Here is a 1153433-nt window from a genome sequence, read left to right as displayed (position 1 = left end):
CACTACTCAAACCTCACGTCAAAAACCTTGTCATGATATTTGACTCAGCACTGAAATTTGACAAACAAGTCAATGCCGTGGTAAAAGCTAGCTTCTTTCAGCTTTGGACGATAGCTAAAATAAAACAATTCCTCCACTTTGATGACCTGGAAAAGATCATCCACACATTCATCTCCTCCCGCCTAGATTACTGCAACTCCCTTTACACTGGCATCAGCCAATCTTCCCTGTCCTGCCTGCAACTGGTCCAAAACGCCGCAGCGAGACTCCTGACGGGCACCCGAAAAAGGGACCACATCACCCCGATCCTGGCCTCTCTCCACTGGCTCCCTGTGCGGTTCCGTATAAACTTCAAGATCCTCCTCCATGTCTACAAAGCCCTCAATGGGCTTGCCACCACCTACATAAAAAGTCTTCTCACCCACCACTCCACCTCCAGGCCCCTCAGATCGGCTGACTTGGGGCTGCTGAATATCCCGCGGTCTAGGCATAAGCTCAGGGGCGACCGCGCCTTTGCAGTTGCAGCCCCTAGACTGTGGAACAACACCCCCCTTCCCATCAGAAATGCCCCCTCCATCGACTCCTTTAAGTCAAGACTAAAGACTTATCTATACTCCCAAGCCTTTCCTGACGTCCTCTGAGTGAGGGCGACATGTATATATGTATGTAGTTTGTTTTGTTGTGCTATTCTTATAACAAATGTAAAGCACTTTGGCCAACGAGAGTTGTTTTTTAAACGTGCTATATAAATAAATGTGACTTGACTTGACATTGAGAATTTCTTTAAACACCATCATGATTGAGGACTTCTTCTTGGTGAGCTTCTTCATCTGCAGCAGGTTAGTCATTAAATTTACCTACCGACCCACGTTGTGTCTCTCTGTCTTTCGCTCTCTCCCTCCCTCTCTCGTGCGCTCTCTCTCTCCCGCTCCCCATCTCGTCTCTCTCTAACTCTCTCGGCATTCCCGGAATCATTGACGTTTTGCGGTAGACAAAAATGCTGGAGAAACTTAGCAGGTGAGGCAGCATCTATGGAGCGAAGGAAATATGCAACGTTTCGGGTCGAAACCCTTCTTCAGACCCGGTTATTTCCTTTGCTCCATAGAGGCTGCCTCAAGCCCTGTCCCACTGTGCGAGTTCACCCAAGAGCTTAAAATCTCTGTGTAGCATCTCTGTCCCTATCTTCAAATTCCCACTTTGAAATAAAATACAACTTTCGACTTAAAGATTTCACAGCAGGATCGCGATTAGCCGATTCCCACGCATTTTCAATCATCGTTCGATTCAGTGTAATTTTCACACCTGGTTGATGTAGTTTATTTTAAAGATACAGTACATTACAATAAATTGTTTCAAGCATACCTGGTAATAAATTCACGAACTTTAAGGTGGTTACTGATGTTACAAACGGCTATAAATGAATATAATTTAAAAGTGAAATAGGGGATTTCCGTGGAAAGAATATTTTACCAGAATATAACGTGAGGTCGTTGCAAAATGCTCACTTAGAACAATACTCCATCAACTCAGGATTGTTTCTTAGCTCTCTAACAGGTGTTTCAATCTAAACTCGTAGCTCGCTGTTAATTGATTCATAGCTATTAATTCTCATTCCTGGTCCGTATCGAACTTCTCCAAATGCAAACACTTCAAGTTATGCTTCTTGTGTGACGGTAAGTGGGGGGTGGTGGGGGGGGATAAAATACCATATATTTGCATTAATATAGCGATCCTGCTGCAAAATTTTTAAGTCGACAGGGACAGAGATGCTACACAGAGATTTTGATAGGAAGGAAAAGTTACAGCAGCTGAGTAAAAGATTGGTCAAATGGTAGGTTCAATGATGATCGGGCGAGGGGGATTGGGGGTGGAAGAAAGTATCTATAGCTTGGGACTTGCCTAAATGAGTACTGAGATGGATTATCATTCCACACCAAATTTCTTAGACAATAATACCTTTTATGCAATTATCACAACATTTTGCTGGATATGGATCAACGGACTCTGTATGGTACATGCTTGTAAATTAGTAAAACAAATGCTCTTCTTTAAGTACTGTTATTTCTGGGATGGGGTGATAACAAATAACTTACATTCCATATTTTGTCATAATGTGGCTGAAACAGGCATATTTTGTGATACTTATTGAGATAGAAAGATACAACTGAGTTTGGGCAAGATATTACCTTGCAACATTCTGTATGTCTGATAGATATTGTGAAATGGAACTCAGAAATTATGGGAGGATTACATAAAACTACAATTCAAAGGTAATGAATAAACTGAGTATTCTTATTTCCATCATGAACATACAATAGTGATAAAGAGCACCAGGTCCTACTACGGCAAACTCACGAGCTACGTGTTAAAAAGTATCACATTTTTACATCCCGAGTATATTTTACTCGTGGACATTTTTCAACATGTTGAAAAATCTTCATGAGTTACCACGTTTCCCGAGTACCTGCCGTTAGCGCTAAGAAATGTTCCGAGCTCCGACGTACCCGCTACGTTCATTCTACGTGCTTACCACGAGTTTTGATTTTTGTTTAAACTCGGGAGAGCTCTTGGGTGAACTCTCACAGTGGGACAGGGCTTCACACCCGCTGAGTTTCTCCAGCATTTTTCTCTACCTTCGATTTTCCAGCATCTACTGTTCCTTCTTAGACGTTTTGCGGTGATGGCTGCATCTGCGGTTCCTTTCTGTTTGGGGGGGAAGAGTCCTGGCCCGTGGCGGCTCCTAATAAGTGATATGCTGCCTTGCCCGCTGAGTTCCTCCAGCACTCTGTGTTTTTTGTTTGGCTCTGAAGCCCCCCCCCCTCCCCAAGAATGACAGTGGATCAAGTTTTTCAAAATTTCACTGCAAAAGAAAACTGCCAAATGGTGAAATTGTAGATCGTCCATGGCTAATGTACTCTGCACCAACTGATAAAATCTTCTGTTACTACTGCAAGCTTTTTGATAATAACGCAGCAATTGCACTTGCAAGTTGTGGTTTTAATAACAGGCCGAACATTCATACAAGACTAGCTGAGCATGAGAACTCCAAAAAGCATTTGTAAGCTATGCTCAGTTGTTGTGAACTACAGGAAAGGTTATCTACTGAAAAAACTATTGATGAAGTGGTAGAAAAACTAATCGGACAAGAAGCAAAACGCTGGCATCAAGTTTTTGAGCGACTGGTAGCCACTGTACAATTCCTGGCAGAAAGAAACTTGCCATTCCGGGGATCTGAGGAACACATAGGAACACCACATAATGGAAATTTCCTTGGTGTTATTGACTTGCTAGGAAAATTTGATCCAGTAATGCAAGACCATCTGCGAAAAATCCAGAATATGGAAATACATGATCATTATTTAGAAAAAATAATCCAGAATGAGCTGATTAATATAATGGGTCACGCTGTTCTACAGGAAATTATTTTGCGAATTAAGGCTGCTAAGTATTTTGCAATAATTCTTTACTGTACTCCTGACATCAGTCATCAGGAGCAAATGTCGATGGTAATTAGATATGTAGCTGATGGTGTACAATCAAATGCTCCAGCAGGAGTATATGAACATTTCATCAAGTTTTTAGTGGTGGAAAGTAGCACAGGTGGAAATTTGTACAACACCCTTCGACATGAACTTGAAACATTAGGGCTGGATGTTGAAAATATCCGTGGACAAGGGTATGATAATGGTGGCAATATGAAGGGACACACCTCAGGTGTACAGGCACGACTTCTACAGAAGAATTCGAGGGCTTTTTTTACACCATGCACATGTCACAACTACAACCTAGTTTTGGGAGACATGGCCAAGACATGTCCAGATGCAATAACTTTCTTTGGAACTCTGCAGCGTATTTACACCATTTTTGCATCATCTACTAAAAGATGGACTGTTTTTTAGAAAACATGTGACAGGTCTGTCTATAAAACCTCTCTGAAACACGATGGGAATGTAGAATGGAAAGTGTCAAAGCTGTACGGTACCAAGCTGCTGAAGTTTGTGATGCACTAGAAGAGTTAGCAGAAAACACTGATGATGCTCAAGCAAAATGCGATGCTGAATCGTTAGTCAGTCAAATGAGAGATTACAAGTTTCTGGTCTCACTAGTTTTCTGGCACTCCCTACTCTTTCAAGTAAATTTTGTGAGTAAGGAACTTCAGAGTGATACCATGGATGTTGCTACAGGGCTTTCTTCATTTCAAAAGCTTTGCAACTGGTTAAAGACATACAGGGAAAAAGGTTTCGATGAAGCCTTGATTGATGCTAGTGAACTTGCCAAAGACCTAAATGCTGAGCCTGTATTCAAGACTCGGAGGAAGCGATTATGCAAAAAAAGAAAATTATTTGATTATGAATCCGCAGATGAACCGTTGCCAGATCCAAAAACAGCCTTCAGAGTGCAATGTTTTAATCAAGTGGTAGATAAAGCACTGCAAACACTTGAGCCACAGTTTGAACAACTGAAAAAGTATCAAAATTTATTTGGATTCTTGTGCAATTTTCACGACATCATAAGAAAATGTGCAGCAGATCTAGAAATGGCATTAACACAGGTTAACAGAACCCCCACCTGAAGCTGTGCCCCTCCCTTGGCTGCACGATGTTTACCACCCCCCACCCCATCCTGACAGCCCCCACCTCAAAAAAATGTTTTGCACAAAATCTTCAGTGTTCATTAACAACTGAAATAGTCTTTAGGCTGCTTTTTCAACATCATGTCAGGAAATGTTAGAGGTCAAGATGATGTGGCTATTGCTGTAGTATCCTCTGGGATAGCAGTTACATTTCTGCCTGGTGGAAGAACTACACATTCTCGATTCAAGATACCCATCCAAGTGGCCGAGGATACATTGTGCAACATCGAGAAGAACCCTAAGACGGCACATTTCACGAGGCAAGTGAACGTCATTGTTTGGGATGAATGTCCAATGATTAGGAGAGAATGCTTTGAAGTTGTGGACAGAACTCTTCCAGATGTCTTCAGCAACACTAAGCATTTTGGTGCCCCCCTGCCAGTACAGGCCTCAGTGACTGAGCTGCCAGCCCTCAGTGACTGAGCTGCCAGCCAAAAAATCCATTCCGCCCACAAACTCCATACTAGCCCTCTGGAAACCAGTACCTTTGGCCCAACATACTAGCTCAACAGAAATATGGAGGGAAATGTCAAAGGTTTCCTGAAGGATGGAACATCGCCCAAGAATGTTGTCATTAATAGCGTGCTTCGTTGAATGATGACTTCTGAGATATTCTCAGATTTTCCTTCTTAAAATTTGACCGCTGACTTTCTCTATATTAAAATTGTCTCTTTTTATCAACAGGAAATAGTCATCAAGAGGCAGTGAGCAGCAGAAAACAACAAGACGCAACAAGACACAACAAGTAAAAACTTAATAAATCTCATCTTTAAAATTTAAATTGTTCTTATATTTTAAGAGTCATTCACATTTTAAACTTTAATAAAACCTTTTTACACTTTTAATGCTGTGTGTTCTTCATCACAATAGAAGCTAATAGGCAGGAATGGCTGCTCTGTGGGAGAGCCACTAAGAGTGCATCGGGGGGGAAGTTGTTTGGAGATGCACTGAGCGTGTGGGTGGGAGGGGAATGGCAAGGAGCAGAGTGGGGGGGGGGGGGGGGGGTGAAGGTAGGTGGGGTGACTGAGTGAACTGCCAGCGTACCAGGCGTGAGTGACTGCACTGCCAGCTCACGAGCCGTGAGTTAGTGAACTGCCAGCCCACCAGCTGTAAGTGACTGAACTGCCAGCCCAATAATCCATTCAGTCCACCCTCTTCCCCCTTCTCTCTTACATTCTGTCACCTGTTTTGGGCAGAATTTCTGGCAGTTTCTCAGCCGCCAGTCTGCCAGGTCCGAGTGATTGTACTGCCAGGCCTCAGTGACTGAGCTGCCAGCCCTCAGTGACTGTGCTGGCAGCCCAAAAATCCATTTGGCCCACAAACTCCATACTAGCCCACTGGAAATCAGTACCTTCGGCCCACAACACTCATACTGGCACAACAGAAAGCCCCCCCCCCCCCCCCCCCCCCCTACCACTGGCCAGCAATATTGGAATTGGTGGAGAGGTGGAATATTGTGTTGGGTGTCCAGCCCTCCCAACGGGTCCCACTTAGTCTAGTTTTACATATAATCTTGCTTCTTGGGATGGCTTTAATCTAATTTTACATTGCGAAAATGTTATTTGGGCCCCATACGAACTGGCAGTGTCTTTCCTGCTGATATGGGGTTAAAACTCACTGCAGCGGCAACGTTCCAATCGATCGCATTCCAGAAACACCCACTCGCAAGATGATTTAAATGCTTATTTTTGTTGGACAATCATGCCATAAAAGCATCTAAATCGTCTATATTTTGTGTTATTGTCTATCCATACTCAATATTTTAATACTAAATATACACAACAGTTTTAGCCACATGTATTGTGCAAAAAATAATTTTGATTATCTTGAGTGCATGTTTCTAGATTAATTTATGGGAATTAAACATTAAATTCCTTCCACCTGGCATATAAATTCATGACAGTGAGATTTAAAAATCATGTTATATTGTGAATTCTTGTGTGAATGGGATAAGTTTGTTATTTGGATACTTAGGCTATTTTTAAAAATTATCTTTTTCTTAAGAAATGGAATCTACAGGACATTCTTAATGGGAAAGTAGTGGGCAGAAAGGCATGTCATGCATGGTTTGAAGAGCAAAAACTTGTAGTTTACAATTCCAAAATTGAAAAGTTGAGGAAAAACAAGGTGTATAGAGTTACTTATTGGTTATAATCTGAGGAGTCTGATGATGCTACTGGTTATGGTATGCCAATGTACCAGCTAGCAACTGATCTTCTCCATAAAGACCTGGTCTATTGCTAGAAATTGTAATTTATTTACCTATCTGTTATGGACTTACAGCATATAATACAATAATATTAAAGTTCTGATCTTGAGAATATCACATTTTTGAATTTTCAAGGCAGTCTGGGTGTTTATTCCTATTTCCGTCACAACGGTCAATTTTGTAATTAGCTACAATTAGGTAATTAACTAATTATATGCTTTAATTTCAGGTCATCCAAGTAAGATGTTTTATATTTGTTTCAGAATGCTTCAATCTATAATAACTGAAAATTTCTTTCAGTTCTCTTAATTTTTAAGAAAGATATGGGCTTTTGACTGTCCTCGATCACAGCTTTTGTGTTAAGTCAATGGAAAAGCAATAGGGAACAAGATGCTAATTTCCGATTATGAAAATGGCCATAACTTTTTTTAATACTGAAGATATGAAAGTGAATTAGGTGTCAAATTAAACTTCTTTTTATGCTTTATCTGATGGGATAAATTTGAAAAAACATGGGAAAAACTTGATTTTTTAAATCTCAAAATTTTGTAACATTGCTAGAAAATGTACCTGCATCTTGGGGGCCGAAGGTTAGGTTGTTAGCCAAGAAAGATAGACTTTGTTATCCCTCAGTACAGCAACATCAAGAACGATGTTGCTGTACTGAGGGATAGCCAAGTCTATCCATCATTGCTAGCAGCTGATGGGAAGCGGCTGTAAAGTGGGAAGCAGCTGTAAAAGGACAGCGCTGATGGGGAGGGGGGGGGGAGTTCCTTTCAGAGCTTGTGGGTAGTCTGTCCAGGGGTAAATTTGCTGGGCGGGCAGGAGCGTTGAGAAGGAGGGGGTTGGCCGGGGATCATCCAGCTCAAGAGCGGGTCAGCGGGCGATGGATAACAGGACAGCGGGCGGTGGAGCTTACTCCATTTGTCAGTGCGAGTATCCTCAATTGATCCCTTGTTCGCACTGGAACTCTCCCCTGAATTGTCATATTACTCACGACACGTGACTCATTTATAATTATTTATTTATATTTCTATGAAAAATGTTCCCAATTGGGCCCCGCACCTCCTAAGGCCGACCCTTATTTGACATGTTGTAAGAAGAGCAAGTGGACTTGCTGAGCAGGATATGAGTGAACATTCTGCATAATTTGTGTCTCCTGGCTAATTATTAATGTATTGTGCTGGTGACAATGATTGGAGTAATGTTCAATGACACTAAGTGTCGGTGTAACTCAGCAGATCTCTGGCAGTATCCTTGGAAATCATGGATAGGTGATGTTTCAGTTCGGGACCCTTGGGGGTGGGGGATTGTGGTGGGTGGAAAAAGTTGGAAGAGAAGAAGGGCAGGACAAAGCGTGGCAGGTAGTAGGTAAACACAGGCGAGGGCGCAGGGTTAATAGGCAGAAGTTTGGACAAAGGCCAGAGATGACAAAACTGAAGGTGTAAGTATATAGGATTGGAGTCGTGAAATGTAAAGCCAGAGGAAGGGATGTAGATTGGGAGGGGGATGGGAGAAATAGATGCATATCCAGGTAGGGCACAGGGGAGGGGGGTGGAGTGAAGGGATTGGACAAGGTTAGGATGGAATCAAGGCACGTGGAGATGAGTTCAGTGGGGTAGGAGCAGGCAGAGACAATACATCTGCCAGGTCAGTTCTATTTGTGGATTTTTGGAAGAGATAGAAGGAGGCAGTGCGGGGCTGAGGTACCCTAAGGTTGGAGGCCGCAAACCAGCATCTTTATTTTGTAAACCAGTATCTGCAGTTCCTTGTTTCTACATAATGATTGGAGTGACTTTGTTTGCATTCAGGATTATTATGCTTCATGCTGCTCTGTAACGTCGCTTTTATTAAGGAATCGGTGGTGGAAGCGCCACACTTCAAGCAACTGAGAGGAATTAAATATGATCACTGCAGTGTCACACTTTCCTGAACAAGTAATCATTGCCCTCTGGACACAGATTACTCCTCCAATGAGCTGGTAGTTGAGACGACCTCTCCCCCTGTCTCTGCTTTCATCACCCTGCTCCACTTGATGCTGCTGATATTCAGTTTCAAAGGCTGCTTGCTATTCTTCCTCTGGCACTGGCTGCTGTCTGCAGTTTGCAAGGTTGTGCAGAATCCAAGGCACTACAGTGACGTTTCTATTCCTGCTGGGCTTATGTTTGAAGGCACCCGTGCTTCTTTTGAATCTCTTCTGCATGAAACAAATGGTATTTTCTATTACTGTATAATCTTGGTCTTTCATTGTCTCTTTATTTATCTCTGCTCAGATTGTGTGGTTAAAGTAGACACTAGTGTTAGAGGGTATAGATATGGAGGGCAGCCTTCCTTTCCCCGCATTCATCCCCCAGAGCAGTGTTGGGATGGAAGAGTCTATGAATGTGGACTCACTCTGGATGAAGGAATCTTGGGAGTCACCAGAAAATATGGCGTTCACTGTAAATACATTATTCTCATGATCCGCATTGATTCAGATATTTGGGGAATAGAAGACCGTTCTATTCATTGAAATTTATCAATGAATGCTGTGGCACAAACGTACAGAATTAAACACAACTTATTGATCGAGTTATTAAATTAGCTGAGAGGCAGGAAATAAGAATAAAGGCCAGGTGCTCAAATTGATAGGATATTTCTAGTAGTGTGATGTAAGAGTCTATATTAAAGTCTGGGCTATTTATTGATAATTTGATAGGGTCTGGAAAGCCGACTATCCAAGCTTGCTTTATGCATCATGGGGAGTGTTGTTAGGAGTGTAGTTAGAATATATTAAGTGATTTAAATATGCAGACATAAATGGAGTTCAATGCAGAAAAATGTAAGTTCATTTACTTCAGATGATCTTCTTTTTACCATTTTCAATTGGGGTAAAACTAGGCAATGGTGGACAGCAACAGGGAGGATGGCTTATCAAAATGTGTTAGATTGTGGAGTGAGTAAGTCAATCTAATCACCTGCATCAGAAGTAAAGAGTGCATTTTTTCCACTTTGAACAAATAGGCAAGGTTTTTGTCCACACCATGAATTGCCATGTTTTGTGAACTTCAAGAGTTAACCTTTTGCCAGTCGTTTGATAGTTTAGTTTGGAGATACAGCATGGAAACAGACCCTTCGGCCCACTGAGTCTGCACCGACCAGCGATCCCCACACATTAACACTATCCTACACACACTAGGGACAATTTACATTTATACTAAGCCAATTAACCTACAAACCTGTACTTCTTTGGAGTATGGTCACGTACAAACACTGTGCAGACAGCACCTGAAATTTGAATCGAACCTGGGTGTCCGGCACTGCAATTGCTGTAAGGCAGCAACTCTACCGCTGTTCCACCGTGTCGTCATGATACTCCTTGATAGGCGCTATATGGCAAAATATCTAGGTAGGCTTTTTTATTCAAGGGTATGGTGATATTTCTGGAGTAATGCAGAGGCTTGGACTAATAATGAAGAGAATGTGATAACCAATCATAATATTGTAGTTTGACAAATTAAGTTTACTTTAGGGGATGTGGAAATAAAACAAAACCTATAAATGTTTAATTTGTACCTGCAAGGATGGAAACCATCAGTCCTTACCCAGTTTGGTTGGCAATGTGGACAATGGTGGATCTTCAGACCAAATGTATTACTCACACTTTCATGAAGTGCATTAATAAAATATATATTGACATGCAATCATTACAAATCAGTAGTTCCAATAAAATTGTATTCTATGGCATAAAGAGGTAGTGCAAAATGAGTTCAGATGAAAGATTATTGATCGGAAATGTTAATTCTATTTCTCCAACAATGCAGACAGAACCATTGAGTGTTTCCAGCACTTACTGTTTTTAGTGCAAAAGATTGTCAAATCTGCAACCAATGTTAAATCCTGGCTTTTCATGTTTTCCATAGACTTAAAATAGGAAAATATAATTGTAAAATGAATATTTTGTGCTGCCAATAAGATATTATTTTTTTGTTGCATTGACCTAAAATATTCTCACAAAGGTATAGTGAATTAGAAACATTTCTGTTTCATTCCTTCTTGCTGGAATTGGTTAATGTGCTAGTGTTTCCAGGATTAGAAAATGTACCATAATAACAATTTTGCGATGTTAGGAGTTTCAGACACGAAGAATCCAGATGATTGAAAGGGTCTGTGGTGCCAGAAAAATCTGAACCGTCACAGCTCTTTGATAGAATGGCCATATTTTAGTTGTAAGATATGTAAATTCTCATGTTTACTAATGAGATTATGAATGCTCATGAATGGAGGTAAACAAATAAGTTGGACATAATTTGGAATTCTTTATAATATGGGGTTATTTAAAAACTAGCTGCTTCTTGCCAGTATTATTGCACAAACATACGACATATATTCATCCCATTAAAAGTGTCATAAGTTGGCAAAAGTTTGATTTGGGGACCTTGTGGTGGGGTGGATAAGGTGCCAATAAAGCAATCTAGGATGTTCTGGAATTGTCCCAGAATGTATCAAGCTTTCTGTGCTTTGTATTTTTGTGGGTTACATTCATTTAAGTAATTGGAAAGTATTAATGCACTCTTCCCGTTATGCCTTATGGACAGACAGTTGATATTTCAGGTTCAGGATCCTTTATCAGAGCTGGGGGGGGGGGGGAAAGGAAAACAGACCCTCAGTGGCAGGGAAGAAATGGGTATGACAAAGGCAATATCAAGATATGGTGAGACCAAATGAGTTAAAGTAGTACTTAGAATTAAATGATGTTGCTTTGTCTGTTGCTAACAGCAAGGCTGTGGCTCCTGCCCAACAAGCCAGATAATACAAATAGGAAAAAGATTACTGAGATGAAAACCTTACAGGTAGAAAGAGTGAGTAACCTTGAGTTGGAAAATTCTATATTGCATGCAGACACCTACAGTTTAGCTAAACAAAAGATGAGGTGCTGTTCTTCAAGCTTGTGTTTGTCCTCATTGCAACAGTGGGGAATATCACAGATAGGTTGGAGTGGGATGGGAAATTAAAATAGGATGCAACAGGGAGGCTTAGTGTCACTGTAAAGCAATCGCCTAATGCTGTTTTTGGCTTTTCTAATGTGGAGGAGACCACATTGTGAATACTGAGAGCTGTGCACTAGAATTGAAGAGAAGTAAGTGAATCACCGTGTCACCTGGAAAGACTGAGTGTCCAGATATGTGGTCCATTTTCCAGTTGACCTTGTCTCTTACTTTTATCCTTCAGCAAACCTCACTGTGTATGCTTCCTGTTACTCTTCCTAATTAAAAGTCATGCCAAATCAATTCCTCAGCAATTTAGTCTTTCCTCTTTTCCTTCTTCAGATGGATGCTTGCAAGAATTGGCGAAATAACAAAAAAAGGGCCTATTTGACTCCAGTATTTCAAAGCACATGCTCTGCCCCAAGCACCATATGTCTACTTTGGGAAGGACACTGTGATGGAGGTAGAAGATAACGAAGATCTTAACAACTTGAGGGCAACTCTTATTTAAATAAATAAGGGCATTAAAAAATCTTCTTGTAACGGTGCTGGGCTGGCTTACTGAGGTAGCACATGTAGATGTCATCAGTAATACCTGAACAATGCAGTGCTGAGCACATATTAACAGTACAGGAGTTATGCCTGTCTGGTTTATAAAATGCTGATCATATGGAATGGATTAAAGTGAAGCATAGTGGTATCCCAAAAGGGACTATCCTGCATTTTATTCCTTTGCTGATTTCAAAGGCAGGTTCAGGAAATGGAGTCATACATTTGCCGAATTAGTTGGTTCTGTTAAAGTCTGATAAGATCTTGGGTTTTTTTTAGATCGAGATTTTAAAACACTGCCACTCTGTTGCAGTAGTGCTTGAAGGAAGTAAACAAAGTGTTGATTGTGGAAACAAAAAAAACTGCAGATGCTGGTTTATACCAAAGATAGACACAGCGTGGTAGCGTAATTCAGCAGGCCAGGCAGCATTTCTAAAGAAAAAGGATGCGTGATGTTTTGGGTCCCAAACTGAAATGTCACATCCTTTTTCCCCAGAGATGCTGCCTGACCCGTTAAGCGCTGATTGTTGCAGGCAATTTAAATGGAACTGATAGGCTGATGTGGTTGATTGATGCCCCAGTGGCAACCTGGAATAGCAGTTATGAATTTTATATCCACTGGCAATGTAGAACTACTGTGGATCAAGATAACTCATTAATGACTTGCTTGCTGAACTGCAGCTCCTGGGACAATTGTACCCACCTGGTATGTGGTACTGGTCCATGGGTATCTTTCTGCATTTTGACTTGTTTGGCATCCTGCTTATGATCTTCGTCTTTTTTCCAACTTGACATTTAAAAAGATCTACACTGGGAAATGCATAGGTAAGTCATATGGCATGGAGAGAAAAGAAAATTAGTTAGCAATTGTGCAAATGCTCAAATGAACTTAAGTGGCATAAAGGAAGAAAATCTATAAATATGTTTAGGAAATTGATAAAAATATACATTTGAAATTGCAGATCCTTTCCATGACCTCTGGCTTAATCAACTGCCTGGGTATCAATTTCAAGTGTACATTCTTTATGCTTGACCTCCTGCACATCCGTCCAACAGAAAATCATGTGTAAAACTGATAATAAAAACACTGAATTATGAGCATATCAGACCATTCAGTCTGTTGTGCCTATGCTAGCTTATGAAAAGGCTTGTCAATGCATCGAACCACAACTTTTTCCTCATAATATCAGTTTTATTCCTTTATCATGATGCAGATCCAATTTTCATTTGGTTCTACTAAATGTGTTTACATCAGCCTTTCTGTTAATTCATTTTCAATTGCAACAACATTCTTCTTGTAGAAACAAGGAACTGCAGATGTCGGTTTACATAAAAGGACACAGCGTGTAATAACTTGGGGTCAGGCAGTATCTTTGGAGAACATGGATTGGTGATGTTTTGGGTCGGGACACTTCTTCACACTTTTCATGTTGGGACTCTTCTTGACTTTTTTGACTTTAGAATATTTATTCTGTCCACGTTGATACAGAATCTCCTTATATTTTTATACACTTTTAATACATTTTCCTTCAGGTTTCACCATGTTGTGAACAATTCCATCAATGGAACTCAAAGGTCTGCACAAGAGACTACAGACACCAGAATCTTGAGCAACAAACAATCAGCTCAAGGAATTTGGTGGGTCACGCAGCATCAGTGGAGGAAAATGCACAAATGAAGAAGGGTCCCAACCTGAAATATCATCTGTCTATTTCCCCCCACAGATGCTGCCTGACCCACTGAGTTCCTCCAGCAGTTTATTTTTTGATCTAGAATGGCAAACTCTCATTTTGAAAGCTGTTTATTTAGCAACCCCTCCAAAGTTTTAACCTATTTGCTTTAATACTCTGTCTTTTTTAATAAAGTCAAGGATTCTGCATGCTTTTTATTTAAAGTCTTATCAACTTGTCCTTCAAAGATTTGTGTATCTAACCCACCTGGTCTCTTTAATCCGGTGTTACTTTTAAAAATGCATTAACATCCATCTGCCATGCATCTGTCCTACTTTAGTTCTGCTCCTGTTCTAGTCATAATTGGCGTAAACATCCATTAATAAACAAATTACATACTTAGGCGAGCAGTGGTGGAGGACGCCTACAGGTTCACTTGGCCAAGCCGACCCTGCAATGCCACAAGGACAACGGGCCTTTATGGTAAGCTGCACTTAAAGCAATTTGGACTTTAAAAAGTGTGTCAAAACCTGGCAATTCTTGTATATGGCATCAGTGGACTATTTCTATGCACTTAGTATTTAATCTGGGAATGTGTTTATGTATAGTGATATTTTACTGAACTAAATACAAAATAAGAATTTCACTGGACTCAGTGCATGTAATAATAAAGAGCCATTGAACCATGAAGGTGGGCAGGAGGAAAGAGGCAATCATTTATAATCTTGCTATCCAGGAATTTATGAAAAATGACCACTTCACCCACCTAGTAGATTAAAATCAACACCATATAAAACTATTAATGCATTGGACAGTAAATGCCATTTGCAGCAAAGGATCCAGGAAACTAGGCTGACTATTTAAGCCTTCGGTAATGCTGTGCAAGTTAACAAATCAGCACTGCCTCCTTGAGGCTTCCTCCAACAATTTGGTCTGATATGCTCATAAGCACTGACTACACAAGACTGTCTACTGTCGATCATTATCATTGTATTTTACCACCGTCCCTTGTAAATTCATAAGGTACTAAAACAATTAACATTTAAAAAAATATATTATTTTTCTTTGACTTTAACTATCAGCAGTGCTCCTTACCTGAAATAAAGGTTCCAGAAGGGACATTCAATAGGTTAGCAGAGAAGTAATGTGAGCAGGTGAAAGTGGCAGGCTGGCTCTAACCTGCCATAAAAAAACTTGGGTAGACACAAAATGCTGGAGTAACTCAGCAGGACAGGCAGCATCTCTGGAGAGAAGGAATGGGTGACTTTTCAGGTTGAGACCCTTCTTCAGACTGAAGAAAGGTCACCCATTCCTTCTCTCCAGAGAGGCTTCCTGTCCCGCTGAGTTACTCCAGTATTTTGTGACTACCTTCAATTTAAACCAGCATCTGCAGTTCTTTTCTACACATAACAAAACGTGGCCTTCATGTCAGCTTTGCATGAAACTGTTCTCTTCCATCTCTGAAAGTACGCCAATGGCATGTTAGCCATCATTGCGAGAGGATTTGAGTTTAGGAGCTAGGAGGTCCTACTGCAGTTGAACAGGGCCCTGGTGAGACCGCACCTGGAATATTGCGTGCAATTGTGGTCTCCTCATTTGAGGAAGAACATTATTGCGATTGAGGGAGTTCAGCGTAGGTTCACCAGGTTAATTCCCGGGATGGTGGAACTGGCATATGATGAAAGAATGGGTTGATTGGGCTTGTATTCACTGGAATTTAGAAGGATCAGAGGGAATCTTATAGAAACATATAAAATTCTTAGAGGATAGGACAGGGTAGATGCAGGAAAAATGTTCCCAATGTTGGGTTAGTTCAGAACCAGGGGTCACAGTTTAAGAATAAGGGGTAGGCCATTTAGGACTGAATGAGGAAACACTTTTTCACCCAGAGAGTTGTGAATCTGTAGAATTTTCTGCCACAGAAGGCAGTGGAGGCCAATTCACTGGATGTTTTCATGGGAGAGTTGAGCTTTTAGGATGAAGGGAATCAAGTGATATAGAGAAAAAGCCGGAACGGGGTACTGATTTTGGATGATCAGCCATGATCATATTGAATGGCAGTGCTGGCTCAAAGGGCCGAATGGCTTACTCCACCTATTTTCTCTGTTTTTATCAAGTTTCCAGAGCATTCTTAGTAAGCTAATAACCTCTATTATATTGTTTTAAAATGCAGATATTACTCAAGAAATTCTGTGTTCAAAGCCCAGCAAGTAATGTGAATTAAAAAGCCTACTTTGGGGAAGATGGAGATTGACAGATTCTTGATCATTAAAGGTGGCAAGGGTAATGGGGAGAAGGAGGGAGAATTAGGTTGAGAGGGAAAGATAGATCAGCCATGATTGAATGGTGGAGGAGTCTTGATGTGCTGAATGACCTAATTCTGCTCCTATGACTTATGAACTTATGATCCTAGAAGTCCGAAGATCTGGCTCGCTTTACAGTCTAGGAAAATTGAATATATTGCTCAAGAATTAATAGGTGGAAATTTCAATGTTTTTATAAGACGTGGAAGATTATCATGTTTCTTTTTAACTATCTAAAAAAGGACGTAAGATAATAAATAGACTCTTAATAAATAGGATAAATAAAGGAAAAAAGCATTGATGTGACAAGATCCAAACATGGATATTGATCTTTAGAACTTGAATCATTTAATTGCACTTAGAAAATTGCAATCTTCTATCAGCATTGTATTGTAAATATTTGTAATTTATGTCAATGTATTTTAACATTTTATTCGTGCAATACAGAATTACAAGATTTTTTTAGAATACATTTCAATTTAGCAATTATTGTTATGCTGTCCAGTATCATATTTCTTCTATCCATGTTCAAGTATTTAAGTGCCCTTTGGTGAAAAACAGATTGTGCGTTGAAGCTAATGCAAATAATTAGTGGCTGTACATCTTACAATTGGCTTTGAATGTTTAACTTTTTGGCCTCTACAGGCATGGGGTGGAATATCGTACAATTGTCCTGGCCCTCCCCCTGCTCAAGCTTCTTGATGTGGGAAGGTCGTTATGTACTCATGGTAGAATTTCTGCCAGCAGGTGAGAGCATTAGCAGTTCATGAGCAAATCTAATACCGTTGGTGCAGGCTAGATGGGCCCTAAGATGGCCAAGAGGCCCTGAAAATAGAAAAAAATCATCCGCTAGAAGTATTAGCTGAGATCTGGGGCTCTCTTCGAGATGACGATGAAATGAGGTGACATCTACTGGCCCACAATGCTGTATGATTTGAGCTGTTCCTGTGCCTCACAGCACCCAACATGGACTTAGCCCATCATTCTAAAGAACTGATGGTAAAATTGGTAAATGAGTATGCCACCTAGGAAACATCTTTCAGTACAGAGCATCTGAATTCAGTGTTGCTGTCAATCCCCGACTCTCAATCTCCCGGGGGAGGGAATTTCAGATTTCACTTTACCTTTTTTCAAAAATGTTTCCTGATCTCACATCCAAGTCGTTTACTCTCATTTTTATGATATTCTGGATGTCCCCACAAGGGAAAATAGTTTGTCTATCTCTTGCCTATTTAAAGAATATGTTCAAATGGTTCCTATATCTTCTAAATTGCAGGCAAAATCCCATATTACTTTAACTATTTAATTCATGATATAATTCTGGTGAATCTACACTGTAATTCACTCATCAATCTCTTCCAAAGGTTATATATTTATTCACAGTTTCATTGGTGAACATTGAACATAATACCTCAAATGAAGTTTGACCTTGGCTCTATACAACTGGAGCATCACCATCTTAATTCACAATTTAAACTCTTCTGAAATATGGGTTAGTATTCTATTAACCATTTTGATTACTTTTTTGCATCTCTGAGCCTAGCTTTGTGCACATGGTAATTGAATTCACGTGCTTTACCACAGCTCCTATTCCCGACTCATTGGGAGTATATCTTAATTTGTCTTTCTCAAATCCAAAACTGATTATCCACACTGAATTCCATCTGCAATGATTATGCTCGCTTATTATTCTACAGCGTTTCTCTCTTCATTGTTTTGACATTTTAATGCCCAAAAATGAAATTTGAATCGCATGAAGATGTTGGTTATCAGTCTGTTGATGGGAAGCAGGTGAAAAGGTTTACATCTGCTTATTGTTTATCTTCAGATAATCCTTCATAGAATCAATGATGCATCGTACTATGGATTCAAATCTCCATTTAATCAGTTTATTAGTGTTCTCCTGGATTATTGAGGGCATGGCCACATTTCATTTTACTGATGCCTGAGATTGTGGTCACCTTTGCTTTACCTGAAGTGACAACTCCTTAATTTTCACCCAGATTTTAACCTTTGGTTAACTCAGCATGAAGGATGAACAGCTGGAGACTTCCCAAAGTGGGTTGATTCTTGGTTTTAGTAAAAGCTGCTGTATAGTGGTCAGGAATATGTTGGCTTCTGTCATTTGACCGGTTTTCATGTAGTTAGAGCTCTGGTGTTTGCCATTGAGTCTTAGTGTTTGTCGTTCACTGAATCACACAATTCCATTTATGACCCAAGAATAAGTTCCAAGAAATCACATTCATTAATCTTGCAATGTTTAGGTATAAGGCGGCACGGTGACGCAGCGGTAGAGTTGTTGCCTCCTCGTGATCTGCGTGGGTTTCCTCCGGGTGCTCCAGTGTCCTCCCACACTCCAAAGGCATACAGGTTTGTAGGCTAATTGGCTTGGTATAATTGTAAATTGTCCCTAGTGTGTGTAGGATAGTGTTAGCGTGAGGGGATCGCTGATTGGTGCGGACTCTGTGGGCTGAAGGGCCTGTTTCCGCGCGACGTCTCTAAACTAAACTAAACTATAAAAGGCCAGAAATTACTTTAATTTACTTCAGTCACTGTCTATTGAAATTTACTATTAGCAGGATTAACTACATATTTATGCTGTAAACCCTACCTGACTGCAGAGAATGATGATCGGTACAATTATTCCATTTAAAAAAAAGCCAGATGCCTAGGAAGTCTGAGAATTTTAATGTTTCAAAAATAATTTTGACAACTATATTGGTAAATGTAATCACAATGTTACTGTTTGTCATAACATTTTATTGGGACATTAAGGTTTTATAACAAAACAACAGCCATCTGATGTGGGCACTATTTCTGAAATTGCCAATTAGACAACTCTATTCAAACATATCAATGCGGTGCTTCAATCAGCACCTTCCCAGGACAAATAAGGATGGACAATAAATGCCTCCGTCTTGGATTTTAAAAAAATAGTTAAGGGATGAAACATAGCGTAAACTGATGTCACCCTTGCTGATCCATGTAAAAGAGAAACTGTCCTTAGATGAAAGGTTGCAGCAACACTGCTAATTAAAAAAACTTGGGCTTCTTGGGCTTCTTGGGCAGACCCAGTTATAATTTTGGAGATATTTTGAACATGCAAAAATTGATTATAAAATTAGTTATGTTATCATATATGTTATGTGCCTAAAGTAATTCAAGCAATATATTTGAAATCCGTTTTATTTGCAGATTTTGCTGACTACTCATGAGCCTTGCATGTTTTAATTTTGTTTTTAACAATTTCTAATTAGTTGCTTTTTGCAAGATCAGGTGACAATGGATGAGAAAACACATTCAACTTGTATTGGCCGACTCTGAGAGATTCTTTTGTTTCTTTTCTGTAGAACACAATTTTTTCTTAAATAATTTAATTGCTTATTCCATAACATTATCTGGATGTTTATTTTGATAACTCTTGATAACTCTTGTGGTGAAGAAGGATTTCTAGATATATATTTTCTCTAAGAAACAGAGCCTGTTCTAATTCCATTTAAATATTCTAAATTCACATCTACTGCATCTTTAAATTAGTTCTGTTCTAGAATGTTAAGAATTTTACGTGCGGCCTATTCATGCATAGTACACTTTGGGAAATTGGACACAAAATGCTGAAGTAACTCAGCGGGATACGCAGCATCTCTGGACAGAACTAATGGATGACGTTACGAGTCAAGACCCTTCAGACCTCAAACATCTCAACACGAAATTTCACCCATTCCTTCTCTCCAGAGATGCTGACTTTCCCTCGGAGTTACTCCAGCATTTTATGTCTTTCTTTGGTTTAAACCAGCATCAGCAGTTCCTACATACTTTGGGAAATTATTCAGTGGTTCTTGTACTTTTATGAGTTAACCGAGCATGTGCAGGTTTGACATTTACGTTTCAATCATGAGTACTCTGTTTGTGAACAGTGGACTTCAACTCGGCCGATCCTTCACTGGGAGAGGATTGTCCTCTCCTGGAGCAATAACAACATTTGAAAATGTAGACATAACTTTATTCTCCCTAAATGCTCCAAATATCACCATAGTGTTTCCTGGCGCCACCTTTGATAGTAAGATGTTCTTTTGTAAGTGAACGTATGTGTGTAATATCCACTCAATAGAATTGTCCCAAAAGTTATTGGAAACTGCCAGTTTCTACCAGGATGATGTTTGGAGAGAATGATTGTACTAAATTCAAAATTTGGGACCAAACATACATTTTATGTGCACTGAATGTATCATTCTAATTCTCACGAGACATAATTTGCATTAGAATATATCGTCCATCAAAATGTACCCACCACCACTATATCTTTGACTAAAATGCAGGCCTGTACGAAGCTTTTCAAAAAGGTGGGTGCCATGACAGGATTACAAAAATTTTATGTGAAATAATGTGCACGCAGCGCACATCACAAGCGGGAAGCCCCTCGCTTCCGGGTTCCAGGGCCCGCTGAAGTGCCTGGGGTTTTAGATGCTCAATGGTGCATTCTGAGCCTTATTTTAGAGCATTTTTGCACCAGATTTGTGACCAATATTTCAGAAATAATTTTGGTTGAGTCAAGAGTAATGAGTGGGTGGAATGGGTTGATTTTATATCTTAGTATACAATTTTTTTAAATCAGGAATTGTTGTCCTTGTTTTAATAATCAAGTTGTACTGTTGTAAAATGTTATGTAAAATGTTATAAAGGAGCAAGCAAAAACTGCAAATAAAATACTGTAAGTTTTTGCAGTAAAGAAAACCTTTTTTTAGAAAATGTTTTGTGTGTTGATTTGATTGCCTGTTACTGTTAGACTGTGTTAGTGTGTGCAGTGCACCTTTATTGGTCCTCCTGACCTATCAATTTCACATCACATCAACTTCAACATGAAATAGTGATGTGAATACAACATTTAGTTCGACTTCAATTTCCATCATGAAAATTGAAGTCAAACTAAATGGTACATTTACATTACTATGACTGCTTTCAAACTAATCTATTTTACTGTCATACTATTATAACAAATTCTAGATCCATGATGACTCATAAACAAGATAACAAATCACATTTTGAATTCTTAAACACAATGTGACTGTGAATAATTGCAGAGCTGCCAAGTTTCACTGAGCATTTCTGTATTTTGATGGCTGAAATTTAGTATTTTGTTGGGGAAATTGGTATTTCTCACATAAATGCAATAGAACGTACTACACAGAAACTAGATTTTTGAAAATCAGTATTTCGCATGCAACCTCATGTATTCCCAAATATTGGTATGGAATATTGAAAATCAGTACTACTGAATTGTGAAACCATTTTTGAAATGTGAATTTATAATTCTTGATTTTGATTCCATAACATAAAAATATATAATAACATAACAAATTTCACAATTCATCATATAGTTTACCAAACAATCAAACATGCTGGCATGATGCTGCATAATCATTCAGGTGTTCCTGGTAAATGTCACATAAAGGTGAGTAGCATGGTAAGTAGAATTTTAAAGAATCACCCAGTGTTACTATTGTTGAGCCATGCTGACGAGCATGACTGGAATTAGTTCTTAGTTCACTGTCACTCAGCACTCAGCATGCTGGCATGATGCTGCAAAATCATTCAGGTGCTCCTGAATGTATATTGCCATTTACCACTACTTCTACTAATGCAAAGGCATTTGTTGGCCTTAGCCTATATGCCATCCCTGGTTCCACAAATATAGCACCTCAGACCAGTTTATCCAGCATGGCAGTCCTCAGTTTGTTAATGCTGTCAAAGCATATTTTGTTTCGCAGTACACTGATGTAGGTGGCCCTACTTCTATCTCTTCTTGCAGTGCCCCGTTTGGTCTCCCAAAGTGTGACTTTATCTTTAATGGCAGTCCTCAGTTCGTTAACGCTGTCGAAGGCCTGTGTATTTCCGCAACTAGTACACTGATGTAGGTGGCCCGACTTCTACCTCTTCTTGCAGTGCCCTGTTTGGGCTCCCAAAGTGTGAGGGGATTAGCAGACAGTTCAGGGTTCCTCTCACAGACTTGGACAACAATCTTGGCAGACCAGCATATATTGCCATTTAGCCATCAATCACATTTTCCAGTTCCATTTTCCGAGAAAGTAACTGTGCAAACCTAGTCACCACTTTGTCCAAGTCATGTAGGTCCCTTGCAGTCAGAAACAGGTGAATTAATCATGGGGAACAAGGACATGGCAGACCAATTGAATAACTACTTTGGTTCTGTCTTCACTAAGGAAGACATAAATAATCTGCCGGAAATAGCAGGGGACCGGGGGTCAAATAAGATGGCGGAACTGAGGGAAATCCAGGTTAACCGGGAAGTGGTGTTAGGTAAATTGAATGGATTAAAGGCCGATAAATCCCCAGGGCCAGATAGGCAGCATCCCAGAGTACTTAAGGTAGTAGCCCCAGAAATAGTGGATGCATTAGTGATAATTTTTCAAAACTCTTTAGATTCTGGAGTAGTTCCTGAGGATTGGAGGGTAGCTAATGTAACCACACTTTTTAAAAAGGGAGGGAGAGAGAAAACGGGGAATTACAGACCAGTTAGTCTAACGTCGGTAGTGGGGAAACTGCTAGAATCAGTTATTAAAGATGGAATAGCAGAACATTTGGAAAGTGGTGAAATCATTGGACAAAGTCAGCATGGATTTATGAAAGGTAAATCATGTCTGACGAATCTTATAGAATTTTTTGAGGAGGTAACTAGTAGAGTGGATAAGAGAGAACCAGTGGATGCGTTATATCTGGACTTTCAGAAGGCTTTCGACAAGGTCCCACATAAGAGATTAGTATACAAATTTAAAGCACACGGTATTGGGGGTTCAGTATTGATGTGGATAGAGAACTGGCTGGCAGACAGGAAGCAAAGAGTAGGAGTAAACGGGTCCTTTTAACAATGGCAGGCAGTGACTAGTGGGGTACCGCAAGGCTCAGTGCTGGGACCCCAGCTATTTACAATATATATTAATGATTTCGACGAGGGAATTGAATGCAACATCTCCAAGTTTGCGGATGACACGAAGCTGGGGGGCAGTGTTAGCTGTGAGGAGGATGCTAGGAGGCTGCAAGGTGACTTGGATAGGCTGGGTGAGTGGGAAAATGCATGGCAGATGCAGTATAATGTGGATAAATGTGAGGTTATCCACTTTGGTGGCAAAAACAGGAAAGTAGACTATTATCTAAATGGTGGCCGATTAGGAAAAGGGGAAATGCAACGAGACCTGGGTGTCATGGTACACCATTCATTGAAAGTAGGCATGCAGGTGCAGCAGGCAGTGAAGAAGGCGAATGGTATGTTAGCATTCATAGCAAAAGGATTTGAGTATAGGAGCAGGGAGGTTCTACTGCAGTTGTACAGGGTCTTGGTGAGACCACACCTGGAGTATTGCATACAGTTTTGGTTTCCTAATCTGAGGAAAGACATTCTTGCCGTAGAGGGAGTACAGAGAAGATTCACCAGACTGATTCCTGGGATGTCAGGACTTTCATATGAAGAAAGACTGGATAGACTCGGTTTGTACTCGCTAGAATTTAGAAGTTTGAGGGGGGATCTTATAGAAACTTACAAAATTCTTAAGGGGTTGGACAGGCTAGATGCAGGAAGATTGTTCCCGATGTTGGGGAAGTCCAGAACAAGGAGTCACAGTTTAAGCATAAGGGGGAAATCTTTTAGGACCGAGATGAGGAAAACATTTTTCACAAAGAGTGTGGTGAATCTCTGGAATTCTCTGCCACAGAAGGTAGTTGAGGCCAGTTCATTGGCTATATTTAAGAGGGAGTTAGATGTGGCCCTTGTGGCTAAAGGGATCAGGGAGTATGGAGAGAAGGCAGGTACAGGATACTGAGTTGGATGATCAGTCATGATCATATTGAATGGCGGTGGAGGCTCGAAGGGCCGAATGGCCTACTCCTGCTCCTATTTTCTATGTAAAATCATAGTGAATGTTCATTAAGGCGAGTGCAGACAGCCTGTCATTGCTCATGGAAGTCCTGGTGTAGTGATGCAGGCGACGGATACTCGTGGCAGGCCGGCATATATTGCCATTTAGCCATAAATCATGTTTTCCAGTTCCATTTTCCAAGAATGTAATGGCGCAAAACTAGTCACGACTTTGTCCAAGTTATGCGCAAAGTCATAGTGAATGTGGATTAAGGTGATTGCAGGCAGCCTGTCATTGCTCATGGAAGTCCTGGTCTTTGCTTCTTTGCGGATGTGAAGACGTGTTTGTCCTCGTTGGCAGGATCAAAGTAAGATGCCGAGCTAGATTGCGCCCACTGCAAGCATGCCGCCTGAGGCAAGCATCTCTCTTCCGCTCAGGCTCATGTCCAAGGGTCCCGGCTACCTCCGCAGTCAAATGGAGGCGGACAGGCGGGGTCGGCAGTGTGCCGTGGAGAGACTGGCTGCCGACAAGGACAAGTACTTGAAGAGCCAGACGGCAAGGGGGTGCAAAGTGGAGCCCAATGGTTTGGGCAGCTCTGCCTCCGAGGAAGGCAGCGGCAGCGGGGCCAGCAGCAAAACGAAGACTTACCTGGCCTCCGGCAGCCCCCAGCAGAGCGGGCAGCTGGGGCTCCCGCCTGACATTTTGCGTCGCTCCAGCTCCAAGACTCGCTGGTCATGTGCTGACAAAAGTGCGAGTTCGTGCGGGGAGCGGCGGCCACCAGCAGCGGCCGCAGTTTCAAGGGCGGTGGCAGCCTTGTCCGGCGGCTGCTGCCTGGCTCTAGCGGCCGGGGGAGACAAGCAGCAGGGGGCCAGCAACGAGAGCAGCAACGTCAGAAGGGGGAGAATTAGCAGAGGGTACAGAGGCTGCAGCACCCCAGGGTGCACAAGTAACCACACCAGCAGCACTCCAGGGAGAAACAGCAGCCTCGCCAGCAACACCCCAGGGTGCACAACTAGACCAGCAGTACCAAAAGGTGCACAAGTAACCGCTCCAGCAACACCCCAGGAAGCACCAGTCGCCTCGTCAGCAGCATCCCAGGGTGCACACGTAACCACGCCAGCAGTGCCACAAGAAGCAGCAGATCGTCCCAAGGAGCCGCTCAAGCGGCGGGTTGGTGAAGGCGGATTGCAGCGTTCACACTCCGACCGCAGCTGCCGCTTCTCCCAAGCCTACTAAGGCTTGGACAGTTTCTTCGAGCACTGTGGACTCAAGCCCGACGTGATCGAGAATCTGGCCAGGGAAAGGTTTGCCACCGACGTCGCCTTCGAAAGCCTTGCCCTCAAGTTTGGCAGCGTGAAAGGCCTGTCCCACTTGGGCGACATTTTCGGCGACAGCTTGAAAAGAGGTTGTCGCGTTGTAGTCGGGTCGTGACGCGGCCTGATGCGTGTTAACGCATGTAGTGACACGCGGTGACTCCGTCACCTCTGGATTTTGGAATGTTCAAAATCCAGGGGCGACATCTGGGTGTCTCATCATGTCGTGTGCCCTGTCACATGCTGACGTATGCTGCCCTGCGGGTGACGCCTGGTTAGGGTTAGGGACCACAGATGGGCTGTAAAATATTCTTCCATTAATGCATGGATTTTAAACATTAATATATTAAAATTAATACAATAAAATCAATTGTGCAAATGAAAAGATGTCTGTCCAGTTTTTTTTACAGATGTATTGGTCCGCTTCCAGATCCAATCACCTTCTCTAACTTTTCACAGGGATGGATTCAGTGAGTGTAGATTGAACTCCCCTCTCCCCTCCACTTCCCTCCTCCCGCCCCACTCCATCCGTCTCCACTCCTCCTCTACCCTTCTCCTCCCACCTTCTTCCCTTCCCCCTGCTTCACTCTTATCCCCCTTCTCCACTCCCCAGCGCTCTCACTTAACTTTTTTTCCCTGTTGCCAGCCGGGCAACCTTGGCAGCTTTTTAAGTTGTCAAATGACAGTTTAGGTGGTCATTTAAGATGGTTTGCAATAATGTGCTCGGACGAAGTGCGTAGTTACCAGTCGGAATTATGCTCAATGAAGCATTCACATATTATTTCTGCTTCAAATAATCCCAAACTAAACTTATCCACCAATCAATACATGATATATATCACAATGACATGCAGCAAAATCATAATTCAGTATCTCAACTCTTTTTACACATTGCAATGAATGCAATTTCTATTATTTCTTTCCACTTCCAAACAAAAACGTGGTTGGATTATTCAGCGTAAGATCAACCTGTGTCAATAAATCCTGGACCATGGTAACATTTATGCTTAACCATGCACACTACAGATTGATGCAAGCATGTTTTCTGTGAAGGACCGAAAATGATCATGACATGGCCATAGCATGGGTCGTTATTGCTATTGGTACAGAAACGCTCTCGCTTCCCACACAATTTATCCACAACAAAATACACAGGTTGCAAGGAAATTTCTAAAGGCATTTTATGATAATAAATGTTAAAACCGACTATACGCATCTGACAGGTTAAACATTACACTAACTGACAAGAGATAGCCAAAGGACATCAAATGCAGCAAATGTTCTTTTGGCAATATGTATAAAGGTGTCAAAACACCACATTACCAGACATTCAGATTAGATGAATGTGTTGTGAACAGCAATGAAGATACCCAGTTTGTACGCACCAGATTAAATTTTTTTTATTGATAAATGCTGTTTCCATCATTCCCATTTCAGAATTAATGTTAAAATTACAACTGAAATATCTCCTGACCAAATTCGTGATGTATATGACCGACTGTAGAAGTAAAACCTGGATAAATCCAACATATAGTTGTGAACACACATAATCACAACACATAATCCTCCGCCATTTCCGTCACCTCCAACGTGACCCCACCACTCGCCACATCTTCCCATCTCCCCCCATGTCTGCCTTCCGCAAAGACCGCTCCCTCCGCAACTCCCTCGTCAATTCTTCCCTTCCCTCCCGCACCACCCCCTCCCCGGGCACTTTCCGTTGCAACCGCAAGAAATGCAACACCTGTCCCTTCACCTCCCCCCTCGACTCCATTCAAGGTCCCAAGCAGTCGTTCCAGGTGCGACAAAGGTTCACCTGTATCTCCTCCAACCTCATCTACTGCATCCGCTGCTCTAGATGTCAGCTGATTTACATCGGTGAGACCAAGCGTAGGTTGGGCGATCGTTTCGCCGAACACCTCCGCTCAGTCCGCAATAACCTACCTGACCTCCCGGTGGCTCAGCACTTCAACTCCCCCTCCCATTCCCAATCCGACCTCTCTGTCCTGGGTCTCCTCCATTGCCAGAGTGAGCAACAGCGGAAATTGGAGGAACAGCACCTCATATTCCGTCTGGGGTCCTTGCGTCCTTATGGCATTAACATTGAATTCTCCCAATTTGGCTAGCCCGTGCTGTCTCCTCCCCTTCCTTTACCCTCTAGCTGTCTCCTCCCACCCTCCCATCCGCCCGCCCTCGGGCTCCTCCTCCTCCTCCCTTTTTCCTTCTTTCTTTCCCCACCCCCCATCAGTCTGAAGAAGGGTTTCGGCCCGAAGCGTCGCCTATTTCCTTCGCTCCATAGATGCTGCTGCACCCGCTGAGTTTCCCCAGCAATTTTGTGTACCTTCGATATTCCAGCATCTGCAGTTCCCTTTTGAAAATATAGTTGTGAATGTTGCTCAATAAATAACTACAGTACTGATACTCCATATCAAGAGCATTGATTTGCCGTTAAAATGAATTCTGTAATAACGTTTCAACGGTAGCAGTGACAATCGAACACTGCGGTTTTAATGTTTCACGTGTTCACAATTTAATGAATCCATCTTTATGGATTAAAACAAATAATAACATTGGGAATTAAAACACATTTGACTGCATTCCATTATCAAACATTGTCAATGTTCGCTCTGAAGACATTTCCAGCGCAGTGGGGGGGGGGGTGAATCAGTGCGGGATGGATGGATTTAGGCAGGGGAATTAATGCGTGTTGATTGGAGTAGGTAAAATTGTGAGGGGAGAGCGCGGGGGATGTCAGTGGGGGAGTACGGGATGGCTGGGGGGGAATCAGTACAGCATAGATGGGGCGGATCAGTACAGGATGAATGGGGAGTTCAGTACAGGATGAATGGGGGTGGGTCAGTACAGTGTGGATTGGGGGGGTCTGTGCAGGATGAATGGGGGATCGGTACAGGATGAATGGGGGGTGCAGTGCAGGATGGATGGAAAGGAGGGTCAGTACAGGATGAATTGGGTGACCTGTGTAGAATGGATGGGGGGGGGGGGGGTGGCAGGAGAATCAATGCGAGGTGGATAGGGAGATCAGTGCGGGATGAATAGATGAGGGGTGGTAGATGGGGAGGGGAGCACAGGGGATGTCAGTGAGGACAGAATAGAGGCAGGAATGGGGATCAGTGTGGCATGCAGAGGAGGGGTCCCAGGACAAGGGGGGTGGAGGGGGGCGTACAAGAGAGAGAGAGAGAGAGAGAGAGGGGAAGGGGCATAGGAGGTGGTGAGGAAGAAAGGTCAGCGCTCCACGGACAACACCGGCATCAGCTGCCTTGGCCGTCCCTGTCCACCGCTAAGTGTCACCGCCAAAAGGGGAAGCAGTTGGGATCTCCTCGCCACCGCTTCCCCTCTTCCGCCAGCCAACAGGAAGGTGCGGGACCGAGGTGCTTCAGACGACGGAAGGGGGCCTCCCCCTTCTTTCCTCCCTCCCTACCAGCCTCAGCGTGCAGGATGGTTTGTTTTGAAAGCGGTTATCGCCGTTGACAGAGTGGCACTCAGCGGCCACTATTAGGGCGGGCAGGGTGCAGGAGGAGGTGGAGCCGCCGTCGCCACTGCTGCTGCTGCTGTGCGAGGCCCGTCATTCACTCCTACCTCCAGTCACCCCGCACTACAGTCGTCGCCGCCGCCGATCAGAAATGGCACTTATTCCTTTTCTCCAGAGATACTGCCTGACCCGCTGAGTTACAGCAGTTTTTTGTGTCTATCTTCGATATAAACCAGTATCCAGTGTCAAGCCGGGCAAAATGACACGGATTTTAGGTTGCCCGGCGGGACTTTAGGTAGCCATTGCGAGCCCTGTTCACTCCCCTCCCTTCACACCCCGTTCTCCCCTCTCCCTCCCTTCTCCCATTCTCCCTCCCTTCTCCCATTCTCCAACCCCCCCCCCACTTTCCCCGACATCCCCCATTTGTGGACCCAGTGTGTGACAGCTCGATCCCACTAATAGTACTGCACAAAGGCCACATCATCTGTTTTAGTAACATTGATTATGGGATAAATGCAGACTTTGGGAACAACACCCCCCACCTCCCCAACGCCTCGCTTCAAAATGGGTGGTGGGAATTTACACTCAGTGGCCAGAGCAGGTGGATGGCACTGGTACATTGACAGGATTGCTTGTACCCAGTTGAAAAGCCCACTGCCTCTGGGCATTTGGACAGACCATTGGAAGCGAGATCTGCCTCTGGGACAACTCGTGGCCAACAGTTTAGTTCCCATGAGGACATTGGGGGTTCGAGACCAACCCCTGGGGCCCCTGTGTCACATTTAGTTCAGAGATGCAGTGCCCTTCGGCCCATCAAGTCCACACCGACCAGCGATCCCCCGCATACTATCACACACACGCCACGCTACTTATACCAAGCCTATCAACCTAGAGCTAGGGTTAGGATTTCCTCCTACAAAGGTGCACAGATGTGTATAAATTGTCCCTAGCTTGTGTGGGATAGTGTGCGGAGGACTGCTGGTCGCAGGCTTGGGCTGGGGGGGGGAAGCGAGGGTCCGCGGTGTGGGCGGGAAAGGCGAGGGGGGGGGGGGGGAGAGAGGGCCCGCGGCGTGGCGGGGGGGGGGGGGGAGAGAGGGCCCGCGGTGTGGCGGGGGGAAGAGAGGGCCCGCGGCGTGGGCCTGGCGGGAGGTGGGAAAGGCGAGGGGGAGGTGGGAAAGGCGAGGGTCGGGGGCGATGGACAGGCGGGGGGGGGGGGGGGGGGGGGGGGGTGACGTGGATCCGGCCGGAGCGCCGCCTGATGTCGGGTCACGGCCGTTGCCAAGACTGGGTGCAGGCGATGGGAAAACGGTCTTCCGCGGACGGGACCCGCTCCCTGGCCGGTAGGCTGACCGACGGCGAGGCTACGATACGGCGGATGGAGCTGATGGACCGGGCGGGCATACACCGCAGCCCTCCCCCCCCCCCCCACCCACCCTGGGCCCGGAGAAATGGGAGCTCCTTTTTCCCCCCAAATCATCCCGCGGGTCGGATTGGACCCTTCGAGGATAGTTTAACACCCCCGATATAAAACAAACAGATTCCCCCTCCCCGCAACGCAACGCAACGCAATATTTCACGATCCCACTCATCCAAACTAGGCCCGGGGCGTCGAGGCGAACCATTGAAAATGGCGGTGATCTGATCTGATCCCGCCCACAGCGCATGCGTGGAGAGACAGCGTAATATTGCGTCGCTTCTGCGTCATTGGTTACCAGCTTCCCCCCCCACTGCGCAGGCACGGATGGTCGCAAATATATATTTTTCAAATCATCCCGCGGGCCGGAACCAGAATTTCCCGAATTTTGCGTAAATACCTTGAAAGTGGAAACACTGATTGCGCTCCAATTTATTTTTTCCTCTGAATTTTTTTTACTCTGGAAAAAAAGGGGGGTGCAATCGCACCCAATGCACCCCCCCTTCGGACGGCCATGAACATGTGCAGATTGCCCTTACAGTGTAGACAAAATTTTATATATTGCAGAATTTTTCGCATTGTTTTTACATAAAGCTATCCTCCTTATGAATAATCCTATCCGAACAAATTGACCTGCTGGTCCTCCCTTGACTGACGGAACAGACATATATTCATGTTCATGAATAATTTGATTATATCAGTATAAACTTTGATCATTAAACCTTACGGTTTATGTTATAGTATTTCAGTTAGATACTTTAACATCCCATTGAGCTTATACACTTTCTTAGTATTGTAGCTCTTTACATTTGCATTAAAGTTAATCATTATGACCCATTTAGTTATGACTAACTAGTTAAGATGAACTTTTTAAGTAACATTATTGTAGTTTATAAGTTGCTTATTATTATCCCTAACGTCAGCTATTTTGGCACATCAGTAAATGTTACTGCTGTGCATTTAGTCTTTGAATTCAGGTTTCTGTAAGTTGGAAGCCATTACTGTCCTGTAAATGAGACAAAGAAATATGGCAAAAGACAATAGGTACAGGAGTAGGCCATTCGGCCCTTCGAGCCAGCACCGCCATTCAATGTGATCGTGGCTGATCATCCACAATCAGTACCCCTTTCCTGCCTTCTCCCCATATCCCCTGATTCTGCTATCTTTAAGAGCCCTATCTCGCTCTCTCTTGAAAGTATCCAGAGAACCGGCCTCCACCGCCCTCTGAGGCAGAGAATTACACAGACTTACAACTCTCTGTGTGAAAAAGTGTTTCCTCATCTCTGATTGGATTACCCCTTATTCTTAAACTGTGGCCCCTGGTTCTGGACTCCCCCAACATCGTAAACATGTTTCCTGCCTCTAGCATGTCCAAACACTAAATAATCCTATATGTTTCAATAAGATCCCCTCTCAGCCTTCTAAATTCCAGAGTATACAAGCCCAACCGCTCCATTCTCTAAGTATATGACAGTCCCGCCATCCCGGGAATTAACCTTGTAAACCTACGCTTCACTCCCTCAATAGCAAGAATGTCCTTCCTCAAATTTGGAGACCAAAACTGCACACAATACTCCAGGTGTGATCTCACTAGGGCTCTGTACAACTGCAGAAGGACCTCTTTGCTCCTATACGCAACTTCTCTTGTTATGAAGGCCAACATGCCATTTGCTTTCTTCACTGCCAGCTGTACCGGCATGCTTACTTTCATTGACCGATGAACAAGGACCCCCAGATCCCATTGTACTTCCCCTTTTCGCAACTTAACACCATTTAGATATTAATCTGCCTTCCTGTTTTTGCAACCAAAGTGGATAACCTCACATTTATACACATTAAACCGCCAAGGATCTGCCCACTCACCCAACCTGTCCAAATCACCCTGCATTCTCATAGCATCCTCCTCACAGTTCATACTGCCACCCAGCTCTGTGTCATCTGCAAATTTGCTAATCTTACTTCTAATCCCTTCATCTAAATCATTAATATATATGGTAAATAGCTGCGGTCCCAGCATCGAGCCTTGCGGTACCCCACTAGTCACTGCATGCCATTCTGAAAGGAATCTGTTAATCCCTACTCCTTGTTTCCTGTCTGCCAACCAATTTTCTATCCATATCAACATTCTACCCCCAATACCACGTGCCCTAATTTTGCCCACTAATCCCCTATGTGGGACCTTATCAAAGGCTTTCTGAAAGTCCAGGTACACCACATCCAGTGGCTCTCCCTTGTCCATTTTCCTAGTTACAGCCTCATAAAATTCCAGAAGATTAGTCAAGCATGATTTCCCCTTCATAAATGCATGCTGACTCGAACCGATCCTGTTACTGCTATCCAAATGTGCTGCTATTTCATCTTTTATGATTGACTCCAGCATCTTCCCCATCACCGATGTCAGGCTAACTGGTCTATAATTCCCTTTCTCTCTCCCGCCTTTCTTAAAAAGTGGGATAACATTAGCTATCCTCCAATCCTCAGGAACTCCAATCCACAGGAATCCATACGTACCTCTTTCCATTCCAATGTATTTCTTGTAATCCCAATTTGTGTGTGATGATTTACTTGTAATTCAAAATACATTTGTACAGAACTTATGTTTCATTCTTTTTGGGTGTACTAAATTTGCACAATAAAATTGGCCAAATGGCCAATGCAACTTTCACAAAATTATTGCTCTTACCTTGTATTAAAATGAGATTGCACTGTACCAAAATTAACTTCAACCAATTTAGTGCATTATGGACGTTTTTCTGTGCACCATTCCCGGAAAGGCATCAGCTCTTAAAGGTCTATTCCCTATTATAGTAAGATGGTAGCAGCACACATGATGGAGATGGATGACCGACGGGCTGTGATGATGGGGTTGAAGTTCAGACGAAGGAACTGGGGTGCTGGTGCTTGTAGTAGATGCCGAAAGGAGGTTCCATATGCTGGGTTGTTGGGCGATGATGGACAAGGGATGTATTAGAGCAGCGGTTCTTCACCTGGGGGTCGTTTGGGGTTTTTCCCGTGGTCATGAAGCGGTCATAAATAACATATCAATTTGTTGAGCCCATTTTTAGGAACCTAACAAAGGCACATACCACACACAGTATTTTGTTCGCGTATGTGTGTACGTATACACACACGAACTGTGTGCGTTGTGAACCATGTCTGCCAAGAAGCGCTCTCTTTATGCAGATGATCTGTTATTATTCATCTCTAACCCTGAGAAATCTATTCCGGCAATAGTAGCTCTACTTAATCAATTTAGTAGTTTTTCTGGTTATAAACTAAATCTTAGTAAGAGTGAGCTTTTTCCATTAAACAATCTAGTTTTGAATTATGGACAGTTTCCATTTAGATTGACTACCAAATGTTTTACTTATTTAGGCATTAAGATTACCAAGAAACACAAGGATTTATTTAAAGCCAATTTTACGCCTCTGATTGACCATATCAAACAACAGTTCACTAAATGGTCACCAATGTCCTCATCTTTACAGGCCGAATCAATGCTATTAAAATGTTTATCTTACCTAAATTTTTGTATTTATTTCAGATGATACCATTTTTTATTGCTAAATCTTTCTTTGATATTATTGACTCCAAAATGTCTTCATATATATGGCAGAATAAACATTCCAGACTAAGTAAAAAATACTTACAGAAATCAAAAAAAGACGGTGGTGTGGCACTGCCGAACCTTAGATTCTACTATTGGGCAGTTAATGCACGCTATCTAATGTTTTGGACAAAAGATTTAGAAGATACCCAATGCCCAGGATGGATAAATCTTGAACGTGATTCTATGCAAGGGCTATCATTGGCTTCTATTCTAGGGGCCTCGTTACCTTTTACAATTACGAGATTGAATAAATATACGACTAACCCAATAATAAGACAGACAGGTTTCAATTTCGTAAATTCTTTGGATTGAATGATTTTATCTTATCGAGTCCTATCATATCTAATTTTTTCTTCCAACCTTCTAGTACTGATCAAGCCTTTCTGTTATGGAAGAGGAAGGGATTAGTAGTTTTTCGTGATTTGTTTTTGGATGGTTGTTTTATGTCTTTTGAACAACTCTCCAATAAATATAATCTACCTAACTCACATTTCTTTAGATATTTACAAACTGGACATTTTTTGAGGGCTACTCTACCCTTTTTTCCGTTACCACATGAAACCGAAATCTTGGAAAACATTTTACATTTGAACCCTTATCAGAAGGGTTTAATAACGACTATTTATGAGTTGATTTTTAAATTAAATAAAGATACATTTGATAAAATTAAGAATGAAGTGCTCTTTCCCAGTCATTCTTAATTTTATCAAATGTATCTTTTTTTAATTTCAAAATCAACTCATAACTAATCTTTATTAAGCCCTTCTGATAAGGGTTCAAATTTCCCTATCTATAGAGAAATGGGAGAGGATTCTTCAATTAGTTAATACTTCCTCAATGTGTGCAAGACACGCTTTGATACAATTCAAGGTGGTTCACAGAGCTCATATGTCAAAAGATAAGTTAGCTCGTTTTTATCCTACCTGTGACAGATGTAATTCTGAAGTGGCCTCATTGACTCATATGTTTTGGTCCTGCCCACTTTTAAAAAAATATTGGAAATACATTTTTTTAATACTATTTCTGTAGTTTTAGGTATTGATTTACAACCTCATCCTATTACTACAATTTTTGGGCTACCAATGTTAGATTTTATTCATCTGTTCCATTCCGCCCATCGGCTGATTGCTTTTACCACATTAATTGCCAGAAGATCTATTTTATTTAAATGGAAAGACTCTAATCCTCCGACCACACTCCATTGGTACTCTGAAACGATATCATGTTTAAATTTAGAAAAAATTAGGAGTGACATTGTTGAACCCGTGGTTAAATTTGATAGAACTTGGGGAAGATTTATTCAGCTTTTTCATGCAACATAAATTGTCCCCTCTCCAACTGTTATAATAATTATTTTACCTTTATACGGTGGAGTGGACTTGACGACAAACAGGGACTTAAATTGTTGACATTCTTTGCAGCCTAGATTCTGTTTCGCTTTTTTTTTAGTTTAGTTTTATTTTTTCATTTTTTCTCTTTTTTTCTTTCTTTTTTTTCTTTTTCTTTTTTGTTTTATACGCATGTTCTCTTTTAAACACTTAACTATATTTACATAGACTGAGAGGTCTATATTCAATGTGTATTTTGACACTGGACTCATATTTAGGTTATACCTGTTATTAATGTAACCCTGATCCCTATGTATCAATATCATTGTTATGTTTATCTTTTTTTTTTGTCTTGTTTTTGCTTTTGAAAAAAACGAATAAGCAGATTAAAAAAAAAAGAAGCGCACGTATACTGAAGCATTTCTCAAGTTCGGCTTCTCATGCATTGTTCAAAAAACCGTGGTCAAGCCGCAATGTGTTATCTGTGCCAAGGTTTTGAGCCGCAAGAGCATGAAGCCTAGAAAACTGAAGATCCATTTGGAGTCTTGTCACAGTGACCTGGAGGGGAAGGGCGTGGACTATTTCAAACAAATAGCCGCACTCAAGGGTTCCCGTATTGATTCGACGGGCCACTGCGCTCGTCATAATGAAGCAGCACTGGAGGATTCATACCGGATTGCTTATCGAATCTGTTGACTCGTCCAATTGCAGTGCTCGTCCACTGGACTGCTCTTCACAGCACAGTCGAATCACACAGACTAAGTAACCTCACACTATCGGTGAAGAGCTTATCAAGCCATGCCTTCTGGAAGCAGCGAAGTTGGTGCTGGGGGAACAGCAGTCAAACAAGTTCAGGCAGATTTCCCTTTCAAATGACACAGTCAAAAGTCGAATCTCGGATATGAGTAATGATATTCTGCTGTAAGTAGTGAGCGCTGTGAAGAGCAGTCCAGTGGACGAGCACTGCAATTGTACGAGTCAACAGATTCGTGCCTCATGTTCCCAACTGCTAATCTACGTTCGTTACCTCGATGGAGAAGCCATGAAGGCGGAGTACCTGTTTTTGGAGCCATTGGCCATTACCAGTCAGGGAGAAGATCTGTTCAGAATGCTGGAAGCCCTCATCAAACATGAGCTTGGCTGGGAACGACTTGTCGGGGTGTGTACAGCTGGGGCACCTTCCATGGTCGGGTGCAGATCCGGCTTCAAATCCTTCGTGAAGGATGTCGCTCCCCATGTCTCCTTCACCCACTGCATGATTTAGCAATGAAGACTCTCCCTTCTGGTCTTCGAGAAGTGCTTTCAGATGTGGTGAAGATTGTGAACAACATCCGAGGGAGCGCTAAAAACTCAGGAAGCATCAAAGCGATGCGTGAAGAAATGGGCACCGATTTCACTGTTCTGATATTCCACACAGGTGCACTGGCTTTCGCGTGATAAAGTTCTCAATCGTGTGATTCAACTTCGAGATGAAATAGCGCTGTTCTTGGAGAGAGGGTGTACCGAGAGGGAGAATCAGCTTCATGAAAAGACGCAGGATGAACTGTTCGTGATGAAGGTTGCTTACTTGGCTGACTTCTTTGCCGAGGTGAATTCTTTGAACCTGTCACTTCAAAGAAACCTCTCAATGCTACACACGGCTCGTGACAAAGTGGCAGCGTTCAGGAGGAAGATTCACCTTTACCACAGAAGAATCCAGACGGTGACACGACTGTCTTCCCTGAGATGATGACTCTCCTGGATGCTACGCCAGATGCTGGATGCCACTTCCACGAGGAGATCTCAACCCACCTTCTGGCAATTAGTGAAGCCTTCAAACGTTACTTCGTGGTGAGTGGATCGTCCGACCCTTTTCCATTGAAGGTGGTGCCATCAGCGATACTGACATGGCTGCAAAGGTTGAATTTTACAGAATTCGTTAAGATTCGCAGCTCAAGAGTGACTTCATGGAACAAGAGCTTGCCACGTTTTGGCTGAAAGTGAAGGACTGTTCTGTTCTTTCAAAGAGGGCCCTGACCCTATTGGCCCAGTCCCCCTCAACCTATCGCTGTGAGGCTGGATTCTCAACCATGGTAACTCTGAAAACGAAGGCACGCATTAGGCTTGTGATGGACGCTGACATGATGTGCTGCCTGTCGAGCATTCGTCCTGTTTTTTATTGCCTAATGGCTGCGAAGCAATTTCAGCCATCCCATTGACTGAGTATTGGCAGACATGCTTTAATAAATCGGAGGTAGACAAAAATGCTGGAGAAACTCAGCCAGTGAGGCAGCATCTGTGGAGAGAAGGAAATAGGCAACGTTTTGGGTCAAAACCCTTCTTCAGACTTAATAAATCGTGCTGTTTTTTTTTCAATTTTTGTTTCGGGGGTCACGGTACTGACCAAGAATGTCTGATGGGGTCATGGGTCCAAAAAGGTTAAAAACCACTGTATTAGAGTCTCAATACAAAGTGTATGGTAATAGGTGGCTAACATGCTGTTTGCCTGCAGTGAGAATGGCCAAACCATGGAGAAATGCCAAATAAATTAGTAATATTACATCAAAATACGAGGCGATGAGTAACTTAGCCAGCCAGGCAAATGTGTGGAGAAAACGGACAGTTGCTGTTTCGGGTCTAAACCCTTCTTCGGACTTAAGGTTCTTCATTGGTTGTAAAATGCCTCAGAACATTGAGTTGTGAAAATAACTATATTAAGATGTTTGCGTATATAAATATATTTACATCTTTATAATCCTTAAAGGAAATGCTTTAAAAAAAATTGAAATTAGGTCATCTTTGTTTAGTCTTCTAGTTTTGGGACTACACTTATTCTCTCAATTGGCATGATGCCACAAACTGATATTATATTTGACTTCAAATGGAGCATTAATCATCAGCGGCCCTGTTATGTGTTTTTGGATGTTTCATGTTATTGTTTTACTTTATTTTACAAGAAATAGCTTGCTTCTGGTCTTGCTGATTTTTAAGGTCTTGCTTAAACATTATTCTGTGATTTTCTGTTTGCAAAAGAACAGTAATTCTAATTTCATTATCTCCATTAGCAAATGACAGATTTTACAATCATATGAGAACATAGAATAGACAATAGAACACAGGGACAGCCTTTCAGGTGCCTTATTTTTTCTACCAAAGAAATAACTCTCCAGAACCTATGCAGCTTTGGAAGATTGCAGCCAGTATATTCACTATCTCCATAACTATCTATATTACTAAATCTCTGATTTTGACCGCTTTTGGCCTACTATGCTGCGATTTCTGACAGAACGCCGCCACCTATGGCCATCATTTTTGGCCACCTCGCACAGAGCCCCCCTCCGCCTTACGGGTGCGGAGGATTTTTCCCATCGATGACAAATCAGAGAGATATTAATGTTTTTTAAAAAATCACCATTCTCTCTGCTGCCCCTGCTGGAGGGAGGGGGAGGGACTATAAAACCAGGAAGTGGTGTGCCTCACTCAGTCTCTGCAAGATGGATGAAGCCAAGGGTCACGTCTCTCAGAGCTCTGAACAAATGTCTACACAACTGTGAGTACCCTTAATGTGGTTTGAAAATGAAAATATGGTTTGTTTGAAGTAAAAAGGCACTGCCTGCAAATGGTTGTTTGGGTGCTTTGGCTTGAAGTTGAAAGGCGCTACTTACTGCACATGATGGCTTGGGTGCTTTGGCTTGAAGTTGAAAGGCACTACTTACTGCAAATGGTGGCTTGGGTGTTTTACTTGAAGTTGAAAGGCACTACTTACTGCACATGGTGGCTTGGGTGCTCTGGCTTGAAGTTGAAAGGCACTACTTGCTGCAAATGGTGGCTTGGGTGCTTTGGCTTGAAGTTGAAAGGCACTACTTACGGAAAATGGTGGCTTGGATGCTTTGGCTTGAAATTGAAAGGCATTACTTACTGCAAATGGTGGCTTGGATGCTTTGGCTTGAAGTTGAAAGGCACTACTTACTGCAAATGGTGGCTTGGGTGCTTTGGCTTGAGGTTGAAAGGCATTACTTACTGCAAATGGTGGCTTGGGTGCTTGGCTTGAAATTGAAAGGAACTACTTACTGCAAATGGTGGCTTGGGTGCTTTGGCTTGAAGTTGAAAGGCACTACTTACTGCAAATGGTGGCGGTGGATTTGGCTTGAAGTTGAAAGGCATTTCTTACTGCAAATGGTAGCTTGGGTGCTTTGGCTTGAGGTTGAAAGGCACTACTTACTGTAAATGGTGGCATGAAGTTGAAAGGCACTACTTACTGCAAATGGTGGCTTGGGTGCTTTGGCTTGAAGTTGAAAGGCATGACTTACTGCAAATGGTGGCTTGGGTGCTTTGGCTTGAAGTTGAAAGTCACTACTTACTGCAAATGGTGACTTGGGTGCGTTGCTTGAAGTTGAAAGGCACTACTTACTGCAAATGGTGGCTTGGGAGCTTTGGTTTGAAGTTTAAAAAAATCACCATTCTCTCTGCTGCACCTGCTGGAGGGAGGGGGAGGGACTATAAAACCAGGAAGTGGTGTGCCTCACTCAATCTCTGCAAGATGGATGAAGCCAAGGGTCACATCTCTCTGAGCTCTGAATGACTGAACAAATGTTTACACAACTGTGAATACCCTTAATGTAGTTTGAAAATGAAAATATGTTTTTTTTGAAGTAAAAAGGCACTGCCTGCAAATGGTTGTTTTGGGTGCTTTGGCTTGAAGTTGAAAGGCACTACTTACTGCAAATGGTGGCTTGGGAGCTTTGGTTTAAAGTTGAAAGGCACAATTTACCGCAAATGGTGGCTTGGGAGCTTTGACTTGAAGTTGAAAGGCACTACTTACTGCAAATGGTGGCTTGGGTGTTTTGCTTGAAGTTGAAAGGCACTACTTACTGCACATGGTGGCTTGGGTGCTTTGGCTTGAAGTTGAAAGGCACTACTTGCTGCAAATGGTGGCTTGGGTGCTTTGGCTTGAGGTTGAAAGGCACTACTTACTGCAAATGCTGGCATGAAGTTGAAAGGCACTACTTACTGCAAATGGTGGCTTGGGTGCTTTGGCTTGAAGTTGAAAGGCACTACTTACTGCAAATGGTGGCTTGGGAGCTTTGGCTTGGGAGCTTTGGCTTGAAGTTAAAAAAAATCACCATTCTCTCTGCTGCCCCTGCTGGAGGGAGGGGGAGGGACTATAAAACCAGGAAGTGGTGTGCCTCACTCAGTCTCTGCAAGATGGATGAAGCCAAGGGTCACGTCTCTCTGAGCTCTGAATAACACTGAACAAATGTCTACACACCTGTGAGTACCCTTAATGTGGTTTGAAAATGAAAATATGTTTTTTTTGAAGTAAAAAGGCACTGCCTGCAAATGGTTGTTTTGGGTGCTTTGGCTTGATGTTGAAAGGCACTACTTACTGCAAATGGTGGCTTGGGAGCTTTGGCTTGAAGTTGAAATGCAGTACTTACTGCAAATGGTGGCTTGGGTATTTTACTTGAAGTTGAAAGGCACTACTTACTGCACATGGTGGCTTGGGTGCTTTGGCTTGAAGTTGAAAGGCACTACTTACTGCAAATGGTGGCTTGAAGTTGAAAGGCACTACTTACTGCAAATGGTGGCTTGGGTGCTTTGGCTTGAAGTTGAAAGGCATGACTTACTGCAAATGGTGGCTTGGGTGCTTTGGCTTGAAGTTGAAAGTCACTATTTACTGCAAATGGTGACTTGGGTGCGTTGCTTGAAGTTGAAAGGCACTACTTACTGCAAATGGTGACTTGGGAGCTTTGGTTTGAAGTTTAAAAAACTCACCATTCTCTCTGCTGCACCTGCTGGAGGGAGGGGGAGGGACTATAAAACCAGGAAGTGGTGTGCCTCACTCAGTCTCTGCAAGATGGATGAAGCCAAGGGTCACGTCTCTCTGAGCTCTGAATGACTGAACAAATGTCTACACAACTGTGAGTACCCTTAATGTAGTTTGAAAATGAAAATATGTTTTTTTTGAAGTAAAAAGGCACTGCCTGCAAATGGTTGTTTTGGGTGCTTTGGCTTGAAGTTGAAAGGCACTACTTACTGCAAATGGTGGCTTGGGAGCTTTGGTTTAAAGTTGAAAGGCACAACTTACCGCAAATGGTGGCTTGGGAGCTTTGGCTTGAAGTTGAAAGGCACTACTTACTGCAAATGGTGGCTTGGGAGCTATGGCTTGAAGTTGAAAGGCACTACTTACTGCAAATGGTGGCTAGGGTGTTTTGGCTTGAAGTTGAAAGGCACTACTTACTGCAAATGGTGCCTTGGGAGGTTTGGCTTGAAGTTTAAAAAAATCACCATTCTCTCTGCTGCCTCTGCTGGAGGGAGGGGGAGGGACTATAAAACCAGGAAGTGGTGTGCCTCACTCGCTCTCTGCAAGATGGATGAAGCCAAGGGTCACGTCTCTCTGAGCTCTGAATAACACTGAACAAATGTCCACACAACTGTGAGTACCCTTAATGTGGTTTGAAAATGAAAATATGGTTTGTTTGAAGTAAAAAGGCACTGCCTGCAAATGGTTGTTTGGGAGCTTTGGCTTGAAGTTGAAAGGCATTACTTACTGCAAATGGTGGCTTGGGTGCTTTGGCTTGAAATTGAAAGGCACTACTTACTGCAAATGGTGGCTTGGGTGCTTTGGCTTGAGGTTGAAATGCCCTACTTACTGCAAATGGCGGCTTGGGTGATTTGGCTTGAAGTGAAAAGGCACTACTGCAAATGCACTTACTTCCTGTTTGCACTGTATATTGATTTTAGATAAAACGCTACACTTACGGCTGTGATTTTTGGCCATCTTACTCTGTCCCCCCTCTGCTGAGCAGGTGCAGAGAATTCTTTCCATCAATTAAAAATAAAAGTGTTATTAGTGTTTAAAAAATGTTGTGAATATCTCTCCTGTCAATCACGCACTGAAAGCCACACCTTTTCCGGTGGGAGGGGGAGGGGTTATAAAACCCAGAAGTGTGGGTGTGGCTCAGTCTCTGCATGATGGGGGAGGGAGAGGTCATGACTCTGTCTGAGCTGTGAATCAACTGAACACACTGAATGTCTACTGAACTGTGAGTTTGGTGTTATGTGTGGTTTTATGGTGGTTTCGCCCTGCATGAAATGGTATGAAGCTGCATTTGAATTTGGTGGCCTTGGACCCTGCTTGAAGTGGAATAAAACGGGTCCCACTTAATCTAGTCTCCTATAAAATCTTAATGTACAGATTATCAGATCCAAGGGAAATAATTTCCTTTCATAGAACCGTACAGCACGGGAACAGGCTCTTCAGCCCACAATGTCTGCATCGAACTGGTGACAGATTAAACAAATCTCCTCTGTCCTCATGTGATGCATATCCATAACTGGCCAAGAAAATGTTGAATGAGAAGCAGATTCAACTGTTATTGAAGATATTTGGTGAATCGACGCCCACTGCATCAAAGTTTCTTCTTCTAGAAGTCAACTGTTCCATGAAAAAGGATGCAGTTCCTGATATCTAATTAGATCTGCCTTATAAAACTTAAAATTTGGCCCCTGATCTGCCTAATGTAATTCTTTTGAATCCATACATCAGGATCTAGGCATCCTTGGCTAGCTCAACATTTATTGTGCATCTTTAATTGCCCTTGAGAAAGCTGTGGTGAGCTGGCTTCATCCACAGTGCAGTTAGAGTTGTGAGAAAATCAGAATAAATCCCAAACAGGGTATTACAATTTAATGAAAAGGCCAAATTGACCTGTGTAGGAAGGAACTGACGATGCTGGTTTAAACCGAAGATAGACACAAAACTCAGAGTAAGAATGATGATTCTGGTCAAGACCCTTCTTCAGGCTGACATTTCTTTTTTTCCTTGTCTTCATATTCTTGTATGGTCTGGCACATGTAACTGCCCTAAAAAGGCACAGGAATTAGGGATAATTGCCCTCTTGCAGATTGGAAACATGATAATAATGTTTAACAGGATCTTAGAAATCACCAAGTCCAGAAGCAAACTGCTTATTTTAAAATAAACCCTAATATAATAAAATGGAGCATCCAAAGCAAATAATATAATTGCTGCTGAATTAATATTTCACTTAGGCAAGTTACAATGAAGGAACAGCAATATATTTCCAAGTCAGGATTGTTTGTGATTTGGAGGGAATGTTCAAGTGGACGCCTTGTCCTTAGTGGTAACATTTTAATGGATGCTGTCAGAGTAGGCTTGGTAAACAACTGCAGTGCATTTTGTAGATGGTATTCATTTAAGCTATTGTCTGCTAGTGGTGTCATGAATTAAAGTTTAGGGTAGTGGATGTGGTGCCAATCAAATGAGTTCCTTGTCCTTGATGACATCTAACTTTTTTGAGAGATGTTGAAACTACACACATCCACACAGATGGAGAGAATTCCATCACATTCCTGACTTGTATTTCACAGATGACATAATTCACCAAAGGATGACCAGCCTCTGATTTGGTTTTGTAACCTGCGTATTTATGTGTAGGAAGGAACTGCAGATTCTGGTTTAAACTGACCATAGACAGAAAAAGGTGACTTAACTCAGCGGGTCAGACAGCATCTTTGGAGAAAAGGAATGGGTGATGTTTTGGGTCGGATCTGAAGAAGGGTCTTGACCCGAATTGTAACCTATTCCTTTTCTCCAGCGATGCTGTCTGACCAGCTTTTTGTGTCTATCTTTTGTATATTTATATGGTTGGTCCATCTGAGTTTCTGAGTAATGGCAACCCTGAAATGTTGAAGGTGGATGACTCAGCAAAGTATATCATTGAATGTCAAGGGCAGGTGGTTAGATTCTCCTTTGTTGGAGATGATGCAGATGCTACTTGCCGTTTATCAGCTCGTGGTTAAATTATATCTGGATCTTGCTTCATGCATGTATGAACTGTCATTTGCTCAGCAGTTGTAAAAGCACTGTGAAATCTTTAGCAAACGTGCCCACTTTTGATTTCCCTGAATTTAATCTTATGGTTGAAGGAAAGTGTTGGTGATGTAACTGAGTCATAGTGACTCACGCCAGCCCACACCAGCCAACATGCCTCAGCTACACTAGTCAAACCTGCCCGAGTTTGGTCCATATCCCTCAAAACCTGTCCTATCCAAGTAGCTGTCTAACTATTTCTTAAAAGTTGGGATAGTCCCTATCTCAACTATCTCCTCTGGCAGCTTGTTCCATACACCCACAACCTTTGTGTAAAAAAAAGTTACCCCTCAGATTCCTATTAAACCTTTTCACCTTCACTTTAAACCTATGTCCTCTGGTCCTCGAACCACCTACTCTGGGTAAGAGACTGCATTTACCCGATCTGTTCCTCGCATGATTTTATACACCTCAATAAGAGGTATTGGTTTATTCTAGTTACATTGTACTGATGTAACCCAAAAATAAGCACCAATGTGTATGTTATTAGCAAATGCCATTTGATAGCACTGTTGATGACATCTTCCATCTCTTCAGATTTTGACTGCATTATATTTCTCCTGCACTTTGTGAACAGGGCATACCTGGACTGTGGCGGGCCAAATCACAAACAATTATGAGACGAAGTACAGGAAGGAGATACAGAACTTAGTGACATGGTGTGAGGGCAGTAACCTCTCCCGTAATGTCAGCAAGATATTAATGTCAGCAAGATGAAGGAACTAGTTATTGACTTTCAGAAGCATGGTGGAGTACATGCCCCAATCAGCATCAATGGTGTAGAAGCCGAACTGGGTGAGAGCTTACATTTCTTTTTTGGTAATAGATTAATATTACCTATGATCTGTCGTGGACCAACCACATTTTTGCGACAGCCTAGAAGGCACACCAATGCCTCTGCTTCCTGAGGAGACTGCGATCCATTGCTGCCAGCGATATTGACCGCCTTGGCTTTATAGTCCATTATGGTATGCATGCCTTGCTACAATCTATGGGGGAAGACACAAAGTGCTGGAATAACTCAGCGGGTCAGGCAGCGTGTCTGGAGAACAGGGATAGGTGATGTTTTGGGTTGGGACCAGACTGATTGTATGGAGGTGAAGAAAGTTGGAAGAGAGGAGGGGCAGGACAGCTTGGCAGGTAATAGGTTGATACAAGTAAGGAGGGTTTTTTGAATGGCAGATGGTTGAACAAAGGCGAGAGATGAAAAGACAGTGTGAGACAAGGATTGAAGATTGTAAATTGTGATGCCAGAGAAAGGAATGTAGGTGGAGGGGGAGGGGAGGAAGATATGAGTCTAGTGTGGGCACAGGGGAGACGGGTGGGGGGAGAAGTGGAGAGGGGGAGGGTGATGTAGTTACCTAACATTGGATAATTCAATGTTCATACCATTGGATTGCAAGCTACCCAAGCGAAATATGAGGTGCTGTTCCTCCAGTTTGCCTGTGGCCTCACTCTGGCAATGGAAAAGGCCCAGGACAGAAAGGTCAGCATGGGAATGGGAGGAGTTAAAATGGTTAGTATACTGGAGAGCCAGTGGGCTTTGACAGACCATGCATAAGTCTTTGGTGAAACGTTTGCCGAGTCTATGCTTGGTCTCGCCAATGTGTAGGAGGCCATATTGGGACACCAGATGCAGTAGATGAGTTTAGAAGAGATTCACGTGGACCTCTGTATTGCCAGGAAGGACTGCTTGGGTCCCGACCCAAAAGGTCACCCATCCGAGTTCTCCAGGGATGCTGCATGAGATGCTGAGTTACTCCAGCAATATGTCGCAGTATTGTAAACCAGCATCTGCAGTTCCTTGTTTCTACAATCTATGGGTCATTGTCATGGGACTCCAGCTTTGTGTGGAATTCCCTCTTCGCATTCCTAATGGCTCTGCGAAGGTCGTACATACAGTAGATTTCTTGTGTCGCTCGGGATCGTTTGACTTGAATGCTGTAGACTGACTCCAGGATGGCGTATTGCCTCCCTGGTGGCAGGGTCCAGGGAGTCTCTGAGCAGCTGCAAATCATTCTTAAGGGAGAGGGAGAGCATCCAGATGTTGTTGAGCACATCGGTGCCAATGGCATAGGATGGGAAAGGGTGAGGTCTTGCAGAGTAAATAAAGGAAGGAGGTTAAAAAACAGGACCTCGAGGGTGATAATCTATGGATTACACCCAGTGCCACGTGACAGTAAGAGGTCAAAGGTCAAAAACTTTATTTGCCATTTGTGCTTACACACATAGGAACTCTTGTGCGGTTGTTCAGAGAGTCAAGTTGTCAAATTAAAAAGACACACAGAAAGACACATAATCTATAAAAACATATACTTCTCTAAAAATAAAAAAGAAAGTGCCTAAAACCCTATATAAAGGGGAAAGTGAGAACATTGTAAATTGCACAAACCCTATATAAAAGTGTCGATTGCATTGTAAATTGCACAGGCCCAGGAGACAATATAATATGATATAATATGATATGATATGAGGTAGGTCAGGACATCAGTTCATTTTGTTTTGGCCAAGAGTCTCACTGTGGCAGGGAAGAAGCTCTTAAAAAAGCGTGTTCTGTTTGTGGCGATGCTGTCCGCTCGTCTGTGCCTGAGGTTGTATGTGCAGTTTTTGTGTTTGAGCAGGGAGTGAGCTGGATGTAGTGTGTCTCTGATGATTCTCTCTGCCCTTTTTTGACAGCGCTGTGTGTAGATTGTGTCTATGGAGGGGAGTTCCGTTCTGATAATCCTCTCTGCAGTCTTTATGACTCTTTGCAGAGCCTTCCTCTCTGTCTGTGTGGTGTTTCCATACCACACCGTGATGCCTGTGGTGAGGATGCTCTCTATCAGTCCTTTGTAGACCTGGGTGAGAGGGCGACAGTGCAGACCAGCTTTTCTGAGCAGCCTGATGAAGTACAGTCTCTGCTGGGCTTTTTTCACTGTGGCAGCAGTGTTCAAAGTCCAGTTCAGATCTGATGTTACTTGTAATCCCAGGTATCTGTAACTGTCAGCCCTCTCCACCACAGTCCCCTTGATGATAAGGGGCTGCAGGGGGGGTGGATTTTTTCTGAAGTCCATTATTATTTCTCTTGTCTTGTCTGTGTTGAGGCTTAGGTCGTTCACCTCACCATAGGCAAGAATGTCGTTCACCAGACACCTGTAGCCCGACTCGTACGGAGAGCAGGTTTAGTTTAGTTTAGAGACAGCACCGAAACAGTCCCTTCGCCCAACGAATCCGCGCCAACCAGTGATCGCCGCACGCTAGCACTATCCTACACACACTAGGGACAATTTACAATTTTACCAAAGCCAAATAACCTACAAACCTGTACGTCTTTGGAGTGTGGGAGAAAACCGGAGCACTCACGCAGGTCACGGGGAGAACATCCAACCTCCGTACAGACAGCACCCGTAGTCAGGATTGAACCCGGGTCTCTGACTCTGTAAGGCAGCAACTCAGCCACTGCGCTCCTAAGGTATAGAAGGATCGATCAGATGAATACAATGCGGAAGTGCTGGTGCAAGGGGTAGGGCTCTAGTTTTTGGATCATTGGGATCTCAACGGGTTGCATCTGAAGTGAAGGGAACCAATATTCTGGAAGGGAGATTGCTGGTGCCACACAAGAAGGCTTAAATTAGATTGATAGGGGAGGGTCCCAGAGCAGAATGAAGGCAGGTGAGAAGTTGGGGGCAAACACTGTAGTCAAAGAGAATAAAATTTATCAGACTGGACAAGCAGGTGCACGGCGAAATGCGAGGAAAGATCAGTGGTTTAAACTATTTATTTCAGTGCTAGAGGCTTAACAAATAAGGTAGTTGAAATGAGGGTATGGATTGTCTCGGGGGACTGGAATATTATAACCATAAGCGAAATATTGCTGAGGCGTGCAAGACTGGCAACTCAATGTTCCAGGGTATAAATGCTACAGGCCTGATAGAGATGGAAATAAGAGACGACAGTGGTTGCCTTTCTGATTAGGGAGGACATGACTCCAGTGCTCAGAGAGGATAATCCTGGGAGATCATCCAATGAGGCCATATGGGCAGAACTTAGACATAGAAGGGAATTATCATTTTGATTTGACTGTATTATAGACCCTCCAATATTTAGTATGAATTAGAGCAACAGATGTGCAGAGAGATTGCAGCTGCCTGTAAAAACAATAAGGTGATATTACTGAAATTTTTCAATTTCTCTAATATTGACTATGTGTCTCCCAGTTAAGAATTGACTGGGTTTTCCTAGTCCTAATGTAAAGGGGTGATCTTGAGGGGAATAGATGGGGTCAATGTCTTTCCCCCGTAGTACGAGAATCAAGAACCAGAGGACATAGGTTTGTGAGAGAGGAAAGATTTAATAGGAACCTGTTTTACACAGAGGGTGGTGGGTATAGAATGAACTGCTAGAGGAGATAGTTGAGGTAGGTATCATAACAACATTTAAAATATATTTGGGCATGTACATGGATAGGAAATGTTAGAGGGATATGGACCCAACAATGAGCATAGATGGGGCACCTTAGTCGGCATGGACAGGTTCGGCCGAAGGGCCCATTTCCATGCTATATGATTCTGAATCACTTTTTTAGTGTAACCTGTATCTGAGATGAGCTACCTGAGGAAGTTATAGAAGTGATACAAGTGTGACTTTCAAAATACATTTGGAAAGACATATGGATAGTAAGGGTTTGGAAGGCGATGGGCCAAATGCAGGCAAATGGTATAATCCCAGTATGCCAACTTGGTCGGCATGGACAAATTGCGCCAAAAGATCTGTTTCCATGCTGTGCAACTCTGACTCTCGTGCTGGTTCAACTACTACAGACCTAAACAGGGAGCTGTCTCCTTCAGGACTTGACCAGATGTGGTACTACTAAACCTCTGGGTGCTATTGAAGGCCCCTTACCTCTGCACATTCTGTACCCTTACAAGTTACAGTGTTTCTTGCAAATGTACAATGTGCAGATGAATGTGGATAGTAGGCGGGAATTGGGCTGAGGGCTCTTTGCCCAGATTAAATCTGATGCTATGAGAATTCATAGGTATTAGTTTATTATTGTCATGTGTACCAGGGTAAAAAGCTATGTTTGCAAACTATCCATTCAAATCATACAGTCCATGAATGCTGTTGAGCTATACACAAGTGCTAGGTTTCAAGGTTAGTTTATTGTCACATGTACCAATTAAGGTACAGTGAAATATGAGTTATCATACAGCCATACTAAGTGAAAATCAACAAAACACAACCACATAAAAGTTAACATAAACATCCACCACAGTGGATTCCACATTCCTCACTGTGATGGAAAGTAATAAAGTTCAATCTTCTTCCTCTTTGCAAAGAGAATAATCCATAGTGCTGTATCATTATAGTATTATAGTTACAGAGTTGGTGAGGTAAAAAAAGTGCAAGGTCCATAGTGAGTTAAATTGGAAGATTAGGACTACGCCCTAGCTAATGGGAGTGTCAGTCAGTAGTCTGAAACAACGGGGAAGAAGCTGTTCCTGAATCTGGTGGTCCATGCCCAACAGTAGAGGGGAGAAGACTGAATGACCAGAGTGAAAATGGTTCTTGACTACACTGGCTGCTTTCCCCGAGGCAGCATGATGTGTACAATAACCACACTTAAAAGACAATAAGGTATGTGGATAAGAAAGATTAGAGGGATACTAGGCCAAGTGGGACACATTGGGTCCCTGTCACATGGGAGGCCTGGTCCCCCAACGCAATATTTGACCACTCACCCATAGCCCCCACAGGAGGCCTGGTCCCCCAATGCAACCAGTTCACCAACACAATATTCCACCACTCACCCATAGCCCCTAACTGTGCAGGGGCTGCTCATTTCCCCTTATCCACCCTCCCTCATTTTAAACTTTAAAAAAAATGCAATTGCACTTGCTAGGGCTGGCAGGACTCAGTGTCCTGGGATTGCAACATTGTTGCAGGCAGGGCTTCAAACCCATTGTGATATCATAGCTGTAACTGCCAGTGCAGATGGAAGAAATGTTTCTCAAAGTGGGATTTTGTAAAGTTAAAAATGTGAATAATTTGTAAAATATACCATCAATCTGAACAAAACTTGATACACCACACCACAGGACAATAAGCGAGTTCGGTATTCTGAAAAATGCAAGGAAACATGGGATTTGTCAAAGGTCACTCGCTATAAAGAAAAAGCGAACAAAGCGCTGGCTGCATAAACTGTATGTAAATTCTTATCTTTATTCATGATTTATGTGTAAAAATATATTTAATCTTAGGAACGGGGATGCCAGGTAGCGGGAGAGCGGAGGCAGATGCTAGTGGGAGACAAGGGGAGAGACTGGACCGGTGGAGAGACATTCTCGGCAGCTGCAGACTGCAGCTGCATTCTTGGCACACAGACCTGCGCCTCATCCACAGCCAGGATCGAATCCGGGCCCCTGGTGCCGCAAGTGCTGCCGGACACTTCTGGACAGGGACGGGACACCCGAGAGGAGACGGGGAGGGCCCAGCAGCAACTCAACACCACCCGCAGCGACGGAGAGCCAGGCCCGACCCAGACCATGGACAAAACGCAAGCCTGCACACAACGCAGCACCATCGTTGCCGAGAATGTTTATAGCATGACCTATGACCTGGGCATGCGCAGATGGAATACCGAACTCGCTTATTGTGAGTAAGGTGGTCCAAAAATTGTTGCGCTATCATGTATCGTTTTGGCGTAGTTCCGGGATCACATAGGCAGACAGACACACACACGCATAGAAACAAACAAGATGAGTTTTAGTAATATATAGATAGACAGATAGGCCAAATGTGGAACGTGGATACATTAGATTAGCTTAGATGGATATCTTGGTCAGTACGGATGAGTTGGGTCAAAGAGCCTGTTTCCATGCTTTATGACTCTGTGACTCTAAACCATTTAATGGTTTTTTTCTGAAGTTGTACTTTTGTTCAATATTTGATTAGGCTCTGTGCATAGTGCTGTATTTTCATAATTAAAACATTTATCTGTAAGATTAAGATAGTATTGCTTGTCATTATTCCCCTCAGTTTCCAAAACTGTTCAAGCTAAAAAGATGGGGAATATCATCAAGCAAGTTTGTTTATGAAGGTAGGCAAAAGTGCTGGAGAAGCTCAGCGGGTCTGGTAGCATCTATGGAGTGAAGGAAATAGGCAACGTTTTGGGCCGAAACCCTTCTTCTGAAATTATTTTAAGAACATCAGATTTGACCCTGTATGGTAGGGAGTGTCTGATGGTGCTGGAACTGGATTCAATGGGTAGGTGATCAAGACACTGATCAGCAGCACCTCATCCCCAGGAAGTAGAAATGACTGGTGATTGGAGTGGAGTGGATGTGGGGGAGGAGCTGGGGTGAGGTGAAAAGGTTGAGGTGGAGTGTATGAAGAGGGAAAGGAAGAGCCATGGAAGAATGGGAGAGGATGAAGGGTTGGAGGAGGGGAGGAAAAGAGAGCAAGGGATGAATGAGTGAGACAGATGGGGTATGGGAGGTAGAGATTGGTGTAACAAAGAAGATAATTTGCTGAGTAGTAGACTGGACAAAAGCAAAATGTTCAGCATCCATATATGTGTGAGAAAAGAGTATGCACATATATACATGGAGTACATGTGGGCATTCAAGCCCCTCCAGCAGCACAACCAATTGTCAGGGATCTCCTTTGCAATGAGCCAAGATCTTGTTCTGACAAGTCCAATTGGCAGCTGATATGCAATATCCCCCCCCCCAAGTTGGTAGAAATCATGCTCAGGCACTTAAGCAGTAAAGAAGTACCAACAATGTAATCTCTCCAAATCCTCCTAGCCCATTAGCAGAACAAATGAGGTAATGTCAGTGTCTTCTCTCAGACCAAAATATCCAGCAACCTGTTTTCCCTCAACTAGCAGTGGTTGTCAGCCACGTTGTCTGCATACTGACACCAGGCTCCCAAAAGAACCAAATGTGTAAATAGTAAAATCAAGTAAACTGCTGTTGCTGTTGGAAATCTGAAATAAAATCTCAAAAGAACCAATCTAACCTCAGCTTTGCATGTTTTAGGTATGTTAAGAAAATGCTTAGGGATAATTCTGAAAATCTTTATGAAAGATGCATCATACCCGCCAATTTATGGGAACTCATGGCTTGTGATCCCTCAAGATGGGGAAGAATCGGCAAAGGCAATGAGTACTTACAATGAGCACTCTCTATGATGATTTAGTTGAGTTTAGTTTATAGTCACCTGTACCGAGGTACAATGTAAAGCTTTTGTTGTGTCCTAACCAGTCACCAGACTACACATGATTACAATCGAGCCATCCATAGTGTACAGATACATGATAAGGGGAATAACATTTAGTGCAAAATAAAGTCCAGTAAAATCTGATTAAAGATAGTCTGAGGGTCTCCAGTGAGAAGGATAGTAGCTCAGGACCATTCTCTGGTTGTTGATAGATGGATCAGTTGCCTGATAACAGCTGGGAAGAAACTGTCCCCGAATCTAGAGGTGTGCATCTACACACTTGTGTACCTCTTTCCTGTTGGGAGAGGGGGAAAAAGATAGGGTGAGACTTGTCCTTGATTATGCTGCTGGCCTTGCCGAGGCAGTGTGAAGTATAAATTGAGTCAATGGAAGGGAGGTTGGTTTGTATGATGGTCTGAGCTAGGTCCGCAATTCTCTGCGAATTAATGCAGTCTTGGATGGAGCTTGAATTCACTAAGTGACCAGGAAGCAAACACGGAAAGAACACAAGTATCTACCTCATTGGTGACCCTCGGACTATCCTTGAACGGACTTTTCTGGCATAACCTTGCACTAAACGTAATTCCCTTATCATGTATCCATACACTGTAAATGGCTCGATTGTATTCATGTATTGTCTTTCTGCTGACTGGATAGCATGCAACAAAAGCTTTTCACTGTACCTCGGTACACATGACAATAAACTAAACTAAACTAAACGCAGCCCACACATCAGTCACCACAAAGCACTGAATTGAGGTGGAATTAAACAACCTTCAACACTGAGGGCCTATCAAAGAAAATAAGCTCTGAACAATGAATCTATTTATCTAATATTTTAAGACCCAAACATATGTTTGCAGCCTTCTTAAGACTTTATTTAATATGGAGGTAAATCTCACTCATATTTATTATATTAAATAGAAACATAATTAAATAGTAAGAGTCAAGTCAAGAGTGTTTTATTGTCATATGTCCCGAAAAGGAACAATGAAATTCTTGCAGCAGTACAACAGATGTATAAACATGAAATTCTGTAAACACCAGAATAAACTGGGGGCAGCGACAGCGGCCGGGCCTCTGGCATAAAGACCGGTCCTGTTGCTCAGAAGGGTAAGGAAAAGAAGAGGAGGGCAATTGTAATAGGGGACTCTATAGTCAGGGGGTCGGATAGGCGATTCGGTGGACGCAGACAAGAGACCCGGATGGTAGTTTGCCTCCCTGGTGCCAGGGTCAGGGATGTGTCTGAACGGGTCCAAGAAATCCTGAAATGGGAGGGAGAGGAGCCTGAAGTTGTGGTACATATAGGTACCAACGACATAGGTAAAAAAAAGAGAAGAGGTCATGAAAGAAGAATTTAGGGAGTTAGGTAGAGAGTTAAGGAGAAGCACTGCAAAGGTAACAATCTCAGGATTACTGCCTGTGCCACGCGACAGTGAGAGTAGGAATGGAGCGAGGTGGAGGATAAATGAGTGGATGAGGGACTGGTGCAGTGGGTATGGATTAAAGTTTCTGGATCATTGGGACCTCTTTTGGGGAAGGTGCGACCTGTACAGAAAGGACGGGTTGCACTTGAACTCGAAGGGGACCAATATCCTGGCGGGGAGATTTGCAAAGGCTACTGGGGAGACTTTAAACTAGTATGGTTGGGGGGAGGGACTCAAATTGGGAAAGCTAGCAGTCAGTGTGTGAGGCAGGAGGCAGAGAATGGTAGCACTCTGACCCAAAATGTAGGGGAGAGAGAAGAAAAAGGCAATAAACAGAGAATAAGAGAGGGTGGGTTTCTTAAATGTGTATATTTTAATGCTAGGAGCATTGTAAGAAAGGTGGATGAACTTAGAGCCTGGATTGACACCTGGAAGTATGATGTTGTGGCAATCAGTGAAACATGGTTGCAGGAGGGCTGTGATTGGAAACTAAATATTCCAGGATTTCGTTGCTTCAGGTGTGATAGAATTGGAGGGGCAAGAGGTGGAGGTGTTGCATTGCTTATCAGGGAAGATATTACAGCAGTGCTTTGGCAGGATAGATTAGAGGGCTCGTCTAGGGAGGCTATTTGGGTGGAACTGAGAAATGGGAAAGGGGTAGCAACACTTATAGGGGTGTATTATAGACCGCCAAATGGGGAGCGAGAATTGGAAGAGCAAATATGTAAGGAGATTGCAGATATTAGTAGTAAGCACAAGGTAGTGATTGTGGAGATTTCAATTTTCCACACATAGACTGGGAAACACATTCTGTAAATGGGCTGGATGGGTTGGAGTTTGTAAAATGTGTGCAGGATAGTTTTTTGCAGCAATACATAGAAGTACCTACTAGAGAAGGGGCGGTGCTGGACCTCCTGTTAGGAAATGAGACGGGTCAGGTGGCAGAGGTATGTGTTGGGGAACAGTTCGGGACCAGTGATCACAATACCATTAGTTTCAATATAATTATGGAGAGGGTCAGAACTGGACCTAGGGTTGAGATTTTTGATTGGAGAAAGGCTAACTTTGAGGAGATGCGAAAGGATTTAAAAGGAGTAAATTGGGACATTTTGTTTTATGGGAAAGATGTGGAAGAGAAATGGAGTACATTTAAAGGTGACATTTTAAGAGTACAGAATCTTTATGTCCCTGTTCGGTTGAAAGGAAATAGTAAAAATCGGAAAGAGCCATGGTTTTCAAGGGAAATTGGACACTTGGTTCGGAAAAAGAGGGAGATCTACAATAATTATAGGCAGCATGGAGTAAATGAGGTGCTTGAGGAGTATAAAGAATGTAAAAAGAATCTTAAGAAAGAAATTAGAAAAGCTAAAAGAAGATATGAGGTTGCTTTGGCAAGTAAGGTGAAAGTAAACCCAAAGGGTTTCTACAGCTATATTAATAGCAAAAGGATAACGAGGGATAAAATTGGTCCATTAGAGAGTCAGAGTGGACAGCTATCTGCAGAGCCAAAAGAGATGGGGGAGATATTGAACAATTTATTTTCTTCGGTATTCACCAAGGAGAAGGATATTGAATTATGTGAGGTAAGGGAAACAAGTAGAGTAGCTATGGAAACTATGAGATTCAAAGAAGAGGAAGTACTGACACTTTTGAGAAATATAAAAGTGGATAAGTCTCCAGGTCCGGACAGGATATTCCCTAGGACATTGAGGGAAGTTAGTGTAGAAATAGCAGGGGCTATGACAGAAATATTTCAAATGTCATTAGAAACGGGAATAGTGCCGGAGGATTGGCGTACTGCGCATGTTGTTCCATTGTTTAAAAAGGGGTCCAAGAGTAAACCTAGCAATTATAGACCTGTTAGTTTGACGTCTGTGGTGGGCAAATTTAGAGATAATATATATAAGCATCTGGATAAACAGGGTCTGATTAGGAACAGTCAACATGGATTTGTGCCTGGAAGGTCATGTTTGACTAATCTTCTTGAATTTTTTGAAGAGGTTACTCGGGAAATTGATGAGGGTAAAGCAGTGGATGTTGTATATATGGACTTCAGTGAGGCCTTTGACAAGGTTCCTCATGGAAGGTTGGTTAAGAAGGTTCAAAGGTTGGCTATTAATGGTGGAGTAGCAAGATGGATTCAACAGTGGCTGAATGGGAGATGCCAGAGAGTAATGGTGGATGGTTGTTTGTCAGGTTGGAGGCCAGTGACTAGTGGGGTGCCACAGGGATCTGTGTTGGGTCCACTGTTGTTTGTCATGTACATCAATGATCTGGATGATGGTGTGGTAAATTGGATTAGTAAGTATGCAGATGATACTAAGATAGGTGGGGTTGTGGATAATGAAGTAGATTTTCAAAGTCTACAGAGAGATTTATGCCAGTTGGAAGAGTGGACTGAAAGATGGCAGATGGAGTTTAATGCTGATAAGTGTGAGGTGCTACATCTTGGCAGGACAAATCAAAATAGGACGTACATGGTAAATGGTAGGGAATTGAAGAATGCAGGTGAACAGAGGGATCTGGGAATAACTGTGCACAGTTCCCTGAAAGTGGAATCTCATGTAGATAGGGTGGTAAAGAAAGCTTTTGGTGTGCTGGCCTTTATAAATCAGAGCATTGAGTATAGGTTGGGATGTAATGTTAAAATTGTACAAGGCATTGGTGAGGCAAATTCTGGAGTATGGGGTACAATTTTGGTCGCCTAATTATAGGAAGGATGTCAACAAAATAGAGAGAGTACAGAGGAGATTTACTAGAATGTTGCCTGGGTTTCAGCAACTAAGTTACAGAGAAAGGTTGAACAAGTTAGGGCTTTATTCTTTGGAGCGCAGAAGGTTAAGGGGGGACTTTATAGAGGTCTTTAAAATGATGAGAGGGATAGACAGAGTTGACGTGGATAAGCTTTTCCCACTGAGAGTAGGGAAGATTCAAACAAGGGGACATGACTTGAGAACTAAGGGACAGAAGTTTAGGGGTAACATGAGGGGGAACTTCTTTACTCAGAGAGTGGTGGCTGTGTGGAATGAGCTTCCAGTGAAGGTGGTGGAGGCAGGTTCGTTTTTATCATTTAAAAATAAATTGGATAGTTATATGGACGGGAAAGGAATGGAGGGTTATGGTCTGAGCGCAGGTATATGGGACTAGGGGAGAATACGTGTTCGGCACGGACTAGAAGGGTCGAGATGGCCTGTTTCCGTGCTGTAATTGTTATATTATATATATTATAAACTAAAAATAAATTTAGTACATATAAAAAACAAACAATAATAATTCACAGACAACCAAGCCGATGCAGTTCGGAGCTTGTTTTGAGGTTGTCGGTTGCAGTTCGAACATAATTTGATTATGGGTTTACACCGAAGATAGACACAAAATGCCGGAGTAACTCAGCGGGACAGGCTGCATCTCTGGAGAGAAGGAATGGGTGACGTTTCTGGTAGAGACACTTCTTCAGATTGTTGTGTCGTTTTACCTCTCGCCCTGATATATTTTTATTCCAAATATATAACCAAAATGAATTATTTGGAAAAAGCAATGTGTGTGTTGCGGATCCACCTGTATCAGCTGTTGATTGCGCGCTGCTGCCGGAGTGCAGGAGGCATGCGTGTTGCACTGTATTCCTAAATGGGACAGCTGTACGTGACATCATTGATTGGCCGTCGCCAGAGAAACTTTTGTTCCGCCGCCCAATGGCGAGGCTGGAGACGGGAAAGGGGGAGAGCTGGCGGAGCGGGGAAACCCGGCGCTGGCGCTCCGTCTGTGGCAGCTCGGGGGGGCCGGGAGGGAGGGAGGGAGAGAGGGAGGGAGGGGGATAGAGAGGGAGAGAGAGAGGGAGGGAGGGAGCGAGCGAGCGCAAGAGGGAGAGCGAGAAGAGAGCGCGGCGCATGATCTGCTCGCCTCCACTCTGCACGCCGAGAGACAGCAGCACGGTCCCGCGGGCGGAACCGATCAGGGCAAGGGCGGCAGGGCAGTGCTGTGCTGCTAACGGTACCAACGGGGTAAGAACAAAAATTTAAAAAACTGCTACCAGAGCTGGCTCCGGCCGCATCGCCCTCTTTGCAGACACTTTGCCTATGTGCATTGCACGGTCTGTTACATTGATCATTTATTTATTATTTAAAAATATGAATGTAGATTTAATAAAATAGCATCGCTATTCGGATTTGTCGGTTAACACCCTTTTCCGGTATATTGTTGACTCCATTTGGACCATCCAGGTGTAAAGTCCATACATTAGCCCCACACTCGAGTCCCAGGCTCTTGGGCTATTATGGAGAACAAAGCGGCCGCACGGGACAGCAGCGACCGGGACCTGTACCGTCAGTTCCAGGAGTGGTGTTTGAAGACATATGGGGACTCCGGCAAAACCAAGACGGTCACCCGTAAGAAATACGATCGCATCGTCCAATTTCTGAGCGGAGTGGAACCCAGTTCTGCAGATAACGCCAAATTTAAATTCTGGGTGAAATCGAAAGGGTTCCAGCTGGGATCGTCGGAGGAGCTAAAGGCTGGAGGTGGCAAACAGGTCCTTTACGTACCAGTCAAAACCACGGTTAGTGTTCACTCATATTAAAGTTGATGTTTATTTGTTTCCAAGTCTGTACGTAAAGAAATCAAGGGGTGCCACAGTTGGCTGTTTGATGATGGGGTCTTTGGCCGTCTTCTATCGTGTATCAGGCGGTCATGTTGCCTGGGCTGGCATGTCCAGACTGTACACTCAGCTTATTTAATTTAATTTAATGTACACTCTCTTTATTTAATTACATTGAAAATGACGTGTGGGGTTAATTGCTTATTTCGCTTACAGCTCGAATGCTTACCTTGAGCAGCATTTTTTCATTTCAAGAAAGTACAACTCATCCCCCAAATGTCCAATTTTAAAGCTTAATTTGAGGTGAGGGCGCTTGATGCATCCCGGATAATATTACATAGTGTCGGGACAGAATTTTTGGTAGGATGCCAAATGCAGTGCTGTGGGTGTATAATCACCCCCCCCCCCCTCCCCCCTCCTCCGCCCCGTCTCAGTTTTGCACTGTATTTTCTAAACGGACCTGTTTCCTCCTAAACATATCGTATTATGTTCCTGCTAATAAAACAGTCTAGCGTGGTATTTCAAAAATAGTTTCCATTCGATTAACGATCTATTAAATGGCTCGGATAAGATTTTTTTAGCAGCACTTGCAGATTCACATATTTCGATATCATCAGACGGGATAATTGTGATAACTGTTCATAATTGTCAGAAACATTAAAAAAAAACAACCCAATCCCCATCGTCCACCCACGCGATGATCCCAGTGAAACAGAAAGGGAGTGATCACAACGAGGGTGCGGATGATGGGGCTCTGATATCCTTAACATTTCTGACAACCTGGATCGTGCTGGGGGCTTTAGGGACTTTTTTTGGGACAGTTCTCTTCTGTCCGCCCAAAAGGTCTGTTCTCACTGGCAGATCCGTTGTTGCTGTCCAATAATTAGGCTTCAAGATTACTATCTTTTTAAAAGACATGGGAGCTGAAGCAACATCGTCTGTTATCGGGCTAATTAGCCACAGTGCCCGCTTGCCTAAATAGACTGAATTACAAATGCCATCAGCAGGACAGGCAATTGCAAATAAAATGGGAGCTTTACTTGCACCGTTTAGTATCCATTTTATAATTTCCACAAAAAGCATACTGTTTTCCCTTCCATTAAAAAAAATAGACAGCCTCGTGGGTACCAGAGCCTACATCGACGGTTCATTTTGATATTTTAGTGACTAACATCTCGGGGAGGGGAAATGATCCACATTTCTGCATTCACGTCCCCTTGTGGTCTGGGATGTGCACTTTTGTCACCAGGCAACAGTAGCTCGCAACCTGACATTTCTTCCATCACGATGGGACGAAGGTACCAGCTGCTCGTGAATGGTATCAGATCTCTTGCAACCATTGACCACCTATTTGTTTGATTTCTCTGACCACGGCCTTGATTCTCATGTGGACCAAGCAAATAAAGGACTTTTTAAAACATCTTTGTGAATAATAGATGGGAACTGATGCCTCCTCAAACATAATAAATGCTAAATAGTAATTTTGCTGCAAATAAAATAACCTTGCTATAGGCGATGGATTTTACAACTGGAGATTGATCTGTAAAAGTAAATAAAGATGCACAATATCCTCCTTGTTACGAGAAATACATATATATACTGAGCAGTTTTTGCATGTGATTGACATGTCATTAGCAAAAAGCGCAAAGGTTTCAGTGTAAGTACATTAGGAGCATATTCTGTACATTGTTTTCTTAAAATTGGCATGTCACATAGATATTTCATTCTGGTGGACTCTGAGGACACCGTGATCTCCTCCACAGATTTTGTATTTTGGCAATCATGAATAATAAAGTCAGAGGGCATCTTTAAAAAAATACCGGGAATCAATTATCAAAGTTATCAAATTTACTGTCTGTGCATACTGTGTTACTGGCGACCATATTGCTATCCAGTAGGCCTGTCACCAACCTTATCTTCTGGGATATGTATTTTTAATAGTAAGTTGCTTCGGTCGTGGACTCTTGTTTGCTTTTTGCAGTCAATATTGTTATCATTTTTTTAAACGTGGGAGCGAAAAAAAAGCCCTCTCAATGCTAACGTTAAGTTGTGTGGCTCTCCTGCTGCATATTTTTAAGGTTGAAAATTCGATGACGAGGCCTGGAATGGCGTGCCATCTCTCCCCTTCTCCTCCTCCCCTCCGAGAGCTGGTGGTTTTGCCTGGCCGGTCGGGTTTTGTCGACAATCTGGTGTAATGCATCTGTGCTGCGAAAAGGCTGTGGTCCCGCCTGAGCGCGTGGCCGCGCTGACCGGGGACAGTGCTGCTGGTGGTGATGGTGATGGTGGTGCCGCGCCTCGCGCCCGCGGCGCATTCCCGCGACCCCCTATTCCCGAAGCGCGCGCGCTCGCTCGCTCCCGCGGGCCTGACCTGCTGGGATTCCGGGGCGCGCGCGAGTGCTGGCGGCAGCGGCGGCGCGCTCACCTCGCGGGTTGCCATGGAGACAGTTGCTACCTGCCTGAGCTCCGGCTCCGGCTCCGACCTCGCGACGCATAATCAACCTGTTGGCGGTTGGCTCCACCCCACCATCCTGCCCCGCGCCGCTGGACAATGGGAGTCGCTTCGCCAGCACAAGGCTGACTAGGCCGGGCGGAGCGCACCTGGCCGTCCTCCTTCAAAACCAGAGGGGACTGCGAGCGAGCAGGATGTCCCCCGCTGCAATACTTACTCGAACCACACACACACAAGACACAAAAAAAGAATTACTCGTGTCTTTTACTTCCTTCCCGCTAGGAGGTTCCCGGGCCGATTGGAACTGATATTTGCAGTAACTCAAGTCAGTGCTGGAGGTTCGTGCAATATCTTGCAAATATATAAGATCGACAAAAAAAGCTGGAGTAACTCAGCGGGTCAGATAGCATCGCTAGAGAAAAGGAATAGGCGACGTTTCGGGTCGAGACGTCGCCTAAACCCATTTTATTTCCGACAGTATAATTTTAGAAAGACGATATAGTTAGAATGAACGGACTGTGTAATTTCTGTGCGGACGAGCTGACTGACCATTACGATTGAAAACCACCTCTTTCTGTTTGGTATCCGGATTATTGTCGGAAGCCACTTATTGCCAATATCACGACATTTACATTTCACCCAACTATTTTAATTTTATATTGAGCCGCAACATCGGCGATGCCATTAGAACCACTTTGGTGTGCCAGGAAAAATAAAATGCAATACTTTCCAGATACAGTGTTAATTGCCACAGGTGTGAATCGTACCAGGTTAACGAGTTTACATCCCATCTGTTTTCCAGGACGAAGATTTTGAGCGGTGGGAATAATAACATGCACTCTTAATTTGTCCCCTGATGGGTGCTTCTTCATTCATTGTTGCTTTTTCAGTTTAGGGGTGTGGGAAAAGGGAGGAAAACTATATTCCTAACAAATACATTATTCATATTTATTCATTTTCTTGATCTGAAAATGTTCTATGTTTTAAAAGGACTAGTCTGATACATCTGACATCAAATGGTATTCTCTCTAATATGGGGTCTCGTCATACAAACTGTTCACAATTACAAAGGTACAGAGGACATTTATTATCACATACACCAATTGATGTAGTGAAATTTGACTTGCCATGCAGCACACAAATAAAGATAAGACTCAACATTAAAGAATTTAACAATAAACATAAAAACATCCCCCCCCCCCACAATGGTTCCCACTGTGAAGGAAGGCACAAAGTCCAGTCCCCATCCCCTTGTCCACCCATAGTCGGGCCTATTGAGGCCTCTGCAGTCGGCGCTACGGCGGCCTGATGTTTCAGGCCCTCTCGCCGGGTGATGGTGCCCGGCGTCGGGAGAACCCTCTCAGCGGCTTGGGACACCTGGAACGGCCGCTTCCTTACTGGAGACCGCGGGTTCCGAAGCCAACAGGCCGCACTGGATGGAGCTCCACCACTGGTGATCTCGCCGAGAGATCCCAGGCTCCCGATGTTAAAGTTCAGCGCTGGCCGCTCCACAGTCCCACAGCTCCGCGATGTTCACCTCTCAGCATTCCTGAGCTCCAGCGCGGCGACCCGGGCAAGGCATCGCCCGCTCCGCGATAGTGCTCCAGCACTGTGCCACCGCCAAAGCCGTGGTTCTGGCCGGTCCCCTCAGGAAACGCCGCTCCAGACCCATCAGTAGGCCGCGAGGACGGGTCGAAGATGCTGCCCGGAGAAAAGCCGCCTCTCCGACCGGGTAGAGACCAGGAAGAGCAGTTTCCCCCTCCCCCTCCACCCCCACATAAAAACGAATAGACCTCCAAACAAAACACTTTTTAACACACTAAAAATAAAAGAAAGAAGTGAAAAGACAGACAGCTGCAGGCTGGGCAGCCATACCCAACTGGACGGCGCCCCCTATTAGTATCAAATTTAAATAAAAAGCATATTGTAACCTGCAGGGGTCAGTTGAGTTATCTATAGATAGATAGATATAGATATGCCATTTATTGTCACTATACATGTACAATGAGATTAAAAGCATCTCGTACTCAGTGCATACATATAATTTAGTACAAAAAACAAGAAACAGAAAACAAAACAAGGGGGGGGGGGATAGGTGCACAATTCTGCGGCGCTATATACATATCTATAAAGGCAAAATGGTGAAGGATGAATAGGTAGTATTCTTAGGCAGATTTTTAAAGTTATATTAAAATATTAAAAATTATTTTAAAAATATTAAAAATTACAATTATAATACACATTACAGTTCCAAATTTCAGTACGTGGATAGAGTAGATGGAAGTCCGGGTGTTGGGCTGTGAAGTCAGTGCATGTGTGAGTTAAGAGTAGTTATGACTTTCGGAAAACAACTGTTCCTGAGTCTATTTGTCCTAGTTTTGATGCACCTATAGCGCTTTCCAGAGGGCAGCAGGTCGAACAGTCCAAACGCAGGATGGGAGCTGTCCTTGATGATATTCTTTGCCCTGCTAAGGCAGCGGGAGGTGTAAATATCCATCAGGGAGGGGAGAGGGCAACCAATGATCTACTGTGCTGTCCTAGTTACCCTCTGAAGCCTCTCCCTGTCTGCCATGGTGCAGCTGCCGTACCATGCTGTAATGCAGTATGTCAGCAGGCTCTCGATGGACGAGCGGTAGAAGGTCAGCAGCAGGTTAGAGTCCAAGTTGTGCTTCCTGAGAACCCTCAGGAAGTGCAGCCGCTGCTGAGCCTTCTTGATGACCGCTGTCGTGTTGTCTGTATAGGAGATGTCAGCAGAGATAAGGACGCCGAGAAACCGGAAGGTGTTGACCCTCTCCACACACTCGCCGTTGATATGTAGGGGGACTAAGTCGGTGCTGTGCCTCCTGAAGTCGACAATGAGCTCCTTTGTTTTCCTGGTGTTCAGAGCCAGATTGTTTTCTGAGCACCAGGTTGTCAACTTCAGGACTTCCTCTCTGTAGGCTGCCTCGTCTCCCTTTGAAATAAGTCCGACTACAGTAGTGTCGTTAGCAAATTTGACGATGCGGTTGTTGTTGTGGGCCGGACTACAGTCGTAGGTGTAGAGACAGTATAGGAGGGGGCTTAGCACACAGCCCTGTGGGGAGCCGTACTCAACCTGCGAGTGGAGGAGAGGTGGGGGCCGAGTCTCACAGTCTGGGGCCGGTTGGTGAGGAAATCTTTTATCCAGGCACATGTGAGAGTGGGGAGGCCGAGAGTGACCAATTTATCAGTGAGAATGTCCGGAATGATTGTGTTGAAAGCTGAGCTATAATCCACAAAGAGCATCCGGACGTAGCTCTGCCCCTGCTCCAGATGGCTCAGCACAGAGTGGAGAGCTACGGTGATGGCGTCTTCCGTGGATCTATTTTGGCGATAAGCGAATTGGTGGGGGTCGAAGTCTGGTGGTAGATAGTCCTTGATGTGCTGGAGGACCAGTCTCTCGAAGCACTTCGTGATTACTGGAGTGAGGGCCACGGGACGGTAATCATTTAGGCTAGTGATGGGAGACTTCTTCGGCACTGGGACGATTGTGGCTGAGTTTAGGCAGGACGGAATAACTGCCTGGTCCAGGGAGAGGTTGAAAATTCTGGCCTTCTTGGGGTTCACTGCCAGGAGCACCCGTCTGACATCGTGCTCCCTGACAGTGAGTGGAGTAGTACAGGAGCCAGGTGAGGGTGGGAGCAGGGCTGTAGCAGGTGAGTGCTGCTGTTGTGATGTTTCAAAGCGGGAGAAGAAGCAATTTAGCTTTTCTGCCAGCGGCACACTCAGGTCTTCTGACTTTGTGGCATAGCCTCTGTAGTTTGTAATGTCTTGTATGCCCCGCCATACCTCCCGTGTATTATTGCTGGACAAGTGGGACTCTATGCTCCTCTTATGGTCCGCCTTGGCTTTTTTAATTCCACTTTTCAGATCGGCTCGAGCAGCCCTGTACAGAGCTCTGTCACCTGACCTGAAGGCAGCATCGCGGGCTCTGAGGAGTGTGCGGACCTGGCTGGACATCCAGGGTTTCTGGTTTGGGAAAACCCGAATGTTTTTGTCCACAGTCACGTTTCCGATGCAGAACTTGATATAGTCCAGCACCGTTTCTGTGAGAGTTTCCAGATCCTGGTGTTCGAATATGTCCCAGTTTGTCTGTGTAAAGCAGTCCTGTAGATTGGAAAGTGCATTTTCAGGCCAGGTTGTAACAGACTTTATGGTGGGCCTGGCACTGCGTCTGAGGGGAGTGTAGGCTGGGGAGAGCAGAATGTCATTTGACTTTCTTCAATTCCACTTCAGTTCTGGATTAAGAAAGCAGTTGTACATCATTTACTAAAATAAAAGATACTAGGCAGTATTACATTTGATCCTTAAAATGCAATACAAAAAGATAGGGATGCAATATATTTCATTACATAACATTTGCAGATTATTTGATGAGACCATCACAAAGTATTTATTTTTTGTTTACATTTGAATATGATGCTTATTGATAGAAATGCCACTCAACCTGAAATTCTGGAGCACCAAGTAACATGTCTATATGAGCTTGATGCTAGGTTGCTCCACTCCAGGTCGATTACGCCAAGGTTCAGTGTTCAGTTTCATTGATTGCCACTGGGGGAGATGCTCTTTCATATTGTTCATACTAAATCAAGTTTTTGTAACCTTCCACATTTTGTTGGTATAGAAAATCCAGTTGAATTGTTCTGATGATGGGTTAGAATTGAGTAGTGAATTGTTAAAATAACTTTTTTCATTTCCTTTTCTACATCCAAAATTTGGCATGCATCTTCTAAATTAATATATATTTTTGTACAGGAGTATGTTTACGATAGAAATTATACAAAACATAGGAATGGGCCTTTCGGCCCACAATGTTTGTACCAACCACGATTCCAAGTCAAACTGATCTCATCTGCCTGTACATGACCCATACCCCTCTATTCCCTGCACTTACATGTGTCCATTTAAAGCCTCTGTTAATAGCAGGAGGCCATATTATTTTTGTAGATGTAAAGGGAACATATAATTGATGTGTGCATTTTTCTTTCAAAAAGAAAGCAAATGGTGGTATGAGTTGGATTGCACACTATCTCTGCATTAACAAGAGTTTGAAGAGGAAGGGGAAAATGTATCCAATTTTGGTTCTTCACAAGAACAAATTAGCGAAGGAAATTACAAGCCAGTTTACATCCAGCCAGTTTTTTTTGCCCACGTTAGTAGGGGAAGAAACTTAGTTTGGACACTGAGGAGTTCCTCGCTGTGACAGATAAGTTGGAACAGGTAGTCTATAAATTGTAATTCTTTCAATTAAATGTATACAATTGAAATGTTACATTCTTGTTTCACTTACCTTAAGTAAAAGTCAAGATTATTATATATTGAAGAAATCAACGTTTATGGGATAAGGAGAAAGTAAAGCTAAAGTAAGAGATCCATCATGGTATTTTAGACAATGGCCGCGCAATGCATTTAATTTTTATGGTTTCATTTTAGGTTCATTATTGTCATGTGTACTGAGGTACAGTGAAAAGCTTTATTTTGCATGGTATTCAAAGAGATATAACATGCATAAATACAATCTGTACAGAGTTCAGGATATATAGTTATGTCAGCATTGCCAGTCATCAGTTCAATAGACAAAAAGTCCAATGTCCTCAATGGGATAGTTGTGAATCAGACAGTACCCTAGCGCGCATGGAAGGACCGTTTAGAAGACGAATAACAGAAGGGAAGAAGATGTTCCTCAGTCTAGCAGTGCTTATTTTCAAGCTTCTGTACCTTTTGCTAGATGGGATCAGGGAAAAGAAGGAATGACTGTGGTGGGACAAGTCTTTAATTTTGTTGGCTGCTTTTCTGAGGCATGTGAAGTGTAGATGGAGTCTCAGCTATGTGATGGACTGGGTTATAACTGCAACTCACTAACTTCTAATTTAACTTCTGATAACATTTAAAACAAAATGGTGAGATTTTGCTAATCTCTCGTTTTTGTTGTGTGGTCTTTATTTGTTCTGTTACTGTAAAAATCTTGAGCAAAACTTTTTTGTGGGTTCACAGGATGGAATCAGTACCACAGAGAAGCAATCATTAAAACGAGTTGCAGTAGTTGAAGATTTTTTTGATATTATTTATTCAATGCACGTTGAAATAGGAGTAAATGGAGAAAAATCTCGAAAACACGCTGGCCAGAAAAGAACCTATAAGGCAGTAAGTAATTGATCTTTAATTTACTTGTATTTGTACAATATCGTATAACGTGTCTAAGCTGAAACACTACTGTATAAGTGGATTTTTGTTATAAGGGCTTCTATAAGCCATGTTGAACATTATGCTTGTGAAATATGATAGATAATTACTAATGGCAGCAATAAGAGATTTTACCATTCAGTTATGACCATATCTTTTTTGACCATATTATTCATTTACTAATTCACTTTTTAGATATGGTCCTGGAATCATAGTCATAGAGACAATGTAAACAATCTTCAGCTGTTCGAGGCTGTACATCATCACCATTTTATACTAAATTTATTATTAATCCCATTTTTTAATCCCTATTTTTGTTAAACTTCCCTCAGATTCTAACTCTCGCATCCACTTTACAATGGCCAGTTAACCTACCAATCCACATGTCTTTGGAATCTGAGAGGAAATCCATGTTAATGTCATAAGTAAGAAATGTGGTTGAATTAATTTCCACATATCTCGACTCCATTCCATCCCCCCTGGTCCAATCTCTCCCTACCTATGCCCAAGACACCTCACACGCTCTTCGTCTCCTCAATGACTTCCGTTTTCCAGGCCTCCCGCACCCTCATCTTTACAATGGATGTCCAGTCACTCTACACCTCCATCCGGAGGGTCTTAAAACCCTCCATTGCTTCCTCGACCGCAGAACCAGCCAATTTCCGTCTACCAATACTCTCCCCCGCCTAGCAGAGCTGGTCCTTACCCTCAACATCTTCTCCTTTGACTCCTCCCACTTCCTCCAAATCCAAGGCGTAGCTATGGGCACTAGCATAGGCCCCAGCTATGCCTGCCTCTTTGTAGGGTTTACGTCGAACAATCCCTGTCCAGGCATACACTGGCCCTATCCCCGTACTCTACATCTGCTACATTGATGACTGCATTGGTGCTACCTCCTGCACCCATGCAGAACTCACTGACTTCATCAACTTCACCACTAATTTCCATCCTGCACTCAAATTCACTTGGACCATCTCCAACATCTCCCTACAGTTTCCAGATCTCACCGTCTCCATCACAGGAAACAGACTATTGACCGACATCTACTACAAACTTACTGACTCCTATAGCTATCTTGACTACATTGCTTCCCACTCTGCTTCCTGTAAAGACTCTATCCCCTACTCCCAATTCCTCCATCTACGCTGCATCTGCGCCCATGATGAGATGTTCCATACCAGGGCATCGGAGATGTCCTTATTCTTTAGGAAACAGGGGTTCCCCTCTTTCTTTATAGATGGGGCTCGCACTAGGGTCTCCTCGATATCCCGCAGCTCAGCTCTTACTCCCCCTCCCCCCATTCCTAAAAAGGACAGAGTCCTCCTTGTCCTCGCCATCCACCCCATCAGCCGTTGCATACAGCATATAATCCTTCAACATTTTCGCCACCTCTAACAGGATCCCACAACTCACCACATCTTCCCATCTCCACCCCTTTCTGCTTTCTGCAGAGACAATTCCCTCAAACTCCTGGTCAACCCGCCCCTTCCCAACCAAACCACCCCCTCCCCAGGCACTTTCCCCAGCAACCACAGGAGACGCAACACCTATCCCTTTACCTCCCTCCTCGACTCCATCCAAGGATGCAAATAGTCTTTCCAAGTGGCAGAGGTTCACTTGCACCTCTTCCAACCTCATCTACCGTATCCGCTGTTCTAGGTGTCAACTTCTCTACATGGGCGAGACCAAGCACAGGCTCGGCGATCGTTTCACTGAACACCTACGCTCAGTCCGTCTTAACCTACCTGATCACCCGCTGGCTTAGCAATTCAACTCCCCCTCCCATTCCCAATCTGACCTTTCTGTCCTGGGCCTCCTCCATTGTCAGAGTGAGGCCCAGCACAAATTGGAGGAACTGTACCTCAAATTTCACTTGGGTAGTTTACACCCCAGCGGTATGAACATTGACTTCTCTAACTTCAGATAGCTCTTGCTTTCTCTCTCCATCTCCTTCCCCTTCCAAGTGCTCCCACTTGTCTTACTGCCTCCGCCTACATTCTATCTTTGTCCCGCCCCCTCCACTGACATTAATCTGAAGAAGGGTCTCGACCCGAAACGTCGCCCATTCCTTTTCTCCAGAGATACTGCCTCACCTGGTGAGTTACTCCAGCATTTTGTGTCTACCTTCCGTTAATTTCATGTTTCGAGCAAAGGAAACAGACCCTTTGGCCCACCGAATCCACATCGGCCATCGTTCACCCATTCACACTAGTTCTATGTTATCTCACTTTCTCATCCACTCCCTACATACCTTCGACAATCTATAAAAGGCCAATTAATCTACAACCTTGCATGACTTTGTGATGTGGAAGGAAACCGGAGCACCCGGAGGAAACCCACACAGTCAGAGAGAGAACCTGCAAACTCCACCCAGACAGCACATGAGGTCAGGATTGTACCCGGACCTCTAGCACTGTGAGGCAGCAGCTGCGCCGCTGTATTGCCCTCATGCAATGGTGCAGACTTAACACCAGGTAAACGTGTTAAAACTTATGTTCATTTTAAATGAATATGCAAAGCATTCAGAGACTGGTTTGCTATTAAAATAAAGTGATAGTCATGGGAATAATTTAAGAGTGCTTCTTTGGATCAACAGACTTCATTTGGATTCATAACTGTCCAAAATAGTACTGCATACACTTAATATACTCTGCACCATCTTTTTTTGTAATAGGATGCAAAAGGAGTTGCAATATGACGCATTTATAGATTATTTTTGTAATTTCAATTTTGTTTCCATTGTGTTCCTTAGATTTTTATGTGCCTGCATTGCTGCATTATAATGTCCTTGTGAGAGCAGGAAACAAAGGGAAATTGTAGGGATACTTGTCCTCTTTTATAAATATTCTTCCACTGCTGATAATTTCTCAGGAAAGATGGCATTAGTTGTTTCTGGAAGAGAATATCATATTTTAGATGAGACTAACAATGCCACATGTTTATTTACGGTAAAATCAAGGGGTTTTATGAGAAATGCCTCGTGATCAAAACCAAATATCCAGGTCTTCTGTGCAAGCCTCCTTAACATTTCAAAGGCAATCAGGAAATCACGTCTTTGTTTGACAACAATCTTCCGAAGTGCCTTTGGATGTTTTTATTACATTGCAGGTGCTACAGTATATAAATGAAAATTAGAAGTGAAACCAGATATAAATTGTCCAGGTAATTTATTTCAAATGTGTATAATTGCACAAACAGTCTGAATTAATTAAATACAAATAGCTTTTGTGCAATAATAAACAGGCTATCATTTACCAGCAGTGGGTTATGTTACTTATCTTATCTCAAGTAATTCTTAAATTTGTTCTTCATAGCTTCATAAAAGCTTACCTTGAAACTTTTGTGTTTATTAAATCTAACAAGCAACTGGCTTCAGCTTCATGTTCACAATCCATTGATGATAACCTTGTGAAATTCCTAAGACAAGCAACATATCAGGATAGGAAGTGAACATAGACACAAAAAGCTGGTAACTCAGCAGGACAGGCAGCATATCTGGAGAGAAGGAATGGGTGACATTTCGGGTCGAGACCCTTCAAGGATCTGAGATGGTGCCTGTCCCGCTGAGTTACTCCAGCTTTTTGTGTCTATCTTTGATTTAAACCAGCATCTGCAGTTCTTTCCCACACAGTATAGGAAGTGAGGTGCTTATCACTTGCCAACATGGGTTAACAAATCACTTAGGATAACATCCTCCAAAACCTCCAAACTTTTCTCATTTGCACATTTAATAAATTTCCATGGTGATTGTCTTCAACATAATCTTGTATGATCAATGACCCCCTACAGAATGTCTGTGCTCAACATCCAAGGGTGACATTGATCTTCCAGCTGCCTGTCACTTTAATTCTCTATCCCGCTCCCACTTTGACCTCTGCCTTTGGCTTCTACTTTGTTCCAACTATGCTGAATGTAAAGATGAAGGAGCTGCATCTCATCGTCCAACTAGAGACATGACAGCCTTCCAGATTCTGTTCAATTCCAGATAGTCAGCCATTCTGGTCTAAGATCTCATATAAAATAGTAGAAAACGTACAGCACAGACATTGCAGTTTGGCCCATCATGTTAGTTGTGAAAGCTGCCGGGCCTAACTTAATCCCACCTTTCAAGACTTGGTCCACAAACCTGCAGGTTACTGCACTTCAAGGAAAGAGTAAAGTAATTTATAAATAGTCCTGTTTTTGACCATTCCTCGAAGCAGTGAGTTCCAGATTCCTATGATTCTTCGGGTGAAAATATTTTTTCCAAATGTTCCCTTTAATCCTTCCATTTGTTTTAAATCTATGCCTTCGGGTTTTTTTTATCACTTTTAAAATAATATTTGCAATATCGTAGACCCTCAAAATTTTATACACTCTTTTTAAGTCTTTCCTGCAATGTGGGGAACAAAACTGTAAAGCATTCTTAAATTGTGGTTAAGCTACTATTGTATGGAGTTCAAGCATATCCTCCCTGCTCTTACATTCTGGGCCTGGTTAATAAAGAAAAAAAACAGCTTATCCAACCTCTGAATCCAACTTTGAGTAATTTTCTCAATTTATGTTTGCTTCCATGCGGTTTAACTTTTTTGACCAGCCTGATCTGTGAAGCATGCCAAATGAAATCCATATAGACATTATGATGAAGGCTGTTGGCATCAGCAATGGCATTTAGTATAAAAGTTGGGACGTTACATTGCAGTGGTACAAGGAATTGGAAAGGCCAAATGGAGCATTGTGTTCAACTTTGGTGATGTTGCTGTGGAAATAAACCTTTAAACTGAAAAAGGTGCAGAAAGGATTTATGAGTATGTTGCCAGGAATCTGGGGACTGAGATAGGAAGAAGTTGTGCTTTTATTCCTTGGAGTGCAGGAGACTGAGGCGTGATCTTATAGAGGTATATAAAATCATGAGGGGCATAAAAAGGTTGAATGCACACAGTCTTTTCCCCAGGGCTGGGGAATCAAGAACTAGAGGACAAAGGTGTAAGGTTAGAGGGGAAAGATTTAATGAGAACTCGAGGGACAATTTTTCACACAGAGGGTGATATGTAAATTAAGCTGTCAGAGGAAGTAGCTGAGACAGATATAATAACAACATTTAAAAGGAAACTACATGGATAAGACAGGTTAAGAGGTGTATGGGTTAAACACAGGCAGATGAGACTAACATTGAAAGATATCTTGGTTGGTATGTTCGACTTGGGTCGAATGGCCTGTTTCTCTATTATTAACTCAATGACTCTTTTATCAAATATATTGTTCTCATTGACCCTCATTGTGTCAGAATTCATTCACGTTTGTCATACACAGCCCTTAACAACTCATTGCTGAATGTTTTTGATTCATCTTGCCTTTCTGAATAAAGCTTATATTGCCCTTCAGAATGAATCCAATATTTTGCCCACCACTATAGTTAAACTAACTTTTGTGTAATTACTTGTTTTATTCCTGTTGTTGAATAATGGTACAACGTTAGTAATTCTTCCATCCTCCTGGCATCATTCCTGAAGCAAGGAAGTATTAAAAAATGATATGTTCAAAGCCTCTATGCTTTCTGTGTTTCTTCAAAAAGTGTGGCATATATCTTAAGTGGGCCCAGTGATTTGTTCACTCTCAAAAATGCTGATTATCTTAACACTTCCTCTTCAGTTATGTTTATGCTGTTCAATATGTGGGGGCAGAATCCTTGCATCAACTTTAAGCTGAGGTCGATTTCTGAGCATAAAGGGAAAGAATATTTCTGGGGAAGGACAAGAAAGTATTTTTTAAAATGTTAGATTACCCACAAATGTGTACAATGGCAGAGGATGTTTGAGTGACTGAATGGATCACTCCTGTTCCTATTTCATATGTTCTTGGAAATGTCAATGCCCTCCTCTTTCGAAGGCAGACAGAGAAATCATTAAGAATGTTCCCCATATCGCCCACCACCACATGTATATTAACATTTTGATTGTTCATTGGTCACAATTATACTCTTGGTCTTTATCTGATTCAAAACAAAGTTGGATATTATTTATTTTTACTTGCAAGGAATATTTCATACTCTCACTTTGCTTTCTTAATTTCCTTTTTAAGTTCACATTTTCCATAGCCTTTCTGCAGCTCTGAGTTACACGTAGGCATTCATTTTTATTTGCCTGATAATTGCACTTCTCAGGGGCTCTAGGTCTGGCAGCCTACACTCTTTTTATTTGTGGGAACATGTTTACCCTGAACCTTTTGAATCTCCTTCTTGAATACCTCTCATTAATTTACACTCTGGTGGCTGTTGACAGTCCACATTTACTAAATCACTCTTGCTGCTGTATGATTGGCATTACCCCAAAATAGAATCTATTTTATCTTTGTCCTTTTCTGTAACTGTACAAAATGTGGCTGAATCATGAGCACTGCCACCAGGGTCAAGAGTGTTTAGCTGTCATATGTACCAACATCAGAACAATGAAATGTTTACTTCCAGCTACTCTACAGGCCTGTAAATTCATTACACATAGATAATATATACAATTTAAAGAAATCAATAAAGTAATAACTGGAATACCAGTGTAAAAAAGACAAAGTCCTAAGTGCAACCAAAAATAATCCAAAGAAATTCATAGTTGCTGAGATTAATGTTGTGTCATGTTCAAGAGCATGATGGTTATTGGGAAGAAGTTATTCTTGAACCTGGTAGTCATGGTTTTCAGGTTTCATAAACAATATTGTGTTTTAATGCTTTAAATCTACATTGAACTAATGTAAAGTATATATCTGTCAGAAGAGGGATTTGAAACTTGTTGATATCTGGTATATAATAATGTGTTCAAATACTGTTTGGATCAAACGATAGAATAACTAGTAAAAATATTGATTTTTAATTGGCTTTGCTGATTCCAACCTGTACAAAGTTCTGAAAATATAGATTCATGAAAATGAAGGTCATGATCCCTAAACTAAAGTGGAACCCAGTAATGACTTCCAACACGAATTATGCCAAATTGTGAACACATGGGAGAACAATGAGCACTTACACCACCAGGAACACATCGTGAGCACTTGTCCATTCATCAGGATCATGTGACAAAGGAATGGGAAGGGGAGTTAAAATAGTCAGCATTCAGGAAATCCCGCAGTCCTTGGCAGATTGTGTGCAAGTTTGGCTAAATGGTTGCCCAGGGTACACTTTGTCTCACCGATGTAAAGGAGGCCACATTATGTAGGGTTTTGAAGTGCATGTGAACCTGTGTCTCAACCTGGATGGAGGTGAGGGAGGAGATGGACAGGTATTATATCTCCTGCGGTTGAAGTGGAAAGTATTTGGCAAGAGGGTGGGAAGGGATGAGAGAACCAAGGAGTTGAAGATGGAGTGGTCTCTGGAAGGCAGAAAGGGGTGGGGATGGGAAGATGTGATTGGTGATGGGATCACCTTGAACATGGCAGACATGTCGGAGAATTACTTGGGGGAGGGGAGGGGGAGAACGAGTGCAGAACTGTGGGACGGGGAGAAAACATGGGTGAAGGATCCATGTTTACTGAAGAAAGAAGACGTTTTCAGTATTAGCTTTAAGGAAAATCTGGTAGCTTCTTAGTCTTAAAAAAGGTCATAATGATAAGAGCAGAATTGGGCCAGTCAGCCCATCAAGTCTACGCTATTCAATCATGGCTGATCTATCTCTTCTAACCGCATTCTCATGCTTCTCCCCATATCCCCTGACACCCATACTAATCAAGAATATATATATCTCTGCCTTAAAAATATCTATTGACTTGGCCTCCACAGTCTCCTGTGGCAAAGAATTGCACAGGTTCACCAACCTCTGACTAAATAAATTGTTCCTCATCTCCTTCCAAAAGGAATGTCCTTTAATTCTGAGGCAATGACCTCTAGTCCTAGACCCTCCCACTGGTGAAAACATCGTCTCCACATCCTTCTATCCAAGCCTTTTACTATTTGGTAAGTTTCAATGAGGTCTCCCCTCATCCTTCTAAACTCCAGCGAGTACAGGTCCAGTGCAGTCAAATGCTTATCACAGTGAACTCTACTGGAAACAGATTTTTAGATCACATTAATTTAATTAACTGATTTTAAAATTCCATAGTTGACATAATGGAATTTGAAATTGTGTGTTCCAATTTATCAGCCCAGGCCTCTGAATTATGTGCATAGCCATTTCACCAACTTACTTCACTTCAATCTTTAATAATTGAGGTTTGGACCAATCATGACCCAGCTCTGTCTTGATAGTTTAGACACAGGTTTTAACTTCTTTCATGCCTCTTGTAAAACCTCATGTGATGTTTCAGGGCAATTTACAGATGTTACCTTTCCTAAAGTTGCTGAAGTAATTTGTAGCTCCTGGAGGTGTGGTTTGACGTCCATTTTAGATTACATGTACTTTATCTCATCTTCTTGCACTTGGTATGGGCATTGTTTCCTTGGTGCATAGGATCCTCATCACCTGCACTTTGCCCCCTCTAGTGGTATGCTTCCCATGGAAATATGTCACCACCCCTTCATTGCATTGGGTTTAAATTATGGAACTTCCTTCCCAATAGAATCGTGGGAGAATCTTTATGATAATAAATGTTGTGATTCAGGAAGATGGCGTATTACTACCTTCTGAAGGGCAATTAGGTTGGGAAGTAAATGGAGGTCTTTCCACTGACACTTGTATCCCAAATAAACAAAAATCCTTTCTTCATTCCACCCTAGAATTTTTCAAGCAGCTAAGATCAAGACTGCCTGTCATATTTTTCCTCGTTCCTTGTGTATTCCATCCATCAACTTTATCCCTAATATTCATTCATCGTGAAGACTTCACTACCATACTCTCTGCCCTGCCTCTGAAATTACTCTTTAAAAAAATCTAAATTTCTCTTAGCTGTACACAACCTCAAACATTCTAACTGTATCTAATTGCCTTAGGTTAAGGACAAATTGATCGTGATCATGTTGCCTTAAAACCTCAACAATAGAAGTTGGGTGCCTGAGTAAAGAAGTAACTTTAAAAAAATGCAACCACTGCAGTTTTTCCCAGAGGACCATTTATTATTGTATTGAGGAGCTGCCTTAAACTGTGGTGACTGTTCTGTGATAGTGCTTTTGAGTAAGGAGTTCCTTGATATGACTCGGGAACGAGGATGCAATAGTCTTCAAAATGGTGATGTTTTCATATGCCTGAAGCCCTCTAATTCTAGTTGATAGAAGCCACAGGTATGGCAGATTTGTTGAGATATTGGAGGTACAAGACATGGAAGATAGAGTTAAGGAGAGATTTGTGGAATGATAGGAAAAAATAGTGGTAAACTTTCACAAGAAGAAAATTAGTTACATAAAGAATGAATGTAGATTCACAGTCATAATCAAGAGTTTAAACTAAGTGGACAAACTGAAGTGGGCTAGGAGGTAATTTCTTCTAGTCCATGAACAATACCATGAAGCGTCAACTATATTTCCAATAATTGTGATTCATGTTATGCAGACATTTATATACTTTTAAAACTGTGTGTGTGTGTGTGTGTGTGTGTGTGTGTGTGTGTGTGTGTGTGTGTGTGTGTGTGTGTGTGTGTGTGTGTGTGTGTGTGTGTGTGTGTGTGTGTGTGTGTGTGTGTGTGTGTGTGTGTGTGTGTGTGTGTGTGTGTGTGTGTGTACGGCATTTTGCCTTTGAAACGTATCTCCTCGAAAACCAGACGCAAAAACGCAGAGACTTTTACAATTTCGGTAGGGACTTAACTTATGAATTCAGAAATCCACTCCTTGGTCAATTATTTCCCCAGATTTTGAATAAAATTGTTCACAAAACTCAATTTTTTAAATATAAATGCCACTCACCAGCTGCTGACGTCACAATGCCCACATGCCCACCAATCCAGGCCCACCTGTGTCCCAAATAAATTATTTCAACATGATTCAGATTAATCAAAAACCCTTAGAGTCCAACTATTGGACTGTTTCCCCTTGAAGCCACAAATATGCCACACAACAGATTTTCATGAGTGAACAAGATAGGTTTTTACGACAATTCAGTGGCATTGTAGTCCAGGTTATTTAATTAACTGAATTAATTTCCACAACTGCCATTGTGGGATTTGATCTTGTCTCATGTTATTTTATGCACCTGGATTACTTTGTTATAAGAAATACAGCACAAGAGGTACAGAAGTGTTAAAAGCATACCTCCAGTTTCAGGGACAGTTTCCTCCCAGTGGGACAAGCAGCATCTCTGGAGAGAAGGAATGGGTGACAGTTCGAGTCAAGACCCTTCTTCAGACTGATCCGTCTGAAGAAGGGTCGAGACCCGAAATGTCACCCATTCCTTCTCTCCAGAGGTGCTGCTTGTCCCGCTGAGTTATTCCAGCATTTTGTGTCTACCTTCGATTTAAACCAGCATCTGCAGTTCTTTCCTACACAGTTTCCTCCCTCTGTCTCAGGCAACTGAACCATCCTATCACCACTTAGAGAGCGGTCCTGAGCTAACACCTATCTCATTGGAGACCCTCAGACAGTCTTTAATTGGTCTTTACTGGACTTTATCTTGCACTCAAGTTATTCACTTTATCCTGTTCCTGTACACTGGATGGCTTAATCGTAATTATGTATAGTTTTTCCGCTGACTAGATAGCACACAACAAAAAAGCTTTTCACTGCACCTCAGTATACAATAAACTAAACTGAACCATGTGTGTATTAATCATGATGCCAATTTAAACTGCACATCTGCCTGCACATGGTCTTTATCCCCCCCCCCATTCCCTCTGTTCATGTGTCTGTCTAAATGCCTCTTAAACACCACTGTTGTATCTGCATCCACCACATCCCCTGCCAGCATATTCCAGGCATCTACCACTGTCTGTGTAAAAAATAAGTTGCCTCATTCATCTCCTTTAATTTTTGCTCCTTACACCATTGAACTGCACCCTCGAGAATGCGACTTCCATCCTGGAGAAAATAACTTTTGACTATCAACCGTCTCTATACCTTTCACCATTTTATGTACTTCTATCAGATCGCCCCTCAGCCTCTGACCTTTCAGAGAAAACAAATCAAGTTTGTCCAATTTCTCTTTATTGCTGATACACTCCCAGCCAGGAAACATTCTGATGAACCTTTTTTGCACACTCTGCAAGCCTCCATGTTCTTAGTGGATTGAGGCGACCAGACTGCACGCAATACTCGAAATGTGGCCCATTCAAAATGTTATATTGCTGCAATATGATTTCCTGACTTATATACTTGACCAATGAGTGCAAATATGCTGTACCATGTATGTACTAACCTTGATGCTTTCTTTACCCTTTCTACTTGTATTGCCAGTCACAGGGAACTCTGGACGTGTACCCCAAGATCCCTCTGTTCTAAGAATCCTGCTACTTAATGTATACTTTCCTTTTATATTTGACCTCCCAAATGCACCACTTCATACTTGTCTGGATTAAACTCTATCTGTCATTACTCTGTCCATATTTTCAACTGGTTATATCCTGCTGGATCCCTTTGTCAACTTCCTTCACTATCAATAACTCTGCTTTTTGTGTCATCTGCAACTATCCCTAATAAGCCTATGCTTTTCCTGATACGAGTAGATCATATTCTTAAGAATCCCCTTACAAAATATCCCAACTACTGATGTAAGAGGCACATTGGTCTACAATTTCCTGCTTTTCATTTATTGCCTTTCAGAGGCATGCCATTGGCTATTTTCCAGTCCTCTGCCTTTGGGTGAAATGGGCACAAAGTTCTCTGAGTCAAAGCCCCTGCAATCTTCTGGCTTACCTCTTTTAATAACCTGGGCTAGATCTCATCAGCTCGGTGTGAAATATCGGTCAAGTTGCTCCAGGATGAGTTAAAAAGTAACCCGCATTTATGTAGGTTGTTTAACACAAAATAATACCAAAATGCTCCACAGACGTGCAATCAATCAAAAATTAACATCCTGGTAAAGTAGCAATTTTACATTATTTATGTAGGAAATAACTTCCTGTGTGTTCCAAATCTCGTAATTATTTCTAAATGTCATGTTGCTTGACCACAGGTCAAATATATATTATTTGTAAGAAATAAAATTACATAGATGTAAATCACGTTTAAAGATCTACCTACATTTTATCTCCACCATTAAGTGAATGGCCTTTTTGAACAAACATAAATAACTAAATTTGGTAGTTTTTAATCAATGTTTTATTTATTAATTCCCAGCACATTAAATATCTGTGCATGCCATGGACTTGCATGATTGAACTTTGGAAAGGTTGACATTTAACATAAGTTTCTGCTACTTCTAGCAATAGTATATTTGGCAGCACGCCCTAATGCCTGTTGCAAGTACTTTGTCAAGTCTGTGCACTCTGTGAGCAAGGCTTATTAAGCCGCAGGTTTTTATAAAAATGGTTGGCATTTGGCATTGTGACTTCTATAACTGAAATAATAATAATTTGTGGTCAGGCCTAAGCATATTATTGAGGGGAAAAGAGTTGTACTTTGGTTCATGATGCACAGAGCCCTAAAATTGGCAAGCTTTCCTTATCAATTTTTCTGATTTGAAAGTCATTAGTTAGGTCAGACTATTAATTTAAATTATAATATTGTATTTTTTTTAAATGGCTGTACTGATAGTAATGAAAAATCCTGCTGATTATTACAGGACTTCTGATCTCTAATAATAATAATAATAATAAATTTTATTTGCGGGCGCCTTTCAAAGTCTCAAGGACACCTTACAGAAATTAACAAGAGAGAAAAAACATATAGTCGGAGTAAAATAAATAATAAGGACATCACCAATACACAAATTAATGACAGAAATCGCTCCAAAGACAAAAAATCAAAAACACAATGTGAAGAGAGAGCAGCGGCAGCTAAACTGCGCCAGCGTCCACTCTCCCTTCCGACAGCCATCATGGACACATCTCTGCTACAACCAGATGGACTATATAATAGCAACCTTGACTACAGCTGCTATACCTTGCTTTCTGTAGAGATTTCATTTTATTTCTCCTAGTTTCTCAGTCTTGATCACATTTGTTCTCAGGAAGACAGCTCCTGACGTACCTCCATAGTATCCACAGGAGTTGCAAATACTGGCCTTTTAGTACTTCCTTTCCCATTGACTGATGACTCAAATTTGCCTTCTATGTGAATTAGCAATTTACTTCTTACAATTTAGTAATTTGCATTTGTTGCTCTCAATGTGGTTTCCTCAATATTTGAGAAACCAGACACAGAGTGGTGACCATTTTGGGGAACCCTCCATTCAATTTGTAACATTGTAACAGTTACACGTCACATCAATTCTCCATTTCACGTTGACATGTCTTTCACCTTATACAATGTTCCATGCAAGCTTGAGTAAACTTGAAGAACTGATCCTAATCTTCTGGTTTTGCACATTACTGCCTTTAGTAATCACACCGAATTCAACATTTTCAGATACTCAGGCATTTGACTTGTACGTCACAGTTCCAGCATTCAGTTTATATTTTTCTCTCTGCACTTGCTATTTGAATTTTATTTGTCATCTCTTATTTGCATGTCCTCCTAACCTTTTGTTATTTCCTAGCTTCTTTCAGGTGGCACCTCTACCATCAGCAGACCCATCCAATTTCCTTCTACTTAAGGGCCTGTCCCACTTGGCGATTTTTTTCAGCGACTGCCGGTATCATTGACTGACGTATCAGGTCACCGAAAAATTTGCGGCGTGATGAGGTGGTGATGTGGCGTGATGACATGTGACGCGCAGTGTTTTTTCAAGTGTTGCAACATTTTTTTGTCGCCGCTGGATTTTGAAATGTTCAAAATCTTTTGGCGACACTGATATGACGCAGGCAGTCACCGAAAAAAATCGCCAAGTGGGACAGGCCCTTAACACTCTAATCCACCTAGTGGAGCTGATCCACACCCATAACAACTTCTCCTTCGACTACTCCCACTTCCTCCGTCAAAGGTGTAGCTATGGGCACCTGCATGGGCCTCAGCTATGCCTGCCTATTTGTAGCATAAGTTGAACAATCCCTGTTCCAGGCGTACACTGGCCCTATCCCCAAACTCTATCTCCATTCCATCCATCTGCTCACTACCACGCTCTGCCCCCCCTCACCCGCGTCACCCGCCATCCCAGCTGACCGCACGCACTGTCAACCGGGACAACCTCAGATCTCTCCAGCCTGCCCCCATCCCTCCACCCTCTCATAATGCCAACTTTGCCCTCCTCAACACCAGGTCGCTCAACACTAAAGCCCCTGCCCTCCATGAACTAATCCTTGACAACACTCTGGATTTCCTTCTGCTCACTGAGACCTGGCAACAACCCAATGTCTTCTTCTCCCTCAATCAAACATCCCCACCTGGATTTAATTACATTTCCAAACCCCGCCCCTCACGCCATGGAGGTGGCCTCGCTGTTATTTTTAACCAGAATTTTCGTATCACTGAACTCACCTTCCCCCCAGTAGCATAATTTGAATTCCTCGCCTTCAAAGCCCTTTCCTCCATGACAGTCATCCTCATTTACCGGCCACCTAAACCAAACCCCTCCTTCCTATCTGACTTCACTGAACTCCTCACACTTGCCTCATCCCTCTCCCCACGTCTGCTGCTACTTGGTGACTTAAATATTCACATGGACTCCCCCACCTGCAAGCTTGCATCTGAATTCGCCTTTTTACTGGACAACTTCTCTCTCACTCAGCACGTCACCTTTCCCACCCATGACAAAGGTCACATCCTTGACCTGGTCTGCTCCACAAATCAACCGATACTCGACCTCCATCCTTGCCTCTTCCCCCTCTCTGATCATAAGCTTATACGGTTCACCATCCCTTCTCCGACACCTCGCCCCCGCTTCCTCCGAGAAATCACCTTCCGTAATCTAAAATCCATTGATTCCCACCATCTCTCTGACCTGCTCTCCACCACTCTCCCCCTGGACTCAACCCCCATCTCACCTGATGATCTCACAAACCATCTCAACTCCACCTTGTCTACCTCCCTCAACACTCTGGCCCCCCTCAAAACAAGAACCGTAACTTTCAACACATCTTCACCCTGGTACACACCTGCACTTCGTAAACTGAAACAGACTGGTCGCCAACTCGAACGACTTATAAATAAATCATCTCTCACAGTCCACCTTGAAGCTTACAAACTCCACCTCACTGACTACAAAGATGCTCTCATTGCTGCAAAATCTGCCTACCTCTCCTCCATATTCACCGATCCCTGCCTAAACCACAGAACCCTCTTTTCCACAGTGGGCAACCTCCTCAAGCCTCGAGCCAACACTCTCCCTACCTCTACTCCGGATCTCTGCAACTCATTCCTCCACTTTTTCGCTGATAAAATCAGCACCATCTATCAATCTTTATCCCCTGTACCCGACTCCCCAGCATCTATTCCACCACCTACCAAGGCCCCTCCTTTCAACATCTCCACTGACCTCCTTACCCCTCCTCCACACTGCTTCCTCTCCCAGTTTGACCTGGTCACCCCTATTGAAATCTCCAAACTCATCAGCTCTTCCAAACCCACTACCTGCTCCCTCGACCCTCTCCCCACTCCCCTGTTGAAGTCCTGCCTCCCCGTTCTCTGCCCCTACCTCACTAATCTCTTCAACTCCTCATTGTCCCAAGGAATTGTCCCCTCCGCTTTCAAAACTGCTGCCGTTACACCAATCTTAAAGAAACCTGGTCTTGATCCCTCCTCTCTCATTAACTACCGCCCGATCTCAAACCTCCCCTTTCTTTCAAAAACCCTGGAGCGTATCGTTGCGTCACAACTTCATTCCCACCTCCTTGCGTATAACCTACTTGAACCCCTCCAATCTGGCTTTCGCCCCCTCCATAGCACAGAAACTGCTCTCCTCAAAGTCCTCAACGACCTCCTCACCTCTGCTGACACTGGTTCCCTCAACATCCTCATCCTCCTCGACCTGAGCGCAGCCTTCGATACAGTGAACCATAACATCCTGCTCACCAGACTCAAAGACCTCGGCATTGAAGGCTCTGCACTCAGCTGGCTCCGTTCCTACCTTTCCAACAGATCCCACTTCATCTCTCTCCACAACCACACCTCTGCTACAGCCGCAGTCACTCAAGGCGTTCCCCAAGGCTCCGTACTCGGCCCCCTCCTCTTCATCATCTACATCCTCCCCCTTGGTCAGATACTCCGCCACTTCAATCTGGACTTCCACTGTTACGCTGCTGACACCCAGATTTACCTTGGCACCAAATCCCCCCACAACCCCCCCTCTCCCATATCAACTCCTGTTTGTCAGCTATAAAAACCTGGATGCAACATAATTTCCTCAACTCAACAGCGATAAGACAGAATTCCTCCTCATAGGCTCCAAAGCCACACTCAGCAAAATCAATAACCCCACTCTCACCATCGACGGCACCACTGTCTCCCCATCTCCCCAGGCCCGCAACCTTGGCGTGATCTTTGATTCCACCCTCTCCCTTGAGCCTCACATCCGCCATGTCATTAAAACCTCCTTCTTTCATCTCCGCAACATCGCCAAACTCAGACCCTCTCTCACACCGCCCGCTGCTGAAAGACTCATCCATGCCTTCATCTCCTCCCGACTGGACTATTGCAACTCACTTCTCCTTGGCATCAGCTCCACCTACATCAACCGACTCCAACTGGTCCAGAACGCAGCCGCCCGACTCATCACCCATACCAAATCCTGGCATCACATCACTCCAGTCCTCAAACAACTTCACTGGCTTCCCATCTCCCACCGGATCACCTACAAAATCCTGATCCTCACCTACAAAGCCCTCCACCATCTGGCCCCCCCATATTTCATTGACCTCCTCTCTCCCTACCAACCCTCACGGTCCCTCAGATCCACATCAGCCGGTCTCCTCTCCATCCACAAGTCCAACCTCCGCAGTTTTGGGGACAGAGCCTTCTCCAGGGCAGCTCCCAGGCTCTAGAACTCCCTCCCCCAACTGATCCGCAATTCCGTGTCCCTCACCATCTTCCAGTCCCGCCTCAAGACCCATCTCTTCACTTCTGCCTATCCTTAGCCCCACGTCCCCGTCCCTTTTCATCTGTGCATTAATTGCCTCATACTGTGTTTTGTATTGAATTCTGTCTTTACTTTGTGTACTAGTCATGTCTCTACTATTTATTTCATTCCCCTTACATGTCTTTCCTCTACATGCTCAATTTTTGTAAGGTGCCCTTGAGACTCTTGAAAGGCGCCCATAAGTAAAATTTATTATTATTATTATTATCTCCGTTACATTGACGACTGCATCGGTGCTACCTCTTGCACCCATGCAGAGCTCATTGACTTCATCAACTTCACCAACAATTTCCATGCTGCACTCCAAATTCACTTGGACCATCTTTGACACCTCCCTCCCCTTTCTTGATCTCACAATCTCTATCATAGGAGATAGACTATCAGCTGACATCTATCACACACCCACTGACTCCCACAACTATCTCGACTACACTTCTTCCCACCCTGCTTCCTGCAAAGACTCTATCCCCTAATCCCAATTCCTCCGTCTACGCCGCATTTGCGCCCAAGATGAAGTATTCCATACCAGGACATCCAAGATATCCTCATTCTTTAGGGAACGTGGGTCCCCCTCTCCCATCATAGATGAGGCCCTCACTCGTGTCTCCTCGATATCCTGCAGCTCCGCCCTCGCTCCCCCTCCCCCTAGTCGCAACAGAGGCAGAGTCCCTCTAGTCCTTGGGTTTCACCCCATCAGCCGTCGCATACAACACATAATCCTCCGAAATGTTCGCCACCTCCAACGGGATCCCAACAATAGTCACATCTTCCCATCTCCACCCCTTTCCGCCTTCCGCTGAGACCGTTCCCTCCACAACTCCCTGGTAAACTCATCCCTTCCTACCCAAACCACCCCCTCCCCAGGCACCTACCCCTGCAACCGAAGAAGATGCAACACCTGTCCCTATACCTCCTTCCTCGACTTGGTTCAGGGACCCTGACAGCCCTTTCAGGTTAGGCAGAAGTTCACTTGCACCTCCTCCAACCTCATCTACTGTATCTGTTGTTCAAGATGTGGACTCTCATACATCGGTGAGACCAAACGTAGACTGAGTGATTGTTTCGCTGAACACCTTCAATCAGTCCACCAGAACCTCCCTTATCGCCCGGTTGCTAAACATTTTAATTCTCCTTCCCATTCACACACTGACCTTTCCTAGGTCTCCTCCAATGTCAGAGTGAGGCTAAATGCAAATTGGAGGAACAGCATCTCATATTTTGCTTGGGCAACTTGGGCAACAGTGGTATAAATTTTGATTTCTCTAACTTCAAGTAACCCCGGCATTTCCCCTCTCTCTATCCCTCCCCCACCCAAGTCGCACCAGCTTCTCGTTTTCACCCAACAGCTAACAATGGCTTGTTTCTTTGATCATCGTTACTTTTTTGCTTATATTTCATTCATTGTTCTTTACCTCTCAACATCATCATCTATATCTCTCATTTCCCTTTTCCCTAACTAGTCTGAAGAAGGATCTAGACCCAAAATGTCACCCATTCCTTCTCTCCAGAGATGCTGCCTGTCCCGCTGAGTTACTCTAGCTTTTTGTGTCTATCTTCGGTTTAAACCAGCATCCGCAGTTTCTTAAACCAGCATCTGCAGTTTCTTCCAACACATCTGTCATTGATTTTTTTCCAATCGCCACCCTAAAAAAACCATATCTCTTATTCTATCTGCCCCTGACTTTTTTTTGACGTCATATTTATAACTTTTCTAAATTTAGATGAAAGGTAATTAACACAAAGTATTAATTCTATTTCTCTGCTACAGATACTGTCTGATCCACAGGACACTTGTATCATCTTGTGTTTTTATTTCAACGATCTTGATAGAACATATTTTTTTGTAATTGTTGTTATTTAGCATTCATAATTGTAACTTCAATGTTATTTACAGTATGCCAGGTACAGAATGCCACTGACATTAATTGGCCAAATATGGATATACATGCAGTGCTTTATGTATTTTCCAGTTGTGGATGGCTAGATATGAAAGGGAAATAGAATTGTGAATGTGAACTGGATGAATCTTTCAATGTTACTGAGAATTTTAAACAACTTTATTGGGAAACAAGACACAGCATTTTGTTTTTATTTGCAGAGTATTTTAGATAATTGCTCAGATTATATTAAAAGTAAAATACTACTTTGTACAAAAATTGAATTGACGTTTTCTTGAATACAGTGCAGATTTTGTTTTATTTGCATTTGGACACTTGTTAGAACTACCTGACATTCTGAAATCACGACTAGCATTAACTGATTGTCTTACTCATTATACTATAATTCACCATCTGAATAACTATTCAAATCCTTGTGTTTTATCTATTAGGAATTTTCTTGAAACACCCAGAATTGATTTTACGTAAGAATAGCATAACCACGTTTGAGGAGATTTTGTTGCTGTTTTGAAAGAACCATGGCCTAAATATTAAGCATCCTGTGGTTCCTACGTCACAGTGCTGAATCAGCAGTGTGGTAAACCTGAGCCAATTCATGCAGGTGCAGCTAGGTTGCAATATTTTGTCACAATCCAAATGGACACGTCTACGTACATTTAAGTGTGCAATACCTTTCCTCTCTTAATGTGTAGTTCAATACCGTGCACCTGTTGGTCTATTCATGTGCACATTGATACCAGGGCTCTAGCCACTAAACCACGACATTGCTGGAAATCTAAATGTTGTATTCATTTAAAACAGTTGCATGATTTCAATGAAAATAAGTCTTGACAGTGACAGAGTAACATAACTGGTTTAAACGACCAAGTTGCCACTCTTCCATATCCTGACATCCCCATTTCCCGCAATGGCAGGATCAGCAGAGGAAAGACTTAGGACAGTATTTTATCCGACGACACCACCATTGTGGGACGAATCACTGATGGTGACGAGTCAGAGTATAGAAATAAGATCGGCCGATTGACCAAATGGTGCCAGCACAATAACCTGGCTCTCAACACCAGCAAAACCAAGGAACTGATTGTGGACTTTGGAAGGGGTAGGATAGGGACTCACAATCCCTTTTATATCAACAATACCTTTTATATGGTGGAAAGGGTCAAGAACTTCAAATTCCTGGGCGTGCACATTTCCAAAGATCTTTCCTGGTCCCAGCACACTGATGCAATTATAATGAAAGCACATCAGCGCCTCTACTTCTTGAGAAGATTACGGAGAGTCGGTATGTCAAAGAGGACTCTCTCGAACTTCTACAGGTGCACAATAGAGAGCATACTGACTGGTTGCATCGTGGCTTGGTTCGGCAACTTGAGTGTCCCGGAGCGGAAAAGAATGCAGAAAGTTGTGACCACTGCCCAGTTCATCATCGGCTCTGACCTCCCCACCATCGAAGGGATCTATTGCAGTCGCTGCCTCAAAAGGGCTGCCAACATCATCAAGGACCCACACCATCCTGGACACACACTCATCTCTCCGCTGCCATCAGGTAGAAGGTACAGGAGCCTGAAATCTGGTTCATCCAGGTTCAGGAACAACTTCTTCCCCACAGCCATCAGGCTATTAAACTCGCCATCAAGCAAACTCTGAACTATAACAGCGTATTGCACTTTATCTGTTTATTTATGTGTATATATATATGGTCTATGCTACATAGACACTGAATTGTTTTGTATTTATGCTTACAATACTCTGTTGTGCTGCAGCAAGCAAGAATTTCATTCTCCTATCTGGGAAACATGGCAATAAACTCTCTTAACTTGACGACTTGACTTGAAGAATATTTGTAGCTGCCTTGTAGAATAAGACTGACTGCAATGGCTGTAATTAAGTCTGTGGTCTCAAACATGCTGTATCTTCTTGGAGATGGTGCAGTTCCAAGGTACCATTTTCCCAGGGACAATGGTGTTTTGGAATTGAACACGCCTGATAACATCTTGACTTTAGAGTTCTGAAACATCAGATAGTTCTATCATTTAGAGACTTTGCAACTTATTTACCTTCCTTTTTTGCCTCTTTTCTTGCTTCTTTGTCAGTTCATTTTTAAAGGTTAATAATGAGATGTGCTTTTGAGGCTCTTCATATCTTTCTTTTTACATTATCAGGACCAACTTGCATTATATTTTTGTCACAGTTTGTTTCTGTTGATCCAATTAAATCTACATATTCGACCTAATCTGTATCCATTTTTAAATTCTAAATTAAAAGCCTCTATTCACTCAGCAAATGATCATATTGGTTGAGAAGCAGTGTATTCAGGATATTAAAAAAATAACACTATCATAATTGGGATGCATTTGTTGAAAGCTACTTGTCTTTAAGAATTGGTGTGTCCTCCTGATCCGTAATAAACTTGGATAATGATAGACATGAAACCTTTTTCTAAATGTGTTTTCTAACTTGTGAAGGACAAATAGTTTATAATTGCAAAGGAAAAAAATAAATAAACGTTTTGTTTTTCTGTATGTATTGAAACAATCCTGCATTGCATGATGCCGGGCACTTTTTCTATTGCCTCCGCCTCTGGATCTATTTCTCTGGCAAGGAATTCTTGCCACTCACACCCTCTTCATGCCCCCCCCCCCCCCCCCACTCCCCCTCCGTAATGATTTCTTCTCCTCCTGTCTCCAACATTCTTCCCCATCCTCCTGCCAGCCTTCTATCCTCCCTGGACCTTTTCATTTCCAACTACTGCTGTAACATCAACCGTCTTGACTTCTCAACTCTTTACCTATTCCAATTTTACCTTCTCCGAATGTGCAACCCTCTGCTCACACTAGCAATCCCCATATCGTCATCAAATCCGTTGAGAAGTGGGATACCGTTGTAGTCTGGCAGATTGACCTCTACCATTCTCAGGCCAGGCACCACCTCCTCATATCTACCCCTTGACCATATTGAGATGAACGAACACCTGGCCACCATCTCACAGACCGTTACCAATCTTATCACCTCTGGCGATCTTCCCGTTACAGCCTCCAACCTTATAGTTTATAGTTCTCCAAACCCCACTGCCCATTCCTAACTCCTTCCCATAATCCTCAAGTAGGACTACCCACTCAGCTCTTGACCTACATCCAAGACTCCTCAAATGAAGAAGGGTCCTGATGCAGAACTTCATCTGTCCATTCCCTGGACAGATGTTTCAAGACCCTCTGAGTTACTCCAGCACTTTGTTTTGCTCTGCCTGGCAGAAGTTCATTTTTGGGGAATTACTATTTTGGAACTTTGAATTCGATTTGAATGGTTGAAGATGATAATATGCCTTTCCAACATTTTTCTATTACTTTTGTGATTAACTTTAGATATCGGAGACCTATGCCTTTTTACCACGTGAGGCAGTGACCAGATTTCTAATGAGCTGCTCAGAATGCCAGAAGAGAATGCATTTGAATCTAGATGATGCAGATCATAAAGGTAAAACATTTTGGCATTTAATTCAATATGGAATAACCTTAAAAATAGATAGATTACTTTTAATTTAAAAGCAGATTTGTTGAAACAGTTGAGGGTGTTTAGGTTAATGGATTTGTGTTCGGGTTTATCTAGGTAAGCACATTAATTTTGACTAATCAGGTTTTCTTAGTCAGGATGTTGCTTTGTGCTTTTAATATTAAAACGATTAATTTAAAAAATCAGAAATATCTTTTTGAAATTAGAAAATTTACAATAGCACAATAGCTAATGCAGCAAAATGGTTAAAATAGAAAGGATTAATATTGAAATTGCAGTTCTTTAAAATCTTTCTTAGCATTGATTTTGGAAATCAAACAACAGGCCGGATAATAAAAATATAATATAAACTTATTAAAAATTTTATGAAATTAACAAAGTATTTGCATTCTTCATGAACAACATTAAGAAACTAATTGTTATTCTTTCATAAAGGAGAGACCAAACTTTTTGGTGATATTATCAAGCAACATTGTGTCTTCAACAGATTTGTGCATTTTCATTTTTGTCATTGTGCCTGTTTTGTGCAAATAAGGCCTTGTGTTAATTCCTTGCCTTGTTAATGTTATTTCCTGTCATTTACAGAAATATTATTGTTTATTTTTTAATAAGATTATTTTATATTTTTATTATCCAGCCTGTCATTTGATTTCCAAAATCAATGTTAAGAAAGATTTTAAAGAACTGCAATTTCAATATTAATCCTTTCTATTTTAACCATTTTGCTGCATTAACTATTGTGCTATTGTAAATTTTCTAATTTCAACATTAGAAATTTCTGATTTTTTAAATTTATCGTTTTGCCAGGATTAATTTCTCTTGAACAAATACAGCTTCATTGTATACATTATAAATGTTCTTTCCTTTTTTTGCAACATTTTCATTGATGAAAGCCCTTTTTATAAACCTTGGAGTTGGCTCAAATTTATCTTTGGTGAGCAAATTCTAAAAATGTGTACATATCCATTATGGCTGAGGGTGTTTCCTGATGAACAGAAACACCTGGACAGTTTGTTCATAAGAACATAAGAAATAGGAGCAGGTGCAGGCCATTTGGCACCTTGAGCCTGCTCTGCCATACAAAAAGATAATTGTTATTACTGCTCATTCCATTTCCCTACCCTATTCCCTTATCTCTAGCATCCAGAAACCTATATTTTGCTGTTTTGTATGCTGTCAAAAACTGAGCCTGCACTGTACCATGAGGCAGAGAATTCTAAAGATTCCATCTTTTGGGCAGAAATATTTCTCCTCATTTCATTCATAAACAGCTTTCCCCTAGTTTAGATACTGGCTTCTAATTCTAGGCTGCGTTGCCAGAGAGGCACATCCGCCTCACATCCTGGTTGTCAAGCCCACTAAATATTTTGTACATCACAATCAGTTAATCTTTCTTTCTTCTAAACTGGAAACTTAGCCTACTTAATCTCTCTTTGAATGATCTGCAATCGCAAAAGTGAGTACAGTGAATGTTCACTGCATACCCTTTATAACATCTTTCTTTCGGTAGGGACACAATACACAAGGTCTGCTCTCACCCAGGCCCAGTATAATTGTATTAAGATATCCCTTCGCTATCAATCTATTACAATAAATGCCAGCATACTCTTCCATTTCTGTATTGTTTGCTGTACTTGCTGTTGGTTTTCAGTGACTTGTGCGCAAGGGCAACAAAGTCCATTGAACATAAACATTTCCCACTCTCTCACCTTCTATAAAGACTGATTTACTGTTGAGAAAAGTCACTCTGCCAAGTGCAGAGACATATGAGCAGTAATAACTTAAGCTGAAGGTATCCCCAACAAAGATAATTGTGGAATCCTATGCTCCCAGCTTTATGTTCAGGTCAGAACATTAGGTAAACACTTCTATGCAGTGCCCTCCATAATGTTTAGGACAAAGACCCATCATTTATTTATTTGCTTCTGTACTCCACAATTTGAGATTTGTAATAGAAAAAAATCACATGTGTTTAAAATGCACATTGTCAGATTTTAATAAAGGCCATTTTTATACATTTTGGTTTCACCATGTAGAAATTACAGCAGTGTTTATACATAGTCCCCCCATTTCAGGGCACCATAATGTTTGGGACACAACAATGTCATGTAAATGAAAGTAGTTTTGTTTAGTATTTTGTTGCATATCCTTTGCATGCAATGACTGCTTGAAGTCTGCGATTCATGGACATCACCAGTGCTGGGTGTCTTCTCTGGTGATGCTCTGCCAGGCCTATATTGCAGCCATCTTTAGATTATGCTTGTTTTGGGGGCAAGTCCCCTTCAGTTTTCTCTTCAGCATATAAAAGGCATGCTCAATGGGGTTCAGATCGGGTGATTGACTTGGCCACTCAAGAATTGACCATGTTTTAGCTTTGAAAATCTCCTTTGTTACTCTAGCAGTATGTTTGGAATCATTGTCTTGCTGTAGAATGAACCGGCGGCCAATGAGTTTTGAGGCATTTCTTTGAACTTGAGCAGATAGGATGTGTCTATACACTTCAGAATTCATTATGCTACCATCAGCAGTTGTATCATTAATGAAGATAAATGAGTCAGTACCTTCAGCAGCTATACATGCCCAGGCCATAACACCCTCACCACCATGTTTCACAGATGAGGTGGTATGATTTGGATCTTGGGCAGTTCCTTCTCTCCTCCATACTTTGCTATTGCCATCACTCTGATATGTTAATCTTTGTCTCATCTGTCCACAAGACCTTTTTCCAGAACTGTGGTTGCTCTTTTAAGTACTTCTTGCCAAATCTGCAGATCGAGGAGGTATCGAGCAAGATATTGTGAAGGATCAACTTTGAGTGGCCCTAAAAAAAAAGATTGTTTTATGCAGTTGAAGGAAATAAACAGTTAATGAAAACACAATTTAAACAAAGTTAAAAAATCTAAGTAATTGAACTTGTCTTGCTTTTCACATTTAATCCACATGGCCAAAAATACCACTTAAATGGATGGGGCAACCTTTCCTGCACTAGGTTTAACTTTTGTAGGGTCAGATAGAAATTGATTAGGAGGGGCATCAAAGATTGTGGGGAGAAGGGAGGAGAATGGTGTTGAGAGGGAAAAATGGATCAGGACTGATCGAATGGCGGATTAGACTCGATGAGCTGAATGGCCTAATTCTTCTCTGTCTCATGGTGATGGACGTTGTCTTCACGGATTGTAGTAAGCCATTTGACAAAGTCCCCCATGGTAGGTTGGTCCAGAGGATTGAGATACAGAGGATTAATAGTGACTTATAACTGGTTTACTGATTGAAAAAAACCAGGGTTGTGGTGAAAGGACAATATTCTGCTTTGGTAGCTTACAGCCTAATGCTATGGAAATGGTATTTTCCAATATTGGGTAACTAACTTACAAACAATCCTCTCCCCCCCCCCCCCCCCCCTATCTCCCCACTCTTCGCTATGCCCCGCCTGAACTCTTACCCAACCCCCCCCCTCCTCCTCCCCTTACACCTATCTCCCCATCTGACTGTGTAATTCTCAAATCTTCTACCCTTACCTCATATATTCGGTCTTTTCTTCTCTAGCCTTCATACCAGCCATTTGCCTATCAACTCCCCCCTCATCTGTATTTAGCTATCACTCGCCAGGCTTTGTCCTGCCTTTCCTCTATTCCAGCTTTGCCCCATCGTATTCAGTTTGAAGAAGGATCCTGACCTGAAATGCCACTTATCCATGTTCTCTAGCCATTTTGCTTGAGTTGTTGAGTTACTCCAGCATATTGTGTCTTTTTGTAAACCAGCATCTGCAGTTCCTTGTATCGAAGGTACTGAGGAGAAACGTGACGAAAACCGAAACTTCACTTCAAAAGAACACTTCCACCCTACAAAATAATGGGAAAAATAACAATTAAGCTATTGATTACCATTGTAACAATTGGAAAAAAAACCTGAATTTGGTACAGTATCCATGAATTCATTTTTCTATATTTTTACAGAAAACGAGAAACCAGCTTCTTTGGTGACCAGTATGATAGATTATAATATGCCTATTACAATGGCCTACATGAAGCACATGAAACTACAGTTGCTAAGTTCGCACCAAGACGAGGTACCGTATTATTTTCAAAATGAAATAAAATGTTGTTTATTTATGATAGGAATGTTAGGATATGATATTATGTTACCTATGTTAGGATAGGTTATGATAGGAATAAACAATGTTGTTTATTTATGTTAGGAATTGTGACTGCATAAGTGCAGATTTTTTGGATGAAAATTGTTAACTTTTCAATTGTATAATTAGAGTCAGTCATCACATCATACAGCACAAAAATAACCCCTTTAGCTCACCATGTCCAAGCTGATTTCAAGTACCTATCTATACAAATCTCATGGTCCATAGCCTTATCTGCTCATCTCAATACTTTTTAAATGTTTCTCCTGCTTACACAACCCATTCAGATCTGTATTCCAGATTCCAACAACCCGCTAGGTGAAAAGGTTATTTCTCAATCCACTCTAAACCTCCTTCTCCTTAACTTAAACCTATGCCTTTTCGTTGCCTATGGGGAAATGCGTCTGACTAGCTACCTTACTATACCTTTCATAATTTTAAATATTATTTTAGGCTCCCCTCTTAGCCTCCGCTGCTCCAACCAAAATAAACCCAACCTATCCAATCTCTCTATCCCAGGCAATATCCTGAGGAATCAGCTCTGTACTGTCTCCATTGGAAGTACATAGTACTCCAATGTAATCACATCCTTCCTATAGTGTGGCGAACGAGTTGTACACAGTACTCAATCTGTGGCTTAACCAATATTTTAAAGAGTTTACCATGATTTTCCTTCTCTTATATTCTGTCTTCTCGTTAATGAAGGCAAGATATGTCTTCTTTACATCTTTTCTGTCACATTCAGGGAAATTATGCCTCAATACTTATGTTTATGATGTAAATCCTTCTCTTATTAATCCTTTCAAAGTGCATCACTTAACACTTACAAGGATTAAATTGTGTCCAAATTGCTCCCATCTTACTAAATGATCATTCTGTAGCTTAGCATTATCGTCGTCGTTACCAACAAATTACATAGGTTTATGAATTTTGCTCTGCTTACAACCAATTTAAAAGATGTTTTGAACTTGATTAAATCAAAAAGATAAATGAGAAATAAAATTGTGTTGGTTTTGTGGGTCTTTTCAGATAGAGCAAACATTTATGGGCAAGTTTAGCTGGCTGCTTTCTTTTTTGTTTCTGTTAAATGTGAAGTAGAATAGCTTTGTGTATAAGACTAAATACTTTGTATTAAGCAGTGAAAGCAGCATTCTCCTTGTGAAAATGTTAGATTTAGGAAGTTGAAAAAAAGTGATTCTCTCCTCGAGTATGAAAAGTATAGTAATATACTTATGAAGGCAATCATGAGGGTGAAAGAGACATAATTGGCAGGCATGGTAAAGGAAAATCCCATAAGATTCTGCAACAATATTAAGAATAAACAGGTAACTTGGAAGAGAAAGGGTCCCCTTAAAGATCTGGTCAGGACCCTTCAGACTGTCCAGGGATACAATGTTTCCAGTCCGAGCGGCGGACACGTCGATGGCTCCAATCCTGGAGATGGGACTCGACCGGTGAGACCGACGTCGGGCAGAACCCTAGTGGTGGGTGACTCCATTGTCCGAGGAGCGGACAGGAGATTCTGTGACGGCAGACGAGATGCGAAGATGGTCTGTTGCCTCCCTGGTGCCAGGGTTCAGGATGTCACGAGCCGAATTCTGAACATCCTCGAGAGAGAGAAGGTGAACAGCCGGAAGTAGTTGTGCACGTAGGCACAAACGGCATCGGGAAGAAGAGGAAGGAGGTTCTCCAACATGACTTCAGGGAGTTGGGAAGAAGACTGACATGCTGGACTTCTAGGGTGGTTATCTCTGGATTGCTTCCAGTACCATGTGCTAGTGAGGACAGGAACAGGGAGATAGGGGATCTGAATGTGTGGCTGAGGGGCTGGTGCAGGGAGCAAGGATTTAGATTTATAGACCACTGAGCTCTCTTCTGGGGTAGGGGTGACCTGTACAAAAGGGACGGGTTACACCTTAACTGGAGGGGGACTGACATTCTGGCAGGCAGGTTTGCTAGGGCTACACGTGTGGGTTTAAACTAAATAGTGGGGGGGAGGGATTGACAAATTGGGAGTATAAAGATGGAATTGAAGGGGAAGTGGCTACAGGAAAAATTACAAAAGATTCTCAAATTAATGGGAAGGAAAGATTGAATGGACAACAGAGAAAGGTCAGTGCCAATTGCGAGGGGGGGAAGTGAATACGGAGATCAAAGTACTGTATATGAATGCGCAAAGTATAAGGAATAAAGTGGACGAGCTTGAAGCTCAGTTAGAAACTGGCAAGTATGATGTTGTGGGAATTACTGAGACATGGCTGCAAGAGGGCTAGGGTTGGGAACTGAATAGTCAAGGGTATACCTCCTATCGAAAAGACAGACAGATGGGCAGAGGGAGTGGGGAATGAAATTCAGTCCCTTGCAAGGGGTGACATTGAAACGGGAGATGTGGAGTCAGTATGGATAAAACTAAGGAATTGTAAGGGTAAAAAGACCCCAATGGGACTAATCTACAGGCCCCCTAACAGTAGCCTGGACATAGGGCGCAAGTTGAATCAGGAGTTAAAATTGGCATGTAGTAAAAAGCTGTGGTTGTTATGGGAGATTTCAACATGCAGGCAGACTGGGAAAATCAGGTTGGGACTGGACCCCAAGAAAGGGACTTTGTAGAGTGCCTTCGTGATGGATTCTTTGAACAGCTTGTATTGGAGCCTACCAGGGAGAAGGCAATTCTGGATTTAGTGTTATGTGATGAACCGGATTTGATAAAGGACCTCAAGGTTAATGAGCCATTAGGAGGCAGTGACCATAACATGGTCAGGTTTAATCTACAATTGGAGAGGGAAGAGAGTAGATCGGAGGTGTCAGTGTTGCAGTTGACTAAAAGAGACTATGGGGCCATGAGGGAGGAGCTGGCCAAAGTTGACTGGAAAGATACACTAGCAGGGATGACAGTGGAACAAAAATGTCAGGTGTTTCTAGGAATAATACAGAAGGTGCAGGATCAGTTCATTCCTAGGAGGAAGAAAGATTCCAAGGGGAGAAAGGGACAAACATGGCTGACAAGGGATGTCAGGGACAGTATGAAAATTAAAGCGAATAAGTACAACGTAGCAAAGATGAGCGGGAAGCAAGAGGATTGGGTAATGTTTAAAGAACAACAGAAGATAACCAAAAAGACAACATGGGGAGAAAAGATGAGGTACGAAGGTAAGCTAGCCAAGAATATAAAACAGGATAGTAAAAGCTTCTTTAGGTATGTGAAGAGGAAAAAATTAGTTAAGACCAAAGTTGGACCCTTGAAGACCGAAAAAGGTGAATTTATTATGGGGATCAAGGAAATGGCAGATGAATTGAACAGGTACTTTGGATCTGTCTTCACTAAGGAGGACACAAACAATCTTCCTGATATAGTAGTGGCCAGAGGACCTGGGGTGACAGAGGAACTGAAGGAAATCCACATTAGGCAGGAAATGGTATTGGATAGACTGATGGGACTGAAGGCTGATAAATCCCCAGGGCATGATGGCCTGCATCCCAGGGTACTTAAGGAAGTGGCTCGAGAAATCGTGGGTGCATTGGTGATAATTTTCCAATGTTCTATAGACTCAGGATCAGTTTCTGTGGATTGGAGGGTAGCTAATGTTATCCCACTTTAAGAAAGGTGGGAGAGAGAAAACGGGGAATTATAGACCAGTTAGCCTGACATCGGTGGTGGGGAAGATGCTGGAGTCAATTATAAAAGAAGAGATATCCGCACATTTGGATAGCAGTAACAGGATCGGTCCGAGTCAACATGCTTGACTAATCTTCTGGAATTTTCTGAAGATGTAACTAGGAAAATGGACAAGGGAGAGCCTGTGGATGTAATGTACCTGGACTTTCAGAAAGCATTTGATAAGGTCCCACATAGGAGATTAGTGGGCAAAATTAGGGCACATGGTATTGGGGGTAGAGTGCTGACATGGATAGAGAAGTGGTTGGCAGACAGGAGACAAAGAGTAGGGATTAACGGGTCCCTTTCAGAATGGCAGGCAGTGACTAGTGGGGTACCGCAAGGCTCGGTGCTGGGACCGCAGCTATTTACAATATACATCAATGATTTGGATGAAGGGATTCAAAGTAACATTAGCAAATTTGCAGATGACACAAAGCTGGGTGGCAGTGTGAACTGTGAGGAGGATGCTATGAGAATGCAGTGTTACTTGGACAGGTTGAGGGAGTGGGTAAATGAATGGCAGATGAAGTTTAATGCGGATAAATGTGAGGTTATCCACTTTGGTGGCAAAACCAGGAAGGCAGATTACTATCTAAATGGCGTCGTTGGGGAAAAGGGGAAGTACAACGGGATCTGGGGTTCCTTGTACATCAGTCTATGAAAGTAAGCATGCAGGTACAGCAGGCAGTGAAGAAAGTGAATGGCATGTTGGACTTTATAACAAGAGGAATCTAATATAGGAGCAAAGAGGTCCTTCTGCGGTTGTACAGAGCCCAGTGAGACCACACCTGGAGTATTGTGTGCAGTTTTGGTCCCCTAATTTGAGGAAGGCCATTCTTGCTATTGAAGGAGTGCAGCGTAGGTTTACAAGGTTAATTCCCGGGATGGCAGGACTGTCATATGCTGAGAGAATGGAGCAGCTGGGCTTGTACACTTTGGAGTTTAGAAGTATGAGAGGGGATCTCATTGAAACATATAAGATTGTTAAGGGCTTGGACACGCTAGAGGCAGAAAATGTTCCCAATGTTGGGGAAGTCCAGAACCAGTGGCCACGTTTTAAGAATAAGTCATAAGCCATTTAGAACGGAGACTAGGAAACACTTTTTCTCACAGAGTGGTGAGTCTGTGGAATTCTCTGCCTCAGAGGGCGGTGGAGGCAGGTTCTCTGGATGCTTTCAAGTGAGAGCTAGATAGGGCTCTTAAAAATAGCGGAGTTAGGGGATATGGGGAGAAGGCAGGAACGGGGTACTGATGGGAGTACTGGTACTCTGGGAGTTTCTTCCCAGAGGCCATTCGGACTGTAAACGCCTATCTCACCAGGGACTAACTCTACTGAACGTTTTTCCTTCCATTATTTATTATGTAAAAGAATATGTGTGTTATGATTGTGTTTATAGTTTGTTTGGTTGTTTGGTTGTTTGTCTTTTGCACAAAAGTCCGCGAGCATTGCCACTTTCATTTCACTGCACATCTCGTATGTGTATGTGACAAATAAACTTGACTTGACTTGACTTGACTTGATTGGGGATGATCAGCCATGATCACATTAAATGGCGGTGCTGGCTCGAAGGGCCAAATGGCCTAATGTCCTGCACCTATTGTCTTTTGTCAGACCCCACAAAGTGGTGGAGTAACTCATCGGGTCTTTGAGTCTGAAGAAGTTTTGGGTCGGATCTGAAGAAGGGTCTCGACTCGAAACGTTACCCATCCTTTTTCTCCAAAGATGCTCCCTGACCCGCTGAGTTACTCCAGCACTTTGTATTTATCTTCGATATATATCAGCATCTGCATTTCGTTTCTACACCCCTTAAAGACCAGTCTATTTGTCTTTGTTCAGTGCCACAAGAGGTGGGGAGATATTAAATTAATATGTCTCATCCATTTTTACTGAGGACAAGATTATCGATGAGAAGGAATTGAGGCATAAGAATTGTGATGTATTAGATCATACACCAATTACCAAAGAGGAGGTATTTAAAATTTTAAAGCCCAGGGCCTGACCATACTCAAATCTTGTGGGAAGCTAGGGACAAAATTATGGAGGCTCTTGCAGAGATATTTGCATCATCTTTAACCACAGGTAAAGTTCTGGAAGACTGGAAGACGGCTAAAGTTGTACCATTGTTTAAGAAAGGCAATGGTGCTAATGTTATTGGAGGGGATTCTTCGGGACAGGATCAAACACGGGGATTCCCCTCCGCCACCATAGATGAGGCTCACACCAGGATCTCATCCATACCCCGTAACACTGCTCTCTCTCCCCATCCCCGCACTCGCAACAAGGGCAGAGTCCCTCTAGTCCTCACCTTTCACCCCACCAGCCGGCAAATACAACACATAATCCTCCGCCATTTCCGCCACCTCCAACGTGACCTCACCACTCGCCACATCTTCCCATCTCCCCCCATGTCTGCCTTCCGCAAAGACCGCTCCCTCCGCAACTCCCTCGTCAATTCTTCCCTTCCCTCCCGCACCACACCCTCCCCGGGCACTTTCCGTTGCAACCGCAAGAAATGCAACACCTGTCCCTTCACCTCCCCCCTCGACTCCATTCAAGGACCCAAGCAGTAGTTCCAGGTGCGACAAAGGTTCACCTGTATCTCCACCAACCTCATCTACTGCATCCGCTGCTCTAGATGTCAGCTGATTTACATCGGGGAGACCAAGCGTAGGTTGGGCGATCGTTTCGCCGAACACCTCCGCTCAGTCCGCAATAACCTACCTGAACTCCCGGTGGCTCAGCACTTCAACTCCCCCTCCCATTCCCAATCCGACCTCTCTGTCCTGGGTCTACTCCATTGCCAGAGTGAGCAACAGCGGAAATTGGAGGAACAGCACCTCATATTCCGTCTGGAGACCTTGCGTCCGTATGGCATTAACATTGAATTCTCCCAATTTTGCTAGCCCTTGCTGTCTCCTCCCCTTCCTTAACCCTCTAGCTGTCTCCTCCCACCCTCCCATCCGCCCGCCCTCGGGATCCTCCTCCTCCTCCCCTTTTCCTTCTTTCTCTCCCCCCCCCCACCCCCCATCAGTCTGAAGAAGGGTTTCGGCCCGAAACGTCGCCTATTTCCTTCGCTCCATAGATGCTGCTGCACCCGCTGAGTTTCCCCAGCAATTTTGTGTACCTTCAAACAGCATTTAGACAGGTTAGGGATAGTTAGCATGGATTTATGTCTGTATCACAAAACTGACAGTCTTTTGAAGAAATCATCGAGAGGATTGAGGACGGCAGGCTTGTGGACATTGTCTATATGGACTTTAACAAAGCCTTTGACAAAATCCACCAATGTAAGATAATCTGGAAGATTAGATCGCATGGAATACAAAGAGAACGAGCCAAATTGGATTCAGAATTTGGGATATGGGACAAATGCAGGTAAATGGGACTGGGCTGGTATGCCAACTTGCTTGGCATTTACAAGGTGGGCTCAAGGGTCTGTTTCTGTAATGTAATGATTAAGTATTTGCCATAATTTTCTATTCAATAATGCTAAAAGATGAACAAGGGATAACTTATGAAAACAATAGGCATTCATGTAATAGTTTTCGAATGTTCATGGATATTGAGTTCAATCTTTGCATTTTTGTAAGGACTGATACTCAAAGTAGGCACACCACATTCTATGCAAAGTGAATTAGAAATGATTTCTGTTGGTATTTTTACTGTACCATCAAAAAAACGTTTTGGGCGGCATGGTGGCACAGAGGTAGAGTTGCTGCCTTACAGCACTTGCAACGCCGGAGACCTGGGTTCGATCCCGCCTAGATTGCTGTCTACGCAGTTTGTATGTTCTCCCCATGACTGCGTGGGTTTTCTCTGAGATATTCTGTTTCCACCCACACTCCAAAGACGTCCAGGTTTTTTGTTTAATTGGCTTGGCATAAGTGTAAATTGTCCCTAGTGTGTGTAGGATAGTGTTAATGTGCAAGGATCGCTGGTCGGTGTGGATTTGGTGGGCCAAAACGCCCGTTTCCAAGCTGTACCTCTAAAACTAAAAACAAAATGGTACTTAATTTGTGGCCTTACTAATGTTTTAAAGAGTTGCGCCATAACTTTCCTTACCATTACTTTTCTTATATACTGTCTTCTGGCTAATGAAGGCAAGACTCCAATATGCCTTCTTTACATCTTTTTTGCCATTGTCAGAAATCCTTAGGTCCCTCTGTTCCCCAATACTTATGTTTATTGTGTAAGTCCTACTCTTATTAGTCCCGTTAAAGTGCATCACTTCACACTTACCAGGATTCACTTTTGTCTCCTTTGGTAGGGCAATGGATGTGTCCACAAAGACAACATGTAGCATTTGATAAAGTCCCACTTGGTAGGCTGATCTGAAAATTACGACGCATGAATGAATGAATATTTTATTGTCACATGTGACAAGTCACAGTGAAATTCCTTGCCTGCATACTCAAGGTGTGCAATAGTTGCCACATAATGTTTACAGACAATGTCAAAATTGGTGCAGCTGCAAACAGTGAAGATGGCTGTCAAATGATACAGTGAGATATAGATCAGTTACAGACAAATGGCAGATGGAGTTTAATGCCAGCACATGTACGGTGTAAAATTTTGGGAGGTTGAATGTAAGGGGTAGATATACAGTTACAATACCATACAATCAGTTTTATTCGTCACTTGCACATAAAGTGCAAGTGAAACGAATTTGCCAGCAGCGGTACAATGAAAAAGAACACACAAAAACACAATCAAAATTTAACACAAACATCCACCACAGCATTCATCATTGTGGTGGAAGGCACAAAATTTGGCCAGTCCTCCTCCATTTTCCCCCGTCGTCGGGACCTCAACCCTCCGCAGCCGCCGCTGCGGGCATCCAGATGAGTGAAAATCCAGGTAAGTCCTGAAATGGTGCCTCCCCCACCGGAGACTGCGGCTTCAGGTTGGTGTTGGCCGCAGGCCGGTGGTCGAAGATTTAAAGTTCCCGCCGCGCCGCAGCCAGAAGCACCGCAGACCGCAGGGCCGGCGGTCGAAGCTCCCCTCCAGGGGTCCCCGGAGAGGGACCCCGCTCCTGATGGTAAGTCGCCGTTGCGCCCGCGGTAGAAGTAGGCCGTGGGCCGGCGGTGGTGGCTTCTTCTTCCCCCGGGTCCCCAACGAGGGATCCCAGGCTGCGGACGCCGCGCCAGCTGGAGCTCTGCAGACCGCTGCTTCAGGCTGCTTCAGGCTGCTGCGGGCCAGCAAACAGAGCGCTGCCCTCCGGCGAGCCCCGGCGAGGGCTCGCTCGCTCCATGCGGAGAGTCCACGTTGCGCCCGCCGCTAAAGCCCCAGGCGCGTCTCTGGGAAAGGCCGCACCGATCCTTGCTGTTAGGCCACGGGGGAGGCGACATGGGAAAAGTCGCCTCTCCGTGGAGGAGGCGACCAAAGCGGTTTCCCCCTTACCCCCCCACACCACCCCCACACAAGACACACAGAGAAACATTGGTTGGTATGGACAATGGTTGGTATGTACAAGTTGGGCCAAAGGGCCTGTTTTCATGCTGTGTAAAGCTATGAATTATTTCTGCCTCTGTCATACTTGACGACTAGCATAGCTCTTGAGCACTGCATATTCCTTGCATTTTTTTCTTCAATAAAACATGTTAGGAGGCAGTAGTATTAACACATCATAATTGAGTGGGTCTTAAAATTTACCAACTAGATTTATTTGCAGAATTTTAATTGAAGGCAGAATCGAATAAACAATGACAGCAGTTACACATTTACAGGACAGATAGATCCTTATGTCTTTTAAACATAACATAGCTGAAGGAATTGTACGTGGAGAGAAAACTTCATGTGCCACAATGCACTCTAGTTAAGTTTGTATTGTTTTGACAAATAGCCCATTGTTTAAGTAAGTAAACTCTTTCAATTATTACGTTGGATTAAATAAATACAGGGTATAACTATCTTAAGGCACCAAGAGGCTTGGAATATCAATCAAGGGAAAGGTGAGTCAACGGAACATTGAAGTCAGCATGCAAATAAAGTTAATGGTTTAGTCCATGCTTTTGCAAGAATATCGTGTTGTGGTTCGCTTCTGATATTGTTTTGGTGAAATATGATCCTCAGGAGACCAGATCTGCATTCAAGTCTGAAACAAGGTTGATGCAAATTAAAAATAGCATGAACCCAACCCATGCTCATGTAATCTCTTGAGAGAGGCTTTTAAAAAAAGTTGAGAAATTATTCTTATAAAAACTTTAACAAATTCACTGACATTGGGAAATCATGCATTAGGATGCATTACTTCTAGTAGATTTGTAAGCTTTATTAATGCTCAAACTTGGAATCCCCTTCTTAAGATCTCGATTCACACATTTTTGAAAGTACTTTGGAATTTTACCCATGCTCTCCTGTGGTAATTATTTTCCTGATGCCATTGACTTTTCAAAGTAAAGCCAATGCACTTTCTACCATTCTTACTTTATTCAATAAAGCTATTCAGTTGGTCTGAATCTATTTCCTTCATAAATTTAGAATATTCCATACCAACTTTCAACTTTCAACTTTCAACCTACATCTTTCCAACCAACCTATTTAGGTGGTTCGGAGCTAAGTGTCATTTTGGTTTGTCACAACAGAATTTTCTCCAAGAGGTATTTTCCATCATCTTCAATAAACATACAATTCCAAATATGATTGTACATTTGAACAATGGCGTATTCAGCTTTATGTTGTGTCATTCTAATGATGCAAGCTGAAGCTCTATCTGTTTTTTCTCTCGTCTTTCATCGATTGTGGATATCAAGTTGTACTGTTACATAGCAAAGAAACAGGGCCGCAATGACCATCAAACATCCTTCTACGCTAATCTATTTATCTTGTATCCCATTAACTCCATAATCAATATCCCCCCCTCCCACTCCACTTTATTCTCCTGCCATCAGAGTTAGGGTTACAGTGGCCAATTAACCTACCAAGCTGCATCTGTTTCACATGTGAGAAGAAGCAAGAGTACCCAGGGGAAACCCACACAGTGACAGGGAGAATAAACAACACCTGAGGTCAGGATTGAAATTGAATCTCTGGAGCTATGAGGTATTTCAAACTGCTGCACCACTGTCCTGTCTATATCATTTGGATTCCAAGTTTGTAGTTTGCCATTTATGGGCATGAGATAGTAAAATTTGTGACATCGAGTCAATTTAGTTATCTTTAAGAGCAGCACAGGGAAGGGCAGAAAAAGGTGAACTGATCTGGAGAATGGAAGATCTTTGGCTTTGAAGCTCTCATTTACTTAATTATTCTAACAGAAAATGGTTACACTTCCTTTATTTATGTGAAAGGTTTGCTGCATTAACTAATTATCGAGACTTTGACCTAGAATTTCCATCATGTTGAATTCTTCCTGTAAACTATGTATGTAAATTTCCTTATTTTTCAGAGTGGATTCTGACTCAGTGTTTCAGGGTTGTATCATCCTGTTCCAATAGTTGAATGTGCTTCCTCCTGTCGCGAATCACATGTGAACAAATCAACTGTTGTCCATGTCAGACTAGAATGCAATGATGGCATGCCCCATGCATCTTTCATTCAGAGGATTCCCAGGAGGAATATCCAGATGGTTCCAAAGCATCTCTGTTGAAGTGCACTTTCAGCTCCCAAATAATTTAAAAGTGATACTTACTCAGGAGCAGGGCGATTCAAAGGGATCCTATCTGAGCTCCTTGACATCTTGAGCAAGTTTGGTTTAATTTACTTAATTAACAGACCCTTGGGGTTTATCTCCTGGATGAAATCCCCATACCCACACTTTGTTCAGCCTTGATCCACAATCACTGCCTCCTGACACACACCTTGCACCCATTCACAATACTTTTTCGAATGTCCTTTTGATATATGTAAATGTGGAGTAAGATACAAAGTACTGGTATAACTCAGCCAGTCAGGAAGCATCTTTTAGGGAACTATTTTCGATGTTTCTATGAAATGGATAGGCAATGATTCGGGTCAGGATCCTTCTTCAGACTAATTATAGTAGGAGGCAGAAAGCTGGAAAAGAGATGAGAGTGGGAGCTTTTCTGATCTCCCCACATAAATACCACCACCTCTAATCTAGGGAACATACTTATGAATATCTTCTGCATCTTTCTAATGCTATCACGTTCTTCCTGTAGTGTGATGACCTGAACTGTACACAATACATCTAGTGTGGCCTGACCAATGTTTTATGCAGCTGCAATAGGACAGCCCAACTCTTATACCCAGTACCTCGGCCTACAAAGCCATGCATGCCAAATGCCACCTTCATTATCCTTTCCACTTATGTTGCTATTTTCTGGAGGCTATGAATTTGCACTTCAAGGTCCCTTTGTACTTCAAGATGCTTGAGGTGCCTGCTGTGTTACTGTATATCCTGCTGAGCACCAATGGTTACAGACTTGCAGTCAGAAAAAACACTATCTTGACTATTCTTGACCACTATCCTCTGCCTCCTATCACAATGACAATTTTGAATCCTGTTTTAGTCCCACCTTGGATCCCATGAGCCCTGACCTTCTAGACCAGCCTACCATTACGGGGCGTATATTGCCCTCCTTTAATCAATTTTCTTAGTTAGCTCAGAAGTAGTGCAACCTGTTTTTTGAATAAAATACCATCCTGTTTTATTCCATGTTTTTTACCAAACAAGTTAAAAATAGTTACATTCAGTGCATTAATATTGCAATAAATACGACAATATTTAATTGTTGGTGTCAGCCCACAGTTGCCAAAGCACACTGAATCAACAGACATTTAAGCAATTTTTAAAGCAAGGCTCAGAAATTATCCTATTTGAAGTGCTTCTCTCTATCCCCAATGCATAGATGATTTCCTGTATATGTTCTTAATCTTTAACAGATTCCTGTCCTAAATTTGACATAATATTTTAGAAAAGAGTTTAAATTTACTCAGGATTCTGTAATGTGTAGCTCACATATGAAGCAGCATGAAGAGAATACATCGCACATTAAAGTACCTGCCATTTTATACCGATAAATGAAATGAACACAATGACAATGAATTCATTAAAGTTAGCCTTACTCTGCTGTCAGAGTCTTGATAGGATTGCTAGAAACATCCTTTCTTTTGCTAGCTTCTCATGAAGTAGCTCTGAAAAAAACTCTTCATGTATCTGGTGTGGTACAATGGTGCAGCTGGTAGAGCAGCTGCCTCACAGCGCCAGAGACCCAGGTTTGATCCTGACCTCGGATGCTGTCTGTATGGAGTTAGCACAATCTCTCTGTGACCCTGTGGGTTTCGTCTGACATCCCAAAGGTGTGCAGGTTTGTTGGTTAATTGGCCTCTATACACTGTCCCTAGAGCAAAAGTGGGATAACATAGAACTAGTGAGAATGGGACTGTTTCCACACTGTATGCTCTAAACAGCAAGGTAAAAAACATAAGAACAAATATTTCCCCTCCCACCTGTGACCTGGCTGTCTCATTGGTCTGCTCTTCAAAATTAGATTGTTTCCAACTCGTTACTCTACCCTCCCTTGTAAAACTGATCACCACCATGAAACCTACTACCTGCCCCCTCGACACTGTCCCCTCTGCCCTCCTAAAGGACCCAGCATCCTCACCATCTTCAACAGCTCTCTGGGCACTGGCACTGTACCTACTTGCTTCAAGCATGCAGTGGTCCAGCCACTCCTGAAAAAACCTAACCTCGACCCCACCTTGCCAAGCAACTACAGACCCATTTCTAAACTGCCTTTCCTCTCAAAAGCCCCTGAAAAGGTAATTTTAAGTCAACTTATGCCTTACCTTCACCAAAACACTATCCTGGAAACTTTCCAATCAGGTTTCAGGGCTCACCACAGCACAGAGTCTGCCTTGTTGAAGGTACATAATGACCTACTGCTCACCGTTGACTCCGGCGACTGTGCAATCCTGCTCCTTCTTGACCTCAGCGCAGCATTTGACACTGTCGACCACACCATCCTAATTGATCGTCTCCGGTACGGGGTTGGTATTGATGGCACTGCCCTGAGATGGTTCATCTCCTACCTCAAAGGTAGGAGTTTCTCGACTAACATAGGCAACTCTTTCTCCTCCCCAGCTAATCTCTGCTGTGGGGTTCCACAAGGTTCCATCCTTGGCCCCATTCTCTTCTCCCTGTATGTGCTCCCCTTAGGCCAAGTCATTGAAAGGCACGGCATTTCCTTCCATTGCTACGCAGACGATACACAACTCTATCTCCCCCTGAAGCCCAAAAACCAATCAAATCTACTTAATCTTACCAGCTGCCTCGAGGATATAAAGTGCTGGATGGCCCAGAACTTCCTCCAACTAAATGAGAGTAAGTCTGAAGTCATCCTTCTCGGCCCCTCGTACTCAATCAAAATGATAGCAGGCAGTCTCGGAAGCCTTACCCCACTACTCAAACCTCACGTCAAAAACCTGGTGTGATATTTGACTCAGCACTGAAATTTGACAAACAATTCAATGCCGTGGTAAAAGCTAGCTTCTTTCAGCTTCGGACGATAGCAAAAATAAAACAATTCCTCCACTTTGATGACCTCGAAAAGATCATCCACACATTTATCTCCTCCCGCCTAGATTACTGCAACTCTCTTTACACTGGCATCAGCCAAACTTCCCTGTCCCGCCTGCAACTGGTCCAAAATGCCGCAGCGAGACTCCTGACGGGCACCCGAAAAAGGGACCACATCACCCCGATCCTGGCCTCTCTCCACTGGCTCCCTGTGCGGTTCCGTATACATTTCAAGACCCTCCTCTATGTATACAAAGCCCTCAATGGGCTTGCCCCCTCCTACATTAAAAGTCTTCTCACCCACCACTCCACCTCCAGGTCCCTCAGATCGGCTGACTTGGGGCTGCTGAATATCCCGCGGTCTAGGCATAAGCTTAGGGGCGACCGCGCCTTTGCGGTTGCAGCTCCTAGACTGTGGAACAGCATCCCCCTTCCCATCAGAACTGCCCCCTCCATCGACTCCTTTAAGTCAAGACTAAAATCTTATCTATACTCCCAAGCCTTTCCTGACGTCCACTGAGCGAGGGTTATATGTATATATGTATGTAATTTGTTTGTTTACACTATACTTATAACAAATGTAAAGCACTTTGGCCAACGAGAGTTGTTTTTTAAATGTGCTATATAAATAAATGTGACTTGACTTGACTAAACTAATTTGGAGCTGTTATCAGTGTCTTGCACCCTTTTCAGTTCACCCTGGATGAAAATCTTCTTAAAATCTGCATGGTACAACTGGCTAGAGTTTTGGTGGGGAGACATGTCTTCATGACTATCGACCAATGGTACTAATGTCCATGGTGATTAAGTGCGTTGAGGGGTTGGTTATGACGCATGTCAACTCCTACTTTAACAAGGACCTGGACCTCTGCAATTTGACTTCTGCGAAAATAGAGCAATTGGGAATGCAATCATGCTGACTCTTTACTCTGCACTGGACCACTTGGACAACAAGGACACATATATCAGGCTGTTTATTGAGTAGAGCTTGGCTTTCAACACCATGACCCCCCTCCAAACTTGTTATCAAACTCAAGGAACAAGGTCATTCCTATCCCATGCAACTGAACCTTAACTTCCTCATTTGCAGACCACAATCAATTTGGCAACAACACTTTCTCCACAATAACCATCAGTGCAGAGCGTTCCAGGGCTTTGAGGTCAGTCCCCATCTCTACTCATTCTATACCCATGATTGTGTGGACAGACAGAGTTCCAATGCCGTCATTGCCGATGATACCACCATTGTTGTACGAATAAAAGGTAATGATGAGTCACAGGATTGAATGGTGCCAGAAAAATAATCTTGCTCTAAACATCAGCATAACCAAGGAGCTGATAGGGGAAAGCCAAGAATCCACGAATCTGTCTGCATCAATGTGTTGGTGGTGGAGAAAGTCAACAACTTCAAGTTTCTGGGTGTGCTTATCTCTGAAGATCTGTCCAAGGCCCAGCACATTGATGCAATTATAAAGAAAACCCATCACACCTCTAGTTCCTTCGAAGATTGAGCAGATTTGGTATGTTGATATATACTTTTTGAACTCTACAGGGGTAGGTTACAAAACGTACTGGCTGGTTGCATCACGGCCTGGTCCAGCAATTCAAACACTCAGGGACAAAGCAGATTACAGAGAGTGGTAGATATACCCGGTCCTTCACAGGTACTGACCGCCCCACCCAAGTCTGTAGATTTATAAAAGGCACTCCCTCATAACGGTAGCCAATGTCATTAAAGACCCACGTCACCCTGGACATGCTTTCATTGTGTTCATCCCAGGTTCAAGAATAGCTTCTTCCCAACAAATATCAGGCTCTTGAAAACTACACATCACTAAACTTAACTATAAACTTGTATGGACTGTCTTTAGTTGCACTATGGATTTTGAATTTTTTTCTCCTGTAATGTGGTTATTCATTTATTGAATTATTTTGTTAATTATATTTAATTTGTGTGTATTGCAGTCACAGACCTATTATGCTTAATGCCGGCTTAATGGCATATTTCCTATAGCAGGGTGACCAAAACTGAACACAATATTCCAAGTACAGCTTGTCAACATCTTATACACTTGTAACATAGCATCCTGACATATAATTAACTGTGAAAGAAGGAACTGCAGATGCTGGTTTAAACCGAAGATAGACACAAAAAGCTGGAATAACTCAGCGGGACAGGCAGCATTTCCGGAGAGAAGGAATGCGTGACGTTTCAGGTCGAGACTGGTTAGGGATAAGGGAAATAAGAGATATAGACGGTGATGTGGAGAGATAAAGAACAATGAATGAAAGATATGCAAAAAAGTATTGATGATAAAGGAAACAGGCCATAGTAAGCTGTTTGTAGGGTGAAAATTAGAAGCTTATGTGACTTGGGTGGGGGAGGGATAGAGATTCTGGGAGGGGGAGGGGGTGCAAGGGTAGAGCTGTGGGGTACTGAGGATAGCAAGGGCAGAGCTGTGGGGTACCCCTCCCCCGAGTTGCAACAGAGACAGAGTCCACCTAGTCCTTACCTTCCACCCCATCAGCAGTTGCATACAATACATAATCCTCCGAAATTTCCGCCACCTCCAACGGGATCCCACCACTAGCCACATTTTCCCATCTCCACCCCCTTTCTGCCTTCCACAGAGACTGCTCCCTCCACAACTCCCTGGTTAATTCGTCCCAATCCACCCCCTCCCCAGGTACCTTCCCCTGCAATCGCAGAAGATGCAACACCTATCTCTATACCTCCTCCCTCGACTCTGTCCAGGGACCACGACAGTCCTTTCATGTTCAATCTGATCTCCCAGTTGCAGGACACTTTAATTCTCCTACCTATTCCAACACAGACCTTTCTGTCCTCGGTCTCCTCCATTGCCAGAGTGAGGCTAAACGCAAATTGGAGAAACAAACAGCATCTCATATTTTGCTTGGGCAGCTTACAGCCCAGTGGTATGAATATTGATTTCTCTCACTTCAGGTAGCCACGACATTCCTCTCTATCCCTCCCCCACCCAAGTCACATGAACTTCTCATTTTCACTCTACAAACAGCTTACAGTGGCCTGTTTCCTTTATCATCATTACTTTTTTGCATATATTTCATTCATTGTTCTTTATCTCTCCACATCACCGTCTATATCTCTCGTTTCCCTTATCCCTAACCAGTCTGAAGAAGGGTCACGACACAAAACGTCACCCATTCCTTTTCTCCATAGATGCTGCATGTCCCGCTGAGTTACTCCAGCTTTTTGTGACTTATCTTCTTTTTATATAATTAATTCTCTGGCTCACTTATCTTCATTGATGATACAACTGCTGATGGTAGCATAATGAATTCTGAAGTGTATAGACACATCCTATCTGTTCAAGTTCAAACAAATGCCTCCAAACTCATTGGCCAGCAGTTCATTCTACAGCAAGACAATGATGCCAAACATACCGCTAAAGCAACAAAGGAGTTTTTCAAAGCTAAAAAATGGTCAATTCTTGAGTGGCCAAGTCAATCACCCGAACTGAACCCAATTGAGCATGCCTTTTAAATGCTGAAGAGAAAACTGAAGGGGATTAGCCCCCAAAACAAGCATAAGCTAAAGATGGCTGCAATACAGGCCAGGCAGAGCATCACCAGAGAAGACACCCAGCAACGGGTGATGTCCATGAATCGCAGACTTCAAGCAGTCATTGCATGCAAAGGATATGCAACAAAATACTAAACATGATTACTTTCATTTACATGACATTGTTGTGTCCCAAACTTTATGGTGCCCTGAAATTGAGGGACTATGTATAAACACTGCTGTAATTTCTACATGGTGAAACCAATCTAATCTAATCTTTAGCCGCATGTGATTTTTTCTATTACAAATCTCTAATTGTGGAGTGCAGAGGCAAATAAATAAATGATGGGTCTTTGTCCCAAACATTATGGACGGCACTGTATAGCTACCAATAACACAATAACACAAGAAATGTCTCCACCCGAAACGTCGCCTATTCCTTCTTTCCATCGATGCTGCCTCATCCGCTGAGTTTCTCCAGCATTTTTGTCCACCTTCGATTTTTCCAGCATCTGCAGTTCTTTCTTAAACATAACTTATGGGAAGTCATTTGTGATGGATTTTGTGATTGTAAATTGTTATTGGCTGTATTCATATATGAATTTGGAAGATCACATTAATGAATCTTGAATAACTTTGGAACCCTTTTCATCAGCCTCTTCCTGCACCCTCCACTGCTCCCACACACTGCTGCCACCCTCACATGCTAGATTTAAAGTGCCTTATTCAGTTTTCTATATTTTTTGATATTCTAAATTTCTTTTCATTCAATTTTTGATAATCAACACATGTGCACCCAAACCTAAATTTATGAGAATATCATCTGTAGCCTTTTTATTGATAAGGCTCCAACCAAAAACATAATCTGTGCCTGTAAACAATAGTTTGATTTTCCCAAATGGTATGAAAGTCTCTTTCTTGTCAATATGTAGGACAACATGAGTACATAATGATAATTACATTTATTAAGTGCATTAACTTTACAAGAAAGTAAATGTTTGGCATCCTCTATGCTAAAGATGACTATTATCTAACTTTTGAAATAGAAAGTCAGAGACGATACATTAATTTTAAATTTGCTTTATTTTTTATATATTTATTATTTCTGGAATAAGTGTTCAAGTTTGAAAAGTGAGGCAAAGGTTTCATTGATTTAATCCAATTCTCCATGTATTAGGTTTAATTTATAGGAACATTGGATGGAAACATAAGAAATATGAGCTGGAGTAGGCCATCTGGTCCTTGAGTCAAGCCACCATAATCAAGATTATGAACGATCTTCCACTTTAGTGCTAGTTTCCTCCACTATTCCCACATCCCTTCATTATTAAAGAAATATTAATCTAGAAATCTGTTGATCTCCGCTTTGAATGAACTGTGTTCACAGGTGTGTGTCATCAAGGCTCTCTACAATTGCAGTAATATTTCTGTACTCAAATCCTCTCATAATAAATGTTAACATACCAGTTTCTTTTCTAATCGCTTGCATATTGTATTTCAATAACTTGTGTACAAGCACACCTAGGTCTCTGTGAACTACCTGGTTTCTCACCATTTAAACAAATCCTATATTGTGCATAAAAGCGAATAATTTTACATTTTTTTACATCTACCATGGTCTTTCATTCAGTTTAACATGTTAAGCTACAGCTCTGCCCAAACTGTACTGCTTATCAACTTCGAGTAATTCTCTATCACATGCGATTTGTTTTATTTTAACAAGTGGTGGATCAAGATTAGATTATGTTAGGATGAAACTACGATAGTAGAACCAGGGACCATTTTTTCCTTTCAAGTTAGCAGTAATAGTTATATACCAATGTAAAATGGGTATCATGACCCTGCAAAGTTTATTTTAAATGCACACCAACTTCAAAAGAGAAAGATTAGTGCAGTTGAAATTTAGGATACTCAGAAATTGTTTTTGCATAATTTAAGATACATATGTGTTCTGAAAAAGAAGCATTGGTAACTGGAATTAGGGTTTTTTTCTAGGATTCTTTTATATAAGTAATTGATATCTGCCTGCTGTTATTTTCTGCATCCATTTTGATACACCTGTTACTGGTGATAGGTCCTTTGCCACCTATGATTCGTGGTGTGGTCAAGTGCTTCCTACCCTATTTGTTTAGAGGAAGGAAGCACTACTTCTTTAACAGTCCATCAAAAACGAAATGACTTGTTTCACACCTTTTTTCCTCTATTATTCAATATTCTCTTCCCAGTATGAAATAGAGACTTTGTTTTAGATATTTGGTGGGCATTCAAAGGGTATGGGTTTCCCCATTGCAGATGACTAGGCGTAACTGGCATTTCAATTTGGGGATGTTAGCCTGGCAGATAACACTGATATTTGTAGATTCTTCCATTGAATTTAAAGGATTTTGCAGAGGCAGCATTGGTATTATTTTTCTGGTGTTTTGTGGCCTCCAGTCCAGGTCTCAGAAGTGTATAGGTTGGAAGAGACTATTGCTTTCTGAAATCTTGACCTTCGTGCACCCTTTTTCTCAATAAACCAAAGGCTTTGCTGGCACATTGAAGGTGATAGTGAACTTCATCATCACAGTTGGCCATTACTAAGAGATACAGAAGCTCCTGATATGTATGGGAACTACTCTGTGTTTTTCATAGTCTCATTGTAAATATTTGTTGTTGGACGACTGTGTGGTGTAGGTGGGGCAGGTTAGCACGTATTGTAGATGTTGAGTGTGAGGCCTTCTAATAAGGCCTTGCTCAAGTGAATAAGTTGATAAGTCTTACAAGTGTGCACAAATGCTGGGATCATCCATATATTGCAACTCAACTACTATGGTTCAGGTGCTCATGGTTCCACACTGTAATTGTTGGAGGTTAAACAATTTTTAATTGGTTCTGATCATTAGTTCCACAGCAATTATGAATTTGGAGGTGATGTTCAACATTGCCGTGAGAAAGATTGAACAAAATGTTGGACCAGTGAAGCAACTTTTTTTTAATACAGGTCTCCACCAACATTGGGTTTGTTATAGACCCACTGGTTAGTCTCATGGCGTCCACACCTTTGTGGAGCAAATGTAAGTTGGAAACCTATTTCTGTGGGCAGACGACTTTTAGGAGGGTGATGGAGACAAAGTTTTCAGTTTGATAGAAAAGTAACCTGTATAACGGCTTGTGCAAGAACTGTGCATTCTGTAGCTGTAAAGGTTATTAAGGCATTAAAGTTATTTTGCCTTGAAATAATTCAAAGTGACTTTGGATACACTTTAAACATTATATATGCTTAATAGGTACAACTAGCAAATTACTAACATTGTAGACATGAATCATACAAAGTTATGTCACAATGGTAGAAGTCTGAGTACTAATCTTTTTAATTTGGCTATATTTCTAAGGTACATGTTTTGTCATGAAATGCTCTCTCTTCATTGCAGAATTCTTCAATTTAATCATGTTTTTTTACTCAGCAATTGAGTGGATCCATGATTTGCAGATGTCTAGATTGTGACTATAATGAATATATTCCATGTTGGCCTTCCATTTCATTATTACTTGTTAATTGAATAACTGGGCTTGAAGATAGATAGTAAGGGGAGGATGTTCCTTAGAGGGAAAATGTTGAAAGTGAAAGTGTAAGAAAAATGACAAGGTGATAGTGCAGATTTGTGATATGGTTAATAATGGCAGAAAAGGAAAGTGTATACAGACATAAGAATACACCTGTAAATAGGTTCAAAGTAGGGAAAAAAATTAAAGTGAAAAAATTGAAGTTTATTTTAATGCAAGGTAGGTGAAATGATGGTAGAAACAGGTTAATTGATGAGAACTGATAACCGCTAAGAGATGTGATTGCAATGCGGTCAAGGATGCAAACTGAATATTCTGAGAAGGAAAATCTAGACAAATGGAACTACAGGCCAGCAGATCCTCTAGACCAGATGGTCTGCGTCCTAAAACATTAAAAGAAGTACAATGAACCAACAGCTGATTTATTGATGCTGTCAGTTTTAAAGGTGCACACTTCTAGACTGGAATATCTACCTCCAGGCTGTACAGGAAAACAGTAGTACACTGACTACAGTAAGAGTACAACAATAGTACTATAATTACAGGAAGGGTACATTAGAACTGATTAAACTTTCAAGTTTATTGAACCATAATATACATCAGTGTAGTCTAGTAACTGTAAATGCCTGTAAATGGAAATATAATTTTGATTATTGAAAAGAAAAACTTGGATTGTTTGAGAAGTTGGAAAATTATCACTGTAAAACAACTTTCAAACATGACTGAATATTTTAATCAGCAATAAAGGAAGTTCCACAGGGCTTGGTGCTCGGGCCGCTGCGCTTCACATTGTATATTAATGATTTGGTTGAGGGGATTGAAGGCTTTGTGGCCAAGTTTGCAGATGATACTAAAATAGTGGAAGGGCAGGTAGTGTAGAGAAAGCAGGAGCTCTGCAGAAGGATTTGGATAGGTTGCAAAAGTAGGAATCCAGAAATCGGAGGTGCAAGGGGACTTGGGAGTGCTGGTGCAGGATTCCCAAAAAGTTAATCTGCATGTCGAATCGGTAGTAAAGAAAGCAAACGCATTGCTAGCATTTATTTCGAGAGGGCTTGTATACAAAAGTAGGGGTGTATTACTGAGGCTCTATAAGGCACTGGTCAGGCAGCGTTTGGAATATTGTGAGCAATTTTGGGCACCATATCTGAGGAAGGATGTGCTGGCTCTGGAGAAGGTCCAGAGGAGGTTTACAAGAATGATCCCAGGAATGAGTAGGTTGACATATGATGAGCATTTGACGGCAGTGGGCCTGTACCCGCTGGAATTTAGAAAAATGAGGGGGGACCTCATTGAAATGTACAGAATAGGGAAAGTGGATGTGGAGAGGATATTTCCACTACTGGGAGAGTCTAGGACTACATATCATTGCCTCAGAATTAAATGACATTCTTTTAGAATGAGATGAGGAGGGATTTCTTTAGTCAGTGGGTGGTGAATCTGTGGAATTCTTTGCCACCGAAGGCTGTGGAAAGAATTCCCCCCACCAAGTTAGTGGATAAATTTAAGGCAGAGATTGATACATTCTTGATTAGTACAGGTGTCAGAGTTTATGGGGAATGGGCAGGAGAATGGGGTTAGCAGGGAGAGATAGATCAGCCATGGTGGATTAGACTTGATGGACTGAATGGCCTAATTCTGCTCCTATCACTTATGATCTATGATCTTATGAGGAATACAAATTGCAAAAAGGGAGCACGAAAAGAAACATCCAGAGATTTCAAAATCAACATAATTTTTACAGTATGTAAAAGGCAACTGCTGGAGGAACTTGGTGGGTCAGGCAGCACTTGTGGAGGGAAATGGACAGACAATAGTTTCGGGTCGGGTCCCTCTGGGTAAATTTTTAAATTATATGTGGAATCGAATGTTATTAAGGTCAATCTAGCTTCTTTTAAACAGATAATATGAATGAAGACGTGTTGAATAGTTATATTCATAATTATATGTCAAAATATTAAAATTAGCACGTCAAATTGTCATTTTAAGAAACACGAGAAGCAATCCAAAAAATTGTAGACTTTAACGTCTTTGATTGTGAAATTAGCATGTGTAATTAAGACCAAACACTTTATTTTGTACAAATTTGAAGTTGGTCAGAGAGAGCTCAGATGGATAATGCCTGATGAGCTTGTTTTTTTAATACAATCATTAGTTTCTGATCTTCACAGAAGGTTGGAACATATTGACAATTTGAAGTATGCATGAAGTGGTCTAATTCTCATTATCGGGAAGAATCTGGCATGAGGGTTGAAACTGTGCTGTTTTGAAGTGATGATAAGCCATCTTTAAGTGTAGCCATAGTCATGCCCTTCGTGGGAAGCAGCGCAGGAATATTATTTTCTCATCCATTTCCCATAGTGTCATCTCAGTGGTATTCTCAATTAAAGTAGCATTCCTTCTCCTCCCAGACATAGAGAAGAGAAGACCCGTGTAACCATTATCTCTCAGCACAAAATGAAGACACCAAATAGACCAAAAATGTGGCAACAAATTGCAAAGTCACCAAACCACAAAATATAAATAAAACTTTGTAAACTTCAGGAATCTCATTGTTCCAGCAAAAAAAAGAAGTGTTCTTGGAAAAAGATGGAAAATTCTCTTTCCCATGCCTCTTACTGGGTAATGTTACCATGTAAAATCTTTTAAAATAGTAAATGAAAAGCATGTTGGCATATTAACAAAATAACATCCAATATGTAGGTATGTTGCAAAGCCTACCTGAAGCGTCGTTGAAAATCTGTCGCTGCAAGTGTGCGCGATTTTGGCGCCGTTTAGAGGGGGGCGGGTTTAAAACGCGATTTTCTCTAAGCTGTTCCAATCGAAAATGTTCAGCCTAGTTAATTATTAACGAAAAATCGCTGGAAGACCCCGTCGCAAAAGCTATTATTAGTTTTAAAGGCCTTGAATAATAGTTATAGTAGTTTAAAAATCAATCTCTAAACCCGCGACCGCCAGCAACCGCAGGGTCTCATAAAGCAAATAGCAGAAGTTAGGTTGTATATTTTTACATTAAAAAGGGCTTCTAAAGATCCCTTTATACAAAGTTTAATATTGCGAGTAGCTCAATTTGGGCCCATTATATCCCGCAGTATTTTTCTGGGCATTTGGGGGCACAAATCTACCGCAATGTGAACGTTCTAAACCAGCGCGTTCCACAGGGACCCACTAGAAAGCTGATTTAAATGGGCATTTATTTACAACAATTAAACACTAAATTCCTTCCATTTGGCCTATAAATTAATGTAAATGAGATTTAAAAATCATGTTTTATTGTGAATTATTTGTGAATATTATTTGGACATTTAGGCTATTTAAAAATGTTAATCATTTATTAAGAAATGGATAGATGTTTAGATCTAGTAATTGAAGTCTGAAATTAGCTACAATTAGGTAACTAACTAATTATATGCTTTAATTTCAGGTCATCCAAGTAAGATTATTTTATATTTGTTTCAGAATGCTTCAATCTATGATAACTGAAAATTTCATTCAGTTCTCTTAATTTTTAAGAAAGTTATGGGCTTTTGACTGTTCACGATCACAGCTTTTTTGTTATGTCCATAGAAAATCAATAGGGAACAAGATGCTAATTTCCCAGTATGAAAATGGCCATAACCTTTTAAATACTTGAGATATGAAAGTGAATTAGGTGTCAAATTAAACTTATTTTTATGCTTTATCTGATGGGATAAATTACAGACTTGATTTTTAAAATCTCAAAATTTTGTAACATTGCTACAATATGGAAAATCTGCTAATCCAGCAGTATGGAAGTCTTGAACATGACAGATTAACAGAATGTTATTATACCCACCATGGAGCACTAAGTCCATAACCCTGTAGGTGTCATCCCTTTATGTACACACTCAAATAGCTTTTAAATGTGAGGATTTCTGCGGAAGGATCTGTGAACGGATCTGCTAGCTCTGGCTGGGCCAGAGTTCCAGAGTCCCGGCTGCAGGAGCTGTACTATTATCTCATACAATCGCCCTACACTTTTAAATCTCTTTCCCACCTGTAAATCTAGCTACCTATTGTGCTTGAGTTTGACATGATTGTATTTATGTGTAGTATTATCTGATTTGATTGCAAAACAAAGATTTTCACTATACCTTGGACGTGAACAATAATAAATTTAAACCTAATTCCTTCTTCCCAGAGATCCTGCCTATCCCGCTGAGTTACTCCAGCATTTTGTGGTCTACCTAAACTTAAACCTAAACCTGACATCAGCATTTTCAAAGTTTGATGGTAATCAGGTGGCTGCAACAGTACAGTAGAAATATATGTGTAAGTTAACCTTTCTGCAGTCTGAATGTCAGGTTGAGCTGTATTTTCACGGTGGAAAATGTTCCCATTTGACCACCATAATATAATGGGGGTTTTTTAACCAAAAATAATGTATTCAATTATTTACAATAATTCTTCAATACTATACTATTACACTACTAAATTACCATCCTTTTTACGATGCATTCCACCCCCCGCGGTGTTCAGTGGTCCCGGAAATCCCCCAAGGGTCCGGTGGACACAGCGTAGTCCTAGTACCACCTGGGCACGGACGTAACCCCAGAAAAGGGGCAGCAGCCGGCTCGGGCAGAGCCCTCTTCCACCTGGCGCTGTGACTCGCGGATGTCCAGCTTGGCCAGGCCACCAGGACATATTCAGCCCTACCCTCTCCCCTACGCACAGGGTGTCCAAAGATGAGGATGGTGGGTGTGAACTCAATATAATGTTGGCAGCATGGGTGGTTGCTGCCTCCCAGCGTCCTCTGCAATCCATTGATAAACAGGCTCAAGTATATTCTCCCAATGCTGTGATCAGATCAATGCAAGTGGAACTTATATGGCTCTACAATGCAATGGAAATTGTAAACACGTCAGGGATCCTTTCTTTTGTAGTTTATTTTAGAAAATGTTTTTTAGAAACTTGAAACATTATATTCTTGAACCAGGTATTTCAAAAACCTAATCTTTAAACATTTCCACCGTAAACGTTATGTAGATGTTTAAGTCACTATTATTGACACTGAAAGGGCGAATGATTGATGGTACTGAGGGTACAGATCATTTTATTGGTTGAATCTTTTGCCAACGGATTTTGTCGAACGATTTCGTATCGTAAAATTTACAATGGGTTAATTTGATCGTAGAATTGGAGAAATGGATAGAAATGTAATTTTTATAAATATGTGCACTTACATTGCTACAGCGGCGGAGATGTGCTAAAACGTACCAATCTGGGAAAGCATTAACTATTTTCGGCTAACAATTGAGGGTGCTGCAGCTGTAATTCTGAGCGGGGATTCAGTAACGCCTTTTCCTGGTTGTTGCTTCAGCGTCTTGCTCTTTCACTTCCAAGGAGAAGGTGAGCGTCACTGAGCACTGATGTCACTGGCGTTCCCCTCCCCCGTGCCTATCATTCCTCACAGATGCAGTGAAAGTGAATACACTGTATCTTTTATCTGTATCAGAATCCAGCCGTTATCCTTTCAAGATTGATACAATGCATTATTCGGAAACGACGTCCTTCTGCACGAAGTAATCTACGTTTTGAGTAAATCGCTGTTTTTGCTTCTTGCCATTTGACGATCTATTTTCGAGTAAGGCATGAAGAAGGGTTTTTGCTTTGAAACGAGGACAGTTAAAGGTGGATCTGCTGGTGTTTGAATGTTGATAATGGAGCTAAGGTAATAATAATTAAAAAAACGGCGTCAAGTAATTAGCGATCTTGCAGATATCTCAACAGCGAAACGATTCATTTGTTCATCGCCCCCAGTTAGTTTTATTATTTGGGAACTAATTATTCGACAGTTTGAAACAATGTTGAGAAGAGCTGCATCATGTACTCGGAAACTTAAATTACGGACATTTGGATACAATACAGGCCGTGGATTTGTAGTCTGAGCATGTATATTATTTTGTAAGTTTTTAGTATCATAAATAAACAATAAAAATATACGTCCAAACTAGAAGTGAAGTGTAATATCGCAGTGTATAGAAAATAGAAAAACGAAATTATACTACGAGCTATGTATTGTGTGAACCGTTAATTGCCTCTAGTTTGCATTATTAGTTTTCTTCATAAATGTTTAAGGATCTTTTTATCCGCCTCCTTTTTGGTTAAGAATCTTCAGGAACCTCTCTCTTGGTGCTTGACTGAGCTTAGTTGGTACAGACCATAAAATTCTGAAGAATGCCCCATCATAATAATAATTTAAGAAAAAATAGAACCTGAAACATGACCATAGTGGTGAGGGGAATCTTACATTTGCAGTTGTAAAGAGCATTTGTCACACTGAAAGTGACAGTCGTTTCATGCATCTGCACTTGATGGTCCAGTTTTGTACTTCCATCATAGAGTCTGTCCTCATCTTCTTCATCATGGTCTGGTTTGACAGCCTCTAAGCATGACATCCGGAGGCTGCAGCGCATTGTTCGATCAGCCAAAAAGGTTGTTGGCTGCAACCTTCCCCCCATTGACGAACTGTACACTGCAAGGGCCAGGAAGCGAGCGGGTAAGATCATCTCTGACCCCTCTCACCCTGGCCACAAACTTCCCTCTGGGAGGTGACTCCGGACTGTCAAAGCCGCCACAGCCAGACATAAAAACAGTTTTTTTTCCACGAGCATTAGCTCTAGTCAACAGCCAAAGGTCTGTAGCCTCCTTTTGCTCAGGTATTTTATTTTATTCTTCACAAGTTTAAATTATAATCTTTTATTTTTATTTCTCTACTGTATATCGTGTTGTTATCCTTGCAAGCAAAGGCAAGTTCCTTATATGTATACATACATGGCTAATAACATTTATTTAATTCAATTCACGCGTGAAGAAGTTGATGAAACCCAGTTCTTCCATGGGGTGCGCTGTTGCAATCTTAATATTGGGAATTGACTGAGAATCGGTGATTAGAGATGAAATTCCAGTTTATACGCGATGTTCCGTTGCAAATTACACCTTGAATGATGTGTTGCTTAATTTTGTAACGACTATGTGCGTAATAGCCACTAAACACATTTTCTGAGCATAAGAATTAATTTTATAAGCATGGAGTCTACTTACCCCCGCCCATTAAAATTTCTAAGTTTTACTAAATTATTTTATCACCGTTAATAATATTTCAGCTTTTACCTTAATCCATCTGTTCTACTCTCCAGCCTCTATTCCATTTCCAGAATTTTGAAAAAACAAACAAAAATTAGAGCATTTAATTTCCCGTTTAGAATTCAGTCTGATTGACAGTTATGTCAGCTGAATGCCAAAAGATTCCTGACAAGCGGCATCTGATATCAACTTGCATCGCAAGGGAATGGTCCACAGAGCAGAGCACATTGAAGCTTGGTGGGCAGTTTGCTCAAGATCAGCAGAGAGCCCATTTCACTGACTGCAAAGACTTAACTATTGTACCATATTTTTGTTTTAATTTAATTGAGAATAGTTTGGTTTGTGTAACGATATAATGAATCAATAACTTTTCAGATTTTAGGCGTTTGTTTCTTCTCAGGTCCATACCTGCACTTTTCCTTTGTTTTGTTGCCACTGTTCAAATTAGCAATCATTGCACACTCATAGTTGGAATATTTTGCAGGATATCAAAACCTCTCACATTGCTTCCTTTGTCTTACAACTTTCATTTACAAAACAATCCAATCTTAATCTTGATTAATATATCCTACATTTGTGATGCCTTCAGTTTTATCTTTTTTAGCTTGGTCCATTGCCTGTTTTCTCGAAAGTTAAATTTTTTGAGATTAGAAATACTCTCGGCTGAATAAATATTCAAGTTCAACAGCCAGGTCACAAACAAATGAGAGAATCATGGACAGAAGTTTTTGTCTATTTTGAAACTTCTATACATGATTGCTGGCGGTTTAGGTGAGGTGGACAAGCAAAATGTCAACGAATTGGCAATTGTCAGCACCTGCCACGGGTTTCAATTTCGCATCAATAATTCTGAGAAATATGTCATGATATTAATATATTCAATAGAATACATATGTATTTTGCTTTGGCATTTTATGAATATAATTATTTCATATTGCAATCCTATAGGACGGGTACTACACCATATATCTAGGGCTCATTTTAGAGCTGCATCCTTTGGGTAGCTCATTCTCCATCTCTCCGTTTATTGATCTTAAATTATTTTTTTGTGTATTGTACCTTTATGAACCTTTAATAGTTCTGAATCATTTTGATCAGCATTCATTTCCATTAATTTTTATTTTTTCTTTCTATATGATGAATTATCTAAAGGTGCAGAAATCAAAACAGTGGGGATAATTAATATTTACAAAGAATAGGTAACTTACTTTTCAATTTCAAAAAACAAAGTACTGGAGGAGGGAATGGGCAGACACCATTTCAGTTTGGGTCCCTTTGTCAAGTTGATGGAATAGCAGAGAGAAAAGTGGAAAAGAGAGGTATGGGTGGGGTAAAGCCTGGCAAGTGATAGGTTGATACAGACGAGGGGAGGGATGATTGGCAGTGGGTGAAGATACTGACAAAGGCTAAATATGAAAAGGAGGCTTATATGAAAAGTTCAAGTTCAAGTTCAAGTGAGTTTATTGTCATGTGTCCCTGTATAGGACAATGAAATTCTTGCTTTGCTTAAGCACACAGAACATAGTAGGCATTTACTACAAAACAGATAAGTGTGTCCATATACCATGATATAAATATATACACACATGAATAAATAAACTGATAAAGAGCAAATAACAGAAAGTGGTTATTAATAATCAGAGTTTTGTCCGAGCCAGGTTTAATAGCCTGATGGCTGTGGGGAAGTAACTATTCCTGAACCTGGTTGTTGCAGTCTTCAGGCTCCTGTACCTCCTACCTGAAGGTAGCAGGGAGATGAGTGTGTGGAAAAGAAGAGGAGGATTGTAAAGCCAAAGAGAGGAAGATATTAGAAACTTAGAAAATAGGTGCAGGAGGAGGTCATTCAGCCCTTCGAGCCAGCACTGCCATTCATTGTGATCATGGCTGATCATCCACAAAGATGGTTGGAGGGTACAAGGAGGAGGGGAAAAAGAGAAATAGGAGTCTCAGGATGGGAGATGAGAGCACAGGGGAGGAGACTGTGGTGATGGGAGATGGTGGGAAAATTGTGTGCTCCCATGGGGGGAAAAGAAGAGGCAGGGTAGAGGCTTATTAGTTGAAATTGGAGAATTCAATGTTCATATCATTGGGTTGTAGGCTACCGAAGCAGAATATGAGGGGTTATTTTCCAATTTGGAAGTGGCCTCACGGTGGCAGTGGAAGAGGCCAAGAACATAAAACATGGAAATGGGAAAGGGAGTTAAAATGATTAACAACCAGGAGCTCTAGCAGGCCTTGGCGGACTGAGCACAAGTGTTTGTTGAAACAGTCACCTAGTCTTTGCTTGATCTAGCCGATATAAAGTAGGCCACATCTGGAGCACCGAATGCAATATATGAGGTTGGAAGAGCTGCAAGTTGACCTGGAAGGGCTGCTGGTGTCTATGTCGGCATGGGAATAAAGTCACAAGTTTGCAAGGAAGGCAGATTTTCTTCCTTAACTCATAGTAAAGAACTCAATGTGCTTTATGACAATTTTGAAAGGCTCTTTCATGCGTATATCAATGTTCTATCACAAAATTTCTTAAAGCAATTCAGATTTGCAATCAGCAAGGTGTGTTTTCAATGGAGACACAACATATATGTTTCCATTGTTACTCAGGACCTCTGGATTAATTTACAGCATTAAAATTTAAAAGCCGAATAAAAAATAAAATTTGAACTTGTTTTTGGATTAACTCCTCAATGCTTCATTAAATTCCTGTTTATTAAACACCTTCATTAAGCTGGGTGGCGCAGCGGTAGAGTTGCTGCCTTACAGAGCTTGCAGCGCCAGAAACCAAAGTTCGCTCCCGACTATGGGTGCTGTCTGTACAGAGTTTGTACGTTCACCCAGTGGGTTTTCTCTAAATTCTTCAGTTTCCTCCCACACTCCAAAGATGTACAGGTTTGTGGGTTAATTGGCTTGGGTTTGTATACTTGGTATAAGTGTAAATTGTCCCTAGTATGTGTAGAGTAGTGTTAATATGTGGGGATCGCTGGTCGGTGCAGACTCGGTGGGCCGAAGGGACTGTTTCCGCACTGTATCTCTAATCTAAACTAAACTAAACTAAACTAAACGAAGCTCCTAAAATAGACACAAAATGTCTCGACCCAAAACGTCACCCATTCCTTCTATCCGGAGATGCTGCCTATCCTGCTGAGTTACTCCAGCATTTTCTATCTATTTTAGGAGCTTCGTTTAGTTTAGTTTAGTTTAGATTAGAGATACAGCGCAGAAACAGGTCCTTCGGCCCACCGAGTCAGCACCGAACCAGCGATCCCCGCATATTAACACTACCCTACACACATTAGGGACAGTGTACTTCTTCAGTCTGAAATAGGGTCGCGACCCGAAACGTCACCCATTACTTCTATCAGGAGATGCTGCCTGTCCTGCTGAGTTACTCCAACATTTTGTGTCTTATTTTCACTGCAAACCAGCATCTGTAGTTCCTTCCTAAACTAAGCTCCTGCTGACTTACCCTTGCATCTTCTCAATTGCCACTTTCTCCCAGACTCACCTATAGGCCTCAGCTGGCTGAAATGGAGCTATGGCACAGTATTAATTGGAACCCGTTTGCTTAAATAATGAGCAAGTATCTGACAAATTTAGAGAACTCCTTGGGCTTCACCATTCTGACGCACTGTCACTGCATAGCACAGGAATTGCATCATGTTTGGTGCAGAGCCAAAGACTGGGAGATGTAAAATCAGCTGCTAGCTTGCTATTGTGAATTTTACACCATATTGCACACTGCCAGTGTCTTTCTTTGTTCTAAGGAGTTATTTTAATAAAAAATAATGTTTTGTTTTGAAAGAATATTGAATCATCATATAATTATTTCTGTAATTTTGTTGATACTTAAAATTAGAAATATTCTAATTATATAACCTTGTACCTTCATGACAGGTAAGCAAGCGTACATTTGTATCCAAACCTTAACCATTAAAAATAAACTAGAATGTTTCCAGATATCTTAAAAGTTGGGAATGAAGTGCACCCGGCCTTCTGTCTCTTGTCACTGCCAACAGATGGAAGGCATTCATTGGTGAGCCATTTCAAAATTATATCTTTATGCTGCCCCATCCCTCCCCCAAACAGATCTGCTAACCCTCATGATTCCTCTCTGTACTGATGCCAGAGTTAAAGATGTTTACTGCATGGTAACAAATATTAGTAGCTTTTGCAGAAAGATTCCACACTACAGAACCCATTTTCATAAATCTCCCAAGAGATCTTAGGAGGATCATCAGTACTTAAAATTTCAGCATTGTCCAGTACTGGTGAAGGGCTGAAATCCAATCTTTTGAATAATATCTTTCAGTGGATTCTATCTCATATGGGCCTGACCCACTTAGGCGGCTTTTTAGGCGACTGCAGGAGACTATGCAGTCGCCACATGTTCGCGGGTGGTTGTCGGGGAGACAGCTTCATGGTCGCGAGGAGTTCCCGCATTCTGGGAACTAATCGCGGCCTCATTATGGTCACCGCAAATTTTTCAACATGTTAAAAAATTAGCGGTGACTAGAATGTAGCCGCCATGGAGAGTAGCGAGAATACTCATGCAGTAGGTGGGTCGCCAGGAGGTCCTAGTGGGTTGCCAGGCTGTCGAAGTTTCTGAGGTTCTCGTAGGTTGTAGCTGGTGCTGACCGGTGAATTTCATTGGCTCATTGGGAAATAAAAGGTAAGCAATAGTTTTCAGAACCAAAGATAACCGACCGGTAATATTAAATGTCCGCCGAACTTCACAGCCATGTATCTAGCTTATTAAAAGTTGTCTCTACTCCTTCTCCCCCTTCACCCCCCCCTTTTAAAGGACTTACCGTACACTGTGCTAGCCATCTTAATTACAGCGCCAACCTTCCTGTTCATCGCGGTGTGTGTCTGTATCACCTTGGCTTTGCACTGTGTGAATTTTTTAGACAGCTCTCCCTCCGCTTGCCCTGTCCCCCGCCTGCATAACGGGCTGGTGAAGGAAGCGATGTGTTTGTGTGTGTGTTCCACTCTGACAGTCGCCATTCCAGTTGCCGGTTTCTCAGGCGACTGCCGGCAACTTGACAATTGCCGGCAGTCTGCTGAAAAATCGTCTAAGTGGGACAGGCCCATAAAGAATATCCAAGTACTGTTTCATGGAATGATAAATAGAATCCATTCGCTAAAGCCATCTGGTGATCTCTCTAGTCCCTTTTGGAGGATATAATTGTAGTTGTTCAGGAACCAAAGCCAAGTGCATGAAAGGTACAATTGGGAACAGAACTCCTGATGCACTACTGCTGCTCAGGTTTTGTGGCTAACTGTTTTGTGCATGTTTTCACCTAATAATATATTTCCAGGATTGCTGTAGAGGCAGGATTTTACTGTTAACAAAATATGTTTGGATTTTACTGTCATCCAGTATAGAACTGCTGAAAACATTCTCTACATAAACAGCAAGCTGCATAGATATATGTTTGAAACAATGTATAAAGCCATAAAAAGGAGGCAAAGGAAACATTAAACTTTTAATAATTGGTGGTTTCTAAAATATTCTTAAAATAGTTGAGTCAGTGTCAGGAGGAATCATATAGTTGAAAAGATTAGGCCAGGGTCCGATTTGTGGTTCCTGGTCAGAGTTGGTTCCTGGCAAACATGGGTAGTCTTTTTGCACCAAGAGTAGGTCGGTACAGGACCTTTGATGTCTACAGGTTTGGGCTAAGTGTGTGTTCAGTAAATGAGGTTGCTACTCACCTGGTGAAAAATATTAGACTTTAGAGATACAGCGGGGAAACAGGCACTTATGCCCACCGAGTCCATACCGACCAGCGATCACCCCGTACAGTAGCATTATCCCACACACTAAGGACAATTTACAATTTTTACTGAGGTCAGTTAACCTACAAACCTGCATGTCTATGGAGTGTGGGAGGAAACCGGAGCACCCGGTGGAAACCCACGTGGTCGCTGGGAGAATGTACAAACTCCGGTTAGACAGCACCCGTAGTCAGGATTGAACCCGGGTCTCCAGCACTGTAAGGCCGCTACTCAACTGATGCGCCACTGTGCACTATGAACACTGTTGGAGCAATGATGTGACATCAGGCTGCACTGGGATTGATTGTGTCGTGGACTCATTGGTTGAGATTATGACTTGCATTCCGTTATGTTGCAAACATGATATGTTGAGATACGAGATGGAGGGGGGTTGAGTGTCATTGATATTTGTTGATTAGCACTTTTATGAGGCAAATGTTTGAGAGCAAATGGGAAGTGGACATATGGGTTGAGTAAAAACGCAATGGTCAAGAGAGAATGGATGAGTCATCGGAGGTGATTTGAGAGCTCAAAAGTGTGTTTCGTTTTGTCTCAGCAAGAATGATAGGGGCCTCAGTCCTCTTCGACAAATGTTTTTTTTAATATGATGCTTGTGTGAAAGTCAGAACTTGACTCTTGTGAAAATTTAATGGCATGAGTTCAGATAAATACCATCTACATTTTTATGTTGGTTTTAGAGAGATAAAATGTGTGGATCCTGGCCGCCAGTGTCATTCATTGTAGCAGCAGCAGCAGATACATATTAGCAATTAATGCTAGAAAATTGAGTCACTGCAACAGGATCTCTTCTGCATTGATCGTGAATTCAGTGACATTATGCACCATCAGGGAGGATGACGGGTTTGTAAATGTACCAAAAACACTTCTTACAATGCAGGAAAATAGTAGAAAGCGACCTTGGTTATTCTCTGCAGGAACTAAAATCCAACTGATTTGACAAGTGTTGGGAAAAGCAGTTTCTGCAACTGTCTGGTGAAAGACCCTGAAGTTTATTAATAATCTCAGTAATTCCCTGGCATTTCGGGTTTACAGATTTTCCATTTAACTTTACTTAACTCCTAATTTAAGTTACGTTGCCACCACCATTTGGTACTAAATCTTTTGATAAGGTGTATACCTGTTCTGCAAGGAGTTGATTAGAATGAATTAATGACTGGAAGGGAGGGGAATAGATATGGTGAATAGTCATTTGCCCAGGGTAGGCAAATCAAAAACAGAGGACATTTGCTTAATTGAGAGGGGCAAGATTTAAGATGAACCTGATTGGCAACGTTTTCACCCTCTGTGGTGGGTATATGGAACAAGCTGGCAAATAAGGTAGTTAAGGCAGATACCATCTGCATGTCGAAGACATTTTGACAGGTACATAGATAGGAAAGGTTTAGAAGGATATGGGCAAAACACTGGTAAATGGATCTACCTTATGGGCCTGTCCCACTTACGCGACTTTTTCGGCGACTGCCGGCACTTGTCATAGGTCGTTGCAGGTTGCCGAAAATGTTCAACATGTTGAAAATCCAGCGACGACCAGAACAAGGTACAACTCTTTGGGCGACTACTCATGACCATGCAGGCTTCACCCCGCGACATGTCGCCAGGGTGCCGCCTGTATGGTCGTGAGTAGTCTCCTCAGTCGCCAAAAAAATCATACCGTCTTTCTGGTCACCGCTGGATATTCAACATGTTGAAAACTTTCGGCGACCTGCAACGACCTATGACGGGTGCCGGCAGTCGCTGAAAAAGTCGCGTAAGTGGGACAGGCCCATAAGAATGATCATATAGGTCAGCATGGACGAGTTTCCGTGCTGTATGACTATGACTCTATCTTAGAATGACATTGGAATTTATAAAACCTGTGAGTAGTTGTAGCCTGGGTTATTTCCTGAGGATTAGAACATTTGGGCCTGTCTGTAGCTACTATCTAATGAACCATAGATCTTGGACAGCATTTTTCATTATGAAATAGCTTGCTAATGCAATCAATGGTAGTTTGGCCATTTCCAATTTAAGCTCTCAAGCCCTTAAGCAATACTGGCACATGACCTTTTTGACAGCACTATTAGGAATGTGATGCAAAATGTATTTTATGTCTTCTCAGTACATATCAGCATGTAAGATTTTAATAGAAGCAATACAATCTTACAACACAAAGAGCAATAATTAGTTTCCTGCTGATTGGGACAGGAATTGCAGGGGCCCAATTATCCTGAACAGATTTTAAGACAGTGTCAGCTTTATTCCTTACCAATCTATCTGTTGAGACTTTGATTGAAAATACATTATTGATGAGTTGGTGAAGTATTGATTCCTTACCCAGTCTCACGCTTCGAGATAAAGGAAACTATTTTGATGTCAACCAACTAATTAGAGATGAAAATATTGAGTTAAGATAAGAATAAATGTTATATTCTATAAGGATAGTAATTGTAGCTTTTAATTGGTTTTAAGCTGAAGGAGACACTCTTGAAGTATGTTTTAATTTTGGTGGTGTAAATCATTTATTTTTATTTCAGCAGGATGAGCAGTCGTTGAGCAGTGAAGAATTTGAACTCAGTGACTCCACATGGATGTCAGTCGATCGCATGAACTCTGACCAAAGCTCTACCCTGGAAGAGAGAATGCATAGTCCACAGAACCTAGACAGCCATCAGGATGGTTGGTGCTATTGTATATTAGGAATTGTGCTATTAACATCCTTGGGTTCAGTTAGATGAATGTTGGAGAAGGACCATTTCAGGGGTACGAATTTCATTAATGGATAAATATAAGATTAAATGCAGTCATATATTGTCACTATTGATATCTATAATGTAATGATTATATTTGATGTTTAATCATGGCAATTGAAAATGTCTGCTGATTTGGGATTTGATTACTTGAACAGTAACTAATTTCTTAACTTAAGCAATCCTGTGAAAGAACATATTTAAAATTTTATAAAATGCTGCAGAAAATTACAGATAAAAAGGGGAATTGTCAGGAGCATTCCTCTGTGCATCTGGTAAACATACATTTAAAGTTAATCTGTTTCTCATCTCTAACTTTAGCATAACCATATAAAAGATCGACACATGCTGATATTCAACAATAACAATAATTCCTCTTATAACGTAGCACGTATTAAACATTCCATCACCTAGTTGAAACATCGATTGAATATTTTCTCAGCATTTTAAGAGATGTGATATCAACCGATCAGCTGACATTCCCGCTCTAGTACTCAAAATGCCAAATGTGATGATAGGAAATGCGATGATAGGAATATATGTTTTGTTTCTGTTTACAGTTCATTGCATATATAACAGTTGAAACTGAGTGACAATACTGCATTAATCTTGAAAGCAATAAGACTTTTTGAAAAGTATGTGCAATCTTACCAAGAGTATTTAAAAATAAATTTCTTATTGGATTAATTAATGGATGGGGATCTCAAACTGTTTGTGGCTGCTGTAACTTTATACTTGATGTAGCTTGAAAAACCTTTTAATTGGGGCAGAATCTAAAGGCTAACATCATAGCTTAAAAACTAAGCAGGAATCTGTTTGGATTCAAAAAATGTCAGATCAAAGGAGATAAAATTGTTTATGATGACATCTCATATTTACCTTATACTGAAGAAGGGTCTCGACCCGAAATGTCACCTATTCCTTTTTTCCAGAAATGCTGTCTGACCCGCTGAGTTACTCCAGCATTTTATGTCTATCACAAATAATTCATTTGGGTTAATGATTTGGCAAATAATGGGTCAGGAAATTTAGTTGCCTGCAACGTCTTCACTATACTAAATGAATTTCAGTTAATATTTATGTTTTGCTACAGCGGATTTAGCAGGTATTTTTGTTTTGTACTTAAATTGAACTCTGTGAATCTTTTTAAATAAAAGATCAGAAAATGCTGAAAGTATTGAACAGGCAAGGCAGCATTTGTTTGTGAGAAACAGAGTAATCGTTTTAGTTTAGAGCTCAGGAAATTAGAGAATTGAAAGTAGAACATTCAGTGCCAGAGTAAGAAAAAGAGGAGAAGAAAGGGTAAGAAAGAATGCCAGGGTAAGAAAGGAAGAGAAGAAAAATTGGTATTTAATAAAGTAAAAGACAGTTTTAGTTAAAAGCAAAATGTGGCTGAAAATATGAGAAACTAAAGATGTGACACGGGTGCTGTAAATGATAATTGCAAAATCCTTGCTAATGTTCTCTGTCTGAAAAAAGGATGCAAGCAACCTGAAAAGAAATGAAAGCATTGATCACAATTTAAACTTGTTAAAATCACAGTTGAAATGGTCTGTTAAGAGCCTAACTGTAAAGGAATTATTGTTCCTTGGGCTTCATTGTAACTTTGGGTACTAGGGGACATGGAAGAGAGAATGAAGAGAATAAAAATGTAGGCAGTAAATGTAGTCTGTAGAATTGAATGATATATAGCTGTATCTGATATCAACTGTGCTTAGGGCCCTGAATCATGATTTAAAAAAAATTAAGGGCAGGTGTGTCATTTCCTGTACTAGCATGAGGAAGTGCCATGGATAAAAAAAAACTATAACTGGGGTAGGTTACATAAGTGCAGTGTCTGTGATGGAAGTAAGTATAGTTTCAAGTTGTTGGTGCAGATACCATCAAAATTGGTGGAAACGTGGACAATGAGAAAGGTTGCCTAAGGTTGCAAAAGGATCTGGACATGGGACAAGGAATGGTCGATTTAAACAAATATTTTGATTTGATTTTAAACAAATTTTAAAGCTTTGGGTTTTGATATAAAATATGTAATACAAAAATGAGTCTGATGAAGGGAAATGAGCTGCATATTTGCATTAATGTAATTGGAATTTGTGTTTCATTATCAGTCATCTGATTAAGTGTTTCCCATCTACATTTGCTGTGCACCCATTTTTGGTGTGCTTTGGTGTGTCCAATCTGGTTCCCACGGAAAAATTGTGAAGTGTGGAACTCCTCATTGGAGCTCATCGTATATTGAGCACTTACCGATACTCTCTACTACGTAGCATTCAGAGATGTAGGGCAACCACATAGCAGCAGCACATGCTTTGGATGCTGTGGAGGTAACAGCGAGTACAGGTGAGAGGGAGATAGGTCCCATATTCACTCAAAAGGACACATGTGTCCTGGTTAATGAGGTACATGCCAGGAGGAATGTTCTGCATACCATTCAGGAAACCCTCCAGGTCTATCATGAATGGACCTGCTGGCAAGAGCAGGTTACAGTTACTTTCTCCAGGATTGCTTGAAATATATGTTGTGTTCCTGTCAGTAAAATCAAGATGGCCTGTGCACCACAGTTTAAGGATGCAGAATGGAAAACATTACAGAAAATGTATTTAATGCAGAAGTCTGAGTTGCTTAAGCAAAATATTATTCAACAATACAACAACAATACAATACAACAATACAATATTTATTGTCATTTGAGCCTCAGTGAGGCTCAAACGAAATTCCGTTTCCACAGCCATACAAACAAAGACAATTTCCTACAGATATACACACAATTTAATTCACACAAACATCCATCACAGTGAACCCACTGTGATGGAAGGCAAAGTCTTTTCTCTCCCCTGTTCTCCATTTCTCTCCCGATGTCCAAGCCCCAGGCGGGCGGTAATAAGTCCCACGGCCATTTTAGGTCGTGCCGGGCGATTTACGGCCCCACTCCCGGTCTAAAAGTCACAATGTTGGAGCCCCCGGCGGGCACTGTAATGTCCCACGGCCATGAAGCCGCGCCGGGCGATGTATGGCCCCGCTCCGGGTCGTTCTAACCCCGCGACACGGGCTGGAGAAGTCGCGTTGCGGGAGCTCCGGGAAGCGGTCTCGCCACCCGGACCCGCGAGCTCTCGATGTCTCAGTCCACCGGACCTGCGGCTGCGTTGCTGGAGCCTCCGAGCCCCAGGAGTCGAGTCGCAGGAGCGAGTCACCACAGCTCCCCACGCTCCGAGGCCGGCCAACCAGATGGTAAGTCCGCAGCTCCGCAGTCTCCCGAGCTCCCGGGTCGTTCAGGCTGGAGGCCGCTCCACTGTGCTAGGCCCCAACGACAACAGAGACCCAACAGGGAAAAGGTCGGGTCTCCCGGACAGGGAAGAGATTTTAAACAGTTTCCCCCTTCCCCCCCCCCCCCCCGCCCCCCACATATACACATATAAAACCAGTATTAAAAAACACCAACACTACATTTAATTAGACAAAAAAAAAAAAAAAGACAGACAGGCTGTAGGGGCCGCTGCAACGGGTGAGTCGCGCCGCCAACTCAATAGGAAACATAGAGATGTTGCAGAAAGGTAATAAAGTAATCAGAACAGAGATTCATTCATTCATTCATGTGCTCATTCCTGTGCAGTGGGCTGTGAAAGGTCTTTATGAGTCATCTGGGGTTTCTTGGCTGATTATTGATTGCTCTAATTTACATTGGTATGGATGGAACCATATATTGTGGAAATACTGATATAATTTGGTGTGCCTAGAGAATATCAGATGTGCCAATGTGAATAGTGCTTGGAGATGCCCAGTCCAATTATGCATTTTCTGCAGTTTCATTGGGAAATGATCTCCAGGACAATCTACTCTGGCTAAAATAGAAATTAGATTATGTAGCACCTAAGAGACTGCACCACACAATGCAACTTCAAGGATCCGGAGTCTGAATCCCCAAATTAAAATAATTAGTTCAACCTAACACATGATTTTGAGAGACAAAGTAACAGAAAGAAAAACTAAATCCATATTTTGTGCACTTCTATTCTAAGGAGTGAACCCATATTTATAAACTCAAATACTCAGTCAAAGGTTTGGCAGCAAATACTGTAAAACATAATACATTGCTGTTTTAATTGCCCATCTTGTAGGATGAGATTGAAGAGTCTATCTGCTGTTTTAGGAAAATATTAGGTTTCCTTTGTTTGCTTCATAGAAAATGCTGGGATTCGATAAACAATTTACACCTACTTATTTCCACATATGGTATTCATGGAGTTATACAGCATGGAAACAGCCACTTTAATCCAACGTCAATGCTGACCTAGGTGGCTTTCTGAGCTATACCCATTTTTCCTGCGTTTGGCCCATGTTCTTCTAAACCTTTCCTAATCATATACCTATCAAATGTGTTTTAGATATTGTAATTCGGCCTTTCTTTACCACTTCTTCTGGTAGCTTGTTCCATATACCCATCACTCTTTATATGAAAACTTAGGTCCCCTTGAAGTCTTTTCCCTCTCACCATAAACCTATGCTCTCTAGAATTAGATTCCCTGAAGGGCCTGTCCCACTTAAGCGACTTTTTAGGTGAGTGCAGGAGACTCTGCACTTGCCACATGTTCGCTGGTGGTCTCTGGTGCGTCACCTTCATGGTCACGAGGGGTTCCCGTATTCTGGGAAATAGTCGCAGCCTCAGTATGGTCGACGCAAAATTTTCACCATGTTGAAAATTGGTCGCCATGGAAATAATCAATAATCCTGTAGTCGTAGGCGCAGTTGTAGTGGGGTTGCCATGTAGTTGTAGATAGTCGAGGTAGTCGTAGGTAGTTTTAGTTAATCGCCTTTGCTGACCGGTCATTTTCATTGGCTCATTGGGGAACAAAAAACGTAAGCAGGAGTTTTCAGAACCAAGGATAACCGACCGGTAATGTTAAATATCCGCCAAACTTCACAGCTGTGTATCTCAGCCTTATTAAAAGTTGTCTGGCTACTTAAAAGTTGTCTCCACTCCTTCTCCACCCCCTTCTTCCGTCCCCCCCTCTCCTCCCCTCTTTTAAAGGACTTACCGTAGATTGTGCTAGCAATCTAAATTACAGCGCCAATCTTCCTGTTCATCGCAGGGTGCGCCTGTATCACCTTGCCTTTGCACCATGTGAATTTCAGACAGCGCTCCTCCCCCGCTTGTCCAGGCCCGTGTGTGTGCGTGTGTGTGCGTGCGTGTGTGCGTGCGTGTGCGTGTGCGTGTGCGTGCGCGCGCGCGTGCGTGCGTGCGTGCGTGTGTGTGTGTGTGTTCCACTCTGACAGTCGCAGTTCTAGTCCCTGGTTTTCCAGGCGACTGCCGCAGTCGCCGGCAGTCCGCTGAAAAACCGCCTAAGTGGGACAGACCCATGAGACTGTGAGTATCTATCCTATCGATGTCCCACATGATTTTATAAACCCCCACATGGTCTCCCTTTAGTCTCCTTTGCTCTCTTGAAAATAGTCCCAGCCTATTCAGTCTCTCCATCAAGCCCTCCATACCCAGGACATCCGTGTGAATCTTTTCTGCACCTTCGCTAACTTTATCACATCCTGCTTATAGCATGGTGATCAGAACTGCGCACAGTATTCCATTATGGTGTCACCAATGTCTTGTACAGCTGTAGCATGTCATGCCAATTTGTGTACTCAGTGCCCCAGAAGAGAAGGAAAGCATGTCATGGACCTTCTTCATGATCCTGTCTAACTGTCGCCACTTTCAGGCAACGTTGTACTTGTACCTTCAGGTGGCTCTCTGTTCTACAACACTCTCCTGGAACACTCCCTGCTTCTTCCAAAAATGCATCATTTTGTACTTGTCTGAATTAAATTCCATCAACCATTCAGATCAGTCATCTGATTAAATGTTTGCTTTCTTGATTTGCTGTGCACCTATTTTTGGTGTGCTAAAATGTGATTGCATAGAATGCCCAATCTGGTTCCCACTGAAAAAAAACTATTTTCTGCATTGTTCTAGATCTGGTCATAATCTTAGACAAACGTTTCCATTGTTCAGTTTGGCACCAATTCTGTTGTCATCTAGACAAACTTATTAATCATGCACCCTACATTCTCATCCAAATTGTTAATGTGTACGACCAGCAACAGAGGAACATTTATGTTTTTATATTGCTGAAAGAAAATAAAGAGCAATGAAATAAGTAAAACTGATTTCTTAGACAATCCTATGGGATTGGGGTTATTTACTTCTATTTTGATTTTGTTGATTCTTCAGTAGCTAATGTGGGAAGCACAGATACTTCCACAGATTGGGTAATAGGTAGCCAATGGAGCAGGTTGGTGGGTAGTTTCTGAGATGGTCCACTCCTTCCACCACTTATGCAGAGCCTTATTATCTTAAAGATGTATGGCTTTTATGGTTCTTAATAACATCCCAAATATTCCTGTCCACTTTGAGTGATCATGGGTCAAAGATTCTCAAGAAACAATGATGAAGTTACATTTCGTTAGCTGTTTCTTAGCACATTCGTGCATCTTTTTCTCTCTCTACCTGGAAATCTCTTCCCATGACAGCTCAGAATAGAGAGTCTATTTCTAGAATCTGGTAAAAGATGTGCCCTGCAGAGTGTGGCCAACTGAGTGGTAACTTGGGCTTCAATACTGGGAATATTAGTCTGGAGAGGACAATGATATTGGTTTACTGTCCCTCCAGAGAATTTGTAGGATTTTGCGACAACACTGTTGGTGGTATTTGTTGGTGCCTGCTGCAGATAGGGTAATGTTGAATACCAGCCTGCTTACCATTCCATGTCTAGAGTGAGCATGTTTTTGCACCATCTGACATTTTCATACAAATTATAAGATGTATATTACCATATCATGACAATATTGTGCCCTTACAAAGGTAGAAGTGCCTAAACAACACTGGATATTTGTGAAGAAAAAGGGGTGAAAGATGGTGAAAGATGGTGATGTGGGTGATCTTGTGCACCCAAAGGCAATGGGTCTCAGACAGGATGTACATAAACAAACGTTATTGAGACAAAGCAGGAAACAGTGATTTGGATAAAAAATCAAGCCAATTGTAGGAAAGTGAAGATTAGCTACTAGTATAGTAGTAATACCTGTAATCAGACAGATCTGATTAACATTGTACCTACTTGTATTATTTATAGTATGAAGCACCCAGATAGCATCAGTTAGAATATTATCATTTACAAATAACATCAATGTGATTGAAGGAAGGATAACATTCAGGAGAACTCAAATGAGATAAGGCAACTCTATAATTGTAAGGGAAATTGGAAGTTCAATTTCAGTCTGAAGAAGGGTTTCGGCCCGAAACGTTGCCTATTTCCTTCGCTCCATAGATGCTGCCACACCTGCTGAGTTTCTCCAGCATTTTTGGCTACATTGGAAGTCCAAGAGTAGATTCCAGTAAAATTAGCTATATTGATGCTCAACATACAGGAAGATATTGTCTGTTTAAATTATACAGGTAGGTTAGGTAGGTTTTAGGGAGTTAAGTTGCGATATGAAGGAAATGTGGAAAAATTAGGGATATATAAAGGGGCAGAAATGGGGGAGATTACAGACAGAAATTAGTGGAAGGTTTCACTGAACTATCAAAATCAAAGATTTTCTGTACTGGGAACCAGCATGTGCAGGAATGATGGGTGAATCAGGAAGTTACGAATGATATTTGCACAGATGTGCAAACTTGTAATCAGTACCTTAATCTACACACCATTTATAAACGACAGACTCAGCCTTTAAAACTTGCATGTTCTGTCAAGTTGTGCAGCCAAGTTCCGAAATAGAGAAAGAAATCTTAAGAGATAATTTTACGGAAATCACTCTGACCCGAGTGGGAGGAGAGTTAGAAGTGAGTCAGAGGGGGAAAACAGTTGAAAAGGAGTAGCTAAGCACAGGCAGACTTAGTTCAGAGCTCCTGTGGATTTTGAAGAAACAGTAACAAAGAGAAGCAGGAAAAAGCACTGATTAGCTTTAGCCCGAGTGGGAGGAGAGTTAGAAGTGTCAGAGGGGGAAACCAGTTGAAAAGGAGAGGCAAAGTACAGGCAGACTTAACTCAGAGCTCCCGTGGATTTTGAAGAAACAGCAACAAAGAGAAGCAGGAAAAAGCACTGATTGGCTCTAGCCCGAGTGGGAGGAGAGTTCGAAGTGAGTCAGAGGGGGGAAACAGTTTAAACTGAGGAATTTGGTTTGTAAAATGGTAAATTAGGCAATTTATCAGGCAATATAAGCAAAACGGCTCTGAGGGAGCAGCCTTGTGAGGGAAGTGCCTTGTGAGTAAAGTGTGAGTCTTTGGCTCAAGAGTCTTGTGAGTAAAGTGTGAGTCTTTGGCTCAAGAGTCTTCGGCGAGGAGGCTGAGGAGAGGAGAGGAGACTACGCATAAAGCTCGAGAGGAAGGAGCGTGGTGAACATATGTCGGGGCAGATGAGACAGTGTGAGGCTTGCAGAATGTGGGAGCCCAGGGACACAGATGGAGCCTCTGGCTGCTACAACTGTGGCAAGTGCGTCCAGCTTCAGCTCCTGAAGGACCGTGTTGGGGCACTGGAGAAGCAGCTGGATGACCTAAGGGTCATCCGGGAAAACAAGAGTTTCCTGGACAGGACCTACAGTGAGGTAGTCACGCTGAGGTTACTTGAAGAACCAAGGTGTGTGACGGAGAGATAGGGTGGAAATCGTGGAGTGCAGAAGATTCAGGTGGAGGTGCCTAATGAAAACAGGTACGCCCTCTTGGGAACTGTCCGGGGAGGCAAGGTTTCCAGTCTGAGCGGCGGACACGTCGGTGGCTCCAATCCTGGAGATGGGACTCGACCGGCGAGACCGACGTCGGGCAGAGCCCTAGTGGTGGTTGACTCCATTGACCGAGGAGTGGACAGGCGATTCTGTGGCGGCAGACGAGATGCAAGGATGGTCTGTTGCCTCCCTGGTGCCAGGGTTCAGGATGTCACGAGCCGAATTCTGAACATTCTCGAGAGAGAGAGAAGGTGAACAGCAGGCAGTAGTTGTGCACGTAGGCACAAACGACATCGGGAAGAAGAGGAAGGAGGTTCTCCAACATGACTTCAGAGAGTTGGGAAGTAGACTGAAATGCCGGACTTCTAGGGTGGTTATCTCTGGATTGCTTCCAGTACCACGTGCTAGTGAGGACAGGAACAGGGAGATAGGGGATCTGAATGTGTGGCTGAGGGGCTGGTGCAGGGAGCAAGGATTTAGATTTATAGACCACTGGGATCTCTTCTGGGGTAGGGGCGACCTGTACAAAAGGAACGGGTTACACCTTACCTGGAGGGGGACCGACATTCTGGCAGGCAGGTTTGCTAGGGCTGCATTTGTGGGTTTAAACTAAATAGTGGGGGGGGAGGGATTGACAAAGTGGGAGTATAATGGAGTTGAAGGGGAAGTGGCTACAGGAAAAATTACAAAAGACTCTCGAATTAATGGGAAGGAAAGCTTGAGAATGGACACCAGATTAAGGTCAGGGCCAATTGCGAGGGGGGAAGTGAATACGGAGGTCAAAGTACTGTGTATGTATGCGCGAAGTATAAGGAATAAAGTGGACGAGCTTGAGGCTCAGTTAGAAACTGGCAAGTATGATGTTGTGGGAATTAACTGAGACATGGCTGCAAGAGGGCCAGGGCTGGGAACTGAATATTCAAAGGTATACCTCCTATCGAAAAGACAGACAGGTGGGCAGAGGGGGTGGGGTTGCCCTGTTGGTGAGGAATGAAATTCAGTCCCTTGCAAGGGGTGACATTGAAACAGGAGATGTGGAGTCAGTATGGATAGAACTAAGGAATTGCAAGGGTAAAAAGACCCTAATGGGACTAATCTACAGGCCCCCAAACAGTAGCCTGGACAAAGGGTGCAAGTTGAATCGGGAGTTAAAATTGGCATGTAGTAAAAGTAATGCTGTGGTTGTTATGGGAGATTTCAACATGCAGACAGACTGGGAAAATCAGGTTGGTACTGGACCCCACGAAAGGGACTTTGTAGTGTGTCTTTGTGATGGATTCTTAGTGCAGCTTGTATTGGAGCCTACCAGGGAGAAGGCAATTCTGGATTTAATGTTATGTAATGAACCGGATTTGATAAAGGACCTCGAGGTTAATGAGCCATTAGGAGGCAGTGACCATAACATGGTCAGGTTTAATCTACAATTGGAAAGGGAGAAGAGTAGATCGGACGTGTCAGTGTTGCAGTTGAATAAAGGGGACAATGGGGCCATGAGGGAGGAGCTGGCCATAGTTGACTGGAAAGATACACTAGCAGGGATGACAGTGGAACAAAAATGCAGGAGTTTCTGGAAATAATACAGAAGGTGCAGAATCAGTTCATTCCTAGGAGGAAGAAAGATTCCAAGGGGTGAAAGGGACCATGGCTGACAAGGGACGTCAGGGACAGTATAAAATTTAAAGTGAAGAAGTACAACGTAGCAAAGATGAGCGGGAAGCAAGAGGATTGGGTAATGTTTAAAGAACAACAGAAGATAACCAAAAAGACAATACGGGGAGAAAAGATGAGTTACGAAGGTAAGCTAGCCAAGAATATAAAGCAGGATAGTAAAAGCTTCTTTAGGTATGTGAAGAGGAAAAAATTAGTTAAGACCAAAATTGGACCCTTGAAGACTGAAAAAGGTGAATTTATTATGGGGACCAAGAAATGGCAGATGAGTTGAACAGTTACTTTGGATCTGTCTTCACTAAGGAGGATACAAACAATCTTCCTGATACAGTAGTGGCCAGAGGATCTGGGGTGACAGAGGAACTGAAGGAAATTAGGCAGGAAATGGTGTTGGATAGACTGATGGGACTGAAGGCTGATAAATCCCCAGGGCCAGATGGTCTGCATCCCAGGGTACTTAAGGAAGTGGCTCTAGAAATCGTGGATGCATTGGTGATAATTTTCCAATGTTCTAAAGACTCAGGATCAGTTTCTGTGGATTGGAGGGTAGCTAATGTTATCCCACTTTTTAAGAAAGGCGGGAGAGAGAAAACAGGGAATTATAGACCAGTTGGCCTGACATCGGTGGTGGGGAAGGTGCTGGAGTCAATTATAAAAGATGAGATAGCCGCACATTTGGATAGAAGTAACAGGATCGGTCCGAGTCAGCATGGATTTACGAAGGGGAAATCATGCTTGACTAATCTTTTGGAATTTTTGAAGATGTAACTAGGAAAATGGACAAGGGAGAGCCTGTGGATGTAGTGTACCTGGAATTTCAGAAAGCATTTGATAAGGTCCCACATAGGAGATTAGTGGGCAAAATTAGGGCACATGGTATTGGGGGTAGAGTGCTGACATGGATAGAGAAGAGGTTGGCAGACAGGAAACAAAGAGTAGGGATTAACGGGTCCCTTTCAGAATGGCAGGCTGTGACTAGTGGGGTACCGCAAGGTTCGATGCTGGGAACGCAGCTATTTACAATATATATCAATGATTTGGATGAAGGGATTCAAAGTAACATTAGCAAATTTGCAGATGACACAAAGCTGGGTGGCAGTGTGAACTATGAGGAGGCTGCTATGAGAATGCAGGGTGACTTGGACAGGTTGGGGGAGTGGGCAGATGCATGGCAGATGAGGTTTAAAGCGGATAAATGTGAGGTTATCCACTTTGGTAGCAAAAACAGGAAGGCAGATTACTATCTAAATGGCGTCAAGTTGGGAAAAGGGGAAGTACAATGGGATCTGGTGGTCCTTGTACATCAGTCTATGAAAGTAAGCATGCAGGTACAGCAGGCAGTGAAGAAAGCGAATGGCATGTTGGCCTTTATAACAAGAGGGATCGAACATAGGAGCAAAGAGGTCCTTCTGCAGTTGTACAGAGCCCTAGTGAGACCACACCTGGAGTATTGTGTACAGTTTTGGTCCCCTAATTTGAGGAAGGACATTCTTGCTATTGAGGGAGTGTAGCATAGGTTTACAAGGTTAATTCCCGGGATGGCGGGACTGTCATATGTTTAGAGAATGGAGCAGCTGGGCTTGTATTCTCTGGAGTTTAGAAGGATGACAGGGTATCTCATTGAAACATATAAGATTGTAAGGGCTTGGACACGCTAGAGGCAGGAAAGCTGGAGGCAGGTTCTCTGGATGCTTTCAAGAGAGAACTAGATAGCTCTCTTAAAAATAGCGGAGTCAGGGGATATGGGGAGAAGGCAGGAACAGGGTACTGATTTGGGATGATCAGCCATGATCACATTAAATGGCGGTGCTGGCTCGAAGGGTCAAATGGCCTACTCCTGCACCTATTGTCTATTGTCTATTGTCAGACCCAACAAAGTGGTGGAGTAACTCATTGGGTCTTTGAGTCTGAAGAGGTTTCGGGTCGGATCTGAAGGAGGGTCTCGACTCGAAACGTTACCCATCCTTTTTCTCCAAAGATGCTACCTGACCCGCTGAGTTACTCCAGCACTTTGTATTTATCTTCAATATATATCAGCATCTGCATTTCCATTCTACACCCCTTAAAGACCAGTCTGCTTGTCTTTGTTCAGTGCCACAAGAGGTGGGGAGATATTAAATTAATATGTCTTATCCATTTTTACTGAGGACAAGATTATGATTACGACAAGATTAAGAAATAGCGGAATTAGGGGATATGGGGAGAAGGCAGGAACGGGGTACTGATTGGGGATGATCAGCCATGATCATATTTTATATCGAAGTCACGTGAGTGACTACGTGAAGAGCCCGCCAGTCCGCAGGCGTGTCAATACGCGAGACGCATGGGGCGAGTCGGAGCAGTTCGCAACTGCTCTGGCAGGTAAGTAATTTTACTTTCAGCGTGCCGCTGCAACAGCGGGCCCGGAATAGCTGATGGAGGCGGCCGGTCTTGGTCCGCCGTGGAGGCTCCATTAGGAGCTAGATTCGATTTGCGGCTGCCGCCATTGGAGCTCCATACGGGAGCAGGCGACCGGATTTTAGGCCACCGTGGAAACTCCATTAGGAGTTGGGGCTGCCGGCGCGGCTAGGGAGATCGCTTCCAAAGATAACAGCAGCCGGTGTTAGCCGCGGCCAGGGCAGCGAACGCTAGGTAGCTCAGCTGCCATAGCGCCCATAAATTTTTAAACATAGATGCTGCCTCAGCAGCATACGCTGGAGACCAGCATATAGTGTGTGCTCTATTTGAAGGGGCATTTCAATATACTACACATCGTTCTTTAATTAAATTCAAAATCTGAAGAACTGATTGAGGTAGTTATAAATAGAGTTGGCAATTTTAATAGCGGTTGCTGTTCGGTCACGTTTGTGACTATCGCAGCAGATAGGACATTTATTATCATACACCATATGGTGTAGTAAAATTTGACTTGCCATTACGGCACAGAATGGGGCTCCACTGGAGCGGGCGGCTGTTCGGAGGAACTCCATTGAGGCTCCAGAAAAGAGCTCCTGGCTTGGGAAGCCTTTTTTCAGCTGTGTCTATTAGTCACCTGTGGAGCAATACCTAGCGCAGGGTTGCGTCATGATAATTTCCGCTCAGTAGAGGGGACTGTTGGAGATCTTTCATAAGAGACCCCAACCATGTGGATATCGACAAAGCAGTCAAATCTTTGATCCAATGGGGCTATGCTTCTGTTTAAATCATATGAACTAACTCTGTTTCGCATACCGGAGGCTTTACAGACGGCTCCAGTAATTTGCCTGTGACAACACCTGGCAGGGTTGCAGCATTTCTCCCACTGTCTAGCGGACTATCAGGAAGAGGTGACCGATTATAATGCCGGCTCATCCGAGTCATATGGGGGCCAGAGGTCTAAGGAAACAACACCTGGTACAGGGTTGCGCTCTATTTCCTCCCTGAAATACTCCGTTGAGGCTCCAGAAGGGAGCAAGGACTCGGAGTCACTAGCAGGTGCAACCTGTCTGGTAAGTATAATAAACAATGATGTTACCGACAGAGCACCGATCTGCACAGCTAGTCCCGATTCGGCTCCTAGAGGGAGCTGCTTGACAACCCCGAGTCGGGGCAAAGTCAAAGCCAAGTCTGTGGGACAAGTCCTGTCGGACGATTTGGGTCAAGGGGATTCTGTCCCCACATCTATGGCAGATGTGCAATGGAAAGGAAGGACATTAACTATTAACGCAATGGAAAGGAAGGACATTAGCTATTAACGCAATGGAAAGGAAGGGCATTAGCTTGGAGGATGTGGAATCGATATGGGTAGAGCTGCGAAACACTAAGGGGCAGAACACGCTAGTGGGTGTTGTGTTCAGGCCACCTAACAGTAGTAGTGGAGTTCAAACAGGAAATTAGAAATGCGTGCAACAAAGGTAAAACAGTTATAATGGGTGACTTCAATCTACATATAGATTGGGTGAATCAAATTGGCAGGGGTGCTGAGGAAGAGGATTTCTTGGAATGTATTCGGGATAGTTTTCTAAACCAACATGTAGAGGAACCAACGAAAGAGCAGGCTATTCTAGACTGGGTATTGAGCAATGAGGATGGGTTAGTTAGCAGTCTTGTTGTGCGTGGCCCCTTGGGCAAGAGTGACCATAATATGGTTGAGTTCTTCATTAGGATGGAGAGTGACATTGTTAATTCAGAAACAAGGGTTCTGAACTTAAAGAAAGGTAACTTTGAGGGTATGAGACGTGGATTGGCCAAGATTGACTGGCAATTGATTCTTAAAGGGTTGACGGTGGATATGCAATGGAAGGCATTTAAAGACTGCATGGATGAACTACAACAATTGTTCATCCCAGTTTGTCAAAAGAATAAATCAGGGAAGGTAGTGCATCCGTGGATAACAAGGGAAATCAGGGATAGTATCAAAACAAAAGATGAAGCGTACAAATTAGCCAGAAAAAGCAGCCTACCAGAGGACTGGGAGAAATCCGGAGTCCAGCAGAGGAGGGCAAAGGGCTTAATTAGGAAAGGGAAAATAGATTATGAATGAAAACTGGCAGGGAACATAAAAACTGACTGCAAATGTTTTTATAGATATGTGAAGAGAAAGAGATTAGTTAAAACAAATGTAGGTCCCTTGCAGTCAGAAACAGGTGAATTGATCAAGGGGAACAAGGACATGGCAGACCAATTGAATAACTACTTTGGTTCCGTCTTCACTAAGGAAGACATAAATAATGTGCCGGAAATAGCAGGGGACCGCGGGTCAAATGAGATGGAGGAACTGAGTGAAATCCAGGTTAGCCGGGAAGTGGTGTTAGGTAAATTGAATGGATTAAAGGCCGATAAATTCCCAGGGCCAGATAGGCTGCATCCCAGAGTACTTAAGGAAGTAGCCCCAGAAATAGTGGATGCATTAGTGATAATTTTTCAAAACTCTTTAGATTCTGGAGTAGTTCCTGAAGCTTGGAGGGTAGCTAATGTAACCCCACTTTTTAAAAAGGGAGGAGAGAGAAAACGGGGAATTACAGACCAGTTAGTCTAACATCGGTAATGGGGAAACTGCTAGAGTCAGTTATTAAAGATGGGATAGCAGCACATTTGGAAAGTGGTGAAATCATTGGACAAAGTCAGCATGGATTTACGAAAGGTAAATCATGTCTGACGAATCTTATAGAATTTTTCAAGGATGTAACTAGTAGAGTGGATAAGGGAGAACCAGTGGATGTGTTATATCTGGACTTTCAGAAGGCTTTCAACAAGGTCCCACATAAGAGATTAGTATACAAACCTAAAACACACGGTATTGGGGGTTCAGTATTGATGTGGATAGAGAACTGGCTGGCAAACAGGAAGCAAAGAGTAGGAGTAAACGGGTCCTTTTCAGAATGGCAGGCAGTGACTAGTGGGGTACCGCAAGGCTCAGTGCTGGGACCCCAGCTATTTACAATATATATTAATGATTTGGACGAGGGAATTGAATGCAACATCTCCAAGTTTGCGGATGACACGAAGCTGGGGGGCAGTGTTAGCTGTGAGGAGGATGCTAGGAGGCTGCAAGGTGATTTGGATAGGCTGGGTGAGTGGGTAAATGCATGGCAGATGCAGTATAATGTGGATAAATGTGAGGTTATCCACTTTGGTGGCAAACACAGGAAAGTAGACTATTATCTAAATGGTGGCCGATTAGGAAAAGGGGAGATGCAACGAGACCTGGGTGTCATGGTACACCATTCATTGAAAGTAGGCATGCAGGTGCAGCAGGCAGTGAAGAAAGCGAATGGTATGTTAGCATTCATAGCAAAAGGATTTGAGTATAGGAGCAGGGAGGTTCTACTGCAGTTGTACAGGGTCTTGGTGAGACCACACCTGGAGTATTGCGTACAGTTTTGGTCTCCAAATCTGAGGAAAGACATTCTTGCCATAGAGGAGTACAGAGAAGGTTCACCAGACTGATTTCTGGGATGTCAGGACTTTCATATGAAGAAAGACTGGATAGACTCGGCTTGTACTCGCTAGAATTTAAAAGATTGAGGGGGAATCTTATAGAAACTTACAAAATTCTTAAGGGGTTGGACAGGCTAGATGCAGGAAGATTGTTACCGATGTTGCGGAAGTCCAGAACAAGGGGTCACAGTTTAAGGATAAGGGGGAAATCTTTTAGGACCGAGATGAGGAAAACATTTTTCACAAAGAGTGTGGTGAATCTCTGGAACTCTCTGCCACAGAAGGTAGTTGAGGCCAGTTCATTGGCTATATTTAAGAGGCAGTTTGATGTGGCCCTTGTGGCTAAAGTGATCAGGGGATATGGAGAGAAGGCAGGTACAGGATACTGAGTTGGATGATCAGCCATGATCACATTGAATGGCGGTGCAGGCTCGAAGGGCCGAAAGGCCTACTCCTGCACTTATTTTCTATGTTTCTATGTGATTGGCCGTTTGTCTCAATTGGAACATCTGATGAATCAGATGGTTGCACGAGAAATGCTCCGTGTTACGGAGGCATGTACAGGCAGTTCGAATCATACGCCTGAGGCAGCTCCTGGTTCAGGGTTGCAATATATTCCTCCCACTCGGATGAAAGGAGTGTTGGAGATGGTGCCAAATAAATATGCTCCGTGTTACGGAGGCATGCACAGGCAGTTCAAATCATATGCCTGTAGCAACTCCGGGTTCAGGGTTGCAATATTCCTCCCACTCGAAAGACTATCCGAGATGGTTTCACAAAATATGCTCCGTATTACGGAAGTATTCGCAGGCAGTACGAGTCATACGCATATGGCAAACGCCTGGTTCGGGATGCACTATTTCTCCCACTCTAAGGGAGTGTCAGAGATCAGTATGGAGCTGACTCCAAACATGACTATGGGCCTGAATCCCATTCTTTAATGCATGATGTACGAGAGTGGCATAAGGCCACTACTAGAGGAGTTGGCCAGCGGCTTCAGCTATCTAACATCACACCAGCTGAAGAAATGACAAGCATGACAGACAGGGTCTGCAAATGGAACTTAGCTGAAGCTCCAACAAGCAAATCGACCCGGGTTCAGAGACGCTGGCAGGTAAGGTCTCTTTATTAACCTCCGAAAAAATCTGAAATGGAGCAGTCTGTCGGCCTAGGTTCGGGTTTATTGGCAGCATGGGCTGTCTAGTATTTTTTCACTGTCTCTGGGATAGATCAGGTTGATGCAGAGACATTGGCAGGGTGCCTTGCATAGTAACCTCTGTAAGTTCCAAATAGGAACAGCTTGGTTACTCTGGTTTCAGGGTATACCATCATGGAACTGGCTGGCCATATGGTCATATTGACCAGGGAAGCACTGCCTCATCATCTGTGATTGAGGTTATCAGACTGCTCAGTAGAATGAAGTAGTGGAAGTCTTCCTCAACACATGGTTTATTTTCTCCTCAGTTGGTAGAGTTGCCGGTTCATTGGTATCATCATTGCCATCCTCTCTGGGATAGGTAGCTACCAGCAGGAAGCTGGTCTGGCATATAATACTTTTTATCTGACCTGCAGGTTCATGTTGTGAATCAACAATACCAGTATTCCTGATTGAGTGGCGGGTCGAAGAGATTGTGTTGTGCACTCTGGCGACTTGGACAAGTGTTTTCAGTCAGAGGACTGCGAGGCAATTCCTGATTCAGGCTTGCATTATGCTAAAATTCCACTGAGGAAGAACGCTGAGAATTCGTGGTGACTCTTATAATCAAGAGTTGACAGGGAACTAGTATTCCAACATCAAAGGGAGACTGTGTTTTCAGCTCTAGTCATATGGTTCTGATTATATGTTATCAGCGAAATGTATGAATAACTGGATAATGCATTTTCCGTGGCAAGAGAAGCCAAAAGATTTTCCGTCCGTATGGTCAATAGAGGAACGGTGGTTCCAAGTGGAATCGGTGACATCTCATCGGAGGATGAGTGGTCTGGCCAAGAAAAAGAGGGGTATATTTCTGATATTTCGCAAGATTACAGAATCAGGTTAGCATTTGGCAAATATGATCATGTGTTTAGTTACCCAGTTTAAGATGGATGATTGCCTTTCAGCAATTTAACTGATTCAGAGAATCGAACTTGACAATGCATACTTTGCCATATCTATACACATGAGGCACAGATTATCTGGTGTTTTGATAACAAAGCCAGTGGTGGAAGCCAATGCTGCCCTACTCAGATCAAAGGGCATTGTGTCATTGAGTTTAGATAATATACAAAATTTACAGCTGATAAAACTTAGGGGTTATCAGTAGATACCTCTTGCGATATTAAGAATGAGGCAACATTAAATTTAATAATGCCAATTTTGTCTATTCATTCAGGCCATGGTAAGGCGGCTAAAGCAACTCCTATTTACTCGGTCACGAGTGATGGCTGGGGCAGCCTGTCTTCTCGGGCAGCTAGCTCTGCACGATTGTATGGGAAGCTTGTGAACAACATATGTTAGTTACTTTTAAACTGAAGTAACAAGGTTTGTGTGGTTTCCAGTTTGAGCCTAGAGAAACGTTCATGTGATAGCACAATTGACACTGCTTGTGCTGCTTTGTCATTCTCTATAGTACCATAAGTGGGACAATAAATGATTGGTTATTCACCCGATGTTCACTAACATTATGCAGGGTGTCTTTCATATGACCACTCTAAATAGCCTACACTCATTGTAGTGTGTGATGTATATCAGTAAATTATTATGCAAATATTCTTCTACTGTATTCCTAATGGGAGCAGTACTTTTAAGATGATTATGCTTTCAGCAACTGATCTCAGCACATAGAACACAGTCTGTACTCAATCTCTACCTCGGTCTCTGGGTTATAACTGACATTAGGGTAGCTTGTTATGGGAATGATCTCATAAGCAAAATGGGCATGATTGGGTATATTTGAAGTTGACAACATACCCACCAGAACAGAGATTGGGGGTGTCATTAGGTATACAAGTGCACTGAGCTTGCTAGTACCTATGAGATGAAAGATACTTTCTTTATTGTTATTCATTAGTCTCAAGATATTGCTGATGGCTCATTAGCAGCCAATAGAATGGATATTTCCCTTTCATCATGCAGCAAGAGGCTTACATAGTGCGTGTTAATAAATTAAGAAATTTGGTTGAATATGTCTGGATATTTGCAGATAGAATTCTGCACAGTGTTGCATGAGTTATTGTCTAACTCAAAGTCAATTGGGACAATGGTCCGGTTAAGAACAATGGCCATGTATGCAAGTTAGCATCATGGTATTAATAACCCATGTTTTTTCTACCATTAATGGTTTATCTGGGTTACTGCGTGAAACCACAGAGCTTTGAAGTCTTCATGTAGTCACTCACGTGACTTCGATATAAAATAGAAAGATTAAACGAGAACTTACCATTTGAAGTTTGATCTTTATTTTATGAGAAGTTGAAGTGAGGGATTACGTGCCCTCCACTCCCAACCCATCTTCTCATAAAGACCATTCAGTAGTTCTAAAGTCGTTAATCCTATAACTTAGGTCAGCAACTATTCTTTGGTTTCATACAGCAGCTCTAAAGATTGATGCGCATGTGGACTGGCGGGCTCTTCACGTAATCCCTCACTTCAACTTCTTATAAAATAAAGATCAAACTTCAAACGATAAATTCTCGTTTAATCTTTCTATTAAATGACGGTGCTGACTCGAAGGGCCGAATGACCTACTCCTGCAACTATTGTCTATTGTCTATTGACACAGAGGTGAACCACAATGGATTATCTTAATAATTAGTATGTATAATCCCCGCATTTTAGTGCATTAAAATCATTGCTATTAAAATGATACATATTCACATCTTTGAATAATCTACTTGGGTGATAGACTGCCACCTAGTGTAGTAAATACAGATTCAGTTACAATATTTTAAATGAGAATTGAATGATTCTTAATTTAATAGAGATAAGGAAAGACAAGGATATGACAGCAGGATTAAAACATAGGAACAATCATTTTACCTGATTGCTTGGCATAGTAGACCAATATATTCAATATTACCTCTTGGACATATGTCAGATATGCTCTATATTTAATGGACAAAAAAAAAATTCCTCTGCGGGAAAAAATTCCCTGTGTAAGGAATATATATTGAGTGTATTCAACATAGATCTTTAAGAATTTTGGCACATGGTGTAATATTATTTTTTAATCTAATTAATAAGATATCTTTTGACCCAATGCCTCACCTCAGTAATCTTGGCGATATTTTCTGAAGATGTTAGATCCACATATTGGTTACTGACGTCCAGTTCTATTTTCTACATCTGTTTTGAATCTTGCACAACTACTGTTGTGTCAGCTTGTATGATATTCAGTTTTGGAGACGTTCCAGTTTTCTCCATCTAAACTTTTGATTACAAGTGAGACGTTAACATTTATGTTTTGTCAAATTGTCTGGCCAAATAACTATTTTCTTCAATTTTTATTCACTACTAGATTCAGTGGGACCCGTTGGGTCCCAGCTTCACACGGGAGGGCTGGTCCCCCAACGCAATATTCCACCTCTCCTCCAATTTCAATATTGCTGGCCAGTGTGGGGGGGGGCTTTCTGTCACACACACACACACACACACACACACACACACACACACACACACACACACACACACACACACACACACACACTCACACTCACACTCACACTCACACTCACACTCACACTCACACTCACACTCACACTCACACTCTCACACTCACACACACATATACACACACACACAAAACGTACACACATAAAGACATACACACACACAGACACACAAGGACACACACACAAACACATGCACACACACTCACGCAAACTCACACACACATGTAGGTACCTTGCAGTCAGAAACAGGTGAATTGATCATGGGGAACAAGGACATGGCAGACCAATTGAATAACTACTTTGGTTCTGTCTTCACTAAGGAAGACATAAATAATCTGCCGGAAATAGCAGGGGACCAGGGGTCAAATGAGATGGAGGAACTGAGTGAAATCCAGGTTTGTCGGGAAGTGGTGTTAGGTAAATTGAATGGATTAAAGGTCGATAAATCCCCAGGGCCAGATAGGCTGCATCCCAGAGTACTTAAAGAATTAGCCCCAGAAATAGTGGATGCATTAGTGATAATTTTTCAAAACTCTTTAGATTCTGGAGTAGTTCCTGAAGATTGGAGAGTAGCTAATGTATACAGCTTTGTAGAAAATACAGACCAGTTAGTCTAACATCGGTAGTGGGGAAACTGCTAGAGTCAGTTATTAAAGATGGGATAGCAGCACATTTGGAAAGTGGTGAAATCATTGGACAAAATCAGCATGGATTTATGAAAGGTAAATCATGTCTGACGAATTTTATAAAAATTTTCGAGGATGTAACTAGTAGAGTGGATAAGGGAGAACCAGTGGATGTGTTATATCTGGACTTTCAGAAGGCTTTCGACAAGGTCCCACATAAGAGATTAGTATGCAAACTTAAAGCACATGGTATTGGGGGTTAGGTATTGATGTGGATAGAGAACTAGCTGGCAGACAGGAAGCAAAGAGTAGGAGTAAATGGGTCCTTTTCAGAATGGCAGGCAGTGACTAGTGGGGTACCGCAAGGCTCAGTGCTGGGACCCCAGCTATTTACAATATATATTAATGATTTGGATGAGGGAATTGAATGCGATATATCTCCAAGTTTGCAGATGACACGAAGCTGGGGGGCAGTGTTAGCTGTGAGGAGGATGCTAGGAGGCTGCAAGGTGACTTGGATAGGTTGGGTGAGTGGGCAAATGCATGGCAGATGCAGTATAATGTGGATAAATGTGAGGTTATCCACTTTGGTGGCAAGAACAGGAAAGTAGACTATTATCTGAATGGTGGCCGATTAGGAAAAGGGGAGATGCAACGAGACTTGGGTGTCATGGAACACCATTCATTGAAAGTAGGCATGCATTCGGCATTCGGTGGGCGGCGCGACTCTCGTCAGCAACGGCCTCTGCAGTCCGTCTGTGTTTTTATTATTTTTTGTCTCGTTATTGTGTAGTTTTTGTTATTTTTTTGTTGGGGTATGTGTGTGGGGGGGGGGGGGGTGGGGGGGAGGGGGTAACTTTCCCCTGCACGGGAGACCCAACCTTTTCTTTGTCGGGTCTCCGTTGTCGTTGGGGCTGCAACGTGGAGCGGCCTCCAACAGGAACGACCTGGGGTTCCAGCTGCGGAGCTGCCGACTACTCACCGTCACGGGGCTGGCCGAGTCCGGAGCGGGTGGAGCTGTGGTGGACGCTGCTGCGACCCGACCCCCGGAGATTCGGAGGCTGCAACTGCGGGTTTGGCGGACGGCGGCACCGGGAGCCCACGGGTCCCTGCTGGGAGACCGCTTTTCGGGGCTTCCGCAACGGCGACTTCTCCCGCCCGAGTTGCGGGGTTGAAGAGCACCTGAGCGGGGCCTTGGAATGGCCGCGGGACTTTGCGAGCGCACGCCGGGGGCTCTAACAACTAGACCCGGTGTGCGACCTTGCATCACCCGGCGTGGCTTTAATAGCCGCGGGACAATCGCCATCGCCAGCCGGGGGCTTTGACTTTGACTCTGACTCAGACATCGGGGGGGAGAGTGCAGTGGAGAGATACGTTTTTTTGCCTTCCATCACAGCGATGTGATGGATGTTTGTGTAAACTGTGTTGTGTCTCGGGTCTTTTTGTTTTGTAATATATTGCTGCAGAAACGACATTTCGTTTGGACCTCAAGGGGTCCAAATGACAAATAAATTGAATTGTATTGAATTGTATTGTATTGTATTGCATGTGCAGCAGGCAGTGAAGAAAGCAAATGGTATGTTAGCATTCATAGCAAAAGGAATTGAGTATAGGAGCAGGGAGGTTCTACTGCAGTTGTACAGGGCCTTGGTGAGACCACACCTGGAGTATTGTGTACAGTTTTGGTCTCCTAATCTGAGGAAAGGCATTCTTGCCATAGAGGGAGTACGGAAAAGGTTCACCAGACTGTTTCCTGCTATGGCAGGACTTTCATATGAAGAAAGACTGGATAGACTTGGCTTGTACTCGCTAGAATTTAGAAGATTGAGGGGGGATCTTATAGAAACGTACAAAATTCTTAAGGGGTTGGACAGGCTAGACGCAGGAATATTGTTCCCGATGTTGGGGAAGTCCAGAACATGGGGTCACAGTTTAAGGATAAGGGGGATGTCTTTTAGGACCGAGATGAGAAAAACTTTTTCATACAGTGAATCTCTGGAATTCTCTGCCACAGAAGGTAGTTGAGGCCAGTTCATTGGTTATATTTAAGAGGGAGTTAGATGTGGCCCTTGTGGCTAAAGGGATCAGGGGGTATGGAGAGAAGCCAGGTACAGGATACTGAGTTGGATGATCAGCCATGATCATATTGAATGGCGGTGCAGGCTCGAAGGGCCGAATGGCCTAGTCCTGCACCTATTTTCTATGTTTCTATGTTTACTTTCATTGACTGATGAACAAGGACCGCCAGATCCCGTTGTACTTCCCCTTTTCCCAACTTGACACCATTTAGATAATAATCTGCTTTCCTGTTTTTGCTACCAAAGTGGATAACCTCACATATATCCACATTAAACTGCATCTACCATGCATCTGCCAACTCACCCAACCTGTCCAAGTCACCCTACATTCTCATACCATTCTGCTCACAGTTCACACTGCCACCCAGCTTTGTGTCATAATCTGGGTGTTTGCTTTCTTATTGTTAAAATTTCACAATTTCACCACTTTCGTTAACAGAACGTACTCCTGTTACTTTTTTTAATTTGCCCGAGTTAATTCAAATGTAGTTCATTATTTGATCTTTTTCGTGTTTAATTTGTCAATGTACTTCTTAATAGTATCTTTGTTTTTTGAATACAGGATCATTCATATACATTTCAAACTGTTTCAGTCAACCGTCAAACATATTCAGCATCCTTTGACAGCTATAAAATCCCTCTGAAAGATTAAACGTGAGTTTACTTAAAGAATGAAATTAACCAATTTGATCTAATAATGATATATTTTTTGAAATATGAGTCATGGGAGACATTAATTCAGTAGACGTTACCAATATAAATACTTTTTGACAAATTCTTTCATAGTGTTGATAATGTTATTTTAGATTATTGCAAATTTGAGGCACACATCTATCACTACATTTGGTGAGATTTAATTTAAGATGGTATATTCTGGTACCTATAATTCTTAAAATAAAACTTGAGAATGAAAACTTGAGAAGACACAAGTGATAATCTGATTCTTTGATAAAAAAACATGTTAAAATTTGCTGTTAAGGCAGCATCTGAGGGGGAGAAACAAAGTTAATATTTTAGGTTGACCTTTCAGCAGCAGGCCTAACATGGTGCAGGTTCTGTGACTGTTCATTTCAATGGAGATAAACAGCTGTGAGGGAGAGAGGTAAGTTTTTGATATTTAACTTTTTTCTTTATCTGAGTTAATTCATATGTAGTTAATTGTTTTACAATTTTCAAATGTTTAATTCTATTTTTTTTAGTTTTTGACTTCAGGGTCATCCATATACATGTTCAAGAAGGAACTGCAGATGCTGGAAAATTGAAGGTAGACAAAAGTGCTGGAGAAACTCAGCAGGTGCGGCAGCATCTATGGAGTGAGGGAAATAGGCAACGTTGCCTATTTCCCTCGCTCCATAGATACTCCCGCACCCGCTGAGTTTCTCCAGCACGTTTGTCATCCATATACATGTCTAACTGGGGCTACATAGCTCTGCAAAATATTTCTGTTGCTTGCAATTGGAAGGCCCTGTGCTGTGAAACATAGGGCTTATCAAACAGGTCAGAGGTGATTATTAGGAAAGTTTGCACTGGGGTATCTGCTCCAAACTGGAGCAGGTTGAGCAAGTAGAGATATATCTGTCCCTATGGTTGTGAAAGAGAAAAGAACCATCTGCACATCATACATTGGAAGCAGAGTCTAGTTGAGAAAAGATGTATTAGATTTATTTTACAAATGATTGTGACACTTGGGAGGGTACATAGAAACATAGAAACATAGAAACATAGAAATTAGGTGCAGGAGTAGGCCATTCGACCCTTCGAGCCTGCACCGCCATTCAATATGATCATGGCTGATCATCCAACTCAGTATCCCGTACCTGCCTTCTCTCCATACCCTCTGATCCCCTTAGCCACAAGGGCCACATCTAACTCCCTCTTAAATATAGCCAATGAACTGGCCTCAACTACCCTCTGTGGCAGGGAGTTCCAAAGATTCACCACTCTCTGTGTGAAAAAAGTTCTTCTCATCTCGGTTTTAAAGGATTTCCCCCTTATCCTTAAGCTGTGACCCCTTGTCCTGGACTTCTCCAACATCGGGAGCAATCTTCCTGCATCTAGCCTGTCCAACCCCTTAAGAATTTTGTAAGTTTCTATAAGATCCCCTCTCAATCTCCTAAATTCTAGAGAGTATAAACCAAGTCTATCCAGTCTTTCTTCATAAGACAGTCCTGACATCACAGGAATCAGTCTGGTGAACCTTCTCTGCACTCCCTCTATGGCAATAATGTCCTTTCTCAGATTTGGAGACCAAAACTGTATGCAATACTCCAGGTATGGTCTCACCAAGACCCTGTACAACTGCAGTAGAACCTCCCTGCTCCTATACTCAAATCCTTTTGCTATGAAAGCTAACATACCATTCGCTTTCTTCACTGCCTGCTGCACCTGCATGCCCACTTTCAATGACTGGTGTACCATGACACCCAGGTCTCGCTGCATCTCCCCTTTTCCTAGTCGGCCACCATTTAGATAATAGTACAAGCAGTGGTATTGTTCTTCCCCCCCCCCCCCAACGATCTCGTGAAGCTGCTGATGGAGTACATGGTCACCCAACAGTGTTTAGGATGCACACTATAATCAGACACTTTGAAGCATTGTTCCAGTCCCTACAGATACTTTAAATAAGTTCCTTTTTACATTTAAATAGTATATGCTTCTGTGTTGGCTGATAAGAACTTTTTAATTTATTTTGTTTTGAAATGATATGAAACTTAAATTCAATGAAATAATGGTTGCCAGAATGCACTTGAGAGAAAAAGCAACCTGTTGTGTTGCAATGTGATTTAATGGTCCACTTACCACATGAGATCTGTGAACTCCTTCAACAATATGTTTCTTTAGCTGAAGGGTTATAAGTGATGGATGCATGTTCTCCAGAATGGCCAGCAGCATGGAATAAAGTCTTGCCTCAGGTTCATTGCGTAATTTCAGTGCACTCACACTAGTGTCAACAAAAATTGGGCTATATGTTAATCATTCGACTCAATGGTCCAACAAGCAACATAAATTCACATCATTTTGGTGTTGGTGACAGATTCACTTGTAATTGACTGATGATGGTGCACAGACTGTCTTCAAAGGCTATGCCATTTGATTGTTCTTCCACCTTTATGTCCATTATGCTACTACTTGATGTTTCTTCAGAAGGCACAGATATTTGACGGATAATGCTTTTTAATGGAGTTCTGTAATTCCTCTTCAATGTATATTTGTACCATATCTTCTGTGCTCTCTGTGTCATTTCCTACTGGGCTTTACAGCTTTAATAAAGAGTTGGTTTTGGAAGGGATAGTCAATTATTAAACCTTTAAGGAACTGCAAGAATGTAATTACTTTTTCAGTGTATTCCTAATGCACGTTTCACAGCATAGGAGACCAGGGTTGATGTTTTCGGGAGTTGTCTGTGTGGAGTTTGCATGTTCTCCTTGTGACCATGTGGGATTTCTTCGGGCGCTCCAGTTTTCTCCCACTTCCTAAAGACGTGTACGTTTGTAGGTTAATTGACTTTTGTAAAATTTCCCCTAGAGTGTACAACATAGAGCTAGTGTATGGTTGATTGATGGTTGGTATGAACTCCGTGAGCCGAAGGGTCTGTTTCCATGCTGTATCTCTAAGCTAATCTAAGGAGCTGGTGAAGTACTGTTGAAGCAAATTCCTTTATTTGGGGCGGCACAGTGGTGCAGTGGCAGAGTTGCTGCCTTACAGCGCCAGAGACCCAAGTTAGAACCTAACTATGGATGCTGTCTGTACGGAGTTGGAACATTCTCCCTGTGATTATGTGGGTTTTCTCCAGGTGCTCCGGTTTCTTCCCACATTCCAAAAACGTGTGGGTTTGTAGGTTTGTAATTGGCTTCTAATATTCTATAAATTATCCCTAATGTGTAGGATAGAACAATTGTACATGATGATAGTTGGTTGACATGGACTCAGTGGGCTGAAGGGCCTGTTTCCATGCAGTATTTCTAAACCAAAAATAAAACAAAACTAGTATGAACTGGTGATCAATTGTTGATGGGGACTCAGTGGGCCAATGCTGTATCTCTGAACTCATCTAAAAAGTACAGGTTGGTTGAATGATGTAGCCCAAGGAACCTCAGCATGGGAAGCTGATCTGCAGCTTGGATATAGTGATTTCTCACATTTCATTTCTACCTTATTATTGAGGTTATCATGCTCTGTATGGAGAATCGGTCTCTTCGTTCCAGACTATTTTTGTTCAGAAAATTATCATGTGTGCTCATTACTATGGGTTGATTTTGAAAATAATTTGTTTGCTTTGCTTGTTAATGGAGTCTATTGTTAATGGAATTGGTTAAAATATTACACAATATATTATTTCAATTACTAGTTGATAGTAACTATATTCTATCACACTCCAGATATCAGATTCTTAACATGTTCACACTGAAATATGAATTGCTCAATTTTTAAGTAAGCATCATTTGCTTTAACTTTAACTGATACAGTATTATGCATGCAGTCAATCAGTTCCAACAATACAGATTGCAGTTGAAAGTGAATCTCTGAAGTAGATTGAAAGGTTAAGCCATAACAGCAAAGAACTGTTTATGAAGATGGTAAAGTGTCACTTCTTGGATGCCTTGGGTCAGTGCTGATACTATTGTTTATAACAGTGATTGATTTTGAGGTTAGCTAAGAAAATAAAGCTGAAAAATAAGCTGATCTGCACATAACAGAATATGAGAAACCCAGTAAAGTTGCTGAACAGCAAATGTAATTTAATGTGGTCAAATGTGACAAAAAAAAATTAGAGGGGAAAATTCTAAATGACTTTAAGCTACATAACATCCATTACAAAGAAGAGAAATCAGCATAGTTCAATGAAACCATTAAAGTAGTAGGTCGCTCACCTGGAGTCATGATTCAAAGGAATTTTGATGTCTTGTTATCACTTTGGGAGTTCTGTGAGCTGAATGATGTGACCAATATTAGAGCCACACTCTACCCCATGGATAAGGCAGGAGGTACCAGATGGGAGAGTGTATGGGTAATTAGTGCCAGGTGTAAGCTTCCACTATTTACTTCAGACTTCTGTTTGCACATGACATGTTGACTGGTTTCTCAGCGTACTCCCAATGTTCCTTCTCCACTTTGTGAAGTCACGGACCAAGGATTGCCAAGTCAGTGGGCATGTTACATTTTTCCAGGAGCTTTGAAAACATCTTGTTTTTATTCCTGCGCACATTTCTTCCTGTGGAAGTTCTAGTCAGAGAAAGGACTTTAAGGATATTGCATGAGACATGAAATGAAATAATGCCTAATAGAACCCACCAAGCATACTGTAACTAGGATTTCTATGCTATGAACATCGGCCTGCAAGAGGACACTGACCTTGGTTTACTTATCTTTATTGTGGATTTGGTGAATATTGTAGAGGCATTATTGGTGGTATCTCTTCAGACCTTGAGTTGCCTGCTGTCAGTAATTCAAAGCTCAGAAGTAGAAGAGCAGATAACTATAGCTGCACAGTTGACATTTTTTTCTTCAGGTAACGGAATTAAAAAATATCTTTATGAATCTTGGTAATATTATTATAGAGTTAATGCAGTTGACTGCAGAAAGTCTGTTGGGTAATTTATTACCTGTGTATGAAGATTACTTATTTAAATTAGGATAATTATTACTGTGTTGATGTCATGGTTACCAATGTAGACATTGTTCATGGGCATTTTTCGTCAGGCATTTGTATATACAGTGGATTCAGAAAGTATTCAGACCCCTTCACTTTTTCCACATTTTGTTACATTACAGCCTTATTTTAAAATGGATTAAAACATTTTTTTATCATCAATCCACACACAATACCCCAGAATGAAGAAGCGAAAACAGGTGTTTAGATTTTTTTGCAAAGTATTTAAAAATAAATAACTGAAATATCACATTTACTTTCAGACCCTTTGCTATGACACTCAAAATTGAGCTTAGGTTTATCCTGTTTCCATTGATTATCTTTGAGATGTTTCTACAGTTTGATTGGAGTCCACAAGTGGTAAATTAAATTGATTAGACATGATTTGGAAAGGCATACACCTGTCTATATAAGTTCACACAGTTGACAGTGCATGTCAGAGCAAAAACCAAGCCAAGAAGACGAAGGAATTAGAGCACATGGTATTGGGGGTAGGGTGTTGACATGGATAGAAAATTGGTTGGCAGACCGGAAGCAAAGAGTAGGAGTGAACGGGTCCTTTTCAGAATGGCAGGCAGTGGCGAGTCGAGTGCCGCAAGGCTCGGTGTTGGGGCCGCAACTGTTTACCATATATATTAATGATTTGGATGAAGGAATTAGGAGCAACACTAGCAAGTTTGCGGATGACACAAATTGGGTGGCAGTGTGAGCTGTGAAGAGGATGTTAGGAGGATGCAGGGTGACCTGGACAGGTTGAGTGAGTGGGCAGATGCGTGGCAGATGCAGTATAATATAGATAAATATGAGGTTATCGACTTTGGCGGCAAAAACAAGGGGGCAGATTATTATCTCAATGGGGTTAGGTTAGGTAAGGGGGGGGGTGCAGTGAGACCTGGGCATCCTTGTACACCGGTCGCTGAAAGTTGGCTTGCAGGTACAGCAGGCAGTGAAGAAAGCTAATGGAATGTTGGCCTTCATAACAAGAGGATTTCAGTATAGGAGTAAAGAGGTTCTTCTGCAGTTGTATAGTGCTCTGGTGAGACCACATCTGGAGTATTGTGTATAGTTTTAGTCTCCTAATTTGAGGAAAGACATCCTTGTGTTTGAGACAGTGCAGCGTAGGTTCACGAGATTGATCCATGGGATGGCGGGACTGTCATATGACGAAAGATTGAAAAGACTAGGGTTGTTTTCACTAGAGTTTAGAAGGATGAGGGGATCTTATAGAAACATAAAATGATAAAAGGACTGGACATGCTAGATGCAGGAAAATTTTTCCCAATATTGGGCGAGTCCAGAACCAGGGGCCACAGTCTTAGAATAAAGGGGAGGTCATTTAAGACTGAGGTGAGAAAAATCTTTTTCACCCAGAGAGTTGTGAATTTATGGAATTCCCTGCCACAGAGGGCAGTGGAGGCCAAGTCACTGGATGGATTTAAGAGAGAGTTAGATAGAGCTCTAGGGGCTAGTGGAGTCAAGGGATATGGGGAGAAGGCAGGCACGGGTTATTGATAGGGGACGATCAGCCATGATCACAATGAATGGCGGTGCTGGCTCGAAGAGCCGAATGGCCTCCTCCTGCACCTAGTTTCTATGTTTCTATGTTTCTATGTGTGAAGACCTCCGAGACAGGATTGTGCCGAGACACAGATCTGGGGAAGGGTATTTCTGCAGCATTGCAGGTTGCGAAGAACACAGTGGCCTTCATCATTCTTAAATGAAAGAACTTCGAAACCACCAGGACTCTTCATAGAGCTGGCAGTCCGGCCAAACTGAGCAATCAGGGGAGAAGGGCCTTGGTCAGGGAGGTGACCAAGAACCCGATGGTCACTCTGACAGAGCTCCGGAGTTCCTCTGTGGAGATGGGAAAACCTTCCAGAAGGACAACTATATCTGCAGCACTCCACCAATCAGGCCTTTATGGTAGAGTGGCCAGGCGGAAGCCACTCCTCAGTAAAAGGCACATGACAGCCCGCTTGGAGTTTGCCAAAAGGCATGAGAAACAAGATTCTCTGGTCTGATGAAACTAAGATTGAACTCTTTGGCCTGAACACCAAGCGTCACGTCTGGAGGAAACCAGGCACCGCTCATCACCTGACCAATACCATATCTACGGTGAAGCATGGTGGTGGCAGCATCATGCTGTGGGGATGTTTTTCAGCGGCAGGAATTGGGAGACTAGTCAGGATCGAGGGTAAGATGAACGGAGCAAAGTACAGAGAGATCCTTGAAGAAAACTTGCTTCAGAGCGTTCTGGACCTCAGGCTGGGGCAAAGGTTCACCTTCCAACGGGACAACGACCCTAAGCACACAGCCAAGACAACACAGGAGTGGCTTTGTGACAAGTCTGTGAATGTCCTTGAGTGGCCCAGCCAGAGCCCAGACTTGAACCCGATCGAACATCTCTGGAGGGACCTGAAAATAGCTGTGCATCGACGCTCGCCATCCAACCTGACAGAGCTTGAGAGGATCTGCAGAGAAGAATGGGAGAAATTACCCAAATACAGGTGTGCCAAGCTTGTAGCGTCATACCCAAGAAGATTTGAGGCTGTAATCACTGCCAAAGGTGTCTCAACAAAGTACTGAGCAAAGGGTCTGAATACTTATGTTAATGTGATATTTCAGTTATTTTTAATTACTTTGTTAAAATTTCTAAACACCTTTTTTCGCTTTTTTATTATGGGGTATTGTGTGTAGATTTATGATAAAAAAATGAATAATCAATTTTAGAATAAGGCTGTAACGCTACAAAATGTGGAAAATTTGAAGGGGTCTGAATACTTTCTGATTACACTGTATATAATAACTATCTTATAGAATTGTTAAGGCAATTGGTTACTGATAGGCAAGATTATTAAATTAATGGTGGATGAATACACCTTGGAGACACATAGAAGTACATATCATTTTGATGTAAATTTCAAATGATACCAAAATCCTGAGTAATTTCCTGTATTTTATGAAAGGGCAAAAGAAACCCAGAATGCTTACCCAGAATGCTTAATCTATAAAAATAAATGTAATCAAATACTGAATGATTTATAGTTGTTCCATGTTTTGTGTAAGGAATGTGCAGCTCATGCATATGCACTGGAAAATTTGGATCTACACAACAAGATTTGAAATGAAGCCACTGTAGCGGCGCCTGCTGGCGCACGCCAGTATCAAACCCGGCGTTCAGATGCCACGGGCACATGACCCGGGAGGTGTCGAGGTTTTCGCACGGTTTCGCTTTGGCGCGGCAGTTGTTCGACTGACCACCGTTGTGGCCGGTCGCGCGTGTATAGACCTGTAGATCAAGGAACGAGTTCTTAATAAAAAACGTTCAAAAAAACTGGTCGTCGTCTCTGCACCGCTAAACCACTGCAGATTTATTTTATCGAGAAACCTCAGAATGTGCAATTTGAATCTTACCTTCGGGTGCTGTGACAGTAATATAATTAATATAGTATAATGCTGCATTGCAGCCTTATGGTTCCATTGGAAATGTGGATTCTGTGGCAAGTAACAGGGAAGGCAAGTGGCACGTTGGACTTTACTGCGTAGGGGTTGTAGTTTAAATAGAAAAGTATTGTTACCATTGGACAAGAAGTGTTAAAGCCATACCTGGAGTACTGTATACGGTTTTGGTCAAAGATAGACATAAAATGCTGGAGTAACTCAGTGGGTCAGGCAGCATCTCTGGAGAAACGGAATAGGTGGCGTTTCGGAATGAAACCCTTCTTCAGGTTGACAGTCAGGGAGAGGGAAACCAGAGGTATGGAAAGGTTCAGTATAAATCAGAGCCGGCACCAATAACCAAGGAAAGGTGAAGCCCACAGTGGTTCATTGTTGGCTGTGGAAGAGGTGATGACGAAGGGATATATGGATGTGAACAGTGGAACTGGCAGAATGACTTCGGTGTGGGAGGGGCGAGAGAGCGGGAATGCAGGCGTTACTGAGATTAGAGAAATCAGGAGTCATACCACTGGGTTATAAGCTGCTCAAGCGAAATATTAGGTGCTATTCCTCCAATGTGTGTGTGGCCCTACTCTAACAATGGTCCCCTTAAGGAAGGAACTGCAGGATTTGGAGACATTTCAGAAGACATGCAGGAAAATAAAAGGTTCTCCTATCCTGATTATCTAATAAAATTCAAATTATATTTTTTAGAATTGAGAAGAATGAAGAGTGGTTTCATTGAAACATGCAATATCCCGAGGGGGCAAGACAGGATAAATGTTGAGATGTTTCCACATGTGGGAGAATTTCAAAGAAGAGGACAGAGTAATAAGATAAGGGGGCAGTCATTTAAAATGGAGGAGTGCAGGACTTACATTTCAGTTGCAGCATTTTCAAAAGTAAGATATTTTAATAGTTATGTTTATTTTTGTTACTGCACGCTACAATACAGGAGGCTGCAGGCTGTTTTTTACATCGTTTAATAATGTATCATTGCTCAAATGTCAATAGAAGCAATTGCTTGTCAATTTCAATGACACCTGCTGTGAAACTGACAGACTGTGTTCTTAAGAGACAAATGTTGTCTGATTACTGCTGTGAGATTACATGGAAATAGTTTTTTCATCAACTTTTTTTTCATCAAGACTGCATTTTCTCTGCTTAACAATTTCCAAAAATAACTTTTATAAATAATAACTTTAAAAAATAAAAATAAAGGCATCCTCTTGTTCCCGATTGAAATTGTATTAGAACTAAACCAGCCTGACTAATACAAAGAGTGTCCCCTAATTCACCAATTGCATTATAACCAATTTGCAGTATGGAAACATGTGTTATAGCAGAACTACCTGCAACAGCAGCTGGTAGATAGGTAAGAGTAATGTTCAGTAGGTTTACTAATTAATGGATTAGCGGCTACAATGACGATCTTGTAAAGGTGAAGAAAGATTTGCTAAGCCCCTTGACATCTCTTGCAGGCTCTACAATGGGTCAGACATTGCATCTTCATCATCAGTGTAATGGGTGTTCTGCAATCATAGATTTTTCTTTGTCCTTTTGAACAGAACTTGCATGTGATCTTGCCATCCAATGGGTTGGTACACCAGCTTCCATAGTCATCTAACCTAACTGCAGTCTGCTTTGTGCCAGGTGCCTTATCACTTGAAACATGAACCTCATATCTTGCCGCCATAATCAGGATCGTATTTCCAGGATCTAACCTGGTTCTTGGTGATTTGCACAATGCCCACCTCCTCTTCCTGCCTAGAGTTTTCATTTTCAGGGGACAGGCCTTGTTGGCCAAGTTACAACTCTAACCTCTTGAAACAAAATTCCAGACTTGAAAGCTGTAAAATAGCGCCTAAAATGTGATGACTCTTGTGTATGGACAAGTGTGGTCTACTATCTTATACTCTTATACTTGGTATGATTGTGCCTAATGTATAGTAGGATTGTCACTAAACTGCATGCAGAAATGAATTTCATTGTACTTGGCACATGTGACAATAAGGCACCATTGAGTTGCATTTGGGCTAAAGAGCAGGTTAATACAATGTGTATGTGCTGTACTTAGGAGGCATGCATGGACATGGCTGATGTTAAATGTGTAGGGAGGAGGCATTTAAAAGGATAGGTTAGCTATTTGCTATTTCCTTTGTTATCCCCTTTGTCCTTGCACTGTCCCTCCTCCTGTCTGTGTGGACGGTTTTGGATTTTGAATGACACTTACCTTACAAAGTAAGGGGATCTGTGACACTCCGTGTGTTGACACAAAATAACTATTATCTTGGAATATCAGGGTGTGTTTGCAGAATTTTGAAAGGTTATAATATTACATTATTCCACCAGTTATGAATTTCTTCTAGCACGCCAGACTTTTTCCAGCCTCCTGGAAGTTTCTTCATCTTGGGATGGCCTGAGGCGTCTTGATGTGCAGCATTTCCCTGCCACCACCTCATCAGTAAAGATACTCAGACTTATTCACAGTCATTACACCAGAACAATCCGAAGTGAATAACAAGACTAGTGTGCTTTCATAGTACGATATCCTTGAAGAACTGAATGCCAGGCACCAGTGAGCACAGATTTGGTTTCATGAGATTTGGTTTCATGAAAGCACATTGCTTATCAGGAAAGCAATGTGCTCACATTTGCAAAATGTATTTGCATAGGGATCTTGATTTAAAAACATACTAGAAATCGCAGAAGGATACACAAGCCTATGCAGTGCCTTTAAGGACAAAATATTTTTTTTGCTTACAATGATTTTACTTTTTCCACTGCGAATTGTGGCATGCCAAAATCAAATATTGAATGAGCAAATTTCATTTCTGAAATTACATTGGACTCACTGCTTGAGGTAATCACCAAGTTCCATGCCATACCCAATGTATTTTTATTGTAAACATTGTTTGCAATTTTTTTTATTGTATGAAATTCTTGACCTCTGATTGCGCTGCTGAAATGAGAAAACTTACATTGCTCTAATGACTATCTGTAAGTAACTGCTTAATTAATAATTAACAGATTTAAATTACTGTTAACTCAACATAGAATACAGCACAGGATCAGACTCTTCGACCTACAATGTTTGTGCCGAACATGATGCCAAGTTGTACTGATCTCGTCTGCTTTTACATGATCCATATCACTCTATTCCACGCACTTCCATGTGCCTGTCTGAAAGCCTCTTAAATGTCACTTAAATCATCCACCGCACCCCAACCCCACCCCCACCCTCCCGACAATGCACTCCTGGCCACCTCTAATATCTGTCAAAGCAACTTGCCCCGCACATCTCCGTGAAACCTTTCCCCTCTCATTTTATAGCTATGCCTTCTGGAGTTGGACATTTCCACACTGGAAAAAAGGTTCTGACTGTCTACCCAATCTATGGTTCTCTCCTCAACCCCCCACATTACAGAGAAAACAAGCCAAGTCTATCCAACCTCTCCCTGTAGCTAAAACCCTTTGATTTAGTAGCATACTGGATCCTCTCCAAAGCCTCCACACCTTTCCTGTAATGGGGCGACCAGAACTGCATGCAATACTTCAAATGTGGCCTGGTGCTCACTCACCTGCATGGTTAAACCCTACCTGGACACCCTGCAGTTCTGTGTCCCTCCCTCCTCCTCCCATCTTTGCACATCTCCAATCCTTTCCACTTTCACTTTAATTTCATGTTTCATGTATTTTGTGTTTTATGACTGTTGGCAGATCAATTTCCCTCCTGGGATAAATAAAGTTCTATGGTATCTATCATAAGGATATATATAATATATTGTAAGGATAGCGTCAGGTGGTGCTGGCTCAAAGGGTCGAATGGCCTACTCCTGCACCTATTTCTCTATGTTTTCTATGTGACCAAAGTCTTAAGGGCTTGTCCCACTTGGCCGTCATTTGTGCGCCATTTACGTGACCTCACCATCGCGTTGAGAAGCACGGGTAGCGTGTGGGCCGCACGGGACAATCGCATGGAGAAACGCGGAGGGGTCTGGAGTTGCACGCGGTATCGCGTGGCGCTCCAGGATTTTGTAGGGCACAAAATCTGCCCGCGCCTCCGGCGTGACGTATCGCGTACGCATGCGGGCATATTGCAGTTGCACGCAGGCGTCCTGACCTCGTACGTGTAGCGCGTGGTGACGTATGATTACGTCACCGTGCGTAACCATGCGCAGCCACGCGCCGCCCATAAGCAGTCGGCCACAATGATAAAATAATTACGCCGTAAGCATCAATGCTTTCAGAGTAATGCCTTCAGAGTAACACCTTAATAAGTATTTTTGAAACATCCTTAGTTAAGGATGTTTCAAAAGTTAACATCCAGGTAAGGATTGCAGATTTTATATCCTAAAAGAACACTAGTAACCAAATTAGTTTTTTTTTTAAATAACCACCAACAATTTTACTAACACCATTTAAAAAAAATAATTGCTTTAGCTGGGTTCAAACCCTCAAACTGCTATAATGGAATACAATTTTGTGTTTGTTGGGAGTAATTCAGAAAGTTTAAAAGTAAATTAATTTTTCCAGCAAACAATAATTTATCAATGTTTCACTTAACAAATAATGTCAATGCGTTGACTAATGCTACTTGCGGAGCAGAAAAAATATTTGAAGGCGCATGATGATGGGTGATGACGCGCGCGACCGTCACGCGTCAGTCACTACCGGCCCGTCGCGTAAATGACGGCCAAGTGTTTTTACAGAGCTACATTGGCTACATGATTCGGTTATTCAGACCCTCTAGTTGGATAATGTGCTGCACTTCCAACTCCCTTTCATTGTGAATCTTAATGGGCCTTCCCAACGCAATGAACTGGCTTGATCAGTTCCTATGCTGAGTGGCCCCAACTCACACACGTTGTGGGCTGATTATGAGACCACTGATTACATAATGATAAACAGGCAGGGATCACAAAAGTGAACACTTGGAACAATATTGAGGGCTGAGTAGACCTCAGCATAGCGAGGGCACAAAAGAAAGGAATAAAGGGATTTACTAAAATCATCCAAAAAACTGGCCGGAAGGTCAAAGTCCAAAAATACACAGACAGCGGAATTGAAGTCAAGAGATCAGCCAAATGGTCAAAAACACAAGTCTAGGTGTACGAGACAGAGCATGAGAAAATCCAAGACTGAACAAAGACAGACACAAACATCACTGACAATTAGTAACACAAATGATAATGACACACAGGTGAAAATACTTAACACACCGACTTTGCCACCCTCAAGCAGAGGATCCAGCAGGCACCATATTAGTGAATTACCAACATAATAAAAGAATGAGGTTGGGAGTTGTAGGATATCAATATTATGTTTTAATTGCCATCTTATTCTTGAAAACTGCATTTTTTTGTGAATAGGAAAATCATTAATAATCTAATCAAACAATCTGAAGCTATTTCCCACACAAAATGAATGCTTACAAAAATGTTAGTTATATTCTTGTCATACCAGTATCACCAGTATAGGCCTAGTATCTATTTTTAGAATGCTGTAAGGATATACATTTTGGTTGTCCATTTTCATCACTAGGTTTGGGACCTTAGGGGTTTTGTGCACTGTTGCATAAGTGTACCACAATGACATTGCACAGGGCCTTATGGGCTGTTTGCTTCCTCACTGAATTATTATTCAGCTAAAATTACAATCAAGCACCATGGATGTAAAATAATACATTCATGTGATTTCACTACCACATTTCTGGGGACTTCTTGAATTTGTCTCTGTGTCTCTGGTAATTTATGAACGTAAACACGGCTCTAATAACTCTGGGTCACTACAGAAATTAGCCTTTCTCAGAATGGAGAATAAGGGCCTTGAATACATAATACCCTAGAATTCAGGGTTCTTCCTTTTAGTGTGCTAACACACACAACATATTGCATTAATGCTGCATCTGCTCTCCTGAAAACATTTGTGAAATAGGACAGAACTGTAAGGTGATTGAGTACATCAATTCATGCAATAAAAAAGGATTTCTATCATCCTATTAGTAGCTTTATGCAGAGCTGCAATTGCTGATTCACTTGTGTTCTAGGAAATGAGTCAGTGTTTTAAGAATTCTCGCATTGGAAAAGCTGTCATTGGAAGTGAAGAAAAATGCTGGAGTATGGAGAATAAATATGCTGCTCTCTACTGTGTCTGGTACTCTCCATGGGTTGAATTGGCCTGATGTACACCTGTGCTGTGAGTGACCACAAGACACTGAAAGGTGCAGACTGATTGAGGGGTAGTATGCAATTTAGGATTAATTTTGATAAGGCAAGGACCAGTGAAGAAGCATTAGTGAATTACGATGAAATGTAAGATTAGGAGATGCTGTGTATAGGACATTGATGTGATATTTTAATTACCAACTCATGCCTGAATCTGTGCAATGTGCTCCAAGCTTTTTTTTTTTTTAAGTGAACAGTGAAGGCCATAGGTTTCCTCCAAAAGCTCCAAATGCTGTCAACCATGGAAAGATCATCTGATGTGCATTTATGTTGTCATTAGTTGCACATCTGATGCTGGGCAAACATCAGCCATGCTGATGTGACATAAATTGTGTTCTGTACCAACCTCCCAGAGGTCACTGTTCAACTCAAAAATGAATAGTAGCACAAACTCACATGTGCAAAATGTGAAGGATTTGCATGTAACAATATGCGTGAACTAGTCCAATTTCTGGGTAAAATTCCCCCATCCACCAAACGAGTCCCTGCAACAAAGATAGACACAAAAAGCTAGAGTAACTCAGCGGGTCAGGCAGCATCTCTGAAGAAACGGAATAGGTGACATTTTGGGTCGAGATCCTTCTTCAGACTGAGGGTCAGGGGAGAGGGAACCGAGAGATATAAAAAGGTACATAGAACAAATTAATGAAAGATATGCAAAAAGACAGAAAAAGGGGTTGATCATCTCATTGGGATAGTACGATAATCCCCCAAATAGTCAAGGGGAATTAGAGGAACACAAATGCCAGGAGATTGCAGCCAGATGCAAAATTAACTATAGGGGATTAACTTTCCTAATATAGACTGCGATGGTCATAGTGCCAATGGCTTAGATGGGGTGGAATTTGTCAAGTGTATTCAGAAAAGTTTCTCCAGGTAATAGGTAGAGAACCATACAAACGAGAGGGCAAAGGACCTAGTTTAGGAAATTGGGCAAGGCAAGTGACTGAACTGTAAGTGAGTGAGCACTTTGGCACAAGCGACCACATTTCTATTAGTTTTAAGATAGTTATGGATAAAGACAGGGTGGCCTACGTTGAAGTTCTTAATTGGGGCAAGTTTAACTGTGATGGTATTAGATAGGAACTGGCAAAAATTGATCAGTGTACTTTGTTTGCAGGAAGTGTCCAGAAAGTGAAGATAGACACAAAATGTTGGAGAAACTCAGTGGGACAGGCAGCATCTCTGGAGAGAAGGAATGTGCAGAAAGTGAGAAGCCTTTAAAAGTGTGTTTGTTCAAGGAATAGATGTTTCTGTTGGAGTGGTGGGAGATAAATCCTGAATGATGAGAGAAATTGAGGCTCTGGTCAGAAAAAAAGGAGACATGGGTCAGGTGATGGCAGGTACGATCAAGTGTATGCCTGAGAGGTTAGGAGACTGAGGAGCATACTTAAGGAAACAGAAGGGTAAAAGGGGGCCAGGAGATAGCTCTGGCAGATAAGATTAAGGACAATCCAAAAAGTACATTAAAAGAAGAGAGGTAACTAGAGAGAGAGAATATGGCTCCACAGAAACCAAATCTGTATGTGGAGCCACAGGAGATGGCAAAATGTCCTAAATGAACATTTCTCCTCTATTTTTACTACTTAGAAAGACATGAAGACAAGGGAACTTGGGAAAATTAAAAGCGATATCTTGAGGATAGTCCGTATTACAGTACAACTGGATGTTCTAAAATGTATGAAGGTAAATCTCTCAGATCCGATCAGGTAAATCAAAGCACATTGTGTGAAGCTTGAGAAGAAATTGCAGGAGCCCTGGCTGAGATATACAAATCATCATTAGACACTGGTGAGGTGTCAGAAGACTCGAGGGTGGCATTTGTATTTAAGGGCTAATTTGCATTTGTATTTAAGAAGGACTATGAAAAAAAGTCTGGGAACTATGGATCAGCAAGCCTAACCTCTGTGGTTGGAAAGTTACTGAGAGGATTCTGATGAATAAGGTATACATGCATTTGGAAACAACGGATGATTAGTTGTAGTCAAAAGACATTGGGCCAGGTTCATGTACAGGGAACAGACTGGTGGGACTAGCTTGGATGAGGCATCTTGGTCGGCATGGACAAGTTAGGCCAAACGGCTTGTTCTATGGTGCATGACTATTTTGCAGTTGGGCACCTTCCAAGCTGAAGGGTGTTCACTTCAGCTCAACACAATAATATCCTTGCAATGCCTATCCAGGTTTCACCAATTTCCCAATGACATTACCATGGGAGATCAAAACTATCTTGCCTACCTTGAGGTAAATTTAATATCAAACTCAGGATGGGGCAGTATTGATTCCGATTGGATGTAATATGTGAATATGCCTTAAGTGAATGATAATATATTGGATTGAGTTACTTTGTGACTACCATTTCGGAGAAATTAGCTATCACAAGTTAATTGCTGAATGAGTCATGTGCTGTAATCCCTGGTGTCCTTCCACTACACCACTGCAAGTGAATAGGAAACTAATAATGACATTGCTGCTGGGATATTGCCCGTAGTTAATAGTTGCTGCGAAAGCAACTTCTTTCATTTCAAACCGTATCAACTTCAATTTTTGAGAATTGTCACCTTACTGTCATTACTTCTGCTATATTATTATTTTTTATTTAGTAAGTGGTCCATATTGTTGACATTAGAATAATTAACCGTCAAATTCCATATTTGTTATTGATATTATTGATAATTGATATTTTAGGAATTTTGCTGGCTTTAAGGATTGAATTCTATAGCTGTCCATTATTCTATGAATATTACATACATTTATTGTTTTATTTTTATAATTAACCTGTATCCTTTGTTATCAGATTGAAAACTGAGAATATACTGCCACCAATATGCATTGTGTGGGTTCAAACAGTTAACTGTTGTGTCTGAAGGACACTAGTGACTTCTGTTTGTTATCCATTCGGTATCTGGAGTAAAGGGATCATCATTTCATTGATGTGACAGGAACAGGATTGGGAAAAGAGTTTCTTCTGGTTATAATTTACAACACAGATTGTTTCTTTGTACAAGGATGACACATCTGATCAAGTGAATGTTTCCAGGGTCTCCCGAACAGAATTTTGTCAAGGAGGCTCAATCGGACACTGAGCATATCTACTGAGTACTGGATCTTCTGCTGGATCTAAGTATCAACTAATAACATTTTAAGATTACAGTATAGGATTTCAATAGAGATGTAGGCAATGCATTTATCATTGTGTACATTCCTTACAAATACAAACATTTCTTCTTTTGACGTTAATTTGAATTTATTTTTATTTCACAATTGATTAATTTTTATCCTTGACATAAAGTTTGATATTGCAATTTCTAAAATCACGTATTCATTATTATGAAGGTAGTGAACACGTTTCCCCAATAGAAAATGAAATATAAATATGCATGCTGTCCAAGAATTGGCATGTAGTAGGTACAAAGTTATACAACTCTTCTTCAATCCAACATGAAGCTTAAGAAATTCTAAGCACCTTTAATACACGTAAACTATTTAACTACTGTGAATTCAAGCTAAGGGCTATGAAATCTTGATTTGAGAACTATTATCCTGTGAACCCTACACAAAATGAAAACCTTTAAAGATCAGAAAACATTTTGTCATCTTCAATATCACAGTGGTGATAGAATAGGTTTAATTGTTGTACAGAAATGTCTGTACCATTTGTAGAAAACAAACTAGAGAAACTATTTTGAGCAGAGCTATTTTTGATGCTTTAACATTAGGGACAGACCATGCAGCTTATCATATTGGTCACTGGACTAATGTGGTCAGGTAGATTTTACCTTCTGAGCAGGAATCTTCAGCTGATATTTATAATCAACCCTCACTTACAACTCATTGCCTTACAAGCTGTCTGAAATGCTTAGAAATAGGTGGCCAGTTTCAGTCATGCTATAACTGTGGTTAGTTTTTCCATTTAGATAAATTTGAGTGGCTGGGGTAGGATGTGTGGACATGTGAGTATGGTTGTAATTTTAGTGATAAGTATGTGTTGGGATCTCAAAAAACAAACGTTTAGATTTTTCATATTGGACTTAGAGAACACTGGAGAAAATGGAGATTGCAAGGGTTACTTTTGATAAACTACATCCTGCGTTGCGGTTAGAGAACTGCCATTTGATATGGTTTAGATTGTTGAAACTTGTTATGAACTGGATCCATTGTTTAGCTATAATGAATGAGGAAAATTAATTCCAATGCAATAAATGCCCTCTTGGGTGAAATTAAAATATGGTCTTTGAAATATTGGAAGCTATAAATATCATCACTAATATAAAATTATTTTACAGGTCAGTTTAAATTAAATGCAGCTGACTTGCTATGTCAGATTCCATGATCTTGTGACTAGACAGGTCTCCTTTCAGTTTCACCAAACATGATGCAAAGGCCTGTTTCTACATACAACTGAAAATCACTGGGCATGTCCACGTGCCACTGTGCATTAACATGTACAGAAGATCTAGAGGAAAATTGTGGACTTTGTTCTTCATGATCATTTTTTTAATTGTGCTCCATTGTCAAGAGAGAGAATAATTCAGCTCATAGTGAGTAAACTGTTGTTGGTTCAATAAAATAGATATGCCCTAAGATCTGGAATTTTTCTCTTTGCAGAAGATTCATCTGTGGAATGTTTCAATGGCAATGACCCCTTGGTGCTTAATTCTAATGCTGCGGAGGGTCTCTGTGGGGCAATGTACACAAGCATGGGAGACATTAATGGCAATGGCTCAGCCAATCCAGACCACCCTGCTAGCCAGGATGAACAACCAATAAACCTAAGTGACAGTCCTCTATCAGCCCAGGTAACACCAGACTATGGCACAGATAACAGCAGTAATGGAAGAAGAAACCGGGTCAAATATACAGTTAATGAGATTAAAATGGAACGAGATTCAAGAGATTCGGGAAACAAGGTAAGAAATGATTAGATGTTGCAATAAAAATTATTTCTAGAATGTAAAAATTGCAATGGGCTTCGCATTTTATCTTGTAAATTAAGGAAAATCAATCTAACACCACCCATTGTAAAATGACTTTGTAGAGAAAAGCATTACATTCTTCAATAACTAGTATGTCTTGAAGTCGTGTTGGATAATGGTACAATTGATATAAAATTTTGCTTGTAATAAAAATGTTGAAGAAGCATTATTGAATATTAAAAATAAAATTAGATGGCCATGCAGTTTCTTTTAGAGGTTGGTCTTGGCAAATCTTTCAACTCAATTTGGAGAATTCAGACCAAGAAACACTTGACTGTGTAAATAGGTAGACAAAAAAGCTGGAGAAACTCAGCGGGCAAGGCAGCATCTATGGAGCGAAGGAATAGGCGACGTTTCGGGACGAGACCATTCTTCAGACTGATGTCGGGGGGGGGGGCGGGAAAAAGAAAGGAAGAGGCGGAGACAGTGGGCTGTGGGAGCTGGGAAGGGGAGGGGAAGGAGGGAGAAAGCAAGGACTACCTGAAATTGGAGATCAATATTCATACTGCTGGGGTGTAAACTACACAAGCGAAATATGAGGTGCTGTTCCTCCAATTTGCGGTGGACTCACTTTGGCCATGGAGGAGGCCCAGGACAGAAAGGTCGGATTCGGAATGGGAGGGGGAGTTGAAGTGCTGAGCCACCGGGAGATCTGGTTGGTTATAGCGAACTGAGCAGAGGTGTTGAGGGAAGTGATCGCCAAGCCTGCGCTTGGTCTCACTGAGGTAGAGCAGTTGACACCTGGAACTGTGGATGCAATAGATGAGGTTGGAGGAGGTGCAGGTGAACCTCTGCCTCACCTGGAAAGACTGCTTGGGTCCTTGGTTGGAGTCAAGGGGGGAGGGAAAGCGACAAGTGTAGCATTTCCTGCGTTTGCAGTGGAAAGTACCAGGGCAGGGGGTGGTTTGGGTGGGAAGGGACGAATTGACCAGGGAGTTGCGGAGGGAACGATCTCTGCGGAATGTAGAAAGGGGAGAAGATGGGAAGATGTGGCCAGTGGTGGGATCCCGTTGGAGGTGGCGAAAATGTCGGAGTATTATATGTTGTATGCGACGGCTGGTAGGGTGGAAAGTGAGGACAAGGGGGACTCTGTCCTTGTTACGAGTGCGGGGGATGGGGAGTGAGAGCGGAGCTACGCGATATAGAGGAGACCCTGGTGAGAGCCACATCTATAGTCAAAGAGGGGAACCCTCGTTCCCTAAAGATTGAGGACATCTCCGATGCCCTGGTTTGGAACACCTCATCCTGGGTGCAGATGCAGCGTAGATGGAAGAATTGGGAGTAGGGGATAGAGTCCTTACAGGAAGCATTGTGGGAAGAAGTGTAGTTCAGATAGCCATGGGAGTCAGTGGGTTTGTAGTAGATGTCGATCAATAGTCCATTACCTGCGATGGAGATGGTGAGGTCTAGAAACGGTAGGGAGATGTCGGAAATGGTCCAGGTAAATTTGAGTGCCGGTTGGAAGTTAGTGGTGAATTGAGGTAGCACCAATGCAGTCGTCAATGTAGCGGAGGTAGAGCTCGGGGGTAGGGCCATGGTACGCCTCGAACAAGGATTGTTCGACGTACCCTACAAAGAAGCAGGCATAGCTAGGGCCCATACGCGTGCCCATAGTTACCCTTCACCTGGTACTTTCCCTTGCAAACACAGGATATGCTACACTTGTCGCTTTACCTCCCCCCTTGACTCCATCCAAGAACCCAAGCACCCTCCCATTCTGAATCCGACCTTTCTGTCCTGGGCCTCCTCCATGGCCAGAGTGAGTCCCACCGCAAATTGTAGGAGCAGCACCTCATATTTTGCTTGGGTATTTTACACCCCAGTGGCATGAACATTGACTTCTCCAATTTCAGGTAGTCCTTGCTTTCTCCCTCCTTCCCCTCCCCTTCCCAGCTCTCCCACAGCCTACTGTCTCCGCCTCTTCCTAACTTTTTCCGCCCCTCCGACATCAGTCTGAAGAAGAAGACCCGAAACGTCACCTATTCCTTCGCTCCATAGATGCTGCCTCACCCGCTGAGTTTCTCCAGCTTTTTTGTCTACCTTCGATTTTTCCAGCATCTGCAGTTTTTTCTTAAACAGACTGTGTTAATAGTATTGTTTTTATAATTGTACCATAATGTATCTTTAATTGGTTACACAGTTGTGTGGTTGATTATTTTCACCATGGCACTTGATTTGGATTGCCCATCTCACCCACTCGACTGGACAAAGTCATTGAGTTCACAGTATCTAATATGTTCTACTAAGCTATTCACTTCTTTTGGTTCTGTGTTGACATGTCAGAATGAAATAATTAATTGCAAATATAAAGGTCAATTTGTGCTTAGCTGCTAAATATCCCAGTGAGATGATATTGTTAATATTTGTGTCAAACGAAGAAGTGAAGTCCCAGTCCTGGACTTTTGTAGTTGTTGCTGGCTGTAGCTTTGGCACCATTATTGGTCTGACAATAGACAATAGACAATAGGTGCAGGAGTAGGCCATTCGGCCCTTCGAGCCAGCACCGCCATTCAATGTGATCATGGCTGATCATCCCCAATCACTACCCCGTTCCTGCCTTCTCCCCATATCCCGTGACTCCGCTATTTTTAAGAGCCCTATCTAGCTCTCTCTCTGGTGTCTGGAAGTGGTATGGAGAAATTGTCCAGAATCTAATCCTTGTTGTTAATGAATAAAAGAGAAATTGTCAAATAAAAGCACTTCTGCAGCCTGGTACCAGGCACTGCCCTGCCTGAGGCCATTTGTGGCCATCCCTGATTGATGCTGGCCTTTTCTCACCTCCAGCGATTCGCTCAAGCAGTTCACTCAAGCAGTTTTCTTTTACCAGTTATTATAATTGAAACAATTTTTTTTGAACTCATGTACAATCCAGGGATTCTGACAACCTGGAAGTGGGCATTCAACTGAGACTAAGACAAAAGGAAGTGCAGATACTGGTTTATCAAAAAAGACACAAAGTGCGGGAGTGACTGCGAGTCAGGCAGCAACTCTGAAGAACATGGATAAGCAACATTTGATCAGGACCTTTCTTCAGACTGATTGAGGTAGGGGGGAGAATAGGAGAATGGGGTCAGGGCAGTCTGGTAAGTGATACAGGTGGGTACAGGTGAGGGAGGATTTTGAATGGGAGATGGATGTACAAAGGTCAGAGATGAAGAGATAAGGGGATAATGATTGGATTTGCGTGAAATGTAAAACCAGAGGAAGGGATAAAGCTGAAAAGTGGTTGGGGGCAAGGGGAAAGGGAGAAATGTCTGCACATCCAAGTGGACTACAGAGAAGAGAGGGGAAAAAGAAGAGAGAGAAAAATGTGGGGATGAGACCTACTGTCTCACTTGGAAGGACTTGAAAGGAAGGGGTCCTTAGATCGATGTGAGTGAGGCCATATTAAGACAGTTATTACATCTCCTGTAGTTGCAGGAGAAAGCACCTGGGAGGGTTGTTATTGGTAGCAAGGGGGTAGTGAACCAAGGAGTTGCAGTGGGAGGGTCTCTGCAGAAAGCGGAAAGGGATGAGATGAAAAGGTGTGATTGGTGGTGGGATCACATTGAAGCTGGCAGAAATATTGAAGAATAATGTGTTACGTGGAGGCTAATGCGGTGAAAGGTAAGGACTTGGGGAACTCTATCCTTGTTCCATCTGGGAGAGGGCGATACAGAGACATGCTTGGGGGATCCATCTACGACAGCAGAGGAAAATCACATTTACCAAAGAAGAGGACATCTCGGATGGAAATCCTCATCTTGGGAGCAGATGCAGCAGAGGTGGAAAAATTAAGAGTTGTGGATGGTGTCCTGGCAAGAGCCAGGGTGGGAGAAGGTGTAGTCCAGATAACTCTGGCAATCGGTGGTTTGTATTAGACATCAGTCGATAGTCTGGAGAATAGTGTGATGGAGAAATAGATCAAGAAACGAGTCAGAGATAGTCCGTGAATTTGAAGGCAGGACGGAAGTTAGTGATAAAGTTTATTGAAATCATCAAATTTTGCACAGATGCAGCCCTGATGCAGTCAGTGATGTAGCAGAGAAAGGGTTGGGGGATGGTGCCAGTGTATGTTTGGAACAAGCGCTGCTCAATGTAACAAAACGGTTACACCTTGAAGAAAGTGAGAGAGGAGTCAAAAGAGAAATGTTGAGTTGAGGACAACTTCCGCCAGGCAGAGGAGTGAACTGATTAGATCTCTGTTCAAGAAAGAGCCGGAGGGCCTTGAGACTTTCCTAGTGAATAAGCTGGACATCCGTGATAAAGATGAGGCAATGGGGGCCTGGGAACTGAGGGTTGAAGGGCATGTGAGATATTTCAAATGTAGGTTGGTAGGCATTCAGAGGAAAATATTGTAATACTATCTTTGGCCACCAAAATAAAATCACTTGTAAAATTGCAATCTAGCAAATACTGAAAGTTTTCAAGCAGGAAAGTGAAAGCAAAATCATTGTTTAAATGTGTTTTTTTTTAAATATACTGAAAAGAAAGGTTTATCAAATAATAATATATAATACCTGAAAATTCATGCTTATAATGACAGCATAAACAAGGCTAGAGGTATAGAGTTACAGAGCATGGGAGAAGTCCCTTCAACCCAACCTGACGATGCCGATCAAGATGTCCAAACTACATTAGTCCCACGTACCCATGTTTGGCACACATCGCTCTAGCCCTTTCTTATCCATGTACCTGTCCAAATGTATTTTAAATGTTGTTATAGTACCTACTTCAGCCTCCTCTGGCAGCTTGTTCTCTGGCAGGTAATATTAAGGATATTCCAAAGAGATTTTAAAGTACATTAAAGGAAAAAAGTAACTCGAACGAAATACAGCAATCGAAGCAGCCATCTCTATGTGGAGCCACAGCAGATGGGCAAGGTCCTCAATGAATATTTTTCCTCAGTTTTTACCATAGAGAAATACATGAGGACCGGGGAACTGAGGGGAGTCAGTATCACAGTCAAAGAGGTGCTGAACGTCCTAACGCTTAGCAAGGTAGACAAATCTCCCCGGATGATCATCATATATAGATACGAGGAAACTGGGAAGTTAGAGAAGAAATTGCCAGTGCCTTGGCTGAGATACTCAAGTCATAATTAAATACGGGTGAGGTGCCAGAAGACAGGGGGGTGGCAAATGTTGTGTCTCTATATAAGAAGGGCTGCAAGGAAAAGCCTGGGAACTATAGGCCAGTGAGTCTAACATCTGTCGTCGAAGGTTACTAGAGAGTATTCTGAGGGATAAGATATACAGCATTTAGATAGAATTTGTCATTCTTGTTTGGTACCTCATTTGCTTCTATGAGTGGGTACACAAAAATACTGGAGAAACTCAGCGGGTGCAGCAGCATCTATGGAGCGAAGGAAATAAGCAACGTTTCGGGCCGAAACCCTTCTTCAGACTGCTTCTATGAGTGAATGTCCTTTTGGATTATGATTGCGCAACATACCTTTTACTCATTTCTGTTCACATGCCTGTGGAATATATTCAGGTTCTTTATTATGTTTTCTGCCAGTTTTCTCTCTTTGTCTCTCCTATTTCCCCTCCTACTTCCCTTCGGAACTTTCTGTATCCAACCCTATGCATCTCCAATATGCTTCTTTCTTCTGCACTACTTCATTTTCCATCATCATTCATAGAAGCTAGGATTTAATTATTTAGTTATCCCTCATGCGAACGTATCTAGACTAGAGTTGTGTCATCTCTTCATCAAATTCCTCTGAATGTTCAATTGTGTATTTGCTTGCCAACCTTTGGTTGTAATTTACCTGGGATAGATATTTTATTATTCCCTTAAAATTATCCTTTCTTTAAATGACCATGGAATGGCTCATCACCTTTTCCACAAAAGTCCTAAACCTTCACTTGTGATTGCTATTTCCTTGCCCTTCACCTCACCCATTGATATTTAGTCCACTTGACCTTCCTCACCTCAGAGAATCAAGTCTAATGTAACCAGGCACGAGCCATGAGTAATTACTCAGAGAAGAATCAAATACACAGGACAAGATGTTAAGAAGTCCCTTGTGCCAATAGGTGGGGAGCATTTCACGACATTCGTTGATTGTTGAGAGTGGTAGACGCTCAACATCGGTGGGGGGGCGGGGGGGGGGGGGGGGGGGGGGGGAGTGGATACGTATATCTTGGCCTGGGTAACCTTCAGGACAGTTGGGCACAGGACACATCATCAGTAGTGTACCCTTGCATCACTGGGTGTTTCGGCCTTTTAACACTATACACCCTCCACAAGGGCGGCCCGCTGCAGGATGATCAGCCCTCAGTGCGTGTCCCGTGTCAAACCGTCCCAAAGATTCACCCTGAAATACTTGGGGCCCAGCATGGGTCTTTCCGCTTGAGCCAAATCCACCGGCTGCTTCTTTCAGCCGCCTCTGAGAGTGATCTTATGGTCTTCTGCAGAGCCTGACCGTGGATTCCAAGCTCCTTCAGCAGTCTGATGGTAGATGACGCAACAAATCCTCTGCATCCCACTTCAACTGGATAGACTTTGGTGTTCCAGCCACGCTGCGTTGCCTCTGCTGCAAGCTCTGCGTAACGCAGCTTCTTACGCTCATAGGCCTCCTCAACAGAGTTCTCCCATGGAACTGTGAGCTCTATGATGTAAGCAGTCTTCTGTGAAGGGGACCAGAACACCAAGTCTGGCCTGAGGTTGGTGGAAGCAATTTCAGGTGGAAAAACTAGTTGTCGGCCGATGTCCGCCAGCATCCTCCAGTCGCGGGCCCTGCATAGGTTTCCTTCTTCTGATCTGGTGGAAGGATGTTTAGATGTTTTCTGTCCTTCTCGGACAAAGGTTGTTGCCCTTAGGGGGAGGGGGTTGCTTGCTCTCGGAGGCAAGGAGTTGGTCGCACACCGCCTGTTCTCAAGGGCTGATGCCAGGCTTTTTAGTACCTGATTATGCCGCCACGTGTATCTCCCTTGCGTGAGGCTGGTCTTGCAGCCTACCATGATGTGTTTGAGGGTCGCTGGAGTTGGGCAGAGGGCACAGGTTGGATCCTCGCCGTACCACTGATGGAGGTTCTTTGGTGATGGAAGCACGTCATAAGTCGCTCTGATGATGAAGCTGATCTTGCTTGCTTCCATTTCCCATAGTTCTTTCCAGCTGATCTTCCTCCGCTCCACACCTTCCCACTGCATCCATTGCCCCTGTTTGGCAAGAGAGACCGCCTTTGCACTTCTTGCGGCCTCCTCTTGTCGCCGCACCTCCTCGACCACCAATGTCCTCCGCTCTGATGTTGTGGCCTTTCGCCAAGTTGGTTTACTTGTCGTAAGGCCAAAGCCTCCTCTTCCCTGCTGGACTTGCCCCACGATGTCTTTGTGTCTCAGGGCTGATGAAGCTTGCTGTACTGCATCAGATGGTGTCCACTTCCGGCCAGTTACTAGGGGCGGCGCAACAGCACTGATGGTCTTGTCTCTAGAGTCCCTCAGTGTCATCTGAAGTCTTACTTTAGAACACTTGTATTCCTCTGTTAGACTAGTGAGAGGTAGTTCCAGGACCCCTTTGCCATATAGGCCGATGTTAGTTAGACATCGTGGGACCCCGAGCCATTTCTTCGCGTATGAAGTTATGGTTCGCTCCATCTTCTCCACAGTTGTTATTGGGGCTTCATAAATGGTCAGTGGCCACATTGTCCGAGGAAGGAGTCCAAACTGTAGGCACCAGAGCTTCAGTTTCCCAGGCAGTAGGGTCTGATTGATGTTCTCCAGGCCATTGACAATTTCTTGCCTTAGTTGTTGCACCTGCTCTTTGTCCTTGAGACTTGCGTTGTACCATCTGCCCAGGCTTTTAACTGGCTGTTCAGACACTGTTGGTATTGGGTCGTCACCGATACAGAACCTTGTGTCTCTAAGCACCCCCTTGACTATGGAGATGCTTCGAGATTTACTTGGTTTGATCTTCATTCGGGCCCACTTGATGTTCTCCTGCAGCTTTCCAAGTAGCCGCTTGGTGCATGCTGCAGTAGTGGTTAGTGTGGTCATGTCGTCCATGTATGCCCTGATGGGTGGCAGACGGAGCCCAGCCCTGGTTCGTTCACCGCCCACCACCCATTTTGAGGCCCTGATGATGACTTCCATGGCCATTGTAAAGGCCAAGGGTGAGACTGTGCAGCCTGCCATGATGCCTACTTCCAAGCGCTGCCATGTTGTACTGAAGTCAGCTGTTGTGAAGCACAGCTGCAGGTCTTGGAAATAGCTCTTGACCAGTGTGGTGATGAGCTCTGGTACATGGAAAAAGGCAAAAGATTCCCAAAGGAGTTCATGGGGAACTGAACCAAATGCATTGGCCAGATCGAGGAAGATCACATGTAGGTCTCTCTTCTCCTTCTTAGCTGCTTGGATCTGGTGCCAGATCATGCTTGTATGCTCCAAGCAGCCCGAAAATCCTGGAATTCCTGCTTTCTGTACAGATGTATCAATGTACTTGTTTGTTACCAGATAGGTGGACAGCCTTTGTGATACAATGCTGAAAAAGATTTTTCCCTCGACGTTGAGGAGACATATTGGCCGGAATTGGCTGATGTCTGACGCATCCTTTTCTTTAGGTATTAGCACGCCGCCGGCCCTTCGCCACGCCTTAGGTATTGTTTGCTTCTTCCACACCACCCTCATGAGCTTCCATAGAAAGCGTAACACATCCGGTGCGTTCTTGTAGAGCTTGTATGGTACTCCGTTTGGCCCCGGAGCTGATGCTGCTCTTGCTCGCCGGACAGTGTTCTCTACCTCTTTCCATCTTGGAGGGCTGGTGTCCAGGTTGAATTCAGGTGGTTGAATAGGCGGGATGTCATGTGGGATGACTAACTGCTCGTTGATGGTAGTAACTAACTGCTGGTAGTCTGAGCGTTGAGAAGGAGGGGGTCGGGGATAATGCCAGCAACTCACTCACTCACCGCTGCGGCAGCGCTCCGGGCGTGGAGCCACTGCATTGTGGCCGGGGGGGAAGTAGCTCAGGTGGCTGCGAGCGACCGCCGTTCCTTAAATTCCGACTGCTGTCAGGAGCAGGACATGGCCTCATTTGCTGCGCAGGGTGACACTGCATGGCATTCACTGCCCGGTCTATGTCTTTCAATGTAGACTGGACAGTGAGGAGACCAGCTCAAGAACAAAGATTATAGAGCGGAGAGGGTCAGCGGGCAATGGATAACAGGACAGCGGGCGGTGGAGCTTACTCCTGTGTCAGCGCGATCAAGAGACCAATTGAGGTTACTCGCGCTGACACAGGAGTAGCAGCGTCGACGGCAGGTGAGTTTCTTGGTTGGTTTCTTGGTCCTCCAAAATATTCCAAATGGAGGAGTTAAACTGGAGGAGTTGCACATACTTTTGCGTGTTACATGTACTGCGGACGAAAGGCATGGGAGAATTATGCCTCCCTAAGAGATCGATCTCTTAGGTAGGCATAATTCTCCCGTGCCTTTACAATTTATATTTAATAATTACCATTTTATAATTTTAGTCAGGATAGGCACTGCCTACCTTGCCAACCCTGACGGCACGTGCTTGAATGTAACATACTGTTACATCACCCTTTACTCACTGGTCATTGTACATCTCTGGAATTTTCCTTCACACTCGTTAGGGCATATTCTCTCTCCAGCACTATAATATTCACCTTGGACAATAATGCTGCTACTTCCTTTTTTCTCTCACTATCTTTCCCGAAGGCTTTGTATCCAAGAAGATTCCCCACCCCCTATCAGTCTGAAGAAGGGTTTCGGCCCGAAACGTCGCCTATTTCCTTCGCTCCATAGATGCTGCTGCACCCGCTGAGTTCCTCCAGCAATTTTGTGTACCTTCGATATTCCAGCATCTGCAGTTCCCTTTTGAACAAGATTCAATGTTTGTTGTGAGGCAAATGAAACTTTTACACTACTCGTAATTTACTTAAACTTTATTTAAGCTTTAAGCAACTCATTTCGGTAATACATAACTTCAAAGCGTCTGGAAAATATCGCTAATTCCGCAGGCCTCGCCAGCCCGAGACCTCGCACATGTGCACACCATGGAAAGTCCCCGCACATGCACACACTCTGGAAAAGCCCCGCACATGCGCACACTTCATTCTCCCCTCCTATTTATAAGTTGAGACGGTCAGGAGGTTTAGTATGTCTTGATGACCGTCGCAGCACTGAAGGATCAGGAGATAATGATGTTTCAATAGTTGGTGGTTCATATATTGCTTGGTCATCAACTTCACTCATATTGTTATTTACATTTTCAATTTTAGAATTACTTATAGAAGTTTCCATAGGGGATGATGGGAGTGTTGAAGGAAGTTCTCAATTAATATTATCAAGACGTGACGGACCTGATGGAGAAGACGGACATGGTGCAATGTCACGAAGTGAGACAGTTGACTGACATCCATCCTGATACTTGATAGTTGCATAAGAAGGGTTAACATCAGTCAGTTTAACTTCATCAACAAAGGGCTCATTCTTATTTGATCGGACATACCGACGAAGCAACACAGGCCCAGGGCTAGTCAACCATGATGGCAGAGAGTACCACTAGAAGAATGCCGTTTGAAGTTAAAGAACCACTCTTGTGGAGTAGTATTGGGCAGTTGACAGCAGAGATCTGATGGAGTGTAATGCATCTGGTAGAACACATTCCCACTGCTGATCTGGTATGTCATTTGACTTTAAAGCCAGTTTCACTGCTTTCCAAATTATTCCGTTATACCTCTCAACCTGACCATTTCCAATAGGATGATATGATGTTGTTTTACTTGTTGCAATTCCTCTATTAGAAAGGTAGTCTTTTCAATCTTTTGACATGAATGAGGTGCCCCTATCAGAATGCATGTAACTTGGAAATCCACAGAATGAAAATAGTTGATCTAAACATTTGATAACCGTAGCAGCTGACATATTTCAGGGCTCTCACTTAACTTTTTTTTCCCTGTTGCCAGTCGGGCAACCATGACAGTTTTTTAGGTTGCCAAATGACAGTTTAAGTGGTCATTTATGACGGTTTGCATGACGCGTGCGATAATGTGCTCATAAGAAGTGCGTTATGTCAGTCGGCATTATGCTCAATGAAGCATTCACATATTATGTTCAAGAAGGAACTGCAGATGCTGGAAAATCGACGGTAGACAAAAGTGCTGGAGAAACTCAGCGGGTGCAGCAGCATCTATGGAACGAAGGAAATAGGCAACGTTTCAGGCCAAAACCCATCCGTCTGAAGAAGGGTTTTGGCCCGAAACATTGCCTATTTCCTTCGCTCCATAGATGCTGCCGCATCCGCTGAGTTTCTCCAGCACCTTTGTCTACATTCACATATTATTTCTGCTTCAAATAACTCACAAACTAAACATATTCACCAATCAAGACATGATATATACCACAATGGCATGCAGCAAAATTATAATACAATATCTCAACTCTTTTTACACATTGCAATTAATGCAATTTCTATTAGTCCTTTCCACTTCCAAACAAAATGTGGTTGGATTATTCAGCATATGATCAACCTGTGTCAATAAATCTTGGACCATGGTAACATATGTGCTTAACCATGCACACTACAGATTGATGCAAGCATGTTTTCTGTGAAGGACCGAATATCACCATGACATGGCCATAGCATGGCTCGTTATTGCTATTGGCACAGAAACACTCTGGCTTCCCACATAATTTATCCATAACAAAATATATAGGTTGCAAGGAAATTTCTAAAGGCATTTTATGATAATAGCTGTTAAAACCGACTATGCCCATCTGACAGGTTAAACATTACAGTAACTGACAAGAGATGGCCAAAGGTCATAACTGCAGCAAATGTTCCTTTGGTAATATGTTTAAAGGTGTCAAAACAAATAATAACATTGGGAATTAAAACACATTTGATTGCATTCCGTTATCAAACATAGTCAATGTTCGCTCTGAAGACCATGAAGCACAATAGGGTCAGGGGGTGTGTGAAAGTGCGGGGTGGATAGATGGCTGGGGTGGGGGGGGGGGTTGAGAAGGCAATCGGTGCGGAATGGATGGATTGAGGCAGGTGAATTAGTACGTGTTGGTTGGAGTATGTAAAATTGTGAGGGGAGAACACGGGGGATGTCAGTGGTATTGAATGGGGGGGATCAGTACGGGATGAATGGGGGTAGACAAAAATGCTGGAGAAATTCAGCGGGTGAGGCAGCATCTATGGAGCGAAGGAAATAGGCAATGTCAGGACAGTGTGGATCGGAGGGTCTGTGCAGGATGAATGAGGGATCACTACAGGATGAATGAGGGGATCAGCATAGGATGAATGGGTCATCAGTACATGATGCATGAGGGGATCAGTACAGGATGAATGGGGATCAGTAAAAGATGAATGGGATATCAGTAAAAGATGAATGGGGAGTTTACTACAGGATGGATGGAGGGATTGGTGCAGGGTAAATGGAGGGTGGGTCAGTACAGGATGAATGGGTGGTTTAGTGCAGCATGAATGGGGGGAGAAGTGCAGGATGGATGGGAAGGGGGGTCAGTACAGGATGAATTGGGGGACCAGTGTAGGATGGATGGAGGGGGGGGGGGGTGGCAGGAGAATCAATGCGAGGTGGGTAGGGCGATGAATAGATTGGGGGGGGGGGGGTAGATGGGGAGGGCCCCGCTGCCTTGGCCGTCCCTGTCCAACGCCAAAGTGTTGCCGCCAAAGGGGGTGGCGGTTGGGATCTCCTCGTCACCGCCTCCCATCCTCCGCCAGCCGACAGGAAGGTGCGGGGCCGAGCGGTGCAGCTCAAAGCTCCTATAGCTATAGGATCTTTGTGCAGCTGCTTCAGACGGCGGAAGGAGACCTCCCCCTCCCTCTCCCTCCCTCTCTCTCCCTCTCCCTCTCTCTCCCTCTCCCTCTCTCCCTCCCTCCCTCCTTCCTCCCTCCTCGGCGTGCGAGAGGGGTTGTTTTGAAAGCGCCGTTGGCGGATTTGCAAGCAGCGGCCATTATCAGGGCGATAGCGGCCGCTGCTTGCAAATCCGCCAACGGCGCTTTCAAAACAACCCCTCTCGCACGCCGAGGAGGGAGGGAGTCCTCCTTCCGCCGGCGGGGTGCGGGAGGAGGGGGCGGTGGAGCCGCTCTTGCGGCCGCTGCTGCCGCTATTGCTGCTGTTCGGGGCCCGTCATTCGCTCCGACCCTTCGTCGCCATGCACCTAGTATCTTTGCCCCGCAATACAGCCTTCGCCGACACGAAACGTCACGTTCCTATTCTCCAGAGATGCTGCCTGACCCGCGGAGTTGCTCCAGTTTTTTGTGTCAATCGGTATAAACCAGTATCTGCGTGCCAAGCCGGGCAAAATGACTCAGCGTTTAGGTTGCCCGGCGGCACTTTGGGTGGTCAATGGCACCCGGGCAACCGCTAATTTCGAGCCCTGTATTTGGACAAGGAAAGGTAAATGGAAACCTTGAATATTCATCAACTATGGTTAGTATATAAATATTTCGAGAGCAGGATGGTAAAGGCCCTTTGAAGTCAATACTCAAACGTTCCATGGGTTGAGTAGCTTTGATCAATCTTCCTACTTCAGGACAGAAGAACCTTGGTTTTAATTCAGCACAGATTCTACATGAAGCACACGTCATCTTCTCATCTTCTGTAGAGAAAGGTAAGTTTTTGGAACGAACATAGTGTAACATACGAGTGACTCCAGGATGACAGCACATTGTGAAGATCAGTGAGTACAGAAGAATGAACAGGCACAAAATGCTCGAGTTAATGTATCCGGAGCAACATTATCCTTACCAGGGCGGTACTCAATTGAATAACTAAATGCAGATAATTCAATCCTCCATTCACGATTTTTACTGTTTTTAATCTTCGTTTGTTTCCGATTATCTAGCATAAAAGCTACTGAACGCTGATCTGTTATCAAAGTGAAGTGCTGGCGAGCAAGGAAATTACTCAATTTTCTCACTGCTTCAATAATTGCTGTAGCTTCTTTTTCGACGGGTGGGTAGTGCACTACCTTGGAGAGTACGAGACATGAAAGCCACTGGTCATCCTCCTTAATTTAATGTTGCTGATACTGCTAAATCAGAGGCATCACATTCAACAACAAAGGGGAGATCCTCATGATGGCGTGTGATGTCGCAGATTCTAATTGTTTCTTTAAAGAAGTAAAGGCACCAATTGCTGTCGAGTCTAGGGGGAAATATTTTGCTCTAATCAAAGGTTGAATTTTGTCAGAAAAAGTTAGTATCCATTTAGCATAATATGTAATACCAAGAATCCTTCGTAGAAAGTTTAATGTAGCTGGAACAGGTATCTCTTGGAGTGGGCGGAGTCTTTCTGGATCAGGCTTGATTATATCATTTCCAACGCAATAACCAAGAATATTGATTGATGACACTGATGTTATTGACTTAGCCTCATTTAATCTTAGAATGTACAACATTCTAAAACCGTTGTACATTTTCGTCATGTTCAGCTTGGTCTTTTCCTGCAATAGTTATATTATCAAGATAAGGGAAAGTATCTTTAAGGTTCTCCTGTTCAACATGTTTGTCCATCTCTCTCTGAAAAACAGCCACGCCATTAGTTACACCAAGAGGAACTCTGCAGTAGTGATATAATTTCCCATTTGCTTCAAACGCAGTGTATTTCTTCTCTGATTCCTTCAAAGGAATTTGATAGTAAGCACTTTTTAAGTCAAAAGTAGAGAATATCTTATACTTAGCTAATGTATTGATAATCTCTTCTACATGAGGTAATGGATATGCAGCATGCTCCGTGAACTGGTTTATAGTTTGAGAGTAATCAATGCAGAGTCTCTTTCAATGTCTCTCCAAGAGGTCCTTAACCACAACAACTTGTGCCCTTCAAGGGGAAGAGCTGGGTTCTATGATACCTTCGCGTAAAAGATTAGTTACTTCTGTGTTGATAAAGTTTCTGTCATCTTTATAAAATGTCTTGATTTTGTAGCAATTGGCTTGCACTCAGAGGATAAATTAGTGAATAATGAAGGATATTCAACAGAAAAACACACAATACTGGTGGCTTTGACAAAACAAGATCAGGCATAGTTCCTTCATACATTATTTGAAGTGATCTGTGCTGTTTCTGAAAATCCTGACCTAGAATTATATCGCTACACCCATTTTTCAAAATACCAAGACATACAGATTTATAACTAGTTTTGTTCGGAATAAAGTCTACAATACAAGATCCAATAATTTGAGTATTGAGAGTTGTCAGAGCCATCGAGATTTCTCTATTTGAAGGAATTATATTTAGATTTAGTCGAGACACTTGTTCACTTATAAAGCTTTCTGAACTGCCAGAATCAAGTAGTAGATTAAGTGTATGGCCATTGATGGATACCGATGTAGCTGCATGAGACAAGTTCTGAGGAAATGGAGCTGTAATTGCACATAAAGAAGGCATATACATGGCAGCACAACATACTCTAGAATAATGTCCCTTCTTCCCACAACTATTGCAAGTTGCCTCTCGAGCAGGACATATCTCTCTATTATGAATATTACCCCCGCAAAAGTAACACTTCCTTTTTCATTAAGTATATGCTGTAGCAAGGGCACATTAATCAGTAGAAATAGTTTCAGCTTGTTCCATATTAGTAGGAACAAGGAAAGAATTGCCCAGGTCTTTACAGCACCAGCCTCCGTGTCCAATGCATAATTCACTGACATTTCCGTGGCCTTCAATGTGATTGCACCGTCAATCACATTTCCCTACCCCTCTCCACTTTCTGCAGAGACAGGTCGGCTAGGCAGTTTCCCTCCACAACTCCTTGGCTCATTCATCTCTTCCTAACCAAATTATCTCCTCTGCAGGTACTTTGCCCCTCAAATGGAGGAGATGTAACATCTGTCCCTTTGCCTCCTTCAACTCCATCCAGGGATCCTGACAGTCCTTCCATGTGAGACAGAAGTTCACGTGCACGTCCTCTAACCACATCTGCATTTTGTGTTCCCAATGTGGTCTCTTTTAACTCGAAGAGACCAAGCGTAGACTCGACAACTGTTTCACCAAATGCTTCTGCTTGGTCCACCTAGACCTGCTGGATCTCCCGGTTGCTAACCATTTTAACCCCCTTTCCATTCCTATATAAATCTTTCTGTCCTGCGTCTCCTCCATTGCCAGAGTGAGGTCACACGCAAACTGAGGAACAGTAGATTACAACATAACGCTATGAACATTGTATTCTCCAATTTTAAGTAACTATTCTACAACATTCCTTCTTTCCTACCCCCCACCTTCTTCCCGGTGTCCCACCTGGACTAGCACCCATTTCTTCCCCCCCTTTTCACGTGTCATTCTATGTGCCTGTTATGCTGCTGCAAGCAAGATTTTTCATTCTGCCTATATTTTACTGTACTTGTGCATTTTGCCATAACCATAAAGTTGATTGGAGTTGACTGGTCTAGTCTATGGACACATAATAGACATAGAAACATAGAAAATAGGTGCAGGAGTAGGCCATTCGGCCCTTCGAGCCTGCACTGCCATTCAATATGATCATGGCTGATCATCCAACTCAGTATCCTGTACCTGCCTTCTCTCCATACCCCCTGATCCCTTTAGCCACACGGGCCACATCTAACTCCCTCTTAAATATAGCCAATGAACTGGCCTCAACTACCTTCTGTGGCAGAGAATTCCAGAGATTCACCACTCTCTGTGTGAAAAATGTTTTTCTCATCTCTGTCCTAAAAGATTTCCCCCTTATCCTTAAACTGTGACCCCTTGTTCTGGACTTCCCCAACATCGGGAACAATCTTCCTGCATCTAGCCCGTCCAACCCCTTAAGAATTTTGTAAGTTTCTATAAGATCCCCCCTCAATCTTCTAAATTCTAGCGAGTACAAGCCGAGTCTATCCAGTCTTTCTTCATATGAAAGTCCTGACATCCCAGGAATCAGTCTGGTGAATCTTCTCTGTACTCCCTCTATGGCAAGAATGTCTTTCCTCAGACTAGGAGAGTAAAACTGTACGCAATACTCCAGGTGTGGTCTCACCAAGACCCTGTACAACTGCAGTAGAACCTCCCTGCTCCTATACTCAAATCCTTTTGCTATGAATGTTAACATACCATTCACTTTCTTCACTGCAATGCTCCACTAATAATGTTAGCAGGCTCCTTGAGGATGCAAAGTAGGCTGAGATCTAACAGGAAGGCTTGGATAGAATAATATAATCTCCTTCAGTTTTCTATGTATATTATGAATTCAAGTAGACTTTATCTGCTCAGTTTCCAATAAATCTATTCTGAATTCATAGAAAGTCCTTTTCTCTGAGAACTGTCACAGTGGGCAGAGCAGTGGTGCAGCTGGTAGAGATGATACCTCACTTCGCCAGTGAACCATGTTCGATCCTGACCTCAGGTCCTGCCTGTGTGGAATTTGTACGTTTGCTCTGTGACTGTGTAGATTTCTCTGGGTGCTCTGGTTTTCACACATCCTAAATGTGTTAGTTTGTGGGTTAACTGGGCCTCTGTAAATTCCCCCAATGTGTAGGATGTGGAACAAAGGCCAAAGGGCGTGCTTCCATGCTGCATTTTTCAATCAATTTAAATACTTTCAATTTCTATATTTGATCAATTTCAATTAATCAGACACCTGATTTAGAAGCCCAAGAAGCCAAGGAAAATAAATGGCGGTTCTGACCTCTCAGTTGTAATCTTAAATATGAACTCCAAAACAATCCTGCCATTAAACAACATTAGAAGAAAAATACAGTGCCCTCCATAATGTTTGGGACACAGATCCATCATTTATTTATTTGCCTCTGTACTCCACAATTTGAGATTTGTAATAGAAAAAAATCATATGTGGTTAAAGTGCACATTGTCAGATTTTAATAAAGGCAATTTTTATACATTTTGGTTTCACCATGTAGAAATTACAGCAGTGTTTATACATAGTCCCCCCCATTTCAGGGCACCATAATGTTTGGGACACAGCAATGTCATGTAAATGAAAGTAGTCATGTTTAGTATTTAGTTGCATATCCTTTGCATGCAATGACTGCTTGAAGTCTGCGATTCATGGATATCACCAGTTGCTGGGTGTCTTCTCTGGTGATGCTCTGCCAGGCCTGTATTGCAGCCATATTTAGCGTATGCTTGTGTTGGGGGGTAGACCCTGTCAATTTTCCCTTCAGCATATAAAAGGCATGCTCAATTGGGTTCAGATCGGGTGATTGACTTGGCCACTCAAGAATTGACCATTTTTTAGCTTTGAAAATCTCCTTTGGTACTTTAGCAGTATGTTTGGGATCATTGTCTTGCTGTAGAATGAACTGCTGACCAATGAGTTTTGAGGCATTTGTTTGAACTTGAGCAGATAGGATGTGTCTATACACTTCAGAATTCATTATGCTACTACCATCAGTAGTTGTATCATCAATCGATCTTGGGCAGTTCCTTCTCTCCTCCATACTTTACTCTTGCCATCACTCTGATATAAGTTAATCTTTGTCTCATCTGTCCACAAGATCTTTTTCCAGAACTGTGGTTGCTTTTTTAAGTACTTATTTACAAACTGTAATCCTATTTTTGCAGCTAACCAGTGGTTTGCATCTTGCAGTGTAGCCTCTGTATTTCTGTTCATGCAGTCGTCTGCGGACAGTGGTCAATGACAAATCCACACCTGAAGTGTGCTTCTGATCTGTTGGACAGATGTTTGGGGATTTTTCTCCATTATAGAGAGAATTCTTCTGTCATCAGCTGTGGAGGTCTTCCTTGGCCTGCCAGTCCCTTTGCGATTAGTAAGCTCACCAGTGCTCTAAACCAAAATGTATAAAAATGACCTTTATTAAAATCTGACAATGTGCACTTCAAACACATGTGATTTTTTTTCTATTACAAATCTCAAATTGTGGAGTACAGAGGCAAATAAATAAATGATGGGTCGTTGTCCCAAACATTATGGAGGGTATTGTATAAAAGGCTGCTGTAATTAACATGTTAGGTCTAAAATTCTGTTTGCATCAAATCTTTCTCTTCCTTTTTCATGTAGGCTGTGGGCCGAGGAGCTTTATTCTGCAGTTTCGTGACCCAAGTCACCAAACTACATGAAATGTTCACATAGTGTTTAAAAAATGTATATAAATCACCCCTGAAACACGATATGAAGAAGACTTGCACATTTTTATTAAATTAGAGAAAAACCGGAAAAATGTCGGGAATTTTTTAGTCCAATCAAAGCACATTTAACATTAAGTTGTCTGCCAGTTGGCCAATCACCGGCTTTGTTTCAGGCTAGCACACAAAATGGTTGAGGGGGCTTCACAGATGCCTGTTTTACTGGAGATTCCGATTTGTTGTTCTGTGGAATAAATGTCGTGGAAACTTGCAGCAGATAATTGTATTTAGTGGGAAAAGGCTGAAGAAAGTGCTGCGAAGTGGATTAAAGTGCAAGAAAGCCTTCAAAGTCCCTGCTGATGTGCTGGAACACAAAGAAGGCCCCCATGAATCAACTCTAACTGAAAGGTAAGACTAAAGTCTGAATTTATGAAAATCTATCTGTATGGACTTTAATTAATTTAATATAATGTGAATAAATTCATTCATTCATTCGTTCATTCCTTATTCATTCATTCATTCACTCACTCACTTACTCATTCATTCATTCATGAAATTGAGGGCCTAAACTATAACAGTCAATTAAACATTGTCACTAATGCCAGCCTGTTGTAGAGTAATAAGTCTTTAACAACTAATCTCGGAGCTGCCTGCGAAAACTTACCGGGAAAAAGTGCTCCGATCGCGGGGCCTAGGTACTCGCGGTAAAGAGCCATCGATATCCCTCCGTTTTTCTCCCGTTATCGGGGTCTGAAAACGACCGCTATAGACGGCACTATGTACAGCCTCCCCCCCCCCCTGCCCGCCTGCGGAGATGATCCGCGGCTCCGCGATCACGAATTGGCCGCTTATTAATTGAGACTTTACTTTACCGCGAGTACCTAGGCCCCGCGATCGGAGCACTTTTTCCCGGTAAGTTTTCGCAGGCAGCTCCGAGATTAGCTGTTAAAGACTTATTACTCTACAACTGTGTTATAGTTTAGGCCCTTAATTTCATGAATGAATGAATGAGTAAGTGAGTGGGGTGGAAGATTGCAACCTTCACGTGGTCCGCCCTGTTTTGACTAATGCAATCAACTCGACGTGCACAAACGGAAGGTCAAATAGAACAAGTTGTCCAACAACTTTAGGCTGTGCACGCCACACGAAAGAAGAAGAAGTAAGTGAGTGAGTGAATGAATGAATAAGGAATGAATGAATGAATGAATGAATGAATGAATGAATGAATGAATGAATGAATGAATTTATTCACATTATATTAAATTAATTAAAGTCCATACAGGTAGATTTTCATAAATTCAGACTTTAATCTTACCTTTCAGTTAGAGTTGATTCATGGGGGCCTTCTTTGTGTTCCAGCACATCAGCAGGGACTTTGAAGGCTTTCTTGCACTTTAATCCACTTCGCAGCACTTTCTTCAGCCTTTTTAATGCTTTTCCCACTAAATACAATTACCTGCTGCAAGTTTCCACAACATTTATTCCACAGAACAACAAATCGGAATCTCCAGTAAAACAGGCATCTGTGAAGCCCCCTCAGCCATTTTGTGTGCTAGCCTGAAACAAAGCTCGCAGACAACTTAATGTTAAATGTGCTGGGATTGGACTAAAAAATTCCCGACATTTTTCCGGTTTTTCTCTAATTTAATAAAAATGTGCAAGTCTTCTTCATATCGAGTTTCAGGGGTGATTTATATTAAAAAAATTACACAATATGTGAAAATTTCATGTAGTTTGGTGACTTGGGTCACAAAATCCTATTTCTAGACACATTTTTGATGCTCGGCCCACAGGCTAATTGTTGGTTCTTCATTTCCAATTTAATGTCACCATATGTGAAAAGTAGTTTTATTTTAACTTGTGTAAAACAAGTGCAGTAAAGGTATTTCATCTATTGAACAATAATTAAACATCGTGAATGTGGGTTGGTAGAGTCTTGCCCTTTTGTGTTTACGCTTTGTTTCTGATGTGTGTCTCCGTGGTTCAATCACTGGAATAACCTCTGGCTGCAGGATTTCACTAACAGCTAATTGAAATTCTGATGGGCTATAGAGGTTTCTACATCTGTATCTACAAGCCCAGTACCATGGTGGTGGACTACTTTTAATGACACCCTCCGTACCATGCAGCATAAATACCGAGACCTTTCTCGTCCTAAACTGAATAGCATATTTTTTATCACATTGTTAATAAATTTACCTCACCGTATTACTAAACTTATTCTTCTGCATGCTTTTTTATTTCGCAACCGTCGTAACAACACAAGCTCCAGTTCCTATTTAAATGCTTCCTAATTGCAGTGTACAGTTAATTATGATGATAATTGCTTCTTCCAATTCAATAGCTGCCCTGCTGTAGATTTAAAGTCACTTTTTGACCCACCTACAAAAAACAGGACTATCTATACGTAACTAAAGCTCTGATCTTGTTATCTTCCGGTTTGCGCGGTCTTTCTATTTGCGCAAAAATGGTACTCGATAGCGATACGATTTTTCACCAGCTTACTCACCGTTCTCCTGTGCTGCGAGTGCACCAAATCTCGTTCCGATCGCTGGTCTAATGTAAAAGACGGTTTAAAAATCTTAAAAAACCGCACGTCCGCAGATGCCACTCATCGGGACAGTCCGCCTCTTCCTACGCCATCGCGTCTTTACTGGAGCTGAGGGAGGCTCTGGATAGCCAGCGGAGGTTTCCATTGCGTCTTTACTGGAGCTGAGGATGGCTGGCAGAGGTTTCCAACCGGACACAATTTTCGAAGGGACCAAAAGCAGCCCAGCTCGGCGTGGGAAATGTCGTCAAACGGAGAGCGGAGAATCTAATCCCGGCGGAGGAGAGCGACCAGCGACCGCTGTGAGCCCTCATCGCACTGTCAGCTCCAGCCCCTCTGATACCCCCCTCTCTCCCACAACCCCCGTCTTTTCTCCGAGCTCTCTCCCCTCTGCCCACAACCCCGCCCTCCCCCCACCACCCCCCTGCCCACACACCCCACCGCCCACACACTGGAATATTTTATTCATTTTGCCCTAAGCAAAGTTTATTTTTTGTGTTGCACACCTGACCTTGTTTACGTTTGCAATAAAAAATGTTATTTTGAAAATATTTTGCAAATGGATAATTTGATTTCTTATTAATCCATACTTTTAAGTTAATAAGTCTGGTCTGGGCACCCCATTAAAGGAAGGATGTGAGGGCTTTGGCGAGGGTACAGAAGAGTTTTACCAGGATGCTGCCTGGATTAGAGGGTATCAGATATAAGAAGAGGTTGGACAAACTTGGATTGTTTTCTCTGGATTGTCAGGTGCTGAGGGAAGATCTACTAGAAGTTTATAAAATTAAGAGAGGCAGAACCTTTTTCCTAGATTGGAAATGTTAAATACTAGAGGGCATAGATTTCAAGTCAGAGGCAGAAAGTTTAAAGGATACGTGCGGGGCAAGTTTTTACACAGGTTAGGTGCCCAGGGGTGCCACGGGTGGTGGTGGAAATTGTGTTTAATGGGTTTTTGGATAGACACATGAATGTGCGGAGTTTGAAGGCATATGGAGCACATGCGGGCAGGTGAGATTAGTTAATCGGCTTCATTATCAGCACAGACTTCATGGGCTGAAGGGTCTGTCCCTGTGCTGTACTGCTCTACTCTCTATGTTCTATTGATACTATTGAGAACTTTGAAGATCTATATATTTTTTGTAAGCATTAGGAAGAAACCAAAGATAGACACAAACTGCTGGCGTAACTTAGTGGGACAGGCAGCATCTCTGGAGAGAAGGAATGGGTGACGTTTTGGGTCGAGAGAAGGGTTTTGACTCAAAACGTCACTCATTCCTTCTCTGCAGAGATACTCCCTGTTCACTGAGTTACTCCAGCATTTTGTGTCTATCTTCGATTTAAACCAGCATCTGCAGTTCTTTCCTACACAGGAAGAGACCAATGTTTTCACAGTAAAACAAAAAAATTAAAGTTCCATGTGGCTTGGAAATTTGAAAAGTCCTTCTAATTTTAATCAAATTTGCTAAACGCCAAGTTTTATCCTCAGTTTAGACATTATTGAAGAGTGAGTTTCTTTTTATTTGGTTTAGTATTTCATGAATATTATAATACACAAAAACAAATTATGTGAATTGTTACATGTAAAGAACTGTAAAGTCAACAATTATGAATGAATTAAAAATGACACAGGGCTAACAGTTTTAATTAATCCAGTTTTCCTGCTGGATCTATGTTGATGAGTCTCTACTGTATGGTTAGGGGTGGTGTTTGAGAGTGGAATGGCGAGGGATGATGTTATTATTTGTACTCCAAAGGTGAAAAGTTGGGTCTACAAAGGCAGTTCAAGAGCATCTAACCCAGTTGGATGATAGAAAACCATAGAAATGTTATTCAGCTCCGTGATGAGAAGAGAAATCTCAGGAAAATTTGAAACAAGATACATTTTGTTTCCTTTTGCGATCTCATTTGCTTTATTTGCACTAATATTAAATTCCATTATTAACTGGGGATTGATTACCTTTGCTTGATTAGCTTTCTGTGGGCCACTGCAGGTCTCATGCTAGCTCTTACTCTAAGCAGGTACTCTGAGACTTCCCATGCATGTTCTAGAGTTCTAGAGATTACTGACGAATTTGCTATCATTGGAACATTTGCATTCATTCATTAGCACTGCTGAACTTTGAACAAAACATAAAGTACTGGGCCAGGCAGCATCTGTAGAGGACAGTCGACGTTTCAGGTTTGGATCCTTCTTCATACTGATCAAACCTTGCTAGAATACTACTTTAGCATCGCTAAACCTTGCTCCCCATCCTGGTTAGAATATCAGACATTTGCTATAGACAGCGGGACAATGATGAGATTTGATTCTGTTTTCTTTCATTTCATTCTTAAAATTGTTCTATGCGTTCCATGTCTTGGAGTTTTGGGCCCAATCGATTTATTCACAAGTTTCATATTTTCTTATGACAAAGGAGGAGACCACACAACACATTGATTCTATTGGCTTTTGGAGCAATACCATCAATCCTGTTGTACACTTATGGGCCTGTCCCACTTAGGCGACTCTTTAGGCGGCTGCCGGAGACTATGCAGTCGCCACATGGTCGCGGGTGGTTGCCGCGGAGTCGCCTTCATGATCGTGAGGAGTTCTCGCATTCTGGGAACTAGTCATGGCCTCATTATGGTTGCCGCAAATTATTCAACATGTTGAAAAATTAGCGGTGACTAGAATGAAGGCGCCATGGAGAGTAGCAAGAATTCTCGTGCCGTAGGTGGGTCGCCAGGAGGCCTCAGTGGGTTGCCAGAAGGTCGAAGGTTCTCATAGGTTGTAGCCGGTGCTGACTGGTGAATTTCATTGGATCATTGGGAAAAAAAAGTAAGCAGTAGTTTTCAGGAACCAAGGATAACCGACCGGTAATGTCAAATGTCCGCCTAGCTTCACAGCCGTGTATCTCTGGCTTCTTAAAAGTTGTCTCCACTCCTTCTCCCCCCCCCCTCTCCCCCCTTCTCCCTCCTCCCCCCCCCCCTCTCTCCCTCCGCCTCTCCCTCCCTCTTTTAAAGGACTTACCATACTCTGTGCTTTAGCCGACTTAATTACAGCGCCAACGTTCCTGTTCATCGCAGGTAGACAAAAGTGCTGGAGAAACTCAGCGGGTGCGGCAGCACCTATGGAGCGAAGGAAATAGGCAACGTTTCGGGCTGAAACCCTTCTTCAGACTGATGTAGGGTGGGGGGGAGGGGGGGGGGGGGCGGGAAGAAAAAAGGAAGAGGAGGAGCCAGAGGGCTGAAGGAGTGCTGAGAAGGGGAGGAGAAAATAAGGGCTACTGGAAATTGGAGAAGTCAATGTTCATGCTGCTGGGGTATAAACTGCCCAAGTGAAATATGAGGTGCTGCTCCTCCAATTTCCGGTGGTGCTCACTTTGGCCATGATGGAGGCCCAGGACAGAAAGGTCGGATTCGGAATGGGAGGGGGAGTTGGAGTACTGAGCCACCGGGAGATCAGGTAGGTTATTGCGGATCGAGCGGAGGTGTTCGGCAAAACGATCGCCAAGCCTACGCTTGGTCTCATCGATGTAGATCAGCTGACATCTAGAGCAGCGGATGCCATAGATGAGGTTGGATGAGGTGCAGGTGAACCTCTGTCGCACCTGGAACGACTGCTTGGGTCCTTGAATGGAGTCTAGGGGGGAGATAAAGCGACAAGTGGAGCATTTCTTACGGCTGCAGGGGAAAGTGCCCGGTGAGGGGGTGGGATGGGAAGAATTGACCAGGGAGTTACGGAGGAAGCGATCTTTGTGGAAAGCAGACAGGGGGGGGGGGGAGATGGGAAGATGTGGCGAGTGGTGGGGTCATGTTGGAGTTGGTGAAAATGACGGAGGACTATTTGTTGTATACGACGGCTAGTAGGGTTGAAGTTGAGGACTAGGGGGACTCTGCCCTTGTTATGAGTGGGGGGGGATGAGGAGAGAGAGCAGCGTTACGGGGTATTGAAAAAACCCTGGTGAGAGCCTCATCTATAGTAGGGGAGGGGAACCCCCGTTCCCTGAAGAATGAGGACATTCCTGTTCATCGCAGTGTTTGTCTGTATCACCTTGGCTTTGCACTGTGTGAATTTCACTCAGACAGCGTTCCCCCGCTTGCTCTGTCCCCTGCCTGCATAAAGGGCTGGAGAAAGAAGTGATGTGTGTGTGTGTTCCACTCTGACAGTCACTGTTCCAGTTGCTGTTTTTTCAGGTGACTGCCAGCAACTTGACAGTCACCGGCAGTCGTCTGAAAAATTGCCTGTGGGACAGGCCCATAAGTTAACCTATTGTCTCTCACCTACTCATTAACTCCTCACTGATTTTCCTAACACTCACGTGTACTAGAGATAATTTGCAGGAAGCAAATTGCACCCACCAGCATCCTATCCAGGATGTGGGCGAAATCTAGACCATCCAGTGGACACATCCACGTGATCACTGGGAAATCCTGAAAATCCATACCAATTGGCAACAGACATTGGGATCAAACTTGAGTTGCTAAAGCTGAGGTGGCCTGAGGTACCACTGTGCCACCTTCTTTATTCATGAAGCAGCCTATTTGTTACTTGGATCCAGCTTGCCTATAATATTAGAATCATTTTCTGTGTCACCAAGGTGACAGTTAGCTTACCAAGTGGACAGATTGGAAAATCAGGTAAGTGATTTTGCCAAAACTGAATTGTGTAAATTGTCTTCAGTGACTGATAAACTAGATCACAGGGATTTAAGATTGCTTCTAAATGTAGATATTCTTTCACTGTTTTGACCCAAAAGGAAGAATGTTCTTACAGGCAACCAACCAGAGATAAAAGGCTAGTTAAATTAACAGATTCTGTTGAGGGTATGCAGCATACTTACAATATGTAAGATAGAGAGGGAAGGCTTCTAGGGGGGAAGAAAATCTAAATAAAGGACAAAAGGACAAAGGACATTTATTGTCACATACACCAATTGGTGCAGTGAAATTTGAGTTACCATGCAGCACACAAATAAGATAAACACAACACTATAAAATTTAACATTAAACATAAAAACATAAAAAAATCCCCCCACAGCAGAATCTACGTTTACCACTGTGAGGGAAGGCAACAAAGTTCAGTCCTCTTCCTCTTGTTCACCCATGGTCGGGGCCTATTGAGGCCTCCGCAGTCGCCACAAAAGCAGCCCGATGTTTCAGGCCCTCTCGCCGAATGATGGAACTCAGGCGTTGGAAGAACACTCTCAGCGGCTTGGAGTTCCGAATTGGCCGCTTCGTACCGAGACCGCGGCTCCCGAAGTCCACAGGCCGAGCTGGGCGGAGCTCCAACACTGGTATCCTCGGCAAAAGATCCCAGGGCTCCGCGATGTTAAAGTCAGCGCCGCCCGCGATTGGAAGCTCCGTAAACCACAGCTCCACGATGTTAAAGTCGGCAGTCCCAGCACTCCGGAGCTTCCAACAAGGCGACCTTGGTAAGGCATCGCCCACTCCGCGATGGTACTTCAGTGCTGCACCGCTGCTGAAGCTGACGCTCTGGTCAGTCTCTGGCAGGAAAGGCCGCGCCAATCCAGTTGGTAGGATGCGAGGAGGGGGCGAAGTTGCGGCTCGGAGGAAAGACGCATCCTCGACCAGGTAGTGATTGTGAAAAATGGTTTCCCCCTCCCCCCCACCCCCCATTCCCCACATAAAAAGACTAAAACACCTCTAAAACAAAACTTTTTGACAGACTAAAAATTTAAAAAAGGATGAAAGGACGAACAGCTGAAGGCGAGGCTGCCACACTTGATGACGCCACCACTCAGTTGGCGGTTACCTATAAAAGTCTCATCTTGTATGTATGTATATATGTGTGTGTGTGCGTTTCCGTTTGTGTTTTTCTGCCTTCGTCAAAACGCTACGCGCTAGAGTTGAAATTTTTACAGATTATTACTCATATTAACCCGGGCAGCGCAATAAACAGGTTCCCTTCACTTTTCATGCTATATTTAAAAATTTATTGACGATTCAAGTTTAAAAAAAAGGCAAAAACCGGTTCTCATACACAGCCTTTTTCCAGGACTTTCCAATGATGATGTCACAATGCCACTCACAGTGCACCAATCACAATGGGCTCACAAGCTGCCCCGCCCCCCCCCGTCTTATTCACACACCCTCCCCCTCCGGGTTATTCACTATCCCGCCCTCTCCCCCTCCGGGTTATTCACACCCACCGCCCCCTTCCCCCCGCTGCCTCAAAAAGGCAGCCAACATCATCAAAGACCCACACCATCGTCTCGATGTCTCGACCCGAAACGTCACCCATTTCCGGAGATTCTGCCTGTCCCGCTGAGTTACTCCAGTATTTTGTGTCTAACTTCTAAAATCCTTTCTCCTCTTAAACTATTTAACATTGACATATGTGTCTTCAGCTGCTGCTCTTCATTATAATCTCAGTCATTTCTATAAGCTATCATTTTTGAACCATTTTTGAGCCAGCCTATTGCTGTCACAAGAATTTTCTTTGCATGTTGCAGTTTACACATTATACAGCTGTCAAGATTGATCAGTCCAGATATTCCTTGGTGGTGCATATTCCTTGTACTCACTGCTCAAGTTTTCAATTTTCCCAAACTACCCCAGGTCTTTCAGGCTCGAGGTACACACTAGAGCCCAGGAATGAGGCTCTGTGCAGCAGCAGGGTCTCCTGTTACATTCAATGTTTCTGCATTTGTCTGGTATTCTAAACCATTGAACACATGAAATAAAGAGAACATAGAACAGTACAGCACAGGAACAGACCCTTTAGCCCACAACGTCTACACAGTCCTTGCTGTCACTTGTGGTTTACAAATAAAACTTGATAGTTCTAAACCAAAACTGGATGTTGTCTTGATCTTGCAGCCAGGACTGCTTCAGCATCTGAGGAATTACAAATGCAACAATTGTCTGTGGACAGTCATTTGGAAACATAGTTTAATGCTGGAGGGAAGGCCATTGATGAAACAGCTCAAGATAGTAGGGCTTGGCTGCTACTATGATGAAATCAAATGTTTATGTTCTGGTACCAAAGTATTCATCAATATCCTTTGTGTCATGATTACACTTACTGGAGAGTTCTACGTGATCCACATTGACTTTAAGTAGCATGAACTTGTATTTCAAGGCCTTCTTGGTCTCGTGCTGATGTCAAGGGCAGCCACTCTTACCAAGCCTGAGGAATTCAACTCATTTGTATAAATATGGCTCAAAGTTTGCATTGAGGTTTTGAATCCAAGTGGTCATGGCAGAATCCATACTGAGTATTATTGAACATTTTACTGATGTGCAAAAGTGTTCTGAAAGTACTGTTAATAATTCCTTTTATCATTAGCTCATGATTAAGTACAGGCTAAATCATTATTCAACATACATCTAAAGTTGCTGAAGATAACAAATACTGGTATTGTAATTTAGAATATTTTCCATAATCAAACAACTGAGAGATCCTGTTTAAAATTACAGTCCCATGAAATTTAAATTAGATGAGTTGTTAAAACAAGTACCTGTTAGACTGAACTTTGTGGTACAGATTGCCTAATCTTGAATCACTAGTTGGGACATCCCTGTTCATCGTAAGGTGAAACATTTAATATAAAAAGTCAATTCTCATTTATTACATTTTTGAATTACATCGATTCATTTAATGTTTAATGTTGTGTCATCTAATTATGTTATGCAAATATAAGATGTTCATTTTTGTTTAAATATTAGGTTATTTTTATCAATAATTTAGTATGTAAATCATCCAATAATTCAGTTTCATGCCCCTTTCCCCCCCTGATAGTCACCTGCACACAGCTATTCCAGCTATGAGTCACTTAGAAATGAAAGCGTTGGAGGTGGCCCTGAAGATCTGACTGTGAGTAGAATTATTGAAGATGATGATGATCAAGATGACCATGATGACATTGAGAAGATTATTGAATCAGATGGAGCAGAATCAGAACGTCTAAAAGCTTTTAATGTAAGTAACGGGGCTTTCCAATATGTGCCATGATACTATGTACCTTAATACAATATGAAAGTAAGTATGACATGTTTTCCACAAGGGTTAGATCATTGGTTATATCCAAGTCATTTTTTTCTCTCATGTTCAGTTGTATAAAAGGAATTGTAGTGCAGGGGGACCACTTCATTTATTGCATACACAAATGCTGACTCTTCATTTTAGGATTATTATAATCTTACTTCCATAGAGTTCTTTATATATTTTTATACTTCCTCTTCATACACAAAACAAAGATGTATGCTGCCTCAATAATGTCTTGTGGTACTATGTCCCATTTCCCTGTCGTCCCTGTGAAAACAATTCAACATTTCCTGTCAGTTTACCAATAGTTTTCAGGATATACACTATTATTGATTAATAAACTAGGATATACACTATTATTGATTAATAAACCTTTGGCAATCTGTTGTCTCAAAATCTTTCAGTATCTTGAACTCTACAGGGGGTTTTAAAGCGTCAGTTAATTTCCTCTGTTCCATTGAACACAGTTTACAGGTCTTTTTTTGTAACTATCACATCTCGTTCCTGGTATCATTTTAGTGGATTTTCATCATGTACGTTTCATGATATTAATATTCTTTTAACAAATGTACGCACAGAAAATCAATGAATATTCCTAATGATGGACTAACGAATACTTCATATAAATGGAATTTAATTTCCTTGTGTTACCATTCAGTGACACAGCAAACGTAATCCAGTATTCCAATTACCACATTGTGTTTTGGTCTTTTTTGAACTATAATCACAAATTTAATATAATGTTGTGATAAGAGACGTAAAAATATCCTTATATTTAACTTTCGTACTGTCAGAAATGATTTAATTATCGTTTTGTGATCCAGTGCATATATCTGTAAAAGTAATAAAACACAGGTGCATTTGTTAAATTTATCCAGTGCAGTAAAGATGGTATGTTTCTGACTTTTTACTCTTGTATTAGTAGACCAGAAAATAATGGGAAACAGAGAATGGTTAAGGCCAGGATTGATCAAATTATAGATTGTGACATGAAACACAAGTAGATTTCAAATCATGTGAACTTTCAATGGCTTGGAATGCAATCTCAGACTGTTCATTTTAGAATGATTATTGAACAAATTATACTATAACTTTAAATAGTTATTTTGTGAATAACTACACAAATACTCAAATTTATACTGCGACAGTTCATCACATTGCAAGAAGCAGTATTATACAATCCAATTAAAATTAGTTGAAATCTTATAGGACACATGACATCATGGGAAAATTATCCACAATTTCCATTCATTAATAACAATGGATGGCGATTTCATGGCAATATACTCATGCTTTTCCAATAACTCAACTACAGAAGGCAAGGTTCCACTAAAAAGAAGAATCTTAGGGCCTCCTCAGTTCTGCTCGTCCCCTCTATTCAACTTTAAATTATGTTCTAAATATTAAATTCATCTTTCTCTACTCACATTTTCAATCTCTCCTCTTCCTTATTGCCACCATCACTTTATTTCCATTCCTGTGTCTCTTCCTTACTTTTTCATCTTGTTTTACCATTATCTTTATCTCTTTAAATCTTTGTAACCATGCTGGCCAAAAAATACAATTTAGAATAAATCCACTTGTTAGTTACTGGCCTTTGGTCTAATGGGCTAAAGCACATTATGTACTCAACCATGTGAAGAGATCTTCAGCCTCCAATAACCTCACAGCACTTCCTGCAGCACCCTTTGAGTGATTTGTGTTCCCTACATTCCCACTAAAGTAACTTGATAAGGTGATGGACACCAGAGGAAAGAGGCATAGGAGTGAGATTATACTCCTGCTCCTCCTGACTCAAAAGGGTTTAAAAACACTAAAAAAAATAATTTTTGGTGGCTAGCAACTGCCACCATTCTGATGATAGGTTACCCAATCTCTGTGAAACTGATTGCAGCTACATTTAAATTTATAACAGGGTTTCATTCACATAGCAGGAGCTAATTTTAATCTGTTAAGTGTCTTCACCACTTCAAAATGGGACACTTATATGCCTTGCTGCCCTCACAAAAATAGCACGTGTACATCATGTTGGGTTTGTGTTGATATCGAGACCACTATAGATTCCAGGATATTGTTGCTGCTGGTTCATTGCCAGTGACTTGAATGTCAATGTAATTGCTCTTTTACCACTGATTTGTTCGGTCAGGTCCATCCTGCTACCACCCATGTGCCTTTATACCCTCATCCACTGCCAGGAGAGCATCACATTCTGGATGATAATGCATATTTCTGGTGGATGAAATTGGTTCTGTCAGCATTTTTCTTTATCCTTGTTTGATTGAAAATATTCTAATAAGATGGGGATGAAGCAATGGATTAATGTAATGCTGGAAATATTTGCCAGTTCAGGCACATTTTCCAAGACAGTAACAATATTTGGTTTCGGGTTCATGACTTTTCATGTTTCAGTATCCACAGTCTTTTGGCTTTATGTTAGTGGAATTTATATATTGGCTGCAGGAAAATAATATGGATCATTAAGTACGTTATTACATGAGAACATTGTGATCCAAACTGAGGATATAATTTGCACCTATTAACACATTTGTTGTCCTGGTTTATGTGAAAAATGCTGATAATTTATTAGCATATTCTCTTTCATGAAACTATTCCGAACTCTACAGGTAAAAATAAAATATATTTTACTTTACCTGAAGCTCAACTGTTGCAATCCTCATTCATACCTTTATTACTTTGAGACATGACTGATCCAATGTTGCCTTGTTGGTCTCCTACAGTGCATTCAGACACCTTTACTTTTTCCACATTTTGTTACGTTACAGCCTTATTCTAAAATGGATTTATTTATCATTGATCTACACAATATACCCCATAATAAAAAAGTGAAAACATGTGTTTAGAAATTTTTGCAAAGTAATTTAAAGGAAATTACTGAAATATTACATTTACATAAGTATTCAGACCCTTTACTCAGTACTTTGTTGAGGCACCTTTTGCAGCAATTACAGCCTCAAGTCTTCTTGGGTATGACGCTACAAGCTTGGCATACCTGTATTTGGGTAATTTCTCCCATTCTTCTCTGCAGATCCTCTCAAGCTCTGTCAGGTTGGATGGGGAGCGTCGATGCACAGCTATTTTCAGGTCCCTCCAGAGATGTTCGATCGGGTTCAAATCTGGGCTCTGGCTGAGCCACTCAAGGATACTCACAGACTTGTCACATAATCATTCCTGCATTGTCTTGGCTGTGTGCTTAGGGTCGTTGTCCTGTTGGAAGGTGAACCTCGCCCCAGTCTGAGGTCCAGAACGCTCTGGAACAGGTTTTCATCAAGGATCTCTGCACTGTGCTCCGTTCATCTTTCCCTCGATCCTGACTAGTCTACCCGTTCCTGCTGCTGAAAAACATCCCCACAGCATGATGCTGCCACCACCATGCTTCACCGTTGATATGGTATTGGCCAGGTGATGAGCAGTGCCTGGTTTCCTCCAGACGTGACGCTTGGTGTTCAGGCCAAAGAATTCAATCTTGGTTTCATCAGACCAGAGAATCTTGTTTCTCATGCCTTTTGGCAAACTTCAAGTGGGCTGTCATGTGCCTTTTACTGAGGAGTGGCTTCCGGCTGGCCACTCTACCATAAAGGCCTGATTGGTGGAGTGCTGCAGATATAGTTGTCCTTCTGGAAGGTTCTCCCATCTCCACAGAGGAACTCTGGAGCTCTGTCAGAGTGACCATCGGGTTCTTGGTCACCTCCCTGACCAAGAACCTTCTCCCCCGATTGCTTAGTTTTGGCTGGATTGCCAGCTCTATGAAGACCCCTGATGGTTCCAAAATTCTTCCATTTAAGAATAACGGAGGCCACTGTGTTCTTCGGGACCGGCAATGCTGCAGAATTGTTTTAGACCCTTCCCCAGATCTGTGTCTCGCCACAATCCCATCTTGGAGGTCTATGGACAATTCCTTTGTCTTCTTGGCTTGGTTTTTGCTCTGACATGCACTGTAAATTGTTGGACCTTATATAGACAGGTGTGTCCCTTTCCAAATCATGTCCAATCAATTTAATTTACCACTGATGGACTCCAATCAAAGTTGTAGAAACATCTTAAGGTTCTACTCCTTGCGTTTGAGGCAGCAGAAGAGCAGAAGTCTGCAGCAGGGTGATGCCATCCGGTTCGACCTCCGTAGGTGCCTGCCCTAAAAGGGCGCATGCTCCAGGTTGGCGCCAAGCTGTGGCGCTGCTGCTGTCTCTGTTATCGTTCGCCTGACTGAGGTCAGTTGACAGGGCTCACCACTTGGAGGTCAACAACATGAGCCCCATCTTAAGGATAATCAATGGAAACAGGATGAACCTAAGCTCAATTTTGAGTGTCATGGCACAGGGTCTGAATACTTATGTAAATGTGATATTTCAGTTATTTATTTTTAATTACTTTGCAAACATTTCTAAACGCCTGTTTTCACTACTTCATTCTGAAGTATTGTGTGTAGATTGATGATTAAAAAATTAATTTAATCCATTTTTAAATAAGGCTGTAATGTAACAAAATGTGCAAAAAATGAAGGGGTTTGAATACTTTCTGAATGCACTGTATAAATCCATCCATTCACCAAACCACCTGTGTTTAATGAGATATTGACTTCTGGTATGAATTGCCTTAGTTCAAAAATTATTATTCTTTCTTCCAAGAACGTCCCGTGATTCTGAATATTTTTATAGCCTTTTGCAGTCTTCCAATCTTTCTAGATTTTGGGGATACAGCAATTCTGGCCATTGTAATTGTTGCTCCTCTCGCAGCTCTGGCTTTGGTGGCTTGACCCTAAGTATTTGCCAGTCTATCCTATCCTCCTACTTTAAACATTACTTTCTTCAATAAGTTTTACTCGTCTCTCGTAACTGAAGTACTTCAACCTGGTATCAGATGTTATTGATTATATGTATGTGGAGGATCTTCATATATGTTACTGCATTATATGTGCAAGTTGTTCTTGATGGCCTTTAAACTGAACTTCATTCGTCTTGCATGTTAGCAACATACGAATGATACATAACATGTCACACAGGTCTATGCAGTCAAAGGAGTTTGACTTTGGGGGAATTTGTACATTTGGGGGAATTTGTACATTTGATTTCATGTGGATGGATAATTTCGATGTGGTTCATATTTAGCAACATGTTAAATATAAAATAAGCACGAACGTTTGTTAAGACTTCATTTGGCTTCAGATCCTGGAAATGAAAATCCAAGGCTTTCAAGTGAGCCCTTTCAAATCACTGAGGCTAGCTGCAGAATGTTATCTTTTTTTTCAAAGGCATACTTGATTGTTGTATTGTCTCTGCTTAGGTTAAATATTTCATCACTCTTGTAGTTTTTGTGTAGCTCTGATGAAAATTTTATTTTGAATAAAATGTCACTGTGAAAAAAAACAGAGGTTGATTTATTTTGCAGAAAACTTATCTTGCCCAAACTGTTCAACTACTTTTTGTTAACTTCTGCAGCAGTTATTCATTGTTTCTAAAATCATGGATCCTATTGACTACTTTAAAAGTTATTTATTATCCTTAAGATGGTCCACTATAAATGTTATAGCTGACATTTGGAAAAAAATGTATAAGAAGGTTACAATTATATTTGTTTTAAAGTATAACATTTATTTAGAACAAATAATCATTGATAGGCATTTGCTTCATTTTAATCCTTGTGTATATTGTTTAACTAAAACATTTGTTTGCATTTTAATACAAAGTTTCTAGTCAATGCAAGAGGATTGTGAAACATTTTAAAATTCAGAATCATAGAGGTTACAGTGCAGAAGGAGGCCATTCAACCCATCATGCCATACTAGTTGGAAATTGAGTTTTTAGATGACTACTTCCTAGCACTCAGACTTTGTAGGTTATGGCTCACGAGCTCAAGATACGATCCTATATGATACGATAGAACTTTATTTATCCCAGCAGGGAAATTAATTTGCCAAGTCGTAAAGACAACAAAAATATGAAAATAAAGTGATGAGTGGTAAGGCTTTGGGGATGTATAAAATTGAGGAGGTGCGGGGGTCAGTCTCAGTCAGTCTCAATCTACCCCACGACAGAAGGGGAGGAATTGTAAAGTTTGATAGCCACAGGGAAGAAGGATCTCCTGTGGTGTTCTGTCCTGCATCTTGGTGGAACCAGTCTGTTGCTGAAAGTACTCCTCAGGTTGACCAGTGTGTCATGGGGGGTGAGCTGTATTGTCCAGGATGCTCCGGAGTTTGAGGATCATCTCCCCTCCAAGACCACCTCCCATCAATCTAACCCTGCCCCCAGGATGGAGCCAGCCTTCCGGCTCTGTCCCTTCTTGTACAGGGATCAGCATTCCTGGACCAGTCCAGTTTACTGTCCAGGTACTTTCCCAGGTATTTTTACTCCCTGGTAAACTGCATATCCACACCATTGATGGAGACAGGGGGCAGGGTTGTTCCTCTCCTCCTAAAGTCCACCACCAACTCCTTAGTCTTGTCGCTGTTGAGCTGCAGGTGATTTAGCCCACACTACTCAACAAAGTCGTGGACTACACCTCTGTATTCAGCTTCCCTCCCCTCACTGATGCAGCCCACTATTGCAGAGTTATCTGAAATCTTTTGCAGGTGGCAAGAGGCGGATTTATGTCTGAAGTCCGAGGTGTAGATGGTAAATTGGAAGGGGGAGAGGAAGAGTCGCCTGTGGGACTCCTGTGTTGCTTTCCACCATGTCCGAGACACAGTTCTGTAGCCTGACATATTGTGGGTGTCCAGTCAGATAGTTGGTGATCCAGGACACCAATGGAGCATCCACCTGCATCTTCGTCAGTTTGCTCCCTAGCAGTGCAGGCCGGATCGTGTTAAAAGCACTGGAGAAGTAAAAAAAATGACTCTCGCAATGCTTCCTGGCTTATCCATGTGAGCATAGGTGGCATAGATGGAGCAGGTGGATGATGGCGCCCTCAACCCCCATCTTTGCTTGGTAAGCGAACTGCAGGGGGTCCAGGTAGGGTTTTACCAGGGGTCGCAGGTGAGAACACCAGCCTCTCCAGGGACTTCATGATGTGCGAAGTCAGCGCCACCGGTCTGTAGTCATTGGAGGAGCTGGGGCACACTCCTTGAGTTCCCTGGGGCTGACATCCCTGAGGCTGGTCCTGTAGCTTTGCCTGGGCGGTGTTTGCTTAGCTCCTTCCTCACCTGCTCAGCCTTCAGGTCTTTCTGCACCCGTTTCACCTCCTCCCTGCCACCATTCCAGAAGGCCCTCTTCTTCTGGTTGAGAAGGGCCTTTATGTCACTGGTGACCCAGGGCTTGTTGTTGGGGAAACAGTGTACAGTCTCCTCAGGGACAACGTTATGCACACAGAACTTTATGTAGCTGGTAACACAGTCCGGGAGTCCATCAAAAACCTCTCCATGGGGACTTCAGAGTGTGTCCCAGTCTGTGTCTTCAAAACAGACCTGTAGTGCATCATAGACCTCTTGTGACCACCTCCTCACTGACCTTGTAGTCACAGGCAGCTTCTGGACCATTGGCTTATACCTGGGTAGGTGAACCAGGTTGTGGTTGGATCTTCCCAGTGGCGGAAGCTGTATGCCTCTTTAACAGTGGCATATAGCAGGTCCAATGTTTTCATATCCCTGGTGGGACAGTCAACAAACTGAGTGAAAGTGGGTAGGATAGTGTCCAAACTAACGTGGTCGAAGTCCCCCGAGATAGCGATGAAAGCACTCGGGTGTTGTGTCTGGAGTCTCACGGTGTCTGTTTGGATGATGTCACACACTCACAGTGGGTTGGTAGATGGAGGACTGTAAACAGCCACCACAATGGCGTGTGAGAGTTCCCTGGGCATATAGTATGGACGTAGACCCACAGCCATCAGTTCAATGTCCGGGCTACAAACATGTTCCTTAACTGTGATGTGACCAGAGTTGCACCATTTGTTGTTAACGAGAATAGCAAGTCCCCCACCTTTACACTTTTCACTGCAGTCCTTGTTCGCCAGAACAGTCTGAAAGCCGTCTACACTCCTGTTGAACTCAGGGATGTCCTCGTGGAGCCATGTCTCCGTGAAACACAGTACACTGCTCCCACAGCACTCCCTCTGGGTCTTCAATAGTGCAGCCAGTCGCCCATCTTGTTAGCCAACGATCTCACATTCCCCATTGTGATGGAAGGCAAGTATGGCTTGTGCCTCCTTTTCTCCGCACATCGTTTTACTCCCGTCTGGCATCCCCTGTATTTCCAGCTCAGTTCCTTGGGGATTTCTGATGTAACCCTTGCGAAGTCAGCTGGTCGGGGTGGTCGGAGTTCCAGCAGTTGATCCCTGGTGTAGTGAACAAAGAGACCAGCTTCTGATTGTTGCAGAGCAGAGACAGAGACACTATGAAAAGTATCTCCCGAATGACGAAAGAGATAAAAAGTTTCCCCCATCACAACATGGTGCAATAAACTAACTAACGAACCCCAAAAATACAAAATAAACATGAATTAAATAAGTAAGTAAAAATAAAGGAAAAGACAATCGACTGTTGACTGGCTGCCGTGTGCACAGCGCCAGAACCGTAAATTTATAGCTCCCTCAATATTGATTTATGCTGTCTGTCAGAACATTTTCTGATAGTGTTTACATCACCAATGCTAAGCTGCCTGGACTGTATTTATTCAGCTTGTCCTTTTTTCTCTGATGTCATTCTCGTCATCCTTAAGCCTTATTTCAGTGATGGCCACAATTTATCTGTTCCACCAGTTCATCACTTTCACTTCCCAGATACCTTTTTACTAAAACACACATTATCTGTTGTCTTTTTTTTGCAGTTTTTGTTTTCTCTCCCTTTCAAATCCTTTGCCACCATCCAAGCTTGAATACCGAACTCCTATCTTCCCAAATTTGCCTCCTTTCCAAAACTTTCCTATGTAGGTTCTGGCCCTGTTGCAATCCGTCCCACTTGGATTTGTATAGATCCAACCTCCCCCAAAATGGCCCAATGTCCCAGGAATCTAAAGCCTTGCGTCTTGCATTTGTTTTATCCTCTGTTTCTAAGCTCACTGGTGCTTGATGCCATGGTCATCAGAGATTCCTCTCTTTGAAGTTGTGTAACTGCCAATAATTTGGCACCAGAAAGTTCTCTTTCTTTCCACATGTTATTGTTATCAACTTCTAATCACCTCACCCCTTAACCCCATACCCCCCTCCACCCCATCAGATTCCTCACCTCAGAATGTAATGCAATCCCTCAGTGGTATTTTTGACCTTGGCAGCAGATTTAGATGAGAATGCCTGTTAGGGAGAGCAATGCACATCGGGTCTCCCACATCACTTCCTGGTCCTCTTATCCGCCAGGTATCCCCCATTCCCTCCTTCTTGATGATGGTGATGTGGGGTTATCATCTCCAGCAACATCCCTTCATGTAAAACACAGTGTTGTGGATGCTCTGCAAACACAACAACCAGCTGTTACTCAGGGACAGCTATCTGGATCTTGAGCTCTTCAACCTCTGATTGTTGCTGTGAGATGCATCTGACATTTTCCTCATGGCTCTGAATGTGCATTCAAGAGGACTGAGAAGATGTACCATAAATCTACTGAAATATGAATTTGAAATCCAATCACTGAGATTAAGATGTTTAATTTTTTTAGTAAATATGGCAGCCAATTGCAGTTTATTTGAAAATATTGTTTCAATATTATGCTCCCTGAGCAAGAAGCATAAAGTTATTTTATTATACATAAAATTATACGTCTGATATACATCTTTAAAAGCAAGTTATTTAGTTATACAAAAATGTATATTACATCATATATCAAAAATGTGATAATGTATTAAGAAATTAGAAAATTGTCATATAAAGAAATAACGTTTGAAAATTTCTTAAAGGCTAAACATGCTCAAACTTAAAGATAAAATATGTAATGTTTGAGTAGAATTGGAGGAACGAAAGCAGCAAATGCTAGTTAATATCATTAGTCAGTACCTGAATGCTTATTTTTTATTGATTGCAGTGGTAGTGGCCAAAATATTCTGATTAGTTAATGAACAACAGGTTCTGGAAGACTCCAAAAAATGAGTCATTATGGGGGAGGCAGCGGGTAAAATATATTCCTACATTGTTATATGCTTGAAACATTAAGATCGTGAAGTGCCATTAATGATCAAACCATGCACTTTTTAAAGGTGTGGTCATATATTTGTAAAGTTCAAAATTCATTGTGTACTGGACAGACTGATATTTATTTTTTTACAGTATACAGTGCTATGAGTTCCATAAGAATAATCCCTTGTTTCAACTAACTGGATTGTACTTGATGTTTTTTCTAAAAAAAATCCTTATGTTACAATAGTTCTGCTTGGGGACAATTGCAGATTTTTAAACACTTATTCATTGAACTCGCACATAAGTGAGAAGCCTCGCAAGAAAATGTAAATTGGAAACTCTGTGCTATAGTAGCACCCTTTCAAAACCAGCTGCTTATCATGTGGGGTTGCCCATTGGTTGTGCAGGGTCAATGAATTTATCCTACAATGTCCACTCAGCAAGTCAGCAAAATATCAAACAGAGCAGCCGTCCAATGCATTCTTCTCCTCTGTCTTCCTCTTGCCAACAGATGTTTGTGAGGCTGTTTGTAGATGAAAACTTGGACCGGATGGTCCCCATTTCTAAGCAGCCCAAAGAAAAGATCCAGGCAATAATTGAATCATGCAGCCGGCAATTCCCTGAATATCAGGAGCGTGCCCGGAAGCGTATACGTACTTACCTCAAGTCCTGCAGGCGGATGAAAAAGAATGGTTTTGAGACGGTGAGTTGTACTGTCCAAATACAACCCATTCCCAGTCTGCATCCAGTTCCTGTGCATAAACTCATCACAAGATTTTTTTTTTCCCCTATCCCTCCCACTCCCAATCATTCCGATGATTATTTTTTCAATATTATTTTTGGAACATCAGTTCAGAGACCCTTCCCTTTCATCTAAACCATATTTATTTTGCCTCACTGGTGTCTGGAAGAATAATTTATCTGTTTGTTATTAATTCAAAGGCTGTTGGGTGAAGTGCCTCATAAAATATAATGACAGTATTCTGTTTCTGATATATTGTACCTAACTACAAAGTTTGTTCCTATTTATCTTTTAACATATTTGAACGCAGAATAATTTATAGTATTTGTGATTATTCTTCCTCCTCATTCTGATTAATTACTCACAGGTAACTAATTTCTTATAAACAATTTTGCAGAAGTCCCAATCAAAGGTCTCATGGCATTTGTGCGATGTATAGATATGCCACACAGAAACAGGGCATTTGGCCCAACTCGTCCCAAGATCTGAAGCATTTTGGCATATCGTAAGGCTAGCAAATAAAATTTCTGGTAAATGCTCAATAGCACCACATTTTTATAGAATTTAGAGCATGGGTTGTGTCATATATAAATCAAAATGCCTCATAGTGCTTTCCATTCCACTTTGTTCTTAAAAGTTGTGGTAACAAAATGATACAACTTAAACAACCATGCTTTTGAAGGAATCAAATATATTTTATTAACAGATTTCATATGTCAATCCAGAAATACAGTTCACTTTAGCAAGTTTCTGCTTTCTTTAAAAATTAAATTGTTACTAGAAAAATATTTGATCACAGAATTAATTTATTTTGAAAAACAGGAACATACCACTATATCAGTTTTAAAAGCTTTAAAGTTTCAGTTAATTGTAGATGCTTTAGCGAACTTGAGAGCTTAAGGGATAGGTGGAACCTGTAAATGCCTTCATATTACTACATTGAAACCTTACGGCTTTTCAGCAAGCAACTATATTTAATATTATGGAAGATATGTTGATTTGTAGCTTGTACAATATCCATATCATTAATCAGTCTACCATTTGAGAACTGTTTCAGGAATTGGGTTGGCAAATGATCTTGGCCTACTTTAGGCAAGATGCAGGAAAAATGTTCTCGATGTCGGGGAGTCCAGAACCAGGGGTCACAATTTCAGAATAAGGGGTAGGCCATTTAGGACTGAGATAAGGAAAAACTTCTTCACCCAGAGAGTTGTGAATCTGTGGAATTCTCTGCCACAGAACAAAGTGGAGGCTAATTCACTGTATGTTTTCAAGAGAGTGTTAGATTTAGCTCTCAGGGCTAAAGGAATCAAGGGATATGGGGAAAAAAAACAGGAATAGGGTAGTTTAGTTTAGTTTTGAGATACAGCGCGGAAACAGGCCCTTCGGCCCACCAGGTTCTCACTGACCAGCGATCCCCGCGTATTAACACTATCCTACACACATTAGGGACAATTTACCAAGCCAATTTACCTACATACGTATATGTCTTTGAAGTGTGGGAGGAAACCGCAGATCTCGGAGAAAACCCACGCAGATCATGGGGAGAACATACAAACTCCGTACAGACTGCACCCGTAGTCGGGATCGAACCCGGGTCTCCGGCGCTGCATTCTCTGCGCCACCATGCCACCCGGTACTGATTTTAGATGATCAGCCATAATCATATTGAATGGCAGTGCTGAATGGCCACCTCCTGCGCCTGTTTTTCTGTTTCTAGAATGGAGCAGGTGCTTTATGTCACTGTGCAGATGAAGATAGTATGTAATGCTAAGTACATAAATGGAAGAATGTGCAGAGCATCATGATGAATCTTAAGTGAGATAAACATTAGCAAATTTGCAGATGGGTGGCAGTGTGAACTATGAGGAGGATGCTATGAGAATGCAGGATGATTTGGACAGGTTGGGTGAGTGGGCAGATGCATGGCATATGCAGTTTAATGTGGATAAATGTGAGGTTATCCACTTTAGTAGCAAAAACAGGAAGGCAGATTACTATCTAAATGGTGTCAAGTTGGGAAAAGGGGAAGTACAAAGGGATCTGGGGGTCCTTGCTCATCAGTCAATGAAAGTAAGCATGCAGGTACAGCAGGCAGTGAAGAAAGCGAATGGCATGTTGGGCTTTATAACAAGAGGAGTTGAGTATAGATGCAAAGAGGTCCTTCTGCAGTTATATAGGCCGCTAGACCACACCTGGAGTATTGTGTGCAGTTTTGGTCCCCTAATTTGAGGAAGGACATTCTTGCTATTGAGGGAGTGCAGCGTAGGTTTACAAGGTTAATTCCCAGGATGGCGGGACTGTCATATGCTGAGAGAATGGAGCGGCTGGGCTTGTATACTCTGGAGTTTAGAAGGATGAGAGGAGATCTTATTGAAACATATAAGATTATTAAGGGTTTAGACACGCTAGAGGCAGGAAACATGTTCCCGATGTTGGGGGAGTCCAGAACCAGGGGCCCCAGTTTAAGAATAAGGGGTAAGCCATTTAGAACGGAGATGAGGAAACACTTTTTCTCACAGAGAGTTGTGAGTCTGCGGAATTCTTTGCCTCAGAGGGCGGTGGAGGCCGGTTCTCTGGATACTTTAAAGAGAGAGCTAGATAGGGCTCTTAAAGATAGTTGAGTCAGGGGATATGGGGAGAAGGCAGGAACAGGATACTGATTGGGGATGATCAGCCGTGATCACATTGAATGGCGGTGCTGGCTCGATGGTCCGAATGGTGTACTCCTGCACCTATTGTCTATTGTCTGTGTCAGGATGGAGGTTTGTGGATGATAAAAGGTAATTAAGTTACAAAAATGCATCATTTTGGCAGGTCAATCATTTACAGACCCTTATGCAGCAGTAAGGTACCACATAAATTCTCAGCCTCTTTCTCCTCCCAAGTCATGCACCTAATAAAGATCTAACTATACCGTCAATCCAGTAAATTTAAATGTCTACAACATGAGGAAACGGGGTGACTTAGGAAGCAAAGAATACTCTGCTTCACTTACCCTGTAAAAAATGTTGCTGCCTGATAGTAGTGCCACTGAGAACCACTGACAATGGAAACAGTTTTGTATCTTGTCTCATACATAGCTTGAAGAAATGTGACACCAAAAGATAACAAGTAAGTTGGACTCTAAATTTACAAAAAAAAACAGAACAACTATATGGGACAAAATAGGACACAATCTGCTGGGGTAACTCAGCGAGTCAGGCAGCAACTCTGGAGAACATAGATAGATGATGTTTTGGGTCAGGACACTTCTTCAGCACCTGGTGTCTTTTTTTGTAAACCACCATCTGCAGTTCCTTGTACCTACCACTATATGGGCCATTTTTCTTTCTGCCTATAAAAAACTTGACCGCAAAAAAATGGGAGCATCAAGAAGCAATGTCACTAAAGATAATCAAGGTAGATAAAAATGCTGGAGAAACTCAGCGGGTGAGGCAGCATCTATGGAGCGAAGGAAAAGGTGACGTTTCGGGTCGAGACCCTTCTTCAGACTGTGTACTTTTCAAGTGTGATCGAGTGTACTTTTAATATTTTTTGTAACTTTTGTTGGGATTGGAGCTCTTGAAACTATGATGCTGAGCATAGAATATTCATTAAAAAACTGGGCATGGTACAGGGCTTGGATATATTGCTTGGTCGATCTATAGATATAGATAATAAATATTAAATGGCTATTTTTGCAAATAAGCTATTGTTTCAACACTGTTGTCTTTCAAAGTATACAGTCTTTGTTTACATTTGTATGAAAAACCAAATGTTTGAACTTTAAGAATTTGTGTAAACATCTCCAAAATACAAAACCTGCAACCATGTAATACTGTGTTAAAAATATCATGTTTGTTTGAGTCTTTATCTTTCTTTTACAAGATGCAAGGAATCTATTCCAACAAGGGCCATGAATTGGCTTTCCAAACCTTCAGCATCATTAACTTATATAGTACCTTCAATTTAGCAAAATATCCAGAAGTTTGTCAAAGGAGATTAATTCAATGCATTTGACACTTACGGAAGTATTCGAGCAGAATATCAAAATCTTCACCAAAGAGCATCTTAAAATATGAAAAAAAAGATGGAGAGATTGAAAATATGAAGAATGGATAGGCTGGCTTTGTTTTCATTGACACTGAGGGAGCAACTGATAATGGTATACAAAATTGCGTTGCCTATGGATAGTCGGAAACTTTCCTCATAGAAGTGGTGCCCATAACTAATAGGTATAAGGCAACGTTAAGAAGTTTAGCGAGGAGCCAAAGAAAAATGTTTTCACCCGGACGGTGATAGTATTCTGCTTCGCACTGTCTGAGTTGGTGGTGGAAACATGTAGTCTTATAATATATAAGCACGGTGGTGCAGCGGTAGAGTTGCCGCCTTACAGTGCTTGCAGCTTCGGAGACCCGGGTTCAATCCCGACTACGGGTGCTGTCTGTACGGAGTGTGAACATTCTCTCTGTGACCTGCATGCGTTTTCTCCGAGATCTTCCGTTTCCTCTCACACTTCAAAGACGTACAGGTATATAGGTAAATTGGCTTGGTAAATGTAAAAATTGTCCCTAGTGTGTGTAGGATAGTGTTAATATGTGGGGATCGCTGGCGGACCTAGTGGGCCGAAGGGCCTGTTTCCGCTCTGTATCTCCAAACTAAACTAAAACTAAATATTTGAACGAGCACTGCATGCACCAAAGAAGGTTATAGGCCTACTGCTGGTAAATAGATGGCACAAGAGACTGCAGATACTGGAATCTTGAGCAAGCAAAACACAAACTGCTGCAGGAGCTTAGCGGGCAGGCAGCGTCTGTGTAGGAAAGTGGAAGGGTGACATTTCTGAGTCTGCTGAAGAGTCCCGACCTGAAACGATGTCTCTCCATTTCCTTGTTTTTTTTGCTGGTAAATAGGATTAGCAAAGGTAGTTATTTGATAATTAAAGATATGGTGGGTTGAAGGGCCAGTTTCTGTGCATTATTATTGTATGATTCTTTGGATGTGGCACTAGTTAGCAAGAGTTTTTGTTCAACGGGTGCTGATGATAGTTTTGAACGAGAGGTAAGTCAAATGTACTGGTTGTTAACAATATCAACGACTTTGAGTGCCATGGATGGGAGATGGATGGTTAGTATTAGAAGGATTAAGGGAGCAGGAGGTGAACTTCATGGGCAATATTTTAGAACAGGAATAAGGATAGGAAGGAATATAAGGCAAAAGGCAATTTGTGAATGTTATCAAATAATTAAACTTATTGTCAAGACCTATTTCTATGGGTGCATTTGTACAGCTATTCATCAGATATAACTCTGGTGCTAAAGTGCTGATGACTTTAGAGAATTCTCATTATTCTTCAATAAATTATGGATGTTAATATATATATATATAAATAATTTACAGATAGCACAAAGATTCATAAAGAGAGGAATTGTGCTGCTTATAGTCACATTGCTAGGTTGAAAGAATGCACGTCACTGGAACTAGATGACATCAGGAGCCTTGTATCCTGTTGCCTTATTCTCAATATTTTTAGGCAACATTGTGGATTCTAACCTAATCCTATCCTCCTGGTAACCTAACACTATCAGCCAATTGCTTACATACCTTGACTAGAATTTTGTCCAATTTTGATTAAAACGTTGCGATAGATGTTTACAAGGAAGCTCTGTTTCCGAAGGGATTTTTCAAAAAAATGTCTTGTTACGTGCAAATACGAGTTTCGACTGTACCTTAAATGGTACATGTGACAATAAACTGACCTTTGAACCTTTGAAATAAAAATTGTGTATTTCTACCCCTAATTGCTACAGGCAAAATTGTGGTAATCAACATGGTGATGCAAACATTTTTTTATATCATTGGCATTTTGTGGTCATCAAAAAGAGATCAATAACGCGTTGTGTGTGTTTCAAAATGATAGAGTGATATATATATATATATATAGTGTGTGTGTGTGTGTGTATGTATGTGTATATATACAGTGGCTTGCAAAAGTATTCATACCCCTTGAACTTTTCCACATTTTGTCATGTTACAACCACAAACGTAAATGTATTTTATTGGGATTTTATGTGGTAGACCAACACAAAGTGGTGCATAATTGTGAAGTGGAAGGAAAATGATACATGGTTTTCAAATTTTTTTACAAATAAAAAACTGAAAAGTGTGGCGTGCAAAAGTATTCAGCCCCCCTGAGTCAATACTTTGTAGAACCACCTTTCGCTGCAATTACAGCTGCAAGTCTTTTGGGGTATGTCTCTACCAGCTTTGCACATCTAGAGACTGAAATTGTTGCCCATTCATCTTTGCAAAATAGCTCAAGCTCAGTCAGATTGGATGGAGAGCGTCTGTGAACAGCAATTTTCAAGTCTTGCCAGAGATTCTCAATTGGATTTAGGTCTGGACTTTGACTGGGCCATTCTAACACACGAATATGCTTTGATCTAAACCATTCCATTGAAGCTCTGGCTGTATGTTTAGGGTCGTTGTCCTGCTGGAAGGTGAACCTCCGCCCCAGTCTCAAGTCTTTTGCAGACTCTAACAGGTTTTCTTCCAAGATTGCCCTGTATTTGGCTCCATCCATCTTCCCATCAACTCTGACCAGCTTCCCTGTCCCTGCTGAAGAAAAGCATCCCCACAGCATGATGCTGCCACCACCATGTTTCACAGTGGGGATGGTGTGGTCAGGGTGATGTGCAGTGTTAATTTTCCGCCACACATAGCGTTTTGCAATTAGGCCAAAAACTTCAATTTTGGTCTCATCTGACCAGAGCACCTTCCTCCACATGTTTGTTGTGTCCCCCACATGGCTTGTGGCAAACTGCAAACGGGACTTCTTATGGCTTTTTTTCAACAATGGCTTTCTTCTTGCCACTCTTCCATAAAGGCCCGATTTGTGGAGTGCACGACTAATAGTTGTCCTGTGGACAGATTCTCCCACCTGAGCTGTGGATCTCTGCAGCTCCTACCATGGGCCTCTTGGCTGCTTCTCTGATCAATGCTCTCCTTGCCCGGCCTGTCAGTTTAGGTGGACGGCCATGTCTTGGTAGGTTTGCAATTGTGCCATACTCTTTCCATTTTCGGATGATGGATTGAACAGTGCTCCGTGAGATGTTCAAAGCTTGGGATATTTTTTTATAACCTAACCCTGCTTTAAACTTCTCCACAACTTTATCCCTGACCTGTCTGGTGTGTTCCTTGGGCTTCATGACGCTGTTTGTTCACTAATGTTCTCTAACAAACCTCTGAGGCCTTCACAGAACAGCTGTATTTATACTGAGATTAGATTACACACAAGTGGACTCTATTTACTAATTAGGTGACTTCTGAAGGCAATTGGTTGCACTGGATTTTATTTAGGGGTATCAGAATAAAGGGGGCTGAATATTTTTGCACGCCACACTTTTCAGTTTTTTATTTGTAAAAAAATTTGAAAACCATGTATCATTTTCCTTCCACTTCACAATTATGCGCCACTTTGTGTTGGTCTATCACATAAAATCCCAATAAAATACATTTACGTTTGTGGTTGTAATGTGACAAAATGTGGAAAAGTTCAAGGGGTATGAATACTTTTGCAAGCCACTGTATATACTAGACAAAATGGGTCTGCTCCCCTAACGCAAGATTCTACCACTCACCCATTCCCCAACGCAAGCCGTTCCCCAAACGCAATATTGCACCACTCACGCCCCCAACTGCGCAGGCGCGGCTCATTTCTCCTCATTCCCTAGCACTCCCTCCTCCATCTCTTCACCCTCCCTCTTCAATCCCTAAAGAGGGAGGGGGAGTAGAGAGGGACGGGGGGGGGGGGGGGGTAGAGGGAGAGGGGAGTAGAGGGGGATTGGGGTAGGGAGGGGGAGAGAGATGGAGGTAGAGAGGGAGAGGGGGAGGGGCTAGAGAGGGAGGGGGAGAGGAAAGGGGGTAGAGTGGGGGGGGAGGGTGGGTAGAGAGATAGAGGGCGAGGGAGGGAGGGGGTAGAGGGGGGTGGTAGAGAGGGTGGGAGTGAGGGTAGATAGGGGGCATCTCCCTACTCCTCCCCTCCCCATCTCCCTCCTCCACATCCCCCATCTCCCCCCTCCACACTTCCCCATCTTCCTCCTCCGCCCCATCTCCCTCTACCATCCCACTCCCCACCCCATCTCCCTCCTCATTTCCCTCATCCTCCCCTCACTCTCATTCCCTGCCCCCCCACTCTATCCCTTCCCTCTTCCCCTACCTCTCTGCCCCTCTCCCTCTCTACCCCTCCTCCTCCACCCCTCTCCCTCTCTACCCCCATCTCTCTCCCCCTCCATACCCCAATCCCCCTCTACCCCCCCTCTCTCTCTACTCCCCCTCCCTCTCTACCCCCCATCCCTCTTTAGGGATTGAAGAGGGAGGGTGAAGAGATGGAGGAGGGAGTGCTGGGGAATGAGGAGAAAACTACCCAAGTCGTAGAGCAGCGCCAGGGCCTGGAGCTCGGCCTGGTTCTCATACTAAACCCGGCCTTGACTGAAGCCTGGGCTTCAGTGCAGGTTCCGACTTCACCGTCCATGGACCCAGGCTCATCCTTGGTTCCACCGGCAGCTTCTTTCTTGGCCCCGGTCACGGCCCCATCCCAAGCTGCGGGCTCGGCCCTCATTCCAGCTCCAGGCTCGGCTCCAGCCCAGGCCCAGTTGCCAGGCTTGGCCCGCGGCAGCAGCCTACCCACCACCTGGTGGCTGCTGGGTACCGGGCGGCCGGCAGCCACCACCACTCCTCATTCACCGCGAGCGCTGGCGTGTCCCTCCCTCCGGGGTGTCCCATCCTGCCTTGCAAGTGCATTGTGATGTCAGTCGGATTTTTCTTTTCTCAAAATGGGTGAGTTTGGGCTGTTTTTAAAATTTCAAGGATCAAAAAGTTCAGAAATATAGGTGGAAATGCGACGGGAAGATGTTTATCGCCTCCAGGGGAAAAATGTGTAGGATGTATGAAAATGGGAAGGCTGTGGCCTAGCATTTGGAAGAAAATAGGAATTAACCAGATTGTTCCCAGATGACACACACACACACACACATATACGTGCACACAAACAAGAGAAGAGTTTTAATAATATAGATAAGCAAATCCCTGATATACCCCCTGAATTACTAAAAGCAGAAATGTAAGCAGATGGTTGGGTAATCTCCTCACTAACCTGCATGCTTGACTGCACTGTACCGCCATATTGTTAATAGTTGTGTAAACTGGATTCTACCTGCCCATTAATGTAATGATCAAGGATATATTTTATGGAGCATTGGGCCACTCCATGGAGAAATATGATGATTTTCAATCCTGCATGTCTTGTTTTCTTGAAGCTCAGAGATGTGTGATGTCTTTTTTATGTGTGTCTTTTTATGATGTTAATGATTCTATCCTTACTGATAGGAGTAATGAGCTACACAAACCTTTCTTCCTTATTTTGCACACGTAGCCTTCATTGCTTTGGAATTTTGTAAAGGCAATCACTGAATGCCTCCCCTGCCTCTTCTAACACCTGAGCTCCTTCAATTTGTGGCATTGATGAAATAAACTCTGCTTTATCAGTTTTGTCTGTGGGTGGGTTCCGGTGCTGGATATTCCATATGATTTGTACAAGTACATTTTCTGAAAATAAACCAAATAGAGAGCATCAAAACTTGCTGCTCAAGCAAAACACATCTTTCTGCATGCTGACTTAAAAGTGTGCCCAGAGCTCCACTCACTGGCATAACAATGTTAGTGACATTTTAATGATAGAAAAGGATGTATTATTCTTACACTTACTATCAATAACACTTCAAAAGGTGTTCTGTTCAGCAATTCTGTTGGGAGCTTTTCAGTGATTGCATCAACTTGTATGAAGGCATAAAATGGTACCAAAAAGGCATTCTTAGCCACTCCGATGCTACTTCATACGACAATTTGAACAATGGTTTTGAACTGTTAATAGTATCTATATTGGTGCAAAGTGTAAAATTGGTACAGCAGTCCTATCTCTAATACACAATACGTGTGTATGCAGTATTAATGATTTTACATATATTTTATTTATATTTTATAATATATATATTTATATTATTATCTTTGTTTGTTAATGTCATTTCACTTAAGATATTGCAATATCTATATGTTTAGAACAACTAAATTTGGTGATACATAAAAATGCTGGAGAAACTCAGCGGGTGCAGCAGCATCTATGGAGCGAAGGAGATAGGTAACGTGTCGGGCCGAAACCCTTCTTCAGACTGATAGGAGGTGGTGGGGAGAAGGAAGGAAAATGGGAGGAGGAGGAGCCCGAGGGCTGGGGGATGGGAGGAGACAGCTCGAGGGCTAAGGAAGGGGAGGAGACAGCAAGGGCTAACAAAATTGGGCGAATTCAATGTTCATGCCGGATGCAGGCTCCCCAAGCGGAATATGAGGTGCTGTTCCTTCAATTTCCGGTGTTGCTCACTCTGGCAATGGAGGAAACCCAGGACAGAGAGGTCGGATTGGGAATGGGAGGGGGAGTTGAAGTGCTGAGCCACCGGGAGGTCAGGTAAGTTCTTGCGGACCGAGCGGAGGTGTTCGGCGAAACGATCGCCCAACCTCCGCTTAGTCTCACCGATGTAGATCAGCTGACATCTAGAGCAGCGGATGCAGTAGATGAGGTTGGAGGAGATACAGGTGAACCTCTGTCGCACCTGGAACGACTGCTTGGGTCCTTGAATGGAGTCGAGGGGGGAGGTAAAGGGACAGGTGTTGCATTTCTTGCGGTTGCAACGGAAAGTGCCCGGGGAGGGGGTGGTACGGGAGGGAAGGGAAGAATTGACAATGGAGTTGCGGAGGGAGCGGTCTTTGCGGAAGGCAGACATTGGGGGAGATGGGAAGATGTGGCGAGTGGTGGGGTCACATTGGAGGTGGCGAAAATGACGTAGGATTATTTGTTGTATGTGACGGCTGGTGGGGTGAAAGGTGAGGACTAGGGGGACTCTGCCCTTGTTGCGAGTGCGGGGATGGGGAGAGAGAGTAGTGTTGCGGGGTATGGAAGAGACCCTGGTGCGAGCCTCATCTATGGTGGAGGAGGGGAATCCCCGTTCCCTGAAGAATGAGGACATTTCAGATGTCCTGGTGTGGAACACCTCATCCTGGGAGCAGATGCGGCGTAGGCGGAGGAATTGGGAGTAAGGGATGGAGTCCTTACAGGAGGCAGGGTGGGAAGAAGTGTAGTCCAGATAGCCATGGGAGTCAGTGGGTTTGTAGTGGATGTCAGTCAGGAGTCTATCACCTGCGATGGAGATAGTGAGTTCAAGGAATGGTAGGGAAGTGTCGGAAATAGTCCAGGTGTATTTCAGTGCCGGATGGAAGTTGGTGGTGAAGTGGATGAAGTCAGTCAGTTGTGTGTGGGTGCAGGAGGTGGCCCCAAAGCAGTCGTCGATGTAACGGAGGTAGAGGTCGGGGATGGGGCCCTGGTACGTATTGAACAAGGATTGTTCGACGTACCCGACAAAGAGGCAGGCGTACCTGGGGCCCATGCGAGTGCCCATGGCTACGCCTTGTGTTTAATTTGGTGATGCATCTTATTTGGTATTAGCCCTGTTTCATCTTGTGTTAAGCTGCCTTCTCTAAAGATATTAGCTTCTTTAGTTTCAAACATTGTTATCCTTATTCTAGTGAAATGTTTGCTTTTTGTTTCATGTATTTGAAATACTTTTTCATGCGAAATCCACTTTTGTTTTATGGATGATTGCAGCTGTCAGTAATCTTTAGAATTGTTTTAGGAGTTTCCATGTCTTGCTGCTAAATAATGCACGTTCTGTTCCAAACATGTGAGTTTTGGTACTTTTTACAAGTTAGTGATATTTGGCAATTTGGTATTTCTGGTGTTAGTCTTTCACAATGTATTGTTCGACTATCATGATAATTGAAGGTAACCTAGATGGTCCTTCCCTTTTGGCATCAATTCCTGGCGCAGATATTTTCATGTGAAGTGCCCCTGTTAACGATACTGTATTGTGCGTTCAAGAGATGGGAGTGTGCTGGTTGAGAGGACGAGCGGTGGAGGATGCAAGATAGCGTGGGGGACAAGCCTGAAGTCAGTGTAGAAAGGGAGTTGGGATATCACTGAAGGGGAAACGTTAAAAGAAGGAACACATCTTTTTAAATAAATATTAAATAAAGGGAAAACTGAAAGGTAACTCTGAAAGAAGTTCTGCATCAGGGATAGAGACTTAGAGAGAAGGATCATTTGGGGAGTGTGTGTTATGTCTTTTTAAATAATTTACAATATATATTAATGATTTAGATGAAGGGATTACGTAACATTCGCAAATTTACAAATGACAAAGCTGGGTGGCAGTGTGAACTGTGAGGAGGATGCTATGAGAATGCAGGGTGACTTGGACAGGTTGGGTGAGCGGGCAGATGCATGGCAGATGCAATTTAATGTGGATAAATGTGAGGTTATCCGCTTTGGTAACAAAAACAGGAAGGCAGATTATTATCTAAATGGTGTCAAGGAAAAGGGGAAGTACAATGGGGATCTGGGGGGTCCTTGTTCATCAGTCAATGAAAGTAATCATGCGGGTACAGCAGGCAGTGAAGAAAGTGAATGGCATGTTGGCCTTCATAACAAGAGAGGTTGAGTATAGGAGCAAAGAGGTACTCTGCAGTTGTACAGGGCCCTAGTGAGACCACCCCTGAAGTATTGCGTGCAGTTTTGGCCTCCGAATTTAAGGAAGGACATTCATGCTATTGAGGGAGTGCTGTATAGGTTCCCAAAGGTAAATTCCCAGGATGGCGGAACTGTCATATGCTGAGAAAATGGAGCTGCTGGGCTTGTATACTGGAATTTAGAAGGATGAGCAGATATCTTATTGAAACAGACAAGATTATTAAGGGTTTGGACATGCTAGAGGCAGGAAACATGTTCCCGATGTTGGGGGAGTCCAGAACCAGTGGTGGGGGCGCTGCAATGGTGGCAGCCCTGTCAGCAGCGCGTTAGTTTTTTCAACTTTTTTATTTTTTTTAGTATGTTTTAAAGTATGTTTTTAATGTTTCTTTGTGTGTTTTGTGTGGGGGGTGGTGTGGGGGGGTTAGGGGGAAACCGTTTCGGCCGCCTCCTCCATGGAGAGGCGACTTTTTCCAGGTCGCCTCCCCCGTGGCCTAACAGCAAGGATCGGCGCGGCCTTTCCCAGAGACGCGCCCGGGGCTTCAGCGGCGGGCGCAGCGTGGACTCTCGGCGTGGAGCGGGTGAGCCCTCGCTGGGGCTCGCTGGAGGGGAGCACTCCGTTTCGCTGGCCCGGGGCAGCCGGCAGCCTGAAGCCGCGCGCTGTCTGCACAGCTCCAGCTGGCGCGGCGTCTGCAGCCCGGGATCCCTCATGGGGGACCCGGGGGAAGAAGAAGCCATCACTGCCGGCCCGCGGCTAACTTCTACCGCGGGCGCGGTGGCGACTTACCATCACCCCTGGAGGGTAGCTTCGACCTCCGGCCCTGCGGTCTGCGGTGCTTCTGGCTGCGGCGCGGCGGGAACTTTAAACTTTAAATCTCGACCGCCAGCCTGCGGCCTACACCAACTTAAAGCCGCGGTCTCCGGTGGGGAAGAGCCGATCCTGGACTTACCTGGACTTGTACCTTGTCCTTTTACCATCTGGACGCCCGCAGCAACGGCTGAGGAGGGTTGAGGTCCCGACCACAGGGGAAAATGGGGGAGGACTGGCCAAATTGTGTGCCTTCCACCACAGTGATGAATGCTGTGGTGGATGTTTATGTTAAATTTTTATTGTGTTTTTGTGTGTGTTCTTAATCATTGTACCGCTGCTGACATATTCATTTCACTTGCACTTTATGTGCAATGTGACAAATAAACCGTATTGTATTGTATTGTATTGAACCAGGGGCCACAGTTTAAGAATAAGGGGTAAGCCATTTAGAACAGAGATGAGGAAACACTTTTTCACACAGAGAGTTGTGAGTCTGTGGAATTCTCTGCCTCACAGGGCAGTGGAGGCCAGTTCTCTGGATACTTTCAAGAGAGAGCTAGATAGGGCTCTTAAAGATAGTGGAGTCAGGGGATATGGGGAGAAGGCAGGAACGAGGTACTGATTGTGGATGATCTGCCATGATCACATTGAATGGTGGTGCTGGCTCGGAGGGCCGAATGGCCTACTCCTGCACCTATTGTCTATTGTCTGTGTCAGGATGGAGGTTTGTGGATACAGATTCAAGATTGGGATCCTAATAACATGAGCAGTGAAATGTTAGGGAATTGAAGAGAAAATAAAATATTTTGAGAACTGACCTGCCAGAAAATCGACACCCCAGACTTCTCCCCATTGTTGGACCAAGAGCCCAGTCTTCTTTAATCAACATCAAAGCAAGTCATGGCTCTCAAATTGTCCAGTTTTAGTGGAACTGTCCCAAGCTATTTACTGGCGTTCAGTGTTGTAATGAATTTTACACAAATTATGATAAGATCCACCATTGTGTATTTCTGATGGTCTTTTTGTGTAGGTACCCATCTGCATGGAGGACCTGCACATTTATTTGAAGGTGCATGGCCTACGCATGTACCCAATATAAATAAGTCTTGAAATAAATTATTTCCTTCAGAGCACAAAATTGCAAAAGCATATCTGGTCCACTGTATTTCAATGTAGACATTTTAGAAATCAAAGGCATTGTTGTTTAGGCAAGAGTTGTAAGCATTTCCTAATGGGCTTTTCCCACTTAGGCGATTTTTCAGGCGACTGCTGCCAAGTTGCCGGCATTCGCCTGAAAAAACAGCAACTGGAACGGCGACTGTCAGAGTGGAACACACACACACACACACACACACACACACACACACACACACACACACACACACACACACACACACACACACACACACACATCGCTTCCTTCACCAGCCCGTTATGCAGGCGGGGGACAGGGCAAGCGGAGGGAGCGCTGTCTGAGTGAAATTCACACGGTGCAAAGCCAAGTTGATACAGACACACATGTACGTTAAACTCTTTAAAAGAGGGCGGAGAAGGAGTGGAGACAACTTTTAAGAAGCCAGACAACTTTTAAGAAGCCAGAGATACACGGCTGTGAAGCTCGGCGGACATTTAAAATTACCGGTTTGTAACTACTGCTTACGTTTTTTTCCCCAGTGTACGGTAAGTCCTTTAAAAGAGGGGAGGAGGGGGGGGGGGGGTGAGAAAGGGAAGAAGGAGGGAGAAGGAGTGGAGCCAACATTTAAGAAGCCAGAGATACACGGCTGTGAAGCTCGGCAGACATTTAACATTACCGGTCGGTGACTACTGGTTACGTTTTTTTTCCCAGTGTACTGTAAGTTCTTTAAAAGAGTGGGGGAGGGGGGGGGAGAAGGAGGGAGAAAGAATGGAGACAACATTTAAGAAGCCAGAGCTACACGGCTGTGAAGCTCGGCGGACATTAATATTACCGGTTGGTTATCCGTGATTCTGAAAACTACTGCTTACGTTTTTTTCCCCTAATGAGCCAATGAAATTCACCGGTCAGCACCGGCTACAACCTATGAGAACTTTCGACCTCCTGGCAACCCACTAGAACCTCCTGGCGACCCACCTACGGCATGAGAATTCTCGCTACTCTTCATGGTGGTTTCATTCTAGTCGCCGTTAATTTTTCAACATGTTGAAAAATTTGCGGCGACCATAATGAGGCCGCGACTAGTTCCCAGAATGCGGGAACTCGTCGTGACCATGAAGGGACTCCCCGGCAACTACCCGCGAACATGTGGTGACCATGTGGCGATTGCATAGTCTCCTGCAGTCACCTAAAAAATCGCCGGGACAGTCCCATGATTCACCATCCTACCTTATCACTGTTAGTAACTATTTGCTACCAACATTGTCATTTTTTAGACTTATTTTTTTCCCCCCTTTTCTTTTCCTCTGAGGATGGAGGACCAGAATAGAAGAATCAGAGGTCATAGGGTTAAAGTGAGAGGGGAAAGATATAATAGGAATTTGAGGGGATTCATATAGAGGTAGGTATATGAAACTCACATGGTAGGTATATGAAACGACTTGCTAGAGGAGGTGGGCGAGGCACGTATAACAACATTGAAAAAACATTTGGAAAGGCACATGGATAGAAAAGGTTGAGAGGGATATGGGCCAAACGCGGGCAGGTGTGACTAGTGTAGATGGAGCATCTTGGTCGACATGGGCAAGTTGGGCCCAAGGGCCTGCTCCTGTGCTGTATGACTCTGTGACATTCCCAGCCTGACCTACCGAGCTTGTAATCATCTTGCCCTGCATTTTGTAACTACTACATTATTTTGTTTATGTACTTTCATCTATGTCAAACTCCCATTCGTTAACCAGATAACCTTATTTATAAATTATCCCCATAGTCATGCTGGTTTACTCTATCAGAGACATCCCCTCCTCCACCTTTCCCACAGCTTTATGAGCTTCTTTTGTCTCTTTCCCAGTTCTGATGAAGGGTCTTCAACCTGAAATGTTAACTGTTAATATTTAACTATGTTTCTCTCATATAATAACCATATAACCATATAACAATTACAGCACGGAAACAGGCCATCTCGACCCCTCTAGTCCGTGCCGAACACATAATCTCCCCTAGTCCCATATACCTGCGCTCAGACCATAACCCTCCATTCCTTTCCCATCCATATAACTATCCAATTTATTTTTAAATGATAAAAACGAACCTGCCTCCACCACCTTCACTGGAAGCTCATTCCACACAGCTACCACTCTCTGAGTAAAGAAGTTCCCCCTCATGTTACCCCTAAACTTCAGTCCCTTAATTCTCAAGTCATGTCCCCTTGTTTGAATCTTCCCTACTCTCAGTGGGAAAAGCTTTTCCACGTCAACTCTGTCTATCCCTCTCATCATTTTAAAAACCTCTATCAAGTCCCCCCTTAACCTTCTGCGCTCCAAAGAATAAAGCCCTAACTTGTTCAACCTTTCTCTGTAACTCATCTCAGTTTCTCTTCCCACGAATGTGACCTGGCCAGTTATTTCCAGCATTTTCTGCCTTTATTTCAGATTTCCTGCATGTGTTTCATCTACTCGTATAAAATAAGATAGCTCTCAATTGTTAAAATATTTGTTTTTCTTTTGTTTAAACATTGGGGCTTATGGTATTTTCTAATAAAAATTGAATGATGTATCATAAAAGAGTTTGATTTAATGAAACTGAATTTAATAAAATATTTATGATGCAGTCAATCTTCAGGTAAAACAAATTTGATGAAAATGATGAAGACCTAATGGAGAATGATGTTTTAATGAAAACTAATTCACCAAATTATGTCAGATTTAATTCTGTTTATTTCACCTTAAAAATATTTTAACCCTTATGCTTTCCCTCATATCATTCACAATTCCACACCTATAATTTCCTATTTGCAAATAGTTTGCATGTTTTGAAGCAAGGAATGAACGTTTTGTTATTTCCAATACTTCTAAGGTAACTGTCAGCAAAATCGTAATGTTGAATGTGGCATTCAGTATGATTATAAATTGCAGCATGCCTATAATATGTTTTTTGCAGTCCAAGTTCTTTGAGTTGAAAGTGGCAGTTCTGTAACAGCAGTAGTTATGCAGCAGTCAACCCAAAGGATGCTGCTTAGAGTTGGTGAAAACTGAAACAGAGAAAAGTAGACTGAATTAAGCCTACTACAGTTAAGCAGAAAAAAAACATATTTGTGATAGCTTTGTGTGGCTTTGTTAGGTTTGATCTCGAATGTCAATTGTATATTTTAGTAATTTTATTTTTTTGCCTCACATTGTGTTGAAGCAAACAGGTTTGCTATCGGTGTTCTTGTTTCAGAAATATAGTCCATAAATATTTGCGTAGGCTTTTAATTACCTTTTACAAGTCCAGTATAATCTTTTGTGTTTCTTTCTTTAGTCTCGCCCCATCCCTTCGCACCTCACTTCTGCAGTAGCAGAGAACATATTGGCCACCGCATGTGAGAGCGAGAGCAGAAATGCAGCAAAGAGAATGCGTCTGGATGTACGTCAACAGCAACAGGTATTCGTCTCAGAATTGAATGAGTCTCATATGGTTACAGTGTAATTGATATAAAAAGTACATGATAATATGTCCCTTAGGTGATTGTCCTTATTTGAGCTGAACACGTAACCTGAATCACAGATGGAATGGTGGAGATTCCATTCTTTGGAAAAGATATTAACTGAGTTACCATATCCCCATATTAGGGTTTTAATAGATATTAAAATTAAAATACTAGTACTCAAATATAACATGTTAAACAAGATGCTGAGATACAACTTGATGAAAGTTAACTGACGATTGCAAGGATGAAACATAAATGGCCTTGCCAAGGTGTCAAAAGTTAATCATGAATGGGTTTGCTGTTTCTTGAGCTTTTCCATTTTCACTCTGGTGAATATTCGAACATTCATAAGTTCACTCAAGAAGTTCAGTTGCTTTTGTCTTTGGTGTGCAGTTAAATGCCTATTTGGGTGCCCTAGAAAAAATAGCATTATTTGCTAAAATCCAATAATAAAACAGTGATTTACCACTAGCAATAGGTTAGAGCAGGACCTGGACCAGTCCTAGCAGGATATAACCCACTTCTGCACATATTTCTGACACTTTACTACACAGCATTCAGAGAAGGATATTTTGGAAGAGACAGGAAAGGCAAGACTTGGGGACATCTGCAATTCCGTCAATAACAAGCTGGGGAAATGATTCTCTGCGCTAAGCTGGCAGATCTACAGATGCATTACAGAACCTGCCAGGAGGTAGCTTCAGTAGTCTCCTCCAGGAGTGAAAATTCCCAGTCAATGAAATAATGCTTGTAGAAATATCATATTTCACAAGAGACATCAAGGTGATCTGACTGTTTACATCTGCAGAATTGTAATTCTCACACAATGGACTGAGGTCCGAGAGACAATAGACAATAGGTGTAGGAGTAGGCCATTCGGCCTTTCGAGCCAGCACCAGCATTTAATGTGATCATGGCTGATCTTCCCCAATCAGTACCCCATTCCTGCCTTCTCCCCATATCCCCTGACTCCGCTATCTTTCAGAGCCATATCTAGCTCTCTCTTGAAAGTATCCAAAGAACCGGCCTCCACCGCCCTCTGAGGCAGAGAATTCCACAGACTAACAACTCTGTGAGAAAAAGTGTTTCCTCGACTCCGTTCTAAATGGCTTACCCCTTATACTGTAACTGTGGCCCCTGGTTCTGGACTCTCCCAACATCGGGAACATGGTTCCTGCCTCTAGCCTGTCCAAACCCTTAATAATCTTTTATGTTTCAATAAGACCTCCTCTCATCCTTCTAAACTCCAGAGTATACAAGCCCAGCCGCTCCATTCTCTCAGCATATGACAGTCCCGCCATCCTACGCTGCACTCCCTCAATAGTAAGAATGTCCTTCCTCAAATTAGGGGACCAAAACTGCACACAATACTCCAGGTTTAACATTAGATTTTACAGAGAGGTTTGAGTTCTTCAAATGTGGTTCCACTCACCAGAAAACCCAGAGATGTTACAGCATGCCTTTAAATTAATTGGATCAGGAATGTGTTATTGACGTGTTATGTTCAGTGAGGGTAGGTTCCTGGAGGTTTTCATGCAAAATCTGGGCTCTCCTGACTGATTATACAGTCACAATGTTAAGGATTGTAGTGTTGAGGAATTCACTCGGTTCTTCACATGTATTTTGTATGCTTTTTCTGAAAATCATATTTAGTCAGGATTACCTTATTTCCCATGTGGTCAAAGTCAGCCTCGTCCACTTAGGTGGAAGTGAGTCTCGGTGCTAAGCAGGGCCTCTGGTGGCCACCATCTTTGTTTTGTTTGTCATGTTTCTGTTGCTCCTGGGTTCTGGGGCTCATTACCTCTCTACTTCTCGCAGCAGCGGCTCTCTTTGATTGGCAGCAAGCGGCAGCAGAAGATGAAATATTCACACTTGCTTGGTGTATATTGTAAAATGCCCCTGGCCACAGAATCTCATCATCAGCAGACTTCTGTTTATTTATCCCATGGTGATTTTGGAACTCCATTGCTCTTGTATATGTGGTCACTCGCACTGGTGGAGAGCATGTTGGGACGAACAGCTAACAAAGTAGTGAAAGCCCAGCAATTATCTCTCTGGGCAAAGCCAGATACTAAAAATGTCTGGCATTGTGGACAGCTCTGGGATGTTTCCCAGAAACATGCCACTCACCTTGAATAAATTCTTCTTGTAGTCCACCACATATATATGGATGGTGTGGAAACTTTTCCTTTTCAGTGATAAACTGTCCAGTGTATCAAGGGGAGGTCCAGTTGGCATATGTTTGCCTGATTTCATGAAATCAGAATGCTAACAAATTCCAGTTCCTTAAGATGTCGTCCTTTCCTTAAGAGTCATGGGTGTTTAACTGTCATGGATCCTGGGAATGGAACAGTGAAATTCTCACTTGCCACAGCTTTACAGGCCAATTAATGCAATAGCGCACAAATAAATATACAATAATACAATGTTAATAAACAGTAATACTCAATACCCGGACAATAATAGTTTAAGACTAAAGTACGTAATGTCACCAAAACAAAGTCCATTGTAGATCATAGTTGCTAAGGGAGGGTTGTGGTTAGTGTTGTGCAGTGTTAATAGAGTCTGATGGTTGCTGGGAAGAAGCTATTATTAAACCGGCGGACATGGTTTTCAGGCGTCTGTACCTTCCCCCAAAGCTATTAGCAAGATGAGAGCCAGGGTGGTGTGGATCTTTGATGATATTAGCTGCTTTTAGAGACAGCAACTGTTGTAGATCCATTCAATGCCAGGGAAGTCAATACTCGTGGTGGAACAGGCAATGCCTTCCACTTTCTGCAGTCTCCTTCATTTCTGGGGGTTCGAAGTACTGATCCAGGCCTTAAAGCAACCAGTCAGTCGGCTCTCCACCGTAAAAGTTCAAAAGACTATTGGTCGACCTACTGAACAGCCTCAATCTTCTAAAGAATGTGGTCACTATTATTGGTAAATGACAATTTGTCATTTTCGTTACTTCTCTGTTCAGCTGCATTATTTGATAAGGTTCTCCAGAAAGGGATGTGGAGGATGGGACATTTGGGAAAAAAATCCCCACTAAAATTATGCATTATGCATCATTTGTTGTATGTTCTGATTCCAGATAATTGTTAGACATGTTAATAGCATACAGACATTTTCAAATTACTTCCTTCTAAATGTAATGAAAATATTTTTCTGTAAAACATCCTATATTTTTCTGTGAAACATCCTATTCATCCATTATGCCTAAATTGGTTCCTGATTTTAACATTTCCATTCTTACTTTCAAATCCCTCCGTTGCCTCACTACTCACTTTCTCCTTAACCTTGTCAAGCTCTTCAACCCACTGTGAGATCTTCAGTTTTAATGACTTGTCTATTATGAGTGCGTATACTTAGCTTATGAATTTCCAACCTCTTCTCTGTTTTGTTTATATTTAAGTTGGTCCTTAGATTATTTTAGTTGTTGGCCCTCCATTCCCTTTACGTAGCTTTGTGTAAAGATTTGTTTGGTAAAATGCGAGTTGAAGTCCTTGGAAGATTTTGCTGTGTTAAAGACACTGTATAAATGCAGTCGCTGTTATTAGTTTAGAGATACAAACAGCCAGATTTAGAGATAGAAATGCCAGAAAACTAGTCCACACCGACCATCAATCACCCATCAACTAGTTCACACTTGCCCACCCTAGTTCAATGTTATCCCACTCTCATATCCACTCCCTACACACCAGGAGCAATTTCCGGAGGCCTACACATCTGCATGTCTTTGGGAGTCCATACTTTCAATAGGATGAGGTTTTCTTATTTCCGCCCTCTGTCCTATCCTTCAGAGCATTATGTTCGCCAAATATCCAGCGTCCCGTCCCTTCAGTGTGCAGATGAAACAGTAAAAAAATAATCACCAAAAAGCACTTAATGCATTCATTCCTTTTAGACTTAGTTCCTCCCACACTGCTGAGTGCATTGGGCAGCAAGCTTTCGCCATTCTGTATGGTTATGTCCGACGTCTTCCACCCTCGATAGGCTTGCGTCCCGGGCTTCCAAAACCTTCTGGAATGTTTGCCTCCATGTGAGTTTTGGTCGGCCTTTTTTTCTTCTTCCGTCAGGTTGCCATGCCATGCCATGTCTTAGGTGCACGTTCTGGTGACATTCTGAGTACGTCCTGCAAATTTCATCCTGCGTACCTCTATGTCCTGGCTGAGAGGCTTTGTTGCAGTTTCCTGGTAGATCTTCACCCCAAGAACAGGACAGTTTCGTCAAATGCCACAAGCCAGGAAATAATAATTCATTGAGGGGTTGGGGGGGGGGGGGGGGGGGGGGGGGGGGGGGGGGGGGGGGGGGGAAATCCTGCAAAACTACATCCTCTTTGATTGATTAAATACATCAACTGCTTCCAAAGTGCTGTGAGGAATTCATAGTTTGCAGTGACACGAGATGAGTTTGTGAGCCTGTTACCATGTTTGGTGGAAATATACCCAGCAGCCCCTCACGGCATTAATTTTTCATCTACATGCCTTCTGCACACGAAAGAAAATGCAGCCCTAAAGCAAACTGCAGTAATGTAAAAAACTAGTTTCTGAAATAAACTTCTAATACTGAGTGATTTATGTTGTTCTCCTTTGAGCAGAGAAGACAGGGAGATTTTTTATAACCATGTTCAAAATTATAATGGGGCTTGATAGAATAAAGAGCTAATTCTTCAGTCATCACCCAACCCTGCATGTGTCAAATTACTTAGAAATGGACTATCAAAATAAAGGGCATCTTTGGCATCGTGCACCTTTACTGAGTTCATCACAAACAATAGTAATAGGCGGCCCACATCACAAGCATCCTGCCCTCCAGCTAAATAGCTACCCTCCATTAGTACTCGGTCAAGAAGGTACTGTAGCACACGATTGCAAGGCAGCAAGTGCAGTAGCAACTAAACAGCATTTTGCTTTCTCAAATGCACTGGTGAATTACATGATCGAGGCACTAAAGTATTCAATATTAGTTCACTTCTAGTACATGTTATACATTGCAGTCCTTTTTTATTTGTGACAGAAGAGGAAGCATCAGATGTGCAGAAATAAATTAATAATCAATGGAATTTCTGCTATTATGTACTTGGCAACTTCTTGCAAATGCACTGATGTAGGTGTAATCGCCTGTTGAATATTATGCTGCAGTAATGTATCTGAGGCCAATCCACAATAATTTAAGCAAAGGACATGCAGCTTCTAGAATTTCAAAATTATAGGTTTGGAGACTAATTGCATAGCCATAAACTAGTGAGCCCAGCCCAGTGATGGACAAGCTTTTGGAGATGGTAATACCAGAAAAAGTACTACTAATTTAGAAATTATGAATTTGGAACTGCTGACACATGGCCCAGAATTTCCTGGCAGTGGCACCCATGCTCGCTGCTCCCTTTTCTTCTAGATCTGCACTTACCTGGAATGGATTTTAGAATCATAGAGCGATACCGCGCGGACACTTCCTTCAGCCCACCAAGCTCACCTTCATGCTGACCATCAACCACCCATTCACATCTCTTCTCACAGGTACTTGTTGAATGAAATCTGTTCCAACATGATTAGCAAGCCCCGAACTACAGATAACCGTCCCAATTATAAAATAGTATTGGGACTGGATCTGAACAAGATCTGCCACAGAAATGCATTGACAGCCAGATAATGCTTGCACCCACTAACCAACTTTCCTTATCTAAATGGATTAATTTTTTGCTTAGATACCATGGCCCAAATGGGCTCCTTCAGATTTCTATTTTATGTGTCCTTTAATTTAGGAAGGTTTTTGAGACTTAAAGAAGAGCCTGCAGAAGAACCTATGGAACTCTTCCATCCCAAAAACATTGTAACGAGGGGTTTTGATATATTGAATAACGGGGTAAAATACAGCTTTTCAACAGGAAAATTTAAAGTTTGTGAAAGAATGAGAAAAGGAATGAGACAATATATCAATGATTTAGCAGATCCATGGTTGTATAATTCTGTAATTCCTAGCTTGGTAAATTGCCTTCATATGTGAAGAGCCGATTTGAATATATCTGTTGGTCATCTATACTGTTTTAATCTACCCACAGATCTGCCAATTCTAGCACAATTTTCTAAATATGATGGTGCTGGGAGTTCTGCATTTTATTGACAATGACTCAATGATACTTTATTGTCACTTGTACCTAGGTTCAGTGAAAAGCTTTTGTTTTGCAACCCTGTGAAAATTAAAGAGCAATGAGTCAATATCTGGAAAGCAGATTTATGACTTAAATTTCTTAAAACATGTGATATTGGCTTTGAATCTGCTGTGTACTATGCAAAATCTATCGTTACAGGATCACTCTTGATAAGAATATAGATGTGGTATCATATCCAGCTCCCAAAAATAACCTGAGTTTTAAAGTAATTTAAAATATATTTCTGCAGACTTTGAATATCCTACAGAAAGGGTAAATGCCAGTCACAGATTTATCCTAATTTAAAAAAACAAACATTCACTGTCCATTTCTTTCCATAGATGCTGCCTGGCTGCTGAGTTTCCCCAGTAGTTTGTTCTTTGCTCCAGATTTCAGCATCTGTGGTTTCTTGTGTATTCATTATTCCTGATATGTTTCATTGTCCCACAATAAGTATAATTACAATTATTAAAATAACAAATAAAAGAATAAATAATTAAGCCATTTTTTAAATGTTGTATCTTTCAACTATTTCAAATAATACCATTTTTGATTTGGGGCAAAACTCTTAGTAGGGTTTCAATTTGGAATCAATATTTATGTTGGTATGTATAGAAAGTTTTCACTTAGCATTACGGTCTATAATTTTCTGTCAATTTAAATTAACTAATTTGACTGTAACAGGTCTGGATCTTACTGTAGTAAAACCAATGAAGCCATCAGTTATTACTTTTATATGGTTCAGCATATAAATCAAGAAACTACTGTTAGATACAACCTTTTTCCCTACAGATTGCAATGCTGCAGTTATTGAAAATATATTAAATTCACAGCAATGGTATGGACCCAGTAGATATATTGTAAAATCAGCTGAAAAAGTTGTTGATACATTGATGAGTAAGTGTTATTATGACTGAACATCCTTCAAAACATCTAAACTTTAAAGATGAATTTTACAATATTTTCCCTCAGCAGAAAATTTGAAGTCCTGATTTTAAAAAAAATCACATTAACATTTTCTGCTTGTCTCTTTTAACTTGTGTCTGTAATCTTACGTGCTTTTCCAAATATTTGTTGCTCTATGTTATCTAAATGTAATTAAAATTAGCTGACTTAGTCTTACTGATTTGGACTGGTGTACCATGACACCCAGGTCTCGTTGCATCTTCCCTTTTCCTAATCGGCCACCATTCAGGTAATAGTCTACTTTCCTGTTTTTGCCACCAAAGTGGATAACCTCACATTTATCCACATTATACTGCATCTGCCATGCATTTTCCCACTCACCCAGCCTATCCAAGTCATCTTGCAGCCTCCTAGCATCCTCCTCACAGCTAACACTGCCCCCCAGCTTCGTGTCATCCGCAAACCTGGAGATGTTGCATTCAATTCCCTCGTCCAAATCATTAATATATATTGTAAATAGCTGGGGTTCCAGCACTGAGCCTTGCGGTACCCCACTAGTCACTGCCTGCCATTCTGAAAAGGACCCGTTAACTCCTACTCTTTGCTTCCTGTCTGCCAGCCAGTTCTCTATCCACATCAATACTGAACCCCCAATACCGTGTGCTTTAAGTTTGTATACTAATCTCTTATGTGGGACCTTGTCGAAAGCCTTCTGAAAGTCCAGATATAACACATCCACTGGTTCTCCCTTATCCACTCTACTAGTTACCTCCTCGAAAAATTCTATAAGATTCGTCAGACATGATTTACCTTTCATAAATCCATGCTGACTTTGTCCAATGATTTCACCACTTTCCAAATGTGCTGCTATCCCATCTTTAATAACTGACTCCAGCGGTTTCCCCACTACCGATGTTAGACTAACTGGTCTGTAATTCCCCGTTTTCTCTCTCCCTCCCTTTTTAAAAAGTGGGGTTACATTAGCTACCCTCCAATCCTCAGAAACTACTCCAGAATCTAAAGAGTTTTGAAAAATTATCATTAATGCATCCACTTCTGGGGCTACTTCCTTAAGTACTCTGGGATGCAGCCTATCTGGCCCTGGGGATTTATCGGCCTTTAATCCATTCAATTTACCTAACACCACTTCCCGGCTAACCTGGATTTCACTCAGTTTCTCCATCTCATTTGACCCCCGGTCCCCTGCTATTTCCGGCAGATTAATTAAGTCTTCCTTAGTGAAGACAGAACCAAAGTAGTTATTCAATTGGTCTGCCATGTCCTTGTTCCCCATGATCAATTCACCTGTTTCTGACTGTAAGGGACCTACATTTGTTTTAACTAATCTTTTTCTCTTCACATATCTATAAAAACTTATGACAAGCTTATAAAATTCCCAGGCTGCTTGTGACCACAATGTGGCCATTAATTTTCAACTAAGGAAGGAGAATATCATTTTTCGTCAAACATAACCTCCGAATGTTTTTCTGACAGCAGAAAGTTAGAAAACTTTTTGTTGCTTTTGTTTGCATTACTATTATTTCCATTAAATTTGTATTTCATTGAAAGAAACACTTACTCTTTTGCAGGATGAGCCGACGACAGTTGGGAAGCAATGGACAAAAGACTCTGCCCAAGTTAATTACACAGCTCCAGCAGTTTCTTACTCTCAAGATCTGATGTACATCAATGGAAATACAGGCTATTACCATGGTTACACGGGGCTGGGTGGTGGGAAGCAAAATCCACCTTCCTTATCAAGTGATAGCACTAGCAGTGGTAGGTATATAAGATATATTTTGTTGATCATCAGTAATATATCAAAAGCAATACTAAAACATCTAAAACAGCCTGGGGTTAGCAATAATTTACATATTTGTGTTTCATTGCACCTTGGTGTATATGACACTAAACTAATCTGATCTGATACTGAAATATATATCCTTCAATTGCCAATATACAGGATTGTGCACCCAAACTGAAAGGTTGCATTTCAAATTCAGTGAATAATCAAAGACATTTATAGTTTGAGCATATTGCTCTTATTTCAACAGCTGAGAGCAGGGTTTGTATTTGCTGGGTTCCAGAGTAAAGTTGTGCAACAACATGTGGCCTTTCACAGAACATAGGCTCAAATGTGGATTGGAAAATAACAAAATGGCAGCTGGGATGCTCCATTGTCAAGTTGAATGTGGACTGAAAATTTGACTGAGCATTTTCAATCGGGTTTCACTCTTACACCAATCTTCAATGTTGAATGTTGTGTGTAGGTTCCTTTTGGACAATGCACATGAGGTTGGATCACATTTGAACAGCCATGTTCATGTTGAATGATGGGGCTGATTTGAGGGGCCACGTGGCTTTCTCCTCTTATCTTCTTTGTCCGTGCTTATTGTTCTGGGAGCAATAGTTAATTGATTGCCACCTCCAGAACAATTGCACTTTATTAACACAACACTGGAAAATATTCCCATATAAGGCAAATCACTACACTTACCTTGATAATCAGGTCCAAGCTTGCATGAAACTGAACCAAATGAACAGACCATCTCGATCTTTCTGCAATTTAAAGCCTTCGTCTTTATTGTCAACCACATGTATAATTTTTCTACTGTGCATCTTTCTAATGCCCCTGCATTTAGGCCTTTCGTTATTATTTATACATGGCAAGGAACTAATTATTGAGCTCAGCATCACTCCACTCCAAATAGCTTTACAGTTACAAAACACCCATAAAACTTTTAGCCCCTTCTTGCCGATGAGCAATATTTGAATTTAATTGGCTCTTCACCCTTGGATCCATGCATTTTATGTTTTGAATGAACCTTGTTAAAAAATGTGAAGGTAAAATGATATTATTAATAGATTAACTTGGAGATTAAGGAAGGATATACAGTAGAACAACATCCAAATCCTGAGTAATGTTTTATTTTTATTCAAAGGGCCAGCAGATCTCAGCGTGAAGAAGTCGCTTGCATCACACTCCGGATCCTCCAACATTAACAATTCCAAAACTCCACCAGCTCAGCTGAGTCCCACTGAAATAAATGCAGTACGACAGCTTGTAGCAGGATATAGAGAGTCAGCAGCCTTTTTACTTCGCTCAGCAGATGAGCTAGAAAACCTGATTTTGCAACAGAATTAACTCCAGCCAAACTGCTCACTCTCCTACTGGTATTATATTTCTTGGTAAGATATTTCTCTGTTACTGTGCAGGACCACGAGATAAAGGCTGTCATAGTCTACCATCGTGCCCCTGAATGTGAAACACATATTGGACCACCTTTGGTCTTTAATGAGGAAACATTACATTTACAGAGTTACATTTCAGTCTGTTCTACTTCATATTTTCTAATTGAAGGAGCAAACAGATACGACCTCAAACGTTTAAACATCTTCAGTGACTGACCACCAAGTAAAAATGGCAGCATCAATATCGTCTTACTTTCCAAGTGCAATATGTTTTAAGGTGCTACTAATTGTTTAGTTTGGAGAACTACATGAATTGAAGTTAAGGAGACTTTATACCTGTGGATAAGAAACGGGTTACAGAAGGTGCTGTAGAGTGGATTTAGAGTGATGGCAGCAGGTTTAATGGTGATAAGAGCATGAGAGGGATGTTTACAAAGCCCATATTATTTATCAAATTGGGTTTATGCCTCAATCGCAGTTAATCACCATCTTTTGTCTCCCTTGTGTTCAGGTAAATTTAAATTCTGATGACTAGTATGGTGCCTGTGTAAAATGCATTGAAAGCAAAATAGACACGTTGTTTTTAAGATTGATTTAAACCTAAAGTTTGTCAGAAAAATAAAACAAAAAACCTTGTGGATGTATTTCACTGTAGGTTGTATATTTTGCAAGTAACAATCTGAAAAATTTGTACAGTTTCATTTTAGAGAATTCTATTACAAGGATGTCTTGAGACACCTTTTACTGTGGGATGTATTTTGCTGTAGGTTGTATATTTTGCAAGTAACAATGTGAAATCTTTGTACAGTTCCATTTTACAGAATTCTATGAAAGGAAGCCAGGAGACATTATTTTGATGTGAAGTGCAAGTTGTGCAGTTTACTGCTATTTTTTGTTGTTCCCTGAAGCCTGTACTGACTGGATGCAGTTCTCTCACAATTACCGTGGGTGTACTTATATTCTGTCAATTATTTTGTAAATTATTAATTATACATACATTGGTGTTAATTTCAGTTGTTTAAGACTATTTTATATGTACCTCTTGGGGAAATTGGTTTTTCATGTTAGAATATAATTTAAATTTTGTACTTCTGCTGTGCACTTAGTGAAGAGGTATGTTGGGTTTCCCTGTATAGTTTCTACACTTGTGAATTCCTTACAAACTGTCTCATTCATGTTGATTCCCATTTATCTTTTGATAATTGTATTTAATGAATTGGTAAAATTTTGAGTGTATGTGAATTAATGTTTTTCAATTTATTAACAACTCCTGACTGTGATTGTGAACTGCGTTATGTGCACTTCGTTCTATAGTAATTGGACAGCACTGACATCTAAGCTTTTTGTAATGTTTATTTGAGTGATTGATTGATTGATATATTGTTTAACAAAGTCAAAATGGTTGGTATTGTAGGTGAATATAAATGTGGAAAACAGTCACTGCTATAATCCAAATACTTGTGGATTTTTCCTTCTCTTGCAGCATATACCTCAAATAGAAAGCTGGAACCAATAAATATTGAACAAAATTAGTTTTGAAACATATTGACAGATAATGCCAAAATATATTTGTAGTGCAACGTAAGTGCCTTTTCTTTCTGGTTGAACAACTGATTCTAATGGATTCATTACCAAGAGAAAAAGGCATCTTTAATAGCATCAGTTGTTCACTGTTTTTTTTTAGAGGTCTCACTGCTGCACTGCAAATTCATGGTTCTAAAAATTATATAAATCTTCGCTATGGCACTAGACGTTAATTGATTTTTTTTTCAACATTTTACATGCAAATCATTTCTAAAAAAATATTGTAATTATTCTACGTGAATTAATTACCGTGTACAGGAGCATAAAGGTGTTCTCGTTCTATTCAAAACAGAAGTTTACATGAATCATAATCAGTTAATGGAAACCTTCATTTTGACTGTATATGAGAGCCTAATGATGTGATGTGCATGGCTCAGCTACTCTCAGTCAATTTACTTGAACATCAGCGAGGTTAGGGAACTGTTTACTGAGTTCATTTTCCTTATAAAGGCTTAACAAATCACATGTGGCCTGGAACTACGAAGACCCAGTGCTGTTTATTTCAATGTGGAACAAATGACAATCAACATTTCTCTGTGTCAATTTGTTATGACAACTATTTCCAAATCATTCCTTGCCATTGTTGAAAAGCAACCAAGAATTTCCCAGATTGACTCACACTTACATGATTGATGTATTGCAGACAACGATGTGGACCCAAGGGCATTATTTGTCACTTGACACGATGTTTTAAGTGTTACTGGGGGAGGTTTCAGTATCTTTTTTCCAAATATTACCAATTATTTGTCACTCTCAATCCCATCAGGCTTTCTTTGCAGCTGTGCAATTTAAAGGAACACCTGCACTCTTGCAACTTCAGCAGACTACTGCAAAACATGCTGTAGGTTGCTTATTCTGAACTAAGCTTGTAATCACCATGGAGATGTCCAATGCCATTTTAGGACTCGGACACCCCTTACAATGTACACTTGAATGCGCTCCTGCTGATCTTTGATTAAAAAATAGGAACTGGATCTCTGGCCCATGGAAAGCTAAGGAGGAACTCACTGCCCAAAGATCATATGCTTCCTCTGATCTACAAAAATCCATGCTTCTGTTTCAGCCTTTGTGATAAAATGTCTGTGTAAGATATGTTTACTTCTGTCTCGGGGATCTGCAGCCTTTTATGTGGTCCCACTCCTCACCTTCCTTTCTTAACAGATTCTAGTATCTGCAACCTTTTGTCCTCACTTGCCACCTCCCAGCCTCTGTTGTTATCTCCATCCTTCCCTCACCCTCTTGTTACCTGCTAATCAACCCCTCCTCACCTGTATCTACAGACTGCTTTCTATCCACGCTTTTACTCCAGATGAAGGGTATCAATCCAAAACGTCAACTTTCCAGTTCCCCCCACAGATGCTGCCTGACCCACTCCTCCAGCAGTTTGTTCATTGCTCAAGATTCTAGTATTTGTAGTCTCTTGAGTTTCCAGGTGAGAGTCTTGTGCCTGCATCGATGTGTTGCAGGCTATAGCAAAAGAGCTCAATGTTATTCAAGGTTTCAGGGTGTCTCACTTCTGCAGGGAAGTCCTGCTGGCATCCTGCCACTCCTGGCTGAGTACTGTGGATCTCTTCCACCTGGTCTCTGTCACAGAAGCCGGGTCCTGCTATCACCATTGTCCTGTCGCTCTGTGCCATTTTATAGGGCCCTCCATTATGTTTGGGACAAAAACCCACCATTTATTTATTTGCCTCTGTACTCCGCAATTTGAGATTTGTAATAGAAAAAAAATCACGTGGTTAAATTGCACATTGTCAGATTTTATTAAAGGGTATTTTTATACATTTTTGTTTCACCATGTAGAAATTACAGCTGTGTTTATACATTGTCTGTTGTCTATAGTCCCCCTCCCCATTTCAGGGCACCATAATGTGTGGGACACATGGCTTCACAGGTGTTTGTAAATGCTCAGGTGTGTTTAAATGCCTCCTTAATGCAGGTATCAGAGAGCTCTCAGCACCTAGTCTTTCCTTCAGTTTTTCCATTTTGGAAACTTTTATTGCTGTTTTGTTTATCAATATGAGGGCCAAAGTTGTGCCAATGAAAGTTAAAGAAGCCATTATGATACTGCGAAACAAGAATAAAACTGTTAGAGACTGTTTGGAACATCATTAAGAAGAAAGAGAGCACTGGTGAGCTTACTAATTGCAAAGGTACTGGCAGGCCAAGGCAGACCTCCACAACCGATGACAGAAGAATTCTCTCTATAATAAAGAAAAATCACCAAGCCCTTGTCCTACAGATCAGAAACACTCTTCAGGAGTCAGGTGTGGATTTGTCAATGAGCACTGTCCTCAGAAGACTTCATGTCAGAAATACAGATGCTACACTGAAAGATGCAAACCACTTGTTAGCCGCAAAAATAGGATGGCCAGGTTACGGTTTGCCAATAATTACTTAAAAGAGCAACCACAGTTCTGGAAAAGGGTCTTGTGGACAGATGAGACGAAGATTAACATATCAGGGTGATGGCAAGAGCAAAGTATGGAGAGAAGGAACTGCCCACGATCCAAAGCATACCACCTCATCTGCGAAACACGGTGGTGGGGCTGTTAAGGCATGGACATGTATGGCTGCTGAAGGTACTGGCTCACTTATCTTCATTGATGGTACAACTGCTGATGGTAGTAGTAATGAATTCTGAAGTGTAGACACATCCTGCTCATGTTCAAACAAACGCCTCAAAACTCATTGGCCAGCAGTTCATTCTACAGCAAGACAATGATCCCAAACACTGCTTGTGGCAATTTGGCCTGTTTTGCATGTCATTGAGGATGGCATGTGCCTTTAAATTTTACTGCCCATTATATTGTGGGTGGGATTTATGACGTGTTTTTGGGCTTGTTTGGAGCTTAGATGCTTGCGCAGAAGTTTAGTTTTTAGATTAGTTTGGAGAGACGATGGGTAAGGTTAAACCTTCAACCATGCGGGATCATGCGGGACCATGCGGGACCATGCGGGATCACGCGGGACCACGCTGGATCACGCTAGATCATGCGGGCCATGCGGGATCACGCTAGACCATGCGGGACCATGCGGGACCATGCTGGATCATGCGGGATCATGCTGGATCATGCGGGACCATGCGGGATCATGCGGGACCATGCTGGACCATGCGGGACCATGCGGGACCATGCGGGACCATGCGGGATCACGCGGGACCACGCTGGATCACGCTAGATCATGCGGGCCATGCGGGATCACGCTAGACCATGCGGGACCATGCGGGACCATGCGGGATCATGCTGGATCATGCTGGATCATGCGGGACCATGCGGGATCATGCTGGACCATGCGGGACCATGCGGGACCATGCGGGATCATGCTGGATCATGCGGGGCCATGCTGGATCATGCGGGACCATGCGGGACCATGCTGGACCATGCGGGACCATGCGGGACCATGCTGGACCATGCTGGACCATGCTGGACCATGCTGGACCATGCTGGACCATGCGGGACCATGCGGGACCATGCGGGATCATGCGGGACCATGCTGGATCATGCGGGACCATGCGAGGCCATGCGGGATCATTCGGGACCATGCTAGATCATGCGGGCCATGCGGGATCATGCGGGCCACATGCCAGATCTTGCCAGTGTTACGGAGACACGAGGAGTTTTCTAATGTTTAAAGTAATAAGCTGGAGCTCGATGAAGATTGCAGTAACGTCGGAAGGAGTTTGGATGTATTTTACCGTTTTCTATCAACAATAAAGCATTTATTCATCAAAAGACTGTGTTTTCAAAGTCTTATCTGTGAAGAAGCTCTGAAGGTCTGCATGTGTGAGCTCGCATGCGTTAGAAGACACCCCCTTCAACCATTCTCATCCAAATAGCGGCTATGGCGCTAATTACTTGAAAGATATGAAAATCTGCCGCTACACTGCTAAAGCAACAAAGGAGTTTTTCGAAGCAAAAACATGTCAATTCTTGAGTGGCCAAGTCAATCACCCGATCTGAACCCAATTCATCATGCCTTTTATATGCTGAAGAGAAAACTGAAGGGGACTAGACCCCAAAACAAGCATAAGCTAAAGATGGCTGCAATACAAGCCTGGCAGAGCATCACCAGAGAAGACACCCAGCAACTGGTGATGTCCATGAATCACAGAGTTTAAACAGTCATTGCATGCAAAGAATATGCAACAAAATACTAAATATGACTACTTTCATTTACATTACATTGCTGTGTCCCAAACATTATGGTGCCCAGAAATGGGGGGACTATGTATAAACACAGCTGTAATTTCTACATGGTGAAACCAAAATGTATAAAAATGGTCTTTATTAAAATCTGACAATGTGCACTTTAACTACATGTGATTTTCTCTGTAACAAATCTCAAATTGTGGAGTACAGAGGCAAACAAATAAATGATGGGTCTTTGTCCCAAACATTATTGAGGGCACTGTATGTATAACATCATTGTTCCCCTTAAGGACAGGAACCCTGATGACACAGTTGCACGGCCCAGTGCCATCAAATACAGGAAATTAAATGTGAGATTTTCTATAACACATCTTCTGAAAGAGATGCTCGGGGTCATCTAGCTGAGAAAATAATCCTTCTGTAATACCAATTATATGCCCCATGTTAAAGAAATATAAATGCAACATTGTTTTAATGCTTTTGGAATATAAATGTATTTCTAGGCCTGCAAGCTTTCCTTTGATTTGCCCACTTCTGATTATCTATCCACTGAGCCGGAAGCATTCCTTTAGTAATCGAGCTACATTCAATTTTAAAAAAAGCGCATTTTTAATTTACTAAGTGAAATAACTCCTAATATTCCTTTGATGGCTTAACACGGTTTTTCTGTTGTAGTGTGGATATCTGGAGCAGAAAAAATACCATGCTCATTATCTTTATTGTGCTGAGCTAGATTGTCTTAGAGCAGCCAATTGATGTCAGCAATTCTGTGTTAGGCATGAACCAATTGGTCAAAGGTGTTCATGCTGCTGCACCCGCTGAGTTTCTCCAGCATTTTTGTGTACCTTAGCTTAAACAACTAGGCTGAGCAGTGAAAAACTAGGTGATGGAGTGGTCTAACCTTTACTGCCATACCTGGGTGATGTCTCCCTTGTAAGGAACTGGACGATGCCTGGGACCTATAAATGAATGGAGTCAAAAGCCACAGAGTTTCCAATTCATTACTTGCACAAATCTGTTAGTCCTAAAGATATCAGCCTAACACAACAAGGTTTTCTATTACCTCTTTTATTTCTAGTTCAATAAAAATATTGGCCCAAAAGTGCAAACTGTCTGTGTTCATTGCTGAACTATTGAAGGAAAAAAAAAATCACTTAGTATGGATCTCTACTTGCTGGATAGAAGGTACCAATAAATTAAAGTAACTGAAAAAATTGACAGAGAGCCTTTGTCGAGGGCCATTGCAAAGGAATGGTATTGCATCGTTAGGGCTGATTGTCAGTGGGGCTTCAGATGGAGTTGTACCTCTAAGGTGACATGATGTGAAGAATGATACAATGAAATGGGCATGAGGAGCCAGAATGAGGTATCAATAATTATAAGAGTCTAGGCCAGTGTATCATTGTACTCATCCTTCCTGACGTAATCCTTTTAGGTTAATGTACCAGTTTCAGCACTGAATCCAGAAGCACATCATTGTACTCCAGCTACCCATTCCTGTGACAATCTCCAGTAGTGCCCATTTGGCCTCACTGACATATTTTCTCCCTTCAACAAGGAATTGTGCAGCCTGATGACCCCGAGCATCTCTTTGAGCAGGGCATCATTAAAACCTTGGAATGCCTAGTCCATATCCTTTCTGTTGACCGCTTCTCCCATGAACTCTACAGTCAATCAAATGCATGGTTACCACCCTTTAAATAGTGAGTTTGAAATGGATTTACACAATGCTGCTCCACCAAATTGGTTGTGAAAAGACAGCACTACTCAAACCAGACTGTGCCACCTAAGTGGGAGATGCATTGTACCCACAGTGCACACAAGTGGAGTCTGGAGCTGGGTTATTTGGGAGAGATTCAAAATTAGCACAATACGAGGGAATTGACTATGGATTTCTGAAACTGAATGTTTTTATATAGAAAGTAGAAAGGAGGATAAATAGGATATCCAACAAACACTTAAAAAGGACAGAGAAGATAGTCCTGAGGTCAATGTAAAATAAATTGAGTCCCACAGGCCTGGATCAGGTGTTGCAAGTTTGAGACTTCAAATTTTTGGTCAAGGTGAGTTAAATGACACATCCTACCCAAAACGACACCAAAATCCACAGTTCAATGCCTCACCTACTGATAATCTCTTATTTGGGACCTGTATCTGGTTAATGGCCCCTCACCCCCACTCTGACACATTTAGCGTTGCTGAGTCCTAAAGAGATACAATACTGGAACATGCACTTCAGCTCATTGGGTCCACACTCAATTAATAACCCACTTAAACTAATCCTGCATTAATCTCCATTTCTTACTCCCCTCGCCCTCACATTCTCCCAGATTCTACACCAACACACTACGGATAATTTACACAGGCCAATTAATTTAACAGCCTGCACATCATTGGGATGTGCACCGGGAGGAAACCCATGCGACCGCAAGGAGGCCATGCAAACTCCACACAGACAGCACCCAAGGTCAGAATTACATTTGATGCTGTGAGGCAGTGGCTATACTAACTGCACCACTGTGCCACCTACTGGTAGTCCAACAACCACGTCTGAGAATGTAAAGACGCTGCCAGTTACTCTACTGTGAGCTGCATCAACTAAACAGATTGAACGACACTGACACTTGTCACTTGCTCTTGCATGTATGTCCAGCACCTGCACCAGCTAACTAATGGACAGCAGCTGAAACTGCAACACATTATTTCCATGGAAGAGACTGTTCTCTGTTCTGGAAAGGTCATTAGTAATCCTGAGGTCAGTGATAGAGCCGGAATCATGGAAAGAGCCGGAATCATGGAAAATATCTTATACCTATCGGGTAGTCGTTTTAAGTTCCCTTTTGCTCACAATGTATTGACCTCAAAGGTATGCCCTCTGGTCTTTGACAGTCTCTGGGAAAATGATACTATCTATTCCATATGTGCCTCTCAAAATGTTATAAACTTCTATCAGATCTCCCCTTAGTCTCCAAACAAATCAAAACACAAAGTGCTGTGGGAACAGGTCAGTCGGCATCTGTGAAAGGAATGGACAGATGATGTTTTGTGTCAGGATCCTTAAGTTAGCCGAGTTCCTCCAGCACTTTGTATTTTGCTCAAAATTCCAGCATCTGGATTTTTTGCCTCCAAACTAATTAGTTTGATACAACTCATGCTATCTCAATATTTAGTGCAAATAAGCTATGAAGCTTCCTTCACAACCAAGCACAGTAAAATACATACTTGAATGCCTGCATCTGTAACCTCAAGTCCCACTCCATTTTCTGGTGGAGGAGAGGTAATCTTTTCAATCAAACCTTCGGCACATTCTGCTCAAGAGGTTCTATACCTTTTTTTCTCCTCCGGTAACTGATTTTAGACATATTTGTGTACAGTATAAAAAACTAAATATTGGTGTTTTACTTAATTAAAAAAATCAATTCCTTGCCATTGTTTTTGCAGTCTCATCACCTCAGAAAATCATGATGTAATATACACAAAATAATATTCACCTCATTTCTGTTGCTAATTGCAGATGTAGAATAGAAAACATTTGTCTGCTGGGTAATGAATTTTATAAAGTACTTGACCAAGTGTGGACCCATTGGGTCCCATTCCCCCAACGCAATATTCCACCAAACTGCGCAGGCACAGCCGGCAATTGGGGATGCTGTTTTAAGTTAATTTAAGTGTGATATGTCAATAACTAGTAAAATATGACATAAATCTGAACAAAACTTGGCTAATGCACACCACAGGACAATGTGAGTAAGGTGAGCCTAAACTTGTAGCACTATCATGTGCCATTTTGGCAGAGTTTCAGGATCAAACAAACAAACAGTTTTGGTGATATATAGATAGATATGGATATATAGATAGATGATGTGTAAATTCAAGTTGATAGATGCCATTTGCAATTATTTCATGTGGAACAAGACCTCAGGAGACTGGCATTAATGGTTTATATTGGAGAAAGGGTGAAAACTGATATCTTGTTGGGGTACGCTAATAATTTGTGATTAGTTAAAAGCCTTCCTTTGTTCTGCACTGTGGCAGGTAAATAATTCATAATGATGATATGAATTTATCTCAGTGTTCTAAATAAGAAACCTGCAGTTTTAATGTGAGCTATGGTGAGGAAAAAATAAGAACATAAACAAATTAGTAGCAGGAGCTTCTATTTGCCACTTGGCCCTAGAACATAATGGCTAAATAGGCTTTTCAGCTAAAATGGAGTTGTTCGCTAACATCTCCTAAGTCAAGCAAGCAGGCTCACTTAGGAATACAATTAGCTGCTTAGAAAAATAATTTTCCCCACTGGTCCTTATATCATGCAGTTACAAGGACATGTATAGTTAGACAGAGAGAGTTTTTTCCGCAGAGACATCTGTGATTAGCTAAATTCCCGATATAATAAATAACTCTTATTTTCAGTATTAGGGAGGATGGCTAGTTTTAAACCATAATTGACTGTCTAAGATTAGGGTGTTATGGTTCGTTTCACTTCAAACAGGCAAAAATGCAATAAAATTAGTAATCAAGTAGTAATATCTTTTTTTCACCAGGCTGTCACTCATACAGTATGCAGATACAGACTATACAGAGTCACTATCCCCACACAAAGGGGTAATGTTCAATCAGATATAATTATACCCCAATAATCAGCGATTCAGCAATACTTTATCTTGCAGAGCATTATACAGCCCCTTGCTTGTTAAGATTGTCAGGTTCTTCCGAGAGAGGAAAGGTTAGCCCATATATGGTTATGCTACAGAAGCTATTTTTCTGCAGATCAAGCATTTGGTTTTTTGACCTTGTTGATCTATTGTTTGTACATTGCAATCTGTAGAGCAGAGGGAAAGAACCGTTGTCTGGACATTCTTCTGATGTTTATATCATAAAGGAAAACATTCATGAAGTTGTGCTGTTATCTCGCTTGTGTTATAGAAGAATGGCAAAAACATCTTTGTTAGCCTTGCTAGTGTAATAGGAGAAAGGTGAAGGCATTTCTTTATTGCTAATTCTACAGCTGAATCCATTTTGTAACTTTTAAACTTTAAACATTCTCATTCCTTCCTCTTTATCAGTTATGATAACATTCACAATCCTCGGTAGGTACATAATGCTCGCAAGCAGTTAACAATAAAAATCAGAGCGATGATTAATATTCCAGAGTCCATCAAGCCATCTAAATGGCCAGCAGCTCCCATTTCCTTCATTGTACCCATGCATGTCACTGCCAACCTTATGGATTTTCTCAATTTCTTGGGAAACGTGGGTAGCTAGATCAGTGATATTAGAGGATTCATCAGGGATCTAGGCACAATACTCGTCTTATTATAATACAGGTGCCTCGTTGTTGATCTTTATGATCAATACTTATTTTATAGTAAGAACGTTTTTTAATATACAACAGTTGTAAAACTGTAAACATGATTACGTACAAAGATTATCAAGAATTTTTGCAGTTTGACAATGACAATAACCTGGTCGAAGACTTTTGTCAAATTCATGTTGCGAGATTAAAAAAGTAAATAGCATATTTTATGACAAAATGGTAAGGGTAAAATGAGAATGGAGCTGTCAACTGACAACTTATGCAGAGCTTATAAAAACTAAAGAGTAATATTTAGAATTCATACGTTTCAGGCTGTTAGCGTTAACTCTTATACAAATTCGCCCATTGAATTGCTGCACGCCATTTATCCATGACTGTGGGACCTGCAGATTAGTGTTTAGCTTCTTTAAGAGATTAACATCCATAAATTCAAATGTTACAAGGTGTGGCTGATTGTAATTTGGTTTGAATCTGTCCTTGAGCTAGTAAGGGGTTATGGCACAAACCCAACATCCTAATCAGATGAAGAAGCTTGTTTACCTTACAGCAGCGAGTTCACTACTAACACTTCTATCATTGTAACCTTCACCGTTACAGCGCGTAAGCAGGCTGGCATGCTATTTTACTACTGTTGGATTCTGGTGTCGGCTTCTGCCGGTATAGATGACAGAATAATATTGGTATCAGGTACTAAAGGACTATTTTTAATAGCTCTCAGGTCTTAGACAAAACGCCATTCATTACGTCTTCCCACTTTCGGGATTGGCAGCATAGGAGTATTACAGGACTTTGCATTTTCACTAATAGTGTTTGTTGCAATAAAGACAATCATGTCAATCATAAATGCCATAGCTATCCCTTCTTCAGCCTCCAGGGCCAGTCAATATTGTTTTAAACATGGCAAGGCAACGCCATTTTTAATAGTCAGTTTATGTTCAGGGGCTGAATACACTCATCCCACATGATTCTTATGCTTTGCCCATAGTTCAAAGGGTACTTGGACCAGAGCCACAGTAGGCATATCCTCAGTAGGCAGCTGTTGCTTTTCATAGTGTCCCATTCCTTTCTGCCCCATGTGATCTTTCCTTCTGTGTCATTGGTAACTTTAAAACATGAATTGTCTGTTTGTTCTTCAGCCATTGCATCATTTTTTTTCCTTTCGCTGTTGCTGGAGGTCTAGTAGCTACGATTAAGTGTGTCTTAGAGGTGTCTCGCATCTCAAATCGATCCCTTTGGTTTTAATCCTAATCCCAGGACCCCAAAGAACAAATAAGGGGTCACTGTTAATTGTTCAAGTTTATTCAACCAGGGGGAGACTCGTTCGTAGTATCCGGGATTAGGGAGGCACGTATATAATTCAGTACAATGCGTTTGCTTATGTTTATGGCTGGTTTTAACAAGATACTGTAAATACTGGCCTTTAAAAAAAAAATTCTGTATGGCTTCTTTTTACCTCCAGTCTTGCAGGTGGACATCCAAGTTCATACTTCCTTGTTCCAGTCCCCAATTCTTTCGCAATCGGTTAGGTGTATCCAACAAGGATTATTTGCGACATTCACTGCTGTAGGTGTAGTCAATAGTACTGGGAAGGGCTCCTTCCACCGTTCTCCAAATTTCCTCCTATTCCAATTTCTTATCAGTTCGCGATCTCCTGGTTGTAAGGATTTGACGTTATGGTCAGCTGATAGTGGTTTCTGCATTTCTCTGGTTCAGTGTTTTCTGTAAGACTGACAAGGTTCGGGTCAATTGCTGTGCATATGTAATTGATTCATCACTAAGGTCCTGTCCAGTCTCAGTCAAGGCTTTACTTAAACTCTTTAACTACTTACAAGGCAGACCCTTTAAAATAGCTAATTATCTAGAGAAAATAATTTTAAAATGATTCCCAATTCTTTCAATCTATCTCCCCAAATTCACAATTTCAAATTAACAGATTTTTTTCTGAGATAAAGGCATTTCCAATTCTCATCCATCACCTCAATCTGAAAACCACATGGCCAGGGCACAATTCAGATCTCTCTTGAATTCAATTCAAAAGGTAAGAAATAGGAAGAAATCAAACTTAAAATATCGACAAGGTCACCAATCCTAATGCCAGGTTGTGCGGCGAAAAAAATGAACAGTCTCTTTGCTGAGCCACATCCGCTGTTTAATAAATGTTGAGAAGACAGAGAATAAACAGTTAATTTCCAGATAGATAGCTAATGCATTTCCAAAGAGCAAAATAAAAGAAAATAACTGAGTGCGGCTCAATGCCCACACAGCTACAACTTCTTAAAGAGACACTACTTTTTAAAACACATGAGACTCTACAAAGATTTATCATGTAAATGAGCAAGCTCATTCAATGACATCCTATTTCATCTTAATTATATGATTAATTCACCAATCACCCAGAACTGGTTCCTCAAACAAGTAACAGCCTTTAAACTCACACTCACTCGACACCCTCTTTTCTGTGACATTCACTCACAAATTTACACACCTCATGCAAATATGCTACATCTCAGATATTCACTCACGTTCAAGCAATAAAAATTTCACTCAAGAGTAAGACAGTTATACACTCCTCAAGGAAATCATGCAAAACTCTTAAAACTTTGATACACCCAAAAAAGTTCATAGTTTGTGCATAAATACAACACATACTGAAGAACGGTCTCAACCCACAACACAAATTTCTGTTATCTCATTCGACTCTCTCTCTCTCTCTCTCTCTCTCTCTGTTACTGCTCCTCCCTCTTAGACACAGGTCATTTCATTAAAGCCTCAAATTGTAATCTGCACTAAACATCAGGTACACAAATTTGTCCGAGAGGGGTCAGCCAGAGGCCCGTCAAAGGGTCAACGGAGCAGCCCCCTCGTTTCCAAAGATCTTTTTACATGGTAGAACATTAATTCACTTTACATTCCCTTGTCTGACAGAGCCGTTCTGTCTATTAGAATCTTTGGTTCTGTGGGTACCAATATGCAGAATTCGTAATCTGCTGTTTGGGCAGTAATGTCAGCTAGGGCATTCCCCCCAGGATACTTCATTGTGGCCGCTTGTATGGGCATTGCACTTAATAATGGCCAGTTGGACTGGGAGGACTAAGGCGTGCAGTAGCTGGTGCAGTAGCAAGTGCTGTTTTTAAGTTGCAAATGTCTTCTTGTTGGAGTGAGAGAGTTAGAGAGAGAATTACTGCGGTGCCTTGACAGAGACACCAGCAATGAGTAATTTAATGTATCCACTGCCGGTAGAAATTAACCAAGCCCAGAAATGGGATTGGTCTGATTCCCTGTCATTCAGGGATTGCCACACCTCACACTTTTAAACTGGAGTAGACCAAGTGCAGACCCGTTGGGTCTGTTCCCCCAATGTGCGGTTGCGGGTGGGGCAGGGGGGTGGCATGTGTCGTCACACACACCAACTACCACCCCGCACACACGCTAACTACCCCCCTTGATATTATATTAATATTATTAATTTGCTCCTTTTACCCCATATCCGCCCTATCCACTGACGCATAGCCCCCAACACTAGCAGGCACGTCTCGAGGGGGACGTGGGGGGAGAGGGTAGAGAGTGAGGGCAGAGAGAGAATGGGGAGAGACAGAGAGAGAGGGGAAGAGACAGAAGGGCAAGAGACGGAGGGAGAGGGGGGTGGAGGGGAGGAGAGGATGGGTGGGGGAAGAGGGGAGAGGGAGATGGGGAGAGAGTGGGGAGGGGCAGGGAGAGATGGGGAGAGTAGGGAGGGGGAGATGGGGAGAGAGTGGGGAGGGGGAGATGGGGAGAGAGTGGGGAGGGGAGGAGAGGGGTGGGGGGAAGGGAAAGAGGGGGATGAGGATGGGGGAGGGGAGGAGAGAGTGGGGAGGGTGAGGGGGGAGACAGGGCTAGGGGGAAGGGGGGAGGATCTGAATCCTCAAAACCAGTTTGAATTGTTACATTTTGGCATAGTCGGAAGGATTCGGTGAAAATGTGGAGAAAGACTACCTGGGTGAAATCCGAGACCTCTCAGGTCCCAGGATGGACAGACAACTCTGAGACATGGTAGAAATGGAACAATTCAATATGGCCTATAACGTAGCTACTGTTCAATAGCGAAAGGATATATGAATATGAATATATGAATAGCAAAAGGATATATGATACTGAGTTGAGTCAGACAAAGAATGGCAGAGGGGTAGAAGAGGATGACAAACCAATCGTAGGAGCAAGACGCTTGGACCAAGTTAACTGAACAGAGAGATGATAAACAATTAGCTCAGCAAGATCATCTGACTAAAACCATAGTAACTACTGTCCGGGATTATAGTAAACATAATCATAATAGTAATTTATTAGCCAAGTATGTTTTGCAACATACGAGGAATTTGATTAGCCATACAGTCATACCAATAAAGAGCAACAAGACACCCAAATAAATTTTAAACATGAACATCCATTACAGCGACTCTCCCACACTCCTCACTGTGATGGAAGGCAAAAAAAGTTCAATCTTCTTCCCTTCTTTGTTCTCCCGCGGTCAGGGCCCTCGAACCTTCCGTTGTCGGGGTGATCTTCGCTCTCACGGCCGGCAGCCGAGCCCTCCTCGTCGGGGCGATCGAGCTCTCGCATTGGTGGGATCTAAGCTCCCCTGCCCCGGACGATCAGACCCTAGGTAGGGTTTAGTCGAACCTCGTGTGGCTTGGAGCTTCCCGACATCAGTGTCTTCCTGAGACTGCAAACTCCTCGATGTTGAAATCCACAGGCCTTGGTTAGAGCATCGATCCCAGGCAAGGGATCGCTGGCTCCGATGGTAAGTCCACGGCCCCACGGTGGAGCTCAAAGTCAGTCTCGAGCGAGGCCTCCAGTCCATGATGTTAGGCCGCAGAGCGACCGGAGATATGACCAGGAAAAGAATCACATCTCCGGCAAGGTAAGAGATTGAAAAGTTTCCCCCAACCCCCTCCCCCAACCCCCTCCCACAACCCCCTCCCACAACCCCCTCCCCCAACCACACATAAAACAAACCAGAGAACATTAACACATACTTTTAAACCACACTAAAAATAACAAACAAAAGACAAAAAAACAGACAGACTGGTGGCTATGTCTTGTACCACAGAATTACCAGAGTTAGGAGCCTAAATGACATCCATTTGGCAAACCATTGGTTTATTTGGCTGTGCGATCAGGTGCTAGTCAGATGAATTTAAGGGAGAAGGGCACTCATGGGTGCCTTAATTACAGACCAGCTTGTTGAGGCTGCAGTATGCACACATAACGGGACGCATTATCTTTGGTTTTTGATCACCCACGCCCTTAGAGACCAGTCAAGGTTAAAAACAAAACTCTTGATATAGCAATGCTCATGAGTAAACAAGAGACTCAGTGGTTTGTTGGGCTACTCGGCTACTAGAGGCATCACATACCATGAGTGACTGGAATATTGCAGGATAGTTATTTTGGAGCAATCCCATCTGGATAGAAAGAAGCCCAATGCATGACCATTACTGATCTATGCTGTATGTTTAATGCGAGCAGTTGACATTAAATGAATGATAAATAATCCTAGAATATGGCAAAAGTGAAGAACATACATAGAATAATCTATTGATTTCCAGCATCATGTGAACAATGTGAGACCATGGATTTAAGCAGCTATTATAACCCACACTGATAGTTATCTCCTTCAAGTTCAGCTTGTCACTGCTGGGAGAGGTGGTTCATTTCAATGCCAGACAGCAAAATGAAGTGCCGCTTCTTAATCAGTCTGAGAGGCAATTAAATTGAGAATCAGAGTCCTAGTAATCCTCAGGGTATCTGATTAGTGTGCACATAAATTCCTTTGCCGAGATGACGTCTTGAATAAAAGCAGTCTAACTAGACTCTGGAAGTCCAGGACAAGGGGTCACAGTTTAAGGATAAGGGGGAAATCCTTTAAGACCGAGATGAGAAAAACATTTTTCACACAGGGAGTGGTGAATCTCTGGAACTCCCTGCCACAGAAGGTAGTTGAGGCCAGTTCATTGGCTATATTTAAGAGGGGGTTAGATGTGGCCCTTGTGGCTAAAGGGATCAGGGGGTATAGAGAGAGGGCAGGTACGGGATACTGAGTTGGATGATCAGCCATGATCATATTGAATGGTGGAGCCGGCTCGAAGGGCCGAATGGCCTACTCCTGCACCTATTTTCTATGTTTCTATGTTTCTATCCTCCACACAGTTCACACTGCCAACCAGCTTTGTGTCATCTGCAAATTTGCTAATGTTACTTTGAATCCCTTCATCTAAATCATTGATGTATATTGTAAATAGCTACGGTCCCCGCACCGAGCCTTGCAGTACCCCACTAGTCACTGCCTGTCACTCTGAAAGGGACCCGTTAATCCCTACGCTTTGTTTCCTGTCTGCCAACCAATTTTCTATCCATGTCAGCACTCTACCCCCAATACCATGTGCCCAAATTTTGCCCACTAATCTCCTATGTGGGACCTTATCAAATGCTTTCTGAAAGTCCAGGTACACTAAATCCACTGGCTCTCCCTTGTCCATTTTCCTAGTTACATCCTCAAAAATTCCAGATGATCTGTCAAGCATGATTTCCCCTTCGTAAATCCATGCTGACTCGGACTCCTGTTACTGCTGTTCAAATGTGCCTCTATTTCATATTTTATAATTCACTACAGCAGCTTCCCCACCACCGATGTCAGACTAACTGGTCTATAATTCCCTGTTTACTCTATCCGCCTTTCTTAAAAAGTGGGACAACACTAGCTACCCTCCAATCCACAGGAACTGATCCTGAATCTATAGAACATTGGAAAATGATCACCAATGCATCCACAATTTCTAGAGCAACTTCCTTAAGTGCCCTGGGATGCAGACCATCAGGCCCTGGGGATTTATCAGCCTTCAGTCCCATCAGTCTATCCAACACCATTTCCTGCCTTAATGTGGATTTCCTTCAGTTCCTCCGTCACCCCAGATCCTCTGGCCACGAGTATATCAGGAGGATTGTTTGTGTCCTCCTTAGTGAAGACTGATCCAAAGTACCTGTTCAACTCATCTGCCATTTCCTTGTTCCCCATAATAAATTCACCTTTTTCAGTCTTCAAAGGTCCAACTTTGGTCTTAACTAATTTATTCCTCCTCACATACCTAAAGAAGCTTTTCCTATCCTCCTGTATATTCTTGGCTAGCTTACTTTCGTACCTCATCTTTTCTCCCCGTATTGCCTTTTTAGTTATCTTCTGTTGCTCTTTAAACATTACCCAATCCTCTTGCTTCCCGCTCATTTTTGCTATGTTGTACCTCTTCTCTTTTATTTTTATACTGTCCCTGACGTCCCTTGTCAGCCACCGTCGCCCCTTACTCCCCTTGGAACCTTTCTTCCTCTTTGGAATTAACTGATCCTGCACCTTCTGTGTTATTCCCAGAAATACCTGCCATTGTAGTTCCACTGTCATCCCTACTAGGGTATTTTTCCAGTCAACTTTGGCCAGCTCCTCCCTCATTGCTCCATAGTCCCCTTTGTTCAACTGTAACACCGACACCTCCGATTTACCCTTCTGCCTCTCCAATTGTTGATTAAACTTGACCATATTATGGTCACTATCTCCTAATGGCTCCTTAACCTCAAGTTCCTTTAGCAAATTTGGTTCATTACATTACACTAAATCCTGAATTGCCTTCTTCCTGGTAGACTCCAATGCAAGCTGCTCTAAGAATCCATCACGGAGGCATTCCACAAACTCCCTTTCTTGGGGTCCAGTCCCAACCTTAATTTTCCCAGTCTACCTGCATGTTGAAATCTCCCATAACAACCGCAGCATTACCTTTACTACATGCCAATTTTAACTCCTGATTCAACTTGCACCCTATATCCAGGCTACTGTTTGGGGGCCTGTAGATAAGTCCCATTAGGGTATTTTTACCCTTACAATTCACTTAGTTCTATCCATACTGCCTCCACATCTCCTGTTTCAATGTCATCCCTTACAAGGGACTGAATTTCATTCCTCACCAACAGGGCAACCCCACCCCTCTGCCCACCTGTCTGTCTTTTCGATAGGAGGTAAACCCTTAAATATTCAGTTCCCAGCCCTGGCCCTCTTGTAGCCATGTCTATAATTCCCACAACATCATACTTGCCAATTTCTAACTGAGCCTCAAGCTCACCTACTTTATTTCTTATACTTCGCGCATTAATATACAACACTTTAACCTTGGTATTCACCTCCCCTCTCTCACCACTCACAATTGGCCCTGACCTTACTCTCTCATCACTTCTCAAACGTTCCTTCCCACTAATTCAAGTCTTTTGTAACTGTTCCTGTACTCACTTCCCCTTCAACTCCATCTTTATACTCCCAATTTGTCAATCCCTCCCCCCCACTATTTAGTTTAAACCCACACGTGTAGCCCTAGCAAACCTGCCAGAACGTCAGTCACCCTCCAGTTAAGGTGTAGCCCGACCCTTTTGTACAGGTCACCCCTACCCCAGAAGAGATCCCAGTGGTCTATAAATCTAAATCCTTGCTCCCTGCACCAGCCCCTCAGTCAAACAAGTTCAGGCAGATTTCCCTTTCGGATGACACAGTCAAAAGTCGAATCTCGGATATGAGTAATGATGTTCTGCTGCAAGTAGTGAGCGCTGTGAAGAGCAGTCCAGTGTATTCACTGCAACTGGACGAGTCAACAGATGTTACCTCATGTTCCCAACTGCTAGTCTACGTTTGTTACCTCAACGGAGAAGCCATGAAGGAGAAGTACCTGTTCTCGGAGCCTTTGGCCATTACCACTCGGGGAGATATGTTCAGAATGCTGGAAGCCTTCCTCATCAAACATGAGGCTTGGCTGGGAATGACTTGTCGGGGTGTGTACAGATGGGGCACCTTCCATGGTCGATTGCAGATCCGGCCTCAAAGCCTTCGTGAAGGATGTCGCTCCCCTTGTCTCCGCCACCACTGCATGATACATCACCATGCTTTAGCAATGAAGACTCTCCCTCCTGGTCTTCGAGAAGTGCTTTCAGATGTGGTGAAGATTGTGAACCACATCCGAGGGAGCGCAACAAACTCAAGAATCTTCAAAACGATGTGTGAAGAAATGGGCGCCAATTTCACTGTTCTGATATACCACACAGAGGTGCGCTGGCTTTCGCATGGTAAAGTTCTCAATCGTGTGTTTCAGCTTTGAGAGGAAATAGCGCTGTTCTTGGAGAGAGGGTGTACCGAGAAGGAGAATCAGCTTCATGAAAAGATGCCGGATGAACTGTTCGTGATGAAGGTTGCTTACTTGGCTGACTTCTTCGCCGAGGAACCAGTCACTTCAAGGAAACCTCTCAATGCTACACACGGCTCGTAACAAAGTGGCAGCGTTCAGGAGGAAGATTCACCTTTACCAGAGAAGAATCCAGGACAGTGACACGACTGTCTTCCCTGAGATGATGACTCTCCTGGATGTAATGGCAGATGCTGGATGCCACTTCCACGAGGAGATTCGAACTCACCTTCTGGCAATTAGTGAAGCCATTGAACGTTACTTCCCCGGACTGGACAACTGCTATTGTGATGAGTGGATCGCCCGACCCTTTTCTGTTGAAGACGGTGCCAACAGCGATACTGACGTGGCTGAGAAGGTTGAATTTTACCGAATTCGTGAAGATGCGCAGCTCAAGAGTGACTTCATGAATCAAGACCTCGTCACGCTTCGGCTGAAAGTAAAGGACTGTCCTGTTCTTTCGAAAAGGGCCCTGACCCTATTGGTCCAGTCCCGCTCAACCTATCACTGTGAGGCTGGATTCTCAACCATGGTAACTCTGAAAACGTAGGCACACAATAGGCTTGTGTTCGACGATGACATGAGGTGCTGCCTGTTGAGCATTCGTCCTCGTTTTGATCGCCTGATGGCTGCAAAGCAATTTCAGCCATCCCATTGACGGAGTATTGGCAGACATGTTTCAATAAATTGTGCTGGTTTTTTTTTCCAATTTTTGTTTCGGGGGTCACGGTACTGACCAAGAATGTCTGATGGGGTCGTGGGGCCAAAAGGGTTAAGAACCACTGGTGTAGAGGATGCCAAGGGGAGACCTGATAAAGGTCTATAAAACTATGAGAGGAATAGATAGGGTAAAGAATAGGAAACTTTCCCCCAGAGCAGAAGTGACTAAAACTAGAGGAGATAGGTGTATGTTAAGGATAAGTGGTTTAGAGGGAATGCAAGAAAGGATTGTTTTAACCAGTGAGTGGTTGGAATCTGGACTGCACTGCTTGAGTAGGTGGTGGAAGCAGGTACTCCCACAACATTTAACTATTTAGACAAAATCTCAAATCACCAATGCTTTGAAGGCTGCAGATCAAGTGCTGGAAAATGGGTTAGTATAGACAGCTAGTTGATGGTTGGAAAGGGAATAGTGGGCCAAAGTGCCGGTTTCTGTGCTGTGTGATTCTATGACTCCATAACTGCAGCAGTCAACTAGACAACAGAAACATTTCTTCTGATGAATAACTTATCCGCTGAATCCCCAAAGCCTTTCTACCTTCTGCAAGGAGCAAGTCAATGGTTCTTTATTATTATGTGGACACGCGTGCAGTGAAATACTTTTATTGCATACTGTTCAGTAAAATATTGCCATACTTAAGCACAATCCCTGATAGTGCAAAGAGCATCGAAATAGTCCACTGATACTGCGAGCAAGAGTCGCCAGCTTTTGGTGCCATTTTTAAAGTCCAGTCCGGTCCACGTGTTCGGTTTTCTGGAGCAGTGCCTGATCTATTCGTGAAATGTTCTTCACTGGTTTCAACAACTGTCACGAAACTACATACAATGTGGCTGCAGTGTGTACCATCTATTTGATAAACCAAGGTGACTTGTTGTCATTACAGCACCTTTCACATTGACAGGCTCTACCACTTCGGAAGGGCAGCGGGCACATAGAAGCACCGTTACCTGTAGGTTCCCCTTCTTGGCACGTACCTTCCTGAAAATGCATAATTGTTTCTTCAGCACTACTGCGTTAAAATCCTGGAACCTATGGTTGCCTTCACCACATGCAGTGTTCCAGGTAGAAGATCACCAGTAGTGTTTCAGAGGCAAACAGGTTTGAGCAACATACGTTGGTCTTCCCAGCAGCTCTGCAGTCCGTGGGTAAATAAAAATAACTGTGTGGAAAACTGCTAACAATCCAAATCGTTTTTCTGATTATATTTCAGGAGCAACTTCCTACAAAACCTTGAACTCGTCAATTTAAATAGTGACATTTCATTTTGTTTAGCAGTTGCATTTTCCATTGAATTTGCAATGCTGGTTAAATCAACCATCCCTTTCGCGGGAGGAGGTTGCAATAACCAGATGTACAGTTAGATGCAAAGCAAAATCCTGCCAAAATCTGCTCCAAATAATGATGTGAAATCAATTGTAGCTGCTCTTGTTCACACTGCTTCATGGGTTGTAATAACGACAGCGTGTGCCGAGCCTGGATAAATGCCAGCAGAATGGTGTGTATCACGGACATTACCTTCTCAGCATCCGTTGCCAGGCAATTTCAGTTTGCTTGGAAGGAGATTTGGCTTCAGGCAGGAAAATTGTTTCCATTATTCCATCCTTGCAGTCATGCTAGTTACATTGTCAATATCCCTCTGCTCACAGCAGGCATGAACAACAACATTATGGAGTTTATATCTGAAGGCAAATCCCCATTATTCCAACTTTAAACAAAAGACAGTTGCTCAGAATTTCTCCATATGATGTCCTCTTTACCCATTCTCATTCCCTTTTGATCACTCCCTTCTAAATCGATTGCCTTCACTCCTCTCCTCCCCTCAGACCAGACCTCCCAAGGATCCATTCACAGTCGTATAATATTGCTTTACCATCTGGTATTGCCCTGTAAGTATCTATATTGAAAATTGAATACCATATAACATACTTACTAATTATGTTTATTTAATATTAAGGACTTCAGTAATCAATGGCTGTCAAAAGATAAGCATATTCCCAATACTCTTGACTTTTAAATTAATATATAAAGTACCAAATATAATGAAAAGGATTACAAAAAGAATGAAAATAATAATCAATTGCCAGAAATGTATCACTGACATAAGCAGGTGTTAGTGTTAAATATCTTTCTCTCTCGACACACACCAACCAGGCTGCACCTGGCAACCTGACGGTGAATAACAAGTCCTGTGACTGCTCCAACGCACCAGCTGGCAGCCACATTAAACAAACAACAGGTCCTCCACCTGCTGGTGAAAGCTCTGATTTGGTTGTAAACCAATTGTAATCCATTTGGATAACATCTCTGTCCATCGCTGTAATACATTGACCTGAAAATTGATTACTTTTCTCAGAACAGTAGCTGCAACATAAACCTGGCACATTTCGACTTTCTCAGCATTCAAGGACGGAGCACTGAAATGTTCTATTGTCCCAGTGCAAAGTGTGGCTTCAGCAGATTAGATGTGTATTTCTCCTCTGCATGAGAGAGAATATTCTCTCTGTAAAATGCTTCATAAAATTGTAGAAAAGCTGTAATGCAAAAAGCTATTTTGACTCGTTGCATTGATCATTCCATCCTGGCCCATTCCACCTGGATCAGTCGCACCTGATCCTGGGCTCTCTGATATCCCTCTCAGCTGCACCTGGGGCTTGCTGTCAGCCTAATCCCATTACAACTCTGCCCTCAGTAGGTGCTAGTGTTTAGGACATCTAGATAGACACAGGGTGCTGGAGTAACTCAACGGGTCAGGCAGCACCTCTGGAGAAAAAGGATGGATGATGTTTCGGGTTCAGCTGAATGTTTAAACATTTACTATTTGACATGTTATCAAAGATCAAATTCAAAATCTGTATTGCCTGACATCACGATTCAAAACACGGTCAAATTTTAAAGCAAAATAAATCTCTTGCAAGTAGCATGTTTTAAATTCATAAACCTGATTTATTAATACTTGACCTAAATTTTAACATTGCAGATTCCACAATATTGGACCTCTCTCGACCACAAAGGCCAAATCACCCTAGCTGCTCCTCCACCGCTGCTGCTTGTCAGATCTATGACTTGCTTCGTACCCGCTTCTGGGGTCTCTGATTCCCCTCTCAGACCCTCCTAGGGCTGCCATCAGCCCACCCATACCATGCCCGAGACTCACCTCGTGCTGCAACAATAATAATAATAATAATACATTTTATTTTTGGGCGCCTTTCCGAAATCTCAAGGACACCTTACAGAGATTAACAGGAATAAAAAACATATAATCAGAATAAAATAAATAATAAAGACATCACAGAAACACAAATTAAAAACAGAATTCAGTCCAAAAAAAACAAAAAATCAAAAACACAATGTGAAAAGAGAGCAGCGGCAGCTAAAGCGCGCCAGCGTCCACTCTCCCTTCCGACAGCCATCTTGGACACAGACTAACAGGATTACTTACAGACAAAAAAAAAAAAAAATCATCCCCCCACAATGGATACCACTGTGGGGGAAGGCACAATGTCCAGTCCCCAACCCCAAGTTCACCCAAAGTCAGGCCTATTGAGGCCACCGCAATTGCCTCTACGGAGGCCCGATGTTCCTGGCCGTTCTCACCGGGTGATCTTGCCCCGGCGTCGGGAGAGTCCTCTCAGCGGCTGGGCCACCTGGAACGGCCGCTTCCTAGCTGGAGACCGCGGCTTCCGAAGCCGACAAGGCCGCGTCGGCCTGGAGCTCCCAGGCTCCCGATGTTGAAATCGGCGCCGCCCTCTCCGCTCCGCAGACCCGCAGCCCGGAGGTGTCGAACACGGCAGACACAGCTCACCGGAGCTCCAGCGCGGCGACCCAGGCAAGGCATCGCCTGCTCCGCTCCGCGACAGCGCCCCAGCGCTGCGCCGCCATCAAGGCCGAGGTGCTGGGCGGTCCCCGCCAGGAAACGACGCTCCAAGCCCGCTGGTAGGCCACGAGGACGGGTCGACGGGCAGCCCGGAGAAAAAGCTGCCTCACCGACCAGGTAGGGACCTAGAAGTAAAATTGCCCCCTACCCCCCACATTAAAAAGTCAATTTCTCCAACGGACGAAACACAGGACTTACTAAAAACTTTAAAAAAAAGCGAAGTAAACGGACGGCTGCTGGTTAGCAGCCGTTCCCCAAGATGGCTCCTCCTCCAAGTAGGCAACAGACACCAAGTCAGCAACATCATGGCTCTGGATTGGAGCAATGAGCTGCAGCTCACTGAGGGATGCAAAGACAAAGGAAAGACAAGTGTACAGTGATTTTAAAGGCATATTCTAAATGTTTTTCAAAGAAGTACAAAAAGTGTTTAGAAAGGAACTGCAGATGCTGGTATGTACCGAAGATAGACACAAAGTGTTGGAGTAACTCATCAGGTCAGGTAGGATCTCAGAGGAAAAGGGATGGGTGATGTATTGGGTCGGGACTCTTCTTCAGACTGCTTCTTACGAAGGATTTTAGTCTGAAGAAGGGTCCCGACACGAAACGTCACCATCCTTTTTCTCCAGAGTTGCTGCCTGACCAGCTGAGTTACTCCAGCACTTTGTCTCTATCTATAAAAAGTGTTTGCTTTTCTCAATTGCTTTATGCCATACAAACACATATGCCTACAGACTTCTGAAAATTACTGCAATTATTACAAATAAATATTACCTTTATACAATATTGTCTTTCTTGCCTGTAAGTCAGCCACAATTCTTTTAACATCATTTGTTAATTTAGTTGTGTCTGATTGTTCATTATATTAAACTAATTATGTTTGATTAAAACGTTTTTACTTACAATGAAGATAAACATTGTCATGAGTCATCACTTCTATAATTGCCACTATGAACTCTGATTACGATTCAATGAGTTGCAATAAAATTGTATTTGTATAACGTCCATGAAGAACATTCTTCATTACTTTTAAAGGCTGCACGTGACTGCTTACTCTGCCCTAAGGCCTTGTAAGATTGTAAAATATATTAATATAATTTCTTTAAGATTGCAGATGTCTCTTGGTGCCTATAAAATAAAGTCAAAACAAAGCCACATGAGGAGATATTTGGATAAAGAGTAAAGGCTTGATCCATAAGCTCGGGTACTGTCCGATTCTCTTCTGCCCCATTGCGGGCATTTAACTTTGTCTTTGGAACATTTGTGCCACAATGCTGAGAACTATTCTGCACTCTGTACCTTTTCTTTCAGTCTACTATAGTACTTGAGTTTAGCTTAGAGTCATAGAGTGATACAGTGTGGAAACAGGCCCTTTGGCCCAACTTGCCCACACTGGCCAACATGTCCCAGCTACACTGGGCCCACTTGCCTGCATTTGGCCCATATTCCTCCAAACCTGTCCTATCCATGTACCTGTCTGTTTCTTACATGTTGGGATAGTCCTCCTCTGGCAGCTTTTTCAATACACCCACCACCCTTTAAGTGAAAACATTACCCCTCAGATTCCTATTAAATCTTTTCCCCTTCACCTTAAACCTTAAACCTATGTGCTCTGGCTTGTCCTCAGATCCTGACCAGAAAGGTCACTTACCCATGTTCTTCAGAGATGATGCCTGACCCATTGAGTTACTCCAGCACTTTGTGTCTGAAAGAGGTAGGTTCTTGAGAAGTGTGTGAAACAAGACCAGTGGAGCTTGGGAGCAACAGAGCAGAATTTATAACCTCGGCAGCTAAAAGTAGTGTGCAAGCTTTGCTAGATTCAACTCGGGACGTGCATTTGGGAACTCAACAGATTTGCCCCTCAGTGGTTACAGGTGCTGTGCAAGGTGTTCTTGTTGCTGCCATTTGGGGTCTGCAGCCTCTACGATCTCAAAGTCACTTAAATGCAAGGGGTTTTGCATTAAAATGCAACATTTTAATGACTCCTCTTAAAACCATCTATACTTTCCCCTTCAACACTCACTGCACTGGTGAATCAGGAATTAGTTTGAGCAGACCACATAGCTCTTTGAGCCTGATCCACCATTCATTAAGATCATGACTACTCTGATGAAGATTGAAACAAAGTACAGGAATGCATTAGTAAAAATAGAGAATGGGCAAATAATTGGCAAAAGAAGTCCAACATGGATAAATCATTGGTATCAATCACTAAAAGTTGCTATTGATGTGAAACCCCTGAATTTGGGATGATGTGCAAAAATAGAGACCTAATTTCATCAGATTGAGCTGGACAACACCTCATCCAGAAAACAGTGTGAACATTTCCTTAGTTTTGCTATGGAGTGCGACTGGCATGAGACTGTGCATAACAATATTCTGATGAAATGGCGAGAGGATTTATTGAAGAGTGGTAATAATGGTTTTAATCACTGCTCTCTGCTTATTAAAAAAGCAGAAGTTTCAAAAGTAGAAAACCAGAAGGCTAATTACCAGGTGCCACTATTGTGCATTGTGTACTTGAGGCACAATTCATGGATTTACTTTTAAATTCAAATGCTACTGTGTTAGATACTATGCAGATACACATACCCAGCATGTTAGCAGATGCATGAATGATTCACCAAGAAACCCCTCCATCAGTTACGCTTTGGATATGTTTAAGCAAATCTACATGGAAAGGAAGTGAGCAAACAATACTGGTTCAATTCCAAGTGTTAGTCATTTGTTTTCTAAATGCTTTGTTTACACAGTTACGTAAGTAATAAAAGAAATGCAGATGTAAGTAAATACATTATTATTAAACCATCTGAATCACTGATATTAAAAATCAGGTTAGCTGTTATGGGATGGGGATATAGAGCTGGGAGCAGGTTAGGAGATTTGGATCAGTCGGGTAGATATCTTACTGGAGTTTTGCTAGTGCCATTGGATAGAGTTGACAGAAGCATGACAGGGGATGAAATCTTGACTGTAATTGCAGAAAGTCAGTAGGGAAACAGAAGCAATGAAGAACAGGCACAGAAAGATGCGTGGGAATATGGCGTAAAAAGAACAGTCCAGGTAACTATGTTTTCATATGAGGTAGACAGAAGATAAAATTAAAGCCTATGTGGCTACAATGGGGATACGAGGAATTGCAGACGCTGGTTTACAAAAAAAGACACAAAATGCTGGAGTAACTCTGGAGGAGATATTTCCGGTCGGGATCCTTCTTCAGACCGATTGTAGGGGGTGTGGGTGGAGAAAGCTGGAAGAGAGGAGGCGCAGGGCAGAGCCTGGCAAGTAATAGGTTGATACAGGTGAGAGGAGTTTTGAGAGGCACATGGTGGACAAAGGCCAGAGATGAAAAGACAGAAGGTGTGAGACAAACGGACTGAAGAGTTGTGAATTGTGAAGCTAAAGTAAGGGGAGAGGAGAAATAAATGCAAGTCCACATGGTTCAAAGTGGTGGGGTGGGGGGGAAGGGGAGAGAGAGGTTACGGGGAAGAAGAGAGAGGGGGAGGGTTTCATAGTTAACTAAAATTAGAGAATTCAATGCTCATACTGTTGGGTTGTTCCTCCAGTTTGTGTGTGACATCACTCTGGCAATGGAAGAGACCCAGGGCAGAAAGGTCAGCATGGGAATGGGAAGAGGAGTTAAAATGGGCAGCGCTGGGTGATCCTGTAGGCTTTGATGGACCAAGTGCTGGTGTTCAACGAAATGGTCACTGAGTTTACACTTGGTCTCTCTGATGTGCAGGAAACAACATTTGGAACACTAGATGTAGTCGATGAGATAAGAGGAGTGCACCTGGAATGACTGCTGGGGACCCTGGATGCAAGTAAGGGAGGAGATATAAGGACAAGTGTTACATCTCCTGTGATTGCAGGGTAAAGTACCTGGGGATGCGATGGTTGTGAGTGGGAAGGGATGAGTGAACCAAGGCAATGCAGAGGGAGCTGTCTCTGTGGAAGGTGAAGAGCGGTGGGGATGGGAAGATGTGACTGGTGGTGGGATCACACTGGAGGTGTCGAACATGTCGCAGAATGATCTGTTAGATGCGGAAGCTGGTGGGTTGAAAGTTGAGGACTATGTATTGATATATATGGATAAGAAATAAATCACCGCTTAGGAGCAGATATTCTAGAAAGTTCACCAATTGTGCCTGGGTGGGTTGAATTGAAGAACAGAATAAGGTCAGTTGTTGGGGATGTGCATGAAGTAGATAGGAAATGAAATATTTAGAGGAGGTGCACAAATAACATGGGAATTATAGTTGGGGATTTCAGTTGGTTCAACATTAATTGGGACAATAACTGAGTGAGAGTTATAAAAGAGTATGTCCAAAATGCAATGAAGAAAACGATCAAAATCCCTTTGTCCAAACTCAACAAGAGAAGACCCTCTCTCCACCTAACTATATGTTTTGGTAGACTCTTCATGCTTGCCTCCCATATTATTAACATCTGTCTTTATATCAATAAATGTAGCTACAGTATAATTGGTTCCTTCAAGCAAGCCATTAGTATCGATTGTAGATAATTGAGGCCCAAACACCAACCCCTGTGGCATGCCACCAGTTACTGGCTGCAAGTCCAAAGATGACTCATTAATCCTGTTGCAATATATCACCCGATTTATCATGGAAGTTTGCTCCAGATAAATGTCTCAAATATATTTCATGACAGCTGCTAATGTTATAGGCTAAGGTGCTTCAGGCTGCTGTTGGACTGAAACCAGCTCATTATCTTTTTGTTTCACAGAATCACTTCAAGCCCGGTCTCTGCATTATAAGTGCAACATGAACAGTGATGGAAATGGGTTTTAGGAACTAGGGGTACGCTAAGGTCCGTGAGGCTGAGGTTGGGAAGGAAGGGGGGGGGGATTCTCCCAATGTAGTGTAGACGAGATGCTCTTAACTTTGTCATTGAGTGTTGAGCTTCTGCTGTTGGAATAACTTAAGTCACACACAGTGATTAAGATCCAAAGACTTTATTAACATTACAGCATAGGTAACTTCATCTTAGCATGTAACTCCAAAGTGAGGGAGAAAAGGCTGAGAGGCTTTCTGTTAAACCAGTGGGCGTAGCTACAAAGTATGACTCATAACATGAGTGACACTGATCTACATCCTCCATCTTACAGAATTAAATGTCAGTACAAAACCGTTGACTAAATAAGGCACGCGTAGCAGTTGATAATAAGCTGTAGGAAAGTCAAACATAGTCTGGGTACTTCACGGTGGGCTTGCAAACATGACCAATATGTGTGCGATAAAGACCATCTCCGTTTTTCCCCACCGGGGGTGGCTTCACAGACGACGGAGATTGAACCAGCATTCCGGGTGATAAAACAGGGGACAGTAGCGCAGGCGGAGGGGGCGTTGCCACTGACAAAGCAGCCATTCCAGAAGTGGGTTGTTGTGCTGGTGTAGGCGGATCAATGCCGCTGGACACGGACAGAAGTACACTTGTACGGTCTAGATAATACGGAGGTGGAGTCGGCTCATTCACAGGCAGGATATGTTGTCTGTTATGCCTGTGGGTGCCGCCATCGGCACTGAATAGATATGAGCGTGGCTCAGAAGCAGTTCCAGAAATAACACCGATACTGTCATGGCCTTTGTCAGTTTGCAAATGAACCACCTGTCCCTTGGTTAATGGTGGCAGCGGCCTACTTGTTTTGTCATACCACTGATTTTGAATGTCACGCTTTTGTTGTAACCTGGACCGGGATCAATGCCTGATCCACCACAGGCACCATGGCTCGGTCTGCCTCGACAATAAATGGTGAGCAGGTGAACCCTAAAATGGGGTCGCGGGAGATGTTGGGTAAGTTGAGTAGATCCAGGAACATGTCGGAATTAGCTCTGTACGAATGTTTCATGAGCTGTTTGGCACTCTTGACAACCCGCTCAGCTAGCCCATCAGGGCTGCTGGTGATGTGGCGAAAACCCCAGCGTGCAGCAAACTCCTTGAAGTGTTGGCTAGTAAATTGACTGCCGTTATCAGATAACAGGATGCACGGAGCTCCGTGGTCTGCAAAATGGCGAGCAAGCTTCGAAACTACCCCGCGAGAAGTGGGGCTGCTAAGAAAATCAATCTCAAACCATCCAGAATACGAATCGACAAGTACCAGGTATTGCTTGCCATGCCATTCAAATATGTCGGTTGCCACTGTAGACCACGGGAGGGCAGGAGCCAAATGTGAAATAAGTGGTTGCTTTTGTTGATGAGGTGCCAAGCTGTTACACACTGCACAGGACGCCACATTCCGGTGATGTATTCGGCCATGCCAGGCCAGGAAACATGTTTCTTGCCCGTAGGACGGTGGCTTCAGCGCCTGGGTGCCCTGCATGGACAGCGTTAAAATACTTGCTGTGCAGCGAAGCAGGGACCACAGCCTTATGTCCTTTTACAATAATGCCATCCTGCAGCACTAGATCATCGCAGACGGCAAAGAAAGGCCAAACTGGCAGCGGAACGTTGTAGTGTTTGTCTGGCCAGCCGCGCTTAATTACGGAAGCGAGCGACCGTAAAGTACTGTCAGCAGCAGTGTGTGAACCCCCAGAGTTAAAACAATTGTCTATTAGTCTCACGATAAGAGTTGTCGGGCACATGAGGAGAACGGTGAGAGTTTTGATAAGACATGCCGGCAACATTAATATCACGACCAGCAGAGTGCCCTAAAACTTTTGTATGAGCGTCAACCATTTCAGCAATGTGACAGCGGTTTTCAGCGGTCTCTAGAATCTCAGCATCCCGCAATAACTCGTCGCGTAATTTATCATTGCGGACACCATAGACCAAACGGTCACGGACAAGGCTATCACATATATCCCTGAAATCGCATCGATTGGCAATGTGCTTCAACGCACTGACATACATCTCCACAGGTTCATCCTGTTTCTGGCTTCGGGAAAAGAACAAATGCCTCTCCATGACCAAGTTAGTACGTAACTGTCAGAATGGCTGACTGGCCTCCTCCTGCACCTATTTTCTATGTTTCTAATTTGCGTAGTAGGCAGTCAGGGTCTCGGATAGACTCAGCGGGACTGATCTGGACACCAGCCGGGTCAGATCTAGCCGGTTCGTAATGAAAATCTTCTGGCACATCGAGCAACTTCTGTGCCTGCTAGATTAAGAAGAATTGACGCTCGAACACCGGGAGCAGCACTAGGGTGAGCTGCTTCAATGTAAATGGTGAAATCTTCTTCAAATACACACCACCGTTCTGCGAGGTCCTCGTCAAACACCAGGATCTCTGGTTTTCTGAGAGCAGAAGCCATAGTAATATATACCGGTGAAAACAACAAACTAAAATAAAAGCAATATAATTAAGCAAGGAGTGAGTCCGTACACCCTAACATCATGTCGAGCTTCTGCTGTTGGAATAACTTAAGTCACACACAGTGATTAAGATCCAAAGACTTTATTAACGTTACTGCATAGGTAACTTCATCTTAGCACATAACTCCAAAAGTGAGGGAGAAAAGACTGAGAAGCTTTCTGTTAAACTAGTGGGCGTAACTACAATGTTTGACTCATAACATGAGTGACACTGATCTACATTGAGTAGGTAACACAACAGTCAGGAATCTTGGTCATAATTGCAGAGAACAGTATCTATCCCCTTAGTATAAAAGCTTTCACATGCCTTTCTTGAATTATATTATGTAAAATGGTGCTGCAATCAGATTATTCATAGGCCCTTTAAATTCAACATCTGCTTGGTCACCAAATATAATGCAGCATTTGAACCTGAGTGCTCTCATATCACTAACACCTGCTTGGAGTAATTTCCCTATGTCCATGATCACTGCTCAAATCCAGGCTGCTACTGGAGTTAATGGCGTGAATGCCTCCTTGTTTGAATTTTCCAAGAACCTTTTGTCTACTGCGATGCGTTGCAGTACCTGCAAACCTACCATTACCTTTGTATATAACCTCATAGTTTATGTATAGAAAGGAATTGCAGATGCTGGTTTAAACCAAACATAGACACAAAATGCTGGAGTAACTCAACAGGACAAACAGCATCTTTGGAGAGAAGGAATGGATGACGTTTTTGGTCGAGACCCTTCTTCAGACTGCTTTTAAAAGTGGGAGCCTGGAAAGCGGAAGTCATTAAAGAGACGAAGGGCATGTGAAGTATCTTGGACACAGGTCGGGAGTGACCCAGTCTCAAGAAGGGTCTCGACCCGAAACCTCACCCATTCCTTCTCTTCAGAGACGCTGCCTGTCCCGCAGAGCTACTCCAGCTTTTTGTGTCTAACCAAATAGTTTATGATGGATACGAGTCAAATTTAAACATTTACTGCTTTAAGTCTGCGCAAACATTATACTGTAAGTACTGGAGACACAAGGTGTAATTTACTTTCCTATCCCATGCTTAGCAACTTCCTAACTTTGAACTCTGTTCCGTCTGCAGGCACTATCACAACATTTAAAATACATTTGGACAGGTACATGGATAGGATAGGTTTAGAAGTATATAGGCTAAATGCTGGTAGGTGGGACTAGTGTAGATGGGGCATCTTGGTCAACATGGGCAAGTTGGGCTGAAGGGTCTGTTTCCATGCTGTATGACTCCGCGGCTCTATGCACATTGTAATCCAGTCCCCTACACCAACAGCTACCGGAGCTATTTAGATGTGTCTGGATTTCATCCTTGCTGTGGTCTCTGCCTGGACAACATATACAGTAGAATCTGATGAAACTCATATTTGCTGGGGCACAATGTGGGTATAAACTGAAACAACTTATTTTATGTCAGTGATGGATGATATTGTCTTCGCAATAAAGTGGTCTGGTCTGTTAACTATTTGAAGAAACTCTTCTTGAAAGGAACTTTTGATGCAGATTCCCATGGTATAGAGGTGATGCTTACTAAATTCACTAGTGAATTGTGGATGATATTGGATGCTGTTGCAGTCTGATATTGCAGTCTCTTTGTGTATTATTTCTGAATAATCTCACCATCTCACCTCCAGCTCATCCCTGACTTCTGTATTACAATACATGGACATTGAAGTTCACCTGTTCTATAGTTGTTTCTTGTCTTGCAAGGAACCACTATGGAACCATCAGAAGGGGTAAGTACCTTTCAGCCCATTTTTATTTTGATTCCAGATGCAGGAGGTACTTCAGCTCAAATGAGTGGAATACACCCAAGATTGCACCCTCACTGCAGAGTGCTTTATCAGCATTGTTACAAGGAAATTAATTAGTTTGTTACCTTTTATAAAATTCTGCTTTGCTGAATCTTTCGCCTTGCTTCAAAAGTGGAGTAATTTAATTCACCTATAATTATTTCCTGAGCTCACAGATGTGTCTCCAAACACTGAAAAAGCTGACGACTGCAGACAATTAATATATTTACTCATTCAGGGCTCTTACATTATCATAATGACTAGTATATTTCTATGGACCAACAATCCAACATATTAACATTTGCATCTAAAATAAGCACAGAGAACTCTGGAAACACTTCGTTGATCAGAGAGCATCAGTGGCATAAAAAATCAGCTTAATGGAAGACGTGCTGTGTTTTTGTTCATTACAATGCGAGTATTTTACACAGATGGTGATGGGTGCCAGAATGCTGTGCCACGGGTGGTGGTGGAAACAGATATGATGGTGGTGTTTAAGAGACTATTAGACAGACACATGGATATGCAGAGAATTGAGTGATATGGATCAGGTGCAGGCAGGATGAGTTGCACCCTGGGCCACTCCTTCTTCTCCCCTCTCCCATCAGGCAAAAAGTATGGAAGTGTGAAAACGCACACCTCCAGATTCAGGGGCAGTTTCTTCCCAGCTGTTATGAGCTCAGTTCATTGGCTATATATAAGAGGGAGTTATATGTGGCCCTTGTGGCTAAAGGGATCAGGGGGTATGGAGAGAAGGCAGGTACAGGATACTGAGTTGGATGATCAGCCATGATCATATTGAATGGCGGTGCAGGCTCGAAGGGCCGAATGGCCTACTCCTGCACCTATTTTCTATGTTTCTATACTACCACAACCAAAGAAAGGTGCTGAACTATTATCTACCTCTTTGGTGACCCTTGGACTATCCTTGATCGGACTTTGAATTGAATTGAATTGAATTGAATTTCCTTTTGCTGGCTTAACCTTGCACTAAACGTTATTCCCTTATCATGTACCTATACACTGTAAATGGATCGATTGTAATCATGTATAGTCTTTCTGCTGACTGATTAGCAGGCAACAAAAGATTTTCACTGTACCTCGGTACACGTGACAATAAACTAAACTAAACTGAACTAAATGAGATTAGTTTTGGCATCATGTTTGGCACAGACACTGTGAGCAGAAGTGCTTTGTTCCTGTGCTGTACAATTCCATTAATCTATGACTGTCCAGAGGCTTAGCACTGTACTTCTTGAGTAGTGATCTCACTTTAAAAGACAGAGCATGTTGAAACTGAAAGTTGCCATCTGCAGCAAATAGTTTCGAAAATAATTGCTGTGTTTTAACCTTCATTGCAAGAGATTTTGAGTACAGGAACTAATATGATTTACTGCAGTTATGCAGGGTTTTGTTGAGATCATACTGTGTGTGGTTTTATTTTTCTCACTGAAGAAACAATATACTTGCTACAGATGGAGTAAAACAATGGTTCACCAGTGTTATTCAGGCTGATAGGACTGTGTCATTGAATGAGGAATCCAAAGTATAACAGCAGATTGGTTTGGTTTGGAGATTCAGTATGGAAACAGGTCCTGCATCCCAACAAGTCTATGCTTACCATCGGTCACTCGTTCAAACTAGTTCTATGTTATCCCACTTTGTGGTGGTTTACAGCCAATTAACCTGCAAATATGCACATCTTGAGCCTGAGGAGGCGCTGTCCTGTACGGCTGCCTGTCCTGCAGCTGTCCGTTTTTTTCACTTCTTTTTTATTATTTTTAGTACGTTAAAGTGTGTAGTCGGGGGGTCTAATATTTTTATATGTGGGGGATGGTGGGGGGAAGGGGGAAACTGCTTTTTCAAGTCCCTACCTGGTCGGAGAGGCTGCCTTCCTCCGAGCAGCACCTTCGACCTGTCCTCGTGGCCTACCAGCGGGTCCTGGAGCGACGTTTCCTGAGGGGACCTGGCCAGAACCTCGGCATTGGCGGCGGCACAGCGCTGGAGCGCTATTGCGGAGCGGGCGATGCCTTTCCTGGGTCGCCGCGCTGGAACTCCAGTATGCTGGGACCGCCGATGAAAACATCGTGGAGCCGCGGTTCTGTGGAGCGGCCAGCTGCGGCGCTGAACTTTACATCCCGGAGCCTGGGATCTCTCGCTGAGATCGCCAGTGTGTGGAGCTCCGTCAAACGCGGTCTGTTGGCTTGGAAGCCGCGGTCTCCGGTAAGAAGGCGGCCGTTCCTGGCACCCCAAGCCGCTGAGGGTTCTCCCGACGCCGGAGCACCATCACCCGGCGAGAACATCGGGCGCCGTGGCGGCGACTGTGGAGGCCTCAATAGGCCCGACTCTGGGTGGACAAGAGGATGGGGACTGGACTTTGTGCCTTCCTGTGGGGGGATGTTTTTGTGTTGAACTTCTTGAATGCTATGTTGTATTTTTATTAGTGTGCTGCAAGGACATCTGAATTTCCCCTGAATAAGGGGATTAATAAAGTAAATCTAATCTAATCTAATCTAATCTTTGGAATGTGCAAGGAAACTGGAGCACCTAAAGGAAACTCAAGTGGTCACAGGGAGAACCTGCAAACTTCACACAGACTGCACTCAAGGTTAGGATCAAACCCGGGTCTCTGGCACCATGAGGCAGCAACTCTACCAGCTGCACCACTGTGTCACACTGATCAAGTTGACATGCAATTCTCTCACAGATTGATGGTCTGGATATGGAGGTGGCTGGCAGCAGGTGAACACAGATGAGGGGGGTGGCAGGGTTGATAGGCAGATTGTTGGACAAAGGCCAGAGATAAAACAAAACAGGTGTGAGGCCAAAGGATAACGAGTTGTGAAAGGTGAAGCTTGAGGACAGAAATGTTGGGGATTATAAAAATGGAGGAGGGAATAAAGGCTGAGGGGGAGAAACTGGTGCAAGGTCAGCCAGGGTTCAGGAAGGGGACAGTGTTTTGGGGGGTTGGTGTAGAGAGAGGAGGAAAGGAAGTTATTGTAGAAGTTACCTACGTTTGTTGAATTTAATGTTCAGACTGTTGGAGTTGTAAGATGCCGAACGGAATTAAAGGTGCTGTTTCTCCAGTTGGCATGTGGCCTCACTCTGGCTTTTGTTCCCTGTTTTTAACAAGCATCAAGACTCCCATGGCATTGAGTTGTTGCCTACAGGAGCGATCAGTGCCGCTCCCTAGGGTTGGGTAGGTATGAAAAATACCACGATCAAGTGGTTTTCTTTAATGCTCATGCATTTTACTCAACAATCTGGCACTTAAACACAAACATGAACCATAAACCTTCTGAGCTCTCTCCAGTGCTACTGCCAGGCCTTATCCTGCTTGCTCTGTAGGTGTGACAGTTTCCATTGCTGGGATGGTCCTGAACCAACAGCAATGTTTTTTGTTCTACTGCCTGTGCTGCAGACAGCCTCAGCATTGCACTGGTGGGACGTTCCAAATATTTCAGGCCTCCCACCTCTCAGGGCTGGAAGTCTGTCTCTTGAGCCTGAGCCAGGTTTAACCTGGTGTTAGAGCTATTGTTAGAGCAGTAGTCCTATTCAAGCGAATGGAAGAAATTGTCTGTCAGAGGAAAGATACATGGAGCTATAGAAACATTAATTAACATAGTTTAAATATTTTAATATTAAAAAAGTTTGTAATTTCCAAAACAACGAATAATTTAGTTTTAAAAAAACATTACTTTTCAATAATTCCTGAGTAATTTTACATGAACATTTGATAACAGGTTTGACATGTAGGGGGCCTGGTTACAAGGCTTCTTGGATGGACAAAGCCACCTTGTGTTTACAGCTGGTCAGAGCCTCTCTGCTGTACTATGCCAAACAAGTGCTGGGAATTGGACCATCAAACAGAAGAATACTGGAAGAAAGAGCAAGGCCAACGGGTGGGTGGCCAAGGATCACTGGAGGATTATTTGTTTCTATTAAAAATCAGTATTGTTTGAAGTGCCTGAGTCAAATGAATGTGGTACCATAGTATAGTGGTTAAAATCGAGTGTCTGTTTAGTTTAATTTAGAGATACAGCATGGAAACAGACCCTTCAACCATGCTGACCATTGATTACCCGTTCAAACTAGTTCTATGCTATCCACTTTCTCATCCAACTACCTACACACTAGGGGCGATTTATAGAGGGCCAATTAATCTAGAAACCCGGATGTCTTTGGGATGTGGGAAGAAACCGGAGCACCCGGAGGAAACCCACACGGTCACGGGGAGAACGTAGAAACGCAATACAGACAGCACCCGACATCAGGATCGAACCAGGGTCCGTAACGCTGTAAGGCCACAACTCTACCTCTGCACCACCATGTTGCCCTGTCTCCATCTGGAGACAAGTTCAGATTCCACCATGTAAGCTAGAGAATTTTAAATAGAAATATAAAAAACACTGCAGATGCTGGAAATCCAAAATAAAAAACAGAGTGAGTTAGTGCAAAAATAATGTCAATTTACAAAAAAAGTATCTTGAAATGAAAGAAGCAAATAGGATTACTGCAATAATTGGTGGGCTTTCTTTATTTTTTGGTGTTAGAATTTCTGTGCACAATTTATAGTTGAAATGAAGCCCCTGATAAATCAAAGTAGTTTAGTTTAGTTTATTTATTGTCATGTGTACCGAGGTACAGTGAAAAACTTTTGTTGTATGCTAATCAGTCAGCAGAAAGAAATACATGATTGCATTGTTCCCAGAAATGAAACACTGGTGATTAATGGAGTCCATAAGTAAAGATACTGCACAATCTACGAAATATCAATTAAACCATACCATAATAAGTTGAACATTTTAGTGTAACACCCCACTGAAAACAAAAGGCTTTGTAGAATCACACAACTTGAAATATTTGACTTTAGAAGATTTACAGAATATAAAATCTGTAATGCCATCTTAATTTTGCTTTGACCTTGTTTTCAAATTATGTCCATATTGTAGTCAGGGCTAAATTTCCAGATTTTGCTGATAAAGGTCAGCAGTTCCACAGCAGGCATTTCCTGTTCACACAGTCACGGGAGACTCTCTGGATTCTCTCAATGGAGCTGGATCTCGCTGAGATTTGCACTTACACTGCAAAAATCAGCTCTATGCACCTGATTCAGATTATATTCACAAGGCCATAGTAGTATGCAGATAAAACAGAAAATGTATTCCTGGTCTTATAGTTATTTGAGGCTGGTTTTGTTATTTTAATTTTAATGTATTTAGTTGATTGTTAATTTTAATAGTTTTAATAGTTTAAATGTAATTTCTTTCATTTTTAAAGAAAGTATTTGATGCTAAAATTCTCCATGAGGTGTGAGAGTCAGTAATGTTAGGGAAGGATTTTAAGAGATGTTTCGTGGGTAGGCTTAGTTTTGGCCCATCCACTTCACTTTATTTAATTGTTTGATGCCCTATCATCTTTCAGAGCCATATTTCTTGCCCTTTGTGTCCTCTGTCCCAGCAGGATTGGCTTTAAGGATTAAGGCAAATTTGGGCAAGTAGTAATTGCAAATGACAAGCCTGTGGTAGTGAGATCACATGTTTCAGAATTTGAATAATTGTCTTTCAAAGTGTTAAGCATGACCTCTTCCTCTTATTACAAATGACGTGTTCATACAAAACAACATTTAGTATATTTTTAATCAGGAAAAATACAGAAAGGACACAGACATTCTTTTAAAAGTTCAGGGCAGAGTGGAAAATCTCTTCATGTGACGATCAAACTAAAAATATAACACAGCTGTAAAATGTGATTCCCTGAATTTAATACAAAATGAACACTTTTGGTTTATTCATGAAGAGAACAGGACTTGATCTGTCAGTCAATGATAAGCAAGACACAGAAACGGACCAAAAAAGAAAATCTGTGGCCTCTTGAGAGGACTTTGTAAACCATTTATGAATTTGTTACCTGATTCAATTACCATTTCTTTGGTAGAAAAGCAGAGGGAAAGAAACAGATTAAAATGATTGCTTTAGTACATGTGGCATGGCAGTGTGAGAACATATATAACTGAAATCATATTTATAAACATAAATATAGTTTGGGCCCATGAGATCCCATTAATGCACCAATAATTTAAAAGAACACATCTATTTACATAACCAAAAACTGAGGCATTCCTTAAAAGCAAGCTCTTTAATCAACTCGATCAATGATTTCTAATATCTTGTGAGGTTTGGCAGTGGATTTTGTTTGATAACAAAACCTAATAAGTGCCATATTAGAGGTACTATATAAATAAAAATTACTATTCCTGATGCCTGGTGCACAGTATAAAGGTGCTCAGTAAATTCTTAACTTTTAAAATGAGAGGCACGAGTGAATAACCTTTCTGCATCACTTTAACATGATTATAAAACATAATAAAGATTAAGAAACTATGATTAAGTAATTTGTACATACACAAGAATTTTAAAGTTCCAAAGATTGGATCACTGCATCTGTTCTCTCATAATCAAACAGCTCACCAGCCGCTATTTGTTTGTTCATATTCCCCTGCCTTCATTCCTATAATTGTTTTTCTCTGCCTTGTGTCATGTTCTAAATATTAAAAATAGGCATTGACAGATTTATCTTGATTTAGACATTTGATCACCTTATAGATGTTAAATTATAGATGCTAAATTTCCAAGGTGGTTAGAATGGTAAAATAAAACAAAAAGTTTGTTTGTATGTGCAAGTAGTTTTGTGCTATTTTTTAACAATGAACTGGATGTAGAGAGAGGCATGCACAATTCACTGACTTTCAAACAAGTAATTAAATTGTAAATCTCCAGTCTGTCTGAAGAAGGGTCTCAACCCGAAACGTCGCCTATTTCCTTTGCTCCATAGATGCTGCCTCACCTGCTGAGTTTCTCCAGCATTTTTGTCTACCTTTGATTTTCCAGCATCTGCAGTTCCTTCTTAAACAAAAGTTTCATTATTTTAGTTTTTTATAAAACTATTTTTTCAACTTCATAAATTTGGAACAACCCAACTACAGGAATTTAGAGATGCAAGGACCTGCAGATGCTGGAGTTTTACGCAGGACACAAAGTGCTGGAGTAACGGATCAGGTCAGGCAGCTTCCCTGGAGGACATGGATAGGCGAGTTTGGGCTGAAACTCTTCTACAGACTCAGGGTCTGAAGAAACATCCTGACCCAAAATGTCGCCTAACCATATGCTCCAGAGGTGCTGCCTGACCCGCTGAGTTATTTCAGCACTGTGTTCTGTACTGAAGGTTGGAAGCAGGTCCACAAGTACTCTTTATATTTTATTCTACAATGCTTTGTTTGTTTTGAAAATTGCATTTATTAAAATTTGAACTATTTTTGTTCTGTACTAAAAACAAGAAAAAGTAAAAAATAAATCTATATAACAATGTTTTTATCAGAGGAATGGAGCACTTAAGTTAATCAGGGCTGATCTTTTACAAGCAGTATTTGAGGAAATAAAACAGTCTGAGTCAATGCACCTGATTAACACAGTGGATATAATAATGAATAAATAACACCTGGACATTATTTTATTACTCTTGGATAAAGAAATAAAAGCATTATACCAGACAACTGTGAGTAAAAACAAATCCGTGCATAAGATGATCACAAGTAGGAGAGGGAAATTTCTAAAAGTTAAAAATACAAAGCCTTAATTGAATTACCAGGCTTCATGTCAGAAATTTAGAAAACAAAATCCCCAAGCAAACTGCTGCAGATGTTATTAATCTGTATGTGTTACAACCCCTGACAGATGTGATAAGCAATGTTGGGAATGGAAGTTCTATGTCTGCAGCATCCATGTTAAAAGAGCTGAAAAAAAATCTGTTGCTACACTTGAATCACATTGGGCTGAGTAGATTAAGAAAATGCAGTGTATGCTGAAATTCTGTTAGCTGAAGGCAGGTGTTAATTCATTTCTATTTCTAGAGGCCAAGCAGCACCTTTTAAGTTTGAGATATCATTTTCTGGATATCATTTATCAGCAATAATAATGTGTAGTTTAGTTTAGTTTAGTTACAGCTCAGAAACAGGCCCTTCGGCCCATCGAGTCCACGCTGACCTGTAATCCCCGTAACACTACATACCAGGGACATTTTTTACTGAAACCAGTTAACATACAAACATGTACGTCGTTGGAGTGTGGGAGGAAACTTGAGCATCCGGGGGAAACCCATGCGGTCATGGGGAGAACGTACGAACTCTGTACAGACAATACCTGTAGTCAGGATCGAACACGGGTCTCTGGCGCTGTAAGGCAGCAGCAACTCTATTGCTGCACAACTGTGTCACCCTTGACAACATGTTATATAGATAAATGTGAATATAAAGAGTGGGAATACTCAGTGGAGATAGAAGAAATTGCAAATACTGTACTAGCGCTGCTGGAGAAATTCAACAGGCCAGGCAGCATCTACTTAAGTAAATGGACCGTCGACATTGAGGGGAGAACCTTCATCTAGACTGAAAGGGTAGAGGGGTGATAGCCAGTATAAAGGGGGTAAGGCAGAGGAGGTGGCTGGGGAAAGCTGGCAAGGAATAAGTGGATCTAGGTGAGGAATGTTTGAGTGGCAGATGGAGGAAGGAAGGGTAGAAATATTGGTACAGACTGGTAAAGGATGTGGAGGCAACAAAGGGCAGCTGATTATGGAATCTGATAAGAAAGTAAGGCGAAGAGTGGAATCAAATAAGGATGGTGGGCAGATGGGAACACTGGGGGACCAGTGGGCAGAGTGTATGGTGATGATAGGTGGGGAAGGGGAATCTGGCAGATTGGGGACTGATGGTGATGGTGGGGGATGTGTTGGAAAGAAGGTTGTGTATGTGTGAGAAGATGACCTGGATGAAGGAGAAGGGGACAGAGGGAAGGAAAACAGATGACCTGAAATTGGAGATTACTCAGTGAGTCAGTACACATTTGTGGACAGGGAAACAATTATTGTTTCTGATCAAAGTGCCTTCATCAGAACTGTAATGGTGAGAAGACAAATCAGGAGCAGTTCAAAGTTGTCCAGGTGATACATTTGCTTTTGGTATTGACTAAGAGATGGAAATGAATACTAGATAATAAATGCGGATTGATCCAGAATGGGGTAAACAAAGGAAGATGAATGGGGGTAGTTATAGTACAAAATCACGCTGGAATTGTGAGATGCAAAACAAAGCAATTGTTGTGAATCTGAAGTAAAAGACAATGCAGGCGAATACTCAGCAGACCAGGACGAATGTCTGAAGTGACAGTTTTTGTTGAAGGTGGCTGATCTTTCATCTGTGCTGGTGATCTGAAATTGATTAATTCAATATTGCATCTTGAGGGCTACATGAGATGGCAGATGAAGTGCAATTTCTTGAGCTCACATTGGGCTTTGCTGGAGTACAATAGCAGGCTAAAAATAAAGTCCATGTGATAGAGAATTAAAGTGGCAGACAATTATTAAGACCATTACCTATTTCTCGCTCCAAAGATGCTGCTTGACCTGCTGAGTTTCCCCAGAAATTTCTCTTTGAATTCAGATATCCTCAATCTACAGTTTTTGTCTTTCAGGAAAAAAGAATAGGTTCTCAATTAGGCAGACATGCTCAATGGATAAATAATATAAATTTAGATACAATTGGAGAATAAGGTAACAAAGATGCTTCCAGTGCTCCAAGGACTAAACTTTCTGTGATGCCGTTTTTACTTGACTTTCCTTGCCCTTTATAGAGAGGTACATGAACCTGAATTAATACATAAAGATATTATTGCCATTGACCTGATAACTGATAGAAGGTTTGTGCTCTATTTAAATTTCCATAACAGGTATTCTGTCAATAAAAAGCATTTACTGACAATAAAAACATAACGAACTTGGGGAACTATTGAGGATTGCTGACAGATCAATTTTTAAATAGTGAGCTAGATAACCATGTTGGTGCTACGCATGATCCCATGTGAACTTGATATCTGTCTTGTTATCTAATGCCATTCTGTGGTAGCAATGGAAGCATTAAGGTTTTTCTCAGTGCTATGATTGAGAAGTTAAAATCAACCTGTATGTACAGTATATTCCTGATTTTGATCCAGTAACCTCCTCTAAATTTGTTTGAAGGTACTTGGTTGAGATCAGAAATGCTGGTGATTTGATCTCACATTCCAAGCAGCAATTTACATCCAGATTAGTCATAAAGATTAGGGAACTATAAGTGCAGTGAAGCCTTAAGGGCCTGTCCCATTTAGGCGATTTGTTTGGCGACTGTCACAGTCGTAGCAGGTCACCAAAAAAGCGGCGACTGGACCCCCCCCCACCCGCACGACAATGTCTACGACAAGCTACGACAACCTACCACCTAGTCGACGTCAAGCTACGGCAATCTACCGACAACCGGCGACCCATTAGAACGTCCACTTATGACCACACCTACGACCACACAGGCGACAACCTACGACAACCAAAGTCAACCTACGTCCACGACAAGCCTAGACAAGCAACGACCCTGTCGGCGACAGCTGAAGGAAAATTCAGTCGCCGGTACCTGTCGACGGTTGACATAGGTTGATGTAGGTAGTCGCCAATGGAATTCACCGAAGTCAGCACCCGGCGACAATCAACGTCACCTGGCGACAATCTGCATCATCCTGGCCACAACCTACGACAGCACCTATGACAGGAGAAGACAAACGTCAAGCCCACAGTCACCGAAATGTTTTGAACATTTCAAAATCCAGCGGCGACCAGAAAAACGTTACAACTCTTTACACGACGCGAGGAGACTACTCACGACCATACAGGCGTCACCCTGCGACCATGTAGCGAGAGCCTAGTCGCCGAAATAATTGCCTAAGTGGGACAGGGGCATTAATCCACATGAATTAATTCATTCTGGACAAGAGGGGAGGAAAGGCATAGAAAAAATAACTTCTGCTTAATAGTCTGCAAATAAAGTGTTATCATATCAGATGAGGATTGCACTGTTCAGGTCCTGGAAATTATAAGTAATGTGTTCCACATCAATTCTAAACTTCTAGTGTTCATTACAAATCATCGCAATTCAGACTAGGAATTCCTGTGACATCTTATGTTTCACACCATTGTGTTCAAACAACACATCAACTTGTTTATATAGAAAATCAAAATGTCTAAAATCTGACCATGTTGCATTAATTCACGTCCAACTCAACAAATCATATTCAATTCATTCTATCTTTGTGTTTACCGCATATTGTTAAAAAGTGCTATTAAATGCTGGTTGAGTAAAAAGATAACGAAAGCAGGCTACTCTTTTCCTCAGAAATAGTGTATATCTTGCTTTTTATCCTAACATATAATAAAAGAGCTTCTTTTTATACATGTGTAATGCTTGAATGAAATGTAATCAGATAAACTTAATGCCACGTTTACACTCATTTGGCTGTAACATACATGCACTTTAACATTATTATTCCCTGTTTTATCTAACGTTGGCAGAATAATTACAGTACAGTGATACAGTTTGGGGCCAAAACAGGCCTGGAAGCAGCTTGTGTGAAATATCAGTGCTTTTAAAAAGTTAAAAAATTTCAAACACTGATAAGACCCAGAGAAGTAAATCTATTGTTATGACTAAACTAAATAAGAAAAAAATATTTAAACAAATTCACATTTGTGTTTCACTCCACATTGCAGTAACTTCCTAGAATGTGATGCAGATTCATTACAAGACTATACAATCTACTGTTATAAAACTTTAAAATAGTGCTAAATTGTAACAGTGTTTTCCTTTTACATAGCTTATATAATTTCTCAATTGTAAAAAACACATAACTGGCATGAGTGTTTCAGCAGTTGGCGTTTGCCAAGTTGGTGCATTGAAGTATTATGGCACATGACTGTAGATGATTCCACTTCTAAACAATTAAAATATAAGGTCAGTTCTTAAAAAGAAACTCTATAGAGTTTAGAAGTTTTGTAAAAACAGTAAGAAAAAATGATATATACTGTCGATAAGTGATAAAAAATGTTTTGAAGAATTATTTGTAAAGCATTGAAGAACTCAATATGACGTTTAACTCAGTGAAAGCAGAACACCTTTACAAAGTAAGCATTTACTAGAATAAAATGCAACTAGAATAAAAGATAATGTGTTATCTGATTCTGCTCACTTTTGGACTAATCTCTCCATGTTACTGAGAGCAAGTTTATCACTTGCTCTCATGGATTTGCTCATACCTTATAACCCACTGTCAGGCTGCAGGGAAGAAAGGGCTGTTCTCTTCCTGATTTTACTAGGAGTATGACCTATGGAATTGCTGGCACAACCTTCTTATCTTCTAACTCTCGGAATATGTAATGACGTAGCGACTTAATGCAATTAACTATAATCATCTAAGTCTAATTCTAAAAGTAGAATATGGTACATGTTGCAGGGTGTTACTGGACTAAATGTTGTAATCCGATGTAGTGCAATGGTACAGCTCTTGCATCCATCAAGATTATTCTGAAGAATCAATTATTAACAAAATCTTCCTATACTATGCATTATGGAAATAATGCTTTATGTGAGGCAACATTCTCTATCTTACTACCAAGCAAGCTACACACAACTTTGAAGGCCCTATACAATCATCATGGCAGAAGGCTCCACACCCTTTACACATAATCATGGCTTTAAGTCTACAAGAGCATTTCAATTCCAGTTCTGCAGCATTGTTTTTAGAAAACCTGTGAGCCAGAATGGAAGTGTTCTGATTAGATAAACCAATGGCATCATTTCCGGTACTTCCCAGAAAACTTCCAATGGACTGTTTAATAACAGAAGCAGCTTGCTTCAAATTGGTGCCACTGAAATGTATGGTAGAATAATTTCCATAGAGTTGCTGCTGCTGAACAAGTTTCTGAGCGGCAAGGTGTGAGACTGGCTTTGGAGACTCGGTTGGCAGATGAGAAGAAAAATCAGATTCATTTACTAATTTACCAAAAAAGACATCCATTGTTGGTCCAAAAATCTTTATGTGTTCTTTTGTTTCATAATGATCATTTGAAATCTCCTTGACATCCAGTGCACAGCTTTTGCTAAAGGCATCATCACCAGAGAACTGCTCTATTTTAATACCACTAGTATTATTAGCATGTAAATTTAGTCTTTTATTGGTTTCTATGGTAACTATTCCTCTGTTTTGATCAGATGGTGCTTCACACTCGCTGAATGAAGTAAGATGCTTTACAGCATTATTTGGGACAGTTTGTATTGCTCTGCAACTGATATCAGTTTGCTTAATTTTAAGACTGCTTGAGCAAACAGTGTCTCTGCTTTCCATTTCAGCGTTCACTGAAGTATCTTCTTGTGCTATAGTGTTAAATGCTGTGCTGCTTCGCTCTAGAGATCGGTTGTATGTAAATGCATTTGTGGTGGCATAGTCGAGGGTGGCTGGTGGAATCGTATGCAGTGAGGTTTCTGCTTTAGCTAATCCTCTCAAAGTAATAGACTTTTGATGAGTGTGCTGTTTCTGTGAGGTAGGGGCTGTGATAATAAAGCTGTTGTTGTTACTGGTCGTTAACAAATTCTGCTCAAAACCACATGCAGGCAATGGTCTATTGTGCTCTTTAAACTCTGGACTTTTAATGACTTTGTTCTGAATGAAAGTCTTATTAATCCACTCTTGCTTAAATATTGTTTGTTGTTGCCCTGATTGGTCCTGATCCATACTGACTGGAGTTTGTGACCACATTTCAACTCCTACAGAAGTGAACTGTTTTGCTTGCTTTAATCTACTTTGTGACTGTTCCTCTAGTGACTTAGCCTGTCTCTTGCCTACGGGCGTGTCATGAGTGTTGCATTGAATTTCCAATACTGTTCCCCAAGTCTGCCCCTTCGAGGAATGAGAAACAGAGTGAGGAATGTTAATAGTGAAATCCCTCTCAGCTGCAGACCCTTTCGATTCACCACAACTTCGAGAGGGCAAAGGAAGCCTATTAATCTCAAGCCTTGTGCCTGACCGTAGCTGAGGCAACACTTTCTCCAGAGGCAAGTTGCCTTGCAGCAACTGTGTCACAAGAGGGTTATTGGCTTCCACTGATGAGAGATGACGATTTGTGCTTCCAAGAGCAGGAGTCCTTTCTCGATTTTCCACAGTTGATAATCTGAATTCTTGAGAATGCCTTGCGCCAAAAGCTGTTTTGGAGCTTGTTGTTTGCAAGTTGCCCACCAATGGATTGATTCTGGGATGATAGGCAATTTCTATAGCTTCATTTTTTACCAGGTGCTCCCCCCGATTAGTTTCAGAGTCATTCGTGCTGGACAAATCGTTTTCCTTTTCCCTGGACTGGTCAGCTCCTGACTCAGCAGAAGTGTTAACAGATTCTAAATTTATTTGTTTGATGTCTGTAGATTCATGAGGATTGGTATAACTATCCAATTTGTCACTTTTCACTCTGCCTTCATCATACTTATTATAGTTATTATCTAAACTGTGGCATTTGGCACTATACTTCACCAGTTCATTATTACTTTGACTTTCATCAGCATGGTAGCTTGATTTACTTTGGTTTGACATGTTTTGCTCCTGGTTATTATGAATCACCTCATCAAAATCTTTTGAGGTTTTTCCTGCAAAACAGTGATTTTCAAGATCAGTAAACTCAAATCGTGGACCTGAAGTGCCTGTCGTTTCATACAGAAGTGGAGATACTAGTGAGTCTTTAGCAGGAAGTAGTAGACCATCATTCTCTTGTTCTGTTATCACTTTAGAATCATTGTTTCTGCCACTGTACACTGATTGACTTTCACTGTCAGGTTTGGCACATTTACGAACTAATTCCTGAGATTGTATGTGAGAGTTCAAGGCATTTTCTGCTTTAACCATTTCAGTCTGTGGATCCATATCTAAATTTGACAAGTAAGCTCCTGCTGTTTTATGTAAATTGACTGCTGTGGAACCAACCTCAGCATTAGAGGTCCCTTCTGTACCAATACAAGGTTTCAAAGAGCTCGACAGCTGGGCACTTGGAGCACCAATTTCTATATTGTTTATTATTGTAGATCCTAAATCTAGTGATTGATTTGCTGAATTTGATTTGGTTGTAATGTTGAAACTGGTTGACATGTGGTTACTGCTGGCAGAGTTCAAAATAATGGCTGTATTGAAATTCAAAACGCCTGTATCGGCGACAGAGTTGGATGATATGAGGTTAACAACAGAGGAATTCTCAAAGGCATCTTCATTGCTATTGGCTACATTTTCATTATTGCTTACAGTCACTATGTCTTCACCACTGCTTGGAGAAGACATTTTATCAGAAGAAACATCGCTGGTGCAATGCATTGCCAGGACACCAGGGTCAGGAAAACATTGCATGGATGTTTTAAGTACAGTCTGAGTTTTGGAAACTCCACCTTCAGAAGATGGCAAATCTTTACTATTAATAGAACCACTTGAACCTGGTACAGTAATTTCATAAGTGCAGTTTGGCTTTGTGCTGCTGGCAGCACTGCTTGGTATGACATCCCCATCAGCAGAGCTTGGCATTGCACTTCCATCAGCAGACCTTGGCACAGAAGCTCCGTTTGCACAATTCTGTTTGATAGCGTGAGGATGCTTTTCTTCAACACTGGAGTTGGATACAATAATATTGTCAGTAGAGATGGCTGTAACAAGGCCCACTGAATTTGGTCCTGCGATATCATCAGTGCAGTCTAGCCTTGTAGCATTTTTTACACAGCTCGACGCTGGTATGTGAGGAATGTTTGTCTTGGCAGCAATATCAGGAGAGTAATGAAGATCACTATTGATGGTATAATCTGACACACTGACATCGTCATCAACTTTGAGTGCTGGAGTAGGTTCAGTACAACACTTTGATGAAGTGTTGTTATCTGCTTTAACAACCTCTTCACTCTTTGTGACATTGGCATCCTGTACATCTCCTACTGTGACCGTGCCTTGTTTGCAGGAGATTTGCTCATCTAATTGTAGTAATTGTGTTCTAGCCTGAAGTTTGGCAAGTAACTTTGCTTTTGTTTGTGCTTTAATGTCTGCCAGTGTTCTGGTCTGCCCTCCAGTTGCTCCTGTAACGCTGATCCCTCCATCTCCCACTGGGCCAGCTGCGGCTGCTGCTGCTGCCGCCTCCCTCTGAGCTCGAGCCTGCTGTGCCCGGGCCTTGATGTCTGCAAGGGTCCGAGCGCCGGTGTTCCTTCCCCCACCCAGCGCCAGACCGGAAGACGACTTTGGCCAAATCTGGTAGGATGGCTGACTCTGGACAACAAAAGGAAGTTTGATCCTTGACAAGTGAATCTGTCGAAGAGAAAAACACCACGATTAGTCCTGTGCAAATATTCTGACAAATTGGAGTAGATCTGTACATTGCATCATTTGCATCAAAATATTCAAAGCTATTGAACTGGCTTTGCACAATGGAACTAGATCAAGGGTGGTGCTGGTTGTGGTAGAGTTACCCTTAAGAGTCAGTTGGGGATGGGTATTTACCATGTTGGAGTTCAGCAAATGCTGTTCTTATAACCGGCGTTAATTAATATCCTAGTTTACAAGGATGTTTCCAGGACTAGAGGGTCTATGCTGTAGGGAGAGGTTGAGTAGGCCGGGATTCTATACTTTGGAGCACAGAAGGATGAGGGGTGATCTGATAGAGGTGTATACATTCATGAGAGAAATAAATTGGGTAGAATCTCTTGCCCAGAGTGGGGGAATCAAGAACCAGAGGACATAGGTTCAAGGCAAAGGGGAAATGGTTTAATAGGAATCTAAGGGGTAACTTTTTCATACAAAGGGTGGTGGGTGTATGGAACAAGCTGCCAGAGGAGGCTGGGACTATCCCAACGTTTAAGAAACATTTATGGGCCTGTCCCACTTAGGTGATTTTTTTGGCGATGCCGGCGACAGTCATAGTCGTAGTGGGTCGCCGAAAAACCGGCGACTAGACCCCCCACTACGACAATGTCTACGACAATGTCTACAACAACCTACCACCTAGTCGACGTCAAGCTACGGCAAGCTACCGACAACCGGCGACCCATTAGGGCGTCCACCTACGACCATACCTATGACAACCTACGTCCATCCGTGACAAGCTACGACAAGGTAAGACAATTCAGTTGCTGGTACCTGTCGCTGGTTGATGTAGGTTGACGTAGTTGTCGCCAATGGAATTCACCTAAGTCAGCACCGGCGACAACCTACGTCATCCTGGTGACAACCTATGACAGCACCTACATCAGGAGAAGTCAAGCTACGCTAATTGGCATCAAGCCAACTGTCGCCGCGGTGTCGCCTCTATGTCATGAGTAGTCTCGTCAGTCGCCCAAAGAATCGTAGCATTTTTCTGGTCGTCGCTGGATTTTGAAATGTTCAAAACTTTTTGGCGACAGTCGGCGACAGTTGGCTTGACGCCAATGAGCGTAGCTTGCCATTTCCTGACATAGGTGCTGTCGTAGGTTGTCGCCAGGATGATGTAGGTTGTCGCCGGTGCTGACTTCAGTAACTTCCATTGGCGACTACCTACGTCAACCTATGCCAGCCGGCGACAGGTACCTATGTCTGAATTGTCTTAAGTTGTCTTCAGTTGTCACCGACAGGGTCGTACCTTGTCGTGGGTGGACGTAGGTTGTCGTAGGTATGGTGGTAGGTGGACTTCCTAATGGGTCGCCGGTTGTCGGTAGCTTGCAGTCGACTACGTGGTAGGTTGTTGTAAATATTGTCGTTCTTTCAGTGACCTGCTACGACTATAAGTCGCCAGCAGTCGCCGAAAAAATCGCCTAAGTGGGACAGGCCCATTAGACAGGTACATGGATAGGACAAGTTTGGAGGGATATGGACCAAACGCAGGCAGGTGGGACTAGTGTGGCTGGGACATGTCGGCCAGTTTGGGCAAGTTGGGCCGAAGAGCCTGTTTCTACCCTCTATGACTCTACTCTACCAACCAATTTTGGTGACATCTACAAATTAACTAGCAATGGTAATTACATTGTCATGTATATAACAAACAGCAGGGGACCCAGCAGTGATCCCTGTTCCATGCCACTGGTCACAGGCCTCCAATCAGAAGATAGTTTGAAGGGTTCCAATTCTGGCTCGAAGGGCTGAATGGCCTATTCCTGCACCTATTTTTCTATGTTTCTCAAAAAATCCTTTCACAACTACCCTTTGACTCTGTCCTCCAAGCCAAGTTTATATCCAATTGACTAATTGCGCCTTAGATTCTATGTGATCTAAGATGGGTAAAATGAAATGAAATGTTTAAAGAAGGATTAAGATGTGTGGAATTGGGGCAGACCAAGCTGTAAGTGTGTGACAAGAGCCACAGTATCATCACCACAATCTGGACAGGAGAAATGGTGTATAGCAATGCAGCATGACAACGTTGATCAAGAGTAACTTCAAACAACAGCCATAATATTATGTACATGATATTAATGCAAATTGTCCACAAATAAACTTATTCTTCCATATTTTGTTCAGAAGTGAATGAACATTCTGAAGAAATTAAGGAGAGGTATAAAAGGTTAATTCACTGGTGGAATCCTCAGCATTAGTACTGGATTGGGTGAAATGGATAGGGGATTAGGGATAGGGGATTAGTCCCAGTGGGCTGACATGCAGTCGAGCTGCTTTAGGTTACCCCTCGGATGCAAAATTGAAAGCAAACCCACAAAGGTTGACACACATTTCCTCTTCACTCTGACTGTCAAATCAATATTCTCCAAGTGGAAGAGAAAGGAAAATTTGCTGTTTTGTGCTCCTGAATAATGTGGCTATATTACAAATAGAGGAGGGAAGCCAGATTGTTAATCAACAAGAGGGAAAGGTGAAGAAAGTCTTTGGAAAGCAGTGTCAAAGATGAGAAAATTGCTTGGATGCCACATTGTAATGTTGAAATATTATCATTTCCCTTCACAAGCTAAATACATTTTAAAACACATGTTAAAGAGATTTTAAAACATATTGTTTATGAAGCTTGGGCTTCTCTGCTAATCTGCCAATTTAATACCCAAGATAGGAAAGAATGCAGGAAGTGAAAGGCTGTGCAAATTGCATGGGAAATCTCAAGTAAACAAAAAACTGCACAGGAAGATGAAACAGGTGCTTACAGTAAGCATGAACAGGGATGCAGGATGAAGATAATAAACATTTACAGAAAATTAGCAAAAAAACTAGAAAGTGACTGAAAGTTCATCTTATAAAATCAAACAGCCGAGAAGCAGAATAAATTATTTGTTTCCAGTTGAAATCTTGTTGATAAACTGCGGTCTGAGCTGGTACTCTGGCAGTCCGGTGAGAAAGAGAATGAATTATTTCCTAACTCGATAAGACATGGCTAACATTTATATTACTGAATAATACTTGCGGCATAGAGAAATTGTCATAGGGAAATGTGTCATTCCTAACTGTCACTTTATATCATGTTGTCACGTGGGTGGAGCACCACGGCAAATTCCTTGTATGTGAATACTTGGCCAATAAACTTATTCATCCATTCATTCATTCATTCATTCATTCCCCGATGATGCTAGCTGAAAAAGAACAATCTTTCTCCAAATCTCTTTGGCTGCGGTTTGAACTAAGTTGTGTGAAGGTAACACATGGTGGGAGCCTCAACTACAAAGCTGATCCATATTTGAGGTACACCTCTAATGACCTCTAATGACTTCAGCCTCAATAATTACCGGTGACTAATCAACTGACCAGAGTCTTTATTAACATCTGTAATCGCTCAATTCAACAATCTTCCCATCCTATCAACCTCAAACAAACCCCCAACATTCGGGTCTCGAAGTAAAATAAAGTGACCTCTCTCAATAAGTGCCTCCCAGTGATCCTTTTTCCAGTGAAAATGCTTTGCCTCTCTTATTCCATTTAACAAAATTGATGTAGTCTTGTCAGTATTCATTCATCCTTCTTTTTGCCCTGCTCCTACTAACCTACGGCCCTTCCCAGTCTTTATTTCACCTCTGGCTGAACCTCATTGCTGACAATCCACTCTTTCCAATCTCACCTGCTCCAATGTTGGACATCATTCCATAACTGTTTTTATGTCCTAATTTCATTTAGAAAGTTTTTAAAAATGTTTCTGAATGAGGTGGTGATAGGGGATCATTTTCCAATGTTCTCTCGACTGGATTAGTTCCTGTGGACAGGAGGGTAGCCAACGTAACTCCACTTTTTAAGAAAGGAGGAAGAGAGAAAGCAGGGAATTATAGACCAGTTAGCCTAATGGGCCTGTCCCACTTACGCAATTTTTTTGGCGGCTTCCGGCACCAGTCATAGTCGCAGTAGGTCGCCGACATTTTTTAACATGTTGAAAATCCAGCAGCAACCAGAACAAGGTACGACTCTTTGGGCGACTACTCACGACCATACAGGCTTCACCCCGCGACATGTCGCCAGGGTGTCGCCTGTATGGTTGTGAGTAGTCTCCTCAGTCGTCCAAAGAGTCGTAGCGTCTTTCTGGTTGCCGCTGAATTTTCAACATTTTCGGCGACATGCAACGACCTATGACAGGTGCATTACATCGGTAGTGGGGAAGATGCTTGAGTCGATTATTAAATATGTTATAACAGCACATTTGGAAAGCAGTGACAGTATTGGTCAAAGTCAGCATGCATTTATGAAGGGGAAATCATGCTTGACTAATCTTCTGGAATTATTTGTGGATGTAACAAGTAGAATGGATAAGGGAGAGCCAGTGGATGTGGTGTATCTTGACTTTCTAAAAGCCTTTGACAAGGTCCCACACAAGAGATTAGTGTGCAAAATTAGAGCACATGGTATTGGGGGTAGGATATTGACAAGGATAGAGAACTGGTTGGCAGACAGAAAGCAGAGAGAAGGAATTAACGGGTCCTTTTTAGAATTGCAGGCAGTGACTAGTGGGGTGCCGCATGGCTTGGTGCTGGGACCCCAGTTATTTACAATATATATTAACGATTTAGACGAGGGAATTAAATGTGACATCTCCAAGATTGCAGATGACACAAAGCTGGGTGGCAGCATGAGCTGTGATGCGGATGCTATGAGGCTGCAGGGTGACTTGGATAGGTTGGGTTGAAAGAGCTAATAGTCAAATCCAATAGTCAAATCTAAAATGATAAGAAAAATGTATAATTGTGCTGACTCTCCTTTGTTCTGAGAGTGGGGCCAGAGAAGCACTGAGCCACGTTTGTGCTCATTGTAGGTCTTTGCCACTCCCATCTGACGAATCAATTAAAGATTGCCATGGTCTACCTTTAATGTTTATTGCTATCTGCTTTTTAAGAAACAAAGTTTGACATTTTGGCTGTAGTCGGCAGGGATCTCGCTGGGACCAGCAACAGATGACTGAGTAAGAGGGTGCAGTTGACCGGGATCTGAAGGGGAGAAAACTGAGCTCTAGTTGGACCCTTTGAGTCCAACCTCCCGAAGAAGCTCCCGGAAAAAACTAAGGTCCCTCAGTCTGAGGTTGGCCTGGTTCCAGACAAGATCCTTAGAAGCAGACAGCGAAGGTAAGACCACTTGTATAAAGGATTGGCTTGTGTATTGGGTAAAATAAAGGATTCGCCATGGCAGACTAAAGAGGTTTTGTCACAATTAAAGGATTGGACACGGCAGACAAAACATTTTTTGTCACTAATGTGTATTGGAAAGACAAGGTGTCTTGAAAAGAAGTGTATTGGAAAGACAATGTGTCTTGAAGATACAGTGTTTTGAAAAGACTGTTGTGAATTTGCTACCAGAGAGAGAGAGTAGCCAGATTGGGCTTTACAGACTGCAAAAGTTTGTTACAAATAAAGGATTGGGCTTAACAGGCTGAAAAAGGTTGTTATAATTTGTGTACTAAGAAGTGATTTGGAGATTGGAAATAATTTGGATAAGAGTGACAGAAAGACAGCTGTACAACACATGTGTTATTTGTTTCATAATGAAAGTGCTAATAGTCAAATCTAATAGTCAAATCTAAAATTCAGTCGTTCTTCTACAAAAGCATGGGCTAGTAGAACAAAGAATGGCTCGGTGCCAAGTCTGAATGACTTTGTAAATTATATGAAACACAATATGGAGGACAGGTTGTCTTTTCAATAATTACATTAAGATGGAAGCCTGCAGTAATAACATGTGCTTCTTCAAGGCCATAAAGAAGCTAAGATTGAAAAAAAAATAGCTGACGCTCCAGAGATAAGTAATAACTTGTCATTGGATGAGCTTGATTTGGACTCAGCTTCTCTTATATTCTGAAAGGCTACAGAAATTTCAGTCATGCCATATTCAGACTTGGTAGGAGTATTTTACTGATAAGAAAAATGTATAATTGTGCTAACTCGCCTTTGTTCTGAGAGTGGGAGCACAAGAAGCACTGAGCAATGTTTGTGCTCATTGTAATCTCTCCACTTCCGTCTGACGAATCAATTAAAGATTGCCATGGTCTACCTTCAACGGTTGTTGCTATCTGCTTTTTAAGAAACAAACTTTCACATTTGGCTGTAGTCGGCAGGGATCTAGCTGGAACCAGCAACAGATGACTGAGTAAGGATGCAGTTGACCGGGATCTGAGGGGGAAAAAACTGAGCTCTAGTCAGACCCTTTACCGTCTGGCCTCCCGAAGAAGCTCCCGGTAAAAAACTAAGGTCCCTCAGTCTGAGGTTGGCCTGGTTCCAGACAAGATCCTTAGAAGCAGACAGCGAAGGTAAGACCACCAGTATAAAGGATTGGTTTATGTATTGGAAATGATTAAAAGATTGGGCACGGCAGACCAGAGGTTTTGTCACAATCAAAGGATTGGGCACAGCAGACTACAAAGTTTTTGTCACTAATGTGTATTGGAAAGACGAGGTGTCTTGAAAAGATGTGTATTGAAAAGACTTGTGAATTTGCTACCAGAGAGAGTAGCCAGGATTGGGCTTTACAGCCTGCAAAGGTTTGTTACAAATAAAGGATTGGGCTTAACAGGTTGAAAATGTTTGTTACAATTTGTGTACTAAGTTGTGTACTAAGAAGTGATTTGGCGATTGGATAAACATGGAAATAATTTAGATAAAAGTGACGGAAAGACAGCTGTGCAACACATGTGTTATTTGTTTACAAGGATTATAGAATTTTGTATTATAAATTGACCAAACATTTGAGTAATGTGGCTTGACCAATAGGAGGTATATGGAACGTGGAGACTATTGAAGGCAGAGAGAGAGCGAGAGAGAGCGAGAGAGAGAGAGAGAGTGAGGCAGAAAAGAAGTGGGTGGAGACGCGAGATAGTGGTTGGATGAATTACGCCTGTAAAAGAGGAATTGAATTGTGTATAAAAACAGAACTATTAAAAGAATGGAAAGTACTTCAGATGGAATTTCAGTGGTCAGTGGGTTAGGAGATAAGGGCTAAGGCAGAAAAAGAAAGCGCTGATATGAGTTCGGAGAACAAACCAGGTACCGGTAAGTCTTCTCGACGTCTTCTCGAGACCCTATGTCTGGCAATGGCAACTCTGTCTATAGAAGAAGGGGGAGGTGGCCAAACACAATCTGAATCACTGTCCAATCACAGCTCAGACGACTCCTATTTTGAACATTGTTCATTTTAAATTCTCACTCCAACAAAGAAGCTAACTTTTGCAAACCTTCCCAGTCCCAGTTCACAAAATCTGCCAGGGGAATTTCCTAGCTTGCTAATTCTGCATTAATTCTGCAAATTGGTTCCCATAGAAACAATTCCCTTTTAAACAGAACAGCTTTTGTCAGATAAAGGAGGAAAATATAACATTAATATAGAGAGACGTCTCTAATGTTTTGCATGATTTTTTGGAAACGAGGGGGGCTAAATCGCTTTGGCTAACTCCGCTCAAATTAAATTTGTTTATTTTGCTTGTTTTTGTGCTCGGCTTATTTTAATGTTTGAAGATTAGTATTTGTTAAAACTAAATGCTCTCTAAAAAGGTATTAAAAAAAAGAAAAAGTTCATGCTCTTATTGATAGACTGTTCTCCGTGTTCTTTTGAGTTGTCACTCATCCAAGTTCTGTCTCTTATCTGACTAGAGAAGCTCAGTGTTCTATTCATGGCTATGATAACAAGATACTGGGAGCTTAATTTTACTGTGTTCAGAATTTTGCTATGTTTTTTTTCCAATTTCTCCCAAAGCATATCGAGATAGTTGACATCAAGTAACAGGCTATATTTATATATTTATATATATAACCCCTTTTGATGAAATGGTCCATGTCAGATGAAATAGGATGTCATTGAATGAGCTTGCAATCTATGGAAATTAATTGTTTATTCTTTGTTTTCTCTTAACTTCAGGCTTATTTATCTATTTATTTATTTACTTTTCTTCTTCCTTTCCCTTGTTTCTTACCTTTTGAATTGAGTTCAAACAGAGACCTGAATTCCACGATGGCCACGTGGCATACAGGTGAGATGTTAGATGAGATTGGAGATGCCTTTATCTCAGAACAAAATCTGTTAATTTGAAATTGTAATTTTGGACAGATAGATTGGAACAATTGGGAATATTTTTAAATTGTTTTTTTTTAAATAATGATCTATTTTTAAAGGGTCTGCCATATAGGTAGTTAAAGAGTGATCTCACATCGCTCACCATCCATAGAATTCTGGATTAGTGGAGGGAATGAATAGGACACAATAATAGGACAAGGTTAAAGCACATGGTATTGGGGGTTCAGTATTGAAGTATACAAACTTAAAGCACACGGTATTGGGGGTTCAGTATTGATGTGGATAGAGAACTGGCTGGCAGACAGGAAGCAAAAAGTAGGAGTAAACGGGTCCTTTTCAGAATGGCAGGCAGTGACTAGTGGGGTACTGCAAGGCTCAGTGCTGGGACCCCAGCTATTTACAATATATATTAATGATCTGGATGAGGGAATTGAATGCAACATCTCCAAGTTTGCGGATGACACGAAGCTGGGGGGCAGTGTTAGCTGTGAGGAGGATGCTAGGAGGCTGCAAGGTGACTTGGATAGGTTGGGTGAGTGAGAAAATGCATGAGAGATGCAGTATAATGTGGATAAATGTGAGGTTATCCACTTTGGTGTCAAAAACAGGAAAGTAGACTATTATCTGAAAGGTGGCCGGTTAGGAAAAGGGGAGATGCAACGAGACCTGGGTGTCATGGTACACCAGTCATTGAAAGTAGGAATGCAGGTGCAGCAGGCAGTGAAGAAAGCAAATGGTATGTTAGCATTCATAGCAAAAGGATTTGAGTATAAGAGCAGGGAGGTTCTACTGCAGTTGTACAGGGTGTTGGTGAGACCACACCTGAGGTATTGCGTACAGTTTTGGTCTCCTAATCTGAGGAAAGACATTCTTGCCATAGAGGGAGTACAGAGAAGGTTCACCAGACTGGTTCCTGGGATGGCAGGACTTTCATATGAAGAAAGACTGGATAGACTCGGCTTGTACACGCTAGAATTCAGAAGATTGAGGGGGGATCTTATAGAAACGTACAAAATTCTTAAGGGGTTGGACAGGCTAGATGCAGGAAGATTATTCCCGATGTTGGGGAAGTTCAGAACTAGGGGTCACAGTTTAAGGATAAGAGGGAAGTCTTTTAGGACCGAGATGAGAAAATCATTTTTTACACATAGAGTGGTGAATCTGTGGAATTCTCTGCCACAGAAGGTAGTTGAGGCCAGTTCATTGGCTATATTTAAGAGGGAGTTAGATGTGGCCCTTGTGGCTAAAGGGATCAGGGGGTATGGAGAGAAGGCAGGGATGGGATACTGAGTTGGATGATCAGCCATGATTATATCGAATGGCGGTGCAGGCTCGAAGGGCTGAATGGCCTACTCCTGCACCTATTTTCTATGTTTCTATGACACAATAAGAGTGTGGAAGTTAGTTATGACCTACAGGCCCACAGCAATGACTTAATTGCATACGCACAGCAATTAAGCACAACCTTGTCAGTCTTGCATTCACAAGAAAACGCTGAAGCCAGTTGAATACAGACACAGTCCATACTACTGGGATTGGCCAAAATTGGGACTATGTTGGAGGGCACTGTACCAGGTGCTACTATGACACCAACCGCCATGAAGATTGAAGATCACTCCCGTTGGAGACATCTGATACGATTGACTGTAAATGGAGGAGAACCAAGAAAGGACAATGGGACTATTGACCCTGCTTTTTATCCTGAGGTTGGCCCAGATGGGCTCGACTTGGGGAAACACCACTGCACCAAGACGTCCTGAATAAAGCTGACAACTGTTCTTACGTTTATAAAACTGACCAAGATGGATCCATTACCACAGGTTCTTGAAGGAACCAGAAAAAGGTGGCAGCTTATCCCGGAGCTACAGTCCGAGCTGAAACAGATGAGAAATGTGCTCACCAATGCTCAGTCTGAAAATGACCAATTCGCTTCCATCACACAGCAGCTGAAGGAGAGCAATCAGGTTGTTGAGTTGAAAAACCTTGATTTTGGAGTGCAACTCAGTTGCAGAACTAGATTGCGGTAAATCCCAGCTGGGATCAAAGTGAGGAGCTGAGTTGGGATGGATCAGACAGACAGTTGGCATTGATGGAGAAGGAAGAAGAATGATGGAGCAAAGCCTTTGCAGTGTGAAGTTTGTGGTTTCCAGTGCAGGCAAAGAGCATCCTTGAAATACCATATGACCAAGCACAAGGCAGGAGCTGGTTGAATTTGCTTGTGACCAATTTGAGTAGCGGTTTGAGAAGGTTCACAATTTGAATGTTCACCTTCCATGTTTCAACAATTTCCATGGTTCATCCCTTGACCCAGAATACAGATAAAAACAAACCTATTGAAATTGAATCGTCAGCTAAATTTGGAAACATTACTTAAGCAGGAACCCAGTTAATAGTTATTCTACAGCTAAATGATGAGTCTAAAGAATCTTGCACCATTTTTCAATGTCAGCAAGACACAAAGGATTAACACGCAGGTTTGCCACTGCGACACAGGTGGTTTTAAACTAAATAAGGAGGGGGTGGGGTCAAATGGGATAGTCAAGGACAGAGTTAAAGGGAAAGGGAGTAAAGGGATAGTTAATGACTCCAGAATTAATGGGAAAGAAAGCTCACAAAGGGATAGGAGAGTATGGCCAAGTGTAGTAGGGATCGATGTGAATGGTGAGATGCGTAAGGAATTAAAAGTACTGTATTTGAATGCGCGAAGTATAAGAAGAAAAGTAGATGAGCTTGAGGCTCAGTTAGAGGTTGGTAGATATGACATTGTGGGGATTACCGAGACGTGGCTGCAGGTGAATCGGGTCTGGGAACTTAATATTCAGGGTTATACATCCTATAGAAAGGACGGGCAGGTGGGCAGAGGAGGGGGGGGGGGGGGGGGGGGGGGGGGGGGTAGCTCTTCTGGTGAGGAATGGAATTCAGTCCCTTGCGAGGGAAGACATAGGGACTGACGAGGTAGAGTCACTGTGGATTGAGTTGAAGAATTACAAAGGCAAGAAGACACTAATCAGTGTTATCTACAGACCCCCAAATAGTAGCCCGAATGTAGGGTGTAAGTTGCAGCAGGAGTTAAAACTGGCATGTAACAAAGGTAATGCCACTGTGGTGATGGGGGATCTCAATATGCAGGTAGACTGGGAAAATCAGTTGGTTCAGGACCCCAAGAAAGAGAGTTTGTAGAGTGCCTCCGAGATAGATTCTTAGAGCAGCTTGTAATGGAGCCGACCAGAGAAAAGGCAATTCTGGATTTAGTGTTGTCCAATGAACCAAATTTGATAAGAGAACTCAAGGTAAAGGAACCTCTTGGAGGTAGTGATCATAATATGATTAGTTTTAATCTGCAATTTGAGAAGGAGAAGGTTAAATCGGAAGTGTCAGTGAGGCAGTTGAACAAAGGGGATTATGAAGGCATGAGAGAGGAGCTGGCCAAGGTAGACTGGAAAGGGATACTAGCAGGAATGACGGTGGAACAGCAATGGCAGGAATTTCTGGGCATAATCCGGAAGACGCAGGATCATTTCATTCCAAAAAGGAAGAAAGATTCTAAGGGGAGTAGGAGGCAACCGTGGCTGACAAGAGAAGTTAGGGATAGAATAAAACTAAAAGAAAAGATGTATAACACAGCAAAGAGTATCTGGAAGCCAGAGGATTGTGAAACTTTCATAGGACAACAGAAGGAAACAAAATGGGCAATACGGGCTGAAAAGATGAAGTACGAAGTGAAGCTGGCCAGAAATATAAAGAAGGACAGTAAAAGCTTCTTTAGAAAAGTTAAGGGAAAAAGTGTAGCAAAGTCAAATGGGGTCCCTTGAAGACAGACACGGGTGAAATTATTATGGGGAACAAGGAAATGGCAGAAGAGTTGAATAGGTACTTCGGATCTGTCTTCACTAAGGAAGACACAAACAATCTCCCAGAAGTACTGGAGGACAGAGGATCTAAGAGGGCCGAGGAACTGAAAGAAATTTTCATTAGGTGAGAAATAGTATTGGGTAGGCTAATGGGATTGAAGGATGATAAATCCCCGGGGCCTGATGAACTGCATCCCAAGGTCCTCAGGGAGGTGGCTCTAGAAATAGTGGACGCATTGGTGATCATTTTCCAATGTTCAACAGATTCAGGATCAGTTCCTGTGGATTGGAGGATAGCTAATGTTATACCACTTTTCAAGAAAGGGGCGAGAGAGAAAATAGGGAATTACAGACCAGTTAGCCTGACTTCGGTGGTGGGAAAAATGCTGGAGTCAATTATTAAAGAGGCAATAATGGGGCATTTGGATAGCAGTAAAAGGATTAGTCCAAGTCAGCATGGATTTATGAAAGGTAAATCATGCTTGACTAATCTTCTGGAATTTTTTGAGGATGTGACAAGTAAAATGGATGAAGGGAGCCAGTGGATGTAGTGTATCTAGACTTTCAGAAAGCCTTTGATAAGGTCCAGCACGGGAGACTGGTGACTAAAATTAGAGCACATGGTATTGGGGGTAGGGTGTTGACGTGGATAGAAAATTGGTTGGCAGACTGGAAGCAAAGAGTAGGAGTGAACGGGTCCTTTTCAGAATGGCAGGCAGTGGCGAGTGGAGTGCCGCAAGGCTCGATGTTGGGGCCTCAACTGTTTACCATATATATTAATGATTTGGAAGAGGGAATTAGGAGCAACACTAGCAAGTTTGCGGATGACACAAAGCTGGGTGGCAGTATGAACTGTGAAGAGGATGCTAGGAGGTTGCAGGGTGACCTGGACAGGTTGAGTGAGTGGGCAGATGCGTGGCAGATGCAGTATAATATAGATAAATGTGAGGTTATCCACTTTGGTGGCAAAAACAAGGGGACTGATTATTATCTCAATGGGGTTAGGTTAGGTAAGGGGGAGGTACCTGGGTGTCCTTGTACACCGGTCACTGAAAGTTGGCGTGCAGGTACAGCAGGTAGTGAAGAAAGTTAATGGAATGTTGGCCTTCATAACAAGAGGATTTCAGTATAGGTAGAGAGGTTCTACTGCAGTTGTATAGGGCTCTGGTAAGACCACATCTGGAGTATTGAGTACAGTTTTGGTCTCCTAATTTGAGGAAGGACATCCTTGTGATTGAATCAGTGCAGCGTAGGTTCACGAGATTGATCCCTGGGATGGCGGGACTGTCATTTGAGGAAAGATTGAAAAGACTAGGCTTGTATTCACTGGAGTTTAGAAGGATGAGGGGCGTTCTTATAGAAACATATACAATTATAAAAGGACTGGACAAGCTAGATGCAGGAAAAATGTTCCCAATGTTGGGCGAGTTCAGAACCAGGGGCCACATTCTTAGAATAAAGGGGAGGCCATTTAAGACTGAGGTGAGAAAAAAAGTTTTCACCCAGAGAGTTGTGAATTTGTGGAATTCCCTGCCACAGAGGGCAGTGGAGGCCAAGTCACTGGATGGATTTAAGAGAGAGTTAGATAGAGCTCTAGGGGCTAGTGGAATCAAGGGATATGGGGAGAAGGCAGGCACGGGTTATTGATTGGGGATGATCAGCCATGATCACAATGAATGGCGGTGGTGGCTCGAAGGGCCAAATGGCACCTATTTTCTATGTTTCTATGAATAAATGCAATCAAACCAGGCTCGCCTAAAGTAGAATAGAATAGAATAGAATAGAATAGAATAGAATAGAATAGAATAGAATAGAATAGAATAGAATAGCCTTTTATTGTCATCCAGACCGAAGTCTGAACGAAATTTAAGCAGTCATACATATAATACAATACAATAAAAAACAACAATAAACACATATTAACATCCACCACAGTGAGTCCACCCAACATCTCCTCACTGTGATGGAGGCAAAAGTCTTAGGGCTGCAGTCTCTTCCCTCCTCTTCTCCTTCTGCGCTGAGGCGATACCCCCCGGGCGATGTTAAAACCTGTCCTGCGGCTCAAACACCGCGGCCCGGGGTAGTCGAAGCTGCCGCTCACCAGACCTGCTGACGCAGCCGCTGGCCCGCGGCCGAACCCCCGGTCTCAGGCCACCGCCACCAGAACTGCCATCCCAGCCCCCGGAGCATCGTTCCAGCCCCGAGCCGGATCGCCCTCACGTGAGTACTGCCACCGTCTCAGCCTCGCGCCAGGCCGCCGCTCCTCCCTCGCGCCAGACCGCCCCGACTGGGCGCCGCTCCTCCCTCGGGCTGGGCCGCCCCGACTGGGCGCCGCTCCTCCCTCGGGCTGGGCCGCCCCGACCGGGCACCGCTCCTCCCTCGGGCTGGGAACGCCGTACCTCCCCGAGCTCGGCTACTCCGACGGGAGCACCGTTCCTTCCTCGGGCCGGCCATCACAGCCCCTCACGAAAGCCCTGTTCCAGCCCCGAGCCGGGCCGTCCTCACGGGAGCGAGCTCAGTGCGAGTCCTGGCGGGCTCTGCCTCCTGAGCCTCGAGGTCGCCAGCTCCGCCATTAGGCCTCAGCGCAGACGGAGGCAGAGAAGGGGAATACGACAAAAAAGCCGCTGCAGCCAGAGCCGCGCCGCCACTAGGTAGAGCAAAGGAAAGATTATGTGGAGAACATAGTTCTGAGCATTATAGCACACCAGTTCCAGAGACAAAGTCCAATGTCTGCAATGGGGTAGAGGTGAATCAGGCAGAATCCTAACAATTGGAAGCACTGTTCAGAACTCTGATAACAGAGGGGCAGAAGCTAGTTGGTGTTGTGGTGAGGCGGGATTCCACTTTGCCACAGTTACATCCTGGACATGCATTCAAGTCGCAGCGTTGTTTTGAATAAGGGACAGTGCCCATTCAGTAGAAATAAGGACTCAATGAAGGAAGTTCTGGATGGTTCAATAACCCTTTCACCTTGGAATGGAACAGTGACTGAAAATGGTGAGGGTGATAATGTTGCGAAGCATCAACCTGTCCCAGTGTTAGCAGACTTTCAGCCTTGTACATACAGTGGAGCCACTTCACGGTCGGTGGATGTGGACAACTCGGAATCCCCATTGAAGAAGGATATGTTCTTGCGCTCAGATCCTGAATATACAGTGCTCTTGGGAAAATGTTCAGGTACAAGATGCAACTCAACCATTTAATGTAAAAAAAAAACAGTTAACTGCAATGAAGCATCTTGTTCTATAAGAAATGATGTTGTGGATGGATTGGAGTCCAGTGATCTTTCTGAAAGGTATTTATCAAGTGAAGATGACCGAGAAATAAAAGTTAAGAATGGTTCTTCAGATGAGTCTTTTCAACCATATTGGAAGAAGAAGAGTAAGTTACCAGTTAAGAAGTGCAATATTAAGGATGTGAAGAAACAATCTGGACAAAAACGTGGCCGGAAACCAAAGTCAAACTTGGAAAGGGAAGATTTCCCCACTGTGTATCGATGACTGTATAAGGGTTGCTGTGCTATTTACAGAGGAATTAGCGGACTTAAGAAACACATAAAAGAGCAGCATGAAGAGGTACATGAAAGACCTTGCCCACACACAGGATGTAACAAGGTGTTTCTGATTGATTGCAATCTGCAGCGCCATGTAAAGCTGATCCATACAGAAGAAAGAACATCTTTACAGATCAGGAGGAAGTGCAAAGCCTTTGGTCACAACCTCGGAATGACAAACCATATTTGATCAACAATATTGAAGCATTTTGAGCTCTATCGTATGAACAAGGGTCTAGAGAGAGAAAAGCTGAACATTTTGAACAGATGGATCCCTTAAAAGAGATTATGCATAACCCTATCCAGGAAGCTAATGACTCAGAACTGGTGGGTAATCAGTGTGGTGACAATCAGGACATTGATGAGGATGGCAATGATGGCGTTTCTGATGAGAAGGACAATTGCCGTTTTGTTCCCAACCCTGACCGGATCGATGCCGATGGTGACAGCAGAGGAGACACCTGCAAGGCCGACTTTGACAACAACAACCCAGATATCCATGACGTGCCCGAGAACAGCGCCATCAGTGAGACTGACCTGAGGAAGTTCCAAAGGGGACGATGCAGATCGTTCCTAACTGGGTAGTGCGCAACAAGGGCAGGGAGTTACTGCAGACCGACAACTCTGACCCTGGCCATGCTGACGGATTTGAAGAGTTCAACGCCATCAACTTCAGTGGTACCTTCTACGTCAACACAGAGTGCAATCTACGGTGGCTTTGTCTTTGGCTTCCAGTCCAGCAACCACATCTACGTGGTGATGTGGAAGCGGTCCACCCAAACCTACTGGGAGGAAAAGCTGTCCAAACTCACGGATACGCTAGCGTCTAGATCAAGGATGTGAACCCCAGCACAGGACGAGAAGGGGGGAACACCTCACCCGTGCAACGATCTATGAAGAGACTGGCAACACCCTCGGACAGGTGCGAACTTTATGGCACAACCCCAATATCGCCTGAAAGGATTACACCGCCTACAGGTGTAATTGACCCTAAAACAAGCTTCATCAGGATAGTTGTCAATGAAGAGAGTGAGAACTGGCTGCCATACCTTTGGTTTGGTGGACTTTGGGGTACTGTGATACATAATTGCTCTATCATTCTGCTAATCATTGCTCTAATACTTGCGACCATTGTGTGTACCTACCGAGGACTGTGAATGTTATCATGTTTGATAAAAAGGAGGGAATGAAAGAGCAAATAGTCAAATCTAATAGTGAAATCTAAAATGGAGTTGTTCGTCTACAAAAGCATGATCTAATAGAACAAAAGAATGGCTCGGTGCCAAGTGTGAATGACTTTGTAAATTATATGGAACACAATATGGAGGACAGGTTGTCTTTTCAATAAATACATTAAGATGGCAGTCTGCAGTAAAAACATGTGCTTCATTCAAGGCCATAAAGAAGCCAAGATTGAAAAAATAGCTGACGCTCCAGAGATAAGTAATAACTTGTTATTGGATGAGCTTGATTTGGACCCAGCTTTTCTTATATTCTGATAGGCATGGGATCTTTCAGTCGTGCCATATTCAGACTTGGTAAGAGTGTTTTATTGATAAGAAAAGTGTATAATTGTGCTCACTCTCCTTTGTTCTGAGAGTGGGGCCAGAGAAGCACTGAGCAACGTTTGTGCTCATTGTAGATCTTTGCCACTCCCGTCTGACAAATCAATTAAAGATTGCCATGGTCTACTTTTAACGTTTATTGCTATCTGCTTTTTAAGAAATGAACTTTGACAGGGTGAGTGGACAGATGCATGGCAGATGCAGTATAATGTGGATAAATGTGAGGTTATCCACTTTGGTGGCAAGACAGGAAGACAGATAATGATCTGAACAAAATGCTGGAGTAACTCAGCGGGTCAGGCAGCAGATGAGGAAAAGGTAAGGTGCAACGAGACCTGGGTGTGCTTGTACATCAGTCACTGAAAGGTACAGCAGGCAGTGAAGAAAGCTAATGGCATGTTAGCCTTTATTACGAGAGGATTTGAATTTAGGAGCAAGGAGGTCCTACTGCAGTTGTAATGGTGTTAACCTCTTGCTGTTTTTGTTTAATATGTTTTTGGTCTCCTAATTTGAGGAAGAACATTTTTGCTATTGAGGGAGTGCAGCGTAGGTTCACCAGGTTCATTCCCGGGATGGCGGGACTGACATATGATGAAAGAATGGATCGACTGGGCTTGGATTCACTGGAATTTGGAAGGATGAAAGGGAATCTTATAGAAACATATACAATTCTGAAAGTATTGGACAGGAAAGATGCAGGAAATATGTTCCTGATGTTGGGGGAGTCCAGAACCAGGCGTCGCAGTTTAAGAATAAGGGTTAGGCCTTTAAGGACTGAGATGAGGAAAAACTTCTTCACCAGAGAGTTGTGAATCTGTGGAATTTTCTGCCACAGAAGGCAGTGGAGGCCACTTCACTGGATTGTTTCAGGAGAGAGGTAGATTTAGCTCTTAGGGCTAAAGGAATCAAGGGTATGGGGAAAAAACAGGAACAGGGTACTAATTTTAGATTATCAGCCATGATCATATTGAATGGCGATGCTGACCCGAAGGGCCGAATGGCCTACTTCTGCACTTACTTTTCTATATTTCTATGTTTCTAGGGCTTCAGAAATATATATTTAAAAAAACAACAATGTTGATAGCTGTGCTGCATGACAAAAGTTTTAAGAGAAATTCCAGTGCACCATTGACAGCCTTGACACTGCAGACTGGAAGGATTTGGGCTGCAGGTTCAGCCCCGAATATTGAATATCCACAACCATCAACATTCATCACTGACCAGAAACTCCACAAAAATATTCTGAAGATAGTGACTCATTTTTGATCCTTCAAAGCCAAATGAATAAAACTATATCTGTGTTACTTTACATTATTGGTTGTCGAAGTATATCTTCAATGCGTTGTGATTTTCTACTGTTTGTAGCTAAAGTTATGAGTTTTGAAATTGTTGCTGCTGTTCCCTGCTCCCAGCAACTAACTTTATTGAAAAATATTAAATTGTACTAAAAGGCCACCAGCTAAAATTGTCAAATATTAAACTGAAACAGCCAGAAACCAACATATGTGGCAGTGAGGATCTGTGACTGACAACACTTTGATTAAGTCTCTGTCCGATGATACGGCACAATTTTGTGTTTGCCTATAAACAGTTTTCAAATATTTTGCACTCCCCATCATATACTACAGGAAAAATAAGCACTTTCTTGGAGTAAGTAATTGTAATCAGAGATGCTTTCCAACCCACATATTAAACAAAAACAGCAAGAGGTTAACACCTTTAATACAGAATTATCATATAAATCTAGGAATTTGGTTCCTAGATGCTGGAAATCTGACATAGAAACAGAAACACTCAACTTGTCAGGCAGCATCTGTGGAGTGAGAAGCTGTTAATGTTTCAGGCCCTAGGAACCCTAATCCGAGTGTCATTTTGATGAAGGAACCAGGACCTGAAACACTATGTGGGAACTTTCTTGGAAATGCACCTTTCTTCAATAAAGAATCCAATAATGTGGTCGAGATAAAATACTGTGTATTGCACTGATGATTTTGAGTTTTTGGATATGTTTATAATTCACTACGCAAAATTTTAAAATCTATTTTAATGCAAATATATAAAATTTCAGATAAACTACTTGGGCAATGATACAGATGTAAATACAAGGAGATATATCAGTTAATTAAAAAAAGACAAAATGCTGGAGTAAATCAGTGGGTCAGGCAACATCTCTGGAAGACATGGACAGGCGACGTTTCGGATGGGGATCATTCTTCAGACTAAAGAAGGGTCACCTGTACATGCCCTTCACAGATGCAGCCTGACCCACTGAGTTACAGCACTCCGTGTGTTTTTTAGTTAACCAGCACTTGCAGTTCTTTGTGTTTAGCAGTAAATCAAGGCAATTTAGCATAATGGCAAAAAAACAATTACTATCTTCAGAAATATATTATCATAGTTCACTCTACCACACCTTATTTGGCTCCTCTCCTCCATGTAACATACCTTGATTGGTGGAACCTTTGGCTCTTCTTTAGAAGATATTTCTATTTCACTTTGAGATCTGCTGGGCGGAATGGAAATAGTCTGGACATTTTCAATTCTAGGTCTTTTCTCATGACAGATCTCTAGAACACGCTGCTCTGGTGGTTTTCTCTTATGGAACTCAAGGTCTTTATTATCTTTTCTAGATCCCTCAGAAGATAATGTGGGAGAGTCTAAAAGTGTTGATAACTGTGGTGGTGGCTGAGGGCTGTCCTGTAACATCACGAGTTGGGTTTCAGTGTCTGTGTTCTCAGTTTCAGAAGGCTCAGACAGTATAGAGGCTTCAGAGCATGTCGAGGTGAGTGAGTGTTGGGATGTACAATGTGTATTCCCTCCTGGAGAGTTGTGATTATTGGTGATTGCCTCAAGCTCCTCATTGTAACTGTCTTCGATGGTATGCTCTTCATTACTTGAATTAGTCGTTGGCTCACATGTGTCACTATTCGAAGCATCAAAGGAATCAGACAACCGAGAGGGTGTTGAAGTGGAGATAAGCAGTTGGAAAGGAAGGCCAGATATCTCCAGGGAAGGTGCCTGTGAATCTACAACGCGCTCAGATTGGGACTCAAACTCCTTGATACATTGAGTAATTAGATCAGACTTCAAGTCTGTCAATACTACTTGTTCTGCTTTGTCAGGAGTAAGCAAACGCGACTGATCAATATCAGACACATTACACTGGAGAGGTTTGTTTTGATCATGACTTTCAGAAATATGCGGTTCAACTTCTTCTGCTATCTCTTCCTGAATAACAGATTCATCTGAGGTAATATCTGAGCACAAGGATATAAGCATATCCTCTTCCTTTACAGTTCTGGATAGTTCTTTGGCTGGGGTTTGCTGTATGATGCATTGTGTTTGATCTGAATAAGGCACAAGATTTATTTTGCTATCAAATTTACTATCAGATGTGCTCTGACAAGGCTCTGGTGAGATGCTTTGTGGTGAAAATGAAGAGTTGTCTTGATTTTCTGAAGAATGTTTTACAGATTCCAGCTTCATTCCTTCTTCTTGTGTTATTCCCAACCTGAATACAACAGAAGAGATGAATGTAATAATTGTAACAAAGAAGGCAACTTCCCTTTTATTGCTATCTTGAGATTAAAACAGAAGATTATTCATATCAATAGTTCAGCAGAATATTTTGTGTAAAATAAAATATTCCAATAATGTCCACATTTTCCACTAGGATCTGCTGTCTTTAAAGTACTAAATCAAGAGAAAACTTGAATTCCCAGATGTACGCTGAAACAAGCTTAATGCAACAGCTAAGTTGCAAGCCCATAAGGTTTGCACTGGGTTAACCACAAAGTGCTAGAGTAACTCTGCAGGTTAGGAAGCATCTCTGAAGGATGTGGATAGGCGACATTTCAGCTTGGGACGCTTCTACAGCAAGAGGGGGGGGGGGGGTGAGGGTGGGGGGGGGGGGTGAGGGTGGGGGGGGGGTGAGGGTGGGGGGGGGGGGTGAGGGTGGGGGGGGGGTGAGGGTGGGGGGGGGGGGTGAGGGTGGGGGGAGAAAGTCGGAAGAGGCTTTCTCCCCCTTTCTGGTCTGGGTTGATAGACTACAAAATGAATCTAATCTGCAGCACAGTGGTCCATGGTTCTTGCAGCTCTCAGTCCAGGACATTTGCTTGCTGTACCTATGCAGTCTATTTAGATCAATCATTTAAATTATTTTATTAAATTAATTCAGTGCATTTAAATGTATTTCATTTTTACTTGTATTTGTTTCTTGGAGCTTGAACTTTTTTAAAGGCTGTGGGGAGAAGGCAGGAGAATGGGGTTAAGAGGTAAAGATAGACCATCCATGATTGAATGGTAGAGTAGACTGAATGGGCCGAATGGCCTAATTCTGCTCCTATGACTTCTGAACTTATGAAGAAATTTATTTTTACATTTTTTTAATGTTGTAGCTTCTGAGTTTGTGAATTTGAGAGATTTTCACATATTCAGTGACAGGTTAAAAAGTCGGTGAGGTTGGAGATTAATCATAGCTGGATGTCAAAGGTTTTCTGGAAGAATAGGTATTGCTCAGTGAGCCTCGGTCGATTCTGTGTTGGACCTTTCTGATCAACTGGAAACCAGTAAAAAACTGCCTCGAACCACATAACCACATAGCAAGAAACAGCACGACTCCAGCCCTGGGGACCAGCAATCAAAGTATCAGCAGAAGATATGCCACATTATATTTGGTAGTAGGTAACAGGGAGAGATTGAATGCTGCATATTTATCTTTAATTCTGTAATTTAGGGAAGGATATGAATGACAATAGGCAGCATGGCACTGAATGAACACCACAGGTTTTTTGCTGTGAAGTGCTGCTAAAATGACTGTACCATGTAACTAAGCAAGGTATGGATTGGTACCTGTCTGAAAAACGACTGCCTGCACTATCAGCAGTAATTAATAACTAAAAGATACCAATCAGAGAATTGTGCAGAAAACACAGCTGAACACAAATGTACAAGATTTGGCGGCAATAGCAAAGAACCTGTAAAGTTCTTACTTTTCTCCATAATATTGTTCAAAGAACTTTTCCTTCCATTGTTCAACTTTCTTTTCTTTTTCAATTTCTTGTCGAATACGTAACTGCATTTCAGGAGTAAATTCACCTGCACAATGTTTCCAAAAAATTAAATAAAAATAGTATATTCTTTGTTAGAGTGTGTAGATGTAACATTAAAAAAAAACAATTTTTAATGCAGCAGTGGTCCACAATTTAATTCCTGTTTATGGATTGAGATAGGAACGAAAGTCCAAGAGAAAGTCACTCGGTTGCTTAAGCGTGTTCCCCTATTCAATAATGTTTGGAGTATTTGCAGTATTGCTTGCAGTTCTGGTCGCTCCATTACAGGAAGGATTTGGAGGCTTTGGAGAGGGTTCAGGGGAGGTTTACTAGAATGCTGTCTGAATTAGAGGGTGTCAACTACAAGAGAAAGTTGGACAAACTTGGATTGTTTTCTCCAGAAGGTCAGAGGTTGAGGGGAGACGATAAAAATACATAAAATTAGATATAGATAGGGTAGAAAGTCAGAATATTTTCCCAACGATGGAAATGTCCAATACTAGAGTGCACAGCTATAAGGTGAGCGGGGGAAAGTTTAATGAAAATGTGTGGAGCAAGTTTTTTTAAATAGAGAATGGTGGGGGCCTGGAACGCATTGTCAGGGCTGGTGGTGGAGGCAAATGCAATAATGGTGTTTTAGAGGCTTTTACATAGGCACATGGAAGGGCAAGGAATAGAAGGATATGAATTATGTACAGGCAGATGTGATCAGTTTAGGTTGGTATTATGATCGGCCCTAGCATTGTGGGCCGAAAGAGCCTTACTGTTCTGTTACGACTGATTTCTATTCTAAGTTCATTCCCACAATAATTTGGCCTCAAATATCTCTCACTCACATACGTTAGCATTCATGTTTACATTGGAGAGTTTCCACATTTCCTCTATCTAAATGTTCTCTATCTTATTTCCTGAATATTATCTATACATCTTTACCAGCAGAAAAAGTTTATATCTACCAATTCCTATTGAAATCTTCAATCAATTCTCATGTGAACCTTCCATATTTCAAGGAAAATATGCCTTGAGATTCATACATAACCAATTGTTGAAAATCAAAAGAGAGTGGGTGAACACATGCATGGCACCACAAAGACTGCTGACAATTTATAGAGACAGGAACTAGAATCAAACTAGACAGACTAGCAATTTTATTTTCTCTGCTGTCAATCACTGGAACAAACTGCAGAGTTTGACCTTGCTAGAGGAATTTATTTTATATTTAACAAATCAAGAATATTCTTCATGAAAAAATATCAAGGTACTTTTTAATTATTTGTGCTGTTCATGTAATTATGGTAAGCTCGAAGATCTTTGCTCTTATACAAAATATTAGAGTAACTCTGTGGGTCAGGCAGAATTTGTGGAAGGAATGGATAGGTGACGTTTCACTAGGGACCATTTGCTCCCATACACCTCTCTATTGATTCCTTTTTTTTGAAGAACTTTAGTGTTGAGTTTGAAGTTCGTTATCTTGTATTTCCGAGTTGAGTCAGGGCCGAAAATGTCACCCATCGACGTTTTTCACAGATGCTGCCTGGCAAGCTGAGTTACTTCAGTCCTGTGAGTCTTTTTAAAAAACTAGCATCTGAGTTATTCCAGTCCTGCGAGTCTTTAAAAAATAAAACTAGCATATAGAACAGCATAGGAGCACATCCTTTGGTTCACCACGTCTGTGCCGACCATGATACTAATTCAAAGTCTACATCTACATGATCTATATTCATCAATTCCCTACCTGTTCATGTGTTTCTCTAAATGACTCTTAAATATTTCTATTGTATCACAACTTCACCTGGCAATATGTTCCAGGCAACTACCCCTTTTTGTGTAAGTAAAATTGTCTCATAAATGTTGCTGATAATTGTCTCATAAAACTTTCCACCTCTCATCCTAAAGGTCTACCCTCTAGTATTTCACATTACCCAGGAATTTTTTTTTCATAATCTTATCTATTTCTCTCAGATCACCTCTCAACCTCCATCGTTCCAAAGAAAACAATCCACGTTTGTCGACCCACTCCTGAAACCAAATATTCTCTAATCCAGGCAGCATCCTGGTGAATTTCTTCTGCAAACTCATCATAACTTCTACATCCTGCCTGTAATGCGTAGACCAGAACAGTATAGAACATTGCATTGTACAGCACAAGAACAGATACTTTGGCCCATATGTTGCCAAGACCATCGCTTATCAACCTGCACATAATCCGTATCCCTCTATTCCCTGCATATCCATATGCCTATCCAAAGGTATCTTAAATGCCATTATTTGTTCAAAGTCAATTTGAAAAGTTAAAAAAAACATAAAAATAACTATATAAAAAAAAATAGCCCTTGTCAATCTCCAAGAGTCTAACCATTCTTATGTAACATCCAATAGCAACAAGCCCTTGCCATCAATATTCAGTGAAGGGATGATAGTGGTGGTTGCCATTCACCAGAAATTCAACTATAAATAACATGACAACAACACCTTTTCAGAAGCTGGGTAACTTGCAGCAAGTGACTCATTGAAGTATTTCCATTTTCTGTACGTCAGAAGCATGAAGGAATACTTTCCAAATGTCTGGCAGAGAGCAGCTCCAACAATGCTCAAGTAGCTCAATACCTGCTAGGCCAATATTGTCTGCAGTCTACAAAACACATTGCAATGACTTGCTCTTGCTATGCCAAGAACGCCTCTGAATCTTGCAACCTCTACCTCGAGGGCAAGAGACACAGGTGCATAGCAACACAATCAGTTGCAGGTTTCCCTTCATCCTGACTTGGATATATTTACTCTTACTTTATTGCTATATTGTTTTACAGTGTAAATCCAGGAATCCCCTACCCAGTCGTACTATGGGAATATCACCACCACCATTTCAAGGGCAAGATGAAACTGCTAGCCCTGCCAGTAATGCTCACATCCCCCAAAATATGCTCAATTAAATGGTCAATAGATGGTCGATTAAACAGATGATTTCTCACCTTGTGGATTTTCACCTTCCCACCTAAGCTGATTTTTTTAAAAGTCTGCAGTGTTTCATTTTAAAGGCCCAACTTCCAAACAACCTCCATGGTACACAGTCAAAACACAAGATTCCAATACTCGCAGAACATACGCATAATTTAAAGATAGGAATCTAATAAGAATGTATTAAAATTGATTAAACTTTTAAATCTTCCAAAAACTTATTGCATCTTCTCTACATTCACATTTAGATTTATTTTACTTACTCCTTTTTAAATTTAATTTGTCATGCATCATCAACCGTACTATTTAAACACATCTGCTTTACATTTACTACCTTCCTTTTCATTCATTCTATCCTATTAGTTTTCTCTGCAGCTTTGAAAATATTTTATCCATAACCTTCTTTGTTCAATGAAAGATCAGCAGAAATCTCTCCACAGATGATTTGCTGTTATTTCCAGCATTTTCAATACCTTACTTGTGCATTTGAAGCATTTTTTTTCAATTTTCTGAGAATTGTTGTTATCCTTGAAGTTATATAGTTACAGCTAAAATTCAAAAATATTTAACATTTTGTGTGAGCCCAATATGAAGTACTATTTTGTTCATAGATAGATGCCGAAGCTTTCTTTGAGACAGTTGTTTGTTTGCAAATATATTAAATGGCTTAAATTGATTACTTCAGTCCCAGTACTTTGCGGAATTACCAGGGTGTGTAAACAAAATAAAGAGTGGTTGTCATGACTACTAATTATTATTTTTTAAATGTAAGTTTTCAATCACAGTAAACTATCATGATATATGATGTGGATTGTTTGTTTGTTGTGAGTTGCAATTCCTAGTTTTGGGAGTCATCTTTAGTTTAAGTAAAAATTTGTGAATCAACTTTGATGGGCCTGTTTTATGATGATTACTGCAGTATCCTTGTTGAAATGCAAAGATCAACAATGCTGATCAATAAGAGAGAATGGAATTCTGTCCCAAGTTTGAGAACGGCAGACCATTCTTTTCATTTTTCCAAAAAATAACTGCAGGATTACAGTGAAGATTCTCCAATCACTTTCATGCTCTTTGAACATTGATGACGACCTGGATAGACTACTTACTTTTCTTTGTGACATTACTCCAGTCTTTAGTGCCCTGCTATAAGATTTATCTACCCAACCTATGTGGGTGAACCAGAATTTCTTAACCACCACCATCACGTTTGAAAGGCATGCCCCAGGCTGTTTTAATGAAGGGTATTAACCATGTATTTAAATAGATAAGACCTCTGATAAAATAAAAAACAGAAAAGTGTCATGCAATTACATTAATCAGTAATCTACTATGAGCATCAATCATAATTTCCAGTTACTTGTCCAGAGAATTGTTGAAATGCAATAGTGGAATAGTTCAATTTGTTGAACATCATCGAAACAAGTAGTTAGAAGAATATGATTAGGATGGACTCTTCATACAGTTGTAGGGTTTTACTTAACATCCTTTCAAATACAATTTAGTTTTGAAAATAGACATTTTTATTAAAAAAACAATTTATGTAATGAGTGCATCAGACTCTGGGCTACCAGAACGGCCAGCAGAGGATAAATGCCTGTAAAGTTACACTGAAGCAATTATCTATTACATAAATTGTAACTTTATCAGGATATTACATTTTACATTTAAAGAACAGAATTATATACTTGAAAAATATATATCTGAAGCGCCAAAACCAAAATTAGAAACTAAATCACTTCAATTTTTCCTTCAGTGATGTTTTAATCAATAATTATGTATCTTTTCACCATTCTGAAACAATGTATAATTACCTGCCAGTTAGGTTAAAATAAACGTTGCAATTCAACTTTTCACGGCATTAATTACAAATTATATTTATTTATTCTCAAGAAAGAATTGTTGTAGACTGCGAATTATTTCCCCTATACTGTTATCATTATAGGCGATAAATCAACCAGAGGCAATGCTCATTTTGAGATCATTCGTGAAGAGTCCTCAATAAATTGCTTAGTGGACGATAATGCAGACTTTACAGTGACATTTACATTAACTTTTACTGAACAGAGTGCCTGAAATTTAATGGCAGTTGCACTCGACATGCATTACTTGGAAGTGCTGTGAATATAAGCTTCATGAGATCCTCTTTCCTTCACCCTGATGTCTGGCTGCCTGCCTGTTAGCTGAAGAATGAAGAAGGATACAATAACAATACTGCAAATGCTCAATTACTTTTACTATTCGGAGGAAGAGATATTAAGATCACAGAAAAGAATATACAGATTAGATACAATGCATTCCAATCCCACTTTGAGGAAAGCATAACATTCCTAATTCTGCTTGTACATTAATGAATTAGATATAACGTTGAATTAATTATACCTTCTGCTAGTCGTTCCTTCCAACCTTGTGCCGCATAAGCAAAGAATTCATTATTCAGGGCTGAAGCACTGAGGCGGGAAACCCCATCGCACCCAATCTGAAAATAAGATAATTGCAGCATGAGGCAGAATTAAATAAATTATAGTTTGTAGAAAATTGTTTATCAATCAAGTTTTTAACATAAGTTTTACATTTTTTACAGAATTGTACTCACACCATGTGCAGCAGGCAGCCACGATTAGATTAATCTATAGTAGTCTGAAGAAGAGTCTTGACCCAAAACGTCACCCATTTCTTCTCTCCAAAGATGCTGCCTGTCCCGCTGAGTTGCTCCAGCATTTTGTGTCTACATTAGATTAATCTACTTGGCGTTCAGAGTGCAGCTGGTGAATTTGTTTCAGGTATAAATCAATAATGAACTTCACCCACAAAATGGACACAAAATGCTGGAATAATTCAGCAGGACAGGCAACATCTCTGGAGCAAAGGAATTCTGAAAAAGGGTCTCAACCCGAAACGTCACCCTTTCCTTCTCTACAGAGATGTGGCCTGTCCCGCTGAGTTACTCCAGTATTTTGTGGCTATCTTCGGTTTAAACCAGCATCTGCAGTTCTTTCCTGCACATATCACCTCCAAAATAACTTGTCAAACAATTTCCCAGGCATAGTGAAACCATTTAACTCTGTAGAGCTGTACAAATTACATCCAATGGCCATGTTTCCAACTTGAGCATATCTGATGTGCACTCTGCAAATTCAGTGGACAAGAAAGTAGTGGCTGTGTGTTATATTTCATTTTCTAGTTTTGGTTCCATTTATTTTAATATAACAATTTTGGAAGCACAGTACCACAGACTCATGCTATTTTCTTGAATGTTTACTATAATTAATCTATTGCCAAGGCACATTTCCAGGATCAACCCAATTTAACAATGATCGGTGAGCAGAAGCAGAAAGCCATCTGTGATTGACACCTCTCTCTCAGTGGAAGAAACTTTATGCAGTGCTGCAAGGGTTAAAGGCCTGGACGAGGTACAGTCTGGATCTCTGCTGGTGCTTTATGCCCTTTTCTGAAATGAGGCTAAGGACTGTTAACAACAGCAATCCAGGGTGCATATCATACACTACCTGTGGAGGTGGGAACTGCAGATGCTGGTTTAAACCAAAGATAGACACAAATTGCTGGAGTAACTCAGCAGGACAGGCAGCATCTCTATACACTATAGACCATACACTACCTCTTCCACACCCTCTCAAGTCTCTACATCTATAGAAGCTGCACACAAAATGTTCAATGGCACAGCCAAAGGAGAAGGCAATCTACAATAATCTTTGAATAATAGTTCAGTAATTATTTACAGACATTAAAATTACACACCAAATATTTTCAAATTTTACAATGAATTCTGAACGCAGTCATGGGTTCAAACACCCAAACAACCTTAAAGTATTTATTCACACATAACTTTACAAGCAGCCAGAAGAGTACAATCTTCCAATTAGTGTACTTCAGTGTCCACACGATCATTCCAAATATAGATTACACTTTTATATTTGGGCATGCATTCACATTCAACAATTCGAAACTTCCCTGATTGTCGTAAGGCATTTCGTAGTTTATACAGGAAATCCATTCATGAGGATGTCTTGAGAAGATTTGAGTTTAGGAGGAAGGAGGTCCTACTGCAGTTGTATAGGGCCCTGGTGAGTCCGCACCTGGAGTATTGTTTGCAATTTTGGTCTCCTAATTTGAGGAAGGACATCCTTGCTATTGAGGGAGTGCAGCGTAGGTTCACAAGGTTAATTCCCGGTATGGCAGGACTGACATATGATGAAAGAATGGGTCGACTGGGCTTGTATTCACTGGAATTTAGAAGGATGAGAGGGAATTTTATAGACAATAGGTGCAGGAGTAGGCCATTCAGCCCCTTGAGCCAGCACCGCCATTCACTGTGATCATGGCTGATCATCCACAATCAGTACCCCATTCCTGCCTTCTCCCATATCTCCTGATTCCACTATCGTTAAGAGCTCTGTCAGCTCTCTCTTGAAAGCACCCAGAGAACTAGTCTCCACAGCCCTCAGAGAATTCCTCGGACTCACAACTCACTGTGTGAAAAAGTGTTTCCTCATCTCCGTTCTGGCTTACCCCGTATTCTTAAACTGTGACCCCTGGTTCTGGACTCCCCTAACATCTGGAACATGTTTCAAGCCTCTAGCGTGTCCAAACCCTTAATAATCGTATATGTTTCAATAAGTTTATAGAAACATATAAAATTCTTAGGGGACTGGACAGGGTAGATGCAGGAAAAATGTTCCCGATGTTGGGGGAGTCCAGAACCAGGGGTCACAGTTTAAGAACAAGGGGTAGGCCATTTAGCACTCACATGAGGAAAAACTGTTTCACCTAGAGAGTTGTGAATCTGTGGAATTCTCTGCCACAGAAGGCAATGGAGGCCAATTCATTGGATATTTTCAAGAGAGAGTTAGAAACATAGAAACATGGAAACATTTGGCCCTTCGAGACAGCACTGTCATTCATTGTGATCATGGCTGATCATCCACAATCACTAACCCGTGCCTGCCTACTCCACATTAACTTGATTCCGCTAACCCCTAGAGCTCTACCTAACTCTCTTTTAAATTCATCCATTGAATTGACCTCTACTGCCTTCTGTGGCAGAGAATTCCACAAATTCACAACTCTCTGGGTGAAAACTTTTTTCTCATCCCAGTTTTAATAATAATAAATAATAATAATAATAAATACTTTATTGATCCCCTCAGGGAATTTCAGGTGTCCAGAAGCCCCCAACCAACAAACCCACAGATTCAAAACGAACGCAGACAGAAAATACATAGAATACAACGTGGACACTACCTGAGAGCAATAAATACTTAAAAAGACCAATAATTAACAATTAAAAATTAAAAATTGCAAAATGCATCCCCCTACAGCCTAGCGGTCCGAATTATAAAATCTAATGGCTGCAGGGGTGAAGGATCTCCTGAACCGCTCCGTTCTACAGGGCAGGGAGAGGAGCCGGTTGTTGTTCCGAGTGCTCTTTTGACTCTCCAGAATTACATGGAGGGGATGCCCGGGGTTTTTCAGGATGACCTGCACCTTGTGCCTCATACGCCTCTCAAGCACATCCATCCCAAAGTCTACTCTCCCCTCCAGCACTGAGCTAGCTCGTTTAACCAGTTTGACCAGCTTCTTGTTGTTTTTTGCACTAATGCTGTTGCCCCAGCAGACAACAGCGTAGAAAATAACACTTGCAACCACAGTGTTGTAAAACATGTGCAACATATCATTACACACATTGAAGGATTTGAGCCTTCTGAGGAAAAAGAGTCTGCTCTGGCCTTTTTTGTAGAGGGAGTCAGAGTTGACAGACCAGTCCAGTTTGTTATCAAGGTGCACTCCAAGGTATTTATATGTCTGCACCACCTCAATGTCAGCCCCTGCAGCGTTGACCGGCTGAAGGGGGAGCTTGGACCTGCCAAAGTTAACCACCATCTCTTTAGTCTTAGTTGTGTTCAGGATGAGACAGTTCTCTTCACTCCAGGCACAAAAGGAGCTGGTCAAGTTCCTGTATTCCTCCTCCAGCCCGTTCCTTACACATGCCACAATCGCTTTTAGATGGCCTCCCCTTTATTCTTAGACTGTGGCCCCTGGTTCTGGACTCCCCCAACATTGGGACCATTTTTCCTGCATCTAGTTTATCCAGTCCTTTTATAGTTTTATACGTTTCTATAAGAATCCCTCTCATCCTTCTAAATTTCAGTGAATACAAGCCCTGTCTTTCCAATCTTTCCTCATAAGACAGTCCCGGATTAACCTCATGAACCTATGCTGCACTGCCTCAATAGCAAGGATGTCCTTCCTCAAATTAGGAGACCAAAACTGCACACAATACTCAGATGTGGTCTCACCACGGCCTTGTACAACTGCAGAAGGACCTCTTTATTCCTATACTCAAATCCTCTCATTATGAAGGCCAATATGCGATTAGCTTTCTTCACTGCCTGCATTACCTGCATGTTTACATTCAGTGACTGGTGTACAAGGCCACCCAGGTCTCGTGCACTTCCCTTTTTCTAATCTGACACCATTGAGATAATAATCTGCCTTCTTGATCTTGCCGCCAAAGTGGATAACCTCACATTTATCAACATTATATTGCATCTGCCATGCATCACTCACTCAACCTGTCCAAATCACCCTACAACCTCCTAGCATCCTCTTCGCAGTTCACACTGCCACCCAGCTTTGTGTCATCTGCAAATTGGCTAGTGTTACTTTTAATCCCATCATCTAAATCATTAATATATATTGTAAATAGTTGCAGCCCCTGTGTGGCGCTTTCATGCCCACATTGGTTCTGCATACAGCCTGTTACCGCTGGCAACTCATCAGCAGCCTCACAAGAAGGTCCAGCCACAAGAGCTCAATAACAACTCTAAGGTCAGACGCACTAATTGGCCTTATCTACACACGGGTTATGATTGGTGAGAATGTAGGTAAAAGGGGCAGGTATGTCGATCGATTACCACGAACTATGCAGCTACTCAGGCCAACACTGACACCGCGAACACCTGCTGCCGCCCTCCAACGCTGCACACATGTTTTGGTCCAACACGGCACTGTCTGCCAACCTCTTCAGCAAGCATACGATGGCCCTTACAAAGTCATCCAACGCCTACCCAAATGTCTTGTGATCTATTGGAACGGAAAAACTGACACCGTATCTATCGACCGGTTAAAGCCAGCATACAATAGACAATAGGTGCAGGAGTAGGCCATTTGGCCCTTTGAGCCAGCACTGCCATTCAATGTGATCATGGCTGATCATCCACAATCAGTACCCCGTTCCTGCCTTCTCCCCATATCTCCTGATTTCGCTATCTTTAAGAGCCCTATCTAGCTCTCTCTTGAAAGTATCCAGAGAACTGACCTCCACCGCCCTCTGAATGTGAACCATACGTCGTGAACCAACCGACTACCTCACCCACAGAACCGATGAAGTCACAAGACCCCAACACTTCCTGTCAAAGACCTCCCACACTGCAGTACCAAACAAGATCAGGCCGTAAAATCAATCCGCCAGACGGGGCAGGACCAAGCCAGGCAGTCACCACCTTGTATGACTCAGTGGCTGAGGGGGGATCTGTGGCACCTTCACATCCACGCTGGTTTGCATACAACCTGTCACCGCTGGCAGGTCCAGCCACAAGAGCTCAATAACAACCCCAAGGTCAGATGCACTACATTGGTGAGAATGTAGGTAAAATGGGCATCTGGAATAAACGTGACACAAAGTGTCGTTTGTTCTTTGCTTTCAGTAGATTCTACACCAGCACTGAGCCATTCTGACAGGAACAGTGGCGAGTGGAGTGCCGCAAGTTAGATTTAGCTCTTTGGGCTAAGGGAAACAAGGGACATGGGGTAAAAGCCAGAACGGGGTATTGATTTTGGATGATCAGCCATAATCAGATTGAATGGCGGTGCTGGCTCGAAGGGCCGACTCCTAGACCTATTTTCGATGTTGTAATTATATTTCTCAAAATACTTCTCGGATATGAAGTTATAGAGACTTATATACATGAGAATTTAACAAGTTTTCTGTCAGGTAAATGTTCACTTCTGAACTTCTTTCTCATTCAATTCTCTCATTCAAAGCAGTTTAATAAGTCTGTCTAGCACTTCAAACATCCTGTCAATAACGGGTAGCAAGATAATGTTTACAATCTGTCCACCTATTAATTCTCTAACTTTGTTTCAAAATGAGTCAGTAGTGAGGTCATGAAAGCTGCAGCACAAATGCCAACACGCTTTCTTTCTTTCAGTACATCAATCAAACACCTTTTTTTTACACCATCCCTCATTTTCAGAGAGTACTCAGGTACTATTATTCTGCCTTGAAAAGCAAAAATAACTGCAGATGCTGAAAATCTAAAACAAAAATAGGAAATATTGTACATGCTCAGTAAGTCAAGAGGCATCTTTTGTGAGAGAAACGGAATTATGTGCATGTTGTTTATCTTTCATCAGAACTAGCTGTCAGAGATCACGTAATGAACACCAAATGCAAAACACTAAATGGGAAGGATTGCAAGCATGATTCACTGTACCTTTTCAAGTTCATATTAATGCTGTAGTCTCTTCTGCATTGGATAAGCCAAATGCAAACTGGCTGGCTACTTTTCAGAACACCTCATTCAGACTGCGAGTGACTCTGCTTCCATTTGCCTGTCACCTAAGTCCCCATCTCTCTCCCATTCTGAAACGGCCTTGGGCCAAATACACAGCACTGATGATTACTTCCCACCCTCCCCATCCCCAAAGAATAGCATCTCTTCACCTGACAAGGCATTTACTGCCCTCTGGACTTAAGACTGAAGACAACCATTTCAAATAACTAGCTTCTTCAGTTTGTATCAGCTCTGGCTAGTTTTGATGAAACTCTACTCTCTACACAAATGTAGTCCAGTGAGATGACTTTCCATTTTCCTGTATTTTTATTTCATGATCCTGTACTGCTTTCTCCTGTTCTCAAATACTAAATTCATTAGATATGTATCTGATGCAAGCAACATGCCAGAAATCATAATGGACCTGGCTACTCATACAATTGAGGGACAGCCATGATGTGTATCGGGTCTATCTCAAGATTCCAATGCAGGAAGAATAGGTCACGTCAATCAGGAGCATGACACTCAAAATAAATGGCACTGCTACATATTCCTGCAATTACATCAGAATCTAAAAGGATGCACTAGAATCACACTGTTTCATTACCAACACTGCAGTTACATATTTGCTATACATATATGCTGAATGATATTAGATTTGAAAGCGATTTAACAATTATAATAAACAGGGGATTTATGCCAAGAATTGAAAATAAATCAAAGATAGGCACAAAAGATAACTCAGCAGGTCAGGCTGTATCTCTGGAGAAGAGGAATAGGAGACGTTTCGGGACGAGATCCTTCTTCAGACTGAGAGTCAGGTGAAAGTGAAAGAGAGATATGGAAATTAAGCACTGTAGATAGGATATTACTTGAATATATGGAAATTATATGGACATACATGTTGATGCAGCGGACAAATATTCATGGAAAGAAAAGAAGGTCAGTGTTCCTTTGACTCTACATCACCAGTGGCTGGTGTACTTGAAATGTTTGGCATCTTTCATTGATCCTGCTCTTCTCTCAGCCTTGAAAATTCCCAAGGGAAAATTCATAGCTGCTCTCTATCAGCTTTTGTGTAAAAATATTGCACTGTGGAAATTGCTACAAAAGAATCATGAGATAACAGGGAGGAAAAAAAAATAATAATCTGAAAGATTTCCAGACAATATGAAAGATATTTTTTCTGAACGCTTTAAACTTCATTCATAACTCAGCACAAAGCGCTGAAGGTCTAGTTTATATTGGAAGACAATCAAAGCAGCACTAAGTTAGACCTTATAGAAACGAGGTTAATGTGTTACTTATGACCAGCCATATACCATACACCTGGACATTTTTTGTAATAGATTGGAATTTACGGAATAAGATTAGGGCAGGTGAAAATAGGTGGCAAACTAGTGTAATAGATAAGGAGGTCATTTTCTGTTTGGTTAAGTTTATCATGTATAATAATGCATGACATATCTGGAATATCTATCTTAATGTGCTTCAAAAGATATACATATTTTTCACATTCACAAATTGTACCCTTTATGAAATGTTATTATGTTCAATGAGAAGATAACACTAGGTTATGGCCTTGATTTGGTGTAGGACAAATTATGGTTTATTATTGTAAAGGATGCCCCATCATGTCTATAGGTATGTCTTCCAATTACATGGTTACTCACAGAATTATGAGAGTTAGTGAAGTCTAACAAAGTCTTGTTGGCATGTCACTGCCTATCAATGGAAATTAATGTCTTTGGTTTATTTTCAAATTGATAAGGGTTCTGCTTCCTCTCTTAATCGTGACAAAGAATACTGTTCAGTACTGTACAGCCACAGCCCTTCTCACCACTGAAAGCATCTATATGAGGTGGCATCTGTCATCAAGGATTCCACCATTCCCCCCCCCATCTTCAAACCACGTAAGCCCCTTTTCTCACTGCTACTGACGGACAGGAGATACAGAAGTCTGAAGTCTCACAGCACCAGGTTCAGGGATATCCCTAATCTTAACTCGGCGAAAGAACACTATGGACCATATGCACTATGGTTCGCTTGCACCTCCTCCAACCTCATCTACCGTATCTGTTGTTCAAGATGTGGACTCTTATACATTGGCGAGACCAAACGCAGACTGGGCGATCATTTCGCGGAACACCTTCGCTCAGCCCGATTGAACCAACCTGATCTCTCGGTTGCTGGACACTTTAATTCTCCTTCCCATTCCTGCACAAACCTTTCTGTCCTCGGTCTCCTCCATTGTCAGAGTGAAGCTAAACGCAAATTGGAGAACAGCATCTCATATTTCGCTAGGGCAGCTTACAGCCCAGTGGTATGATTATTGATTTCTCTCACTTCAGGTAGCCCCGGCATTCCCTCTCTCTCTATCCCTCCCCCACCCAACTCGCACTAGCTTCTCATTTTCACACTACAAACAGGTTACAATGGCCTGTTTCCTTTATCAACGTTACTTTTTTGCATATCTTACATTCATTGTTCTTTATCTGTCCACATCACCGTCTATATCTCTTGTTTCCCTTATCCCTAACCAGTCTGAAGAAGGATCTCTACCCGAAATGTCGCCCATTCCTGCTCTCCAGAGATACTGCCTGTCCCACTGAGTTACTCCAGCTTTTTTGTGTCTATCTTCGGTTTAAACCAGCATCTGCAGTTCTTTCTTCCACACTACGGACCACCTCTTGCACTGCCATGGACTGTTTTTTTCTAATTGTGTATTGCACTAAGGTCTTGTACTGCAGAATTGAAGTGTGTGATTAATATATAAATTTGTTTTACTGTGTTGTCTGAGATTATGTCCTGTGATGCTGCTACAAGAAAAAATGTAATTGTACTTGTACCTCTCCGTACTTGTGCATATTACAATGAACTCAACGAATTGACTTACGAAGGCTTAGTCTTACATTACTGCCACATGTTGTTTACAGGCCTTACATCTGGAAAAGAATTTATTTTGAAAAACTGACACCAAAGCTGAATACTGTTTGAAGTCACTGTGCATATCTGGAAGACCACATTGTGTGCCTGGTGGGCCCAGAATCAAACTGACTATGTATGAGAACATTGGAGAGAAGGCTTGAACAACGTGAAAAAAATGTACTACATGAAAGAATGTCAAGGCTTTTAAATGGCTTTAAGATGAAAAGCCAGCTAGAGAGCATTTTAGTATTGCAACAATGTTTCTCTGAAGAAAATATAGTCACCGTGGGTTTGGAAAGAACAGGGAAATCTTTGCCGAATGACAACATTTATCATAAATTGAAATTGTCAAGATGAAGCTTGAATGGCATGCATAATACAAGCAGTCTTTCAACAAGCAGTCAGAATGGTGTTTATCTTATAACGCTGTTTTTAAGTTAAAAACAAAATTAAGAATCAGTGAGTTCTCAAATCAAATGTTATACATGATTGAAGCCCGCTGTTTGGGTAATATATTTGCTGTTGAAGGGATTTAAAGCCAGCTACAATACTGTTTCAAAAGATGTTTGAGTAAAGAGAAGTATGGAGCAGCGAACGACTGGAAAAGCACAGTAATCTGAAGTCTCCATAGAAGGACATGTTGCCCCCAAATAACAGCTCCACATAGGCAGGCAGTGCATGGATGGAGGAAGAGCTGTTTTGATCTCTACGGCATATCTGAATCATTAGGGTAGCATTTGGATTCATGATTGCATAGCAAAACCAAAAGGACCTTCTGGCATTTGCTACCCGATATTTTCATATGTTCAGCATTGTTTTTCTCTCCTTCCATCATATGCACAAACCTTGAGATAGATATATTAGATAAATATATTTGCAATCCTGATCTCAGCAAGCAGTAAATCAAAAGAGATAGAAAGAGAAAGTGAAGGTTAGATTTGAGCTGATTTTCCAGGTCAGGCCAAGAACCAGGAACTCATGTTCTTCCTACTTAACCTCTGCATGTGTCACTTGCCACCTCATAACCTTTTGACAGCCATTTTATGTAATATTTGAAAAAAATTAAAGGAGCCAAGTTCAGACAAACGTTACTGCATATTTTATATAGGGTACCACTTACAACTGTTTTTTTACTATCTTGTATCACACAAGTCTTGCACCTCCAGTTTCACATGAGATGTAATCATCTGGAAAGAATCCAATAGTGATAGATTTGATAATCGTGGATTTGTGCACCCCTTATCACAGATGTCAGAGTTATTGTCTGGGAAGTGAATATTCATTTTATCTTCCTCCTTGTAATATCTTAAATTGATGTACATTGTACATTGCTGGAGTGCAAAGCTTATAAGGTCATAAGATCATATGGTAGTAGTAGAATTAGGCCATTCAGCCCATCAAGTCTACTCCGCCATTCAATCATGGCTATCTCTATCTCTCCCTCCTAGTCCCATTCTCCTTATGGGTAACAAGGAAATGGCAGAAGAGTTGAACAGGTACTTCGGATCTGTCTTCACTGAGGGAGACACAAACAATCTCCCAGATGTACTGGAGGACAGAAGAACTAAGGGGATAGAGGAACTGAAAGAAATTTTCATTAGGCGAGAAATAGTATTGGGTAGGCTAATGGGACTGAAGGATGATAAATCCCCTGGGCCGGATGGTCTGCATCCCAGGGTCCTCGGGGAGGTGGCTCTAGAAATAGTGGACGCATTGGTGATCATTTACCAATGTTCAATAGATTCAGAATAAGTTTCTGTGGATTGGAGGATAGCTAATGTTATCCCACTTTTCAAGAAAGGAGCGAGAGAGAAAACGGGGAATTACAGACCAGTTAGCCAGTTCGGTGGTGGGAAAGATGCTGGAGTCAATTATTAAAGAGGTAATAATGGGGCATTTGGATAGCAGTAAAAGGATTAGTCCAAGTCAACATGGATTTATGAAAGGGAAATCGTGCTTGACTAATCTTCTGGAGTTTTTGAGGATGTGACAAGTAAAATGGATGAAGGGGAGCCAGTGGATGTAGTGTATCTAGACTTTCAGAAAGCCTTTGATAAGGTCCAGCACAGGAGACTGGTGACTAAAATTAGAGCACATGGTATTGGGGGTAGGGTGTTGACGTGGATAGAAAATTGGTTGGCAGACAGGAAGCAAAGAGTAGAAGTGAACGGGTCCTTTTTCAGATTGGCAGGCAGTGGCGAGTGGAGTGCCGCAAGGCTCGATGTTGGGGCCACAACTGTTTACCATATATATTAATGATTTGGAAGAGGGAATTAGGAGCAACACTAGCAAGTTTGCGGATGACACAAAGCTGGGTGGCAGTGAGAACTGTGAAGAGGATGTTAGGAGGTTGCAGGGTGACCTGGACAGGTTGAGTGAGTGGGCAGTTGCGTGGCAGATGCAGTATAATATAGATAAATGTGAGGTTATCCACTTTGGCGGCAAAAACAAGGGGCAGATTATTATCTCAATGGGGTTAGGTTAGGTAAGGGGGAGGTGCAACGAGACCTGGGTGTCCTTGTACACCAGTCACTGAAAGTTGGCATGCAGGTACAGCAGGCAGTGAAGAAAGCTAATGGAATGTTGGCCTTCATAACAAGAGGATTTCAGTATAGGAGTAAAGAGATTCTTTTGCAGTTGTATAGGGCTCTGGTAAGACCACATCTGGAGTATTGTGTACAGTTTTGGTCTCCTAATTTGAGGAAGGACATCCTTGTGATTGAGGCAGTGTAGCGAAGGTTCATGAGATTGATCCTTGGGATGGCGGGACTGTCATATGAGGAAAGATTGAAAAAACTAGGCTTGTATTCACTGGAGTTTAGAAGGATTAGGTTTAGAAGGATCTTATAGAAACATATAAAATTATAAAAGGACTGGACAAGCTAGATGCAGGAAAATGTTTCCCAATGTTGGGCAAGTCCAGAACCAGGGCCACAGTCTTGAAATAAAGGGGAGGCCATTTAAGACTGAGGTGAGAAAAAACGTTTTCACCCAGAGTTGTGAATTTGTGGAATTCCCTGGAACAGAGGGCAGTGGAGGCCAAATCACTGGATGGATTTAAGAGAGAGTTAGATAGAGCTCTAGGGGCTAGTGGAATCAAGGGATATGGGGAGAAGGCAGGCACGGGTTATTGATTGGAGATGATCAGCCATGATCACAATGAATAGCGGTGCTGGCTCGAAGGGCGAATGCACTCCTCCTGCACCTATTTTCTATGTTTCTTAACTCACTTATCACCAAGGAATTTGGCAGGCTTCATGGGCTATTTTGTTGCTCATATTTATTTCAACATCTTTGTTATTGCACTTAAATGTTCTACTACGACTACTTTGAATACTTTAGATATTTTAACACTGACAGACTTGCTGTTTTGCATGCTGCAATGTATCTAAACCCTGGAGCTGTCTCCCCAAATTTCCTGCTTTGCTTCTTTTCCTTCTATTTTTAATTGTCCTAAAACACTTCACTTTTTTTTTTACTTGATCCTGATTCAAAATTCCTAATCTCTCCTTCACGGTCTCCAGTTTTTTACAGGGACAATGCAAAATTTTAAACATCTATTGTCTGAATGAGAAGCATTACTTTTTGAATATAAATTGCAATGTATCTTTATCCGAGTGCCAGGTACTTGGGGTGTATTTCCTACTTAAAACATTGAAAGTGACTTCAGATATAAAACTGGGAATGCCAGCAACACTAAACAAATAAGGCAGTATCAATGGAGGCAGCAATAGAGTAAATATGTTTGAATGAACATCTTTCATCATAAGTAAGAATACCTGTTTACACCTGCCGATTCAGATGAAAGATGAGTTCTTTTTTTTCTCCACTGATTTGCCTGACAAGTCGAGTATTTCCATTATTTTTTATTTTTATTTATTTTAGACTTCTGGCATCTCTGTGTTTTACTTAAGCAAATTTCAGAAATTATTTTAGGCAAATAAAATTAGCAGATTGAATTTATTATCTACACTTAGGCAAAACCACTTGGCCCACTTCTACCAAATTCCAGGATGCCCATCACCTAAAATTCCATTGAGACAAAATGCTGGAGTAACTCAGCAGGTCAGGCAACATCTCTGAAGAAAATGGATGTTACGTTTCAGGTCAGGGCTCATTTTCTCCAGAGATGATGCCTGACCTGCTGAGTTACCCCAACATTTTGTGTCTGTCTTTGGTATAAAACAGCATCTTTTTATTACCTAAAAATCCATCTTTATTATCCTTTGCATAAATGCACCCTAATCCATTTATTTCTTCCTTTTCCAGTTAGCTACATGTGTTATAAACAATCATCTTGCATATTTGACTGCAGATAAAATAAGAACTACATTTGCATTCATGAAACATGTTTTTATACTGAAACTAAATCAATATCACAAAGTTCGTTAGAAAATGACAGGAAAATCCTATAAATCTCCATTTTGTTTTCTCGGGAGCCATGGAACTGTGGCTGAAATGTGTTTTTGTAAATTTGTCCCTATTTATTCAGTGACCAGTAGGGAAATATCTTTCCATTTTTATGTTGCTATATACTTTGTCTATTCTACTAGAAGTTCCAAGACATAATAATATTACAGAATCACAAAACCCACGAATCACGAGTTCTTGGGGTAAACAAGCATGGAATAACTCCATTAGTTAATGCAAGACAAATATTTTTCATAACTTTGCAAAATTTGAAAATGCATTTACAGATCCTCTACTTTCTGTACTTCTGGGATTTGGAGCAAGATTTATACTTTGATAAACAACAAAATGTAATCTTCAGCAGCAGAATTCACTAACTTCCTCCTAGACTGGAAGAAGTGTTCCTCCTTGGCTGGAAGAAGGAGGGAACCAGACAGTACATGCTTTCCTTGACGGAAACATTGCTTAAAACAAAGAAAGGAAAATAAATTTATGTCCATATGTGCGCCCCTCACTTTGCATCTGTGTGTACTTAACGAAACGCATACCTATTTGTGTTTCTCTGAACTGATGCCCACTCGTGCACATTAGTTCAGGGACAAACACATAGGTATCTGTTCAGTCAATTAAATAAGGGTAGAAGGTTGGGTGCATACACATTTCTGTCCCTGTTAAGCAAACTCATGCTTGCGCACCAAAACATATGCCTGTGTTGGTGCACTTGACATTCTGCCAGCGTGTAGGGGCTCGAACGCATGCCCAATTATGCATGTGGTCTCAAAATGTCCATATTCAAACTCGTCTCTGGGCACATTCAAATCTATTCCTGAATATGCACGTGACCGTATACCTGTGTGCACTTGAACTTGCGCCTGTGTATATATGACCTTTTGTCTGTGTATATATTAACTTGTGCCTATGTGCAGGTGATCTTGTGCTTGTACGAACATGACCATCTGCCTGTGTGCCCATGAACTTGATCCTGTGTGCACATGACCTTATGCCTATGAGTAAATGACCGTGCGCCTGTGCATACACGACCTTGCCTGTGTGCACACATGGACATGCTTGCGTTTACATACCCAAACTTATGCTTGTATTTCCCAACTTCATCTTTTCCGGATGCAGGCTCCAATTGTTTCCTTCTGACTGATGTCAAGAAGTGCATAGGCATGAATTGGAGCTATGGCTGACAAGCTAAATGGACTCTGGATGAGAACCTCTAAAAAAATCAGAGTTGAAGGTAGGAACAATTTTTTTGTGGAGGAAAACCTTGTGGTTAGCAATTATATAATCTACAAGGTTTTAGTGATATTAATTAGTAGATTAACACTAACCTGGATTATGATCTTAACTTTTTAAGATCACTTGAAATTCAGATCAGCTCAACGGTTTAATACATTAACCAAAAAGCCAAGTCAAGTCAAGTATCCTTTATTGTCATTCAGACTTTTCAGTGTGAACGAAATTTCGTGCCTTGCAGTCAATAACATAGAATAAAATAACAAAACACACAATAAACACAGATTTAACATCCACCACAGTGAGTCCACCAGGCACCTCCTCACTGTGATGGAAGGCAAAAGTCTTAAAGTTCTTGTCTCTTCCCTCCTTGTTCTCTCTCTGCGCTGAGGCGATTCAGGCCTCCGATGTTGTGACCCCGCCGGGTGATGGTAAGCTCCGAGCTCCGCGAACGGGCCGGTTCAAACTCCGCGGCCCGGGGCGGACGAAGCTGCCGAAGCTGCCGCCCTCCAGTCCAGCGGACGAAGCTGTTGTTGCAGGAGCTCTGGAAAAACAGGTCACCAACCTGTGGCCTGCGAGCTCCCGATGATGTCGTCCACTGGGCCCACGGCCGAGCCTCCGAGGCTCTGAAGTCCGGTCGCCGCCGCAACAGCCCCGAAGTCGGGTCGCCGCCGCCGCAACATCACCACAGCCCCGAAGTCTGCCAGCCTCGCATTGGTAAGTCCGGGCTGGCTCTGCCTCCGGAGCCTCGAGGTCGGTCCCAGTTGGAGGCTGCCAGCTCCGCCATTAGGCTTCAGCGCAGACGGAGACAGAGACGGGGGATACGACAAGAAAAGGTCGCATCCCCCCCAAAGGAAGAGACCAAAAACATGTTTCTCCCACCCCCCCCACACATACACAACCTAAATAAACTAAAATGAACTAAAACAGGACAAAAGAAAACAAAAACAAAAAGAAAAAACAAACGGACTGCAGGCGAGCCGCAGCTGCTAGGGCAGCGTCGCCACTTCCACAAAAAGCAGCAGATTTGAAGAGTGAGATTTAGCTCTTAGGGCTAAATGAATCAAGGGATATGGGGAAATAGCAGGAATGGGGTACTGATTTTAGATGATCAGCCATGATCATGTTGAATGGCGTTGCTGGCTTGAAGGGCCGAATGGTCTACTCCTGCACCTATTTTTCTGTTTCTATATTGAAAACAGCACCTTACTACACACAGTGACAATCTGATCCTTACCAGGAAAGGCTTGGATAGAGTGGATGTGGAAAGGATGTTTCCACTAGTGGGAAAGTCTAGGACTAGAGGTCATAGCCTCAGAATTAAAGGACGTTCCTTTAGGAAGAAGATGAGGAAATTTTATTTGGTCAGAGGGTGGTGAATCTGTGGAATTCTTTGCCACAGAAGGCTGTGGAGACCAAGTCGGTAGATATTTTTAAGGCAGCAATAGTTTCTTGATTAGTACAGGTGTCAGAGGTTATGGGGATAAGGCAGGTGAATGGGGTTAGGAGGGAGAGGTAGATCAGCCATGATTAAATGGTGGAGACTTGATGGGCCGAATTACCTAATTCTACTCCTATCCCTTATGACCTTATGATTTCATAGCAGTTCTTTGCTCTGTGATAGGAATGTAAGAGGCAAATGTGGTCAAAATGTTGGTGCTTCTGCTTTTATTATGAAGCTGTTCTGGTTGGGTCTAAAGGTGTAGGAAGGAACTGCAGATGCTGGTTGGGTCTAATCTACACTACTTGACTTGAAATGAGCAATCAAAATTATGATTCCCAGCATCATAAACTCAATTTTAAATCACAAATTTATTAAGTATTGCTGTGAATTAAATAATTACAAAAATGTTATAAATCTGAAGTTCTTGTGTCTTTTTTTATGACAAGGGAATACCTTTGGTAAAGAATAGTTCACACCAACAAATATAAATCATGTAACTATATTAAATGTTATTTCAAATAAATGATTTTATTCCAATGTTTTTACTGAAGCAGAACAGTATGCCACCATAATAAATATTTTACTTTGTGATATATTCCAGGTTTACTTTAGGTTTGATCTGACTTGATAATACAGAACTGAAACAATGACACACAGAAAGAAACACCACCAATAATGCAGGGCTTATTTCTGGACAACTTGTAGTTTGAGTTGTTGGATAATCAATCAAACAAGGCTGTTGGACTAAAGTATATAAATGGGTCAAAGGACTAACATGTCTGTCTTACAGATACTTTGAGGTATGAGACTTTTACCTTACTCCTAAAAATGTAAGTGATTATACCTTGCACATTGAGTGATTTCAGAATTTAAATTTACATGACTCTATCAAGATGGCATTGAAGTTAGTGCAGCTGGTTAGAAGATAGGGAAGAGTCATGGATTGTTGGGTCATTAGTGTTGTTTTTCAAAACTAGAACATAAAGATATCAGATTGAATCCTGTACTCCAGAGTGCGGATTTGTAAGTTTATTAGGTTATAGAAAGTGTCCCTCGTGTAGGACAGTGCTAATGTACCGGTGATCACTGAGCTTTTCATTTCACTGCACATCTCGTATGTGTATGTGACGAATAAACTTGACGACTTGACTTGACTTGGTCGGTGTGGATGGTGGGCCGAAGGGCCTGTTTTCAATCTGTATCTCAAAAGTTTAAAGTAAAGTGAATGTTTTCCAGTTCATTCACAGCCGCAATGTGGCGCAGCGGGTAGAGCTGCTGCCTTGTGGCGCCAGAGCAGGGATGTAGTTGAGGCTTTATAAGGCACTGGTCAGATCACATTTGGAGTATTATGAGCAGTTTTGGGCCCTATATCTGAGGAGGGATGTGCTGCTGTTGGAGAGGGAAGGAGTTAACGAGAATGATCCCGAGATGATTGGGTTAACGTATGATGAGTCTTTGACAGCACAGGGCCTGTACTTACTGGAGTTTGGAAGGATGAAGGGTCACCTCATTGAAACCTACTGAATAGTGAAAGAATTCAGGACCAGAGGGCACAGCCTCAGAAAAGGACCTTTAGAAAGAAGATGATGAGAAATTTCTTCAGCCAGTGGCTGGTGAATCTGTGGAATTCATTGACACAGATGGCAGTGGAAGACAAGTCTTTGGGTATTTTTAAAACGGGTGATCGCTGGTCAGTGTGGACTCGATGGGCCGAAGGGCCTGTTTCCATGCTGAATCTCTAAACTAAACTAAAAAGAGAAAGGATTGCAGAATCTCTTGAAAAGGTGACTTGGTACAAATAATGACATTGCTTGTTGACTGGATGATTTTAATAATTATCATACAGCCACAACAACTGGCACCCTGGGGTCATGGGTTGGAAAATCTGGGGAATCAGTAGATGTATATGATTTAAAAAAAAACATTTTTATCAGGGCTGCCAACTCTCACGCTTTGAGCGTGACACTCACGCATTTCAACCAATTCTCACGCCCTCACGCTGAAGACAGAATTCTCACGCTGACAGGCTGTCTTCAGTCCCTGCACAGCAAAGATCCTATAGCTCCGCTATTGCACAGTTTGTCTCTGCGCCGCATGACAGCGATCTGCACGGATTGGGGAAGCGCGTCGGTCCCGGGCAGCGGGTGTCAGCGTTTTTGTGCACCGTCTGCGAGCGCTGCGCTTCCGGCTGTCGCGGCAACCTCGCTCCCTCCCTCCCTCCCTTCTGCCCTTCAACTCACACGGCACTGCCAACGCCGCCAATCCACGCTACACCGTGCCTGCCAGACTCCCCATTGGGCGGGGAAAGAGAGAGAGAGAAAGAAAAAAAGGGAGGGATGGAGGCAAAGAGAGACAGGGGGAGGGAATGTAGTAAGGGGATGAAGGAAGGGAAGGAGAAAGAGGAATCGTGAGGGAAGAGAGGGAGGGTGAGGAAAGAGAGGGAGGGGAGGAAAGAGAGGGAGGGGGAGGAAAGAGGGATGGATGGGGGGGAGGAAAGAGGGAGGAGGGAGGAAAAAGGGAGGGACGGGGAGGATGGAGGGGGGGAAGGAAAGGTGTTTGTGTGTCTCTCTTTCCCTGTGTGTGTCTCCTTGTGTGTGTGTGTGTGCCTCCCTGTGTGTGTCTCCCTGTGTGTGTGTGTGTGCCTCCCTGTGTGTGTCTCCCTGTGTGTGTGTGCGTGTCTCTGTGTGTCTCCCTGTGTGTGTGTGTGTGTCTGTCTCCCCGTGTGTGTGTGTGTCTCCCTGTGTGTGTGTGTCTGTGTCTCCCTGTATGTGTGTGTGTGTATCCCTGTGTGTGTGTCCCTGTGTGTGTGTGTCTGTGTCTCCCTGTGTGTGTGTATCCCTGTATGTGTGTGTCTCCCCGTGTGTGTGTCTGTCTGTCTCCCTGTGTGTGTGGGACTGTCTGTCTCCCTGTGTGTGTGTGTGTGTCTGTCTCCCTGTGTGTGTGTGTGTGTGTGTCTGTCTCCCTGTGTATGTGTGTTTGTCTCCCTGTGTGTGTGTGTGTGTGTGTGTGTGTGTGTCTGTCTGTCTCTGTGTGTGTGTGTGTGTCTGTCTCCTTGTGTGTGTGTGTCTGTCTCCCTGTGTGTGTGTGTGTCTTCCTTTGTGTATGTGTCTCCCTGTGCGTCTGTTGTCACATCCTGGCCTTAGACAGGGCTGCCAACTCTCACGCTTTGAGCGTGAGAGTCACGCATTTCAGCCAATTCTCACGCTGATGACAGAATTCTCACGCTGTCTTCAGTTCCTGCACAGTTTGTCTTTTTGCGCCATGTTACAATGATCTGTGCAGTCTGGGAAGCGCGTCAGTTGGCGGCTGTGAGTGATGTTGCATCTCTTCTCTTCTCTTCTTTCTTGGTTGGATGTGCAGCCGCCGACAACATGAAGCAGCCGGAGATAAAACTAACCAGGTGAATCGGTTGTAAAACATGGGGAGAACCATAATGAGGCCAAACATCTAGGACAGGGTTCGGCAACCTACGGCACACGGGCTGAATCTGACCCGTAACCCGAAAAACCACGTTTTATTTCCAATTCGTTTTCACAGGGTCGGGGCAGGCGAGCCGACCTGAGAACTGCAGCCAGTCCCTGGGACGCGAGCTGATCTGGGAACGGCAGCCAGTCCCTGGGCACGCAGAATGCCAACTTAATCATTATGGACAAATTGGGCCAGCCACGTACATGTTGTATAACTCTGACTCTATGAAGATCTGAATGGGCTTAGAATGACCATTTAAGCAAAATTGCCCCCACTTTCCCCATTTTGATTCTTGAGATTAATATCCCTTTGCTCTGTTAACAGCGTTAAAGTACTTATGAGGTAGAGTCAGGAAAGGGAACATGTTATTTCTTTTTAGTTTGCTTTAATTTGTTAGTTGATTGTTTGTTGAGTGCCATCATTTCTGAAATGGTCTTAAAGTAACTTCTGTTATAAAGCAGTAATAAGTGATTTTTATCCAAACAATTGGAACTTGCATAAAATGTTTGCATTATTAGCAGGACTGCCAACTCTCACGCATTGAACGTGAGACTCACGCATTTCACAAAATTTTCATGCTCTCACGCTGATCACAAAATTTCTCATGCTCAAATATCTGCGGGTGCTGAAAGTTCAAAATAAAGCAAAATTTGTTTTAGAGGTGAGTAAAAACCATGAGGGGAATATCAGGTGAATGCATAGTCTTTTTCCCAGGATATATGATTCAAGCACTAGGGGGGATTTGTTTAAAGCAGGGCTATCAAACTACCAGCACCAACCCCCCTCCCCCTTCCTCCCTGAGGCACACACCTCCCACTTTCACCTCCGGCGGCTCTATGTCCGTCGAGTTTTAACCCCGGCCCGGAGCCAGAAGCGGACCGGGTGAGTGCCGCCTCCGGAGCCTACTATGGGAGGGGGAACATCCCCTCCCACACCCTCCCCCCCTCGATCGCTACGCTCCCTCGCAATTTCTCACTCTCAATTCTCACCCAATGTTGGCAGCCCTGTTTTTATTGTAGCAAAGTTGGAGAAGGGTAGCAGAATTATTTATTTTGAAGATATAGAAAAGTAGTTTCAATAAATGTGGTGGCCTAGATTTCACATTTATTGCAGCATTCACTGCAGTGCTCAGTGAAAGCTGCCGACAAAGACTTAGTGAACGTGGCATGGATTTCCCCTTTGATAATGCAAGGTGCTGTCAGGCTTCAAATGCAGCAGGTGTCTGACATGCTGTGATAACATCAAGCAGGCTGAGCACCTGTTCATAATGAAAGGTTTTTATTGCCAGCAGACTAAAAATCTCTAATTGTTAAATACATTTAAAATATCTAATACAATGGAGGAACATGCAAATAAAAGTATGTTAGAAATTGTAAGTTTTATTGACGTAAATCATACAATGGCGAAATGTTTAAATAATGATTCCATTTAGTAATATAAAAAAACACAAACAAAAACAAATTGCTGGAGTAATTCAGTGGGTCAGCCAGTGCTTGTGGAGGACATGAACGGGTGAGACCTTCTTCAACCTAAGGAAGGGTCCCGATCCTAAACTTCACATATCATTGTCCTACAGAAATGCTGCCTGACCTGCTGAGTTACTCCAGCACTTTGTATTTGTTTTTGTTAACCAGCATCAACAGTTCCTTGTGTCTCCATTCATAAATATAGGTTCCTTTGGCCAGCATGGAATCTCAAATTATGTGGATCAGAAATATTCTACATTTTCAAGGATTTCAAGGGGTGTGAAAAAAGTTGGTTCTTATGAACATATGCGGGGATATGGATCATGTGCAAACAGATGAGATTAGTTCATCTTGACATCATCTTTGGCACTGACATTGTGGGGCAAAGTACCTATTCATGTGCTGTATGCTCTAGGTTCTAATTCAGCAATTTCTGCAGGAACTTCAACAGCACATCGAGAATGAATAGTATATAATTGAGAACAATTCTGGATTTCCAGATGCTTGAGCATACTCCAGAAGAAGCTGTTAATTTGATGGTGTAATGACATGAATGCTGAAAAAATTGCTTACATTAAAATCATAAGAAGCACATACCGTTCTTACAATTTACCTCCAGTTTGGTACTTAGTTTAAATATTCAGATGGAGGCAACAGAGTAAAATAGTCTCCATAGTAATGTTCTTAATTGAAAGAGATTATTGAGTGTCCTTATACCTTGCCTATATTATAGAAAGTTTTCCGAATAATGCACTCTCACCTGGTTAGTGTGTGTGTGTGATGCCGCAGGCTGCCACCCCCCCCCCCCCCCCCCCCCCCCGCAACCGCGCGTTGAGTGGACGGGACCCAATAGGTTCCACTTGGTCTAGTAATGCATAAATACTCATTTATACTCTGCTTACCTGCCTGTCTACTTCTGGTAGTAAAATCAGGAGCTGTTGTTGAAAATGATGTGGTAGAGAGGCAAACGTGTGCTTATTTATTAAAGCTCGCAGATTGGTGTTCACCAGGATAGAGCCTGGTGTCTCAACGTCGATTTGCTCTCCTCTTGTCCGTTTGAGCTGTCCTGTTTAAAGATACACAAGGATGTAATTCCAAATGGCCAACTACACCACATTTGTTGTAACAAGTTATGGATCATTAGCTGGAGCTATGGGCATATGGACCTGTGCAATGTTATAATTTAATCACCTTAAGTAAAGACAAATACCCTTCTGAGAAGTTATTTGGCTATTCCACTTGTCCTTCAGTGAAGAAGCAGGAAGGATTTTGAAGATCAGTGAAAAATACAAGAATGGTATTGTGTGATCCGGGAGGTAATGCACTCCTTCTGATATTTATTTTGGGCTTCTGTGATTTTCTGACGTGCTTTAGGCTTACTGCGGATCCCAGGACCATCTCCTCCCCCTTTCTTTCACTCAAAATTCACGTTTCCCATTCAACTCACAGTCTGCACTATCAGTTGGTGATTGATGGCCTTCAAGAAAAGTGAAGTAATCAAACTGGTTAATAACTAAATAACTAAACGGGCTACAGAATTCTCACAGCTCCTAAACCCAGAAAGTAGAAAGCACAGATTATAAGTAACCCATTAATATTTTGCAAGCAAAAAAAATACAGACTGAGGATGGCAAATGGATGAAGGCAAACATTTCATAATATAAATAAGACAAAAATCAAAAGCCTCACAAACAGCAGCACAATTTGGTCATATGGCTCACTAAGCCTTCCCCATCCCTTGCAAAGAACAAGGTTGAGCTGCTCAAGCACAATTCTACTGCCTGAATCTATATCCTTTGATTCCCCTTTGTGGTCCAAAATTCTATTCCATCCTCCCTGAATACATTCAGTGACGTAGGGTAGGAAATTCCAGGATTCATGACCTTCTCAAGGATGAGATTTCAACTCATCTCCAATGGCTCAGCTCCCCTGTGATGTTGTACCTAGTGGTTTTAAATTCCATCAAGCTGCAGAAGCACGTGTATAAAATTATATCTGCTTTATCATTTAATTTAAGAGATATAAATATATTTAACAATTTCTTAATGTTTTATATTTTAATCTTTTTAATATTTTAAAATGCAGATAATGTTAACGTTATTTAATTTTTAATAGTTTTTGAACATTTGCAAACATCAGGGATAGTCAGTCTGCTTAAGCATCAATGCTTGAGTGGCTGGGGAGCCTAAACCAGCTTTCAAGCAATTCTAAGGAGAGGACCTGTCAGCTTTGATTAGGAAAGCCCGGTACTGCAATGGGCCTTGTAAATGAGTTGGCACCCAGCTCACTGGAAGAAGATTGTGTCAGGGGACATTGTAGGCAGTTGACTGGAGTTTGGCCAACGGACTAGTTAAAAACAGGTAAATAATGTGTAAAGAGTTAAGTAGAAAAGTGAAAAGGATTAGACGACTGAAGTGATAGTAACTAGAGACAGGCAAAAGCATAGTTAATTATTAAATCTAAAAATGAAAGATAGATTGAAAGATAGGGGGCGCCGCCCTGTACGGATATGGCTGCCCAGCCTGCAGCTGTCCGTTATTTCATCTCTTTTTTTAATTTTTAGTTAGTTGAGTTTTTGTTTTCGGAGTTCCAGCCTTTTTTATGTGGGGGTGGCGGGGGGGGGGTGGCGAAGGGGGAAACTGCTTTTCAGGGTCCCTACCTGGTTGGAGAGGCGGCTTTTCTCCGGGCTGCACCGTCGACCCGTCCTCGCGGCCTACCAGCGGGCCTGGAGCGGCGTTTACTGAGGGGACCGCCCAGACCCTCGACTTCGGCGGCGACGCAGCGCTGGAGCGCTATCGCGGAACAGAGCGGGCGATGCCTTGCCCGGGTCGCTGCGCTGGAGCTCCGGAATGCTGAGACCACAGGTGAACATCGCGGAGCTGCGGGACTGTGGAGCGGCCAGCTGCGTGCGGCCAGCTGCGGGCGGCGGCGCTGAATTTTAACATCGGGAGCCTGGGATCTCTCGGCGAGATCACCAGTGGTGGAGCTCCGTCCAGCACGGCCTGTTGGCTTCGGAAGTCGCGGTCTCCGGTAAGGAAGCGGCTGTTCCAGGCATCCCAAGCCGCTGAGAGGGTTCTACCAACGCTGGAGCACCATCACCCGGAGAAGAAGGGCCTGTAACATTGGTCCCCGTAGCGGCGACTGCGGAGGCCTCAATAGGCTCGACTATGGGTGGACATGGGGATGGGGACTGGACTTTGTGCCTTCCCTCACAGTGGGAACCATTGTGGGGAGATGTTTTTATGCTTATTGTTAAATTCTTTAATGTTGTGTCTTATCTTTATCTGTGTGCTGCATGGCAAAGTCAAATTTCACTACACCAATTGGTGTATGTGATAATAAATGTCCTTTGTATCCTTTGTAGATACAGCATTGAAACAGGCCCTTTCAACCACTGAGTCCACGTCAACCATACATCATCCGTTCACATTAGGTCTAGGTTATCTCACTGTCCCATCCACTCCCTTCACACCAGAGGAAATTTGCAGAGGCCAATTAATTTACAAACATGCACAATTTGTGATATAGTAGGAAACTGGAGCACCCAGTGGAAACACATGAGGTCATGGGGAAAACGTGCAAACTCCACACAGTCAGCATCACAAGTCAGGATTGAACCTGGGTCTCTAGAACTGTAAGGCAGCAGCTCGACCAGCTGTGCCACTGTGTTGGCCAAAATTTAAAAAAAAAAACCTTTCTTGGCATACAAAATGAATGGTACTTATTTAGTCTATTTCCCAAAATATTTAAGGTAATCCCAAGGTTTCACTTATCTCTATTGGAGTCATCGAGTCACACAGCATGGAAAGAGGCTCTTTGGCCAAACTTGGCCATGCTGCCCAAGACGTCCCATCACCACTAGTCCCACCTAACTGCGTTTGGCCCATATCCTTCTCAACCTTTTCTATCCATGTACTTGTCCAAATGCCTCAACTATCTCCTCTGGCAGGTCATTCCACATTCCCATCACCCTTTGTGTGAAAAAGGTTGCCTCTCAGGTTCTTAGTAAATCTTTCCCCTCTCACCTTAAACCTATGTCTTATGATGGTGGCTTGTTTGTTTTCTCCAGAGATGATCTGACCGATCTACTGGGTGCATACAATATTTTCTGTCGGTATATCATGTCTGCACAGACTGTGTTTAGAGATACAGAGTGGAAACAGGCCCTTCGACCCACGCCGACCATCGATCACCCATATACTAGTTCCATGTTATCTCACTTTCATAACCTACACAGAAGGGACAATTTACAGAAGCTAATTAACCTATAAACCTGAGCTTCTTTGGAATGTGGGAAGAAACCGAAGCTCCTGAAGAAAACCCATGAGGTCACAGGGTGAATGTACAAACTCCGTACAGACAGCACCCGTAGTTAGGATCGAACCTGGGTCTCTGGTACTCTGAGGCAGCTGCTCTACCCTGCACCACTGTGCTACCCCAGTGCTTTTTGCTTTTGTTACATTCCATATTCATATTGCTTTTATTATTATCTGTTAAATCCAACTGTAAGCTATGTGATAGAACCAAAAGATAGCCCCATCTATAGTTTTGATGCTACTAATAATCCAGTAAAATCACTGACAAGAAATGAATGAAAATTTACCATTATTACCACATATTCTGACAAATACTTATTTCATATCATTGCACATTATTGTCAGACTTTGAGGCAGAGTATTTCACATGCTCTATCACCAAGCTGTCATGGCCCCAGGCTGACTTCATCATAGCAGCAGCCTGGCATCGTAGGATTCAGAGCACATGATTTTTTTATAAGACTGCATAGCAACCAAATCTGTAACCATGTTATGAGGGGCGCAGGAGAAGTAATCACAAGCCTGATGAAATGCATTTGAAAGAACAGTGGAATAATTATTAGTCTGCTATAATAAACAGATTTTCAGTTTAGTAGTGTACAATCAGTTATTTGGTAGATGTTCATTTGGAAGAACTATTAATAGCTGTCTTAAGTGTCTTAAAAATTGCTCCTAAGGATCTAACTGGTGTAAATAGTGCAAGTGGTGACGGTTAAAATAGGAGGTGTAGTTAAAACATTCTCAATGCATTTTCACACCTGCCATCTCAACTGGATTCAGTTATCTGTTCCAGGCAGTTAGGGGCTTGGCCTCAATGGATTAACTGGCGACCAAATGTCACATCATTACCCTGATTCCATTTTAACTTTGAATCGGGAATGCTGGTGTAGCAAACCTAACCTCTGATACTGTCCCAGTATCCTTGGATACCTGACCTTACACATGGACCAACTCCTGTCTCCCGCATTGTTCTAGTGTTTTCGTTGAGAGTTAGCTCTGCATTACTGAGTTTGAAGGATTTTAATGACCCAGACGCCAGATACAGTCATTCTTTATTAATTGTTCAGCACTCCCGAGGATCATAATATTTGTGGCATATGTCCTACCCTTGACGCTCCCCAAAATGCATCATTCGACATTTAGGATTAAATTTCACCTGCTTTTGTCCTGCGCAACTATCCAACTTATTTATGTCTCGTTGTGCAGCGGGGACTCCGGGAGTCCAGCCAAGAAAGAGTCGAAAGCAAAGTTATGAGAACAAAATGTGTTATTATTACTGTCACCGTGCTGCTTCCAACTCCAAATCCGTGACCGGGCGTTACCCAACCTTAAATACCTAGGGTCATACCCCATGACCAAACGCCTCCCACTCTGAGACGGTCAACTCCTCCCTCCTGAGCCGAGGGTTCGCTATGCCCATGGCTAGCCACCAGGTGCTGCCACAGTTGTATCTTTAAACAACCTTCTTCATTATATGTGATTCTACCAATTTGGGTGTTATTCCCTACATTCTCATCCAAGTCTGAATCTAGATGTAGAACTGGAAACTATTTAATGCACAGTGTCACGTTCAGTAAATACATCAACAAATTCCAGTATTACACTCTCGCATTGCTTCATACTATTACAACTCCACCGCACATGTAATAAAACTATACAATATCCTCACAATGCTATAATATTCATTTCTAATATCAGTTCTATTTCAGTTAAGGCAGGCACAACACCCAAACAAATTGCAAAACCTTTCCTCTTCCTTACAGGAAATGTGGTACAGAACCATTGCCAGCAATGGCAAACAGCAGAAACAAAGAACTGCAGATGCACAAAAGACACAAAAGAACACAAAGTGCTGGAGTAATTCAGCAGGTCAGACAGCATCCCTGCAGAACATAAGTAGGTGACGATTCGGTTTGAAACCCATTTTCAGACTGAAGAAGGCAGACTGCAGTTCCACAGAGTCAGTACTTAGCAATGGCACAGCGATTGTTGCGGATGACAATGTGCTCACATCCAGTGTTCCTTCTCTTGATTTACTTTCCCATCATTCCACAATCTCGTCTGATCTTGAGGAAGCTGATGATATATGATGGACTTCTAACATGACTCCTCACCGTGAATATGTATGCCGTGGGCTTTTTTCGTTCACATCAAGTCAGATTGATGTGCAGAGCAAAGTGTCTGTCAGTTATCTTTTTATTTGACCTGAATTGGCATCCAACAGCATTCCATGCACAGTGGAGAATACTTCAGATGTGAAACCACCATGTGGTGAATCATTGTGCGTTATCTGTAGGCATGACAAGTAGTGATGATAGCTCAAGTGATAGGTGCTCATAAGTGAGATTGATATATGAAGGTCAATGTAGAAGCAGGTCAAAATGCTTTACTATTTTTACTGTCATGTTTACTGAGGTACAGCGTAAAGCTTTGTTTTGCATGCTATCCAAACAGATCTGGTATTACAAGTACAATTGGTGGAGCATAGTGGAAGAGCGCACAATATAGTTATTAGCATTGTGCTGCTTCAATTCCTTAAACAAAGCCCAATGTCCTGAATGGGGTAGAGGTGAAACAAACTGTACCCTAGCTTATGGAATGGATACCATTCTGAAGCTTTATAATGAAGGGAATTAAGTTGTTCCTGGGTCAGGTGGTGTGGGCTTTCCAGCTTCTGTACCTATTGCTGGATGAGAGCAGGGAGAAGGAGGAATGACCAGGGGTGGGACATCTTTGATTATGGTGGCTGCTTTTCCGAGGCAGTGTGAAGTGTAAATGGAGTCAATGGTGGGACGACTGGTCTGTGTGATGGACTTGGTTACATCCACAACTCTCTGCAATTTCTTGCGGTTCTGGGCAGAACTATTCCCAAACCAAGCTATGATCCAACGCAACAGTACGCTTTCTATGGTGCATGTGTAAACGTTTGTAAGAGTCACTGGAGACATGCCGAATTTCCTTTGTCTCCTCAGGATGTAGAGGTGTTGCTATTCCTTCTTGGCTGTCACAGTAATGTGGTTAGTCCACAACAGATTGTCAGTAATATTAACACCAAGGAAGTTGAAAGGTCTCAACCATTTTCACATCGCAACATTTAAGAAACATTTAGACAGGTACATAGATAGGACAATTTTAGAAGGATATGGGTCAAACGGAGGCAGGTGGGAAGGGTTTCGGCCCGAAACGTCGCCGAGTCTGAAGAAGGGTTTCGGCCCGAAACGTCGCCTATTTCCTTCGCTCCATAGATGCTGCTGCACCTGCTGAGTTTCCCCAGCAATTTTGTGTACCTCCTGTAGATGGGACATGTTGGTCGATGTGGGCTAGTTGGGCCGAAGGGCCTGTTTCCATGCTGTATGACATGACACTATCTGCACCATTATTGCTGATTGGGACTATACTCCACTATACATCCTTTCTTCTCAGCTGTTATCAGGCAGCTATCTACCTCATTGGTGACCCTTGGACTATCCTTGATCAGACTTTGCTGGCTTTACCTTGCACTAAACTTTATCCTCTTATCATGTACCTATACCGGTAAACGGCTTGATTGTAATCATATATTGTCTTTCCATTGACTGGTTTGCACGCAACAGAAGCTTTTCACTGTACCTCGGTACATGTGACACTAAACTAAACTGAACTGAAGTCAATAACTAGCTCCTTCATCTTGCTGACATTGAGGGGGACGTAATTGTCCTGACACCATGTCACAAATTTCTCAATCTCCTTCTTGTACCCAGTCATGGTTTTCATGTAGATCTTTCTGAAAATTTGTGTATGTCAAGTTCTCAATGTCTCTAAGCTTGCATTTTGCATAGCATGCAGCCTGGAATCTCTCCTTTTCCTTTTGGAAGTAGAACCAGAACGATGGTTTAGTAAATACTCAGTCTGAAAAGATCTGCTAGCATTTACAAATTATAGAATTCATAGAAACATAAAAAATAGGTGCAGGCGGAGGCCATTTGGCCCTTCGAGCCTGCATCACCATTCATTGTGATCATGGCTGATCATCCACATTCAGTAACCTGTGCCTGCCTTCTCCCCATATCCCTTGATTCCGCTAAACCCTGGAACTCTATTAAAACTCTCTTTTAAATTAATCCTGTGAATTGGCCTCTATTGCCTTCCATTGCAGAGAATTCCACAAATTCACAATTCTCTGGGTGAAAAATTATCTTGGATTGTGGCCCCTGGTTCTGGACTCCCCCAACATTGGGAACATTTTTCCTGCATCTAGCTTGTCCAGTCCTTTTATAATTTTATACGTTTCTATAAGATCTCCTCTCATCCTTCTAAATTCCAATGAGTACAAGTCCAGTCGTTCCACTCTTTCCTCATATGACAGTCCCGCCATCCCGGGGATTAACCTCAATAGCAAGGATTTCTTTCCTCAAATTAGGAGACCAAAACTGCACACAATACTTCAGATGTGGTCTCACCAGGGCCCTGTACAACTGCAGAAGGACCTCCCTACTCCTATACTCAAATCCCCTCGTTATGAAGGCCAACATGCCATTAGCTTTCTTCACTGCCTGCTGTACCTTCATGTTTACTTTCAGTGACTGGTGTACAAGGAAACCCAGGTCTCATTGCACTTCCCTTTTTCCTAATCTGACACCATTGAGATAATAATCTGCCTCCTTGTTCTTGCTGCCAAAGTGGATAACCTCACATTTATCTACATTATAGTGCATCTGCAATGCATCTGCCCACTCGCTCAACCTGTCCAAGTCACCCTGCAACCTCCGAGCATCCTCTTCGCAGTTCACACTGCCACCCAGCTTTGTGTCATCTGCAAATTTGCTAGAGTTAGTTTTAATTCTATCATCTAAATCATTAATATATATTGTAAACAGTTGCGGCCCCAGCACGGAGCCTTGCACCACTCCACTCGCCACAGCCTGCCATTCTGACAGGGACCCATTTAGTCCTATTTAGTTTCCTGACTGCCAACCAATTCTCTATCCATGTTAATACCCTATCCCCCATTACAATGTACTCTAATTTTGCCTACTAATCTCCTGTGTGAGACCTTATTAAAGGCTTTCTGAAAGTCCAGATACACTGCATCCACTGGCTCTCCTTCATCCATTTCACTTGTCACATCCTCAAAAATTATGGCAGATTAACCAAGCAGGATTTCCCCTTCACAAATCCATGCTGACTTGGAACAATCCTTTTACTGCTATCCAAATGCACCATGGTTACTTCTTTAACAATTGACTCCAGCATCTTCCCCACCATCGATGTCAGGCTAACTGGTCTATAATTCCCAGTTTTCTCTCTCACCCCTTTCTTGAAAAGTGGAATAACATTAGCTACCCTCCAATCCACAGGAACAGATCCTGAATCTATAGAACATTGGAAAATGATCACCAATGCATCCACGATTTCTAGAGCCACCTCCTTGAGTACCCTGGGATGCAGGCCATCAGGCACTGGGGATTTATCAACCTTCAGCCCCATCGGCACGGACTTGTAGGGCCGAGAAGGCCTGTTTCCGTGCTGTAATTGTTATATGGTTTATATGGTTATATGGTCTACCCAATACTATTTCTCACTTAATGCATATTTCTTTCAGTTCCTCTGTCTCCCTAGATCCTCTGTCCTCCAGTACATATTGGAGATTCTTTGTGTCTTCCTTAGTGAAGACAGAACCAAAGTACCTGTTCAACTCTTCACCGTTACCTTGTTCTCCACAATAATTTCACCTGTTTCTGCCTTCAAGGGACCCACATTTGTCTTTAGCAATCTTTTTCTCTTAACATACCTAAAGAAGCTTTTACTATCATTCTTTATATTCCTGGCCAGCTTCCCCTCGAACTTCATCTTTTCAGCCCGTATTGCCCATTTTGTTTCCTTCTGTTGTCCTATGAAAGTTTCCCAATCCTCTGGCTTCTGGCTACTCTTTGCTGTGTTATACATCTTTTATTTTAGTTTTATTCTATTCCTAACTTTCTTGTCAGCCACAGTTGCCTCCTACTCCCCTTAGAATCTTTCTTCCTTATTGGAATGAAATGATCCTGCATCTTCCGGATTATGCCCAGAAATTCCTGCTATTGCTCTTCCACCGTCATTCCTGCTCGGATCCATTTCCAGTCGACCTTGGCCAGCTCCTCTCTCATGCCAAATAATATTGTTCACTGTATTCACTGAAAATATTTAAAATCGATGACCCTAATAGAGCATGTAAACTCCGCTGTTCAGGTATTTCAAGTGACATGTCAGCGATGAGAATGCCTGAAGCCTTTTTAGTTTTCTCTAACATCTCCAAACAAGTTTGTATTTGTTGAAGTTTCAGCATTTTTTTAAATGCTGAAAGTGTGGTTCCTTCTATCTCCTGCAGAATTCTTATATCTCCTACAGAATTTTATGTGATACATTCTCTTACATGAAATTACCCTGTGGCTGGCACCTTGCCATGATCTACACACACCATTGCTTCTTACTGAGCCATAAAATGCTGCTTGGCAGCACATTAATATATAATTTAAGTTGCATTACTGACTATAACTAATTTGGTAATTTCAATGATCCCCTCAGCAAGCAGTTAGAGGTCATAAAGCAAAAAAACTGCAGATGCTGGAAATCTAAAATAACCGAAACAATGAGGAATATTCAGCAGGCCAGGCAGCAACTGTGGAAAGAAAACTGAGTTATCATTTCAGGGTGTTAACCTTTCATTAGGAATAAGAATCTCGTGGTGGTCATCCATCGACCTCCCATACTTTCCTCCTTAGCAGACATCCATGGACATCAATGATATTGTTCACTGTATTCACTGAAAATATCTAAAATCGATGACCCTAGTAGAGCAGGTATTTCAAGTGACATACCAGAGACGAGAATACCTGAAGCCTTTTTAGTTTTCTTTAACATCTCCAAACAAGTTTGTCTTTGTTGACGTTTCAGCAATTTTTAAATGCTGAAAGTGTGGTTTTGACACAAAGGTGGAAGTCAGTTGATCCTCAGGCATTTTTCTATAAATTAAACATGCAATCTAATGTCAGGTCAGGACATTTAAATTAACAATAAACTGTACTATTGATTGCCTGGAGATCATAGATTATTTTTCAAAACTAATTGTCACTAAATTATTAGTGACCTAACATAATGTAGAAACGGCTCTGAAGCTAAAAGGCGAGAGAAGCAATACTGAGGTAAAAATGCGATATCCTTTCAAACTGCTACCACAGTGAATGCTATAGAGGAGGCAGAACTGTGTTTTGGCTGAATGGTAGTCACTAATCAAGTCTACTGGCCAGCCTGGAAGGAGTTGCTGAATAAAACAATGCTGTCCTAAAAATGCCTATACTGAACTAGTAAACATTCAAGGAAGACACTTGCTAGTCTACCAAAGGGTTCCAAGCCATTCACATTCTGCACTTTAACTACTTTGTCTTAAAAAATATTTTGTATGTAGTTTAGTTTATGCTTATAACAGCATCACAGAGTGCACATGCACAGCAATTTGGAAATCTGTCAGTGCTTCATTGTTGTCGATTATTATGTGTTTTTTTGCTGTGCACTATAAAATTTGGTAAGCAATAAATTCTAAGAGTAGTTTCCACTTGGTTAAATTGTTTATTCAACACAATTTGCCTAAATTCAATCAAAAAAGCATAAAGGCTTACGTATTTTAAACATGAACAAAATTTTGTACAAAATGAGATTGTGTGATCTTTTGTATTAATGTTTAAAATAACTGGAAGGCTAATCTAGGTAGGTTCTGTCCACAATTTCACCATAGCTCTTGACTGAAGTAATCACCAATGTGAGTTACTTTTAATTATGAAAGACAAATGGGACAAATGTTAGGAGTTCTTCTGTTGTCAACGAGGCTCGATCAAAGGTAGACACAAATTCCTGGAGTAACTCAGCGGGACAGGCAGCATCTCCGGAGAGAAGGAATGGGTGACATTTCGGATCGAGACCCTTCTTCAGGCTTGTTCAAAAATTGGAATAGATTGCCCAGCAAGCTGATTAGTTCCTGTTTTAATCAAGTAAGTATCCAATAGGTAACAAATGTAATCGTGGTCTAAAGTTGCAATGCAATCATACGAAGTAACAACTAGAAAAATATTTGGCTCACCGCATTGCTAATGAAATGCTCGTCTTTTTTCCCGAGAATATCTTCTGCTACAAGATAGACAAAAATGCTGGAGAAACTCAGCAGGTGAGACAGCATCTATGGAGCGAAGGAATAGGTGACGTTTCGGGTCCAGACCCTTCTTCAGAATGATGTGGGGGGCGGAAAGAAGAAAGGAAGAAGCGGAGACAGTACGCTGTGGGAGAGCTGGGAAGGGGAGGGATGGAGGGAGAAAGCAAGGACTATCTGCAATTGGAGAAGTCAATGTTCATACCTCTGGCTTGTAAACTACCCAAGCGAAATATGAGGTGCTGCTCTTCCAATTTATGGTGAGACTCACTCTGGCCATGGAGGAGGCCCAGGACAGAAAGGTCAGATTTGGAATGGGAGGGGTAGTTGAAGTGCTGAGCTACAGGGAGATCATGTTGGTTAATGCGAACTGAGCGGAGGTGTTGGGCGAAGCGATCGCCAAGACTGCACTTGGTCTTACCAATGTAAAGCCGTTGACACCTAGAACAGCGGATGCAATAGATGGAGGAGGTGCAGGTGAACCTCTGCCTCACCTGGAAAGACTGCTTGGGTCCTTGGATGGAGTCAAATGGGGAGGTAAAGCAACAAGTGTAGCATTTCCTGCGGTTGCAAGGGAAAGTACCAGGGGAAGGGGTGGTTTGGGTGGGAAGGGACAAATTGACCAGGGAGTTATGGAGGGAGCGGTCTCTGCGGAAAGCCGAAAGGGGAGGAGATGGGAAGATGTGGCCGGTGGTGGGATCCTGTTGGAGGTGGTGAAAATGTCGGAGGATTATCTGTTGTATGTGACGGCTGGTAAGGTGGAAGGTGAGTAGTTTATCTACTACAAACCCACTGACTCCCATGGCTATCTGGACTACATTTCTTCCCACCCTGCTTCCTGTAAGGACTCTATCCCCTACTCCCAATTCCTCCGTCTACGCCGCATTTGCACTCAGGATGAGGTGTTCCAAACCAGGGCATCGGAGATGTCCTCATTCTTTAGAGACTGGGGGTTCCCCTCTTCGACTATAGATGAGGCTCTCACCAGGGTCTCCTCTATATCTCGCAGCTACGCTCTCACTCCCCATCCCCCCACTCGTAACAAGGACAGAGTCCCCCTTGTCCTCACCTTCCATGTTATCACTGTTGGGATTGAAGGCAGATAAATTCCCAGGGCCTGATGGTCTGCATCCTAGAGTACTCAAGGAGGTGGCCCTAGAAATCGTGGATGCATTGGTGATCATTTTCCAATGTTCACTCGACTCCGGATCCGCTCCTGTGGACTGGAGGGTAGCCAATATAACTCCACTTTTTCAGAGAGGAGGGAGAGAGAAAACAGGGAATTATAGACCAGTTAGCCTTACATCGGAAGTGGGGAAGATGCTTGAGTTGATTATTAAAGAGGTTATAGCATCGCATTTGGAAAGCAGTGACAGGATCGGTCAAAGTCAGCACGGATTTATGAAGGGTAAATCATGCTTGACTAAACTTCTGGAATTTTTTGAGGATGTAACAAGTAGAATGGATAAGGGAGAGCAAGTGGATGTGGTGTATCTGGACTTTCAAAAAGCCTTTGACAAGGTCCCACAAGAGATTAGTGTGCAAAATTAGAGCACATGGTATTGGCGGTAGGGTATTGACATGGATAGAGAACTGGTTGGCAGACAGGAAGCAAATAGTAGGAATTAATGGGCCCTTTTCATAATGGCAGGCAGTGACCAATTAATGGGTCCTTTTCAGAATGGCTTGGTGCTGGGACCCCAGTTATTTACAATATATATTAATGATTTAGATGAGGGAATTAAATGTGACATCTCCAAGTTTGCGGATGACACAATGCTGGGTGGGAGTGTGAGAGCGATGAGGATGCTATGAGGCTGCAGGGTGACTTGGATAGGTTGGGTGAGTGGGCAGATGCATAGCAGATGCAGTAAAAAGGGGAGGTGCAACGAGACCTGGGTGTGCTTGTACATCAGTCACTGAAAGTAAGCAGGTACACAAAAATGCTGGAGAAACTCAGCGGGTGCAGCAGCATCTATGGAGCGAAGGAAATAGGCAACATTTCGGGCTGAAACCCCCCCTCCATCAATCTGAAGAAGAGTTTTGGCCTGAAACGTTGCCTATTTCCTTCGCTCCATAGATGCTGCTGCACCCGCTGAGTTTCTCCAACATTTTTGTGTACCTTTGATTTTCCAGCATCTGCAGTTCCTTCTTGAACACTGAAAGTAAGCATGCAGGTACAGCAGGCAATGAAAAAAGCTAATGACATTAATGACATTTGAGTTTAGGAGCAAGGAGGTCCTTCTGCAGTTGTACAGGGCCCTGGTGAGACCGCACATGGAGCATTGTGTGCAATTTTGGTCTCCTAATTTGAGGACATTATTGCTATTGAGGGAGTGCAGCGAAGGTTCACCAGGTTAATTCCCAGGGTGGTGGGTCTGACATATGATGAAAGAATAGGTCCACTGGGCTTGTATTCACTGGAATTTAGAAGGATGAAAGGTTATCTTATAGAAGCATATAAAATTCTTAAAGGATTGGACAGGCTAGATGCAGGAAAAATGTTCCCGATGTTGGGGTAGTCCACAATCAGGGGTCACCGTTTTAAGAATAAGATGTAGGCCATTTAGGACTGAGACGAGGAAAAACCTCTTAACCTGACAGTTGTGAATCTGTGGAATTCTCTGCCACAGAAGGCAGTGGAGGGCAATCCACTGGATGTTTTCAAGAGAGTTAGGGCTAAAGGAATCAAAGGATATGGGGAAAAAGCAGGAACGGGGTACTGATTTTAGATGATCAGCCATGATCATATTGAATGGCGATGCTGGCCTGAAGGGCCGAATGGCTTACTCCTGCACCTATTTTTCTATGTTTCTAAGCAGGAAGGAGGGAAGTCTACCTCATGGACTAGCAGGAAAATAATTCTGACAGAAATTATAACAAAGGGGTTGCAGTCAAGGTGATTGATATTTCTGTGAACTTTATGTCCCGTGCTTTCTGTTACAATTTGTTTCACCTCACCTCTCGTGTCACCTGCTTTCTCAATCTCCTGCAACATCTCTAGTACCTCCAACTGGGAGCAATTAAATAGAACTAAATGTAAACGTAGCATGACTCATAGAGCACAAGGTTGAGGAGATGCAGAGGAAATGCCTTAGAGGTGAAAAAAAGTCTGCCTGTGGCCTAAAGTAAAGGACCTAGATCTCATGAATATTTGCCTGAAAATAAAAATAATTACTGAACGACTCTATTGTGAAATTTCTGAGATGTTTGCTTCTGTCTAAGGATACATGGAAATTACAACAAAGAAACAGTTTGTTGATTCAACCAGTCTATGTCAATTAATTCTCTGCCCAAAGAAATAGCCCTAATCACTTCCAATATTTCTTATTCCTTTAATTCATCTATCCAAAGGGACATCTATGTTGTTGTGTTTGATTCATGCTATAGAAGTCCCTGGAAAGTAGCTCCATGAAAACAAAGCTGGTTTCGTCTAATGATTAACGCAACACATGACATATTCATCCTGAATTATTCATGGTTAGAGTTGCAGAGAGATACAGCATGGAAACAGGTCCTTCAGCTACTGAGTCTGTGCTAACCACCAACCATCCATTTACACTAATCCTACATTGATCCCATTTGTTATAATCTCCCCAATTTCTAACAAACTACTCCCAGATTCAACTACTCACTTACACACACCAGGGGTAATTCAGAGTGGCCAATTTCCCTACCAACTTGCACAACTTTGGGATGTCGGAGGAAACGAGAGCACCCAGAGGAAACACACACAGTCATAGGGAGAATGTTTAAACTACGCAGACCGCACCTTAGGTGAGGATTGAACCCAGGCTTCTGATGTTGTAAGGCAGAGGCTCTAAAAGCTGTGCTACAGTGCTGTACTGTTTCTTATCATTGTCCTAACAAAGCTGCCAAGCTAGTTGGTGTGTAATTACCCATAATCTATCTTCCTTTCCGTTTAAAAACTCCAGCACACATCCATTTTCAATAGAATCTTGAAATAATATTTCTAGCACCTTGACAAATTTCTCCTTCATCTTTCTCCAGAAACTTGGCTGGGGCCTCAGTGTGAGTCTTTCTTTATCCTAAATATATATATATCATATTTCATTTATCTTTCTTAATATTGCCAATCATCATACTTTTAATCATTTCACCGTTTCCCTCTGTTAACTGAGACTGAGTTTAAGTAATTAATTCCCCCTTGAGTTTAAGAGTTCAAGTAATTAATAGACTGCTGTGGTAACTTACAGGTGTGACTCTAAGGGTTACAAGCATAATTTTAATTAGGAGTTTGGATTCAGTTTTGTTTTAATTTCAGGCAGCTATATAGCAGATTTATTGTACCCAGCAGATAACCATCTACAACATGACTAACACTTAAAGAAAAACAGACTGCAAATTTGGTGACAAATAGGACAACCATTCTCTACTCTGGATTGGGCAAGGCTAGAAGATGTTACAAGGCTACAAGTCTGAGAGTTTAATAACAGCCTTTAGATCTCGCAGTCTAACTGATGCAGCAGCAGTATAATGGAAACAATTAGAGGCTCCTTATAAAGCCAGCTATTTCTCAAGACTGCATTGCATGCCTTCTTTTCAGAACAACATGCTAATATCACATAAGAAGTAACATTCTGCTGCCTGGCAACAATTCGCTTCAAGAAGCAGACTGTCATAAAAGATCCACCTAGGTCATGCGCATTACTGGAACAATGGTGACAAAGATTGGGTGTTGCTGGTTTGGTGCCAAGTTAGATGTTCTTGTCCTGAGAAAGGCACTGAGATTACCAAGCACAGTTAACCCGTTCTCTTCAGAGTAATTTAGGCATGGCGCTGACTTTATCGGCCAATTGAGGTTGATTTCACAAAACCAGTTAGTGAACTTTAAAATGAAAATAGAGAGTTATTGATCTGAAATGTTAACTCTCTTTCTCCGCCCTGCATTCTAAATGTTTTGCTAACATGGAGATATAACACAAGAAATGCTAAGGTTCATAATTTTCAGAGGTAGCACTGGAAAAGATGGAAAGGTGGAAAGAGCTAACATATCACACTGGGCCAAGAATTTTTCCAGACATGTTCAAAAGGCAGTGCGAACAGATTGCCATGGTTTAGAGTCAAGTAGTTTACTGATTACAGAGTGGTCAAGGCAAGTTTATTCATCTTCAATTGACATCTGCCAGCAATTGTACAATGAGCCTGGCCACAAATCTCCAGCTGGGACTTAACTATCCTTTTACAAAGAACTAACACAGCTTTCTTTCTCACGTATTTTATATTTCAGCATCACGTGTACCTTTTGTTCAACTAGTCCTGCCATCTTTGAAGACCTGTACACTTAGAAGCCTCTCTCTTCCTACACACCATTTTAAAGTAATGCCATTTTGTTTATAAGAATAGCAGAAAAGTTTGGAAATATTTAGGAGGTCAGTTAACATATGTGGAAAGAAAAACAGAATTAATGTTTCAAGTTGATGACCTTTCATCAGAATTGGGTGGAGGTTTCTGATGATTAATTAATCGAGCTGAGGCACTTACTATTTCTCTCTCCACAGATCTTATTTGACATGCTGAAATTTTCTAGTATTTTATTTCAGTATCTCCAATATGTTGTGTTTTGGCCATTTAGTTTAATTTGTCTCTCCTCAATATTTATATTAAAATAAATCAATCCCCTTGTTAAATTTGCTCTGCCATATGAAGATTTTCTTCCAGTATTCTGTTTTTCTGAATTAATTCATTTAAAATTAATTTTATTCTGCCAGATCGCCAGCTTTACATCAGTTTGTCTTTGCAACCCCAAACTTTGCTAACATCGTCTATCTCTGGCTCTGACATTTATTTTTAAACAAATATACTGTCTCATTCCTTCAATTTTAAGTATTTTCTGTGTAGTGTATTTTAGTTTTTGTACTGTCTGTTATGTCCACCTCATTTCATTTCCTTTAACTGATTTTGTTTACTACTACAATTTACACTTCCTGATTCAGCCTCTGTGCTGAACTTCATTGATTCTTTGAATTTGATTTCCCATTCTTGCAGTTCCTAGATGCCCTGTAGAGAGCAAGCTTTGAATGCTTGGCTGATAACAGCTTGATGTGCAAAAGAACACTCCAATTTGAATCTGAATTGACAGTACTAAGCAAAATCTGTCCTAATGCTTTTTTAAACTAAATACGGTGCAACTTTGAATATGGTTAGATGACTTCTAAATGACAATGATTAAAACCATCATTATTTGAAGAGTTTTGTGAGACATACCTGAGCTTGATCTTTTCAATCTTTTCAGGTGTTGATCTGATGTCTTAGTAGGACTTAGTGAGGATCTTGACCCTTCTTTTAATTTTTTATCAGAACCGTTCAGCTCACAAATATTGTTTGATTCAAATCCTGGAAAAATACAAAAAAATAATTTATATTACTGATTAATATTGTTCAACCAGTTCTTTGCTCTGCACATTTACTTCTATCGGTAGTATCAGTTTAGTTGACTTTATAATAGTAGATGAAGTAAGATTAGATTACATACAAAAATACAATTTGTGGTGTCAACTAAAATAAAATCAAGAGATGACAGTGCCCACTCTATTATGGTAGTTCTCCATTTTATAAATTACTACTCTTTCATCATATGATTTATGCTACCGTTGACAACATTCCACTAGGTATTTCCTTGAGTATCTACATTATGGTGCTTTACCTCAGAGTGAAAAAGAGTAGCATCTATATATTCATTGCAAATTAACCCCTTAAGAATTATTTTACTCGAGAAAAATATCTCATCTAGTTCCAACAATATGTTATATTCAGCAGCTTTTATTCTACGTGGCACACATGAGCAGGACTGACATTTGCAGACAGCCATCTTCACTATGTGGAACCTGGTTTGTAGCTAACATACCAATGCCTATGGAGCCTTCATGTTGCAGATATTTACTCCTGGTCCTGTACACTGCTTATCTATTTAAATATACTGTTAATGTCTTATAGCATTTAGTTAGTCAGTTAGTCTTACTAATCTAAGTACATCCTAAACAAAGGCACTAATTAGATGTATTTCATTGAAATAGGGTGTTTCCAAAGAATGTGTTGTGAAATTATTAAGGAAATATTTGCTCCATGTGATGCTCATTAAACTTCTTTCTCACGGTTTGAATCCTGAAGATATCTTTTTCTGTCATCCATTTGAATGTCAGCTGTTCTTTTAGGGAGGTTTTCAATCTCATACAACTGTTGCAGATTTAAGCACTTCAGGTCAATCTACCCCTCTTTGAACCATGTGTTAAAAGGTTGCAGCTATGTAGGTGTAGTGTAAAATATTAATGCTGAAAAAAGCACCCACTGAAAAACATTTAACATGCATAACTAACTAACATAATATATGCATTAATATTTCACTATTGTTAAATGAACACTAGATGGCTCCTTGATGGGTAGAAGCCTATTTACATTCCACTGTATTTCCAATGTCTTGCATGATGTTGTGTTTGTTTGATGGGATATTGTAGCTTTGAATATAAAAAGAACAAGTTATTATCACTCAAAATGGACTGTTTAATTAGATGGTGGAGGAAGGTAAAGGTAGTTTCTGGTTCTCAACAAAATTATGAACTGGTGTCTCAGGGGAAAGCAGCAGAATCCAGATTAATAGCATAATAATTTGCTTTATTGTGCAGTGGGGAATGTCAAAAATTGGACGAGCAGTAGTGATAAGGAATTTGACAGTCAAGGATCAGACACATGTTTCTGTGGTCGTGAGCGCAACTCCAGGATCGTATCCCAAAAAGTCATCTGTCCATTTTCCTCAGAATATGCTGCCTGACCCATTGAACTCCTCAAGCAATTTGTTGCTCACGATTCCAGGGTCTGTAGCTTCTTGTGACTCCAGGATGGTGTGTGTCTCCTTGGTGAGAGGGTGAAGGGTGTCACTGAGCAGATTCAGAGCATTCTGAAAGGGGAGGGCAAGCAGCCAGAAATTGTGGTTCATGTTAGTACTAATGACACAGGTAAAGAGAGATGAGGTCCTGCAAAGTGAATTTAGTGGGCTTGGTAGAAAGCTGGAAAGCAGGTCGTCTAGGGTGGTAATCTCAGGGTTACTCCCTGTGCCACAAAGTAGTGAGTTCAGAAATGGGAAGGCAGTACAGCTAAATGCCTGGCTGAGGAGCTGGAGCCCAAGACAGTGATTCAGATATTTGGATAATTGGAATCTCTTCTGAGACAGGGATGATCTGCACTAAGAGCACAAGTTACACCTAAACTAGAGGTGGACCAATATCCAGGTAAGGTGATATGTCAGTGCTATTCATGGTGGTTTAAACCAGTGAATCCAAAATGACAGTATAACGTAATTTAATGTCAGAGAGAGAAATTTGTGGTAAAGGGAGCATGCTTGTCTAGTGGGCAGGACACCCAGAGATGGGTGAGGTAACATAAGAGTCTTAACTGCATTTACTTTAATGCATGGAGCTTTGCATATTTGCGAGGATGTTGCCAGAATTCGAGTACCTGAGCTACAGGGCGATGTTGGACAGGTTGGGACTTTGTGGAGGGCATGAGGCTGAGTGGTGTTCTTACATAGATTTAGGGTAAGAGAGGAAAGATTTAATAGGAAGTGTAGGGGCACCATTTTCACACAGACAGTGGCGGGTATATGGAATGAGCAGCCAGAGGAAGTTGTTGAGGCAGGTGCAATAACAACTTAAAAATATATTTAGACAGGTGAATGGGTAGGAAGGTTTGGAGGGATATGGGCCAAATGCAGGTAAATGGGATTAGTTAGATGGGGTAACTTGGTTGGCACGGACGAGTTTGGCTGAAGGGTCTCGACACGAAATATCACCCATAGCTTCTCTCCTGAGATGCTGCCTGTCCGACTGAGTTAATCCAGCATTTTGCGTCTATATTCAGTTTGGCTGAAAAGTCTGTTTCTGTGCTGTATGACTTTATGCCTCCAAACCGTCAACAAGACTTGGAAAAACAAATTTGTAGACAAGAAGAAGTAGGATTTAAAAGTAGTAGGGTTATAATAGTGGGTGATTTTCGCAAGATTGGTCAAGAATGTCAGAACAAGGGGCCTAAATGAGGTGGAATTTGTTAAATGCATCCAGGAAGGGTTTTTAAAGCAGTATAAATAGAGTCCTACCAGGGAGGAAGCTTAAATTTATTATATTTTATGGAATGAGAATGGGCATGTGGTGTCTGCGAAGGAACTGTTGTGAACATTGACCACAATTTGGTAAGCTTCACGGTAATCATGTAAAAGGAAAGATGTTGAGGTTCTGGAGAGGATGCAGAGGTTTGCAAGAACAGCCGAGGCCTGAAGATTCACCAGACCCGAATGAAGTGTTTGGAGGGAGAGGGAATGTCACATCGCACAGGTATTTTACCTGGTGAGACGCAGGACGAGCCGGGCCCGGAATCACCCCATAGAGCCCGAAGCCTCCAAGCGGCGCAACGAGTCCCTCGAAACAGATCTCCGGAGAAGGTTCGAGTCAAATGGCCACAGGCCTGCAAGAAGGCAGACTGGCATCAGTTCGACGAGGACGTCGACAAGGTGCTAGAAGAGGAAGATGACCAAGTACAAAGAGCTGGCCATAGACTGCCGCAAGCAGGCTGGAAGGCAAGGTGTATGCCCATCGAGGTTGGCTGCAGAGGTTTTGCAGGGCAATCGCTCTACAAAGCCTTGAGTGCACTGGGCATCAACGGAGTGGCGAGGAGAAGAGCCATCAAGAACACCACAGAGGCAGCAGAGAAAGCCTCGAGATTGCTCTGGATCAGGAGATAAGGTCCATGGGGAGGAGCGAATGCCACCTGAACACAAGTCGTGGTCTGATCAACCTCGGCTGGGTCGCTTGGGTGAGGGTGTCTGATGTTGAAAGACCCGAAACACCCAATGACCCCAGGTTACATCACTGATGATGTGTTTAGGAGCATCAATAGATGTATTTTTATCAATGCTAGAATGCTGCTTGGATTAGAGGGTATTAGCTACAAGGAGAGGTTGGACAAACTTGGAATGTTTTATTTTGAACATTGGAGGTAGATGGGAGACCTGATCTAAAAATATGAAAGGCATAGACAATAGACAATAGGTCCTAAATTCCAGAGTATACAAGTCCAGCTGCTCCATTCTCTAAATATATGACAGTCCCGCCATCCCGGGAATTAACCTTGTGAACCTACCCTCAACAGCAAGAATGTCCTTCCTCAAATTAGGGGACCAAAACTGCACACAATACTCCAGGTGTGGTCTCACTAGGGCCCTGTACATCTGCAGAAGGACCTCTTTGCTCCTATACTCAACTCCTTTTGTTATGAAGGCCAACTTGCCATTCGCTTTCTTCTTGCCTGCTGTACCTGCATGCTTACTTTCATTGACTGATGAATAAGGACCCCCAGATCCCATTGTACTTCCCCTTTTCCCAACTTGACACCATTTGGATAATAATCTGCCTTCCTGTTTTTGCTACCAAAGTGGATAACCTCACATTTATCCACATTAAACTGCATCTGCCATGCATCTGCGAACTCACCCAACCTGTCCAAGTCACCCTGCATTCTCAGAGCATCCTCCTCACAGTTCACACTGCCACCCAGCTTTGTGTCATCTGCAAATTTGCTAATGTTACTTTGAACCCCTTCATCTAAAGCATTGATGTATATTGTAAATAGGTGCAGTCCCAGCACCGAGTCTTGCGGTACCCCACTAGTCACTGCCTGCCATTCTGAAAGGGACCCGTTAATCCCTACTCTTTGTTTCCTGCCTACCAATCAATTTTCTATCCATGTCAGCACTCTACCCCCAATACCATGTGCCCTAATTTTGCCCACTAATCTCCTATGTGGGATCTTGTCAAATGCTTTTTGAAAGTCCAGGTACACTACATCCACTGGCTCTCCATTGTCCATTTTCATAGTTACATTCTCAAAAAATTCTAGAAGATTAGTCAAGCATGATTTCCCCTTCGTAAATCCATGCTGACTCGGACCGATCCTGTTACTGCTATCCAAATGTGCCGCTATTTCATCTTTTGTGATTGACTCCAGCATCTTCCCCACCACCGATGTCAGACTAACTGGTCTATAATTCGCTATTTTCTCTCCCCCACCTTTCTTAAAAAGTGGGATAACATTAGCTACCCTCCAATCCACAGGAACTGAACCTGAATCTATAGAACACTGGAAAATGGTTACCAATGCATCCACGATTTCAAGAGCCACTTCCTTAAGTACCCTGGGATGCAGACCATCAGGCCCTGGGGATTTATCAGTCTTCAGTCCCATCAGTCTATCCAACACCATTTCCTGCCTGATGTGGATTTCCTTCAGTTCCTCCGTCACCCTAGATCCTCTGGCCACTAGTACACAAGGAAGATTGTTTATGTCCTCCTTAGTGAAGATGGATCCAAAGTACCTGTTCAACTCATCTGCCATTTCCTTGTTCCCCATAATAAATTTACCTTTTTCAGTCTTCAAGGGACCAACTTTGGTCTTAACTAATTTTTTCCTCTTCACATACCTAAAGAAGCTTTTACTATCCTCCTTTATATTCTTGGCTAGCTTACCTTCGCACCTCATCATTTCTCCCCGTATTGCCTTTTTAGTTATCTTCTGTTGCTTTTTAAACATTACCCAATCCTCTTGCTTCCCGCTCAATTTTGCTACATTGTACTTCTTCTCTTTTATTTTTATACTGTCCCTGATAGGGTAGACAGTCAAAGACTTGAAGATATAGCTTAAGGTCAGATGATGAAAGTTTAAAGGAGATATGCAGGGCATTTTTTTTACAGAAGGTGTGGTGGGTGCTGCCAGGAGTGGTGGTCGAAGCAGATATGATAATGGCGTTTAAGCAACTTTTTAGATAGGCATATGGAGATGCGAAGAGTGGAGGGATATGGTTCACATGCAAGCAGAGGAGATCAGTTTAACTTTGCATCATGTTCGACAGAAACATTGTGGACTGAAGGGCCTGTTCAATTGCTATACTGTTCTATCTTCTATGTTCTAATTCTTTCACAAAGGATGGTTGGTATATGGAACAAACTGCAAGAAGAGGTAACAGACACACGTACAATCACAGCATTTAAAAGTCACAAAAAAAGACACAATGTGCTGGAGTAACTCAGCAGGTCAGGCATCTTCATGTTCTCCAGAGATCCTGCCTGACCTGCTGGATTAATCCAGCTCTTTGTGTCATTTTTCTCCCTTTAAAAGTGATCAAATGTACAATTCTGTGATTATCTCTGTAGAGCTATGCACTTACAATACAGTTCTGGCATTTGATGCATGTCTTCAATTGCTCTGATTGCCATTATACTGTTTGCTGCACTCATCAACAAGAATTTGTAGATGTATGGTTATACAGTGCCCTCCATAATGTTTGGGACAAAGACCCATCATTTATTTATTTGCCTCTGTAGTTCACAATTTGAGATTTGTAATAGAAAAAATCTATTGGTTAAAGTGCACATTGTCAGACTTTATAAATTCATTGCACATTGCTGCAAATTAATTCTTAAGCAACTTTTTGCTTCCTGGGCCACATAAAATCAAACTATCAAACTGTCAGTGAAGTATTTATAGAACTACAGGACACAAACAGATGGAGAAAGATTATCAAGAAAAAATAATGCTTTCAATAACAAGTATCTTGGAGCAAGCTGCAGAGTCCTGTGGTAGCCAGCCAGTAAGGGTAAAATTAATGATGTGAAATAAATTACATGCATTCCTAATGCAATTTTTAATGCTGCGGTTATAATGGTAGAAAATGAAAGGAGAGACTTTCAGTTGATCATCAGGTACTTAAACTAAAACTGGTAAACCAGGCATGATACAACTAACCATCTCAGTATGCTTTAGTGAGGCAGTCTACCAATGTTCATGAAAAACTGCTTTCAAAGCTGCAATACAGATACAGCAGCCTGCAATGAAAACACAGTATCATCTGTGGAAGGCATGGTCAGCACTGCTCTCAACATGATAACTTCTGACCCCTCCAGTTGAACACTATTAAATCAATAGACAGTGCTTTAATTTCCTTCTCCTAAAAAAAAGTAAGTGTGATAATACTGCCGAGTTTCAATATCCAGCTGGTATAGGATGAATCTGAGGATAGGCACTGCAACTCTGCCATTACAGCTGACTCTTCCTGGCCTGTGCATTTTGATTTACTGCACCGTTTTTGGATTCATTAACTGCGTTCTAAACAAAGTGCAAAACTGATAAACAAAGGAGGATGTGGTATGATGAAGTGCTCCTACTGAGCTGCATAATGACACACAAAGGAACAATGCGTGAAAAGCTATAAGTAACGACTGTGTGTAAGCTGATAGCGCAAATGAGTGCGAAAGGAAACAAGACACAAGAGCAGAATAGCACTAGGCACAAAATTTGTGCAAAAGCTATCCCCCATAGCACTACGATTTTTTGTCACCTTATTCACTATTCTTCTCTGCTGCGTCAAATAAGTTTTGTTCTGATCGGTGAAATAGTACAAAAGTTATGAAGGTTTTGAAGGTTCCCCCTCCCCCGCACCCCCCCCTCACCCACAGCCCCCTCCCCCAACCCCCACCCTGCCCCACCCTCCACCTGGCACGGAGGTGCTTTGTAACTTTGTAAGCACCCTTTATGGGTGACTACTTGCATACCTTGGGTATTCAAGCAAAGAATTTCACGTGACAAAAAAGTATTCATTCATTCATTCATCATTCATTCTTCGAACAAGCGCCAAACAGGTTGTGCAATGACAGATTGAACAATCAGTTTCATGAATATGACAGTGATGTCTTCTAAGAAAGGGCCTCTGGATCAGTTCCATCAGTTTCAATTGCAGTTCATTCTACTGGTATCTTGGCTTGGAAGACCAGGGATAACAGATATTTTGTAGTTGTCACCTCACCCTTATTTGGTGAATCTTTTCCAGTGAAAATACCTTTATCGACAAATTGGCACTGCCACACATAAAAGCATTTGTAATTGAAAATGCTGTAAACCATTTGCAAATGATCATGTTAAATACATATCATACAAAGACTGTTTAGAAAACATAATGCATGTGCCAATTTGTTGTGCTTCTAAGTAAATAATATTACCCTGCATGAAAAGCAGTCTTTTGATTGTCCTTTTCTTTTACTCTAAAATAGTTTGCATGCTTTCCCTTAGTTTGCACTGCACAGTTTGAGAAGATGCTATGAAGATATTCTTGTGGGGTTATTTTAATATAATTTCTGCTATCGTTCTATTTGGAAAGATCCGCATGACTGGAATTTTCAAGCTGTCTTGACTTACCCGCTGATTTCCATAAGTTAATCGAAAACAAACTGGTTTATTTAGTGTTGTTACTCACCAGATGGCAATTCAGAATGTTCTTCTGATACTTTTAGTGGCGTGAGTACAACACAAGGAATGGCCTTGTTCATCATCATAGTAACACCAATCCTCCTCTTTTGTTGCTGCTTCAATGCCTATCAATTAAAAACATGAATCTTTGAGTCACAAATGCATTTTCTTCCCATTGCATTTCATATATTTCCTTATTTTAATGATTAACTATAACAGTTAATAGCTATAAAAGTTAATACCATCAACTTTTTAAATCAGCTTAAGTAGGAAATTAATTATCTCAACTTGAGATATTGTGTGCTCTTTATTTGGAATAGATCACTGCTGGTAGCACGTCTTTTTAGTTTAGTTTAGAGAACAGGCCCTTCGGCCCACCGAGTCCGCGCCGACCAGCAATCCCCACACATTAACGCTACCCTATACACACTAGGGACAATTTACACTTATACCAAGCCAAATGACCTACAAACCTGTCCGTCTTTGGAGTGGGGGAGGAAACCGAAGATCTTGGAAAAAGCCCACGAAGGTCATACAAACTCCATACAGACAGCACCCGTAGTCGGGATTGAACCCGGGTCTCCGGCGCTGCAAGCGCTGTAGGTTAGCAACTCTACCGCTAAGCCACCATGCCACCCTTATAAAGGTTTCCAACAACATGCATTCATGTTCATTCAAATGAATACTTCCTTCCTCATATGGGAAATAATTCTTCGAGATTTTTATTAACTGGATGTAAAAGCAGTCTCCTGTACTGTGATGGGACTTCTAATTGCTTGATTACATTATTGTATAATTGAGAATGATGGACCACTTTATATTCCATCATATTACTTGCAGTTCCCTAATGCTTATCAAAATTACAGTTCTGTTTCATACTGCTTTTGGTACTGGATCGTTATTTACAGCAGAGATGCTGCCAGACCTGAGTATTTTCAGCAAATTGGCTTTATTTGGTAATACTGTATAACAAATTGTGATGCAAATTATTCCAACGCTGTTTAATATCAATGATAAAGGATTAGACTGTCTCTTGATGGAAATGGTCACTGCCTGACACTTTTATTGTGCAAATATTGTTCAAATATTAGGCGCACGGCAGCCCATGCCTAAATGCAGTATTGTTTTTTTTATAAGCATAAGTGGATTATTTCTTTTTTGAGAAGTTGCAACTGGAATTGGACATTGTGCAATCATCAGCAAAGATCGCATGAAGAAAAGGTTCTTTTGATGAAGATGGCTGTGCCCAGGACTGCCCTGAGGAACTCGTGTAATGATGTCATGGGCCTGGGTAGATTAACCTCCAACAATCACAACCCTCTTCCTTTGAGTGAGAAATACTCCAATTGTTGCAGCATCTCCCCTTGATAATCATTAACTTTAGTTTTATCTGTGTTTCACAATGTAACATCCAGTCAAATTATGTGTTGATCGTAAGGGTAGTCATTTCTGAAGTTCAGTTTTTGATCCACATTTGGATCAATGGTGTGATGAGATCCGAAGCCAAATTGTACCGAAGTAACTCGAGTAATACTGGCATCAACATGCAGGATAAGTGCCTGTTTTGATATGTGTCTACTTACGAAATAGGTAAAACTAGCACATATTAGACGGAGAAAGATGGCTACACATACACTCGTGTTGGGATCAAAAGCAGGAATGATTTATTTCCAAGTTAAAGGGTTAAAGGTCACTGACCGATTTGCTGAGCATGTGTGATAATGAGTACAGCTCATATGCATAAATTACATGGATGTTGTCACATCATTTCCTTTTTGACAATTTGGGATTACCTTTCCAACGATCCAAAACAAAGCAAACCTAAACACTTTTCATAATATTACACCGTGGTAATATGGTTTAACTTAACTGAATAAAACAACTGTTCTGTCTTATTTCACCATTTCATCACTAGCCACACTTGTGACTTATTTCAATAACCCAAAGTAATGTTCACATGCTTTCTTCTCATATCTTTCCGGCGTTCTGACAACTCTTCCTGCCCTAGTCTTTATGATGGTGTTTCTTTCAGAAGTGTTTTTCTTTTCAGTGTGTACAATCTGTGCGTCACTTCTAGTTTCTTCTCTTTGTCACTTTGCTTTTGTTTAGTTTTCTCTCTGTTCTGAGTTTCACGAGTTGCATCTTTTTCTGGTGGTGCATGTTGTGTTGGTTTTTCCTGTGTCAGCTGAGGTTGCAAAGGTGTCTCAGTCTTCTCCACGTCTGGTGGTTTCTCTGGAGTTATGTGTGGGGGTCTTCTTCAGATCCAATTGATTACGTCGGATTAGAAGTCGTGACTGTCTCGACTTCGTATGATCTCTCATCCAGTCGTTTCTGAACTGTTGCTCTCTGCCATCTGGTATCTCCTAGTTTATAAGGTTTGAGTCTTATAACATCACCTTCTTCCAGGATTGGCAGATCCTTGGCATGTTGGTTATAGATCTTTGACTGTTTTCCTTGCAAAGCTTTTCAAAGCATTTTTACTAATCATCATAGCATCTATTTGATCCACAAATCTTCACTTTCACCGCTGCCACCATGTTTTGATATGTGTCTACTTACGAAATAGGTAAAACTAGCACATATTAGACGGAGAGAGATGGCTGCACATACACTCGTGTTGGGATCAAAAGCAGGAATGATTTATTTCCAAGTTAAAGATCACTGATCGATTTACTAAGCAAGTGCGAGAATGAGTGCAGCTCATATGCATAAATTACATGGATATTGTCACAGTGCTTTTGGAGCGTCACTCATCTGTGCACGTGGAAAAAATGTCATCATGTTCCTCACTCTTGCATTTTAATCTTGGGAGGTCCAACAACATTCACGAGCTCAACTCCAAGAAGGGAAAGCAACCTGCATTCACAAATCTAAAACTTCATTACCTTCAATGGCAAACAGTGGCTGCAGTGTATACCATCTGTAAAAAATATTGCAGTTATTTGCCAGCATTGACAGCATCTCTCAAATTCATGACCTCTATCATCAAGGACAAGGACAGCAAGCACATGGAAATGACATCACCTGCAAGTTTCCCTCCAAATCACACAACATCCTTTTTTTAATTTAATTTTATTTTTATTAGAAGTACAATAAGTTACAGTAATACACACCACATATATCTTATTACATTTGTTGTACCCCTTCATTTTTTGAGCTTTAAGAAAGATAGAAATAAAAGAAGTAAGGAAAGTGAGAAAGTCGTGATAGTGCAGGAAAGTGTTGGGAAAAGAAAGCCCATTAGAAAGAGAGTTAGAGAAGAAAGTTAAGAAATAGACCCTAGAAAATAAAGAAAGAAAGAGAAACAATCGCTCTATTATAAAAAACTCCGCAAAAAGGGATATACCAACCATATTTTTCACCCCCCGTTACCAGATCCTGGCACCATTTATTTTTTAAATTACTATTGCACCGTATGCTTGTAGTAAGTCCATAAATGCAGACCACGTCTTTTGGAAGTGGTCTGCTTTGCCTGCGAGGAGGAGTCTCATATCTTCCAGGTGTAATGTTTCAAACATGTTTGAAATCCACATTTTTATTGTTGGTATAGGAGCGTTTTTCCAGAATTTGAGTATTAACTTTTTTCCCGTTATTAGCCCGTAATTAAATACATTCTTTTGAAACACGTTTAGTTTGGGGCTACCTTCCATTATTCCAAAGATAATCCATTCTGCTTTTGGTATCAGTTTTATTTTAAATAGTTTTGTGAAGATTTCAAATATTTCGTTCCAGAATTTTTGGATTTTTATACAAAAAACAAAAGAGTGCGCTATGGTAGCTTCTTGAGACTGACATTTATCACAAATGGGTGAGACGTTAGGGAAAAGTTTATTTATTTTGGTTTTTGAATAGTAGTCTATGTAATGTTTTGAATTGAATTAGAGTGTGTCTTACGTTGCTCGAGCATTTATGCACATATAGTAAGTGTTTATCCCAGCTCTCTTTTGGAATTTTTATAGTTAGTTCTTGTTCCCAGTCTCTTCTAACAACATCACACAACATCCTGACTGAAAACATATCAGTTACTCCCATTATCATAATAAGCGAGGGGGGCGCTGTTGAGCGATGAAAGAGTAACAGCGTTTCCTGATAGCCAACAATTTAATCTTTTTAAATGTACAAAAATGCTGATACAACCTTATTGAGATTTTGTTATCAAGAGAACAAAATTTTCGCAAACAGGAGAGACAAAGTTGACATGAGGAAAACCAAAACTAAGAAAAACGATTCAAGCAAACTAGGCCTGGAACAAGCACCATCCTTGCCTGACATGCTAATGCCGGATGAGATGAACGAGGAGGAAGACCCATCCAACAAGGCTGTGATAGCTGCTATTGCTGTCCTAAGGACTGAGATAGCCCAAATTAAGAGCGACATATGCACAACCATCTATAGCCGAATCAAAAATGTTTACACGGACTTAAGAGTGGAAATAACCACGGCTAAAAGAGAATTACAAACTTCCATCTCTAAGCTTGAGACGACGTCGACCTCACACAACAACACCATCAAGGAGATGGAAAAGTCAGCCTCGTTTCACTCGGATAGTGTTAGCATGTGTTAGGCGCTTCCCCCTCCTGGTGAATGCTATGTACTTACCTTTCTCTGTTTCTCTCCAGAGTACAGGCCTCGTGGCTGTGAGTCTGGAATCGAGGGGTTAAAAGGCTCCTGTACCCGATTGGCCAAGCTGCGTCAGGTGACGGGTGACTCATCTGAAGTATAAATACCAGAGCTTCCCAGGATTCTCTCTCTTCTTCGTCGACCCTGACTGATGAGCAGACTGCTGGTGTGGGCCGAGGAAAGCCTGACCACATGGCATAGAACTTTGTGTACTTTCACCATTCCTTGTTAACAGATATTGAATTGGGACGGATAAGGGCTGACCTTAGAGTTTTCGTGTATTTTGGTTTCAGGGTTGTATCTCTTTGGGCAGGTTTTGGAGTCTCCGGTTCGACGGCCCATTGCGTGGCTGGCTGGAGCATTGTTAAATTGTTTGTCAGTTTATCCATATCCCTGACTGGGTTGTTTAAAATCAGGTTTGGGTTTTGTGTTCCAAGGAATAATTAAAACTGTTTTTGAACTTGAACCTGGTTTTTGACTTGTGTTACGCGGCTCTGAAGTACTTGCATTCGGGAGTCGTAACAAAATGGGGGCTCGTCCTAAGTTTTGAGGACCCTAGACGTTTTTAGGGGGGTTTTTTGGTAGGCTTCTGGACTGAGGAAGTCTGTGTGTTGTGAGGGAATTTTTTCTTCCCTGTTTGTGGGAGCATTAGTGCCCAAGTTTTAGGTGGTGGTTTGGTGCTACATTAGAAATGGAATTTAAGGTGAAAGAATTTGTTGAGGCTCCTAGTCGGGAGTTGTTTGATAGATGTACGAAGGAGCATTTGATTTTGCTGGCTGAGAACTATGCCGTGACTATTGACAAGCATTCAAAGAAACACTCCATTAAATCGGAGTTGTGGGCTGCGTTGGTGGAGGGTGGGGTTTTGCCTGGTGGTGCAGACAGTCCCCCACCTTCTGTTCAGCCAGTTCAGAACATGGAGGCCGTCATTAAACTGAAGGAGATGGAGCTTGAGTCACAGAGAATTGCCTCTTTGTTAAAAGAGAAAGAGCTCATGCATGTCCTTGAAATGAAACGGCTTGAGGAGGAAACCAAAAGGGCTGAATTTCAGCTGCGGGAAAAAGAAATAGATAATTCCCGGGTTTCTTCTAGGGAACGGGAGTTTGATATGAGCAAGAACATCCGCCTGGTTCCCCCGTTTCGTGAGGAGGATGTGGACAAGTATTTCACAGTGTTTGAACGGGTGGCTTTGTCCTTGAAGTGGCCTAGGGACGTGTGGACCTTGCTATTGCAGTGTGTCCTTGTGGGTAAAGCACGGGAGGTGTACTCGTCTTTATCTGTTGAAAGCAGTCTGGACTATGAGTGTGTGAAGTCTACAGTATTAAGGGCTTATGAATTAGTTCCAGAGGCGTACCGGCAGAAGTTCCGGCGCTTTAGGAAGTTTGATAGTCAGACTTATGTGGAGTTTGCTAGGGAGAAGGAGGCACTTTTTGACAGGTGGTGCGCTTCTCAAGGAGTGAAGGATTTTGAGCTACTGCGGGCCTTGATGATTATGGAAGACTTTAAGAACTGTCTCCCTGAGAGGGTTACTACTTACCTTAATGAGCAGAAGGTGAATGAGGTGTCTAAGGCTGCGGTGTTGGCAGATGAGTATGTATTGACTCATAAATCTGATTTTGTTGGGCGATCCTATAGTTTTGGTGCACGGCCGGTTGATCGTGGTGGTGTCGCCGGGGGCAGTGTCAAAGCTGTTTCTGTGCCTGCAAGTGGCAGCACGTTGATACAGGGGGAGGTCCGAGCTGATAAGGTTGACGGAAATGTGAGGACTAATGAAGGTCCTGTGTGCTACTATTGTAGAAGGAGAGGGCACATGTTAAAGTCGTGTCCCGTTCTGAAGCAGAAAAATGCAAAGCCTGTGGCTTTGGTGGGTGCACAGAAGGCACCTGTCGTACCTGAGGTGCCTGAGTCTGATGAGTGTAGGAATTATTCTGCGTTCATCATGAATGGTTTTGTTTCTCTAGAGGATGGGGGTGATAGAGTTCCAGTATCCATCTTGCGTGATACTGGTGCTACTCAGTCCTTTATATTGGATGGTGTACTGCCGTTTTCTGGGGAATCATCGGTTGGGTCAAGTGTCCCAGTGGTAGGATTCGGGATGGATGACATGGTAGTGCCTTTGCATACCGTGCGTCTCGAGTCCGAGTTGGTTTCAGGCCGGGTAACTGTTGGGTTACGGCCGTGTTTTCCCGTTGGGGGAGTTTCTGTGATTTTGGGGAATGACTTGGCAGGAGGTAGAGTTTTAGTCACTCCTGAGGTGACGGCTGTTCCGATGGTGCAGAGTCCTGATAGATTGGCTATGCAGCATCCAAAGGTCTTCGCAGCTTGTGCTGTCACGAGGGCTATGGCTAAGAGCCAGGCGAAGTTTGAGGATGTGGTGGACCTGAGTGAGAGCATTTTTGGGGATCAGGATGATAGATCCTGTGTTGTGAAGGGTGTTTCTCCATCTCAAGATGGGATAGTGTCTGGAAATGTGCCGGTGTCACTGTCACGTGACCGGCTGGTTGAGGAGCAAAAGAGTGATCCAGGTTTATCTGATCTGTTCGACTGCGCAGTGCCTGAGGGGGATATGGATTCCACAGCAAAGGGGTATTTTCTAAGGGATGGCTTACTGATGCGAAAGTGGTCTCCCTTGGATATATCTGGGCATGATGATTGGAGCGTGGTTGATCAGATTGTGATGCCTCGTCGGTATAGGGACGAGATACTCTGTTTGGCTCATGATGGTCCTCTGGGTGGACATTTGGGGGTCAATAAGACGTATGACCGCATCTTACGGAATTTTTTTTGGCCAGGGTTGAAAAAGGACGTGAAACAGCACTGCAGGTGTTGTCACATTTGCCAGGTGGCAGGAAAGCCGAACCAATCGATTGTTCCTGCGCCTTTATATCCAATCCCTGTGGTCGGTGAGCCGTTTGAGCGGATTCTAGTTGATTGTGTGGGCCCTCTACCTCGGACAAGGGTGGGCAACAAGTTTTTATTAACAATTATGTGTGCGACTACCCGCTTTCCGGAGGTGGTCCCTTTGCGTAGAATTACTGCCCCTGCAATTGTTAAGTCTCTCACTAAGTTTTTTTCGTTGTTCGGTTTGCCCAAGGTTGTGCAGAGTGACCAAGGTACCAACTTCATGTCGAAGGTTTTTGGTCAGGTAATGAAGTTGTTAGATATTAAGCATTGTTACTCCAGTGCGTATCATCCTGAGAGCCAGGGAGCTCTCGAGAGGTTTCACCAGACTTTGAAATCTATGTTGAGGACTTACTGCCTGGAGTTTGAAAAAGACTGGGATGAGGGAGTTCATCTAGTTATGTTTGCGGTGCGTGAGGTCGTGCAGGAGTCTTTAGGGTTCAGTCCTGCTGACCTGGTGTTCGCGCATACTGTACGTGGTCCGTTGAGGGTCCTGAAGGAGAAATGGTTGCAGGAGGATACAAAACGTAGTATTTTAGACCACGTCTGTACTTTTCGCTCTAGACTGAGGAGGGCATGCGAACTGGCAATGGGTAATGTTGCCTCTGCTCAGTCTAGGATGAAGGACTGGTTCGACAGGAAGGCTTCTAGTAGGAATTTTTCTCCAGGTGACAAGGTCCTGGTGTTGTTGCCTATTCCTGGTTCCAGTCTGCAGGCTCGGTATAGCGGTCCCTATCAGGTGGTTAAGAAGGTTGGTGAGAGGGATTACGTTATTGGTACCCCTGATCGGAGGCGTAAGACTCAGCTCTGTCATGTCAACATGATGAAACAGTACCATGAGCAGGAGCCTGTGGAGGTTGATGGGTCGGAGCTATATCCTTCTAAGCCTGTTTTGGCTGCAGTGGTGCTGCCCCCTGACACGGGTGGTGATGTGGGGGAGGCACGGTTGTCTGTGGCAGTAACGCAGGGAAAGCTGAGTAACTCTGAGGCTTTGGAGACGCTTCCCTTGCGGTTGTCTCATTTGACTGGCATATCCGTGGCAAGGATGATGTATTGGCTGATGCATTGTCGCGCCAGTGATGTCTGTGCTACTGAATAGTTGCTGAAATTTGGTGGTGTTTTTTTAGTTCATTTTCAGAAACTTATTCAGTATCTTTGGGTGGGGGTGTTAGGCGCTTCCCCCTCCTGGTGAATGCTATGTACTTACCTTTCTCTGTTTCTCTCCAGAGTACAGGCCTCGTGGCTGTGAGTCTGGAATCGAGGGGTTAAAAGGCTCCTGTACCCGATTGGCCAAGCTGCGTCAGGTGACGGGTGACTCATCTGAAGTATAAATACCAGAGCTTCCCAGGATTCTCTCTCTTCTTCGTCGACCCTGACTGATGAGCAGACTGCTGGTGTGGGCCGAGGAAAGCCTGACCACATGGCATAGAACTTTGTGTACTTTCACCATTCCTTGTTAACAGATATTGAATTGGGACGGATAAGGGCTGACCTTAGAGTTTTCGTGTATTTTGGTTTCAGGGTTGTATCTCTTTGGGCAGGTTTTGGAGTCTCCGGTTCGACGGCCCATTGCGTGGCTGGCTGGAGCATTGTTAAATTGTTTGTCAGTTTATCCATATCCCTGACTGGGTTGTTTAAAATCAGGTTTGGGTTTTGTGTTCCAAGGAATAATTAAAACTGTTTTTGAACCTGAACCTGGTTTTTGACTTGTGTTACGCGGCTCTGAAGTACTTGCATTCGGGAGTCGTAACAGCATGCTACAACAACAAGTGGCTCGTCTCAAATCGGAGCTGGAAAAGATTACTCAAAATTGTGAGGACTTAGAAGGCAGATTGAGAAGACACAATGTCAGAATCATCGGGATTCCCGAGGGGAAAGAAGGGCCCAAACCGAGAAAATTTATTGCCCAACTACTGCAGGAGACACTCTCGCTGGAGGAGAAACCACTTATCGACAGAGCGCACAGGACCCTCCGCCAGCGAACCGCACCCTCTGAACCTCCCCGGCCCTTTGTAATACGTCTAAATTATCTTACGCAAAGCGTCATTGACAAGAAACATTCAATACCAAGTTAAAAAGATCCAAATCTTCCGACTACTCACCAACGATCGCGAAACGGAGAGCACTCTTCACTAAAACCAGAGAAATGCTACGGGACTTGACTTCAAGCAGGGTGCAAGGCCACCAAATTCAAGTGCAGTTTCATAGCATTTCAAGCAGGGTGCAAGGCCACTAAATACAGCGAGTCGTGACCTCTCCCTCCCCCATCTTGCAGAGACTGAGTCACGCCCACACTTCCGGGTTTTATAGTCCCTCCCCCCTCCCACCAGAAGGGGAGTGGCCTTCATGGCGTTATTGACAGGAGAGATAATCTCAACATTTTTTAAACATTAATAACTCTTTTATTTTTCATCGATGGGAAAAATCCTTGGCAGCTGGTGAGCGGAGGGGGACTCTGAGTAACATGGCCGAAAATCACAGCCGTACATGGTAGCATTTTTTCTAAAATTAATATAAAGCCCAAACAGAAAGTGGTCAAGTTTAAACTTTTAATTATATACTAGACCAGGTGCAGACCCGTTGGGTCTGTTCCCCCAACGCGCGTTTGCGGTGGGGGGGGGGAGGTGGGGTGCGTATGTGGCGTCACAAACACTAACCACCCCCACACACACACTGACTACCCCCCTTGATATTATATTAATATTATTAATTTGCTCCTTTTACCCCATAACTGCCCTATCCACTGACGCATAGCCCCCAACTCGAGGGGAGGGGGGGGGGGGTAGTGAGTGAGGGCAGAGCGAGAATGGGGAGAGACAGAGACAGAAGGGCAAGGGACAGAGGGAGAGGGGGAGTGGTGGGGAGGAGGAGCGGGAGGGTGGGTGAGGGGGGGACGTTGGGGGAGGATGGGAGCAACAGATGGGAGGAGAGAGAGATAAGGAGAGAGAGGGGGGAAAGCGGGTCTGAGAGGGGGGAAGGGAAGGGGGAGAGGGGGTGGGAAGGAAGGGGGAGGTGGGGGAAGGGAGGGGGGAGGTGGAGGGAAGGGGGTAGTGGAGGGGGTGGAGGGAAGGGGTTATGGTAGGGGTGGAGGGGAGGGTGTGGAGGGGGGAAAGGGTTTAGGGGAGGGAGGGTGGGGGAGGGCAGGGGGTTGGGGGAGAGGAAGGGGAGAAAGAGAGGGGGAGGGGGTGTAAGCGAATGATATCTTCCTGTACATAATGGAACCTCAAACCACTACTCAGGCGATACTAGAAAAAAATAACCTGTTTGGTACATTTTCAGGCTACAGTATTAACTGTTGCCAGTTCATACCATCCCCTCAGATACATTGGAGAATTTTCCTTTCAGAGTAACAACAGATAAATTTACCTATCTAGGGATTGAAGTTACAAAGCATTACTCTTCCCTTCTACAGGCCAATTTCCTTCCCTTATTAGAAAACCTAAAAAGCAAAATCCAATTCTGAAGGATTCCAACTCTTCCAATTTCCTTACTCGGAAAATTATCTTCTTACCCCAGCTACTATATCTAATTCAGAACATTCCTATTTCTCTTACAAAAACATTTTTAAGAGATTAGATTCGATAATAATACCTTTCTTATGGAATTACAAAACTCATAGGATAAACAAAAATCAGCTCAACAAATCAAAAACCAAGGGCGGGCTTGCTCTTCCAAATTTCAGATTATATTACTGGGCCTCTGCCATCAAGTCCTTTGCTTTCTGGCTTGACACCTCAAACATCCCTCTGAATTGGCTAAAAATAGAACAAGAAGATTGTCACCCATACTCAATAGATACCATCCTACTAGCTCCTACTTCAATTGATAAATCATATTATGGATTTAATCCTGTTATACACAATTTGATACGTATATGGAAACACATCAGAACCCATTTTGAACCTAAACCGATATCTCTCGCTTTGCCCATAGCAAACAACCCCACATTCAAACCATCTATTCTAGATAAGACTTTCTCTACATTGAGTGAATTAGGAATCTAGAGTGTCAGAGACCTATATAAATTCTTAAGGGGTTGGACAGGCTAGATGCAGTCCAGAACTAGGGGCCACAGTTTAAGGATAAGAGGGAAGTATTTTAGGACCGAGATGAGAAAATCATTTTTTACACAGAGAGTGGTGAATCTGTGGAATTCTCTGCCACAGAAGGTAGTTGAGGCCAGTTCATTGGCTATATTTAAGAGGGAGTTAGATGTGGCCCTTGTGGCTAAAGGGATCAGGGAGTATGGAGGGAAGGCAGGGATGGGATACTGAGTTGGATGATCAGCCATGATCATATCGAATGGCAGTGCAGGCTCGAAGGGCCGAATGGCCTACTCCTGCACCTATTTTCTATGGTTCTATGGTTCTATATCGATGGTACGTTTGCCACCTTTACACAGCTACGAAAGAAATTTGAACTCCCAAATAGTAACTTCTTCAGATACTTGCAAATCAGGGATTATATAGGAAAGGTACACAAAAAAGCTGGAGAAACTCAGCGGGTGCAGCAGCATCTATGGAGCGAAGGAAAAAGGCAACGTTTCGGGCCGAAACCCTTCTTCAGACTGATCGGGGGTGGGGGGGCGGGGAGAAGAAAGGAAAAAGGAGGAGGAGCCCGAAGGCTGGGGGATGGGAGGAGACAGCAGGAGGACTGAGGAAGGGGAGGAGACAGCAAGGACTAACAAAATTGGGAGAATTCAATGTTCATGCCCCCAGGATGCAGACTCCCCAAGCGGGATATGAGGTGCTGTTCCTCCAATTTCCGGTGTTGCTCGCTCTGGCCATGGAGGAGACCCAGGACAGAGAGGTCGGATACGGAGTGGGAGGGGGAGTTGAAGTGCTGAGCCACCGGGAGGTCAGGTTGGTTATTGCGGACCGAGTGGAGGTGTTCGGCGAAACGATCGCCCAACCTCCGCTTGGTCTCACCGATATAGATTGCTGACATCTAGAGCAGCGGATGCAATAGATGAGGTTGGAGGAGATGCACGTAAACCTCTGTCGCACCTGGAATGACTACTTGGGTCCTTGAATGGAGTCGAGGGGGGAGGTAAAGGGAAAAGTGTTGCATTTCTTGCGGTTGCAAGGGAAAGTGCCCGGGGAGGGGAGGGAAGGGAAGAATTGACAAGGGAGTTATGGAGGGAGCAGTCTTTGCGGAAGGCAGATATGGGGGGAGATGGAAGATGTGGCGAGTGGTGGGGTCACGTTGGAGGTGGCGAAGCTGACGGAGGATTACTGGTGACGGCTGGTGGGGTGAAATGTGAGGACTAGGGGGACTCTGCTCTTGTTGCGAGTGTGGGGGATGGGGAGAGAGAGCAGTGTTGCGGGGTATGGAAGAGACCCTGGTGCGAGCCTCGTCTATGGTGGAGGAGGGGAACCCCCGTTCCCTGAAGAATGAGGACATTTCAGATGCCCTGGTGTGGAACGCCTCATCCTGGGAGCAGATGCGGCGTAGACGGAGGAATTGGGAGTTGGGGATGGAGTCCTTACAGGAAGCAGGGTGGGAAGAAGTGTAGTCCAGATTTTGGTCAGAAGTCTATCACCTGCAATGGAGATAGTGAGGTCAAGGAATGGTAGGGAAGTGTAGGAAATGGTCCAGGTGTGTGGGATTTGAAGTTGAGAGGCAGTCTCAAATAGATGACTGCCTTGAAACATCACCATATAAAGACAAATTCAACTCCTGTATGTGTACGAGGTCCTTCTATTAATAACCTCTCCATCCTCTAGCAGGTATATAATCAATTGGGAAAAAGACATAAATGTGCAAATACCAGATGAACTATGGGAGGGAAGCCTCAAACGTATTCATAGGTGCTCAAACAATGCTAGACTCTGCCTCATACAGTTCAAAATTATACATAGACCTCACTACTCCAAGGCAAAAATACACAGTATATATCCAAATGTTTCTCCTACTTGTGATAAATGTCACTCCTCAGATGCTACTCTTTTTCATAACTTTGTATCGTGCCCTAAACTCACCTCTTTCTGGTCTGATATATTTAAAAATATCTCAGACATTCTTAACATCCTATTAAACCCAGAGCCCTTATTAATCATCTTTGGCGTATCTGAAACATCAAGACAACTCACAACTGCTCAATGACAATTCCTCTCCAGCTGTCTCATTACGGCAAAGAAACTACTGCTCATGTCATAGAAAAACAACAACTCCCAATTCCAGAATGTGGCTTCATGATTTGACCAGTACATTACATTTAGAAAGAATAAGATATGTTCTAAAGGATAGAGTCAACCAATTTAATAAAATCTGGCAACCATTTATGCCATTTCTTGCACAGAAGAATATTGACACATATCACAAACCTATCTACACTCTAAACCATCCATTTTAATGAAATTATAAGGGATAGAAGACAAGAGAGTCAGAAGCTTTAGAAACAAGAGTCTCCACAAATAATTATTGCACTGAACTGCTCCCTATGTTCTGCACTTTACTTATATATTTATTTATTTTTATTTTTATTAGTCACTTCCCCCCCTCATGCCCATCCATATTATTTGTATAATACTCAAATGTTCTGTTTTGATATGTACATCTGGAAAAAATGAGCTTGGATATGGCAACATAATCTGTACCCATTTTTTGATGGCTCAATAACATTTATTTCAATAAATAAAAAAAAAATAAGCGAGTTCGGCATTCTGAAAAATGCAAGGAATCATGGGATTTGTCAAAGGTCATTCGATAAAGAAGAAAAAAAAGTGAATGCAGCGCTGTATAAACTGTGTATAAATTGTTAACTATTCTACCAATGAATTATCCTAGAATTCTGTCAACTCAATAGCTTCCATTCTTGTTCTGCTGTTCACACACTACTTAGTCCCAGTTCTAGTTCAGTTCATTAATCTGCAATTATGAGATATTCGAAAGGTTAAAGAGTTTATTATTTTCATTTAAACTGGAATAAGAAAATATTACTTGTGTTTGAAAAATTTTCTTATATTTACTCATAATTTATGTGTAAAAATATATTTAATCTGAGGAACGGAGGTGCCAGGTAGCAGGAGAGCGGGGTGTGACAGAGAGAGGGGACAGATGTGAGTGGGAGACGGGGAGAGACTGGACCGGCTGAGAGACATTCTCGGCAGCTGAGTTTCGTTTCATCCGTGGTCGGGGTCGAGCCCGGGTCTCTGGCGCTGCAGGTGCTGTTGAGCTGCTGCTGAGCTGTCCCTGTCCCCTCCCATGTGTCCCATTCTTGTCCGGGGGCAGGCGGAGATATCCTGGGTGCCGGCGGCAAGCGTGGAGGTGAGGCTCTGCTCCGGCTCCCGGTGGGCCCGTTCCCCGGTGGACCGGGTCAGTCGGCTGCGCCTCTTGCCTTGTCCAGTGGCTGTTGGTTGGCCCCCTCGGTGCTGGCAGGGGCCAGGCACCGGTCATCTGTGGGGGTGCACGCGGGGAGCTGGGGTGGCTCGGCGGGATGGGCAACATCTTTGGAGAAAAGGAATAGGTGACGTTTTGGGTCGAGACCCTTCTCCGGAGATGTTGCCAGACCCGCTGAGTTGTTGCAGCATTTTGTGTTGGTCCCCATTGGTGGCTGGTGCTCAGCTTTCGCCGGCGCTGGGGAGGTTGACCGACGGGGAAGTGCGGCTGGAGTTGGCGCTTCTTCTCTGCGCTGGTTGTGAGCCTGGGGCCGCTGCTGCTCTGGTCCTGTTGGTCCGAGGTCGCCATGGGCGTCTCCGGCCGCCCCCGAATGGGGGTGAGGCGCTCGGGGAGGGGGGGGCAGTTCAGTGGCAGTTTGGCTGCGCTTGCGGTGCCGGGGGCCCGGGTTCGATCCTGGCTGCGGATGGAGCGCGGGTCCGTTTACGTGCAGCAGCTCAGCTGACAAGAATGTTTATCTCGAGTGACCTATGACCTGGGCATGCACAGTTGAAATACCAAACTCGCTTTATGGGTTAAAGTCTTGGAACTTCCTACTGCTAAGTTAAGACTACATTTTTAACAATGTCAGACTTGAATCATACTAATTGGCGCCGGAAAGGTGGCGACTCTTGTCTACTGTCTCAGTTTAATCTACTATATCCTACACTCTTGTACTTAAGTATGATTGTGCTTATGCGTAGTAAGATTTTTACTGAAGCGTATGTAAAAAAGAATTTAATTATAGCCGCCTTAGGTACATGAGACAATAAAGTATAATCGAACGTAGACACAAAATGCTGCAGTAACTCAATGGGACACGCAGCATCTCTGGAGAGAAGGAATGGGTGATGTTTTGGGTCGAGACGCTTCTTCAGACCCGAAACGTCACCCATACCTTCTCTCCAGAGATGCTGCCTGTCCCGCTGAGTGACTCCAGCATTTTGTGTCTACCGATTTAAACCAGCATCTGCAGTTCTTTCTTACACAAGTGCAATCGAACATCAGTTGTGTGGGAATACCTTCACGAAGAGGACAGCAGTGGTTTAAGAATATGTCTCCAACCATCATTTGAAAGCAGTTATCTTTGGGCCGTAAATGTTGACCTTGCTAGTGATGCTCACAATTTGTTAAAGAAGGATGTTATATGAACTGCAGATGCTGGAAAATCGAAGGTAGACAAAAATGCTGGATGCAAAAATGCTGCTCTACATGCGTGAGACCAAGCGTAGATTTGGTGATCGCTTCGCCCAACACCTCCGCTTGGTTCGCAATAACCAACCTGATCTCCCAGTGGCTCAGCACTTCAGCTCCCCCTCCCATTCCAAATCCAACCTTTCTCGCCTGGGCCTTCTCCATGGCCAGAGTGAGCCCCACCGTAAATTGGAGGAGCAGTACCTCATATTTCGCTTGGGTGGTTTACACCCCAGCGGTATGAACATTGACCTCCAATTTCAGGTAGTCCCTGCTTTCTCCTTCTTTCCCCTCCGAAGCCCTCCCACAGCCCACTGTCTCCGCATCTTCCTTTCTTCTTCCCGCCCTCCACCCTCACGTCACCCGCTGAGTTTCTCCAGCAATTTTGCCTTCTTACAATTTCTTATATATTCATTTATTAGAATGTAAGCGTGGCTGAGGAATTGAATGGGCTGAATTGAATTGGCTGTAAGCTGGTATCTGTGATGGTGAAGATCTCACAAGGAAGCAGCAATGAAGCTTTCATTTAGTATTTCGGGCTGAATGTTACTGCAAATGTTTCAGCTTTGTCTATAGCCATCACCTGCTGAGTCTGCATCCTTGAAGACAAGCAATTCCTGGAACCACCACCTCCCATTAGTTGTTTAATTGTTCACCATCATTCAAGATATAGCCATACAGTCAAGTCATGTCAACTTTATTTGTCACATACACATACAAGATGTGCAGTGAGATGAAAGTGGCAATGCCTGCGGATTGTGCAAAAACTACAGAACAGAATAGAACCGAATCAGTATTTACATGTTAGAAAATAATTTAAAAAAAGACACAACACAAACATAGAAAATAGGTGCAGGAGTAGGCCATTCGGCCCTTCGAGCCTGCATCGCCATTCAATATGATCATGGCTGATCATCCAACTCAGTATCCTGTACCTGCCTTCTCTCCATACCCCCTGATCCCTTTAGCCACAAAGGCCACATCTAACTCCCTCTTAAATATAGCCAATGAACTGGCCTCAACTACCTTATGTGGCAGAGAATTCCACAGATGGCAGAGAATTCCACAGAATTTCCACAGAAACAGTAAATTAGTGCAGTAAATTAGTCCCTGGTGAGATAAGAGTTTACAGTCCTGATGGCCAGTGGGAAGAAACTCCATCTCATCCTCTCTGTTTTCACAGCATGACAGCGGAGGCGTTTGTCTGACTGTAGCAGCTGGAACAGTCCGTTGCTGGGGTGGTAGTGGTCCCCCATAATGTTGCTGGCTCTGGATCTGCACCTCCTGGTGTATAGTTCCTGCAGGAGGGTGAGTGAAGTTCCCATAGTACGTTCAGCCAAACGCACTACGCTCTGCAGAGCCTTCCGGAACTGGGCAGAGCTGTTCCCAAACCAGATTGTGATGTTGCCGGACAAGATGCTTTCTACAGCCCCTGAGTAGAAGCACTGAAGGATCCTCAGAGAGACTCTGAATTTCCTCAGCTGTCTGAGGTGGTAAAGGCGCTGCCTTGCCTTACTCACTATTGCGGCAGTGTGTGTTGTCCATGTCAGATCCTCTGTGATGTGGACTCCCAGGTATTTAAAGCAGCTCACCCTATCCACAGTAGTCCCATTTATCTCCAGTGGCGTGCACGTCATCGGATGTTGTGCCCTTCTAAAGTCCACAATCAGCTCCTTAGTTTTTGTGACATTCAAGAGGAGGCTGTTGTCCTGACACCAGAGTGCCAGATCAGCCACCTCCTCCCAGTAGGCCTTCTCATCGTTATCGGAGATCAGGCCCACCACCACAGTGTCATCAGCAAACTTGATGATGGAGTTGGAGCTGAACCTGGCCACACATTCATGTGTGTACAGGGAGTACAGTAGGGGGCTAAGGATGCAACCCTGGGGGGATCCTGTGTTCAGGGTGAGGGGGTTGGATGTATGTCTCCCCATCTTGACCACCTGGGGCCTGGCGGTGATAAAGTCCAGGACCCAGGCACACAGGGGAGTGTTAAGCCCCAGTTTCAGCAGCTTCTCAGCAAGTCTGGTGGGGACTATCGTATTGAAAGCTGAACTGAAGTCAATGAACAGCATTCTCACCTAGCCCCCCTTCCGGCTGTCAAGGTGAGAGAGAGTGTGCAGTACCTGGGAGACTGTGTTTGATTTGATCTGTTAGTTATGATGGCTCTGTGAATTGCATCCTGCTTTTCAGATTAGTGTAGCTGAAGTCTTGTGTTTGCAGCTTAGATATTTTAGGTTGGCGTAATGCTGCTCCCAGCACTCGCTTCCTCATTGAAGCATTCTAAAAAGTGAATTAAAATATACTTATCTTTTGAAACTAAGAAAAATGTTGCGAATTCTTCTTATATTTCCATAACGATGAAAATGATCACCACATTTTAATTGCACCTTAGTTCATAAGGTGATCACCATCACTTTATTTGTCACTAAACAGCTATTTGTCACGTAATCACATAACCAAATATACATTTACATCAAATATTGAAAGATCAACAAGGAATACTATTACATTTTGTTCTACTTGCCAATTTTAACATGGTTCTTCACTCAAGTGGCACGATGAATTATATTGATGATATATCGTAGTTGAATACAAAACCCGTACAGTATTTTATAGACTAAAACTATCTAACCAGATTTTTTATTTATGGGGTGATGGGACAGATATCACCTGCAAAGGTTACAGTTATCGCCCATTTGCTCCTGCGGGATAACCATGATTCTCAATTATCTGACTGAAATGTCCAGCAACAGGTAGACTGAAAAGAATGCTAGAGGGCTAGAGGGCTTGAGGGCTCAGTGGCACAGCAATGGAATTGCTGCCTTACAGCATCTGAGACTCGGATTCGATCTTGACCACAGGTGCTGACCGTATGGTATCTGTACGTTCTCCCTCCCTCATTCTAAAGACGTACGTTTGTAGGTTAATTGGCTTTTGTAAATTGCCCTTAGTGTGTAGGATAGAACTAGTATATGGGTGATATTTAGTTGGTGCGGACACGGTAGGCCAAAGGGCCTGTTGCCATGCTGTATCCTTACATTAAACTAAACTAGATGTTGGCAATGATAGAAAAATGACATTAAAAAGTCTTCATGATGGAATAGGAACGATATAAGGAGGTGGAAGCACAGCTTTTAATTAAATGGTATGTGAACAATCGGAATCATAAGTTCTAAGGCACATTGAGCCATTAGTTACCGCACTGAGATTTTCACAGCATGCCGATTTCAGGCTTCCAGTATTCGCCGAGGGAAACCGCAAGACCTTCAAGACCAGATTTTGGTTAAACAACTGAGAACACATGGATCATGCATAGCAGCACAAAGAGGTGGTGATTGCAGATTTGGAATCTCAAGGTTGTGCAAGATGTTGCTTTGTTGAAGAGAGCAGGAAGGGACCAAAGACAAAACATTGGGTGACTCTTCAGATTCTGATTTGACATTAGGCACCAAGAGATCTGGCTCCAGGTAAGTGCATGGCTAATTGAAAGGGCAGCCAGCATTGACTACATGCAAAGATCAGTCGTGGGTAGTTAGCACAAAGTTGGCCTCCATCTAAGGTATCCTGCTCCTAGAGTACAACATGGCTGCTATATTCCTTATACAATGGAAAATGTTATAACTTTTATTTCACTCCTGTGAATTTACTTCCTGGAACATTAGCTCCTCTGAGAGCTGTTGATATTCTGCTTAGAGGGTAGATTTCAGAAGTAAACAAGAAAATATAACTACGGTTCAGCTTTTATTATTTAAAATCATGAAATACATATTAACTAATTATTGTAACCATGACAACCCAACAGAATATCCATCTGCTATACAAATTTATATCAGCATTCCTATCCATCAGCTGAAAAATCTTGACCCCAAATTCGACAGTTACCATGAAATGTTCACAATTTTCTTGTCACAGACTAAGTGCTATAATTGGTTTGAGCTTTGAAAATTACATCATGGATTAAATGTTGAAACTCCTGCTGATTAATATCTTACTTTTCTAATTTCTTGACATACATGTTCAGCTGCTGTCACACATTGAATCTTTCAATTTGACAGTTAGTGTCTATTGTAGATCCAAACAACTAACTGTAAGAGAGCACATTAACAGAAGCAATCTATATGAAACTCAACCCATTACCTATCAACACCTACAATGTTGGATAAAGTCTGGCATTTTAACAGTAAATTTCAATAATGCATTGTGAACATTAAAACAAAATTCCAGGACACATTGTGCATAATATCAGACTGGATTTAGATTTTGACGCTTGAATTCAGAATGCAAGAAAATAATGTAGGAGGTAAAACAGCGTGGGTTTGAAAACGATATCAAAGAAAGGTGGGTGAAGGCTACTTGGCACAATAATCAAGGGCATGAGTTTTTCAAAGAGCATCATAGGCTTCTCTCCACCCCATCCACTTCCTTCAATGTTCCCACTCCTTTCTGTCATCAGGCTTCATGCTATATCTTCTTGTGCCCAGAAAGCATAATGGGTTTAAGCACAGCCTTTTCCATGGCACCAATCAACATCCCTCTTCATAATTACCAAAGGCATGCTGTCCTTATGCAGGTGGGATTATTTTAGCCTTTTTCCTTATTCTTCTCATGACAATCTCCTGCCTGAGTTCTTCATCTACTGATTTCACATAACCCAATGGGAATAGGTGAGTTTGAGGAATTAAATGTAATCTTCTGGTTTGGTATCTAGTATTCTGAGGTGTTTAAATGCAGTGACACACTTTCTTGCTTTACACATATACATTTATTCATATTCTTTCCACTGGCTGGTTAGCATGCAACAAAGCTTTTCACTGGGGTGGGAGATTGCAACCTTCACGTGGTCCGCCCTGTTTCAACGAATGCAATCAACCTGGCGTGCACAATCAAATAAGATCAAATAGAACAAGTTGTCATACAACTTTAGGCTGTGCATGCCATACGCAAGAAGAAGAAAGCTTTTCACTGCACACATGACAATATACTAAATTAAACAAAACTAAAATCATTTGTAATTTTTTCTGGGGCCAAATTGTACCTGTTGGTGGTAATTTTCATAATTCATTAAAAAAAAATGTCATGAGGTAAAATGTTGTTAAGCTTTAGGAAAAAAATTGCTATAATTTTCTAGAAAATAATGTTTAACTATCATAAGAAACAGAGGCAGATGTAGGCTATTTGGCTCACCCATTCAAGAGTCACGAGTCAAGAGTGTTTTATTGTCATATGTCCCGGATGGGACAATGAAATTCTTACATGCTGCAGCACAACAGAATATGTGAATATGTAAACATAGTACATAATGGGGGAAGAGAAAAAAATAAAAAGTTCAATAAATAACAAATATAGTGCAATAATAATAGTCTTTTGCAGTTCAGATCTCAGAGCTTATTCATTGTTGTGTTTAATAGCCTGATGGTTGTAGGGAAGAAGCTGTTCCTGAACCTGGATGTTACAGTTTTCAGGCTCCTATACCTTCTTCTCGATGGCAATGGTGAAATGAGTGTGTGGCCAGGATGGTGTGGGTCTTTGATGATTTTGGCTGCCTTTTTGAGGCAGCGACTACAATAGATCCCTGCAATGGTGGGGAGGTCAAAGCTGGTGATGGACTGGGCAGTGGTTACAACTTTTTGTAGTCTTTTTGGCTCCTGGACGTTCAAGTCGCCGAACCAGGCCACGATGCAACCAGTCAGAATGCTCTCTACCGTGCACCTGTAGAGGTTTGGGAGAATCCTCTTTGACATGCCAAATCTCCGTAATCTTCTCAGGAAGTAGAGCTGATTTGCCTTTTTATAATTGCATCGGTGTGCTGGGTCCAGGAAAGATCTTCGTAAATATGAACGCCCAAGAATTTGAAGTTTTTGACCCTTTTCACCATCGTCCCATTGATGTGAACAGGATTGTGGGTCCTCATCCTTCCCTTACCAAAGTCCACAATCAGTTCCTTGGTCTTACTGATGTTGAGAGCCAGGTTGTTGTGCTGGCACCATTTGGTCAGTCTGTCGATCGCACTTCTATATTCTGACTCGTCCCCATCTGTGATTCATCCAACAACAGTGGTGTCATCGGCGAGCTTGATGATGGAGTTCGCACTATGTCCGGCTACGCAGTCATGGGTATAGTTAGTAAAGCAGGGGGCTGAGCTGATTAGTGCTCCCGTACTAATTGTTACTGAGGATGAAGTGTTTCCGGATGAACCTTCAATAAGATTATGACTGATCTTTTACCTCAGTACCCATTTTCTGCAAAATTGCCAAATCCCTCTCAATTCTTTGATTGTCATAAAATTGCAGTTTATAATGTTGTAAAAGCGTTTGGTGAACTTGTTTCACAGATTACCTAATTTTGAAATAATAGATTCATTTGCAGATTAACAGTTTAAACATAACTACAAAATAGGAAATAAGTGTTCAAAACTTGGCGTTTCTTCAGAATAGATGTGCTTTCTTATTAGAAACTGAATTAGGCATAACTGCCCAAGAACAGTACGCGATAGTGCTACAATTTTTTTGTCAGCTCCCATCGGTAGTATATTGTAAAAGTTAGCGAGGTTTAAAAATGGTAAAAACCGTACGTGCACAGATCGATCTCCTCTCCTGCCAGTCAGCGCTGCGCGGATTGGTCTCTTCACCTGTCACTCTGCGGGACAAGAGGGTTTCGGCCCGAAACGTCGCCTATTTCCTTCGCTCCATAGATGCTGCTGCACCCGCTGAGTTCCTCCAGCAATTTTGTGTACTCTGCGGGACGGTCCGCCCCTTCCTGCGCCATTGCGTCTTTACTGGAGCTGAGGGAAGCCGGCGGAGCTCTGCAACCGGGCACAATTTTCGGGGGGACCGGAAGCGGCCTGGCCTGGAGTCGGAGATATCACCAAACGGAAAGCAGAGAATCTGATCCCGGCGGAGGAGAGAGTCCCAAATGAACCGCCATCGCAACGCCCTGCAGCTCCAGCCCCTTCCCCTTTGGTCCCCCTCGCAGGCTCCAGCTCCCCTCCGCGTGATACCCCCTCTCCCTCAAGGCTCTTCCTTCCCCCTTCTTTTCTCCGAGCTTCCCCCCCCCCCCCCCCCCCACTACCCACACGCCGGGGCTGCTGGTGCTTCTGGGCTGAGCCAAGGATCTGGGCCGACGGCAGATGCTCTTCCGGGGCACGCAAGAAGGGAGAGGAGCGGCAACCTCGAGATCCTGGGGAGGGAGTGGGGGAGGAGAGGAGGGGAGTAGGGAGGGGAGAGGAGTTATGGAGGGAGTGACTGAGAGTAGGGGAAAGGAGAGGTGAGGGAGGGATTGGGAGATGGTAGGAGGAGAGGGAAATGAAGAGTGAGGAGGGAGCGTGCAGGAGGAGGGGAATAGAGGGAGAGGACGGTGGAGTAGAGGAGGGGGGAGTGGGGGAGGTAGTGAGTGGGGAATTGATTGAGAGGAGGGCAGTGGGGGAGGTGAGGAGGGATAGTGGGATGAGAGAGAGGAGGTGAGGAGAGGTGGGGATAGAGGGATAGAAGGGGGTAGGGAGGGGAGAGGAGTTATGGAGGGAAGGAGGGATTGACTGAGGGTCGGGGAAAGGAGAGGGAGATAGAGGGAGGGATTGGGGGAGGGAAGGAGGATAGGGGAAAGAAGAGGGAGGATGAAGAGGAGGGGGAGAGAGTGCAAGGGATGAGGGGAAATGAGCTGCGCACATGCAGTTGGGGGCTATGAGTGAGTGGTGGAATGTTGCGTTGGGGGACCAAGCCTCCTGTGTGACAGGGACCCAATGTCACACATGAGGCTTGGTCCCCAACGCAATATTCAATAAGATCATGGCTGATCATCTAAAATCAGTACCCCATTCCTGCTTTTTCCCCATATCCCTCGATTCCTTTAGCCCTAAGAGCTAAATCTAACTCTCTCTTGAAAACATCCAGTGAATTGACCTTCACTGCCTTTTGTGGTAGAGAATTCCACAGATTCACAACTCTCTGGGTGAAGAGGTTTTTCCTCATCTCAGTCCTCTCCCTTATACTTAAACTGTGACCCCTGGTTCTGGATTACCCAGTCCAATCCTTGAAGAATGTTATATGTTTCTGTAAGATGCCCTCTCATCCTTTTAAATTCCAGTGAATACAAGCCCAGTCGACCCATTCTTTCATCATAGGTCCCGGGAATTAACCTGGTGCACCTACGCTGCACTTCCTCAATAGCAATAATGCCCTTCCTCAAATTAGGAGACCAAAATTGCACACAATACTCCAGGCTTAGTAGTTAACATGAATGTTTGGAGTGTAGGCTGATCGCTGGTTTACAGTGCCACCTTATGATTTAATTGGAGACTTGAGCCAATGTGTCTTATCAAAAAAGTAGAACACATAATTGCTCAAAAGCGTTTTTTTTTTTACTGGTTCTGTTTCATATAATGATTCTCAAATAGGAAATGTCAACAAACCCTAATTTACCGCCCATTCCTGTATGCTCTGGCTAGGCTGTACTATACCTACTGGTTGTCTGGCAATGATGATTTTCATGAAGGTATAAAATACTAACATATCTGATTTTGTTCCCAGCCACCAGATGATGTGTGAGTTAAATGGATCTAGCAGGTGGCATTCCTGCAAAATGTTAGAGCAGATAATGTGCCTTAGGAAATACGGCTGAAATAAGAATTATTTAGTTAACACTGAATTTGTAAAGTGGTGGCGTGGCTGCATCTATGAACTCTCAAGAGTAGCAACAATAACTTCTGCTCATCTTAGTTTAGTTTAGCGATACAGTGCGGAAACATGCCCTTTGGCCCATCGGGTCACGCCGACCAGCGATTCCCGCACATTAACATTTTCCTACACACACTAGGGGCAATTTGTTTTACATTTACTAAGCCAATTTACCAATATGCCTGTACGTCTTTGAAGTGTGGGAGGAAACCAAAGATCTCGGAGAAAATCCATGCGGTCACGAGGAGAAGTACAAACTCCGTACAGACAGCACCCGTAGTCAGGATCAAACCCGGGTCACCGGCGCTGGAAGCAACTCTACCGCTGCGCCACCGTGCCACCCCTTACTAAATCCACATCAAAGGAGCCTTAAATAAGATTTGTTCAGGAATTTCAGTGAATTTGACCATAAACCACCGTGTGGCGCCAGCAATGGCTGCCTCGCCAACAGTCTGTCTGTCCTTTCCTTCTTTGTGTTTTCATAAAATGTGTTAAATGTATGTTTTTAGTGTTCTTTAGTTTGTTTTATGTGGGGGTTGGGGGAAACTTTTTCTAATCTCTTACCTCGACAGAGATGCAATTTTTTCCCATATCGTATTTCCGTCTGAACTGCAGCCTAACTTCGAGGAGTTGGCGGCCTTTGCTAGAGACCAATTTCGAGAGCTCTACCGCGGGTGCCTACGGGACCCTAACATTGCGGAGCCCGCGATCCCTTTCCCAGGGATCGACCTCGGAGCTCCAACCGTAGGTTCTTGCAGACTTAACATCAAGGAGCCCGCGATGTCTGGTCAAAGACCCACTTCGGGAACTCCAGGCTGTGGAAGTTTCGAACGCCCCAACGCGGGAGTTTTGATCGCCCCGATGCTGGAGTTTTGAACGCCAGCTGCGGGAGCTTTGATCGCCCCGATGGATGGTTCGACTGGCTCGACCGTGGGAGAATAAAAAGGAAAAAGATGGACTTTGCCTTCCATCACAGTGAGGAATTTGGGGAATCCGCTGTGGTGGATGTTTCTTTTTGCTTCTTTTTTCATATGGCTGTATGGTAATTCACATATCACTGTACCTTAATTGGTACATGCGACAATAATACACCTTTGAAACATTTATTTAACACAATGTAACCTCCTGGCAAGGTCCAAATCTGTTGTGCATTTCTCTTCTCCAAATGTATCCTGGGAAAATGATCTGGGAGGATCTCACATTTCAAATGAAAAGTAGAAGATTGGAAATGAAACCCAAGGACTAAAATGAATGAAGATTAGGTTGTCAGGTAATGCACTACAAATAAGTATGAAGAGTATTTAGTGAAAGGTAGAGCCACACTAACTGGAGATCAAAAAGGGAATTATTTTTAAGGCTGAAGGTAAATTTGAAGTATTAAGTGAATATCTTACATTTATTTTCACCAAAGAGGATGCTGTTGACTTAGAAATAAAGGAAGTAACATGGAATCTATTCAATAAAAATAGTGAAAAGTTTAGAAAAAAAATCTCATTATTCTTATGGGATACATCCTAGGGTGCCAAGGGAAATACAGGCCTGTCTTTGGACTTTAAACTTTAGAGGCAGTGCGGAAACTGGCCCTTTGGCCCACTGAGTCCGCACCGAACAGCGATCCCTCTATACACGAACCCTTACACTAACATTATCCTGGACACTAGGGACAATTTTACAATTTTACCAACGCCAATTAACCTACATACTTTACGTCCTTGGAGTGTGGGAGGAAACCAGAGCTGCCAGAGAAAACCGACGCAGTCATAGGGAGAACATACAAACTCCTGCAGACAGCATCCGTGGTCAGGATTGAACACGGGTTACACCACCGTAAGGTAGCAACTCTACCGCTGCGCCAATGTGCCGCCCCTGTCAGCCTAACTCAGCCATATAAAATCATTTGGAGATATTAATCAGGATCAAAATTAATATACTCATGAAAATTACATTCAGCATGGACTTGTGAAAGGAAAATTTGATTAACTTAATCGTTCTCTTGATGAAGTTACTAAGAGGGGGATGAGGGTAATATTTGGGTATACAAATTTTGAAAGGTCATGTGATAAGATGTTATTTAGCAGAACTGAAGTTATAACAATAATATAGCATGGTTACAAATCTGTCAATGCATTGAGTAGTGATGTACATTTCTTTCCAAAGAGAAAGAAGCAATTTGATTTTTTGAATGAATTTCAACAACGATACAAGAAAAATACCTCATCTGGGATACTATTGGGAAACAGGTACAGGAGTCTGAGAACCTTTATCTCTAAGTTCAAGAACAGCTTCCTCCCATTAACCATCAAGTTCTTAAACCACCCTGCACATGCGGCAGCATGGTGGCGCAGCAGTAGAGTTGCTGTCTTACAGCGTTTGCAGCGGCGGTGACCCGGATCCCATCCCAACTACGAGTGCTGTCGGTATGGAGTTTGTACTTTCTCCCCGTGATTGTGTGGGTTTTCTCCGAGATCTTCGGTTTCTTCCCACACCCCAAAGACATACAGGTTAAATGGCAATGGGATTGTATATTTGGTATGTTGAAATTATCCCTAGTGTGTGTAGGCGTATGTTAATGTGCGGGGATCGCTGGTTGGTGCGGACTCGGTGGGCCAAAGGGCCTGTTTCCGCGTTGTATCTCTAACCTAAAAACTAAACTAAACCATACCTAACAATTACCCTACGTAAGCCTTGAACCACTACGGGCTGTGCACTACTTTGGTTGCTCTACGTTCTTTGGTTTTTGGACTATCATGCACAAATTTACTTATTTGTTAAAGTAAACTAAATTAAAGTTTAATTAAAATTAAAATTATTATTTACTGATAATTTATCGTGTATGTTATTTTGCTGCTGATGCGTCTAATGTGTCTGTAAAGCTGCAACAAACAATACTTTCATTGTTCCGGTTGATATTCAGTGCATGTGACAAAAAAAACTCTTGACTTGTATTTGAAGGCCTAATTGAGAAGGCAGTTTGAAAGCCATATAGGATCTAGAGTTGTATAGATATCGAGATGAAATCAGTTATGTTAAACTTTGACAATGGCTTTACATAGGGATGCAAATGATTTAATGGAATGGACATCAGGTGTTCAACATATAAAATGGTCCTGGTAGAGAAAGGTTAAATCAAGGTCAAGACCCAAATGGTACTAGTGCAAACCAAAGTCAACATCAGTAGGCAGTTTATTGATGAACAGGGGTAATCTGATAGTAGTAACCCTGCCAACACCATGGTACATTGGGAGAAGACTGTAAAAGAGTAAGTAAATAAATTAAATATTTTCTGTTTTATGGATTGGATGTACTTTGGCAATTTTCCACAAAATTGAGAAACAGTAATAAATAGATTCTTGTATTAGTATAGGTGTCAGAGGTTGTGGGGAGAAGGCAGGAGAATGGGGTTAGGAGGGAGAGGTAGATCAGCCATGATTGAATGGCAGAGTAAACATGATGGACCGAATGGCCTAATTCTACTCCTATTCCTTCTGACCTTATACTAGGTTCATTAATAGCCAATAAATTGCTGATGCAATAGTATTCAGAGAGGAAGGGCATGTGAGGTATCTTGGACATAGGTCAGGAGAGATTGGACCGGGAAGAGGGGGGGGAGATAGGATGGAGTCAAGGTACGTGGAAATTATTTCCGTGGGAAATGTAACCTGGCTGGCCAGTTTCACCTCTCAATAAGAAACTGAAAACCAGAAATCAAAATGGGAGATAGACACAAAAAGCTGGAATAACTCAGTGAGGCAGGCAGCATCTCTGGAGCGAAGGAATGGGTGAAGTTTTGTGTCGAGACTCTTCTTCAGACTAGTCAGGGAAATGGAAACGAGGAATATAGACAATGATCTAGTGAGATAAAGAACAATAAATGAAAGATATGCCAAAAAGTAAAAATGATAGGGAAACTAGCTGTTTGTTTGGTGAAAACGAGAAGCGTCTATGCCTGTCTATGTTCTAAGAAGCGTCTATGTTCTACTGAGTTACTCCAGCTTTTTTTCTCTATCTTCGGTTTAAACCAGCATCTGCAGTTCCTTCCTATGCAAATCAAAATGGGAGATTGAATGAAAGTTAGAGGGGACGATAATCTAGTGAAAAATAAAAGGCTTCTTTTGAAGAAGCATTAAACACCGAGGAAAGCAATGGCTTTTTGATAGAAAATTCAAGACCATGGATACGGTGACTGAAGGCCTCTGCTGCTAATGGCAAAAATCAATGGGAAAGCTGGAAGTTGTACACTAAACTAGATAATGCAGATATCTGTTAATCCTGCCCAGAGAATACATAACCTGAGCTTATCTTGCCCAGAGAATACATGACCTATAGCTACTATAAACTACTCTAGCTTCAAACCCAAAGCAAACAGTACAAAGTTGGGCAAGCATAGAATGGGGAAAATTAAGAAAAAACTAAATTACAAACACTAAATTAATAATAAAATGACATTAAAGGATCAAGGTTTATTAATTTGAAATCCTGTAATGTGTTTTAATAGTTGTTATTTTAACACAGACACCTTATTATTTAAATCACATCATATTTCTTATAAACAGTCTTCAGGGGTGGCATTTAAATTAGATTCATTAAATTCATTTACACTTCAGTGGTTGAGAAACTAATTCTTTGATTTTGTATCCTGCAAGCATTAAGGCAGATGAGGAAACAGCAGTTGCTCATAAGGAAAACCAAACAGAAGTATTAAATAGAGAAGAACAAACAAAACCCATCACATCAGGCCTGGTATCCACCTTGGGCAATATTTTAAACAAGCAATAGTGAACTGCCAGCCATCTCACACTCTGCCTGATGTCCTATGATGAAATAAACAAAATAAAATTGCATGGTGTTAAATGGATTGCTGATTTGCAATTGCCTGTTTTGTGTTATCGCCCAAATCCAATTTCAGCCTCACAGAATTTCCAATAAAGAGTCAATAACTCAAGTTGCTAGGAAACAACATCAGTTTTTAGGATTATTATGAATATGAAGAAATGTATTTTTTTGATTAGATATTTTATTTATTTTAATGAACACAATTTTGAAAAGGAAAAATCAATATAAGTTTATTGTGGAGTTTTACTAATAACAGGCTTAAAGTTCTGAACGCTTCCACTATGGTCCTTTTTTATAACAGAGAAAAGATGTATAGATTAAATTAAGCTTTGCACAAATTAACTCCCCTCCTCGATAATGAACTTTGGTCTTCTTTGCAGGTCCTCTTTAGCTTAGTAGCAATTCTACGGATGCATGGCAACAGGCAGTAATAAAATCATGAGTATATATATATATACACGTGTGTGTGTGTGTGTGTGTGTGTGTGTCCCATGTTCACACGGGAGGGCTGGTCCCCCAACACAATATTCCACCTCTCCACCAATTCCAATATTGGTGGCCAGTGGGAGGGGGGGGGGGGGCTTTCTGGAGCGCTAGTATGGGTGTTGTGGGCTGAAGGGACTGGTTTCCAGAGGGCAGGTATGGACATTGTGGGCCAAATGGATTCTTGGGGCGGCAGCTCAGTCACTCAAGCCTGATGTGCTGGCAGCTCACTCACGGCTGGTGGGCTGGCAGTTGACTCACGACTATTCCTTGAAATTCCATTTCAAGCAGGGTGCAAGGCCACCAAATTCAAATGCAGTTTCCTACCATTTCAAGCAGGGTGCAAGGCCACCAAATTCAAGTGCAGTTTCTTACCACTTCAAGCAGGGTGCAAGGCCACCAAATTCAAGTGCAGTTTCCTACCACTTCAAGCAGGGTGCAAGGCCTCCAAATTCAGGTGCAGTTTCCCACCACTTCAAGCAGGGTGCAAGGCCACCGAATTCAAATGCAGTTTCCTACCACTTCGAGCAGGGTGCAAGGCCACCAAACTCAAGTGCAGTTTCCTACCACTTCAAGCAGGGTGCAGCGCCACCAAACTCAAGTGCAGTTTCCTACCAGTTCAAGCAAGGTGCTAGGCCACCAAACTCAAGTGCAGTTTCATGCCACTTCAAGCAGTGACGGAAATCGCTATCAAAATATGGAGGGAACAGGGGGGACACAATTTCTTGGCGGCCGCGCGCGCATGCACACACTCACAAACACACGCGAGGCTTAGAAGGCTTCTGCCGTGGGCCCTGTGAACGGTAATTACATCTCAATCCAGCGCTAAACTGCAGCTCAACTCTGCCTGTCTCGCCGGGTTAACCTACAGCCCTGCCTGGACTGACGGAATAACAGTCCAGAGCCGTGGAGCTAGCGCTGCTTCTCCGTGCTGGCTGTAAGCCTGGGCCATATTTCCCTTCAGTCCACGCAGGGCTGTAGGTTAACCCGGCGAGACAGGCAGAGTTGAGCTGGGTTTAGCGCTGCTTTTCTGCGCTGGCTATGGGCCCGGGGCGTAGCTCCCATCTGACTCCTGACGTCTCTGGCCACCCCCGGTCGTGGGGGGCCACTCGGCTGGAGACGGGGATGGTCTAGTGGAGGTTCGGCAGCGATTGCAGCGCCGGAGAGCCTGCCGGGATCGATCCTGGCAGCAGATGAGGCACAGGTCTGTGTCCAGGGCTGCCGTTGTGACCCTATGACCTGGGCATGTCTCCCTCCTCCAATCACCGCGCTCTATCCTCAGTCCCATCCCCCTACTCACTCCTCTGACCGACACCTCCCTCCTCCAATCATCGCACTCAATCATCATGTTCCGCCCCCATTGCCTGCTGACCGACATCTCTCTCGTCCAATCGGCAGCCTCGATCAGCACTCCTACCCCCAGTCTCGCGGAAAGTGGAGATTTCACCGGGTTTTTAAATCCGGATTACAAAAAATGGGGGGGAGGGGGGGATCGAAACAGGGGGGACTGGCCCCCTCGGAATTTCCGCCACTGACTACAAGCAGGGTGCAAGGCCACCAAATTCAAGTGCAGTTTCATGCCACTTCAAGCAAGGTGCAAGGCCACCAAATTCAAGTGCAGTTTCATGCCATTTCAAGCAGCGTGCAAGGCCACCAAATTCAAGTGCAGTTTCATGCCACCAAGCAAGGTGCAAGGCCACCAAATTCAAGTGCAGTTTCATACCATTTCATGCAGGGTGCAAGGCCACCACATTCAAATGCAGTTTCATACCATTTCAAGCAGGGTGAAACCACCATAAAACCACAAAACACCACATAAACACGACATAAACACCACATAAACACCACACTCGCAGTTCAGTAGACATTCAGTGTGCTCCGTTGATTCACAGCTCAGACAGTCGGGACCTCTCCCACCCCCATCTTTATTTCAAACTAACCACCACCAACCATTTGCTGCGCTTTATTTCAAACCAACCACCACCAACCATTGGCTGTGTTTTATTTCAAACCAACCACCACCAACCATTGGCTGTGCTTTATTTTAAACCAACCACCACCAACCATTTGCAGTGCTTTATTTCAAACCAACCGCATTTTCATTTTCAAACCACATTAAGGGCACTCAAGGTCAGTAAAACCACACTCACAGTTTAGTAGACATGTGTTCGGTGTTATTCACAGCTCAGACTGAGAGCCGTGACCCTCTCGCTCCCCCATCTTGCAGAGACTGACTGAGGCACTCAACACTTCCGGGTTTTATAGTCCCTCCGGAAGGGGTGTGGCCTTCAGGAGAGAAAATCACAACATTTTTTAAACACTAATAACTCTTTTATTTTTCATCGATGGGAAAAGTCCTCGTCCTGCACAGCTGGGGGGGGGGGGGGGGGGGGGGGGGGGGGGGGAGACTCTGAGTAAGATTGCCAAAAATCACATCCGTAAGTGGCAGCATTTTTTCTAAAATCAATATACAAAACAGGAAGTGGTCAAGATCAGACTTTTAGTAATATATATATATATATATATATATCTATATATATATATCTCTATATATAAATATATATATATCTATATATATATATATATATTATATATTAAATTTATACACATATACATATATATACACATATACATACATATACATATGCACACACACACACGCATATATATATACACATGTATACACACATATATATATATATATACACATGTATACACACATATATATATATATATATATATATACACACACATGTATACACATATATATATATATATATATATACACATGTATACATATATACACATATACACATATACACATATACACATATACACATATACACATATATATATATATATACATACACACATACATACATACATACATATATACATACACACATATATACATACACATATATATAGTTAGCAGTCCTGCAGTGATTGCAACAATATCATATTGCCAAATGTTGATCGATGATCTAAGTTCATCTGCCGTACCAGTCAGTCTCGTTATGTAAATGGTAGGCAATGACTTTCAGAATTGCAGGCAGTGACTAGTAGACTGTGGGCTGAGGTGCTTTTTCGTTTCAATTTGTGACCCAAATCACATATCTACCTGTATTTACAATATATTCTGTAAAAGTATTATAGAAATCATACCTGAAACTCGTCAAGACCAAAACCTGCACATATTTTAAAAATATGAGTAAAACCTCCAATTTTCCGAGTTGTAATTATCCAATCAATGTACGTTTGACATTGCATCGGATGCCAATTGACCAATCACGCGCTTTGTTTCATGGTAGCTAGGCGGCGAGCACCCTGGGATCATGACTGCCTCCTAATAACATTTAAAAAAGCAAGGTTTCGAAGGAATAAAGGTAACTAGACTAAGTGGGACCCATTCAGTCCCATGTTCACACGGGAGGGCTGGTCCCCCAACGCAATATTCCACCTCTCCACCAATTCCAATGTTGCTGGCCAGTGGAGGTGGGGGGGGGGGGGGGGATTCCTGGAGCGCTAGTGTGGGTGTTGTGGGCAAAATGGACTGGTTTCCAGAGGGCTAGTATGGACATTGTGGGCCGAATGGATTCTTGGGCTGGCAGCTCAGTCACTCAGGCCTGGTGGGCTGGCAGCTCAGTCATTCAGGCCTGGTGGGCTGGCAGCTCAGCACTCAGGGCTGGTGGGATGGCAGCTCAGTCACTCAGGCCTGGTGGGCTGGCAGCTCAGTCACTCAGGGCTGGTGGGATGACAGCTCAGTCAATCAGGGCTGCTGGGATGGCAGCTCAGTCGCTCAGGCCTGGTGGGCTGGCAGCTCAGGCCTAGTGGGCTGGCAGCTCAGTCACTCAGGCCTGGTGGGCTTGCAGCTCAGAAACTGCCAGAAATTCTGCCCAAAACAGGTGAGAGACTCTGTGAGAGACAAGGGGGAGAGATACAATTTTAGACATTTTTCATATTTTTCTGCAGATCGCAGCAATGAAGGAGGAAAGTCTATCCTGGCCTGGATCTCACAGAGACCCAATGAAGGGAGGGAGAAAAATACTGGGGTGAGGTTTAATACTTGCAGGGGGAATATTTACTGATGGGCCGAAGGGACTCCTCCTGCGCTAGTACAGGCCTGACGGGTCGAAGGGACTGAGTGAAATCTCAGTGGAAGGCACTTATTCTGGACTTTTCCTGGCTGGCAGGGCTTTTTGGGCTAAAATGCTCTTCCTGGGCTAATATGGGCAGGTTGTATTTATTTATCTATTTATTTATTTATTTATATAAAATCACTTAAAATAAATCAACACAAAAATGAAAAAAGACGTTAATAAGAAACTCAAATAATATACAAAACAAAAATACAAAAATATACAGAAACATAAAATAGATAGAATTAATTAAAAAACACCCTAAAAACCCTTATTTATTTATTTTTAATAATGCAACCATACCATCAGTCACACACATCTCACCCAGGCTAATTAAGAGTGAGGAGTGCACCTACACATAACAACATTTAACAAACCAGCCCTTAGTCTGGCAGAACCTGCAAGTCTGTAAAGTATGATAAAAAAGGTTGCCATTTGTGAAAACAATTATCAGTACATCCCCTCAATGTATATTTAATTTTCTCAAGTTTAAGAAAAAACACTACGTCTTTGAGCCACTGTGACACAGAGGGTGCGTTAGGGGATTTCCACTGTAGGAGTAGGCGACGTCTGGCTATTAAAGATATAAAATTAATAATTTATTTTTGCATAGAGTTTAATGGACCCGACTCATCCGGAGCCCCAAAAATGGCAATCAATGGACAGGGCTGTAGAGGTATTCTCATTACGGTAGACATTATATTAAAGTAGCCGGACCAAAAATTATGTAATCGTAGACAAAGGAAAAACATATGGCTCAGATGACAGTGTGGGCCCAGACATCTATCACATTTATCCTCCACCTCTGGATAAATCCCAGGCAGTCTTGATTTAGAAAAATGGACCCTATGTATAACCTTAAACTGAATGAGTGCAAGACGAGCGCAAGACCTAACGGTACATAGCCCACCCACAACATTATCCCACCCACTCCTCAGTAAGTTGAAGTCTCAGCTCTTCCTCCCAAGCAGCCCTTGTTTTTTTGTTTTTTTTAAAAGAGTTGGACTGATCCCAAAGATCCAGAATGCAGTTATACATCTCTCAAACAATCCCTCTTTGTTGTGTCTTGAAAGTAATCAAACTATCCCATATTTGTCGTGGAGGTGAAGAGGGAAAATTAGAAAAACATTTAGAAACATTTTGCATTGCCGTTTCAAGCACAGGGCAGGCCAAACAACTCATGGCATTGTCATTTCATTTCCATTTTGCATTGCAGTCTCAAGCACAGGGCAGGCCAAACAACTCATGGCATTGTCATTTCATTTCCATTTTGCATTGCAGTCTCAAGCACAGGGCAGGCCAAACAACTCATGACATTGTCATCTCATTTCCATTTCGCATTGCAGTCTCAAGCACAGGGCAGGCCAAACAACTAATGGCATTGTCATTTCATTTCCATTTTGCATTGCAGTCTCAAGCACAGGGCAGGCCAAACAACTCATGGCGTTGTCATTTCATTTCCATTTTGCATTGCAGTCTCAAGCACAGGGCAGGCCAAACAACTCATGGCATTGTCATTTCATTTCCATTTGCATTGCAGTCTCAAGCACAGGGCAGGCCAAACAACTCATTGCATTGTCATTAAGGGCTAACAAATCATTTATTGAAAGTACATTGCAGACTCACAGTTCAGTTAATTCACAGATTAGAATCACAGTTGTGCCTCTCCCTCGCGATCTTCCAGATTGACTGACTCACGTCCAGGCATCCGGGGTTATATAGTCCTGCCCCCCCCGGAAGGGGCGTTACCTTCATCATGGTGATTCACAGGTGAGAGGACTAATCAGCTGACCTCAAGATTTTTTAAACACTCATAACTTTTTTATCTTTCATCTATCTGAAAAATCCTCGGGCTGCCTCAGCGGAGGAGGACTGTTAGTAAGATGGCCAAAAATCATAGCGATATAGGGTAGCGTTTTTTCTAAAATCAATATACAGCGCAGACAGGAAGTGGTCAAGATGAGACTTTTAGTTATATAGATAGATGTAACCTTGCTGATAATTTTGTTTTACAACTGATTTACCGTTGTAAAGTTATGATGTGAACTGTTAAATAAAAATGATAAATAAAAATGTAGAGCTTGTATTAGGATTAGGATTAGGGTCAGTCAGTCGGTCAGGCTGTTGGCCGGCCTGTGGGTGCTGCGAGGGGTCGGTCGGGCTGTCAGCCCGCCGGTTGATGCTGCGAGGGGTTGGTCGGGCTGTCGGCCCGCCGGTGGGTGCTGCGAGGGGTCGGTCGGCCTGTCAGCCCGCCGGTGGATGTTGGTAGGGGTTGGTCCGGCTGTCAGCCCGCCGGTTGATGCTGCGAGGGGTCGGTTGGACTGTCAGCTCGCCGGTGGATGTTGGTAGGGGTCGGTCGGCCTGTCAGCCCGCCGGTTGATGCTGCGAGGGGTTGGTCAGGCTGTCAGCCCGCTGGTGGATGTTGGTAGGGGTTGGTCCGGCTGTCAGCCCGCCGGTTGATGTTGCGAGGGGTCGGTCGGCCTGTCAGCTCGCCGGTGGATGTTGGTAGGGGTCGGTCGGCCTGTCAGCCCGCCGGTTGATGCTGCGAGGGGTTGGTCAGGCTGTCGGCCCGCCGGTGGGTGCTGCGAGCGGTCGGTCGGGCTGTCGGCCGGCCAGTGTTGCAGCGAGCGAGTGGGTGGACTCATGGACCAGCGCTTTGGGGGTGCTGAAGGCGGCCCGGGTGGCGTGCTGGGCAGTGCTGCTCCCCACCATCATCACCATGATGATCCAGAAGGGCATGCTGGCCGACATGGATGCACTGAACGGCCAATAGTACGTAGCCCGCAGCCGGTCCCAAAACGGCTCCAGCTCCAGCGTGGGCAGCTCTGGAAAGGGGTGAGTTAGGGCTAGGGTTAGGCCTTTTCCCCTCAGTGGATGATGCCTTAGCCTTTCCCCAGCCTGGCATTGCTCCAGTCCGACTATGGCCGTGACCCCCAGTCAGTGGGGTTCAGGAAACGGGGGAACGCACAGGATCTGCCCTCACCCATTAATTAAGCGGGTTCAGGAGCCGGTGACACCCAGGACCTCTGCGGCAGTCTCACTCCACATACACACTCACAATTATATTCATTAATTTATTTTTATATTATAATTATATATAACTCCCGTCACATTCACAAGACACAGACACACATCTATGAGCGGATAGCGGGCCACATCTATCACGTGTACACATGGATCGCGCCCCCACTCCGCCCTGGATGGCAAGCATCGAATCACGTGTGCAAAGAAGGCAGACAAAAATGCTGGAGAAACTCAGCGGGTGAGGCAGATTCACCCGCTGAGTTTTTCCAGCATTTTTGTCTACCTTCCAGCAACTGCAGTTCTGTCTTAAACGTGTTCACATAAGGTAAGCGGCCGTGCCAACGGCTTTGAGAGGATGCGGTACAGCCAGACCTCGGCGTCGGAGCCCTTGTACGGAAAAAAAATCGGCCTGCTTGCCGGATGATTTTGGGTTGCGGACACATTCGGCCCAGGGGCTGTAGGTTGCCGACCCTTGGTTAAAATAGACCGCAGCACAGAATTAGGCTCCCCATAGAGTAATATGAGCATTGAGCACTAGATGGCAGTTACTTTTGATCTAATTAGCTTAATTAATTAGTGCGCAACTTTTGACTGACGAGCGCATGATGTGGCACAGCCAGAGCTCAGCGCTCGGCCGTGCTCAGCGCTCGTCCGCGCTCAGCGCTTATCTTCGCTCGCCATTGCGGCCGCCTGCAAAGGCTTCCTTGTATCCTTGCATCACCGCGCCTGGGCGCCGCGGCCCCGGGAGGTACTGGAGATGATAGAAGTCTGCGGGCCAGATAATTACGGGAAAAAAAAAAACGCCTGTGGGCCGGATGATTTCGGGTTACAGGCCGCATCGGCCCAGGGGCCGAAGGTTGCCAACCCCTGATTTAGATGAAGGGATTAAAAGTAACGTTAGCAAATTTTCAGATAACACAAAGCTGGGTGGCAGTGTGAACTATGAAGAGGATGCTATGATGATGCAGGGTGACTTGGCCAGGTTGGGTGAGTGGGCAGATGCAGTATAATGTGGACAAATGTGAGGTTATCCACTTTGGTGGCAAGAACAAGGAGCAGATTATTATCTGAATGGTGTCAGGTTTGGAAAAGGGAAAGTACAACAAGACCTGGGTGTCCGTGTACATCAGTCACTGAAAGTAAGCATGCAGGTACAGCAGGCAGTGAAGAAAGCTAATGGCATGATGGCCTTCGTAACGAGAGGAGTTGAGTATAGGAGCAAAGAGGTCCTTCTGCAGTTGTACAGGGCCCTGGTGAGACCACATATGGAGTATTGTGTGCAGTTTTGGTCTCCTAATTTGAGGAAGGACATTCTTGCAGTTGAGGGAGTGCAGTGTAGATTCACGAGTTTAATTCCCGGGATGGCAGGACTGTAATATGGTGAAAAGAATGGAGCGACTGGGCTTGTATACACAGGAAGTTAGAAGGATCTTATAGACACATATGAAATTATTAAGGGATTGGACACGCTAGACACAGGAAACATATTCCTGATGTTGGTGGAGTCCAGAACCAGAGGCCACAGTTCAAGAATGAGGGGTAGACCATTTAGAACTGAGAAAAGGAAAAAACTTTTTTCACACAGAGAGTTGTGAATTTGTAGAATTCTCTGCCACAGAAGGCAGTCGAGGTCAATTCACTGGATGCATTCAAAAGAGAGTTAGAACGTGCTCTTAGGGCTAGCAGAATCAAGGGATATGGGGAGAAGGCAGGAACTGGATACTGATTATGGATGATCAGCCATGGTCACATTGAATGGCGGTGCTGGCTTGAAGGGCCGAATGGCCTACTTCTGCACCTATTGTCTATGTATTTTTTCTAAAAATTGATGCAATTTAGCCATTCATTTTTCCCATGTGTCTTACCTAGCCCATCCCTCTCTGCCCACTGGAAAGCCCTATTTTGTTTCCTTTATCATTGTTCTTTTTTGAATGTCTTTCATTCATAATTCTTTATCTCTCTACATCATCGTCTATATCTCTCATTTCCCTTTTTCCTAACTAGTCTGAAGAAGGGTCTCTACCCGATATGTGACCCATTCCTTCTCTCCAGAGATGCTGCCTGTCCCACTGAGTTACTCCAGCTTTGTCATCTCCTATTTTTTCAGTGGGGGAGTTTAGTGTAGCAGTGAGAAATGATCCTGGCATGACACATCCTGATGTGAAATTGGAATTAATTGAGACAAACTACAAAATAGCAAAGAGCAGAGACCATTGATATGAGTTATTTTTAATGCACCAGATAACCAGATTCAGATCAACATGCGAGGAACCAGATAGGAGAAGAACCATTTTCAATCTTACTTTGAGCAATGAGAAGTTGATTGATAATCTTACTGTCAAAGGGTTCTTGGTCGGGGCGCTTACTATGAGAGGATTACACTTTGAGATTGAAGGTGATGGAGTTGGTTGTGAAATTAGGGTCTTAAATCTAATTAGACTATGAAGGTACAAGAGGAGAGTCGATTGCTGTTGACTGGGGGAATGCATGAAACTATATGACAGTGGACAGCCAAGAGCTGCCATTTAAATAAATTGTGTAATGCACATTGTAACCAAACACTCAGCGGGAAAAGTGATTCATATGTGGCTGATCAGAAAAATTAATGATAGTACTCGCATGTAATGTCCTTGACTGCCTGGGGTTCATTTGGGTACTCAGCATTCCTCCCACATCCAAAAGACATGCTGCTGGGTTAATTGGCTACTGTAAATTACCCATAGTGTGGGTGGATGATTGATGTGAGTTAATAGGCATGCAAGAGAGAATAGGTTGAAGGAAACGCATTTTTGGAATGGGATTGTAGAAACAAGGAACTGCAAATGCTGGTTTGCACAAAAGAACACAAAGTGCTGGAGTAACTCAGCGGGTCAGGCAGCATCTCTGGAAACCATGGAGAGGCAAGACTTCAGGACAGGTTCTACCATGAAGTATCACCGATCCACCTTCTATAGAAATGCTGCCTGACCCACTGAGTTACTCCAGCACTTTATGTCCTTTTGGGAATAGGGTTAATGGGAACATAATTGTTGCGCATCCGCAGGCATCTCTTTCGCAACAGAAATGGACGAGGATGTCTGATGGGTAATGAATGACTTACTTTTATCATTTGATGTTTTGTTAATTTCTTCATTTTCAAGAAAATATAATGCTATGCAGTTTGAGGAATGAAAATGAAATCTGAGCACATTTATTATTTTGCACATTGAGTAGTAAACAACATAAAGCAGTTAAACAGATCATATTTGTCTTGATCTTGCTAAATTTTTGTATTCATTATGAAAGCACTAAACACATGCAAACGAGAACATATATAAATTACATGAAATCCAATTCAGATGATAAAAGGCTCCCTTTGCCTTCATATATATGATATGTGAAAATCTTAGAATAAAAGTAGTTCAACTACTGCAATGTTAGCCATGGTTCATTAAGAGCACTATTGTATGAATCAGAAGGTTGTGAATTTGTCCCACTCCAAGGACTTTAAGATACATTTGAGGTAGAGTGATACTCGACAATAGACAATAGCCGCAGGAGTAGGCCATTCGGCCCTTCGAACCAGCACCACCATTCAATGTGATCATTGCTGATCATCCACAATCAATACCCTGTTTGAATATCAATACACAAGTCTGAAGAAGGGTTTCGGCCCGAAACGGTGCCTTTTTCCTTCGCTCCATAGATGCTGCTGCACCCGCTGAGTTTCTCCAGCTTTTTTGTGTACCATCCACAATCAATACCCTGTTCCTGCCTTCTCTCCATATCCCTTAACTCCGCTATCCCTGAGTGCTCTATCTGACTCTCTTGAAAGCATCCAGAGAACCAGCCTTCACTGAGGCAGAGAATTCCACACACTCACAACGCTCTGTGTGAAAACATTTTTCCTCATCTCCATTCTAAATGGCTTACCACTTATTATTAAACTATGGCCCTTGGTTCTGGACTCCCACAACATTGGGAACATGTTTCCTGCCTCTAGTGTGTCCAAACCCTTAATAATCTAATATGTTTGAATTCCAGAGTATACAAGCCCAGCCGTTCCAATCTATCAACATACGAGTCCCGCCATCCTGGGAATTAACCTTGTGAACCTACTCTGCCCTCCCTCAATAGCAAGAATGTCCTTCCTCAAGTTTGGAGACCAAAACTGCACACTTCACTGCCTGCTGTACCTGCATGCTTACTTTCAGTGACTGATGAACAATGACCTCCCAGATCCCGTTGTACTTCCCTTTTTCCCAACTTGACACTATTTAGATATAATCGGCCTTCCTGGTTTTGCCACCAAAGTGGATAACCTCACCTAGCTTTGTGCCATCTTAAAATTTGCTAATGTTACTTTTAATCCCTTTATCCAAATCATTAATATTTATTGTAAATAGCTGCAGTCCCAGCACCGAGCCTTGCAGTACCCCACTAGTCACTGCCTGCCATTCTGAAAAGGACCTGTTAATTCCTACACTTTGCTTCCTGTCTGCCAACTAATTTTCTATCCATGTCAGCACTCTACCCCCAATACCATGTGCTTTAATTTTACCCACTAATCTCCTATGTGAGACCTTATCAGCTTTCTGAAAGTCCAGGTACACTACATCCACTGGCTCTCCTTTGTCCATTATCCTGGTTACATCCTCAAAAAATTCCAGAAGATTAGTTAAGCATGATTTCGCCTTCGTAAATCCATGCTGAATCGGACAGATCCTGCTGCTGCTATCCAAATGTGTCGCTATTTAATCTTTTATCATTGACTCCAACATCTTTCCCACCATCGATGTCAGGTTAACTGGTCTATAATTCCCTGTTTTCTCTCTGCCGCCCTTCTTAAAGAGTGGGACAGCTCAACGAAACAGGCAGCATCTCTGGAGAAAATGAATGGGTGACGTTTCGGGTCGAGGCCCTTCTTCAGACTGGTTAGGGATAAGGGAAACAAGAGATATAGATGGTGATGTGGAGAGATAATGAACTGAATTAATGATATGCAAAAAAGTTAAGATGATAAAGGAAAGCCCATTGTAAGCTGTTTGTAGGGTGAAAATGAGAAGCTACTGTGACTTGGTTGGGGGAGGGATGGAGTCGAGGGAGGAGGTATAGCAACAGGTGTCAAATCTTCTGCAGTTGTAAGCGGGGACTGTCTCTGTTGTGACTAGGGGTAGGGGAGCAAGGACGGAGCTGCGGGGTACCGTGGAGAAACGAGTGAGGGCCTCCCTAAAGAATGAGAACATCTCGGATGTCCTAGTGTGGAACACCTGATCCTGGGTGCAGATGTTGCGTAGACGGAGGAATTGGGAGTCTTTGCAGGAAGTAGGGTGAGAAGTGTAGTCGAGATAGTTGTATGAGTCAGCGGCTTTGTAATAGACATGAGTATTTAGTCTATTTGCTGTGATGGTGACTGTGAGATGAAGAAAGGGGAGGGAGATGTGAGAGATGCTTGAAGTAAATGAAGTGGAGCTGTCGTGAAAATGGGGCAAGGGGAAAGGCACGTGTGAGATTTCCTCGATGTGGCACTGAGCTGCAACTGATAATGGCCACTGTGAACCTTGGGGGGGAGGCGCACACACACACACACACACACACACGAAAGCGGGGGAGCGCTGTATGAAATTCAACGGGTGCAAAGCCAAGGTGATACAGACACACACGCCGATGAACAGGAAGGTTAAGACAGCTAGCAAATACTGATGTCTATTCGGTTTGTTAACGGTCGGTTATCCTTGGTTCTGAAAACTCGTGCTTACGTTTTTTTCCCCAATGAGCCAATGAACATGTTGAAAAATTTGCCGCGAACATACTGAGGCACGACTAGTTTCCAGAATGCGGGAACTCCTTGCGACCATTAAGGCAACTCACCAGAGAATACCAGCGAACATGCGGCGAGCGCAGAGTCTCCTGCACTCGCCTAAGTGGGACAGGCCCTTTACTCCAGCTTTTTGTGTCTATCTTCGGTTTAAACCAACATCTGCAGTTCCTTCTTGCAGTTTATGCTAATGTCCTGGCCAATGTTTACACTTCAAACAATGCCACTAAAACAAAATGATCAAATGTCACCATGTGGCTGTTATTAAAAAAATATATTGGATTTGAAGTACTTCATAACTTCAAGGTTATAGAGGGCATTATATAAAGGCAACATTTTCCTTTCAAATATGAGCATGTCAAGCACCATTAAACTTAAAATACCAGAAACAGAAAAAAAGAATTGGAAAATATAAGGACCAAGGTGAATTTGCTAGAAATATTAATATCAATAGCATTTGCTCTGTTTTTAAGTATAAGGATGCTGTCTTGGAAGGAAATGTTACTGAAGCACTACTTTTCTCACTCCACAGATGCTGCCTGACCAGCTGTGTTTAACATTTTCAATTTTTATTTCCAATTTCCAGTATCATAAGTTTTTGTTTTGATAACTTTTTGTAATTTTTCTATTTGCAACACCCAACCATTGAACTTCAAAAGGTATGCTCAATCTAGGATGACTAATGCCTGCAATGTACACTTTATCCATTGGTGGCGATATTGATCTTCTGCCTCTACTGGAAGAACCTGCTTTAGCTTATTGAAGTAATTAAATTACTTATTTCCAATGGCGGAAATCTATTGATGAACGTTTACCATTCTTAACATTTAACAGTAGCTACAAGTTTAAATATTAGTTTGTTCTAGTCGGGCTGTCTTTCTCCAAGGAAAGATAATTCTACATCTTTGAAGGAGCTCCTCAGAGGTATAACGCTAACCCAACTATTGTTGGCTGCTTCATCAATGAGCTTCCCTCCATCAGAACATCTGAAATGCAGAACTTCACCAAGGATTGCTGTGTTGACTCCATTTATAATTACTCGTACAATGAAGCACTACATTCTTACAAGATGAGACAACAGACTTAGGCAGAGAAGTGGTATCTATTCATGCCATGCAAATACCAGGCATTTACAATAATGTCCACCAGCTCCCTAATGTATTCAATTACAAATTTCTCCTCATCACCATTCCAGGGGTGTCCATTATCGCATAAAGACTGTGGCTACAATAACAGGTTAGAGACCCGAGTACTCTGAAGTAAGAAGCTCAGCTGTTCATTCCCAAGATCTCTTCCCCACCTATGCTATGAATGTGGTGATGATATATACGGCATCCATTTAAACATTCAAAAGACGCTTAAAATCGTGGAATTTCATCCACAAACTCAAGATCTTAATTAATACATCATCAATCAGTACGTAATGGTTATGGTGAGTACTATAAAAAAAACATAAGAAACTGAAATGGGAGTATTTAGGCCATTTGATCCTTCTACCCTGCTCTAGCTATCATCAGTATCATGGCCGATCTACTTTCCTGAATTTTCTTTTGATTTCAGTAATATCCAGAAATGTATCAATCTCGGTTTTGAATGACTGTCTCCAATGGCCCTTTGGGTAGAAAATTCCAAAGATATACCATGCTTTGAACGATGACACATTTTCTCTTCTCAGCTAAATAACATATCCATTTATCTGAAAATTTGACCCCTAGTTCTCCACTCTTCAGCCAGGGGATACATCCTCCTTGCATCTTTTCTATTGAGTCCTGTAAGGATTTAGTATGGTTAAATAAGGCCTACTGGCTTGGTCTACATGACCTTTCTTCATATAATAAATCTGCCATCCACGGAACCAGTCTTAATGCATTTTCCATTTTAATTCACAATCCCACTCTCACACTGATCTATCTTTTTGCCTCCTGCGCTATTATAGCCAGGCCCAACACAAACTGGAGGAACAAGACCTCATCTTCTGCCTGGGCCTACGGCAACCTTCAAGACACAATATGAGATTCGACATTTCACTGCTACTTAGCCTAATTGCTTGTAACGTTTTCAAGTCCAATCTGCTAACTCATCTGAACCATCAATTGTCTATCCTTCCACAATCTTGTGAGTTTTTTTTCCCCATGATTCTCTCTCTCTCTCTCTCTCTCTCTCTCTCTCTCTCTTCCTGATGATTTTCCTTTTATGTTTATTCCCCCTTATCTATTCTAGTCATATCGTCAAAGATTAGTCGAATATGATTTTTTTTTTTTCCCCTCGTTATTTACAATGTTGACACATTCACATATTCTGTTGTGCTGCAGCAATTAAGAATTTCATTGTCCCGTCCGGGACATATGACAATAAAACACTCTTGACGTCTTGACTTCCACAATTCTTAGTTCATTTCAAGGTGTTCCATCAATACATGTTTCATTATGAATTTTAGCATTATCCCTTTTACTAACGTTAGGTTATTAAGCTAACCCTCCTTCTCTTTCCGATCTTAAAGAATGGAGTCACATCTGCTTGAATCCCTCAATTCCTTGGAATAACTCCAGAATTTAAAGAATTTTGGAAAATGATAAATGGAGTATTGACTACCTCTATAAACATCTCTTTCAAAACACTGCGGTGTAAATCATTGGATCTTGAGATTAACAGGTTTTTTAGTCCCATTAACTTCTCTAGTACTTTTATTGTAACTAATATGACAGCAAATTGTAAAGAGTTCTGAAATTATCACCTTGACTGGTGAGGGTAGTGGGTGCCAGAGAATCTAATCACCTCCAGGTTTCCCTCCAAAATATTGCATATACCCCATGTTTTGCATACACTTTCATTCCTTGATAATTACTGGCAACCTACACCTTATAGCTGCCTGAATGCCTTCATTACCTTGCAGTTCGAATTCTATTTTCCCTGGATAACCAGAATTGGACAATAAATGCTGTCTGTTACATTGCCAGACTTTTTATTAAAAGATTATCGCTCAAAAATCAAGACTTAATGCCCCTGGAATCTAATTCCCCTTCACACTTCAGTTCCCTATTGGTAATCTGAAGGATATCCTTGATGAAACAAACGTTAGTTTCTCCACAGTAATGCTAACCATCTCCGTGACCTTGCTTCTATCGTTGGGCTTTAAAATATTGAACACAAAACACGAAACTACTTGGCCCATCAAATCCAAACCAATTCCATTCAGTTATTATGCCTTGTTCCTTCATTTATATTTCTACCACGTATTTATCTAATTCCTCTTTGAAGATCATTCAGGGCAGTGAGTTCCAAGCTCTATCCAGCCAAAGCATAAAAAGGTTTTTCCTGGCACTTTGGTGCATTTGATTATCAGGAATCTGGACCTTTGGTTATTGACTCTTTACAAGATCAAAATATTTTATTTTGATCCGCTGTCTAAAGCCTTTGTGGTTTAAAATAAACCTTTAGCAAATGGTCTACTGGACATTTGTTCTTGAAATAAACAATCCCACCTAGTTTTAGATGCATAGAATCATTCTTGTTTTGTATCAAGGATCATTTAAAGGCATTTCACATAAATGACAAATAATATATAATAACTAGACCAAGGGGGACCCATTGGGTGCCGTCCCCTCTACGCGTCGTTGTGGTGGGGGGGGGGGGGCATCTGGTTTCCGAGGAGATACGTTTCACATGCTAAATGACACACACACACACACACACAGTTTTAAAAGTGTATAGATATGATAAGCTGTGCTTCAGCTCTCCAGGTAAAATGGATAGAATAAGGAAGTCAAATGGAAAACAACAAATAAATAATGAAAATTAATTTAGTCACTCCTATAAACCACCAGCCCTGTTTATATTACATACAACCCTGTACAATACAACCACTTCTGTAATAAAACATACTATTTAAGTCACTGTGAACTACACCACTTATTTGCAATCATTATATATCTATCTATATTACTAAGTCTGATCTTGACCACTTCCTGTTGTTCTGTATATTGATTTCTGAAAAAACGCTGCCACTTACGGCTGTGATTTTTGGCCGCCTTACTCAGAGTCCCCCTCTATGGCTGTGTACAATTGCAGAAGCACCCTGCTTGAAGTGGTAAGAAACTGGACTTGAATTTGGTGGCCTTGCACCCTGCTTGAAATGGAATTTCAAGGAATAGCCGCGAGTCAACTGCCAGCCCACCAGCCGTGAGTGAGTCAACTGCTTGAGTGACTGAGCCGCCAGCACAAGAATCCATTCGTCCCACAATGTCCACACTAGCCCTCTGGAAACCAGGCCTTTCAGCCCACACCCATGCTAGCGCTCCAGAAAGCCCCCCCCCCCCACTGGCCACCAATATTGGGATTGGTGGAGAGGTGGATTATTGCGTTGGGGGACCAGCCCTCCCGTGTGATGCTGGGACCCAACGGGTCCCACTCAATCAAGTAATATACTAAATTTATAAACTAACATCGAATCACTTTATGATTATAACTTCTTATGCCCACATTTCTAAAGCAAGCCTTCTATGCAAAACACACACTACTTGAACCCTTGTGATAGTGCTTATGCTCTTTTACCTCAGTTTTGAACTCATAGCTCCTTTTCCTACAAAGAAACTCCTACATTTTGCTTTTCAAGATTAGGTCATAAGGTCATAAGTGATAGGTGCAGAATTAGGCCATTCGGTCCATCGTCTGCTCTGCCATTCAATCATGGCTCATCTATCTCTCCCTCCTAACCCCATTCTCCTGCCTTCTCCCCATAACCCCCGACACCCTTACTAATCAAGAATCTATATATATCTGCTTAAAGATATCCATTGACTTGGCCTCCACAGCCAAGAATTCCACAAATTCTGACTAAAGAAAATCCTTCCTTATCTCTTTCCTAAAGGAACATCCTTTAATTCTGAGACTATGACCTCTAGTCCGAGACTCTCCCACTGGTGGAAACATCCTCTCCACATCCACTCTATCCAAGCCTTTCACTATTTGATACGTTTCAATGAGGTCACCTCTCATCCTAAACTTCAGTGAGTACAGGCCCAGTGCTTTCAAATGCTCATTACAATTTGTCAAACTACTCCACTCCCACTGACTTGACAGTCTGTGTTAATTTCAAGGTGCATTGCGAAAGTACAACTGAACTGATCTGGTCCACTGACATTTAGTGACTGCAGGTAATCCAAAATAATTATAAATTCATAGATGTTTATGCTATTCTAACCATTTTCTACCATACTCAAACTTAAGGGGCTGTCCCACTTGGGCGACCTAATTGGCGAGTTTAGAAGAGTTTAGGAGAGTTTGATAAAATGTACCTCCTTCGACTATGTTGAAGACTAGCTTCGACTAGCTACGACTAACTTCGGGAAAATTGGACACTGAATAGTGGAGAGTGAAGACGACCTCCTTCGACCTCTCTTCGACTATGATGAAGACTATCTATGACTACCTTCGACTACCCTCGATTACCTACGAATAACATGCCGACCTACTACGACTACACCTAGGAGTAAAAAAAGTATCGATTTTTTCCATGGCGACCTTTTTTACGCGTGGGCATTTTTCAACATGTTGAAAAATACGCCGCAACCTAGCTGAGGCCTCGAGTACGCGGGGACTACTCTCGAGCATGAAGGAGAGTTACAAAGACCTCCAACGACCTCGTGTCGACCATGCTGCGAGTATGAGTCGAGGGCAAACTCGCCAGAACTCGCAGATTAGGTCGCCGCAGTTGGACAGGACCTTTAGGACTGTGTGACCTGTTGCTGTAAATACCATCATGCACACAGATTTATATACGTCATAAATTATCACTTTTCAAATGCCGTGTGCAAAATATTAGCAAATAGCATTGGGTAGCCAAGTTAAAAATGCATTGTACAATCTGACATATATTTTGTAGGCCAGAATTTTAAGCTGATTAATGGCAACATGATTTACAGTGCATTTCTCAAAAAAAAGTCAACATTTATGGTGCAGTATTTAACAAGTCCATAAAATTGCAGTCGAAGATAGCAAAATAGAGAGACAATGTGGTTAAAAAGATATATGGGAATCTTTCATTATTAGCTGAAGCATTGAATATAAGAGCAGGTTTAGCCACTGGTTATAATGCTGCAAGTAGAACTGTATGCATATTGTATGCATTTATGTTTTTAGCATAATTTAGTTTATTATTGTCACATGTACTGAGATAGTGTAAAGCTCTATTTTGTATGCTATCCAGTTAAATCATACTATACATGAGTACACATACACAAGTATAAGCGTGAAACAACTGTAGTGGATAATAGCAGGCCTTCATCATTTTGCAATTTTCATGTCTTCTGAAAGTTTCTGAAAATATCTAGCCTGATCTTGACCAAAGGAGATAAGCATTTCTTACTTTTCACTTTAAGGCTTGGTGTCCTGATGGCACTAGGATGATGATGTAGCGGTTGGCCTGTCCCACCATAATTCTGACGGTTCATTTCAATGCTGCTCTGTGCAGCTACTGCAGGCTGTGCTCGATCTGCTCACACTCACCTGCTGTTGGGTCTCCCGCAACCGCCTTCGCCAACATCAAGACCTGTGACGACTGCAACCGCACCGTCTGTCGCCTCCCACAGCTGTCCCTCCATTTCTGGGTCGCCGTGTCCAGCTTCCCAAACTACATCAAAACTTTGGGTACTTTCCGAAGGCGTGGAAGGCGAGCCAGGCAGCATTCTGATAACCCTCTTCTGTACCAACTCCTAAGGCTCCACATTCTGTTTATCACATCTATTTTACAACTATCTATTTAGGTTGGTTTAGAAATACAGCGCTGAAACAGGTCCTTCGACTCACTGAGCCTACATCGACCAGCAATCCCTGCACAATAACACTACTCTACACACCCTAGGGTCAATTTTTACATTTCATACCAAGCCAATTAACCTATAAACCTGTATGTTTTTGGAGTGTGGGAGGAAACCGAAGATCTCGGAGAAAACCCATTCAGGGCGAATGCACAAATTCCGTACAGACAGCACCTGTAATCAGGATTAAACCCGGGTCTCTGGAGCTGTAAGGCAGTAGCTCTACTGCTACGCCACCGTTTGTGTTGCTACTTTCAGGGAGGTATGGACTTGACTGCAACAAGTAAGAATTTCATTGTCCCATCCGGAACATATGACAATAAAACACTCTTGATTCTTGGATTCCAATATCTCTCTGTAAAACAATGCTGTTAAAGGTCCTGATATTATCTGTATACTTTCCCCTGACGTTTAATCTCCCAAAGGGCAACTTACCTGGCTTAAATTCCATCTTCCATTTCTCCACCCATATCTGCTACTGATCTACATCCTGCAGTGTCCTTTTACAACATTCTTCACTATCTACAATGCTGCAAACTTACTAACCAACCTATCTACAGTTTTGCCCAAGTGTACATCTATTAAAAAAACAAACACTATTCTACCTTACCCTCGGTCTTCTATAGGTAAACCTAAATCAAAGTTATCATGGATCCCAGGGATCTTAATCTTCTGGATCAGCTTACTATGAATGACCTTGCCAAATGCTTCATTGAGGTCCATGTGGACAACATTCACTGGCCGACCCTTATCAATCACCTTTGGCACTGTCTCAGAAAACAGAATCAAGTTTCTAGGCATGACCTGGACAAAGCCATACTGAATGTTCCTAAATGTCCCATCCAAATGTTAGTAAATCCTATCTCCACAAATCATCTTCAATAGCTTCATACATAAATACATAGGCAATAGGTGTAGGAGTAGGTCATTCGGCCCTTCGAGCCATGTGATCATGGCTGATCATCAGTACCCTGTTCCTGCATTCTCCCCATATCCTTTGACTCCGCTATTTTTAAGAACTCTCTCAACTTCTCTCTAGAAAGCACCCAGAGAGTCTCGGTCTCCACTGCCTTCTGAGGCAGAGAATTCCACAGATTCACAAATCTCTGGGTGAAAACTTTTTCCTCATTTCCATTCTAAATGATCTACCCCTTATTCTTAAACTGTGGACCCTGGTTCTGGACTCCCCAACATCGGGAACATGTTTCCTGCCTCTAGCGTATCCAATCCCTTAATAATCTTATATGTTTCAATAAGATCCCCTCTCATCCTTCTAAATTCCAGTGTATACAAACCCTGTCGCTCCATTCTTTCAACTTGACAGTTCCACCATTGACAGTTCCGCCTTGTGAACCTACGCTGCACTCCCTCAATAGCAAGAATGTCCTTCCTCAAATTTGGAGACCAAAACTGCACACAATACTCCAGGTGTGGTCTCACTAGGGCCCTGTAGAACTGCAGAAGGACCTCTTTGCTCCTATACTCAACTCCTCTTGTTATGAAGCCCAACGTGCCAATAGCTTTCTTCACTGCCTGCTGTATCTGCATGCTTACTTTCAGTGCCTGATGAACAAGGACACCCAGGTTCCATTGTACTATTTTCCTAACTTGACACCATTCAGATAATAATCTGCTTTCCTGTTCTTGCCACCAAAGTGGATAACCTCACATTTATCCACATTAAACTGCATCTGCCATGTATCTGCCCACTCGCCCAACCTGTCCAAGTCACCCTGCATCCTCATAGCATCCTCCTCACAGTTCAGACTGCCACCCAGCTTTGTGTCATCTGCCAATTTACTAATGTTACTTTTAATCCCTTCATCTAAATCATTAATGTATATTGTAAATAGCTGCGGTCACAGCACCGAGCCTTGCAGTACCCCACCAGTCACTGCCTGCCATTCCCGTTAATCCCTACTCTTTGTTTCCTGTCTGCCAACCAATTTTCTATCCATGTCAGCACTCTACCCCCAATATCATGTGCTTTAAATTTGCCCACTAATATCCTATGTGGGACGTTATCAAAGGCTTTCTGGAAGTCTAGGTACACGACATCCATTGGCTCTCCCTTGTCCATTTTCCTAGTTACATCCACAAAAAATTCCAGAAGATTAGTCAAGCATGATTACCCCTTCGTAAATCCATGCTGACTTGGACCAATCCTGTTACTGCTATCCAAATGTGCCACAATTTCATCTTTTACAATCGACTCCAGCAACTTCCCCACCACTGATGTCAGGCTAACTGGTCTATAATTCCCTGTTTTTTCTCTCCTGCCTTTCTTAAAAAGTGAAATAACATTAGCTACCCTCCAATCCACAGGAACTGATCCTGAATCTATAGAACATTGGAAAATGATCACCAATGTGTCCACGATTTCTAGAGCCACTTCCTTAAGTACCCTGGGATGCAGACCATCAGGCCTTGGGGATTTATCAGCCTTCAGTCCCATCAGTCTACTCAACATAATTTCCAACTAATGTGAATTTCTTTCAGTTCCCCTGTCACCCTAGGTCATCTGGCCACTAGTACATCTGGGAGATTGTTTGTGTCTTCCTTAGTGATGACAGATCCAAAGTTCAACTCGTCTGCCATTTCGTTGTTCCCCATAATAAATTCACCTGTTTCTGTCTTCAAGGGTCCAACTTTGGTCTTAACTAATTTTTTCCTCTTCACATACCTAAAGCTTTTACTAGCCTCCTTTATATTCTTGGCTAGCTTACCTTCGTACCTCATCTTTTCTCCCCTTATTGCCTTTTTAGTTATCTTCTGTTGCTCTTTAAACATTACCCAATCCAATGGCTTCCCGCTCATCTTTGCTATGTTTTACTTCCCTTTTATTTTTATACTGTTCTTGACTTCCCTTGTCAGCCGCGGTCACCTCTTAGTCCCCTTAGAATCTTTCTTCCTCTTTGGAATGAGGATTGTTGTTCCACTGTCATCACTGCTTGGGTCTCTTTCCAGTCAACTTTGCCCAGCTCCTCCCACATGGCTCCATATTAATGTTTGCTCAACTGAAAATCGGAAGTGTCGGTATTACAGTTGGAGTTTAAAACATCATATTATGGTCACTACCTCCTAATGGCTACTTTACCTCAAGTTCCCACATCAAATCCGGTTCATTACACAACACTAAATTCAGAATTGCCTTCTCCCTGGTAGGGTCCAGTAGAAGCTGCTCTAAGAATCCATCTCGGAGGAACTCCACAAATCCCCTTTCTTGGGGTCCAGTACCAACCTGATTTACCCTGTCTACATGCGTGTTGAAATCTCCCATAACCACCGTAGCATTATCTTTGCGACATGCCAATTTTAACTCTTGGTTCAACTTGCGAGACTAACTTGCGACTAACTCGAGAAGGCATAAGAGAGCAAGGTCAGGGCCAATAGTGACTGGTAAGAGAGTGGATGTGAATACCAAAGTTAAAGTGCTGTATATGAATCAAGAGGTATAAGGAATAAAGTGGATGAGCTTGAGGCTCAGTTAGAAATTGGCAAGTATGATGTTGTAGATAACTCCCATTTGGGTCTTTTTATCCTTACAATTCTCAGTTCTATCCACACTGACTCTACATCTGATTCTATGTCACCCTTCACAAAGGACTGAATTTCATCCCTCACCAACAGAGCTACCTCACCCCCTCTGCATACCTGTCTGTCTTTTTGATAGGACATATACCCTCGAATATTCAGTTCCCAGCCCTGGTCCTCTTGCAGCCATGTCTCTGTAATTCCCACTCTGTAATTCATATAATACAGGTGCACAACTTTTTATCCGAAAGCCTTGGGACCAGACACTTGTTGGATTTCGGAATTTTTCGGATTTCCGAATGGAAGATTTTTAGCGTAGATTAGGTAGGTAGCGCGGGCGGCTTGAAAAGTCTGGAGCGGCTGCCTCCTCCCCGGAGAATCATTGCATAAATGTTAGTCAGTTAGTTTGGAGGGATTTTATGTGGTGGGGGTGAAGGGGGAAACTTTAATTCTTAGTCCCCTACCTGGTCGGAGAGGCGGGGAGCGGGCAATGCCTTACCGGGTCGCCGTGCAGTAAGCTCCGGAGCGCTGTGGCCGCCGACTCCCAACATCGCGGAGCTGGGGGCTGCGGGCGTCCGGCCGCGGGCGGCGCTGGTTGGAGCTCCGACCCCGGTAACTCTACCCCTGGCTGCGCGGCGCTCCAAATCCAGCGCGGCCGGCGGCCGGACGCCCGCAGCCCCAGCGCCGCGATGTTGGGAGTTGGCGGCGTCGCAGCGCTGGGATACCAGCGGGGAGCGGGCAATGCCTTACCGGGTCGCTGTGCAGTAAGCTCCGGAGCGCTGTGGCCGCCGACACACAACATGTCGGCGGCCACAGCGGTGCTGGGGCTGCGGGCGTCCGGCCGCGGGCCGCGCTGGATTTGGAGCGCCGCGCAGCCAGGGGTAGAGTTGCCGGGGTCGGAGCTCCAACCGGCGCCGCCCGCGGCCGGACGCCCGCAGCCCCAGCTGGGAGTCGGCGGCCACAGCGCTCCGGAGCTTACTGCACGGCGACCCGGTAAGGCATTGACCGCTCCCCGCCTCTCCGACCAGGTAGGGGACTAAGAATTAAAGTTTCCCCCTTCACCCCCCTCCCCCCTTCACATAAAAGCCCTCCAAACTAACATTTAAGCAATGATTTACAGATGTTTAAGTGTCTTCCCGGTCTCCGGGTAGGAGGCAGCCGCTACAGTAGTACAGACCTGGGTTGACCATGGGTCGTTTCGGGTCAAGTTTGGCGCCAAACGCGAGCTTTGGTGTGCAGACGACATCCTGGGAAAAAATGGCCGGTTTTCGGAGTTTTTCGGTTTCCGGAACTCAGGATAAAAGGTTGTGCACCTGTACTTTTAATCCATTAATCACCTTGCCTTTCACATAGATTCCTATTTCACTTGGCCATACTCTCCTATCCCTTTGTGAGCTTTCTGCCCCGTTAATTCTGGTATCTCGTTCCCTTTAACTCCATACTTGTATTTCCAATTTGTCTCCTCCCCCCCCACTATTTAGTTTAAACCCTCCTGTGTAGCAGTGACAAACCTGCCTGCCAGAATGCTGGTTCACCCACCTTTTAATCACCTTCAATATCACTGATGTGATGCTTACTAGCCTAGAATTTCCCGAATTAGCCATATTTCCTTTCTTAAACAAAAGAACAACATTGGCAATGCTCCAGTCCTCCAGGAGCTCGCCTGTGGTGAGAGAGAACACAAAGTCCTTCGTCAAGGCCCCCAGCAATCTCCTCTCTTGCTCTCTCAATAACATGGATAAATCACGTCAGGCTCCGAGAGCACTCAATTGCTCCTAGTGTGTAGAGAGTAGATGAGAAAATGGGGCAACATAGAACTAGTGTGAACGGGTGATCGATGGCCGGCGTGGACTCGGTGGGCCGAAAGCCATGCTGTATCTGAACTAAACTAAAGGTGACGTTACTTGCTGTGTAAGGACAGAAATGTTGTTCTTTATTTCAGATTTCCAGTATCTGAACTTTTTTGCTTTTCTTGAACCAGAAGATAATTGATTATTTTTGATTTAGCTCAAATATCAGGCATCAATTTGAATCAGGCGTCATTAGATAGTCAGCTTAATTTTTGAAGTTGATTATACAATAAATGTCATATTAAGTTTGAGAATCACTTTATTTATCAGATGTGGAAGGACAAAATAAAATGTGTCCATCACATTGTAAAAGGACTGAAGATTGTAATTATTTAATCTTACCTGTTTTAGTGCTTTTTTGGTGTGCTGCTGAGTAGAAGATATCAGCTTGTTTTGTGCAACAGTTGTTGATGAATTTGTATTATGTGGAAGAGAACTCTCATCAGGCACATGTTTTGGTTCTGGACAAACTGTAAAAAGAGGGACAATGTAAAGAGGGACTGCCCGATTGGATTCTTTTTGGCAACAAAAAGTATAATGTAAGATTTGAAATTTGCTGAAGAAAAGCAAACAAAGCGAGCAGTTTCATAGATCTGGAGTCCTGATTGTGAAACATGGAGTGTGAGTACATACGGTCATTCTTGCTCTCCTCATGGCTTGCATCTGATCCTGGTTCGACAGATACAGAACACTAACAGAGCGCAACCACCTCCCAAGAACCACCATTTGCACTCCAAGCTGACCGCATTAAAATTCATTTTACGTAGAAACCATCTCTCCCTACCATGGTTGTCATCACTTGATATACTTGCAATGAATGCGTCACCTTTCACAGTCATCCTGTCAGCTCCCTTTCACATCCAAAGTCATTGCTTATATCTTTATATTCATCTTTCCAAATATCTGTGCTTTAATCTTTCTAGTTTTCTCATAAACAGAAACGCAGTTGCCTTCGTGAAATTTTTGATACTGTGATATTGTAACTAAGGGCAACATCCCCTATTATGGACATAAAACAAAGTGTTAGAGTAACTCAGAAGGTCAGGCAGCATTTGTGGAGTGAATGGACAAATGACATAAGGGAAGCCTCACAGTCATGTACAAGCTCTGATGCATTCTGCAGTATAAGGCTAATGGTATGATTGGTGGCATATAGCAGCTGAAGATGCAATCAACTGACTTTAACTATGTGCATGAAGTCATTGAACCTTTTGCAACGTTGCATCCAAGTTTTTGAGGATTGACCACTGGCTTTTATCTACAAAACTATCTTCTATCTCCCGCTTGTTGTGCATCTAGAGGGTTAATGTACATTACCACTTTTTTCCACTGCAGCATCCAAAAACTATGGTGCCCATCTCACCCGTATTGGTTCATGAGACTTTTGGCAAATTGCAATTACTTCCACGCTGATTTCTATTACCTGTGACAACAATAATGCACCTTAATTGTAAATAATGCAGATTGGTTTCATCTGTTGCTAGACATTTAAAGAACTGACCCCTGTTGAGATAATTAGCATGCTTATTACAAACTGGATGTTGAAACTTTTATAATAAATATGCAGCACAAATTTGTTGCTCTTTCTGTATCATTGAACAGGTGCCAGCTAATTTAAAATTGTGATTCGTTTTTGTTTTTAGGAGCCAATTTAGTGCTCCTGCACTCATAAAAACATAGAAAATAGGTGCAGGAGGAGGCCATTCGGCCCTTCGAATCAGCACTGCCTTTCATTGTGATCATGGCTGATCATCCCCTATCAATAACCCGTGCCTGCCTTCTCCCCATATCCCTTGACTCCACTAGCCACTAGAGCTCTATCTAACTCGCTCTTAAATCCATCCAGTGACTTGGCCTCCACTGCCCTCTGCGGCAGGGAATTCCATAAATTCACAACTCTCTCGGTGAAAAGGTTTTTTCTCACCTCAGTCTTAAATGACCTCCCCTTTATTCTAAGACTGTGATCCCTGGTTCTGGACTCGCCCAACATTGGGAACATTTTTCCTGCATCGAGCTTGTCCAGTCCTTTTATATGTTTCTATAAGATCCCCCTCATCCTTCTAAACTCCAGTGAATACAAGCCTAGTCTTTTCAATCTTTCCTCATATGACAGTCCCGCCATCCCAGGGATCAATCTCGTGAACCTACGCCGCACTGCCTCAATCACAAGGATGTCCTTCCTCAAATTAGGAGACTAAAACTGTACACAATACTCCAGATGTGGTCTCACCAGAGCCCTATACAACTGCAGAAGAACCTCTTTACTCCTATACTGAAATCCTCGTTATGAAACTCCTATACTGAAATCCACTTGTTATGAATCACTCACGCAATTTCACATCATCATATAGTGCAAAAATAGTCTAATGACAAAACATGTAGCGAGCATTAAAACTGCAAAGTCAATGGAAATACGGCTTTAATCGGTATAGTTAGCTGGTCTCTTGGGGCAGAAAATATTAAGAATTAAAGATGTAATGCAAATTAGCATTTTGTAAATAATAAACCGTGTTTTCTGCTAAATGAAACCCTGCCCAAAAGTTGTACAATGTAATTTATACCAAAATCAAAAATATACCCTGGATAATTTTTCTGAAATTCACTGACTTCTTGCAAACTCATCCCTATCAATTTCTTGATGGAGGAAGTCAATTTCTTGTTATGACTTCCATGGAGTCATAGAGTCATTCAACATGGAAACAGGCACATAGCCGACCAACTTGCCCAATATACACGTTCCACCTGCCTGTGTTTGGCCCATATCCCTCTAAACCTATCCCATCCATGAATCTGTCTAAATGTTTCTTAAACATTGTGATAGTACCTGCCTCAACTACCTATGTCCTCTGGTTTCTGCTTCCAATACACTGGGTAATTGACTCTGTGCATTTACCCTATCTATTCCTCCCATGATCTTGTACAACGCTATAGATCACCCATCATACTCCTGCGTTCCAAGGAATAAAGTCCTAGACTGCTCAATCTCTCCGTAGAGCTCAGGACCTGAAGCCCTGGCAACATCCTCGTAAATCTTTCCTACACCCTTTCGAGCTTAACAACATCTTCCACATAACAGGGTGGCCAAAACTGAATGCAATACTCTAAATGTGGCCTCACCAATGTCTTGTACAACCATAATATAACCTTCCAATTTCTATACTCAATACTCTGACTGATGAAGCCAAAGTGCCACAAGCCTCCATGACCAACCTTGAGGCTTTCATATCATAATGTATAGAAGATAGCTGTACTGAATGTTTACTTTCCATCAATATATGGATTCTGCCACCACAGGATTATAACTTACTATATTAAATGTAAGATAACCAACATTATAAGACTCCACTATTTCAGTTGTGTAAGATCACTATCTGGTGGAACAATTACTCCATGCGGCTAAATCCCGATTGTTGTGTATTTGGGTGCTTGGAACTGACTTAAAATAACACTCAGATAAGGGAGTAAACTAACAAGCTTCTTTATTCCAGGACGCCACCTTGAGTCTCCCCAGCGCATGCGTCCCCTCGCACAAGACATAACATATGCTAATTATATCACATACATCACACTGCTCCCCCTTTAACTTGGAGGCAGGTAACACCATTTATATAATATACACCACACTGCTCCCCCTTTAACTTAGAAGCGGATAACACCATTCCGATTACATTAAATATAATTGATGAACACACTGTTGCAAAATTATATTATTACAGTTATCTTACATAAAAATCGTATCTAAACTTAGCACTTATAATTTTTCATTCCACTCATCTTCCTTAAACCAAATACATTACCCCTTGCTTTATGTTATCCTTTTCCATTCCCTTCTGTGTAAATTGCGCACTCTTTCTCTACCTGTATCTCTGCCTCTTCCCTTTTTAAATGTCCTAATCTAATTTGCAGATTTCTTCCTGTTCCTGATATTCTGCTAAAGTTAACATTTCCTTCTCTGCTCCATTTGCTTTGTTTTCCTCTGTTTCTGTTTCTTATTTGTAGGTGGGATCTGACACATGGCTGCAGGTATTCGTTTTCTAGCAGCTTCCTTTGTCGCTCAATTTCCTGGCACTGCATATTTATCTGCTCTTGTTGTTTAATAACATTCTGCAATGCATAACCATTGTCCATTGCTCAGTGAAGGAAGCTCCATGCTGGACTATAGTGAAGTGTCCTAATCGCAATTGGTCCTGCATACTTTTGGCTTGACTGACAAGCCTCTCTTCTTTAGACTTTTCTATTATCAGGTTTTTGGTCATTGTCACACATTTATTTAACTATTCTTTGTATCGTTTAAGCCTTTTTTGTTGTTCATCTATTTGTCTTCTTAAATCACCTTTCTGGTTATTCCACAAGAAGTAGGATCTATATTGTCTTTGCAATACAACAGTGGCTTTGATTTGTGATCTGTATAGTTTTCTTGCTTCATAAGCAAGATAGTGAGACTGCTGTATAATTCAGTTTAAGGAAGTCTTTCCTATATTGTTTAAGCCTCTGGTATCGTTTCAGCCTTTTCTGTTGTGCATCTATTTGTCTCCTTAGATCTTTCCTATACCAACTCATACAAAGTACTGACTGAACTTTTACAGTAGCCCTCTTTTGCTTAACCCACTGCCTAACCACCATACCCTTGTAGGCAGCCTGAATGGTAATAGTTGCATACCTCATTGGCTGATATTGCACAAACTGTGAATGCCCTATTTTGCATGCTTTGTACCATCTCTGGATCGAAATGACTGCTTGTCGCATAGCTCTGTAGCGTACCCTTGATCGGTAACCACGGTATGCAGCTTGCAGAGTGACTACAGCTGCCTTTTGCATCAAGACATATTTTCTTGTAATGCACATCATTAAGACTGACTCAAGGGTTGGACAGGCTAGATGTAGGAAGATAGTTCCCGATGTTGGGGAAGTCCAGAACAAGGGGTCACAGTTTAAGGATAAGGGGGAAATCTTTTAGGACCGAGTTGAGGAAAACATTTTTCACAGAGAGAGTGGTGAATCTCTGGAATTCTCTGCCACAGAAGGTAGTTGAGGCCAGTTCATTGGCTATATTTAAGAGGGAGTTCGATGTGGCCCTTGTGGCTAAAGGGATCAGGGGGTATGGAGAGAAGGCAGGTACAGGATACTGAGTTGGATGATCAGCCATGATCATATTGAATGGCGGTGCAGGCTCGAAGGGCCGAATGGCCTACTCCTGCACCTATTTTCTGTTTCTATGTTTCTAATATGGCATGCTGCCTTGATTTTCTCAACCCATTCTCTGGATTTAATCCTGAAGGCCTGAATACAAACCACTACTTTTCTCAAACTATTATAATGTCTCACTTGGACATCTCATATCTGGCAAGCTCTGTATCATTGCTGTACAGCAATGGCAGACCAGCGTAGTTTCTTGAATACTGACGGTGTTTATGCATCTGATAATAAGTCTGTATGACCTTGGCAGATTTGTGCATGAACCGCAATTGCTTTCGAACAAGCATTCCTTGGTAGGCAGCCTGAAGCAGTACAACGCTTCTGCGTACCTTCATGTAAGTCTTGCGATCACTTTCCATTTGAAGGGGTGCCCTATAATGGGTTTGTACTATTATAGCTGCTAATTTAATTGCCCTGTATGGACGGTATACTCTGTGCCTTCTAAATGCTGCTTGTATTACCGTTGCTGCCTTCTGTTTGTTCCGGTTCTCTCTTCGTACCTTCATACCCCTGAATACAGCTTGAATAGTTAGGGTTGCCCTCTGGATGGCAATGTCCCTTTGCATTTGACTTTTGTCCCTTTGCCTTTGACCTTTGGCCTTTTACACTTGACCTTCGCCACCTGGCATTTGACTTTTGTCACTTTGTCCTTGACTTTTGTCACTTTGCACCTCCCGTTTGTCCTTTGAGGGACTCCCTGCCCTCTTTAGTTCAGGCTCCTTGCCTCTGAATGCCCTTGGTGGTTTTGGCGAGAAATGAGCCATTAATGCCTTCTTACACTCCTCGTACAATTTGTCTGTGGGCTTTGCTGGCTGCAGTAACATCCGTAAAATCTGATAACCCTGTCTTCCTAAGCCTAATATGAACCATGCTCTCTTCTTCTCCTCTGCAGTGCTATAATTGGAAATGAACGAAGCCTCCAAGACTTCAGTCCATTTCTCAAAATTACACCCAGAATCTAACTGGGGAACCTTTCATACAATTTGAAAAGCCATGCTACCTGTTGCTATTCAGGTGCACTATCTTCTGTTCTCTCACTGTGTTTTCTGCACTGGACTTAATCCTTTCACACGCTAAGAAGTGATCCAGCCTACTGACTACATGGCCGTCCGAAGGGGGGGTGCATTGGGTGCGACCGCACCCCCCTTTCCCCACCCCCCAAAGAAAAAAATCACCAAAAAATAAATAAAAATAAATCAACTTTTCCACTTTGGATACGGCTAGTTCTCTGTTCTCCCGTCGCCGGTCAAGAGTGGCTGAATCTGAACCCAACCGCTGTAACCCCAACATCAGACGCTGCTGCGGCGGAGCCCGCTCCCCTCGCCTCCCCCGGGGCCCAAGCCATCTTCCCCCCACACCAGCCCCGCTGACCCCCGCTGGGCCCACGCCACCCCTGCTGACCCCCACCACCCCCGCTGGGCCCACGCCACCTTCATCCACCCCGCCCGCTGGGCCCCTGCTGTGCCCGCGCCACCTTCATCTTCGCCCCCCCCCCGCAAGAAAGAGGGGGGGATGTGAGAGGGGGGAGGGGGAGAGAGATAGGGGAAGGGAGGGGAGAGAGAGATGGGGAAATATGCGTCAAGCCAATAGCCTAATCGTTAAAGAGTTAAAAGATAGCCTAATCGATAAAGTGCTGAGAAGAGGAATCAGAGCTGCCAAGGAAAGGTACTCTGAGAAGTTGAGGAGCAAGTTCTCAGCTAATGACTCTTCTTCTGTTTGGAAGGGCATGCTAGAAATTACCAGCTATAAGAGGAAAGCCCCCCGCTCTTTGGACAATCGTCAGCTGACGAACGACCTGAATGAGTTTTACTGCAGGTTTGAAAATCAGAAACGTAACCCTGGTACCCCTTCCCCAACAAACACAGCCAGACCCCAGTCTGCAAAGAATGGACCCTGCACCCTCTCCTTCCCATTCACCACTTCACACCTACTTAAGGCAAGACTCCAGTATGAAAAGAGTGGACCCTTTCCCACCCCAACCAACACTTCACACCCACTCACAGCCTGACCTCAGTCTGCAAAGACTGGGCCCTTCTAGACCCACCCCATTCCAATCACCACTTCACACCCAATTACTCATTTTTAACCAGTCCCTGCCTGCTTCAAAGTCTCCACTATTGTCCCTGTACCCAAAAAGGTAAGGATTACTGGTCTTAATGACTACAGGCTTGTCGCACTGACCTCTGTAGTCATGAAGACCGTTGAAAGGCTTGTGCTGGCCAAGCTGAAAAATATCACAATCCCTCTGCTGGACCATCTGCATTTTGCATATTGGGCCAATAGATCTGTGGATGACGCAGTCAATCTGGGCCTGCACTTCATCCTCCAGCACTTAGACCACCCAGAACTGAACACAATATTCTAAATGCGGTCTCACCAAAGTCTTATACAACTGCAACATGACCTCCCAACTTCTATACTCAATACTCTGACTGATGAAGGCCAAAGTGCCAAAATACTTTTTGACCACCTGATATACCTGCGACACGACCTTCAAGGAACCAGGGCAACCATCAACCATTCCTCTGCCCACCTGGCTAATTGATCCAGATCCTGCTGCAATCTTTCACAACCATCTTCACTATCTGCAAAACTACTCACTTCTGTATCATCAGCAAACTTGCCAATCTTGCCCTGTTCTGTGACGTTTCACAGAGTGCTGGAGTAACTCAGCGGGCCAGGCTGAGTATAGAAGTTGTGAGGTCATGTTGCAGTTGCATAGGAAGTTGGTGAGGCCGCATTCAGAGTATTGTGTTCAGTTCTGGGCACCATGTTATAGGAAATATGTCATCAAACTGGAAAGGGTACAGTGAAGATTTATGAGGATGTTGCCAGGACTAGAGGGCCAGAGCTATAGGGAGAGGTTGAGTAGGCTGGGACTCTATTTCATGGAGCACAGGAGTATGAGGGATGATCTAATAAAGGTGTATAAAATCATGATTTGAATAGATTTGGTTGAGTCTTTTGCCCAGAGTAAGTGAATCGAGGAGCAGAGGACATAAGTTTAAGGTGAAGGGCAAAAGATGTAATAGGAATCTGTGGGGTATGTTTTTCACACAAAGGGTGGTGGGTGTATGGAACAAGCTGCCAGAGGAGGTAGTTGAGGCAGGGACTATCGCAACATTTAAAAACTGTTAGACAGGGACATGGATAGGACAGGTTCGGAGGGATATGGATCAAACGTGGGCAGGTGGGACTAGTGCAGATGGGACATGCTGGGCCGAAGGGCCTGTTTCCACACTGTATCACTCTATGACTCTATCTTTCCCTCTCAAACCCATTCTCCTGCCTTCTCCCCATTACCTCTGACATCCGTATCAATCAAGAATCTATCAATCTCCTCCTGAAAAATGTCCATTGACTTGACCTCCACAGCTGTCTGTGGCAATGAATTCCACAGTTCACCACCCTCTGACTTAAGAAATTCCTGCTCATCTCCTTCCTAAAGGAATGTCTTTTAATTCTGAGGCTGTGGCCACTGGTCCTAGACTCTCCCACTAGTGGAAACATCCTCTCCAAATCCACTCCATCCAGGTTTTTACCAGGCTGGGACAGACGGCAACAGCTTCACACCGTGTCCCAAAGCTTGTGTCCTGTCCTGCATCGCCCAAGGCAGCAGAGACGTTAAAGGAGAGGGCAAGCACCGTAACAAAGTAGCTCACAATGGTTTGGGTAACATTCAGGAATGTCTATGCATGTCACATCATGAATATTATTGAAGAACGGTCTTGACCCGAAATATAATCTATACCTTTTCTCCAGAGATGCTGCCTGACTCACTGAGTTACTCCCGCACTCTGTGACATGTCACCTATTCATGTTCTCCACAGATGCTGCCTGACTCACTGAGTTACTCCAGCACTCTGTGACATGTCACCTATCCATGTTCTCCACAGATGCTGCCTGACTCCCTGAGTTACTCCAGCACTTTGTGACTATTTTCCCTTCACCCATCTGCCCAAGCCCACTCTTCCCCCTCCTTTCCTACGTTCCTTTCCACCCATAAACCTCTCTCTGCCTTTACATTTCACTCCTCTTTCAAATCTGCTCGACTTATCTACATGCATTTTTCTTCTTCACTTTTTAGTCATAGAATGATGCAGTGTGGAAACAGGCCATTCAGCCCAACTTGACCACACCGACCGACATGTCCCATCTAAACTAGTCCCACTCACACGCGTTTGGCCCATATCGATCTAAATCTGTCCTATCCATGCAAGTGTCCAAATGTCTCTTAAACATTAGGATAGTCCCAGCCTTAACTACCTCCTCTGGCAGCTCGTTACATACACCCAGCACCCTTTGTGTGAAAAAGCTACCTCTCAGGTTCCTGTTAATTTCTGAAATATTGGTCATAAATTTGGTGCAAAAATGCTCCAAAATAAGGCTCAGAATGCACCAGAGAGCATCTAAACCCCTGAGCTTCCAGGCCCTGGAGTGGGCCCTGGACCCTGGCATCGAGGGACTTCATGCTTCGCGCTCGTGATGTGCGTAGCGCGCACATTATTTCACATTACATTTTTTGTAATCCTGTCATGCCACCCCCCTTTTTGAAAAGCTTCGTACGGGCCTGGACTATTACTAATTCTTACAATAATAGATTTATACTATTAACCAACATTTCATGTTAATAGCCAACTAGAACATTTTAAACCATATTCCCGCTATGCACACAGATTTACTATTAATGACAGTGACCAAGGCATTACATCCAAACAATTCTGCTTTTACTGTGAAGGAATAGTGAACAATGCATTACATTCAACAGTCCTGCTTTTACTTTGAAGGAATTCACCGGTCTGGCTTGTCGGCCTATGGACTCCGGCGCCTCCTCGACCTCTCGGGCTGTCCCCGCTGTTACTTTTGAAGATGCTGGAGGATTTCTAGAGCTTCTCTAGAGGATACCGTTGCTGCTGGCCACTCTGGACCTCCGCTGGCTCCACCAGGCCTCCCGGGTCGCTGCTAGCTTCACTGCAGTTCTGGCTATCGCCGACTCCCACTACTCCGCCGACTTGCTTGCCTGCTGTCTCCCGTGGACGCCCTGCGGAAGGGGAGTCTCTGGCTCCCCGCTGCTCCGCCCGTCGCTGGCTCCACAGCGCGGCCTCACTCTGGTGGGCCCCGCTGTTCGGTTCGTCGCTGGCTCCACGACCGGCCTGGCTGCTTTGCTCGTCGGGACTGTACCCTGCCTTCGGGGGCTGGGTAAGCGCTGTGTCCCGCTTCTCTCGCGCGGACCCGCTTCTCTCTCGGCCGGGGTTTTCTCACGTCGGGACTGTGCCCCGTCGTCGGGGCTGGCTAAACGCTGTGTCCAGCTTCTCTTGCGTGGAACCGCTTCTCTCTCGGCTGGCTTCTTACTCGACCGGTCCGCTTCTCTTGCGCGGCCGGCTTTCTCACTCGGCCCAAGTGCTGTGTGCTTGAGTGCTGTGTCCTGCTTCTCTCGCGCGGATCCACTCTTCACTCGGGGCCGGACTTCCTCTCATATCCGGGCTTTCCCCGCTCTCGGCCGTCTCTTGCGACCGGGCTTTTTCGGCTCTCGGCCATTTCTCGCACGACCGGGCTTTCTCCGCTTTCTCCCCCCACCGTGCTGACTGCTCCCGGGTGGGCTGAAGACTCGGCTTTTGTCTGTGGCTTCTCCGGACCTGTTCGTGGCCTACACGGTACTAGGCCCTCACCCGACGTCTGTGGCTACTACTGGGGCTGGCCATGGGCTACACGGTCCTCTTTCGTCAGTGGCTTCTCCGGACCTGTCCGTGGCCTACACGGTACTAGGCCCTCACTCGACATCGGTGGCAGCTCCTGGGCCTGGCTGTGGGTTACACAGCCCTGGAAAACGTTCGAAGTTGGTGGCGGTCACCGGACCTGTCCGTGGCCTACACGGTACACGGCCCTGGAACTCACCCGAAGTCGGTGCCAGCTGCTGGGCCCCTTCTGCCCCTTTGCCGTGGCTGCACGGCTCTGGAAAGCGTTCCAGGTAAGTTGACACCGTCGCTGTCCTGCTGGTTAGGCTTCCAGCTTTTGGCTGCGTTCTTTGTTGACACTTACTTACTGCCCCACTTGTTTTCCTTGCGCTCTTGCTTCCCGTTCCGACCTTTCTTTTCTTTGGCGTCAATTCAAAACCATATGGCGCCAAATCTTTTTGCTTGGTGCCGTTCCACTTTGTTTCCAAACATAACCTCTTCTTTTTAACTGTTTTTCTTGACAGCCCTTCTTCTTTGTTCTTTTATCCTCGTCGCCAATTGTTGTGTATTTGGGTGCTTGGAACTGAATTAAAATAACACTCAGATACAGGAGTAAACTAACAAGCTTCTTTATTCCAGGATGCCATCTTGAGTCTCCCCCAGCGCATGCGTCCCCTCGCACAAGACGTAACATATGCTAATTATATCACATACATCACACCGATTATGCACCTTGTACCCATTAAAGTGGGAAAACTGATATAAATATTTTGTTTCTTCAATCACCGTCTGTGCAAATACACTTTACGGTCAAGATGCACCCAGTAAGGTTACCAAGAAGCACAGATTATTTAGTGAGCAATTATCGGAAAAATTCAGTGCAGCTACTAAGATATTGAAATTGTTTCTTGAATAACGTAAAAATTGCTATAAATAAGTTATAAATAGGTCATTTATCATTAAGCAACATGCTGACAACCGTGTTAACTTTTCAAAACTACTTAGTCATAGCTATAATGTACATTATTACCATTAGTAACATTCCATGAAACCGGCAAAATACGTATTTCATGCAATATTTAATATTTTTTGTTGATTGAAATCTTCAATTACAGCATCTAATGTGAAGTTGTTTAAACAATAAACATTGAAGAAGAATTATGACTTTCTGTGACACAGACTGTTATGGTTGGATTTCTATAACGGTTGATTTGAATAAAAATGTTATATAATTCGCCTTTTTTGCCAGGCCCAAGATTGGATCACCTGTTTAAAGGGCATAAAGGCAAATTTCTTCCCCAAATACAATTTATGGTTCTCAATTAGGATATCCATTGTTTGGAAGTTAATTTGCTTCCATTTCTGATGTAGGTTTTAAATGTTAAAGCTATTACTCCAATATAATAGTAATCCACTGAGCATTTTAACCAATGCAAATTCTATATTTTGTTACACATTGAATTAATGTTCAAACCCCAGTCAAATAAAGTCTGTGGTTTAAAAACCCTTAGTCCAAAAAGAGCAGCATAGAACAATGGGATTACTTGCATTTATTCTGCTAGTGCTCCCCTACCAGATTCTCAGAAAACCTAGCTGTTCAGACTCTAGTGCAGAGCTAGTTGATCAGATAGTGTTTCCAGACTCAAATGAAAAGATAATGCCCATCCTTACATTTTGAAAATTACCGTAGCATAATGTTAGAAGTTACTGACATACCTCCATTTTCCTCTTCATTGCTATTTATTTCAGCCATTTCGCAGCTGTCTAAATCTGATTCGTCATCCAAATCAATGACCCCCTCTGCTGACGTTACCAATTCATCTTTCTGTTGATAACAAAAACAGTGTTAGGAATCGTTTATCTTTTCTTCAGAAATGCTTTCAATATGAAATTGTAAAACAATTACAGTATGTTCCTTTTGTGCAAAAAGTAGTTCATCAACCTTGCTGTTCATCTTGCTGAGATTTGCTCTGCACACAAAACAAAAGGCTTACTTTTGCCTTCGAGCCTTTGAATACTGACAACTAACACTGAACTGTTAAAAGTGAAAGTTTACTTGCTTCAGCTCACAACAATTATTTGCAGCCAGTGACATTTCAATCCAAACTACAGAAGAGAAAAATATCTATTATTTCAGCAGCTCCTTCCTGATTCAGAACCTTTCCAATGATCATATGGAAAACAACAATGTATGAATGACAGGAAAAAAACAACATTCTCAATAAAAGTTATTCAATTTAACAATTACAAAAATCCAGAAATGCATTTAACAGTACACTTTTTAATTGTATTTCAAACAATTAGATTATAGTTTTTCAAGAGGAGTAATAAGCTGCATAGCAATAACTGGGGAATCCGAATGGGTGTTGGCTCACCACTCTCAGATCCCCAACAGCAAATAAATATCAGTATTTAATGAAAAGCTTAACTATTTTTTGGATCTTCTACCTCACATTTCCAGCATATTTCAGCACAATGCCACCTTGCTTTGGCTGAAAGCATTCTTACATCTGAATCAATAGGATGTGGTTTAAGTCCCAAGGTGGCATTTGACTACATAAATCATGCTTACATTCCAGAGTGGTGTTGTTCTCCTTGAAATACATGGCTCAAAATGTATCCTTCTTGAAATAGCAGTGTTCCTGAGTGCATTATTTGAATTGTTGTATTTCAGTTGCAATGGTATACTCTGAATGTCAGCTTAATGTTATAGATCTGGGTGATCAGGTTATTCGCCTGGAGTACAAGCCAACTGCAGCAGGTGAAAACCTATTAACCATTCATTACTCACTGTTGTGCAGAATATTACTAATGTGTTTGTTTTCAAAAGATAGCAGCCAAAGGAGATCAAATGGATATATCTGTTCTTGAGATTTTTTACTTGTCTGAGAGAGATAATGTGGCATTACATAAACATCTTTTAAAAATGACTGTTAGAGCTCAAAGAATAATTGAGAATTCTCTTTAAGGTACTATTATTATTATTATTATTATTATTATTATTATTATTATTATTATTAATTGATCAATGCAGAAACAAATCACAGTAAAGGTATCCATAACGAAGCCTCTATCTTTTGAAATGCAGAAAGTTAAGCTAATCATAATGTTGTATGCTTATACATAATGGAAGTACTTAAAATTAATTGTTAGTATATAACTGATTTTAAATTGATTTAAGGAAACTAACAAGCATGAATTCAGTAATTTAAAAAATCTCAGTTAATAATTAAACCAAAATGGATTGCCAGAAATAATGTCTTCATCACCATGCACCCCAATAAAATTATTTATCCACTACACTGTAGTATTACTAAGATCAGTAAGCTTTTTCCATTTGATCACCATTGATATGTCTGCATACTTCCCACATTTGAAGAAAAACATGCAAGCAAATCTTTTTTTTCCTACTTCTAAGTAATTATTAATGTGTTAGAAAAGTACCTAGTCCTAATACATTGTTTTGTATTCACTTACTTTAAGAGCATAAAGACCCATCTTTCCTGGAATTCGGCAGAAAGCTCCATCTTCCACACGAGCATTGGTATGAAGCATGGCATTAAGGCAGGCCAGAGGAGAGGTTCCACTGATTTGAGAAACAGATGCATACATTATTGTGTGAGCACTTCTCACAAAACATTCACTTTCCACTTGGACTTTGTGCAAATTCTTCCAACCTTGACCAACATTTACATCACAATAGCAGACATGAAAAGCAAATTTTAATCTGGAGCATTTATAAAATTTAACCATCAGGCATAAGGTTGAACAAAATCCAAATGAAATCACAATCTAATAATCTAAAATATACTTTGCACCAAGGATTAAAGACAAGCATCAATATTTTTGTCCAGAAATAAAAACTAGCAAGGTTTTAAAATGCCAGAATGATCAAAGAAGGGGAAAGTTCAACAGTATCAGTATTCAATGAAATAAAATAAAACAAATTAGAATGACCTGGAAGTGGGGGGTTGGGAGACACTGCTACAACACATTCTTCATTTTCTTTTTTTTCTCTCAGAAGTACTTAGCCTGTTGTTGCATCCATGATTTATTAGCATATCATGTAAACTTTTTGATTTTGTACACAAGGAAAAAAAATTATATATGGTGCATTCCATATATAACATACTCACTCAAGATTGCCACCTAGAATGCCACTTCACAAACACCTCATTACTTTTATTTGTTTTTAATTAATTTATGGGATGTTTACACTGTTAAAAATTCTGATTATTTACAGACCAACCTAATTGTCTCTGAACTGAGGATACATTGGACTCAATTAGAAGGCAGCATCTGATGGCCATTACCTTGGCTTCTAATGGAAGCAGAAATAGATGGGTACACAATTCAGGTAAACAACAGCTCCTCCCTCCTCCCCTGTAGCCAGCAAAATCCAATCCCCTCCAAACACAGCTCTCCCCCTCCCCAACTCACCCCAGCCCTGTCACCTGGTTCCTTTCTCCTCTTTCACCTCCTCCATCTGCTTATTGTAGTGGCCATTTGGCCTGTTTTGCATGTCATTGTTGATGGCATGTGCCTTTAAATTTTAGACTGCCCGTTATATTGTGGGTGGGATTTATGATGTGTTTTTGGGCGTGTTTGGAGCTAAGATGCTTGTGCAAAAGTTTAGTTTTTAGATTAGTTTGGAGAGACGATGGGGAAGGTTAACCCTTCAACCATGCGGGATCATGCCAGATCATGCGGGACCATGCGGGATCATGCGGGTCCATGCGGGCCACATGCCAGATCATGCGGGACCATGCGGGTTCATGCGGGTCCATGCGGGCCACATGCCAGATCATGCAGGACCATGCGGGACCATGCGGGCCACATGCGGGATCATGCGGGACCATGCGGGATCATGCGGGACCATGCGGGATCATGCGGGCCACATGCCAGATCATGCGGGATCATGCGGGACCATGCGGGATCAAGCGGGCCACATGCCAGATCATGCGGGATCATGCGGGACCATGCGGGACCATGCGGGATCATGCGGGCCACATGCCAGATCATGCGGGATCATGCGGGACCATGCGGGATCATGCGGGATCATGCGGGCCACATGCCAGATCATGCGGGACCATGCGGGATCATGCGGGCCACATGCCAGATCATGCGGGATCATGCGGGACCATGCGGGATCATGCGGGCCACATGCCAGATCATGCGGGATCATGCGGGCCACATGCGGGATCATGCGGGATCATGCGGGACCATGCGGGCCACATGCCAGATCATGCGGGACCATGCGGGACCATGCGGGACCATGCGGGCCACATGCCAGATCATGTGGGATCATGCGGGACCATGCGGGATCATGCGGGACCATGCGGGCCACATGCCAGATCATGCGGGACCATGCGGGATCATGCGGGCCACATGCCAGATCATGCGGGATCATGCGGGATCATGCGGGACCATGCGGGACCAAGCGGGACCATGCGGGCCACATGCCAGATCATGCGGGACCATGCGGGCCACATGCCAGATCATGCCAGTGTTACGGAGACACAAGGAGTTTTCTTATGTTTAAAGTAATAAGCTAGAGTTCGATGAAGATTGTAGTAACGAGTCGAAATAAATTTGGATGTATCTTACTGTTTTCTATCAACAATAAAGCATTTATTCATCAAAAGACTGTGTTTGGAAGCAATATCTGTGAAGAAGCTCTGAAGGTATCGGTGAGTGAGCTCGCATGCGTTTCGAAGACACCCCCTTCAACCATTCTCATCCATTTAGCGGCTAGGGTGCTAATTACCTGAAAGATATGAAAATCTGCCGCTACACTTATCATCTGCCCCTTTCTCACTCCGGTTCCCTCATTTTTCTTCCCTCTCGTCTCCTTGCTCATTCCTTCCCACTATCCTTCCCTTTAGTTCTACAATTCACTCCCCACCTTCCTTTATTCTCAGATTCCACCATTTACACCCTTTTGCCTTTTCTACTCCAGCCTTGGTTACCTTCTCCACCCTTCTGAATGAATTAATATTTTGTCATATGTGACAAGTCACAGTGAAATTCTTTGCTTGCATACCCAAGGTATGCATGTAGGCGCCACATAAAGGGCACTGACAAAGTTACAAAGTATCCCATGCCGGCTCCTCTTTTGTTCTACCCCCCTCTCCCTCCCTCTCCGCCATTCCCCCATGGTGGGTCTTCCTTTGTTCTCTCCCCCAACTGACTCATCTGCCAATCAATTTACCTGGATCCACCTCTCACTTGCCAACTCTTGCACCACTCATTCCCCTCACATCTACTTCATCAGTCTGAAGAAGGGTTCAAACCTGAAATACTGTCTGCCCATTTCCCTCCACAAATGTTGCCTGGCCTACTGAGTTTCTCTAGCAGTCTTCTTTTGCATTAGTATATCTACCTTTTATATACAATCACCAATCTTGCTTTATTGTGGTTCCAATCTACCTGGCACTATATACTCCTGGAGAATCAAGAAATATTAACAGCTGTCAGGATAGTGGACATTAAATAATTGGCCTGTAATTATCTGCAATTAGCAGCCATTTTGTTAAAATAAGTGCTGAATTGGTCATCTATCTATTCCTTTAATAAGGATATATCCATAATTAAGGACGTAAAAATTAAATTATATCGTGTAATGGGACAGAATTATTTTGTCAGCTCTTATAAACATGAGAAATTATTGGAAAAATTCAAATATTAGCAATGTTTAGTTGAGGCAAAAAAATATTTTAAAAACATTTTCTTTTTTCAATGTTATTGAAAATCAGAGGAAATATTTTATCATGCGGTGACAACTAATTTTACAAGGAAGGATAGTTTGATAGAATGTCCTCATTCTTTAGGGAACGGGGTTCCCCTCTTCGACTATAGATGAGGCTCTCACCAGCGCCTCCTCTATATCCCGTAGCTCCGCTCTCACTTCCAATCCCCCCCACTCGTAAGAAGGACAGAGTCCCCCTTGTCCTCACCTTCCACTCTGTCACATACAACAGATAATCCTCTGACATTTTCGCCATCTCCAACGGGATCCCATCACTGGTCACATCTTCCCATCTCCTCCCCTTTCGGCTTTCCGCAGAGACCGCTTACTCCGTAACAACCTGGTCAATTCGTCCCTTCCCACCCAAACCACCCGCTCCCCTGGTACTTTCCCTTGCAAACGCAGGAAATGCTACACTTGTCTCTTTATCTCCCCCCTCGATTCCATCCAAGTACCCACGCAGTCTTTCCAGGTGAGGCAGAGGCTCACCTGCACCTTCTCCAACCTCATCTATTGCATCCGCTATTCCAGGTATCAACTGCTCTACATCAGCGAGACCAAGCGCAGGCTTGGCGATCGCTTCACCAAACACCTCCACACAGTTCACATTAACCAACCTGATCTCCCGGTGGCTCAGCACTTCGACTCCCCCTCCCATTCCAAATCCAACCTTTCTTCCTAGGCCTCCTCCATATCCAGAGCGAGTCCCACCGCAAATTGAAGGGCAGCAACTCATATATCGCTTGGGTAGTTTACACCCCAACAGTATGAACATTGACTTCTCCAATTTCAGGTAGTCCTTGCTTTCTCCCTTCTTCCCTTCCCCTTCCCATCTCTCCCACAGCCTACTGTCTCCGCCTCTTCCTTTCTTCTTCCAGCCCCCCCCCCCCCACCACCCCCACATCAGTCTGAAGGGCCTCGAACCGAAAAGTCACCTATTCATTCGCTCCATAGATGCTGCCTCACACGCTGAGTTTTCCCAGCACTTTTGTCTACCTTCGATTTTTCCAGCATCTGCAATTCTTTAAATAAGAAAGGGATGATCACCTTGTTGGGGGTGTACTACAGACCCCAAAATAGTCAACGGGAATTAGAAGAACAAATATGCCAGGAGACTGCAGACAGCTGCAGGTCAAATAAGGTTTGGTGTAGTAGGGGATTTTAAATTTCCAAATATTGACTGGGAAAATCATAGTGTGAAGGATTTAGATGGGGTGCGATTTCTCAAAAGTGTTCAGGAGAGTTTTCTCCACCAATATGTAAAGACCCCCACACGTGGGAGGGCAATACTTGATTTAGTCTTGGGAAGGGCAAGTGTTAGTGGAGGAGCCTTTTGAGACCAGTGACCACTGTTCGATTAGGTTTAAGATAGTTATGGGTAGGGACAGAGGGGTCCACGTGTTAAAATGCTTAATTGGGGTAAGGCCAACTTTGAGGGTATGAAAGAAGGTCTCGCTCAAGTTGATTGGAGCAGGTTATTTGAAGGAATATCAGCCACGTGGGATGTTTTTAAAAGTGTGCTGACAAAAGATCAGAATATGCATGTGCCTGTTAGAGTGAAGGGCTAGGCAAGCAAATGTAAAGCAGCTTTTTCACGGGGCGACTTGACGCAAGAGTTAACCAGAGTTTAACATCGTGGGAACCTCGTGCGATAACAGTACGGCATTCGTGGACCACCGTGGCGCTAACGGCAGGTAATCGTGTAACTTGGTGACTCGGGAGAAAATTCAAGCAAGTTTGAATTTCTCCAAGAGTGACTTGTACACTTGAGGTTGAGCATTGCAACATTATATGAACGTAGTGGCCAGTGCGATATCCGTGCGATATCCGTAATAACTCTTGCGGTTACCGTGGGAACTCCTGCGAACGGTGAACCCGGAAGCTGGACAGAGGGGACAGAAGGTGAGTAAAAATTGTCTTCTGTGGGATTGAATTTAAAAAATAAAGATTTGCATCCGCATATGGACATCAACTTATTCATGAGTTATGTTAATGAGATTCAAGAAAATAACTATAATCTTTAAAAGGGACTTTAAAAGGGACTTTACTGAAAGGTCCCGCATTTTTATGGTCCGTGAGAAATTTTTCACATGTACTTCTTTGAGAGATACAGCTCGGAGTCCTCGCCGACTAGCGATCGATGCCTTTCCGAAGCAGGGTCCGGAACGCTACCAATCAATGTTCTCCAGAGACCCGTGTAAGGAGTGAACTGCATATGCTGGTTTAAACCGAAGACAGACACAAAAAGCTGGAGTAACTCAGCGAGTCAAGCAGCATCTCTGGAGAAAAATAGCTGATGTTTCGGGACGAGACACATCTTCAGACTCAATTCCGATTAGGATGTCTGAAGAAGGGTTCCGATTCGAATCGCCACCTATTCTTTTTCTCCAGAGATGCTGCCTGACCCGCTGACTTACTCCGGCTTTTTATGTTTTTCTTCCCAGATCTGACTTACCCGCTGAGTTACACCAACATTTTGTGTCCTTTTGTGCGTATTAACCAGCATCTGCAGTTCCTTTAGACATTACCTTACTTCAGATTTTAGAGATATAGCGCGGAAACAGGCCCTTCGGCCCACCGAGTCCGCGCCGACCACCTATTCTTATCCGGCCTCAGAACGGTTCTTCCTTCCATTCGTTTGGGCACTGACCCGACCTACCAACCTACCTCAATGCGGACATTGGACTTTTTCCCCCTGGAACTGTCCTGAAAACATATATTCTGAACTCTGGTATTTTCCTCTTCGCTCTACCTGGTGTTCTTGTGCATGTGTCGGAAGGAACAGCAGATGCCGGTTTAAAGAGAATGCTGGAGTAACTCGACGGTTCAAAATGCTGGAGTAACTCAACGGGACATGCAGCATCTCTAAAGAGAAGGAACGGGTGACGTTTCGGGTCGAGGCCCTTCTTCAGGCTGTACGTGGCTTGATTATATTCATGTATAGCATTATCTGATATGATTGTATAGCACGCAAACAAAAGTTTATTCCCTGCATAGAATCATACAGCGTAGAAACAGGCCCTTCGACCCAACTTGCCCACACCGACCAATATGTCCCATCTACACTAGTCCCACTTGCCCGCGTTTGGCCCATAACCATCTAAACCTATCCTATCCATGCTTCAGTCTAATGCGTCTTAAACATTGCGACAGTACCTGCCTCAACTACCTTAACGGATAGCTCATTCCATACACCCACCACCCTTTGCGTAAAATAATTACCCCTTAGGCTCTCATTAAATCATTCCCCCTGAACCTAAACCTGTATCTGCTGGTTCTCGATATGAGACAATAATAACAAACCAAAGCGAGTTAGGACATCAACGGGGAGATCCTGGATAAACCCAAGGTAGCCACAAAATGGAGGAACTCAGCGCAACAGGCAGCATCTCTGGGGAGAAGGAATGGGTGACATTTCGGGTCGAGACCCTTCTGATATGCTGTCTGTCCCGCTGAGCTACATGTTGTGTCTATCTTCATTTTAATCCAGCATCTGCAGTACCTTCCTGGCCGAACCCGATTGAAAGATGAGAGGCTGGGCGATAGAGCATTGGGTGTGACAAGGATCAGGCTTCAGTAAGCAAAATAAAGAGAGGTGGCAATGTTATGGAAATGAAGCGGGTAATCCGAGTGATGGCGAGACGGTATCCTCTAATGTGTCGGAAAGAACTGTAGATGTTGGTTTGCCCCGATGATAGACACAGTAATACTGGAGACAGACATAAAATACTGGACGGGCAGCATCTGGATAAAAGGAATGGGTGACGTTTCGGGACGAGACTCTGAAGAAGGGTCTCGAACCGAAACGTCACACATTCCTTCTCTCCAGAGATGCTGCCCGTCCCGCTGTGTTACTCCAGCATTTTGTGTCTATCTTCCGTATGCTCTGTGATGGTCATCTCGGAGTCAAGTGGCAACTCTGGTCTGTAGACACGAGGAACTGCAGATGCAGGAATCACGAGCAAAACACAGAGCGTTGGACGAGCCTGACCCTTTGAGTTCCTCCATCACTTTGTGTTGAAGTCAGGTCTGGACATTGCTTGGCTCAGTCTCAGGCGCCGGCTAACTAGGAAGGTCGAGTCAAAGTCCAGCACTAACACTCAAGAAATAACGTTTGTGGCCTGATGTTCCCAATATTTAATTGAAATCATTAATAAAGTAAATAAATAGATACCGGTCTAATCAGTATCTATGGGATTGGACAGGCTAGATGCAGGAAGAATGTTCCCGATGTTGGGGGAGTCCAGAACCAGGGTCCCAGTTTTACAGTCTACCGTGGGAACTCTTTAACTCAGTAAAGTAAAGTAAAGTAAAGTAGCCTTTATTGTCATATCAGCGCACAGGCAGCAGTTGATTGTTGCTCTATTCAGTTTCCCAGGGGGTCGGGACGGGACTGGAGTTGGGAGGGAAAGGTGGGGGAGTCGAGGGAGAGGAGGGGGAGACAGATGGGGGTGTCTTCATTTACTGGCGGCGGGTGTCTGTCACTGAAACAGGCAGGTGAGATTTCACATCCACCTTGTGTGTGCCTCTCTCTCTCTCTCCTCCCTCCCTCCCTCTTACACAGGCTGAGAGACTCTGCCTCTGTGAGTGTACGTCTCTTTCTCCCCCTCTCCCACACACAGTAAGACCGAGGTACTGTGCTCAGTCCATCTTTGTCTCCCACATACACAGTAAAACATGTCTCCAAATGAGCCAATTCAACCAAGGGAGGATATTTATAGTGTGTGAAAAAAAAGTGACATCATTTGTGCCACGTGATGATTTAACAACACTTCACAATGTTCATTCAAGATTTAACGGGAAAGCTCGGGAGACGGACAAGTCACTCGCACAAATAACAGAAATGCCGAGTACCGTGGGAACTCTTTATCTACCCCCCGTTATATCGTGTGATATCGTGCTAGACCACGACCACTTCACTCTGGTTACATCTTGCGTCAAGTCGCCCCGTGAAAAAGCCGCATAAGGAAGCTTGGCTGACGAGGGAAATTGAGCCGTTGATGAAGAATAAGAAGTACGCATGGGACAGTTGGGATCAAGTACACCCCTGAAGGCGTTTCGGGAACTAAGGGGTAAACTGAAAAAGGAAATCAGAAGGGCAAAAGGGGGCCATGATCTGTAGGTAGTATTCAGGGCAATCCCAAGAGATTTAAAAAATACATGAGGGAAAAGGGTAACTAGAGAGATAGTGGGATTTACTTAGGAGAAATACAGGAAGACGCATACAGTCAATGGTAGTGTCTTGAGATAAGTAAGGTGTTGAAGGTACTATCCTGTTTGAAGGTAGACAAATCTCCAGGGCCTGATCAAATATATCCGAGGACTTTGTCATAAGCTAAAGAGGAAATTGCGGGAGCCCTGGTTGAAATTTACGAGTCGTCTTTAAATCCATGAGAGGTGTGGGAAGACTGGAGGGTGGCAAATGTTGTGCCTCTATTCAAGAAGGGCTGCAGGGAAAATGCTGGGAACTATAGGCCAGTGAGCTTAATATCTGTAGTTATTACAGAGTATTCTGAGGGAAAAGGTATACAGGCATTTAGATGGCTAAATGTTGATTAAGGAAAGTCAGCATGGTTTTTATACGTGGGAGGTCATGTCTCACAATTCTGAATGAGTTTTTTGAAGACAACCAAAAAGGTTGATGAGGGTAGAGCTGTAGATGTGGTATATATGGACGTCAGTAAAACATTTGACGGTTCCGCATGGCAGGCTGCTCTGGAAGGTTAGATTGTATGGGATCCAAGGAGAGATAGCTGAATGGATAGAAAATTGGCTTCATGGAAGAAAGCATGAAAATTGGCTTCATGGAAGATGGTGGAAGGTTGCTTCTCAGGGGAGGCATGAGACTAATGGTGTGCCTCAAGGTTCGGTGCTGGGCCTGTTAGTGTTTGTCATCTATAATAATGCTGGTTTAAATTGAAGATGGACACAAAATGCTGGAGTAACTCAGCGGGACAGGCAGCATCTTGGAGAGAAGGAATGGGTGATGTTTTGGGTCGAGACCGCATTTAGAGTATTGCATTCAGTTCTGGGCATCATATTTATAGAAAAGATGTTGTCAAGCTGCAAAGGGTACAGAGAAGATTTACGAGAATGTTGCCAGGACTAGAGGGTCTGAGCTATAGGGAGAGGCTGGTACTCTACTCCTTGGAACGCAGGAGGATCAGGGGTGATCTTATAAATGTGTATAAAATCATGAGAGAAATAGATTGGTTAGATGAGTCTCTTGCCCAGAGTAGGAGAATTGAGGACCAGAGGACTTTTTCATAGAAGGGGAAAATATTTAATAGGAATCTGAGGAGTAACTTTTTCACACAAAGGGTGGTGGGTGTATGGAACAAGCTGGCAGAGGAGGTAGCTGAGACTGGGACTTTCCCCAATGTTTAAGAAACAGTTAGACAAGTACATGATAGGGCAAGTTTGGAGGGATATGGACCAAACGCAAGCAGGCGGGACTAGTGTAGCTGGGTCATTTTGGCCGGAGTGGTCAAATTGGGCCGAAGAGTCTGTTTCCACGCTGTATCACTCTATGACTGTATGAGAGATTGTACTTAAAATAGACACGTCTGAAATAATAAAATACTCTACTATCATAGCAATACAATTATTCCCTTTGTTTTTATTTGAACGTGCCAAATTAGCATCCTTGAAGATGATACGTTAGAATATGACATTAGAATATTAAAATACGTCGCAGATTGGCACCACAAAAATGAAAATTAGGGTTCAGAGTTGCTAGTATTAGCTGGTTCTTTTATTAGAGAAGTGAGAATTTTAATCATTGGTTGCTGTAAATGGAGAACAACAGTAAATACATTATATTTAATCATAGTGGGCCATCTGAGTCGATCCAAATATAAAAGTGAGAGGGAAATCTTTGGCCTGTATGAAAAAATAGTCAATTCAATTAAACCACTTTAAAAATGAAATAAATATCATGAATGCTCACCTTCTAAGATGTCGCCACATGTTGAATCAGGTCCAATGTATTAAAGTAGGGAAAAAAATTAAAAATCAGTACAATATAGTAAAATAACTACACAACCAAAACACATGCTTTGCTGTTTCTTATAATTTGGACGTTAAAATATATTCTTTCAGTTATAATCTTATGCATATTGATCTGACAGTTGCTGGTCATCACCTGGTGTAGTAATAAACCAAAAGAGGAAAGTTCCAAATATGGTTTTGTTAAAGTTGGTCACAATAGGAGGAACACAATAAGACGGAGCTCCTGCCGCCATGAGCTACCCAATGGCATATGCATTTGTATTTGTTCTGGTCAAATATTGGTCTTGACAATTACAGCTTTAATAATAATTTCTCATGCTTGCAAATGAATGATCAAATTGATCAGAATGGTGCTCAGTAATTAGGCATTGAAGGAAGGGAGAGAATGAGAATGGCAGTTCATTATTTTGGAAATAAAGTGTTAATGTAATATTTATTTACATTGCCGTCTTTTCACCCCTTAACTTCCTAATTATTTTCTCAGATCATTTTAATATAGTTCAGTACCTGGATTAATAAGACGATATTTTGACTATTTTATGGATGACAACTTAATTGTTTTCATGTTATGTTTTGATGCGGCATTCAAGTGTGCAAACTACTGAATTTTGCTTTTCCAATATTAGTTGATAGTCACTGAAATTTTTGTTCAATTAGTACTTTTTACAGTTTGAATAATAACAACTAATATTAGATGATAAAGCACACACCCCAAAATCTTATACTTCCAGCGGCGGAAGTCCGCAGGAACTGGAGGACAGAGATGTGTGGTGCGTCCCCTTTTCACTGTTTGCGTTGAAAACCAGCACCACTGCGTCGTTAATGTTTTCAACGATGATGAATTAATGATTAGAATAATGACTGTTGAGTACTGACATCAACATTCTAATTATTCAGTTGAAGTTTAAAGTACAAAAAAAATTAACAAATTAAAAATGAACACACAGAATTACAGCCGTTCTGACATTGTACTAATTTAGCAGTTAATGATTTAATATACGAGTATATTCTCAAGGAATTTCCTCTACTTCGCAATACATTTTAACTGCACATGTCCATACTCAGTTTTGTTGATAACAAAAAATATTGGCTTACAAGGGGTAACTTCCTGACTTCAAATTTCTGGAGGGGAGCCAAGCTCAATAACTAGCATATTGGAAATTCAGGCGTGGGCTGTTTGGTTCTGATCCAGATTTCTCATGAGATCCTAATAGATGACGCTCCCTGATTGAAACAAAGTTGGAAAATTACCTTGCTGTTTTCGTTTCAACATGACATTCTTACAGCCACAATTACTTTCTATTGCTATGAAATCGTTAATTCCTAAGCCCATCCACAAGTAAATTACTTATTGTCACTATAATAGGTTTATGCAATTTCTTGATACTCCAGGTATTAATTTCAAGACTCTTGAACTCTTTGTTACTCTGTTGTTTGCTCTCGAATTAGAGTAGGAATCATAGAATCAGTGGGCACTGAAACTAGCCCTTTGGCCCTTCTCATCCTTGCCAGCCAAAATGCAGCATCTTAGCTAGTCCCATTTGCCTGGATTTGACCTTTCCTATCTTTGCACTTGTCTTTCAGTCTTCAGCAATACTCAATCATTTCAATATTATCAATTTCTATTCTCTATTCTACATGTGCTTTCTTCAAAATTTCCCAACACTTTCCCTGTGCTTTTGGCAATGCTCGCATGAATTTGGTTTTCTGCTATACTTAACAGCCTTTCCCACTTACGCGATTTTTTCGGCGACTTGCTGGCACCCGTTAGTCGCAGCAGGTTCCCAAAAATTTTCAACATGTTGAAAATCCAGCGGCGACCAGAAAAAGGTATGACTCTTTGGGGGAATACTCATCACCAAAAATGCATCACCCCGTGATATCAAGGGGTAACCTCCTCCCCGAAAACCTTCCAGTCTGTCATGGACAAAATATTGTAAGACATTCCGCACTGTGTGCAACCAGGATGACCTACTGATATTCACAGAGGGCATGGTAGAACATCTGAAAATCCTCGAGGAAGTTCTCACACGACTGAACTGCCACAATGTCAAACTGCGACAAAATAAATGTGCATTTGCGCAGTCAGAGGTGGTCTACCTTGGACTCAAAGTAGACGCCAACAGACTTTGCTCTGTGAAGGCGAAAGTTGAAGCAATAGTGAATGCTCCAAAACCCAATTATGTGTCAAAGCTACGATCATTTCTTGGGATGGTGCAGTTCTATGCACGATTCCTTCCAGACTTAGCAACTGTGCTAAAGCCACTACTTCATCTGCTACAAAAAGATGTAAAATGGACGTGGGGAAAGAAACAGCAACATGCATATGACATCTGCAAAGAAAACTAGATAAGTGACAAACTCCTTGGCAAACTACGGCACGACACGCGAGATGAAACTTGCTTGTGATGCTTCAAGTTATGGTATTGGTGCAGTGATCTGCCACGTAATGAATGAGACAGGGAAAGCCTATTGTTTTTGCATCCCGCACCCTATCACCGAGTGAGCGCAATTATGCACAGATAAAAAAGGAAGCACTCAGCATCGTGTTCGGCAGACCATTCAGCCTAGTGACTGACCACAAGCCACTACTAGTGATACTTGGTCCCAAGTCAGCTATACCTTCCACGGCAGCATCAAGAATGCCGCGCTGGGCAATTCTACTGTCCCAGTATGACTACAAGGTTGAGTACAGAAGCTCCAAGTGCAACGCAGTTGCAGATGCATTGTCCCGGTTGCCCCATGAGAACTCTGACATGGGAAGTGAGAACTTAATCTACACACTGCAAGTTGTAGATGAAGACTTTCCAGTGACTGCAACAGAAATTGCAGCAGGAACAGAGAAAGACACTGTGCTGAAGAGGGTCTATGAACAGACATTGAACGGTTGGACTGAAATCGATAGTGGATTGAACTCAGTTCTGAACTCGGAGCTGAAGACTTTCCAGAATCGACACCATGAATTATCATGTGAGCAGGGATGGGGCTACAGAGTGGTTGGACCAGAGTCTTTGAGAAACAAAATTATGAATGAACTTCATGCCGAACATCCTGGCATAGTAAGCATGAAGTCAATTGCCAGAAGTTTCGTGTATTGGCCTGGAATTGACAGTGACATTGAATCATTGGTGAGCAAATGTAGCGTCTGCCAAAATTGCCGGAGTAAACCACCAAAAACACCACTGCAACCCTGGTCATGGCCAAGTAGACCTTTTCAGAGAGTTCATGTAGATTTTTGAAAAAAGGGTAATGATCACTTTCTGGTACTACAGGTGCACAACCTTTTATCCGAAAGCCTTGGGACCAGACACTTCTCGGATTTCGGAATTTTTCGGATTTCCGAATGGAAGATTTTTAGCGTAGATTAGGTAGGTAGCGCGGGCGGCTTGAAAAGTCTGGAGCGGCTGCCTCCTCCCCGGAGACCGGGGAATCATTGTAAATCATTGCTTAAATGTTAGTCAGTTAGTTTGGAGGGATTTTATGTGGTGGGGGGGGTGAAGGGGGAAACTTTAATTCTTAGTCCCCTACCTGGTCGGAGAGGCGGGGAGCGGGCAATGCCTTACCGGGTCGCCGTGCAGTAAGCTCCGGAGCGCTGTGGCCGCCGACTCCCAACATCGCGGAGCTGGGGGCTGCGGGCGTCCGGCCGCGGGCGGCGCCAGTTGGAGCTCCGACCCCGGAAACTCTACCCCTGGCTGCGCGGCGCTCCAAATCCAGCGCCGCCCGCGGCCGGACGCCCGCAGCCCCAGCTCCGCGATGCTGGGAGTCGGCGGTGTCGCAGCGCTGGGATACCAGCGGGGAGCGGGCAATGCCTTACCGGGTCGCCGTGCGGTAAGCTCCGGAGCGCTGTGGCCGCCGACACACAACATCGCGGAGCTGGGGCTGCGGGCGTCCGGCCGCGGGCCGCGCTGGATTTTGGAGCGCCGCGCAGCCAGGGGTAGAGTTGCCGGGGTCGGAGCTACAACCGGCGCCGCCCGCGGCCGGACGCCCGCAGCCCCAGCTCCGCGATGTTGGGAGTCGGCGGCCACAGCGCTCCGGAGCTTACTGCACGGCGACCCGGTAAGGCATTGCCCGCTCCCCGCCTCTCCGACCAGGTAGGGGACTAAGAATTAAAGTTTCCCCCTTCACCCCCCCCCCCCCTTCACATAAAAGCCCTCCAATCTAACTGACTAACATTTAAGCAATGATTTACAGATGTTTAAGTGTCTCCCCGGTCTCCGGGGAGGAGGCAGCCGCTACAGTAGTACAGACCTGGGTTGACCATGGGTCGTTTCGGGTCAAGTTTGGCGCCAAACGCGAGCTTTGGTGTGAAGACGACATCCTGGAAAAAATGTCCGGTTTTCGGAGCTTTTCGGTTTCCGGAACTCCGGATAAAAGGTTGTGCACCTGTAGTAGATAGTCAATCCAAATGGACTGAGGTTAAGCATATGGGGTCAAGCACTCATCTATGAGTGTACCATAGATGAGTTGAGATCAATTTTTGCATGCCATGGTTTACCGGAAGAACTTGTTTCTGATAACGGGTCTCAGTTTCATTCAGAACGGTTCAAAGTGTTCATGCAGCGGAGTGGTGTTAAACACACACTTGTTCCTCCATACCATCCAGCCTCCAACGGGGCACCCGAAAGGTATGTTAGAATTGTCAAGGACAAAGGACATTTATTGTCACATACACCATTTCTGGTGTAGTGAAATTTGAGTTGCCATTTGCAGCACACCAATAAAAGTAAGACACCACATTAAAGAAGAATTTAACATAAAACATAAAAACAACCCCCCGCAATGGTTCCCACTGTGAGGGAAGGCAACAAAGTCCAGTCCTCATCCTCTTGTTCACCCGTGGTCGGGGCCTATTTGAGGCCTCCGCAATCGCCGCAACGGCGGCCCGATGTTTCAGGCCCTCTCGCCGGATGATGGAGCTCCGGCATCGGAAGGACACTCTTCAGCTGGAGTGTCTGGAACGGCCACTTCCTCCCCGGAGATGCTCCCAAAGTCCACAGGCCGCACTGGTTTAAAAGTCAGCGCCGCCGCGGCTGGAAGCTCCGCAGTGACAGCTCCGGTCTGTTGAGAGTCGGCGGTCTCAGTATTACGGAGCCCACCGCACGGCGACCCGGGTAGGGCATCGCCCACTCCGCGATGGTGCTTCAGCATTGCGCCGCCGCCGGAGCTGAAGTTCTGGCCGGTCCCGGCAGGAAACGCCGCTCCAGTCCCATTGGTAGGCCACGAGGAAGGGGCGAAGGTAAGGCTTGGAGAAAAGCCGCATCTCCGATCAGGTAGGAACTGAGAAATGCAGTTTTCCCCTTCCCAACCCCCACATAAAAAAGATTAGACCTCCAAACAAAACTTTTCAGCACACTAAAAAATAAAAAAGGGTGAAAGGACGGACTGCTGCAGGCTATGCAGCCATACTCGACGGCACCCCCTCACTCACAAAGATGCTCTCAAGAAACAGATTTTGCAGGGTAGTTCAAAGCTCAGCATGAAACATCGTTTCGCTAGTTTCTAGCTGAACAGAACCAAACACACAACGGGTTACTCACCTGCAGAACTGTTGATGAAGAGAAGGCTAAGAGTGTGCCTAAGTCTAGTTCAACCCAATTTGGCCTTGAGAGATGAGCAAAAACAGTTGTCAAAAACACCATTTTGACCTACAAAAAGGAGAGGAACTTCAAGCCAGATGAGCAAATTTGTGTTCTTAGTCCTCCCAACGTCCAGTCGAGACAAATGGGATGTTGAGAAAATAGTGGAAGTGTGTGGAACAAAAAGATACAGTTGGAAGTTGGAGATAGGATCAAAAATGTTCATGTTGATCAATGATTCCAGCCAAAAATGAACCAAACACTGAGCATGAAGTCCTAATCCCTGAGTTTTTATCTGAAAGCGAGTTGGAAGAGACCACTGTGATTGAAACACAACGTTCAGTTAGTACAGACAAAGAAACAGATTCCTCTGGTCAAAGTCAGGATACTAAAACAGAGCCAAACAAGCCTACAGTTGAGTCAATACCTAAACCGGTTACAAGTGTCAGGCAGGATTCGTAAACCAGTAGTCAGGTTAGGTTTGTAAGTTAAATAACGCACTGCACAAGTCAAACAAAAATGTGTAGATATGCAAAATAAATGGTTTAAATCAAGTATCACAACAACAAAATTGTAACTGAGTACTTAATTTAATACTTAAAAAAAGGAGAGCAGTGTAATACATATTCATGTGTATGTTAATGAGTTAGTGTTCAATATAAGCAGGGAATGCTGGGTAATAAATCTCTCTCTCATGATCCAGGTAACCAATGCGTAAGTCTTGTTCTTCATTCTGCTGTCCGGAATATAACAATTATAGTTTGAATATGTGAATAAAATAAAATACCAGATGAAAAGGAGGCTACAGACTTTTGTTATTGAGTAGAGCTACTGCTCGTGGAAAAAAGCTGTTTTTATGGCTGGCTGTGGCGGTTTTGACAGTCCGGAGTCGCCTTCCAGAGGGAAGTGTTTCCAAGAGTTTGTGAGAGGTCAGGTTGAGAGGGGTCAGAGGTGATCTTACCCACTCGCTTCCTGGCTCTTGCAGTGTACAGTTCATCAATGGGGGGGAAGGTTGCAACCAACAACCTTCTCTGCTGATCAGACAATTCCCTGCAGCCTCCGGATGTCGTGCTTGGTGGCTGAGCCAAACCAGACTATGATGGAGAAGGTGAGGACAGGCTCTACAATGATTGTGTTTCCTCCGCTGCCGCAGGAAGTACATCATCTGTTGGGCCTTTTTGACTGTGCAATCGATGGTGGCCTCCTGTTTCAGCTCCTTGGAGATGATGGTTCGAAGGAACTTAAAAGACCATGGATGTGACTGTGTTGTTGTTGATGGTGAGTGGGAGGAAGGGAGCGGAAGCTCTCCTAATGTCTACTATCAATTCCATTGACAAGAGCATTGAGCTCCAGGTCGTTACAAAGTCACCAGGAAGCCAGCAGTGTCACTTCCTGTCTGTAGATAGATTCCTCCCCATCCTGGATCAGTCCAATCTGGGGTGCGTTGTCCGCAAACTTGAGAAGCTTGACAGAGGAGTCTGTGGAGGTGCAGTCGTTGGTGTAGAGAGAGTAAAGGAGAGGAGAGAGTACGCAGCCTTGCGGTGCTCCTATGCTGACGGTCTGCGGGTCCAAGATGTGCTTTCCCAGCCTCACATGCTGCTTCCTGTCTGTCAGGAAGTTGGTGATCCACTGACAGAGGGGTTCAGGCACAGTCAACTTGGAGAGTTTGGAGTGTCGTAGCACTGGCACAACGGTGTTGAGTGCAGAGCTAAAATCAACAAACACAATAGACAATAGACAATAGACGCAGGAGTAGGTCATTCCGCCCTTCAAACCAGCACTGCCATTCAATGTGATCATGGCTGATCATCTACAATCAGGACCCAGTTCTTGCCTTCTCCCCATGTGCCTCGACTCCGCAATCTTTAAGAGCTCTGTCTAGCTCTCTCTTGAAAGCATCCAAAGAGCCAGCCTCCACTGCCCTCTAAGGCAGAGAATTTCACAGACTCACAACTCTCCGTGTGAAAAATGTTTCCTCATTTCTGTTCTAAATGCATTACCCCTTAATCTTAAACTGTGGCGCCTGGTTCTGGATTCCCCCTACATCGGGAACATGTTTCCTGCCTCTAGCGTGTCCAAACCCTTAATAATCTTCCCGCTCATCCTCCTAAATTCCAGAGTATACAAGCCCAGCCACTCCATTCTATCAATATATGACAGTCCCATTCTTTCTTTTAAAATCTTTTTATTTGTTTTTTTTCAAAAACAAAAACAAATCAAAAAAATAATAATAACGATAAACATAACAATTATATTGATACATAGGGATCAGGATTACATTAATAACAGGTATAACCTAATATGAGTCCAGTGTCAAAATACACATTGAATATAGACCTCCCGGTCTCTATGTAAATATAGTTAAGTGTTTAAAAGGGAACTTGTATATATAAAAACAAAAAGATAGGAAGGAAAAAAAAAGGGAAAAAACAAAACCCCCTAAACTAGAAAAAAAGCAAAACAGAATCTGGGCTGCAAAGAATTTCAACAATTTACGTCCCTGTTTGTCGTCAAGTCTGTTCCACCGTATAAAGGTAAAATAATTATTATAACAGTTGGAGAGGGGACAATTTATGTCGTGTGAAAACGTTGAATAAAACTTCCCCAAGTCCTATCAAATTTAACCAAGGGTTCAAAAATGTCACTACTAATTTTTTCTAAATTTAAACATGATATCGTTTCAGAGAACCAATGGAGTATGGTCGGAGGATTAGAGTCTTTCCATTTAAATAAAATAGATCTTCTGGCAATTAATGTGGTAAACGCCATCAGCCGATGGGCGGAACGGGACAGATGAATAGAATCTAACATTGGCAGCCCAAAAATTGCAGTAACATAGAAACATAGAAAATAGGTACAGGAGGAGGCCATTCGGCCCTTTGAGCCAGCACCGCAGTAATAGGGTGAGGTTGTAAATCAATACCTAAAACTACAGAAATAGTATTAAAAATGTATTTCCAATATTTTTCCAAAAGTGGGCAGGACCAAAACATACGAGTCAATGAGGCCACTTCAAAATTACATCTGTCACAGGTAGGATTTATATGACCATAAAAACAAGCTAACTTATCTTTTGACATATGAGCTCTGTGAAGCACCTTGAATTGTATCAAAGCGTGTCTTGCACACATTGAGGAAGTATTAACTATTTGAAGAATCCTCTCCCATTTCTCTATAGGTAGAGACATTTGGAGTTCTCTTTCCCAGTCATTCTTAATTTTATCAAATGTATCTATTTGTAATTTCAAAATCAACTCGTAAATAGTCGTTATTAAGCCCTTCTGATAAGGGTTCAAATGTAAAATGTTTTCCAAGATTTCGGTTTGATGTGGTAACGGAAAAAAGGGTAAAGTAGCCCTCAAAAAATGTCTAATTTGTTAATATCTAAAGAAATGCGAGTTAGGTAGATTATATTTATTGGAGAGTTGTTCAAAAGACATAAAACAACCATCCAAAAACAAATCACGAAAAGCTACTAATCCCTTCCTCTTCCATAACAGAAAGGTTTGATCAGTACTAGAAGGTTGGAAGAAAAAATTAGATATGATAGGACTCGATAAGATAAAATCATTCAATCCAAAAAACTTACGAAATTGAAACCATATTCGGAATGTATGTCTTATTATTGGGTTAGTCGTATATTTATTCAATCTCGTAAAAGGTAACAAGCCCCCTAGAATAGAAGCCAATGATAGCCCTTGCATAGAATCATGTTCAAGATTTATCCATCCTGGGCATTGGGTATCTTCTAAATCTTTTGTCCAAAACATTAGATAGCGTGCATTAACTGCCCAATAGTAGAATCTAAGGTTCGGCAGTGCCACACCACCGTCTTTTTTTGATTTCTGTAAGTATTTTTTACAGTCTGGGATTTTTATTCTGACATATATATGAAGACATTTTGGAGTCAATAATATCAAAGAAAGATTTAGCAATAAAAATTGGTATCGTCTGAAATAAATACAAAAATGTAGGTAGGATAAACATTTTAATAGCATTGATTTGGCCGATTAAATATAAGGACATTGGTGACCATTTAGTAAACTGTTGTTTGATATGGTCAATTAGAGGCGTAAAATTGGCTTTAAATAGATCCTTGTGTTTCTTGGTAATCTTAATGCCTAAATAAGTAAAACATTCGGTAGTCAATCTAAATGGAAACTGTCCATAATTCGAACTAGATTGTTTAATGGAAAAAGCTCACTCTTACTAAGATTTAGTTTATAACCAGAAAAACTACTAAATTGATAAAGTAGTGCTATTATTGCCAGAATATATTTCTCTGGGTTAGAGATGAATAATAACAGATCATCTGCATAAAGAGATAGTTTATGTGTCTTATTCCCACGGACAATACCAAAAATATTAGGGGATTCCCTAATAGCGGTGGCCAAAGGTTCCAAAGCGATATCAAACAGTAAAGGACGTAAAGGACAGACCTGTCTAGTACCTCGAAAGAGCCTGAAAAAAGGGGATCTCTGATTATTGGTAAGTGCAGAAGCCTGATATATATGATATATTAGCTTGATCCAAGAGATATATTTTGGACCAATCTTAAATTTTTCAAGTGTATTGAATAAGTATTCCCATCCTACTCTATCAAATGCCTTCTCAGCTTCAAGTGAAATGACACATTCTGGAGTTTTATTTGACGCTGTGTATACGATATTCATTAATCTCCTAACGTTAAAGTATGAGTAATGATTTTTAATAAAACCTGTCTGATCTTCAGAAATAATTTGTGGTAAAATATTTTCCAATCTCATAGCTAATATTTTGGAAAGTTTTGGAATCCATATTTAACAGTGATATAGGTCTATATGATGTCACTTCAGTAGGGTCTTTATCTTTTTTAAGAATAAAATAAAATAAAAGGAATAAAAGGATTGTGGTAATCTATTCATTAAAAAGGCTTCTTTAAAAACCTTGCATAGCCAGGGAGACAGTAAACTTGAGAAAAACTTTTAAAATTCCACTGTAAACCCATCTAAACCGGGAGCTTTACCAGAATTCATCGAGAGGATTGCTTCCTGTATTTCTTCCTCCGTGATGGGTTCATCTAACAACAGAGACTCATTATGTGATAAATTTGGCAAGTTCAGTTTCTTTAAAAACTCATGCATTATATTGGAATCAGTAGGAAATTCTGATTATTATAGTGATGTATAAAATTCCTGAAAGGATTTATTAATTTCATCATGGTCTATAGTCAATGTACCATCCCGTTTACTCACTTTAATAATCTGAAGTTTGGCTGACACAGCTTTCAACTGATTGACAATACCATTAGTTTCAATATAATTATGGCGAAGGTCAGAACTGGACCTAGGGTTGAGATTTTTGATTGGAGAAAGGCTAACTTTGATGAGATGCGAGATGATTTAAAAGGAGTGGACTGGGACATTTTGTTTTATGGGAAAGATGTAGAAGAGAAATGGTGGACATTTAAAGGGGAAATTTTAAGAGTACAGAATCTTTATGTTCCTGTTCGGTTGAAATGAAACAGTAAAAATTGGAAAGAGCCCTGGTTTTCAAGGGAAATTGGACATCTTGTTCGGAAAAAGAGGGAGATCTACAATAATTATAGGCAGCATGAAGTAAATGAGGTGCTTGTGGAGTATATGGAATGTAAAAAGAATCTTAAGAAATAAATTAGAAAAGCTAAAAGAAGATATGAGGTTGCTTTGGCAAGTAAGGTGAAAGTAAATCCAAAGGGTTTCTACAGCTATATTAATAGCAAAAGGATAACGAGGGATAAAATTGGTCCATTGGAGAAACAGAGTGGGCAGCTATCTGCAGAGCCAAAAGAGATGGGGGAGATATTGAACAATTTCTTTTCTTCGGTATTCACCAAGGAGAAGGATATTGAATTATGTGAGGTAAGTGAAACGAGTAGAGTAGTTATGGATACTATGAGTTTCAAAGTAAAAGAAGTACTGACACTTTTGAAAAATATAAAAGTGGATAAGTCTCCAGGTCCTGACAGGATATTCCCTAGGACATTGAGGGAAGTTAGTGTAGAAATAGCCGGGGCTATGACAGAAATATTTCAAATGTCATTAGAAACGGGAATAGTCCCCGAGGATTGGCGTACTGCGCATGTTGTTCCATTGTTTAAAAAGGGTTCTAAGAGTAAACCTAGCAATTATAGACCTGTTAGTTTGACTTCAGTGGTGGGCAAATTAATGGAAAAGATACTTAGAGATAATATATATAAGCATCTGGATAAACAGGGTCTGATTAGGAACAGTCAACATGGATTTGTGCCTGGAAGGTCATGTTTGACTAATCCTCTTGAATTTTTTGAAGAGGTTACTAGGGAAATTGACGAGGGTAAAGCAGTGGATGTTGTCTATATGGACTTTAGTAAGGCCTTTGACAAGGTTCCTCATGGAAGGTTGGTTAAGAAGGTTAAACTGTTGGGTATAAATGCAGGAATAGCAAGATGGATTCAGCAGTGGCTGAATGGGAGAAGCCAGAGGGTGATGGTGGATGGCTGTTTGTCGGGTTGGAGGCAGGTGACTAGTGGGGTACCTCAGGGATCTGTGCTGGGTCCTTTGTTGTTTGTCATGTACATCAATGATCTGGATGAAGGGGTGGTAAATTGGATTAGTAAGTATGCAGATGATACCAAGATAGGGGGTGTTGTGGATAATGAAGAGGATTTCCAAAGTCTACAGAGTGATTTAGGCCATTTGGAAAAATGGGCTGAAAGATGGCAGATGGAGTTTAATGCTGATAAATGTGAGGTGTTACACCTTGGCAGGACAAATCAAAATAGGACGTACATGATAAATGGTAGGGAATTGAAGAATACAGTTGAACAGAGGGATCTGGGAATAACCGTGCATAGTTCCTTGAAGGTGGAATCTCATATAGATAGGGTGGTAAAGAAAGCTTTTGGTATGCTAGCCTTTATAAATCAGAGCATTGAGTATAGAAGCTGGGATGTAATGTTAAAATTGTACAAGGCATTGGTGAGACCAAATCTGGAGTATGGTGTACAATTTTGGTCGCCCAATTATAGGAAGGATGTCAACAAAATAGAGAGAGTACAGAGGAGATTTACTAGAATGTTGCCTGGGTTTCAACAACTAAGTTACAGAGATAGGTTGAATAAGTTAGGTCTTTATTCTCTGGAGCGCAGAAGGTTAAGGGGGGACTTGATAGAGGTCTTTAAAATGATGAGAGGGATAGACAGAGTTGATGTGATCAAGCTTTTCCCTTTGAGAATAGGGAAGATTCAAACAAGAGGACATGACTTCAGAATTAAGGGACAGAAGTTTAGGGGTAACATGAGGGGGAACTTCTTTACTCAGAGAGTGGTAGCGGTGTGGAATGAGCTTCCAGTGGAAGTGGTGGCGGCAGGTTCGTTGGTATCATTTAAAAATAAATTGGATAGGCATATGGATGAGAAGGGAATGGAGGGTTATGGTATGGGTGCAGGCAGGTGGGACTAAGGGAAAAAAGTTGTTCGGCACGGACTTGTAGGGCCGAGATGGCCTGTTTCCGTGCTGTAATTGTTATATGGTTATATGGTTAATTTGCCACTTTTATCGCCATGTATATAAAATTGACTTTTGATTTTAATTAGCTGATTCTTAATCGGTGATACTAATAACAAATCATGTCTCAATTGAAGTCCAACTCTATTCTTATAGAGCTCTAGACTAGGAGCTTTTGAATGTTTTTTATCAATTTCTTTAATCTCATCAGCGAATATACGTATTTAATTTTGAGTTTGTTTTTTTAATCCCGCAGAGTATTAAATAATTTGTCCACAAATATATGCCTTAAAAGCATCCCAGACTACGCCATTGAATATTTCTTCAGTAGAAATATTTAATATTTTTATTTTTATATTTATATTATACTAGACCAAGTGCAGACCCGTTGGGTCTGTTTCCCCAACGGCATTTGCGGGTGGGGTGGGGGGGTTTGGTGGGGCCTGCGGCAACACACTCACATTAACCACACCCCAAACGCACAGGTGGGGGGAGGGGGGTGAGAAGAGGGGAAGGAGGGGAGAGGAGGAGGAGGAAAAGGGGCAGATTTGGGAGGGAAAGGAGAGCGGGGTAGGGGGTGAGAGAGGGGGATGGGGAGAGAGATGTGTGGAAGGGGAGGGATGGGGAGGGAGGGGAGGAGGGAGGGAGGGGGAGAGGTGTGGGGTGAGAGGGTAGGGGATGGGGCGGGGGGAGATGGAAGGGGGTGGGGTAGAGAGTGAACGGGTGGGGGAGAGAGGGATGGGTGGGAGAGGGAGAAGGGTGATAGAGGGAAACATAGAAACATAAGATTCTATAAGATCACCCCTCAATCTTCTAAATTCTAGCGAGTACAAGCCGAGGGGTGAGGAGAGGGAAACATAGAAACATCAGATTCTATAAGATCACCCCTCAATCTTCTAAATTCTAGCGAGTACAAGCCGAGTCTATCCAGTCTTTCTTCATATGAAAGTCCTGACATCCCAGGAACCAGTCTGGTGAACCTTCTCTGTACTCCCTCTATGGCAAAAATGTCTTTGGGCATTGGGCATTGTAACATCACATAATGACACGGTCACCAGGGGCTGGGGCTGGTGCAAAGGCATATGTAAATGGATCTATCCCGATTGGACATCTGCGAGCATTGGGCATTGTGACATCACACGATGGGAACGAATCAAAAGGCAGAAAGGCAGCCGGACTGCAGGCACACAGTTTTATATATTAGACTAGACCAAGTGCAGACCCGTTGGGTCTGTTTCCCCAACGGCGTTTGCGGGGGGGGGGGGGGGGGGGGGGGGTGAGAAGGGGTGTGGGAGGGGAGAGGAGGAGGAGGAGAAGGAAACGGGATAGATTTGGGGGGGAAAGGAGAGCGGGGTAGGGGGTGAGAGATGGGGAGAGAGATGTGGGGGAGGGGGGATGGGGAAGATGGGGTGGAGGGAGGGAGGGAGGGGAATCTTTTCCAGAGATTCACCACTCTCTGTGTGAAAAATGTTTTCTCATCTCTGTCCTAAAGGATTCCCCCCTTATCCTTAAAGTGTGACCCCTTGTTCTGGTCTTCCCCAACATCCGGAACAATCTTCCTGCATCTAGCCTGTCCAACCCCTTAAGAATGTTATACGTTTCTATAAGATACCCCCTCAATCTTCTAAAATCTAGCGAGAACAAGGCGAGTATATCCAGTTTTTCTTCATTTGAAAATCTTGACATATCAGGAATCAGTCTGGTGAACCTTCTCTGTACTCCCTCTATGGCAACAATGTATTTGAGCATTGGGCATTGTGACATCACACGATGGAACGTTCACCGTGGACTGGGGCTCCTGCAAAGGCATATGTAAATGCATGCATTCCGATTGGACATATGTGAGCATCGGGCATTGTGACATCACACAATGGAACGTTCATCTGGGGCTGGTGCTGCTTCTATGGGTGCGAAGCCAGTTTAGTTTTGAAATTTTGGGGGGGGGGGGGGGGGGGGGGGGGGGAAGGATTTGATTAAAAATGTGCACTTAAACACGACGAAATGTAATGAGGAGCGGATACTTAGAAAGAAAAGTGAAATATCTACCGAAATGGAAAAGATGTCGGCGATTCTGCGTCTGGTTTCGGAGTTGCAGGGAATCAAAGGAAGAAATGCAGTCGGAAGCCGTACATGTAAATGGATCCATTCCGATTGGAAATCTGCGAGCATCTGGCATTGCGATTGGACATCTGCGAGCATTGGGCATTGTGACATCACACGATGGGAACGAATCGAAAGGCAGGCAGGCAGCCGGACGGACGACAGGCGACAGGCACACATTTTTAAAGATAGACTAGACCAAGTGCAGACCCGTTGGGTCTGTTTCCCCAACGGCGTTTGGGGGGGGGGGTGAGAAGAGGGGAGGGAGGGGAGAGGAGGACGAGGAGGAAACGGGATAGATTTGGGAGGGAAAGGAGAGCGGGGTAGGGGGTGAGAGATGGGGAGAGAGATGTGGGGGAGGGGGGATGGGGAAGATGGGGGGGAGGGAGGGACGGCGAGAGGGGTGGGGGAGAGAGGGAAGGGGGTGGGGTAGAGAGGGAAGGGGGGTGGGGTAGAGAGGGTTGGGAGAGGGGTGAGGAGAGGGGGAGGAGAGAGTGGGAGAGAAGTGGAAGAGTGGGGAGGGAGGGAGGGGTAGAGGGGTAGCGGGAGTGGTAGAAGAGGGACGGGGGAGTGGTTGGAAGAGGGACAGAGGGGAAGGGGTGGGGGAGAGAGGGGAAGGGAGCAGAAGAGAGAGGGGTGGGGGAGAGAGAGGCGTCGGGTAAGGGGATAGAAGTGGAAGAGTGGGGAGGGAGGGGTAGGGGGAGTGGTGAAAGAGGGACAGAGGGGTAGGGGTAAGGGGGTGGTGGTAGAGAGGGAAGGGGGGTGGGGGAGAGAGGGATGGGTGGGAGAGGGAGAGGGGTGACAAGAGGGAACCATAGAAGCATGGAAATTAAGAGCAGGAGTAGGCCATTCGGCCCTTCGAGCCTGCACCACCATTCAATATGATCATGGCTGATCATACAACTCAGTATCCCGTACCTGCCTTCTCTCGATACCCCCTGATCCCTTTAGCCACAAGGGCCACATCTAACTCCCTCTTAAATATAGCCAATGAACTGGCCTCAACTGCCTTCTGTGGCAGAGAGTTCCAGAGACTCACCTCTATCTGTGTGAAAAATGTTTTCCTCATCTCAGTACTAAAGGATTTCCCCTTTATCCTTAAAATGTGACCCACTTGTCCTGGACTTCCCCAACATCGGGAACAATCTTCCTGCATCAGACAAATGCAATTCAGGACTTTTCTCTTCACAAGCAAAGTCAGAATGACGGTTAGTGAAGAATTTGAATAATCGTTGTGCGTTCAGATGATGCGCGCGCCTCCTGCACCAAAGGGGGGGGGGGGGGGAGCGTGTGTTGTCACACACAAAGATCTTGTAGCGGAGAGCTCCGCTATAAGATCTTTGGTCACATACTAAGCACGCGCCTCCACAAACAGATGAGCGTCTTGTTGAATGGAGAGCGCGTGGCCGCCTCCACAAACATTCACACACACTGAGGACCCGCCCCACAAGAAAATATTTTGTGAGGAAGGTGAGGAGGAGGGTGGAGAGGGAGAGGGGGAGGGGAGGGGGAGGGGGGGGAAGGGGTTGGAGCGGGCGTGCATGAGTCGAGAGAAGAGAAAAGGTCAGAGAGAGAGAGAGAGAGGCTGGTACAACAACAAAAAAGCTGGATAAACTCAGCGGGTGCAGCAGCATCTATGGACCGAAGGAGAAGGGCAACGTTTTTGGCCGAAACCCTTCTTCCGGGTTTCGGCCAAAAACGTTGACCAATCAATTCGCTCCATAGATGCTGCCGCACCCGCTGAGTTTATCCAGTTTTTTTTATGTCTACCTTCGATTTTCCAGCATCTGTAGTTCCTTCTTAAAGACAGAGACTGTGCACTGTAAGGGAATGAGGAGGGAGAGGGGGAAGAGTGTGGAGGGAGGGGGAGAGTGGGATGGGAGGGGGAGAGGGGTGGGGGGAGAGAGGGGAAAGAGTGTGGGGGGGGGGGAGAGAAGTGGAAGAGGAGGGAGGGGGGGAGGGGGAGAGGGGTAGCAGGAGTGGTGGAAGAGGGACAGGGGGAGTGGTGGAAGAGGGACAGAGGGGAAGGGGTGGGGGAGAGAGGGGAAAGGAGGGGTGGTGGAGGGAGAGGGGTGGGGTAAGGGGAGAGAAGTGGGAGAGGGAGGGGTAGGGGGAGAGGGACAGAGGGGAAGGGGGTGGGGAGAGAGGGAAGGGGGTGGGGTAGAGAGGAAGGGGTGGGGAGAGAGGGATGGAAGAGGGGTGAAGAGAGGGAGAGGGGAGGAGAGAAGGGGAGAGAAGTGGAAGAGTGGGGAGGGAGGGAGGGGTAGCGGGAGTGGTGGAAGATGGACGGGGGAGTGGTGGAAGAGGGACAGAGGGGTAGGGGAAGGGGTGGGACGGAGGGGAAGAGAGAGGGGTGTGGGAGGGAGGGGGTGGGGTAAGGGGAGAGAAGTGGAAGAGTGGGGAGGGAGGGGTAAAGGGACTGGTGGAAGAGGGGTAGGGGAAGGGGGCGGGAGGAGAGAGGGAAGGGGGTGGGGTAGAGCGGGAAGGGGGGTGGGGGAGAGTGATGGGTGGGAGAGGGAGAGGGGTGAGGAGAGGGAAACATAGAAACAGAAATTAAGTGCAGGAGTAGGCTATTTGTCCCTTCGAGCCTGCACCACCATTCAATATGATCATGGCTGATCATCCAACTCAGTATCATGTACCTGCCTTCTCTCCATACCCCCTGATCCCTTTAGCCACAGGGGCACATCTAACTCCCTCTTAAATACGGCCAATCAACAGGCCTCAACTACCTTCTGTGCCAGTGAATTCCAGAGATTCACCACTCTCTGTGTGAAAAATGTTTTTCTCATCTCGGTCGTAAAAGATTTACCCCTTATCCTTAAACTGTGACCCCTTGTTCTGGACTTCCCCAACATCTGGAACAATCTTCCTGCATCTAGCCTGTCCAACCCCTTAAGAATTTTGTAAGTTTCTATAAGATACCCCCTCAATCTTCTAAAATCTTGCGAGTACAAACTGAGTCGGGCTGATTCTATGGGTGAGATGCCAGTTTTTTTTTAAATATTTGGTGGGGGGGGGAGGATTTGATTAAAAATGTATACATAAACACGACGAAATGTAATCAGGAGTTTCTTTAAGATCCCCCCCCCCCAATCTTCTAAAATCTAGCATGTACAAGCCGAGTCTATCCAGTCTTTCGTCATATGAAAGTCCTGACATCCCAGGAATCAGTCTGGTGAACCTTCTCTGTACTCCCTCTATGGCAACGATGTCTTTGAGCATTGGGCATTGTGACATCACACGATGGAACGTTCACCATTGGCTGGTGCTCCTGCATAGGCATATGTAAATGAATCCATTCCGATTGGACATTTGTGAACATTGGGCATTGTGACATCACACGATGGAACGTTCAGCAGGGGCTGGGGCTGGTGCAGCTTCTGTGAGTGAGAAGCCAGTTTAGTTTTGAAATTTTGGGGGGGGGGGGGGGGGGGGAAGGATTTGATTAAAAACGTGTACTTAAACACGACAAAATGTAATGAGGAGCGTATACTTAGAATGAAAAGTGAAATCTCTACCGAAATGGAAAAGACGTCGGCGAATCTGCGTCTGGTTTCGGAGTTGCAGGGAATCAAAGGAAGAAATGCGGCCGGCCGGAAGCCGTACATGTAAATGGATCCGTTCCGATTGGACGTCTGCGAGCCTCGGGCATCGCGATTGGACGTCTGCGAGCATCGGGCATTGTGACATCGCACGGCGGGAACGAATCGAAAGGCAGGCAGGCAGCCGGACGGAGTTCCGTTTCGGAATCTGGGGCGAGAGTTTTATATAATAATAGATAGATAGATAGATAGATTATAGTATTATATATTATATTATATTATTATATAATATAATATATATATATATATATAATAAATATAATATATTATATTATAGTATTATATATTATATTATAGTAGTGAAGAAGAAAAAAGCAATCTGATCTTTAATAAAATGAACAAAATTTAGATCTTGCAGCAGAGTAGCACTAAACTTGGAATCAGGTAGTTTAATTGATAGTTTCAATGGTGCATGATCAGAAATAGCAATTGCATCATACTCACACGCAGTGACCGATGAAACTAGCTGCAAATCTATTATAAAGTAGTCAATCCTAGAGTAACTATGATATACATGAGAGAAAAAAGAAAATTATTTGTCATTTGGGTGTAGGAATCTCCAGACTTCTAACATTCCCGAGTCAAGTAAAAAAGAATTGATAAAGCTAGCTGATTTATTTGGAAACACATGATCAGATGCAGATCTGTCCATCGAGGGGTTCAAACAGCAATTAAAATCTCCACCCATTATCAAAAGATGTTCATTTAAATTAGGAAAGGATGCGATTAGCTGTTTAAAAAACTCAGGGTGATCAATATTAGGTGCATAAACATTCACCATAACAACTTTTTGGTTGTGAAGAACACCAGTGATCATTAAAAATCTATCATATGGATCAGAAATTGTTTCATAATTTTTATCCATATTGTTTGTAAAAATCACGTGGAATGTAAAGGGTTAATTTCTTAAAGCATAACAGTCCATGATACTGGAAGGAGAAGAATCTAAGGCAGAGCCAGAACTGACGACATTTCAGACATCTTTGTAGTTCAAATTTTGCCCAGATAGAAAAAACTAAACTGAAAGCAAAAACAGGAGCTACTTCATATTATTTATCCAAGGTCAAAATATGAAAAACAAGAACTGCTTCACTTTGTTTGTCTAAAGACAGGGAAAAAAATTCCTTCGATGGACATTTTAAAAGTAGAAGAGCTAACAAAGAAGATCTTAAAAGTTAATATATAATACCATTACATTAAATTAACAGTATCTTAGAGAAGGTAAAAGTTATAGTTTAATACCATCATACTAAAATTCTAAAAAGTAATTAAAGAATAACTCATCCAATTAAATTCTTAATCATTTACAAAACGATATATTGTCAAAATAGGAACAATAAATCTCCAATTGTAACTTAATCGACTATCAGTAACTCCCCGTCGCGGCTTCAGCTCCATGAGCATCTTGCATCTTAAGGATTGTTAAAAATATCTGTTGTTACCATTAAAGAGTCGTATATGTAGTCTAGCTGGATAGAGCAAGGCGGGGCGCAACTGTTTCTCAAACAACTCAGACATTACATTATGATAAGACTTTCCCAATCCCATAAGCTCACGGCTGTAATCGGGAACAAACCGAAACTTGCATCCTTCATATTCAACCACGCGCAACTTTTTTGCTGCTCGGAGGATATTCTCCTTCATCTGCAAAAAGTGAAACCGAACAATCAAATGTCTCATGTCGAACAATCCTTTTTCAATACGTACCAGGGCCCCATCCCCGACCTCTACCTCCGTTACATCGACGACTGCTTTGGTGCCACATCCTGCACCCACACACAACTGACTGACTTCCTCCACTTCACCACTAACTTCCATCCAGCACTCAAATACACCTGGACTATTTCCGACACTTCCCTACCATTCCTTGACCTCACTATCTCCATCGCAGGTGATAGACTTCTGGCCGACATCCACTATAAACCTACTGACTCCCATGGCTATCTGGACTACACTTCTTCCCACCCTGCTTCCTGTAAGGACTCCAACCCCTACTCCCAATTCCTCCGTCTACGCCGCATCTGCTCCCAGGATGAGGCGTTCCACACCAGGGCATCGGAAATGTCCTCATTCTTCAGGGAATGGGGTTCCCCTCCTCCACCATAGATGAGGCTCGCACCAGGATCTCTTCCATACCCCGCAACACTGCTCGCTCTCCCCATCCCCGCACTCGCAACAAGGGCAGAGTCCCCCTAGTCCTCACCTTTCACCCCACCAGCCGTCACATACAACAAGTAATCCTCCGTCAGTTTCGCCACCTCCAACGTGACCCCACCACTCGCCACATCTTCCCATCCTCCCCCATGTCCGCCTTCCGCAAAGACCGCTCCCTCCGTAACTCCCTTGTCAATTCTTCCCTTCCCTCCCGTACCACCCCCTCCCCAGGCACTTTCCGTTGCAACCGCAAGAGATGCAACACCTGTCCCTTTACCTCCCCACTCGACTCCATTCAAGGACCCAAGCAGTCATTCCAGGTGCGACAGAGGTTCACCTGTATCTCCTCCAACCTCATTTATTGCATCCGCTGCTCTAGATGTCAGCTGATCTACATCGGTGAGACTAAGCGGAGGCTGGGCGATCGTTTCGCCGAACACCTCCGCTCGGTCTGCAAGAACCTACCTGACCTCCCGGTGGCTCAGCACTTCAACTCCCCCTCCCATTCCCCGTCCGACCTCTCTGTCCTGGGTCTCTTCCATGGCCAGAGTGAGCAACACTGGAAATTGGTGGAACAGCACCTCATATTCTGCTTGGGGAGTCTACATCCTGCGGGCATGAACATTGAATTCTCCCAATTTTGTTAGCCCTTGCTGTCTCCTCCCCTTCCTCAGCCCTCGGGCTGTCTCCTCCCATCCCTCAGCCCTCGGGCTCCTTCTCCTCCTTTTTACTTTCTTCTCCCCGCCACCCCCATCAGTCTGAAGAACGGTTTTGGCCCGAAACGTTGCCTATTTCCTTCGCTCCATAGATGTTGCTGCACCCGCTGAGTTTCTCTAGCATTTTTGTGTACAATCAAATGTCTCAGTTTATCTTGGAGACCAGATCTCGTCCCGATCCTGTGTGCGTTATCCAAAATTGGAAGATTTTCACAGTGCTCGGTGTTGAAAGTCTCCTTTATCATTTTAGAGGCATATTTTATAACATTATCCCCTTCTTGACCATCAGGCACACCAACAATTCGCAAATTCAGTCGACAGCTTCTGTTTTCCAGATCCATGTTTTTAATCTTGTATTGCTCGAGTGCACGAGTATTTACATTCATTTTCCGTTCCAGTTTTTCAATCTTCAAATCTCTTTCCTGGCCCAAGGTTTGCAAGTTATCAATTTGTTCCTTCTGTTCACGAGATTCATCTTTTAACATAATCAGCTTTTGAACTTCTTTCAATTTGCTCGAAATTCCTGTCATCATTTCTTCCAAACTGCAGAATCTTGTTTTCATTTCTCCGTTCTTTTTCGATATTGCTTCTAAGATACCAGAATCAGAAGCTGCGCCTTCCCACGCTCCTTCCTTGGATAAGCTCTTTTTCCTCTTGTCTCCATCCTTTACACGATTGAAGCGTATAAAAGTGTTATCAACACTTTAAGAAAGGTTAGACTGTGCCTTGAAATCAAGTAATAACAAGTAACATTGAAACAGTGGTAAGCAAGAAGTTAAAAGTTGAGGGAGCAAACAAAGTCACAACCTTTACAGCATGCTGCCACTAGGAGAGTCGATGACAGTCCCCGCCATCCTGGGAATTAACCTCGTGAACCTATACTGCACTTCCTCAATAGCACAAATGTCCTTCCTCAAATTGGGAGACCAGAACTGCACACAATACTCCAGGTGTGGTCTCACTAGGTCCCTGTACACAGCAGAAGGACCTCTTTGCTCTTATACTCAACTCCTCTTGTTATGAAAGGCCAACATGCCATTTGCTTTCTTCACTGCCTGCTGTACCTGCATGCTTACTTCAATATCAATATCAATATCAGTTTTATTTGAATTTGCCAGCAGCGGTACAATGAAAAAAGAACACACAAAAACACAATAAAAATTTAACACAAACATCCACCACAGCATTCATCACTGTGGTGGAAAAAACTAAAATTTGGCCAATCCTCCTCCATTTTCCCCCGTGGTCGGGACCTCAACCCTCCGCAGCTGGCGTCCAGATGTGCAGACAGGTAAAAGTCCAGGTAAGTCCTGAATCGGTGCTTCCCCACTGGAGACCGCGGCTTCAAGTTGGTGTAGGCCGCAGGCCGGCGGTCGAAAATTTAAAGTTCCCGCTGGGCCGCAGCTAGAAGCACCGCAGACCGCAAGGCAGACGGTCGAAGCTCCCCTCCAGGGGTCCCCGGCGAGGGACCCCGCTCCTGATGGTAAGTCCACGCCGGGCCCGCGGTAGAAGTTGGCCGCGGACCGGCGGTCGGAGCTTCTTCTTCTCCCGGGTCCCCACAAAGGATCCCAGGCTGCGGACGCAGCGCCAGCTGGAGTTCTGCAGACCGTGGCATTAGGCGCGGGCCAGCAAACGGAGCGCTCCCCTCTGGCGAGCCCCAGTAGGGGCTCGCCCGCTGTATGCCGAGAGTCCGCGCTGCGCCCGCCGCTGAAGCCCCGGGCGCTTCTCCGGGAAAGGCCAAGCCGATCCTCGATGTTAGGCCACGGGGGAGGCGACATGGAAAAAGTCACCTCTCCGTGGAGGAGGCGACCAAAACGGTTTCCCCCTTACCTCCCCCACACAAGACTCACAAAGAAACATTAAAAACATACATTAAAACACACTTTAAAAAAAAAAGTTGAAAAGACTAACACGCTGCTGGCAGGGCTTGCAGCACCCCCACCAACCTGATGAACAAGGACCCCCAGATCCCATTGTACTTCCCCATTTCCCAACTTGACTCCATTTAGATAATAATCTGCCTTCCTGTTTTTGCCACCAAAGTGCATAACCTCACACTTATCCACATTAAACTGCATCTGCCATGCGTCTGCCCACTCACCCAACGTGTCCAAGTCACCCTGCATAGGTCCAATTCCTTGCATAGGTCCCCTGGCGGTCTAGGTGCTGGAGGATGAAGTGCAGGCCTCGGTTGACTGCGTCACAGCCACTGATCTATTGGCCCGATATGCAAACTGCAGAGGGTCTAGCAGGGGGTTCATGATATTTTTCAGCTGGACCTGCACAGGCCTTTCAAGGGTCTTCATGACTACAGAGGTCAATACGGCAAGCCTGTAGTCATTAAGATCAGTAATCCTTGACTTTGAGTACAGGGACAATAGTGGAGATTTTGAAGCAGGCAGGTACAGTACAGGTTTGCAGGGACTGGTTGAAAATGTCTGTGTAGACCGGTGCCAGTTGTTCGGCACAGTGCTTGAAGGTAGAGGTCCGGTCCGGTCCTGAAGCTTTCCTGCTTTTCTGTCTTCTGAATAGCCTCTCTACCTCCTCGATTTCTATTGTTGGTGATGGAAAAGTGGCCAGGCTGATGTTGGACAGCAAGGAGGGGGTGGTTATTGGACGAGGGTCCAGTCTTTGCAGACTGTAGTCAGGCTGTAAGTGGGCGTTAAGTGGTGCTTAGAGAGGGACGGGACGGAAAGGGCCCAGTCGTTGCAGACTGTAGTCAGGCTGTAAGTGCGTATTAAGTGGTGATTGGAGAGGGACGGGACGGAAAGTGCCCAGTCTTTGCAGACTGGAGTCAGGCTGTGAGTATGTGTGAAGTGTTTGTTGGGGAGGGGGTATTAGGGTTAAATTTCTGTTTATCGAACCTGCAGTAGAACCCGTTCAGGTCATTGATCAGCTGACGATTGTCCAAGGAGCGGGAGATTTTCTGCTTGTAGCTGGTGATTTCTTGAAGCCCTTCCAAACTGAAGAAGAGTCATTAGCTGAGAACTTGCTCCTCAACTTCTTAGAGTACCTTTCCTTGGCAGCTCTGACTCCTCTTCTTAGCTTGTACTTGGCCTGCCTGTAGAGGTCTGCATCCCCGCTCCTGTAGGCCTCATCTTTAGATTGGCGGAGCTGTCTGAGTTCTGCTATAAACCAGGGCTTGTTGTTGTTGAACCAGATCCAGGTCCTAGTGGGAATGCAACTGTCCTCACAAAAGCTAACATATGATGTCACAGTGTCTGTATACTCATCGAGGTTTGTGGTTGCTTCCCTGAACATATTCCAATCAGTGCAGTCAAAGCAGGACTGTAGGTTTTCAATGCCCTCGCTTGTCCAACTTTTCATTGTTCTGACCACAGGATTATCAGATTTTAGTTTCTGCCTGTAGGTCGGAATAAGGTGAACTAAACAATGATCAGAGAGACACAGAGCTGCCCGGGGAACAGAGGGATATGCGTTCTTGATTGAAGTGTTACAGTGATTGAGTGTTCTCTCCCCTCTGGTGGGGCAGGTAACATAAAGTCTATACTTTGGAAGATCTCGGCTGAGGTTAGCCTTGTTAAAGTCCCCTAAAACAATGACCATGGAGTCCGGGAAGTCACTCTCTACCCCGATTACCTGGTCAGCGAGTTGCGTTTGCGCCTCACGTACGCGGGCTTGAGGGGGGGGGGGGCGTAAACTCCAGTGAGAATAAAAGAGGTAAATTCCCTCGGGGAATAAAAAGGTTTGCAGTTCATAAAGAAGGATTCTAGATTGGGAGATCAGAAGTTAGACAGTACCATGATGTCGCTGCACCAGTCCTGGTTAGTGTAGAAGCATATTCCATTGCCTCTTGATTTTCCCTCTGCTTCGCGGTCCACTCTGGCCAGCCAGTTGCTGCGCATTGTCCGGTGTCGAAAACACAGCCAGGTCTCGGAGAAGCACAGGGAAGCAGCTCGAGAGAAGTCCTTGTTTGTTTGGCACAGGAGTTGCAGTTCGTCCACTTTGTTGTTGAGAGAACGTAGATTTGCAAGGAATATACTCGGGAACAGTGTGCGTAATCCTCGTCGCCGGAGTCGGGTGAGTGCTCCAGAGCACTTCCCACGTGTCCTCCTCCGTCTCTAGACATTGAACACAGCCACAGCCCCGCCAACGAGTATGTCCAAATAATCCAGCGAGTGAGAGAACTCTGGAACGATGTTTGGAGGTACCGAATATCTGATGTTAATGACTACCTCTCTCATGAAAGTGATCTTTGTGGGGTTTTCACAGACGACACAAACGAACAAACACATACAAAACAGCAAGGAGCAGTACACCATGGCAAGCACAATTTGTTGTGCTCCTTCTACAGTTGCTGTCTGATGTGCTGAGTATTTTCAGCATTTTATATCTGATTTTAGATGTTCATCATACGCAGTTATTATTTCCATGCATGTAGAATTAAAAATTGCATACCCTTATTTAAATAAAGATGCAAGGATAAACACAGTAACTACATACCATTCAGTTCAATCTTGGTGGCAGGGAAAGTTTGAGGTATGATAATCAGGAACAGAACCAGCAGACATGGGGGTTGGAGTAGACAGAGCCAGCATAAATTAAAAGCAAATCATGCCTAAATTACCTGATAGATTTTCTGATGAAGTAACTGAGTTTGTGAGGGAAATGAGGGATGTGGTACATATGAATTTCAAAAAGGTCACTTTATCAGGACCAAAGCCTATGGGATAGAAGTTCCTGTAGCATCATGAAATGATTAAAATGACACAAAGTAATCGTGAATAAATATTTTTCTGGACACGAGAGTATGGCACTATGAAATTTCCCAGGGATCGATATCGGATCACTGCTTTCCTTAAGATATACTAACGGTAAGAATTTGGTTGCAGAAATATATTTTCCAAGTCTATTTTCAAATATCTTTTAAGTTTTGATCTGTCATGTCTCAAATAACCTCAGGAACAACAGAACAAAATTATTACAAATATATGTTATGAATTAGGGCTTAATTACAAATAATATTGGTTTTAAATTTGTTACACATTGTGATCAAAATTAAGTAACCACTTTCAGGTCAAAATTAAACTGAGGGCAGAGAACACTTTGTAAGCCATCTCTTAAATAACGCAAATGAAAATGATAGCTTATTCACTTAAAAAAAACGACAGCACATTCTACCCCGATTCCTTAAATAACTCCAGCAGTGAAATACAAATGTCCCGAACTGAGACCCACCTGGCCTCTGGGTCTTGAGTTATATGAATATCGCAACTTCATTCATATGAATGTGGTTGGTGACATTCACAAAACAAATTAGTGCACAGAAAATGGTCATCCTATTTTGCTTTGGTTATATTTTTAATTAATATCTAACAGTTCATAATATTTTAAGAAATATATTTTTATTTTTAATATAATTTCATTTAGTTACTAGACCACAATTTGAGCGATATGGATGGCTTTTTCCTGCAAGTTCCAAGTTTCCATATTACTTGAGGTTAGTTCACATTTATTTTGAAAGTGGGCAATGAGTGTGAAAAGGCTCTTTGTTAAGTGCAATTTCTGGCCTGGCTTTCTCGCTCCTTCCTCTCCCCTTCCTAGTTCTCCCACAGCCTACTGTGTCCACCTCTTCCTTTCTTTTTCCCGCCCCCCCCCCCCGAAACGTCGCCTATTCCTTCGCGCCGTAGTTGCTGCCTCAACCGCTGCGTTTCTCCAGCATTTTTGTCTACGTTAATTTCTTTAAAAGTAACTCCATTTCATAAGCACCTTTTGAACATGTTAACTTTCCTTTAAAATGATACGCAGAACACATATATGCCTTGAATTGCTGACATTAAATAATCTCACCTTTACATACTCTATTCTAAAAACATATCTAACTCATCTTTAACCTGCTAATCGCTTTTGAATTTCTAACTTTGACACACAGTTTTGGATCCTGTAGATATTTAACTATTGGAACCTTTGAGATTTATTTATATCTACACATATAAAAAACAATAAAGAAAATGTCTGTAATGATGTTGCATGCCTGTTCCCTCAGTCTGAAATGGTGTGGATCGCAGCAGACAAAATGAGCACATCTCTGCACCTAATAATAATATATTTTATTGTCATTGCACAGAGGTACAACGAGATTTGGTATGCAGCTTCCATCCGATGTAATAACTTAATTAGCTAAAAATTTTACACCCAGAGAAACTTCTTATTTGATTGCCTCTTTGCAGTATTTTTCCTGAAATCTCTGGTAAATTATTTATTTTACTATCTTCTTTCTGTCATGTTGACCAGTTAAACATTTACAAACCCAATCATAATTAGAAAATCATTTAAAAAAATGAAAAGACAATAGACAATAGGTGCAGGAGTAGGCCATTTGGCCCTTCGAGCCCGCACCGCCATTCAATGTGATCATGGCTGATCATCCCCAATCAGTACCATATCCCCATATCCCCTGACTCCGCTATTTTTAAGAGCCCTATCTAGCTCTCTTGAAAGCATCCAGAGAACCTGCCTCCACCGCCCACTGAGGCAGAGAATTCCACAGACTCACCACTCTCTGTGAGAAAAAGTGTTTCCATTCTAAATGGCTTACTCCTTATTCTTAAACTGTGGCCCCTGGTTCTGGGCTCCCCCAACATCGGGAGCATGTTTCCTGCCTCTAGCGTGTCCAAACCCTTAACAACCTTATATGTTTCATTGAGATCCTCTCTCATCCTTCTAAACTCCAGAGTGTACAAGCCCAGCTGCTCCATTCTCTCAGCATATGACAGTCCCGCCATCCCGGGAATTAACCTTGTAAACCTACGCTGCACTCCCTCAATAGCAAGAATGTCCGTCCTCAAATTAGGGGACCAAAACTGCACACAATACTCCAGGTGTGGTCTCATTAGGGCTCTGTACAACTGCAGAAGGACCTCTTTGCTCCTATATTCGATTCCTCTTGTTATAAAGGCCATTACAAGTGGCTCAAAACAAAATAAAATACACTCACTTCAATATCCATACCCCATATCCTTCAATAGTTTCCTTTTTCATGCAAGCGTCTAGGACAGAAGGTTGTGGGTTCACCTCCCACTCCAGAAACCTTAGCACAATATCTATCTTAACATTTAATGGCATATACTGAGGAGTGCCACACTGTCTTTCTGATGGGCTATATACAAGAAATAAGAGCAACATTTGCCCGTAAGCCCGTCAAGCTTGCTATGCCAATCAATAAGATTTTGACTGATCTATTCATGGCCTCAGCTTCACTTTCTTACTGACACCCATATCCATTGGCTTCTTCAAATGTCTGTTATTCCCCAACTTGATATTCAATGATTTGTCCCACAGCTTAGAGGCGGAGCATTTCAAAGATTCAGGACTCAAGATGAAAAAAATGATCCCCCTCTTTTCCACCTTAAACAGGCAATTCTGTAAATATTATTAAATATTTTGCAAACGTGCTCCAGATTATAGATGTGAGGTACAACCTTTCAACATCAACCCTGCAAAGGCCCCTTAAACTCTTGTACATTTCACCAAAAAAACACCTTTCACTATTCTAAAGTTGTATGAGAATAGACCCAACCTGCTCAACCTTTCCTTAAAAGGTTACTGGTTTATCCCTGGAATTGCATGGTAGAGTGCTCTGGAAGGTTAGATCGCATGGGATCCAAGGAGAGATAGCTGAATGGATAGCAAATTGGCACCATGGAAGGAAGCAGAGAATAATGGTGGAAGGTTGCTTCTTAGACTGGATGCCTGTGACTAGTGGTGTGCCTCTGGGTTCGGTGCTGGGCCTGTTACTGTTTGTCATCTACATCAATGATTTGCATGAGAACATACAGGGCACGATTTGCAAGTTTGTTGATGATACAAAAGTGAGTGGTTTTGCAGATGGGGAAGATGGTTGTGAACGATTGCAGCAGGATCTGGATCGATTGGCCAGGTGGGCGGAGCAATGGTTGATGGAATTTAATACAGAGAAGTGTGAGGCGTTGCATTTTGGGACATTGAACAAGGGCAGGACCTACACAGAAAATGGTAGGCCTCTGGGTAGTGTTGTAGAGCAGAGGGATCTAGGAATACAGGTGCATGGTTCTTGAAAGTCGAGGCCCAGGTAGATAAGGTGGTCAAAAAGGCTTTTGGCACTTTGGCCTTCATCAGTCAGAGTATTGAGTATAGAAGTTGGGAGGTTATGTTGCAGTTGTATTAGACGTTGGTGAGACAGCATTTAGAATATTGTGTTCAGTTCTGAGCACCATGTTACAGGAAATATATTATCAAGCTTGAAAGGGTTCAGAAAAGATTAACAAGGACTAGAGGGTGAGGTATAGGGAGAGGTTGAGTAGGCTGGGCCTCTATTCCATGGAGCACGGGAGGATGAGGGGCAATCTTATAGAGGTAAACAAAATCATGAGAGGAATTGATCGGGTAGATGCACAGAGTCTTTTGCCCAGATTAGGGGAATCAAGGACCAGAGGACATAGGTTCAAGGTGAAGGGGAAACTATTTAAAAGGAATCCTAGAGGTAAATTCTTCCATACAGAGGGTGGTGGGTGTATGGAACAAGTTGCCAGAGGAGGTAGTTGAGGCTGGAACTATCCCATCGTTTAAGAAACAGTTGAACAGGTACATGGATCAGACAGGTTTGGAGGGACATGGACCAAGCGCAGGCATGTGGGACTAGCGTAGCTGGGGCATTGTTGGCATGTGTGGGCGAGTTGGGCCGAAGGACCTGTTTCCACACTGAATCACTCTATGACTATAAAAGATGATACGTCATTATTCTAACGGTAAATTGGCGAGTTATCCATGTGCCTGCCATTATTTACGCTCAACTTACATCACCAATACAGATTGGCCTGTCAATACCTAGTTGTTTGCTGTAGGAGATAGCTCCATGCAATATTGGTTGCTCCTTTATAGCATAAGTTATTTCAATTTATTGCAGATTAAGTATTTTGGGAAGAGCGGAGGTCATGAAAGCTCTTAATTGCAAGTCCAAATGAATTATATTCCAGCAATGGGGTATTGAAGAAAAGAAATAGTTAATAACCTAAATCTTTCAACTCTCCCTTTATAACACCAGCTTTTCATCCGATAGTATTTTGATTATGCCGTGAAAGGATCCTAAAGGCTTATTTGTGGTTTAACCAATAATTTCAAATTTATGATTATTTTGCATCAGTCATAAAGAAAGCAGTCTAGAAGCATATTACAGAAATAAATTCAACACATACTATCAGTGCTGAGTTGCCAAGGTGATGGGTAAGAAATGAAATTAATAGATCACATAAGCAGAGGAGAAAGAAAATGAAATATAATTTTGAGCATGTAATTATCAGACAAAATCAGTAGTAGCATGTCCAATTGAATCGTACTGCACAAATCTTGCTTGACCCAGACTAGGACAATAACAGATGTTTGGATTATATGTTAGTGATAAACTGAGATAATGTCAGAATACAGAAAAGTCTATTGTCTGCCCATGACCAACAATGCTTTATTTATAATTTCCTATGAAACCCTGAACATTTGCTGTTTTCATCCACCAAGTTTCCAAAGAACAATGTACAAAGCACAATGCATTCTGGCAGTGCTATCTTCACTGATGATCACGTTGCTGAACTGCATAGGCAGGATGTTGAATAACCATGGTAATAGGGGCACAATGATCATAGGAATCGTAATTTGGAGTCTGAATTGGCAGAATCACAAAAAATATAGATTTCAAAATCAGGTTTTAAAATCCCATGAAGTTCCAATTAAATGGAATAACAAAAAAAATGTTTAAAGGTTAACAGATGTCTAACATTATGCTGCATTGCTGTCTACTGACCTCATTTCTTTCAATCCCTCTTTCTGAATGACTTGTAATATCTGCTTTGGTGTCATTGGTGTATTTGGATGTTTTTCCAGAACCTGGGAAAAAATAAATATGCACAGAAATAACATGAAAGCAAGAAAGGCAGTTTGCTGTCCTAATTCATACCGATGAAGATCTATGAATTGCCATAAACTGAAATGAACAGTCAGCCAAAGTAACATTCTATTAAGAACAACATTCACCACAGCATCACAAATAAGGCATTAAACTCCCGCAACAGCAGCTTTGTCCACTGGACTGGAGGGTAGCAGCTTCATCTGCCCCGGGTCACGGAGTTTGAATCGGCCCGTTCGCGGAGCGTGGAATCGGCCGCGGGATTTATCATCACCCGGCGGGGGCTTCAACATCGTGGGCCTCGAACGCCTCGATGCAGCGGGAGAACAAGCAAGGAAGAGATAAGACTTTTTGCCTTCTATCACAGTGAGGAGGTGCCTGGATATTCACAGTGATGGATGTTTGTGTTAAATTGTGTTCATTGTGTGTTTTGTTGCTTTTTTTCTGTCATGACTGCAAGCTACGCAATTTCGTTAAACTATTGTTTGAATGACAATAAAGGAAATTCAATTCAATTGAACTTGTTAGAAACATAGAAAAATAGAAAATAGGTGCAGGAGGAGGCCATTCGGCCCCTCGAGCCAGTACCGCCATTCATTGCGATCATGGCTGATCGTCCCCAATCAATAATCCGTGCCTGCCTTCTCCCCATATCCCTTGATTCCACTTGGTCAGGTAAATAAATTTGTGTGTGTTACCAATGCATAAAAGCAGGCCCAAATAGCCCAAATGCTTGTCAGCAATGTTCCCAACTCCAACAGAATGGATGGTTTTGATGGTAATATTAACTGCATGTTTGTGACAGTTTCAATGTCCACAAATTACCACATAATATAGCCCATACTCACAACCTGTTAGCCAGTTCTATTCAGACGATTTATATTTTGCATTGTAGCCCATTAAAAGTGTTTTTTTAATAGAATAAACATATTTACTCACTCTTTGCACTAAATGAATAACTGCATATTATTTTTAAATACTCTTGGCCTCAAGCTTACATAATTTCACATAATAGAAACAAAAGACAGTTTTTCCTTTATAACCCCGACCAATTGTTAGCAAAGCTGTTTACAATGTGGTTATGATGTTACTTGAATAAATACTTTTTAATGCTCAAAGTTTAAATGTTCTTCCTATTGATTAAATGCACTGACCAAGACTTCAGCGTTGGCTATTCAAACTTTCTTGCACAAACAAAATTAATTTTGGGATACACAGGCTGGATTCATGTTGCTATTACGAGTGCATTGGAACTCAAGTAAATTCAGTTTTCATTTAAGAATGCAAATGGTACACAGGCTCGGAGATTTCATGTTTCACTGCATGCAGACACATGGTTGATGTAGCAGAAAAATCTCGTGTCAACTTGGAAAGGATAGTGGTTCCAAGCTGAAAAATATCACGATGGACCCTCTGCAGTTTGCATATTAGACCAATAGATCTGCATTCAACACCTTTGTGCCAGAGCTACTACACTCCAAACTTTCCAAGTTGACTGTGCCTTAACCCCTCTGTCGGTGGATCACCAGCTTCCTGACAGACATGTGAGGTTGGGAAAGCACATCTCGGACCCACAAACCCTCAGCATAGGAGCTGCGTACTCTCCCCTCTCCTCTACACCAATGACGGCACCTCCACTGACTCCTCTGCCAAGCTTCTCAAGTTGGTGGACGACACAACCCTGATTGGACTGGTCCAGGATGGAGAGGATTCTACCTACCGACAGGAAGTGACACAACTGGCATCCTGGTGCCATCCAGGGCTGGATTTACGTATAAGCTTCACAAGCTTAAGCTTAGGGCCTCAAAATCTAGGGGGCCTCCGGTCAAGGTGTTTTTTTCCCCAGAGTAAAAAAATCCTGAGAAAAAAAAAATTGGAGCGCTATCAACGTTGCCACTTTGACGGAAATTACCCGAAATTCTGGTTCCGGCCTGCTGGAAGATTGTGACCATCTGCGCCTGCGCAGTGGGGGGAAGCCGGTGACGCCGTAGCGACGCAAAATTACGGTGTCTCCCCGCGTATGCGCAGTGGGCCCGGGCGGGTTTAGATCTCCATTAGCACTCTGCACAATAACCTCGATGCCTCGTGTCTACCAAAGATCCTAGGTGTCTACTCCAGGTAAGTAGTGGAATATTGCGTTGTGGGAGTGCCCGTTTCTCCAGGCTGGGCGGGGGGGGGGGGGGGGGGGGGGGGGGCTGCGGCGTGGAGTCGGAGCCTCGCTGCGTGGGAGGCAGAGAGAGGGGGAGTGAGGGAGAGAGAGGGGGGGATGTGAGAGGGGGAAAGGGGGGTTTGAGAGAGGGGGGAGAGAGAGGGAGGGGAGGGGGAGAGAGAGAGAGAGGGGAAGGGGGGGGGGGGAGAGAGGTGGGGGTGGAGGGAGAGGGATGGAGAGGGAAAGGGGGATTATCTTTAGTGAGATTGCAAAATTAAGGTAGGTTTTAGAGCAAATTTATTTTCTCCTCCATATAGAATCAAGTACACAGGACAAGATGTTAAGAAGTCCCTTGTGCCAATAGGTGGGGAGCATTTCACGACATTCGTTGATTGTTGAGAGTGGTAGACACTCAACATCGGTGGGGGGCGGGGGGGGAATACGTATATCTTGGCCTGGGTAACCTTCAGGACAGTTGGGCACAGGACACATCATCAGTAGTATAAATAATATCAAACAATTGGAACTGCTTTCTTTTCCTTGATAATACTGAAAAATATGTATTCCATAGTTTGCGACTTTCATTTTGCATCATATTTTTAATGTGCACACACTAACACAGCCGAACAGTCACAGGCAATCAAATCAACATACAAAACATTTTCTAAAAAAAGTTTCATTTACTGCAAAAACTTACAGTATTTTATTTGCAGTGTTTGCATGCTCCTTTATAACATTTTACATAACATTTTACAGTACAACTGGATTATTAAAACAAGGACAGCTTCAATTCTCGATTTAAAAAAATGTATACAACAATGACCCTAATCATCCCATTCCAACCACCCATTACTCTCGACTCAACCAAAATTATGCCTGTAATATTGGTCATAAATTTGGTGCAAAAATGCTCCAAAATAAGTCTCAGAATGCACCAGAGAGCATCTAAAACCCCAGAGCTTCCAGGGCCCTTAAGTGGGCTCTGGACTGAGGCCGCAAGGGTCTTTGAGCTTTGCGATTGTGATATGCACTGTGGGCACTTATTTCACATGAATTTTTTGTAATCCTGCCATGCCACCCCCTTTTTGAAAAGCTTCGTACGGGCCTGGTGTATAATATTTTTGACACTGTCATAGGCAGGGCTCGAAATTAGCGGTTGCCCGGGTGCCATTGACCACTCAAAGTGCAGCCGGGCAACCTAAATGCCGACTCATTTTGCCCGGCTTGGCAATCAAATACTGGTTTATACCGATAGACACAAAATACTGGAGTAACTCCGCGGGTCAGACAGCATCTCTGGAGAATAGGAACGTGACATTTCGTGTTGGCGGCGGCGGCTGTATTCATCCAGTATCTTTGATTGTGGGGCAAAGATACTAGGTGCTTGGTGACGAAGTGTCGGCAAGAATGACTGGCCCCGAACAGCGGCAGCAGCGGCAACATCGCCTCCTCCTCCCGCACCCCGCCCGGCGGAAGGAACCTCCCTCTCCCTCCTTCTCTCCCTCCTCCCGGCCTCGGCGTGCGAGAGGGGTTGTGAAAGCGTCGTTGCCCTGATAACGGCCACTGCTTGCAAATCCGCCAACGGCGCTTTCACAACCCCTCCCGCACGCCGAGGCCGGGAGGAGGGAGTGGGGGAGGCGGAGGTCTCCTTCCGCCGTCTGAAGCAGCTGCACGACAGATCCTATAGCTGAGCTGCACCGCTCAGCCCCGCACCTTCCAGTCGGCTGGCTGAGGAGGGGAGGCGGAGGAGGGGAGGCGGTGGCGTGGAGGCGGCGGCACTTTGGCGTTGGACAGGGACGGCCAAGGCAGCGGGGCGATGTTGTCCGAGGAGCGCTGACCTTCCTTCCTCCCCACCTCCTCTGCACCTTCCACCCCACCGTCTCCCTCTCTCTCTCTCTCTCTCTCTCTCGTACGCCCTCCTCCACCCCTCTTATCCTGGGACCCCTCCTCTCCATCCCGCACTGATCCCCATTCCCTCCTCCTCTATTCAGTCCTCACTGACATCCCCTGTGCTCCCCTCCCCATCTACACCCCCCCCCCCAATCTATTCATCACCCTTCCCACCTCGCATTGATTCTCCTGCCACCCCCCTCACCCATCCATCCTACACTGGTCCCTCAATTCATCCAGTACTGACCCCCCTTTCCATCCATCCTGCAATTCTCCCCCCATTCACACTGCACTGATCCACCCATTCATCCCGTACTGACCCACCCTCTATTTACCCTGCACCAATCCATCTCCCCATTCATCTTTTACTGATCCCCCATTCATCTTTTACTGATTCGCCATTCATCCTGTACTGATCCCCTCATGCATCCTGTACTGATCCCCTCATGCATCCTGTACTGATCCCCTCATGCATCCTGTAGTGATCTCCCATTCATCCTGCACAGACCCTCCGATCCACACTGTCCTGCCCCCCCCCCCCCCCAATTCATCCTGTACTGATCCACCCCATTCAACCTGTGCTGACCCCGCCCCCCATCCATCCTGTACTGATCCCCCCCATTCAAGAAGAATGGGGGGAACAGTTTGAAGAAGGGTCTCGACCCGAAACATTGCATATTTCCTTAGCTCCATAGATGCTGCCTCACCCGCTGAATTTCTCCAGCATTTTTGTCTACCCCCATTCATCCTGTACTGACCCCCCCCCATCCTTCCATACTGACCCCCAATTGAACACCACTGACATCTCCCCTCACAATTTTACATATTCCAACCAACATGTGCTCATTCACCTGCCTCAATCCATCCATTCCGCACCGATTGCCTTCTCAAACCCCCCACCGCCATCTATCCACCCCGCACTGATTCACACACCCCCTGACCCTATTGTGCTTTATGGTCTTCAGAGCGAACATTGACTATGTTTGATAACGGAATGCAATCAAATGTGTTTTAATTCCCAATGTTATTATTTGTTTTGACACATTTAAACATATTCCAAAAGAACATTTGCTGCAGTTATGACCTTTGGCCATCTCTTATCAGTTAGTGTAATGTTTAACCTGTCAGATGGGTATAGTCGGTTTTAACAGCTATTATCATAAAATGCCTTTAGAAATTTCCTTGCAACCTGTATATTTTGTTATGGATAAATTATGTGGGAAGCCAGAGTGTTTCTGTGCCAATAGCAATAACGACCCATGCTATGGCCATGTCATGGTAATTTTCGGTCCTTCACAGAAAACATGCTTGCATCAATTGCAATGTGTAAAATTAGTTGAGATATTGTATTATAATTTTGCTGCATGTCATTGCGCTATATATAATGTCTTGATTGGTGAATATGTTTAGTTTGTGACTTTATTTGAAGCAGAAATAATATGTGAATGTAGACAAAAGTGCTGGAGAAACTCAGCGGATGCGGCAGCATCTATGGAGCGAAGGAAATAGGCAATGTTTCGGGCCGAAACCCTTCTTCAGACTGATGGGTTTCGGCCTGAAACGTTGCCTATTTCCTTCGCTCCATAGATTCTGCTGCACCTGCTGAGTTTCTCCAGCACTTTTGTCTACCTTCGATTTTCCAGCATCTGCAGTTCCTTCTTGAACATAATATGTGAATGCTTCAATGAGCATAATTCCAACTGGTAACTACGCACTTCGGCCAATAACATTATCACACGCTTCATGCAAACTGTCTTAAATGACCACCTAAACTGTCATTTGGCAACCTAAAAAGCTGCCAAGGTTGCCCGGCTGGCAACAGGGAAAAAAAGTTAAGCGAGAGCCCCGATAGACACATGTTGTCACAAAGCACTGTAGTCTCTAAACAACACTTCAGTAATTTTCCTTGCCCTCCATTTCAGAATAATAGTGTTTTAAGCCGATAACTCGACACTAGCACTGGCAATAAATAAAAAGTACAGCTTTCCAGCCCTTATCTCATTGGCCACGCTCGGCTACAGATCTGGTGTCAATCTGGTGGACTCTTCCATCTTCCTCTCGTTGTGGGGGTGGGGGATTGGGAGGGGCCTCACAAGTGGAATAGTCTAGGGCCTCTCTTCATCTAAATCCGGCCCTGGTGCCATCGCAACAACCTGGAGCTCAATGCTCTTAAGACAGTGGAAATGATTGTAGACTTTAGGAGAACTCCCCCTTCCCTCACTCACCATCAACAACACCACAGTCACATCTGTGGAGTCTTTTAAGTTCCTGGGAACCATCATCTCCAAGGACCTACAATCGACTCCACAGTCAAAAAGGCACAACAGAGGATGTACTTCCTACGGCAGCTGAGGAAGCACAATCTGCCACAGGCAATGATGGTCCAATTCTATACGGCCATTGTAGAGTCTGTCCTCACCTTCTCCAACATGGTCTGGTTTGGCTCAGCCACCAAGCATGACATCCAGAGGCTGCAGCAAATCGTCCAATCAGCTGAAAAGGTTATTGGCTGCAACCTTCCCTCCATTGATGAACTGTACACTGGCCAGGAAGCAAGCGGGCAAGATCATCTCTGACCTCTCTCACCCTGGCCACAAACTCTTTGAATCACTTCCCTCTGGAAGGTGACTCCGGACTGCCACAGCCAGACATAAAAACAGCTTTTTCCGTAGCTCTACTCAATAACCAAAAATCTGTAGGCTCCTTTTGCTCTGGTATTTAATTTAATGTTTAATCAATAATGTTTTATTATTAATGTTTAATATTTGTGTCATTCCTAACTGTCACTGCATGTCATGTTGTCACTTGCGGGCAGAGCACCAAGGCAAATTCCTTGTATATGAATACTTGATCAATAAACTTAATTCATTCTCAGACAAGTGTAAACCACTTTAAGCTGGCCCAGAGGCCTTTGTTGTTAATAAACCTGGGAGTTTATCTTGCATCTGTCCTCATCAAACATGATTTGTGAAACCAAATGCCAAGAGATAAAGAAAACTAATAAAAATATTTGCTTTGACATTTAGTAGATAAATGAATGTATAACAAAAAAAGGCTGAACTGAGCACATTTATTAAGAATCAGTGGTCAAAGCACAGATGTCTTGTTTTCTAAAAGATTTTGAAATTAAAACTGATTGCATTTAAACTGATTTCAATATTATATTAGGACTTAAGGAAAAAAGGAAGTAAAGTCAAGTAATGAAATTACTGCAATCTTACCTCATGGCATAACAGTATATAACATGATGCTAGTTAAAAGTTTAACCACGTGTGAATAACCACGTGATAGGCATGTGTTAAAGTTCCCATTAAATTACTAAAATGTAAGTTAAAACAAATTCAATAGTTGGAATTTTTTGTTTAAAAATCAAGAGCAATTTTTTTCCACACATTGATCTGCTCAACCTATTGCTCCATGTTCTGTACGTTACAACATAATCCATTTGACCCTCTTACAAAGTTCTCAAAAGAACTGATGAACAGGAGACAAATATTCAGGTTTTAGGCTCTGCTAATAAAATTCTGCAACTATTTTCTGATAGATGAATATGCATAAAAACTATTGTCAAGAGCGACTTCCTGAAGGGCAATTGTATACCTCTGATTGGAACAGTTTATAAGCTTTCAGAAAGTAACACTATGTGGGAATCGAGTAAAATATAAGAGAGCACCTTAAGACTATCACTTACTGTAATAAAAGGGAACAATTTGCTAACACTACAAATATAGCCAACTATAAGGACAGAATATAGTAACCTTTTGTGGCAAAAATATGGGATGCAGCAAAGGAGGATTGTCACCTTTTCCAAAGTACTATCACTTGTCGATTAGAGGAAGCAAATCATTTAATGAAGCCCATTATCTCTCATGAATTGACGTATGGCAGTAGGTCTGGTTCACCACTGCAAAGGACCCAGCAGGTCGCTACCTGCAGGGGAAAACTCGGAAGCTGCCGAGCTCGGCCATGAAGACCGGGAAGTCGAGAGCTGCTGGTGACAATGGACATAAGGAGTGGGCTGGTACCGGGGTATTGCCTCCAGCATCTGCAAGGTTGGCTGCAGGAGGAGTCCCCAGGACACAAAGGCAGTTGGGTGAGGAGTGGAACACCAGTTATTGGGCCGAGCTGGTCGAGGACGATGTAGGAGGCCCTGCAACAGGTTGGGTCTTTCCTGGGCTTATCTGGATCGGGGCGCTCCAGTACATCCAGCATGTGTACCGGAATTTGGTCTTTTTCTTTGTTTTTCATTTGTAATGTCCATAGTGGTGACTACAGAGGGTCAAGGCCCCAAACACGGGTGAACAAAAGGAGGAAGACTGACTGAACTTTATTGCCTTCCATCACAGTGATCACTGTGGTGGATGTTTATGTTAAGTTCTATCATTCTTTTTAATTGTGTTGTGTTCTTTTAATTGAATGGCTGCATGATAACTCAAATATCACTGTACCTTAATTGGTGCATGTGACAATAAAGGTGAATGTGAATCTGAATCTGAATCTAAATGACACCAAAATATGGTGATGACGGGTGCAATAATTTCACTGTGCAGTGTAAACTTGATAATAAAAACCATTGAACCATTAAGTCTAGTCTACACATCAAGCACCTATATTCATAATCCTATTCTATCTCATTTTGCCTGCTGCTGGTGTCCTTCTACCGCTGCTCCATCGAGAGTGTGCTGGCGTACTGTATAACCACATGGTATGCCAACTGCTCTGCAGCGGACAGGAGAGCCCTTCAAAGGGTCATCAACACCACACAAAAAATCACTGGCTGCCCACTGCCCTCCCTGAAGGCCATCTTCAGCTCTTGCTGCCTTGGCAGGGCAGCCAACATCCTGAAGGACCCTTCCCACCCTGGACACAACCTGTTCCACCTGCTGCCCTCTGGCAGACGGTACAGGTCTTTCAAAACTCGCACAAACAGACTCAGAGACAGCTTCTACCCCATAGCCATACGTGAACTTAACAATGCAAAATAAGAAATAACACTCACATTCGAATGGTTCTACCTCAGCTGCTATTGTTATTTATCTGTAATTTTTTTTATATATATATATATTTTTACCTTTTCTTATATATTTAAAATTGCTCTTGCGAATCGCACCGTGGGATTGACTTTTAAATTTCGTTGTACCATGTGCAATGACAATAAAGAGATTCATTCATTCATTCATTTTATTCTCCCACCATTCCCACTAATTTGCCCCAGATTCTGCCACTCCTCTACACAGTTAGGGCAATTTACAATAGCTAATTAATCTATATCTTGCGCATTTTTGGGATATGGGAAGAAATGAGGACACCCGGAGGATATCCATATGCTCACATGGAGAATATGATTGCTCCAAGCACAGCACCAATGGTCAGAATTGAACCCAGGTCACTAGAGCAGCAGCTCTACTAGACTCACCATTGTGCTGCTCTAACAGTATTTACTTTCGTAGCAAGCCTTAGCAGTATATACTTTCCTGCAGGAAGATTGAATTGAATGATGGTGCAAATCACAAATACGAATGAAGAATTTTATTTCCACAGAGGGTTGCAAATCTTGTGCATTCTCTACATCTGGGCCGTAGAAACTCAATCATTGTGTGCATGTAAAATACAAGTAAAATTGAAATAATTAGCAAAAGTGAGTTCCTTTTGCTAATGGTATGAAGTTTAGCAACTTAGCAGAAGTTAACAAATTTGTTGTGCCTGCATATGCAGAAGAATTCATGAAATATTCTTGACTTAAAGAACTACACCTCTGGAGTGAATGAAGATTTGAAAAGATATGGGGGAAAAAAAAAGTATTGGAGAACTTGCTAATTTCTGCTAACTCATGAACAAATTTGATAAAAACATGATATTCTTTTCAACCTTTTATCAAGTCCTGCACTTGTGTAGGCATTTTAATTAGAAACTCTATTTAGAAAATATAAATAGAAACTATTTTGATAGTTTAGAGAAACAGCATAGAAACAAGCCCTTTGGCCCATCGAATCCACGCTGACCATCGATTATCTGTATACATGCTCTATCCCATCTTACTTTTGCATCCACTCCCCTCACACTAGGGGTAATTTACAACGATCAATTAACCTAAAAACTTGCACGTCTTTGATATGTGGGAGGAAACTGGAGCACCCGGAGGAAACCCACACAGTCACACATGGAGAACCAGCAAACTATGCACAGGCAGCACCCGAGGTCAGGATTGAACCCGGGTCCCTGGCATCATCAGGCAGCAGCTCTACCGCTGTGCCATTACGCTGCCTAATACAGATTGGCAGTTGATTGGACAAAGGCCAGAGCTAAAAAGTCAAAAGGTGTTAGATAAGGATAGAAGCATATTGGGAAGCCAGAGGAAGGGATATAGGTGAAACGGGACAGAGACGGGAAATTGGAAAAGGAGAAACGGGTGCGCAGGGTAGAGGGAGTAAAAGGGGGAAGGGAAGGTGTTTGTAAGGAAGTTATCTTAAATTGGAGAATTAAATGTTCATATTTTAGGGTGCAAGCTACCCAAGCGGAATGTGAGATGTTGATCTTCATTTATGTTTGTGGCCTCACTCTGGAAATGGAGGCAGCCCAGATCAGAAAGGTCAGTATAGAAATGTGAAGGGGAGTTAAAATAATTAGTAATTGGGAGATCCAGTAGGCCTTGGCGAATCGAGTGCAAGTGTTTGGCGAAACAGTCAACTAGTCTACTCTTAGGCTCACCAGTGTAAAGGAGGCCACATCAGGAACAGTGAATGCAGTAGGTAAGGTCAGAGGAGGTGCATGTGAACCTCTTGTTTCATTTAGTTTATATTAAAACCAAGAGTAAGAAATTTAGACATGTTAGGTTCCTGTTAAAAGATATCCTCGAAAAATGTTATCTTCTGGATTGTTTTTGAAACTCAAAATTCAGCCTTGCATGGCTAAGTAAGGATTATTAATTTGATTGATTAAGTTGATACATCAATTTGTTCACACATGTCCCAGATACCCAGTCGATTGTAACAATGTTGAAAAAGATTTATTATCACTTCACGCTGTCATGGAAAAACACATGGGCAAGTGTGAGTGTAATTAATGCTAGTGCCACTTGCTTGCTGTTCACTGGAAAATCCAGTCTTTGTATTCACATTTCTCAAATGTCATTAAATTATTGGACAGATGTAAGATTTTTTAAGCTACAATGTTGATAAACTTTACTAATTTGCACGATTCTTAAGGGCCTGTCCCACTGCGGGGATATAATTTGTGAGTTTAGGAGAGTTTAAAAAAGTGTCATGGTCATGTTGTATCGCTGAAGTAGAACACCTCCTACGACCTCCTTCGACTATGTAGAGAACTTCCTACGAATATGTAGAAGACCTCCTTCGACTATGTAGAAGACCTCCTTCGACTATGTAGAAGACCTCCTTCGACTATGTAGAAGACCTCCTTCGACTATGTAGAAGACCTCCTTCAATCTCCTTCGACCATGTTGAAGACTAGCTTCGACTAGCTTCGGGAAAATTGGACATCGAATAGTGGAGAGTGTAGACGACCATCTTCGACTACACTAACACTATATACGACTACCTTTGATTACCTTAACTACCTTTGATTGCGATTGCCTTCGATTACCTACGAATAACATGCCGACCTACTTCGACTAAACCTATGAGTAACAAAAATATCGATTTTTTCCATGCCGACCAATTTTTATTCGCGGACAATTTTCAGCAAGCTAGAAAATACTCCTCGACCAAACTGAGGCCTTGAGTATGCGGGAACTTCTCTCGACGATGAAGGAGAGTTACATAGACGTGTCGACCATGCTGCGAGTTTGAGTCGAGCGCAAACTCTTCTAAACTCACAAATTAGGTCCCCGCAGTGGGACAGGCCCTTTACTGAAACATAACCCATCCTCTGAATTGCTATCGCACATCACTCAGTTCAAGGGGAAGTTGGGAAGGCAACACATGCAGTAAAGGTAACGCGCATATTTGTGAATATATCAAAGAAGTTCGATCTTCATTTTCTTTACACTTGACAATTTATTGATCTCTACAGGTATTTATTTTATTTATTTTATAACATATAAAATCTACTATGATATTAATTATGATTGACTGATGAATCATATTCACTTTCTTTACAGTTTGCACAGATAATAAATTTCCAACAAGGGTAGAATAACTAACCAAACAAAGTAATGCTTTTTCCTCATCTGTAACAATTGAACAATAAATTACTTGTATCAACGTTGCTTTCATTTACATTATGGAGAACACACAATTAAGAATCGCTGTAAAGAGAAATCACTAAACAGCCCATCATAATTATCACGCAATAGCAATGAAAGCAGAGGGGAGGGGGGAGGGGGGAGGGTAGAGGGTAGAGGGTGGAGGGTGGAGGGTGGAGGAGAAATAAATTAATGCCATTTTGGGTCAAGACTAAGAATGCAGAGGATCCACAAGGCAGGATCATAACAAAGACTAAGGTAGAAGGGACTACAGATGTAGAATCTGAGGAAAAAACTTGCGGAGGTCCCACTACAGTCTAAAGGATGCCCATTTTTAGTTGCTGTGAACAGATTTTGTGACTTCGAACAAGGTGCATCAAGGAGTTGTGATAATTAATATCCTCCTGTGGAACTTTGATGGTCAGAGTATCCTCACTAGATGAAAATCAAGCATAAGAAAAAAGTACACTATTTATCTAAAGATATAAATTAAAAAATAAAAGGCTGTTTTTAAAATAATTGATAGGGTCCAATATTAGCACTCCAGCCAAATACAGATTGTATATTGCTTCCATATTTACACATAGGACAAATGGAGATGATTTTATATTGCTTGGATACCGAACTTGCGACTGCAGTTAAAATCAGTGAGCCAGGCTGGATAAATGGCTACCTGCTTGAGATGCTGATCATTGAAGACTAAGATCTGCAATTCCGTGTCCCTCACCATCTTCCAGTCCCGCCTCAAGACCCATCTCTTCACCTCTGCCTATCCTTAGCCCCACGTCCCCCTCCCTTTTCATCTGTGCATTAATTGCCTCATATTGTGTTTTGAATTGTATTCTGTCTTTACTTTGTGTACTAGTCATGTCTCTACTATTTATTTCATTCCCCTTACATGTTTTTCCTCTACCTGCTAAATTTTTGTAAGGTGTCCTTGAGACTCTTGAAAGGCACCCATATATAAAATGTATTATTATTATTATTATTATTATTAAGAACAGGAAATATCTGGCTGCACCAATGACAGTTTCAATGAAAAAATGCAATTTGCAATGGGAATGGGTTCCTCCTTTAAAATAATTTTCAACTGGGATGAGGATTGATTTTGGACAAGAAGCCAAGTAGTATCAACAAATAGAAACAAGAAGATGATGGTTTCCAAAGGAAAGATACGGAAGTGGCGGCGCTGCCCTGCAGCTGCGGCTCGTCTGTAGTCCGTTTGTCTTTTCTTTTTTTGTTTTCTTTGTCCTCTTGTTTTAGTTTATTTCAGTTTATTTTAGTTGTGTATGTGTGGGGGGTGGGAGAAACTTGTTTTTAGCCTCTTCCTTCGGGGGGGGGATGCAACCTTTTCTTATCGTATCCCCCATCACTGTCTCCGTCTGTGCTGAGGCCGAATGGCGGAGCTGGCGGCCTCCAACTGGGACCGACCTCGAGGCTCCGGAAGCAGAGCCAGGACTTACTTACCATCGCGAAGCTGGCCGACTTCGGGGCTGTGGTGGCGCTGCGGTGGCGGTGACCTGACTTCAGTGCTTCTGAGCCGCGGAGGCTCGGTCGCGGGCCCAGTGGACGACAACGTCAGGAGCTCGCAGGTCTGAGGTTGGTGACCTATTCTCCAGAGCTCCCGCTACAACAGCTTCGTCCGCTGGACTGGAGGGTGGTAGTTTCGGCAGCTTCGTCCACCCCGGGCCACGGAGTTTGAACTTGCCCGTTCGCAGAGCTCGGATTCGTCCGTGGGACTGACTTACTTACCATCACCCGGCGGGGTCACAACATCGGAAGCCTGGATCGCCTCAACGCAGAGGGAGAACAAGGAGGGAAGAGACAAGGACTTTAAGACTTTTGCCTTCCATCACAGTGAGGAGGCCCTGGTAGACTCACTGTGGTGGATGTTAAATCTGTGTTTATTGTGTGTTTTGTTATTTTATTCTATGTTATGACTGCAAGGCACGAAATTTCGTTCAGACTGTAAAGTCTGAATGACAATAATGGATACTTTACTTTATTTTACAATGTAAGAGTAAAGGGCCTGTCCCACTTATGCGTCCTTGGCACGCAAATTACGTGACCTCGTGGTCACGTTGAGGCGCGATGGTCCCGCGCGATTTCATGCGTATGCACAGCCGTCTGGAGCGCGTGACGCCATTTGAAGATGGACACAAAGCTGGAGTAAATGCAGGAGTAACTCAGCAGGACCGGCAGCATCTCTGGAGAGAATAGGTGACGTTTCGTGTCGAGACTCTTCTTCAGTCTGAAAAAAAGGGCATTGACCCGAAACGTCACCCATTGCTTCTCTCCAGAGATGCTGCCGGTCCCACTGAGTTACTCCTGCATTTTGTGTCTATCTTCAATTTTCTTGGCCCCGCTCTGGGAGTAGAAGTGGGGGCAGATCCGGACCGCAACAGCCGTAAGCCCCAGGCCGAGTTCGGCGATCGTTTGCCTGCTTCTGCTGCTGTTGAAGGTGAGACGTTGCATCGCGCCAGGGTCTTGGGCCTGTCCCACTTTGGCCGTCAGTTACGCGACAGGCCGTTGGCGCGCAAAGATTTTGTTCGCTACAAAAATTTCGGAGCCCCGCGCGATGTTGCGCAAACTACATACCCCTCCGTGCTTCTCAGTGGGACCGGCCCCGTGTGGCCATACGATGCCCGAGCGCCTCAACGCGACCACGAGGTCGTGTAATTTGCGTGCCAAGGACACGCAAGTGGGACAGGCCCTTTACTCAACGGATCAGGCAGTTACTCAATGGAGAACATGAATAGTAGACATTTCGGGTTGCAACCCTTCTTCAGGCTAAATAATTGAGGTTAAATGGTTTCAAGGAAAAGGTACAATAAATATAAAATCTTCACCATAGTTTCTTTTGGTTTCAGTGAAATGAGTAACATTTTACATTGATTCAGACATATGCAATATTGATATGTCAATGTGGCAAAGTATAATGATGACGAAACAACATGCTTCATAAACCATGCTCTCGGCCACAGGTTACCTGCAAGCAATATAATGAACGAACCGGAGGGGTGCAATAACCTTGCAGAAACATTGCACATGCCATTAAGGAGGTTTAAAGCAAAGTTGTGGCAAGGTAAACTAAAATTATTCCAGAAGTGCTGCAGAAATAGGGGAGGTAACTATAGACCAGTGAGTATTCCATGTTTGTGATATACAGTGGATTCAGAAAACATTCAGACCCCTTCACTTTTTGCACATTTTGTTATGTTACAGCCTTATTTTAAAATGGATTAATTTTTTTTATCATCAATCTACACACAATACGTCAGAATGAAGAAGCGAAAACAGGTGTCAGAATCGATGGAAAGATGAATGTAGCAAAGTACAGAGAGATCCTTGATGAAAACCTGCTCAAGAGCGTTCTGGACCTCAGACTGGGGCAGAGGTTCACCTTCCAACAAGACAACGACCCTAACCACACAGCCACGACAAGGCAGGAGTGGCTTTGTGATAAGTCTGTGAATGTCCTTGAGTGGCCCAGCCACAACCCGGACTTGAACCCGATCGAACATCTCTGGAGGGACCTGAAAATAGCTGTGCAACGTCACTCCCCATCCAACCTGACAGCGCTTGAGAGGATCTGCAGAAGAATGGGAGAAATTACCTAAATACAGGCGTGCCAAGCTTGTGGCGTCATACCCAAGAAGACTGGAGGCTGTAATCGCTGCCAAAGGTGCCTCAACAAAGTACAAAGTAAATGTGATATTTCAGTTATTTTTTATTTTTATAATTACTTAGCAAAAATTTCTAAACATCTGTTTTCGTTTCTTCATTCTGGGGTATTGTGTGTAGATTGATGATTTTAAAAAAAGAACTAAAAATAAGGCTGAACGTAACAAAATGTGGAAAAGGTGAAGGGGTCTGAATACTTTCTCAATGCACTGTATATTAAAAACATCATGTGATACATCCCATCATGCAATTGGACATATGATTAATAAGTAAATAGATGACAAAACTTTGCGGTATTATAAATGGCAAGGAAGATTGTCTTGGACAAGTGTAAAGTGACGCGTTTTGGAAAGTCATATCAGGGTATGTCATATACAGTAAATGGTGGGGCCCCTAGGGAATGTTGTTAACAGAGTAACCATAGGATACAAATTCATAGATCCTAAAGTAGCAGCAGACATAAATAGAGTGGTGAACAAGGCATATAGGACGCTTAACTTCATCAGCCATTGCATTCAATTAAAAGTAGGGATGTTATGTTACTACTTTATAAAGCAATTAGACAACAACTGAAGTGTGGTGCATAGTTCTGGTCATCACACTATAGAAACATTTTACTTGCGTAGGAAAGGATGCAGAGGAGAATCACCAGGATGTAGAGGATTTCACGCTCTAACTACCTGTACAACACCATGACTATGAGAACTACAACATTCATTTCGACTGAGCAGACATGGACGTGAAAAGTAACACGAGAGGAATGCAAGGACTGCTCCTATTTTATTTCAAGGAATCCAAGTAAGGCAGACAAATTTTGGTACATTGATTAGGTATGTTACAAAACTTACCTTCAGCGGTGCTGCAGTTCTGCCACTGCCCGTGTGCGCGACTTTGGCGCCTTTCAGAAGGGGTCGGGTTTAAAATGCAGCCTATTCAATCGATCTCCGTCAGGCTGTTTAGTTGCTAAAGAAAAATCGCTTTGACTATCGTTTTATTAAGTGTATTAAAATTAGCGTTGGATAATTTAATTGTTGAAGTAAAATTAAAATCATCTTCAAATGCCATCAATGCCAACAACGGGACGGATCTCACGTAGGGGACAAGGCAAGGTATGCCGTTTATTTTTTCATATAAACTTGCTTCTTAGGATGTCTTTAATCAAAATTTCACATTGCGAAAATGTCATTATGTAAATATACGAACCGGCAGTATTTTTCCTGCCGATATGGGGTTTAAATTCACTGCAACCGCAACGTTCCAAACCAACGCGTTCCACAAAATCCAACTCGCAAGATGATTTAAATGCCCATTAATTTATAGGAATTAAACACTAAATTCCTTCCATTTGGCCTATAAATTAATGACAATGAGATTTAAAAATCATGTTATATTGTAAATTCTTGTGTGAATGTTATTTGGACACTTAGGCTTTTTTAAAATGTTAACCTTTTCTTAAGAAATGGATAGTTTAGATCTAGTAATTGAATTTTGTAATTAGCTACAATTGGGTAACTAACTAATTATATGCTTTAATTTCAGGTCATCCAAGTAAGATTGCTTCATATTTGTTTCAGAATGCTTGAATCTATAATAACTGAAAATTTCATTCAGTTCTCTTAATTTTTAAGAAAGTAATGGGCTTCTGACTGTCCTCGATCACAGCTTTTGTGTAATGTCAATGGAAAAGCAATAGGGAACAAGATGCTAATTTCCGAGTATGAAAATGACCATAACTTTTATAATACTGAAGATATGAAAGTGAATTAGGTGTCAAATTAAACTTCTTTTTATGGTTTATCTGATGGGATAAATTGCAGACTTGATTTTTTAAATCTCAAAATTTTGTAACATTGCTACATTGATTAGGGAAAAAAGTTGTTCGGCACGGACTTGTAGGGCCGAGATGGCCTGTTTCCGTGCTGTAATTGTTATATGGTTATATGGTTATTAGCACATGCAATCATAATATCGTTGTTGGCATAGAGATATGGTTGAAGAAAGGGCAGGTCTGGCAACTCAGCATGGCTGGTTATGGAATTTTCAGGTTTAATGGGATTAGGAAATGGGGAAGAGAGGTGGTTGCACGGAACTATTGATTAAGGACTCCGTTACCACAGTAATGAGTGGTCATCCTTTTTCTGGGGCGTATACCATAGGCTCCTAACAGTTAACAGGAGATGGGGAGTTAGGTAGAACTGCAGGCAAATCACAGAGAGGTGTAAGATTAATAAGTTTATGGTGGTAGGGAATTTCATCTTCCCCAATATTAAATGGTATTCCTTTATGTGAAAGGCATAGAGGGGTAGGTAAAATCAATGGGAGATGGTTTAAAAAAATACATCCAGGAGAGATAACATGTCCAAGGAACCCTTGATGTCATGCAATAATGAGGGTTGGATAAAGAAATGAAGGAAGCATACAGAGATAGAACTGAAAATGGGGGATACCCACCAGCTCTAAAGAGAATATATGGGGATACTTAAAAAAAAAAAAATACTTAAGAATGCAAAATAAGGCATGAAATACCATTGGCAGAAAAGATAAAGAAAAATACCAAGTACAGCTAGAGGATAAACAAAGAAAGAATAATGGCCATTTGGTACCAAAGTGGAACAAGAGGACATATCTAAGGTCTTAAATTAATACTTTTCATCTGTATTGAATGATGAGAAGGGCATTGCAGTTGAAAATTATTTCAGGGAGGAGGAGGGGGGGGGGGGGGGGGGGGGGGGGGTGATAAAATTCTACAACATCGATATGTTGGTAAATCAAACATCAATGGAAGAGAAGTTACTGAAAAAAAATCTGAGGAACAGGATTAATCTACACATGGATTGGCAGGGATTAATTAAAGATAAATAGGTTGGATTTGTTAAGGGAAAGTCCCATCTGATCAAATGACTGAACTCTCAGAGGACATAACATAATGCATTAATAATGGTAATGCATTTAATATAATCTACATGGACTTCCATAAAGTCTTTGATGAGGATGTAAATGGGAAATTGGTTGCAAATGGTTAGTGCCCATGCGATCCAAGGCAAGTTGCCAATTTGGATCCAAAACTATCTTGGTAACAAGGATCGATGCCTTGAACCAGTAGTGCGCCGAAGAAATTAGGCTGGGACACAAGCTATTTGTTGCTTGCAATAATGTATCGAGTGTGTGTATAGGAGGTATCGTTAGTACATTTGCAGGTGACAGTAAAATTATGGGTATTGCTGGTAGTAAGGTTAGACTTAGGGTATGGATAATCTTAGGCTAAAAGATGATCATATCAGTTAGAAAAATAGTAAGATCAATGGGAGATGGTTTTAATCTTGAGATGAGCAAGCAGATGCACTTTCGGTGGACTCATACAGCTGACTGGCTTGCCAAAATGACTGTATGCGTGGTAGTTCAGCTACCAAAATGCACAACTCGGAAATAAAGCAGTGGGCTTAAATTGCGTACATAAGTGCGGGTTTACGGAAGTCACCTTTTATGTAAGCCAGGTTACACAATGGACAGTGGGGCAGCTAAATACTTTCCCTTCATCAAAATGCGCAGTTGTTCACCAACATTTTTCCTAACAGTGCTCCCACCTCAATGATGGGGTCAAGGAAAGAGCGTTCACGTCGCGGCCCTGTTTCAACCAATCTTTCCACCACCACGCACAAGACGCACAAGAAGCGCAAGACAGACACCATTGTGCAGATGCCGAGAAGTGTGTTCAGCTCTGGCTGAACAACTTCTAATCTTGTGTGTGGACTCGATAAGAAGAAGAAGACCTCAATGATGCTACCCCAGAGGAAAAATTGAAATTCTGTGACTTGCAAATTAACTTCCAAGTCACACACCACCACAATTTTAAAATATATCAGCAGTTTCTCAACATTAAGAAATCAAATTCCAAGTCAAGGCTTTTTCTCACCATCATCCCTAAGATCAATCAAATATGTGCATTAAATGCTAATATCTCTGGCAACAACCACATCCCACAAATGAAATTAAACAAAACTTCCCCGTAAACCTCGTAGTATAGAAATATTATTTGCACACATTAACCTGAGAAATGACTGTATACATGTTGACATATTATTTTCATAAATAATGACATATTATTTTCACAATGATTCCATCAGCCAGAATTTTGAAAAAGTAAAAATACTTAAATTACCACCATGTCAGATGTAAAACAACACAAATAAACAATTTTCTAGACTATGAAACTAACAAAAGTAAGGAATTTGTGGAACTTAAACTATAAAACCAATGAAAATAATGCTTATTTTTTGACGGATGCTTCTTTGGAACATTGCAATTGTTTCCTGGCTGCAATGCATTCGCAAATGGGAATGGGAAGACTCCAATGCACAGAGAAGCCTTTTGACTGCAGACATTTGACAGGTAAAGAAGATATCATTTACACCCCAAATGATGTGTTTACCACATTTGAATTTCAAATTAAAAAAAAAACCTCAAAAGAATGAAAACCTTGACCTCTTTCTGCCATTGTTCCTTTTCTGCGAAGGGTCTCCCTTTGTTGCCAGTGTAATTCTCAATCTATCCTGCTTGCTCATCTATCACTCTCTATAGTCTCACATGCTCTCCTCCCAGTCTGATTTTCTTCCCACAGCTTTGGTGATTTTTAACCCTCAGTTAAAGAAATTCAAGTAAATCTTTACTAGATCAGGGTTAAGCTCGTAATTTGATGACTTGTGTAAAAGCACATTCCACTGGAACTCTTCCTCAAGCAATATATAATGTAATTTCGCCAATTCATTCTAACTCAAGAGATCAGTCCACATCATCTCCGAGCCAGCGTACCATCCTTTTATAATCGATTTGTAAATTAAAATATATTTGCTACATTTCATTTCAAAATTGTGTGATATGATTATATTGTTTTATTTTGAAATGACTTAAGTAAAGTAATCTTGAAGTTGTAGAATATGCAATCTAATGTAACTTTATTTTTTTAAGTTTCCTTTACAAATCCTGCAATCATTTTACAAACCAACAACCATCTCCAACAATGAAAGGAGAAAAATAACATACAGCAAATATCAACAAGACTAGATTAAAAAAAAGAACTTAAAAAAAACAAACGTCGCTTGTAAATAGTCCGTTTTTTTTGCCTTGATTGCGAGCTGATCAGACATAAAGCAGTCAGATGCCGCACAGAGCTGTCACTAATCTACTCAACACTGTGTGTTTCCCTTCCAATCTCTGGGTTTCTGCTCTTGTAATGTTAATCTTTATAATTTGGCATTCTTTCCAGGTTTCTGAACGAGCCTGCCATTTTATGGTACATCTGTCACTGTGATGAAAAGACAAGGTAGCTATTGGGAATAATGCCAAGGAAACTCAAATTAGGTAGTGGTTGTATCTTTAGTAAAACGTTGAAATTATTTTCAAATCAATTGCATTTGTTTCTACTTCTAACTGTTGTAATTTAGAACTTTATTCACACTGCTCCGTTTCTTAGTTACTGCGATGTAAACATGGTAGTGAGGCAGCATCAAGGGACAGTAGACAGTGCGTGTTTTTTTGTGTGGCAATAGGCTAGTAGGGCATTAGTATCATGCACAATTTATTCTCTTACATCTTATCTCAGCTTCAGGAAAATCTGCTCTTACTGCCTAAAAGGCATGTATGTTAACATTTTAATCAAGTAGAGACAGTGCAAGATTTGTGAAGACCAATAATTTATTAATTTTCATTTGTTTAACAATATAAACTCCTTTTGAACCACTGTGGACTAAAAATAGTCCTCCGAGATTTTTTTTTTGCATCATCTAAAAGAAACTTTACGAAACAAGAGCCCAGTTTCGTTGATGCACAATCAGTAAACAAAGCCCTAGGCAGACAACAGCAATTGCTGCATCCGCTGGGCTCTGACCTGACCTGGATTTAATTAAAAAATAAAAGAAGACAAAAAAAGGCATACCAAGCGGGCCGCCTCAGCCCAAGTGCGGTCCTTCTTTTTCCTTTTGTCTTTCATTCTTTTTTTTTCCTTTTTCACTCAGAATATATAATAATAATTTTTTGGGGAGGGTGAGGTGGACAAATGGGAAACGGGACAGTCAAACAGCAGAGCAGTACACTAGCAGACACCATACAGTACAGAGCGACCCCGCCTGCACCCTCCAGCTGACAGCTCTTCCATCTCCTCCCCCCTCACACCCAAAACAATACAATACAATACCCAGCGTCCTGGGCACCGAAACATACACCATCACGTCGCTTACGCATTTACGTTTTATACGAGACGTAATTACGTGTTTCCCTGCTTCACCTCTCGCGATATTTCGCCGACCCTTCACCTCCATCGCCGGCTTCAATCGTTTTTGATTATTAATTATTGCAAAAGGTTTTTAAGTCGAGAAGCCGGGATTCAGAGAATTGTTTTCCCCTGCACCTAAGAGTGCAATTTTGCAGTAGACGATTTAGCAGGAGGCGATTAATTTGGCCGGGATCGATTGCAGCGCGGGGCGTGCGGGTGTCGGGTGGCGCCGTTGCCGTGGTTACAGGCGTTGCCGTGGTTACAGGCGTTGCCGCGGTAACAGCGGGACGGTCGGTCCCCAGGAGCAGCGTAAACACACGGTGGCTGCAGCACTGACCGGCTGCGGGATGCAACCCGGGGCCGTGCGCTGTAAGTATCAGCGAAATCACAACGATTATACCCTACCGTGTAATTAAACATCGTGTTCTGTATCTTGACCCATCCTACCACAAGAAAACAAATTATATATATTAGGCATAAAAGACACAACGTGCTGGTGTAACTCAGCGGGATCAGGTACAGAAGTGCGAAAACGGACACCTCCAGGTTCAGTTTCCTCCCGGCCGTTATCAAATAACTGAACCATCCTACCACAACCAGAGAACAGTCCTGAACTACTGTCCACTTAATTTGGAGACCCTCGGACTATCTTTGATCGGACTTTACTGGCTTTATCTTACACTAAACGAAATTCCCTTATCATGTAGATAGACACAGCATGCTGGAGTAAATCAGCGAGACAGGCAGCATCTCCGGAGTGAAGGAATGAATAGAAACATAGAAAGTAGGTGCAGGAGTAGGCCATTCGGCCCTTCGAGCCAGCTATTCAATTTGATCATGGTTGATCATCCACAATCAGTAGGTGATTCCATTTCATATAAATGGGAAACGGGACAGTCAAACAGCAGAGTACACTAGCAGACAACATACAGTACAGAGCGACCCCGCCTGCACACTCCAGCTGACAGCTCTTCCATCTCCTTCCCTCACACCCAAAACAATACAATACTCAGCGTCCCGGGCACCGAAACATACATCATCACGACGCTTACGCATTTACGTACTTACGTATTTATACTCCCTTTTCCTCCATCTCGTTTGACTCCTCCCATTTCCTCCAAATACAAGGCGTAGCTATGGGCACACGCATGGGCCCCAGCTATGCCTGCCTCTTTTGGGTACGTCGAACAATCCTTGTTCGAGGCGTACCATGGCCCCATCCCCGACCTCTACCTCCGCTACATCGACGATTGCTTTGGTGCTACCTCCTGCACCCACACACAACTGACTGACTTCATCCGCTTCACCACTAACTTTCATCCAGCACTCAAATACACCTGGACCATTTCCGACACTTCCCTACCATTTCTTGACCTCACTATCTCCATCGCAGGTGATAGACTTCTGACTGACATCCACTATAAACCCAGTGACTCCCATGGCTTGTATAGACTACACTTCTTCCCACCCTGCTTCCTGTAAGGACTCCATCCCCTACTCTCAATTCCCCCGTCTACGCCGCATCTGCTCCCAGGATGAGGTGTTCCACACCAGGGCATCGGAAATGTCCTCATTCTTCAGGGAACGGGGTTCCCCTCCCCTACTATAGATGAGGCTCTCACCAGGGTCTCTTCAATACCCCGTAACACTGCTCTCTCTCCCCATCCCCCCACTCGTAACAAGGGCAGAGTCCCCCTAGTCCTCACCTTTTACCCCACTAGCCATCAAATACAACAAATAGTCCTCCGTCTTTTTCATCACCTCCAACGTGACCCCATCACTCACCACATCTTCCCATCTCCCCCCCCTCCCTGTCTGCTTTCCGCAAAGACCGCTCCCTCTGTAACTCCCTGGTCAATTCTTCCCTTCCCTCCCGCACCACACCCTCCCCGGGCACTTTCCCTTGCAACCGCAAGAGATGCTACACTTGTTGCTTTACCTCCCGCCTCGACTCCATTCAAGGACCCAAACCCCTCTGTCGTTCCAGGTGCGACAGAGGTTCACCTGCATCTCCTCCAACCTCCTCTATTGCATCCGCTGCTCTAGATGTCAGCTGATCTACATCGGTGAGACTAAGCGTAGGCTTTTCGATCGTTTCGCCGAACACCTCCGCTCGGTCCGCATTAACCAACCTGATCTCCCTGTGGCTCAGCACTTCAACTCCCCCTCCCATTCTGAATCCGACCTTTCTGTCCTGGGCCTCCTCCATGGCCAGAGTGAGCACCACCGGAAATTGGAGGAACAGCACCTCATATTCCACTTGGCAGTTTGCACCCTAGCGGCATAAACATTGACTTCTCCAATTTCCGTTAGCCCTTGCTGTCTCCTCCCCTTCTCAGCTCTCCCTCAGCCCTTGGGCTCCTCCTCTTCCTTTCTCCTTTCTTCTCCCCGCCCCCCGCCCCCCACCCTCCATCAGTCTGAAGAAGGGTTTTGGCCCGAAACGTTGCCTATTTCCTTCGCTCCATAGATGCTGCTGCACCCGCTGAGTTTCTCCAGCACTTTTGTCTACCATCCACAATCAGTACCCCGTTCCTGCTTTTTCCTCCATATGCCTTGATTTCATTAGCCCTAAGAACTGTATCTAACTCTCTCTTGAATAGTGGGAAAATAGACACAAAAAGCTGGAATAACTCATCAGGACAGGCAGCATCTCTGGAGAGAAGGAATCGTGGACGTTTCGGGTCGAGACCCTTCTTCAAATGTCCTGCTGATTTACCCCAGTACTTTTAGTTTACAGTAAACCAGTATCTGCAGTTACTTATCATGTATCTGTACACTTTGAATGGCTCAATAGTAATCATGTATTTTTCCTCTGATTGGTTAGCACGCAACAAAAGCTTTTCACTACCTTGATACTCGTGACAATAAAACTAAACGTGTTGTGAGGAACTGCTGATGATGGTTTACACCGAAGATAGACACAAAATGCTGGTGTTACTCAGCCGGTCAGGCAGCGTCTGAAGAAGAGTTTCGACCCAAAACATCATCTATTGCTTTTCTCCAGAGATAGTGCCTAACCTGCTGAGTTACTCCACCATTTTGAGTCAGGCAGCATCCCTGGAGAACATGGATAGGTGACGGGATTTTGAGATATCCTTCTGATTACACATTAGGCATTTTTGTTTAGGGCTAAATTCCTTGCTAGTGCCTATGATAGAATAGCAATTATTGCAAAGATTGTTCATTGCAAAGGTAATCCTCTGGTCCTTTCAGATCAATGTCTCTATTTGTTCTTCATGAAACCCTCCATCCATCTCACATTTAATCTGTTCAGCATATCCTTCTGTGTGTTCCCTTTTCGAATCTATGTGTCCTTTTAAAACTTTTATACTATTTATTTTTAGGCTAAAATAAATGTTACAGTTATTAGAAGAAAGAGGTTTTCTCTTCACTTGCCTATAGAATAATTAGTAACTTTGTGTTTATAACAAGTGGAAACAAATTATCTTTGTATACCTTTAGCAATTTGTCCCTTTCTCTAAAGGGGCTGTCCCACTTGGGCGACCTAATCCGCGAGTTCTGGCGAGTTTGCCCTTGACTCATACTCGCAGCATGGTCGACACGAGGTCCTAGGAGGTCTTTGTAACTCTCCTTCATGCTCGAGAGTAGTCCCTGTGTACTCGAGGCCTCAGCTAGGTCGTGGCATATTTTTCAACATGTTGAAAAATGCGCGCAAGTAAAAAAAGGTTGCCATGGAAAAAATCGATACTTTTTTTACTCGTAGGTTTAGTCGTAGTAAATAATAATAATAATAAATTTTATTTATGGGCGCCTTTCAAGAGTCTCAAGGACACCTTACAAAAATTTAGCAGGTAGAGGAAAAACATGTAAGGGGGATGAAATAAATAGTAGAGACATGACTAGTACACAAAGTAAAGACAGAACACAATATGAGGCAATTAATGCACAGATGAAAAGGGAGGGGGACGTGGGGCTAAGGATAGGCAGAGGTGAAGAGATGGGTCTTGAGGCGGGACTGGAAGATGGTGAGGGACACGGAATTGCGGATCAGTTGGGGGAGGGAGTAGGCCGTAATAGGTCGGCATGTTAGTCATAGGTAATCGAGGGTAGTCGAAGGTAATTGAAGGTAGTTGAAGCTAATCGTAGATAGTCTTCATCATAGTCGAAGGGAGGTTGAAGGGAGGTCGAAGGAAGTCGTCTTCACTCTCCACTATTCGGTGTCCAATTTCCCAAGTTAGTCGTAGCTAGTCAAAGCTAGTCTTCAACATAGTCGATGGAGGTCTTCCACATAGTCGAAGGATGTCTTCAACATGACATTTTTGCAAACTCTCCTAAACTCTTCTAAACTCGCCAATTAGGTCGTCCAAGTGGGACAGCCCCATAAGGCAGTTCTTTGGCATTGAGGACTGTAAATGGATTTGCTTCCACTCCACTTTTGTCGGTGACTGATGAAGTCTCTCTGGGAACTCCAACCTGCCCTATCAACCTGCATTTGACTGGGCAGGTTGATGGATAGTTTGTTTGCTTCTTCTACCATTTACCCAGAACCTCTGTGTGTTTATGATGCATGGATCCAAGGTTCTGAATACCTTCCTGAATGCTCTTTCACCACTTTGAATCGTAGAGTCATATAGCACAGAAATAGACCCTTCGACCAAACTTGCCCATGCTGACCAAGATGCCCCATCTACACTAGCTCCATGTGCCTCGTTTGGGCCATATCCCTCTACATGTTTCCTACCTGTGTACCTGTTCAAATATCTTTCAAATGGTGTTATAGTACTTGCCTTAACTACCTCCTCTGGCAGCTCGTTCCATATACCCACCATCGCCTGTGTAAAAACGTTGCTTCTCAGGTTCCTATTAAATCATTCCTCTGTTCTTGATTTGCCTACTCAGGGAAAAGACTCTGTGGATTCATGGACCAGGGAGTCAGAGACAGTAGGGATAGGCCAGGGTCAGTGGAGACAACACATTTATTTTTAAGGTAGTTTGAGCACATCATGAATCATTTATTCAATTTGCCTTGTAGTATCTCTAACTGAGAGAAGTATTTTAAATCCTATTATAAGGCCACCTGTTGTTTTCTCTCTCTCCAGAGAAAAAACGTATTCAAAATTTCCTGATATAGATATTCTTTCAGAAATTGCATCATCGCTGTGTCTTTTTTTAAGTTTCTCAAAATATTTAATATCCTTTAAACACTTATTTTTTCAATGAATTGATGTATTCTGGAATACTTGGATTGAAAGATAGTTGGAAATAGATTCAATAGAAATATCAGAGAGAATGGATAAATACTTTAAAGGATTCACAGTTCTGTGGAGAAGAGTAGGAGAGTGTGATTTATTGGAAAGCTTTAGAAAAGAATTGACATACCGACAATAGGATTTATAGCTTCCATCTGTTATCATTCTATAAACTTACAAATATTAATGTACAGATCAAATCTTTACTTTTAGTACAATGATTTTATGAGAAAACATGGTGTTTTTATATAGGAACCAAATCCCATTTGAACAGAATGGCAAAGATGCAATTTTTAAGTCCGTCTGTCAATTCTCAACCTGATCAACATAAAGGTAGGTACCTTGATCTTGTGCTTTAAAAGTAACAAACATCACTTGCATTTATATAACATTTATATAATTAAGGTGAGAGTGACTGACTGACATGACACAACAGCATTTGACTTCAAGGAGGCCTGGTTAAAGTGAAGTCAATGCGGGTCAAGGGGAAAATACTCCCATAATTGCAGTTTAACCTTACACAGAGAAATATGGTTGTGATTGTTGGAGGCCAATCATCCCTGTTGCAGGAGATCTCCAGGGGCTCCTCAGAGCAGTGTCCTCTGCTCAATTATCTTTACCTGCTTTATCAGTGACTCCCTTCATAAGTTCATAAGTGATAGGAACAGAATGAGGTCATGGTCTACTCCATTCAATCATGGCTGATCTATATTTCCCTATCCAGATATTGGCTATCTGGACTACACTTCTTCCCACCATGCTTCTTGTAAGGACTCCAACACCTACTCCCAATTCCTCCATCTATGCCGCATCTGCACCCAGGATGAGGTGTTCCAAACCAGGGCATCAGAGATATCCTCATTCTTCAGGGAACGGGGGTTCCCCTCTTCTACAATAGATGAGGCTCTCACCAGCGTCTCTGCTATACCCCGTAACTCTGCTCTCACCTCACCCCTCCACTCGTAACAAGGGCAGAGTCCCCTTGTCTTCACCTTCCACCCTACCAGCCGTCACATACAACAAATAATCCTCTGACATTTTCGCCATCTCCAACGTGATCCCACCACTGGCCGCATCTTCCCATCTCCTCCCCTGACTGCTTTCCGCAGAGACCGCTCCCTCCGTAACTCCCTGGTCAATTCGTCCCTTCCCACCCAAACCACCCCCTCCCCTGGCACTTTCCCTTGCAACGGCAGGAAATGCTACATTTGTCGCTTTACCTCCCCCCTTGACTCCATTCAAGGACCCAAGCAGTCTTTCCAGGTGCGGCAGAGGTTCACCTGCACCTCCTCCAACCTCATCTATTGCATCCGCTGCTCTAGGTGTCAGCTGCTCTACATTGGTGAGACTAAGCGTCGGCTTGGCGATCACTTTGCCCAACACCTCCACTTGGTTCGCAATAACCAACCTGATCTCCCTGTGGCTCAGCACTTCAACTCCCCCTCCCATTCCGAATCCGACCTTTCTGTCCTGGGGCCACCGTAAATTGGAGAGCAGCAGCTCATATTTCGCTTGGGCAATTTACACCCCAGCGGTATGAAAATTGACTTCTTCAATTTCAAGTAGTCTGTTTTCTCCTCCCCTTCCCAGCTCTCCCTCAGTCCACTATTTCAGCCTCTTCCTTTCTTCTTCCCGCCTCCCCCCCCTACCCTCACATCAGTCTGAAGAAGGGTCTCGACCCAAAACGTCGCCTATTTCCTTCACTCCATAGATGCTGCCTCACCCGCTTGAGTTTCTCCAACATTTTTGTCTACATTCGATTTTCCAGCATCTGCAGTTCTTTCTTAAATATATTTCCATCATAAGATCATATTGCAAATGTTTGCTGATCAATTATGTTTACACTTGCTCAAATGAAGCAGTCTATTATTACATAGAGGCAGACCTAAACAATATTAAAGCATGGGCCGCTAAATGGCAATAACATTCGTACATGAAGCCCAATCTCCACAAAAATCCTGACTTATTATCTACCCTTGACATTTAGTGATATTATCACTGCTGAGTTCCTCATCATTCTCTGAGTTGGGGAGGGAATTGCTCTTGTCCAGAAGCTCAACTTTATCAGCCACATGAATACTGACAATGGGTCAAAATCTGGTTATCCTGCATGTATGATGCCTGATAACTCAAAGCATTTCCACTGTAGTTTACGGCATAAGACAGAAATGTGATGGTATATTCTCCATTTGTGTAGATGAGTGCAGTTCCACCAATCCTAAAGCAGCATGGCACCATCCAGGTCAAAACAGCCTATTTTATTAGTAACCCATACTCAATTGAAAATAATAATTCCCTATTCCACCTTGAGAATTAAGGGATATAGCAGGAAAATGGCCTATTCCTGCTCTATCATGGTCTTTTGAAGTATAGCTCCGGTGTGTACTGCAGTTCCATACCTGTATTGGCTACCAAGAGGTTACTCTCTATGTTGTACACAATCCCAACTTAGATAAATCTCATCATTCCTTTAATGATGCTGGGTCTAAATACTGACACTTCCAACACAACATCATTATGGGACTACCCTCACCAGAAGAATTACCATTTCAAAGAGGCATAGAGTTTCACAGCACAGAAACAGGCACTTTGGCACACGGCCTCCATGCCAACCTTCTTGCCCAACGTTCCACTTATCTACATTAGGACAATAATCTTCTATGTGTTACCAATTTAAGTGCCTGTCTAAATGCCTCTTAAATGCAGTAATTGTATCTGAGTCCACCACCTCCTCTGGCAGATAGACACAAAGTGCTGGAGTAACACAGCGAGTCAGGCAGCATGATGCCTGACCCGCTGAGTTACTCCAGCACTTGTGTCTGTCTTCGGTATTTACCACCGTCTGCAATTCCTTTCTGCACCTCCTCTGGCAGGGGATTCCAGGCACCTACCACCCTCCGTGTAACAAAAAAAAAACTTGCCTTGCATATTTTCTTAAACTTTCCCTCGCTGATCTTAAAGCTATGCCCTCCTGTATTTGACATTTCCACCCTGATGATCTACCCTATCTATGCGTCTCATCATTTTATAAACTTCTATTAGGTCTCCTTTCAGACTCCAACACACCAGAGAAAACAATCCAGGATTCCTACTATGCCCTTCACTCTAACAGGAACATGTTTAGTTTATAATACAATATGAACAAGGTGATAACTGCTTTTTGAACTCTCATTATCACACTTTTAAAAGCACTCCATTTTCCAGACATCCCTTTGCCTGCAAACAACCAATTCCAATCAATATTTGCAAGTTAAAGTCTAATACCATCAAAGGTGCCCTTGGCCCAATTGGGAACATTAACTTATGGTCCAGGCCTGTCCTTATTCACAGCTATTTCAAAGCTATTAGAACTATGATCGCTGGTCCTAAAAGGCTCGGCCAATGACACTTTCAGTCATTTGCCCTGCCAAATTCCCTAGAAGTAGTTTGAGCATTGCCCGTTTATTTGAAGGGCCTCTATGTAGTACATGAGGAAACTTTCCTGAACACATTTGCCAAATTCCACCCTATCTCTGCCCTTGCACCACGGCAGTCTCAATCTTTATTGGGAACGTTGAAATTGCCTTTTGTGACAATGCTATTATTCTTGCAGCCGTTTGTAATCTGCCGGAATATTAGTTCTTCTAATTCCCATTGACTATTTGGGAGTTTATAATACAATATGAATACGGTGATATCTCCATTTTATTTCTCAGCTCCACCCATGTAGCAACAGCGGACAATCCTTTAGTAATGTTATCTTAGACAACTGTTGTGATGTTCTCCTTGGTCACTCTATTTAAATAGGGACCATCTATTTATGAGTGTTAGAGCATTTCTGACCCTGTGATTGCACCACAACAGGTTTTTGCCAGTAAAAGGTGGAAACGTTAGTTGTAAAATAATATTTATGCCAGAGACCAAAGACAATGAATCAGTTTCTCCAGCATTTACTTGCAGGAAATATCTACTGATCAAATACTGAATAACAAACAAGCAGTCAATTTGAAATAACTTTGTGTAGTTCTAAATGCCAATACTATAATGATGTTTAAATTAATATATTTAATTGTTGATTTCAATGTTGAGTAAAAACTATAATGTTCCATTTGGCTGATTATGGCAAATAATTACTTCAGGAATAGTGAAGTGTATCCTCATCATTTCTTCATTTTTGGACATTCACTTTACCACCATCCCTGGCAGTACATTCTGAGTTAAAATAAAAACTAGGCTAAGTGGGACCCGTTGGGTCCCTGTCACATGGGAGGCCTGGTCCCCCAACGCAACCCGTTCCCCAACGCAATATTGCACCACTCACCCGTTCCCCAATGCAACCCATCACCCCAATGCAATATTGCAGCACTCATGCATAGCCCCCAACTATGCAGACATGGTCATTTCCCCTCATACCCCAACACCCCCCCCCCCCTTCACCCTCTCTCTTCAATCCTCTCTCCTCCTACCCTCCCCCAATCCCTCCCTCATCTTTCCTTCCCTCTCCTTTCCCCTACCCTCAGTCACTCATTCCCTCCCTCCATAACTCCTCTCCCCTCCCTACCTCCCTCTTATACCTCTATTCCCCACTCCTGACCTACCCATATTCCCCCCACTCTCTCCTGACCTCTCCCACCGCCCTCCTCTCCCTCTATTCCCCACTCCCCCACCTCTCCATATATTCCCCCTCTTCCCCCACTCTCCTCACCTCCCCCACTTTCCCCTCTCTCCCTCCCTACCTCTTCCTCTACCTCAATCCACCCCCACTCTCCATCCTCACCTCTCCAGGATCTTCCCCCTCTCTTCCACCCCTCCCCTAATCCCTCCCTCACCTCTCCCTCCCTCTCCTTTCCCATTCCCTCAGTTACTCCCTCCCCCCATCCATAAAAAGCAGCATCTGCAGTTCGTTCCTCCGCAGGTCATTCATTGTTAGCTGTGGTTTAGATCCCGCTGACGAAGATTGGACCAGTTTGCATCGTGTGTGTGTGTGTGTGTGTGTGTGTGTGTGTGTGTGTGTGTGTGTGTGTGTGTGTGTGTGTGTGTGTGTGTGTGTGTGTGTGTGTGTGCGTGCGAGCGTGTGTGTGCATACCTGTGTGCATACGTGTGTGTGTGCTGTGTGTGTGCGTGCGTGTGTGAGTTACTCAAACTCCACGCAAACTGCTTGGCCACTCTGCAACCTGACTCCCTTTCTCCCTCTGCCCACTCCGGCTCAGCCGCCGATCGGCCCATCCCCATCCTGTCCGACCGCACGCTGGTGCTGTTCGGCCCGTCCCTGCGTACCCGCTGCTGCCTCTCGGCCCGTCCTGCCCACCCGCCTACCTACCTGCCTGCCTGCTCGCTGCCGCCGAGAGGGGGTGGAGTCGGTGTTCATCACAGTGGGCACCATGAGTTTCGATGAGCTGGCGGAGAAGATTACCTCCGAGAAGGCCGTGAGGGTGAGTTACCGCAACGGCGGAGGCGGAGGAGACAGAACCGGGGGGACGGGTAGACAGGACCACCATTGCCGCAGAGGGCGGGCGGGGGTGAGGGGTGACTGATGTGAGAGACGGGACCAGGACCTTCACTGGGCCGACTCTGAACCCGCCCCCCGCGGCCGGTGGTGGGGGAGACGATAGACAATTTACTGTGAGGAGGGGAAAGAGGAGTTTGTGAGTGAGGCGGGACAGGCCGCCGCCGGTGGGGCAGGAAGTGGCGTCGCCATCCCGGCCGTGGCATTGACTGACAGGCGAAGAGGCCAATCTGCGTGACGCTGACTGAAGGAATCAGTGCATCAGATTTTTAAACCTCGATAACTTTTACAACATACCACCGATCGGAACAAAAGTTATTGCACTCGCAGCACAGGAGAACGGTGTGTGAGCTGGCAAACAATCGTAGTGCTATCGCGTACCATTTTCGTGCAAATAGTAAAACCGCGCAAACCGGAAAAGCACAAGATCAGAGTTTGAAGCCCCTGTCCCACTTTCACGACTTAATTGGCGACCTCTGCCGAGTTTGCCCTTGACTCATACTCGCAGCATGGTCGCCACAAGGTCATAGGAGGTCGTAGGAGGTCTTCGTAACTCTTCATGCTCGTGAGTGATATCCGCATACTCGTGGCCTCAAGTAGGTCGTGGAGGTTTTTTCCAGCCTGATAAAAAATGTCCACGAGTAAAAAAAAGGTCGGCATGGAAAAAATTGATACGTTTTACTCGTAGGTAGGTCATAGGTAGGTCGTAGTAGGTTGTGATGGTAGTCGTAGGTAGTCGTAGATGGTCGTTATGTAGTCGTAGGTAGTCATACATGATATCATTTTATCATGTGATAATGTTCCACTCGTAGCTAGTCGTAGTTGGTCGTGGTTGTGGAAGACTGAGGTCGAGGGGGGGGTCATAGGAGGTCGTAGTCATAGTCGTAGGAGGTCATAGACATAGTCGTAGGAGGTCATAGACATAGTCGTAGGAGGTCGTAGACATAGTCGTAGGAGGTCGTAGGAGGTCTTTTACTTTGGCGAGTCACGACCTTGACATTTTTTTCAACTCGTCTTGTGTCTTATAAACTCATGGATTACGTTGTCCAAGTGGGACAGGCCCTTTAGTTATGTATAGATTGCCCCGTACGTCCTTTAAACTTTATCTCTCTCAGATTAAAGTTGTGCCTTCTCGTCTTTGACATTTCCACCCTGGAAAAAGATTCTAACAGTCTACCCTATCTATGCATCTCATTATTTTCTGTACTTCTATGAGGTCTCCACTCAGTCTTTGACGTTCTAGAGAAAACAATCCCATGTTTATCGAACCTCTCATTTTCACTTATGCTCCTTACTCGAGGCAGCATTCAGGCAAACCTCCGTCACCTTTTTGAAAAGTTTTATAAACTACAACGTGACTTCCTGACATTTGTACCCAATGCCTCAACTGATGAATGCAAGCATACCACACATCTATCTATCTATCTATCTATCTATCTATCTATCTATCTATCTATCTATCTATCTATCTATCTATCTATCTATCTATCTATCTATCTATCTATCTATCTATCTATCTATCTATCTATCTATCTATCTATCTATCTATCTATCTATCTATCTATCTATCTATCTATCTATCTATCTATCTATCTATCTATCTATCTATCTATCTATCTCTATCTATCTATCTATCTATCTATCTATCTATCTATCTATCTATCTATCTATCTATCTATCTATCTATCTATCTATCTATCTATCTATCTATCTATCTATCTATCTATCTATCTATCTATCTATCTATCTATCTATCTATCTCTATCTCTATCTCTATCTCTATCTCTATCTCTATCTCTATCTCTATCTCTCTCTATCTATCTATCTATCTATCTATCTATCTATCTATCTATCTATCTATCTATCTATCTATCTATCTATCTATCTATCTATCTATCTCTATCTCTATCTATCTATCTATCTATCTATCTATCTATCTATCTATCTATCTATCTATCTATCTATCTATCTATCTATCTATCTATCTATCTATCTATCTATCTATCTATCTATCTCTATCTATCTATCTCTATCTATCTATCTCTATCTATCTATCTATCTATCTATCTCTATCTCTCTATCTATCTATCTCTCTATCTATCTATCTATCTATCTATCTATCTATCTATCTATCTATCTATCTATCTATCTATCTATCTATCTATCTATCTATCTATCTATCTAATCTTTTAGGACCGAGATGAGGAAAACATTTTTTTTCACACACACGGAGAGTGGTGAATCTGTGGAATTCTCTGCCACAGAAGGTAGTTGAGGCCACAGTTCATTGGCTATATTTAAGAGGGAGTTAGATGTGGCCCTTGTGGCTAAAGGGATCAGGGGGTATGGAGAGAAGGCAGGGATGGGATACTGAGTTGGATGATCAGCCATGATCATATTGAATGGCGGTGCAGGCTCGAAGGGCCGAATGGCCTACTCCTGCACCTAATTTCTATGTTTCTATGTTTCTATGTATATTACTAAAAGTCTGTTCTAGACCGCTTTTGGCCTTCTGTGCTGCGATTTCAGAGAGAACGCCGCCACCTACAGCCGTCATTTTTGGCCACCTCGCTCAGAGCCCCCCTCCGCCGCATGTGTGCCGAGGATTTTTCCCGTCCATGAAAAATGACAGAGATATTAATGTTTTTACACAATTCCCCATTCTCTCTGCTGCCCCTGCTGGAGGGAAGGGGAGGGACTATAAAACCAGGAAGTGGTGTGCCTCATCAGTCTCTGCAGTGGTGCCTCATCAGTCTCTGCAAGTGGTGTGCCTCAATCACTCTGCAACATGGAGGGCACTCTGAGCTCTGAATGACACTGAACAAATTTCTTCACACCTGTGAGTAAGTACCCTTAATGTGAAATAAAATATGGTTAGTTTGAAATAAAAAAGCACTGCCTGCAAATGGTTGTTTGGGGGGTTTGGGTTCCTCTCTCTCCCCACCTCTCTCTCTCCCTATCCCTCTCTCTTTCTCTCTCTCTCCCCCCTGTCTCTTCTCCTCTCTCCCCATCCCCCCTTCTCCTCTCCCCGCCCCCTCTCCTCTCCTCTCCCACCCCCTCTCCTCTCCTCTCCCCCCCTCTCCTCTCCTCTCCCCCCCCCTCGCCTCCCCACTCCCCCCCTCCCCCCCTCTCCCCCCTCCTCCCCTCTCCCCCCTCTCCTCCCCTCTCCCCCCTCTCCTCCCTCTCCTCTCCACTCCCCCTCTCCTCTCCTCTCCACTCCCCCCTCTCCTCTCCTCTCCCCCCTCTCCTCTCCTCTCCTCTCCATCTCTCCCCTCTACTCCCCTCTCCCCCCCTCCCTCTCGCCCCCTCCTCCTCTCCCCTCCCTCCGCCCCTCTCCCCCTCTCCTCCCCTCTCCTCTCCACTCCCCCTCTCCTCTCCTCTCCACTCCCCCTCTCCTCTGCCCTCCCCCTCTCCTCTCCTCATCCTCTCCCCCCCTCTCCTCTACCCCCCGCTCCTCTTCCTCCCCTCTCCTCTCCTCTTCCCCCCCTCTCTCCTCTCCTCTTCCCCCTCTCCTCTCCCCCCTCCTCTCCTCTCTCTCCCCCCTCACTCCCTCTCCCCCCCCTCATCCTCTCCCCCCTCTCCTCTCCCCCCTCTCCTCTCCCCCCTCTCCTCTCCCCCCTCCTCTCCCCCCATCCTCTTCCCCCCTCTCCTCTCCTCTTCCCCCCCTCTCCTCTCATCCCCCCTCTCCTCTCCCCTCTTATTCTCCCCCTCCTCCCCTTCATCCCCTCCCCCATCGTCCCCCCCCTAAACCCCCCTCCCCTCCCCTCACCTCACCCCCCTCTCAGCACACCCCTACCCCCTTCTCTCCACCCTCCCTGCTCCCCACCTCTCCCCCTCACCTCACCCCCTCTCAGCACACTTTCTCTCCCCCCTTTCTCTCCCCCCTTTCTCCCTCCCCCCTCCTCCTCCTCCCCCCTCTCTCCTCTCCCCCCTCCTCCCTCCCCCCCCCTCTCTCTCTCCTCCCCCTCTCCTCCCTCCCCTCCTCCCTCCTCCCTCCCCCCTTTCCTCCCCCCCTCTCCCTCCCACCCCCTCCCCTCCCACCCCTCCCTCTCTACCCCCTCCCTCCCCCCCTCTCGCCTCCCCCTCTCTCCTCTCCCCTCCTCCTCCCCCCTCCTCCTCCCTCCCCCCCCCCTCCCCCCCCTCCCCCCCTCCCCCCTCCCCCCCCCCCCCCCCCCCTCCCCCCCCTCCCCTCCACCCCCTCCCTCCCCTTACCCTCCACCCCCCCCTCCCCTCCCTCACCCCCCCTCCCCTCCCCCTCCCTCTCCCCCTCCCTGCTCTCCACCCTCTCTCGTCTCCTCCCCTCCTCCCCCCCTCCCCCCTCACCCCTCTCTCTCCTCCCCTCCTCCCCCCTCTCCCTCTTGCCCCTCTCTCTGTGTTTCTGTCTCTCTCTCTCTGTCTCTGCCCTTTCTCTATCTGCCCTTACTCTCTACTCCCGCCCCCCCCCCCCCCTCTCTAGATGTGACTGCAAGTTGGGGGCTATGCGTCAGTAGATAGGGTGGTTATGGGGTAAAAGGAGCAAATTAATAATATTAATATAATATCAAGGGGGGTAATTAGCGTGAGTGCGGGGGGGGGGGATAGTTAGTGTGTGTGACGCTGCATGCCGCCTCCCCCCCCACAACCGTACGTTGGTGGAACAGACCCAACGGGTCTGCACTTGGTCTAGTACATAACTAAAAATCTGATCTTGTGCTCTTCCGGTTTGCGCGTTTTTTCTATTTGCGCAAAAACGGTATGCGATAACGCTACGATTTTTCATCAGCTCACTCACCGTTCTCCTCTGCAGCGAGTGCAAGTTTTGATCCGATGGATAGTATATTGTAAAAGTTAGCGAGGTTTAAAAATCGTAAAAACCGCGGTGCGCAGATCGATCTCTCCCGCCAGTCAGCACCACGCAAATAGGTCTCTTCTCCTGTCGCTCCCCGGGATGGTCTGCCCCTTCTTGTGCCATCACGTCTTTACTGGTGCTGAGGGATGCTGGGTGGCGGAGGTCTCCAACCGGACAATTTTTGGAGGGACTGGAAGCGGCCCGGCCCGGAGTCGGAGATGTCGCCAAACGGAAAGCGGAGAGTCTGATCCAGGAGAGCATCAAGCTCCTGCTGTGAGTCCCAAACGCACCGCCATCGCATCACCCCGCAGCTCCAGCCCCTTCCCTTCTGGTCCCCCTCGCTGGCTCCTGCCCCCCTCCCCCGTGATACTCTCCTTCCCCCATGGCTCTTCCCCCGTCTTTTCTCCAAGCTCTCGCCCACCTCCACATCCCCCCCCGCCCACACGCCGGCACGGCCGCAGCTGCTGGTGCTCCCTGGCCGAGCCGAGGATCCAAGGCCTGGCTCTAAGGGCGCTGATGGCTGATGCTCCTCCGGGGCACGCAAGAAGGGAGAGGAGTGGCAACCTCGAGATCCTGGGGAGGTGAGGAGGGAGTGTGGGGGAGCTGAGGGGATAGAGGGAGAGGAGGGGAGTATGGAAGGGAGAGGAGTTATAGAGGGAGGAAGGGAGTGACAGGGTCGGGAAAAGGTGAGGGAGGGATTGGGAGAGAGTAGGAGGAGAGGGAAAAGAAGAGGGAGGAGGTGAGGAGGGATAGTGGGGAGGCGGGGGAGTAGAGGGAGAGGGATGGTAGAGGGGGGGATGGGGGAGGTAGGGAATAGAAGGAGAGGAGGGCAGTGGGGGAGGTGGGGAGGGATAGTGGGGGGATAGGGGGAGGTGGGTATAGAGGGATAGGAGGAGGGTAGGGAGGAGAGAGGTGTTGTGGGGGGAGGGAGGGAGTGTCTGAGGGTATGGGAAAGGAGAGGGAGAAAGTGATGAGGAAGAGATTGGGGGAGGGGAGGAGGAGAGGGGAAAGAAGAGGGAGGGTGAAGAGAAGGGGGAAGAGAGTGCTAGCGATGAGAGGAATGAGCTGCGCCTGTGCAGTTGGGGGCTATGGGTGAGTGGTGGAATATTGCGTTGGACCAAGCCTCCCACTTAGTCTAGTCTTCTTTACCACTCTATTTATTTGTGTTGCCACTTTCAGCGAGCTATGTACTTGGGCCATAAGATCCTTCTGTACATCAATGCTGTTAAAGGTCTTCACATTAATTATACACTTTCTCCTTTAATTCGACTTTCCAAAATACAACGCTTCACACATGACCAGTTTAAGCCATTAATAATTTTGAAATGCCTGTATGGTCACTACGTAGCCCTACTTTTTACAGAAGAGGTATCCACCCTTTTCATTATTTACTTTTATTATTATTCTTCTGTTTCTGCTAATACCTGTTTTGAAAAATGAGAGACAATAGGCAAAAAGGTAACTGACAGGGTTAATGTTTATGTCCTCACTAATTTGGAGAGTTGAGAGAACAAAATGATAATTGACTGATTTTTTTTCTCCCCCACATCAAGCAAAGAATGAACTTTCATGGCAACTTCGGCCTTCTAAATGTCATAACTGTGATTGGATCAAAACCTCACTACCGTTTGTTTGTAAAGTGATTCGCCACATCCATGAATTGGAAGATAAGACTGAAATTTGGTTCAGAAAGGTATGACATGGAAAAAATAGATAAGAGTCAAGAGTATGTTATTGTCCCAGATAGAATAATGAAATTCTTACTTGCAGCAGCACAATGAAATATGTAAACATTGTACACTGTAAACAATGTAATAAACAAGAAAAAAAAGTTCAGTGTGTCACATTGGCACATATATATAATATATTTACATATATATATATATATATATATATATATATATATGTAAATATATTATATATATGTGCCAATGTGACACACTGAACTTTTTTTTCTTGTATATATATATATCTTATATATATATATATACACACACACACATATGTACACTGAAAAACAAACAATAATAGTGCAATAATAACAATAATTATGTAGTTCAGAGCTTGTAGTGTTTAATAGTCTAATGGCTGCATGGACTTGGCTGTTCCTGAACCTGGACGTTACAGTTTCAGCCTCCTGTACCTTCTACCCGATGGCACTGGTGAAATGAGTGTGTGGCCAGGATGGTGTAGGTCTCTGATGATTCTGGCTTCCTTTTCAAGGTAGTGACTCTGGTAAATCCCATCGATGGTGGGGAGATCAGAACCCATGATCTCTTCACTCCTGGGCATTCAAGTTGTCGAACCAGGCCGCGATGCAACCAGTCAATATGCTCTCTACTGTACACCTGTCGAAGTTCAAGAGAATCCTCTAACATCTTGACTATAGATTATCATGGTGATGTGACGTAAATTATTTTTTTAATAAGGTTGCAGCTCAGAACATAAATTATTAGCAGGACACAATCTGCAAAGAGATATAAGTAAGTGGGCAAAATACAAAGGATCGAATGTCCTTGTGAGGAAAAAATTGTAAAGCAGGATATTATTGAAATGGAGGGAGTCTTGAGAATGCTTAACAGATAAATCTTGAAACACAAAGTTAGCATGCACTAACACAAGTTTTTAGGGAAACATATGGAAAATTGGCCTTTCATGATCGAGTGCAAAAGTATGGATGTCGTGCTGCACTGAAATATGAGTTTGGCGATGCCATACCTGGAGTAAAAAGAATAGTTTTGGATTCCATATTTGAGGAGGAATATACTTACTTTGGAGGTAATTCAAATAGGTTGACTATGTTGATTCTTGAAATGAAACAATTGTCTTATAAGGAAAGGTTGAGCAGTTGACCGTTACACATTGGAGTTTAGGAGGAACTAGTCTAAGTGGGACCCATTGGGTCCCAGTCACACGGGAGGCCTGGTCCCCCAATGCAACCCATTCCCTAATGCAATATTCCACTACTCACCTGTTTCCCCCAAGGCAACACGTTCCCCCAACGCAATATTCCACCACTCGCCCATAGCCCCTAACTTTGCAGGCATGGCTCATTTCTCCTCATCCCCGAACACCCCCTCCTCTTCATGTGAGGGTGGGGATTGTGGGTGTTGTGGGGTGTGAGGGGGTTTCTGTGGGCTGGGGGGGTTGTAGGGGTAGGGGGGGTTGTGGGGCCGGGGTGGGTTGTGGGGGCGGGGGGTTGTGGGGGCAGGGGGCAGTTGTGGGGGCGGTGCGGGGTGTGGCGTTGGGGGGGGGGGCATTGTGGGGGTGGCGCATTTTGGGGGTGAGTGGTCGGGGGGGTTGTGGGGGGAGGGGGCAGTTGTGGGGGCGGTGCAGGGTTTGGCGTTGTGGGGGGGGGTGTATGGGAAGAGGGGTGTGGGGGAAGAGGGGTTGTGGGGGGGATGTGTGGGATAGGGATGTGTGGGCAGGGGTTGGGTTGTGAGGAGTGTGTGGAAAGGAGGGGTGTGGGAGGGAGAGGTGTGGAGGTGGGTGTAGAGAGCTCTGAGAAAAGACGGAGAAGAGCCATGGGGGAGCTGCGCTATCACAGGGGAGGGGGTAGGAGCCAGCTAGGGGGACCAGAGGAGAAGGGGTTGGTGGTGTGATGGGGACTCACAGCGGGCTCTGGTCATTTCGCTGGTTGTTCTCCGCTGGGAATTTCCGCTTTCCATTTGGCGACATCGGCGCCATCTCCGATTTGGCGCTGGGTCGGGCCGGGCCGGCTCATCCAGAGCCTCCCGCAGTAAAGATGTGGGGGGGAGAGAGCTCGGGGTGTGTGTGGGCAGGGGGGAGCGTAGTGAGGGATGTGTGGAAGGGAGGGTGTGTGGAAGGGAGGGCTGTTTGGGAGGAAGGGGTGTGTGGGAGGGTGTTAGGGTGTGGGGGGGAGGGGGAGAGGGGTGTGTGAGCTGGGGGGAAGAGAGCTTGGAGAAATGACGGGGGAAGAGCCCTGGGGAGAGTGGTATTACGGGGGAGGGGGGCAGGAGCTAGCAAGGGGGACCAGAGGGGAAGGGGTTGGGGGACACACAGCGGGCGCTGGGCGCTTCGCTGGTCGTTCTTCCCCGCATGGCTTGCGGGCTCAGCCCCGCCTCCAGGGCTTTATTCTCCTCCTCCCGCCCGGTGATTAACAGCAAAGATTAATAGCGGGTGCCGGAAGGGGCGTTACCTTCATGGTGACTGGCAGACGAGAAGAACAAACTGCTGATCTCATGTGGGGGAGGGGGGGGAGGTGTGGGAAGGGGTGGTGTGGTGGAGGGAGGGGGTTGTGGGGGAGCGGTGTGTGGAGGAGGGGGCTGGTGTGGGGGTGGGGTTATGTGGGGGAGGGATGTGTGGGGGAGGGATGTGTGGGGGAGGGATGTGTGGGGGAGAGGTGAGTGGGGGAGAGATGTGCGGGAAGGGGTTTTGGGGGAGGGGGGTGTGTGGGAGGGGTGTTGGTGGAGGGAGTGTTGGGGACGGGGTTGTGAGGGAGGGGTGTGGGGGAGTGGGTTGGGAGAATGTGGGGGCGGGGGAGGGGGTGGTGTGGGGGAGGGGGGGTTGGGGTAGGGGGGGTTGGGGGAAGGGAGGGCTGTGGGGGAGGGTGGGTGTGGGGAAGGGGGAACCTTAAAAACCTTCATAACTTATGTACAATTCACCAATCGGAACAAAACATATTTGACATGCAGCAGAGGAGAATGATGAGTAAGGTGGCGGAAAATCGTAGCGCTACGGGGTATCGTTATTGCGTAAATTTAATTACAACACAGACAGGAAGTGGTCAGATGAGAGTTTTAATAATGGATGGATGGATGGAAAAAAGGAAGATGATGATTTTTGGGGGCCTTGATATGGTAGATGCCAATCAATCAATCAATCAATCAATCAATCAATCAATCAATCAATCAATCAACCAATCAATCAATCAATCAATCAAAAAACTTTATTGTCATTCAAAAATACACCAACAAATGCAAGTCTGAACGAGATTTTGTTGCATCTGGCTCACCGTGCAACATAAAATAACAAAAGGATAAAATAGATAAAAAGATAAAATAGATAAAAAGAAAAATAGATAATAGTGGCGGCACATTATATGGAATTCAAGAGTCTGATGGCTTGGGGGAAGAAGCTGTTGCAAAACCTGGCCGATTGTTCGTGTTGCACCAGTCCACCAGTTGTTTCACCTCCTCCCTGTAAGCCAATTCATTGTCGTCCCGGATAAGGCCCACCACTGTTGTGACATCTGCGTACTTCATGATGTGGTTTGTACTAAACCTGGCACAACAGTTGTGGGTCATCAGGGTAAACAGCAGTGGACTCAGGACGCAGTCCTGAGGGGAGCCGGTGCTCAGAGAGATGTTGGAGGTGTTGTTTCCAACCCGCACTGACTGGGGTCTGTCAGTGAGGAAGTCCAGTAGCCAGTTACAGGAGTTAAGGGGGTGCTGAGGCCCAATTAACCCAATTTGCTTACCAAGTGCTGCGGGATGATTGTGTTGAATGCTGAACTAAAGTCCACGAACAGCATTCGCACATGTGTGTTCTTCTCCTCTAGATGTTACAGGCTCAGGTGGAGTACGGAGGATATGGCGTCCTCTGTGGAGCGGTTTGGCCTGGAACGGGTCAAGTGTGGAGGGGAGTCTGGAGGTAATATGGTCCCTGACCAGCCTCTCGAAGCATTTCATCATTATGGGAGTGAGTGCTACAGGGCGGTAATCGTTGAGACATGTTATTGCGGATTTTTTTGGCACTGGTATGATGTTGGCAGTCTTGAAACACGATGGGACAACAGCCTGGTGCAGCGAGGTGTTGAAGATGTCAGTAAGATTTCCCTCTGATTGGGAATCCAGTACAGCTGACTTTGCTTCAGAATAAAGGATTGTCTGTTTAGGACAGAAATAAGGAAGAGTTCTTGGGACCATTGATATTTGGAATATGTTCTCCAGTGAGCTGAGGAGACAATCATTAAATATATTAAACGCTAAAATGGATGGATAATTATGCCACAGTTGCATTGAGGGTCAGGGATAGATGTTAGGAAAACAATGTTCAGGTCAAGATCCTATATATATATATCATTGTCATTATTGAATATTGGCATCTCCTGCTTCTAAGTGTTAAGAACGACTTTCAACAATCTGACGAGAACAGCTGAGGAAACTGATTTCAGTTTTTATTTAATTATTTTGGATGAAATTGCAAGGTAGAAAATGAAAAAGATGAATTTCATTCATATTTTTACTGTAGACATTCAGAATACCTACTGAAATGATAATATATCAAAACATTCCAGATATGTTGATTATTTGCATTGCCAGATTGCTGCACTGAAATATGAGTTTGGTGAGACCATACCTGGAGTAAAACTCAACAATATTATTTTTATTGATTGGTTGTTGCCCGATGCATGATTTTAATATAGTATTTTCTGATAGTTTACAGCAGCTGTACAGTCAGAACCCCAAAGAAGAGCTCCATCTTTTAAAAAGCTGAGTGCGAATGCTCAAAGGTGAGGTTTGATAATATTTTACTATTTCAGAAGCAAATTGCTTTTCATTTGAGATGCCTTGCATAATAATGTTTACCAAAATTGTATCCAATTTCAAGTTGTGATTTGTATTTTAAGGTTTCTTAAAAGTCTCTGTTACTAAAAAGGGAAGGCTCCCCAGGTTACAAATAACTTGCGTTATGAAAATTTAACTTAACACAAATTCTCTCATACATTTTAAAGCATTTTTCAAACTAGTAATAATAATAATATCTTCATGGTATTGAGTGGTGACTGGATGCTGCATATATTCCATTTGTTTAAATGTGTAGGAAGGAACCGAAGATAGACACAAAAACCTGGAGTAACTCAGCGGGACAAGCAGCATCCCAGAAGATGCTGCCTGTTCCATTTGATTAAATATGGGTGTAGTTCAGGTGTTCAATGAATTTAAGAATTATAGCAAGTGTGTAGAGCAATACGATATGGATAGCAGTAGAAAACAGATGTTTCTGTCTTACCAAGAAATTGACTTGCCGACAGATCTCAAGAACAGAACTTCACATAACCCAGGGACTGCCTGTATTTTAAAATGTATAATAAAATATACAATTAAAATTAAATATCAGTACTATGGCAAAAAAAAAAGACAACCATATCATGATTCACAGCTGTATTAACAAGCAGAATGCATGTCGTAGCGAAGCTGAAATGTAATTTCAGTAAAGCTGCTAAATGGAATCCATTTTAAATCACTGAATTTGTTGAACTTGCCTGGGGTTTCAGGAAGGGGAGCTTATCTTAATTCTCCTTTCCTGATGAGGAAACCAACAACTTCCAAATCTGAATGTTAGAAATTAGCTTTATTGAGAAATAAATCACAATTAAATACCATTGTGATATTTCTATACTGTCCAAATGCATACATGGAAAATAATTGCTACAGTGTGGATGTTGTGATAATAAAAAATCTTCCCATTCAGACTTCTCTACCTTTGGCATCCCACTCTGTTCCAACAAAGTTCAGGTCAAGGTCAAGGAGCGACACCTTCTATTCTTACTTGGCATATTACACCTTTCGGGACAGTGATGAATTCCACAATGTCATTCCAATCTGGTATCCACATTTCGACACATTTATTTCCTGGTATTTCCTCGTTCCTCCAGATATGGCTTTATTATCCTTTTTCAGTTATAAACATCACTACTTGTACCATTCAATCTTTGTCTGTATCACCTTTTTCATTGACTTTCTCTTGTCTATTTCTACCCTCTCTACTTCCTTTGAAGCTTGAAACATTTGATTACAAATTTTTCCCAGTTCCAACGATGGGTCATTGATCAGATTGTAATGTTTTACTTTACCCATAGTTTTAAGCCAGTGGCTTCATGATTGGAGTTTAGAGAAAAAAATGGGTGATATGGAAAAAAGTTTACAAACAAGAACATTCCAGTTATAACTTCCTTATATTTAAACTTTGGAATTAAATTTTGGGCAAATTCTGTTTAAATTTAAATCATTTAATCTCTTAGGACTTTATGGATTTTAAAATCCTTATGTAAATATAGATTTTTGTTTATTTGGTGTAATTAAGTCTTCATCAAGATAATACTTCACCAAGTATCACCAATTTGGATCGAATTCTGTTTTCTGTAGAAATGCAATATTGCCTGAAAAGTCACTTAGTCAAACATCTGTTGACTCGGCTTACAATGAACTCTGCATTAAGAGGGTTCGATTTGATGGAACAGGTAGGACTTTATCCTAAATACATAAATAGAATTTTTTTCTATTAATTAGATAAAGTGCTATGTTGCAAAATATCGTTTAACTATTAAAAGCAGAAATTAAGTCTTTATATTTTTAATTATATTTTGGATATAACTACCCCGTCAAATAGTTAGTACTTTGGTACGTATATGTGTCTGTTTCTTTGATATATATTTTGATCTCATCTTGATCTGGTTCATCCGAAGTAATGTTTTCTTTTAATTAATTGTTGGACATGTATCTTTGCAATTTAAAAGAAAATGTAGTAAGTCCTGACATTTTTCATCTACTTCTCATATTCAATGATATACTGTCTATATGCCTCATAATGATTCAGTAAATCAGACACCTGAGACAAAGAAGGTGAATCCCAGGCTTTTGTGAAGCCTTCTTAACTTTATCATCGTATGGGGACATTTGGGATGATAATATCTTGAAATCTAACGTTTGATATTTAGAATGGAAACATAAATCTTAGTATTCAATCTCTAAGTGCTTAGACTTTATTGTATTTCACCACTTTATTTACTAGTTCCTTCAAAACCGATTTGCTCCTGTAATTGTTGGTGTCTGCTTCTAAATGTAGAATCTGACATAACCGCAGCTTTACATGAAGAGGCAAGGATAGTTCTATCAGAGATCATTGGTTTGATGGAGCAACTGGAAGCTGAATGCCAAAAGACAACCGAGTCTCTAAGAATTGAAAGAGAGCGGGTGACAAATCTTGGAAACAGAATTGATCAACTGTCTTGTTGGTGGATGAAGGTGCTTCCTGAAGCTGTACAAAGAGGTATTGGAATACCTATCTAAACAGTTGAATTTTTGTTGTGATTTATTGGAGGTCTCGTGATCCATAAAAAGTATAAATCATAAATATTTTCTATAAAATGTCGACTGAGGTAAAGATCACTAGCGCAGAACTTCTGTTCTGGCGCCAGCATTAATGTTAGGATTAAATCCTAACATATCACTGCAAATGTCATGATCTTCATTGCTGGCTGAGTCGTTGCTGGCGACTGCTCAGCCGCCTATGGCTGTGGCTGCCCCTATTGTCCAAATGGGCAGTATGATCTTTTAAGAACTACTCACCTCTTAGGCGGGAAATCCAATGCTGAACCTGCACTGGTTTAAACCTGGAGAACTTAGCTGCTGTGAAAAAGATAAGAAGATTAAAAAAATAATAATTATCGGTTCAATGTTTATGTTTTTAATTGATGTTTTAAATGTTTAGGTGTTTAAAAAAAAAATTCCAATAATTTTTTTAAGGATTCTAGGAATTTCTGAATGGTAGGTGTTCATTGTGATTCAGTAATGCTGACATTACACTAGTGAACATGTGGGTGGGGTCTGTGCCAAAGTAGCCATACTGTAGTGCTACGACCCAGATTACTAGTGAAAGATGGTACCAAAGGGCTTCCTGGAATGAACAAAGAAAATGGGATTAGGAACTGATACGTTGATCTATCACCCTGTGTCCTCCTGCATGGTTACAATAAGGCCCAACACAAGTTTAAGGAACATCATCTATTCTCTTGGCATGTTGCAGTCATAGAAACATAGAAAAATAGAAAATAGGTGCAGGAGGAGGCCATTCGGCCCTTCGAGCCAGCACTGTCATTCATTGTGATCATGGCTGATCGTCCCCAATCAATAACCCGTGCCTGCCTTCTCCCCATATCCCCTGATTCCACCAGCCCCTAGAGCTCTATCCAACTCTCTCTTAAATCCATCCAGTGATTTGGCCTCCACTGCCCTCTGTGGCAGGGAATTCCACAAATTCACAACTCTCTGGGTGAAAACGTTTTTTCTCACCTCATTCTTAAATGGCCTAGTTTTTTCTCACCTCAGTCTTTGTGTTCAGTATTGAATACTTTAACTTTAGATAATTCACTCTTTCTGTCTGCATCAGAAATTGGCATTTCCGTCTGCCCTCATTTTGGCTCAGTTTTTATTTTGCCATTGATGTAGCCTGGTCTGCTGGGCATGTCCTACAAGTTTGCTATTAGCAATCCATTGTACAGACAAGGAATCATTATCTGAATGTAACTGCTACATAAACTTAGTTGGTCTCCTCCCTTTGTTCTACCCTAGACCATATGCCTTTTTTTGCCACTGAAAACTAATTTGTTTTATCGCTTGCCCATTTCTGACAAAGGATCTCAGAGTTCAAATGTTTCTCGTTGCAAATTTCCAATATTTTCTGGTTGTATTTCCAAGTATATTGAGTTGACTCAACACGTGACACTCTCACTACTGATTGTCACATTGTATGAATGATGAATGATGAATGAATACGTTTATTGTCATTGCACAATACTGTGCAACGAAATTCCATTACATCTCCTCCGGTTAAAAAAAAAAAAAAAATACAAACACGACAACCATTAACACATATGTACACTTATTAGTAAAAAATAAATAGGTATTTTAAAAGAATTTATAAGAATTTAAAAGAATTTGGCGGCATTTCTTGGAATTACATTTTGCTTCCCCAGCATTCTCTGTTGGAATTTAGCTCTTTTATCGCACATGGGTAGAAACTATCTTTTAGTCTACCGATGCGAGCCTTCAGAGTCCTGAATCGCCTCCCAGAGGGTAGCAGAGTAAAAAGGTGGTTGGCAGGGTGGGATGTGTCCTGAGTGATATTTGTGGCCCGGCGCAAGCATCGGGCCCTATATATGTCATCCAAGGAGGGCAGTTGGGCGTTTGTAATGTTCTGCGCAGTTTTTATAATTCCCTGCAACGCCCTCCTCTCAGCCACAGTACAGCTAGCAAACCACACCAGGATTCCATAGGAGAGGATACTCTCCACGGCGCATCGGTAGAAGGACAACAGCAGCGGCTGTGAGACGTTTGCTCTCCACAGAGACCTCAGGAAATACAGCCGCTGATGTGACTTCTTCACGAGAGTGACGGTGTTCATTTGCCATTTGAGGTCCTGGGAGATGTTTATTCCCAGGAACTTAAAGCCAGTGACTCTCCACCATGTCTCCTTTGATGTATAAGGGAGCAGGTTCCTCTCTCCTCTTCCTCCTGAAGTCAACGATTAAAAAAATTACGTATTTGGTAAGTCTTATAACTATTCTGGAATTCTACTGTTTGTGGTGAGACAGTGCAGACTGGCCCATTCCAGACTGCAGGAGAACCTGCTGAGGGATGCACTGAGGCTTGGTGCAACCAACGCGAAGGCTCTTTGCGGCAGGACCATTGTCTAGGGTTTTTCAATGGCAAAAGAAAAACTGAGCCAAAATAATGGCAGACGGAATTTCTAATGCAGACGGAAAGAACGAGTGAATTACCTAAAATTGGAGAATTCGACACTGAACACAGAGACTGCAACATACACAGAGGATAGATACGGTGATGTTGATTGGAACAGTCTTGTGGGGACACCATTCAAACAAGGAAAGTGATATCACCGCAAGGGCCACATGAATGGCAAGGATGTTTTTGTAAAAGAGAGATGCAAATAGACAATAGGTGCAGGAATAGGCCATTCGGCCCTTTGAGCCAGGACTGTCATTCACTGTGATCATGGCTGGTCATCCACACTCAGTACCACACTCCTGCCTTTTTCTCCATATCCCCTGACTCCGCTATCTTTAAGAGCTCTATCCAACTCTCTCTTGAAAGCATACAAAGAATTGGCCTCCACTGCCTTCTGAGGCAATGAATTCCACAGATTCACAACCCTCTGTGTGACAAAGTTTTTCCTCATCTCCATTCTAAATGGCTTACCCCTTATTCTTAAATTGTTCTGGACTCCCCCAACATCGCGAATATGTTTCCTGCGTCAAGCGTGTCCAAACCCTTAATAATCTTATATGTTTCAATAAGATACCTTCTCATCCTTCTAAATACCGGAGTATACAATCCCAGCCGCTCCATTCTATCCACATATGACAGTTCCACCATCCCGGGAATTAACCTTGTGACCTATGCTGCACTCCCTCAATAGCAAGAATGTCCTTCCTCAAATTTGGAGACCAAAACTGCACACAATATTCCAGGTGTGGTCTCACTAGGGCCCTGTACAACTGCAGAATGACCAATTTGCTCCAATACTCAACTCCTCTTGTTATGAAGGCCAACATGCCATTCCCTTTCTTCACTGCCTGCTGTACCTGCATGCTTACTGAACACTACTGAGTATGACACTATTAAATGTATAGGCACCGAGAATGTATGAAGTTTTTGTGGATATCACTGGTATTCATTGTTCATTCCTAACTGAATTGAGGAAATGAAGAATCAATTTTATTGGTGGAGCTGGAGTCACATATAGGCCAGACCATGTGAAGATTGCAGATTTCCTTCCCTGAAACATAGAAACATAGAAAATAGGTGCAGGAGTAGGCCATTCGGCCCCTCGAGCCTGCACTGCCATTCAATATGATCATGGCTGATCATCCAAATCAATATCCCATACCTGCCTTCTCTCCTTTAGCCACAAGGGCCACATCTAACTCCCTCTTAAATCTAGCCAATGAATGCCTCAACTACCTTCTGTGGCAGAGAATTCCACAGATTCACCACTCTCTGTGTATAACATGATTTTCTCATCTCGGTCCTAAAAGACTTCCCTCTTATCCTTAAACTGTGACCCCTTGTTCTGGTTTGATTTGGATGTAAATGTAAATTTCTGAATAAAAGCTGTAAATTTCTGAATAATATAATAATAATATAATAATATCTTTTATTGTCATTGCACATATGTGCCACGAGATTTGGTATGCAGCTTCCATCCGATGTCATAACTTAAACAACTAATAAAATTTAGATTTAGATACCCCGAGAACATGGTTTATAAAATGAACAGTAAAATCTGTCATAAAATTGGCATAAAAGTATACTCAAAGTGAATGTAAGAGGCAAGTATGAAGAAGATATTCAAATCCTTTTTGAGTCATATCAGGCATGTGGGAATGAGCAGGGAAATGGAGTATAAAAAGGTGCATTTAATATGGGTTTTCCAATGCATTCATGGCTCTTCGCTAGGCTCTGCTCTGTGCCACTCTGGCATGCAGGCCTTCTCTGAATGTGCAGCTCTTCAACTCAGAAGTCAGATTGGTGTAATAAGGTCTCAAGGTCTCTGTTTTTATCCTTGAGTTAGACATGTGGTATTATGACTTTAGACAAAAACTGGGGTTAGTGCACTGACTTTGTGTTCATCATTGCAATAATATGGGTGATTTCAGCTGAATGTATTGGATTTATTAAGTATTGATTTCTTAATGGCAGAAACAAATGCAACTGCTTATAGAATGTCAGGTTCTGTTTTGTTTTGTTTAAACTAAAATTGTGTATTTTCTTATGCAGAGTATAACACACATTTAGAAGAGATTTATGAATTTGAGTTGCACGCTGAGTGTAAAGCATCTCATTTAACAAAGTTACAAAATCAAGTTAATGATGCAAAGAAACTGAATCAGAGATTCCAAGAAGAAATAAACTTAGTGAAGAAACTTGATGATTACTTGAAGGAAAAACTGGATTTGGAAAAGAAAACCATTGATGATATTCTACCAAATCAAATAGAGGTATTTGATGTAAATATGCTGCTAACTTGAAAGTGGTGAAATGAGCCATATCAGAATCAGAATCAGAATAAGAATCACACTTTATTTGCCAAATATGTTTTGCAACATACGAGGAATTTAATTGGCCAGGTCAGTCATACAATTAAAAGCAACAGATTACTCAAAAACACATTTTAACATGAACATCCACCACAGTGACTCCTACACATTCCTCACTGTGATGGAAGGCGAAATAAAGTTCAAGTCCTTCTCTTAGTTCTTTCTCGGTCGTGGGCCTCGAGCCCCCTTTGACGGGATGATCTTGACTCCCGCAGCCAGCGTCGTTCAGGCCTTCCACGTCGAGGCGATCAAGCTCCCGCATCGGGGGGGATGTCAGCTCCCCCGCGCCGGGCGATCGAACCTCGCGTCGGGGCTGGTGAACCTTCCGCGACGATGGAGCTCCCGACTAGCCTCACCCGAGACTGCGAGCCCTTGATGTTGATTCCGCGGTGGTCACGGTGGGAGTGAACCCAGGCAAGGGATCAGCTCCGATGTTACGTCCACGCCCCGCGATAGGGCTCAAAGTCAGTCCGAGGAGGCTTCCAGCTCCATCGATGGAAGGCCGCAGAGCGCCCGGAGAATGTGATCCGAAAATTGATCATATCTCCGGCAAGGTAAGAACCTGAAAAAAAAAAGTTTCCTCCGATCCCTTCCCTCCACATAAAACAAACCGAAGAACATTAAACTTTTAACGCACTAAAAAATAACAGAATAAAAGACTGTCAGGTTCTGTTTTGTTTTATAACAAAAATAACAAAAAGGATGAAAAAACGAACAGACTGCCGGCGGAGCAGCCATCGCCCCTGGTGGTTTTGTTGCAAATGTTCAGATGTATAGAATGTAGGTGCAGGTGTAAGCCATTCGGCCCTTCGAGCCAGCACTTGCATTCAATATGATCATGGCTGATTATCCAGAATCAGTACCCTGTTCCTGCTTTTTCCCCATATCCCTTGATTCCATTAGCCCAAACAGCTATATTTATAGTGCCCTCCATAATGTTTGGGACAAAGACCCATTATTTATTTATTTGCCTCTTTACTCCACAAATTGTGATTTGTAATAGGAAAATCACATGTGGTTACAGTGCACATTGTCAGATTTTAATAAAGGCCATTTTTATACATTTTGCTTTCACCACGTATAAATTACAGCAGTGTTGAAACTTAGTCCCTCCATTTCAGGGCACTATAATGTTTGGGACAGAGCAATGTAATGTAAATGAAAGTAGTCAAGTTTAGTATTTTGTTGAATATCCTTTGCATGCAATGACTGCTTGAAGTCTGCGATTCATGTGTCAATTCCGGTTCTTTTACCCCCCTCTAGTCTGGTTTAGTAAAACCACTGAGTCGAGCACTGTAGTCGTAACCTTTATTAACCTATTTACCACGGGGCCGATTTTGGATCCACTTACTTGAGCCCGCAGCAGCCTCGGGCAAAGAACAGAAGAAAGACAACACACCCAAACGAACCGACCACCTTTATACCCCTATACAGGGGGAAGCAACCCCTCTAGGCCAATCAGTTGTTAGAAACCAAGTAGAAACATCTTCAGTACATACTGAAACATACAGTGGGAGGCAAAGTTTGACTTTAAAGCGTCGATCTCCCAAGTGGTTCCATTGGAAGATCGAGTGGGAGGTGTCAAGTCAAACTGAAATGAAAGAACAGGTGCAGAGAAATGCTACATTGAAATCACGAGACAGTGATTAAAGTGGGCGGAACCCCAGCCTGCCGAGTTCTGCCTGGGGGTCAAAAGGGCACACAGCACCAGAAGCCAGTGAAGAAGATACAAGAGACTTGCGAGCAGAGAACTTGAACAGTAAATCAAAAGGACTGTCCGAAAAGACTGCCGCGATAGCCAGAAAAGGCAATCGGGTCTGTAGAAATCAGTCCTGCTTGCCTTTTCTGGCTATCGCGGCAGTCTTTTCGGACAGTCCTTTTGACTGGTGGTGACAGGTGGGTCACATGATTTCCAGGAATTGGGTCTCCAGCACCTGTGATGTCACCACCAGTAAAGCCAAGTTTCACAGTCACCTTACATTCCCAAAGCATTCCCATTTCTGCATATTCACATTCCCTCCTTTTATCATTCTATGATAATTATTTATCCTGAGAGCAGTATATTTGACCCTTGTGACTTGGCATAGTGACTTTTGCTCCCTCCTTTTGACCTAAGCAGGTTGTGCCAGGAGTCCAAGGCATTCGACCAATAAGTCTCCTCTTCCCGACTTTTCATGGGAAGTGGATTCTCTTGGGGCCATCATGTCAGCATACTTCATTCTCACGACCTGTATTCCAAAGTAAACGAACAGCAGTAGTGTGTCCAGGGTAACTCAACTCATCTATACTAAAAAGAGATCTCTCAAAGAAAAGAAAAGGTTAGCAGCTTCAGTTTTGGGCACATTACTGATAATCTTACAATGGTGAAGGTGGACTCGCGCTTTTCTCCCTTCTACCTTGGACCAGTCGGGGTTGTGAGGAGGACCTGATAAGGTCCTTCCAACCAAGCATCCAGACCCTTTCTTATCCAATTTTTGATCATAGCATATCACCAGGTTCAATCTTAGACAAGGTGGTTAGAGGTGGTAGTTCAATGTACGCCGCTCGTACCCTGGAATGCAAGTTTTTCAAGGCCCTGGTTAGTGATGAAAGCATAGTTGGTCATTTCCATTGTCATGTGGTGGAAGTGAACAGCCTTTGGGGTATTCTGGTTTCATGGGGTTCCGAGTGGGCGGCAACATACCATCTCTGCTGAACTCAACCGTGCCTTCTCTGCTGGGGTAGTGCACATCTGGAACAGTGCCACAGGGAGTAGTTTAAACCAACTAGCCCCTGTTTCAGCTCGTAATTTGGCAAGTTTGGTTTTCAGTGTTTGATAAGCTCGTTCAACAAGTCCAGCAGCCTGTGGCCGATAAGCACAAAGTAATTGCTGTTGGATACCATTTGTAGACAAAATTCTTTATTTACCTGTCCCACAAAATGAGGGCCATTGTCCAATCTCAGCTGAGTGGGAATCCCATACCTCGGAATAATTTATTTAAGTATTTTAACAACTGTAGAGGCTTTGTTGTCTGCGGTGGGGTAGGCTTAGATCCATTTGCTGAACACATCACCAATAACTAATACATATTTACAATCCTGACATCTTTCCAACTCAATGTAGTCCATCTGGAGGATCTCAAAGGGATCCATGGATAAGGGTGTTTTCCTATTTTCACAAGTTACACCCTTCCCGAGGTTATATTGCTGACAGATCAGACAATCACTACTAATCCCCTGAGCCAGAGTCTGCAACTTTGGATGCCACCATGTAGCTAGAAGAGTATCGCCAGTTGCTTGGGCACCACAGTGAGTTGCAAAGTGTATACATTCGATAACTCACATTGCGAGCTCGTCTGACATACATGTTTGTCCTGTCGGGGTAACCCACAATCCCGACATACAATCAACCGTACAACCGAGTTGCTTCCACATTTCTATATCTTGGTCAGGAGCGTCCTCCTGTAATCTAACGACGTCTTGGATAGTTGGCATTGGCTTTTTCCGAGGGAGACTTGCCTTTACCTATACTTTTAGTCTGCCTCACCATTTTAGTTACAACCACCCTGCGCCCCCGGGACATTTCTTTAGCTTCTTGGTCAGCACGAATATTTCCTACATACAAACCCTTAATAATCTTTTATGTTTCAAAAAGATCTCCTCTCATCCTTCTAAATTCAGAGTATACAAGCCCAGCCACTCCATTCTCTCAGCATATAACAGTCCTGCCATCCCAGGAATTAACCTTGTAAACCTACGCTTCACTCCCTCATTAGCAAAATGTCCTTCCTCAAATTAGGGGACCAAAACTGCACACAATACTCCAGTTGTGGTCTCACTAGGGCCCTGTACAACTGCAGAAGGACCTCTTTGCTCCTATACTCAACTCTTCTTGTTATGAAGGCCAACATGCCATTCGCTTTCTTCACTGCCTGCTGCACCTGCATGCTCACTTTCATTGACTGATTAACAAGGACCCCCAGATCCCACTGTACTTCCCCTTTTCCCAACTTCCTCTTTTCCCAACTTTAGATAATAAGCTACCTTCCTGTTTTTGTGACCAGTGGATAAACTCATATTTATTCAGATTCAGATTCAATTTTAATTGTCATTGTCAGTGTACAGTACAGAGACAACAAAATGTATTTAGCATCTCCCTGGAAGAGCGACATAGCAAATGATTTGAATAAATAATAATAAGTGTCCGGGGGGGGGGGGGTGATTGGCAGTCATCGAGGTACGTTGTTGAGTAGAGTGACAGCCGCCGGGAAGAAGCTGTTCCTGGACCTGCTGGTTCGGCAACGGAGAGACCTGTAGCGCCTCCCGGATGGTAGGAGGGTAAACAGTCCATGGTTGGGGTGAGAGCAGTCCTTGGCGATGCTGAGCGCCCTCCGCAGACAACGCTTGCTTTGCACAGACTCAATGGAGGGGAGCGAGGAACCGGTGATGCGTTGGGCAATTTTCACCACCCTCTGCAATGCCTTCCGGTCGGAGACAGAGCAGTTGCCATACCATACTGTGATGCAGTTGGTAAGGATGCTCTCGATGGTGCAGCGGTAGAAGTTCACCAGGATCTGAGGAGACAGATGGACCTTCAGGAAGAAGAGAAGCTGGTGAGCCTTCTTGATCAGAGTTGAGGTATTGTGGGTCCAAGAGAGGTCATCGGAGATGTTGACTCCCAGGAACCTGAAGCTAGAAACACGTTCCACCCCCGTCCCGTTAATGTGGATGGGGGTGTGCGTGCCGCCCCTGGACTTCCTGAAGTCTACAATGAGCTCCTTGGTCTTCTTGGAGTTAAGGGCCAGGTTGTTGTCAGCGCACCATGCTGCTAAGTGCTGGACCTCCTCCCTGTAGGCCGACTCATCGTTGTTGCTGATGAGGCCAATCACCGTTGTATCATCTGCATACTTGATGATGGTGTTAGTACCATGTACAGGTGTGCAGTCATAGGTGAAGAGGGAGTAGAGGAGGGGGCTCAGCACACAGCCCTGTGGAACGCCGGTGTTCAGGGTGAGGGTTGAAGAGGTGTGCTTATCTAACCTAACAGACTGGAGTCTGTTGGTTAGAAAGTCCAGTATCCAGTTGCAGAGGGAGGGGTCGATGCCCAGGTTACCGAGTTTGGTGATCAGTTTTGATGGTATAATGGTGTTGAATGCTGAGCTGTAATCGATGAACAGCATTCTTATATCCACATTAAACTGCATCTGCCATGCATCTGCCCACCCACCCAACCTGTCCAAGTCACCCTGCATTCTCATAGCTTCCTCCTCACAGTTCACACTGCCACCCAGTTTGTGTCATCTGCAAATTTGCTAATGTTACTTTGAATCCCTTCATTTAAATCATTGATGTAATTGTAAATAGCTGCGGTCCCAGCACAGAGCCTTGCGGTACCCCACTAGTCCCTGCCTGCCATTCTGAAAGGGACCCGTTAATCCCTACACTTTGTTTCCCTCTGCCAACAAATTTTCGATCCATGTCAACACTCTACCCCCAATACCATGTGCCCTAATTTTGCCCACTAATCTCCTATGTGGGACCTTATCAAATGCTTTCTGAAAGTCCAGGTACACTACATCCACTGGCTATCCCTTGTCCATTTGCCTAGTTACATCCTCAAAAACTTCCTCCAGAACATTAGTCAAGCATGATTTCCCCTTCGTAAATCCATGCTGACTTGCACCGATCCTGTTACTGCTATTCAAATGTGTCGCTATTTCACCTTTTATGATTGACTCCAGCATCTTCCCCACCACCGATGTCAGGCTAACTGGTCTATAATTCCCTATTTTCACTCTCCCGTCTTTCTTAAAAAGTGGAATAACATTAGCCACCCTCCAATTCACAGGAACTGATCTTGAATCTATAGAACTTTGGAAAATGTTCACCAATTGGAAAATGGTCCACAATTTCTAGAGCCACTTCCTTAAGTATCCTGTGATGCAGACCATCAGGCCCTGGGGATTTGTCAGCCTTCAGTCCCATCAGTCTACCCAACACCATTTCCTGCCTAAAATGGATTTCCTTCAGTACCTCCGTCACCTCAGATCCTCTGACCACTATTTTTGCACCAATGGCCTTGCTTGCCACATTTAAAGCAAATGTCTGATCCCCCTGGTCTGCTTGCTCCAATCTGCTGTCTTGGCGAACCATTGGGTTGGCTATAGGTGTAGGTTGTAGGTGGGGCATATGGTCAATTGGGGTAACCTGTATACCCATGTCCCTGTCACTCCACCCATCCTGGCACACAGTACTGAGGTTCCGCTTGGTAGTCACTGGCTCCTGGAATGACCCTCAGTCCTTCCTTCTTTACCACATACTCCGTTTTCACTTGAACCTGGGGTTGATTCTCCTGCTTCCAGTGGTATTTAACTGCATGGGCCATTTGGTTCGGACTATTTCCAGACCAGTCCATATTATTAGTTTTCATTGCCTCTGCAACAGCGGTTGGTAGGCAGTTTATTAAAATATCAGAATACTGGGGTGAATTTGCACCGTTTTGATAGTTAGTGTCTCCCGACTGACATATATATTTCTGAAAATATCCCCCAAAATTATTTCGGCCAACGCTATGTCCTTCTTGGTTTAGGGGGTTCCTGAACTTGTGGCATGAATCGACTCCTTCTAGTTTTACTCCTGGAATGGAACACAACCGGGGCTACCAACGTCGGGGCCGTTGGGATTAGGGGACTTGGAGTTGGTGCTGCTGCAGGGGTGGCAGATGGTGCTGCGGGATCAATGTTTGCTTATGGTGGGGGTTGTGGAGGTAGGTGTGTACTAATACGGGTTCTACTTTCCCAATCCTCTAAATCTTTATCATCCATCTCTTCCAAGCCAAAGCCAGCCATTGGAACACGCAATCCTTTTTTCTCATCTCCTAACTCATCCAGGGTCCGTCCGGACTTCTGTTACTTATATTTCTTATAAACATAAGCACATTCTCTTTTTAGTGCACGCAAACGTCTGGCCATTCCTCCCTCTGTAAGCTCTATCCCTAATCTCAGAGTTGTTTCTTGCCAACTTGCTAACATCGCAGCTTCTTTCTGTTCCTTCAGTTCCTGATAATGCTGTTTCCAAAGACCAATAAGCTCAGCGGCAGCGACATTTCTACTACTTCTCCATATTATCTCCTGAATGTATTTCACACCCTCCAGGGTTCCAACCCCTCCCTCGGGCCACAATTCACTTCCTAATTTCTTCTTTAAAGCCCCTGATAACTGCTTGAATTGTTCTGCTTCATCAGGATACTTAGCACACAATATTTGTAACAAACCTCATCTATTGCATCCGCTGCTCTAGATGTCAGCTGATCTACATCGGTGAGACCAAGCGGAGGCTTGGCGATCGTTTCGCCGAACACCTCCGCTCGGTCCGCATTAACCAACCTGACCTCCTGGTGGCTCAGCACTTCAACTCCCCCTCCCATTCCGTATCCGACCTCTCTGTCCTGGGTCTCCTCCATGGCCAAAGCGAGCACCACCGAAAATTGGAGGAACAGCACCTCGTATTCCGCTTGGGGAGTCTGCATCCTGGGGGCATGAACATTGAATTCTCCCAATTTTGTTAGCCCTTGCTGTCTCCTCCCCTTCCTATCACTCCCCCAGCCCTCTGGCTCCTCCTCCTCCTTTTTCCTTTCTTCTCCCCGCCCCCCACCCCCCATCAGTCTGAAGAAGGGTTTCAGCCAAAAAAGTTGCCTATTTCCTTCGCTCCATAGATGCTGCTGCACACGCTGATTTTTTTTGTATTCTCCAGTATTTTTGTGTACATTTGTAACAGACCCTCAGGATCAGTTGTGGTATCCAGATAATTACCCATTTCTGCCAAAGATCTGCACACAAGATCGATCTACACACGTATTTCACACACAATTATCTCCAAGCTACAAGATAGACGGGCCCCACACACACATTTCACACAGCGTATTAAAGTGACATTACCTCCTTAAGGGAGTAAGCAGTTACCCAAATCAAACAAACTTAAACGAATGTATAAGCAACTATAATACAAGAGTAAATCACACAAACTTAAGCAAACACATTCAATATGAACACTTTAAATTTAGAGCAGAAGAATATTGGAATCATACAATTTTAGAATATCACAGACGTATCGTATCAACGTTATTACACATTTTACTTCAGTACTAATTTTTAAAGCAAGATGCCAATTTTACCTTAGTACTGACCTTCTGTACTGACCCGCTTAGTACTGACCTCCCCAGTATTATCCTTTAAGGTAAGTTGCCAATTTTACCCCAATACAAATTACCCCAATTTTACCCTCAAAAACTAACTCAATGGATCCGACCTTCATTAGGCATCAACTCAATTGTCCCGACCTTCAGACAGCTGCTGACCAAGTACCAACCCTCAGTAAGTAATTTTACTGACCCTCAGTAACCCTATGTTACTGACCCAATACCCTACCACTAGTACTCACCAGACTGACCTTGATCTCGTCGGGATTATATTCACAAGTCAGCGAATGACCAATTTGTCGTCAGATTAGCGGAATGCGGAAAACCGATGTAGTAAAACTAGTTATATCGGGGGCTCAATTCCTCCTTCTGCGATCCAAGATGATTCCCCGATCCAAACTCGTATTGGTAATCCTTTGAGATCCCGTTCGAGCCCCTAAATGTTAATTCCGGTTCTTTTACACCCCACAGTCTGTTTCAGTAAAACCACTGAGTCGAGTACGGTTGTCCAAACCCTTTATTAGCCTATTCACCGCGGGGCCAATTTTGGATCCACTCACTCGAGCCCGCAGCAGCCTCGGGCAAACAGAACAGAAGAAAGACAACACACCCCAACGACCCGATCACCTTTATACCCCTATACAGGGGGAGGCAACCCCTCTAGACCAATCACTGCACCTATTCAGTACATAGAAACAAAGTAGAAACAAAGTAGAAACATCTTCAATACATAGGGAAACATACAGTAGGAGGCAACCCCTCGGCCCAATCACAAATTCAGTAGACAATACACAATAGGTGCAGGAGTAGGCCATTCAGACCTTCAAGCCAGCACCACCATTCAATGTGATCATGGCTGATCATCCACAATCAGGACCCCATTCCTGCTTTCTCCCCATATCCCCTGACTCTGCTATCTTCTAGCATAGAAACAAAGTACATAGAAACAAAGTAGAAACATCTTCAGGAGTCCACACTTGGTGGCAACAGGTGTGTCACACGGGAATAAGCTTCTTGAAACTTCTGCAGGGGTCCAATCTTCGTGGCGACAGGTGGGTCACATGATTTCCAGGAATTGGGTCTCCAGCACCTGTGATGCCACTACCAGTGAAGCCAAGTTTCATAGTCACCTTACATTCCCAAAGCACCCCCATTTCTGCACATTTACACATGGATATCACCAGTTGTTGGGTGTCTTCTCTGGTGATGCTCTGTCAGGCCTGCATTGCAACCATCTTTAGCTTATGCTTGTTTGGGGACTAGTCCCCTTCAATTTTCTCTTCAGCATATAAAAAGCATGCTGAATTGGGTTCAGATCGGTTGATTGACTTGGCTACTCATGAATTGACCATTTTCTAGCTTTAAAAAAGTCCTTTGTTGCTTTAGCAGCATGTTTGGGATCATTGTCTTGCTGCAGAATGAACCGCTGGCCAATGAGTTTTGAGGCATTTTTTGGAACTTGAACAGATAGGATGTGTCTATACACTTCAGAATTCATTATGCTACTCCCATCAGCAGTTGTTTCATCAAGTGAGCCAGTACCTTCAGCAGCCATACATGCCCAGGCCATAACACCCCCACCAACGTATTTCACAGATGAAGTGGTATGCTTTGGATCTTGGGAAGTTCCTTCTCGCCGTACTTTGCTCTTGCCATCACTCTGATATGTTAATCTTCATCTCATCTGTCCACAAGACGTTTTTCCAGAACTGTGGTTGTTCTTTAAAGTACTTATTGGCAAACTAACCCTGCCATCCTAGTTTTCTGGCTAACCAGTGGTTTGCATCTTGCAGTGTAGCCTCTGTATTTCTGTTCATGAAGTCTTCTGCGGACAGTGGTCATTGACAAATCCACACCTGACTTCTGAAGAGTGTTTCTGATCTGTCGGACAGGTGTTTGGGGATTTCTCTTTATTATAGAGAGAATTATTCTGTCGTCAGCTGTGGAGGTCTTTCTTGACCTGCCAGTCCCTTTGTGATGAGTAAGCTTACCAGTGCTCTCTTTATTCTTAATGATGTTCCAAACTGTTGATATTGGTAAGCCTAATGTTTGGCTGATGTATCTAACAGTTTTATTTTCCTTTCTCAGTCTCATACTGGCTTCTTTGACTTTCATTGGCACAACTTTGGTCCTCATGTTGATAAACAGTAATAAAAGTTTCCACAGGGGATGGAAAGACTGCAGGAAAGACTAGCTGCTGATAGCTCTCTTATACCTGCATGAAGGAGGCAATTAAACACACCTGAGCAATTACAAACACCTGTGAAGCCATGTATCCCAAACATTATGGTGCCCTGTAATGGGGGGGAATATGTATAAACACAGCTGTAATTTCTACATGGCGAAACCAAAATGTGTAAAAAATGCCTTTATTAAAATCTGACAATGTGCACTTTAACCACATGTGACTTTTTTTTCTATTACAAATCTCAAATTGTGGGGTACAGAGGAAAATAAATAAATGATGGGTCTTTGTCCCAAACATTATGGAGAGCACTGTAACTTTCTCTTGAATACATCCAGTGAATTGGCCTCCACTGCCTTCTGTGGCAGAGAATTCTGCAGATTCACTCCTCTCTGGGTGAAAATGTTTTTCCTCATCTCAGTCCTAAATGGCCTACCCCTTATTCTTAAACTGTGACCCCTGGTTCTGGACTACCCCAACATCGGGACCATTTTTCCAGCATCTAGCCTGTTCAATCCATTAACAATTTTACATGTTGCTATAAGATTTACTCACATCCTTCTAAATTCCAGTGAATATAAGCCCAGTTGATCCATTCTTTCATCATATGTCAGTCACGCCATCCCGGAAATTAACCTGGTGAACCTACGTTGCACTCCCTCAATAGCAAGAATGTCCTTCCTCAAATTAGGAGACCAAAACTGCATTTTCCAGGTGCTCTCTCACCACGGCCTGTATAAATGCAGTAGGACCTCCTTGCTCCTATACTGAAATCCTCTCGCTATGTAGGCCAACATGCCATGTGCTTTCTTCACTGCCTGCTATATCTGTATGCTTTCAATGACTGATGTACAAGGCCACCCAGGTCTCGTTGCACCTCCCCTTTTCCTAATCGGACACCATTCAGATAATAATCTGCCTTCTTGTTCTTGCCACCAAAGTGGATAGCCTCACATTTATCACCATTATACTGCATCTGCCATGCATCTCCACGCACCCAACCTACGCAAATCACCTTGCAGTCTCATAGCATCCTCCTCGCAGCTCACACTGCCACCCAGCTTCGTGTCATCCACAAACTTGGAGATGTTACAGTTAATTCCTTCATCTAAATTGTTAATATATATTGTAAATAATTGATGTCCCAGTACTGAGCCTTGCGGCACCGCAATTGCCTGCCATTCATATTCTGAAAAGGACCCGTTAATTCTCACTCTTTGCTTCCTCTCTACCAACCGGTTCTCTATCCATGTCAATACCATTTCCCCAATACTATGTGTTCTAATTTTGCACACTAATCTCCTGTGAGAGACCTTGTCAAAGGCTTTTTGAAAGTCCAGATACACCACATCCACTGACTCTCCCTTATCCATTCTACTTGCTACATCTTCAAAAATTTCCCGAATATTAGTCAAGCAACTTGTAAGTTTTGTTCAAAGAATGCAAAAGGGTTGTGGATAAAACAGAATCAGTTAGGCATTTGAAGGAATAATATGCAGGACCATTGGGAGAAGGTGACATATGGCATTAGTCTGGTATAAGTTTTGCGTGAGCCAACCTGATCTCTTGTTTGCCGGACACTTCAATGCTCCTTCCCATTCCAACACAGACATTTCTGTCCTCAGTCTCCTCCATTGTCAGTGAAGCTAAACGTAAATTGGAAGACAAGCATCTCATATTTCAGCCCAGTGGTATGAATATTGAATTCTCTCGTTTCAGATAGCCCTAGCAACCCTTCTCTCTCTATCCCTTCCCTTCCCTACCCAATAAGCACTAGCTTCACATTTTCACCCTACAAACAGCTTACAAATGGCCTGATTCCTTTATCATCATTACTTTTTTGCATATCTTTCATTCATTGTTCTCTCTCTCCACATAGAAACATAGAAAATAGGTGCAGGAGTAGGCCATTCGGCCCTTCGAGCCTGCACCGCCATTCAATATGATCATGGCTGATCATCCAACTCAGTATCCTGTACCTGCCTTCTCTCCATACCCCCTGATCCCTTTAGCCACAAGGGCCACATCTAACTCCCTCTTAGCCCCCATATCCTTAAACTGTGACCCCTTGTTCTGGACTTCCCAACATCGGGAACAATCTTCCTGCATCTAGCCTGTCCAACCCCTTAAGAATTTTGTAAGTTTCTATACTATCCCCCCTCAATCTTCTAAATTCCAGCGAGTACAAGCCGAGTCTATCCAGTCTTCTCCATATGAAAGTCATGCCATCCCAGGAATCAGTCTGGTGAACCTTCTCTGTTACTCCCTCTATGGCAAGAATGTCTTTCCTCAGATTAGGAGACCAAATCTGCGCACAATACTCCAGATGTGATCTCACCAAGGCCCTGTACAACTGCAGTAGAATCTCCCTGCTCCTATACTGAAATCCTTTTGCTATTAATGCCAACATACCATTCGCTTTCTTCACTGCCTGCTGCACCTGCATGCCTACTTTCAATAACTGGTGTACCAGGCATCTCCCCTTTTCCTAATCGGCCATCATTCAGATAATGGTCCACTTTCCTGTTCTTGCCACCAAAGTGGATAACCTCACATTTATCCACATTATACTGCATCTGCCATGCATTTGCCCACTCACACAACCTGTCCAAGTCACCTTGCAGCCTCCTAGAGTCCTCCTCACAGCTAACACTGCCCCCCAGCTTCGTGTCATCCGCAAACCTGGAGATGTTGCATTCAATTCCCTCGTCCAAATTATTAATATATATTGTAAATAGCTGGGGTTCCAGCACTGAGCCTTGCGGTACCCCACTAGTCACTGCCTGCCATTGTGAAAAGGACCCCTTTACTCCTACTCTTTGCTTCCTGTCTGCCAGCCAGTTCTTTATCCACATCAATACTGAACCCCCAATACTGTGTGCTTTAGGTTTGCATACTAATCTCTTATGTGGGACCTTGTCGAAAGCCTTACCTAACACCACTTCCCGACTAATCTGGATTTCACTCAGTTCCTCCATCTCATTTGACCTCCTGCTACTTCCGTCAGATTATTTATGTCTTCTTTAGTGAAGTAGTTATTCAATTGGTCTGCCATGTCCTTGTTCCCCATGATCAATTCACCTGTTTCTGACTGCAAGGGACCTACATTTGTTTTAACTAATCTTTTTCTCTTCACATATCTATAAAAAAATTTGCAGTCAGTTTTTATGTACCCTGCCAGTTTTCTTACATAATCTATTTTCCCTTTCCTAATTAAGCCCTTTGTCCTCCTCTGCTGGACTCTAAATTTCTCCCAGTCCTCTGGTAGGCTGCTTTTTCTGGCTAATTTGTATGCTTCATCTTTTGTTTTGATACTATCCCTGATTTCCCTTATTATCCACGGATGCACTACTTTCCCTGATTTATTATTTTGCCAAACTGGGATGAACAATTGTTGTAGTTCATCATCGTCTATATCTCTCGTTTCCCTTATTCCTAACCAGTCTGAAGAGGGGTCTCGACCAGAAATGTCACCATTCCTTCTCTCCAGGATGCTGCCTGTCCCGCTGAGTTACTCCAGCTTTTTGTGTCTAACATAAGTTTGATGGGCCTCATGGGTTTTCCATGCCATAGTAATTCTGTGATTTTATAATTATGTTCTATTGGGCTGAAAAAGTATGTGTACTTCTATTATATTATGTAATCAATGTTTTTTTGAAATATAATCGAAATGTAGCAGACAAAATATATAGAGCAAGATTCCACAGAAAGGAAACCAAACATTTTCATTCATCTGTTTGTAGGTTTATCTAGTTTTGGGATGTTGATTGAGGAAGGTGGGTTGACTAGGATAACTGTCAAATTTAAACACCCATGAAACACCCAGGAATGTTGTAAAACAATTTGAATTAAGCATTATTTGATTCTGGCTTGAAAATTAGATTTTGCTCAAATTAACACAAGATCGCAGTGCTGCTCTTGCCTATATTATTCAAGTATCAGAAAATTGACCTAGCAGTTAAGGGCCTGTCCCACCAGCATGCGATTGCATGCGTCTAGCGCGACCAAACGTGATTGCTTGAGGCGTACGGCCGCACGGGGCCGGTCCCACTTCGAACCGCAAAGGCGTATGGAGTTGTGCAGGGCTGGTCCCGACATCATACTCACCAATCAGCTGGGCAGGAGGCGGGCCGACTGAATTTGGACGTCGCACGGTGACCTCATCACGCACGGCACCCCGGGCGGTGACGTCATCGCGCAACGCCACGCGCTAGGCGCACGCTGTCAAGACGCTGTGTATGATGTCAAGACGCTGCGTACGCCGTCAAGACGCTGTGTACGCCCTCAATGCGCCTGCACCAGTCAATTCGGGAGGAACTGATGTCAGCCAACCTGTATTTGAGTTAAGAGCCCAGAGACGCTGAGTGACCAGAGTGACGATGGTTGGCAGCAGATATAGCCCTAGCTTCAAAATAAAATAAGTTTCTTACGGAGTTTTGTTGGCTCATTGGGTCCAAACTGGTGCCAGGGGAGCAATCCCATTAGTTACATTAGTTACATTGCTTCTCATTTTCCTTGCAACCCACTTTTACTCATCAATGTCCATCAACCCCTTTTTGATTCTTTTTGACAAAAAAGGCAATTTCTTTCAGTATGCCAGGTTTTCAAAGGATAATTAGCTTGGCATTCGAGCATTTATTAATAGTTACGGCAACATACATGAAACAAGTTATAGTATGTAAACAGCCTTTGTTGCAGATAATATAACACTGTACTATATAATGCTTCTCTCTACTCTAGTTGACAGAACTCTTTAACAAAGTTGATTCAGAACTTAAAGAAGTACAGCTGGAGTTTGATAATGCCTCTGCTGATGCATATTTTGAACAAAATGCGATGCAGACAGATCTTCTTTCAATAGAGAATAAAATTGTGCAGCTCAAGTAAGGCTATTGTAACACTATTCCAAAGATTGTAAAATAATTGATATTTTAAAGTGCTGTGTAATGTTATTTACCAGTCATATTTCCTTATGACATAGTCTATTGACATAGTCCATGCCACTTTGCCAGCTGTCAGGAAAATTCCATTCCCCTACAGCCTATTATCTCTCATGTGCCCATCAACTTCAGATTGGCTCTTCTGCCACCCACCTACACTCGGGACAATTTTCTATAGCCATTTAACCATACAGCCAGCATGCCTTTGAGATGTGAAAGGAAACTGGAACATAAGCGGTTGGTAGTATCTAATTTATCTCATTGATATAAACTATAATTAACAAGTGCGAAGCTTAATGAATACCTGCAAATGGGGAATCTTTTTTATTAAAAGTGGTTCCTAATGTAGTCATGCTGGCAATGCATGTACATAAAAATGTAAGAACAAAAGTGCTTGAACAGGAGTAAATAGCCCATGAGCCCTTACTGACACTCATTGATATTCTGACTAATTCTTTGAATGGCATCTCATAAAATGGCCTTTGGAAATCCTAATATAACACATGCACAGGCCCCTCTTTTTTTTCTACCCCATTTATGGCTTCCCTCAAAAACGTAATAAATTCATCAACCACGATTGGCCATTTATAAAACGTTGATAGTTCTTCGTGATTGCATTAACATTTTCTCAATTTTCTATTACCTCTTTAATAATGGAATCCAACCTATTCCCCACAACAGATGTTATGCTGAATGTTCTGCTTTTTGTCTTGCTCTTTACTTGAGAGCAAGCATGACATTTGTAACCTTCCAACCAGCTGATTAATTATTTTAAATGTATGAAGTTTTGACTATTTGTAAGCAATATGTCCACTATTTCTTTGTACATTTCTTCATGAGTTCAGGATGCATGTCAATAAGGCACAGGAAATCTCGTTAGTTTGATTTAGTACCTTTTCTCTGGTGATAATTGTTTTAAAATTTCCCTCCGTTTTTTGGACTTTATTTTCTATTATTTGGATGCTTTTAGATTCTTCTATCAGGAAACAGATTGAAAATATTTTTTCAAATTCTCTGTCAATGTCACATCTCACATTAATCCCTGACGCTTAACGTCTGGAAGATCAATATTTGCAACAGCTACTCATTGTTGAAGCTTTTACTGGCAGATTGTTCTATGCTCCATAATTCCACCAGATGCAGCCTCTTGAATATCCATTTCAAAGACAGTATGTTTCTTCATTTTTGTGAAAAGATTACATTACAATCATTTGTTGGATGTTCACTGGTAGATAAATACAGTTGAGCTGCAGAAGAACCATCATCTAAAAGTATGGAATTATAGGCGTAAGGAGCCAACTGGCTGATTCCTGTGCAATATTTCTGTGTCCCAGCCCTCACTCAGAGTCGAGACCTCAAGGAAGCTTGCCAGAGAAAGTCAGCAACTGCTTGAGCTGAATTTCTCATTGTTTACAATGGGAGAGCATCAATCATGTACATCAATCATGTGTCCCCAATATTTTGGATTTTTTACATGGGTAATGCAGGAAAATCTTTTATTTATTTAACATTTCAGTTCAATATCATAACCATAAGCCATAACTGAATGTTAGCAACTAAATATAATTGTAATACAACAACTAGTATAATGTCAGTCATAATCAACCTTAGTAGAAAAAAAGTGTTATGTTATTTCAATTTTCACCTAATTTGATTTATGTACAGTTAAATGATTTTCTTTTGTATTTTTAGAAATACTTCCTATTTTTTTTATAAAAACACGTTTTTATTCTTTCCACAAAGTTCTTTGCTGCCTGCTACATTATTGAAACCCTGTTGTTTACAACTTCAATTTAATTAGTTTCAATGATTCAATTGAAATCATGGTCACGGTGGCACAGCAGTAGAGTTGCTCCCTTACAGCGAATGCAGCGCCGGAGACCCAGGTTCGATCCCATCTACGGGTGCTGTCTGTACGGAGTTTGTACGTTCTCCCCGTAACCTGCGTGGGTTTTCTCCAGGATCTTCGGTTTCTTCCCACACTTCAAAGATGCCTAGGTTTGTAGGTTAATTGGCTTGGTGAATGTAAAAATTAACCCTAGTGGGTGTAGGATAGTGTTAATGTGCAGGAATCGCTGGTCGGTGCAGAGCCGGTGAGCTGAAGGGCCTGTTTCTGCACTGTATTTCTAAACTAAATTAAACTAAAAATAAAAAAATAATAATAATAATAATTCAATGATACTTTATTGTAATATGTACCAAGGTACAGTGAATTAGACTTTATTGCCTTCCATCATTGTGTGGAATGTGGAGGAGCCGCTGTGGTGGATTTTTATGTTAACTTTTATGTAGTTGTGTGTCTTGTTGCCTTTTTTAGTATGGCTGTATGGTAAATCGAATATCACTGTACCTTACTTTGTACACGTGATAATAAAAGACCTTGAACCTTGAACCCAGTAAAAATCATACAGCCGACCTCACCTAGACGGGCCTGCCAATGGGATGGGCTGTGGCTCGCCGAGATTCCTCTCACCATGCAATGCTCAATTAGATTTCTGTTTCTGTTTATAAGCAATGCCTAAATTGATTAAAATCTTGTTAAGTCATCATGGATCCCTAATTCAGTCTGAATTAATAGACAATAGACAATAGGTACAGGAAAAGACCGTTCGGCCCTTCGAGCCAGCACCGTCATTCACCGTGATCATGGCTGATCATCCACAATTAGTACCCCGTTCCCGCCTTCTCCCTACATGCCTTGACTCCGCTATCTTTAAGAGCTCTATCTAACGCTCTCTTGAAAGCATCCAGAGAATCGGCCTCCAATGCGTTCTGAAGTATCTAGCAAAGGGAGGGGCTTCATCAAAGCAATTCTTCCAGATCATGTGAGCCACAACTTCCATTTTCTGCCTTCAGGAAGGTTGTGACTCACATGATCTGTAAGAGTTGTCTTGGTGAAGGACAGTGCACCAAAAGATAGCATTGGAGGTCTACTTTGTCCCTCCCTCTAATACTATTTTTTAGAGCACTGCCTTCAACCCCCCCTCCCCCCCCCCCCCCCCCCCCCCCCGCCTTCAGCCATAAAGAGGACGAGAACAGTCCTAGGCCTGTGCACCCTGGATCCAGCCATTTTCCATGGTTCAGTTGATGTATTATTTATCTGAAAAGGGGCAAGTTACAGCACTTCTACTGAGTTATTAGGTGGTGTTATGTGTGTGGGGGGAGGGTGAAACAGAGCTTTCTGTCTCTCCCTTCGGGGGAATGCGACGTTTTGTCGTATCCCCCTTCTCTTCCCCCGTCTGCGCTGAGGCCTAATGGCGGAGCTGGCGGCCTCCAACCTGCGACCGACCTCGAGGGTCCGGAGGTAGAGCCAGCCAGGACTCACCAACGCGAGGCTGGCCGTCTTCGAGCTGTGGCGACGTCCGGGTAGCGGCACGACTCGGCGCTCCGGTGAGGGCGGACGGCGCGGGGCTGAGACGCTGCCGTGTGAGCGGCACGGCTACTGGCTGGAAGGTGCTCTCGTGGAGGCAGCCCGGTGCGGGGCTGAGACGCTGCCGTGTGGGCGGACCGGCTCCCGGCTGGAAGGTGCTCTCGTGGGGGCAGCCCGGTGCGGGGCTGAGACGCTGCCTTGTGGGCGGCCCGGTGCGGGGCGGAGACGGTGCTACGGCGGCTGAGGCGGCGTTCTGGCGGCGGCGACCTGGATCCGGGGCTCGGCCGCAGGCCAGTGGAGGACAATGTCGGGAGCTCGCAGGTCACAGGCTGGTGCCTGTTTTCTGGAGCACCCGTTGCAACAGCTGCGGGCAGCTTCGACCACCCCCGGGCCGCGGAGCTTGAACCGCGGGACTGATGCCATCGCCCGGTGGGGTATCGCCTTGGCACAGAGGGAGAAGAGGAGGGAAGAGACAGTAACTCTAAGACTTTAGCCTCCATCACAGTGAGGAGGTGTTTGGTGAACTCACTGTGGTGGATGTTAATTTGTGTTTATTGTGTTTTGTTATTATTACATGTATGGCTGCAGGCAACAGCATTTCGTTCAGACCGAAAGGTCTGAATGACAAATAAAGGATTCAATTCAAGAATCTATATCTGTCTATAATTACTAAAACTTTCATCTTCTCTCTGTCTGTCTGTCTGTCTGTCTGTGTGTGTGTGTGAGTCTGTCTGTGTCTGTCTGTCTGTCTGTCTGTCTGTCTGTCTGTCTGTCTGTCTGTCTGTCTGTCTGTCTGTCTGTCTGTCTGTCTGTCTGTCTGTCTGTCTGTTTGTCTGTCTGTCTGTCTGTCTGTCTGTTTGTCTGTCAGTCTGTCTGTCCATATGTGCTCCTGGAACTATGCCAAACGGTACATGAGAGCGCTAAAACATTTGCACCACCTTAATCACAATTATCCTGTGGTTGTTTTGTGACAAGTTTCGTTCAGATTGATGTTATGTTTCACAAGTTATTGACATTTTTAGATTTACAAAATCCCAATTTGAGAAAAAGTACTTCACTGTGCTTACAGCTGTGACGTCACCATGGGATTGTAGCCCTTTGTTGTAGCCCTCACAACATTGTAGCCCTCGCAATTGTTGCTATCTAAGTATACGGAGTCCTGCTAGCTCGAGCAGGTGCAAATGCAATTTTCTTAAATTCACATAACGTGTGTTTAAGTCACCTAGTTACATGATGTCAGAGCGTGACTCGGTCCTACTCCGCTAAGTTTATGGGGTTTTATTTTCTTTAATTAGTTTATGCCTCTGTTATCCACGTTATGGCTAGTTCTTGTCGCTGCCCGAGCCCACTGATCTTTGAGTCAGATATTGCTGAGCGATGGCGTCTTTTCGAGCATGACTACACTCATTATGCTCGCATCGTTCATTGGAATGACCCTCCTGAAGTGTGTGTGTCTGTTCTGCTTAATCTTGCGGGTTCCGAGGCAATGAATCGAGCTGACAACTTTGACTTGTCTCCTGCTGTTTTGGATGGCAACGGGCAGGTCCTAGTTCCTGCCGAGACTATAGATGACCCTGTGGTTCTGCTCAGAAAATTCAGAGAACTGTGTGATATGTCTTCCAACCATATAATTGAAAGAACAAAGTTCTAGGTTCATTTACAGCAGGTCGATGAACCTATTGAACGATTTATTAGCGATCCTGAAACACATGGCTGTGCGCTGTTGATTTTGTGAGTTACAGGATGAACTTGTTCGAGATAAGCTGATTGGGAGCATAATTGATAGCAAGCTGAGTGCTGAGCTGCTTCGCAACACTGAGCTGACCCTGAACCAGGCTATTCACTCATGCCGTATTTCAGAGATTACGTCTCCCCGTGGTGGAATATTGAGTTGGGGGAACGGGTTGCGTTGGGGGAACAGGTTAGTGGTGGAGTATTACATTGGGGAACGGGTTGTGTTGGGGGACCAGGTCTCTCGTGGGGTCTATGGTGAGTGGTTTAAAATTGCATTGGGAGAACGGGTGATTGGTGGAATATTGCGATGTTGGAACAGGTTGCATTACCAGGCCTCCCGTGTGACAGGGACCCAACGGGTCCCACTTGGTCTAGTATTATCTAGTATTGGCAGAGATCACCTTCACTGAACATTTTTATGCTTTATTTCTCGACCTATTCTCGACTTATTACTGATTATGGTTTAAAAAAAATCAAAAGACTGAATTTAAAACTACCAGCTTCAACTGATGACGTCACAATGGCTAGGCTAGCAGTGATCAGCTTCACTGAAGATTTCATCCTATATTTGACGTTATTTACGATTAAAGCTTTAAAAATGCCAACTATTACAAGATTATTACATATTCTGATTCACATTTTTCCCCTCTAGGCAGAGAGCACCTTCACTGAACAGTTTATGCTTTATTCCTCGACTTATTACTGATTAAAGTTTAAAAATATCAGACTTTGAATTTAAAAAGACCAGCTTCGACTGATGATGTCACAATGGCTCGGCAACAGTGAGCAGCTTCACTGAAGATTTAATCCTCTATTTCATGTTATTCACGATTGAAGCTTTTGGAAGATTTTTATTGTTAAAATTATTCCTGCCAGCTTCCAACACACTTCAATACAAAGTTGTAAGACAGAAACACTCTGAACTTTTCACCGCAATGGGATTTTTCAACAGGAGGGGAAGGGCATAGAAAGATAGAAACATAGAAAATAGGTGCATGAGTAGGCCATTCGGCCCTTCGAGCCTGCACCACCATTCAATATGATCATGGCTGATCATCCAACTCAGTATCCTGTACCTGCCTTCTCTCCATACCCCCTGATCCCTTTAGCCACAAGGGCCACATCTAACTCCCTCTTAAATATAGCCAATGAACTGGCCTCAACTACCTTCTGTGGCAGAGAATTCCAGAGATTCACCACTCTGTGTGAAAAATGTTTTCCTCATCTCGGTCCTAAAAGATTTCCCCCTTATCCTTAAACTGTGACCCCTTATTCTGGACTACCCCAACATCAGGAACAATCTTCCTGCATCTAGCCTGTCCAACCCCTTAAGAATTTTGTAAGTTTCTATAAGATCCCCCCTCAATCTTCTAAATTCTAGCGAGTACAAACCGAGTCTATCCACTCTTTCTTCATATGAAAGTCCTGACATCCCAGGAATCAGTCTGGTGAACCTTCTCTGTACTGCCTCTATGGCAAGAATGTCTTTCCTCAGATTTGGAGACCACAACTGTACGCAATACTCCAGGTGTGGTCTCACCAATACCCTGTACAACTGCAGTAGAACCTCCCTGCTCCGATACTCATATCCTCTTGCTATGAATGCTAACATACCATTCGCCTTCTTCACTGCCTGCTGCACCTGCATGCCTACTTTTAATGACTGGTGTACCATGACACCCAGGTCTCGTTGCATCTCCCCCTTTCCTAATCGGCCACCATTCAGATCTACTTTGGTATTGCAGTTGGAACTGATGCGGCAGGCAGGGGAAGTGCAATTGGAATGTTTTTAAAGTCCACTGCTGAGGTAGGCAGGGCAGTCCTGGAATCTAACATTCGGGAACGGGTTAAGTTGCGCTGGAGGAGCGGCTGAGTGGTGGAATACTGCGTTGGGACACCACACCGTGGGGGAGCAGACATATTCTGATTCACATATTTAATAAAAATCATTAAAATCGTTCCTGCCAGCTTCCAACACACTTCGATAAAATGTTGCGACACAGGAACACTCTGAACTTTTCACCTCATAGGAGGGGGAGGGTGAATTGCTATTGTAACACGCAGGGCACGTGCAATTACATTTTTCTTATGACCACTGCTGAGGGAGGCAGGGGAGTGCTGCAATCTTACGTTCGGGAATGGCTTGAGTTGGAGGACTACGCCTCCTGTGGGGGCTATGGGTGGGGAACGGATGCGTTGGGGGAGCAGACTTTCACTTGGTCTAGTACTTATTAAAACTCTGATTTTGTTTATGTGTTTATGTGTGTGTATATGTGTGTGTGTTTACATCTTCGCAAAAACACTACGTGGTAACAATAACATTTCTACATATTCTGATTCACAATTTTCTCCTCCGGGCAGGGAACACCTTCACTGAACATTTTATGCTTTATTTCTCGACTTATTACTGATTAAAGATTTAAAAAAATCAAAAGATTTTGAATTAAAAAAGGCCAGCTTCAACTGATGATATCACAATGGCTCGGCTAGCAGTGATCAGCTTCTCTGAAGATTTCATCCTATATTTCACAAGTTATTCGCGATTAGAGTTTTAACAATGCGAACTTTCACAATATTTTTACTGTTAAAATCATTCCTGCCAGCTTCCAACACACTTTGATAGATGACACAGGAACTCTCTGAATTTTTCACCTCAAAGGAGGGGGAGGGTGAATTGCTATTGCAACACGTAGGGCAAGTGCAATTGGAATTTTTTTTTAAAGCCCACTGCTGATGGAGGCAGAGGAGTGCTGGAATCTTATGTTCAGGAACTGCTTGAGTTGGAGGACCATGCCTCTCGTGGGGGCAACGGGTACGGAACGGGTGTGTTGGGGGAGCAGACCCAACAGGTCTGCACTTGGTCTAGTATATTACTAAAACTCTCATCTTGTTTGTTTGTATGTGTGCGTGTTCTGGAAAATCCGCCAAAGATGCTACAATTTTTGGTCCACCTTACTCATCATTGTCCTGCGGTGTGCATTAGCCAAGTTTTGTTCAGATTGATGTTTTATTTTATGTTACTGATTTTAAACTTTAAAAAATCCCTTTTCCACTTGCCCTGCCCGTCAGCTGCGTTCAACGTCACCAAAGCTCCGTCAAAATGGTACACGATAACGCTACAATTATTGGCCAACCTAACTAACCATTGTCCTCGGGTGTGCGTTAACCAAGTTTCGTTCAGATTGATGTTATATTTTACGAATTATTTATATCTTTACAAAACACATTTTTCCACTTGCCCTGCTCGTCAGCCGCGTTAGGAATCACAACGACATCACAATGGGATTTTAAACTTTTAAAAATCACTTTTCCACTTGCCCTGCCCATCAGCCGCATGCGTTATTTGAAATTACCATGCGTGGGCCCGGTAACCGCGTGTGTGGGTGAGCAGTGGTGCTGCTGCTCCGGGCATGCGGGGAGGGAGAGGAGTTTGACCCAGGGCAAGGACTAGGCCACAGACTCGGCCTCTCTCTCCCCCTTCACCTGGCTCCACCCCGACAGCCCCCGCCTCAAGTACAACTTAATCACCGTGAAAACGGGGCCGACAGTGGTTTGCATCGAGATCCTGGAGAAATGAGGAGGGGGTAGGGAGGGGGGGAGTGCTGGGGGAATGGAGGAGGATAGGGGTAGGAAGAGGGATGGCGAGGTTATGGATGAGGGGAGGGGAAGAGGGGTAGGGGGAGAGAGGTGCAGAGGGGGAGAGTGGGAGTGGGTGGAGAGAGAGGGGGGAAGGGATGGGAGAGGAGGGGGGTGAGGGGGAGGGGAAGGGTGGGAGGAGGGTGGGAGGAGGGGGGAGGAGAAGGGGGGAGAGGGAGCGTGAGGGGGCGGAGAGGGAGCGGATGGGGGAGAGGGAGTGGGGAGAATTTGAGGGGTGGGGGTGCGCGTCGTCAGAGGTGAGGGCTGGTTCTTGAACGCAATAATCACCCGCTCTCATGGCGGCGTGTTTTTTTCAAAGGCCTTGCGAGCGACGCGACTTGCAGCAGGAGGGAGGGGGTGGGGGAGGCGCCAGCCTGCAGGCTGCAGGATTCAGACCCCGGGGGGGGGGGAGAGGAGAAGGGGTGTGTAGATTAGGAGGGGGAAAGGAAGAACCGATCGGGCAGCCGAGCACGTGTCAACGAAACAACATCAGCGTCCTAAGTGCAGAGGTCTTGAGGATGGGGGAGAGAGGTAAAGTGGGGATGAAGGGGAGGATGGGGGAGAGAGGTGAAGTGGGGGGAGGGGGGTGGTTTGGAGCGGGCGGGCTGGAGTCGAGCTGCGGGAGGCGTGGCGTGAGCGTGCTTTGCATGGCGCAGGCAGCGGGGGGCTGCCAAATGAAGAGAGAGAGATGCGGCTTCTGACTAAACCCACAGCTGGAAAGAGAGCATAAGGTTTCACGAGCTGGGGCAACAGTGATGATAAGGTTCAGCGCGTGAGAAGTCGCCTTTAATCCACAGCGGCAGGAGGGCGGGGCCTGGAGGCAGGTGGGCCTGGATAGGTTGGCATGTGGCATTGTGACGTCAAGCAGCTCGTGAGTGCGGTTTAGATTTTAAAATGAGTGAGTGGGGGGGGGAAGGATTTTATTAAAAATGTGTACTTAAACAAGACAAAATTTAATGAGTAGTGGAACTGAGAATGTAAAAGTGAAATCTCTACCGAAATGGAAAAGATTACGAAATTTGAGCATGTGGTTTTGGCCGACCGAGGAATCAAAGGCCAAAAACTAAATATCTGAAAATGGAATCTGACATATACATACACACACACACACACACACACACACACACACACACACACACACACACACACACACACACACACACACACACACACACACACACACACACACACACACACACACACACACACACACACACACACACACACAGTTTATATATATATATATACACAATTATTTGTCTTTTATTATAGTTATATATAGCTATATATGTGATGGAGAATTATTGTTTGTTATTAATCTGTACTTAAATTCTTGTTTTTGATTGCTTATATATATATTTTTTTATTATTATGCACTAAACCTGATTCAAAACCTTTGGACAATAATATTCAGTGAAAATTAGGTTTATCGAGAACTTTGTAACTGATTGTAACATCATCTTTCTATTTGATAGTAAGGACACCATGACAGCCAACACTGTATTAAAAGTTTATGCTGCTCAGGAGGAAGAAATTCAAGATCAGCTTGCAGAAGTAGAAAAAATATATGAAAAGCTTACGAATGAATTTGTTGAATTGGATGATCAGAAGAATATCATGGAAGAGAGTGTAGGTCTTTAATTAGTCTTTGTTTTACCTGTATTGAATCTCTGCATGTGTGCTTCCATTGAGTAGTTCATCCATGATATCCAGATATTTTCTCTGGGATTTGAGGAATTGTGTGAGGAAGGTAATTTTGAGATGTCATAATTAATATATGAACTGTGAAGTGATAATATTTGGAAGTACGAAACATCTTTATTTTTAAATCTGAAGCAACTTGGGTGAAATAATGGCCGGGATTTCCTTTCCTTACACTTATTTCCATGACTGTAACTTCATCAGAGATATGATGGGAACTTGAACAAGTCAGTGTTCTATAGGTTATTGGATTGGCGGTGGGGTGACATTGAAATGGAAGTTGAGTCTTTAATGCACAAAGTAATTGTTCACATTCACTGGCTGGAAATTTCTGGGTCATTGTGCCTGAAATGAAACGGTGTATTTCCAGTTTAAATCATTGATAAATCCTGCCTCTTACTGAAATATGGATGCAGGAAACAATGTCATTCTCCATGCAGCATTTAATTTGGACCATTATCAGGGAACTTGGATATCATTGGTCACAAGCTGATCCCAATCCAATTCCCCATGATCACATGCAGTTTCTAATTCTTGGACCACCAAACACATTGGCCAATCAAGCGGAGTTATCAATCCCAGGGTACATACAAGCTGAGATTCCACTCACACTTTCCCCCATTGTTTTTTTTTCCCACCTGGTCCTGTTGTCCAAACACGTCTGGCCCTATTCATGCCCACCAATCCTCCGATACAGCTGGTTGACCACTATCCACAGTATCCCAAATCGTATGAATGGGGGAGAGGAAGGGGAGAGAGGGAGAGGGAGGGGGGAGAGAGAGAGAGAGGGGGGAGAGAGAGAGAGAGAGGGGGGAGAGAGAGGGGGAGAGAGAGAGAGAGAGAGAGATAGGAGAGAGAGAGAGAGGGGAGAGAGAGAGAGATGGGGAGAGAGAGAGGGGGAGAGCCAGAGAGAGCAAAATGCAACCATGCGTCACACGTTCAGAATGTTCTGGAAATGAAGCGTGCGCGTCTCATGCACGAAAGCTGTCGACAGCTCTATGGAATTTAGGGGAGGAGCCTGAACCACACACACTAACCACCCCCACCCCCCCACACACACACACACACAAACACACACACACAATGGGTCTGATCTAAGCTGTCAATGAAGACAGCAAATTTTTTTTTTTAAACTGTCTTTGAAATTAAAAGTTAATGTTCAGAATTAGTGATGTTAATTAAGAAATAATTCAATTCAATTCAATGAGAAACAATGGAATCAACAACCTGGCAGGCTGGGGGGGGGGGGGCAGGAGGCAGGTGGGCCAGGTGCAAAGGCATTGTGAGGTCAGCGGGCGGGGCCAGCAGCCAGGCTGGGGGGGGGGGGGTTGGGGCCGGGCGGGGCCTGGAGGCAGTTGGGCCAGGTGCAAAGGCATTGTGAGGTCAGCTGCTGGGTAACCTTAATATTTTTTTTAAATGTCAGTTTGGTGATAAATTTTAGTAAATATCTCGGGAAATAATCGACCAAACTTATAGAGGATTGGATTTTTGAAATCATAAGGACATTTTCTACCCGAAGATGTAAAAATTTAACTGTTATTGTAACGTCAGCACCTGGGTAGCGGTCAGATTTAAAACAAAGGTTAGATTGGTCAACAATTTTAATAAAAAAGTCAGGAAAATAATGTACCAAAGGCACATTGGAGTGGATTTCTAAACTCGCAAGGAAAATCTCTACTGAAATATGTAAAACTTTTCCCGTTTCGGCGTCTGGTTTTCGAGGAGATACGTTTCACATGTAAAATGACACACACACACACACACACACACACACACACACACACACACACACACACACACACACACACACACACACACACACACACACACACGCGCGCACACACACACACACACACACACACACACACACACACACACACACACACACACACACACACACACACACACAGAGTTTTAATAGATAAAAGACCAAGTGCAGGCCCGTTGGGTTTGTTCCCCCAACGTGTGGTTGCAGGGGAGGGGGGGGCCTGGGGGGGCGGCATGCGGTGTCACACACACTAACTACCCCCCCACACACATGCTAACTACCACCCTTGATATATGAATATTATTAATTTGCTCCTTTTACCCCATAACCGCCCTATCCACTGACGCATAGCCCCCAACTCGCAGGCGCGTCTAGAGAGGGAGGGGGGGGGGGGGGGTAGAGAGTGAGGGCAGTTAGAGAATGGGGAGAGACAGAGAGAAAAGGGCAGAGACAGAATGGCAAGAGACAGAAGGAGAGGGGGTGGAGGGGAGGAGGGGAGGAAGGGTGGGTGAGGGAGGAGGGGTGAAAGAGATGGGAGGAGAGAGAGAGGGGAGGAGAGAGAGGGGGAGAGAGGTGGGAAGGGAAGGGGGGAGAGGGGGGAAGGGAGGGGTAGAGGTGGGGGGGGAGGGGGAGGGCGGGTGGGGAGGGGATGGGGTGGAGGGAAGGGGTAGGGGAGGGGTGGAGGTGAGGGGGAAGGGGGTTTAGGGGAGGGAGGAATGTTCTGGAAATTAAGCGTCCGCGTCTCATGCATGAAAGCTGTCGGCAGCTCTATGGAATTCAGGGGAGGACCACCCCCCCCCCCCCACGCACACACACACACACACACAGTGGGTCCGATATAAGCTGTCAACAAAGACAGCAACATTTTTTTTTTTAAACTGTCTTTGAAATTAAAAGTTAATGTTAAGAATTAGTGATGTTAAGTGAGAAATAATTCAATTCAATTAAATGAAAAACAATGGAATCAACAACCTGGCAGGTTGGGGGGCCAGGCAAGGCGGGGCCAGGAGGCAGTTGGGCCAGGTGCAAAGGCATTGTGAGGTCAGCGGGCGGGGCCGGGCAGGGCCACCAGGCAGGCTGGGGGGGCAGGGCCAGGCGGGGCCAGGAAGCAGGTGCAAAGGCATTATGAGGTCAGCAGCTGGGCAAACTTAATATAAAAAATAAATGTCCGTTTGGTTATAAATTTTAGTAAATATCTCGGGAAATAATGAGGAGAGCCGGGCGGCAGCAGCCGTTATGGTGGCTGGCCACCAGGCGGCGACAAAATGAGTGAGGAAGGAATTTATTAAAAAATGTGTATATACAAATGTCTAAATGTAATGAGGAGTGGATTAGTGAATGTAAAAGTGACATGGCTTGCGAAATGGAAAAAATTGTGTTCGTTTTGCGTGTGGTTTTGGCGGACCAAGGAATCAAAGGCCAAATCTGACACCCACAAACACGCACACATACACACACTGAGTTTTAAAAGTATATGGATATGATATGATATGATATATGATATGATATATGATATGATATATGATATGATGTGAATTTATATACACCATGTAATATTTTTAAATTTAAATTGGTTCCATTTCTGCTACTGCAGAAGACAATTAAATATTAATATAATGATTTAAGAATTTGCTTGCTAATCTTGCCAACATCTATGTATTTAAATGTTTTAAACAATAGACAATAGGTGCAGGAGTAGACCATTCGGCCCTTCGAGCCAGCACCGACATTCACTATGATCATGGCTGATCATCCACAATCAGTATCCCATCCCTGCCTTCTCGCCATATCCCCTGACTCCCCTATCTTTAAGAGCTCTATCTAACTCTCTCTTGAAAGCATCCTGAGAATTGGCCCCCACTGCTTTCTGAGGCAGAGAATTCCACAGATTCACAACTCTCTTGGTGAAAAAGTTTTTCCTCATCTCTGTTTTAAATGGCTGACCTCTAATTCTTAAACTGTGACCCCTGGTTCTTGATTCCCCCAACGTCGTGAACTTGTTTCCTGCCTCTAGGGTGTCCAATCCCTTAATAATCGTAGATGTTTCAATAAGATCTCCTCTCATCCTTCTAAATTCCAGAGTATACAAGCCCAGCAGCTTCATTCTATCAACATATGACAAGAATGTCCTTCCTCAAATTTGGAGACTACAACTGCACAATGCTCCAGGTGTGGTCTCAGTCGGGCCCTGTATAACTGCCGAAGGACCTCTTTGCTCCTATCAGGTGGCGCCACCGCACCGGCTGCCTCACCAGCAGTTCTTTTGTCCTTTCACCCTTTTTGTTATTTTTAGTGTGTCTAAATGTATGTTTTAATGTTTCTTAGTATGTCTTATGTGGGGGGTGGTGGGGGTAATAGTGGAGAAACCGTTTTTCAGTCACTTACCTGGATGGAGATGCGTCTTTTCTCTGTGTCGCATCTTTGCCCCCCTCTCATGGCCTATCAACTGGATTGGCGCAGCCTTTCCTACCGAAGACCGGCCCAGAGTTTCAGCAGCAGGTGCAGCGCTGAATTACCATCCCTTGCCGAGGATCGCCAGTGTTAGAGCTCCATCCAGCTCGGCCTGTTAACTCCGGAAGCCGCAGTCTCCGGTAAGAAGCGACCGATTCGGAAACTCCAAGCCGCAGAGTATGTTCCGATCCGCTCCAACGCCAGAGTTTTGATCATCCCGGCGAGAGGGCCTTTACATCAGGCCGTCCTTAGCGGCGACTGCGGAGGGTTTAAAGGCCTCGACCACGGGTGAACAAAGAGGAGGAGTGATTGAACTTTATTGTCTTCCATCACAGTGAGAAACGTTGATTCCGCTGTGGTGGATGTTTATGTTAAACTCTATTGTGTATTGTGTTCTTTTTATTCGTATGGCTGTATGGTAACTCAAATTTCACTGTACCAATTGGTGCATATGACAATAAATGTGAACTTGAACTTGAACTAACTACTCAACTGCTCTTGTTACGAAGGCCAACGTGCCATTAGCTTTCTTCACTGCCCGCTGTACCTGCATGCTAATTTTCAGTGATTGATGAACAAGGACCCCCAGATCTCGTTGTACTTTTCCCAACTTGACACCAATCAGATAATAATCTGCCCTACTGTTTTTGCCACCAAAGTGGATAACCTCACATTTATCCACATTAAACTACATCTGCCATGCATCTTCCCACTCATCCAAACTGTCCAAGTCATCCTGCATCCTCATAGCATCCTCATCAAACTTCACACTGTCACCCAGCTTTGTGTCATCTGCAAATTTGCAAATGTTATTTTTAATCCCTTCATCTGAATCATTAATGTATATTGTAAATAGCTGCGGTCCCAGCATCTTGCGGAATCCCACTAATCACTGCCTGCTATTCTGAAAGGGACCCGTTAATCCCTACTCTTTGCTTCCTGCCTGCCAACCAATTTTCTATCCATGTCAGTCCCCTACCCCCAATAGCATGTACTCTAATTTTGCCCACTAATCTCCGACGTGGGACCTTATCAAATGCTTTCTGAAAGTCTATGTACACTACATCTACTGGCTCTCTTTTGTCCATTTCCCTAGTTACATCCACGAAAAATTCCAGAAGAGTAGTCAAGCATGATTTCCCCTTTGTAAATCTATGCTGACTCAGACCGATCCCGTTACTGCTATCCAAATGTGCCGCTATGTCATCTTTTATATTTGACTCGAGCATCTTCCCCACCACCGATGTCAGGTTAACTGGTCTATAATTCCCTGTTTTCTCTCTCCCGCCTTTCTTAAAAAGTGGGATAACATTTGCTACCCTCCAATCCACAGGAACTGATCCTGAATCTATAGAACATTGGAAAATGATCACCAATGCGTCCACGATTTCTAAAGCCACTTCCTTAAGTACGCTGGGATGCAGACCATCAGGCCCTGGGGATTTATCAACCTTCAGTCCCATCAGTCTACCCAACACCATTTGCTGCCTAATGTGAATTTCCTTCAGTTCCTCCGTTACCGTAGGTCCTCTGGCCACTAGTACATTTGGGAGATTGTTTGTGTCTTCCTCAGTAACGACAGATCCAAAATACCCGTTCAACTCGTCTGCCATTTTCTTGTTCCCCATAATGAATTCACCTGTTCTGAAGATCCACAGCTTTATAATACAACAAAGTCATCTGGCAATAGTGCCAATTCGTATTTCTAATCCACTTTCCAGACATACTCTTATTTTTTGCTTAGTTATTAATCATAGTATTAGTTGCCTTTTTAAAAACATTCATAAATTCATCTTTCATCACAGTACGTGTTCGTTTTTTCATGACACAACAATTATCATTGTAAGTTTGTCTATATAACCTCTCATTTTATTATTTTGGTGACCTTACATCTATATAATCTCATTTCTGACATATCAACCATTACCAATACAATTTCCAGTTTATCTGGTTAGAGCCTTTACATTTTAAATATCATAAGGTCATAAGTGATAAGAGCAGAATTGGGCCATTCCGTCCATCAATTCTACTCCGCCATTCATTCATGACTGATCTATCTCTCCCTCCTAACCCCATTCTTCTGCCTTCTCACCATAACCCTTGACACCCTTACTAATCAAGAATCTATCTATCTCTGCCTTAAAAATATCCATTGACTTGGCTTTCACAGTCTTCTGTGGCTAAGAATTCCACAGATTCACCACCCTCTGACTAAAGAAGTTCCTCCTTATCTACTTCCTAAAGGAGCATCCTGATGCTATGACCTCTTGTCCTAGACTCTCCCACTAGTGGAAACATCCTCTTAAAATCCACTCTTTCCTAGCCTTACACTATTTTATAAGTTTCAATGTCTCCCCTCATCCTTCTAAACTCCAGTGAGTACAGGCCCAGTGCCATAAAACACTCATCATATGTTAACCCACTCATTCCTGGGATCATTCTTGTAAACCTCTGGACCTTCTCCAGAGCCAGCACATCCATCTTCAGTTAAGGCGCCCACAAACTATTTTTAGGTGACTGCCGACGACTGCCATAGTCGTAGCAGGTCTCCGAAAAACCGGCAACTGGACTCCCCCTTCGACAAAAAATTTGAAATGGAATCATTACTTTAACAACAACAAAAAACCCGAAGTCAGCAGCGGCGACAACCTACGTCACCTGGCGACAACCTACGTTAACCTGGCGACAACCTACTTTCACCTGGCGACAAACTACGTTCACCTGGCGACAACTATGACAGCATCTACATCAGGAGAAGTCAAGCTACGCTCATTGGCGTCAAACCTACTGTCTTCGAAAATTTTTCATCATGTTGAAAATCCAGCGGCGATCAAAAAGACTCTTTGGGCGACTGAGGAGACTACTCACGACCATACAGATGACACTCCGGCAACCATGTGGCGACAGCGTAGTCGCCTGTAATTGCCAAAAAAATCGCCTAAGTGGGACCTTTACTACTGATTCAACTTACAAGTTAACATTTTGGGAATACTGCACCAACACTCCTAAGTTCATTTGCACCTCTGATTTTTGGATTCTCCCCATTTATAAAATAGTCTATGCCTTTCTTCCTACTACCAAAATGCATGACTCCACACTCCATTTACCACTTCTCTGCCCACTCTCCCAACTTGTCCAAATCCTTCTACAGGGTCCATGCTTTCCCTACACTACTTGCCCCACCACCTATTTTCGTATAATCTGCAAACTTGGCCACAAAGCCTTAAACCCCTTCATCCAAATCATTAACATACAACGTGAAGTGTAGTGGCCCCAGCACCGATCCCTGCGGAACTCCGCTAATCACTGGCAGCTTACCAGAAAAAGCCCCCTTTATTGCCACACTTTTCCTTCTCCCATCCAGCCAACTTGCTATCCATGGTAGTATCTGCCCTTTAATGCCATTGTCTGTCATCTTCCTTAGCAGCCTCACGTTGCAATTTATCAAAGGCTTTCTGAAAATCTTGGTAAACAACATCCATTGACTCCTTTGTCTATCCTGCTATTTACTTCTTAAATTATTTATCTATATCAAATTTAGCTTTTCATATCATGAAAGTGGCCCTGTTTTTATTTTTTCTCTCTCTTTGTCTCTGTCTCTGTCTCTCTCTCTCCTTCTCTCTTTATTTAATGACTAAAGATTCTAGGTAAAGATTTAAGAAGGGACATTTGCCAGATAATGGATTTGAGGCAATTTACGTAGGAGTCAAAGGTTAAACAAAGGTATAAAAATGCACCTAAGGTGGTCAGAACCAAGAACACATCATTTTAAAAGTGATGGAAGTAGAATCAGTGAAGGAAATGGATAATTATTTGAAGGGGAAAATTTGAACTATTATTGAGAAAGGGCATAAGAATTGGACTAAATAGTGCCCATGGGCACAATTGGATGAATGGCGTTTGTTTGTGCTATCCCCTTGTAGCTTTATGATTCTTAATATGAATTGATTGTTTAAAATAATTAAAATCAAACTGTTGATGTTTTAGTGGCACTATTAAAAGTTGAAATAATATTCGTTATTTTTCCCAACAGGTTAAACAATTGAACGCTGAAGTCTTTGAAAAACAGGCTGAGATCACTATCCTAATGGACGCTTGCAGTCAACTTGAACGAACAATTAAAGATAATGTAAGAGACTATTATTTTATCTAAAAACTGGACCATGTGGGTCCCGTTGGGCCCCGTTCCCCCAACGCAATATTCCACCACTCACCCGTTCCCCCAACGTAACCCGTTCCCTAAACGCAATATTCCACCACTCACTCATAGCCCCCAACTTTGTAGGCACGGTTCATTTCCCCTCGTCGCCCAGCCTCCCCCTCCTCTTCACGCTCCCTCTTCTTTTCCCTCTCCTCCTCCTCTCCCCCACTCCCTCCCTCACCTCTCCCTCCCTCTCTTCCCCTACCCTCAGTCAATCCCTCCCGCCATCCCTCCATAACCCCTCTCTCCTCCCTACCCCCTCCTCTCCCTCTATCTCTATAGTCTCCCACTCACCTCCCCCCATCCCACTGCCCTGTTTAAATAACAATAAACAATAATCATCGCCTCTACTCCTCCCATCCCCCACACCCTCCCTCTCCTTACAACAATGTAAACTAGATCAATGTGAACGCATCTCACTCTCCCTCTTCAGTCCCCTATTCACTCCTCCATTATCCCCCCCTCTCCACCCTCCACCAACCCTCCTCTCCTTGCCCAGGGTCCAGCTCCTCTCTGCGCTCTAACTCCCCGCCGACCCGGAGCAGCAGGTTTCCTTGTCACGGGACCCGCTCCTTATCCTCCCTGCGCTCTCCCTCCCCGCGGGCGGGTCGCCGGCGCAGCCTCTCGCATCCCTGGACCCGGGTGACGCTCCTCTCCCTCCCCACACTCTCCCTGCCCGCACTCTCCCTCCCCGCAGGCGGGTCGCTGGCGACCCCGGACCTTGCACCGGCTCCAACTCCTTGCCCAGGGTCCCGCTCCTCTCCCTCCCCACGCTCTCGCTCCCCGCAGGCGGCGCCGGTGTGGCCTCTCGCCACCCCCAAACCCGGGTGCCGCTCCTCTCCCTTCCCGCACTCTCGCTCCCCGCAGATGGGTTGCTGGCGACCCGGACCCCACATTGCCTCCAACTCCTTACCAGGGTCCCGCTCTTCTACCTCCCCGCGCTCTCCCTCCCCGTGAGCCCCGAGCCGCAGCAGCCCCGGAAAACGTTCCACCCTCCCCGCGGGCCTGGAGCAACAGTAAAATGTAAGGAAACTTACCCGTGGAGCCGTTGTGGCCCAAAGAAAAAAAGATGGCAGTCTGAAATTGTGCAAAGGCCAAGCTGAGGACTTATTTGGGTTTCCTTTGTGATGCCAGTCAAGGATGGCTGTTTTAAAAGTTTTAAGTTTAAAATGTGCATAACTTTGGATGGCGGCGTTTTTTTCAAATCTTTTTCGGCAGCGACGGATGGGAGCTGAGACAGATCCGAGAGCTCAAATACAGGGCCCGACTTGCTCGTTCTTCACTCGCACTGCCTGCCGCAGTCTTCAGCGATGATCTTCGTTTGTTCAGTCGACGGGGCGACTTTTGAACAACGGGGGGAGGGGTGGGAGGTGACGTCAGTCGCAATGCGAACAGTCGGCACATTAGGGCAGGCAGGCAGATCCATTGTCATGTCATCTGCGGAAAAAACGCGTTTTGAATTCAAATTTTGATCGGATTTGTGAAGATTTTTAATAACATGAAATAAAGCAGGACATTTTCAGGTAAAAGCCTAGACATTTCCAGGCGATAAATCTCTACCATAATTTGTAAAGATTTTCCCGTTAGCGCATTATTTCTTCGAGTAGATGTGATCACACACAAACAAATAAGTACACACACACACACACCCACACATACACATCCACATCCAAGATCAGAGTTTTATAGTTATAATAACTAGACCAAGTGCAGACCCGCTGGGTCTGTTCCCCCAACGCGCCGGGTGGAGGGGGGGGGGGTGGTGCTGCGGCTTCACACGCACACTAACCACCCCCACACACACAGGGGTAGAGGGGGGGTGAGAGAGGGGTAGGGGGAGACGTGGTGGGGAGATGGGAGGGAGGGGAGACCGCTGGGTCCCGTTCCCTCAAAGTGCGGTTGTGGGGGCTGCGGCTTCACACGCACACTAACCACCTCCCACACACACACGGGGGTGGGGGGGGAGGGAGGGAAGGGGAGAGGGAGGGGAGAGGGAGAGAGGGAGGAGAGAGGGGGGGAGAGAGGAGGAGGAGAGAGAGAGAGGGAGGGGAGAGAGAGAGTGAAGGGGAGAGAGAGAGAGAGAGGGGGAGAGAGAGGGGGGTAGGGGGCAAGAGAGTAGAGGGGAGAGAGGAGGTGGGGAGAGATGAGGGAAGAGAGGAGGGGGAGTGGGGAGAGAGGGGGGAAGGGGGGGAAAGGGAAGGGGTAGAGGGGAGGGGAGAGGGGAGAGGGGGTTGGAGGAGGGGAGTGGGCGTTGGAGGAGGGGAGAGGGGGTTGGAGGAGGGGAGAAGGGGGGTTGGAGAGGGGGGTTGGAGGGGGGAGAGGAGGATTGGAGGAGGGGAGAGGGTGTGTTGGAGAGGGGGGTTGGAGGAGGGAAGAGGGGGTTTGGAGGAGGGAAGAGGGGGTTTGGAGAGGGGGGTTAGAGGGGGGAGAGGGGGTTGGAGGAGGGGAGACGGGGGGTTGGAGGGGGGAGAGGGGGGTTGGTTGGGTGGTAGAGGGTGAGAGGGGGGTTGAAGGAGGGGAGAAGCAATTTTCGGTCATTGCCTATATTAATCCAGCATTTGCAGTTCCTTCCTAAACAATCTAAACTAAAAAATGGATTTCACTCACTCTTGCTGTGTTTTAATAAAATATATATCCTGAAAGATTTAATAGTTTCACATGGTGAGTTTGCAAGAGTTCTAGCCCACCCAACATCTCACCCCAAAAGTATAAGAAAAATACATGTAGAAGTGAGTAGAGTGAAAATCCCTTTAGTCTTTACATATCCAGGTACAGTTACTTTGCACTAAATGAGCAAGCACTTCCTTTGCAACTTTTTCATTAGGCCAATAGTTGCCACACAAGATATTTACAAGTTTGTGGATGTATGCATAAACATCACCAATGAGACTATACCCTCATGCACAATGATGTAAAACAATCTAAACTAGAGATAGACAGAGATGCATGATCTATTCTACATTTTCCATGAGCTTTGTCCCCTTTGATGTCTTGTTTCCACACCTTACCCTTCCATATCTCTGTGTCTCCCTATTTCCCTGACAGTCTGAAGAAGGGTCTAGACCCCAAATGTCACCCATTCCTTCTATCCAGAGATGCTGCCTGTCCCTCTGAGTTACTTCAGCATGTTGTGTCTATCTTCGGTCATTACCTACATTAATCCAGCATTTGCAGTTCCTTCCTAAACAATCTAAATTAAAAAATGGATTTCACCCACTCTTGCTGTGTTTTACTAAAATATTGTTATCCTGAAAGATTTAATGGTTTCACATGGTGAGTTTGCAAGAGTTCTAGCCCACCCAACATATCCTTAGCGCTCAGGCTCTCAAGTCCTGGCAACATCCTCATAAAACTTCTCTGCACTCTTTCCGACTTAACAACATTCTTATAGCAGAGTGACCAAAACTGAAAACAATACTCTAAATGTGGTCTCACCAATGTATTGTACAACTGTAACATAACATCCCAGCTTCTGTACTTAATAAGGCCAATGTACCAAAAGTCCTCTTGACCACCCTATCTACCTGTGACTACACTTTCAGGGAACTATGTATCTGCTCTCCTAGATCCCTCTGTTCTTTAACATGCTCCAGGTTCCCTGCAATTCCCTGTGAAGGTTCTGTACCTTGCTTGACTTCCTAAAATGCAACACCTTGAACCTATCTATCTATATTCAGGGGCGGAAATCCCGGGGGGTGGGGGAGGTCAGGGGACACACGTTTTGAGAGGTGGGGAACGACCCCCCCACATGTTTTGTAATCCGGATTTTAAAACCCGGTGAAATCTCCGCTTTCCGCGAGACAGTGGGGGTGGGACTGCTGATCGAGGGCGCTGATTGGACGAGAGAGCCGTCGGTCAGCAGGCAATGGGGTCGGGATCATGATCATTCAGCGCGATCATTGGAGGAGGGAGGTGTCGGTCAGAGGCGGAGGTAGGGAGGGTGGGACTGAGGACAGAGCATGGTGATTGGAGGAGGGAGATGTGCCAAAACACTCTTGGCAGCCCTGGACACAGACCTGCGCCTCATTCGCGGCCAGGATCAATCCCGGTCTCCGGCGCTGCAATCGCTGCCGAACCGCCACTGGACCATCCCCGTCCCCACCCGAGTGCCCCCCACCCCGCCCCCACGCCCGGGGCTGGCCAGAGACATTGAGAGTCAGACCGGAGCGGTGCTCCCAGGCCCACAGCCAATGCAGAGAAGCAACGCTAAACCCAGCTCAACTCTTCCTGTCCCGCCAGGTTAACCTACAGCCCTGCCTGGACTGATGGGACACCAGCCTGCAGCCTGCAGCCTACAGCACTGCCTGGACTTACGGGAAATATGGCCCAAGTTTACAGCCAGCACAGAGAAGCAGCGCTAGCTCCACGACTGCAGGCTGGTGTCCCATCAGTCCAGGCAGGGCTGTAGGTTAACCCGGCGAGACAGGCAGAGTTGAGCTGCATTTAGCGCTGGATTGAGCTGTAATTACCGTTCACAGGGCCCCCAGCTGAAGCCTCCGATGCATCGTGTGTGTGTGTGTGAGTGTGCGCAAGCGCGCGCGGCCGCCAAGAAATTGTGTAACCCCTGTCCCCTGGTCCCCCCCATATTTTGATAGCGATTTCCGTGCCTGTCTATATTAAACTCCATTAACCATTCCTAAGCCCACTTACCCAACTTGTCAAGATACTGCAGTATTTTTTTATAACTATCACCGATCCCTGAGGCACACCATTATGGGCCTGTGTCACTTAGGCGACTTTTTAGCAGACTGCAGGAGACTATGCAGTCGCCACATGGTCGCCACATGTTCGCGGGTGATTGCCGGGTAGTCGCCTTCATGGTCGTGAGGAGTTCCCGCATCCTGGGAACTAGTTGCGGCCTCATTATGGTCGCCGCAAAATTTTCATAGAAACATAGAAAATAGGTGCAGGTGTAGGCCATTCGACCCTTCGAGCCTGCACCGCCATTCAATATGATCATGGCTGATCATCCAACTCAGTATCCTGTACATGCCTTCTCTCCATACCCCCTGATCCCTTTAGCCACAAGGGCCACATCTAACTCCCTCTTAAATATAGCCAATGAACTGCCTTAACTACCTTCTGTGGCAGAGAATTCCAGAGATTCACCACTCTATGTGTGAAAAATGTTTTTCTCATCTCGGTCCTAAAAGATTTCCCCCTTGTCCTTAAACTGTGACCCCTTGTTCTGGACTTCCCCAACATCGGGAACAATCTTCCTGCATCTAGCCTGTCCAACCCCTTAAGAATTTTGTAAGTTTCTATAAGATCCCCCCTCAATCTTCTAAATTCTAGCGAGTACAAGCCGAGTCTATCCAGTCTTTCATCATATGAAAGTCCTGACATCCCAGAAACCAGTCTGGTGAACCTTCTCTGTACTCCCTATATGGCAAGAATGTCTTTCCTCCGATTAGGAGACCAAAAGTGTACGCAATATTCCAGGTGTGGTCTCACTGCAGTAGAACCTCCCTGCTCCTATACTCAAATCCTTTTGCTATGAATGCTAACATACCATTCGCTTTCTTCACTGCCTGCTGCACCTGCATGCCTACTTTCAATGACTGGTATACCATGACACCCAGCTCTCGTTGAATCTCCCCTTTTCCTAATCGGCCACCATTCAGATAATAGTCTACTTTCCTGTTTTTGCCACCAAAGTGGATCTCACATTTATCCACATTATACTGCATCTGCCATGCATTTGCCCACTCACCCAGCCTATCCAAGTCATCTTGCAGCCTCCTAGCATCCTCCTCACAGCTAACACTGCCCCCCACTTTCGTGTCATCCGCAAACTTGGAGATGGTGCATTCAATTCTCTCGTCCAAATCTTTAATAATTGGCTCATTGGAAAAAAAAACATACACAGTAGTTTTCAGAACCAAGGATAACCGACCGGTAATGTTAAATGTCCGCCGAGCTTCACATCCGTGTATCTCTGGCATCTTAAAAGTTGTCTGTCTTTTTAAACGTTGTCTCACTCCTTCTCCCTCCTTCTGCCCAATTCTCCCTCCTTTCTTTTAAAGATCTTACCGTACACTGTGCTTTAGCCGTCTTGATTACAGCGCCAACCTTCCTGGTCATCGCGGTCTGTTTCACCTTGACTTTGCATCGTGTGAATTTCACTCAGACAGCGCTCCCCCCGCTTGCCCTGTCTCCCGACTGCATAACGGGCTGGTGAAGGAAGCGATATGTGTGTGTTCCACTCTTGACACTCGCCGTTCCAGTCGCCTGAAAAATCGCTTAAGTGGGACAGGCCCATTAGTCACAGGCGTCCTGTCTGTAAAACCACCTTCCACCATCATCCACTGCTTACGTCCACAAAGCCAATTCTCTATCCCAAGATTTACAAATGGTAATTTAGGTGTAATATAGGTGAATTACAAATAGAAAGAAGAGCTAAAAAAGTTTGTGCGTAATTCCTGACACATCTGCACTCAACTTAGCATAACCATTCACCCTTTGCTATGTAGTAGCACCAAATATGCATCATTACACAAAGACACACTCCTCATGGTAGCTAAACAGCAAAAATACATTATGGCTGCCATCGACAAGGAAGGATGTTCTGAAGGATATAAACGTGGTCATGAGCGAAGGGACAGAAGGAGGGAGAGATGTCTTGTATGTTACAGAATGAGGCAAATCTGATCCCCTGGTACAGGTTTCTTAGATCTTCCGCATTGTCCTCATTTAGTTAGCATAAAACTATGAGAAATAGGAGACGGGTTACCTACATTGATGGGAGGGCCCCACCAAAGCTTCACCAGCCTGGAGGAAATGATCCTTTTCCTTATGGGCAGAGAGGCAGCTGAACCTCAGATCACTGCACAGTGAGTTATAAACTTGCCAGGTATGCTCATTGATGCCAGTTCATTGTAATTACTGCATCCTCTTGGAATTCTAAGGACGTATTTACCCTCCCTCACCAGAACATTGTGAATCAGAATATGAGGGGCTGGAGGAGCAGGAGGAAAGTGTGGAGAGTGAGAAGAAGGTAAATGGCAAGAAAAATCTTTAAAATCCATTATTGCACCTGTAGCATCTCAGAGACTGACATTGTGGGTAATGATTTCAAGATAGAGGGTCATGATAGATGAAAGACGCACCAGCTGGCTACATGTATAGAAAGGAACTGCAGATGCTAGTATGAAGAAGGGTTCTGACCTGAAATGTCACCCATCCTTCTTCTCCAGAGATGCTGCCTGACCTGCTGAGGTACTCCAGCACTTTGTGTCTATCTTCTAACTAGTATACACTTTGGCATTCGGTGTTGAGAGAGAAATCAGCAAACAGAAGGTTAATGTAATAAAAATGAACTGCAGATGCTGATTTATTCCAAAGGTAGACACAAAATGTTGGATTAACTCAGCGGGTTAGGCAGCATCTCAGGAGAATATGGATAGGTGATGTTTTGGGTCAGGAGAAGGGGGACATGATTAAGATGCTTTTATGATCAAGATCAATGCAGATACAGAACAAGATAATTAATCGTTGCGTCAATCTGGCTGAATGCAAGAGTATGATAGTTATCTCTGGTTTCTCACAGGTGATTGTGTGGAGCGTCAAGATTCTGATACGCAGTGAAATGTGAAAGCCAGTGGTATTTTATTTTTGCAATTTTGCCTCGCAGCACCTTTTGGTTCAGACGACAGTTGTTGTGGAAATACAGGCAAAAGCCATATCACATATTTTTCTAACGATGCCATCGTGCCCTGATCCTGTACCAGCAGATTATTGAAATGTTGTCTCCCCAGTCCCCAGCTATACTGTATAGCCACCGCTTCATTTCCTAATACATCCTCTCAACCACTCCATGCAACCGTGCTACATAGTCATCCATTCCAGGCTATTTCAGTTGCTCATGGGCAGTATCTGAGACCAGACCATGTCAGGCTAGAATATCTATGTGAACTCAAAATGAAAGTGAAAAATCAGATTGCAACCAGGGAGCAGAATCGCCAGTGTAGCACCGGGACATGAAACTCACCTAAAAGGCTGTCAAATGGCAAAACCTCTGGGTTCTTAACTTTGTTATGATTTTCACTTTATAGTATTATTTGATTTGCATAGTCACAGTGATTTGGCTAACCTTTTACATAAATCATTGAATGTTAAATGCAGGTATGGCAAAGTGATAGGGAAGACAAATAATATATTGGCCTTTACTGCAGGTGGATTTGAATGTAAGAGTAGAAACGTCCAATTCCAACTATATAGGGGTCGAGGAAGCTTAATCTAGAATATTTTGCATAGTTTATCTCTCCCCAATTAATGAATGCAGAGTAGGTTCACCACTGATTTCTGAGCTGTCAAATTTGTCACATGAAGAGAGATTAAGCAGACTGGGCCTATGTTCTCTAGGGTTTAGTAAAGCGGGAGATGATCTCATTGAAACGACAAAACCATCCAACCTTAAATCAGCCTGCTATGCCTTTGCAGCATTCTCTCTTTTGCAAGTGTATCCTTCCGAGCTTCAAAGTTTGCAATTTGAAAATCTTGGAATTTAAAATTAAATTTTTAGGTGTGATTGTCAAATCCAACTAACTCAAATTTGTCCTTACACCAGCAAACTCTAGCCATTGATCCAAAATAATATGCCTTACCTGCTGGGATATGTCATCTGTTGGAAATTCTAGGGCTGGCTCTGTGAAGTTTGCTGTTGTTTGCTTTTCCTTTATGTCAATAGACAATATACAATAGGTGCAGGAGTAGGCCACTCGGCCCTTCGAGCCAGCATCTGACACAAAGCTGTGTGGCAGTGTGAACTGTGAGGAGGATGCTATGAGGATGCAGGGTGACTTGGATAGGTTGGGCGAGTGGGCGGATGCATGGCAGATTCAGTTTAATGTGGATAAATGTGAGATTATCCACTTTGGTGGCAAAAACAGGAAGGCAGATTATTATCTGAATGGTGTCAAGTTGGGAAAAGGGGAAGTACAAAGAGATCTGGGGGTCCTTCTTCATCACTCACTGAAAGTAAGCATGTAGGTACAGCAGGCAGTGAAGAAAGCTAATGGCATGTTGGCCTTCATAACAAGAGGAGTTGAGTAGTCAAGTCGAGCCAAGAGAGTTTTATTGTCATGTGCCCCAGATAGGACAATGAAATTCTTGCTTGCTGCAGCACAACAGAATATTGCAGGCATAAATACAGAACAGATCAGTGTCCATATACCATAGAATATATACATATACACATAAATAAACAGATAAAGTGCAATAGGCTGGTATAGGAGCAAAGAGGTCCTTCTGTAGTTGTACAGGGCCCTAGTGAGACCATACCTGGAGTATTGTGTGCAGTTTTGGTCTCCAAATTTGAGGAAGGACATTCTTGCTATTGAGGGAGTGCAGTGTAGGTTCAAGAGGTTAATTCCCAGGATGGCAGTACTGTCATATGTTGATAGAATGGAGCGGCTGGGCTTGTATGCTCTGGAATTTAGTAGGATGAGAGGAAATCTTATTGAAACATAAAATATTATTGAGGGATTGGACACGCTAGAGGCAGGAAACATGTTCCTGATGTTGGGGGAGTTCAGAACCAGGGGCCACAGTTTAAGAATACGAGGTAGGCCATTTAGAACGGAGATGAGGAAAAACATGTTTACCCAGAGAGTTGTGAATCTGAGGAATTATCTGCATCAGAAGGCAGTGGAGGCCAATTCTCTGGATGCTTTCAAGAGAGAGTTGGATAGAGCTCTTAAAGATAGCAGAGTCAGGGGATATGGTGAGAAGGCAGGAACTGGGTATTGAATGTGGATGATCAGCCATGATCACAGTGAATGGCAGTGCTGGCTCGAAAGGCCACATGGCCTCCTCCTGCACCTATTGTCTATTGTCTATTGCTTCTGACATGTTTTATGATTTCTTTAATAGGACCATTGTCCTTTTTAACCAGCCGATGCCTAAGCATTGAAATTGCTCCTGTATAGGCTGAGAAATCTGGATGGTTTAAATGTATAGCATTCAAAAGCACTATTCTTCCTTGATCCTCTGATTTTTGTGCTAACATCTGTTGCACAGATGTGGTCATTTGAATGCAGTAAATAGCGGAATTGATTGTGCGTCATTTCACCAAAACATGCAGCATTACATAGTCAGGTGTTGGCAGTTCTTGATTTTTTTCTCCTCCTTTATTTTTTTTTTCAAATCTCTATTTCAATTTATTTTGTGTACCTAACTCTGTGAATAGGTTGAATCACAGATGTCAAAATTCCATCAGTAAGGTTTTCAGTTAGATTCCATCCACTTGCACCATAAGAATGATTTTCCCTCAGGCACTTGGAATGCATGTTGGGAAAAATGGGCATTCATTTAACTGGTTGGAAAGTTATTACCGCATGTATCTGAATGCTTTGTATAATTTCTGGTGAGAGGAGAAGGTTAACTGATTGGCCCTAATGTACAATATTGAGTCATCGACCAGCCTAATATAGCGTTTTTAATTGTGAGTGTGTGATTAATGGTGAAACTGTTACTATAGAGTTGGATGTCAGGAGAGTTTGCATCCCAAAGGAAATATACAGCAATTTAATAACTCTTTAGAATCCTCTTATCATGGGATATTTTTGCAATAGTTTCCCTTGACTGGTCACAATGACAGCAGTTGGTTATGGTCTGATTCCCATCCAATTAAGTGAACTTGATATTTTAGGGAACACAAAGCTGTGTTTCAGCATTCAAATCAATAACAATTAGCGATAGTGAGTTTCCCAAGCTTGGATAGCTCTGAATTAGTTTTAAGACTGATCAGAAGCAATGACTCCTGACAATCACTGGACTGTGGCATGAATGAGTGATGTCTGCTGCCGCAGTCACTTGAATAGCTTTGGATGGGAGTCCGAATACAAAATGACAGTCTCTGTGAGTAAAAACGTAATTAAAATGGTGGGAGCTAATATTTATTTAAATAATTTAAATGTGTTATAACCTCATAATGCCAACTTGAATCTGAACCAGTAATTTTTTTTATCATATTTCCTTTGAAGAATTCCCAGAATTATTGGTGTACATTTGGTGGCTCCCAGAATGATATCATTATTGTGGGAGCAGAATGATGAAGTTAAATGTAGAGCAGAAAGGATGGTTGAAAGAGAGTGTCACAAGGAGAGGGATGGAAATTTAGAAAACATCTGGAGAGTACAAGACGTCATCTCAACTTATCAGTAAATGTTCTTTAAGTTGTGTGCTGGATGATATTAAGTTAGGATGATTGAGAAAGAACTGCTGGATGCATAGATAAGTTTGCATGCAGATGAAAATGCAGCCCAGAGTCTAATCTAATGGTTTTAACGGGAGGTTTGCACAGGGGCATATGGTGCTTGCGTGGAGCGTTTTCTTCTTACTTATTGGCTCTGAGTGGTCACCATTGAATTGTCCATGTAATTCTGTTCCTAATTATCTTTTAGACGAACTTTCCCCATTTCCAAACTTAAACTGATGGGTCTGTAGTTACTTGCTTTATCCCTGTATCCTGAACTAGAATACAACATTTGCATTTTTCAAGATCTGGAGTGCCAGCATGGTATATATAGATCTTTGACTGACTTTTGCCAGTCCTCAGTAATTTCCGCCCTTTTTTCAGCAAGATAGTATGCACCCATCAGGAAAGGCATTTCATTCACTTTAACTGCAGCTAGCCTTTCTTCAACCAGTTCTTCATTAACTTTTAGTTCATCCACAATATCAACTACATTTTCTTTTATTGAAATTCCAACAGCATCATCTTCTTTAGTTAAAACCACATTAGCAGCTCAGCCATTGCCACTGCCAATATGATTTGTTTCCCATTTTGTTCTCTGATTGGCTCCACCTCCCCTTATATGGTACTTTCCCAGCTCAAATTAAAAATTTTCATTTTTCTTTGTTGCCACTCTTTTTCTATGCTCTCTCTTTGCCTCTCTTAATTCCCTTTTTTTTACGCCCTTTATTTATCACGTGATAACAACTTGGAATCTGTTATATTCTCTTTTCTTGCATCATACTAACAGAAGTGTATATACTACTTGGGCAACTTGATCTGCTCCTTCCATCTAGATGCAATTTACTCAAAGTCAATGCTAGTTTTGTGCACTGAAGACAAATATCATCTTAGCATGTCATAAAGAAAAGTTTTTTTCCCTTTCTGTCATTGAGTCTCTTGTTTATGTAGAAACAGCAAGGGCCATGTAACTGGGGGAAGTTAGAAATAGACTAATTTACAGTCTCCCTAATTTTTTTGGTTCATTTGATAGATACATGCAGGAAATTTCAGTCAAACAGTAAAGTAAACTACGTACCCAAGAAAGATATTTTAATCACCTGTGTGAGAATTATAAAATAATATCGGGTAGATATCAGACCTTGGTCAAGGTCACCTTGCACCCTGGGTCTGAAATCAGTAGAATTCAATATCAGAAGTAGAGTTTAACATGCATTGTGTTGTATTTCAACACTGTGGATGAGTTTTTTAAGAATTAGTTTTAAATGAAACACGATTCAATGTCAATGTGTGGCATAAGGGCATTAGTGGGGTGGGAGATTGCAACCTTCACGTGGTCCGCCCTGTTTCAACGAATGCAGTCAACCTGCACAATCAAATAAGATCAAATAGAACAAGTTGTCCAACAACTTTAGGCTGTGCACGCCATACGCAAGAAGAAGAAGGGCATTAGTACAAGCAAGTAAGGAAGTTATTGAAATCTAATTTGTGACCTTTCAAAATTGCAAAGTTATTAGTGTTACTCTATCATTTATGAAGCAGAATGAGGAAGTTTTATATTCCTGTATATCCACTGGCTGTGGAGAAGTTACTGGCTATTGTTATTGGGTACTAAGTGCCTGGAAATTAGGACAACAGAAGTTGATCAGTGAGAGACAACGTTAATTTGTAAAAAGGTAAGTTAGCAATAATGAGCCTTCCTGATTTCTGTGATGATGACCCGTGTTTTTTAGGGTGATCTGGAAAGAATTTGACAAAGTTCAACATGAGAATTAAAAATCAGAGCATTTCGAATTGAAGCATCCAGTTAGCTTGATAGAGAATTGGTTCAATGGAAATGGGAGACACAACATTGGGGTATTCTCATGAGTTTAAGATGTGGTTAGCGTTTTCCCCAGGGTTCTCTCCTCAGGATTTGTCCTTTCACAATGTTTATGAATGACTTGAGTGCAGGAATAGAGAGAAAGTCAGTTTTACCGTTTTACACAAAGGAACTGTTGGTTAAAAGATGTGAGATTTACACATTGACAACCATTAATACATTTCTTCAATCTACCATTACCTGTGGAATATCAATGCTTGTCTCCCCTTCTGCTAAAACTGTAAAGATTACAAATTCAGATCACTGCCTGTCAAAGCTGTAAAACAATATTTCTTGGCATAATCTATAAGAATGGCAGTGTACTATGCAATATGAATGTAATTTTAAAAAATATTTAAAAGCAATTTTATTTTTAATCGCAGCTGTCCAATGTTTTGGCTAAAAAAAACTGCCATTTGAACAGTTTCTGTGTGTCAAAATGTGAAATGTTCCATTAATAGTGGAACTTGGTTGGAAAAACCTATATTTTTGTATACTTTGGGGTGAATGTAGTACAGTAATATTCCTGCGCTGACTTTTAGTAGCTTGAACTTTTATGTTCGTATATGTAGATGCGATTTGGCAACACTGAGTTATCAAATGAACGAAAAGAACTTGATAGAAGACTGAATGAGCTTGCAAATTTTGAAAAGGGAAATATAGAACTTGAAGCTGAGATTGAAATGTTCAACAGCTTCATTAAAGAAAGGTAGGTGAAAAATTGAAATTTATTCGACTATCATTTTAAATTATTAAAAAATTAACAAGGCTTCTGTTAAAGTCGTCAGGATAAAAATAAAATGAAGAAAGAAATGCGGCATGTGCAAGAAGCTCTAAAATTTAAAAATGCCAAACTAGCTAGCATGAAGAAACAGCTCTCCCAAGTGGAGAAAACGCTAACTGCATTGAGAACAAAGCTGGCGACGTTGAAAAAGACAGTATCTGATCAGGAAGCGGAAATGAAGGTTAGTGATTAATACAATTGCAAATCTTAAGAACATTTTAGTTTCAGTGACTCATTTTGACATGGTTGCCAATCCAAGAGTGGAAATTAATTATTAAAAAATACATTAAACATTGTTATGAAAAAATAAATCTCATAACTGCATTACTTTTGTTTCTTTGCAACTTAGCTCAACTCTGATATATTAATAAGCAAAATATAAAAGTGCTGGAGGAACTCAGTGGTTCAGGCAGCATCTGTGAAGCGAATCAACAGACGGGTTGGGATACTTTTTCAGGCTGATTGGAGTAGAGAGGAGAAAACTAGGAAAGAGGTGTGGGCGGGACACATGATATTAAATGTGGAGAAAAAATTCAAGAATATAATGTGTACAATTCACCTAAATAATAGAAAAAATAAAAGTTACCAACGTCTGAAGAAATCTGCAAAGAAAAAAAGAAAGTTTGCATTTTCAGGTTGAAGACTTTCCATCACAGTGTTTGATGAAAGTATGAATAATACGTTCTGTTTTTATTTCAGAATGTTCTGTTTTTATTTCACTTTTCAAACATGTAGTTAAAATTTTTTTTACTTAAATGATATCTCCCTGGAAGTAATCCTATTTGCCTACTTTTGGCACATACCCCCATGGTTTCAGTTCAGTTTCATTTATTGTTCTGAAGAGATTGATGAGGACTGTGCAGTAAATGTTGTCCACATGGCATTAGGCAAGTCACTGTTGTTCATTATTTACATTAACAGTTTCGATGTAAATGCAAGTGGTATGGGTAATACATTTGTGAATAATATTAAAATTTGTGGCATAGAGAATAGTGAAGATGGTTATGTCAGATAACAACGGGATCTTGTTTAATTGTGCTAATGCAATGGTGTATCTGAGATGTACAAATGTGGCCAGTAACAATCCCTAAAAGTCAAAAGCTTTATTTTTAACAAATCCATTTCCTGTTGCATAAACTTCATATTACCTGAAGCCCGGTTTAAAATCTGTAAAAACAGCAATATTTCCCAGGTCCCATAATGCTTATTTCTATTGTTAATGCATTCTTGTGGGAGTTGTAGAGTTTTTGTGTTTGAGTTCCAAGAACATTGTTTGAGTTGTAAGTTCTGAGGTTTCGTCTAGAGAGGCTTCGGGGAGGAGGATGAGCAGTGAAAAATTAAGATGATGTCTTTCTAAAATTTCCTCTTTGGCCTTGCTATAGTCACAACTGCAGTTAGGGTATGTAGTTTGCTCCTCCTATTATCCTCCTATTATCCTCCATTATCATGTAGGAGGAGCAAACTACATACCCTAACTGCAGTTGTGACTATAGCAAGGCCAAAGAGGAAATTTTAGAAATACATCATCTTAATTTTTCACTGCTCATCCTCCTCCCCGAAGCCTCTCTAGACGAAACCTCAGAACTTACAACTCAAACAATGTTCTTGGAACTCAAACACAAAAACTCAGTAGATCTGGGAAAGTTGCTGTGATTATACTTTGAAGTGTATTCTACTGCTGCTCCTAACTGACTGAATTGAGTTGCCGGAGCTGCATTTCGACTTACTCAGGAGCACCCAAGATACTGAGAACAACACAGATTGGTGTTTCAGTGAAGTGGTCACATCGAAAGGTGGAGGGGGCCCATTTTTGGATAACTACCAAGAAAGAGGGGGTCGGCAGAGAGTGCAGCGTTCCCTTGTGACCATTTCCCTCACCAACAAACGTACCATTTTGGATACCATTACAAACCTGCACGTCTTTAGAATGTGGGTGGCAACTGGAGCATGTGGATAATACCCACGCGGTCATAGGGAGAACATACAAGCTCCATACAGTCTGCAACCGGACGAGTCAGGATCAAACCTGGGTTTCTGCTGGAAGGTGGCAACTCTATCGCTGCTTCACTGTGCCATCCCAAAGATTGGTTAATATTCTCAAGGGGAGGGCGAGCAGCCAGAAGTCATTGTACATATTGGTACCAACAATATAGATGCCAAGAACAACTCTTATCTGCTTGCACATAATCCATATACCTCCATTCACTGCATATCTTACCCTCTTGTTTTAAACAAATCCATAAATCCATAAATCTGTTCCGCACATCTCTTTTAAGCTTTGCCCTTTCACCTTAAAGCCATGCCCTCTGGTTTTGATTTTTCTATTCTGGGAAAAATGTTCTGACTGCCTATGATTGTTTTATATACCTTACCAGGTTTCCCTGTAACCTCTGACTTTCTAGAGAAGCAAACCAAGTTTGTTCAACCGCTCCCTGTAGCTAATACCCCCCTAAAACAGGCAACGTTCTGGTAAACCGTTTTCTACACACTTTCCAAAGCATCCACATCCTCTAGTGGGGCAACCACAACAGCACGCAATACTCCAAATGCGGTCTAACCAAGGTCCTGTAAAGCTGCATCATGACTTCCTGACTCATACTTAAAATCCCGACTTATGAAAGCAAGAATACCATATGCCCTCTTTACCACTATCTACTTGGACGGACCCCAAGATCCAAGTTGTAAGTCTGTGGAATTCTCTGCCTCAGAGGGTGGTGGAGGGCGGTTCTCTGGATACTTTCAAGAGAGAGCTAGATAGGGCTCATAAAGATAGCAGAATCAGGGGATATGGGGAGAAGGCAGGAACGGGGTACTGATTGGAGATGATCAGCCATGATCAAATTGAATGACGGTGCTGGCTCGAACGGCCGAATGGCCTACTCCTGTACCTATTGTCTATTGTCTTCTGAGGAAGTAGAGGTATTGGTGTACTTTCTTGGCCATAGCTTAAAAGTTGTTGGTTTAGGACAAATTAGAGCTGAATTTCACTACTTTGTTGTGACTGTATAGGGAGTATAGTATGGGGCTCAGGACGCATTCTTGCAGGGCACCGATATTGAGAATTAACGTTGAAGATGTTTTCTCATCTATCCTCACTAATTATGGTCTATAAGTCAGGAAATCGAGAATTGCAGATGGGGGTTTTGACTCCTTGGGAGTGCAGTGTTATTAATACATTCAATTTTGGTGTGCAACTTCAGTAACTTCAAGAAATTAAGGTTGCAAATTATTTTGTGAGATTGTTTCCAAATTTAAATCTGTTTTGTTTCTCTTGTAGGAACAGACTGCAAAGATGAGGAAAAGAATTAAAGATGAAATGATACAGAGAACAAAACTTCAGGTAAAGAACAGTGGTATCTAGTTATCTTCTCAGGCAGTTACTTGAGATTGAGGATGACTTGCATCTCCTCTGGTTTTATGACTCATATGAAAATCACAGACACCTCTGCCAATGGAGCAGAAGATGTTTGATGGAACAGGTGGGTGGGTTGTTGATGAGATAGTATGTTCCTTCTATCGAATAATGCAGGAACTCAAGATTTTAAATATTGTTCTAATTCCCCTCCATTTTGGGTATTATCGTTGACTGCTGAAAGTAGATATTTTCTCAGTCTCTATATCTTTTCTGCAGCCTTGCAGAATATGAGTACAAAATGGAATTGGAAGATTTTAGCAATCATTATTTGACATCTGATAATCAAATAATTCATAATTGTGTCACTCATCTTGATTACCAATTACAATTTCAATTTGCTCCATGTTGAGTGTAATGCAGGGTTGGAATACAAACTCTGTTTGTAGGTGCAGCATCATTTTCTGCAGGATAGCAGATTCCCCGCTTTTCAAACGTCCTATCAATCTTCTGCAAACAATAAAGATGATAAATTATCTGAATTTCTTTTTGAAGGGCTTTACTTCAGAATGCACTTTAATTTACAGCCGATTTAAGACCGCTTCCTGGAGTTATTGTGCATTTAGAGAGTCATACAGAACAGAAACAAGTTATTTGGCCCAACTTGCCCATGCCGACCAAGCTGCCCAATCCGCACTAGTCCTGCATGCCCGCATTTGGCTCATATCCCACTAAACATTTCTTATCATATTTCCAAATACTTAATTATGCTTGTGGTTTCACCCTGATGCACTACTGAAGTAACTTACAATATCCTATTAAAACATAACTGTAAATATTTTTTTAAATTATATGATTTCCATATTATGCTGGTGCAAGTATAACTATTACATATTATTTTTCTAAAAACAGGCCAAGGTTAAATTGGAAGCTGCCGATCTAGCACAATATAAAGACAGCAATAATAGGAAGAAAAGAAGAGCTTCAAATAAAGTTGCACAAGTTGAGAAAGCTGTTGAAAATATTGAAAATAAATTTAAAGAACTGGAAGCTGCATATGCGTACCAACAAGAAGTAAGTATCTTGGAAAGTTTTAGCATTATTTAACATCTAACCTACACAAGCATCCCTTTCATCATATAGTAAAGAAACATTTAAATTTTATTAAAAATATTTCATTTCAATTTAACAACTCTCCAACTTAAATTGCTGGAGTTCACAGATAATTTCACATCACTTGTTTTCTCACTGAAATGAAATGAAAGTTTCAATCATCAAAAATACTTTGGAGTGATCATCTTGGATGCAGCAGTTAATATATCTTGAGGGTGGTCTGTCAAGCTGGATCCAATTTGACATTTAGTTTTTGAGATAGAAAATATCATGATAGAATGTTTATAGGTAGGACTGCAGTACTATTATACTGAACTTAAAATCCCAATATTTGTAACGCACACCTGGTTTTAAAACTGTTGTTTGTCATTGAACAATGTTGATAGCCCTACATTGTGGCAAGAACAACAGAAATTGTGGCACTGTTGATATCATTAGTCACTTTGAATCTTTAAAGGTGTGGTAAAAGTCATATATCATTATACACTCTCGTACATTTTGCAATTTTAGAAGTGACAGAATGTCCATTTTGCAGCTGAGAACAATTATGGTTTTAAAAATAAAAGCCACAAATATTTTAAGATGTGATATTTTTGCAGGATGTTATTTTAATGCACAATTGAAAGGTGCAAATGAATACCTGAACAATAACTATTGCCCATTGACCACAGATTATTGCTACTATTGAATTTAGCAAAATAAAACTTGTAATATTATTTATCAAGTCCTGAAATATCATGCTGCTTCAGAAAAGCAAACAACAGAATCAAAGCTCTTGTCCAGCAGAAAATACAGAAACTGGAAAGCACACACACCCATACTCGGTGGCAGCTTCTTCCTCTCTGTTATAACTAGAGCCAGGATGTCTAGGCACTAAAAAACTCTGAAATAGGACCGGCAAAAAGGCATAATAAAATGACAAAAAAGGCACGAAAAGGCATTTATTGACCAAAAAAGGCATAACAATGCATGTATTTCCAAAATATGGTTAAAAATGACCAAAATATGGTTAAAAATGAAAATATAAAGGCATACTACATTAAATGGCCAAAGTTGCCTGGTTGTACATAATCACTAGCATATTTTTAAATGATGCAGTTTGACAGACAGAATATGCTTCAGTTGTGAAAAACTTCTTTCTACCTCAGCTGAGGTCACTGGTGCATACCCGAAACAAGCTACAGACTCTATATTCATGTCGATATCTTGTGCATTACAACTACCTTTGAGAACTTTAGCTATGTTTTGTATTTCTTCAAGAGCTTTGTTAGCTAAAATCACTCTCTCACATTTTCCTTGTATGTCTTTACCTACATCGCCAGGGACTTTACAAATATCGTCAGTTACTTTGTTGAAAACCTGCAAGTTATTCACTAATGTTTTGCCACGCTTCTCAAGGGAAGTGATGGCTTCTGGGAAGTTTGCAAAATTTGAAGCAATAAACACAAGATCGCAATGGAAGGACTTTTTCTGCATGATTTCACTGACGATCCTGACTGCAGCAGATTCTTCTTCGAAACAGTTGATGATTTATTTTATCTTTTCAAAATTTGCAGCATAGTAGCATACAGCAGAGAGCCATGTACCCCACCTAGTCAAAACGGGTTGAGGAGGTAGTAGAATCTCAGGTGCTATTTCCTTGAACACGTGACGGTGGTTTGAGGAAGATTTTCCTGTCATTGGAAACTAGGCGATCGACATTTGGAAACAAGCTACGTATGTGCTTGGCAATTCTATGAAGTCCTTGAGCTAAGCATGTCAAATGGGATATGGGGAGAAGGCAGGCATGGGTTATTGATTGGGGACGATCAGCCATGATCACAATGAATGGCGGTGCTGGCTCGAAGGGCCGAGTGGTCTCCTCCTGCACCTATTTTCAATGTTTCTATGTTAAATGCAACATTTTGGTGAATAAAACTTTAAGAGCACGAGCAGCTTTTTTCATGTACGGAGCTGCATCAGTCACAAACAGAAGAACATTTGTGTCTTTTATACCTTCTGGCCAAAGTACAGCAAGTGAAGATGTAAACAACTGAGCAATAGTTGAGCTGTTTGACTTCTCCAATACTTCTGATGTCAACAAATACTCCTTTGATGGTTGACCTGCTTCCAGTGTACCGATGACCATATTGTCAACATATCTCCCCACAGCATCGGTTGTCTCGTCTATTCAGATCCATATTTTGTTGCATGCAACTTCATCTCTAATTTCCTGCACAACAATGTTGAAGTTGCTGTCAAGATAATTTTTCCGTAATGATGACTCACTTGGTATATGCTCCTCTGTGTATTTCTCTAAAAAACCTCTGAGAGATTAGTTTTCCAATTTCCACAGTGGAATTCCAACATCAATGAATGCCTTGCACAGATCATTCAAACTCAGATTTGGAGGTGGTGGAAATTTTCTTTTAAGTTATACTATGTTAACGTGTTAATAATAATTTATTAATATTAACGTGTTAACATAGAAAACGTCATTGTAATCAAGGTACAACTAGAGAAAGCACGACCTTTTAGCAAAACAGCAAAAAAAGGCTGATTTAGGCACTTGATTATGAAAAAGGCATTATCTTGGTGAAATCATCAAAAGAAATGGCACATGGCATTTATGGCAAAATCCTGGCTCTAGTTATAACCTTCTATACAGAGTGCAGTATATCATTCTCAGCATTATAGCCCAATGTCCACAATGGGGTAGAATCGGACAGTACCCTAGCTTATGGAAGGACTATTCATAGCTTATAACAGAGGGGAAGAAGCTGTCCCTGAGTCTGGTGGTGCGTGCTTTCAAGCTTCTGTATCTACTACAGGTTATTGCTTGGCATTTGTGTGGCATGAATATTGATCTCTTATCTTCTTGTGCCTGCAAGTCTTGCAGCATGCAGAATAGATGTTTTCGGAGGAGTTGCAAATTTCATTGAACATGGTACAATCATTAGTGAACATTCTCACTTCGGACTTTATGATGGCAGAAAGGTTATTGTTGAAGCAGATGAAGATAATTGGTGTAGGTTACTGCTCTGAATGAAGTGTTGTGGCAGGACTGATTGATGTTAACCCACAACAACCATTTTCCTTTGTGCAGGGACTGAGTCTAACTATTTGTGCCCGTTGACTACAATTTTACCCTTGATGTCACACTTGGCCCAATGTTCAGATCATGTCATACCATCATTTTCAACTCAGCTCTATCATTAAAAATATAGAAGCAGGAATAGGCCATTTTGGCTTGACCTTTGTTCCATCATTTCATAAGGTCATGACTGGGCCATTATTAAAGTACCATTTTCTTGTACTAATCCCTTATCCCCTGGTTTCCTTAATATCTAAAATATCTATCAATCTTTATCTTGATTTCTTGAATTTACTCAGTGATTGTCTTCATAGACTTCTTGAGTAGGCATCTCCAGAGATTCACTGCTCTTTAATTATCCTGTATGGTAGACTCAAGTCAAGAGCATTTAAGTGTTATATGTACCGAGTCAGAACAATGAAATTCTTATCTGCAGTAGCAGAACAGGTTTGTAAACACAGTACTCAATAGATAATATAATAAACAAAGAAAAAAAGTTCAATGAATAAAAAAAATAGTATAGTGCAAAACAAAACAAAAAAATTCTGAAATCACTAGTGCAACCTAGATGGTTTGTAGTTCGAAGATTAGATGGAGTCTGTAGTGTCCACTAGCTTGACTGTTGTTGGGAAGAAGCTGTTTCTGAAGCTGAACCTGGATGTCATGGTTTTCCTCTACCTTCTTTCCGATGTCAGGAGTGAAATGCGCACATGGCCAGGGTGGTGTGGGTTCTTGAAGCTGCTGGCTGCCTTTTCGAGGCAGCACCTCCTGTGGATCCTTTTAATCATCATCGGCAGTCATTTGAAACGAGTATGACTGTTCTCTCCTTTACATAGTGGGCAAATGCATGGCAGATGCAGTATAATGTGGATAAATGTGAGGTTATCCACTTTGGTGGCAAAAACAAGAAAGTAGACTATTATCTGAATGGTGGCCGATTAGGAAAAGGGGAGATGCAAGAGACCTGGGTGTCATGGTACACCAGTCATTGAAAGTAGGAATGCAGGTGCAGCAGGCAGTGAAAAAAGCGAATGGTATGTTAGCATTCATAGCAAAAGGATTTGAGTATAGGAACAGGGAGGTTCTACTGCAGTTGTACAGGGTATTGGTGAGACCACACCTGGAGTATTGTAGTTGGAAGGTAGTTGAGGCAACTTCATTGGCTATATTTAAGAGGGAGTTAGATGTGGCCCTTCTTGCCTACAGAGAAGGTTCACCAGACTGATTCCTGGGATGTCAGGACTTTCATATGAAGAAAGACTGTATAGACTCGGCTTGTACTCGCTAGAATTTAGAAGATTGAGGAGGGATCTTATAGAAACTTACAAAATTCTTAGGGGGTTGGATAGGCTAGATGCAGGAAGATTGTTCCCGATGTTGGGGAAGTCCAGGACAAGGAGTCACAGTTTAAGGATAAAGGGGAAATCCTTTAGGACCGAGATGAGAAAAACATTTTTCACACAGAGAGTGGTGAGTCTCTGGAACTCTCTGCCACAGAAGGTAGTTGAGGCCAGTTCATTGGCTATATTTAAGAGGGAGTTAGATATGGCCCTTGTGGCTAAAGGGATCAGGGGGTATGGAGAGAAGGCAGGTACAGGATAGGCCTACTCCTGCACCTATTTTCTATGTTTCTATGTTTCTATAGGGTCGTCTACTTGTGGGTCTGCAGATTGTCTGCAGAGGCCGATCCACAATATACACACCTTGGTGCAACATGGGCAGTGGAGACTGGTGGTGGTTGGTAGTCGTCGAGCTCCCTTCTCTCTCTCTTTACAATGCTGTTGCTTTGCCTCTGCGACACGGCGTAGTTCCATTTCGTGACGTGCAGCTCTTTCCTGCGCAGATTTCCTCAGGGAGCGCCTGTCCAGTGCAATGTGCTCCCAGTTATTCGATGTTATGTGGAATTTCTTCAGACTGTTCTTGATGTTGTCCTTGAAGCGTTTCTTTAGCCCGCCGGGAGCTCGCCAACCTTCCTTGAATTGAGAGTACAGTCCATCGAAGTTGGTGCTGCATTATTGTGGTGGTGATGCTGGTCATGTTGGCTTCCTCCAAAACACTGATGTTGGTGCGTTTGTCCTCCCAGCTGATCCTCAGAATCCTTTGTTAGGATCTTTGATGGTATGTTCCAGGGCTCTCAGGTGCCTGCTGTAGGTGGTCCATGACTCGGCTCCCTACAACAGGGTGGAGAGGACAACGGCTCTGTAGACCAGCAGTTTTGTTTGAGCCTTTTGGTCTTGGTCTCCAAAGACTCTTTTCCTGAGTCTGGCTGGCACAACTCAGGCGATGGTTGACCTCAGAGTCGATATCAGCTTTTGAGGAAAGAATGTTGCCAAGGTAGGGGAAGTGGTCAACGTTTTCAAGAGTGGTGTCGTCCACTTTTATAGTGGGCTGGGTAGACGGCTGGTTGGGTGGAGGTTGAAGTAGGACTTGGGATTTCTTGATATTTAAGGCTAGGCCCATGGCTCTGTATGCCTTGGCAAAGGCATTCAGGATGCCCTGGAGGTCTTATGCAGAGTGTGCTGCAATGGCGCAGTCATCCATGTACTGAAGCTCCATGATGCGGCGTTACTGACTTTGCTCTTGGCCTTCAACGTATTAAGGTTGAAGAGCCCACCGTCAGTTCTGTGGAGGATTGGGATCCCTTGTGGCAGCTCTTCACCAATGAGGTGAAGTATGGCAGCAATGAAGACAACAAACAGGGTGGGTGCGATGATGCCCCTGTTTGATCCCCGTTTCCACAGTGAAGGGCTCGGGCTCAGAGCCGTTGTTGCTGAGCACTGTGACTAACATGCCATCATGTAGAAGCCTCAATATTCTGAAGTACTTGTCGTGACAACCGTATCTTGATAGTATGCTCCAAAGAGCCTGGCGGTCTACGGAGTCAAAAGCCTTTGTCAGGTCTATGAAGGCCATGTACAAAGGCTGCCTTTGTTCACGGCATTTTTCCTGGAGTTGGTGTGCTGTGAATATCATGTCTGCTGTACTCTGGATGGGCGGAAGCAACACTATGATTCTGGGAGTACCTCTGCAGACAGTGGGAGAAATCGGTTTGCAAGGACAATAGACAATAGGTGCAGGAGTAGGCCATTCGGCCCTTCGAGCCAGCACCGCCATTCAATGTGATCATGGCTGATCATCCACAATCAGTACCCCGTTCCTGCCTTCTCCCCATATCCGCTGACTCCGCTATCTTTTAGAGCCATATCTAGCTCTTTCTTGAGCAAGGACTTTACCTGTTGTTGAAGGAGTGAGATGCCCCTGTAGTTTCCACATTCAGCCTTGCCCCCCTTCTTAAAAATGGTCACTATTAAAGCATCCCTGAGTTCTGATGGAAGTTCTAATTTTTACCAGACGTTGAGGAGTAGGGCATGGATGTGGTACAGGAGCTCCGGTCCACCTTTAAGTTCTCAGCTGGGATTCCATCTGGACCGGTGGCCTTGTTGTTCTTAAGACTCTTGATGTCATCTTGAACCTCTGTCATAGTGAGAGGTTCTTCCATGTCTTCTCTGGTGGGTAATGTTTGGTTCAGTTGTGCTGTCACGTTTGAGGAGTTCCTGGACATGCTCTTTCCATCAGGCGTTAATGGACTAATTGTCCTTCAGCAATTCTTGTCCATCTTTTGAGCGCAGGGGGTTTAAGCCGTGGTAGCTTGTACGATAGACGGCCTTAGTTGCGCTGAAGAAGCCTCTGGTGTCACCCGAGTCTGCCAGTCTCTGGATTTCCAGAGCCTTATCTGTCCACCAAGAGTTCTTAAGCTCCCTCACCCGGCTCTGGACGTCTGCCTTGGCTCTGGAGTGAGCCGCTCTTTTGGCCTTGCAGGTTACATCATTTTGACAGGCACGAAAGGCTTTCCTTTTCTTGGAGATGAGCTGTTCTATCTCTGTGTCGTTCTCATCAAACCAGTCCTGGTGCTTTCTGGACTTGCACCCAAGGATGTTTTTACAAGTATCAAGGATGGTGGATTGGAGCCAGGTTCCAGCACCCTTCAATGTCATCAGGATATTCCTGTTGGAGGCTTTCCCCAAGAGAGTCTGAAGTCACTGCTGGGTAGCAGTTTTCTCCAGGCTTTCAAGGTTCATCCTTGGCCAGATCAGCTTTGAATCCTCGTGTTCCTCTTGATCTTGATAGACATCATGGAGTGGATGAGGCGATGATCTGTCCAGCAGTCATCTGCATCGACCATGGCCCTTGTGATGTTCACGCTATGGCGGTCCCTGGCTCGTACAATGACATAGTTAATGAGATGCCACTGTTTGGAGCGTGGGTGTCTCCAAGATGCCTTAAGTTTGTTTTTCTGATGAAAGAGGGTGTTAGTGATGATGAGGTCATGCTGAGCACATTTGCTGAGAGGCAGAGCTCCATTGGAGTTGATGTTCCCGATGCCTTCCTTTCCTATGGTACCCTTCCAGAAGTGTTGGTCCCGGCCGATCCTGGGGTTGAAGTCTCCTTGGAGAATAATCTTATCCTCCCTGGGGATTTTAGTGTCTTGTCCAAGCAGGCGTAGAAGGTCTCTTTTGCTTCCTCTGAAGAGTCTAAAGCAGGGGTTCCCAACCTTTTTTTAGCCATGCCCCACCTAATCACCTCTAAAATCCTGATGCCCCCCCCCCATATTTTAGCACGAACAGACAAAGAAATAATTCTCAGAAAATGGAATTTACTCAAAATAACATCTGAAATATAAACTACATATGCTTACCTGATGCCCCCCTTAAAAATCAAATTGCCCCCCTGTGGGGAGTACGCCCCACGTTGGGAACCACTGGTCTAAAGTAAGGGCATAGGCACTCACAATTGTTGCCATTTGGTTGTTGGCAAGCACCAGACGGATGGTCACTGATTTCCACAGGAAGTTCAGAGAGGTGGCTGATGAACTGGTTCCTGATGGCAAACCCACCAGCATCGATCCTGGGCTCATCAGCAGCTTTTCCTTTCCAGAAGAAAGTGTAGCCACCGTTCTCCTCCTTCAGTTGTCCTTCGTCTGCCCGCCGGGTTTCAGAAAGGGCAGCTATGTAAATCCGCATCTTCTCAATCTCTTGCGATGATTGTAGTTCTCCTCTCTGGTCTGTTACTGGTTGCACTATCCATCAATGTGCGCACATTTCATGCTCCAAAGCTCATTCATATTTCTGTGTTTCTGACCACGTGTGGTGATACCTCTGGAAGCGGCAATGCGGTCGGTAAGTTTGAGGCAGGCTATTTTTAGGGCACCTTTTCTAGCCCTTTCCCCAAGTGGGGTGAGCAGAGTGGATCTTAAAGAGGACTGCTCAATCGTGGGTGCAGCTGCCGAAGGGATCCTCTGCCTCGTTCCATGTCCGGCGACTGAATCTAGCACCCACCGCCTGATGTGCCTGTTCATGGGGCTTCCAGATCTCACAATCCTGCCCCCATCAACACCAGCTGATCGCCATAGGACTTAATCCAGGGTGTTAGGGTGGATTCCCTATATGGAGCACGCCTGTGCATGACTTTGTTTAACGTGGGGAATCTGATGCACAGGCAGCCACCACACGGTCCTTGACAGATCTGAGTCAGGAACCAGTGGCATGGAGTCCAAGATGACCGGAGACCCTATTCTGCTGCAGCCTTCATCCGCTTTCCCAGCCGTTGTGATGCTCCACTAAGGTGTGCCATCATCCGCCGCCTGTTCCACCATGGAGGTCTTGGTTGGATTGCTCTTTGTCAGAGACCTCCCCCTCGACCTTACCGCCATGGGTGGCCCTACCAAGAGCATAGCTCCAGACGGCATTGCTCTCAGGATCTCAGTACCACACAAACTTCTCCACCACGACAAGGTGACAATCCATTGAGATAATGGGGAGGTTAGTACCTGTGATGGGATCATATTGTGGATCGACTAAAAAAAAAATGCTGGAAGAACTCACCTGGTCAAGCAGCATCTATGAGAAGGTAAATGCCAGTCAACACTGGGTCTACGAACCTTCCGCCTATTGTAGGTGTAATCCCACCAGTGCAACTATTTTTGCCTTCAATAAACCAGCATAGTCTTTGGTCTATCAAGGAATAAGGTGGTTGAAGATCAAGATCTTCTCTTCTGTATGCTTCTGAAACCTGAATTAACCACAGCAGGCACCTCGAAAAATGTGAAATACACTGCCAATGTTGCCTCTGCTCAATTCAACTAGAAGGTAGAGAATCAATCTTAGTTTCCAATATTGGTCTTCCAGGCCAATACTCCCAGTATTAAGGATAGAGCACTGGATGTTATCCACATAAATTACAGTAAGGCTGGAAGTCCTGTGTGTAAGCTGATCCAAAAGATGAAGAAGTGTGTATATATATATGTGTGTATATGTATATATAGTGTGTAGACACAAAATGCTGGAGTAACTCAGCGGGACAGGCAGCATCTCTGGAGAGAAGGAATGTGTGATGTTTCTGGTTGAGACTCTTCTTCAGACTGATGTCAGATGAGTGGGCAGGACAGAGATAAAATGTAGTCGGAGACAGTAAGACTGGTGGGAGAACTGGAAAGGGGGAGGGGATGGAGAGAGAGGGAAAGCAAGGGCTATTTGAGGTTAGAGAAGTCAATGTTCATATCGCTGGGGTGTAAGCTACCCAAGCGAAATATGAGGTGCTGTTCCTCCAATTTGCTCTGGGCCTCACTCTGACAATGGAGGAGGCCCAGGACAGAAAGGTCAGATTGCGAATGGAATGGGGAGTTAAAGTGCTGAGCAACCGGGAGATCAGGTAGGTTAAGGTGGACTGAGTGGGGGTGTTCAGCGAAACGATAGCCGAGCCTGTGCTTGGTCTCGCCGATGTACAGGAGTTGACACCTGGAACAGTGGATACAGTAGATGAGGTTGGATGAGGTGCAAGTGAACCTCTGCCTCACCTGAAAAGTTCTTTTCTACACCTATATATAGTGTGCGTTTAGATGGGTTGTTTGGCATTTGTGGACGGTACGAAAGGCTGTCAAAGGACAACGTGGATATGGATCAGTTTAAGATCAGTGGGGGAAGTTTAACGGCGATGTGCAGTGTAAGATTTTTACGTGGAGTGGTGGGTGTCTGGAACACACTACCAGCGGTAGTAGTGGAAGCGGATGCAATAATGGCATTTAATTTAGTTGGACACATCAAAATACAAGGAATGAATGGATATGGATCAGAGGTGATTGCTTTAACTTTGCATCTTGTTCGGCACAGATGGCTATATTCTAAGACCCTGGTTACACTTAATTGATTTCATTGGCCAGGCCATGTTGCTTGCAAGCCTAATGCCAGACTCTCAAAATGAGAGCTCTATTCTGAACCATGTTAGGGGAAACAGTTACTAGGTGAACAGAGTAAGGAAATTAAGAATGCGCTCATAGACATTGATAAAATGTAACATTCCTACTGACTCCTGAGTAACATGGTCAGGCTGTACACAGTGAATGGGAGGGTTCTGGAGAGTGTTGCAGAGCAGAGGCATCTCGGAGTGCAGGAACATAGTTTCATGAAAGTGGTGTCACAGATAGATAGTGCTTTAAAAGGCTTTTTTGCACGTTGGTGTTTATCAGTCAGAGTATTGGGTTTAGACGTTGGGAGGTCATGTTGCAGTGTATAAGATGTTATGCTCAGTTTGTGTTATAGGAACGATGTGGTCAAGCTGAAAAGGATTTACGAAATGTTAAATGGTCAGCTCGACATAGACTACAAGACCTACACCAAACCCAAACCAATTAGGAGCAGACGAGGGCATTCAATCCAATTTGTGATCCCAGCTACAAAGACAGATGTATACAGCAATTCGTTCTTCCCCGCACAATTAAAGCATGGAATAATCTCCACCCAACTGTAGTTACCTAACCAGATGCAACTAAATTTAAAGTAGCTCTTTCTTCCCAATAACCCTTTCTGGCTTACGCCCTCCCTTCACCATCTCCAGTTTAAATTCCATTTGGAATATTTTGGAGGACCAAGAAACCAAGAACCAAGATGCATATGGATGTGATGAGGATGTTGTCAGGACTCGAGAGCCTGAGCTATAGGGAGAGGTTGAGGAGGCAAGGGACTCTATTCATAAGAGCGCAGGAGGATGAGGGGTGGAGTAGTCTCTTGCCCTGAGTAGGGGAATCAAGGCCCAGAAGACATAGGTTTAAGGTGAGAGGGGAAAGATTTAATAGGAACCTGAGGGGTAACTTTTTCCCACAAAGAGTGGTGGGTGTATGGAATGTGCTGCCTGAAGCAGGTACTATCGCAACATTTAAGAAGCATTTTGGCAGATACATGGATAGGTCAGACTTAGAGGAAATGGACCAAATGCAGGTAGGTGGAACTAGCATAGATGGGACATGTTGGCCTATGTGGGCAAGTTGGGCCGAAGGGCCTGTTTCCACAGTATAAAACTCTGTATCAGGCAACTTTGATTTTGGATAGAAGACACTGACAATTTGCAGCTCAATAAATGGGCTAAGATATACTATATACGTCAGATCCTTGCTTAACATGTGGAAGTCTTTGGTGATGGAGCTTTTATCTGTTGTAGCCAAGTCTATCATTGTAAGGTTGAGGTGCTTCCCTGATGTTGAACATGAGGAAGAATAGATATGATTGGCAAATGTATCTCTGGTGAGGCCAACTGCCCAGAAAAACCCTGACAGTGATCCCATGTAAATATTTCTAAGGTTCCAAGGAAACATGCTTATGTTTAAAGGGTAAGTAAAACAATCATTCATTAAACTGGAAGAATCCATTGGGGTTGGGAGGGAATCGATGGTGGAAAAGAGCTACTTTTGAGGAGGCATTTTTTTAGTTTGTTTATTTAGTTTAGAGATACAGCATGGAAACAGGCCCTTTGGCCCACCAATTGCATGTCGTCCATCAATCACACATTAATACTAGATCTGCATTATCCCATTTTAGCATCTACTGCACTTCCTTGCGACAATTTACCTACCAACCCGTACATTTTGGGACGTGGGAGAAAACTGGGGTATCTGGAGGAAACCCACACGGTTCCAGGGAGAGCATGCAAACTCTAGACAGTACCCAAGGTCAGGATTGAAGTCAGGTCCCTGGCGCCATGAGGCAGCAGCTCTACCACCTGTGCCATCGCAATGTATTGTGTCAGACATTTTGGCCTTTTTGGTGGGCACTTTAGAGCACTTGCTCCTTGAGATTCTGGTGCTCATCATTGACATGCTTGAAACCTATGACTTTTCATGAGGGCAGTGAAAGACAACCCAGGAAGGTACATTTTTGCATTTCTGCTAGGATGCATCCTCCATAGATTTTACAGCTAAAATGTTTAAAATTGTGTTTGCAATTAGAAGTATTGGGTTAATAGTGCATTAAAATTACTATTCTTGATAGTTGAGTAGTTTTATTGCTGTTTATTTAGATTTCTTCCAGCATCATAGTGTGCAAACTGGAAACTTAATAAAAGGGATGGCTGAAGGATTGGAATCTCCCTGTGCCTGCCGGCAGTTCATGGATAAACTGTTAAAATCATTTGTGTTGTATTGTTGCCCTTATCTAAAAAAAAAAAGGTATTTTGTATATATGGTACATACAAATATAGTTTAGGTAATTTGATAAGAGTATGATCCTGCAAAACCTACCTGACATCTTTGAGAGAACAAACTTTTAATCTGTCCTATTTTGATCGTACTGAAAGCTACTGTTAATATTATTTCTCTGAAGCAGACCATTCTTTTCATTGACACCGCTGCAATTCTTTTTTAGGTTCATACAGCACAGAGACAGGCCCTTCAGCCCACCATGTCCATGCTGACCAGCAAGTAATCATCTATACGAATCCCATTTCCCAGCTTTTAATAGATAGTCTTTAGTCTAAACAGTTCAAGCATTCATCAAAACACTTTTAAAATGTTGCGTTGTCATGCCTCCACCACCTTTATGGGCACGGTACCTCATTACAACCTCGATATTTTCCTCTGATCCTCTTACCCCTCTTACTCCTTATCTTAAACCTATATTCTCATGTTTTTTTTAATGTCTTCCTTATGGGGAAATGTTTCTCACCATCTATCCACTCTATGCCCTCATAAATCAAGATCCATCCACTATGCTCTCATAAACTTAAAGATGTCTTCACAACCTCCTCCTCTGCTTCAAGGGAAATCAAACCCAGCCTATCCAGTCTCTTCTCATAACCGAATCATTCATGAGCTTTTGTCATAAATAGTAATTCTACTGTCATTCTATAAAAAAACACAAATCTATAATAGTTTATAATTTTTTGATTGTATGTGCTGTCGGATGAATAATTTTGTGATGAGATAAGTTCATTTTAATATCTGAGTGATGCTCCAAGTACTTTAGAACATGATATCACAGGGTTTTTTTTAAATTCTGAGTGACAGTAGCGATTCATGGGCTGGTTAATGTCTGTATATTGCCATCAGTTTTATCTGCAAAGAATAAATTGGAGCATAACACATCCTTTCATTAATAACATTTTTGTTTTACTATTTATACAAATGATGGATGAATGCTAATGATAACACAAAGGTAGGCAAGAAAATAGGTTGTGAAGAGGTCAAAAGAAGACCCTAAATATTGGTTAAGTGAATGGGCTCAGATCTGCCCAATGGAGTAAAATATGGGAAAAGGTGAAGTTGTTTGTTTGTAAGGAAATTTGAAGGAACATAATACCTAAATGGTAAATGATATCAGAACTCCAAAAGGCAGAGAGCGTTGGCTACCCTCATAATAATAATAATAATAATAATATCTTTTATTGTCATTGCACGTCAGTGCAATGAGATTTAGTATGCAGCTCCACCGATGTACAAGAAAAGTAAAATAAATAAATAAGCAAGCTGAGTGACGTGACCATCCGAGGGAGACTGTCCAGGGGGGTGGGTGGGGGGGGGGGGGCACTCAGCAGGGCCGGTTCAGAGCCACTATAGCTCTTGGAATAAAGCTGTTTCTGAGTCTGGAGGTTCGGGCGTAGAAGGCCTTGTAATGTCTGCCGGAGGGAAGTAGTTCAAACAGTCCGTTACAAGGGTGTGGTGAGTCCTTATGGATGCTGACGGCCTTCCTGAGGCACCATGTGTGGTAGATGCCATCCAAGGCTGGTAGCTCTGTCCCAATGATCCTCTGCGCTCTGTGGACGACGCGCTGAAGAGCTTTCCTCTCCGCCTCCGTGCAGCTGAGATACCACAGAGATGCCATACGTTAATATGCTCTCTGTGGTGCAGCGGTAGAACGTTGTCAGCAGCTGTTGGGGCAGACCAGTCTTTTTTAATGTCCTCAGGAAGAACAGTCGTTGCTGTGCCTTCTTGACCAGCGCAGCGGTGTTGGTGGACCATGTGAGGTCCTCTGAAATGTGAGTGCCCAGAAACTTAAAGCTGGACACTCTCTCCACACTTTCCCCGTAAATGGAGATTGGGGCGTATTCTCCATTATGGGACCTCCTGAAGTCAATAATCAGCTCCTTGGTCTTGGAGGTGTTTAGTGACAAGTTGTTATGAGCGCACCAGTCCGCCAGGTTCTGCACCTCCGCTCTGTAGTTTGTTTCATCACCGTTGGTGATCAGCCCAATCACTGTTGTGTCATCTGCAAACTTCACGATGGTGTTGGTGTCGAATGCAGGGACACAGTCGTGAGTGAAGAGGGAGTAGAGCATGGGGCTTAGTACACAGCCCTGTGGTGTGCCGGTGCTCAGGGTGATAGTGGAGGACAGGTGCGGGCCCAGTCTCACTGCCTGCGGTCGCTCCGTCAGAAAGTTCAGGATCCAATCGCATATCGGCGAGCTGAGACCTAGCTGGTGGAGTTTGGTGGTGAGCTTGGTGGGGATGACCGTATTGAATGCAGCTATAGTCAATGAAGAGCATCCTCACATACGTGCCCTGTCTGTCCAGGTGAGTCAGGACAGTGTGAAGAGCCAGAGAGATGGCATCCTCTGTTGATCTATTTGCCCTGTATGCAAATTGATGGGAGTCCAGTGAGGCAGGGATGCTGGATTTGATATGGGAGAGGACCAGCCTTTCGAAGCACTTCATTGGGATTGGAGTTAGGGCAACCGGGCGGTAGTCGTTCAGGTTGGTGACTTTGGACTTTTTCGGCACCGGCACTATGGTGGCTGTTTTCAGGCACTTGGGGACCGTTGCCAGAGATAGAGGCAGATTGAAGATTCTCGTGAATACCTCCGCCAGCTGTACAGCACAGTCCTTTAGTACCCTTCCCTGGACTCCATCCGGGCCTGCAGCCTTGCGTGGATTGATCCTACGCAGAGCACACTGTACCTCCTGAGTGCTCAGTGTTAAGATTCACAAAAGGGTAGTATGGATATACTGCTAGGAATTTGGAAAGACAACAGAATATTAACCCTGATGCCTATGAAAATGGAATACAAAAATAGGGAGGTGATGTTTCATTGTTTAGGGGATTGTAAAATTAAATCTGGTGTACCGTGTTCAGTATTGGTCTCTTTATGGCAGTAAGAATATTTATGCAAAGAAAGCAATCTGCTGAGGTTTTAACCTCATTGTACCTGGAATGCATAGATAGTGAAGAAGATTGCAGCAGGATCTTGATCGATTGGCCAGGTGGGCTGAGGAATAGTTGGTGGAATTTAACACAGAGAAATGTGAGGTGTTGCATTATGGGATGTCTGAAGGGCAGGACCTACACGGTGAAATGTAGGCTTCTGGGAAGTGTTGTAGTGCGGAGAGATCTAGGAATGCAGGTGCATTGTTCCTTGAAGGTTTAGTCGCAGGTAGATAAGGTGGTCAAAAAGATTTTTGGCACATTAGCCTTAAACAGTCAGAGTATTGAGTATAGAAAGTTGGAAGGTCATGTTGCAGTTGTATAAGACATTTGGTGAGACAACATTTAGAGTATTGTGTTCAGTTCTGGGCACCATGTTATAGGAAAGATATTGTCAAACTTGGAATGTTTCAGAAAAGATTTACAAGTATGTTGCCGGGACTAGACGGTCTGAGCTAAAGGGAGAGGTTGAGTATGCTGGGCCTCTATTCCTTGGAGTGCAGGCGGATGAAGGGTGCTCTTATAGAGGTGTACACATCATGAGATGAATAGATCAGGTAGATGCACAGAGTCTCTTGCCCAGAGTATTAGAATCGAGAACCAAGGACATAGGTTCAAGTTGAAGGGGAAAAGATTTAATAGGAATCCGAGGGGTAACTTTTTCATACAAAGGGTAGTGTGTGTATGGAACAAGCTGCCAGAGGAGGTGGTTGAGGCTGGGACTATCCCAACATTTAAGAAACAGTTAGACAGGTACATGGATAGAACACATTTGGAGGGATATGGACCAAACATCGGCAGGTGGGACTAGTGTAGCTGGGACATGTTGGCCGGTGTGGGCAAGTGGGCCGATGGACCTGTTTCCACACTGTATCACTCTATGACTAACCCTAACGGTGGATGCGGAGAACATGTTTCCTCCTGTGGGGAAATCAGGAACAGGCAGTTGATATTGGAAACTAAGTGGTCGCCCATTTCAGACAGATGAGGTATTTTTTTTCTCATTGGGTTATGTGTCTTTCGAACTCCTTTTTCTCAAGGAGTAGTAAAAGCTGAATGTTTGAACATTTTTAAGAGCTGAGATAGACAGATGCTTGATAAGCAATGGATTGAAAGTTTACCACAAGTAGATATGATTGTGATGTCAGATCATCTTTTAAATGCTGTAGCCTGCTCAAGTGGTACCTTCACCTACTCATAATGGCATGTTTGTATGTGCAGACTAGTGGTGCAGTAAAATACCCTGAAAATGTTTTGCTTTATTGCATGAGATCTAAATTAGTTTTTAATTGAGTATTTGACCATAATTACTTCTTGCAAAATTAGCTGGGCATAAAATAACTAATTTTATGTACATGGATTAATTTCCTCAGATGAATATCCTAAAATATAATGGTGTATAAATTTGTTTGGTCCATTTTTACAAAGTAACAATGCCTATCTCAAAAATACTTCTTAAAAAAAAGAGGCAACATTTGTCAGCATAGGTCCAATAATACAGCACCAGCGTCTATCAAGTGTAAAGTTTACTCCATTTCAGGAACAGTGGGTTTTATGGGTTGCATTTCCCACAATAGTTGCTCCTCTTCTGATAGCTCTATTCTTATGAGGTAGCCCTTGAAAGATCGCACTACAATACAACCATAATACTTTCAGCTGATGCAAAGTTTTAACAGGGGATGAATGCACTAAAATCTGTGGAGTGGGAGTGGCAGATAAGTTGTTGGATGCTATAAGTGGTTAGAGACAGATTGGATAGGGGTTTGGATTGGTTTGTGATCATGGATGTATCAGTGACTCAAATGTCATTGACAATCAATCATTGGCAAGTACACATCAAACAAAATACTTGTGAGGATCCTCTTGAAAAATGAACAGCATCTCTGTCTCCACTTCAGCTGATTCAGTAAGAGTGGTATCCTTTAATTAATACCAAAGTAAATTTCAATGTTCCTGTTAAGGCCACCTTTGGTGTTTGACCTGGCAAAAAGGAATTTTTTGCAAACTCATGACATGCACAAGGAAGAAAAAATGTATTTGCATAATGCATAGACATTTCATCCTACCTTGAGATCAGCCCTACTTCATTTTGTACCCTTTAATTTTAGATAAGTTAAAGCTTTTGTGAACCATAACAATGTTTTTGAAAATTTGCAATAGAAAATTCTTTACAAAAACAGAAAAGGTCACATTTTGGTTGGGTATTTTTGAAATTTAAGAAAGGTTGTACTTGTATAATATTCAAAATAATAGTTTGCTTTCTTTGTGATTTACTTGTAGCTATTTTTAATGTTAAACAAAAAACTAAAGGAACTTAAAGAGCGTCAGCATTCAACAGCTGCTAATCTGGAAAATGAAAATAAAGATTTGCAAAATGATTTGACTAATATTCAGGTAAGATCACGTGCTGGATTTTTTGTAAATGCCACTTACGAAGTGCTCAGCAGATGGCATCATTATATGAATTATGTTTGCTTGTAAGAAATGGGCTAGGTGAATCCTGCAAAAACAGTAATTTCAAATATACAGATAATAGTGAAAATTAAATTATTTGTACTTTTCTCAGAATGAGCAAAGAAAATGGGTTATTTTATAGATATCTAGCTAGTCAAATATTTATCTTTTCACATTTCGTAATGTTGAATATTTTATTATGTGTGTGATTCAAGACAGCATATTGATTTCATTTTCTTTGTGATGACTAAGATAAATTGAGTGGTCAATAAATAGTAAATAATTGACCCTCGGAGAGATAATGCAACATTGATTTAAGCGGATAATGTCCTGCTCCTGAAGCACAAGATTAGATCACAAACGTCCCTTCAACATATTTAACATGTGCATTTATGGGCTCTTTTTGTTCTAGCAATTGCTTGAAGAATTCTTCTGCTCTTCCAATATTGCCAAAAAACATTTAATTCACCCATGAGTAGCAAAGTTGGGCCCGGCCTTAGTTTTTTGTCTCATCTGAATGTCAGAATGTAGGGCTTCCTCAGTGCTGCACTAAATTTTTGGGCTATGTTTATAAATCAAATCTGTGGTCTATATTTCCTTGCATAAAGAGTGTTGCATGAGGATGGCATTATTCGGTGCTTAACTGATACATAAGTTGCATGAGGGATGGAAGTGTGACTCCATAAAGATTACTAAAGGGCCTGTCCCACTTTCACGACCTAATTCACGACTCCTGCCGAGTTTGCCCTTGACTCATACTCGCAACATGGACGAGGTCGTAGGAGATCGTAGGTAGGTCGTAGGTAGGTCGTGATGCTAGTCGTAGGTACTCGTGGCATCAAGTAGGTCGGGGCGTTTTCTAGCCTGATGGAAAATGTCCACGAGTAAACAAGGTCGTGAATTAGGTCGTGAAAGTGGGACAGGCCCTTAAGATTACTAACACATCACTCTTGAAACTTTTGATTTTTAATTGCAAAATGCTGATTTAAGCAGCATCATTCAATTGAATTTCTGGTCAATCATCTTTTGTTTATGTTTATTTGCAGTCTTTAATGTTTTTCCAAGACTATTACTAAAATGATCGTCATATCATCAGGGAGTTTTCTGTTCAATAATTTTCAAATCATCTAACATAAATGTTCTCAACATGAGTGAATTATTTGCACTCGATCATCACATTGAATGGTGGTGCTGGCTCGAAGGGCCGAATGGCCTACTCCTGCACCTATTGTCTATTGATCCTTTTATTCCATCCATGTGAAGCTTCCACTCTAGATATTCTCTTTAGAGGTGCTCAATGTTCTTCAATGCAAATGTTTCTTCTTTTGACTTTAGATGTCCCACTTAGGCTATTTTTTTAGGCGATTACAGGTGACTAGGCAGTCGCCACATACAATACAATACAATGCAATACCTTTTATTTGTCATTTGAACCTCACATGAGGTTCAAACGAAATTTGGTTTCTGCAGCCATACAAGAAAAGAACCAAGACACACACCAACACAATTCACACAAACATCCATCACAGTGAGTCTCCTCCTCACTGTGATGGAAGGCAAAGTCTTATCTCTCCCCTGCTCTCCATTCCTCTCCCGAAGTCGAGGTCAAAGGCCCCGGCGGGCGCTAGCAAGTCCGCGGCCACTCAAAGCCACGCCGGGCGATGTAAGGCCCTGCCCCGGGTCTTGATGTTGGAGCCCCCGGCGGGCGCTAGCAAGTCTAGGGCAATTTAAAGCCGCGCCGGGCGTTGTAAGGCCCCGCTCCAGGTCACTCTGAACCCCGCAATTCGAGCGGGAGAAGTCGCCGTTGCCGGTGCCCCGCAAAGCGGTCTCCCAGCAGGGACCCGCGGGTTCCCGGTGTCACCATCCACCGGAGTCGGGTCGCAGCAGCGCGCCGCCGCAGCTCTCCACGCTCCAAAGCTGGCTATCTCCACGATGGTAAGTCCACAGCTCCGCGGCTCCACAGCTCCACAGGCTCCGTTACTTGAGCCTCCAGGTCGTTCCAGTTGGAGGCCGCTCCACGGCGCTAGGCCCCAACGGCAACGGAGACCCGACAGGTAAAAGGTCGGGTCTCCATGCAGGGAAGAGATTTAAAAGTTTCCCCCACCCCCCACACATATACATTTAAAAACCCGCTACAAACTAAACCCTCAACGGGACAAAAAAAAATAAAAATACACAGACAGACTGCAGAGGCCGCTGCGACGTCGGTCGCGCCGCCCACCCGATGGTCGCCGGGGTGTCGTCTGTATGGTCATGAGTAGTCTCCTCAGTCACCCATAGAGTAGTAGCATCTTTCTGGTCGCCGCTGGATTTTCAACATGTTGAAACATTTTTGGAGACAGTCTGCGACAGTGGGTTTGACGCCAATGAGCGTAGCTTAACTTCTCCTGACGTAGGTGCTGTCGTAGTTTTCGCCAGGTTAATGTAGGTTATCGCCAGGTTAATGTAGGTTGTCGCCAGGTTAATGTAGGTTGTTGCCATGTGACGTAGGTTGTCGCTGGTGCTGACCAGATTTTTTTGTTGTTAAAGTAATGATTCTATTTCAAATTTTATGTCAAAGGGGAGTCCAGTCGCAGGTTTTTCAGCGAATGGACCAGCGACAGTCGCCGGCAGTCGCCTAAAAATAGCCTAAGTGGAACAGGCCGTTAAGTTTTGCATTTTTGATTTTCTTTTAATTGTTTAGAACTCAAGAAAATCTCATGGTCAAGGACATGGATAATCGTGAGTGAGGTGGATTGTAGTTGAAAAGTGCAGATGGTGACTGTGGTGCAGTTGGATACAAGCTGATATGTCCAGGAGTCAGACAGTAGATCAAAAGAAGTGTGGAGAGAAGATAATTTTTTAGATTATGAAGCTGAGTGCAGGTGAAAAGACAGAATAATGGAATTGTACAACAGAGACAGGGCATTTCACTCACTCTGTTCATGTCATCAATTATCCATTTATGCTTGTCCTATTTCCCAGCATTTGGTCACCAAGACCTACAAGATACTTCTGCATTGACGCTCTGGCAGTGCATTCCCAGCTCCTATCACAATCTGACTGTAAAATATATTTCTTATAACGCCTCCAAACTTCCTACTCCTTTCCTTAAACCTATGTCTTTTGGTAACAGACACTTATGATCTGGAAATAGACACAAAAAGCTGGAGTAACTCAGCAGGCCAGGCAGCATCTCTGGAGAGACCCTTCGTCAGCTGAAAAAGCGAAGGGGCTGCCTGCCCCGCTGAGTTACTCCAGCTTTTTGTGTCTATCTTCGGTTTAAACCAGCATCTGCAGTTCCTTCCTACACACTTACGATCTGGAGATGTTTTGTTTCCTCCCCGCCTCCCCCCAACTATCTGATTGCCTGGTACTTTCCCCTGCAACCACTGGAGATTTAACACCTGTCCCTATACCTCCTTTCTCCTATCCATCCATGTACCCCAGCAGTCCTTCCAGGTGAGGCAGAAGTTTACGTACACGTCCTCTTACCTCATCTACTGCATTTGGTGTTCCTGGTGTGGCATTCTGTACATCGGTGAAACCAAACATAGACTAGGCCAGTGATTCTCAACCTGGGGCCATATGGCAAATTTCAGGGGGGACACAGAAACATTTTGGGATTTAGGGGGCCACAGGTTCAATGAAGGGGGACACTTTTTTTCTGTTAATAACGTCAGGGGGGGGGGGGGGCACAGAAAAATTAAAGATCCCAAGGGGGCCATGAACTAAAAAAGGTTGGGAACCACTGGACTAGGCGACTGTTTCACCAAACACTTGAGCTCAGTCTGCCAAGGCCCACTGGATCTTCCATTTGCTAGCAATGTTACAAAATTTTGAGATTTTAAAAATCAAGTCTGTAATTTATCCCATCAGATAAAGCATAAAATGAAGTTTAATTTGACACCTAATTCACTTTCATATCTTCAGTATTAAAAATGTTATGGTCATTTTCATACTCGGAAATTAGCATCTTGTTCCCTATTGCTTTTCCATTGACTTAACGCAAAAGCTTTGATTGAGGACAGTCAAAAGCCCATAGCTTTCTTAAAAATTAAGAGAACTGAAAGAAATTTTCAGTTATTATAGATTGAAGCATTCTGAAACAAATATGAAACAATCTTACTTAGATGACTTGAAATTAAAGCATATAATTAGTTAGTTACCTAATTGTAGCTAATTACAAAATTCAATTACTAGATCTAAACATCTATCAATTTCTTAAGAATAGATTAACATTTTTAAATAGCCTAAGTGTCCAAATAACATTCACACAAGAATTCACAATATAATATAATTTTTAAATCTCATTGTCATGGATTTATAGGCCAAATGGAAGGTATTTAATGTTTAATACCTGTAAATTAATGGCCATTTAAATCATCTTGCGGGTGGGTTTTTCTGGAACGCGATTATTCGGAATGTTGCGGTTGCGGTGAATTTAAACCCGTATCGGCATGAAAAATACTGCCGGTTTGTATGGGGAAAAAATCACCGTTTCGCAACTTAAAATGGGAATTAAAGGCATCTTAAGGAGCACTTTTATACATAAAATAAACGGCTTTCGTTTACCTGTCCCGTACATGAAATCCGACCTCGTTGTCGGTGTTCATTCAGTTTGTGTCTATTTTTATCCTGGTGAATCTCCTCTATACTCATTCTAGAGCCATCTTTCGATATTGTGGCAATGAAACGTTGTGGCCTTCCCAGTGTTTTATAAATATACTAGACCAAGTGGGACCCGTTGTGTCCTGTCCCCTCAACACATGGTTGCGGGGTGAGGGGGGAGGGGGGAGGGGGGCGACCTGCGGCATCACACACACACACACACACACTAACCACCCCCACAATCACACACACACACACACACTACCCACCCCCCACACACACACTAACCACCCCCTTGATAATATATAAATAATATTCATTCGGTCCTTTTACCCCATCCCCTGCCCTATCCACTCATGCATAGCCCCCAACTCGCAGGCATGACTAGAGAGGGAGAGGGAGGGGGTGGATAGAGAGGGCTGAGAGAGAGAGAGAGAGGGGGCAGAGAGAGAGGGGCAGAGAGAGATAGAGAAAGAGGGGCAGAGAGAGAGAGGGGGGGCAGAGAGAGAGGGGCAGAGGTAGAGAGACAGAAGGGCAGAGAAGAGAGAGAAAGAAAGGCAGAGAGAGAGAGAGGGACAGAGAGAGAGAGAGGGGCAGAGAGAGGGGGGCAGAGAGAGAGAGAGGGGCAGAGAGAGAGAGGGAGGGGCAATGAGAGATGGGCAGAGGGAGAGGTGCAGAGAGAGGGGGAGAGGGGGGCAGATAGAGAGGGGGCAGAGAGAGAGAGGGGGCAGAGAGAGATAGGGGTAGAGAGAGAGAGGGGCAGAGAGAGAGAGATAGAGGCACAGAGAGAGAGAGGCAGAGAGAAAGAGAGGGGCAGAGAGAGAGTGAGATAGAAAGGGGCAGAGAGAGGGGGCAGAGAGAGAGAGTGGCAGAGAGAGAGGGGGAGGGGCAATGAGAGGGGGGCAGAGAGAGAGAGAGGGGGAGGGTCAGAGAGAGAGGGACACAGAGAGAGGGGCACAGAGAGAGGGGGGGTTGAGAGAGTGGGGCACAGAGAGAGGGGGGTTGAGAGAGAAAGAGAGAGAGAGAGAGAAAGAGAGGGGCAGAGAGAGAGAGAGATAGAGAGTGGAAGAGAGAGAGAGGGGGCAGAGGGAGAGAGAGGGCAGAGGGAGAGAGATGGGCAGAGAGAGGTGGAGAGAGAGGGGCAGAGAGAGAGGGAGAGTGGGACAGAGAGAGATAGAGAGAGAGGAAAGAGAGAGTGGCTGAGGGGGAGAGAGAGGACCCGACTGAGGACCCGAGCCGAGGACCCGACAGGTCGGCCGCTCCAGTATAGGGCCCGATTTGCTCATTCTTTCTCCCTCTTTTGAATAACCGGTGGGGGGGCGAGAGGGGGGAGGAGAGAGGGGAAGAGAGGGGGGAGGGGAAAGAGAGGGAAGAGAGGAGAAGGGGAAAAGAGGAGAGAGACCGGTGGGGAGAGAGGCCGGGGGAGAGAGGAGGAGGGCGGTTGAAGAGGGGGGAGCTGAGAGGAGGAGGGGCTGAAAGGAGGAGGGGGTGGGAAGAGGAGTGGGTAGAGAGGGGGAGATGGGGAGGGGGGAGAGAGGCCAGAGGAGAGAGGCCTGGCGGGGAGAGAGTCTTCAGCTATCATCTTTGGTCTTCTGTCCACAGTCTGACCATCTCTGGCTGCATCTTTTGAATAAAGGGGAGGAGGGAGGCGTGGGGGGGGGGGGGGGGGGACGACACTCGCAGCGCGAGGAAGATGGCATGCAGACCCATTGTGACATCATCAGCGAAAGACAGTCGTTTGTAAATTCAAAGTCTTGTCATATTTTTGAACATTTTCAGTAATAACACGAGAAATAAAGCATGAAATTTTCAGATAGGGTGATTTTGGACTCCACATGAAAAATGTCTACCGGAATATGTAAATATTACCACGTCGTTTTTTCGTGAAGATGTGATTTTACACACACACACACACACACACACACACACACACACACACACACACACACACACACACACACACACACACACACACACACACACACATTTAATGGTTACTAGACCAAGTGCAGACCCGTTTGGTCTGCTCCCCCAACGCACCCGTCCCCTACCAGTAGCCCCTCCAACTCAACCCATTGCCGAAGGTCAGATTTGAGCGCTCTTCAGCAAAGATCATAGCTTGTGAGCCTCCCCCAGCACTGGAGTTGAAAAAAAATCCCAACCCCCAATTGCAATACCAATTAACCCTTCTCCCTCTTGTTCTGCCAGGAGCTATGACGGCAACAATGTCGCAAATGCTATTCCGTACCGTCTTTACGCAAATAGAAAAACCACGCAAACTGGAAGATAACAAGATCAGAGTATTAGTTATGTATAGATTGTAAATTCAGGTTGGGTGAGGGATTTAAAATGAAAAACATTCACTTCTGGCCCCAAAACAGCCTGAATCTATTTTTACAGAGGATGTGATGGGTTTTGGGGGCTGGGGAGCTGCCAAAAAAGCAGATTTTAAGTACAGCTCTATGTTCTATTTGTAATTGATTTAAAGAGGTTTCTTAGGTTTCTATCAAATCCCAATCATTAAAGGGAGGTGAGCAGGCTCAGATGCACTTCTTGGGTCCAAGAGTTTCATAAGATTACCAGTCTTACCACAATTGGTGAGGTTCTGGATAGTAAGGAGTATAGTCTTAGGCTACAGAGATATTGATTAACTGGTGAATTGGGCAAGCAATGACATACCAATGACATCCACCCCTCTCCAATCACCACTTAACACCTACTTACAGCCTGACTCCAGTCTCCGAAGACTCGGCCCTCATCCACTACCCACCCCCTCCTTGCTGCACAACATCAGTCTGGCCACTTCTACATCACCAACAATAGAAATTGAGGAGTGGTAGAGGCTATTCAGAAGGCAGAAAAGCCGGAAATCTCCAGGACCGATAATGTTTCCCCCTCTACCCTCAAGCTCTGCGCCGAACAACTGGCACCGGCCTACAAAGACATTTTCATCCAGTCCCTGCAAACCAATACTGTCCCTGCCTGCTTCAGTCTCCACTATTGTTCCCTTACCCAAAAAGACAAGGATTACTGGTCTTCACGACTACAGGCCTGTCGCACTGACCTCTGTAGTCATGAAGACCCTTGAAAGACGTGCTGGCCCAGCTGAAAAATATCATACCGGGCCAATAGATCAGTGCATGACGCAGTTCACCTAGGCCTGCACTTCATCCTCCAGCACCTAGGCCACCAGGGGACCTATGCAAGGATTTTGTTTGTGGATTTTAGCTCTGCATTCAACACCATTGTGCCAGAGTTACTACAATCCAAACTCTCCAAGTTGATTGTGCCTGAACCTCTCTGTCAGTGGATCACCAACTTCCTGACAGACAGGGAGCAGCATGTGAGGCTGGGAAAGCACATCTCTGACCCACAAACCTCTCAGCATAGGAGCACCGTAAGGCTGCGTACTCTCCCCTCTCCTTTACTCTTTCTACACCAACGAGGCTCCTCTGTCAAGCTTCTCAAGTTTGCAGATGACACAACCCTGATTGGATTGATCTAGGTTGGGGAGCAATCTGCCTACGGACAGGAAGTGACACAGCTGCCATCCTGGTGCCTTCGTAACAACCTGGAGCGCAATGCTCTTAAGAAGGTGGAATTGATAGTGGACTTTAGGAGAGCTTCCCCTTCCCTCCCCCCACTCACCATCAATAACACCACAGTCACATCTGTGGAGTCCTTTAAGTTCCTTGGAACCAGCATCTCCAAGGACCTTAAACGGGGGGCCACCATCGACTCCACAGTCAAAAAGGCCCAACAGAGAATGTACTTCCCGCGGCAGCTGAGGAAACGCAATCTGCCACAGGCAATGATGGTCCAATTCTATACTGCCATCGTAGAGTTTGTCCTCATCTTCTCCATCATGATCTGGTTTGGGTCAGCCACCAAGCACGACATCCAGAGGCTGCAGCGAATCGTTTGATCAGCTGAGAAGGTTATTGGCTGCAACCTTCCCCCCATTGACGAAATGTAGAGTGCAAGGGCCAGGAGGCGAGCGGGTAAGACCATCTATGATCCCTCTCATCCTGGCCACACACTCTTTGAATCATTTCCCTCTGGAAGGCGACTCCGGACCGTCAAAGCCACCACAACCAGACATACACAGAGCTTTTCCCCCATGAGCAGTAGCTCTACTCAATAAACAAAAGTCTGTAGCCTCCTTTTGCTCTGGTATTTTATTTCATTCACGTGTTGATTCTTAATGTTTAATGTTTTATGTTTTATTCTTAATGATTTACTGTATGTCGTGTTGTTACTTGCGAGCGGAGCACCAAGGCAAATCCCTTGTATGTGTATATACTTGGCCAATAAACGTATTGATTCATTAATTCATACGGACTTTAATCCTGATAAATGTGAAGTACACAAAGGTGTACTAGAGAAGAGTGGGACCTTGGAGTACAAATCCAAAAGATTACTGAAGGTGGCAGCACAGCTAGGCAGAATGATAAAGAAGGCATATGGTATGCTAACCTTCATTAGCCAGGACAGCGGATATAAAAACAGGCGATTTACAGTATCATATCATATCATATCTCTATAATTATAAAACTCTGATCTTGGATGTGTGTGTGTGTGTAAGTGTGTGTGTGTGCGTGTGCATAATCACATCTTCTCGAAAAAATGACGCACTGATGGTAACATTTTCACATATTCAGATAGAGATTTATCCCCTGGAATCCAAAATCGCCGTACCTGAAAAATTTGTGCTTTATTTCTCGAGTTATTTATGAAAATGTTCACAAATCCGATAAAACGTAGAAAATAAACCGGCTTCTTCGTTGATGACATCACAATGGATTTGCTTGCTGCCGTGTTTGCTCAAGCTGAAAGTGACGTCACCCCCCTACCTCTCCCTCCTCCCCCCCGTTATTCAAAAGTTGGACCGTCGACTGAAGACCAAAGATCATAGCTGAAGACTGCAGCGGCCAAACCCATGATGCTTTGGTCGACGCTCGCTTGCCCGCTTGCGCCTCGGGTCCGGTCCTAGGTTCAGCTTGGTTCCGGTCCTCGGTTCAGCTCGGGTCCAGTCCTCCCCCCTCTCTCTCTCTCTCCCCCCTCCCTCTCCCCCCCCTCTATCCCCCCCCCATCTCCTACCCCTCTCTCTTTGCCCCCTCCCCCTCCCCTCTCTCGCCCCTCCCCCCTCTCTGCCCCTCTCTGACAGTTGACTCACGGCTATTCCTTGAAATTCCATTTCAAGCAGGGTGCAAGGCCACCCAATTCAAGTGCAGTTTCTTACCACTTCAAGCAGGGTGCAAGACCACCAAATTCAAGTGCAGTTTCATACCATTTCAAGCAGGGTGCAAGGCCACTAAAGACAGCGAGTCGTGACCTCTTCCTTCTCCATCTTGCAGAGACTGAGCCATGCCCACACTTCTGGGTGTTATAGTCCCTCCCCCTCTCCCACCAGGGGCATGGCTTTCATGGCGTGATTGACAGGAGAGAGAATCTCAACATTTTTTAAACACTAATAACACTTTTATTTTTAATCGATGGGAAAAATTCTCGGCACCTGATGAGCGGAGGTGGACTGAGTAAGATGGCTAAAAATCACAGCCGTACGTGGTAGCGTTTTTTCTAAAATCAATATAAAGTGCAAACATGAAGTGGTCAAGATTAGACTTTTAATTATATAGAAGGCAAGGCAACTTTAATTAGGCACGGCAACTTTAATTAGGCACGGCAACATTAATTAGGCAAGGCAACTTTAATTAGGCAAGGCAACTTTAATTAGGCAAGGCAACTTTAGCATTTCCAAAGCAAAGGCAACACAGCTTTAGCATTTCCAAAGCAAAGGCAACACAGCCTTAGCATTTCCAAACCAAAGGCAACACAGCTTTTGCATTTCCAAACCAAAGGCAACACAGCTTTAGCATTTCCAAACCAAAGGCAACACAGCTTTAGCATTTCCAAACCAAAGGCAACACAGCTTTAGCATTTCTAAACTATATTTTCAAACCACATTAAGGGCACTGACAGGTCAGTAAAACCACTCACAGTTTAGTAGATGTGTTCAGTGTTATTCACAGCTCAGACTGAGAGAAGAGACCCTCTCGCTTCCCCATCTTGCAGAGACTGACTGAGGCACTCAACACTTCTAGGTTTTATAGTCCCTCCAGAAGGTGCATGGCCTTCAGGAGAAAGAATCTCAACATTTTTTAAACACTGATAACTCTTTTATTTTTAATCAATGGGAAAAATCCTCTTGTCCTGCGCAGCGAAGGGGGACTGAGTAAGATGGCCAAAAATCACAGCCGTAAGTGGCAGCATTTTTTCTAAAATCAATATACAGAACAACAGGAAGTGAGAGGGGAGGGAGGGGGCAGGGGGGGAGAGAAAGTGGGGAGCGAGGGGGAGTGGGAGAGAGTACGGGGAAGAGAGGGGAAGGGAGATGGAGGGGGAGGAGAAAAGGGTAAGGTGGGGTGGGGGTGTAGATAAATAGCTACTGAAATATGTAAAAATTATCCCGTTTCGGTGTCTGATTTTCGAGGAGATACATTTCAAAGGCAAAATGACACACACACACACACACACACACACACACACACACACACACACACACACACACACACACACACACACACACACACACGTACTAGACCAAGTGCAGACACGTTGGGTCTGTTCTCCCAACACGCGTTTACGAGGGGAGGGAGCGGCCTGCGACATCACACACACACTAACCAACCTCTCTCACACACACACTAACCACCCCCATTGATATTATAATAATATTGTTCATTCACTCCTTTTACCCCATGCCCCGCCCTATCCACTCACACATTGCCCCCAATTTGCAGGCACGGAGGGGGAGACGGAGGCACAGAGAGGGAGACGGAGGCACAGAGAGGACACGGTGACGCAGAGAGGGACACGGAGGCATAGAGAGGGACAAGGATGCACAGAGAGGGGCACAGAGAGGGACACGGCGGCACACAGAGATGGACACGGAGGCACACAGAGAGGGACCCACAGAGATGGACACGGAGGCACACAGAGAGGGACCCACAGAGATGGACATGGAGGCACACAGAGAGGGACACGGAGGCACACAGAGAGGTACACACAGAGAGGGACACAGAGAGGTACACACAGAGAGGGACACAGAGAGGTACACACAGAGAGGGACACGGAGGCACACAGAGAGGGGCACACAGAGAGGGGCACACAGAGAGGGGCACACAGAGACGGGCACAGAGAGCTTCTGGTTTTCGAGGAGATACGTTTCAAAGGCAAAATCTCACACACACACACACACACACACACACACACACACACACACACACACACACACACACACACGCGCACGCACGCACGCACACACACACACACACACACACACACACACACACACAGTTTTAAAAGTATACTAGACCAAGTGCAGACCCGTTGGGTCTGTTCCCCCAACATGCGGTTGGGGGGGGGATGCGGCATCACACACATTAACCACCCCTCACACACACTAACTACCCTCCCACACACCTGCTAACCAACCCCCTTGTTAATATGTTAATATTATTAATTTGCTCCTTTTACCCCATAAACGGCCTATCTACTGACGCATAGCCCCTAACTCATATATATGGAAGTGGCGGCGCTGTTAACAGCTGCGGCTCGCCTGCAGTCTGTTTGTCTTTACTTTTTTTGTTGTTTTTTTTGTCTTGTTTTAGTTACATTTTAGTTTATTAGGCTGTGTATATGCGTGTAGGGGGGGGTGAAACATGTTTTTTGTCTCTCCCTTCGGGGGAATGCGACTTTTTCTTGTCGTATCCCCCTTCTCTGCCTCCGTCTGCGCTGAGGCCTAATGGCGGAGCTGGCGGTCTCCAACCTGCGACCGACCTCGAGGCTCCGGAGGCAGAGCCAGCCAGGACTTACCATCTTCGGGGCCAAGGCAGCGGTGGCCCGACTCGCTGATGCGGCGTTCCAGCTTTCGGCAGCGGCCCGGAACTGAGACTGCGGGACTCTGAGCTGATGCAGCGGGACTCGGAGCTGATGCAGCGGCCCGGAGCTGAGGCTTCGGGACTCAGAGCTGTTGCAGCGGGACTCGGAGCTGTTGCAGCGGGACTCGGAGCTGATGCAGCGGGACTCGGAGCTGTTGCAGCGGGACTCGGAGCTGATGCAGCGGGACTCGGAGCTGTTGCAGCGGGACTCGAAGCTGAGGCTGCGGGACTCAGAGCTGATGCAGCGGGACTCGGAGCTGAGACTGTGGCGGGCCGACTCGGAGCGGAGACGGCGTTCCGGCTTTCGGCAGCGGCGACATCACCACGGAGGTCCGCTGGACTGGAGAGCGGCATCTTCGGCCTGGATCGATCGCCTCAGCGCAGAGGGAGAACAAGGAGGGAAGAGACAGAGACTAAGACTTTTGCCTCCATCACAGTGAGGAGGTGCTTGGTGAACTCACTGTGGTGGATGTTAATTTGTGTTTATTGTATGTTTTGTTATTTATTGTTACTGTGTATGACTGCAGGCAACGTAATTTCGTTCAGACCGAAAGGTCTGAATGACAATAAAGGAATCAAATCAATCAAAATCAAATCAACTCGCAGGCGCATCTAGAGAGGGAGGGAGAGGTAGAGAGTGAGGGCAAAGAGAGAAGGGGGGAGAGGGAGAGTTGTTTCTGAATTAACCCTTGTTTCTGAATTAACAATGTCACTCTCCATCCTAATGAAGAACTCAATCATATTATGGTCACTCTTGCCCAAGACGGCCACGCACAACAAGACTGCTAACTAACCCTTCCTCATTACTCAATACCCAGTCTAGAATTGCCTGCTCTCTCGTTGGTTCCTTTGGACATTACATGTCCAAAATCCAGACTTTGAAAAGCTAAATGTAGCTGCATCATGTACTTCATCAAAGGATGACGTTAAATAGCTCATTGTACAGTAATAATAATGTTGATAATGTTGTTACTTTTTGCAGGAGGAGTATTTGGCCAGCACCAATCTGCTTGACCACACCATTGAGCAAATCGAAATAACTCGGGAAAATATTCTTCAACAACACAACTTGAAAGTTTCATTATCAAAAGACATCGAAAAATACAAAAAAATAATTCATGATTTACAGTAAGCTTTTAAAATTATCTAATGCTCTTTAATACTTCTATAATTGATATTTATATGGGTTGTTTTCACTGACCAAGAGAAACCTGTTAATTGTATTAATTTAAAAACAAAAGCAATGTGCTTTGATTTAATCTATATATTAATTAAATTGTGATCTGTATTAATATTGACATACTTTACCATGAATATTCCCTGAAAATGTTTGATTCCATACATAAAAGAATGGTACTTTTTAAAATGTTGTTAGACTTTGAGGGGATTATAAGGTAACTGTAAACCAGGTACTTGAAGGCAGCATACCAGATACCCTACCAACGGCAGAGGATTTGTTTAGCACCCTCACAGGTGGCCAAGTCATCACAAAAATGGACTTGACAAAAGCCTACTTGCAGTTAGGTGTAGATGATGAATCTAAATCCAAGTTGACTATCAACACGCATTTGGGATTGTTTCATTTAATTCGGCTCCCATTTGGTATATCATCTGCCCCAGGGATTTTTCAAGGGGTTATGACACAAATTCTAGAGGGAATTGAAGGTGTGGTGTATTACTTGGATGCAATCCTCATCTCAGCCCCTGACACAAGATAAAAGGTTGGAAGTGGTACTCAAACGACTTGAAACACGCAGTGTAAGAGTGAAGGCACAGAAGTGTGAGTTCTTTCAGAACTCGGTAGAGAACTTGGGTCATAAGATAGACAAGGGTAGTCTACACCCCACCAAGTGTAAAGTTGATGCGATCTAGAACGCGCCCACTCCCAGAAACATATCTGAGATCCGATCCTTTTTAGGATTGATGCATTATTATGGGAAATTTGTGCCAAATCTGTCCACCTGTTTACATCCCTTGAACGAGCTTTTGAGAAAAGATGTACCATGGAAGTGGACACATGAATGTGATCAAGCTTTCAAATTATGTAAAGCTCAGTTGGCAGAGAGCACAATGCTTGTTCATTACGATGTAAATAAGCCAATTAAGTTAGCGTGTGATGCTTCACCATATGGTGTTGGTGCTGTGACCTCTCATGTGCTAGAAAATGGAATGGAGAGGCCAATAGGATTTGCATCTAGAACACTCAATGCCAGTGAGAGAAATTATGCGCAAATAGAGCGAGAGGCTCTTGCATTGATTTTTGGTGTTAGGAGGTTTCACAAATACTTGTATGGTAGAAGGTTTCTAATCGAGACAGATCACCAGCTGTTGACTGTGATCCTAAATCCAAACGCACACATACCAACTCTGGCAGCAGCCAGAATGCAAAGATGGGCATTAATATTGTCTGCATACCAGTGTGATATTCAGTATCGTAAGGCAGCAGAGCACAGCAATGCTGATGCCCAAGTCTAGGTTACCTTTGGAATCGGAGGTTACCCCAAACAGAGAGGACTTGTTTTATTTCTCTCATGTAAATGAGTTACCTATCAATTCAGGAGACATTCGGAAGGCTAATCGCACTGACAGACTTTTGTCAAGAGTGCAGGAATATGTTACAAATGGATGGCCAAACAAATTGCCGAATTCAGAGGCAGAACTGAAACCATTCTTTGTACGTAGGAATGAACTCTCAGTAGACCAAGGTTGTGTCATGTGGGGAGCGAGAGTTGTAATCCCTGAAAAATATGGCGTAAAATTGCTAGGAGATCTTCATGATCAGCATTTGGGAATGTGTCTAACAAAGAGTCTAGCTCGAAGCTATCTATGGTGGCCTGGTCTAGATAAGGACATAGAACAAATTGTGAAAGAGTGTAGCACATGTCAAGCAGTTGGAAATAATCCACCAACAGTACCACTACAGCCATGGAAATGGCCGGTTAGAGTGTGGCAAAGATTACACGTTGACTTTGCAGAATTAGATGGACAACAATTGTTCATTGTAATTAATAGTCACTCCAAGTGAGTTGAGGTGTTTCCGATGAACAAAACGACATCCAGCAAATCGATAGACATTTTGCAAGGATTGTTTGCGTCCTATGGATTTCCAGAGGAAATTGTGTCTGATAACGGACCACAATTCTGTTCACAAGAGTTTGCACAATTCATGAAAGGGAATGGTGTAAAACACACTAGAGTAGCTCCATACCATCCCGCTTCAAATGGAGCAGCAGAACGCACAGTGCAAATTGTGAAGCGTACATTAGTCCACCAACTGCTGGATCTAAATCCAAAGAAAAGACAGTTGTCTCTGTTTCACAAACTGGCTAACTTTCTGATTACATATCGAACCACACCTCACACCACGACTGGTCAAACACCAGCTGAACTGTTCTTGAAGAGAAAACCCAGAACAAGGTTTTCACTGTTGAAACCAAACTTGGCTCAAACAGTAGAAGAGAAACAGGAGAAACAAAAGCATATCATGACAGAATTAGAGTAGAGGAAAGGCGTGTTGAGTTGAATCAGAAGGTAAAGGTGAAAACTTATCATCACAAGTGGGTAAAGTGGTTACCTGGCAGAGTAGTGAGAAAGTGCGGACCACGGACATACTTGGTCAAGATGTTTGGAAGTGGAAAGGTGAGAAAAGTGCACATTGACCATGTCATGCCTATGCAAGCACCAGGCACATGCCGTGAGTAATTACTCAGGGTAGGCAGTCAGTCGGCTTTAAAAAAAATCTTAAACCGCACATGCGCAGATTGTTCTCCTCTCCATAAAAATAAGAAATAAAAATAAGTAACAATTCAATTTGCTTCCAAATCTCCTTCATTCTGAATTACAGAATGGGTGGGGGGTGGAGGATGATGGCAGGTGGAGAGATGGTGGGAAAAATGGGAGAACACTGGCAGGGCCGGCCTTAGGAGGTGCGGGGCCCAATTGTGAAACATTTTCCTACAAATATAAATAAATAATTATAAATGAGTCACGTGTCGTGAGTAACATGACAATTCAGGGGAGATTTCCTTTCACAGCGTGTGGGGAGTCTAGCCAGGGGTAAATTTGCGAGGAGGGAATGAGCGTTGAGAAGGAGGGTGTCAGGTTCATGCCAGTAACACTCACTCACCACTGCCAAGGCGCTCCAGGCGCGGAGCCACCGCAGTATTGCCGGTGAGGGAAGCAGCTCGTGTGGCTACGAGCGACCTCCATCACCGGCCAGCGGAACCGACTGCCATCTCAGCGCCTTCTGCCGGCCCGCTCACCTCTGACAGTGATCTCCGTCTGAACAGTGAGGGGACCAGCTCAAGAGTAAAGATCATAGAGCGGAGTGGGTCAGCGGGTGATGGATAACATCACTGCGGGCGGTGGAGCTTACTACTGTGTCACCGCGCACAAGGGATCAATTAAGGTTACTCGCACTGACAAATGGAGTAAGCTCCACCACCCGCTGTCATGTTATCCATCGCCCGCTGACCCGCTTGAGCTGGATGATCCCCGGCCGACCCCCCTCCTTCTCAACCCTCCTGCCCTCCCCACAACTTTACCCCTGCACAGACTACCCACACACTCTGAAAGGAACTCCCCCCTCCCCCCCAGCAGCGCTGTCCTTTTACAGCCGCTTCCCACTTTACAGCCGTTTCCCATTAGCTGCTAGCAATGAGGCTTTACCTCAGTACAGCAACATCGTACTTGATGTTGCTGTACTGAGGGATAACGAAGTATATCCTTCTTGGCTAACAACCTAACCTTCGGCCTCCAAGATGCAGGTACATTTTCCAGCAATGTTACAACATTTTGAGATTTTAAAAATCAAGTCTGCAATTTTATCTAACTCTGAAATTGAAGATAGACAAAAGCTGGAGTAGCTCAGCAGGACAGGCAGCGCAGCGACTCTGGAGAGAAGACCCTTCTTCAGACTGAACTGAACTCTCGTCGGTGAGAGTACTTATGCTTGTCTGAAGAAGGGTCTCGACCAGAACCGCAACCCTCTCCCCAGAGCCCCTGCCCGTCCCGCTGAGCCATCACAGACAGGGAGTTGAAGGTAGATACAGGGGGGTCCACCTTCAACTTCAGAGCCAAACAATAAACACAGAGTGCTGGAGGAACTCAGCGGGAACATATCACTTATCAGGAGCCGCCACGGGCCAGGACTCCCCCCCCCCCCCCCAACAGAAAGGAACCGCAGATGCAGCCATCACCGCAAAACGTCGAAGAAAGAACTGTAGATGCTGGAAAATCGAAGGTAGACAAAAGTAGGTAGAGAAACTCAGCGGGTGTAAGGCAGCATTGAATTGAATTGAATTGAATTGAATTTCCTTTATTGTCATTCAGACCTTTCAGTCTGAACGAATTTCATGCCTGCAGTCATACATACAATAATACAATAATAGACAACAGAACAGATAGTAAACACAAATTAACATCCACCACAGTGAGTCCACCAAGCACCTCCTCACTGTGATGGAGGCAAAAATCATCTTAGGGCTGCAGTCTCTTCCTCCTCTTCTCCCTCTGCGCTGAGGCGATACCCCACCGGGCGATGGTAAATCAGTCCCGTGGCTCACCGAGCTCCGCGAACGGGCCGGTTCAAAAATCGTGGCCCGGGGTGGTCGAAGCTGCCGCCCTCCAGTCCAGCGGACACAGCTGTTGACGATGTCGTCCACTGGCCCGCGGCCGAACCCCGGACTCAGGCCGCCGCCGCCAGAACGCCGCCTCAGCCGCCGGAGCACCGTTCCAGCCCCGAGCCGGGTCGCCCTCACGTGAGCGTCTCAGCCCCGCGCCAGGCTGCCCCCACGGGAGCGCCGTTACCCTCGAGCTGGGCCGCCCTCACGGGAGCGCCATTACCCTAGAGCTGGGCCGCCCCGACGGGAGCGCCGTTCCACCCTCGAGCTGGGTCGCCCCGACGGGAGCGCCATTTCCCTCGAGCTGGGCCGCCCCGACGGGAGCGCCATTACCCTCGAGCTGGGCCGCCCCGATGGGAGCGCCGTTCCACCCCCGACGGAAGCGCCGTTTCCCTCGGGCTGGGCCGCCCTCATGGGAACGTCTCAGCCCCGTGCCAGGCCGCCCTCACGGGAGCGTCACAGCCCCTCACAGGAGCGCCATTCCAGCCCCGAGCCGGACCGCCCTCATGGGAGCAAGCCCAGGGCGAGTCCTGACAGGCTGCCTCCGGAGCCTCGAGGTCGCCAGTTCCGCCATTAGGCCTCAGCGCAGACAGAGGCAGAGAAGGGGGATACGACAAAAAAGTCGCATTCCCCCAAAGGAAGAGACAGCAAGCACTTTTACAACCCCCCCCCCCCCCCCCACACACACACATAAACACAACCTAATCTATGGAGCAAAGGAAATAGCCGGGTCTGAAGAAGGGTTTCGACCCGAAACGTTGCATATTTCCTTCGCTCCATAGATGCTGCCTCATCCGCTAAGTTTCTCCAGCATTTTTGTCTACCGCAAAACGTCAATGATTCCGGGAATGCCGTGAGAGTTAGAGAGAGAGGTGGGGAACGGGAGAGAGAGAGAGAGCGCACGGGAGAGATAGAGTGCACGGGAGAGAGAGGGAGGGAGAGCGAAAGACAGAGAGACACAACGTAAATTGAATGACTAACCTGTTGCAGACCAAGAAGAACTTCTCACTCATGATCAAAGATCTTATAGCGGAGCTATAAGATCTTTGCTCATGATGGTGAGTTTTAAGAAATTCAATGTGTCATTAATGCATCAATCTACATTTCTCAGTAAAATGTAATTATGTTTTGAAGAAGTGTTAATGACGCCGCGTGAATTGTATTCAAAGGAATGCAGCGTCATTAATACTTCTTCTAAAACACAATTACACATTTACTGAGGAATGGGGATCCATGCATTGATGAAGCATTGGATAACTACTTATTAACACAAGTGCTACAGTCGTTAACACATCGTGTGTGTCTGATAGCCATACAGCGCCTGTATTCCATGTACAAAACCATGTATGTTTTGTAAAAAAATCCGTATGGCGAATGTTTTTTTTAAACTTTATTTAACAAAGCGAATTTGTATTTCCATATGAAATACGGAAAATTAACGCGGACCTCCCCTTGGGCGCGGGGCCCAATTTGGAAAAATCGGTCCAATCGGTCTAGGGCCGGCCCTGCACACTGGGACAAGTTGAATCAGTTGTCACCTTATTGAATGACAATACTTGTTCAAGGGACCAATTGGGGGAGAGTTCCTGTCACAGCGTGTGAGGAGTCTGTGCCAGGGGTAAAGTTGCGGGGAGGGCAGGAGTGTTGAGTAGGAGGGGGTCGGGGATCATGCCAGTAACCCACTCACTCACCGCTGCTGTGGCGCTCCGGGCGCGGAGCCACCGCATTGTGGCCAGGGAGGGAAGCAGCTCGGGTGGCTGCGAGCGGCTGCCGGGACTTCAACGCTTTCTGCCAACCCGCTTACCTCTGGCAGAGCTCTCCATCTGAACATATCTCACCTGCTTCGTTCTTGTCAACCGCTTCCCGCAAACCCTTAAATTCCGACCGCCGAGTAATCTCAATTGGTCCCTTGATTGCGCTGTCGGAATTTAAGGATTTGCGGGAAGCGACTGACACAAGCAAGGCCGGCAGAAGGAGCCGTCCGGTCCAGGTGGTCGCTGGCAGCCACCGAGCTAATTCACTCCCCGACCCCAATGCGGTGGCTCCGTGCCCGGAGCGTCGCAAGTGGGTTACTGGCATGATCCCCGATCCCCTCCTTCACAATGCTCCTGCCCTCCCCGCAACTTTACCCCAAACGCTGTGAAAGGAGCTCTCTCCTCCCCCCCCTCCCCCCTACCCCGGGAAATACGGTATTTAAAAACATATAGCACCAAGAGATTTACCTACCACATTATCGGTACACAAATTCCATTCTTGTCTCTTTGTTTCCTAAAATACTCTTAAGATAATAACAATCCATATTTGAAAAATCCGCCAAGAACATGCTGTGCATGTGCAGTACTGCAAAGGCAGAATTTCAGCTGCCTTCAGCTCCCCTTGTAATTGACGGCTTGAAGCAGCGCCGACGGCACGTGGGCTGCACAGACTTTCGCGTGTTGCAAGTGCTGCGCATGAAAGGCACGGAGAATTATGCTTACCCAAGAGATCGATCTCTTAGATAGGCATAATTCTCCCATGCCTTTACTATTTATATTTAATAATTATCATTTTATAATTTTAGTCAGGGTCGGCAGTGCCTACCTTGCCTACCCTGACGGCACATGCCTGGCAAGCACAGACAGGTTTACAACCAGATCAATTAGACGAGTCAGATAATTTGGTTGCCACTCAAGTACAGGCACCAACGGATGAACCATAAATGGTACCAGAAGGTACACAGATAGTGAGAGTTTGAACCAGCCAGAAAATGGAGGTTCAAGTGTGGTTGACAGGCCAACAAAATCTTTGAATGTGGGTCAAAAGGAAGACTTGACTAGATCAAAAATGAGTCCAAGTGGTTCTAAACAGTCAGCAATTTTTGGTCAGGGATGATATCAGTGGGGGAATAGAGGGCGAGGAGTGGGGGTGACAGTGAGTCAGATTCAGATTCAATTTTAATTGTCATTGTCAGTGTACAGTACAGAGACAACGAAATGCATTTGGGGAATGAGTGGGGAATAGATGGATTATGACGCTGCATAACACCCCCCCCCCAGCCCCCCTCCCTCCCCCGCAACCACACGTTGGGGGAACAGACCCAACGGGTCTGCACTTGGTCTAGTTTTACTATAAATCTGATCCTTGAATCCCATCGCTTTCCTTGATATCCCCACCTGAACCCGTTCCTAATCCACACAGAAGAGAAAATGCCTTGTCGATGAGAGTGCGGCTGCTGCACTGCAAAAGAAGGAAGGAGGGAGAAAGGAGAGAGTTAGCTGAGCACATGAGAAAAGAGGGAGTCAGTTGAGACTACCAACCAAATCGGCGCAGTGACGTCACATCGAAAACTGATTGCCTGCAGTATTAAGGAATTAATAATTAAAAGGGACAACATGTGTTGTTTCTTTCGTACAAACCTTGTCCATTCCTCAAGTCCAATGTTGGACTCAGCTGTTAACTAACGGTGGTGGGTCATTTTGTCATCGCAATTAAATTGTGTTAATATGAGATGAAAACATCCTAGTATAGGAACTCGTCTTTGCTTAAAATATGAGATTCAATGCAGCACATAAAATCACAATGTAGAGTTTTCTGGGAACATGACCCCTCTTAATACAGGGGTCGCTTGTAAACAGTTACGTATGTTTGATTTGATGTAATGTTGATAATCATTACATTGTAATAACTTTTTAATTACTCATTACTATGAGAATGATGATTGTGCGCTACAGATAACTTTTTCCTTGGCTAAACGAAAAACAAATACTAAAGGTAGGGTTATTTTAAGTATAAATAAGAATATTATGATCCACTGTTGGTTAGACTGTAAAAGTAACATTACACATTTCATTTTTAAACAAAATCTACTGTGTAATGTTGCACACAGTTCAAAAGACAATGATGCATTTAGACAATACCATTTAATCAAATCTTGCTAAAGTGCCTTATAATGTAAGTGTATTTGTAAGGTTCCAATTACTGTTTTGTATATCGTAACAAGATTTGATATTACTTAGGAGGAATCTTTACATTTTCAAACAAACTGTAGTTAATTTTAGGCTCATAGAGGTGGAGAATGTGAAAATGAAATGCCTTTCAATTGTAAGTGCTTATTCAGCACCAAGCACTATGTTGTAAGATAAAGTGCAACACTGAACCCAGATTGCGAAGTGAGTTTACTCAATATTTTCCCAGCAATTTAGGAATACAGGGATTACAGATAAATTCTTTGGTTTCATTCATTCATTTACAAAAAATATTATGAGATTGGCTTAGGCAACAGAATTCCGTTAAACCAAACCTTTGGCTAAAATGGTTTGCAGTGGTGATGTCAAAGTGAACCGTGATTTAGCAAATTTAGCGTATATCTGAGCTTTTCTGATAAGCTACTGATTTACAATCATTATTTCTCACTATTATTAAATGCCAATTTTATTTCCATTATGTCACGTGATATTTTATATTTTATGTGTTTGTGTATTTTATTCATGATGTTTGACAACTGTATGTTATTTGGTTGGAATGAGTAAAGTACAAAGGGAATACTGAAAGGCATTTAGGTTATAAGGGTCCACTTCAGAATCTGCAGTGAATATTTACAAAGGCTTTGGTTTCCTACGTCATTATTGTAGACAAATCAACTTTTCAGTTTTACTTATATTAATGTATCTATTTCTTCAAGGCCCACTGTAGATATGGTAACGTTCAAACACACCAGTGCCTCAAACCTCATCTCCAATTTTAAGTCTGAACTTGCAGCAGCTAAAAAAAGGAAAGCACAAATGGAGGATGAGAATCAGAAGTTGCTTCTCAACAGAAAGGAGAAATCAAAAGAAATAAGAGTAAGTACAGATGATGGAGTTAACTCAGCTGTTCATTGTCCCATTTGCATTAATTATGTTGTATATAAAAGAATATTGGAAGAGGAAACTCTTCTACCAGTCTTGCCTTCCATGACTCTTCAAGCTCACATCCAAGAATTATTTTCAATGTCATGAACTGTCAATGCATTCTCAGAATGCATACCCAGCATACTGAATCTCCAGTAGTTTGCAGATGCATGTCAGATATGAGAGTTCAGTTTGTTGAGTCCTCCACATCTGGAAGGGGCAAGTGTGGGTGGATAAGGGCCACTGGCAGCATGTCTGGTACAGGATGATCAGCTAATTATCTATTTTAGGATTATCTCTTTCTTTTAAATTCTGGCCAAAACTATGTTCAATTTTCTATGATGACACTTTATATGTCTCTACTGTTGCAGCTTTGTAACTTGCCCACAGTGAGGCATTTAACATTGTCAAACAAGCTTACCATGCACTGATGTACTGTCTTTTGGAAATAAACCAACCGTGTTGATCCTCTGTGGTGATACATATGATATGTTCATATTGTCAACTGAACATAGGTGATCTCCTGGTGGATGTTATCATTTTGTAGTAACAACAGTTTTTTTCAGAAGATAGAGACAAAAAGCTGGAGTAGATCAGTGGGTCAGACAGCATCTCTGGAGAAAAGATAAATGTGATGTTTTGGGTCGAGAGCCTTCTTCGAACTTTTTTGTCTTGCTTTGCTATTAGTTTATGGAAACAGTTACCATCATTTTGATTATTCAGGCTTAACAGAAATCACCTCTTTTAACCACAGTTAACATCTATGTGTCTGACAGTTAGCTACCCTTTTGCAATATAGCAGCAGTTAAATTGCAGCATATCATGTTGTACATGAACACACAGGAAAACAGAGTAGTTTGTATTTTAACATGTTTCTGGTTACTGAAGGTGATGTTTACGGGAGATGAACAATCTGAATGGGAATCGGCCAACTCTTGTATTTAGATTGGGAATAACGAGTATTATTGGATCGGACAAGCCATGCACTTAAGTCTAAATAATATTTCATTTATTCATAGATTAATTTGCTCAGTTGCCATAAAATGTAGTATTTAACAATTCGCTTTTTTGAATCAAGCAAATTTTACACCTGCATTTTTGTTTTTGGAATAAGACACTGATAATATGTTTTTCTTTTCATCTTACCTGGTTTATTGTATTGGAGGAAAACACTTGTCATGAAGCTCATATTAGTGGGCACCGATTATTCATCCATTGGAAGTGTTGGGAATGGGCAGTATTTTGGAGGTAAATACTGTAATACATATCCTCTACTAAATGACTGAATATGGGTTAAACATTCCCATGGAAGAAAAGCCTCTTGCCACCATTATCAGAGGTTATTTTAATCTTGCCTTTACTGCAATCTTAAAACTATTTTCTGTTATAGCAATTAGAGATGTCTACTTTGGGCAAAGTGGCAGATGTAGTAAGCCTTTTTCCTTATCGACAGGTTCTTCCCAGAAACAGATACAGACCTACAGACAAGTTGCATTGTGTTAGGGGGTCTCAGTATGTGTGAGGGAGGTACATTACCACTTTCAAGTAGACTTTCCAACAGGCTCTCTAGTACTCTAAGGATCTCATTCTATATACCTATTAACATACTTGGCTTACCCTATTAAAGTAATGGGCCTGTCCCACTTGGTGATTTTTTAGGCAACAGCCAGTGACTGTGATAGTCGTAGCAGGTCGCTGAAAAACCGGCGACAAACTACGACAGCACCTACGTCAGGAGAAGTCAAGCTACGGTCATTGGCACCAAACCCATTATTTTATACAGTATGTCAAAAAACAACAGGTGCTGCAAGTGTGAACTTGAGTGATAGTAAGTTGCATTGACAACTCCATTTGTCTTCCTGTTTGCCTGGCTAGATTGGATTTTTGGATAAGTCAGGTAAAGTTGTGTTTGGGGAGAGGTTTATGGAGGAGGCAGAAATAAAGTATGCAAGCTTCAATAATCAAGTCGGGAAATCTACAGGAAAAAAGTACAACTGAGAAAGAGTTGAGTTGTGAGTAGTTGGATTATGCATAACAGTACATTTTCAATGTTTTTAGGCAACCTCCCTAATTATACCTCAATAAAATGTACATCAATGATAAATAAAATTAGAGGGTGTTAGATCATGCAGTTTGTTGTTGTTTCTGGTTACACGTCATCCCATCTATTGAAATTGCAAATAAGTCGTGGAAACTGAAAATCATAGAATGTGATTTGATGACATTGCTATTATGGATGAATAACTAGTGGAGCATTCAAATTATGAGATAAGGGTGCAAGTCTAGCAATGCAGTGAGAGGTGATGATGATGATGATACTTTATTGCCATGTACCTAGGTTCAGTGGAATTCTTTGTTTGTGCACAAAACGTATGCAAAAGAGTCACCCCAAAGGTGCCGACAAAGCTACAAAAGGTACTTATCCCTTCTTTGACAGGGCCGGCCCTAGGCCGATTGGACCGATTTTTCCAAATTGGGCCCCGCGCCCAATGGGGGCCCCGCGTTAATTTTCCTTTTTCATATGGAGATACAAATTTGCTATGTTAAATAAAGATTTTTTAAAAATCAATAGCCATATGGAATTTTTTACAAAACGAACATGGATAACAAACGATGTGTTAACTGCTGCTATAACATTTGTAAACAGGCAGTAGTTAGCAAGTAGTTAAACAATGCATTCCTCAGTAAATGTGTTATATTGTGTCACTCGCTGCCGCCGGAGCTGACCCGGGGGGGGGGGGGGGGTGGGAGTCTACAGGGCAGCAAGCCCCAGCACCGCAGCGAACTCAGCCGTGAGTATTCAACGCTAAATGCCGGGAGCGGGCAGGCGGGCCGTGTGTGAGTGGGGGGGGGGGGGGGGTACACAAAAAAGCTGGAGAAACTCAGCGGGTGCAGAGCTGGAGAAACTCAGCGGGTGCAGTGGGGGGGGGGGGGGTTGTGTTAACTCGTTCGGTGCCGTACAACAGCAGACTTGGTTGGAGGTTTGAATCTGTGTTAACATCGGTGTCTGTCTGTGTATGTGTGTGACTCTGTGTCTGTGTATGTCTCTGTGTTTCTGTGTGTGTCTCTGTGGCTGTGTGTGTCTGTGTTTCTGTGTCTCTGTGGCTGTGTGTGTGTGTGTGTGGTCTCTCTCTATCTGCTTGTGTGTCTGCGTGTGTTTCTCTGTGTGTGTGTGTGTGGGGGGGAGACAGAGGGGGGGGTTTCAGTTTGCAAACCACTCGTTTTCAGTTAAGAGGTGGATACGATTACTATCAATACGAGCAGCTCACGGAGCAGAGTCAGAATGAGAAACACTGCTCGGCTCTCACACACACACTCGTGGAGTGAACTGTCGATATAAAAGTGGCTGGGGGGAGAGGAGTGGGGGGGAGAGGAAGAGGGAGAGAGAGAATTGGCGCGAGAAGAGAGAGGAAGGGGGGAGAGAGAGAGGGGAGAGAGAGAGGGGGATATTGGAGACTCCGGTAGGAGGGGGCCGACTCTGGTGTCCACGCCGCTGAGGACGTCCCGCAGCGCCGACGTCGGTCTTACAACACCCCAGCGAGCGGTCCTGGACATCGGGCCGCCCGTAGCGGCAACTGCGGAGGGCACGGGGAGGCCCTGACCACGGGGAACAATGGAGGAAGAGACTGACTTTGGTGCCTTCCCACACAGTGGGAAACTCTGATTCTGCTGTGTGGGGATGTTTTATGTCAAACCCTATAGTGTGTTGTGTCCTTTTTTTTATTGTATGGCTGTATGGGAATTTCATTTCACTGTGCCATCTGGCACATGTGATGAATAAATCTATCTTGTAGAGAGAGAGAGAGAGAGAGAGAGAGAAAGAGAAAGAGAAAGAGAAAGAGAAAGAGAAAGAGAAAGAGAAAGAGAAAGAGAAAGAGAAAGAGAAAGTAGGAGTTATAGGCTTTCTGTATGTAGTTCTGTCGTCTTGACTTCTGTCTCTCTCTCTCTCTCTCTCTCTCTCTCTCTCTCTCGCTCTCTCTCTCTCTCTCTCCTCTCGTCTCTCTTCCTCTCCTCTCCTCCATCTCTCTCTCTCTCTTTCTCTCTCCTCCCTCCGGTCTCTTTATCGCTCTCTCTTTTTCTCGTGGTTTCTGCGCCTATTTTCTTTGTCGCTGTAAGAGAGAGAGAGAGTTCTCCCTTCTGCATCAACACCACTGTTGGCTACCCTTTGTGAGGTGATTGGAGACCAAAACCAGTTACCCTTTAGATCTCCCTCCCCCTCCCCTCCCCTTGCCTCCTTCTTTAGAGAGGGGGGGGGGGGAGGATGAGGGAAGGATGGGGAGAGAGGGCGGAGGGGAGAGAGGAGTGTGCCTTGCTTGGTTGAGAAGAGGGATGTGGGAACGCTGTGACTCACTCTCACACTGGGATCCCCCCCTGTCATTAATAATAATAATAATAAATTTTATTTTTGGGCGCCTTTCAGACATCTCAAGGACACCTTACAAAGATTAACAGGAATAAAAAACATATAATCAGAATAAAATAAATAATAAAGACGTCACAGAAACACAAATTAAAAACAGAATTCAGTCCAAAAACAAAAAATCAAAAACACAATGTGAAGAGAGAGCAGCGGCAGCTAAAGCGCGCCAGCGTCCACTCTCTCTTCACGGCAGCCATCTTGGACAAAGACTAACAGGATTACGTACAGACAAAAAATCATCCCCCCACAATGGATACCACTGTGGGGGAAGGCACAATGTCCAGTCCCCAACCCCAAGTTCACCCAAAGTCAGGCCTATTGAGGCCACCGCAGTTGCCTCTACGGAGGCCCGATGTTCCTGGCCGTTCTCACCGGGTGGTGTTGCCCCAGCGTCGGGAGAGTCCACTCAGCGGCTGGGCCACCTGGAACAGCCGCTTCCTGACTGGGGACCGCGGCTTCCGAAGCCGACAAGGCTGCGCCGGTTTGAAGCTCCCAGGCTCCCGATGTTGAAATCGGCGCCGCCCGCTCCGCTCCGCAGACCCGCAGCCCGGAGGTGTTGAACTCGGCGGTCTCAGCTCACCGGAGCTCCAGCGCGGCGACCCAGGCAAGGCATCGCCCGCTCCGCTCCACGATAGCGCTCCAGCGCTGTGCCGCCACCGAGGTCGAGGTGCTGGGCGGTCCCCGCCAGGAAACGGCGCTCCAAGCCCGCTGGTAGGCCGCGAGGACGGGTCGACGGGCAGCCCGGAGAAAAAGCTGCCTCACCGACCAGGTAGGGACCTAGAAACAAAATTGCCCCCTACCCCCCACATTTAAAAGTCCATTTCTCCAAACGGACGAGACACAGGACTAACTAAAAACTTTAAAAAAGCGAATGAAACGGACGGCTGCTGGTTAGCAGCCGTTCCCCAAGATGACTCCTCCCTCATTGCACAGTCTATCTGATTCCCTGCATCCCCCTCCCCCCCCCCGCCCCCCACTCTATGGAGCGAAGGAAATATGCAAGGTTTCGGGTCGAAACCTTTCTTTAGACCCGGCCCGAAACGTTGGCTATTTCCTCCGCGGGTGCTGCCTGGCCCGCTGAGTTCCTCCAGCACTCTGTGTTTTTTGTTTGGCTCTGAAGTTGTGGACCCCCCCCTGTGTCTACCTTCAACTCCCTGTCTGTGGTGGCTCAGCGGGACGGGCATGGGCTCTGGGGAGAGGGTTGCGTTTCTGGTCGAGACCCTTCTTCAGACAATCACAAATACTCTCACCGACGAGAGTTCAGTTCAGTCTAAAGAAGGGTCTTTTCTCCAGAGTCGCTGCGCATAACCTCAATTGATCCCTTGTTCGCGCTGACACAGGAGTAAGCTCCACCGCCCGCTGTGATGTTATCCATCACCTGCTGACCCGCTCCGCTCTATGATCTTTGCTCTTGAGCTGGTCCCGTCACAGTTTAGACGGAGAGCACTGCCAGAGGTGAGCGGGCCGTCAGAAGGCGCTGAGATGGCAGTCGGTTCCGCTGTCCGGTGATGGAGGCCGCTCGTAGCGCCGCGGCAGCGGTGAGTGAGTGTTACTGGCATGAACCCGACCACCTCCTTCTCAACGCTCCTTCCCACCTCGCAACTTTACCCCTGGCTAGACTCCCCACACACTGTGAAAGGAACTCTGCCCCAAATTGTCATGTTACTCACGACACGTGACTCAATCATAATTATTTATTTATATATGTCCACAAAAAAATTTCCCAATTGGGCCCCACACCTCCTAAGGCCGGCCCTGCTTTGACAGGTAATTTGTTAGAGGTTATGAAAGTTAAAAATGAGCTCTGATTAATAAGGATTGATCGTCAGAACAATGTGGTGAACTGAGGAACGTCTGAGATTTGAAATGTTTCTGTGGGATTTGGCATTTGATGACACATACATTGGCACTCACATCTCTGTTTGAGGAATTGCAGCCAATCCTTGTGGGTTGCAGTGCTGCTGTTTACCTCCAAGGCTATTGGTCCTAAAGCCTGTGGGCATTCTGGTTCCTCAAGGATAGGGTGTATCTCTCTGTCGCCTCATGACCCATATTATCGAGTCTGAAAATGTTTGGTGCCCATTTCCTCGCATATTGGATTTTGAGTCTTCGAACACAGAAACAGGCCCTTCGACCCAACTCATCCATGCTAACCAATGCCCCATCTAAGCTAGTCCCATTTGCCTGCATTTGGCCCACATCCCTCGAAACCTTTACTAACCATGTACCTATCCAAACGTCTTTGAAATACTGTTATAGTATCTGCCTCAACTAATTTCTCTGGCAGTTTGTTCCATATGCCCAACCCTCGAGTGAAAATGTTGCCCCTCGGGTTCGTATTAAATCTTGCCTCTCTCCCCTTAAACCTATGTCCTCAGGTTCTTGATTCCTCTACCCTGGGTAAAAGATTCGGCCTTCCCCCTATCTTTTCTCCGCATGATGGTTATGCACATCTGTAAGATCACCCTCCGGCCTCCTGCACTTCAAGGAATAAAGTACTAGTGTGCCAACCTCTCATAGCTCAGCTGCTCAAGTCCTGGCAACATCCCTGTAAATCTGCTCTGCACTTTTTCCAGCTTAATGACTTACTTACATACACCTTCCTTCAACATACACCTTCCTTCAAAGTGCTGGCTACCTTTAACTGATGCTACCCACTCATCATGTAGAAATGTGCTACTTATTCTCAAAACTGAAAGTGATGAACAAATAATAAATCATTCCCACAGATGTGAGATGGCATTAACTAGTTTTGTGTCCCATGAAACCTGAGTTATTTAACTATCAATGAAATGGTATTGAACGAGAAGCCTGAGCTGGGGAGCATAAGCGAAGGGACAGATCGATGTGGCCAAATTATTTGTTTCTGTTTTGTAAATTATGTATAATTCTACGCAATTGCAAAACTCCGCAGCAATTTACCTTTATTTGTTTATTAATATAATAAAATAAATGTTCAATTTGGAGAGAAATGCGGACTCTTGTTAATATATATATATATATATATATATATATATATATATATATATATTTATATATATAAAACAACAACCTTTTTTCCCATTTCCTGCTCTGCTGCTTCCCTGAAGGATTAAACTGTTCCAGCACCCTCCTTCTTGTGACCATAGAGATGAAAGAGAAAGAGAGAGAAAGAGAATGGGGAGGCTATTCATTGAATATCACAGTTGAGCAAATGTTCCTCACACTCAAGTATTTTTTCTCTGTGGATCACAGATCAGAGATCTGGAGCAGATAACTGAGTTATTTTTCTCTTTGTTGATCCAGTAGCAGTGAAGGTAGAGGCAGAAGCACCTTCTGCTACCCCAGAGGAATTGGTTTACCCCTAATCTAGGAAATGAACTTGAACTTGATCTGGTCAATGTAGTGGATGATAAATTCACTCACTAAATTGGAAGAATTGTTCAGTATTGGGTTTGTTTTATAATTTACCTCTGTTGCTAACTTGTTATTGACCAATAATAATTAGCTATAAAGAGTAGTATCATGAGGATCAGGCCCATCGGCCCACCATGTCTATGCTGCCAAATTGGCATATTGAGCTAGTCCAATTTGCTTGCATTGGGCCCATGGTCCTCCAAACCCTTCCATTCGTATATATGTCCAATTGAATAGAATAGGATTACCCATTTACAGTTCTAGGTTGTCAATAGTCACCCCTTGTCCTTTGCTCATTTTCGACAAGTGATAAAATTCTCAGGTGGAAGTAGTATTCATAAAGAATAGATCTTGGGAAAATGTTGACTATGATATGCCCAAATGCACTCACTGACATTTGTGTAACGTGATTTAATTCCTGCACCATTATGTGTGTGATTAGGAGATTATACAGGTCAATTTCCAATGGAATTTGGAAAGAAATAGTTTCATTTCCCATCTAATGCAAAAATACAGTAAATTTATGGGAAGAATATTTAGAAAACTCTAGAAAATATCTATCTCTCTGTATACAATTGTATTTCTTTATTCATCCATTTCGTCAATCCTTCTAGTATTATTTTCACATTTTATTGTTCCCAGAAAAAGCAGATGGTTGAGTATATATATATAAGCTCAACCATCTATATATATATATATATATATATATATGTGTATATGGACGAGCCATAATTGATTCATAAAGAAACATGCTTGAATAGTGCATGACAGTCTTTTTTCTTCTTCTTCAAAAGAATCGGGCTAAACTAGTGAAGCACACTATTTAAAGAAAGCTGGAGTGTAACTTTCAATCACTGTTAAGATTTGAGGACTTCCAGTCAAATTCAATTTTGTAATATGATAGCAGTCATTATATTTCCTATTGCTATAGAACTGAGTTAATTCATGAAATTAGTCCACTATCGCAGCATTTAATGCAATTTTGATAATTCCCTGCATTTGTGCGAATATACAATAATGTTTTAGCTTTTAAAGGGTTAGTAATTTCATTCTTTTGTGAGGTAATACATGTATTTCTCTGTTTCTGGGCATAGACTGTGTCCATAGATACATATAAGCTGTAAACAGGGACAATATTAAACTGTGGTTGAGGAATAAATATCTTTATTTGCATCAGTAGAAAATCTCTGTTGCCTTATGGCATTTAGCTGTGGTGAGTGCCCTCCACAAACCTGATAATGCCAGTGTCAGTGAGCCATGTGAGTTGTCTCCACAGGCTGTAAATTGGATCCCCTCAGTGACCAGTTAATGTTTTATATTTTCAATGCATGTTTTGCTTTCTCATGGCAACTAGAATACTTACCAACATAAAAATACAAAATATTTTTGGTAATACTGTCATGTCAATTTTTTATAGTTAAAAAGGGTTTATTTAAATCAAGAAGCCTGCTAGTCTCAAACTCTGAATCTGAAAGATTACCAACAGCCACAGCTACTTGCTTGATGAGAGAGTCACATTGCTTATCTAATGTGGAAACTCCATGTGGTATATAGTTTCATTAAACGGTGATCAAGAATACATTAGTTCAAAAGATGAAGAGGCAGTGAAGCTCAATCCACCAGATATCTCTGAGCAACAACTTTAAATGGGTTATTGAAGTGCAAAAGATTTGAAAGTGAACAATTCTACAGCCAGAGGATGCTAATGCTAGAGTCTTATACTTGTGAAGAATTGTGCTCACTTTTTATGCGGATGGTTATATAACAGATTATGGTACAATAGATATCTTGACTGCATTATATGAATGCAGTTATGTTATGCAAAATTGAAGAAATCTGCGAAATACAGAAAGCACTTTTTGATGGCAATAACTGTGCTTATTATTGCTGGTGTTCAAAGTAAAGGGCATATCACTTTTCAAATTACATAACTTAATTCAATTGAAATTATTGTTGCCATGCTGTTGAATGTCAAGTTAAAACAAGTTTAATTTACTTTCAACCTTTCGTTATTAATCAAATTATTAAAAATGTTAAAGATACAGATATTTGTAGACTATTATTCAATATTAATTACTGGCTAATATTAAAAATTTGCCATAATGACTGTTGAAATAAAAGTCACATTATTGAGGCACATAAAATTTGTGTATTAACAAGTGGGGCCGTAGTATTATCCTGGAAGTGATGACATGCCACGAGTTTGTAATGTTATGGGTATCATATCTTGTCAGCTACTGCTTCATGTGAATAGTAAACAAAGTGGGTTTTTTTACAATCATTTTTATATATTTTTTTCTTCTCAGCATTCTAGTTCCACAGTTGGCAGTGCTGTAGTGCTCTAGTGTATCTTTTGCAACACTAGAATTTGAGAGTCTTTAAGGGATTGAACATATGAACATAAAAAATATCCCTCACGGCTGCTTCATTGTTCCATAATATCAACGGATTTTATCCTCGGCCTCAACTTCACTTTATTTCCTGTATTCCTTGATTCCCTCAAATTCCGATAATCTATCTCTGCCATATTTAATGACTCCAAATTTGCAGATCTTTGGGTTAGAGAATTCCACAGATTCAACAGAATACCTTTAAAGAATAAATTAATCCTCATGAACCATATGTGCAAAGAAGGGGCAGATCAGCACCACTGCTATCAATTTATATGCCTCCAAATCATTTTGGGAGGAAATCTGAATCATCACCAGCATTTCTATTGTAGTATACTTACATTGGAGAAGTAATCGAGGTTCTGTTCTTGGGGATAAATTGGCTCCATTCAAATCTCCTTAAATTCATCATTATAAATTCTAAAGATTTTCAGGACCTGCAAAGGTGTTATTACCTAACTATACAGCTAATCAGTGCAAAATAGAACACTTGACTCATTTAAAAGTACACTGAATAGCTGATTCCTTGTGTGAGTTTGACATTTGATTCCAGATCTGAGAACATGAGCTTGAAAAGCACACCAGTTCGGGAAACATCTGTGGAAAGAAGAGTTAACAATTTAAATTGAAAATCGTTTATCATTGAAGAAGTGTCTTTGTTTTGACCTGAGATGTTAACCCTATTTCTCTCTTATTTCAGATTCTTTGCACCTGCAATTCTTTAATTTACTTTATTAAGAACCATGTAGCTAGATGTACCCTGAGAGCCAAATATTGATGTTCTGAAGCAATGTTTCTGTTGCCTGGGCCTAAGCATCTTGCAGTGGGTAGAGTGGATGTTAGAATTGTCGTTGCCCGTTTCTAAATTTGCAAGTTTACTCTTAATCAGCATTGGGGAGCAGGTTGCAGAGGAGCAGGGAGGGGAGAAGATAGGTTAGGAGGGGGCTGGGAGGGGCAGAGGCAACATTGGGATCCCTTTTCTGGTTGGGCATTCAGAGTGTGACTGATAATATTGAACTTTATGTGAAGAAAATATTTTTCCAACTCCAACACCTCAGAGAATGAAGCCTGCATGCAGCACATCCTGGTCTTCATTCAGGCATGTATTTTGAATAGTAAAGTACTTTGATTTACAATTGTGAAACAATGAACATCTTCAATAAAAGGCAAGCTAACTATTTTCCCGTGACTTGAAATTACCAGTACAGAAACCCCTAACATTTACATCAATTAGAGAACTTTAAATGGAGCAATCACAGACAACACTTTAAGCAGGTGAAAGGATTGGATTCTATAAGTGTTTCATTTCTTTACTTCCAAGAGTCTATTCACAAGCTACAAGACATAAGGAGTAGGTTTAGACATAAGGAGAAGGAGAAGATGTAGGGTTTTCTCAACTCAATAAGTATTAACATACTCAAGTGTCTTGATTTGATAAATTTGCATCCAGCATTCTGGGAATTTTGTCCATACTTATTGATTTCAACCTAGCACAGAAGTTTTGAAATTAGAATCATTCTTATAACATATCGTCTGCCTTCTAATAATCAAAATAACTCTTTTTAATCAATAAAATACATTTAATAAGGCCTACTAAAAACATTCAGATTGTCATTACATCCCAAACACTTTAATGCATTTAATTTTCCTTGGGTTTCCTTTCTCTCCCCTCTTCCACCTAGCCATATCTTTCCCTTCTCAGGTCAGATTTTTCTCCCCTTATCTCTTTCCATTACATCAGCATTCTGCTTTGCCATTTTCTTTTCCCATCCCAAAACTATTCCTCATCCAAATGAACCCACGTCTACCCTCTACCTTTCAATATTAAAGCAGCGAATGCTGCTTCTTAATCAGCAGCAACATATGTTCTATGTTTATAGAAACATATAACATTCTTAAAGGTTTGGACAGGCTAGATGCAGGAAAAATGTCCCCTTAGTTGGGAGAGTCTGGAACCAGGGGGTCACAGTTTAAGAATAAGGGAGGCCATTTAGGACTGAGATGCTAAATGCATTTCCAGGGTTCTTCCAGGGAGATGCTAAATGCATTTCGTTGTCTCTGTACTGTACACTGACAATGACAATTAAAATTGAATCTAAATCTGAATCTGAATCTGAATCTGAATCTGAGATGAGGAAAAACTTTTTCACCCAGAGAGTTGTGAATCAGTGGAATTCTCTGCCACAGAAGGCATTGGAGGCCAATTCACTGGATGTTTTCAAGAGAGAGTTAGATTTAGCTCTGAGGGCTAAAGGAATCGAGGGATATGGGTGAAAAAGCAGGAACGGGGTACTGATTTTCAACGATCCGCCATGATCATCTTGAATGGCGGTGCTGGCTCGAAGGGCCAAATAGCCTGCTCCTGCACCTATTTTTCTGTTTCTTAACCTCAGTTGCCCTATCCTACGCTTGCTTTGCTCCACCAATTCAGCTTTCAAGATGGGGGACTAACTCGCCTCCTCCTAATGCATGCAAGTGATACTCAAGCAGTATCTTTTTTTTTTAAGTCTCCGAAGATCTGATGCTCCAAAGATTAGAGGGTGACAGCTATCTTTCTCCACTATCAAATCCCATTCTTACTTCTAATTTCTCTGTCACTGTGAAGGTAAAGGTCAGCGGAAGGAGGGAATTATGTGGCTGATCTAATGACGTATATTCAAGATAGAGGTTGCTAGATTAATGCACAAGGGGTTAGTGTTGGGAAGTGGTGTTGAAATAAAAGATCAGCCATGATCTTACTAAAGCGTGGAGCAGACTCAAGTGGCCAAACAGCCTTCGCCAGCCTTAAATCATTATGTTGTGTAAGTGAAATAAAGTGAAAAACAAATAATTTTACTGTACCTATAGGTACATGTGACAATAAAGTATCATTGAATATTATCACAACCTCATATTTCCACGTTCATATTATACTTTTAGCTCGTCTCTGGCTGTAAATTGCAAAATAGAGCAGCACAGTGGTGCAGATGCTGCCTCACAGTGCCAGAGACCTGAGTTTGATCCTGACCTCGGGTGCTGTCTGTGTGGAGTATACATGTTTTCCCTGCGGATGTGTGGGTTTCCTCTGAGTGCTCAGGCTTCCTTCCACATTGCTAAGATGTATGGCTTTGTACGTTAATTGTCCTCTGTAAATCCCAAGTGTGTGGGAAATGGGTGAGAAAGTGGAATAACATACAATTATGGGCCTGTCCCACTTAGGCGACTTTTTAGGCGACTACAGGAGACTATGCGGTCTCCACATTTTCGTGGGTGGTTGCCGGGGAATTGCCTTCATGGTCGTGAGTAGTTCCCGCATTCTTGGAACTAGTCGCCGCTTCATTCTGGTTGCCGTAAATTTTTCAACATGTTGAAAAATTAATGGCGACCAGAATGAAGCCGCCATGGAGAGTAGCAAGAATTCTCGTGCCGTAAGTGCAGTGGTTGTGTGTCGCCAGGAGGTCGTAGGTTCTCGTAGGTTGTCGCCGGCGCTGACCGGTGAATTTTATTGGTTCGTTGGGATAAAAAAACGTAATAAGTAGTTTTCAGAACCAAGGATAACCGACCGGTAATGTTAATGTCCGCCGAGCATCACAACCGTGTATCTCTGGCTTCTTAAACATTGTCTCCACTCCTTCTCCCCACTCCGTCTCCCCCTTCTCCCCCCCTCTTTTAAAGGACTTAAGTGACCCTTCCCGCACACTGTGCTTTCATTGTCTTAATTACAGCGCCAACCTTCCTGTTCATCGTGGTGTGTGTTTGTATCACATTGGCTTTGCACCGTGTGAATTTCACTCAGACAGCGCTCTCCCCGCTTGCCCTGTCCTCCGCCTGCATAACTGGCTGGTGAAGAAAGCGATGTGTGTGTTGTGTGTTCCACTCTGACAGTCGCCGTTCCAATCGCCGTTCCAGGTTTTTCTGCGACCTGCTGCGACTTGACCGTCGCCGGCAGTCTCCTGAAAAATCGCCTAAGTGGGACAGGCCCATTTGTGTGAACCTGAAATCAATGGTCGGCGTGGTCCCAGTGGGCTGGTTAGGCTTTCCATACTGTATCTTTAAAACTTTTTTTTTAATCTAGTCATTAACCTATTATAGGACATCCAGATTTAATTTCCTCAAGTTTCTTCAATATGTGTTACATTTTCATCGATCTTGTCCTCTCACAGCTGTAACAGCAGTAGATTAATGTTGCTGCAGCTGCTACCAATTACTTTCAAGTATTTCCCACTCTCCACCTAATACCTTGATTTCCCATCTGATCCCACCCACATTTTCCAAATCCGTTAATGATGCTTTGATTCTAAGAGGATGAAGTAATTTTTAAATGTCATGACTTGCCCATGATAAATTGCTGCAATACATTAGCTGTACTGTTGCATTTGGACTGCAGCAGGATTGTGGTATGCATCAGAAGTGGCATGCATTTTTATTTGGTTACCCATCAGCTACATCATAGGATATCTTCTAGTATTTCTTTAAATTGGTTATTTCCCAATCTGTTCATTAAGTTGGAAGCTATTAACTTGTTTTGTAAATTCTTCTATCCACAAGCTGTTAAATGGTTTTACAACATAGCAGTCATTAAGAGGTGATCATCTACATTGTGAATGGAAGGGATTTTTTGCACAGAGATTTGTTTAAGCAGTTTTAAGAAAAAAGAATCAACATTTTGCTCTGCTAGTGATTGCAACAAACACAATTGGTTTTTTACCTGGTGGAATTAGATCTAAATCAAGTTTAATATCTGATTATATCTCCAATTCTGTTGTGTGATTGAGGAGTAAACTGCAACAAACTCCAATATCAAAGGATTAATTGATGTAATAGTTAAAGAGTTCAATAGGATTGACCGGTTTCTGTTTTCTTGACAGAATCAGATCAGGCAGTCAACCCTATTACTTTTCATGAAGGACTAATTAGTTTTCCTACAGACTAGTAATTGTGATAGTTGTGGTAATGGTGTTGGTAGAGGAGGTGGCATTATATAATAGTTTGGTTGGACTGATGCTGAGAGGTCTGTTCCCAATGGAGGCCTCAACTTTGTGCTACTGTGCCCATACTTGCATGAGTTCTGAGCCCACCATGACGTGGAACTCTTTTTCTGTCGTATCTGCCTCCATACCTATTTCTTTGACAAGGGGTCCTCACCCTTCATTGACGACTCTTTCTCCTGCCTTCAAAACTCTTCGTCCTCTCAGCCTTTTACCCTCTCTCGACCTTTTCATTTCTAACTGCTGATGCGACATCACTTGCCTTGAGTTCTCCACGCCCCTCACGCACAGCCCTCTGCACCAATCCCAACCTCATTAGTCAAGATTCAAGAGTGTTTTATTGTCATATGTCCCAGTTACAACAATGAAATTCTCACTTCCTGCAGCACAACAAAATATGTAAACATAGTATACTGTAAACAATATAATAAACGAGAAAGAAAGAAGTTCATTGTGTGTATATATACACACATACTCACAAGTCATTCATTCATCATCGTTGAAAACATTAGCGACGCATTGGTGCTGGTTTCCAACGGTAACGGTGACAGACGCACCACACATCTCCGTCCTCCAGTTCCTACGGACTTCCGCCGCTGGAAACACACACACACACACACACACACACACACACACACACACACACACACACACACACACACACACACACACACACACACACACACACACACACACACACACACACACGTATAAAACAGGAACAAAGATTATGTTTTTAAACATCCAAGGTTTTAAATATCAAAGCTTCACATGAATTACAGACCAGTGAATTGACTGCAAAGTTTAGCACAATAGAGGTCAGCCAAACATAGAACCAGGTCAAACTACCCAATTCACAAATTCATGATTATTCCACCCATTAAAATCAATGAAATTCCTCATTTTTGGACAGTGCTGTGTTTGGTGTATGGCATTGTTTTGGATCCTTGCAAAGATGTTCGCTCCAGTTGTTGCAGCTTCAGTGAAACTTATGTATATATAAAAGGGTTTTTGCCAAGCTTCTAATAAAGTTATGACAACTGATAAAGGGATCAAACTGAAAAGATTCCCATTGCTGATTTGTTAAAAAAAATTGAAAAATAATGAATAATGTCACTCCCTCCCAAACATCTTTTACTGTTTTATTCCAGCTCTGGATAGTTCTCAGTACCCTCTGCTTCTCAATAACTGTTTCCTTATTTATGGATGTGGCTATTTACTTATCCATTGACTTTGAAAAATTCCTTCTCTTAGGGTAAAATGTGAAAAAAAAAATTCAAACATTTCTCACTTTTTTTTTATACCAACGTTGTCTCAACATGCTAATATATGTTCCCCCAACACATTGTTATTTTCTTAATATCTTCAAAAACAAACTTTGTTGCTTCTTGTTTTAGGATTTAGATTTATAGACCACTGGGATCTCTTCTGGGGTACGGGTGACCTGTACAAAAGGGATGGGTTACACCTTTACTGGAGGGGGACCAACATTCTGGCAGGCAGGTTTGCTAGAGCTACACGTGTGGGTTTAAACTAAATAGTGGGGGGGAGGGATTGACAAATTGGGAGTATAAAGATGGAGTTGAAGGGGAAGTGACTACAGGATAAATCACAAAAGATTCTTGAATTAATGGGAAGGAAATCTCGAGAAGGGACAACAGAGTAAGGTCAGGGCCAATTGCGAGCGGTGCGAGGGGGGAAGTGAATGCAGAGGTCAAAGTGCTGTATATGAATGCGCGAAGTATAAGAAATAAAGTGGACGAGCTTGAGGCTCAGTTAGAAATTGCCAAGTATGATGTTGTGGGAATTACAGAGACATGGTTGCAAGAGGGCCAGGGCTGGGAACTGAATATTCAAGGGTATACCTCCGATCAAAAACACAGACAGGTGGGCAGAGGGGGTGGGGTTGCTCTGTTGGTGAGGAATGAAATTCAGTCCCTTAGAAGGGGTGACATTGAAACAGGAGATGTGGAATCAGCATGGATAGAACTAAGCAATTGTAAGGGTAAAAAGACCCTAATGGGAATAATCTACAGGCCCCCAAACAGGAGCCTGGACATAGGGCGCAAGTTGAATCAGGAGTTAAAATTGGCATGTAGTTAAAATTGGATAATTTATCACTCTTTCTCCCCCATTGTAAATAACCCTTCATTTAAACCCTCTGTGTTGGATAAAGGTTTTATACAATGGAAAAATTATGGAATTAAAAAGGTGGGACATCTTTATAGAAAAGGTATTTTTCTTTCATTTCAGGAGTTACAACAGAATTATGGACTACAATCAAATAATTTTTTAGATATTTACAAATTAGAGATTATGTTAAATCACACACACAAAAATATAGAACTAGAGAGCCAGAGACTCTTGATGAATGTTTGAATAAACATCCTAATACAGATAAATTAATATCTCACATTTATAACACTCTTTTAGATAGTGAGGTCCCGTCGACGGAATTATATAGACAAGCATGGGAAAATGAATTAGATAAACCTATAATGAAAGATATTTGGGACGAAAGTCTACAACATGTACATCAATGCTCGTTAAATGCCAGACATTCTTTAATACAATTTAAAGTACTACATAGACTGCATTACTCTAAAACAAAATTAAATAGATTATTTCCACATATTTCCCCTATCTGTGATAAATGTCATTACTCAGAGGCTAATTTAACTCATACTTTTGTAAATTGTATAAAAATCAAAAATTTCTGGACGGATATTTTTAGAATAATTTCTGAAGTTGTTAATATCCAATTGGATCCCGACTCAAAACTAATAATATTAGAAATATCAGAACAAAGCCTAAAACTCACAACAAGCCAAAGAAACTTCCTTGATTATAATATAATAACTGGGAAAAAATTAATAACGATTTTTTATTTAATTGTGTTTTTTCCCCCTTTCTTCCTATCTATAAAAAAACAAAACAAATAGAAGCTGTGTTGATATGTAATTGATAAACGAGAACCCCAGCTGTTTTGATAGCCGGGATCCCAACTATTAACAGTATATAATTGATAAACAAAATGTGTTTTGATTATGATATGCATATGCTTCTAATAAAAATATTATTTAAAAAATATATATTATTAAAAAATAAATAAATAAATTGGCATGTAGCAAAAGTAATGCTGTGATTGTTGTGGGAGATTTCAACCTGCAGATAGACTGGGAAAATCAGGTTGGTACTGGACCCCAAGAAAGGGACTTTGTGATGGATTCTTAGAACAGCTTGTATTGGAGCTGTTGTGTCTTCGTGTTTGGTATCCTGATAATAAACGACACAATTCAGGTTGTTTCAGTTGCCTTATTGTACTCCTTTATTCAGCTCCTTTGTCTGTGTGGCGTAGTAATACTGAAAGTGCTTACATACCTAATCACAGTGTGTGTGTGTGTGGTGAGTGTGCCTGATACAAAGTAGTGCAGGAGGTTGGGACTGCTACAATGAATATGTAGCATATGTAACATCCCCCCTTCTCAAAAGAAAGGAACAAAAATTAGTGACACTAGAGGATTGCCAGAGCGAGGGTGGCAATCCTGTAGCAGATACCGTGGGATTATTCTGCCCACATTCATGGCATTCTGCTTTCTACTATACTACACAACAAAATATATAATGGCAGCTTGTTTTCTTTCAGGTAGTGCGTAGCCAGTCAAGAGTCATGTCTTGGCGTGACTTGTCCCTTCCAGTGCTAGCGATAACGCGCTGGGGGTAAGATGTTGCTCCTGGATCTAGTAGATCTGGTTGTTGCCTGCAGTGTTGCACTCGATGTATTGGTAACTTGTTGAGTTGTTTCCTGGCCATTGGTTGGTGCTGGTTGACTATATGACTCACTGGTAGCAGTTTGTGAGAATGTGTTGTCATCAATGGCAGGTGTTGCTGCTGCTGTGGGTGGTGTCCTAGGAGTTGCTGGTGTTGTCTTTGAAGTTGCAGGTGTTGACATTTCAGGTGTCGGGCGGATGTGAATTCTGTTTCGTCTCAACTGCCTGCCCGGTTCTGTCTCTATGATATATGATTTTGGGGTTCCAGCCCTGCTGGTGATTTGTGCTGGGGTCCATTTCTTTGTTGTTGGATCCTGAGCATGTACGTTTTGGCCTTGAAATAGTTCAGGCAAGTACTGTGCATTTTTGTTGTATTGTTTCAGCCCCTCCTCCTGGGCAGCTGCCAATTTTGCCCTTGTTTCTTCTTGGTCGATAGGGGGTTGGATTTTGCTTGGCAGGGTGGTTTTGTATTTCCTGCCATTTAGCATTTCTGCAGGAGACTTCATGTCAGCCTTTAGTGGAGCTGCCCGTAAGGATAAAAGTGCCAGGTTTGGATCCTCCTTTGCCTCTCGGCATTTTATTAGTGTTTTCTTGGCTGTCTGTACTTGCCTTTCAATAAACCCATGGCCCTTTGGGTAATGTGGTGAAGATGTTGTGATTTTGAACCCGTATTCGGTGGCTAGCTCTCTGAATTCCCGAGATGTGAATTGGGTTCCATTGTCACATACGATCTGCTCAGGTATTCCTTGCTCTGCAAACAACCCTCTAACAATTGACACAATTGTTTTAGCTTTCAAGTCCTTTACGTTTCTCACAAATGGGAATTTGGAGTAGTAGCAGGCCATAATCAAATACCATTGCTGGTTCTCTGTGAACAGGTCTGCTCCGATGGTTTGCCATGGCCGGCTTGGGATATCACTGGGTGTCATTTCCTCCTTCTGTTGTGAATTCCTGTATTTTTGGCATATGTGGCATGTAGATACCAGCTTTTCTATGTCCTTGTACATGCCTATCCAGTATACAGCGGATTTAGCACGGAGTCTGCACTTTTCCATTCCTAAGTGTCCCTGGTGGATCTTTTCAAGGATTTCTTTTTTCATGGACTTGGGTATGATGATTCGTGATCCGGCCATCAGGACTCCATTCTCTACCGAAATATCATCACGGATGGTCCAGTATTCGCGGAGGAGAGGCTGAACTTGTTGTCTCTTTTCTGGCCACCCCTGTATTACCATTTGGGTGAGGAGCTGGAGTTCTTCATCTCTGGCTGTTTCCTCTTTGATCTGTTCCAGCTTCACGCTTGTCACACTCACAATGTGGTGGATCTTTATGCTCAGCCCTTCCATCTCTTGTTTGTCATGTGTTGATAGTCTGGATAGGGCGTCAGCTAGCAGCAGGTCTTTTCCTGGCTTGTATCTGATGTTGTAGTCGTAGTGCTGTAGCCTCAGTAATAGTCTCTGTAGTCTGGCTGGTGCTTTGGTGAGGTTTTTTTTTTTCGATTTGTTCTAGAGGGCGGTGGTCTGTTTCAATGTCGAAATACCTTCCATATAGGTAAGTGTGAAATTTCTCGCAGCCATAGACTACTGCTAAGAGTTCTCTCTCTATGTTTGCGTACCTTGATTCTGTAGGAGTGAGTGCTTTGGATGCATACGCAATAGGTCGGCCATTTTGTATCAGTACTGCTCCAACTCCTCTCATGGAGGCATCAACTTGGAGTGTTACAGGTTTCTGTCTGTCATAGTACTGCAGGATCATTTCTTTGCTGATGAGTTGTTTTATTTTCCCAAAATCTTGGCTATGTGAAGCACACCAATCAAATTCAGCGTCGTCTTTCATCAATTCACGGAGATTTGCTGTGTGATTAGCAAGCTTAGGTATGAAGGCTCCCATGTATTGTATGAGCCCTAGGAAACTTCTTAGCTGTTTCTTGTCTTTGGGTTCCTCCATGTGGTTGATAGCATCCACTTTTGTAGGGTCCGGTTTCACTCCTTCTGCAGAGTAAATCAGTCCAAAGAATTTGCACTCCCTTTCTTTGATTATGCATTTGTCTGCATTGAGCTTTATGCCGGCTCTTCGAGTTTTTTCCATAGCCTCATGGAGGTTGTAATCATGCGTGTTTTCATCTCTGCCGTATACTTGGATATCATCTGCTATCCCGATTGCCCCTTTACAGCCTTTGTATGTTTCATCTATTTTCCGCTGGAAGACATCTTGACTCACCTTCAGCCCGAATGGGAGCCTGTTGAATCTGAATCTGCCAAATGGCGTGTTGAAAGTGGTGAGCATTGATGACTTTCGGTCTATTTTGATGTTCCAATATCCATTGCTAGCATCCAGCTTGCTGAACACCTTGGAACCGGCCAGTGCTGGTGTGATCTCTTCAAGGGTTGGAGTTGGATAATGGTCGCGCTTCAATGCATTGTTCAGATCCCTGGGGTCAAGGCATATCCTTAGTTTTCCGTTTGGCTTTTCTTTGATAACAATTGAATTTACCCAATCAGTTGGTTTAGTTATTGCTGTGATGATGCCCTTTTTTTCCATTTCGTTTAGTTGTTCCCTTAGCCTCTCTTTCAGTTCAAGGGGAACACGGCGGGGTGGGTGGATCACTGGTTTCACACTGGGGTCTACTGTGATATGGTATTCGTATTCCTCAAAACAACCAACGGTATCGTCAAAACACTCTGGGTACATGTCAATCAATTCTTCTTTGTTCCTGATGGGCGGCCGGTTTTTGATGGGTATGTTTCTGTCAATTCTGCAGGAGTTTGTCTTGATTTCATGGTTGATTGACACAATCTTCAGTCTTTGGCACGTGTTCAGGCCGAGAATAGCAGGTCCTTTCGATTTAGTGATGTAGAAGGGGCATTTCACTTCTTTCCCTTTGTAGGTTCCTGCTATGATTGTTTTGCCTAGCTGTGGGATTATGGAACCTCCGTATGCAGCTAGGACTACATCGCTACTTCCAAGGATTCCTTTCCTGACGCTGCCATCTTTTGTCATGTGTTCAGGGAATATCTTTCCGTAAAGATTGACTGGTAAGATATTGCTCTGGGCTCCAGTATCAATTTTGAGCCTTAGATTAATCGTTGTTCTTTTCTTTCCCACTTTTTTCTGTAGTTGTATTATAGTATATGCTTCATCTCTGTTGCTATGTGGTTTGTTGTTTCCCATTTCGTGGACGTCGATGGTCCCAACGGAAAGGAATTCTTCCTCAGAGGTATCTGAGGTTATCTCCTCTTCCTGTTGGACGTGTGCGTGTATTTGTTTCCTTCTCGTATTTCTATCGTTCTTTGACCATTGCTGCTTTGGCTTGGTGCTGTATGATTTTGTTGACCTACACATTTTCTTCCAGTGGTTAGGCCTCCCACAGGAGTTGCAGGTAGTCCCGTATGCTGGGCACTCCCTGCGATCATCAAATGCATGCTCTGTACCGCAGTTCCAGCAGCTTCTTTGGCTTGCTTGTTTGTTTGCATGCCTAGAAAATGTCTGCTTTGGAGCCTTTAAGGTGGAGCCAGGGTCACGTTTTGAGAGAGCGTCTATATTCACTCTGGTGCTGCTCTGAGATGAGCCAACTTGAAGGCAGAGGGAGGACATTTGTTTCCTTGTGGCTTCGAAAGCTCTGGCAGCATCTACGGCGTCTTTTAGGTTGAGGGTGTCTTTCCCTATTAGGGACTTTTGGACCTCTTGGTGGGCGCACCCCCATATTAGCTGGTCGACAATTCTGTCATCTTCATCACCAAATCTGCATTTCTTGGCCACGTTCCTTAGTCTCGACAGGAAAGTGTCGGTTGTTTCTTGTGGGTCTTGTCTTAGCCCTTGGAACTCATACCGATGGATTCTGTGGTTTGATTTGGGCTCCATATGGTTCGCAAACCTTTCAAGGACTATTCCCGGATTATTGCAGTCGGGCTCTGTTAAACTCCAACTGTTAAAAATGTCTAGACCCTTCTCCCCGAGCCATAGTAAAATATAACTGACCTTCTCTTCATCTGCAGTTCCTTTCAGGAAGCTTTTGAATGCCAGCTGGCTCTTTTGTTTGAATTTCTTGAACGCCTCCACCACATCATCGGCGTCCCAGTTCATCGTAGGGTGGAGGCTCATTGCTGCTGTGGAGGCCGCCATCTTGTGTTGTTAGGCGGGTGCACAAAAAAAATCAATTTCTCTGCAGCCGCTGTTCCTAATTCCCAATAGCGATTCACAATAGCGCGGTTTTTTACTCGAAAGTCACCGCTGCCACCATGTTGTGTCTTCGTGTTTGGTATCCTGATAATAAACGACACAATTCAGGTTGTTTCAGTTGCCTTATTGTACTCCTTTATTCAGCTCCTTTGTCTGTGTGGCGTAGTAATACTGAAAGTGCTTACATACCTAATCACAGTGTGTGTGTGTGTGGTGAGTGTGCCTGATACAAAGTAGTGCAGGAGGTTGGGACTGCTACAATGAATATGTAGCATATGTAACAGGAGCGTATCAGGGAGAAAGCAATTCTGGATTTAGTGTTATGTAATGAACCGGATTTGATAAAGGACCTCGAGGTTAATAAGCCATTAGGAGGTAGTGACCATAACATGGTCAGGTTTAATCTACAATTGGAGAGGGAGAAAGGTAGATCAGAGGTGTCAGTGTTAGAGTTGAATAAAGGGGACTAAGACCATGAGGGAGGAGCTGGCCAAAGTTGACTGGAAAGATACACTAGCAGGGATGACAGTGGAACAAAAATGGCAGGTATTTCTAGGAATAATACAGAAGATGCAGGATCAGTTCATTCCTGGGAGGAAGAAAGATTCCAAGGGGAGTAAGGGGCGACCATGGGTGACAAGGGACGTCAGAGACAGTTTAAAAATTAAAGCGAAGAAGTACAACGTAGCAAAGATGAGCGGGAAGCAAGAGGATTGGGTAATATTTAAAGAACAACAGAAGATAACTAAAAGACAATACGAGGAGAAAAGATGAGGTACGAAGGTAAGCTAGCCAAGAATGTAAAGGAGGATAGTAAAAGCTTCTTTAGGTGAGGCCCAGGAGCCGTTGGTGAGGGAGGAACCAAAATCTGCAACGTTCCATTCGCAGATCACACTTCAAATTAAGTGGGCTTGAGGAAGCCGCTGATACGTCGAACGGACTAGAGGAAGCAGCTGATTGTCTTGTATCCCGGGTAAGGCTTTGTATTGTATTCGGATAAGGGGGAGAATGAGGGCCAGGGCAGTTTACTGTTCTGGATGTCAGATGTGGGAGGTCATGGAGTCTGAGTGCCCTCCAGACGTCCACATCTGCGCCAGGTGTGTCGAGATGGGGCTCCTAAGGGACCGTGTTAGGAACCTGGAGCAGCAACTCGATGACCTCTGTCTGGTCAGGGAGAGCGAGGAGGTCATAGAAAGGAGTTACAGAGAGGTGGTCACTCCAAGACCACGGGAGGCAGACAACTGGGTCACAGGAAGGGCAATGGGCAGTGGCAGGGACTGGTGAGTACCCTGGTGGCTGTACACCTTGAAAATAAGTACTCATATTTGAGTACGGTGGGGGGGGAGACAGCCTACCTGGGGGTAGCGACAGCGGCTGGGTCTCCGGCACAAAGACCGGTCCTGTTGCTCAGAAGGGTAAGGAAAAGAAGAGGAGGACAATAGTAATAGGGGACTCTATAGTTAGGGGGTCGGATAGACGATTCTGTGGACGCAGACAGGAGACCCGGATGGTAGTTTGCCTCCCTGGTGCCAGGGTCAGGGATGTGTCTGAACGTGTCCAAGATATCCTGAAATGGGAGGGAGAAGAGCCTGAGGTTGTGGTACATATAGGTACCAACGACATAGGTAGAAAAAGAGAAGAGGTCCTGAAAGAAGAATTTAGGGAGTTAGGTAGAGAGTTAAGGAGAAGGACTGCAAAGGTAACAATCTCAGGATTACTGCCTGTTTCAGGCGACAGTGAGAGTAGGAATGGAGCGAGGTAGAGGATAAATGCGTGGATGAGGGACTGGTGCAGTGGGTATGGATTCAAGTTTCTGGATCATTGGGACCTCTTTTGGGGAAGGTGCGACCTGTACAGAAAGGACGGGTTGCACTTGAACTCGAGGGGGACCAATATCCTGGAGGGGAGATTTGCAAAGGCTACTGTGGAGACTTTAAACTAGAACGGTTGGGGGGAGGGACTCAAATTGGGAAAGCTAGCAGTCAGTGTGTGAGGCAGGAGGCAGAGAAGGGTAGCACTCTGACCAAAAATGTAGGGGAGAAAGAAGAAAAAGACAATAAAGAGAATAAGAGAGGGTGGGTTTCTTAAATGTGTATATTTTAATGCTAGGAGCATTGTAAGAAAGGTGGATGAACTTAGAGCCTGGATTGACACCTGGAAGTATGATGTTGTGGCGATCAGTGAAACATGGTTGCAGGAGGGCTGTGATTGGAAACTAAATATTCCAGGATTTCGTTGCTTCAGGTGTGATAGAATTGGAGGGGCAAGAGGTGGAGGTGTTGCATTGCTTATCAGGGAAGATATTACAGCACCGCTTTGGCAGGATAGATTAGAGGGCTCGTCTAGGGAGGCTATTTTGGTGGAACTGAGAAATGGGAAAGGGGTAGCAACACTTATAGGGGTGTATTATAGACCGCCAAATGGGGAGCGAGAATTGGAAGAGCAAATATGCAAGGAGATTGCAGATATTAGTAGTAAGCACAAGGTAGTGATTGTGGGAGATTTCAATTTTCCACACATAGACTGGGAAACACATTCTGTAAATGGGCTGGATGGTTTCGAGTTTGTAAAATGTGTGCAGGATAGTTTTTTGCACCAATACATAGAGGTACCTACTAGAGAAGGGGCAGTGCTGGACCTCCTGTTAGGAAATGAGACATGTCAGGTGGTAGAGGTATGCGTTGGGGAACAGTTCGGGTCCAGTGATCACAATACCATTAGTTTCAATATAATTATGGAGAGGTTCAGAACTGGACATAGGGTTGAGATTTTTGATTGGAGAAAGGCTAACTTTGAGGAGATGCGAAAGGATTTAAAAAGAGTAAATTGGGACATTTTGTTTTATGGGAAAGATGTGGAAGAGAAATGGAGGACATTTAAAGGTGAAATTTTAAGAGTACAGAATCTTTATGTCCCTGTTCGGTTGAAAGGAAATAGTAAAAATTGGAAAGAGCCATGGTTTTCAAAGGAAATTGGACACGGTTCGGAAAAAGAGAGAGATCTACAATTATTATAGGCAGCATGGAATAAATGAGGTGCTTGAGGAGTATAAAAAATGTAAAAAGAATCTTAAGAAATAAATTAGAAAAGCTAAAAGAAGATATGAGGTTGCTTTGGCAAGTAAGGTGAAAGTAAATCCAAAGGGTTTCTACAGCTATATTAATAGCAAAGGATAACGAGGGATAACATTGGTCCATTAGAGAGTCAGAGTGGACAGCTATCTGCAGAGCCAAAAGAGATGGGGGAGATATTGAACAATTTCTTTTCTTCACTATTCACCAAGGAGAAGGATATTGAATTATGTGAGGTAAGGGAAACAGTTAGAGTAGCTATGGAAACTATGAGATTCAAAGAAGAGGAACTACTGACACTTTTGAGAAATATAAAAGTGGATGAGTCTCCAGGTCCGGACAAGATATTCCCTAGGACATTGAGGGAAGTTAGTGTAGAAATAGCAGGGGCTATGACAGAAATATTTCAAATGTCATTAGAAACGGGAATAGTGCCGGAGGATTGGCGTACTGCGCATGTTGTTCCATTGTTTAAAAAGGGTTCGAAGAGTAAACCTAGCAATTATAGACCTGTTAGTTTGACGTCAGTGGTGGGCAAATTAATGGAAAGGATACTTAGAGATAATATATATAAGCATCTGGATAAACAGGGTCTGATTAGGAACAGCCAACATGGATTTGTGCCTGGAAGGGCATGTTTGAGTAATCTTCTTAATTTTTTTGAAGAGGTTACTCGGGAAATTGATGAGGGTAAAGTAGTGGATGTTGTATATATGGACTTCAGTAAGGCCTTTGATAAGGTTCCTCATGGAAGGTTGGTTAAGAAGGTTCAATTGTTGGGTATTAATGGTGGAGTAGCAAGATGGATTCAACAGTGGCTGAATGGGAGATGCCAGAGAGTAATGGTGGATGGCTGTTTGTCAGGTTGGAGGCCAGTGACTAGTGGGATGCCACAGGGATCTGTGTTGGGTCCACTGTTGTTTGTCATGTACATCAATGATCTGGATGATGGTGTGGTAAATTGGATTAGTAAGTATGCAGATGATACTAAGATAGGTGGTGTTGTGGATAATGAAGTAGATTTTCAAAGTCTACAGAGAGATTTATGCCAGTTGGAAGAGTGGACTGAAAGATGGCAGATGGAGTTTAATGCTGATAAGTGTGAGGTGCTACATCTTGGCAGGACAAATCAAAATAGAACGTACATGGTAAATGGTAGGGAATTGAAGAATGCAGTTGAACAGAGGGATCTGGGAATAACTGTGCACAGTTCCCTGAAGGTGGAATCTCATGTAGATAGGGTGGTAAAGAAAGCTTTTGGTGTGTTGGCCTTTATAAATCAGAGCATTGAGTATAGAAGTTGGGATGTAATGTTAAAATTGTACAAGGCATTGGTGAGGCCAATTCTGGAGTATGGTGTACAATTTTGGTCGCCTAATTATGGGAAGGATGTCAACAAAATAGAGAGAGTACAGAGGAGATTTACTAGAATGTTGCCTGGGTTTCAGCAACTAAGTTACAGAGAAAGGTTGAACAAGTTAGGTCTTTATTCTTTGGAGCGCAGAAAGTTAAGGGGGAACTTGATAGAGGTCTTTAAAATGATGAGTGGGATAGACAGAGTTGACGTGGATAAGCTTTTCCCACTGAGAGTAGGGAAGATTCAAACAAGAGGACATGACTTGAGAATTAAGGGACAGAAGTTTAGGGGTAACATGAGGGGGAACTTCTTTACTCAGAGAGTGGTAGCTGTGTGGAATGAGCTTCCAGTGAAGGTGGTGGAGGCAGGTTCGATTTTATCATTTAAAAATAAATTGGATAGTTATATGGACGGGAACGGAATGGAGGGTTATGGTCTGAGTGCAGGTAAATGGGACTAGGGGAGAATACGTGTTCGGCACGGACTAGAAGGGCCGAGATGGCCTGTTTCCGTGCTGTAATTGTTATATGGTTATATGATTATATGGTTATGTGAAGAGGAAAAAATTATTTAAGACCAAAGTTGGACCCTTGAAGACCGAAAAGGGTGAATTAATTATGGGGAACAAGGAAATGGCAGATGAGTTGAACAGGTACTTTGGATATGTCTTCACTAAGGAGGACACAAACAAACTTCCTGATATAGTAGTGGCCAGAGGATCTGGGGTGACGGAGGAACTGAAGGAAATCCACATTAGGCAGGAAATGGTGTTGGATAGACTGATGGGGCTGAAGGCTGATAAATCCCCAGGGCCTGATGGTCTGCATCCCAGGGTACTTAAGGAAGTGGCTCTAGAAATCGTGGATGCATTGGTGAAAATTTTCCAATGTTCTATAGACTCAGGATCCGTTCCTGTGGATTGGAGGGTAGCTAATGTTATCCCACTTTTTAAGAAAGGCGGGAGAGAGAAAACAGGGAATTATAGACCAGTTAGCCTGACATCGGTGGTGGGGAAGATGCTGGTGTCAATTATAAAATATGAAATAGCCGCACATTTGGATAGCAGTAACAGGATCGGTCCGAGTCAGCATGGATTTACGAAGGGAAAATCATAATTGACTAATCTTCTGGAATTTTTTGAAGATGTAAATAGGAAAATGGACAGGGGAGAGCCAGTGGATGTAGTGTACCTGGACTTTCAGAAAACATTTGATAAGGGCCTACATAGGAGATTAGTGGGCAAAATTAGGGCACATGGTATTGGGGGTAGAGTGCTGACATTGATAGAAAATTGGTTGGCAGACAGGAAACAAAGAGTAGGGATTAACGGGTCCCTTTCAGAATGGCAGGCAGTGACTAGTGGGGTACCGTAAGGCTCGGTGCTGGGACCGCAGCTATTTACAATGTACTTTATCCAATGATTTGGATGAAGGGATTGAAAGTAACATTAGCAAACACTCTTGACTCTTGCTCACTATGCCATAAAATTGGTTTAACTGTAGAATTTAACTTTCATATAAATCGGATAATGTGGTGAATTGTGTTTATTCGTTATTTACTTCCACAATATGTCCCAGAACAAATGAGGGGAAGGAGATATTAGCATCAATAATAAGGAATAAGTCAAATTTAATTAACAAGCCAATTGTGCATAAACCCACATCTAATAGTGATCATAGGAGAAATTAGTTTAATATAGTTATCAAAAGGAAGAAATGTGAAACAGCTAGAAACAGCTAGATTTAAGAAAGGCTGACTTGAACAAGATGAGGTGATTGATGGTAAATTTCCCAAATTGGAAAATGGTTAAGGAAAATAGAGAACATTGGGAGGAGAACCAAATCATATGTTATAACCATATAACCATATAACAATTACAGCACGGAAACAGGCCATCTCGGCCCTACAAGTCCGCGCTGAACAATTTTTTTCCCTTAGTCCCACCTGCCTGCACTCATACCATAACCCTCCATTCCCTTCTCATCCATATGCCTATCCAATTTATTCTTAAATGATACCAATGAACCTGCCGCCACCACTTCCACTGGAAGCTCATTCCACACCGCTACCACTCTCTGAGTAAAGAAGTTTCCCCTCATGTTACCCCTAAACTTCTGTCCCTTAATTCTGAAGTCATGTCCTCTTGTTTGAATCTTCCCTATTCTCAAAGGGAAAAGCTTGATCACATCAACTCTGTCTATCCCTCTCATCATTTTAAAGACCTCTATCAAGTCCCACCTTAACCTTCTGCGCTCCAGAGAATGAGTTGTAGTACTGGTTTAAATGCGAAGAACAATAACCCTATTTGCAAAGAAAGTGGCCTTCAAAAATTAAAGGGGTAAAGGCCCAAAGTCTAGGGGGTGAACAGGGTGGACATTAAGGATGGGGAAAGCATGTTGGTAATTGTACATGGATTCACCAGCATTTCCAGCTCACCCTCTGCTCAACTATACATCTCAGGAACTCAGGATTCCTGCACAAAAGTATGAGTTCCAAGCTATTTGCTAGAATTTGGCTGACAATGGTCTGTGACTGGGTTTGTCATTGGGATCCGTCAATGGACTGGACACTGCAATTTTACAGCACTTAAACTGGGAAATTTATTTCATGCCACTGCACTCCAATCATTTTATATATTAATACTTTTTATAATGTTTTAATACACATATTCATTTTTCATAGTTTGTGGAATTCTGCACACTTAGAGACTGACAAAGGTTTTATCAGCTAGTTGGTCTGAAAGGTTTACGTTGGCTGCCAAAGTTGACTGTCTTTCAGCATTGGTATTAGTTGGGCTTATTATACTCCCAATACTATTGTAAATTACACATGTAAGGCCCTGTTCTTCACAGATCCCAGATGATCACTGTGCAAGACCTTTAAAGAAATAATTGAGAGTGTTGCAGATGCTTTTAGCATAATCATCCAAAGTTTTCTTAATCCAGGAAAAATTCTTTCAACTGGGAAATTACGCATGACCCTCTGCTATTTAAAATGTGAATGAGGGAAAACAACAAATGACAGTTAACTTTGCTTAACATCCATTGTTGTGAAATTACTAGAGCCTATGATTAAGGATAGAGTGACTGAACACTTTGAATATTTTCAGCTAATCAAAGCAAACTAGCAAGAAATTCTAAAGGGTACATTATGCCTGCTGCTTGTGATTAGTTTTGTTTGAGGAGTGATTGAAGCAATAGACAAGGTGTCCATGGTTGTTATTGGTATGAACTTTCCAAAGGTATTTGAAAAGTCTCTTGGTGAAAACGTACTTTGAAATTAAAATGTAGTGAGATTTATTATTGACCTAGTTTGGAAATTGGCTCTAAGAAAGAAAACAATAAGGTTAACCACTCAAGTTTTCAACACGTGATCAGTGGTGTCCCTTCTGACATTCTGTATTGAGGCTGTAAGCATTTTAATACAAGCACAGAGCGAATATATTGGTCGGCTTTTGAATTTCTAATGAATATTAGAAGTAAGCCAAGAGCTATATAAATGGACAAAGTTAAACACGACTAATGGAATTGAGTAAACTAAAATGTTCATGGTGTGGATAGATTTTGTTACCTCCTTTTCATAGTTCATAAAGTAGTAAGTGGTGTGCTATGTGTATTCTGAAAGGAATAGCTAAATAAATATAATTGTAATAATATATTTTTCCCCTTCAGAAGTTCTACAATAATTAGTTATAAGATTTTAAAACTAATTTGTGATTTGGTTATGGTTTTGGTATAACATTTGTCTAATATATTAGACCTTGTGGTATCATAAGCATAATTGCTGTAGCTTAAAATAATTGGCATGTCAGCATTTTCTGTTTATTGTGTTTGCTGCATTAATGTGTATATGCACTTAAAGTTAGTGACAATTCTCTCATAGACCAAGGAAATCAATGATCATTTATAATCTGATTTCAGGTCTGAAAAAGTCAAAAGCATTTACACGGACCCTAAAACATTGAAATCTGACAATTGTAAGAGCTTGGGTAGACACAAAATGTTGGAGTAACTCAGCGGGGCAGGCAGCATCTCTGGAGAGAAGGAATGGGTGACGTTTTGGGGCGATACACTTCTTAAGAGCATCATTGGTCAATTTTTAACTCACTTCTTAAAGATCTGTGCATGAGATTACATGCATGAAGAATTTACCTTTGCTATCTGAATTATTGGTAGTTCTTAGTGCTGACTTACTGTATGACATGCTGGCAGGACTTATGAACAAATGCATAAATTTCAACATATCAATATTATGATTACATTCATTTACTACTGTAAATGAAACAATATTATTATCATTACTCAGACATCATTAAAAGGCTCTTTCAGTCCTGGATTGCTTTCAGCAAGATAATAGCCAAAACACTACTTTTGCACTTTTTATGACGAATAACAGTCACACTGCTATCTATCTTATGACAAATGGCAACTTCAGCTACAAACTGCTGCCGTGGCAAACTTATATGATCAAGTTCTTCATTGTTTATGCTTTCTGACTTGATGTATTTGTGCCTTGTTTGTTTGTGAGATGAACAAAGATCCATAAAAATATCCATAGAAGAAAATTTAGCAGTGCAATCAATTGTACCTTTTCTGTAGTATGCATTCTGATTACTGCAAAGCTGTACAAATAAATTATACCCAAGAACAGCATTTTGGAAAAAAAACTATTTACTGCGTGTATCACATTTTTTTATATCCTTGGGCTAAGTTCTAGATCATTACTGACTAAAAGCCAGAAACTGCATGCTAAAGTTTTCACTGTTGCTGCTACAGAATAGTCACCTTTAAGCAGTTTGCTGCAGTTTTAAATGATTGGCATTCACGAACAGTGAGACTGCCATAAGATGCTAGGCTCTTAATGGAATATAAAAATACTTTTTGTAAATGAAATAAGACTACATTGATAAACAATAAATCTATTAATCAGAACAAGATTTATTGGTACACAGAATGTAGCTTTATAGATAACAGGATAAACAATTGTTTTAAAGCCTGCTATGTTTTTTCAAAAACCAAAATTATAGTGGACTTTTTTAGTAACTAATGAACTGGGAAGCTTAAATGTTAATAAGAAATCAGGTCCAGATGGACATGCCCAAAGCTACTTAAAAATGAGAGTGCCAGAACTTATTTTCCTCACGGTACAGGACGATTGTGTATTGTGCACAGTGTTTGTATAAAGATTTTGTCACCACCTTAAGGTTACATCATAAAATTCCATTAATCCACTGTCTGTGGATTTGAAAGTGTTCATGCTTTGGTATCGCACTCCCTTTCAACACCCTGGCACCCCAGTTCCTATGCTTCCTTTCATGGGAGGAAATCCTGGGGGGGGGGGGGGGGGGGGGGGGGGGGGACAGGGGGCCAGGTTCCTCCCATGTTTTGAGAGGTGGGGGACAATCCCCCCCATGTTTTGTAATCCGGATTTTGAAATTCGGTGAAAAAAAATCTATTGAAATCTCCGCTTTCCGCAAGATAGTAGGGGTGTCACTGTTTCTATTAACATCGTATTAACACGATGTGTCACCAATTGTCTTTTGACCTTCAAGTATTACTGAAGGTATTCACGGAAAATTTCTTAAAGCTGTCTGATGCAGGTACAATGACCATTTGAATAAATTGGATTTATTGGTGGATGGGAAAGATTGAAACGGGTACCGGATTTAAATGGGTCAGGTCATTAAGGGCTCGGGTCGAACGGGTTTCCTGGCTGGCTTGCAGGTAAGTCCCTCATTCACGGTCACTCACGTTATTCAGTTCTCTCTCTCTCTCTCTCTCTCTCTCTCTCTCTCTCTCTCTCTCTCTCTCTCTATATCTCTCTCTCTCGCTCGCTCTCTCTCTCCCTCTCTCCCTCTCTCCCCCTCTCTCTCCCTCTCTCTCCCTCTCTCTCTCTCTCTCTCCCTCTCTCCCCCCCTCTCCCCCTCTCTCCCTCTCTCTCTCTCCCTCTCCCTCTCCCTCTCCCTCTCCCTCTCTCTCTCTCTCTCTCTCTCTCTCTCTCTCTCTCTCTCTCTGTCTCTGTCTCTGTCTCTCTCTCTCTCTCTCTCTCTCTCTCTCTCTCTCTCTCTCTCCTCTCTCTCTCTCTCTCTCCCTCTCTCTCTCTCTCTTTCTCTTTCTCTTTCTCTTTCTCTCTCTCTCCTTCTCTCTCTCTCCTTCTCTCCTCTCTCCTTCTCTCCTCTTTTCTCTCTTTCTCTCTCCTCTTTTCTCTCTTTCTCTCTTTCTCTCTCTCCTCTTTTCTCTCTTTCTCTCTCTCTCTCCTCTTTTCTCTCTCTCTCTCCTCTTTTCTCTCTCTCCTCTTTTCTCTCTCTCTCTCCTCTTTTCTCTCTCTCTCTCTCCTCTTTTCTCTCTCTCTCTCTCCTCTTTTCTCTCTCTCTCTCCTCTTTTCTCTCCCCCCCCCCCCTCCAAGGTTGGTTGTTATGTTTGTGTTTATTTGCCTCTGTGTTATTTATCACATTGTAGGATTTGAAAGATTCAAGCGGGTATCAGATGCTTTCTAAGGAGTGAATCCGCCCGTTTGCATGGCCTTTCATCGCCTGGCGGGGCTTAAAATTCAACTACTGCAGCAAGGCGATCGAGGCTCCCGATGTTGAAGCCCCCGCCAGCCAATTTTAAACCGCGCTGGGTGATCAAAGGTCCCGCAAATGGGCCGATTCAAGCCCCACGATTCTGGGTAGACGAACCTGCTGTTGCTGGAGTTCGGAGTCAGTAACCAACTAGGTCAGCTCCCGATGTTACCGTCCACAGGGCCCACAGCCGAAGCCTCGTGTGTGTGTGTGCAGCCACGTGTGTGTGTGTGCATGCGCGTACAGCCAACAAGAAAGCGCGCCACCATATTGTCCCCCCCCCCATGTTTCGATAGCGATTTCCACCATGCTTCCTTTCACTTACCAGTGCCTTGGTTCCTGCGCTCCCTTTCCACTCACCAACATTCCTACCCTATGCTCCCTTGTCAGTCCCCGAGGTTTTGGTTCCTATGTTTTCTTTCCACTACTCTGTTCCCAATTCAAGTGTTCCCTTCCATTTACTGGGGCCACGGTTCCCACACTCCCTTTGTACATACCTGGATCCTAGTTCATGCTCCCTTTCCACTCTGCCAGCACCCATTTACTATGCTCTCTTTTAACCCCTCAGACCCCCAGTTCCTGCACTCCCTTTCAACTTGTCTCATTCATTAGAAAATTTGCTATCATGGTATGTTCCATCTAAAACTGGTGAATTAAAAGAGGGTTAAGATATTAATAGAAATAACATCCTGTAGACCTGAAAAACTCATTTCTGGCACTGTTATGATCCTATGCATGCCAAATTATTGGACTTCAACTGTCCTTACCATAGAGCTAGTACCACTTGGGTTCACCAAATTGATTCCTGAGATAGACTGAGCAGGATGGGTCTATAATCTCTGAGTTTAGATGCGTAAGAGGTAATCTCATTCTGATTCAGGCAAGCTCCAGGCTGCTGTGGGCCTCCAGCCATCGCCTTCCCTTCGGGGCGGGGGTTGACCAGCAAGGTAATATATCATCAATAAATTATTTTTGAAGTCTAATTGTTATATCCGGAAGCAAAGCTCCCATTGTGCACACGACAGGATACCATGAGTAACAGTGGAATAATATTAATAAAAATGTGGTGAATACTAGGACTTTGAGATAAAAGCTGAAAGTGCCTTAAATATATCATAGATCAAGCAGCGTCCACAGTGTTCAAGATTCAGGTAATAAACTTTAATCAAAACTCTAAAAGCATCTTAATGAATTTTATGATGCAGGGAACTTGGGGCGGGAGTTGAATAAAGGAACATATCAGCTATGGGATGAAAGACAGGAGAAATTAAATGGAGAATGAGATGTTGGTGCAAGGATTGGACAGGAGTAATGGAGCATGTAGATGTCCTGATATTCTTAAGAGGTGGAAATGGGAGTAGCAGTATCATTATCCGCAATAGTTGAAGTCATTGTTTGAATCTAAATGGCTGCAATCTGCTGAGTTGAAAGTACTGTTCCTCGAATTTAGATTAAATTACACTAGAGTAAGGAGACTGAGGAGAGAGTGAAAAGGGGAAGAAAACTTAAGTAAATGGTGACTAATACCACAGGGTATTAATTGTAGGCTGTATTGAAATGGTTAGGAAAGCGATTACCTGGTATGTATTTTGGCTTCACGGTGCAATGTGAACAGCAAATTAGGTATATTTAATTCCTATATATATTTAATATATATCATATTTCCCGGCAATGAAGTTGCACCTCCGTCGAAGACACCCCCCCATTTTGAGCGGATGGCGATCTGCAGGTTCCATATTGCCTGCGTGCCCCGGGACTGGCTGCAGTTCCCAGATCCCTCGAATCCCCAGGACTAGCTGTAGTACCCAGGTCACCTGCAAGCCCCGGGACTAGCTGCAGTTCTCAGGTCGCCTGCCCCAGGACTGGCTGCAGTTCCCAGGTCGCCTGCCCCGGGACTGGCTGTAGCGCCCAGGTTGCCTGCGAGCTCCGGAACTAGCTGCAGTTCCCAAGTCACCTGCAAGGCCCAGGACTAGCTGCAGTTCCCAGGTCTCCTGCGAGCCCCGGGACTTGCTGCAGTTCCCAAGTCGCTTGCGAGCCCCGGAACTAGCTGCAGTTCCCAGGTCGCCTTAACGGCAAAGCAAGTGGCTTGGATCATATTTCTGCTGAACACCTTAAGTATGCGAGTATGACGATAGTTCCTCCTTGCTATTTGTTTTACTGGCTTTATGATTCATGGCTTGTTACCAGACTCAATGTTGTCTGTTCTGTTAGTGCCAGTCATTAAGGACAAAGCTGGTAAAGTAGGCAGCCTAAATAATTACAGGCCCTGTGGTTGAACTAGACAAGTTTGCAGAGACTACAGGTGTCATATAATGATGCCATGAGAACACTGCTAAGGAAACCTAGATGGTGTACTGCTAGTAACATGTTTGTGGCTGCCGGAGTCAGTACATTAGAAGCTATCCTAAGAAATCATATGTATAAATTCATCTGCAGGATAAATGACTCTAAAAATGTAATTATTGTGGCCTTGTCAAACATAAGGTTTAGCACTACACACTACGAATCCCAGTTGTGGAGACACTGGTATCGTTGTCTCGTTGTTGGACATTGATCGTTCTTTTTATTCTGGATTTTAATTCATGTATTGTGTTTTTTTAATATATAATTAATGATGTTTTTATAAGTGATATGCTAAGATTTTATATGTATTTTATGTTATTTTTAATATGCAATGTATTTTTATGTAATGTCCCTTGTCTGGACCTTGAGTCCGAAATAATGTTTTTTATTATTATTATTATTATTATTATTATTATTATTATTATTATTATTATTATTATTATTATTATTATTATTATTATTATTATTATTATTATTAGTAGATATATATATGTATATATATATAATATACATACATTGAATTTTTTCTTTCTCATTTATGATAGTTTACAGTGTACTATGTTTACATATTCTGTTGTGCTGCTTCGTAGGAATTTGAACACACAAAAAAAAACCACATACACACAAAAACAAACAATCAAATAAACAAACAATAATGCGGCTTTTTCACGGGGCGACTTGACGCAAGAGTTAACCAGAGTTTAACATCGTGGGAACCTTGTGCGATAACAGTACGGCATTCGTGGACCACCGTGGACCACCGTGGCGCTAACGGCAGGTAATCGTGTAACTTGGTGACTCGGGAGAAAATTCAAGAAAGTTTGAATTTCTCCAAGAGTGACTTGTACACTTGTGGTTGAGTATTGCAACATTATATGAACGTAGTGGCCAGTGCGATATCCGTGCGATATCCGTATTAACTCTTGCGGTTATCGTGGGAACTCCTGCGAACGGTGAGCCCGGAAGCTGGACAGAGGGGACAGAAGGTGAGTAAAAATTGTCTTCTGTGGGATTGAATTTAAAAAATAAAGATTTGCATCCGTATATGGACATCAACTTATTCATGAGTTATGTTAATGAGATTCAAGAAAATAACTATAATCTTTAAAAGGGACTTTAAAAGGGACTTTACTGAAAGGTCCCGCATTTTTATGGTCCGTGAGAAATTTTTCACATGTACTTCTTTGAGAGATACAGCTCGGAGTCCTCGCCGACTAGCGATCGATGCCTTTCCGAAGCAGGGTCCGGAACGCTACCAATCAATGTTCTCCAGAGACCCGTGTAAGGAGTGAACTGCACATGCTGGTTTAAACCGAAGACAGACACAAAAAGCTGGAATAACTCAGCGAGTCAAGCAGCATCTCTGGAGAAAAATAGCTGATGTTTCGGGACGAGACACATCTTCAGACTCAATTCCGATTAGGATGTCTGAAGAAGGGTTCCGATTCGAATCGCCACCTATTCTTTTTCTCCAGAGATGCTGCCTGACCCGCTGACTTACTCCAGCTTTTTATGTTTTTCTTCCCAGATCTGACTTACCTGCTGAGTTACACCAACATTTTGTGTCCTTTTGTGCGTATTAACCAGCATCTGCAGTTCCTTTAGACATTACCTAACTTCAGATTTTAGAGATATAGCGCGGAAACAGGCACTTCGGCCCACCGAGTCCGCGCCGACCACCTATTCTTATCCGGCTTCAGAACGGTTCTTCCTTCCATTCGTTTGGGCACTGACCCGACCTACCAACCTACCTCAATGCGGACATTGGACTTTTTCCCCCTGGAACTGTCCTGAAAACATATATTCTGAACTCTGGTATTTTCCTCTTCGCTCTACCTGGTGTTCTTGTGCATGTGTCGGAAGGAACAGCAGATGCCGGTTTAAAGAGAATGCTGGAGTAACTCGACGGTTCAAAATGCTGGAGTAACTCAACGGGACATGCAGCATCTCTAAAGAGAAGGAACGGGTGACGTTTCGGGTCGAGGCCCTTCTTCAGACTGTACGTGGCTTGGTTATATTCATGTATAGCATTATCTGATATGATTGTATAGCACGCAAACAAAAGTTTATTCCCTGCATAGAATCATACAGCGTAGAAACAGGCCCTTCGACCCAACTTGCCCACACCGACCAATATGTCCCATCTACACTAGTCCCACTTGCCCGCGTTTGGCCCATAACCATCTAAACCTATCCTATCCATGCTTCAGTCTAATGCGTCTTAAACATTGCGACAGTACCTGCCTCAACTACCTTAACGGATAGCTCATTCCATACACCCACCACCCTTTGCGTAAAATAGTTACCCCTTAGGCTCTCATTAAATCATTCCCCCCGAACCTAAACCTGTATCTGCTGGTTCTCGATATGAGACAATAATAACAAACCAAAGCGAGTTAGGACATCAACGGGGAGATCCTGGATAAACCCAAGGTAGCCACAAAATGGAGGAACTCAGCGCAACAGGCTGCATCTCTGGCGAGAAGGAATGGGTGACATTTCGGGTCGAGACCCTTCTGATATGCTGCCTGTCCCGCTGAGCTACAGGTTGTGTCTATCTTCGTTTTAATCCAGCATCTGCAGTTCCTTCCTGGCCGAACCCGATTGAAAGATGAGAGGTTGGGCGATAGAGCACTGGGTGTGACAAGGATCAGGCTTCAGTAAGCAAAGTAAAGAGAGGTGGCAACGTTATGGAAATGAAGCGGGTAATCCGAGTGATGGCGAGACGGTATCCTCTAATGTGTCGGAAAGAACTGTAGATGTTGGTTTGCGCCGATGATAGACACAGTAATACTGGAGACACACATAACATCATGGACGGGCAGCATCTGCATAAAAGGAATGGGTGACGTTTCGGGACGAGACTCTGAAGAAGGGTCTCGAACCGAAACGTCACACATTCCTTCTCTCTAGAGATGCTGCCCGTCCCGCTGTGTTACTCCAGCATTTCGTGTCTATCTTCCGTATGCTCTGTGATGGTCATCTCGGAGTCAAGTGGCAACTCTGGTCTGTAGACACGAGGAACTGCAGACGCAGGAATCACGAGCAAAACACAGAGCGTTGGACGAGCCTGACCCTTTGAGTTCCTCCATCACTTTGTGTTGAAGTCAGGTCTGGACATTGCTTGGCTCAGTCTCAGGCGCCGGCTAACTAGGAAGGTCGAGTCAAAGTCCAGCACTAACACTCAAGAAATAACGTTTGCGACCTGATGTTCCCAATATTTAATTGAAATCATTAATAAAGTAAATAAATAGATACCGGTCTAATCAGTATCTACGGGATTGGACAGGCTAGATGCAGGAAGAATGTTCCCGATGTTGGGGAAGTCCAGATCCAGGGTCCCAGTTTTACAGTCTACCGTGGGAACTCTTTAACTCAGTAAAGTAAAGTAAAGTAGCCTTTATTGTCATATCAGCGCACAGGCAGCAGTTGATTGTTGCTCTATTCAGTTTCCCAGGGGATCGGGACGGGACTGGAGTTGGGAGGGAAAGGTGGGGGAGTCGAGGGAGAGGAGGGGGAGACAGATGGGGGTGTCTTCATTTACTGGCGGCGGGTGTCTGTCACTGAAACAGGCAGGTGAGATTTCACATCCACCTTGTGTGTGCCTCTCTCTCTCTCTCCCTCCCTCCCTCTTACACAGGCTGAGAGACTCTGCCGCTGTGAGTGTACGTCTCTTTCTCCCCCTCTCCCACACACAGTAGGACCGAGGTACTGTGCTCAGTCCATCTGTGTCTCCCACATACACAGTAAAACATGTCTCCAAATGAGCCAATTCAACCAAGGGAGGATATTTATAGTGTGTGAAAAAAAAGTGACATCATTTGTGCCACGTGATGATTTAACAACACTTCACAATGTTCATTCAAGATTTAACGGGAAAGCTCGGGAGACGGACAAGTCACTCGCACAAATAACAGAAATGCCGAGTACCGTGGGAACTCTTTATCTACCCCCCGTTATATCGTGTGATATCGTGCTAGACCACGACCACTTCACTCTGGTTACATCTTGCGTCAAGTCGCCGCGTGAAAAAGCCGCTTAATAGTGCCAGTATTAGTATGAGGCTTCTGACGGCACAGCAGCCAGAGTTGAAGTTAATAACAATGAAGAAGTGTCCGGGATATTATCCTTTGAGACAGAGTTCTTGCTGGGTCAAGTAAAATTTCTTCAGATTTAGAATGATCGAGAATAGGCTCTCAGTTCGATTTTCATCTTGGAGAATGAGCATGGCAGATATCACAATCTCAACGCCACTGCAACAGCTGAAAAGTGAAGAGTTGGTGGGAGCCTATAAAGTGTAGAAATGAAAAGGGAATTGATTTTCCACTGAAAGCTTCTTCAAAAGCACGTTATTGAAGATTTAATGAACAGAGATTACCATGGGATAATTCACTGCATGGGGTCAGTTCATGGATATTGCTGCTGTTTGCTGTTGGTGGATGGGAAGGAAATGCCGTGAGAGCAGGAGACCAGCAGCCCATTCTTCAATTCTGATTGAGACAGACGACAGTAGAAAAAAGCATGAAAAGTTTTAAACATATTTAGCAAACAAAGGATGTGTCATTTGTTGTAATAGTGAAAAGCATACCCAAGGAAAAAGACAAGATGCATGAAAATACAGAAAGTCAGCAGAATCACTCATGGGTATGTATGAGAGGGAGTACTGAATAGAGTTATCTTGGAATCTATCCAGCAGTCTGGGTTGGCTGGTGGTAAACCTAAAGAGGCATTCACAACCTAATTCTTCAGACTTTAGTCTGCTGGCCAAGCACAAATCACCATTCGGTGTTTAAGATGGAGAAGCAAGAGGCATGGTATTATTTGCTGATTAAAGAAATGATTAATTGAATTTATCGAAAGATACAGTATGGAATCAGGCCCTGAGTGCATATATACCTTTTAAGGAATATGCCACACTGCAGTTTAGAACCAAAGTCACGTCATCAATCACCCATTCACACTAGTTCTATGTTATCCCAATCCCATCTGGAATTGCCTGTCCTGAATGTCGAAGAACTTTCAAATCTAGGATTGGACTCATAAGCCACCTGAGAGTCCATAAAAACAAACGGAACGTATAGTTCGTGGGCCAGAGGAGCCTACCGTGCACCCCCCCCCCCCCCCCCCCTTTGACTTCTTGGGTGTCATTTTGTTGATTGGTATCTCTTCAGTTGGAAAAATGAAGTTTCCAAGAAAAAAAACTAATTTGGACTATTTTTAACGCTGATTTCAATATATGTCAAAATTGTGTTTTTCACACTTTGCCCTCTTTTTGGGGGTCTATGAATTTGGTACTTGCAATAGAATCTGTTTCTTATTAAAGATACATTAAAAAAATCCACTAAATTAGGACCATATCATCTTCAACTCTATGAAAATCACCAAGCTCTGCCAGAGGTTTCACGAATTTGTTATGCTGTTGCATCAGTTTGATTGGCTTGACTTTGCTGATTCCTTTGAAGGCACTTGTTGAGTCACAGCCTGAGAACGCATGCAGTCCAAGTAATGCTGAGCAGTATTCTGAGGAGGACTGCTTTGCAAAATGGGTGACATCTATTAGCCTTTGTCTGTTGCCTCTCCCTATGTCAAAGAACATTGTGGTGTCTTGAATGCTGTTTGCATAGTGAAGCAATATGGAAAATATATCGCTGTCTGGGCTTTTGACTTGTATGTGATCATATCCTTGCTCTTTGTCATAGTTGCAGTATGGGATGACTCGCGAGTCTGTTTCTTTTTGGCTTGACTTCAGGCATTGAATCTCAGACTGCAGTGTCTCTTTCCCATTCTGAGAAGTAAGAGGTGTGGCCTCTCCTTCCTTAATGAAGATCACCTTCCTTCCATGTAACCGCTTTGCCCTGTCATGCTCACTCCACACATCAAGAAGTAGTTCAATGAGCTGTTTCTTGTTCTCATCATTGGTCAAGTACTGCTTCCAATCTCTTGGATTTTTGGTCTTTGATTATTCTCTTCTCCACAAACCCACGCCGTGTCCATTCACTTGACTTCACTGAATCTGGTTTGTACATATCGGACCTGAAGACTACATCATTAGATGACAATGCAGTGAAGATTTTGATGCCAATTTCTTTGAAGTTTGCAGGAATCTCTTTGAGATAGTAGAATGCAGCATTGCCATCTTCCTCTATCAATGTGTGGCAGGAGGTTGTGAGTTGTCTACATCTTTCAATAGGTAGTGTAGGCCCTTGGATGTATCAGTCTTTGCAAAGAAGTTGTCTGATGTACCAATGGAGGATAGTACAGGGGTCAGAGAATACTTCATAATCTCCCGTAGATTGAGTTGACTGCCAGAACTTTGTGCTTTGACTATCAGTTGAAAAGCAATATCTCCTTGTTGCTTGTACTCTGTAACCTTTCGTTCAGATGTTTGAAAGCTCTTGACTTTTCTCACTCTTTTCTTTGTTTCTGCCATGATTTTGAGCTTCAAATTCTTGATGGGTTCGGAGAATGCTGTCTTTTCCTCGTCGCTCTCTGATGAACTTCTCTTTCTGTTCTTTCCCTGTGGTAAGTACCTTTATGACATCTTTCTCAACTTCAGCCGGAACATGCGCACCAGAAGAGAGTACATACAACCCAGTCTTGTCATCTACGTCAAAAGGATTCAGGAAGCTCTTTACAGCATCAATGGCTTTCTTTACACATGCCTCACTTTTCCTTTTCTCAGTTGGTTGTTGATCTCTGTGTTTGCTTCCGCAATTAGTATCAGAAGTCATGTCTGTGAGGCTGAGAGTTGCAGAGAGAAAGTGTGCCCTTTCTGTTGAAGTTCGAACCCATCTCTGATAAGCACTGTGATTCGCCAAGATGCCAGAGAGCCCAACACTACTACCACCACCTTGAGATTTGCCATGCTTCATGATCGTCTCCTCAATCATTTTATCAACAGCACATCGGTTTCCTGGTATGAACGACCTAGCGACACTGATGGCGCCTCTTTCGAGGAAAGCCAGGGCACCGGGATGTAGTGCCCTTCGATGTTTGCCAAGAACACAGCAAGGTAGGTCAGAAACAGGTAGTGCAAGTACAATGGAAAGTTGTTCTCTTTCACAGACCCAATCAATGAGAGAGCAATCCACACAGAATCCATGTACGACAACCAAAATTGTGCAGTCTTCCCGAGAGATCCTTTTCGAACATCAGCTTTGAAGCTCTCATACGACTCCATCATTGTGTTGAGATCTGCATTGGCCATGACTTCAGCAAGTTCCTGCTTTGTTGGCGATCGGATGAGCTCTTGAAAGATGCCCTTTGATTCCTCTGGTATACCGGACAGCACCTTTTCCAGCCATAGACAGGAATTCATTAAGAAGGAGCCTCTCCAAGCACTCCACCATCGTCTTGTGGCAGTGCAGACTTCTGTCGTAGTTCTTTCCTGTCATAACACCTTTCATATAACCAGTAGACATGAGTCCCGATTCCATGAGGACATCCTGAAGTCTGGATCCTTCCATTTTCTTTCCAAGCATTTTGAAGTATGCACAAATGACATGAAATGTGCCAATCAACACAATGTGTTTCTTGTACTTTGCAGGATGACTCCACATGAGAGGATATGCCTTCATGCAGACACCCAAGTCTAATGTTGTAATGACATATTCTTGGCCAACCTCATGACTTGCTTCTTCAGATGCTCGTAAACATTCTTGAACTGTACTATATTCCGTGATGGGTTGATTGATCACAGGATAGTAGTCAATTGTGGTCACATTTGAAGGCACCTCACGTGTTGCTGAGTCAAATCCAGCCCAAGCTGGAAGCTTCAATTCAATTCAATTCAATTCAACTTTAATGTCATTGCACAAATACTGAGTATGGGTACAACGAAATGCAGTTTTGCGTCAGTCCGTAGTAGTAGTGCATATAGAAATTTAAAAAAAAAGAAGATACAGAATAATCAATAATACAGAATAATTAAACAATGGGGACGGAGGGACCGGAGAAATCTATCGGCGGGACTCCGAGTTCAGCAATGTGATGGTATAATTGTAGAAGCTGTTCCTCATCTTGCTGGTACGAGACCTGAGGCTCCTGTACCGTCTCCCTGATGGGAGGAGGGCAAACAGTCCATGGTTGGGGTGGGAGGGGTCTTTAATGATCTTCCCAGCCCGTCTCAGACACCGTTTCCGGTGGAGGGCATCCATGGCAGGGAGCGGGGCACCGATGATGTGCTGCGCGGTTTTCACCACCCGTTGTAGTGCCTTCCTGTCCGCAACAGTGCAGCTGCTGTACCATACCGTGAAGCAGGTGGTCAGGATGCTCTCGATGGTACAGCGGTAGAAGTTGGTCAGTATCTGGGGGGACAGGTGGGCTTTCTTGAGCCTCCTCAGGAAGTAAAGGCGCTGCTGTGCCTTTTTGATCAGCTTGGAGGTGTTGAGGGACCAGGACAAATCCTCCGAGATATGTACCCCGAGGAATTTGTAGCTGGAGACGCGCTCCACCTCAGTCCCGTTTATATGGATGGGGGTATGACTGCCTCCTCTGACCTTCCTGAAGTCGACAATAATTTCCTTCGTCTTCTTGGAGTTGAGGACGAGGTTATTGTTGGCACACCAGGCTGCCAGGTGCTGGACCTCCTCTCTGTAGGCTGACTCATCGTTGTCACTGATCAGTCCTACCACCGTGGTGTCGTCAGCAAACTTAATGATGGCGTTGGATCCGTACTTAGGGATGCAGTCGTGGGTGAAGAGGGAGTAGAGGAGAGGGCTGAGCACACAGCCCTGTGGCACGCCGGTGTTCAGTGTTATAGTGGAGGAGGTGATGTTATTGACCCTAACAGACTGTGGTCTGTTGGTGAGGAAATCCAGTGTCCAGTTGCAGAGGGAGGTGGAGATGCCAAGTCCGCTGAGTTTGGTGATCAAGCTGGCGGGGATGACAGTGTTAAAGGCAGAGCTGAAATCAATGAATAGCAACCTGATGTAGGAGTTGTTGCTGTCCAGGTGGGTCAGGGCAGAGTGTAGAGCCGCTGATATGGCGTCCTCTGTAGACCTGTTGGCCCGGTAGGCAAACTGATGGGGGTCCAGTGTGGGGGGGAGGCTGGCTTTGAGGTGAGCCAAGATCAGCCGCTCAAAGCACTTAGCAATGACAGGGGTGAGTGCCACTGGGCGGAAATCGTTGAGACTCCCTGTGGCTGACTGTTTGGGCACTGGCACGATGGTTGATGTCTTGAGGCAAGTGGGGACAACACCCTGGGCCAGTGAGAGATTGAAAATGTCGGTGAAGACTGGGGATAGTTGGCCAGCACATGCCCTAAGCACCCGGCCAGGGATGCCATCGGGGACGGCAGCTTTGTGCTCATTCACCTTTCTCAGTGCATCTTGTACAGCAGAGGTGGAGAGACTGAGGGGTTGTTCATTCGGGGGTGGAGCAACTTTGATGGCTGGGGTTTTTGTTGTCCCGGTCAAAGCGAGCATAGAAATGGTTTAGCTCGTCAGGAAGGGTGGCGTTGTCTGGGGGAGGGGTGTTAACTTTCTGGTAATCGGCAAGGGATTTGATTCCTTGCCACATGCGCCTGGGGTTTGAGTTGTTTTGGAAGTGCTCCTCAATCCGCCGTTTGTGATTGAGTTTGGCATTCCTAATTCCCATTTTCAGATTGGCCCTGGATGAGCTGTATCCCTCAGCGTCGCCAGATCTGAAAGCGGCATCGCGAGCCTTCAGTAGGAGTCTGACCTCCCTGCTCATCCACGGCTTCTGGTTAGGGAAGGTCTTTATCTCTTTGTGGGTAGTGACATTATCGGTGCAGAATTTTATATAGTCCATAACTGTTGAGGTGTATGAGTTGATGTCCACTTGTGAATTGAAGGTGGACTGGGTAGCAAACAGACTCCAGTCTGTCTGCTGAAACTGCTCCTGTAAAACAGAGACAGCCCCCTCAGGCCAAACCTTCACTGTCCTCGTGGTAGGTTTCACACGTCTGATCAGAGGTGTGTATTTGGGGAGCAGGAACAGAGAGAGGTGGTCAGACTGACCAAGGTGGGGGAGGGGAAGGGCTTTGTAGGCTTCAGTAATATTAGTATAAACTAAGTCCAGAATATTGTTTCCTCTGGTTGGGCAGGAAACATGCTGATGGAACCTGGGGAGTACAGTTTTAAGGTCGGAGTGATTGAAATCACCCGCAACAATAAATGCCCCCTCTGGGTGAGCAGATAGATGTTTGCTGATAGCAGCTTGCAGCTCTTCCATTGCTAGCCTGGCATTAGCGTCCGGGGGTACATAGACTGCAGTGATAACAATCGATGTGAATTCTCTGGGCAAATAGAAGGGCCTGCACTTTAACATCAGGTATTCCAGGTCAGCAGAGCAGTGACTACCAATCCTAACAACGTCCGTACACCATGTGTTATTCACATAGATGCACAGTCCGCCGCCCTTGGTCTTACCGGAGTCATCCGCTGTTCTGTCGGCCCTGAAGATAGTGCGCCCCTCCAGCTCGATGGCGTTGGCCGGGATGTTGCCGTTGAGCCATGTTTCAGTAAAGACCATGGCGTTACAGTCAGCGATCCTTCTGTGTGTGGTGATCCGCAGCCGTAATTCGTCGATTTTACTCACCAGGGACCGGACATTCGCGAGGAAAATGCTGGGCAGAGCTGGCTGGCTCTTGACCTTTCTCACTACTTGTTTTCCGGGAAAGCATCCACGCCAGATCTTTTCTTGTACACTGTTTGAATGCTTCATCCCCATCATCACACTTCCAGTGCTGCTCACAAAAATCTGGATTTGCTTTCCAGTTGACATAGGATGATGGAAGAGGGCCACAAGAAAGAGGGCAAAGTGTGAAAACACACAATTTTGACGTAGATTGAAATAAGGGTTAAAAAAACATAGGCCAAATTAGTTTTCTTTCTTGGGAACATCATTTTTCCGACAGAAGAGATACCACTAAACAAAATGACACCCAGAGGAAGTAAGATCATAGAGGGGGTGGATGGTAGGCCCCTCTGGCCCACGGACTAGTAGACCATCATCCTCTACCTCGAGGGATGATGTTACCCCATAATTATAAAATTCATACCTATTCATAGCAATTATTTTGATGCACCACCTGCCATGCACATGTTCTTGTTCATCCCCATCTTCTGAATGTTTCCTTTCCATTCACAGGAACTATCTTTCATATAACAGGCAAACAGTGGTACACTTTTAAACCTCTTACAACAGCTACCTGGTTATCAGAAAGCTTTTCATTCCTCTGAAACTTGTTTGTGACATTTCTCAGTAGAAAGCAGTCCAAAAAACATCCTTCTACAAATCTGCTCCTACTCTCTTACATCCTTCTCTAGTTTCTGACATAAATCTACTAATTTTCTACATAACTTGCTACAGGAAAAGTGGAGTATCTAAAACGAGAGAAAATAAAACTATGCATTGTGACCGGAAGATGGTGTTGGTGGGTTGGAGCAGACTGGTAGAAGGTGTGATGGTGTGACATCCTTGTCTTAATATACCAACAATCCACCAGGATTGTACAGATAGAAGGCCCAGGAGCATGCAGAATATTTGGAGATGGCAAGGCAGTGGCAAGCCCACAGAATTGGACAGCTGACAAAAGGGACTGCTGCACATACTGTATCTGAGATGATTTCCAATGCAGTATGTGCATTATTCGAGCCAATGGAATTGAACAGTCTGCATCTTAACATGGAGCACATTGTCATCAGCACTGACACGTTGTGATCATAACACAGAGTCTTGAATACAAGTGCTATGCTGCTCATTATGTGCCAGCTTTGAAAGGGCTATATTCCTAATTTTATATTGTCTACTGTCTTGCATACTACTAGGTGACGATTCCAGTGGTTCTAGGTTCCATGTCAAGCATTGCATTAGAATTCAACATGTCAGATTGTGCTTTTTTGGTTATCTCATTTTAAAGTTGATTGAAAGGGAATAGCACTTGCATTCATTTCCTGTATATATGTAATGGGTGGAAGAAATTATCACATTGGGCAAGGAATTACCTTGGAATAATGGGAAAAAAATATTGCTGGTAAAATCAATCCAAGCAGTTGTCTAAAACAGGTGTTAGTTTCAGAGATACATAGCTTAATGGTAAATATGTAACTATTGATTCATGTTTTTGAGAAATATGACAGGAACAAGTGGAGCAAGCAATTTGCCCGCCCGCATTGGAATTCTCAATGAACCCCATAGCCACCAACTCCAGATGAATTGCTACATTTTTATTTTGATGAAAAACTCAAACCTATTGAGTACTCATGTAACTTCATGGGAGTCATTGCAACTCCCGATACTCTACTCTAATTCCTGGAACCATTGCCCTGGGGAAAAAATTATCCATGGTTGCTAGTTTTAACACACTAATGGCCGCATTTCCATTGAGATCAATCTTTACATCAGTCAGCTAGCTACTCAAATCTTATAATTAACTCTAATTAATCATAAGAAATGTACCTCAACAGTTTTATTTCTTCAGCTAGTACCAGTTTATTATTGTGATATGTTAATTTATTACCCCTTTCCATTACTGGATCCATTTTAATATTTACCCAATCTTCTGAGACATTGTGATAACAATTTAATTGACCTCTTTGCCCTCTAAAAAATCACTGACACACTATCTTTGATGATGTGCGCATGTTTCCTGTGCCTAGTTCAAGTTCAAGTTTACATTAAGGTGCAGTGGGATTTGATTCACCATGCAGCCACACAATCAAAAGAGCACAATACACAATAGAATATAACATGAACATCCACCACAGTGGAATCAATATTCTTCACGGTGGTGGAAGGCAGTAACGTTAAGTCAGTCCTCCTCCTTTGTTCATCCATGGTTGGGGCCATGACCACTCCGCAGTCGCCGCTACGGACGGCCCGATGTACAGGCCCTCTCGTCGGGATGCTCCAAACTCCGACGTCGGGGCGGGCGGACACTCTGCGCCATGTAGGACCCGAATCGGCTGCTTCCTACCGGAGACCACGGCTTCACGATGTTATAGACCGCAGGCAAGCGGTCAGAGCTTTTCTCCGGCGATCCCCGGTGAGGGACCCCAGACTCCGTGGTGGAAAGTCCACACCGCGCCTGCGGCTAGAAGCTTTGCAGACCGCGGCTTCAGGATGTTATAGTCTGCTGGCCAGCGATCGCAGCACTTCTTCTGGCGATCCCCGGCAAGGGATCATGCGGGTCCGTGCCTGCTGCTGAAGCTCTGGTGCGGCCTCTCCCGAGTCGGGCCCAATCCAAGCAGTTAGGCTGTGAGGAAGGGCTAAAATGCGACTGAAAGAAAAGTCGCATTCCACCGAGGAAAGTGACTGAAAAACAGTTTCCCCCTACTCCCCGCAACCACCCCCCCACACTAAAACACACTTTTAGACATACTAAAAACAAAAAAAAGTGGTATGGCCGAACAGCTGCTGGCGAGGCTTCCGGCTCCCGCAACACCCGATGGATCGGGCAGAACATTGTTGATTACTTCATCGTTGGATAAAAAGTCTGATCTTCAAGCCCTGGACTCTGGCAGACAGCATAAACAGCGACTGCCGGCAGCATCAGGAAAAAGGTGTCTATACTTTGTTTCCATTCTCCTGTTCTTTTCTCCCCTAGTGCAAGATGCCTGTCATCAAAATAAATATGCCCTCTTAAAATCGAGTTTTCCCTTACATCATAAAGCTATGGTATTTGGCAATTCTATCCCGGAAAAAAAGACTAATTCCCATCTCGATCCCTCTCATAATTTGATGGACTTCTTAATTCATAATTGAATTAGCAAGACTCCCTTCTGCCTCTCATCATTTTAAAGACCTCTATCAAGTCCCCCCTTAACCTTCTGCGCTCCAAAGTATAAAGACCTAACTTGTTCAACCTTTCTCTGTAACTTAGTTGCTGAAACCCAGGCAACATTCTAGTAAATCTCCTCTGTACTCTCTCTATTTTATTGACATCCTTCCTATAATTAGGCGACCAAAATTGTACACCATACTCCAGAATTGGCCTCACCAATGCCTTGTACAATTTTAACATTACATCCCAACTATACTCAATGCTCTGATTTATAAAGGCCAGCACACCAAAAGCTTTCTTTACCACCCTATCTACATGAGATTCCACCTTCAGGGAACTGTGCACAGTTATTCCTAGATCCCTCTGTTCACCTGCATTCTTCAATTCACTACCATTTACCATGTACGTCCTATTTTGATTTGTCCTGCCAAGATGTAGCACCTCACACTTATCAGCATTAAACTCCATCTGCCATCTTTCAGTCCACTCTTCCAACTGGCATAAATCTCTCTGTAGACTTTGAAAATCCACTTCATTATCCACAACCCCACCTATCTTAGTATCATCTGCATACTTACTAATCCAATTTACCACACCATCATCCAGATCATTGATGTACATGACAAACAACAGTGGACCCAACACAGATCCCTGTGGCACCCCACTCGTCACCGGCCTCTAACCTGACAAACAGCCATCCACCATTACTCTCTGGCATCTCCCATTCAGCCACTGTTGAATTCATCTTGCTACTCCTGCATTAATACCCAACAATTGAACCTTCTTAACCAACCTTCCATGAGGAACCTTGTCAAAGGCCTTACTAAAGTCCATATAGACAACATCCACTGCTTTACCCTCATCAATTTCCCGAGTAACTTCTTCAGAAAATTCAAGAAGATTAGTCAAACATGACCTTCCAGGCACAAATCCATGTTGACTGTTCCTAATCAGACCCTGTTTATCCAGATGCTTATATATATTATCTCTAAGTATCCTTTCCATTAATTTGCCCACCACTGACGTCAAACTTACAGGTCTATAATTGCTAGGTTTACTCTTAGAGCCCTTTTTAAACAATGGAACAACATGCGCAGTACGCCAATCCTCCGGCACTATTCCCGTTTCTAATGACAATTGAAATATTTCTGTCATAGCCCCTTCTATTTCTACACTAACTTCCTTCAATGTCCTAGGGAATATCCTGTCAGGACCTGGAGACTTATCCACTTTTATATTTTTCAAAAGTGTCAGTACTTCCTCTTCTTTGAATCTCATAGTTTCCTTAGCTACTCTTATTTGTTTCCCTTACCTCACATAATTAAATATCCTTCTCCTTGGTGAATACCGAAGAAAATAAATTGTTCAATATCTCCCCATCTCTTTTGGCTCTGCAGATAGCTGTCCACTCTGACTCTCTAATGGACCAACTTTATCCCTTGTTATCCTTTTGCTGTTAATATAGCTGTAGAAACCCTTTGGATTTACTTTCACGTTATTTGCCAAAGCAACCTCATATCTTCTTTTAGCTTTTCTAATTTCTTTCTTAAGATTATTTTTACATTCTTTATACTCCTCAAGCACCTAATTTACTCCATGCTGTCTATAATTATTGTAGATCTCTCTCTTTTTCCGAACAAAGTGTCCAATTTCTCTTGAAAACCATGGCTCAAATTTTTACTATTTCCTTTCAACCGAACAGGGACATAAAGATTCTGTACTCTTAAAATGTCATCTTTAAATGTCCTCCATTTCTCCTCCACATCCTTCCCATAAAACAAAATGTCCCAATTCACTCCTTTTAAATCCTTTCGCATCTCCTCAAAGTTAGCCTTTCTCCAATCAAAAATCTCAACCTTAGGTCCAGTTCTGACCCTCTCCATAATTATAATGAAACTAATGGTATTGTGATCACTGGACCCGAAGTGTTCCCCAACACATACCTCCGCCACCTGACCTGTCTCATTTCCTAACAGGAGGTCCAGCACTGCCCCTTTTCTAGTAGGTACCTCTATGTATTGCTGCAAAAAACTATCCTGCACACATTTTACCAAATCCAAACCATCCAGCCCATTTACAGAATGTGTTTCTCAGTCTATGTGTGGAAAATTGAAATCTCCCACAATCATTACCTTGTGCTTACTACTAATATCTGCGATCTCCTTACATATTTGCTCTTCCAATTCTCGCTCCTCATTAGGCGGTCTATAATACACCCCTATAAGTGTTGCTACACCTTTCCCATTTCCTAGTTCCACCCATTAAAGGCCTAATTAAAGTTGCCTTGTCTAATTAAAGTTGCCTTGCCTAATTAAAGTTGCCTTGCCTTCTATATAATTAAATGTCTTATCTTGACCACTTCCTGTTTGCACTTTATATTGATTTTAGAAAAATCGCTACCACGTACGGCCGTGATTTTTGGCCTACTCAGTCCTCCTCCGCTCATCAGGTGCCGAGGATTTTTCCCATCGATGAAAAATAAAAGAGTTATTAGTGTTTAAAGAATGTTGAGATTCTCTCTCCTGTCAATCATGCCATGAAGGCCACGCCCCTTCTGGTGGGAGGGGGGAGGCACTATAAAACCCAGAAGTGTTGGCGTGGCTCAATCTCTGCAAGATGGAGGTCACGACTCGCTGTCTTTGGTGGCTTTGCACCCTGCTTGAAATGATAAAACTGCACTTGAATTTGGTGGCCTTTCACCCAGCTAGAAGTGGTACGAAACTGCACTTGAATTTGGTGGCCTTGCATCCTGCTTGAAATGGAATTTCGAGGAATAGCCGTGAGTCAACTTCCAGCCCACCAGCTGTGATTGAGTGAGCTGCCAGCACAACAGGCTTGAGTGACTGAGCCGCCAGCCCAAGAATCCATTCGGTCCACAATGTCCATACTAGTCCTCTGGAAGCCAGTCCCTTCAGCCCACAACACCCATATTAGCACTCCAGAAAGCCCTCCCTCCCCCCACTGGCCACCAATATTGGAATATGTTGAGAGGTGGAATATTGCGTTGGGGGAACAGCCCTCCTGTGTGATGCTGGGACCCAACGGGTCCCACTTAGTCTAGTATATTACTAAAATTCTCATCTTGACCACTTTCTGTCTGAGTTGTAATTAAATTTGCGCAAAAACAATCCCCCATAGTGCTACGATTTTTTGCCACCTTACTCACCATTCTCTGCTGCAAGTCAAATAAGTTTTGTTCCGATCGGTGAAAGAGTACAAAAGTTATGGTTTAAACGATTCCCCTCCACCACACCCCCCCTCCCCCACACCCCTTCCCCACCCCCCTCCCCCACACCTCCTACCCCTTCCCCACACCCCTCCCCCACACCTCCTACCCCGCACACCCCTCCTCCACACACCCCCTCCCTCACACACCCCATCCCCCACACACCCCCTCCCTGACACCCCCACACCCTCCTCCCCACACTCCCTCACCCCCCCCTCCCCCACCCCCACACCCCCACACCCCTCCTCCCCCACCCCCTCCCTCCTTTTGGTTAATTTTAACATGATCAGAATTGAGAGGCTATTGCTAATAATAACAATAATCATACAATCATAATTTTCTGATATTGCATTGAGATTATTATCTAAATGTTAGTTCCATTGTCATGGTGGAAAATTAGTCTAGGTCTCCATGTTACCTATTGCTAGCATCATAGACCTAGAGAAACTATTAATAGCTTATTGCATGCAAGGGGTTGATACTTAATGGAGAAGTGCATTATCAGGGAGTTTACAGAAACTGGTGAATTCTATTGTGTGGCGTGTTCCTTCCACTATTGTTTAGTCTTAGGATTCAAGGCCATTATATTAAACCGTAATGTTCATTAAATAAATATCATAGTAAGGTCTGTATTTGTTGATTATGCTTATTTCTAGTCAACAAGAAGATAAAATGGTGTTTTCTGATTATTTTTTAAATTTAGGTGAATAATGAAAAATGTCAATGACTGTGTGCAAGACTACTGCAGTTGGAAATCAAAGCAGTTATACATTATCAGCAGTAAGATTGATACCCTTCTGTGAACATTCTGTGCTGAGCCCAAAGCTTTGAAATAGAAAGCAATTTATATAGGGACTGCTTGATGCCTAAGGTTAGAACATTGTCTATCTGTTTAAGGGAAATCAGTTCAAAATACTAGTTCACTGTGATGGGGAGAAACTTTGTTTTCTTTGACAGTTATTAAGGATCCTAAGTAAAATGAGTTTGAGCTGTCCTAACACTTTCCCTGTGAATGCAAGACTGCTGCATTAGCATGAAAGTAATTTACGCTAATTGGACAATCGCCATTGGAGAAGCTGCAAGGATAGGTGTTGTGGGAAATGGAAATGTCATGTTGGTGCAAGATTCGATTCTCTTGTGTGCTTCCGGTTACAAATTTAGGTTAAGAGCATTGGTGTTAAGGAAATTTACCCTGCAACCAACCCATGGAATCTGACGACAACTTTATAGGTTCAAATCTAGTCCAATCTTACGGGCTGAAAGCTTTCTCTCTTTTATTACTTGCCCATGAAAGGCATACATGGAATAATAGCAGAACAAACTGAAATGTTCTGCCAGTTGCCATTTGTTTTCTGCTTGAGGAAAAGGTAGCTGTATCAAAGAAGATTATCCACTTTGAGATGAAAACTGTGAAAAGTAGGCTGCGTTAAACATTACAATGAAATTGCATTTAAAAAAGCATATAGACTGATCACGGTTTGCATATAAATCTTGTGTTCACCTGTACAAGAGCCTTGTACACTACTTGATGTATCACACCCCCATCACTTGTATCACCACTTGTCATTTTTTGTTTCCAGGTTTTCAATGAATCTAGATCTATTTCCAATGAAATAAATGTGACCACATTTTAAAAGCAACACATTGGCTAACGATCCTTGTGCTCCTGTATAATAACTCACTGTTTCTGGCCTTTCAATCCAACTTCCTTTTCTTTCACAAAACTGTACGGATCTAAGACTCACAAATGCCATTCTGTGTGACTGTGACCTTTGTTATTCCAATGCCAAGGTGCAGTAAGAGAGAGATCGTTGATGATGGTGGGCGTATGATACTTGGGAATGTTTTAAATGAGCTGCACAATTCCAGTTATTGCCGTAGTTAATAAGACATTACTCTGTTTTTAATTTTTGGAGTTACAGTTGATGTTGAGAATTACATGATACACTATACTCACGGGTAAATCATTTATGATTGAGTGTTTAACTGTTGTACGTACTGACAATGGATCAAATTCTTACTTGCTGTAGGCCTGTTAACACACACACATAGGAAAGATATAATAATCAAAAATACAATAAATGAACATCCATAATGCTGGTATAAAAATCAAAGACCAAGTCTTTGTAGTGTAACCAAAGACACAGTTCATAGAAGATCATAGTTGCTGAGGTTAGTCTTGTGTAGTGTTCAAGAGCTTGATGGTTGCTGGGAAGAAGCTGTTCTTGAAACTGGTAGTTATGGTTTTCAAGTTCCTTTACCACCACCTAAATGGTAGTAGTGAAATGAGAGCGTGACAAGGGTGGTGTGGGTCTTTGATAAAACTGGCCGCCTTTTTTCGAGGAAATGCCTCCTATAGTTCTCTTTGAGGTTGGGAAGGTCAGTACCTGTAATTAACTGGGCAGTGTCTAACACTCTCTGTAATCTCCATCGCTCCCGGGCATTTGAAATGTCGAACCAGCAATGCGATCAGCCAGTGTGCTCTCTACTGTATCCCTGTAGTAGTTCGATATTCATTCACTTACCAAATCTCCTCAATCAATGAAGGAAGTAGATGTGTGATGACTCATCACTCATCTGCTTTCATTATGATTGCTTCAATGTGCTGGGCTGAGGACAGATCCTCATACATATGCACACCCAGGAGCTTGAAGCTGTTGACTTTCTCCACTGCTGTCCGGTCAATGAAGACCGGTTTGTGAATCCCCGCCTTTTTCCTCCTGAAATCAACAATCTGCTTCACGGTATTGCTAACGTTGAAAGCAAGATTATTGTTCTGACACCATTTAATCAGATTATCAATCTCCCTCCTTTAAATTGTGCGACGCATATTAATCAAGTGTCTAACAAGCAAATAGAACTCTCGGCCTACTCAAAATAGATTTTCACACATGTAGTACATCCGTCACAGAGAATGCCTACAAGTCCTTGGTCAGGCCCAAACTGGAGTATTGTGGAGCCGTATGGGATCCTTTCAACAACAACAACAAGATCACCCTGGAGAAAGTACAACGCCGAGCCGCCCGCTTTGTATGTAATGACTACAAGCGCAAATCAAGCGTGATAATATGCTGACTTCTCTCGGATGGGATAACCTAGAGCTCCACAGAATCAGGCTAAGACTTATTGCAATTTACAAGGAGATTCACAAAATTACGGTATCAAATCTCCCGTCATCCCAGAGCACCAACTGCCATGAAACAAGACAAAATAACGGCCCCTACATCATCAACTCGCTAAATTTCAATAAAATTTGCTACCAATATTCCCTTTACCCAAGGACGATAAGGGAATGGAATATGTTACCACCCAACATACGTGCGCCTCATTTACGCGTCATATGTAAAATAGGTTGACGCATCGTTATGCGCGACGTCGCGCGCAAATCACACGTCATCATGCCGTCTGGTGCGCGTGACATCATTAGAATACCCTGTGGCGCGCGGCGACGCATGGTTACGCATGGTGAAGTAACCAAGCGTCACCATGCAATACACGTGAGATGTCGGGATGCCAGCATGCGTACCCAATGCGTCAGCGTGCGTACGTGATACGTCACGCAGGTGGTGCGCGAGGATTTCGTGCAGTACAAAATCCTGGAGCGCTGCGCGATACTGCGCATAACTCCACACTCCTCCACGCCTCTCCATGCGCCCGTCCCGCGCTACCCACACACTACCCATGCATCACAATGCGACGACCACATATTTGGAGGTCGCGTAAATGGCGCGCAAAGGACGGCCAAGTGGGACAAGCTTTTAAGTCATTTAAAAAGGGGATTGAGCAACTAGATCTCCTCAACTTGGTCAAAAAGGCCCACTTAAAAATGTAACCACTCACTCCGACCTGCGCGAGATAATCACTGATAAGGTGTTTGCGCAGTAATCAACCAGAACCAGAACCAGAGCCTGACTCATTATTGTCTATTGCTCATCCAGCACAGTGGTATCATTGGCACATTTAAAGATGGCATTGGAGTTATGTCTGGCTCATGGGTATGGAGAGAGCAGAACAGGAACTGAGCACACAGCAGGGAACAGAGCACACAATCTCATTCTGGTATTGGTATCTGTGCCCTTACTGTTTAATTGTTAATAATGTATTCTATTGTAAAGTTGAAAGGATTGGAAAAGTAGACTTAAGGGCCTGTCCCACTTGGCGATTTTTTCGGCGACTGCCGGCATCATTGACTGACGTATCAGGTTACTGAAAAAGTTGCGGAGTGATACGGCGTGATGCGTGTGATGACGTATTGACACGCAGTGTTTCCTCAAGTGTTGCTACATTTGTTTTTGTCGCCGCTGGATTTTGAAATGTACAAAACCTTTCGGCGACCCTGATACATCAGTCAATGACGCCGAAAAAATCACCAAGTGGGACAGGCCCTTTAGTTCTAGCCAAATTTATAGTTGTTCAGTATGTGCGTGTTTTTTGAATAGGTATCTGTTTTATATAATTGTATTATGTATGTAAATAGTCAACGTATAGAATCAGATAATTAGATTAATATAGTAAATAGTTATTGTTGTTATGAGGGTGATATTTTAGAGAAAGCAGTTTAGTATACTGAGTGTATACATTTTAAGAAATACACACTCCGCAAAGTAGAACCATAGATACTCCAGTCTCAGTCACCAAATTGTAATATGTGGCACTTGCATCTTTGCATAGTCAGAAGTGATTCCAATCATGAATCATCATTGAATCATTTGAATGAAATATGCAAGAAAACGGGATTTCGATTAAACATTTATAAAATCAGGTCCTTTACCAACCTGCCTCCATTGCATAACAGTGTTATCCAACAATAAAGGCCCATAAAAAGATGCATAGATTACTTTTCATACCTTGGGAGCCTTCTCAGTTTCACAGTCTTTAGAGGAAAAGAGTCTTCCATGGTCAAGACCTCAAACAAGACTTCTAATATTAAGGCTGCTAATATTCCTCACCCCCCCCCCCCCCCCCCAACTATATACTCTGCATTGTCCCAACTCATGACCAGTGAAAGGTTAAATGTTGAGTACTCCCCTTGAATACCACAACTAAATATACTAACATAAGAAAGGTTAAATTATCCTTTTGAAAAGAATGATACATGTGCTGACTATCCAACACCTCTTTATATTTTAGAGCTTCTGATAGTCTATAGATATTGTACATTAGCAACAATTGCAGGAATTTGCATTCAAAGTTTTTAACCAGAGATAATAAAGAAAACTATTTAAATTATATCTTCATGTATAAAGATCGTATAAACATTTTTCTCATTTTAATATCAAGGACATAATTTGTTTTGCTATGTTTGGTACCCATGTAACGTGTGTGTATATATATATATATATATATATCCTCTTTAACTTTTTTACTGGTAGGCTTTACTGGTTTCTCACTTGTATGAGGCACCAAAAAAATTGTAGAACTTAAAGCGGGAAACAGCCATGATGTAGCACATGTTTGAATACCTAAAGGGGCTGCTCCTTGCCTACTGGCTGCATTTTTCACCCACCATCCTCATCTTTGGACACCCTGTGCGTAGGGGAGAGGGTAGGGCTGAAGATGTCCTGGTTGGGTTGCTCCTGGACCTGGCCAAGCTGGCCATCCGCGAGTCAAGGCGCCAGACAGTGGAGGGCTTTACCCGAGTGAGCTGCAGGCCGTGGTCAACAAACACCAGACGTCTTACCCCGAGGCATTTACCACCATTGCTGGGGACTTCAATAAGGCGAACCTCAAGAAATCACTCCCCAACTTCCACCAACATGTCTCCTGCCGCACCAGAGGACCTAATACCCTCGACCACTGCTACACCACCATCAAGAATGCCTATCGTTCTATCCCTCGCCCTCACTTCGGTAAATCCGACCATACCGCGGTGCTGCTTCTTCCTGCCTACAAGCAGCAATTAAAGAGCGCACCCCCAGAAGTGAGGACAGCACAGAGCTGGTCGGGGGGGGCAGAAGAACAACTCCAGGACTGTTTGGAGTCTGTAGACTGGGCAATGTTCAAGGACTCGGCAACGGACTTGAACGAATATGCCACAGTCGTTACAGACTTCATAAAGAAATGTGTGGAGGACTGCATCCCTACAAAAACCTTCCGAGTGTTTCCCAATCAGAAACCTTGGATGAACTTTGAGATCCGCACTCTCCTGAAGTCCAGACACAGGACATTCACCTCCGATGATACAGTGGCCTACATGAAGACCAGATACGACCTTGGTAAGGCCATCAAAAAGGCCAAAAGGGACTTCTGCTCCAAACTGGAGGACGAGACAGATGTTCGGCAGCTGTGGCAGGGTCTGAATGCAATCACCTCCTACAAGGCAAAACCAGGAGGCAGCTCGAATGCCGGTGTAACATCACTCCCTGACGAGCTCAATGCGTTTTACGCACGCTTTGACAGGGAGAATACTGATGTGCCTTCCCGATCCCCCATTCGCTGCGATGGCATTTCAGTCTCAGTCACAGAGGCCGATGTCAGGAAATCCTTCAGAGGGGTGAACCCCCGAAAAGCACCTGGTCCTGATGGTATACCCGGTCGTGTTCTAAAAACCTGTGCGGACCAACTGGCGGGAGTTTTTACGGACATTTTCAACCTCTCACTTCTGAGGTCTGAGGTCCCCACCTGCTTTAAAAGGGCATCAATTATACCGGTGCCCAAGAAGAGTAAGGTGACATGCCTCAATGACTATAGACCAGTGGCACTAACGCCGGTGGTGATGAAGTGCTTTGAGAGGTTGATCATGGAGCAAATCAACTCCTACATCGACAAAAACCTGGACCCACTGCAGTTCGCGTACCGCCACAACAGATCAACGGTGGATGCGATCTCGCTGGCCCTCCACTCCGCACTGGACCACTTGGACAACAAAAACTCATATGTCAGGCTGCTATTCATTGATTACAGCTCGGCGTTTAACACAATCATCCCCTCCAAACTGGTTACCAAACTCGCAGAACTGGGTCTCTGCGCATCCCTCTGCAACTGGATCCTCGACTTCCTCGTCCACAGACCACAGTCTGTTCGTATTGGTGGAAATGTGTCAGCCTCAATAACAATCAGCACGGGAGCACCTCAAGGCTGCGTGCTCAGCCCCCTGCTGTACTCACTCTATACCCATGACTGCGTAGCGAACCACAGTGCGAACTCCATCATCAAGTTAGCTGACGACACCACTATTGTGGGGCGTATCACTGATGGGGATGAGTCAGAGTACAGAAGAGAGATCGAGCAACTGTCCATATGGTGCCAGCGCAATAACCTGGCCCTCAACACCAGCAAAACCAAGGAACTGATTGTGGACTTTGGAAGGAGTAGGAGGGGGACCCACAGCCCCATTTATATCAACGGGTCGATGGTTGAAAGGGTCAAGAGCTTCAAATTCCTGGGCGTGCACATCTCTGAGGATCTTTCCTGGTCCGAGAACACTAATGCAATCATCAAAAAAGCACATCAGCGCCTCTACTTCCTGAGAAGATTACGGAGAGTCGGATTGTCAAGGAAGACTCTCTCTAACTTCTACAGGTGCACAGTCGAGAGCATGCTGACCGGTTGCATCGTGGCTTGGTTCAGCAATTTGAGCGCCCTGGAAAGGAAAGGACTACAAAAAGTAGTAAACACTGCCCAGTTCATCATCGGCTCTGACCTTCCTTCCATCGAGGGGATTTATCGCAGTCGCTGCCTCAAAAAGGCTGGCAGTATCATCAAAGACCCACACCATCCTGGCCACACACTCATCTCCCTGCTACCTTTAGGTAGAAGGTACAGGAGCCTGAAGACTGCAACAACCAGGTTCAGGAATAGTTACTTCCCCTCAGCCATCAGGCTATTAAACCTGGCTCGGACAAAACTCTGATTATTACCAACCACTTTCTGTTATTTGCACTATCAGTTTATTTATTCATGTGTGTATATATTTATATCATGGTATGTGGACACATTTATCTGTTTTGTAGTAAATGCCTACTATTTTCTGTGTGCTTAAGCAAAGCAAGAATTTCATTGTCCTATACAGGGACACATGACAATAAACTCACTTGAACTTGAACTTGAGGTTAGAAAGGGAATACGCCCTGTCCACGGGCACCCTGAGGGAGTTCCAGGATCGCAGGGCTCCGCATGGTGCAGAATGTATCCTCAATAAGGATTGTATCATAATTGTATAACAGTTTATTATGAATATATGTTTGTATTGTATTATGGTGGTGGGTTCTGGCTTGTTTTATTGTAGTGTGAATATTATTTTTTAATAATTGAATGCATTTTTTTGGGAAAAAAATAAAAAATGATATAGCACATGGAAACAGCCGAGAATAAATATCAGGCCTCTCAAAAACAGGAGATATAAAAATTCTAACAAAACAATTATGCAACAGCATTGTTTCAAGAAATAATAACGAAAAATGCAATATATCTGGGAAGATGAGATGGTTAATGTCCGTCCCTAGACTTTACATAATCACTCTTTTATTACTGTTTAAAGAAAATCTTTTTAAATGTTTGTGAAAGCACACTAAGTAAGGTCACAGCCAAAAGTCAATATGGCGCATTGTTGTATCTATATTGGAAGACCCTGAAAGGCATTTTAAGTCAACATAGTCAAATTAGTTTTAAGTAGAGTTGAATTCTCTTATAACTGAATTTCTATTATTTTTCTGTTTTACCAAGCTGTCAGTTTTTAATCAAAGTTTGGTTAGTTGTTTCTTGATGAGGTGTCATTTTGATAGAGCAAACAAAATTCTTCCATGAATAGAATTTCCAAACATAGGAGTTGCATTTTGTAAACAAATTAGAAAATTTAACATTAATTACTCCAATCCTATTTTAATTGTGTTTTGCCTCACTTGGCAGAATCTGATATCTTATTAGCGATCAGTACACATAAAGCAGTTTCTTACCATGATCATTCATATATTTTTTAGAACAGCTACCACTATTAAGTGCCCACAGAGCTAATTTCCAATTGAGGTGGAGTTAAGATAGCCAAAGTATCAGTAAATCTTGTATCACAAATCGTTCTAATGTAACAACGTTCTGCCACGTGAAGCTTGCTTGACTTCATAATGCAAAATTTTGCAAGGGTGCAGCTCGTTTTAAATGAGGACATTATCAAGAAAAAAAACGGATTTATTTTTCTCGGTGGAATCCCAGAGATATACAGATACTTATACATCTTGATGCTACAGGAAGCTGAATTAATTTAATCTGAAGGCTCGCAACAACAGACGCATGCTGAAATTGCACTCAGGGCTTGGGCTCTCATTCTGATGAGCATGTTTCTGAGGAACAGGTTTGCCAGTATTATACACAACTATTGACCCTTACACTTGCTGCTGTTATTGTAGTTATGTGACATGTGAGTGTGGATTTTGCATATTCTCACCGTAGGGAGTGTGGATTTTGCATATTCTCACCGTAGGGAGTGTGGAGTTTGCATATTCTCACAAAAAAATAGTTCCGGTAGTGCTGCGACTCGGCTGCCTCGCCTGCAGCTGGTTGGTTGTTTCAACTTTTGTTGTTGTTTTTAGTATGTCCAAAAGTATGTTTTAGTGTTTCTCTGTATGTTTTGTGTGGGGGGTGGTGGGGGGGAATAGGAGGAAACCGTTTTTCAGGCATCTACCTTGATGGAGAGGCGACTTTCTTCCAAGTCACTTCTTCGCCCCCCTCCTCGCGTCCTTACAGCTGCTTTGATATGGCCTTTCCTGGAGTCGAGCCCAGAGCTTCAGCGACGGCGCAACGGGACTTTAACATCGCGGGCTCAGAGCTTCAGTGGCGGCATAGCGGGGACCTTAACGTCGCGTAGGGCGGGCGACCCGTTGCAAGGGGTCGCCAGAGAAGCACTCCGACCGCTGGCCTGTGGCCTACAACATCTTGGAGCCTCGGTCTGTGTAGCTTCTGGCGGCAGGCGTGGAGCGGACCTTCCATCATGGAGCGGGCGATCCCTCGCCGGGGGTCGCTGGAGAGGAGCTCCGACCGCCGGCCTGCGGCCTACAACATCTGGAAGCCGCGGTCTTCGGTAAGGAGGTGGCCGACTGGGAGCTCCGGGCCGTGGAGTGTGTTCGACCTGTCCCGATGTCGGCGTTCCAACCATCCCGACCAGAGGGCTTGAAAATCGGGCCGTCTGTTGCGGCGACTACAGAAGGTCAATGCCCCGACCATTGGTGAACAACGGAAGAGGAGGAGGACTGTATGATCCGTATTGCCTTCCACCACAGTGAAGAATGCTGAATTATGTTGTGTATTGTGTCCTTTTTTAATTGTAACGCTGCAAGGTAAATTATATTTCAATGCACCTTATGGTGCATGTGACAAATAAATTTGAACTTGAACTTGACTGCGTGAGTTTCCTCCATGTATTCCAGTTTTCTCTCACATCCCAAAGATGTGCAAGTTGCTGTTTAATTGGCTGCTGTAAATTGACTTTGGTAGAATATGGAGGTAGTTGATGGAAAAAGAGGGTGAACTCTTACTTCCTTCACTGGTGTCCGTCTTCGCGTAGCGAGAATAAAATATTTCAATGGGTTGTCATGTGATATGCTTGATTAATATATATAAGCATCTGGAAAAACAGGGTCTGATTAGGAACAGTCAACATGGATTTGTGCCTGGAAGGTCATGTTTGACTAATCTTCTTGAATTTTTTGAAGAGGTTACTCGGGAAATTGATGAGGGTAAAGCAGTGGATGTTGTATATATGGACTTCAGTAAGGCCTTTGACAAGGTTCCTCATGGAAGGTTGGTTAAGAAGGTTCAATGGTTGGGTATTAATGGTGGAGTAGCAAGATGGATTCAACAGTGGCTGAATGGGAGATGCCAGAGAGTAATGGTGGATGGTTGTTTGTCAGGTTGGAGGCCAGTGACTAGTGGGGTGCCACAGGGATCTGTGTTGGGTCCACTGTTGTTTGTCATGTACATCAATGATCTGGATGATGGTGTGGTAAATTGGATTAGTAAGTATGCAGATGATACTAAGATAGGTGGGGTTGTGGATAATGAAGTGGATTTTCAAAGTCTACAGAGAGATTTATGCCAGTTGGAAGAGTGGACTGAAAGATGGCAGATGGAGTTTAATGCTGATAAGTGTGAGGTGCTACATCTTGGCAGGACAAATCAAAATAGGACGTACATGGTAAATGGTAGGGAATTGAAGAATGCAGGTGAACAGAGGGATCTGGGAATAACTGTGCACAGTTCCCTGAAAGTGGAATCTCATGTAGATAGGGTGGTAAAGAAAGCTTTTGGTGTGCTGGCCTTTATAAATCAGAGCATTGAGTATAGAAGTTGGATGTAATGTTAAAATTGTACAAGGCATTGGTGAGGCCAATTCTGGAGTATGGTGTACAATTTTGGTCGCCTAATTATAGGAAGGATGTCAACAAAATAGAGAGAGTACAGAGGAGATTTACTAGAATGTTGCCTGGGTTTCAGCAACTAAGTTACAGAGAAAGGTTGAACAAGTTAGGGCTTTATTCTTTGGAGCAGCAGAAGGTTAAGGGGGGACTTGATAGAGGTCTTTAAAATGATGAGAGGGATAGACAGAGTTGACGTGGATAAGCTTTTCCCACTGAGAGGAGGGAAGATTCAAACAAGGGGACATGACTTGAGAATTAAGGGACAGAAGTTTAGGGGTAACATGAGGGGGAACTTCTTTACTCAGAGAGTGGTTTTATCTTCACTTCCCTGGTTCCTTTCTCGTCCTTCATAAACATTGGCTATTTGGATAATGCCATTTTATCTTCACAGAGATCACCCTAGCTCTCGCTGCTTCCTCTCTGTCATTTGGTCCCTCATAAACATTGGCCATTTGGTTTATGGCATCTTACTTCAAAGATGTGACTAGCTCTTTCTCTCTGCTTGTCCCTTGGGAGACAATGTTATGGTGTTTATTATCCCACACACCCGCAACCTGAGGCAAGCCTAATTTGAGACTAAATATAAGCTGTAAGCTAGCCCAGAAACCTATTTAATATCTTCTTATATTTTTAACTAAAATTCAGCTTCATCAGTAACATGAGGGGGAACGTCTTTACTCAGAGAGTGGTGGCTGTGTGGAATGAGCTTCCAGTGAAGGTGGTGGAGGCAAGTTCGTTTTTATCATTTAAAAATAAATTGGATAGTTATATGGACGGGAAAGGAATGGAGGGTTATGGTCTGAGCGCAGGTATATGGGACTAGGGGAGAATACGTGTTCGGCACGGACTAGAAGGGTCGAGATGGCCTGTTTCCGTGCTGTAATTGTTATATGGTTAATATAGCTAAAATAGTCAATAAATAGCACTGTGTCAATAGACAATAGGTGTAGGAGTAGGCCATTCGGCCCTTCGAGCCAGCACCGCCATTCACGGTGATCATGGCTGGTCATCCACAATCAGTACCCCGTTCCTGCCTTCTCCCCATATCCCTTGACTCCGCTATCTTTAAGAGCTCTATCTATATCTCTCTTGAAAGCATCCAGAGAATTGGCCTCCACTGCCTTCTGAGGCAGAGAATTCCACAGATTCACAACTCTCTGTGTGAAAAAGTTTTTCCTCTTCTCCGTTCTAAATGGCCTACCCCTTATTCTTAAACATGCTGTTAGCCATAACATTATCTACCCTCCAATCCACAGGAGCTGATCCTGAATCTGTAGAACATTGGAAAATTATCACTAATGCGTCCACGATTTCTAGAACCACTTCCTTAAGTACCCTGGGATGCAGACCATCTGGCCCAGGGGATTTATCAGCCTTCAATCCCATCAGTCTTCCCAACACCATTTCCTGCCTAATGCAAATTTCCTTCAGTTCCTCCGTCACCCTAGGTCCTCTGGCCACTAGTACATCTGGGAGATTGTTTGTGTCTTCCTTAGTGAAGGCAGATCCAAAGTACCTGTTCAACTCGTCTGCCATTTCCTTGTTCCCCATAATATATTCACCTGTTTCTGTCTTCAAGGGGCCCACATTTGACTTACCTAATATTTTCCTCTTCATATACCTAAAGATGCTTTTACTATCCTCCTTTATATTCTTGGCTAGCTTACCTTGGTACATCATATTTTCTCCCTGTATTGCCTTTCTAGTTATCTTCTGTTGCTCTTTAAAAATTTCCCAATCCTCTGGCTTCCCGCTCTTCTTTGCTATGTAATACATCTTCTCTTTTATTTTTGCACCTTCCTTGACTTCCCTTGTCAGGCACGGTCGCCTCTTATTCTCTTTAGAATCTTTCTGCCTCTTTGGAATGAACTGATCCTGCACCTTCTGTACTATTCCCAGAAATACCTGCCATTGTTGTTCCACTGTCACCCCTGCTAGGGTATTTTTCCAGGCAACTTTGGCCAGCTCCTCCCTGTCTGGCTGTGAGGTATGCAGCCATGTTAATTATGTGAAAGTAGGGTACAGGATATGAATGCAAGGTAAACATCTGAATTAAGGGAGGGACTCAAATAGAGAAAGCTAGTGGACAGTGTGTGAGGCAGGAGGCAGAGAAGGGAAGCACTCAGACTCAACATGTAGGGGGGAAAGAAGAAAACAATAATAAACAGAGAATAAGAGTTGGTGGGGTTCTTAAATGGGTGAGCAGAGAGACAGAGGGGTGTAAAATGGGGGTAGAAGCAATAGGTAGCAAGGTGAAAAGTAAAAGTGGCAGGCAGACAAATCCAGGGCAAAAATCAAAAAGGGCCACTTTTCAACATAATTGTGTAAGGGGTAAGAACGTTGTAAAAACAAGCCTGAAGGCTCTGTGTCTCAATGCAAGGAGCATTCGTAATAAGGTGGATGAGTTGAATGTGCAGATAGCTATTAATGATTATGATACAGTCGGGATCACGGAGACATGGCTCCAGGGTGACCAAGGCTGGGAGCTGAACATCCAGGGATATTCAATATTCAGGAGGGATAGACAGAAAGGAAAAGGAGGTGGGGTAGCGTTGCTGGTTAGAGAGGAGATTAACGCAATGGAAAGGAAGGACATTAGCTTGGAGGATGTGGAATCAATATGGGTAGAGCTGCGAAACACTAAGGGGCAGAAAACGCTAGTGGGTGTTGTGTACAGGCCACCTAACAGTAGTAGTGGAGTTGGGGATGGCATCAAACAGGTAAAACAGTTATAATGGGTGACTTCAATCTACATATAGATTGGGTGAATCAAATTGGCAGGGTTGACGGTGGATATGCAATGGAAGGCATTCAAAGACTGCATGGATGAACTACAACAATTGTTCATCCCAGTTTGCCAAAAGAATAAATCAGGAAAGGTAGTACATCCGTCGATAACAAGGGAAATCAGGGATAGTATCAAAGCAAAAGATGAAGCGTACAAATTAGCCAGAAAAAGCAGCCTACCAGAGGACTGGGAGAAATTCAGAGACCAGCAGAGGAGGACAAAGGGCTTAATTAGGAAAGGGAAAATAGATTATGAAAGAAAACTGGCAGGGAACATAAAAACTGACTGCAAAAGTTTTTATAGATATGTGAAGAGAAAGAGATTAGTAAAAACAAATGTAGGTCCCTTGCAGTCAGAAACAGGTGAATTGATCATGGGGAACAAGGACATGGCGGACCAATTGAATAACTACTTTGGTTCCGTCTTCACCAAGGAAGACATAAATAATCTGCCGGAAATTGCAGGGGACCGCGGGTCAAATGAGATGGAGGAACTGAGTGAAATCCAGGTTAGCCGGGAAGTGGTGTTGGGTAAATTGAATGGATTAAAGGCCGATAAATCCCCAGGGCCAGATAGGCTGCATCCCAGAGTACTTAAGGAAGTAGCTCCAGAAATAGTGGATGCATTAGTGATAATTTTTCAAAACTCTTTAGATTCTGGAGTAGTTCCTGAGGATTGGAGGGTAGCTAATGTAATCCCACTTTTTAAAAAAGGAGGGAGAGAGAAAACGGGGAATTACAGGCCAGTTAGTCTAACATCGGTAGTGGGGAAACTGCTAGAGTCAGTTATTAAAGATGGGATAGCAGCACATTTGGAAAGCGGTGAAATCATTGGACAAAGTCAGCATGGATTTACAAAAGGTAAATCATGTCTGACGAATCTTATAGAAATTTTCGAGGATGTAACTAGGAGAGTGGATAGGGGAGAACCAGTGGATGTTTTATATCTGGACTTTCAGAAGGCTTTCGACAAGGTCCCACATAAGAGATTAGTATACAAACTTAAAGCACATGGTATTGGGGGTTTCAGTATTGATGTGGATAGAGAACTGGCTGGCAAACAGGAAGCAAAGAGTAGGAGTAAACGGGTCCTTTTCAGAATGGCAGGCAGTGACTAGTGGGGTACCGCAAGGCTCAGTGATGGGACCCCAGCTATTTACAATATATATTAATGATTTGGACGAGGGAATTGAATGCAACATTTCCAAGCTTGCGGATGACACGAAGCTGGGGGGCAGTGTTAGCTGTGAGGAGGATGCTAGAAGGCTGCAAGGTGACTTGGATAGGCTGGGTGAGTGGGCAAATGCATGGCAGATGCAGTATAATGTGGATAAATGTGAGGTTATCCACTTTGGTGGGAAAAACAGGAAAGCTGACTATTATCTATATGGTGGCCGATTAGGAAAAGGGGAGATGCAGCGAGACCTGGGTGTCATGGTACACCAGTCATTGAAAGTAGGCATGCAGGTGCAGCAGGCAGTAAAGAAAGCGAATGGTATGTTGGCATTCATAGCAAAAGGATTTGAGTATAGGAGCAGGGAGGTTCTGCTGCAGTTGTACAGGGTCTTGGTGAGACCACACCTGGAGTATTGCGTACAGTTTTGGTCTCCAAATCTGAGGAAGGACATTATTGCCATAGAGGGAGTGCAGAGAAGGTTCACCAGACTGATTCCTGGGATGTCAGGACTTTCTTATGAATAAAGACTGGATAGACTCGGATTGTACCTGCTAGAATTTAGAAGATTGAGGGGGGATCTTATAGAAACTTACAAAATTCTTAATGGATTGGACAGGCTAGATGCAGGAAGATTGTTCCCAATGTTGGGGAAGTCCAGGACAAGGGGTTACATGCTTAAGGATAGAGGGGAAATCCTTTAGAACCGAGATGAGAAGAACATTTTTCACGCAGAGAGTGGTGAATCTCTGGAACTCTCTGCCACAGAAGGTAGTTGAGGCCAGTTCATTGGCTATATTTAAGAGGGAGTTAGATGTGGCCTTTGTGGCTAAAGGGATCAGGTGGTATGGAGAGAAGGCAGGTACGGGATACTGAGTTGGATGATCAGCCATGATCATATTGAATGGCGGTGCAGGCTCGAAGGGCCGAATGGCCTACTCCTGCACCTATTTTCTATGTTTCTATGTTTTTATTAGTAGAAATTATTGCCAAGGGAGTCATGGCCAGTTCAGTAGCTCAGCTGATACTGGTTGTGCAATAGCAAGATATGGCAGTTAAATGTATTTTCACTCATCATCATGTTCAGTTGTACAAGAGGGCATTGAATCTCTTGAGGAATAACACCAGGTTCTAGGAACTAAATTGACTTTGTTTGTTATGCCTATCAGTACCCACTATCTTATCAACATGTGTCTGGAAAGCCTTCTATCCTACAAACACAGGGCATCTTTTCCCCGATTCCACCTTCTTCACCAAGACCACAGCTAACACTGGAAATTCGGTTCTCCTATGCTTTCTCCTATGATCAGTCTTCACTGTACAATTTTGAAGTCATATTCTATTTTATTTATTTATAAACAGATTCACAATATACATGCAAGTCCTAAACCAGTGTACACACATATTCCAAATACTACAAACTCCCAGCTTTAATCCCTCTCAAATGAATGTATCACAATCCTTGTTTTTCTGTGGGCAACTCTGTTGGCTCTGCAGTAAAGTCTTAAACTTCTATTTTTTTTACTATTACAGTCTCTTCTACCTCCCAGAGTTAGATATATTCACTGATTGCTATGAAATCAGTGGACTCGCAACTCAATAAAGATCTAAAAATTGATGTTGGTTGACAAGTAGTTTTCCAATGGATGTAATTGATTGTCCATTATTGCCAGGGGGACTATATTGTATTTCTTTTATTTTCATGTCATCATGATATGTTTGCCCATAGCTTTGTCAGCTAGTCCTGGAATCACCCCATTTAATTGTAAACTAATGCCAGAAATATCTTCAGAGCTGCTTCTGCACCGCTACTTAAACTTCATTGGCCCTGTTACAAAACCTAGTTAGTATGTGATAATTGGGCTTCTGTTAGATATGGTGAAGCTACAGCAGCAAAATGAGGAAATACTTACTCATTTTTACAAACATACTTACAAATTTTAATGAGCGGTCGACAGTCGAGTGATGGCCTTCAGATTTCCACTCTTATAATTTGATCATTTTGTTTTCAAAACAATTTTGTAAAGTAAATTCAAGATCAAGAGTTTCTTCTTGTTGCTATATGGCTGACTTGAAACTATTTGAAACAATTGTACCTTGTAAAATAGTTCATCTGTGTTTTTTGTATTATCGTCTATATACATTCCAAAGTTACTTCCAACTGTTTCCCTGTCAGAAAATCAGATTTTGAAAATGTACTACTTCCAACTAGTGTTGTGCATATAGTTAGGTGCATGATATTTTACAAAGCAAACAATTTGGAGGATTATTAAAAAGAAAGCTAGGAATACAACTTACTTGCATCTAAAGGTAGATTTATATATACTTAAGGGGTATAATTGTGTTTTTCAAATTATATCAATCAATGCTGTTAGGGATGTTCCTTAAAATGTGCTGCTCAGCCCACCTCATATGTTATAAATATGCATTTCGTATAAGATGCCTTTCATAAAATTCAATTCACCATAGGTTTGACCGAATATTAAGCACCCGATCGATACTCAGGGCTATTTAAAATGTGCTGCTCAGCCCACCTCATCTTCCTAAATATGTAATGGCCTGCTAAGTGTTACTTTAATGTTCATTTGTACATTTTCATTTACAATCATTAAAACTTTTAAAATATCACGTTTCTTACTGGGTGGCAATAAACAGCATTTTCAAAAGCTTTCGATCAGTTTATAGCAGAGCTTAGGGCACTAATAAACATCTGTTTCAATCAAATGCACAGTTGAAGACCTTACTGAGTAACGTATTGCTGGCGCAATGGGCTTACAGACTGCATCTTTATTCCTTTTGTTGTTAGGCATTAACCTATTAAAGTAAAGAGCATTTTTAATGTCACGAGTATTGTGAATAATTGTAATTTTGATACAGTCAGACTGGGAAGTTCTTTTAAAGTAATTTGTGGTAACATGGAGTTGGTCCTATTTACACTTCTGAAGAGCATCTGATAGGCTTTGTCAGTACTGTTGGAGCAATTAAACCTAAAATCAATAGCAGACATTTGTCTTGTTTATTACCATTCTTTCTGCTGGATTAAACTCATCAGTTTAGTGCCATTTTGTTTTATTGCTGAGCCAGGCCCCATTATTTCTGCAGGTACAGTTGAGATATTTAGGTACATGTCCAATACTTTGAGTGCAACATTGAGAATGAAATATTTGAAGACTACCTGTCACATTCTATGTCACTATTATAATATACTAAACAGTATATCTGCTAAGTGTCTTTATTTAAATTAATTTTATGGAAAGATGAGATGACGTTTTGTATCGTACACTTAATAATTCTTTTATGTGACATTCAACTATTTCTACTTTTATAAATTTGAAAAGATTTTCACATCAAATTACACCACAATTCATATTGAGCTTTTCAAAAATCATCACTGCAGTATTGTTAATTCCATAACATAAATAAAAATTAAAAACACTTCATGTTAATATTAGCAATAGAGCACTTGAGTAACCATTTAATGACAGTCAAAATGGCCAAAGTCCCATATTTGTTATCCAAAGTTGAATACGGAAGAGGAGGTGTGATTCCAATGCATGTCTTATTTCTAATACTTTTTAGATCTGGTTGGAATTGAATGTGAATTTTGAGAGTCTTAGGAAATATTTTATTCATTCCATTTTTTGGTACATTTCCCTTTATGAGGTTACGCTACATTAAAAAAAAAAGATATTTTGTTTACAATGCTTTTTCAGTAAACTTTACCTGTCATGTATTCTCTGTTTTTTAATGACTATTGTCATACTGATTTTTAAAAAGTGCTCCAGAGTAATTGTAAACTTTCAAATGGCCAACTGGTGGAGCTGCTGATCCCCTCCATTGAGGGCTCAAGACATTTTGAGGCTTGAAGCTCACTGGAGTACATATCGCCAGCTTCCCAAATGAGATACTCACATCCACGACATTTTCAATCACTCACTGGCCCAGGGTGTTGTCCCCACTTGCCTCAAGACATCAACCATCGTGCCAGTGCCCAAACAGTCAGCCACAGGGAGCCTCAACGATTTCCGCCCAGTGGCACTCACCCCTGTCATTGCTAAGTGCTTTGAGCGGCTAATCTTGGCTCACCTCAAAGCCAGCCTCCCCCCCACACTGGACCCCCATCAGTTTGCCTACCGGGCCAACAGGTCTACAGAGGACGCCATATCGGCGGCCCTACACTCTGCCCTGACCCACCTGGACAACAACAACTCCTACATCAGGTTGCTGTTCATTGATTTCAGCTCCGCTTTCAACACTGTCATCCCCGCCAGCTTGATCACCAAACTCAGCGGGCTTGGCATCTCCACCTCCCTCTGCAACTGGACACTGGATTTCCTCACCAACAGACCACAGTCTGTTAGGGTCAACAACCTCACCTCCACCACTATAACACTGAACACCGGCGTGCCACAGGGCTGTGTGCTCAGCCCTCTCCTCTACTCCCTCTTCACCCACGACTGCATCCCTAAGTACGGATCCAACGCCATCATTAAGTTTGCTGACGACACCACGGTGGTAGGACTGATCAGTGACAACGATGAGTCAGCCTACCGAGAGGAGGTCCAGCACCTGACAACCTGGTGTGCCAATAATAACCTCGTCCTCAACTCCAAGAAGACGAAGGAACTTATTGTCGACTTCAGGAAGGTCAGAGGGGCAGACATACCCCATCCACATAAACGGGACTGAGGTGGAGCGCGTCTCCAGCTACAAATTCCTCGGGGTACACATCTCGGAGGATTTGTCCTGGTCCCTCAACACCTCCAAGCTGATCAAAAAGGCACAGCAGCGCCTTTACTTCCTGAGGAGGCTCAAGAAAGCCCACCTGTCCCCCCAGATCCTGACCAACTTCTACAGGTGTACCATCGAGAGCATCCTGACCGCCTGCTTCATGGTATGGTACAGCAGCTGCACTGTTGCGGACAGGAAGGCACTACAACGGGTGGTGAAAACCGCGCAGCACATCATCGGTGCCCCGCTCCCTGCCATGGATGCCCTCCACCGAAAACGGTGTCTGAAACGAGCTGGGAAGATCATTAAAGACCCCTCCCACCCCAACCATGGACTGTTTGCCCTCCTCCCATCAGGGAGGCGGTACAGGAGCCTCAGGTCTCGTACCAGTAGGATGAGGAACAGCTTCTACAATCATACCGTCACATTGCTGAACTCGGAGTCCCGCCGATAGATTCCTCCGGTCCCTCCATCCCCATTGTTTAATTATTCTGTATTTTTTATTATTCTGTATCCTCTTTTTTTTTTTTTTTAATTTTTATATTGCACTACTACGGACTGACGCAAAACTGCATTTCGTTGTACCCATACTCAGTATTTGTGCAATGACATTAAAGTTGAATTGAATTGAATTGAATTGAATTGAATTTCAGATATCTTAGAAAGTAACCTGGTTAACAAAAATCTAGGATCAGCTTCAGCATGGCTGCAGACTGCAATATTTTGGGGGAGTTCAGAGAAGCATTGCTGCTTCTCTTGTTCCAGACACCACTCTACCCCTAAAACATAATCAGAGCTTCTTACTACTAGCAACATAAGAAAGTTCTAAATGCATAAGAAATAGAAACAAGAACAGACTGTCCAGACCTTTAAGCCTCTTGTGCCATTCGTCAAGATCACGGCTAATTATTTGTCTTAACTCCATTTTCATGCATTATCCCTATATCCTTTAACTTCCTTAATATGCAGAAATCCATCAATTTCTGTTTAGAATAGACTCAATGATTGGACTTAAGTAGCCCTCCAATATGGAAAATCCTAAAGATTCTTCCCTCTCAATGTAAAATTATTTCCCTTTATCTCAGTTCCTAATGACCTATCCCTTTTGGGACATGTTCCAAGACACAGTGAAGAATTTTGTTTTGTGTACTGTCTTGGCAAATCATACCGTACATGAGGTCGTGTAGTGTAAAAAAGAAAATAGGTAGAGTGCGGACTATAGTTTTACAGCTACAGAGAAAGTGCAGATTAAAAAGAAGTGTGGGTGCTGCAACAAGGTTGATTGGAAGAACGGGAATTCATCATTAATATATGAAAGGTCAGTTCAAGAGTCTGATAACATCAGGGAAGAATCTGTTTGTGAATCAGTTGGTACGTACTTTCAACATTTTGTGTCTTGGAAGGGATATGGGAGAAGAGTGAGTGACTGAGATGTGAGTGGTGCTTGATTATGTTGGCCGCTGTGCTGAGGCAGTGTGAACTTTAGATGGTGCTCATAGGAGTGAGGGAGACTGATTTGCATGATGTACTGGGCTGCGTTTACAATTCCCTGCAATTTCTTGAGTCTTGAGCAGAGCAGTTGCCATGCCAAGCAATGATGCAACCAGATAGAATGCTATATGGTGCGATTCGTGACTCTTTAATATCCATCCCGCTTCCATGGTGTCATCTGCCAACTTGTGAATAGAGTTAGAGCAGAATTTGGTTGCACAGTTGTGAATGTATATGGAATGTCGTAAAGGACCTAGAAACTGCCTTGCAGAGTAGTGATATTGAGGATTATTGTGAAGAATTCTTTGTAGCCTATCCTTACTGATTGCATTTTATCGGTCAAGAAGTCCAGGATCCATTTGTGGAGCGGAGTGCTGAGACCTAGCTCTATGAATTTCTAAATGTGTTTGGTTGGAATTTGGATGTTGAAGGCAGAGCTACAGTCAATAATCATGAGTCTTCCATTGGTGTCCTTGTTCCAGGGAGAAGTGTAGGGCCAGGGCGATGGCATCTACCATGGACCTGTTGCACAAATAGTGAATTGCAATGAATCCAGGCCATCTGCGAGGCTGGAATTGATGTGCATCATGACCAGCCTCTCAACACTTCATGATGGTGGACGTTAGAGCCGTTGATCAGTAGTCATTAAGACATGCTAGGATGTTTTTCTTTGCCACTGGGATGAGGGTTGTCTTCTTAAACCACAGATTGAAGTATGGAGAAGTTAATGATACCCACAAATACTTCTGCTAGTTGTTGCCTGCAGATTTTGATAACATGGTCAGAGATTGTGTAGGGGTCAGTCCCTTTTCACAGGTTCTCTCCTGGGAAGGCCAATCTCCAACAGTGACCGTGAGTACAGGTGCACCCAAGGCAGTTGTGGTGGATTACATTATTCCAGCAACCTGCTTTAGTTTAGCTTAGTTTAGAGATATAACATTGATATATGCCCTTTAGCCCACCAAGTGCATGCCGACCATCGATCACCCATTCACATTAGTTCTATGTTATCCCACTTTCTCATCCACTCCCTACATGCTAGGGGCCTTTTTACAGACCCATTAACATACAAAACGCACGTCTTTAGGATGTGGGAAGAAACTAGAGCACCCGGAAAACACCCACATGGTCATGGGGAGAATGTGCAAACATATCCAACATCAGGCTTGGCTCTTCTGCTGCAGAACTGGAAAGCCACCGAGCCTGGTCCCTGCTCTCCCAGAGGACTGGAGAGGAGGGATTCAAAGTCGGACACAGGATCGCTATGCAGACCAGCTGCGAGAGACAGCCCAGTGCCTTGACAGTGGAGGGGGCCGCTGAAGGACCTGTAGCAGCCTGGGGAACGGCTAGATGAGACGCCACTCCAAGAGGCCTAGCACGTGAACCATTAGCGGCATGGTGCAGTGGTGGACGACACCAATGGCCACACTTGGCCAGGCCGACTCTGCAATGCCACCAGGACAATGGGCCTTCATGGTCAGGTTAAGAACGGTACACCTATAACAACTGGGACTTGAAAATGGCACCAAATCTGGCAACTGTCTATACTGTCTCAGTGTACGGCTGCTTGTACTGTATCTGCGATGCTTATCTAAGATGTATCTAAGTGCTTATGTACTGTGATACGTACTGAAGTATACAAAAATGAATTTCACTGCACCTCAGAGTCAAATAAAATGCCATTGAAGCAAGTTACGCACAGACAACACCAGCAGTCAGAGTCGAACCCTGCTTTCTGCAATTGTGAGGCAGCAGCTCTATCAGATGGGACACTATTCAAAATGTGCATAGACCTTGTCTGGGAGGAACACACTGCTGAATCTGCCTGAATTCCGTTTGTAGTCCATCATAGCATGAAAACATTGCCAAAATCAATAGCTATCTGTGTGGTTAGTTTGGGACTCTAGCTTGGTCTGGAATTGTCTCTTGGTGTCCCTGATGGCTTTGCGAAGGTCCTACCTGTATTTCAATATGCAATTCCCCATGAAAATGGACTGGCTAGAAAGAAGTGGCAAGCCTGTGATGGACTGGGGTTGTTCACCATTCTCTGTAGGTTAGGGCAGTCAAAACCTGAGCAGTTGCCCTACCAAGTTGAGGTGCATCCTGACAGAATACTTTTTGTAGCGCAACTGTAGAAACATAGAAACATAGAAACATAGAAATTAGGTGCAGGAGTAGGCCATTCGGCCCTTCGAGCCTGCACCGCCATTCAATATGATCATGGCTGATCATCCAACTCAGTATCCCGTACCTGCCTTCTCTCCATACCCTCTGATCCCCTTAGCCACAAGGGCCACATCTAACTCCCTCTTAAATATAGCCAATGAACTGGCCTCGACTACCCTCTGTGGCAGAGAGTTCCAGAGATTCACCACTCTCTGCGTGAAAAAGTTCTTCTCATCTCGGTTTTAAAGGATTTCCCCCTTATCCTTAAGCTGTGACCCCTTGTCCTGGACTTCCCCAACATCGGGAGCAATCTTCCTGCATCTAGCCTGTCCAACCCCTTAAGAATTTTGTAAGTTTCTATAAGATCCCCTCTCAATCTCCTAAATTCTAGAGAGTATAAACCAAGTCTATCCAGTCTTTCTTCATAAGACAGTCCTGACATCCCAGGAATCAGTCTGGTGAACCTTCTCTGCACTCCCTCTATGGCAATAATGTCCTTCCTCAGATTTGGAGACCAAAACTGTATGCAATACTCCAGGTGTGGTCTCACCAAGACCCTGTACAACTGCAGTAGAACCTCCCTGCTCCTATACTCAAATCCTTTTGCTATGAAAGCTAACATACCATTCGCTTTCTTCACTGCCTGCTGCACCTGCATGCCTACTTTCAATGACTGGTGTACCATGACACCCAGGTCTCGCTGCATCTCCCCTTTTCCTAGTCGGCCACCATTTAGATAATATTCTGCTTTCCTGTTTTTGCCACCAAAATGGATAACCTCACATTTATCCACATTATACTGCATCTGCCAAACATTTGCCCACTCACCCAGCCTATCCAAGTCACCTTGCAGTCTCCTAGCATCCTCAAGAGAACTTCCTGGACATACTGAATCTTCTTGGATGTCAAAGAAAGTGAATACACTGATGTGTTTTCTTCATCACCATATCAGTGAGAAGGGACGAGGTTCCATTGCTGGTGATCAGGATGCCTAAGAACTTGAAGCTGTTGACCATATTTACAACAGCTTAGTTGATGAGGGCAGAATTATTTTCTATGTCCACCTCCTCGTTTCCAGCAGCTGAGTCAGTTAATAGCAGAATCTCATTCAAAGATTTTTTGATTCAGAAATGTGCTAGTGAATTGCCTGTGCAACATATTTGTTCAACTAATTAATGCATGTAATTTACTGATCAGTTGATATGTGGTAAATAGTGATGGAAGATAATCAATCACGGTCACAATCACAATAATATTTTATTAGCCAAGTATGTTTTGCAACATACGAGGAATTTAATTTGCCAAGTCAGTCATACAAATAAAAAGCAACAGAACACACAAACACATTTTAACATAAACATCCACCACAGAGACTCCACATTCCTCACTGTGATGGAAGGCGAAATAAAGTTCAATCTCTTCCCTTAGCTCAATCTTTTCCCTTTAGCAGTAACCTACCAGGAAAATCAGAAAATCCTAATGGGCCTGTCTCATTTAGGCGACTTTTTAGGTGACTGCAGGAGACTATGCAGTCGCCACATGTTCGCGGGTGGTTGCCGGGGATTCGCCTTCCTGGTCGTGAGGAGTTCCCTATTCTGGGAACTAGTCGCGGCCTCATTATGGTCGCCGCAATTCTTTTAACATGTTGAAAAATTAGCGGCAACTAGAATGAAGCCGCCATGGAGAGTAGCGAGATTTCTCGTGCCGTAGGTGGGTCGCCAGGAGGTCCTAGTGGGTTGCCAGGTGGTCGAAGGTTCTCATAGGTTGTAGCCGGTGCTGACCGGTGAATTTCATTGGCTCATTGGGGAAAAAAAGGAAGCAGTAGTTTTCAGATCCAAGGATAACCGACCGGTAATGTTAAATGTCCGCCGAGCTTCACAGCCGTGTATCTCTGGCTTCTTAAAAGTTGTCTCCACTCCTTCTCCCCCCTCTCCCTCCCCTCTTTTAAAGGACTTACCATACAATGCGCTTTAGCCATCTTAATTACAGCGCCAACCTCCCTGTTCATCGCGGTGTGTGTCTGTATCACATTGGCTTTGCACCTTGCGAGACAGCGCACCCCCGCTTGCCCTGCCCCCCGCCTGCATAACTGGCTGTTGAAGGAAGCGATGTGTGTGTTGTGTGTGTGTTCCACTCTGACAGTCGCCGTCCCAGTTGCCGATTTTTCAGGCAACTGCCGGCAACTTCACACTGGCAGTGGACTGAAAAATCGCCTAAGTGGGACAGGCCCATAAGAATTCTGATTGTACAAGAACTTAAATAATATTCCGATAGAAATATTTGAGATTATGCTTGATATACCTTGGTAATGATTGTGGAAATATCTGCTAAATTCAGGAAGTTTTATTGGCACGTTTTCCATAACAGAACTCCCACCACTTACAGCGTTTCACTCGTGCTTGTTGTTCCACATGGAGAACCTTTCCTGATCTTAATAAATCCCCAGAGTAAATATACCTGGTGATTACAACAGGTGGATTAAATGATACAGTGTGCTGGCTTCTTCGGAGCTAAAGGTACTTCAGCTTAGTTCTAGTGGAATGCCTAAGAAACAGTAAAACCTCTATTAAAATGATGGCACCAAGCTGGCTTTCCAGCCAGCATTTGTATGAGTACTATCTGTTCCAAAATGCCATGGAAATCAGAGTCAAATAATAGAGAGTTATGGGGAGAGAATTGGGGAATGTCATGGAGGGAAGGGCAAGTCCTTGAAATAATTTAAACAAAAGGATAATACATTTAAGTGGGAGTCGTTAGGAGTTGAGAGCCAATGTAGGTCAATGAGAACAGGAGTGATGGATAAGTGGAACTATTTCGCAAGTTGGATGACGAGGTTAAGAATTCAGTATCTCTATTCCCTGAGAGGAATTTAAATTAGATAGCAATGGAAACTGGTGCTGGAGATCGTGATGTGCAATGGACCTGGGACATTTGACCTAGTGCAAGTAGCATGCAAATTTCCTGTTGGCTAATCATTAATATGATTACCCATTGAGCTAATAGCAGTATTAACTTGATTTGTGCATCAACAAGGGTGCTGAGAGTGACCTCTGTTTTAGGAATGACAAGTGCTAGCTGAAGCTAGCTTGCGCTTCTGAAAGCCAGCATGCATCTCTTACAGGAGACACACATCATACCTTCACAATTAGTAGGATGTGATTGTAGCAACAATTCTGACCTGTTAATACAGTCATGACAGAATAGGGGCTCCATGCTTTTCTAATGCTGCATGGAAGTGTTGATCGAGGAAGTTGGAAAAGGGAAAAATATCCTATATTTGTGGGATTGTTTAGGTCATTGAAACTTGAGAGAGTAGCTCACGAGACTAATGTTTGAAGCAACATATAACAGTCTGTGATTAATCTCAAAATCCACTCTGCCAATTTCTGCAGGGCTTCCAAAAAGAGGTGTATGCAATCTGAAGAAGGGTGTCGTCTCAAAATGTCACCTATCCATGTTCTCCAGAGATGCTGCTTGCCCCGCTGAGTTACTCTAGCACTTTGTGTCTTTTTGTGCAAACCACCATCTGCTGTTCCATGTTTCTGCATGTAGTACAATCTTTATTTGGCAGTGACAAGGATCTGCTCTGACGTTTGGTGTGTTAGTATGGCTTTCTTTGTAAGCAAGGCACCTCCTACGTTCAAAGATAAAACTTTCCCAGAAGTCAAGATATATCCTTGTAACTCAGTTACCATCCACTTTTTTTTCATCATAAAGGGTCAGACATATGATATATCAGATTGCCACATAATAATAATTGTAACTGTTGCTCAGATACCATGAACTGACCAAAATGATATACAGGAAGGTCCACCAACTGCACAAGTTCATTTAAATCTCTGTTCAACAAAGTGAGTGTAGTCAATGGCACTCTGCACCATAGGAAAGCTTGTATCACTCCTTGTTCTCTAGCCAGTTAGGATGAGATAGATTCAACACTCTGAGACCTTTTCATAAGCAGCAGCAAATGGCGCCAATTGTTGTCTTCACTCTCACTGGTCTGGTATTCTGTACAGATCTCTGTAGTTGTGGTCGCAACAGGCATGGTCTATTGAATTGTGGCTACCTCATTCATTATTCCCAGCCCAAATGGATGTACGAGAATTGCCTGATGAATACCCTTGAAGGATAAAAGCTTCCCCTCCCTCTCTCTTCAAACAGTTAGATCCGCTTTGAACAGCTGGATCCTAGCTTATTCTTTCTGTTATGTTGCACTCTGAGGGAATTGGTAATTAAATCACCACATCAATACAATACAATACAATACAATTTATTGTCATTTGAGCCTCAGTGAGGCTCAAACGAAATTCTGTTTCCACAGCCATACAAACAAAGACAATTTCCTAGACATACACACAATTTAATTCACACAAACATCCATCACAGTGAACCCACTGTGATGGAAGGCAAAGTCTTTTCTCTCACCTGTTCTCCATGTCTCTCCCGATGTCCAAGCCCCAGGCGGGCGATGATAAGTCCCACGGCCATTTTAGGCCGTGCCGGGCGATTTACGGCCCCGCTCCCGGTCTAAATGTCACAAAGTTGGAGCCCCCGGCGGGTACTGTAATGTCCCACGGCCATGAAGCCGTGCTGGGCGATGTACGACCCCGCTCCGGGTCGTTCCAACCCCGCGACACGGGCTGGAGAAGTCGCGTTGCGGGAGCTCCGGGAAGCGGTCTCTCTCTCCCCCCCCCGGACCCGCGAGCTCCCGATGTCCCAGTCCACCGGACCTGCGGCTGCGGCGCTGGAGCCTCCGAGCCCCAGGAGTCGAGTCGCAGCAGCGAGCCACCACCGCTCCCCACGCTCCGAGGCCGGCCAGCCCCACGATGGTGTGTAGCCCGCAGCTCCGCAGCTCCTCAGTCTCCCGAGCCCCCGGGTCGTTCAGGTTGGAGGCCGCTCCACGGTGCTAGGCCCCAACGACAACGGAGACCCGACAGGGAAAAGGTCGGGTCTCCCGGACAGGGAAGAGATTTTAAACGGTTTCCCCCTCCCCCCCCCGCCCCCCACATATACACATTTAAAACTAGTATTAAAAAAACACCAACACTACATTTAACTAGACAAAAAAAAAAAAAAGACAGACAGACAGGCTGTAGGGGCTGCTGAAACGGGTGAGTCGCGCCGCTAATATAATTTACCAATTGCCAAGAAAACTTTAGAAATGGAAGTTAACGTACCAGAGATGACAGATGGCACAATGGGCTAAGTGTTCGTCTGGCAACCGGAAGGTAGCCGGTTCGAATCCCGCTTGGAGTGCATACTGTCGTTGTGTCCTTGGGCAAGACACTTCACCCACCTTTGCCTGTGTGTGAATGTGTGTGAGTGATTGGTGGTGGTCGGAGGGGCCGTAGGCGCAGAATGGTAGCCACGCTTCCGTCAGTCTGCCCCAGGGCAGCTGTGGCTACAGAAGTAGCTTACCACCACCGAGTGTGACTGAGGAGTGAATGAATAATGCGATGTAAAGCGCCTTGAGTATTAGAAAGGCGCTATATAAATCCCATCCATTATTATTATTAGAGAAACATCTCTATATAGTGCATAAGCTTCTAATACTTCTGGAATTCATAAACACAAATTGAATATAGGCAACACTGTGAGTAATTGATGGGCACATTAAGTAGGCGGGGTGCAAGAGGCATGATCATCCAACTGCTCAAATGTGTTTAGTTCTGTGAGGGAAACGCATGGCATTTTCTACATCATTAGCGTTCAACTTGATGAAATTGACAAAGTCAATGTGGTAGTATGAACAAAGCCACAATCTACCTGTACCTGATATTTCTTGGCACTATTATCCTTCCCAAGATGAAACTGGGACAGCTTGTATGTCGAATCTACGCCCACATGCCAAATGCATTATTTGATGCTTGTACTGCCTAAAACACCAAGCAACCACATTTCTCTGATAGAAGTTTTTATACTCAATGTCTTTGACTATAAATGGCAAGTTCTAATAGATGAGTCCAACCAGGAAATAGAAGCTATGTTAAGGAAAATAAGGTTCTTCTTACAAACAGTAACATAAAATTTTGGCAATTTTCTAGGACAAGCTTGCTTCAGCACTTTTGGAAAATGAGGCACGAGCTTCACAGTATATGCAACTGCAAGGAACGTACCTTGAAATGAAAGATAAACTCGCAAATATCTACGATGACAGACTGAAGACAGAAGAAAGCATCAAAAATTATCTACAGGTGATTAGAACAACAAATTATAAAGACATTGGAAAAGAATAATTAGTTATTATTTTGCAGAATATTGGATGTTTTTTTGTTATCTTTTCGGTATCTGCCAAACAGATGTAAAGATAGAAAAATGTTGTTTCTGTGAAACTATATGGTTGCCTTACAATTGAAGAGTACCAAACAAACAAACACTAGTCAAATTAACTTGAAAATGTAATTTATTTACTACCTTATCATGCTCTCAAAATACACAAATGATTTGCTTTTGAAATCTAGCGCATGTTGTAAGACATGCAAATTCAGTGATCAATTTTGCCCAGCACAACAAAGTTTGGCAAGCATTAAAAGAGAAGAGCAATTAGTCCATCTAGTTTTGGCGCAACCTGGGGAATATTTGACTAGAGCATTAGAACTCTTTAACTTCCTCTCCTCTATGTGAGGTCTCTGTCTATCTCCAGAAATGGATATAGGTTATTTCTAGAGCAGGGTAACTATGAAGAGGGGGAAAACAACGAGAATGAAGAAGTAAAAGGTAATGCAAAAAATAATAACAAAAAAGATATAAAATTTAGAATTTAATAGTTGTAAATCACTAACAAAATGATGCCATAAACTGATTTATTTAAGTTACTTTTTTTTACCTGATGCCTGCATTGGAAGCTAAAAGATGGCCATCACTTTAAATCCCTTTTTGATTTTATACCCCTTTGTACACCAAATGTAATAACACACCCTGGCAGCAAAGCTGGACATCATGGGCATCTGTGGACGGCCTTTTCTTACATAACCAACTTTACAAAAGCAGCTTGCAATAATAGGAGCAAAACTCATCGATGCTTCACAGAGGCATGATCAGAAATGAAGGCGGAGATAATAAATGGCTTGACATCCATTGTTACAAGGTTTGTTACATTTTGCATATCCCTAACCAGTCTGAAGAAGGGTCTCGACCCTAATCATCCATTCCTTCTCTCCAGTGATGCTGCCTGTTCCGCTGAGTTACGTCAGCTTTTTGTGACTACCTTAGGTTTTATGGAGGGTTTTGTAGGATGTGTCAGTGGGAAGGCAACAAGCCTCCTGGAGTTCAGAGCCTGGATAGAGTGCATGTGGAGAGGATGTTTCCACTAGTGGGAGAATCTACAACCAGAGGCCATAGCCTAAGAATAAAGGGACCTTTAGAAAGGAGATGAGGAGGGATTTCTTTAGTCAGAGATTAATGAATCTGTGGAATTCATTGCCACAGATGGCTGTGGAGACCAAATCAATGGACATTTTTAAGGCAGACATTAAGAGATTCATGATTAGTGAGGGTGCCAGGGGGTATGGGGAGAAGGCAGGAGAATGGGGTTGAGAGAGAAAGACAGATCAGCCATGATTGAATGGCAGAGTAGACTAGATGGGCTGAATGGCCTAATCTTCTCCTAGAACTAATATATTTACGAAGACATATAAATATGTGGGAACTTTAATATGGAGGTATAAACTTTAATTAGAAGGGCACAACAACCAAGGACGTACACGCCACTGGGGATTAATGGGACTACTGTGGATAGAGTGAGCAGCTTTAAATACCTGTCCACATCACTGAGGATCTGACATGGACAACACACACTGCCACACTGGTGAGAAAGGCAAGGCAGCGCCTTTACCACCTCAGGCAGCTGAGGAAATTCAGAGTCTCTCTGAGGATCCTCCAATCCTTCTACTCTGGTGCTGTAGAAAGCATCCTGTCCGATCTCACCAGGGCGTAAATACTGTTGCATCCTCTTTTTTTAATGTAAGTACTGGTTCTGTTCTGTTCTGTTGTTTTGCACAATCCCGCAAGCATTGCCACTTTCATTTCACTGTACATCTTGCATGTGTATGTGACAAACAAAGTTGACTTGACTTGATGTTGTTGAGAACCAATGCAGTCACAAAGTACAGGAGTGATGAACTTGGTGGTGATTATGAAATGGCCAGCAGAGTTTGAATAAAATGTGTATTTGAACTAGCCTGGATAACAGTGAAATGGTCAAGCCTGGTGGCAAAAAGAGCTTTGACAAAGATTTTAGCAAATTAATATATTAAGGAAGGGACAGGGTTGTGTGATTGTCCTGAGCTAGAAATAGGTGACGTATGAGTGGAGTTTGCACATTCTCCCAGTTTCCTCCCACATCCCAAAGACAGACATGTTGGTAGGTTAATTGTCACTGTAAATAGTCCCTCGTGTGTAGGAAGTGAAAGGTTCAGTGGAAAGTTGATGGGAGAATACAATAGGATTAATATGGTATACAATTAGTGTAAATGGTTACCTGATGCTTCCTGTCTCTGTGATGTGAAACGATTACTTCATTTGAACAAACTATGTCAGTGGTGTGGATAGACACAAAATGCTGGTGTAACTCAGCGGGACAGGCAGCATCTCCAGATAGAAAGAATGGGTGGCGTTTCAGGTCAAGACCCTTCTTCAGATTGAGGGGAGGGGGAGATACAGAGATATGGAAGGGTAAGGTGTGAAAATGAGATATCAAAGGGGACAAAGTTCAAGAAAAATGTGGATTAGATCATTGTTAGTTTGGGAAAGAAGACAACGAGGCATATAAAGATAAAATGTAATCAGAAGGGCAGTCAGACTGGTTGGAAAACTAGGATGGGAGGGTAATTTACGGGAGTCTGACATCAGTGGCTTTACTCTTTGAGATTTAACTGCAGGAAATTGAGGTTCATCCAGAACTGGGTGGTTAACAAGCTACCTGTAATCTTGCAGATGAAACCTGAGGTCAACATCTTGAACTAACTGCATTGCATAGTAACATGTAGGCAACTATTCCTAGTGAGGAATCTACTCAAAATATTCTGTGTCACCCATTAAATAAAAATGAACCAAGCAAAAGCATCACAACTTGAAAATGATTGGGACTAATATGTTAGGTAACATTAAAGGTTGCAGAAGTTATGAAGGACCAGGAAGAATGGTGCAATATCTTATAGTTAGAGAAAATGTCCTTGATGACTTTAGAGTCATACAGCGTGGAAACAGGCCCTTGAGCCCAACTTGACCAACTTGCCACGTGTACACTAGCCCTATCTGCCTGCATTTGGCCCATTTCCCTCTAAATCTATCCTATCCATGTACCTGTCTAAATGTTTCTTAAACGTTGCAATAGTACCTGCCTCAACTACATCCTCCAGCAGCTCGTTCCATACACCCACCACCCTTTGTATAAAAGAAAATAACCCTCTTCTTTCTATGAAATCTTTCCTCCCTCAATTTAAACCTGTGTGAATGGTTCTCTATTCAGGGCAAAGAGCCTGTGCGGTAATGACTTTGATTGGGGTCTTTGAAAAGAATGGAATCCTAAGTGAAGAATTGTGGAAAATACAGACACGGATTTGGGAATTGACTGCATTGAATGACATTGGAAAAGAGATGGAAATTAGCAATGGGACAGTAGATGGGATGAAGGCAGAGGTTTGGGAAAGAAAAGTGACAATACCTGAGGGATGGCAGTGATGCATAAATCAATTCTTGTGTGAATTTAATAATTGCTTAGCCTTATATAATTGAAGATTGATTTGTGATCCTCCTAGACAAACTTCTCAATGGAAGAATGAAATAAAACAAATCTAAAATATTTTCTATGTTAAGATTTGAATTTAGGTGTGCAAATGGAATTGTTATTATTTTTTGTAAACAAAGGTTAACTTTAAAGGTTAGAAAGTTAAATAGGCATTGCAGATCATAATTCATAATGCAAAATATTGTTAACATATTTGAGATTACATATCTTTCTATATATGATTATTTTAAAAACTGCCAGAACACATGCACAATACAGTTTGTACATTATTAAACATTGTTATGTTATCCCAAACATTGCCATGGTTGAGGGCTAATAAAATCATTCAGCATCCAAACTTATGGCTTAAGTACTTTGATGCTCTGACTAATTTTACCTTTCTCCCATTCTCTCTCTCGTTCTCTCCTTACCCCCCCCCCCCCCTCCCCCTCTCCCCCCCCCCCTCCTCCACTCCCCTTCCCTCCCCCTCTCGATCTGCCTTGTTCCCCTTATCTTGCTATCTGTTGGTGTAATTCCAGCAAAATAAACAATAGAACAGGCAATAATCCTGTTCTGTTCTCTTGTAAGGTATCCCATTCCCACTGCCAGTAATGTTATAATGGGCCCTGATTCTGTTTTCTTAATGAGCTGAGTCTGACAGCAGGATCTTCTTCAGATACAGAAATAATAATGTTTTAAAAATTTGTAGCAAGTCAACATAACATTTTGGGGATTTAATTGTTTTGCTTAGACAGTATTTTAATGAGAGAGATAAAGATCAGTTAATGTCAGCGGACCGATGGATTGGAATATTATACTTCTCAAATTATATTGCCACTTGCACTTCTAATGGGTTTTATATCTTTTTAACAGAATAATATGCCAAATATTTTAAATAGCAAATGTTTAAGTGGTGAGCCTTATATTTTGTTTTCTAAGTATTGGGAATAAAATACAGAGGACTAAGAAAATATACCTCTGGCCTCAGCTACCACATTGAAAACAAATGCCTGAATGCAATGAACCAGGCAAACATAAAAATCAAAACCAAAAAAATCTTATCCTATTACATTTACATTTATTACATTAAATTGTTTTGCTTTGCTAATATTGCTTTTTGTCACTTTCAAAATCAAATGTGCCTTTCTTTATTATAAGCAAAAAGCAATCATATTACTTTAAAATACATAAGCTGCCTTGTGTTGCATGCTAATTTGAATAATCAGCTTTTGTCACCAGCTACATTTGCTTGAAATGCATAGGAGAAATTTGACAAAATGTACTTTGGATGAATTTCTCAGAGTAAATGTTTGTACTAAAATACACATCGGTGAGCACCGCACTGACAGAAGAGCTTGTGGATGTGGCAGTAGTAATCGAAGGTGCTAAGCCAGATGTCTCGCTCTGTTTGCTTGCTCACTGCTTTGGGCATTTTGCCAACCTCATTGCAAATAACTTCATTAGTCAAGTGTATCAGAATTATTACTATACTGTGTCCATCTCATTTATTGCTGTTTGGGCATTTTCTAAATCTTTACAGCACAATGAAATAATTTTTCAACTTACTGACCTTTTTAACGTTCACCAGGCCTAAAAGTTTACTTTTCTTTATTACATATTTGGACAGTAGCAATTTCTGCTGGCACTTTTTGAAGCCACCATCTTCCCAGCATGGTTTGGAGTGCTAACAGAATTCTGATTGCAACATGACTCGTGATACATAATTCTAGCCTGTGGGTGGCATGTCTGTGGAAATAAATTTGCCATGTGAATATACTATTACACTCTATATTACATTGAAAATGTGTTCTGTTTAACTTAATAGTTTACCTTCCACAAATTGCTTCGTAATATAAGATTAATATACACCAATACAATAGAATATTACTCTATATCAACAGTATCTTTGCAGTGATTATCAAACACCATAATATGCAAACCATCAGCTCAAGCCATTCATATATCAAGCAAAAGAAACCACATTATTTTAACTGCACATCACAACTTTAAAAAATCTAATTGTAGTTTTAATAATAACAAATTAATCTTATGCTTTAATAGAGGGGCTGAAGTTTAGCATTGTTTCTTTTATTTTATGAAATAAGATAAACATAACAATAACTAATTTTGCAGAATGGGGCAGCATACAATATCAATTGGCATTTAAATCAATGCTGATTTGATCTAGGATAAACAACCAGAAATTAAGATCCTCTACCTGTTGCAAATTTGTTTTGTACCATAAGAGCTGAGAAAATGCAAATCTTGACAAATATTTACAGGCCTTGAACTCTTTAATCAATGGTTTATAATAAATGAAAGCACTGGAGTCCATTCAAAGAAAAGTCCAGATTTTCCAAAGGTTGTTTTGGGGTTTAAAAGATGGGGATTTTCCTGGCTTAGCAATCAACTGTCGACTGCTGTTGCCACCCTCATCTATATCCCAATTTCTGCCCACATATCAGTCCTTTCCAATTTGCGTTTAAATGTGTACTTTCACACAAGGACGAATTAGTTACACTCTAATGTGCCAGTTGGTTTGAATGGCTGACTGAATATGTTTATGAACTCCAAACATACATACGTAGAGTTGCTGTCTTACTGCGCTAGAGACCCAGGTTTGATCCTGACTACGATGCTTGTTTGTACGGAATTTGTACATTTACACGGGACCTGCGTGGGTTTTCTCCAGGATCTCCGGGTTCGTCCCGCACTCCAAAGACATACTGGTTTGTAGGTTAACAGGGTTTGTATAATTGTCTCTAGTGTGTGTAGGATAGTGCAAGTGTGCAGGGTCCGCTGGTCAGCGCGGACTCGGTGGTCCGAAGGGCCTGTTTACGCGCTGTATCTCTAAACTAAACTAAAATCTCAGACAAGTTATTCACAGGGTTTACAGGTAGATTTTTTTTGAAGGGTTGATCTCCATCATTGCCAAAGATGATGAAAAGCATCAATCCTATCACTTTTTTTAACAATTCATTTTTCAGAATGCAGGCACGGCCGGCAAGGCTAACAGTGCTTGTGAAGGTGGAGGTGAGTTTTAGGACTGAGACACAGAGTTGATGAAGCAGCAGGGATATATTTCCAAATCAGAATGATGTGTGATTTGGCAGGAAACCTGCAGCTGGCCATGCCCCTACTGCCCATGGTTTCATTGTGCTAGAGTTCGCAGGTATTGTCAGAGCAGCCCGGGTGGATAACTGCAGTGCATTTTATAGATGATATACATTACCGTATGGGCTTCAGTGGTGAAGGGATTGTAGGAGGTGTCAATCAACCTAGCTCCTTAGTCCTGGATGGTGTTGGGCATCATCAGTGGTATTGAAACTGCATTCATTCATCTAGGCAAGTGTAGAGTGATACATTATGCTCTTGATTTGTTCAGTTTAGTTTATTGTTACGTGTACCAAGGTACAGTGAAAAGCTTTTGATGCATGCTAACCAGTCAGCAGAACGACAATACATGATTACAATCTACAGTGTATAGATACATTTACAGTGTATAGATACATGATAAGGGAATAACGTTTAGTACAAGGAAAAGCAAGCAAAGTCCGATCACGGATAGTCCAATGGTCATCAAAGTACATAGTAGTTCAGCACTGCTCTCTAGTTGTGGTAGGATGATTCAGTTGCCTGATTACAACTGGCCTTGTGCCTTGTCATCGATGGAAAAGCTGTGGTGTGTCAGAAATTGAACCCTACCCTTGTAGCCACTGCAGTTGGTCCAGTTGACGAGAGAGAGAGAGGTGACCCCTGGAATTTTAACGCTGAGGAAACAGTGTTGGTTGTATGATTGAATGTCCAGCTAAACTTTTGTTTGTTGGATTTGGCATTGCCTGGCAGCTGTGAGGTATGAAGGTTACTTGTGTTGACAACATTCATCTTTTGCTGCACACGGGCATGGATTGTTTCATTTTATGAGGACTTCTGAATAGATGTTTTATCGTGTGCAATCATTAGTGAATATGCCCATTTCTAATGCTATGATGGAAGGAAGGTCATTGATGAAGCAATTAAAAGATGATTGGGCCTGAACCCTGAGGAACTTTTCCAGTGATGTCCTGGGATTGGGATGATTGCCTCCAATAACCACAACTGTCTTCCTTTGTCCTCAATTGATGTATTTTCTTCTTAATGCTGATTGAGTTAATTTATACCAGAGTTTGGATCCATGTGCAACAGAATTCAAGACATTGTGTTGTACTTGTCCCTGCTAAGATTTCCAGGAAAGTTGTTGATAGCGAACAGGTTTCTTTCTTTGTTTTCTAGTAGGTCTGCTATCAATAATTCACTCCATGCTCATTTGCCATCCATTTAATTTACACTTTTTAAGACCATGCGACATTCCTAGTTGCATTACACCCAAATAAATACCTCAGTTACAATGTAGGAAATCCATTCAAATTGCATCAATGACTGAAATTTGCATGCTGACCTTCCTTTGAGGTGATGTTCCTTATCATTGCAATTCCATTTAAAAGGAGGGAGTAAAAACTGATCAACTGAGAAATAGCAACTTTCAGGGAATTCATTCTGAAATAGAGAATTCATTGTGTGAAACAGTGTTCCAATTAGACTAGTGGAAGTAAAACACTTGATAGAAAGAAAGAGAGAAAATAGGTGCAGGAGGAGGCCATTTGGCCCTTCGAGCCAACACCACCATTCAATACGATCATGGCTGATCATCCAAAATCAGAACCCCGTTCCTGCACCGATACTGCCTTGAAAATTCAAAAATGTGATATTCTCAAGATCAGAACTTTAATATTATTGTATTATATGCTGTAAGTCCATAAAAGACAGGTAAATAAATTACAATTTCTAGCAAAAGACCAAGTCCTTATGGAGAAGATCAGTTGCTAGCTGGTACATTAGCATATCATAATCAGTAGCATCATCATACTCCCCAGATTGTAACCAATAAGCAACTCTGTACACCTTGTTTTTCCTCAACTTTTCAATTTTGGCATTGTAAACTACAAGTTTTTGCCCTTCAAACCACGCATGACATGCCTTTCTGCCCACTATTTTCCCATTAAGAATGTCCTGTAGATCATCACATTTGGAGTAGTCCAAATTCAGATAATCTCTGCGAATGCTGTCTAAATCAGTGTCTTTTGCTGGGCATTTGGATTGACAATTTTGCATTTCTTCTTCGGAGACATCTGTTTAAAATGTAAAGAAAAAAACCCACTGAACAGCATTAACAGAAATGTTATTATTTGCAGTTTTAGAAAAAAATGATAAAGTTAAACGCTAAAACAAATAGTAAATACCCAACAAAAAAATCATATTCATCAGTTTCATCAAATCAATTCATTAAGCAATTAAATTCATCTACATTCAATTATTAGATCTAAACATTTATCCATTTCTTAAGAAAAGGCTAAAAATTTTAAATAGCCTAAGTATCCAAATAACAAATAACAAACTGATCCCATTCACACAAGAATTCGCAATATAACATGATTTTTAAATCTCACTTTGTCATGAATTTATATGCCAAATGGAAGGAATTCCATTTGTTTAATTCCCATAAACTAATCCAGAAACATCCACTCTCAAGATAATCAAAATCATTTTTTGCACAATACATCTGACTAAAACTGTACTGTGGATATTTAGTATGAAAATATTGATCGTGGATAGACAATAACACAAAATATAGTTGATTTAGATGTTCCTATGGCATGATTGTGCAAAAAAATAACAAATTTGATTATCTTGAGAGTGGATGTTTCTGGAATGTGATTGATTGGAATGTTGCCGTTGCCATTAATTTTAAGCCCATATCGGCAGGCAAGACACGGCTGATTTGTATGTGGGCCTAAATAACATTTTTTGCATCATAAGATTAAAATGAAGCCACACCAAAAAGCAAGATAATACATACAATACAATCAATACAATACAATCTGTTTTATTCGTCACTTGCACATAAAGTGCAAGTGAAATGAATTTGCCAGCAGCGGTACAATGAAAAAGAACACACAAAAAATGTAATAAAAATTTAACACAAACATCCACCACAGCATTCATCACTGTGGTGGAAGGCACAAAATTTGGCCAGTCCTCCTCCATTTTCCCCTGTGGTCGGGACCTCAACCCTCTGCAGCCGCAGATGAATGAAAGTCAAGGTAAGTCCTGAATCGGTGCCTCCCCCACCGGAGACCGCGGCTTCAGGTTGATGTAGGCCGCAGGCCGGCGGTCGGAGATTTAAAGTTCTCGCCGCGCCGCAGCCAGAAGCACCACAGACTGCAGGGATCCCCGACGAGGGACCCCGCTCCTGATGGTAAGTCCACGCCGCGCCCGCGATAGAAGTTGGCCGCGGGTCGGCAGTCGGAGTCGGAGCTTCTTCTTCTCCAGGGTCCCACGCGAGGGATCCCAGGTTGCGGACGCCGCGCCGGCCGGAGCTCTGCAGACCGCGGCTTCAGGCTGCCGCGGGCCAGTGAACGGAGCGTTCCCCTCTGGCGAGCCCCAGCGAGGGCTCGCCCGCTCCACGCCGAGAGTCCGCACTGCGCCCGCAGCTGAAACCCCGGGCGTGTCTCCGGAAAGGTCGCACCGATCCTCGGTGTTAGGCCATGGGGGAGGCGACATGGAAAAAGTCGCCTCTCCGTGGAGGAGGCGACCGAAACGGTTTCCCCCTTACCCCCCCACAGCACCCCCCACACAAGACACACAAAGAAACATTAAAAACATACATTTAAACACACTAAAAAAATTTAAAAGGGTGAAAAAACTGACACGCTGCTAGCAGGCTGCCGGCTTGCGGCGCCCCCACCGACCGACATACCTTTTGTTTTGTCCTGATATTGCGATCCGTGATGTTGAAGGCGTTAAAGGCGTTAAAGTCGCGTTTAACTTTAATCCAGCGACGCAATCGTCCAGCAAATATTTTTTTTTAAACCCGGGAGCGGAAGCCCGAACGATTTTTCTTCATCAGCTAGCAGCCCGAGGAAATCCCACTCCGACAACCAATACAAACCTGCATTTTAATCCCGCCCTCCCAAAGCCTCCAGAATCGCACGCACAGGCAGTGGCAGATCTGTAGCGGTAGGTTTTGTAACAACGCTCAGCTTTGTACTATACTTGTGCATACTAAAATATTTTGTTTCAAATGATGTACAAGGCCATGTTTATAGCTGCTAGGAGGCTTTGCATATAATACCCCCCACAAGCTCACTGCACCAATGCAAAGAGGTTCTTTAACATAGCTTTCCCAGTGCAGAACAATTTCTGGCATTTAATCTTTTGGCAATCTGTAATTTTATATCCATTTCCCTGAACATGGTAGCATATAGGAGTTTCTTTTTATTTTTTACTAACAGTTATAACACTAATGGTGTCCAACACTCAGTAAACCAGAACACTGCAATCCAATAAATATAAAAACAGCTTTGCTGTGGAGAAAAGTAAAATAAAATCATACTTTTCAAATATTGAGACATGTTTTTTGTTGTATGTCTTCAGTGCAATATTGCAACTGACTAAGGTGTAGCATTGGAAAGCATCAATGGTCTTATGTGGCCTTTGCAGTGAGAAACAGACCCAATTCAACCAGGTATTTAAATGTTGTTCCCTGTATTTAATGTTGCCTGGATGTAATTATGTAAGCATACTTAATTAATGGAGATGGATGATTAGATAAATGTAAATTCAAGATTGCTTCTGTTACTACCACTCTGATTTCTTAGTCGCTTTTACTATGGTGGACCACCTAGGCTCAGCTCATAGCCCGTAAAGAGGCCTTATGAGACACAGTTAAAATGCTTCCATTGAGTCCTGTTTTCACCTTAAATCCTGGACACTTATTTCATGAATTTATATATACATTTATTTATTTTTTTGGTTAGAGATCTCTTTTGTCACATTTAAATTAAGTTTATGTACAGTAACAGGCTAATAACTCAGTTGCTTCAGTTGCTTGTTAAAGTCAAGCATGTGTCTTTGTTTCATGTTACTAATGATGTGGAACCATGGAAGCCCAAGCATATTTCGCTTGGACGATGTGGGAGCGAACACTGAAAGCTCATTACTTGGCTCCCCATTGGAATCCGGCAGGAGTCTGCTCATTGAAAAGACTGTGGGGGCTTTGACAGAATTATTATACTGAATATTTTTAGACTCATTAACTATATTACCAAAGCAAAACATCTCTCCCTTAACATGCAGATATGCTGAAGCCATAGAAACTTTCTTTAGTTAAAAAGGTGGAAAATAATGCTTTTTAAGAGGACAGAGAAAATATTTGTCTCTTAGTTCTTAATTTTACAGCTAAAGTCTTTGCTATTTAATCTTCAACTAACTTCTGGGCGAGGCATGATTATTTTATTGTTCATAATTTGGTTGTATTTTTTGTACTATAGACCCTTCAAAAGAAAAATACTAAAATTGTCACACAACACTAGACATTGCACTCAATTTAAGTACAATAACTTTAATGGTCCTGTCCTGCAGTTATAAAATATATAAGGAGGCAAATTATAAAGGGATTTAACAAGATACTTCCTTACTGCATAAATATGGTTGTGCATTATCCAATGAATTTTGTGGTGATGACTGAACATTTTGTCCTATTATGCAACATAGCAATTGTATTATTTGGATTATTGGGAACATCATTAAAGACTCTCTAATCTACATATATAAATTAGTTACAATTGATATAATTAAAGTATTAGTCCCTAAAATAAATTGAAAATAGCCTTCAAATTTCATGAAGATTGTCATTTTTGAAATGAAGTGAAAATAATTTATTTAATTGATCTAACGTGCACATATAAATTCTGTCTAATTAGCATAATTCAGTAATGAGCTTTCCCTTTTAGCACAGTAGGTATACTGACATTTTAAACTGACGTTTTCATAAACATAAATCCTCAGAATTTCATGTTGGATGGAATGCCTTTTGTGGCTAAACTAATTTACACGTACAAGTGCTTCTATTTTATTTAATTGGTTTGGCATTGTTAATGCTGAAAAGGATTTTCTAATCTTGGACCATAGATTTTATTTTACTAATTGGTGGTAAATAATTAGCACAGGATAGCAGTATGTTTACACATTTGAAGATAAAAGAAGTCACTCTGTTGCCAGCCAGTTTTCTCATATCTATCATCATGGAAATTTGTTTTCCTACAGGTGAGCAAAAATCACCTTTAATGGCATTATCATTCAAATGCCTAAAATACTAAATAGATCTGCATTCTTTGGTTTCAATAAAATATTAAACCATTTAATACTATCTGCATTTATTTCCCTTGTATAGTTTTAGCACTCAGAACTTTTATTAAAACAAAGAAATATCCCATAGAGACATAGTCATAGAGTGATACAATGTGGAAACAGGCCTTTCGGCCCAACTTGCCAACACCAGCCAACATGTCCCAGCTACAAATGCAAGCATTTGGCCCATATTCCTCCAAACCTGTCCTATCCATGTACTTGTCTAAATGCTTCTTAAATGTTGTGATGGTCCCTGCCTCAACTACCTCCTCTGGCAGCTTGTTCCATTCATCCACCATCCTTTGTGTGAACAAGTTACCCCTCAAATTCCTATTAAATTGTTTCCCCTTCACTTTAAACCTTTGTCTTCTGATCATCGATTCACCTATTCTGGACAAGAGACTCTGTACATCTACCCGATCTATTCCTCTCATGATCTTATACACCTCTCATCCTCCTGCACTCCAAGGAATAGAGTCCCAGCTTACTCAACCTCTCCCTTTTGCTCAGACCCTCTAGACCTGGCAACATCCTCGTAAATTTTCTCTGTACCCTTTCCAGTAACACGGTGCCCGGAACTGAACACAATACTCTAAATGTGGCCCCACCAACGTCTTGTCCAAGTGCAACAAGACCTCCCAACTTCTATTCTCAATTCCCTGGCTGATGAAGACCAATGTGCCAAAAGCCTTTTTCACTACCTGATCTACCTGCGACTCGACCGACAAGGAACGATGCACCTGTACTCCTAGATCCCTCTGCTCCACAACACTACCCAGAGTCCTATCATTCATTGTGTAGGTCCTGCCCATGTTCAATACTGTAATACTTGCATTCTGAAAAATGCTTTCTCTAGATTTGGCTGCATCCAGGCATTTATTCACAGCCGAGAGAATGTTGAATGTCTCCCCATGGACATAAGAATAGCAAATTATATAATATGTAACCATATTACATTCTGCATTTGATAAATGCTGGCAAAAAATCAGTAGGTCAGACAACACCAATGGAGAAGGAATTAACATTTCAGATCAATGATGTTTCAGATCAGTAGTATTTTACTTTTGAATAGACTTAACATTTCAAGTTGATGAGCTTTTATCAAAATCTTTCAAGACATTGAGCCTAACTATTTTTTTCTCTTCAGATGCAACTTGACCTGCCAAGTATTTTATGTCCTTACTTTGTACAATGTAGATTTAAGAAGTACCTTGAAGTTGAGAAAGAGTTTGAGAAGTGGATTGGTTTATGAATGGAATGCCAGAGCCAGCTAGCTAAAAGTATGTTGAAAAAATGGGAAATGCACAAAAAGCTGAAGTTGGAAATTTGGCCTAAAGTTGAACACAGACATTGGCAATGATGAAACCATGATGATGAGAAATTTTTAATTGAATTCTTGTTGTACTTAGAGTGAATTTGGGAGTTGAGGACAGTGATCATGCAAATGTTCATATGGCAGCTGGGGTTTAGAAGTGCTTAATTTTATGAATGTTGAAAGGTAATACATTGATGAGAAGATAAATGTCATAGTCAGGCCTGCATGCAACAAAAACACAAAGGGCTTTAACATCAAATAGTTTATGACAGTGTAAATAGAGAATTGAAATAGTAATCATGTGTGATGAAGAGCAAATGAAAATGGTGATTACTCCACAATTAAGTTGGATAGGTGAGGGAAAAAAAAAGTTAACATTTCAGGGCAAAGAATTGAACCTGAAGAATTAATTTTGTTTCTCATCTCACAGATGTGACCTGACATATTGAGTACTATCAATATTTTCAGTTTTTATCTTTATATTTCCAGCATCTAGAGTGATTTTAAATTTCATTTTACAAATAATTTGGATCAGTCTGAAATCATTCAAGGAGGGGAATGGAATCAATGATCAGCACATGGAATTTGTAGTTGGAGACGGGGGGGGGGGGGGGGGGGGGGGGGAGGTAAACAATGGCTACATTCTTACAACTTGCTTTATTTTAGGAACATCTTGTCTCTTCTAAGACTGATTATCTGACAATCAAACCAACATCAGTCGAAGGGCCATGAAAGTTGGTGGGGGTCATCCTAAATAAACATGGAACCTGGCATTATGTTTAAGAATGATAATACCAAAGGGCGGTATGTAAATGATCAATGGAATAGGCGCCAGGATTAATCCCAAGATAGGTAACAATGTAGTCAGCTATGGACATTCCCTATTAGTTGGACAATGGAGCAGATTTGTTATGAAAGGATTGCTTGGTTAAAGGGTTCATAGCTTGAAATTTCAATGAGAAGAACATTTTGTGCCTTTAACAAGCCGCAGGGACCAAACACTCCAATAGAGCAAGGAAGGAATGTGCATCCCATCTTCTAAATTTCCACACTTCACTCTAATTCATTGCAAGCGATAAATAACACCACATTCGTAGCAAAGGTGATAGATACTGACACAATTATTGAAGATCTATGGTGTCTCTAGCTATGCAGCAACACCAATGTCCACCAAGAATATGGAAAATTGCTCAAAAATCCAAACTTGGCAAAGAATATTGACCAATTCTCAATGCTACCAAAGTATCGATATCAAGCAGCATTTTCCCACTGCCAGGACCATGTTGTGGATAAACCCACATTAACAAAAGAGCTGATATCGAAAGGTGAGATAAATGTAATTATCCTGTACAGATTGGAACTACTTGACTGAAAACAGCATCAAGAATTATGTCAATGCATAATCATAAGAATGTCATTAAGTTTGTTCAGTACAATCATCTGCACTTTAGGACATCATTACAGAGAAACCTCAATGTTCAGTAGCTGGCCCAAATATCTTCAGCTTGTGGATGTTTGTTGCTGGGAGTATTTTGAATTCCTCAGGTGGCGAATAAGTCACCATATCCAGATCTTGAAATTAGGTTAATCTCTAGACTCCAAGTATCAGTGAATGAGCTGCTGACTGCAAATGTGTGTTGAATGATGGTGTTCCCCTACTACTCTCTGCCCTGATTGCATTTCTTAGCCACTTGAAAGAAATGTAGAATTATTGAGTAATGTTATGGCAGATGCAGAGCAAGTAAGAGGTACATGCTTATACCATTTGCAGTTATAATAATATATCTTTTATTGTCATTGCACGTCAGTGCAACGAGATTTAGTGTGCAGCTCCACTGATGTACAAGAAAGGTAAATAAATACAATACATAAATAAACAAGCTGAATTGATTGACGTGACCACCTGAGGGAGACTGTCCAAAGGGGGTGGGTGGGGGGGCACTCATTAGGGCTGGTTCAGAGCCGCTATAGCTCTTGGGATAAAACTGTTCCTGAGTCTGGAGGTTCGGGCGTAGAAGGCCTTGTAACGTCTGCCGGAGGGAAGTAGTTGAAACAGACCGTGGCAGGGGTGTGATGAGTCCTTATGGATGCTGAGGGCCTTCCTGAGGCACCGCGTGTGGTAGATGCCCTCCAAGGCTGGTAGCTCTGTCCCGATGATCCGCTGCGCTCTGTTGACGACGCGCTGAAGAGCTCTCCTCTCCGCCTCCGTGCAGCTGAGATACCACACAGAGATGCCATACGTTAGTGTGCTCTCTGTGGTGCAGCGGTAGAACGTTGTCAGCAGCTGTTGGGGCAGACCAGTTTTTTTTAATGTCCTCAGGAAGAACAGTCGTTGCTGTGCCTTCTTGACCAGCGCGGCGGTGTTTGTGGACCATGTGAGGTCTTCTGAAATGTGAGTGCCCAGAAACTTAAAGCTGGACACTCTCTCCACACTTTCCCCATAAATGGAGATTGGGGCATATTCTCCAGAATGGGACCTCCTGAAGTCAATAATCAGCTCCTTGGTCTTGGAGGTGTTTAGTGCCAAGTTGTTATTGGCGCACCAGTCCGCCAGGTTCTGCACCTCCGCTCTGTAGTTTGTTTCATCACCGTTGGTGATCAGCCCAATCACTGTTGTGTCGTCTGCAAACTTCACGATGGTGTTGGTGTCGAATGCAGGGACACAGTCGTGAGTGAAGAGGGAGTAGAGCATGGGGCTTAGTACACAACCCTGTGGTGTGCCGGTGCTCAGGGTGATGGTGGAGGACAGGTGCGGGCCCAGTCTCACTGCCTGCAGTACCTCCGTGAGAAAGTTCAGGATCCAAGCGCATATCGGTGAGCTGAGGCCTAGCTGGTGGAGTTTGGTGGTGAGCTTGGTGGGGATGACCGTATTGAATGCAGAGCTATAGTCAATGAAGAGCATCCTCACATATGTGCCCTGTCTGTCCAGGTGAGTCAGGACAGTGTGAAGGGCCAGAGAGATGGCATCCTCTGTCGATCTATTTGCCCTGTATGCAAATTGATGGGAGTCCAGTGAGGCAGGGATGCTGGATTTAATATGGGAGAGGACCAGCCTTTCGAAGCACTTCATGGGGATTGGAGTCAGGGCAACCGGCCGGTAGTCGTTGAGGTTGGTGATTTTGGACATCATGAGAAATCTTGGCATGTTGCTGACATATATGGAGGACTAAGTATGAAGATAATGTCATCTTCAGATTCAGCCTTTTTTTTTGGCAAAAATCTATTTTGGTGAGCACTATCTCCTTCATGTGAGAACCATCCTATTAATGTGCTTGATTGCTTTTGTTCAGCTGCTGCCTCCTCCATTTATGCATCACTGTGTTCAAGCATGTTTGTGTGTGGAGCACAAGAAATTGTAAATGCTAAGCAATAAATAAACTACTGGAGGAACGCATTGGGTCAGACAGCAAGTGTGGAGGAAAATGAACAGACAATATTTCATATTTGAAGAAGGGTACTGACCCTAAATATCATCTATGTTTAAGAAAGAACTGCAGATGCTGGAAAAATCGAAAGTAGGCAAAAATGCTGGTGAAACTCAGCGGGTGAGGCAGCATCTATGGAGCAAAGGAATAGGTGACGTTTCGGGCCGAGACTCTTCTTCAGACTGATGTGGGGGGGGGGGGGGAAGAAGAAAAGAAGAGGCGGAGACAATAAGCTGTGGGAGAGCTGAGAAGGGGAGGGGAAGGAAGGAGAAAGCATGGACTACCTGAAATTGGAGAAGTCAATGTTCATGCCGCTGGGGTGTAAACTACCCAAGCAAAATATGAGGTGCTGCTCCTCCAATTTGCGGTGGGACTCACTCTGGCCATGGAGGAGGCTCAGGACAGAAAGGTCGGATTCGGAATGGGAGGGGGAGTTGAAGTGCTGAGCCACCGGGAGATCAGGTTGGTTAATGTGAACTGAGAGGAGGTGTTGGGCGAAGCCATCGCCAAGCCTGCGCTTGGTCTCACCGATGTAGAGCAGTTGACACCTAGAACAGCGGATGCAATAGATGAGGTTGGAGGAGGTGCAGGTGAACCTCTGCCTCAACCGGAAAGACTGCTTGGGTCCCTGGATGTAGTCGAGGGGGGAGGTAAAGCGACAAGTGTAGCATTCCCTGCGGTTGCAAGGGAAAGTACCAAGGGAGGGGGTGGTTTGGGTGGGAAGGGACAAATTGATCAGGGAGTAACAGAGGGAGCGGTCTCTGCGGAAAGCTGAAAGGGGAGGAGATGGGAAAATGTAGCCAGTGGTGGGATCCCGTTGGAGGTGGCGAAAATTTCGGAGTATTATCTGTTGTATGTGATGGCTGGTAGAGTGGAAGGTGAGGACAAGGGGGACTCTGTCCTTGTTATGAGTGGGGGGATGGGGAGTGAGAGCGAAGCTACGGGATATAGAGGAGATACTGGTGAGAGCCTCATCTATAGTTGAGGAGGGGAACCCCCATTCCCTAAAGAATCAGGACATCTCCGATGCCCTGGTTTGGAACACCTCATCCTGGGTGCAGATGCGGCGTAGACGGAGGAATTGGGAGTAGGGGGATAGAGTCCTTACAGGAAGCAGGGTGGGGAGAAGTGTAGTCCAGATAGCCATGGGAGTCAGTGGGTTTGTAGTAGATGTTGGTCAGCCATTTGTTACCTGCGATGGAGATAGTGAGGTGTAGAAACGGTAGGGAGATGTCGGAAATGGTCCAGGTGAATTTGAGTGCCGGATGGAAGTTAGTGGTGAAATGGATGAAGTCAGTGATTTCTGCATGGGTGCAGGAGGTAGCACCAATGCAGTCGTCAATGTTGCGGAGGTAGAGTTCAGGGATAGGGCCACGGTACGCCTCGAACAAGGATTGTTCGACGTACCCTACAAAGAGGCAGGCATAGCTGGGACCCATGCGCGTGCACATAGCTACGCTTTGGATTTGGAGGAAATGGTCTTAAAGCCCTCTGTTTCTTCCTCGACCACAGAACCAACCAATCCAAGTCAACCAATACTCTCCTCCGCCTAGCGGAGCTGGTCCTTACCCTCAACAACTTTCCCTTTGACTCCTCTCATTTCCTCTGTCTGGACTACACTTCTCCCCACCCTGCTTCCTGTAAGGACTATCCCCCTACTCCAAATTCCTTCGTCAACGCCGCATCTGCACCCAGGATGAGGTTTTCCAAACCAGAGCATCAGAGATGGCCTCATTCTTTAGGGAACGGGGGTTCCCCTCTTCGACTATAGATGAGGCTCTCACCAGGATCTCATTTATATCACGTAGTTCTGCTCTCACTCCCCATCCTCCCACTCTTAACACGGACAGAGTCCCCCTTGTCCTCACCTTCCACCCTACCAGCCATCACATACAACAGATAATGCTCCGACATTTTCGCCACCTCCAACGGGATCCCACCACTGGCCACATCTTCCCATCTCCTCCCTTTTCGGCTTTCTGCGGAGACCGCTCCATCCGTAACAACCTGGTCAATTCGTCCCTTCCCACCCAAACGACCCCCTCCCCTGGTACTTTCCCTTGTAACTGCAGGAAATGCTACATTTGTCGCTTTACCTCTGCGCTGTGAGCATTAACCAACCTGATCTACTGCTGGCTCAGCACCAATTCCCCCTCCCACTCTGAATCCGACCTTTCTGTCCTCCATGGCCAGAGTGAGTCCCACTGCAAATTGGAGGAGCAGCACCTCATATTCTGCTTGGGTAGTTTACACCCCAGCGGTATGAACATTGACTTCTCCAATTTCAGGTAGTCCTTGATTTCTCCCTCCTTCTCCTCCCCTTCCCAGCTCTCCCACAGCTTACTGACTCTGCCTCTTACTTTCTTCTTCCCACCCCCCCACCCTCACATCAGTCTGAAGAAGGGTCTCGACCTGAAACGTCACCTATTCCTTCACTCCATAGATGCTGCCTCACCTGCTGAGTTTCTCCAGCATTTTTGTCTACCCAAATATAATCTATCCATATCTCACCACGGATGCTGCCAAGCCTGCTGAGTTCCTCCAGCCATTTGTTTGGTTTTTTTGCTCGATATGTTTGTGTGTGTTGTCTTTTGATGAAGTACTTGTCATGTCTGAATAAATTGCAGTATATTACGACTTTAAGACCAGGGTGTGAAGCGTACAGCAATGGTAAGTGTGTGAGCGTGCATTGGAGCATATGAACATTAGGTAGGTCTTGATTGATTGAGAACGCTGGCAGCGTAGTGTTTTGAACAATGGCTCGGGCTAGTGAGGCAGTAGGTGAATATGACCCTTGAAATTGCATTCACTGACCTTGACCATGCACGTGAGGTCATTGACAGTGCATCTCGGTAACATGTTTTCAGAGCGTGACTTCAGATTTTAACTGCAACAATTATCTCGTCCCAATGCCTTGATCAAATTCACTAGGAACAAAGGAGGACCCGACGTGGGGGGACCGCCGTGAGGGAGGGGGAATAACAAAGAACAATGGAGAACCCAGCATGGGGGGACCGCCATGAGGGAGGGGGGGGGGGCTGGAGAACAATGGAGGACCTAGTGTGGGGGGGTCGCCTTGAGGAAGATGGGGGACGGAGAGAACAAAGGGGGACTGGTGCGGAAACTGTGTATACTTTGGAACTTTGTCAGCGACTTTATGTGGCGACTATTTGCATACCTTGGGTATGCAAGCAAAGAATTTCACTGTGACTTGTCACGTGACAATAAAGTATTCATTCATTCATTCATTGACGACTTCCTCATTCCCCAAGGATAGCTCTCTTCACCAGTGCTTTCAGTGTACCATCTGAAAACCACAATGTTCTTTTCTGCTTCCTCAGTTAGTTTCTGTTTTTAGAATTAGGTTTTCCACCAGCTACAGCCATAATTCTGGAACTTGAAATTGGCGCCAAACCCGGCAACTCTTGTATACTGTCTCAATGTACTATTGCTATACACTTGTACTGTATCTAAGATACACTACACGTGTATGGTAATACTTGTACTGAACTGTATGCGATAATGAATATTACTGTACCTTTGTACATGTGGCAATAAAGTACCATTGATTTATCTCCTGTTTATGTGGTACATGCTATCCTAAAGTGATCCAGACCAGCACAAACTGTGCAGGCTACCCACAACATGCAGTGCTCTCTAAATCCAAGTTGGGTAATATGAGCAGTTCATTGTGGAGTAAGCTAAGCACATGATGTTGGTACAATCTTTGAATTAGAAGGAATGGTCAGAATTTAGTTGCACATCCGTTCGGGGACTGTCAAAGTTTGCCATTTTATCTCCTTGAGCAGATTGACATGACCAAGAAGAGTAGAGAAGTTTGCAGCTCTAGAAGCATGTTGTAGGACTTTGCCATAGTATTCCATCTAAGACAATAGTGTTGCCTCACAAAAGTAAAATCTCAACCTCAACCTAATACAGCTCCCACGGTTGGCAGGTAAGTTTGACCAAAAGGAACTGATGTCCTTCAAGCAGCCAGAACAATGCAGTACACTGATTGTTCAGATGAAAATATAACACAAAAAATGCTTATCTGATTAAAATTCCATCTGGTATTCATAACAAAGGTAGCAGTGCTTTCTAACAGAATGAGGCAAATACCTTATAATTATGCTTTTAAATTTAACTTTAAAGTACTTACATGCTTTTTTTAATGAATACTTGCTTTTCTCTCAAATTCTATTCAAGATTATTTGTTGAGCTCCTGTCGTGTATTGTACAGAACTGCACCATTTTATCTCACAAATCTGTGTAAGAGTTGCAGACTTTAGAAATAGGCTCTTAGCCCACTGTGTCCCAACTCGACTTGTACGAGTCCCCTTTACACTTAGTCCATTGCCTTCTAAACCTTGTGTAAATGTTGTGAGAATACCTGGCCCTGACTTCTTCTTAGGCAATGTGCTCCAGTGTATTTGTAAGTTAAGGGCCTGTCCCACTTTCCCGAGTCCTCTGCCGAGTTGAAAGGACCTTAAAAAAATCAAGATTTTTGTGATCTACGAACTCCTCCTCCCGATTATCTTTTTACTCGTGGACTTTTTTGTCATGCTGGAAAAAACGTCACGACTTACCTGATGCCCCAAGCACCTACAGCTGGCATAACGAGCCGCTACGATATATCTACGGACTCCTACGGACTCGCTACGGACATTCTCCGAGTTTGAATCAGGGGAAAACTCAGGAGAATTCGTGAGTAACTCGGGAAAATGGGACGGGCCCTTTAGAAACAATGCAATATACTGGCCACATTTGATATTTTATTGCCAAATCTATGGGTTGCTCAGTCACTTAGCAAAATGCACCATAATATTGAAATTAAACTTGTTTATATCAAATATTCTCATGTTTCAAAATATCTGATGACAATTACATATAACCAAAAGGATAACAAATTCATTACATTTTCATTTTCTGACAGTCGATAACTATTTTCTGTTGAAATTTGTGATAAACCATCTTTAATTTGACTTTTGTTTATTATTTTCTATCAGACGATTTATACGATGTCATGCTTACTCATTTTTCTCAATTTTCACCGTTGAATGCTTCGAACGCCTCGCATCAATCTGATAGAATATAATGTGATAACATAAATCAATTAACCTGCAAAAATATTCTTACAAAAATAGACTTAAATTAATTATAATATGTGATACTGAAATTTATTTTCTAAACACTATATGTGGTTTGCTTCTATGTTTTTCAAATTCTTGATATGATTTAGCCCTAATTAGGTATCCAATAAGTCACATATATTTTATATTTTACCATATGTCTTCATAACTCCCACCTATGCACAGATATAAACAGTTATTGTGAAGTATTATTCTCCATGTGATTGAAAATGGTCAGTTGAATTTTGTTCTTTTATTATCACTGCAAGACAGACGGATGATGTGTTTTTCTGGAAATTTCTTTTCTGTTGTTGTTCTCCTAAAGCAGCTGATGACTGCTTAATGCTCTTTAGTTTTGTCATGCACTAAAGCACATGTTGCTAGGCCATGATAAGCCTTGCAGGAATAAAACCAGCTAGCATGCCTATCAATATATTTTAACTTTACATTTTAAAGTTGAGGTGGGGCCAGTTGGTGCCGCATAAACAGCATCAAATCTGTATGCTTTTAAACAAAATGGTAAAATAAATCCTTTTGTCGCCTTTATGGAACAGAGTGAAACAGAAATGTTTAACTCATCAGCTTTGCAGTCAGTGCTTTGCCACAGCTAGAACAAAACTGCTGAAGCATTTAGAGAAAATTAACCCCCCATCCTAGCAGCCAGATGTGACTGGATTCTATTGAATGCACATGAGTGGGCTGAAAAATCAGGAGACTGTGAAATTCCTGTCAGGCCTGTACTGTACAGAATGGGCTATTGACTGCTTTCTGTATTCTCTCCATCATTCTTTTTGAACGCTTCCATTAATTTCTTCTCCTACTCTGACTTTTTTTTTAAATTTCATCAGCTCTCCGCACTACAAACCAGGATGCATAAAGCAATGGTGGACTACTCCAAACAACGGGGCCTTTATAGTCAAGCTGAGCTGGCTACGTTCCAGGCTCTCTCTCTTGAGAATGCTCAGAAAATAATAGCTGTGCAGGTATGTTTTAAAGGAGTTATGGAGGAATAATGGGATTAAGAGTTAAAGGGAAATAATTGGAAGTGGAGACTAAGTATTAAAATGCAAACACATTATGGCATAATTGAAATTTTATAATAAGGGAAAATATGCTCATTGTAAGGTATATTCGTATCCCAGTTTTTAAAATTACATGTCTGCAACTGGAATTTCCTATTTTTGTACATATTTAAACATAGTTTGCCCCATTCTTAGTTTTTATATTCTATTTTTATTTTATTCGTCCCAATTGTTTTATCACTATTTACAACAAGTATATTTATTTTGCTATTTAAATACAGATTTTAAGATGCAGATTTTACTTGTAAAACGAGTATATCTTTTATTTACTCCATGGACGTTTAAAATGTCTTCAGGTGCTACACACACAAAAACATTTGCACTTTTGTTCTGTGACCTTTTCATGTGCCCAGCTAATATCATACAACGTTCCAATTTTCATCCACTTCTCACAGGCAATGCTGTTCATTTTATCTGGTTTGTTTTAGGCTCAAATATACGTTGCATTTCCATAATCTTCTTCTCAAAAATGTTATCAGTTTTTGCCATCTAGGTGTAATATGAGTAAGTAGACCCTTAAATGGTGCAGTTGCAGTGAATGGAATGCTGTGAATATGTGGCAAACAAAAAGGGCCTAAGCTACGAAATAGAGTGCTCTGAACATGAATGATGAACTAAAAGGCCCTAAGCTACCAAATTTACAAATGAAGTTTGATCATGAATAACATCACTCACTTGCAGCCTGTATGGACCATGTGTGCCAATTATTGCAACTGAAAATGTGTATACTTGCAGATTCATGACATAATTTGAATTTACTCATTTAAACTTTGGTATTGTCACACTGCACTTAAAAATATTGCATGAGGTAATCCAAGTTAGAGTCATGCAACGTGGAAGCAGGTCCTTCGGCCCATTTTGCCCACACCGACCAACATGTCCCATCTACACTAGTCCCACCTGTCTGCGCTTGGCTCGAATCCCACTATATCTATCCTATCCATGCACCTGTCTAAATGTTTCATGAACGTTGTGATAATGCCTGCCCCAACTAACTCCTCCAGCAGTTTGTTTCATACACCCACCACACTTTGTGTAAAAAAAAAGTTAACCGTCACCACAAGCCCTTGGTTCTTGATTTCCCTACTTTGGGCAAGAGACACTGTGCATTTACCCGATCTATTCCTCTCATGAATTTGTACACCTCTCATCGATAATACACCAATTGATGCCAAGTTACTGCCGTCAATTTCACAATTGCTGGAGGGATGCCTGGAGCCTTTCTGCTGATTCAAGATGTTGTAAGTATATAACATGAGTTGGGATGAGGTGCATATGTACTGACATGAAGTCTGTACTTAAAAAATATGAATTGTTTTTAAAAAATAATTAAATTAAACTTGTAAAAATGTTAAATTTTATATAACAAAAAATAACATCAGACATGCTTACAACCATGCCCTGCAGTCACCATTGAAATCCAAAGGGTCTCTGATCTTGCACCAGGTCTAACCTGAAACAAGAATTAGATGATTTCTTGAACAAAATTACTGGGGAGCCTCAGAAAGAGGTAGGAGTGCTGTTGGACAACACGTGTACTCTTGCACATGGGTGCTCTGAACTAGGCAGTATCTTATATTGCTCATTTAGTTTGAGAGTTATGGGGCTGTCCCACTGTACGAGCTACTTCAAGAGTCCTCCCGAGTTTCCCCTGATTCGAACTCGAAGAATTTCGGTAATAGCCACTCGTAGGTACTCGGGGATCTCGTGGACATTTTTCAACATGTTGAAAAATCTTCACGAGTCTTCCCGAGCTTACCGTGTTTCCCGCCTACCTGCCGTTAGCGTTACAAGCCACTAAGAGACGTCCCGAGCTCCGGCGTACCCACTACGTACATTCTACGTGCTTCCACGAGTTTGATTTATTTTTAAACTCGGGAGAGCTCTTGAATTAGCTCATACAGTGGGACAGCCCCATAACACATGTTTCAAAAGTCCGCAATCTACTACAATCAAACTGCTAATTGCTGCAGCTCTGCTCTGAACCAATGGCATAGCTTAGTGGTAATAGGCCAATGCATATTATACCTGATATATTTTAATAATTGTATTTGTCTCATAATAGAAAAATACTATCTTCAACATAATAAAACAGCTTTTTTTAATTTTAAGTCAACGCGAATGTCACTGAAAAATAATTATTTGAGAAGAGCTTTATACACAACTTTGGTTAGATAGCATTGTCAAATTACAAAAATAATAGAAAATATCAAATTGAGTAGTAAATAACAAATACTGTTCAAAATTCCTATTAGCTGTTACTGTAGAAGAATAAACGTTATGTTGACTGACCTGTGGTGCTAGTGGTGGGACCCTCATCATCCATCTGCTCAGTTTCTGGTATAACCAGCATGAGATCTTTGCCAAAAATAAGGATGCCATATAAAATCTTTATATCTCTCAAGCAGCATCTTGTTGCAACTGATATTGTATCACAAATTAAATTATGATTTTTCAAAAAAAATTTGCAAGTGAAATGAGCAAAATAATTGTCCTTTTACAAATGGTATGTCAAAAAGGTGTACAAAGTGCTGAAAACATTTTTAAATATATGGGAGAGTCAACACTTGGAGAGAGCTAGTGTAAAATAATCAAATCTACTGTAATCCATTCATGCCACTTACATATTCACACTTGCAAAATATTGCTCTGTCCCTATCACAGTTCATCTGAATATCTCATTGCCTGTCCTAATATCTAATTGCACTGAAATCAACACATTTTATAGTCCTGGGTGGTAATGTTACCACAACATTATTAAGATGTAGACCCAGTCTGGGCAATTCATAATCTTAAGAATTTCTTAATGTATAAATCAACATAAAAATAAATTGTGACTTTGTAGTTTGCTGTTAATTACACAGTTCACTTCCACGTTGGTTATTGTTTGATTAGTAATACTTTGAGTATGCATTTCACTGAAGGAGTGTAGTGGGTATTGTTATAGTGTTGTTAAAAATGAATTATATTTCTCTCTTTTGATTCCTGTGCTCTGTTCAACAAAAATTAGTTGAAGATGTATCAGTTAGTAACGTTATTCAGCTGAGTATATTCTGTTTAGAAATTGCAGTGCAGCAGGACTAAAGGCATTAAATATGTCACCCAGCTAAACAAAAAAGTGAAAAGTAAGCGAAAGCTTTCTCATGGAGGAGACATTTTGAATGATTGTATTTATGTTCTTTGGAGCGATTTGTAAGGAGAGATTGGATAAACTATGATTGTTTTGTCTGGAGTGAAGGAGGCTGAGGGCGACGTTATAGAGGTTTATGAAACCTTGAGTTCATAGAGATGGTAGATGGCCATAGTCTTTTTCCAGGGTAGGGACATTTAAACTAGAAGGTAGAGGTTTAAGATGAGAAGGGAAAGAATTAAAGGGGACATGAAAGGCAAGATATGCACTCAGAGGAGAGTGGACATATAGAATGAACTGTCAGAGGAAGTGGTTGAAGTAGAAGTGGATACAACTACAATTTTTGAAAGGCATTTGGACTGGTACATGGATAGGAAAGGTTGAGGTGATATCGACCAAATTCAGGCAATTGAAACTAGCTCAGGAAGGCACCTTGGTCACATTGAAAAAGTTGGATCAAAGAGCCTATTTCTGTGCTCAATAACTCTATAATCAATTTGTGCACAGAAGAAATGCATGGGCCATCAAATAACAAGAAGATCAATGAGCAAGCAGGTAACTTTTTTTAATCACATTATTTGAGGGATAAACTTCTATCAGCTTAGCAAGAAAGCTCTTACATTAAACTTTGAACAATCCTTTGTGTAAATTGTTGCATATGCAAGAGAAAGTTTAATGTCTCATCCAACATATACTTCACCATCAGCAAAGCCGTCTCTCAGTATTGCAGAGGTTTCAGTCGAGATTATATACTCAAGTCTATGAAAAGGTAATATATTCGGACAGTGGTACAATACTATCACTGAACCGAAGGAGCAGAAATGCCCTGCACTTTTTCAGTGATCCCATAGTGATGCTAAACACATCACGCTTACTGACTTCCCCACCAAAGGGATTAATAGGTTGTGCTGCCTCAAAAAGGCAACCAATATCTTCAAAGACCCACACTATTCTGGTCACTCTCTCATTTCACTAATACCATCATAAAGGTGGAACAGGAACCTGAAAACTGACCACCGGGTTCAAGATCGGGTTTTTCCCAGTAACCACCCACCATGCTCTTGAACATTGCATGACACTAATCGGAAGCTCAGCTACTATGATCTTCCATGGACTGTGTCTTTGGTTGCACTATGCACCATTAATGATTACTTATTAATTTATTGTATTATTGAGTAGTGTGCTATTATGTGTGCTATTATGTTAACTGGCCTCTTGAGACACAGCACGTAAGGAATTTCATTGTTCTGTTGCCAGTACATATGACAAACACTCTCACTAAACCTATTTTTATATGATTTTGCCAACTTTGGATTAAATTAACAGTCTCAGCACAGAGCTGTGATTGAATTTGTTGGAATGTGATGCTGAGTACAACCTAATACAGCACAATTATTGACTGAGGCATAAAGAAACTTCAGGCAACAACTTGGTAAACCCTTTGAGCATAGACAGCACACCAAGTTAATGGACTGGTCATATTACTGTTCCTCTCTTCCCCAACAGTGTGCAGCATCAGTTGCAGATTAATCATTAATCATATCAATGTACGGTAAGTCCTTTAAAAGAGGGGGGAGGGGAGAAGGGGGGAGAAGGAGTGGAGACGCTTTTAAGAAGCCAAACATCTTTTAATAAGCCAGAGATACACAGCTGTGAAGTTCGGCGGGCATTTAACATCAATTATCCTTGATTCTGAAAACTCGTGCTTACGTTTTTTTGTCCCCAATGAGCCAATGAAAGGTCAGCAAAGGCGATTAACTAAAACTACCTACGACTACCTCGACTACCTATAACTACATGGCGACCCCACTACAACTGCACCTACAACTACAGAATTATCAATTTTCTTCATGGCGACCAATTTTTGGTCTCAGAAAAATTTTCAACATGTTGAAAAATTTGCGGCGACCATACTGAGGCCACGACTAGTTCCCAGAATGCGGGAACTCCTCGTGCCATGGAGGAGACTCACCAGTGACCACCGGCGAACATGTGGCGATCATGTGGCGACCCTGTGGTGAGCACAGAGTGTCCTGCACTTGCCTAAAAAGTCGCCTAAGTGGGACAGGCCTATTATGCGATTTTTTCAGCGACTTGCCGGCACCCGTCAAAGTCGCAGCAGGTCGCTGAAAATGTTCAAAATGTTGAAAATCCAGCGGCGACCAAAAAAAGGTACGGCTCTTTCGGCGACTACTCATGACCATGCAGGCGTCACCCCGTGACATATCGTGTAAGTGGGACAGACCCTTTATCCATTTTCATTTTGATATTGATTTGAAAACTTTTCATTTTTTTAGTTTATAAAACATTGGTAGTTATATTGCTTTATGTGCATGTTGTACCATATCACCTTTTAGCACAAGGCAGAAGCTTCACCTAAACTCATAAAAAAAAAAAAATTTGAATACTGACTCGATCGTATGATAGTAATATCAAACTTGGTACATAATTGCTCATATCATAATGCAGTTCCCACTTCCTGCTCGACTACCTTTTAGCTTGAATACCAAGTGGTCTTTCTTTCATGCCTTTTGGAGTTGAAACTCTCTTTCGCTAGGTCAAATGAGCTAAACTATAGTATTTCGAATGAAAATCACCCAATTTATCATTCCCTCTTTAATTTCTCATAGATTACTGAATATGCATTGGAGAGCACTTCCAGTTTTTTTTCACATTTAGTAATATAAATCCACAATTTTATAGTAATATGCACACAAACACTTTGATCCCTTAATTAAGCAAAAGGCAGTAAATACTATTAGCATTAAATAACTTGGACATGAGCATGGAGTTCCAGTAACAAACAAACAACAGAAAAACAACTGAAGCAAAACAAAGATGATGTAGACGAGTGGATAAATATGTGTACGTTTTCTGGCAAATTATTGAAGTTCAGAATTTAGATTTGATCTGTAACCCGAACTGTTCACAAGGGGAAATTGCGGCTACTTGGCAATATATTTAAATTAAAAAAGAAGTCAACCAAGTGCAATGTGTCGTTAAACCATGGCATTTAACTTAACCATTCATATACTGTATAGTTGCTCGTCAAAGATCCCACATGTTAAAAGACACCTGCAGCCCGACAGTCGCTAACTGACTACAATGCCGCCTTCAATGCCATAATCCCAATCAAACTCATCTCTAATTACCAGGACCTAGGAGTCAGTACCCTGTTCTGTAACTGGAGCCTCTACATTCTGGCCCACAGACAAGAATCAGTGAGGATAAGTGACCAAAATATCCTGCATCATAATTCTCAATATTAGTGTCTCCCAAAGATGCATTTTCAGCCCTTTACTATACTCCCTATGTGCTCAAGTCTGTGCGGTCAAATTCTGCTCTAACTCCAGTTACAAAATTGTAGATGACACCACCATAATGGGTTGGATCTCAAACAATGTCAAAATGGGGTACATGAAAGAAACTTAGATTTTAGAAACTTGCTCAATATCAACAAGATGAAAGAGATAGTTATTGACATCAGGAAATGAGCTGGTGTACATACACTAGGCCAACATCCATTGTGCTGGTGGAAATGGATGGGAGCTTCAAGTTCCTAAACATAAATGTCATCAACAATTTGTGCTGGACCAACAACATTGAAGCTATAACCAAGAAAGCACAAGAAAGCTATAACCAAGAAAGGTGTTGGACCTCTGCTTCCTCAGAAGACTAATGAAGTTCAGCATATCCCCAACAACTCTTATCAACTTCTATAGATGCACTCTAGTAAAATGGTAAGATCCAAGACCAAGACCTCAAGAAATTGCAGAGACATCACACAAACCAACACCCCTAACCATCAATTCCATCTTCACTACATTGTGTCTGGAAAACAGCCAACATAATCAAGGACCACTTACACCCACATTGTTTCCTCTTCCCTCTCTTGTTGAAGATGCAGAAGCTTGAAAGCATGTACCATCAGATTCAGGAACATTCCCCATTGTTACCAGACTGCTGAACGGAACTCTAGTACATTAAGGATGTAGTTTTGATCTCCTTATTTAGGACCTTCTCTGTAGCTGTAACACTGTAACATTGTAATACCATGTTCTGCACTATCTGTTGTACTTATGTAAGACTTGATTGTACTCATGTATAGTATGATTTAACTGGACAGCTCGCAAACAAATGTTTTTACTGTTTCTGTATATATGACAAAAATAAACCAATTCCAATATCAAACGCTTGTTCGTATGTATGGGTTGTACATAAACCTTAAAATGCCCATCAAGATGGCTTGATGCTATAATTGTTATAGGACAGGATGCATTGCATGTAGTTGCAGTCCTTCATTGAAAGTTGTCCTATAAGCTTAGTAAATAGGGAGGCAATAAGTCCGCTGAGATAATGTACATACAATGGAGTCAAAGGATGGAAAAGTGGAAATACTACTCAATGGTAGCCATTGCACACTTGAAAAGATTGCTAAAATTATACAGGTAAGGCCTATCAAAATAAAGGCAACAGCCATATGAAATAATTAGTACTGTGGGAAATTATTCTATGATTGCACAAGATATGTACTTGGAATATTTCCACTACCTTCCAGTGAATCTTACTATGGGTGAGATAGGCTTTTCGATGCTATTGCAGAAATGGTTCTCTTGTTAGCCATCCTAATTATGGGAATGCCCCAGTGATCCTGGATATGGACTGGACACACTTAGATTTTCAAAGAGCTGTAACCTGGGACCATGAGGAAATCCAGAAACCACTCAAACGCTGGGTTCATTGAGTAGTCACACAACTGGACAATGCTGACAACTTGGCTTAAATGGAGCTGGGCTGTTTGCAACTGCATACAGTTATGGACTGCAATGAATAGGTCATAGAGCAAGGGTTTCCAACCGGGAGTAAATTTACCCCCAGGTGGGTAAATTTCGCCTACCCAGGGTGTAAATTTGTTGATTCTGAATTTGTACATATTTTTTCTCATTGACTGACTATGTTTCGTTCTGGTATACTGGTATCTGTTCATCATTAGTTGTTCATAAATAAGTGAAATAACATTGTTATGTGTTATTAAAGTGTCCAGAGGACAAAAAAAAGACCGGGAACCCCTGTCATGGAGTCATTCAACATTGAAACAGGCCATGCGGCCCAACTTGCTTACACCAACCAAGTTGCCCCATTTAAAATAGTACCATCTGCCTGCTTTTGTCCAAATCCTTCTAAACCTTTCATATCTATGTACCTGTCCAAATGTATTTTAAACATTGTGATAATACCTGCCTTAACTACCGCCTCTGGCAGCTCATTCTGTACACCCACCACCCTTTGTGTGATAAATTTGCATCTCAGGTTCACTAGATCTTTCTCCTCTCACCTTAAACCTTAAACTGGTTGTTGATTCCCCTGCATTGGGAAAAAGACTCTGCATTTACCCTACCTATCTCACTCATGATCAGGTAGAAGGTGCATTCCAAAAATTATGGGAAACATTGCCATGAAGATAAGCCTTTACTTTGTAAGATGCCATCATTTGAAATTGCAAGGTTCACAAAGGCTGATAACTGAAATTCTAGAGTAACTGTCAACTGGCAAGAAAGTTTCATACAAGAGCTCCGAACAATATGGGCCGTGGAAGACCAGGGTATTGTTTTAGAGCAAGAAGCTATAGAGAAATGTCCTTAGTTGGGAGAGGTAATGAATTGGAAGAATCTGCTCAGGAAGTTTAAAGCTGCAATATCAACCAAAAATAAATTGATGGAGCACAGCAGAAAAGACAATCTAGTCAGTGGTTGCGGAACATTGTTGAGAAGAATCATCCACTGAAAGTGATACTGGATGACCTTGAAGAAATCATCAAGGATGTTTTGGATAACTATCGCTGAACTGGATAATTAAGTGACTGTGGCCTCCGTGTTGAAATAGAACCAAGGTAAAAAACTGGGATGTCAGTTCATGTTGGGAATAGTATCCAATGCAAGTGATTGACACAAAACATGTCAAGTTTTGATAATATTTTGGATGATATGCTAAGCTCTGACACAGGTACAGTGCTTGAAAGTACTTATCACGAAGCATCATTAAGGTGCTGGCAGAGGTTATGTAAGATGGGGAATGTACTGATGTCCAATCAGAGACATGAGCAGCACAGACCGATGTCATTGACAAAAGTACCAATGGACTACGAAGTATGATGAGTGCAGACAAGAGAATAATGTATTTCCAATGTGGATATTTAATGGAAGATACAATGAAGAACACCAAAGCTGAATAAAGGCTCAGATAGAGTGAAAGAGCCATACTGCACGGAAAGAGGCTCTTTGGCTCAACTTATACATACCCACCAAGATGCACTATCTACACTAGTCCAATTTGCCTGCGTTTGGCCCCTATCTCTCAAATCCTTTCCTATCCATGTACTTGTCCGAGTGTCTTTTAAATGCTGTTATAGCATCTGTGTCAACTACCACCTCTAGCAGCTCGTTCCATATACCCACCACTGAGTGAAATAGTCACCCCCCCCCCCCCCCCATTTGTTTTAAAACATGTCCCTCTCATCTTAAACATATGTCCTCTTGTTTTTGAAGTTTTTCTGGAAAAGGCACAAAGATATGATAATCCTATATATACATAGGTCAGGTAGTAGCTGGAATATTATGGTTGATCTATGTGCTACACTTTAGGAAGGAGATTGAGATATTGGGGAAAATATAGACATTTACTGGAAATGAACCATGATGAAATATTGAAATTATATAGAAGGATTAGAGATGCAGTCGCCACATGGTCGCCACATGTTCGTGGATGTTCGCCTTCATGAGGAGTTCCCACATTTTGGGAACTAATCGCGGCCTCATTATGATCGCCGAGAATTTTTCAACATGTTGAAAAATTAGCGGTGACTAGAATGAAGTCGCCATGGAGATTAGCGAGAATTCTCAAGCCGTAGGTGGGTCGCAATGAGGTCCCAGTGGGTTGCCAGGAGGTCGAAGGTTCTCGGAGGTTCTCGTAGGTTGGAGCCGGTGCTGACCAATGAATTTCATTGCCTCATTGGGGAAAAAAAAAGTAAGCAGTAGTTTTCAGAACCAAGGATCCGACCGGTAATGTTAAATGTCCGCCGAACTTCACAGCCGTGTATCTCTGGCTTCTTAAAAATTGTCTCTACTCCCTCTCCCTCCTTCTCCCCCCTCTTTTAAAGGACTTACCGTACACTGTGCTTTAGCTGTCTGAATTACAGCGCCAACCTTCCTGTTCATCGCGGTGAGTGTATCACCTTGGCTTTGCACTGTGGGAATTTTTTAGATAGCGCTTTCCCGCTTGCCCTGTCCCCCGCCTTTGTGTGTGTTCCACTCAGACAGTCGCCGTTCCAGTTCCCGGTTTTTCAGGCGACTGCCGGCAACTTGACAGTCGCCGCAGTCCGCTGAAAAATCACCTGTAGGATAGGCCCATAAGTACAACCTAATCATACATGAGGACAATAGGTAGTGCAAAAAGAAAAGGAAACTGAACAAAAATATAGTGCTACAGTTACAGAGAAAGTGCAGGTGAAAAATATACACTTTATCAAGTTTAGCATAAATATGGTACTCTAAAAGTGATCAACTAGAACTTTATTTAATCCAAAATTGAAAATTAGAATAAAAATCAGTGTTCATGATCAACATTTACTGGAGAACCTCAGAATCCATCCAAAAAAGGAATAATTTTGCGACGACAGTAGTGACACAAGCTTCTCCGCATCAATTGGAAGCCATGTATCAAAAGATTAATAATCTGTCATCAGGAATATTGTTAGCTTCAGTGATAGATAACACCCTCTTCTACTAAAGTATAAAACTGCTGGAAATAATCAGCCGGTCAGGCAACATCAATGGAGAGAAAAAGAGTTATGTTAGAGGTCTGACAAAGAGTTCGCAGCTTGAAACATTAACTATGTTTCTCTCTCTACAGTTGCTAACTGACCTCCTGAATATTTCAAGCATTTTCTTTGCTTTTATTATTGGCCCATACACTATTTTTGATGTGGTGTTTATCACCAAATATTATTCTGGTGCTGAGGAGATATGGCTATGGCATTGTTCCACCAACCTGGCAGCTATGAGCTCACATCCTACCATTTTATTTTATGAGGCTGAATAATTATAGTGGCTAAATTGTATAGCCCTTAAATAATGGCACATGATCTCAATGCATGATTAACCCAAGGCCATTGTTTCAAATGCACGCATTATGCCATCTTTGTGTTGCCTGCTGCTAAGAGTGATTATTGTAAGCATTCAGCTCTGACATGCTGTTTATTGACTGCACATATCAGCAGGGGCCCCAAACCATTATTTCTGAGCACCACTAAAGCTGTATGGCACTGTTGGAAACACTTCTGTGTCTCTTAAAGAGTGGTACTTTGTGGCTGGAGTAGTGTTGGAAAAACTTTAGGAAGTAAATCTAATTTGGAAAATAGGGAGGAAAAGCACAGTGTAGCCATGAACGAGTTATGACTTTAAACTTAAGGCTATTTTGGAGAATGCAGGCTTGGAAAGATATTCCCTATATCCACATGGAGCTGGTGACTCTTACTCAAAAGCTGATAACCATAGCAGTCAACAAAACGTCCCGAGGTTCTGGATATATTGTAATACATTACCAAATGTACCACTAATTTTAGACACTTTAATTCACCACACACTCAATACTCATCCAGCAGCAATCTTAATCAAGTATACTTCAAATTGACTTATTCACCTGTAGGACACAAAGTGCTGAAGTAACTCAGCAGATTCGGCAGCATCCCTGGAGAACATAGATAGGTAACGCGTCAAGTCGGTACCATTCTTCAGAACCAACCTGAAACGTCACCTATTCATGTTTGATGATACCTGATCCGCTGAGTTACTCCAACACTTTGTGTCCTTTTGTGTAAATCAGCATCTGCTGTTACATGCTTCCACATGTATTCAACTTTATCTCTGCTAAAACATCTAATTACGCCTTCCTCCTCGTCTCACTGTGTTCTAGAATTTCATCATCCTAATGAAAATCTCCAACCACAATGACTACCCCCTTAGTAAATCCAAATGAAAAATATCCATTTAGGACTTTGCCCACATCCTCTTGCTCCACATATATTGCTAATGGACTCCTTTCTCTGGTTACTCTTTTGCTCTTAATATACATATAAAATGCCTTGGGATTGCTGCTTTACATGTAATTTGAAGAGATTGTACAATTGCTTACTTTAATTCACATTATATTGGTCCACTTTCTGTTATTCAGTGTATTCATGTATAGCAGTGGTTTGGAGTGAAAAATATTACTCCACATGTATAAATAGCACATTGTGCTGATAGCAGAGTTTATCTGAGCTTAGTTTGCACACAAGACCTCATTATTCACTTTGCTTGCAGCACTTGTAAATGATGGGTCTTTCACATTCATGAAGTAAAATCAGCAATGCACCACTACCAGTGCGTTATCTTCTATTTATACTCATTGTTGCTTTCACTAACTTTGACCTACCGGTCTTAATCATGCTTTGTTTTTCAGAAACACCTTTAAATGTACTCCTTAAAATAAAAGAATATTAGATTAGTGGCAGTACAAAGACCTGTGACCAATGTTTTAGACTTTCAGCTAATATTTTTCATTTCTTGCTCAGGTTGGAAATGACTGAAGATCCCAAGTGTTTTATCTGTGATAGATTGTTTAAAAATGCAATTAAGATTCCTGGAGGGATGCCACAAAGTGATATATAATATTTCAAAATAAGGATGATAAAACTATTTGTAGTAAATGGTGTAAACAATCAAACGGCATCTGTAGTATACTACCTTGAAGCCTCCTGATGTTAATTTTTAAAAAACTCAGCGTGAAACTTCGAAGGTTTTCCTTATAATGTCCTGCCATTTCTCACTCCAAGTACACTAGGATCAGTAATGCTAACCCCCTCAGCCTAATAAAGAATTCAAGTCCAACTTTTGCAGCCATTTGTGATAGGACAATCAACCCATCTCAGGAATGAGTCCAACAAATATCTTCTCTGAACATCAAGGATCCAAAACCAAGTTGCACCTATTGTAATGCAAGGAGTATAACTTGTAAAGTAGATGAACACGGAGGTTTAATTTGCACACATTGTCCATGTTATTGTCGCCATCTCTGTGACATAGTTGAAGGATGGACAGATCTGACAACTCAACATTCCAGGGAATGGTATCTTCAGACGAGGTAGAGGAGGAGGCATTGCACTGTTCACCAAATATTGCATTTCTTCTTCTGTATTGAGGGAGAATATCTGGAAGGCACCTCAATGAGGACAAATTGAAAGAGATCAGAAACAGAAAGGTTGTTGTCACTTTGATGGGTATATTACTGACCTCCCAACAGTCCATTTGACATAGTGGAACAGATAAGTTTGCAGATATGTGGAAAAATGCAATAAAAATAGGCTTATTGTACTGGGGATATCGATTTCCCAAATATTGTGGGATTACCAGATTAAGGCCCAGAGGCGGGGGAAGAGTGGGGGTATACATTTTTTAAGTGTGTCCAGGAGAGCATTTTGATACTGTGTATCGAAAGATCAACAAAGGAACGAGCGTTGCACAACCTGAACTTGGGAATGTACCTGGTCATGTGGAGTGAGTGCTAAAAGATAATCATTTTGGAGATCGAAAACATAACTCCATGCTTCTGGAAAAGGATAAGGATGGACCAGTAATAAAGGTTTTAAATTAGGGCTCGGTCAATTTCTATGGGAAGAACCTGGCAAACGTAGATAGCGAGCTTCTACTTGCAGGTAGGCGTAGATCATCTACACAAGGGGGAACAATCAGAGGAGATATAACAAGAGTGCCATAATAAGTCCTGCCAGGGTAAAAAACAAGAATAACAAGTAAAGGCAATGCTGCATATTGAGGAATATTTAAAAAAATACACAAGGATACAAAGTGCAGGAGTAACTCTGCAGGTCAGGCAACATCTCTGGAGAACATGGGTGAGAACGAGTGACATTTTTGGTGGGATCACATTGGGGATGCAGAAATGTTGGAGAATGATGTGCCCGTCTGGGTGGAGGGGGAGCAGAAGCAGAACTACGGGAGACAGAGGAGACTTGTGGGTGAGCGTCCATCTATGACAGCATTTGGGTGAGGGTCCATCTATGACAGCATTTGGAAACAACAGTTGCTAAATAAAGAGGACATCTTGGATGTCCTAGAATGGAAAGCCTAATCTTGGGAGCAGGTGCTGGCAAATACAGATAAATTGAAAGTAAGGAAAACATCTCCAGCAATTTGTGTCTTATTTTGTAATCCAGCACCTGCAGTTCCTTGTGTCTTTGTGAGAAAGTGTCATGTTGGGGACATGCACCAGTTTGACTTGGTACTGCTCCCATGTAAAATTTATACATACACATGATAAAATGAGAGTGCCAATCACACTGTTTTGCCAATCAGCTCACAATTCAAATGAATAATTTCAGAAGTCCTTAGTTTAAGCTGAAGTTAACTGGCATATGACCATAGGAACAGACATGTTAGAAATAGGAATATCTACTTGGCCCCACCAAGCCTGCTGCAACATTCAGTACGATTAAGGGTGTTCTCTGCATTTTCACCCACACCAGTAATTAACCACTTCCAGGTGCGGCAGAGGTTCACCTGCACCTCCTCCAACCTCATCTATTGCATCCGCTGCTCTAGGTGTCAGCTGCTCTACATCGGTGAGACCAAGCGTAGGCTTGGCGATCGCTTCGCCCAACACCTCCTCTCGGTTCGCAATAACCAACCTGATCTCCCGGTGGCTCAGCACTTCAACTCCCCCGAATCCGACCTTTCCGTCCTGGGCCTCCTCCATGGCCAGAGTGAGGCCCACCGTAAATTGGAGGAACAGCACCTCATATTTCACTTGAGTAATTTATACCCCAGCGGTATGAACATTGACTTCTCCAATTTCAGGTAGTCCCTGCTTTCTCCTTCTTTCCCCTCCCCTTCCCAGCTCTCCCACAGCCCACTGTCTCCGCTTCATTTCTTCTTCCTGCCCCCTCTCCCCCTCACCCCCACATCAGTCTGAAGATGGGTCTCGACCCGAAGCGTAGCCGATTTCCTTTGCTCCATAGATGGATGCTGCCTCATCCGCTGAGTTTCTCCAGCATTTTTGCTACCCAGTAATCATCCAGTCCCTTGCTATTCTAGCTTTACTCAGAAAATATTCCAAGATGAAATGTGTTGCAAGAACTCTTGACCATTTGAGTGAAAATAAAATTGCCTCATCTCTGCCTTAGGTGGGTGATTGTTTATTTTTACAATGAACCTGTTAACTCTGATCAACCCTTAATAATATTAATTGTTTAATATTACTATGGAAATTAATCAATAGATTTTTGAGCATTCACCAACAATCACTCAGATACAGGCAAGTTGATTCATCAACATTTTATTAGAAAAAGTGAGATCAGAAGAAAATGTCAGCCCTCCCTAAAGCAGAAATGAAGCTTCAATGGGAGGAAGTAGAGTGAACACAAGGAGCAACACTTCAAGAACCTGGGTGTTGTGCCAGAGAATGTTTAATGACTTCATACATCTGGTCAAGGTCAGTGAACATATCCACCACCAACTGGGCAATTTACACTTGCACATAATTCAATGCATTACACTACACCTCAATTATCCATGCAACAACAATCAATAAACATTGTCACTCCTACCTGACATTTACTGTATAAATGCCCCACCACACTCTAGCACTCTCACACACAATCCACTGCCTCATACACAGGAGAACATGGCTGGGGATGACATTGAAATTCATGATGGCAATGGTATGCTTACATTTAATTCTCCTCACATCTGGGGCCTCCATCTCTTCTTGTGCCTTTTCCTGTTTAAAAGCCGAATCTGATGATGACTTATCAGGGAAGAATTGTACCTTGTGAGCCACCTGCCAGTTAAAAGCATTCCCATCGACCAAACAATGTGGAAATAGTCTAATGGAGACACAAGAAATGGCAGATGATATAATCGAGAGCAAAAAAGGCAGAGGGATAGTCGATGTTTTGGGTCGAAACCCTGCATCGAGAGAATTGTTCTTTTGACAACAAATCCAATCCAGCTGATTATCATCTAATAATTCCACAATCAAACATCAGCAAAATGATGAAAGGCGTCAAAGGGATTTGCTTACAAATAACCTGTTCACCAATGCCACTTTAGATGTTTCCAGTGCCATTTGATCCATGTCTCATCACGGTTTGGTCTAGATTTGGACCAAAGAGCTGAATTTCAGAGGTGAGGTGAGACAGCATTAGATTAGGTGTTGTATCAGGAAGTTCTGGAAAAATGGTCAATGGGCATCAAGAGGGAGATGAACTCTGATGTTGTTGCACACAAAGGAAGAGATGCTTGGGGGCAATCATTCCAGACAGAGCATTGTTGCTGGAATTCCTCAGCATATCGTTCCATGTCCAAACATCTTCCATTGTTTCATATGTGACCTTCATTCCATTATAAGGTTGGAAATGGGTAATTACATGGCATTTGCACAATAATAATAATAACTTTATTTATAGAGCACTTTAAAAACAACCACTGTTGCCACAAAGTGCTGTACATGACTAGTCATGGACAAGAAATTATTACACGACAATAAAAACATTAAAACAAAGAATAAAAACAATAAAATTAAAAACATTAAAAGCACTAAAACAGGAGCAAAGTCTCAAGCAGGGTCAAAAGCCAAGGAATATAAATGTGTTTTAATACTGGTTTTGAAGATGGACTGTGAGGAGGGGGCCTGTCTGATGTGCAACGGCAGAGTGTTCCAGAGTGCCGGAGCAGCAACAGAGAAGGCTCTATCCCCTCTGAGCTTCCGCTTAGACCTCGGTACCTCCAGGAGCAGCTGATCAGCTGACCTGAGGCACCGGGCAGGAGCGTATGGATGAAGCAGCTCAGAGAGGTAAGGCGGGGCGAGCCCATTTAAGGATTTAAAAACAAATAAAATAATTTAAAAATGAACTCGAAAGTACACCGGGAGACAGTGGAGGGAGGCCAGAATTGGCGTTATGTGCTCCCTCTTTCGAGTTCCAATCAAAAGGCGAGCAGCAGCATTTTGAACCAACTGGAGACGAGCCAGTGAAGATCGAGCAACTCCAAAATAGAGTGCGTTACCGTAATCCAGCCTAAATGTAATAAAGGCATGGATTACTGTTTCAAAATGCTGCCGCTCAAGAATGGGCTTCACCTTTGCCAGCTGCCTTAAGTGAAAGAAGCTGGACTTTACCACCGCGCCTATTTGATGATCTAATTTAAAATCACTGTCCATCCTAAAACCCAGGTTTAAAACTGTAGGCTTCACATACCGTGCCAGGGGACCCAAGTCAACAAGGGGAGGTTCACGGCAGCCATTTGGACCAAACACTATCACCTCTGTCTTCTTTCCATTAAATCCTAGAAAGTTTAGGGCCATCCAGGACTTAATGTCCTCAAGACATGACAGAAGTGATATGACAGAAAAAGCATCTTCCTTCCTCAGCGGCATATATAGTTGGCTATCATCAGCATAACAGTGAAAAGAGATGCCATGCTTTCTAAGAATGGAACCCAGAGGAAGCAAGTACAGTGAGAAAAGCAGGGGCCCTAATGTTCAATTCCATTTGCTACTTGTTTGAAAGTGAAGCAGTCTGTTGGCATTCTGCTAGACATAGATAGCATGCAGGCCTGTGTTGGCTTTCTGCTAGACATAGATAGCATGCAGAACTATCATTTACTTGTGTGGCAGAAATGTCACTTCCCACTTACAGTGGGAAGTGACATTTCAGCCACACAAGTAATTGATATTTATTATGAGAAAGAGTTTAACCACTTGTTCTTGACATTTAAAGCCACTAACATTGAGTGCCCCCACCCATCCACATATATATATTCCCTTATCACTATCTAAATGTTGGAACCCCCTACACAACAGCATTGTGAAACTACCTTCACCAGAAGGACTACAGCAGTATGAAAACAGAGACAATCATAAAATAATAGAGCTATGCAGCACAGAGACAGGCTCTTTGGCCCAATGTATCTATGGCAGTACATTCCACGTTTGCATAATTCAATGTGTGGAATAAGTTGCTCTCGGGCCCTTTTTGAATCTTTTCCTTTTCATCAATCAACAGCAATCAGAGATTCACAATAAATAGTGACCTTTGCAGTGATCCAACATTCTGTAAAATTAATTAAAAAAAACACTCCAAGAAATCTCTCCAGTCAAGCCCCCAGCCAGTGAGCAATGAGGTAGTGAAGCAGGCGGGATCCTGTCATTCCATCTGGCAGTTGCAACCATCAGCTCCAATACAGATCGTAGAGGGAAATGTAGAGTAGGTTCTGCTTGTGCAAATTGTAAACTGTGTGCAAGTCTGCCAGAATTAAGTTCTCATTCCTGCTCTCTTCTGGTGCATTGAGGAGTAAGCTACATTTGAAGACCAAATTGTGAAAGAATGTTAGGTCTTTAAGGCATTGTCAAATCAACATGTAATTTCCCAGCAGAATATTTCAATCCACCTCTAACCTTGTAGAATGCAGAGTTTTGAGCCTTTCTCTCCAGTTTGAAAGAAATTACATCAATCACGTGCACCTGAGGTCGCCTTTGCTGCAGAATCACAATAAAATTGACGTTGCTTCTGATATGCAAGGTGAGAATGCTGTCCTGCAAGTTCAACATTTTCCAATCATGCCTATTGATTTCAATGTTTGAAAGAGGCTTGAGAATTTCATTTGCTCAGCATCTTGTCCACCAACAGATCATTTGATTTGCTGAGGTCCTGCATTGGGAAAGTGCCAGTGTCTCTGTGAGGATGTCATCTCTCAGGATAGCAGCATTTATGATCCTAACTTTCCATAGGTGATATTGCTGTTATCTGTCAGCCAGACAGACTAGAATTCTGCCACTCATAGTAAGATGATATATGACATAAATGCCATTTCACAGACAGGAGAGTACCTAAGCTGTTGTTGGTCTTCATCTTCCTGATTGCAGAGGCACAACAAAAATTATTTTCTTGTACTGCAAAGATATCTGGTAGAGTTGCTGCCTCCATTTTGTGCATGGTGTACATATTAGCCACATCGAATGGTGGACAACTATGAATATTCATAGGTTTTGGTAGAGTTTGAAATCAGGCAGGCTCATTAGTTAATGAAATCAAGCTTCCTCGGTGTGTTTGGAGCTGCATTCATCAAGGCAAGTAGAGAACATTCTTCAATGTGCTGGAACTACATTCATTGAGCCAAGTAGAAACCATTTTTCAATGTGCTCCGAGCTGCATTCATTGAGGCAAGTAGAGAATATACTTCATTTTGCTTGAAGCTGCACTCATTGAGGCATTTGGAGAATATTCCATCACTCTCTTGACTTGCACCTTGCAAATGATGGAATGCCTTTGCAATAAGGAGTTAAGATTTCTCTGCAGCACTTAATTACAGTGATCTTGCATTCACGATAATTAAGTGACCAGCCCAAGCCTAGATCTCAGGAAGTCGAAGGCATGGTATGAGGCAATACAATATTCATTGTACCAAAAACAAATGCTGCTCGTGGGGACCTCTATAAGATTTTAACCACAAAGCCCAAAAACATTAATTCCAGGCAGAGCAGAGACTAAACTGTGACTTTCTCTGTTGTATTCAATGCTCATGATGTGGTATCCTCTAAATTGGAGAGACCAATTGCAGAATGGGTGACCAATATGTAGTTTACCTCCAGTCAGCACAATTTCAGTTGCCTGTCATTTTAATCCCCACTCCCAGTATGCCCTCTGTCTTTGGCCTGTTAGATCATTCCATCAAGGCCTAACATAAACTCAAGGAATAATATCTAATTTTACCACCTTCAGTACTCGACATTGACTTCAACAATTTCAGATAATCAGGGTTTCTGAAATAAATGATAACAAATGCAGTAGAAAGAGTGGAATGTGCACTAAAGTGGTAGGCAACCAGAGGCTCAGGGTCATTCTTGTGAACTGAATGCAGGTATTTTACAAGACTCTGCCTTTGTTTTTATTTTGTGTGTCAGTTGACAGAATCTGGTTGGAGCTGGTGAAAAATGCAAAGGAATTAACGTTACTGCATACCACTGATGTGCCCATGTGACATGCATGGATTGGGTTTGGCAAATAGTATGAAGCACAAGGTCAAATTGAAACAAGAACAATGGCTCTAGTAGGGTGAATTTCTGGGTTATTTTATTTTGTGTTTTGTCAATGTCATTTAGATGAAATGCAACTCCCTACTCATTCCACATAGAACTAATGCAAATATAAACAAGACCCGATTAGAGACATGAGTGGGCTCAGATTGTCATAGCAAATGCATCCTATTTTTTGCATTTTTTAGCACACCATGTCCATTTCTGGTGGTAAACGGTGGGCGGCGCGACTCTCGTCAGCAGCGGCCTCTGCAGTCCGTCTGCGTTTTTATTATTTTATGTCTATGTTTTTATGTAGTTTTTGTTATTTTTTGTTGGGGTATGTGTGTGGGGGGGTGGGGGTGGGGTGGGGATAACCTTTAAATCTCTCCCTGCACGGGAGACCCGACCTTTTCTTTGTCGGGTCTCCGTTGTCGTTGGGGCTGCAACGAGGAGCGGCCTCCAACAGGAAGACCGGGGGCTCTGGTGCCGACTACTCACCTCACCGTCGCGGAGCTGGCCGAGTCCAGAGCGGGTGGAGCAGTGGTGGACGCTGCTGCGGCCCGACCTCCGGAGATTCGGAGGCTGCAACTGCGGGTCTGACGGACGGCGGCACCGGGAGCCCGCGGGTCCCTGGAGGGAGACCGCTTTTCAGGGCTCCCGCAACGGCGACTTCTCCCACCCGAGTTGCGGGGTTGAAGAGCTCCTGGAGCGGGGCCTTACATCATCGCCCCGCGCGGCTTGGAATGGCCGCGGGACTCTGCGAGCGCCGCCGGGGGCTCTAACATCAAGAACCCGGTGCGCGACCTTGCATCACCCGGCGTGGCTTTAATGGCCGCGGGACAATCGCCATCGCCAGCCGGGGGCTTTGACTTTGACTCTGACATCGGGGGGGAGAGTGCAGTGGAGAGGTCAGTTTTTTTGGCTTTCCATCACAGCAATGTGATGGATATTTATGTAAATTATGTTGTGTCTTGGGTCTATTTGTTTGTAATGTATGGCTGCAGAAACGTCATTTCGTTTGGACCTCAAGGGGTCCAAATGACAAATAAATTGTATCGTATCGTATCGTATCGTAATTCCGATCAATGTGGCATTGCACTGGGCACTTTGGAGGTTAACAGTTTTTTCATCAGCCAATCATGTAATGATGTGATTGACATGCAGGGAGTTCATTTCTGCCATCTATGGCCTTCATTTATAGATCCCAGTAAAACAATGATCAAACACAATTGTAGGTAACCCAGGAATTGCTTGTATGGTTCTATGTTTCTTCTTGCCCAGTTTTTAATGCTCTACATGCTTCAGAAATAATTACTGTGCTTTTTAGTAGCAAAGATACATGCTACGATCTTCACAGAATGATGAGTTTGTTCCTTCAGCAGCACCAGTGATTACAGGGGTGGAGGTAGAAATAGCAGTGAAGACATATGTTACCTCTCACTTCCACAGCAGTTTTTAATGCTACAGTATTTTAATTACCATGCCGAGAGGTCTTTACGGCTAAGACCTCACTTCTCATGATTGTCAGTGGCAGTTGTACTAGACTCTGCAGGCAGCTGCCTTTGGGAACCAAATAGGTCAGGATTTAATGCCGCAATCACCCTAATGGCTTTCTTTAAATGCAAATGTTCCCAATTTTAAAAAAATTTGCCGGTCCCCAATTGGGCACTAAATCCCAAAGAAGCACCCGTTTAGTACACTTAAAATGAGTGAAATCTAATTTCTAAGCACAAATAACTTGCATGCTACCTGAATTTGTTATCCATAATTAGTTACTAACAGAAGAAATAGAGTGAATGTGCTTTTCTCATTGCTACCGCGTAACCATTTATCATTGGTGCTTCAACAACACTGGCACCAAATTATTTGGAATCATCTACATTGGTATGCATGCAATGCACTAACTAATGCTTTGCGCTAATAAAACGTAGATACATAAATTCACATCATTGTGCACCTTACAAACACTTACGTTAATATTAATAATTAGTAAAGCTTCAAGGAATAGTTTCTACACGAGAAGGGCAATCCCAGCTATAAAAAGTGTTGAACCTACATTGAAGTTGAGATATTGCTATTTTCTCCTTGTTCTGATTACTGCTGATTCTTCAGAATCAGAATCAGAGTCAGAATAGTACTTTATTTGCCAAGTATGTTTTGCAACATACAAGGAATTTCATTTGCCAAGTCAGTCATACAAATAAAATCTTCTCTATATTTGTGATGGCGAGACCATATTCCATAAGAGTACTGTCAAGACACACATTGAAACAGGTGACAAAATGGAAATTAGATGTTATATAATTACTGGTCTAGTCTTGGCAAATGCTTAACTTTTTGTTGAGCATTCTGGAAATAAGACAGAATGCAAGTAAAAGAGAAGAAAAATCCTACATAACATAAGGATAAGCTTTGAATTATTTCAGGTGCCTGTGAAATCTTGAATTCTTTCACACACCAAATTCTTATCAATGAAAGTTCATAGAAAAACCGCCAGGCACCTCCATTTGTTAACATTTTCACATTTTTACACTGTAAGGAAACCATGTAAAAATAAAATATATCACTATGCTGTTTATGTGATGGACCAAGACTTCTGACAAGCATTACAGTTTATTAGTACAGTTCAATCTGCGGTTGATGTAAAAAAAAACTAAATCAATGAACCATACTTTTTTGTTCCAGTAAGCAATCTTTATTTATTATCAATATGGTTATATTTACTACTCTATTATATTTTGCTGAATAGTACAATTGTTTCTAAAGCATAAAAATATTTATAAATCAATTTAAATGTTTTGTACTTTTTTATTTCTCATTAGAATTTATTGGTGTGTAAAATCAATAATTTAGTCTTTCAATTGCCAACACTGACTTGGACTGGTAGTCAGAAAAATAATGCAATAGTACTCCATTTTTATTTCAAATATAATGTTGCTGACTATGAAAACTATCAGGAGACTGCTTTATATTCACTTATGTTAACCTGTGTTAATAATTTAGCATCAACAGTAAACCATTTTTCATAACTTTGACAAGCCTGAGGCATAATATCGTTATAACCCGATCAAAACTGGATTCTATTTCTCCCCTTTCCATTCAATGAAAAAAAGTATGTTTTTATGTGAAAGTATCTGTTCATTATATCAGATGGTTACAAATATCTAGAACAAGAATATTAAAGAGACAACTTAGTATGTCATAAAAAAAATCATTGCCTTGCTTAAAAATGAGTTCAAATCATTATATTTTTATGTCTATATTTCAGTATATATTTTAATCTGATAAACTGGAATTCTGACCATAAATTTCTTCTAGAGATCTAGCAATCTTTGCATTTTGAAAACATAAAGGATATTTGTAAAACATGAATGGAAATATAAAATATAAGACCAAATTAGTTATGTAGATTAGTTTAGTTTAGTGTTTAGAGTTTAAAGATATATCAGGAAAACAGGCTCCATGCCAACAGAGTCCATGCGAACCATCATTCACCAGTTCTCACTAGTTCTATGTTATCCCACTTTCCCGTTCTCTCCCTACACACTAGGGGAAATTTTACAAAGGCAAATTAATCTCCAAACCCGCACATCTTTGGGATGTGGGAGCAAACCAGAAGAAAACTTTACAGACACAGAGAACACAAAAAAACTCCACACAGACAGCGCACAGGGTTCAAATGTGGATCTCTGGCAATGTGGATCTACTACCTGTGCCACTGTTTAGTCATAAATGGTTTATTTTGTAAAGTACCTATCCTTTTACATTTTCATTTATTCATATGTAAATTCTTATATTTTTCCTCTGAAGATAAATCGTATTTTATCTATCGGTCTCACACATTCAAGACAGTTTCCATTCTCCACTGATGCAGTTTCTTTATTAAGAACAAATGTAATCCATGGATATGAATTCAATGCATTGTATAGTATAAGTTTTATCATGTTAAATATTCATACATTATTACAAAATATTCATATATTATTACAGGTCAGAGTCATACAGCATGCTTACACCTTTGGCACAACTTGCTTACAACGAGCAAGATGCCCCATCTAAACTAGTCTCATCTGCCCATGTATCCCTCTAAATCCATCCTATCCATGTACCTGCCTAATGTTTCCTAATCATTATGATAGTACCTACCTCAACCACCTCCTCCGGCCTATCGTTCCTTACACCCACCACCCTTTGTATAAAAAAAATTACCCCTCAGATTCCTATAAAATCTTTCCTCCCTCACCTTAAACCCGTGTCCTCTGGTTCGCAATTCCCCAACTCTGGGCATTTACATGATATATTCCTCACACGATTTTGAAGATCACCCTCATGCTCCTGTGCACCAAACACAGTCCTTGCCTGCTCAAGCACTCCATATAGCTCCCTGTTGTGTCCTGGCAACATCCTCGTAAATCTTCTATGTTCCCTTTCCAGCTTGACAACATCTTTCCTATAATATGGTGCCCAATCCTGAACACAATACTCTAAATGTGGCCCCATCAACGTCTTATATAACTGCATCATGACCCTCCAACTTCGATACTCAATGTAACTGCAACATGCCGCCCCCCCCCCCCCCCCACAATGTCTCAATGTCTATACTTCATCCCTTCCAAACATGGAAGACAAATTGAAGCATCCTTTGTTTCTGTTGGTTATTATAACCTCACAATGGAACTGTTTTTAAACATTGGTTTGCGTCTGTATTGCACTGCATTTTTTTTAAAGTCCAAATATTGCATTGAGGTCAAAAAACAGGGTTAATGTAAATCTGCATGTCACTGGACCACACCAGTAAATCTGTTTTAATGGAATGTGCTGAATTATATAATGAACATGTGAATATTTGAATTGTTCAGGTTTTATCTGTAATTGCTCATTTTCAATGTAGTACCGATTTAAATGCTAGGGAGAGGAGCTGCTGATAATTCAAAGTTGCAGGATAAAAGCCTTAAGCCAGCTCACTGCTGGAGATGGAATTCACTTTCAGCTTGCAACTTAGCTAAAATGTCATTTTTTTTAACATATAAGTGAATGGCATCAATGTGGTCGGAAAAGGGGTTTGCACATTTTATTCTTCTCAACATAAAGCAGCATGAAAGAACAGCTGTTGTCAATATAATGAAAGCAGCTTGCTGGAAGTAAAAGGGCTCAGGTGTGCTGCTACGAGGACAAAATGGAGAAGGTTGAACTGTTACACACGTTGCCATAATATAATATTTAATGGATATGAATCTTATTTATTTTAACAAAAAATACAACTTGATTATGGCCTTTGGTAAAAGTAATACAATTTATTTTTGAGCTAGCAATTTGGTTAGTTTGCAATACAAAGCGTTGAAATAACTGGAGACAATTCTGAAACAATGTAGCATTTTTTTCAATATAATTTCAGTATTAAATTATATTGATTACATTTGTAAGAGTAGATATAATAGGTAAACTAGCAGTATTTCAATGACTTGCCCCCTGCTCTTTGTTTGATAGATTAAAGAGAACTTTAAACCCCCAGACAGAAAGATGACAAGGATGTGGAAATGTAGTCAGGGTCGTTGTCCATTTTAACAAACAGCCCTCATTAATAGACCAGCCTGTCCAGTTGAAACAGTATACAGAAGATGACAGTCCAATGGGTGCTATTCACACCTGTCATGGACGTTTTCGCAAGCAAAGAAGAGGGAAAACCTGGACCTGTTTGACTCACTCCTTTGTTAGTAATCTCATGAAACACGAAACATCAGTTTCACATTGATCTCCTATCTGTGCTGTGCGAATGTTGTCAGTTCCACAATGCTGGAGGAGTGTTCAGTGGTCATGGAGGCTGGGGGAAATTGCATCAAATTATGTTTTCTTTTCCCATATATAATTGGTTAAAAATAAATAAATAGGTTTAGAAGCCCAAATTCTGTAGAGAAGACAATGGACCTGATTGAGCTGGCTCTGCACATTAGTTCCAAAATAATCTACTAGTGACCAGCCAAATAGGCCAGTCTCCCTATATATGCAAGTCTCCCCATATAGCCACACAGCACAGAAACAGGACCTTGGGTCCAATCCGTCCAGCCAATCAAGTTTTATAACTGAGCTACAAAGAACTGTAGCTGCTGGGATTTTGAGTAAAACATAAGGTACTGGAGTAACTCAGTGAGTAAATTTTGTGTTTCTGAGCTAATCCCATTTGTCCACGTTTGACTGCTAATACACTCCTGGAACATAGAGCATAGAGCAGTACAGTACAGGAACAGGCCCTTCAGTCCACAATACCTGTGCTGAATGCAATCCAAAGACCAACTCTCCCTGCACATAATCCATATCCCTCCATTCCATGCATATCCATACACCTATCCAAAAGTCTCTAAAATGTCGTTGAATCTGCCTCACCTGAATCTGTTTAAAATAACTTGTCGCACACATCTCCTTTAAAGTTTGCCCCATTCACCTTAAAGCTATGCCCAGTAGTTTGAAGCTATGCCTTTGACGTTTCCATTCTGAAAGAAATGTTCTGACTTTCTACCCCATCTATGACTTCCATAATTATATATACACCTTAGGTCCCCTCTTAACCTCTGACATTCCAGAGAAATCAATCCAAGTAGGTCTAACCTCTCCCTCAGCAAACACCCCTTAATCCAGGCATAATTCTTGTAAACCTCTTCCGCACCTTTTCCAAAGCCTCCACATACCTCCTGTATTGGGACAACCAAAACTGCTTGCAATACTCCAAATCTAGCTTCACCTATAAGTCTTAGAAAGCTGAATCATGACTTCCTGATTCTTATATTCGATGCCTGCACCAATTAAGGCAAGTATAACATATGCCATCTTTCCCTTGCATTCTATGTGTTGCCACTTTCAGGGAGTTATTGACTTTCACCCCAAGATCCCTCTGTTAAGGACTTTGCCATTAATTGTATAATTTGCCCTTACATCCGAGCTCCCAAAGTGCAACACCTCACACTTGCTCTGGTTAAAGTCTGTCTGTCATTTCTTCATCCATTTCTATAGCTGATCTATATCCCATGGTATACTTTGACAGCCTTCCTCACACTAGTCACAGACCTCCAGCCTGAATATTGTCCTTTGACCACAACCCTCTGTCTTCTATCAGTAAGCCAGTTCTAAATCACTATGACTAAATCACTGTTTATTCCATGCATCTTAATCTCCTGGATCAGCCTACCATGAGGAACTTTACACAATCCAGGTTACATCCTGATGAACCATTTCTGCACCATCTCCAAAGCTTCCACATCCTTCTAATAGTGTGGCAGTCAGAAATGCACACAATACTCCAAATGTGGCTTAACCAAGGTTTTATACAGGGGGCTTAGCCAAGATTTTTTTTATGAGCCAAAGATGCTGAAAATTCTCAACAGGTCAGTCAGGCATTTGAACTTTATTAGTTTGCTGTGAATCACAAGGTTCGTTGAACCACCTTGGAAGGTCATTTTGATGATGCATACTTCTGTTAAGAATCAAAACCTCTGTCACTCAAGATAACCATATCTTTTTCAGTTATGTGCTGAGGACGTGCTTGCAAAACATAGCAGTGCTGACGTGGTAGAATACCTTTTACCATAGCTTTATTAACGTACTATTCTACAAAGTGTACAGGAGTACAGGAAAAACGTTCTGCGGTAATATTTTAGCTTCTCGAGGTGTGACACTAGTTTGGGAGATACATTTACCTATTTGGACATCTATTTACGTGGATAGAAGGGGATTTTACTTAATGCATAAATATTATGTGGCCAGCACCATTGAATTATGTTATTAATTTCAACAGACCTACAAGAACACTTGAAACCATCCCTGTGATATAATACACTGACACTTAAATAGATACAATAATCCCTTATGTAAGTCTAACAGTGTTAATGGACATCATAAATCTTACTGACTACCTTGTCTAATTTGTGCTGAGTTTTATTGCATGAAACTACTTTTAAATTAATAAGAAAGTTCTGGAGTGTACATCTCACAAGGTTTGCTGAACCACCTTGGATGGGCATAGTGAATGGATTGGATGCCCACTTATACATCGCATGTTCAAATTTCCCACTATTTTCACTGCCCGCATAATTTTTTATTTGCTGCCATATTGAAAAATGTTTTGAGTACGCTAATCATAAAAATTGCATTAGTTCAAATTAATTTGCTCCTCCAGTATCTGAAATATTTGCTCCTCCAGAATAAAGGGCTTAAAGTGAAGAGGCATAAAAATCTGATATGTATGGATAAATAGTACTTAAACAAGGTGTTTTAAAATGAAAGGATTAATGACAATATTTTTAGTTAGAAACATTCATTAGCTTAGAGTTATTATTCTCTATCTCTGTTTATATCTTATATTTGAGTACCGAGAATTATTTAACCAGTGATTGGAAAGAATAGCAGTGCAAGGTCCCTGTGTTAACATTATCAATTAAATGATAAAGCGATGTAATTGGATTGTACCTGGGGAAAGTGCAATGGGAGCAATATGCTTGGTTACCCTTTGTCCATTTGATCACAGATTGTGTTTGAAATTTGTGCTGCCTGTTCATGATTACTTTTTCAAGATCCTAACAATGATATCCATGCTGTTGATTGCTTTAGCACATCACCTTTGGGGGTAATTTTGTTAGTGGCAAGCAACAGTTTAGTAGGCTTTCATCAATTAAAGTGACCTTGTTAAAGGGGAGATGCACAATAGCAAAAACAGGATAAAATCATGATAAGCTTTTGACAGTGAAGCAAATGGTAACCAACATTTTCCAATGTATTGGAAACTTGTTGATTAGAAGGAGTGGACAACTTGAATGGACTTTAGATTCTAACAACAGTGGTTGAGACATTGGTGAAGTTAATGCCCCAAGGATCTGGATTAAACGCAGCAAAAAGTTGTGCTCCCTCACATACTTGATCATGGTCAGTAAACAACTTTGGACATTATATGACAATAGACAATAGGTGCAGGAGTAGGCCATTCGGCCCTTCGAGCCAGCACCGCCATTCAATGTGATCATGGCTGATCATCCCCAATCAGTACCCCGTTCCTGCCTTCTCCCCATATCCCCGGACTCCGCTATTTTTAAGAGCCCTATCTAGCTCTCTCTTGAAAGCATCCAGAGAACCTGCCTCCACCGCCCTCTGAAGCAGAGAATTCCACAGACTCACCACTCTCTGTGAGAAAAAGTTCCTTGTCTCCGTTCTAAATGGCTTACTCCTTATTCTTAAACTGTGGCCCCTGGTTCTGGATTCCCCCAACATCGGGAACATGTTTCCTGCCTCTAGCATGTCCAAACCCTTAACAATCTTATATGTTTCAATGAGATTCCCTGTCATCCTTCTAAACTCCAGAGTGTTCAAGCCCAGCTGCTCCATTCTCTCAGCATATGACAGTCCCGCCATCACGGGAATTAACCTTGTAAACCTACGCTGCACTCCCTCAATAGCAAGAATGTCCTTCCTCAAATTAGGGGACCAAAACTGCACACAATACTCCAGGTGTGGTCTCACTAGGGCTCTGTACAACTGCAGAAGGACCTCTTTGCTCCTATATTCGATTCCTCTTGTTATAAAGGCCAAAATGCCATTCGCTTTCTTCACTGCTTGCTGTACCTGCATGCTTACTTTCATAGACTGATGTACAAGGACCCCCAGATCCCGTTGTACTTCCCCTTATCCCACCAACTGCACCCAGAGGTTGCTCACTCATCTCACAGCCATGCTACTCCAAAGCTCATGGAGACCACCTCACACCCAAGACAAACTGGCAGCCATATAACTGTGCCAGAGTCATCATCCAACACATTGTATGGCACTCAATAACACAATTGCTTTCATCCTGCCGCATATGATGCAGCGCAAATAGCACCAGCAGCTACACCACAATAAGACCACAAATCATCTTTAGAGGAACAAGTGCTGGCCATTATTATGGCAATCATTGCAGCTGCTCCGGTCGCTGATGGGATTGAGACTATAAAAGATGAGGGTGTATACCTACTGTACCCTCCTCACATTTCATTTACCTTTCATACTAAAATCATGATCCACCAGCCCCGAGTGGCTTGTAGCCATAGCATGAGGAAAACAGCACCAGGACAGCAACTTGGAAGATTCTGCTGCAGGCTGTGAGTGGAGGGCAAACCAATAAAGGGCACTCAGAAGAGCACGTTGATAGTCCTCGCAAAGCTGTGTACAGTAGGACTTTTTAAATAGAAAGTCTCTGTGTCCTCACTGAAGCAGCAACTGAGAACAAAAAACAATTAAAAAAAGGAACGGCTCCAATCTCAAATGTAGCAGGAAGGGCTCCGACCTGCAACATCACCTATTCCGTTTCTCCAGAGATGCTGCCTGACCCGCTGACCTTCTCCAGAGATGCTGTCTGACCTTACTCCAGCATTTTGTGTCTATCTTCAGTATAAACCAATATCTACAATTCCTTCTTACACAAAAAAGCACAAACTGCTGGAGGAACTCAGCAGGCCGGGCAGCATCTGTGGGCATGAGGAATTGTCGATGTTTCAGGGCAACACTTTGCATCAAAACATTGAATTCCTTTCCCCCAACCGATGTTGCTTGACCTGCTGAGTTCTTCCAGTAGTTTGTTTCATATTGCAGATTCCTGCATTTGCAGTATGTTGTCTCCTGAATATTTGTGAACACCTCCAGCAGCTGTCCTGGAGTAGCTACACATAAAATTCCATGCAAATGTTCACCTTGATAGAAGCAAGCAGTGCCGTCCCAACCCTGTGCTGAAGGTGCAGTCATAGCTGCAGCAAGTGGCAAACTTCAATGAAGCAATACTTACTGAAACACATTCTTCACATACATTAATCCTCAGGGAGATGCAGCAGGGTGTAGCATCCATTTGCTCATTCTACCAGTCAGATCGTGTTGCAAAGTGAATGCTTATGAAAGCATCCAAGTTTGAGAGCATCTGATTTAGTCTAAAAAAAATTCCCGACATATAATGTTACTCTCTGCAGACACCCTCAACTTAGACCAAATGTAGATAGTACCAAACCTTTGTGGAATCAATAGAGAACCAAAAAATAATTCAACTAGCAACTAACCTATAAATTGTGAAGACACAGGGAACTGCTGATGTTGCAATCTTGAGTGAAACACAAGGTGTTGGGGTAACTTAGTGGGTCAGGCAGCATCTGTAAAAGGAACGAATAAGAAACATTTTGGGTCGGCATCCTTCTTCGTGAAGATCCATTTAAATAGAACTGACTGAACCTCTTCCTGGTATTGTACACAAGTTCATCTGTAGGTGTTTACCAGCCGGAATTATCTAATCTGTGTTGCATGCTGAATGAATTAGTGTTTTACTTAGTCTGCAAACGTAGGTGGATATCCAATGTGGGCCCATAAACATTCTCACCAATATTGTATCTAGTACTATTTAACAGCATACATTTTAAGATCTGTCACAGGAAATATTTTAAGTAAAACCAAAACATAAAGTTCCCATGGACAACTTGTGGAGATCAAAATTTCAAATTGGTTCAGGAATAGCTACTTCCCCACAGCCATCAGGCTATTAAACCTGGCTCGGACAAAACTCTGATTATTAATAACCCATTTTCTGTTATTTGCACTTTATCAGTTTATTTATTCATGTGTGTATATATTTATATTATGGTGTATGGACACACTTATCTGTTTTGTAGTAAATGCCTACTATGTTCTGTGTGCTGAAGCAAAGCAAGAATTTCATTGTCCTATACAGGGACACATGACAATATACTCACTTGAACTTGAACTTGTAAATGGAAACTCCGGGATAACTCGGCAGGCCAGGCAGCATCCGGGAAAATGGGAAGCAGTTAAAGTTACAATAGACTTGACTGAGACCCATCATCTGAACTAAGAAAGTAAAAATTGGGTTAGTCTGCCTGTCTTGTTTCTCCTCCCAATTGTCTATCCACAGATGCGGCCTATCCTGATGAGTTTTTCAAACATTTTCTGTTTTTATTTCAGATTTCTGGAATCTGGATTTTTTTTTCTTTTATTGTTAAAGTTAGTTTATTTGTCATTTCCTGTAGCCATCAAAATGGCTATTCTTCTTGTTAGAGAATCTTGTCAGTGAATAATAAGCAGTTTTACCTATTACAACACAACAGAGGCAATTCAGCCCTATTAGGTCCACAACAGTTCCTAGCAGGGCAATCCCACAAGATGCATTTCCCCTCTATGTATTTCCCTATTCCCCGCGTCCTTGTTTTCTCTCCAGTGCTAAACAACTCCCCATTGATTCCTTTTTCACCCACTTACGCCAAGGAGTAATTTACAATTGTAAATAACCTACTCATTCAGCTTTGGGATGAGGCATAATCCCAGAGCTCCCATCAGAAACACAATCACAGGGAGAACATGTAAACTCTGTACAGACCCAAGCTTGTGAATGAATGCTAGCCCATTGGAGCTGCAAGTCAGAAGCAACTAACTGCTCCACCACCATTCCACTCAACCATTTCAACCGGAGGCATTACAACCAAGCTCTAATACATTCAGTTCTTGCGTTATATTCACATTTTCAGTAATGCTCACTGGATAAAAGTGAAGAATCCAATTGCAGCGCGTACATTAGAAACATAGAAAATAGGAGCAGGAGGAGGCCATTCGACACTTCTAGCCAGCACCACCGTTCATTATGATCATGGCTGATCGTCCCCTATCAATAACCCATGCCTGCCTTCTCCCCATATCCCTTGACTCCACTAGCCCCTAGAGCTCTATCTAACTCTCTCTTAAATCCATCCAGTGACTTGGCCTCCACTGCCCATTGTGGCAGGGAATTCCATAAATTTATAACTCTCTGGGTGAAAACGTTTTTTCTCACCTCAGTCTTAAATTACCTCCCCTTTATTCTAAGACTGTGGCCCCTGGTTCTGGACTGGCCCAACATTGGGAACATTTTTCCTGCATCTAGCTTGTGCAGTCCTTTATAATTTTATATGTTTCTATAAGATTCCCCCCTCATCTTTCTAAACTCCAGTGAGTACAAGCCTAGTCTTTTCAATCTTTCCTCATATGACAGTCCCGCCATCCCAGGGATCAATCTCATGAACCTATGCTGCACTGCCTCAATCACAAGGATATCCTTCCTCAAATTAGGAGATTAAAACTGTACACAATACTCCAGATGTGGTCTCACCAGAGCCCTATACAACTGCAGAAGAACCTCTTTACTCCTATACTGAAATCCTCTTGTTATGAAGGCCAACATTCCATTAGCTTTTTTTCACTGCCTGCTGTACCTGTAAGCCAACTTTCAGTGACCGGTGTACAAGGACGCCCAGGTCTCGCTGCACCTCCCCCTTACCTAACCTAACCATTGAGATAATAATCTGCCCCCTTGTTTTTGCCGTCAAAGTGGATAACCTCACATTTATCTATATTATACTGCATCTGCCACGCATCTGCCCACTCACTCAACCTGTCCAGGTCACCCTGCAACCTCCTAACATCCTCTTCACAGCTCATGTGTCATCCATCTTTGTGTCATCCACAAACTTGCTGGTGTTGCTCCTAATTCCCTCTTACAAATCATTACTATATATGGTAAACAGTTGCGGCCCCAACACAGAGCCTTGCGGCACTCCACTTGCCACTGCCTGCCATTGTGAAAAGGACCCGTTCACTCCTACTCTTTGCTTCTGGTCTGCCAACCAATTTTCTATCCATGTCAACACCCTACCCCCAATACCATGTGCTCTAATTTTAGTTACCAATCTCCCGTGCGGTACCTTATCAAAGGCTTTCTGAAAGTCTACATCCACTACATCCACTGGCATTAATTGCACTACCCCTATGAATCATGAACTATAATCAAGAACTGTTCGCAGATTAGAAAATCAATTTGGATTCTGCCAGGTTTGCAAGAGAAAGCAGTGAAATCCCATGTGACCCATTCAAAAATTAATGTCATACAAGCAGAAAGGCCATTCACCCAAGGAGTACTCTGTCATTCAATCATGTCTGATCTATCTTTCTCTCTCAGCCCCATTCTCCTGCCTTCTCCCCATAACATTTGACGCCATTTCTAATCAAGAACCTATCAAACTCTGTTTTAAAAAGTACTTGTCCTCCACAGCCATCTGTGGCAATGAATTCCACAGATTCACCATCCTCTGGTTAAAGTATTGTCTTCTCATCTCCTATCTAAAGGTATGTCCTTTTATTCTGAGGCTGTTCCCTCTAGTCCTGGTGTATCTCACTAATGGAAACATCCTCTCCACATCCACTATATCCAAGCCTTTCACAATTCAACAAGTTTCAATGAGATATCCCTCATCCTTCTAAACTCCAGCGAGTACAGGCCAAGTGCTGTCAAACGCTTATCATATGTTAACCCAATCATCCCTAGGATCAATCATTTTTCATAAACCTCCTCCTCCTTTTGGTAATTCCGCACCAGCATTCTTAAGTCCCTTCACACCTCCACGTTCTGTATCCTATCTTCATTTAGGAAATAATCTGTGCCTTTATTCCTACTACCAAAGTGCATGACCATACATTTTGTTCCGTTGTATTCCATCTGCCACATTGTTCACTCTTCCAATCTGTCCAAGTCCTTCTGCAGACTCCCTGCTTCCTCTACACTACCTGCCCCTCCACCTATGTTTGTATCATCTGCAAACGTGGCTACAAAGCCATGAATTCCATCATCCAAATCATTAATATACAACGTGAAGATACAACGCGGCCCCAACACCGATCCCTGTTGAACACCACTAGTCACTGGCAGCCAACCAGAAAAAGCACCAGTTATTCCCACTCTTTGCCTTCTGCCATTCAGAAAATCTATCAATGTTAGTATTTTCCCGCTGATACCATGGGCTCTCAACCTATTTAGTAGCTTAGTGTGAAGGTACTTAATAAAAGGCCTTCTGAAAATCCAAGTAGTCACCATCCAATGACTCTTCATGGTCTATACCGTTTCATCAAAGAATTCCAACAGATTTGTCAGGCAAGATCCCTCATTCTCAAAACCATGCTGACTTCGGCCTAGTTTATCATGTGCTTCTAAGTACTTGGAAACCTCATCCTTAATAATCGACTCTAAAATCTTACCAACCACCAAAGTCAGGCTAACTGGCCTATAGTTTCCCCTCTTTTGCCTCACTCTCTTCTTGAACAGTAGAGTAACATTTGCAACTTTCCAGTCCAATGGGACCAGTCCTTACAGTAGTTCTTGTAGGATCACTACTAATGCCTTCACAATCTCAAAAGCTACCTCTTTCAGAATGCTGGGGTGTTCCATCTGGTCCAGGTGACATCCACCTTCAGACCTTTCAGCTTCCAAAGCATCTTCTCCTTAGTAATAACTACTCCAGTAACATTTGCCCCCTGACTCTCCCCTCATCCCAACTATTCTGTTTTTAAATAAGTTTGGAAAGTAATAATCATTGCAGCAACTTATGTTAGCATTTTGTCATGATAACTTAGTGATTATTGAAGCTTCTGAATGTTGAAAGCGCACAGCGCTTATTTAGCACAAGGGAGAGAAATTAGGTAGATTAATTAGATGGCATTTTATAAATGTGAAATCTGAGGCATGTTAATAAAATTTGCAATTAAAGGATGTCTTCTGCAAGCAACAAAGTAATAATTGAAAAGCAATGCAATAACAGTAGATGCAAAACACGTTGATTTTTGGTACATTAATGATGATATATAAATGTAAGTTATTAATATTTCACAAACTTGCAAATTTAATAATGTTGTGTATCCTGTCGGGCTAGTAATAGTTAGAACCTCAAACTAGACTAATACCACTCTTTGTTATGATAATTTTTAATAAAAACATGCATTTGCAATTTAATATTGCATTATTTCTCACATGTTGCAATAGAAACCGTCGCTCTGCAGCACGAAAAATTACACGTTGTTCATTGCACATACTCTTTAAAATGAGCCGTGACCTTTTCTATATTATATCTTTTCTACAACATACTTTTATAACCAGAATGTGATTTTAATTGTTAACAATTCCATTTGTAACCTCCTTGAATGGCTGGAAGTTTCGGAATTCTTTGACTGCCTTATCAAACATGGAAGTCAAAGTAGATGCTGAGGAAACTGTTGCTCAATTATACTTAAAAATGGTATTTTAAAAATGTGAGCAATTTTGATATTTTTAAATTATATTTAGTCAGTAGTTTCTATCTAAATTATCACAGAATAATATAGAACTAATGTGAACGTGCTATCAATGGTCAGCGTGGACTTAGTGGGCTGAAGGGACTGTTTTTATGCTGCATCTCTAACCTGATCTAATTTGATGTCAATTCTGAGGAAGTAACTTGTTAATTACATTTAAAGCTCTATGCGTTTGATGAAACTAATATTAATTTCTCAATTGATCAGAATCAGTGACAATATTTATTTATTTATTATAAACAGGGGGACATGGCAAAATCCATTCAGCGCGTGTCTACATTCCTGCAGTCTTTGACGGATTCTTGTGACCTAAAGGACGATGCCGAAAACAACCTGTGTGGTATAATCAAAGACAAGAAAAGTCACAGAGTGCAAGTAACAGTGTAATTGGACGTTCACCTGTTAACCATTTCACACTTCTATGGACTGCAACTCAGTCACCTTCCATCATGCTTTGTCTTCTTTTACTTACAGCAAATCCATAACAATGAAACAGGTGACTTTCATGCTGCTGTCAGGAACGATCTAATTTCAGCTTTGGGTGACTGATTGCAATTGGCTTTGCCTCATCTGATAATTAATCTATGTCACGATTAATTGGAAGAGAGAATAATTACTGGCGATGTTGACAGTGACTGTACGCTTCTCCAGATTTCTGCCTATTGCTCAGGCCTAACTAATAACTTTACAGTTCATCACTGAAACTTTGTACATGTTGTAACAATCTCTATAGACATGTAATGGTGTTACACATTCTTCCTGTTAGCACTTGTCAATAATTTTGAGTGCCAAAAGCAGTCTCCATATTACAATTCTTTGTATTTTATCTTAATTTTGTGGAAGTTTAAAGTTTTCAATGAGCTGGAGATGAATGATTAATGAATAAATTCAAATGCTTCATTTTGTCTATGGATCATTAGTCAAGTCCTTTGTGTTAAAGACCTGAGAAAGGAGTAGAAATTATTGAGACATTAGCCTGAAGCAATCTCGAGGTAAATATTATGCAAAAGGGAAAAATGTTTAGTGCACACCGTACAGAGATCACTGACCCAACGAGAACATTTTCACCAGTGTCTAACTCATTTTACCCGCCAACATAGTGCATTGTTTGCTAATTAGAACAGCATTTCAACAGCAAGAAAGTCGATAGTCTGAAGAATACACCAAACAAAGCCTTCCTATTGTATGAAGATAGTGGCATTGCATCTATAAAACAAATTCATATTTATATTCAAATTCATATGAATGCAGTAAAGTTTAATTTCATCAGTTTACATGCTTTTTGATGTATTCATGTAATATTTATCTGTGAATTATTTAAACATGGTGGGTAACCCATTTGCAGGTTAATAACTGTGTTTTAGGCATTGTACAAGAATATTTTTGTTCTAGTACACTGACGTATAAATAGAAGAAAGAAAAAAAGCTGGAAATTTGAAATCAAATAAAAAACCTGTTGGAAGTATATTGAAAGTCATTCAGCAACAAAAAGATAAAAGATACATCTGTAATTTTGTCGATCAGACCTTTTCAGACTATTCCATTAACTGGTACAGTTCCAGAGAATATTGAGCTACACTGCTTGCTGATTACAGTACATCTCCAATGTGTTTCAAAGTATTATATGTTTGATTTTAATTGATCATGAAACAATATACAAATATCAACCTACAATGAAGGGAAGAATACACATTTTCATCATGCTTCTCCGAAGGGGCAGTACGGTGGCGCAGCGGTAGAGTTACTGCCTTACAGCTCTAGAGACCCAGGTCCAATCCTGGGTATGTACGGAGATTGTACGTTCTCCCCGTGACCGCCTGGGTTTTGTCCTGGTGCCCCCACGCTCCAAAGACGTTCAGGTTTGCAGGTTAATTGACTTTGGTAAAAAAAAAACTAAATTGTCCCTGGTGTGTAGGATAGTGCTGGTACACGGGGATCCCTGGTCGGCAAGGACACGGTGGGCCGAAAGACCTGTTTCCGCACTGTATCTAAACTAAACTAAGACTTCACAACCAATGACTTTAAAGGTGACCTTTAGCACACAAGCAAAGAATAACAAAACTACAGTTAAATAACACTTGGTTAACCTACATTGCAAAACTATGCAAAGTCTGGTGTTTAAAATTAAAAATTACTCATAATGCCTTGTTGCTTGTGAACAATTGGAATTTGCTGCTGGGGTCCTTGCACTAAACCAGTGTAGACTCCCCACACCACTGCACCATCCAATTTAAAGCCCTCTTAATTATGATGGATATGTATCATTTATTCCACAGGCTAAACTTAGGATAGAGTTATCAATCGCAGTAAAAGTCTAAAATTACTGCAAGAAGATTCTATTCATAGACAAAGTAGGAATTGTGTTGCTGATTTTTGCTTTGGTGGAAAATTGTGTTACTTTATCCACAGCTACCATTTTATGGCAGTATCAAGGAGCACTAATTGCTGAGGCTTCCTAACATGAATATGTGAACCTTCATGTTCACAAATTCATGTAATATTCTTGCATGACAACAATATTTATAGCATAAAATAAGCCTGGTGTCCACAGTAATGCAAAAATGTGAAATAATTTTGTTCTTACAAAAATCCTTTGAAAGGGGCTGTGAAATAATCTTTGCACAAAGTGGGGAAGAAAGGTAGAGAAGTGTGATTTTATCAAACCCTAATTACAAAAACAATGACTGGAATGCGTTGTTGCCATTTATATTGATATCGCACTTCAATGGTCTATTCAATGCTTTCTTATTTACGTATGAAGATTAGATTTATTTCAATAGATTACCCATTTCCATGCTTAGATCCTCAGTAAATGTCACTAAGAACAGTGATGAGAGTTAAAAACTTGTGAAATTAAATATACCTGGACTAATATTTATAGATCAGTTGATGCATGAGTGATGGAAATTGATTGCTATTAAATATTGATCTATATAGAGTGTTGATATAGGTGTAGTTGATATAAATAAGAATTAAAGTTATAAATTAAAGGATTTAAGGTTATCCATTTTTCTAAAGAGTAACAGATTTCTGGAATAAATGGTCCTATAATTTTTGAAGGAGTCAGTATTAATGAAATAAAATTAAATGGATTGTGAAGCAAAAAAGGAATCAAGAGATTGAATCCCAAGTTTAACTGTGGGGAGTGGCAAGAACTGCCAGTGTGTGGCATGTGCTTTTGGAATTTCTGGGCCTAATTCGCATCTTCTAGGCCAGACTCCTGCTTAAACCCAGTGGGAGTTTGAGAAGGTCAATGGCCAGGATTGCAAAAGTAATTTACCCTTCTTGGTATGCCGGGATCCCTAACTCACTACATCAATCTTTTCTACATTTTAGCCTTTCACCTAATGTGAGAGAACATTTCTGGCACCACGAATTGTTGAGACAGCATCTAATGACAATGTTGATCAGGGAGTGGGTGGACAATCCATGCTGGAATATGTAGACATTCACTTGTTTGAACTGAAGGAGCACCATTAAAGGTTTAAATTTAATTGAGCCTCTTTTGGCCTCAACCCTGGCTATCAAACTGCATCATGGACTGAGTTCAACCTGCTTGCAGCAGATGGCCCCGATGCTGAGGCAAGACCAGCAATTAGATGTGATAGTGGCATTTGAGAGAATTTGGATAGGCATAAGAATATGCAGGAATTGGAGGGGTATAGATTATGTGCAGACAGATCACTTGGTCTTGGCATCATGTGCAGCACAAATATTGTGGGCAAAAGGGTCTGTTCTAATGTTGAACTTTTCTATGTTCTATATCAAATTGTCCACCTGCACCCATCCCATGGTACTAAAATCGGCTCATTGCTTACACATTTGAAGTTACATTTCAAAAACAACTACCACTTAAATAAAAATCACAAATCTTAAATCTGCAGATTGTTTTCTGTCTTTCACTTTCATTTTGATTGTGAAAGATTAGAACTTAAAAATGTTTGGATTCCCATCTGGCACTTCTTTACGCATTGCATACACGGTACACTTGGCCTCAATGAAATTTGTGCCTTATCTTTGTCTCTTTTGTGAACTGGAAATGTATTTCTTAGGTGGGCTTACATTCCTAACTCACTGCATCAGTACTTTTTACATTTTAGCCATTGAAGTAACCTACTGTGTCAAACTACTGTAACAGTAGATCCATCTGGCCCCATTCACTCTGTGATACTTGCATCTGTTTCTTCACAAGGATAAGGTACTCTATACCTCCCAAGAGGGGTGGAAGATTGCAACCTTCACGTGGTCCGCCCTGTTTCGACTAATGCAATCAACTCGACGTGCACAAATGAAAGATCAAATGGAACAAGTTGTCCAACAACTTTAGGCTGTGCACGCCACACAAAAGAAGAAGAAGGCCTCCCAGGAATGTTTACATTTCATTGAAATCTCTGGACATATACATTTGTATGGAAATGCACGGTGTTGTTGCCCAAATTGCAGTTTTGCTTGAATATTTGACAAAACTATATGTACAATAACTTGGATTGAGAAAAATCATCAGAAAACAAGGCTAGCACCATTCAAAGCCTTGGATGATCCACCGTGGTATTTCTTTAATATTATTACACTGTTTCACTTTCTCATCTGGTAAAGAACCTAATGACTGACGAAGAGATGACAATATCAGACCTTGCACCTCAATACAATAACCTTATACAGCTAAGGTACTTTAACCTTCTTAGCTGATTCTCCAGCTCAGAGAAACATTGGAGTGGTCAAGGTTTGGGTTACTCACTGAGATACCCAACTATCATGCATCATTATTTGGACAAATGGGCATGTTGTTTATGAATCCTACCCTCTCTGCAGAAAAATAGTTGAATGTATCAAGTTTAAAATAATTTTGTTAAAATAATTTAGCAATTTTACACTATGTTTCATCCCTTTTTTAGAAAATGTTATAAATAGTAGAACATAGCTATTAAGTGAATGAAAACAAAAAACATTGAATTACTAGACTAAGTGGGACCCGTTGGGTCCCAGCATCAAACAGGAGGGCTGGTCACCAACGCAATATTCCACCTCTCCACCAATTCCAATATTGCTTGCCAGTGGGGGGTGGGGGGGCTTTCTGTTGCGCTAGTATTGGTGTTGCGGGCCGAAGGTACTGGTTTCCAGAGGGCTAGTATAGACATTGTGGGCCGAATGGATTCTTGGGCTGGCAGCCAACTGTTGCAACGATTTTAAAAGCCAAGCCAAGCCAAGGCAAACAATTTGGCTGCACACCCGACAACCCAAATTCATTTTGTGAACACAAACCTTTTTAAAAAGGCGAGGCAAACAATTGGGCAACAGCCACCTGACAACCAAAATTCATTTTGTGAACACAAACTTTAAAAAAAAGGCAAACAATTTGGCAGCAGCCACATCGAGGGGACTCACCGTGGAGTAGTTGTGTGTTCAGTGTTATTCACAGCTCAGAGAGCCGTGACCCTCTCGCTTCTTGGGTCTGGCAGAGACTGAATGAGGCACGGGATTTATAGTCCCTCCCCCCTGCCGCCAGCAGGGGCAGCAGAGAGAATGGGGAATATTTTTTTAACATTAATATCTCTCTGATTTTTCATCGATGGGAAAAATCCTCCAGTCCCGGAAGGCAGAGGGGGGCTCTGAGCGAGGTGGCCAAAAATGACGGCCATAGGTGGTGGCATTCTCTCGGAAAGCGCACCACAGTGGGCCAAAAGCGGTCAAAATCAGACGTAATATAGATATCTGTAATCTCTTCCAGCCTAGGAAACATTCAAGGTATATGGACTGCTCCAATTTTGACTACGTGTTTAGTCGCAAAGTTAATTGCCCCACTATTGATCTGGTACTTTTGAATTAGAAACGTAGAAAGTAGGTGTAGGAGTAGGCCATTCGGCTTTTTGAGCCAGCACCGCCATTCAATATGATCATGGCTGATCATCCAAAATCAGTACCCCGCAGCACTGCCTTGTCTGCCCCCTACTACCCAACCAGTGCAGCTCAAAGGATCTTGCAGTGTTCAATAAAAACGCAAAGGACTGTGTAAAGGAATGGGAAACTGTTATATAGCCAACCAGCTTCAAAGACACGAAAAGAAGAAGAAGTACCCCGTTCCTGTTATTTCTTCATATCCCTTGATTCCATTAGCCCAAAGAGCTATATCTAACTCTCTCTTGAAAACATCTAGTGACTTCTGTGGCAGAGAATTCCACAGATTCACAAATGTCTGGGTGAAAAAGTTTTTCCTCATCTCAGTCCTAAATGGCCTACTGCTTATTCTTAAACTGTGACCCCTGGTTCTGAACTCCCCCAACATCGGGAACATTTTTCCTGCATCTTGCCTATCCAATTCTTAAGAATTTTACATGTTTCTATAAGATACACTCTCATCCTAAATTCCAGTGAATACCAGCCCAGTTGACCCATTCTTTCATCATATGTCAGTCCCGCCATCCCGGGAATTAATCTTGTGAACCTACATTGCACTCCCTCAATAGCACGAATGTCCTTCCTCAAATTAGGAGACCAAAACTGCACACAGTACTCCAGGTGTGGTCTCACAAGGGCCCTGTACAACTGCAGCATGACCTCCTTGCTCCTATACTCAAATCCTTTCGCTATGAAGGCCAACATGCCTTTTGCTTTCTTCACTGCCTTCTGTACCTGCATGCTTACTTTCAGTGACTGATGTATAAGGACACCCAGATCTCGTTATTTTTCCCCTTTTCCTAATCTGACACCATTCAGATAATAATCTGCCTTCTTTTATTTTGCCACCAAAGTAGATAACCTCACATTTATCCACATTATACTGCATCTGCCATGCATCTGCCCACTCACCCAATCTATCCAAGTCACCCTGCATCCTCATTGCATCCTCCTCGCAGTTCACACTGCCACCCAGGCTTGTGTCATCCCCAAACTTGGAGATGTTACATTTAATTCCCTCGTCTAAATCATTAAAATCGTTAATATATAATTATATCCCAATGCTCTTTATGTTTCTTTCCTCAATTGAGCACGACTTAAAAACTAATTATTTGACAAAGCAATCTCTAACAACTGGTTTGGCATCAATTTTTGTTTGCTGCTATTGCTGGGATGCAACCTGTGACTTTTTACTATATGAATGGTTTTGTTATCAGATCATGACAGACAGTGAAAATGATGGAAAACCATCATCATACAATTGAACGCAGGATGGAAGAGGTAAGATAGATACTGAATTTCAAAATAGGAATTCAACAACTTGGATTGAGATGATGTGGGGTTTTTTCCCCTCCAGTTTAAACAATTGAAATTTTCTTTCCAGGTTCAATGGATGTTCAATTGGGTATCTGTATGTCCGTGATTGGTACATTTTAGAAACTACGGTAACAGAAGGAAATAGGGCAAAGAAATTGTGATAATATCAACATCTAGCTATGATGTTATTGAATGGCAAAGCAGGACCGAGGGTTTATAGCCTGTTGCTGGCAAATGTTGGTGAAAAATGATCAGGGATGAAGATTTGCAAGAATACAACTGGTGCAAGTTGGGACATGGTTAAAAACACAACACAAGCAAGACGAGAGAGCTATAGAGGAATATGAAATGGTCAATGATCTTATGTTTATTCACCAGAATAAAATAAACCAAAACCCCTGACAAAGACCGGCGATGGAAGTAAAGGTGTTGATGAGAATGGAAACATTAGATCTTTGTTGCAGTTTGTGAGAAGTTGGAGTAGCAGTCAGGGGCAGTAAGTAGTGAAAATGGAAAAAAGGTTATTCATGACGTTTGATGTTTGAAGGGAAACTCAGTTTTGGCATGAGTAATCCAAATAAGCTTCTACAACGGAATTATACTTAATGACAAGGAGGACAGGTGAAAGAATAAGGTGCAGAAAGCTGATTGTGTAAAAAAAATGTTTTTACACTCTCAAACCTTGCAATTAGTTTAACTCCTAACGAGTTACAGTGATTCTTGACCTCCTGTATAAGTCCTAGGAGCAGAATTAGGCCATTCATCCCATCAAGTCTACTCCACCATTCAATCATAGCTAATCTATCTTCCCACCTCAACCCCATTCACCTGCCTTCTCCCCATAACCTCAGACACCTGTATGTTTCGGAGACACAGATAACCTACAGAATAAATCTCTCAGCACTGCAGAAGTTAATCTATTTGCAGTGTAGACAAACTAATAGCTACATCCCTTCCCAAGTTATCAAAGCTCTAGCCATGTTCAAACAACTCTAGTGAATGGGCAACTTTGTCAGCATTGCTGACAAATTTCTTTCTGGCTGCGCTGAAAGATTGGTTCAAAGATGTTCTCAAAATCTCCTTGAAAAATGGTACATTCTCACTAACATTGGAATTCCTGGCCTATGGCAGCTCAAAATGGAGAAGGGGTATTTGGGAAGGCACGAAATGACTTGGGCTGCTATGGCAGGAGCACAGGGAAGCAAAGATCCTGAGGGACTACCTTAAACAATGGGAGCATCCTTACAGATGATTCCACTGCTGACTTTGACATTCAAGCTTAAAGATAAGTTCATCTAATTATACATACTGCTAAAAGGATATGTTTCACAGATTTTTTTAAATGTATTTGTTAGTTGTTTTTCAGAGAAACAACGTGCAATGTAAGCAAAAATCTGATATTTGGTGGAATGTAGTGAAAGGATTGAAATTATTTTTAACATGGTCTTTTTATCAAGTCCACATCACATGATTACAAATTGTTCAGCCAGAACTGAACACACTTCTCGGTATCTGCATACAATGGTGTATTGCGCTTCTTGTGTTTCTTGTGCGTAGTGGTGGAAAGATTGGTGGAAGCAGGGCCGCGACGTGAACACTCTTTCCTTGAACCTTTAACATGGTGAAACACTGATCAGGAATTTGCAAAGATAGATGTGATGGAAACGGGATGGGATAATGGAATTCGAAGCAAGCTCAATTTATATTGAAATGAACAAGAAAAAGATGTGACAGAAAATGGGAGGGCATGGATAATTAACTGAAATTTGCAAATAAACAGAGGGACCTTGGAGAGCTCTTTAAGAAGGAACTGCAGGTGCTGGAAAATCGAAGGTAGACAAAAATGCTGGAGAAACTCAGCGGGTGAGGCAGCATCTATGGAGCGAAGTAAATAGGCAACGTTTCGAGCAGGTATTGGGACCAATGTCAATTGATCTTTCTCAACTGTCACGGACTGGATTTGCTGAATGGGCTACTTCTGTTTGAGGTTCTATGATTCTTTAATGGGTAAAATAGAAAGCTGCATCCTGAAAGTGAGATAATTAAACATATACTTTGACTATACAAAATAAGCTGTTGGAAGAACTCAGCAGGTGAAACAGCATTTGAAGAGGCAGGGGGATTGTAAACGTTTCAGGTTGAGATGCTATATCAGTATTTTCTTTCTCTCGAATACAGCATCTTCATCTCATTCCTCTAACTACATTGAATGATCAGAGGGAGTAATCAAAGTTTTATGGGACAGAGTACTTATTAGAAGGAGTTCTAACTGAAGTTTTCTATTCAAATTACATTTTTTGCTAATTATCAAACCTTTGTGAATGCGATTTGATTTTCCAGTTTGCTACCTGAGAATTTTGTTTTTATATTTTAAACATTGCTAAAACTAATTAGGTGGATTGGGAGAAGGCTAATATAGAAATAATAAATATAGAAAAAGGCTAACTGGAAAAAGAAAAACTGCAGGTGCATGGTGAAGAAATGGTACAAAAGGACTCAATGCTGTGACTATTACTCTTTCCGGAAGGCTTCAGGTGAAGGAGAAAGCTATAAAATTAAAAAGTAAAATTAAGACCATAAAGGAGAATAACAATTTAATTAATGATAAAAGAAATCTGACAGAAAAAAAGTAAGTGTAATGGTAATAGTACATCAGTGAATAATGTCAAATCAGGCAAAATGATAAGAAGTCGAAATTAACGACACTCCATCTAAATGCATGGTGCGGGATAGACAAATTAGTGACGCAAATAAAGATGAATAGGTTTGGTCAAATTGCCAGGATAGAGCTGAGGTTATGTGGTGTCTAATATTGGGAATTTATATATGATGCTTAAAAAGGACAAACAAAATGTGGAAAGTGCAGTAACGGATGATCCTAGTATCCAATGGAAATGGGACATTGCTGGTGAAAGGATGGAATTATAAGATCAGGATAGATCATCAGCAAACGGTGGATGTATCAGAAATAATTATGTGGGAGTAGCGCATAGCAACCTTCCCAGCAAAATTCTCATCCACTTCTTGTTCAACCACCCCGAACTGAACCATCAGTTTGAAACAGAAGTGATCTTTTAATTGTGAAGGACATCAATCTTCTTAAGGACAGGTCAGCAAACTGACCAGAGCATTTTGCAGCTCATTCATAGTGGAGCATTGAAGATTTCCAGAAGCAAAGTTTCATTGAACCAACAAGAAAATAGATTATTTAGATCCTGCTCCCGTAATGAAACATGATTTATCAGCAATCTTGGAATAAGAGATCTTCCAGGAAAAACAATGGTAAAGCTACTCCATTACACCGCCAGAGACCCGGGTTCGGCCTGACAATGGATGCGTGTCTATACGGATTTTGTACGTTCTCCCCATGACCTGTGTGAGTTTTCTCAGAGATCTTTGGTTCCTCCCACACTCCAAATACCAACAGGTTTGTGGGCTAATAGGCTTGGTATAAAAATGTAAAATTGTCCCCAGTGTGTGTAGGGTAGTGTTAATGTGCGAGGATCGCTGGTCGGCACGGACTTGGTGGGCCAAAGGGCCTGTTTCCACACTGTATCTCTAAACTAAACATAATAGAATTTACATTAACTTACAGTGACCTACTTAAGGCCAAAATATCAAAGCCTAATAATTTAATTGCACGGCCTGATCTTTTGCGTCTTGTAACTGAGTTGTAGCATAATATTGATCATGAGACACAATCACAATATTATAACATGCAGTGGAAAAAAAGACTTTCCAGTTATGTGGTTCTGCATGTAATGCACACATGTATGCAGCACTTATAATGCGCAGTTGACAAACCCGACAACATACCTCCCCAACTACCCAGTGAAATGAATTCACATGAATGCAATAACACTCACCGTGCACCAGAGCCGCGGGAATGTTTCTACATTCAGATTATTTTAAAAGCTTATCAATCGATTGAAGGCTTTTTGAGGAGTCGGTTGAGGAAGCCTGAAAATCAGTGATGTAAATCCTAGAACAACATGTAGAAACCTAATGAAACCTAGGGAAGATGGTTAAAGCCTTTAGATTTAATGGCTTTGGTGTTGGACCTTTGTTGTAAACTGGAAACAGAAGAGATGGGTCAAAACAAGGCCTTCATCAAAGAGAAGCTGGAGGAGAAGAAAGAGAAATCACCAGGGGAATAACATTTGTCCATTAGCTCTTCTGAGAGACACACTCAACATTTTTAAGAAGCACTTCACCCGGGGGTTAATATTTTCAAACTCATTGGCAACAGTGTTCTTTCATTTCCAGGAAGGCAGGCTGGGAGAGTTCCAACCTTGTACCTATGCTTCATCTGCCTGCTCTGCACTGAATATAGACTAAATTGTACAATTCGAGAGTAGCAGCAGCATCAATACCTGGAGATAAGTGCATGTCTTTGATGGTATTGGAAGAGCCATGGCTTCCTAATTAAAGGCTGAAAGCACAAAGTGTAGGAGAGGTTGAACCTTTATAAAACACAGAAGTTATGCCATAGCAGGATTATTGCATACCATTCTGATCTCCACACTTTAAGAAGGATGCGAATATTCTGAAAATCACCTGAATAATAAAGGATTTTAGCTATGTGGTCAGACTGGATGAGCTCTGCTTCACTCTTTGGAGGAGAGATGGCTGAGAGGAGATTTATAAGGTCACGACAGGTTTACATAAGATAAGTTGCTTCCATTAGCAGGGGGGCACAGATTCCAAGCGATGGGCAAAAGGTATGGAGAGGGTATGAAGAGAAGCAATTTTACACAGAGTGTTGCTGATATGGAACTCATTGCATCAAAGGGTGGCAGAAACGGAGTCAATCAGTGCCGGTAAAGGGGAGTTGGAAAACAAGTTGAAGTAGCAAGGGAAAGGAACTGGATTGACTGCTTTCCTCTTTAGAGAACTGGCCTGTACTGAATGTTCCTCAATAGCACTTCTACATTTGGTAACCTTTGAATAGTTCTGGCTGACATCTTCCTGTGGGGGCAGTTCATAGCATAGCCTGTATTTAGGACCTTCCAAGAAAATAAAACATCAATCTCCATCTCCCTGATTGGAAAGCATCGGGCAGCTTGGGTGTGTGGATTTGTGCAGAACGCACGCCTCACAGCTGGTTATAGACCGCATCCCTATGACACCTCTGAAGCCTGCATGCGATTTCAGACTCTCCATGAACAATAGGGGGCTTTCACTAACTGATCATCCTTGTTGTGAGAGAGCATTGGCAAGAAGATCTCATGGTCACATGATAAGGATGTTTGGATGTTTACAGCATGCCTCTATTCTCAGGCAAACTGTATTTCAACAGTGAGTCTGATGAATAGTTGGTTCCTGGAGAACATATACCTTTGGAAATAAGCCGCTGACAATCATCTCCTATGGTACAGAATTAAATGATTTCTTTGTATATCTGAAGCCAAACATAATCCAACGTTACACAAAATAGGTATCAGCAGTAATGATTTGTTAAATGGAACACAAACATACAGCACACGTTCAGTCTCTTTTAGATTTCCAGTGATAAAACTGACATAAATATAAATTTTTCCAGATTAAATAATATGCAGGCAAATGAGTGACAGAGTTACCTACACACTATCTATGGCTTATGTCGTGTGGTTCATCACATTCTGAAGAAACTTTCACACCACAAAAAAAGCATGATGACTCATACCTATTGATTATTTGATGTCCGTCACCACTGATATATTTTGCTATATTGAGCTACAGAGGTAAATGAAAATCTTGAAAAAAAATTGGATTAAGTAGAGCTCTTTTTTTGCAAATTATTATCGTGTTTCCAATCATTTCTGTGTAATGAGAAACATTTTTCTAAAATTCTGGTGATTTTTTTACATCTTTCTTCCAATTACAAATTTCATTGGAATTTTGAAAATTAAGAGATGGTATATGACATGGTACAGAAACTTATCATTAGTTATAAATACTCATTGTCACAAAAAGTCATAGTGATACATCACTCATAAAACGTATGAAAAGAAATCTAAATATGACAGGCAGTCAGGTGGAAAGCTGATGGGGGAAGGGTGGAGAAATCTAAAGAGCTTATTCAAATGAGAATATTTGCACAAAGCCACTCTCTTCAATACCAGTCTGTTTCGCACAGACCACCGAGTGACAGGCAGACTGTTGTGGGGCAATATGTATAACTTTACCAACAGCTCAGCAACAATCAGAGAAATGCAGCATGCACAATAAGTGTTTGGTTTCTCGATAAACGCAAGGAATCATGGGATTTGTCAAAGGTCATTCGGGATGTAAAAAAAAAGCAAACACAGCGCTGTATAAACTGTGTATGAATTGTTAACTATTCTACCAAGGAATTAATCTAGAATTGTGTCAACTCAATAGCTTCCTTTCTTGTTCTGCTGTTCACACACTACTTACACAGTCCCAGTTCTAGTTCAGTTCATTAATCTGCAATTATGAGATATTCAAAAAATTAAAGAACTTATTATTTTCATTTAATCCTTAATGTGTTTTCTATTGGAATAAGAAAATATTACTTGTGTTGAAATATTTTCTTATCTTTATTCATAATTTGTGTAAAAATATATTAAATCTGAGGCAGGACTGTATCAGTGTGATGTGGGCTGATGCTTTACCTACATGCGGTGTGAATGTACTGTTAAGGCAAAGATTCATCTCAGAGGAAAACTGAGTGCAGGGTTGGCCCTGTGAAAGAGCTGCCAATCTGATACAAGAAATTTAACTGCAAAATGCCTGCCCTTTAGTATTGGATAGATTGAGTGGAGGGTCTGTGCTGTTCCATGTTTGCGGTGGTTGCGGTGCGTATCCCCCAGCCGTCTCGCCCAGTGCACGTTGACCAGCACAGTTCGCCAGCCCTTGTTAACAGAGGCTCTTTGTGCAGGTTTCCCGAAGCCCAAAGATTTTGTGGAGGTTCTGCGTTAGGATTGGGCACGCAGCGAGCTAGCGAGAGGGCTATCAGATCAGATCAGCCCAAGTTGCCGAGTGGCCGAATTTTAATGGGTTGTTATTAAACTGTTCCATCTGTGTGGCATCGCCAGCTCTTTCTATCCCAGATCCCCCACCCCAGCAATCTTTTGACTGAGAAAATGGCTCTCACTCGTATTACGGGTTGGCTCCGCGTTTGTCCACTCGCTGGGATGGGCGACGCCTCCTTCAAAGAGAGCGAGACAGGTCCCGTCAGCTGGGGAGCTGCGACCCACTCCTGAGTGAAGCCTCTAGTTTGGCTTTGGTTCAAATTGCTGCAAATTCTCATAATTATCACCGCCCGGTCATCCGGACCCGGCTCCCACCTGTGTGCCCTGACAGACTGGAACCAACCCCAGAGGTTAAAGCAACAGCATCTTTATTTAAGTCAACTCACCTCAAAAGTTTAACCAGCTTGTTCGAATCCAATCTGAACTTTCCAACCTACTCCCTACACGGCACATTCTCCTTGTTTCCTTCAATCCAGGAAGGTTGTTTAGATAGGAATGTCAGGACTGTCTTAAATTGGTTGACCACAAAGCTTGTAATTCGTGTAAATCAATATCAAATTTGAATGGCTGTGCCTCAGGCTAATGCCAGGGATTTGATAATTGACAGGTTCGTTCCAGGCATTCTTGCGTTTTCAAGGCTGGTGCTGTATTGTCAATAATTTAAATAGATATATTGTGGATTTGCGCAGCCTGCAGTACACTGTGGCCTACTGCTGACATATTTGACGGATACATTTATTGATAAATCTCATTGAAATGAATCCGCAGGTCCATACACACACAGTAGCTCAGCTGGCGAGAATGTTTATCCGAATGACCCTTGACCTGGGCATGTGCAGTTGTAATACCGAACTCACTTATTAGATCAAACACACAGTGATTTGAAATGAAGGTAGAGGCAAGAGCACATGAATTCACGACCTGCACCATCATTCAATGAAATCTGTAACCTAACTCTAAATTCTCACCATGTAGAACCACCAACATTTCCCTCCTGAACCCTAGTGGTCTTGCTAGTTTCACTGTTTGTAACCCTTCATTATCACCTCTTCCACAGCCAACAATGGACCTTTGTGGGCTCCACCTATCTTGAGTTTTCAGTGCCGGCTGTTGGTTCCGTACCTTTACATAACTCCACGTTCCCTCTTCCCTGACTCAGTCCGAAGAAGGAAACATCACCTATTCCTTTTCTCCTAAATTTTCACCTTTGCTTCACAACTCTTCACGTTCAAGTTCAAGTTCAAGTTCAAGTTCAAGTGAGTTTATTGTCATGTGTCCCTGATAGGACAATGACATTCTTGCTTTGCTTCAGCACACAGAACATAGTAGGCATTTACTACAAAACAGATCAGTGTCCATATACTGTAATATAAATATATACACACAATAAATAAAATGATAAAGTGCAAATAACAGATAATGGGTTATTAATAATCAAAGTTTTGTCCGAGCCAGGTTTAATAGCCTGATGGCTGTGGGGAAGTAGCTATTCCTGAACCTGGTTGTTGCAGTCTTCAGGCTCCTGTACCTTCGACCTGAAGGTAGCAGAGTGATGAGTGTGTGGCCAGGATGTTGTGGGTCTTTGATGATACTGCCAGCCTTTTTGAGGCAGCGACTGCGATAAATCCCCTCTATGGAAGGAAGGTCAGAGCCCATGATGGACTGGGCAGTGTTTACTACTTTTTATAGTCTTTTCCTCTCCAGGGCACTCAGGTTGCCGAACCAAGCCATGATGCAACTGGTCAGCATGCTCTCTACTGTGCACCTGTAGAAGTTAGAGAGAGTCCTCCTTGACAAACCGACTCTCCGTAATCTTCTCAGGAAGTAGAGGCGCTGATGAGCTTTCTTGATTATTGCATTAGTGTTCTCGGACCAGGAAAGATCTTCAGAGAAGTGCACGCCCAGGAATTTGAAGCTCTTGACCCTTTCAACCATCGACCCGTTGATATAACGATTTAAAATGAACAATGAATTCACCATTATTTCTTGTCTATTGAGGAAAATCCCAAATCCTTATCATCCTCTGGTTGTAGAAATGATTCCTGACTTCATTCCGTACAGACCGACCCAAAATCTTGAAAAATTCAACTCGATCACCTTCCGTATTCTGATGGGCCTGTCCCATTTAGACGATTTTTTCAGTCACACACTGCGATGAACAGGAATGTTGGCACTGTAATTAAGACGGCTAGCATAGTGTACGGTAAGTCCTTTAAAAGAGGGGGGAGAGGGGGGGAGAGGGGGGGGGGAGGGGGAAGAATGAGTGGAAACAACTTTTAAGAAGCCAGAGATACACGGCTGTGAAGTTCGGCGGACATTTAACATTACCGGTCGGTTATCCTTGGTTCTGAAAATTACAGTGGGCTGCTGCTTGTAGGGGGAAGCCACCAAGCCAGCTCCTGGTCGTCCCCTGAAGACCAGACACCACAGAGGAGGGAGCAAGTGACGACAGACACGGGGAGCAAGGATGGAAGGAGAGTGAACCTGGGTAGAGTGAATGTGAAGGTGATGTTTCCACTAGTGGGATGGTCTAGGTCCAGGGGTCATAGCCTCAGAATAAAAGGACGTACCTTTGGAAAGGAGATGAGGAGGAATTTCTTTAGTCAGAGGTTGATGAATGTGTGGAATTCACTGCCACAATTGGTTCTGGAGGCCAAGTCAAAGGATGTTTTTAAGTTGGAGAGTGACTGATTCTTGATTAGTACGGGTGTCAGAAGTTATGGGGAGAAGGCAGGAGAATGGGATTTAAGAGGGACAGATAGATCAGCCATTATTGAATGGTGGAGTAGACTTGATGGGCCAAATAGCCTAATTCTACACAAACCTATGAACCAGGTTCTGGCCTTTCCACTGCGGGATGTGCCCTGAGGCACAAAGGTGGACGGGTCTGGAGAGGGACGGCGGTACACTGACTTACTACGTAATTCCATTTGATTCCATTGCTTAAGCAGAGAAGCATTAGTTTTTGGAAATTCATTATTGCATAACACCAGAGGCTGAGTGATGTAACAACATTTGTGTCACACTCCACCATGGCAAATTGCTATTTCATATTTTAAGCTAGCTATATAATGCAAGATGGAGCTTTGTATGAGCATGGTGTGATGTTTTAACAGATTGTGAAGACCGAAGAATTTTGCAAAGGATGGCAGAAGGTGAAAAGGCAAGAGAAGTTATTATGTGGGCATTGGCAGGAGCATAGTTTGTTCGAGGAGCAGAAAATGGTTACGAGAAGAGAAGGGTGATAACATGCAAACACAGAATAGGGGGAATATCAGCCATGTAGCCATTTGAACCGACTCCGCGAAAGATGGCTGATCATATGACTTGTCGTGTTCAGCAGTATTCAGAAAGGTATTGACATCAAATTTGAAATAATTCAATTACTGAGCACCCTATGCTCTCTGTCACCTTTCCATCTTTTTTTATAAAAGTGTAAACCCCAGGACCCAACATTAATCCTATGTTAACTCGATTATCATCCCAACCCATGAGTGTTTTAATATATGCAATTAGAAGGGCACCCAGTCGGAAGAAGGGTCTCGACCCAAAATGTCACCTATTCCTTTTCTCCAGAGATGCTGCCTGACCCGCTGAGTCACTCCAACATTTTGTGTCCATCTTCTTGTATGATGACTTTTCAAATGCCTTTTGAAAATCATTATGTAACATCCACTAGCTTCTTTTTATCTATACCACTAATCACATTCTCAACTAGAGTTCACACATGTAAAAATATTATCTTCTCCCTAATTACACTTTGCTTGTTCGGTAGCAGTATTCATGCCTGAGCAGGCCTATTTAGAATCCACTCTGCTCACCCTGAACTGGGAAGGGGCTAGAAAAAGTGCCCTAAAAATAGTCTGCTTCGCCTCGTCCTGTCTGGAAAGCCGCATCCAGACGGATCACCATCATGCGGTCAAAAATCATCAAGAAGCGAAATTATGAAACTCGGAACTTGGAATATACCCAAATTCTGACCGACCAGAGAGAAGAATCGTCATTGATGCTTGGGAACTCCGACAATTCAGCTTTGACATCGTTGCTCTGAGTGAGACCTGCAGAGATGGAGAAGGGCAACTAAAGGAAGAACAAGATCAATACACCTTTTTCTGGAAAGGTCTTGATCCTAAACAACCGAGGATCCACGGAGTAGGTTTTGCCATCTGAAACAGCCTACTTCAGAAGCTGGCAGAACACCCACTGGGAATCAACGAATGTCTTATGACTCTACGCATCCAGCTCGTCAATAACCAATACACCACCATCATCAACGCCTATGCTCCAACTCTGGACGCTGAAGACGAAGTAAAGGAGAACTTCTAAGTAAGTAAGTAAGTAAGTAAGTTTATTGGCCATGTATTCATATACAAGGAATTTGCCTTGGTGCTCCGCCCACAAGTAACAACATGACATACAGTGACAGTTGTTCTACGCCCAACTTGACGACGTCCTTTCCTCTGTTCCCAACGGCGACAAGATAATTCTCTTAGGATATTTCAATGCCAGTCGGGAAAGATCATAGGCTCTGGACCAGAACAATCGGCAAGGAAGGAGTTGGCAAGGTCAATGCTAATGGAACACTCCTCCTCACCAAATGAGCTGAACACAACCTGGTGATTACAAACACCTTATTTCACCAGAAAAGCAGACACAAAGTCTCCTGGCAGCATCCACGTTTCAAACACTGGCACCTCATCGACTACATCATCATACGATCCCGTGACCAACAAGATGTACTGAAACCAAGAGCTGTTACTGGTGCTGATGAGTGCTGGACAGACCATCGTCTCATCTCGTCCACCATGAGAATAAAGATTCGACCCAAAAGGAAACATCAAAACCAGAACACCATCAAGAAATTAATTGTTGACGTCCTTCAAGACATCAACCATGTACAGAAGTTTCAACAAAAACTTCAAGAACAACCGCCTCAATAAATCCCACCATCTGTCGAAGAACACTGGAATCTATTGAAAAACACTATCATCGCCTCCTGCAAGGAAACAATTGGGTTCAAGTCAAAAAACATCATGATTGGTTTGACAATAATGACAAACAACTCCAACAACTCATTGATGAAAAGAGAAAAGCTTTCATCACCGTACAAAATGACCAACAGTCGCCTACCAAAAGGAAGTGCTATCAGGAATGCAAGGCTGCAGTCCAGAAGAGTGCCCGAAACCTGAAAAACCAATGGTGGAGGGAGAAAGCTCAGGAAATCCAATGACACTCAAGGCTTTTTCAACGCCACCAAAGCCATTTTTGGTACATCCACTCATGGTCAAGCCCCTCTCAAAAGCAAGGATGGGTCAACCATCCTGAAGAGCAATGCTGACATCAATTCTAGATGGAGGGAGCACTTTGAAGATCTTCTAAATCAAACCACCTCTTGACAGGAATGTGATCAACAACATTCCAAAGCAGCCTGGTGACGACTCCCTAAGCAGATTATCATCACTTGAAGAATTCAAGGAAGCCATCAAAACCTTGAAGAAAAACAACAAGGCAGTGGGACTCGATGGAATACCAGCCGAGGTCCACAAAATTGGAGGTAACCTGCTTCATTATCATCTGCATCAAATTCTCATCAAGATCTGGATAAATGAAGACATACCAAGAGACTTTAGAGACTCAGCAATCGTTACCATCTACAAAAGGAAAGGCGATCGATCTGACTGCGGAAACTATCGTGGAATGTCCCTATTAGCAACAGCAAGCAAAGTCCTCGCCCGCATCATGAACAACCGACTCAAGCTTTTAGCCGAGAAGATCCTTCCAGAGACACAAGGCGGTTTTAGACCATCACGTGGAACAGCCGACATGATCTTCACCATGCGTCAACTACAAGAAAAATGTAATGAACAACTTCAACCTTTGTACATGGCATTCATCGACCTCACTAAGGCCTTCGACTCGGTATCAAGGAAACTCTTATGGGATATCCTATCCACATTTGGATGTCCTGAAAAGTACATTCGAATCCTGAGATTCCTTCATGGTGACATGTTTGCCACAGTCATGGCCAGCAACAGCAACTGTGAGCCGTTTCAAGTCACATCAGGAGTGAAACAGGGATGCGTGATTGCCCCAACAATGTTCACCATCTTCATTGTGACAATCATCTACATCATCCAGGACGACCTACCCCCAGGAATCGAAATCGTCTACAGAACAGATGGCAGACTTTTCAATCTTGCCCCTCAAGTCCAAAACTAAGACATCTATGAGCTCCCTCATCAGGTTCCAATACGCAGACAACAACTGTGTTGCAGCCCTCTCAGAAAATCATCTGCAACAGATCCTGACTGCCTTCGACAGTGCACACACAAAACTTGGACGTACCATCAACTCCAAGAAGACTCAGGTTATCTACCAATCGTCACTAACTGAGACAAATCGGAAAGAATCGTCAATTCAACTTGGTGAAACAACCCTGGAAAATGTGGATCACTTTCCGCACCTCTCCTCCAATGTCGACCTTGATGAAGAGATCCAAAATTGTCTTAATTGTGCTGGAACAGCTTTTGGACGTCTTCGAACAAGAGTCTTTCAAAATCGTGACATCCGAATTGACACCAAAATGTTAGTGTACAAGGCAGTGGTGATTCCAACGCTCCTGTATGCATCAAAAACCTGGACATCATACCAACGCCATCTGAAAACACTTGATAAATTCCATCAACGATGTCTTTGAAGCAGCTTAAATATCAGTTGGGAAGACAGAAGCACCAACGTCAGCGTGCTGAATGGAGCGAAAACATCTAGCATCAAAGCCTTCATCATCAAGAACCAACTAAGATGGGTCGGTCATGTTGTTCGGATGGAAGACGAGCATCTACTAAAGCAAACCTTCTACTCCCAGCTTAAAGAAGGCAAACGGAAAAGAGACGGACAAAAGAAGAGATTCAAAGACGCCTTAAAAGCCAGCATGAAGAAATGTGCAATCAACATCGACAATTGGGAAACCAATGCCAAGGACAGGAAACCATCATCCAAGAACAGCGACCTTCGAAGCCAAGAGGTGCGCAGAATTAGAAGAAAAGAGAAGAAAACGGAGAGAGAGGCAGCAACAACCAAAGGCCGATCTGCCATCTGGAATTACCTGTCCTGAATGTCGAAGAACTTTCAAAGCCAGGATTGGACTCATAAACCACCTGAGAATCCATAAAAACAACAGAACGTAGTCCATCATCCTCGACCTCGAGGGATAGCCACGACGACAATGACTTTGCATAACACATTTAAAGTAAAAAGGTCAAGTCAAAACTCACAAATCACTGTAGGAATTTATGTGTAGGAAAGAACTGCAGATGCTGGTTTAAATCGAATGTAGACACAAACTGGTGGAGCAACTCAGCGGGTCAGGCAGCATCTCTGTGTGACGTTTCAGGTTGAGACCCTTCTAATTTATGTGCTGTACTCGAGCCAATTAATTTTAAAAAACAAATTGAAGGTAACTTTTCAGTACAATCCACACAAAAGACTAAATTTCACTTTCACTTATATTTAAGAGCCTTTGTAACAATATTATTCGTTATGTAAATACTCAGCTTTACGATTTTTTTGTGTGTGCTGCATCAAGAATAATCTAATTCAGATCAGAGAGAATGCCAAAATTATTTTTAAAAAGCATTTGTAGCTTCTGAATTTGAAGTGGGCAATTCATTGTGACCAACCTTCCTAACAATGTGGGTGAAAAACAGTACTAATACATTTTACATTTCAATGTTTGGTCTTCTGGAGACCACTGTTTTAGGTGTCCTCATCATAGTCACTGTTAATATATTGAATTTGCACTTTCCAACCAATAAATTTCTGACAATGTTCCTTTTTAACGTTTGTGTTTCATGAGGATTAGCATCCTTGCATATTAGCAGTACTGCTAAGTCAGGCATGTAGCTGAGCATCATTGCTTTTCTCCTTGATGTTGCTCCAGTAATCCAGTTTCAACTTCAGTCAGGGAGGACAAGACAAAGGCTGTCGAAATGCATTTCATTAGAAATACTATAACCATCTGAAACCCGTCTGTTCTAGTCACACAGCCATGCACCAGGATTCCTGAAGTGAAACAGTGCAGAACGTAGCCTTTGTGTTCTCATCTACACTGTACCACAGCGAGGCCCTCTGTATATGTTGCTGTTTTCAAGCTTCAAATGCAGCTGCACTATAAAATCTTTCTCCATAGTAATAGACATTATTGCCCAGAAATTCTACTACACTAGGTTGAATGTGCTAGATAGGTGCAGCAGCAGAATGTCTGTGACAGTTTTGATCATTGCTGCTCCCTCCACTCCATCAATGCAAACACATTTGTGTTCGAGCCCCATCGTGGATATCAGTGCAGCTGTTTAGATCTTGCATACAGTAAACCATCGCTATAACGATCCACGGGGGGTGGGGAGCGGATGGTGACCGTTATTCCCAATTGTCCACTATAACTGAGTGAGGGAAGTAATCCAAGGCCGGGAGGGTGGGAAAGCGGTTTTGTAGGGGAAAAACAAGTGAGAATTCACAGGCTGGGAAGCTGCAGAGTCCTTGGGGCCCGATACACGTTGCGTCAGGGACGGGCCTGGTACCCACAATGCCTTCTCGCTGCTCGCTCTCTCTGCTCCCGCAACCGGAAGCACGGCACATGGCACCAGCTCGTTGGGTAACAGGCGGAGATGGTGGGGGAGGGGGGCACAACGGGAACCTCGGTCCGCTGTAACTAAAATCCACTGCATAGTGGTCTATTATTGCAAGGGTTTACTGTATTTTTAGCATTGGTAGTATCTTGGTAAATCCTCTGTCTATCATGAGTAAAATAGATAGGGTAGATGCACAGAGTCTTTTACTTAGGGCAATGGAACCAAGGACCAGAGAACATGGGTTTAAGGTGAGGATGGAAATATTTAATAGGAACCAGATTTAATAGCAACGTTTTCACACCGAGCATCGTAGGTATATGGAACAAACTGCCAGGGGGGTAGTTGAGGCAGTTACTATAACAACATTTAAAAGACATTTGGACAAGTACATGGATAGGAAAGGTTTGGAGAGATATGCGGCAAACGCGGGCAGGTGGGGCTGGTGCAGATGGGGGGGGGGGGGGCATCTAGGTCAGCCTGGATGAGTTGGGCTGAAGAGCCTGTCTCAATAGCTCCTTCAGGATGCATACAGTGGTGGGGGATTGGGGGGAGGGGACTGGGCTGTGAGCTGATGCAGAGAGTGGTAATTTGGATAATGCTAAGCGGGTAGCAAATGTAACCCCACTTTTTAAGAAGGGAGGGAGAGAGAAAACGGGGAATTACAGACCAGTTAGTCTAACATCGGTAGTGGGGAAACTGCTAGAGTCAGTTATTAAAGATGGGATAGCAGCACATTTGGAAAGTGGTGAAATCATTGGACAAAGTCAGCATGGATTTACGAAAGGTAAATCATGTCTGACGAATCTTATAGAATTTTTCGAGGATGTAACTAGTAGCGTGGATAGGGGAGAACCAGTGGATGTGGTGTATCTGGACTTCCAGAAGGCTTTCGACAAGGTCCCACATAAGAGATTAGTATACAAACTTAAAGCACATGGCATTGGGGGTTCAGTATTGATGTGGATAGAGAACTGGCTGGCAAACAGGAAGCAAAGAGTAGGAGTAAACGGGTCCTTTTCAGAATGGCAGGCAGTGACTAGTGGGGTACCGCAAGGCTCAGTGCTGGGACACCAGCTATTTACAATATATATTAATGATCTGGATGAGGGAATTGAAGGCAATATCTCCAAGTTTGCGGATGACACTAAGCTGGGGGGCAGTGTTAGCTGTGAGGAGGATGTTAGGAGTCTGCAAGGTGACTTGGATAGGCTGGGTGAGTGCGCAAATGTTTGGCAGATGCAGTATAATGTGGATAAATGTGAGGTTATCCATTTTGGTGGCAAAAACAGGAAAGCAGACTATTATCTAAATGGTGGCCGATTAGGAAAAGGGGAGATGCAGCGAGACCTGGGTGTCATGGTACACCAGTCATTGAAAGTAGGCATGCAGGTGCAGCAGGCAGTGAAGAAAGCGAATAGTATGTTAGCTTTCATAGCAAAAGGATTTGAGTATAGGAGCAGGGAGGTTCTACTGCAGTTGTACAGGGTCTTGGTGAGACCACACCTGGAGTATTGCGTACAGTTTTGGTCTCCAAATCTGAGGAAGGACATTATTGCCATAGAGGGAGTGCAGAGAAGGTTCACCAGACTGATTCCTGGGATGTCAGGACTGTCTTATGAAGAAAGACTGGATAGACTTGGATATACTCTCTAGAATTTAGGAGATTGAGAGGGAATCTTATAGAAACTTACAAAATTCTTAAGGGGTTGGACAGGCTAGATGCAGGAAGATTGTTCCCGATGTTGGGGAAGTCCAGGACAAGGGGTCACAGCTTAAGGATAAGGGGGAAATCCGTTAAAACCGAGATGAGAAAACCTTTTTTCACACAGAGAGTGGTGAATCTCTGGAACTCTCTGCCACAGAGGGTAGTTGAGGCCAGTTCATTGGCTATATTTAAGAGGGAGTTAGATGTGGCCCTTGTGGCTAAGGGGATCAGAGGGTATGGAGAGAAGGCAGGTACGGGATACTGAGTTGGATGATCAGCCATGATCATATTGAATGGCGGTGCAGGCTCGAAGGGCCGAATGGCCTACTCCTGCACCTAATTTCTATGTTTCTATGTTTCTATGAAGGCGTGAGAAGGGGTGGGGTAGTCAGTACCCGAGTCATAGGTAATCATGGGGTCATGGTCATCTGGTTGAAAGCTAGGGGTCTGGCATTCACTATAATAGGGCCAGATATGGAGACGTGCAGTGGCAGGATGGGGTAGTGCTGATGCTCTGTAGTCACAGGTGGGCAAAGGAGCTAAGGGAAGATGATTGATTTAAGCAGCAGACATTCTAGTCCAGTGCTGTCACAGTAAATCTAATTGTCTCATGTTAGTTTAGTTTAGTTTAGTTTAAGGAGACAGCGTGGAAACAGACCAGTGATCCCCGCACAATAACACTATCCTACACACACTAGGGACAATTTACAATTACACCAAGCCAATTAACCTACAAACCTATACATCTTTGGCGTGTGGGAGGAAACCAGAGATCCCGAAGAAAACCATGCAGGTCAAAGAAAGATTGTACAAACTCCGTACAGACAAGCACCCATAGTCAGGATTGAACCAGAATCTCGAGCACTGTAAGGCAGTAATTCTACCGCTGCACCAACATGCCGGCCATGTAGCCACGTTTTCCCGCAATGCTCCAAAAGAAGAGAGTTGCATTGGGAATGCTTTCCTGATGTGGAGAATATGTCAAACGTGCTCAGAAGAGGCCAGTCACATTTTCAGAGTGATACAATAATTCCCAGTCATTGTCACAATTCACCAACGAAGGAAATCATTTTCAATTGTATATTCCAGCAAGATGGTGATTCTAAAGAAATAACACCCGATAGAAAATAGCAATCTACAATCTTACACGACAACAGCAACATAAAGCCCTGTATCTGCTCCTGAGGTCACATGTGAACTTAACAGAATGTTTGGTACCTTTCAGTCTTAGCAGTATCTATACTAATGCTTACTTGGCTTTCAAACATGGGCTGAATCATCCTTGGCTGGTCAAAATAGAAAGAATACGTAAAAGGCCCAGTGATTGTGTTGTTAAATTAAATGCCTTTCTAGCCCAATGCAGGCAAGAAATTAAAATCATCAAATTTATCTTGCTTATTATAATGATATAATGATTTCAGTGGCTCAATGGCGTCACCCACACTGTTCATTAGGTTTAGGGAAGAACTGCAGATGCTGGTTTCAATCGAAGGTAGACACAAAATGCTGGAATAACTCAGTGGGACAGGCAGCATCTCTGGAGAGAAGAAATGGTCAATGTTTCGGGTGGAGACCCTTCTTCAGACTGATGCTTTCCCCTTTCCTTGGGTTGTGCAGCTGGTTGAGCTGCTGTCTCTCAGTATCAGAGACCTGGGTTCAATCCTGATCTTGGGTTCTGTTTGTGGTGACCAGTCTGAAGAAGAGTCTCTACCCGAAACGTCACCCATTCCTTCTCTCCAGAGATGCTGGCTGTCCAGCTGAGTTACTCCAGCATTTTGTGTCTACCTATTCATTAGGTTATTTGCTCAATAGGAAGCTTAAATTCAAGAGTGTCTGGTTTAATTTAATGCAGAGTACCTAAATCTGGTTTTACCTGGTTTTACCAGATGTTCTGTGACTCCAGGTGCTGTTAAATATTCTGGATTATAAACTGTCCTGAGAAACATCCAAAAATCATATTGCATGAGGTAGATAGATAGATCGGCTTAGTTTTCAGATAACACAATAAAACTTTGCTACAGTATATAGAAAATAGATATTCTCTTTTTTGCAAGTTTCAGAGACTCTCTCAATGGACACAATGAGGGAAACATCTGTCAGGGGTGGTAGATATGATAGTGGCATTTAAGAAGCTTTTGGATGGGCACATGGATGTACAGGGAATGGAGGGATATGGATCACTTGCAAGCAGAGGAGATTAATTTCCCTTAGCATCATGTTCGGCGTGGATGTTGCAGAATGAAGGGCCTGTTCCTGTCCTGTACCGTGCTATGTTCTATGCTCTCTGTAGCTCTCTGTAGTGATCAGTGTCAGAAGGAGTAGCCCAGGGACCTAGATCGGACCTAGATCAGCTGTGATCTCATTGAATGGTGGTGCTAGCTTGAGGGGCCGAATGGTCTACTCCTGCATTTATTGTCTGTTGAGTTCAACAAAAAATACAGTGACCACTCATGAGTAAAACTAGTGAATGCATCAAGTGCCCTTGACCACTAAATGTAACAGTATCTTCAAACAGTGCCAGGGCATCCCACTCCCTCCCCATATCTCATAGTTTTAACATAGTGTGGCTAATCAAATATAAAAATGGCTATTCAAAGGCACAACTCTCATAGGCACATTTTAATCTCTGGCAAGAAAAGATAAAACACAACCAGAGACAGGAGAAGGTCAGAGGCACATTAGCATCATCTTGGCCCAATAGAGGACAATTGATCAACGGGGAATCAATGACCAGAAGCAGAGAGGAAATGAGAGAAATGGTATGCCTACACCTAATCTTCTCAAAGATGTTCATTGCTCAAATTCAAATGAAGCAAGAATTGCCACAGAATGGAGGTTTTGTTGTTGCTGCCAGATTAGACAATAGACATTAGGTACAGGAGTAGGCCATTCAGCCCTTTGAGCCAGCACTGCCATTCACTGTGATCATGGCTGATCATCTGGTAATGAACTTCATGACGGTTATATGCAAGGTGGATGTTGGGGAGTTGAATTCCTTCTGAATGGAACTCTTCTCCAAGTAGACCCATGGGACCTACAAGGAGACATACACATATTCAAGAGGAAACTTAATAACCTCATATTGCCTTAATCTCATTCTGCATACTTGTTTTTGGCAATGAAACTATCTCAAGTCTCTCAGAATGGAGTGTGCTAGCAACCTTACTAATGCATTAGAATTTGAGATGTGAATATCTCCAGCTCCAGCTTGGAGGAAGTCCATGGCACAACAGCTCGTGGCTATTGTTGCCTTGAAAGGCTCAGCCAGTACAGTCCTCAATATGGCCTGAGATTGTTCTTGTGCCTGGAGTTTGTAGAAAATTCCAACAAAACCATTCATATGGAAGCCTGGATACCCCATCACTTAGGAGAATTTCTTCATGAGGGCAAAGGGGGCATATTACCTCCTATTGAGAGTATTTTTTCCTTCTTCGACTTCCAGCAGATTGTCCTTGCCTGCATGGTCTCAACTCATTTTCCTAGCCTGGTTGCACACCAAGGTGACTGTTTACTAATACATCCACGTCCGAGATAAACTGGCTTGTGTGGAAGCTTCAATTCGAGTCAGCATCTGACAGGCACTCTATAGACTGCAGCGACACTAAAAGAAATCTAGAAAGCACCAAACTGGATAATCTTTACTACATTCAGCAGACGTATATCAGTAACTCACCTTCTAGTTGAATATTTCTAAGCTAGTACTGACTGGGAGAGATCTTTTCTATCACTGAACACATGTTCACTTGCATGAAATTAAGAAATTGGGCGAAAGCTAGAACATGAATCTACAATTTAGCAGCTCTTAGCAGATCACATGCATGCTGAATTACATCACGATATGACTGCTCCACAAATTTCCTACGGCCGTAAGCATTGCATGTATTAACAATTTTGCTAATATAGTCCATATCTTGACTCTCCCTACAAACGTTTGCTATGTTGGAACTGTTGGCATTTATAGCAGGCAGGTATCCAAATAAATGTTGTGGCCCATGATTGACCAATGGATTTTTAGAGGAAGTAAGTCGCACAATATACTCAAGCTACAATCTAATAACTAATGTAGAAATAAGTAAACCTGAAAATAAATGGCTACACAAGTAGAATTTGGATTGCACTTCATAATTTCTGAAGACTTTTTATGTACTTGATATGACTGGGAGTAGCATATGGTGAAAAGCAACGTATCAGCTACAATGGGCCAGTCTCGTCATTAACTCCTGGTGTCTTTTTAAATCTAGGGTGTCATTTGAGGACAACCCAATTCATCTTTATCCTTGCCCTTGTACATGTCAGCAAATGCCTGCAGCCTAGACAAGGAAGAGCTCACTGCATCCCTCCATTTTCCATCTGATTCAGCAGCTATGCTACATGCTGTGGTAGTTTTCATCTGCTGACTTTTAAAGCTTGAAGATTTAATCTCACCTTCATGTTATTGCAATCAAATTAATGTTATTATTTAAAATAATCCTTCCATTCCATTATTCCAATAACAATAATTTTATAAAATGTCTAACTCTGGATGAGGCACACATCAGGCTAGAATTGGGCCACAACAGGACAGAAATGGGCCACGACATATCAAAGATTATTGAATTTTCAGTCTGGTGGTCTTTGGAGAGAGGTAACGGATTTACTGACAACAGTGTCTCCATAATTATAAAAAATAAGAGGTTATGGTCTTATGTCCCACATAAGAGATTAGTATACAAACCTAAAGCACACGGCATTGGGGGTTCAGTATTGATGTGGATAGAGAACTGGCTGGCAAACAGGAAGCAAAGAGTAGGAGTAAACGGGTCCTTTTCACAATGGCAGGCAGTGACTAGTGGGGTACCGCAAGGCTCAGTGCTGGGACCCCAGCTATTTACAATATATATTAATGATCTGGATGAGGGAATTGAAGGCAATATCTCCAAGTTTGCGGATGACACTAAGCTGGGGGGCAGTGTTAGCTGTGAGGAGGATGCTAGGAGACTGCAAGGTGGCTTGGATAGGCTGGGTGAGTGGGCAAATGTTTGGCAGATGCAGTATAATGTGGATAAATGTGAGGTTATCCATTTTGGTGGCAAAAACAGGAAAGCAGACTATTATCTAAATGGTGGCCGATTAGGAAAAGGGGAGATGCAGCGAGACCTGGGTGTCATGGTACACCAGTCATTGAAAGTAGGCATGCAGGTGCAGCAGGCAGTGAAGAAAGCGAATGGTATGTTAGCTTTCATAGCAAAAGGATTTGAGTATAGGAGCAGGGAGGTTCTACTGCAGTTGTACAGGGTCTTGGTGAGACCACACCTGGAGTATTGCGTACAGTTTTGGTCTCCAAATCTGAGGAAGGACATTATTGCCATAGAGGTAGTACAGAGAAGGTTCACCAGACTGATTCCTGGGATGTCAGGACTGTCTTATGAAGAAAGACTGGATAGACTTGGTTTATACTCTCTAGAATTTAGGAGATTGAGAGGGGATCTTATAGAAACTTACAAAATTCTTAAGGGGTTGGACAGGCTAGATGCAGGAAGATTGTTCCCGATGTTGGGGAAGTCCAGGACAAGGGGTCACAGCTTAAGGATAAGGGGGAAATCCTTTAAAACCGATATGAGAAAAACTTTTTTCACACAGAGAGTGGTGAATCTCTGGAACTCTCTGCCACAGAGGGTAGTTGAGGCCAGTTCATTGGCTATATTTAAGAGGGAGTTAGATGTGGCTCTTGTGGCTAAGGGGATCAGAGGGTATGGAGAGAAGGCAGGTACGGGATACTGAGTTGGATGATCAGCCATGATCATATTGAATGGCGGTGCAGGCTCGAAGGGCCGAATGGCCTACTCCTGCACCTAATTTCTATGTTTCTATGTTTCTAAGTTATTGTTATTTGTCATTTTGAACTGTATGCATTATATGCTGATGTATTGTTAAAACATGGGATCCATTGCTATCATTAATTGGTTCTTTAAAAATCATAGCTGAGAACAGACCTTTAGCATTTCCCCTCAGGCTTGATTGAAACTGAATGAAAAGCAGTCACTGAAACTGGTTTCTTTGCAAGCTGTGTCACCTAGCCCCATTCAGCCCGCTGCATTGTACATTCGAATATTGCATTACTTCTAATTAATTTGTTCCAAAACCTATTACATATCTACCACATACAATATATTTTGTTCTGAGTTTCAATAAGCATTTGTTGCTTGAAGCAATTGTATCATATCAGAGGGTTGCTGGTACATATTAATTTCAAATGACTGTCCTGTGTGTGACCATGCTATGTGTCAGCTTTTATGCTAAATTGAACTAAAGTATTCATTCGGGATACCAATAAGTGAAAAAGAAACTTCAGCGAGTTAACAACCAACCTATTTCCACTCTCCAATGGAAATTGTACATATGTTTAGCTATCCACTGCATGCATACTTCTTTCTTGTAGCTAATTGTAAGCATACAGCTGTTATGTACAGCTCCATCAGTAACACACACAATACATTACAATCATGCAGAATTTGCCTCTGGAGCAACTGCCAATAGGTATCCGTGGATACACACATGCTCTCAATATGCATTATCAGTGACTGATTTAGCTTATTGTTATAAAGCCTTGACAACATGGTGTTCAGTCACCCTACAACAAATTTTTTTCACTTGACCCTGTTTTACATGAGCAAGTGTAAGCAGTTTGGATTGATTGATTCAAATTAACTGAAGCTTATTCTTGGTCATGCATCGTTTTATATGGTATTGTAACTGGGTACAGCTAGGATGAAACAAAGCTAAAAAATACTGCATGTCAAAAACATGGAATGTTTTTTCCCCAGGAAAGTAAAGTAAGTATACCTTGGCAAATCTAAAACAATGAATTAGATGGTAGATATACTGAGTGAGTCTGACTCAGATCCTTTCCTCAGTTTCAACTGACAATATCTGTATTCAGACATTTTCATGTATATTGCTCTGCTCTTTGTTCAAGCAGTTGATTTTCTGCATATGTTTATGGAAATCACTCAGTGCCATCTCACTGATAGTGCTGCAGTACTGGTTTTACATTGCAATAGTGACTACAGTTTAATAGTACTTTTTGCACTTCGAACATCTTCAAGGTTGTGAATGATGTTAAATACATAGCTTTTCTTTTAATGCCTTGATACAGGAAAAAAACAAGACCGTGACCTTAACCGCTACAAAATTAAACAACGCCACAATATAGAATTTACCTTCTGATTCTGGGTCTACTATAGAATATGGAACAAATAAACCTTGCTCTAATTTTACAAATTTTCTTTTGTTGATTGAGTGATTATTTCATGTAAAGTAAAATGAGAAAGCTGCACCTTAGGTTGTTTTCAATTTATACTTTCTTATTTCAAATGGAGAAGTGAGAAATGAATGGGAAAGGAAGAGTCCGAGTCAGATATGGATGAGAGAGTGGATCATATATGTGATGGTGCAGGATGGAGTCAGAAGCAGGCATTTGAGAAGAAAGCAAGCCTGAGGGAATCAAAGTAAATCAGCAGGTAGATAGAGGTCACATGTAACAAAGGGGCTATGAAGCAAAAGAAGGAACAATCATGGAAATACTGAAAACACAAGTGGAGAAGCTTGATGTCAATGAAAGGAGCCGAAAAAGCAGCAAGTCAGTTCACCAGCAAAAATAAATTATGGGGAATATTAAACAAAGAGACGTATGCAAGAAAATGACTCATTGATGATGGACAAGCACACTGGTGCAGTGGTAGAGTTGCTGCCTTACAGCGAATGCAGTGCCGGAGACCCGGGTTCAATCCTGACTACGGTTGCTGTCTGTACAGAGTTTTACATTCTCCCTGTGACCTGCGTGGGCTTTCTCCGAGATCTTCAGTTTCCTCCCACATCCCAAAGATGTACAGGTTTGTAGGTTAATTGGCTTGGTAAAGGTAAAAATTGTCCCTAGTGTTAATGTGCGGGGATCGCTGGTCGGCGCGGACTCGGTGGGCCAAAGGCCTGTTTTGGTGCTATATCTCTAAACTAAACTAAACTAAACTAAAGCACAATGTGAATGCCTACTGGATCTCGTGGTTGGTTACTGACCACTTTAACTCCCCATCCCATTCCCATACTGACCTTCTTGTTATGGGCCTCCTCCATTGGCAGAATGAGGCCACACACAAATTGGAGGAAGAACACCTCATATTATGCTTGGGCAGATTTCAATACAACAATGTTGAATACTAATATTTTTTGGTAACTTCTCCAAACACTGCTCCCGTCCACCCCCTCCTCCACTAAAAGTTAGTAACTAATTCCACAGTTTGCAACTATGTAATCCCCTTGGATTCACATCTTTCTCCAGCCAACAAATTAAGGATAAGGGGAAAATCTTTTAGGACCGAGATGAGAAAAACATTTTTCACACAGAGAGTGGTGAATCTCTGGAACTCTCTGCCACAGAAGGTAGTTGAGGCCAGTTCATTGGCTATATTTAAGGGGGAGTTAGATGTGGCCCTTGTGGCTAAAGGGATCAGGGAATATGGAGAGAAGGCAGGTACAGGATACTGAGTTGGATGATCAGCCATGATCATATTGAATGGCGGTGCAGGCTCGAAGGGCCGAATGGCCTACTCCTGCACCTATTTTCTATGTTTCTATGTTTCTAAGCTATCAGGGAACTTCCTTGCCTGAGGTCATCTGTTGCCAGCCTCAATTTATTCTTTTTTTTCTTTGCTTCCAGGTTTTTCCCCCACTCTTCAGTCGAAAGAATGGTCCCGACCTGAAACGTCCCTTGTCCATTTCCTCCAGAGAAGTTGGCTGACCCGCTGAGTTACTCCAGCATTTTGTGTCTATCTTTGGTATGAACCAGCATCTGCAGTTCCTTTTAACATAGAAACATAGAAAATAGGTGCAGGAGTAGGCCGTTCGGCCCTTCGAGCTAGCACCGACATTCAATATGATCATGGCAGATCATCCAAAATCTGAACCTCTTTCTGGCCTTTCCCCCCATATCCCATGATTCCCTTAGCCCGAAGAGCAAAATCTAACTCTCTCTTGAAAACATCCAGTGAATTGGCCTCCACTGCCTTCTATGGCAGAGAACTCCACAGATTCACAACTCTCTGGATGAAAAAGTTTTTCCTCATCTCAGTCCTAAATGGCCTACCCCTTATTTTTAAACTGTGACCCCCTAGTTCCGGACTCTCCCAACATCAGGAACATTTTTGCTGCATCTACCGTGTCCAATCCTCTAAGAATTTAATATGTTTCTATAAGATACCCTCTCATCCTTCTAAATTCCAGTGAATACAAGCCCAGTCGACCAATTCTTTCAATGTGAATAAAATTTGTACAAACACCTCATATTATGCTTGGGCAATAAATGTGATTAATGTAAAATTCATATCATTAGCATCCATTTCCTAGCCATGGTAAGTGCTATTAAAACTCCACAATGACAGCCACATGCATGACACATTTATGGTTGAACTAGGCCAGTCCCATTATTGGAGAGAGCATTAGCGTATGCCAAATGAGCAGCATGTGGGTCCAATATTGATTTAGTGCTTCTTTTAATCTCTGCCCAACATATTTTCCTTAACTCACTGATCTGAACATACAATGTCCATGCCAATCTTTTTGCTCATCTACAATAATCACATTTGCCTGCATTAGGACCATATAGATCCAGGCCTTGTCTATACAAGTGTCTGTCTATTGAATGTACAGGGTTGCAAATGACTTGAGTGGGCACTATAAATAAGCTCTGACTCTACAAATAACTAGCTGTCATCATATCTTCTCTGTGCAAGTGTCGGTCACCTAGCTGGGTGACAGACAACTGGTGGAGGGACGGCAGAAAGAAGAGGAATGCTATTTTCCAGGAGACCAGGTTTGTCTTTTATGGGCGCATTCTCATTTGCATTGATGCAGTCACAGTAATCCTGATCATTTACCAAAGAACTGTTGGAAGTAATTCACAGGTACTTAAAAATGGCCAAAGTGACAAAGGAAAATATCATTCTCGTGTAGTCAAAACGCTCTTTGGAACACAAGGAATATAGTCTGGCTACAATTAAATGGCACTGTTATCAAAACGCACCCACTTTTCCTCACAAATTTGTTTTCTCATGGCGTTCCTGTATTGGGAATGCTTGGGTTGGCACAAGATGATATAAACCATAAAATGGCCCCAGTACATCCTTAAGTTGCTCTTAGTTATGCATCTTAAAGTGAACTAAACATCCGACATTACTTCTAAAGATTGCATCTTTCAGCTTGTAAAAGAGTGACAGATTTATTCTAAAGTAGAGTAGGAAGGAACTGCAGATGTTGGTTTAAACCGTAAATAGACACAAAAAGTTGGATTAACTCAGCGGGACAGGCAGCATCTCTGGAGAGAAGGAATGGTTGACATTTCGGGTCAAGTCTGAAGAAGGGTCTCATATAAATAAGGGGTAGGCCATTTAGGACTGAGATGAGGAAAAACTTTTTCACCCAGAGAGTTGTGAATCTGTGGAGTTCTCTGCCATCGAAGGCAGTTGAGGCCAATTCACTGGATGTTTTCAAGAGAGAGTTAGATTTAGCTCTTCGGGCTAAGGGAATCATGGGATATGGGGGCAAAGGCCAGAACGAGGTTCAGATTTTGGATGATCTGCCATGATCATATTGAATGGCGGTGCAGGCTCGAAGGGCCGAATGGCCTACTCCTGCACCTATTCTCTATGTTTCCATGTTTCTAAGCTATAAGGGAACTTCCTTGCCTGAGGTCATCTGTTGCCACTCAATTTATTCTTTTTTTTCTTTGCTTCCAGGTTTTTCCCCCACTCTTCAGTCGAAAGAATGGTCCCGACCTGAAACGTCCCCTGTCCATTTCCTCCAGAGAAGTTGGCTGACCCGCTGAGTTACTCCAGCATTTTGTGTCTATCTTTGGTATGAACCAGCATCTGCAGTTCCTTTTAACATAGAAACATAGAAAATAGGTGCAGGAGTAGGCCGTTCGGCCCTTCGAGCTAGCACCGACATTCAATATGATCATGGCAGATCATCCAAAATCTGAACCGCTTTCTGGCCTTTCCCCCCATATCCCATGATTCCCTTAGCCCGAAGAGCTAAATCTAACTCTCTCTTGAAAACATCCAGTGGATTGGCCTCCACTGCCTTCTATGGCAGAGAACTCCACAGATTCACAACTCTCTGGGTGAAAAAGTTTTTCCTCATCTCAGTCCTAAATGGCCTACCCCTTATTTTTAAACTGTGACCCCCTAGTTCCAGACTCTCCCAACATCAGGAACATTTTTGCTGCATCTACCATGACCAATCCTCTAAGAATTTAATATGTTTCTATAAGATACCCTCTCATCCTTCTAAATTCCAGTGAATACAAGCCCAGTCGACCAATTCTTTCAATGTGAATAAAATTTGTACAAACATTTTTTTTTAAAAACACCTCATATTATGCTTGGGCAATAAATGTGATTAATGTAAAATTCATATAATTAGCATCCATTTCCTAGCCATGGTAAGTGCTATTAAAACTCCACAATGACAGCCACATGCATGACACATTTATGGTTGAACTAGGCCAGTCCCATTATTGGAGAGAGCATTAGCATATGCCAAATGAGCAGCATGTGGGTCCAATATTGATTTAGTGCTTCTTTTAATCTCTGCCCAACATATTTTCCTTAACTCACTGATCTGAACATACAATGTCCATGCCAATCTTTTTGCTCATCTACAATAATCACATTTGCCTGCATTAGGACCATATAGATCCAGGCCTTGTCTATACAAGTGTCTGTCTATTGCATGTACAGGGTTGCAAATGACTTGAGTGGGCACTATAAATAAGCTCTGACTACAAATAACTAGCTGTCATCATATCTTCTCTGTGCAAGTGTCGGTCACCTAGCTGGGTGACAGACAACTGGTGGAGGGACGGCAGAAAGAAGAGGAATGCTATTTTCCAGGAGATCAGGTTTGTCTTTTATGGGCGCATTCTCATTTGCATTGATGCAGTCACAGTAATCCTGATCATTTACCAAAGAACTGTTGGAAGTAATTCACAGGTACTTAAAAATGGCCAAAGTGACAAAGGAAAATATCATTCTCGTGTAGTCAAAACGCTCTTTGGAACACAAGGAATATAGTCTGGCCACAATTAAATGGCACTGTTATCAAAACGCACCCACTTTTCCTCACAATTTTGTTTTCTCATGGCGTTCCTGTATTGGGAATGCTTGGGTTGGCACAAGATGATATAAACCATAAAATGGCCCCAGTACATCCTTAAGTTGCTCTTAGTTATGCATCTTAAAGTGAACTAAACATCCGACATTACTTCTAAAGATTGCATCTTTCAGCTTGTAAAAGAGTGACAGATTTATTCTAAAATAGAGTAGGAAGGAACTGCAGATGTTGGTTTAAACCGTAAATAGACACAAAAAGTTGGATTAACTCAGCGGGAGAGGCAGCATCTCTGGAGAGAAGGAATGGGTGACATTTCGGGTCAAGTCTGAAGAAGGGTCTCAACCCGAAATGTCACCCATTTCTTCTCTTCCAAATTAAAATAATGTAGTGTATTTTGAAGCATCAAATAAGGCTATGTTCACATCCTAAAGCTTCAAAAACTATTGGTTCTAAAATAGCTGATGTGAACGTGTTCAGGCAACGCATTGATTGCGTAGTTGGATACCCCAGAAGTATTATGCTTACGGCGTTTGTTCAGAGGTATCCAATTTTCAGTACAGGTGAGAAGGGAGAAATAACAACAATTAGATGTTAAGCAACAAGCATGCTCTTCTAACAATGATATTTCAGTGCCTATTCTATCGACCAAACTATGCTATCCACTTAAGCAGAGAAAATGATTCCATGAAAGAAAATCAGATAGAAGAAAAAAAATCAATGGAAAAAAATCAAAACTAAATGCTACAGATGAGAGCAAAACACGGGTATTGAGAACAAAGAGAAACATAATGTTACAATTTTTACATAAAATAAATGTTTTTCGGTTTTTTTCCCCCAATTTCAATCACGTTTTCCTTAAATGCTGATCATTTGGTTTTAGCATGGTCTTATTTGTGTATGCGGACAGAAATTCCACCAAAGATACTCAGTTAAACTGCAGAAATTTATCATCTGGAACATTGCAGTTAGTCTGAATTGATGCAGTGAAGAAGTGCCTGCCTTCTAATTGGTTTTCTATTGTTCACATGATGCCATGTACTCGCAATGATTTCTTGGTGTTATTCCATTGGACCTGGAGGTTATTTGGCTGGCAATAATAGGCAACTGGAAATGACCATATGTGGAATGAACTACTTCACTTGCTGTAATTTGAATGGGTTAAATTAAATGGTATAAACATGATATTCTTGAATTTACATGATGTAGCTGGTAGAGGGGGGTTGGAGGGGGGAGAGGGGGTTTGGTGGGGGGAGAAGGGGTAGAGGGGGGTTGGAGGAGGGGATAAGGTGGGTGGAGGGGAGATGGGTGGGGCGGAAAGAGGGGAGAGGGAGGGAGGAGGAGCGGGGGAGATGGAGAGGGGGGGAGAGTGGGGAGGGGAAGGGGGAGGGGGAGAGGGGGAAAGGGAGAGAGGGGGTGGGGAGGGGGAGGGGGAGGAGAGAGGGGAGGGGGAGGGGCAGAGAGAGGGGGAGGGAGGGAGGAGGAGGGGGAGAGAGTGGGGAGGGGGAGGAGATGGGGAGAGGGGTGAGGAGAGGGGGAGATGGAGGGGGGAGAGAGGGGTGAGGAGAGAGGGGTGAGGAGAGAGGGAGAAGAGATGGGGAGGAGGAAGGGTGGAGATGGGGGAGAGATTGGGGAGGAGAGGGGGGAAAGGAGAGAGTGGAGGGTGGTGAGGGGGAGGAGAGCGGGGAGGGAGGGGTAGGGGGTGGGGGAGGTGGGGGGGGGAGTGTGAGAGTGGTGGGGGAGGGGTGGAGAAAGGGGATGGGGAAGGTGAGAGAGGAGAGAGGGGTGAGGAGAGAGGGGGAGGAGAGAGGGGGAGGAGAGAGGGGGAGGAGAGAGGGGTGAGGAGAGAGGGGTGAGGAGAGAGGGGTGAGGGGAGAGGGGTGAGGGAGGGGGGTGAGGAGAGGAGGATGAGGATGGGGAGGGGAGGAGAGCGCGGAGGGTGAAGGGGGAGACAGGGGTATGGGGAAGGGGGGTGGTAGAGGGAGGAGGGGGGGAGGGGCGGGTGAGGGGGGTAGAGTAGGGTGGGCGATGGGAAAGGGGGAGAGTAGAGGGGAAGAGGGGGAGGGGAGAGGAGAGGGGTGGGGGAGGGGAGGGGGGAGGGGAGAGTGGGGGGAGGGAGAGAGGGGAGAGGGGGTGGGGAGAGAGGGGAGGGGAATAAAGAGAGGGGAGAGGAGAGGGGACAGAGAGGGGAAGAGGGGGAGGGGAGAGGAGGGGGGGGAGATGGAGAGAGATTGAAGGGGGAGAGAGAGGAGAGGGAGAGAGTGGAGGGGAGATGAGGAGGGGGGAGAGAGAGAGGAGGGGGGAGAGAGAGAACGGGGAGAGAGAGAGAAGGGAAGAGGAGAAGGGGGAGAGGGAGAAGGGGGAGAGGGAGAAGGGGATGAGAGAGAAGGGGTGAGAGAGAAGGGGGTGAGAGAAGGGGATGAGAGAGAAGGGGGTGAGAGAGAAGGGGGAGTGGGGGAAATGCAGGGGTGGATGGGAGGGAGGGAGGGGGGGAGAGATTAGAGGGGAGAGAGAGATTAGAGGGAAGAGAGTGTAGAGGGGAGAGAGATAGAGATTAGAGGGGAGAGAGAGAGAGTAGAGGGGAGAGAGGGAGTGGAGGGGGAGTGAGGGGGGGAGATAGAAGGGGGGAGAGAGAAGTGGGGAGAGATGGTGGGAAAGAGGGGAGAGAAGGGGGAGAGAGAGAAGGGGAGAGAGAGGAGGGGGAAGAGGAGGAAAGGCAGGGGGAGGGAGGGAGGGAGGGAGGGAGGGAGGGAGGGAGGGAGGGAGGGAGAGAGGGAGGGAGGGAGGGGAGAGAGAGAGAGAGAGTAGTGTGGAGAGAGAGAGAGTAGAGGTGAGAGGGGGAGGGAGGGGGGAGAGAGGAGGGGGTGTGAGGGGAGGGAGGAGAGGGGAGGGAGGAGAGGGGAGGGAGAAAGAAGAGGGGGAGTTGGAGGGGGGAGAGAAGAGGAGGGGAGGTGGAGGGAGGAGAGGAGGGAGAGAAGAGGTGGAAGGGGGAGTGGAGGAGGGGGAGAGATGAGGAAGGGGAGAAGTGGAGGGGGGAGAAGAGCAGGGGATGGAGGAGAGGGGAGGGTGGAGAGGGGGGAGGTAGGAGGGGTAGAGGGGAGGGGGAGTGGAGGGGGGGGTGGAGAGGGGAGGGGAGTGGAGGGAGGGGGGTGGAGGAGGGAGGGGGGTGGAGGTGAGGGAGGGAGGGGAGTGGGAGGGAGGTGGAGAGGAGGGGGTGGGAGGGAGGGGGATGTGAGAGGGAGGGGGTGGAGAGGGAGGGGGTGGAGATGGGTGGGTTAGAGAGGGAGGGGGTGGCGAGGGAGGGGGTGGAGAGGTGTGGGGTGGAGGGAGGGGGTGGAAGAGGGAGGGGTGTAGATAGGGAGGTGGCGGGGAGAGGGAGGGGGTGGAGAGGGAGGGGGTAGATAGGGAGGGGGGGGAGAGGGAGGGGGTGGAGAGGGAGGGGGTGGAGAGGGAGGGGGTGGAGAGGGAGGGGGTAGATAGGGAGGGTGGTTGGACAACTTGCTCTATGATCTTATTTGATTGTGCACGCCAGACCACGTGAAGGTTCCAATCTCCCACACCTGTCCCATTGTGATGGCATATGTAAATGAGATCCAGTGTGATTGGACATCTGTGAGATGGCTCTGTGACTCATGCAGCAGCTTGATTTAAAAAAAAATTGAAGTTTTTTACTAAAAAAGCAGGGAAATTAATAACCAAATGTTCTAATTTTCAAAACAAAATGTGGAGGATGAAAAGGGGAAGTACAATGGAATCTGGGGGTTCTTGTTCATCAGTCTATGAAAGTACATTTTGCTAGCCCTTGCTGTCTCCTCCCCTTCCTTAACCCTCGAGCTGTCTCCTCCCATCCCCCCGCCCTCGGGCTCCTCCTCCTCCATTATTCCTTCCTTCTCCCCCCTCACCCCCCATCAGTCTGAAGAAGGGTTTCGGCCCGAAACGTCACCTATTTCCTTCGCTCCATAGATGCTGCTGCACCCGCTGAGTTTCTCCAGCATGTTTGTGTACCTATGAAAGTAAGCATGCAGGTACAGCAGGCAGTGAAGAAAGCAAATGGCATGTTGGCCTTTATAACAAGAGGAATCGAATATAGGAGCAAAGTCCTTCTGCAGTTGTACAGAGCCCTAGTGAGACCACACCTGGAGTATTGTGTGCAGTTTTGGTCCCCTAATTTGAGGAAGGACATTCTTGCTATTGAGGGACTGCAGCATCGGTTTACAAGATTAATTCCCGGGATGGCGGGACTGTCATATGATGAGAGAATGGAATGGCTGGGCTTGTACACACTGGAGTTTAGAAGGATGAGAGGGTATCTCATTGAAATATAAGATTGTTCAGGGTTTGGACACGAAACAGGCAGGAAACATGTTCCCGATGTTGGGGAGTCCAGAACCAGGGGCCACTTTTTAAGAATAAGGAGTAAGCCATTTAGAATGGAGACGAGGAAACACTTTTTCTCACAGACTGGTGAGTCTGTGGAATTCTCTGCCTCAGAGGGCGGTGGAGGCAGGTTTTCTGGATGCTCTCAAGAGAGAGCTAGATAGGGCTCTTAAAAATAGTGGAGTCAGGGGATATGGGGAGAAGGCAGGAACAGGGTACTGATTGGGAATGATCAGCCATGATCATATTGAATGGCGGTGCTGGCTCGAAGGGCCGAATGGCCTACTCCTGCACCTATTGTCTATTGACAAGAGCAAGACTGCTTTATCAAAGGGAGCTGAGGGAATGCTCTGTGTTCTGTTTCACAGAGACATGGCTCACCCCCATCTCCCCAGACTCAGCAGGAACTGAGGAACACCTCCAGGACTGTTTGGAATCTGTAGACTGGGCAATGTTCAGGGACTCGGCAACGGACCTGAACGAATACGCCACAGTCGTTACAGACTTCATAAAAAAATATGTGGAGGACTGCATCCCAACAAAAACCAGACACTGAGCATTCATGTCCGAAGATACAGAGGTCTACAAGAAGTCCAGTTACGACCTTGGTAAGGCCATCAAAAAGGCCAAAAGGGACTTTTGCTCCAAGCTGGAGGATGAGACAGATGTTCGGCAACTGTGGCGGGTCTTGAATGCCATCACCTCCTACAAGGCGAAACCAGGAGGCAGCTCAAATGTCAGCGAAGCATCACTCCCTGACGAGCTCAATGCGTTCTAAGCACGCTTTGATAGGGAGAATACTGATGGGCCTTCTCGAGCCCCCATTCGCCGTGATGTTATTTCGGTCACAGTCACAGAGGTCGACATCAGAAAATCCTTCAGAGGGGTGAACCCTCGCAAAGCGCCTGGACCTGATGGTATACCCGGTCGTGTTCTGAAAACCTGTGCGGACCAACTGGCTGGAGTTTGTACGGACATTTTCAACCTCTCACTTCTGAGGTCTGAGGTTCCCACCTGCTTTAAAAGAGCATCAATAATACCAGTGCTCAAGAAGAGCAAGGTGATGTGCCTCAATGACTATCTACCAGTGGCACTAATGTATGTGGTGATGAAGTGCTTTGAGAGGCTGATCATGGCGCAAATCAACTCATACCTCGACAAAAACCTGGACCTACAGCAGATCGCTTACCGCCACAACAGATCAACGGTGGATGCGATCTCACTGGCTCTCCACTCCGCTCTGGATCACTTGGACAACACCAACTCATATGTCAGGCTGTTATTCATTCACTACAGCTCAGCATTTAACACCATCATCCCCTCCTAGCTGGTTCGCAAGCTCTCAGATCTGGGTCTCTGCCCATCCCTCTGCAATTGGATCCTCAACTTCCTCATTCACAGACCACAGTCTGTTTGCATTGGTGGAAATGTGTCAGCCTCGATAACAATCAGCATGGGAGCACCTCAAGGCTGCGTGCTCAGACCCCTGCTGTACTCGCTCTACACTCATGACTGCGTAGCCGGTCATAGGGCAAACTCCATCATCAAGTTCGTCGATGACACCACTGTTGTGGGACGTATCACTGATGGAGACGAGTCAGAGTATAGAAGTGAGATCGAGTGACTGACCAAATGGTGCCAGTACAATAACCTGGCTCTCAACACCAGCAAAACCAAGGAACTGATTGTGGACTTTGGAAGGAGTAGGATGGGGACCCACAGTCCCGTTTATATCAACGGGTCGATGGTGGAAAGGGTCAAGAGCTTCAAATTCCTGGGCATGCATATTTACAAAGATCTCTCCTGGTCCCAGAACACTGATGCAATCATAAAGAAAGCACATCAGCGCCTCTACTTCCTGGGAAGACTACGGAGAGTCGTTATGTCGAGGACTCTCGCGAACTTCTACAGGTGCACAGTAGAGAGCATGCTGACTGGTTGCATCGTGACTTGGTTCGGCAACTTCTGCGCCCAGGAGCAAAAAAGACTGCAAACGGTTGTAAACACTGCCCAGTCCATCATCGGCTCTGACCTCCCTACCGTCGAGGGGATCTACCACAGTCGCTGCCTCAAAAAGGCTGGCAGCATCATCAAGGACCCAAACCATCCTGGCCACACACTCATCTCTCTGCTGCCTTCAGGTAGAAGGTACAGGAGCCTGAAATCTGCAACAACCAGGTTCAGGAATAGTTGCTTCCCCACAGCCATCACACTATTAAACTCAACTCAAACGAAATCTGAACTTTAATTAGCCTACTGCACTTTATATGTTTATTTATGTGTGTGTATATATATATATATATATTCAATGGTATATGGACACACTAATCTGTTCTGTATTATTTATGCCTACAATATTCTGTTGTGCTGAACGCAAAGCAAGAATTTTATTGTCCTATCTGGCCACATGACAATAAACTCTCTTGAATCTTGATCAAATTGAATGTCGGTGCTGGCTTGATGGGCCGAATGGCCTACTCTTGCACCTATTGTATATTGTCTATATGTATTATTTCCTGTGGCCCTTTGCTGTTCCACTAAAAATTATCCCAGTCATCATGTCTCTCCTCATAATTGTTAGCTCCTCATTCAAAATGTAATTTCCTCTGGCAGCCGAACATGCCTCCAAAATAGCAATCACTCGGTTGTAACCGATGCCTCTTCTCCCTTGGAAACTACTTACTTTGGGGTACCCAATTTGTGAACACAACTGCAAGATTAAGAAATATTGGGGATGATGAATTCCTCTTGTCTCTTTGCCTCTTCTTTTCGCACCACCATATCCACATCATGCAGTGGCCGTGAATTTTAATGGGGCAGATCTTGCTCCCGCATTTTGACTTCCCAGAAAAAAAAGAGAAGCATATTTTACATTTGGAAGTGTTTATTTTTGTGACATTTCCATCGAAGTTATACATGCTCTGAACAAATTCAATGCCTGTCTCTTTCAATATAACCAGACCGAAGGTGCTTTTGGATTCTAACAAGTTATTTATTTTCTCTCGGGCTGCAACAACCTGCCAACATTGCCAGTGACCCTGAACAAGATAACAATACACAGAGACCTGTACACTGATTTAAACAAGCACCACCACAGCTTCATGCATTCCAAAGATACAATTAATAAGCATGAGGTGAATGTTAGTTCAGATGTGAATGGTGAGGCGATTCCAGAAACTGTTGGCTGAATGTCCAAATGGCTGCCATTAGCATCATTGGTGTTCATTTCCTTTTCAATGGGAAAGGGAATAGAGAATAATGGCATGATGCACCACAGGAGGCCTTTAAGCCCACATTATAACATATAACATATATAACATATAACAATTACAGCACGGAAACAGGCCACCTCGACCCTTCTAGTCCGTGCCGAACACGTATTCTCCCCTAGTCCCATATACCTACGCTCAGACCATAACCCTCCATTCCTTTCCTGTCCATATAACTATCCAATTTAGTTTTAAATGATAAAAAAGAACCTGCCTCCACCACCTTCACTGGAAGCTCATTCCACACAGCCACCACTCTCTGAATAAAGAAGTTCCCCCTCATGTTACCCCTAAACTTCTGTCCCTTAATTCTCAAGTCATGTCCCCTTGTTTGAATCTTCCCTACTCTGTGGGAAAAGCTTATCCACATCAACTCTGTCTATCCCTCTCATCATTTTAAAGACCTCTATCAAGTCCCCCCTTAACCTTCTGCGCTCCAGAGAATAAAGCCCTAACTTGTTCAACCTTTCTCTGTAACTTAGTTGCTGAAACCCAGGCAATTATCTGTTAGATCAGCGGTTCTTAACCTGGGGGTTGTGACCCCCCCTGGGGGTTGTTTGGGGTTTTTCCGGGGGTCATAAACAACATCAATTTGTTGAGCACATTTTTAGGAACCTAACAAAGGTACATACCACCCACAGTAATTTGTTTGCGTATGCACGTACGTATACGCACACGAACTGTGTGTGTTGTGAACCATGTCTGCCAAGAGGCGCACGTATACTGATGCATTTCTCAAGTTTGGCTTCACAAGCATTGTTCAAACATCCGTGGTCAAGCCGCAATGTGTTATCTGTGCCAAGGTTTTGAGCTACGAGAGCATGAAGCCCAGCAAACTGAAGATCCATTTGGAGTCTTGTCACAGCGACCTGGCGGGGAAGAGTGTTGACCATTTCAAACGAAAAGAAGCTCCACTCAAGGGTTCCTGCATCGATTTGATGGGTCACTGCACTCGTCAAAATGAAGCAGCGCTGGAGGCTTCACACCGGATTGCTTATCGAATCGCACAGACTAAGAAACCTCACACCATCGGTGAGGTGCTTCTCAAGCCATGCCTTCTCGAAGCAGCGAATTTGGTGCTGGGGAAACAGCAATAGACAATAGGTGCAGGAGTTGGCCATTCGGCCCTTCGAGCCAGCACCGCCATTCAATGTGATCATGGCAGATCATCCCCAAGCAGTACCCCGTTCCTGCCATCTCCCCTTATCCCCTGACTCTGGTATCTTTAAGAGCCCTAAGAGAACCGGCCTCCACCGCCCTCTGAGGCAGAGAATTCCTGTGAGAACTCTCTGTGAAACTCACAACTCTCTGTGAGAAAAAGCGTTTCCTAGTCTCCGTTCTAAATGGCTTACCCATTCTTAAACTGTGGCCTCTGGTTCTGGACTCCCCCAACATCGGGAACATGTTTCCTGCCTCTAGCGTGTCCAAACCCTTAATAATCTTATATGTTTCAATAAGATACCCTCTCATCCTTCTAAACTCCAGAGTATACAAGCCCAGCCGCTCCATTCTCTCAGCATATGACAGTCCCGCCATCCCGGGAATTAACCTTGTAAACCTACGCTGCACTCCCTCAATAGCAAGAATGTCCTTCCTCAAATTAGGGGACCAAAACTGCACACAATACTCCAGGTGTGGTCTCACTAGGGCCCTGTACAACTGCAGAAGGACCTCTTTGCTCCTATACTCAACTCCTCTTGTTATAAAGGCCAACATGCCATTCGCTTTCTTCACTGCCTGCTGTACCTGCATGCTTACTTTCATTGACTGGTGAACAAGGACCCCCAGATCCCGTTGTACTTCCCCTTTTCCCAACTTGACACCATTTAGATAGTAATCTGCCTTCCTGTTTTTGCTACCAAAGTGGATAACCTCACATTTATCCACATTAAACTGCATCTGCCATGCATCTGCCCACTCACCCACCCTGTTCAAGTCACCCTGAATTTTCATAGCATCCTCCTCACAGTTCACACTGCCAATCAGCTTTGTGTCATCTGCAAATTTGCTAATGTTACTTTGAATCCCTTCATCTAAATCATTGATGTACAGTATATTGTAAATAGCTGCAGTCCCAGCACCAAGCTTTGCGGCACCCCACTAGTCACTGCCTGCCATTCTGAAACTGACCCGTTAATCCCTACTCTTTGTTACCGGTCTGCTAACCAATTTTCTATCCATGTCAGCACTCTACCCCCAATACCATGTGTCCTAATTTTGCCCACTAATCTCCTATGTGGGACCTTATCAAATGCTTTCTGAAAGTCCAGGTACACTACATCCACTGGCTCTCCCATGTCCATTTTCCTAGTTAAATCCTCAAAAAATTCCAGAAGATTAGTCGAGCATGATTTCCCCTTCATAAATCCATGCTGACTCAGGCCGATCCTGTTACTGCTATTCAAATGTGCCGCTATTTCATCTTTTATAATTGACTCCAGAATCTTCCACACCACCGATGTCAGGCTAACTGGCCTATAATTCCCTGTTTTCTCTCTCCCGCCTTTCCTAAAAAGTGGGATAACATTAGCTACCCTCCAATCCACAGGAACTGATCCTGAATCTATAGAACATTGGAAAATTATCACCAATGCATCCACGATTTCTAGAACCACTTCCTTAAGTACCCTGGGATGCAGACCATCAGGCCCTGGGGATTTATCAGCCTTCAGTCCCATCAGTCTACCCAACACCATTTCCTGCCAATGTGGATTTCCTTCAGTTCCTCCATCACCCCCGATCCTCTGGCCACTACTATATCAGGAAGATTGTTTGTGTCCTCCATAGTGAAGACTGATCCAAAGTACCTGTTCAACTCATCTGCCATTTCCTTGTTCCCCATCATATATTTGCCTTTTTCTAGTCTTCAAAGGTCCAACTTTGGTCTTAACTAATTTTTTCCTCTTCACATACCTAAAGAAACTTTTACTATCCTCCTTTATATTCTTGGCTAGCTTACTTTCGTACCTCATCTTTTCTCCCCATATTGCCTTTTTAGTTATCTTCTGTTGCTCTTTAAACATTACCCAATCCTCTTGCTTCCCGCTCATTTTTGCTACATTGTACTTTTTCTCTATTATGTGTATACTGTCCCTGACGTACCTTGTCAGCCATGGTCGCCCCTTACTCCCCTTGGAATCTTTCTTCCTCTCTGGAATTAACTGATCATGCACCTTCTGTGTTATTCCCAGAAATGCCTGCCATTGTTGTTCCACTGTCATCCCTGCTAGGGTATTTTTCCAGTCAACTTTGGCCAGCTCCTCCCTCATGGCTCTGTAGTCCCCTTTATTCAACTGCAACACCGACACCTCCGATTTACCCTTCTGCCTCTCCAATTGTAGATTAAACTTGACCATATTATGGTCACTATTTCCTAATGGCTCCTTAACCTCAAGTTCCCTTATCAAAACCGGTTCACTACATAACACTAAATCCTGCCTTCTCCCTAGTAGGCTCCAATACAAGCTGCTTTAAGATTCCATCACGGAGGCATTCCACAAACTCCCTTTCTTGGGGTTCAGTCCCAACCTGATTTTCCCAGTCTGCCTGCATGTTGAAATCTCCCATAACAACCGTAGCATTATCTTTGCTACATGCCAATTTTGACTCCTGATTCAACTTGCACCCTATATCCAGGCTACTGTTTGGGGGCCTGTAGATAAGTCCCATTAGGGTATTTTTACCCTTACAATTCACTTAGTTCTATCCTACTGACTCCACATCTCATGTTTCAATGTCATCCCTTGCAAGGGACTGAATTTCATTCCTCACCAACAGAGGTACCCCACCCCCTCTGCCCACCTGTCTGTCTTTTCGATAGGAGGTATACCCTTGAATATTCAGTTCCCAGCGCTGGCCCTCTTGCAGCCATGTCTATAATTCCCACAACATCATATTGCCAATTTCTAACTGAGCCTCAAGCTCACCCACTTTATTTCTTATACTTCGCGCATTCATATACAACACTTTAACCTTGGTATTCACCTCCCCTCTCTCACCGCTCACAATTGGCCCTGACCTTACTCTCTCATCACTTCTCAAACGTTCCTTCCCACTAATTCAACAGTCTTTTGTAACTGTTCCTGTACTCACTTCCCCTTCAACTCCATCTTTATACTCCCAATTTGTCAATCCCTCCCCCCCACTATTTAGTTTAAACCCACATGTGTAGCCCTAGCAAGCCTGCCAGAACGTCAGTCCCCCTCCAGTTATGGTGTAACCCGTCCCTTTTGTACAGGTCACCCCTACCCCAGAAGAGATCCCGGTGGTCTATAAATCTAAATCCTTGCTCCCTGCACCAGCCCCTCAGTCAAACAAGTTCAGGCAGATTTCCCTTTCGAATGACAGTCAAAAGTCGAATCTCGGATATGAGTAATGATGTTCTGCTGCAAGTAGTGAGCGCTGTGAAGAGCAGTCCAGTGTATACACTGCAACTGGACGAGTCAACAGATGTTACCTCATGTTCCCAACTGCTAGTCTACGTTTGTTACCTCAACGGAGAAGCCATGAAGGAGGAGTACCTGTTCTCGGAGCCTTTGGCCATTACCACTCGGGGAGATATGTTCAGAATGCTGGAAGCCTTCCTCATCAAACATGAGCTTGGCTGGGAATGACTTGTCGAGGTGTGTACAGATGTGTACAGATGGGGCACCTTCCATGGTCGATTGCAGATCCGGCCTCAAAGCCTTCGTGAAGGATGTCGCTCCCCTTGTCTCCATGCTTTAGCAATGAAGACTCTCCCTCCTGGTCTTCGAGAATTGCTTTCAGATGTGGTGAAGATTGTGAACCACATCCGAGGGAGCGCAACAAACTCAAGAATCTTCAAAGCGATGTGTGAAGAAATGGGCGCCGATTTCACTGTTCTGATATACCACACAGAGGTGCGCTGGCTTTCGCATGGTAAAGTTCTCAATCGTGTGTTTCAGCTTTGAGAGGAAATAGCGCTGTTCTTGGAGAGAGGGTGTACCGAGAAGGAGAATCAGCTTCATGAAAAGATGCCGGATGAACTGTTCGTGATGAAGGTTGCTTACTTAACCATATAACCATATAACAATTACAGCACGGAAACAGGCCATCTCGACCCTTCTAGTCCGTGCTGAACACGTATTCTCCCCTAGTCCCATATACCTGCGCTCAGACCATAACCCTCCATTCCTTTCCCGTCCATATAACTATCCAATTTATTTTTAAATGATAAAAACGAACCTGCCTCCACCACCTTCCCTGGAAGCTCATTCCACACAGCCACCACTCTGAGTAAAGAATTTCCCCCTCATGTTACCCCTAAACTTCTGTCCCTTAATTCTCAAGTCATGTCCCCTTGTTTGAATCTTCCCTACTCTCAGTGGGAAAAGCTTATCCACGTCAACTCTGTCTATCCCTCTCATCATTTTAAAGACCTCTATCAAGTCCCCCCTTAACCTTCTGTGCTCCAAAGAATAAAGCCCTAACTTGTTCAACCTTTCTCTGTAACTTAGTTGCTGAAACCCAGGCAACATTCTAGTAAATCTCCTCTGTACTCTCTCTATTTTGTTGACATCCTTCCTATAATTAGGCGACCAAAATTGTACCTCATACTCCAGAATTGGCCTCACCAATGCCTTGTACAATTTTAACATTACATCCCAACTTCTATACTCAATGCTCTGATTTATAAAGGCCAGCACACCAAAAGCTTTCTTTACCACCCTATCTACATGAGATTCCACTTTCAGGGAACTGTGCACAGTTATTCCCAGATCCCTCTGTTCACCTGCATTCTTCAATTCCCTACCATTTACCATGTACGTCCTATTTTGATTTGTCCTGCCAAGATGTAGCACCTCACACTTATCAGCATTAAACTCCATCTGCCATCTTTCAGTCCACTCTTCCAACTGGCATAAATCTCTCTGTAGACTTTGAAAATCTACTTCATTATCCACAACCCCACCTATCTTAGTATCATCTGCATACTTACTAATCCAATTTACCACACCATCATCCAGATCATTGATGTACATGACAAACAACAGTGGACCCAACACAGATCCCTGTGGCACCCCACTAGTCACTGGCCTCCAACCTGACAAACAACCATCCACCATTACTCTCTGGCATCTCCCATTCAGCCACTGTTGAATCCATCTTGCTACTCCACCATTAATACCCAACCATTGAACCTTCTTAACCAACCTTCCATGAGGAACCTTGTCAAAGGCCTTACTGAAGTCCATATATACAACATCCACTGCTTTACCCTCATCAATTTCCCGAGTAACCTCTTCAAAAAATTCAAGAAGATTAGTCAAACATGACCTTCCAGGCACAAATCCATGTTGACTGTTCCTAATCAGACCCTGTTTATCCAGATGCTTATATATATTATCTCTAAGTATCCTTTCCATTAATTTGCCCACCACTGACGTCAAACTAACAGGTCTATAATTGCTAGGTTTACTCTTAGACCCCTTTTTAAACAATGGAACAACATGCGCAGTACGCCAATCCTCCGGTACTATTCCCGTTTCTAATGACATTTGAAATATTTCTGTCATAGCCCCTGCTATTTCTACACTAACTTCCCTCAATGTCCTAGGGAATATCCTGTCCGGACCTGGAGACTTATCCACTTTTATATTTCTCAAAAGTGTCAGTACTTCCTCTTCTTTGAATCTCATAGTTTCCATAGCTACTCTACTTGTTTCCCTTACCTCACATAATTCAATATCCTTCTCCTTGGTGAATACCGAAGAAAATAAATTGTTCAATATCTCCCCCATCTCTTTTGGCTCTGCAGATAGCTGTCCACTCTGACTCTCTAATGGACCAATTTTATCCCTCGTTATCCTTTTGCTATTAATATAGCTGTAGAAACCCTTTGGATTTACTTTCACTTTACTTGCCAAAGCAACCTCATATCTTCTTTTAGCTTTTCTAATTTATTTCTTAAGATTCTTTTTACATTCTTTATACTCCTCAAGCACTTCATTTACTCCATGCTGCCTATAATTATTGTAGATTTCCCTCTTTTTCCGAACCAAGTGTCCAATTTCTATTTCCTTTCAACCGAACAGGGACATAAAGATTCTGTACTCTTAAAATTTCCTCTTTAAATGTACTCCATTTCTCTTCCACATCTTTCCCATAAAACAAAATGTCCCAATTTACTCCTTTTAAATCCTTTCGCATCTCCTCAAAGTTAGCCTTTCTCCAATCAAAAATCACAACCCTAGGTCCGGTTCTGACCTTCTCCATAATTATATTGAAACTAATGGCATTGTGATCACTGGTCCCGAACTGTTCCCCAACGCATACCTCTGCCACCTGACCCGTCTCATTTCCTAACAGGAGGTCCAGCACCGCCCCTTCTCTAGTAGGTACTTCTATGTATTGCTGCAAAAAACTATCCTGCACACATTTTACAAACTCCAACCCATCCAGCCCATTTACAGAATGTGTTTCCCAGTCTATGTGTGGAAAATTGAAATCTCCCACAATCACTACCTTGTGCTTACTACTAATATCTGCAATCTCCTTACATATTTGCTCTTCCAATTCTCGCTCCCCATTTGGCGGTCTATAATACACCCCTATAAGTGTTGCTACCCCTTTCCCATTTCTCAGTTCCACCCAAATAGCCTCCCTAGACGAGCCCTCTAATCTATCCTGCCGAAGCACTGCTGTAATAGCTTCCCTGATAAGCAATGCAACACCTCCACCTCTTGCCCCTCCAATTCTATCACACCTGAAGCAACGAAATCCTGGAATATTTAGTTTCCAATCACAGCCCTCCTGCAACCATGTTTCACTGATCGCCACAACATCATACTTCCAGGTGTCAATCCAGGCTCTGAGTTCATCCACGTTTCTTACAATGCTTCTAGCATTAAAATATACACATTTAAGAAACCCACCCTCTCTTATTCTCTGTTTATTGTCTTTTTCTTCTCTCTCCCCTACATTTTGGGTCAGAGTGCTACCATTCTCTGCCTCCTGCCTCACACACTGACTGCTAGCTTTCCCAATTTGAGTCCCTCCCCCCAACCATACTAGTTTAAAGTCTCCCCAGTAGCCTTTGCAAATCTCCCCGCCAGGATATTGGTCCCCTTCGAGTTCAAGTGCAACCCGTCCTTTCTGTACAGGTCACACCTTCCCCAAAAGAGGTCCCAATGATCCAGAAACTTGAATCCATACCCACTGCACCAGTCCCTCATCCACTCATTTATCCTCCACCTCGCTCCAATCCTACTCTCACTGTCGCGTGGCACAGGCAGTAATCCTGAGATTGTTACCTTTGCAGTCCTTCTCCTTAACTCTCTACCTAACTCCCTAAATTCTTCTTTCAGGACCTCTTCTCTTTTTTTTACCTATGTCGTTGGTACCTATATGTACCACAACCTCAGGCTCCTCTCCCTCCCATTTCAGGATTTCTTGGACACGTTCAGACACATCCCTGACCCTGGCACCAGGGAGGCAAACTACCATCCGGGTCTCCTGTCTGCGTCCACCGAATCGCCTATCCGACCCCCTGACTATAGAGTCCCCTATTACAATTGCCCTCCTCTTCTTTTCCTTACCCTTCTGAGCAACAAGACCGGTCTTTATGCCAGAGGCCCGGCCGCTGTCGCTGCCCCCAGGTAGGCTGTCTCCCCCACCTTTACTCAAACATGAGTACTTATTTTCAAGGTGTACAGCCACCGGGGTACTCACCAGTCCCTGCCTCTGCCCGTTGCCCTTCCTAACTGTGACCCAGTTTTCTGTCTCCCGTGGTCTTGGAGTGACCACCTCCCTGTAACTCCTATCTATGACCTCCTCGCTCTCCCTGAGCAGACAGAGGTCATCAAGTTGCTGTTCCAGGTTCCTAACACGGTCCCTTAGGAGCCCCATCTCGACGCACCTGGCGCAGATGTGGACGTCTGGAGGGCACTCAGACTCCATGACCTCCCACATCTGACATCCAGAACAGTAAACTGCCCTGGCCCTCATTCTCCCCCTTATCCAAATACAATAAAGCCTTACCCGGGATACAAGCCAATCAGCTGCTTCCTCTAGTCCGTTTGACCAATCAGAGGCTTCCACCAGACTCCTTCTCTGGAAGTGAGATCTGCGAATGGAACGTTGCAGATTTTGGTCGCTCCTCCCTCTGTAACGGCTCCTGGGCCTCTGTTGAGACAAGCCCCGCGATGGGTTTTTTAACTCACCACACGAAGGTCGCTCCTCCCTCTGTAACGGCTCCTGGGCTTCTGTTGAGACAAGCCCCGCGATGGGTTTTTTAACTCACCACACGAAGGTCGTTCCTCCCTCTGTAACGGCTCCTGGGCCTCTGTTGAGACAAGCCCCGCGATGGGTTTTTAACTCACCACACGGAGGTCGTTCCTCCCTCTGTCACGACTCCCGGGCCTCTGTTGAGACAAGCCCCGCGATGGGTTTTTAACTCACCACACGGAGGTCGATCCTCCCTCTGTCACGGCCCCCAGGCCTCTGTTGAGACAAGCCCCGCGATGGGTTTTTAACTCATCACACGGAGGTCGCTCCTCCCTCTGTCACGGCTCCCGGGCCTCTTGGCTGACTTGGCTGACTTCTTCGCCGAGGAACCAGTCACTTCAAGGAAACCTCCCAATGCTACACACGGCTCGTAACAAAGTGGCAGCGTTCAGGAGGAAGATTCACCTTTACCAGAGAAGAGTCCAGGACGGTGACATGACTGTCTTCCCTGAGATGACGACTCTCCCGGATGTAACGGCAGATGCTGGATGCCACTTCCACGAGGAGATTCGAACTCAACTTCTGGCAATTAGTGAAGCCATTGAACGTTACTGGACAACCGCTCTTGTGATGAATGGATCGCCCGACCCTTTTCTGTTGAAGACGGTGCCATCAGCGATACTGACGTGGCTGAGAAGGTTGAATTTTACCGAATTCGTGAAGATGCGCAGCTCAAGAGTGACTTCATGAATCAAGACCTCGTCACGCTTCGGCTGAAAGTAAAGGACTGTCCTGTTCTTTCGAAAAGGGCCCTGACCCTATTGGTCCAGTCCCCCTCAACCTATCGCTGTGAGGCTGGATTCTCAACCATGGTAACTCTGAAAACGGAGGCACACGGAGGCTTGTGTTCGACGCTGACATGAGGTGCTGCCTGTTGAGCATTCATCCTCTTTTTGATCGCCTGATGGCTGCAAAGCAATTTCAACCATCCCATTGACGGAGTATTGGCAGACATGTTTCAATAAATCGTGCTGGGTTTTTTGTTCAATTTTTTTTTTGGGAGTCACGGTACTGACCAAGAATGTCTGATGGGGTCGTGGGGCCAAAAAGGTTAAGAACCACTGTGTTAGATAGACGCCATACTGGATTAAATCAGTGAGTTTGGCAGCATTTCTGGAGAAAATAGGTTACGTTTTGGGTCGAGATCCTTCTTCAGATTGAGAGTCAGGGGAGAGGGAAACCAGAGGCATGGAAAGGTACAAAACAAATCGGAGCTGAGAATGATGACCAAGGAGAGTAGAGTCCACAATGGTCCATTGTTGGCTGTGCAATAGGTGATAATGAAGGGCTCAAACAGTGAAACTGCTAGATGTCAGGTGTTAGATGTTTGAAAGAGAAAGAATTGCAGTGGGACAGTGGGCTATATTGTTGCATAGAGCATAGCTTGAAGGCAAGAGGGTCAAAGTTTAAAGGAGATCTACAGAACAAGGTTTTTACACAGAAGATGGTAAGTTCGTGGAACAAGCTGTGGTTGGTTGAAGCAGATATGTTAGGTGGGATTTAAACAACTTTTAGATTGGCATATACATATGCAAAGATATGGGTTATGTGTGGGTAGATATGTGATGGTCTTTGCACCGTGTTCGGCACAGACATTGTGGGCCAAAGGGTCTGTTCTTGTGCTTTACTATTCTATGTTAACACGATAAATAAATCAACCTGTGGAGGAGAGTGACAGTCATGTTAACTCGTGCCCAAGTCATGTTAAGCACATCAATTCACACTGCAGTAACAAACAGTCTGGATGAAACCAAAGACATAAGTACTGAGTCCTGGAGTGATCTTGAATAACACTAGCAATGTCATGCTGATGTTAAAGTTTGGCTGTGGGTTCATTTGTGGCCAATGGAAAAGTTCTACAGTTGCCTCCTTGTTCATATGCCGACCATGGAGGCAATTCTCCAATAATGGACAGGTTGATGAACATATGCTTAAAGATATGGTTGCTTGCACAATGGCAAGAACAATGTCGTGAGCGATGACCTACATTGATATTGGACCTTTTAAAAAGTTAACACTTCTTCTTTAACTTTGAAGTTTATCAAAATTGAAACATGAATGTAAGGAGTATAGCTTGGACCCAATAGCAGCACAGAATCAGGCAGGTATAGTTGGTAACGAACCTTATTACGATACTGTAATAGAGTAGTAACACAGGAATGGGTACACCGTACTCACACAGAGGCTCAGGATTGAGCAAGGGTTCCGAAGAGGGGCAGGCAGGAGACGTAGTCGGGGTAGCGGAAGGTCCGGTCACCAGGAGATCCAACACACGATGCAAACAAACCAGCGAGGGACAGACGAAAGGAGAGTCGAAGCCAGGCAGGAAGTCGGGAAATCGCTGGAGAGTCTTGCATGAATGCTGAGAACAATCTGGCACTGTGTGAATGGTGAGGAGAGTCTATATACCGGGTTAATTGGTGATTAGAGGCAACTGAGTGCAACAGGTGAGGAGAGTTGGGCTGATGAGAGGGGAGTGGCAGGCAGGCAGGTGAAGTGGATGAGAATGAGGAGAGGGAAGACTGTGACAGCACCCCCCCTCAAGGGACGGCTCCTGACATCCCAAAACAAAACAAAAAACAATAAAGAAAATAAACCCAATCCCACGCAGAGTTGGGTGGGAGGAGGGGGACCGACCGGAGGAGGGCTAATATTCGTCCGAGACATCCATGTCCGCATCCTCCTCCATAGCATCAGAGGAAAGCTCCGTCTCGTCGTCACTGGGCGCCTCAGACGGAAGAGGGGACAGAGTCTCAGGGGCGGCGACCCCTTTAGGAGTGGCGGACTTGGACGGCTGGTCGGGATGACGCCGGTGAAACTCCCTGATGAGGGAGGCGTCCAGGATGTGTCGAGCAGGAACCCAGGACCTCTCCTCTGGACCGTAACCCTCCCAATCGACCAGGTATTGGAGAGCCCTCACGCGACGGCGGGAGCGCAGGAGGCGGTGCACCGTAAAGGCGGTGCCTCCGTTGATGAGACGAGGAGGTGGAGGAGGAGTGACTGCGGGGACCAGGGAGCTCTCCCGGACTGGCTTTACTCTGGACACGTGGAACGTAGGATGGACCCGCATGGAACGAGGCAACTTGAGCCTCACAGCCGCTGGGTTGATGACCTTCTGGATCTCAAAGGGACCGATGAACTTGGGTGCCAACTTCTTGGACTCCACCCTCAAGGGAAGGTCCCGGGTCGACAGCCACAACTTCTGGCCCGCGAGGTAGGTGGGGGCCTGGGTGCGGTGACGGTTGGCAGCCGTGGCGTAACGGTCCACGGAGCGGAGAAGAGCCACCCTGGCTTGGGTCCACGTCCTGCGGCAGCGACGAATGAAGGCCTGGACGGACGGGCAGGAAACCTCTTTCTCCAGCGCCGGGAACAGTGGAGGCTGGAACCCGTAGGCACACTGGAAAGGGGAGAGCCCAGTGGCCGAGCTTGTCAGGGTGTTGTGGGCGGACTCCACCCACAACAACTGCTGGGACCAGGAGGAGGGATGCTTGGACACCATATACCGCAGCGCTGTCTCCATCTCCTGGGGATGAAATCCGGACGTCAGACTCACGGTGGCCCCCACAAGCGTGCAGAACTCCCTCCAGAACACAGAGGCAAACTGGGGTCCCCGGGGAGACCATGGAGCCTGAAGACGTGGAGCAACATGAGCTCGGCAGTTTCCTTGGCTGACGGAAGCGTGGGCAGGGGCACGAAGTGAGCCATCTTGCTAAATCTATCGACCACGGTCAGGATGGTGGTGTGACCACGGGATGGGGGCAGGCCGGTAACGAAGTCCAGGGAGATGTGGGACCATGGTCGATGGGGTACAGGCAGTGGAAGCAGATGACCTGCAGGAGCTTGGTGTGAGACCTTGTGCTGGTTGCAAATGGGACAGGCGTTGACAAACTCCCGAGTGTCCTCCTCCAGCGATGCCCACCAGAACCTCCGTAGCACCATCTCCTTGGTCCGCTGAATGCCGGGATGACCGGTGAGTCGAGAGCTGTGGGCCCACTGAAGGACGTCGGACCGCAGGGCAGAAACCACAAACAGGCGATCAGGAGGGCATGCGCTGGGTCCCGGCTGGTTCTCCAAGGTCGCCTTGACCCTCTCCTCCACTTCCCAGGTGAGGGAGGCAACCCTGTGCGAGGACGGGAGGATGGTGTTGGGGCCAGAGGCAGGCTCTTCCTTTGCCAAGAACTGTCGAGAGAGGGCATCGGGCTTCACGTTGCGGGACCCAGGTCGGTAGGAGAGGGAGAAGTTGAAGCGGGTGAGGAAGAGAGACCAGCGGGCCTGACGAGAGTTGAGCCTCTTGGCTGACTGGAGGTATTCAAGGTTCTTGTGGTCAGTCCAAACCAAGAAAGGCTGCTCGGTTCCCTCCAGCCAGTGACGCCATTCCTCCAACGCCAACTTAACCGCCAACAGTTCTCGGTTGCCAATGTCATAATTCCTCTCAGCAGGGGTCAGGCGTCGGGAGAAGAAGGCGCATGGATGGAGCTTCTGGTCCCCGGCAGCCCGCTGGGACAGAACAGCTCCCACCCCCACGTCAGAGGCGTCCACCTCCACCACGAACTGTCTCTCCGAGTCCGGAACTTGGAGGATGGGGGCCGATGTAAACCGTGTCTTGAGTGTCTGAAAAGCTTTGTCGGCCGCGGCAGACCACCGGAACGGAACCTTGGAGGTGGTGAGTGCCGTGAGGGGTGCGGCCACAGTACTGTAGCCACGGATGAACCGTCGGTAAAAATTGGCAAACCCCAGGAACCTTTGGAGCTGCATGCGGGAGTCAGGAACAGGCCAGGTGGTGACAGCAGAGACCTTGGCGGGGTCCATCTTGATGTTCCCTTGGCCAACGATGTATCCTAGGAAGGAGACTGACGGGGAGTGAAACTCGCACTTCTCAGCTTTAACAAAGAGCGAGTTCTCCAGGAGCCGATGTAGAACTGCCTGGGCGTGGTGTACGTGTTCCTCCTTGGTCCGTGAAAAGATGAGGATGTCATCAATATAGACGAACACGTACTTGTTCAACATGTCTCTGAGAACGTCATTGACCAAAGCCTGGAAGACGGCCGGGGCGTTGGTGAGGCCAAAGGGCATCACCAGTTATTCATAATGTCCCGTGGGAGTGTTGAAGGCGGTCTTCCACTCATCTCCCTCATTGATGCGGACCAAGTGGTAGGCGTTGCGTAGATCCAACTTCGAAAAGATGGTGGCCCCCTCCAGGAGCTCGAAAGCAGAGGAGATGAGTGGGAGAGGGTAGCGATTCTTCACCGTGATGCCGTTGAGCCCCCGGTAATCTATGCAGGGACGCAGAAATTTGTCCTTCTCCACGAAGAAGAACCCAGCCCCAGCAGGAGACGAGGAGGGACGGATGAGACCAGCAGCCAAGGAGTAGTTTATGTATTTCTCCATGGCGCCTCTCTCAGGGGCGGACAGGGAGTAAAGGCGACCCCTAGGAGGAGCGGAACCAGGCAGGAGGTCTATGGCGCAGTCATAGGGCCGATGAGGAGGAAGGGAGGTGGCCCTAGACTTGCTAATAACCTCCCCAAAGTCATGGTACTCAGCTGGGACCCCCATCAGATCTGGAGCAGAACTGGAGCAGGTAGCCGGTTGAGGAGCTGAGGCTTGCTTCAGGCACACTTGGTGGCAGGAAGGGCCCCAACCCAAGATGACCCCCGTCCTCCAGTCGATGTTGGGGTTGTGTCGCCGAAGCCAGGGGTAACCCAGGATGAGGGGAAGACGGGGAGACTGCAGGATGTGGAACTGGATGGTCTCATGGTGATTACCAGACAGGAGCATGCGCACTGGGACCGTCTGGTGAGAAACAGTCCCCAGGAGATGGCCGTCGAGGGCGTTGGCGGGAACAGGTTCAGGCAGGGGAACACAACTGATGCCAAGCTGGCAGGCTAGTTCAATGTCCATAAGATTAATGTCACAACCAGAGTCTATGAAGGTGGCGAGGGTGTGAGAACCATCAGACAACAGCAGACGGGCATGACAAAGAGGGCGTCGGGCAGAGGAAAGTTCAGAGGTTCGACTCACCAGTAATTCCTCCGCTACTGGTGAGTCTGGCCTTTTACTGGACACTTGGAGATGTAATGACCCGCCAGGCCACAGTAGAGACAGAGGTTCCCCCGACGCCGACGTTCCCGTTCCTCGGGGGTGAGACTGGTGCGACCCACCTGCATGGGTTCGGGTTGCCTCGACGGTTGCCCCGACGAGGGTAGTCCAGTCTCCGGAGGAAAACGAGTTTGGGTGGATAGCTGGCGGACCGCCTGTCCCCGTCGCCTCTCCCGACGTCTCGCCAGGATGCGTCGGTCCAGACGGGTCGTTAGCTCGATAAGCCCATCCAGAGAAGAAGGAAGGTCGTGGGACACCAACTCATCCTTGATATAGTCATTCAAGCCCAGCAAGAAAGCGTCACACTGGGCCGGGGCATTCCAATCACTCTGACGGGCCCTGGTGCGAAAGTCGATGGCGAAGTCAGCGACGCTCTGGTTCCCCTGGCTCAACCCCAGCAGACTTCCCGCAGCGTCCGGACCCATCGAAACCTCACCGAACACCTTGCGAAGCTCCGCGGCGAAGGCCTGGAAAGAGGAGCAAGCCGGCGTGCGTTGCTCCCATTCAGCCGTTCCCCACAGCCGAGCTCTGCCAGTCAGGTGATTAATGGTAAACGCCACTCTCGCCGCTTCCTGGGCGAAGGTGTAGGGCTGTAGGGCGAAGAGAATGGAACAGTTCGTGATGAATGGGCTGCAGCCCTCCGGGTCTCCAGTGTAGCGCTCCAGGGTTCCCACCCGGGGCTCAGGTGATGGTCCTGGCGGACCGGGAGCTGGTGCTGTCGGAGCCGGAGGTGAAGCATGGGGTGTAGCCTGGGCGAGGGTGGTCATCAGCTGTTGGACCTGGGTGGCTAGTGCAACCAATGCTTGCTCCTGGTTTGACACAGCCTGTCGAACCTCGGAGTTGGAGGCAGTGAGCATAGCTTCGTGCTGCAGGAGCGTGTGCTCAATCCTCTCGAAGCGGTTTGACGGAGACGTTGTGTGCGCTGAGTCCATTGTTGGCCAGATTGTACTAAACGGGTATAGCTTGGACCCAATAGCAGCACAGAATCAGGCAGGTATAGTTGGTAACGAACCTTATTACGATACTGTAACACAGAGTAGTAACACAGGAATGGGTACACTGTACTCACACAGAGGCTCAGGATTGAGCGAGGGTTCCGAAGAGGGGCAGGCAGGAGACGTAGTCGGGGTAGCGGAAGGTCCGGTCACCAGGAGATCCAACACACGATGCAAACAAACCAGCGAGGGACAGACGAAAGGAGAGTCGAAGCCAGGCAGGAAGTCGGGAAATCGCTGGAGAATCTTGCATGAATGCTGAGAACAATCTGGCACTGTGTGAATGGTGAGGAGAGTCTATATACCGGGTTAATTGGTGATCAGAGGCAACTGAGTGCAACAGGTGAGGAGAGTTGGGCTGATGAGAGGGGAGTGGCAGGCAAAGTGGATGAGAATGAGGAGAGGGCAGACTGTGACAATGAAAGGTAATATTAATGTAGGGAGGGACTGCAGATGCAAGTTTAAACTGAAGATAGACACAAAACGCTGGAGTAACTCAGCGGGTCAGGCAGCATCTCTGGATAGGAGGAATGGGTGACGTTTCGTGTCAAGACCCTTCTAAGGAAAAACTCTTGGTTTTTAAGTTTCACATTAGAGGTGGAGAGATTGAGGGGTCGAAAGGCTGGGGGAGTAAATTCCAAAGCTTAGAGCCTGGGATTCAGAAAGCATTACTTCCAATTTGGAGCAGTAAAAATTGGAATTGCCCAAAATTGTGAAATTACAGACATTATTGAGAGCTACAGGGTGGGATAGGAGCAAGGAAATGGAGGGATTTGAAAATAAGAATGCAAATAATATTGAAAGCTAATGCCATTGGATCAGGGACCAGTGCAGACCTGCGCGTATAGGCGGTGGCTGAAATGCTCCTGGTGTGAGCTAGGGAATGGGCAGAAGAATCTGTAACAAGTTTGTTGGAAGGATGGTCAAGGAAGTTGAATGTAGCTATATCAAAGACTTGGATAAGGCTTCAGTGTGGATGAGTGTAGGCAGGAATGGGGATGAATTAAAATTAAAGTAGTTGAAACAAGACAATAGCTTCAGTCTTCTCAAGGAAACTTCTCGAATAGGATTGGATGTCGGATAAGAGGAATAGCACATGAGAGATACTGGTAATTTGGAGAGGGTTGGTTATGAGATAAAGCTGGGTGTTAACATGAATGTCCATGTAGAACCTGATAAGCTTCGGAAGATTTTGCTAAGGAACAGTATGTCAATGAGTAAGGTATACATTACCCAATATGGCCTAGAAGCTACTGACTTTTGCAGCACACTATCTTCAAGTCTCTGATACTTGAACATGAAGTACTGTTTTGGCAGATATTCAAATCAATGATGTTGTTGAATTTACATGATTACAAAGCCGTCCATTCAGGATAATGTTTAAAGAGCTAATACCAACACCAAAGATAGGCACAAAAAGCTAGAGTAACTCAGCGGGTCAGGCAGCATCTCAGGAGCAGGTGACCTTTCAGGTTGAGACCCTTCTTCAGACTTGCCCACCAGTAATGCCCTGTATACTGTATCATCTTTAATTGTGTTTGTAATGTGTTGAGGGGATACTTCATGATACATTTCAGTCCTATTGATAATAGCTCTCCTATGGTGGTGTTAGGTTTGACTTCCACCAATTTGCCAAATGATGAAGTAAGAACAATATATATGCCAAAGGGGGCTGCATTTCACTTTGAGGAAAGTAGCAGGGGCAAAACATTTTCTCTAATTTATCTACTGGTCCTTTTACTGTGACTGGTCCCATGGATAAAAAGTAAGTCTGACAAGCTGGGTCAGCCTTTCCTGTGGTTCATATCTATTGTGCACATATAGAGAATGGATTTAGAATTCGGTAAGTACACCAATGAAGTGAATTGCTCTGTCTTGGATATTGTCAAGCCTCTTGCATCACTGTGGTTGAATCAGGCAAGAGGTACAGAATTTTGAAAATGTTTGCCTTCAGAATCGGGGACAATTTCTTCACAACTGTTATCTGGCAACTGAACCATCCTCTCACCAGCTAGAGTGCAGTCCTAACCTTGCATCTACCTCATTGGAGACTTTAATCAGACTTCATCAGATTTTACTTAGCACTAAATGTTGTGCCCTTTCTCCCTTATCTGTACATTATGGATGGCTTGATTGTAATCATGTATTGTCATTTCTTTCAATAGCACGCAACAAAAAGCTTTTCACTGTCCCTCAGTACATAGAAACATAGAAACATAGAAAATAGGTGCAGGAGGAGGCCATTTGGCCCTTCAAGCCAGCACCACCATTCATTGTGATCATGGCTGATCATCCCCTATCAACCTGTGCCTGCCTTCTCCCCATATCCCTTGACTCTCCTAGCCCCTAGAGCTCTATCTAACTCTCTCTTAAATCCATCCAGTGATTGGTCTCCACTGCCCTCTGTGGCAGCGAATTCCATAAATTCACAACTCTCTGGGTGAAAAAGGTTTTTCACACCTCAGTCTTAAATGACCTCCCCTTTATTCTAAGACTGTGGCTCCTGGTTCTGGACTCACCCATGTGACAACAAAACTAAACTTCAGTGAGTAATAGCTTTTCCATTACAATCCTGTCTTGAGCTCTTTAGCTCTTTCCCACCAACTCTCTCCCCGATGACTGCATCCATGAGGAATGCACGGCTAAACTGCTCCAATCTTCTGCACCAACGTATCCCATCCCTCCCCAACCCACCAAAAAAAACGTAGCAGTTCCCGCTGTAAGAGATTAATCCATGTGACAGAGTGAAATTACACCGCCCACGTTACTCTGTAGGCAACTTACTTTTTAGATATCTTGAATGCAGATAAAAGTTGGTTTTGAAGGTGCTCCTTTCTATCTGTCATCTTTTTATTGCTTCTATTTACTTAAATTGTGTTAATACATATAATGGTAGTACAGAATAGTGAGTTTGGTGGAGAAGACCTAATGTGTTATGAGAAATAGAGCTAGATGCAAATTTTTGTTTTCCAACGGAGCTATTTTTAATAAGAATTTAAGAACATTGTTCAGAAGGAATCAGATATGAAACATTCCCAAGACTTGCTTGGCTAACTTTCCAATCCTCTCTGCCTGATCTGAGACTGTACGACCAGCTCAGCTGATTTGGAAAAGTGCATTTAATCTCCGCCAAAACACTCACATTCAGTTTTTTCTAGCAATTGAAATAAGAACTGATCTTCTGCACCTAACCTGCACTAATGGAGGTACCTCCAGTACAAAAACTGTCGACTTGAAAGTGTCTGTAATTTCTACTAAGCTGAAACACATAAACCAAGGACATCAAGCTTCCAATAAATGGGCCAGTGAAGCTGAACAGCACACCTCATCAGCTGAAGATCGTTAAGCCTGGGCCAAAGAGTGGATTATTCATTTAAAATATGATATGCAGTACATAAGGTCAAAATTAAACAAGAAAATAGTGCCAAAAATGCTTTTGTACATTAGATCGCATAATAATAGAATGCAATCAGTGACAACTAAAACAAATTCTGATAATTGCATTCTGGTGATTGCTGCAAGAAGAAAAATCATTTGAAGAAAGTATAAGATTTACAAAGAAGTCAATGGATGTCACAAACAACATCTTCAGCACACAGCACGGGTGGATCAGGAGAAATATTGCAAATGTTAGAAATCTGAGGTCAGAATACAATACTTGGAGTGTGCAATAGATGAATGGGAAACCAAGATGTCAGATGTTCTGGGAAAAAATAATTTTGGACTAGTACAGGATGTACGCAACCTCCCCAGATCCAGTTCTGTTCACTTTAGTGACTCAGTGTGGCAGATAATAATCATTCATGCATTTAACACCACCAGTGACCAAAGATGAATTTGTACTTTAATTCATTCATAACCAATGTACAATGTACAGTTGTCAATGTAAATCAGAAAATAAATGAAGGAAATCTTGACCTCTGACTTTCACGACCTCAGGAGGTCAAAGCATTGGATAAGTAACAAATTGCTTTTGAAGTGTAGTCAAAAAATAGTTCTCTGTAATGCAAGAGTTGGGATCACGGAGACATGGCTCCAGGGTGACCAAGGCTGGGAGCTGAACATCCAGGGATATTCAATATTCAGGAGGGATAGAGAGAAAGGAAAAGGAGGTGGGGTAGCGTTGCTGATTAGAGAGGAGATTAACGCAATGGAAAGGAAGGACATTAGTTTGCAGGATGTGGAATCGGTATGGGTAGAGCTGCGAAACACTAAGGGGCAGAAAACGCTGGTGGGTGTTGTGTACAGGCCACCTAACAGTAGTAGTGAAGTTGGAGATGGTATCAAACAGGAAATTAGAAATGCGTGCGACAAAGGCAAAACCGTTATATTGGGTGACTTCAATCTACATATAGATTGGGTGAATCAAATTGGCAGGGGTGCTGAGGAAGAGGATTTTTTGGAATGTATGCGGGATAGTTATCTAAATCAACATGTAGAGGAACCAACGAGAGAGCAGGCGATTTTAGACTGGGTATTGAGTAATGAGGAAGGGTTAGTTAGCAGTCCTGTTGTACGTGCCCCCTTGGGCAAGAGTGCCATAACATGGTTGAGTTCTTCATTAGGATGGAGAGTGACATTGTTAATTCAGAAACAATGGTTCTGAAATTAAAGAAAGGTAACTTTGAGGGTATGAGACGTGAATTGGCCAAGATTGACTGGCAATTAATTCTAAAAGGGTTGAAGGTGGATATGCAATGGAAGACATTTAAAGACTGCATGGATGAACTACAAAAATTGTTCATCCCAGTTTGGCAAAAGAATAAATCAGGGAAGGTAGTGCATCCGTGGATAACAAGGGAAATCAGGGATAGTATCAAAGCGAAGGATGATGCGTACAAATTAGCCAGAAAAAGCAGCATACCGGAGGACTGGGAGAAATTCAGAGACCAGCAGAGGAGGACAAAGGGCTTAATTAGGAAAGGAAAAATAGATTATGAAAGAAAACTGGCAGGGAACATAAAAACTGACTGCAAAGGTTTTTATAGATATGTGAAAAGAAAGAGATTAGTTAAAACAAATGTAGGTCCCTTGCAGTCAGAAACGGGTGAGTTGATCATGGGGAACAAGGATATGGCGGACCAATTGAATAACTACTTTGGTTCCGTCTTCACTAAGGAAGACATAAATAATCTGCCGGAAATAGCAGGGGACCGCGGGTCAAAGGAGTTGGAGGAATTGAGTGAAATCCAGGTTAGCCGGGAAGTGGTGTTGGGTAAATTAAATGGATTAAAGGCCGATAAATCCCCAGGGCCAGATAGGCTGCATCCCAGAGTACTTAAGGAAGTAGCTCCAGAAATAGTGGATGCATTAGTAATAATCTTTCAAAACTCTTTAGATTCTGGAGTAGTTCCTGAGGATTGGCGGGTAGCAAACGTAACCCCACTTTTTAAGAAGGGAGGGAGAGAGAAAACGGGGAATTACAGACCAGTTAGTCTAACATCGGTAGTGGGGAAACTGCTAGAGTCAGTTATTAAAGATGGGATAGCAGCACATTTGGAAAGTGGTGAAATCATTGGACAAAGTCAGCATGGATTTACAAAAGGTAAATCATGTCTGACGAATCTTATAGAATTTTTCGAGGATGTAACTAGTAGCGTGGATAGGGGAGAACCAGTGGATGTGGTGTATCTGGACTTCCAGAAGGCTTTCGACAAGGTCCCACATAAGAGATTAGTTTACAAACTTAAAGCACACGGCATTGGGGGTTCAGTATTGATGTGGATAGAGAACTGGCTGGCAAACAGGAAGCAAAGAGTAGGAGTAAATGGGTCCTTTTCACAATGGCAGGCAGTGACTAGTGGGGTACCGCAAGGCTCAGTGCTGGGACCCCAGCTATTTACAATATATATTAATGATCTAGATGAGGGAATTGAAGGCAATATCTCCAAGTTTGCGGATGACACTAAGCTGGGGGCAGTGTTAGCTGTGAGGAGGATGCTAGGAGACTGCAAGGTGACTTGGATAGGCTGGGTGAGTGGGCAAATGTTTGGCAGATGCAGTATAATGTGGATAAATGTGAGGTTATCCATTTTGGTGGCAAAAACAGGAAAGCAGACTATTATCTAAATGGTGGCCGACTAGGAAAAGGGGAGATGCAGCGAGACCTGGGTGTCATGGTACACCAGTCATTGAAAGTGGGCATGCAGGTGCAGCAGGCAGTGAAGAAAGCGAATGGTATGTTAGCTTTCATAGCAAAAGGATTTGAGTATAGGAGCAGGGAGGTTCTACTGCAGTTGTACAGGGTCTTGGTGAGACCACACCTGGAGTACTGCGTACAGTTTTGGTCTCCAAATCTGAGGAAGGACATTATTGCCATAGAGGGAGTGCAGAGAAGGTTCACCAGACTGATTCCTGGGATGTCAGGACTGTCTTATGAAGAAAGACTGGATAGACTTGGTTTATACTCTCTAGAATTTAGGAGATTGAGAGGGGATCTTATAGAAACTTACAAAATTCTTAAGGGGTTGGACAGGCTAGATGCAGGAAGATTGCTCCCGATGTTGGGGAAGTCCAGGACAAGGGGTCACAGCTTAAGGATAAGGGGGAAATCCTTTAAAACCGAGATGAGAAGAACTTTTTTCACACAGAGAGTGGTGAATCTCTGGAACTCCCTGCCACAGAGGGTAGTCGAGGCCAGTTCATTGGCTATATTTAAGAGGGAGTTAGATGTGGCCCTTGTGGCTAAGGGGATCAGAGGGTATGGAGAGAAGGCAGGTACGGGATACTGAGTTGGATGATCAGCCATGATCATATTGAATGGCGGTGCAGGCTCGAAGGGCCGAATGGCCTACTCCTGCACCTAATTTCTATGTTTCTATGTTTCTAAATGTAGTGTTTCATTTTTTAAGACACGTCTCCCACTAATAGCAATATGGTAATGACCTGAAAGGCTGCATTCTTTAGTCTGAGTGATAAAACTGGCAATTAAATTTTCATTATAAGACTAAGATCAGGATTTGGTCCAAATAATGGTTGGAAATAACCAAATTTCATGTGCTATGGAAAGCGCATGAACCGGCTGACCTTTACACTGGAATGGTTCTAGTGAGCTCCTGCTTTTTTTTACACAGATCTGCATAGGTAGTACAAATTAAGAATTGTGTCTATTAACGTTTATGGAGAATCCTTTTGCAATGGACAAAATGTGAGACTAAGAATATTAAACAATAGCTTTGGAGTCACAGAAGATAGTGGTATTGGTGAGCTAGAAACACACAAGATGCAAATAAAGTGATTTTAGCGTCAAAATCCAAAAAACTCCACACAATGTTTAAAAGATATTTGGAAAGGTATATGGATAGAATAGGTTTAGAAGGATACTATACCAAGTGGGACCCGTTTGGGGGGGGGGGACACGCACACACGCACACGCACAGGTACGGTTAGGGAGGGAGGGGATTAGAGAGGGATATGGTGAGGGAGGGGAAGGGGTGTAGCGATTGAGGGCTAGGGGGGTCGCGCGGTGTCACCGGGGAGGGCTGGTCCCCGAACACAATACTCCACCACTCACCCATAGGTCCCAATACTCGCCACTCCCTGGAGAGGGGGGGGTGGGGCAGAGAGAGGGGGAGGGGCGGAAGAGAGAGGGAGGGGGTAGAGAGGGAGGGGGTAGAGAGAGAAGGGGGCAACTTGTTCTATTTGATTGTGCACGCCAGGTCGATTGCATTCGTGGAAACACGTGAAGGTTGCAATCTCCCACCCCTATCCCATTGTGATGTCATATGTAAATGAGATCCATTGTGATTGGACGTCTGTGAGATGGCACTGTGACATCATCAATGGAAAGTAATGCAAGAGTCTCCCACTGAAAAGCAGTTAATTTTTTGAAATAAACGATTAAAACTTTAAAAACTTTGGAAATATAGGTTGGAATGCGACAGGACGATGTTTATCCCGTTGAGGGGAAAATGTGAGTAGCATGTGTGAAAATGGGAAGGCTGTGGCCAAGCGATTTGGAAGAAGATACAAATTAAGGAGATTAAAAGAAAGCCAACACAACCCTGCATACACACGGAAATTTAGAATGTTGAGAACAAAGGGAAGAGTTTTAGTTTGATATCGATGGGCCAAACCCAGGCAAGTGGAATTAGTATAGATTGGGCATGTTGGTCGGCATGGGCAAGTTGGGCTGAAGGGCATGTTTCTATGCAGTATGACTCTCACTCAATTACAATTGAGGGGATGTTTCAAAGTTTCGGCCCCAGAGATCACTGACTATCATTTTTTTCCCATTAATGCTTAATGGATGATGTTAGCCCGATAGTTCTCTTTGCAAGCAGCAATGCCAGATGTACGCTGACTTCCCTTGAATCTCACAATCAAGTACATTAATTTTTATAAACTATTTCCTTCAGTCTATTAAAGAAAGATGGTAGCCTGTAATAAACTGGCTTCTAGATCAGGGTCAAAACATTTGATCTTAAGTCAACCTAATTATTTAACTTTCTTTGAAACCCTCAGCCATTGACTATTTAACCTGTTGATAGCAGCATCAGTAAATGTCCCTGTACATTTGCACAAAGGGCTCATAAGCCCTTCATTTCTGATATGCATCCATATGATACAAGAATTGATGCCAGAAACATTAACTTGTGAATTTGTAACCTGGTAGGTTTTCTTTTTATATTTCAAAGATGTGGTGATCACTACTTTGAAGTCCTAGGGATCACTGTCAATGTGAAAGCAGAGCGTTTTTTCAAAGAGCTACAGTTGTCACACCTAACTCGATGGAAGAAAAAAAAACTTGGATATATGATGCAAGCTTTTCATGACCTCTGGGTATCCCAGTGCATTTTATAATCAATCGAGTACCTTTTGAAAGGTTGTCACTTGTCAAGTTTGCAGATGACACTCCTCTGGTGGGCCGAATCACAAACAGGATGTGCTGGCTCTGGAGAGGGTCCAGAGGAGGTTTACACGAATGGTCCCAGGAATGAGTAGGTTAACCTATGATGAGCGTTTGTCGGCACTGGTCCTGTACTTGCTGGAGTTTAGAAGAATGAAGAGGGGGGGCACATTGAAACATACAGAATATTGAAAGGCTTGGATAAAGTGGATGTGGAGAGGATGTTTCCATTAGTGGGAGAGTCTAGGACATCAGAGTCTATAACCTCAGAATTAAAGGACTTTCTTTTTGGAAGGAGATGAGGAGAAATGTCTTTAGTCAGAGAGTGGTGAATCTGTGGAATTCTTTGACACAAAATGCTGTGGAGGATAAGTCAGTGGATATTTTTAAGGCATAGATAGATTCTTGATTAAAACAGGTATCCGAGAGGAGAGGATAGGAGAATGGGGTTAGGAGGGAGAGATAGATCAGCCATGATTGAATGGCGGAGTAGATTGGATGGGCAGAATGGCCTAATTCTACTCCTATCCCTTATGACTGTATGACATAATGACAATGGTGATTCAGAGTACATGAAGGAGATAGAGAATTTAGTGATATGGCATCAGGATAATAATCTCTCCAATGTTGGCAAGATGAAAGAGCTAGTTATTAACATGCCCAATCAGTATCAATGGTGCAAGATTGGAAATGGTTGAGACCTTCATGTTCCTTGGCATTAATTTTACCAACAAACTGTTGTGGACCAATTGCATTGATTTGACAGCCAAGAAGGTACACTGATGCCTGCACTTCCTGAGGAGTCTGAGGAAATTTGGCATGCAACCAATGAGTTTTATAAACTCCCACAGATGCACCATAGAAAGCATAAAATTACAGAGTTGTAGATGCAGCCTAGCCCATCACACAGACCGCTCCAGTCATTCCTCCTCCTCCCAGTCCCATCTGTCAGAAAGACTTGAAAGCGCACATCACCGGACTGAGGAAAAGCTTCTTACCCTCTGAAGTCAGGCATCTGAATGGTCCTTCCATAAGCTAGGATACTGTATTTACTGCGACCCCATTGTGGACATTGGACTTTGTCTATGGAACTGATGCGCTACAATGTTGAGAACTATATTCTGCACTCTGAATCCTCCCCTAGCTCCATCTATTGCACTTGAGTTTGACTTGATTATACTTATGTATAATAATAATAATAATAATAATAATAATAATGGATGGGATTTATATAGCGCCTTTCTAATACTCAAGGCGCTTTACATCGCATTATTCATTCACTCCTCAGTCACACTCGGTGGTGGTAAGCTACTTCTGTAGCCACAGCTGCCCTGGGGCAGACTGACGGAAGCGTGGCTGCCAATCTGCGCCTACGGCCCCTCCGACCACCACCAATCACTCACACACATTCACACACAGGCAAAGGTGGGTGAAGTGTCTTGCCCAAGGACACAACAACAGTATGCACTCCAAGCGGGATTCGAACCGGCTACCTTCCGGTCGCCAGCCGAACACTTAGCCCATTGTGCCATCTGTCGTCCCAACTGTATGGTATATCTGATCTGTTTGGATAGCATGCAAAACATAGCTCTCCACTGTACCTGTGAAAATAATAACCTTAAACCTAATATGGGAAATGTATTGTAGAAATGAGGAATTGCAGAAGCTGATTAATACCAAATATAGACACAAACTGCTGGCATAACTCAGTGGGTCAGGCAGCATCTCTAGAGAAAAAGGGTGGGTGATGTTTCGGCTCGGGACCCTTCTTCAGACCTCCTCTGTTTGAAGAAGGGTCCCAAACCGAAACATCACCCATCCTTCCCCCCCCCCCCCCCCCCCCCCCCCCCCCCCCCCAATAGTTGCTCCCTAACCCATTGGGTTACTCCAGCACTTTGTGTCTATCTATGGGAAAGGTATCATTCTGTAAATACTTAGGAATTCGTTTTTTTTAAATGGACAGAACAAGTTTTGCTTTGTGTTGCATAATTCTGTAGCATAATAAAGAATGGGCTAAAATTGCACCTTGGGTGGACTGTAGGTTCTGTTGTCACACCTTAACGATGATTTTTAAGGTTAGACATTATGAATTTGTATTCTGGCAGTGCTTTGTGTGCAGGGATGTGTATTGAAGGCTCAGTCATGAAAATCAACACGCTCTTGAGGACTTTTTTCTAAATTTCTCTATTAGAGCTGCGACTAATAAAATTTGCACTTCAATCTTGCCAATTTTGGGTTGAAACATACTCTTAAAAAGATGAGGAGAATGATTTTCTGATTTTGCACTCCCAGTGGGGATGTTTGCCTGCCAAGAACATGCATCATAAATTTGTTCCATGCATGATTTTCAACCATATAAATTAATTGCCCGAAAATTGTGCTCGCATTCACCTGGATTTCCAATCATTTGAAATAAACCCACTCTACATCACAAAGGCCACTGTCAAATTCTGTTTTATTGTCGTCAAAGAGATTGTGGTGCTGGTAACAGAACATGACATTGCAAACAAACTTAGTACAGAGGGGCCAGCATTACCCAGTGAACAAAGGTGAACTGATGACCTTAGCTCACTAGCACAGTAAGACTCGAATAAATGAGATGAAGCAATGAGTGGAAGCTCGTGACCACATTCTCTGGGCATTTGCAACATGCCAGAGATCGGATATCGCAAGACATTGAATATGTGTCTTATCTTCTGATATCCACAAATTCTTAAAGTAGCAATTTCACACAATTCTGTCCACTATGGAGGCAATTTCAAGCCCAACATCGACATTTCTTCAGGGAATTAAGGATTGTGTACATGTTTTCGGGTCCCAGCAGGTTAAGCAATTGGAGATATGTGCTCAACAAGTGGCTGATGATGGTGCTAACTATTTTGTCTCAAAGCGTGTTAAATTTGATCATTAGTGTTTCATGGTATGTGAGCCTCGATGCTTCAATATCATCACTGGGACCATTTGCTAGCGATTCTCCAGCCACGGAGGCCAGCTGTGTGTCTGCAGGTACCACTGATGATGGCTGCTGTGCAGTGGCTTACCGCAGAGCTGACAATCCTATCGGCAAAGTGGTGTTGGTGTATTTTACAGTTTTATCCAGGCTCGCTTTGCTGGGAAATGGGGGTTGCTGCTTCTGCTGCTGCTGCTCAAACAGGATAATCTTCTATTTTATAGCTAACCCAATGTCCATGTCAAATATTATACAACCATTAGTCCTTCATGGAATGTGCTTTCTGCAGAGCTAAGAGGTCCTGGAGCCTTCTCTCAACTCCACTGGCCTAACATCTACTGTGTTAGGTACAGTAGATACTAGGACTGTGCATCTACAACTATGTAGATAGATGATAGTCCCACTTCCCACCACCTATTGTTCAATCCACCTCACCCCAACCGTCCCAAGCTTAACTTTCCAGTAATTAACTTTCCTTGAAAATGGCAACCTGACCTTGGATGCTTGGTAGACTTGTTAGGTACAAACAAGGTTTGATACCCAAGCCTTTTCTGTTTTGGTGCACTCTGCCTGAAAATAGGCCAGAGTAATCTAACAGAGTACAGGATGGAGAGAGAGAGCTTGGTAAAATAGTCTCAAGAAATCAACCTCTCCCTCAATGTTTGCAACATGAAGGAGCTAGTTATTGAGAGTTATTGGGAAACAAAATGGTGTGTACCATCTAGTTTGTATATATGGTGCCGAAGTGGTGATTGTCAAGAACTTCAAGTTGCATGGTGTAAATATGGCCAACAATTTGCCCTGGACCAACCACATTGAAACTATCAGTCAAGCAGCCATACCAATGCCACTTCCTCAGAAGACTAAGCAGGTTCTGCATGTCTCCAACTACACTTACCAACTTTTACAGATGCGCAACAGAGAGCATCCTATTGGGATGCATCAGTGTTTAGTTTGGCAACACTTCTGTCCAAGACCACAAGAAATTTTAAGATGTGGATGGAGACCAGTCCATCACTCAATCGAGCCTCCTGCATCTTATTTATCCATACTTCATTCAGCCTTGGTAAAGCAGCCAACATAATCAAGGACCTCTCATGCTCCAGTCATTCTCTCTTCTCCTCTCTCCTATTGGGTAGAAGATATAAAAACCTGAAAGAACATAAAACCAGATTCAAGAACAGCTCCTTCCCCACTGTTCAATGGACCCCTCATAAACAGCATAAATACCCAATCTTCCAATCTACCTTGCTGCAGCTCTTGCACTTTTTTACTATTTGAACTTTCTCTGTAACTATAACACTATATTCTGCATTCTTTTTATGTTCACTTCTGCACTATCTGATACTCAGGTATGGTATGATTTGCATTGGTAGCACACAAACAAAGTTCTTCATTGTATCTCTCTACATGTGATAAGAAATGAATATCAATAACATTATTTATTTCTGCTAAAATGCCTGGCCCAATGTATTAGCCTTTTTTTGCTTTCATTGATATTATCTAGCCTGGTGAATATCTTCAGCTTTCTCTTGTTTTGTTTCAGATTTACATGGTGCAAAATGTTGTTGTTCTTTGATATCTGATTAATTGTGTTTATAAATGGTTCAATTTTTAACAGATTCCCAAGCTACAGAATCCATGTGGCAGCTCCTGATATGTATGCCACCAAAGAGTTTTTTTTTCAGCTGAGTGGCTAACCCGTACCAGGCCCTGAATCCAAATCAAAAGCAGTAGAATTGCATTTTAAGTATTTCCGAGGCCAGGAACATATGATATCATCTGACCCCTCAGGACTCGCCATGGCAACATACTTCACCCCACCAACACAACAAGAAGTGAGTAACTGAGGCTGTCAAATAAGATTCCTACCTTTATAATTCATTGTCTTCCACTTTCTGCAGTAACATAGTGCCAAAACCTCAGTCATTTGAATGAGAAATGAGGATTGCACATAGAGAGAGAGAGAGGGAGAGAGAGAGGAAGGAATCGTGTTAGTGTAGGTATGCAATAAAGAAAAGCAGATTGGGCCACTGAGGTTGTTCAATCTCACAGCATAACCGCACTGAACACAATTCCAGACTGTTGCCTGTGAAGCACTTTGTTGGTATGTGGGGCTGTCGGGGACCGGTCCCCGCACCGGTCCCCGACAGCCCCTGCCTGAAGCCGCGCCCCTCCCCCAGTTGCAGGATGCTGCCCCCACCGGCCCCTGACAGCCCCCGCCTGCAGAACGCGGGGGCTGTCATCTTTAATGTTTAAATTGTTATTATATTTTAAGAGTTATTCACATTTTAAGCTTTAAATCCCTTTCACACTCTGCCTGAAGCTGCCCCTCTCCCCCGGCTGCAGGACGCTCTCCCCCTCCCCCACTGCTCCCCTACAGCCCCCGCATGTAGCCGTGCCCCTCCCCCTGCTGCAGAACACACCAGGAGACACAACAAGAAAGAATGGACTAAATAAATCTCATCTTTAACGTTTAAATTGTTGTTATATTTTAAGAGTTATTCACATTTTAAGCTTTAATAAATCCCTTTTCCACTTACCGTGCCCGTCAGCTGCGCCTGCGCAGTAATACCAGCGTGTTCTACGTCACAATGGGAACCCAATGGGTGGGAATGGCTGTGCCGCCGGAGAGCTGCTAAGAGTTGATGTGGGGAGGTTGAGGGGGGAAGGAGTGAGGGGGGAAGGGAAGAGGCAGAGTGGAGGGGGGATCATGGGCATCACAACTGGAACCCGTCAGCCGCGCCTGCGCAGTTAGGGGCTATGGGTGAGTGGTGGAATATTGCAATAGGGGAATGGGTTGCATTGGGGGAACGGGTGAGTGGTGGAATATTGCATTGGGGAATGGGGTTGCATTGGGGGTCCCGGCCTCCTGTGTGGCTAAGATCCAACGGGCCCCACTTAGTCCAGTGTTAACTAGATCTGATAATGCATTCGGTTTAGTGAGACAGCATGGAGACAAGCCCTTCGGCCCACCGAGTCCACACTGACCATCGATCACTTATATAATCTCACTTTTGCATCTACACACTAGGGGCAATATACAGAAGCCAATTAAACTACAAACCCACACATCTTGAGGACATGCGAGGAAACCGGAGCACCCAGAGAAACCCTCTTGGTCATGAGGAACATGCAACCTCCACACAGACTGCATCTGAGGTCAGAAATAAACCCAGGTCTCTGACACTGTGAAACAGCAGCTCTATTATCTGTGCCTCTGTAACTTAACCTGTAAAATGTAGACAAATATTTTCATTTCAGGATTATATAACCGATCAGGCTTACTTTTCTGTGCGGATAGTTTTAACCTACCTTGCTGAAACCATTGTTTATTAGGTGTGAAGTAGCAATTGAACTTCCTCTGAGCAAATTCAAAAAACACAGTCCTAGGTCACTGTGACATGATTTCGACCTCATTAGCAAGCATGCAGAAAGTACAGGGACTGAAGACTACGTACAAAATAGGTAACTAAGTCAGCCGGCAAAATCAGTCACATTCTCATACTTTACTTCAAATTCTGATGAGCTTTTCCACCTATTTCCCCTTTATACTTATTGAACTTTGTGCAGTTTGCGAAATTAAAATTTAACAGAATCATGGAGCCATACAAGGTGGAAACTATTCCTTCGGGCCATTTGATAAAGCTGACATTCGGGACTTGTTCCATTTACTTGCATTTGGCACGCATCCCTTTAAACCTTTCCTGTCCTTATATTTATCCAAATGTCTTTTCAAAGTTGTAATTGTATCTGCTTCTATAGCTTCCTCTGGCTGCACATTCCAGATATTGACTAGCTTCTGAGTTACCCATGAGGTCATTCTGAAATCTCTCCCCTCTTACATTAAGGCTATGCCCTCTAGTTTTAGAATCCTCTACTCTGGGGGAGGGGGAGGGTAAATAAGTGTGGGAATTAATTTTATTCATGCCCTCTTGATTTTGTATCCATCAAAAAGGTCACTCAACATCCTCCTATGCTGCAAAGAAAGCAGTCCCAGCCTACCCAGCCTCTCTTTATAACTCATCCATAAGTCTAGGTGGCATTCTGGCAAATCTCTTCTGTGCCCTTTCTAATTTAATGCCATTCTCTAGCTGCAGCATACAATACTTTAAGTGTGATCTTAAAGTGTGACCCCCCACCCCCCCTACCCCTCCTCCCCTACCACTCTCTCCACCCCTCCCTTCCCCTACCCCTCTCTCCCCTTCCCCATCCCCTCTCTGCACCCCTCCCCCACCACTCTCACATCCCCTCCCCCACCTCCCCATTCCCCGCTCTCTCCCTTCCCCCCTCCTCCCCAATCTCTCCCACATCTCCACCCTTCCTCCTCCCCCTCTCCTCAACCCTCTCTCCTTACCCCTCTCTCCTACCCCTCACCCCTCTCTCCCCCTCCTCCTCCTCCCTCCCTCCCCCTCCCGCTCTCCTCCCCATTCCCCTCTCCCTTCCCCCTCCACTCCCCCCTCATTCCCCCCTTCTCCCTCCCCCCTCTTCCCCCTCCTCACTCTCTCCCCATTCCACTCTACCCCCTCTCCATCTCCCCCTCTACTCCCTCCCTCCCTCTCCCCTCTCTCCGCCCACTCCCACTCCCCCCCACCCCACCCCCCCCTCTCCTTTCCCCCTCCCATCCTCCCCCTCCCCTTCCCCTTCCCCTCCCCACTCTCTCCCCCATTCCCCTCTCACCCCATCCCCCCCTCCATCTCCCCCTCACCATCTCACCATCTCCGCCCACCTCTCTGCCCCATCCTCTTCCTGTCTCTCCAGCCCCTCTCCCCTCCTCTCCATCCCATCTCCCCAGCTCCCTCCACCCCCTCTCTCCAACACCCCTCTCTCCCCTCATCTACCTTCCTCCCTCTCTCCCCTCATCTCCCTCCCCATCTCACTCTTTCTCTGCCCCACTCTCTTTGCCCCTTGAGATAGGGTGGGGATGAGGTAAAAGGAGCCGATGAATAATATTAATATAATAATAATAATAATAATAATAATAATAATAATAATAATAATAATAATAATAATAATAATAATAATAATAATAATAATACATTTTATTTTCGGGCGCCTTTCAAAATCTCAAGGACACCTTACAAAAATTAATAGAAGAGAAAAAACATATAGTCGGAGTAAAATAAATAATAAGGACATCACCAATACACAAATTAAAGACAGAAATCGCTCCAAAGACAAAAAATCAAAAAACACAATGTGAAAGAGAGAGCAGCGGCAGCTAAAGCGAGCCAGCGTCCACGCTCCCTTCCGACAGCCATCTTAACATAGTAACTAACACAGGAAAAAAATCATCTCCCCACAGTGGTTACCACTGTGGGGGAAGGCACAAAAGTCCAGTCCCCATCCCCAGTTCACCCAAAGTCAGGAATACTGAGGCCTCCGCTATTGCCTCTACAGAGGCCCGATGTTCCTGGCCGTTCTGGCCGGGTGGTGTTGCCCCGGCGTCGGGAGAGTCCTCTCAGCGGCTGGGCCACCTGGAACCGACAAGGCCGCGCCGGTTTGGAGCTCCCAGGCTCCCGATGTTGAAGTCGGCGCCGCCCGCTCCACTCCGCAGACCCGCAGCCCGGAGGTGTTGATCTCGGCGGTCACAGCTCACCGGAGCTCCAGCGCATCGATCCAGCGCGGCGACCCAGGCAAGGCATCGCCCGCTCCGCTCCGCGATAGCGCCCCAGCGCTGTGCCGCCACCGAAGCCGAGGTGCTGGGCGGTCCCCGCCAGGAAACGGCACTCCATGCCCGCTGGTAGGCCACGAGGACGGGTTGACGGGGCAGCCCGGAGAAAAAGCTGCCTCACCGACCAGGTAGGGACCTATAAGTAAAATTGCCCCCTACCCCCCACATTAAAAAGTCAATTTCTCCAACGGACGAAGCACAGGACTTACTCAAAACTTCAAAAAAAGTGAATTAAATGGACGGCTGCTGATTAGCAGCCGTTCCCCAAGATGGCTCCTCCTCCTCGATATAATATCAAGGGGGGCGGTTAGTGTGTGTGTTGGTTAGTGTGTGTGTTGAACGGGACACTCTCCCCCTCTCCCCTCCCCCTTTCCCCTCCCCTCCCCCTTCTTCCCCCTCCCCCCCCACTCTCTCCCCCCTCTCCCCCTGCCTCTCCCTCTTCCCCCTCCCCTCTCTCTCTTCCCTTCCCGCCTCTCCCTCTCCGCCCTCTGCCACCTCTCCCCCTCTGCCCCCCACCATTCTCCCCTCTTCCCCCACCCATCTCCCCTCCTCCACCCTCATTCTCTCCTCCTCCAACCCCCTCTCCCCTTCTCCAACCCCCTCTCCCCTCCCCTCTACCCCCCTCTCCCCACTCCCCCTCCTCTCTCTCCCCTCATCTCTCCCTCCTCCTCACTCCCCACCTCCTCTCTCCCCTCTAGCCGCTTCCCCCTACTCTCTTCACCCACCTCCACTCCCTCTCCCCCTCCTCTCTCTTCCCCCACTCTCCCCACCTCCACTCCCTCTCCCCCACCTCCCCCATCTCCCCATACCCCCCTCATCCCCCTCTCCCCCCGTGAGTGTGGGAGGTGGGGATGAAAGGTGAGGACTAGGGGGACTCTGCCCTTGTTACGAGTGGGGGGGATGTGGAGAGAGAGCAGTGTTACAGGATATGGAAGAGACCCTGGTGAGAGCCTCATCTATAGTGGGGGAGGGGAACCCCCGTTCCCGGAAGAATGAGGACATTTTCGATGCCCTGGTGTGGAACACCTCATCCTGGGAGCAGATGCGGTGTAGACGGAGGAATTGGGAGTCGGGGTTGAGTCCTTACAGGAAGCAGGATGGGAAGAAGAGTAGTCTAGATAGCCATGGGAGTCAGTGGGTTTATTGTGGATGTTGGTCAGAAGTCTATCGCCTGCGATGGAGATAGTGAGGTCAAGAAGTGCCGAAAATGGTCCCGGTGTATTTGAGTGCCGGATGGAAGTTAGTGGTGAAGCGGATGAAGTCAGTTAGTTGTGTGTGGGTGCAGGAGGTAGCACCAAAGCAATCATCGCTGTAGCGGAGGTAGAGGTCAGGATGGGGCCCTGGTATGTCTCGAACAAGGATTGTTCGACGTACTCGACAAAGAGGCAGGCATAGCTGAGGCCCACGCGCGTGCCCATAGCTACACCTTGTATTTGGAGGAAATGGGAGGAGTCATACGAGAAGTTATTGAGCGTAAGGACCAGCTCCGCTAAGTGGAGGAGAGTATCAGTGGACGGTATTGGTTGATTCTCCGGTCGAGGAAGAACCGGAGGGCTTTGAGACCATCCTGGTGGGGGATGGAGGTGTAGAGTGACTGGACGTCCATGGTGAAGATGAGGGGATGGGGGCCTAAAGAATGGAATGCCTGGAGACGACGGAGAGTGTCTGAGGTGTCTTGAACATAGGTAGGGAGGGATTTAACCAGGGGGGATAGGATGGAGTCAAGGTATGTGGAAATAAGTTCGGTAGAGCATGAACAGACAGAGACAATGGGTCTACCAGGACAGTCAGGTTTGTGGATTTTGGGGAGAAGGTAAAATCGGGCCTTACGGGGCTGGGGAACGATGAGGTTGGAGGCTCAGAGAGGCAGGGAGCCGGAGTGGATAAAGTCAGTGATGGTGGTAGAGATAGTGGCCTGGTGCTCGTCTGTGGGGTCATGGTCCAGGGGTAAGTAGGGGGAGATGTCTGAGAGTTGGCGCGTGGCCTCAGCTTTGTAGAGATCGACGCGCCAGACTACCACGGCACCTCCCTTGTCGGTGGGTTTGATCACCCAGTCGGGGTTGTTGCGAAGTGAGTCGATGGCTGTACGTTCAGGGGGGGGGGAGAGATTGGAGTGAGACGGGAGTGGAGAAGTTGAGGCGGTTGATGTCGCGCCGGCAGTTTTGGATAAAAAGGGTCTAAAGTCGGTAGGCCATGAGGGGGAGTCCACGAGGAGGGGGTCTGTTGGAGATAGGAAAAGGGATCATCAGTAGGGGGGCAAGGACTCCTTCCCATGGAAGTGCGCTGTGAGGCGGAGGCGACGGTAGAAGAGCTCCAAGTCGTGGTGAGCGCGGAACTCATTGAGGTGGGGATGGAGGGGTCAAAGGTAAGACCATTCGGAGAGGGGGAGGTCAGGTGGGATGGTGAACACACGGCAAGGATGGGGGTTGGGGCCGGAGAAAGGCAGGTAAGTGGACTGAAGCCGAGGGGATGTCTGATGGTGGGTGGTCAGGGAGGAGGGGGGCATGAAGACTGTAGTGTTGGTGGGGAAGAGCAGGGGTCACATAGTTAGAGGGGGATGGGGAAGACCCAGTGGAAGAGCCACTGAGGTTACCAGGGTTAGGGAGACTAGCACTAGGACCCAGTGCAGTCAAATCCAGGGGAGTGGGAGTTAGCAGCGCGGATGCTTCAGGCCCGGTGCTGAGTCCAGGCTGCAGGTAAGGCGACGGCTGCGGACTGCAGGAGGGCGGTGGAGTGGCGAGGGTCGGCAGAACCGATGGTAGTCCGCGGGCAGTAGAGTCCGGGTCGGCGGGCGATGCGTGGGAGGTCCCGGTGGGCGGATGGTCGGTGGAGCGGCGCAGTTCGGCCAGCCCGGTGAGGCGACGAGGTGAGTAGGGCGGCCTTGTTTGGAGAGCCCCGGTCCGGCGGCGATGTTCGGTAGGTCCGGTCCGGCGGCGATGTTAGATGGGGCCCAGTGCGGCAGCGATGTTGGATGGGCCCGATGCGTCGGCGATGTTCGATGGGCCCGGTGCGGCTGCGATATTTGGCGGGCCCAGTGCAGTGGGAATGTTGGATGGGCCGGGTCATTTTTCGAAGACATGGACACCATTCATTGATTTATTACAAGGATAGTATGGTACAACACAATTTTGGAGTTAAATCTAATTACGGGTTGGGTGATGGGTGGGGAGGGATGCGAGGCAGGTTATCATCACTTTTCTCTTTCTTTCTTTTTTGTCTTTTATTTCTCTATTTCTTTCTTATTTATTTTATTTACTCACTCCTTGGCTACATCAATTTGGTAGTCTAGGGGTTCTATCCTTGCACACTTCACTTTTTCTCTCTCTTGCTTTTTCTCCTTTCTTTTCTCTTAACTATAGCTAAAAGTCAAAATTGAAGCTGTACAATAATTGTATTATGTCATATGCCGTTGGATATATTTCTGTACACTTACTTCTAATAAAAAAAATGTTTTTAATATAAAAAAAAAGAAAACGCCATGACTAAAGCAAAGATACCAGAGCGGAGACGAAAGCCGGTTACAGAAATGGCGCTAAAGATTACCCATGACCCTACTACGGGCCCATACGATAGAAATAGCAGGGACTATGACAGAAATATATCAAATGTCATTAGAAACAGGAATGGTGCCTGAGGATTGGCGTCCTGCGCATGTTGTTCCATTGTTTAAAAAGGATTCTAAGAGTAAACCTAGTTAGTATAGACCTGTTAGTTTGACGTCAGTGGTGGGCAAATTAATGGAAAGGATACTTGGAGATAATATATTTAAGCATCTGGATAAACAGGGTCTGATTAGGAACAGTCAACATGGATTTGTGCCTGGAAGGTCATGTTTGACTAATCTTCTTGAATTTTTTGAAGAGGTTACTAGGGAATTTGATGAGGGTAAAGCAGTGGATGTTGTCTATATGGAATTCAGTAAGGCCTTTGACAAGGTTCCACATGGAAGGTTGGGTAAGAAGGTTCAATTGTTGGATATTAATGGTGGAGTAGCAAGATAGATTCAACAGTGGCTGAATGGGAGATGCCAGAGAGTAATGGTGGATGGCTGTTTGTCAGGTTGGATGCCGGTGACTAGTGGGGTGCCTCAGGGATCTGTGTTGGGTCCACTGGTGTTTGTCATATACATCAATGATCTGGATGATGGTGTGGTAAATTGGATTAGTAAGTATGCAGATGATACTAAGATAGGTGGTGTTGTGGATAATGAAGTAGATTTTCAAAGTCTACAGAGAGATTTAAGCCATTTGGAAGAGTGGGCTGAAAGATGGCAGATGGAGTTTAATGCTGATAAGTGTGAGGTGCTACATCTTGGCAGGACATATCAAAATAGGACATACATGGTAAATGGTAGCGAATTGAGGAATGCAGTTGAGCAGAGGGATCTAGGAATAACCTGAAGGTGGAATCTCATGTATATAGGGAGGTAAATAAAGATTTTGGTGTGCTGGCCTTTATAAATCAGAGCATTGAGTATAGAAGTTGGGATGTAATGTTAAAATTGTACAAGGCATTGGTGAGGTCAATTCTGGAGTATGGTGTACAATTTTGGTCGCCAAATTATAGGAAAGATGTCAACAAAATAGAGAGAGTACAGAGGAGATTTACTAGTATGTTGCCTGGGTTTCAGCAACTAAGTTACAGAGAAAGGTTGAACAAGTTGGTCTTTATTCTTTGTAGTGCAGAAGGTTAAGGGGGGACTTGATAGAGGTCTTTAAAACGATGAGAGGGATAGACAGAGTTGACGTGGATAAGCTTTTTCCATTGAGAGTAGGGAAGATTCAAATAAGAGGACATGATTTGAGAATTAAGGGACAGAAGTTTAGGGGTAACACGAGGGGAAACTTTTTTACTCAGAGTGGTAGCTGTGTGGAATGAGCTTCCAGTGGAAGTGGTGGAGGCAGGTTCGATTTTATCATTTAAAAATAAATTGGATAGGTATATGGACGGGAAAGGAATGGAGGGTTTTGGGCTGAGTGCAGGTAGTTGGGACTAGGGGAGAATAAGTGTTCGGCACGGACTAGAAGGGTCGAGATGGCCTGTTTCCGTGCTGTAATTGTTATATGGTTATATATGGTTTATTGCATGAAAGAGAGAATCAAATTTTATTTCATTGACATCAGCATTTGAAACAAAGTCAAGCACCAGTTTCAGTTAAACTATCTACATGCCAGGTTCAACAGGAATTGAATAAATTGGTAAAGAACAGAGTGATTAGTTTATATTAATTATGGGAATTCCAAAAGCAGTAGAATAGTCAGGATCAGTCCAGAACCAGGGGTCACAGTTTAAGAATAGGGAATAGACCATTTAGAACTGAGATGAGGAAAAACTTTTTCATCCAGAGAGTTCTGAATCTGTGGAATTCTCTGCCACAGAAGGCAATGGAGGCCAATTCACTGGATGTTTTCAAAAGCGAGTTAGATTTAGCTCTTAATGCTAATAGGCTGTGGGCCGAGATTTTTTTTCCATTTAAGTTCATGATCCAAATCACGTAAACCTGAATTTTTAACATATTGTGTAAAAATATTATATAAATCATACTGAAACTCATCAAGAACAAAACCTGCACATATTTTTAAAATATGAGAAGAACCTCCAATTTTCCGAGTAGTAATTGTCCAATCAATGCACGTTTGACGTTGCACCGGACGTCAATTGACCAATCATGCACTTTGTTTCATGGTAGCTAAGCAGCGAGCACCCTGGGATCATGGCTGCCTCCTAATTACATCAAAACAAAAGCAAGGTTTCGAAGGAATAAAGGTAATGCTAACCTTGCTGATAATTGTATTTTACAATTGTTTATCTTTGTAAACTTATAATGTGAACAGTTAAATAAAAATGATAAAATACAAATGTAGAGCTAGGGTTAGGATTAGGGTCAGTCAGTCAGTAATCAGTCAGTCGGTCGATCAGTCAGTCGGTCGATCAGTCAGTCGGTCGGTCTGATGGTCGGGCTGTCGGTAGGCCGGTGGATGCTGTGAAGGGTCGGTCAGGCTGTCGGATGGCCGGTAAGTGTTGCGAGGGGTCGGACGGGCTGTCAGATGGCCGGTGGGTGTTGTGATGGGTCGGTCGGGCTATCGGGCCACCGGTGAGTGCTGCGAGTGGTCGGTCGGGCTATCGGACGGACGGTGTTACAGCAGATGAGTGGACAGCTCTGGAAGGGGGGCAAGTTCGGGTAAGGTTAGGTATTTTCGTCTCAGTGGAAGATGCCTTAGCCTTCCCCCAGCCTGGCACTGCCCCAATCTCACTACTGCCATGACCCTCACTCTGCACACTGGCAGTCAGTGTGGTTCAGTAAACAGGGGAATGCACAGGAACTGCCCTCATCCATTAATTAGGCGGGTTCAGGAGCTGGACCTCTGCGGCAGTATAATAATACACTCATAATTATATTAATTATATTATTTTTGTATAATAATTATAGAGAATTATATATAATTAGTCATATTCACGTATGGTATAATAATATGGTTTAAATAGACAGCAGCACGGAATTAGCTCTCCATGGAGTAATATGAGCATTGAACACTAGATGGCGCTTATTTTTTCAATTTCATTTTCTAATTAGCTTAATTAATTAATGTGCAACTTTTGGCACTGACGAATGATGACTTCCTTCCCAATTATATTTTATCTAAATCTGTGCAAAATTTCAAGTAGTTCTCAGTCACGAAAGTTAAATTCTAGACACATTTTCGATGCTCGGCCCACAGCCTATAAAGGAATCAAGGGAAGATAGACACAAAATGCTGGAGTAACTCAATGGGACAGGCAGCATCTCTGGAGAGCAGGAATGGGTGACCCTTTGGTCTGAAGATGGGGTTTTGACCCGAAATGTCACCCATTCCTTCTCTCCAGCTGAGTTACTCCAGCATTTTGTGTCCACCTTCGATTTAAACCAGCATCTGCAGTTCTTTCCTACACAAGGAATCAAGGGATATGGGGAAAAAACGGGAAAAGCAGGGGTACTGATTTTAGATGATCAGCCATGATCATATTGAATGGCCGTGCTGGCTCGAAGGGCCGAATGGCCTACTCCTCCACCTATTTTTCAATGTTTCTATCAACATGCCAAAATCTTTATGCTGAGCTGATAGACTGAAAATGTTTATTAGAGGATTTGTCCCATTAGCGATGTGCAACAAAATGTTAGAAGGTAGGCAAAAATGCTGGAGAAACTCAACGGGTGAGGCAGCATCTATGGAGAAAAGGAATAGGTGACGTTTTGGGTCGAGACACTTCTTTAGACTGATGTCAGGGATGCGGGAAAAAGAAAGAGGCGGAGACAGTAGGCTGTGGGAGAGCTGGGATGGGGAGAGAAAGGAAGGAGAAAGCAAGGACTGCCTGAAATTAGAGGATAATGTTCAGACTGCTGGGGTGTAAACTACCCAAGCAAAATATGAGGTGCTGTTCCTCCAATTTGCGCTGGGCCATACTCTGGCAATGGGGGAGGCCCAGGACAGAAAGGTCGGAGTCGGAATGTGAGGGGGAGTTGAAGTGCTGAGCCACCGGGAGATCAGGTTGGTTATTGTGAACTGAGCGGAGGTGTTGGGCGAAGCGATCGCCAAGCCTGCGCTTGGGCTCACTAATGTAGAGAAGTTGACACCTGGAACAGTGGATGCAGTAGATGAGGTTGGATGAGGTGCAGGTGAACCTCTTCCTCACCTGGAAAGACTGCTTGGGTCCTTGGATAGAGTCGAGGGGGGAGGTAGAGAGATAAGTGTACCATTTCCTGCGGTTACAAGGGAAAGTACCAGTGGAGGGGTGGTTTGGGTGGGAAGGGATGAATTGACCAGGGAGTTACGGAGGGAACGGTCTCTGCGGAAAGCGGAAAGGGGAGGAGATGGGAAGATGTGGCCAGTGGTGGGATCCCGTTGGAGGTGGCGAAAATGTCAGAGCATTATATGTTGTATGCGATGGCTGGTAGGGTGGAAGGTGAGGACAAGGTGGACTCTGTCCTTGTTACGAGTAGTGGGGTGGGGTGTGAGAGCAGAGCTGCGGGATATAGAGGAGACCCTGGTGAGAGCCTCATCTATAATAGAAGAGGGGAACCCCGTTCCCTGAAGAATTATGACATCTCTGATGCCCTAGTCTGGAACACCTCATTCTGGGTGCAGATGCGGCGTAGACTGAGGAATAGGGAGTAGGGGATAGATTCCTTACAGGAAGCAGAGTGGGAAGATGTGTAGTCATCCCACTGTCTCCGCCTCTTCCTTTCTTTCACTCCACTCCCCTCCCCCCCCCCCCCCCCCCCCCGACATCAGTCTGAAGAAGGGTCTCGGCCTGAAACGTCGCCTATTCCTCTCGATAGATGCTGCCTCACCCGCTGAGTTTCTCCAGCCTTTTTGTCTACCTTCGATTTTTCCAGCATCTGCAGTTCTTTCTTAAACATTCTGCTGATGTTGATCAGAACAATGCTTTACCATCATTATGCATAAAGGACTTCAGTCACACCAAACCATATTTCTTCCCCTTAAATGCTTGCACGCTACAAAGAACAAAAAATTCAGAAGTATTAAATTTCCGCTTGTGCTCTTAGAATCACATTTCTGCTTATGCACTTAAGATGATACATTGATTGTCACATATTACAAGCAGACAATATTCACATTTTTGCAAATGTGTTTATGTGTAATCAAAGAGAAACAAGTGTGCTCTTGGATTATGAGTAGATGCTCATAGTTTGCAGACTATGAAGGGAAAGGTACAAGCCATGTTAAAGTTTCCAAAGCCAGAACTGAGGTAATTCTTGGTAATGGTGTTATGTTTTGCACATCTCTCTATTATGTTTAGCAACGTCACTCTTGCCACTTCATGGACTCTGGCAATGAGCAACAGCATGTTTAAGGAAGTTTTGTATTAAAATGTCTTCTTTTTCATTATGACACCACCTTGAAGTAAATTTAGCATCTGATCTAAACGGCTCAGAGATTGGGAGATTATTAGCCTAGTTATGAATGCTTGGCAAGAACTGCTCTGTGCTTTTGCATCTTGTCCATTGATCAAAAGGAAACAAGATTATATACAAAAATATATATTTGGAAGGATATTTATATTTAGAATTGGTCACGTTATTATTGGCAATTTTAGCCTGAAAATATCCTTCCTACCACAAGGGAGGGCATCACAATGCAATGATGGCTCTTTTTTCTATTGTATTATCACTGCAAGGTGGAATACTGAATCACAAAGAAGAATGCAGATGAATGTGAACAAAATTGAGCTCGGTACAAATGAAAATTATTGAATTATTGAAACCAAAATATGAAAAAGAATTTCAAGTCAGGTTGTAAGGAGAAAACATTTTAGGCCAATGTACAAATTTTGGATCTTATTAACAAAATGAATGCAGACAAATGGGTGATTGGAACTATTATTCATAATAAGGTGGATGAGTTGAATGTGCAGATAGTTATTAATGAATATGATATAGTTGGGATCACGGAGACATGGCTCCAGGGTGACCAAGGCTGGGAGCTGAACATCCAGGGATATTCAATATTCAGGAGGGATAGACATAAAGGAAAAGGAGGTGGGGTAGCGTTGCTGGTTAGAGAGGAGATTAACGCAATAGAAAGGAAGGACATTAGCTTGGAGGATGTGGAATCGATATGGGTAGAGCTGCGATACACTAAGGGGCAGAAAATGCTAGTGGGAGTTATGTACAGGCCACCTAACAATAGTAGTGGAGTTGGGGATGGCATCAAACAGGAAATTAGAAATGCATGCAACAAAGATAAAACAGTTATAATGGGCGACGTCAATCTACATATAGATTGGGTGAATCAAATTGGCAGGGGTGCTGAGGAAGAGGATTTCTTGGAATGTATGCGGGATAGTTTTCTAAACCAACATGTAGAGGAACCAACGGGAGAACAGGCTATTCTAGACTGGGTATTGAGTAATGAGGAAGGGTTAGTTAGCAATCTTGTTGTGCGTGGCCCCTTGGGCAAGAGTGACCATAATTTGGTTGAGTTCTTCATTAGGATCGAGAGTGACATAATTAATTCAGAAACAAGGGTCCTGAACTTAAAGAAAGGTAACTTTGAGGGTATGAGACATGAATTGGCCAAGATAGACTGGCAATTGATTCTTAAAAGGTTGACGGTGGATATGCAATGGAAGGCATTTAAAGACTGCATGGATGAACTACACCAATTGTTCATCCCAGTTTGACAAAAGAATAAATCAGGGAAGGTAGTGCATCCGTGGATAACAAGGAAAATCAGGGATAGTATCAAAACAAAAGATGAAGCATACAAATTAGCCAGAAAAAGCAGCCTACCAGAGGACTGGGAGAAATTCAGAGTCCAGCAGAGGAGGACTATTTAGGAAAGGGAAAATAGATTATGAAAGAAAACTGTCAGGGAACATAAAAACTGACTGCAAACATTTTTATAGATATGTGAAGAGAAAAAGATTAGTTAAAACAAATGTAGGTCCCTTGCAGTCAGAAACAGACAAATTGATCATGGGGAACAAGGACATGGCAGACCAATTGAATAACTACTTTGGTTCTGTCATCACTAAGGAAGACATAAATAATCTGCCGGAAATAGCAGGGGACTGGGGTCAAATGAGATGGAGGAACTGAGTGAAATCAAGGTTAGCCGGGAAGTGGTGTTATTGAATGGATTAAAGGCCGATCAATCCCCAGGGCCGGATAGGTTGCATCCCAGAGAACTTAAGGAAGTAGCCCCAGAAATAGTGGATGCATTAGTGATAATTTTTCAAAACTCTTTAGGTTCTGGAGTAGTTCCTGAGGATTGGAGGGTAGCTAATGTAACTCCACTTTTTAAAAAGGGAGGCAGAGAGAAAACAGGGAATTACAGACCAGTTAGTCTAACATCGGTAGTGGGGAAAATGTTAGAGTCAGTTATTAAAGATGGGATAGCAGCACATTTGGAAAATGGTGAAATCATTGGACAAAGTCAGCATGGATTTATGAAAGGTAAATCATGTCTGACGAATCCTATAGAATTTTTCAAGGATGTAACTAGTAGAGTCGATAAGGGAGAACCAGTGGACGTGTTATATCTGGACTTTCAGAAGGCTTTCGACAAGGTCCAACATAAGAGATTAGTATGCAAACTTAAAGTACACGGTATTGGGGTTCAGTATTGATGTGGATAGAGAACTGGCTGGCAGACAGGAAGCAAAGAGTAGGAGTAAACGGGTCCTTTTCAGAATGGCAGGCAGTGACTAGTGGGGTACCGCAAGGCTCAGTGCTGGGACCCCAGCTATTTACAATATATATTAATGATCTGGATGAGGGAATTGAATGCAACATCTCCAAGTTTGCGGATGACACAAAGTTGGGGGGAAGTGTTAGCTGTGAGGAGGATGCTAGGAGGCTGCAAGGTGGCTTGGATAGGTTGGGTGAGTGGGCAAATGCATGGCAGATGCAGTATAATGTGGATAAATGTGAGGTTATCCACTTTGGTGGCAAAAACAGGAAAGTAGACTATTATCTGAGTGTTGGCCGATTAGGAAAAGGGGAGATGCAACGAGACCTGGGTGTCATGGTACACCAGTCATTGAAAGTAGGCATGCAGGTGCAGCAGGCAGTGAAGAAAGCGAATGGTATGTTAGCATTCATAGCAAAAGGATTTGAGTATAGAGCAGGGAGGTTCTACTGCAGTTGTACAGGGTCTTGGTGAGATTACACCTGGAGTATTGCGTACAGTTTTAGGTCACCTAATCTGAGGAAATACATTCTTGCCATAGAGGGAGTACAGAGAAGGTTCACCAGATGGATTCCAGGGATGGCAGGACTTTCATATGAAGAAAGACTGGATAGACTCGGCTTGTACTCGCTAGAATTTAGAAGATTGAGGGGGGATCTTATAGAAACTTACAAAATTCTTAAGCGGTTGGACAGGCTAGATGCAGGAAGATTGTTCCCGATGTTGGGGAAGTCCAGAACAAGGGGTCACAGTTTAAGGATAAGGGGGAAGTCTTTTAGGACCGAGATGAGAAATACATTTTTCACACAGAGAGTGGTGAATCTGTGGAATTCTCTGCCACAGAAGGTAGTTGAGGCCAGTTCATTGGCTATATTTAAGAGGGAGTTAGATGTGGCCCTTGTGGCTGAAGGTATCAGGGGGCATGGAGAGAAGGCAGGTACTGGATACTGAGTTGGATGATCAGCCATGATCATATTGAATGGCGGTGCAGGCTCGAAGGGCGGAATGGCCTACTCCTGCACCTATTTTCTATGTTTCTATGTTTCTATTATGGCTATTTTTGAGTCCAAAATTTTCAAACTGTTGGTCAAATAAGAAGTGTGCACATGGATCATATGATTCCAGAGAGGGATGTGCATGAATGAATCAAAGTACAGTTGCATTTTAATTTTGGAACCAGTCAGCAACAGTGTCCTTAACTATGTCCTCAATGCCATCACAATCTGCAGAGCATCAGCAACAACAGTAAGGTCATCGCTGAAGTTACCAACTGTAGCAGTACCTACTCAAACTGCTGAAGATAGTGTCAAGAGCAGGAATGTGCAGATGGTTCAGGAGTGAGAAACTTTCTTCTGAAAACAAAAGGTGGAAAAAAGGTCGGCCCAATGAGGAAATGTATCAAGATGGACATGACATTCACCCATCTCCCTCCCAACCTTGGCCGAGGGAGTCATGTGAATGGGTACAGTGCAATAATAAAGGGAATAAGTCAGTAAGTTAGAGTAAGTGATTGTAGGAGTAACATAGATCAAAGTCATTGTGCCATTTACCATCTCTCTGGGATCGTGTAGAAATCTCAGTGTGTATAAGAAATCTAAACCAATCAATAAAACATTTTCAGGACAGAAAATGAAAAGCAAAACAGAAATAATTAATAAACAGCATCTGAGAGCTGATTTCCCAGTGTAAATGCAAAGTTTAGTGATGAGGCAAATTGAAACAAATAGTACTCACTATTGCAGAGTAAATTCAAGATTTCTGTGTTTGACTTGGCACAGACATAATCTCAGATGTGCTGGAATTTACCAACAATATCCAAACCATTAACTCTGCTGTCAGAATACTGAGATATCATACATGGTGCACCATCTCTAACTCAGCTTGCAATCCAAATGCAGCAGCACAGAGCATGATTTTTTTTCTCTGCCAAAGCATCTACACAAGGAAAGCAGCATGAGTCCCAATTCCTCCTAATTGAATTTCTTGCAGCTGCCAACACTTAGCAGCACTGCAAGCATGTGGGCCTGCAGCCCATGGCAACACACGACTGCATGAATGGAGGTAATGCCATCAATACATTAGTATTCGTTTTTAGAAATACAGTATGGAAACAGGCTCTTCAGACCAACTAGTCCATGCTGATGATAGACACAAAGTGTTGGACTAGCTCAGCTGGACAGGCTGAATAGAAGGAATGGGTCATGTTTTGTGTTGAGACCCTTCTTCATTCCTTCTATCCCGAGATGCTGCCTGGCTCGCTGAGTTACTCCAGCATTTTGTGTCCATCTTCAGTGTAAATCAGCATCTGCAGTTCAATAGACAATAGACAATAGGTGCAGGAGTAGGCCATTCGGCCCTTCGAGTCAGCACAGCCATTCAATGTGATCATGGCTGATCATCCCCAATCAGTACCCCGTTCCTGCCTTCTCCCCATATCCCCTGACTCCGCTATTTTTAAGAGCTCTATCTAGCTCTCTCTTGAAAGCATCCAGAGAACCTGCCTCCACCGCCATCTGAGGCAGAGAATTCCACAGACTCACCACTCTCTGGGAGAAAAAGTGTTTCCTCGTCTCCGTTCTAAATGGCGTACTCCTTATTCTTAAACTGTGGCCCCTGGTTCTGGACTCCCCCAACATCGGGAACATGTTTCCGGCCTCTAGCGTGTCCAAACCCTTAACAATCTTCACAAGTTCCTTCCTACACGTAGTCTATGCTGACCATTCACACGTTCTATGTTATCCCATTTTCTCATCCACTCCCTACACACGGGGCAATTTTGCAGAGGCCAAATAACTTACAAACCCACACTTGCTTTGGGATGTGGGAAGAAGCTGGAGTATCTGCAGGAAACTGATATAACCACAGGGAGAATGTTCAAATTCCCCACACACAGAACCAAAGGTGAGGATTGAATCCAGCTGTTTTTGTCTACCTTCGATTTAAACCAGCAGCTGCAGTTCTTTCCTACACAAAGGGAAAAGTATATTGGGAGAAGGGATTTAATTAATCATTAATTCAAAGTCCTTACATAATCCTCCCCTGAAGGGAGGTACAAGGCATTGGTCAATAAACAGGGTGGGGAGCTGGAGACCTTCAATAAGATGGGAGAAGGTGGCAGCTGAATTGACATTCATGGTCGACATCCGGCAAACTATGTGGAAGTCATATACATGCTTCACCGAGGTGTTGATTGTCGTGGCATTCAGCTGTACTCTATGGGACACAGTCAGAAGTCAGAATTAAAGAGAGATGGAAGCTTCCTGGAAACTTGGCATCAGCTGTCAACCATGATACAAATGCTGAAGGACTATGAGATTCTGAAGAGACATGAAGGCACTACATCAACAGCTACAATTTGCAGAAGCCCCAACATTCATGCAGAATCCACTCACTTGCTCAACTTCATATTTCTTGCCACAGAAGATCTAGAGCAGATTCCTTTACAGAGCACCAAATTCCTGACTATTATCAGAAGCCCCTTAGGATTGGGGGTTGATTCATCCTGGTTTTGTGAGTTCTGAGAGGACAAATGGGTCCAGTGTGGGAAATGTAGATTCTTGCACGGACGGGGTGAGAAGTGTTGAATGGGGTGGTTGGTAATTTGTGATGTGGTGCACTTCTTCCATCAATTACATGAGCCTTCTGTGTGGTCCTGATGCATGGTTCCCAATGCCATCCCAAATTATCCTTCTCCACGATGAGCAGTCATGGGTCATCAATCCTCAGGATTCAGTGTAGATGATTTATTTCTTCAAGGAGGCTTCGGCACATTCTTGAACTTCTCCCTCTGTTTGCTGGTAGTCCCTTCCCTTCATAGAGCTCAGGCCACAGCAACCTTGCTGTGAACGGCAATCTATGAGAAACAGCATAGGTCAGAGATAGCAAGGTGACTTGGATAGGCTGGGTGAGTGGGCAAATGTTTGGCAGATGCAGTATAATGTGGATAAATGTGAGGTTATCCATTTTGGTGGCAAAAACAGGAAAGCAGACTATTATCTAAATGGTGGCCGACTAGGAAAAGGGGAGATGCAGCGAGACCTGGGTGTCATGGTACACCAGTCATTGAAAGTGGGCATGCAGGTGCAGCAGGCAGTGAAGAAAGCAAATGGTATGTTAGCTTTCATAGCAAAAGGATTTGAGTATAGGAGCAGGGAGGTTCTACTGCAGTTGTACAGGGTCTTGGTGAGACCACACCTGGAGTATTGCGTACAGTTTTGGTCTCCAAATCTGAGGAAGGACATTATTGCCATAGAGGGAGTGCAGAGAAGGTTCACCAGACTGATTCCTGGGATGTCAGGACTGTCTTATGAAGAAAGACTGGATAGACTTGGTTTATACTCTCTAGAATTTAGGAGATTGAGAGGGGATCTTATAGAAACTTACAAAATTCTTAAGGGGTTGGACAGGCTAGATGCAGGAAGATTGCTCCCGATGTTGGGGAAGTCCAGGACAAGGGGTCACAGCTTAAGGATAAGGGGGAAATCCTTTAAAACTGAGATGAGAAGAACTTTTTTCACACAGAGAGTGGTGAATCTCTGGAACTCCCTGCCACAAAGGGTAGTCGAGGCCAGTTCATTGGCTATATTTAAGAGGGAGTTAGATGTGGCCCTTGTGGCTAAGGGGATCAGAGGGTATGGAGAGAAGGCAGGTACGGGATACTGAGTTGGATGATCAGCCATGATCATATTGAATGGCGGTGCAGGCTCGAAGGGCCGAATGGCCTACTCCTGCACCTAATTTCTATGTTTCTATGTTTCTATAGCTATCTGGAACCATTTGGTGACGAGGAAATGTGTAGGAAGGAACTGCAGATGTTGGTTTACACTGAAGATAGACACAAATTGGCTACCATTAGCTTCATTGGTGTTCATATCCTTCTCAATCGGAAAGGGAACAGAGAATCATGGAATGATGCACCACAGGAGGCATTTTAGTCCACATTATCTGTGTTAGATAGACACAAAATACTGGAGTAACGCAGCGGGTCAGGCAGCATCTTTGGAGACTCAAAGTCAAGACCCGGATCGAGACCCGAGTCTGAAGAAGGATCTCAATCCAAAACGTTACCTATTCCTTTTCTCCAATGTGAAGAAGGGTCTTGAAACGGGGCTTGCTGTCTCTCCCTGCGGGGGAATGCGACTTTTTTGTCGTATTCCCCTTCTCTGCCTCCGTCTGCGCTGAGGCCTAATGGCGGAGCTGGCGACCTCGAGGCTCAGGAGGCAGAGCCCGCCAGGACTCGCCCTGAGCTCGCTCCCGTGAGGGCGGCCCGGCTCGGGGCTGGAACATTGCTTCCGTGAGGGGCTGTGACGCTCCCGGGAGGGCGGCCTGGCCCGAGGAAGGAACGGTGCTCCCGTCGGAGTGGCCGAGCTCGGGGAGGTATGGCGTTCCCAGCCCGAGAGAGGAGCGGCGCCCATGTCGGGGCGGCCCAGCCCGAGGGAGGAGCGGCGCCCATGTCGGGGCGGCCCGGCCCGGGGAAGAAGCGACGCCCAAGTCGGGGCGGCCCAGCCCGAGGGAGGTACGGCGCCCATGTCGGGGTGGCCCTGCCCGAGGGAGGTACGGCGCCCATGTCGGGGGCGGCCCAGCCCGAGGCTGAAGACGGCACGATACTCACGTGAGGGTGGCTGGGACGGTGTTCTGGCGGCGGTGGCCAGAGTCCGGGGTTCAGCCGCGGGCCAGCGGCTGCGTCAGGAGGACTGGTGGGCGGCAGCTTCGACCACCCCGGGGCGCGGTGATTGAACCGCGGGACAGTTTTTAACATCGCCCGGTGGGGGATCGCCTCAGCGCAGAGGGAGAAGAGGAGGGAAGAGACTGCAGACCTAAAGACTTTTGCCTCCATCACAGTGAGGAGATGCTGAGTGGACTCACTGTGGTAGATGTTAATATGTGTTTATTGTTGTTTTTTATTGTATTGTATTGTATGTATGACTGCTGCAATTTCGTTCAGACTTCGGTCTGAATGACAATAAAGGCTATCTAATCTAATCTAATCTAAATCTTGATCTCAACAGTCAACGTATGCAAGGGAATGATGTGTCATGAATGGTCCTCTTGCAGAATGACTCACACCTACGCTATTCAATGCACTGGGTGACGAACATCATTCTCTGGGCACCCAACATAGAAGGGGAGTTATTAGAGCAAGGGCACATTGTGAACAGAAAAGCATAGTTTTCCATAGTGGTATGAAGTGACCCAGAAACATTCACAATTATGTTTCTCTCTAGGTGCTGCATCATAAAATTTCTGGATTATAAGAGCATTTGATTCTGGAACTCTTGTCCTCATCCCACCGTACCAATAGCCTAGTTTGGGATAACTAGAAAGCACCTAACAAAGGACAATGTTGGCATCCAGTTCACCCACTGGAATTGTCCCAAGTGTGTGTAGGGCAGTGTTAGCGTGCGGGAATCGCTGGTTGGCGCGAACTCAGTTTCCGCTCTGTACCTCTAAACTAAACCAAATTTAAAAGGTCACTGAACCTAAATTGTGCTAGAGAAATTTTCTTATTCTTGATTTGTTCTAGCATTGTTAAATTAGTTCGAAGAAAGTTCCTACATTGTCTGCCTTTGATAAGTTGTTAATTGGTGCTTCTCCCATTCCATGCATATTCTGGAATTGTGATTCCAAATTATATTGGTGCAAAACTGTTGAATTATTGCACTCTAAACACTTTTGTAAAATTCAATTGATCTGAACAGAAAATTAAACTGTTTTTTTAGAAGTATTTTTCATACTTGTTTTTAAATTTTGACATGAATTCTTACTTCAAACCTCTGTGTTAATGTCCAAAGCAACTAACAGTAAAGAATCGTGTAGTAAGGAACTGCAGATGCTGGTTTGCACCAAAGATAGACAAAATGCTGTAGTAACTCAGCAGGACAGGCAGCATCTGTGGATAGAAGGAATGGATGACGTTTTGGGTCGAGACCCTTCTTCAGACTGAGAGTCAGGGGAGAGGGAGACACTGAGATAATGAAGGGTAAGGTTATGAAAATGAAACATCATAAGAGATGTGGTCCAAGGATAATGTAGAATGTTAACAGTAAAGAATCCTTCAATTGTGTGCAATTATGGTTTTATACTCTTTTAACGTTTAAAATCAGACCTGTAAGGCAACTTGTTCTTGGTTTACATGTTTAATGTCTATTATTTGAAGCAGAATAGTGAATTATAGTCACAATCAGCAACGAGGACGTTTATCTCAGAAAAGTAAATTTATTCTTCAATTAGTTAATATACATAAAATACCATTAGAGATTTTATCCTGCTATTACACAAACCAAATAGATTATTATCAGTTCAAATTTACATAAAGTACAATAAATGTCAGCACATTCTGGAACTTATTGTACCTGAACTGATAACCTCATTTTTAATTATTATATACAGTGTGGACCTTGCAGTATATTTATGCGTTTGCCTATATTATCTTGCAAAGTGAATGCAATATGTATATCACTGTAGATATTAACTAAAATGTGTGATCCTTTTAGAGAAGAGTTTGGCTAAACCTCTTTATGTTTAGCTGATGTAAACATTTTTTTAGTCCTGTTTTCTTTGAAGGTCTTTAATCTATAGGAAATGACATTATGCTTTAGTAAATTCTCATAGAATATAACAGATCATTGGTTTTATAACACAGTTGGTGCTTTTGCATTCTGATGAGATTATTAGTATCAGCTGAAGGAGTATTTTGTGTCTGTGTTCTCAGTGTGAAAGCAGGAATTCAGTTGTGTGCCTCCACTTTGTATCACCTGGTGGAATCAGGGTGTACCATGATGATTTCTATTTATCATCCACATTTTATTCATCTATATATTATTTCATAACAAGTGTTTAAACAGTCATTCCTGCACATGCGCATTCATATTCATGAATATTTTCATGACATCCACAGTCAGGATGTAAAGATGTCGGAACAAAAGGCATGAGATGGCTGACAGCTCTATTAATAAGAAAAGTACATTTCCGATTAGCAACATGGTTCAAATTTTAAATTATATTTTTTTACTGAAGGATAATAGTTATTCGTGTTGTCAACCTTTATGTATCAGGACCAAATAAACCTGAGGCCTAGTTAACAAGATCAATTCTTCAATGGAAGACACTTATTTTCTTTTAGCTCCAATCTTTAGGCTTTCTCCAGAATGCTCAAAACCGTTGAAAGTTTGTCATTTTTTCATCAAACACTATATTTATTTACATGGTAAAAATTATTTGAGTTTGTGGGCCAGTTGAAAATTATCTAAAAATCTCAATGTATTATTCATTATAATTTAATCTTAACTTACAGTATCATTACTTTCAAGTTTCCATATTGAATCCCAAGGTGTAAAAATACTTTGTCCACTGAATTTCTGTTGCAATATTCTCATTTTATTTTTATCCTGATATCGACACTTTCCTTGCAAAAGTCGAACTGGAGCAATCGTTTTACAAGTGGCCTATTTCTGTGTAATATGCAGAGTGTGTCATACCCTACCTGAAATATGGAGACAGATCATTCTAAAAGGAAATGCTATAAGTTTCTCCTTTAATTAATGCTTCATAATTATTCAAATATGATTCTTTGAAGGCATTTGGGTATTAGGGAATGTATTACTCATAAAATGCACACAAGCTTTCAAGCCTAGTAATTACTGCTGTTTATTGATAATTAGCACTTCAAGCTGCAATTTCCCTTTTTAAAAAGCCAACTTGTCAATTTCATAAATTCAAACTCAGCCAACCAGCATGCTCTGTGTACATGGGCTAATGATACCGTCACTAAGTAGAATTGCTTTACTAAACATTAATATCTCTTAAAGCTTGGAGCAAGTTAGGCGGTCCATTGGTGCAATGCATACTTATTGCACCTCAGAGTACAACAAGGTGGTTGCTTCCAACATTGAGTTATTAATCTTACCAGGGGGCGGGGGAGGGGGGGGTTCTAGCCAAGTGAGGTACCCTTCTTCTGATGAAGAAGAAACTATGGGAGAAAACAATCTGTGATGTTTTAGCAACTGGTTAAAGAGTGTCATTGGAGGGACTGGAGGAAGAGATCTCTTAACCGTTAGAGGTTGCCATGTGGCATGGTGAAATTAATGAAGCAGAAGATAATAATGCATCAAATAATCGAATTGATGGCAAAGGCCACCCATCTCCATTCATGGCTTGATTTCAACTTTCCACGGTCATTTTTAAATATATGTGTTTCTCTTTCTCAAAAAACAAAACAAATAATGGATTTAGTATTTGCTTGTGTAGTCATCCTGAATCTTCTGGGGCTTGGACTTAGGGCCTCCATCTGCAACTAGCTTCTGGTCTTCCTGACAGGCAGACTACAGTCAGTTAGAATTGGTCATGCCAATTCCTTCATCCTGGCCATCAACACTGGAGGTCCTCAGGTTTGTGTGCTTGATCCGTTGCTCTGCTTCCTCTGTAAAAGTAAATTGATCTTTACATTTCCTGATGTCACAACAACAATTATGAGATGAAACTTAGGAAAGAAATTGAGAACCTAGTGTCATGGTGTCAGGACTATAATCTAGCCCATACCATCAGCAAGATGAAAGAGTTAGTCATTGACTGCTGGAACTGAGGGTGGGAATACAAACCTGACCGCTATAGAGATGGTTGACAGCTTCGTCCATAGGTATCCATATAACCAACAACCTAACCTTTACACTGGTGCGGTGATCAAGAAAGCACATAAGCTTATTTATTTTCTCAGGTGTCTGAGAATATTGAACATGTCCACAAGGATTCTCTTGAACTTTTACAGATGCTCTATAGATAGTATTCTGATGGAATGCATCTCAGCCTGGTATGCCAACTGCTTTGGTCATGACCATCTGAACCTGTAGAATTCAGTGAACACAACTCCATCCCATCATAGGCTTGTCACTTCCTTCCATCCAGTCTATCCTAAAAATGAGTTACAATAGGAAGTATTGTCAAGGATGCCTGCCACTGTGGCCATTCCCTTTTCGCCCCTCTACCTTCTGGGAGAAGTGGAGGATCTTGAAAGCTCAGACATCCAGATTTAAGAAGAGCTTCTTCCTCACTGTTATCTGATTCCTGAACCAATCACTTTTTTCATACCCGCTACCCTGCCACATAATCTTACTCTTAACGATATCTCATTTAGTTATTCTATTATCGTACTTTAATATTCTATTTTACTATTTGGATCTAGCATGACAATCTCGTACCACTGCTGCTTTGCACTCATCATTGTATTTATTGTTGTTTTTATCATTACTATACCCTGCTTACTCTTTAAGCTTCATGTTTGCACCCTGGTGTGTATGACCTTAATCTAATGGAAGATATATAGCTGATATAATTTAACCTAGAAGACAAAAACAGAGACAAAAATGATGAAGCATACTGGGGTAGCATATGATTAAACCTCCATCAATTTATTCTGCACCGCTTGAGTTTGAGATAGTTGTCCACTTTTCAACAGTAATTTAGTATTCATCATGAGGAATATTTATTTTACAGTCTCCTTATATATTACATCAGGGATTATCATGGCAAGGGCATGAACTAAGCTGCCTGAGGCTGATCTTGTGAGGTCTGAATCATTTAAATCTAGCCATAACATAGGCCATTAGGCCCTTAGGCCCTTCTAGCCAGCATCTGATCATCTAAAATCACTACCCCGTTCCTGCTTTTTCTCCACATCCCTTGATTCCTTTAGCCCTAAGAGCTAAATCTAACTCTCTCTTGAAAACATCCAGTGAATTGGCCTCCACTGCCTTCTGTGGCAGAGAATACCATGGATTCCAAAGAAGTGAAGAAGTTTTTCCTCATCTTAAACCTAGATGGCCTACCCCTTATTCTTACCATTGTGAGTGTCATTGACATAGAATCTAAGAGTCATAGAGCTGTTATAGATACATGCCCTTTGGTCCACCTTGTCCAATGCCAACCAAGTCGGCATACTGGGCATCGTTTGCTCTTGGGCCTCTTCCAAAACTGTTAGCTGATCCCATGTGTAGACTGAACATCTCTCCTCCTTTCCATGTCTTCCATACCAAGACAAGGGCTACATCGTAAGTCCTCTCATCTTTCTCCTTTCTTGCCATTCATGAAGAAACAAGGAACTGCAGATGCTGGTTTACAAAATAAGACATAATGTGCAGGAGTAACTCAATGGGTCAGGCAGCATCTCTGGAGAACATGGATAGGTGACTTTTCGGGTCGGGACCTTTCTTCAGATTCCAGGTAAGGGGTGCTGTTGGCATCATTAGGCCCAGCCTTGAACTGGCTGGAGATGGGGAGAAAGCCGACGGTGGCTTCGGTGACCCTGGCTCGTGAGTGACTGGGAATGTGGTGAGGTGCAGCGGTGGTGACAGTTTCAAAGGCCCTGGCCTGTGAGCGGCTGAGAAGGCGATGAACCTTGTTACTGCGTCTTTCGGCAGCAATGGTGGTTGTGGGTCTTGACCATGTAGCGGTCAGGCGCGCTGCGTGATACGACAGCGAAGTTTCCGGCCTGGGGGGCGGTCGGGAGCATGGTTGAGTCAAGGAGACTGTATGGAGGGTTTAAGGATAACAAGCTTCTCCAGAGTGGAGTACAAGTGAGCGTGGAAACATTGATTAAAGGTGTGGATCCAGCAAAAGATAAAGTAAAGTTGAGGTCCATTGCATGTTTTGGTGAGTGAGGCTTGGAGCTGTGGGGGAGCGAAGGCCTGCTGGTGCCGATGCGGAGAGTGAGGAATGCACGGCACAGAAGGAGAACTGTCGTGAGAAGCGATGGATTGAATGTAGACTGAAATCCTGGTTGTGGCTGTGGTAGCGAGTCCGGGTCAAAATATGATCGTAGAGCAGGAGAGCAGGAGGAATCACAAAAGGGGAGCAGAGAGAGAGGCTCTCACAAACTCCTGTCAGATAGAGGCCTACCTTCAGGAGATTTCATGGCGGAGCAGTAAATGTAAAAACAAGGAACTGTGGAAGAAGGCTCTCGACCCAAAACGTCACCCATTCCTTCTATCCAGAGATGCTGCCTGTTCTGTTCAGTTACTCCAGCATTTTCTGTCTATCTTCTAGACTGCAGATGTTGATTTAGAAAATAAAACATTAAGTGCTGGAATAATTCAGGGGGTCAGGCAGCATCACAATGGAGCAGTAAAATGTAGAAGGGTCTGAAGAAGGGTCCTGACCAGAAACATGGAATGATAGAGTCCTACAGCATGGAAACAGGTCCAGCCAATTTGCTGACCAACATGCCTCATCTCAGAATTGTGTATTGTTGCTGTATATGTTGTTTTTGTTTCATGCTTGTTTTAATTGTAAGGTGGCCTTGAGAGTCCTGTAAATAAGATGTATTATTATTATTATTATTATTATTATTATTATTATTATTATTATCTACACTAGTCCCACCTGCCTCATTTGACCCATATCACCCTAAATCTATCCGATTCATGTACCTATCCAAATGTTTCATGTTCATAGGTTATTGGAGCAGTATTTGGCCATTCAGCCCATCAAGTCTACTCTGCCATTCATTCATGGCTGATCTATATTTCCCGCTCAACCCCATTCTCCTGCCATCTTCCCATAACTGCTGACACGCTAACTAATCAAGAATCTGTCAATCTCAGACTTTAAAATATCCATTGACTTGGCCTCCACGGCTGTTTCTTAAGCATCGCCTATCCATTTTCTCCAGAGATGCTGCCTGATCCACTGAGTTAATCCAGCATTTTCAGTCTTTTGTTTTCATTTATGAACACTGGGATGGAAGATTGCAACCTTCACGTGGTCCGCCCTGTTTCAACGAATGCAATCAACCAAATCCAAAATCAAATAAGATCAAATAGAACAAGTTGTCCTACAACTTTAGGCTGTGCATGGCATATGCAAGAAGAAGTTTATGAACACTGTTTCTCTTGTAAAATATCAGTCATTATGTCCTGCAACTACAAGAAACCTCCCTTTAAAATCTGAAAGCTGACTCGGTAGGCTAGCCTTAACGAGTGCTAACCATTCACAAAATTGGATCCCTACCTGAGGCAATAATCCAACATTCAATGTGTTTAGCTCTGGTGAAATTATGAAAATATTTTGAATGGGCAGCAACCTATTCCTAAATCCAAGTAAGATAATAGACAATAGACAATAGGTGCAGGAGTAGGCCATTCAGCCCTTCGAGCCAGCAATGCAATTCACTGTGATCATGGCTGATCATCCACAATCAGTACCCCGTTCCTGCCTTCTCCCCATATCCCTCTGCCATCTTTAAGAGCTCTATTTAACTCTCTCTTGAAAGCATCCGGAGAATTGGCATCCACTGCCTTCTGAGGCAGAGAATTCCACAGATTCACAACTGTTTGAGTGAAAAAGTTTTTCCTCATCGTTCTAAATGGCCCACCCCTTAGGGGTAAGAACCCTTTCTTCTTCTTCTTATTATTATTATTATTATTATTATTATTATTATTATTATTATTATTATTATTATTATTATTATTATTATTATTATTATTATTATTATTAAGAAAGGGGCAAGAACAAAAACAAACTGATACCTCAGGGTCAAATAAATAGACCATGTTTGATATTTTTTACTAAATGTGGATGAGAGGTTTTCTGATCATGGACCAGTTCAGAATTTAAAAGATGCAATTTATTTTTGTAAATGATAAGTTTGAATCATGCTTTTGTTAATAATTTAATTTTCCTGCACTCTATTTAACCCTTTTTCCTTTTTTTTTTAATGTAGAGATTTTAAAATGAAAATGTCAGGTAAGATTTTTGCATTTCTGAACAATTCTGGACATGCTAACTAAAAATAAAATTAATAAAATGTGATTGGTATTCAAGCAAGTATTTGGTGTTCCAAAAAGATTCTCCTCCAAACGTTATTATGAATGCTTGTATTTAGTATCCATTAATTCAAATCGAGTGAACAACTTCTCAGTTTTGTTTGGCTAAATATATTTGTTTTAACCTCTCGGATGCATATGAAGAGGCCAAGTTCCTTGCCAACATTGCATAATGTTTTTACTGAGGCCAAGTTAAACACTGTTCTGATCCTTCTGTTCACTTCTCTTTTTTATTATACCTGGAAATTAATTTAAATTTACTTTATTTCCATGAATAAAAGTCAATGAAGCATTGCATAATAGAAATATAAAAATTGAATTAAAATTTCAGAAAATGTTACGATGATAACCGTCAAAATAAACATTATGTAACATGAGCAAATAGGCAAAGGCAAAAATGTTGACATGGTTTGTGTAGCAGCAATAAATAATCTATTACAGACTCTACTGGTATGCAAAAGCTCTCACAAGTGATTGGTACTAAAGCTGTCTGTCTTAGTTTTATTGTATTCATCAAGTTAGAAGAAAGAAGTTAAGGGATATCCACAGAACAGCAAGCAAATCATTTATTTCCAGCTGTTATCAGGCAACTGAATCATCCTACCAGCAACTAGAGAGCAGTCCTGAGCTACTATCTACTTCATTGGAGACCTTCGGACTACCTTTAATCAGACTTTACTGGACTTTATTTTGCACTGATGTTCACATTTTTCCCATTATCATGTATCTGTACAATATGGATGGCTCAATTGTAATCATGTGTTGTTTAGTTTAGTTTACATGTGACAATAAATTAAACTATACTCAGACGCATAGAAAGCAGTGTTTCTAAAGATTCCCTTCGAAAGAGGCATCAGGTTTGATTAATTGAAATCGATTGAAAGATGCAGCATGGAAACATGCCCATCAGCCCATCAGCCCATTGAGCCCATGCTGACCATCGATCACCCATTCACACTAGTACTATGTTATCCCACTTACAGTACGTATCCGTTCCCTACATACTAGGGGCAATATACAGGGACCGTCAAATTTGCACGTCTTTGGGATGTTGGAGGAAACTTGGAGAATACCGCTTTGGTCACAGGGAGAATGTGCAAACTTCATACAGAATGTACACAAAATCAGCTGTTCCACTGTGCTGCTCTTTTGCCAATTCCGCTGAATTGCACTGAATGGCACTTCCACACTTACTCTAAGCAAGGTTGGTCCGACAGGGCATTAAATACTAATGCCCCACCCCACCCCCCATCAGCCTGAAGAAGGGTTTCGGCCCGAAACGTCGCCTATTTCCTTCGCTCCATAAATGCTGCTGCACCCGCTGAGTTTCTCCAGCATTTTTGTGTACCATTAAATACAAATGCCTGGCTTGTGGGTGTTTCTGTGCCTTAGAGGCTTTGCACATAATGTACCCCATTATACTTCTTCATTGTTGTACTTACACCAAATGACTTCATGATAAGTGTTTACTAAGTTGATAACATTGACTATACATCCTCTGCTTAAGACAAGATTTTGACTGTATAGTAATCTCATTAAATAAAGGTGGACATCAGGCACTAGTGATTTATGACCATTAACCTACTGATTCAAGACTGCACTTTTTCCAGAGAACAAAGTGTGCAAAAATTGAGAGGCACGATTAAATTTATATAAAATAGCTGTATGCTACTGTTCCAAGACATTGGATCACACCAACCCTCTAACACCAACTGATGGAAATTCTGTGAGAACAGGTAGTCCCAAGGCCCATCCAACAGTGGGACTAGGGTTTCAATTATTTGTGAACTGAAAATTCCTGCTGGGCATCCGAAGAGATCTCCAGGGGATCCTAAATACAGCCATCTCAAAGTCTGCTGTGTTCAACATAAACCTAATTCTGGGTTAGGTTGTAAAACAGGCACGTCCTTTTTAGTGCATTTTGTGCTTCCGACAGGTACTTTAGTCAGTGCTATGGGGTATTAATACGATTACAAGCATTTCTGACAATCATATTTGTGCAGGGGATTTTGTCTTCCTAAATTGGATTTCCTTGCACCCATTTCCCAGTGAGGAGGCAACAAGGCTCAATTTCACCCCTGTGTAATTCCATGTCAAGGACAGCATAACTTATACCTTCATTGCTCAGGAGTTATGCAGCCGGTTCCACTTAATGGTTGTTTTCCCTTAAGTCACTGATCCATGACATGCATCTTCTAGCTAATTATTTATTTTTTTAGCAATTTGAATGCAATAAGTGAAACTGGAAAGTAGTTGCAACAGTTATTGATCTTACAACTTGTAAAATAAATGAACAAACAAGAGAAATAGTCACAAACCCCATAAGCATGCAATAAAGCAGTCCCGATATACTATAGTCATGTAAGACACAGTCTATCCTGCCATTAGATCATGGTTGATCTACTTTTCACTCCCAACCCCATTCTCCTGCCTTTTCCCCTTCTCCCCTCTTCCGGAGATGCTGCCCGACCCGCTGAGTTACTCCAACACTTCATGTTTAAGAAAGAACTACAGATGCTGGAAAAATCTAAGGTATACAAAAATGCTGTAGAAACTCAGCGGGTGAGGCAGCATCTATGGAGCGAAGGAATAGGTGACGTTTCGGGTCAGAAGATGGGTCTGACGCGAAACGTCACTTATTCCTTTGCTCCATAGATGCTGCCTCATCTGCTGAGTTTCTCCATCATTTTTATCTACCAAAACTTCATGTGTATCTTTTGTATAAATTAAATCAGCAGTTGTTTGTTTCCACTGTAATACAGTTCTCAATAGATAACATAATAAAACAAACAAAAAATAAGAATAAATAAATAAATAACCCAGAGCTGAAGGTTCCAAGTGTGTCAAGTAGTGGTGTACCTTCACCTACATTTTATCTATTTAACTGGAGGTAGGTATCCTGTCAAGCTTTTACTGTGCATCCTCAATAGCTCTTGAGACCATGGTGGTGAGAAGTCTTGTACAGAAGAGCATTCCGAGAGCAAGTTCTCGTGGCCAAGTGAATTAACAATTGCCTTGTTTGAAATCTGTTGCTATGCGAATGACAGCATCTGAAGAAGTGATTCAGTTTCTCACAAAATCGACATAATTTGACTTCGATGTGCATTCCCTGTCTGACTCAATACACAAACAACTAGACCCCAAGATCGCTTTGGTCGTTAATGGCAAGAGCTTTTATCTGAAAGTTGGCACAGGGGCCAGGTGTGACGTGATCTGTCTAGCTGTGTTGAAAAAGTTATGAAAAACAGAGACTGTCACTCCTACGGCTGCCTCCCTTCACCCATTTGCAGGAGGTCCAGTACACCCTATCGGTCCAGTTGAGCTACGCTGCTGTCTTAACTCACATGTCCACAACCTGAGTTTCTATCTCGTTCATGAGGATGTGCCGTCTCTGCTGGGTGCCGACGCATATCAAAACCTGGGACTTGTTTCTTTCAGCCCTTCTGTTTGTCATCTGACTACAACCTGTGACTTTAGCCAACAAATCCTAACACTCTACAAAACCTTGTTTGACGACAAGCTGGGCGGTTGCCTGTTAAATACACAATCACCATTAACCCTGACGTAATTCTAGTTGTCCATCTAGCTCACAAGATTCCCCATGCTATGCGGGACCATGTTCAAAGTGAACTCAACAGAATGGTGTCTCTGCGTGTGATTGCTCCCGTCGCTGACCCCTCGGATTGGCTTTTCCACCATGGTTGTGGCAACGAAGAAGAATAAGGACGATATACAGATTTGTATAAATCCTAAGGACTTAAACACAGCCATTAAACGACCTCCCTATCCCTTGCGCACTGTGGACAAGATTGCAGAGCAGATGGCTGAGGCAACTGTATTCACTGTTCTAGATGCCAAGTGTTCATTCTGGCAGATTTCGCTGGAACATAACTCCTCCAAGTTAACCAACTTCAGCACACCGTTCGGGCGTTACAGATTTCTTCGCATGTCTTTTGGCATAAGCTCTGCTAGTGAAGTATTTCAACAAGTTATGGAACAGTTGTTTGCAGGTTACCCATGCTCCATTGTAGTGGATGACATCTTCGTTGCTGGACAAACTGTCGAAGAACACGATGTTAATATGACAAAGGTCCTGGATTGCACCAAGGCCATTAACCTCAAGCTAAACCCTCAAAAATGCAAATTCAGGGTAAGTGAGGTGAAATACATAGGCCACGTGTTCACTAAGGACAGCCTAAAAACTGATCTGGCGAAAACCCGTGCCATCAACGAGCTCCCAGCACCAACAGACGTGCTCCGTCTGCAGAGATTCCTTGGCGTGGTTAACTACTTGAGCAAATTTATTCCGGACTTCAGTGAAATATCAGCCCCGTTGCACCAGCTTACACACAAAGACACCACTTGGACCTGGCACGAGCAACAGCAGAGGGCGTTTGACACTCTTAAGCAGCAAATGTCTTGTGCTCCTACTCTCGCTTATTTCGATCGTAAACGACCGGTCACACTGACATGTGACGCTTCACAACACGGATTGGGTGCAGCATGTCTTCAAAATGATGGTAGCGGCAATAAGCCTGGCGCCTATGCCTCGCGCACCATGACTGACACAGAACAACGCTATGCCCAAATTGAGAAAGAGCTGCTGGCGGTTGTTTTCGCCTGCAAGAAATTTAACGACTTTATCTTCGGACACACAGTAACGATTGAAACTGACCACCAACCTCTAATCAGCATCTTTAACAAACTGATTCATGCCTCTCCAGGGCAGATGCTGCTGCAACTTCAAAAATATGACATTGTTCTGACCTACAAACGCGGTAAGGATATGCACCTGGCTGACACTCTCTCGTGTGCATCCCGGAAGACATGTGAGGGTCCGTCCTCGCTGGATGATGACTTTATCGTAATGACTGTGTCCTTTATTCCCTCGTCCTGTGTGAAGGACTTGCTTGCCCACACTGCTGCTGACAGTGCCTTACGATCGCTCGCCTCCGTCATAAAGAGCGGCTGGCCAGACAAACACTACAATGTTCCGCTGCCAGTTCGGCCTTTCTTTGCTGTCCGCGGTGAGCTAGTGCTGCAGGATGGCATTATTGTAAAAGGACATAAGGCTGTGGTCCCTGCTTCGCTGCACAGCAAGTATTTTAACGCTGTCCATGCAGGGCACCCAGGTGCTGAAGCCACCGTCCTACGGGCAAGAAACATGTTTTACTGGCCTGGCATGGCCGAATACATCACAGAGAATGTGGCGTCCTGTGCAGTGTGTAACAGCTTGGCACCTCATCAACAAAAGCAACCACTTCTTTCACATTTGGCTCCTGCCCTCCTGCGGTCTACAGTGGCAACCGACATATTTGAATGGCATGGCAAGCAGTACCTGGTAATTGTCAATTCGTATTCTGGATGGTTTGACATTGATTTTCTTAGCAGCCCCACTTCTCGCGGGGTAGTTTCGAAGCTTGCTCGTCATTTTGCAGACCACGGAGCTCCGTGCATACTGTTATCTGATAACGGCAGTCAATTTACCAGCCAACACTTCAAGGAGTTTGCTGCACGCTGGGGTTTTCGCCACATCACCAGCAGCCCTGAATATCCACAGTCAAATGGACTAGCTGAGCAGGCTGTCAAGAGTGCCAAACAGCTCATGGAACATTCGTACAGAGCTAATTCCAACGTGGTCCTGGATCCACTCAACCTACGCAACATCTCCCACGACCCCATTTTAGGGTTCACCTGCTCAACGTTTATTGTCGAGGCAGACCCGAGCCATGGTGCCTGTGGCGGATCAGGCATTGATCCCACAGGTGGTTTCACCATCGGAGGTCCAGTCCAGGTTACAACAAACATTCAAAGCGTGACATTCAAAAACAGTGGTATGACAAAACAAATAGGCCGCTGCCACCATTAACCAAGTTTGCAAACTGACAAAGGCCATGACCGTATCGGTGTTATTTCTGGAACTGTTTCTGAGCCACACTCATATCTGGTCAGTGACGATGGCGGCACCTACAGGTGTAACAGACAACATATCCTGCCTGTGAATGAGCCAGCTCCACCTCCGTATTATCCAGACCGTACAAGTGTACTTCCGTCCGTGTCCAGCGGCATTGATCCACCAATGCCAGCACAAAAACCCACTTCTGGAACGGCTGCTTTGCCAATGGCGACGCCCTCTCCACCTGTGCCACAGTCCCCTGTTCCCCTGTTTAATCGCCGGGAATGCTGGTTCAATCTCTGTCACCTGTGAAGCCACTGGCTCTATCCCCAGTGGGGAAAAAAAGAGATGGTCTTTATCGCACACGTGCTGGTCATGTTTGCAAGCCCACCGTGAAGTACCCGGGCTATGTTTGACTTTCCTCCAGCAACTGCTACGCGTGCCTTATTTAGTCAATGGTTTTGTACTGACATTTAATTCTTTAAGAGGGAGGATGTAGATCAGTGTCACTCATGTTATGAGTCATACTTTGTAGCTATGCCCACTAGTTTAACAGAAAGCTTCTCAGCCTTTTCTCCCTCACTTTGGAGTTACATGCCAAGATGAAGTTACCTATGCTGTAACGTTAATAAAGTCTTTGGATCTTAATCACTGTGCGTGACTTAAGTTATTCCAACAGCAGAAGCTCAACACTATGATAAGTGATGAGTGTCCCCAATGTTATTCCAGATCTGTTCCATCTCATGGAACCATTCACCATGACACAGTCTTTGTTTGTTTTCTTGTTAGGAGGAATGGTGGCAAAGCCTTCAGTGTAACATCCTATATTTATACTTGGTGGCAAGGCCTTCAGTATTACATCCTATAGTTAGACTTGCTGCACTGTCTATTTCCTTCAGATACAGCAGACAGTAGAACATTAAGATCCCAATATCACAGACAGTGAATCAGATTGACTGCGGGTTGTATGCTGAGCTCATTGGGATCTGAGGAGGAAGCAATTTGCATCATATGCTTGGCACTTCAGAATGTAGATGATTGCCAATGCGTTGTGTTTGAAACTCACTGAACTCTATTAGACCATGAAACCTCCTCTTCCTTTTGCCTATTTATTAGATCTAATCCATTAGTTGTCGATCTATTGAATACTGCTTTGATTGTTGAACAGACATGTTGCCCAGTGCCGTAGCTTCTCTAGATTGGCACCTCATTGTTTGATATGCCTGGTGCTGCTTGCTGCAGCCCTTCTACATTCCTCATTGAATCGGTGCTGATTTATTGCTGGTAGAGATGGGTGTGCTGGACTACAAGGTTACAGATTGTGGTGAAATATAAATCTGTTGCTACTGGTAGCGCATTATCAGGAGTATGCAGATTTCAGTTTTTGGGAACTACCCAATTATACCCCATTGTTCAGATAATGAAGACGACTAATTCCCCAATTTATCATGTCAAACGAGTAAAACTTTTGAATGGAATGCAGTCGTCGTTCATTTTGCTTTAGGAGCCAAAGTCTTCATTATTTTCCTGATTAAGTAAACTGTTCAATGTGGTACCCACAATGGGGTGGCACAGTGGTAGTAGAGTTGCTACCTTACAGAACCAGAGACCCGTGTTCAATCCTGACTATGGGTGCTGTCTGCATGGATTTGTACGTTCTCCTTGTGCCCTGTGTGGGTTTTTCCCGGATGCTCCAGTTTCCTCCCACATTCCAAAGACGTACAGGTTTGCATATAATTTGCTTTGGTAAAGATTGAAATTGTCCCTAGTGTGTAGTATAGTGCTAGTGTATGGGAATCACTGTTCAGCGTGGACTTTGTGGGCTGAAGGGCCTGATTTCACTCTGTATCTCTAAACTAAACTAAACACAAGATATTATAATATTCGGATCTTTGAATATGAGCTTTTGCACAAAGGCTAAAACTTACACTCGCCAATTAATGCAACACTATTTAGTGATTTTACCCTTGTGACCTCTTTGGTATTTAATTAATTCACAGTAACACATATAATGGATCATTTTATATCGAAGTCACGTGAGTGACTACGTGAAGAGCCCGCCAGCCGCATGCGCGTCAATATGTCGACGCATGGCACGCGAGTCGGAGCAGTTCGAAACTGCTCTGGTAGGTAAGTTAATTTTATACTTCAGCGGGCCACTGAGGGCTCCGAATGGGAGCAGGTACAGCGGGCCTGGAGTAGCTGACGGGCACAGCCGGTTCGGTTGCCGAATTTGGAGGCTGCCGTGGAGGCTCCATAAGGAGCTGGGCTTCCTCATTAGCAGCCAAAAGAATGGATAGTTCCCTTTCATCATACAGCAAGAGGCTTACATAGTGCGTGTTAATAAGTTATAAAATTCGGTTGAATATGTCTGGATATTTGCAGATAGAATTCTGCACAGTGTTGCATGGGTTATTGTCTAACTCAAAGTCAAATGGGATTATGGTCCGGTTAAGAACAATGGCCATGTATGAAAGTTAGCATCATGGTATTAATAACCCATGTTTTTCTACCATTAATGGTTTATCTGTTTACGTGTTTCACACACAGATTGGGTTACTGCATGAAACCACAAAGCTTTGAAGGCTTCACGTAGTCACTCACGTGACTTCGATATAAAATAGAAAGATTAAACGAGAACTTACCGTTTGAGAAGTTGAAGTGAGAAGTTGAAGTGACGGAATATGTGCCCTCCATTCCCAACCCTACTTCTCATAAAGATCATTCGGTAGTTCTAAGGTCGTTAATCTTTCTATAGCTTAAGTTCGGCAACTAGTTTGTGGTTTCATACAGCTGCTCTGAAGATTGACGCGCATGTGGCTGGCGGGCTCTTCACGTATTCCCTCACTTCAACTTCTCATAAAATAAAGATCAAACTTCAAACGGTAAGTTCTCGTTTAATCTTTCTATTTTAGTATGAAGTGTGCAATATCAATTCAACTCGCCATTATTCAAATTTTCATCTTTCTATTTCCATTAATGGGTGGATGCATTTTGCACTTTCACCTAACCTGCTTTCAGAGTTAGAACTGAGTCAACCTTTCATAGCAATCTTAGTAAACTGTTGCATGAGCATGTAGCTTGCGGTACCACAGGTGAACTCATTATTGCAATTGTTCTCACTCAACTTATGATGATGCTACAACTTGTATTCTCCTTTTCAAATTTAGATGTGGGGGGTGCCGCGGTGGTGTAGCTGGATGAGCTGCTGCCTCACAGCACCAGAGACCCGAGTTTGATACTAACCTCAGGTGCTCTCTGTATGGAGTTTGCACATTCTCTCTGTGACACGTAGATGGGTGCTCTGGTTTCCTCACACATCCCAAACACATGTGGGATTGTGCGTTAATTGGCCTCTGTGAATTGCTCCTGGTATGCAGGGAGTGGGTGCAAAAATAAGATAATAGCAAACTAGTGTGAACGGGTGATTGATGGATGGCATAGACTTGGAGGGCTGAAGGCCTGTTTCCATGCAGTATAACAAAACTAAAATAAAAAGGTTTAGTAGTTGGCGAGTCCCTGGCAGAACAAGCAGCAGTAAGTTCACCAGTATTCTCATCCCGGTGAGTTACTCCAGCATTTTGTGTCTATCTTCACCAGTATTCTCAACTGGCTACCTACCTTATTAAAGCAAGGCACATTTCATAGAAACATAGAAACATAGAAAATAGGTGCAGGAGGAGGCCATTCGGCCCTTCGAGCCAGCACCGCCATTCATTGTGATCATGGCTGATCGTCCCCTATCCATAACCCGTGCCTGCCTTGACGCCACTAGCCCCTAGAGCTCTATCTAACTCTCTCCTAAATCCATCCAGTGACTTGGCCTCCACTGCCCTCTGTGGCAGGGAATTCCATAAATTCACAACTCCTAGCCACATTGACCATTGTCTATCATCACTCTGTATAATTCTTCCTAGTTATTTAAGAGCGCCTTGGGGGAGAACATTTTTTCACATCATTTGCAACACACATAATTTTCTTGTATGGATTGTTTAAAAAATAAATAAAAGCTTAGTCCTGTAATGTCATAAGGAATAGGAGAAGATTTAGGCGATTCGGCCCATCAAGTCTACTCCGCCATTCAATCATGGCTGATCTATCTCTCCTAACCCCATTCTCCTGCCTTCTCCCCATAAACTCTGACACCCGCACTAATCAAGAATCTATCTATCTATCTCTGCCTTAAAAATATCCACAGACTTGGCCTCCACAGTCTTCTGTGGCAAAGAATTCCACAGATTCACCACCTTCTGACTAAAGACATTTGAGTATGATGCTCATCTGGTAAAAGTCTGCTACCAAAGACTGTACATTATTTTGTGTGTGGATATGAATGTTGTAGAAATCATTTGACTGGACTTATTGTGAGGAAACTTCCAGTTACAGATACTTTATTTCTCACGTTTTGTCCACTTATGTCCTGGTGCACTGATTTAAAGCACATAAAAACATCTGGTAACAGGAAATTCACCAATTTGTTTTAACAACTCCATTCTGTTGCCAATATAAATGGTAAATGTGCACAAAAACTAGAGTGTATATCAGGGTTGTTTAAGAAGGAACTGCAGATGCTGGCAAATCGAAGGTAGACAAAAATGCTGGAGAAACTCAGCGGGTGAGGCATAGATGCTATGGAGCGAAGGAAATAGGCGATGTTTCGGGTCGAGACCCCCAAGGGTCCTGCAGCATTCAGGTGGTCAATTTTTAAGATACATCAGGAGGAAGTCATTTATCAACTTTAGTGAAAATTCAATATGTGGTTGTTGTTGAGGTGTACTTCAGAATTTGAAACGGGTGCATGTTTGCCGAGTTATTATTTACCATTGCACAATGTTGAGAGGGAAACTAAAGAAGAAATCACATGAAATTCTGTTTTTATTCAAAAGAGTTGTAATTTATTAGAAAGTACTGCGATGCCATTGACAAACATATGATCAGGATGCTAAGTTAATCCCTGACTTTTCATTTTACTGGAAGGTACAGGGAAATTCATGCTCAGTCACAGATTCAGATTCAGATTCAACTTTAATTGCAGTTAGCATCTCCCTGGAAGAGCGACATAGAATATGATTTCAATAAATAAATTGATACATTATATACATATATAAACAAGCAAAGCAGGAGAATAATGGCTCTGTATTTCAAGACCTGAACCAGTGCCACTAGTCAATGGAACCAATCTTCAATTTAACACACACCTGTTACATTTAGTACATGTGACAAAGGCCACATTTCTACCCTTGTACAATAAATTGGATGTTCCCCATTCCTTTCCTTTTCTCTTGAAGACACTGAGTTTGAAATTTCATGGGCAGACTCATTCAAAATCAAATCTGCAACTTCTCTGAAATTCGACCCACAATCAGTCACAACTTGGGATGGCAAGAACTCGGGAGGAGAATTTCGGGTCACCTGCACCTGAAAGGCTTGCACCCCAAAACTACATGTGTGCATGTGGCCTCAAGCCTTTTGTTTGAGCAGTCAGTCATGCACATCCTAAATCAAATCGTTCAGGCTCAGATCGGTTCAGATGCTAGGGGCAAAGTAAAAGGCAACTGGGGCATTACTCAAGCAACATGACGAATCTTGGGTTTTGCTCGCTGGAAAAGGACCAAGGTGCGAAAGCGATCCATAGAAGTTGAGGCTTGAGCATTATCTACATACTTGGGACGCATGAGAAACTCCACCTTTGAACCACTTGCCTTGCCAGCCTTTGTATAATCCCTGGAGGGTGGGAACGTGCTGATTGTGACTCCAGTGAAGTCATGGGAAGTGCTCCTGCTCTGTCAGGCAGGCAGAACCCTTTGTATCCTTGTTAAAAAATCCCTTTCTATCACTTTGAATTTTGTTCACCTTAATTTCTTGTATTCTTAAAATATTCTTCCTTATGCATCTAGGTGATACGTTTCGGTATGTACCAATTGAATACACACCGTGAAAACTACAGCTGTACGTTGGTTTCTTGAGCAGAATGGGTTAAACTGTTTTAGAAATAATGGGGCAGTTGGAAAATAGGAGTGCTGCTTTAACAAATCAGGTTGAATTGAATTTAAAAAGTGTGCTGCAACAAGGGTGGCATGGTGGCACACCAGTAGAGTTGCAGCCTTACAGTGGCAGAGACCCAGGTTCGATCCTGACTATGGGCACTGTCTGTACGGAGTTTGTACATTCTCCCCATGAATTTTCTTTGGGTACTCCAGTTTCCACCCACTCTCCAAATACATACAGGTTTGTAAGTTAATTGGCTTGGTAAAATTGTAAATTGTCTCTAGTGTGTGTGTGTGTGTAGGATAGTGTTAGTGTGCGGAGATTGCTGGTCGGCGTGAACTCGGTGGGCAAAAAAGCCTGTTTCCGCGCTGTATCTCTAAACTAAAGTTTAATACACGCCCTAAAAACTACAGCTGCACTTCAGTATCTTGACTCCTTTGAAAATGGGATTTCTGGGCTAAACTGTTTTCGTAATAATGGAGGATTTGACAAATGGGAGTGGTGCTTTAACAAATAAAGTTTAATTGAATTAAGCAATGTGCTGCAACAACAAACAAAAAATATCACTCTGGCTTTCTGATTCAAATTTGAACCAGCAAATAATTCCAACTCTCTTATGTGGAGCTAATTCCCACTGCTAAATCAATTTCACAGTTGGCCACTAGGTCTTGTGCCAATGAAAGTGGTCACTAGCCTGAAACTGGAACAAAGAACAGGGCCCCCGATGGGTTGAAAATTTCAAATTGTGTATGTGGTTCCTGGAAGCTAATGACTGCTTGCTAGTCAATCAGAGATGTGTTTCACGTAAATATGTAGTAACTAGGTGCTTAATATTTGATGCTTGATGCACTCAACAGTGGTATCATTTGTCATGTTAACAGAGATCAAAGCAAGTTTGTTATGCTTAACAATGAAATTGTTGAACTAAATGTGTTATATTTCCAGCATAATGATGCATTATTGAACAATGTGCATCATTATTTGTGAATAGTTAGAGTCGTTTTCATTGAGCAATGCACAATTACATTCAACAATGAGGAAGTAAAAACTGTAAATACTGCATGACTTTCTGCATACAGCCCCTGCACCTCAGAGCTCGGCCACCAAACTGAAACCACCATAATCTGCAATAAGATTTTGATCCCCCGATATCGGAACCACCCATAACTCCAAATACAATTAGCAGCACAGTAACAGTATTAAAGTCAGCACAGATTCAGATTAGATTTTTTTCAATACAATAGTGACTAGAGGACATGATCAATTAGGCTCGATCTGACAGAAGTATTGCCAGTGACAAGCTTCACAAACCTGCAAAAATCATCATCATCATCGTTGAAAACATCAATGGGCACGGTGCCTTACAATGCTATGTATGACAGTGATCGCAACTTCTACTGAAGCGTGGATGGCCGTTGGCTCGCAAGGAGCTCAAAAAGACACTGCATTCTTATGGTATTTTTGATAATGGTGGAAAGTTCAAAATCACTTTACAGCCAATAAAGTGCTTTTGTAGTGTAATCCTCGTTGTAGTGTTGGAAAGACACAATGAGGTCAACATACCAAACAAAAAAATCTGACCAGATACTGTGGTCTTTCGGGAGTTCATGGTATAAATTGGGATTACCTGGGCAAATAGATGCAGGAATCACCAGGCAATGCATGCAGTGAACTAACTCAAGAATCGAGTCAAAAGTGTTTAATTGTCTTTAGACATACAGCACAGAAGCAGGCCCTTTGTCACACCGAGTCCATGCCGACCAGTTATCACCCCATACACTAGCACTATCCTACACACTAAGGCCAATTTACAATATTACCGAAGCCAATTAACCTGCAAACCTGTATGTCTTGAGTGTAGTAGGAAACCGGATCATCCGGAGAAAACAAACTACGTATAGACAGCACCCATAATCAGGATCAAACCCGGGTCTCTGGCACTGTAAGGCAGCAGCTCTACCACTGTGCCACCCTTCATATGTACTGACAATAGAATTATGACATTCTTACTATTCTATGAACAGGTCAAGGTTTTAAGGTTCCTGTCCCTTCTTCCCAATCATCTTGTGAAATGAGAACATGGGCGGAGTGGTGTGGGTTTTTGATTATATTTAATTGTACGTATGATAATACTTAGGATGCATAAGAAAATCTACCTTTGAACTACTTGCATTGCCATCCTTAGAGGGTTGTTGCAATGCTGATTGTGACTCCAGTGAAGTCATAGGTGTGCAAAGTACTTATGACACAGTCATTATATATCATAACAAGTATTCTAATTTGTGTACATACAGAGACCATCGAGATGAGTGCTGTAGGCTCCGAATCACAAGTTAAAACTACAAAACAACATGGCTGCCCGCATGTCACAAGGTGGCGGTGGTGTGGAAAACCTAACATGGATTATGGATTGTGCCTAAAATCCCATTCCTTTGCAAAGTCCTTGAAATGCTGACTTGTGAATTGGCCACCATTGTCAGACATGAGGGTTTGAGGTACCCCATGGACTGAAAAATGCCTCGCAAGTTTCTTGACGACCGCCGCAGCGGAAGCTGTGGGGAGCAGATTGATCTTAAACCACCCGGAGTAAGAGTCAACCAGGACCAAGTATTGGTTGCTATGCCAGTTGAAAATGTCAATAGCCTCCATAAACCATGGCAAATCAGGAACTTGGTGCTGTGAAAGGGGCTCTTTCTGGTGATGTGGAGCCATGCTGTTGCACACAGTGCAGGACTGCACCCCCTGACATATATAATCTGACATGGGAGGCCAGAAAAACATGTTCTTTGCTCCGTAGCTTCAGAACCAGGATGACCTCCATGTAGAGTGTCAAAGTCCTTCTGTTGGAGTGAAGCTCACTGCCATATGGCCCTTTTTGTTAACCCTGCCTTCAATGGCCAGTTCGTCTGGGACAGAAAAGTAAGGCCAAACCGCAAGCGGAACCGAATGCTGATTGCCAGGCCATCCATGATGGATGACCAAGGGGAGCATCTGCATGGTAGCATCTTTTGCCGTACGAACCCCCAAGGTATCCAGATGTGAAGGATGAGTGAAATCAATTGCCATGACGTCAAACATGAATATTTCTGATGTGTGATGGGCGCGCGACCTCCTGGGAGCACGGGATAATGTGTCAGCCAGGTACATGTGTTTACTCTGCTTGTACGTGAGAGAGAGATCATACTTCTGGAGCTGCACCATCATTCTTTGCAGCCGTGCTGGAGAGGCATGTACAGGCTCGTTTAAAATGGTAACCAAAGGTTAGTGATCAGTCTCTACGGTAACAGCCTTGCCAAAAATGTGATAGTTGAATTTGATACATGCAAAGACCACTGCCAGTAATTCCTTCTCGATCTGAGCATACGTCGTCTCCGTGTCCATCATCATCCTGGAGGCATAAGCAACAGGCCGCTCATCCTGCAGACATGCTGCACCGAGGCCTTCCTCGGATGCATCAGAGGTCAAAGTAATATATTGACATCGTATTAAGCCAGGGTAAGTGGGCATGATATCTGATGTTTTAGAGTGCCATGTCCAGGCAGTGTCTTTGTGGGTAAGTTGCCTCAGGGAGCCGAGATCTCGGTGAAGTTGGGAACTAATTTTCCGAGGTAATTAACCATGCCCAGAAATCTCTGCAGGCCTGCAACATCAGTGGATGTGGACATTTCTCTAACAGCCACAGTCTTAGAAGGATCTGCCTTGAGACCATCATCTGTGAAAATATGCCCCACGTAGCTCACCTGGTTAACACGGAACCGACATTTTAGGGGATTCAATTTTAAGTTCACTTCCCTGGCACGCTCGAGTACCTTCTTCAATTTGGCATCATGTTGTTCCAAGTCTTTGCCACTAACAATGATATCATCCATGATGATAGCACAAGGGTATCTGTCAGGCAGTTACTCCATGGAGCACTGAAACACCTCACTGGCTGAACTCATGCCAAACGGCATGCGCAAAAATCTGTAGCGGCCGAAAGCAGTGCTGAAGTTGGTACGCATAGATGATGCATCATCTAGGGGAATCTGCCAGAAGGAGCCCTTGGCATCTAATACAGAGAATACCGTTGGCTTACCCACTTCCCGTTGGCTAAACCATTTCTGGAGATGTTGTAGATCCCGTCCTAACAGAGAGCAAACAAAACAGCCAATAAATTTGCTGCAGGCTGAGCCAGTCTGATTTGTCAGATTTGTCCAATAGCAGCATGAACGAGAGGCCAAAGGTCGATGGAATCTTTCTGCAGGCACATTCTATTATCACACAAAATGTGCAGAATAGTGAGCCATAACAGTAAACAATAAAGTAATCGAGATGAAAATCGACACTGGAGCGAAATGCAAAGTGACGTCAATAAGGTTGATATTGTGAAGCTGCAGTGCCACTTAGGGAATCAACCATACAGGTTGCGATTCTATGTCGTCGACCGCAATGTTATCCCACTTCTGACACCATGTGCAAAGTATTTATGATACAGTCATTATATATCATAACAAGTACTTTAATTTGTATACATACAGAGACCATCGAGATGAGTAATGTAGGCTCCGAATCGTAAATTAAAACTAAAAATCAGCATGGCTGCCCGCATGCCACAAGGTGGTGGTGGTGTGGAAAACCTGACATGGATTATGGATCAGGTCATCAGCAGCAAAACCAGACATGGATGAAATCAGCAATACTGTTTGAACTACAATAGGAAGTGCTCCTGCTCTTTCAGCCAGGTAGAACCCTTTGTTTTCATGGATGAAAATTACTTTCTACCATTTTGAATTTTATTCTCTTTGATTTTACCTCGTCTTGAAGTATTTGCATCCGGGTGATAAGTTCAGAGATGTATCAGTTTAAGTTTGAGGCAGCACCTCATATAGATTCCAGGGAGGGCAGTGTCTACCACTCTCTGTAGTCTCTCTTGTTCCTGGGCTTTCGAGTTGCTGAGCCAGACCATGATGCAACCAGTCTCAATGCTCTCAGCCGTACACCGGTGAAGGTTCAAAAGAGTAATCATCGATATACCGAATGTCCTCAATCTTCTAAGGAATTGGAAGCTTTGACTAGTTCCCACTCTGATTCCATTGATATCAGTTCAGTTTACTTTATTGTTGCGTGTACCAAGGTACAGTCAAAAGCTTTTTGTTGCGTGTTAACCAGTCAGCAGAAAGACAATACATGATTACAATCAATCCATTTACAGTGTATAGATAAGAAGGGAATAACGTTTAGTCCAAGGTAAAGCCAGCAAAGCCCAGTCAATGATAGTCCGACTGACATCAAAGAGGTAGATAGTAGTTCAGCACTGCTCTCTGGTTGTGGTAGGATGATTCAGTTGCCTGATAACAGCTGGGAAGGAAACTGTCCCTGAATCTGATGGTGTGCATTTTCACACTTCTGCCTGATGGGGGAGGGGAGAAGAGGGAATGGTCAGGGTGCGACTCATCCTTGATTATGTTGCTGGCCTTGTCAATGCAGTGTGAGGTATAAATGGAATCAATAGAAGGGAGGTTGGTTTGTGTGATGGCTTTGGCTGCGTCCACAATTCGCTTTGCATGGCACTTGACTGATCTTCAGAGATATGCACACCCAATAACTTGCAGTTCATGGATCCCCAGCTTTCCCCACCAGAATTAAACAATCAGCTCCTTGGTCTTGGTAATATTGAGAGCAAGATTGTTATTCTGGCACTATTCAATTAGCATTTTAATTTGCTATCTGGCTCAAAGGTATCTGTTATTCGTTCAACAATGGTGGTATCGGTGATTAATTTAAAGGTGGCTGACTGCACAGTTGTTGGTAGAGCAGATGACTGAGCACACAATCTTGTGGTGCTTAGGTGTTGATGGCGTCGAAGAGGGTGCGTTGTTGCCAATTCGTATTGATTGTGGTCCGGAAAGTCGAGGATCCAATTACATTGGGATGAGCAAAGACCCAGTTAATTTAGAGGAGATGAGCATGTTGAACTGTAATTGCTGAACAACAGCCTCAGGAATCAGTCTGGTCCAACTTGGTTAATTCTTCAAAATTTTCAAAAGCTAGAGGTGCCAACTTCACAATGGGAAATTCAATTATGGATCCGCCTGCCCTTTCAAATGGAAGAATCTGAAACTAGCTGGGGATTCCTCTTAATCAATATTTTGATCAACATCTATCCCCGAAACAAATCAGCCAGCAGTAGTAAGAAACAGCAGATGCTGGTTAAAACCAAAGATAGACACAAAAACCTGGAGTAACTCAGCAAATCAGAAAGCATCTCTGGAAAACTCAGATAACTGGAGTTACTCCAGCTTTTGTTGTCTCACGAGCATAGATAATTTGGCAATTACATCAGTGTTGTTGATCAGATCATGGTGTATGCATCTAAACATCTGAGTGGCAATACTTCAAAAATATTTTGTTGCCACTGCCAAGTGATTTGGTTTCTGATTCAATCAGAAAAAGAATACTACAAAAATAATGGCTTTCCTTCATGAATGACTCAAAGAGAAAAGGCTAGATTATTTACAACAGAGAAATTGAGCATCCTACTATCATAACTGATTTTAGAAACAAATTGCTCACCATTTTACAAGATTAACATTGATCATGTTATTTATCCCACATGCCTCACTCATACTGCTATTTTTATGTTCTGGTTATACGAGCTGAATTTGGCCATTCGGCCCATTAAGTATACTCTGCCATTCAATCATGGCTGATCTATCTTCCCCTTTCAATCCTATTCTCCTGCCTACTCCCCATAACCCCTGACACCTGCTTCTCTCTGGAATTGCCTCCCTCAATGGGCTCTGGAGGCTAAGTCATGGAATATATTGAAGAAGAAGGTGGAGAGATATCTAGACACAAAAGGCATCAAGACACATGGGGAGAGAATAAGAATACGTATTGAGATAGAGGATAAGCGTCTATGTGGGATATTATATCAATCATGAGAAAGATGTGGGAGGGTCTCCCTGTCAAGGAAAGGCCTTCCATCAGCCACAGCAGGAAGTACAACCACAGATGAAACATGTGTAGGAAGGAACTGTAGATGCTGGTTTAAACCGAAGATAGACACAAAAACCTGGAGTAATTCAATGGGACAAGCAGCACCTCTGGAGAGAAGAAATGGGTGACATTTATGGTTGAGACCATCAGAGATGAAACATTCCCCTCTCCAAATAGGACAACGTCAAAGCCGCACCATCGTGTCTCACAGGCCTGGCAGATGGCGCAGCAGTAGCGTTGCTGCCTTACAGCGCCAGAGATGCAGGTTCACTCCTGAATACTGTCGCTGTCTGAGTTTGTACTTCCACACCATGGGTTTTCCTCGGGTGCTCCGGTTTCCTCCCACACTACAAAGTTGTTTGTAGGTTAATTGGCTTCAGTAAAGATTGTAAATTGTCCCCACAGTGTAGGATAGTGCTAGTGTATAGGAATTGCTGGTTGTCATGGACTCGGTGGGCCAAAGGGCCTGTTTCCATGCTGAATCTCTAAACTATACTACTATGGATGGATGCCAAACAGAGGATTAACTGTGTTTGTACGTGAGGGGGAGGGGGAAACTTTTTTTCAGGATCATATCTCCGGTCATTCTGCAGCCTAACATCCTGGAGCTGGAGGCCTTGCTCGAGACTGACTTTGAGCCCCACTGCGGGCCATGGACTTACCATCGGAGCTTGCGATCCCTTGCCTGGGATCGACGCTCCAAATACGGATTCCAACATCGAGGAGCTCGCAGTCTTGGGTAGAGACTGATGTCGGGAAGCTCCAAAGTCACAAAAGGTTCGACCAGCCCCGACCTGGGGTCCAATCACCCAGCGCCGGGAGCTGAGATCCCCCCCGATGCTGGAGCTTGATCGCCCCAATCCGGAGGGAGCGACTGCCGGCTACGGGAGCCAAGATCATCCTGTCAACGGAAGGTTCGAGTACCCCGACCGTGGGAGGAAAAAGGGAAGAGATTGAAAAAAAAATGTTGCCTTCCATCACAGTACATAATGTGGAGGACTCACTGTGGTGGATGTTTACGTTGAAATGTATTTTGTGTGTCTTGTTGCTTTTTATTGGTATGACTACGGCAAATCAAATTCCTCGTATGTTGCAAAACATACTTGGCTAATGTGATGTTTGGTGGACTGTGTGGGTTGGGAGGACCTGTTGCTCCTCCCGTGCAGCAGGTGGCGCTGCACAGGACAAAGGAAGATGTTTTGTATATAGTTTATCCTGTCTGTAGACAGTGTGTGTGTGCAGCCATTTTCAGTTGTCTTGTTGCCAGCATTGGGTAAAGCATTAAAGACTTCTGTTGTAAAATAAAGACTCTCAAGTTTTGTGCAGACCTAGAAAACGAACACGAAAATGGTGTCAGGAGTGGAATACTTCGGATTGCGTCCAAAGACCCAGATAAGAGCCTATTTTTTGTTTTATAAAAAAACAGCTCAAACTAACATATCTCGGCAATTTGATTGTTTCGATCCCGAGCGAGAAAGGTGGTCGTCGTATTTAATGCGCGTTGAGTTTTATTTTGAAAGTATGGCAATTACGACTGACCAGAGGAAGAAGGCTCTCTTGTGTTCATCAATGTCTCCAGAAACTTTTGCACTGCTTCAAAATTTACTTACAGAAGAAGTAACTGAATCCTCATATGCTGAAATCACAATGGCTTTGCAGCTGCATTTTGAAGAAAGTCGAAATTTCCTCACAGCTCGCCTTGATTTCTAAAGGACGGTGCAACAGGAAGGGCAATCGATCACCAAATTCCTTGCCAAACTTTGCACCAAGGCAAAGGCATGTGATTTTAAAGCTCGATGCTGCGAAAAGTGCAGAGACAATGTGTTGCGGGATAGACTGGTCATGGGCTGCTGGCACGCATTCATCCAGCAGGCGATTCTCAAGGAATCGGATGCCTCATTGAAGAATGTGCTGCAATGTGCTAAGATGGCCAAGCTGCTAAGTAAAGAACTGCACAAAATGGCCGGCGAAACAGCGTCGAAGCTCCCTCAGGAGGTGCATACAGTTCGTCAGACTCGTCCGCAACGCCAGATTCCGCAACACCAGAAACCTCTTGATCGAGAGCAAATCCGGAGAAGGTGGGATAGTTTCAGAAAAGCCAACCCCCTGTGGGGGGAGGATCGAAATCCTGCTACCGGTGCAGCTCGACTGCTCATCATCACCGTGAGTGCCCGTATATCAAGTCCGTTTGTTATGCATATTACCGAAAAAGTCATCTCCAGGCAATGTGTCAATCCGTAGGAAAGCTGAGAAAGGGCAAGAAAGCACAAACTACGGTCAAGTGGAGAAAGAACAACATACAGATAAAGCAAATACTGATATATCTTCAAAAGAGAACACTGAGGAAAACTGAGATTCTGAGCCTTTAGGAAGAGTTGTGAAACGCAAAAAAGGCTGGAAAAAAAAGAGTGAAGCGAGGTCCAGCTAAATGGAGACGTTCAAACTGGAAAGGGGGAATGTGATGTTTGGTGGACTGTGTTGGGTGGGAGGACCCATTGCTCCTCCCATGCAGCAGGTGGCACTGCACAGGACAAAGGGAAATGTTTTGTATATAGTTTATCCTGTCTGTAGACAATGTGTGTGTGCAGCCATTTTCAGTTGTCTTGCTGCCAGCATTGGGTAAAGCATTAAAGGCTTCTGTTGTAAATTAAAGACTCTTAACTTTTGTGTATACTGAGAAAACGAACATGAAAGCTAATAAAGTATGATTATGATTATGGTAATGCTGGGTAATAAAATAATACTGTTGATGATGATTCACCCATCTTTAATGCAAATTAAAATTATAAGAGATAGGCAGCGGAATCAATCTTGTCAGCTTATCTCCCAGTCAAAATAACTTCCAGTGGTGACAATAGACACAAAATGCTGAAGTAACTCAGCAGGTCAGGCGGCATCTCTGGAGAAAAGGAATAGGTGACGTTTCGGATCGAGACTCTTCTGAAGGGTCCAAAACGTCACCTATTCCTTTTTTCCCCCAGAGATGCTGCCTGACCCGCTGAGTTACTCCAGCTTTTTGTGCCTATCTTCAGTATAAACCAGCATCTGCAGTTCCTTCCTACACATTTTGCCTATTAACTTCCAGTGGCCTTCCTGTGACATTAAATTTTCAAAAGTGTAACCGCTTCATGTTTTTAGTTCTTCATTATTATGTTTTCTTAGCAACGTACAATAATGCATTTGCCTATGGAGATAACACATAAAAAAGAGATCAGTGTTTCATTTTTTGAACCCCAATACGTTCAGTGCCTTTCTGAGAAATATTCCGGGTCGTATCAAGGAATAGAAGCCAAGTGTGGATTGCAAGGTTATTGTTGTCAGCAAATATCTGAACAGTTGACTAATCGGCAACAATTAAAATAACCTATTCTGTTTCCCCACAGTTGAGCATTCAGGCACATATGTGGAGAATACCCAGATGTGTGCCTAATAACCCAGGAAAATTTGCATGAAGTCAGTGAGGAGCAGCGCAGCACAGATCTTTTAGCAGCCAGCCAGTGCAAATGTTCCCAGCTTAAAATTACCCTGTTCCCCCAAATTATTTTCTTGCAGGCCAAATAATCAGTTTTTAAACAACATGTTGAATCAACAACTTCAGTAAATTACTATCCCTGACAGCCATAAGTTTGGCTAAATAGTACTGAGCAACTATATAATGCATTTGCAGCTGGGTTAGTCTGGAAGCACAGTATTTATAGTTCTCACTTCACGCTGCTGTGGATATGGAATCTTTAGAAGACTAACAATCCAGTACATTAACCATATGTGTAATGAGCTTTTTTAATCATGAAGACGGTCTCATTTCAGGAGGAAAAAAAACTGGAAGTGCTCATTTCACTCTCCTGAAGTGCGCTGTGTGCTAAATGCCCAGAGAGAGAGCTGCCTGCTTGCCTTCATTCCTTGGAGGCAAAGAATCATAAGTTATGTGCTGCGAGGAAAGACCAGTGGCAATAAGTTAGTCGAACAAAGTAATAGATTTACGTACTTCACAATGACCTTCTGCTATTGGTAGAATGATAAATTGCCTAGCACACGGCTCTTAATCGCACAATATCCGTAACTGGTATTATTAACAAAGCCATCTAGAGCTCAATTCTTCCAAGGTACCTTCTCATACATACACATTCTCATGCACACACATTCACAAAAAAACACATGCTCATTAAACTTTCTCAAGTGTCAGAATCAGTCTTTTCTACCCACTCAATGAGATTGCCCTGGTGGCTCAAAATCTCGTGGTTTTTTGCATAATATTGATGGTGCTATAAAAATGGTGATAACATCAGACAACAAATGCGAGAAGTAAACTTCACAGGAAATTAAATAATTGACCTGAGATACACCAGCAATAGAATGCACTTTAGGGCGGGTATGATTTGCAACCGTCCTTATGTCACAAGAGAAGGGTGGGAATATTTCAAAGTGCCTTATGATGAATCTCAGGAAAGCAAAAAAACGTAAGTGAGACACAAGGAACTGCAGATGCAGGAATCTTGAGCAAAACACAAAGTTCTGGACGAAATCACTGTGTGAGGCAGCAGCAAAGATAAACTGGATGGTCACAGTCTTTAACCAAGGTTAAAAGAGTCTAAATTTAGAGAGCATAGATTTAAAATGTGAGGGGAAAGATTGAAAAGGGAAAAGAGAGGAAACAATTTTACACAGAGTGGTGCATATATGGAACGAGCAGCCGGAGAAATCTGAAGCCGCAGGTACAATTATAGCATTGAAAAGACATTGGGGCAAGTACATGGATAGGAAAGGATGTTTTGGGCCGAGACCCTGTCGATCCTACCTGGTCTCAGCTTGACCGCAACCTTTATACTGTGAGCTGTCTCCGCCCGACTTGTCCACTGCCTGACTGTCATAAGGTGAAGATTGTGCTTCTCAAGGTCAGAATGGCCTCAATCATCTGCAGAGGAAGTCTTGAAGATGTTCCCTAGGTTTTCTGCTTACACCTCAGTTTGGATACAGTTACAGGGTTGAAGATAAACTGTTAGACATGCATAGCCAGTCTCCATCTGCCACATATTTGCTTGCTGCTGTTTTGATAACCAAACAAATCATTGTCCCACCATGGAGTAGAGTGGCTTTTCATTTACATAGAGTTAACATAAGCCAGACTTACCATTTTCAACCTTTGTATGGGTTTTCAAGCAGTGACAGGGAAGTGAAAGCCATTGTTTTCTCTCATCAAGAGTCTTCTCCCAAACTCTGTGTTTGGAGCAGAAGCTTCCTTCAAAGGCCTGTCCCACTTAGGCGACTTTTTAGGCGAGTGCAGGAGACTCTGCGCTCGCCTCATGATTGCCACATGATCGCCACATATTCGCTGGTGGTCACTGGTGAGTCTCCTTCGTGGTCGAGAGGAGTTCCCGCATTCTGAGAACTAGTATGGCCTCAGTATGGTGGCAGCAAATTTTTCAACATGTTGAAAAATCTTCTGTGACCAAAAATTGATCGCCATGGAGAAAATGGATACTTTTGTAGTTGTAGGGGCAGTGGTAGTGAGGTCGCCATGTCGTTGTAGGTAGTCGAGGTAGCCGTAGGTAGCTTTAGTTAATCTTCTTTGCTGACCAGGCATTTTCATTGGCTCATTGGGGAAAAAAATACGTAAGCACAAGTTTTCAGAACCAAGGAAAACCAACCAGTAATGTTAAATGCCCACTAATCTTCACAGCTGTGTATTATTCTGGATTATTATGAAACCTGCTACCTGCCCCCTCGACGTTGTCCCCACTGCCCTTCTGAAGGATGTCATTACAACAGCCGGTCCCAGCATCCTCGCTATCATCAACAGTTCTCTGGCCACTGGTTCCAATCTGGTTCAAGCATGCGGTGGTCCAGCCCCTCCTGAAAAAACCTAACCTAGTCCCCACCTTGCCAAGCAACTACAGACCTATTTCCAAACTGCCTTTCCTTTCAAAAGTCCTTGAAAAGGTAATTTTAAATCAACTAATGCATTACCTAAACCAAAATACCATCCTGGAAATTTTCCAATCAGGTTTCAGGGCCCACCACAGAGTCTGCCTTGTTGAAGGTACATGACGACCTGCTTCTCACCATTGACTCCGGCGACTGTGCAATCCTGCTCCTTCTTGACCTCAGCGCAGCATTTGATATTGTCGACCACACCATCCTAATTGACCGTCTCCGGTACGGGGTTGGTATTGATGGCACTGCCCTGAGATGGTTTGTCTCTTACCTCAATGATAGGAGTTTCTCTACAAACATAGGCAACTCTTTCTCCTCCCCAGCTAGCCTTTGCTGCGGGGTTCCACAAGGCTCCATCCTTGGCCCCATTCTCTTCTCCCTGTACATGCTCCCCTTAGGCCAAGTCATTCAAAGGCACGGCATTTCCTTCCATTGTTATGCAGACGATACACAGCTCTATCTCCCCCTGAAGCCCAACAACCGATCAAATCTACTGCCTTATCCGCAGCCTCGAGGATATAAAGTGTTGGATGGCCCAGAACTTCCTCCAACTAAACGAGAGCAAGTCTGAGGTCATCCTACTCGGCCACTCGGACTCCATCAAAACGATAGCAGGCAGCCTTGGAAGCCTTACCGCATTACTCAAACCTCACGTCAAAAACCCTGGCGTGATATTTGACTCCGCGTTGAAGTTTGACAAACAAGTCAATGCCGTGATAAAAGCTAGCTTCTTCCAGTTTCGCATGATAGCTAAAATAAAACCATTCCTCCAATTTGACGACTTCGAAAAGATCATCCACTCATTTATCTCCTCCCGCCTTGATTACTGCAACTCTCTTTACACTGGCATCAGCCAATCATCTCTGTCCCACCTGCAATTGGTTCAAAACGCTGCAGCGAGACTTCTGACGGGCACCCGAAAAAGGGACCACATCACCCCGATCCTGGCCTCTCTCCACTGGCTCCCTGTGCAGTTCAGAATCAATTTCAAGCTCCTCCTTTATGTATACAAAGCCCTTAACGGGCTTGCCCCCACCTACATCAAAAGTCTGCTAACCCACCACACCACCTCCAGGTCCCTCAGGTCGGTCGACTTGGGGTTACTGACCACCCCGCGGTCCAGGCATAAGCTCAGGGGTGACCGCGCTTTTGCGGTTGCAGCACCTACACTATGGAACAGCATCCCTCTTCCCATCAGAACTGCCCCCTCCATCAACTCTTTTAAGTCTAGACTTAAAACTTACTTCTACTCACAAGCGTTTCTTGAGGTCCTCTGAGGGAACACTGTATGTATGTATTTATGTATGTATTGTTGTTTTATGTACCACTGTTTGTAGCACGTTAGTACCTGCACTGATGTAAAGCACTTTGGTCAACGAGAGTTGTTTTTAAATGTGCTATAGAAATAAAATTGACTTGGCCTGACTCTTAAAAGTTGTCTGGCTTCTTAAAAGTGTCTCCACGCCTTCTCCCCCCCCCCCCCCCCTCCTTCTCACCCCTTCTCCTCTCCCCCCCCCGTTCTTTTAAAGGACTTACCGTACACTGTGCTAGCCGTCTTTAACCTTCCTGTTCATCGCGTTGTGTGTGTCTGTATCACCTTGGCTTTGCACCATGTGAATTTCATTCAGCGCTCCCACGCTTTCCCTGGCACCCGCCTTTGCGGTGTGTGTGTGTGTGTTCCGCTCTGACGGTTGCCGTTCCAGTTCGCAACTTTTCAGGCGAGTGCCTCGAGCTTGAAGGTCACAGGCAGTCCGCTGAAAAGATGCCTAAGTGGGACAGGACCTTACTCCCTCTCATTGAAATTTACTGGTCTTGACTTCTCTCCCTCAATTTTATTGCTGACCACCACTTCCTTCATCTTGCTCTTGTTGCTGAATTTCCTTGGCCTGATAGTTGATCTCTCTCAGCTGTCATGTCCAGCTCCCTTTTGCCCTGAAGTCTGACCTTCCTCCAACACTGAGATCCAATCTTTAGACTTTTGAGCCAAGCATGGAAACAAGCCCTTTGGCCCACTGAGCCTGCACTGACCAGTGATCACCCCATGTGCTAGCACTATCCCACATACTAGGGATTGTTTACAGAAGCCAATAAACCTACGAAAATATACATCTTTGGAATGTGGGAGGAAACCGGAGAAAATGCACACAGTCACCGAGAGAATGTACAAACTCTGTATAGACAGCAACGTAGTCAGGATTAAACCCTGGTCTCTGGTGCTGTATGGCAGTAACTCTACCACTGTGGCAGCCCAAATCCTCCTAATGAATAGGGACCATCATGACATGGTCAAAGTTATAAGAGCAGAATTAGGCCCTTCGGCCCACCGAGTCCGCACTGACCCCCGCACATTAACACTATCCTATACACACTGGGGACACTTTACACTTATACCAGGCCAATTTACCTACATACTTGCAAGTCTTTGGTGTATGGGAGGAAACCGAAGATCTCGGAGAAAACCCACGAGGTCACGGGGAGAACGTACAAACTATATACAGACAGCACCCGTAGTCTTGATTGAACCTGGGTCTCCACTGCTGCAAACACCGCAAGGCAACAATTCTACTGCTGTGTCACCGAGACACCCAGAACTGTTCCCAATTCTGTTGTATTGTATATTGTATTTGTGGAATGCTAAATATTCCATATGATCCGTTTTATCATAAAATCCACATTAAAAATGTCCAATATCAATATAAAATGGTTAATGATTTAACAGCAATTTATGTTTAATTGAGATTTACATACAAAGTGAATTTTTATCCAAACTTGGGCAGTTAGGTGTCAAATAACACCAGCCATTTTTCACACCTGACATGCCATTCATCATCTACTCACTCTCATATTGAACTTGCCAATGTTGCAAGCAGTTCCTGTCAATGCACAATAGACCCAATTATTAGTTGTTTTGTTTACTCAGCTAGTGGGGATCTGGAACAATGCAGCAACTAACTCTGCTCCCACCAAAGCCTAAATCAAGTAGAATGATTTATATCCCATTGAATATGGCTTATGGCAAAGTGACCATCCTTCCTGCACTGTGAATTGGTGCTGGGCCCACTGCTGTTTGTGATTTATATCAATGATTTAGAAACATAGAAACATAGAAATTAGGTGCAGGAGTAGGCCATTCGGCCCTTCGAGCCTGCACCGCCATTCAATATGATCATGGCTGATCATCCAACTCAGTATCCCGTACCTGCCTTCTCTCCATACCCTCTGATCCCCTTAGCCACAAGGGCCACATCTAACTCCCTCTTAAATATAGCCAATGAACTGGCCTCGACTACCCTCTGTGGCAGGGAGTTCCAGAGATTCACCACTCTCTGTGTGAAAAAAGTTCTTCTCATCTCGGTTTTAAAGGATTTCCCCCTTATCCTTAAGCTGTGACCCCTTGTCCTGGACTTCCCCAACATCGGGAGCAATCTTCCTGCATCTAGCCTGTCCAACCCCTTAAGAATTTTGTAAGTTTCTATAAGATCCCCTCTCAATCTCCTAAATTCTAGAGAGGATTTGGACAAGAAAAGTACATGAAAATTTGGCCGGATCACAGACAGTGAAAAGGGTTACCTAAAATTATAACAGCATCTCAATCAGCTGGACAAATGAGTTGAGGGAAGACTAATGGAGTTTAATGCAGATAAATGCGAGGTGTTGCATTTTGAGAAGTCAACCCAGGGCAGAAACTTCACAGTGAATGGTAGAGGCATGTGATGTTGCAGAGGGACTACAGAGTCCAGTAACTAGATTTCTGAAAGTGAAGTCACAGGTAAATAGGGTGGTTAGGAAGGCCATTGATGCATTGGCCTTCATCAGTTAGGGTATTGTATGAAAGTTGGGATGATACGTTACAGTTGTACAAGACCTTGGTGAGGCCACATTTGGAGTACTGTTTATAGTTTTCATTAAGCTGGAAAGAGTGCAGAGAAGATTAATAAAGATGTTGCCAGGACGTGAGGATCTGAGCTGTAGGGAGAGTTTGGGCAGGCAAGGACTATATTCTTTGAAGCACAGGAGGCTGAGATCTTATAATGATGTACAAGATCATGAGGGGAATAGATAGAGTGAATGTACATATTTTACCATAGCAGTGATTAGTGGGGTGCTGCAAGACTCAGTGCTGGGACCCCAGGTATTTACAATATATATATTAACCATTTAGGCGAGGGAATTAAATGTAACATCTCCAACTTTGCGGATAACACAAAGCTGGGTGGCAGAGTGAGCTGTGAGGAGGATGCTATGAGGCTACAGGGTGATTTGGATAGGTTGGGTGTGTGGGCAGATGCAGTATAATGTGGATAAATGTGAGGTTATCTACTGGTTTCAAGAACAGGAAGGCAGATTATTTTCTGAATGGTGTCAGATTACAAAAAGGTGAGGTTCAACGAGACCTGGGTGTCCTTGAACATCAGTCATTGAAAGTAAGCTTGCAGGTACGGTAGGCAGCGAAGAAAGCTAACGTTGGCCTTCATTGTGAGAGGATTTGAGTTTAGGAGCAAAGAGGTCCTACTGCTGTTGTACACGGTCCTGCAGGCCAATTTACTCCACAATACCTGGAGTATTGTGTGCAGTTTTGGTCTCCTAATGTGAGGAAGAACATTCTTGCTATTGATGGAGTGCAGCGTAGGTTCACCAGGTTAATTCCCAAGATGACGGGACTAACATACGAGGAAATAATGTGTTGACTGGGCTTGTATTCACTGGAATTTAGAAGGATGAGAGGGTATCTTATAGAAACATATAAAATATTTGGGATTGAACAGGCTAGATGCAGGAAAAAATGTTCCCCATGTTGGGAGAATCCAGAACCCGGGGTCACAGTCTAAGCTTAAGGGATAGGCCATTTAGGACTGAGATGAGGAAAAACATTTTCACCCAGAAAGTTGTGAATCTTTGGAATTCTCTGCCACAGAGGCCTATTCACTAGATGTTTTCACAAGAGAGTTAGATATAGCTCTTAGGGCTAACGGAATCAAGGGATATGGAGAAAAAGCAGGAACGGGGTACTGATTTTGGATGATCAGCCATGATCATATTGAATGGCGGTGCTGACTTGAAGAGCCAAATAGCCCACTCCTGCACCTATTTTCTATGTTTGTACCCAGTGAAGGATAATCAAAAACTAGGTTTAAGGTGAGAGGGGAAAGATTTAATAGGAATCTGCAAGTCAACTTTTTCACTCCGAGAGTGGTGGATATATGGACTGAGCTGACAGATGACATAATTGAGGCAGGACTATAACAGCATTTAAAAAACACTTGGACAGGTGCATATATCGGAAAGGATTAGAGGAATTTCAGCAAATGTGGGTAAATGAGTAGCTTAAATTGGGCATCTTGGTTGGCATGGACAAGTTAGGGGGGAGAAGGGGGCGGAGAAGGGGGGTGGGGAGGGGGAGAAGGAGTGGAGACACTTTTAAGAAGTATAATAAAGTTTAGCGGGCATTTTACCAACCGTTAAATTTTCCCTGGTCCTGACAACTCCAATGAGCCAATCAAAATGCTTGGTCAGCGAAGGAGATTGCCTACGGCTGCCCTCGACTGCCTGTAACTAAATAGTGACCCCACTCCACTGCACTACGAGTCAAAAAGAACCATGCCGACCAAATTTTACTCACAGAAAATCTTTCAACATGATGAAAAGTATGCGGGAACTTCCCTCGAGCATGAAGGAGAGTTCCAGTGACCTCAAAGGGCCTCCTAGGACCTCGTGTTGACCATGCTGCGAGTTTGAGTCGAGGGGAAACTCGTCTAAACTCGCAGATTAGGACGCCACAGTGGGACAGCCCCTTAACAAGGGAATCAGCTTTCCTCGGGTACCTTAACAGCAGTAACAATGTTATGGAGAATTAATGATGATTTTCTTATCATGAAAAGGATTATCTGTCTCAACCGGTCAGTCCATAAAACTCTGAATTTCTGAAGGCATTACAAACATGGTTTCAGCATCAGCAACTGTGTTAGAATAAAAATACAATCTAGGCAAGTACCTGAAATGGGTCTCCTATCCACTTGGCACTAACTACTCAAATCAAATCTCCTTGACACATTACACACATATGCTAGAAAATCACTTTACTCGTGCAACAGCTTCATCTGCCTCGAAGAGTATTGCTAAGGTTCCTCTGGAACTTACACAATTGGAACATAGTGTTAACTCCACATCATTGCAACATTCAAATACTGACAATAATTTAATTAGTGATTAAAGTTATAGAGACAAGACCCATATGGTATGCAGTATTCTGTCTTTCTGAAGCTTCCCTATGCACTCCAGCTACGATTTTCATTCAAGTAATTATGTTACAATAATTTAAATGAAATATTTTAGTGGCTATTAATCTCACAGTAATGATGTTAAAACAAAATTGCTCAATATTTAATAGCACTAACATTTACACTTACATTTTGACTTTGCGATAGCCCTCCAAGTATGTCTATGCTCTATCCATACCACCCCGTGTAGCTTAAGCACGCCTTTTTCGGTTGCCAGAGGAACTTTCTCAGGATTGGCAACATTCCAGTTTTGACCCAGTTCATCCAGTTATCATCCCTACCTCCAGACACGTATCAGCAGAGATGAACAACTTGTGTATGACACCAGTTACCAGCTCTCTGCAAGTATAGAGGGTAGCAGAAATCAGCTCCGAGATGGTGTCTCACTGCTCTTGTAGAGGGGAATAGTGGAATGGTGATTAGCTTACTGGACTAGAAGCCATAATACTGGATTATTTTTGCAAGGACAGCTGGCAAATTTAAATTAAATTAATTAAATAAATTGGGAATTTTAACTAATAAAAAAAGGCCAGCCTCTTTTGGCCTACTGGACTGTCTACCGGCGAGTCATAAAAGCTACTGAACTGTCATAAGAAACTTTAAGTCAAGGGAGGAAATTTTCTTTACTTACCCCCTTGGCTCTTTATGTGACTTCAGATTCGTCAACATGGTTGACACTAAACTTCCATCCTACTGCATGGGCAGTCGGGGATAGGTAATAAATGCTGGCACAGCTGACAGCGTTCACAAAGACAGTCATAGAGCCATACATCGTGGAAACAGGCATTTCGGCCTAATTTGCCCATGCTGACCAACCTCTACATCAGCTGACCTCTACATTAGTCCCACCTGCCCATGTTTGGCCCATATCCTTCTAAACCTATCCTATCCATGATCAAATTTAAAAAATGCACCATATTCTGCTTCCTGGAAACAGCAAGGACAATGTTGATTAGATCATTAGCAAATTCTATGACAGCTTAAAGAGTTTGAATAACCATTGCATTTACCTGAATGAAAGTAGAAACTTTTTCCATTGGCAGTTACCTTATGTGAGTGTCAGCGTTGCCTGGGACTAAGGTGCATACTATTTCCAGAGTGGGAAAGACACACGTAGACTCCTAAGAAGTTGGAGTCTTTGCAACATTTCTTGAACCCTTCAGGATGTTCATAAACTGTAATTAGCATTTCCACACATCTTTGCAGCAGCATTCCCAGCAGATTTCCTATTTGTAGTCTGAGTCCTATAGTAGAATGCAGGTTTGTGTCATCTCTGGGAAAAGGGCACCCAAGTCTACTGTGTCTCTGGCCTGAGAGGTTAAATGGACTCAGTTGTCTCCCCAGGTGAACTGCATGTCTATGATGAGCGTATTCAGGCCGCATGGCAGCAATGATGCCATATTTTCCTCCTCATCCTCCTTCTTCTTCTCTTCTTCTGCAGAAGTGATGGATTCCCACAGGAGATGGTGGGACAAATCTGGGCAGGTGACAATTCATGTCACTCTTTAATGTTAAGAACGTGGTAAAGGATGTGGTAAAGGTGAGTGTTTAATGCTGTTTGCCAGAGTGGCCAGGGCAGAAGACGATACAAGCAAGCAGAAGATCCATTGTCATGAGGAAAAGGAACATGGTATTGATCCATTGAATCCTCATGTACCATTCACACTCACAGCTTCAGCTGAAGTGACACCATGCGCCATGTATTCTTCATGACCATATGGAGATAGAAACATAGAAACATAGAAAAAAGGTGCAGGAGTAGGCCATGTAATATTCGAGCCTGCACCGCCATGCAATATGATCATGGCTGATCATCCAACTCAGTATCCTGTACTTGCCTTCTCTCCATAAAGATGCCTTTAGCCACAAGGGTCACATCTAACTCCCTCTTAAATATAGCCAATGAACTGGCTCCTTGTTCTGGACTTCCCCAACATCGGGAACAATCTTCCTGCATCTAGCCTGTCCAACCCCTTAAGAATTTTGTAAGTTTCAATAAGATCCTCCCTCAATCTTCTAAATTCTAGCGAGTACAAGCCGAGTCTATCCAGTCTTTCTTCATATGAAAGTCCTGACATCCCAGGAATCAGTCTGGTGAACCTTCTCTGTACTCCCTCTATGGCAAGAATGTATTTCCTCAGATTAGGAGACCAAAACTGTACGCAATACTCCAGGTGTGGTCTCACCAAGACCCTGTACAACTGCAGTAGAACCTCCCTGCTCCTACACTCAAATCCTATGAATGCTAACATACCATTCGCTTTCTTCACTGCCTGCTGAATCTGCATGCCTACTTTCAATGACTGGTGTACCATGACACCCAGGTCTCGTTGCATCTCCCCTTTTCCTAATCGGCCACCATTCAGGTAATTCAGATGACCCTCTTTAGCTTTGTTTAGATTAGAGATGCAGCACTGAAACAGGCCCTTTGGCCTACCGAGTCCGCACTGACCAGCAATCCCTGCACACTAAAGCTTTTCTACACGGGGGACAATTTACAATTTTACCGAAGCCAATTGGCCTACAAACCTGGAGTGTGGGAGGAAACCGGAGCATTCGGAGAAAACCCATGCAGGTCACAGGGAGAACATACAAACTCCATGCGGACAAGCACCTGTGGTCAGGATCGAACCTGGGTCTCTGGCATTGTAAGGCAGCTACTCTACCGCTGCGCCGCCGTGCCGACCCTCATCTTGAGCCTGGTGAGTCTACCAGAAAAGTCTTGCTCCAGTCTGTTCAGTCAAGCATCTGATTCGGAATACTTCATCCTGGAAGGCAAATAGAAAAATTAAATTTGAGGTCTGCTCACGACAATACTGTCACAGCTCAATTGTTAGGTGTGACTTTGTAAATGCACACCTTGAGTTAGAAACATAGAAAATAGGTGCAGGAGTAGGCCATTCGGCCCTTCAAACCAGCACCTTCATTCAATATGATCATGGCTGATCATCCAAAATCAGTACCCCATTCTTGCTTTCTTCCCATATACCTTGATTCCGTTATTCTACACTTCCGTTATTCCATTGATTATGCATGTTGCTGAGCAAAAATTCGGAGGAGTGTAATGGGGCAGTTGAAGAGCTAGTGATTACAGGGGGATAAATTTGCTACTGGTTTATTATTGATTATTGGATTGTTATTGTCATATGTATCGAGATATAATGTGAAACAATTGTTGCATGCCACCAGACAAGTCACGCCGTACATCTGATAGTGCAAAAGAGAAAATAAATGGAGTGCAGAATATGGTATTAGAGCTACAGAGAAAGTGCAGATGAAAATAAGTTCAAGAGCTGCAATAGGGCAGATCGGAAGTTCGACAATTCATCCTTAGCATTTGAGAAATCCATTTAAGGGTCTGATAACAGCGGGGAAAAAGGCGTTCTTGAATTTCTAAGTCTGTGCATGTGCAAGTGTTGGGTTCAGAAGGGTATGCCTGATGTATTTGAGGTGTGAGAGGTGTCAGAGCAATAATCTCGACATATCTTGTAAGGCCACTGAATTTCTTGCAATCCTGCTCCCACTTTGGGAGGTTAATCTCAGTGATAACCTTCTGCCACTTTATCTTTGCGAGCCTGCTTGAAAACTTTCATGCAGCAGACATCACTCTGTTGAGCTATTTCATTCACCCTGATTTTTGTCTCTGAGTCCTTAAAGCTTCAGTGGGTTGGGGTATCTGGGAGAGTTATGCTGACAGTACCCATTACCCAGCAGAGTCTCGCTGCCAACTGTGAGAGGATGCACTTCAACTGTGGCAAGGTGTGGATGTGGCCTTTATGGATGGAGCCCTGATGTCATAGTGCAGGAAGCCATTATTGACAGTCGCCAATGCACTAATAGTTTAAAGGTAATGACATATATGCAAAATGCACTTAGGTATTTTCCCAACTGAACAATATGTCCAAGCCACACTGATGGACACAAGTGAAAATTTGAGACTGACTAGCTGAGCTTATTTCCCTAGCTCAGTTCACCTGATATCAGACTTTCATCGGGTCTGGAAACATATCTGCTCCCAGAAGCTTGGTTTTCCAACACTGTGGTGCATAGCTAACAGAGGGAGATGGGTGGCTGCCTCCAATTATACTTCACTACTTATAAAAAAAACCTAAAATATGGTTTGACATATCAGAAAATGCAGACTTGCATAAATTAATGGGATTGCCATCTAATAACTATTTTAGGGTCTGATTTTAAGCTTACTATCCAGAAGACTTTGCTGCTCATATGAATGTCTTGTGTCCAAACTAGCAAAAAATATGCACATATTTCTTCTTTTTATAACATAATTCCATTGAAAAATTAGAGACATTCATAATGTAGGCTCTAAAATTGTATTTTTGTCCAAAAGTTTCACTGAGCATTTTTTCATGTCCTAACAATTTCATAAGGAAGTCCCACCACATAATTACATGAATTTAACATCATGTGGATTGATAAGAGTAACATGAATGTATTGCTTGAATACCTACAAATCCTTAAAATACAGTTTAAAAATTTGTCCTTGGCTGCCTGCCCTAAACTTGCAATATAGAAGCAGCTACACGTTGTAGTCAAATCAGTGGAATGAAATCAATGGAACAGAATTTCAGAAGCAGATACAACATTCAGCCATTACAACGTTGTACATTTAGAGGGAGCACCTGAGGACAAATTTCTACCTTTGAATAAATTCATGGCAAACTTTCAGCTTTCCAAAAGACAAACACCTCAAGACAAAAGCAAAGGGATGCAGACAAACAATTAAGTGGGAGACACAGGTAAAGTTAAATGGAGGGAACATGAAGCCATTTATAAGCAAGTTGTCAAAGATAAACAGAGAAATAAAAGGAGTATATACTAAGCGTAACTAGGAGGACACAGAGTTCTGACTTTGATAGCTCCACAATATCACAATATTTTTAAGAACGTAATTGAACGTAAACGGAATGTAAAAGAAAGATGGAAAAGCAAAACATAATTTTTAATGATGAAGTTAAGATATGTAAATGATCTTCAAACTGAATGCATTACAAAAAATTAAAATGTCATTCTCAGATCTAGGTAAATTCAGCAGAATGATTTCAAGATGGAGAAGTGAAAAAGGAGGTAGCAGTTCAGCGACTAAAACTAGTACAGATGTAAACATAGAAGGGAATGAGTGAAGGTCTCCTTGATGAAAGGACAGTACGTTTTTGAAATGACTCACAACAATAGCAATTTGTATTCAATTATCACTTTAACAGAACAAGGATGTACCAAATCAAATAATTGTTTAAAAAATTGTCTTGAAGAAAAAAAAGGAGACTTAGAGGCTTAGGAAAAACATCTAAGAGCCAAGGGTCTTGGCAGTTGAGGTTATGGCTATCAATCAAGATTCAATCCAGGGGTACTCAGGAGACCAGAATTCAGCAGTGTAAATTTAATGAGGCGTTCTACATGTGGAGATTGCAGAAATAGAAGGCAGTGCACTGATATGAGAGTTTTAAAATCAAGTTGATAATCAAGTGAAATTCATCGGGTGGTGAATCTATGGAATTCATTGCCACAGACAGCTATGGAAGTCAGGTCAATGGATATTTTTTGAGTGGAGATTGACAGATTCTTGGTTAGTACGGGTGTCAGGGATTATGGAGAGAAAGCAGGAGAAAGGGGTTGAGAGGGAAAGATAGATCAGCCATGATTGAATGGCTGAGTGGGTTTGAAGCGCCGAGTGGCCTAATTTTGCTCCTATAACTTATCAACATCAACTGTGAGCCAATTGTGGACTATCACGGAGTCATAGAATCATACAACGGTACAGCTTAGAAACAGTTCCTGCAGACCACCACATTGATGCCGACAATTGCCTGGATTAATTCCAGAAACCCTCTATTTGTGTCTTGCTTATTTCACTATCTGACAGGTTTCCCTTCAATGTCACTGTTCCTGCCTCCACCACCTCCTCTGGCAGCTCATTCTAGATACCAATTACCTTTTGTGTGGAAAATTTATCACCCCAGATCCCTTTTAGACCACCCCCCTCTTACCTTAAATGTTAATTAGACTGCACTTGGAGTATTGTATGGATTTCTGACTGCCACACTATAAGAAGGATGTGATTAAGCTGGAGAGGATGCAGAAAAGATTCACAAGAATGTTACCTGCATTGAAGGACAATAGTTTTTAGACTTTAGAGATACAACATGGAAACAGGCCCTTTGGCCCACTGAATCTGTGCCGACCAACGATCACCTGGAGTGCTGGTGCAAGATTCCCAAAAAGTTAATCTGCAAGTCGAATCGGTAGCAAAGAAAACAAACTCAATGCTAGCATTTATTTCAAGAGGGCTTGTATACAAAAACAGGAATGTAATGCTGAGGCTCTATAAGTTGCTGGTCAGGCCGCATTTGGAATATTGTGAGCAATTTTTGGCACCATATCAGAGGAAGGATGTGCTGGCTATGGAGAGGAGGTTTCACAAGAATGATCCCAGGAATAAAGGGGAGGCCATTTAAAACTAAGATGAGAGAAAAAAAATCACCCAGAGAGTTGTGAATTTGTGGAATTCTGTGCCACAAAGGCAGTAGAGGTTAATTCACTGGATGAATTTAAAAGAGAGTTAGATAGAGCTCTAGGGGCTAGCGGAATCGAAGGATATGGGGAGAAGGCAGGCACGAGTTACTGATTGTGGATAATCAGCCATGATCACAATGAATGGCAGGTGCTGGCTCGATGGGCCAAATGGCCTCCTCTTGCACCTATTTTCTATGTTTCTATGTTTATATGAATAAGTAGGTTAACCTATGATGAGTGTTTGTTGGCACAGGGCCTGTACTTGCAAGAGTTTAGAAGAACGAGGGTAGACCCCACTGAAACATAGAGAATAGTGAAAGGCTTTGATAGAGTGGATGTGGGGATGATGTTTCCATTATTGGAAGAGTCTAGAACTAGAGGTCATAGCCTCAGAATTGAAGGACGTTATTTTAGGAAGGAGATGAGGAGAAATTTCTTTAGTCAGAGGGTGGTGAATCTGTGGAATTATTTGCCACAGAAGGTTGTAGAGGCCAAGTTAGTGGATATTTCTAAGGCAGAGATAGATAGATTCTTGATTAGTACAGGTGTCAGAGGTTATGGGGGAGGTTATTAGTACAGAAGGCAGGAGAATGAGGTTAGGAGGGAGAGATAGATCAGTCATGATTGAATGGCAGAGTAGACTTGATGGGCTGACTGGGATAATTCTACTCCGATTCCTTATGACCTTATGACCCTGAATACGAGCACGATCCTAGACACTAGGGACAATTTATAATTTACAGAAGCCAATTAACCTACCAACATGTGCGTCTTTGGACTGTGGGAGGAGAAATTCCATGTGGTCACAGGGAGAATGTACAGACTCCGCACCTATCTACCTTATATTTTTCATTATTTTATAGATCTCTTTCATGTCATCTCTCAACGTCATTTGGTCCGGCAATAAAAGACCCAGCCTATCTAATCTCTCCTTAAAATTCAACCCTCCAAAGCATAATGGTGAAGTTTGAAGTGAATGGTTAGATGAGGGTAACAAGGTCTGAGACCAGTAGTTATAATTGTCCCAATATTTAGTTCAAATAAATGGATGCATATCTAATAATAGATATTGAACTAACAGCATAACAATTTAGTTGGCCAGGGGTTGCAGTTAGGAGGCATTATTTGCGATTCGTAATTAAATTGGCAGTCATCATTGAATCAGTTCGCACAAATGTCAAAAAGAGTGGCACAGTTGCGTATCTGGCAGAGTTGCTGACTCACAGCGCCAGAGACCCAGTTTAGATCCTGACTTTGGGTTCTGTCTGTGTGGAGTTTGCATTTTCTCCCGGTGACCATGTGGGTTTCCTCTAAGTGCTCGAGTTTGCAGGATAATTGGCCTTTGTAAATTGCCCCAAGTGTGTAGGGCGTGAATCCAAAAATGGGATAACATAGAACTAGGGTAAACGGGTGATCGATGGTCAGCGTGGACTCAGTAGGTTGGAGAGCCCGTTTCCATGCTGTATCTCTAAACTAAGCTAAATAAGTTAACTTTACAGCAATGCTGACGGATTATGTCGAGGGACCAGTGTATACCTAGACAAAGGAATGATGTATGTAGCGTAAATGTCTTTATGAATGCAAATGGCTTGAATCATATTGACAAATGTGGAATAGGTAGAAAACGCCTCTTCTAGTCAAAAGTATCTACAGGTATATTGCTTAAGAAAGAGTAAATGATCATGCATTAATAAATGCAAAATAGCACTAATAAATATTAGTTTACATTCTGTTTTTGTTAGGTATATTTAGGTGCACTATTGAATAAAAAGTAAACAATTCAAAAGATAGCAAAAAGGAATTGTTGCTTTGTTTTACCTTTCACCTCCTGGCACAGGAATATATTCAGGCACACGGAGTGGGTTGGAACTCCAACAAATTTTAGTAATTCCAAGTTTGAAATGAGAATGGATACACAATAAAGGGCAGTAAATAAAAGGACAAATTTCAACAGCTGTTAACATATTTTCAAGGACATTTTCAGGATTTCTTTAGCCATTGAAAGCATGAAGTAATGATTAGCGTTTCTTTAATAGTTAAACAAAGTAAAGTAGGTATCTATCGATAACCAGACATAAGACTATACACAACCAGATAACAATTTAGTTTTTTTTGTTTATTGTCACGTATACCGAGGTACAGTGAAAAGCTTTTGTTGCATGCTATCCAGTCAGCGGAATGACAATACATTATTAAAATCGAACCATTTAGTATAGATCTATCTATTTATAGACACACTGTTTCTATTTATTTTCTTTTAGGAGTTGGGGGGGGGGGGGGGGGGGGGGGGGGGAGGTGGAAGAAAATGGTGAATAAATGCTGCAAATGTAACAGAAGGGTAAATCAAATAGAAATGAGTTTAAATTTAGTGCTTTTCTACCATCAGTAAACCTGACAGAGAGTTCAGCAACTCCAAGCTTCTCCTTTGGACTTTGGTGGAACTTTTGAAAGGTATGAGATTCGGAACATCCAAAAGCTGCTAGGATGGAGCGGTAATCAATTTCAAGCTTGATAAGGCGTTAAATGAATGAAGTACAGACATCAATATCTGCACCAGCAAGCAGAGATTTGATCCAAAATCTAATAAGATTTAGCCTGGCGAGGCAATAGAGACTGATGACGTGCGGTTATCTCTAACCTCTGTGAACAAGCCGAAAACAACTAGAAATTACAAACGTGGCTCCAACGCAGGTAGCTCCCAGAGGGACTGAATAAATTCACATTGTGAGACACAGAAATTTCAGACAGAAATAGCATCTGAAGTTGTTTTATATTGTTTTATTGCCATGCAAATTAGCATCATAAACCCCAAACCTGAAGCTAAAAACTGGAAAAAAAACAGTCCGTTAAAAGGAAGCAAATTGATAGGGTCAACTTTTTCAGTTATTTCTTCATTTCTTGCCCTGATATGGATGGAAGATATATAGAAACACCAGAGAAACATGTGGTGTACATATTTACACTATTTCCATTAAAGTTATTGTGACTGATAGGAAACTCCTGTGGACTATGTATAACTTTGCTATACTTTAGAGATACGGCATTCAAACAGGCCCTTCAGTCAACAGAGTCTGTGCCAACCAGCAATCACCCCGTACACTAGCACTATCCTACACACTAGGGACAAATGACAATTTTACCTAAGCCAATTGACCTACAAACCTGTATATGTTTGGATCATGGGAGGAAACCCGAGCACCTGGAGAAAACTCATGCCGTTACAGGGAAAATGTACAAACTCCGTACAGACAGCACCCATAGTCAGGATCGAAGATGGGCCTCTGGCGCCGGGAGGCATCAACTCTACCATTGCACTACTGTGGGGCTCTGGTCTTAAGATCTCTTGGTGCCCACTACAATGATATACTGTTTGCTCTCTCCCTCCCTCCCTCCCTCCCTCCCTCCCTCCCTCCCTCCCTCCCTCCCTCCCTCCCTCCCTCCCTCCCCTCTCTCTCCCTCTCTCCTCTCTCTCTCTCTCCCTTCTCTCCCCCCCTCTCCTCATCTCTCTCTCTCTCCCCCTCTCTATCTCTCTCCTCCTCTCTCTCTCTCTCTCCTCTCTCTCTCTCTCTCTCTCCTCTCTCTTCTCTCTCTCCCCCCTCTCTCTCTCTCTCTCTCTCCCCCTCTCTCCCCCTCTCCCATCTCTCCCTCTCTCTCTTTCTCTCTCTCTCTCTCTCTCTCTCTCTCTCTCTCTCTCTCTCTCCCTCTCTCTCCTCCCAGCTAATAGAATTCATTACCGCAGAAGGTGGTGGAGGCCATGTTATGGATATTTTTAAAGCAGAGATAGATAGATTCTTGATCAGTATGGGTGTCAGGGGTTTTTGGGAGAAGGCAGGAGAATGGGGTTAACAGGGAAAGATAGGTCAGCCATGATTGCATAGCGGAGTAGTCGATGGGCCGAATGGCCTAATTCTGCTCCTATTACTTATCAAACGCATGAACTTATTAAGAGTGATGCTGGAAAAGTCCTGTACTATATTGTGGCCAAAATCTCAGTTACATGGATACAACAGGGACTTTGAATTTGGAAGGGAGCCCAGCGGACAGCAACACCAACCTTTTATTTCCCAGGCTTCCATACCCCAGTCTCACAAAAATGATATTTACACTTTCCTACAAATGTCTGTTCTTGCTTCCCCTGTTTTATCAACACTGCGAATAGTCACTCTGATCAGAAGACCATATACCGATAAATGGATTTAGGACCTTGTGAAATGCTATAGTTTTTGAATGCGTAAAGTTAGTGAAATCACCGTCACTGTTTATCCCTTGATATTATTCGATGTATTGTCTGCCCACCACTCATCTGCCAACAATCTCTCTCAATCAGATTGAATTTGTATGCTGCACCTGGGTTACACATACATACAAGCCTCACATTCGCTCTCACATCTTGCGCTTGCTGTCAACTATTTAATCAAAACAGCACTACTCCTGAGAGCAACGTGCAATATTCACATTCTTTCTCGAAGGTGCAAGATCCAACATGAAGGTTCTCAGGAAGACAGACACGAGGAACTGCAGATGCTGGAATCTTGAGCAAAGTTCAAGGTGCTGGAGTAACCCAGCAGGCCGGGCAGCACCTTTGCACAGATGCTGCCCAACTCGCTGAGTTATTCTACTACTTTTGCTTTGCTGTTGATCAAGATTCTCAAACTTTGCTTCGACTTTTTCATTCGTTGAAGTTTTCATTCATTGATTTTAGCCACAAGAACCATGTACATGCAAAGTTTATCAATGCTTAATGCTCATTGAAGATTTAGAAATGAAGTATGAAGCAGGGGAAATCACAAGGGTGGGAGAAGAGATATTTTTTCTTCTTCGAAAGTCGAACCAAGAGGATGAAGATAATGAACACAGAAAGCTTAATCTCAGAGAGAGGTTTAGGCTAATTAACAGATGAACAATTTAACAGGCACTCAATACCTAAATTCCTGATTTAAGAGCTAATTAGTTTGATAGCTGGCCATTAAACTCACACTTTTGAAAGGATAACATTGTGAGAAAATTCACAGAGGGTAGACCCTTTAGTCTCTTGAGTGCTTCACCATTCATTAAGATACCGGCTGATCTTTTACTTCAGTTCCAACTTTCACAATCCTATTTGTGATTACCTTTGATTTAGATCTGTCGATCTCTGACCGAAAATATGTTCAACAGCTTAACATCAACAGTCTTCTGGGTGATAGGATTACAAATATTCACAACACTTTGAGTGTAAAAAGAAATCCTCATCTCATGAAAAAATATTTAATTTACTTCAGTTCAGTGAGGATCGGGTTGTATCTTAGACTTTGGGATATGCCAGCATTTCTGTCTTCCCACAAGTGTAGGCTGCTATTAATTGGACCTCGGTTTCTGGAAGAGCTCACCTTAATGATCCAGAACTTTTTATTAAGTGGTAATGTCAATCCTTCAATATGTCGGTCGTTGTAGATCAAGAGAAGAATTTCCTCGTTGTGAACGCAATGTTTCTGGGAAGTATATATGATCTTCAAACCTGAAGGAAACTGCATTTCTGGACATTTTCAGCAATCAGCACTGACTCATGAGAGGGATCCTGGGAGAAAAGGCCCACCCTCTATCTCTGCGGCCATTAATGCCGATGCAGTCTCCATCCACAGACGCTGTGACAAGATACAATGTGAGCGAAGCCAACACAAGAATCATAGTGTCTAATGGCATTGGTCTCCTGAAGATGCAAGACATTGGGTGTTGTTACTGCTTGGCTCCATGGGGAGTGTGCCTTTAAAAGTCAATGACCTCTGTGTTCAACTGAGCTTGTTCTTGTCTGGAAAAGCACCAGCCTGTCATAAGGATTCATTATGAATGTAAACCACCATAAGTGTTTCATAGAACATAGAACATTGAACAGTATTGCACAGGAATGAGTCCTTTGACCCACAATGATGCACATGATGCCAAGTTAAACAGATCTCATCTGCCTGTGCATGATCCATTTACCTTTAAAAAGGGACCTTCTCCAGTTCTTGGGCTAAACATAATTATGTTCTAGCACACCAAATAGAAGAGATTAGGGTATTAGGCATTAGGGCCTTAAATAACTCCATCCATCCATCCATCTCTAAAACTCTGATCTTGTGCTCTTCTGGTTTGCGGGATTTTTCTATTTGCGCAAAAACGGTACGCGATAGTACTATGATTTTTTGCCAGGTTATTCAACTTTCTCCTGTGCTGCAAGTGTAATAAGTTTAGTTCCGATCGGTGGTATATTATAAAAGTTATCAATGGTTAAAAAATCTTAAAAAGCGCGCATGTGCAGATTCCTTCAGTCAGCGCCACGCAGTTTGGTCTCTTCTCCTGTCAGTTAATGCCACAGCTGGGATGGCGACGCCCCTTCCTGCCCCACCGGCGGCGGCCTGTCCCACCTCACTCACAAACTCCTCTCTCCCCTCCTCACAGTAACTTGTCTATTGTCTCCCCCGGCGGTGGCTGCAGGTGGGGTAGGTTCAGTGGAGGCCCAGTCCAGGGGAGGTGAGATCCTGGGTAAGTGAGGAGGGAGAGGAAGGGGTAGGGAGGGCAAGAGATAAAGTGGTGGAGGTGAGGAGAGTGGGGAAGGAGGGGGAATAGAGGGAGAGGAGGGGGGTAGTGGGGGAGGTAGGGAGTGGGGAATAGAGGGAGAGGGCAGTGGGGGAGGTCAGGAGGAATAGTGGGGGGGGGATAGGGGGAGGTGAGGAGTGGGGGATGGAGGGATAGGAAGGGGTAAAGAGGGGAGAGGAGTTATGGAGGGAGGGAGGGAGGGAGTGACTGAGAGTAGGGAAAAGGAGAGGGAGGGAGAGGTGAGGGAGGGATTGGGGGAGGGGAGGAGGAGAGGAGAAAGAACAGGGAGGGTGAAGAGGTGGGGGAGGGAGTGTTGGGGATGAGGGGAAATGAGCCGCGCCTGCGCAGTTGAGGGCTATGGGTGAGTGGTGCAATATTACGTTGGGGTGATAGGTTGCTTTGAGGGAATGGGTGAGTGGTCGAATATTGCATTGGGGAACGGGTTGCGTTGGAGAACCAGACCTCCCGTGTGACCACTTAGTCTAGTTGCATTATAAGAACAGTATATCCTTGTGCCTGTTAACTGCAAGAAATATTCTGATATTCTTTGCATTTGTATGCTTCTTTCAGTTTCACTTTGCTACACATTCATTCAGATGGTATTAGGCATTGTCTCCTCATGCAATTATAATGCTTGAAGATTTCAAATTTGAGGGTGCTGGTTATTGTGTCAGCTGGATTTGCTAAGTTCTTCTTAGAAGATGGTGGCGCAGCAGTAGAGTTGCTGCCTTACAGTTCTTGCAGCGCCGGAGACCCGGGTTCGATCCCGACAACTGGTGCTGTCTGGACAGAGTTTGTACGTTCTCCCCGTAACCACGTGGGTTTTCTCCTAGACCTTTGGTTTCCTCCCACACTCCAAAGACATACAGGTTTGTAGGTAAGTTGGCTTGGTATAAGTGTAAATTGCCTATAATGTGTGTAGGATAGTGTGCTGGGATCACTGGTTGGTGCGGACTCGGTGGGCCAAAGGACCTGTTTCCACGCTGTATTTTTAAACTAAACTAAACTAAATCTCATTGAAACCTACCAAATAATGAAAGGCCTAGATTGACTGGATATAGAATCATAGAATCATAGAAAGTAGGTGCGAGAGTAGACCACCAGGTCCGTCGAGCCCGCACCGCCATTCACTCATGGCTGAACACTAAACAGACACACTTACCCACAAACAGTAGACACAAGACACAGAACACAAGACACTACCCTCCCCTTTATACCGCTATCACCCCTCTCCACCCCAAGAACCGCGTGATCTCCTGGGGGAGGCAAAAAACCGGATAAAAACCCAGGTCCAATTCGGGAAAAAAATCCGGGAAATTCCTCTCCGACCCCAATCCAGGCGATCGACACTTGTCCAGGAGATCACTCAGGTCTTACTATACTAACCATACCTAGGTCCATATCCCTGCCCTCTCCCCGTAGCCCCTTATCCCCTTGGCAGCTAAAAAAACATCTATTTTTGACTTAAATATATTTAACGTTTCTGCTTCCACTGCTCCCTGGGGCAGTGAATTCCACAAACTAACCACCCTCTGGGTGAAGAAGTTCTTCCTCATCTCAGTTTTAAAAGAGCCCCACTTTGCAACTATGTCCCCTAGTTCTAGCCTCCCCGATCATTGGGAACATCCTCGGTGCATCCACCCGATCAAGGCCCCTCACGATCTTATACGTTTCAATGAGATCGCCTCTCATTCTTCTAAACTCCAAAGAGTAGAGCCCCAGCTTACTTAACCTTTCCTCATATGTCAATCCCCTCATTGCAGGAATTAATCTTGTAAACCTTCGCTGCACTGCCTCCAGGGCTAGTACATCCTTTCTTAAGTATGGACCCCAGAACTGTACACAGTATTCCAAATGTGGTCTCACTAATACCGTGTACAGCTGCAGCAAGACCTCCGTGTTTTTATACTCAATCCCCCTAGCAATAAAGGCCAAAACTCCATTGGCCTTCCTGATTGCTTGCTGCACCTGCATACTGACTTTTAGTGATTCATGTACTAATACCCCTAGATCCCTTTGCGTTGCATTACAACGCAGCTCCTCCTCATTTAGAAAATAACTTGCCCTATCATTTTTTTCCCCAAAGTGAATGACTTCACATTTATTAGTATTAAATTTCATCTGCCAAGTTGTTGCCCACTCACCTAGCTTATCTATATCCTTTTGCAGACTCTTCCTATCCTCCTCATCCCCTACTTTCCCTCCCATTTTCGTATCGTCCGCAAATTTTGATATATTACACTTGGTTCCCTCCTCCAAATCATTTATATAAATTGTGAACAACTGGGGTCCCAGCACCGACCCTTACGGAACCCCGCTAGTTACCGGTTGCCATCCCGAGTATGAACCATTTATCCCCACTCTCTGCTTCCTATTTGTTAGCCAATCCTCTACCCATGCTAATATATTACCCCCAATCCCATAATTTTTTATTTTTAGCAATAGTCTCTTATGTGGCACCTTGTCAAAAGCCTTTTGGAAGTCCAAGTATACCACATCCACCGGTTCCCCTTTATCCACCCGGGTTGTTACTTCCTCAAAGAATTCGAGCAGATTCGTTAAACACGATTTCCCCTTCACAAAACCATGCTGGTTCTGTCTGATGAAGTCATGTTTATCCAAGTGCCCCGTTAGTGTTTCTTTAAGGAGAGGATGCTTCCAGTAGTGGGAGAGTCAAGGACCAGAGGGCAGAGCCTCAGATTAAAAGGACATAACATTTGAGGAGGAATTTCTTTAGCGCAGGGGGTGGTGAATCTGGGAATTTATTGCCACAGATGGATGTGGAGGCTAAGTTATTGGGTATTTTTAAAGCGGAGATTAATAGGTTCTTGATCAGTAAGGGTGTCAAAGGTTATGGGGTAAGGCAGGAGAATGGGGTGAGAAGGAAAAATAGATGAGCCATCCATGGGCTGAATGGCCTAATTCTGCTCCAATGCCTTCATTCTTGGTCTTGGTCTTCATTCTTGATTTCAAAAATTCCAGGTAAGGAGAAATATCTTTGGACCAAAGGTTCTGTGGCAATATCAAGCACCCGTTTACACTAATCCCATTCTTATGTTCCCCCTCATTCTTATCAGCTCCCCTCCAGAATATACTGCTTACCAATATGCTACTGGTAATTTATAGTGGCCAGTTAACCTACTGACATTTATTTGGGATGCAGGAGAAAAGCAAAGCTCCAGAGGAAACCCATGCAGACACAAAGAGAGCATGAAAACCCCACTCAGAGTGTACCAGAGGTCAGGATTGAACCTGGGTCAATGGGGCTGTGGGATGGTAACTCTACTATCTGCACGATCTTCTGTCTAAACTTTAGATTCATTGACAGTTGTTGCAGTTCAGTGTTTCGATGAATTGATTGTGGATGATCAGCCATGATCACATTGAATGGCGGTGCTGGCTCAAAGGACCAAACGGCCTACTCCTGCACCTATTGTCTACTGTTTATTGAATGACTCATCTGGTGTGATGGCTTGCAAACAGCAAAGGATCTTTTCATTTTGATCATTTCAAATGATTGATGAAGGCTCTTTGATCTGAAATGATAATTGCTCTCCTTCCATAAATGATGACTGACCTAATGAGATTTTTCTGTATTTTCATTTTTTTTTTAAATTTTGGACAATTGCTGACTTATTTTCATTCTATTTTGTTTTAACTTTTTATCAATTCCCCAGTGTTCCTTTTACACCGTTCTGAAATCCTTTAACCCTTCAGTCTTAGTTTTACCCACATCATAAACCTCTTCCTTTCACACTTTTTCTACACTCTTTTTTTCTACTGGGATATTTATTATAATCATAAATTATTTATTTAAATACCATTGTTTATCTGTAATCATATTGTTTGATATAGGTTTTTTCCAATCAATTTCAACCAATTTGCCCCTATGTAGTTTGCTTTGTTCAGATATAAGACGTTAGTTGATATTTAAATAAGTCACTCTCAAACTCAATACATAATTCTATCAAATTAGAAGTGCTTATCCCAAGAGATTCACCAGTAAAAGGTTATTAATTAACTCTGTCTCGATGCATAATACTAGATTTAAAACAGTCTGTTCTATAATTGGTTCCTCAACAGACATACCTGGAAAACCACATTGGATGCATTCCAAAAATGTATCCTTCACACAGTTACTTCAAATTTGGTTTGCTCAATATGAACTTTCAAATCTCCTTGTACAGAACTACTTTTACTACAAATGCAGCACTATAGGAATTTGGTTAGGCCACATTTGGAGTATTGTGTGCAGTTCTGGTCATCCCATTACACGGAAATAATGGAGGCTTTGGAGAGAGTGTGGAGGAGGTTTACCAGAATGCTGCCTGGATGAAAGGGTTTAACTATAGGGAGAGGTTGGATGAGCTTGTATTGTTTCCTCTGGAACATCAGAGGTCAAATTCAAGTTCAAGTTCAAATTCAAGTTCACGTTTGGTGCAACGAGATTTGAGTTACCATACAGCCATACGAGTAAAAAGAACACAACACACGATAGAATTTAACAAAAACATCCCCACACAGCGGAATCAACTTTTCCCACTGTGAGGGAAGGCAATAAAGTTCAGTCATCTTTGTTCACCCGTGGTCGGGGCTTATTGAGGCCTCCGCGGTCGCTGCAACGGTGGCCCGATGTTCAGGCCCTCTCACCGGATGATGGAACTCTGGCGTCGCAAGAACACTCTCAGCGGCTTGGAGTTCCGAATTGGCCACTTCCAACCGGAGACTGCGGCTCCCGAAGTCCACAGGCCGAGCTGGGCGGAGTTCCAACACGGCAATCCTCGGTGAAAGATCGCAGGGCGCCGCACTGATAAAGTCAGCGCCACCCGCGGCTGGAAGCTCCACAGACCACAGCTCCACGGTGTTAAAGTTGGCAGTCCCAGCACTTCGGAGCTCCAACACAGTGACCCAATTAAGGCATCGCCAGCTCCACGATGCTACTTCAGTACTGCGCCGCTGCTGAGGCTGAAGCTCCGGCCAGTCTCCAGCAGGAAAGGTTGCGCTCGAAGGGCCGAATGGCCTACTCCTGCACCTGTTGTCTACAACAGAATTATGGACTACATTCAAATCATTTTTTTAGATATTTACAAATTAGAGATTATGTTAAATCACATAGACAAGAATATAGAACTAGAGAGCCAGAGACTCTTGATGAATGTTTGAATAAACATCCTAATTACAGTTAAATTAATATCTCACATTTATAACACTCTTTTAGATAGTGAGGTCCCGTCGACGGAATTATATAGACAAGCATGGGAAAATGAATTAGCTCAACCTATATTGAAAGATATTTGGGATGAAAGTCTACAACATATACATCAATGCTCGTTAAATGCCAGACATTCTTTAATACAATTTAAAGTACTACATAGACTGCATTACTCTAAAACAAAATTAAATAGAATTTTTCCAAATATCTCCCCTATCTGTGACAAATATCAATATTCAGAGGCTAATTTAACTCATACTTTCGTAATTGTATAAAAATTAATAATTTCTGGACGGATATTTAAAATCCCGATCCAAAACTAATAATATTAGGAATATCAGAACAAAGCCTAAAACTTACAACAAGCCAAAGAAATTTCCTTGATTATAGTATAATAATTGGGAAAAAATTAATATTAAAAATTTGGAAAAACCCAACAACCCCCACAATTAAAATGTGGATAATGGAGATGTCGGAGACCTTACAGTACATTTGGAAAAAATTAGACTTGTCTTAATTGACAAACCAGAATTATTTGCTAGAATATGGTCTCCATTTATTGATTTTCTGAAAGGGTAAATTGATCCAGCACGGAAGCCTGACTGAAACTTGAATCCAAGATTAGATGAATAGTTACGTTTTATAATCTACGGACATATCTCCAAAGCTGTATTATTGGTAATTTATTCTATTTTTTCATCTTTTTTTTTCCCTTTCTTTCTATCTATAAAAAAAAAGACACAAATAGAAACTGTGTTAATATGTAATTGATAAACGAGGACCCCAGCTATTTTGATAGCCGGGATCCCAGCTATTAACAGTATGTATTGATAAACAAAATGTGTTTTGATTACGATATGTATATGGTTCCAATAAAAATATTATAAAACCTGTGGAAAGCAAGGCTCCTCCACTGTCAGGGTGAGGCCAAATGCAAATAGGAGGAACAGCACCTCATATTTTGTTTGGGCAGCTTACAAACACAGCGGTATGAATATTGATTTATTTCCTTTCAAGTAACCCTTGCATTCCCTCTCTCTCTCTCCCTTCCACACCCTTTTCATGGTGACCAAAACTGAACACAATACTCTAAATGTGACCTCACCAATGTCTTATACAACTATAACATGACCTCCCAGCTTCTATACTCAGTATTCTGACTGATGAAGGCCAATAATGAAAGGCCACTGATGAAAGCCTTCTTGACCACCCTATCTACCTGTGACAGCACTTTCAAGGAACTATGGACCTGCATTCCTAGATCATGAAGAGAGACACAAAATGCTGGAGTATCTCAGCAGGACAGGCAGCATCTCTGGAGAGAAGGAACGGGTGACATTTCAGGTCGAGACCCTTCTTCAGACTAGTCAGTGGAAAGAGAAATGAGAAATATAGACGGTAGAGAGATATAGAACAAATGAATGAAAGGCAAAAAAGTAACGATGACAAAGGAAACAGGCCATCATTAGCTATTTGCTAGGTGAGAATGGAACCTGGTGAGGGGTGGGGGAGGGATGGAGAAAGAGGGAGTGCAGGGGTTACTTGAAGTTTGAGAAATCATGAGTTATACCACGGGTTTTAAGCTGCCCTAGCAAAATATGAGATGCTGTTCCTCCAATTTGCAATTAGCCTCTGACTATGGAGGAAGCCTAGGACAGAAAGGACAGCGTGGGAATGGGAAGGGGAAGTAAAGTGTTTGGCGACCGGGAGATCAGGAAGGTCCAGGCAGACTGAGCGAAGGTGTTCAGTGAAACAATCGCCCAATCTACATTTGGTCTCGCATCTTGAACAACGGATACAGTCGATGAGGTTGGAGGAGGTGCAAGTGAACCTCTGCCTAACTTGAAAGGACTGTCGGGATCCCTGGACAGAGTCAAGGGAGAAGGTAGAGGGACAGGTGTTAGGTGACAGGTATAGATATCCCTCTGCTCTACAACATTTCCCAGAGCTCTGTGATTCACTGTGCAGGTCCTGGCCTTGTTAGACTGCCCAAAATGCAACACCTCACATTTCTTTGTATTAAATTCCATCAACCATTCCTCAGCCCACTTGCCCATGGGCAGAAATCCCGGGGGGGGGGGGGGGGAGACAGGGGGACACGTCCTCCCCATGTTTTGAGAGGTGGGAGATGATCCCCCCATGTTGTGTAATCCGGATTTTAAAACTCGGTGGAAAAAATCTATTAAAAATCTCCGCTTTCTGCGAGACAGTGGGGGTGGGACTGATGATCGAGGGCACCGATTGGACGAGAGAGACGTCCGTCAGCAGGCTGGGGGGGTGGACCATGATGATTCAGCGCGATGATTATAGGAGGGAGGTGTTGGTCAGAGGTGGAAGTAGAGGGGTGGGACTGAGTATAGAGCGCGGTGATTGGAGGAGGGAGACGCCCTGGTGGAGCAAAGATCCGAGCGGAGCTTGAATCGGCCCGTTTGCGGGGCTTTTCATCGCACGGCCCAGCGCAGCTTAAAATCGGCCACGGGATCTTCCACAGCCCCGTGGTCAAATTGCTGCGTCGAGGTGATCGAGGCTCCCGATGTTGAAGCACTCGCCAGGCGATGAAAGGGCCCATGAACGGGCCGATTGAAGCCCCACGATTCAGGGGGGACGAAGCTGCTGTTGCTGGAGTTCGGAGTCGGTCACCAACCAGGTCAGCTTCCGATGTTACCGTCCACAGGGCCCACGGCTGAAGCCTTGTGTGTGTGCGCATGTGCGCGCGTGCGTGTGCGTGTGTGCGTGCATGCACGCATGTGGCTGCCAAGAAATTGTGCCCCCCCCCATGTTTTGATAGCAATTTCCATGCCTGTACCTGCCCAATCGATCAAGATTCTGCTGCTGTTTTGACAAGCATTTTCACTATCCACAATTCCATCCATTTTAGTGTCATCTGCAAACTTGCTAATCATGCCTCGTACATTCTCATCAAAATCATTGATATAGACATAGAGGATGAACAGCAATGGAACCAGCTGTCACAGGCCTCCAGTCCGAAAAGCAACCTTCCGCCTTCACTCTCTGCTTCCTTCCATGAAGCCAATTTTCCATCCAGTCAGCTATCTCTCCTTGGATCTTCAATCAGAGGAGATTAACGTCACTGATGTTCGGCACCGATTTTGTGGGCCAAAGGGTAATTTCCTATGCTCTACTGTTCTATTTTCTATGGAAAGGTATGTTTGAATTTTGACACCACAGTGGAGCTTCAAAAATCTAAAACAATCGTCGTGAACAGGGAACCTGTTAATAACGGAGACTGAGAAGGGGATCATTGTTCTTTAAAGCCTTTTGTTGGCCAGAATTCTGTGGAAACATTCGATATTTTAATGAAAAAAAAAATAAATAATTTGGAAACGACATAGTGCAGGAATGTGAAACGCAAATTCCAGGTGGTACGGCAGTGAACCTCACTGACACAGCAGGCATTTGAAGCTGAAGCTGTTGGTGGTCTTGTGTAATTGTCAATCACGGCCAGCAAATAAGGTCCGTGATTCTGAATACTGCAGGTTAAGGTCTTGTTAGACAGGGTTGTTAGGACAAATTTTTTCATGGACATAAACTCTGAAATATTTATATAGCATGACATGAATAAAACATTGAAGTCTAAAATCTAGCCCCTGTCAACTAGGTTGGAATTAAAAGTACGAGGTTGGTAATCTCAGCCCATCTCTTCTGTGTCACAGCAAATGTTTTACACTCACGTCACTTCTGACACAACACAACGCTAACTCTGGATATAGGAATAGGCTATTAAAACTATTTACAACGTAACCACAAAGTTTGACAATTAGAAATCCCACTTTTCTTCAAAATTTAAACATGCCCTTTTAACATTGCTTTCACACAGTGAGCAGCAGCTGTAGGTTTTCAGCAGGTGTACGATTTTTTGTTATTAGTATAGTTATTAGTACAGGTAGTTCTGCTATGACACCATAGTTGAGTTCCTAAGAAACCTTGTGTTACTGGAAAATCATGTTATAAAGACAAATGTATCAATGAGGGAATGGGAGATTGTGGCTAGAGAATTTCAGACTCATAATGACATAGATATATTATTTCCACAAGATTTAAAAAACTGAAGGTTTCAATAGCAATAAGTTTCATTTCATTCAATAGAAATAAGTTTCATTTGTTACTGTTAAAATACTAAAGACTGCATGATACATTGTTTAACAGAGTATTGTGCCAATGCCAATAGAAGCAATTGCTTGTCAATTTCATGCCCAACCATGGTTAAAGTAAAAGCTGTGTTAAGAAACAATGGTGTCTGATTACTACAGGCAAATTACATAGAAACTGGATCGTTTTCTCCCATACTGTTTAAACCCAAGACAGCTATTTTTTCAAAGTTTGTCAATTTTCAAAATAACCTTTTAGTGGTTCTCAAGGTCCCGATCGAAATTATGTTGCAGCCAATCCAGTTGACTTAATATACACGGTGTTCCCTGATTTCTCACTCGCATTATATCCAATATGTGTTGTGCAATCACATGTTATAGCAGAACCAACTTCTGTTGGAATCTTGCAGTATTAGAATGAACTTCACATATTAAATAAATAGAGGAAAGTACATTTCTGTTTTGTAATTGATATATTTTTGGAATATTCATTATCCAATTATGGCAGCATGATAATCAGGGACATGTTAAACTCTGAACATTTTACAATAGACAATAGGCAATAGACATTAGGTGCAGGAGTAGGCCATTCAGCCCTTTGAGCTAGCACCGCCATTCAATGTGATCATGCTGATCATCCACAATCAGTACCCCGCTCTTGCCTTCACCCCATATCCCCTGATTCCGTTATCTTTAAGAGCTATCTAACTCTCTCTTGAAAACATCCAGAGAACCGGCCTCTACCACCTTCTGAGGCAGAGAATTCCACAGACTCACAACTCTCTGTGTGATTATGCTCCTTCAGAATGTTAATCTAGAAAAAATAAATAAAAAGTAACTGTGGATGACAATGCAATTGTTGTCTAGTGTCTCTGTTCTTGCTCAAGATAGCAATGAAACGTGGATGAAAAAGCTGATACTATATTTTCCTTTAGTATCGCAGTGACCTGGCTTCCATTCCAGATTGATAAAATGTAAGAATCCATCTGAATATTTTTAATTTCTTACCTGAAATATGTTTGTTCAAGTCGATTCATTCTCCCACCAAGTACAGAGACACGTATAAACTTGACCACAACTTGGCCAACAATCTTGTTGTCACATCATTGAGTTTCATTCAAAGAGTTCCTATTGCAAGCTACATTGAGTGTGTAAATGTTGAGTGAATGTGTAAGAAAGAACTGCAGATGCTGGTAAAATCGAAGGTAGACACAAAATGCTGGAGTAACTCAGCGGATGAGGCAGCATCTATGGAGAGAAGGAATGGGCGACGTTTCGGGTTAAGACCCTTCTTCAGACTGATATCAGGGGAGGGGGTGGGACAAAGATAGAATGTAGGCGAAAAGAGAAAAACCCGTCAAACTTTCATAACCTAATTCGCGACCTCTGACAACCTTAAACGACCTAAAAAAAAAATCAAGGTCGCGGTAACCTACGACCTCCTACGACCTTCCACGACTATGTCTACGACCTTCCGCGACTATGTCAATGGCCTCCTACGACTATGTTGAAGACCTCCCACGACTATGAAGAAGACCTCCTTCGACCTCCTTCGACAATGTTGCAGACTGGCTTCGACCATGTATGATTTACTGCTGTTTGCAGTAGCCCTTTTGCTTCAGCAGCCTTTTAAGAAAGGCAGAAGGGGAAGAGCAAGGGCGAAGAGGAAGCACAAGAAGAGGTCTCAATGGGTGAATGGAGATGATGTGATGAGCTGTCCCAGTACACCAGATGACTGGAAGAGAGTGGCGCTGGGCTTTGACAAAAGATGGAACATTAAGCACACATGTGGGGCAGTGGATGGCAAGCACGCCATTCATGTCCATGTCCCTGTATCCCTCATTTTCCTTTTCGTACAGGATGACATTCTGCTGGAACCATTCCTCAAGTTCCCCCTCCTGCTGCCTGGTGAAGGTGTAGGGCATAACCTTCCTCCAGCCCTCCCTCACCACCAATGGGACATCTGCCTCTGATGCTGTGTCAGACACAGGAGAAAGGGCTGCTTTGCTGCCTTCAAATGCCACTCCTAAGTCACTCCTGGATGGTTTCTACTGCCTTGTGGCATTATTCTCGGAGAAGTCTGTATATGTATTCCAATAGCCCTGTCCCATGGTGTGATTCCACCCACAAGTTATCCCGAGTTAAAGAAAAAATCAAACTCATGGTTTTCTACGAGATTCCAAGTTTATGTTCACGAGTTTCAACGAGTTCCCACGTGTATGTCTATGTTTGCCATTTACTTCTCATTTCTGCAATGTACCGAGTTCCTCTCCTGAGTTACTCTTGAGCCAACAACGACTACCGACGTCTGGAAAAATCATCACATGATAAAAATGATGTCATGCAGCTTATTTTTCACTATAAAAAGCATCCCATGTTTAAATTTCTTAGGGTTACAAAATCAAGGGATATGAGGAGAAACCAGAAACGGGGTACTGATTTTGGATGATCAGCGATGATCATATTTAATGGCAATGCTGGCTCGAAGGGCCGAATGGCCTACTGCTGCACCTATTTGCTATGTGTTTATACCTTTTTAATTTTTTGACATGCGTTTCAGGATTCCAGCATCTGACTTTTCCAATATCCCTTTCCCTGTATTTCTCTTGGGCTTTTCCTCTCTTTCCCCAACTCCTTTCTTCTCCATCTGTCAGTCCACCTGAGTGTAGATATGAAGTTCTTCGTGGCTGTCTATCTGTATGTGTGGACTTTCCTTTAAAAGTCATCCATGATCATTATCTCACAACCCTTCAGGTGTTTTTGCCACTCATTTCTCATTAAGTCATGGGGTCATTCAACACAGAAACAGGCTCCTCTGCCCACTATGTCCATTCCAACCATAGCCTTCCTGACCGTTATTCGAGTTCTGGCCCATATACTTTGTAAACCTGCCTCCGTCGCATTCTCAGATTACGGCTACATTACTTACTGGGTTGAGAAAAAAATCATCAGGTGCCCTCTATTCCGCCTGCTGCTCACGTTAAATCTACGCCCTTTGATGATTTCAATTAATCTGATTATTATCTGTCTTCCTTCATTTCATTATGTGTTCACTTGAGCAGCGTGTGTCACTGCTCCAGGGACCTGGGTTCGATTCTAACCTCCGGTATCAATATTACTAAAATTGACCGGTTTTGGCTTTCTGTGCTGCGATTTCCGAGGGTACGCCGCCACCTACGGCCGTCATTTTTGGCCACCTTGCTCAGAGCCCCCCTCTGCCACATGTGTGCCGAGGATTTTTCCCGTCGATGAAAATTGACAGAAATATTAATGTTTTTACAAAATTCCCCATTCTCTCTGCTGCCCCTGCTGGAGGGAGGGGGAGGGACTATAAAACCAGGAAGTGGTGTGCCTCAATCAGTCTCTGCAAGTGGTGTGCCTCAATCAGTCTCTGCAAATGGTGTGCCTCAATCAGAGCTCTGAACGACACTGACAAATGTCTACAGCACTGTGAGTACCCTTAATTTGGTTTGAAAATGAAAATATGGTTAGAGGTAAAAAAGCACTGCCTGCAAATGGTTGTTTGGGTTTGGGTTGAAGTAAAAAGGCACTCTCTCTCCCTCTCCTCTCACCCCCCCCCCCCTTCCTCTCCTCTCCCCCCTCTCCTCCTCTCCCCCCCTCTCCCCCCTCTCCTCTCCTCTCCTCTCCCCCCTCTCCTCTCCTCTCCCCCTCCCTCTCCTCTCCCCCCCCTCCCTCTCCTCTCTCCCCCCCTCTCTCCACCCCTCTCTCCCCCCCCTTCTCTCCCCCCCCTCTCCCCCCCCTCTCTCTCCCCCCCTCTCTCTCACCCCCCCCCTTTCTCCCCCCCCTCTCTCCCCCCCCTCTCTCTCTCCCCTCCTCCCCTCCATTAGCGTGAGTGCGGGAGGGGGGGGGTAGTTAGTGTGTGACGCTGCATGCCGCCTCCCCCCCCCAACAACCGCACGTTGGGGGAACAGACCCAATGGATCTGCACTTGGTCTAGTTATTTTATGTAGTTTCCCCCAAGTGCTCCCTTTCGCTCCCCGCACGCTGCTTTGTTGTATGAATGCTCCCCGCAGCACCTACTGTGTTGTATGAACCCATGACTCGATGAGAAATGAATGGTAAAATCACCTGTAGGACAGTCACCTTCCCCCCCATGTGTCGGTGATTGGTCAAATGGGGCTCAGGTGGGAAATTGATGTGAATGCGGGCAGAAATGAGATTGAGGTAAATGAGTGTTTGACGGCAGGCTCAGTGGGTGGAAGGGCCTGTTTCCACCCTTTGGGACATTTTCACCAGGTGTGTGCGCTGCCATACGCGAAGCTTCGTTATTTGTAAAGGTTTCTTGTCTAATGTACATTTTTAAACTCACTGAACCCGAGTTTTGGGATTTTTCAATATATAGGCTGACGGTTAGTACATTTCTCACCCCTGTTTATTCATCGCTCGGGAGACTGTATTTCGGGGATCTCGCCTCACACCTGTATCATTGGCCAAGTTATCATATCCTGCACTGTTTTATCCGTGACTGCGGATGGTAGCGAAAGACCCCAAAGGATATTCCCCTTCGTGTTGGCAAAGTATTGCAATTGCTTTATTTTTCACATAAAGGTGATTTATTTTTAAGAGTTGGTGTGGATCATTTCATTTTCAAATAATCTTATTCAAACAAGAGATGGACACAAAAAGCTGGAGTAACTCAGCTGGTCAGACGGCATCTCCGGAGAAAAGGAATAGGCGACGCTTCGGGTCGAGACTCTTTTTTTCAGCGATGCTGCATGACCTGCGGAGCTACTCCAGCTTTTTGTGCCTGTCTTCGGTGTAAGCCACCATCTGCAGTTCCTTCCTACACTTATTCAAACAGGAATGCATTCACTGCCCCCCCCCCACCCCTCCCCGCCCCACATGATGCATTAAACCTCTGAAGGTAATGTAAAAGGCACATAAACAAGGGAAGTGACCTGCCCTTGGAAATCTGGCAATATAGGTTGCACTCGCACCGTGGGACAGGGGTTTAAAGGACACAAAGTACTGGAGTATCTCAGCAGGTCAGGCAGCATCTCTGGAGAACATGGATAGGTGACGTATCGGGTCGACCATACAACCTCAACCAGAAACGTCACCTATCCATGTTCTCCAGAGGTGCTGCCTGACCTGCTGAGTAACTTCAGCACTTTGTGTTCTTTTATGTGTTAACCAATATCTGCAGTCCTTTGTTTCTGCACATGCATTCTCTTAGCTGCAGGCATCAAACCAACATATCTAAAATGACTTTCACAACCTCGCTCTGTCACAAAGCCAATGAGGTACTCCAGAAATGCAGTAGATGTAGTTCACTTGTAACTATCAATTCTGAGCATGGCTGTCAAGTTGCCAGGTTACACCACAAAATGGGATAATGACCAGATAATCAGTTTTTATTCATGTTCCTTGGGAATTAATGTTGGCCAGAGATTACATGGAACCTCCCTGCTTTTCAAAATAACATAACGAGAATTTTTATATAAAAATGATTTAATGTCGTATCTGTTGCTTCGACCTACATTAAGTTTTTTTTAAGTCCATTACGTTTTTTTGTAATGTAATAATTGTGAAATTATGCTAATTGTTCATCATCTTGATTTTTTTTTAACACAAAGCAAAGTTTGTGCTTTCTTTGACTTTCTTGCCATTGGGACGAATTACATCTCAGAGACTGACCCTTCAACTTTGGAACTGAAACCATGCATATCCAAGATGACAAAACCAGCCCATTGTGAAGATTTGCCCTGCTGGAACTAATGAGCATAAAGATTCATTTCTTTGGATGGGTTGATCAAGCTACTCAGCAAACTATGTGCAACCCACAGTAAAGATATTAAAAGGATGCAAAAATAATCTTGTAAACCAAGAGATTACTGGGAGTGATATTAGCCAATAAACATTTCACATGTTTGTGTGACATTCTGCCATTCATTATTTTAATGCAGCAATAAACTCCATTAATTTTTTAAAATATGGTACATTATTGCTAAACTGGCAGGCAAATGAATGTCACATGAATATGTTAAACCTTTGGCCGCTAATGCTACTAAAAATAATTTCTAAGCCATAGACTTCAAAGTCTGAAGAGATCTGACCCTTTCTAAATGGGTCAGTGACTTGTGCTGAAAACCAAAGTGATGCTTCATCCATTTCAAAAGACAATGCAGATGATGGAAATTGTAACAACGCTGCTTGTGATTTGTTACGCATGACGGACAAAGGACCCTAAAGCTGGCTTCTAAGTATTAGTGCTCATAGAATGACAAGTAGACCAACAGTGCACAGGTACCATAACCAAATCTAGGCTGCGCAACCCCTACATTACTCCGATTCCAATCTTCTCATTTCCACAACATAATATACATTCTCAATTAGGAATCACAGCCCCATTAACCACTTTTCCCTTCATTTCACTTTTATGTGGGTTTGTAGAACTTACTGTATATTTCCATTCTTAACTGAACGAAAATAATATAAAATGGAAGGACACAGATGAAAAGAAAATATGTAATGATTTCATTTTCTCAATGTTGTATTCTGACAATTAAATGTTGATAAGATGAGTTTTGAAATTGTAGGGCTCTCCCAACATAGCTCTGAACTTGATTGATTTAGCAACGATCAGCTGGATCTCAGGAATTTCATTGTTATAGATAGAATGTCATGTCATGTCATCCATTATGTCTTCCAAGTCATTCCTAGTTGATAATATTAGATACGAGACTAAGTGGGACCCGTTGGGTCCCAGCATCACATGGGAGGGCTGGTCCCCCAATGCAATATTCCACCTCTCCACCAATTTCAATATTGGTGGCCAGTGGGGAGGAGGGGGGGCTTTCTGGAGCGCTAGCATGGGTGTTGTGGGCTGATGGTAATGGTTTCCAGAGGGCTAGTATGGACATTGTGGGCCGAATGGATTCTTGGGCTGGTGGCTCAGTCACTCAAGCCTGTTGTGCTGGCAGCTCACTCACTTACGGCTGGTGGGCTGGCAGTTGACTCATGGCTATTCCTTGAAATTCCATTTCAAGCAGGGTGCAAGGCAACCAACTTCAAGTGCAGTTTCTTACTACTTCAAGCAGTGTGCAAGGCCACCAAATTCAAGTGCAGTTTCATACCATTTCAAGCAGGGTGCAAGGCCACTAAAGCCAGTGAGTCATGACCTCTCCCTCCTCCATCTTGCAGAGACTGAGCCACGCCCACACTTCTGGGTTTTATAGTCCCTCCCACCAGCAGGTGCGTGGCCTTCATTGCGTGATTGACAGGAGAGAGAATCTCAACATTTTTTAAACACTGATAACTCTTTTATTTTTCATTCATGGGAAAAATCCTCGGCACCTGATGAGCGGAGGGGGACTCTGAGTAAGATGGCCAAAAATCACAGCCGTACGTGGTAGCGTTATTTCTAAAATCAATATGAAGCGCAAACAGGAAGTGGTGAAGTTTAGACTTTTAATTATATAGAAGGCAAGGCAACCTTAATTAGGCAAGGCAACTTTAATTAGGCACCTCAACTTTAATTAGGCAAGGCAACTTTAATTAGGCAAGGCAACTTTAATTAGGCAAGGCTACTTTAATTAGGCAAGGCAACTTTAATTAGGCAAGGCAACTTTAGCATTTCCAAACCAAAGGCAACACAGCTTTAGCATTTCCAAACCAAAGGCAACACAACTTTAGCATTTCCAAACCAAAGGCAACAGAACTTTAGCATTTCCAAACCAAAGGCAACACAGCTTTAGCATTTCCAAACCAAAGGCTACGCAGCTTTAGCATTTCCAAACCAAAGGCAACACAGCTTTAGCATTTCCAAACCAAAGGCAACACAGCTTTAGCATTTTCAAATTATATTTTCAAACCACATTAAGGGCACTAACAGGTCAGTAAAACGACTCACAGTTTAGTAGACATGTGTTCAGTGTTATTCACAGCTCAGACTGAGAGACGTGACCCTCTTGCTCCCCCATCTTGCAGAGACTGACTGAGGCACTCAACACTTCCGGGTTTTATAGTCCCTCCGGAAGGGGCGTGGCCTTCAGGAGAGAGAATCTCAACATTTTGTAAACATTAATAACTCTTTTATTTTTCATCAATGGGAAAAATCCTCTTGTCCTGCGCAGCGGAGGGGGACTCTGAGTAAGATGGCCAAAAATCACAGCCGTAAGTGGCAGCATTTCTTCTAAAATCAATATGCAGAACAACAGGAAGTAGTCAAGTTCAGACATTTAGTAATACAGATTAGCCAAAAGCATTTCAGCGTGATGTTATTATACATGTAGTGCACAGAAGTTTAAGGAGAGGATTAGTAGGTGATCATAATCAAGAAGTTATTTGTTGTAGAAAATAAGCAAAAACTTTCTTCATTGAAAGGATAATAATAATAATAATAATGGATGGGATTTATATAGCGCCTTTCTAATACTCAAGGCGTTTTACATCGCATTATTCATTCACTCCTCAGTCACACTCGGTGGTGGTAAGCTACTTCTGTAGCCACAGCTGCCCTGGGGCAGACTGACGGAAGCGTGGCTGCCAATCTGCGCCTACGGCCCCTCCGACCACCACCAATCACTCACACACATTCACACACAGGCAAAGGTGGATGAAGTGTCTTGCCCAAGGACACAACGACAGTATGCACTCCAAGCGGGATTCGAACCGGCTACCTTCCGGTTGCCAGCCGAACACTTAGCCCATTGTGCCATCTGTCGTCATCATCAGCATCATCATTATCGTTGAAAACATCAACGGGCATGGTGCCTTACTATGCTATGTACGACAGTGATTGCAACTTCTACTTAAGTGTGGATGGCCGTTGGCTCGCTAGGAGTTCATCCGCTCTTTAACAGGTCTTGTCTTTGGTCCTGTTGGGGGTCCACAGCCCCCTCCTCTCCTGGCAAACCAGGTGGGGGAGACAGTTTAGTCGCCGAATATCTGACCATCGATCAGGCAGCACAGGATTACATGGTACCCGTGGCGGGGGGAACACCCCCCGATCTGACCAAGATCCAAGGGATAGAACAAAAAAGCTTTATCAGAATAGTTGCAGGGATGAGGAATTACAAGGACAGACTGGAGAACCTAAAGCCATTCTCTTAGCACTGGAGAAGGTTGAGTAGAGATTTTGTAGAGAGGTACAAGATTGTGATAGTTTTAAATATGATCAATACAATGGAGGGGTCAAAGGACCAAAGGTATGGATTAAAAATCGGCAAAAGGTTCAGGGTTATTGCTGGAAATGGATTCAGATGAGTTTATTGGTGTGGTCTACAATAAGATTCAATGGGCTGAATGGTTCTCTTCAGCAGGTCACTGTTCAATGATTCCATGATCATATGTACAGAACACAATTTTTAATTTTCAATATTGTATTTGAATGAAATCAGCTAATTGAAAGATTTCTGCATTTTTAATCATTACAAAAGAGCTACTAATTAAATTGGAGGCATATATCTTTACTGAACTGGAAGTTAATCAAGATAGGAGTTTTTCTGATAAAAGTTAAAGATATGTGACTTGGTTAAGAGTCAAGATGTGATTTGCAATTTCTCTCTGCACTTCACCTTTAATTATAGTTGGTCAAATAACATGACTTTCCTGGACTATATATCTGACAAATGTCCACAACTTAGAAAATAGAATATAGCACGGTACAGCACAGGACTTTTGTTCATATTGTCCATACTGAACATAATGCTGGATTAATCTCCTCTGCCTGCATTGGATCCATATCCCACTATTCCCTGCACTTCCATGTGCCTATCTAAATGTCTCTTAAATGCCACTATGCCTCCACAGCCAACTTTGGCAGCACATTCCAGGCACCCATCACTCTCCGTATAAAAAACTTGCCCCATAAATCTCCTTTAAATTTTGCATCCTCTCACCTTAAAGCTATGCCTAGTCTTTGACATTTCTATCATGGGAAAAAAAAGTTATAAGTCTCTATCCTATCTATGCCTCCCATTATTTTACATACTACTATCAGGTCTCCCATCAACCTCCAGTGTTCCAGAGAAAACAATCCAAGTCTGTCCAACCTCTCCCTGTAGCTATTGCCCCCTATTCCAATCGTTATTCTGGGGAAACCTCCTCAGCACCCTCTCCAAAGCCTCCACGTCCTTCCTGTAATGGGGCAACCAGAACTGCACACAATGCTCCAAATGCTCCTAAGTTAATCAGTCTAACTTAGTGAATGAACTTGATGTCAGCTGAGTGAAATGTCACATATGAAGGGCTGTGAATCGCTATCATGTGCAAATGTACCTTCACATGCCATGAGGCTGAGAAATAAGTTCTAAAATGGGCATTTAGAATTGTGGTTTTGCTTTTGTTATTTTTGAGTTTTGTGCACCCACTCACCTTACTATGATTTTAGACATAGACAATATTGTCCATTGTCTATTCAATTTCTTCTTCAATATATCATTCAGTGAGAGTGGGTTGGACAATTGGTTTTAAATTCCATTCATTGGTCTGGTAATGCGATCTTCCATGCATTTTTGAAAATGTGGGTTTCCTACAATGATTTACATTACCCAATCCATAAAATGGGGGCTGATTGTTAATTCTACATAAGCAGTACACGTTTCTGAAAGCGGCAAATTTTGGTTTGCTTATGGAGAGTACCTTTTCCATGAACCCGACAAAAATGCAGCAAAAGAACAAAAAAAAGCTGGGTTCTTAAATCTGCACTTATAACTACAGTTGTTTAATGTGTAGGTTGTGCTTTTTACAGTAAGAGTGACAATGTTATTTATCTGAATATTTTTCTGAAGCTCTGTCAACACTCGGGTTCTTAACAACAAAATTATGATTCTTCTTATCAAGATTTTGGTCGCAGAGCATGCAAAGATTTAGACTGCACCGACCTGAAACAAGTGTGGTATTTTAATATTTAATGACCGGAAGCAATGAACATGCAATTCATTGAAATGAAATGTGTTGTGAAGAACCCTTTGATCACATGTTTTCAGGTGCAAAAATGTGGGTAAAATTGTTAAACTCAGTTATGCTACTGATAATGTTAGATTGTTAAATTCCTAAACTAATTTCTGCAAATTACTATGTTTAATCGCTGGCTCCAGCATAAACTGAATTTAGAGAATTGGATTTCTGAAGTTTTATCAAAAGCATTAGCTCCAGTACGACATAGGCAAAAATATTATATCCAGTGTATATATTGCCCATAAAACCTAACACGCTGAACACAAAACACAGCCAATGCATAATTTAGTAGTGCATTGAACTAATCATATTTTGTGGTTGTGGGGATAATCCTGTTAAACTCTTGCAGGCTGCAGAAAGAAAATGCATTAAACTGCCACCTTTAAACAATGGGATGTATTGGATGTTTAGTTCCAATGGGGTAACTGCCTGCAGAAATTGAGGTGGGGGTGGATGGTGAAGGAATCAGAGCCATGCACAAGTAAACTATCTCAAGGAAGAAATGTTTGACCTGGCAATGAGCTCCTCGTTTTACACAGTTCTCTAAGTTAGAAGTAGAGACGTGAAATGGTCACATACAAGGTTTTGGAAGAATAATATCAGGAATGGTAGCACCTTTCCCCGTTGCCTGGTGTTTGCGTCATCATTCAACAACGATCCTTCCCTCAGCCAACAATGAACGATTCTACATTTCCCTGAACAACGTCTGCTTTGACCTAGTTTTCACACCTTAACCTTCCATATCTCTAGCATCCCTCTCCTCTGACTTTCAACTGAAGCAGGATCTCACCCCGAAACGTCACCCGTTCCTTCTCTCGGGATGGAGCCTGTCCCGCTGAGTTACTCCAGCATTTGTGTTTTTAATCTTCGGTGTAAACCAGCATCTGCAGTTCCTTCCTGCACAATCTTTGTTATCCTGGTTTCACTGAGAGAAAAATGCCCGGGTCCATTAAATCGGGACAGAACCTTCTCAGAGTTGAATGCTCTTTGCATTTTGCATTCAGAAATATAGATGCAAGGATGCATAATCATTAACCAGAACAATTCAAACCAAAGAGGGAATCTTTATAGTTAATACCGGTATTCCTTTAACATACGCATAATTTGAAATTGCCAAAACTATTAAATAAGACAGATCTGTATATAAACCATCGATAACATACTATTACAGGCACAAGACCCGGGATTTACAGTTGGACCATTTAGAACGATGCGTCACAAGCCACAAATTGAAGAATCTAGGCACTGGTCTAGAACAGGCAGTCATATTTCCGTGACCATCTGACACCTTCGATTTAGAAAAATAATACTTTGCCTGCAGCATACGTTTTGTGCTGAACCCAGTAGGTAAAAATGTGCTTGGGAGAATTCTGGTCTACAGCCGCTGAGACCCAGCATCGACCCCAAGTAACTGTGTCGTTACCTATCTGATACGGGTTTAGAAAAATCAGGATGTAACACCACCTCACAAATATCGACACATAATCACCCCTGGATAAAATGTTATTGAATTATTAATTTGGTTGAATTTTCATCTGTTTAATATTGGCATGTATCCCGGATAATTTTATTTGATTTATATCGGCTGGAAGTGGTGTGAGCAGACATCCTTGGTAGGGTTTAACACGCCTATGGACCTCCTGCAGAAGACAGAACCTCAGGAAGCCATTAATCCAACAAATTAGAAACGAATTGTATTTTATGTCCTCAGATCTCTACTAGACAAAGTAGGGACTTTGTTGTTAGGGATGCGGGATCAATGAGGATCTGCCTTTGTCACAATTTATCTCGCATGTTATGTAAAGCATCGTGATATTTATCTCTGCGTGGTTAGGGGCACAAAATGATGCATCTGGCTTCTATCATTATCACACAAAATAAAGTTGATCGACGCAGATGGGTCGAATCTTATTGGAACTCCACGTTTTAAATCACCAGCCAATTCACGTTGGAACTGTCGTGGATTTTTGGGATAACGGTTGGGATAAAAAAAAGTTTCTATTTTTGTGTCCTTTTATGTGTTCGGCATTAACCATATGCGAAATACTTCATCAATGCCAATACACCAAAACCAGGTGAATTTGGCTTGATACGCTGATGGGGATGTAATGCACTTCCTAAAACTGATTTCTTTATTTTGAGAATGTAAACATTACACCTGGTGCCTTCAAACCAGTCAGTGGACCATCTATTGAACACACGTGATCTATATTAATGTCCCATGTATTTTGTTGGATTCAATTCAGCAGCGAGGAGTCAAGCTCTTTGTGCCTTTTTATTTGCCTGTACTTGGATCCATTATAAAGGCAATCTGCTTTATTTTAAATTAATCTGATAGGAGTGGGATAATAACTTCTATGTGTTATGCCGCAATGGTGTTAGTGTAATATAAGCCAGACTAATTCATTATAGCAGTGTTGGTCTGACAATGTATGTCATCTGATGCAATTGAAAGAGAAAGTCTTAATAACAAAAATGTCAGTGTTGCCAAGACATTAACAAGACAATCTGATAATTTCCAACGATCGTAATATCAAGTGGATAATCATTTCTTTGTTTCAATGCATCAACAGTATTAATGGGATAGAATCCGTGCAATTCATTACAGCAGACAGCACGGTACTGGTATGTCATCTTATGCAACTGCACAGGCAATAAAATGGTAAGAAAGTTTGTGCCATCATCTGAAGATTGCATTGTTCATCCACCTTCATAAATCCATGCATGTGAAAGATGAGGAGAAAAATATTTTGTGGGACAGAGTCTTTTTTTTCTCCCTCTCCTGTGAGATATTCATTCACCCAGAGAAAGAAGCCTGGTCACAGAATTAGCAGTTTCAGCTCAGCTGAAGTCGCTAGGCTGTGAAGGAAAGAGAAATTGACTAATTAGCAATGCGCACTAAAACTTGACGGTTCTTTATAAAGGGGACTGCTTTTCTAAGATGTTTGACTGCGCAGTCATTTACGCACGACAATTTTACAATAGCCTTGAGCCATAATTTTAAAACTCTCTCCAGCATCCAGCCCCTTCATGGTCACTCTTCACTGGCGATGCACGACCGTTTCTCTCCCCAACCGTGGATTTCCTATTACTCTTGTTACGACTCACTGAATCCCAGGCCCAAGGATAATGATGTGTTGTTTCTTGGTAGCATAATTTGTCACACGTACATTTTTTTGCGAAAGCTGCTCTCAGACTTCTTGCTGGTGCTAATTCTGGAGACAGTATATCAAATGATGAACGACAAAAAAACCTCGCAAGCGTAACTGCTGAAGTTGCAACGCGTGGAGCTTGATCGGATACGGATTTTACTGGGGGATCGAAGCAAAGAGAAGGTAAAAAAAGCAGAGAAAAAAATATATAAAAGTGAAGATCTCTGATCGAAGTGGACGCTAGTTTGCAGCCCAGTGTACACAGGTAAGTTTGTGGCCTCGGCGTTGGTGACGAGTAGAAACACAGGGGAGATGAGGCGGTGACAGGTGCTTTGGTGAATAAACAAGATTGTAAGAATCCATTGAATCCATGGACAGGGGCCACTGCTAAATTTAAACAGATCCGTGCAATGTGGTACTATGCACCATGGAAGCTCGGCGGCTTGACTTAGTAAGGCGCTGCTTCCGATTTTTGAAGTTTATTTCTGTTAAGAATCTGACCCCTGACGTCTGTTATTACACACACTTAAAGTACGGGTCTTTATATATGAACTGGTCGTATTAAAAAAAAAACATCATTAGATAACATGTAACTTTAACTATTTCATTCGCGGTCCGCTAAAGAAAAAAAAAACCTTGAACGCAAAAGGCTCCGCGATTTAAACCCGATATGTTTCTTTAATGTTTATTATGGGGAACATGCGGGTGACTTCCAATCGCGGTGTGCGGCTTAAAACCGAGCAAATATAAAGGCAAAATTAGCGGAAGGGGCTTAAATCCGGAGAGATTTCGCATACAATACGCGCCTTTTGTAACAAGAATAAAACATTTTTTCTCTGCCCTTTAATGAAGCGTTGGTCCGAGAAACCTCGCTTTACTTACATGGAAATTTTGTCACGGGGAATGAATGACTATGAAATTGACTGTGTGAAATGTGTGCTCCCTTTTTTTTTAAGGAGGTGTCCCAAGTTAGATATCATGTCAAGATCTGGAGACAGGACGTCCACCTTCGACCCTTCTCACAGTGATAACCTCCTACACGGCCTCAACCTACTGTGGCGTAAGCAGCTTTTCTGCGATGTGACTCTGACAGCCCAAAGCCAGCAGTTCCATTGCCACAAAGCCGTGCTGGCTTCCTGTTCCCAGTATTTTCGATCGCTCTTCTCCAATAGCCAGTGCAAGGAGAGCACAAACGAATCGGGGAACCGGACCCCTTCCTCCCCGGCCGAGGATATCACCAGGTCCATCAATAACATCGTCCTGCAGGGCTGCTCGGCCACCGGGGTCTGCCTGGTGCTGGAGTACATCTACACGGCCAACATGACACTCTCGCTGGACACGGTGGAGGACGTGCTGTCCGTCAGCAAGATCTTGCACATCCCCCCGGTCACTAAACTCTGCGTCCAGTTCCTCAACGACCAGATATCGATGCAGAACTACAAGCAAATCTGCCAGATTGCTGCCATCCACGGGCTGGACGAGACCAAGAAGCTGGCCAACAAGTACTTCGTGGAGGACATCCTGCTGCTGAATTTCGAGGAGGTGTGCGCCATGATGGACTCAATGCCGCCACCTGTGGAGTCGGAGCTCGCTCTTTTTCAGATGTCCGTGCTGTGGCTCGAACACGACCGGGAGACCCGCATGCAGTACGCGCCGGACCTGATGAAGCGGCTCCGCTTCGCCCTCATCCCCGCCACCGAGCTGGTGGAGAGGGTGCAGTCCGTCGACTTCATGCGGAGCGACCAGGTCTGTCAGAAACTCCTGCTGGACGCGATGAACTACCACCTCATGCCGTTCAGGCAGCACTGCCGCCAGAGTCTGGCCAGCAGGTGAGAACTAACTAACTAACATGGCTTGCTTTGCTCAGTTTCAGGGCTCAACACAGTGCTTGCTTTGGCTTCCTGCTGGATTTTCATTAACCTGATCCCAGGTTATCCGGAAGTAATTAGAATTTAAAAAAAAAACACACACACACAAGGCAGTGTTAATATTTGCAAAACAAAAATATTATAGTTGAGGGGCGATGCAGTTAGACACGAAAAACGTCATCATTCACGCCCATAAATTGGCACAGAGGAAACGATCAACACTTAACCAACTTTCTCCTTACCTTCAGTGGCTGTTGAATAGATTCACTAAGTTATCCTTTCCTGCACCCTCCCTCTCCTCCCTGGCACACATTCTCCACGGGGCTGATGTAGGAGAGATGCTTAGGCTGCATGTTTAAGATTTATGATCAAGCCACCAAAAAAATGGACTGGGCCCAGCGTGAAACATTCAGCAGCTCCACCCCTTCCTCCTCCTCACTGCCCTCTTATCCCAACAACAGATATACCTGGATAATATTTAAACCACATGGTGTGTGTGTCCAAAGCTGGAGCCACCTTAATTACTTATTCTTTCTCTGATGGTCCATTCCATGGTGCCATATCCATATTCCTTTGGTTATGACGGGTAGTGAGTAGAGACCACAAATGACCAACATTTATGGGTTTCCAATAATTGAATGTTCATGGTGTGTTTGGTCTAGCCATGTGCAATGATCTTCACCCTGTTCCCAGTAGCGCTCCAGAGACCTATACATTAATTGGAAATAGGACCTTCAGTGATGTTGCAAACGACTGGAAGTATTTGAAGCATTAATTGCAGAAACTTGTGCCATATCAAGTGCCGATGTACATGCTGCAGTCCCCAGATATGTATCAGCAGATACTTAACATTGATGGTTAGTATTCCATCATTCGTAGGAAAAAAAAACACGAAGTGCTGGGCAGGCAGCATCGCTGGAGGCAAATGTACTTCAGCTTAGTTTCATTTCACTTAGTACGATCATGTGTACCGAGGTACAGTGAAAAGCTTTTCTTTACATATCGGGCTGGGACGCTTCTTCAGAAAAGTCACCTATCCATGCCATCCAGAGATGCTGCCTGACACGCTGAGTTGCTACTGCACATTTTTGGGGCAAATCAGCATCTACAGTTCCTTGTATCAATCATTGATTTTATATATATCCTTTTACAGTATGTGCAGTGTTTTCTGTGACTTGGCATCAAAACATCTAACCTGATGTAGAACAATGAAAGATCATAGGATTCAATTATAATCCATCTGTATAATATAATATGTATTGCTGAAAAATAACCTATGTGTAAAATATGAGTAAAAGCACAGTCGTGATTCTATGAATATTAGCCTTTCGTCCACAGCATTCTGCAGTTACTACATCGGTGGTATACATATCTTTTAAAGTAATTAAAATACTGGAAGCAAGATAAAAGAATACCATGTGTCTGACAGAATTATCTTTTTCTAATTTTCACATATTACGGAGTAATTTCTGACTTTATTTTTATGACTTAATACAATAATTTGTCACCTAATTTCCTTGCCATTTAATGGACAACCAGACAATAGTTACTGGAGGTACTATGCCTATTGACTAGAGGATCCTAAAGGGAAGGCGATGGAAGAGCAAGTTCAGCATTTCATAAACCTTCATAATCTATGCATGTAATATTTTATTTATTAACAAGCTTATTTAAAAATATTTTGTCTTGCAACGTAAGGAACCATATTTTTAATTTTGACATTTCAGGACAATGGTTTATCAGGTCTCGCTAAATTCAAACTCTATGATTAACGAAAAGGTTGTTTTAGACATTTTCACCTTACCTCAGTTTAATTGTCATATTACAATACTTGGCATCCAACCTTTAAAGAATTAGTTCCTTTGGAAAGTACTTTAAATGTAATTAAACAGTCAATGATTGAGATATTATCATGGTGTTGCTTTTGAAGAACTGAAAAATTGAAGGTAACAGATGAAGTAAAAGTGTAGTACGAGAAAAATCTGGGAACACTGAGCCTAACATCTGTGGTTGGAAAGTTACTAGAGAGTATTCTGAGAGATAAGATATACATGCATTTAGATGGACAAACACTGATTCGAGATAGTCAGCATGGTTTTGTATGTGGGATGTTGTGTCTCACGAATCTGATTACGTTTTTTGAAGATATTACCAAAAGGTTTCATAAGTTTCATAAGAGATAGGAACAGAATTAGCCTTTATGGCCCATCAAATCTACTCCGCCATTCAATCATGGCTCATTTATCTCTCCCACTCAACCCCATTCTCCTACCGTCTCCCCATAACATGTGACACCCACACTAATCAGGAATCTATCTCTGCCTTAAATATATCCATTGACTTAGTCTCCATAGTCTTCTGTGGCAAGAAGACTATAGTGGAAGGTTGCTTTTCAGACTGGGGGCCCATTCCTGTTTGTTATTTATATCATTGATTTGGATGAGAACGTACAAGGCATGATTAGCAAGTTTGCAGATGACACTAAAGTGACACGGGTGAACACGAGAAAAGCTGCAGGCCCCGATGGCATCTCGGGGCGAGTACTCAAGTCCTGTGCTACGCAGCTAGCTCCAGTGCTCACTACATTATTCAACCTCTCCCTGGACAAGTCCGTGGTCCCTGCCTGCTTCAAAAAATCCATCATTGTACCGGTACCAAAAAATGCCTCCCCAGCCTGTCTGAATGACTACCGTCCGGTGGCCCTTACCTCGGTAGTCATGAAATGCTTTGAGAGGCTGGTGAAGAAACACATCTGCGCCTTCCTCCCTCGGAACATGGACCCGTTGCAGTTCGCATACCGTCCGAACAGATCCACGGATGATGCGGTCTCCCAGGTCTTGCACACCGCTCTCTCCCATCTGGACAGCCAGAAGGGGGGCTATGTGAGGATGCTGTTCATAGATTACAGTTCAGCCTTCAACACGATAGTCCCCACCAGACTGGCCGGGAAGCTAATGGAATTGGGGCTCAACACCTCCCTGTGTGCCTGGGTCCTGGACTTTCTCACCGCCAGGCCCCAGGTAGTCAAGATGGGAGGGAATACATCGAAGTCCCTCACCCTGAGCACAGGATCGCCCCAGGGTTGCGTCCTCAGCCCCCTATTGTACTCCCTGTACACACATGACTGTGTGGCTAGGTTCAGCTCCAACTCAATAATTAAGTTTGCTGATGACACTGTGGTGGTGGGCCTGATCTCAGACAACGACGAGAAGGCCTACCGGGAGGAGGTGGCTGGTCTAGCACTCTGGTGCCAGGATAACAGCCTCCTCTTGAACATCAAAAAAACGAAGGAGCTGATCATGGACTTTAGGAGGGCACATCATCCGAGGACGTACACTCCATTGAGGATAAATGGCGATCCTGAGGATAGGGTGAACTGTTTTAAATATCTGGGAGTCCACATCTCCGAGGATATGACATGGGCATCACACGCCTCAGCACTCGTGAGTAAGGCAAGGCAGCGCCTTTACCACCTCAGGCAATTGAGGAAATTCAGAGTGTCTCCGAGGATCCTCCAGTGCTTCTACGCAGCGGCGGTGGAAAGCATCTTGTCCGGGAACATTACCATCTGGTTTGGGAATTGCTCTGCCAAGGACAAGAAGGCTCTGCAGAGAGTAGTGCGTTCGGCTGAACGCACTATGGGAACTTCACTTGCCCCCCTGCAGGAACTATACATCAGGAGGTGCAACTCCAGAGCCAACAATATCATGAGAGACCCCTTCCACCCCTGCAACGGACTGTTCCAGCTGCTACGGTCAGGCAAACGCCTCCGTTGCCATACGGTGAGAACGGAGAGGTTGAGAAGGAGTTTCTTCCCAGAGGCCATTTGGACTGTAAACGCCTATCTCACCAGGGACTAACTCTACTGAACGTTTTTCCTTCCATTATTTATTATGTAAAAGAATATGTGTGTTATGATTGTGTTTATAGTTTGTTTGGTTGTTTGGTTGTTTGTCTTTTGCACAAAAGTCCGCGAGCATTGCCACTTTCATTTCACTGCACATCTCGTATGTGTATGTGACAAATAAACTTGACTTGACTTGACTTGACTTGAGTGAGTGGTATTGTAGAAAGTGAATGTGATTGTCAAAAATTGCAGCCTGATCTTGATCAGTTGGGCAGGTGGGCTAAGAAATGGTTGATGGAATTTAATACAGAGAAGAGTGAGATGTTGCATTTTGGGCAGTCTAACAAGAGCAGGATCTACACAGTGTTGTAGAGAAGAGGGATCTAGGAGAGCAGGTACATAGTTTCTTGAAAGTAGCATCACAGGTAGATAGGGGGGTCAAGACGTTATTCAGCATATTGACCTACATCCGCCAGATTATTGAGTATAGAAGTTGGGAAGTCATGGTGCAGTTGTATAAAGCATTGGCGAGGCCACATGTGGAGTATTGTGTTTAGTTTTGGTCACAATGTTCTAGGAAAGATGTTGTCAAGCTGGAAAGGGTGCAGAGAAGGACGTTTCCAGGACTCAAGGACCTGAGCTATTGGGAGAGGTTGAGCAGGCTAGGACTTTATTCCTTGGATCGAAAGGGGATGAGGTGTTATCTTATAGAAAGGTATACGATTATGAGAGGAATAGATCAGGTTAAAGCACAATGTTTTTTGCCCAAATAAGGCATTTGAGAACCAGAGGACATAGGTTTAAGGTGAGGGGGTAAGATTTAATAGGATATGGGTATGGTTAATAGATGGTGGGTATATTAAACGAGCTGCCGGAGGAGGTAGATGATGCAGGTACTATCATAACGTTTAAGACATTTGGATAGATCCAAGGATAAGATAGGTTTAGAGGATTATGGGCGGGCAGGTGGGACTAGTGTAGATGGGACATGTTGGTCGGTGTGGGTAGGGTGAGCTAAAGGGCGTTTTTCATGCTGTATAATTATATAATAATAATAATAATAAATTTTATTTTTGGGCGCCTTTCAGACATCTCAAGGACACCTTACAGAGATTAACAGGAATAAAAAACATATAATCAGAATAAAATAAATAATAAAGACATCACAGAAACACAAATTAAAAACAGAATTCAGTCCAAAAACAAAAAATCAAAAACACAATGTGAAGAGAGAGCAGCGGCAGCTAAAGCGCGCCAGCGTCCACTCTCTCTTCACGGCAGCCATCTTGGACAAAGACTAACAGGATTACGTACAGACAAAAAATCATCCCCCCACAATGGATACCACTGTGGGGGAAGGCACAATGTCCAGTCCCCAACCCCAAGTTCACCCAAAGTCAGGCCTATTGAGGCCACCGCAGTTGCCTCTACGGAGGCCCGATGTTCCTGGCCGTTCTCACCGGGTGGTCTTGCCCCGGCGTCGGGAGAGTCCTCTCAGCGGCTGGGCCACCTGGAACAGCCGCTTCCTAGCTGGGGACCGCGGCTTCCGAAGCCGACAAGGCCGCGCCGGTTTGGAGCTCCCAGGCTCCCGATGTTAAAATCGGTGCCGCCCGCACCGCTCCGCAGACCCGCAGCCCGGAGGTGTTGAACTCGGCGGTCTCAGCTCACCAGAGCTCCAGCGCGGCGACCCAGGCAAGGCATCGCCCGCTCCTCTCCACGATAACGCTCCAGCGCTGTGCCGCCACCGAGGCCGAGGTGCTGGGCGGTCCCCGCCAGGAAACGGCGCTCCAGGCCCGCTGGTAGGCCGCGAGGACGGGTCGACGGGCAGCCCGGAGAAAAAGCTGCCTCACCGACCAGGTAGGGACCTAGAAACAAAATTGCCACCTACCCCCCACATTAAAAAGTCCATTTCTCCAAACGGACGAGACACAGGACTAACTAAAAACTATTTAAAAAGCGAATTAAACGGACGGCTGCTGGATAGCAGCCGTTCCCCAAGATGGCTCCTCCTCCTCCTCTATGACTTTATAACACTATGAATGTTGGAACATGAAATTTTGCTATCTATGATCTTGCACTTCCAATCTTCCTCATGAGCAATGGCACAGTTTGAGGCACTGCATGAAGGGTAGCTATCTATGTAGGAAAAGAGGAAAAATCAGAGCGTAAGTCATATACAGGCCATGGTCATGACGTTCCCAATGACTTGGTCATTATTGCAACAAACCTGGAATCATGCCAGCAAATTGTGCTGTGAACCTCCAACAGTGAAGTCGGAAGAATCAGCAAGGACAAAGATATTTTACAGATGTTCATCTTTACAATAAATGCAGTTTGATAACAATAATCGCTATGGTAACCCTTCTTGTTTCCCAAGTGCACACATGCCTGCTGGTTTATTATTAACAAATCACATGGGCAATGTGTTATTTTTAGTAGCTCAAATCTATTAGAGATGCTAAAACTACCTGCAGAGATGCTAAGACATGATTGTCCCACAGGTAGTTATTGCAAAACTCTTCAGCATTGCATGGTACATTGTGGAACATTCTCTAACAGCTCAACTATTATTAGCAGTTTTATAAAACCAACATGTAGTAGTATGATATCTCTAACAACTGATAATGATGTGAAACAAAAATTATGTAATAGTATAGATGTCACCTTCTGGAAGGCAGGGATATTTTTTGATTTAATTATTTATAATGCCACTAAAACAAAGCAAATTTGGTGCCATTGGATATTTCCCTTTCATATTCATAGATTAATATCCTTTATATCAGATTTGTGAAATTCATTATTCTTCATTGAAATAAATCATGAGAATGGAGCATTTGAAGAAATCTTTTTTGTGGTATTGGCATATTGTCATGCACAATTGGGATGATTTTATCAAGATTTAATGTAAGATTAGCAATGAATACATACCAAAAGCCATTATATATTGTTTAGGTGAAATATTGTTCAGCTCACATATTCAACTTGAGTTAAAGTCACTTTTAGCAATAAGCATTCGGAAAAGTTATTTATTTTTGTGGTGCTCAGAAGAAAGAGTGTGTTCTCAGTCATTCAACATCTCAGGAATCATAGACATGCAGAACGCAGGAGTCCATTTATCATCATGTCTGTTTCAATTAAAAGCGATCTACCCAGATTAATCCCGGAATCCATTCGTCTGGCAGGTCATGGGTCTTCAAGTACACCTCTATGTACTGTTTAACTGTGAATAGCATTTCTCCCTTTATCACCTTTTCAGGCTCTGAGTTCCAGGCCCATATCTCTCCCTGGGTAAAAAGTGCTTTCCCATTTTTGCTTCTGATCCTCATACAAAGTATTTTAAAACTATGCTCGCTGTTTTTTGACCCACCGACTAAGTAGGATCTCCTTGTTTATCTGGATGCTTAATAATTGTATACACCTCTCCAACCTCATAGTCATATTATTATTATTATTATTATTATTATTATTATTATTATTATTATTATTATTATTATTATTATTATTATTATTATTATTATTATTATTACACTTTATTACAGACTCAAGGTCCAAATAAAAGACGACATTACATAGAATACATTGCATATAAAAACACAATGAATTAGATATAAAAGCTTAGTAAATTACTTATGAGCACCATAAATTATATACAGAAACACAATACATGGTTTAAGATCCAGAATTAAAAAAAGATCAGTGTCCTACAATGAGACAACTATACCAATGTCTCCACAGCTGGGATTGACAGAGTGATACTATGTGCAATCAGGCCTTTCGGCCCAACTTGCCCACACGTCCCAGCTACACTAGTCCCACCTGCTTGTGTTTGTTCCATACACCCACCACCCTCTGTGTGAAAAAGTTACCCCTCAGATTCTCGATTTACCTACTCTGGGCAAGAGTCTCTGTGCATCTACCTGATCTATTCCTCTCATGACTATGACATTGTCCTCCATCTCTCTTGTTCCAAAGAAAACTACTGAAGATTATCCAACCTTTCATCACATTTACACTTTCCCAGTCCTGGCAACATTGTTGTAAATTTCTCAAAACATGAGCTTATTGTTAATTAACATTAGTAAATTAGAACATATGGCCATTGCCACTTTGCTTTCTGTAGGACGTCACTTTGAGAAAATTGGCATTTGCTTTTCCAACTTTACAATTGTGAGTCCAGTTTAAAGGTCCATAAGTGGCTGAGAAGTTTATTTTAGAACAGAGAACACTAAAAGAATGTAACTTTGAGAGACTGGGATAGAATGAACAGGAAGGACCTATTTCCCTTGGTAGAGATGCCAGTAGTTGACCTACCAACGTTAGGTGACCTACTTACATATTTTTGACTGAAGGCTTTTAAAAAGTACTTGGATATGCAGTTGAAGTGCTGCAATCTGCAAGGCTATAGACTTACAGATGGAAGGTGGGGCAAAATTGGAAAGCAATGGGCCAAACGGCCTCCTACTAAGGTGCGAGTTTCCATGTTTTCCATGGCTTTCTGGTCAGTGGTTTCTTTATTACTAGATTGTAATTCAATAAATATTTTGATTTAATGATATTCACTGATTGTGTTAAAGGGATGATTGCAAACAGAGTCTTGCAGTCTCACAATGGTCAACACACTGTCTCACAGAGTTAAGGGAACTGAAATTATTTCTGCCTATTCAATGCGACCCTAAGAACCAGATGGAAGGCTGATGAACGTATTCAGAACAACTACATTCATTATTGCTACGTCTTTTTTACTTCAGCTCCTCTCTTGTGCTATCATCAGATAATTTGACACTTTTTCACCAAGGTGTAAAGGAAATGAAGTTGGCCTCAAAGTGGCAACCATTGAGAGGAAGTTAAAAGCATCCTTGCAGGTCTTCTCAAATGTGCAAAGGCAGTGATGAAGCGATGAAGTGGAAGAAGAAAATTATTTGCCTCTGTGCTGACTGCAACTCTTCTCTTCCTTGCACCCACTGTCTCTCTCGTAGATAACTTTTCTTTTTTTTATGTCTCTTTTTACATATATATAATTTTCTTATATCTATTTGTTTACACCTTCCCCGGCTGCTGGTGTTCCTGATGTCAGCTTTCAGATCTGCTTTCTTTACTGACTCATTCCCAATTGTATAAAGCAAAAGGATGCTATTAGGGTCATACTGCCATCTCAGCATCATCGCATAAGTGAACAGGCTTCTTGTAAACTATACATCCTATTGTTTGGCTGTCTTATTGTCTAGCATTACTTTACACTTGCTGTCACTCCTAATGTAATTCCTATGGAGTGTCAAATTTGCTGATGGCAGCAAAAGGAGAAGAGTTAGATTATAAAGATGAAGTAATAATGCAGTTGCTCTGAATAAAAAGGTCACAAGGTCATTTCATAGGCTGAGGAAGATCAATCAAATTTCATTAAATCAGGGAAGATTAAAAAGGTTATCTCCTTTGGATTTTAAAATGACGGGTATCAGTAAAATGGGTCGAAGGAAGTATTTTGCATAAAAACCAGGGTAGAGTAATGAGAGGAGGAGAAGGGTTTCGGCCCGAAACGTCACCTATTTCCTTCGCTCCATAGATGCTGCTGCACCCGCTGAGTTTCTCCAGCATTTTTGTGTACCTTAGAGTAATGAGAGGGTTTGTTTTATAATCAGAAAGTTAGAGAAATTATCTTTTCTTTGGTGCTCCCAATGGCATTCACCTCTTGCAGTCATTGCATTTCAGAACATCTGCAGCCTGTGATTTTCCGAGAGGAAGACCACAAAATGCCCATGATTTCCATGAAATCTCTTGCTATCTGCTAGGAATGGTCATTGCAAAATTGCTCACAAATTCAGCTAATCTAAGAACCAAGGAGCTTACAGAAATTTGGTGACTTTTGAACAAGAGTGGCACATAAATATTCAGAATGGATCTGTACTGGTCACTTATTGAGTAGGGAACAGAGGGAATGGACAAGGAGCAGGCAGATACATAAAAATTGAATTTTTGATAATAGGATTGGCCTATTTTATTCTGATTTCTTTTCTTCAAGCAGTTAAATTATTTTTCATTTCTTCCACCTTCATTCTAAACGATTTGAAGTACATAACACTTAGTTTAATGCAGAATAGATGTTTTAGTGTTTCTTAGTGAGCATATTATTGAAACCATTCATTGCTTTTATGTTCCTTAAATCATTTGCACACATTTCTGTTGATCTCTTCATTTCTAACGCTGATCCAGAGGAAATATCAGCCTTTGAAGAAGTGCTCATAAAGTGATCCATTTTCCATTTTGTACTCATGGAAAGATCTTCACTGAATGTCTTCCGTGGATGACACAAATAAAATATGGAACCATTCGATGTGGCGATGGCAGAGTTAAGATCCTAATGTAAGATGTTATCCCGTTTAATCATTTTTAATTTACTGTACTGCAGTTGCATTAGTCTTAATACAACAAATTTAATTAAATGGGAGGACTAGCCAATAGGCAGAACGGCACAAAGATTTAACATGCTGAAGAGCAGCAAGATCTTCTGATGCAAGAAATCCCGGTTCTGGATCTAAACATTTCTCAACGCTGGTGATACATATCCCACACCAAAACTTTTTTGATTTTGGTAGATTTTGCTGCAATTTTAATGTATTTTATTGTACATCTTGAATTTACTGATGATTTGCAGAAAACAGACCATGCCTACATTGGTATTTATACGCAAAACAGTTAGGATTATAATGAGCAGATTATAATTGAGCAGATTAACGCAAAGTGAAGTATTCAACTGATAAACTTGACAAGCACTGAAATAAACCCACAGTGATAGATTCAGTTTTCTCCAATGAATGGTGAAATCCAAAAGCAAACTTCTTTAAAAAATGAATGAAACACAGGGGAATCAGCTGTTCCGATGAAGGGTCTTAGATCTGAGGCATTTAATGTTTCCTTTTCTGTAGAATTTGCCTGACCCACTGTGTTGTTCCAGCAGTTTTCACCTGTGAAACAGCATTTCACAATTAAAAAAAATATTATTTCTTTCTAATACAAGCCTACACATGCCTTGATATCCCAAATTGTATCATTTACAACAAATCTGTCAAGAGAGATCTTTGCTTAAAATAATTGTTACTACAAATTCTACTCCAAATCAACTGATGCCCACAGCTACCTTGACTATCCCTCCTCTTACCCTGACTCTTGCGAAGACGCCTGGCCTCATGGGCCTGTCCCACTTAGGCGATTTTTTAGGCGACTACAGAAGACTGCCGAAAAATTTTCACCATGTTCAACAGTGGCGACAATTTGGGCTGTCGTAGGTTGTCGTAGGTGCTGTCATAGGTTATCACCAGGTTAACGTAGATTGTCGCCAGGGACATAGGTTGTCGCCGGTGCTGACTTTGGTGAATTCTATTGTCCTAGTCGCTGGCAGTCACCTAAGAAATCACTTAAGTGGGACAGGCCCATTACTCTCAGTTTCTCTGTCTCCACTGCATCCACATGATGCATGTGATTTGTGTGATCAAGTTTACTATAAATTATCAAATATTGCAACAACAGGAAGAAATAAATTCATTTGCAAATCAGGCAGTATGTTTATCAGAAAAATGTAGCCAAGTACACCTGCCTCAATTTCATTGTTCTTAGTTTGTCTCCAAGAAAGACAAAGGAGTATTTTAATCTATACCAGTGAGCTTGCCTTGATGGCATTCAGTATTAAAGTGGTTAGCTTTCTTGATTATTTCAGTAAATTGGAAACATGCAGAATCAACTTGGCTTGAATAATAATAAATCACGGTCAAACTGAGACTTGAGTCAACTGTGATAGGATACATTTCTCATACCTCGCCCAAGCAGAATATTGAGATATAGTTGTGGAAATATCAGTTGGCAGTTATTTCATTGATAATGTTAATCATGTCTTCAACAAATGTCATGTACAGGTATTAAGATGCTCCCTCGCAGACAGAAATGGTGGAAGCACAATCATTGTTTGTTTTAAGTCCAATTACTGACTAATTCCCATAATAATAAAGGAATGCTTTAATACATTTTTACTGCCAGGGTGTTTAGAACATAAGAAACACAAGAAATTAAAGAAGGTGAAGGTGATTCAACCCCTTGCTACTGCCATTTAATAAGATAATGATGAAACTTTTTATAGCAGTAACATATGCTTGCACTAACTCATGGATTCCCTTAAAATCTTGAAATCTATTGATATGGGTAGAGAATACCAAATCCTATCCTTTACATGACAACATTTCTTCTCATCTCGGTCTTGAACAAGTGAACCCATGTTTTGAGACCGTGGCCTCTTTTACTTGACATTAATACATTGATCTACACTATCAAGCCACATGGAACATTTTGTAGATTTCAATGAGATCCTCTGATTCTTCGAAAATGAAGAGAGTATACAATTAGTTTATTTAATTTCACATCAGAGTTCAAAATTGAGGGATTAAGTGGTGCCAAAATCATGTCTCCAATATGACAACAGTAACTCGGGGCCTCTGTTTAGACATCCATAAACAAGGAGAATGCTTATGAATTATTTTCTGTGCCCAAGGTTTACATCTTGGTACAACAGAAGGGGTTTTCACTTGTAGATTCCAGTTGTATTGTCACCCGAGCAACAATCTTAGGAGGCCCTTGGGGGCTTCAATTGCAGGCGTAGATTTCTCCTCCTTTGCAAGTCCATATAATTTGGCATGTTCTTCCAAAATAAACTAATCACGTCACAGCACTAGTTCAGGCAAATAAACCCCTCTTGGATGACCCCCCTCACAAATGATTTCAGTCAACACTTTTGGAAGTTTCTTGGCACTCTTATCAGCTCGAGCAGACCCACCAGTCACATTCACATCATGGAAATTCACACAATTAATGCAATAAAACCATCTCCAAAAACATCCAAAAATCTTCTCTCTTTCCCCTGCATTGATTTCCTATAATTTTCCTTGCCTTCCCTTGAATCATTAAATAATACTAAGCAGAACGTGACCTTTGACTTTGATCATCTACTCAAAGAGTTATTAATACTTCAGTTTTGGAAAGCACTCCACTCACTTCATGATCAACACATTTCATTGCAAGCTGAGCCTTTCACATGCTCTTCATTCCATTATTTTCCCTTCGCGATTCAATCATAAAAACATAGAAACATAGAAATTAGGTGCAGGAGTAGGCCATTCGGCCCTTCGAGCCTGCACCGCCATTCAATATGATCATGGCTGATCATCCAACTCAGTATCCCGTACCTGCCTTCTCTCCATACCCTCTGATCCCTTTAGCCACAAGGGCCACATCTAACTCCCTCTTAAATATAGCCAATGAACTGGCCTCAACTACCCTCTGTGGCAGAGAGTTCCAGAGATTCACCACTCTCTGTGTGAAAAAAGTTTTTCTCAAATCGGTTTTAAAGGATTTCCCCCTTATCCTTAAGCTGTGACCCCTTGTCCTGGACTTCCCCAACATCGGGAACAATCTAATTTTGCATTTCCCATTTCATTGGGAAATGCAAAACCAAAAAGTAAACTACAGGTCTGGCTATCCGAAGTAAAAGCAGAAATGGTTGGAAAAGTTTTATAATGGTTGAAAGAGACTGATGTGGGTTCTGACCAGTGCCTCTGACAAATATTCAGCCACTTCCTCATAAGGAAATCCCAACAACATGATATCCGACAGTGGAGCTTTCTCTAGCTGGGATTCCTCAGCATGGTGCTGAGCTATCTGCCCCTGCAATGCTACACTGGCCAGATCTGCCAGAGGACCGAAGCCTCCCCCACTCCCCACCCCCTCTCCTCTCCCCCCTCCCCCTCCACCTCCCTCCCCCTCCCTTCCCCCCTCTAGCCCCACTCCCCCCCTCCCACCCCCTCTCACCCCTCTCCCCCCCCCTGTGTGTGTGGGGGGGGGGGTGTTTGTGACACCGCAGCCCCCCCTCCCCCCCCCCGCAACCACGTGTTGAGGGGACGGGACCCAACGGGTCCCCCTTGGTCTAGTTTTAGGAATTGACTCAGCACATTCAAAGTTGAGGTAGGTAGATTTTTGAATCATAAAAGAGTCATTAGAGAAATGGAGACTCAGAAAATGGGGCTGGGGGCAGAGGTCAGATCAGCCACGTTATTACAAAGGAAGAATAAGCTCAAGAGACTGCATTGCTTCCTGCTGCTCCTGGTTTGTTTACGCTCATGATGTCCTTTTGCTGGCATTCGCTTGCTGACTTGAGACAAATGAGATGGATAAAAGACAATATAATCCAAGAGACTGGCACATTTCCAGAGTCCAACATTTCCAGAGTCATTGTGCTAGCAACTTTTGGGTAAACAACAAGGTTAGCAGCATGGTAAAAGTCAAAAACAACATCAGGAAGATGAAGAAGTTATGGTTTGTGCCCTAACATGGTTTTGCTATTTGTGAAAATGTACTCAAAATTTTTGAAATAAAAATTTATGAAAAAAAAGTGGATGTAATTTAAGAATTACATTATGACGATCACTGATCTAGTGAAGATACTGGATTGCTGACCTAAACTAAACAGATAGCTCCAGGATGTGCTGAGCTGACATCCTAAAAAGGCAGAGGTACAATTAGCATCAATACTGTTGAGCTCAGGCCTGGGTTTTTCCTCCTGAAGTCTCCAGTGACCTCTACCTGAAGTGTATACATGTAGACATTTGTTGGTAACAGAACTACATTCAGGTACCTTTCGACTAGGTATACAGTTCATCGTCAAAATGAGGAGTTAGGAAAGAAAAAAACTGGCAGAGAAATAAAAAAAGTTAATTGCTTGTTTACAATTTTCAAATTTCAAAGCGTGGCACGGTGGCCAGTGGTAGAGTTGCTGTCGTACGGCGCCAGAGACCTGGGTTCGATCCTGACTATGGGTGCTTGTCTGTACGGAGTTTGTATGTTCTCTCCATGACCGCGTGGGTTTATCCCAGATGCTCCAGTTTCCTCCCACATTCCAAAGACGTACAGGTTTGTAGGTTAATTGGCTTAGTAAAATTGTCCACGATGTGTGTAGAATAATGTTCATGTGTGGGGATCGCTGGTCAGCGCGGACTTGGTCGGCCGAAGTACCTGTTTGCATGCTGTATCTCTAAAGACCCATACCTCAAAAATCAGAAGGCCCACTTCCAAATTGGATCGGTGGCAATTCTAAACCAGACTATGATGTTTTGTGGCGAAATAATGATAATGACAGTCAATTTTCATTTTGTTCATTTTGCATAATAAAACTCTTTCAATTTTCTTTGAACCCTCTATGCAGGATTCGTTCCAGTAAGAGACTCTTGTTATTGGTCGGTGGATTGCCTCCTGGTCCAGATCGACTTCCAAGCAACTTAGTTCAGTATTATGATGAAGAGAAGAAAACATGGAAAATTCTTACAAGTAGGTGTGGGCCCAAAATCATCCCATTAATTTCTGAGTGTGGCTGTTGGAAACTATCCTGCATTGTTGAACAAGGGATCTGGAATCAGTGTACGCTTTGATTGTCCTTCTGTCCATCTCAGTCATCCTTTCTGCAAGTGACTTGTAAAACTTTTGTGTTGATTGTGCTCAATTACTGTACATAATTCATTCCATTTCAGCAGTGAGTCGTTTTTTTTTTTAAGCAAAATACTTCTCTGAATTACTTGGTCTTTAGATAGACTCAAAATGCTGGGGTAACTCAGCGGCACAGGCAGCATGTCTGGGGAGAAGGAATGGGTGACGATTTGGGTGGAAACCTCCTTTTTGAGATGCTGGTCTGAAGAGTGGGTCTCGAACCAAAACATTACATTGAAACATATAAGATTGTTAAGGGTTTGGACGCGCTAGAGGCAGGAAACATGTCCCCGATGTTGGAGGATTCCAGAACCAGGGGCCACAGTTTAAGAATAATGCCCCTGTCCCACTTAGGAAACCTGAACGGAAACCTTTGGAGACTTTGCGCCCCACCCAAAGTTTCAGTGCGGATCCCGGAGGTTGCAGGTGGTTGCCGGAGGATGCAGGTAGTGGAAGCATGTAGGGAGACTGACAAAAACCTCCGGAAACCGCACGGAAACCGCACGGAAACCTTGGGTGGGCGCAAAGTCTCCAGAGGTTTCCATTCAGGTTTCCTAAGTGGGACAGGGGCATAAGGAGTAAGCCATTTAGAACGGAGACGAGGAAACACTTTTTCTCACAGAGAGTGGTGAGTGTGGAATTCTCTGCCTCAGAGGGCGGTGGAGGCAGGTTCTCTGGATGCTTTCAAGAGAGAGCTAGATAGGGCTCTTAAAAATAGCGGGGTCAGGGGACATGGGGAGAAGGCAGGAATGGGATACTGATTGGGGATGATCAGCCATGATCACATTGAATGGCGGTGTTGGCTTGAAGGGCCGAATGGCCTACTCCTGCACCTATTGTTTATTGTCTATTGTGTCTATCTTCGGTTTAAACCAGCATCTGCAGTTCCTTCCTACTCACTTGGTCTTTAAACAGATTCATTTTTTGTTCTTTTGGTAAGCTATTGTTGCTCATGACTGATTGATCCTGACTGAAATACAACGTTGCGGGAGTCCTTAAATGAGTTCAACCCACTTTAATGACAGTTATCTTCAATCATTTCTTCTGAAAGATGTAGTCTTTTGCTAAGTGTTCTGAATAATATTTTACTGTACTCAAACCACAGAAACACTGGCCAGATCTACCAGAGGATCAGAGCCTCAATTCATTTCAATTGGAATCCGTGGCCTCTAATTTAGTTTAGAGATACAGCGCGGAAGCAGACACCGAGTCCACGCTGACAAGTGATCACTCCGAACATTAACACTATCCTACATACACTAGGGGCCATATACAATTTTACCAAAGTCAACTAACCTATAAACCTGGACATCTTTGGAGTGTGGGTGGGAACCGAGCTCCCAGAGAAAATCCACATGGTCACAGGGAAAACGTACAAACTCCATTCAGACAGCACCCATAGTCCTGATCTAACCCGGGTCTTTGGGGCAGTAAGGCAGCAGCCTTACTGCTATGCAACTGTGCTGAAGATTAATCAAGTAAATCTCATAAATATCATATTACGGTGAAACAAATTAACAAGTAGGTACATGGTCAAAGGGCTGGGTTCCAAGGAGTATTTTAAAGAATAAAAGAGATCAAGAGGTATCTTGGTCGACGTGGCCAAGTTGGGCTGAAGGGCCTGTTTCCATGCTGTATAATTCTATCACTCTATGACTCGAGGTGGAGAAGCGTAGGCAGAATATTCCAGAGCTGAGGACTTAGGTAGTTGTATTTAGCACAATTAATAGTGAAATGATCACGTGTGGGGATAATCAAGAAACTAGCACTGAATCAGTGCGACTGAGATAGTGATTGAAGACTAAAAAAAGGAGTGAGTTATGGTCAAGGAGGAGTTTCAACAGAATGATTATAATAAAATGGTTAATATTACTACTAATAATAATAACATATAAATACTGCAAATGCGCACTAAATGTTTAATTGCCAGAAACAAGATTTCAGATAGATTTACTCATGATTCCAGCGTCTGCAGGCTATTGTATCTGCGTTCTATTGCTCCACTACGAAATCTCTTCAAAGTATGGCCATTTTGAAGAAGTTCCCCTCTCTCTGATGAAAGTTCCTCAGACTCCCTTCTACAGTGTCTCAATGCTCTCCTTCTGATACCTGCTGCTCTCCTGTTCTTTGACCATGTTCTGACCCAGACTCCCTACGACAGTCACGTGTCTTTCCTCAACACTTCATGCCATCTTGTTCCATGTCACTTCCAGCTTCGTTTCTTGGCATCCCAGTTGTGGCCTGGCCGACATCTCAGGTACCTATACTCCATCCATTACTATTCCCAACCATATCCCTCTATGTCCTATGATCTACACTATCCACTGCGCATCAATACCTTTTAGTCAGTCGCTCCAGGCTTCGCTCTCCCATTCATGCCTTGGACCACACCTCCGCTACATCTTCTGCCAGATCCATGGCGCCAACCAAAGCTTCCTTTTCTATGTATCCACTGATGATCATAAATGTGCACGCCTACAAACTAGGACTCCCTCTACAAGATGCTGCTGAGGCCTATTGCTCTTCCCATAACATTGGTAATGCTAATTCCCCCATCTCCCACTCAGGTACGTGGACAGGAAAGGATTTGAGGGATATGGGCCAAACACCAGCAGGTGGGACCAGTGGAGTGTCTTGGTTGGGCTGAAGGGTCTGTTTCTGTGCTGTATGATGCTTAGACTACCAAACAACAATGACACCTCATGCACCTTATCATCCCAAGTATTGTCAAATTTACATGTTACAATGTCCATAAACATTATAAACCATGTAAAATGGATATACAGATGGTGATGTCATATAGTTTGGGTATTTAATTTCAAAGATGATGACTTAATTCAGGCAGAAAAAGGAATCAGTTGCTAGCTGTAAAAATTTAATTGATTGAAACATCGGCTTAAAAATAACTCATAAAGCATAATTTGTATTATGATGTGATTAAGGAAACAATTATGGTAGATTGGTGACAGGATACTTAAGTAGTTATGAACTAGGCAATATATGATACTGAAATTTCACGTTATTTTTACCCTTTTTGAGGAGTTTTACCAAGATGTGTAAAGGCACTGTGATGGTGCCATCACATCACTGACAAAAGGCTTGGAGATTTAAGATCACTTTGAAATTGCTCTACAGGAAAGGAAGATGTAGAAAAGGAATTAAGGGGGATGTGAAATATGTTCCCCATTTACAGTTCAGTTTATTGTCATGTTTTCCAAGGTATTAGATTTTGATTTAGCTCTTAGGGCTAAAGGAATCAAGAGATATAGGGATAAAGCAGGAACGGGTACTGTTTTTGGATGATCAGCCATCATCGGCTCGAAGGGCCGAATGGCCTACTCCTGCACCTGTTTTCTATGTTTCTATGCTTCTATGTTTCTATGGTACAGTGAAAAGCCTTTGTTGTGTGCTATCCAGTCAGCAGAAAGACAATTCATGATTACAATCAAGTCAATTACAATGTACAGATACATGATGGAATATCTGAGAGGAGTTTTAGAAGATCAGTTAAAGTAAGAAATGTTGCTGTAGGAATAGAGATTTAAGAGTGTGGAGCGATTGTAATTTGTGATTGTAGATCTGCTTTGGTGACTAGTATGCAAATAATTATCTGGGTTGGGCGCCATCTTGGGAGCACCTGTTCAGGCAATCTAATTTGGCCACTTTTCTTCTTCTCTCAGACTGTGGCAACCCCAATCTTGCTGATATACAGGTAATTCATTGTGGGTCATTTTCATCCCTCCCAGCCTTTCCTTTAAGCAAACTGAATGGCATTTAATGCTCAGAACTTGCCAGGAAAACATCTGTTCAAAAGTTTTATCAGCAGTGAATCATTTAAAATAATCTGAGCAAAACATTTTGTCATCGCGTCTTCTGACGATTGTCATTACTTGTTTAGTCTAGTATTCAAAAACATTAGTAATTTCTCATTATGGTTTGTGAAGTTACTGCAAAAATTGGATGCTTATTCAAGCAGAACGCTTTAAAACATTCTTTGACCATATTTAAGACATAGAGCTCTTTAAAGGCTCAGAGGTCTTCAAATGAATGTCTGATGATGAGATTTAACGGATAAAGATTGATCCACAGGAGGCTCCCCGGTATTGACTGACGTTTATTACAAACCCTCTGACTCCCACAACTATCTCGACTACACTTCTTCCCACCCTGCATCTTGCAAAGACTCTATCCCCTTCTCCCAATTCCTCCGTCTATGCCATATCTGTGCCCAAGATGAGGTGTTACATACTAGAACATCGGAGATGTCATCATTCTTTAGGGAACGGGGGTTCCCCTCTTCCATCATAGATGAGGTCCTCACTCGTGTCTCCTCGGTATCCCACAGCTCTGCCCTTGCTCCCCCTCCACCAAGTGGCAACAGAGACAGTCCCCCTAGTCCTTACCTTCCACCCCATCAACACATAATTTTCCAAAATTTCCACCACCTCCAATGGGATCTCACCACTAACCACATTTTTCCATCTCCTCCCCTTTCCACCTTCCGCAGAGACCGTTCCTTCCGCAACTTCCTGGTTAACTTATCCCTTACCACCCAAACCACCCCCTCCTCAGGTACCTTCCCCTGCAACCACAGAAGATGCAACACCTGTCGCTGTACCTCCTCCCTCAACTCTGTCCAGGGACCCCGACGGTCCTTTCAGGTTTGACAGAGGTTCACTTGCACCTCCTCCAACCTCATCTACTGCATCCATTGTTCAAGATGTGAACTCTTATACATTGGCGAGACCAAACGCAGACTGGGCGATTATTTCGCGGATCGGAACACCTTCGCTCAGCCGTGAATTAACCTTATCACCGGGTTGGTGGACACTAAATTCTCCTTCCCATTCCTATACAGACCTTTCTGTCCTCGGTCTCCTCCATTGTTACAGTGAGGCTAAATGCAAATTGGAGGAACAACATCTCAAATTTCGCTTGGGCAGCTTACAGTCCAGTGGTGTGATTATTGATTTCTCTCACTTCAGGTAGCCCTGGCATTCCCTCTCTTTCTATCTTTCCCCCACCCAAGCCACTCTAGTTTCTCATTTTCACTCTACAGACAACTTACAATGGCCTGTTTCCTTTATCATCATCACATTTTTACATATCTTTCATTCATTGTACTTTATCTCTCCACATCACCGTCTATATCTCTCGTTTCACTTATCCTGAACCAGTCTGAAGAAGGGTCTCGACCCGAAACCCATTCCTTCTCTCCAGAGATGCTGCCTGTCCTGTTGAGTTACTCCAGGTTTTTGTGTCTATTCCCGGCATTGAGGATGACTTACTTACACTTGTGCTTTGTAGGCTTGGAAGAAACATAGAAATATAGAAAATAGGTGCAGGATTAGGCCATTCGGCCCTTCGAGCCAGCACCGCCATTCAATATGATCATGGCTAATCATCCTAAATCAGTACCCCATTCCTGCTTTCTCCCCACATCCCTTGATTCTGTTAGCCTTAAGAGCTATATCTAACTCTCTCTTGAAAACATCCAGTGAATTGGCCTCCACTGCCTGCTGTGGCAGAGAATTCCACAGATTCACAACTCTCTAGGTGAAGAAGTTTTCCCTCATCTCAGTCTTAAATGGCCTACCCCTTATTCTTAACCTGTGACCCCTGGTTCTGGACTCCCTCAACATCAGGAACATCTAGCCTGTCCAATCCCATAATTTTTTAATATGTTTCTATAAGATATCCTCTCGTCCTTCTTCATTCCAGTGAATACAAGCCCAGTCGATCCATTCGTTCATTAGGGGCTATGTGAGAGAACTGCTGACTCTTCCAACGACACGGGAGGTGATTGATGATGGGGCAGCCTGTGGGTAGTCTGTGAAGAGGTTCACATCTTCCCTCATTTAAACTTCTTTGTGCTCCCAGTGCATGACCTTTAGTTTCCCAAAATCATTGCAAATGCTCCTTCTCTGCATTGAACGATTATAGTCCAGAGATTGCCAGGAGCCACTGGGAGTGCATCAGTTAGAGGTACAGAGCCACATAGCAGGGAAACAAGCTCTTCAGTCCAAAACAGCGTTTAACATATTTGCGAATCTTGTCCACCGTCTACCTGGTCGTCTCTTTGCATCTTAGACTGCACAGTCACAGACTGCACAACATATTCGTGAATTTTGTCCACAGTCTACCTGGTCGTCTCTTTGCATCTTGAACTAGTATCTGTTCTGGAGACCGGAGTTGGGCATGGGATCATTATGACCCGCACCATGTACCCAACCAAGTGAAGCCGTAGCTTGTGTTGTTGGCCTGGGAGAGGACACCATTGTTGTTTCACTTATTCTTCCAGTGAAGTTGCAGGATTTTGCAGAGACATTGTTGATGCTGTTTTCCAGTGTCTTCTGATGCCCGCTGTAGGTAGTCCTGATTTCAGAAGCATTTAGGAGGGCAGGGACCACAGTTGTCCAGTGGATCATGAGCTTCATGTCACATGCGGGTCTTGGTCTTCAAATATCCTTTTCCTCAATCAACCTGTGCCTGTGCTGGTGCACTAAGGACGGTGGTTGAATTGCATCATTGATGTCTGCCTTTGGCAAGGGGTAGACATTGGAAGCAGATCATATTATCCAGCGATACCATTAACTTATTATTGAGGGAATTAAGATTCAACAGGCCTCTGTAGTTGAGGGCAGATATTTTACCCATTTTGAATGTAAGGCCCATCCTCTCATCTGTTTCAGTGAAAGTGTCGATGATGGCTTGGAGCTCTTCTGAGTGTGAGCAACTGCAAATACCATCTGCATGCTTCAGCTGGACAACTAAGTATCGGATGACCTTGATTCTGTAGTGTCGTCACCATAAGTTGAATTGCTTCCCATTCATTTTGAAGATTTTGCTCCGCTCCCATGGGAAACGTCAAATGTGACATGCAACATGTCAATAAGACACGTTGAGAAAAATGTTGGAGTAATGACGCAGTCTTGCTTAACTCTTATCTTCACTAAGAATTAGTCTGATGTAAGCACATTGATAAATATTAGGTCTTGCATGCCAGCATAGAGCATAGAGCAAGATAAGATGGTGTCCAATTTCTGTGGGCATACGAAGGTGAGAAGAGTGTTCCACAAGAAGACGCAGAGTGCTGGAGTACCTCATTGGGTCAGGCAGCAGCTCAGGAGAACATGGGTAGGGGACACATATTCCACAGTTCTTCTCGAGTAATGATCATCTACTCTGTGATTGATTGCAGAGGAATCAGCCGTGACAATACATTGAGGAGGTTTGGGGGTCTGGGGATACAAGTCTTATGCTAGTCTCTAAACAGGAAGCGTACCTTTTTTTCAATAGAATGAAACATACATATTGAAATTGATTGATTGATTGAATAAGTTCATTGGCCAAGTATTCACATACAAGGAATTTGCCTTGGTGCTCCGCCCACGTGACAACATGACATACAGTGACAGTTACGAATGATACATAAAACATTAAACATTAATAATAAAACATTATTTATTAAACATGTTAATTAAATAAAATACCAGAGCAAAAGGAGGCTACAGATTTTTGGTTATTGAGTAGAGCTACAACTGTTGGAAAAAAAGCTGATTTTATGTCTGGCTGTGGCAGCTTTGAGACTGGAGTCGTCTTCCGAAGGGAAGTGATTCAAAGAGTTTGTGGCCAGGATGAGAGGGGTCAGAGATGATCTTACCCGCTCGCTTCCTGGCCCTTGCAGTGTACAATTCGTCAATGGAGGGAAGGTTGCAGCCAATAATCTTCTCAGCTGATCGGACGATTCGCTGCAGCCTCCGGGTGTCGTGCTTGGTGGCTGAGCCAAACCAGACCACGATGGAGAAGGTGAGGACAGACTCTACGATGGCCATGTAGAATTGGACCATCGTTGCCTGTGGCAGATTGTGCTTCCTCAGCTGCCGCAGGAAGTACATCCTCTAGTTGTGCCTTTTTTACTATGGAGTCGATGGTAGCCCCACACTTAAGGTCCTTGGAGATGATGGTTCCCAGGAACTTAAAAGACTCCACAGATGTGACTGTGGTGTTGTTGATGGTGAGTGGGGTGAGGGGAGGGGGAGTTCTCCTAAAGTCTACAATCAATTCCACTATCTTAAGAGCATTGAGCTCTCGGTTGTTGCTGTGGCACCAGGACGCCAGCTGTGACACTTCCTGTCTGTAGGCAGATTCCTCCCCATCCTGGATCAGTCCAATCAGGGTTGTGTCGTCCGCAAACTTGAGAAGCTTGACAGAGGATTCAGTGGTGGTGCAGTCATTGGTATAGAGAGAGTAGATGAGAGGGGAGAGTACGCAGCCTTGCGGTGCTCCTATGCTGAGTCGGAGATGTGCTTTCCCAGCCTCACATGCTGCTTCCTGTCTGTCAGGAAGCTGGTGATCCACCAACAGAGGGGTTCAGGCACAGTCAACTCGGAAAGTTTGGAGTGTAGTAGCACTGGCACAATGGTGTGGAATGTAGAGCTAAAATCAACAAAATCCTCGCATAGGTCCCCTGGCGGTCTAGGTGCTGGAGGATGAAGTGCAGGCCCAGGTTGACTGCGTCATCCACAGATCTATTGGCCCGATATGCAAACTGCAGAGGGTCCAGCAGGGGGTTCGTGATATTTTTCAGCTTGGCCGGCACAAGCCTTTCACGGGTCTTCATGACTACAGAGGTCAGTGCGACAGGACGTGCCTTTTTGGGTACAGGGACAATAGTGGAGACTTTGAAGCAGGTAGGGACAGTACATGTTTGCAGGGACTGGTTGAAAATGTCCGTGCAGACCGGTGTCAGTTGTTCGGCACAGAGCTTGAGAGTAGAGGGGGAAACATTGTCCGGTCCTGGAGATTTCCGGCTTTTCTGCCTTCTGAAAAGCCTTTCCACTTCCTCTATTTTTATTGTTGATGATGGAGAAGTGATGTTGTGTGGCACGGAGGGTGTGGGTAATTGGGTATGAAGTGGTGACTGGAGACGGGTGGGTGGGAAAGGGTCCAGTCTTTTCAGACTGGACCCTTTCATGGTCATTTGATTCTGTCAGCGTGACCCCAATAGCAATTTTCAGGCACAGGACATGGGCAGTGCTCTGTGGATGGCCCAGGGCATTTGTTCATGCTGCGGGGTTTGGAACATCAGATGTGTTGCTCCCGGTCCCACAAGATAAAACTGGCAACTAGATGAGCAAAACAAATGGGGCAGAAACAGAATGCATGATTCTGAGGCCAATTAATAAGCCTATTGAAGTATTTAGCATGTAGATATAAGGAACTGCAGATGCTGTTCATTTGAGGTAAACAAGTGGTGAACCTGTCCAAGACTGACCCCCACTATGTTTCCCTCTTGGGCCTTATTGTTTTACCTGCTGCCAGATTTGAACTGCCAATTTGCTTTGGCTTAGGAGCCAGGAACAATTGAACCTAGCTGTATTTAACCATAATTTTCCCATGGTTTGCCCCCAGTGGACAGGTTACTTGGGTTTCCCATTGTGAACTGTGAGCAGGTTGCAAAATCACTTCGAGAAACAACTGCAGATGCTGGTATACAAAGAAAGGCGCAAAATGTTGGTGTAACTGAGTGGGTCAGGCAGCATCACTGGAAAACATGGATAGGTGGGGGAAAGCTGGACGAGAGGAGGGGCATGACAAACTCTGATAAGTGATCGGTGATTACAGGTGAGGGGGGGGTTGGGGGGGGGTTGCTGGTAGGCAAATGGTTGGACAAAGGCCAGAGGTTAAAAGGTGTGCGATAAGAATAGATGTGCAAATTGTGAAGCCAGAGGAAGGAATGTACAGGAGGGGAGAAATGGGTGCATGCTCAGGGTTGGGCACAGGGTAGAGAGGGGGGTGGGGGAAAGGAGGGGAAAAGAGAGGGGTGGCGTCTGTAGGTTATTTATCTAAAATTGAAGAATTCAATGTTCATGCCCTTGTTGCAAGCTACACAAGAGGAATATGAGGTGCTCTTCCAGTTTGCGTGTGGTCTCACTCTAGCAACGAGAGGGCCCAGGACAGATTGGTCACTATGAGAATGGGAAGGGCAGATAAAAGGCTTAGCAACCGGGAGAACCAGTCGTCCTTGGCAGACCGAGCGGAAGTGTTCGGTGAAACAGTCGCCGAGTCGACGCAAAATCAAATTCACTTTGTAGCCATTGCAGACACAAGTTATACCTTGGGCCTAGACATCATGTGCTCATCACTTGGCTGTCTGCAATGCTTAAGACCTTCATACCATTAGTAGGAAAAGGTTTCATGGCTTTGCCTGAGACGGATGGGTTTCTGCTCCACTGCCTATTCCCATCCACATAAGTACCTTATTATATTGAAAAGAAGCCCACTGAAACTGGTCCCTTAATGTTCCAAAGGCAGCATGGCAGCCCTCAGCCTGAATTCCCATTCTCATCCATGTTATCAAGGAGTAAGCTGAGCAAATAACGGCAATTTCATTTCTGCTTCAAGCATACATTATGAGGTAAGTCACCCTGAGGCACTGTCGTGGAGAGATAAAAATAAACTAAAACTGGGTCAAAAAAGAGGCACAGTGTATATTTTCTCAAAAGCATCACCAGAAATGTCCAATTAGTCTGCACATGAACAAAATTATTCTGCTAAAAATTATGCACTGAATATTCGTGTTGATGAAATGTTAGTCTATAATAATCAGCAGCACTCCAGGAAAGTGATATTAGCCTGCTAGCGATATTAGCAAATGAACACTTAAAACGCTTGATATAAAAAGGTTAGTGTCTGCTTCAAAATAGTGGCAGAAACAGTTATTTGACAGCATTAAGCATTAGTCCACTAATATTAATAGCAGTAATATCCAGGCTATAGTACAGTTACCCAAGTGACTGCAACTGTGGGATTACTGAACATCAAAATCCATCGATTGTTGTGGGATGTCAGGCTCAGTAAGTGATTTGTCTCATGTGGGCCATGAAAGTTTAAAACATTCTGTGTGTTGTACTTGGTATCCATAGTTAGTTACCAATAACACATGACCTTGATGATTACTTCGTATTAAAAAGGAACATTTCAGACGCCGCTACAGGGCAGCAGAGCGACGCAGTGCTAGAGTTGCTGCCAGAAAGCGGCAGAGACCCCAGTTCAATACTGACTATGGATGCTGTCTATACAGAATATACAGAATAGATAGATTCTACCTGTGACCACTTGGATTTACCCAGGTCCTCCAATTTCCTCCCCATACTCCAAAGATATACAGGCTTGTAGGTTAATTGGCTTCAGTAAAGTTGTAAATGGGCCAAAGTATGTAGGATGTGTATGGGGTGATTGCTGGTTGGCATGGACTCAGTGGGCCAAAGGGCCTGCTTCCGTGCTGTATAGTCTAAAATCTAAAGTCTACTTCACCCTGAGTTTTTCATGTCAGCAACACTAACCTGAGATAGAAAAATTAGGATTATGTGTCTGATAACTTTGGGCACCATATCTGAGGAAGGATGTGCTGGCCCTGGAGATGGACCTGAGGAGATTTACAAGAATGATTCCAGGGGTGAGTGGGTTTAGATGAATGGGGGGGGGACCTCAATGAAACGTACAGAATAGTGAAAGGCTTGGATAGTCTGGATTTGGAGAGGATGTTTCCACTAGTGGTAGAGTCTAGGTCTAGAGATCATAGCCTCAAAATTAAAGGATGTTCCTTTAGGAAGGAGATGAAAAGGAATTTCTTTAATCAGAGGGTGGTGAATCTGTGGAATTCCTTGCCACAGAAGGCTGTATAGGCCAAGTCAATGGATATGTTTGAAGCAGAGATAGATAGATTCTTGATTAGGACGGGTGTCAGGGGTTATGGGGAGAAGGCAGGAAAATAGGGTTAGGAGGGAGAGATAGATCAGCCATGATTGAATGGCGGAGTAGACTTGATGGGCCAAATGGCCTAATTCTGCTCTTAGCACTTATGACCAAAGCCGCCAGCTGGCAGCATAGAGCACTTTAGTTACAGTCGCAGTGTCGTACAGCACAGAAACAGGCCATTTGGCCAACCACATCCATGCCATCCATCGTACCCATCTATACCAATCCCATTTGACTGTAACCTTCTCCGTCTTAGTTATTTCAAATGCTGAAGTGAGGGAAAAGAGGGATGGCAGGGTGAGAAGGGATATTCGCTGGACCCATGCAGACCAGTAGGATCTGACAAAGAGCCATAGGCTGGTAATGCATGTGAAATTGAAGGGGAGAATTAAACACCAACTCTGAATCGACAGGCCATGTTTCAAGTCGAGACGCTTCTTTAAACTCAGTGAGTTATTTCGGGTATGCATTGGGGATGCTGATTGCGACTTACGTACAATCAGACTACCGTAGGTGTTCACGGAACATAACCCTTATATAAGTTGGGGAGTGTCTGTACCTCGCTAGCCTCAGATCCTGCTCAATCAGCCAATCAATCAGTCAATCAATCAATCAATCAATCAATCAATCAATCAATCAATCAATCAATCAATCAATCAATCAATCAATCAGTTTTATTCGTCTCTTGCACATCAAGTGCAAGTGAAATGAATTTGCCAGCAGCAGTACAATAAAAAAGGAAAACACAAAAACACAATAAAAATTTAACACAAACATCCACCACAGCATTCACCACTGTGGTGGAAGGAACAAAATTTGGCCAGTCCTCCTCCATTTCCCCCTCCATTTTGCCATGGCCTTCCTCACTCGCCTATTAACAATCTCTATCGTTCAGAACTTGTATCCAACATTCAAATGCTCCACTGCTCCCTCACATGTCGATATCTCACACCTTACACACACTGCCAGCTTCTCAGCCAAGACAGATGCATCACTGCTATCCAGCAGCAGCCTGGTCAAGCCTAATATTTGCAGTTTGAAGCACAGTGTAAGTACTGCCTTAGAAAGTCATTGACTATCTCTATCACTGCAAGTCAGTGGCCAGTCTCCCATGGTGTTGTGCTGCATGGCAGCACTAGGACAGGCGGAGGCACGAGAAAGTCCGACACCAAAGCAGCACGAACACCTTTTGGCTGCACTTTACATCCACTATCCTCATCTTTGGATACCCTGTGCATAGGGGAGAGAGTAGGGCTGAAGATGTCCTGGTTGGGTTGCTCCTGGGCCTGGCCAAGCTGGCCATCCGCAAGTAACGGTGCCAGGCGGAAGAGGGCTCTGTCCGAGCCGGCTGCCTGCCCTTTTCCCGGGGTTACGTCTGCGCCCGGGTGGTACTAGAAAGGGACTACACGCTGCAACGGGAGCCCTGGGGGATTTCCGGGACCACTGGGCACCGCAGTGGGTGGAATGCATTCTTAATAAGGATGGGGAAATTGTAATTTAAGGACATTTTGTTTTACTTGTATTGTGATGGTGGGTTTCTTTTGAATAATTTAGTATTCTACATATTATTGTAAATAGTTGAATAAATTATTTTTGGTTAAAATAATATATATATTTTTTAAAGCAGCAAGAACGGTAATTGATTAATGTTTGAATAACACTAAACATGTTATTCATAGATTAAACATGTTTAGTTTATAGATTTGGTCACAAATTGTAATGCTTTGAATTTGGCAAAGTGTGAGCCATTCCATTTTAAGGAAGCAGCACATGTAATTGGACTGTGCTGTGATAAAATGTGGACTGTTGGTGGCTGGGGAACTGTGTAGTCTGATGAATTGCTCACTGATAGCCCTGTCAGAAGTAGTCTGTCTAGATTGCATCTTCCCTTCCTCTAACTCTTTCTCTTCCCACTTCTCTTGAACATATTCAAGAGAAATGCGAATTCATCCTGATCAGCCTGTGTAAGATGAGCCATCTTTTGGAGCTGATGGAAGTTATAATATTTCTAAATGGCTTAGCTGGACATTTTAGTCAAGAGCCGATCGCAGTGTTGTGGCAAGATCCCCACCATTGAAAGTGGGTGGAGAATGTGAATAGTCCAAATACTGCCTGATTTCACCCGTTGTGTCATCAGTGTACAGAAGCAGTGAGCCAGTAATCAAAACTGATTATTTTAAAATAAGATTTATATATCTTTGGATAGTACTTGCAATGTAGAGGTGTTAGTTTCATATACATTTTTTTTTAATGCTTTTGTTTTGCAGTTGACTTAACTTTTTATTTAATGAACAAATTAGATCTGTAGAATGTCTTTATCTTGAAAAAATGATAATTTGCTTTAGAGATAATTCAATATATTTTCATAAACACTTTACCAGTAACCATTCAATTCAAAATAGGGAGCTAGAAGGAAGGTGCGAAGTTGATCTTGAAAACTGCCTGTGAAACACACTGCAGTTTCAAAATCAGTGTGAAGTTATGTTAAAGAGTTATTATTGAAATGTTTGCAAAACAAAAGTGGTCCAGCTCGTCAATGTCACGGTCCCGACCCAAAACATCCCATGTCCCTGTTCTCCAGGGATGCTGCCTGGCCCGCTGAGGTACTCCAGCACTTTGTGTCTTTTGTTGTAAACCAGCATCTTCAGTTCCTTGTTTCGACATTAGTCCTATTTAACATCTCCACTGCCATGTCGGAGGACATTACAAATATAGGTCATTGCCCAGGTTGTTCCTGAAGTGCCATGTTCCACGAGTTTGGGAAAGAATAGTGGTGATCTTTCTGACCAATAATAATGTTAATAGTGATAGCATCGCATTGTGTAAAGTACTCTTCTACCTATCCTGGTTCATAGCATAATCTATGTGAAAGCAGCAAGAACAACATAAATAATGATTTTACTTCGGAGTCACGTGAGTGATTCCGTGAAGAACCCGCTCAGCACGCATGCGCGGCATTACGTTTCAGCAGGCAACAGCGGCAGGCAGCAGTCAGCCGCTCCCGCTACAAGCCTGAAAGAGGAAGCTTTAGGTAAGTACTTACCTTCAGTTTAACCAGCGACTCGCGTCTGTTTGTTGCTCCAGGTGGAGCAAAGCAGCAGACGCAAGCGGCCCCCGTTGGACTCCGGGCAAGGAGCGTTCCATTCACGGAAGGGGGAGAGACGCCACCAGGACCGCACACGCTGCGGTCCACAGACAGGGTGCTGCGCCGGTGCCAGTCCAGACGCAAGCGGCCCCCCTTGGACTCTGGGGGAGTCAGGCGCTCCCGCTACGGGGTGAAAGAAACGGGCTGTCAGGTAAGCTCTGAGGTCGGGTTTTTCTTTCACAGGAGGAGCCTTCTGCTTTCAGGCAGAGAAGAAAGGCTCTAGAACAAACCTGTTCCCCAAGCCACGGAAGAGTGGGGGGGGCAGCAACAAGGCGGTAGGACCGCTTACCCGGCCTGCGCTATTCCCCGACACCGCGTCCGAGCCCAGCCCGCTAGCGCCTGAGCAGCGGGCTGGAAGTAAAGCCACGGAAGAGGCGTCCGGCCGGTGGCTACCGACTTGTCGGACGGGGATGTCTCTCCACCCGTCCGGGGGAGAGACAGCCGCCTGAGCCGCTGGAGCGGCTCCTGGAGCAGGAGCTCCAGTGTGACGCGCTTCGTGAGGGGCGCTCTCGCAGGGGGGAGTTCAGGCACTCCCTCCACAGTGTCTTGTGCACTGTCCATTGCTTCCTCCTTACCCGAGGGTAGCTTTGGTGACCAGGACTGGGCTGGTCAAGAAGAGGGGACGATGGCTGAAGATCTCGGGAGTATGCAAGGGGTGCAGGAACAGGAAGAGCTGCTAGGTGTGGTGGACCGCTACGTGGCAGCCCCACGTGCAGGAGGCCGTTCAAGGCCCTACAGGAGAGGTGGTCAATAAGGTATACAGCTCCAGAGAACTGTGAGTCTCTTAAAGTGCCGGCTGTAAACAGCCAAAAGTGGGGGCACGTTGGGGCAAACATTCAGAACCAGGAGCTAAAACTGCAGCGGTCCTCAGGCTCCTGACGTCAGCCATCACATCGTCTGCTCGTTCCGTGGACCAATATGGAGATGACCACAACCTTCGTAAACAAATCATAAGACCTGCCATAAAATCCTAAATTTGCGCTGTTGTGCAAAACCCCAGCCACTGAGCCAGACCCACTGCTCTCTGGCAAAAACCTCACAAAGCATATGAAGGATATGGAGAGGCCTTAACAAGCTTTTGTTCTCATGAGGGCAGGCCCCGGGACGAGCAAAACCAAAAACAATAAGCAGCAGCACCCCATCGCGTCCATCAGTCGACGTCTACCATATGGGACTGATGAAAGCTCGGGGTCCGCATTCTATCACCGAAAGTCTTCTTTAGACCAGGGCCCAGAGCAGACCCCATGGAAAATGTGCCACCCCCCAACGTCACCGCCACGTCAGACGACGTGCAACACTCGTTGGACCGGCAGGAAACAGAAGAATACCCATAACCATGGAGGTAGGTGGGTCTGGTTCCTACCAGCATATAGAGTAATACTAACACACGGGAGTCTATCACGAGTGATCAGTATATACTCAATGGCATTAGTGGATACAAATACAATTCATACTAGAAAAATTGCCACCAGGTCAACATTCACCCCAGAGGGTATTTTCCCCTCTCCGTTAAAGAAACGAGAGGGACAAGCTGAACAGATGAGACTAATTACAAAGGGTATCATGGGAAAACCTGAACCCTTGTAATATATTCACTAAACCCAAACAAGTTGGTGGATGTCGCATCATCATTAACTTAACTTCACTAAATATGTTTGTTAAGTATATACATTTCAAAATGGAAACAGTTGTTACTGCCAAACAACTACATTCCAAAGGATACTTCATGGCAAGCATTGATCTTAAAGATGTTTACTATTTAGTACCATTCACAAGGATCATCGCAGATACCTGAAATTTACCTGGATGGGGCAGCTATAGCAGTTTAAAGCGATGTCTTAAATGGTAGGCAAGACCACAGAATTGACTATGTTAGCTGTGTCAGCTACAAAACAGTTATTCGAAACCCCGGGATTGTCTTACATCCAGATAAATCTAAGTTTAAGCATCCACAATCATGGACTACTTGGGCTTCACAATTAATTCAGTCTACGTGACTGTAACATTGCCAAGAGACAAAATAGTTGAATTGGCAACAAGTAACAGAGTAATTGGAAAAATGGTAGCAGCATTTTCCGGCTACATAATTCAGACCTTTGCACCAAAAACAACATACAGGTCATTATGATCGTGTCATGAAGTTACCCACTGAAGCAATATCAGAACTACAGTGGTGGGCAAAAAACGTTTGGCATAGTTTACAGCCCTATTGTCATCACTAACCCTATGTTAGTTATCCAAACAGATGCCAGTGCTCAAGGCTGGGGAGCAACTAACTCTATATCTAGCACAGGTAATAGATGGACTAACCCGGAGTCATCATTACCACTTACACTGGGCATTAATTATCTAGAGATGGGTGACTTTTATGGTTTAAAGCATATGCACAAATATGCATCACTTGCATGTACGGTTACAAATAGATAAATACTACGGTGGTGGCCTACATTAACCATATGGACGGCATAAAATCGATATCATGCGACAAGTTGGTCAACACAATTTGGCAATAGTGTGTCGAAAGACATATTTGGCTATCAGCAACTTACCTGCCAGGTAAGCTAAATGCAGTGGCAGACACCAGGCCACGTAAATTTAATGACAGCATCGAATGGATGTTAAAACCCCAAAAAAAAGTTATCAAGCAATGTGGCACGCCAGTTATCGATTTATTTGCATCCAGGCTAAATCACCAGGTACCTATGTATGTCGCTTGGGAACCAGACCTGAGGCAGCAGCGGTAGATGCGTTCGCGCTGGATTGCGGAAATTCTTCTTCTATGCATTTCCTCCCTTCTGCCTCATCAGTCGGGGACTACGCACAATACAAATGAACTCTGCTTCAGGTATTTTGATAGTACCCGACTGGCCTACACAGCCATGGTTCCCAATACTCCATGACATGGTTGTTGAAACTTCGATGGTATTCCCCAGTGACCCAGACATTAACACCCAGTGTCGGTCACAAGCCACCCGTGCCATGAAAAAATCAAACTCCTGGGTTGCAGATTCTGCACAAACCACTTCTGGGACTGGGATTATCAGAACAAACCGTCGACACCATGTCAGCATCCCTCCGAACATCCACTAAAAAACAGCACTTGTCCAGCATCAAAAAATGGGAGAAGTACTGCTTGGATACAGGGACCACCTACTCAACCGCTACAGTTACCAACGTACTGGAATTCCTGGTGAACCTTCACCATGATGAAGGATTCAGCTACAGAGCCATCAACACAGCTAGAAGTGCCCTGCCTGTCTATTTAAAACCAGCTCCAGGACAACAGGCCATGGGGTCCCACTCGCTGGTGGTCAAACTAATCAAGGGTATTTACAACTCTAACCCCCTAGACCAAGGTACACCCATACATGGGATGTCAGTGTGGTCCTGACATACCTCAGGGGATGGCCACCAGCCAGATCCCTCAACCTAGAACAATCTATGCTCAAAACACTCATGTTGATGGCACTTGTATCTGCACAGAGGGTCCAGTCACTACACCTATTGCGACTGGACACCATGCTCACAGCTCCAGACCAGATCTCTGTCGTTATCCAGGGAATGATCAAACAGAGCAGACCAGGAACACCTAATCCAGTTGTGGAATTCCGTGCTTACCCGCCAGAAACACGGTTATGTGCCATGACCCTACTATCCTACATAGACACAACCAAAATATTCGAGGGAGATGAAAAGCCTTGTGGGTCAGCCATAAAAAACCTTATGCTCGGGTGACGAGCCAAACCATTTCGAGATGGCTCAAGCAGGTGCTAAAAGCAGCTGGGATAAAAACTAACATGTACAAATTTCATTCCACCAGGGCAGCATCCACGTCGACGGCTAAAAGAATGGACGTGCCTATAGACCACATCCTGGCTGCAGCAGGATGGTGGGGGGAAAGACCGTTCAGAAAATTTTATAATAAGCCGTTGGCAAAACCTGTTTTTAGTTGCAGGAAAGATTTTACAGACTGCAAATATTTAATTTAAGCCCAGGGGGGCAATTTAATTTCTTTGTTGTTATTGTTAAAAAATACCATTGTGTTTTTCTACAAACAGATTCATTGGTTGATTACGATAACACACTTCCTCCCTCAAAGACTTCGGCAGTGATGTAGTAATAACTGTTACACGGTTTGAAATCACAGAGCTTTGAAATCTTCACGGAATCACTCACGTGACTCCGAAGTAAAATAGTAAGATTAAATGAGAACTTACCAGTTTGAAGTTTGATCTGTATTTTATGAGGAGTTACGATGAGGGATTACGTGCCCTCCGCTCCCACCCTCAATAATATGGGTCAAATTCATAAACTGATGTCTCCTTGTCTTTACTATGTTTACTTCAATAACTGTGTCTATCTGTGATTCCACACCGCTGCTTTGAAGTATGCCGCGCATGCGTGCTGAGCGGGTTATCATGTAATCCCTCATCGTAACTCCTCATAAAATACAGATCAAACTTCAAACTGGTAAGTTCTCGTTTAATCTTACTATTTTGTGTGGTTGAGAGAGGATTTCAAAAATATTGACAGGATGATATAGGTCCCCAAATAGTCAATGGGAATTAGGAGAACAAGTATGCTGGGAGATTGCAGGGAGCTGCAAGACTAATAAGCTTGTCACAGTAATATAGAGGATTGAGGAGATACTTAAGAAGGAAATCAGGAGGGCAAATCTTGGCATGTTATAGCTCTGGCAGATAAGGTTAATGAGAACCAAAGAGATTTTATAAGTATCTTAAGGAAACAAAGGGTAACCAGAGAGAGAATAGGGACCCTCAGAGACCAAAGGAGTCATCTAGGGTGGCACAATGGCCAGTGACCCAGCGCCAGACACCAGGGTTCAATCCCGACTACGGGTGCTCTCTGTATGGAGTATGTATGTTCTCCCCATGACCGTGTGGGTTTTCTCCAGGTGTTCCGGTCTCCTCCCACATTCCAAAGACATACAGGTTTGTAGGTTAATAGGCTTTGGTAAAATTATAAATTATGTGGATATGGGGTGATTGCTGGTCAATGCGGACTCGCTGTGCCATAGGGCCTGTTTCTGCACTGTATCTCTAAAGCCTAAAGCCTGTGTAGGGACCGTTATTTTGTCTTGTTTCATGGCAGTCAGTGCTCTGGGATAACGGGAGATTTGATGGCGTGATTTTGTGAATCTCCTTGTAAATTGCTATAAGACTTAGCCTGATTCTGTGGAGCTCTAGGGTATCCATCCGAGAGAAGTCAGCGTATTATTCACACTTGATTTGCGCTTGTAGTCATTATATACAAAGCGGGCTGCTCGATGTTGTACTTCCTCCAGGGTGATCTTGTTGTTGTTGTTGTTGAAAGGATCCCATATGGCTCCACAATACTCCAGTTTGGGCCTGACCAAGGACTTGTAGGCATTCTCTTTGACGTATGTACTACATGCGTGAAAATCTCTCTTGAGAAGGCCGGGAGTTCTATTTGCTTTGTTGGACACTTGACTAATATGCGTCGCCCAACTTAAATCTTTGCTTAATTCGACTCCTAGATATGGGTGACGGTCGACAGCAAGCAATGTATGGCTACCCATGTGGTATGCCGATAAAAGTGGTGTGTGAGACATGCATGGTATGACATTTGGTATTATTGAATGACATCTGCCAGGTTTTTCCCCACTCACAAAGAGCATCCAGATCCTTCTGTAAGGACAAGCTGTGTGACCACCTTAACATTAGGTGGTATCGCTGGGTGAAGATGCTTATCAAAAATTACAGCAGGATCTTGATCGGCTGGGCAAGTGGGCAGAGGGAAGTCAAAGGGATTTCATTCATGTAAGTGTGATGTGTGCATTTGGTGAAGTCTAGGACCCCCATAGTGAACATTTGGTCCCTGGGGATTGTTGTGGAACAGAGGAATCCAGAAAAACAAATAAACCGTTGTTTGAAAGTGGTTTTGCAGGCAGATAGGGTATTGAAGAAGGCTTTTGGCATGTTGGTCTTCATGAGTCAAGGAATTGAACATAAAAGTTGAGACATCATGTAACATGTTGTCATCATGTTACATGATGTTGGTCAAGCCTCACTTGGAGTATTGTGTTCAGTTTTATGAGGATGAATGAATTAATACTTTATTGTCACATGTGACAAGTCACAGTGAAATCCTTTGGCAATAGTTGCCACATAAAGGGTGCTTACAAAGTCACAAAGTATCCCCCGCCAGGTCTACCTTTGTTTTCCCCCATCTCCCTCCCTCACAGCGGTCCCCTCACACTGGGTCCTTCATTGTCCATTGTTCTTCCCACTCCCTCATGGTGGTCCTCCCATGCCCGATCCTCCTTTGCTCCTTCCCCCGGCAGTGGCCTCTGCACTCCGCGTGGTCTGTCCGATTCCGTCGGTCGGCACCATCATCGACCGCACATCGACCTCTCCACTATCGTTGCCAGGTCTCTTCCTGAGGCCACCGTGGCACCGAACCCGGCCCTAGATGCGGGCTCCGCTGACCCGGGCTCTGTCGACCGTGGACTCGAGGACCTGAGGTTTAAGGAGAGGCTAGGCACGCAAGGACTTTACTCCTTGGAGCACAGGACGCTGAATGATGGTTTTATAGAGTTTTACATGTGTTTAAAATCGTGATGGGAATAAATCAGGAGAAGGCACTGTCTTCTCTCCAGGGTAGGGGAATCAAGACCACGAGGGCATAGGTTTAAGGTGAAAGGGGAAAGATTTCTAAGGGACAACCTTTTCTACACTGAGTGTGGTAGATATGTGGAACAAGCTGCCAAAGGAGGTAGTTGAGGCAGGTACTGAAGTAACATTTAAAAGACATGTGGACAGGCACATAGATAGAAAAGGTTTAGAGGAATATTAATCAAACATGCGCAAATGGGACTAGCTTAGATGAGGCATCTTAGTCAGTGTGAATGAGTTTGGCTGAAGGGCCTGATTCCATGCTATATTATTCTATGCTGCTGCAGGGCATTTTCCTGGGAGTCTGCCTCAGAACCATGTGGATGAAATCCCCTGACAAGAGTTTAAAAGGTGCTGCATGGGGAATGTTGTCATTAGGCGTGCATCTGGTGCTGAAATCCTTCATCTCTGTGAAAGCAGTTTGCAACCAGAAGCGGCTGTACGCATTTACAAAATGACACAGTTCAACCTGGAAATGATCAAAATCATGTTCCACAGAGAAAATAAATTGATTTTCATATGCATTCTGCTGAATGAAACCATGCCACATGTCCACATTCATAAGTCTACAAGTTTAATTTTCAGCATGTAATCCCTTTGACATGATGAGTATATTGTTTGCTGTTTGCTGTGTTCTGTTGGGAAGACCAATCTCCAAGAAATTTCAAGCTCTTTGAATTCTATCAGGAGAAGTATCAACTGTGGCCTAATTTTATGCTTTCTTTTTTGTGACATTGATGTTTCCAAAAATGAACGGATATTCTCCAAGGTGAGTCTTTCCTAGTTAGAAGGAGACAGACAGCAATTCTCTGCCTTCACTGACGTACACCCAAAGGCTATTTAAGAATAGTTTGTTTTTAAGTGGGATGGAGATGGTACAGCTGTTTAGTGGTTTGCAATTTAACAATATTTAACCATATTTCACAGTTATAAATCCATCCATACTAAAATTTGCACTCAGGCCATCAATGTAGTTTAGTTTAGAGACATAATGTGGAAACAGGCCCTTTGGCCCACCGAATCCGTGCCAACCAATGATCAAACTGTACATTAGTTCTATGTAATCCCAGTTTCGCATCCTACACATTAGGGGCAATTTATGGAAGTCAATTAACCCACAAACCTGCATGTCTTTGGATTGCGGGAGGAAACCAGAGCACCCGGAGAAAACCAAGGCAGTCACAGGCTGTGCAGACACCGTGCAGACACTGTGCAGACAGCAACCGTAGTCTGGATCGAACCCGGGTTACTGGCACTGTAAGGCAGCAACTTTACCGCTTCACCACTGTGCCGACCACTTTAGTTAATGCAAACAAAAATAAAGCATTGAATATCAGGAAGCTTGGTTAAATCAACAAAATCTAGGTACATTCTAAACATAAACATGAAAACTAAGGAACAAGAGCTGGTAATTAAGTGAACATTGGAAATGCAGGACAATACTATTTTAATTTGATCCAATGGCTACTCTTGGTAAATAAAAAAGCATGAAAGGCATGTGAGCTACCTCAGGAATAGCTGTGGGATGCCAGTGCTTCCTTTCCTTATCATATCAGAATTTCAAATCACTACTGTTTTGAAAAAGAAAGCTCTCCTAAATCTCATTTGGGAGAAGAGAAAAGAAAGAGTTAAACAAAACAGAGAAAAAGGAGTCAGTCATCCATGACACCAGCATGATGGCTGAAGTGACAAGCATTGTGCTGTCTGGCTCAGTGTAAGGCCCTTTGTGATGCATATTTCTGGAGAAAGGGAAACTATTTTATGACTTTTTTTTCTTTGGAATGCAGTTAATACTTCCTGACCAAAATATGATATAAAGATATATGTCCAACACATTTTTTCTGAATATTTTTGTATCCCTGTAAATAACAAATATAAATATTTAATATGTTTTAGTCATAGGGTGGGTCCATTTGTGCAGCCTATGCCAGTATTAACAGACCAACCATTGTGTGCACAGAAATTAATGCGCCAGTGATTTCCTTTCAGATAGTTGCTTTAGGAATGTTTTCAGGCAACCCTGGATGCTTGGAATCCACGACCATCTTGGATGCCTTTTGGCTCTCTTAAAGCTACAATGACTTTCTTCAAGTGAGCCATTTGGTTGGAAAGGCATTGTTGCTATGTTAAATGGGCAATGGAGGTCACTGCAAGGAAAGTTTTAAATGGAGCAGAAGGGAATTTAAACAAACTGTCTAGTCCTCAGAGAGAAAAATGTAGCAATAGAAAGAAAAATCCATTGGCCACAAATTTCAACTTTCTACCTTTAAATGGTTATTTGCACTTTACCAGTTTATTTATTCATGTGTGTATATATTTATATCATGGTATATGGACACATTTATCTGTTTTGTAGTAAATGCCTACTATTTTCTGTGTGCTTAAGCAAAGCAAGAATTTCATTGTCCTATACAGGGACACATGACAATAAACTCACTTGAACTTGAACTTGAAATGTGTTAAAATATGGTGTCTGATATGGCCACACGCAATGAAATAAGTCATATGGCAGACCACGTGGCCTGGATAGAGTGAATGTGGAGAGGATGTTTCCACTAGTGGGAGAGTCTGGGACCAGAGGCCACAGCCTCAGAATAAAAAGACGTTCCTTTAGAAAGGAGATGAGGAGGAATTTCTTTCATCAGAGGGTGGTGAATCTGTGAAATGCATTGCCACAGATGGCTGTGGAGTCGAAGTCAATGGATTTAGGCAGAGATTGACAGATTTATGATTAGCAAGGGTGTCAGGGGTTATGGGGAGAAGGCAGTGTAATGGGGTTGAGAAGGAAAGATAGATCAGCCATGATTGAATGGCAGAGTAGACTCGATGGGCCGATTGGCCTAATTCTGCTCCGAGAACTTCTGAAGTTATGAACATGATGAGGGTGTTAACATCCGCAGGTTGCAAACGTCGTAGATGATCGTAATGACGGAGACACAAGGAACTGCATATGCTGGTACAAGAGCAAAACACAAAGTGCTGGAGTAACTCAGTGGGTCAGGCAGAATCTGTGGAGGGTACAGATAGGTGACATTTTGTTCCGGACATTTCTTCAGACTGGTAAGGTCATGATTGTGATGTCAGTCAGTGGTCCATGTTTGTCAGCACATATTACTGATTTGATGCCAGTGCTAAACATTTTAGGGTTCAACATTGCAGTTGCCCATCTCTCTGAACCTCACACAGATGAAAATGCAATCAGTTGCAAGAAGGAAGCACCTTTACACAACCGTGCTACATCAAATAACTCATTAACCACTTTCAGGTTAGCTGCTGATTCATTGCTGCTTGCTGTTGTGATTGCTCAAGTGATCACCGCTTCTCAGAGTTCTCTAAAATTATTGAAGACTGCATGGAGTGATTTGGCAAATGCAGAAAGGCCTGTCCTGTTTCAAGGCTTTGACACAGCTGTTGCATCCAGGCAGAACTACATGAGTAGGTTTAGGGAGAAATTCTCCTTCCTGAATGACAACAAGAAATAGTGTGTGAGACACCACAGTTCAGTAATATTACAACTATTTTAGCCCCATGACACTGTTCCAGGAGTTCCCCGGGGCAGTACCTTATACCCAGCCACCTTCATTAGGAATTGCATCATGTTTATTTATAGTCATACAGCCAAAAAGCATGGAAACAGGCCTTTCGGCCCAACTTGCCCATGGAGACAAAAATGCCCCCTTCACAGTGGTCCCACCTTCTAGCCTTTGGCCCACATCCCTCTAAACCGTACCTATGCATGTACACATCCAAATGTCTTTTAAAAGTTGTGTCTTTATAGTGCCTGCCTCAACTACCTCCTCCAACAACTCATTCCATAAACCCACCACCTTTGTGTGAAAATGTTGCCCCTCAGGTTCCTATTAAATTTTTCCCCTCTTAACTTAAACCTATGTCTTCTTGTTCTTGATTCCCCTACACTGGTTAAAATACTCTGCATAAAATCACCCCTCATCCTCCTGCATTCCAATGAATAAAGTCCTAGCCTGCCCAATCCCTATTGCTCAGGTGCTCAAATCCTGGCAACATCTTTGTAAATCTTTTCTGTACTCCATTTTAACACCGTCCTATAGCAGGGTGACCAAAACTGAACACAATATTCCAATTGCGGCCTCACCAACATCTTGTGCAACTGTAACATAACATCCCAACTTCTATACTCAATACCTTGACTGATGAAGATCAATGAACCAAAAGCTCTCTTGACCACCCTATTTACTGATTTGTGATGCCAGTTTCCATAAGACCATAAGACATAGGAACAGAATTAGGCCATTCAGCCCATCGAGTCTGCTCCACCAATTGTTCATGGCTGGTTTATTTTCCCTTCGCATCCCCATTTTCCTATCTTCTCCCCATAACCTTTGACACTCTTACTAATCTCCACTTTCAAAATACCCAATGACTTGCCATCCACAGGCTCTCCAGGAACTATGTACCTGCACTTCTAGATTCCTCTGCTCAACCTGAAACTCCTTAGGTGATGAAGTTGTCTGATCTTCAGGCAGTAAGGCCTGCATAACATTCAGGATTGGGCTGATGCATTGCATGTGGATTTGATCCACCAAAGTACTGGCAAAACACCATCTCAGTTCAGAGTCTAATCCCCTCCTATTGGAATGCAATGGCATTATCATTGCCAGGCCCAGCGCCACGCCGGGTCACCATAGATTGGTTTAATTGGATCAGTTGCATTAATGCTGCAGCTACAAAAGTAAATCCGAGTGGCACGTTCTGCAGTGAATGATTTAACTCTTGACTTCCTGAAGCTTTTCTGTAATCCCCAAGACGGGAAATGGTTCCGCCCTGGAGGGGTACAATAGGAAAGCCCTTTGGGAAAAGGCTGGTGAACATGTTTGCAGCGATACCTGTACCAATGCCCGGCCTGCTGAGCCTGCAGAAGATCTGAAGAAGTTTGGGGCAGTCCAGCTGCAACCTTACACAGGTTTTTACACAGAGCCTGGAGACCATCATTTCCAGCATGGAAGTAGAGGCAGTGCCATGTCAATACTTGCAGGGCCAGTAGTGTAAGTGCTGATGATCAAAATCTCATCTTCCATTGCAGCACATGCTGCAATCACCCAGTGTATGAATGATGCAGTGGGAACACTGGCTTCTGCCATGTAAAGTTAGATTGCTCCCATTTCTATCTAACACCTAAATCTTAAAGTGTGTCATTGATTTTCCATTCTGCTTTAACAGCCAATGTTCTTCAACGCTGACTAAATTGTCCAAATTGTCAGTTTGTAATGTTCAGCGAACTGAAAGGACTAGGAATCCTAACTCCATACCAATTCTCAATTAAAAGACCATATCATGAGGCTCGATATCATGAGTTTTAAAAAGGGTCTCGACCCGAAACATCACCCATTCCTTCTCTCCAGAGATGCTGCCTGCCCTGCTGAGTTACTCCAGCTTTTTGTGTCGACCTTCAGTTTAAATCAGCATCTGCAGTTCCTTCTTACACATATCATGAGGTTCAGTTGTAATACTAACCAGGATAGAGCCATGGAATCATACAGCATGGAAACAGCCCCTTCGTCCCATTCTTTCCAAAATGTCACATCTAAGCTTGTCCCATTTGATGACATTTGGCCCATAACCTGCTAAACCTTTCTACCCATGTGCCTGTCTGAATGTCCCATAAATGCTGCATAGTACCTGACTCATCTACTTCCTCTGGCTGCTCATTGCCCACCACTCATTGTGTGAATCTTTCCCCTCTCGTCTTAAACCTGTGCTCTCTAGTTCTCGATTCCCCTTCCCTTGGAATAAAACTGTATGCATTCACCCTATCTATTCCCCTCATTATTTTATACACCTCAATGAGATCATCCCTCATTCGCTTGTGATCCAAGGAATAAAGTCTAAGCCTGCCCAATCTCTCCCTTTAGCTCAGGCCGACGAGTCTTGGTAACTCACATAAATCTTCTCTGTACCTTTCCTACATCAGGGTGACCAAAATGAAACATAATATTCCAAGTGTGGCCTCACCATGGTCTAGAACAACTGTAACATAATGTCCCACCTTATATGCTCAAAGGCCAGCATGCCAAAAGCTTTCTTCACCACCCTATCTACCTAAGGCATCACTTTTAGGCAATTATGTACTTATACTCCCAAATCCCTCTGCTCTACAACACTCCCCAGGAGCCTACCACTCACTGTGAAGGTCCTGCCCAGGATCAACTTCTCAAAATGCAACACCTCAAACTTCTATGAATTAACCTTCATTTGCCAATCTTTTCCTTGGTCTGCTGGATCATCACTTCTTATGATTGAGTTCAGTATAGAATGTCCGTCTCTGTGACTAAAATGCAAACAATGTGGCTTGGCCAATTTAATGAATTGAGTGTAATGTTGCAGATATTGGTCTGGAAAAGAACATTCACCTTTATTTGCTCATCCTTAGAGTACATTTGGACGATTTCGTAGAGACAATGCTGGTGGTGTCTTTCCAATGAATTGAGGTGCCTGCTATAGACACTCCAGCTCTTAGAAACACATGCTGCTTCCAGTCTATCAACATATAAAGAATTATTGTATTTGCACATGTCTCAAAGCTGACCAGCCCACCATCATGCCTTGCCTGTTGACAATAACACAAAAGTAATGTATTCCTATATTCCCTTCCCGGAGAAGATTGCAATCCCTTAATAGGAGTTTGAAGGTGGGTGTGCTGTTCGTTATAAGCCAGTGATGCAATTCACTGAAGTGCCAATAAGCTTCACTAACTAACATTTACAAGAGATTAAGAAAATCTTAAGAATGAGCCCCTCACATCAAATACATTTGGCTCTAAATCACTTTAGTTCATTTATAGACTGCCTTGCATGAGAGGTGTCTGAAGTAAATAAAAGGATGTGTGTTACACTGAACATCAGTCAGGTCACTATCCATCTGTTTCTGCGTCATCATAGCGCTCACTGACAATAAATGCTCATAACAAGGTTCTGGAAAAGATGAACCACTTCCCATATCTTAGGAGCCACCTCTCAAAGGAAGGCACGTTCCCATGATGAGATTCACCATCACCTTCAATGCACCAGCAGAGCCTTTTGTTCAATCGAGGAAATTGGTTCATAAGTCATAAGTGATAGGAGTAGAATTAGGCCATTCGGCCCTTCAAGTCTACTCTGCTATTCAATCATGGCTGATCTCTCTCTCCCTCCTAACCCCATTCTCCTACCTTCTCCCCATAACCTCTGATACCAGTACTAATCAAGAATCTATCTATCTCTGCCATAAAAATATCCACTGACTCGGCCTCCACAGCCTTTTGTAGCAAAGAATTCCACAGATTCACCACCCTCTGACCAGAGTTCACCAACTCTGCTAGTCACTGGCAGCCAACCAGAAAAAATTTGACATACCCTACAAAGAGGCAGGCATTGTTGGGACCCATGCGAATGCCCATAGCTACGTGCTGGACTTGGAGGAAGTGGGAGGAGTCGAAGGAGAAGTTGTTGAGGGTAAGGACCAGCTCTGCTAGGCGGTGGAGAGTATTAGTAGACAGAAATTGGCTGGTTCTGCGGCCGAGGAAGAAACTGAGGGCTTTCAGACCTTCCTGGTGGAGGATGGAGTTGTAGAGTGACTGGACATCTATAGTAAAGACTAGACTAAGTGGGACCCGTTGGGTCCCATGTTCACACGGGAGGGGTGGTCCCCCAACACAATATTCCACCTCTCCACCAATTCCAATATTGGTGGCCAGTAGGGGGGGGGGGGGGGGGGTTTATGGAGCACTGGTATGGGTGTTGTGGGCTGAAGGGACTGGTCTCCGGAGGGCTAATATGGACATTGTGGGCCAAATGGATTCTTGGGGTGGCAGCACAGTCCCTCAAGCCTGATGTGCTGGCAGCTCACTCATGGCTGGTGGGCTGGCAGTTGACTCACGGCTATTCCTTGAAATTCCATTTCAAGCATGGTGCAAGGCCACCAAATTCAAATCCATTTTCCTACCATTTCAAGCAGGGTGCAAGGCCACCAAATTCAAGTGCAGTTTCGTACCACTTCAAGCAGGGTGCAAGGCCACCGAATTCAAGTGCAGTTTCCGACCACTTAAAGCAGGGTGCAAGGCCACTGAATTCAAGTGCAGTTTCATACCACTTCAAGCAGGGTGCAAGGCCACCAAATTCAAGTGCAGTTTCATACCACTTCAAACAGGGTGCAAGGCCACCAAATTCAAGTGCAGTTTCAAACCACTTCAAGCAGGGTGCAAGGCCACAAAATTCAAATGCAGTTTCATACCATTTCATGCAGGGTGCAAGGCCACCACATTCAAATGCAATTTCATACCATTTCATGCAGGGTGCAAGGCCACCACATTCAAATGCAGTTTCATACCATTTCAAGCAAGGTGAAATCACCATAAAACCACCATAAAACCACACAAAACACCACACTCATAATATTGTAGTCATTCAGTGTGTTCAGTTGATTTACAGCTCAGACACAGTCATGACCTCTCCCTCCCCATCATGCAGAGACTGAGCTACACCCACACGTCCGGGTTTTATAATCCCTCCCCCCTCCCACCGGAAAAGGTGTGGCCTTAATGGCGTGATTGACAGGAGAGAGATTCTCAACGTTTTTTAAACACTAATAACACTTGTATTTTTTATTGATGGGAAGAAACTTCTGCACCTGATGAGTGGAGGGGGACTGAGTAAGATGGCCAAAAATTACAGCGGTAAGTGGTAGCATTTTATCTAAAATCAATATACAGTGCAAACAGGAATTTGTCAAGTTTGCCCCGCCAACCACTTGCAGTGCTTTTACTTCAACCCAAGCCCCACCAACCACTTGCAGTGCTTTTACTTCAACCCAAGCCCCACCAACCACTTGCAGTGCTTTTACTTCAACCCAAGCCCCACCAACCATTTGCAGTGCTTTTACTTCAACCCAAGCCCCACCAACCATTTGCAGTGCTTTTACTTCAAACCAACCACATTTTCATTTTCAAACCACAGTAAGGACACTCAAGGTCAGTAAAACCACATTCACAGTTTAGTAGACATGTGTTCAGTGTTATTCACAGCTCAGACTGAGAGACGTGACCCTCTCACTTCCCCCATCTTGCAGAGACTAACTGAGGTACAACACTGGTTTTATAGTTCCTCCCCCCTCCCACCAGCAGGGGCAGCAGAGTGAATCTCAACATTTTTTACACATTAATAACTCTTTTATTTTTAATCAATGGGAAAAATCCTCTTGTCCTGCGCAGCGGAGGGGGACTCTGAGTAAGATGGCCAAAAATCACAGCCGTATGTGGCAGCGTTTTTTCTAAACTCATGAAAGAGAAAAACAGGAAGTGGTCAAGATCAGACTTTTAGTAATATAGATGTGGGCGTGAGGGGCTGGAAAATGGAATCCATATTCATATATAACCATATAACTATATAACAATTACCGCATGGAAACAGGCCATCTCGGCCCTTCTCGTCCATGCCGAACACTTATTCTAACCTAGTCCCATCTACCTGCACCCCATAACCCTCCATTCCATGTCTTGGATATGTGGAAGTTTCTTATTTTCCACAGAAGGAAAAATGCAAGTTTGCAATTATTCAGCAAACCTATATTCACCTGAGTGCATAATGGCAGAAATTATGGTTTATAAACTCAAGATCAATAATGCTCGTTGCATTAATCTAAACCATGCTGACATAATTTATGAATGCACTGTTACCAATATCACCTAAATAATATCTTAAAGGGAATCGGAAGTTATAAGGTTGGTTCAAATTCAACAATGAACTGATCTGACTTCCACTCATCAATTGTCTTATATTCAATAATGTTTCTCCAACTTTCCTAAAGATAGATCTTACGGTTTTTGAGTTCATAGAGAAAGCCAATTTCCTAATGAACCTATTGGGCATATACATATTAGGTCTGATTACCATAATAACTAAGATGCTGTCTCTATTAGCATAATGATCCCCCTCCATTTCACAGTGTTGGTGCTCGGGGTTTGGAGTTAATGGAAAATGTGAAACTGTTTGCACTGACGGTCTTCCTTGCCCCATTTATTCTTTGCCCCATTACACCAGCAAGTAATAAGAGAAACATAAGTGCCTATGAAAGATATGTTCTGATCATTGCCTAAACACATGACACTTAAATAATAAAAATAAAAATAATTTGCAGAAGATGATTGCAACAGATTATCTTGTAATGTAACAAGAACATTTTTAGAAAATTGTTGTTGAACACGTCAGCCAATCTGCTGCTGCATTTTTCAGTCCTGTCAAAATTGTCGTTACATTTTAAAGGCAAACATCCAGCCATCGACTAAACTATAGATTTTTCTTCGGGAATTAATATGAAGTTTAACGTTCAGTGTAACGCCCATCCTTTTGTTTACTTCAGCCACCTCTCGTGAACCTCTCAAGTTATGTCAGCATGCCTCACAGTTCCAGTGACACTGGTTTAATCCTGACCTTTGCCATTTTCTGTGCGGTGTTTGGGCCTTCTCCCTGTGATTGCCTCGGTTTCACATGGGAGGGCTGGTCCCCCTATGCAATATTCCACCTCTCCACCATTCGTGGCCAGTGGGGAGGGGGGGTGCTTTCTGGAATGCTAGTATGGGTGTTGTGGGCTGAAGGGACTGGTTTCCAGAGGGCTAGTATGGACATTGTGGGCCAAATGGATTCTTGGGCTAGCATCTCAGTCACTCAGTTCTGGTGGGCTGGCAGCTCAGTCACTCGGGCCTGGTGGGCTGGCAGCTCAGTCACTTGGGCCTGGTGGGCTGGCAGCTCAGTCACTCGGGCCTGGTGGGCTGGCAGCTCAGTCACTATGGGTTGGCAGCTCAGTCACTCAGGCCTGGTGGGCTGGCAGCTCAGGCCTGGTGGACTGGCAGCTAAGTGACTCAGAATCAGAATCAGAATCATAATGCTGTTTATTGTCATTTAAACATAGGTTCAAACGAAATTACGTTCCTGCAGTCATAACAACAACAAAAACCAAAACACAATTAACACAATTCCACACAAACATCCATCACATGAATCTCCAAACACCTCCTCACTGTGATGGAAAGCAAAGGTCTTATCTCTTCCCTGTTCTTTATTCTTCTCCAGCAGTCAAGCAGTCAACCTGCTGCATTGATCTGATCGAGGCTCTTGATATTAGAGCCCCCGGTGAGCGATGGTAAGTCCCGCAGCCGTTTAAGCCGCGCCGGTCGATGTAAGGCCCCGTCCAGGTCGATTTAAACCCCTCGATTCGGGCGGGCGAAGTTTGCCATTGTGGGAGCTCCAAAAAGCGGTCTTCCGCCAGGGACCTGCGAGCTCCCGATGTTACCATCCACAGGACCTGCAGCCGAAGCCTTGGAAGTTCCGAAGTCGGGTTGCAGACGGGCGCCACCAGAGCGCTCTGCACTCCGAAGTCAGCCAGCTCCACGATGGTGAGTCCACAGGCTCTGCGACTGGAGCCCCAGGCTGATTCCAGTTGGAGGCCGCCGGCTCCACGATGTTAGGCCCCAACGACAACGGAGACTTGACAAGGAAAAAGTCGGGTCCCCGTACAGGGAAGAGATTAAAAATATCCCCCACCCCCCCCCTCCGCCTGGTGGGCTGGCAGCTCAGGCATGGTGAGCTGGCAGCTCAGTCACTCGGGCCTGGTGGGCTGGCAGCTCAGTCACTCGGGCCTGGTGGGCTGGCTGCTCAGTCACTCGGGCCTGGTGGTCTGACAGCTCAGTCACTTGGGCCTGATGGGCTGGCAGCTCAGTAACTCATGCCTGGTGGGCTGGCAGCTCAGGCCTGGTGGGCTGGCAGCTCAGGCACTCAGGCCTGGTGGGCTGGCAGCTCAGCCACCCAGATCTGGTGGGCTGGCAGCTCAGTCACACATGGCTGGTGGGCTGGCAGTTGACTCACTCATGGCTGGTAGGCTGGCAGTTGACTCACTCATGGCTGGTGGGCTGGCAGTTGACTCACTCACGGCTGGTGGGCTCACATACACACACACCCTCCATCACACACACACTCCATCTCACGCACACACAGACACACACACTCCATACACACACACACCCTCAATCTCCCACACACACCCTCCACCTCACACACACACCCACCATCTCACACACACACCATCCCTCACACCATCCATCACACACACTCAGGCACTCACACACAACATTTTTATGACAGTAAAACTCTCTTGAATTGACTCATGCAGCTGAGCGGAACCTCCGCAGTGAGCGGGACTTCCAGGATGAGTGCGACATTCAGTTCAACCAACCCTTCAATTCAGTTCAAGCAGCACAGTGCAGACCAAGCCTTCAATTCAGTTCAAGGAGCACAGTGCAGACCAACCCTTCAATTCAGTTCAACCAGCACAGTGCAGACCAACAGTTCACTTCATGCACAGTGCAGACTCACAGTTCAGTTCACTCACGGCATAGACTCACAGTTCTGGACTCAAATCTCACTAACTGTCTTCTGGGGTGATTGACTCACGTCCGGCCTCTGGGGCTTTATTCTCCTGGTCCCCTGGAAGGGGCATTACCTTCATCATGGTGACAAACAGGCGAGAAGACCAATCTGCTGATCTCACGATTTTTTAAACATTCATAACTTTTTTATTATTTCACCGATCGGAAAAAAAACCTTGGAGCGATTGGAGGAGAGGAGGACAGTGAGTAAGATGGCGAGAAAATCATAGCGATATAGGGTAGTGTTTTTTCTAAAGTTTATTTACAACGTAGACAGGAAGTGGTCAAGATGAGACTTTTAGTAATAGTATAGATGTGTGGGTTGGTAGATTAACTGTATGTCATTGTAAATATCCCCTAATATGATGATGAGAGGTGGAATCTGGGGACGAAGGGGTTGGGGGTTGTTTGATGGAATTGCAGGGAGAGTGAAATCTGTGATTAATGGAAAAATAGTTGCATAACCATTGACATACTCGGTTGGGTGAAGACCCTGTTTCCATGCTCTATGGCTCTAGATTCATTTTAATCAAGATTATTCTGGCTATTATTCATTTCATTTTTATTCATTCATTTTTCATGATAGAGTTGTTGGCAAGGCCATCAATTCTTGCCTATCCCAAATTGCCCTTGAAGAGATGAGTCACCTTCTTGCACCAATGCAGTACCAATGGTGAATGCATCCCCACAATGTTGTTGGGGAGGGAGTTCCAGGATTCAGACCCAACAATGAGAAAGCAATGGCAATGACAAGTCAAAATGGTGTGCTAATTGGAGCAGAACATGTAGATGTTACTCTTCGGATGCAGCTGCTGCACATGTTCTTGGTGATAATAGAGGTTGCAGGTTTGGGAAGTACTCTTGGTGTCAAAGGTTATGGGGGGAAGGCAGGAGAATGGGGTTAAGAGGGAGGTATAGATCAGCCATGAATGAAAGGCGTAGACTTGATGGACCAAATGGCCTAATTCCACTGTTATCACTTATGACCTTATGATCTTAGTAGTGTGAATGACAAATGCAATACGTTTTGCCTTACAATGTAGTCAAGGTGCAATCGTTATGGAGAAATTGGGTGGTGGAAAATGTAAATTAAGCAGACTGTTATGTGTTGGGTAGTTTGGAGCTTCTCGATTGCTTTAGCAGCTGCACTCATCTAAGCAAGTGGAGAGTCATGGAGTTATAGTTTAGATCAGTTTAGAGCAGGCATGTGCCATCAGGGTAGGCAAGGTAGGCACTGCCTACCCTGACTAAAATTATAAAATGGTGATTATTAAATATAAATAATAAAGGCATGGGAGAATTATGCCAACCTAAGAGATCGATCTCTTAGGTAGGCACAATTCTCCCGTGCCTTTCATCCACAATGCTTGTAATACGCGAAAGTCTGTGCAGCCCACGTGCCGTCGACGCTGCTTCAAGCCGTCAATTTCAAGGCGAGCTGAAGGCAGCCGAAATTCTGCCTTTGCAGCGTGGACTGTGTACCGTGCATGAGCAAGTTTCTTGGCGGGTATTTCAAACATGGATTGTCATTATCTTAAGAGTATCTTAAGAAACTAAGAGAGAAGAATGGGGTTCGGGTACAAATAATATGGTAAGTAAATTTATTTGAGCTATATGTTTTTAAATACCCTATTTTCCAGCAATGACGACGCTATTTCAAGAACGATGTTGCTGTACTGAGGGATAGCCAAGTCTATCTCTCATTGCTGGCAGCTGATGGGAAGTGGCTGTAAAAGGACAGCGCCGCTGGGGGGGAGAGTTCCTTTCACAGCGTGTGGGGAGTCTGGCCCGGGGTAAAGTTGCGGGGAAGGCAGGAGTGTTGAGAAGAAGGGGGTCGGGGATCATGCCAGCAACTCAGTTGCCGCAATGCTCCGGGCTCGGAGCCACCAAAATGTGGCCGGGGAGGGAAGCAGCTCGGGTGGCTGCGAGCAGCCACCGGGACCGGACAGCAGAAGCAGCCGCCACCTCAGCGCCTTCTGCTGGCCAGCTCACCTCTGGCAGTGCTCTCCGGCTGAAAACCTCTCTCCTGCTGCTCACAGGCCTCACTCATGTCAGCTGCTTCCTGCAAATCCTTAAATTCCGACAGCTCGATCAAGGGACCAATTGAGGTTACTCGGCTGTCGGAATGTAAGGATTTGCAGGAAGTAGCTGACAAGAGTGAGGCCGGCGAGCGGCAGGAGAGAGGTTATCAGCCGGAGAGAACTGCCAGAGGTGAGTGGGCCAGCAGGCGCTGAGGTACCGGAGGCCGGTTCGGCTGTGCGGTCCCGGCGGCCGCTCGCAGCCACCCGAGCTGCTTCCCTCCCAGCCACAATGCGGTGGCTCCACGCCTGGAGTGCCGCGGCAGGGGTGAGTAAGAGCATTACTAGCATGATCCCCGACCCCCTCCATCTCAACGCTCCTGCCCTCCCCGCAACTTTACCCCTGGCCAGACTCACCACACGCTGTGAAAGGAACTCTCCCCCCTATTGGTCCCTTGAACTAGTATTGTCATTCAATAAGATCACAACTGATTCAATGTCCCGGTGTGCTCCCGTTTTTCCCACCATCTCTCCACCTGCCATCATCCTCCACTCCCCACCCATTCATTAATTCAGAATAAGGAGATTTGGGCAAATTAAATTGTTACTTTCTTTATTTTTAATTTTTGAGCATGAGAAATTCTATGTCCCACCAGCCTTCTTTCAAAATTTAGCAACTCAAAATGGGGGTGCCTCTTCATTGCCGGGAAATACGATACTTTATTAAGAGATTTGGCTTTTGAAGTCTTTATAAAAGTCGACTGACAGCTTACGGAGAGGAGAACAATCTGCGCATGCACGGTTTAAGATTTTTTAAAAGCTGACTGACTGCCTACCCTGAGTAATTACTAATGGCAAGTGCCTGGTTTAGAGGTACAGCATGGAAATAGACCCTTCGGCCCACCAAGCCCACACTGGTTGTTGATTACCTATGCACAGTAATTCTATGTTATCACACTTACTCACTCCCCACACACTTAAAGCAATTTATAGCGGCCAATTAACCTACAAACCTACACATTTTGAAATACTGGAGGAAACTGGAGCACCTTGACGAAACCCACATGGTCATTGGGAGAACGTGAAAACTGCACAGACAGGTCTCGAGGTCAGGATTGAACTTGGAGCCATGAGGAAGCATTTCTCACTTACGTCCATGCCAACCCATCTACGCTAATCCCTTTATGAGCACTAGCTCCATAGTTTTCTACCCTTTGGCAATTCAAGTGCTGGAGAATGATTGAAGAATATTATCCAATGCTTGATGCTCCTAATTTGTGCTTTGGAGCTGGTACAAAGGCTTAGGGGTGTTAGGAGGTAGCTTCTGACCTGCTTTATGTGGCTGGTGCAGTTTCAGTTTCTGGTCAATGGTTATCCCAAGGATGTTGGTTGAGCGTTATGCCAATAAGTGGCAAATGGTTAAACTATCTCTGTTGGAACTTCCTACTGCCTGGCCCATTTTTAGCATGAATGCTTCTTACGTTCACACCAAATTCATGAGGCAATACTACACAATACCATTCAAGCCCTTGTTTGAATGTTGCCTAGGTCGAGGAGTTGCACATGGAGTTGAACATCGGGTAATCATCATTAAAGATCTCCATTCTAACCAAATAATGGAAGTAAGGTATTGGATGAAATAGCTGATGATGGTTGGGTCCTAGACAATTCACTGGGGAACTCCTGCAGAGATGTCTAGGAGCTGGGATTATTGTGCACCAAAAATCATAGCCTTCCCCTTTGATGCCCTTTGCCTTCAGTTTCACCAGCGCTACTTGATGCAACAGTCAATCAAATGCTGTTTTGATGTCAAAGTGTTTCCTCTGGAATTCACCTCTATTGTCCATGTGCGCACTAATGTGTCATGAGGCATGGAGAGGAGTGGACCTCCTATATCTGCAGAGCATGGATATCCATGTTCTCCAGAGATGCTACTTGACCCACTGAGTTTCTCCAGCACTTTGTGTCCTTTTGTGTAAACCAGCATCTGCAGTGCTTGCTTCTACTAATTAAATCAGTATGTGCTGTTTGATGGGCTGTCAATGACATCTTTCATTGTCTCACTATGATGAATGTAGATTGATCGAGTTGTAATCAGCTGGACTAAATATCTCCCGCTTTTTGTGGAGACGACATATCTGGTGAATTACCCACATTATCAGATAGATGGCAGTGTCCCAATTATACTGGAACAGCTTGTCTAGAGGTCCAGGTAATTCTGCAATGCAACCTTTCATGAGTGCTGCTGAAAACTACAGTGGTGAAGTATAGTAGTCCTCTAAGTTTTGTTGAATTTGGTGCTCTCTGCTGATTCGAGATGTCATAGCACAATTCTTATTACTATTCACTCTATAGTTTGCCAAATAAGAATCCCACGTAAATGAATATTTGTATGGTATCAACATCTTCTGAGCTGCTAATCTTCAACGGGGATGATCCTTGTTTGTTTTGGATTTCCCAATTCTAGAAACTGTGAAAAAGAAAGAAAAGACATGATTACTATAATCTCTTTCAGCACCTTAGAATGTCCCAAAGTGCCTCACAGATAGTGAAGCATATTCTCAGTTGCCCTAAGATGGCTTTCCCTTGCCCCTTGGCAATCCCATCTCTTCCAGCATGGGCTCACATTTCCACTAGGTACAAGGTTTTGACCATCATGTAACCCTGCCCCCATTAGGCAACTGAATCATCCTACCACAACCAGAAAGCAGTCCTGAACTACTATCTACCTCACTGGTGACACTTGGACTATTCTTGATCGGACTTTGCTGGCTTTACCTTGCCCTAAACGTCATTCTGTTATCATGTATCTATACACTGTACATGACTCAATTGTAAACATATATTGTCTTTCTGCTGACTGTTTAGCATGTAACAAAAGCTTTTCATTGGACTTCAGTACGCGTGACAATAAACTAAACTATAAACTGTAAACCGCTCAGCAGCTCTTACATTTCTCACTGTTACTGTTCATTTTTGTCAAACATTCACAGACACTCAAAGTTACTCAGCCCCTGGCGCAAAGTATAAATGCTGCTGAAAAATTTTAAATGATTTAGAAAAATTAAGACGCTATGAAATGCATGTTACTAATTTACCACCATGGCACAAATTTTGCATGGAGATCTGTTTGGATCTGATGGTGAACATCCCTCCACCTAGCACTGTGCAGTTGTGACACACCATGCTCCAATAGGCACTGCCATCAATCCCAGCTTAGGCCCAAAGTACTGTATATAGGCCGTGGAAAATGGTTTAATGATTTAAAAAGCTTACATGTGTTTGAAATGCACACTCATACATAAAAGCAATTTGAAAAATCTAAATTCATTTGATTAAGTAAAAAAAGGCCTTCACTTTGAACATAAAATGCAGAATACCCTCGGCCGGTCAACGTGGAAACAGGTAATAAAAAAAGAAAAGATATACGTTACATAATCTCTTGCTGGATCTTAGAATGTCGTAAAGAAAAAGAAAAACGAGTTAGCAGAGTTAATGCGTCAGGTCGAAGACCCTTCATCCATGCACCTTTCTGCAGCAGCTGATTTCTCTAATTCAACCTGTTAATTTAACCTAATTTAACTAAAGTCTGAAGAAGGGTCTCGACCCAAAACATCACCTATTCCTTTTCTCCAGAGATGCTGACTGACCCGCTGAGTTACTGCAGCTTTTTGTGCCTATCTCTAAGTCCCATGATTCTGTTGTACTAGTGCCAGGTTTAACCTGACACAGGCACTATGGACAGATATCTCAGCCTAAGCTGCGAAAAGTTGGTAGTGTCCATCAGACTCCACAAGTACAGCATAGAATATCACAACTGCACTGTGCAGGTGGAGGGCTATTACCATCAGGTCCAAACAGATCTTCATGCAAGACTTGCACCATGCTGATAAGGGTGTGACAGCGAAGACCTGATCAGCAAAGTGATGATTGGTTTTATTACATTGCATTTGAGGGATAAATATCGGCCAGGACACCAGAAAGAACTATTCTTTTTTTTAAATACAGTATGTTCACTTGAATTGGTAGAGGGGGTTTCAGTTCAACATCTTGACCAAAAATCAACACCTTCCTTGGTGCTGCACCATCCCACCAGCTCAAATTATGTTTGGATGTCCGTGGAACAGAACTTCTTTTTTTAGTTTAGTTTAGTTTAGATTAGTGATGCAGGGTGGAAACAGGGCCTTTGGCCCACCGAGTTCGTGCCAACCAGCGATCAACACACACTTACACTATCCTATGCACGCTAGGGACAATTTACAATTTTTGGCAAGGCTCATTAGCCTCAAACCTTCACGACTTTGTAGTGTGGGAGGATACCGGAGCACCCAGGGAAACCTATGGGGAAAACGTACAAACCCTGTACGGACAGCGCCCGGGTGTCTGGCGCTACTACTGCAACTCTAACGCTGCGCCACCATGCCTGATTGAGTTTGAGGCAAGTGCGAGCATGGATTTAGGGTCACAGTTTAACTGCTTAATCTAGAGTTTCATATTATATTATATTATATTCATATTATATTAGGCATTAGAAAAGGATGAACAGGTGTAGAATTTCGCACAGATTGAGTTTATCATTCAACCAGTTAACCATAAACTCTGAGTACAACACAAGACTGGTTGTTTTTCATTTATTCTCAATGCAATCGTAGCCATCTTTACTCTGTCGCGATCACGTGAGGGTGTCTTATTTAGTGCTGAAAGTTTAGTTTGTATAACATGTGAAATGTGTAGAAATCTGTTTTCTGGTTGAGAAGAATATCTTCCATATCACAACCAACCTGCCATGTATTTCAAATATGCTGAATTTAATTCAGAAATAAGCAATTCATTTATTGACGTGCTGAAATAAATGAAGACCACTGGAGGATGGATACCGGTGAAAGTTTAAAGGAGATGTACAAATCACATTTGTTTTACGCAGAAAGGTGGTTGTCTCGAACAGGCTGCCAGAGGTGGTGGTGGAGACAGATCTGAAAGTAGCATTTACATGGCGACTTTTACATAGGAAATGCAGAGAATGGAGGAATATGGATTTGATGTAGTCAGATATTAATTTGGCATCATGTTCGGCCACATTGTGGCAAAGTGGCTGTTCTATGCTGTATTGTTCTATGTCTTATTCTTATTATAATTGAAAATGAAAACAGTACAAGCTATTGAGTAATTTTAATATGTCTCTTTCATATACAAATAACAGCTGCATCCCTCCTATAAACATAGAAACATAGAAACATAGAAACATAGGTGCAGGAGTAGGCCATTCGGCCCTTCGAGCCTGCACCGCCATTCAATATGATCATGGCTGATCATCCAACTCAGTATCCTGTACCTGCCTTCTCTCCATACCCCCTGATCCCTTTAGCCACAAGGGCCACATCTAACTCCCTCTTAAATATAGCCAATGAACTGGCCTGAACTATCCTCTGTGGCAGAGAGTTCCAGAGATTCACCACTCTCTGTGCGAAAAATGTTTTTCTCATCTCGGTCCTAAAGGATTTCCCCTTTATCCTCAAACTGTGACCCCTTGTCCTGGACTTCCCCAACATCGGGAACAATCTTCCTGCATCTAGCCTGTCCAACCCTTTAAGAATTTTGTAAGTTTCTATAAGATCCCCCCTCAGCCTTCTGAAAGTCCAGATGTAACACATCCACTGGTTCTCCCTTATCCACTCTACTAGTTACATCTCAAATAACTTAGAAAATAAACGAGATGGCGTCACAATGGATCTGATTGCCTGCCTCTGCTCGCGCTGCGAGTGACGTCACGCCTGTTATGTCTTCTGTACTCTTGGTTTCTTAACTTTTACTTCTTTAAATTTGTCACTTAGCGTTTTTAAACTGCTGCTCAGGTCATACTGCACGCTCCGCTGGGGTCCATGATGTTTTAGAACATGGCGGCGGCAGCCATTATCGCCATGCGGGCGAGGGTGCAGGTCAGCACGATGGGAAGGTGACCATGGCGGCCATTACTCCCTCTGCCAGAGGCCATCTATGGAGACCTGCGATTCTTCCATCGATCGCAGGGACTCAGGGAATCGTGACGCCTTTTCCTCGCTGGTGATCCCAATCCCACCTGGCGATCTCTGGCCATCACAGGGGACAACCTCCTCACTGTCTCCCCGGCCCACTCATCTGCCATGCGGGTGGGTGGGCTTCTCCTCGCGGAAGCCACGATTGGCCGACTCTCCGCTGCTTTTGACTGTCCTCAGATCGTTCCAGGCCTCGCTCGGGTCCATGCCGGCCGCAGCCTCGCTTGGGCCTGGTGCCTGGTATGGAGGCTGCTGCTCTACAACCTGGGTAGGTGCTGCCTCTATCCCCTCCATCTCTGCCCCCCTCCCTCTCTGCCCCCCTCCCTCTCCAGGGAGTGGTGAATATTGGGACATATGGGTGAGTGGTGGAGTATTGCGTTCGGGAACCAGCTCCCCCCTGTGATGCCACGCACCCCCCCCCCTCAATATCTATCCCCCTCCCTCTCCCTCTCTATCCCCCCTCCCTCTCCACCCCCCCCCCCCTCTCTAGCCGTGCCTGCACAGTTGCACATGCGTGAGTGGATATGGCGGGGATGGGGTAAAAGGAGCAAATTAATAATATTAATATAATATCAATGGGGGGGGGGGGTTAGTGTGTGTGTGTGGGGGGGGGGGGGGTGGTGTGTGTGACGCCAAAGGCCACCCCCCCCCCCCACAACCGCTCGTTGAGGGGACGGGACCCAACGGGTCCCACTTGATGATCAAGTGACATATAAAAGTCACAAAATGTATAACGTGTATTTAAAGAAAACATAATCAACTAATTAGTGCAGCCGTTGTCTCACAGTTTGTTGAAAAAGAGAAACTGAAAGAGAATCAAATCTCATTGCGCTTATGTGCAATGACAATAAAAGATATTATTATTATGTTTTAAATTGAAAGTAATTAAGCATCAAGGAATTCTGATACCAATCTTGTCTCAGCAAGTAAAATATAACTATTACAAGATCAGTAAGCAAGTGTGTATCATAACTGCAAAATTCATTGCTCAACACTTTTACACAAAAAGTCTAACCCGTGGGTGGCATGGTGGCGCAGCGGTAGAGATGCTTCCTTACAACCTTACAGAAACCTAGGATCGATCCTGGTTGTATGGTGTTTTTACGTTCTCCCCGTGACCTGCGTGGGTTCTCTCCGAGAACTTCGGTTTTCTCCCACATTCCAAAGATGTACAGGTTTGTAGGTTAATTGGCTTGGTATAAATGTAAATTGTCCTTAGTGTAGGGACCGCTGGTCGGTGCTGACTCGATGGGCCAAAGGGCCTGTTTCCACACTCTATCTCTAAACTAAACTAACTAAAACAAAATAATTGGTGATTTAAGGCTCTTTTAAAATACTGGAGAGAGAAATTTGAAAAGATTGGTTTGTCTGGACAAGGTGGAGTGAAGGATCTGTTTCTAAGCTGATTAACTATGAATCTTTGAAGTACCTCTGGTTTGCTGAGTACACTAAATAGAATCTGCATGTTTGAATTGTGACGTAACTCAGAGCACAGGAGGCATAGGGCTGGTTTTATGAAGGTGTATTGATAGGGTGAATGCACAGTCTTTTACCCAGGGTGGGAGAATCAAGAACTAGAAGACATAGGTTTAAGGTGAGAAGGGAAAGATTTAATAAGAACCTGAGGGGCATCGTTATCACTCAAAGGATGGTGGGTATATGGAATGAGCTGCCAGAGGAGGCAGTTGAGGCAGGTACAATAACAACATTTAAAAGACACTTGGACATGTACATGGGGAGGAAACGTTAAGAGAGATTTGAGCCAAATAAGGGCAACTGGGACTATCTTAGATGGGGCATCTTGGTCTGTATGGATGAGTTGGGCTGAAGGGCCTGTTTCTGTGCTGTGTGACTCTATAACTCTATATATCGTAAGATGGATACCATATAACAATGAGCCAGCTTGATTCTAAGTTCCCTGGGCTGCCCATTTCTTACAATGGTTTCCAGTCACGAGTCATTTTTTGTCATGTTTTATTGTCATATGTCCCAGATGGGACAATGAAATTCTTACTTGCTGCAGCACAACAGAATAAGTGAATATGTAAACATAGTACATAATGGGGGAAGAGAAAAGAAAGTTCAGTAAACAACAAATATAGTGCAATAATAATCAAATATAATATTTCCAAGCCCGCTACTGAATGGGATAACATGGAGATTTAATTGTTTGTGGCTAAATAAGATACTGACAAATGACAATGATTATTTGATTAGTAAGGGTGTCAGTGGTTATGGGGAAAAGGTAGGAGAATGTAGTTGAGAGGAAGAGATAGATCAGCCATGATTGAATGGTGGAGTAGACTTGATGGGCCAAATGGCCTAATTCTGTTCCTGGTACTTATGAACTAGATCCAACTGAAACCTCTGTTATTCCATGTACACCAAAGGATAGGTTGGGGGTCTTGCCTTTAACCCAGTGACCATTGGCGAAACTGTTCTTTATTTTACATTATAATAAACAAATTATATCTGAGCAGATGTTTCTTTGACCATTACCGTTAGAGCACATATTAACTGCAGTGTGTTGGATTGCAGTATAGATGCTGTCCTTATGCCATCTGTAGTTTTGTTTAATGAGATAAAGATGGCTCTGGTACTTCAGTGACCAGTGCATCAACAGCATTGTTCAAACATAGCAGCATGAATATGGGGAACAGCAGAGTATTGGTCACAAATTCAAACGCTTTTGACCAGACCATTTAAAATTATTTGTTCATTCATTCACAAAGTCTTGATGTTGCTCGTTTATTAGCTGAAATTGTCCCAATAATGGTGGGAAATATTTTTCAAAGGCTATTACAAATGTAACATTCTCATAACTATTTTTTTTTGTTCTTGCTGAAATGACAGTGTACATGAGGCAGAAATGCCCAGCGGGCATTTACGTTAAAAAAAATATTATTTCTTTTTTTCCGTTGCCTGCCCCAAATACTTTTAGATACCTTACAACCAAGGATTTATTTAATGTTTCAAAGATGCTCCTTTACTGCAGTCTAAAAGGATAGTGAGTAAGCTTAGTGACATGCTGCACATCATAAGCACCACTGTGAGATGTAATATTACTGGCCGTGAGATGAATTCCCAATCATAGCCACCATGAGCAACTGAGCCAAACAGTTACAGAGTAACACAAGACATTGTAAGGGTTTTCTGCGTCGAGCTTTCGCCCGACCTAAGGTCCCTGTGGTTTGCTCTGGTCCCTCGACCAGGCCGCGCATACTGGTTCCTCGACCCACGCACCCCCTACGGTTCTAGACACTGGACTTAGTTGCAGGAGCGTTGATAGTGCAGAAAATTCAACCAGACCAGATTTGAAGACCAGGGTTTAAACAGGAAAAAAAAAAAACTTTTATTTAGCGGTTGGGACTACGGTACATGAATACTTTGACATAGTTCTATAAGGCATATGCATAATTACAGTTCCTGTTTCGGGATCATAGACGCAATAACTATGATACAATACTCGACTGCGGGATGGGGAACGTACGGCACATCGTAAAATTTGCCAGCATATCTACACTTACACCCACGTTAATATAACCCCCTCCCCCTCCCCTCTACACTAAACTATGTCCAGGATGTGCAGGATCGGGGTACATGCTCACCATGGGGCGATTACTGAGGTTACTGGCTGGTTGTGCTGCTTCCTCTGATTAGGTGGCTGTGGAAGGGTCGTCGGCGGTCGTCTCGGTCTTTCGGGTGGTCCCGGGGGTTCACCTTGCCCAGGGGTCCTGCTGCTTTCCTTTTCTTTCCACGTGGCGGGGACTCCAGCCGGAGTGTGTGTCACACTAGACACCGTGTACTTTTTAAGCGCTGTCCTGTGTCCTCTCTCTCTCTCCGCAAGTCTCCAGATTCGTTCTGTGACTCCTGTGTCTCCCTCCTTTTTTTTCCTTTCTTAAACCCAAAAATCGTGGCCAGTTATTCTAATCCTGACCCGTCCTATCTCCCGCCAGATCTCGGGATCTCTTTGCTTACAAGATGGGTTTCGAGCTCTCTCTTTGTACTGCGTTATGTCCGGGAGTACCGGTGATGGCTAGATGGTCTGTTAATTTGTTTCTCGATAAGAGGTGATGGGTTTAACTGGTTTTCCCATCACCGGCCAGGTAGGTTTCTATGGGCTATTGTGCTCCCTTAACGAGATTAACTATGTAGGTCGGCTTGGGGCATTGTGATGCCTGCTGATGTCAGCGCCCCAGTGTCTGGACTTCGACCTGGTTTCGGGGGTTTCTGCACGGCCAATATCCATCTATTGTTCAGGCCGTGACTTTGCAGAAACCCAGAGACTGGGCTGTGGGGTTTCGCTTTTGTGGCTGGTCACGAGATCCCGCGGCCATCTTGGGCCCCACTGATTGTGACATCCCTTGTTAAAACTGACCGCAGCTTTTCTCTCTCTCAGTCCCAGTCCCGTATAAAAAATGTCCAAAATGCAGCTCTTTGGTTTTGTTGATTGTAGCATGAGGGAAAACTTCTCAAATCTTACAACATCAAGGCTGGATACATGAATTTTGGACAAGAGAAACCCCAAATGAGCAGGCAGGAGTAGTAGTCAAAGCTGTTTCATCAATATATTTGATGGGGGAACAGAGAGAGTTGAGAGTTTGGCGATACAGTGTGGAAACAGGCCTTTGGTGCTGACCAGCGTTCCCCACATACTGTGGACCATTTACAATATTTTAGCTAAGCCCATTAACCTACAAACCTGCACGTCTTTGGTGTGTGGGAAGAAACTGGAGCACCCGGGGATAACGTAAAAACTCCCTACAGACTGTACCCATACTCAGGACCAAACCCGGGTCTCTGGTGCTGTAAGGCAAGAGAGAAACAAAGAATTCTTAAATTTATGAATGTTCCAATTAACTTTGGCTATTTCAGTTCCAACAAGAGCTCATGTTCTTAGTTTCAGCTGCGATGCCTCTTTCTCTTAAGGATGTGTTTGGACAAATACACCTCACAGGAATTGGTGAAGTTTGTCGTGCAGGTCCTCAACCAGTAGGAGGTGTAATGCGATGAAAACTATTGCTGCAGAAGAAGGTTGATTTCTGTACATACAATGGCAATAAAGCAAATACCGTCATTAAAAGACATACTGAAACAACAACTGAGTGGCAATGCAAGCAAGGGAAGCAAAAATTACATCGAACACACAGATTAGAAACATACTGTTGGCCCGGGAGGTCCACGTTATAATCCTTGAGCCTCCATTCCTTCCTCTCCACCAACTCTAACTCCATAATCCTTCAGCTAGACACAAAATGCTATAGTAACTCAGCGGGTCAGGCAGCATCTCTGGAGAAAAGGAATAGGTGACGCTTTGGGTCGAGACCCTTCTTCAGACTTTTACAGTAGATCCTTTATTTCTATATCTATTTAGTTTCTATTTCTATTTCTAAAAAAAAAGATTGCTCAAGAAATAAAGGCATAATTCTTTATTTCTTTCTCTTTCATTGGTTTAGCTATCATCCCCACAAATACATCTCTACTGAGCATTTAAACCCCTCTTTGTGAAAACAAACTTCCTGTTCCTATAGTCTGAAGAAGGGTCGCAACCCGAAACGTCACCTATTCCTTCGCTCCATAGATGCTGCCTCACCCGCTGAGTTTCTCCAGCATTTTTGTCTACATTCCCTATTCCTATTTTTCTCTGGGATTTTCTCTGAATTTCTTATTGATTTATTTATTTATGGCTGTAGTTTTGGAAGCATTCATGCCTAGCCTACGATAATCTTCCTTTGGGTCAACCTTTTCTAGAGAGAGGAATAACACTTATTCAGTCATAAATAACAAACATAGCCTCTCAGAAAGAACCGTTGTGGATTGCAAATCCATAAACTGGAAGTTCAAATCTTGAGAAATGTGTAATATTATCACAACGACCAGTACCTTGTGACATGCAGCCAAGTTCATTCACACAATTTCATTCATAATCTCATCTCCCTTGTTGACCAAAGGCTATTCGACTTTTTGAAATTCTGTTTTAGTCCGAGTTATTGAGGTTGTGTCGGGGTGGGATATGGCTGATACCCATTTCTAAGGTACTTATCAATGGCACTCATAGCTGCAAATAAATCTGTACTTTAATCCAAGAATGGGGCGGCACAGTGGCGCAGCTGTTACTGCCTTGCAACGCCAGAGACCCGGCATTCAATCCCGACTACAGGTGCTGATGGTATGGAGTTTGTGTGTTCTCCCCATGACATGCATGGGTTTTCTCCAGGAGCTCTGGTTTCCTCCCACATTCCAAAGAGGTACAGGTTCGTAGGTTAATAGCAGGGTACCGGTGGTCAAATGAGATGGAGGAACTGAGTGAAATCCAGGTTAGTCGGGAAGTAGTGTTAAGTAAATTGAATGGATTAAAGGCCGATAAATCCCCAGGGCCAGATAGGTTGCATCCCAGAGTGCTTAAGGAAGTAGCCTCAGAAATAATGGATACATTAGTGATAATTTTTCAAAACTCTTTAGATTCTGGAGTAGTTCCTGAGGATCGGAGGGTAGCTAATGTAACCCCACTGTTAAAAAAGGGAGGGAGAGAGAAAATGGGGAATTACAGACCAGTTAGTCTAACATCAGTAGTGGGAAAAATGCTAGAGTCAGTTATTAAAGATGGGATAGCAGCACATTTGGAAAGTGGTGAAATCATTGGACAAAGTCAGCATGGATTTATGAAAGGAAAATCAGGTCTGACGAATCTTATAGAATTTTTCAAGGATGTAACTAGTAGAGTGGATAAGGGAGAACCAGTGGATGTGTTATATCTGGACTTTCTGAAGGCTTTCGATAAGGTCCCACATAAGAGATTAGTATGCAAACTTAAAGCACACGGTATTGGGGGTTCAGTATTGATGTGGATAGAGAACTGGCTGGCAGACAGGAAGCAAAGAGTAGGAGTAAATGGGTCCTTTTCAGAATGGCAGGCAGTGACTAGTGGGGTACCACAAGGCTCAGTGCTGGGACCCCAGCTATTTACAATATATATTAATGATTTGGACGAGGGAATTGAATGCAACATCTCCAAGTTTGCAGATGACACGAAGCTGGGGGGCAGTGTTAGCTGTGAGGAGGATGCTAGGAGGCTGCAAGGTGACTTGGATAGGTTGAGTGAGTGGGCAAATGCATGGCAGATGCAGTATAATGTGGATAAATGTGAGGTTATCCACTTTGGTGGCATGAACAGGAAAGTAGACTATTCTCTGAATGGTGGCCGATTAGGAAAAGGGGAGATGCAACGAGACCTGGGTGTCATGGTACACCAGTCATTGAAAGTAGGCATGCAGGTGCAGCAGGCAGTGAAGAAAGCGAATGGTATGTTAGCATTCATAGCAAAAGGATTTGAGTAGAGGAGCAAGGAGGTTCTACTGCAGTTGTACAGGGTCTTGGTGAGACCACACCTGGAGTATTGCGTACAGTTTTGGTCTCCTAATCTTAGGAAGGACATTCTTGCCATAGGGGGAGTACAGAGAAGGTTCACCAGACTGATTCCTGGGATGTCAGGACTTTCATATGAAGAAAGACTGGATAGACTCGGCTTGTACTCGCTAGAATTTAGAAGATTGAGGGGGGATCTTATAGAAACTTGCAAAATTCTTAAGGGGTTGGACAGGCTAGATGCAGGAAGATTGTTCCCGATGTTGGGGAAGTCCAGAACAAGGGGTCACAGTTTAAGGATAAGGGGGAAATCTTTTAGTACCGAGATGATAATTTTATTTTTCACACAGAGAGTGGTGAATCTGTGGAATTCTCTGCCACAGAAAGTAGTTGAGGCCAGTTCATTGGCTATATTTAAGAGGGAGTTAGATGTGGCCCTTGTGGCTAAAGGGATCAGGGGGTATGGAGAGAAGGCAGGTAGAGGATACTGAGTTGGATGATCAGCCATGATTATATTGAATGGCGGTGCAGGCTCAAAGGGCTGAATGGCCTACACCTGCACCTATTTTCTATGTTTCTATGGTTCTATGTTAATTGACTTGGGAATATTGTAAACATTGTCCCTAGTGTGTGTAAGATAGTGTCAGTGTACAGGCATCGCTGGTCGGCGCGGACTTGAAGGGCCTGTTTCCGTGCTGTATCTCTAAACTAAACTCAAACAATTCTTGTGGAATATCTTGCTGAATATCCTGCATCACAGGTCTGCATGAGATCGTACACCTCCTATAACGATACACCCTCTGTCACACACCCCTGTCATTGGTTTAGATTTAGGTTTAGGTTTAAGTTTATTATCCTCATGTTCAGCAAGGTACAATGAAAAGCTTTATTTTGCATGGTATCCAATCAAATCAGAAAATACTATACGTAAATACAATCAAGCTGAACTCGAGTACAATTGGTAGAGTAAAGGGAAATATATGAGTTTGTGTGAAGAGAAGAACATAGGAGTTGTCTTGCAAGGGCTTATTATTACTCCAAGTAGACATGTTAGTGCTGCTGTTTACTCCACCACTTATAGCAGTGTTAAGTACATGGTAAAACACAAAATATATTTTTTAATCATGCATGGAAATTGCGCTGCATGTCAATTCCTTCTGATAGCTGCTGTTAGCCTGAGCTCACTTTTGTGCTGATGCGACCCTTTTTTGAATCTGCCGAAGTGGTTTTAGATGACAGTTGTGATGAACGTGGTCATGTTCACTCAATAAAATAAAGCCCAGCAGGTTTCAGGATAAATCAGTGAAATGTACAGCCCCACCTGTCTTTCTCCATCATTCATTTCTACTGTCAAATTCGTAGTGCCTGATGGATCACAGTTGCTGTAAAATTAGACAGCCTTTAATCTCATTTCATCCTGATTAGCCTTTCTCTACCCTTTACCTCTAACTCACTGACTGACACGCCGAGGACTCAGTGTGCTTTATATGAACAAGGATTGCCGCAAGGTTTAAAACTCCACTGTTAAATAACCAGTGAGAAAATAACTTGGTAACAGATCAGATTGCAAAATATTCTGATGCCTTGGAGAAACTTCTTCTGACTTTTCCTTGAAATTATCAGTTGGTTTTATTCACTTTCAATTATTTTTACTAAAATTGTGGTTGGTGCCTTGATACACATTATCTAAAATAACGTCCATTCAACTAAACTGAACTGAACTGAACTAAACTGAACTGAACTGCCATAACGGAATTGAAGAAACGTTTGCCTTTTTTTGATGAAATATAATGAACATCTGAGCCACTTGAAGCAGCTACAACACTAAAACTACTTTGAATTATTGTTGTTTAAAAGAAAACTAACATTTTTCTTGTGACCAACACAAATATAATGATGCTTTTTTTGTTATGCCATGTGTGCAACTAAAATTAACATTAACAGCGGGCAAACTCAACATTCTTAAATCCCCTGACATTGAGTCTGATGCTACTTAGATTTCGCTGTACTTGACATGACGGATGTACAGTAGGAGCACTCTTTAGTGGAAAGACTATTCCAGGTATGCAGACAAGTTCCCTAAACAAATGATGAAGCCCATTTAAATTTTAAAATGCATTAAAATGTGTTGTTTATCATTTTGTCCACTGGATTTAAAATGAGCAGCAATTATCCCCTTAATTCAGCCCCTTTGTTGGGTTTTTAAATGTTAGCTTTATTTATTGGTCATTTTTCCATTGTATTTTGTATGGTCAGAGCCTGGAAATTTGAGTGTGTAAAACAAAATTTAAATGCGCCACTCAATTGAAGTTGAATCCCTGTGACAAATTGTTCGAGAAAATCAGAGACTTATCCATCGATCATGAAATCTGTTATTCCTTCCCTGTCCTCCTACATCTGAGACATTAATACAGCGATGCGCTCGAACAAGTGCAATAGCGTTCAGCAGTGTGTAACGCATGCCTGAACTCTTTCTCTGACATATGACCCATGGACAGCACCAGGCAATCATGCAAAAGCAGCAAATGTGAGGTCTACTGCGTTAAAGGGCCACGGAACCCAACAGTGGGGACTTTTTAGACTGATTTCCGTTAAATTCAGCTGGGGGAAATAACCCACCCTCAATGACTCATGGCCACATCTGAAGTGCTCTCGCCAACATTCCCCAACATCTGATTTCGCTCATCCCCAACCCCGAACCCTTGCCATACTGGTCTCTATCCAACCCTTTCCTTTGCTCATGATCCCCCTGTTCTCTCCTTGTGTTCTGCCACTGCCTTTGAGTGCATTGAGCGCATGAGGCCTGCTGTAGTGATTCTATGGGCATCCTGTGAAGAAGCCTGTAAACTCTAATGCCCAGGTTCAGGACCAGCTTCTTCCCCACAACCATCAGGCTACAATCTCCTTAAACTACAACTTCCAAGTAGGCTCCAAACTATATAGACTGGGACACTATTATCTCTCATCTTGACGACTTCCGGTCTGCGTTGTATTTAAATTTGCGCAAAATCAATCCCCCACAGCGCTACGATTTTTCGCCACCTTACTCACCATTCTCCTCTGCTGCATGTCAAATAGGTTTTGTTCCGATCGGTGAAATAGTACAAAAGTTATGGTTTAAAAATCGTAAAAACCGCCCCTTCCGGAACCCGCTGTCAGTAACGCGGCGAGGAGAATAAAAAGCTGAAGAGGCGCAGTGTGTTGAGCAGCTCGCGGTGAGTGTGCAGCTCGAGAAGAGTGTGCAGCTCGCTGAGAGTGAGCAGCTCATGGAGAGTGAGCAGCCTGCGGGCTGCTTCGGCAGCGGCCAGCACGACCAGCCGGAAGCTGCTGAGTTGAACCCGAAGCCTCTGAGTGAAGCCGGAGTGGGACCGGGATCTACTGTGTGTGTCCGAAAGCTGAAGGTGCGGGGTGAGCAGAGTACGAGCCCTCCCCACAATTTGTGCGTTGGGGAGCTGGTGAAGCTGTTTTTGAAATGAGGCCTTCCACCTGATGTCACTGGAAGGTGGTGGAATATTCTGTTTCACTGTACCGTCGGGGGTGGGGGGGGGGGGGGCATGGGCAGCTGGTGTTTTAAAAAAAAACTTTAATCATGAATAACCCAGGGGGGAGGGGGCGGGGGGTGTGAATAACTGGGGGAGGGGAGGGGGCACTCGGCAGCCCATTGTGATAGAAACATAGAAACATAGAATATAGGTGCAGGAATAGGCCATTCGGCCCTTCGAGCCTGCACCGCCATTCAATATGATCATGGCTGATCATCCAACTCAGTATCCTGTACCTGCCTTCTCTCCATACCCCCTGATCCCTTTAGCCACAAGGGCCACATCTAACTCCCTCTTAAATATAGCCAATGAACTGGCCTCAACTACCTTCTGTGGCAGAGAATTCCAGAGATTCACCACTCTCTGTGTGAAAAATGTTTTCCTCATCTCGGTCCTAAAAGATTTCCCCCTTATCCTTAAACTGTGACCCCTTGTTCTGGACTTCCCCAACATCGGGAACAATCTTCCTGCATCTAGCCTGTCCAACCCCTTAAGAATTTTGTACGTTACCATAAGATCCCCCCTCAATCTTCTAAATTCTAGCGAGTACAAGCCGAGTCTATCCAGTCTTTCTTCATATTAAAGTCCTGACATCCCAGTAATCAGTCTGGTGAACCTTCTCTGTACAAGAATGTCTTTCCTCAGATTGGGAGACCAAAACTGTACGCAATACTCCAGGTGTGGTCTCACCAAGACCCTGTACAACTGCAGTAGAACGCCCTGCTCCTATACTCAAATCCTTTTGCTATGAATGCTAACATACCATTCGCTTTCTTCAATGCCTGCTGCACCTGCATGCCTACTTTTAATGACTGGTGTACCATGACACCCAGGTCTCGTTGCATCTCCCCTTTTCCTAATCGGCCACCATTCAGATAACAGTCTACTTTCCTGTTTTTGCCGCCAAAGTGGATAACCTCACATTTATCCACATTATACTGCATCTGCCATGCATTTGCCCACTCACCCAGCCTATCCAAGTCACCTTGCAGCCTCCTAGCATCCTCCTCACAGCTAACACTGCCCCCCAGCTTCGTGTCATCCGCAAACTTGGAGATGTTGCATTCAATTCCCTTGTCCAAATCATTAATCTATATTACTAAAAGTCTGTTCTTGACCGGTTTTGGCGATATGTTCTGCGATTTCCGAGAGAACGGCGCTACCTACAGCCGTCATTTTTGGCCACCTCGCTCAGAGCCCCCCTCCGCCGCATGTGTGCCGAGGATTTTTCCAGTCGATGAAAAATGACAGAGATATTAATGATTTTACAAAATTCCCCATTCTCTCTGCTGCCCCCGCTGGTGGCAGGGGGGATGGACTATAAAACCAGGAAGTGGTGTGCCTCAATTAGTCTGCAAGCTGGAGGAAGGCAGAGGGTCACGTTTCTCTGACCGGTGAATAACACTGAACACATGTACACACAACTGTGAGTAAGTACCCTTAATGTGGTTTGAAAATGAAAATATGGTTAAAGTAAAAAAGCACTGCCTGCAAATGGTTGTTTGGGGGGTTTGGGTTGAAATAAAAAGGCACTCTTTCTCCCCCCTTCTCCTCTCCCCCCCCCCCTCTCCTCTCCCCCCCTCTCCTCTCCCCCCCCTCTCCTCTCCCCCCCTCTCCCCACTCTCCTCTCCCCCCCTCTCCTCTCCCCCCTCCTCTCCTCTCCACTCCCCCCCTCTCTCTCTCCCCTCTTTTCTCCCCCTCCTCCCCTACATCCCTCCTCCAACCGTCCCTCCCCTAAACCCCCCTCCCCTCCCACACACCCTACCCCCTTCCCTCTCCACCCTCCCTCCCCTCCCTGCTCCCCCACCTCTCCCACCTTCCCCGTCACCTCACCCCCCCTCTCATCCCACTCTCTCTCCGCCCCCTCTCCCCCCCTCGTCTGGGGCTCTCTCCTTCCCGTCCCCCCTTCTCTCCTCCCCTCTCTCCCCCCCTCACCCCTCTTCCCCCCCTCCCCCCCCTCCTCCCACTCCCCGCCCCGTCTCTCCTCTCCCCCTCTCTCTCTCTCCCCCCTCCTCCCCCCACCCCTCCACCCTCCCTCCCCTAAACCCCCTCCCCTCCACCCCCCTAACCCTTCCCTCATCCCCTCCCCCTCCCCCTCCCTGCTTCCCCACTCTCCCCCTCTCCAGCACACCCCTCTCTCTCCTCCATCACTCTCACCCTCTCTCTCTCCTCCCCTCCACCCCCACCTTTCCCCTCTCACCCACCTTCCCTCTTCTCCTCCTCGCCACCCTCTCTCCCTCTTGCCCCTCTCTCTGTGTCTGCTGCTTCTCTCTCTGCCCTCACTCTCTACCCCCCCTCCCCCTCCCCCCCCTCTCTAGATGTGACTGCAAGTTGGGGGCTATGCGTCAGTAGATAGGGTGGTTATGGGACAAAAGGAGCAAAATAATAATATTAATATAATATCAAGGGGGGTAATTAGCGTGAGTGCGGGGGGGGGATAGTTAGTGTGTGTGACGCTGCATGCCGCCTCCCCCCCCACAACCGCACGTTGGGGGAACAGACCCAACGGGTCTGCACTTGGTCTAGTATATATTGTAAATAGCTGGGGTCCCAGCACTGAGCCTTGTGGTGCATTGATTGGTGCATTGTGAGTGGCATTGTGACATCATCATTGGAAAGTCCTGGAAAAAGGCTGTTTGTGAGAACCGTTTTTTGCCTTTTTTAATCGCAATAATTGTGAAATATAGGATGAAATCTTAAGTGAAACTGATCACTGCGTTGAACGGAAAAATGTGTCAGAATGTGTAAAAATTTAAGTGCTACCGCGTAGTATTTTGACAAAGGTAGAAAAACACAGACACTCATACACACAATCACACACACACATACAAGATGAGACTTTTAATATTATTTAGATAGGTGTGTGTGTATATATGTATATACATTTAAAAAACAGACAAATAAATAGATCATTATAGTGCAATAATAATGTCCCCATCTATATAGTATATCATATACATTCACTGAATTTTGTTGTTGTTTATTATGGGTTTTACAAAGTACTAGGTTTACATATCTGTTGTACTGCTGCAAGTAAGAATTTCATTGTTCCGTTTCGGGACAAATTACAATAAAACACTCTTGACTCTTGAACTTTTATGCAGCAGATCCTTGAAAATAATATTTGTTGAATCCCAATACTCAGATAACATAACAGAGTTTTTCAGACACTGAAAATATTCAATGCCTCAACATATTATTTCATTGCTATAGATTAAAATTAAATAGCGTCACAGGCTATTGTCTTTTTGCAATTCAATTCGCGGTTTTACTTTGTAACTCATTCAATGGCCAAGCTTCAAAGTTGTGTACAGAATGATATCTTCCACTTTTGTCATGGAGCCAGCAGTCAAAAACAGAAGGAAGTATTATGTAGCATCATTAACCACAGAATTCTGCAAACCATGCCAAGCCAAGGAAATCTAGTTACGTTTATAGCAGAGAGAATGCAACAGGTAATTTGCCTTCAGCAGGATCCCACAAACAGTCACAACGACCAATGATCTATTTTAGAGACATTAACAGAAGTATAATGGTTGTCCAGAGCACTTAATCTCCACAGCAAGGCAGAAGGGGACAAGAATCTGTAGATGCTGGTTTACAGACAAAAAGTCACAAAATGCTCTTGAAGCTAGAGGACAGCTAGTAAAAGTTGCAGTCAAGGGCTGCTTGGGTGTGGAGTGTGTCATCTGCCATGCAAGTTTCTTGAGCCTGATTGTCTTGTTTACCACAGCCAAGATGGGAATGAAAGTGAGGCGGGTGAATGGCAGCAAGGAAAATCAAGACGATATTGGCTTCAATGGAAAAAAAAAGAGACATAAAATATATAATAGGCAAAGTGTGGATTGTTTTATTTTCGCACTGAGTGTAAAGTGGGCACTTGTATTCACACCTTTTCTCTTGGAATGATATTAATCGCCCTCCAACGTTATAGCAGGAGATTGAAGCTCGACACAGATTATGGGTTTAAATAGAACAAACTCAAAAATCATAGCACAAGGGTATGGATATCACAAATGATATAGAGCTTAGCTTAGACATCCAGAGTAGAAACAGGCCCACCGAGTTCACGCCGACCATCGATCACCTGTACAATGGTTATATCTCCTCCACACTTGGGGCAATTTGCAGAAACCAATTAACCTACAAGTCTCAGAGGTTATGGGGAGAAGGCAGGAGAATGGTGTTAGGAGGGGGAGATAGATCAGCCATGATTGAATGGCAGAGTAGACTTGATGGGCCAAATGGCCTAATTCTACTCCTATTCCTTATGACCTTGTGACCTTACAAACCAGCACGTCTTTGAAGCGTGGGAGAAAATAGGAGCACCCGAAGAAAATGCACACTGTCACAGGGAGAACGTACAAACAACTCTGCACAGACAGCACCCGTAATCAGGATTGAACCCGGGTCTCTGGCGTTGTGAGGAAGCAGCTCCACCGCTGCGCCACTGCGCCGCCCTATATATAAAAAGGTTGTTTGAGAGCAGACAGGCACAACAAAATATGCCTGAAAAGTACAATGTTAATAAAAAAGTAATCCGCTCATTTACAGTATATAGCATCACATCACATTGAAATGTGTGAAACAGCTTCACAGAATTACTGTTAGGTAGGCATATTCCCCCAGTGCAAAATATATCGGACAGTGAATCTCGTGGCAGTGAATTATGAGGCACTAATTCAATTGAGCAATTCTGATGACGTCATAAACTGCAAGTGAAGCTTTTGTGGATCATGATCAGTGCTAATCGGAGACTGAATTATTGTTTGCAATTCAGTGGCAGACTTGTGTTGGCTTTGTGATAATAAATAGTCTGCTCCACTGGACTTTTATTTTAAATGATCAGTCTTACTTTGTATATGTTTCACCACCATGCTGCAACAAAGTGCGAGTATGACTGTGATGTAGGTGACAGACTAATAAGGACGAGAGTGACTTAACAGCTGAAAAACTCTGCTTGCTGAGCCTAATGTCGCCTGTTTTCGCCACGGAATATAGGAAACGTGCAATGGATTGTTTATTAAAAAACTATTAACACAGAGCAACCCTCTGCATGTATGTCTTATTATTGAGTGATTAATGGGGTGGATTACAAGAGAAAAGAGTGTGATGCTACCTAGGATCACTGGGGCACACTGGAGCGCAAAGAGAAACTTGTTTATAAGCAAAACAATTCACACTTAGCAGAAAGGTTACAGTATGCTGCAAAAATAGATAACAGCGTCCCTGCACACATTACTCATGCCGTGTAATAAAATTTGATCTAATATTGCAATAGGTAATGAACAAATATTATTAATTTATTACTCAGAGATCCATTAAAAAAAAATGATATTCCTGTATACTTCTCGCCTATTGATCACAGAAAAAAAGAAACAGATGAATTTATGGGAGTGAAGGAGGCCTTTCACTCCACACGTCTACGCTGGCCAAACATTGTTTTTTTCTTGTACTTATTGCAGTTTAGTTTAGTTTAATTTAGTTTAGAGATACAGCACGGACACAGGCCCTTTGAGTCTGCACCAACCAGCGATCCCTGCACACTAACACTATCCTACCCATACTAGAGATAATTTACATTTATACCAAGCCAATTAACCTACAAACCTCTACGTCTTTGGAGTGTGGGAGGAAACCGAAGTTCTCGGAGAAAACCCAAATCCCCTTCATCTGTGCCAAAGAAAGTAAGTTCTTCCAGGACAGGCGATATCAATAAAGAGAGGACATTGCAACCAAGATTATGAGTTGGTGATGTTACTTCAGAAATGCAAAGGTTACAGTAGATTGCTGAAATTGACCTTGTTGAATCGTTACAGCTGTAGCATGCCTCGTCAGGAGATGATGTGTTGTTTGTCGAACTTACGCTGAGATCATTGGTACATGGAGCCCAAACCACGGAGAGGTCAGAGTGGGAGTGGGATGTTAAATAAAAGTGAAAGGTAACTTGAAGGCTTCTGTTTGGGCAGGAAAGAAACCTGGAAGAGAGGAGGGGCAGGACCAAGCATGGCGCATAATAGATAACAAAGGCAAGGGGATCTCGATAGGCAGGTGGTTGGTAAAGGATTGAAGAGTCGCAAATTTTGAAGTCAGGGGAAGGAACGTAACATAGAAACATAGAAAATAGGTGCAGGAGGAGGCCATTTGGTCCTTCGACCTGCACCACCATTCACTGTGATCGTGGCTGATCGTCCACAATCAGTAACCCGTGCCTGCCTTCTCCCCATATCCCTTCATTTAGCTAGGTGGATGGGGAAGGGGAGGAGAGAAATGGGATGGTCCAAGTGGGGCAGAGGGGAGGTAGTGGGAGGAGAAGAAAAGGGTGTGATTGGGGAAAACTTAAAAGATGATTGCCTTTAACTCCTGGTTGTCGATGAGGCAAGATCAGACATCTTTTAGCATTCTTTAACTAAAGGATCACAGTCTCCAGGGCTACAAGCAGCCTCTGCAGACCAGGGGGGAGGTTGCATGAAATAACTGGATGGCATGGTGGTGCAACAGTAAATTTGCTGCCTTCCAGCGCCAGAGACCTGGGTTCGATCCTGACTATGGGTGCTGTCTCTATGGCGTTTCCTCCCCACACTCAAAAGATGTACAGGTTTGTTGGATAATTGACTTTGGTAAAAATTATAAATTGTCCTTAGAGTGTAGTGTGTGCTAGTGTAACGGGGATCACTGGTTGATGCGTGCTTGGTGGGCCGAAGGGCCTGTTTCCGCGCTATATCTCTAAACTAAAACAACTAAAACTGCTCAGAGGGAAACTCTTAGATCTACGTGTAGTTTAGAAAACCCTGCAGTATAAGCAAGTCCTCGTGTGCTCCGTGCCATTCTCTGCAACAAGAGGGAAAGCCTTTCTGCATTTTCCTTTAAGTGACTTTCCTATTGCAATATCATACTGTGAACTGTGAAATGTGACATAAATCAGCGCCAGGCCGTTTGGAACTATCGTGATATAAGGATGTTGAGAGTAACGGCGTCCTTGACTTCAACTGTGAGAACAGTGCAGGCATGGACAGCGCAGTGGTGCAGCGGTGGAACTGCTGACTCACAATGCCAGAGACCCGGGTTCAATCCTGACCTTGGGTGCTGTTTATGTGGAGTTTGCAGGTTCTCCCTGTGATCACATGAGTTTTTTCTGGGTGCTCCAGTTTGCTCCCACATACTGAGGATGTGTGGGTTTGCAGATTAATTGGCCTCTGTAAACTGCCCATTAGTAGGTAGGAAGTGAATGCGAAAGTGGGACAACTTAATACTAGTGAACAGGTGGTGGGCCTGGACTCAGTACGCCAAAGGACATGTTATCATCTCAACTAAGCTAAAGTAGACTCCAAACTCTCTGGTTCAGGCCTGCTTCAGTGTATGGGTTTTTGCTGTGTTTTGATGTATAGTGTAATATTATATGGACATGCACTGCCTGCAATTTGACATTGCTGATGAGAACAGCAACAGCACGACAAGAAAATACAACAGAAAATACAACAGGCCAGTCAGCTGAACTTGCGACTCAGGTGTGTGTGTGTGTGTGTGTTCTAAGCAGGAAGCACAACAAGCAATAGACAGAACTAAGCCATCTCACAAGCAACGAATCATATCAAATCTCCGGGTTCTTATCACAGCTGGTTGTGAACAGTGGAGGGCGATTCAACTGGTAACAGGAGGAGGAGGAGGATCCAGGAACGTCCCCATCCTCAGTGATGGCAGGGCCCAGCGTGTGAGTGCTACAGACAAGGCTGAAGCATTTGCAGCCATGATCAGCCAGAAGTGCAGAATAAATGATCCAGCGCGGCTTCCTCTAGAGACTTCGGCCATCACAGAAGCCTGCCTCCAGCCAATTCGATTAACTCCATGTGATAGCAAGGAACGGCTGAGAGCACAGGATACAACACAGACCAGACAAACATGCTGGCTGTTGTTCTGAAGACAATGCTCTCCAGACGTAAATCTGCCTCTAACCCAACTATTCCAGCAAAGCAATGTGGGGAATTACATAGGAATGCCTTGTTCACAAAAAGCAAAGCAAATCCAAAATGACTAATTACTAATGGCCTACTTTCCAATGCCATGTTGTGGTTTTGCAGGACCATTCGGCTCCAGCCCTCAATGCAGTCTTGGTAAAACTTGGACAAACAGCTGAATTTCAGAGATGACATGAAAGTGACCACACATGATATCATTTGGCCAAGTGTAGTTTCAAGACACCCTGGTAAAACTGGTCTGAAGAAGGATCTCGACCCGAAACATCACCCATTCCTTCTCTTCCGAGATGTTGCCTGTCCTGCTGAGTTACTCCAGCTTTTTGTGTCTATTTTCTGGTAAAACTAAAGTCAATGAAAATCAAAGGGAAACACTCCAATGATTGGAATCAAACCTCACACAAAGAACAAGGGCTGTGGTTGTTCGAGGTCAATCATTGGAATTCATTGGACGATTGTACAATTTCAATTCTATTCACAACTCCTTGCAAATGAACTGTCCATTCATGTATGGAACGAGTCCCAAATAACTTTCAGGCACGAGTTGGTAAGCAGCAAGTGACATTCGCAGCACTAAAGTGCCAGCAAGTGCCCATCACCATCAAGAAGGAATTTAATCGTCTATGCTTGGCATTCAATGGCATTATCACCATCAAGACCCCCACCAACATGGACAAAAATTAATCTGGACATATTCAGTTAAAGATGTACAGACAATGAACTATAGCAGTGTGAGTTCAGTATGGGAGCACCTCAAGACTGCGTGCTCAGCCCCCTGTTCTGCTCACTCTATACTCATGACTGTGTAGCTGGACACAGTGCGAACTCCATATTCAAGTTCGCCGAAGACACCTGCGTTGTTGGACGAATTACAGATGGTGATGAGTCAGAGTATAGAAGTGAGAATTACCGATTGACCAAATGGTGCCAGAACAACAACCCGGCTCTCAATATCAGTAACACCAATGAACTGATTGTGGACTTTGGAAGAGGAACGATGAGGACCCACAATCCTGCTTATATCAATGGGACGATGGTGGAAATAGTAAAAAACTTCAAATTCCTGGGCGTGCATATTTCCAAAGATCTTTCCTGGACCCAGCACACTGATGCAATTATAAATAAATCACATCAACACCTCTACTTCCTGAGAAGATTACGGAGATTTGGTATGTCAGAGAGGATTTTCTTGAACTTCTACAGGTGTACAGTAGAGATCATATTGACTGGTTGCATCACGGCCTGGTTCGGCAACTTGAACGCCCAGGAGATAAAAAGTTGTGAATACTGCCCAGTCCATCACCGGCTCTGATCGCTCCACCATCTAAGGGATTTATCGGAGTCGCTGCCTCAATAAGGCAGACATTATATATGTTCAGTTGAGCAGCGTGTGTCACTGCTCCAGGGACCCGGGTTCGATTCTAACCTCCGGTACTATTTTATGTAGTTTCCCCCAAGTGCTCCCTTTCGCTCCCCGCACGCTGCTTTGTTGTATGAATGCTCCCCGCAACACCTGCTGTGTTGTATGAACCCATGAACTCGATGAGAAATGAATGGCAAAAACACCTGAAGGACTGTCACCTTCCCCCCATGTGTCGGTGAGTGGTCGAATGGGGCTCAGGTGGGAAATTGACTTGAATGCGGGCAGAAATGAGATTGAGGTAAATGAGTGTTTGACGGCAGGCTCAGTGGGCCGAAGGGCCTGTTTCTGCCCTTTGGGACATTTTCATCAGGTGTGTGCGCTGCCATACACGGAGCTTCGTTATTTGTAAAGGTTTCTTGTCTAATGTACTTTTTTAAACTCACTGAACCCGAGTTTTGGGATTTTTCAATATATAGGCTGACGGTTAGTACATTTCTCACCCCTGTTTATTCATCGCTCAGGAGACTGTATTTCGGGGATCTCGCCTCACACCTGTATCATTGGCCAAGTTATCATATCCTGCACTGTTTTATCCGTGACTGCGGATGGTAGCGAACGACCCCAAAGGATATTCCCCTTCGTGTTGGCAAAGTTTTGCAATTGGTTTATTTTTCACATAAAGGCGATTTATTTATAAGAGTGGGTGTGGATCATTTCATTTTCAAATAATCTTATTCAAACAAGAGATGGACACAAAAAGCTGGAGTAACTCAGCGGGTCAGACGGCATCTCCGGAGAAAAGGAATAGGCGACGCTTCGGGTCGATACTCTTTTTTTCAGCGATGCTGCATGACCCGCTGAGCAACTCCAGCTTTTTGTGCCTGTCTTCGGTGTAAGCCACCATCTGCAGCTCCTTCCCACACTTATTCAAACAGGAATGCATTCATTCACCTTTTTTTACTCACCTTTTGTTTTCTCTGTCCAGCTTCCGAGTTAACTCAACGGGTCACGCAACATTCTGGATAAAAGGAATCGCTGACATTTGAAGGAAGGAAGTTTGGAAGGAAGGAATTGCAGATGCTAGTTTAGACCAAAGATAGACACAAAATGCTCGAGTAACACCACGGGCCAGGCAACATCTCTTGAGAAAAGAAGTAGGCGACGTTTCGGGACGGGACCCTTCTTCAGGCTAAGACCTAGCCTGAAGAACGATCTCAACCCGAAACATCACCTATTTCTTTTCTCCAGAGATGCTGCCTGACCAGCTGAGTTAGTCCATCATTTTGTGTCTATGTTTGGTTTAAACTAGTATCTGCAATTCCTTCCTTCAAACTTTGTTTCAAGAAACAATCCTTAAAAAATTGCTCAATCTTGTTGTATTTGCCTCTTTAACTTGAGATGAACCACATTAAGATAGCATCTGAGAAAGGTTTCCAAGGAAAACCAGGACAACTCAATGAAGCTGCATCAACTCCACATTGTCCTGCATTGAATGTTTGGTTTGATTGAGCTGCATCACTAACTGATACGTGCCCTTCCCTTGGAGTTAGTAATACTAAAATCCATGCTGTGCTAAGGCAACGGGTGTCTATTTGAACTGCATTTGTTCAAGGTCTGGCATCAATCATTGAAAGGCATTACTCACTGAAAATGAATTATTAGATCACTGTAAAATTTTCCATTAAGATCTGACTAATCTTCAACATGTCACTTCTGGCACTCAGGCCAAACCCACGAGTTAATACGGGAAACTCACGAGTCACTACAGTAAACTCACGGGCTACCACGGTATTACAACGAGTTTAAAAGTATCAACATTTTCCTTCAAGAGTATATTTGACTCGTGGAAATCTTTCAACATGTTGAAAAATTTTCACGAGTTAACACGTTTCCCGAGTACCTGCCGTTAGCATTACGAGTCGCTAAGTTATGTCCATGAGCTCCGATGTTCCCGCTACGTTCATTCTACGTGATTACCTCGAGTTAGATTTGTTTTTAACTCGGGATAACTCGTGGGTGGACTCGCACCGTGGGACAGGGGTTTTACTCCAGCACTGTCCTTATTTGTAAACCAGCATCTGCTGTCCCTTGTGTCTACATATGAGGGGAGTTTTTGATTGGCATATGGTTGGACAAAGGTGAGAGATGAAAAGGCAAAAAGTGTAAAATAAGGAGATAAGGATAGAGGCAAGAAATGTGAAGCCAGAGGAAGGATATAGGTGGAAGGGGATGGGGGGGAAGAGATAAATGGGTACACATCTAGGTGGGACACAGGGAAGAGAGGAGGAAAAAGAGGGGAGGGGTTGTTTGAAGGTTGGTTACTTAAATTGGAGAATTCAATTATCATACCAACTCAAGATTTTTCTTGTAAACCAGCGACTGCAAATCCTTGTGTCTACTTGTTATTGTAGAAGCACATTGCCATCTTGGGGCTAAAATGTAGTTAATCCTTGTCTTCCAGGAAGGGTGCAAAAGAGAGAGAGAGATATAGAGAGAGGGGGTGGGGGTGGGGGGAGAGGGAGAGGTAGAGAGAGAAAACAAGAGAGCCAATGAGAGAGCAAAAGAGGGTGAGTGAGAGCAAGAGAGAGAGAGAGAGCGAGAGAGTTGGGGGGGGGAGTTGGAGAGGGAAAACGAGAGCCAATGAGAGAGCAAGAGAGAGAGAGAGAGAAAGTGGGGGGAGAGGGAGGGAGTGAAAACAAGAGAGAGCAAAAGAGAGAGAGAAGGGGGGAGAGAGAGAGAGAGAGAGAGAGAGAGAGAGAGAGAGAGAGAGAGAGAGAGATAGAGAGAGAGAGAGAGAGAGATAGCGAGTTCGCTCTCTCTTCGATCGCTCTCTCGTCATCTCTCTCGTTACTCTCTCTCTCTCGCTCGTATCTCTCTATCTTCTCTCTCTTCTCGTCATTCCTCTCTCTCTCTAGAAACAATGAGAAGAGGGAAAGACCCTCCAGCTGTGTTTGGTAGCATTTGCAACAATGCTAAGTTCACTACCTATGAACAGAGTAGTAAGGCAATGGATCAGAGTGAGTATTTTAAATAAAACAGGAGCAAAATTGTTTACCACAGAAAATTCTGAAAATCGTAAATAGAAAAAAGGTACATTGAAAAGAGAAAAAAATAATTGGGCATTTATTATTTATAAAGAGAACATTTGATGAATAAAGATGAAAAATAATTGATAAAGAAAAAATCTGATATCATCAGGTACAGCAATGGAGAGCAGCATGTCACCAAGAGTCAGGATTTATTTCCCCCCAGCTTATGTACTGAATAGCAAGGCACAGTACCCTAGGGGTTAGCATTAGAAAGTGATGACGTTTTTGTTGGAGCATTGGGCCGTGGCACATTACAATTCTTTGTTACTAATGAACTAGTGCGAGATCCCTGCTGTTTTTTGAACAGAATGTAATTTTTGAAAAGTGACTGTGAAATATTTTAAAAGCCGGACAAGGTGCCCCCATTTGCCTCATTTTGCATGATAAATGCCTCATTGACAGCTGACCCAGTTACAGCCAAAAATGGAGGGTCCTCTTAAAAGACCAAAATGAACTAGAGTGAATTAAATACTAAATACTAAAATGGATATATACAGAGAACAATATTATTATTTTTAAGCTAATGACTAAAAGTCTTAATGATCATGGCAACCTTTCACATGTGCAATAAATGTTTCCTTCGACAGGCCAGTCCTCTAATTATTTGAGTGCCTTTGTTACCTTAATGTTTTGCAGTTAAATAATTAATAGACTTCCTTTTCAAGCTGCAATAAAGTTTTACAAATCTTACAGCCAGAATGCAATATTATTTTGAAGCATGTGTAGAAAGGAACTGCAGATGCTGGTTTAAACTGAAGATCTCTGCATGTATGTAATATAAATATAATTAATCTAAAATAGATCTGATGAAAGGAAATAGGTGTTCTTGGTAAGCAATACAGCGTGCAATACAGCGGAAAAAATGGATTGTGTATCGTTCCCCAAGGTCTGATCTTCCAACACAACCTATGGTGTTGAGTTTAAAACAGACTTTTACAAAGGAGGTTCGCCCAAAAATTGCCCACGTCTGCCTCTTGCGCCTCCTTGTGGACATCACTGGAGGTGTTCAACTAACAGCTTGTGTAGAAATGTCACCTAACCATGTTCTTCAGAGATGTTGCCTGAGTTGCTCCAGTGCTATGTATTATTTTGCAAACCAACATCTGAAGTTCCGTGTATCTCCAGCTTATGTCACATCCTCAGGCAGAGAAATGTAGTGTACTATTAATTGTACAAACTAAACAGGGAATGCAAAAATAAACACACTCTTCTTGTAATAGAACATTTATATTTTAGAACTGAAAATCAGAATCATTTTATTTTGCACCTGGTATTATAACAGGCAGCGTCTGTGGAGATAGAAGCAAGAGTTAATGTTTCAGGTCCAAAACTCTTCCATTTTTCTCTACAGATACTGCCTATTTTTATCTCTATGTTACTAAAACTCTCATCTTGTTTGTTTGTCCATTTGTTTGCCAGTTTGTATTTGCGTAAAGATGGTACACGATAACACTACAATTTTGGCCCACCTTACTCACCATTGTCCACTGATGTAAATTTTTGTTCAGATATATGGTATATTTTACATTATTGATGTTTAAAACTTAAAAAACATAAAACAGCACCTTCACTTGCCCCACCTCCACTAGCCTCGCCCCCACTTGCCCTGCCACCACATGCCGTCTTTTCTTTACAGGCATCACAAAGAACGCCCCATGGGTCCTCAGCACGCCCTTTACACAATTTCAGACCGCCATCTTTTTTTCACGTCATAATGGCGACTCGACGGTTCCACGGGTAAATTTCCTTCTATTTTAATTTGTGCTCCCCTCCCCCCCCCGGGCCCTGGGCTGGGGTTGGAGCCGGTGCAGGGACCAGGGGCAGGGAGAAGCCACACCGGGTACCCTTGGCCTCTCCCTCCCCCTACCCCGGCTCCAGGACGCTCGCCCCCCGCCCCCGACAGCCCCTGCCTCAAGCCCTTTCCCTCCCCCAGCTCCAGGACGCTCGCCCGCTCCCCCCGACAGCTCCCGCCTCAAGCCCCCCCCCCCCCCCACTCCCGTCTGCAGGACGCTTGCCCCTCCCTCTTCGGCAGCCCCACCTCAAGTACAACTTCATCGCTTCTCTGCTGGAGAAAACGTACCGGGTACCCTCGGCCTCAAGGTCTCCCCCCCCCCCCCCCCCCCCCCGGCTCCAGGACGCTCTCCCCCCCCCCCCCCCGACAGCCCCCACCTCAAGCCTGCCCCCTCCCCGGCTCCAGGATCCTCTCCCCACCTCGACAGCACCCGCTGCAAGCCCTCCCTTTCCCAGGCTCCAACCCTTGCCCCCCCGACATTCCCCTCCTCAGGCCCTCCCTCCCCAGGCACCAAGATATTCGCCCCCCCCAACATCCCCGCCTCGTACAAATTCATCGCTTCCCCGTTGGAGAAAAAGGCGCCGGCGGTGGTTTATCTATCTATCTATATCTTACTAAAACTCTCATCTTATTTGTTTTTGTCTATGTATCTATCAATCTATCTATCTATGCGTGTTTGCCCATGTGATCAATAGACAATAGACAATAGGTGCAGGAGTAGGCCATTTGGCCCTTCGAGCCAGCACCGCCATGCAATGTGATCATGGCTGATCATCCCCAATCAGTACCCCGTTCCTGCCTTCTCCCCATATCCCCTGACTACGCTATTTTTAAGAGCCCTATCTAGCTCTCTCTTGAAAGCATCCAGAGAACATGCCTCCACCGCCCTCTGAGGCAGAGAATTCCACAGACTCACCACTCTCTGTGAGAAAAAGTGTTTCCTCGTCTCCGTTCTAAATTGCTTACTCCTTATTCTTAAACTGTGGCCCCTGGCTCTGGACTCCCCCAACATCGGGAACATGTTTCCTGCCTCTAGCATGTCCAAGCCCTTAACAATCTTATATGTTTCAATGAGATCACCTCTCATCCTTCTAAACTCCAGAGTGTTCAAGCCCAGCTGCTCCATTCTCTCAGCATATGACAGTCCCGCCATCCCGGGAATTAACCTTGTAAACTTACGCTGCACTCCCTCAATAGCAAGAATGTCCTTCTTCAAATTAGGGGACTAAAACTGCACACAATAGTCCAGGTGTGGTCTCACTACGGCCCTGAACAACTGCAGAAAGACCTATTTGCTCCTATATTCGATTCCTCTTGTTATAAAGGCCAACATGCCATTCGCTTTCTTCACTGCCTGCTGTACCTGCATGCTTACTTTCATAGACTGATGTACAAGGACCCCCAGATCCCGTTGTACTTCTCCTTTTCCCAACTTGACGCCATTTAGATAGTAATCTGCCTTCCTGTTTTTGCTACCAAAGTGGATAACCTCACATTTATCCGCATTAAACTTAATCTGCCATGCATCTGCCCACTCCCCCAACCCGTCCAAGTCACCCTGCTTTGTGTCATCTGCAAATTTGCGAATGATACTTTGAATCCCTTCATCCAAATCATTGATGTATATTGTAAATAGCTGCAGTCCCAGCACCGAGCCTTGCGGTCCCCCACTAGTCACTGCCTGCCATTCTGAAAGGGACCCGTTAATCCCTACTCTTTGTTTCCTGTCTGCCAACCACTTCTCTATCGATGTCAGCACTCTACCCCCAATACCCAGTGCCCTAATTTTACCCACTGATCTCCTATGTGGGACCTTATCAAATGCTTTCTGAAAGTCCAGGTACACTACATCCACTGGCTCTCCCTTGTCCATTTTCCGAGTTACATCTTCAAAAAATTCCAGAAGATTAGTCAAGCATGATTTCCCCTTTGTAAATCCATGCTGACTCGGACCGATCCTGTTACTTCTATCCAAATGTGCGGCTATCTCATCTTTTATAATTGACTCCAGCATCTTCCCCACCACCTATGTCAGGCCAACTGGTCTATAATTCCCCGTTTTCTCTCTCCCGCCTTTCTTAAAAAGTGGGATAACATTAGCTACCCTCCAATCCACAGGAACTGATCCTGAGTCTATAGAACATTGGGAAATTATCACCAATGAATTCCACGATTTCAAGAGCCACTTCCTTAAGTACCCTGGGATGCAGACCATCAGGCCCTGGAGATTTATCAGCCTTCAGTCCCATCAGTCTTTCCAACACCATTTCCTGCCTAATGTGGATTTCCTTCAGTTCCTCTGTCACCCCAGATCCTCTGGCCACTACTATATCAGGAAGATTGATTGTGTCCTCCTTAGTGAAGACAGATCCAAAGTACCTGTTCAACTCATCTGCCATTTCCTTGTTCCCCATAATAAATTCACCTTTTTCGGTCTTCAAGGGTCCAACTTTGGTCTTAACTAATTTTTTCCTCTTCACATACCTAAAGAAGCTTTTACTATCCTGCTTTATATTCTTGGCTAGCTTACCTTCGTACCTCATCTTTTCTCCCCGTATTGTCTTTTTAGTTATCTTCTGTTGCTCTTTAAACATTACCCAATCCTCTTGCTTCCCGCTCATCTTTGCTACGTTGTACTTCTCTTTTATTTTTATACTGTCCCTGACATCCCTTGTCAGCCATGGTCGTCCCCTTTTCCCCTTGGAATCTTTCTTCCTCCTAGGAATGAACTGATCCTGCACCTTCTGCATTATTTCTAGAAACACCTGCCATTTTTGTTCCACTGTCATCCCTGCTAGTGTATTTTTCCAGTCAACTTTGGCCAGCTCCTCCCTCATGGCCCCATAGTCCCCTTTATTCAACTGCAACACTGACACCTCTGATCTACTCTTCTCCCTCTCCAATTGTAGATTAAACCTGACCATGTTATGGTCACTGCCTCCTAATGGCTCATTAACCTCGAGGTCCTTTATCAAATCCGGTTCAGTACATAACACTAAATCCAGAATTGCCTTCTCCCTGGTAGGCTCCAATACAAGCTGTTCTAAGAATCCATCACAAAGGCACTCGACAAAGTCCCTTTCTTGGGGTCCAGTACCAACCTGATTTTCCCAGTCTGCCTGCATGTTGAAATCTCCCATAACAACCACAGCATTACTTTTACTACATGACAATTTTAACTCCTGATTCAACATGCCTATGTAGCCTATGTCCAGGCTACTGTTTGGGGGCCTGTAGATTAGTCCCATTAGGGTCTTTACAATTCCTTAGTTCTATCCATACTGACTCCACATCTCCTGTTTCAATGTCACCCCTTGCAAGGGACTGAATTTCATTCCTCACCAACAGGGCAACCCCACCCCCTCTGCCCACCTGTCTGTCTTTTCGATAGGAGGTATACCTTTGAATATTCAGTTCCCAGCCCTGGCCCTCTTACAGCCACGTCTCAGTAATTCCCACAACATCGTACTTGCCAGTTTCTAACTGAGCCTCAAGCTCGTCCACTTTATTCCTTATACTTCGCGCATTCATATACAGCACTTTGACATTCACTTACCCCCCTCGCAATTGGCCCTGACTTTACTCTGTTGTCCATTCTCTAGATTTCATTCCCATTAATTAGAGAATCTTTTGTAATTTTTTCTGTAGCCACTTCCCCATCAACTCCATCTTTATACTCCCAATTTGTCAATCCCTACCCCCCTACTATTTAGTTTAAACCCACACGTGTAGCCCTAGCAAACCTGCCTGCCAGAACGTCAGTCCCCCTCCAGTTAAGGTGTAACCCATCCCTTTTTGTACAGGTCATCCCTACCCCAGAAGAGATCCCAGTGGTCTATAGGTCCCAGGCCTTGGACCCTGCTTGAAATGGTATGAAACTGCATTTGAATTTGGTGGCCTTGCACCCTGATTCAAATGGTATGAAACTGCACTTGAATTTGGTGGCCTTGCACCCTGTTTGAAATGGTATGAAACTGCACTTGAATTTGATGGCCTTGCACCCTGCATGAAATGGTATGAAACTGCACTTGAATTTGATGGCCTTGCACCCTGTTTGGAACGGTATGAAACTGGATTTGAATTTGGTGGCCTTGCACCCTGCATCAAATGGTATGAAACTGCACTTGAATTTGATGGCCTTGCACCCTGTTTGGAACGGTATGAAACTGGATTTGAATTTGGTGGCCTTGAACCCTGCTTGAAATGGTATGAAACTGCACTTGATCCTGGACCTACGCCTAAACGATACACGCTAGTGTTAACATTTTTACACCACCTTAATCACAATTTGTGGTTTTGTGTCAAGTTTCGTTCAGATTGAAGTTATATTTAAACACGTTATTGCCTTATTTAGATTTACAAACCCCAATTTGAGAAAAATGTCTTCCCTGTGCTTACAGCTACGATGTCACAATAGGATTGTAGCCCTGCTCGCAACATTGTTGCTATTCAAGTACACTGAGTCCTGCTAGCTCCAGCACGTGCAAATGCATTTTTCATAAAGTCACAGTACACTGATTTCTTTTGTTGTTTAAAATGTTGGAGGATGAATAAGGCAAAATGAGCAGCCCCTGTGCAGCTGGGGGATATGGGTGAGTGGTGGAATATTGCATTGGGGGAACAGGTTGCATTGGGGGAATGGGTGAGTGGTGGAATATTGCGTTGGGGAATGGGTTGCGTTGGGGAACCAGGCCTCCCATGGGGGCTATGGGTGAGTGGTTGAATATTGCGTAGGGGGAATGGGTTGCATTGGGAACAAGGCCTCCCATGTGACAGGGACCCAACGGGTCCCATTTGGTCTAGTATCTATATAATTAAAAGTCTAAACTTGACCACTTCCTGTTTGCACTGTATATTGATTTTAGAAAAAACTCTACTGGTTACGGCTGTGATTTGAAGCCATGTTACTCAGAGTCCCCCTCCACTCATCAGCTGCAGAGGATTTTTCCCATCGATGAAATGTAAAAGAGTTATTAGATTTTTTTAAATGTTGAGCTTCTCTCTCCTGTCAATCAAGCCATGAAGGCCACGCCCCTTCCGGTGGGAGGGGGGAGGGACTATAAAACCCGGAAATGTGGGCATGGCTCAGTCTCTGCAAGATGGGGTAGGAAGATGTCACGACTCTCTGTCTGAGTTGTGAATCAACTGAACACACTGAATGTCTACTGAAATGATTTAATTTGGTGTCCTTGCACCCTGCTTGAAATGGTATGAAACTGCACTTGAATTTGGTGGCCTTGCACCCTGCTTGAAGTGGTATGAAACTGCATTTGAATTTGGTGGCCTTGCACCCTGCTTGAACTGATATGAAACTGCACTTCAATTTGGTGGCCTTGCACCCTGCTTGAAGTGGAATGAAACTGCACTTGAATTTGGTGGCCTTGCACCCTGCTTGAAATGGTAGGAAACTGCATTTGAATTTGGTGGCCTTGCACCCTGCTTGAAATGGAATTTCAAGGAATAGCCGTGATTCAACTGCCAACCCACCACCTGTGAGTGAGTGAGCAGCCAGCGCACCAGGCTTGAGTGACTGAGCTGCCAGCCCAAGAATCCATTCCGTCCACAATGTCCATACTAGCCTTCTGGAAACCAGTCCCTTCAGCCCACAACACCCATACTGGCGCTCCCTAAAGCCCCCCCCCCCCCCCCCCCACTGGCCACCAATATTGGAATTGGTGGAGAAGTGGAATATTGCGTTGAGGGACCAGCCCTCCCATGTGAACATGGGACCCAACGGGTCCCACTTAGTCTAATTTGTTACAAAAACTCTCATCTTATTTCTATCTGTGCGTGTTTGCCTATGTGATCCTGGAACAATGCCTAAATTGTACATGATAGTGCTAACATTTTTGAACCACCTTACTCACCATTGTCCTGTGGTTGTTTGTGTCAAGTTTCGTTCAGACTGATGTTATATCTCACAAGTTATTGACATTTAAAATGTACAAAACCCCACTTACAAAAATAATCATTTCAACACTTCAGTGTTGGCAGTTGTTGGCAGTTACAGCTATGATGTCACAGTGTACTCTCATTTTCAACAATGTTCCAATCATAGAACACTTAGTCCTGGCAGAGTGAAACTGAACGGGAGGGGGGCAGAGTGAGGCTGGACAGGAGGGGGAGGGAGTGCTGGGAGAGGCAGGGGAAGCGGAATTGGATTTTTTTAAAGTCCTGGCAGCAAGTGCTTGAACAGGAGGGGGAGGGGGAGGGGGCAGGGGAAGTGGAATTGGAATTGGAAGTGCTGGGGGAGGCAGGGGAAGTGGAATTTGGATAGTTTTAAAGTGCTGGCAGCAAGTGCTGGCAGCAAGTGCTTGCATTTTTTTTAATGTTTAAAAAGAAGAAGGATGAGGGGCTATGGGTGAGTGGTGGAATATTGCGTTGGGGGAACGTGTTGTGTTGGGAGAATGGGTGAGTGGTGGAATATTCTGTTGAGGGAACGGGTTGCGTTGGGGACCAGACCTTCCATGTGACAGGGAACCATTGGGGAACAGGATGCTTTGGGGAATGGGTGAGTGGTGGAAGATTGCATTGGGGAACAGTTGCGTTGGGGGACCAAGCCTCCCATGGGGGCTGTGGGTGAGTGGTCGAATATTGCATTGGGGGAACGACTTGTGTTGGGGGAATGGATGAGTGGTGGAATATTGCGTTGGGGAACGGGTTACGTTGGGGGACCAGGCCTCCCGTGGGGGCTATGGGTGAGTAGTTGAATATTGCATTGGTGAATGGGTTGCTTTGGGGGACAAGGCCTCCCGTGTGACAGGGACCCAACGGGTCCCACTTGGTCTATCTATATTACTAAAAAAGTCTGCCCAATTGTTTGTCTCGCCTTTTTTAACAAGTTTGTGTTCACAAATGAATTTTGGTTGTCGGGTGGGTGCTGCCCAATTGTTTGCCTTGCCTTTTTAACAAGTTTGTGTTCACAAAATGAATTTTGGTTGCGGGTGGCTGCTGCCCAATTGTTTGCCTCGCCTTTTTTTAAAGTTTGTGTTCACAAAATGAATTTTGGTTGTCAGGTGGCTGCAGCCAAATTGTTTGCCTTGGCTTGGCTTTTAAAATCGTTGCAACAGTTGGCAAAAGTTATTCACATTTTTACATTTACAAAACCCTAATTTGAGAAAAATGTATTTTCTCTGCACTGGCACTTACAGCTATGACATCACAATGGGATGGTAGCCCTGCTTGCTACAATATTGCTATCCCAGGACACTGAGTCCTGCCAGCCCAAGAAAGTGCAATTGCATTTTTTTTAAAGTTTAAAATAAGGGAGGACGAATAAGGGGAAATGAGCAGCCCCTGTGGTGGAATATTGCATTGGGGAACAGGTAGCGTTGGGGGATCAGGCTTCCCGTGGGGACTATGGGTGAATGGTCGAATATTGCGTTGGGGGAACGGGTTTAGTTGGGGTACCAGGCCTCCCTTGTTGGGGAACAGGTTGTGTTGAGGGACCAGGCCTCCCGTGGGGGCAATGGGTAAGTCGTCAAATATTGCATTGGGGGAATGGGTTGCGTTGGGGGACCAGGCCTCCTGTGTGACAGGGACCCAATGGGAGGCCTGGTCCTCCAACACAATATTCATCCAGTATAATGTAAAATTCTAGTTTAAACATTTATTTTTAGTGAAATTTTAATGGCAATGCTCAGTACAAATGAAAGAGAATTTATGTTATCCTTGTAAAGGCAGTACTAATGAATAGATTTTGTTCAGCATTTTTCCAAAGTCTGTTTCAAATTAATCTTTTAAAAGACTGGATGTCGCAAAATATTATGAAAACACATCCCTTGAAAAAGTTTATATGTGGAATTAGAAAATTGAGTCCATGCTTAACCTTTTTATAAATATTTGCCTCATTGGATATTGTACCATTCCCAATGGGATGAAGAAGGTTGCTCTCTTTGGTACTCTCACCAAAGGGCAACATTATGTCCTCACTGTCAATGTAATCAAGGTTATTGATAAAGTTATCAAAAAATAACTGCAGATGCCGGAAATGAGAAATAAAAACAAAAAAATACTGCAACACCTGCACAAAGTCTCTTGCCCAGTGTATGAGGAATCAAGAACCGGTGGACATAGGTTTAAAGTGAGGGGGGGAAGATTTAATAGGATCCTGAGCGGTAACCTTTTTACACAATGGGTGGTGTGGTTATGGAACGAGCTGCTGAAGATTGTAGTTGAGGCAGCCACTATTTAAGAAACACTTAGCCAGGTGCATGGATAGGATAGGTTTGGAGGGATATGGGCCAAACGCAGGCAGGTGGAACTAGTGTAGAAGGGACATGTTGGTCGGTGTGGATGGTTGGGCTGAAGGGCATGTTTCTATGCTGTATGACTATGACTCAGCATGCATCGCAGCATTTGTCGAAAAGATTTAACATTTCTGGTGAAAGACTATCCATTGGCACTGAGAAAGAGAGAAAACGAGTTGGTTTAAGTGTGGGGGGGGGGCTCGATGGGGCAAAAATAAATATCTCTGAGGACGTGAGAGGGGAGTTGCCTAGGGAATAAGTTGTAAACAGGTCATTTGGTCAATGAATTAGTGAGGCATTTACAGAGCATCTGAAGAAAGGAACCTAACAGCCATGAAATTGGAGAAAAAGAATGCAAAAAAAAGGGAATGTAAAACTTGCAAAATGCAAAAAAAAAATTGCAAAATGTAGGACATGCTTGGCAGGTCAAGCTGTTCTAATGGAAAGCGAACATCTGAGCCAATATCACTAACAGACAGAGCAACTCTGATTCAGACAGAGAGAATAAGTCATCTGAAGCTGTAGAATTCAATATTCAGCCTGGAAGGTTGCGACGTGCTTTGGTCAAGGATGAAATGCTGTTGCTCAAGCTTGCATCGGGCCACAAGAGAACAGCACTCAGATAGATAACTCAGAGTGGGAGAGGAATGGGGAATTGACCAGCAACATTCTTGCAGACCGAGCCCTAAACTGCAGTTTGGTTTCTACAACAGTACAGGAGACAGTATTGTGAACACTGAATACGCTAGATTGGATGGAGTGCAGGTGAATTCTCACTTCACCTTAAAGAGCTATTCAGGTCCCAGTATGATGGGAAGGGAAGAGGTGAAAGAACATACATTGTGTCTCCGATAGGTTCATGCAAGACTGCCGTAAGGAGGGGATGGTTGGTGGAGACAGAAGGCAGAGCAGGGATTCACAAACAGGAACGATCCTTTCATAAATGGGTGGGTGGGGTTGAGGGGAGGGGGAGGGGGGGGGGCGTTACTGTGACTGTCAGTGGAATCTTGTTGGTCTGGAGACATTGTGAAGGATGATCCCTGGAAAGAGAGGGTTGGCGAGGGTAAGAGCCAGGGGAACTCCAACCTTTTTCTGTCCAGGAAGACTGAGGTGAGAGCAGAGGTGCAGGCAATAGATGAGGTGTGGCCAAGAACTTTGTCACTTTAACTGGTCACCATTCATCAATAGAATGGAAATTGCACAACCAAGTAATGCTTCTGACACAGGTCAATTGAGCAAGAAATGAAATGCTGACGGCTATGCTGGCCATTTGTTCTAGGCATCTGTAGATAGTTCATTGCCCAAAACTTCAGAGAATCACCTTGTCAAATGCCCAGGAAATTTAGTTTAGTTTAGTTTTGACTACAGCATAGAAACAGGCCCTTCGGCCCACCGAGTCCAAAGACAGACGTGTACAGCAATTCGTTCTTCCCCCGCACAATTAAAACATGGAATAATCTCCACCTTACTATAGTTACCCAACCAGATGCAACTAAATTTAAAGTAGCTCTTTCTTCCCAATAACCCTTTCTGGCTTAAGCCCTCCCTTCACCACCTCCAGTCTAAATTCCATTTGGAATATTTTGGAGGACCAAGAAACCAAGAACAAGAACCAAGAGTCCAGGTCGACCTGTGATCACCCTTGCACCCATACAGACTCATTACAACTTTTGCAACTTCGGCGGCGCCAAAAAGTGATGACACTTGTATACTGCCTAGGTAAGGTCTGCTCTATAGTTTTACTGGGTTGTATGCAAAATGAAGCATTGCACTGTACTTAGGTACATGTGGCAATAAAACATAATTGACTATATCGGTCTTCACTAAGGAGGACACAAACAATCTTCCTGATGTACTAGTGGCCGGAGGATCTGGGGTGATGGGTTGATAAATCCCCAGGGCCTGATGGTACTTAAGGAAGTGGCTCTAGAAATCGTGGACGCATTGGTGTTCATTTTTAAATGTTCTATACAGGTAGATTCAGGATCAGTTCCTGGGGATTGGAGGGTAGCTAATGTTATCCCACTTTTTTAAGAAAGGTGGGAGAGAGAAAACAGGGAATTATAGACCAGTTAGCCTGACATTGGTGGTGGGGAAGATGCTGGAGTCAATCATAAAAGATGAAATAGCGGCACATTTGGATAGCAGTAGCAGGATCGGTCCAAGTCAGCATGGATTTACGAAAGGGAAATCATGCTTGATTAATCTTCTGGAATTTTTTGAGAATGTAACTAGGAAAATGGACAAGGGAGAGCCAGTGGATGTGGTGTACCTGGACTTTCAGAACGCATTTGATAAGGTCCCACACAGGAGATTAGTATGCAAAATTAGGGCACATGGTATTGTGGGTAGAGTGCTGACGGATAGAAATTGGTTGGCAGAGTGGAAACAAAGAGTAGGGATTAACGGGTCCCTTTCAGAATGGCAGGCAGTGGCTAGTGGGGTAGCGCAAGGCTCGGTGCTGGGACCACAGCTATTTACAATATACATCAATGATTTAGATGAAGGGATTCAAAGAAACATTGTCAAATTTGCTGATGACACAAAGCTGGGTGGCAGTGTGACAATAGACAATAGACAATAGACAATAGGTGCAGGAGTAGGCCATTAATAGGTGCAGGAGTAGGCCCTATCTAGCTCTCTCTTGAAAGCTGAGAGAATGGAGCAGCTGGGCTTGTACACTCTGGAGTTTAGAAGGATGAGAGGGCATCTTATTGAAACATATAAGATTATTAAGGGTTTGGACACGCTAGAGGCAGGAACCATATTCCCGATGTTGGGGGTCCAGAACCAGGGTCCACAGTTTAAGAATAAGGGGTAAGGCATTTAGAATGAAGGTGAGGAAACACTTTTTCACACAGAGAGTTGTGAGTCTGTGGAATTCTCTGCCTCGTGGCGGTGGAGGCCGGTTCTCTGGATACTTTCAAGAGAGATATAGATATGCCATTTATTGTCACTATACATGTACAATGAGATTAAAAGCATCTCGTACTCAGTGCATACATATAATTTAGTACAAAAACAAGAAACAGAAAACAAAACAAGGGGGGGGGGGGGATAGGTGCACAATTCTGCGGCGCTATATACATATCTATAAAGGCAAAATGGTGAAGGATGAATAGGTAGTATTCTTAGGCAGATTTTTAAAGTTATATTAAAATATTAAAAATTATTTTAAAAATATTAAAAATTACAATTACAATATACATTACAGTTCCAAATTTCAGTACGTGGATAGAGTAGATGGAAGTCAGTGCATGTGTGAGTTAAGAGTAGTTATGACTTTCGGAAAACAACTGTTCCTGAGTCTATTTGTCCTAGTTTTGATGCACCTATAGCGCCTTCCAGAGGGCAGCAGGTCGAACAGTCCAAACGCAGGATGGGAGCTGTCCTTGATGATATTCTTTGCCCTGCTAAGGCAGCGGGAGGTGTAAATATCCATCAGGGAGGGGAGAGGGCAACCAATGATCTTCTGTGCTGTCCTAGTTACCCTCTGATGCCTCTCCCTGTCTGCCATGGTGCAGCTGCCGTACCATGCTGTAATGCAGTATGTCAGCAGGCTCTCGATGGACGAGCGGTAGAAGGTCAGCAGCAGGCTCAAGGTCAGCAGAGAAAGCTTGATAGGGCTCTTAAAGATAGCGGAGTCAGGAGATATGGGGAGAAGGCAGGAACGGGTACTGATTGGGAATGATCAGCCATGATCACATTGAATGGCGGTGCTGGCTCGAAGGAGTAAATGGCCTACTCCTGCACCTATTGTCTGTTGTCTATTGTGTATTGACTAGTTCTATCCTACACTAGGGACAATTTACGGAAGCCAATTAACCTATAAACCTGCACATCTATGGAATGTGGGTGGAAACCAGAGCATCTGCAGAAAACCCATGTGGTCACAGGGAGAACGTACAAACTCTGTACAGGCAGCACCCGTAGTCAGGATCTAACCTGGGTCTCTGGTGCTGTAAGGCAGCAACTCTGCTGCTACACCACTGTGCCACCGTCCAAAATTGGACAACAAATATTGAATAGCCTTTCCTTTCCTTGATTTTACCGCAAGTTAATTGAAAGTTTCCTTTCAGAATATCTAGCTGTTTCGTAACAGTAATTGGGTATTTTAGAAGTACCAGAAATTGTGTTTTACTCATACAGAAAGATGGTTAAAAACAGCCATGTGGAACAACAGTGCCTCATTACGACTACATGTCTTATATTATCAGGAGTAAGTCTCATGACTGCAATCAAGTTGACAGTTAAAAGGATGAATTGATAATGCCTGAGTTATGGTATGCTAAGTTGATTTTACCATCTCACATGAAGACAATGTGAGCATCATAACAATTGCCTCAGTGTGAGATCAGCAAATCTGGAATAACTCCAATGATGTGACATTTTCAAAGTAACTCCCCACTGACAACCAAAGAAACTGCCTGATTGAGCAAGTGTTCTGATTTCAATGGGAAATATCAGGCAGCTCTCTGATTACAAATTCCCGTGCAAGTATTGATCAGTTCCAAGGGCAACAAAGGAGGAAAGACCCAGAGAAGGTATGTTTGCTGTTTACCGTTTACAAGGGAAAAGTATGAAGTTAATTTCCATTGAATAATACTTATCCAATTGCTTTTTACGTGGGTACATCAGTCACTGAAAGCAAGCAGTCAGTTGCATCAAGAAGTTCAGAAGAAATAGGTATGTTGGGCTTCATTGCCAAAGGATTTGAGTGCAGGAGCAAGGTATCTCTCTGCTCCCTGCTTCCACGTGACATATCACTGTTGCTTCAGAGCTTCAGCTCCACCTGTGTGGTCAAATCTACACCACTTGCTGATTATTGTGACAGTGCATCTACGACAAAACATAGAAACATAGAAACGTAGAAATTAGATGTAGGAGTAGGCCATTCGGCCCTTAGAGCCAGCACCGCCATTCAATACGATCATGGCTGATCATCCAAAATCTGTACCCTGTTCCATCTTTCTCCCCATATCCCTTGATTCCATTAGCCCTAAGAACTATATCTAACCCAACAAGCTTCTTGTGGCCTCTGGTTGTATCTCTACAGACTGAAACAGTAGGTGCTGTGAACCAACCTGTTCTCTCTTTCCTAAGGTTGATTTTGCTGAACCAACCTGATCTCCCGGTGGCTCAGCACTGCAACTCCCCCTCCCATTCAGAATCCGACCTTTCTGTCCTGGGCCTCCTCCTTGGCCAGAGTGAGTCCCACCACAAATTGGAGGAGCAGCACCTCATATTTTGCTTGGGCAGTTTACACCCCAGCGGTATGAACATTGACTTCTCCAATTTCAGGTAGTCCCTGCTTTCTCCCTCTTTCCCCTCCCCTTTCCAGCTCTCCCACAGCTCACTGTCTCTGCCTCTTCCTTTCCTCTTCCCGCCTCCACCACCCCCACATCAGTCTGAAGCAGGGTCTCGACCCGAAACGTCACCTATTCCTTCGCTCCATAGATGCTGCCTCACTCACTGAGTTTCTCCAGCATTTTTATCTACCTTAGAAATAAACCCATGTATTTGGTTTACTTTTGCCTAATGGTCTTCTTAACCAATCATTTAAATCACTATTAGTGAGTGGTATAATGTACTCCAAGATCCGTTTATTCATATATCTCATTTAGATTGCACTTCCAAATAATAAGTGACGTCCTTTATATTTTTGCCCAAAATGATCACCTCATCGTAAATTGAACAACTTCCTTCCAGGGTCTTCTAATAACAATGATAATGATGATAACAAAAGGTACTGGGAGCTTTCTTTAGAAGTTTTGTGGTTCCATTGCTTTAGCTTACATAGAAATGCCAGAATTTAGTTGAGTTATTTATTTTCCAGTCTTTAAACTGTAAACACTTCCCTGGCCACAGCATTAATCCCTTTATAGGTATTGAGTGACCTGTATATTTACAGCCTTTGCAGGATTATTTTTTGGCACGGTGGCACAAACATAGAGTTGCTGCCTTACAGCGCCAGAGACCCCAGATTCGATCCTAACTCTGGGCGCTGTCTGTACGGAGATTGTACATTCTCCCTGTGACAGTTTGGGTTTTCTCCAGGTGCGTCGGCTGCCTCCCACACTCCAAAGAAATTCAGGTTTGTCAGTTAATTGGCTTGGGTAAAATTTTAAATAGTTCCTAGCGTGTAGGATAGTGCTAGTGTACGGTGCGATCGCTGGTCAGCGCGGACTTGGTGGGCCGAAGGGCCAGTTTCCGTGCTGTATCTCTGAACTAAACTAAATGATATTTTTAATTCATGCAGTTCCTCAATCCATCAAATGTTCTCTTATGGTGAAACTAATGGGCCTGTCCCACTTAGGCGATTTTTCAGCAGACTGCTGGCGACTGTCAAGTTGCCGGCAGTCGCCTGAAAAACCGGCAACTGGAACGGCGACTGTCAGAGTGGAAGAGGCACACACACACAAACACATCGCTTCCTTCACCAGCCCGTTATGCAGGCGGGGGACAGGGCAAGCGGGGGGAGCGCTGTCTAATAAATTCACACAGTACAAAGCCAAAGTGAAACAGACACACATCGCGATGAACAGGAAGATTGGCGCTGTCAAAAGACAGCTAAAGCACAGTGCACAGTGCACAGTCCTTTAAAAGAGGGGGGGGGGGAGAAGGAGTGGAGACAACTTTTAAGAAGCCAGAGATACATGGTTGTGAAGCTCTGCGGACATTTAACATTGTCGGTCGGTTATCCTTGGTTCTGAAAGCTACTGCTTACCTTATTTTTTCCCAATGAGCCAATGAAATTCATCAGTCAGCACCGGCTACAACCTATGAGAACCTCCAAAAACCTTCGACCTCCTGGCAACCCACTAGGACCTCCTGGCGACCCATCTACAGCTCGAGAATTCTCGCTACTCTCCATGGCGGCTTCATTCGAGTCGCCGCTAATTTTTCAACATGTGGTTGTGGCGACCAAAATGAGGCCACGACTAGTTCCCAGAATGCAGGAACTCCTCACGAACTACTCACGACCATGAAGGCAACTCCCCGGCAACCACCCGCGAAAATGTGGCGACAATGTGGCGACTGCATAGTCTCCTGCAGTTGCCTAAAAAGTCGCCTAAGTGGGACAGGCCCATTCGGTAGTAATGTTTCTACGAAAGTCATCCAAAATATGTTGCAAAACACAAAGTGCTGGAGGATCTCAGCGATGAGATATTGCCTGACCTGCTGAGTTCCTCCAGCACTTTGTATTTTGTTCAAGATTGGAGCAGTGGCACTCTCTTTTGTATCCAAAATATTTCCCTTTTCTCTTTGTTTGAAAACGCAATGTGACAATGCTGTGCCTTCAGTAAGTATGGCTAACTGATCATTGAAACTGATAAGAAACCTTTCCCATCGTATAATGAGACCATGAAGTGAAGTTGATATTTCTTCTTTATTTCAGTAATGCCTTACAACAGTGCCCATCACTGTGTTGTGGAAGTAGAAAACTTCCTGTTTGTACTTGGAGGAGAAGACCAATGGAACCCAAATGGTAATTACAACCTGCATGGTTCTTCATACTTCACCTAAAGAATGTATGACCATTTTGTTTGATAATAAGAATAATTAAAGCTGCATTTATCTACCTGTTAATGTTAAATACAATCAGAAAAATTATAATCTGTGAGAAAAATAGGGCAAATTTTGACAACATCAAGGTATACTTACCTGCAGTCCATTAATTTATCTTCATATTATAACTTTTATTTTTATAACAGAATTTAAAGTGCTTGTGTTTTCTTTCTCTCCACCTGACAGGGCGAATAAAGTTCCCAGTTGTTGCAAATGCTCATGGAATCCATTGTTTGTTAACCTCACCAGTACTGCCTTACTTTGAAGTGCTGGTTTTAGGATTATGGAAGACTATAAGAATACATACAGGGTAGGACAAATTGTATAGGAAGGAACTGCAGATGCTGGTTTACACCGAAGATAGACACAAAATGCTCTTTGTATCCTTCCATATCTCTAGATTCCCTCTCCCCTGACTCCTAGTCCGAAGAAGGGTATTGACCCAAAACGTCACCCATTCCTTCTCTCCAGAGATGCTGCCTAAGTTATTCCAGCTTTTTGTGTCTAACCTGTTCACTGCCAATTTTTTTTTAACTGTTGGCCAAGACCCGAGTATACTCGGGGATGGCATTGAACAGGTTAAAGCTCACAGGTGCTTTATATAAAAGTACTTGTGAATACTAAAGAACATTTACTTTGTGGGTTGAGATTTGCAAGCTATCTCTGGTCACAATAAACCATGTCCTGAGAACTTGCTGAGTTAAAAGTCAAAGAAGTTTTAAACTTTCAGCATTTGGTCACAGAGTTACACAGCGGATGTGCAGAAGGTTGGTTGTCAATCATAAGCAGACACTAAGGTGAAATGGTTGCACTGTCCTTGTGCTTGCCTGACAACACAATACAACTTTAATCAATTGTGACTTATGATTTAAAAAAATCAGCATTGAATCGCCTTCTAATTTAGAAAATAAAATCTTGTAGCCATAAATTAATTTGGAATGTAAAAAGGAGAGTGCAGTTTATTTTGCTATCTGTTTACATGTTAATGCGATAAATAAGACTGTTCAGTTATCAAGATCCAGAAACATTCTGTCATGCTTGGGACGGAATATTTTTTGACCTTTTTGCTAAGATTCAGATCAATAGGTCTTTGCTTTTCATTTGATGTGGATGTAACCGAAAATAAGTATTATTCCACTTAAATTTCGACGAGAACTTTGGAAAATTATAATTTAGTTCTGGATCGTGTTTAATTCTCTGATTTCTTATTTTTTTGCACAGGGAAACATAGCACTAATTTTCTCAGCCGGTATGATCCTAGGTTTAACAGTTGGATACAACTTCCCCCTATGCAAGAAAGGTAAAACTTTATATTTAATGCTTTAATACACCTAGATTTGCAACATAAGTGGTAGAACTGAGAAATTGGATCCATTCGTGCCTGTTGATTTTGCATGAAATGCACATAAATCTATATAAACCAGTCAACCCCACTAGTGATCATTTCCAGTAGCATTGTGCCCATTGTGAAGTTGGACTGGGTACTTGAGAGTGGCATGGTGGCACAGCAGTAGAGTTGCTGCCTTACAGCAGAGACCCGGGTTCGATCCTGACTACTGGTGCAGTCTGTATGGAGTTTGTGCGTTCTCCCCATGACCTGCTTGGGCTTTCTGTGGCAACTCCGGATTCCTCCCACACTCCAAAGATGTACAGGTTTGTATGTTTATTGACTTAGTAAAATTGTAAATTGTCCTTAGTGTGTGTAGGATAGTGTTAGTGTATGGGGATTGCTGGTTGGAATGGACTTGGTGGGCTGAAATGCCAATTACCATGCTGTATTTCTAAACTAAACTAAACTAAACTAAACTTCCTTGTGCTGCTTTTATTTGCAAGTCTGACAGTATTCCTAAGATAGTCACTATTCACAGAATGCCCAATTCCTTGCTCACTGAGTTTGATTGGAGCCCAGCAGCAGGTAGTCACAGTGGAGCTATGGATGCATCACATGGTTTGTGGTGTTATTGCAATTTAAAGAGACATTCAGCCAACATTTGGGAGACCAAAAGGACACAATGTGCTGGAGTAACTCAGCAGGTCAGGCAGCATCCCTGGAGAGCATGGATAGGTGATGTTTTGGGTTTGGACCCTTCTTCTTGACCCAAAACGTCACCTATCCATGTTCTCTAGGTATGCTGCCTGGCCTGCTGAGATACTCCAGAACCGTGTGACCATTTGTGTATTAACCAGCATCTGCTGTTCTTTGTTTCTACATTCAGCTGACCAGGCACTTTCAGAACTCACTGCAGTTTATTCAGACCCATTGAAAAGTCCTTAGAGAGTTTGCTCCAAATAACAGGGTGTATTTTCTCCAGCGTTTAACTGCTGAGATCTTATTCAATAGGAGCATAAACAGGAGTAGGGGTAAGCCAACTGGTTCCTTCAAACCTGCTCTGACATTCAATAAGATTATGACTGATCCAATCTTTGTCTCAATACCACTTTCACACTCTTTCCCCATATCCTTTTACTCCCTTGTGGTACAACCTGCACATTTAATGTATTCAACTCCTCTGCTCCACGCCAGTTTAGGATAGAAAAGTCCAAAAATAACATAAACTTCAGAAAATAAATCCTCATCATCATCTTAAATGGATGACCCTTAATTCCGAAGCTTTTCACTTTTATGGGCGGCATGGTGGAGCAGTTGTAGAGTTGCTGCCTTACAGTGCCAGAGACCCAGGTTCGATCCTGACTATGGGTGCTGTCTGTATGGAGTTTGTACGCTCTCCCCATGACCTGCATGGGTTTTCTCTGGATGCTCCAGATTCCTCCCACTTTCCAAATACATACAGGTTTGTGGGTTAATTGGCTTCAGTAAAGCATGTAAATTGTGCCAAGTGTGTAGGATCCTGTAAATGTGCGGGGATCACTGGTCGGCACGGACTCGATGGGCCGAATTGCCTTTTTCCGCGCTGTATCTAAACCCTAAACTCTTTGCACTTTAGGTCTTAATACTCCCACTGGAATTTGGAACAATTAACAGGAATAATACACAATCTAATTTCTTGCCATTGCTTTGCACTGAATTAATTTGGTGCAGTCACTCTCGTTAGGCAAACACGTAAGTATTTTCATTTTCGGAGTTCATATTCAGTTAACCATGGCTGTCCTATGAAATATAGTTCGTATTGAGAATTATAAGCTTCAGAGCTCGAAACACTTGTAGAATCACCCAGCAATGGCAGAAGTAAAACCATCCGCAACTAACGTAATCAGCTGATAATCCTTTTGATGCAACCATTGAAGGCTCCTTCCTGTTACTGAAGACATGCTCCAATGTGTAAATTTAAGCAAAAGATTAAGCTAGAACATTGATCAGTGCAGACATCACTAAACCAATGCAAAATGTTCAGTATCATGATCTATTTTTTCATGTACTTTTTTTTCACTTTAGTCTTTATTGCTTTTATGCATACACAAATAAAACACAAATATAACAACGAAACATACAACAATACAGTGAAACGTTCAACAGTGCAGCGGGGGGTTCAGTTTACAATTATTGCTGCAGTATACAGAACTATTTTCTTATTAAAACATTTTCAAATAACTTACATTATTGTCAATAAAATTATACAGTGTTGATGTCTTTATTTCTATACCTAATCCATTTTTCCCATTTTCTGTTAAACTTGTCTTCTTTCACTCTTAGAGAATATGTCATTTTCTCCATCACAAATATTTCCTGTACTATGTCTAACCATTGTCTAAGTCTGGGTGTGTCCGCTGCAAGCCAGTTTCTTGTAATGGCCTTTCTGCCAGCTGTGAGTAGGATTTTAACCAAATATTGATCTTCCTTCAGCACCACTGTATTTATGTTACCCAGGTATAAAATGGAACACTTCTTGGAGACCTGCTTTAATACTGAATTCACTGTGTCCCAAAATGGTTCTATTTCACTTCTACCACTGGATTATTTTCTTCTAGTGCCTCCCGTTTTACTTTTTTATTCTAAAAATCTCTCAGTTGGAGGTATCTAAACAAGTCTTGGTTCCGAAGTTTCATTCATTCATTCAAATCTATCCTTCAAATCTTGAAAAATTCTTAGGTCTCCATTTTCAGTAACAGTACAAAACGCAGTCATTCCTTTTTTCATCCACTCGTTAAATGTTGAGTCATACATCCCTGGTTTAAATTCACTATCAAAAGCTATCCATCTTAATACTTTTTGTCCTTTATTCAGTTTAAGGTGTCTGGTAAGAGTGAACCAGGTTTCTAAAGTAAATATCATTATTGGATCGATTATACTCCTGATATGTCCAGGAAGCGCTTTTTCGCCCAAGAGTGTTTGGATGTGGAAGTCAGGGATATATATCTCAATCTCTTTCCACCTAGGCTATATAGCTGTCCTCACACCATTAGTGGTCGAAGTTGGGCTGCATAGAAATATATCCTAAAATTTGGAAGTGCCATTCCACCTTTGTCCTTTGGCAACTGGAGTGTAGTGTATCGAACTCTGGCCTTCTTTCCTCCCCAAATAAATCTAGATATTAATTTATCCCATTCCGTGAATTGTTTTTAATGAAACCTCTATTGGCAGAGATTGAAACAAGTACAATAGCCTTGGCAAAATATTCATTTTCACCACATTTATCTTACTACTAAAATCCATTGGGTAGGTGGACCATCTTTCTACATCCTTTCTTATGTTTTGGTTAATGTGATTATGCTATGTACTTCTAGTGATGTTGCATAGCCTAATGCATTTATCGCTGGTGGAACTCACAATATGAACAGTGCTATGAAGTTGGTCCAAGGGTTCTTCACTTAGATACAGTACTATTGTTCAAGCTTTGATTCATACTTAGCTTTTCATTGGTTAAGTAGATATTACACTTTGTTCTCTGACAGATTAGTGTCAAAGTATTTTGACAGCCATGTTTCATAATAGACACATACAAATATTGATGCTGAAAATAACAGCGTCAGAGAAGATTATTCAATTTGATTGTGTCTATGACAAATCAATCCAAAACAATCTCTTTTCACTACCTTTTCCCCTATAGTTCGATAACTTACTCCAATTCAATTATTTATCCAATTATTCTCTCAGTGTAAAACTCCCCTTATCCCAATAACACTCTTGATCAAGAAATGTATCTTGCTCATTCCTTTCACTTCCAATGGAAAACAGGCGAGTCTCTTTTCATGGTCCTGTTCCCTGTATCAAAGTCCTTCATAATTAAATTAGTCCTGATATGCCCAACGTTTTATTAAACTATGTTTCCCAACCACTTCCTAATTGATCTATTTTGTACAGTTTCTATGTCTTATCTTTGCTAAATATGAATACAGCTCTCCAGCTATGGGCACAGTAAAATTTGATGTAACTTATTTCCTTAATTATTAATTACTCCCTTAATATTCTTGTCTCGTATTCCACGTCCCTCTTTATAAAATGTAAGATGTTTGGGAATTTTGTGGCTTCAACTACCTGCTTTTATCACCTCAAGAAATGACAGATTTCAACTCCTTGGTTTCTTTTTCATTGTGTCGTAGAGCCATACAGTATGGAAACAGGCACTTCAGCCCAATTTGCCTATGCTGACTATGATGGCCCATCTAAGCCAGTCCAACCTGCCTGCATTTTGCCCATTATCCTTCTAAACCGTTCCTATCCATATATCTGTCCAAATGAATTCACATCCTTTGGCATTGTTCCATTAATAATATAATGATATTCTCCTTTTGTTTCATTGAAAATCTAATTGAACTCCTGTATTTTTTCAAAAGGCAACATCTCCCATTTATCCAAATTAAATTGCAAATTTATATACCATGCTATTCCACTAATATGTTATTCTTCCCAAAACATCTAAATGCTCATCACTGTGTGTAAAATTCTGTATCCTTATAGTCTTGCTGCATTTCTAGTTTCTGTTCCCTTTAACCAAATTCAAATGATTTAGTGTTTCAACGCTACATACCAAGAATGAGAATATATCAAGACAAGACAAGAGACAAGATACATTTATTGTCACATGCACCAATTGGTACAGCAAAATTTGTGGTCACCATAAAGCCATATGAATAAAAAAAAGAACACAAAACACAAACATCATGACACAGCGGAATCAAAGTTTCCCAGTGTGAGGGAAGGCACCGAAGTTCAGTCATCCTTCTCTGTTGTTCTGTTGTTCACCCGATGGGATAGCAGCACATTTGGAAAGTGGTGAAATCATTGGACAAAGTCAGCATGGATTTATGAAAGGTAAATCATGTCTGACGAATCTTATAGAATTTTTCGAGGATGTAACTAGTAGAGTGGATAAGGGAGGACCAGTGGATGTGTTATATCTGGACTTTCAGAAGGCTTTCGACAAGATCCCACATAAGAGATTAGTATACAAACTTAAAGCACATGGTATTGGGGGTTCAGTATTGATGTGGATAGAGAACTGGCTGGCAGACAGGAAGCAAAGAGTAGGAGTAAACGGACCCTTTTCAGAATGGCAGGCAGTGACTAGTGGGGTACCACAAGGCTCAGTGCTGGGACCCCAGCTATTTACAATATATATTAATGATCTGGATGAGGGAATTGAATGCAACATCTCCAAGTTTGCGGATGACACGAAGCTGGGGGGCAGTGTTAGCTGTGAGGGGGATGCTAGGAGGCTGCAAGGTGACTTGGATAGGTAGGGTGAGTGGGCAAATGCATGGCAGATACAGTATAATGTGGATAAATGTGAGGTTATCCACTTTGGTGGCAAAAACAGGAAAGTAGACTATTATCTGAATGGTGGCCGATTAGGAAAAGGGGAGATGCAACGAGACCTGGGTGTCATGGTACACCAGTCATTGAAAGTAGGAATGCAGATGCAGCAGGCAGTGGAGAAAGCAAATGGTATGTTAGCATTCATAGCAAAAGGATTTGAGTAAAAGAGCAGGGAGGTTCTACTACAGTTGTACAGGGTCTTGGTGAGACCACACCTGGAGTATTGCGTACAGTTTTGGTCTCCTAATCTGAGGAAAGACATTCTTGCCATAGAGGGAGTACAGAGAAGGTTTACCAGACTGATTCCTGGGATGGCAGGACTTTCATATGAAGAAAGACTGGATAGACTCGGCTTGTACACGCTAGAATTCAGAAGATTGAGGGGGGATCTTATAGAAACGTACAAAATTCTTAAGGGGTTGGACAGGCTAGATGCAGGAAGATTATTCCCAATGTTGGGGAAGTCCAGAACTAGGGGTCACAGTTTAAGGATAAGAGGGAAGTCTTTTAGGACCGAGATGAGAAAATCATTTTTTACACAGAGAGTGGTGAATCTGTGGAATTCTCTGCCACAGAAGGTAGTTGAGGCCAGTTCATTGGCTATATTTAAGAGGGAGTTAGATGTGGCCCTTGTGGCTAAAGGGATCAGGGGGTATGGAGAGAAGGCAGGGGTGGGATACTGAGTTGGATGATCAGCCATGAACATATCGAATGGCGGTGCAGGCTCGAAGGGTCGAATGGACTACTCCTGCACCTATTTTCTATGTTTCTATGTTTCTCCAAACAAATTATAATCACTTTACATAACAGGCATTTAAAAAAATTCTTCAAAATTTCTATTAATTTTATAAAACATGATTTGCCTTTAACAATCATATTCTGGCTGTTCTTATAGATGCTTCTAATGTTATCAAAAATCGTAGCTTCCGATAATTTCCCTTGATTTAGCTTTTGTTTAACTGGATATGGACAGTGGTTACCCTTTGTTCCTATTGTAAATATTCAGACGTTGCCCTCCTGTCAAAAGCTACTGATTGTAGATGATCAGCCATGATCATATTGAATGGCGGTGCTGGCTCAAAGAGCCGAATGGCCTACTCCTGCACCTATTGTCTATTGTCTATTGTTTATTAACATGCAGCAAAAATGGAAGTGTGTTGGTGGAAGATGGGTGAAAGGAACTGGCAGATTAGTTTGTGTAGAAAGGAACTGCAGATGCTGATTTACACCAAAGATAAATACAGTGTGCTTGTGTAACTCAAAGCAGAGTTACTCCAGCATTTTGTGTCTGTCTTTGGCAGATTGGTTTGGGTTGCACTGATTTGCTTATTTATTCCACTGCCTCAGTTCTCAGATATATTTTACAAAAACGCATGTTCACTATGTATATAGAAGAAACAAGAATACACCAACCATTGAAAATGAAAATTGCAGTGGTCACTTTGATCAGTAGACCCCTACTTGTATCTGACGATTACCAACTTCCCTTTAAATGTAAGTTCTTGAATTGAAAATGTATATAAGGTCCAAAAATGGACAGATATGAACATATAATGTATCAGTAGGACACCAGTAGTTCAAGAAAATGCAATCTAACATTCATTGATTCGCACAAACAGATATCCACTCATGATATAACATATTTACATTTATATCGCTATTGAATTTTAAGCGGCAATACTTAACCGACATTGTCGGGACTAGAGGATGTGGTTAGGCATATTAAGTTAGGCATATGGTTGTGGTTAGGCATATTAAGCCGTCGGGTTCCCCCTGTGATGCTGTCCCTCCTCTTCTTTTTAAAGAGGTTTTCCCGAGTATAGGGCAGTCGGTTCTCGCCATCATAAACAGTAGCTTGTGTTCTGGGGTTGTCCCCATAAATTTTAAACATGCTGTAGTGCAACCACTACTTAAGAAACCAGGCCTGGATCAAACTGATCTGGCCAATTTTAGGCCGATCTCCAAGTTGCCTTTTATCTCTAAGATCATGGAGAAGGTAGTTTATGCGCAGCTGAAACTCTTCCTGGATGAGCACAATATTCGGGAGGTTTTCCAGTCTGGATTCAAGGCTATGCATAGCACAGAGTCGGCTCTGCTAAGGGTCTTCAATGACATCCTCCTGGCAAACGACTCAGGTAATTATGTGGTTCTTGTCTTGCTGGACCTATCTGCCGCCTTCGATACAGTGGACCATGGAATTTTAATTTCCCGACTACAGCACCAAGTGGGCATTTGTGGCAGTGCCCTGGGATGGTTCAGGTCCTATCTGGCAGACAGAACCATGCGTGTAAGCCTTGCTGGCTTTGAATCCTCCTCCACTCCCTTGGTATATGGGGTTCCACAGGGCTCAATTTTAGGGCCCCTGCTCTTCTCCTTATACCTACTTCCTCTGGGCTCAATTTTAAGAAGGCATGGCATCTCCTTTCACTTTTATGCAGATGATAGCCAGCTATATATGCCACTCAGGAAAGAAGACGACTATTCTCTAAAATCACTTCTGTCTTGTCTTGAGGACATTAAGTCCTGGATGGCCTTAAACTTTCTGGGACTTAATGAAGAGAAGACAGAGGTGATTTTGTTTGGCCCCAATGGCTGCCGTGAACCTCCCTTTGTTGACTTGGGTCCACTGGCATTGTCTGTAAAGCCAGCCGTCTTGAACCTGGGTTTTAGGATGGACGGTGATTTTAAACTAGATAAACAAATAGGCGCGGTGGTTAAGTCCAGCTTCTTTCACCTAAGGAAGCTGGCAAAGGTGAAGCCCATTCTCGAGCGGGAGCATTTTGAAACAGTAATCCATGCCTTTATTACATCTAGGCTGGATTACTGTAACGCACTCTACTCTGGAGTCGCACGAGCTTCATTGGCTCGTCTCCAGCTTGTTCAAAATGCTGCCGCTCGCCTTTTGACTGGAACTCGAAAGAGGGAGCACATTACGCCAATTTTGGCCTCCCTACACTGGCTCCCAGTGCACTTTCGAGTTCATTTCAAAATTCTTTTATTTGTTTTTAAATCGTTGAATGGGCTCGCCCCACCTTACCTCTCTGAGCTGCTCCACCTATATGCTCCTGCCCGGTGCCTCAGGTCAGCTGATCAGCTGCTCCTTGAGGTACCAAGGTCTAAGCGGAAGCTCAGAGGGGATAGAGCCTTTTCTGTTGCTGCTCCGGCACTCTGGAACACCTTGCCGCTGCACATCAGACAGGCCCCCTCACTGTCCATCTTCAAATCCTCCCTAAAAACACATTTTTATTCTTTGGCTTTCGACACTGGCTGAGGCATTGCTCCTGTTTTTAGTGCTTTTAATGTCTTTTAATTTTTAGTGTGTTTTTTATAGTCCTTCGTTTTACGGTTTTTAATGGTTTTTAATTGTTTGTAATAGCTTTTTGTTCATGAGTTCTCATGTACAGCACTTTGTGGCAACTGTAGTTGTTTAAAGTGCTTTATAAATAAAGTTATTATTATTATTATTATAATACATTATAGTATGTAATATTTGTACTTCAAACTACACCAAACTATTCAGTTAAATACTAAACATGTTAAATATGCAGTGTATTCCCATATTCAGAGCAGTATTGCTTAATTTTATTTCCAACGATTCAGTGTTACAAATCTAGTCTTTGTGATGGACGGGAAACTGATCTAACTCTTCATTGTCAGTCAGTCAGGAAACAGGAAACTAGTGTTGTACAATAGACATTGCTACGGCTGTCAGAGTGACACTTGGCAAATATCAACCTTTAACAGGAAACCTATATTCAAATAAAATGGGAGGAATTATCATTAGGACAGCTGCTAGTCAATAGTCAATTGTGATGATCTGTTTCAAAGTCAGTAAATCACCAATTCTGAATCTTAAAAGATTTTAACAATATTTATATATAATAAAAAATTATATAATGTAAACACACAGCAGGTCAGACATTTGTGGAAACAGAAAAAGAAATACCGTTTCAAATCCGAGACTCTTTGTTAGAACTGCTAAACAAGTTAGTATTTATTTGCAGAGAAGGTGGGAAAGTTGTGAATAAAGAGATTTTCTCTAAACACTTGAGACCAGATGAGTTAATGTGGTATTTAGCGGAGGTTAAAGCCAGGTCATTCATCTTTGCCTGTATTACGTGTTGCTAATAACAGGTGTACGTGACATGCCCAGCAGGCCAAGATAGACTGATGGAGAAAGAAAAACTGAACTAACATTACACATGGATGACAGGCAGAAAGATTGCTCACAAATACGTTTAGTTAAAGCATCCATTTAACGTTGGCTACGTGCAAAAATTATCATAAGAAGTTGCAATGTTATCTTCACATAATGTCGAGTGTTACTCACATAGCACAATCCTTGCACCCTGTTTCCAGAGAATATTCATTTAAAACCCGACAATTTCATGTCACCAAGAGGAGTTAATGGTGTAAAGGATCTAAAAACTATTTAACGGGGTGCTCAGAATCCACCAGATCATATGAAAGGACATTCTTCATTCAGCACAGAAACAAGCCATTCATCCCAACTACTCTATGTCGACTCAAAAGCCTCCTCCCTTCTTTATCTAATCCTGTGAATATGTTCTTTAATGTCTTTTACACTCACGGTCATATCTAGTTTACTCTTAAACATATACATTCAATATACCTCAGTTAATTATATTAGCACACTCCATCTCCTGTTACTTGTTCATAAAAAGTGGTTGGATGTCACCATTTTTAAGGGGGGGGGAGAATTCCTGGGCAGTACAAGTGGCTGGCTATTTTAGGAGCTGATCTCTGATGCATTGTGTCCCAGTGTATATTTTGGAATATGAGCAATTTTGGTTACCGCCTGCATTGTACATGTGCCAAGCCACTTTGCTGCAACATAGTAGAAGTCCATTGTTCTTGACTGAATCAGGTGCACTGTAGAAAATATTCTGACTGGTTGCATCATGGCCTGGTATGGCAATTGCAATGCACCGGGTGCCAGAGGCTGCAGAAAGTAATGCATTCATCCCAAACCATCAGGTGTGAAGCTCTTCCTCCACATTGAAAGCATCTACGTGAGATACTGCCTCAAGAAGGCACCATCACCATTTCTCATCAACTGGGCTGTGCCTCCCTTCTCGCTATTACCATCAGGGCTACTAACATTGGGTGAGAGTTGGGAGTGAGAAATTGCGAGAGACCAAGCCCGAGGGAGAATAGCGACCGGGGGAGGGTGTGGGAGGAGGGTCTCCCCCTCCCATTGGTACGGACCTTTTGCATTTTTCAGCTTGAAATTGTGCAAAAATGTGCATACTGTAGCGAGTCTTTTAACTTACACTTGAATGCAATATATAAGCTTTAAATTGGATTAGCTATGAATAAGGTTAGACTAAATTACATTCCTAATTACATTCCACAGTAGAGCCCAGGCTCTGATCAACACGTGCAGCACATGAATGATCTTAGTATATTCATGTATGAAAATCAGATTATAATCAAACACTTGGCCCATGTTGACCAACCTGGGTCTCTCTGCATACCTGGTACTACTCCTGACCCTGACTCCAGTTGCATACCTTCTCTCATTCCTGACCCTGAGTCCAGCCTTACACCTGGCCCCCTATTCTACCCTGATCATAGCTGCTTACCTGCTTAGGTTTCCAGTGCTGAACACTCCTCTGGTCCCAGCTTTGACTGCACACCTAGTACTATTCCAGACCTTGACTCTGGATGTACACTTGGCCTTGCTCCTAGCCCCTTTGCACTTACAATATACCTGGTCCATACATAAAGCCTCATATCTGACCCCCTTGACTTAACCCATTACGTTCAAGTTCACAGGTGCTTATCTAATGCAGTAATCTTTTATGGGGCACTACACAGATCAAATTATGGATAACAAAATTTGCTACATCCATTGGCTTCCTTGTTATCTAACATGCTAGTTACTTTGTCAAAGAAGTCATCAATTGGTTGAACACAATTTCTCATCCATAAAATTACACTCACTCAGCTGTTTAAGTATTCTGTTACCATTTCTTTCATTTTCGTAACAAACTGTCCGGAAGTCATTTTCACCCCCAATATTTTCAGTATTTTGCTGTCTTCCTCTCAGCTGGGACTTTTCCAAAATGCAAAGTCCATTAACTATATATTTAAGCAATATTATTCTATTTAATGTGATCTTGAGAGTACAAAATATTTTCTGTGGTATTCATAACACAACAATGATAAAAAAAAAGATCTTTGTTTTGATTGCACCTACCAACATACATTATTATATTACAGTTAATATGTACCGAGGGCAAATTTTTGTTCCAATGCTCCCCATTCCCAATTACTTTTACATTGAAGTGATTGAAATCCAAGTGAAGTTTAAATGGCATCATGAAAGTAAAACCTCAGGAATGGATGATATTCATTATGTGGTTCGTTGTAGTCAGTATCAGCACAATTACTATATTAAACTTTGAATCTTCAGATGTCCTGGTTCAAGCTAAAACTAAAGACAAATAATAATCTCCTCATACATTCCCCTGCAAGTATCTCTGTCACTCCTTTAAAATATGCCCCTTCTTTGAACAAGCTCTTAAATCTCGCATCCAAATCAGTTTCCATCTGATTACACTCCTTGAGGATGTCCATCTACATATTCAATTAATAAAACAATGAGATTGGGGACATTTCTATTCAACAAGTCAAAGGATTTGTGGGTGGGGGGGGGGGGGGGGTTTATAAATAGTCAGTGAGGTAAAGAAACATAACAGTTGAGTGGCAAATGACAATAGTGCTTCCTTCCCAATATTTAACTGAAGGAAATCATGGGTTATCGGGGCTGTATGTTGTGACAGACAGCTTGACACCTTGCATGTCATTTTAATATTACACTTATCCCATCCCCCTGGGATGGCAGGACTTTCATATGACGAAAGACTGGATAGACTCGGCTTGTACTCGCTAGAATTTAGAAGATTGAGGTTGGGTGAGTGGGCAAATGCATGGCAGATGCAGTATAATGTGGATAAATGTGAGGTTATCCACTTTGGTGGCAAAAACAGGAAAGTAGACTCATATCTGAATGGTGGCCGATTAGGAAAAGGGGAGATGCAACGAGACCTGGGTGTCATGATACACCAGTCATTGAAAGTAGGAATGCAGGTGCAGCAGGCAGTGAAGAAAGCAAATGGTATGTTAACATTCATAGCAAAAGGATTTGAGTACAAGAGCAGGGAGGTTCTACTGCAGTTGTACAGGGTCTTGGTGAGACCACACCTGGAGTATTGCGTACAGTTTTGGTCTCCTAATCTGAGGAAAGACATTCTTGCCATAGAGGGAGTACAGAGAAGGTTCACCAGACTGATTCCTGGGATGGCAGGACTTTCATATGAAGAAAGACTGGATAGACTCGGCTTGTACACGCTGGAATTCAGAAGATTGAGGGGGTATCTTATAGAAACGTACAAAATTCTTAAGGGGTTGGACAGGCTAGATGCAGGAAGATTATTCCCGATGTTGGGGAAGTCCAGAACTAGGGGTCACAGTTTAAGGATAAGAGGTAAGTCTTTTAAGACCGAGATGAGAAAATCATTTTTTACACAGAGAGTGGTGAATCTGTGGAATTCTCTGCCACAGAAAGTAGTTGAGGCCAGTTCATTGGCTATATTTAAGAGGGAGTTAGATGTGGCCCTTGTGGCTAAAGGGATCAGGGGGTATGGAGAGAAGGCAGGGATGGGATACTGAGTTGGATGATCAGCCATGATCATATTGAATGGCGGTGCAGGCTCGAAGGGCCGAATGTCCTACTCCTGCACCTATTTTCTATGTTTCTATGTTTCTATATTCCGGATTAATAAATTAAGGTTTTGTCAACTAATTACAAATCGGGCTAATTACAAATCAGTAGCATTAGCCAACTCTGTAACATGAAGCGCTGAGCATTGGGATCCAGACATCACGGACAACTGGCCTCGGTTCCTCGCTCACATCTGGCAGTGTTCTCCGTCTGATTCAGGAGCCACGGAGCGTTTTTGTAAGTGGGGAGGCTGAGCGATCACTGATCACTGGCCTTGGGGGTAACTGATGAGGGAGTGAAGCAACCGAGTGGGGAGAGGGTTTGGAAGTAGGGTGTCCCCCCTCCCAGGCTAGGTACTTTTTGAAATTTTATGTATTAAAATCATGTTTTAGTGCATTGTAGATTTCAATGGTTTTTGTTTGAAGTATTTTTAAGAGATAACTTTTTAAGGGGTAATTTTTCCATTGTATGGAACAAGCAGCCTGAGGAGGTAGTTGAGGCAGGGACCATCCCAACATTTAAGAAACAGTTAGACTGATACATGGATAGAACAGGTTTGGAGGTATGGACCAAAAGCAGGTAGCGTAGCTGGGACATGTTGGCGGGTGTGGGCAAGTTGCGCCGAAGGGCCTATTTTCACACTGTATCACTCTATGACTACATTGACTCTATGACTCCACCATGCATGAATGCTTCAAAATCAAGTGATCGAGTTTTATTGCCATGTACTCAAGCATAGAAACATAGAAAATAGGTGCAGGAATAGGCCATCGGCCCTTTGAGCCAGCACTGCCATTCAATATGATCATGGCTTTTCATCTACAATCAGTACCTCTTTACCTGTTTTTTCCCCATATCCCTTGATTGCGTTAGCCCCAAGAACTAAATGTAACTCTCTCTTGAAAACATCCAGTGAATTGGCCTGCACTGCCTTCTGTGGCAGAGAATTCCAGATTCACAACTCTCTGCGTGAAGAAAGTTTGTCCTCATCTCAGTCCTAACTGCCCCCCCCCCCCCCTTTATTCTTAAACTGTGACCCATGGTTCTGAACTCCCCCAACATCAGGAACATTTTCCCTGCAGTTACAATAAGTGAAAATCTAGCAGGCAAGCAGGATGCTTTCTCCAACCACCCATATTTGAAGGCCACTATCTTCCACCGTTTCTACCAAGTGATTGGTACTTACTTCCAGCAGCCACTAGTTGTCTTCCAGGATGCACCGAGCCGCAGCCTGATCCATGCTGGTCACCTGGGCGAATTTGGCACAGAGACTCTCACGGCAGTGGCGGAATGCTTCCGATGCCTCCGATGGCTCGGGACTCTTGCACTGATGCTGCTCCATGGCCGGAGCTGCCATGAGCGACTCGCCAGCCCTGCAAATACTTGCCAGCTCTGCTCCCCGACAGAGCGTAAGAAATTTGTGATCAGCGTGAGAATTTGGCAAAATGCGTGATTCTCACGCTCAATGCATGGGAGTTGGCCGCCCTGCCTCTCTAACCCCCTCTCTCCCCCCTCTCTCCCTCCCTCTCCCCCTCTCTCTCCCCCCCCCTTCTCTCCACACCCTCTCTCTCTTCCCCTCTCTCTCCTCTCTCTCTCCCCCAATCTCCCTCCTCTTTCTCCACCTCTCTTTCTCCCCCCTCTCTCTCCCTCCCACCTCACTCTCTCCCCTCTCTCTCTCCCCCGCTCTCTCTCCTCACCCCCTCTCCTCTCACCCCCTCTCCTCCCCCCCTCTCTCCCCCTCTCTCTCTCCCCTCCCCCTCTCTCTCCCCTCTCTCTCACTCTCTCCTATAGTCCCCCTCTCTCTCTCCTGTCTCCCCCTCACTCTCTCCCTTTCCATATCTCTTTTCTCTCCCCCCCTCTCTCTCTCCCCCTTCTCTCCCACTCTCTCTCCCCCTCTCCCCCACTCTCCCTCTCCCTCCCCTATCTCGCCCTCCCACTTCACCCTCCCCCTCTCTCGTCCCCTCTCTCCTCTCCCTACACCCCTCCCCTCTCGCCCTCTCCCCTCTCTCCCCCCTCTCTCCCCTTTTCTCTCCTCTCTCCCCCCTCTCTTCTCCATCACCCTCTCTCTCTCTCCCTCTCGCTCTCTCTCCCCTCTCTCTCTCTCCCTCTCTCTCCTCTCTCTCTCCTCTCTCTCTCCCCCCTCTTTCTCCCCCCTCTTTCTCCCCCATTTCTCCCCCTCACCTCACTCTCCCTTTTGCTCTCTCTCCTCTCTATCTTTCTCCTCTGTTTCTATCTCCTCTTTCTCTTTGCCCCCCTCTCTCTCTCTCCACCCTCTCTTGCTCTTATCCCTCTCCCCCTATTACCCTCTCTCTTTTACCACCACTCTCTCTTCCCCCTCTCTCTCTCACCCTCCCTCTCCGATTCTCTTCTACCCTTTACCACCCCTCTCTCTTCCCTCTTTCTTTCCTCTCTCTCCTCTCCCCTTCCCTCTCACCCCCTCTCTCTCCCACCTCACTCTCCCCCCTCTTTCCTCTCCCCCCCCTCTCCCTATCTCTCTCCCCTACCTCTCTCCCCCCTCTCTCCCTCTCCTCTCTCTCTCCTCTCTCTCCCCCCCCCCTCCCTCTCCTCTCTCCCCCCCCTCCCTCTCCTCTCTCCCCATTCTTTCCCCCTCTGTCTCTCCTCTCACCCCCTCTCTATCCCCTCTGTCTCCTTCCCCCCTCTCTCCCCGCCTCCCTTTGAGAGTCTCTGTCCCTTCTGCACAGAGACTAACGACAGCGGCGCAATGCTTCCGACGCCTCCGACGGCTCGGGACACTTGCACTGAAGCTGCTCCATGGCCGGAGCTGCAGCGAACGACAAGCCAGCCCCGCAAACACTCGCCAGCCCCAGCTCCCCGCATCTGTCCTCGCCGCTGTTTCTGCTTCCATCCCTCCCTCAGCCCCGGCTCTCTAACACCCGTGGCCCATGCAGTTTATCTGAGTTTTGACATTTTCGTTGATCACAGAATTTCTCACGACAGAGCGTGAGAATTTGTTCAAATGCATGATTCTCACGCTCAAAGCGTGAGAGTTGGCAGCCCTGTTACCATTGACAGAAGCTATGAAAACCTGAGGTTGCACACCTCTGGGTTCAGGAGCAGCTACTTTCCTGCAGTCATCAGGTCTTTGAACTGACCCGCGCAACCTTAATGTGTTGGAAAGAACTGCAGATGCTGGTTTGATTCAGTCTGATTCAGTCCGCAGAAGGGTCTCGACCCAAAACATCACCCATTCCTTCTCTCCAGAGATGCTACATGTCCCTCCAAGTTACTCCAGCATTTTATGTCTACCCGTGAAACAGAATACCAGGGACCACTACCAAGGTTGTAGTGCGCTACCATGGACTTATTTTCCTAATTGTGTTTTGCACTAATGTATCTGTTTTTCTTCTTTTACTATCATGCAGAATCAATGTATAATTTATGTATGATTTATGTTTTTGTGAGTTGTCTGAGCCTATGTGCCTGCATTGCCGCTCCAAGCAAGGCTTTCATTGGACCATTACCTCACCGTGCTTATGCATATAACAATAAACTGAACTTGACAAAAATGGCAAATATCAAGGTATTTTTATGCCGCTCACAGTACAAATGCCTCTCTTATCTCACAAACATAACATAAAACATTGACTTCTTTTGTTTCTTCACTTGATGTTACTCTGATCTGAATTCTTGCGGACATTGAAGTAATTCTGCTTATGTGAAATGTGCTTATGTGGTCTTCAGTGGAATGATCCTTTTAAGAACCCATAAAGGACAGCTATCTGGCGCACTCTTCTGGCCTTCCGACTGAACTATCAATGTGGAATTCACAGCCAAGTCTGCAAATAACCATATAAAGTTTAAAATAAATCTCTTTTAACGTTTGAACGAACTGTTTATAATCTAACCTTATCTTGTTGCAGGCGAGCCAGTTTCTACGCCTGTCTTCTGAATAAACATTTGTATGTGATCGGTGGAAGGAATGAGAGTGGTTATTTGTCAAGCGTTGAATGCTACACTCTGGAAACCAATGAGTGGTGTTACCTGTCCTCCTTGCCACAGCCTCTGGCAGCTCACGCCGGTGCCATGCACAATGGAAAGATTTACATATCAGGTAACTTCATACTATATCTAATTTTCCCTTAAACATTTAAATTCAATGCACTTACAGGAACAGTTGCAGCTTGGTTCATCGTCACGTGTACTGAGGTACAGTGAAAAGCTTTTGATGCGGTCAGCAGAAAAACAACACATAATTACAATCGAGCCGTTTACAGTGTATAGATACATGATAAGGGAATAAGGGAATATAGTGTAAAGTATCGCCAGAAAAGTATGATCAAGGATAGTCCGAGGGTCACCCAAGAGTTAGATAGTAGTTATGGTGTGTAGTTTCTGGGAAAAAAAGATTTTCCAGACATTCCTGTTTAACAATTCTAGCCACAGGTATGGTAGACAGCACTGCTCTCTGGTTGTAGAACAATGATTCAGTTGCCTCCGCTATTTACATTAGTACACTCCATCTCCTGTTACTTGCTCAGAAAATGTGACTGGCTGCAACTACAATTATCAATAAAGTTAATGAGTTTCCTTCCGATTCATATTTAAATGAAGAAATTATGGAAGAGCGGGGCGGCACGGTGGCGCAGCGGTATAGTTTTTGCCTTACAGCACCAGAAACCCGCGTTGAATCCTGACTACAGGTGCTGACTGTACGGTGTATGTTTGTGACCGCGTGGGTTTTCTTCGGGAGCTCCTGTTTCCTCCCACACTCCAAAGACGTATGCGTTTGTAGGTTAATTGGCTTGGTAAAATTGTAAATTGTCCCTAGTGTGTGTAGGATAGTGTGAGAGTGCGAGGATCGATGGTCGGTGCGGACGCAGTGGGCCGAAGGGCCTGTTTACATGCTGTATCTCTAAACTAAACTACCCTAAAACTAAACAGTGATTGGTCCTATTTTATTGTTTTTAATATTTTCTCATATTGGGTTAATCTAACTTAATCTGTTTAAAAGATGGTTTCAAGTTTCACACAGTATGACTTTGCACTTTTAAAGCTCATCTATTTATATTTATGTTCTTTTTTCTTCCATGCAATCCTATCCATTATTTAATTTTACTTTGTTCATAGAAAGACAATTCTAATTCTACTTTTCTACTATATAAACTGAGAAAGTAATTAAATTGAATTTTTTCCTACAACCTTTTCCTGGTAGCTCAGCTGAAATGGGAACTCGATATAAGGAATAGCAATGGTCTAGATAATTCCTGACATCAATCTCTAATCCAGCCACCTGTGGCTAGAATTGTTAAACAGGAAAAAAAAAAATTTCCCCAAAAACTAGACACCGTGTGACAATCAATCCTATACAGAAATAAGGCTGATTGAGAAATCCAACTTCAATTACTAGTGGAAATGAGAAGAGTTTCTTCATGTCCTTAAGTTCATAAGTTCTAGGAGCAGAATTAGGCCATCCGGCCCATCAGGTCTACACTGCCAATCAATCATGGTTTATCTATCTTTCCCTCTCAACCCCATTCTTATGCCTTCTCCCCATAATCCCTGATAGCCTTACTAATTAAGAATCTGTCAATCTTTGCCTTAAAAATATCCATTAACTTGGCTTTCACCATCCTCCATCAGTGAAAATATATAATGAACTAGACTAAGTGGGACCCGTTGGGTCCCATGATCACACGGGAGGGTTGGTCCCCCGATGCAATATTCCACCTCTCCACCAATTCCAATATTGGTGGCCAGTGTGGGTGCTTTCTGGAGTGCAGGTATGGGTTCTTGGGGTGGCAGCTCAGTCCCTCAAGCCTGATCTGCTGGCAGCTAACTCACAGCTGGTGGGCTGGCAGTTGACTCATGACTATTCCTTGAAATTCCATTTCAAGCAGGGTGCAAGGCCACCAAATTTAAATCCATGTTCCTACCATTTCAAGCAGGGTGCAAGGCCACCAAATTCAAGTGCAGTTTCTTACCACTATGAGCAGGGTGCAAGGCCACCAAATTCAAGTGCAGTTTCCAACCACTTCAAGCAGGGTGCAAGGCCACCAAATTCAAGTGCAGTTTCCAACCACTTCAAGCAGGATCCATGGCCACCAAATTCAAGTGCAGTTTCATACCACTTTCAGCAGGGTGCAAGGCCACCAAATTCAAGTGCAGTTTCATTCCACTTCTAGCAGGGTCGAAGGCCACCAAATTCCAATGCAGCTTCATACCATTTCATGCAGGGTGAAACCACCATAAAACCACACAAAACACCAAACTCACAGTTCAGTCGACATTCAGTGTGTTCAGTTGATTCACAGCTCAGAGTCATGACCTCTCCCTCCCCCATCATGCAGAGACTGAGCCACAACCACACTTCCGGGTTTTATAACCCCTCCCTCTCCCACCGGAAAAGGTGTGGCTTTCAGGGCGTGATTGACAGGAGAGAGATTCTCTACATTTTTAAAACACTAATAACACTTTTATTTTTCATTGACGGGAAGAATTCTCTGCACCTGCTCAGCGGAGGGGGGACTGAGTAAGATGGCCAACAATCACAGCCGTAAGTGGTAGCATTTTATCTTAAATCAATATACAGTGCAAACAGGAAGTAAGTGCATTTGCAGTCGTGCCTTTTAACTTCAAGCCAAAGCACCCAAGCGCCATTTGCAGTAAGTAGTGCCTTTCAACTTCAAGCCAAAGCACCCAAGCCACCATTTGCAGTAAGAAGTGCCTTTCAACTTCAAGCCAAAGCACCCAAACAACCATTTGCAGGTAGTGCCTTTTACTTCAAACAAACCATATTTTCATTTTCAAACCACATTAAGGGTACTCACAGTTGTGTAGACATTTGTTCAGTGTTATTCAGAGCTCATAGAGATGTGACCCTTGGCTTCATCCATCTTGCAGAGACTGAGTGAAGCACACCACTTCCTGGTTTTATAGTCCCTCCCCCTCCCTCCAGCAGGTGCAGCAGAGAGAATGGTGATCTTTTTAAACTTCAAGCCAAAGCTCCCAACCCAACATTTGCAGTAAATAGTGCAATTCAACTTCAAGCCAAAGCACCCGCCACCATTTGCAGTAAGAAGTGCCTTTCAACTTCAAGCCAAATCACCCAAGCCATCATTTGCAGTAAGTAGTACCTTTCAACTTCAAGCCAAAGCAGCCAAGCCATCATTTGCAGTAAGTAGTGCCTTTCAACTTCAAGCCAAAGCACCCAAGCCACCATTTGCAGTAAGTAGTGCCTCTCAACTTCAAGCCAAAGCACCCAAGCCACCATTTGCAGTAAGTAGTGCCTTTCAACTTCAAGCCAAAGCACCCAAGCCACCATTTGCAGTAAGTAGTGCCTTTCAACTTTAAACCACAGCTCCCAAGCCACCATTTGCAGTAAGTAGTGCCTATCAACTTCAAGCCAAAGCACCCAAGCCACCATTTGCAGTAAGTAGTGCCTTTCATCTTCAAGCCAAAGCACCCAAGCCACCATTTGCAGTAAGAAGCGCCTTTCAACTTCAAGCCAAATCACCCACCACCATTTGCAGTAATTAGTGCCTTTCAACTTCAAGCCAAATCACCTGCCACCATTTGCAGTAATTAGTGCCTTTCAACTTCAAGCCAAAACACCCAACCCACTATTTGCAGTAAGTATTGCCTTTCAACTTCAAGTCAAAGCACCCAAGCCACCATTTACAGTAAGTAGTGCCTTTCAACTTCAAGCCAAAGCACCTGAACAACCATTTGCAGGTAGTGCCTTTTACATCAAACAAACCATATCTCATTTTCAAACCACATTAAGGGTACTCACAGTTGTGTAGCTCAGTGTTATTCAGAGCACATAGAGACGTGACCCTTGGCTTCATCCATCTTGCAGAGAGTGAATGAGGCACACCACTTCCTGGTTTTATAGTCCCTCCCCCTCCCTCCAGCAGGTGCAGCAGAGAGAATGGTGATTATTTTAAACTTCAAGCCAAAGCTCCCAAGCCACCATTTGCAGTAAATACTGCAATTCAACTTCAAGCCAAAACACCCAAGCCATCATTTGCAGTAAGTAGTGCCTTTCAACTTCAAGCCAAAGCACCCAAGCCACCATTTGCAGTAAGAAGTGCCTTTCAACTTCAAGCCAAATCACCCACCACCATTTGCAGTAATTAGAGCCTTTCAACTTCAAGCCAAATCACCTGCCACCATTTGCAGTAATTAGTGCCTTTCAACTTCATGCAAATCACCCGCCACCATTTGCAGCAAGTAGTGCCTTTCAACATCAAGCCAAAGCCCCCAAGCCACCATTTGCAGTAAGTAGTGCCTTTCAACTTCAAGCCAATACACCCAAGCCACCATTTGCAGTAAGTAGTGCCTTTCAACTTCAAGCCAAAGCTCCCAGGCCACTATTTGCAGTAAGTAGTGCCTTTCAACTTTAAACCAAAGCTCCCAAGCCACCATTTGCAGTAAGTAGTGCCTTTCAACTTCAAGCCAAAGCACCCAATCAACCATTTGCAGGCAGTGCCTTTTTACTTCAAACAAACCATATTTTCATTTTCAAACCACATTAAGTGTACTCACAGTTGTGCAGACATTTGTTCAGTGTTATTCAGAGCTCATAGAGATGTGACCCTTGGCTTCATCCATCTTGCAGAGATTGAGTGAGGCACACCACTTCCTGGTTTTATAGTCCCTCCCCCTCCCTCCAGCAGGTGCAGCAGATAGAATGGTGATTTTTTTTAAACTTCAAGCCAAAGCTCCCAAGCCAACATTTGCAGTAAGTAGTGCCTTTCAACTTCAAGCCAAAGCACCCAAGCCACCATTTGCAGTAAGAAGTGCCTTTCAACTTCAAGCCAAATCACCCGCCATCATTTGCAGTAAGTAGTGCCTTTCAACGTCAAGCCAAAGCACCCAAGCCATAATTTGCAGTAAGTAGTGCCTTTCAACCTCAAACCAAAGCACCCAAGCCACCATTTGCTGCAAATAGTGCCTTTCAACTGCATGCCACCATTTGCAGTAAGTAGTGCCTTTCAACTTCAAGCCAAAGCACCCAAGCCACCATTTCCAGTAAGAAGTGCCTTTCAACTTCAAGCCAAATCACCCGCCACCATTTGCAGTAAGTAGTGCCTTTGAACTTCAAACCAAAGCACCCGCCACCATGTGCAGTAAGTAGTGCCTTTCAACTTCAAGCAAATCACCCGCCACCATTTGCGGTAAGTAGTGCCTTTCAACTTCAAGCAAATCACCCGCCACCATTTGCAGTAAGTAGTGCCTTTCAACTTCAAGCCAAAGCTCCCAAGCCAGCATTTGCAGTAAGTAGTGCCTTTTAACTTCAAGCCAAAACACCCAAGCCACCATTTGCAGTAAGTAGTGACTTTCAACTTTAAACCAAAGCTCCCAAGCCACCATTTGCAGTAAGTAGTGCCTTTCAACTTCAAGCCAAAGCACCCAAACAACTATTTGTAGGCAGTGCCTTTTTACTTCAAACAAACCATATTTTCATTTTCAAACCACATTAAGGGTACTCACAGTTGTGTAGACATTTGTTCAGTGTTATTCAGAGCTCAGAGAGACGTGACCCTTGGCTTCATCCATCTTGCAGAGACTAAGTGAGGCACACCACTTCCTGGTTTTATAGTCCCTCCCCCTCCCTCCAGCAGGGGCAGCAGAGGTAATGTTTTTTTAAACATTAATATCTCTCTGATTTTTCATCGATGGGAAAAATTCTCCGCACCCGTAAGGCGGAGAGGGGCTCTGAGCGAGGTGGCCAAAAATGACGGCCGTAGGTGGCGCTGTTCTGTCGGAAATCGCAGCACAGTGGGCCAAAAGCGGTCAAGATCAGAGATTTAGTAATATAGATAACAAAAACGGCAAAACTGGAAATCTGAAATGTAAGTAGAAAGTGCTGGTAACACTCAGCAAAACTATTCAGATGAGAGGTCATCAGCGTGAAATATTAACTCTGTTTCTCTTTACACAGATGCTGCCTGAGCTCTTCCTTACATTTTCTGTTTTTATTGCATTGAGTATATGAGTTTGACATGACATTGTAAACGCAAGGATTTCTTTGGCTGTTGTGCTGCGATAGTGTTCATACCTCATTGTTCCTCATTAACAGAGGGCAGGCTCTTCTGGCAGATTTCTTGTGAAGCATGAAGACAAATGATATGGCAACATTGGAGACAGAGTTTCTGATTAGTAATCCAGACACCTGCGTTTATAGGAACATATTCAAATCCCATCATGGCAGCCTTTAAACCTATGAACACATCGGTTTCTTCCCACATCGCCAAGATGTGTGGGTTTGTAGGTTAACTGGCCCCTGTAAATTGCCCCAAGTGCATAAGGAGTAGATGAGAAAGTGGGATAACATAGAACTAATGTGAACGGGTGATCAATGGTAGTTTAGTTTAGTTCAGTTCAGAGCTACAGCGCAGAAACATGCTCATCAGCCCACCGACCAGCAATCCCAGTACACTAACACTATCCTACACACATTAAGGACAAGTTCACAATTTTACCAAGCCAATTAACCTATAAACCTGTACGCCTTTGGAGTGTGGAAGGAAACTGGAGCACCCAGAGAAAACCCAAGCAGATCACGGGGAGAATGTACAAACTCCGTACAGACTGCACCCGTAGTCAGGATCAAACCAGTGTCTCTGGCGCTGTAAGGCAGCAACTCGACCACTATGCCACCATGCTGGTAGGCATGGACCTTGTGAACCGATGGGCCTGTATCCATGCTGTTTCTCTAAACTAAACTAAATTCAACTGAAATATCCTCAAAATCTCAACCATGTACCCAAATTTATATCCTCTAATTTGATCTATCTCAGATATGAGGATTTTTTTCATGCATTCTACCCTGTTCTTACTCCTTCATCATTTTATTTACCTCTATAATGCACCTCCACTCCAGGTAAAACAGACCTAGATTACATGGTACAATGATAAAATTCAACTGGAGGTGGGGTTCGGAGAGGGTGATCAGGGAGTAGATTGAACTGGGCTGGGAGATGGTTGGTGGTGATGAGGTGATCAGGGAGTGAGACAGAGGGGGACCTCGAAAAAAATTAAGAGAAGTAGGTCTCAAAATTATTGATGAAATAATTTCACATAGGAGGTGTGAGGAGGACTCAAAAGAACTGCAGAGAACATCAGAGTTAGACTGGAGACACAAGGAACTGCAGGTCCTAATTAACAAAAAGGACACTAAGTGCTAAAGTAACTCAGCGGGTCATGTAGCATCTTTGGAGAACATAGATAGACAACGTTTTGGGTCAGATCTGAAGAAGGGTCCCGACCCGATATGTTGCCTATCCATGCTCTCCACAGATGCTGGTGACCTGCTGAGTTACTCCAGCACTTTATGTCTATCAGAGTCAGATTAATGGGGTAGAAATAATGGAATGCTAGTGCCTGCAATCTCTGAGGAACACCACATTCAGTAACATTCTTTTAACTTTCCTCCTTACTTACCATATCTACTAACTAGATTTGTGTGAATCATGCACGAGAATAGCCAGATTTACTACAGAGCTCTGCAATCTCTTAGATAATATGCAATTTTTTTTTTCATGCCAAATGAACCAATTCCCATTTTCCTACAGTACGCTCCATTTGTGAGATCTTTGTGCACTCATTCAACCTATCTAATATCCTTTATAGCTTCCCTATGTCCTCTTTACAAATTGCTTTCCTATCTGACCTTATGTCATCAGTAAATTTAGCAACCATACCTTCAGTGTGTTTATTCAAGGCACCTATCTCAGATCCCGATTTATTGACTGTAACTCCACCTTCAGCACCATCATTCCAACCAAACTCTCCTCCAAACTCCTCGACATAGGATGCAGCATCCTCATCTGCAACTGGAATCTTGACTTCCAGACCCATAGAATGCAATCAGCAAGGATATATGAGAAAACTTCCTCCATGATAATTCTTAACAAGGGTGCCCTGCAAGGCTGCATTCTCAGCCCATTACTTCCTTTGCACTCATGGCTCTGCAGCCAATTCTGCTCCAACTCTATTTATCGGTTTGCAAATGACACCATTGTGGAAGGCCAGATTTCGAACAATGATGAGACAGAGTACAGGAAAGTGATAGATAGCTATTTGTCAACAAACTGAAGGAGTTGGTCAACAACTTCAGAAAACAGGGTGCTGTACACACCTCAATCTGAATCAATGGTTGCTGAATGGATATGGTCGAGAGTTTCAAGTTCTTAATTCTAAATATGACCAATAATTTGTCCTGGTCCATCCACGTTTATGCTACAGTCAAGAAAGAAGGAAGGTAAAGAAATTCAGTATGTCTTCAATGACTCTTACAAAATTTCTACAGGTGCACCAGATAAATCATTTTTATCCAAATGCATTACGGCTCTTTATGGCTACTGCTCTGACCAAGACTGCAAGAAATTGCAGAGTTGTCAATGCAGCCCAGTCTGTCACATAAACCAGCCTCCCCGCATCAACTCCGTCTGTACCTCATGCTTCTTGGGAAAGCAGTCAATATAAAAATGTTCTCTTCGCCGATCAGGCAGAAGATACAAAAGCTTGAAAGCACCGATCACCAGATTCAAGAACAACGTCTGCCTTCATCCAAGGATGAATTTCTGATTTTGCAATCTACCTCGTTATGACCCTAGCATTTTTCTTACTTGCACTTTCTCTGTAGTTGTGACATTATATGCTTCACTCTGTTTATTTTATCTTTTGAACTTCCTGATGTACTCGTGCCTGGATAGCATGCAAACCAACATTTTTCACATGTATGCAACAAACCGATACCAATATCATTTATATAAAACATAACAAATTGAGGCCCCAGTACCAGCCCCTCTGATATACTGCTCATTATATCTTGCCAATCAGAAAAATCCCCGTTTAGTTTAGTTTATTGTCACGTGTACCAAGTTACAGTGAAAAATGTTGTTGTTGCATGCTATTCAGCGAGTGGAAAGACTATACATGATTACAATCGAGCTGTCTACAGTGTACAGATACAGGATAAAGGTGATAATGTAGAATGCAAGATAAAGTCCAGTAAAGTCCGATTAATGATAGTCTGAGGATCTCCAATGAGGTAGATGTTAACTCAGGACTGCTCTCCAGTTAGGATGGTTCTGTTGCCTGATGATAGCTGGAAAGAAACTGTCCCTGAATCTGGAAGTATGCATTTTCACACTTCTGTACTTATTACCTGATGGGAGAGGGGAGAAGATGGAGTGACTGGAGTGAGATTCGTCCTTGATTATGCTGGTGTTATACCTCCTCTCATTTACACCTCCACTCAATTTTCTTTTAATCAGTTAAACTTCCATCCATGCCAATATGTTACCTTCTCCACCATTAGCTTTTAATTTCCAAAATAATATTTTACGTAGCATTTAATCAAATGTCTTTGAGAAAAGTACGCACAGAGCATCAACCACTCCCTTTATCCACTACATTTATTATTTCTTCAATGAATTCCAATAAATTAGTTAAATCAGATTTTCCTTTCAAAGTCAAAGTCAATTTTATTCGTTACATGTACCTGAAGGTGCAGTGAAATGAATTTGCCAGCAGCGATACACTTAAAAAATGAACACATAATACACAATAGAATTTAACACAAACATCCACCACAGCATTCTTCACTTTGGTGGAAGGCAACAAAGTTCATTCATTTCTCCGCCCCCATTCATCCATGGTTAGGGCCATAAACCTTCCGTAGTTGCCGATACAGACGTCCGGATGTACAAGCCCTCTCGAGGGGATGAACAAAATTCCGGCATCAGGACGGTCGAACAGACTCCGCAGCTTGGAGCGCCCAAATCGGCCACTTTCCTACCGGAGACCGCGGCCTCAGGATATCACAGGCCGCAGGCTGGCGGCTGGTGTCCCCCTCCGGCGATCCCTAGCAAGGGATCCCAGGCTCCGGTTGGTAAGTCCACGCCATGCCCGTGGCTAGAAGCTCCGCAGACCACAGCCCCATGATGCCAAAGTCCCCAGGCCAGCGATCGGAGCACTCCCATCTGGCAACCCCCGGCAAGAGCCCGCCCCGCTCTGCGATGGAAAAGTCCACGCCACGCCCGTCGCCAAAGCTCCGGGCCCAACACCGGGAAAGGCCGCTCCAATCCAAGCTGTTAGGCCCGCGAAGGAGGCGGAGAAGCGACATGACAAAATCGCTTCTCCGTCGAGGAAGTGACTGAAAAGAACAGTTTCTCCTGTCTTGCCCCCACCACCCCCCACACAAGACATACCGAGAGACACTAAAACAAACATTTGGCCACACAAAAAAAAAAAAAGTCGAAATAACGAACACGCTGCTGGCAGGCCAGCCAACTCGCAATGCCCCCAACTGACCGATTGGCTTTATTTGACTTTTGAAAGTGCTCTGTTGTAATATCTTTAATAATTGTTTTTAACATTTTCTCAAACTTACCTTAAGGAGGAGAAATGCACCTGGAAGATTTTCTGTTACTCAGCTCCCAGCCAATTGTTCAGATGGAGACTGGATCTTTGGATAAACCAAAAGCTTACCGAATAGTGAAAAACCTGGATACTTACCGAATAGTGAAAGGCCGGGATAGAGTGAATATGGAGAGGATGTTTTCACTAATGGGCGAGTCCAAGACCAGATGCCATTGCATCAGAATACAAGGACACACTTTTAGAAAGGAGATGAGGAGGAATTTCTTTAGCCAGAGGGTGGTGAATCTGTGGAATGCATCGCCACAGAAGGCCGTGGAGGCCAAGTCAATGGATATTTATAAGGTGGAGATTGACAGATTCTTGATTAGTAAAGATGTCAGGGGTTGTGGGGAGAAGGCAGGAGAATGGGGAAAGATAGGTCAGCTATGATTGAATGGCCAAGTAGACTTAATGGGCCAAATGGTCTAATTCTGCTCCTAGAACTTATGAAAAGCAAGTTGTAGCCATCTGGTTAATATCCTAAATCATTTCAAGTGTACTATAAAACAAAACTTGGGGTCAGACCACAAAGAGATGTTGGTGCTGATGAGCAAAAACTTAGTCAAAGAAGTAGGTTTCAAGGATTATCTTATAAGAAATGAAAGGAGGCTTTGAAAGGTTCTCCAGAGCGTTAATAGCTGAAGTAATAGCCTCCATTGGTGGACCAGTTCAAATTTGGGGTTGATAGATTTGTGGATAATGAGATATAGATTTATTCTGCGGATACCCACATGAATGCATTTTATGAGAGAGTGCTGTTGGAAAGCAGCGAGATTCCTCAATGTCAGCAGGGAGGGAAAATCAGGGTTCTTCTCATCTACCATGGAAACCAATCCTCTGAATGTGATAGTGAATTGCATTCCCTATTGCCTGGCCAACAGTAAATGGGTAATACAAACCTGGCATGGCAAAAAAAACACAAAGATCGTGCAATCATATATTTGTAAAAGTGCAGCAGGAGGCCTTCAGCTGGCATTATGTGAACTCAACCCAGTTGGATTAATTCCCTGGCCCTTTTCCCTGTAGCCTTGCAATTGATTTTGTTTCCAGTGTTGAGTTGAAAAAAAAAGGAATAAACAGAAATAGGAAATCAAACCAAAATTCTGCAATTATAGAGCCGTTTCAGGAACATCCATTAAAAGAAAAATATATGTTTTTGAATGACAAAAAAAAAATTGTGGCATATATTCAATTAAAACATTAAATGCAATCAACCCATTGCGAATGTGCCAAAAATGAACTGGTTCACACCTTGGGTTCAGAAACCCTGCTAGCCACCTGCTCTGATCAAGGGATTCTGAACCAGACACTAATGACCTCTTGCTACCTGACATTGATGGGACCTTCCAAATTGCCTACTACTGCATAATAAACAGAGAGTGTAATTAGGTCTGCAATGTTCTCAGCAGGAGCATGCAGTTCTGAACTAAATAATCAACCGTCAGCCAGCTTCCCTATTTCTCAGCTGACATTGAAGGTTTTGCAACTGAAAATCATCCATTTACACCATGGGGTGTTGAGTGGTCAACAAAGACCAAGAAATACACTATTAGCCACAGTCAACCAGCACTTCACCCCATTGCCATCCATAAACCCTTGGCAGGGGAGCTGGTTAATTTCCTTAACTACTGCGCTGTTGCTGTTCTAACATGGCACACATAGCATCCCAGCAGCATCTAAATGATGCACACACCAACAATAGCTTGGCCCTCTTAGGAAATATCTTTGGCCAAGTAACCTGACAGTTACTTTAGCTTTGTGCCATTTGGGTGTAAGTATATTACCTCCCCATTTTCATAAGACATACACTAAACTTCATTTGTGCAGTGTTGAGGAATCAACGAGCAGAGGAGTCAGTCAGAATGGAAACTGGGTGTGATTAATTTTATTAGCGCCACAGAGTTAAATAGCTGGAAAGGGAATTAATGCAAGTACAGGTGCACAACCTTTTATCCAAAAGCCTTGGGACCAGACACTTTTCGTAATTCGGAATTTTTCGGCTTTCGGAATGGAAGATTTTTAGCGTAGATTTTAACGGCTGGCTCAGCGGTAGAGTGCTCGGCTCATATCCGCAAGGTCGCGAGTTTGCGCCTTGATCCCGGCAGTTACTCGATCACGAGTTTGAGTCTTCAATGTAGTTTTTTCTTGCAGAATAGGAGAGAATAGGGAGGGTTAGGCTGGGATCATTCTCTGCGAGATGATCTTAATGCGGGAGACAAGTGTAGGAGAGGTGTACTGACTGTGTGGGCAGACTGTGTGGGAAGTGATTGCCCACCATTCTCAAAAGCCGCTGTGTCTCCCTGTCCCGGGGATAGCAGAGGGCGATCAAACAGCACAATACCCCCCTCCCCCTCCAACTCCAGAGGAATCCACTCCCCGATGGGCCGCTACGGTGACAAGTGGCAGTTCACCCACAGCCCGAGCTGCGCCACCCCAAGAACAAGACGTACCTTGCACACCATCAGCTTCTGCCCCTACGGGGAGCGTGTTCCTCTGGAGTTGGAGCGGGGCTGGGCTGGAGTTGCTGATCTGGGATCTCCGTGCTTGCAGTGGGCCTGGGGGTCGGTGTCCCGATGAGGGGGGCGCAGCTCGGGCTGTGGGCGAACTGCCACTTGTCGCCGTAGCGACCCATCGGGGAGTGGCTTCTGGTGGTCCTGACGTCTCCGGCCACCCCCGTGTACAGGAGCTGAGACTGGGAACTGTACCGCCCTTGCAGGTGAGCAGGAGAGTGGGGTTGTTTGCAGTTGCAGAGGGAGGGGGCAAGGGCGGTACAGTTCCCAGTCTCAGCTCCTGTCCAGGGGGGTGGCCGGAGACGTCAGGACCAACAGGAACCCGCTCCCCGATGGGCCGCTACAGTGACAAGTGGCAGTTCGCCCACAGCCCGAGCTGCGCCCCCTCATCCGCAACCCGGGTTCCTCTGGAGTTGGAATGGGGCTGGGCTAGAGTTGCTGCTGGCTGTGAGTCTCTGGGATCTCCGTGCTTGCAGTCGGTGTCCCGTTGGTCCTGACGTCTCCGGCCACCCCGCTGGACAGGAACTGAGACTGGGAACTGTACCGCCCTTGCCCCCTCCCTCTGCAACTGCAAACAACCCCACTCTCCTGCTCACCTGCAAGGGCGGTACAGTTCCCAGTCTCAGCTCCTGTACAGGGGGGTGGCCGGAGATGTCACAGCCCGAGCTGCGCCCCCTCATCCGCAACCCCAAAGAACAAGACGTACCTTGCACACCATCAGCTTCTGTCCCTACGGGGAGCGTGTTCCTCTGGAGTTGGAACGGGGCTGGGCTGCTGCTGGCTGTGGGTCTCTGGGATCTCAGTGCTTGCAGTGGGCCTGGGGGTCGGTGTCCCGTTGGTCCTGACGTCTCCGGTGACTGGCACTGACCTGCTGGCATCGCCGACGTGAAGACAGTGCAAAGCCCCCGCGCCGGTGCAATGGGCGGGGAGCTGGAGAGGGGAGGGAAGGGGTCACACACATGGCCGGGAAGCAGAGGGGTGTAGGTGGGGTGAAACTGAAGGGAGCGACAATCTGCTGCTGCCTGCCCGCTGAGTTAAAAAGTTCCCACGCAAGACTCACGATACACTGTATATCGTGAGTCTACCGTGGGAACTTTTTAACTCAGCGGGCAGGCAGCAGCAGATTGTCAATTATTAACCCTCCCGCGCAATATAACCTCACCTTCTCTTTTATGAATGGGGATTTAGTTCCCCTTTCTTCGAGGACCGACCGGAGGTTCCGCTGTCACCTCTGCGGGCCGCCCGCGGTGAACGTCTTCAAGGACCTTTCTTCAAGGACCGAAAAAATGTCCGCTATTCGGAGCTTTTCGTTATTTGGAATTTCGGATAAAAGGTTGTGCACCTGTATAACATTGAAGGGTAAAATGGAAAAAGGAAAATATTTTAATGTGTTTCCTTTATCTATTTTTATCCTTTCTTATTTCTCCTATCTTTTATCTGGTTGAACAATGCAAAGTTTTTATTTGGTATTTCAGCCATGCCTTCTGCTTCTATTCCATTACTCTAGAAACATGAATATATGACTTGAAGATCCACTTTTATAGAGCTATTCTCCATTCAGCATTAGGCTGAATGGAGAATAGAGATGAGTGATCACTTTGTAGGCCATCATATACTGAACTTATTTTCACATTTGATTTATCCACTGCTCTTTTTGTTACCAATGTTGTCATAGTTATTGTGTCCCAAATGCTCTTAATGAAACTACTCAGCCTTTCCCATTTACTTCCCATTTGATGCCTAATGTACTCTGAGCAGCTCAATAGCTCCTCTGGCGTTTGTTCAATATGTTTTATTTATTCATGTTACCAGGACCTGGTTGTCTCTGACAAGGCCTGTATTTATTGTCATTTTCTTAATTGTCCTTGAACAGAACAGCTTGCAAGATAATTTAAGACATTTTTTAAGAAATAACTATATAAAGCTACACCTTTATGCTACACCTTTAGACTAGGTAACGGTGGCACATTTCCTTCCCTGAGGTAGATGGAATTTTGTTTAGTTTTGTTTATTGTCACGTGTAAATCTTATGTTGCGTGTTAACCAGTCAACGAAAAGACTATACATGATAACAATCGAGCCATCCACAGTGTATGGATACATGATAATGCAAATAACGTTTAGTGCAAAATAAAGTTCAGTTAAGTCTGATTGGAGATAGTCCGAGCGTCCCTAATAAGGTAGATAAGCTAGGAAGAATTTGGAAGTGTGCATTTTCACACCTCTGTAACTCTTGCCTAAGCAGGTTCATTACTGCACTACAGCCAGAAAAAATCTGTTTCCGAACCCTCAAGGCAACGTTCTCCCCTAGCCCATAAAATATCTTTGTCCAGTATTCCCAACCATATCTTATTTTTCACTTTGATTTCTGAATATTAAATGGCCATTTCTCACCTTGTTTGAGCCAGATACACTGTGCAGTTCTAAAGTGCCAGGCAATGCATTGAGCTTACATCAGATGTGAGAACCTTGCAGATGACCAACATATAGATTTAATCAATTTGGGAACTAATTAACTTATGGTGCTTCCTTGTAAGCAATCCAAGAAATGTAATCTTCAATCCGTCCCATTCATAACAAACTCAGGCATTGATCCCAATTGTAAATTTATGATCAGCAAATTTATAATTGAATGCTGAAAATCAGAACTGCCCTTCTCCCACCATTATTTATTTAGTCAATCGATTCTATCAATTAATTATTTCATACCCACATTTAAGTACTTAGTTTAATTATTTTATTGCTTGCATTTAAGAGCTGTTAACAAGAATTGTAAGGATCATGAACAGTTTCTCTTAATAATTTTGTCATCTGACATTTGAATGTTTGAAAAGAAGGGGCAATTCACTCAATCAATGGCTAATTAATGTGCTGAAACGAGTTTGCTGAAATGATTAAACTGGTTTGTACAGAACAGTTTGGTGAGCCAAATTTAGAGGTTATTAATGCCAAGGCATGGACTAGGTGGTAAACCATATGTAGATTCTTGATGAGAGATTATGATGAAGTGGTTAAAGATTTTCTTTGTCCTTAATGAATATTCTTGTCAGGGTATCAATCCCAGTGCTCTCACATAATGCTTGTATTAAATTACCGGCTCCACCATCTTAACCAAGACATTAACTTGTCATTCTTAATTGACAAAACACTTGTGGCAAATTAGCTGGGGAAGAAATTTGATGTACGTATTGGGCATTCATATAATATTGGTCGCAATAATTTATGGGTTATCTATCATCTTACTTATGTTCCATATTTCTAATGTTGAACGACAAAGTACATTCCCTGAGTCAGTGGAATCACCGTACATAAAGTGATATGTTGTGCATTACTAATGGTTGGTTATCACTTGCAGGAGGCGTTCACAATGGGGAATATGTGTCATGGCTGTACTGCTACGACCCAATCATGGATGTGTGGGCCAGAAGGCAAGACATGAACACCAAGCGGGCCATTCACGTTCTGGCGGTGGTGAATGGTCGTCTGTACGCTATTGGGGGAAACCATTTAAAAGGTGTGCTTTACTGATGATGAAGGTACTGGATTATAAAAGATTTTATATACGAGATGGGCCACCTTAATGGAAGCCCAATTGTATATTGGGATGTTTGGAAGAAAAAAACAGGGAGGTGTTAGACCTGAAACCACTTATCAATACATACAGACTGCTATGGGATTTGCTTTAGCTGAGATCACAACATACCTAGCACATGCAAATTGGAGGAATAGCACCTCTTATTTTGTTTGGGCAGCTTACAACCCAGTTGGACGTAGATTTCTCTAATTTCAAGTAACCCTGGCATTCCCTTCCTCCCCCCCCACCCCATCCTAGTCATCCTACCAGTCAACCTCTTCCCCAGCCAACAATGGGCCATTATGGGCTCCACATGGTCATCTGTTGTCAGCCCCGCTGTATTCTGGCCTTTTCTTACCTCTAGTTCCCTCGCCTCTACTTTCAGTCTGAAGAAGGGTCCCGACACAAAACATCATCCATCCCTTTGCTCCAGAGATACTGCCCGACCCGCTGAAACAATCCAGCACATTGTGCCTATCTTCGGTATATACAAGCCTCTGCAGTTCCTTTCTGCACATACTTATTGGGTTCAACTCTGACTATACCATTTATAATATGGAAGCTGCATGGATAACATCTCTAACAAGTTACAAGTGTCTCTAACACTTACTCATCATCGTGATTCTGCTTGGTAATCATTTCAATATCAATGGTTGGAAATACATTGCTGAAACATTTTCTCTCACTGCCTTTTCAATGATCACAGGCCCATCACTGCTGGTACTGGGACAGTAGATGCTCAATTAATGATTTGGTCTTGCAACCTCAGTGCTTGGGGGTTGATTTTAATTTCCTATTGCATTGAGAACTGGATGGGGAGATAATCCAGTTGGAAAGACATCCTCTTTTTTTTTGTTCTTCGCCGCACTTTTCAGCTGCTCCATTTACATTAGTTCTGGTTTCCTGATCAATTGGGCAGAACGGATACGATGACAACAGGCATGAATCACTTTCATCTCGAGTTTTTAAAGGCACATTGCAAGCATTGCATTTGATGGGCTCTGGACACGCTGCAAATGAGCAGAAGAAAGATGGACAGTGGCTATATCGAAGATTCACTGATGCCTTGCCGTATGTTGTGCTGGAGACAGTAATGAGATAGCAGGACCTCATAATCCTGTAGATGACACTGAGAAGACTTAGCAAGAGTTGGCAGCAGAAATCAACAATGTCGTAATTCCTTACTCCAGATCTGGTGATAAAGTGACACAGTCACCCTGATGTGGAGTTTAATCTAAGTTCCATACACATACATTTTAATTCTATAACACATCAACCCTCACACTTAATTATCTTGCATGTGCACATATCCGTCACTGCACATTTTCATCAATGGAGCAACTTATGGCTTCAACCTCACCTTTTTTTTCAAGATCATGACTCGCTGAAACCTGCCTCCTTCCACTCGCCCTGCAACATCCTCCTCAAACACACTAGTCTTTTTTCTCCTTTCTTACAGAAGAAGTCGCAGAAATCCGGGGAGAAGCAGAAAGCCAGGGGTAGGTCCTCTAGCCGTCAGCCAGCTAACAATCTGCTGAAAAGGCAGCTGTGGAGATAGCCAGAAAATTAAAATACATTGCTTTTGAAGAAGGAGAGATGGGACTCTCACCTCTCTTGTTATACAATCCTATCTTAATTAACTATCTTGGACTAATATGCATTCATCTGGACTGGATATCAATGCAGATGGAAAGTGATCATGTGTATAATAGAAGCCACAAACATTCCTACCGTAAATTTACAATTCATACATTTCCACAAGGCTGTCACCCATATCTTAAGCCACGTCATAGGAACCAAGGTGGTCATTCACTCTATTCATTTACTAATAGATAATTTACTAAAAGACAAACTCTGTTGGAGCTGGTTAGATGAATAGATGGGGTTTTATGCAATGCTTCACCCATTGATAGGGCAGAAGCAGAAACAGAGCATCACTGGAAATTCCACGTGACAAGGTATGGCACTCTCTCAGCTCTACGGCATCTGCCAATAAGCAACAGGAATCTTCAGATGCAGCAACAAAGAATGGGTGTAAGGGATTGGTCTAAGGGATCAATTCTATGAGAGAAAAAAATAAACCTGCACTGTCCATCCAAAATAACACATTTGAGCTTCCTCTCTTTAGACTTTAAAGATACAGCGCGGAAACAGGTCCTTCGAATTACCAAGTCCGCACCGACCAGCGATCACCCCATACCCTAGCACAATCTGACACACAAGGGACAATTACAATTTTACCAGAGGCAATTAATCTACAAACTTGTATGTCTTTAGAGTATGGGAGGAAACCGGAGCACCCGGAGAAAACCCACGTAGTCACAGGAAGAACATTCAAACTCCATACAGTCAGCAACCATAGTCAGGATTGAACCCGGGTCTCTGACACTGTAAGGCAGCAACTCATCTTCTACACCACTGGGCCAGCCTCACGGTTTGGGTGCATTATCCATGGTAAAGTTTGTGTAGACCTTGCACACATGTTGTCAGTTCTCTGCCTGATACATCTGCTTGTGACCAACTAAGATGTTTTACAGGTGCCCCTGGGAGAATCTTATAATAATCTTTACAAATGGAAGTTGAGAGCTGTGGTCATTTTGACAACAACAGACTGAATCTACTTACCAGGTTTGGCAGGTAGCAAGTCAGGGTGAAAGTTTGGCCACTCCCTGCTGTGATAGCCTGAACCACCTGATGCAAGAGCTATTCTGAGAACATACTGAGGGTGTCAGGGGTTATGGGGAGAAGGCAGGAGAATGGGGTTAGGAGGGAGAGATAGATCAGCCATGATTGAATGGCGTAGACTTGATGGGCTGAATGGCCTAATTCTGCTCCTATCACTTATGACCGTATGAAACAGAGTCTCTTTCCATTTTCCCAGTGAGCAGAGTATACCTTTCTGCAGACCACTACTCTTTAGGTCCCACATTACTGTTGCATGAGCTGTAGCTGCATTTAAGTCACAGTGAAAAATCACAAGCTGCAGTCAGCAAGTAAAACAATCCAAAAGCAAAGATACAGAACAAGGTTACTCTCGTCCTCTTAAAACCTTCTCCAAGCTTGTCGAGAAATGAATCAATGTAACTGCTGTCACTCGGGAGAGCTGCTGGAAGCATGCAGAGCTTATGGTGAGATTACATTTTAAGCTGGTCAGCTTTCATCCACTGCTGCCCTGCTTTCAGATGGCTTTAGTTCCTGCAAGCTTGCGAAACCCACACACTCTCGGTTAAACTGCGATACTGCTGCTAAAATCTCTCCTAATGATCAATCAATATTTTTAAATAACCAACTTACCTCTCCACTGCAACCTTCTCAATCCCTCCCTGCTGTGTGCGGTTTGAATCTGGGAGCCAGTGAGTTTTCATCATGTTTTTGTTTGCAAAATATTTTCTTACAAATTTAAACTGCTGTTGTCTGCAAAGCTCGATATTCTCAGCTGTTAAAATGCTTAATCCAATAACCCTAGATTAAAAAGAAAAGCATCGAAATTTGACAGCCCTTGAAAATCATGCAGGTGTTCAAGTGTATGATTAACCCTCGTACCAAATTCATGCTACCTACTTGCATTTCTTACATTCTGCACTCTATTCCGGATCATTAATATAAATTGTAAATAATCGAGGGCCAAGATTCAAGGGGCATACTTCCACCTTGAGAAAGTCCCATTTATTCAGTGCTCAAAATCTTCCCCTAATACTATATGCACTTTTCCTATAATTTACCAAAATGCTGCTTGGATTAGGTGATATTAGCCACAAGGGGAGGTTGGACAAACTGGAATTGTTTTATCTGGAACGCCGAAGGATAAGGGGAGCCTGGATCAAAGTATATAAAATTATGAGAGGCATAGGTAGGATAAACAGTTAGCATCTTTCTCCGAATGTGGATATGTCAAAGATTAGCATGCATTGCTTATAGTTGAAAGGTAGATAGTAGTGGTGGATGCCAGGAATATGTTGCCAGGGGTAGAGTTAGAGGCCTGGATTTGCACAGGATGGAGGGGTATGGATCACGTGCAGGGAGATGAAAGTAGTTCATCTGGGCATCATGTGACATTATGGACCGAAAGGCCTGTTCCTGTGTTGTATGTATCTATGTTCAATGCACCAATCTTTAATATAGCCCTTGTCAAATGCTTTCTGAAAATATGATCACGCTACATCTTCAGGTTCTCCCGTCATGAAATGCGGACTAATGCACATGGGCACAATTCTGGGTGTAACTGGTTAATGAAGCTCAAAGTCAATCATTCCTGGAAGGGTCCTTCAGCTCCTGCTCCTTAACTTCCTATAGTGTTATGAAACATGAAACACTACATAATACTTCAAACAGGGATAATTACAGCCTCAGCTAGAATCATCCAATCACAAACCTGTAGCGATTGACCCTCAAGATATTGCAGTGCGGGAGATGAAAGATGCTGTAAGACGAGTCCCACTGAAGACGTTTATTCCTGCCATGAGCTGCAAGATACAGTAGCAAGCCTGTTGTGAAATCAATGTCCACAATGATTAATGTCATGATTTGCCCACCTTGCACGTTCCCAGTGAGTATATAGTTCATGTATAAATAATACTGTTCATGGATTCCAGGAATGATTGGGTTAAGATATTATGATAATTTGAAGGCACTGGGCCTGTACTCATTGGAGTTTAGAAGGATGAGGGGGCCTTATTAATAATATAATAATATAATAATAATATATCTTTTATTGTCATTGCACGTCAGTGCAACGAGATTTAGTGTGCAGCTCCACTGGTGTGCAGCTCCACTGATGTCCAGTGGATGACGAACAGTGAAAGGCCTGGATAGAGTGAAAGTGGAGACGATGTTTCCACTAGTGGGAGAGTCTGGGACCAGATGCCACAGCCTTGGAATAAAAGGACATATCTTGAGAAAGGAGATGAGGAGGAATTTATTTAGTCAGAGGGTGGTGAATCTGTGGAATTCATTGCCACATTGCTGGCTATGGAGGCCAAGTGAATGGATATTTTTAAGGTGGAGATTGACAGATTCTTGATTAGTAAGGGTGTCAGGGGTTATAGGGAGAAGGCAGGAGAATGGGTTTGAGAGGGAAAGGTAGATCAGTCATGATTGAATGGCAAACTTGATGGGCCGGACTGCTTCATTCTGCTCAATTGTACATGAATAAGACCTTTAGCCATGAGATGTGTGGCATGAAACACACCACTAAATATTCCAGAGATGCTTATTTGATAAATAGCTAAGGAATGGGTAGGACTAATCTGAGTTTTGATCCAATATTGTTTGCTGAGATCTGAGCTTCAATCACACTGCTGTAATCCCCCCCCCCCCCCCCCCCCCCCCCCCCCTTACACACACTCACACAATCTGCCCTACCTTGCACAGTATCTGCTGCTTCCATTTAAAATTTAGAGAGATACAGAGCAAAAACAGGCCCTTCGACCCACTGAATCTGCACTAAGCAGCGATCACCCCATACACTAGGGACAATTCTACACACTAGGGACAATTTACAATTTTACAGAAGCAAATTAACATACAAACCTGTACATCTTTGGAGCGTGGGAGGAACTTAGAGCATCCGGAGAAAACCCAGGCAGTGACACGGAGAACATCCAAACTCCATACAGACAGCACCGATAGTCAGGATCGAACCCTGGTCTCTGGCGCTGTGAGGCAGCTGCTCTACCGCTGCACCAGTGTGCTGCCCCCAAATTAATTATTTTGCAGTGAAGTTAATCTGCATAGTTTTAAGTTTATTCACACTCTACTTTTAATTACTTCATTATATTTAATTGTCTGACATTACTTCCAAATGTCCATTTGTCACATAATTTACTTTTTTGTAAGTTCCACATTTAAAATTTCAATTTGTAAGTTTCAACTCTTCTTATTATATACCATCTTTGATACATTGTTCTGTTCTGTTTGCTTATTTTATTTATAAATCCCATTCAAACCCATTTGATTAAATATTGGCCCCATTTCTAAAACAGCTGCTGATTTTATGTAAACAATAAATCTTGCAACTGCCCATTACATTAAATAGTCAGATTTTCACTTAATTTATAAATTTGCAGTAAACAGTATTTAATTTGTATAATAAATGTGCTTGTTTGTAGCTTGGCTGATTTCCTATAGTCTCACAAATGCATTGGGAGATGCGTTAGCACACGCTTCTAATAAACTTGTATATTTTCCGTACAAGCTTGGGACAACTAATTGGAGGTGGTGGAAGGGATTGCACCAATGGGCAAAGTCCCGAACTGAGTGTTGTGAACAATGTCGTGGTTGTTCAATATGGGAGGCTTGAGGGAGGGTCATGTATTTGCTACTTCAGGAAAGTTTCAGTAATTCAGGAAAGTTTTATCAACCAGGTAATCTGTTGAACAAAGAAAGGGGATGTTCTGCATTACGTTAACGGAATGAAACTGAGCAGGTGGAAGGAGTATAAATGGTAGTACTTTTAGGCTTTGATTGTAATTCAGTTAAATTGACGAGTTATGGATGGGAACAAAGATGAAATAGCAGTAAACGTGTTAAACTAGGTAAAGCCTATTTTATTATGTTAGAACTTGATTTCGCAAAATTGAGCCGGAAACAGGTATTTGAAGGTCAGAGCAAAGGAAGGCATGCAAAAAAAAAGATTTCAAAGGTTTGGGGTATACGTGTTCAAGCAAGCAGGGATAGGACTGCTCATTTTTTAACCTCCTGGATGAAATGGTGCACAGAAATTAAGACACCGCACTAGAAGCATTCTTATCTCACTGAGAGCTTAATATGGGTGAAATCCCTGATAATCCTAGAAAGTGTTGGGTGAAATTGGAAAGACAATTAGGAAAGCAACGAGCATTTATGAAAAATGTCCTATAGAATCCAAAGATATTTTATTATTATAAAAAGAACAAGATGATATCTTGAGGAAAGAAGAGGGCCTATCTTGGAAATAAAAGATAGCCAATGGGTACCAAGGGCATTGCAGCGGTAGAGTTGCCACCTTACAATGCCAGAGACCTGGGTTCAATCCTGACTACGGGTGCAGTCTGTACGAAGTTTGTACATTCTCTCTGTGAGTTTTCTCCGAGTGCTCTGGTTTCCTCCCACTCTCCAAAGATGTAAGGGTTTGTAGGTAACTTGGCTTTGAAAAGTTGTAAAATTGGCCCTATTATGTAGGAAAGTGTTAGTGTGTGGGGAGATTGCTGGTTTGCATACACTCAGTGAGCCGAAGGGTATGTTTGCACGCTGTATCTCTAAAAAATACACGGGTCCTGATTAAGGACTCCAATTAATACTTTATGGCTGTTTTCACAATAGGGGGGACATTGCAGTTAAAGAGGAAGAAGGTGAAATATCATCTGATTTACTTGTTTAATTTCCCAAAATGTCGTAGGACTGATTTATTTACAGATAACAAAATTACGCTCACACGTGTTCAGTTCAGTTTAGTTTATTGTTACAGTGAAAAGCTTTTGTTGCGTGCTAACCAGTCAGCGGAAAGACAATACATGATTACAATCGAGTCATTCACAATGAACAGGTACATGAAGAAGGGAATAGCGTTTAGTGCAAGATAAAGCTAGTAAAGTCCGATCAAAGGTAGTCCGACGGTCACCAATGAGGTAGATAGTAGTTCAGGACTGCTCTCTGGTTGAGGTAGTATGGTTCAGTTGCCTGATAACAGCTGAGAAGAAACTGTCCCTGAATCTGGAAGTGTGCATTTTCAGACTTGTTCACCCACTCTCAATTGGTATACATGATAACAGCAGTGGAACTGTTCTAGGAAATCAAATGGTTTACGCCTGCAACATTGAGGTCTAACCAACAAGTTAAAAATACTGGAGGTGGCTATAAAAAAAACTGAAATAAAGATAAAGAAGGTTTCTTTCACGTCATGCACTATTGATTAAGAAAATATTTAGGATTTGCAATGCAGAGCACACAGGAAATCTTCCATCAATAATTTTATTTTTTCATTTAAGGTTGAAACTACTAACCTTAATCACTTTAAATGTTTATAGTTATTTACTTAAATTGGACTGGCAACTCATCATTAAGTCAGTTTATGAAAGAGCTATTTTACACTAAACGAAGCAGAGATGTCGATAATTGTCTCAAGAAAAACTGTTCCTAACCCAATACTTGGATTCAAAATGTCTCTTTTCGGTCTAGGTTTCTCACATCTTGATGTGATGCTCGTTGAATGTTATGACCCTAAAGGTGACCAATGGAACATTCTCCAAACTCCTATCTTGGAAGGTCGCAGTGGCCCGGGATGCGCTGTACTTGACGACAATATTTATCTTGTTGGTGGATACAGCTGGAGCATGGTGAGGTGGATTTGATACAATAGTTTTGTAAGATTTTAATGATAACTGTATTGGTAAATATCAAACGGTAATAGAAGCAACAGCTATGAACCATGAACCGCAGGAAATCTTTCCTCATTTCCTGTGCTTTGCTAACAATACCTGTCACTTCTAAGTCAAATTAGTGTTTCATGCCAAATCGCAATAGTGCTTCTACTTTCCTATTATCCTATGGCAGTTCACCTGGGATTTAATTGGACTTCTGTGTGACGCCTACCGCTTATTGGTTTCTTCGGTTCTTTTGAGTGCTGATGGAAAAATCAATTTGGGTAGATCATTATCCAGGCATTGTGACATTGATCGATGTGAATGTGGTAACTCACAACTTAAGGAAAAAGACTGACGTGCCAGTTACTGCACTGAATAGATCTCAGAGAAATGTCTCTTTGAGCTGAAATTGAATGTCCTGGGATATTTGGTTTGATCGGTGAAGCACTTTTCAGTTAGTAATTGTCATTTTAGCCATTATCTTTGTTTTGGGCTTTCTCTGTCAGAATTCAATGGACTTCTTCAAATCAAACAGTACTTCTGAACAACAGGGAGAGTACATTTGATGGGTTGCAAAAATACAAGGCGATTCAAGCAACATTTCAATGATTGCGGAGACCATGAGCCACTGTGTTTGTTAGCTGGAAGCTTTAGTAGGCAGCTATACTACTAGAAGCCTCTCAAAGTGAAAGCAGTTTGGTACTGGTTTGTGCGCAGAGCTTGACATTCATTCTTCTCATGGTGAAGTACTGGTCCACCCATTCACATATCTTTACCTGTGGTCTATCTAGTCCCAAATGTCTCAGAGCAATCCCTCTTGTAAGTTACTAGAAGGGCTGAGATGTGCACTTGGGGAGTGTCAGTAGTTTCTTGTGCAAAAAGCTTTTGTGTCCTCTGAGAAAGGCAGCATGATCTCTCCAAGATGTGGTCAGCCAGCCCAGATGATGTGACCTGTTTATAGTCTGCCACTGGGCTTTCTAGGCTCAGAACTGTTTGAAGTCACCCTCCAAACTCAGCTGCACCACCTCTGAAATTCAAACCTTACTGTTGCCCAGAAGGCAAATAAATAGGCATCATAATCTACACTGCAACATCAAAGGAACTCAAGTATTAAAAGGAGAAGGCATTAAAAGTCTGAAGAAGGGTCGTGACCTGAAACATCACCTATTCATGTTCTCCAGAGATGCTGCGTGACCTGCTGAGTTACTCCAGCACTTTGTGTCTTTTTTGAGGTTTTAAAAGGATGCACAAAAGTAACCTTTGGAGGAAAATTAACAAATGTAATTTAGGAATTTATTTTGTAATGCTTATTTTCTACAGACTGTTGCATTGCAGCTAAACACGTGCTGTGAGGTTCAGAGATAGATGGGGCTTAGAACTGTTGGAAGAGTCGCACTTGGATGCACATTCTTGCCAAGATGGAGCAGTCCAAGTTGCTTCCCTTCCTCTTCCTCCATATCTGCTTCTGAGTTCCCCAGTGCTGCATCTGAGTTCCTTTCCATATATCTTGATGCAAGGTCTGTCCCATATGGTAGAAAGATGATGGAAGATGCAGCAGATCACTGGATACCTTGATATCAGGGCTGATGACTTATAAACAGCTCCCTGGGAGTGGTACAACAGCAGCAGTATGTTGTTGTAGGTGCTCTCTTGGTACTTTACCACCATGTTTTGCAGTTTTTCATACCAAGCAATGACTTATGATCACACACCAGTTGGAGAGGATAGAGTTGATACCATGTACATAACATGTATGTGTAGTCAATCGTACCCTGCACCTCAAGTACTAAATTCCTTGCAAAAGTACCTGCTGGTCCTTGGCCAGAACTATAAAATGCTTTCATGGAGAATGGAGAATGTAATGACTCTCCCTTCGCCTTAGCCTTAATGCCTCAGTCGATAGCAGATTAGGTTAATGGTCATATTACAAGCATTGGGAAATTGAATGCCGTGCTCTGTGGTTCCAGTTTTTGGATGCTACAGGGTGACTATTTTTGGTGAGACACTTACAGAAGCACAGACGTCTCTACCCAAACACCCGTGTGGATATAACATCCTGCTAAGTACCCTGGTGTGCTTACTCCTCCCTCCTCTTCCAGCATTGTAATATGTTCCATGTGCCCTCTTGTTCTGCCCATTTTGTTGCTTTCCATTGGGAAATATCCATTGTCAGTGGATATTTTTATGGCAGAGATAGATTCTTGATTAGTACAGGTGTCAGAGGTTATGAGGAGAAGGCAGGAGAATGGGGTTAGGAGGGAGAGATAGGTCAGCATGATGGAATGGGCTGAATGGCCTAATTCTACTCTTATCACTAATGACCTTATGACTTTATGACTTGGTCAGTAGCTTAATATGCCTTGAAGATTCAAGCACCTGTTCAGATGTACAAACACTTGCTTCCACACCTTCTCCGGGTAGTGTGTTCCAGATTCCAACTATCCTCTGGGTGAAATGCATGTTTTTGTGAGATTTTCTTGAAACTTTTACTCCTTACCTTTCACCTACACACTCTGGTCTTAAATATCTCTGCAGGGGAAAAGTTTATTCTGTTCGCATCTATCTATGCACCTCATAATTTGGTGTGCACCTATTAGGTCCCCACTCAGTCTCCTCCACTCCAAGGTAATCAAACCGAATCAATGAAGAATTGTTTTATGATACCCAATGCAGGCTTACTTTGGTATTCATGAGTTTTGTTTGAAGTATCGCCACAGTGGAATGGAGGGCAGGCAAATCTCTTCTTGAGAATAGTTTGAATAGAATTGAACAGGCTCAGTGGGTAGTTTGGTGTTTCTCTTTTTAATGTTAGCAAACTAAAATATAAAACGTAAAATGATGCAAATGTTGCTGTAATCATAACAAGTAATTATTTTTAAATTATTTTTTAATCTGTTGATAATGTGCCATCTAGTGTCATTTAATAGGTATTACCAATAACTTAGAATATAACAAATTCACCAAATGACATCTGTGTAGAGAGATGCTGATAACACTTAAAAGTAGATAAACAATAAACTTTTTTTGAGTTATCAGCGGCATAAAAGCACAGCTAATATGTGAATATAAAACTGAAGCATTTGTTTTACACACCTTAACTACATATTTTTTTCTAATGGATTTTTATTTACAAAACTTTACAGATTTTTTTGATTTTTTTTCATTATGCTATTATAGCTCTTATCGATGCTTAAGTGTATTTTATATAGCCTTGTATTCTGGCCTGTTCTTGACAAAGTACATCAGAAGTGTATTCATCTCACTGTACAATTGCTCATTATAATCTGTCGGGTCAGTAGTTCAAAGTGCCCGCTTGTGTATCACTCCCTCACTTGTGCAGGTGATAGAATTGAATTGAATTGAATTTAATACATTTTATTAGTCAAGTACGTATACATACAAGGAATTTGCCTTGGTGCTTTGCTCGCAAGTAACACCACGATATACAGTAAACAATTAAGAGTATACAGTAAACAATTAAGAATAAAACATTATAATTTAAACATGTGAAGAATGAAATAAAATACCAGACAGTTAGAGGGGATATGCAGAGAGTGCAGAATTTCCCTGTGCCTACATGGCTCAATAACACGTATATAATTTAGGATACTATTGGGGAGATGGCGTTTCAGAGGAAAGCAACAGCAGCAGGCAGGTCAATGGCACCACAACTAGCTGTGATGCACAGAAGGGAAAGGTAGAGACATGGAGGACCAGAGTGATGGAAGACTCAACAGTTAGAGAGACAGACAGGAGGTTCTGTGGCTGCAAACAAGACTCCAAGATGAGATTCTGTCTCCTGGGGGCCAGGGTCAAAAATGTCTCCGAGCTCAGTTCAGTTTAGTTTATGTCACGTGTACCGAAGTACAGTGAAAAGCATTTGTTGCTGTGGCAGAAAATTCACCAGGGGAAGGTGGGCAGCCAGATATGATTGCACATATTGGTACGATCAACATTATATGCAATCACCTCTGAATATTCTGCGGACAGAATATAGAGTTAGGCAGGAGGTTAGAAAGCAGGATCTCAAGGATAGTAATCGCTATATTACTTCCGGTGCCACGCGCATGTAAGAGTAGGAATAGAAAGATAGAGCAGATGAATAAGTGGCTTAAGAGCTGGTGCACAAGGGTAAAGGTTCAGGTTTTTGGACCATTAGAATCTCTTCTGAGGAGAGGTGACCTGTACAAGAGGGAGGAGTCTGAACTGGAATTGTCCAACATCCTGGTGGGGAGATTTGGTGGAGTTACTCGGGAGGGTTTAAACTAGTCTGGCAGGGAGTTGGGACTCAGGGCAACAACGGGGCACGTGGGAAGATTGAGGTAAATAGAGGTTTTGGATTAGGGAGAAATTCATGGTGATAGATAGAGATGAAGTTCCTGGGTGATCGTCCATTGAAGCTGCATGGATGGAATTGATAATCACATTGATGGGGTTGCACTGTGGTTCCTTCCAATAGTCAGTTAGAGTTAGAGTAAGTATGTACGGCAATCAAAAATAAGGCCTTTAGCAAAGGCCTTTGAAACGGTAAAACTTGTTAAGCTGGTGGGGAAGTGAGAAACAGAGGTGCAATCAGTGGTAAAGGATTGTTTTTCAGACCTGTTACAAGTGGGTGTAATTAATACCCTCCAAAGAAATTATGTATGGAATAATTGATAATGCACAGGGTAACTGAAATCATGGAGTGAAGTCTGGAGTAACTAATACAGGGTGAGTGCATGGAGTAATTGAAAGCATGGAAGGGTTTTTGGGGTAATTGATACCATGAAAGTTGAATGGGGATTAATATCATGGAGTGATGTATGGGGTAGATATAGCACAGAGAAGTATGGGATCATTGCTACCATTGATGTTGCCTGAATTAATACTATGAAGGGGTAATTGGTGCCCTGTTGTGACATATTGTGGACCTGTTCCACAAGCTCCTCAGGTGCACAAAAATGCTGAAGAAACTCAGCGGGTGCAGCAGCATCTATGGAGCGAAGGAAATAGGTAAAGTTTCGGGCCGAAACCCTTCTTCAGACTGAAGTACCACAAGCTCCCCATGCAGGATCTCAACTTCAACTGGCATTGAATAGACATTTTCCCTTGATATCTGCAGATTCTGGTTACTGTTCACATGATGCACTTTTCATATGATGCAAACATTTACTGTCATAAGCTGAGTATACTATATACATGGAGGGTGGAACTCCATCTTTAACGCCAGCAGTCTCCAGACCTGACCATATGTAGACAAAGTTGTGATATGTAGGTTTAGGTGAAAGTTTGATTTTAAAAAGAGCAATGCGTGATATTGTTAAGGTTCAGAACGTATGCATTGTTTGAATGCTGTGTTTGATATTTCAGGGGGCCTACAAATCATCTACAATCTGCTACAGCCCTGAGCAAGCAACTTGGACAGAATTGGAAGGGGAAGTTGCTGAGCCATTAGCAGGCCCAGCATGTGTAACTGTTACATTGCCAGCCTGTGTGCCGTACAGTAAATAAAACATTTTGTCAGTTCACAACATTAATATAAACACTCAAGACAATTTATTTAAATGATATCAAGTGCAAAGTACTGAATTCTTACTCCCAAACACATTTAATGTTTGAAATGTGCTTTTTTACTATGGTAATTTATGACTGAAAATAATGTTATGTAAATCTTTGTATCTTTCAGAAGAAAGGCATGAACAAGTAAAATAACTGATGTAGTAGAATATAACAAAATGTAAATTTTGTACAGGATAAGAAAGTGTAAATGAAGCTTGTCTGTTGAAAACCTACTTAAATAAAAACTTAAAATGCTGTGTTTTATCTTCATTGCAGAGTTAGAAATAATTATTGTCTGAACTTATCTTCTGTTTGGTAAAGTAAATGGATTTATTCTGAACTCATGTTTGCATTGTATAGAGAAATGAACAACATATTATGAACTAATGTTCACAGTATACACTCATATTTTTACATCCACTATTACCATAAAAAATATTTTGGTTGGCATGGTAGCGTAGCTGTAGAGCTACTGCCTTACAGCATAGGAGACCCGGGTTCGATCCTTACTATGAGAGCTGTTTATACAAAGTTTGTACGATCTCCCCATGACCTGCGTGGGTTTTCTCCGAGATCTTCAGTTTCCTCCCACACTCCAAAGACATACAGGTTTATAGGTTAATTGGCTTGGTATAGATGTAAATTGCCCATAGTGTGCAGGATAGTTAATGTGTGGGGATCGCTGGTTGATGCAGACTTGGTGGGCCAAAGGCTCTACCAAGCTGTATATCTAATCTAAACTGAAACTAAAGAGATAATGTGGTTATCATTTCCCTTCTTCATCATGACCATGGTTATATCAGGTTCTCTATATGTGTAATTGATGTTGAACCCAATGGTATGTTATGGGAAAGTGGGGGTTATAACTGTGCAGATAACAGTAGTTGCACTGGGTTCCAGATTAGATAATTTTTTCTTCATAAGGAATTGCTTTTGCATGGATTAGAAAGACCAGCCAGTGTTTTCCTTCCAGGTCTACAGGACTGCACCCCAAAATGGTTGGAAATGGAGATATGAGCAGAGTAAATAGCACAATATTTAGTTTACTTTAGTTTATTGTCATGGGTTCCGAGTAAAAAGCTTTTTGTCATGTGCTAACCAGTCAGCAGAAAGACCACATGATTATAATCGAGCCATCCACAGTGAAAAGCTACATGATCAAGGCAATATCATTTATTGAGAGATAAAGTCCAGTAAAGTCTGATTAAAGATAGTCCGATGGTCTCCATTGCAGAAGATAGTAGCTCGGAATCAATGTATCTTTCTTGTCATTTCCAATCAATTAATATGAACTTAGGATCACGATACAATTTTATAATTGCAAATGGGAATGTGCACCATGAACTGGCGCCATCGAGTGGTGATAAATATTAAATAAATAAAGAATCTATGATGAATTAGTTGCTGATCTTCTTGCATCTACAGATTTTCTCTTACTCCAGAAACTCTAAAGTGGAATTTTATGATGAGGAAAAATCGCTGTGTTATCCCAGAAAGTCAGAAAAACTGCTGATACGAGACATCTAACATAAAACAAAAATTGCTGGAGACACTTCAGGCAGCAGCTTTGCAGAAAGAGGAACAGTTAACGTTTCATGTCCGTGACACTTCAGCGGAATTGCTTGTATGTTCTGAAAACAAGCAGGGATGTAAATGGATATTTTAATGAGAACAGTCTGTGAAATAGTTCAAGCCACTAACAAAGCTGATTGGCTAGGAATTGATTCAAGGGCCAAGGTCATTCTAAAAACCGATTCCAAGTTATAATTTTTTATTAGTGTAATTTATCCAAGGGTGCAATCTAGGATCTACACCAACACTCATCACTGTAATCTTTCTGATTACGTTTCTGTTACTTGTCCTTCTACAGTTGCTGCCCCATTCGGTTCCTTATTTAAGAAAGCAAAAAGCTAGCCAGTCAGCAGGCAGATCATGATATGAACATATTCATTGTTGGATATGCAGTAAAGAATCCTAACATAGTTACTAATATTCCAAGTTTTAGTAAAATGAGTTTTATTATTATGAGACAGAATACAAAAAAAATTATCAGATGAATCAAAAAATGAAAATGGAAATTATATTTATCAAATTGAGAATTTATTCCACCTGCCGTTTCAATATTTTCAATCATGCATACTCATAACACATGATGGTGATTTGCTCCACAGTTACAACTCTTATGAAGGGCATCATCACCTAATAATTAGCCTTGTTATTTGGTTCCATAACATTTATCTCTACCTTTGGTTTGCATCAACCAAATATCACAATTGTATAATTTCCCTTCTTTATTTTAAAGACCTCAATATAAAATGATCACTTTCTGGGCAAAAAAACCCCCACATACTGTTCCTCTATTTATAGTGATAATTCATTATGTTTATCTTGGGTATGAGTCTCATGAGTCCTACCACAAATATTTCCAGGGCTATGCGTGCATGAGGAGCATTGGGGATTGGGATAGGAAGTTTAAGAATAGATATTCGAACCACATCTAGAATATTGAATGGTGCTATTAAAGTCATTAATAAAAAATAGTGAATCAATGAGGCCTCAGCACAGAACCTTGAAGGATATTAGTACTCACTGCTTTCCAGTTCAATTAGATACCCATTATCCCTTGCTTACTGATGCCCAGTTTGCTTTCAGTAAGACTACTCAGGTCCAGACCTCATCAGAGCCATGGACAAACATAAACTAGAAAGTTGAATTCCAGAGATATGGAGAGACTGACTGCCTTTGATATTCATGTACCAGTTGACTGAGGACCAATAAAACTGGTCATTGCGCATTAAAGGATAAATACTCCAGTAGGTTGGAGCCACACCTAAAATGAAGGAAACCAACTGAGGTTCGTGGTCCATTATTTCAGCTCCAGGACATATTTTTTGGAGTTTTTCAGAGCTTTGTCCTTGATCCAACTATCTTTATCTGCATCACCAATCTCTTTGCTTCCATCGTAAGGTCAAACCCAGGAAATTCTACTTGCAATTCCTCAGCAAATGAAGCGATCCACACCTCCATACAGAAGGAACTGGACAATATTAATGCTGGGGCTGAGTTGTGCCAACTGACATTTATGACACAAAAGTATGAGGAAACAACAATCTCCATGTACACTAACTATTGCTATTCAATGACACGGAAACAAGCACCAAATCACCACGCTGACCATATGGCCCAAGCAAACTAGACCAAATTGCCTGCGACTGGCCATATCCCTCAGAACCTTTCCCATCCATATATTGGCCCAGTGTCTTTAAAATATTATAAATGTACCTGATGTTAAACTTGATTTGGCAGCTTCTTCCGCTTATGTATCACCCATGGTCTGAAAATGTTGCCCCTCACGTCCCTTTTAAATCTTTCCTCCGCACCTTAGACCCATGCCTTCTAGTTCTGGATTCAACTATGCTGGCAAAAATCTGTGGCCATGCATCTTATCTATGCTCCTCGTGATTTTATATGTCTCTAAAAGGGCCACCCCTCATTATCTTGTGCTCCATGCAATGTAGGTCAGTTTGACAGTACTCCAAATGTGGTCCTGCCAATGTTTTGTACAGATGTAACATGACATCCCAACTCCTTAATATTCAGACCGATGAAGGCAAGCATGGAAATGTATTTTTAATCACCTCTTACACGTGGTGAGACTTTTAGGGAACTATATAAAATTGCACTTGTAGGTTTCATTGTTCTACAACACTCCAAGGGGCCCAACCATTTACTGCACAAGTCCTGTCCTGGTTTGTCCTACCAAAATACAGCATCTCCCATTTTTCTGAATTAAATTCCATCTACCATTCCTCAGCCCAATGATCTAGTTGTAGATCAATATCTCATTGCAAATATAGATAACATTCTTCATTATTCACTACATCCCCAATTTTAGTAAAATCCGCAAATTTACTAACTATGCCACCTCCATTCACATCCAAATTGTTAATGTAAATAACTAGCAACAGGTGACCAAGCAACAATCCATGTGGTGCTCCACTTGTCACAGACATCTGATCCTAAAAACAACCCTCTGCCACACTCCTCTATTCCCTAGCATCAAGTCAATTTTTGTTTCCAATTGGATAGCTCATTTTCAATTCCATGTGATCTAACATTTCAGACCAACCTATCATGCAGTACCTTGCTAAAGTCAATAGAGACAATGTCTACTGTGTTGTCCTAATGAATCTTTACAATATTGGATTATTGTAACATTTGCATGGACCACTTGTTCTACAGCAAAGGAAATGTTATACCCTTACCTGATCTGGCCTGTAGTGAATTTCAGCCCAAAAAGCAATGTGGTTGATTCTTAAATGTCCACTCAGATTAACAAGTTACACAATTCAAGGGCATGTATAATAAATGCTCGCCTAATATTTTTCATCAGTGCCTTTCAACGTTTTTCAGATGTTTCTGCTTCTGCTTCAACATGTATCGTTATTAGTGGCAGGGCTTATCTGAGTTTGGTGGCGAAAATGTGAAAGGTGCCTTCCTTCACCTTGCAATCCAGCTTTCATTTGAAAGTGGGGCAGTGGATGGAAAGCAGGCAGCTGAAACTCCTGATGAACAGAGGACATGTGATGTGCCATTTTCACATCAGCAATCCACAGCAGGGTCTCTCAGCTTCATTTTCTTTCTCCTCTACAACCTTAACACCCAACATTCGGCAACTCTGTGAATGAAATTCAGTCGCAGCAGCATCACAATGCATTTAGGCTTCGCTAATTACTAAACTCTGTCATTTTACCAGATGTAAGTCATCTTTCACACATAATCAACTTATAAAAGATAACATTTGGATAGTAAATTGATTTAATTTGAATTGGTTCTGATGTGAGTGATTAAATAAATGATTGTCGAAATATGACTAGAAAGACATTTTCACATAAGCAATATGTAAAAATCTGTTCTATGCATAATCCTGAGCCAATATATATATTTTTCTGGCAAATGATTTATGATTATTGCTCAATTATTGTTCAAATGCCATCTAAGATCCAGATGCATGAATGACGATTTAATATAAATTTTGTTTTTGCAAGAAGCATTATGGGAAGCACGTTTCCTGGTAGATAAACCTATAATAATATGAGGCTTATAGATTCCTCATAATATGTAATTTACCTTGTTATTTATAACTAAAGATGGCAACTTTAACCACAACATTATTAAATAAGAAACAACACAAAGCAGCTTCACAGACAGTGAGCCTTCTGTGACAAATAATTCCACAGATTCACCACCCTCTGACTAAATAAATTCTTCCTCATCTCCTTCCTATAAGAACGTCCTTTAATTCTGAGGCTATGACTTCTTGTCCTAGACTCTCCCACTAGTGGAAATCTCCTCTCCACATCCACTGTATTTATTAGGGAGGACTCATATCTTATTTCTGGAGAACATGGATAGGTGTTGTTTCAGACTAGGACCCTTCTCCTAAATCGGATCCTGACAGCCACTGAAGAAGTCAACAACCCAAAACATCACTTGTCCATGTTTTTCAGAGATGCTGCCTGACCTGCCGAGTTACTCCAGCAATTTTATTTTGTAAACCAGCATCTGTAGTACTTTGGTTCTACTATTGAGCATAGAGGTTGGGATGTCATCTCTATAAGATCACTCCTGGTCTCTTGCACTCCAAGGAATAAAGTCCTAGCTTGTTCAATCTCTCCCAGTAGCTCTTAGAGTGTATAACATCTTGAGGAGAATTGATAGGGTGAATACAAAGTATTTTACCCAGATTAGGGAAATCAAGACCAGAAGACATAGGATTAAGGTGATAGGGGAAAAATGTAATAGGAACCTGAAGGGCAACTTTTTCATTCAGTGTGGTGGGTATATGGAAATGGTTTAGAGGGATATGGGCCACATGCAGGCAAATGTGATTAGCTGAGATGGGCACCTTGGTCGGCATGGAATGGGCTGAGGGGCCTGTTCCAATGCTGTAAGGCTCAATTACTCTAATACAGTGCTGATGATGGAATACATGTTTGCAAAAGGAATGCAATTTGAGCAGATTAGGAAGCTTTGGAAATCATCTATATTACTAAAAGTCGGTTCTTGACCACTTCCTGTTGTTCTGTATTTTGATTTTTTTTTTAAACGCTGCCACTTAAGGCTGTGATTTTTGGCCATCTTACTCAGAGTCCGCCTCCGCTGCGCAGGACAAGAAGAGTTTTCCCATCGATGAAAAATAAAACAGTTATTCGTGTTTAAAAAATGTTGAGATTCTCTCTCCTGAAGGCCACGCCCCTTCCGGAGGGACTATAAACCCAGAAGTGTTGAGTGCCTCAGTCAGTCTCTGCAAGATGGGGGAGCGAGATGTCTCTTAGTCTGAGCTGTGAATAACACTGAACACATGTCTACTAAACTGTGAGTGGTTTTACTGACCTGTCAGAGCCTTTAATGTGGTTTGAAAATATAGTTTGGAAATGCTAAATCTGTGTTGCCTTTGGTTTAGAAATGCTAAATCTGTGTTGCCTTTGGTTTGGAAATGGTAAAGCTGTGTTGCCTTTGGTTTGGAAATGCTAAAGCTGTGTTGCCTTTGGTTTGGAAATGCTAAAGCTGTGTTGCCTAATTAAAGTTGCCTTGCTTAATTAAAGTTGCCTTGCCAAATTAAAGTTGCCTTGCCCAATTAAAGTTTACTTGCCCAATTAAAGTTTACTTGCCTAATTAAAGTTGCCTTCTATATAATTAAAAGTCTAATCTTGACCACTTCCTGTTTGCACTTTATATTGATTTTAGAAAAAATGCTACCACGTACAGCTACTCATGCATTTATCCAGTTGTTAGGGTGGCACGGTGGTGCAGTGGCAGAGTTGCCGCCTTACAGCGCCAGATACCCAGGTTTGATCCTGACTACGTGTGCTGTCTGTACAGAGTTTGTGCGTTCTACCAAGACAGCAAGAGAATGTACAATTGATTAAAAAATTGGTGATGCTGGAAATCCAAAATAAAAACAGTAAACAGCAGATCAGGACACATCTGCGGGAAGAGAAATAGAGTCAATATTTCAGGTGAGAACTGAAAAGGAGACAAATAAAAGCTGCATGAAGGGTGGAGGAGGGTGATGATTTTGTAAGGATAAAACCATGGGAACAAACTGTAGACAAGGCTATCTGGTCAATGAGTGAATGGGAGCAGTTAGAGGTTGAGACAAAAGTACATGAATGAAAGATTGCATCAGTTGCAAAATGTAGAGCAGGGAGGTGGGTTAGGTTGGGCATATCCTCCCCACCTAGAGAGATAAAGAAAAAAAAGAAGAAGAAAATATGTTGAGCAATATCATAGCTGGATGACTCTTACACTCAGCTGAAAGGGAAACATGCGTTGATGGTGACTTTTCTGAAGTTGGAGGAAATTGCTGCGAATAGTAAGATTAAACGAGAACTTACCAGTTTGAAGTTTGATCTTTATTTTATGAGGAGTTACGATGAGGGATTACGTGAAGACCCCGCCAGCACGCATGCGCGACATTCTTCAAAGCAGCGGTGTGAAATCACAGACAACAGTAGATGAAATAAACATAGTAAGATCAGAAGAACTAAAATACCAGTTGACCTTTATGATAGAGGGCGGGAGCGGAGGGCACGTAATCCCTCATCGTAACTTCTCATAAAAGAAAGATCAAACTTCAAACTGGTAAGTTCTCGTTTAATCTTACTATTTTACTTCGGAGTCATGTGAGTGACTACGTGAAGATTTTAAAGATCTGTGATTTCATGCCATGGAACGAGTCCATGCTTCACTCACTGCCTTAGTTGACCAGGGGAGGAAGTATGTTATCGTATTCAGACATGAATAATGACAATAGTAACCTCCCTCACCCGGCAGGAACTATGAACAGAACTTAACATAGAGTTCGTAAATACCCCCATCTGGCAATGGGTTAGTACTAAATGTGTGGAAAATTGCTAGATTGACCATCCTGCAACCGCTAGGATGTGGTCCCGCTAACTTCCATAACCCTGCTGCTGAGGTTGTTGTAGCCTCGGTGGAGTGATTTGAAATGTCAGTATTTACTCCTGTATAAGCCAGACCCATAACCACCTGAAGATGGTCTGAAGTGATACCTTCTTTTGAGGGTAGATGTAACTAACAATATTGCTTGTTCAGTCTCTAGGCTCTAGTGATCTAACATTCTGGTGTAGATATGTGACCATACACAATCGACGGTTCATGGGATATGTGAACATCTAGTTTGAGATCTGGTGCCCCTGGTCTATACTACTTGACTAAGTCATAACATAAGTGTTATTTAGCCTGCAGATATAATCATCCTATCCAGTCAACGTTTATGTAATGACTGGACCCATAGTGCTGCATGCAGGGCTATGAGCATAACCACTTATAAGTGAGTTATCCCAAGGACAGGGATGTAGCTGGAGCCCTTCAGCGAAGCGACGTAACACAACGTAAACACTCCATATCTCTGCTTCCCTAGGCCTGGGAGTTTTCGAGTTGCAGATTTCCTTCATAATCCAGAGCTCAGAGGGTGACCCCCCCAGAGTGGATTCTACTCCTCCCAGCCAGTATGATGAAGCACTTAGGTATGGTAGATGGCACTTTAGACATCATGATTTGTCAAGCCCTCATATGAGCCTGACTACAAGACGTCAGTCATCCGTGCCGAATATGTAATATAATTATAAAACAAATACCTCCCATCTCCTTATGAGGAAATATTGATATTTTTTGGTGCTATCCCTGCAATATGCAGCGAGCACGTTCATGGTTGGTTTAACAACCCCAGCCGCAGGAACGGTCTTCTCAGTCTCTGTAAGTCAAAGAATTGATTATATCATGCTGAGGACAGTTTCCCGCGTCACGGCTAGACCAATACTTATGTCTAGAATAACCATATAAGGTTCTACCATTCCCCACACTAGTGGGAACCATGGCTGGCTAAGCCCAGCAGGCACTATAAAAATGCCTGAGGCGGGAACTTGCTGAATTTTGCAAACCCGTCTGATGAGGCAGAAATGGAGGAAGACATAAAATAACATTCCTCCTTAGTGTAGCTAGAATGTAACAAACGCTACCGATATGCCACATATTTTCCACTGGTGATTGAGCCTGGATGCAAGCTTTCTGGTCTTTAATGTTCACAATGTATTTTAATACTTTGTGATCCAACACCCATATTGTGTACCGTAATGAGGTTTGGGTAAACTATCACCGGATATTTTTACTTGTTTGCACCCATGTAAATAATATTTACCACCACCGAAGTGTATTAACTTGGACTAGAGCATGCAGATTAGGCATATTCGCATAAACCTTTAATCCACAGAATGCACCCAGTGTCTATAGGTAGTTGATACCATGTAACTGAGGAATTGGTAACTCCCATCCACATCTGTAACTAGATGGCATGAGCAATTTCTCATCCTGAACAATAGCATCAGTTTGTAATTTAACTGAAGATTTACTGATTTAGTGGAATAGCATAGAGCTGGTAACAAGGACCACATGGTACTTGAGTGCTTACTTCTTTTGCATGCTGTATAGTTCTGATTGTGCAAAGCCCCAAATAGCACAGCTGTAAGCCAATTATACTTGATGAACAGAAGGTTGCTTGATCAGTTTTGTTATGGGCTTCAATTAATTCCAATCCCTTACCTCAGGGCGGAGTCCCAGACGATTAAATAGAGTTAAAGGTAATCCCAATCATCAATAAGTTCAGTTGGTATCAACTTAAATTTATCTGGACAGATGAGAACCCAATTTCTCAAATGGGTTTTGTGGCTGATACAGCTAATTTAACAAAATACAGCATTTAATCTCATCCAGATAGTTCTTAACAATATTTTTAAACTCTGAGCAGCCGAAGCACTCATTTAGTAAATAACCTGGGAACTGGTTAGCCTATTTGGCAATGTTTTAACTGCATCAATGCCCCATCCAGTTAAATTTCAGATATTTCCGGTGCCCTGTGAATGAAGCTGACCCCATGGGAATTAATGGTCACGAAGTTTCAATGTCTATACTGCACATGCGAATAAACAGGCCTCATTTGTCATAATAGCGAGCCTGCCTAAAGAGGCAACTCCAGCCATATTCATAGACTGTCTCGCTTGTACTGTGCAGTATAAACTATCTCATCCAACCTTCTTGTAAATGGTCCACAACCCCACGTTTCGCAAAGAACCAGACCCACCTACCGTCATGGCTACCGGTGGTTTTATGGTAAGCCCAAAAGGCCCCCGATGTGGGTTCGATTTCAATCCTTGATTGGGTCGTAGGGCTGCTGGTGTATGTGGACCCATGTCTTTCCAGGTGCATGGTAACTCCCAGCGAGCACCTGTTCCTCGGACATGCTTCCGAGTTCAGAGTCAGTTGCCAACTGACCCCTCGCACTCACCTTCGCAGAAGGGAGTTTTGTAGGCAGCCCTGAAAAGGGTGCTGCCACAGGCTCTCGAGGAGACCTGCGCTGATATGGCCCTCCTTGGCCAATCAGGATGAGTAAAACTCGGACGAACCCATGTCGGAGGGACCCTTCTGGCCTGACTGCAGTCTAGGCCTTTCAGACTCCTGTTTTAGCTCTTACCCTCCTCGGGCAGCCGGAGTCTGAATTCGCCGCCGGCTACCCGCTCTTCTGCGGTCCCAGCCATGTCTTCCACACGGTCCCCGTAGCTGGGGTGTCCCCCAAGCACGGTTCTACCCGCGGTCTTCCACACGGTCCCCGTGGCTGAGGTTTCCCCCAAGCACGGATCTACCCGCAGCTTTTGCACGGTCCCCGTAGCTGAGGTTTCCCCCAAGCACGGTTCTGCCCATGGTCTTCCACGGTCCCCGTAGCTGAGGTTTCCCCCAAGCATGGTTCTACCCGCGGTCTTCCCACGGTCCCTGCAACTGGGTTATCCGCAGTCTCCCCACGGTCCCTGAAACTGGGTTATCCGCAGTCTTCCCACGGTCCCTGAAACTGGGTTATTCGCGGTTTTTCCACGGTCCACGAGGCTGGGTTATCCCCAGTCTTCCCACGGTCCATGAAGCTGGGTTATTCGTGGTCTTCCCACGGTCCCTGAAGCCGGGTTACCCGTGGTTTTCCCGTGGTCTCTGAAGTCGGGTTATCCGTGGTTTCCCATGGTCTCTGAAGTCTGGTTACCTGTGGTTTTCCCGTGGTTGGGGTTCCGACCTCGGACCTCCAGCAGGAGCTCTGAACGCTTCCTGCAGTAAAAAAGAGATCTGAAAAAGTTAAAAACTTACCTTCAGGTCCGAGCTGTTGGAGCAGCGCTCCAACAGCCTGTCGTTTGCGCAATGCGAGAGACGATATGGCACGCATGCGTGCTGGCGGGGTCTTCACGTAGTAACTCACGTGACTCCGAAGTAAAATAGTCAGTCGTAAGCGTAAGCTGATGGGCTGGAATGTAAGGACTGGGGGAAATTCACAAGTTCACATGTTATAGGAGTACAATTAGGCTATTCGGTCCATCGAGTCTACTCCAACATTCAATCATGTCTGATCTCTGCCTCCTAATCCCATTTTCCTGCCTTCTCCCCATAACCCTTGACACCCATTCTAATCAAGAATTTGTCTATCTCTGCCTTAAAAATATCCACTGACATGGCCTCCACAGCCCTCTGTGGCAGTGAGTTCCTCTGATTAAAGACATTCCTCCTCACCTTCTTTCTAAAAGAACAGCCTTTAATTCTGAGGCTGTGACCTCTGATCCTAGACTCACCCACCAGTGGAAAAATCCTTTCCACATCCACTCTATCTAAGTCTTTCATTATTCTGTAAGTTTCAATGAGGTCCCCCCTCAACCTTCTAAACTCCGGTGAGTAGAGGCCCAGTGTTATCAAGTGCTCATCGTATGCTAACCCACTCATCCAGGGCTAACCTGAAGAGGAGCATCAAGAAGGCCAAGCACTGCTATACGCTAAGGATTGGGGAGCACTTCAATAACAACTCCGACCCCCGACGCATGTGGCAAGGCATCCAGGCCATCACGGACTATAGACCCACCAACATCACCCCCATATCCAGCGATGCCTCCTTCCTTGAGGAGCTTAACCACTTTTATGGCCGCTTTGACAGGGAAATTCTAGAGATGGCCAACTAGGCTGTGCTCCCTGCTGATCACCAGCCCCTTACACTCACCCCCTACGACGTGTACGTGGCACTGAGTAGGACTAATGCACGTAAGGCTGCTAGCCCTGACGGCATCCCCGGGTGCGTCCTCTGGGCCTGTGCTGCGCAGCTGACAGACGTCTGGACTGACATCTTCAACCTGTCACTTGCCCAAGCAGCTGTCCCCACGTGCCTTAAAACCACCTCCATGCCGGTGCCAAAATACTCCACTGCGGTGAGCCTCAACGACTTCCGCCCAGTTGCACTTACTCCCATCATCACCAAGTGCTTCGAGAGGCTGGTCCTGGCACACCTCAAAGGCTGCCTACCTCCCACACTTGACCCCTATCAGTTCGCCTACCGCAAGAACATGAGTACGGAGGATGCCATCTCAACGGCACTTCACTCCGCCTTCTCCCACCTCGACAACAGAGACACCTACGTAAGAATGCTGTTCATCGATTATAGCTCAGCATTCAACACCATTATACCCTCAAAACTGATCACCAAACTCAGGGACCTGGGCATCGATCCCTCCCTCTGCAACTGGATATTGGACTTTCTAACCAACAGACCCCAGTCTGTTAGGTTAGACAAGCACACCTCTTCAGCCCTCACACTGAACACTGGCGTTCCACAGGGCTTTGTGCTGAGCCCCCTCCTCTACTCCCTCTTCACCTATGACTGCACACCTGTACATGGTACTAACACCATCATCAAGTATGCAGATGATACAACGGTGGTTGGCCTCATCAGCAACAACGATGTCGGCCTATATGGAGGAGGTCCAGCTCCTAGCAGCATGATGCGCTGACAACAACCTGGCCCTTAACTCCAAGAAGACCAAGGAGCTCATTGTAGACTTCAGAAGGTCTAGGGGAGGCACGCACACCCCCATTCATATTAACGGGACGGAGGTGGAACGTGTTTCCAGCTTCAGGTTTCTGGGGGTCAACATCTCCGATGACCTCTCTTGACCCACAATACCTCAACACTGGTCAAGAAGGCTCACCAGCGTCTCTTCTTCCTGAGAAGACTAAAGAAGGTCCATCTGTCTCCTCAGATTCTGGTGAACTTCTACCGCTGCACCATCGAGAGCATCCTTACCAACTGTATCACAGTATGGTATGGCAACTGCTCTGTCTCCGACTGGAAAGCATTGCAGAGGGTGGTGAAAATTGCCCAACGCATCACCGGTTCCTCACTCCCCTCCATTGAGTCTGTCCAAAGCAAGCGATGTCTGCGAAGGGCGCGCAGCATCGTCAAGTACTGCTCTCACCCCAGCCATAGTCTGTTTACCCTCCTACCATCCGGGAGGCGCTACAGGTCTCTCCGTTGCCGGACCAGCAGGTCCAGGAACAGCTTCTTCCCTGCGGCTGTTACATTACTCAACTCTGTACCTCGGTGATTGCCAATCACCCCCCCGGGTACTCCTTCCCCCAGAAAAATTGCACTTCTACGACTGTATGTACGTATATATATTTATTGCTCAGTATTCTATGTTCACTCTTCTGGGGAGATGCTAACAGCATTTCGTTGTCTCTGTACTGTACACTGCACAATGACAATACAGATTGAATCTGAATCTGAATCTGAATCTGAATCTGAATCATTCCTGGAATCATTCTTGTAAACCTCCTCTGGACACTCTCCAGCACCAGCACCAGCACATCCTTCCTCAGATATGGTGCCAAAAAAAAGGAAAGTGTATATGAGAAAAAAACAAATTTCTGGATAAACTCAGCGGGTCGGGCAGCATCTGTGGAGGAAATGGACCGGCGCTGTTTCGGTTGGGGACTCTTCAGGCTGTTCCTTGTTCTCTGGAACTTTGCCCATGTCCTGTTCCAGAGGACAGGGGGCGAGAGTAGAGGTGCAAAGCATGGAGGAGATGTGGTTCAGTGTTGGCAGAGGTGAAACCATAGTTCAGGAAGATCGAAGGTATTTTAGAAGCCCGTGTATGGAAAGCCTCGTCATCAGAGCAAATACGACGGAGAGGGAACAACTGGGAGAATGGAATAGATTGGAACAGGAGGCAGGGTGGGAAGAAAAGTAGTAAGTAATGTGCAATGTCCATTCCCAGGCACAACTGAAATTTATACCAGGGCATAAATGGCCCTTAATACCAGGCTACAAGCCAGTCTAGTTCACCTATTAGTATGCACTTGTATTTCAAGACAACAAAATGCTTAATATTCTACTTGATACTGAAGTTGAACAAATACTTTGGCTGCCACCTAATGGCGTCCTAAAATAACTGCAAACTGACTCAATATGGAAACATTTCCGAAAACTTTCCTGAAAATAGGTTGTGTTTATAAAGCATGCCATTAGCAATTAGTAAATCAGCCAACAAGTTCCAGTATTGAAAATAAACATTAGGTTGTTTAGTTGAGAAACACTTACCCAAAAATATTGGTATTAATCGGAACTGCGTTAGATGGAACTTTCTGAAATAGCACACCCACAGTGGGCTGCATAATCTCTTTTTGTATCACAGGACTTATGATAGCCATTGCTTTTGTTACTGGAAAAGAAAATCACAAAAACTTGCTGGAAGTGTGAGTTAATGAACATTATGATCAACTAAGAATTTCAATGGTCCAATTCTAGTACAGATGGCTATTAAACACAACCAACTCTTAACTCGGGCTGTCTCCTCCCATCCCTCAGCCCTCGGGCTCCTCCTCCTCCTTTTTCCTTTCTTCTCCCTGCCACCCCCCATCAGTCTGAAGAAGGGTTTCGGCCCGAAACGTTGCCTATTTCCTTCGCTCCATAGATGCTGCTGCACCCGCTGAGTTTTTCCAGCATTTTTGTGTACCAACTCTTAACTCTCTTGAGGGTCTGCTTCGTGACCAATGAGATTTAGAGTTATAGAGTCATACAGTATGGAAACAAGCCCTTTGGCCCAATTTGCCTACACCAGTCAATATGTCCCATCTACGCTAGCCCCACCTTGCCTGTATTTGGCCCATATCCCTCTATACCTGTTCTGTCCATGTGCCTGTTTAAATATTTCTTAAACATTGATATAGTACCTGTCTCAACTACCTCTTCTGCCAGCTCCTTCCATACACCCACCACCCTTTGATGAAAAAGTTACCCCTCAGGCGCCAGCTTCCCCCCCTCAACTTAAACCTGTCTTAAGGTTCTCGATTCCCCTACTCTGGGCAAGTAGTATTTAAGAGAAGGGATTTAAAGAGTGAGATAATTGGAGGTCAACAACAGAAAAACAGAATCAATTAAGAATTAAAAGCCAAGAATTAGGGAGGAATAGAAAGATTGGATTTGGAGCAAAAAATGCAAAAAGGAAAAATATGGAAAAATGGTACAATTTTAAAAATCATGAACAAGAATTGAAAAAGTGAGATTTAACATTTAACAAAAGAAAAGTTGTTCCTTTTCTGGGACAGATAAGTTGGACTGGAATTCCAATGATAATTATGATTTAATTAAAAATTATTTGCGCTCTTGATTGCAAGACTTAATCTTCTGTAGTGAATTAAACACAAAATTAAAGTAAAAATCCAACAAATTTGTATCATAATGGGGAGAATATTTGCCATTTGTGTCAACCATGTAGCAAAATTAACATTAATTGAATAGCAAGTTCTGGTCATTCACAGCAGATCCCTTAGTTCTTTGAAATTACTGACCTATTTGTGTATTGTTACTGCCCATGCAATGACTTTGATGCTTTTCTTCTGGCAAGATTTACTTCCATATCATAACAAAGGCATCAAAACAAGGACATAAGAAATGGTAGTAGGACAAAGCCATCTGCTCCCTTGAATCTCTTCCATTATTCATCAACATGGTCGATCTTCTCTCTCAGCACCGCAATTCGTTCCTTCCCATCAAAGTTACCCCCTCCCCAGGTACTTTCCCTTGCAACCGCAGGAAATGCTACACTTGTCACTTTACCTCCCCCCTCGACCATCCAAGGACCCAAGCAGTCTTTCCAGGTAAGGCAGAGGTTCACCTGCATCTCCTCCAACCTCATCTATTGCATCCGCTGCTCTAGGTGTTAATTGCTCTACATCGGTGAGATGCAGGCTTGGCGATCGCTTCGCCCAACACCTCCACATAGTTCGCAATAACCAACCTGATCTCCCGGTGGCTCAGCACTTCAACTCCCCCTCCCATTCTGTATCCAACCTTTCTGTCCTGGGCCTCTTCCATGGCCAGAGTGAGTCCCACCGCAAATTGGAGGAACAGCACCTCATATTTCGCTTGGGTAGTTTACACCCCAGCGGTATGAACATTGACTTCGCCAATTTTAGGTAGTCCTTGCTTTCTCCCTCCTTTCCCTCCCCTCCCAGCTCTCCCACAGCCTACTGTCTCCGCCTCTTCCTTTCTTCTTCCCGCCCCCCACCCCCCTACATCACTGAAGAAGGCGTCTCGACTCAAAACGTCACCTATTCCTTCACTCCATAGATGCTGCCTCACCCGTGGAGTTTTCCCAGCATTTTTGTCTACCTATCATTTTTAAAGTTGATCACATTTGTGAAGTTTTAGCTTTATCAGTTTCAAACATTACCTTGATATTGGATTAAATGGATTTTCTTTGCACCCATTTTAACAGCTTAGGGGCAGAATTTCTTAATTCCCTTTGTGTTATACACCTTCCCTTGGATCTGTGCCATCAGTAATGCTGGAAAGAAGTAATCAGTGGAGTAATGGTGAAATGGATTTCCAGAGGCAAAGATGATCAGATAATCAGCCATAACTAGTGCAGAGGGTTGAAACCATTGGATGAGGAGGGTAATCTTGAATGCACATCCTCAGAATGCCTTCACAGAAAGTAGATGTTCATTTCGGCCATAAGCGCGACGTCACTGTTGTTAATTCCTTAAGTGGGAGTGAAATTCTTATGCTAGTGCAGCATGCTTTTGTCGGTTTTGTATTTGAACATTAATGTGTAAACATGCAGGCACAGACTTGTTCCAGAAAATGAACAGCAGCTTGTTCACATCAATACCTTTACCCCTTGTATTTGTGAATGTCAAGGATTTGTCCATCTGCTTTGTGCAACACTGCTTTTGTATTACAGTGTTTGATGCAGCAAATCGATTTGTCACTGTCAAGGTTTAGCATGTCTGCTACCTTTGCTAGTCCTTCCAATAAAAGTCCTTTGAACTCAGTGCTGCACCTCTACATTTGCGGAAACAGCATAACAACGTGACTGCTGGGATTGTTATAATGTAGCTAAGGGAATTATATTCTTCACGCCTTCCAAGTCTGACCAGTGCTGAGATGAATGAGTGTTAATGGCAGTTGAGTATCAGGTTATGTCGGAGATCCGCTGGGGGCAATATGTTGGAGTAGTCGCACTTTTCCACGCTCCCGACCTGTTCACCTCCAACTTTTATTATAGCTCAGCCTAAGTTTTATAATTACCCATAAATATTTAAACACCATTGACAGCACCTCTCCACGCCGTAAAGATGCCAGGCAGAGGAAAGAAAGAGGAGCAAAAGACAGAAGACCCGACGACCAGCTAGCAGCCATGTTAACAGAGCACAAGGTATCGCTACTGGCAGAATTCAACGCAGCGTTCACCAAACTGGAAACGAAGCTGGACAATATCCAGACCACAATTTTAGATCACCAACACCGTCTTTCGTCATTAGAGTCTTTTGCTGATACCACCAGCCAAGACATACGAGCTATAGCGACAATGCTAACTACGGTGACCGAAGAGAACGCCAAGCTAAAGTCTAAGCTTACTGGCCTGGAAGGCAGGAGTCGCCGAAATAACATAAGGATAGTCGGTCTCCCCGAGAACATCGAAGGCCCCCAAACAACAGCTTTTTTCTCTCAACTCCTGCTCGAGACTCTTGGCGAACACACACTGGAATCAGCCCCGGAGCTAGACCGAGCCCACCGTACGCTAACAGCCAAGCCAAGCCCTGGTGAGAAACCCAGAGCAGTTGTGATCTGCTTCCATAGATACCAGACCCGCGAGTTGGTGGTGCGTGAGGCTCGGAGGCAGAGGGGTAAGCTGAAGTACAAGGATATCCCGATCCACATTTTCGAAGACTACTGTCCCGAGATAGTTGAACAACGCTCCGCGTACCGAGACGTTATGAAGGAGCTGTACAACCTGGGTCTCAAACCCTCCCTTCATTATCCAGCCAAGCTGTTCATCATGGCCGGGGAAGGAAAGAGGCGACGACTAACATAGAAACATAGAAACATAGAAACATAGAAATTAGGTGCAGGAGTAGGCCATTCGGCCCTTCGAGCCTGCACCGCCATTCAATATGATCATGGCTGATCATCCAACTCAGTATCCCGTACCTGCCTTCTCTCCATACCCTCTGATCCCCTTAGCCACAAGGGCCACATCTAACTCCCTCTTAAATATAGCCAATGAACTGGCCTCGACTACCCTCTGTGGCAGGAAGTTCCAGAGATTCACCACTCTCTGTGTGAAAAAAGTTCTTCTCATCTCGGTTTTAAAGGATTTCCCCCTTATCCTTAAGCTGTGACCCCTTGTCCTGGACTTCCCCAACATCGGGAGCAATCTTCCTGCATCTAGCCTGTCCAACCCCTTAAGAATTTTGTACGTTTCTATAAGATCCCCTCTCAATCTCCTAAATTCTAGAGAGTATAAACCAAGTCTATCCAGTCTTTCTTCATAAGACAGTCCTGACATCCCAGGAATCAGTCTGGTGAACCTTCTCTGCACTCCCTCTATGGCAATAATGTCCTTCCTCAGATTTGGAGACCAAAACTGTACGCAATACTCCAGGTGTGGTCTCACCAAGACCCTGTACAACTGCAGTAGAACCTCCCTGCTCCTATACTCAAATCCTTTGCTATGAAAGCTAACATACCATTCGCTTTCTTCACTGCCTGCTGCACCTGCATGCCCACTTTCAATGACTGGTGTACCATGACACCCAGGTCTCGCTGCATCTCCCCTTTTCCTAGTCGGCCACCATTTAGATAATAGTCAGCTTTCCTGTTTTTGCCACCAAAATGGATAACCTCACATTTATCCACATTATACTGCATCTGCCAAACATTTGCCCACTCACCCAGCCTATCCAAGTCACCTTGCAGTCTCCTAGCATCCTCCTCACAGCTAACACTGCCCCCCAGCTTCGTGTCATCCGCAAACTTGGAGATATTGCCTTCAATTCCCTCATCCAGATCATTAATATATATTGTAAATAGCTGGGGTCCCAGCACTGAGCCTTGCGGTACCCCACTAGTCACTGCCTGCCATTGTGAAAAGGACCCGTTTACTCCTACTCTTTGCTTCCTGTTTGCCAGCCAGTTCTCTATCCACATCAATACTGAACCCCCAATGCCGTGTGCTTTAAGTTTGTAAACTAATCTCTTATGTGGGACCTTGTCGAAAGCCTTCTGGAAGTCCAGATACACCACATCCACTGGTTCTCCCCTATCCACACTACTAGTTACATCCTCGAAAAATTCTATAAGATTCGTCAGACATGATTTACCTTTTGTAAATCCATGCTGACTTTGTCCAATGATTTCACCACTTTCCAAATGTGCTGCTATCCCATCTTTAATAACTGACTCTAGCAGTTTCCCCACTACCGATGTTAGACTAACTGGTCTGTAATTCCCCGTTTTCTCTCTCCATCCCTTCTTAAAAAGTGGGGTTACGTTTGCTACCCGCCAATCCTCAGGAACTACTCCAGAATCTAAAGAGTTTTGAAATATTATTACTAATGCATCCACTATTTCTGGAGCTACTTCTTTAAGTACTCTGGGATGCAGCCTATCTGGCCCTGGGGATTTATCGGCCTTTAATCCATTTAATTTACCCAACACCACTTCCCGGCTAACCCGGATTTCACTCAATTCCTCCAACTCCTTTGACCCGCGGTCCCCTGCTATTTCCGGCAGATTATTTATGTCTTCCTTAGTGAAGACGGAACCAAAGTAGTTATTCAATTGGTCCGCCATATCCTTGTTCCCCATGATCAACTCACCCGTTTCTGACTGCAAGGGACCTACATTTGTTTAAACTAATCTCTTTCTTTTCACATATCTATAAAAACTTTTGCAGTCAGTTTTTATGTTCCCTGCCAGTTTTCTTTCATAATCTATTTTTCCTTTCCTAATTAAGCCCTTTGTCCTCCTCTGCTGGTCTCTGAATTTCTCCCAGTCCTCCGGTATGCTGCTTTTTCTGGCTAATTTGTACGCATCATCCTTCGCTTTGATACTATCCCTGATTTCCCTTGTTATCCACGGATGCACTACCTTCCCTGATTTATTCTTTTGCCAAACTGGGATGAACAATTTTTGTAGTTCATCCATGCAGTCTTTAAATGTCTTCCATTGCATATCCACCGTCACCCCTTTTAGAATTAATTGCCAGTCAATCTTGGCCAATTCACGTCTCATACCCTCAAAGTTACCTTTCTTTAAGTTCAGAACCATTGTTTCTGAATTAACAATGTCACTCTCCATCCTAATGAAGAACTCAACCATATTATGGTCACTCTTGCCCAAGGGGGCACGTACAACAAGACTGCTAACTAACCCTTCCTCATTACTCAATACCCAGTCTAAAATAGCCTGCTCTCTCGTTGGTTCCTCTACATGTTGATTTAGATAACTATCCCGCATACATTCCAAAAAATCCTCTTCCTCAGCACCCCTGCCAATTTGATTCACCCAATCTATATGTAGATTGAAGTCACCCATTATAACGGTTTTGCCTTTGTCGCACGCATTTCTAATTTCCTGTTTGATACCATCTCCAACTTCACTCCTACTGTTAGGTGGCCTGTACACAACACCCACCAGCGTTTTCTGCCCCTTAGTGTTTCGCAGCTCTACCCATACCGATTCCACATCCTGCAAACTAATGTCCTTCCTTTCCATTGCGTTAATCTCCTCTCTAATCAGCAACGCTACCCCACCTCCTTTTCCTTTCTCTCTATCCCTCCTGAATATTGAATATCCCTGGATGTTCAGCTCCCAGCCTTGGTCACCCTGGAGCCATGTCTCCGTGATCCCAACTATATCATAGTCATTAATAGCTATCTGCACATTCAACTCATCCACCTTATTACGAATGCTCCTTGCATTGAGACACAAAGCCTTCAGGCTTGTTTTTACAACACTCTTACCCCTTATACAATTTTGTTGAAAAGTGGCCCTTTTTGATTTTTGCCCTGGATGTTCCGGCCTGCCACTTTTACTTTTCACCTTGCTACCTATTGCTTCTACCCTCATTTTACACCCCTCTGTCTCTACGCTCACACATTTAAGAAACCCTTTCCCTTTAACTCCATCCTCCACTAGCCCATTCGACACCCCACCCCCCTTATTCAGTTTAAAACCACCCGTGTAGCAGTGGCAAACCTGCCTGCCAGAATGCTGGTCCCACACCTGTTAAGATGCAATCCGTCCCTTTTGTACAGTTCCCCCTTACCCCAAAACAGATCCCAGTGATCTAAGAATCTAAATCCCTGCCCCGTGCACCAGTTCCTCAGCCACACGTTCAGGTCCCGTATCTCCCTGTTCCTGCTCTCGCCAGCACGAGGAACTGGAAGCAAACCGGAGATAACAACCCTGGAGGTCCTGCTTTTCAGCATTTTTCCGAGCTCTCCAAAGTCACGCTGCAGAATATTCATCCCCTTCTTTCCGACATCGTTTGTGCCGACATGCACTACCACTTCCGGATGTTCACCTTCGCCCTTGAGGATTTTCTGCACTCTGTCCGTGACATCCTGGATACTGGCACCAGGAAGGCAGCACACCATCCTCGCATCCCGTCTGTTGCCGCAGAAACCCCTGTCCGTACCTCTCACAATGGAGTCTCCTACTACAATGGCGTTGCCTGCCTTAGGCCTTTTTGGTTTTGGCTCAACAGCCCTATTCGCATCACAAGCCAGTCCGCCGCCCAGTGTAAACACCTCTTCTGTCCCGACAGCTTCTAAGTGGGTGAACCTGTTCACAAGAGGTACAACACCCGGGGAGGTTGGCATTCCATGCTTCCCTCCCGTTCTCACTGTCTCCCACCTTCTCTCTTCCAGTACCTTAGGACGCTCAGGATTTCATCTCATCTTACCGTCGACGCAGACCGGGACCCACAGACGACTGACTTCGCTCGGTACGTCTATATCCGAGTGGCACAGGGGTCCGGTTAATCTACGGTTACACTATGGACTAACTTTAGCTTGACTGCTCTTAGCAACTAGCCATTGCTAGCGCTCGGCCTTGCTGATTATACTAGACCCCTGTCTTGAAATGTATGAGGCTGGCAAGAATTCACCACGATTCGTGACTATCTTATACCAACTTTTCCTTATAATGTTTATGTGTAATCGTACTTGAAAGGTTCTTCAACTGCACATGCTATAAAATTGGGCTTAAGTGACCCACTTTGTGGTTCGTGATCTGGTCTCTGCCTTCTTGTTTTTAGCAGCTGGCTGCTAATGCTGCCAGCATTCGGCTAGTTTGTTTACACTAGTCTTCCTAGCGGACTGTCTGGGGCTGATAAGAGCTCATTACAGCCAAGGCTGTGTTATACCAATCTGCTCCGACAGCGTTTTTGTTTAACAATACTTAATTGATATTCTTTTGCCCTGCGCTTTAATCCAAGAACCCAGTTTGCAACTCGCTAACTTCTCTAACGCTAACTCTTTCTTTATACCTTGTCGATTTTAAGATATACTATGTAATACCAAAGGAAGCTATTCTTGCTCCACCTATACGTTGGCTTGCTTATTCAGTATCACCATTTTGTTAATTTGCTTTGTCTTATTATTATTATCATCATTACAACCATTACCATTAGTGTTAGCAATAGGTATGTTGCAAAGCGTACCTGAAGCGTCGCTGAAAATCTGTCGCTGCGGGTGTGCGCGATTTTGGTGCCGTTTAGAGGGGGGCGGGTTTAAAACGCGATTTTCTCTAGGCTGTTCAAATCGAAGATGTTCAGCCTTGTTAATTATTAACGAAAAATCGCTGGAAGACCCCGTCGCAAAAGCTATTATTAGTTTTAAAGGCCTTGGATAATAGTTATAGTAGTTTAAAAATCAATCTCTAAACCCGTGACCACCGACAGCTGTCAGGGTCGCATAGAGCAAACCACAGAAGGTATGTAGCTTATTTTTACATTAAAAAGGGCTTCTTAAGATCCCTTTATACAAAGTTTAATATTGCGAGTAGCTAATTTTGGGCCCATTATATCCTGCAGTATTTTTCTGGGCATTTGAGGGCACAAATCTACCGCAATGTGAACGTTCTAAACCAGCGCATTCACAGGATCCCACTAGAAAGCTGATTTAAAATGGACTTTAATTTACAGCAATTGAACACTAAATTCCTTCCATTTGGCCTATAAATTAATGTAAATGAGATTTAAAAATCATGTTTTATTGTGAATTATTTATGAATATTATTTGCACACTTAGGCTATTTAAAAATGTTAATCATTTATTAAGAAATGGATAGATGTTTAGATCTAGTAATTGAAGTTTGAAATTAGCTACACTTAGGTAACTAACTAATTATATGCTTTAATTTCAGGTCATCCAGGTAAGATTATTTTATATTTGTTTCAGAATGGTTCAATCTATGATAACTGAAAATTTCATTCAGTTCTCTTAATTTTTAAGAAAGTTATGGGCTTTTGACTGTCCACGATCACAGCTTTTTTGTTACGTCCATAGAAAATCAATAGGGAACAAGATGCTCATTTCCGAGTATGTAAATGGCCATAACTTTTTAAATACATGAGATATGAAAGTGAATTAGGTGTCAAATTAAACTTCTTTTTATGCTTTATCTGATGGGATAAATTACAGACTTGATTTTTAAAATCTCAAAATTTTGAGACATTGCTATTTGAGATTTTAAAAAATCAAGTCTGTAATTTATCCCATCAGATAAAGCATAAAAAGAAGTTTAATTTGACACCTAATTCACTTTCATATCTCATGTATTTAAAACGTTATGGCCATTTTCATACTCGGAAATTAGCATCTTGTTCCCTATTGATTTTCTATGGACGTAACAAAAAAGCTGTGATCGTGGACAGTCAAAAGCCCATAACTTTCTTAAAAATTAAGAGAACTGAATGAAATTTTCAGTTATCATAGATTGAACCATTCTGAAACAAATATAAAATAATCTTACTTGGATGACCTGAAATTAAAGCATATAATTAGTTAGTTACCCAAGTGTAGCTAATTTCAAACTTCAATTACTAGATCTAAACATCTATCCATTTCTTAATAAATGATAAACATTTTTAAATAGCCTAAGTGTGCAAATAATATTCATAAATAATTCACAATAAAACATGATTTTTAAATCTCATTTACATTAATTTATAGGCCAAATGGAAGGAATTTAGTGTTCAATTGCTGTAAATTAAAGTCCATTTAAATCAGCTTTCTAGTGGGATCCTGTGAACGCGCTGGTTTAGAACGTTCACATTGCGGTAGATTTGTGCCCTCAAATGCCCAGAAAAATACTGCGGGATATAATGGGCCCAAAATTAGCTACTCGCAATATTAAACTTTGTATAAAGGGATCTTAAGAAGCCCTTTTTAATGTAAAAATAAGCTACATACCTTCTGTGGTTTGCTCTATGAGACCCTGACGGCTGTCGGTGGTCGCGGGTTTAGAGATTGATTTTTAAACTACTATAACTATTATCCAAGGCCATTAAAACTAATAATAGCTTTTGCGACGGGGTCTTCCAGCGATTTTTCGTTAATAATTAACAAGGCTGAACATCTTCGATTTGAACAGCCTAGAGAAAATCACGTTTTAAACCCGTCCCCCTCTAAACGGCGCCAAAATTGCACACACCCGCAGCGACAGATTTTCAGCGACGCTTCAGGTAGGCTTTGCAACATACCTACTATTATGGCAATTATTTCAACTTTGTATTTATTTATTTATGTTTATTTTACTTTATTTCTACTTTCTATTTTTCAAATTATTATTATCATTGTTATTATTATTATTACTACACTCATTTCATTTTATGTTACTTTACTGACATTGAGCGATTTTGTTGCTTTGGGAGGTGGAAATATTGGGAGTTAAGATCGGATATCTCCATGCGGATGCGAGGACAACGCACCTTGGTGCAATGGGCACTCAAGGTTCAGTTGGGACATGGGGGATCTCAGGTCCGGGGACTCAGGTTTGAAAGATGGTTAAGTGATATGTGTCCCACTTGTTTGTTGTGTGTATACGTGTGTATGTATGTTTTTTTTGTCTGTTTTTTTTTTCATCACTCCTTCTCCCCCCCCGCCCCCCCCCCCCCCACATCCCCACTCTCGGCAGCTGGTTTCGATGCGCTCTTCCGTTTCGACTTGCAGTACTACAGCGCTCTGCCCACTCGCTTGGATATAGCTAAGTATGGCCAACACAAACGACACTCTTAGATTTGTCTCGTGGAACGTGAGGGGGGTGGGAAGTCCTACCAAGACTGACAGGATCTTGGCCCGCTTGCAACAGCTCAAAGGCGATATATTTTTTATTCAAGAGACCCACCTTCGTAACAGAGAGGTAACACGGCTTAAGAGAGGCTGGATTAGCCACTTATTTCACTCGAAATTTAATGATAGGGCTAGGGGTACTGCTATCCTGATTCGTAAGAACGTTATGTTCGAACCACAGAAAACTGTGGAGGATCCTGCTGGCCGCTTTGTCATGGTGTCTGGCAAACTGCAAGACACACCTGTCATATTGGCCAGCATTTATGGTCCCAACTGGGATGACAGCTCATTTGTAACCAAATTTTTTACATCTCTCCCAAATATTGAAAATCACCACGTCATTGTGGGTGGAGATTTTAATCTGGTCCAAGACCCTATACTGGACAGATCTTCGAACAAAGCCTCTACTTTAACTAAATCAGGTAAGACTCTGCATGCTTTCGCCAAACAACTTGGGCTCACAGACCCATGGAGATTTACATTCCCCACGACTAAATTATTTTCATTTTTTCCCACGTGCACCGTACCTATACCCGTATAGACTTCTTTCTCTTAGATAACAGACTGCTCTCCAAAATCAAATCCAGCGAGTATCATAGCATCGTAATATCAGATCACGCTGCAACCTCCCTCGATCTCCACTTTCGTAAACGAACTAACCCCTTTAAACAGTGGAGGTTCAACTTCTCATTATTAGCAGAGGCTCACTATGTGCAATTTTTGCACTCCCAAATCACCTTATATTTTGAGCTGAATGACTCGCCGGACATAGCAAGAGGTATGTTCTGGGAAGCTTCAAAAGCCTATATTAGGGGCCAACTTATCTCTTTTGTCTCCAACCTGAAAAGAACCGAGACGTCCCAAACGGCAGACCTGTTACAAAAAATAAAGGACATTGATGACAAATATGCATCTGACCCAGACCCTAACCTTTATAGAGAACGCCTTAGGTTACAAACAGACTTTGACCTCACGTCTACTAATAAAGCTAAACTACGACTGCTTAAATCTAGGCAACACTTTTTTGAATCTGGGGATAAAGCTGGGAAGCTTTTGGCCCATCAGGCCAGAACCGAGGCGACTTCACGGCTAATTCCAGCCATCAGATCCAGCTTAGGGGAGATTCATACTGATCCTCTTAGAATTAATGAAGCATTTGCTAAATTCTACGCTGAACTATACGTTTCCGATTGTCCTCCCACTGCAGGTGACATGCTCAGTAGTATGACGTTTCCCCGAATTGACGATGAAGCCACGAGAGACTTGGGTGGTCCCATAACTATTGCTGAGGTCCAAGCAGCCATCACATCGCTGCAAAGCGGAAAGTCAGCCGGCCCTGACGGCTTCACTGTAGAATATTACAAAGCTTTCTCTGCTCTCCTCGCACCAGTCCTGAGAGATATGTACAATGAGGCGTTTTTACAACGTCGCCTACCGCCCACCTTGTCGTGGGCTACTATCTCCCTAATTCTTAAAAAGGAGAAAGATCCCCTGCTTTGTAGTAGCTATAGACCAATTTCACTCCTGAATGTGGACCTCAAAATCCTCTCTAAAGCCCTTGCGCTCCGTCTTCAACGAGTGATGCCCTCTATTATCTCGTTAGACCAAACAGGGTTCATACCAGGCCGACAGTCTTCCCACAATACTAGGCATCTCCTTAACATCATCCATTCACCGAGTAGTGAGACCCCGGAGATAGTGGTCTCCCTCGACGCCGAAAAAGCTTTCGACAGGGTCGAGTGGAGGTACCTATATGAGGCGATGGACAGGTTTGGCCTCGGTAACAGTTTTATTCTTTGGGTCAGTCTATTATACTCGTCCCCGGTGGCCTCAGTACAAACAAACGGCACACTGTCGCCCCACTTCCCCCTTCAGAGAGGTACCAGGCAGGGTTGCCCGTTATCACCACTTCTGTTTGCTGTCGCGATAGAACCCTTGGCGGTCTGGTTACGCTCAGAGAAGGGCTTTAAAGGTATTACACGGTTCGACACAACTCATAAAGTCTCATTTTATGCGGATGACCTGCTCCTGTACATCTCGAACCCATTCAGCTCTCTCCCTGTGATTACGAATATTTTAGAACGGTTTGGCGCGTATTCTGGTTATAAACTTAACTACCAAAAGAGTGAGCTATTACCGATTAACTCATTGGCTAAGCAGCTCCCTCGCTCTTTAACCTCATTCAAATGGGCAGAGGACGGGTTTCGCTACCTCGGCGTCTTTATCACAACACCCTTATCTGATATGTTCCGCACAAACTTTCTGCCTCTGGTTGAGAAAGCTGAAAGAGATTTTGACCGCTGGTCAGTTTTACCGCTATCCCTCGTGGGCCGGATAAATCTGGTCAAGATGGTCGTCCTACCCAAATTCCTGTATCTTTTCCAGCATGTCCCTATACTTATCACTAAATCTTTTTTGATAAATTAGAAAGGACAATATCTAAATTTTTATGGGGTAGCAAACCGGCTAGAATCCGAAAGGCGATACTGCAGTCTCCTAAGAGTGACGACGGTTTGGCACTTCCTGACTTTAGGCGATACTATTGGGCAGCTAACTTGCAAAAACTCCTGTATTGGATGAATGATGATTGCGACCACCTACCGACCTGGGTACACATGGAAAAGGCGAGTTCACATCTCCCGTTGCGGTCTGTCCTATGCTCCCAACTCCCCCTTCCTATAACATCTTATAATATGCAGGCCCAATTGCGTCCCTCTCGCTCAAGATATGGAGTCAACTCAGGAAAAACTTCGGCTTACAAGGCCTTTCCATCTTGACCCCACTGCTTAAAAACCACATCTTTAAACCTTCAAGTACAAACCACGCATTCAAAACCTGGCATAGCAACGGTATCAGTAGTATCAAAAACCTATACAAGGATGGCACCTTTTCGTCTTTTGCGGAGCTCTCGTCCAACTATAGCCTCCCAAACTCCCACCTTTTTCGTTTTTTCCAGATTAGGGATTTTGTGAAGAAGACATTCCCCCATTTCCCAAATCGCCCCCCTGAAACCCTGACCGATACCATCTTAGCTCTAGATCCCAACCGGAAGAAATGCATCTCTGTTTTGTATAACTTGTTAGGGTCGGTTATATTGAAACCTCATACCTCATTAAAAGCTGCGTGGGAGGGTGAGCTGAATTCAATTCAATTCAATTCAATTCAATTCAATTCAATTCAAAGCACTTTATTCGTCCCCGAGGGGCAATTTAAAATGGCGCATTACAGTAGCTTTTTAGAAAAAAGAGGGACACAATCAACAAACATAAGCAGCACGCATCCTGCACACACGCATACTGCACAATCAACCAACACACGCCTTTCACACACACACTGCACAATCACACAACACACACCGCACATCAACATTCAACACATAGTAATAGTTTTAAAGGTACACAAAATTGCTGGGGAAACTCAGCGGGTGCAGCAGCATCTATGGAGCGAAGGAAATAGGCGACGTTTCAGGCCGAAACCCTTCTTCAGTAATAGTTTTAAAGTGCTTCCTTAGTGCTTCAATTAAAAAGTGCATATAAAAGGTTATTTCATTTCATACGTTCATGAGTCAGTGATCAGCATTAAGAAGCTGGACAGCCCTGGGGATGAAGGTTGCCTTCCTCCTCTGTGTCCGGCAACCCGGACAGCGGAGTCTGCGTCCTGAGGGGAGCCACTCAAACTCAGGAAACAGGATGTGAGAGTGGTCCTGAAGAATCCTGCGTGTTAACTTTACAGACTGTTGGTCGCATAGGGCAGTGAGAGTTCGGACGGGCTGCTCAATGATTTTTGAGCAGACCTTGACCACATTCAACAGGCGGTTTCTGTTTTGCAGGGTGATGGAGTGGAACCAGCTAGTGAAAGAGAAGGTTATTACATTTTCAATGAATGCATAGTAGAATGTGGTGAGAATGTCTTTGTTAATCCCAAATGACTTCAGCTTCCTGAGTAGGTACTGTCTCTGATGGCACTTTTTAAGGATTTCCTCTGTGTTAGAGGAAAACCTTAGCAGGTTGTCGAAGGCTGTTCCCAGGTATTTGTATACCTCCACTATCTCCACTGGCTCCTGCTGGATGATAGTGGTGGCTGCCTCAGCCATCTGTCTCTGTTGGGGGGAAAAGGTCACAATCATGTCCTTGGTTTTGCTTATATTTAGCTCAAGACAAGACTTTTCACACCATACTATAAAGTCCTGCAGGGCTGAGCTGTGATGTTGTGTATGGCTGGGAAGCAGAGACAGGAGGACTGTGTCATCAGCAAATTTTACAAAGTGGCCGTTTGGCTGGGTGGATCTGCAGTCATCAGTGTAGAGAATGAAGAGAAGTGGGGAGAGGACGCAGCCTTGTGGAGAGCCAGTGAAGGTGAAGAGGGTGTCGGACAAGGTGTGATTCACCAACACCCTCTGTGATCTGTTGGTGAGGAAGTCTATAATCCACAGAGTGAGTTGGTGGTTGAGGTGGAAGCGGGTGATGAGCTTCTCAGCCAAAATATGTGGCTGCATGGTGTTGAATGCTGATGAGAAGTCTGCAAACAAAAGTCTGGCTATGGTCTTGGGGATTTCCAGATGCTTATGGATGGTGTTTAAGATGAATATTTTTGCGTCATCGACACCTCTTCCAGCCTGGTAAGCAAACTGCAATGGATCCATCATCGAGCCAGTTGCCTTGGTGATGTGCTCCTTGATGATCCTCTCCATGGCCTTCATGACCAGGGAGGTGAGAGCCACCGGTCTAAGGTCATTCAGGACCTTGGTGGTGCCCTTCTTTGGGATGGGAATCACTGTTGAGTTTTTCCACATCGCGGGGACTGTGCTGCTGGTCAAAGAGCCCTGGAACAGATGCTGGAACACACCTCCCAGCTGCTCAGCACAGTGCCATAGGGTCCGCCCACAGATGTTGTCTGGCCCTGGAGCTGTGTTCTTTTACGAATACGAAACTAACAGACCAGCAATGGGACTCTGCCTTGGATTTGATCCATTCTTCCTCCATATGTGCCCGTCATGGCCTAATCCAATGCAAAGTCCTTCACAAAGTCCACTACACAAATGCAAGATTATCTAGAATTTACCCCGCTGTTAGGGACACCTGCAACAGATGTAATCAATCTCCTGCCAACCATAGCCATATGTTTTGGTCTTGCCCTAAGCTAGCAGCCTTTTGGAGGAGTGCTTTTGACTTGATAAGCAGAGCCTACGGCCAGACTATTCCCCCAAACCCACTGTCAGCCATTTTCGGTACCCCTCCCAACACCAACCTCTCTGTTGCGGTGAAACGGGTTCTAGCTTTTACAACCTTGTTAGCCCGGAGACTGATCTTGCTTAACTGGAGGCTCACCTGTCCCCCGACACACACCCGCTGGATTAAGGAGGTGCTTTACAATTTAAAGCTTGAAAAACTTAGGTTCTTTCTCAAAGGCTCTACCAAGACATTCCTATATACATGGAACCCTTTCTTGGAACTTGTTAACTCTCTCAACTTGTCCCCGGACTCGGAAGAGTGAGTGCTCTCCACCATTGTTCTGCTCTACTGCAGCTGCTCTCCCCTTAACCCCCCCCCCCCCCTCCCCACACTTATTTACTTAATTACTTACTTATTTACTGTTATTAGTGACCCCCTTTTTAAAAAAAAAAATTTTAGTACTTTTTGTTTCGTTTATCTTACCATATTTGTGTGGATGTGTATGTATGTGAGTGTTGTTTGTCCCCGTTTGGTTCCGACCTGATGCGGGTGGGTTGAAGGTGGGTAAGGGTAAGGGTTTTGAGGGTCGCTTACATACTGTTGCACAATTATGCCTTGACTGTCACTGTCTGTTATCATTGTATGTATGCAAATTGCTGTGAAATTCAAATAAAAAGATTTAAATCGAGTATCAGGTTATGTCCCTTTAGTGACTGAATGATTCCTCTGTACAGCAAGTAGTCCTCATGACCACAGCTGCTGATGATAAAGCTGCTGATGATAAAGCTATCTCCTTGTTGCCTTGATGAAGTCAACAATGAAGAATGTTTAGTGCTTAAGGCAATGAATCCTTTTCAGGGCAGGAATGTCAAGTCTTCTCTATATCGTGCCAGGGAAAGTGTTGAAAGCAGATATGCTCACAACATTTAAGAGGCATTTAGATAGGCACACTAACTGGCAGAGGATTGAGTGATAGAGCCCATGTACAGACAGTTTAAATTGGCATCTTGTTTGGCGCAAACTGCACGGTTTCTGTACTGTACGGTTCGACATTCTCTGTTCTATATTCTTGGCCAGCCTTCCATAGCTAATCCTAACTGTTAGGTTCCTGCAAATGCTCTAATTGGACATCATTTGGGCACCTCCTGGTCATTTTACTACATTATTAGCCACGGGACAAACTATTCATAAGAACAGCTGAAAAGTAAATGTACAGTAGAATCCAAAAATTGCAGGGACCTCTTGTCATATGTCCTTGGCATAAGGTGTTGAGATGGAGGCTTGCCATTTTTCTGTTTTTATCTCTCCGTGTGGATGTGAAGCCCTTGCAGTGGAGTAAACAGTGGAATATCGGTAAGATCGCCCTGAGAGCATGTTCAGAGATGGTCATCCTTTGGTGGTTGCTTTTTCTCTGCCATCTCCCTCTGTTCATTGTACTGCTCCCCCCCCAGTTCCTCCACCTACACTTCCTCACTATGCTGGAAGGCCTCGGGCTAAGGCTGAGCCCTCTTGATGACACAGATATGGGGAATGTAGCAAATGATGAAATATTCAACCGTAGCTGTAATTGTTATATGGTTATATGGTTATAGGTTACATTGGGGCATGCTAAAACAGAGGGAAGGAGCATCACTGGACGTTATCGAGTGGAGGGAGTGACTGAGGGAGATTATTTTAGCGATAGTAAATTTAAAGTAGTTTTTAAAAAGGATAGTGATGGACTAATAATAAAGGTGTTCTGTTGCCGCAGGGCAATTTCATAACCATGAGAGGGTGACCTGGCAAAGGTAGATTGAGAGTGGCTGCTTATAGGTAACATGAAACATAGAACATGAAACAATGCAGAGGGGAATAGGCACTTTGGCCCCTGATGTTGTGCCAAACATGGTGCTAAATTCAACTAATCCCAGCTGCCTACACATGGCTATATGCTTCTATTACCTGTCTGTTCATGAGCCTGTTTTATGTCTCTCAAACATTGCTATTGTATTTGCTGTCACCATCTCTCCTGGCAACATGCTCCAGGTTCTTCCGTATTTGACACCTCCATCCTGATAGAACGTCTACCCCATCTACCCGATACTGAGTTGGATGATCAGCCATGATCATATTGAATGGCGGTGCAGGCTCAAAGGGCCGAATGGCCTACTCCTGCACCTATTTTCTATGTTTCTATGTTACCCTCTCATGATTTTATACTTTGGTCAGGTTGCCCATTAGTCTCCAGTGAAAGTATCTAAGTTTGTCCATCCTTTCCTTATGGCTAATACCTTCTAATCCAAGCGACATTCTGGTGAATCACTTCTGGAACTCCTCCAAAGCCTCCATAACATTCCTGTAAGAATTGCACACAATAATCTAAATGTAGCCTGACTAAAAGTTTAATAGAGCTGCAACATGATTTCCTTACTTTTGTACTCAATGTGCCGACCAAAGAAGACAAGGATGCCATATGCCTACTTTACCATCTGCCATTGCCATTTCCTGGGAGCTATCGATGTGCATCTTAAGATCCCTCAACTCGTTATTGCTCTTATGCATTTGGTCATTTATTCTCTACGTTTCTCTCACATTTGACCTTCATAAGTGCCACACCTCAGGCTTGTCTGAATTAAACTACATCTGCCATTTTTATGCCCATAATTTCCAATAGATCTATATCCTTGTGTATCGTCTGACAACCTTCAATAACTATCGTCAACTCTGCCTATTTTGCGTCATCCCCAAATTTACACTTACATTGTTGTCCAAATCATTTAAACATATTTAGGTTTAGGTTTAATATTGACACGTGTAACAAAGTACAATTAAAAAGCTTTGTTTGCTATCCAAACAGATCAGATATACCGTACATAAATACAATCAAGTCAAACTCAAGAACAATAGTAGAGCAAAAGGGAAGATATAGGGTGCAGAAACACATATGACAGAGATTCCAGCACTGATACCACTGGTCATTCACATCACGTCAGATTAAGACCTCTCGACTAGTACCCTCCGCCATTTATGATCAAGCCAAATTTGAATCCAATCCACCAAGTCACTGTTCATTCCATGTGCCTTAATCTTCTGTATCAGCCTACCACAAGGAGCCTTATTGAATGCTTTAACTAAAGTCTACGGAGAAGAAATCCACGGCCCTATTCTCTTTGATCATCTCATCAAAAAGTTCAATCAGGTTCATAAGATATGAGTCCTCTCTAATAAATACAGTGGATGTGGAGAGTATGTTTCCACTAGTGGGAGAGTCTAGGACTAGAGGTCATAGCCTCATAATTAAAGGAAGTTCTTTTAGGAAGGAGATGAGAAGGAAATTCTTTAGTCAGAGGGTGGTGAATCTGTGGAATTCTTTGCAAGAAGGCTGTGGAGGCCGTCAGTGGATATATTTACAGCATAGATAGATAGATTCTTGATTAGTATGGGCGTCAGAGGTTATGGGAAAAGGGCAGGGGAATGGGGTTAGGAGGGAGAGATAGATCAGCCATGATTGAATGGCGGAGTAAACTTGATGGGCCAAATAGCCTAATTCTGCTCCTATCATGTTCTTATGACTTATGAATACAAATATGTGCGAATCCAAACCCGATTAATTCCAAATATAGTAAATCCTATCCCTAATATGTAAGTAAGTTCTGTCTGACTCTAATGGTATATCTGGTTATGCTCTCAAAACCTGTATGCCTAACTGGCTAGAAATTTCAGGCAAATCTTCAATCTTTAGGTTTAGATTTAGGTTTAGGTTTATTACTGTCACACATACCAATGTACATCAAAAAGCTTTATTTTGCATGCTGTCCAAACAGATCTGATATGGCATACATATATACAATCAGTTCAAAGTCAAGTACAAGTGATAGAACGAAGGGGAAGATGCAGAGTGCAAAATATAATTCTCAGCATTCTAGCGCATCAGTTCCATAGACAATGTCCAATGTCCTAAATGGGGTAGAGGTGAATCGAACTGTACCCTTGCTTATGAAAGGACTTTTTGGAAGCTTGATAACAGAGGGGGAAAAGCAGTAACCGAGTCTAGTCTGCACGCATTCAAGCTTCTGTACCTTTTGCTGTATGGGAGCAAGGGGGAAGAAGGAATGACCAGGGTGGAACAAGTCTTTGATTAGGTTGGTTGTTTTTCTGAAGCAGTGTAAAGTGTGGATGGAGTCAATGGTAGGAAATCTAGTCAGTGTGATGGGCTGGGAACATCTAAAACTCTCTGCAATTTCTTCCGGTCTTGAGCAGAGTTGTTGCCAAATCAAGCTGTGATACAACCCGACAGTATGCTTTCAATTGTGCATCTGTAGAAGTATGTAAGGGTCACTGGAAACATGCTGAATTTCTTCAGTCTCCTCAAGAAATAGAGGCATTCCTGTGCCTTCATGGCTGGTGAATCAATGTGGTTGATCCCAGACAGATCATTGGGAATATTAACACTTGAAGCTCTCAACCATTTTCCTTCTGTATCGTAGATGCTGATTGGGACATGTGCTCCACCATGCTTACTGAAGTTGATAACCAGCTCCTTCATTTTGCTGACATTAAGGGAGAGGTTAATGATCTCACACCATGTCACAGAGTTCTCTACCTTCTTCTTGTATTCCGTCTTGCCATTGTTCATGATTCAGTCCACCTCAGTGGTATCATCTGCAAAGCTATGGATAGAGTTTGATCATGATTATGGGTGCTGTCTGTACAGAGTTTGCATGTTCTCCATGGGTCTGTTTGGGGGGTTTCTCCGGTTGCTCCAGTTTCCTCCCACATTCCAAAAATGTGCAGGTTTGTAGCTTAATTGGCTTCTGTAAAATTGTCCCTAGTGTCTAGGATAGAACTAGCGTGTGGGTGTGACAGACATTCAAAGAAATATTTCACAATTCTCAATTATTATACATTCATACATTACACAATCATTGAGATATAAAGACAATGCAGGAAAAATTATCCAAAGGGCCTATTTCCACACTGTTTCTGCAAAATAAACTAAAATCAGGAAGTAGAATCAATTTGGTTAGAGGGGTGGAAAACACAGGTGGAATAATAATAGCTTCACTTTTGTACTGAGAATCAATCAGGAAATAGTGAAGGCTTGTGACAAAGGCAATGCAATAATTATAGATTATTTTAAGCCTTTGCATAGAATTACAAAATTGGCAAAGGAAGAATCCAATCAGGGATCAGAGGCCTTTAGATCTCTTCTGGGGCAGTCTCTTGGGATCGAGGATGACTGTTTCCACTCTGGTATTGTGGGTTCTGAGGTGATTAACAAGGTCAATGTAGGAACCACAGACTTTTACACTGACATTAATGTGATGTTAGACCAGATTAAACAGTAATCTCATGGGACAGGAATCATTGCAATGTTATAGAATTTCAGTTTAAGAGTAAAAACTTAAATCCAAAATTAGTTTCTTAAACTTGAGTGAAAACAATTGCATAGATTTGAAGAGAAAGTCGGGTAAAGTAGATATGGAAACTGAATTAAAAGATATGACATTAAATAAGTAGTGATGGACATTCAAAGAAATATTTCATGATTCTCAATCATTATACTTTCATTGAGAAATAAAGAGAATGCAGGAAAAATTATCCACCTATGGCTAACTAAAGCCTTTAACGATGGTATTGGATTCAAAGTGCGATTTAAAAAAATGTAAAGGGCAGCGATTGGTCTGAGGATTGGGAGAATTTTAGAAACGAATTAAGGATAAAGTTAATAAAGTTAATAAAGTGGGAAAAAGTAGAATACCAACATAAATTAGCAAGCAATATAAAAATGAACTAATCAAGCTTATACGGTATAACATTTAAAAAACCTAGCAAAGATCAAGTTCAGTTCAGTTCAGTTTAGTTTATTGTCACGTGTACCAGGTAAAGAATAGCCAAGAGAGGGGAATTAATTAAAAAATAGCAGGAGGCATTCACAAAATATTCATAAAGTATTATAGAACTAGGCAGAAATGGAGTGGGAGATACTCAAAAAGAAAAGTGGAAAAAAGTGGAAAATTATTAGAATTAAAAACAAATACAACACTGATAGTCCACATTTAAAATGTGGATGAAAAGATAATGGATAGATGTGAGAGATAGCTGTGATTTTACAAAATGTTGCTAGTTTCCGGAAAGTGTGCAGCAGACTGGAAATGCACAAATGTAAGAAAAAGTAAACACAAAGTGCTGAAGTAACTCAGCGGGTCACTTGAGTCAGAATAAGGGTCCCGACCCGACTCACCATTCATCCTTTCTCTCCAGAGAAGCTGCCAGATCCGCTGAGTTACTCCAGCACTTTGTTTCTATCTTCAGTATTGGCCAACATCTGCAGTTCCTTTCTACACAATGTAAGAAAAGTGTAACAAAAGGCAGCATCATGGTTGTTTTAACAAATATTTTTTTTAAGAATAAAACCTGAACATAGATAAAGTGCAGCTAGTGTTTGCATATTTGAATTTCAGAATCCATTCAATAAAGGGCCATCAGGAAGATAACGTCACAAGTTAAGGGCTCAAGGGATAGAAGATTCAAGAAACATATTTATAGAAGTGTTGGTGCATTAGTAGAATCACCAATTGTATGCAATCTAAAAATCAAAGAAAGGAAAAATCACATTGTTAATTGTGTACTCTTATAGTTTGAGGGAGGTAGAAGAGCAAATTTGTAGGCAAATCTCCAACAAGTTTAGATGTAGCTGGGTGTAACAGTGGGGGAATGTAAAAACAAAGAACAGCAGCTACTGGTTAATACACAAAAGGACACAAAGTGCTGGAATAACTCAGCAGATCAATCAGCATCTCTGGAGGACATAGCTTGGTGATGTTTTGAGTCGAGATCCTTTTCAGACTCGATTAAATTTCAAGAATGCGGGTATTATTAAAATAAAAGCAAAACTGAGGGTTCATAAAGTCACCATGGCATCAGCTTTGATTTAAGATCATTTAATCTGGATGCTGTACAGACATCCGTGCTATAAACGACTTTCACATGGACTGCCTGAGAAAATTGATGAGGATAAAATGGTAAGGAAGGGTACGGCCATTTGAGTTTCTCACACAGGCAATTATTCTAAGCATCCACTCTGCTAATGCAATCACAGATAAGTTTGCCAGACATCAGAATGTCAGATGAGCAATATTCAAATATAATGGAATTATTGAATGTTTGAGCCAGAATTAAAAAAAAGAAAGGTACACAAAAATGCTGGAGAAACTCAGCAGGTGCAGCAGCATCTATGGAGCAAAGGAAATAGGCAAAGTTACGGGCCGAAACCCAAAAAAACGAATCTCACCTTTTCGTATTTGTTCCGCAGCCCTGAATAAAAACATAGGAAATAAAAGTGGAGCAGGTTATTCACTCTCTTGTAAATTGTCTCTTAATACATTCACAGCTGATCTTTTACCAGCACCACTTTTCTCCATTCACCCCGATTTCCATGATTCCGTGATTTCTAAATCTATTGATCAGCTATACACTCAGCAAAGAGCCTCCACAGTCATCTTGGGGCGAAAATTCCAAAGGTTTCCCCTCACCTCTGTCTTGAATGGTCCATCATTATTTTGGGACAGTAACCTTGGCTTTACATAATACAACCAGGAGAAACATCAGCTGTATCCATGCTGCCAAATTCTTATAAACATAGTAAAAACAGGTTGGTGACCTGTTTCTCCAGGGCTCCCGCAACAACAGCTTCGTCCACTGGACTGGAGGGTGGCAGCTTCGACCGCCCCGGAGTTTGAACAGGCCCATTCGCGGAGCTCAGATTCAGCCGAGGGACTTGCTTACCATCACCCGGCGGGGTCACAACATCGGAGGCCTGGATCGCCTCAGCGCAGAGATTCAAGAGAGTTTATTGTCATGATAGGACAATGAAATTCTTGCTTTGCTTCAGCACAACAGAACATAGTAGGCATGACTACAGAACAGATCAGTGTGTCCATATACCATTGTATAAATATATACACACATGAATGAGTTTTGTCCGAGCCAAGTTTAATAGCCTTTGGAGTGTGCGAGGAAGCCAAAGATCTCGGAGTAAACCCACGCAGGTCACGGGGAGAACATAAAACTCCGTAATCAGGATCAAACCCAGGTCTCTGATGTTGTAAGGCAGCAACGTTACTGCAGTGCCACCATGCCGCCCAAGGTGAGGAGAAACTTAATAGCTTGATGGCTGTGGGGAAGTAGCTATTCCTGAACCTGGTCGTTGCAGTCTTCAGGGTCCTGTACCTTCTACCTGAAGGTAGCGGGGTGATGAGTGTGTGGCCAGGATGGTGTGGGTCCTTGATGATACTGCCAGCCTTTTTGAGGTAGCGACTCCGATAGATCCCCTCGATGGAAGGGAGGTCAGAGCCGATGATGAACTGGGCAGTGTTTACTACTTTTTGTAATCTTTTCCTCTCCAGGGCGCTCAAGTTGCCGAACCAAGCCACGATGCAACCGGTCAGCATGCTCTCTACTGTGCACCTGTAGAAGTTAGAGAGAGTCCTCCTTGACAAACCAACTCTCTGTAGGGAGAGCAAGGAGGGAAGAGACAAGGACTTTGGGACTTTTGCCTTCCATCACAGTGAGGAGGTGCCTGGTGGACTCACTGTGGTGGATGTTAAAACTGTGTTGAGTGTGTGTTTTGTTATTTTATTCTATGTTATGACTACAAGGTTAAACCATTTCGTTGTACTGTAAATGTGCAATGACAATAAAGTTGAATCTAGTCTAATCTAATCTAAAAAAGTTCCTGCTAACATTCATAATTTTTTACATCTGATATTTCAATGGGATCTTCTCTCATTCTTCCAAACTCTATAGAGTGCAGACTTGGTCTACCAAGTTTCTCCTCACCTTGGGCGGCATGGTGGCACTGCAGTAACGTTGCTGCCTTACAACATCAGAGATCTGGGTTTGATCCTGATTACGGAGTTTTATGTTCTCCCCGTGACCTGCGTGGGTTTACTCCGAGATCTTTGGCTTCCTCACACACTCCAAAGATGTACAGGTTTGTAGGTATAAATGTAAATTGTCCATAGTGTGTGCAGGATACTGTGTGTGGGGACAGTGTTATTGTGCAGGGGTCGCAGGTCGGTGCGGACTCGGTGGGCCAAAGGGCCTGTTTCTGCACTGTATCTCTAAACTAAACCAAACTAAATAACATATCCAATTTTTCAGGAATCGATTGGTGTGTCTTCAAAATATTTCCTCTATCATATTCCACAGTCCAGAGCAAGGGTCTTCACCCAAAACACTGACTCCAGTAGTTTGATTTTTTGCTCCTGATTCCAACGTCTGCAGTCTTTTGTGCCAACAAAAATATTCTGACTTATGCAAGGAGGACAGACCTTACATGATATTCAACACTCTATATAATTGGAGCAAGACATGTCTATTCTTGTGCTCTTGCCATAAAGGCCAACATACTGTTTGTGTTCCGCACTGCTGGCTGAACCTGAATGCCGCGATTCATGTTCAGGGACGCTCAGGTCCCTTTGAACACCAACTCATTTCAAACTCTATTGAGAAATAACTTCACCTGTCTCGTTTTGCTAACAAATAGGATGGCCTCACATTTTTTCACATTATTTCCCATCAGTTATGTCACTATCTAATTACTAGGCAGCAACTCTACCTCTGCGCCTCCGCGCCGTCCCTAAGTCAAGAACCTTTTTCACCCTGATCATTCCCTTTTCTCCCCTCTCCCATTTGGCAGAAGATAGAAAACTTGAAAGCACTTACCACCAGATTCAGAAACAGCTTCTTCCCTGCTGTTGTCAGACCATTGAACTGTCCTCCCATTAGCTCGGGAGAAGTCCCAATCATCCAACATATCTCATTGTGGACCTTGGACATTTTCTCTGTAATTATAATGCCATTTAGAACGGAGATGAGGAAAAAAGGGTTGTCACTCTGAGGAATTCTATGCCTCAGAAGGCAATAAACAATAGATAATATTGTCTAGCAATAGACAATAGGTGCAGAAGTAGGCCAATGGGCCCTTTGATCATTCACAATCAGTACCCCACTCCTGCCTTCCCCCCCATATCCCCTGACTCCGCTATCTTTAAGAGCCCTACCCAGCTCTCTCTTGAAAATATCCAGAGAACCAGCCTCCACCGCACTCTGAGGCAGTGGAGGCCTGTTCTCTGGATACTTTCAAAAGAGAGTTGCATAGAGTAGGTATGTTGCAAAGCCTACCTGAAGCGTCGTTGAAGATCTGCTGCTGAGGGTGTGCGCGATTTTGGCGCCGTTTAGAGGGGGCGGGTTTAAAACGTGATTTTCTCTAAACTGTTCCAATCGAAAATGTTCAGCCTAGTTAATTATTAACGAAAAATCGCTGGAAGACCCCGTCGCAAAAGCTATTATTAGGTTTAAAGGCCTTGAATAATAGTTATAGTAGTTTAAAAATCAATCTCTTAACCCGCGACCGCCAGCAACCGCAGGGTCTCATAAAGCAAATAGCAGAAGTTAGGTTTCTAAAGATCCCTTTATACTAAGTTTAATATTGCGAGTAGCTCAATTTGGGCCTATTATATCGCGCAGTATTTTTCTCGGCATTTGAGGCACAAATCTACCGCAATGTGAACGTTCTAAACCAGCGCGTTCCACAGGGACCCACTGGAAAGCTGATTTAAATGGGCATTTATTTACAGCAATTAAACACTAAATTCCTTCCATTTGGCCTATAAATTAATGTAAATGAGATTTAAAAATCATGTTTTATTGTGAATTATTTGTGAATATTATTTGGACATTTAGGCTATTTAAAAATGTTAATCATTTATTAAGAAATGGATAGATGTTTAGATCTAGTAATTGAAGTCTGAAATTAGCTACAATTAGGTAACTAACTAATTATATGCTTTAATTTCAGGTCATCCAAGTAAGATTATTTTATATTTGTTTCAGAATGCTTCAATCTATGATAACTGAAAATTTCATTCAGTTCTCTTAATTTTTAAGAAAGTTATGGGCTTTTGACTGTTCACGATCACAGCTTTTTTGTTATGTCCATAGAAAATCAATAGGGAACAAGATGCTCATTTCCCAGTATGAAAATGGCCATAACTTTTTAAATACTTGAGATATGAAAGTGAATTAGGTGTCAAATTAAACTTATTTTTATGCTTTATCTGATGGGATAAATTACAGACTTGATTTTTAAAATCTCAAAATTTTGTAACATTGCTACATAGAGCTCTTAAAGATAACAGAATCAGGGGATATGGGGAGAAGGCAGGGACGGGGTACTTAGTGTGGATGATCACCCATGATCACAGTGAATGGCGGTGCTGGATCGAAGGGCCGAATGGCCTACTCCTGCACCTATTGTCTATTGTCTATTATATCCTACAACCCAACAGTATGAACATTGCAAACTCTAATTTTAAGTAATACCAGCTACCACCCCTCCTTTCCCCGCCCCAATGTGCACTTGCTTTGCCACCAGTTCCTACCACTTCAGTCAGCCTGCCCATTTCCCTTCCTCAGTACCCTCATTACCATGCTTCCACCCACCCCTAGTTCCTCCATTTCCCTTTTATCCACTCTCTTTCCCTGCCCCCTGTCCCTTCTACCCACATCACACCCTTCAACTTTATATTTCACCCCTTTTCTCGCCTTATCTCACACTCTTTTTCATCTCTTTTTCATCTCAAGCCTTTATCACCTTTTTCATCTTCACTCATCTGCCAGACATCCACCCACCTATCACTTGCCAGGCTTTGTCCCACTTCCACCTCTCTTTTCCAGTTTTTCCCCCTACTCATGTAGGTACAGCAGGCAGTGAAGAAAGCGAATGGCATGGTGGCCTTTATAACAAGAGGAATCAAATATAGGAGCAAGGAGGTCCTTCTGCAGTTGTACAGAGCCCTAGTGAGACCACACCTGGACTATTGTGTGCAGTTTTGTTCCCCTAATTTGAGGAAGGACATTCGTGCTATTGAGGGAGTGCAGCGTAGGTTTACAAGGTTAATTCCCAGGATGACGGGACTGTCATATGCTGAGAGAATGGAGCAGCTGGGCTTGTATACTCTGGAGTTTATGAGAGGATATCTCATTGAAACATATAAGATTGCTAAGGGCTTGGACACGCTAGAGGCAGGAAACATGTTCCCGATGTTGGGGGAGTCCAGAACCAGGGGCACAGTTTAAGAATAAGGAGTAAGCCATTTAGAACGGAGACGAGGAAACACTTTTTCTCACAGAGAGTGGTGAGTCTGTGGAATTCTCTGCCTCAGAGGGCAGTGGAGGCGGGTTCTCTGGATGCTTTCAAGAGAGAGCTAGATAGGGCTCTTAAAAATAGCGGAGTCAGGGGATATGGGGAGAAGGCAGGAACGGGGTACTGATTGGGGATGATTAGCCATGATTACATTGAATGGCGGTCCTGGCTCGAAGGGCCAAATGGCCTACTCCTGCACCTATTGTCTATTACTCCATTAGCCTGAAGAAGGGTCTGTTGTCTGTTCTTCCATGGATGCTGTCTAACCTGCTGAGTTCCTTCAGCACTTTGTATTTTGTCGTGACATTCAGTTTTAGTGCCGTTATTTAAAAAGTATGTTTTTATTATGGAGGGAGTTTGACAAAAGGTTAGGAACAAAATGCTGGTGTAACTTAGGCAGCATCTCTGGAGAGAAGGAATGGGTGACATTTCGGGTTGAGACCCTTCTTCAGACTGATGTCAGGGGAGTGGGTGGTACATAGATAAGGAAGTGTATAGATAAGGAAGTATACGGTGTGATAACAGGCCAAAGGGAATGAAGTTAAGGAAAATGTTGAATAGATCATCGTTATTTGGAGAAGGGAACAACAAAGCAAAAAGAGGTAAAATGTAGTGGTACACGTAGACAGTAAGACTGGTCAGAGAACTGGGAAGAGGGATGGATGGAGAGAGAGGGAAATTACAAAAAGTTAACCAGATTGATCCCTGGGAAAGCAAGACTGGAACATGAGGACAGGTCAGGTCAGTTAGTCTTATATTTGCTAATGGGAAAGGACTCACAGAAATCCTAGGGCGCAACCAATGGAAAAGATTATGTCAGTGTGTGTCAGAACTATTGGGTACAAGTCCGGATTCAGGCTCCTATTCACATCTGGACCCAGGTATTCCCTGCAATTAGACACTGTTACTGTGTAACACTGTGGCACATCAGTGAGCACAGGTTTCTGCTGACACTAACTGCAATTTCAGTAACCTCTGGTATTATGAGATGCAGGATTCTTTGATTTCCACATCTGCTATAGTCTCTCTCCCCAACTTTTGTAAGGAACACGGTCATGTACCTTAACTTAATTTAGCTATTGAGGGTAGATATGGAAGAGAAAAAAACACACAATGTGCTGGAGTAACTCAGCAGGTCCGGCAGCATCTCTGGAGAACATGGATGGGCAATGTTTTGGGAGTGCTAGAATAACTTAGCAGGTCAGGTAGCATCTCTTGAGAACACGGATGGGTAACATTTTGTGTTGGGATCCTTCTTCAGACTGATTGTAGGGGGAAAGATGGAAGAGAGGATGACCTCCCTCACCTGTATCTACCTATTACCTGTGTAGGAGGGAACTGCAGATGCTGGTTCACCATTTACTTTCCAGGCTTTGTCCTGTCATCCTATCTTGCTGCTTTCATCCCCTCTCTACAATCAATCTGAGGTAGGGTCTTGACCCGAAACGTCACCTATCCATGTTCTCTAGAGATGCTGCCTGACCCACTGAGTTATTCAAGTACTTTGTGTCTTTTTTTGTAAACCAGCATCTGCAGTTCCTTTTATCTAAGTAGGTATGGAAGAAAAGCTTCCTGATTTAGGAGTAGAAAATATCTGTCATCACAAGGTGTGGCTAATTAGCTCTTGGCTCTTGTGCATTCGTCTGAATGTCAAAATAAAACATGTTTCTCGTGTGTGGTCTTTGGAACTGTTTTGGATCGTTCATGTGACGCTCCCTGTAAATGCACTAGTGGTTTATTCCAAAGTGTTCTTGGCGCGGTTATTTGTTCTTACCAAAACCTGTTCCACGAGTCACTCTAACTACTCATCTGTCAACACACCACTTCTGCTTCCCTGTTGTGTTACCCAACAATCTCATAAATCCAGCATTTGAGTATCAATTTGATTAGGCTAAAACCAGCACAGTAATAATCAGTTTGAAAGGGAATACCCTTATACTGTATAATCAGTGTTGATATTTAGGCCTTTTGAAGTGGTCCTGATGATAGTATCCCTGTATTGAATATGGGTTGTGCTTAGTAATCCGAGTCAAATTAAAACATCTTTGCCTTAGTTTGTTTACAAAAATCAACTGTATCAACATTATGACAATGTCAGGACTTCAAAAGTACTTCAATATGTTATGTGGTATTATAAAAGTGAAAATGTTCATTTTCTTTGCTTATCCAAGCGCTCAAAGTGAACTTCTTCATTTTGAGGTTAGACTTAATATTGACTTAAAAGTGCTACCCCATACACATTGAATTCATCAAAAATCATTTTTGCTGTACATTTGGCTGAAACAGAATATGGGAATTTTGCACTTGAAGGGCATAACATTTGACAGCCTGATGCTTATTATGTATTCATTTCATGCTAATATGGTTCAATTTGGCATCTGATGTGTGCACATTTACTGGGGGAAGTATTTGCAGAACAGGCAAACCATGACATCAGTGTGCAAAATTGGCATAATCATAACACTGGCTACTGGGATGTTCACTGATATACAACATGCATGAAGTACCACCATCTGTGCTATTTAAAGGGATTACATAAGTCAAGAGTGTTTTAATGAAGTCTACAGAAGGTTCTCGACCTGAAACGTCACCCATCCATGCTGTCCAGAGATGATGCCTGACCTGCTGATTACTCCACCGGTACTCGGATGTCGCGCCAACGGATGAGAAGCCGAAGCAAAGAAGTGGAAGCCAAATAACCGAATGGAAACAAAGCCGAAACGCAAAATAACCAAAATGGTGGGACGCCTAAATGCAAACTAACCAAAAGGGCGGGACGCCTAAAAGCCAACTAACCGAAAGGCTGCGTCGCCTAAAAGCAAACTCACTGAATGGCTGCTCTGCCGAAACGCCACCTACCCGAAAGGCGGCATCGGCTACAAGTAGCAATGTTACAAAATGTTGAGATTTAAAAAATCAAGTCTGCAATTTTCCCCATCAGATAAAGCATAAAAAGAAGTTTAATTTGACACCTAATTCACTTTCATATCTTCAGTATTAAAAAAGTTATGGCTATTTTCATACTCGGAAATTAGCATCTTGTTCCCTATTGCTTTTCCATTGACTTAACTCAAAAGCTGTGATCCAGGACAGTCAAAAGCCCATAACTTTCTTAGAAATTAAGAGAACGGAATGAAATTTTCAGTTATTATAGATTGAAGCATTCTGAAACAAATATGAAACAATCTTACTTGGATGACCTGAAATTAAAGCATATAATTAGTTAGTTACCTAATTGTAGCTAATTACAAAATTCAATTACTAGATCTAACCATCTATTCCATTTCTTAAGAAAAGGTTAACATTTTTTAATAGCCTAAGTGTCCAAATAACATTCACACAAGAATTCATAATATATCATGATTTTTAAATCTCATTGTCATGAATTTATAGGCCAAATGGAAGGAATTTAGTGTTTAATTCCCGTAAATTAATGGTCATTTAAATCATCTTACGAGTGGGATTTTGTGGAACGCGATCGTTTGGAACATTGCGGTTGCAGTGAATTTAAACCCCATATCGGCAGGAAAAATACTGCTGGTTCGGATGGGTCCCAAGTCACCTTCTCGCAATGTGAAATTTTGATTAAAGGCATCTTAAAAAGCACTTTTTTATGTAAAAATAAACGGCGTACCTTGCCTTGTCCCCTACGTGAGATCCGTCCCGTTGTCGGCGTTCACGGCTTTAGAAGGTGATTTTTAATTTACTCTAGCAATTAAATTATCCAGCGAAGTTAAAAAATAACTCCAGAGAACGAATGTCGGAGCGATTTTTCTTGAGCAACTAAACAGGCTGACGAATATCGATTTGAACAGCCTGGAGAAAACGGCATTTTAAAACTGTCCCCCTCTCAAAGGCGCCAAGGTCGCGCACACGGGCAGTGACAGAACTGCAGCGCCGCTGAAGGTAAGTTTTATAACATACCTACTACAAGACAACGGACCGAATGATGCTCAACAGAAAAGTCAAATAACGGACATGATGTTGCTGGGTGCGGGACTTGTCAGCGATTGGTCCAGACCCCCGCGTCAATCACATCACTGTGGAGGTATGAACATTGTCCCACACCTCCGCTCCACCCAACCCACAGCCCGCGGAGGGTGGCCGTGGGAGAGTGGAGGCTGTCCCGAGGGATGCGCACCTTTGTCCGTTTCCAACTTGGTGCTGGGGTTCAGATTGCCCAGTCACCTATGGCTTGTGTGGGAAAATTACCCCCACCCTCCTGTCTCCCCCTTCTCTCACCCCTCTTCTCTTTCTCGCCTCCTCTCTCTCCCTTCTCTCTCTCCCCTCCTCTATCTCCCTTCTCTCTCTCCTCCCCTTCTCTCTGTCCCCTCTCGCTCCCTTCCCCTCCTCTCTCTCCCTTCTCTCTCCCCCATTCTCTTTCTCTCCCCTCTTCTCCCTCTCACCCCTCTCTCTCTCTCTCCCCTCTCCCTTCCCCTCCTCTCTCTCCCTTATATCTCCTTCTCCCCTCTTCTCTCTCTCCCCCCTCTCTCTCTCCTCTCTTTCCCCCTCCTCTCTCTCCCCCTCTCTCTTCCCCCTCCTCTCTCTTCCCCCTCTCTCTCCCCTTCTCTCTTTCTCTCCCCTTCTCTCTCTCCTCTCTCTCCCAATACAATACAATATACAATATTTATTGTCAATTGAACCTCAGTGAGGCTCAAACAAAACTCTGTTTCTACAGCCATACAAACAAAAAACGATTCCTACTAGACACACAGCCAATTTAATTCACACAAACATCCATCACAGTGAACCTCCTCCTCACTGTGATGGAAGGCAAAGTCTTTTCTCTCCCCTGCTCTCCATTTTTCACCCGATGTTGAAGCTCCAGGCGGGCGATGGTAAGTCCCCGGCCATTTTAGGCCGCGCCAGGCAATGTACGGCCCCGCTCTAGGTCTAAATGCCACAATGTTGGAGCCCCCGGCGGGCGCTGGAATGTCCCGCGGCCGTTAAAGCCGCGCCGGGCGATGTACGGCCCCGCTCCGGGTCGTTCCAACCCCGCGACACGGGCTGGAGAAGTTGCATTGCGGGAGCTCTGAAAAGCGGTCTCCACCTGGACCCGCAAGCTCCCGATATCACAGTCCACAGAAGCTGCGTTGCTGGAGCCTCCGAGCTCCGGAGTCGGGCCGCAGCAGCGAGCCACCACCGCTCCTCACTCTCCGAGGCCAGCCAGCCCCACGATGGTAAGTGGTCCGCAGCTCCGCAGGCTCCGCGACAGTGAGTCGCGCCGCCAAAGAGAGGCACCCCCTCCTCTCTCTCCATTTTCTCTCTCCCCCTACTTTCTCTCTCCTCCTCTCTCCCCCCTCTCTCTCCCTTCTCTCTCTCTCCCCTTCTCACTCTCCTCCTCTCTCTCCCCCTCCTCTCTCTCCCCCACTCTCTCCCTTCTCTCTCCCCTTCTCTCTTTCTCTCCCCCCTCTCTCTCCCCCCTCTCTCACTACCCCTTCTCTCTCCCCCCCCTCTCTCCCCCCCCCTCTCTCCCCCCCCCCCCCCCCCCCCCCCCTCTCTCCCCCCCCCTCTCTCTCCCCCCCCCTCTCTCCTCCCCCCCCCCTCTCTCTCCCCCCCCCCTCTCTCCCCCCCCCTCTCTCTCCCCCCCCTCTCTCTCCCCCCCCCTCTCTCCCCCCCCCTCTCTCTCCCCCCCCCCTCTCTCCCCCCCCCTCTCTCCCCCCCCCTCTCTCCCCCCCCCTCTCCTCCCCCCCCCTCTCTCTCCCCCCCCCTCTCTCTCCCCCCCCCCCTCTCTCCCCCCCCCCTCTCTCCCCCCACTCCCCCCCCCCCTCTCTCTCACCCCCCCCCTCTCTCCTCCTCCCCCCCCTCTCTCCCCCCCCCTCTCTCCCCCCCCCCCTCTCTCCCCCCCCCCCTCTCTCCCCCCCCCCTCTCATCCCCCCCCCTCTCTCCTCCCCCATCTCTCCCCCCCCTCTCTCCCCCCCCCCCTCTCTCCCCCCCCCCCTCTCTCCCCCCCCCCTCTCTCCCCCCCCTCTCTCTCCCCACCCCCCTCTCCCTCCCCCCCTCCCTCTCTCCCCCCCCCCTCTCTCCCCCCCCCTCTCTCCTCCCCCCCCCCTCTCTCCCCCCCCCCCTCTCTCTCCCCCCCCCTCCTCCTCCCCCCCCTCTCTCCCCCCCCCCCCTCTCCCCCCCCCCTCTCTCCCCCCCCCCTCTCCCTCCCCCCCCCCCTCTCTCTCCCCCCCCCCCCTCTCTCCCCCCCCCTCTCTCTCTCCCCCCCCCCCCTCTCTCCCCCCCCCTCTCTCTCTCTCCCCCCCCCCTCTCTCCCCCCCCCTCTCTCCCCCCCCCCTCTCTCCCCCCCCCCACTCTCTCCCCCCCCCTCTCTCTCACCCCCCCCCTCCTCGCCCCGCCCCCTCGTCTTCCCCCGCCTCTCTCATCCCCCCTCTCTCGCTCGCCCCCCTCGCGACAAAAAAAAAGAGCTCTCCCCCTCCTCTCTTCTCTCCCCCCTCTCTCTCTCACTCCCCTCTCTCTCTCGCCCCCTCTCTCTCTCGCCCCCCTCTCTCTCTCGCCCCCTCTCTCTCTCGCTCCCCTCTCTCTCCCCCCCCCTCTCTCTCTCCCCCCCGCTCTCTCTCTCTCTCCCCCCTCTCTCTCTCCCCCGCCCGCTCTCTCTCCCCCCCTCTCTCTCCCCCTCTCTACCCCCCTCTCTCTCTCCCCCCCCCTCTATCTCTCTCCCCCCCCTCTCTCTCCCCCCCCGCTCTCTCCCCCCCCCTCTCTCTCCCCCCCCTCCTCTCTCTCCCTTCTCTCTCCCCCATCTCCACCGGCGGGAGGGTGAGGGTCATTTTCCCAAACAAGCCAAAGGTGACTGGGCAATCTGAACCCAAGCACCAAATTGTAAGCTCCCTTGGGACAGCCCCCACTCTCCCACAGCCACCCTCTACGGGCTGTGGGTTGGGTGGAGCGGACGTGTGGGATAATGTTCATCCCTCCACAGTGATGTGATGGACTCGGGGGTCTGGACCAATCGCTGACAAGTCCCGCCCCCCGGCAACGTCATGTCCATTATTTGACTTTTCTGTTGAGCGGCATTCAGTCCGTTGGCTTGTAGACAACGCCGCCTTTCGGGTAGGTGGCCTTTCGGCAGAGCGGCCATTCGGTGAGTTTGCTTTTAGGCGACGCAGCCTTTCGGTTAGTTGGCTTTTAGGCGTCACGCCCTTTCGGTTAGTTTGCATTTAGGCGTCTCACCCTTTCGGTTAGTTGGCGTTTTGGCTTCGTTTTCATTCGGTTATTTGGCTTCCACTTCTTTGCTTCGGCTTCCCGTCCATCGGCGCCACGTCCGCACACGACTCCAGCATTTTGTGCATTAGCCAGCATCTGCAGTTCTTTGTTTCTATATACTGTGTTTTATTATCAAATGTCCAGAAAAAGAACAATGAAATTCTTACTTGCAGCAGCATAACAGATAAGTGAATATAGTTCTCTGTAAACACCATAAGAAACAACAAAAAAGAAGTTCAGTACATAAAACACAAACAAAGAATGATGGTGCATAGACAAAATTAATGCCCCCAAGAATGGGTTGCTTTGGGGGACCAGGCCTCCCGTGTGACTGTGATCCAACGGGGCCGACTTAGTCCAGTTTGAAATAAAAACACAAAATCCTGTGCAGACTAAACTATCAGCTAGCATCCGTATAATGACAAATAGAGTTAACGTTTCATGTTGAAGATCCATCACCAGAAAGGGGAGACCAAGAAAATAAATTAGTTCCAAGTTACGAGGTGGGGGATGGATTGATAGGACAAAAGGAATATCTTTGATGGATGAGGCCAACACTCTGGACACATCCTATCAGGGACATTTACTGCGTTTGATTCATCCTCTCCCCCCTCTTTTCCAGTTCCAATGAAAGGTCATCAACTCTAAATGCTAACAATGTTTCTTTATCTTCAAATGTTGCCTGACCTGCTCCGTGATTTTTCTGCATTTTCAAATTCTGTTGATAGATTAAAAAATGTCACATTCTGACAGGAACGATGATTTCTCCCTCTGGATTACTTCAAAGGCAGCACTTAGCAGATGTCCTATTCCCTCAGTGGTCTGTAATAACAACAGCATCGTTAAAGTTAGCATTAGCGCAAATTGCACAGGGGGAAGATTCGGAGCAAATGGAAGGAACAGAATCACAGGAAGTAGGAAGAAAATGTTGATATTTTCTGGTTAGGTTGTCAGTGAACCCATTCAACAACAGTTCATATCTTAACTTCCCTTCTGCTACTGATCACTATCTGTCCACTTGTTGACATTTTCAAAATGAAAGCCAACACATAATTAACATACCTAACCATATGTGTACATTAAACAGTGCCAAATAGCATGCAAGATTTAATTATCCTTGTAAATGTTCCTATTAACTCACTTCTGTTTTCCTTCGCCAATGCAAATATTTCAATGCAGTACTTTGCCAGCCGGAGGAAGCTTGCAGCCATGCATTTTTGCCAAGTAGGAAGTCTTTGACTCCCCGTTGGATTGCAGCCTTGTTGTGGTCGGGGAGCTTGCGTGTCTCAGTGACCCCTAGAGCTATGCCAGCGGGAGATTCGTGCTGGACAGGTCAAAGATTCCATGCTGGACAGGTCAAAGGGTAGAGGCGAGACGAAGAGCGATCCACTTGTCCTCCAGGTTGGATGTTGATCACTGGGCTAACAACCCTGTCTCGTAAAACAAATATGTTACGGAAACAGCAACTGAAGGAATCAACAGGAGTGGAGGACCTTCGTTGTTGCCCTACATGCCAGGAGGCATAATAGGCAGTAAGTAAGTAAGTAAGTAGGAAGTCGTTGACCCCACTGACGAGCACCAGGCCACCATTTCTAGCACCATCACCGACTTCATCAATTCCCACGCCCTGCCTGACCAAGCTTCCAACCTCATCGTTCCCCAGCCCCGCACGGCCCGTTTTTACCTTCTCCCCAAAATCCACAAACCCGGCTCTCCCGGCAGACCCATTGTCTCTGCGTGTTCGTGCCCCACCGAACTCATCTCCACATACCTTGACTCCATCCTATCCCCCTTGGTCAAATCCCTCCCCACCTATGTTCTAGACACCTCAGACACTCTCCACCGCCTCCACGCATTCCACTCTCTGGGCCCTCACCCCCTCATCTTCAGGAAGAAGGGTTTCGGCCCGAAACGTCGCCTATTTCCTTCGCTCCATAGATGCTGCTGCACCCGCTGAGTTTCCCCAGCAATTTTGTGTACCTTCTATAAAGATCTAGGCTGAAGTTTCTGAGAATAAATGGCAGCAACTGGTTTGACTGGCCTGCATGCAACAACAATGTCATTGGTAGAGAATCACAGATGTTGTATTTCTGAAATAATACAGCAGATATGATTTCTGGATTGTTGATGTGACTCAGCGAGCCCTTAGACAAACAGGCAACCAAAACTAGCACTCTAAATTAGCATGTCAGCAGGCTGAGGTTGCCTTTCAGCACTGTGTTGCACAGCTGCTGCTGCTTGTGCTGCAATGGAAGATAATACAACAGCCATCAGATCATACATCATGATTGGGTTTGTAAATTTGTCAGAGCAGTTTCTCCATGAACGTTTATGCTGGAAAGGCTGGGCTTCCCTTAATGCCAAAGTCTTAAATATCACAATCTCGAGACTGTGAAAACTAGATTGTGACTCTCAGCATAGCATTAGGCATTCAAATATATTACAGCCTAAGATATAGAAGCAGTAGTAGATCAAGTCTAGTCAAGTCAAGTATCCTTTATTGTCATTCAGACGAACATTTGTGCCTTGCAGTCATAACATAGAGTAAAATAACAAAACATACAATAAACACAGATTTAACATCCACTACAGTGAGTCCACCAGGTACCTCCTCACTATGATGGAAGGCAAATGTCTTAAGTCCTTGTCTCTTCCCTCCTTGTTCTCCCTCTGTGCTGAGGCGATCCAGGTTTCCGATGTTGTGACCCCGCTGGGTGATGGTAAGCAAGTCCCGCGGCTGAATCCGAGCACCGCGAATGGGCCGGTTCAAACTCCGCAGCCCGGGGTGGTCGAAGCTGCCGCCCTCCAGTCCAGCGGACGAAGCTGTTGATGCGGGAGCTCCGGAAAAACAGGTCACCAACCTGTGACCTGTGAGCTCCCGACGATGTCGTCCACTGGGCCCGCGACCGAGCCTCCGAGGCTCCGAAGTCGGGTCACCACCGCCGCAATGCCGCCACAGCCCCGAAGTCGGGTCGCCGCCGCCGCAACGCCACCACAGCCCCGAAGTCGGCCAGCCTCGAGTTGGTATGTCCTGGCTGGCTCTGCCTCCGGAGCCTCGAGGTCGGTCCCAGTTGGAGGCTGCCAGCTCCGCCATTACGCCTCAGCGCAGACGGAGACGGAGACGGGGGATATGACAAGAAAAGGTCGCATCCTCCCGAAGGAAGAGACCAAAAACATGTTTCTCCCCCACACACATACACAACCTGAATAAACTAAAACAGGACAAAAGAAAACAAAAAAAAAAGAAAAAACAGACGGACTGCAGGCGAGCCGCAGCTGCTAGGACAGCGCCGCCACATCCGGATGATGTGGCTTGTTCCACCAAATTAAGATCATGGCTGTTCAATGCCAATTTCCATATTGTTTAACTCCTTTAATGCCAGATAACATATAAGGGGAAAGACCTGATAGAAGAATATAAAGTTATGAGAAGCATTGAAAGTGTAGACAGTCAGAACCTTTTCCCACAATGAAAAAACTACAAGAGGGCATAGTTTTAAGGTAAGAGGGGCTAAGTTTAAAGGAGATGTGCAGGGCAAGATTTTTACACAAATGGTGGTGAGTGCTTGGTGGTTAAGGCAGATTTGACAGCAACATTTAACAAACTTTTAAAAATACATATGAATATGCAGGGAATGAAGGGATATGGATTATGGGGATGCAGATAAGAGTTGGTCTTGCATTATGCTTGGCACAGACATTGTCTGCCAAAGGGCCTATTCTTGTGCTGTACTGTTCTATGTCCTATCCATTAATTTATATTCTTAAATTACCAAATGATTAAAGAAGATAATTCCAAAGGTTCCCCTCTGGGTAAAGACATTTCCTTTATATCTCAGTCCTAAACAACCTATACCTTATTCTAAAATCTATCTCCCAGTCCGAGAGGCATCAGCCAGGGAATACATCCTCCCTGCCGTTAAGAACTTTGTAAGTTTACCTGAGATCTCCTGAAAAAGCAATTCCAGTCTACTCAATTGTTCCTAACATAACAAATGTACGATCCGTTTCAAGTGAATATTTGTTATATTCTCTTCATGGCAGTACATCCTTTCTTAGCTAAAGAGGCCAAAACTATACGCAAAACTCCGGTTGTGCTCCCTGAAAGCCCTACACAACTGAGCTTTTCGTGAAAACGGCTCACATGTCATTTGCCCTCCTAATCATTAGCTGCTCCTGCATGTTGGCCTTCAGTGACTTGTACGCAAGCACACCCAAGTACCTTTAAACGTGAATGTTACTTTTGGTGAAACCACAACTGGTGTTGTGTACAGTTTTGGTCGACCCACCCTCTCACTGAATTCTGTTATGTTCAACTATTTTTCCCTCCTGCCATGTTCATTGGTATTGGTAATTTTTATTATTGTTGCACGAAAGGATTTAAAAGGAGTGAATTGGGACATTTTGTGTTATGGGAATGATGTAGAAGAGAAATGGAGGACATTTGAAGGGGAAATGTTAAGAGTACAGAATCTTTATGTCCCTGTTCGGTTGAAAGGAAATAGTAAAAATTGGAAAGAGCCCTGGTTTTCAAGGGAAATTGGACGGTTCGGAAAAAGAGAGAGATCTACAATAATTATAGGCAGCATGGAGTAAATGAGGTGCTTGAGGAGTATAAAGAATGTAAAAAGAATCTTAAGAAAGAAATTAGAAAAGCTAAAAGAAGATATGAGGTTGCTTTGGCAAGTAAGGTGAAAGTAAATCCAAAGGGTTTCTACAGCTATATTAATAGCATAAGGATAACGAGGGATAAAATTGGTCCATTAGAGAGACAGATTGGACAGCTATCTGCAGAGCCAAAAGAGATGGGGGAGATATTGAACAATTTATTTTCTTCGGTATTCACCAAGGAGAAGGATATTAAATTATGTGAAGTAAGGGAAACAAGTAGTGTAGCTATGGAAACGATGAGATTCAAAGAAAAAGAAGTACTGACACTTTTGAAAAATATAAAAGTGGATAAGTCTCCAGGTCCCGACAGGATATCGAGGAAAGTTAGTGTAGAAATAGCAGGGGCTATGACAGAAATATTTCAAATGTCATTAGAAACGGGAATAGTGCTGGAGGATTGGCGTACTGCGCATGTTGTTCCATTGTTTTAAAAGGGTTCTAAGAGTAAACCTAGCAATTATAGACCTGTTAGTTTGACTTCAGTGGTGGGCAAATTAATGGAAAGGATACTTAGAGATAATATATATAAGCATCTGGATAAACAGGGTCTGATTAGGAACAGTCAACATGGATTTGTGCCTGGAAGGTCATGTTTGACTAATCTTCTTGAATTTTTTGAAGAGGTTACTCGGGAAATTGACGAGGGTAAAGCAGTGGATGTTGTCTATATGGACTTTAGTAAGGCCTTTGACAAGGTTCCTCATGGAAGGTTGGTTAAGAAGGTTCAATTGTTGGGTATTAATGCAGGAGTAGCAAGATGGATTCAACAGTGGCTGAATGGGAGATGCCAGAGAGTAATGGTGGATGGCTGTTTGTCAGGTTGGAGACCGGTGACTAGTGGGGTGCCTCAGGGATCTGTGTTGGGTCCACTGTTGTTTGTCATGTACATCAATGATCTGGATGATGGTGTGGTAAATTGGATTAGTAAGTATGCAGATGATACTAAGATAGGTGGTGTTGTGGATAATGAAGTAGATTTCCAAAGTCTACAGAGAGATTTAGGCCATTTGGAAGAATGGGCTGAAAGATGGCAGATGGAGTTTAATGCTGATAAGTGTGAGGTGCTACATCTTGGCAGGACAAATCAAAATAGGACGTACATGATAAATGGTAGTGAATTGAGGAATGCAGTTGAACAGAGGGATCTAGGAATAACTGTACATAGTTCCCTGAAGGTGGAATCTCATGTAGATAGGGTGGTAAAGAAAGCTTTTGGTGTGCTAGCCTTTATAAATCAGAGCATTGAGTATAGAAAGTGTTCAAAAAGGAACTGCAGATGCTGGAATATCGAAGGTACACAAAATTGCTGGGGAAACTCAGCGGGTGCAGCAGCATCTATGGAGCGAAGGAAATAGGCAACGTTTCGGGCCGAAACCCTTCTTCAATGGGAAATAACAAGTCAGAAATTGAAAGAATGTCATGAATTATGAACAATTTGTTTGGCTTATATTTGAATGTATATATTAAGCAGAAGCAACATCTACCTAAATTGAGGCCCATCCAAGAATTGCAACCAAAAATAAGTTAGTCTTTCTACTTTCCACCACTTTTTGTTTGTCCTGCTATTTCCCCATTTTTTTAGATGCAAGTAAAAATGTGAGGTAAAATTCCCATTTGAATATTACCTGACCTCTTTCAATATTGGATAATTGCAATAGCTATTTATTTTACAATATTTATTTTCATTAATTATACCAACTCTATAAGTTTATTCATCATAGTTTATTTTATCTATTAAAAAAAATACAGTAAATGGAAAGATTTTTTTCATTTCAGTGCATGCTTATGAACCTGTTTTTACAAATCCTGACCTACAAATGCCTTTCTACGCTAATGTGGTTATCAGCATTCAACTGAAATTAACAAAATGCTATTTAAAATCCTGAGGTCAGCATGACTTGCTGCAGTCCATGATTTGTAACTTGATCGCTGTTCTTTTCTGTATTTGTGTACGGATTGGCTACTTACTGTCCTTGAGTCCCATTTGAAAGGCAGTTAAAGCAAGCTGAGGACATGCAAGATGATTGTTGAAACAGAGAAATTCACATCACGTCCTTTGATGTTAATATGCTCTTAAATATGGAATGCACGTCTTTCTTCCAATCTTTCTGAGTATACTGTGAAGAAAATTATGGATCAAATCTGATAAATTAGTTCCCTGGAACAATCTGATCTTTTGATCCTTTTATAAGAGGTGTGAATCCAGGTGGAGTAAAGAATACTGGACATTTGCTTGTTGTCTTATCGCATAATTTGAATCCGAGTTCTTCTTCAATTTACATTCTTGATGCATAGATTTTGGGTGTCGCCGTTAATAATACATTTTTGTTATAACTCATCAAATGCTGTACACATTAATATTCAAAGCTACATCCAAAATATTTTCTATCTTTTATGTAAAGTTGTGTTTTGTTGTAAGAAGTTGTCAAGAACAGTTCTGCTTTCTAAGAGCAGATAGGACATTATTAATTACAGTATATTATGTGATAGAGTTTGCATAATATAGATTTTTGAATGTAAACTAGCATGGCAGATAATTGTGGAGGGAAAGAAGATGACAGGCTTTGTATTTGAAATAGTAGCTAATGTTATGTCAACTGGGCCAAAACTATTGATCACTTCCTAAAGAAAGAAAAATGGTAAACAAAAGTAGTGAATATTCACAATGGCATGGATTATACACAACTCGCCAAAATAGTTGAAACCAGAGAGCAAATCACCATGAAATGTTGTTTTCCCTTTGGTTATTACACGGCCTTGTTCTCCTATGATAATATACCTTCAACAGCTTGAGTGTCTTCATATAATGTGGCAATGTGAATTGTGAGGAGGATGCTATGAGAATGCAGGGTGACGGACAGGTTGGGTAAGTGGGTAGGTACAGCAGGCAGTGACGAAAGCAAATGGCATGTTGGCCTTCATAACAAGAGGAGTTGAGTATAGGAGCAAAGAGGTCCTTCTGCTGTTGTACAGGGTACTAGTGAGACCACACCTGAAGTATTGTGTGCAGTTTTAGTCTCCAAATTTGAGGAAGGACATTTTAGCTATTAAGGGAGTGCAGCGTAGGCTCACAAGGTTAATTCGCGGGATGGCGGAACTGTCATATGCTGAGAGAATGGAGCGGCTGGGCATATATTCTGGAATTTAGAAGGGTGAGAGGGGATCTTATTGAAACATATAAGATTTTTAAGGGTTTGGACACGCTAGAGGCAGGAAACATGTTCTTGATGTTGGGAGAGCCCAGAATAAAATTGTGACGAATAAAATTGACTTTGACTTTGACTTTGAACCAGGGGCCACAGTTTAAGAATAGGGGGTAAGCCATTTAGAACGGAGATGAGGAAACACTTTTTCACACAGAGAGTTGTGAGTCTGTGGAATTCTCTGCCTCAGAGGACGGTGGAGGCCGGTTCTCTGGAAACTTTCAAGAGAGAGTTAGATAGGGCTCTTGAAGGTAGCGGAGTCAGGGGATATGGGGAGAAGGCAGGAACGGGGTACTGATTGGGGATGATCAGCCATGATCACATTGAATGGCGGTGCTGACCTGAAGGGCCGTACGGGCCTACTCCTGCGCCTATTGTTTATGGGACTGAACTGGCAAAACAGCAACCAAATCTCATCATGTCAAACTGTGAAATTGAATTCAATATATCTGCTAAATTAATCATCAAAGTTACCAAACAGTAGTTAAAAGACTACTAGTTGAATTATGCCCTCAGGGAATGGAAACTGCCATCCCTAATCTATCCAGTTTGCATAAGACTGTACTGTAATATGTGATTGACTCCCAGCAACAATTCAGCTGTAAAAGAATCACAGAACAGAATTACAACAGCAATATCAAATGAACATAGTTTAGATAATGAAAGATCAATTCATGGCATGGGTTTCCCTTTGGAAAACCCATGTAGTATTATTTTTGATGTGGGGATGTATCCAAGTCGAGAAAGTTCTGCCATAGATACCAGACATGGCTCAGTTGAAAGCACTCATGAGTCAGATTTTGTGGTTAAGTTCCATTCCAAAGACTTGAGTTTATATTTATATTGACATTCCAAAACATTACTGAGTACAGCACTCTTTCAGTTAAAATATTACACTAAGGTCCTGTCTGCCCTCTTGAATATACATCAATGATTCTATGAGAAAAACAGATGATTAAAATTAGCTCTGAGTGAGAACCAATATTTATCATAAATTGTAGGAGTAACATCATTAATCAATTGTCCTTAAATCGACAATAGCAAAGTCAAACCATGCCTGCTTGCAGTACGTGAAGATGGAATCAAATTGAGGAAAAAAACTACTTAATGCTCGAGTTTAGTTTAATGCTAAGGATTAAGGATGACCTTATGAAGTAAGAGAAAAGCTTGGCAAGATTGTGTGGAATTGGCAAAGGTGATAAAAGCATGGATAAGTGTTTCAACAGCAGATGAGCTGAGGCAAGAGCAGGGTTAAAGGGCTGTCCCACTGCGGCGACCTAATTGGCGAGTTGAGAAGAGTTTAGGAGAGTTTGAAAAAATGTCATGTGGAAGACCTCCTTCGACTATGTAGAAGACCTCCTTCGACTATGTTGAAGACTAGCTTCGACAAGCTTCGGGAAAATTGGACACCGAATAGTGGAGAGTGAAGACGACCTCCTTCGATCTCCTTCGACTTCCCTTCGACTATGTTGAAGACTATCTACGACTACGTTCAGCTACTTTTGATTGCCTTTGACTACCCTCGATTACCTATGAATAACATGCTGACCTACTACGACCTTCGACTAAACCTACGAGTAAAAAAAGTATTTACTTTTTCCATGGCGACCTTTTTTTACTCGCAGGCATTTTTCAACATGTTGAAAAATACACCGCGACCTAGCTGAGGCCTCGGGTACGTGGGGACTACTCTCGAGCATGAAGGAGAGTTACGAAGACCTCCTAGTACCTTGTGTCGACCATGCTGCGAGTATGAGTCGAGGGCAAACTCGTCAGAACTCGTGGATTAGGTCGCTGCAGTGGGACAGCCCCTTTAGATAATTTTAGGCAAAGTTGTGAAAAGTCTCAGACATTTTGTGTGGAAAGGGTTGGAAAACGTGACTAAAAATGAAAACAATGGCTTTGGTCTTCCCATTTTAAGTTAGATCATATTTTGCTTAGTTAGTTGATAGGAAGTGTTTGAATGTGAGAAAATGGTACTATATAAAGCGTTCAGGTCATGTGGAGAGAAATGACTGAAACACCATCAATATTTGCTTTTGCAGGAATTGACGGTGTAAAAGAAGCGGAAATTCAAGGCATTATTAGAGGACATAAGGATAAAGTGACAGGAAGGAATGCTAAAGAGGTTCTGAGGAGTATATTTTTCACACAGTAGTTAGGATCTGGTGGAGTAGCAAAATGTAGAGCAACATTTATTAGGCACCTCGACAGGTATTTGAATGAGTAAGGCATGGAGTCATATGGAATGAATTGGATTTGTACAGATAAGCATGATGGTTGGCATGGATGTGGCAATACAAAGGGATATTTTCTATGACTTTATCCTTCCCAATGCATCTTTTGTACCAATGATAAGGCATCAATCAACTATTTTTTGGACTCTTTTTATGTAATAACCTGGGCATCAACATACCACAGGTAAAGTCAAGCAGGGTGTTAATTCACAAACACTCCATAAATTCACATTAATTTTGTCCATTTTTAAAGATAATTGGTTTAAATACACCCTCTGCATGTAAGGACAAAGTGCCCATGTCTATAACACTCAAGGTCTGCTTCTGGAGAGATAAAGGTTAACTGAAGCCAGATTCAAAGGAATTGAAAATTAGGACGGTCTGTTATTGAGAAAATCAGTAGGTGACAGAAAGATTGGTAAACACCGGACAACAGTCAGCATAGATGGTGTCAGCTTTTCATTCTTAAAATACTGCTGATATTTTTTCAAGAGAGAGATCACTGTGTGCGTCGCTGATTATCATGAGTAAAAAAGACTGCAGGCGGAGGAACTCAGTGGGTCAGATCCGCAGAGTTCTTATAGTAGTCAGTATTTTTGGTCAAGATTAAAAGCATTTGCTATTTATTGTGTTTTGATTTTCATGGATAGATTCCCTAGAGGAAGAAAGATCAAGACTTCTCTCCTGGCAGAAGAATAACTGCTGCCAAATCTTTTTGTCATCATCTGCTCCAGTATCACCATGACACCCAATTAGAAGGCGGTGCGTTAGAAGTTATAACTTTTCAATTGCAATGCTGAGCATTGGTGAACATGAAAGATTATCATCCTTCCACTGACGGTTGAGAAATGTTTCAGGAGCCATATCATGAATAAAATAGTATGTATAGTTTGTTTGTAATTGATTGAAGCAAAGAAGCAGTGAGTTTCCTCAATCATGTTGAAAACAAATTGCAGGAAGACCTTGGACTACTTTGGAGACATAAACGTCCATGAGATTTCTGCGGCGCCAAGAACATCAGGTCACTGATATTTTTTGAGTATTAGCTAATGCAGCTGCAACTAATGTATTGTGACTAAGTTTGCATCCAAGTAATTATGCCACTTATTCTAAAATGACACCTGGCCTGTGAGAACATGTCCTTTCTCTTGGGCTACAAGACAATAGACAATAGGTGCAGGAGTCAGCCATTTGGCCCATCGAGCCAGCACCGCCATTCATTTGATCATGGCTGATCATCCCCAATCAGTACCTTGTTCCTGCCTTCTCCCCATATCCCCTGACTCCGCTATTTTTATGAGCCCTATCTTGCTCTCTCTTGAAAGCATCCAGAGAACCTGCCTCCACCGCCCTCTGAGGCAGAGAATTCTTAAGAAGTGGATGATGGATTTTGAGAACTTTAAGTGCAATTTTGGGATTGAGCCAGCAAATCTACAAGATCGTAAAGCGTAGTTTAATACCTCAAATCAACCTAAAGGGTCTCAATTGAAATACTTTTTGTCAGAGGCTGACAACAGCAATTTAATATTTTTGTCACCATCATATAATTGGAATAGACTTATTGTCAAAGAATAAAACATATGACATAAAATGATTATAACATATCAAATGATCACTCCATTTTGCAAGTAAGCCTGCTACAGCATGTGGAAATAAATAATCTTGAGTGGAAGAATGTGAGGATTTAGAACTGGCAAGAGGTACAATTTCTATCATAATTGCATTGAATTTTAATGGACAATGGTTCAATGAGTTCTCACATATTTAAACATAAATTAAACAATTAAGATTGCTATTATTTTTTAAATAGAAGTTTGAGGGTCGAGGACAAAAACCTAGCATTTCCACTACAAGGAAAAGATACCAATAAAAGCTGATTCGCTATATTCATGTTTTGCAGAGAGGCTGCTAGAATGAAACAAACCATTAATAAAAAGCATTAACATCAGTAATTGTTGAAATTAATTAACTGTCAATGAATCATAAAAAGGAATCTAGATTCATTCCAGAGGCTGTTTAGAGAGAACCATAACAATAAACCACAAATTAAGACAATTAGATCTTGATATAGCTTTAATTCAATGCAACAGCATTTAAAATAAACACAAAATAATTTGAAGGAGATCTATCTAAAAGGAGTGAGTAAGTAATATTCACTATTGCAAAAATATTTCTGAAAATCCAAAGAAGCTTAGATTTTTGCAGGAATTATTTTTTCCAAATAACATTTACATTTTAAATGCTTTCAAGCAGCGACGGCATGGGAGAAGTGTAACTTGTTTACCAATATATTCCGATTTTCAGGATCAACTGTTTATTCAACACAACAATGCAATTATTTAGAGTTATGGCGTCAAATTGAACAAAAACATTTTATGGAGATCAAGATGCTCCATTGTCAGTGTTTGGCCCATATCCCTCTCAACCTTTTCTATCCATGTACCTAACCAAGTGTCTTGTTTAGATGTTGTTATTATACCTACCTCAAATACTTCCTTTGGCAGCTCGTTCCATGCACCCACCACCATCTGTGTGGAAAAAGTTGCCCCTCGGGTTCCTATTAAAACTTTTACCTCTGTCCTTAAATTTCTAGTTCTTGATTCCTCCTTTGTGCAAAAAAAACCCGACGTGCATTCACCCTATCTATTCCCCTCACAATTATATACACCTCAACAAGATCATCCCTCAGCGTCCTGTGCACCAAGGAATAAAGTCCTTGTCTTCCTGTAGCTCAGGTCCTCGAGTCCTGGCAACATCCTTGTAAATCTTCTCTTCACTCTTTCCAGCTTTGGAACACTGAGTGTGGAACAGAAAGTTTGACTCAACATCAAACTGATATCAATGTTTACAGAATATCTCATGAAGCAGGGCAGTGGATAGTCAGAATCAACAGTAATTTGTGGTGGAAAACATACATTATGATTCTATCTTTCCAGTTTTTAAATAGACAATGATGGGGCTTACACAGTTGGAATATCATCAAGTCATTTAGCATAAGGGAAGTGGAGGAGTCAACAAAAGGTAAATGTGCAAGATAACCTCATGTTTATGAAGTATATTGTCAAATTGTAACATGCAGGTGCGAAAATGGGAAGGAACATTGGGTAGATAATGGGGGATTCCAGGCTGGGGGTGTGTGCAGAGAGATACTCTGAATCTTCATGTCTCTACAGGATTTCTGGTATCCAGAAAAACTGGGACTAACGCCACAATATAAAATTAAATGGGATCTAGAAAAATTAAGGTGGAAAAACAAACGCAGAAGAAAATTACGGATATAAAGGGTATATTTATAAATGTTACCATGATAGCAGTAGCAGGATCGGTCCGAGTCAGCATGGATTTATGAAGGGGATATCATGCTTGACTAATTTTCTGGAATTTTTTAAGGGTGTAACTGGGAAAATGGATAAGGGAGAGCCAGTGGATGTAGTGTACCTGGACTTTCAGAAAGTATTTGATAAGGTCCCACATAGGAGATTAGTGGGCAAAATTAGAGCACATGGTATTGGGGGTAGGGTACTGACATGGGTAGAAAATTGGTTGGCAGACAGGAAACAAAGAGTAGGGATTAACGGGTCCCTTTCAGAATGGCAGGCAGTGATTAGTGGGGTACCACAAGGCTCGGTGCTGGGACCGCAGCTATTTACAATATACATTAATGATTTAGATGAAGGGATTAAAAGTAACATTATCAAATTTGCAGATGACACAAAGCTGGGTGGCAGTGTGACCTGTGAGGAGGATGCTATGAGAATGCAGGGTGACTTGGACAGGTAGGGTGAGTGGGCAGATGCATGGCAGATGCAGTTTAATGTGGATAAATGTGAGGTTATCCACTTTGGTGGCAAAAACAGGAAGGCAGATTATTATCTAAATGGTGTCAAGTTGTGAAAAGTGGAAGTACAACGAGATCTGGGGGTCCTTGTTCATCAGTCACGCAGGCAGTGAAGAAAGCAAATGGAATGTTAGCCTTCATAACAAGAGGAGTTGAGTATCGGAGCAAAGAGGTCCTGCTGCAGTTGTACAGGGCCCTATTGAGACCACACCTGGAGTATTGTGTGCAGTTTTGGTCTCCAAATTTGAGGAAGGACATTCTTTCTATTGAGGGAGTGCATCGTAGGTTCACAAAGTTAATTCCCGGGATGGCGGGACTGTCATATGTTGAAAGAATGGAGCAGCTGGGCTTGTATACTCTGGAATTTAGAAGGATGGGAGGGGATTAGAATTAGAATTAGATCCTTTATTTGTCATTCAGACCTTTCGGTCTGAACGAAATGTCGTTGCCTGCAGCCATACATGTAATAATAAACAACAAAACACACAATAAACACAAATTAACATCCACCAAAGTGAGTTCACCAGGCACCTCCTCACTGTGATGGAGGCAAAAATCTTAGGGTTACTGTCTCTTCCCTCCTCTTCTCCCTCTGCACCGAGGCGATACCCCACCGGGCGATGGTAAGTCAGTCCCGCGGCTCACCGAGCTCCGCGAACGGGCCGGTTCAAGCTCCGCGGCCCGGGGTGGTCGAAGCTACCGCCCTCCAGTCCAGCGGACGCAGCTGTTGCCGCGGGAGCTCCGGAAAACAGGCACCAGCCTGTGACCTGCGAGCTCCCGACGATGCCGCCTGCTGGCCCGCAGCCGAGCCCCGGATTCAGGTCGCCGCCGCCAGAACGTCGCCTCAGCCACTGGAGCACCGTCCCCGCGCCGGGCCGCCCTCACGGGAGCGCCGTCTCAGCCCTGCGCCGGTCCACCCTCACGGGAGCGCTGTCCCAGGATCTTATTGAAACATATAAGATTGTTAAGGGTTTGGACACACTAGAGGCAGGAAACATGTTCCCGATGTTGGGGGAGTCCAGAACCAGGGGCCA

General features: G+C 43.2%; 4 protein-coding genes and 3 long non-coding RNA genes across 14 annotated transcripts; 5 read left to right on the top strand and 2 right to left on the bottom strand.

Moving 5' to 3' along the window:
- The first annotated feature begins 57692 nt into the window (after nucleotides 1-57692).
- On the top strand, nucleotides 57693-244561 carry nol4 (nucleolar protein 4). 6 transcript variants are annotated; one of them, XM_033019682.1, is made up of 12 exons: nucleotides 57737-57862; nucleotides 58082-58416; nucleotides 66920-67069; nucleotides 89363-89474; nucleotides 93467-93579; nucleotides 130288-130426; nucleotides 174056-174357; nucleotides 203742-203921; nucleotides 214549-214740; nucleotides 232633-232755; nucleotides 241433-241622; nucleotides 242786-244561. In XM_033019682.1, exons 2-12 carry the CDS (start codon nucleotides 58135-58137, stop codon nucleotides 242986-242988), a joined length of 1986 nt encoding a protein of 661 aa, XP_032875573.1. In that variant the 5' UTR covers nucleotides 57737-57862; nucleotides 58082-58134; the 3' UTR covers nucleotides 242989-244561. The 6 variants fall into 6 exon arrangements, with proteins under 6 accessions (XP_032875574.1, XP_032875573.1, XP_032875570.1 ...); XM_033019679.1 differs by having other exon boundaries at nucleotides 130285-130426; XM_033019683.1 differs by lacking the exon at nucleotides 58082-58416 and having other exon boundaries at nucleotides 57693-57862; nucleotides 130285-130426.
- A 43196-nt stretch (nucleotides 244562-287757) lies between these two features.
- Nucleotides 287758-502205, bottom strand: asxl3 (ASXL transcriptional regulator 3). Of its 2 annotated transcripts, none has more exons than XM_033019677.1 (13): nucleotides 501983-502205; nucleotides 480023-480105; nucleotides 466939-466941; nucleotides 438292-438400; nucleotides 436531-436639; nucleotides 424286-424413; nucleotides 368712-368829; nucleotides 360629-360757; nucleotides 342829-342992; nucleotides 320775-320871; nucleotides 315381-315486; nucleotides 312835-313900; nucleotides 287758-293284 (listed from the first exon to the last, which is right to left on the bottom strand). In XM_033019677.1, the coding sequence occupies exons 1-13, from the start codon at nucleotides 502034-502036 to the stop codon at nucleotides 289568-289570; spliced, it is 5883 nt and encodes a 1960-aa protein (XP_032875568.1). In that variant the 5' UTR covers nucleotides 502037-502205; the 3' UTR covers nucleotides 287758-289567. The 2 variants fall into 2 exon arrangements, with proteins under 2 accessions (XP_032875568.1, XP_032875569.1); XM_033019678.1 differs by lacking the exons at nucleotides 466939-466941; nucleotides 501983-502205 and adding exons at nucleotides 448512-448514; nucleotides 449669-449797.
- Nucleotides 297660-310296, top strand: LOC116972231. The gene is made up of 3 exons (XR_004411743.1): nucleotides 297660-297698; nucleotides 303258-303263; nucleotides 310040-310296. It is a non-coding gene; the product is annotated as an uncharacterized LOC116972231 (long non-coding RNA).
- Nucleotides 502206-502578: 373 nt separating the features above from the next.
- Nucleotides 502579-769538, top strand: ccdc178 (coiled-coil domain containing 178). 2 transcript variants are annotated; one of them, XM_033019675.1, is made up of 20 exons: nucleotides 502579-502687; nucleotides 507781-507861; nucleotides 519395-519534; nucleotides 524243-524316; nucleotides 525953-526047; nucleotides 526653-526856; nucleotides 531386-531606; nucleotides 546807-546949; nucleotides 557222-557375; nucleotides 565700-565795; nucleotides 579498-579634; nucleotides 579707-579890; nucleotides 582987-583049; nucleotides 583974-584135; nucleotides 601989-602102; nucleotides 615678-615823; nucleotides 624977-625136; nucleotides 708354-708503; nucleotides 731982-732116; nucleotides 768877-769538. In XM_033019675.1, exons 2-20 carry the CDS (start codon nucleotides 507804-507806, stop codon nucleotides 769018-769020), a joined length of 2580 nt encoding a protein of 859 aa, XP_032875566.1. In that variant the 5' UTR covers nucleotides 502579-502687; nucleotides 507781-507803; the 3' UTR covers nucleotides 769021-769538. The 2 variants fall into 2 exon arrangements, with proteins under 2 accessions (XP_032875566.1, XP_032875567.1); XM_033019676.1 differs by lacking the exon at nucleotides 502579-502687 and adding an exon at nucleotides 502700-502834.
- Nucleotides 769539-770826: 1288 nt separating this feature from the next.
- On the bottom strand, nucleotides 770827-774552 carry LOC116971724. The gene is made up of 3 exons (XR_004411590.1): nucleotides 774450-774552; nucleotides 771852-771853; nucleotides 770827-770837 (listed from the first exon to the last, which is right to left on the bottom strand). It is a non-coding gene; the product is annotated as an uncharacterized LOC116971724 (long non-coding RNA).
- A 164593-nt stretch (nucleotides 774553-939145) lies between these two features.
- Nucleotides 939146-1088626, top strand: klhl14 (kelch like family member 14). The gene is made up of 9 exons (XM_033019674.1): nucleotides 939146-939583; nucleotides 940275-941147; nucleotides 956270-956391; nucleotides 1039367-1039456; nucleotides 1040758-1040836; nucleotides 1057883-1058073; nucleotides 1074261-1074419; nucleotides 1082634-1082791; nucleotides 1088168-1088626. The coding sequence occupies exons 2-9, from the start codon at nucleotides 940297-940299 to the stop codon at nucleotides 1088306-1088308; spliced, it is 1791 nt and encodes a 596-aa protein (XP_032875565.1). The 5' UTR covers nucleotides 939146-939583; nucleotides 940275-940296; the 3' UTR covers nucleotides 1088309-1088626.
- Nucleotides 1088627-1138010: 49384 nt separating this feature from the next.
- Nucleotides 1138011-1151933, top strand: LOC116971723. Its single transcript, XR_004411588.1, has 3 exons — nucleotides 1138011-1138033; nucleotides 1143142-1143147; nucleotides 1151913-1151933. It is a non-coding gene; the product is annotated as an uncharacterized LOC116971723 (long non-coding RNA).
- The last annotated feature ends 1500 nt before the right edge of the window (nucleotides 1151934-1153433 follow it).

The sequence above is a fragment of the Amblyraja radiata genome, chromosome 4 (genome assembly GCF_010909765.2).
Source record: "Amblyraja radiata isolate CabotCenter1 chromosome 4, sAmbRad1.1.pri, whole genome shotgun sequence".
Taxonomy (NCBI): Eukaryota; Metazoa; Chordata; class Chondrichthyes; order Rajiformes; family Rajidae; genus Amblyraja; species Amblyraja radiata.
Note: the sequence above shows the minus strand (reverse complement) of the source record. Positions and strands in the feature narration are given on the sequence as shown.

Bases quoted from the DNA above. Each gene is read 5' to 3' on its own strand.
- ccdc178 (XM_033019675.1), top strand. From the start codon at position 507,804: ATGGCAAAGATGCAATTTTTAAGTCCGTCTGTCAATTCTCAACCTGAT. The intron at 507,862-519,394 runs GTAGGTACCTTG...CCCCACATCAAG, and splicing joins TCAACCTGATCAACATAAAG to CAAAGAATGAACTTTCATGG. The intron at 583,050-583,973 runs GTAAAGAACAGT...TTCTAAAAACAG, and splicing joins TACAGAGAACAAAACTTCAG to GCCAAGGTTAAATTGGAAGC.
- nol4 (XM_033019679.1), top strand. From the start codon at position 58,135: ATGGAGAACAAAGCGGCCGCACGGGACAGCAGCGACCGGGACCTGTAC. The intron at 58,417-66,919 runs GTTAGTGTTCAC...GTGGGTTCACAG, and splicing joins ACGTACCAGTCAAAACCACG to GATGGAATCAGTACCACAGA. The intron at 174,358-203,741 runs GTAAGAAATGAT...CCCCCCTGATAG, and splicing joins CAAGAGATTCGGGAAACAAG to TCACCTGCACACAGCTATTC.
- asxl3 (XM_033019677.1), bottom strand. From the start codon at position 502,036: ATGAAAGACAAAAGGAAAAAGAAGGACCGCACTTGGGCTGAGGCGGCC. The intron at 480,106-501,982 runs GTATGCCTTTTT...ATTTTTTCCCAG, and splicing joins GGGCTGAGGCGGCCCGCTTG to GTTCTGGAAAAACATCCAAA. The intron at 320,872-342,828 runs GTAAGCAGAGTA...TCTTATTTTCAG, and splicing joins TACCAGAAGTAGACAGGCAG to ATTGGGTGCGATGGGGTTTC.
- klhl14 (XM_033019674.1), top strand. From the start codon at position 940,297: ATGTCAAGATCTGGAGACAGGACGTCCACCTTCGACCCTTCTCACAGT. The intron at 1,040,837-1,057,882 runs GTAAAACTTTAT...ATCTTGTTGCAG, and splicing joins CTTCCCCCTATGCAAGAAAG to GCGAGCCAGTTTCTACGCCT. The intron at 1,074,420-1,082,633 runs GTGTGCTTTACT...TTTTCGGTCTAG, and splicing joins TGGGGGAAACCATTTAAAAG to GTTTCTCACATCTTGATGTG.